Source organism: Bubalus bubalis, chromosome 20, assembly GCF_019923935.1.
Source record: "Bubalus bubalis isolate 160015118507 breed Murrah chromosome 20, NDDB_SH_1, whole genome shotgun sequence".
NCBI lineage: Eukaryota > Metazoa > Chordata > Mammalia > Artiodactyla > Bovidae > Bubalus > Bubalus bubalis.
The window spans coordinates 27,745,211-28,663,366 of NC_059176.1; the positions used below are offsets into that span (position 1 = coordinate 27,745,211).

At 39.4% G+C, this 918,156-nt stretch overlaps 7 protein-coding genes, 3 non-coding genes and 1 pseudogene across 21 annotated transcripts; 5 read left to right on the forward strand and 6 right to left on the reverse strand.

Moving 5' to 3' along the window:
• Positions 1–26,778: 26,778 nt before the first annotated feature.
• Positions 26,779–26,852, forward strand: TRNAE-CUC. The gene has a single exon. It is a non-coding gene; the product is annotated as a tRNA-Glu (tRNA).
• A 62,458-nt stretch (positions 26,853–89,310) lies between these two features.
• On the forward strand, positions 89,311–89,417 carry LOC112581048. Its single transcript, XR_003105489.1, has one exon. It is a non-coding gene; the product is annotated as a U6 spliceosomal RNA (small nuclear RNA).
• A 1,151-nt stretch (positions 89,418–90,568) lies between these two features.
• Positions 90,569–90,675, reverse strand: LOC112581049. Its single transcript, XR_003105490.1, has one exon. It is a non-coding gene; the product is annotated as a U6 spliceosomal RNA (small nuclear RNA).
• A 28,877-nt stretch (positions 90,676–119,552) lies between these two features.
• ARHGAP5 (Rho GTPase activating protein 5) lies at positions 119,553–185,141 on the reverse strand. 2 transcript variants are annotated; one of them, XM_006056263.4, is made up of 6 exons: positions 181,420–185,141; positions 156,508–156,652; positions 133,696–133,773; positions 130,793–130,924; positions 128,726–128,831; positions 119,553–123,000 (listed from the first exon to the last, which is right to left on the reverse strand). In XM_006056263.4, exons 1-6 carry the CDS (start codon positions 185,137–185,139, stop codon positions 122,673–122,675), a joined length of 4,509 nt encoding a protein of 1,502 aa, XP_006056325.1. In that variant the 5' UTR covers positions 185,140–185,141; the 3' UTR covers positions 119,553–122,672. The 2 variants fall into 2 exon arrangements, with proteins under 2 accessions (XP_006056325.1, XP_025127030.1); XM_025271245.3 differs by having other exon boundaries at positions 156,508–156,655.
• NUBPL (nucleotide binding protein like) lies at positions 185,058–642,472 on the reverse strand. Of its 2 annotated transcripts, XM_045163735.1 has the most exons (18): positions 642,317–642,472; positions 641,606–641,753; positions 637,852–637,886; positions 595,494–595,584; positions 551,516–551,555; positions 551,331–551,421; positions 470,878–470,971; positions 450,175–450,260; positions 420,662–420,782; positions 414,325–414,407; positions 327,723–327,824; positions 322,113–323,644; positions 310,590–311,313; positions 250,343–250,539; positions 246,411–246,881; positions 245,317–245,352; positions 199,171–202,330; positions 185,058–185,307 (listed from the first exon to the last, which is right to left on the reverse strand). In XM_045163735.1, exons 1-11 carry the CDS (start codon positions 642,422–642,424, stop codon positions 327,783–327,785), a joined length of 939 nt encoding a protein of 312 aa, XP_045019670.1. In that variant the 5' UTR covers positions 642,425–642,472; the 3' UTR covers positions 185,058–185,307; positions 199,171–202,330; positions 245,317–245,352; positions 246,411–246,881; positions 250,343–250,539; positions 310,590–311,313; positions 322,113–323,644; positions 327,723–327,782. The 2 variants fall into 2 exon arrangements, with proteins under 2 accessions (XP_045019670.1, XP_025127407.2); XM_025271622.3 differs by lacking the exons at positions 185,058–185,307; positions 199,171–202,330; positions 245,317–245,352; ... (3 more) ...; positions 322,113–323,644; positions 327,723–327,824 and adding an exon at positions 401,226–403,069.
• Positions 642,473–707,378: 64,906 nt separating this feature from the next.
• GPR33 (G protein-coupled receptor 33) lies at positions 707,379–708,622 on the forward strand. The gene has a single exon (XM_006056616.4). It carries the CDS (start codon positions 707,400–707,402, stop codon positions 708,420–708,422), a length of 1,023 nt encoding a protein of 340 aa, XP_006056678.4. The 5' UTR covers positions 707,379–707,399; the 3' UTR covers positions 708,423–708,622.
• A 15,614-nt stretch (positions 708,623–724,236) lies between these two features.
• On the forward strand, positions 724,237–733,603 carry DTD2 (D-aminoacyl-tRNA deacylase 2). Its single transcript, XM_006056611.4, has 3 exons — positions 724,237–724,463; positions 728,791–728,860; positions 733,141–733,603. Exons 1-3 carry the CDS (start codon positions 724,353–724,355, stop codon positions 733,464–733,466), a joined length of 507 nt encoding a protein of 168 aa, XP_006056673.1. The 5' UTR covers positions 724,237–724,352; the 3' UTR covers positions 733,467–733,603.
• A 26,736-nt stretch (positions 733,604–760,339) lies between these two features.
• Positions 760,340–865,910, forward strand: HEATR5A (HEAT repeat containing 5A). 10 transcript variants are annotated; one of them, XM_044932954.2, is made up of 39 exons: positions 760,442–760,571; positions 761,300–761,402; positions 762,411–762,477; positions 775,110–775,293; positions 776,817–777,028; positions 777,953–778,061; positions 781,191–781,340; positions 781,992–782,166; positions 786,491–786,651; positions 787,894–788,149; positions 788,739–788,894; positions 790,289–790,539; positions 791,540–791,651; positions 796,002–796,154; positions 797,102–797,201; positions 807,179–807,288; positions 809,710–809,873; positions 810,085–810,260; positions 821,306–821,411; positions 822,043–822,233; positions 824,085–824,241; positions 827,204–827,393; positions 828,267–828,436; positions 830,941–830,967; positions 833,206–833,344; positions 836,986–837,165; positions 839,008–839,247; positions 841,779–841,960; positions 843,596–843,664; positions 845,227–845,406; positions 847,134–847,356; positions 849,528–849,776; positions 850,836–850,963; positions 852,456–852,603; positions 853,458–853,730; positions 855,499–855,723; positions 861,393–861,547; positions 863,924–864,137; positions 864,413–865,910. In XM_044932954.2, exons 4-39 carry the CDS (start codon positions 775,168–775,170, stop codon positions 864,718–864,720), a joined length of 6,165 nt encoding a protein of 2,054 aa, XP_044788889.2. In that variant the 5' UTR covers positions 760,442–760,571; positions 761,300–761,402; positions 762,411–762,477; positions 775,110–775,167; the 3' UTR covers positions 864,721–865,910. The 10 variants fall into 10 exon arrangements, with proteins under 10 accessions (XP_044788891.2, XP_044788890.2, XP_044788887.2 ...); XM_044932955.2 differs by lacking the exon at positions 761,300–761,402 and having other exon boundaries at positions 760,347–760,467; XM_044932952.2 differs by lacking the exon at positions 761,300–761,402 and having other exon boundaries at positions 760,433–760,571.
• On the reverse strand, positions 825,228–825,745 carry LOC123465223 (60S ribosomal protein L27a). The gene has a single exon (XM_045163781.1). It carries the CDS (start codon positions 825,713–825,715, stop codon positions 825,269–825,271), a length of 447 nt encoding a protein of 148 aa, XP_045019716.1. The 5' UTR covers positions 825,716–825,745; the 3' UTR covers positions 825,228–825,268.
• A 30,984-nt stretch (positions 865,911–896,894) lies between the features above and the next one.
• On the reverse strand, positions 896,895–897,942 carry LOC102395735 (annotated as a pseudogene).
• LOC123465211 (GTP-binding nuclear protein Ran-like) lies at positions 897,252–897,898 on the reverse strand. Its single transcript, XM_045163760.1, has 2 exons — positions 897,786–897,898; positions 897,252–897,621 (listed from the first exon to the last, which is right to left on the reverse strand). The coding sequence occupies exons 1-2, from the start codon at positions 897,896–897,898 to the stop codon at positions 897,252–897,254; spliced, it is 483 nt and encodes a 160-aa protein (XP_045019695.1).
• Positions 897,943–918,156: the final 20,214 nt, after the last annotated feature.

Here is a 918,156-nt window from a genome sequence, read left to right on the forward strand (position 1 = left end):
CACCAATTTGCATTTCCATCAACAAGGTAGGATCCCTTTTATCCACACCCTCTCCAGTATTTTTTATTTTTAGGCTTGTTGGTGGTGGCCATTCTGACCAGTGTAAAGTGGTACCTCACTGTAGTTCTTATTTGAATTTCTCCAATAATTAGCAACGTTGAGCATCTTTTCATGTGCCTATTGGCCGTATGTATGTATTCTTTAGAGAAATGACTATTTAGGTCTTCTACCCATTTTTTGATTGGGTTGTTTATTTTTCTTTCATTGAGCTGCATGAGCTGTTTGTATATTTCAGACAGAGTCTATACTCTTACCTTCCAAGGCACAACATATAATCCTCAAAATGTTTACCTCTGGAACACAGACCCTCCCTCATTAACAGGCCTTTCCAGGCATCTTGCCTTGACTACACTGGTTCCCCAGCAGCAGTTCAGAATTCAGTCAGCAGTGGAAAAAAGAAATCATGCGCAGTCAGGTAATCCACAATATAAATTAGCCGTGTAGAGATCATGAAGAGGAGACTGTGTCTTAAGGAGCTTCCAACTGATTTCTTACATTTTATAAGCTACCAACTGTAAAAGTCTTGCCTAACAAAATTCTGTTGGTACAATCTGACCAATCTGGTGGGCATATATTAAGTTTTCAATAAATATTTGTTGATCAAAGCAATATCCAGATCTAAACAATTCATCTACCAGCCCAGGCATCTTTTTATTACAAACTCACTTTTTATTATTCCTATGCATGTTTCCATGTTTACTAGATATTGATGCACCCATATACATTATGAAGTATCATATCATTGGTTTTAAAGTTTATGTCATAGCAATCTGCATAAATTGGGGTTTTTTTCCTCAACATTATATTTTTTATATCTAGCCAGGTAGGTAGAAATAGCTCTAAGACAGTCAGTTTAGCTGCTGTAAACGATTTCACTTCATGAAAAGTCTGAAATTCATTTATCCATTTTCCTGTTGATGTATTTTGTCACTGATTATCGATCAAAAACCCTATTTTCATAAAAGGCAAAATATTAATTTTATTATTTAAGAAAAAAGATCTACAAAAACAAATTCAAAACAACTAGCAAAATAGCAATAAGAGCATGCATATAGATAATTACCTTAAATGTAAATGAATTAAATGCCCCAACCAAAAGACAGGATGACTGAACAGATACAAAAACAAGGCCCATACATATGTTGTCTATAAGAAACCTACTTCAGATCTAGGGACAAATATAGAATGAAAGTGAAGGGATGAAAAAGGTATTCCACACAAATGAAAATTAAAAGAAAGCTGGAGTAACAGTACTCATATCAGACAAAAAAAGACTTTAAAATAAAGACTATGTTAAGAGACAATGAAGGACACTATACAATGATCAAGAGATCAACCCAAGAAAAAGATATAACAATTGTAAATATATATGCCCTCAACATAGGAGCACCTCAATATATAAGGCAAATACTAACAGCCATAAAAGGAGAAATGGACAGCAACACAGGAACAGTGAGTTACTATTACGCAGGAGTCTTTAACACCCCATTTTCATCAATGGACGGACAACCAGACAGAAAATCAACAAGGATACACCGGCCTTAAAGGACACACTAAACCAAATGGACTTAAGTGGTCTTCATAGAGCATTCTAAGCAAGTCTCAGCAAATTTAAGAAAATTGAAATTATATCACGTATCTTTTTTCTATCACAACACTACGAAATTATAACCAACAACACAAGAAAAAAAACTAAAAAAAAAAAAAAACACCGAGGAGGTCAAAAAATAAGCTACTAAATAACCAATGGATTACTGAAGAAATCAAAGTGGAAATCAAAAATTACCTAGAGACAAAACAAAAGCACAACAATTCAAAACCTACGGGATGCAGCAAAAGCAGTTCTAAGAGGGAAATTTTTAGCAATACAATCTTATCTCAGAAAACAGAAAACTTTCAAATAAACAATCTAATCTTATACCTAAAGCAACCAGAGGAAGAAGTAAAAACAAAACCCAAAGTTAGTACAAGGAAAGAAATCATGAAGGTCAGAGCAGAAATAAACAAAACAGAGATGAAAAACACAAAAGAAAGGATTCATGAAACTAAAACCTTGTTCTTTAAAAAGATAAACAAAATTGAAAAACCTTTAGCCAGACTCATCAAGAAAAAAGGGATAAAATTAAAAAGGGAAAAAATTAAAATTAAAAAACAATAAAATGAAAAAGGAAAAAACAGAAGTTACAATGGATACCACAGAAATACAAAGGATCATAATTACTACAAGCACATATATGCCAATAAACTGGACAATCTTAGAAGAAATGGCAAATTCTTAGAAAAATACCATCTCCCAACACTGAACCAGGAAGAAATTAAAAATAACAGCAGCCCAGACATCTATTTCGATGCTGCAGTGTCTAAGCTGTGCAAGGAACAAAGGTGCTTAGAGATAATGTTTCCAAGCTTCCCTGGAGGTCCAGTGGTTAAGAATCCACCTGCCAATGCAGCAGGCATGGGTTCAGTCCCTAGTCTGGAAAGATCCAACATGCTACAGGGCAACTGAGCCCATGCACCACAACCACTGAGCCCGCACTCCTGCAGCCAATGCTGCACGCAAGAGCGGGCCCTGCAGTGGGAAGCCCACGCACTGCAGCTAGAGAGCAGCCCCTGCTCTCTACAACTAGAGGAAGTCCTCACACAGCAACAAAGACCCAGCATAGCCAAAAGTGAATTTAAATAATTATTAATTTTTTTTTTAAAAGATGGTGTTGCCAATCAAAAGGTGTGGTTGCACAAAGTACATGGATGGCAAGGGTACAGGAAGTACAATCTCAATCATTGCTAGAACCCTTGTCCCCCTGGCCTAATTTTCAGACTCAGTAAAACGCACTGTGGCTCCAGGGGGAAGAAGACAGGGCTGGGAATTGGGAGCATTGAGTCTCAGTCCTGGTAACTAGCTCCAAGGGTCATTTATCTTTTCTGTTTCATTTTTTGTCACGATGTATGCCCTGCCATTTCTGAGGACTATTGTAAAATTCCCTGAGATAATATTAGGGAATGTGCTTTCTGTATTTAAAGCCTACAGGCCAGGCCAGTAAAAATGGCAAGGGTTTTAGAGACCAACAGACCTAGGTTTAAATTCCAGGTCTGCCATTCATTAGCTACGTGATCTTGGGCAAGTAACCTGCCCTCTCTAAACATAATGCCCTCATCTGTTAAAAAGAGTTGCTAGTAAGATCTATCTCTTAGAATAATCAAAATAACTAAATTAGCTGATTATATAAAGCACCTGGCACATATTAATGCTAAATAAATGGTAATTATTATGCTTGTTTTCCAGCCATTATTTCTCAGGTTAGTCTTACATAGACTATAAACATCTTGAAGGCTTTGACAATGAATTCTTTGAAATCCCTACAGCATTTAGCATAGAACTGAATATGTGAATAGTGCCTAGTAGCAGCAGCAGAAGAAACAATACTAGTAGGAGCAAAATGGTGGTCCTGCTAAGGACCACTCTTAGCAGGAAGCAGCAACAATAATAGCAGAGCAATAGTATTACAGTAAAGCCAGGAATAATAATGAGAGTAGTAATTGCAATGCTATCCTAGCCTATGCCTTCTTCTACTATGGATCTTTTATCCTCATATCAAGAAGATAAAGTCTCCCATGCAAATAAACACTGATTTATAGGCACTGGGTCAATAAGAAATTGAGCAAACCTTGCAAGCTGAGGAAGCACAAATGCTAATGGATGTTAAATACAGGCTGCATCATACTAATCTTGTAAATTGTCATCTGTTATCAGATGCAGCATCTCTATGCCACTGTTAAATGGGGAAAATGCTAAAGAAAGAAACTGGCAGAATTCTGATCAGTGGTGAGCATAATTCACTCAATACTTAAGGAGAAAACAATCTGAGGCCCTTCTGCTCTCAAACTGAAGCCTTCCTTAGAACTTTCTTCTCTGACCCTCAAAACCTCAACATCTTAAAAGACTCCAGTCCTCCAGTTTCAAAGTTAATTTTTCAGGTATCAGGGAATGAGCAGAAAGGCTCAGATAACTACCTGAAAGAGAGGCCCAAGTCTGTCCCCAGCTACTTTGGGTCAAAGGACAAAGAGCTTGGGACAGCAACCACCATGAAGCCAAGAAAATAAATTAAAACAGCAGATGAATTCCCCCATCCATCCTCACAAGTAAGGTTTCCTTTCTCTGGTGAAAATGTTAATTATTGCTTAAGAAAGTAACCCAAAGCATAGACGCATTGTAATTTCCTCCTTTTTACACTTGTTTTTAATGCATGGCTTCCTTTGGAGAACATGGGGGAGGAAGTTTAAGTCTATTTAATAATATGTACATGGTACATATTTTAAAAGAAAACACTTACAAAGAGGTAAAAGTGGCAAAGCTTGACCACGAACCACATATAAAGAAACATCCTTCCAATAAGAGCAATTCCAAAGGGGGAAACATAATCTCTGGTTAGCAAATATATATATATATGAAGACACTAACACTATAGATATCCAAATACATGTATATAGGCTCAGTACATAACACATCGACATGATATCACACCAAGAAATAAATATCTTAATGGAAAACTCAAAGGAATTAAAACACGATGTATCAGGAAGACTCTCACCACTATTGGATAGTATTTTTATTCACGTGAGAATGAAGGACAACAATCTGTTCTTTGGGAATAAGCAAGTCAGGAACCTTTTTCTGTATAGGCCTAATGAGCTCTCCATAGCTTTCCTCTTTCCTCAATGATAGGAAATCAGAGTTCAAAAAGAAGGATCCATTTGGATGAATGCCAAGGGGAGAAACATTTTGCTCAGAGCTCTTTGAGCAGACAGCCCAAGGAAGAGAAAGTTTGGGTTCTCCCCTGCTCTGCAGAGGATGCACATCGGCAGTAACTCTGGGGATGGTATTGCAGCAAAGTGTCCACAGTTTAAAATCTGCTATCTCTGTCTTATCACCACATCCCCAAAGTCAGCCAAGATTTACAGACCTTCAAATTTCCCTTGGCCCACCCAGGAATGGATTTCCTGACTCTAGATTACTAATTTGCCAAGTTCAGTATTTGCCAACAGTGGGCCTCAGTTAGGTAATGGGAAAATACAGAATCTGGTGTCATCAAATGGGTGTGTACTTGCAAATATCCACCAAGTGGTTGATGGTGAGCCATGATGAATACAGAACAAGGACCTGAACTAGCAGTTTTGTGTTCAGCCAAGTAACACTGTTATCTCACAGTCAGTTCTTTCTTCACTGGTAGCAAAGATTCCCAAGTCTTTTTTGGTACCAGAGGCAGCAGAAGCTCTAGAAATATTTGGGGTAGAGAGAATGGAGTGACCTAGCAGAAGCAGAGGCAACACTCAGGGTAGGACTAAGCAAAGCTATGAAGCTATGCTCCTACCACCACCACAAATACCCACTATTTATTTGAACGATGAGATTTAGAATTACTAATTTGGACTTGAGCAGAGTGTTCAGCCCTTAAATAGTCCTAATGGTAACCTAGTAAATGTTTTGTAAACTCTAACTGCTACTGCTAAGTCACTTCAGTCATGTCCCAATCTGTGCGACCCCATAGATGGCAGCCCACCAGGCTTCCCCGTCCCTGGGATTCTCCAGGCAAGAACACTGGAGTGGGTTGCCATTTCCTCCTCCAATGCATGAAAGTGAAAAGTGAAAGTGAAGTCGCTCAGTCGTGTCCGACTCTAGCAACCCCATGGACTGCAGCCCACCAGGCTCCTCCGTCCATGGGATTTTCTAGGCAAAAGTACTGGAGTGGGGTGCCATTGCCTTCTCTGTGTAAACTCTAAAGCACTATATAAATGTTGTCTTTACTATTAACATTATTACCAAAAAGATAATACCCAGACTTAATCATTTGAAAATGTATTTTATTCTTATTTGTTTTTAAGCTGTTAATGGTCTAGGTAGTTTCTTCAATGAACTTTAGAGCACTTACAAGTTATGTTAGACAGTCTTCAGAGAAATTCTAGACCAATGAATCAATGAGAATAACAGTAGAAGGAGGGAAAAAACTTTCAAAAATGTGTCCTTTCCTTCAAGAAACATTATTTTCTGTTACTAAAGAAAACCCCACTCAGCCTGAAATATTATGGATCCTTGAACAATATAGGTTTGAACTACACAGGCCCACTTACACAGAATTTCTTCACTAAATACATAGTTTAGTACTGCATGTCCACAGTTGATTAAATCCATTGATATGAAACCGTAGATACCGAGCTGTAGATTTCTGACTGTGTCGTGTCAGTGTCTCTAACCCCCTCATTGTTCAGTGTCAACTTGGTTGACTTTACCAATATTCAAGGCGATTTCATGCAACTAGCTAGGAGTTGGTCTTCTAATAACAGTTACTTGACCGAGAAGACTTTTGGAACAAAGAAACACTATGCTCCATATATTATTCCTGCTTCCACGCATTACATACATACATACATTACATACATTTTTCTTGCAGTTTTAGAATAGGAGTTTTCCTTTATTCCAGCCATCAAGGTTCAGAGGTACAGAGGTCTAGCTTTGGAGACTAAAATATTGTGCTATGTGATTTAGTACCAGACTCAGACAATGTAAGTACTATGATGTGAGTTCTGGCCACTCCTAAGATTTTCCAAACTTTGATGGGTAAAATCTGAAGGGAGGGGGGTGGTGGATGAGGGCTGCCATATAAGTGATTAAAACAATTCTATTTGCCCAGATACAGGAACTTGAATTCCCTTTCCCTTCAGAGAGAATAGTACCTTTGTTTTGAAGGAAAAAAAAAAAACTGAATATACCTTGGTCACATCTACCAATTTTCCTTGAAGAACAATGTGAAATAACCTATAGTTGCTTAAAATTTAAAATATAAGTACTATTTTTGGTAGAGAAGATTTTCACTTGAGGTTGAGCTTGAGTGGTCTTTAGAGACTTTTTTTTTTTTTTTCAGAAGGGAGCTATGGATTGAGGATAAGGTTCATCTAAAGGGAGTGGATAGTCCCAATCTTTGGATGAAATAGAGACTTTGACTGAGAAAGCCACCCTTAAACTGGGAGGGGAGGAACCTTGTTCTCTTTCTGGGTTCTTGGGAGAGGTATACTTAGATTCTTATAAGTACAGCACTCCAGTGTGTGGTCAACTGGCTTCTGCCACATAGAAGCATCCAGAAAACCAGGCAGGTGGGCACTAGAAAGGTACCCTGGAGCTATGTAAAACTTTGAAGGTAACAAAACTGCTATAAACTGAGTTGTACCCCTCAAAGTTCATACATTGAAGCCTTAACCCTCAACATGACTATATTTGGAGACAGAGCCCATAAGGAGGTAATTTAAGTTAAATGAAGTCATATGGGTGGGACCCTAATCCAACAAGAAGAAAAACCAGAGAGCACGTGTGCGCTGCCCTCTCCCCATCTCCATCTCCCTCTCTCTCCCACTGTCTCTCTTCCTCCCCCTTCTCCCTCACTCCTTCCATCTCCCTCCTTCCCGCTCTCTTTCATGTGCAGTTGCACACATTTTTCTCTTTCTTCCATGTGAGCACACAGCAAGAAAAACAGCCACCTCCAAGTCAGGAAGAGAGCTCTCATCAGGAACTGCATTGCTGAGCACCTTGATCTCACACTTCCCAGCCTCTAGAGCTGTGAGAAGACAAATTTGTGTTGTTTAAGCCAATCTATGGTATCTTGCTGGGCTTCCCAGGTAACACAGTGGTAAAGAATCCACCTGCCAATGCAGAGGCATAGGAGACAAGGATTCAATCCCTGGAGAAGGAAGATCCCCTGGAGAAGGAACTGACAATGTGCTCCAGTATTCTTGCCTGGAAAATCCCATGGACAGAGGAGCCTAGCGGCCTACAGTCTGTGGAGTCGCAAACAGTCAGATGCAACTGGGCACACACACATGGTATCTTGCTATGGCAGCCCCCAAGTCAACCAAGACACATACCCATTAACAGTAACTGCTTCAGGATACTTTCTGTATAAGTTTCTGTTTGTTTCGTTATTCCTTCATCTTAAATAGTTTTATCAAACCTGACAGTCTAGCAGATCCCTCAAGTTATTTAAAGGACTAATATGCTTTGTAAACTGTGTGAGGCAAGGGAAAACAATGACAAATATGATAGACACAGACACTACCTTTATGATCAGTCTAGACAGGAATATATTAAATATATACATATATATGTTCATGATAATTGTAACAAGTGCCATCCTACCATATGAGAGCATACAGTAGTCTCTGCCATGCTATGCAGAATTAAGAGGAGATCCTGGTCTTTGTATGCAAGAATCGGGCACGGCTAGTGTGGTAGTGGGGGCAGCCACAGCCTGAGGGAGATTAGAGATCCTATACCACATAAGGCAACGGCCAGGCTTGATGAAAAGACTGGGCATCAACCATCTCTCTCTTGTTCACGACAACAATATCCCCAGAATTTTGCATACCCTAGCACACTGCAGACACTCCACAAGTATTTGTTTTTAGATGGATGGGCACGAATGACAGTACCGTGGGGGAAAATCTCAGAAATAAATGGGAGGAAATCCGAGAGGACTATAGCCCTATCCTCCAGTATATAAAAACATAAAGTTGCTGTCATAAGAGTATGAAGAAAAAGTGACACTTTATTACAATTCTCAGGGACATTCCAGTAAAACTGACTGAAGATTTGTTTTGGGGACCATGTCAGAAATGCTCTGTAATAAACAGCTGTTGTTTCTGCCCAACAGCCATTTCCAAAAGTTCCAAGAGATCCAAAGTTTTTACCTCTGAAGCCTCTTTTCCTTTCGGAGAGAAGATCCAAAATTTCCTTTGGGAAATCACCCTCCACCATTCTCCTGTCATGTGGCTTCCATGGAATTGAATTCAACTGGAGCTACAGGGGAGTCCCTGATTGGCTTTAAAAAACCAACATATCCCATCCCTGTGGCTACACTGAGTACTTCCAGAATGGCACAGAAATCAGTCAGAGCCAAGGAAGTATGCTTAGTCTTTCTCTGGAATTGGTAGTGGGAGTGTATGAAACCACAAAGTGAACCAGTAAAGCTGACACCCAAATGAAGCAAGCCTAGAGACTGAACATGGTGATAATACATGAGCACTGGACCAAACCGCACTGGAAGCTCAGCCTGCCTGTGTACTTTATGTGAACTGATACATTCCCTTCTTACGTAAGACACTTAAGAATCCTAATGGATATGCCCTGCTTGCCCTGTCCTCACTGTCTTATAGGCTGAAGTAGGCCGGGTCACAGGAGCAATCTGCCCACCTCAAGCCTCTCTGGAAGGCAGCTTGGATTTCTCTGGCAGGGCTCCACAGTCATCCTGCCAGCAAGGATGGTCCTGAGAGAGCTCCGTTTGCCCTGTGATTAAGGGCTCCGTCCTACAACCTGCCCTCCCTGCATCTGTTTCCTATGGCAGGAGGGCAAAATGCCCAATATGAGATATATGGGAAATCCCTGGGCTTGAAGCTCAGAGTTATTGATGCAATAACAGATTTCATCTGTCTCCCTTTCTGTTACCACTTTGTCATGTCACAATTGCCCAAAACCAAGAAAAGGAAACCTCAGTGGCTCAGTGGAATTATAGAGACAGAGAACACAAGCCCTGAAGACAGAAGGGTAGTTCTCTTTCCACACTACCCTGCAGCCCAAGATTAAGTGGCCATAGCCCTTCCCTTCAGTTCTCTGTCACAGGTCTTCAGCACACAGCTCTACCCTGCAGTCATAGGATGCTATGGACTGAACCATGTCCCCCAAAATCTGTATGTTGAAGCCCTAATTCCACCTCTCCCAATATGACTGTATTTGAAGTGGAGATAATTAAGGTTAAAAGAGGTCATAAAGGCAGGTCCTAATCCAATGGGACTTCTAAAAGAGGTAGAGACACTGAGCTCTCTCTCTCTCCCACACACACAAACAGCAAGCAAAGGCCATGTGAAGACACAGTGAGAAGGTATGAGTCTACAAGCCAGGAAAAGAGTTCTCACCAGAAACCAAATCAGCCAGAACCTTGATCTTGAACTTCTAACCCCCAGAATCATGGGAAAATAAATTTCTGTTGTTTAAGCCACCTTATCTATGATATTTTGCTATGACAGACTGAACAGACTAATAAACAGAAGGTTACATTTATCTAAAGCCAGTAGGAGCAAATTGTGTGATAATGTTGTGTGAAAAACTAAAGTAATCTTTACTTAAGAAAATACTAATATACTGTTGATGGGCAATAATTGTCATGTTTTATTCTACCACACATAAAAAGAGACAGAGGGGCAACCAGCATGAGTCACCATTGAGGGAAACTGAAGTTACTGGCATGGAAAAGAGGATATGGTGGTTTTCAAACAGCAAAGAGGTGTCATGTTGAAGAGTGAGCTAACCTTGTTCTGGTACTCAAAAACCAGAAGATCAACAGAGAAAGAGAAGGTAAAGCTGGTTTCAGTTTAACATTAGAAAGCACTCATGAAGAGGTGCCCAACAATTGAAAGGATTGCTTCCTTGGGCCACGGAGCACCTTCTTACTGAAGATAAACAAGTAGAGACTGAATAAGCATCTCTCAGAAATATCAAGCAAGCAATTCTCACTGCAAGGCACAAGGTTGAACTGTAAAACTTCTATCTCTTCCTCCAACTCTACGATCTTATGAATCTATGATTAATAGCACAGCAGACTCCTGGTTTCAGATCCCGACTCTGTCACTTACAAACTGTGTGATTCTGAACAAGGTACTTCCTCATCTGCAAAATCGGGGCACTAAGGATAACTTCTTCACCTTGTGGTGGTAACATGAGTTAATACATAGAAAGAACCTAGAACAGCACCCAGCCCATAGTAAGCCCGAGTAAATGTTGGCCTTTGTTACTGATAGCTGAGTGACAACTTTGTTCCCAGCCCCATTACAACTAAAGTGAAATTGTTAGTTGCTCAGTCATGTCCAACTCTTTGTAACCCCATGGACTGTAGCCTGCCAGGCTCTTCTGTCCATGGAATGCTCCAGGCAAGAATACTGGAGTGGGTGGCCATTTCCTTCTCCAGAGGATCTTCCCAACCCAAGGATCAAATCCAGGTCTCCCACACTGCGGGCAAATTCTTTACTGTCTGAGCCACCAGGGAAGCCTACTATACCTACAGCAGGATGTGAAAATATACACATGCTCCTGGTCCTCAAGACTAATATATAAAAGTAGGAGCAAACAATGCTTGGAGTTTTGGCTACAAATTAAACACTTTACATAAATCACTATGTTACCATTCCAAATTAAAATATAACAGACCAAAAATTGTAAGATTAAGTAATCTGCAGCTAGTCACAAGGCGATAAAAGGATTCAGATCCACTTTTACCAGGCTACAAAGTGCAGGCTCTTTCCATTCTATCGGCCATCTCAAAACTACTCTGTTGCTTTATCTAATTATATCACTGCCAAACCCTGTGGGGTAAATAGAGTACACAGTATGATGTGTGAGTTGTATATATAAGCTCTGGAGTCAGGAGACACAGGATCAATGGTGGCTCTGTATTACTAGCTGTGTTATTTAACTCAGCTCACAGGTCCCTCATGATAAAATGAAGAGGATGTTAACAGTTTCTATATGTGTATAGAAAGTATTTGTTGTTGTTTAGTCACTAAATGCTATCTGACTCTTTTGCAACCCCATGGACTATAGCCTGCCAGGTTCTTCTGTCCATGGCATTTCCCAGGCAAGAACACTGGAATGGCTTGCCATTTCCTTCTCTAGGGGATCTTCCTGACCCAGGGATTGAACTTGCATTTCTGTGCTGGCAGCTTTCCTGGTAGCTCTTTACCACCAAGCAACCAGGGAAGCCCTATAGAAAGCACTGGGTTAGCCAAAAAGTTCGTGAGGGTCTTTACATACCAGAAAAGCCTGAACAAACTTTTTGGCCAACTCAATACCTGGCACAAGGCTAACCGTAATGAGGTGTTAACCATTATTATCATTCCACTGATACATAAAGAAACTGACACACATCAGCAAAAACCTAGACGCTAAATCAGGTTCCTTGCTTGTCAACCATTTTTCCACTAGGTCATATAGTTGTACTGATATGACATGTTAGTGTTTTTCTTCTGAAAGACTATATATATTTTCTAACACTGAGCTCTTCATCAAAAATGATTACATTTCTGCCACCTCCGCAAAGCTTAAATATTCAATATGTTTTTTGCTAATGATTCAATCCTTAAATTCAGCCCCTGATCATCCTTCTTCTGGCCACCCTTCCACATCATTCAGGAAAAGAAGGCACCCTGGTCCTGTGTCCCCACCACAGTCGCCACAAGCAAGAACGCTGCCAGACCTCAGCCTCCAAGCTTCCTCCTCTATTACACATCCCAGGGAGTGGCTGCTACAGAAACGCTTCTTGCCTCACATCTGGCTTCCATTTTCTTTACCGAATGGTCCTGTTTTTCACTTTGTGATCCTTCCACTGACCCCTGCTAGACTTCCAAACAAACCAACCATGGGTAACCATTTCCTTTTGGTGAAACTCCTTGCAAGCCCAACCATAGTTATTATTTTGGTTTTTATTTCCTTATTATAGTCCTTGATAGTGACAAAGTAGTACTTGCTCCCCTCTCCTATTGTGGGTTGGAGACCGAGACAACAGGCCTGGAATTAAAAAACAATTTTTTTTAAAAGTAAACTAGAGATTAGACAAAATAGACAGTACCTATTCTCTTCTCTCCCCTTCACTCGCAAATTAGGCCTCTGACCCACATTCTCACATGGATAATGGGGTTTCTACTAGCCTGAGGATCCCAATTCTGTGCCAAATATGGCTCCCCCATATGGCAAAAAAGGCTGCTGCCATGGGACAGCTGCTGAGCTGAGACTAAATCCTGTTTGGAACACTTACGGCTACAGGGTGTCACCTCCAAGATGTTCAGGGCTCCATCTCTCCCTCCCAGCCTGCCCATTAGGTTTAAAAGCAGGCGTGCAGCATAATCACCCATGCCTCTCCTGGATCCCTGAGGGGAGCCCCTCCTCTGGGTGGAGCGTCTGTCATATGGCTACCAAGCATCTGGTTTTAAGCAGTTTTTGGTTGAGAGATGAAGTCGTGCCAGTATTGTACTGTTTCCCTTCCCTGTGGACATTCATCAGAGTAAATGACATGAGTAGATTAGCCCAAGGACCTGAGTCCCACCTGGCTACAATTGATTCTATGGATCCAGAGTGTTGAACCTCACATACTAGGAATCCCTTCTAGTGTTAAAGTACGTGGGGATTTGAGTTGTTTTTCAGAGTTTATATTGTTGTCTGATTGCCCCCTACACACCTGCAACACCCCACTACACACAGACACACATTCATATACATTTTGCAACTGATAGTTGGTTTCATTTTTTTTTCCTTATAATTTCTCCATGTCCTTGTTAGTGAATGAGAACATTTTGTACTTCAAATTCAGCTTGATGAATGTTAAGTCTAAAGCAGCAAGAGGTTGAGTGATACTAAGGTCAAGAAGGCCATCTCCTCCCCCCACACCAGAAAATGCCAGAACTGGAGGACTGGGAGGGCAGTGTGGTTGGGGAAAGACACAGAAGCAGAAAACAAAAGCCAGGAAAAAATTGACATTATCCAGTGATATAAACAAAGAAAGAGGAGAAGGAAGGTATGAAGAGAGATAAAAAGTATGATGAGAGATGGAGTAGAGAGGAAGAAATGAACATTTATAAAGTATCTACCATGCACCAAAACTTTATAAGATAACTCCATTTTTATGGAATGTTTAACATCCATCAGGACCCCATAAGAAAGAAGGTACCCCATTTTTACAGACAAGTAACTTGTCTGACATTGTTGAGTAGCTAGTAAGTATGATATAGCACCTGAACTCAAGTTTGTTAGAATTCAAAATCCCATGCTTTTCAGTGCATCAATCTGTCTCTCTCAAGTCTAAATGACTGTGTTCATTCTTAACCACAAACAATTACTGTAACTACGGACACATAAAATGTTAACATTAGAGGAAGCTAGGTGAAGGGTATATGGTGACTCTCTGTACTATCATTGCCACTCTCCTGTAAGTCTAACTTTATTTCAAACTAGAATTTTTAAAAATGAATATAACTGCATTTCACAGAGCACATGTAACCCAGACAAGGAGACAGCCGTGCTTCTATGGATCAATAACCAGGCTTCATATGATTTATTCACTGTCCTTTGACCTCAGATGTTAATGAGCCCAAATGTTGCTTCTTACTAAAATTAAGTAATTGCTTTAAAAGTTGCTGTCAATCTGAAGATATTTCCCAGCTAACCCTATTACCGTTGCTAATTTAAACACAGAATTAAAAACTGCCATTACACACCATGCTACCTGCTTATGATTATACCTCACATCTTCATAATATATCATAGGAGTCTCACTCATATCATAAGCGATTAAGTACAATATTTTAGGCTTTGGGGTGATAATGCCTACTACTATTCTAATGATTGGTAATTCAACCATTTAGTTATAAAAATAATGCCCTTAGTTGTAGAAGTTCTATGTGTTGATCTGGCATCATGTTTTCAGATATTTGTTAGACTGGAAAGAGGATCCAGGCCCTTCAGAGGACACAGTCAGACAAAAAGAGTGATAGCCACCTAATTCTGTTTTCATATTTTCTACTACCACCTTTTGTGTTTCTAAAGGGATATTTCAGAGTCCTGAGGTATACTCTCCTTTGACCCTTCTTGTGGTACTCCTGGATCTCTCAGTCTCGACACCCTGTCCTGGCCAAGAGGTAGGCATGTAAGCAATCTACCTCTGACCCTCTCCCCCAGGAAATGGAATACTGGGCGAGGGAACTAAAGATGGAAGATACATGGAGGTCCCAAAGAGACTTTCCATGAGCTAATCCAACTAAGATCCCTGGAGCTAACATGGCTTCTATACTTGTGAGATCTTATTTTCTCTTACTGTGTGAGCTACGCAAATCTATTCAATAAGGTTTTTTTTTTTCCTTTTAATAAAAGATAGTTTCTGTTACTAGCAAATGTAGAGGATAAGAATGCTGAATCTGGAAGGCATCTTAGAATGACCTAATAACCACACTCCCTTGCCTCCAGCCAGTACACTGCAATTGAAGAAAGTGAGCACTTTAATTTGTGCTCAGTCTTGCTACATGGAATGTCAATTTTTTGTCCTTGAAACTAATAGCATGCTAGTGTAAACAGTCTCCGTGGGCTTGCCCATAAATATTTCATAGGATATTGCTATTTAAAAAAGTCTGCTTTAAAAGAGTTATTGATGCCACAAACTAGCTCTCTCTATAAATGAAGACCTAACAATGTATAATATTGATACTCCTGTAGTATTTCCTATCACAAAAATGAGTTAAAGGAGACAGAAATTACCTCCAAACTTTATTTTAAAGTAGCTCATTTAAATAAGGTATTAGGAGAGACACTGCTATTAGGCTCTCAGTGGCTTAGAACATTAAGTTTACTTCTTGTTCATATCACAGGCCAATGTAGGTCATTAGAGGGATGCTGCTCCACAAAGTTATCAGGTCTCAGGTTCCTCCGTCTTGTAATTCTGAGCTCCTTTAGTCTGTAAATCTCTCCATGTGGTAGTCAAATGGAGAAGAGAGTGGGGCGTGGCCACAGGAGATTTTTATGGGTCAGACCTGGAGGAGGAACACATCACTTTCACTCATATTCCACTGACCAAACTCCAGCAAGGTTACACTTAGCTGCACAAGAGGTTGAGAAGTGGGGTCTAGTTTTGTGCCCAGGAAGGAAAGAACACATACATTAGTGAATTCCACTGGGTTCCCTGGTGACTCAGATCTGCCTGCAATGCAGGAGACCTGGGTTCAAATCCTGGGTTGGGAAGATCCCCTGGAGAAGGAAATGGCTACCCACTCCAGTATTCTTGCATGGAGAATTCCATGGACAGAGGAGCCTGGTAGGCAACAGTCCATGGGGCCGCAAAGAGTCAGACATGACTGAGCGACTTTCACACTGCCATAAGCAGCAGATTTCTGGACTTGAAAGAAAACAAAAATTCTGAGTATAATTCACCTCTACCTAAATACACAGACTGCCCTACTTGAATTAGCTACACACACAGATATGTTTTTTAAATATTCTGTTCTACAGTGACACAAGAAAAGCACTAAAATTATCTAAGTAATCAAGACATGCAAGCTTTGGGAACTTCCTTGGTGGTCCAGTGGTTAAGACTCTGCACTTCCAATGCAGGGATAGCAGGGGGTGCAGGTCTGACACATGGTCAGGAAACTAAAATCCCACATGCCACACGGTGAGGCCAAAAAAGAAAATTAAAGAAAAAGATATACAAGATTTCTAATTAAATAATGAAAGCAAAAAATATACTAGGATAGGGTCTTGTGTGGTGATTCAGTGGTGAAGAATCCACTTGCCAATTCAGGAAATATGGGTTCAATCCCCAGTCCGAGAAGCAGCTAAGCCCATGTGCCACAGCAATTGAGCCTGCGCTCTAGAGCCTTGCAGCACTACAGAAGCCTGCGCACCTGGAGTCCATGCTCTGCAACAAGAGAAGTCACTGCGGTGAGCACACCTCACTCCTGGTACACTTGCCCAGAAGAATAAAGCCCCTCAGTTCCTATTTCCTAACAATTATCTGCACCACAATGGCTTAAAGAGGGAGGGGGTGGGGAGAAGGAGGGAGGGCCGCCTAGCCAGCAGGCCTGCTTCGAGGCAGCCAGCGGGCTGGGCTGGCAGACTGCTCAGAGCCTGCTGCTTTCCACCAGGGGTTTTGCCGACCAGATCAGAGCGACACTTGAGAAGGCAGCAGCTGTGGCCAGAGACATCTCCTCTAACTCCTTCTTAGCTAATGAACTGGAAGGATCCAGAGGGAGTCAGGAAAGAATAGCTCCCCTGGGGTGTGCAAGGAGGCCTCTCCTTCCATGAATTTTCCATTTTTAATTAGGCTTGATGGTTCAGTCTGGATAAGACTTTTGAGACAAAGTATCATACTGAGTAGGGATGCCCAAGGCTTCATTCACCAGATCCCTCAGGATCACAGACCCAATACTTCCCCCTGACTTGTCTCCCGACTTGTGATGGGGCAAAGAGGAAATAAATAGGGGATTTTTAAAGTATGTTTTCTATTTCAAAAGGAACATGCAATAATTATTAAAAATTAAGACAGTTTTGAAATACAAAACAAAAAAAGAAAATGTGTCCCATTAACCTACCTTCCCAAAGGATAACAGTCTAGTGTTTTATTTAGCTTTTTTATAGACAAAGATACCCGTGTTACTTGCACATAAACATAGATATTTAAGATGAAAATTTGATCATATTATACACTCTATGCCTCTTGCCTTTTTCCAACTGCTGTATCTATCTCATTTGCTTTAACAGCTGAAGAATGTTCCATTTTAAGTTTATGCTTTTATTTTGCCAATCTTTTACTGAGTAGTATCACTTTTCACTATTTTATTAGAATAAATTCCTGATATACAGATTATTAGATATTCCAACTTACACTATGTTTTTTTATCTTAATAGATTTTAATAGACATTACCAAGTTGTAGCCTTTTTGTTACTATTGTTCATCATAAAATAAGTTTCAAAACAAATTTAAGGTGAATTGTTTGAATGATTTACCCATGAAACATGGCCACCAGAGAAGTTTCTACTGGATAAATTAACTGTTTTCCAAATCTAGGAGTACAGCTCTGGGAATAGTTGGCAAAGAAGTCACTCAAAATAGACAAAGCCATGAACAGACAAGTCATTTGAACAATTTTACATTCATTATCTGATCCTGCAAATTATTCACAGTCGTACAATACTAACTTCTTTTAAAGTAAAAATCTTACCTCTTTATGTTTCTAGAAGAAAGTCAGTCCTGAGTAGTTTGGAAACCAGAAATGGAACAGGGTCTATAAGGAAAGAGTCTAATATTCAGTGCCACAGTCCTCAGGCATGAAGGGCTGAAAGTGAGGAAGGTGCCTGGCCTGACAAATAAACTCATACAGATGCTAGATGTCCCCGCCCTGAGCACTGGATGGGGTGTCAACAGTGCCACTGTCCTTGCATGTAACAGATGGAAAAGAGAAACCAAGCGAGTTATCCTCAAACTGCTGCTTCTTGGGGTCACAATTCTTTCCCTCACGTAAAACCCCTCTGTTTCTGTCTCCCCAGTTTCCCTCACTCCATAAGCAATGAAGCAGGTCTGTATCCTCACTTTCCTAGGTCACTGTTGAACCGCATTCCCCAAGACACACTAGCCTTAATTCAGTCCCAAATTGGCATGTGTGACCAGCAGAGGTCAGCATGGAAGTTTTAGATGTCACTGGAGCCAAACGTCAAAATGGAAGAAGAAATGGCCACATCCATTCTCATCCAAGCATGTTTCAGTCTTTGTAGTGATAGCTTGTTTGAATAAGAGAAAAACATAATAAAGTAATATAGATAGGTTTGAAAAACAGCAATATGAATTCATGTGGCCTTAAACATTTATTTCTTCTATCTACAAGCTAAATTTTTTTTAAGTGTGATTCAAAATTGACTACTGACTATATTAAAGCCCTGTGTAAATTGAAGACAACAGAAGGAAAAATCAAAGAGGAGAAGAAGCAAAGGAAACTTCCAAGAGTGAACAGGCTAGTTTTGAAAGACACAATTTGGGTAGTCAGTTCTTTTCTTCATTTTCAAATTCGAAATATGATACAAAGGATTAAGAGCTCCCTGGAGTTGAAATAAGAATTACCTAAGATTGCTGATAATCATGGTTTGCTGCAATAATGCCATCATCAGACAATATTAGCATAAAATGCCAAGATAATAGTTTATGTATGTAAACACACACCTTATAAGTAATTTCCTTTTTAAAAAGGAAAAGAAAAAAAAAGAGAGAAAGAAAGAAAAGTACCATTTTATCACCATGCCCTTTTAATGCAGAATTATTATTCTTAATGTAGAGTCAGATTAGATAATCCCTCTACCTAACAGGAAAGTGTACTAGTATGAGTGTATGAGCATGTGTAGGATATGTGTCTGTATATACACACACAGACATCCTGCTGTTTTATTTCATTTTAAATCAGTGTGTTCAAGTGTATTCTCTTATGGTATATCAATTACAAACTTTACTAAGGAAACCTAACCTTACTAGGATCAGCATTAATTTTTTTAATTAATCAACAACAAAAATGGGCTTTGGAATTATATAAAACTGTGTTCAAATCCTGGCTCCACCATTTACAATTCAAGAAATTTGAGACAAATAAATGGCCACTCTAAGGCATGGTTTCCTTCACTGCACATGGAGGTACTCCCCACAGAGCTGTAGTATGAATTAGATGAGAACACATGCAACCACCAGACAAATCCTGAGGAGTCAATAAGTTTGATTATCTTCCCTTTAATTTAAACATGAATGATTTATGCAAAATTATTCCTAAGGTATGCATGGTACCCTTGGACTGCAAGGAGATCCAACCAGTCCATTCTGAAGGAGATCAGCCCTGGGATTTCTTTGGAAGGAATGATGCTAAAGCTGAAACTCCAGTACTTTGGCCACCTCATGCAAAGAGTTGACTCATTGGAAAAGACTCTGATGCTGGGAGGGATTGGGGACAGGAGGAGAAGGGGATGACAGAGGATGAGATGGCTGGATGGCATCACTGACTCGATGGACGTGAGTCTGAGTGAACTCCGGGAGATGGTGATGGACAGGGAGGCCTGGCGTGCTGTGATTCATGGGGTCTCAAAGAGTCGGACATGACTGAGCGACTGATCTGATCTGATCTGATTTAGGAAACAAATGAGAACATTTAAGTTAGAAAACATAATTTAACACTTTTTGCTAACAGTTATCTTATGACACCATCACTCCTAGTTAAGCCAGTTTGTCTTATATAGTGAAATTGGCATTTACCTACCAGGAGAGTTTTGACGGATTTCCCTGGTGGTCCAGTGTTAAAGAATCTGCCTTACAATGCAGGGGACGTGGGTTCAATCCCTGGTTGGGGTGCTAAAATCTCACATGCCTTGGAGCAACTAAGCCCACGTGTCATAACTACTGAGCCCACAAGTTCTGGAGCTTGTGTGTCACAGCTAAGACCCATCATGGCCAAATAAATAAATATATTAAAAGGGAGGATTTAGAGAGAAGGAGTTTTGATATCCTCACTATAATCTTTCAAGCTAGTGGCCAAAAAGCAATGCCAAACCTAAAAATGGACTATAACCAGGATTGTTAAAGGATAATGCATGGCTCCTTTTTTTGAAGAGAAACAGATGTCTCAGACAGATTGTTTTTAAATCACTCAAAAGCACAGCAAAGGAAAGGTAAAACAAAGGGAACCACCTGACATAACACCTATTGTTAAAGTAACCCTTCCCCTTTGCCCCTTTCTGCTGCCAGAAAACAAAGCCCTTAAAATACAAACCTCTACTCCCAATGCAGGAGACACAGGTTCGATCCCTGATTCCAGAAGATGCCACACGCTGAGAAGCAATTAAAACAGTACACCACAACTACTGAGCCTGCTCTAGAGCTCAGGAGCCACAACAACTCAAGCCTGCATGCCCTGCAGCCCGTGCTCCAAAACGAGAAGCCACCGCAGTGAGAAGCCCGAGCACCACACCTAGAGAGTAGCCCACACTCACCGAAACTAGAGAAAAGTCCTCAGAGCAACAAAGACTCAGCACAGTCAAAAAATAAATAATTTTTTTTAAAGTACAGGCCTCTAATCAATGCACATTACCTGTAATAACGTATAAATGTGCCAGTTTTCCTAAATGGGAAAAAGTTCAACGTAGGGAAGGAAAGCCAGGAGTAGGACAAATCCAGAGTAGACTAAATACTGGAATGCAAGTGAGATTCAATCACGTTAAAGAAAGATCAGAGGTGTTCAGAATCCAACGGGTTCATTCCATCCTTGCGGGATCCCACTTGTGTTAATGGTTCCAGTTCGCTCTTGCTCTCCTGCACTTGGTACTTTACAGTCATCTTCCCTTCCCTGTCTGTTCTGTGTCCACAAGCTCCAACATCAAATGGGAAGATGACAGACTTACACATACTGCTTGACCAGCTCCCACAGTTACATAAAGTCACGCTCCTGCAGTAAATCCCTGTGTGTCTGTGTGTGTATATTTATATATAAATACACGTATGAAGGGATTTGTTACAGGGATGAGACCTTATATAACTGAGGGACCTACAGATATATATCACATTCCCAAGTGGCTCAGTGGTAAAGAAACTGCCTGCTAATGCAGAAGACAGGAGACATGGGTTCAATTCCTGGGTCAGGAAGATGCCCTGGAGAAGGAAATGGCAACCCACTCTAGTATTCTTGCCTGGAAAATCCCATGGACAGAAGACCCTGGTGGACTGCAGTCCACTGATACACGCCTACATACTTAATATATTGATACTTTTCTTGTTTTTCTCTGAATATCTTAAATCTTTTTGATCTCTTCAACACAGAAGGGAAAATGCAGAACTAACTTTGAAACATCCTTTTCTCTCTCTCTCCCCTTCAGGTAACTAGGTTACAATGAAAAGCCATTACATGGTGACGTTATAGGATAAAGAATACCCAAAAGCCATTTTCCATCTCTTTCTTGTTAGCAGAAACCCAATCTGATTCAGGTGTCAGAGGCCTGCTCCCTCCTAGGAGGCTGGGCCCTCTTCGGCCCCAGGGGATGCATCTTGAGTAGCGCAAGCCAATCATGGAATTTCTTTTCCTTCTCAATGACTGGGTTAGGAAAGGGCATGTGACAGTTCTGGCCAGTTAACCGAAGAGGGAAATCTGTTTGGTGCACAGAAGTTTTAGGAAATCTTCCTCCTCCTTTTTAAAAGGCAACATGCAATAGAGATGACCCTTCTCACAGTCTTTGGATGTTGTTTTACAGGGACATGATTTCCAGAGCTGCTATAGCCCTTATGGTAGGCAGAATAATGCCCTCCAAGTGTGTCCATATCCTAATCCTCAGAACCTATAAATATGCTAGGCTACATGGCAAAGGGGAATTTAGGTTGCAGACAGAATTAAAATTGCTAATCCTCAAAAGAGATTATCCTGGTTCATACAGGTGGGCCCAAAGTAATCACAAGAGTTCTTAAAAATGAAAAGGGGAGGCAGAAGAAGAGAGCTGGAGTGAGCTGTGACTACGGAATAAAGGCGCAGACATGCAACACCACTGACTCTGAAGATGGAGGAAGGGGGCCAGAGTCCGAGAAAGTCCCAGCAGAATCTGGGGAAGAAGCCCTGATGAAAGCAAGCCTTACATCCTGATTTTAGCCAGCTAAGACTAATGTGGGACATGTGACCCAAGGAACTGTAAGATAACAAATATTTGCTAATAAGCAGCAGTAAGAAATTAATATAGCCCTATCTGACTACAATGCTAATATACCTGAACTCAAGAAACCAGTGGCAGGAGTAGAGAGGAGGAGAGCTTTGGCTTCCCCCTGGAGTTTTAAACTCTGTATGTTCAAAGTAATTACTAAAGCAAATGCAGAGTGTGTTACTAGTCCAGGGTACCTCTTCTACTAAGCGCTGCACTTATGACTTGCTGTGTCCTGTTCTGAGCATCATGTTCAAAGACGGACACTTGCAACTAGAGTGTTCACGTGACATCATAGGAACAGCAAAGAAGCCTGAGGATGTTGCCTTAGAGGAGACTTAAAGAAAGTCTACAAACCTTATGAGGCTGGGATGTGTAAGTGGGAATGAGACCGTTCTCCAAGAGGCAGATTAGAACCCATGGGTAGAAACAGATGAAGCAAGTTTCATCACAATATATGGACAAGCTTTTTATCATTTAGAGATGATCACTGCTGGAGGGTCTTGCCTCTGAATGTATAGTACTTGATGTCACCGGAAGAGAGTCCCAGATAGAGTGGGTCTCATTCTCTTCTAAAATCCCACCTAAATCTAAGGTTTCATTGGTTTATTTTTAAGTGAGAGTTTTAGTGACTAGTACAATGCTTACCTCATAGAAGGTACTTAGTATTTGTTGAATGACTGAGTGAGTTCAGTGTGGAGGCATAGGACACAGACTGCAAAATCCTTCTACTTCACAGCTTGTCCATGTTAGTATTGCTTTGATAGGCATATCTAGCCTGTAGAAACAGGCCTGAAAACACTGGCATACAATTATGGCTAAGGATTATCAGTAAGAATTAGTGTCCAGATAATGCAATTGGTTTTTCTCATCCTAGTCTTACCATAATTCACAGAGAGGAACAGAATTTATTTTGTTACTCCTCAGGTGGTTTCCAACCAGTGGTCATATAATTTCTAGCTATTTATCATTCCATGCAACCCTCCAGTAAAGACGAAACAATGAATTGCTTAACAAGTAGTATTTGATGGTGATGACATTCAATAGTATCTTTGTATTTGCCTCAATGTTAGGACCCTTTTCAGGGCTGCCATCTGGACTAAACCAAATGACAATGCTGATTTCTTGATGGCCCAGTCCCCACATCTTGTTTTGCCCTTTGGGTTTATCCAAAATCCAAGGCTTGTCTGACTCAGAATCAAAATATGTGGTTAGTTACTAAAAAAGGGTTTTGGAGCTTGGTTAGCTGGCTGGGTTTTTGTTGTTGCTGTTTTGGGTCCAGGCATTACTCTTAACTCCCTTCGGTTAAATACTACATTACCCTTTCCAATTTCTCTTTAAAAATGCATACAATTCTGGGTCAGAATGGGAGTGATTGCTTTCCTAGGCCTGGAGGGACTGGGGTATCAGAGCTCTGGGGGCAAAGGGAAAAGACGAGAAAGGGGGAAAACAGAGATGCACTGCGCTACTCAAAACTACAGGGAGCTTGAGGTGTCACCTGTGGAATCACACCTTGCTCAGGAACAAATTTTAGAACAAATCTAGCTGATAACTAAATTCTAGAAACTCAGTGAGTGATCCCTCTTTAACTCTCTGCTTCCCTCACAGCAGTGGGTTCTTGGTCTTGAAACTACTTTTTATAGAGTGACTTTGTCACCCTGACTGAACCGAGAATAGGCATGAAGTCTAAGCTGGACCAATCAGAGTCCATTTATGAATACCTGAATTAAAAGACAGAGACACATTGGCCTAGCCTCTTGAGATGCCTCATCCAGTTACCATGATGTAGCTTAGAACCCGTAGGCTGGCCAGCTTGTACTTGCAAAAGGTCAAAGGGGCAGAGGAAATAGGCCTATGGCGAGACACATCTGATCCTAGGCCCTTCAGAGGCCTGGCTACATTCTTGCTCAAGGTTACATGAGTCATTTGTGTTATCTTGCAAGTTATATGGTAACCCACTCCAGTACTCTTGCCTGGAAAATCCCATGGGTAGAGGAGCCTGGTAGGCTGCAGTCTATGGGGTCGCTAAGAGTCTGACACGGCCGAGCGACTTCACTTTCACTTTCCACTTTCATGCATTGGAGAAGGAAATGGCAACCCACTCCAGTGTTCTTGCCTGGAGAATCCCAGGGACGGGGAAGCCTGGTGGGCTGCCATCTATGGGGTCGCACAGAGTCGGACACAACTGAAGCGACTTAGCAGTAGCAGTAGCAATCTTGATTTGAATCTATTACTTGTTATCACAGAATCATAATAGTACATATCTGTGGTGACTTCTTTAATGTGTCAACTTAAGTAAGATGAACCACATTTTCCAGGATTCCTTTTTCTGTGTATTTCTGAGGAGGATCAGACACAAGAATGATTCTTGTGGGAGATCTCCTGGGTTGAAATGATGCAGCAACCATTCCAAAGCTCTCACAGTTGCTGCTTATATCTGCTCACTCAACTTGTTCACATGAGGCAGCAGCTGGGCCTGAAGCTGGCTCTGCTTTTCCCTGGACCTTCCCTCAGCTTCTCTAGCTCCTGGTTTGTGCATGGTTAGCTCTGTGATAAAGAATTCAAAATTGACTTTTAGCCATATATTAGTTTATCCTGCTGATACTGGGCCCATCTTCCCAATCTATCGAGATCATTTTATCTGTCATTCTGTACATTAACTACCTAAGCTTCATTACAATCTGACCCCTGGCTGTCTTCCCCATACCCTTCTTATTAATACTCCTCAGGGCCCTTCCATCTTCTAGAAAACTATTAAAACAGTGGGAAAGAATGGAAAATGATCTAATATATCACTATGCTGCCCCTTCCTTATACATTTAAACAAAAGTTTCTGAAGATAATGGTATGAGTTTTGCAGATATGGAAATTTCAGTCCCTAGATCAGGCCTGGTAGTGAGGTAAGGCAAAAGAGGGCCTTAAGGTAAGTGGCTGCCTTGTCTGGCTACTCTTGTAGCAAGTTTTGGCCACCACAGCAAGAAATAGGAAGCCCCAGCTTCTCCCATCTCTTACACAGGGCAAAGATTCCTCACACTTTGTCTTCCTTTTTCAGAGAACTGTAAGATCATAAGGTCAGGAAAAAATGACTTGTTTCAGCCTTATCCCCCAATCTTGAACATGCCTGGCACAAGTAGATACTCAGTAGTAACTATTGCTCTTTGCTGCATAAGCTTGCACAAGGCCCACTTTGACACTGAGGGCACAGGTAATCATAGCCAACCCTAAACTGCAGCACAAACATCAACCTCCGTGTTCATAGTGGCAGACACATCACCAGCTGTGACTTGTAATATTTGGGACTAAGAAAGAGAGGGAAGAAAGAAAGAACAGTGATATAGTACTTTTTACCAAATGTATAATTCCAATTTAAAACTAGATATTCAGTTCAGTTCAGTCACTCAGTCATGTCCGACTCTTTGCGACCCCATGAATTAGTCAAATATTATTATCCTTAAGCCCTTTTTAATTATGAGTCCTGGAAATTAAACTAAAATTTCCCACCTGAGCAAAGTGTGCACACTGTGTTAACTGAGAAGGTAGAGGGGAATATGAAATAGGTAGACAGATGCAAATAGACCTCACAAAACAGAAAATGGCTATATATAGAGGGAGGAAAGGCTTAAGTGAAGAGGACAGGATAAAAAAACAGATTTCTTTACATATACTTTTGTTGATTTGACTGTGGAATCACGTAAATACTTTATATCATTACAAAACAAAATTAAATTTTAAAAAGCAATACTTTTATGCTGAGTCCATACTCAAAAAGCTTTGTATCAATACTATATGATTCCATTTATACAACATTCTGAAAAAAAGGAAAACTACAGGAACAAAAAGCAGATTCCTAATTGCTGGGAACGGGAGTGGGAGTTGACCATAAAGGGGCTTGGGGCAATTCAGGCGATGATGGAACTGTTCTATGTCTTGGTTGTAGGGCAGAGTACATGATTTTATGCTTTAGTCAAAACATACAGAACCACACATCAAAAGGGACAAATTTTACAGTATACACATTATACTTTAATAAAAGGAAGTGTAAAATAGCCTTAATAATAAAAAGAAAAAAAAAAAAAAAAACCTAAATGTGTGTCTAGTGGTATAACCATCAGAAATAAATCACAAGTGACTTTGAAACACAGTACTGTGTCTCGTCATTCATGTTTTTGCAAAACATTGCAAAAAAGACTCTCAAACATTTCAATCATTTTCAATTCATCATAATATTAGAGTAGCATTAATAATGCAACTCTTGGACTATTAGGTGTTTAGTGTAGGAAAAGTATAATGAGTAATGATATTGGTGTTAAGAACAGAGATTTTGATGTAAAAGGAAGGCACAGATTAGGATCAATGAAATTAAGTAAAAATCCTGCTTTCTTAATTAGAAGTATTAGCATGAATTCATAATTTATTTTATGTTAAAAATATTTCTTGGACTTTTCCGGTGGTCTAGTGGCTAAGACTCTGCACTCTCAATGCAGGGGGCCTAGGTTCGATACCTAGTCAGGAAAACAGATCCCACATGCTACAACTGTGTGTGTGTGTTGTGGAGGGGGGGTGTATTTCTTGTATATGTCTACTGAAAAGACCTAAAAATAATGGCCAAACCAGAAGCAATTACCAACCATAGCACCCAGGTAGGCAATGGCACCCCACTCCAGTACTCTTGCCTGGAAAATCCCATGGATGGAAGAGCCTGGAAGGCTGCAGTCCATGGGGTCTCGAAGAGTCGGACACGACTGAGCGACTTCACTTTCACTTTTCACTTTCCTGCATTGGAGAAGGAAATGGCAACCCACTCCAGTGTTCTTGCCTGGAGAATCCCAGGGATGGGGGAGCCTGGTGGCTGCCGTCTATGGGGTCACACAGAGTCAGACACAACTGAAGTGACTTAGCAGCAGCAGCAGCAGCAGTGGTCTCTAAAATATACCTCAGGGCTTCTTGGAGAAATGGTAGATTAATGTCTGGAACAGAAAACATAAGAGATGAGCCAAGAGCAATTTGTTACACTAAAAGATAAAGAAGTCATCAAACATTACTGGAGTTATCTCCAGAATATCCACAACTCAACTTGAATGCTCCTGCTGGGCAAATATGGGAAAATTTAGGCACTCGTAAGGATAATACTGGCAACGCATTAGAATATACCACACGTTTAAATTCTTAAGTTCATAATGATCCTAAAAAGCACTGGTCATCTTTGCATGCTAGGGAACCGCTTCATATCTGTAAAGCTGACAAATAAAAGGAATCAAGTACCTTTCCTGCTTTTCATTAGGGAGCCCTAGTGGCTGTCAAGGGTAAAATTTTCTTTGAACTGGAAGTATTCTAGCTAATAAGGGAAGAAGCAAAAATGCCGACAGATTCTATCAGATCAGATGCAATTATTAACCAGAGGAATGAGCCTAACTTCTGAGAGAAAGAGAAAAATTAAGGTGAAAAGACGTAAGAACATTTTTCATTGTAAGTATTTCATGAGAAAGTGATACTGATTACTGAAAACTAAATTGCTTAAACTTCTTTTCTTTTAGTAACTTTACTGGGATATAATTCATATACTACGTGTGAGTGTGTGTGTGTGTGTGTGCACATGCACATGCTCAATTATGTCCGACTCTTTGCAACCCCATGGACTGTAGCCTGCCAGGCTTCTCTGGAATTTCCCAGGCAACAATACTGGCATATTTTTCACAGGGATCAAATCCATGTCTCCTGCATTAGCAGGTAGATTCTCTACCACTGTGCCACCTAGGAAGCCCCTCATGTACCATATAATACACTCATTTAAAATGTGCATTCAATGGTTTTTAATATATTCAGATATGTAAAACCACCGTCACAGTTTCAGAACAATTTCATCATTCCCAAAAGACCCCCAACGCCCATAAGCAGCAATTACCCATCCTTGTGTCACCCACAGCCCCCACCACCAGAGGCCATGCCAGTGGGTTTGAAGTGTCATCTCATTGTGGTTTCCATTTCCATTTCTAGAGATGACTTTTTAGTGTGCAGAGAAAAAATTTTTTTGAAACTTTAGCTCTCAAAGTGAGGAGAAAAGATCCTTTTGAAAAGAGAACAAGTTGATTCACACTTCAAAAAATAATAAGATGAATGCTTTTTAGTGAGGGATTCTCAAGTCAGTTTTTAGGAATTAAAAATCATACTAAAGGATGAATATTATAAAGAAATAAAAGATGAAGAACATGAGAAGAAGAAACAATGTTTTTTGGTCATATTCTGACAGATAATTTGACACCTAAGCATTGGAAAAGATCCTGATGCTGGGAAAGATTGAAGGCAGGAGGAGAAGGGGATGACAGAGGATAAGATGGTTGGGTGGCATCACGGACTTGATGGACATGTGTTTGAGTAAGCTCCAGGAGTTGGTGATGGACAGGGAAGCCTGGTGTGCTGCAGTCCATGGGGTCACAAGGAGTCGGACATGACTGAGAGACTAAACTGAAGTGAACTGAAACATTTATGTTGAATAAAAACTTTTATTCCCAAGAGCTGGTTTTTCAATCAAACAGCATCAGGATGAGCAGACAACTCCTCAATTTAACCAAAAGAAAGAAGGACAGAGGACGGGAAAGTAGTGTTTGCGTTTTGGAACAATTTTTATTAAAGTTGAAACTGAGGCATCTGAGACTGGACTAGCCCTTCATGGAAGAGACATCAGCACATGACTCTGCTGTGTTTGCCCTGTAATGTCTTGATGTGCTATAAAAGGTTGGAAAAAGACCTGGAAAAAAAAATTTAATTAAACATTTGGGGAAGCCTAAGAGACTGAGTTTAACTACAAGGAGGTAAGTTTTCTAATTCAGATAAATTAATGGAACTAAAGTAAACAAGTCAAGACAACTCAGTTTTAACAATTTTGAATATGGTACTTCAATAAGTGAGTCTAACATGAGAATATGGAGTAAGCCATCTGGTGACCCTAAAAGAGGAGACAAAGATGGAAAATCACAGAAGTGACTGTTTACTTACCCTTAAAGGAAAACTAGAAAATGGCATTTATGAAAATGAACCTACCAGAGGCACAGAGAGGAAGAGATGTTGGGACCATCATCTTAGAATAAAAGGAAAAGTCTGACATTTTGTCTTAGAATCACAATGAAATTTAGAGAGGAAGGGGTTGAGTCATCCAGGAGGAAGACAAAAAGCTGAAAGGAAAACAGATGGAACTGAAATAAAGGAAACAGCCAGAAATATGAAAGAAGAAAGTAAGAATATCTTTCTTACATTCATAATATGAACAGGACAGAACTCTGAAATCCATTGAAAGACTTCACGAATCCAGAAAATCAATGAGACCCAGAAAATTTCAAAAAAGAAGTACATTAACTATATTTCAGAAGAAAGAGAAGTAAAAATAGGATGATATCTTTGAAGAAAAAGGCCAAAGAAGGGAAAAAAAAAAAAGGCAAGGGACTAGGGGAATAATTTGAGAATAACTTGATTTACTCAAAGAATTTTTAGGTGAGCTTCTAGAGTTTTCTAAAATCAAGTTAGGGAAAAAAATGTGGAAATGTCACAAAATAAGAGAAGGAAATACATATGAAGAAAATGTTTTGAGAAATTATCTTGAAGAGAACGAAGGATCATCAATGAAAATGTCAAATTAAGGAAGAATGCAACAATTCTTCTTTAGGGAAAAAATAGAAATGAATACAAATAGAGAAACTGATATTTTAAAGCAAATAATAACTGTCATTTAGAGGTGGAAATAATAGGTGTTTTCCTTAAACTCTGAACTCTTGACATTGTTTATTCTTTTTCTCATTCAATTATGTATTGAATATACACAAGGCTTTTTCCCTCTTACAGACTGAGACTTTTAAGCCAAAAATATAGAAACTATGTCCTTTAAAGTCACTGCAATGAATACAAAGTAGACAATTCTTTATATTTCTGCCCAGTTCAGGAAAGATCTGAAACTTTTATCTCCATAAAATTGAGAGAATATCATATACTGGTTTAGATTATAAAAATGAGTAGTCGCTCAACAAACACTGAATGAATGAGGAAATGATGAATGGAAAAACAGACATGCACACAAAAACACTGCTTTTTACTTGAGGCATCACTCAAGATTTTTAAGCCACATCAAAGACAAGAACTATTAAAAATTTTCTTTCAGGAAAATTAATTCAATTAAAACATAAAGCTTCTACAAAATTTTGCTTCTAAAAAGTTCTTTAAAATTTTGAATCACTACTTATATACACGAAACTAACATAATACTATAAATCAACTATACCTCAATAAAAAAGGAAATAAATAAAAATCAAACATATGCTTTTGAAATATTTTATCATTTGACAGATCGTGAAAAGACATCCCAGAGAAGTAAACTTTTGAATAGGACTACAAGTACCTATTTTTTACCTTAAGATTATGAACATATTATTAATTTATTTTTCTCTTTCATTGCATTCACCAGACTTAGATGAATCATGTTTAAAGGCTTCTTTTTGCATAATGCTTCCAGAAGCACTTTTACTTACAAGTTTTCATGGAACTGGCTGGAAGTAATTAGGATTAGTCAGAAACTTGCATAACGATCATAATTTTTCATTAATAGAAATGTCTCTGCATTTTTAAATAGGTTAATCATTATATTCCAGATAGTGACATCTTTTTTAAGTGAAATCTATACTGTTTTGTTAGACATGGGGTATGAGAGGGAAGATTTTGATGCTACTGTGATACCTGAAATAAGATTTAATACTCCCTCAAAGAAAGACTGCTTGGACTATATGTAACAAGATAAATCTATCTGGCTGTCATCACCCACAAGTGCACCTTGCCTTACTTCTACTATACATTAAAAAAAGAAAGAAAGAAATGAGAAAGACGACAATAAGATAATCTTGGCACACATTTGCCTGCTTCCAACCACTAGACTCTGAGTCCTTGAAGGCAGAGACCGAACATTACAGCTTTTTGATCCTGCGCCTGACACAGGCATTTGATAGCATCTTGAATGAAGATTGGTCAGTTCTGGGCACAAGATCCAAACCAGATACTAAATCGTGGAGGGATGTGTTGTGCTACCAGGCTATAGGGTTTAATATTTTATTCGGTTTCCTATCCTGGAAAGCCCATTCCTTTATCCAGCAAACATTAAGCATCTTCCACAAAGCAGGCTCTGTTATACTGCTTGGGATACAAACAAAAATTCCTATCCCTAGCCTACATTCTAATGGAAGGAGATAGGTAATAAATAATTCAAATAATCAATATCTTATGTTAGATGTTAAGTGCTATAGAAGAACAAAATAGAGCCAGTTAAAGAGAATCAAGCATGCAGAGGGAGTTATCATGAATTTTAAGCAAGGTGGGTCAGGATTGGCTTCCCAAAGATGGTGACAACTGAACACAGACTTGAAATAAGTGAGAGAATGAGTCCTGGGGATCTGAGGGAGGTCTGTCTACGGAAAGAGCTTTAGCAAAGCCTTCATGTGGGAGAGAGCCTGGCCCGTCTGAAGACTAACGGTAGGCACCTAGAGCAGAGTGGACAAGGGGAAGCACATGTAATGTGGGCCCGGGTAAAGACTTTGGCTTTTACTTGAAAACAGAAATCCTCTGGATGATTTTTGAACTGAGGAGTGACATCTGACGTATTAAGCAAGACCCTTCTCACTACTCTGTTGAAAGAGGCTGAAACAGATTCATGGGGAGGCCCTTGCAGTAATCCAAAAGAGAGATGATACCTGTATGTGTACACTAGGGCTGCCACAAACAAAGCACCACAAACTGGGTGGTTTAACTAACAGAAATTCACTGTCTCATAGTGTTGGAGCCCAGAAGTCTGGGATTGAGGTGTGGGCAGGGCCATGGTCCCTCTGAAGGGTCTAGGCAAGGATGTGCTTCAGGCCTCTCTCTTAGCTTCTGGTAGCTTCAGTCGCTCCTTGGCTTGTGGATAGCTATCTTCTTCCTGTGTCTCTTTATATCAATGAGAGCAGGGAAGACAATGAGAGGCGGTCACATTCTAGATAAGATACGAAAGTCTGACCATAGATTACCCTGACAGATTGTGGAGGATGTAAAAAAAGAAAAGAATAAAGGATGAGTCCTTGATTTTGACCTGAGAAGGGGATATGCTGACATGAAGATAAGGAAGACCACAGACAGAGAAGTGGGGGTGACAGCCATCAGGTGCATGGTGTGTAGTGAGCTGCGTCTCTAGCAGACACACCTCTAGGCTTTGAGGCAACACTCAGGCCAAGGCCACAGGCTCCCCGGACTGCTCTCAACCAGCAGCTGTGCACAGCAGGGGCACTAGAGCAGGACTGTTCCAACCTGGGCAGGATGCCTCTAAGGGCAACCTTGGCTCTGGGTCCTTATTTGCCCACTAAGATTTGCTCAAAGCTGTGCAGAGTCTCAGGTTCTTACCCGCCTTTCCTCCTTTCTTCCCTCCCTTCCTTCACAGGTTTCAGATTCACAATGCCATCCAAAGGCTCTCCCTCTACTCTGGCTCTTACTCCTCTCTATCCTTCACAGGTGTCTCCCTCATAAGTCCCTCACACTTCTAATTCCATCTTGGCGTCAACATCCAGAGAACGTGAACTGACACAATCGGTAGTAGGAGTCGGGCTGAGAAAGCAAGCAGTAAGATGAGATCTTTGGACTAAATCATCCACCCTTCATCTGGTAAAGAAGAGCACACCCCAAGGGGTCTGTGGGGCATGGACAATCTCTGGCACAAGGCGGTCGGCCAGTGGCTGAAGATTTTACGGATAGTGATGTGGGAACACAGCCAGTGAAGGGGAATTGCCATGCTGGGAAGATGCAGGCATTTGAAAGATAAGAGGGTGAGTAATATTCCATTTTATATATGTACTGTCAACCACAAATTGGCACTTGCCATGAGTGCTTGCCATCTGCCTCTACAAGGATTATATCAAATCATGTGCTGCCGCAGCTGCTGACCTTCAACAGCCCCTGAAGGAGTTCAGGATGGAGAACAGAAATGAGGCACTCTGTACTCAGGGTGAAACTGGCAGGGCAGGTCTTCAGATAGTTAAATATTTTCAGGAGCTGATTTCATTAGGCCAATTCTTGTATCTCCTCATATCTAGAAAAGCACTAAAATCCTTCACGGTGATGACAGTTTCTCATGACTAGCAGAAGTTTCATGAGACAAGCAGAAATTTTTTTGGAAAATATGTGCTTAATAGCATGAACTCCCTACTTCACCAAAATCACATATACACTCTCCTTTCCCCCTACCTCTGTGGAACAGTTTCTCAGAGCTATCTCCAGGGCTGCAGTCCTCATATTGCCCCAAATAAAACTTAACTTGCAAGTGTCACATTGTGCATTTTTTTAAGTTGACAGTACCACAACTTCTTTATCCATTCATCTACTGATGGACATCTAGGTTGCTTCCACGTCCTTGCTATTGTAAACAGTGCTGCAATGAACATTGGGGTACATGTATCTTTTTCAATTACAGTTTCCTCAGGGTATACGCCCAATAATGGGATTGCTGGGTCATACAATAGTTTTATTCCTAGTTTTTTAAGGAATCTCCATACTGTTCTCCATAGAGGCTGTATCAATTCACGTTCCCACCAACAATGCAAGAGGGTTCCTTTTCTCTATACCCTCTCCAGCATTTATTGCTTGTAGATTGTTTTGATGATGACCATTCTGATTGGTGTAAGGTTGTAGTTTTGATTTGCATTTCTCTAATAATGAGTGATGTTGAGTACTTTTTCATGTGTTTATTAACCATCTGTATGTGGATCACAACAAACTATGGAAAATTCCTCAAGAGATGAGAATACCAGACCACCTGACCTGCCTCCTGAGAAATCTGTATGCAGGACAAGAAGCACCAGTTAGAACTGGACATGGAACAATAGACTGGTTCAAAATTGGGAAAGGAGCCTGTATACTATGCATCAAGCCTGTATACTGTCACCCTGCTCATTTAACTTATATGCAGAGTACATGATGCAAAATGCCGGGCCAGAACACTCACAAGCTGGAATCAAGATTGCTGGGAGAAATATCAACAGTCTCAGATATGCAGCTGATGCCACTTTAATGGCAGAAAGCAAAGAGGAACTAACGAGCCTTTTGAGGAGGATGAAGGAGGAGAGTGAAAAAGCTGTCTTAAAACTCAACATTCAAAAAATTAAGATCATAACATCTAGTCCCATCACTTCATGGCAAACAGATGGAGGAAAAGTGGAAACAGTAACATTTTATTTTCCTGGGCTGCAAAATTACTGCAGATGGTGACTGCAGCCACGAAATTAAAAGACACTTGATCCTTGGAAGGAAAGCTATGACAAATCCAGACCGTGTATTAAAAAGCAGAGATATCACTTTGCTGATTTGCTGACAAAGGTCCTTATTGTTAAAGCTATGGTTTTTCCAGTAGTCATGTACAAATGTGAGAGTTGGACCACAAAGAAGGCTGAATGCCAAAGAATTGATGCTTTCGAATTATGGTGCTGGAGAAGACTCTTGAGAGTCCCCTGGACAGCAAGGAGATCAAACCAGTCAATTCTAAAGGAAATCAACTCTGACTGTTCACTGGAAAGACTGATGCTGAAGCCAAAGATCCAGTACTTTGGCCACCTGATGTGAAGAGCTGACTCACTGGAAAAGACCTTGATGTGAAAAGATTGAGGGCACGAGGAAAAGGAGGCAACAGAGGATGAGATGGCATGACCGACTCAAATGGACACGAATTTGAGCAAACTCCAGGAGATGGGGAAGGACAAAGAAGCCTGGCATGATGCAGCTCATGGGGTCACAAAGAACTGAACACAACTTAGTGACTGAACAATAACAATGTCTTCTTCAGACATTTAGAGAAATGTCTGTATAGGTCTTTTGCCTACTTTTTGATTGGACTGTTTGTTTTCCTGGTATTGAGCTGCATGTGCTACTTAATACTGCTGCTGCTGCTGCTAAGGTGCTTCAGTCGTGTCCAACTCTGTGCAACCCCACAGATGACAGCCCACTAGGCTCCTCCGTCCATGGGATTTTCAAGGCAGGAGTACTGGAGTTGGGTGCCATTGCCTTAATATTACTCAGCCATAAAAGGGAATGTATTTGAGTCAGTTCTAATGAGGTGGATGAACCTAGAGCTTACTATGCAGCATGAAGTAAGTCAGAAAGAGAAAAACAAATATTGTATGGCTCAACATACTCCCCTAAGCCCTGCAAGTCTGCAAAGGGAACCCATCACTTCGGATGAGAAGCTAGCACATACCCATAAAGGAAGACACTACAAAGGCCTCTCCGCCACAAGAAGTACATGCCGCCTTCAGGAGTGGTCCACTTGTCCCCTGACTGCCCGAATGATAGCTCAAGATAATCTGTGGTAACATGCTAAGGGTGATAAAAGAGGAAAGAGAACTTCAAGAACTAGCATGTCATGACAGTCCAGGGAAGGACTAATATGGTTGTACTTTAACAGTGCTTAATCAAGGGAGGAGGAGTACAAGACTGTGTAAGCAAGAATGGCTGGATGACATCACCAATTCAATGGACATAAACTTGGGCAAACTCTGGGAGATGGTGAAGGACAGGAAAGCCTGGCATGCTGCAGTCCATGAGGTCACAGAGTCGGACACAACTTGGCAACTAAACAACAGCAAGCAAGAGTAAATTGACTTAGGGCATTCTCTTGGGACATGGGATCTAACATCCTGGCAAGGACCCCAGGGAAGGAGCAAACTTGCTGTCCAGAGGTTCTTAGAAACCTAGAGAAAACTATGGTGATGGTGGTTTAGTTGCTAAGTCATGTCCAGCTCTTTGTAACCCTATGGACTGCAGCCTGCCAGGCTCTTCTGTCCATGGGATTTCCCAGGCAAGAGTACTGGAGTGGGTTGTCATTTCCTTTTCCAGGGAATATTCCTGACCCAGGGATCGAACCCACATCTCCTGCTTGGCAGGCAGATTCTTTACCACTGAGCCACCTGCAAAGCCCAGAGAAAACTATCAGATCAGATCAGAGCAGATCAGTCGCTCAGTCGTGTCCGACTCTTTGCGACCCCGTGAGGCGCAGCACGCCAGGCCTCCCTGTCCATCACCAACTCCCGGAGTTCACTCAGACTCACGTCCATTGAGTCAGTGATGCCATCCAGCCATCTCCTCCTCTGTCGTCCCCTTCTCCTCTTGCCCCCAATCCCTCCCAGCATCAGAGTCTTTTCCAACGAGTCGACTCTTCGCATGAGGTGGCCAAAGGACTGGAGTTTCCGCTTTAGCGTCATGCCTTCCAAAGAAATCCCAGGGCTGATCTCCTTCAGAATGAACTGGTTGCATCTCCTTGCAGTCCAAGGGACTCTCAAGAGTCTTCGCCAACACCACAGTTCAAAAGCATCAATTCTTCGGTGCTCAGCTTTCTTCACAGTCCAACTCTCACATCCATACATGACCACAGGAAAAACCATAGCCTTGACTAGACAAACCTTTGTTGGCAAAGTAATGTCTCTGCTTTTGAATATGCTATCTAGGTTGGTCATAACTTTCCTTCCAAGGAGTAAGCATCTTTTAATTTCATGGCTGCAGTCACCATCTGCAGTGATTTTGGAGCCCAGAAAAATAAAGTCTGACACTGTTTCCACTGTTTCCCCATCTATTTCCCATGAAGTGATGGGACTGGATGCCATGATCTTCATTTTCTGAATGTTGAGCTTTAAGCCAACTTTTTCACTCTCCACTTTCACTTTCATCAAGAGGCTTTTGAGTTCCTCTTCACTTTCTGCCATAAGGGTGGTGTCATCTGCATATCTGAGGTTATTGATATTTCTCCCAGCAATCTTGTGTTTCTTCCAGTCCAGCGTTTCTCATGATGTACTCTGCATATAAGTTAAATAAGCAGGGTGACAATATACAGCCTTGACAAACTCCTTTTCCTATTTGGAACCAGTCTGTTGTTCCATGTCCAGTTCTAACTGTTGCTTCCTGACCTGCATACAAAGTTCTCAAGAGGCAGATCAGGTGTTCTGGTATTCCCATCTCTTTCAGAATTTTCCACAGTTTATTGTGATCCACACAGTCAAAGGCTTTGGCATAGTCAATAAAGCAGAAATAGATGTTTTTCTGGAACTCTCTTGCTTTTTCCATGATCCAGCGGATGTTGGCAATTTGATCTCTGGTTCCTCTGCCTTTTCTAAAACCAGCTTGAACATCAGGAAGTTCACGGTTCACATATTGCAACTATGGTCTACACTAAATAAAGTGGAACTTCTTGAGTTGCCACAGCAAACAGCCAAAGAAGGGATAAAGAGGCTGGCGGAAGCAGGTACACTAGAATGGGTGCATTATGTGATTCCAAAGACCCACCAGAGGAGTATATTTCTTAGGAGAGCTAACAGGACACTTCATTTATTTACCAAGGCCATCAGGAATTTCTAGTGAGGGGAGAACTGGCACCACTAAGAACTTCAGTAGTGGCTCTCCTCTGTAAGTTGGCGCCTATAGTAAGAGAGGCAGTCACAAAGCTTGGCTTATTGATAGTGATGGAGTTGATAGGCCCCAAAGCAATTGTGCCCAGGTGGCAGCACAGAAGCCAGGAGAACAAAATTACTGCAGTGACTGGCAAGGCTAGAAGGTCAGCTAACTGATAAGGAACCTACAAAGAAAAGATACCAGACGATCAGAGTCAAAAAGATTCATGTAAATGGACATATAGTTGAGAGAATGAAGAGTGAAGGTTTTTGTATCATGTCAATGCCATCAGTGCCACCACAGAATAGGCACTGAGCGATTAAATAGGCAAAATGACTCAGCCAGCTGACACAAGTCAGCCACCCTGAACTAACAAGATGGGCACATCCCACAGTGGCAGAGATGATGGATACATTTGGGTGCAACAGTGTGATCCTCACTTACCAAGGCCAATCTAGCTACCGCCATCTCTGGATTTCCAGCCTCAGAGATCAAAGCTGAACATCCTCCTAAGCACTATTCCTTGAGGAAAACAACTAACCACTTGGCAGCAAGTTGACTACACTCCTTCAAGGGCCAATGATTCATTCTTAGAGGAGTAGACACCTATTCTGAGGAGGGGGTTGCCTTTACTATCTGCAAGTCTCAAGCAGCACCAGTATACAGGGATCATGGTGTGCCTATTCCACAGACATAGAAGGCCACAAAACATAGCAATTGGCCAGGAACCTACTGCATAATGAAAGACATGTGCAGCAGGCCCATGACCGTGGAATATATTGGCCATATCACACACCACACCACAGAGAAGCCAAGCCACTGGCATAATAGAGCACTGAAATGCCCAGTTGAAGGTGTAGCTGAAATATCAGCTCAGAAGCAATTCCCTACAAGGATGGCATGTAAGTATTGAATCTATATGGCACTGTGTCCCAACAGGAAGAATTCACGAGTCTGTGAACCAAGAGATGGAAGCAAGAGTGGTACCACTTACCATCATTCTCAGTGACCCACTTGAGGGTCTGGGTGTTTCCCAACTCTATCGTTCTGGGTTAGAGGTCCTGTTCCCCAAAGATAACGTGCTTTGCCAAGGTGCACAGCTTTCTTTGATATCATATGTAACCTGATAAAAGGAAATCCCTCATTCTCTTCAGTTTGAGATTTAAGATATAAGCAAGACATGATCACCTGCACTTCCATAGCTGATAACTGGATGAAGTTTGCAGTGCAGAAACTGTATGTTTGGGATGCCCTGTACATCTTGTTCCACTACTATTTTATAAGATGTTTAGAGCATGAAAAGATTAACCTCTGCTTTACATGCATGCTGCTTACCAACAGCTAAGTTACTTAAACCTGCCTTCCTCAAGGGCTATTTCCTGCAGAAGTCCTAGTTTTACTGAGAGAGCAAAAGAACCACCTGCTGGCTGGGGTCAGGGCTGAGTTAGTTGAAGAGTCTCAGCTTATTTGACCCTTTCCCATCTGCCAAATATAAGTGACACTACCTCCCTCTATGAAAGCAAAAGAAGAAATACAGCAATATAATGAACATCTGAGATCAGATATTTAAAATAATGAGATTTTGCTGTAATGAATGGAACGTTAGGAATCATGTTCTTAACATGCAGAGGTTAAAATGAAAGGTCTTTTTTCTGCAATGAATTAAAAAGTGAGCAGACGCTATGTTAGGAGCAAGAAGGCAGCATTCTGACCACACCCTCCCTCCTCTGAGGGTGGGTGATATTTTGATCACTAAAGCACTTGTGATATTTTGTTTGGTAGGTAGCTGAGATATCTGAATTTTTGAGGCATGGGAGAAATTGAAAAGTCTCACACATTCACAGAACCCAGGAAGAAAGAAGAAACGGAGTGCTTAGATGTCTGTTCTTCTTTTCACATTGTGTACAGTCAGGCACTTGAGTTACCTTCCTTTAAAGTGAATTCAGCACAAGCAGGGTCCAGAGTATGTACACACAGACTCTACAAAATTATTCCTTTTAAAAATGTCATCATCACAAACATAACAAAGATGGCAATTAGGATTCAAAAACAGCAGTAGTCCCAAAAATTGTTTTAGAATAAACTTTATACCCCAATAGAATTTCATTTGTACAGGCCTGGGTCTGAAAGAGAAGGGTTAGGTTTCTTAAGATAATAGATTAAAAGCTGGGGAGTCTAGATGGTCTCTGAGTTGCTATTTACTTGGCATCAAGTACATTCAGTTTTTGAGTCAAAGACATTCTTATGGTCTGAAGGAGACAGTTGCTGGTTTTAAGGTCCATCAGTGGAGTGTGAACATCCTGAAATGCCAAGGAAGGAAAGTGCAGGCCAATCCAGCTTGTCTTTTCTGAGAGATGGCCAAACCTTAGTGATGATCTGATTTGGGCAGCCAAGAAGTCTTAGTTTTGATCTTTTGTAAGGAGAAGTTGAGACTCTGCCTAAGTCAACAGAAAAGGGAAGAGTCCAGGATGTGAATAAAACCTATGGGATGACGCCTGCCTACCCACTGGGTAGGCACGTTCAGTTTGAGGCCTTCTGCTTGCCTGCTTAGGCCTTGGGCAATGATTGAGCTGGTGTCTCATGCGCCATTACATAGAGTGTATACTCATTTACTACACCTTTGTCACGCTGTTTTAAGACATCTTTGAGAAGGCTTACCTGTGACAGCTACCTCTCAGCTAGAGAGCTAGACACTGTGGCCTCTCTAGACCCCTTTCCTGGGAGGTCTAAATCAACTCCCTGATTTTCTGGATGCTGGACATGAAAGAGGGTAACCAGGCTAGGAGCCCGGGAATAGACAGCTGGGTTCAACTGGCCTGTGAAAGCTGCTTTCCCTGTAGCACTTTACTGGAAAGGCAGTATGGTGTAATGGTTTCTGTGTCATTTTCCCATTCTGCCACTTGCTAGCTATATAAATTCTGGAAGTTGTTTTTTTGTTTTTTTTTTTTTAATCTCTTATAAACCACTATTTCTTCATCTGGAAAATAAAAATACACCTACAACATAGGAAATACATGTAAAGTGCTTGGCATAATATAAGTGATTGACATCTGTGTTATCCTCATTACCAACAGAACAAGGAATTGAGGGAAAGGGAGATAGGAAAGGGAAACAGGAAAGTAACTCCTCATCTATGACTCTGTTTCCTAGATTGTATAATAGCAGCATGATAGTTACAGCCGTTTGCCTTAACAGACATGTGAAAGACAAATGACATGACAGATGTGAACCCCACTGGGAAAGACATATAAGATGGTATCATTAACAGAAGGCTATGTCCTGAGGAAACGAACATGGCCTTGACGTTTGATTGCTCCCTTTTGGGAGTATTCTTCCTGAACTCTACCTTTCTGCTTTCTAATTCTCCTACTAGACAGGCAAATTCACATTTTCAACTGCCTCTGAGATATACACTGAAATTTTGAGATCAGGTAATGTTGAATTCTCATAAGCTCTTTCAAGCAAGGAAAAAAATTTTAAATAAAAATAAAAACCAAAAACTACCAGGTGATAAAAAATGAAGATATCATATGTCCAGATGTTGCTAAGTTAACAAGCAAATCACAGTAAACTTTGATCCAGTCACTTTCAATGAAAAGAGAATTTAAATTGACCTATTTTTTGGGCTCCAAAATTACTGCAGATGGTGATTGCAGCCATGAAATTAAAAGACGCTTACTCCTTCGAAGGAAGGTTATGACCAACCTAGATAGCATATTAAAAAGCAGAAACATTACTTTGCCAACAAAGGTCTGTCTAGTCAAGGCTATGGTTTTTCCAGTGGTCATGTATGGATGTGAGAGTTGGACTGTGAAGAAGGCTGAGCGCCAAAGAATTGATGCTTTTGAACTGTGGTGTTGGCAAAGACTCTTGAGAGTCCCTTGGACTGCAAGGAGATCAGCCCTGGGATTTCTTTGGAAGGAATGATGCTGAAGCTGAACCTCCAATACTCTGGCCACCTCATGAGAAGAGTTGACTCATTGGAAAAGACTCTGATGCTGGGAGGGATTGGGGGAAGGAGAAGAAGGGGACGACAGAGGATAAGATGGTTGGATGGCATCACCGACCTGATGGACATGAGTTTGAGTAAACTCCAGGAGTTGGTGATGGACAGGGAGGCCTGGAGTGCTGCAATTCATGGGTCGCAGCAGGGTCGCAAAGAGTCAGACAAGACCGAGTGACTAAACTGAACTGAGCTGAATTCTTTCAGAAATAAGACCTCTTTCCTGCTCCCCTACCCCCATCCTTGGAAAAAAAGAATTCTAATTTAAAAGCTAACAGTCCTGTGGTGTTTTGTTTTTGCTGAAGAAATTTTTTTCTATAGTTTATTTCCTTTCCTTGAAAATAATATACACAAGGTCCTAAATATTTACTAGATGATACAGATCTGCCAGGGTTTTCAGCCAATTTTCAAAAGTTTTATGAAATCACTTCTTGGACATGTTTCCAACAATCTGGCCCATGAAAATGTAACTGGGGAGGATTGTTCCACCTTCTTCACATGGCCTCTAGGTCACAAGTCTCTGTGTGTGTCCATAGGAAACTCATACCCTGCAATTTTGAAAGTCCTTACTCATTCAAAAGCAGTTGTTATCAACAGATAAATATACAAAAAAGTTTATTCTCTGGGAACATCTATTTCCAATGAAGACACCAAGTGTTCTGGCTTCTGTACAAGCTTACTTTCCCAGGCTCCACCTACTCAGATCTCAACTATCTGCCCTCTTAGCTAAATAATCCTCAAAAATAAATTTATATTCAATTTTTACACACTAGCAATTTTCAATTCAGGGTCCACAGAGCCAAATACCAAACGTGCCTTAATTAGAGCAGCTCCACTTATATATTTTTCTTTAATCTTTATAATTTTATTTGAATTAATGCTTTAAAACATACTGGGGGAAAACCTTATGTTTCTATAAGTATAACCCTTAATAAAGAAGAAGGTCAGTTTCATTACTTCAGTTACTAGAATCTTTTAACTAATAGATATCAAAATCTCATATTTCCATTTAAAAATCTTTTGAAAGGATTATAAGCCTCTGATAAATCTTAAAAAGAAACAGGAAGGCTGGGCTTTCACATCCTGTCCCCGTTGCCTTGAGGATTTGGCGGCCAAAAATCGAAGTCTTTCCCCATGGGAGTCTCAGAGACACATCCAGCCAGGAAGGTCACATCCCATGGAGAACTCCAGAGGAAGAAAATGATCCAAAGGGGTGCAAAACAAGGCCAAGCATTTACTATAGACCAAAATCCATCTATAAAGCAGTGACCCAGTTAGTGAGGAGACATTATCCTCATTCTACCATGCTATTATTTTTGTGTCTCTATGTGGGTCACAGCACAGAAAAATCCATGGAGGATTTGCCAGGGAAAATATGGAAGTTACTGCTGAGGATTGTTGACCTTACTTTTTTATTTTTTACTCTAGTTGTCACATGAAGGAAAAGGTGAGACCACAGGGAGTAGCAAACCCAGACTTTGGGATCTCACAGACATAAGAAAATGTTTTTAAAGAATTAGGGTAACTGACTCAAAGTTGCTAACTTTTACTTTTGCCCTGCAAATAAATGCTTAACATGATAACTCTCATCTATTACTGTCATTTTGTAAAAGGGCATTTTAATACCAGAAAGGAGGGAGATTATGATCTCAGAAAAAAAGGGTTGACCTTTCCTGAACAGTTCAGCTGGCCCTCTTATACTAACATCACACCCTGCCCCCTACTCAGACTGAATGTTCTGTTTTGTTTCCAATTTAAACCAGTGAAAAGTACTTCAAGGCAATCCCAGAACATACTGTGTACCCAAAGAATGAGGCCAGAGGATCCGGTGATGCAGGCTCCGAAAGTGGCTTGGCCCTGACCTCGGCACACTGGTAGGGAGATCCCTGAGAGACAATCCCAGGTATGAGTAAAGGGATCCAACAGAAAACCAAGTGCGTCCTGGCAACTCACAAGCTCTGCTGTACCCTCTGCCCAGCCCTGGGAGAGGGATGGAGGGGGCAGGAGTGCGCGCCCTCTTCCACACTGCCTGTCAGCTTTCCCAGCTTGGTCATCCTTTTCCAGCAGATGGCAGAACACACACATAGAAAACTCCAAAGCCACCCAAGGCTTGTGCCTCTTGGTTGGTCCCGGGTATGATTTCTTTAAAAGTCAAGAAATTTCACAAAGAAAAAAGTCCTACCCACACTTCATCCAGAAACCTGTTTACACTGTACTTCACAGAAAGGCTGAAACTCTCTGCAAAGGGAAAGGCCACAAGGTAAAGAAAGCTTGACCCATAAAATGCAAAGACCAGGATCAACAGCTTTGAGATGTTAGAAAAGCCTAGGAAATAATTCGTGTATTTTTAAAATTCTAAACCAAAAGCTTTTGTTAATCTGTTTAATTAATTTTTATCACATGTGCCTATAAAAGTACAGTTATGAACTGTCTTTACTAAAGAAGCTGACAGATTTTACATTGCCTCTTTCCAAGGAGAGAAGTCATACAGTATCCAAAGTTACTTCTGACACAGTGGGTCAGAACAGCCAAGAAAACGAATCTTGTGTCTCTACTGGAGTGTGTTTTCACAAAAGCAAAATCATGTTCCGAGCTAAGAAAAGTATTTCCTAAAATATGCTCTAATTGAATATTTCAGACACAATAGTAAGTAAGTAGGTCACTTGCTCTCTAGGATTCAAAGACTACCAGCCTGTGCTACTCCATTTCTATCCTGAACAGCAGAGTTAAAGGGAAAGCACTCCACACTACAAGAAAATCCTAAAGCTCTTTACAGCAGCAGCTGCAGCTCAGAGGTCAGATCTATGACCATGAGTTTTGTAGAGAATCTTTGAAAAAATTCATTAGTATCCTCAAAAGTGCCAGTAATTGAGCTTCCAAAAAAATCTGCAACAAACATATCTATACTACCACCCTCCCTTCTAGGCAACTTCTAGTCAGAAAATGGTCCCAGGAATATATGCCCTAGAAACATTTTAAATAGCCTAAATTTGACTGTCAAATCATGCTCCTTCTCCACACTCTCCTTTTTTTTCAGAGTCTATCTGGTCCTGTCCCCACTGCCAAACAAGTACCCAGTGTTCCCAGGGACACACCACACTCGGTGCTTTCCAGGATGATGCCTGCCATGCAAAAGAGAATATTAGAGCCAGAAAGCCTCTGACAGAGGAATTTATATCGCTGTTTCCAAAGATGAGGAAACCCTGGCTCTGAAAAATAAACTCCCTCAGGCCACAATTGGCTGGTGCCAGAGTTATCCCCATCCCTCCAGGTCTTATCAGATTGTTCATTTTCTCCAGACAATAAGTGTGGGGCCAAAGTATCTGACTTCGTTATTACTTCTCTCAGAAAACAGATCTTTGTTGAAGGGGTTTTGGTTTGGAAAGTTCAGGAAAGACCAGTTGGAGCAGACACGATCTTGAACAGTAGGTACTTTCCATGCCCTCAAATCACATTCTGCCTGTAAACAGACTATGCTTAAAAAATGTAAGCACGGAGGATGGAGCTATGGGACCCTCAGGCAACCATGAAGAATACAAGCACCGTGAAGGTAGGGACTCCCTTTTATTCACACCTAGTATGAACTCACTGCCAGTACTTAGAACAGAATTCTCACTGAATACCAGCTCAACAATAAATATTTGCGTGATGAACAAAATGAAGGAAGGGAGCATCCCTCTTCCGTCCTCTCTAGAGTCCATCTCTACCCACTCTTGCTTCCTTTTATACTTAAGTCTAGATCGGAACTCTGCTGTCAGGCAATACCTATCAGTCGTCTACATTTTAGCAGCCTTTAAACCACTGCTTGAAGTGTTTGGAAAAATGCTTTGGCCCCTTTGCAGGCTCAGTCTCAGTCAACAATGAAAGGTCTCTGTGGCCAGACCATATCCATCTCCCTCCCCATGCACATGATCAAGGTGTAAAGTCTTTCAAAGAACAAAAAACTTATTCATAGGCCATTAGCACCTTTCCCCTGCAACCTACAGATTCTCTCCTGAGGCTCTCCTTAGCTTTCACATCTTGTAAAATAATCTAAAACCCTATTCTCCTGCTGCCTCTATCTTCCTTTCTCAGCTCTTGAAACTTAGAAGCTGTGCTGCTTTTGCAGATTTAGGCTCAGCCTGTCCTTTCAATAAAGGCCAAGATGCTTGTCTCCCACTCTTCACTCACTGAAGCCCAAGCGCCTCACCTCATTAAACAGGAGCCCATTCTCACCCTGTCACACGCTAGGGGGTGCTGTTGCTATAGCCAGACCCAAGGAAGCTGGAGTCAGGGAGGAAAAGGAAGTGACCAAGCTCTCAGGGTCCTGGGAGACATTCCTATCTGGGCCTCTCTGCACAAACTCACCGCACAGTTTCTCAGAATCAAAGACTGTTACACCTCCTCAAACTCTACAATTCCAAGGTGAAGCTTACACACGGTACAATTAAATGGGAGGACTGGAGATCTCCAAACTAAAGGTTTTACTGTAAGACTCATTTAGGTACACAAGCTCACATCAGAGTATTTTTGATGACGGCTGGATGGGAATAATTAATTCTCACTCATCACAGGAGAAGACAATTCTGTTTAGACAACCAAGCGGCAAACACTGTCAGGCAGCATCAGATATATCAAAGGCAACCAGAACAGCCGGGAAACACTTGAGCTTGTCCCTGCTTTTCACAATCATCTTTCCTGGTATGTGATGTCTAAGACTTTGGGAATGAAAGCTTCATACACAAACAAATGAATATCAGCCTCTCTCAACCCCCAGCCTGGCTATTACACAAAGCTTGCAGGCTGCCAGAGAAGCTTCCCTGGCCTCGATTAACTCTTTGCTTGAATAACTGGTGGACCTGCATTGCAGGAAAAGCTCTCTCACACAGCATAAGTCCTTTTCAAATTTCTGAACAAGTCACTGTACAAAGAAAGTATTCTTTTATTGGGTTTGTAGATTTTTTTAAGATAAGTTGAGGATAATGTGTATTTTTTTTTTAAGTTCTCTGAATGAGGCTCTCACCTAACAGTATGAACATTAAACATTCCCACACAGGGAAGAATAGATCTGCACCAAGGGAAGTAACTCTGGTATTAATCCAAGAAGAAACAATCCCGCTCACCCTCCCCCCACCAGCAGCTAGGGTTTCACACCCTTTGTTGCAGTGATTTGGGTACTCCACACAAATGCTAATGAGCAACAACTCACTAATGCTAATGATTAGAACTCTCTTTGGCTCCAAAAGCAATCCAGCCAAGCTAGAAACTTGAAGAATCCCAAAGTGGTTCAAGAGGGACTCAGTCAGTCAGAGGTGCCATTTTAGAGCAAATCTTACAGAGAACAGTTTCCTTTTGCTCTGAACCCCAGCCCTACAGAGGACACTATCCCAACTACAGGTACATCATATTTTCACATGAAATGCAAGGAATTTCCAGTACGAGGTCTTCTGCAATAACTAGCTTGACATTGCCACATAAAGCTCTAAAGACAAGGATAAATATACCATACTTAATAGAGTTTCCTCTATTAAGGAAACTTCTAAGAAAGTTCTCTTAACTTAATTTCTACCCTCACATACCCAAAAGGTATACTCCCATTACTTCCAAAAGCTGACTACTGCAGAGAGCAGGCCAGAATGAGGAGGCTGGGAGATGTGATGTGGGGTAGAATACGTTTGAAAAAGGTACACTCTGAAAAAGTGACTAAATAGCTCCCTGGAGGGACTCTGCTTAATCTCACTGGAAATCACTTAGGTTAACACAATCATAAGGAAAAGACAGAAAGGGTGGGTAATACCAATATACTCATGATTCAAGGTCCTGATAAACAATGGGTGTTTCTGGCCCTACCCTGAAGTTTTAGCCTTTAAAATGAAAAACCCAAAGACAGAGTCTTGTAGTTAACTACAAACTTTTATGTGTAAAATGCTAACTAGTTTGAAAAGATATAGCAGAAAGCAAGTTTTAACATTATCTGCTACATTTTCAATTTGTTTCACAGTCATTCCTGTGATTACCTAATCCAAACAGTGAAAATAAAGTCTTGCTTTCTCAGTAACCCAGCACTGAGCATTGGTTACTTCTTGGGTCCACCTGAAAAGATTAACTATCCTTGCCCCCACCTCAGTGGACTGTCATTCTTAATTGGCTTAGGGTGGGTTCTGAGCCGAGGACCTTTTCAAACTCCTCAGGTGTATGGCCAGGCTGAGTACCACTGAACTGGGGTACCCAGGCCCACCTACCTGAGTGTAATTCACTGCTTTCTTTGAACTTTCCCATATCTGATTTTTTTATTCTGCAAAATGAACTTAGCCGAGAGCTCTCCCACCTGAATAGAGTAAAAATAAGACTGTAATCAGGTGGTGCAGTGGTAAAAAATAAAAAATCCTCCTGCCAATGCAGGAGATGCAGGAGACACAGGTTTAGTCCCTGGGTTGGAAAGATCCCCTGGAAGAGGAAATGGCAACCCACTCCAGTATTCTTGCCTGGGAAATCCCATGGACAGAGGAGCCTGGCAGGCTATAGTCTGTGGGGTTGCAAAGAATCAGATATGACTGACTGTGCAGGAACAGGCAATCATAAAGAACTTTGAGGTAATGAACAAAAGGAACTGGGCACTTTTATCTTGACAATTGAAACCAATTGTTGGCACTGCTAACAATGAAGCCACAAGAGGTTAATGAGATGGTGAAATAATATAGCAAATATGCAGCAAATCTGTAATTCTGAGGTAGAAATATGTTGTCTCCTTACCAAAGGATTTGTTGCATTGCAGAATTTAGCATTAAATTCAAACAAAGAAGCAGTAGAGAAGAAAGGGATGTGAGAAGCTTGAATCACGAAATGTCTAAACTTAGATCCAGATGGTGCTGGAGGAGAGGTTCAAACCCTTAGTCCCAGGGCAATTACAGCAAAGTCGCGTGGGGAAGAAGCCGGCAGGCAGTGCGAGGTCTCGCTGCCTCCCTGTGCTTTGTCTCCCTCTCCCACGCCTCCCTTCAAGGCCAGTGGATCTGGTGGGGCCCCTGACTGAAACTACTCAGTTCCCTCCGCCCTGAAAAAACAGAGCAGTCAACCTCGTGCTGCTGGCCAGCAGCTAAGGAGAGACACACCCCCTTAAGCCCTAAACCATCATTCAGCACCAAAGAAGACCTTTGAAGTGAGAATCAACTAAACCCTAGAAATTAGGACTTTCAGAATCCCAAGTTAGCTTCAGAAGAAGAGGCCAAGTGGTACCCCTCAGTTACATGAGCTGTGAACTGGCAAACATTACTTTCTCAGAAAACAAGAATCACAGATCCACTTGGCTGGCAGAGGATGGAGCATCTCCACTCACCCACACCTGCAGCATCACAATGCCAGTAACACAGCTGGCTACATAAGGACAAAGCACTAGAAACACCTTACATAATCAAAGCTATGTAGCAAGGTGACACGCATGGACCTGTGTTAGAATTTCACTCAGGCAAAAGTCTCCAGCTCCTTCCAAATGTATTTCTAATGACCTAATTTGGTCAGGATTTTGGTGAGACAGCTTATCAACAAGCACAGAGTACCTTCCCTACTCCTTCCGACAAGGTACTCACAGCCTCGCTTTTGACTTTTCTCTCAATCCTTCCCAGTCAGGGCAAGCCCCGGGTTTTCACTTTCCTAAGTGGGACTTGGGCCACTGCAATGATTCTTCATTCAAACACTTAAAACTCTTGCTCCTAGAAGATTGAAGCAGGCTTCTAAAAGCCACCAGTTCTTGGGCATATACTGTGTTCTAGGTTCTTAACTGTCTTCACAACAATTTATTAGGCAGGTATATTATCCCTGAAGCGACTTAGCAGCAGCAGCAGCAGCATTATGCCTATTTTACAGATAAGGAAACCAGAGCACAGAGAAATTGATAACTTCTGTCCAAGGTCAGATAATTAATAAGCAGTAGAGCAGTCTTTGAGCTAAGATTTGTCTAATCCTAAACTCGTGTTCTTTAAAATAATAATGGTGGGTTCTTATATAGTACCATGTGCCAGGCACTGACATAAGTACTCTCCAAATTTAACCTTAACCTTTACAACAACCCTAGAAGGGAAATACTATATTTGTCACTACGTTTATGGAGGAAGAAAACTGACAGAGAGATGCAGAGTGTTAGTGGCTCAGTCGTGTCCAACTCTCTGCAATCCCATGGACTGTGTAGCCCACTAGGCTTCTCTGGCCATGTAATTCTCCAGGCAAGAATACTGGAGTGGGTTGCCATTTCCTTCTCCAAGACATCTTCCCAATCCAGGGATGGAACCCAGGTCTCCTGCATTGCCAGCAGATTTCTTTAACGTCTGAGCCACCAAGGAAGCCCGACAGAGAGATGCAACAACTCCTAAAGTTGCATTAACTGCCAGTTCATAACTGGCAACACCAGGTTTCAAACCCAGGCAAGCTAGCTCCAGCACCAACCCTTAACCACAGTACACATTACCCCCTCATTCTCCCTGCAACTTTATCTTTCTGTATTCATTCATTCAAATATGGCTTAGGCCCCTAACATCTTACCAGATATTACAGAAAGATAATTTTCATTTGACAAATGTCTTCCCTCAGAGAGCAGCAGAATAAATGGGCAAAATCAGCAAAACAGTGTCAAGAAAGAAGGCAGTTACCAGAATGTGAAGTCAGGTCCTGTGTGCTGGAGGCAGCAGGAGAACTCGAGCAGGTGGGAGGATCCTGCTGGGCACTGAAAAGTAAGATAACTTTGGAGAGGCAGGAAGAATGGTCAAGGAGGGGAGAATAATACGAGCAAATGTACAAAAAGAGGAGGACTGGGGACGGAAAGAGGTCTGCCCCCTATGCCAGACTCTGTCCTGCTGTTCTATGCATGTGAGCTCATTTAATCCTCATACAGGCCTATAAAGCATCCTTGTTTAACAGATAATAAGGTGCAAGAGTCTGACAACTTATGATCGCAAAACGACCAAGGGACAGAGCTAGGTTCATCTACCTCCCACGCCTTCTCTCAGCAGAGGGCCTCTTCACAAGTGAACACAAACCCAAACCAAGGAGGCCAAGGAATCAAGACCAGCCCTGGCAGGTCCAGGCCAACTCCACCCATTCTGATTTCCAGACCCCTTAGAGCAACTGGGGTTCCCTGTCTTCCCCCCATCCCACTGGGTAAGTGCATTTTCAACTTAGAAGCCTCTTCCCGTGGTGTTTTCACTCCAAACAGCAACCTTTCTGCAAACTGCATACTGTGACTTGCTTTGTCTAAATATAGACAGTCCTTTCCAGCCAGTTTGGCTCGCCAGTAGAGGGCCTCACTGACAACAAGCTCTCTGCTGATGGGGGCAGCTGATGGGGACACAGGCTAGGCCTGGGGACCCTCTAAGATCCTCTAACCCAGGCCCCTTTGTAGGGAAGACAAAACTGTGGCTCAGAGAGGGGAGAGGAGGAGTCACTGAAGGTATTCCCTCACCCCACTAAAAAAAAAATCCGAACTCCATAAAAGCAATTTGGCAAGCAGAGGTCTGAAATTCCTGCAACAGCTTGGGGAGGAGGGAACTAAGGCTTTGCCTTCCCACATACTCTCTCCTTTTAAAAGAGAGGGCTGCTAAGACTAAAAAGAGCAAATCTGTTTTCTTAGCAGGGTTCAAGCTTGACTTAAATTTTGTGTTGTTAGGAAGCGAGTGGAGGTGGAAGGGCAGCTACATGTGAATCATCAGCAACCTGAGGAGTGGGATGTTTTGGGAAAGCATGCCTTCTTGGGACCTTGGATTGGCGCCCTTCCCTCTGCAGGGAAAGCAAGCCCTATGTCACAGCACCCACCTACAGCCTCTTATAGCATGCCCTTTATAGCATCCACTGTCTAGAATGGGAACACAGGTGTCGTGATGCTTCCATTGCCCTCAGGTAGCCCTGAAACAGACTTGATGTAATGGACCTGAGTACAGTAAAGGAGAATCTGCCATCCAAAGAGTAAAAACAGCACCCATTATGTCACTGTCAGAATGTTTAAAGTGCATATCAAGATCATTACTTATCAAACTTTCCCTCTAGCAACAGAAATAGCCCATTGCTCTTTCTAAGGCCAAAGGACTGTGTGTCACATTCCATTAATATTTCCTGTCACTCTTCAGTCCCATTTCTACCCATCATCACATTAGACCATAGCCAAGAGACATAACATTTTTTTTTTTAATGTACTTACCTTAATGTGTTCAGAGTACTTATAGGTTAATTTCCCTGCTGGCAACTTTTAGTGTGGTCATACAGAGTATGACAAGGACTTCTTCTCTTCTCTCTTTAGCATTAGATAAAGTCTTCAGAGGGTGCAGAACCTAGATATGGTTAAATAAAACAGACCAATGACCTTAGGCTACAACAATTCACACAGGAGTGGCTGGATACACATTTTTTCTAATCTAGGGCTTACTGGCCAAAAGTAATTTGAAATATTTGGGAACCTAGAGATTGGATGACTTAAAGGTAAGGAAGCTGGACCATTCCCTCTTTCTTTAAATCCTCTTTTCCCCTCTGCACACCTCTCTGTGTTTGCGACCTACCTCTCTGAGCACTCACCGTTAGGTTGCTTCATGTGTCCCTCTCCCTCTGCCAAGCTAAATGTTGGTATCTCCCTGAACAAGCTCTCCTACTCCCATGGAGACATCACATATTCCCAAACCTGCACTTCAATTGGTATCTCTCTTCAGAACTTCAGACCCATTCCGTGACACTGCCTGCCCTCTGTGATGTCCCACAAGCACCTCAGTCTCAACCTGTAGAAAAACAACTCGTCATCATCTCTCTCCACACCTCTTCGCACCCATTTCTCTTTCTCTTTTCTCTTGCTGATGGTACCATCTTCTATCATTGCCCATATCTGAGACCTAGGAGTTATCCTTCACTCTTTGTTCCTCCCCACTCAAGGTCCCTCACATCCAATTAGTGTCAAGCACCGCATGATCCTCTCTTGAATCCATCCACTTTGCTCCACTCTCATGACCTCTAACCTAGGTCAGGTAAAAATCATTATTTCCCAGAGTTGACATAAGTCTCACAATTGGTTCTTCTGTCCCTACTTGAGCTCTTCTAATCCATTCTTTATGTTGCACACAGTGATCTTTCTAACCTGTTATCTAAGCATGCCACACCTTTGACTAAAAATCCTGCTTTTAGGATGAAGTCCAAGTGCCTTAACCAACTGAAGAGATCCTGTAGAACTTCATCTCCACATAGTTCCCCAGCCTCATCTCTCACCAGAGTTCCTTCACATTTCATGTTTCAGCCCCACAGAATCTCTTTCAGACCTTCAGATCTGCTGTTCTCTCACTTCCTGACCTTCCTAGCGTCACAGAATTGTACAGAGAATAGGGACTGGAAAATCTCCAAATCAGGGCTTTCCAGCAATTTCCTCTTTGTCCTCAGAAAACTCAATCCAATTAAATAAATATTTACTGACTGTCCACGAAGGGTAAAATACTATCTTGGCAATTGCAAAGACATTTAGTAAGTAAGACATAACCCATGCCTATGGAACTTGAGATCTCATGCAAGTTCACTTGAGTTTAAAAGTGTCTTTGCACCCTGAGTTTAAAAGTTCAAGTTCCTGAAATGTAGTTCTCTTCCTAAAATTTAAGTTCAAGCCATGCTAAGGGACTATCTTTTCCGGACACAACTGGTTTGTGCCTACACTCACTTTTACCAGAATATTTCACCCCTTCTCTACCAATTCAGAGCCCACATACCCTCTCCCAAGCTGTACATTTCAAAGAAGCAGCACTGGCTGTTAATGCCTAAGTTAGAAAGCTCTAAGTTCTGTTGACTTTTTCAGCTGTTGCTTATGACACTCTAATTGGCATTGTTCCCCAGGAATTCCAAGGAGCCTGAAATTCAGCATTATGTGTGGTGTTGCATTGGTCAGGGCTGGACTGGAGTTTTAGGTTTTAAATACTGGGACTCAGGAAAGGGGTAGAAAGAAGAGGCACCCTGAAGAAATAGAATAGACAGCATTTCTGGACTGTTCCTGAACACACAGAGCAACATGATGGAACAAGGCAAAGAACACCTATCTAGAATCAACAGACTATGGTCTATGTCTCTGCTGAGTTTGAATGTGATTTTATAACAGAGACGCAATCTTAGTGATGGTTTTCCTTCTTCTTGGTAGGCAGACGACTGACTAGAAGGCTCAGGATTAATAGAATTTCCAAAAAAGGCACCCCTCTGGGCAGATAAATGACCAAAAAGTCACCCCCTCCTCCTGAGTGTCTGGAGGCAGGATTTGTGCATGGCATGCACCACATGTCCACATGTGGTTGGCCTGGAATGGCACCTCTCTGCCTTCCAAATTCATGGCTATCACTACATAAATGGGAGATACTATCTCGAGTTTCTCACCACCCAGCTCTCAACAAGAGGGGGTCTACTTTCAAAATAGAGAACGTTACTACATTTTCCATACTTCTCTACTTGGAAACTCATGTGAAGATTCCTAATGCCTTAAACTTTCATTATTTATTCATAATGGTCAATCCTGACACACAACCCACTCCCCTCAAATAAGGCAGAAAATTTGGATTGTTCTCAAATACAACACAAAGAGAATTTCTGGCAACCAAGTTTAACCCAGAGGTGGTAATGAATCATAATTATCGTTGGCTGACCAGAAGCCAAATGACTATTAATAGAAAGAAGCAACATGAAAGAGTCAAACAGGAGAGGGAGCATGCAACATCTGAGTTGAAACAATAAAACAGGTACAGAATGTAGAGACCCAAGTGGCCATTTGTCCTGCATCTCATTCCTTTTGATTTTAAGGCTGGGGTTGATTTCTGCCTAGTTCAAGGCGGGGCATATACTAGCCTAATTTGGTTTGGGATCCAACCAAGGATTCTGGATGCTCCTTTTAAGGCAGGTCCTGGGCCTTAGTTTAGCTGTATTCCTAGGTCTAAAACACCTTTCCTTCCATCTATTGCAAAATAAGTTTGTCAGTGTATGTCAGCCACAGCTGTAAGCAGGAGAGTCAAAAGACTGAATGCACATCAATTTCACGTTTTATTTGCATTCCTAGAGGCCTGAAGATTCTACATCTGGGGCAGAAAAATCTCCCTCAAAGGACTGTACATGGAGTGACCCTCATGTTTTCCACATCTCTGGCCTGGCCTTGTTACTCTAAGGACATTAACTCCTGTATTCTCTCTAAGAACTATCAGTAAGTCTTTCAGTCTAAAGGAAGTATCAAATAAGGAGATTACTGATTTACAGGCCAAAAATACGTATTGAGTTTGGAAACATGTATCAATTACCTTCTCTATGGAAAACAATGGATTTAGCACTAGGACAGGGTAGACTAGGATGAAGAAGGGCTTGAAAGATTAGAAACAAGAAATCTCCCTTCAGTTCAGTTCAGTTCAGTCGCTCAGTCGTGTCCGACTCTTTGCGACCCCATGAATCGCAGCACGCCAGGCCTCCCTGTCCATCACCATCTCCCGGAGTTCACTCAGACTCACGTCCATCGAGTCAGTGATGCCATCCAGCCATCTCATCCTCTGTCATCCCCTTCTCCTCCTGCCCCCAATCCCTCCCAGCATCAGAGTCTTTTCCAATGAGTCAACTCTTCGCATGAGGTGGCCAAAGTACGGGAGGTTCAGCTTTAGCATCATTCCCTCCAAAGAACACCCAGGGCTGATCTCCTTTAGAATGGACTGGTTGGATCTCCTTGCAGTCCAAAGGACTCTCAAGAGTCTTCTCCAACACCACAGTTCAAAAGCATCAATTCTTCAGCGCTCAGCTTTCTTCACAGTCCAACTCTCACATCCATACATGACCACAGGAAAAACCATAGCCTTGACTAGACGGATCTTTGTTGGCAAAGTAATGTCTCTGCTTTTCAATATGCTATCTAGGTTGGTCACAGGACCTTAAAAATGGGAGAAACACACAGACAGAACCTAAATAATTTGAGAGACAGAGCCCAGGTGTATGGGGTTGTGCTTGTGGAAAGAGAACCAAATTTGGAACCTGCCATACCATCAATACCTTTTAAATATTTTTCATTCCTCCAGGGTAAAATCTTATTATACTTGCCAAGGAGAGAAACTACAATAAACAGAAATATGCTCCTGAGGAAGATCTGTCTATACTCTTTTGCTATTTCTAGGACAGAGGCCCTAGAGTCTATTTTCAAGTAGAGCTGGTTTTGATGTATATTAATGATTTGGTAAGTAAGATAGCAAAAAGCCAAAGAGATCAAAAGGATTAGAAAGGCCCACTGAGACAAGATTATGATCCATCCACCAGCAGATATCTGGGCTCTGCAGCATGGCTGGGACACAGACCTACTGATTCAAGTGGATGCCACCATCCCTGTGTGCCCGAGGGTCTTTTACACCCTGGGGAGACAGTAATTGCAGTCCTAACAGGAAGATCTGTGAAGCCAACTGCAGAGCTCCCCAGTACCCTGCATTAAAAGTCATCAAAACTGGAGGTTTTGCTGATAAGAGAAACAGAGCATTAGAGAAAGTAACGCAGGATACTGAAAATCCTCAGTCAGACCCACTTCAACTTGATTGTAATTCTTGGCTCCAGGCCTATTTCTGAAAGACATCAAACACAGAAAGAAAAAAAGTCTGAGGAAAAAAACACAGCTTATTCCACTTGGAGGATAGAAATGAGACATGTAACAGATGGAATGGGAAAGGGCAAAGGGCGTAATAAGATTCGCTACAGGATTAAGCGTTCATTTGATTAAAACCAGCATATGCAGGGCAGAGGCAGAACAAAATCACACCACTCTGACTCATCACGCTTCAGGGTGTGCAGCCACCACCGTGCGGGGGAGACCAGGTGGGAGCCATATACACAAGCCCCGCTAAGAAGCATAATTGGTTAACTGGACTGTGAAGGTTTTGCCTTGATCTTTAGTGTCACCAAAGTCTCAGCCACAGAGAGAACTACTCATCTGCCGCAGAAACAACAGCTCAGCTTTGTACCCTCAGTGCTGAGTGCAATGCCCGGCACATCAGGGCTTCATAACTGTGCTTTGAGTGAAAGTTTAATCTCTTAGTTACATCCATGAGATCTGGAAGGGGGAGAGGTACAGTCTACAGCCATATGTCGATAATCAGTAATGGCCCCTTTCACTCACGAAAGAGTATCAGTTTGGACAGCATTATATTCTACTTTGGGTATATAGTCTATCACCAAAATGAATATTTTCCATGGATTAGATGATCACAAATACACACGGGGCCCTTTATTTTTTCAACCAAGTCACTCCTCAGTCCTTGCAGACCTGTCTTTGGTGGACTTGGTGAGGCCTGCTTCTCTCTCGTCTCCTGTTTTACCGTTTCACCCATGTTGCCCTTAAATCTGCTATCCCTGTTTTCTCGCATATGTCCTGGCTCTACCTTTGGGGTGGAGAGTGTGAATCAGCGACTCTGTGTCCTGTGAGTCCTGATTATTTTAAGTCCTTCAGTGTCTCAGAGGAACACCACTTCTAACATATCTTTCTTTGCTAATATTCACCATATTTCATAGCATGACTTCAATATATTTTTGTGCTGACAAAGTCTCTTTTTTTCTGAATTTTCAGAGACCTCTCACAAGAATGAATGATAATGACAACAAGGAAAGAAAAAAGCAAAGGAGGAAGAAAACCCTACATTTCTACAAATGGATAAATAAACAAAAAGCTTGAGTTAGGGCCTACATATGGACAAGGAGATAGACTTCCAAGCCTGTGGCTTCTTTTTAATCTACCAAAAAGAAAGGGCTGAATTAAATGCTTGCTTTTTAAGCAAGTAGTCTGATTCATTCCTGGGACTTCTATTTCCACTTATTTACCTCAGCATTTACACCAGCAGGATTCAAGAACAAATTCCATTTGTTCAAGATAAATCATCATTCACTCCAGGAAGCCCAGAACCATCATAAAAATAAAGAGAAGTAGGAGGGGAAAGGAATGTTAGTAAGAACTTGATCCATTAATTAGTTTTGGATTTTGGTACTTTTATGTAATTTTTTCAATCTTTCTTTCAGACCATGAGTGGAAGTTTATTATTTGGTATGTAAACTTCTTAGGAGATTCTGGCATTACTGCTAATAAGGAAATAATAGCAGATCTATATTCTCTGTCTTCATAAAAAGAAGCAAGAGACTCATTTGGCCACATCAGACTGAATCAAGAACCTTAAATAAACCTTAAAAAAATAAATTATAGAGTCTGAAGATATGGATTGGAATCCCATTCTATTCATTCCTTGTTGCATAGACTCAATTTCTCTGCACAATGAGGGCCTTATTTGCTTAATCTCCAGCCATCGCTCAAGCTCTATGAATCCATGACTAATCAACTCGTCAGGGAGAATTTCTTTCTCCCATCAGCCCTACATGAAGTGCATCAAATGTTCAATCCCATCTCCCACATTCCACTAGTTGTCTTCTGACACCCCTAAACAGAAGGCTTTAGGATCTCTACACTCTTTTGCTGCCCCAGTCTTTCCCTGAATCAGATGGTCTGGATTATATAACTTCATCAGGGTGACTTCCGTTAAATGAACTGACTCTACACACAATGCCTGGCTGTGCCTTGGCTAAGTGCTTCCTGAGCAGAGCAACATCTCAGATCAAACGGTCCATCTGTCTTTAGCTGAAAAAGAGAGTTTGAATAAACAAGTTTGCTCAAATTGGCCAGCTCAGGTCCATCACTGAGAAATCAATCACACATTCTTCCGAGTATGTCCTAAGTCAGTGTATGTTGTTCAGTGGATTCAATGCTACAGCAATCTCAACCTCTGCTCCTCCTTTTGCAAGGCACGTTATTTCATTACACCTGCCTAGAAAGGTACCAACATTCCCTGACTTCCTACTGACACTCATTGATTCAAACGTGACTCCCAGTCATGTTTCTTTACTAAAAGGAGCCTAAACAAAGCATGTGTTTCTCATTTTTCCCTAAAAAATAGTGGTCATAAAGGGACAGTTAGGGCATTTGGGATGGACATGTACACACTGCTATGGATAACCAACCCAACAAGGACCTACCGTGTAGTACATGGAATTCTGATAAATATTATGTGGCAGCCTGGATAGGAGGGGAGTTTGGGAGAGAATGAATACATGTTTATGTATGCCTGAGTCCCTTCCCTGTTCATCTGAAACTATCACAACATTATTAATCGTCTATACTGCAATACAAAATAAAAAGTTAAAACAAACAGTGGTCACAATTCACCAATACCCACTGTTCCTATAAGATGGAAACCCCTTTACATAGTTAGACCCAGGGATCTTAAACTCCATTTGGAGATTTCCAGAAATTTCTTTTATAACTACTTTATGGAATTGCTGGGACTATGAAATGAGATAATGCATGCGAACTGCACAAACCCCAGCACATTATAGGAACTCTATTTTTTTTTTTTTCCAGTGAGTGAGAAAGATGCCTTAGAGAAGGTAGCACAGCCGAAGCTCTCTTGATGATGATAGGAACAATTACTGTGACTACATGGTAAAATGGTAGGGGTAGGACAGAATGTATTAATATAAGTAGATAGAAAAAGTGAAACAGAAGTGGAATAAACTATGAACATAATGTGGGAAAGTTCTCCCAGACTCTGCCTTCTCAGCATCCCAAATGGCCACACTCATGGAAATCTGGTTTTTCTGGTGGGTTGCAAGCTCCAACCTCATTACAGTATATAATCTACCTAAAAATTTCCCCTTCCTGCACTCTAAATGCTGCCATCATAGGAACACATTCTCTACTCCCTGGATGGATTCTTATGTGTAATTGCTATATCTCTCCCATGGTACCAGTGGCATTCATATCTCTACATTTGATTCCTCTGGTCTGAGTGGAAACAACCACCTGAGATTCTATTTTACAGAAAATTTGATAAGTTCTATGATGTAGGAACTCATGCCTACTTAATTCTTTAGGAATTGTACCTACCACTGCTTTGCTGTATTTAAGGGTCCATGGTAGGCATTTTCTTCATAACAATCATAGATGACATCTATTGACTTTCAAATGCTCTCATTGCCTAGCTGAAAATAGTGTCCCACACAAGGGGACACAAGGAAGAACTGTCCTGCTCCAAACAGCAATGCACTCTCCCACCCCTACAGGGTAAACTCTGTCTAGTCTAGTAAAATGCCTCCTAGAAGAGAAGTGAATCAACAGCCTCCGTACTTCTAAGCATTAGCTTTGCTAGGCTGACTCACATGTTCCCACACCCTAACTGCGAGACAGATATCTCATGGCCCCTGAATTCTGTTTCCTTGTCCTACTAACTGGGCTCAGGGACAGTGACGGGCACAAGGCATTCTTAGAAAACAGATGCTCAACTCAAATCTACTAACCACAGCATGAGTCTCTCGGACTGGACTTGTTCCCAGTATCTTTTCCTTGATTTTCCTTCTCTAGCTTCCTCTATGCTTTTTAAAATTACTGCTCTTCTTCCTATTATAAATGAACTTCTTCTTTCTGTCATCTCCTAAACCTCCCTGAAGGACTTCTCTATCAAGTTCTGGCAAAAAGTAGCAAGAATGCTGAAGACTAGTCAAAAAAAGCAAACAAAAAAGCAAAAACAAAACAAAACAAAAAAATGTGAAAGGAAGCATGCTTTCGATTCTGGAAACCACATGCTTCAGTGCTATCTTAGGCACTAGCACAGAAGGGTCCCTTGAAAAGGAGTCAGACCATGACATTGCTTAATACTAGTATCTCAGTAGCACTGCAAAGTGATGTTTACCGTGACTTCCCTTGTACCAAGGGCTGGGTTTCCAGCAACTCCTTTTATTCCTTTGCTGGTGCCAATTTCTAATAGCTTTATGGCCAGAAACTACTGCACAACTTGGGCAGGGGAGGGCGGGGTGCAGGGAGTGACAGGAATTAGATCCAGGCCCAGGGGTTCAGTGGAACTGTGCACAAAAGCTGGCCCCTGGAGGAAACAAAGGTCAGGAACTTCCCTGGTCCCTTGGCAGTTTGAGGGTGTCACTAGTTGGAGAAAATGAGGTAGGTCTAGTCCAAATAAAAGAGGAAGCTGGTACCTCACCTGTCAGCTCTACACTGAAATAAGAAATAAAAGTCCAGGTTCCGGAGTTTCTTCTGCCTGTCAGGTGCCACGACAACCTGGTGCCAGGCCCTAACCATCCCTTCTCCATACCCCAGTAGGAAAGCAGCAACAGGGTAGGGTTCAGCAACACTCTGTCTATAAGGGGGACAAAGAAGGAGCCTTACAGCCTGACCATCTTATCTGAGGTGATGACAAGAAACCTAGAGAGAGATTACACATGCATCCTTGTATGACCATCAGAGTCTAACTTGCTTCTTTGTGTAAATGAGAAGACCTTCCCTCACTCTGAGTAGATACAGCTCTGTGGTTACATAGCTTGGGTGAAGCGTGGGCATGATTTGTGCTCAGGAACAGTGCACAACACAGAGCCTCACAAAGCCGTCCCATTCCATAGCTCAAGGGTTAGAAACTACTAGGGTTAAGGCAGAGTGTCAGAAAAGAGGGCAAGTGTCATGTCTGGGTCAGTCTTCTCACACCCTTCTGCGTGTTAGGGCATTGATCTGTGCCAGGCTAGCTGAGGGCAGCGGTGTTAGGAGGAACAAGGGTGGCAGGAACGCAGTGGCCCTGCCAGAACTTACAGTCAAGGCAGCCATGTCCTAACCTCACTCTGACACAGCCACTGAGACCCAACCCACTCCTATCATCAGACTCACTCACCACCATCTGTCTCTGAGAATGATTATCAAGAACAATCCATGCTTGCTGTGAGTGCATGTCGGGATTCAACAGTGATGTGAGGTACAAAAATGGGCCAAGCAGTATTATTACCAATGGAAAATCAAAAGGAATGGAGAAAGCTCTCAAATCGGGGTGGATTAGTTCCTAAAAAAAAGAATTGGACCACACCTCCTCACCACTACTCCAAACATAAATAACAGATAAACTTTAAAGAAGGTATTAAAAAGGTTAGTACTTCCCTGTAGTTCAAACGGTAAAGAATCTGCCTGAGATGCAGAAGACCAGGGTTCTATCCCTGGGTCAGGAAGATCCCCTGGAGAAGGGAATCTCAATCCACTCCAGTATTCTTGCCTGGAGAATTCCATGGACAGAGAAGCCTGGCAGGGTACAGTTCATGGGGTCTCAAAGAGTCAGACACAACTAAGAGACTAACACACACACACATTAAAAAGGTGGGCTCTAAAGCAGCATGATGATCTCCCTAGAATCGACTACTTGCAGCTCTGGGGGAATTTATGGCAACTGGAGGTGGTCCACATATGACAGGTGTTCTGAGCCAGTTTCATGGTGGAAATCAGGACGGGACCAGTGTCCCCTGCCCTCATGACAAGAGAGCTACTGCAGGTGCTGTCTGAGGGTAAGCCTCCTGTGAAGCTGCAAACCTAGGGAGCCAGGAAGAAACTAGAACAGTCCTGGCATGCAGCCAACCTCAGCAAGGCTGTGCATGAATGCAGGGAATGGGCCTGCAACCTATTTAGTAGCAGCCAGGGCAGCACTCTCTCACCACCATAGAATACCTCATTCTGAAAAAGGGTCCTGGGAGGCTGGAGTAGAGACAACCACTCAGGGACAGAAATGTTGAAGAAAATGTGAGACTCTTAAGCAAAAAGGGTAACCAACAAAAGTCAGCTAACATTACAAACACAATGAAAATAACAGACTAACCTAAAAAGCATTTCTGGGTTTTCAGGCTCCTCAGAGAAAAATAAAGGAATAACAAATTCAGACTTAACTTGAAGAAAGTAGGGAAAACCAATAGACCATTCAGGTATGACCTAAATCAAATCCCTTATGATTATACAGTGGAAGTAAGAAATAGATTTAAGGGAATAGATCTGATAGACAGAGTGCCTGATGAACTATGGACGGAGGTTCGTGACACTGTACAAGAGACAGGGATCAAGACCATCCCCACGGAAAAGAAATGCAAACAAGCAAAATGGCTGTCTGAGGAGACCTTACAAATAACTGTGAAAAGAAGAGAAGCGAAAAGCAAAGGAAAAAAATGAAAGATATAAGCATCTGAATGCAGAATTCCAAAGATTAGCAAGGAGAGATAAGAAAGCCTTCCTCAGCAATCAATGCAAAGAAATAGAGGAAAACAACAGAATGGGAAAGACTAGAGATCTCGTCAAGAAAATTAGAGATACCAAGGGAACATTTCATGCAAAGATGGGCTCAATAAAGGACAGAAATGGTATGGACCTAACAGAAGCAGAAGATAGTAAGAAGAGGTGGCAAGAATACACAGAAGAACTGTACAAAAAAGACCTTCATGACCCAGATAATCATCATGGTGTGATCACTCACCTAGAGCCAGACATCCTGGAATATGAAGTCAAGTGGGCCTTAGAAAGCATCACTATGAAAAAAAAAAAAAAGAAAGCATCACTATGAACAAAGCTAGTGGAGGTGATGGAATTCCAGTTGAGCTATTCCAAATCCTGAAAGATGATGCTGTGAAAGTGCTGCACCCAATATGCCAGCAAATCTGGAAAAGTCAGCAGTGGCTACAGGACTGGAAAAGGTCAATTTTCATTCCAATCCCAAAGAAAAGCAATGCCAAAGAATGCTCAAACTACTGCACAATTGCACTCATCTCACACGCTAGTAAAGTACTGCTCAAAATTCTCCAAGCCAGGCTTCAGCAATACGTGAACTGTGAACTTCCAGATGTTCAAGCTGGTTTTAGAAAAGGCAGAGAAACCAGAGATCAAATCACCAATATTCACTGGATCATGGAAAAAGGAAGGGAGTTCCAGAAAAACATCTATTTCTGCTTTATTGACTATGCCAAAGCCTTTGACTGTGTGGATCACAATAAACTATGGAAAATTCGGAAACAGACGGGAATACCAGACCACCTGACCTGCCTCTTAAGAAACCTGTATGTAGGTCAGGAAGCAACAGTTAGAACTGGACATGGAACAACAGACTGGCTCCAAATCGGGAAAGAAGTATGTCAAGGCTGTATATTGTCACCTTGCTTATTTAACTTATATGCAGAGTACATCATGAGAAACGCTGGGATGGAGGAAGCACAAGCTGGAATCAAGATTGCCGGGAGAAATATTAATAACCTCAGATATGCAGATGACACTACCTTTATGGCAGAAAGTGAAGAGGAACTAAAAAGCCTCTTGATGAAAGTGAAAGTGGAGAGTGAAAAAGTTTGCTTAAAGCTCAACATTCAGAAAACTAAGATCATGGCATCCAGTCCCATCACCTCATGGCAAATAGATGGGGAAACAGTGGAAACAGTGTCAGACTTTATTTTTTGGGGCTCCAAAATCACTGCAGATGGTGACTGCAGCCATGAATTTAAAAGACACTTACTCCTTGGAAGGAAAGTTATGACCAACCCAGATAGCATATTGAAAATCAGAGACATTACTTTGCCAACAAGGTCCATCTAGTCAAGGCTATGGTTTTTCCAGTGGTCATGTAAGGATGTGAGAGTTGGACTGTGAAGAAAACTGAGCACCAAAGAATTTATGCCTTTGAACTGTGGTGTTGGAAAAGACTCCTGAGAGTCCCTTGGACTGCAAGGAGATCCAACCAGTCCATCCTAAAGGAGATCAGTCCTGGGTGTTCATTGGAAGGACTGATGCTGAAGCTGAAACTCCAATACTTTGGCCACCTCATGTGAAGAGTTGACTCATTGGAAAAGACTCTGTTGCTGGGAGGGATTGGGGGCAGGAGGAGAAGGGGATAACAAAGGATGAGATGGCTGGATGGCATCACCAACTCAATGGACATGAGTTTGGGTAAACTCTAGGAGTTGATGATGGACAGGGAGGTCTGGCATGCTGCAATTCACAGGGTCGCAAAAAGTCGGACACGACTGAGCGACTGAACTGAACTGAAGACAAAAAATATAATAAATGAAAAATACAGAAACTGAAAAAGTTAGATGAGATCACCTCTAGTCTGTACACTCGCAAAAGAGGATTAGAAAACTGAAAAATTACACAGATAATAAACCACTAAGAAGGAGAGGAAAAGTATGAAAGAGCGCTAGCTAAGATTCATGGAGAATACATTGAGAAGCTCCAAAATTCAGTTCAGTTCAGTCACTCAGTCTTGTCCGACTCTTTGCAACTCCATGAATCACAACACACTAGGCCTCCCTGTCCATCACCAACTCCCAGAGTCTACCCAAACTCATATCCATTGAGTCCGTGATGCTTTCCAACCATCTCATCCTCTGTTGTCCCCTTCTTCTAGTGCCTTCAATCTTTCCCAGCATCAGGTCTTTTATAATGAGTCACCTCTTCACATCAGGTGGCCAAAGGATTGGAGTTTCAGCTTCAACATCAGTCCTTCCAATGAACACCCAGGACTGATCTCCTTTAGGATGGACTGGTTGGATCTCCTTGCAGTCCAAGGGACTCTCAAGAGTCTTCTCCAATACCACAGTTCAAAAGCATCCATTCCTTAGTGCTCAGCTTTCTTTATAATCCAACTCTCATATCCATATATGACCACTGGAAAAACCATAGCCTTGACTAGATGGACCTTTGTTGACAAAGTAATGTCTCTGCTTTTTATTATGCTATCTAGGTTGGTCATAACTTTCCTTCCAAGGAGTAAGCGTCTTTTAATTTCATGGCTGCAATCACCATCTGCAGTGATTTTGGAGCCCCCCAAAATAAAGTCAGCCACTGTTTCCCCATCTATTTGCCATGAAGTGATGGGACCAGATGCCATGATCTTAGTTTTCTGAACGTTGAGCTTTAAGCCAATGTTTTCACTGTCCTCTTTCACCTTCATCAAGAGGCTCTTTAGTTCTTCACTTTCTGCCATAAGGGTGGTGTCATCTGCATATACATCAACCAATTCCACAAGATCCAAGAATTAATGGAAAAGAAGCAATATTCAAAGGGTTAATTTCAAGAATCAAAGAAATATGAATCCACAGTTTGAAAACTTACTCCAAGAGGCAAGGTGATGAAAATAAATGCACAACTATATTGTGTGATCAAACTACAGAACATTGTAAAAGTTACTAGAGGAAAAAAAGACAAATTCCTATAAAGGAATGACAGTTGGACTGAAAATAGGTATATCAGCAGCAACAATCAATGCCAAAAGAAAAGGGAGTAATATCTTCCACTCGCTGAGAGAATATAATTATTTACCTTTATGTACTGGACAATTCAGTTATCATAGATTAGGGGAGCTTACTACCCAGAGACTCACTGAAAAATAAAAGAGTGAAGAATTCATATAGAAACTGATTTAAAAAATATATAATAATACTATATTGAATCCTTAACCATAAAAATAATAACTATTTTTGGTGTGGTTTTTTAAGTTTAAATAAAACCTTAGATAGCAATATGAAGAAAGCTATGTGCAAAGTCTGTATAGCAGGAAGAGAGGAACAAAGAAATTATTTTCTTATCCAAAAGAGAAGAGATATACTGAATAAACACAGACTTTATAAAAATTTTAAAAATCAAGTATATATGTTAAAACTGTAAGGAAAACCATTAAAATAAGAGTAATGCATCATATATATTACAAACAACAAAGGGAAGAAAGGAAAATTTTTTAAAAAATCAATTGCACAGAAAGCAGAAAAAAAAAAAAAAAAGCAGCAAAGGATAAGGGTGGCTGCAGCAGAAGCACCCAGATGTCTGCCAAAGATCTGTGATTCTCTCCCCCAGTGAGGGACTGATGCTAGGAAGTGGCTGCAGGCCGAGAACTACATTTCCCAGGTCCCTCTTGCTTCTAGGTAGGACCATCTGACTAGTTCTCATCGAGTGAGCTGTAGTGATGTAAATAACTTTTAGGCTGATGTGGTTAAGAAGCAGGCATGCCTTGTCCACCCTGTCTTTCCCTTTCCATGGTGATCTTAAAACTTACATGTTAGGAGTGGCAGAGCCACAAGATTGAAGCAACCTGGGTTTCTAAATGACTGTGTGGGACAGACCATACCCTCCATGCCACTGACTGGATTTTACATAACAAAATACAAACTTCTATTAGGTTAAGCTACTGAGGTTTCCAGGTTCATCTGTTAACCTCAGCTAGCACTACCCTAAGTAATACAGATGGTAAACAGAAAATGCAAAAAATAATGTAGGTATATTATCAATCACAAAAATGTAAATGGATTAACTTAAGTTCAAGGGTTGGCAAACTATATTGGGCAGGCCAAATCTAGACCTGTATATTGATTTATGCAGTGGTCCCCAACCTTTCTGGCACCAGAGACTGACTTCATGGAAGATAATTTTTCCACAGACCAGGGCAGGGAGGTTCAGGATGATTCAAGTGCATGACATCTATTGTGCACTTTATTTCTATTATTATTACATCAGCTTCACCTCAGATCACCATGCATTACATCCTGGAAGCTAGGGCCCCTGGATTTAGGTCAGTCAATTTATTTATTGTCAGTGGCTATTTCTGAGTAGCTACAGCAGAGACTATATGTACTACAGAGCCAGGAAATATTTACTATCCAGTCCTCTATAGGCAAAGAGTGCTGACCTCTAGATTAAACCCACTTATTAAAAAAGGAGATGAGAACAAGTCAGTTTTTAAAGATTCAAATGATGCTATTTACCAGAAAACATAATTTTTTAGAATCTCACCAAATGTTTAAAAACAAGGAAATGGATAAAGATATGTCAAGCGAATATTAACCAGAAGAAAAAATACATAGCAGTATTAATATCAGACAACATAAAAGGTAGTGCATCGGCACTGGACAGAGGAACACAGTTGGCTAGAGTCCATGGGATCGCAAACAGTCGGACACAACTGAGCAACGTCACTTCATTTCACCAAAAAAATACCCTAAGAAGATGAGACAATCTTGAACTTGTAAGCACCTCATTATATAAGGCAAAAGTGATAAAATTACAATGAAATTTTTTCAGGACTGTAAATTCAGAGGCAAATTTCACCACAAATGTTTCAGTAACAGATAAATCAAGCCAATAAACTTTAGTTATATTAAAGAAAGAGCAATTAGGAGATCTGAAAGCTGTGACTCCCAATGGAGAATGGGTTGGGGTTTCAAATCCATTTGAGGAACTTTTTCAAATAGTACATTACCCAGAGAGAAGGAAAGGAGAGATCCCCTGAAAACTAACATAGTAAACTCTGTTACTGTCAGAGAGGGATCCCTCAAGGATGTTATACTGTGGGAAAAAGAGGTTGAGAACCGTTTAGTCTTTTTTTCTCAAGATGATAGACAGTGGTCAATCTTGATGAGAAGCACCCTGAAAAGAAATATTTTTGGATTTATCAAGTACTTAAACCATTTCCAACATAAGCTTCTCCATGGCTACCAGAGACATCAAAGGACTGGAATAAGAAGAACAAACAAACAAAAATCTGTTCTGATAGTGACCAGCTAACTCTCCTGATTTTCTGAGTACTTGTTTATAATTTTCAAAACATGTCAGAGCTTTGTCTTGTAGATTCATTTTAACTAAATATACAAGTGCTCAAGACAGAAAATAGTTTTTAAAGTGTTCAAATATATTGACCTAAAATCTTGGCCAAACAGCTTTAGGAAAATTTTACTAATAGCCTATTAAAAGGCAATCTACTCCCCCTAAAAGTTCAAAGTTCACCGCACAAGAGAAATTCATTTAATCTAAGGAAACCACCAAAATGAAATTAAACTCTGCAATAAAATAGAAGAATGTAACGTTCTCATTTAATCCATTCCACCAGTCCACTTGGTTTCCTCTCTAGCCCTCACCTATGAGAAGAAATTTATAATAATGCAGTCAGTATGACAAAATTCCTCTCTAACAAATAAAATGTATGTTCATAGAAGTTTGCAGTGAATATATTTTGAGACTCTATACTCAAAGGCAAGAATAAAGAAATTGTGCCCAAATAATGGACTGAGGTACTAGTTCAGAAAAAAATATATAATAAATATATATTAAAAATATATAATTTAGTAGTAATGAGGAAAACATAAAATGCTATGGTGAGAAGTTCAGTTCTGACATGGGAAACAGAGAGTACTATGTATTCTTGAATAGGCGAATAACGTGGTGAAAACATCAAAGAAGGATTAGAGCAGAAAGAGAGAGGCTAGAAAACCTGGATGGTCCATGAGTGAGTTGATGAGGGAGGGGATTTAGAGGAGCAGTTGTAAAAATGAGATGTACTGTGAATGAAGATTGGGGAAGAGGAGCCAACCCAGACTGGGAATAACTGGAAGAGAGAGAGAAAACAGAAAAAAAAAAGAAAAGAAAAAAAGGAGGGAGTAGGAAAGAAGGGTGGAGAAGGCAATGGAACCCCACTCCAGTACTCTTGCCTGGGAAATCCCGTGGACGGAGGAGCCTGGTAATCTACAGTCCATGGGGTCGCTGAGGGTTGGACACGACTGAGCGACATCACATTCACTTTTCACTTTCATGCATTGAAGAAGGAAATGGCAACCCACTCCAATGTTCTTGCCTGGAGAATCCCAGGGACGGGAGCCTGGTGGGCTGCTGTCTATGGGGTCGCACAGAGTCGGACACGACTGAAGCGACTTAGCAGCAGCAGGAGAGAAGGGAAGATGGAAGAACAAAGACTACATTGATTACATTTACAAAACTGGTCCAGGCATGATGACAGTAAAGAGAAACCTCTTTCTATTCATGGAGGTGAATTTCAGACTCCTTAAATTTAAGATTAAAGATCAAGGATAAAAATCAGGCCAGCATGTGAATACGGTGATGGTGATTCTCAAACAGTAGCCCTTAGAGCCCTGCATCAGAATCCCCCCACCCACTCACCCCCAGCACCCCCAGCACCCCCACATCCCACCCCCGTGCCTGTTAAAATGCAACTTTCAGGGCTCCTCTCCAGACTCACTGGGGTTCCCTCATAGCTCAGTTGGTAAAGAATCCGCCTGCAATTCAGGAAACCTGGGTTCAATTCCTGGGTCAGGAAGATACCCTAGAGAAGGAAAGGCTACCCACTCCAATGTTCTGGCCTGGAGAATTTCATGGACTCTGGAAGAGACTCTGGAAGAAGCACAAGCTGGAATAAAGATTGCCGGGAGAAATATCAATAACCTCAGATATTCCGATGACACCACCCTTATGGCATAAAGTGAAGAAGAACTAAAAAGCCTCTTGATGAAAGTGAAAGAGGAGAGTGAAAAAGTTGGCTTAAAGCTCAACATGCAGAAAACTAAGATCATGGCATCTGGTCCCATCACTTCATGGCAGATAGATGGGCAAACAGTGGAAACAGTGTCAGACTTTATTTTTGGGGGCTCCAAAATCACTGCAGATGGTGACTGCAGCCATGAAATTAAAAGACACTTACTCCTTGGAAGGAAAGTTATGACCAACCTAGATAGCATATTGAAAAGCAGAGACATTACTTTGCCAACAAAGGTCCGTCTAGTCAAGGCTATGGTTTTTCCAGTGGTCATGTATGGATGTAAGAGTTGGACTGTGAAGAAAGCTGAGAGCCAAAGAATTGATGCTTTTGAACTGTGGTGCTGGCGAAGACTCCTGAGAGTCCCTTGGACTGCAAGGAGATCCAACCAGTCCATCCTAAAGGAGATAAGTCCTGGGTGTTCCTTGGAAGGAATGATGCTAAAGCTGAAACTCCAGTACTTTGGCCACCTCATGTGAAGAGTTGACTCATTGGAAAAGACTCTGATGCTGGGAGGGATTGGGGGCAGGAGGAAAAGCGGACGACAGAGGATGAGATGGCTGGACGGCATCACTGACTAGATGGACTCGAGTTTGAGTGAACGCCGGGAGATGGTGATGGACAGGGAGGCCTGGCGTGCTGCGATTCATGGGGTCGCAAAGAGTCGGACACGACTGAGCGACTGAACTGAACTGAACTGATAGTCCCTGGGGTCCCAAAGAGTCAGACCTGACTGAATGACCTTCACCTTCACTTTCACTTTCGACCCACTGAACCACTATCCTAGGAATCTGGATTAAGTCAGTTTAGAGGAGGGAGGTACTAAGTGCACTGGAGTGACCCCCACCAGAGATGGATGTGTGCACTCTGTAGCCCAAACTCCAACTGGCTGAGCTTACCCAAAGTTACTGAAGAGGAGAGCAGGATCCAAGCACTAACACTTAGGGTGGAGAGGTGGGGTCTCAACAGTTATGTGCCACAGACAAAGAGTAGCCAGTGAAGGATACACAAAGAAAGGAGTATGTGAGCTTAACAGGACAGAATTATACATTATCACTAGGATGAGGGAGTATGTGGACAAAGATCGACTGGGTACTTGGATTTTTTTTTCCTCTGAAGTCCTAGAAAATGGGACTCCTGTGACTGACCAAGAATATAGCTTGAACCTGCTGATAGCATCCTGGACAATAAGAAAAACCAATAGGCTAACATTAGGTACAAAGTAGATCAAGTAGTAGAGTTTTTAAGTATCAACTTGTCCAAAGTAAGAAAAGATCTAATGTCTCTCATTTTCATCAAGTATGTAACAATAACTTTTGGGTTTAAAAAAAAAATGATTAGGAAATGTTTAAACAGGTGTCTAATATTTTAAGCTCTGGAAGAAAAAAGGTGATTCGCCCCAAGTGTACTATTCCTCCCAGTTATATTATTTCCTTTCCAGTGTTTTTTAAATGGTCCTAGTTTCCAAGGTAACAGCCACAGGATACTAGGTCCTATTCCTCTCAGTTTAAGAGTTGCAGGCAGGTGCTGTTTAGGATGTAGTGAAAGCCTCGGATCCAAATACCCAAGTGCTCTTCTGGAATTAATGAGCAAAAATACTCAATCACTGCAAACCTTAAAGTTGAAAAAGCTTCTCTGGGTAACAGCAACAATTTACACACCTGCAAAGCTTTGCAACACACAGGGCCCTTTCCCATGCATTTCTCACAGAGTCTTCCTCAGAGGGAAGCAGAGCAGATATTATTATTTTCCCCTTTTACAGGAAGGGTTATGTCTTAGGAATGGAGCTGGGATTTGAACCCTGACCATCAGGCTCAGGAATCTTTTCATGATACATGAAACACATTATTAATTTAAAAGAGTTTCTTTTCTTTTCAGATGTAAATCTAAGGGACTTCTCCGGTGGTCCAGTGGCTAAGACTCCGTGCTCCCAATGCAGGGGGCCTAGGTTCCATCCCTCGTGGCGGAACTAGATCCCACATGCCACAACTAAAGATTAACATGCCGCAACTAAGACTTGATACAGATAAATAAATAAATATTATAATTTTTTAAATTAGGTAATTAATATTTTTAAAAAGTAAATCTGAAAGGAACATTTGATTGGTAAGTGTTTTATCTGCAGTTTACATCATCAAATATTTCAGTGATGCCAGGCTCAGTTTTTCTGGTGAACTTGAAGCCTAAATTTCCTGGGAAAACAAAATCTTTCACCTGCAAGAAGGAAAAGAGTTAGCGGGGAAAGTAAAACCACAGTGTGGCCAAGGAGACGTGAAATATAAATGCTTTATACAGCTGGGGTCTTGGTATAACAATCAAACTCCTCTTCACCCCACAATCCAGGGATTCTCACCATTCTGGAATGATTAAGGACTAAATCTTAACTACAGTAGAGGCAGCTGAGCTACAAAGAACAAATAACACAAAGAACATCTCACTAACATCTCCCTGAGACCCTGAGAACCCAAAGCAACAGTTTTGTGGCCCTAACTGTGCTGAGGGGTAGCATGAGTGCACATAAGCATAGAAATTATTTCTGAAATAGCCCCTGTGTGAGCAGAGGCCATCTTATCATGGAGTAAATGGGATAGAGTCGTGGAAATATTATCTTCTTATAGCTGCTACAGCGTTTTTAGCATTAATTCATTCAGAAAGTTATTTACTGAGGTCAGACTTTGTGACAGGTAGTTGGGATACAACAGTGTACAAAACAAATGAAGTCCTACTCTTTGTAAGTTTTATTCTAGCAGAAGAAGAGAGAAAACAAATAAATTGTGTGATGGGCAACAGTTGCCATGGGAAAAAACGGAAGTAGGATAAAGGGGATGTGGCTTTCACAAAATAAAAGTTGTGTTTCCATTTTAAATGTTTTTATAAACCATCAAAAAATCCATAAGATTAATTTTAGTAGATGTGCTAGTTCAGGAATATTTTATAATGATAACAGAATCAATTCCTCAAGACATAGCAATCCTAAATGCATATATAGCTAAACATTATTTGCTTCAAAATGTATGAAACAGAAAGTGTTGAAACTGAAAGACCAAATAGAAAACTCCATAATTATAGCTAGAGATTTCACTAGCCATCACTCAATAATTGATGGCAAAAGTACACAAAATCAGTAAGAAAATACATGGTTTGAACAACATTATCAACTAACTTGACCTATTAACATTTATAGAACATTCCAGGCAACAATCACACAGTCTTTTTCTGGCCACAAGGAACAATCATGAGGCATATCATATCCTGGGCTGTAGAACAAGTCTCAATAAATTTAAAATATTGAAATCACATGATTTCAATATTTAAAACTTAAATTTTAAATTAAAAAAATAACACGAAGATATCTAGAAAATCCCCCAAATATTTGGAAACTAAAAGTAAACATCTAAATGATTAATGTAGCAAAGAAAAAAAGGTAAATAGTAAACATTTTGAACTAAATGAAAATACAAACACAGCACATTAAAATATGTGTGGTAAACATAGTCTTGGATTGGAAGAATTAATATTGTTAAAATGACCATACTACCCAAAGCAATCTACAGATTTAATATAATTCCTATCAAATTACACATGGTATTTTTCACAGAACTAGAACAAATAATCCTAAAATTTATTTGGAAGACTCAGAGTTGCTGAAGCAATCCTGAGGCAAAAGAACAAAGCAGGAGACATAACCTCCTAAACTTAAGAGGGTAAGAAAAAGCTAAAATAATCAAAACAGCATGGAACTGGCACAAAAACAGACCTATAGATCAATAGAGAATCAAAAGAGCCCAGAAATAAACCCACACATCTATGGGCAATTAACCTACAACAAAACAGGCAAGAATATACAAGGGGGAAAAGACAGTCTCTTCAGCCAGTGATGTTGGAAAAGTTGGACAGTCACATGCTAATCAATAAAGTTAGATCATTCTCTCATGTCAGTTCAGTTCAGTTGCTCAGTCATGTTGGACTCTGATCTTTTTAGATCATTCTCTCATATCATACAAAAAAAGAACTCAAAATGACTTAAAGACTTATATATAATACATGATACCATGAAGCTCCTAGAATAAAACATAAGCAAAATATTCTCTGACATAAGTCATAGCAATTTTTCTCAGGTCAGTCTCACAAAGCAAAAGAAATAAAAGCAAAAATAAAAAAAACTCACTCAAAAAATGGGCAGAAGACCTGAACAGACATTCCTCTAAAGAACATACAGATGGTCAATAGGCACATGAAAATATGTTCAAAATCATTAGTAATTAGATAAATGCAAATCAAAACTACAATGAGATATTATCTCACACCAGTGAGAATGGTTATCATCCAAAAATCCACAAACAACAAATGCCGAAGAGAGTGTGGAGAGAAGGAAATCCTCCTGCACTGTTGGTGGGAATGTAAATTGGTACACCACTATGAAGAACAGTATGGAGGTTTCTTAAAAAACTAAAAATAGAGCTACCATATGACTCTGCAATCCCACTCCTGGCCATATATCCAGCAAAAAAACATGGCCAGAAAAGATACACACGCTCCAGTGTTCACTGCAGCACTGTTTACAATAGCCAAGACACGGAAGCAAACTAAATGTATATCAACAGTCAGTCAGTTCAGTTCAGTCGCTCAGTCGTGTCCGACTCTTTGCGACCCCATGAATCACAGCACGCCAGGCCTCCCTGTCCATCACCAACTCCCGGAGTTCACCCAGACTCACGTCCATCGAGTCAGTGATGCCATCCAGCCATCTCATCCTCTGTCGTCCCCTTCTCCTCCTGCCCCCAATCCCTCCCAGCATCAGAGTCTTTTCCAATGAGTCAACTCTTCGCATGAGGTGGCCAAAGTACTGGACTTTCAGCTTTAGCATCATTCCTTCCAAAGAAATCCCAGGGCTAATCTCCTTCAGAATGGACTGGTTGCATCTCCTTGCAGTCCAAGGGACTCTCAAGAGTCTTCTCCAACACCACAGTTCCAAAGCATCAATTCTTCGGTGCTCAGCTTTCTTCACAGTCCAACTCTTACATCCATACATGACCACAGGAAAAACCATAGCCTTGACTAGACAAACCTTTGTTGGCAAAGTAATGTCTCTGCTTTTGAATATGCTATCTAGGTTGGTCATAACTTTCCTTGGAATGGATAAAGATGTGGTAAAAGGACTGTAGCCTGCTAGGCTCCTATGTCTATGGAATTCTCCAGGCAATTCTACTGGAGCCATTCCCTTCTCCAGGGGATCTTCCTAACTCGGGGATTGAACCCAGGTCTCCCACATTGCAGACAGATTCTCTACCATCTGAGCCACCAGAGAAGCCCATATATATATATATATATATATATATATATATATATATATAACTCAGCCATTAAAAAGAATGAAATAAGGCCATCTGCAGAAACATGGATGGATCTAGAGAGTGTCATACTGAGTGAAGTAAGTCAGACAGAGAGGGAGAAATATCATATGACATCCCTTATATGCGGAATCTAAAAAGAAATGATACAAATAAACTTACTTACAAAATAGAAAAAGGCTCACAGACTTAGAAAAACAAACTCAAGGTTGCCAGGGGAAAGGGATAGTTAAGGCCTTTGGGAAGGTCAAGCACACACTCTATATTTAAAATGGATAACCAAGAGAAACCTATTATATAGCACATGGAACTCTGCTCAATGTTATGTGCCAGCCTGGATGGGAGTGGGGTTTGGTGGAGAATGGATACATGTATATGTATGGATGAGTCCCTTCACTGTTCACCTTAAACTATCACAACATTGTTAATTGACTATTCCCCAATACAGAATGTTTTTGGTGTTATAAAAAAATAAATAAAATTATTAAAAAGCAAAAACAAACAAATAGGACCTAATCAAACTTAAACACTTTTGCACAGCAAAGGAAATCATAAACAAAATGAAAAGACAACCTACAGAATGGAAGAAAATATTTGCAAATGATGCAACTGACAGGGCTTAATTTCAAAAATATACAACAGCTCATACAACTCGATAACAACAACATCAAAAAACAACCCAATCAAAAAATGGGCAGAAGACCTAAACAGATACTTCTCCAAAGAAGACATACAGATGGCCAAGAGGCACATGAAAAGATACTCATTATCGTTAATTATTAGAAAAATGCAAATCAAAACTACAATGAGGTATCACCTCACACCAATCAGAATGGTAATTACTAAAAAGTCTACAAAAAATAAATTGTGGAGGGATTGTGGAGCAAACAGAACCCTTTTACATTATTGGTGGAATTGCAAATTGGTGCATTATGGAAAACAGTATGGAGGTTCCTCAGAAAACTAAAAATAGAGTTGCCATGAAAAAAGAAAAAAAGTGTTAGCTGCTCAGTTGTGTCCCAACTCTTTGTGCTACAGTCTATGGACTGCAACCCACCAGGCTCCTCTTTCCATGGAATTCTCCAGGCAAAAATACTAGAGTGGGTAGCCAACCCCTTCTCCAGGGGATCTTCCTGACTCAGGAATCAAACCCAGGTCTCCTGCATTGCATGCAGATTCTTTACCATCTGAGCCACCAGGGAAGTCCCTGATCTAGCAGGCCCACTCCTGGGAGACTTTCAGCAGCTAAGACCTGGTGCTCCCAACACAGGGGCCTGGGTTCAATCCCTGGTCAGGAAACTAGATCCCACGTGCTGTGACTAAGAGTTCACATGCCACAACTAAAAGATCCTACATGCTGCAATGCACATCAAAGATCCCGCATGCCACAACTAATACCCAGCACAGCCAAGTAAATAAATAGTTTTTTAAAAATTCCACCCCTGGGAATTTACCCAGAAAAACTATAATTTGAAAAGATAAATACACCCCTATGTTCATAGCAAAAGTATTTACAATAGCCAAGACATGGAAACAACCTAAATTTATACTGATGGATGAATGGATACAGAGCAGCTAGTGTATATATACATTGGAATATTACTCAGTCATGAAAAAGGATGAAGCAATGCCATTTGCAGCAACATGGATGGACCTAGAGATTATCAGACTAAGTGAAGTAAGTCAGAAAGAGAAAGACAAATACCATGTGATATCACTGACATGTGGAATCTAAAATACAACACAAATCAACATACCTATGAAACTTGTTTATTTAACTTATATGCAGAGCACATCATGTGAAATGCCCAGCTGGATAAGTTTTAGGCTGGCATCAAGATTGCTGGGAAAAATATCAACAACCTCAGATATGCAGTTGATAGCACTTTAATGGCAGAAAGCAAAGAGGAACTAAAAAACCTCTTGATGAGGGTGAAAGAGAAGAGTGAAAAAGCCAACTTAAAACTCGATATCAAAAAAACTAAGATCATGGCATCCAGTCCCATAACTTCATGGAAAATTGAAGGAGAAAAGGTGGAAGCAGTAACAGATTTCCTCTTCTTGGGGTCTAAAATCACTGCAGATGGTGACTGCAGTCATGAAATTAGAAGATGATTGCTTTTTGGAAGGAAAGCTATGACAAAATTAGACAGTATATTAAAAAGCAAAGGTATCACTTTGCAAACAAAGGTCCATGTAGTCAAGGCTATGGTCTTTCCATTGGTCATGTATAGATGTGAGAGTTGGACCATAAAGAAGGCTGAGGGCCAAAGAATTGGTGCTTTCAAATTGTAGTGCTGGAGAAGACTCTTGAGAATCCCTTGGACAGTAAGGAGATCAAACCAGTTAATCCTAAAGGATATCAACCCTGAATACTCATTGAAAGGACTGATGCTGAAGCTGAAGGTCCAATACTTTGGCCACCTGATTCAAACAGCTGACTCACTAGAAAAGGCCCTGATGCTGGGAAAGGGGGAGGGCAGGAGGAAAAGAGGGCAACAGAGGATGAGATAGTTGGATGGCTTCACCTATTCAATGGACATGAACTTGGGCAAACTCCAGGATATGGTGAGGGGCGGGGAGGCCTGGTGTGTTGTAGCCCATGGGGTCTCAGAGTTGGACATGACTTGGCAACTGAACAACAACAATGAAACATAAAGAAACTCACAGACACAGAGAACAGACTTATGGTTGCCAAAAGGTAGCTGGGTGGGGAGGGAAGGATTGGGGGTTTGGGATTAGCAGAAGCAAACTAGTATATATAGGATAGATAAACGTAAGACTCTACTGTATAGCACAAGAAACTATACTCAGTATCCTGTGATAAGCCATAATGGAAAAGAATATGAAAAAGAATATATATGTGTGTAACAGTCATTTTGCTGTACAGCAGAAACACAACATTGTAAATCAACTATACTTAAATACATGTTTTTTAATTTAAAAAATGTGTAGGGTACAGCTACAGCAGGTAAAACTGTCTAGAGGCAAGTTTAAATGCTCCTATTAGAAAAGAAGAAAGGTCTAAAACTAATAATCCAAATTTCCTCTAAAGAAACAAGAGAAAGAGGAGTAAATTAAAGCTAAATAAATAGAAGGAGGGAAATAAAGAGGAGAAATTAACAACATATAGAACAAGAAACAGATAAAAATATTTTAAACCAAAACTGGTGAGAGTTTTTGGTAAAATACAATAAAATCAATAAATGTCTAGCCAGACAAATCAAGAAAATAAGAGAGAAAACACAAATTACCAACATCAGGAAGAAAAGAGGAGACCTCATTACAGACTCTAGAGAGATTAAAAGAAAAACAGAATAATATTACAAAAAACTTGATCTAGGACAAAATTCATCTTTTCCTAGAAACACAGGCGCACACACACGGTTACAGTCTCTGAAACTACTGCTTCTCAGAGCAGTCTCAACCATTTATAATCATTTTAACTTTTAACCAAAATAACTTTTATTTTGCATAGAAAACATTTCACATGGAAAATGTGAATTGTCACACCCCAGCATTTAATCAGACTAGCAGAGTTCATGGATTCACATAACTTTCTACAGTCACTAATATTCCATATACCACTTCTCAAAATGGTAGAAACGAAGATGTTCACTAACATGAACCAATGACATAGGTTTTCTGTAGTATATAAAAATAAGCTAAAGTATAAAAAATGTAAATATGCTTAATAATTAATACTTTATTTTTTCATCATATTTACAAATGATCTAGGTATTTAATGACTTTCCATTAATTAACTTGTTCTAATGTCAATCCAAGATTTAACTTACCAAGATCTTGGAAACTTATCTTCAAGCTGACATACCACAGAGCATAATTATTACACTAATTAAATAAAGTACAGCAGAATAAGGATTGATTTGGTCAAATACAAATTTATATTTATCATAAGCAAGCATTAAATGGAAGTAATGCTAGCTTACTTGATCAGTAAACCTGTGTAAGTTTAGAAAAAACATACCCAAATATACTATAAATGTATACTTGCATTATATATAATGCTGACAAATCAAAGAATATATAGCTGTTTTATTAAACCAAATTATTAAAATAATCTATCCCTTCTGAAAAGGTTTTTTGCAGTTTGCATAAGAGACTTTAACTGGTTTGCTGCTGCCGCTCCTGCTAAGTCGCTTCAGTCGTGTCTGACTCTTCTGTGTGACCCCATAGATGGCAGCCCACCAGGCTCCCCCGTCCCTGGGATTCTCCAGGCAAGAACACTGGAATGGGTTGCCATTTCCTTCTCCAGTGCATGAAAGTGAAAAGGGAAAGTGAAGCCGCTCAGTCATGTCCGACTCTTAGCGACCCCACAGACTGCAGCCTCCCAGGCTCCTCCGTCCATGGGATTTTCCAGGCAAGAGTACTGGAGTGGGTTGCCATTGCCTTCCCCTTAACTGGTTTAGTGGGTTGCTATTTGGAAGAAGACTGGAGAATCTGTTAAGTAAGCAAGACCACCGGTGATAAAGAATCCACCCCTGGCTGTTTCTAATTACAGGGAAATGATGCTGACTGGGAGATCCCCAAATCAGTATTATGATGAGTTGCAGACTCTTCATTCTTAAATAGTCTCCTGCCGTATTCATTCTACCAGGATTAAAAGGTCTTCATAGCTCAGCAGCTCCTTAGGCTGCATCATGATTCAATTATCCTTTCAAGGGTGATTTGAGACCTGTGGGCACTCTCCAGTCCTTTGGGCTTCCCAGGTGGATCGAGTGGTAAAGAGCCCACCTGCCAATGCAGGAGATGTAAGAGACTTGGGTTTGATCCTTGGGTCAGGAAGATCCCCTGGAAGAGAGCATGGCAACCCACTCCAGTATTCTTGCCTGCAGAATCCCATGAAACAGGAGCCTGTCAGACTACAGTCAACAGGGTCAAAGAGTTGGACACAACTGAAGCAACTTAGCATGTACACACACACTGCAGTCTTGGTCTTACTTCCTGAAAAACTGCAAGTGGAGAAATCCACAGCACAGGTTCCAGTTGTAGTCTCAGGAGGTCTCCATTCAATAAAACTGGAGGAATTTTTCTCTTGCCCTTGATTTGTTTCCATGTCTTCTTCATCACCAGTGACAATTGTCTCACACTTTCCTTTGAGAAGCCAATGCTCCTGAGGATGGGAGAATTTCGGAATCATTTCATTGTAGCTGCTAATTTTTTGATGATATGAATGTTATGGTTCTCTGACCAGTTATCACTAGTGCTGAAGGCTGGGGAGGCCATACAGATTCAAAAACATCACCATCATCATCTTCTACTGATGAGTCTGGAAATTTATCAGACCTAGAAACTAAAGGATTAGGTGGACCACTAAATGAATTTCCTATATTAGTGAGACACATCATTCATTAGATATTTAATGAATGAATATATGAATGGTCCTCACTGAGTGAGCCCCTTTGGGGAACTGATCTTTTCCCTCCCTAATTCATCAGTGGCCTCTGATTTTCTGGGACATTCCCTTGAATACTCCACACAGACAACCACAGATTTCAGATACTCGGCTGCTCTTATGTTGTTCTCTATCCCGGGACCCACACTCGTCATCAAGATTGAATTAAAAATAAACCCAAGAAATGATAACAGCTTCTTGCCTTAGCCCTTCTAGAAAGGTATCACTGTTTAAAGGGGATGTTTTAGAATTTGAGCAAAAATTCGTTGCTCTAGTGACTAGAAGAACATTCAGCCATCAAGACCAGGAAGAGTTCATCTGAGTTAGGCCTTTTGGATCATCTCATACACCCTCTACTCATCATGCCCTTCCATACCTCTGAGCTTTTCCAGTTTTTCATCAACCCTGCCCACCTGGTGAATATCACCTCAAAATTATCTTCTCTCTCTCTCCTGGTTAGCAACTCTCACCTGTTTCCTTAGCAGAGCTCATACCTTTACAACTTATTAGTTATTATAATTATATATGCTGTCCTCTCCTCTCCCAGAGGCATGAAGCCCAACAAGAGGGGGAGGAGTTGCTGAATTCAAAAATAGGCTCGGAGAAGAAGGTAGGAGGAGAGAGTCAGAGAGATGGCAGTGGGAGGACTCAGATGGCATTGCCAGATTTGAAGATGGATGGGGCCACGGGTCAAAAACGCAGGGGGCCTCTAGAAGCTGAAAAGATGAAGAAACAGATTCTTCCGTAGAACTTCCAGAAAAGAAATCAGCCTTGCCAACAGATTTTTCGCTCAGTGAGATCCATATCAGACATCCGGTCTAAAGAATTGTAAAATAATAAATTTATGTTGGTTTCTTTTAAAAAAAGAAAAGAAAAGGACTGTTTCACTTGCCAGTTTGTGTTGCTTATCTTGATTGTGGCAAATTCTATTTTTCAGCAGTTACTGGTAACATCCCCATGAAAGCATGAGGGCTTCTCAGTGAAGAATTATGGTCTGAGCCACTGCTAAAAGCTGTGATTTCAGGTGGCTGAGTCTCACCATCACTCACCAATCTTTTCACTCACAGTGCTCCTCCTTTCCCAAATGCCCTGCTGCTGCTGCTGCTGAGTCGCTTCAGTCATGTCCGACTCTGTGCGACCCCATAGATGGCAGCCCACCAGGCTCCCCCGTCCCTGGGATTCTCCAGGCAAGAACACTGGAGTGGGGTGCCATCGCCTTCTCCAGCCCAAATGCCCTATTGGATATTTTATTTAAGCCAAATTGTTTCCCAAATTTTTTGAGCACTACCTTTGGGATTTTTGCCATATCAAAGTAGCACCAGAGCTAATAGTAACTTAATCCCTTTCTTCAAAGCAACTTAATTTTTAAATAGTACTTTTGCTTTATAGGTAATATGCATAAAATATTAGGTTTGATGTGCTAATTGTTTTCTCCAAATGCACATTTAAAAACAAAACTGTCAAAATTTTTAAAAACCTTTGCATTAAAATAAACTTGTAACTACTAAAATTTTAAAAACAACTCTGCCTAAGTACCCAGGAAAATCTTTTCATGTACATCAGTAGGATAACTCCTCCACTTTGTGAAATACTTCCCAAGTTTTTGCTACCCTCCCCAGGCCTTCTGCCCAGAGCTATCCCTTCATTCTCAGCAGGCTCCCTCACCTCCTACATACTTAAATAGAGAGTCCTTCAGACTTGAATTCCATCAAGCAGTCTCCCTGTATCTTCCCACTCCATACACACCCCTGAAAGCTCACCCGCATCTGCTCTCATCCTTGCTCCCTCTGCCTTTGCTCTCAGAAGAGGAGCCTGACCTTCTTTCCACTACAGAAATGTCTGTTCACTCATGTTCTGAAGCCCATTCTAATACACTGCCTCGAGGATCTTACCATTAAAATAGTTTTCAAGGATTTACCTAAATTATACAAACTTAAATTCTTAAAATGAGCTGATTCCTTTACTTTTTAAAATCTAGCACATTTTAAATCCCAGAAATCCCATTCCTTATTTTCTGAGAATTATAGGAATATTATATTTAAACAGGCACCTATTTATCTCAAAAGCCAATCAGAACGGGACTTCTTTAACTTAGGAAATTTTTATCGACTAATAACACCATCTGGATTTGGAAAAAATGTTATACATCCATAAAATGAAATGTAAAGACTTTTTTGAATTACAGACACACAAACACAGAGTTAATTCCAGTCATGAGTCAAGAGTAAACTCAGAAGTACAAAAAATTTACTGGCTCAGATAGCAAAGAGCTGTTCTCCTTGGTGAAATACAATATTCTTAATTGTTTTGAGCCCAAATAAACGAATAACCAAACAAATAAGACTAACAAACTAGTTTCTCTGTTGTCTCTCATCCAACAGAGACCCGATCTCTACAAATCATCGATCTATTCACATGTTATAGTTAGACATAACACCAAATTCCCAATCATTGCTACTAAGAGAGGGCAATGATACTGCTGCAAGCAGAACACATACAAACCACAAAATTAATAGAGAACATTATTAAAATTACAATAACAGAGAGCAAAGCAAAGTTACTGTCATTTTGAGAGCTAAAAAACAAAAGATGTATCTAAGCTTTAAGCAATCCATGAGTTGCATTTCTCTGGGGAAAACTACACCTAGTTTTGTTAGGTGAATCCAATGAGCAGCTCAGTAGAAGATCTCCAAGATGTTAAAGTATATTTGAAAAAAAAAAGTAAAAATCATGCCTCTCATACAGATATAAAATGAACATGTGTTAAAGACTTTATTGAATGTATTAATCAATGAAGAAACAAGGTAGATATTGCAACAGCTCAAACGAGAAATCAAAAATCACAAATTTATATGAAGTAAAGGAATGCTGAAATGAATCTGCAAATGGAAGCAAAACAAGCTTCTTCCACGGTGGCAGGCAGAAGTCAACTAAATCTCTACTAGTCAGGACAGATATTGCATGTCTATAAACAAGAATTATTTTGTGTTGCTATCAGCTATCTTAGAGAAGGAAATGGCAACCCACTCCTATAGTCTTGCCTGGGAAATCCCATGGACAGAGAAGCCTGACAGGCTACAGTCCATGAGGCTGCAAAGAGTCAGACATGACTTAGGTACTAAACAACAACAATCAGTTTTCTACAATTAACAGTTTTAAGACAGTTTCCAGAGATTTGGAATCATATAACTCTAATCAGATAAGCCTGGGGGACTGTCTAGATTCTAGATGATGCAGTTATCCACCTGGGCACACATTTTTCCCACACAAGAGACACTTCTCCCATGAAAACAGTAGAAACAGGGATTGTGTGAATATAAGTAAGTCTGTAATTGCCGTTCAGTGACTAATTTTTAAAAATGTCAGTGCTGCAGTCACCATCCTCAGTGATTTTGGAGCCCAAGAAAATAAAATGTGTCACTGTTTTCACTTTTCCCCCATCAATTTGCCATGAAGTGATGGGACCAGATGCCATGATCCTAGTTTTTTGATGGTGAGTTTTGAGCCAGTTTTTTGGAAATTAAGGAAGCTCATCACTGATAAGTCTCTTGTGCAGGCTTTCACTTTTTCCCCCCTTCCCTCTTCCCCCGCTCCCCAGTAATATGAGGGGGAGAATATGAGGTTATCTGCTACTACAAAGTAAAGCAACTAGTTGCTGTGAAAGGGCTCCATGCAGAAAAATATCTCACACCAGCCTTACCACAGTGACTTTCTCATTTCACTAAAAGTACCCTTTAAAACACAGGGCTTCCCTGGTGGATCAGTGGTAAAGAATCCACTTGCCAATGCAGGAGACACAGGGTTCCATCCCTGGTCTGGGATGTTCCCACATGCCTGCAGAGCAGTGAAGCTAGGGCGCGACAACAACTGAGCCTGTGCTCTAAAGGCAACGAGCCACAACTACTGAAGCCCGCACCCCTGAGAGCCCATGCCCCACAATAACAGAAGCCATAGCAATGAGAAGCCCAAGTACCGCAACTTGAGAGTACCCCCGCTCACCAAAACTAGAGAAAAGCCCACACAGCAACAAAGATCCAGCACAACTCTCCCCAAAAAACACACATATAAATCATCTGGGTATCATCTTTTGCATAACTTGTATGCAGAGTACATCACGCAAAATGCCAGGTTGGATGAATCACAAATTGGAATCAAGACTGCCAGGAGAAATATCAACAACAACAGATATGCAGATGATAACACTCTCATAGCAGAAAGTGAAGAGGAACTAAAGAGCCTCTTGAGGAGGGTAAAAGAGGAGAGTGGAAAAAGCTGGCTTAAAACTGAACATTAAAAAAACTAAGATCATGGCATCAGGTCCCATCACTTCACAGCAAACAGAAGGAGAAAAAGTGGAAACAGTAACAGATTTCATTTTCTTGGGCTCCAAAAGCACTGCGGACAGTGACTGCAGCCACGGAATTGAAAGATACTTGCTCCATGGAAGGAAAGCTATGACATACCTAGATTGTATACTAAAAAGCGGAGACATTACTTTGCCGACAAATGTCAGCATATAGTCAAAGCTATGGTTTTTCCACTGCTCACGTACAGATGTGAAAGTTGGACCATAAAGAAGGCGGAGGGCCGAAGAACTGATGCTTTCGAACTGCAGTGCTAGAAAACGCTCTCAAGAGTTCCTTGGACAGCAAGGAGATCAAACCAGTAAATCCTAAAGGAAATCAATCCTGAATATTCATTGGAAGGACTGCTGCCGAAGCTGAAGCTCCAATACTTTCGCCACCTGATTTGAACAGCCGATTCATTGGAAAAGACCCTGATGCTGGGAAAGACTGAGGGCAGGAGGAGAAGCGGGTGGCAGAAGATGAGATGGTTGGATGGCATTACCGACTCAATGGAGATGAGTTTCAGCAAACTCTGGGAGACAGTGAAGGGCAGGGAAGCCTGGTATATTGCAGTCCAAGGGGTCACAAAGAGATACAACTTAGTAACTGAACAACATCACCATCCTTTGACTAGTACAGTCAAATCCTCACAGCCCAATCCTCTGGAAATCTATCACTAGGCAAGTTTGGGAAACACTGCTCTACCACATTTTAGTTTACGGGGTTAGCCAGAAGAGCCCTGAAGAAATAAAACCCAGTCCTGGTGAGTTTTGAAAAATCTTTGGAGATCTTTCTAGGTGGGGCATTTAGGAGGTGTTCTGAGGAGTCTATAGGTACGTGAGGGAAGGGGGAATAGCCATAAAAGAGAGAGACTAGCAAAGGAAGGAGGCTGGAGGAGAGTGCCAATGAGATTCTTTAGTAGAGAGAGACAGAGAAATGGAGAACAATTAAATCAGAACCTTCAGGGGAGGGCTCTGGCACTGATATTTTTTAAAGCTCCCATGATGACTACAAACTGCAGCCCAGGTTTATAATCTCTGTTCCTTAGCTGAAGTTCACCATTTTCACACCAGGTAAAGCTGGTCACCGATACTGAGGTTGTGGTTCATTTATTCCCTGCTTAAGAGGATGTGAGGATTTTAGTTGAGCTGCTCCTTTTTAATTAGAGCAAAATTCCTAAAGAGGAAATGATTAGCAGGTTTTGTCCGTTTCAATTGCGTCATATCACTGAATGCTCCCTTTATATGAGTAAAAAGAAAAAGAATATGGTAGATTTTCCACTTATCAGTGTGTGTTATCCAGTTGTTGCAGTAAGATGAGAAGAACTCAGAAATATGGCTGTAAAATAAGTCTTGAAGTTTTTATTCTTTTCTAAGCTATTGCAAAGAGTAAAGTGAAGTGAAAGTGTTGGTCACTCAGTCATGTCCGACTCTTTGCAACCCCATGGAATGTAGCCTGCTAGGCTCCTCTGTCCATGGGATTCTCCAGGGAAGAACACTGGAATGGGTAGGCATTCCCTTCTCCAGGGATCTTCCTCACCCAGGGAACAAACCTGGTCTCCTGCATTGCAGGCGAGTATGACCTAGTAATACTACAAGCAGTCCAGTGGAAAAAGAAATGAATTTGGTCTCAGAAGATAGGTAGGACCAGTGCCAGTACTGCCCATGGAAATCATTAAACACTTAACTCGCATTTAGCTTCCTTCTCCGAAAATAAGACTTTTCATCTCTTTGGATCTACAATGCCACTGATTGTTAAGATGCACCAGTTTTACATATCACAAAGAAAACACAGATGACTGTTTTATTCCATCCATAATGTAAATAGTTAGAATTGACAGCATCTATTTGTAACACAGTCTAATGTTCCAGAATATAAAAATAAAAACTTTTTTTTCTTGTCAATAAGCTGAGAAAAAACCTCTAAATCAACCTTTCCTAAAGTCAGTTTGCTAAAAATGCCCACTGAAACTCCATTCTTCTTCTCATGCTTGTTGTTTAGTCGCTAAGTTGTGTCCCACTCTGTTGTGACCCCATGGACTGTAGCCTGCCATGCTCCTCTGTCCGTGAGATTTCCCAGGCAAGAACACTGGAGCGGGTGCCAAGATACAAAAGATTATCTCATTAAAAAGCAACCTACCTCAAAAGTTTCCTAGATAACTTCCAAAAAATGTGTTAAAGAACACTATCTGCACACCCCCCCCCCCCAAATAAAGTGATTAGAGACTTACACATATTTAACTGGTGGTAAAAGCAAGAATTGTTTTAGTCTAAATCTAATCATGGGATCTTAAATATATTTTAGTTTGGCAGAAGCCAATAGTGTTTGTTTCAATGTTGCAAATGTGTAGTGAAAACATGAGGGTGATTACAAAGGCATAAGGAGAAGGCGATGGCACCCCACTCCAGTACTCTTGCCTGGAAAACCCCGTGGACGGAGGAGCCTGGTGGGCTGCAGTCCATGGGGTCGCTAAGAGTCGGACACGACTGAGCGACTTCACTTTCACTTTTCACTTTCATGCATTGGAGAAGGAAATGGCAACCCACTCCAGTGTTCTTGCCTGGAGAATCCCAGGGACAGGGGAGCCTGGTGGGCTGCCGTCTATGGGGTCGCACAGAGTCGGACACAGCTGAAGTGACTTAGCAGCAGCAGCAGCAAGGTAAGCATGCTCAGTTAGTTAGGTATTCCATGTAGATGGAGGAGGGACAAGATGAGGAAAAAACGATACAGGTGGAGAAGACTAGGGGAACACAAGAGTTTGAGGGGGGGAAAGACAACTGTGTAATAGAAAGGAGAGAAGAGAGGAAGGAAATGTAAGACGTTAACTGAACGCCTCTAACAATTGTTCTCCTGGATAAGGCCTTTAACAAATGTATAACCTGACAGAAAACAACATTCTGAAAATATCCAGAAAAGAAACAGCCTGCATGCAAATAGTAATGAGGGTGGGTCGCAAGAAACTGTAGCTACAGGAGAGAAGATTTGCATGAGGGAGGTGGGGCCTACAGACCCACTGAATGGCTCCAGAAGAGCCTCTTAGTAGCGAGGAGACAGAAACAGGACTGCAATCTAGCTTAAGAAACAAAGGCAATTTGCTAGCTCCTGTAACCAAACTATGGAAAGGACTGAATGATCCAGAGGCTCAAAAGACAATGATACTCTTCCTTCGTTTCTCATCCTGGTCTTTTTCTCTCAATTTCTTCCTTGGGGTACCGAGAGCCTTAGGTTGACATTCTTTATAGCGCACGAGCCAAAGGTTAAAAACAAACCGACAGCCAGCCAGCCAGACTCTCTACCTGGGCAACGTTCATCACTGTATTCTAAAATTATTAAGTGAAAGGTGTATGGGAAACTTGATAATGGAGGGTTCGGGCTGGTGACCTCACCTGAACCCACTGATTCAGCCAGACATTACCTGCCTTTTGTTCAGATGCGATAGGAAAGGATACGTGCTACCAGTGCGCCTTTAAAGCTTAGTAAATTATACCAGGATCTAATTACAGCTTTATATCTAACTATAAATTTTCAAAAAACATGGAGAAACAAGTTAAACGACATCATCAGTGATAAACGAGCCAAATGAAAGAAATGTTACGTTTCATGGTGTAAATATCCGGTTCGCCCAACAAATCAGTATCATGAAGAGAAATGGCGGTGGGGGAGGGGGGAGTGGAGATGGGATGTTAGGAAATTAATGAGACCTAAGAAGCACAGCAACCAAACACAACGTGGGAGGACAGAACCTTCTTTGGAAGACATCTTTTAAACAACCAAGGGAATTGGAACGTTGAGTGAATATTAGGTGAGACTAAGGAATTACCTTAACTTTTCGAGGTGTGATAATGGGTGATTACTTTTCTTTTTTTTCCCCCAAGTACTCATCAAAGAAAGTTTAACTGGGAAACTACGAGCTCTAAAGGAAGGCGGGCGGCCCACTCCGAAGAGCGTCCGCCTCACGGAGCGCGCGTGTCCCGCAGGCCCGCGGGCTCCTGCAGCGCGCAGCTCGCCGCTCCCAGCATGCTCCACGGGCCGAGCACTCCCGCAGGAGGACCCGGGGCCCTGGGTCCCTCGACGAGACCCCTTACCCAAGATGCTCCGGGCGCTCATTTGCATGTCCCACCAAGAAGTGAACTAGACTGGTTTAGTTGTCAGAGCACCAAACGTGCGAGCTTTGTGAGTGGCTGCACAAAATCAAATTTCCCTAAATGTTCCGCGTTCGCTGGGAAGAGGCGCAGTTTGGTCACCATAACTATAAAGGAGGAAAGATATCCGTGCCTTATATGTGCTGTGGGGGACATGTGTAAAGCGTGCTCGCTTCGGCAGCACATATACTAAAATTGGAACGATACAGAGAAGATTAGCATGGCCCCTGCGCAAGGATGACACGCAAATTCGTGAAGCGTTCCATATTTTGCTCTTCTTCCCACGGTCCAGATACTGTCTCAAGCGCAAAGGAAACGCCTTCGGTGAAGCACAACGTCTGGCACGCAATGCTGAATTTGTGATTTTTCAGTATAAAATATATTGTAAAAAATATTCGTGCAAGGCAATCTATGAAATGAGAATGAAGCTGAGTTACATCTGTAAATTTATGTGCAAATATGAGTTTGAGTAAACTCCGGGAGTTGGTGATCACAGGGAGGCCTGGCGTGCTGCAGCCCATGGGGTCGCAAAGAGTCGGACACGACTGAGCGACTGACTGAACTGGTGTCGTTTCTACGTTATCTTGGACATAAGAAATCTTGCATTTCCTTAACAGAACTTGAAAGTTCTGAAATCGCCTTTTGATCTGTCTCCCTAGACAACACAAAGCAGAGGCGCAGGTGGGTCTAGATCTTAGTTCACTAAAGGCTGCCTGAAACATGAAATGCTCAATGAATCCTTACCAAATCATTTCTGAATTATTAAATAAATGAATTATTGCGTTAATGAATCCTTGCTATAGGAAGTTAGCAACAGTAGTACACATTTCTCGGGCCTATTTTGTGACTTTGGTCGTTTTTGACTGGAATTCGTACTCTTTTCTCAGACTGTGAGCTACACAAAAGCAAGGACTGTTACCAAAGAGTGAACTCAATGTTGGCTGGTGGATCCTTGAGCTTCCGGATCAATTGAAAACTGGCTAGAAGCAGCAAGCTGGTTACTAAGTCTTTCTGAGACGACGGGTTTTCTATGCCTGTTTTTATCTGACTTCTAAGGTACACTCAAACTGCCGCTTTACCTAAACCGGGTGGATTCTGTGATGGGAAATATAAAAATTCAGCGCCCAAAACCCAAAGTGTATTTTTACCAATAAAAACAAGCATTCGACTGCAGACACCAAGATTAGCTAGGTAACGTAATAGAATTGAGACAGGTTGGCCGGGGGGATGCCAGGCAGCCATCGAGCTAGAATCGACGCTGGGAGGACAGAGGATCCGGTGAGAGAGAATTCCAGGTGTCCTCAGGCTTTGGGGATGCACGTCGGAAAGCGCAAACCGGACGTCTGCCTCCAAAACTACCTCTCAATACTTCACAGTTCTTTGTGTTACTCCGGCAAATAGTGTCTGGAGGTGGCGAATGGCGCAAAATATGGAACGCTTCACGAATTTGCGTGTCATCCTTGCGCAGGGGCCATGCTAATCTTCTCTGTATCGTTCCAATTTTAGTATATGTGCTGCCGAAGCGAGCACGTTTTGCGCTTCGTCCACGGCCTATATAAACTCCGGAAGGTCTCGTCTCTTTTACACTTACGGTGACCGAACCGTGCATCTTTTCGATGATTCTGAAACTTTTAGGGAAATTTGATCTCACGGATCCACGCACAAGGCTCACATGTTTGGTATTCTGACTGCTAAACCGCGAAACTTGTCGAGTTCGCCTCTTGCTGGGACATGCAAATGAGTGCCCGTAGGATCTTGGGTAAGGGCCCTGTCACCGGCTCCAAGTCGGACGATGGGTCCTCTGGGGCGCTCAGCCCCACGGAGCATGCCGGGAGCGGCAAGCGAGGCTTGCTTGAGGAGCTGCTAGCAAGTTGGACCCGCGCGGTCTGCGACGGCTGCGATGCGGACCTACTGCCCAGCTGCGACGACTGAGGCAGCCCTGGGGGCCTGCCTGGAACAAGTGGCATCTCCCCCAAGTCTAAGAATTTGCGAATCGGTTGCTTTGCTGGGCCAGTAAGATGCTGGGTCACTAGGATTTTGGATCGAGCTCGGGTTCTCCCAGCAAAATGTGGAATGTGTCACCAATATTTCACCCGTGACATAGTAGCCTTGTGCCAGTTCCAGAGCCTTTGTTGATATAAGCCTAGCGTCCAGCCCTCCGGGAGATTCCTCCCAACAACTAAACCAACTTAGATTAAGACGGTCAGCACCACACTCTAGGATGCCCCCGGCTCGTCTAGCGTTAGCGCGGGTGGATCCGGCCTGAATCCATTCTGCGCAGGAGTCAGAAAGATGGGAGGGGCAGCCAGGACGGATGGCCACGCCCCTCACAGGTGTCTTTCCCTGAGGCCACCTTGTAGCCTGGCCTCCAACCCGCTGGAACACTGAAGGACACGCTGAAACGCAGCTGTTTGGCCTGAGAGATCGATTAGAAGAATTAAAGTATTAGAGCTGAACTAGAGAATCATTCTTGTGCTTCCGCGTACTTCCCACACGCTAAACCTAACCCTATTATGATACAAACATGCCGGACAGACCTACCTGCAAGACATACTAGAATGCTAGTGTTAAATATCCTGATTTTAGCTACTGCTCAAGTCGCAGCCTGACACGTTGTGAACTGAGGTCCAAAGGTGAAAGCCTCCATATGCTGAATTAAAGTGAAGGGCATAAGCTTTCCTGCGTTGTGTTAAAATGGCACCCTTAACAAGGCATATGGCATATTAGAGAATAAGTGGGATTTTGCTTCTTTTGGTCGTTCTACCCTTTCCACAACATAGTATTTTGAAGTAAAAATCTGTGAAAGATCAGTAATTTTGAGGAGTTTTAAAATTGGTATCCAATTTTATGATGTACAAAAAGAAAATAGGGTGAACCCATCTAAGAAAGAGTCTCTGGTACTGATGAGACAAAAATAGAGAAAGGAACAGAAAGCCTACATGGATTATTGCTGAACCTATCTTTCTCTGTGTTTATAGTTATAATTCTCTTGGTTCACAGATTTTGAGAAGTAATAAAATATATTGTTCTTATTTCTCCCCAAATCAGGCAAAAATGACAGTCTGTTGAATTGTCCAATTACAAATAAAATATGCTTCGATGCATTTTTTCTAATGGCCTGTCTTTTAAATAAGCATTTCTGACTTCAAAGCTATTAAGAAATATTAAATTGATGTTCAGTTTTATGATTTGAAGAAATATATCAAACCCCTCATGTTCTTACTCCATTTAGCATCGGTACAGCCAAGTTATTAAAGGATACATGTTAAGAGGAATCTGTGGCTCAGCTAGTAAAGAATCTGCCTGCAACTCGGCAGGCTTGGGTTCGATCCCTGGGTTGGGAAAATCCCCTCGAGAAGGGAAAGGCTACCTACTCCAGCATTCTGGCCTGGAGAATTCCATGGACAGTCCATGGGATCACAAAGAGTGGGACAGAACTGAGTGACTTTCACTTTCACTTCATAGTTGGAAGGATGGTCAGAGTTCTAATGACATGAACTTGATGTCTCTACAAGTTGTAAACTTCGGTCAGGCTACACTTCTAGGTGACCATGTTTAAGCCCTTCATATTCTGAAAAGAGGAAAAATGTTTTACCACAGACAGAGAAAGAATTTGAAAGTTGACTAAAGATCAAATTTTTATAATGGCTTTAAATTATCAGATATGCATAGAAATAGCAAAAATGTGTGATTTTCGAGTCATGACACTTGGAGTAGAGCAGAATTTCTCACAGGTGATTTACACATGACCCCCTTTAAAGAAATAAATTCTCTCTAGGCTCCCTATATTGCTGTAATTACTTCTATTACATTGCTATTTAAATATGTATAAACATAAAACTGGGTATAAACTCATTCTTGTAGCTGCTACATAGTCTAAAACCAAAGCAAACTTACAAATTAAATACACAACTACAAATCAATATAATTCAAATGAACATTAATTTATTGCAGTAGATAATGTGTATGGCTGAAACTAAGTAAACACTCATGGGTTTGGTAGTGGAAAGATGTAGCCTCAGATTTAGTTCTGTACTAGACTTGTTTCTGTGTTTTGACTCATGCAGAGAATTCAATTCACATAAGTATGTTCTAAAAAACTGAACCTTGGTTTACTACCAAATTATAGATACTGGAACATATTTTTTTAAATATTTTAGCATTTTTGAAATCAGACCACAGCACACAATAGATGGGCGCTGAGACTCTATGAAATAGGGTAGTTTCAGAATATCAGGCCTCCTAGTTAACACTGCAGTAAGCAATCTTTATTGATGACTCCATAAAGCTGTAGTATTTATTTCAACATGGAGTTGGTGTAACAGTATAATTGAAATCAGCAGTAAATATATATCTAATCAAATTTTGTTGAAATTTAGAACAAGATAAGATTATATGGAGTTGGTTTTAAACTCTTAAATATTTTTTTAACTTTTTTTTTCCAATTTCAGCCCTAAGATTATAGTCAGACAATTGAAAGCTAAGAAGGAACTAGGTTTCTCACAGTGTTTTGTTTACATCTTCTTGGGACTCCATTTGGACAATATTTCAACAATTGTTGGCAAGAGAGGAAAGGATTAACAGAGAGGCTGTATAATCAAAATTACCCTCTCACCCCCAAAACAAGGCAGACAGGTTCTACAGAGAAACAAGTATGACACAGGCATCATAAGCCTGGTGGTTTTTCAAACAGGTTCCATACCATGTTTGCCATGAATGAGGCTTGAGAATGCTGAATTTCACAGAGGCAATTAGATACTGAAACTGCCTCATTTACATCATTTCAAAATTGATCATAAATCAGACTTTATTATGATTGCTTCCACTCTGTTTTCAGTTTAGAATATTCAAATTACCATTTAATCTTTATTTGTATAGACTGTCCTGAAAGCATTTGGATTTCTCTTGGTGCAAATACATCATTTATATTATTCAGTTTATCTCTGTTCATTTCTCATTAGCACCTACAAAATAGTACAGTACTCAGTGGCATATCATTTTCTTGATGAGAAACCAAAGTACTGATTTCTTTAAAAAAATACGAAACTAAAGACAAGCATTGAAAATGTTATTCATATGTATATTATTACTAGGCGGAGAAGGCAATGGCACCCCACTCCAGTACTCTGGCCTGGAAAATCCCATGGATGGAGGAGCCTGGTAGGCTGCAGTCCATGGGGTCGCTAAGAGTCGGACATGACTGAGTGACTTCACTTTCACTTTTCACTTTCATGTATTGGAGAAGGAGATGGCAACCCACTCCAGTGTTCTTGCCTGGAGATTCCCAGGGACGGGGGAGCCTGGTGGGCTGCCGTCTGTGGGGTTGCACAGAGTCGGACACGACTGAAGCGACTTAGCAGCAGCAGCAGCAGCATTATTACTAGGGAAATAGAAATTTTGCCTTCACAGAATACGAGTACAGCGGCAGACACTGGCCATTGCTACCATTTACTATAGATAGCAGGACCAGCACTGACACACTGCTGGTTCCTTAGTTCACAAAGCTGAAATTTCAAAGGTAAATGAAAATCTACATTGAAATTTTATGACAATGCTTAGTTGTAAACTCAAGATAACTTATTCAGAAGTTTCAGACTCTGCTTATTTTAATATTTTAGGATAATCATCCAAATATAAATAATTTCTCTTTAAAATCCAGTAGAAAACTCTGACCCCTGAGAACCTGTTTTAAGACTCCAAGAGATTCTATATCCCAGTTTGAGAAACACTTTATAGGTTGATATAGAAAAGTCTACTTTCTAGAGTTTGTGCATCTTTATATGTGTTCTTTTCTTAAGAGGACAACCCAAGAATTAGAAATAGAAAAGGAGAGGGTAATAGTTATTAAGCACCAACTACTTGGTAGGCATATAAGATTGCATTTAATATTTGCAATTATTATCCCATTCTACAGCTGAGGAAACTGATGCTAACAGGAATTGTGCGCCTTGTATAAATTCATATGAGTAACAATACTGGGTTAGGGGAAAGCCAGCATTTAAACTCAGGATCCTCAGAATCCAAATCAATGCTGCTTCTTAGTCTATAATTTTATCTAACATTAGAGAAACCCTAATACAGCTTTAACCAGGAAAATCTTTAAGAACTATTTTGAAATTCTTGGGCAATCAATACATAGAATATCAGTTCAGTTCAGTTGCTCAGTCGTGTCCAACTCTTTGAGACCCCATAGACTTGGGATACTTGGATGCTTCACAAAAAGATATTCAAACCGCTAATAAGCAAATAAAAAGATGTTCAACACCATTAATCACTAGAGAATTGCTAGTTAATATACAATGAATAGTATTCCACACCTATTAGAATGGGTAAAATATAAAAGGTTGACAGTACCAAATATTGGCAATTATGTGGATCAACTAAGAACTCTCATACATTGTTGGTGGGAGTATAAAATGATACAACCTTCAAAGAACAGTTTGGCAGTTTTTTATAAAGATAAACATACAATTACACATACATTTACACAAGCTTTCACATATTTGCCCAGAGAAATTAAGATGTATGTACACAAAGATTCATATAGGAAGGTTTGCAATATTACTGCTTTACTCATAATAGTTCCAAAGTGGAAACAATCCAAATGGTTTCCATCAACAGGAAACTGGATAAGTTGTAGTATGCAGTGGAATACTACTCAGCAATAAAAAGGACTGCATCACTGATATGCATAACAACCTGGATGAATTTTACAGATGTATTATACAAAAGAAGCCAAACATAAAAGAGTACCTTTGTATGATTTCTTTCATATAAGGTTTAAAAAGAAGCAAAGCTAACCTAATAGGAACAGAACTCAGAACAGCCATTGCTTAGGCTGATGGGGAATGGGGAATGGGGAACGGACTAAAAGATGGTACAGAGAAACTTTATGGAATGATGTAAACTTCTATCTATCTCAGTCAGTGGGTTATATGGGTGTATATATTTGTCAAAACATATCAACTATACTCGAGATGTGTGCACCTCACCATTAGCAATTATACTGCAATAAAAAAGCAGAAAGCATTGAGAACAATACTTCAGTTCAGTTCCGTCGCTCAGTCGTGTCCGACTCTTTGCGACCCCATGAATCGCAGCACGCCAGGCCTCCTTGTCCATCACCAACTCCCGGAGTTCACCCAAACCCATGTCCATTGAGTTGGTGATGCCATCCAACCATCTCATCCTCTGTTGTCCCCTTCTCCTCCTGCCCTCAATCTTTCCCAGCATCAGAGTCTTTTCAAATGAATCAGCTCTTCGCTGTTGCTAAAATCTAATGCTGATGGGTTTTTAACCACCATTGTTTTTAACCAGTGTTCCTGAAACTTTATACTCTGTCCATACTCTTTACTAAACATATATTGATCCCATCTAGTAAAGAGGCATTTACTAAAGCTGGTAGATATAGCCTTTGTGGAGGTTTCATCAAGTTGAGTTGAGAAATAGATACATATACTTCTAAAGTAGTGCACTGAATATCTTTCAACACACAGTGTGTGTGCTTAGTCACTTAGTCATGTCCAGTTCTTTGCGACCCCATGGACAGAGTAGCCCCCCAGGCTCCTCTGTCCATGTGGATTCTCCAGGCAAGAGTACTGGAGAATGTTGCCATGCCCTCCTCCAAGGTATCTTCCCAACCCAGGGATTGAACCAAGGTCTCCCGCATTGCAGGCAGATTCTTTACCATCTAAGACACTAGGGAAGCCCTCAACACACAGTAATTCCTTTATTTAGTAAGTAGTTCTCGAACTTCCCTGGTGGTCCAGTGGATAGGAATCTGCCCGCCAATGCAGGGGACACAGATTCAATCCCTGGTCCAGGAAGATTCCACATGCCTTGGACAACTAAACCCTTAAGCCACAACTACTAAGCCCATGGACTATAAACCCAGGAGCGGCAACTACTGAGCCCCTGTACCCCAAATACTGAAGCCCACGCACCTAGAGCCAGTGTTCCTCAGCAAGAGAAGCAACTGCAGTGAGAAGTCTACACACCGCAATTAAGTGTAGCACCCCGATCACCACAACTAGAGAAAGCCCACAAACAGCAAGGAATACCCAGCAGACACATAAGTTAAAAAAAAAAAAAGTAGTTATCAAATACCTATTCTATAGCAGGTACCAGAGGTAGAGTAGTGACCATGGAGTTTTAGCTGAGTGTGAAAGAGAGAGATTTTTAAAGTATTCAAATAAATAAATGAGATAATTTCAGATGGTGATAAAGGCAATGAATAAAATGAAATATTTGACCACATTTTACTTATTTCTGAGGCAGAATGTGTGATTCACATATTTGCACATCAAATTATGTTTAGCTCCCTTGTATTTCAAAGATCAATTCTCATATACTTTTGTTCTCACTCTATGAAGAAAACACACTTTCAAAACACAAAAACATGAAGACCTGTTTCACTGGTACACATTTATGTACATTTTCTCACACAGTCTTTTTAAAAGGACAGATTGACAATTCATCAGATCATCACACATAAATTAAGAGCACATGGACTGTAACAGATCCACTATCATCCTTCAGTTTCCCTGGAAACTCACACTTTCTTCTCAAGGCTTGAATATTCAAGAAGGAATACTACTGACTGGGATTTCAAAACCTATTGGCTTCAAAATGACCCAAGAAAATCATACTATTAATACATACCAAGCTTTCATTCATGTAACACGTAAGGTATAATAAAAGTCTGAGTCTAAAGTCATAGCACCTAGTTCATTGAAATTATTCTAGAATCATGCAGTTGAGCCACAGGATTTCACCAGTCTAAGAATCTGTTACCAAACAATAGTATTGTTGCTTTTGATATCTTAAAGTTTATTTTGATTCTCATCAGTGGAGGAACAGAAAAGAGATTTGAGCCACTGGTGCCTTTAGCTTTGTTTGCCGCTGATGAAAAGCTAAAACTGTAGTGCTCTTCACTATGGCAGATCAACCCTTGTCATACAACCAGCTTTCCCAAAGTCAAGTAGGTCTGTGCAAGCCAAAACGTGGGTGAAGTAATTTCCTGTTGTTTCTATGATGCTTTATATCATTTTGAGAAATGGTGTATTTTTTTTTAATTAGCAAGCTCTATTAGCACTTCAGGGAAAATAATTCCTGAATGATTTTCAGAGACAAGCATCTTTAATATCACCTGCTTAGAAACAGACACTGTGCCAAAGGGCAGTGTGGCCTGCTCAGTGGCTTACTTGTAGAACTGAAAATAACCAGAGAGTGATGAATTGTCCATTCTGGGTTAATCTTCTAGCATTTCATCTCAGCTACACAATTCATATGGAAGAATAATCTTTGCTGATTGTCAACATAGTCTACATATGATGAAAATCTACATTTATATTCATTCACCTTGCAAAATAATGATAACAACATTGGTGATAGGTTTTAGGAAACCATGGGGCAGGTATTCAAGTGAAGGCAAGCAATCGAAGAGAAGGACAACTGGGTTTACATAGTTACCTGAATAAAAAGATAATTAAGAATTTAAATGATCACATACATAAATAGCAATAGTAATGAGAGTGAAAATGGACACTTACAATTTATATGATGATGTTTTTTTCCTTTTTTTTTCATGAAAATATATCCACAGTGTTTGTACTCACATGAACAATAAAACTCAATTCATTTTATCGTTTAAAAACAGAGTTTGAGGCTGACAGCAGAGGCGAAGTTAGTTGCACAGTCTTGTTCGACTCTTTGCAACCCCATGGACTGTAGCCCACAAAGCTTCTCTGTCCATGGTGATTCTCCAGGCAAGAATACTGAAGTGGGTTGCCTTGTCCTTCCCCAGAGCATCTTCCTAACCAACGGATCGAACTCAGCTCTCCCACATTGCAAGCAGATTCTTCACCATTTGAGATACCTGGGAAGTCCACTTTACACTCTAGGCTAAGAAAATAATGCCAAATCATCCTTGGAGGGCATCCATAATAGTGGCTGAAGTCACCCTAAAATGGTTCATTCTCCCGACTCCTTTCTAATCATTCTGAGACTCATGATCAGCAGGTCAGCAAGGACCTTTTTTCTATCTATCACATGGCTCTTAACCCATGGGGTTGTTAGGAATATAAACTTTTGGGGAGACATATCTGGATTTTGAATCCCAGCCTGTATGATCCTGGGTTAGTTTTTTGGTTGTGCTTTGCCACAGTTCCTTGAACTGGGAAGAGTACCAACCTCAGTACTGTAAGATTGAAAGATAAGATGCTGTATGAAACATGCCTGACCTATGAAAGGTACTCAAATAACTATTTGGTTCATTTCACATCTGTTTCTTTGTCATAGGTCTTATCACACATTGCTTATAAAATGTTATCTTGCTGTTTACCCCTCCTTTGATTATAACCTCAATAGTGAGGATGGCAGATCATTCATTTTTGTGTCCTCTAGAGCCTACCACATAGTGCCTTAAACAGAGAAGGCACTTGGAAACTATATATTGAATTTTCTTCTTGTAATTCAGCATACACTCAGCAGTTTAATGAAATAAAACCACAGTCAAAATGTCTAATGATATTTCTTTTTGCTATAGACAGGCTGCTTTTATTTTTAGAAGTGTCTTTTTGGAGCATTCACTTAGACTGATGGCCTTTCCCTTCAGGCAGACAGTCTTCCCAGGTTAGATGGGGCTATCTGTTTTCACCACTCATGTGAGGCTTTGCTTTTGTCTTGAAAGTAGTTTGTGACATGCATGTTTAGATGAGTTTTCCAGTAAAACAGGAGAAGCCCAAGGAGTAAATCAGCCAAACTATTCCACCTTTTGCCAACTGAACATCTATTAGCTGCAATTTACAGTACAGCTGACTATATGTATGCATGATACATTTTTAAGAAGTCATAAGAATTTTAGTGAGCCCTAAATATATTCGAAATGCTTTAATCCAAGGAAATTTATTTTTTTCAAGTTCTCCATATATAAAGTAAATGGCAATTATAAAAATACTTTAAAGAGGCAAATTCAAATCAGTCACGTGGGGCCATGCCTTGTACATTTTACTATGGGAAAAATGTGAATAAATTAATGGTCTTGAATATTTATGAATTAAGTGCAACTATTCTTTCCTTTATCTTTTCCTTTGGCTCTGTGACCTTAGAGAACCTGTTTTCTCATCTCACAAGTCTGTTTTGAGGATGAAATGATGTAAATATACATAGTGCCTAATGCAGCACCCACGGCACTGTGCAGACTGGACTTGGGGCAGGTGGCCAGGTGATACTGCTATTCAAGGCACAGCATGAGCCTAAGTCTCCCTTTCAGGAGAGATGAGAGTTCTCAATGACAATCCAGTAAGGAATTTCCCAATCCCCTTCTCTCTGAGCCCTCAGACATTCCAAAGACTTTTGAGTCAAAATACTGTAAGAATTCTGATCATAAAAATAACAAATTGAAGCAAACAAATGAAAACATTAGCGTGAAGGGGAGTTTGTGGTGACCCAGTGATTAGGACTCTGGAGAAGGCAATGGCACCCCACTCCAGTACTCCTGCCTGGAAAATCCCATGGATGGAGGAGCCTGGTAGGCTGCAGTCCATGGGGTCGCTGAGGTCGGAGACGACTGAGCGACTTCACTTTCACTTTTCACTTTCATGCATTGGAGAAGGAAATGGCAACCCACTCCAGTGTTCTTGCCTGGAGAATCCCAGGGATGGGGGAGCCTGGTGGGCTGCCGTCTATGGGGTCACACAGAGTCGGACACGACTGAAGTGACTTAGTAGCAGCAGCAGCAGCTCTCACTGCAATTCTTGATGGAAGAACTGAAATCGTCCCTTGTAGGATGACATTTTAGAAATCAGTAAACTAAAATGGACTGGAATGGGTGAATTTAACTCAGATGATCATATATCTACTACTGTGGGCAAGAATCCCTTAGAAGAAATGGAGTAGCCCTCATAGTCAACAAAAGAGTCCGAAATGCAGTACTTGGATACAATCTCAAAAACGACAGAATGATCTCTGTTCGTTTCCAAGGCAAACATTCAATACAGGGTAATCCAAGTCTATGCCCCAACCAGCAATGCTGAAGAAGCTGAAGTTCAACTGGTCTATGAGACTTATAAGACCTTCTAGAACTAACACCCAAAAAAGATGTCCTTTTCATTATAGGGGACTGGAATGCAAAAGTAGGAAGTCAAGAAACACCTGGAGTAACAGGCAAATTTGGCCTTGCAATACAGAATCAAGCAGGGCAAAGCCTAACAGAGTTTTGCCAAGAAAATGCACTGGTCATAGCAAACACCCTCTTCCAACAACACAAGAGAAGACTCTACACATGGACATCACCAGATGGTCAATACTGAAATCAGATTGATTATATTCTTTGTAGCCAAAGATGGAGAAGCTCAATAGTCAGCAAAAACAAGACCAGGAGCTGACTGTGGCTCAGATCATGAACTCCTTATTGCCAAATGCAGACTAATAATTGAAGAAAGTAGGGAAAACCACTAGACCATTCAGGTATGACCTAAATCAAATCCCTTACGACTATACGGTGGAAGTGACAAATAGATTCAAGGGATTAGATCTGGTAGACAGAGTGCCTGAAGAATGATAAACAGAGGTTCATGACATTGTACAGGAGGCAGTGATCAAGACCATCCCCAAGAAAAAGAAATGCAAAATGGCAAAACGGTTGTCTGAGGAGGCCTTACAAACAGCTATGAAAAGTAGAGAAGCAAAAGGCAAAGGAGAAAAGGAAAGATATACCCACTTGAATGCAGAGTTCCAAAGAAGAGCAAGGAGAGATAAGAAAGCCTTCCTTACTGCTCAATACAAAGAAAGAGAAGAAAACAATAGAATGGGAAAGACTAGAGATCTCTTCAAGAAAATCAGAGATACCAAGGGAACATTTCATGCAAAGATGGGCTCAATAAAGGACAGAAATGGTATGGACCTAACAGAAGCAGAAGATATTAAGAAGAGGTGGCAAGAATATACAGAAGAACTGTAGAAAAAAGATCTTCATGATCCAGATAATCACGATGATGAGATCACTCACACTCGTCTAGAGCCAGACATCCTGAAATGCAAAGTCAAGTGGGCCTTAGGAAGCATCACTACGAACAAAGCTTTACAAAGGATTATGTCAAGGCTGTATATTGTCATCCTGCTTATTTAACTTCTGTGTAGAATACATCATGAGAAATTCTGGACTGGATGAAGCACAAGCTGGAATCAAGACTACTGGGAGAAATATCAATAACCTCAGATATTCAGATGATACCACCCTTATGGCCAAAAGCAAAGAGGAACTAAAGAGTTTCTTGATGAAAGTGAAAGAGGAGAGTGAAAAAGTTGGCTTAAAACTCAACTCAGAAAACTAAGATCATGGCATCCGATCCCATCAATTCAGTTCAGTTCAGTTCAGTTCAGTCGCTCAGTCATGTCCAACTCTTCAGGACCCCATGAATCGCAGCACGCCAGGCCTCCCTGTCCATCAACAACTCCCGGAGTTCACTCAGACTCACGTCCATAGAGTCAGTGATGCCATCCAGCCATCTCATCCTCTATCGCCCCCTTCTCCTCCTGCCCCCAATCCCTCCCAGCATCAGAGTCTTTTCCAATGAGTCAACTCTTCGCATGAGGTGGCCAAAGGACTGGAGTTTCAGCTTCAGCATCATTCCTTCCAAAGAAATCCCAGGGCTGATCTCCTTCAGAATGGACTGGTGGGATCTCCTTGCAGTCCAAGGGACTCTCAAGAGTCTTCTCCAACACCACAGTTCAAAAGCATCAATTCTTCGGCGCTCAGCCTTCTTCACAGTCCAACTCTCACATCCATACATGACCACTGGAAAAACCATAGCCTTGACTAGACGGACCTTTGTTGGCAAAGTAATGTCTCTGCTGTTGAATATGCTATCTAGGTTGGTCATAACTTTCCTTCCAAGGAGTAAGCATCTTTTAATTTCATGGCTGCAGTCACCATCTGTAGTGATTTTGGAGCCCAGAAAAATAAAGTCTGACACTGTTTCCACTGTTTCCCCATCTATTTCCCATGAAGTGATGGGACCAGATGCCATGATCTTACTTTTCTGAATGTTGAGCTTTAAGCCAACTTTTTCACTCTCCACTTTCACTTTCATCAAGAGGCTTTTGAGTTCCTCTTCACTTTCTGCCATAAGGGTGGTGTCATCTGCATATCTGAGGTTATTGATATTTCTCCCGGCAATCTTGATTCCAGCTTGTGCTTCTTCCAGTCCAGCGTTTCTCATGATGTACTCTGCATATAAGTTAAATAAGCAGGGTGACAATATACAGCCTTGACGTACTCCTGTTCCTATTTGGAACCAGTCTGTTGTTCCATGTCCAGTTCTAAGTGTTGCTTCCTGACTTTATTTTGGGGGGCTCCAAAATCACTGCAGATGGTGATTGCAGCCATAAAATTAAAAGACGCTTGCTCCTTGGAAGAAAAGTTATGACCAATCTAGACAGCTTATTGAAAAGCAGAGACATTACTTTGGCGACAAAGGTCCATCTAGTCAAAGCTATTGTTTTTCAAGTGGTCATGTATGGATGTGACAGTTGGACTATAAAGAGAGCTGAGTGCCAAAGAATTGTTGGTTTTGAACTGTGGTGTTGGAGAAGACTCTTGAGAGTCCCTTGGACTGCAAGGAGATCCCACCAGTCCATCCTAAAGGAAATCAGCCCTGAATATTCATTGGAAGGACTGATGCTGAAGCTGAAACTCCAAAGCTTTGGCCACCTGATGTGAAGAACTGATTCACTTGAAAAGACCCTGGGGAAGATGGAAGGAGGGAGGAGAAGAGGATGAAATGGTTGGATGGCATCACCGACTCAATGGAAATGAGTTTGGTAGGCTCCGGGATTTGATGATGGACAGGGAGGCATGATGTGCTGCAGTCCATGCGGTTGCAAAGAGTCGGACATGACTGAGCCACTGAACTGAACTGAACTTAGGATGACAAAAAAAAAAAAAAAAAAAAAGACTAACAACAATTACCTTGAAAAGGAAAAGAAGGAAGCAATTATTATAGGTGGGGATGTGTGGAACATTCAAGGGTTTCCTGGGAGCTGGCAGTGTTTTGGATCTCCGTTGTGGCTATATGGTTTGATTTTATGATGACTGAGTTACATATTAGCTATACAGTAGCTCGGAGAAGGCTCCAGTACTCTTGCCTGGAAAATCTCATGGATGGAGGAGTCTGGTAGGCTGCAGTCCATGGGGTCGCTAAGAGTCAGATATGACTGAGTGTCTTCACTTTCACTTTTCATTTTCATGTACTGGAGAAGGAAATGTCAACCCACTGCAGTATTCTTGCCTGGAGAATCCCAGGCACAGGGGAGCCTCATGGGCTGCCGTCTATGAGGTGGCACAGAGTCGGATACAACTGAAGTGACTTCGCAGTAGCAGTAGCAGCAGTATACATAGTGCCTATGGAAAGAAAACTGATGACGTACTCTCCATAAAATAGATCTCAAGTAATTTCAAAGAAGTATTATCAGAAAGACTATGATTCCTACAATTCTTCCATGTATGAGTTGCACCAGCTAGAATCCCAATTTTGAGCTTTCCCTCAAGCTAAGGTGCTTTTCATCAATCTTTTCTCTTGGTTGAAAAAAAATCACAGGCAATTTGTTGACTTTGATTATGATGAAATAAAATTCATATTTTATAGCAAGATAAGAAAAAAATTTTAAAAAGACTATGATCTCTAAAAATTCAAATAAATTAGAAACTATACAAAATAACTACAAACACTCTGTATATAAAATATTAAAAATGCTTCTAACAATACATAAATTAGGAAATATTTCAGAATAAACAATGATAAAAATACATACTGTATCAAAATTTATAGAATATAGCTTATGTACTATGTATAGGAAAACCTAGAGCTTTAAATGCACATTAAAGGAATGAAAAAAAAAAATTAATGATCTAGGCAATCAACCTGAGAAATTATAAAAATAACTCAATAAACCCAAAGAAAGTAGAAGGAATTGATAAAGATACAAAGAGGAATTTAATTAAATAAAAACAAAGACCCTATTTTTGAATAAGTCAAAAAGTTGTTTTTTTGGGGGGGAAAAAAACTAACAAAATTAACAAACTTTGGCAAGACTGAGCAATACAAAAAGAGAAGAGGTATAAAGAAGCATTGTTTAAAATGTAGAGGAAGGGATATTACAGATACAGAGGGAATAAAAAGGTAATAAAGTAAACATAACTTGTGACAATAGATTTGAAAGATTAGATGAATGAGACAATTTCATGCAAAAATACTTCCTTCATATCAGATTGATATGGTTATGGATGGTTTAAATTGCAAATTCACTAAAAAATGTCAGACTCACACCAAAAAGGGGTGATTTTTTAGATGATTGCTTGAATATTTCTTGACCAGAAAAGGAAGGATTATCTGAACTCTCTTACCTCATGCTAAACCTCTGATGGTATAATAAAAGACAAATTACATTTGGGGGTGGGGTGGGACAGACCTAAACATCACTACCCTATCAACAATAGAAGATGATTAATCAGTCAGTTCAGTAGCTCAGTCATGTCCAACTCATTGCGACCCCAAAGACCCCATAGAAGATGATACAAGGGGAATTCCCTGGTGGTCCAGTGGCTAAAACTCTGTGCCCAAGATACAGGGGGGCTGGGTTTGATCCCTGGTCAGGGAACTAGGTCCCACGTGCTACAACTAAGACTCTATGCAGCCAAATAAATAAAAATAAATATTTAAAAAAAAAAAGATGATACAAGGTATGAAATTATTTTTTTTATTGTAAACCATTGCTAATTTTCTTTACATTCTTTTTTTATTTTTTGAAAAATCTTTTCAGAATTCTGACCTCATTTGTATTTATTTATTTAGTGACGTCCTGTGGCTTGCAGGATCTTAGTTCCCTGACCAGGGATCAAAGTTTCCAGGCCTACAGCAATGAAAGCGAAGAGTCCTAACTGCTGGACCACCAGGGGAAGTCCCTAGTTTTCTTTATGTTGCCATGCTCAATCTCAGGAATTCAAGTTTCAAGTAACACAGCACTGAGTTTGCAGTTTTTTCCAAGTTGATCAAAACTGCAGCATCCTTAGCTTTGCAGGCTTCCTTGCCACTTCCTGGTGCAGTAAGAATTCATAGCACTATGGAATTCTTCAAAGGACCATCTGTCAAAGAACAGCCACTTCTTCCCAGTCAACCTATCAAATTAGTAAGAAGCAGATAAGACTGTGCAAGAACATGGGTTTTAGACTTCCCTGGTAGTAGAGTGGATAAGAATCCATCTGCCAATGCAGGGGACATGGGTTTGATCCCTGGTCTGGGAAAGTTCCACATGCCATGGAGTAACTAAGCCCATTAGCCACAACTACTGACCTCAAGCTCTAGAGCAGCAACTGCTGAGGCCACGTGCTCCAACTACTGAAACCCATGCACATAGAGCCTGTGCTCCACAAGAGAAGCCACCGCAACAGAAGTCTGCACACCTCAACTAGAGAATAGTCCCACTCTTTGAAACTAGAGAAAGCCCACACACAATGAAGACCCAGTGAAACCAAAATATTCATTGTAAAAATTTTCAAATGCCTTAAAAAAAAAAAAAAAAGAACATGTACTTTGAAGTCAGAACAATCAGGGTACAAATCCACCATGAAGCTTGTATAATCTTGAAAAAATTACATTTAAAATATCTACATCTCAGTTTCCTCATCTGCAAAAATAAAATGGTATTGTTCATAGAATTACTAAGCCCAGGACAGAACGTGTTTGAATATAAAATGTTTATTGTAGAGCCTGTAGATGCTCTGTTGTGTAGTTCTTGTCCCTGGTTCCTACTCAGTGTTAGAGAGAACATGTTTTTAAGTGGGTATAACTCATACACAGTGAAAATTCTTCTCCTAGAATCTTTGGAAGTTATAAACATCACATATTTAATAATCCAATTGTTTGGGCAAAAAAAATTGCATTTCAAGAAATTTTGCATTTTTGGTTATCACACTGTTCAAGGTGGCTGGTTAGATTTTTTTTTTTTTTTTTTTTTTTTTGGTCTGTGAGTATTATAAAAGAGAATGTCCTGTTTTTGAAATGGCTGTAGAAGGCATAAGGGCATCAGTGAAGTGGCTGACTGCCCACCCATCCCAAGATGCTGCCCAGCTGATATCCTACTCCTGTGTATAAGTTTTACGGAAAGAAACTTTTGTGGACTGACCTGCTTTATACCTTAAGAGATACGTTCTCCCAGTGGGAGATGTATTTCCATCCAAAAAAACGACTTCCAATAAGTAGTTCATATTTGACAAATTAACCTTTGAGTACCTATTCTTATCAAGTTATATTTAAAATCTAGAGTTTCTAGGCCTACAACTCTCAACATTCAATGTGGTTTTTTGTTGCTGTTGTTTTGTTTTTTTAACTTTGGGACCTAACCTATTACTGGGCAGTGAAATCACCTGCAAGAGAGGATTGCAGCTATAATTAATTGGTTATGATCAACACTAAAAAAAATACAGAAAATATTTGAAAGCATTAATATATGGTAAGGGCAAGTTCTGTTTGGGAAACTTTCATATCTATGTTCTATGTGTAGGTGTATATGTGTGCACATACACAAATGAATCATCCTGTCAAAATAATTTTTATTCTGGGTTTTGGTCAAAATGAGAATCAAAAGCTGCTGCTCCATGTAACCTGGGCAAAAGGTTTGTTGTCCACCATATGATAGGGCAAGGGTAGGGGAGGAGATTCCCTCTTGTTGATCTAAAACCCAAGAACCCACACATATCACACACATACCAAGCTGTTCCCAATGTTCAAGTTGGTTTTGTAAGTTTTGGGGGACTCAGAATGCATCCTGTAAGAGAAAGAAATCAAAGCAGTCCACTAAATTCACTTTAATTTACAGCCACAGTATTAAACAACCCAAGAATTGTGGAACAATATTCCACAGGGAAATGCAATCATTTTCAATTTATGAAGTGAGATACTCACTAACCTGGAGTAGAAGACACCTAGCTTGGTTGCCACTAACCTGTTAATGATTTTAGGCAAAGCAGTCACCTCTCTGAACTCAGCTTCCTCAGGGAAGAAATGTTGAAGTTCTTTAAGGTTTCTTCTTCCTCTGTCATGTGATGATCCAGTATCTCTACTGTCCCACTTTCCTCCCTACAACAGAACGTGGGCACTTGGTGTCCACAGTCAAGTGTTCCTTTCTCCACCAGAGCCCAGGAATGTGTCAGGAGCTGTGTTTCAAAACATATTCTAGATGGCATGATCTTGTTCCAGAACGCCAAGGGTCTGTCCCTTTGGGATTTTCAACAAACTCTACATTTCCACTATTGACACCTCTGAGACCAGAAGGTCTGCTGGATACTATTGTATACTTGCTTGTACCAAAGCTTTACCTTCTTCTGGACTCTCTACTATTCTGGACCACCTTGAAATCTGGCAGCTTTCCGTGTCACTTGGTTTATGGGGCAGCAGAATTCCTAGGCATATAACAAAGGTTCCAAACCAGGGGTGATTGTGCTCCCCAGGGGACATTTGGCCAAGTTTGGAGCCAGTTTTTCATGACCAGAATAGGGGGAGTGCTATTCAGATCAACTTGGGTAGAGGCTAGGGATACTGCTAAACATCCTACAATGCACAGCATAGCTCCCCCCACAAAGATTATCTGGCCCACAGTGCCAGAAGTGCCAAGGTTGAAAAACTCTGGCATAGAATGGTTCCATTCAGAGCCTGAAGAGGCCTACCAGGTGCTGTCCTTCCTTATTTGTGGTAGGGGGATGCAAGATATATAACAGCAAATTTCTCTTACTCTGAGGGGAACCCTAAAAATTCCACTGAAGTGAAAGCTCCCTGATCTTAAAAAGGCTTCTCTCTCTCCTCTGGAGTGCACAGTCTCATCAAGGACTCCACCTGCGTAGTCAGTGTGACATCAATGTAATGGATCATGGGATGCCCAGACACTTTCAGGTCTTCAAAATGTAACACATGTTAAAAGAATTGACATGGTTTAAGAAGCATCACTATAAACAAAGCTAGTGGAGGTGATGGAATTCCAGTTGAGCTATTTCAAATCCTAAAAGATGATGCTGTGAAAGTGCTGCACTCAATATGCCAGCAAATCTGGAAAACTCAGCAGTGGACACAGAACTGGAAAAGGTGTTTTCATTTCAATCCCAAAGAAAGGCAATGCCGAAGAATGCTCAAACTACCTCACAATTGCACTCATTTCACACGCTAGCAAAGTCAATGGAAACAGTTACAGACTTTATTTTGGTGGGCTCCAAAATCACTGCAGATGGTGACTGCAGCCATGAAATTAAAAGATGCTTGCTCCTTGGAAGAAAAGCTATGACCAACCTAGACAGTATATTAAAAACCAGAGACATTACTTTACCAACAAAAGGTCCATCTAGTCAAAGCTATGCTTTTTCCAGTGGTCATGTATGGATGTAAGATTTGGACTGTAAAGAAAACCGAGCGCCAAAGAATTGATGCTTTTCAACTGTGGTGTTGGAGAAGACTCTTGAGAGTCCCTTGGACTGCAAGGAGATCCAACCAGTCAATCTTAAAGGAAATCAGTCCTGAATATTCACTGGAAGGACTGATGCTGAAGCTGAAACTCCAGTACTTTGGCCACCTGATATAAAGAACCAACTCATTGGAAAAGACCCTGATGCTGGGAAAGATTGAAGGCAGGATGAGAAGGCGACGACAGAGGATGAGATGGTTGGATGGCATCACCAATGCGATGGACATGAGTTTGAGTAGCTCTGGGAGTTGGTGATGGACAGGGAAGCCTGGTGGGCTGCAGTCCATGGGGTCACAAAGAGTCGGACCTGACTGAGTGACTTAACTGATTAGTGATATCAGGCTTCCCTGATGGCTCAGATAGTAAAGAATCCACCTGCAATGTGGGAGACCTGGGTTTGATTCCTGGGTTGGAAGATCCCCTGGAGAAGGGCATGGCAACCCACTCCAGGACTCTTGCCTGGGGAATCCCCATGGACAGAGAAACCTGGTGGACTGCAGTCCATGGGGTCACAAAGAGTCGGCAACAACTGAGTAACCAAGCACATCAGTGATATCATGCCTAACACTACCATCTGTTATTAGGACCACCTTTTGGTTGAATTTATGACAGCCTATAGTCATCCTCCAGGATCCATCTGGTTTCTTCAGAGGGCAGACTAGTGAATTTCTAACAAATGGGTGGGGATGATGCTTTGGATCTCTAGGCATCAAATATCAACTCAGCCTCTGTGTCTAAAATTCTTTGAAATCCAAGGTTCTTCTTTCTCCAGTGTACCATCACCAAGTAATGGCATCAGTCGTTTTGGGAAAAGACAGAAAATATACTTGCTGAGTTGTAGGATTCTTCGCCCAGGAGACCCGTTCATCTTTTTAGTCAGTTGGTTCTGGGTGTGAATACAGGTCAGGGAACTAAGTAAAGGATTTTCACTTTTTTTTTTTTTTTTTTTTTTTTTGGAGTGGCTGCCTTTGGCCTCTTGTTTCTCCATACTTGGTTTAGAAAAATTTTTGTTTTTTTTGTTCTTAGATGTTAAACAGTATCCTCACTGAATGTCCATCTCATTTGCCCCTACAGATGACATGCTCTATTAGCCATTTCCACAATTTCCTGGTCAAGCCTGAGACTACTCCCTCCAACCTTGCAGGTCATTATTTGTGATTTCTTGCAGTTTAGTGTGCCACCTACTTTGGGATGCCGTCATTCCTGTTCTATTAATTAGCTCAATTCTGTGACCATTTTCCTACCAACACCCCCAGTCTGCAGATGAGAGGAGCCACCATTACACTCTTTAGTGAAACTGGTGCCCCTCTCAGAAGTCCATTCCTGCTGGTCTTGATGGATGCAGAAAGGTCTAGATCCCAGTATCTGTTCACCACCACCCAGTAGTTGGTCATTGGCTATAGGTGCCCATGGATAGTACATCTTGAGTTTAAATGCTGCAGTAGATTCTGACAGTGTTGCAACTGAGAACTGTCAGCTGACTGGAATCCTAGAGGCAAAGATTTGAGCAGTGGTGCACTTCCATGGTTACCATATGGACATAGTTTTGAACTGAGAAAGAGGCACTAGGGCAATAATAGTTGATGAGATGGGAATCAGGATGACTTGCTTATGCAACTTGATTGGGTCCTCCAGCCCTGCGGACGCCCACTCACAGATGTACCACTTCTAACTTATGAGAGATTGCTGCTGGCTCCATTTGACCTGATGATGCCTTGATAGATTTGACAGAACCTACATCATCTTTAATAGTTCTGGCCACATGGTCATTGATAATCCATGATCATGCCTGCTGTCTTGTCCATGGCCCATAAGCATTCCAGGAACTTTCTGAAAAGTATGTAATTCTTGACTGCAGATGGCATGGATTGCTTCAAAGCCCAAAGAATCTCTGTTGTGATTCTCCTGTTGGGGAAGCCATAAATGTCACATGTTGTCTTCTCCCATCACATACCTAAAAATATATGTAATTCTGCCTGTCTTTTCAAAGATATGAGTTGTGATGAATACATACACACTACTATATATAAAATAGATAACCAACATGGATGGATCTACTGTATAGCATAGGGAACTATACTCAATATTTAGCAATAACCTGAGAAAATAATCTGAAAAATTATATATATATATAATATATATATATACACACAGACACACAAATAACTGAACCACTTTGCTGTACACCTGAAACACACTGTACATCAACTATACTTTTTTTGGGTGTACTAGGCCCATTGTGGCTCATAGGCTTAGTTGCCCTAAGGCATGTGGGATCTTAGTTCCCATACCAGGGACTGAACCCACGTCCCCTGCATTGAAAGGCAGATTCTTAACCACTGGACCACTAGGGAAGTCCCAATTATACTTCAGTAAAAAAATTTTTTTAACTACTTCATTTTGGGAAAAGATTAAAAAAAAAGATTTGGGTTGTGACTTTACTCTGTGCATCTATTTTCTACTTCGTTTTTACTTTTTTCCTGCTGATAATCTAGGTTTCCTAATATATGCATCGACAGCTACACATTCAAAGCCATAAATCTCCTAAGCATGGCCCTAGCAATCTCCCACAATTAACATCCCACATGATTTGATGCTATTTTCAGTATCTTTTAGTTAAAATATTTCTATTTTTCACTCATGAACTTTTATATGTTTACTATCCAAACATTTCAGGATTTTACCTTGTTAATGATTTTTATCTTAATTCTAATATAACTGGAGAACAAACTTTATGACTTAAATCCTTTGAAATGTGAGATTTCCTTTCTGGTTCAGCATATGTTCAATTTTATGTTTCATGTAAATATCTAGAGTTATTGGGTACAGTGACTAATATAGGTCCATTATGTCATGTTTGCTTGCCATGTTCAAATTTTTGATACCTTTATGGATATTTGCTTCAGTAATGAAGAGGTGCTAATGTACTTGGGATTGTAAACCTTTCTCTTTGTTATTTCTAACTTTTTTGCTTTAATACTATGCTATTAGGTTCCTACAAATTTAGAATTGCTCTCTCATCTTGTTGAGTAAAGTTTTTATCATTATTAAATATAATCTCTCTAGTAATGTTTTTTGCCTTATACTGTCTGATAACAGTATGACAATACCAGCTATTAGTATTTGCATACTTTTATAAAATGTCTTTTTACTTTTTGATAGTCATACATATTCCTTATTCCATAAATGCAAATTAGTCAAGATTTTTAAAAGTTGAGCCAACTCTATTTCTTCCTCTTAATATTTGGCTAAATGCTGAAAAGGTTTTTTTCATTTATATTCATGAGATTGCCCCAAAATTATGTCCTTGTTGAATTTATTAAGATTCTGTTGACCTCATCAAATGTTCCTCTTTTTCAGTTCTGCTAAAGACTTTATGTAAGATTTGTGTTATTATTTGGTAAACTTAATCAGAAAACCATGTAGGTCTAGGTACACTATGTACTTTTAAGTTACAAATTCATTTTAATAGGTATCAGTGGTTTATAATACCAACTTTCTCTTCTTAATATTTCTGATCCTTAAGACTTTTGGTGGGACCCTTATAAATGTTTATGACTTTGTCATTTTTAAAATCTGGTCTGATTCTCGTATATTTAGAACAATTTTTAAAATTCAATGTACTTATTAATATATTGGGGTCTAAGAAGTGATGGAATTCCAGCTGAGCTATTTCAAATCCTAAATGATGCTGCTGTGAAAGTGTTGCACTCAATATGTCAGCAAATTTGGAAAACTCAGCAGTGGCCACAGGACTGGAAAAGGTCAGTTTTCATTCCAATCCCAAAGAAAGGCCAATGCCAAAGAATGTTCAAACTAATGCACAATTGCACTCATCTCACGTTAGCAAAGCAATGCTCAAAATTCTCCAAGCTAGGTTTCAACAGTACATGAACCAAAACTTCCAGATGTTCAACTTGGGGTTAGAAAAGGCAAAGGAACCAGAGATCAAATTGCCAACATCTGCTGGATCATTGAAAAAGCAAGAGAATTCCAGAAAAACAGCTACTTCTGCTTCATTGACTATGCTAAAGCCTTTGACTGTGTGGATCACAACAAACTGTGGACAATTCTTCACGAGATGGGAATACCAGACCATCCGACCTGCCTCCTGAGAAATCTGTATGCAGGTCAAGAAGCAACAGTTAGAACTGGACAGGGAACAACAGACTGGTTCCAAATCGGGAAAGGAGTACGTCAAGGCTGTATACGGTCATCCTGCTTACTTAACTTATATGCAGAGTACGTAATGCAAACTGCAGTGCTGGAAGAAGCACAAGCTAGAATCAAGATTGCTGGGAGAAATATCAACCACCTCAGATATGCAGATACCACCACCCTATGGCAAAAAGTGAAGAACTAAAGCGTCTCTTGATGAAAGTGAAAAAGAGTGAAAAGGCTGGCTTAAAACTCAACATTCAGAAAACTAAGATCATGGCATCTGATTCCATCACTTCATGGCAGATAGATGGGGAAACAATGCAAACAGTGAGACTATTTTTTGGGGCTCCAAAATCACTGCAGATGGTGACTGCAGCCATGAAATTAAAAGATGCTTGCTCCTTGGAAGAAAAGCTATGACCAACCTAGATAGTAATGCGATGGACATGAGTTTGAGTAAGATCAGGGAGTTGTTGATGGACAGGGAAGCCTGGTGGGCTGCAGTCCATGGCATAGCAAAGAGTTGGACACGAGTGAGCGACTGAACTGATGCAAATTACTGTCCTTTTCCCCAAAATCCTTGCCCTATTGCCTTTATTATCAGTTTTTCCCTTTCTCTGATTGAACCCTTTATTCACAAAATGGGAGAGAAGGAATTGTAAACACTTTAATTTTCTAGGAAATAGCATTAAAACCCTCCTAACATGCCCAGATCTCTATTACAAAGCTTAGCTTTGACTAGCTTAATACAATGTGATTGTAAAACTGCTCAGTATCAAGCCTATATGATACGCATATATCAAGCCTATATATGATTTATATCAAGCCTACATGATATAAAGTTATGAGTTTAAATCTGAATGCCAAGGTTTTTCCTATATAATCAACTCCTACCATATAAAATTTTTCCTTTGGAAACTCCCATTTTGTCCTCACTACATCGAGTATAAAGGCACATGACAGGGAATAAATCTCTTACTGCTGCACCTCAAAAGATTGTGTAGTTGTATAGCTTTTGGATAGCTTGATTCTTAAAAAGCTCTGATAAAGTGATTTTGATATACGGAAACCACTGCTATAAATAGAAAAATACTCGAAAGCCAGCACATTCTTAAAACTTGAGAAAGGTTAGTTTCACCTGAAGGAACTTGTTTGAATTTAACAAATCTATTAGGATTTGTCATTATAACCCTCACATAGCACTTATATAAAACAACCAAAAAGATTTCAGAAGATCTAGTTTGAAGAGATCACCCATTAAGTAATGGTCACACACTTAATCCATTATGGACATTTTATTTTTGGTTAGCACTTTTAAGATATTAATCACTTCACTAACCTATATGAAAACATATTAAAACACTGTATGGTCATGATTACAGATTAAACTACCCTCAAAAAATACTAAGAACAGAAATAAAGCTGTGAAAGCAATTCACTTGTGCTGTATAAAATTCTATCATCGTCCCTAACTTCTACATGCAATGTTTTATTAATCTACTGTGATCTTTCAAAAAAAACTATTCCACAGAGTTCTCATTTACAACTAAAAAAGAGATGATTCAGTTTGGGGGGAAAAAAATGGTATGAATTGAAGGCAACTGTCATTATCCTTTGTAAAATTTTACTCTGACCTACATTATTCTGAGTTACTCTATCATACATTATTCCACTTGAATAAAACTTGGAAGATTAATTTTACTAACCATCTAAGGCAAGGATCAGTCTAAGCTCTGTCAACCAAATCCAGTCTGCTGCCTCTTTATAAACATAGTTGTATTAGAATGCAGTCACATTCATTTAATTCTGAATTGTTCTGGTTATTTTTGCACCATAGCAGAGTTGAATGGCGCCAGAGATTGTACGACTTACAAAGTCTAAAGACATCTGTTGCCTGTCCTTTATCCAAGTTTGCTCACCCTGATCTATACCATAAAGTGGATTAAAAAAAAATTTTTTTTAATTACTTATTGGCTGTGCTGCGTCTTTGCTGGTGTGTGCAGGTTTTCTCTAGTTGCAGCAAGTGGGGGTTACTCCCTAGTTGTGGTGTGGGCCTCTCCTTCTCGTGGCTTCTTTTGTTGCAGATCATGGGCTCTAGAAGTGTGGGCTCGGTAGTTGCAGTTCCCAGGCTCTAGAGCACAGGTTCAACATAGCCCCTGTGATGCAGCGGCTCAGTTGCTCCATGGCATGTGGGATCTTCCTGGACCAGGGATTAAACCTGTGTCTCTTGCATTGGCAGGCAGATTCTTTACCACTGAGCTACCCGGGAACCCCTTCAGTGGATTTTACTGTAACTTACAACAGTTATTTTGTAAAGAAAAATTGGATGAAACAGTTTGTATTTTTTTTAAAAGTACATTGCTAATAATGGTTTCTCTATATAAACTAAAACTGTACTTTTGAGTGCCAACAAAGATGAAAAATTTGGAAATAAAATTTCAAGAAATCTAGAGTATCTGTGTTCTCTCACATAGCTAGTTTTAAAAAACCCTTTTCACCTACCCATTTGAAATAATTTGCTTTATACAAATAATTAACCAGAGTAGGGACAGAGAACACTGCTTCTAATTTTATTTATCATTTAAGTTATTAAATATAAGCTGGCTTCATTAAACACCTACAAAGATATTTATATGGATAAAATGAAATACCAAGAATCTAGAGATAAGAGAAATTAAGAGTTTGAAATTTAAAACTGGTAAGACCGTTTAAAAAGTGGCTCAGTTCAGTCGCTCAGTCATGTCTGACTCTTTGCAACCCCATGAACTGCAGCACACCAGGCCTCCCTGTCCATCACCAACTCCCGGAGCCTACCCAAACTCATGTTCCTTGAGTCGGTGATGCTATCCAACCATCTCATCCTCTGTCGTCCCCTTCTCCTGCCCTCAAATCTTTCCCAGCATCAGGGTCTTTAAAAATGAGTCAGCTCTTCACATCAGGTGGCTAAAGGACTGGAGTTTCAACTTCAATATCAGTCCTTCCAATGAACACCCAGGACTATTCTCCCACAGAATGGACTGGTTGGATCTCCTTGCAGTCCAAGGGACTCTCAAGAGTCTTCGCCAACACCACAGTTCAAAAGCATCAATTCTTCAGCGCTCAGCTTTCTTCACAGTCCAACTCTCACATCCATACGTGACCACTGGAAAAACCATAGCCTTGACTAGATGGACCTTTGTTGGCAAAGTAATGTCTCTGCTTTGGAATATGCTGTCTAGGTTGGTCATAACTTCCCTTCCAAGGAGTAAGCATCTTTTAATTTCATGGCTGCAATCACCATCAGCAGTGACTTTGGAGCTCCCCAAAATAAAATCAACCACTGTTTCCCCATCTATTTGCCATGAAGTGATGGGACCAGATGCCATGATCTTAGTGTTTTCTGAATGTTGAGCTTTAAGCCAACTTTTTCACTCTCCACTTGCACTTTCAAGAGACTCTTTAGTTCTTCACTATCTGCCGTAAGGGTGGTGTCATCTGCATATCTGAGGTTATTGATATTTCTCCCGGCAATCCTGATCCCAGCCTGTGCTTCTTCCAGCCCAGCACTTCTCATGATGTACTCTGCATATAAGTTAAATAAGCAGGGTGACAATATACAGCCTTGACATACTCCTTTTCTTATTTGGAACCAGTTGGCTGTTCCATGTCCAGTTCTAACAAGTTGCTTCCTGACCTGCATACAGGTTTCTCAAGAGGCAGGTCAGGTGGTCTGGTATGCTCAACTCTTTCAGAATTTTCCACAGTTTATTGCGAACCACACATTCAAAGGCTCTGGCAGTCAATAAAGCAGACATAGATGTTTTTCTGGAACTCTCTTGCTTTTTCAATGATCCAGCGGATGTTGGCAATTTGATCTCTGGTAACTCTGCCTTTTCTAAAACCAGCTTGAACATCTGGAAGTTCACAGTTCACGTATTAACTGGTAGGGACTTAAACATATTAAATAGGACAGACTACTTAGTTCAAGGTCATAAAAAATGATCTGGTGCTCAGTCATGTTCGACTCTTTGCCGACGCCATGGACTGTATAGCCTGCCAGACTCCTCTGTCCATGAGATTATCCTGGCAAGAATATTGGAGTGGATTACCATTTCCTCCTTCAGGGGATTTTCCCCATCGAGGGATCAAACACGTGTCTCCTGGGGCTCCTGCATTGGAAGGTAGATTCTCTACTGCTAAGCCACCTGGGAAGCTCTGGTGAGTACTGATACATAACTAATTTGGATGAATTACTAAGCAATTAGTAAATATGTCAACTCCTAATCCAACATCATGTATACTGGGATTAAGATTTAATACAAAATAGAAAGAAATTTGAAAAAATACGTTTTAATACCAGGGGAAAGTATCAGACAAGCTATTAGAACAAGAACCATTATTAAACAGTTCAGAATAAATTTTATAAGGCAAATAAAGCTGAACAGAAAATCTATACTGTGGGAATAAACAAGTATCAGGTTGTTCTAAACTATAAATTCCCTGGCATCTACTTACAGCAGAAGTCCATTCTACTGCAGGTTTTGGCACTCTTCCAATGATGAGTAAAAGTAACTAAACCAGAACTGCCAACACTGCATTAATTTCAAGATTTAAAATTTAATACATCAAGCTAAGATCCTGAAAGATTTCTATAAAAGATTAATATCGAACACTTTAAGATTTAAACAACATGAGAACTGTGGATCTTTCCCACCCAGCCCTGCACCAGAGATAAAACCTTACCAATTCCTCGATCCCAACAGCACAGAGAGAAAACGAACACTGTAAGGGGGAAAAAATGGAATCATGCTCATAGGAATGATGATGAGATCAGCTAAGTAGTGAATATCCCCAAAGTTCATTAGTCAGTAGACTTTAACTACCTTAAGAGATCATGGTACTTGGATCACTTCTAATGACTGGACATTGGATATCAGACGTTATTAATGCTTGAAGAGTCTTCTCAACTACACGCAGACCCTACCATAAGAAGTCAGTGTTGAAGAGTAGTTCCTTCCCTTACTCAATCTTAGAAAACTTTATTTTCAGACATTTGATAAACTGAAAGGCTTCTGAGAACTTCCAGAGTTCAGACACAATAAAAGATTTAAAATGTGATACAAAGTTTTGAAGTAAATCAGAAATTGTTCAGCCTAAGAATTAAGGTAGTTAAAAGGATTAAACTTAAGATAAAACATACACAGTCATCATTCAGGTCACTGACCTCACCAGATCCGTAGAATCTGGTAACATAGTCCCATAAATTTGACTGTAATATTCATGAACCATGAAGAAAACAAAAATATTATATTCTTCAGTGTCAGCACCTCTGTTATAAACTAGAATAGGCTTCCAATATTTCCAGTACCTCAAAATAATGTCTAGCCATAGCTAAGAAACCTGTGCAACCTTGTTTTTCCAAACATTTTAAAATTATCATCTGTAGGTATACATACATAACAGATTTTGGATCTCCTCTCATGGTACAGTAAAAGCTCAATAACACAATTCTCAAAGTAAATTATGTCACCATACTGACATAATTTAAAAAATATTTTCCTATTTTATGAAAAAAAAAAAAAGTTGATTTTTACCAATGAAATGGTAAAATTAGAGGCAACTATAACTTAAAATCACATAGCTTCTTAATGTTTTATTCATAGCATTCTTTACACAGAAGCTTCACTGATATTAAATTTACTGCAGCATCCTGTTGGTGAAGCACAAAAAATTACATTATAAACAAAGAAACAAAGCACTTTGACTTTTTAAAATTATATATATATTTATATCCAATTGACAAATAGCATCACAATTATTACCGTATAAAAAAACTAAAAATCACCATGTAAGCTAAGGCCTAAGTTCTTAATCCAACTGTTCCCTTCTGTTACTATCCAAGAGATATAAGAAATTAAATTCCAGTACCTCAAAAAAAAAAAAAGGTCTATACTATTTACATACAGTATGGAAAATAAAAGCTGCTTTTTGGCTAAGTTAGATTGCTGGTACCTACATTATTTACATTGTAAATATTAGAGGGAGAAAGCACTACTAACAAATACCATTTCAAATGAAAATATATTTTGCCTGGAATTTTGTTCTAAAATTAACTGTATATCCTAAATAAGTGTCTGTTGAAGAGAATTTGATTTCCCATAAATCTACTGAAAATTTAGACAGTTCCACTATGCTTCTTTATATTGCTAATCTAGATAGTGTTAAGTACAATATTGAAATAAGCACTGAAGCTTAAATGAAACGATGCCAACATGTGTGTAGATGGAATTTTATTTAAAACTGTAAAATATAATGCCTTAATATTTACCCATAATTACGAGACTATCTAATATTCTTTTCATCCTTTAAGAAGTTTCATATATGACAGGTCCCTAAAACAGTGAAACCTTCCAGTAACTTACCAGAAAAAAGTTTCATTATATTATTTTGCTTGTAGAATTACTTATCTAACATTAAAAAACATATCTAAACCCTTGGCAAAAACAAACGCAATCAATTCAGTGTAACAGACTGAGCTTTAAACTGTATTTTAATTATCAATTAACTGTAACCTATTGGTTAACTGAACCAAAAGCAGAATTTTAAATGATCCGCTATGAAACTTTTCAAATCAATTATAGAATGCATAGAAAAGTGGAGATAAATTTTGGGGAAGGTGTAAGGTAGTAAATGTGGAAAATGGTAAATGCTAGTTTTAATAACAAAAGTTGCACTAAATGTACATGAAAGTTAAATTAACACAGTATAAAAGAGAATAGCTTAAATAAACTGGGATTCACATATTACAATAGCAAAGTTATGACCGAATGAACTGAAGACATGAACAGTTCTGAAAATTCTCTTTTCAGCCTACATCCAAAAGAAATAGTCAGGCTTTTTTCCTGTACATAGTTTTGAGCTTTGTCTATACCATATATAGTAGAAAAATAAATTCTTTAGCAACCTAGAAACAGTTTATAAAACTCTTACAGTTTAATTTTCTTTGCCAGACATGCTGATGTTAAACTGACAGCTATAAATTAAAGCTATATAGACAATAGGCATAAGTAATATAGAACAAGAATACTACATTTACCAGATTTTTCTTTTTAAAAATTACTGTACTTTCTTAATTCCTGTGTGCTTTGCAATAGGAATAATAGGGACTTTGTTTTCTTAGAAAAGATAATAACATGTAAGAGTATAACACAAATAAGATAATTTATAATATACATGTACTTCCACAGCAGCCTGGTTCATGTCAACATCTTGATTCTGAAGTCAAAATTAGAAGTACAATACCTAGGACATAACAGTTGGGAAAGACAGTATTTATTTTAGGAAAAAATGGAGCAAATCAAACTCTTAGGAGCATCAAATCTCAAAATCATCTATTTACTATAGTATACATTAGACAACCTTAAAATTGCAGTATGAAGATTACAACATGGACTGAAGAAATTTTTCTTTACTACACAAAATATAACCTAGCAACAAAAACCCACATTTTTTTTTCCTTTCTGGGAAAAAAAAAGGGCATGGTTTGATAATGAACAAATTTTGAATAAATCCTATCAAAATTTACCTATGCCACTTAATTCTGAAAATTTTATCCGTAATTTAGTGTTCTGGTTGTAACTTTGCTAACAAAATGTTTAACCTCCAAAGCAGCAGTCATTTACAGCAAATCTGGTACCAACATCAAAGGAAAATAATTGTTTTACAAAACGGTGCAAAAGCCACTTTGGATTTTAGTACAACATATCACAGAAAGAATATGAATACAAGTTTGCAACTTTATATATACATACTCCAAAGAGGCTGTCAGTACCCAAAGTATTTTTATTGCTATATTAGCAATGGATTTTTGGATATGTTTTTTTAAGGGCCACATAAAAATAGATTCAAGGGACAGATTAAATTGAAGTCCTAGATTAAAATGTTTGGTTTAAAGAATTTTCTACAACAAATTTCATGTTTATGTATGAAAAGTTATATAACCTTATATGAAAATGTCATGAAGTATTTTCTACACTATACTAAATGTATTTCCCAAGAGGGAAAAAATTAAAATATCTAAAATATATTAGATTAAGATTACAAGACCATAATAGATCTTTTGAACATGCATCTGTTTACAGAATTAACAGTATACAAGATGTTGGTTTCATTATGGACTACAAAGAAATGAGTTGGTGACAACTATCCTTTGCACAACATTATCAACTCACTTTAGCCACAAGCATGTCCTTGGTATGTGTGTACAAGAAATATTTTCATTTACCCCCATCAAATCATCCACAGGTTTACTTAGAAGATGAAGGTGCAGAAATATGTTAAATGTATTTTTCTTTCCTTCAAACAACATCCCAAGCATGGCATAAGTAGCCTGAAATAATAAAATACTTAACTGGGCTTTTTAGTTATCTACACAGACTACTAAAAGTAAATTAAGTTGCTCAAATTAACACATCAAATAACAAAACCAGCCATAAAGCAGGCTGGAAAGCATTAAATGTTTCATATACGTGAGTTTTTAAATCATTTAATTTCTATAGAAAAATTTTATTCACAATATAATGTGACAGAAAATGCCACAGGAATGATATACTGATTGCAATAAGGTTGCATGCAACAGCAGCTTTGTATTTTATAGCTATTTTTGTTTATAAAAATTAAACCTCTCAGTCATGCTTATCACATGGTCTTAGTTTTGTAATGTAAATGAGTAAGGAATACCATACAGTTCAAAGAGGAAATGTCTCATCATTTTGAATGTGAATTATCTGTAAGAAACATGAAGTATACTACTGAACCCTGAAACATGCATGTCTAGATTTTCTTCTGTCCAATTTCAGGCTGTCTGCAATCCTTCTTACTTATATAATACCAAGAGGATCCGTCTGTAACTGTGGTTGTATCAGCTGAGGTTGCAATGGTGGTGGTAACTGAAGTGGTACCATTGGTTCTACCAACTGTCCTGGGTTTGAAGGCGGCGCTGGAGCCACAGTGTTTGCAGTTTCCACAATTTCTCCATTGTAAAAGAAAAACTGACACTGTTGAATGAATGTTTCAACAACGGATTGATGGATCTTGGTGGTAGACAGAAATTCTCGATTTTCAAAATCAGGTCTCATCAAAGTTGGCCAAAAACAGATGGATAAGTTGTCTGCTGTCATTAAGTTGACTTTATTATGTTGACTGACCCTGAAATTATGATATAAAAGAACAATTAGAAACCAGTCAAAATTCATTACAATTAAAGAATTCATGAGTTGGAAATTATTTCAGATGATTTGGCTTTACTTTTTCTTTTTTTAAATCTTAACTTCAAATTTGAAACATTTTCTTCTTGTGCATTCCATGTTCAACTACATTCTAATAACAGAAGACAGCAGTAAAATCCATTTCTTATGAGAATCAAAGATGGTTTTTACTTCCAGAAAAATTATTCTACTTCCAATCAGGAGACTTTTTAACTTTCAAAAAAAAGTTTCTAGTATTCTAAAAAAACAATCTTTTTAATCATCAACTACCTTGCACATCATCACAAATTTCAATGACAACAGTTCACAGAAGCACATTCTACCTTAAAACTCTTATGATTTAACAATAAATAATTTACAAATGACCATATATTACTAATTTGCACTTACAGTCTTTTAAATATGTGAGCATTACTACCACCATACATAAAAATCAAGAAGAAGCAAATCTTGAATTTTAACTCAAAATTATTAAATGGGGAGGAAGTTTTAGATATTTTATCCAACCCTCTCATTTCACACATAAAGAAATAGCTCAATACGCAAAGTAGCAGGAAAATTTTATACTTAACTATGCATATCAAAAAGTTTAAAACTTAAACCAAAGGACCCACATCCCCAAACATAGGAATTGTTCATCCAAGGTAAAATAAATGCCCTAAAAACATGTGTTCTGTGTTAAAAAAGGCATTATCTTTTGTTAAGAGACTAAATTAGAATAATCAGAATAAAATCAACCTTTTCTTAAAATACACTGTATAGTGGGGCCCAGTCAGGTATGTCTATGTGGTAGTCAAATAAAAATTCTGAAAATGCCTATAAATCTGAAAGACATGAACCTGGGCAAGTCTAATTGTTGAGTCAAAACAAACAAAAGGGAGGTAATGTTTGAGTTGAGTAAAGGGTAATGGGTGTTAGTAAAATACTAGGAAGAGTACTTCAGTCACAACAGTGGTTCTCAAATACTAGAAAGCTAAAGTAATCAAACAGCATGGTATTGGCATAAAAACAGACACATGGATCAATGGAACAGAACAGCGGGCCCAGAAATGAACCCACATATCTATGGACAATTAATTTTCAACAAAGGAGAATACCCAATGGAGAAAAGACAGTGTCTTCAGCAAGTAGGAGAGCTGGACAGCCACATGTAAATCAGTGAGGTTAGAACACTTTCTCACATTATACAAAAAAAAAAAAAAAAAAGAAGTCAAAACGGCATTGGACTTAAATGTAAGACATGACACCATAAAACTCCTAGACGAGAACATTGGCAAAACACTCTCTGACATTGTCGTTTAGTCGCTAAGTTCTATCTGACTTCTTTGTGACCCCATGGACTGTAGCCCACCAGGCCCCTCTGCCCATGAGATTTCCCTGGCAAGAATACTGGTGTGGGTTGCCATTTCCTTTTCCAGGGGATCTTCCTGACCCAGGGTTCAAACCTGTGTCTTTTGCATTGGCAGGCAGATTCTTTACCACTGAGCCACCTGGGAAGCCTTATTCTCTGACATAAATCACAGCAACACTTTCTCAGGTCAGCTGCCCAAGGTAATAGAAATGAAAGCAAAAATAAATGGGATCTAACCAAGCTTACAAGCTTTTGCATAGCAAAGGAAACTATAAACAAAATGAAAAGACAACCTATGGAATGGGAGAAAATATTTGCAAACAGTGTGATTGACAAGAAGTTAATTTCAAATACACAAATAGTTCATACAACTCAGTAGCAAAAAAAAAAAACAAAACAAAACACAAACCCAATCAAAAATGAGCAGAAAACCTAAATAGACATTTCTCCAATGACATACAGATGACCAATAGGCACATGAAAACATGCTCAACATTACTAATTATTAGAGAAATGCAAATTAAAACTATACTGAGATACCATCACACACTACTCAGAATGGCCATCATCAAAAGTCTACAAATAATAAATGATGAACAGGGTGTTGCAGAAAGTGAACCCTCCTAAACTGTTGTTGGTGCGAATGTAAATTGGTGCAGCTACCATGGAGAACAGTATGGAGGTTTTTTAAAATATTAGAGTTGCCATATGATCCAGCAATCCCACTCCTGGGCATACATCCAGAAAAGATGAAAACTCTAAACTGAAATTACATATCCACCCCAGTGTTCACAGCAGCATTATTTACAAAAGCTAAGGCATGGAAGCAACTTAAGTGTCTATCAAAAGATGAAAGGATAAAAATATGGTAAATATATATACACAATGGAATAAAAAAGAATGAAATGATGCTATCTGTAGTTAATGAATGGACCTAGAGACATACTAAGCAAAGTTAAGTCAGAAAGAGAAAAATACCATACAGTATCACTTATATGTAGGATCTAAAAAATAAAATGATACAAATGAACTTATTTGTTCAAAACAGAAACAAGATTCACAGACATAGAAAACCTATGGTTACCAAAAGGGAAAGGGCAGGAGAGGAATAAATGAAGACTTTGGAATTAACAGATACACATTACTACATATAAAATACAAAAAATGATAAGACCCTACTGTATAGTACAGGGACTATGTTTGATATTCCATAATAACATATAATGGAAAAGAATCTGAGAAAGTATGTAATTGAATCACTTTGCTGAACATCTGAAACCAACATAACATTGTAAATCAACATTAAAAAAAAAAAACCACCACTTCCCAGTGGTTCTCAGTGTCTATCAGAATCTTCTGGAGGGCCTGTTAAAACACAAGATTGATAATTATGTCTTGAGTTGGGTCTGTTAATTTGCATTCCTAACAAGTGCCCAGGTTTTTGCTGATGCTGCTGGTTTCAGGACTGAATTTTGAGAAAGACTAAGGCAGTCATGTTAAGATGTGAGAAGAAGCCAGGCACAAATTGATACTTTTTGTTAAATGCTATCAGTTTAATACAGTGGCACTGTAATAATAACGTGGTGGAAACAGAAAGGAAATTTAACAGAATAAGTTAGAACTAGGCCACTTAATGTTAATGTTTGGATTTTTTTCTTCAGGATATAAGTGATCTTTACAGAAAGAGTTTTCAAAACGATCACTCTGGCATTGTGATCAAAGGAGAAAGAAAAACTGGCAGAGAGAGCTCAATGAAAAACTCGAGTTCCCTAAATGAGAAATGATGAAATTAAAACTAAAGCAGTGGCAGAGGAATGAAAAGGAAAAATAATTAAGAAAAAAAACTAATTTGACACAGTAACTCACTGAATATGGAAGGTGAAAGAGAATATATTTAAAGAACAACTCTATGGATTAATTTTTGCAATCTGTCAACCACCTATTATATATCTATCATTTATTTCTTATACTAAAATGTAAGTTCCATGAAACGTGTGATTATTTTATTTACTGATATCTGTATAGCACTTGTAAGAGTACATGGCACAAAGAGTAAACCCATTATCGTCAATAATTGAGTATTTCTTTTAAAATTTAAGTCTGATGATACAATTTCTCTATTCTACTTTCTAGTGGCTCCCCACACCATTCAGAGAAACAATCATGCAATGTTTTTTTTTCACTGACACTTACTCCCTACACCAACCTCTACAAATGTCAGTTGAACTCAACATTGAAATTAGTGATATACATGAAAGCAACCTCCTTGTGAAAATATTTTGAGGACTAAAGCTAGTCCATAGGTTACACTCTGAGTAGTACTGTCCTGTGCTTCACTCTGCTCAAGCAACGTATGCTTCTTTGCTATTCCTCAATGTATCAAACGTGCCTGTTGTCACTAACTGTTGTATCACTGGAGTCAAACACACTAGGTGTCTAACGTAATACTGATGGTGGACCAGCACATGGTTCTTTGAACATGCTCTTCCCTTTGTCCCTTTTCCATATTATTTTTTAATGAAGTTTAATTCTTATTTCAGCACTTCAAACTATAAAATAATATGTTCATATACCATCCCAACATTCCATACGAGATAATCTCTCTTCTAGTACCCTGTACACATCTGTTAAAGCATGAACCATCTGTATGGTCATTTTCAAAAGAGGAAATTCCACTACCTATACTGCAATGTTATATATGCTGGTATTTTCTCAGAGAGGGAGATTTCAGAGAAGTTACTAGAAATGTTTATAATTTTATGCTACACTGAAAACAACAAAACTTTAATATTCTCTTTTAAGAGCTACAGACTGAAATGTACTTGTTTTGGACACTGATGTTATTAGCTTAAAAAAACCAAACGAGTTCATTACAATGTTAGTAGAAAATATTGTGAAAGGTGGACTCTCAGTCTCAATAACAACTCTGTGAGGTGTTATTCTTCTCACTCTTATACAGTCAAGAAAATCAAGACTTCAGTTCAGTTCAGTCGCTCAGTTGTGTCCGACTCTTTGTGACCCCATGAATTGCAGCATGCCAGGCCTCCCTGTCCATCACCAACTCCCGGAGTTCACTCAGACTCAGGTCCATCGAGTTGGTGATGCCATCCAGCCATCTCATTCTCTGTCGTCCCCTTCTCCTCCTGCCCCCAATCCCTCCTAGCATTTTTTCCAATACTTCAACTCTTCGCATGAGGTGGCCAAAGTACTGGAGTTTCAGCTTTAGCATCATTCCTTCCAAAGAAATCCCAGGGCTGATCTCCTTTAGAATGGACTGGTTGGATCTCCTTGCAGTCCAAGGGACTCTCAAGAGTCTTCTCCAACACCACAGTTCAAAAGCATCAATTCTTCGGCGCTCAGCGTTCTTCACAGTCCAATTCTCATATCCATACATGACCAGTGGGAAAAACCATAGCCTTGACTAGATGGACCTTTGTTGGCAAAGTTATGTCTCTGCTTTTGAATATGCTATCTAGGTTGGTCATAACTTTTCTTCCAAGGAGTAAGCATCTTTTAAATTTCATGGCTGCAGTCACCATCTGCAGTGATTTTCAAGACTTAGGAAGGGTTAAAAAATTTGTTCAAGGCCACAGAACTAAAAACATTTCAAAACCAAATCTATTTAACTCCAAAGTCTTGAGGTTTATCCCATTATACAATATCAATATTTTCTTTCATTTAACAAATGATATTGGCAAGAGTTTCTTTATAGAGAAAAGCATGAACTTGAAGCTCTACATTATTTAAGGTTTTTGATATTGGATAATGTTATACATTTCAGTCAAGAAGGATGGTAATATGAATTCAAGTTTCTAATAGACTTTCACTATGAAGACTATCTAAACAAAACAAGCAAGATATACAAAAGAAATTGCACAAAAGAAGAGGGAATCAAACCACTTAATAAAATTTGGATTCTAATCGTAAGATGTGCCACTTGAGCATATGATTTCTCTCTTTAAATCTCAATTATTCCAACTTCAAACAGGTTGATTTGGTTAATTATCTACATGTCATTTTGTAACTAAAATTCTAAGATTCTATAGGAAAGAACCGTTATAGAATAGCAATGACAAAAAAAAAAGTACTCACCACACTTACTTTTTATAAAATCATTACGTATACTAAAAGGGTCATATATCTTTCTTTAAAAAGCTTGATGAAAAACCTATTTTACAAATCCAGGAAAAAATGATCTAGAGATTCAAAATTGAACTGTATGTTTAGTTTGTCTCTATCTTAAAATTATCCAATTTATAGTTACATGTTGAAATCTGTAGTGCATTTTACTTGCAAAAACAAAAAATAAAAATACCTGTTTAGATGTGTTATTATATATCTGAATACATCATAGTTAACAGGATGAAATTTCTTAACAATTTCTTTCAGTGCATGAAGACGTTCTGCTTTATCCAGGATTTCTGTAAAAGTAGTGAGGAATTTGTATGAAACACAGACATTAAAAAATACTGATAAAGCTTCTTGCTATGCTTATTGTATAAAACAATCAAGAATGTATATGAAATATGTTAGGAGAGGTAAACAAAAATAAGGAAAATGTAAAGAATCTGCTAATAAATAGATTATCATTCATTACAGTAAGACTCTTCACAAAGCTAATAACTGAGTAACTTGGGGATGGCGAAATCGTGTATTAGTAATTTTTTAAAGCAACATCTAACTAGATACTGACTTAGAATCAACTAATTACTAATAAATCTGTTAAGCTCTTAATATTCATGGTACAAAGAGTAAATATTTTAGGCTTTGTGGGTGAAACTATTCAACTCTGCAGTTGTACAAAAGCAGCCATAGACAATATGCAACAAGAGTGGCTTTGTTCCAACAGAACTTAAAAAAAAAAATCTGAATTTCATATAATTTTAACATATCATATAATTTTTTCTTTTAACATTTTCAACCATTTAAAAATGTAAAAAAAACATTCTTAACTTGAAGCCTTCTGAAAACTGATGGCAAGCTGCATTTTTGGCCCACAGGTCAGTTTGCCAGCACCTGATTTAAAGCATCACCATATACTTATTTATAATTCACTTAGCTTATCAAACATCTTTTTTCACAATCACTACAGCGGTCAGTTACTTTTCAAACTTATGCAAATTATGAAACAGGATAACTGAAAGGCAGTTCTGCAATAAATAGGAGGAGAGAAGAGAGCACCCTTACTGCTTCTCTTCTTCATTCACTTCTTTCTTCCAAAATAACAGTGGGTTCCTCTGGAGGGGTCCAATCTGCATAGCAACTCATGGCAGGTAGTATGAATACCACTTACTGTGTATTAGTCACTCAGCTGTGTCTGACTCTGCGACCCCATGAACTGCAGCCCACCAGGCTCCTCTGTCCATGGGATTGTCCAGGCAGGAATACTGGAGTGGGTAGCCATTCCCTTTTCTAGGCGATCTTCCTGACCCAGGGATCAAACCCAGATCTCCCACATTGCAGGCAGATTCTTTACCATCTGAGCCACCAGGGAAGCCCCAAAACCAAGTACTAACAAATTTCTCATTTGCCACATATTACTTCTAAATCAGCCCTCAATAATTTCCTAACTAGGAAAGTTCTAAGGCTATTGTTTACAGTCAAAAAGTAAGAAAATCTAAGCTATCAAATGGACCATTTTCTCAGTTTATATATGCGACTATGTATAAGGCAACTGGATCGTGTGCCAATATATTGAAGTGGATTTTAATTAAAAGAAAATTAACTGAGAACTCTAACAATCAAAATCGTAAGAAAGTAACTTCACTCTAAAGAGCCTGAAGACTTGGAATCAGAAGGACATACTGATGAGAAATATTTAGAAACTAAATATTGAGAACACAGTAAGGATCAAGCACTAGGTTACCTGACAGTCAAATAGACCTTTTTTCCCTCATTTTCCAGATAACAAATGAGTATCTGCTAAGTGGAAACATCTGGATGAATGATTATGCCAAGTAAGAATCAATACTGAATAGATCCTCATTTTCCTGTCTCTCTCTCTCAAAAACTGACTTAAGACATGAGGCCAAAGTTAATTTCTTTGACTTAAAACGTATTTAAAAAAAAAACATACTTTACTGAAGTACGTTACAGATACATTCATTTGAAGAATTAATTTCTTTTTCCTACAATGCCTTTGAGTTTGATTCAAACACAAACCTCAAACTTCTAGCACTATGATCTAACTTCTAGGAGCACCTAGTTATCTAGGAGGCTAGCTAAAAGTATTTAAAGGGAAAGAACTTTAACAGACAGCTCTAGAAGCTGAATTTTTATTTGCTACACATTCTACTGAATGACCTCTTTTAACACATAGCAACCAATGTACAAACCCCACTATCATCATCCCACTCAAAAAAAAAAAAAGGCTTATACTTACTTGCTGCTTCCAGTAGCTCTGGATGAAGAGAATATGGAATTAAAGGATCTGGTAGATCTGCAAAGAAAGCTTTAAGAGCTCCAGCTACAGCATTTACTGTTACTTCCATTGATACTAGACTGATATTATGATCTACAAGACAAAAATTGAAATTAAAAATTATAATAAATTTAAATTTATAACAAGAGAAGTAAGCTAAATGGGTATTTGAAGATCCAAAGATATTTAAGTCTTCTCATTGATCACCTTTATTTAAAGGCAGATTCATCTCTCCCCCATTGTTTTAATGTAAGTTTGCCTGATAAAACTGTAGATAATCAAAGAGAAAACCAAGCAAGGAGCATTTTCTGTTACAATAAAAAAACCTGTTAGGCTTATTAGTATACAGGCAATATTATTTAACATCTCTCTTCTCTTAAAACATTTTGTTTAATGTAAGCTATTTTTAAAAGACGTCATAAGGAAACAGAGACACAAAGATAGGAATCATACATATAAATTCAAGCTTCAACTTTTTAACTTATACTTTAAAAATTTTAATATAAAATACTTTAAACACTTATCAGTGAAGTTCTGACTTTAAATAAATAAGAACAGAACACAGTAAAGGTGTATTATAAGGTTAATTTGCTATTTTAAAGTCTTATTTTCCTTTTATAAATACAATGAATACTTATGATAAAGAAAAAAGTACCCCCATAATCAAGAGATAATCACTGTTTATACTTTAGCATGTTTCCTTTCATCCCTTTTCTGCTCATTTGAAAAAAAAAAAAAAAAAGATGAATCACATATATATTTTATATTCAATTTTAAGGCATTATCCAAGGTTATTAAAATTTCTTTTAAATAATTTTTAAGGGAGCAGGAAACATTTCATTGCAATTTCAAGCTTGTAGAAATTCTGCAATAATAATAAAAATATAAGGAACTCACACATACCCTTAACCAAGAATCACCAATCTTTACATTTTGTTCCACACATAAACAATTTTAACAACTATAAAACATTCTCCCAGACACAAAATTTACATAATATTCTATTACTGAAGATTTAGATTTATTTCATTTAAAAAAACTATAAAGATTTTATGATTAAAAACTTGTATTTACTAATGCTTACTTCCTTAGGCAGGCTACATTCCTTGAAATATAAGCTACCCAGTGAACATTTAACACAGTGTCTGGCACAGAAAATTCATCATATGCATTATCTCATTATTCTTCGGTTATTTTTATCATTCCCATTCTGAAGCAAAGTGAAGTCGCTCAGTCGTGTCCAACTCTTCGCAACCCCATGGACTGTAGCCTACCGGGCTCCTCCGTCCATGGGATTTTCCAGGCAAGAATACTGGAGTGGGGTGCCACTGCCTTCTCCAGGGGAACTTCACGACCCAGGGATCGAACCCTAGTCTCCCGCATTATAGGCAGACGCTTTACCATCTGAGCCACAAGGGAAGCCCAATTCCAGATTAAAAAGTTGCTGTTTAGAAAGATTAACTTCCAGAGATCACAAAGACAGTAAATGACTTCCCAGGTGGCTCTAGTGGTAAAGAACCCGCCTGCCAATGCAGGAGATGTAAGAGATGTGGATTTGATCCTTGGGTTGGAAAGATCTGAAGGAGGGCACAGCAACCCACTCCAGTATTCTTGCCTGGGAAATCTCATGGACAGAGGAGCCTGGCGGGCTGCAGACAATAGGGTCGCGAATAGCTGGACACAACTGAATCAACTTAGCACAGTAAGTGGTAGAACTACAAAACAAAACCAGAAAGTCTAAATCAAGAGACCCTGGTACTGATTATTCTTCCTTTATTACTTAGAAGTAAAATTGTAAGGATTTGATAAAGTCTAAACAGTTTTTGTAACAAAATACTTTTAAAAAGTGAAACACTAACAATACTCTTTCAAAGCAAAGCATACACACCCCCTTCTCCAACACTCAACAATTTTACCATTTCAACATATATAATCTTTGTTATTTTATATGGTTATCTAGTATTCTGCTTGTAAACATGAGTGGACTCCCCACCTTTAAAACAAAATACAAACAATGCTGCAATGAATTTCTTGGTAGGCTTACACGAAGACTTGTAACAAATATTTACAAATGGAATTTCTCCAGCAAAAGCTATATAAAGCACCCATAACCAATAATATACAACATACCTGTTTGCCTATGCCCTACCAATAATCTTTTCCATTCTCATAATAAATACAATCTTTTTGTTTTAATTTTTATTTATTTATAACTGACAGAGGCTAAGCATATTTTCATATGTATGTTGTTCTTCTGAAATAAATTGCTTAATCTAGCAAAGAAAGTCCATAGCCCCCCTAGATTTGCAGTTTTTCTCCTGATTTTGTTTTATCCACTGTTCCATACAGAAGTTTTTACATTTTTAAGCAGTCCAGTTTATCATCTTGTTCATGCTTACTAGGTTTCATGTTAAGTTTAGGCCTCTCCCTACTGCAAGATTATAAAAATATTCACTCATTTTTCTCCCTAGTACATACAGTTTTCATTTTTTTCACTTAAATCTTTGATCTCATATAGAATTAATTTAATATGAGTAGGAAATTCAGCTTTTTAAAAAATCCCTAATTAGTCAGTTGGCACAGTATCATGAAAAAAAAAAAAAACACTTTCAAATTGCACTTAAAGGTAAATCTGCATACACAAAGATGATGATGCATCATAACTCAATTTACTGCTTTTCCAATTGTGCTAATGGATTTACAGCTCTCCTGTTTCTTGACTCTTGTATCTGTTTGATTAAATACTCCTAATACTACTTCAAAACTTTCTTCCATAATACATAATCTTAAGGAGGTTTTCATATGAAATTTCAATAAGGAAACTAACAAAATGATAATCTTGCCTTATATAATTATCTTTTTACCTTGATCAAACTGCTTTTGAATATTGTCTTGATCAGTTTTGTTCCCACTAACACGGTAGAGTCCTTCAGTACATAATCCTAAAATAAAGAAAGAGACTTTTATACATGCATATATAAGTACAACAAAGAATATACTTAACCTTATGTACAACTTAGTGACTTACAAAATATGGTGGTAAATATTTTTAGGAACAAAATAATTTTGAACATTTCATTTAAAGTAAGTTCACAATGGACTATTTTAATTTTACACCAGTTAGGCTACTCAGTTCCATGCAAAAAGTGAGAAGAAACATTCTTCCTATTTCTTTTACTAAATACATCTAATTTCCTGACTGTGATATATTGAAAAAAACCAAAAGACACCGAAAGGTGAAGAGAAGGTGAATTAACAGCAACTCTAAGAACCTGAAAAACAACATGACTGAGTTCTCTGGGTTTACTTTTTGCCTTATATTCCCTAGACTAGGCAACAGAGAAGCCTGCAACCCAGAAACACTGATGAACACAGGCAAAAAAATAAAAACAACAATAAACCACCACTCAGAAAACCAACAAGAAAAGCCTGCTCTCTCTGGTGAAAGGATTGGGAAAGGTGTAGATTAGCAAGCAAAATCATTTTTTAATTACTGCCCTACTCCAGCCAAACATCGTGGAACCTACTCCTCCTCATTCACAACAATGGCAACCAAGCAGAATTCTACTTTAGCCAGCAGCAACAAAGGTGTCCCTTCCCCTTTCAAGATGTCAGCAAGGGCTGACTGAAGTCTGAAGTTTTAACTACCACCTTGACGTAAGAGGTACCCTCCCCTCTCCACCACAATGGTCAACAGAGGCTGGTGGAGATCAAGCAGGGTGGGGAGTCCAATCTTCTAGCCTCACTTTGTAGTAATGAGGCAGCCTTCCTCCTCGGCTAGTACAGTGTCAGAGGAGGCCTGTTAAAAATAGATTTAAATAAGACTCAAAGTTTCACAGCATACTATTCAAAATCTAGAATAAAAACATAATAAAATGAAAATCATTCATCATTTCAAGAATCAAGAAAATCTCAACCTGAATGAGAAAAGACAATTAATTGACACCAATGCAAAGATGTCAGTTGTGGAACTATCTGATAAGGATTTCAAAGCATCATAAAACACTCTGGTGAACAATTATAAACACACGTGAAACAAACTTCCTAACAGAAAGTTTCAGCAAAGAAACAGAAATATAAAGAACAACAAAATGGAAATTTTAGAACCAGAAATACAGGAACAGAAACAACAAATTCACTGAATGCTATCAACAACAAATGATGACAGAGAAATGAGCAAGTGATCTTGAAGACAAACAACAGAAATTATCCAGTCTAAAGAACATAAAGAAATTAGACACACACACACACAAAAGACGAGCTGCAGGGATTTTTGGGACAACCGAAGAACCAAGATTTGTATCATCAGCCCCAAACCTATCCCTATGTTCAATGGGAAACTTCTAAAAGAGACTCAATTTGATAAGGCATTGTACTCTTCTGATCACAAGGAGGAAAAAAAAGAACAGAATAGTGGATTCTGTCAAACTTATTTCCAGAGCAATATCAAAGGTGCTTGTATGGGACAATATATTAATCCCTTCTAATTTTCATCAGGTTAAATTATTTTATTAATATTTTGTTTTATAAATTTCACAAATATCTTTACATACGAAGATGTGAAAGGGGAAAAAAAATGTACCTCACATTGCAGGAAACAAGTCAACATTGAGAAATTCATGAAAATAAAGGTAAGGGAAGATCCCCTGGAGAAGGAAATGGCAGATCACTCCAGTAGTATTTTTGCTCGGAAAATCCCATGGACAGAGGAGCCTGGCAGGCTGTAGTCATAGGACTGCAAAGAGTTGGACACAACTGAGCGATTGAGCACAAACACACAAACACGCAAAAAAGGTAGCAAAAATCCACTGACAAGTTTCATGGGTCAAAGTTATTAAATCCAAAGTTTTAACTTCAATAAAGCACAGCTGCTGCTGCTAAGTCGCTTCAGTCATGTCCAACTCTGGGTGACAGGCTCCCCTGTCCCTGGGATTCCCTAGGCAAGAACAATGGAGTGGGGATAAAGCACAGCAGACACCACCAAATAACCAAAATTATCATTTACTGTGGGACAAAATAACATCCTACCCCAACAACTCAACACTCAAAACATGAAGATCATGGCACCCAGTACCATCACTTCATAGCAAATAGACAGGGAAAAAGTGGAAACAGTAACAGACTTTATTTTCGTGGGCTCCAAAATCACTGTGGACAGTGACTGCAGCCATGAAATTAAAAGACGCTTGCTCCTTGGAAGAAAAGCAGTGACAAACCTGGACAGCATATTAAAAAGCAGAGGCATTACTTTGCTCTCAAAAGTCCATATAGTCAAAGTTGTGGTTTTTCCAGTTGTCATATACGGATGTAAGAGCTGGACAGTGAAAAAGGCTGACTGCTGAAGAATTTATTTCTTCAAACTGTGGTGCTGAGGAAGACTCTTGAGAGTCCCTTGGACAGCAGGGAGATCAAATCAGGCAAATCTAAAGGAAATCAACCCTGAATATTCACTGGAAGGACTGATGCTGCAGCTCTAATACTTTGGCCACCTGATGCAAAGAGCTGACACTGGAAAAGACTCTGATGCTGGGAAAGATTGAAGGCAGGAGGAGAAGGGGACGACAGAGGATGAGATGGTTGAATGGCATCACGGACGCAATGGACAAGAGTCTGAGCAAACTCTTGAGAGGGATGATGAAGGACAGGTAAGCCTGGCATGCTACAGTTCACTGGGTCACGAAGAGATGGATACAACTGAGCAACTGAACAACAATACCAACAGATATGATGCACTTAGATACAACAATACTTTGGTGGTATTTCTAACTAAAATGCAAAATTCGAATCCAATAATGAGGAAAAGAAACCTCAAATTGATGGAAAAAGAAAACGTTTATTTGTATAGTAAAACACCAATCCATAAACATAATAAAAATGATAGACTAACCTGACATAGTGACAAGCATTTATTTGCTACATGAAAAAGGAAACATGTGTAATCATCCATGCTAAAAACCTTGCCTTCCTTTCACTGATAACTGATGTATTTTTTCTTTTTTAAAAAGCAGCAGCAATAGCAACTTATTAATCTAGATGTGAATTAAATCATCCAAAGTATCCATCCTGGGCCTTCAAGTAATACAGGCATTAGAAATCTATACCAATATTCCAAAACTAAACTTAAAATATGTTTTAACCAAGTACTATCACCTTTTTTTCTTCCATTAGAAAGATAAACCCTTACACTGCACAGAACTCACTATATCTGAAGTTCTAAAAGTGTCTAAGTTCTATTTGAGTTAATAGATATAAAATAAAAGAGTTTCACTAAAGTCACAAAACACACAACAAACAGTAAGGGAGAAGTAAGCTGTGTAGATAATCCATGAATTATATAGTTTCCATGGGAGGCGGAATCAGCAAAAGAGATGAAGAAACAAATTTTGAAGCTTGGTTCCCCAATAAAAGCAACTTAAAGTGAAAGTGAAGTCAATCAGTCAGGTCTGACTTTTTGCGACCCCATGGACCGCAGCCTACCAGGATCCTCCATCCATGGGATTTTCCAGGCAAGAGTACTGGATGGGTTGCCATTTCCTTCCCCAGGGGATCTTCCTGACCCAGGGATCAAACCTGGGTCTCCTGCATCATCAGTTCAGTTCAGTCGCTCAGTCATGTCCGACTCTTTGAGACCCCATGAATCGCAGCACGCCAGGCCTCCCTGTCCATCACCAACTCCCGGAGTTCACTCAGACTCACGTCCATCGAGTCAGTGATGCCATCCAGCCATCTCATCCTCTGTCGTCGCCTTCTCCTCCTGCCCCCAATCCCTCCCAGCATCAGAGTCTTTTCCAATGAGTCAACTCTTCACATGAGCTGGTCAAAGTCCTGGAGTTTCAGCTTTAGCATCATTCCTTCCAAAGAAATCCCAGGGCTGATCTCCTTCAGAATGGACTGGTTGGATCTCCTTGCAGTCCAAGGGACTCTCAAGAGTCTTCCCCAACACCACAGTTCAGAAACATCAATTCTTCGGCGCTCAGCCTTCTTCACAGTCCAACTCTCACATCCATACATAACCACAGGAAAAACCATAGCCTTGACTAGACGGACCTTTGCTGGCAAAGTAATGTCTCTGCTTTTGAATATGCTATCTAGGTTGGTCATAACTTTCCTTCCAAGGAGTAAGCGTCTTTTAATTTCATGGCTGCAGTCACCATCTGCAGTGATTTTGGAGCCCAGAAAAATAAAGTCTGACACTGTTTCCACTGTTTCCCCATCTATTTCCCATGACGTGATGGGACCAGATGCCATGATCTTCGTTTTCTGAATGTTGAGCTTTAAGCCCACTTTTTCACTCTCCACTTTCACTTTCATCAAGAGGCTTTTGAGTTCCTCTTCACTTTCTGCCATCAGGGTGGTGTCATCTGCGTATCTGAGGTTATTGATATTTCTCCTGGCAATCCTGATTCCAGCTTGTGCTTCTTCCAGCCCAGCATTTCTCATGATGTACTCTGCATATAAGTTAAATAAGCAGGGTGACAATATACAGCCTTGACATACTCCTTTTCCTATTTGGAACCAGTCTGTTGTTCCATGTCCAGTTCTAACTGTTGCTTCCTGACCTGCATACAAATTTCTCAAGAGGCAGGTCAGGCGGTCTGGTATTCCCATCTCTTTCAGAATTTTCCACAGTTTCTTGTGATCCACACAGTCAAAGGCTTTGGCATAGTCAATAAAGCAGACATAGATGTTTTTCTGGAACTCTCTTGCTTTTTCCATGATCCAGCGGATGTTGGTGATTTGACCTCTGGTTCCTCTGCCTTTTCTAAAACCAGCTTGAACGTCAGAAGTTTACAGTTCACGTATTGCTGAAGCCTGGCTTGGAGAATTTTGAGCGTTACTTTAGTAGCATGTGAGACGAGTTCAACTGTGCGGTAGTTGGAGCATTCTTTGGCATTGCCTTTCTTTGGGATTGGAATGAAAACTGACCTTTTCCAGTCCTGTGGCCACTGCTGAGTTTTCCAAATTTGCTGGCATATTGAGTGCAGCACTTTCACAGCATCATCTTGTAAGGATTTGAAATAGCTCAACTGGAATTCCATCACCTCCACTAGCCTTGTTCGTCGTGATGCTTTCTAAGGCCCACTTGACTTTGCATTCCAGGATGTCTGGCTCTAGGTGAGTGATCACACCATCGTGATTATCTGGGTCGTGAAGATCTTTTTTGTACAGTTCTTCTGTGTATTCTTGCCACCTCTTCTTAATATCTTCTGCTTCTGTTAGGTCCATACCATTTCTGTCCTTTATCGAGCCCATCTTTGCATGAAATGTTCCCCTGGTATCGCTAATTTTCTTGAAGTGATCTCTAGTATTTCCCCTTCTGTTGTTTTCCTCTATTTTTTTATAGGAAGCCATGAACAAAGAACCAAAGAAAACCAGGAGAATGGTGACTTAAAAAATGAAGAATATTAATACATACAAATTCTAAAAGATGATGCTATTAAAGCACTGTACTGAATATGCCAGCAAATTTGGAAAACTCAGCAATGGCCACAGGACTAGAACAGGTCAGTTTTCATTCCAATCCCAAAGAATACTCAAACTATTGCACAACTGTGCTCATTTCACATACTAGCAAGGTAAAACTCAAAAGCCTTCAAGCCAGGCTTAAACAGCATGTTAACCAAGAACCCCATGGACTGCAGCATGCCAGGCTTCCCTGTCTTTCACTATCTCTGAGTTTGCTCAAATTCATGTCCATTGAGTCCGCGATGCCATCCAACCATCTCATACTCTGTTGCCCTTGTTCTTCTGTCCACAGTCTTTCCCTAGCATCAGAGTCTTTTTCAGTAAGTCAGCTCTTCACATGAACTGGCCAAAGTACTGGAGCTTTGGCTTCAGCATCAGTCTTTCCAGTGAATATTCAGGGTTGATTTCCTTTTGGATTGACTGGTTTGATCTCTATGCTGTCCAAAGGACTTTCTCCAGGACCACAATTCGAAAGCATTAATTTTTCAGTGCTCAGTCTTCTTTATGGTCCATCTGTACATGACTACTGGAAAAACCACAGCTTTGACTATATGGACCTTTGTTGGCAAATTAATGTCTTTGCTTTTTAATATGCTGTCTAGGTTTTTCATAGCTTTCCTTGGAAGGAGCAAGTGTCCTAATTTCATGGCTGCAGTCACTGTGCATGATGATTCTTGAGTCCAAGAAAACAGAATCAGTTAGTGTTTTCACTTTTCCCCCCTCTATCTGCCATGAAGTGATGGGACTGGATACCATGATTTTAGTTTTTTGAATGTTGAGTTTTAAGCCAGTTTTTTTTCTCTCTCTTACCTTCAGCAAGAGTGAAGTTGCTCTTCACTTTCTGTCATTAGAAAAATGACTGCATATTTGAGGTTGCTGATATTTCTCCTGGTAATCTTCATCCCAGCATTTCACATGATGTACTCTGCATACAGTTAAATAAGCAGAGTGACAATATACAGCCTTGTTGTACTCCTTTCCCAATTTTGAACCAGTCAGTTGTTCCACATAAAGTTCTAACTGTTACTTCTTGGCCTGTATACAGGTTTCTCAGAAGACAGGTAAGGTGGTCTGGCATTCCCATTTCTTTAAGAATTTTTCAGTTTACTGTGATCCACACAGTCTTTAGCGTAGATAATGAAGCAGATGTAGATGTTTTTCTGGAATTTCCTTGCTTTTTCTATGATCCAGCAGATGTTGACAATTTGATCTCTGGTTCCTCTGCCTTTTCTAAACCCAGCAGGTACATCCACAAGTTCTTGGTTCATGTACTTTTGAAGCCTAGCTTGAAGGATTTTGAGCATAACCATACTACCACGCAAAATGCATGCAACTGTATGGTAGCTTGACAATTTTTCGCACTATCCTTCTTTGGGATTGGAATGAAAACTGACCTTTTCTAGTCTTGTGCCAGTCCTGAGTTTTCCAAATTTGCTAACATATTGAGTGTAGCACTTTAACAGCATCATTTTTTAGGATTTTAGATAGCTCAGCTGGAATTCTATCATCTCCACTAGCTTTGTTTGTAGTAATGCTTCCTAAAGCCCACTTGCACTTCACACTCCAGGATGTCTGGCTCTAGGTGAGTGACCATACCATCGTGGTTATTTGGGTCATTAAGATTTTTTGTATATTTCTTCAGTGTGTTCTTGCCACCTGTTCTTAATCTCTTCTGCCTCTGCTAGGTCCTTATTGTTTGTGTCCTTTATCATGTCCATCTATGTATGAAATGTTTCCTTGATATCTACAATTTTCTTGAAAAGATCTCGTCTTTCCCATTCTATTGTCTTCTTTGCATTGTTCATTCAAGAAGGCATTCTTATCTATCCTTGCTATTCTCTGAAACTCTGCATTCAGTTGGGTGTATCCTTCCCTTTTCTCCAGTGCTTTCGTCTTCTTTCCTCAGCTATCTGTAAAGGAGCGATAAGCCTCCTGGCTGGAGGAGGTAATGGCAAACCACTCCAAGAACCCCATGAACACAAACAGTATGAAAAGCACAAATACCTAAGTACAAATCTAACAAATATATACAAGATCTGTATGAGAAAAACTATAAAACTGATGAGTGAAAGCAAAGGACCAAAAAAGAACTGACCCCTGAGCAATGCAGGAGCTAGTCCATGTATAACTTACAGCTGGTCCTCTGTATCCACTGTTGCTCCACATTCACAAATTCAAGCAAACATGGATTGTGTTTAGTAATATATTATTTACTACGGAAATATATCCAAGTGTAAGTGGACACACACAGTTCAAACTCATGCTGTTCAAAGATCAACTGTAAATGGAAAGATATACCATGTTCTTGGATAGGAAGACAAATACCATTTGGGTGTCAATTCTTCTCAGCTTGATCCATAGATTCAAAGCAACCCAATCAAATTTCCAGGAAATTATTTTATGGTTATCAACAAACTGATTGTTGAGTTTATAGATCACTGACTTAAATGTAAAATGGAGAACTATAAAATTCCTAGAAGACAACATAATTAAAAAAAACCTAGATGACCTTGGGTATGGTGATGCCTTTTTAGATATAAGCTCAAATACACAAGCAGTGATAAAAATATTGATAAGGTGGGCTTCCTTAAAATTAAAAGTCATTGCTCTGTGAAAGACAAAATCAAGAGAATTAGAAGATAAGTCACAGACTGGGAGAAAATATTAACAAAACATGTTATCTAATAAGGACTGCTATCCAAAATATACTGCTGCTGCTGGAAAACAACTCCACTGCAAAATGGGCCAAAGACCTTAATAGATACCTTATCAAAGAAGATATATAGATAGCAAATAAATATAAAAAGAAGCTTCATATCATATGTTACTAGAGAATTTCAAGTTAAAACAATGAGACATCACTATTAGAATGCCAAAATCCAGAACATTGACAACACCAGCTGCTGACAAAGATGTGGAGAACAGAAATTTTCATTTACTGCTGCTGGGAATGCAAAATGGTACAGATGCTCTGGAAGACGGCCTGTAAGTTTTTTAACAAAACTAAATGTACTCTTTGAGCTTCCACTGCCAGGAGCCTGGATTCAATCTCTGGTTTGGGGAACTACGATCCTGCAAGCCTCAAGGTAGGCCAAAAAAACAAACAAAGAAACCTAAAGGTACTCTTATCATGTGTGCTCAGTCACTCAGTTATGTCCAACGCTTTGCAACCTGTTGGGCTGTAGTCCACCAGGCTCCTCTGTCCATAGGATATTTTAGGCAGGAATACCAGAGTGGGTGGCCATTTCCTCCTCCAGGGGATATTTCCAACCCAGGTATTGAAAGCCTTGTCGTCTGCACTGTAGGTAGATTCTTTACTGCTGAGCCACAGAGCAAGCCCACTCCTACCATACCATCCAGCAATAATGCTCTTTGTTAATTTACTCATAGGAAATGAAAAATGTCTACACAAAAATCTACACACTGGTGTTTACAGCATTTATTTTGTAGCTATAGCTATGTTTATAGCATAACTGCCCAAATGTGGAAGAATACAGGCTGTTCTTCAGAAGGTAAATGGGTAATTAAATGGTGGTACATCCAGACAATGAAATCTCAACAAAGAATGGTGTTATTAACCCATGAAAAGACATAGAGAAAACTTAAATGCGTATTACTAAGTGAAAGAAGCCAATCTGAAAAGGGCACATATTGGATTATTGTCTAACAATACATTTTAGAAAAGGTAAAATAAAAAGGTAAAACAAATAACAGGTACATGGTTGCCAGGGGTGGGGGAGGTAGAGAGAGATGAATAGGCAGAGCACCAAAGACTTTTAGGGCAGTAAAAACACTCTTTATGCTACTGTAGTGATGGGTATGTCATTATACATATGTCCAAACCAATAAAATATACAACACCAAGAGTAAATACTAATGTACACTATGAATTCTGGGTGATTATCATGTATCAGCACAGGTTTATCCTTGGCAAAAAATGTACCATTTTGGGGAGTGATGTTGGTGATGGGGGTTGGGGAGTTTCACGTGTGAGAGGGGGTAAATGAGAAATCTCTCTCTTGATTCTGCTATAAATCTAAAAAAAATTTTTTTACAGATATAAACATATAGCAATCAATGCAAAGAAACAGAGGACAACAACAGAATGGGAAAGACTAGAGATCTCTTCAAGAAAATTAGAGATACCAGGGGAACATTTCATGCAAAGATGAGCTCAATAAAGGACAGAAATGGTATGGACCTAATAGAAGCAGAAGATATTAAGAAGAGGTGGCAAGAATACACAGAAGAACTGTACAAAAAAGATCTTCACGACCCAGATAATCACGATGGTGTGATCACTCACCTACAGCCAGACATCCTGGAATGCAAAGTCAAGTGGGCCTTAGAAAGCATCACGACGAACAAGGCTAGTGGAGGTGATGGAATTCCAGTTGAGCTATTTCAAATCCTTACAAGATGATGCTGTGAAAGTGCTGCACTCAATATGCCAGCAAATTTGGAAAACTCAGCAGTGGCCACAGGACTGGAAAAGGTCAGTTTTCATTCCAATCCCAAAGAAAGGCAATGCCAAAGAATGCTCCAACTACCGCACAGTTGCACTCATCTCACATGCTAGTAAAGTAATGCTCAAAATTCTCCAAGCCAGGCTTCAGCAATACGTGAACTGTAAACTTCTGACGTTCAAGCTGGTTTTAGAAAAGGCAGAGGAACCAGAGGTCAAATCGCCAACATCCGTTGGATCATGGGAAAAGCAAGAGAGTTCCAGAAAAACATCTATGTCTGCTTTATTGACTATGCCAAAGCCTTTGACTGTGTGGATCACAAGAAACTGTGGAAAATTCTGAAAGAGATGAGAATACCAGGACACCTGACCTGCCTCTTGAGAAACCTGTATGCAGGTCAGGAAGCAACAGTTAGAAGTGGACATAGAACAACAGACTGGTTCCAAATAGGAAAAGGAGTACGTGAAGGCTGTATATTGTCACCCTGCTTATTTAACTTATATGCAGAGTACATCATGAGAAATGCTGGGCTGGAAGAAGCAAAGCTGGAATCAAGATTGCCGGGAGAAATATCAATAACCTCAGATACGCAGATGACACCACCCTGATGGCAGAAAGTGAAGAGGAACTCAAAAGCCTCTTGATGAAAGTGAAAGTGGAGAGTGAAAAAGTGGGCTTAAAGCTCAACATTCAGAAAACGAAGATCATGGCATCTGGTCCCATCACGTCATGGGAAATAGATGGGGAAACAGTGGAAACAGTGTCAGACTTTATTTTTCTGGGCTCCAAAATCACTGCAGATGGTGACTGCAGCCATGAAATTAAAAGACGCTTACTCCTTGGAAGGAAAGTTATGATCAACTAGATAGCATATTCAAAAGCAGAGACATTACTTTGCCAGCAAAGGTCCGTCTAGTCAAGGCTATGGTTTTTCCTGTGGTCATGTATGGATGTGAGAGTTGGACTGTGAAGAAGGCTGAGCGCCGAAGAATTGATGCTTTTGAACTGTGGTGTTGGAGAAGACTCCTGAGAGTTCCTTGGACTGCAAGGAGATCCAACCAGTCCATTCTGATGGAGATCAGCCCTGGGATTTCTTTGGAAGGAATGATGCTAAAGCTGAAACTCCAGTACTTTGGCCACCTCATGCGAAGAGTTAACTCACTGGAAAAGACTCTGATGCTGGGAGGGATTGGGGGCAAGAGGAGAAGGGGACGACAGAGGATGAGATGGCTGGATGGCATCACGGACTCGATGGACGTGAGGTCTGAGTGAACTCTGGGAGTTGGTGATGGACAGGGAGGCCTGGCGTGCTGCGATTCATGGGGTCGCGAAGAGTCGGACACAACTGAGCGACTGATCTGATCTGATCTGATCTGATACACAGAGAAACAGATATCAAAATGCATGAGGATTGAAGTAAAATCAATGAAGTAAGTCTTTTAGCAATGATAAGTGACACTTCAGGGACAAGAATACTACAGTAATTAAAAAGGCTAAAGGCAGTATTTTTCCCCGTCAATCAAAAATAGTACATTTTAAATATGCGGTGGGGGGAGCAGAATATTACTGCAACTGGAATTCACTGTATTAAAAGACACCACTACTTTCTAGCCACTATATCTTTAATATCTGAGAAAAAGCAACAACAGTATTTCAACCTTTCATTTTGCTACTTTCTTTACATAAAATGCTTAAAAATTTATAAAGTAAATACTACATATTTGTTTTCATTTCATTTTCAAAATATCTGACAAGAGGCCTTATGTTAATGATAAGGAGACAAGCTTTGAAAAGTGAATTGACTTGCTAAATGTAAGACACTGGGCAAGCCAGGGTCATTACTTTGTCTCATTTGATACATAAAGAAAATATTTTTGACAAGCCACCCCATTTGTTTCATGGTAGGTGATTTCCTCGTTCTGCATGCTTTCTATCACTGAGGTTGGCATAATAATTTCATTTCTAGACATTTTTCCTAGAAAATAAAAATATAAGCAAATATGTAAACAAAAGAATAACTGCCATATTGAATGTAAAAGCTGAATACATTACTAATTATTTCCCCATAGGGATAAAAAGAGGAAGGGCCAGCGTGTTTCTTCAGACTTACAGACATTCATTTTCCTGCAGGAATTTCACCATTTAAAAAACAAAAGAGCTACAGGTGTAATCACCTGATTGTCAATCACAAAAATGACAATTCCATATGTTTCCATCTAACATAAAAACAAAGTATTTGACATAGCTTTCTCTTAAGAACAGCCTTTCTTTTCCTGCATTAACCAGAGCATTTTGCACATTGTGTATCACCTTCATCATCTACTATTATCACAAGGTAAAGCCTGGATTTTTAATGTTGTAACAGCTCAGTACAATAAAAATTACCTGGAATGTGAAGTCAAGTGGGCCTTAGAAAGCATCACTATGAACAAAGCTAGTGGAGATTACAGAATTCCAGTTGAGCTGTTTCAAATCCTAAAAGACAATGCTGTGAAAGTGCTGCACTCAATATGCCAGCAAATCTGGAAAACTCAGCAGTGGCCACAGGACTGGAAAAGGTCAGTTTTCATTCCAATCCCAAAGAAAGGCAATGCCAAAGAATGCTCCAACTACCACACAGTTGCACTCATCTCACATGCTAGTAAAGTAATGCTCAAAATTCTCCAAGCCAGGCTTCAGCAATACGTGAACCATGAACTTCCTGATGTTCAAGCTGGTTTTAGAAAAGGCAGAGGAACCAGAGATCAAATCGCCAACATCCGTTGGATCATGGGAAAAGCAAGAGAGTTCCAGAAAAACATCTATGTCTGCTTTATTGACTATGCCAAAGCCTTTGACTGTGTGGATCACAAGAAACTGTGGAAAATTCTGAAAGAGATGGGCATACCAGACCACCTGACCTGCCTCTTGAAAAACCCGTATGCAGGTCAGGAAGCAACAGTTAGAACTGGACATGGAACAACAGACTGGTTCCAAATCGGGAAAGGAGTATGTCAAGGCTGTACATTGTTACCCTGCTTATTTAACTTATATGCAGAGTACATCAGGGGAAACGCTGGGCTGGAAGAAGCACAAGCTGGAATCAAGACTGCTGGGAGAAATATCAATAACCTCAGAAATGCAGATGACACCACCCTGATGGCAGAAAGTGAAGAGGAACTAAAGAGCCGGTTAATGAAAGTGAAAGTGGAGAGTGAAAAAGTGGGCTTAAAGCTCAACATTCAGAAAACGAAGATCATGGCATCTGGTCCCAACACTTCATGGCAAATAGATGGGCAAACAGTGGAAACAGTGTCAGACTTTATTTTTCTGGGCTCCAAAATCACTGCAGATTGTGACTGCAACCATGAAATTAAAAGACGCTTACTCCTTGGAAGGAAAGTTATGACCAACCTAGACAGCATATTAAAAAAGCAGAGACATTACTTTGCCAACAAAGGTCCATCTAGTCAAGGCTATGGTTTTTCCAGTGGTCATATATGGATGTTGGACTATAAAGAAAGGTCAGTGCATTAGAATTGATGCTTTTGAACTGTGGTGTTGGAAAAGACTCTTGAGAGTCCCTTGGACTGCAAGGAGATCCAACCGGTCCATCCTAAAGGAGATCAGTACGGGTGTTCACTGGAAGGACTGATTATGAAGTTAAAACTCCAATCCTTTGGCCACCTGATAAAAAGAGCTGACTCATTTGAAAAGACCCTGATGTTGGGAAAGATTGAGGGCAAGAGGAGTAGGGGACGACAGAGGATTTAATGGTCGGATGGCATCACCAACTCGATGGACATGGGCTTGAGTGGACTCCGGGAGTTGGTGATGGACAGGGAGGCCTGGTGTGCTGCGGTTCATGGGGTCACAAAGAGTTGGACGTGACTGAGCGACTGAACTGAACTGATATAAATTTAAATTATAAAAAGTCACACTATCTTTTGCAATGGTCATGCACTCGTTTTAGGAAAAAATAATAAATGCTAATTCTATTTTGGAAAATAAAGACTTAAAAAGATATCACTCTTGTGTTACTATTGGCACAAGGACACACATGTAGGGTTATTAAAACAAACTAGGGTTCATTTTTAAACATTTATTAAATAAAGATTTAATCATATGTGCCCCCAGTTTTAGGAGCTACAGGTCCCTAATCTCTTAGAGATTATGGTCTAATGGCTGTGGTGTTCAAAAAACAAAAAGAAAGGATTAGCTGTACCCCAATGACCAGCTACTTCAAGAAGAAAATGTTCTTGCTAACAGATAAAAAATATGTTTCAAAGCCAGACAACACAAAAGGCAATTTATTAATATACTAGAAATCCTTAAAGAATTTCTGCTAGACACAGGCATACTAAAATTATCTAATGAAACGCTTTAAGGGCTAATTTATAATTCTTGGCTAGATCTAGAATAAACAAGTCACTCTTGAATCATTAAAGTCAGATGTCAATGATCACAACTTTAAGCATTATCTGACACTGTTAAGGTTATTAAAAGTCTAGAATTTCAAAAGCAACCTAAGAAGTCCTTTAGGAAATAGCATTATATGTTTCTTAGTATGATGCATCAAAGAAAGATATCTCAGCCCTATGTAGAATTCCAGCCAAAAGTGTTTAAGTTGAATCTGACTAGGAATCAGACAAAATTTAGGAACATTCTGGGAAAAAAAACTTAAGAATTTTCAAAAAATGTGTCAAGAAAATATAAGTAAGGCTAGAGAACTATTATAGATTAAGGAAAGATAACGAGACATATTTCATGCATAACAATAAATGCAAATGCACGATCCTTGACTGGATCCTAAACTGAAAGAACAAAGAAGCTGTAAGAGGGCATTACTGGGATAATAATGGAAATCTGCTTATAAACAAAATATTATAAAGTAAGATTTTATCAATGTTTTATTTCCCAAAGGTGTTATTTATATTGTGGTTATGTGGAGAAAATGTTCTTAGGAGATACATGCTAAAAGATTCAAGAGTGAAGTACATGGTATCTGTAACTTTCCAATGGTTTAGCCAAAAAAAAAAAAAAAAGTTGGGGAGAAATGTGGTAACCTCCTCCCCCAAAATTGGTATATCTAGATGAAAGTTATGTGGATGCTTCATAATATTATCCTTGTTACATTTCTGAAGGTTCAAAAAATTTTCAAAATGTTTAGAAATAAAGAAAACACTGGATGATTACTTCAGATTTGTGGTCACATATTTAACGTGAAATGCATGGTTTATGTTTTTCTACAGCCATGATCTACTTTTCTCGTCCAACTGCAGCGTAGGCAGAGAGTTAGTTTAATCAAAGTTGAGGTTTGCCAAGAGAATAACATGGTGGGGTTTGATGAGATATGCAAAGGAGTGAACATAAAAATGGACTGATATATAGGTAGGACAAGGAAGCACAGACGATAAAAGGCAATGACATTCAGTGAAAAAGTGTTATTTATTTAGATCAACGAAAATGAGTAGTTCAAAAAGGCAACTGGGAATGAGGAAGTATAAAGAAAAACAAAGTTATAGTAACCTTTATTTTACCAATAAAACAGAGATTCATTTATACTCATTTCACCTCAATTATTTCATTGATCACTGGTGTGTTGGAACAACATAATTTTCAGACCAATATTTAAAGAACCTCACTGAGACACTCATGCTTCTAACATAATGTGAGCAGAAAAATAACCTCTAAGCTTTAGAGGTAATCTTTTCTTTGTAATTTGTAATAATGAGGGCATTTCAGATTAACTACATCTACATGCAAATATAAATTTTAGGATAGTGAGAGAAATTCCTCATTTATCTGGAACTTGGTCATCTCAACCCCTAACCTATCATAACTTAAAAAATGCAAATAAAAAGGATTATAAATAGCCAAAAAGATGTTACAAACTCCTGCACTAAAATACACTGTTTTCTTTATAGGAGGAATACCTCCTGTTTACCCACAGATTCTATTCAACCTAACCAAAAACACAACTTAGACTAACTCTGCCATATGTTTTCCTGACTCACAACAAATTAGAAGTTGTAAACTGGAAATGCAAAATAAAATTATAAGCAGCAGGAGATACACTGGCAACAAAACATAAAACTGGAAGACTAAAATCTAGAAAAAATTTTAGAAAATCTCTAACATAGAAATGCTTCAAAAGTTCCTGAAGATAGCTCTTTAATAACAGAGAAAACTAGCTTTAAAATATTCTAAAGAATAAAAAGATAAAGGAAGAAACACTTCCTAGCTCATTCTATGAGGTCAGTATTACCCCAATACTAAAGCCAAAGACTCCAAAAGAAACGAAAGCTATATACCAATATTCTTTAGGAATACAGATGCAAAAAACTTCTGCAGAACACTAGCAAACTGAAGGGCTTTCCAGGTGGCACAGTAGTAAAGAAACTGCCTGCAAATGCAGGAGATGCAAAAGATGCAAGTTTGATCCCTGGGTTGGGAAGATCCCCTACATTAAGGAATGGCAACCTGCTTCAGTATTCTTGCCTGGAGACTCCTTGGACAGAGAAGCCTGGTGGGCTAAGAGTCAGACGCAACTGGGCACCCACACAGCAAATTGAATGCAACAGCATTAAAAAGATTAGATACCATGAGGCAGTGGGATTTATCACAGGAATGCAAATGTGGTTCAACATAACAAAAAGATAATGCAACTCACATTAATAGAATGAAAGAAAAAAATCCCACATGATTATATCAATTGACACAAAAAAATCATTTCACAATATCAAACACCCTTTCACAATAAAAAATACTCTACAAACTAGGAATAAAATGTTTTATGGATTGACTTAGTCTCCCCAAAAGATATGTTGACGTCATAACCCCCAATGCCTTAGAAAGGGACCTTACTTGCAAACAAGACCACTACAATCAGCTAGGATAAGATGAGGTCATATAAGATGAGGGTGAGTCCTTAACCCAACAACTAGTATCTTTCTAAGAAGGCAGATACAGCCAGATCTCCAAAGACAGAATGGAGTAACATTATTACTTGTAAGCCAAGGAATATCAAGGATTGACAGACACCACCAGAAGCCAGAAAGAACCAAGAAAGGATTCTATCCAGAGTCTCTGAGGGAGCATGACCCAACTAACATCTTGATCTCAGATTTCCAGCCTTTAGGCTGTCAGCAAATACATTTCTATTGTTTTAAGCTACCCAGTTTGTGGGAGTTCATTCTGGCAACTCCAGGAAACTAATACAGAAGGAAACTTCTGTAACACGATAAAGAATATTTATGAAAAATTCAGAGCTAACATGATAATGGTGAAAGAAAGCTTTCCTCTAAAGTAAGGAATACCAACAATGCCTGCTTTCACCACAGCTATTCAATATTACACTGGAAGGTCAAGCCAGAGCAAGACACAGAAACAAAAGACAACCAAATTTCAAAAGAAGAAGTAAAGCTATCCCTATTCACATTGGATATGACCTTATATACACAGAAAATCCCAAAGAATACACACCCACACCAGAAAAAAACACAAAAAACCCTAATATGCTAATAAAAAAATTCAGCAAAAAACAGAATAATCTTAAAAGCAGTTGGGAATTGAGGGAGAGAGGGTAACACATCATATACAGAGGAATACTGGAAAGAAAAACAGATTTTTGGGTAAATATCATGCAGAAGACAAGGAGCAATCTTTAAAAAAACTGAAAAGAAAAAAATCTAACAGCCTAGAAATAAAAGAACAAAGTTGGAGGACTAAACTTCCTGGTTTCAAAAACTACCCCACAGATAAAATATTGAAAACAAACTGGTACTGACAAAAATGGATAGGCATATAGATCAATGGAATATAAGTGGAAGAACTACTCACATTTACAGCCAAGTGATTTTCAAAAAGAATGCTGGGAATTCAATAAATGGTGCTTGGACAATGGATATGTACAAGCAAATGAATCAAGCTGGGATGCCTCCTTGTACCACACACAAAAATTAACTCAAAATGAATCACAGACCTAAATGTAACAGGTAAAACCAAAAAAGCTCTTAGAAGAATATATAGGAATACATTTTTGTAATCTTGGCTTTGGCAAAGCTTTCTTAGATATGATATCATGCACACAGTGACAAAAAAAAAATTAGATTTCATCAAAATTTACAACTTTTGTGCTTCAAACGATACCAAAAAGAAATGTGGGGAAAAAAACTGCAAATCGTATTTGAAAGCAACTTGTTCACTGCAGATGGTGATTGCAGCCATGAAATTAAAAGATGTTTACTCCTTGGAAGGAAAGTTATCTAGACAGCATATTAAAAAGCAGAGACATTACTTTGCTAACAACGGTCTCTCTAGTCAAGGCTATGGTTTTTCCAGTGGTCATGTATGGATGTTAGAGTTGGACTATAAAGAAAGCTGAGTGCCGAAGAATTGATGCTTTTGAACTGTGGTGTTGGAGAAGACTCTTGAGAGTCCCTTAGACTACCAGGAGATCCAACCAGTCCATCCTAAAGGAGATCAGTCCTTGGTGTTCACTGAAAGGACTGATGCTGAAGCTGAAACTCCAATCCTTTGGCCACCTGATGCGAACAGCTGACTCATTTGAAAAGACCCTGATGCTGGGAAAGATTGAGGGCAGGAGGAGATGGGGACAACAGAGGATGAGATGGTTGGATGGCATCACTGACTCAATGGACATGGGTTTGGGTGAATTCCGGGAGTTGGTGATGGACAGGGAAGCCTGACATGCTGCAGTTCATGGGGTTGCAAAGAGTTGGACACCACTGAGCGACTGAACTGAACTGAACTGAACTGTATCTAGAGTATATAAAGAACTCTTCAACTCAACACTAAGATAAACAACTGAACTTAAAAATGGCAAAGTATATGAAAAGATATCTTTCCAAAGATATACAAATGGCCAATAAACAACTGAAAATATGTTCAACATCATTTGTCATCAGGGAAATGCAAATCAAAACCACATGATACTTTCACACCCACTAATATGGCTATAATCAAAAAATCAGAAAATACATGTTAGCAAAGATATGGAGAAACTAGGACTCTTGAATATTACTGGTGGGAATGTAAATGGTGCAGTCACTTTTTGCATGACAGTCTGGTAAATTCCTCAAAGGGTTAAACATAGGGGCTTCCTTAGTGGCTCAAATGGTAAAGAATGTGCCTGCAATGCAGGAGACCCGGGTTAGATCCCTGGATCAGGAAGATGCCCTGGAGAAGGAAATGGCAACTCACTCCTTCCATGGATAGAGGAGCCTCGTGGGCTACAGTCCACAGGGTCGCAGAGAGACATGACTGAGCGATTAACACATACGTACCCTATGATCTTGAAATTCTGCTCCTAGGTATGTATACTCAAAGGAGGGAAAAATGTGTCCACACAAAAAACTGGTACATAAGTGTTCACTGCAGCAATATTCAGAGTTGTCAAAAAGTGGCAATCAACACAAATTCGCATCAATGGAACATTATTCAACAATAAAAATGCATGGGGATTCCCTGGTGGCTCAGTGGTAGAGTCTGTCTGCCAATGCAGAAGAAATGAATTCAGGGATTGATCTGGGAAAACTCCACATGCTGCTGAGTTAGCCCACGCACCACAACCACTGAGCCTGTGCTCTAGGGCCTGGGAGCTGCAACTACAAAGACCACGTCTGCAACTACTAAAGCCTGTGTGCCCTAGAGCCAGTGCTCGGCAACAAGACGAGCCACTGCAATGAGAAGCCCACGCCCTACATCTAGAGAGTAATGCGCACAGCAACAAAGACCCCGCACAGCCAAAAATACATAAAAATTATTTTAAAAAATGAAGTACTGAGAGATGCTAACATGGGTGCTATAAAACACTATGTTAAAGCAAAGAAGACAGTCACAAAAGACCAGAATAGGTAAATCTATAGAGTCAGAAAGTTAAGGGATGATGAGTATGGAGAATGGGGAACTGACTGCTTAATGGATGGGGTTTACTTTGGAAGTGATGAAAACGTTCTAAAATTCAATGTGCTGATGCTTGCACAACTCTGTGAACATACAAATATACCACTGGACTGTACAATTTAAATGGGTAGAGTGTCGAGTATGTGAATTATATTTTATAAAGCTGTTTTCTAAGAGGATTATAACTTAAGAAAACCTTTCAAAAATAAGGATAATTACTTGTTTAAAATAAAAATTATGAACATATACTATGATTCTTAAAACATGTTGTAAATTTAAAGTGTACAATAGAAAAAGGGATTGGAGGGTTAAATGTACTGTTCCAAGGTTCTTAAGCTACACATTATGCTGGTGTAATGTTGTCTAAAGATGAATTGTGATTAAAGATATATATTTAAAATTCGAGAGTACCACTTAAAATAACCCTAACAGATAAACATTGTAACTGGATGCTGGCGTTAAAATAAGAGTAAAAAGTTTTCAGCTAATCCAAAAGAAAGCAAAAACAGAAAAGGAATAATGTTCACATGAGACAAAAAATAAATAAAAACAAGACAGAAGATTTAAAACCAATTAGATTGATAATTACATAAAAAGCCAATGATCTAATAAATACTCCACTTAGAAGAGTGGATTGTCAGACTCAGTCCATGAGAAACTCCATTAAATAAGAAGATACAATTAAAAAGGATTAAAAAAACATATACCTCATAGAAAAAAAGAAAGAAAATGCAGTTTGCTACATTAATTTTAGATTAAGTAGGCTTCAAAACAAGGAGAATGCATCATAAAGATACTATTTCATAAAAAAAGACATAATCCTAAATATATGTGAAACTAAACAAATTTCAAAACACGACACAAAAACTAACACAACTCAAAAGAGAAACAGACAAGTATCAATCATGATTAAAGATTTTAACAGTACTCAATTAAAAAAAACAAGTCAACAAGAAAATCAGTAAGGACAGATAAGATTTGACCAATATTCTCAAAGAACTTGACCTGACATTGGATGAATCCTTCATCCAATAGCTTAATAAATATTTTGCTCAGGGTCCCAAGGAACATTCTTCAAAACAGACCACATTCTGGGCTATAAATAACAAGTCTCAATAAAGTTACACTGAAGTCAAACTGTTTTCAACTGCGACAAAATTAAACTATAAATGAATAACAGAAAGTTATCTGGAAAACATTTGAAATAAAAATTAATGTGTTAAATTAAAAAGTCAAAAGGGAAATTACAAAGTATCCTGAACTGAATGAAAATGGAAACAGCATTAAGACCTTGATGTACAGCTAACATAATATTTACAGGAAAATTTTAAATGCTAAACAGTATAGAAGACTGGACAAAATCATTAATCTAGGTTTATACCTTAAGAAACTATAAAAAAAATCAAATGAAAGCAAAAAGAAGTAAAGAAGAAGTAGAATTCACTGAATTTAGAAATGGACAAAAGAGAAAAAAAATCAATAAAATCAAAAGCTTATGGACAAACTTCTAACAAGAAGGAAAAAAGAAATTAGTAATACCAAAAACAAAAGAAGAGGCATCAAAAGTATGATATGGAATTTTATAAACCACCTTATAGCAACTTGAATGAAAAGGATAAACCCCCTGAAAGACACAGTCAATGCTTACTGAATAAATTGAAAATCTGTACAGTCCTATATCCATTAAAGAAATTTAATCTATAGTTAAAAGCCTCCTCACAAAATTCCAGGTCCAGATAGTTTCGCTGGTGAATTCTACCAAAATTTAATAAAGAACTATTACCATTCTATACAATCTTTTCCAGAAAACAGACTCAGTCTGTGATGCCAGCTTTACCCTGATACCAAAACCAGATATTAGGCACTGCTGCTGCTGCTGCGTCACTTCAGTTATGTCCGACTCTGTGCGACCCCATAGACGGCAGCCCACCAGGCTCCCTCGTCCCTGGGATTCTCCAGGCAAGAACACTGGAGTGGGTTGCCATTTCCTTCTCCAATGCAGGAAAGTGAAAAGTCAAAGTGAAGTCGCTCAGTCGTGTCCGACCCTCAGCAACCCCATGGACTGCAGCCTACCAGGCTCCTCCGTCCATGGGATTTTCTAGGCACTGCTAGAAAACTATAAATTGTTAATTCTTAGAATGCAGAATCCTTATCATTTTAGCAAACTGGATCCAGCAATAACACATAGACGAAGTGGTATTTATCCCAGGAATCTCAGGTTAATTTAACATTTAAAAATCAATTAATATAATTTCACCATTTACACTGAAGTAAAAATGAACTTTCTAGATAAGACATTTGCCTAACTTTTTTATTAAAAAAAAAAAAAGCTTATCAAAAGAGGTCATTAAGAATAAAGAGAGCTATAATGAAATTAGCTCATGTTTTCAAACCATTAAATTTTGTAGTCTATTCAGATCACTACAGTTTCATGGTTAACTTGTATTCATTTTAAATGCACATAAACAATATTCTGCCTATATTCCTCAACTGTGACTAGTCCAACAGATTCATTGGATGAAACAGATAAGTGTAGGCTTGTTTTTAAAACAGTGAGGATATCTACACACGCCTTACAAATACAACTCAAACCACATATACCATATTAAGCTAGTGCTCCTGAATAAATAATAACATCACAAACAAGCTACCTCCTGTGCATTCATAAATATTGCTATGAATTTTAAAAGGAAAAACTCATGTGTAAAATGAGTTAAAAAATAGTACCAGTCTTAAACATTTTGAAAACATTCAAACTACTACCTTAAATCATACCTATGATTAAACAGTAGCATAAATTTTAAATCAAACGTCTTGCAATGATAACTTCTATCCTACCTGTATCTTCAATAAATTCCACACATTTTTCAACAAACAGTGGTATAGGCTTCTCAGCTGTAACCAGATCCTGGAGGGGCATCCCAAAGTAATTACTTTCCCAATTTCTACGTGTTGGTGGATTGAAGTTCTTAGTTTTCTTTTTCTGCTATAAGAAAAAATATTTAAGTTAAAACTATTTTAATTAATTCCCTTTAAAATAACATTAGTATCAAGCAATATAAATACACAATTTGTATCAAAAGAAATATCTAAAAGTTACATCCAACCTAAATGTCCATCAATATGGCATTCAATAAATAAATTCTGCTATAAACAGCAACTTGACCAAGAGAAAGAGACAAAAGTGAACAGACAAAAAATGGCTGAACAGAAGAAACTGTTCTCTTTGGAAAATAACAGAAAACTGGATACGCAGGAAAATTAGAAAAGATCATTTTTCAATGCCAATGAAAAGGAGAAACAAGGAGTAAGCATCTCACAATTCACAGTTCAAGTGTGGTATGCTAATTGCTGCATTTGTTATTTGGTCTTTGGGAAGTTCCAAGTGAGATTTTTGTGCATAGCTATACTAGTAAGCATAACATAGCTTTATTTATTGATTATATAATGAACCTATGCAACTCCATGAGTGTCTAGTTTCATCATTTGTCTTATTTCCCCATTTTCTTCCATAGTATCTATTGAATATTTCTTAAACATTAAGATATTTTTTACAAAAGAAAGTAACATCCCAGTGGGAAATGAGATGTTAATTTAGTCTATTAAAAACATTTTACTAGGCACCCAAAAAGGTAATTTTTATTAGCAATGAACAAAACATTTTCACAATAGTAAAAAGTTACATAAGGATTTTCAAAGTTTAATTTCAATCTTGCATTGGGAGAAAATAGCTTCTTAACCAGGGAATGAACATTTCAAAAACTAAGGAAATATTGCCTGAAATTCAACCCTTAAGGAGATTCTGAGTCAGTCTTCCTTAAGTAGGGTGTATTTATATTTGTCATGAGTATCGTAATTGACTTACAAATCAGATAAAAACATGCTATTTCTAATCAGAATAATGTGTGTGTGTGTGTGTGGAGGGGCAGAAAGGGAGCACAGCACAGGCTGAGGTTTCAACACTTAAAGCAACAGCCCTCATTTTAATTTCCGATTCTTCCCATCGGAATCTCTCCTTTGGATGGACTGACCTTTCAATATTCTTTCAAGTTCCGAGTTATGCAATTTCCCTGGTGGCTCAGACGGTAAAGAATCCAACTACAATGCAGGAGATCCAGGTTTGATCCCTGGGTTGGGAACATCCCTTGGAGGAAAAAACAGCAACCCACTCCAGTATTCTTGTCTTCATGGACAGAGGAGCCTGGTGGACTAAGGTCCATGGGGTTGCAAAGAGTCAGACACAACTGAGCAACTAACACTAACAGTCAATTAAATCCTTTCTTTCATTTCAATTTGAGGCTGCTCTACCTAGCAACATCCAGAGTTCGTGAAATCCAACTTTTAAATTTTCATATACCATCACTCTGGTGATACAGATTACACACAGTATAACTAGGTGTTTGGAATGTCACCATCAAAGCACTGGAGTACTTGACCTGGCTCAAGACCTAGCCCATCAAGTCAAGTAGAGTGGATTCTTCCTACCCCTTAGACGATCCTTCCACTAACCACCACCACCAAAACAAAACAATGTGCAAGAAAGCAGAAATGAGCTGAGGTAGGGATAGAGTGGCTGGGTTGTCATCTTTCTTAGGTGGAGCATTAAGATGCTTTCTAGTCTGCAAACTACTAGAAGCACCATTTGATTAGAAAAGTAAAAACTAAGGCAATGATGGGTGTTTTGTTTAGAATGATAATACAAGTGGTGAAAAAAGACTACATTTAAGCAGATTAATGATAACAGCAATGCCTAGCCTTTGGTAGCAGCAACAGAAATAAAAGATCTTAATCTGAAATGTCAACTAAAGGAAAAAGTTGTAAGAAAAGTAAGCTAGCTAGTCCTAACTGCCCCAATCAACTCTTAAGAAATTTGCTTTTCATACCACCCTTTAGGAACCAATCTAAATTCTGAACACTTTACTAAAATTGGGGTTAGATTTCTCTGGGTTATGCTGAGGGGATATCTCCCAAGGTCCATAAAGGTACAAAGGCAAGTTACTCAATTCTGCAGGTTCAACACCACTAATCTGAGGGAATGAAAGGCTAGGTGGCTTATAGCATGGAATTTCTGGCAAACTCTAAAGGCATAATTTACTAACATTTAACCGCCTTGACAATCGAGTTACAGGTCACACACACTGTGGGGGAAAAATGCGTAAAAAACTTACGAGACCACCAATTTTTCTACTAATTTATACTGCTACAAAATAAAATTCTGTGTAGGAAAGCTGTTTTGAATTAGACACTCCTATATTAGCTTTCATGATGAAGAAAAATGTCTGTAACTTTTTTCTGTAAGTGATAGATCTTTTATTTATTTATTTAGGCTGCATTTGGTCTTTTTCTCTAGTTGCGGAGAGCTTTTTCTTTAGTTGCTGCGAGCGGGGACTACTCTCCAGTTGTGGTGCAAGGAATTCTCATGGCAGAGGCGTCTCTTGTTGCAGAGTACAGGCTCCAGGTCCTGAAGCTCTAGGCTTCAGTAGTTGTAGTGCATAAGATTAGTTGCTCCACAGAGTGTGGAATATTTCTAAACCAGGGATCGAACCCATGTCTCCTGCATTGTCATGCAGAGTCTTCACCATTGAGCCACCAGGGAAGCTCTATAAAGTGACAGTTCTTAGGCACAAAAATCACTTCAGAGAGTTCTTTAAAAACGTGAATTTTGAAAAACTACAAAATTCTAATATACAACCCTTAGTTAAGAGTTGCTAATCTATAGCTTCAAATTTATACCAATTTAAAATAATTTATATACTATAAAATCTATTTCATAAATTAAACTGTCTAAGGCTAGATGACGACAACTTTTATTGCCATCAAGGTTTTCTGAAATGCAAGAAAAAAGATGGGGCATATGATTATTTGGTCATTTATATCTATAGCTTTTGACCAATCATTAGTCAGAAGTGGCAGCCCCCAATTAAATAACTGTGTTAGTAAGAAAACAAATCTGATGTATGATAATTCAACTTCTGATTCATTATTACATATAAATCTTAATTTCTGCTTAAATACAAATACCCATGGTCTTTTTTTCTGGCCACAGGTAAATCTCATGTCTGCAAAAGCATATCTAGTAAAACAAACATTCCATTTCACAAATAATATGAACAATGTTACTAATTAAGTGTCTAGCAGATATTAAAAACTATCATTAGAGTAAGTAAACAGAAAAAGGTATATAAATAGCTCTTTACAGAACTTCCCTTCAGCAGTATCAGCAACACAACAAAGGAGAAAAACTAAGCAACATCCTGAAGTAAATACTATAATCAATAACACTGAAAAAAAACACAATACCTCAATTCACAGGTAATCAACCAACTGAAGAAAACTTTGGTAGCAAGAAACAGTGGAGGTAGTTTTCAAAGAATAAATCTAGGAAACAAGAAATTTTGGACTTCTCTATTGTCTTTAAGAAGGGATTCTTGAAATAAAAAATGAAAGAAGAAATGAGACAACCAGAGGTAAGATGTAAAGAAAGTAAAGAAAAAACCCATTAAAGAAATGAATACTCTCTTTGGTAAAACACTCAATGATTGAAAATATCAGAATAAAGTGGAAAAGATCATCAGAGTCCTCTTTTCTATATCATTTCTCTGACACACACCAAAAACCACTTTTGCTCCCATTTTAAAAAGAAGTCTTAATCTTCCTCTCCCTGTGAGTAACTGCTCCAGAATGAGAATTCCTTTTCATAGAACAAACTCATTGGAAAAGACCCTGATGGCAGAAGGAGACTGAGGGCAGAAGGAGAAGGGGTAACAGAGGATGAGATGGTTGGATGGCCTCATCAACTCAACGCACATGAGTTTGAGCAAACTTTGGGAGATGGTGAAGGACAGGGAAGCCTGGTGTGCTGCAGTCCATGGGATTACAAAGAGTCAGACACGACTGAGCAACTCAACAATAAACTCCACATAAATCACCTATACTAGTTGTCTCTAATCCCTCTCTTTCCATTCCCTTTTATATGTACTCAAATTAATCTTTTGCTCAGATGATAAAGAATCCGCCTGCAATGCGGGAGGACCCTGGGTTGAGAAGATCCCCTGGAGAAGGCAACAGCTACCCACTTCAGTATTCTGGCCTGGAGAATTCTATGGACAGAGGACTCTGGCAGGCTACAGTCCATGGGGACGCAAAGAGTCGGACACACCTGAGCGACTTTGACTTCACTTCAAGTTAATCACTTTCATCACTTCACTAAATTACTGCTCTTATTAATATTATAAATGATTGTTCTGCAATAGTCAGTTTTCAGCTCTCCTCTTAACCTTTCAACAGTTATTCTGTTGAACAGACTTCAGGAGACTACCTTTGTTATCTCACTTATCCTCCCCTTATTAGTCTCCTTTCCTGGTCCCTCTTGGCAACCTTGTAATACTGGCAACACCCCAGGCCTCAGTCCCTGTCTTTTTTTCCTCAATATCTATAATCACCCTCTTGGTAATGTCACCCATATGCTGATAACCCAAATCAATACCTCTAGCTGAGCTCTTTCTCTTGATCTCTAGACTCATTTGGAACATTCTACCCGACATTTTCACTTGCATGTCTGAGACATTTCCTAACGTGCAAAACTGAACTCCTAATGATGTATTTCCTTAAAATGCACTCCATCTTTAGCCTTCTATATACATCTCAGTTGCTGACAATTCCATCCTTTCAGTTGCCAGACTAAAATCTTGGGAGTCATCTTTGATACCTCTTGTTTTCTCACATCCTACTTTCAAATGTATGATACAGCAATTACTCACATCTTAACAATCTTATTGTGTTGACTGCCTCATCAATCCTCCCTGCTTCTACCATTATTCCCTACAAACCATTCTCAATAAAGCAACCAGGATAATGACTCCACAAATGATGGCCTTTAAGGGCACATACAATCTTGCATGCCTTGAACTCTGCCTCTTTTTATTCCGACCTTATTTCCTCTACCTTCTCCTTCATTTTACATCCTTTCCTCCAACTACATGGCTTACTTGCTTTTTCAGCATGCAACATATGCTCCTAATTTTACGTCTGTTTCCTCTACCTTCTCAATGAGGCCTACACTGACTATTAAAAACTGTAATCTATGGCCTGTCTCCTGCCCAGAACTTCCAATCCCTCTTACACTGCTTTTCCTATCCACAACACTATATGATTTTCTCATGTATCATCATCATCATATGCCTGCTACAATTTAAGCTCCACACAAGGGCAGGGATTTTTATCTGCTTTGTTCATTAATATACTTTAATGACCTGGAATACTGTTCATAAAGAAGAGAAAGGTACAAAGTCAAGGTACAAGTCAAGGTCTCTTCTGAAATAATGAATTTAACTTGCAAACAGAATAATCTCATCATGCACCAAGAAAGATAAACAAAAAATAGGAATAAACCATCAAGTTACAGATATGCTGCAGAATTGGAAAGCTTCAGAAATCTTAAAAAGCATTTAGGTAGAAGAAACCAAATGACCAACAATGGTGAAAAAATATCAGGCTAGCCTCAAAGGTCTCATGAAAACCTAAAAAGTCAAAAACTCATTTCTATAGGAATGTTCATGAGAAAAAGATTTGTCAAGGATTCTTTACTTAGTGTGTCATCCAAATATGGGTAATAAGCAACTCTAAAAGGAACTATAAAGTTCTCAAATATGTAATAATTAATATTTAAATGACAGCACTCTCAAACTGCCTTCTTACAAATCCTAATCACATAATGAAACATCATTGGGTGGAGAACAGGGGACACAGGAATAAATTAGGAGTTTAGGATTTATATATATATATATATATTTATTAGTATATATAAAGTAGGTAACCAACAGGGACCTACTGCATAGCACAGGGAACTATTCTCAGTACTTTGTAATAAGCTACAAGATAAAAGAATATGAAAAATATATATACACACACACATATATAATATCTGAATCACTTTGCTGTACATGTGAAACTAATAAAACATTCAAAATCAACTATACTTCAATCAAACCACAATGAAACATCATCAGTATTAAAGAACTTACATCTGGAAAATGTGTGCTTTGAAAAACATAAAAATAAACACTTAAACACAAAACTAATTCTGAGTTACAGTGATACAGCTACTAAACAGAATATTATCTGTAATTTTGTGAGTCAATGTACAGAATGTAAAAATTAAACAACTAGTAGGCCAGAACCAAAAGCTTCAACCTATCCTAAAAAAGGTGGTGGGGAGTAAAAGATAAAGTAATTATGTTAATACGCAACAGGGTATCACAATATACAATGAAGGATTAAGGATGTTAAACTGAAGTTGGGATTCAATATAAACTTAAAGATAAAAAGAAGCCTCAAATAAACTAATAGCTCCTTTCTCTTCTTTTTTTTGCTGATGAAAAATAAAAATAGAAAATAAGAAAAAAGCAGACTGAAACATAAAAATAAATGTAAATGGGGGTTTCCCTGGTAACTCAGTGGTAAAATATCCATCTGCCAGTGCAGAAGACACAGGTTCAATCCCTGGACCGGGAAGATCCCACATGACTTGCAGCAACTAAGCCCGTGCGCCACAGCTACTGAGTCTGTTCTCTATAGAGCCCAGGAACCACAACTACTGCCGCCAACTACTGAAGGCCTCGTGCCCTAGAGCCCAAGCTCAGCAACAAGAAAAACAACTGCAATGAGAAACCCAAGCTCCGCAACTAGAGAGTAGCCCCACCACCTGCAAACTGAGAAAAGCCCACGCAGCAATGAAGACCCAGCACAGCCAAAAACAAAGATTAAAAAAAAAATTTTTTTTAATATCTAAATGGAATAAGATCGGGTAAGTTATAAAAGACTCTCAGACTTGGTAAAAAAAAAAAAAAAAAAAAACTAAACGCGACTAACCACATGTCATTTTAACAGACACTCCTAAAAGTTGAAAACAAAATGATGGAAAAAAGAATAATTTTTGTTTTTACAAGAGCAATGTTAACTCTGCTGCTGTCTTCAAAGCAAAAGGCTTTGAACCATACAAAAGAGACTCACATGACAATTATCCAGAATTCAACCCATCAAGTAGCAACAAACTATAGCAGAAATATGTACCTCTAAGGAAACAGAAATTTTTGAATGATCTCCTTTAGTTCTTGTCAGATCAAGTATACCAAAATTATGGATAACAAAGATGAATTAAGAAGGTTGATTTCAACAGATTTATATATACTAATATATGCTAAAGTTTAGGAACCAGATAAACAGTATAATCTCATTCCAAAGTAAATCATTTACGTTAATATTATAGAAAAAATTAAAAAACAAATACTAAAGTATTGACAACAATCCTCTAAAAGTTTAGAGGATGGTAAAAAAGGAAAGAAAGAAAAGGTTGGGGTGAGGTTACACAGAATTTTCACTGTAGATTGTACAGTTCCTTTTGTAAAGAAAATGCTTTCTGAGAAGATAAAGATTACTTGTGTAACCAGAAAAAAAAAATCAAGATCTTAAAAATTATGCCTATGGAAAAAAACTGTCTACAATACATAAATTGTAATCCTGTTTTCAAAAAGGAAAGAGATAGGAAATCAAATTTTTCCCCAGTAGCTTCCAATTTTGAGTTTTCCCTCTTTCTTACCATACTCTGTCCCACACAGATTCTCAACGTATCACAGCATGCTAAAAAACTGAGAGGTTGTGCAATCAAAGAAACTCATGTAACTACAAGCACTACCTACCCTCTCTCTTCCTAATGTCCTCAATTCACATTTCATCCATCTATCCCTCTCCTGGGTCGTTCTTATGAATATACAAATATCCTCTCATTTTAAAAAACAAACACAAAAACAAAACCCTCCTTTGATCCCATATTGAGCTCTACTGTCCCAATTCTTGTTCCTCTTCATAGAAAAACTTCTTGAAGATGTCATCTACATTTACAATCTCTGTACTTTTCCACATCCCATTCACTCTTCAACCTACTTCCATCTGGCTTTCTCTCCCGTCCCACTGAAATGCTTGTTAAAATCAGACACCTCTACACCATCAAATCAAAAAGAAACTTTTCACTCCTCTTGAGCTCTCAGCAACTTTCTTGATTGATCACTTCTTCTTAAACACTTGCTCTCTTGGCTCCCATGTCACGACTCTTTACTAGTTCTTCCTCTTTTCTCACCAAGAATTCCTTTTTCAGTTTCATCTACTATAACTCTTTCTGGTTTACCCAGTGTCAGTTCTAAGTTCTCCCTTCTCCACCCATTCTCTGTCCTTATGTGAATTTATCTAAACTCATGGCTTTCAATGTTCTTCTATCCTGAAAACTTTTCCTCTGAGTATCAGATTCATACATCTAACCTTTATACTTCCACTGGGATGTCAACACTGGGATGTCAATGTAATAATAAACAGATATTTTAACATAATATAAAAGGCACAAAACAGATGTCCTGATTCTCTCTGATCTGAAAGTTTTCACCCTTAGCTTAGTCTTCTTCACTATTCCAGCAAATCTAAACCTACCCGTTGCTTATACCATTGCTTATACCATAAATTAATAATCAACCTTGATTTTCTCTTACTCTCTACAGTGAATGCATAAGAAGCCCTATTGGTAGGACTTCCAAAATACTCTAGAAATTGTCCTAGAGTATTTCCTTTTTATTACCTTCATATTAAAGGGTAACTTTCCTTTTTATTACTTACACCTTGGCACAGTATCTGGCACACAGGTGCTCAGTCAACACTAAAAGAAGCAAACAAATTGATAAACAGGAGCCTGAGAAAGCATTCACGATATAATGTTTCTGTTAATAAACATACAAAGTACTGCTGGTTTATTTACCAGTTATGCAAATAGTTTATTATACCTAGTTTTTTTTTCCTATGGGAGTCAATATATATGTGTACCTAAACTTAAGTATTTGAACCTAATAAAATCAGGATTCATACAAAATAATGATTCCTATCATAAAACTACAAGAAGAATTAACAACCAACTCTATGCAAATTCATTTGGAATAAGGTAATGTATCTTCAACAGAATGTAAGAACTGAGCATTTACCATGTACATAACATCATGCTAGGTATTCTGCAGGACAGGGCACACAAAGCTACACACGTGAAAAACTTCACAGAATACACACACACACACACGAGTACAAGCAAACCTGGCAGACTCGAAAGACCCGTGGGTTAATGTCAATATCCTGTTTGTGATATTGTACTAGTTTTGTAAGATATTACCTTTATGGGAAACTGGACAAAGGGTACATGGAATCTTTCTGCATTATTTCTTACAATGGTATGTCCATCTACAATGAATCAAATTAAATTTTTCTTAAAAAGGTCACTGCAATAATCCAAGTAGGAAGTTATGATAACCTCAACTAAGACTGTGACAATGAAATGGAAACATGTTTTATGGCAGAATAAAGATCAGCCAACTAAAATAAATAGCAATAGCATGTAGTTTAGACCCAGAGTACCTCCTTCATGAAAAAACATTCTTAACCAATCATGGTGAGGATAGGGAAGTAATATCTATGACCTGTGAGGAAAAACCTGCCTCTCCTAATGAGCAGGTACAAACATGCCTCGTATGATTGACTTCTAGAACGCACAGGAATTTCCTTAAAGACCCATTCAGCTAGACAGAGTTTCTCAACTTCAGTATTATTGACATTTTGAATTACAGGGTGTTTAGCAGCATCCCTGGCCTTTACCCAACAGCTATCAGTAGCAAACCCCCACCCTAGTTCTGACAGCCAAAAATGTCTTCAGGCATTGCAAGACGCTCACTGCAGGTCAAAACTGACCGTGGTTGAGAACCATTGTGCTAGCTAATAACAAGGACTGAGAATTCAAATTTGGGAGATGGCAATAAATATAACCCCGAGAAGTCTGAGTTTTTTTTTTAATTCAGGATTGAGAATCACTACTATAGGGTACACAAAGATGAGTCATAATCATAACAGCCCTCAAAAAGCTTACAATGTAATAATAAAAATAAAACTTACTGAACTACAAAGCAGTAAAACTACTATAAAGTGATTATGCTGGAAGAATATTACACCATAGCATGTGTGTGTGTGCTTAATTGCTCAGTCGTGTCCAATTCTTTGCAACCCCATAGACTGTAGCCTGCCAGGCTCCTTTGTCCATGGGATCCTTCAGGCAAGAATACTGGAGTGGGTGGGTAGCTGTTTCCTTCTCCAGAGTATCTTCCTAACCCAGGGATCAAATCCAGGTCTCCCACATTACAGGTGGATTTCTTACCAGCTGAGCCACCAGGGAAGCCCAAGAATACTGGAGTGGGGAGCCGATCCCTTCTCCAGGGGATCTTCCTGACCCAGGAATCGAACTGGGTCACCCACGTTGCAGGCGGATTCTTTACCACCTGAGCTACTAGGGAAGCCCATAGCGTAACACACCAATATAAGAAAGAAGCCTTTAATGGGAGCCAGTATTCTGTGAAGATCTACTTAATACTTTAGAAAAAAACCAATTCTATGAGAAATGTTAGGTGCTGAGACGTCCAAACGCTTTACAAATGAGAGATATTGTGAATACTCTCTTACACCCTTTAACCTAACACTATGTGAAAAGAGGGAAGAGAAAACTGAGGGCAAATAAAATGTGGTCTGGGTTCTTTATATACTAATCAGACAAAATGGTTCTCACACTGATTAATCTCTAAGATGACATCTTTCTATAAAGCATTTCCACATATATTATCTACCTGGCAGGCATTTTAAAATGCCATTAACAACTTTATTACAAAAAATAATTAAATCTGGAGTCACATCATCGACTCAATGGACATGAATCTGAGCAAACTCCAGGAGACAGTGAAGGATGAGGAAGCTGAACACAACTGAGCGACTGAACACCACCACCAGGAGGGTGACCTAGCAAAATCTATTCCAGTAAAGGATGAGTAGATTTCTTCCCAGCTTTCCAAATATTTATTTTCAAGTGTATTAAAAGGAAAATAAGTTTTATATTATACCCAGCATTTTATTCTTAAAACCACTACTTCTCCCTTTGCTTTTCATGTCATCTGTTAGGTTCTTTCTGGTACTCTAGTGATTTGCCAATCCAACAATGAGAGCATCAGTAAAGAATGAAGAAAAATTCAAGTGTGTTCTCCTCTTACATCAACAAAGGTTCTAGAGTCCACAGTTTTAGTAAGTACATAAGAAACCTTTAAAATGCCACTAAAATTTTGCAAATGTGCATTTTTCCTTTTTCCCAAACCCTTCCTTAGATTCTCAAAGGCTAAGAACAATTTCCAGAAAGCTCAAAACAATTACACATGCACATGCAAAATGTACCTTTTATTTGGACAAAGTTACTTTCTCAAGACGACTTTTGTCATACCCTTGATATTTTGTTCTAAGAACTGCAAACATCAGAAATTACTACTTTTAAAAAGCAGTCGTCCTTCCTCTGAGGCATCTCTTTACATAGTCACAGATTAAGTCCTATTGACGGCTCTTTCAACACACCGACTATGATGACAAGAAAAAGTTAAGAGCTGAAAATTATACAACAATACCTACTGTAGAAATAACTCTTCTAGGGCTGAGTGGGACAATTTGCAGTACATAAAATTTTGGAGCACATAAAATTGATAACCCTATAGACTCATAAGTCTTGGAAGAGTAACAACTGCCCACTGATATAAAATTATAGTAAGAACACATATTTTGTGTTACAGGAGTTAAGTGCCTCCTTGATATATATATATATATATATATATATATTTTGGTTTATATTTTGGTGGTGGTTTTTACCATACATCAACATTAATCAAGCCATGGGTGTACATGTGTCCTCCCATCCTGAATCTCCCCCCACCCCATCCCTCTGGGTTGTCCCAGAGCACCGGCTTTGAGTGCCCCGCTTCATGCATTGGACTTGCACTGGTCATCTGTTTCACATATGGTAACATGCATGTTTCAGTGCTATTCTCTCAAATCATCCCACCCTCACCTTCTCTCACAGAGTTCAAAAGTCTGTTCTTTACATCTACGTCTCTCTTGCTGTCTTGCATATAGGGTCATCATTATCATCTTTCTAAATTCCATATATATGTTAATATACTGTATTAGTGTTATTCTTTTTGACCTCACTTCGTATAATAGGCTCCAGTTTCATTAACTAAACATATTCTAAAAATTATAATGCTATAGAACTAAGAGTAACTTCAATAATTTGTGCTATGCCAGGTTTTGCTAAACATTCAACATACTACTATGAAAACTAAGAAAAAACACACACTGAAGACATTAACATTTGCTCTTAAATTAGTAAAAAACAAGCATACCACTGACAATCATTTAAAATAAGTCTTATTAGAACATGTCAATCAAAATATACTTTAAACACTAACCATTCTGAATTACATTTTATTCTGAATTTGAAGAGCAATAGATCTTGGTCAAACCCACAGCAAAAACCAAATCCAAAGAAACAGCAAACAGTAAAATACAGGCAGAAATACTCATATATTCACACTTATGTCATACCATTAATTGATGTCACCAGCACCAGAAATGCTACTAAAGAAACCAATTTTAACTTCATGAGAAATTTCTGAAACACTTTAGAACTAATCAATCAGAGGCAGAACATATTTAGCCAATTAGCCAGTATGAAAGCAATAGAAGCTGTTACTAAAGACACCTAAGTAAATGCTTTCCAAATGAGAGATTCCAGAAGTTTTACTAACCTTGATGAAAATATAAAAAAATGCTTAATATTCAACAAAACCAAATTTACTAGACTGAATTCCTGAGAGCAGAGCCCACGACCAAGTCATAACTTTGGACAGTTCCTCTGTCATAGCAAGCATTCAGTAAGATGCTTATTGGATAAAAAAACAATTTCTTGAGTCAAATAAATGCAATTATTAATATATATATATAAAAATAAATGGTTGTTTTATTACCACTACAAAAAAAAGTCATATATTCATACTGACTTCAATTGATCATAGTACAACACATTGTGCGAGGACATGGAGATCAACTATAAACAAGATATAAATCCAGCCTGCAGTAGACACTGGCTTTCATCCCTTAGAAATTACCCTAATTTGGGGGAAGCCAACCTCACCCAGAGCTCTAAAGGCTCAGGTCAACATTCAGCAGCATAATTCTACTCTCCTGGCCAGACTTCATTGGTTAGGAATGGAGACAGGACCCAACTCACAGCAATGAAACTGGAAAAGATGCTGACGCTGACTGAGGAATCTGGGAAAGCAGTTTTCTCATTCTTCTGAACACACTTCCTTTACAAAAGTGACCCTTATTCTCTCCATTAAGGAAGTGTCTGCAAGGTAATAATAGATACAATGGGCACCCTATATCAACTGCCCAGAAATCTTTAAATTAAAAAAAAAAAAAAATAGATAAAAAATAGAAAATCTGAAACTGTCAAGCAGTTCAAGACCTGGTTAAATGACCCTGTTCATTAAACAGGTACAAACTACATTATCTGTATCTGACCTCTAAGAACTCCTCTTTCTATAGTAAGTTTTTCAAGCATTCAATTTTTAATTAGCCTTAAATATAATTCTTTCAGGACTCTAGTTTCTCTCAGATGTGAACACCAACAGTCACTTAAGTAACCGTCAGAAGGTTACACTAAAAAAGTGATATACATTAAAAAAAAACAACATGCAACTTACCCTATAACTTATACATTCTGATATAGACAAACAGCAGTTCAACACAGACATATTTTCACATATTTCATTACTTTTGTATCTGGGATGAACAATTTCTAGATCAAGAGAAAGTTCTTGTTACCACTGTTTGGCTTGACAGTATTTTCAAACTGGGCATTTTACTTAATAAAGACTGAGGTTCTAGAAGTCAGAAGTCTAATAATTCTAAACTTAAGATTTACTATTCTAAAGGATCTACCATAGTAATAGCTTGGTATCAATTCACTACTTACTAATAATAAATTAACATCTTCTGATTCAATATATAGATATCCCTCCCATTTGTTTTGAAGAGAACATACCTACTTTGGTATTCTTTCCTTAATAGGCTCTAAGCCCTAGTACAACAGCTAAAGCAGCAGAATCTTCTAAGATACTGATAGAGGGGTTTTAGTAAGAAGGGAGCAATAAAATAAAAAAAAATAATAATATGGATTGGAAGGAACATCTGAGGGTAAAATACCAGTTGGTAGTTGCTAATAAAAATAAGTGGATGAAAAGATTCACGACCTGGAAACAACAGGAAAACAACTTTTAAAAAGGCTGAAAATGAAAAATCATTAGAATACCAGCTTATTCTGCTGCTGCTAAATCGCTTCAGTCGTGTCCAACTCTATGCGACCCCATAGACGGAAGCCCACCAGGCTCCCGCGTCCCTGGGATTCTCCAGGCAAGAACACTGGAGTGGGTTGCCATTTCCTTCTCTAATGCATTAAAGTGAAAAGTGAAAGTGAAGTCGCTCAGTCGTGTCAGACTCTAGGGACCCCATGGACTGCAGCCTACCAGGCTCCTCCGTCCATGCGGTTTTCCAGGCAAAAGTACTGGAGTGGGGTGCCACTGCCTTCTCCGCCAGCTTATTCTAATGCACCACAAAATTCACCAAGTATTCTACTATTTACTATCTGAATCAAGAGGATAGCACCAAAATGGATACTGAAGAAAAGACAAGTACATCTCACTTCATTGCATGCATGTTTTAAAAACTGGCAATTTTATCAATACAACTCAAAATTTCTCATTTAGTTCATTCTCTTAAGCACTGTTTTACAAGCACTTGTAAGTTACAAAATCAATTTAATAGGTCATAAACCAGCACCTATTTTTTCACTATAATAGGCCAAAAAATCAAAATAACTTATAAAGTAGGTACTGTTTTAGAAAATTCCCTTTACATAGAAATATATATGTATAATGGGCCATGATTTAAGAAAATAATCCTTACAAATCTTTCCAAATCAAGGACTATCTTACAGCTCTTGTTCCCACAACTAATACTAAACTCCTTTGGGGGTACAGAACAAAAGATAGTTAAGCATAAAGCCATCTCTGATTGGCAGAAATGACAATTAAAGCCCACATTAGGAGAATCAGGTCTTTGAGCCTCTTTTAAATGCCGCTAATGCCCAAATGTTATGATTTTCCAGATGTCAAGGAACCTAAGAAAATATTCCTAGACTATAGCTCCCATGTTGGAATCAAAGAACAAAGGTTAAGAGAATGAACTTTTCTCTCAGAGAGAAATAAAAGAAAGAAAAGAAGTGCATAAACTTAGGATCAGAAATCACAGAAATCACCTAAGTGCAAAAGTTAGGAGTATTTAATTTAAAAATGAGTCAGGAAAGTAATCCAGCAAATGGGATAGAGGACTATTCTGAAATACAGATGGAGTATACTGGGATATTTCAGGCATGAAGCACATTATGATAGCATTTATTGAGCACTGCTACATGTCAGGCATTTGAAACACATAGTTCCAATTTCTACCACAATTCCAAGGAAAATATTGTAATTCTTAATTTACAGGTGAGGCAATCAGCTAAGAAAGGGTATGTGATCTTTGTTTACTCTCCCTACCTTTAAGGATCATCTCTGCTACCTGGCCATTCAACATTGGTAGCTCTTCAAGGCTGAGTTAGACAACTGTATTCACTCTCCCTATGTCATTTCATCTACTGCCATCTCTGCTTCACTGTCTCCTAAATATGTATCTCCAATTCACACCTCTTCTCTGAAGATCTGCATATCTAAATACCTACTTGACATCTCCACCTGAACTCTAACTTCTACCCCTCAATTCCAAACCTGGCAAATTTCCAATGCTCTATGTAAAGAACTTCCCTGGTGGCTTAGACAGTTAAGCGTCTGTCTAGAATGCGGGAGACCTGGGTTCGATCCCTGGGTCAGGAAGATCCCCTGGAGAAGGAAATGGCAATCCACTCCAGTACTATTGCCTGGAAAATCCCATGGACAGAGAAGCCTGGTAGGCTACAGTCAGACACGACTGGGCGACTTCACTTCATGTAAGGAACAGCATCATCACTGATTAAGCTGCACAAGCTAGAAACCAAGGCGGTATCTTTCCTCTCTCATTCATCATCTTTACCCTTCCCTCATATATGCAATATATATTCACCAAATCCATCCCATTCTATCCATTGCCACCATTCTCCTTCCAGACTCCAACTATTCAAATCGTTCATCACGATTCACTTAGGCTACTGTAAATGCCTAGTGGTCTTCCATATCACTCAACCCATACTAACACTGAAACCAAGTGATTCCAGATTCACTAACTCTGTTCATTTCAATTTACTCTTAGGCTCAATAACAAAAAGTCCAACAGTACTAAAAAGGTCTGAGTCCAGTCCCCACTCTCAAATCTCTCTTTGTACTATTCTCTCCCATAGATCAGGTATCAGCCAACTATGGCCTAGCAGACCAGTTTACCCTGTTGCCTGTTTTTTGAAAATAGCCATACTCAATTCATTTACATATTGTCCATGGCTGCTTATGCACTGCAACAGTAAAACTGAGCAGTTATGATACAGGATGTATTACATCTTCAAAGCCTCATATATTTATTATTTAGCTCTTTACAGAAAGTTTGTCAACAATTGTTTTAGATCATTGACTAGTCACAGTGACCTCCTTTAAGAACATGCACATTATATTCATTTAGGATTAAATATTCTTCCATCCACCTAACCACTCCCCTAGTTAAGTTCTATTCATCTATCAGATCTAAAAAACGACAAGTCTCAGGGAAGCCTTTACTTACCCTGTAGACCAGTTTATCCTAATTTAGATTAGCCACATTTCAAGTGTTCAACAGCCTTAGGTGACTTGGAAGTACAGTTCTGAGTTAGAGGCCTGTATATTTGGGAGCTCTCTGTTCTATTTTACTGGTCAATGTGACTGTCTCTATGCCAATACCACACTGTGTTAAATACTAAAGTTCTACACAATTTGACAGAATAAGCACATACATCACCACTCCACCTCTGCCTTTCTTCTTCAGAAGTGTCCTAGCTATTCGATATTTATATTTACTACTCTTCCATATTTGTATTAGAATCTGTGTAAAATTTCTTGAAAAATCTTTGACACTTTGAGTGAAACAACACAATTTAGAGATGTACAGCCTGAAGAACAATAATTTCTTTATGATAAGCCACATTCATGGACAGGAAGGCAACAGCTCCCCATTTATTTAGATACTCTTTAATGACTTAAAATAATGTTTTATGCTTTTCAACACAGAGGTTTGCACATTATGTTACAATTACTCCCAGGCACTAGATAATCTGCTATGCTTTTGTAAATGGTGTCTTCTCTAACTACTTTTTCTAGTTATTTATTGCTGAGGTATAGAGATGCAACTGACTTGATTATTGATGACATATGGAACTAACTTTGCTCTTTTATTTATAATTTATCTGTAGATCCTATTTGGCTTTTACATAGGCCAATCATATTATCAGCCACTAATGAAAGTTTTGTTTCTTTCCAATACTCATGCTTTTATTATTTTTTCTTTATCTTTTTGCTTTAACTAGGATCTCTGTATAATATTGACTGGAAGTGGTGATATTATAAATATTCTATCTAGTTTCTGGGTGAAAAGGGAATTTATTTCCCTCATGAGGATATTATTTAAAGTGAGTCACTTGTTTGCATATTTATAGATACCTGTTCTCAAGTAAGCTCTCATCTGTTCTTAATTTAGTAGCTTTCCACTAAATTAGTAAGAAGCTAATGAATTAAATTTTATCAAGTAGTTTCTATATATTGTTTGTTTATTTATTTATTTGGCGTTTAAATACATCTGACAACCCCAACAATTGTGGGTCAGTACCCTGTGTTCAAATACATGAATATATCTGCAGTGAACTCGATGGATATTTTTAAAAATAAGACAAACAATGATTATATGTAGTCTCACACACCAGTTCAAGTAGGATTTTCCCAAGAACAGGGTAAATCAGATCATGCTGCCAAATTCTACAAAAATTTTTGATTTTCAGAGGTTATGGATTTCAAAGTTGCAGTTAAGAGTCCGTGGAGTTGCACTTTAAAATTTTTGCATGTGCACTCATAAGTAAAATGGTGCTCTGGGACTAAGAAGAGGTAACTTCACAGAGAATGAATTGAATGAATTCTCCTACTCTATTTTCTGGATTGTTTTTGCTTTGGCTCCATCCCTTCATTCTTTCTGGAGTTATTTCTCCACTGATCTGCAGTAGTATATTGGGCACCTACTGACCTGGGGAGCTTCTCTTTCAGTATCGTGTCATTTTGCATTTTCATACTGTTCATGGGGTTCTCAAGGCAAGAATACTGAAGTGGTTTGCCATTCCCTTCTCCAGTGGACCACATTCTGTCAGATCTTTCCACCATGACCTGCCCATCTTGGGTTGCCCCACAGGCATGGCTTAGTTTCATTGAGTTAGACAAGGCTGTGGTCCTAGTGTGATTAGATTGATTAGTTTCCTGTGAGTATGGTTTCAGTGTGTTTGCCCTCTGATGCCCTCTTGCAACACCTACCATCTTACTTGGGTTTCTCTTACCTTGGAAGTGGAGTATCTCTTCACAGCTGCTCCAGCAAAGCGCAGCCATTGCTCCTTACCTTGGACGAGGGGTATCTCGTCCAGAAAGAATGAAGGGATGGAGCCAAAGCAAAAACAATACCCAGCTGTGGATGTGACTGGTGATAGAAGCAAAGTCTGATGCTGTAAAGAGCAATATTGCACAGGAACCTGGAATGTCAGGTACATGAATCAAGGCAAATTGGAAGTGGTTAAACAAGAGATGGCAAGAGTGAATGTCGACATTCTAGGAATCAGAGAATTGAAATGGACTGGAATGGGTGAATTTAACTCAGATGACCATTATATCTACTACTGCGGACAGGAATCCCTCAGAAGAAATGAAGTGGCCATCATGGTCAAAAAAAGAGTCCAAAATGCAGTACCTGGATGCAATCTCAAAAACGACAGAATGATCTCTGTTTGTTTTCAAGGCAAACCATTCAATATCACAGTAATCCAAGTCTATGCCCCAACCAGTAATGCTGAAGAGGCTGAAGTTGAATGGTTCTATGGAGACCTACAAGACCTTTTAGAACACCCCAAAAAGATGTCCTTTTCATTATAGGGGACTGGAATGCAAAAGTAGGAAGTCAAGAAACACCTGGAGTAACAGGCAAATTTGGCCTTGGAATACAGAAAGAAGCAGGGCAAAGACTAATAGAGTTTTGCCAAGAAAATGCATTGGTCATTAACAAACACCCTCTTCCAACAACACAAGAGAAGACTCTACACATGGACATCACCAGATGGTCAACACCGAAATCAGACTGATTATGTTCTTTGCAGCCGAAGATGGAGAAGCTCTATACAGTCAGCAAAAACAAGACCAGGAGCTGACTGTGGCTCAGACCATGAACTCCTTATTGCCAAATTCAGACTTAAATTGAAGAAAGTAGGGGAAACCACTAGACCATTCAGGTATGACCTAAATCAAATCCCTTATGATTATAAAGTGGAAGTGAGAAATAGATTTAAGGGCCTAGATCTGATAGATAAGAGTGCCTGATGACTATGGAATGAGGTTCGTGACATTGTACAGGAGACAGGGATCAAGACCATTCCCATAGAAAAGAAATGCAAACAAGCAAAATGGCTGTCTGGGGAGGCCTTACAAATAGCTGTGAAAAGAAGAGAAGCGAAAAGCAAAGGAGAAAAGGAAAGATATAAACATCTGAATGCAGAGTTCCAAAGAATAGCAAGAAGAGATAAGAAAGCCTTCTTCAGCGATCAATGCAAAGAAATAGAGGAAAACAACAGAATGGGAAAGACTAGGGATCTCTTCAAGAAAATCAGAGATACCAAAGGAACATTTCATGCAAAGATGGGCTCGATAAAGGACAGAAATGGTATGGACCTAACAGAAGCAGAAGATATTAAGAAGAGGTGGCAAGAATACACAGAAGAACTGTACAAAAAAGATTTTCACAACCCAGATAATCACGATGGTGTGATCACTGACCTAGAGCCAGACATCCTGGAATGTGAAGTCAAGTGGGCCTTAGAAAGCATCATTACGAACAAAGCTAGTGGAGGTGATGGAATTCCAGTTGAGCTATTCCAAATCCTGAAAGATGATGCTGCTAAAGTGCTGCACTCAATATGCCAGCAAATTTGGAAAACTCAGCAGTGGCCACAGGACTGGAAAAGGTCAGTTTTCATTCCAATCCCAAAGAAAGGCAATGCCAAAGAATGCTCAAACTACCACCCAGTTGCACTCATCTCATACGCTAGTAAAGTAATGCTCAAAATTCTCCAAGCCAGGCTTCAGCAATATGTGAACCGTGAACTTCCTGATGTTCAAGCTGGTTTTAGAAAAGGCAGAGGAACCAGAGATCACATTGCCAACATCCGCTGGATCATGGAAAAAGCAAGAGAGTTCCAGAAAAACATCTATTTCTGCTTTATTGACTATGCCAAAGCCTTTGACTGTGTGGATCACAATAAACTGTGGAAAATTCTGAAAGAGATGGAAATACCAGACGACCTGATCTGCCTCTTGAGAAATTTGTATGCAGGTCAGGATGCAACAGTTAGAACTGGACATGGAACAACAGACTGGTTCCAAATAGGAACAGGAGTACGTCAAGGCTGTATATTGTCACCCTGCTTATTTAACTTATATGCAGAGTACATCATGAGAAACGCTGGGCTGGAAGAAGCACAAGCTGGAATCAAGATTGCCAGGAGAAAAATCAATAACCTCAGATATGCAGATGACACCACCCTTATGGCAGAAAGTGAAGAGGAACTCAAAAGCCTCTTGATGAAAGTGAAAGTGGAGAGTGAAAAAGTTGGCTTAAAGCTCAACATTCAGAAAACGAAGATCATGGCATCTGGTCCCACCACTTCATGGGAAATAGATGGGGAAACAGTGGAAACAGTATCAGACTTTATTTTGGGGGGCTCCAAAATCACTGCAGATGGTAACTGCAGCCATGAAATTAAAAGATGCTTACTCCTTGGAAGGAAAGCTATGACCAACCTAGATAGCATATTCAAAAACAGAGACATTACTTTGCCAACAAAGGTCCGTCTAGTCAAGGCTATGGTTTTTCCAGTGGTCATGTATGGATGTGAGAGTTGGACTGTGAAGAAGGCTGAGCGCCGAAGAATTGATGCTTTTGAACTGTGGTGTTGGAGAAGACTCTTGAGGGTCCCTTGGACTGCAAGGAGATCCAACCAGTCCATTCTGAAGGAGATCAGCCCTGGGATTTCTTTGGAAGGAATGATGCTAAAGCTGAAACTCCAGTCCTTTGGCCACCTCATGCGAAGAGTTGACTCATTGGAAAAGACTCTGATGCGGGGAGGGATTGGGGGCAGGGGGAGAAGGGGACGACAGAGGATGAGATGGCTGGATGGCATCACTGACTCGATGGACGTGAGTCTGGGTGAACTCCGGGAGTTGGTGATGGACAGGGAGGCCTGGCGTGCTGCAATTCATGGGGTCTCAAAGAGTCGGACAGGACTGAGCGACTGATCTGATCTGATTTTCTGGATTTGTAGAACATTGGAATGACCTGTTCCTTAAAAAGTCTCCTGTAGAATTACCTGGGCCTGGTATTTTTGTGCTAAGATGTAACTACTACTTCATAACTTATTTAACAGTTACATGATTATTCTAAGCTTTCTTGTCATGGACTTCAACTTTGCTTAACTTTCAAATTTATTGATCTCAACTGTTGACAGTATTGTCTACTATCTTATTAACCTGCTGCTGCTACGTCACTTCAGTCGTGTCCAGCTCTGTGCAACCCCACAGACGGCAGCCCACCAGGCTCCCCTGTTCTTGGGATTCTCCAGGCAACAACACTGGAGTGGGTTGCCATTTCCTTCTCCAATGCAGGAAAGTGAAAAGTGAAAGTGAAGTCACTCAGTCGTGCCCAACTCTTAGCAACCCCATGGACTGCAGCCCACCAAGTTCCTCCGTCCATGGGATTTTCCAGGCAAGAGTACTGGAGTTTGGTGCCATTGGTTTCTCCGCTTATTAATCTGATCTATTTGTAATTATATTCCCCTTTTCATTCTCAGGGTTTACACCTTCTCTTTTTACCTGATTTTGCCAGATTTTGGTCTATGTTTCTAGTCTTTTCATATAATAAAACTTTTAGTTTTGTTGATTTCTCATTTGGTCTCTGTACTCATCACTTCAAAACTGAATGCGTACATCGGCCTCCTATCTAGACTACCTGATGCCAATCTCCTCCCTATTTGGAATCTCAAGTACAAAACAATTTTCTTACTGCTTACGCCCTGCTTAACTAACTGCTTTTGAAATTGAACTAGCTCTTCAGTTTAGCAGACTCTTATAAGTTTCAGTTCAGTTGCTCAGTTGTGTCCAACTCTTTGTGACCCCATGGACTGCAGCACGCCAGGCCTCCCTATAAAGGCAATGATATTGCACAATACCCTCAACTGGGACAGTTTCCTATTGTATCTTAACTTGCCTAGACACAATCTTATACCTCTGTACAAATGACTTCCCCCTCTTAAAATATCTTTTGTTCTTCCTAAAAACCAATCAAAATACTCAAAACTGGTGATTTACCTTTTTCATGAAGTTTTGTGAACCTAACTCTATACCTCTACGGTGATCTCTCATCTTATATTCACTTAATATATGTATTTGACAGTATTATCACAAAATAACATATATACTTTTTAATTTTATCAATTTACCACATGCCAAGCACTATTTCGGAGAAGGCGATGGCACCCCACTCCAGTACTCTTGCCTGGGAAATCCCATGGACTGAGGAGCCTGGTAGGCTGCAGTCCATGGGGTTGCGAAGACTTGGACACAACTAAGCGACTTCCCTTTCACTTTTCACTTTCACGCATTGGAGAAGGACATGGCAACCCACTCCAGTATTCTTGCCTGGAGAATCCCAGGGACGGGGGAGCCTGGTGGGTTGCCGTATCTGGGGTCGCACAGAGTCGGACACGACTAATGTGACTTATCAACAGCAAGCACTATTTAAAATAACTATGAACGTATTTCTCATAGAGAAATATGTTTATCTCCACCTTCCTTGAAAGGAGTATACAGAAGTTACACAGCTAGTAAGCTGATTCAAATCCTAGCAGTCTGGCTCTAGATCATGTGCTCTTAACTATTACACATGCTTCCCTACAGTGCTCTAGTATTACTTTTCTACCTCTGTTCCAAAAACAGGGTACTGTCTTTCAAACTAACATTTAAGCTTTTTTAGGGATGTGCATCTTCAATTCTTTTATATCCTTCAACAGCTTTTTGTACAGACTTAAGCATTTAGCAGGTTTTCAGTGAATGCTCACTAAACTGAAACAGAAGACAACTTACTCAAGTCCAGCTTACACAATGAAAATAATTTCCAGGCAAACAAAAGCTGCACTAAAATGCTCCAGCTTTTCTGTAATGCTTAAAGGAAAAATACCACGGATAACTATGATATAAATAGCCTTGGAGACATCCAAGGCACTTCACTGTACATATATAATACAAAGCCCTAAAGTGTAACTGCAGCATAAAACTATATTTATAAAGCTGCATTGTAAGCTATGTTTATCTTTTTAAGAACAGAGGTTCAAACGTTTAAGTAACATTTATGTTTAAGGTTAAACACTGAAGGATTAAAAAATCACTTATAGATCTAAAAGCTTCCAAAATATCATGTTTTCCAATTCTCTTAAGTTCAAGTATCGTAACACAATGAATCTAAAATTTAAAGCAATGTTATATAGGCATGTCTTGGAGATAATACAGTTGAGTTCCAGACCACTGCCTAAAAACAAATATCACAATAAAGTGAATCACACAAATTCTCTGGTTTCCCAGTGCATGTAAAAATTACATGTACACTATATGGCAATCTATTAAGTGTACGACAGTATTATACCTAAAAAAAACCAATGTATGTACATCAATTTAAAAATGTAGCTAAAATGTGTTAATCATTATTTGAGTCTTCAGTGAGTTGTAATCTTTTTGCAAAAGTAACATCAAAAATCACTGACCCCTGTAACAAATATTATAATAATTTTAACATTTAGAATATTTTGAGAATTACCAAAATGTAACACAAAAGCAAGAAGTAAGAAAATGCTACTGTAAAAATGGTGCTATGAAGCCTTGATCATTGCAGGGTTGTCACAAACCTTCAATTTGTAAAAAATGCAGTATCTGGGAAGTGCAAAAAGCAAACCGCAAAAAAACAATGTATCAAATATGCCAATATATCAAATTAATATGTCAACAAATCAAGCTGCAAAACTGCGAAGTCAAAAGGGAAAAACAGACAAATAGGATGCTTACAAACAGAGAAAATGAACAAAAGCATTTTATATCTAAGTTTCTGTAGACAGAATCTACCTATTCACCTAGAACTTTTATGCTGAAGAATACAAAATCAAACTTCCACCCCAAATAAACTTTTTGCTGTTTAGTTGCCCAGTCATGTCTGACTCTGCGAAACGAACAAGTTAAAGCACAAGTAAATAAAATGAGGTAACAAAAAATAAATAAAATGAAGTAACAAAAAATAATCAATCCTCACAAAATATTCAGAAAATTAAAAAGAGCTGTCAATTACACTTACTAAATGACAGACAGCGTAACTTCTCACTGACATCAAATCCATTATCTTAAAAAACTAATTTTTTAAAAATCAAAACAAACATCTGTAGAAACATTATGAACCATAAATTAAACTTACTTTTTTGTCTTCTTTCACTTTGTGGGTTTTCTTCTTCATTTTCTTATCATCTAACTCTTGATCTGAAGTGATTGCAGGATTATCAATACCACCTTTCCAAGTTTCAACAGGAGAAAGAAGTGGATCTTCCTCACTTCCACGATGTCTTCCTTTTCTTTTCGTTTTAGAAGTCGTGAAAGCCTCATCATCACTTGCATCTGAATGTGTTCTTCTGTAGTATGACTTGGCTTTACTAAACAGGGTTTTAGATTTATATTTGTATTTTGAAGGCCTCCGTTCTCCATGACTTTTCGAGGTTCTATCGGAAAATCCATTTTCTTCATCTCCTTGAGTGTTATTTACAAATGAGTTTCTAATTTTAATAACACGATTCTGACTGTCATCTGGGACAACGTATATCTCATCAGAATAGCCCTTCTGTTTGAAAATTGTGTCAATGGGTTCTGAATAGTTATCTGAAGGATCCATATCTTCGGGATGTGCCAAAGGCACCCGAGAAGTCTGTTTTCTTGGATTTTTACCAATACCAGCTTCAATTGTTTTTAAAAGGTTTGGATCCAGTTTTTTCACATTTGTCTTCGGTGCAACTGGTTTAGGTTTAATAGGTGGAGGCACTTTATGGTTGCGTTCATGGTCATGACAATTCGGGGTGCTGTGAATAGGGTATTCATTTCCTTCCAAATCTAATCTATATCTGGATCGGTCACTAGGTGTTGGAAGCAGCTGTACATCATCCCCAATTGGACTATAAGGAGGTGGTGCTTCTGTATCATCATCTGAATCAGGGTAGTTGTTGTAGGGAAAACAGTCTCTGGGAGATGGCAGGAAAACATCTTCACTCTGATGGGTTGATTCCCTTGTACTATCAGATAAATAGGAATTTTCTATCATATTTTTTTTCTCTAGAACATCACTGAAAAACAGTGTAAAGACCTCAGTTTGCCGATGATACTGAGATAAAGAATACAATGCTGTAAATTTAGCAGAGATCTCAGTTGCAATGTGTTCTCCTTCAGTCATTAACTCCTTGATGGCCTCATTTTCAAAAAAGTCTGCTTGGCTGTCAGTAACTGCAACCAGTTGTACAGGGATGGTGTCCTGAACCTCTGACAGAAATGCTCGAAGCATTCCCATTGATGCTTTCCGTTTGGCAGAATACACTAGTATATAACCATGAACCAGTTCATCTTTCCTTACTCCAATTGAGGAATGGTATGATAATATTGTGATCTGTATTCGCCTCCTTTTTTCACCAATGATTTTATCAAGCATTAGGGAATTATTCTGTCCAGCTTGGGCAGCACTACAAGAATGAGAATCAAGGAAGGGTGAAAGAATAAGATCCACACTAAATGGATCACCACACATGGCACACATGACAATTCTCAAGTCAGCTTCTGATACATCCTTATTGGTGGGAACTGGGCTCACCACATCTAAATTATGTTTAACAGATTCTAATACTCCTCTTAGAGCTTGCTTTATTTGGGTTTCATTAAATTTACGAGGATATGTACCACCAGGTACATCTACAAAAGGACATTGTAACTTGTTTGCCAACTGTTGCCCTTGGTGCCTGAGAATTGGTAGATTCTTACTAATAGAATCTCTCTGATTAGCCAGAATTAATGTAAATGGAAGGTTGGCCATATACTTATCTTTTCTGATCTGAGAAGCTTCAGTTCTTATTTTTCCAATAAACTCCCCAATAAAATTCAGTGACTCAATGGAATTAAATACACAAAAGCACCCATGTGGTTTAAAGGCAGCAGTCCACAACTGACTTAAAAAGTAAGGCGACTTGGCATCAACAGGCCGAAGATCAAGTTCATAAATTTTTCCATCTAAGGCATACTCATCGTCAGTGGATTGTGTCCTTATCTCATTTGCTAGTTCTTGGGCAAGGCCATCTTTCCCTAAAATGAAAAGGTTAACTTTATCTATATTGGTGCTATCATGATACAACCGTAAGCGACCATGATCCAACTGCAAAAGACTACTGGCAAGTAACTGCTCTACTTTAATGTCTGTACAGTTTTGGCCACTAAGACATGTTTCTTTAGTGGGATGATAAACAAATCCTATATGCTTAAGTAGAAGAGACTCCCTATCCGGTGCAAGTTTCTGTAAAGCTTTGTATCTAGGTTCTTCACTCAAAACTGTATGAATTTCACTCATTTTATCTGAACTAGGTGTTGCATTAAGATCTAAATCATAAAAAAGTTCAGAATGTTCAAAAAGCATTTCCTGAAACTCTTCTTTGGCTTTTTCAACTATTTCTCGCTGATGCCTACCATACACCTCTTTGCTATCAGCCTCAGTGATGTATTTGAAGGCTTCATCCTCCATTACAAAGCACATAACTTCCTCCCATGGTTGCCCAGGTGAAATAAACTGAATTTTTTCCAAAGTCTTCTTGAATTTTTCCTTCATTTCTACCCTCCTCTTCTCTGATATTAGATGCTGTACATGGTTCTGATAGACTTTTTCAGCTTCTAAAGTGCTCAGGAGGTCAAATGGGATCCGTCTATCGTTGATTTTGTCTATATGGTCAGTTTCATCCCAAGGTGTTTTTTCTAGCACCACAAAACATAACTGAAAATCTGCTCTCTTTTCCATTAACTTCAAAGCTTCTGACCAATTCAAATGTTCAATCTCTTCCAGATTTGGCAAAAGAGTGTTAAAAGCTCTCGGTAAAGTATTTATATATTCTTCTCTCCTTTTTCTTATATGTTCCTGTTTAAGCTGTTCTATGTGTTTTGAGAATGTATTTCTAGCCTTTCTTGTTCCCTCTAAGTTGATGTATTCTTCATAATCAGGATGATTTTTCAATTTGTTACTAACAGTTTTCCAAGTTGCATGATAATCTCTCACAGTCTGTACAAGTTTTTCGAACTTATCTGTTGCTGTGACAACAAGTTGTCTCTGTGTTTTATAAGCATCCAGATAGGGAATAATTTTAGGCTTGCCACGAGTTTTATCCAACATTTGTACCAGTGCAGTGAAACATGTCTCAATGTTGACGTTAAATCGTGCTGATGTTTCCACTACAAGAAGGTTCTTTTTGTTTGAAGCAAATGCCTGAACTTCTCTAAGATAATGATCCACACATTCATCACATTTAGTTGCTGCTATTATTACAGGTTTTTTTGATTTTGATAGCTGGACAAAAAGGTTATTCACAAATTTAAGTTGATCATCAAACTTCCTATTGCATCCCTGACTTACGTCAATGCACAATAAAAATCCATCTACATTGAGCTTCCCTTCAGGCATTTGCTTCTGTTCGAAGTCTTGTTCCAAGCCTAGTTGATCAGTGCAAATATACATTAGTTTTTCTGCTGACTGCAATTTAGAGGCAGCTGCACGCTTTATATATGGTTGCAAATTCGTACTCCGATGAGGCAAGAAAGTCTGGTCATCAATGAACTCAGTTTGTTCGATGACATGAATTTTGCACTCTACTCCATCTTCACCACTTTGTGTTATGTCACCCCAGTACAAAAAATGATCATTGTTTACTACTCGTCCTCCGAAGTCAATGGTGCTAAGCACAGAAGTATGTTCTGGATAATATTCATCAGCTTTTGAGCGTACAAATCTATTGCACAAACAAGACTTTCCAACTCCACAGTTACCTTTGTCTTTTTCAGTCCCAGAGAGTCCAACTACACTGATGGTATAGGACGGGGGGCGAGGCTCTTTGTTTTTTGCCATCATAACTCTCTTGTCATGTCTCTACATTCATAAAGATAACCAGATATACTTCTCATTTTGAAAATAAAATCATCTCAAAGTACAGATCCCACATTTCAGAACTACATTTGGTTCTTTGTATTTCCCTCATTTCTGTGCAGAAAGGTCTTCAAGATCATATGGATCATCTTCCTAGAAAGAGAAAAAGGACAAATCTTAGTCATGAATTATACATGCTGAACTATATACATCTTAAAGATGTTCATAATAAAGCACCAGACAAGTTAACAATGTCACAGTATTTTAAGAAATCACCAAAGACAGTTTATGATTTACTGTTAAAAGTGCAAGATGACCTCAAAATTTAAGGCAAATCTAACAACTAAAAACACTAAATACAAATTTTAATGTGATCTTACAAACTTAAAATAAAACCCTATTAACCAAATATGCATTTTGTTTCTAGTCCTTCCCTTCCCTCAATTTTCCTGTCTTCTCTGTCTGGAGGCTATGTTTGATAATAACTAAAACAAACTAGTTGCCTTAACAACTCTCTCACAACTTAAAAACCTATCTGCTTTCTCTTACGTGGTTCCTCAAACCTTATTCCCTAAAATGGAATTTCATGTGAATTTAGCAAGATCTTAGAATTTTTAAGTCTTACGCAATCTATCAAATATTATATACAAAACCAATTAAATATATTCATATACGTAAACAAGAAAATGGAAAAAATGAACAGTTAATACAAATCGTTACAGTGATTAACTGGATCAACACTTCTCAAGCTAAGGACCAATTTTTATTTCATATATGCAAGTCAATTTTTAAAAACACAATGAAATTTTTAATCTGAATGAAATCTTTTAAAAAATATAGGCCCCAATTTCTTATTAGATTCAAGAGACAAAAAATTACTGCCAAACTGTTTCTAAATGTTCTTGATTCTTGCATTTATTTCCTCTCAGAGTATTTACAAAAAGCTCCCAGATCATATTTTGAGTAGCACAAAGCTCAAGAATTTTAAGATTATATATCTGAGACAATAGAATTATTTGATATAAAAACAACAACAAATAACCCTTAAGACTTGCACGTAATTTAATTCAGCTTATCTGTGTGGAAACAATGAATTGTCTCTTATAATGGTTTTATTTGGAGACTCTTCACATTCTTTTGAGGTTTAATTAAAAGCAATACATAATTTCTACCATACCAAATTTCACAAGGAAAATATCCAGTCATGTACATCAACATATATGAAAAATATCTTCAATCCAGACAAAATAAAAGATCATAAAGACCATGAGGGAAAAAAAAATAAAAGGTCAGAAAATAACCACTATTTGCCCCAAATATGTGGTTTCTCCACTACCCTCAAAATTGCAAGTAAATATCTATTAAGATTATAGTCCACATCTGCTATACTAATGGTAAAAAGAAATTATTCTTGCAATTTAAAATTTTGACTATATTTCTAATAAAATAATATTTTAAAATAAAATATCAGGATTTAATCTTATATTCTCTAAGTTTATCCTAGCAACCTCAATGAAATACTGATTTTAACTGTATCAGCCACCAAACACTCAAGCAAAATATTAGGTTCACTTTTGTAATATAATGTTGAAGCACCAAAATCAGTAGTAGAAAATCATGAGTAAATGGAAATGACTTCAAATTAAATTCCTAACATTTATTAGTTTACAACAACAGTAAAACCCTACATCTTTTGAGACACGATTCCCCCATGTATAAAATAGAGTTGCCTATCTAAACAAATTTAAGAACTAAGTTTTTCTTTGTTAATGTTAAATGCAAAGAAAAAATGCTTAATAAATATTAAGTTCTGTTTTTAAGATTTGATTGCTGGAATCAAGGAAGCTGTTGAAGATTTATTTAAAAATGACGTGTTCAGGCTGGTGATTTACCAGTATTTATCCGAGAGCAGTACATACAATAACTAGCAGTGTAAGAAATTAGGGCAGTCCCACTCAATCCTATTAACTCTCTTTTATCAAGTAAAAAAATTTTTAAATCTTAATGTGATCAAACTGAATATGTGCACTGAGCATCAAGTTTAACATTCTTTACTTAAACTACAGAAAAGAACAATTGGGCCACTTAATGGATATTTACTGAAAAGAAAACAGTGAACTAACTGGATAACAAAGTTATAAAGAGCAATAAAAAGGGAAATTAGTTCGTGAAAATAGCATGGTGATTCCGTAACAAATGATTAAAAAAAAAACCCTTCAAACAGCAGAATACAAAGTCTATCTTTCTTTCTTACTAAACAAGCAAAAAATTGCAGACGATATCCTTCTAAATGTGTACCAAAAGAAAACATAACCAGCGATTACTTTGGGGAATTTTTATATTGAATTCTACAAACACTAGAACTACGCAGAGCTCTTGATTAACTCTGGTGGACAAACATCTATTCCGAAAATTAAGAGCAATTCAAAGCAGTTAAAGACTGTTGTTCCCTGCTTTCCAGTTTAAGAGACACAAAATTTTCAATAGAAAAGTAACAGTATGTTATATGGACCTGAGTACTGTGGAAAATTTTCAACTACAAATCTAATCCTTATCATAATGGTTACATCTTGGTTAATATTTTTTACAAATACCTATCCAAACACATTAAAAAAATCATTCATGCTCTCCTAGCGCATAAACCTCAGAAGACTGAAACACTTTTCTATCTAAAGTTATCCAGCATTAAAGTCAAAATAAAAACACTACCACAAGATGAATTTTTAAAGTTTCAGAAAGAAAAAGCCCTTAAAAGGTGAATGGAAGCATGAAGTCATCATCCTTTTATCAGTCATTGAAAACTAGAAGGCTTTTTATTTAACAGAGAAATAAAACTCTACTGTATTGACAAATTTTCAGTACTAAGGCTCTGACACATCCTAATTAGTGGCAGTCTCTGACTTACAAATATTAAAGTTCAAATTAAAAATAAGGTAGCTTTGTGTGACATGTGTGGTTTACAGACCAAATTCACAGTAAACTACCACTAAGACACAGTGAAGAACATCCACGTTCTTTCTACTAACAATGTTCTCAGGCAGGCTACCTGCTGGCCTTTTGAAGTCAGATCCAGAGTTTTTGTCATGAGTCACCATATAGTGATTATCTGGTGAGAAAATTCATTTATCTAGAGGTAGGAAAGAATGCTGGACAAATAAATAGTTGCTCTCTCCAACTCTTTACCAGAGCAGTGCCTTCTTTATCTGATTTACAGGTTTACTTAACTCAGAAGCTTTAGTTTAAAAGTATTTTCAGATTTTAAAAAAGTCTGAGAAACCCTAGACTAGAAAACTATTGTCATCTTGTCCTCGAAAAGATTTTGTCATTTGAGTGAGTATGGTATAACTACAAGGAAGAGCTATACTTTCTGTACAGGTTTATAAGGAAATTTACTTCAGACACTTGGATAGTTTATGTAATTAATCCACTGGCCCTCACTATTCAAGTCAAAATTGCACTCTATTAACTAACCAAGGTAGTTTTTCTTTTGTACTGAGAAAAAAAGAATGCCTTTTTAAAATTTCCCACTAATAAGCTAATGGCCAATGTCTATAGGCAGGCTGTTAGATTCAATTTGAAAACTCCTTTCAAGTATTTTTAATGGCTAATACTTGACTATGTCGATCTAGACATAGCTTTTCTATTTTTGACATAACTTAATCTTTGTAAAAAAAAAAAGAAACCAAGATAAAAAGCAATAATGACCTACTCAAAGTTATAGGGTTGAATCTCTTGATGACCAATCTTTACCTTCTTAAGCATTGTCACTGTTGTTTACTAAGTCGTGTCCAACTCTTTTGCAACCCCATGCACTGTAGCCCACCAGGCTCCTCTGTCCATAGGATTTCCCAAGCAAGAATACTGGAGTGGGTTGCCATTTCCTTCCTTCTCCAGATCTTCCCGACCCAGGGATTCAACCATGTCTCTAGCACTGGCAGGCAGGTTCTTTACCACTGAGCCACGAGGGAAGCCCTTCTTAAGCATTAGTGCTACTTGTAATAACCTGCAATGTAATTTCTCCTCCTGCTTTTAAGATTATCCTATAAACTTTCAAGGAAATGTTTAGAATAAGTATCTCTACAGAAATTAACAACAAAGTATAATCTTTAAGTTGGACAACTGTGCTGAAATGAAGCTATCTCTACAATTAAGTTTTGAGATGTTTTAAGTCATTCAAACACAACATGATCCTTTTAATGGAGTTTTAATAACATGAAGTGGCCTTCTGCAAAAATAAAAAAAAATTTTTTTAAAGTTCTATAAGGAATCTAGTCAACTGAAAGAGTCTTAGTAATTCTGGATTTAAACTAAATTTTGTAACTTTTCATAAAACCGTTTCACTCATGAATTAATAAAAAGTATATTTTAAAAAATATTTTACACTTCCAAGTTACTATATGCTGTCAGGAAAATTCCTGCTGGCCTCATCTTCAAAATACATTCAGAAATCATTGCTTTTCACTACCTTTATTGCTATAAATCTGATCTCATTCCATTCTCATCTCTGGCTCTTCATTCCTCCAAAGGCTTCTCAACTAATTTCTCTGCTTCCACTCCTGCTCCTCTTCCTCAGTCTGTTCACAGAGCAGCCAGACTATTTCTTTTAAAACATACGTAAGACCGTCCCTTTCTTGAGGTTAAAACTCTCCCGTGTCTCCAAAAAAGTAAAAGCAAAGTCTTTTCAATGGCTTATTACAAGATCTACCTTCTCTAACCATATCTTACTCTCTGACCTATTCCCATTTTATTCTCCCCATTCCTCATTCTATTCCAGCCACAGTGAAGAATCCTGAACAAGCTAAACATGTTCCTACCTTTGCCCTTACTTTCCCTAACAATCTCCAAAATTCTCCTTTGCTTATCCTATTTTACAACTTCTTTATTATTTGTCATTAACTCTACCCCTCTCCCCTCCCCATTCTAGGTTTAAAAAGATGTGCAAATGCACAAATCTGTTCATTCCATCATCATATTCCAAGAGCCCCAAATAGTCCTTCCCACATAGTAGTATTCAATAAATGTATGAAGCCTAATAAATACTACAATCAAATGTTCTTAATTCCCTGGTTAAAAAAAGTAAAAAGTAAAGCATGTTAGGTTTACTAAATAAGTGCTGCTGCTGCTGCTGCTAAGTCGCTCAGTCGTGTCCGACTCTGTGGACCCCAGAGACGGCAGCCCACCAGGCTCCGCTGTCCCTGGGATTCTCCAGGCAAGAACACTGGAGTGGGTTGCCATTTAATTTATTAATCTAAAAGATATCATAAAGCTATTTATGGAGGAAATATACATATATTCAAGGTTCCAAAATTTTTGTCAAAAATTAAGCTATCATAATAAAGACTAACTATGGTCTATAATAATGTACAGGTATACCTTGGAGATATTGCATGTTTGGTTGCAGACACCACAAAAAAGCGAAGACACAATAAAGTGAGTCACACAAATTTTTTGGTTTCTCAATGCATATGAAAGTTTACACTATACTGTAGTTTTATTAACTGTGCTTCCATTATGTCTATATGTGCATACCTTAATCAAAAAATAACACTGTTGGAAAAATGGCATCTATACACTTGATCTACACAAGGCTGCCAAAAACTATCAATGTGCAAACCCTCAGGATCTGCAAAGCACAATAAAACAAAGTATGCCTGTATTCAGTCAGAATAATCACCTAATTTTTATTTTTGACACTTAATATTTTTTAAAATCACAATCATTTACTACAGAAAAGTACACTTCAAAGATCTAATTACACAGAAGCAGCTTTGTAATTATTCTTTTTTTTTTAATTAAAAAAATGTATTTATTTTTGGCTGCGCTGAGTCTTCAATGCTTCACAGGTTTTTCTCTAGTCACAGATAGTGGGGGCAATCCTCCAATTTTTGTGTGCAGGCTTCCTGTTACAGTGGCTTCTTTTATTGCAGAGCACAGGCTCTAAGGCACACAGGGTTTTAGTAGTTACAGCTCCTGGGCTCTAGAACACAGGTTTAATAGCAGTGGCATACGGGCTTAGTTGCTCTGCACCATGTGGGATCTTCCCAGACCAGGGAGGATTCTTTACCACTGAGTCAACAGGGAAGCCCTGCTCCACCTTTTTTAGGTCAAATAAAGAAAACATCCCTTAAATAAACAAATATTCAAGACAGAAGACAGATTCAAGCCCAAAGATGATCATATATTCCACAATCTTAGATAAACTTACCTAGAAAAGTTTGAGAGTAAAAATATCAACTGTATATTAAAAGATGAATATGGCATAATATTGCCTTAATAATATACTTAAGTATATCTCAATACAAACTTACGCTATAAAAATTAGAAGAAGAAATGAAAAAGCCATTTTAACATATAAAAGAGTTAAGTAAACAATGTTAATGCCTATAGGAGAGTCAATCATATTCCGTATTTTCTTTAAGGTTTGTACCACATAAGCATACAACCTTAAGGTTGAAAGGAATGCTCAAGTCATATTCCCATAAATTAGTCTTCATGAAAGCGTATCTTGGTAGGATCCAGGATAGAGCGTTAGGATGATTTTTTATTTTTTAATCATATTCCCAGCACTCAGATCAGCACCTGACATACATGGGAGATCAAGTATTTGATGACTAAATGAATCAATCTTCAAACTCAGATCCTGGAAAATCTTGAAGTCACATTCATAGTCACAATTAACAAAAATCACATACTATTATGGATCCATAAAGTATAGCACTGCAGAATATTCTAATATACAAAGTCCAGCTCTTCCCCCAAGACCTTTAATCTGCTCATTAATAGAAATAATGAGTTTATAAACATTAAGCCTGAAGGGTACTTCCAGAAGGGTCTCAGTATGCGGCAGTCTGGGATCTCTCCAAACTCTACTCAGCAAAGGTAATTCTACTTTTTACCCATTTTTATCTTTTGATATTTCAAGTATTTATTGTTTGAAAAAGTTTCACTGCAGAACATAATGGTGTAAACTATTCCCAGATTTACTGCCAATACTATTTTTAATCCACACTTTCCTCTAACAACATGTCGTCTTTGAGGACATGGTATCAAAGTTATTCTCAGCCCTTCCTAGTCCATTTCTTTATTCTGTGGTGAAAACAGAAGAATCAAGGGTCACCTCATGTACATCAACCTGTGTAAACAACCCATTAAATATATACTGTGCTTAGCTACTATTTGCTTAGCTTTATGGCAGAAGTTTAGATAGGGTGGTCAGAGAGGGTGGTCTGACTAAGCCAAGGAGCTATGAATATACTCCCTTCCAGGGTCCAAGTTCTTTCTTCTCACTTTGGAGAATGGAGACATGGGGAGAAGGGCATAATTTGCAATTCATTATTGTAATGCTACACAGGAGGGAAAACAAACTACAATTTTCTTACTTATGGGAACATTAAGTGGTCAAATAAAAATCTCAAAAAAAGGGTATAGACTAAAAAGGAGGTATGCTTTTTTTTAAAAAAGGCTGAAAACCACTGCCCACTCTTTAACTAAAGTACTACAGATGAGAAGACATAGGCAATGTGATACACTATAAAACTGATAAATGTAATAAGAACTCAAAGAAATGAAAGATCAGTACAAATTAGAATACTTTGTAATTTGGGCTTTGAAACTTTTTCTGTGAAAGGTCAAACAATAAATACTACAAGCCACAGACAATATTTACACAAATGATCATTATAGACAATGAAATTAGAATTCCATGTAATTTTCACATACTACAAAATATTATTCAAAATTGTTTCCCCAACCATTTCAAAATGTAAAAAGCCATTAAACAAATAAGCAGCAGACTGGATTGTGCTCACAGACTATAATCTGCAGACTCCTGCAATAGATTTAAGGATTTGAGTAAACTCCGAAAAAGAGACTGGATTTGGATTTTAAAAAGTCCTTTCTGGTATGTGATTACTGTGGAGTGGTTGAGTACAGTTGCCATGTTAGAAAGTAGAAACTTACTTATTTCTGAAGATATGTCTATGGAAGGTCTTCAAGGGCAAATAGAAGTTAGACCTTGTAGTGAACAATAAGAAACCATTCTAAATTAGAAGTGAAATACAAAATTGGATTTGGAGGGGCACAGTGCCTAAGAGACGGGCAAACACTAGAGGCTTGAAAGCACCTGATCTATCACAGAACTGAAAAGAGCCATTCAAGACAAAGACTTTGGTGACTGGCTACTAGATAAAAGAAATAAAAGACAAATGAGTCAAGTTTCTTAAAGAAAAACTAATCAGTCTCAGCAACAGATGGTGCTAACACTTGAGTTTCAGGTGACAGTATTACCAAGACAAGTGAAAACACAGAAATGAAATGAGGTAAAGTCAAGATTAGTAACATCAACTTCAAGATCACAAACTTGAGAAAATAATTTAAGAGACCATTTGATGTGATACCCTTTGTAACAAGTATTCCAAGAGTTATAAACTTAGATAGTTAAGTAGAAATCTGGATCTTTGTCTCTCCTTCCCTTTAACAGTCAACCAAAACAAAAATAAAGAAGAAAATGAAGAGAGATATTATTTTGGTTCTAAAAATGCAAGTATAGAAAGAAATATAAAATGCTGGATCACAATACTGAATAGGAAGAAAATGAACAAACTGTATACCCTATTAGAAGGCAAAGAATCAGTTTTCCAAGGCTGTTTGACAATGCCAAATATAGTTAACAAAGACAGGAATGCAGAGATAATTTATTTCCCCATTACTCCTTCTATTAACCTTGTGTTAATATTTTCCCCCAAATCTTCAATTTGGCTTACAATGTACAAACTGAGTTTGTATTTTACCTTATATTCCTCCCCCACCCCCTCCGTTAATTTATCCACACCTCCTTATGCTTTGGGTCTACAGTGTCTTTTTTTCTCACTTATCCCAATCCTGCAACTTCAAAAGGATATCTATTTAAATTTCTTTACACCAATTTTTAAATCAATATCTACTACTTTGTATATGGCTCTTCTACTGTGTTAAACTGGCATTTATTCCTAAATCGTCAAGCACCAAAGCTTCACACCAAAGCTGTAAGCTCTTTTAAGGGAGCAACATTTCCTTGTTTCACTCTAATGCCTGCTGCTGCTGCTAAGTCGCTTCAGTCGTGTCCAACTCTGTGCGACCCCATACACAGCAGCCCACCAGGCTCCCCTGTCCCTTGGATTCTCCAGGCAAGAACACTGGAGTAGGCTGCCATTTCCTTCTCCAATGCATGAAAGTAAAAAGGGAAAGTGAAGTCGCTCAGTCGTGTCCGACTCTTAGCGACCCCATGGACTGCAGCCTCCCAGGCTCCTCCGTCCATGGGATTTTCCAGGCAACAGTACTGGAGTGGGGTGCCATCGCCTTCTCTGCTCTAATGCCTAGGTGCGCAATAAAATATTGGTCAGGGATAATAAAATAGACTAAGTCTAACATGAAGCTAGAAAAATGAAAACTTCGTGATGAAAAGCTTGAAAATCTAACCAAAGGGAACCATACTAGTCATTATGTTAACCCAAAAATTACAATTATGCATAACTTTTTCCCATTAGTTCTAAGGAGTAAAATACAGACATGACCAAATATTAACAACCTATTTTATCTGACTGCAAATCTAAGGAATTGTGGACAATCTCCAAAATACAGAGAAAACAAAACAAAAACTTTTTTTTGTCTTACTTTCAAGGTTCTACTTGCAGTCAAAACATTCAAATTCAAATGCTTCTTCTGTAAAGGTTTCCCAAAGAGGCCCTGATAGAAAACAGTGGTTCTCTTTTCCACATTTCTTAGTACTTGTAACCATCAATATTTATTACTTTAAAGTTACTACCGCTTCAACTATAGCTTGAGCTACATATTTCTAACTTATCTTGGTACCCCTAAGGCCAGGCACATAAGTGCCGAATGAAATTAATCTTAATTAATGAATACAAACTGGACACTTTCAAACAAATTTTAATACAGATGATTTCTTTTTTTCAAAGGAATTCTTGTATTTAGGAAGAATACTTTTAATAGACAAAAATAAAAGCTGCCCTGGTTTCTAAGGGTGAGATATCAGAGGAAGTCTCAAGGCATCCAGCAAAAATCTGTAAGGGATCCAAGGAACAGAATTTGAAAACCAATTAAAGTTCATACCTAAAATTCTAAGCAGTGAACTAATATTTTTCTTTGTTTTCCTAGTTTGAGAAAATTATCAACAACCTTCACTTAAACAAATAGGAGCTTGATTACTCAAGTCACCAAATAATGGAACACTTTACAAACTTTCTTCACAGTTCTTTGCAAAACCAAACTCCCATGGTGTACCCCAAATGTATTTTACAAACATCCTTTAGGAACACAAATGTTACTAAAACAGAACACTATACAACACTTCTTGAGCCAACTATATTATCTGCATACTTTCTGAGTATGCAAAGAAAAAATCAGTCCAAATAAATTTCAAAAATAATATTTATGGAAACTTAAGTTGTGACAAAACATTCTGCAGCTACCAAGAAAATCCCAATTATGCCATTTCATGTTTAAGAACTGAATACTAAAAGCAACACTTGTGTTACGTACCATTAATGATGAAAAAGTAAAAGTTTAGTACAGTCTTCTTGAAAAATAACTTTTTCCTCAATGTATAAGTTACAAAATATTATTCTAAGCTGTACCACAACATCAATTCCAAAAAAAGAATGCAAATACAATATTTTATTCCTTAAAAAATCTTAACTCTCAAGGTCGAAATAATTTTCTCCAAGAGTTTAAGTGTATAGATTAAATCAACCTTTCAAACAGAAAGAGAGAGGGGTAGGGTCCTGGTTTCAAAACATTTAGGATAAGTACCATGTGACAGAATTAAGACATTACTTTTGCAATACAATTTCTAAAGTGCTAAAGTAATTTAAATGTGGGAGAGGAGTGCTAAAAAACTGATGAAGATATCAGAATTCTCTGACAATTCTTTCTTGGATATCCAAGTGTAACACACCCCATTCCCCAATGCTCTTGTAATTAATGTACAAAGAATGGTAAAATACATGCTGAAGTGGGTTAAAAAAAATGTAGCCTACACATGACAACCAAATCGATTGTTATCTAGTCACCTGAACTGCTCTAATTTCTGCTTTAAGTCAATTAGATCAGTAGTGCTATTTCTTGAAAGTTAAATGCACAGATATACCCAGATTTTCAATCATTTATGTTTAATCACATGCTCCAAGGCCTATGCAAGTTTTTGGTAATCTGCATTTACCAGTGTCTTCCTCTGATCGACCATATACAAGAAACGTGGGTCAATTTCAAAGAACAGATAGATGAAAGAGCCAAAAATGAAAAAGCAATTTAAAATGGAAGCGAAATCTTAATCTGAAAACTGCCTAGTAGGTTACCGGTATGGTCAGTATGTCTATTTAAGAATACTAAATAAGAGTACAGTTTCATCACATTAAAGTCGAATAAACCGGAACTGACAGTACTTCCAAACACATTTTATTAACATATTTTACTCAACCAAATACTTTTCTGAAGCGTTGAATCCAGATCAAATTTTTGTTAAAAGAACCATCTTGAGTGGAGATTTAGAGAAATAGTCCCTGAAATGAATAAGAACATCAATGGAGATAAACACTTATTAATATATTCAAATTGAATACTGATTTTGGAATTTAAGTGGAGTCGGCAAACCCCGCCCTCCCAACACCTGTAGAAGACTGCGTAAGAAAAGATCAGTAAACATAGCGACGCATTTCACTGTTTCATACCTGAACACTTTTTAAAAAATGATGTCGTTTCCTACCAATTACAAATGCAAAAGCAAATACCGATGGGAATTTAAACTTAAAAACGCACGTACACACCATCTGTATGCCTCTTTTGGTCTATACTTAAAACATTCGAATTCCATATATTAAACATGGGCCCAAACTGGATTTCTATCATATTGTAAAAGCATAACCATCTTCCTTACAACTTTCTCGGAATTTTACTAAACGTCCTGATAGTTTGCCTAGACTTCCGAGCACCTTTCAGCCTCAGCTACACCCTGAGCCTCCACCTCACTTGCATTTCTAATAACGCTGGAGAGGGAGGGTGAGAGGGAGTGAGTGTATTTATGTGTGGATAAGTGCGCGCGCGCTCCCGCGCAGTTCCCCACCCCCACCCCGATACTTTTCTTTAGTGGAAACAGAGGGAAAATCTAGAGGTTATTCTAGCGAAAACTCAATTTCAAAGCCTCAACCCAGCCGCAGCCAACCCTTAGGACTCTTGTGTTTTGGTTGCGCAGTACAACTTCTCACATCCTACCCCGAGCTTTAGGAGCAGACAAGAAATTGGTGAACAGAACCCAGGGTCCGGGGGGAGCTAGGGGGAAAAAGTGAAAGGGCCGATCCCCCAGAAAGGCGCTCAAGTTTGCAGTGAAGACTGTGTCTCCGCGAATATGCGCCCACCCCACCTCTCCCCTTCCAGGTGGAACTCGTTAACAGCAGCCGCCCGGCTAATAGACACCGCCACCTTCCTCCCCCACGCACCACCCGAGACGAGGGCAAGTGAGGGCGGCGGGCTGGAGAGGACTCCGGCCACCATCAGGCCTCCGCCGACCCCTGCCCCATCACCTGTGGGGAAAGCGCCCCCTCCCCCGGCCTCTCTGCCCTTCACGCCGCCCGTCTCCCCCCCACGGCAGCCGCTCCCCGCCCCGGCCTGCGAGGACAGAGCGCGGCGCCGGGCTCCCCTCCGCGGCGGCGGGGCCCCAGCCCCTTGAACTGGTTACAACCGGCGGCGGCGACCGAGCGGGGCAGTGGGCGGCGGGAGGGTCCCCGGCGGGGAGGGGGCGAACGGGTAGGCCCAGAGGAGCGGGGAGTCGCAAGGTCCTACCTAACACCGTCGGTCTCCTCCGTCTCCTCCTCAACGGCAGCGGCCCCGGTGGTGGCGGCGGCAGCGACATTCCTGGGGAGCGCTCCCGCCGCCGCCGCCTCCTCCTCCACTCTCTGCTCGCCTCTCTTCCCTGGCGCGCTTACCGAGCGCCGCGTCCCTTCAGCCACCTCCCCCCGCCCGCCCCAACACACACGCCCCGAAACCTCAAGCCCTACGGCTCCCGTGGCCGGGTAACCCACCCTCCCTCCCTCCCCGCCACCAGCGGCGGCCCCGTCCCTCCCCCCTTCCCCGGCGCCCGCAGCCGCGCCGGGTTCAGTAATGGCGGCCACTCGGGCTCCCTCGCGCTGACGGATCTCTCCCTCTCTCCCGAACTTTACCTCAGCATCTCTCCCGGCGCGCACCGCCGGAACGCACACGCGCGCGCGCGCTGCCACACACCCGGCCGGGGGCGGAGCGGCGGCGCAACCTCGACGGGGCGCGCGCGCGCGCACCCGCACCGCCCTCCCCACAATCCCCCGCCCCCGCCGCCCTCACCTCCCGACGCCTCCCGCGCCGCGCGCCCGGCTGGGCCCCGCCCCTGCCCTCGTCTCCCGGGAGCCTGGGAAGGCGCGAGCGCCTGAGCCGGAGGGAGGGAGCGAGTGCGCGGGGCCGCGTTCTCGCTCGCGTCCCGGCTCCCCCATTGGCTTCTGCCCCTCCCCCTTCTTCCTCCGCCTCTCCCATCCATTGGTTCCCTCTCCTACTCCATTCCTTCTCACCTTTTCCCTTTTACCCATTGGCGTGAATATTTTTCCTCTGCTTTCCCCCTTTCTCCGTATTCTGCTCCTCCTCCGTCCCATCCTCCACGCTTTAGAAGCTGCCGACCATGCAGCTCTGAGCACTGTCGTCTCCGACCTTCCCTGCTTTCTCCCGTTCCTTCTGTTCCGGTTTCTGGCCGTAACTGAGAGCAACCCACAGTACTGCAAAGGGACCTGATATTGTGTTAGCCGTTACAAACATCGCTTGGGCACTGAATGATTCTCGATAAATCAGCTTAAGCTTTCTGAGTATTAAAGAACTCAAGAGAGGAAAATATATGCACCAAGCTCGTTCTCAGGGACATGCTCCCGCGTGTGCAGCCAGTTTCCTGCCTGGGATCGCTGGCCAACTAGACGGCACCCGCCCGGGACCTGGTGCCGTACTCACCCAGAAAGCAAAACTCCATGGGAGCAAGAAGATTCCGTTTTTCCGTCAACACCGCACAGGGACGGAACGGAGGCAGGCCCTCGGTTTAATCCATTCTTAAGGAAATGGAGCGAGATGCCAAGACATGGGGCGGATTGAATTCAGGTGGCCCAGAAGACCCCTGCTCACACTACTACTGAGCAAACCTTTAGGAACCATCGGTCACCTGGCTTTTATTATACTGTCTCAAATATAGTCAATATTTTTGGAGACGTAGAAATTTCACAAGTTTGGAGGTACCCTGGGCTTTTGGCGTATTTCTCATCTGAGCATTGGCATTGAGTCGTGGTTAAAGGGCGGTGGAAAAATGTCTTTTCTTTCATCACTGAAGAAACTGAGGTCTTGTGACTTTCCCAAGGTCATCAGAATCTGTCTTACACATAGTTCTTAAAATAGCTGCCGGCAGATGAAAGAATGAATGAGCAAAAACATAAATCTACCCCAATTTGTTACGTTTAAAAGAAAGAAGTAACTTGGGGGCCAATTTCTTTTGGGGAGTAGATTTATTTCCTGCATTGAAAACGGTTCATCATCAGTAAACATATAAAAAAGGCTTTTAAATTTAAAGTATTCTTTATTTCTTATGTTACATAAGGTACTTTAGTTAGCCAAGGTTGCTTTTTAGTGTTATAATGATGCAGCTGCTTCCAACCAGAAGTACGTTTAGGGTCTGTCAGTAAAGAAAAACAAAACTGCCTTTTGGTAAAAATCTGTTAGAAAATATTTGTCAGTAAATCTGCCACAAAATTTCAGCAGAAGTCCTGTTCCTTTCTTCCACACCCCTGCTCTTCTACTCCGTATTTCTCTAAGGTAAACTTAATAGACAAAAGCAGAATAGATGTTTAATTTCTCTATGTTTCTTGCTCCCTAATTTTAAAAAGGCATGACTAAAATTACTTCCTCCAGCCACTCCCTTGCATCTGAATGGTACCAAATAGGTTAAGTGAGGTACATAGGTACTTATTTCTTTCAGTTATAATAGGCAAGGAAAAAGGACACTACAGAAAACTTGCAAAGAAAGAAAATATACAAAAAAGGAAGAAAAAGAGGAGAGGAGGAAATTTTGGAGAGTGGACCCATCAAAATGCGGTACTAATGCCTTAATACACACATCACTTGTACAGGTTGGAAAGTCCATGCATTTAAATGCATTTTTTGACCTTTGTATTAAAAGTTCCTAAAAGTACAAGAGGCCAGTTCAAAGCTATAATTTTGATGTTGAAGTATTAAGTACTATAATAGGGTGTCCACCCTAATATAAAAATTATTTCCTAAATAATCAGAAATTTCATAACCATGGCATGTATCAGTACAAACCAAAGTCAAATCAGGGCTTTTAAAGGTGTTAACATTCTTTACATATTACTGTTTTCTTCAAAACAGGACATCGTACTGAAGAATCAGGACATAACACTGGAGACAAAAAAAGACTTTTCAAATTTATTTTTTTCATAATACAGACACAAGAAAATGAAGCACGGCAGGGAGAGGGGGAAGCCATGGTTTTCAAATGATAATTGTCATAACTGACATTGTTTTTACTCTTTAGTCCTCCTATATCATCCATCTTGAATTAAGGAGTCTGAACTTTACAACTTTGCTCCTTATTAATACTAATACACTGGTGAGCTGCTTACCAGTACAAATAACTAACAAATTTTTATATCATTTTAATTTTTGTATCTGCTCCTCTCGAAAAAGAAAGCATACAGTTTTCTGCACAAATAAAAAATCTGAAAATGGAAAAAGGGGGTCAAAGTTCTATGGTTAAAAATGCTTAGATATATACAATGAAAGGCTATAAAGAGCAGAAAATAAAACTGAAGGATAATATGGCATATTTTAAAATTGATCAGGAACCATGCCTTCAGGGAAACAGCTTTAAATACCAACCCTCCCCACCCAAAACAAAAAAAAACTTTGAGAAAATAAGCAACTTATCATTTTACATACACACAGAAACACTCTGGAGAGATAGAGTAAATATTACCAATCCCTCTCGGATCAACTACTCTTCTTATCTAAAAAGGAAAAAATTTAAGCACTTGTTCTCCACTGGATAATTAAAATCACCCAAAGCTTTGTTCCTCATTTACTTTGAAAAAATTAGCAGACTAAGATTTCAGTCAGGCATTTTAGGTTTTTAATTTAAATATCCTCCACAAATTTCTATTTCTTTAACACATCCTAACAAAGTATTCATATGCACAATCTTTTTAGGATCAAAAGAGATGATAGCCATAAAAAATGTTATCAACATTCCAGCTCTTACATATCAGCAGTAACACTACATATAATATTCAGATGTTTGATGTGATTTGGTTTCAAAAGAACTTACCCTATAGAAGTGGGTACACCCCCTGCTGGAAATCTCTGATTATAACTACTTTGGCTTTTGTAGCCTGAACCAAAAATACAGGAAAAGCCATAAAGGGCCTTTCCATTCATGACAAAATTAACCCATACTTTTTGCCTGTCTGACATTAAGACAGGCTTTTGGAAAACAGACTATCTCAGAATATCACCCTGATTACAGGAAAAATACATGAAAAAGTTGGAGAATAACAGAGGCAAATAACAATAACCAAAGCACAGAAAGGTTATTTCATGTCTAATTTCCCACAGAATTTCACGACTTGTTTCCACACCCCACCTAACCCCTACCTCCTCCCTTGACCTTTCTCTTTCTCCATATCCCATATAGTTAGAGCTATTGGGAGGAGAGAAAGCAGGGTATTATGGGGTGTTACTCCTATGAGCAGGCAAATACCAATAACCAATAACCACAGTATAACCAAAGTAGCCATTTGCTGAGTTAAGGTGCTGAAAAGCTTTCTCCAAATTTGTTTTATGGCTACCAATGATATTTTCAGCATGAAGAAAAGGTGTTAATTATGTTTTGGCTATTACAGTAGAAAATATTTTGACAAGAGTTCAGGTAATTGTGAGCATGGGACTGGAACAGTAGGACAGAAATGCAATGACCTTATTGGCATTTTGTCCCACAAAACCTTGTTCTGTTAATTTTTCAGAAGTGTATTTTCAGACTGAAATCCCAAAGATGGTATCAGAGTCTAACTTCAAAATGTCACATTCATGCCGCTCTGGTCCTCGGACATAACTGAAAGAGTAAAATTAAAATTATGTTTTTGAATAATTAGTATTTTATAGTTATTTGTAATGCAGACTCTTTTTAAAGGAATAACAATTCATTCAGGTCCCACCAGCACAAATACTTTAATTAGACAAAAATCTTCAAGTTATTTCCTCTCACAAAAGGAGGTATTGTTGAGCCATCTGGACCCTCCATTGAGTTTTTATGAAAGATCACAGCTTGAATTTAATCAACCCCAATAAGTTTAACCCCATAAAGCTAAAAACTAACTGCAAAGGTTCCTAAGAATTCTCTTTGAGATTGTTACCACTGTAATTTTAAATCATTACAGTGGGAAACAGGAACCTGTATTGCTTGACTATTTAACTATACACATAATTTTTGTGAATATCTATATTCCTACTCTCTAGATTGTAAGCTCCTCAAGGTAGGCATCACAGATGAATGTTTGGCCCTGTTCAATAACTAGAATTTGATTAGTAGAAAGTTCAGTAAACATTTGGTAATAATAATATGAAACACTCTAGGTTTTATGGATTTCTATGGATTTATTACTAACAGAAGACTTTGGATTTATTTTGAAATACCAGCTGAGATAATCACTTTGGAAAATACAAATCATTTAGACAAATTGCTGAATTAGCTTGTGAAAGTTGAGTTAGATGTCCTTCCCCAAGTACCACCTATATTTCTCCATATTACATCTCCCTGGTAGGTAATTGTGAGTTAGCAGTGACAAGTAACCATGGATCTAAAGTGTCAAGGAATATTCTAAAGAACTGGTGCAACTAACAGTTTCTGAAATCAATAATAAGGTGTCTAATCCCTTCACAATTAAGGCTTTGTTATTTCCACCTATTATTATAAATTGCAGTAGATGATGAATGTCTCGCCAATCCATGCTTCAGCATTTTCTTCAAAAAGCGCCACAAATAACAATGTGATTTTTTTTCTCATGAAGGCACTGGTTCTTTCAAGCATACCTATTACATAGTGAAGAATAATAACACTCATCTTTCCCCAAATAGGCTTCCCATCTCTCTTCAGCACAGCCCAGCACAGGGCTCTGGCATATACTGCATTTATTTCTAGCTTTGGTTCTCTTAGGTGTAGACATTAAACAACTCTTCTATTCTTTCCCCCAAAAGTATTTACATTAAAAATTCTGAGATTTTACAAACATGATAACAAAGTAAAAATGACAAAAGTTCATAAAAGCTCTGTGTCCTATAAATCAGATTCTTTAAAATTAAATAAAATGGATTTAATTAAAAATAGATTAAATTAAAAATAAATTTAAAATATTTTAAAAGTATATATTTATGGAGGTAAACAGATATTCATATTTTCTGTGAAAAAAATTAGACTACAAAGCAATGAAGGAAGTACAATTCTATTTTTATAAAAAGAAAATGTTTTGAAAACAAGATGACAATATTATTAACTAACATGTTACTAGAGATTTAATCGAAATTTCCAGGAGAAATATCGACAAACTCAGGTATACAGATGTTACCACTCTAATGAGAGAAAGTGAAGAGGAACTAAAGAGCCACTTGATGAAGGTGAAAGAGGAGAGTGAAAAATCTGGCTTAAAATTCAGCATTCAAAAAACTAAGATCTGGTCCCATCACTTCATGGCAGATAGATGAGGAAAAAATGGAAACAGTTGCAGATTTTATTTTCTTGGGCTCCAAAATCACTGCACACAGTGACTGCGGAAATGAAATTCAAACATGCTTGCTTCTTGAAAGAAAAACCATGACAAACCTAGACACTGTATTAAAATGCAGAGATGTCACTCTGCCAACAAAAGTCTGTATAGTCAAAGCTATGGTTTTTCCAGTAGTCATGTACAGATGTGGAAGTTGGACCATAAGGAAAGCTGAGCACTGAAGAATTGATGCTTTTGAACTATGGTGCTGCAGAAGACTCTTAAGAGTCCCTTGGACAGCAAGGAGATCAAACCAGTCAATCCTAAAGGGAATTAACCCTGAACATTCATTGGAAGAACTGAGGCTGATGCTGAAGCTGAAACTCCAATATTTTGGCCACCTGATGCGAAGAGCTGACTCACTGGAAAAGGCCCTGATGCTGGGAAAGAGTGAGGGCAGGAGGAGAAGCAGGGAAGAGAGGGTGAGATGGTTGGATGGCATCACCAGCTAAATGGACACTAGTTTGAGTACACTCCGGGAAATAGTGAAGGGGAGCCTGGTGTGCTGCAGTCCAAGCCAGACATGACTTAGTGACTGAACAAGAGATTTCATCTACATGGTGATATTATAGCAAGTGTTTACTTTATTCTTTTTGCTTTTTCTGCAATTAAAATTTTTCCTAAATTTTTTGCAATAAAAATTGGAATTATACTGGTTGAAAATTGAAAAAGAAAGGCCATGTAAAAAGCAGAATAAGGTAAACTGCCTTGAAGCAATTGAACTGTCTCTATATACATCTACTAATTTCCTTTTTTATTCTTGCCTTTTCTTCTCTTCACTGTTTATCCCCTTACTCCTACTTTAGCTGTTTCTTCCTTCTTTTTTAGTTTTTGATTCTCCATCTTCTTGTCCTTCTCTCTTAATTTTCTCTTGGGCATTTTACAGGCCACCTTGGGTACTGTCTGTCTGCAGGAGCCTCTGATGTAATGGAATGAAATGGTCTAGGCAAACCTATTATTTCCACCACTAGATTGTATTGTCTTTGATGATTTTTTTTTCCTTTGATGACTTTTTAAATGTTCTTACAGACCAAAGCAAATCAAGCAAAGAACATATGTTTTAAATGACTTATTTTAAATTATGTAAATCTACCAATAGCATTGCCTCTACTATTGATGATTTCATGGCACAGATTCTATATTTAAGCTCTTTTTCCACACTAAAACTCTGCACAAAAACTTTCAGATATAGACAATAGATAGTTTAATATTGATAAAACTGAGCTGATCTTTCCACATGCTCTGGTATTTCCCTTTGTACTACAAGGTTTATGATAAAATGTGTTCCATTTGGGTGGTTTCCCATGTAGATTTGCTGATACTTAACTTCCCTGGTGGCTCAGTCAGTAAAGAATTCACCTGCAATGCAGGAGACCTGGGCTTGATCCCTTGGTTGGGAAGATCTCTTGGAGGAAGGCATGGCAACCCATTCCGGTATTCTTGTGTGAAGACTCCCTGGTGACAGAGGAGCCTGGCGGGCTGCAGTCCATGGGGTCGCAAAGAGTCAGACATGGCTAAGCGACTAAGCACACACAGCACCGCACACAGGTTACCTTTGACTTCCTATCACCCCAAAGCTAAGTCAGAGATTTATCTTGTAGAACTCCTACTTTGCTATATTGTCAGCACAGCACAATCAATTACCAATTTAAAGAAAGGTGAAGATGCTCTTACTACAATACAAAGGAATGCTGGAGCACAAATTAGTGTAGTAGCTGCTGCTGCTGCTGCTGCTAAGTCGCTTCAGTCGTGTCCGACTCTGCAACCCCAAAGATGACAGACCATCAGGCTCCACCTTCCCTGGGATTCTCCAGGCAAGAACACTGGAGTGGGTTGCCATTTCCTTCTCCAATGTATGAAAGTGAAAAGTGAAAGTGAAGTCGCTCAGTCTTAGACTTAGCGACCCCATGGACTGCAGCCTACCAGGCTCCTCTGTCCATGGGATTTTTCCAGGCAAGAGTACTGGAGTGGGGTGTAGTAGAAAGACCAACAAACTGGGGATCAGGGGACTTGAATTTGTTATCTCAGGTTCTGCTTACTGTGTGACCTTCAGAAGTCAATGAATGTCTCTGAAGTTTCCGTGTCCCTAAATGGTCCCTTTGCCACTTTAACACTATGGAGTTTGAATTTATTTTGCAAGGTTAGCCCACAGACCAGGCTTCACTCCTTCCTGTTTCACACTTAATTTAACACCCACCCACACTCACCATCACACCCAGGACAAAGTTGTTACTCTTAGCTTCTCTGTAAGTTTTGTCTGAGGCCTGTACCTCATCCCTCCCTACAAAGGAAAAAAAAAAAAAAAAATTCATCCTGATGAAACTAAATTAATTGCATTTCTCCAAAACCCATCTCTAAAATCTATTCCTAGAACAAGCCAGTCATATCCCTGTTATAAGGGCAGCTTCTCTGAACATTCTTTGACAAAAGATTGCTTTGTAGTTTCTAAGCTTACAGTCCTTTATACTCCCACAATTTATTCATCATTCTTCCCCCACCCCACCCCCCAATCAGCAATATAGCCCCCAGCATCCAGTAGCCAATTCTGGGTCTTCACAATCCTATTTATTAATAGTATTCAGGTGCTCATGGTCTCACCCATGTCTTTTCTCCCTTGTGCCCACTTACGGTCAGTCCTATTTCTACCATCACCCCACACAACAACTAATCTTCTTTCCATCTCTAAGGACTTGCCTATTCTGGACATTTAATATAAATGGAATAATACAATATGTGGTCTCATGTGTCTGGCTTCTTTGACTTACACTATTTTTGAGGTTCATTCATATTTTCAGATGCATCAGGAATTGCTTCCTTTCCATTGCTGAGTAGTATTCTATTGGATGTATATACCACATTTTGTTTATCTGTTCACCAGTTAGTTGACATTTGATTGTTTGCAATTTTTTAGCTACCATGGATAATGCTGCTATGAATACAAACATGTTTGCATGTATATGTGTTTTCATTTCTCTTGGGTAGATACTTACAGGTGAAAATTATGGGTCATATAGTAAATTTATTTTTAATATTATAAGAAAATGCCACATATTTTCCAAAGTGATTCTATCATTTTATATTTCGACCAGCAGTGTATGAGGGTTTTAGTTTCTCTACAATCCAGTCAATATTTCTTATTGTCTATCTTTTTATTATAGCTGTTTCAATGGGTAAGAAGTACTATCTTATAAGTACCTTGAATTCACATTTTCCTAATGACAAATTATGTTGAACATCTATTTATGTGCTTTTTAGCCATTGGTATCTCTTCTCTGATAAGATTTCTATAAAAATCTTTTGCCTATTTTAAAATTGGGTTGTTAGTCTTATAATTCTGGGTCTCATTGGATCTTAAATTCTTCTATTGAAATTTGCTCTCCAAAAATCCTGAAGACTTTTTCTTAATGCAACAATGACTTTATTTACATATTTCCCAATACTTCTTGCATGTTTGTGATATTTTTTTCCAACTTGCATAATGTTGTAAAAGATAAAATATTGAGTAAAATATTTTCTCTTCCAGGGTATTCTTACAATCAGTTTATTTAACTGGCAATACATAGTTGTTGTTTAGACTTTCTTTTCTTTTCCTCGTTGTTTAAATGGGATGGCTTCATACCAGTTATCCTATTTGATTTTGTTGTAGAAACAGTACACTCATTCTATCAGAAAATCTGAGTGAAGGACTGTTAAACAGTGAGCCACATGCTCCCTGATTCATGACAATTGGGATCTCTATCTCAATAGCACAAGCCTTGAACAGAATTTTTGAGAGATTTCAGTCAGAAGTGAGTTACTACAGCTAACCTTCTTCTCCTTGGTGCCTAATTCATTTTCAGTTAGTAAGAGTTTTTGAAAGTGAGTTAACTCTTTTAAGCCAAGGGAATACAATTTTAGAGCACTTCAAAGTGATCTTTTCATTTGATACCTCAAAATACTGCCATGCCTTTTAGGGTTTTGCAGTGGAAGGCAGCTTCTTGGCCTCAAAGAAATCATGTTCCACAGTGATTTAGGGATTAGAAAAAAAGAGAGGCTGCTGAAGTTTGGATACTGTTTTCTGATTTACTATGTATACATCTGCAGAGTGGCCTGTGGGTTTGTGCTCCTGTGGTATGCATCCCAAGTGTCATAATAATTCTAATAAAAGAGCTCTGGCTTTGACAGCATTCTGTATGTTCACTTTGTATTGGAACAAGCTGCTGACAATTCTTTGACTTTACCTGAGGGTAAAACTCTTCACCCTCTCCAAACATCTCATCAGTTAACTTGTTGTAATTGGCTACCACAGCCCACCATTCCGATAAGTATTTTTAGCTAAATCATCACCATAATAGGTGTTTGTCAAGATATCTTCAGAAATCAGATGCCACTTTGTACACCTGCAGCTTACAAAGACGGCTTGCCTATTAAACTCTCCTAAAACATTGAGAATAAATACTCTTGTTGTTCAGTTGCCCAGTTATGTCTGACACTTTGCGACCCCATGGACTGCAGCACGCCATGTCTCTCTGTCCCTCATCATCTCCCAAAGTTTGCCCAAGTGCATGTCCACTGCATTGATAATACCATCATATAAATACTCTTTAAGTTGCTAAAATGAAATGTCCTCATTTGAAAATGGAAAGTCTTCATACAAAGTGGGACACTCTAGGAATGCTGACAACTGGAAATCTTAGTCTCCCTAGTCCTGTTACATTGGTCCAAATCTTATTTAGGTTTTTGCTTTTAGTTTAATCGTGTTGAGAACGCTTATTGTTTGAAAGTGATATATATTGAGTGTAAGCTGGTTATAGGGTAATTATTTTAAGTTTACTCTGGATTATTTCACATATGAGATATACTCGGAGTTTGATGTATTTTAGAAATTCAGTATGATTCCAAATTTGTTCAAACATATGAACAAACATGTGAATACTTAAATAGCCTGGCAGAAAATAGATAAAAATATTAACAGTGGCTATCTCTGGGTAATTTTCTAAAAAACACATTTATCATATATACTTTCTTGCATATTCATCTTATATACTTTTTATTTGTCCATATATTTTATTGGACTTTTTAAAAAGAGGATTTTTTTAACACTGCACATACTAATCATATCTTCTTGTTCACAACATTCCTTAAAATTATACTGTCTGGCAGATAGAATACAATCAACAAGAATTCTGAAACTTAAGTAGACCATCTCTTCGGAATATTGTTTTGATATACTCTCTCATTCAACAACTATCACTTTGTACCCACTATGTACCAAAGACTGCGCTCAAATCAAAAATACAAATGTGAAAGGCATGATTTCTGCTTGCAGTGAGCTCATTTTCATGTTCTAGGATTGGATATTAACTGAGAACTAGGTCCATAGATTACATGTTTTAGTGAAGAGCAAATAAGTCTTTCAATTTCTATTATTCTCTAATAGTTTCATTATCTATAATTTCTCCTTTTAAACATGCCAAGCATAGACAGATAAAATTTTCTGTAGAATGACAAGTTTGAATACTCAATAATTTCTCCTTAGTCTAACTAAACAACTAACTTGCTCAAATTACTTTTGTAATTAAGGTATTTTTCAGATTCTTATCATTAGAGGTACTCTACTCATTTTTTTCTCTTCTATTGTCAAAGTTGTAATCTCATGGTTTTGTGTTTTGCAATTTTTAGGTTAGTGCCATACCACTAAATGACAAAGAGGCCATTCCAAGACCAAATGAAGTCTTGTTTTAACTGGCATATAACAGGTTTTATTTGGGTTTCTGTGGAATTTGGAAGTCTGCAACTCATCCAAAATGAGGGCATTCCACAAATTCCATTTCGTAAAAGCCATCCCTCCTTCGTATACTGTTTCCATTTTCTTCAATGTAACTAACCTTTTAGCAGGACATTCCAAGAAAAGTGATAAAGGGATGTGTTTTAAGACAAGCAAAACAGAATTCTTATTCAGCAAGTCCTCTTGGTAGTATTAATAGCAGTAGCAGCAAAGTAGTGGTAATAGTAGTACTACAGAAAAATAATAAACATAATTAAACACTTAACACTTTAAAATAAATTTTGAAAATCCAAAAATTAAAAATATAGTTTGTATGTTTTAGTTGATTCAACACAAATAATAGTCACAAATCTTTAGCAATGTGTGTTTATTTCTCAAATTGTTTATACAAAATCTAGGTTTTTCTGGATTGCCAAAATTGTAGCCTAAAAATCTTAGTTTTTCTTTTACATGCAAAAGTTTACTCGGACTCTGGGCACTGAAATGCCAAGAGAAACAGGAATAGATTATGCTACGGAGAGGAGGCCTTAAGGAAGACTGTGGTTATCTTCCCGTGTAAGATTACTCCTGTGGCATCTTGTTTCCTGAGAAATATAGAATATGGTCACTCCCCATATACAAGGGATGGTCTGTTGATAATGAGTAAAACTCATTCAACTTAATGGGGATGAGGCGCATAAGTCAGGACAAACATGGAACCCAGAGAATGTAACAGAGGAGACTCAGAGAATGTGACAGAGGAGACTCCAAGAATGTTCTAACCGAATGCACAGTTGGTTTGTGGAATTGTAATAGGGGTTGCGTTCCAGGTCCCCATTTCTCCTGGGAAAGCCTCAGCACGTTTTCCTGAAGCCTGGCTTTGTGCAGACTCACAACAGAGTGTTTCACTCTTAGTGATGTGCTCTTCACTCTTCTACTCAACAGAGTACAATTTAATACAAGTACTTCTGAGTGTGCTAAAATTTATGGAAAATATGCTTTGTAAGAGCTTTAAGTAACTTGGATTCTTTTGCTTGAGAAAAGGAAAACTATTTTTAAGCATATAAATGATGCAGTGGTGAGTAAACAAAAGGAAATGAGCTTATACAGCCATAAGACTGAAAAGAAGGAAGACCTGACAGTGTTAGACACCTTAGGGTTTTTCGGACTTCTCTGATCTGCCTGCAGTGCAGGAGACCCTGGTTGGATTCCTGGGTCGGGAGGATCAGCTGGAGAAGGGATAGGCTACCCATTCCAGTATTCTTGGGCTTCCCTTGTGGCTCAGCTGGTCAAGAATCCGCCTGCAATGCGGAGACCTGGGTTCAATCCCTGGACTGGGAAGACCCCCTGGAGAAGGAAAAGGCTACCCACTCCAGTATTCTAGCCCGGAGAATTCCATGGACTACAGTCCATGGGGTTGCAAAGAGTTGGACAGGATGGAGCGACTTTCACTTTCTTTCACTGGAGGTATTTGAAAACCAGAGTCAGAAGTGCTGCTGGTAAGTCAGGATAAAGGACTAAGTGGATGTTCCTATGATGCTACTCAGGTAAAGTGAAAAATACCATTAAAATCAAATGTTCTATGTGTCTTAACATGCTTATAAAATAAGAAGGCTGCCTTTCACTTGGTATGAATGCATGGTAAATAACACTCCAGTGACACAGGCCACATACCAATATCAGCATCCGTAGTTGAACCCTGGGTCTCAGACTCAACTTTGCATCAGTATATCTGGGCCTCTGTTCTCCCAGATTATCATCATTATCATCGTCATCATCACAAATGAATAAATCATTATCCTTTCCTTCAAAATTTTAATAGGTAGGAAAAAGGACACTATGTCATGGTTCCCAAATTTTTCATGCTGCTGCTAAGTCACTTCAGTCGTGTCCGACTCTGTGCGACCCCATAGACGGCAGCCCACCAGGCTCCCCCGTCCCTGGGATTCTCCAGGCAAGAACACTGGAGTGGGTTGCCATTGCCTTCTCCAATACATAAAAGTGAAAAGTGAAAGTGAAGTTGCTCAGTTGTATCCGACTCTTAGCGACCCCATGGACTGCAGCCTACCAGGCTCCTCCATCCATGGGATTTTCCAGGCAAGAGTACTGGAATGGGGTGCCATTGCCTTCTCCGAAACTTTTCATAGTCACTTCAAAATTTTTCAATGGCTTCCATGTGATAGTTTGTGTTTTAAGAATCTGTTGGGGAGACAAATACAAAATGACAACAGCAAAAAGCTGTCATGAATTTTCTTATTATTTAAAAATGAATGTATCTTGTTAATCCCCATGGCATTTATGTACATTTGAAAAATTGTACCTGTGGGACACTGTATATTAAGTTTCCAGACACTGTTTGGTATGCACATTCAAAGGGCCCAAGAGAAGTCAGCCCTCAGAGGAAAATAACAACTGGAGCTAAGGAGATCTGGATCTGTAGTCACTCCTTGAAAACATGACCAGATGTCTTTTTCTTTCTGAACCTAACTTTCTAATCTATAAAAAAAGGAGGCTGGACTAGCAGCTCTTTAAGAATCCTTTGAGCTTTAAAACGTCTTTGATTATATCAGATTCTTTATTTAGCAACCATATGCAACTGGATTTAAATGTCATATGTGGCTGTAAATGTCAACGTATGGCAATATTAATATGGCTTTTCATGCTAGGGCAGTTGTTCTTATCAAGAATTTCTCAATATTCTCAAACACTTACGTTTAGTAAACCCATTATAAATATAAAGCATGCCTACTTCTCAGACATTGCTTTATTTTTTATATTTCATTTAGTCAAACAATCTTAAAAATTAGGTTTAAACATATTTATCTATATATTAGAGACGGAAACACTGAAGTCTGTCCAAAGAGTTACACAGTAAGTCAGTGACATAGTTTTAAACAGAGTTGACATTAGAAGATAAGTTCTGCAAAGAATGCTAAAAGTATCTATTAATGCTCTTTTCACAGTAATGAGTAAGTTATTGAAATAATCACTGTAGGAGATTATCTTCTGCAAAATTATCACTATCCTAATTGCTGATGACTATTAACTCAGTTTTTTCTGGTTTGTACTGTTTGATTGTAATTGATTCAAAGACTGTAAAGCTACTGTATCAGGATTTGTGTATGCTTTTTAAATGTTGAAGTAAAGTATACCTTAAAATATTTAACGTTAATATTGTTAATGTAAATAGTATTTAAGGAAAATTTTGAGAGTGAATGAATTAGTGAAATAGTAATAAGTGCTGTTCTTAGTAAATTTCAGCAAATGATTATACTTTTAAATTTTAAAATATCAAATCACATTTTAATTTTAATGTTTATAGATCTATATAATGTTTACTTTTCTTCAATAATATGATTTGAGCATTATCATTAGCATTTACTTTACTCTTCTGACCATATTTTTCCTAAAGTGAGTATATATACAAAATTAGTATGACTTTATACACAAACACATAATAGATATTTAAATGCCAAGCACAAAATTCCTCTTAATCATTTTGAATTATTAGTGGATATTTTAGATAGTCACAGGAATAACTTTTATTCATAACTGTTCCATCATTTCAAAGCCTAATTATAGGAAATATTTTAAAATACTGGGAGCCTAGAAATAAATAGATATCTACTCCAATAACTTGGGATAGCCAATGTTTCCGGAGCAACCGAATACCTAACGTACTGGGAAGAATAGCTTTTAATTTAGAGCAACAGAACTACTGTCCAGAACAAACCAATACCAGTTTGAAGATGATTTAGAATGCTTACATTTCACCCAGGTATAAAAAATTATATTGAGTAAAATCTAAGGAGTCATGTCAAGATAAGCATGATAAAGTTTCAGCGATTTAGTTAGCAGTGAAAAGGAGAAAAATAGAGCCTAAAACAGAAGGATGTTAAACCCAGAAAACTTCTATAGAGCTAGGGAGTGAGGCTTTGAGACTTTTGTCACCACAACTCTTCTTTTCATCCTTCTCAGCCCTGAATCAAGTAGGTGGCTGGGCCACACTGCAGGCTCCTATCAGGGGTGAGCCCCGTTCTGAAATTCTGCTGAATGCATATAGATGTATTCATGGGAACTAATTCTCCCACCTCGAGCAAGCTCTGCACCCTGATTAAGCACTTGGAAATTCTACGCTGCTCAGCAGCGTCTTCATGAAGCTTTCCAAGGTTGCTTGGCAAGAAAAAGATCTTCCTCAAAAATATACTGATTATGGAATGGTTCAGATACAAACTGCAAAGTGCTGCATGAGATAGGATCAGAAGCAACTGATCAGAAGCTCACAAGTACATATACTAGGTCCTTGACTAGCCACTGCATGATGGGAGGACACAAAATAGGCATCTAGCCACAGACACAAATAAAATATTGAGAAATGCCAGCACAGTTTCATGGCTAAAACACAGTTCAGAAATTAATTTCAGCTTTACATAATCACACAGGAAGTAATTAAATGAAACAAGACAACCTGCTTGTTCAGAAATTAATTTCTATGCTAATCTTGAACCCTAAATTTTTGCTAATCCTGTTTCACTTTAATCACATTTTCAAAAGCCTACACTCTTTACCATGTTTCACAAATGCCACTGTTTTTCACAGTGTGTTCTGTTTTGATACAGGTCTTGTCATTTTTGCCCTCATCTGACAAATTTTTAAAAAGGCAATCTAAACACAATCCTACACAAGGTTTGGAATGTTTCTTGGTGCAAATGCCCCTGAAAATTTTAAACTTTTCTAGATCAGTTTGGCCCAGTCCAAATGATCAGAGGTCTCTACAAGAAAGCTCTCAAATCCTTTCCATGGGCTAAGTAAGAATCCAGCAAATTACCAAATGATGGATGAACAACAGCTATTGTGATGCCTTTGCTGCTGCTGCTGCTGCTAAGTCACTTTAGTCGTGTCCGACTCTGTGCGACCCCATGGACGGCAGCCCACCAGGCTCCCCCGTCCCTGGGATTCTCCAGGCAAGAACACTGGAGTGGGTTGCCATTTCCTTCTCCAATGCATGAAAGTGAAAAGTGAAAGTGAGTCGCTCAGTCGTGTCCGACTCCCAGCAACCCCATGGACTGCAGCCCACCAGGCTTCTCCATCCATGGGATTTTCCAGGCAAGAGTACTGGAGTGGGGTGCCATTGCCTTCTCCTGTGATGCCTTTAGGCACACTGAAAGTCATTCAGTCGAGTCTGACTCTTTGTGACCCCATGGATTATACAGTCCACAGAATTCTCCAGGTCAGAATAATGGAGTGGGTACCCTTTCCCTTCTCCATGGGATCTTCCCAGCCCAAGGATTGAACCCAGGTTTCCCACATTGCAAACGGATTCTTTACCAGCTGAGCCATAAGGGAAGCCCAAGAATGCTGGAATGGGTAGCCTATCCTTTCTCCAGTGGATCTTCTGAACCCAGGAATCAAACCAGGGTCTCCTGCATTGCAGGCAGATTCTTTACCAACTGAGCTACCAGGAAAACAAACACAAATCACGCACTAGTCATTTTCCAAAGTAAGTGATTATCATCCCTACAAAAAACATTTTAAAGCATCTAAGTAAAATGACTATATCTTCCTCTAGATTGAAATATATTTATGACATCTAAGGACTGTTTGTCCAACTGGTTTATTCAGTCAATTGTTCATTTGTCCATTCATTTAACCAACATATACAAAGTGCTGGATGTTGTGCTTGGTGCTGGAGACATGAAGATAAAGATAAATCTATTCTCACTGTTTAACAGGAGAGAAATGGGAGAACAATATTGGATTATAGTGATAAGTATGTTAGAAGAATGCTCTCCACTGGGAAGGAGGGTGTACCAAAGAAGGCTTCCATCACCAAGGAGATGATAAACAACCCGAGTCTGAATCAGGAAGAGGAGCTGCAACAGTGAACAAGAGTAAAGCTAAACTAGTTTTTAAAAAAACTAAAAAAGTGAAATTCAGTAGGAATCATTTGGAAAGACAGGTGACCTGTGATTACCCTAGAATGCAGCTCAGTTTTATTGCTTCAGGGCAAGAGAAAGAAGTCCATGGTCTCCAAGGACTCCTTTTCCAGTTTACAATTTTTTGATTTTGAAGCTGTGGTACAAACTTAGCAATAAAATGATAAAGAAAATCATTCCACATGTGACCATAGCAGTCAGGACAGATGGAGAAGGGTACCAGGAGAATGTAGGAAAGAGTCTAGGATGCATGACTAAACAGTCCTCAAACACCATCATCAAATAATCTCCCCACATCTCTATGGCCCTAATTCCTCAATCCTCTATGAGCATCATTCATAATTTTCCATTTGAGGGGCTGTGATATATCCCCATTCTTAGAAATCTCTGTGACCTTTTAAAAAGATAGCTCAAAACATGACCTGTAAAATTGTAGCCTATGTTTCTTATTTTCAACACTTAAAATTTCAGAGTTCTTAGATTCTTCCCTTTCTACAATATGAAAGAGATAATGAAAACATTTGTTCTGTCCCAAACTAAAACAAAAACAGAAAATTTACACTAAATTTAGCAGCAGTAATTCTATAGGGCTTCAGTAGAACTGGACTGCAATTGTATAATCTAATGAGAATCGTTTCACTCCATATTTGTGTGCCCCGCTTCAAATCCATGCTGTGGGGAGGGGAGTAATTTTTTTTAAGGGACTTCCAGCCTGCAAAGAATCCACCTGCAATGCAGGAGACATAGGAAATGTGGGTTTGATTCCTGGGTCAGGAAAGTACGTTGGAGGAGGAAAATTGCAACCCACTCCAGTATTCTTCCTGAAAAATTCCATGGATAGAGGAGCCTGGTGGGCTACAGTCCAAAGGATCACAACTGAGCGACTAAGCACACACCTATATAAGTGATTAAACTACTCTTGGATGTGGCATAAGATAAATCAATAAGATAAAACAAACTGAACTCAACTTTAAGAGAAACTTTGTTATGGTGAAGACCCAAACATTGAGACATCATTAAAGCTTCCTGATTAAATTAACATAAGAGGCACAATCTTTCCATTCCCCTTTCTGTTAAGAAGCTGAAGCTTCTTTATACTGACATTTCAATGTGTCTGAAGGATTAGTTAAACCAGAGTAGATTCATAACCTTGTATAAAACAGGGAAGAAAAACCAAATAGCAATGATTACTAAATGTTGCAAAAGACTATTCTACGTGGCACTCAAAAAAATGGTGTGCCTTTTAACACAGCAATTCTTCTAGGACTCTGACTCATGGAAAGATAGGCAAGAATGTCAACTGATGTACTATTTGTATCGTAAAAGAGGGAAAACAAATCTATTTTGATTAAAAGAAGATAGATAAATCAACTACATTAGAACCATGATATGGGATGCTATGCAGCCATTAGAATGAGATGTATTTATATGTACTAGCATGAAAAGAGGAGAAGGCAATGGCACCCACTCCAGTACTCTTGCCTGGAAAATCCCGTGGACGGAGGAGCCTGGTGGGCCGCAGTCCATGGGATCGCTGAGTCGGACACGACTGAGCAACTTCACTTTTATTTCTCACTTTAATGCATTGGAGAAGGAAATGGCAACCCACTCCAGTGTTCTTGCCTGGAGAATCCCAGGGACAAGGGAGCCTGGTGGGCTGCCGTCTATGGGGTTGCACAGAGTCAGATACGACTGAAGCGACTTAGCAGCAGTAGCAGCATGAAAAGATCTCTAAGATATTAAATGAAAAAAGCACGTCACTTAATTATATATATATATGTCTGTATCTATACATAAAACTACATTCCATTTATGTGAAAAATATATGTGTACATATATGTACATATATCTATACGTTTAATGTATGGTAAGGAAAGATGTGTACCTGTGGAAGAAAGTGGATGGGTTGCAAGGGAGGCAGGGGAAGGTTACGATAAAGAGGAATTTGTTACTTCTTATACTTTAATGTTGTTTACATTTTATGATTAAAACTCTCTTAAAAAGTAAAAAGCAAATGGTATGCATCAGTTGTCAACAAGGGTAAAGAACAGTAACAGCAACACAAAACCTAAAATAAAGTTAGAGGTCATAGCACACACTAGAGAAGGCGTACCAAAGTTTGTTCGAGAAGACTGAAAACTATCTTAGTAGCAGATTTTTGGGTTTTATTTTCAGTTAAGGTATTTTCAAACAGTGAATTATGTAACCTCAAAGCATAACATCTCTGATTAGTATGCACTGCAACTTTATACTATATAGATTGTATCATTTTGTAATGTGTCAAGCACATCACTATAAAGGCACAAAACACATGCTTTTCACCTGTGATAAATCACCTTGACTAGGTCACAGAATGAGTAGACAGCAGGCTGTAGAGTTTTCTAAGTGCCACATAAGAGCCCTGAAATGTAGTGACACTTTTCTTATTTTGCTGGCATAAGTGACACATGCCATCAAAACCACAGCCCATCTCACATTTGTTACACTTTTGACAAGCAATTGTCATTCAGTAATGCTTGTTCATGTACATTGGCATAAAACAAAAGGAGATATATATTTATTTTTATTTCAGAAGTATAAAGTTGTATTCAAGTATTTTTATAATGCTGGTAATTTCTTACACTTATTAGAATTAACATGATAAAATATAAATATTTAAAAAATAATAACTTGAATAATTATATAGGGGTTTTGTTCCATGGTACTCAACTCTACCTAGTTAGTATTTAGTTCTATTTATTCCTCACCTTCTCCTAACTTTCTTCCTTCTTTTTTTCCTCCCATCCTTTCTTCATGGCTTCCATAATTACATATTCAACACCTCTTATGTATTAAGCAGTGCGCTAGGTGTTAGGAATCCAAAGATGAGTATGACATAATTTCTGCCATGAATGAGTTTACAGTATAGTAAGGTAAGCAGGTTAGACTGAACAAAACATGATGCTGTAACAAAATCCTGATGAAAAAGAAAATAACATTTATTAGGCATCTACTACGTGCAAAGCACCATGTTAGATGTTTTATCTACATTATTCCTTTAACCTTCATATTTAACCTTCCTACCTTCCTGCAGGTATTTTGACTTTCTTTTTGCAAATGAGGAAATTGAATTGCAGAAAAATGAAACAATGTTAAAAATCTCAAAGCATCTAAGAGATCAACAGCAGTGCTGTTAATATGCTAAATTATAAACTTGGCTTCATTAACTCACTTGTTAATACCTGCCCCTGAACTAGAAACCAAAAATCTTGCCACCCACTGCCAAAGCTCACTTTTAGTTAGAAAGAAATGGGCTGCTATGGTTCAACAGTGAAACTTGGCAAATGTTTTACACAACTGAGTTTCAATTTTAAGTATAAGATGACATTATCATTCTATTAACAATTAATTTTTAAAAATTTGACAATTGGGAGAGTGAGTTCTTCTGAAAATAAAAGTATTGATACTATATACAGAAAATAGAGTACTCTAGAAATAACATTGAATGGTTTATCTGACCTCCATCTTACCAAGTTTCCTTATTTTCACAGTTTAAATGCATTCTTAATTTTTCTTCTCTTTTTGAAGGACAATATTGGACCAGTTTCTATAACCAAGACATATCTAGAAAACTTAAGCTTTTAGGAGGAGAGGAGGAAGCAGGCATTTTATAGCTGGTAAAACTGAAGATCCAAGTATTAACTGAAGGTTGAAAGAAAGGTCAACTAATGAGCCTTCCTCAGTTTAACACTTTCTGTTCTCTTTGTTAATAGAGATGAAAAGTAGCTTGTTTGCTTCCTACTTTCCTTCTGACATATATTAAATACTTAATGTGATCCAGACTTTGTGCTAGGTACTGGGGATACAAAAATGAAATAATACACAGTCTAACAGGGATCTTGTTGCTGCTGCTGCTGCTGCTAAGTCGCTTCAGTCGTGTCCGACTGTGTGTGACCCCAGAGACAGCAGCCCACCAGGCTTCCCCGTCCCTGGGATTCTCCAGGCAAGAACACTGGAGTGGGCTGCCATTTCCTTCTCCAATGCATAAAAGTGAAAAGTGAAAGTGAAGTTGCTCAGTCGTGTCTGACTCTTAGCGACCCCATGGACTGCAGCCTACCAGGCTCCTCCGTCCTCAGGATTTTCCAGGCAAGAGTACTGGAGTGGGGTGCCATCGCCTTCTTGTTCAGATCAGATCAGATCAGTCGCTCAGTCGTGTCCGACTCTTTGTGACCCCATGAATCGCAGCACGCCAGGCTTCCCTGTGCATCACCAACTCCCTGAGTTCACTCAGACTCACGTCCATTGAGTCAGTGATGCCATCCAGCCATCTCATCCTCTGTCATCCCCTTCTCCTCCTGCCCCCAATCCCTCCCAGCATCAGAGTCTTTTCCAATGAGTCAACTCTTTGCATGAGGTGGCCAAAGTACTGGAGTTTCAGCTTTAGCATCATTACTTCCAAAGAAATCCCAGGGCTTAGGCCCTGTAAATACCATGTTCTAGGCACTGTATTGGGCTTCCCAGGTGGCGCCAGTGGTAAAGAACGCACCTGCCAATGCAGGAGACATAAGAGACGTGGGTTCAATCCCTGGGTCAGGAGGATCTCCTGGAGAAGGATGTGACAACCCACTCCAGTATTCTTGCCTGGAGAATCCCATGGACAGAGGAGCCTGGTAAGCTACAGTCCACAGACTCGTAGAGAGCCGGACACGACTGAAGACAATTAGCATGTATACACAAGCAGCGTATTATGTGCTTTAGATGGGTTATCTCATTTAATACTTACAATAACTCTGTCTGATAGGTAGTAATATTGTCTCCATTTTGCAAATGAAAACAAAGCTAATGACAGTCACATACCAGAAAGTAGCATTGCTAAATGTGTTTGAATTTTAATTACTATATGACACTGCTAAAGTAAAGACAACCAAAGAACTGTGGGAGCCAGAAAGGTATAAAAGGGAGTGACCAACTTGGCTCCAGGCAGTCCAGAGAGCCTTTTTAGAGGAGATAATATTTGAGCTTTACCTTGAAAGAAGAGATAGTAGATATACAGTGGGTGGACGGGTATTTTAGGCTGAGTAAAAAATAAAATTTTAATTGTGAGTGTATATACACGCACATGTATATAAAGGGACAGAGGTGTAAAAGAACAGGGCAAGATTGAAGAAACAGTTCAGGGCCTTCAAGAAATGAGCCAACAGGCCTAAAGCTAGATGAGGAAGGTTTGCATGTTTCAACAAGGAACTTAGGCTTTATCCTGAAAATAGCAGAAAATTAAGAAAATGGAATAAAAGGTTGTGTGCATGTGTGTGTAAGATAATGCCTGTGGCAATGAAGAGAGTGAGCTGAAAGCACTATGTCTAAGTTTAACTGCAACAGTCTATGAGAGAAGGAAGGGGCTATCCTGAGGCTCTGTGTGATAATGTGATTTATAATAAGGAATACATGTTTGGTTTTCATTCCTAGTCCCTGACACAGGGCTCCTAAAACTTTTATAAATTTCTAAGTGATAAGAACACTAGAAACATCTTTTGATCTAGTGTGGTGACTCTGGGTAGGCTCCTGGATGGAGGCCGGTCAACAGAAAGACCAAACCATGACTAGAAATTTTAGCCCTGCCCCCACCTCGACTTCTCTAGAAAGGGGAGAGGGACTAGAAATGGAGTAAGTAGAACTCGATCAGGCGTACATGAGGAAGCTTCCAGAAAATCCCAATAGCATGGGATTCAGAGAGCTTCTGGGTTAGTGAACGCATCCACACTGGGAGGGTGATGCACCCCAACTCCACAGGGACAGAAGCTCCTGCACTTGGGACCCTCCCTGACTTCCCCCTATGTATCTCCTCATCTGGCTGTTCACCTGTATCCTTTAATAAACTGGTAAGTGTTTTCCCGAGTTCTTTGAGCCTCTCTAGCAAATTAACCAAGCCCAAGATAGGGGTGGTGGGAACCTCTGATTCACAGCCGAGCCAGACAGAAGTTGAGGACCAGCTAAGTACTTGTGATTGGCGTCTGAAATGAGGTGAGAGCTGTCTTGTGGGACTGAACCCTCAACCTTCAGGATCTGATACTATCTCCAAGTAGATAGTGCCAGAGTTGAGTTAAATTGCATGTTGCACAGCTGGTGTCACAGAGAATTGCTTGTTGTGGGGAAAAACACTCCATGCATTTGGTGACCAGAAGTGTCAGAAGTGAAGTGTTCTATGTGAACATAAAGGCGAAACACACAAGAGGAAATACTGTTCATTTTTTTCCTTAATTTACTCTAGTTCTGTGGATGTCTAGGTATCTAAGCAGCCTATCTTGTGCAGCATGCTGAGAGGGGTTAAAAAGAGCTGGTAATAAGGGAAGCAAGCATGTGTACAGCTTGTGTGTATGTTCAGCTGTGTCCAACTCTTTGTGAACCCATGGACTATAGCCCGCCAGGCTCCTCTGTCCATGTGATTTTTTCAGGCAAGAATACTGGAATGGGTTGCCATTTCTTCCTCTAGGGATCTTTCTGATCCAGGAATTGAACCTGTGTCTCCTGCATTGGCAGGAGGATTTTTTAGCGCTGAGCTACCTGGGAAGCCCCCATGTACACACCTTACATGCCATGTTATTGTGTTAAGCATTTTTACATGTATTATTCACTTGATCCTCATAATAACCCTAGGAACTTATTTCTTTTTCTATTTTGTGGATATTTCCTATTATTAAGAAAGTTATCTAAGATGCTACAGGTGACCACTAGTGGAGCTATAATTCAAACCACTCAAGCCTATCTTCCTTCAAAGCTTATGGCCTTTCACAGAGGACACACTCAAGGACATTACAATCTATTCAATGGTTCCATTCATTCTAGTTGGCCTTCAGTGAATTTAAATAAAGTACCTTTGAGAGCCAAAGTGTTAAAGCAGCAAAGATGACAAAATAAAGATCACACAGCAGATCTATAAAATAAGACCTAGTAAGGGGCTTCATTTAAAAGTATGCTCTTTACATCACATTTGTGGGCATACTGCCATTCACCTAAAAGGGAAATTTCTAGAGATGCATGTATAATTTGCATTTGTGGTTTTGGAAACTTCCCAGAAAACCATGCTCTGAATAAAAGGACATGGTATTAAGGTAAAATCCATATGTAGCTTTGCCTAGCATCCTAACTTCCAGAATCAAGGTTATTACTAAAACAATTTTGAGTAGGCTTTGTGTATTTAGATGTATATATATGCGCGCGCACACACACACACACACACAAACACATACACAGTGTCGTTTTAGAGAAACCAGGCTAGCTGCTACCCTTAGGACCTCTTTGTAATGTTGCATTCCTGTGACTAAATGGCCTTGATTCCATATTAAACTAAGCTTTCACACTGCTATAGCAAAGTGCCATTATAGTTTTATTATCATTCATTAAGTTTACAAATGGATTGGGAACGGTAATCCACATGGTATAAGTGGTATATCAACGTTAGTTGCTGCTATTGCTGTTATTCTTTATTATTATCATTACTATTTTTCCAATCCAACCAATCATCAACATTAATAGTATCAGAGGTAGACCCTAAAACTTTGGAGGGTCTAGCATAGCATGAATCTCATACGCCTTTGACCAAAGAAGCATCCTCTTTTTTTTCTGAGGATACTCTAGATTATGAGATTGACTCAAACAAGCCAATCATCATTTCATAATTTCCTTCTTCAATTCCCCGCTCCCCTATACTTCTGGCTCCTCTGTCCATGGGATTTCCCAGGCAAGAATACTGGAGAAGGTTGACATTTCCTCCTTCAGAGGATCTTCCCAACCCAGGGATTGAACCCATGTCTTCTGTGTCTCTATTGGCAGCTAGATTCTTTACCACTGAGCCACCTACTTACTCATAAAAAAGAATGAAATAATGCCATTTGCAGCAACAAGAATGGAACTAGGGATGAACATATTAAGTGAAGTAAGTCAGAAAGAGAAAGACAAATATTATTTCATATCACTTATACGTGGAATCTACAATATGACACAAAGAAGCTTATCTACGAAATACAACAGTCTCATAAACATAGAGGACACAGTTGTGGCTGCCAGAAGGAAAAGTGGGTACAGGAGCGGTGGACTGAGAGTTAGGGATTAACAGATGCAAACTATTATATAAGACAGATAAACAACAAAGTCCTATTGTATAGCACAGGGGACCATATTCAATAGCCTGTGATAAACCAAAATGTAAAAGAATATGAAAAAGAATGCATTGGCTGGGCAAAAACTCATTCAAATTTTCTGTAAGATGTTATAAATGAACTTTTTGGCCAACTCAACTGAACTACTTTGCTGTACAGCAAAAATTAACACAATGTTATAAATCAACTACACCAATAAAATAAATTTAAAATAAAAGCAATAAAATAAATTAAAAAAATATCTACCCTCAGGGATAAGTCAGGAGCTTGGCATGAACACACACACACTACTATATATAAGATAGATAACTAACATGGAACTACTGGTACACTCTATTCAATATTCTGTGATAACCTATACGAGAAAAGAATCTAAAACAGAATGAATATATGTATGTGTATAACTGAGTCAATTTGCTGTACATCTGAAACTAGCACAACACTGTTCCAATAAAATATTTGAAAAGAAACTAATTAAAAACAAAAAACAAGGGACTTCCCTGGTGGTCAAGTGGTAAAGAATCCACTTGCCAATGCAGGCAACACGGGTTCCACCCCTGGTCTGGGAAGACTCCACATGCCACGGAGCAACTAAGTCCACACACCACAACTACTGAGTCAATACACTGCAACTGCTGAAGTCCAGGAGCCCTAGAGTCCATGCTCTGCAACAAGAGAAGCCACCGCAATGGGAAGCCTTGGCACTGCATCTAGAGAAAGCCCACACACAGCAGTGAAGAGCCAGTGCACCCAAAAAGAGAAAGGAAAACACCTCAAAAAACCCAAGCCCCTCCCCCACCCCCCCCAAAATATCTACCCTCAAGAAGATGCTATTCTAGTGGACCACTCATGCCACACCTCTCACCCACATTATCCATTCATCTATGGCCAGGATCGGGTACCCTGTCAGGACACAGGACTGGCAATAGGTACAGAGTAGGGAGGAGAAAAGACCAGGCCTCCAGATAGCCACGCCTCACCCTTACCCTCCTGCCAGACTGACTATACATCAGCATGGTTAAGAGAAAATCCCCTCATCAACCGCTCCCTCCCCCACCCCCCCCCCACCGCTACACTCACCTTTGATGTTTTGGCTTTTATCACCTCTGGAAGCTCACAGTTCATGTAGCTAAGAGGCGGCTCTCCTTTCCAACCAGCAGACACCTAACACTAAGAGCTTTTCATGAGGAAAAACTTGAAGATTTGTAGGAACCAAGGGCATTTTACATGGAAACTAGACTCCGGGCTGCAGGACTGTGTGCAAGCACCTTCTCATCAGGTACGAGCTGTACTGAGCAGCTCTGCGATCTAGGATTCCATCCACATACAATCCACTTGTGCCACGCTAGACGCTCGCATCAGCAGTGCCTGAAGGGCATGACCAGGAGATTGAATTTGACCTACTTCATACTCGGGTTCCTGCTCTGTGGGATCTTAATGAGTTTCACTAAACCAAATCTTCCCAGTTTCCCTAAAATGTAAGGAAAGAAACAAGATTCAAATGATTCATTTAGAAATATCCCTTTATCATGCGATGTTGACTAAACTTTTCAAATGAGAGCATGTCAAGTAGATGACTACCACTTATCCATCTCAAGAGCAGGAACAGAAATTATCTACAAAATAGAGAAACTCAATTCTCAAAAAACCAAAAAATGTTATTTGGCCAGTGATTCAGCCTCTTTCTCTCAAACCAAACTTTTTGGTAAAAGTAACAACAAATGAGGAAAATAGGTGTTTTGAATTGAATCTCTTATTTTCCCTTCCTCCTGGTGGAGGTAACTAATAGACAGTGAAATGGCCAAGAGGTAGGCAGGAAGCCACAGACAATAGGAGGAGAAGTGGAGGACAGAAATAATCCACGGATGGTAGCTAGGTCTGAAACAATGTAGAATTCAGTGTATTTCTACTTTACATGATAAAGGAAGAGGCATGGGAAATAATAGTTATACTAGCTTAGGTAATGACAGTAATTAATAGTTACATGCCTCTACTATGCTAGGCCCAGTGCCTGCCAGGTATTTTATATCCATTATCTCTTAGCAATCCTCCAAGGGTGGCAGTATTCTTATCTTAGAAAAGAAAAAACTGGGGACTCAGAGAGTTAAGTGTCTTGCCCAGACTGACATAGCAAAGTGGAAGAGCCTGGACTGGAACCTAAACTCAAGGCCCTTCCCTTTCGCCCCAAGTCTCCTCTCCATGACCCCTCAGAATCCTTTGCAATATTTGATACAGTTCTCAAATGGGAATCTATTATATTGATAGCTTAAAACATTTTAAATAACATTCTAGTGAAACATGTAGAATATCATTAGGGTATGGAAAAATCACCTACAGAGCTTGTTTAAATTGAGTATTACTGGGTTCTATCACTGAAAGACTGAAATTCAGTAGGTCTGGGGTTTACTATCTAGACCCCAGGTCCAGGAATCTAGATTTTAAACATCCAAGTAATTAATATAGGTGATCACCAGATTATACTTTAAGATACAATGTCATTGACCCTACCTGAAATTTCTAATTCTCAATTTCCTATTCCCTTGCTTTGTCACTCATTTTGTTCTAAAATGTATGATGGATATATGCCAATGAGATTATAGTTTGGTGTTTTGGGGAAAAAATACAATACTGGTGGGAAGGCACCCAAGTACTTGGTGGAACTCTGTTGCTAACTGGTTGGGTAAACTCAAATAATTCCTTTGAATTGCTGGGGGCCTTTGCTTCTTTACAAATGAAGAGTTTCTAAAATCACACATCTATGATTTTATTTGGCTAAAGAAAGCCAATTTTTAAAATGAAAATGGTCTCTAGAGCCTAAACATTTCAATGGTGAAATCTGATAAGCAGAGTCTGCTTTCTCTATAAGTTTTATAATATCAACACAGTGCCTCTCAATATCATGGATCTGGGGAAAGGGAATGGGAATCCAAAACTGGAAGTAAGTGCAAGTTACATTTTAAAACCATTCAGTTGTTTGCTTAGCAACTGATTTCTTCAATTTCCTGATGGCTCAGCAGGTAAGGGATCTGCCTGCAATGAAGGAGATGCAGGTTTGATTCCTGGGTGGGGAAGATTCCCTGGAGGAAGAAATGGCAACCCCTTCCAGTATTCTTGCCTGAGAAAGCCCATGGGCAGAGGATCCTGGGAGGCTACAGTCCAAAGGGTTGCAAAGAGTCAGACACGCCTGAGCACACCCACACAATCAAGTAGTTATAGCCATCCTAAGAATCCTTTTTGTATATATACAGTAGACTCTTGAATGATACAAGTTAGAACTGTGCTGGTCCACTTACATGTGGATTTTTTAAAATAGTAAATACTATAATACTAAATGACCCTCAGTTGAATCTGTGGATACAGATCCATAGACACAGAGGGTCAACTTTAAAGTTACTGGAGGATTTTCCACTGAGTAGAAAGTGGGGCCTTAAATCCCCATGCTGTTTGAGGGCAACTGTATTTTAAATCTTAAAAGGCAAGTTGTTGCAAATCATTCATTCTAGTTTTCAGTAGCATCTTGCTGCTGCTGCTGCTAAGTCGCTTCAGTCCTGTCTGACTCCGTGTGACCCCATAGATGGCAGCCCACAAGGCTTCCCTGTCCCTGGGATTCTCCAGGCAAGAATACTGGAGTAGGTTGCTATTTCCTTCTCCAATGCATGAAAGTAAAACGTGAAAGTGAAGTCGCTCAATCGTGTCCGACTCTCAGCAACCCCATGGACTGCAGCCGACCAGGCTCCTCTGTCCATGGATTTTCCAGGCAGAGTACTTGCAGTCCAATGCAATTTTGAGTTAGCTTTTAAAGAACTAAAGACACCCCTTGATTTACATTAACACACCCTTGGATATTCAAAACACAGGTTGAGAATTGCTGATTTATATCTTGTTTTTAAATGCCCAAAGTATGATTTATTGATGGTTAGTGTCCATGGAGATAAACCTAAGAAGTGAAATAAGTTATATGAGTGAAGCCACAAGTTACAAAAGATAAGGAAGACCATGGTGAAATACCTATGGTTTGAGGAAAATCAGGAAGCAAACTTGCTCACTTTCGGAAAATTGTGTTTATTTACCTTGAAATATTCCTCTCAGCTCTGTGACTGATTAACACCTTAAGATTGCCGGGAGAAATATCGATAACCTCAGATATGCAGATGACACCACCCTTATGGCAGAAAGTGAAGAGGAACCAAAAGCCTCTTGATGAAAGTGAAAGTGGAGAGTGAAAAAGTTGGCTTAAAGCTCAACATTCAGAAAACGAAGATCATGGCATCTGGTCCCATCACTTCATGGGAAATAGATGGGGAAACAGTGGAAACAGTGTCAGACTTTATTTTTCTGGGCTCCAAAATCACTGCAGATGGTGACTGCAGCCATGAAATTAAAAGACGCTTACTCCTTGGAAGGAAAGTTATGACCAACCTAGATAGCATATTCAAAAGCAGAGACATTACTTTGCCAACAAAGGTTCGTCTAGTCAAGGCTATGGTTTTTCCTGTGGTCATGTATGGACGTGAGAGTTGGACTGTGAAGAAGGCTGAGCGCCGAAGTATTGATGCTTTTGAACTGTGGTGTTGGAGAAGACTCTTGAGAGTCCCTTGGACTGCAAGGAGATGCAACCAGTCCATTCTGAAGGAGATCAGTCCTGGGATTTCTTTGGAAGGAATGATGCTGAAGCTGAAACTCCAGTACTTTGGCCACCTCATGCGAAGAGTTGACTCATTGGAAAAGACTGATGCTGGGAGGGATTGGGGGCAGGAGGAGAAGGGGACGACAGAGGATGAGATGGCTGGATGGCATCACTGACTCAATGGACGTGAGTCTGAGTGAACTCCGGGAGTTGGTGATGGACAGGGAGGCCTGGCGTGCTGTGATTCATGGGGTCGCAAAGAGTCAGACACGACTGAGCGACTGAACTGAACTGAACTGAACGTGAGTTTGAGTGAACTCCAGGAGTTAGTGATGGACAGGGAGGCCTGGTGTGCTGCGATTCATGGGGTCACAAAGAGTTGGACATGACTGAGCCACTGAACTGAACTGAACTGAAGGCACTAATTTTCTTGTTCAAACAGCCTAGTCCAGCAGCAACTTTGGTTACAGAAAGAAATGAAGAAACAATACCATGTATTATTACTTGGGAAATCTGAATCGTCGGAAACAAAAGAAACAATTCACTCAATTATGAACTAAGTTGAAACGCACTACTTACAGCAATGTTGAGGGAGACATTAATTTCACATTTAGATAGTGTGCAATATTTTCTCCAGCATTTTGCAGTATAATTTAATAGCTCTTATTTAAAAAGGAACTTTTCAACTCAATTGATGCTAGTTTTATCTCTGAAGCTTTCAATTATACACATTCCCAAAAGCATCATATTAAGTAAACTCAATGCATTCATAATCTTACATAGCCAGTGTAGCATAGTAGAGGCACTTAGGGAAGTGTACTAAGATTATTTTGCATGTATCATAAGGATAAATATATGTTTTCAATCTATTTTCTAACTATTTCGTAAGCCAGATCTTAGAGAGCTCATAAATTGACTTTGACTTCTTCAGTTTATGATTTTGCAGCATCCAAGAAAGATAAAATGTTTGCTGCTGCAGCTAAGCAATGTAATATTGCTACAGTCTATTTATTTGTACTGCAAGGTAAGCTCACAAGTTAAAATGAAAAGGTTACTTTTTTAGGTCAAGAATTCTAAGAAAAACAAATTTTTATACTCCATACTAATCTTTAATAACATTCATGAATGCTATGCCCTAAAAAACCAAAGTAACTATTTTTATGGCTTAGAAAAAATTCTAGCCAATAACCTCTAATCTACCAATAACCCAAAATATGAACTCCTGAACCAAACCCCTGACAAACCATAAAAGACCAGGTGGCAGCAGGCTATATAGGTGCTCAAGCATCTTCTCCCTTCACATTGTACTGCATCTTCAAAACTGAAGAAATAGTTCTATGAGCCAAAAAGGGGCTGGTGGAACTACAGCTCTCTCTACTTAGAAAAATAAGAAGAGTATGTCCCAGTGGATCAGAAACTTCTGTTATCATGATGTTCAAAATCATTGGGATGCTACTTGACCGGCAAATTGTGCATTTACCTAATTTTTTAGAGGTTTTGTGTCCACTTAAAAAACTTTGGGTATAATTGTGGTCTAAGGATGCTCTATCAGTGCTGAGGGGAAAGCCAGAGAGCAGGACTTTGTTGTAATGTGTCTGTATTATATCTAAAGGATACATAACTTTTTCTAGAATTGTTGTTTAGGCATTCAGAATTTGAGTAGGCTAAATCATTCTCAATAGTAATTCTGAATAATCCTTGTGTCTGAAATGCCAGATGGAGGAATATCAAGGTAGATGAAATGAATTAATAATAATGGCAGCTAAAATTTATCAAGTGTTTGATATGAACAATTTTGGTTAATTCTCACAGTGATCCTCTGAGGTACATATAATTATATATTCCATTTTACAAATGAGGAAACTGAGATCTATGGAAGTTAAACCATTGGCTTAAGGATTCAGAGCTGGTAATGGAAGGATGAGAATTTAACCCAGGCAACTGGGTTCCATATCTGACATGTTTAAAAGATGTGCTATATGGCCTTCCAGAAGGCCTCGTTTGCTTCCAGGAAGTCCAACTCCACAATGGTCAGCCTGTCTCTGCTTACCTATTGTTAGTTGCCAAGGAAAGGAGACAATCCTTAAGGTGAGCAGCATAAAATGTTCAAATGAGAGTTAAATAAGGAACTTGTGTTTTTATTTATGCTACATTGTGCTGTATGTAAGGCAATTTATATCATTCAGTACTTCAGAACCATACCATTAATTTTGGAATGTCAGATTAGCATGGAAGCTATCTAATCTAGCATTTTTTTCAATAGGAATTTTCTGACACCAAGGATACAATGTTTAGGGATACAGCCTCTGTAAACATATTCCAAGTTAAAAAGTTCTTTGCAAAAGGATGGGGAAAAAGGGGTAACTATGTAGAATTTGAGGGAAGTGACCATAAGACAGATGGAATTGACTGAGAAAATCTCATTGCTTTGAGGTTCATGGAAGAAACTTGTTGCCAACTCTGGGCCCCTGGGGTGTCCCCCCAGAACCTTGTGAGCAATGGACTTTTATAGAGTTTATAAGAACTCTAGGGACCTCACCTCTAGGGACCAGGGGGCTCCTCAGCTCCAGGAGAGAAGCTAAGAAATTCCAAGAAGCCTGTGCAGTTCCTAACACGTTTGTGTGCACAGCTAAATAGTGTATACTATTTTCTTCCCTACCTCTTCTATTCTTACTTGGCGGGGCGGCGGGGGTGGGGGCCAGGGGGGCGGTGGTTTCTGTGTTATCTGTACTCAAAGAAATCTCCATGCCTTTATGAAGTGACAATGACCAAATTCTCTTCATCAATTCATTCAACGTTTCTGGTCAAAACAAAGAAATAACTAGAAAAGGTTGGAAAGGATAAGAAGGTGTTTTAGTAAATTTAAAATATATTGTTTCCCTGAAGTACTAGTGCCTTTTCAAAAGGCAGTCTCCTAATTTGTAATCACACTCTTACTATTTTATATCCAAATTCATTCCGTATTTCATGACATTTTATTATTTAAACATTTTATTTCCTTATCCGGCATTGGTTATTTTTGAACCCATGGTCAGATAAGAAGGTTGGGCAGATGGTACTTTCAATTTAAACAGATTTTTATGCCATTAAATGGAATGTTTGCTCTGTCTAAGAAGAGCATTGACTGTAAAAGTCACAAGCTTCAGACCATTTCCTGTGGGATTTTTCCACTGTCCTTCCAATTAGCCAGTCAATGTGATGTTTCTCTAAACATGATCATGTATTTTTCTCTGAGGGTTACCTTCCATCCCATTCAAGAAAGATGATCCTGGAAAATAAGGACAGCTTTCTACACACCCTCAGCACAGTATTATGATTAATTGCAGCCTAACGTAATAAATGACAAAAGGAAAAAGCATTCAGTTTCTTTACTCTTCTCATATAAAAAAGCATTTGTTGCAGTTTGAGTCCCAGCCAACTTTCACTGTTTAGACAATAATTAGTCGAATTCTACCACTCACCAACAATCATAACAGACATTATATAATTGTAATTTAGACCAATGACCTTGGACTTATGAAAACAGAATGTGGGATATTTAATTGCATAATGTGGCACTACAATTCTGTATCTATAAACTCCAGGTTTTTATATTAGCTAATTGATTTATAATACCCTGTACCTAAACATTTCTGAAAATGACAAAATTATGTGAGTTCTACAAGATAACCAAATAACATTTAAATCAAACAAATGGATCCATATTAAAAGTAAGACTTCCATTCTCCTATAAATAATGACTTCATATACTTCAGAAATTTGAAGGGACTTTGCAACAGTTTAAATTGATCTGTTTCAGACAATTGGACTAGTTTAAATTATTGAAGGATGAAAACAAATCAACATCTTTTATAATCAGAGAAATGCTGAATCTGTTCAATACTCACTGTCAGTAGAGTTCACCTTAAGAAATAGAATGGGTTGTGCATACAAAAACAAACCTCAAGTTGGAAGCTTCACATCAACTGAATGATGGATAAAAGACTCTTCCAGCACAGTAGGCAAATTTCCCCTTTAATAAGCAGCCAGGAAAAAGCAATATTTCAATGTTTGCTCTCCTTCCTCTGAGAGAGAGGGTTTCACTATGACTTATTTTACTTCCTTTTTATTCTGTCCTATTTTCTTGGCTCTCACAGACAGCTCCAGTAGCAACATGACAATACCACTTTGCACTTGCCGAAAGCGCCTTTTCTCTAAAACTCTCAGCTGTGGTCTATGCGAGGAGAGTGTAAAACAGGGGAAATGATGCAAACATTGAAGTTCATCCTCTCGTGCAAACATTTTGAGAGACTCAGACTCATTTGAACTCCAGCCTGGGAAAGAAGGACACCAATGAAAACCTAACTCCTCCCAAACTTCATGCTTAGTATCCCTGAAGCCTTCGGCAAGATTCACCATTATCTTGAGCTCTGACTCACATATAAAATACAGCAATTCCATTTTCTTTATGAGCATCTTAAGAGTAGCTAGATTGCTTTTTCTAAAATAAAACTTGGGGAAAAAAAGCAGATTCTTGGAATTCTAAAAATAAGCCTAAAGTGGGTACTTAGTGAGTATCAGTCTTGGATGTATGTTTCTAGTTGAAAACATTCACATTTCTGTTTTGTTTTGTTTTGTTTTTTTAATGAAAAAACTTACTTATCCCGGGGGGAAGAAAATCTCAAAATAAAAAAATGCTTCAGAATATAATTTATCAAAAGGTTGTTGATGCTCTCTTTTCAGTGTTTTATGTATTTGCATATGTATATGCAAATCTGCCAGAGAAGGCAATGGCACCCCACTCCAGTACTCTTGCCTGGAAAATCCCATGGATGGAGGAGCCTGGTGGGCTGCAGTCCATAGGGTCGCTAAGAGTCGGACTCGACCGAGCGACTTCCCTTTCACTTTTCACTTTCATGCATTGGAGAAGGAAATAGCAACCCACTCCAGTGTTCTTGCCTGGAGAATCCCAGGGACGGGGGAGCCTGGTGGGCTGCAGTCTATGGGGTCGCACAGAGTCAGACACGACCGAAGCAACTTAGCAGCAGCAGCAGCACGTAAATCTGCAGCTATAGCCATCTACACAAGTATTTTTTAATGGAAGAGAACTTTCTTTACAAACATCAGAGATCTCTGATGTATGCTAAAGTTGTTTAAGGTTACTATCATAAGATAGAGATTTTCAACTTCCCAGGTTCCTGACGAGTACCTGGGTTTCAGGAATCAACAATCATTCCTTTGCTCTCAGCATTCATAATGGCTTTGAAAACTTAGAGCAGTTTTCCCTTCAAATTTCATCAAAGATGCAGATAGTTCTCAAAGTTTATCAGCTAATTAGAAGAGTTAATTTGTGTGGGTTGGAAATTCCTCAGCCCAGTTTTTATTTTAGTAAACCTAAAACAAAATACACATAACTCCTCTACCAAGAGAAAATGTAGGAAAGATAAATTAACCTGCCAGAGTAACCAGAAAGAATGTATTTTTGCAAACATGTATTTCTTGTAGATTAAAGAAAGTATGCTTTTAAAAAGAGATTACAAGCCAGTATATACAGTACCATCCTGGTTTTGTTTTAAATAAATGTGTGTGTGTGTGTGTGTGTTAAAGTCACTCAGTCTTGTCTGACTCTTTGTAACCCCATGGCTGAAGCCCGCTAGGCTCCTCTGTCCATGGGATTCTCCAGACAAGAATACTGGACTGGGTAGCCATTCCCTTCTCCAGGTCACCTTCTCGACTCACATATACACAAACACATATACCAGCAAATAAAATACAACAGCATATAGAAAGATTAATATATCATGACTAAGTGGGAATGCAAGGCTGGTTCAACATTAAAAAAATCAATCAATGTAATTCACCATATCAATAGACTAAAGAAGAAAAATCACATGACCATCTCAATATTCACACAAAAGCATTTGAAAGAATTCTATATTTACTCATGATACTCTTTACAAGTTAGGAAGTGAAGGGAAGTTGTGCAGCCTAATTCAAGGCATCTACAAAAAACCTACAGCTAACATCATACTTAGCACAGGAGCAAAGTAAGGCTGTCTGCTCTCACCAGGGCTACTAAACATCACATTGAAGATGCTGGCCAGTGCAATAAGGCAAGAGGAACAGGCACATTGTTCAGAAAAGAAGAAATAAATTTTCTCTATTTGAAGATTAAAAAAATACATCTAAACAACATTAGTTATTAGTTAAATGTGAATTAAAACCACCATTATATACCACCATATACCTGTTACGGTGACATTAAAAAATAATTATACTAAGTGCTTGTTAGGCTGTGGAGCGATGGAACCCTTAGAGTTGCTATTGGAAATGCAAATGTTATATAGTCAGCCTGGAAAATTGTTCAGTATTTTCTTATAAAGTTAAACCTTTACCTAACAAATAATCTAGCAATTCCATTCCTAGATATTCACCAAAGAGAAATGAAAATTATTTCCCAGTGGCTTTATTCAAATCGCCAAAAACTGGAGACAACTCAAAACGTACTTAGAGTGAATGGAAACAAGTTGTGGTACATCTATCTATCAGTGAAATCTTAGTCATAAAAAAAAAAATGAACTGTTCATACACATAACAACATGGATGAATCTCAAATGCCTTATACTAAGAGAAAAAAGCCAGACTCAAAAGATTACATCTTGCACAAGTCTACTTATATGACATTCCAGAGAAGGCAAAATTAGAGAAAGAAAACAGATCAGTGGTCACCAGGGGCTGGAGATGAGAGTAAGAGGAGAGGCTGACTATAAGGGCAATGAAAGGAATTTTTTTTGAGGTTGATAGAACTGTTTTGTAACTTGATTGTGCTGGTGCTAACAGGACAGTGTGCACTTATCAAAACTCCACAGTACACAAAAAATGTGAATTTTACTGGAGGTGAATATGGTAAACTTTAAAAATGCATTAATGCATACACATAAAACCTGGAAGGATATATGCCAAAATACTGATGGCAATCATCTCTTTGATGTATTACGGGTGATTTTAATTTCTTTCTTATCCTCTAACATTTTTAAATTATCTCCAATCAATATATATTACTTTTATTTCCAGGGGAAAATAAAATTACATTTCTTTCATCTGTTGAATGTGAGGTTGCCTGCGTCTTGGAGGTTTTCTTCATCCCAGTATTCCCTTCTTTCTTCCATTCTGTCCTTTAGAATAGTTTTAATACATCAAAACTCAGTTTAAGAAGATGCAATGATTGCCTAATGCCTACTCAAGCTAGCCCTAATTTCTTTGCTGCCTCTATTTCTAACATGAGATTAGACAAAGATTTATTGAACCCTTATTATGTGCCAGGAACTACTAGGTGCTGTACATGAAATATCTTATGTGATCCTAGTACAATAACCTCAAATAATGTGCTTTTTCTGTCCTCAATTTACGGATGCCTATTGTCACAAGCTAATAGAGATGGAAGTGTGATGATCCCAGAGCTCAAATTCTCAACCACTGCAGTGGAGTGAGGTGATTAAAAAGTATGACATCTGGGGTTTCCTTGGTGGCTCAGTGTTGAAGAGTTGGCCTGCCAATGCTAGATACATGGGTTTTCCATGATCTGGGAAGATCCTACATGGTGCAGAGCAACTAAGCCCACGACTACTGAACCTGCGCTCTAGAGCCTGGGAGCCGCAACTATCAAAGCCATGTGCTGCGACTGCGGAAGCCTGCATGCCTTAGAGCCTTGCTCTGCAAGAAAAGAAGCCACCGCAATGAGAAGCCTATGCATCGCAACTAGAGAGCAGCAACCCCACTCAGCACAACTAGAAAAAAGTCCGCACAGCAACGAAGACTCAGCACGGTCAAAAATAAATAAAATGATTATTTTTTAAAAAAGTATGGAATCTGGAGGAAAGCTGCCTGAGTTCTAAACCTTGGCTCACTACTCTAACGGGTGATCTTGGGGGAAATTATTTAACTCCCCTGAATCTTTTCCCTGAGCATGCTGCTGCTGCTAAGTCGCTTCAGTCGTGTCCAACTCTGTGCGACCCCATAGATGGCAGCCCACCAGGCTCCCCCACCCCCGGGATTCTCCAGGCAAGAACACTGGAGGGGGTTGCCATTTCCTTCTCCAAGGCATGAAAGTGAAAAGTGAAAGTGAAGTCACTCAGTCGTGTCGGACTCTTAGCGACCCCATGGACTGCAGCCTACCAGGCTCCTCCATCCATGGGATTTTCCAGGCAAGAATACCAGAGTGGGTTGCCATTGCCTTCTCCTCCCTGAGCATACATAAAGATAATAACAGCAACTATTCAGTTGGTTGTGAGGATTAAATTATATTATACATGTGAAGCACTTAGTATATAATAGGAGTTCTCTCTGGGCCCTCCTTCCCACCCCTGCCAGTCTTCTTTCCTCTTCAGCTCTAGCAGGAACCTTCCTTCAGCTCCCATCAAGGTGATCACATAACTATTCAGCAATAGCACCAAGCTCTTCCTGTCTACTACCTTTTTTGTCCAGAACATCTTCTCTTCTCTTTTCCACTTCTGTCTTATCCTAGCTAACAAGGCTTAGCTCAAATTACCCTTGGTCCAAGACAACATTTATTAAGCTCCTTATGGGTAGTCACTAATGATTTTATGAACACTAATTTTGTCTTTGATTAAAATGGCCATCCAATAAGATAAAGAGTATTTCTATCATCATAGAAAGTTCTGTTAAATAGCACAGGTCTGGAATGTAGACCTCTGGAGGGCAAGGACTATAGCTAAGGTTCTGGAAACCCAGCAGTACTTAACACAGTGATTACACAGGACAAATTCAGTTGAGCACTTATGTTTTATTGATTTGCCAAGGCCATTCACATTTGATGGGAATACTAATGTAGGCATGATTGTTTGACCTTGGCTACAAAATACTGGTTGATTAAGTTATTTATACAATTTCAATTTTCATTTCAAAACACCAAATTTCCAAAGAGCCCAGCTCATCTCTCCCTATTCAGGGAAATGAAATAGCTATTTTGCCAATGACCTCTCTAGTTATGAGCTGATGTCCTCTGTGACATATGCAATTTTCACAGAATCTTAGATTGAAGCTGCCCATGTTAAGTAATCTTGTGCAAAACATTACCTAAAAGAATTGTCTTAAAGCGAAAAGATTTCCTTGTGCTTGACAAATACTGCCCTGATAGCCAGCAGCATTTCAATAAACAGAAAATGCCCACATTCACCTTATTTTAAAGGTAAAGAATTAAGGTCAACTGATATAACCAAGGTCACATTTCAGTACTACTAGTTCTCTCAGACACCTGAGCCCCTAGCATGCGCTGTCTTTACCGAATCCTAGAATTCCAAATCATTCCCATGCCCTTAGGGTATTTTACGCCCACTAATGATGCCACTTATTCTGAGTGCCTACAATTTGTAAGCTCTCTGCAAAAGCAGGAAAAGCTGAGGCCGAGGCACAGCACCCCCCACCCCCACCCCCACCCCCAGCCTCAATCAGGTAAACATCTTGGCTCTATCCCAGCTGAGTCACTGTCACAGAGTAAAAGACTCAAAAAAGTCAGATTGAGCTTAAACCATTCCACTAAAGCTGCTGCAAAGTAGGCCATTAAGAAATAAAACATAAAAGTAACAAAACAGCCTTTTTTCCACCATATGCTAAGAGGTTTCTCCAAATGATAACACACACACAACACACACACACACACACACACACACACAATTCCATACATCAGACAGGAGGGCAAATTGAGAAAGTGGCTTCAGGGATGTGTTGATTGAAATACTCAAGCAAGATGAATTGCTTTTTGATAATTAGATTTGAGGAAGTCTTTTTTTTTTTTTTTGGTCTTCTATGACTCCACTGTTGTGTTTATTGCAGAAAGACTTAAAATTCCAAGGAGGTAAAGGTCTTTCTCCACATGTTTCATTTCTTTGTGCTTTTATCCAAGACACAATGAAAACCTTTATAAAAATTTCTCTTATCAGGCTTATTTGCCAAATATTTGCAATGTTAAAATGGTTCAGTATTTCACCCAAACTGTAATTAAGACTTGAAGAAGAAAGTTATTCCTGGATATATCATTATTAACATTCAAAAAGAATAAAAGAGGAGTAGATATGAGTTTCAACAAATGAAATTAGCAAAAGGAACCTGATTTTATATTTTAGGCATTCTCTGATAGCATAGCTCCTAGAATTACAGCATAAATAATAGCCCCTATTATTAAAATTGAGAAATTCAACAAGGCACAAGATCAAAGTGCATGTACACTGGGTTAACCTCATACTTATTCAGTCTCAATTATTAAAAACTGCTTTTGGTTAGATTTGCACTTTGAATTGAGAGGATTTCTTAACTGACAGTAAATTTACAGCCTCTTCTTATTGCAGCAAATTTGCTTGACTTTTGGTCTTTATGCTGACATTTTGATAAACTAGTATTCAAGTCTCATGGAGAAATAGCATGATAATAATCTATAGCAAACACTTGCAAATTAAAAAAAAGGGGGGGGAGCAGAGATAGCAGGATAAAATGCAGCTCTCCAACATCAGAAAAGTAATCAACAGTACCAACAAAAACCTATTGGCAGTCTCTTTACTGTTGCCCATATTGAAGTCCCCTCCACCTCCCACAATCCCCTGGGAGGTGTGCTCAATTTTTTTCATTAAAGGGATTGAGATGGGAAGGTGGAGAGGGTCAGAGACAGAAGGACATAGAATGTGATGAAGAGATACAGACAGAGGAAGAGACAGAGAGACAGGGAGAAAGGCAGAGAAAAAGAATCCAAGACACAGAGTTTCTGACTCAGGAGGTCTGGGGACCGACCTTAGGAATTCAGCAATCCCAGGTAACTGAGGAGAGGAAGACTGTCAGAAAAACAGAACAAAAAACCCAAATATGTTCATACATGCAAAAAGGGGAGAAGGTACTTATTCTCTTTGGTCTGTGAAATACCAAAGCTTTTTAAACCTGAATGCCTAGGAATCACGCTCGGGATCTTGTTAAAATACAGATTCTGTTGGAACAGACCTGGATTGGATCCAGACATTCTGCATGTCTGATGAACTCAGGTGATGTTGATGCAACTGGACCAGAAACCACTGAATCTGAAGGCTCTACATTACCCAAGGCAGTGTTTATCAAAGTATGTCCTGATGACCATCTACATCAAAACCACAGGGTTGGTTGGTTAGGGAGGGAGGGTACTGTTCTTATTGCAGATTTCCCACCCCCTAGACATACTGTATCAAAAACTCTGAAAGTGGAGTCCCAGGAATCTGCAGGTCAAACAAAAGTTTATTTGATTCCTATATAGACTAAGAACAATGGACTGGGTGTTGGGGGATGGTAGGGGTGAGGTGGGGTGGAAGAAAGGCAGGGAGAGGAGGACATTAACAGGTAGTTATTCAGGGATTAATATTTCCAGCTACTGGCTTATCAGGGTGCCTGCTTATTTTCTCTCCTTTATTCTATTGCCCACCTTATGTTGGTTGTTGATGACATCAGAGAGGCTAACTAGGATCCTAAAAGAAGGGGTGAAACTTCTAATCACCTATTTTTTTCTGTGTTAGTAAAATCTTAGTAAGAAAAAAAAGGAAACTATAGGCCATATTTAAATTTGTTTTCTTAAATTTAAATTATTTCTGCTTTACCTATCTTCTGTTTTCATAGACAACCACAAATTGTCGTCTAGACTTCTTTTGTTAGCAGTAAGTGAAAAAATGTTTCTGTAGTGATTACTTAATATGTTGCTAAATCCAGGAGACAGCAACTGCCTGCCAGCAAGTACCATATTGAAGTTTCCTAAACACTACAAAAAATAGAAATTATTTACAGTTAGCATTCAACATTGGCAAACAAGTCATGCTATTAAAGTTGTGTTTGCATATGTGATATTAGGAGGCATGCAAATGTATGTGCAAAACTGGTCATAATTAATCATTTCCACCAGTGAGAAATATCCCATTTCCAATCTGGTGGCCCAATCCCGCCTTTCTTGGGAGCACAGTTGCGTGTTTCTAACCTGCTGGGGACACACTATTATGTGCAATACCCTTTTCCCAACCACCTGATCCTATACCTAATTCCTATTTCTTAACCAAAGACTAAAAAAATAAAGTTTGAACAGCAGTAAATATGGACAGTTGTTTCTAATCCTAGTTCGTACTGGCAGAAATTTTTGAAAGCTCAGGTTCCCTAACCATCTCAAGATTCATATTCAGTAGGCTTGGGGTAGGCCAGGAAATTTGTAACTGTCTAAAACATCCCAGGTGATTAAGAGGATCAGCCAGAATTGGACCCTACGGATATATATAAAATAGCATTGGACAAAATCAAGGAACTTCAATAACATTATAGTTACTATTTTTGTTGTTCATAAAATTTATGTTAATTTAACATAAATTTATGTTTAGTTTAATTTATGTTAATTTATGTTCTTCCTACATATCAGGCATGTTACAAAGCACTTTACATATATTATCACTGAATCATCACACCAACCATGAATTTATGGGTGAGGAAAGTTAAGCAATTTGCCTGAAGTCAGAGATAGTAAGTGGCAAAGCATAAATTTGATTTTATCATCAAGTAATAACTGAGTCATTTGAGCAGGCAGTGAGTCATTTAAGTCATTGGGTTTTCCCATTTGGAGATGAGGACTGGGAGACTAGGAAGTAGAGCTCTTCTAATCTTCTTTTAAGCTCTAATGTTTACTGGTGGAATTCTGTTGAACTAGGAGACATGGTTTGTGCCCTTCTGGAGCTCAAGCTGGGTTGTCAGTCTCCCTGGTCCTCCTCATTTCAGGTTTAAACGAAACACTTCATCTCCGTCTCCTCATTTCTTATGGAGCAAAAAACTTCTTCACCAGCAACCCTAGTCCATCTCTCAAGCATCTCCCAGCACCTCAGGGTAGAACCCCAATCCTCCTGGCCCGCTGGGTAGCAGCTAACCCAGCCCTGTGCCCTTGACACAGTGTGTTCTCCACCTCGATGCTCTGCCCTTCCTGGTTGCCTAATGGAATGAGCCTGCTTGCCCCTCACAACCAACCCACGTATCAACTCCTTCGTGTAAACATCCCTCTTTTCCTGTTCAGAACTGATTTTTTCTTTTAATGTTTTATTTTTGTCTTGTGTTACAGGTAGAGTGAACTTAAGTCTAGCTCTTCGGCAATCTCAGTTTCAAATATTCTGTCAGCTTATCTACACAAGGATGCCAGTACTTGGCAGTCTTGGTTTAGACAACATGGCAACTGTAGTTATGGCATATAACCCACTAGGAATGTGAACTGTTTTCCTTTTGGTGACGTTACGGAGGACAGAGACACCTGCCTTATCTGTTTGACTATTCTTCCAGACACCTCCATCCATCTATCCATCCATCCATCTACCTGTTTATTTGCATGTAGATCAAGTTGCTGCTGCTGCTGCTAAGTCGCTTCAGTTGTGTTCGACTCTGTGCGACCCCAGAGACGGCAGCCCACCAGGCTCCCCCGTCCCTGGGATTCTCCAGGCAAGAACACTGAAGTGGGTTGCCATTTCCTTCTCCAATGCATGAAAGTGAAAAAGGAAAGTGAAGTCATGTCTGACTCTTAGTGACCCCACGGACTGCAGCCTACCAGGCTTCTCTGTCCATGGGATTTTCCGGGCAAGAGTACTGGAGTGGGTTGCCATTGCCTTCTCCGGTACATCAAGTTACATACCCCAAATTTAAGTTGCCTACACTTGGCCCATAATAGACACGATTTTTTACTGAACTGATAGTAACTGATTTTATGTGAATCCCTATTTAGATAAATCCTTTGCAATCATCTTCTTCTCTACCATACCCTCGCCACATTGGACAAAAAACCATTTCCTCTAAAAAAGTAGGTAATAAAATATTAAAGGAATGATAGCTATAAAAAATGAATAGAAGGACAGAAATGTGAAATTTGATTAGTGCAGGCTATCAGCATAATAAAAGAGACAAAGCTGACATTGTGCTTTGGTTAAAAGACAATGATGAAGGCCAAGCTCTTCAACTGGACCTGTGCCCAGCACTGCCTTTGTACCAAGTCTGGTTAAGGATTCAGACAGCATGAGACCAATGTGACCCGTAAGACTAAGTGAAGGTAAGCAAGGGGCCGTGTCATAGTCAGCTCAGACTGCTATAACAAAATAACATAGAGTGGTGGGGGCTTATACACAACAGAAATTTACTTCTCACTGCTCTGGAAACTGCAAGTCTAGGATCAGGGTGTAGGCATGCTCAGGTTCTTGTGAGGTTTCTCCCCCTTGTTGCAGATAGCTGCTTTCTCATGGTATCCTGCATGGCAGAGAGCAGACAAAGCAATCTCTCCTGTGATTCTTCTAAGCACATTAATCTCATTCATGAAGGCTCCATCCATAGGACCTCATCTAATCTTAATCACCTTCCGAAGATCCCATCTCCCAGGACCATCACAATATGGGCTACAGCTTCAACATATAAATTCTGAGGGAACACAAACATTCATTCTATTAGCAGACTGTGAATAGGTCCTCAGAGGCAGAGCTCGTCCACTCACCACAGCATAGGGTGACAGTATTCAGGGAAAAGAAATAGAGTAGACTTCTGAAAGGGGTTTCATCTCCCAAGGCAATAAAATAAAAGCAAAAATAAATGGGACCAAATCAAACTTATAAGCTTTTTCATAGCAAAGGAAACTATAAACAAAATGGAAAGACAACTTATGAACTGGGAGAAAACATTTGCAAATGATGCAAATGACAAGGGCTTATTTTCCAAAATATACAAACAGCTCCTACAATTCAATAATTAAAAAACAAGCAACCCAATCAAAAAATGGCAGAAAACCTAAATAGATATTTCTCTAAAGAAGTCATACAGATGGTCAAGAGGCACATGAAAACATGCTCATGATCACTAATATAAAAATGCAAATCAAAACAATGAGATACTACCGCACATCAGTCAGAATGGCCATGATTAAAAGGCCTACAAATAATAAATGCTGGAGAGGCTGTGGAGAAAATTGAACCCTCTTACACTCTTGGTGGGAATGTAAATTGGTGCAGTCACTATGGAAAACAGTATGGAAGTTCATCAAAAAACTAAAAATAGAGTTACCATATTATCTAGCAAACCACTTCCGGGCATATACCCAGACAAGACTATAATTTGAAAAGATAAATGCACCCCTATGTTCAAAGCAGTGCTATTTACAACAGCCAAGACATGATATCAACCTGAATGTCCCTTGATAGATGAATGAATAAAGAAGATGTGGTACATATATACAGCCATATGAAATAATGAAAAATGCCATTATTTCATAAGAAAGAAATAATGCCATTTGCAGCAACATGGATGGACCTAGAACTTATCATACTAAGTGAAGTAAGTCAGAAAGAAAAAAGACAAATACCATATCACATCACTTATATGTGGAATCTAGAATATGACGTAAGTGAAAATATGAAACAAAAACAGGCTCACAAATATAGAGAACAGACTCATGGTTGTCAGGGGCAGGGAAGAGAAGGGCAGGATTGGGAGGTTGGGATTAGCAGATATAAACTAGTATCCATAGGATGGATAAACAAGGTATGACAGTACAGACAGACAACGATATTCAGTATTCTGTGATGAACCATCATGGAAAAGAATATATGTACGTATAATGGAGACCCTATGCTATACAGTAGAAATTAAACACAACACTGCAAATCAATCACAATAAAATAAAAAAAATGATAGCTTCTGTGTTCTTGGATACCAAGAGGAGATCATGAATAAAGGAAAGATCATGCATAAGGAAATTCAGTGTTCCAAATCTCCTTTTCATGGTTATTGTTTGGCAACTTGTAGGTTTCACTGATTTCCAAGATTTTCTTAAACATCTCTTCTCTGTGCTCCCAGACCATGTATCTACCCTGTTAGCTACCACAGCGTGGCTTCCTATGACTTATCTATCCTTTTTATTACACAAAAGGAAAAACAGAAAGCTCTCCAAAAACAAGATGTCATTCACTCTGGTGTTTCCAAGATCTGGTAGAGACATAGAAATTGCTCAGTATGTGTCTGATGAATTATTGAAGGGAAAAAAATTAGCCATCCATACCTATCATGTGTATTTCCTTTAGTCACCTCTTTTGGACTTTTCAAGTAGGTAGTGTTTTGTTTGTGTTATCCTCATAAAAATGTAGGCTGTGTCAGGCCAGAGGTAGGTTTCTGACCCACAGGAGGTCTAAGCCTGGGAACAATGATGTAGAAAAGATCAAAGCACAGGGGGACTATTTGGACTAAATCCCCTTTAAAGCAGAGAACTTTGCTATCTCAGCCATTCTGGAAAGCGGTTCTAATTCTGATTTTATTCTAGCAAGATAGGCAAACATTTCCTTTGCAAGCGTTGTCCTCTTCTTTCTGCTTTTGCATGAGTATCCAAAGAGTTCTTGTAGAGAGTTCTTACATTCCTCTGTGTAAGATGAGAGTTACAGCTTTAACATTTACTTCCTCTTAACCAAGACTCAGGAATCCTGAATCAATAATTTCAAAGATCAAGTGAGACGGCCTTTGCTTTGTAATGTGTTTTTCCATCTCACTATCTACACACTGTGCCCTTTTCTCTCCACAGTCATCTGTAATTAGTTTTCCGCCACGACCTGTTTAGAATAGCGGATGCACTTCCTTTGACCATCTAGTTAAATATTATTTAATTATACTTCACATTTTGTGAAACCTGGGTTATTCTAAAAAGGTTGGACACGGTGGATCATATTTTCTCATAGAAAAGCACAGAATGAGGTTTTGAGGCTTGGCTTATGGTTAGTGGCAAGTCATAAAAGTGCTGAGGCCTTGGACATTCTCCTGGAGCAGCCTCTAACACATTCTAACTCACCTTGACTGTGTCAGCTCTGTGATCTCTGCCTTAGTCCTGTTAAGCAAAATGATATATATATATTTAAAAAACCACATGGTCTATGGTGAATGGCACTACATTTACTCTCTCATACATTTTCCAGTTCCTGTTCTTTTCCCTAATGCACACTGGAAGAACGTGGCCCAGCTGCATGTCAACCAGCAGAAGCAGAGGGAACTATATGGCTAGAGATTCCAGTTTCAATGGGGGATGTGGTCCTAAAGGCCTCAAATGACTGAGGTCTCATCATCCTCAAACTATCCTGTGTTGTTGTTATTATTTGTGACTCTTTACTTATGCAAATCTCCACAAAGAACAGTATTTCTTTTTTTTTTTCATTTTTCAAATGTGGTCACATAATTATTTAAACACAATAGTGTATGTGAGTGATTAACTGTGGGGATTTTACAAATTGTAACTCCTTCAAGCTCCTTTCATCTGGGAATTTTAAAGTCAGATTAGATCTAGATTGAGCTTTATGAGGGGTCTCTCAATGGTAAAAATAGCAAAGCATTTAAGGAAGTGTTATCTATATACAAATAGCCTATATCTTCAAAGGATAGTTCATTATAACTAACATGCAACAATCCTGATTATTTCAGTAGGTCATATACAGAAAATACAATTCTCTTTTCCCTACTTTATTTTTTCTGAGAGTAATATCACAGACCAAAGGATCATTAAAATCAGGTCCTGGATTTTTAATTTTCTTCAAAGGAATGTGTCAAGGAAAAGTATATGCTGTAAAAATCAGCTTATCACTGACAAGTCACTCCTTAGATTATTAAAGGTGCAAAAACTTCCACACCACCATTTACTTTTTATAGAGAAAAAATGTGTGTTACAGTAAGAAGAGAAAAATAGTTTAACTCTATTCAGAATTGTTGAGAGGCATAACTAATGAGACACTATGCAATACTTTGCAAAACTGTCACCTCTCATTCATTTGAGTTCCAAATCTCCACTTGGGTATAAGCAAAATCTTTTGCTGCTGCTTGTCTCATTATGGCCAGAGGTCCTCCTCCTAGACTATCTGCATTGTTTCTCAAACCGGTGTTTTGCAGAACACTGACCTTCAGAATGGTGGACAAGACAACAGAGCAGAGTGGTGGTCACCTTAATAGCCATGGGCATGAGCTGTATGTGGATTGATGACAAGGTATGTGCTGGACCCAGGATACTGATGAACCCAATGCTGTTCACCTGATGCCAACAACATTTTAAAATTAGACTTTAATGCACACACAGTCCTAGTTCTAGCACGTCCACCTCTGTGATTTCAAATGTTACCCGCTCTAGTCCTTAGTCTCAGTATTTATAAAATAGGCGTGATAAAGATAGTCCTTGTCACCGTAATTGAGAATACAATGAGATGAGGCATGCTAATTTCTTTGTTCATGCTTACCTATTTCTTGTCCGTCCTTACCTCACTCCCAGGTAAAAACTAGGGACTTTATCTTGTACCCAGAGGTATCTCCAGTGCCAGGAACAGTGTGGTCACATAGCAGGAAGCTTGACAAATATTGTTCTGAAGAAATGAATGACTGAGACAATGTAAGAGAAGATCTTGACATGATTCCTGGCAAATAGTAAGTGCTCAATAAATATCAACCAAATTAGTTCTTCGAAATGTTTTTTGAATAAAGTAGTTTGTGTAATACATATTATAAAGACTCTGAGATATGGGGCTTCCTGGTCCAGTGGCTAAGACTCTGTGCTCCCAATGGGGGAGCTCAGGGTTCGATTTCCAGTCAGGGAACTAGATTGCACATGCTACAAATAAACAAGACCTTGCGACTTGATGTAGTGACTAAGACTCAGTGCAACCAAATAAACAAATGAAAAAAAAAAAAGAATAAAAAAAGACTCTGAGATATCCTTCAGTGAAGAAATCTGCATAATTTTTATTTCTTCAGTGAAGAAATCTGCATAACTGCTGCATTTACCAGTATTACTTAGCCACAAAACTCCCTCTTCTCAACTATACCTGCTAATCAATATTTTGCAACACTATTGTAAAACTGAACACACTTTGGGGAATAAGGAATTAGTTCAGTATCCCTATTTAGAGGTAAGGCAACTGAGATCCAGCTATTAAAGAATTTGCCTAAATCAAGTAGAAAGAACTAGCAATTGCAGAACTAGAAGCAAAAGTTCCAAGTTCCAAGCCTGTTGTTCTCTCCCCAGTGTGTGAGCCATGACATTGTTCTCTGGGATTAGAAGGTATTGGATTCAAATCCCACCTGCATTGTCTAACATTGAGGCATGTATCAGACACCGCTGGTGCTCCACCTCACAGCCTCTCTTCTCTAAGGGGGGCCTCTTTGACATCTGAGTGTTGAGTACCTGTTGGAATTGGCCCCTAGGAATGTGCAACCTGGGGGGTTCAGGGCTTAACACCCCACTGGGCAACCTTTGACCAATGGGGGATGGTCTCTCATGGGTAAATGCTTTCCCTTTCTACTTCCAGGCAGATAACGCTGAGGTGCAGTCTGTATGTCTCCCTTGAGGGTCCCTCTGGGATGGACCCCAGGCGCCCACAGCAGTGACATAGTTCACAGCTGGGTAGGAATGTATGTGAACTCTCCACATTGCTAGCTTTCCTGCTTTCCACTCACGTGCCTTTCCCCAGGTGTGTTACTCTTTTGCTTACTATTGGAAGCAGCTATATTGTCTCTTGTGAGCCCATTAAACATGTGCCAGGTTTCACACCAAAGGTGGCTACGATCCAGCAGGCAGGGGTGTAAAAGAGGGAGTGACATCTAAATATAAGTTGGACTAGAATGGAGGTCTCTCACAGATGAGAGGTGCTACTAGGCTCAAAGCTCTGTTGTTTTCCTCTTCCTGAGTTTTCAAGGATTTTGAGAAGACACGAGAACAATGTGTTTACAAACATACTCTGTGTTTTTAACACCTTCTGGTTGTTCTCTTATGCTGAATGAAAAGAGGGAGCCACTCTTGGTGTGGGAAAACCATGCAATCTGAGGTCATTACCACGATCCTTTAGCAATGTTGGGTAACCTACTAGGGCACCAGAGGTTCAAGCTTTAAGCTTACTGTTCTGCTCTTGACCCTAAGGCAAGAAAGGGAGGCAGCACCACTGTCTTACACTGTGGACAGACCCCCCCCAAATCTCAGTTTATTTCCTGCTTATGTAATGATACAAGGGTTTTGGTTCAGCAGTTTTCTTCCATGTTATGCCTTAGGGACATGGGCTCTTCCACACCGTGGTCTTCTTGTTCCCTGGAGCCTCATTCTCATCATCTGTATTCAGCTGGCAGAAGACGAGAGTACGGAGAAGGCTCTCTGCCCACAGCTGACACTCAATACCAAAGTTTATATTCCACTGGCAAGAACTAGTCACGTGGCTCCCCCTAGAACAAGGAGGCTGGTAAATGCAGTGGTGAAGTATAAACTGGGGAAAGCAGCCCACCGTCTCTGCTACAAAGGTACAATTGTCAAGAATGCCAGTTCTAGGGACTTCCCTGGTATTTCAATGGTTAAGACTTCACCTTCCAATGCAGGGGGTACAGGTTTGATCCTTAGTCGGGGAGCTAAGATCCCACATACCTTGTGGCCAAAAAACAAAACATAAAACAGAAGTGATACTGGAGCAAACTCTATAAGACTTTAAAAATGGTCCACATTAAAAAAAAAAAAAATCTTAAAAAAGAATGCCAGTTCTAGAGCCTAGGACCTGAATCCAGATCCCAGTTCTGCCCCTCAGATGTTGTTGTTCACTCAGTCATGTCTGAGTCTTTGTGACCCCATAGACTGCAGCACGCCAGGCTTCTGTGTCCTTCACTACCTCCCGGAGTTTGCTCAAACTTTTGTCCACTGAGTTGATGATGCCATTCAACCATCTCATCCACTGTCGCCTCTTTCTCCTGCCCTCAATCTTTCCCAGCATCAGGGTCTTTTCCAGTGAGTAGGCTCTTCACATCAGGTGGCCAAAGTATTAGAGCTTCAGCTTCAGCATCAGACCTTCCAATGAATATTCGGGGTTGATTTCCTTTAAGACTGACTGGTTTGATTTCCGTGCTGTCCAAGGGACTCTCAAGAGTATTCTCCAGCACCACAATTCAAAAGTATCAGTTCTTTGGCACTCAGCCTTCTTTATGGTTCAACTCTCACATCCGTACATGACTATGGAAAAACCATAGCTTTGACTATACAGACTATACAAAGTGATGTCTCTGATTTTCAATACGCTGTCTAGGTTTGTCACAGCTTTTCTTCCAAGAAGCAAACGTCTTTTAATTTTGGGGCTGCAGTCACTGTCTGTAGTGATTTTGAAGACAGAGAAAATAAAATCTGCCACTGTCTTCATTTTCCCCCATCTACTTGCCATGAAGTGATGGGCCCAGATTAAACCAGCTTTTTCACTCTCCTCTTTCACCTTCATCAAGAGGCTCTTTAGTTCAAATTTATTTCCTGCCTTTAATTTGCTATGAATTAACCTGGTTTCTCAAGTCTTAAGATGGAATGCTTAAAAGTGAAATATTCAGTTAATTCACTTACCTGGTATCCCTGGTTGAAACTGTCTACATTTATCCATCTTCTATATTGCCATCAGAGTTCTGTCCCTATGTAAATCTGATTATTTTACTTTCCTGCTTAAAATCCAAATTGCTTCCTTTCTACCTATGAATTAAGTTCCAAATTCTTAGCCTGGTATATCAGGACCTCTAAACACTGCTACCCTGACTTATCTTTTACCACCAGCTCCAGCACCCTTCCACTAATGCCTCACTGCACCGGATTTTCTCCATTCTTTTTCACACCTTTGTGACCATGTATATGCTGCTACTAGAATTATCTTCCCTATCCCATTACCACCTGGCAAAGGCCCATGTACTATTCTTTAAGGCCCACTCATCTGATCCCTTTTCTTTGAAGCCTTCCCTGGATCTGCCAGCTCTGCCTCCTCCCACCACCACCACTCCCTGATGCCTGGGTGAAATCAGTTACCCCTTTCCCTGATTCCCATCGCATGTAAACATACCTCCATGGTGGTATTTATTACTTTACACTCTGGTTTTCCAGCAGTCAGCCTCCCAGGCACAGCTGTGAGCCTCAAAAGCAGAGAACATGTCTGATTCATCTTTCACGGGCCCAAGAGAGCATCTGTTTTATTTAGCACCCAACACTCAAAAATGTTGAACTTCATTGGAATTCAAAACCCTGGCACCACAGAAGAATCTGGAACAAGGAAATAAAATCCACTCATTCTCTTGTTGTGTTTCTCCTTACACAAGATCTTTACTTCTCAAGAGTTATTTTACCATGGACACATGTAGTCTATTTCATAAAGTACAAAAAAGAAACAAGTGTATGTTTTCTATAAAGTTACATGCTGCAAGCTTTGATGCTTATTCAAGATCTAGGAGAAAGTATATGGTTTCTCCTCTTAATGTGTCATCATCCAGGGAGCAATGAAGTCACCAAGGTACATCCACTGGAGATGAGGACTGGAACGATGAAATGTCACATTCTCCACATGTGGACACAGACCCTCTTTGGGTTTTTGAAAACTAATCTCTTATGACCAGACCTCCTTTCTGCAGAGGACTCTTTCAGAGGCGCTGGCATTTGGTAACGTGTATAGAGGAAGTATGGTTGTCACAATGGTCAGAGCATGCTTCTGGTGTTTAGTGGGTGGGAGACAGGAATGCCAAATACTTTGCAATGCATGGTCAGTCATGCAAACCAACTATTGAATATCATTCTACCAATGCCAATAACCCCCCGGGTAAGAACTACTGAGTTAAGGGATATGGTAAGCCCTTAGTTGAGAACCACTCATATGCTTAAGTCTTTGTTTTTTTAGGTGAGATAATAGCAAATCATAAAAACCCAAAAGGAAGTTCCTGCCTTTGTTTAAAGACCTTTGATTTAAAGAAATTAATAATATTTTTCTTCCATGTACTAAGTATGGGCTTATATCACATTCACTGGAAATAGGAGACTCCTAAAAGAATCAACAAGAGAAGCATTTGGCAGGCCCTCTTGCTTGTGAATATAAGATAGAACAACAGAATAAAATGGCCCTTCTTTGCAATGCATTTAATTTAATAAAACACCAGATTAAAGGTAGGACAGTCTCATCCTTATTATAAAATAACCTGCAGAGTGAAAACTGAAACATGCACAATTCCATTAACCTTCCATTCATAAAGCATAATGTAAGTAGAATGTCATTTTAACATCCAACTGAACAAGGCTATTTCCATGCCCTTAAGAGTGCTTTACATCTTAACATTATTTGTCAGGGTGCACACAGGAAATAGTATTGGGGAACAAAAATCCCAGTGCAACAAAGCATTTAGAAATATTTACCCTCTTAATCATCTGCTTTCTGAATGCAGATATTTCCTTTTCATATAGAGTTTTGTTTGCATTATTAAATATTCTTTTTATTGAAGTATAGTTGATATACAACATTATGTTAGTTCCAGGTGTATAGCATTGTGATCTGACAATCAAATACATTACAAAATCATCACTGCCACAGGTCCAGTAACCATCTCTCACCATACAAAATCATTACAATATGGTTGACTATATCCCTTATCACTCTGTTAAATATTTTTAGCAGAATGTGCAAAAGCATGTCAGTTGTGGCTTAACGATATTTATTGAATTTGGCGTCTCTGTTAAATATGGACCTAGGGTGTACAGAATCACAGAACTTCAGAGTCTCAGGCCTTCAAAGCCCAAGAAATCATGGAATCCAGTTCCCTATTTTGCAGATGAGAAAACTGAGGCTTAGGGAGATGAGGGACAGTGGAGGTGATGGTTATCTGTAGGGTCAGGGAGGAAAAAGAGTGGATCTGGGTAGGTTTGCTTTGTGAGTGCTCAGCATTTTCCAGTTACAGATTGTCTTTAGTGAACCTTTGATTACTTTCTGAACGCTGCTGCTGCTGCTGCTAAGTCGCTTCAGCCATGTCTGATTCTGTGCGACCCCATAGACAGCAGCCCACCAGGCTCCCCCGTCTCTGGGATTCTCCAGGCAAGAACACTGGAGTGGGTTGCCATTTCCTTCTCCAATGCATGAAAGTGAAAAGTGAACGTGAAGTTGCTCAGTCATGTCCCACTCTTAGTGACCCCATGGACTGTAGCCCACCAGGCTCCTCCATCCATGGGATTTTCAGGCAAAAGTACTGGAGTGGGGTGCCATTGCCTTCTCCAATTTTCTGAATAGATAATGGCAATTCAAAACCCTGCTCATTTTATACCCTATTTTAGCTGTTAGTACTAATACAATGAGCTCATGACCAAAAAAAAGAAAGAAAAATAGGGGTAAAACCAAACAACCACATAATTTATAAAACCATGAAACAAAACCACCTAAGATTTGAAAAACATGTTGCATTTCATTAAGATATTGTGTTGTGTTCAGTTACAGTCAGTGCAAAGATGTAGCATCATTTACCTTCTCTGGCCCTGATGGGTTGGCACAAGGCAAGCTTGTCCTTTAGTGCCTATCTCTTCCTCCCTACCCCCCGACATCTTTGAAAATGCATACCTAACGCTGGCTTTGTGCAAGTGAATTTTAAGCCCAGGAAACAATAGAGTATATTTAGTATATTATAGCAATAGGCTTCAAGTTTAATGAGATTTGGATCTAATGTAGCAATTCGGAAGTCTCGTCAAGCTTATTAAAATGAGATTCTACTCAAGTTTACAAGCAGGAACAATAGCACTTGAGATGTGACCGTATTCTGTATTCAAGAGGCTTTTTTTGAAGTACATGTAAGCAAATTGCTTATGTAATATTCTCTTTTTCTTTCCATATTTTTATCCTATGACCACGGACACAGGAACAAATGTCGTCTTTGATAGGTACTAGTGTAGCATTTTGGTAATTAGCTTAAAATACAGCTGCTTTGTCCTCCTGCTGCTTTGCCCCAAGGCAACCTGTATCTGAAAGCTTGTTTTAAAGCCATTCAACAAGCAGGAAGAACCACACCTGTTGCATTTGATTTCCTCCCCATTAAATCAGGATGAATAATTTAATAAGAGCTGCTCATGCACAGACACTCCAGTGACTGGTTGAAAGATATGACTACCAGGCTGCTGGCATTTTTGTTATTCCTGGCTGGTCTTGAGCAGAAGCTTGTTTTTCTTCCCCAGTAAGCCAAATAGCCCTGTGACCTGAGACTTTCACCTAAACCCTTAGAGCACTAGGACCTTTCAGTTATGACAAGAGCCATTGTTTCTTTTACAACCATGGCAGACCCTTTTGGTTGGCTATTTAACTGACCATCACAGCCTCCATCTTCCTATAGGTTGAAATAGGCAGATATTTGTATTCCCAGCCTCCTTTGCAGCCAGGGTGGTCATGTGACCCAGGTCTAAACAATGAAGCATAAGGTGAAGTTGCCAAGGGTCTTCTGGCAAATCTCTTCTTCCCTAATGGAGAGGTGGTTTAACACTGTAAGGGCTCTAGAGCTGAACTGCCAAAAGCTTGAGTCCAGCTTTACAACATCTTGTCTGTGTGACCCTGATCAAGGCAACTGCACTCTCTGTGCTTTGATTTTTCCTATCTGCTGTAGAATTAAAGGAGTTAACACATGTAAAGTACTTAGGATAGTCCCTGAAAGATTAGCAAATGTTCAAAAATGTTAGTTATGATTATAATTAATGAAAGATAGAGGACACACAAAGAACATTTCTGCTAGCTGCCTTTGAAAATGGCTCTGTGAGGTCACAATGCCTGGAGTTATGGCAACCATTGTGTCATCATGGGGGAAGAAAATTGCAAAGACTTTTGACTCAGAACCCTTGAGTTCTGAAGATGCTGACACAAACCTGGGACTGCTTAACTCAAGGTTTTCTTAAGTAAACAATAGACATTCTAATAGTGGATTTTCTGTTACTATCTACTGAACAATTCCATCTAACACTCAATATTAATCCAGGGTTTAATCCCTATCATCTCTGCCTCCAGCTGTACTTTTGGCTTTGTTCACCACATATTGTTTCCTCCTCTGGGGGAAACCTTTTAGGATGTTCCCTCTGAACAGTCTGAGGCTGACTTCCTTTAATCCTCTCTGGGAACTCTCTTAAATAGGTTGTGGGTTTGATAACAGCCTCCTGTGAGGGAACTAGGGTTTAATGGGGAGCGGGAGTTATTAATCCTTCACCCTCCTTCATCTGAGCAAGATCTAGCTATAAAATAGGCAGACCCCTCTGGTTCCTGCAGGGCTGGCCACTGCATAAAGTCATATACAGTCCGTGGAATTCTCCAGGCCAGAATACTGGAGTAAGCAGCTGTTCTCTTCTCCAGGGGATCTTTCCAACCCAGGGGTCAAACCCAGGTCTCCCACAATGCAGGTGGATACTTTACCATTTGAGCCACCAGGGAAGTCCAAGAATACTAGAGAGGGTAGCCTATCCCTTCTCTAGCAGATCTTCCCCACCCAGGAACCGAATCGGGGTCTCCTGCATTACAGGCGGATTCTTTACCAGCTGAGCTACCAGGGAAGCCAGTAAGTTGCAGGGGTTCCAATCTGGCAACGCACAGGCTGTGTCTGAGGTGGCATAGGGGGTCTCTGCAATCTCTAGGCTCTGATGGTAATCCAAGGCCACTACATGCATGATGTGAAGAGCAGAACTGAGTGACCTCTGAATTTCACATGGTGCTTTTTTGCCAAGATCACTATAAAATTGCCCTACCTCCACTCCCTCAGTGCAGTTATGTTTCTTCTGGCAAAGTTTATTCTCTACTCTTTGCTTTCCAGACCACTCCAGGGTAGACCATTATGAAAAACACTGAAGACAATGATGTTGTTGAATGACAGAGGAAGGAAGAAATACAAAAGTAGAAGCTCTGGGACTCTTGTCTAGACAGTTTCTTGCTGGGTGCCTTATATCTCTTTTTCTATATCCAACTTTGATGATAAGCCTCCAAGGATTTATTTCAGCCTGTTTATTGCTGAAACTACTGTAAAATCACAGTAAAAAAAAAAAAAAAGGATAATGAAAAGAGGGTGTTGCTTTATAGCCCACCTGGGTTCTGGAATTAAATCCAGCTCAGGTTAGGAGCAAGCCATAAGACCCAGTTGCTGTGACCTACTACAAGGCCTCAGTGAAATTATTTTCAATATTTCCAGTGCATTTGTAGGTGATTTTTCTGTCACATAAAAGTCAGAATGAGAAGGCAGTTTCTCTGGGGAAATTTGGAAGGAAGAAAGGCACATTCATCTATTGCTTGAATCTGTTTTCACTTTTTAAGCATATCAGGGTATTTATGTTTTAGCTAAACCCACAGGATGTTCCAGTAAGGATCAACACGTTGCATTGGATTACATTCTCAGAAGAGACTGAACCCTCTGGAAGACAACATAAATGGTCGTTTAGGTGTGGGTTAATGAATAGCCCCAGTGCTTAGCACCCTGTGCTATCCTGCTAACTCCCAGGATGTGCTGACCTGAGGGAATAGTTTCATGCAACGTACCCACTCCAGTATTCTTGCCTGGAGAATTTCACATGACTGAGTGACTAAACACACACACCCACACCCACACACACACACAAACAGATACTGCCATGCACATCACTGGGGGATGACCAAGAGCTGGACAGGGACCTGGATTTGTAGAGCTGCCCGAAGAGGAAGCTTCATGGCTTTTCCACTCCACACTGTCAGACGTGCCTAAGTCCCTTCTCCAGCTAAACAAGCCATTTTCCCCCAGTGCTTCCTGAGTCCTTAATCCTTTTACTGAGAAGCCAGAAAAAGAGGTCAGTGCAAATGGGTGTTGAAAAGAAAAACCCTGGGTCTCTTTTAACCAAGAAAAGCAGAGCATTTCTGAATTCTGGCTCCGACACAGAAAAACCCTGTCTCTAAGTCCCTGCTCACGACGACTGCCTGAGGACTTGTTGAAAAGTATTCTGGCTGATATTAACTGCCACGATCACGTATCCGCAAAGAAACGCTTTAAAAGTACCCAGAATCAGGTTTTTAAAAGCAAGTAGGCCAAGCAGTCTATTACACAATGAGCTTTAAATGAGAAAACACATATGCACACACACATACACACACAAGTGAAGGTTTTAAGATCTGTAGTCTCAGGTGTGTGCCTAGCACTATGCCAAGCCCCCTAGGTATGTAGAAGATTCAGAAGACAGGTTTCTTATTTCCAAGAACTTAGACACAGGAAGGAAGGCACGATCATTCTACATAAGATGGTTAAACAGTTAAGTGCTCGACTCTGTGGTAATAAGTAGAGCCGTGCCAGGTGGGCAAGGGAGAGCCCTGGGGCTGAAGCTGTCAAGGCTCACTTTGTGGAGAAGCCGCCAGCCCAGTGGCTGGTGCCATGTCAGGAAAATGATGAATTTAGAAAGGACTGAGATGGGGCAACTTCTTTTATCCACAGAGGGCATCTGTGTGGGTCAGGAATGCAATCAGACAACTTATGTTGGTCTGACTCAAACTTTGTACCTAGTTCAAGGTCTGATTTATAGCTTCAAACACTTTTACCTATAAACACAAAGACACTGCAAAATGATTTGAGTCTTTAAAGTAAACAGTTGAGAGCTGGTTTTACTGTGGCATGAGGCTATGTAAGAACTGTTTGATGGTTCTGTCTTACTACAAAGGTAGCTCTTTCTTACAAGTCAGGACTTCAGTTTCCAGGAAATGAACATTCACGGCTTTAGTCACCTCCTTGCTAGAGAGACAATAGGAGGAGAAACTGAATTCATTCCATCCATGTATATCACTTTGCCTGGATTCCCAAAGCAATGAATGAGATTTAAGCAGCAGTTGCTGAATTCTTTGCTTTGTCCTGACATGCAGACTATTTAAGAAGGAAATCAAGCCAGAGAAGTATTTAGGGGGGAAAGTGGCTGCAATTTATTTTGAAATGCATCAAAAAGCAAACTGGACTACTGGGTTGGATAGAGGGATGGATATGTAGATACATCATAATGTAAGTATAGTATTAATTAATTAATAATGCTTAAGTATAATATTAAGCATACTCATGTAAAAATTTTTTAACTTTCAACTTAATTACTAAACAGTTTATAATAATATGATGGTAAACTGAGTCAGGGTTTTGTTTTGCTTTTTAAATTTTCTTGCCCTTTCTTCTAATAGTTAAAGATCAGTATCTGAAAGGACACAGAAAGAAAATAGCTTGGATTAAGTGCTGCTGCTGCTGCTACTGCTGCTGCTAAGTCGCTTCAGTCGTGTCCGACTCTGTGCAACCCAATAGACGGCAGCCCACCAGGCTCTGCTGTCCCTGGGATTCTCCAGGCAAGAACACTGGAGTGGGTTGCCATTTCCTTCTCCAGGATTAACTGCTAGACATACTGAAAAATAAAAATTGTGTATGTTATTTTTTTAAAACAAAACCTCAAATCTGTCTTTACCAGCCAATTGTAGATGCCAGAAGTTCTACAATTAGAAACATGGTCTTCTGAATTTAGGGGTTATTCTATAAAAACCTCCTGGGGTTCTTGGAGGAGTACCAAATTAAACTCTATTAGTTATCAACACTTAACTGCGAACCTTAACTGTCCACTTCCAAATAATATGTAGCTAAAGATGTTGAGATAAAGGAGACAGAAAAGAAAACAGAAGTACTGAAGATTTTAGAGGATGAGTGCAAGATGCTGAAAATATATCTACAGATCAGATATAAAGATGTAACAACAACTTCACTCTCTTACAAGGTAACCCTGGGCCAACTCAAATCTGTATAAATGTTTGATGTTCTTGAATTCTATATAAAAACATGAAACTAAAAATTTCTGAGACTCCAATGGAAGTCTCCTGTGGCAATCTAAAAAGGCTTATAAACGTCCCTTCTATAGCTCTTGCTACTTGCTACCAAGGACTCAAACTCAAATATCAGCTCCACTGAGGACACTTGGTACAAGAGACTGTTCATCTACGATTAGGTTGAAATTTTGACTTACCTTTCCTCTGTGAAGGAGAATAATTTCATCTTTGTATATTTATCTGCTTTTTCTATCATTAGGTACCCTTTCTTAGCCTGGTTTCTAGAGCCCGAGGCAAGGGTTCAGGTACTGTTATTTTATTAGGAAGGGTACACCAAGGATCAGGAGTGAAGGACAAGGGAAGAGAGGCAGGAGATAGAAACCAGATAAGGAAGTATATTGTGCTGGCTACCACTGAGCACAACTGACTGACTGATATCAAAGGACCATTTTCCATGGAGCCATGTAAACAATGTCTCAGCAATGCCCCTGTAGGGGAAGACAGGGGAAGAATGTATTCTCTGCTTCCAGAGCCCACTGGTCACAAGTTTCACTCTATAGAGTAAACCCCCACTGGACACCCAGGTGTACACCTGCGAGGGTTGCTGTGAATATCTACGTCAATGTCTTGGAATAGAAGAAATCCCAGAGTAACAGGCAAGTTGTGCACAGCATGGGTGTGAGGCAAAGAGCTGTCAGGCTGTGCCTTTGTGAAGCTGCTGGTCAGCTGGAGCAAGAGACAAGTGGAAAAGGAGATCTCAAGCGGTGGATAAGCAGCAGCTGATACATCCCACCCTCTACCAATCAGCCTGCTGTGCCCTCTGTTATCTGGCTCACTTGGTTTACTCTAGAATCTCGATTTTCCTAAGAGGAGGGTGTGCTTACTTTTTCCCTGAAGGAGAGGTCTAAGTCTAATCAGTCACAGAATTTCCCTCAAGGTGGTGGCAGTTTGAAGTTTCCAAAAAAATTTCAGAGCAAGAGGGTTAATGAAATAAGATGTAGTGCCAGCTGGTTCTAAGGCTTTAATTGACATTCACCCTCCCCCTCTTCCACCTCCTGTTTCAGATTTCTATCACCTTGGCCAGCACTTTGCCACTGATCTGCAGTGCTAGCCTAGTAGTATAATCAAGATCTACACTCCCAAGGGATGTGAGGTCTTTACTGCTTTGCCCTTGGGCTGTGATTTCTATAATTACCCACTTTCCCTGGATGCAACAAAATATATACATCTTTGTGAATCCTGTAGATTTCAGAAGTACTCTTCCCTGCTCACATTGTGCAGAACCACCATAGCTCCTCTTTCTTTGCTTGCTGATCCTCCAGTATAAGAAGCCCAAAATGAGCAGGAGGTGGATACAATTCCAGTTCAAAGGAAACCTTTGGGCCTCTGAATATCAGGGCCTCTAAACTTGGAAAATTCTGTTTGTAGGAATGTAAAACCTTCCCTGAGAAGGTTTCTGGAACTGATGATAAGACAGGCCATGTCTCCTTCCCAGACCCATGTGTTCTAACTAGTGGGAACATGAAGTGAAGTGAAGTCGCTCAGTCATGTCTGACTCTTTGTGACCCCATGGACTGTAGCCTATCAGGCTTCTCTGTCCATGGGATTTTCCAGGCAAGAGTGCTGGAGTGGATTACCATATCCTTCTCTAGGGGATCTTTCCTACCCAGGAATTGAACCTGGGTCTCCTGCATTGCAGGCAGACGCTTTACTGTCTGAGCCACCATCGTATATTGGCTGATTGTTGTTGTTTGGTCACCCAGTCGTGTCTGACTCTCTGTGACCCCATGGACTGTAGCCTGCCAGGCTCCTCTGTCCATGGCATTTCCCAGGAAAGAATATTGGAGTGTGTTGCATTTCCTTTTCAAAGGGATCTTCCTGACCCAGGGAGTGAACCTGTGTCTCCTGCATTGGCAGGTGGATTCTTTACCACTGAGCCACCAGGGAAGCCCGCATTGGCTGACCATCCAACATATATATTGCAAGCCCACAGAAGATTGCTCCAACTCTGCAAGGTGTTTCCCCAAGGTGACAACTTAGTTGAGTCTTTAGTAGCCTCTTCCACCACTCTGTTGACATGCTTTGGCCACCTGGTGCAAAGAATCGACTCATTGGAAAAGACTCTGATGCTGGGAAAGATTGAAGGCAGGAGCAGAAGAGGACATTAGAGGATGAGATGGTTGGATGGCATCACTGATTCAAGGACATTAGAGGATGAGATGGTTGGATGGCATCACTGATTCAATGGACATGAGTTTGAGCGAACTCCAGGAGATGGTGAAGGACAGGGAAGCTTGGTGTGCTGCGGTCCATGGGGTCACAGAGAGTTGAACATGATTTAGGGACTGAACTGAACTGATTGATATTAGACTGGCTGCTTCTGGATGACAAGGTGCATGGTACATCCTGCAGTTATGTGCCTATTGTCACATCTCTTCTGCCAGTACTATAAAATGGGTCTCTTGGTCTTACATATCATTGTAAGGGTGACTACATCAATATACCAGGTGTTCTGAAAGAACTTTGGTGGTTATATAGGTGGAGGCATTACTTGGAGGCAAAACAAACTCATATGCAGAGTAGGTATCAACTCCAGTAAAGATGAAGGCTGCCCATCAGGGTTGCTGCTGCTGCTGCTAAGTCACTTCAGTCGTGTCCAACTCTGTGCGACCCCATAGATGGCAGCCCACCAGGCTCCCCCGTCCCTGGGATTCTCCAGGCAAGAACACTGGAGTGGGTTGCCATTTCCTTCTCCAATGCATGAAAGTGAAAAGTCAAAGTGAAGTCGCTCAGTCGTGTCCGACTCCTAGCAACCCCATGGACTGCAGCCTACCAGGCTCCTCCGTCCATGGGATTTTCCAGGCAAGAGTACTGGAGTGGGGTGCCATTGCCTTCTCCAGCCCATCAGGGTAGAAGGGACCAATATCACAGCCCTGCTATGAAGTAGCCAGATGCGTCACTGAAGAATGGTGTCATATCAAGGAATCAACACGGGTCTCTGGTTCTGCCAAGAAGCCTTGAGCAGCCTTGGTAAGGAGGTTCATAGGTAGGCCCTCAAAGGTGGGCCCATACTTTGGACCCACGCATAGGCTCCTTACTACTTTGGCCACACTGTTGATGGGATCACAGGACAAGCACTGGGGAGCTGAGGAGAGACACTGGCTTGTACCCACAGGATCAATCATCTGTCCCACTGGTTGCTGAAATCCTCCCTGCGCTGGATGCTCTTTGGTGATCACTGATGTGAAACACAAACATCTGCACACTTTATGCCCAAACTGTGTTCTCTTCTCCAGACCTTCTTGCTCCATCTGATGGGAGCATCCTCCAAGAAAGTGCATAAACTGCATCTCAAAGATGGCGTGCTGTACTGGGATGGGAGAAAAAGAAGAATTTCTCTACGATTGGTGGAGAACTCCCATTTCCCTCTAGTCAAAGGTTTAAACTGGGACCAGTAACTCTCTTGCATTTCTAGGCTGGTGCTCACACCTGGGCATCTGAAGGTGGGGGTGGTCCCATGCCTCTGTGTCAGTAGGGAAGCACCAGGAAGGTGAAGGGCTTGCAGCGTGGTCCTGAGGCAGTCTCGGGTGGCACTGTCTAAGAACCCCGTGTGAAGCACCTGTATGAAGCCCACTGATGTCCATGCGGAGCTGCCCACTTCTGAAGCAGCTGGAACAAGCAGATGAGGCTGAGAATAACTGAAGTAGAACATACATGTTTGCACTCCTCAAGGCACATTTCCAAAGAACTGTGTCTCCAGGCTATAGGAATTAACTAAGCAATTTCATTGTTAATATGGAGTTTCCCGGCTTTGGACTCCATCTGCCTTATTCTCTCTTCACCACCCCTTACCCCGAAGGTGTTCTTGGGAATCTGAGGAATGTGTCAAACGTGTCTGAGACTCCATCCGGGCCTGTGCTCAGCGCCATGATCCTGTTCCAACTTTGCCAGCAACCAGACTGCCCCTGCAGGCCCTGCCAATGCTGCTGTTCTACTCGGGAGGCAGAACTTTGCCAAGTGCCTTGGCCACACTGAAAGGAGAAGGTATTCCTGCTGTGTCATGGCCTGTGGCAAGAGATGCCTCATCCTGCAGCAGAGTTGTCTGGGCTCCGTGGTGTTACACTTTGGTGACACCGCTTTTCCAGTTTTATTCATTCTTCTCTCCAGCGCTGGAGTACGACACTGAGATAATTGGACCAGGGTGTCTTCAAATAACAGAGACTCTGTGCTAAACTGAGACTCATTACTCCTTTTGATCCTTAAATCCTTTTGCTAAGTCCGGCTTGCTGTCCCAGAATTTTTTTCCCCTAAGGATAAGTTTTCTCCCAGAGACTGTACAGCTCTTACAATTTAGTATTTGATACATCTTTTTCTTCCAAATCCCTTTCCTCCAGTTTGCTAGAGGACTCAGTTCAAATTCTTTGTCTAGGAGGTTCCTGAAGATTCTTGTAAACCAGGACAACTGAGGGCTGGGAGGTGCTGTTTGCCCAGGTCCTCCCACTAGTCATATCTGACTCTCAGCTCTGGCCCATCCCTGCTGCTGCTGCTGCTGCTGCTGCTAAGTCGCGTCAGTCGTGTCCGACTCTGTGCGGCCCCATAGACGGCAGCCCACCAGGCTCCCCCGTCCCTGGGATTCTCCAGGCAAGAACACTGGAGTGGGTTGCCGTTTCCTTCTCCAATGCATGAAAATGAAAAGTGAGAGTGAAGTCGCTCAGTCATGTCCAACTCCTAGCAACCCCATAGACTGCAGCCTACCAGGCTCCTCTGTCCATGGGATTTTCCAGGCAAGAGTACTGGAGTGGGGTGCCATTGCCTTCTTCATCCTTAAGGGTTCTCAAATGCTTAGGAAAGGAAAACAGAGAAAACATTTCTCATACACACACACGCTATCAGGTTAGTGATTTAAAATATAATTCGGAAGTCATAACAAAGCCTCCTCTTAAATGTTTACAAAGCTGGTACCTACAGAGCATCTCTCCCATTATACTCCCTTTGATGGTCACTTCCTTCTTGGTTTTGGTGCCCCTTGAGTTAAAATCTTAGAGCTTTTTCCATATACAGAGACAGTGAGGCTTGATGATAGCCTCAGAGAAGCAGAGAAATGCTGCCAGGAAAACGTGCAGTGGACACCCTCCATGCCAGGACCCCAGTCATCACCACATCTCAGGAGCTGGAACTCAATGGGTGATCCCAACATGAGGGAAAGCCCAGCGTACCCTGGGAAGTGATCAGGACTCCTGACCCTGTCTTCTCAGACTTTGGGTGGGAACTTCCCCTTTCTGTTTCCATTGTTGCTTGGACAAAGGAAGTGGCATTGTATGCCAGCCACGATTCAAGTCAGTCAATTCAAACCTGGCAGATGCAGTACTGTGCTGCAGGTAGGCACACCCTGGACTAACTGCTTTCAGCTGAAATACTCATGTGTGTGCACGGCAGATCCTGAGGCATATTCCAAGATGCTGCTACTGTTTTACTGGGCTGTCATTTCGTGGTGGCTTCTTGAGTGCAGGAATCTTGTTGGCATCTTCCATTGGACAGCATCAGGCACACAGTTGGTGTTAAAAATGCTTATTAAATAACTGGATGAAAGAATTACATGTAGAAAGAATTACTTGAAATAAATGCCATGAGCTGGTGAGCTCTACATTTTTTTTTTTTTATGATAGAGCAGTTCTCACTTTAAGAAACTTTGAAAAAGAATCAATATATAACCCATTTGAATATGTGTCTAGACATCGATAAACATGGACCAATGTAGCATCAGAATCCCAATGTGAAAGAATATATAAAGAGGAGAGCTCTGTCTTGTCTGCTACTTCCTATGTACACACTCTTGTGCTGTAAGAAGTCAGAATGTTAGAGCCGGAGGAGAACCACCAGGTGTAAAAACCGAAGTCTGAGGAAATGTGGTAACTCCAAGGTCATGCCTTAGTTTGGAGCAGATTCTGGACTAGGACTCAGATGTCCTAACTCACACTAGACGTTTGCTCCCTCTAGTCCCTGCTCAGTTATGACGCCTTCTCCTCAGCTGTACTTTTGGGACCATGGCATGCAAACATTTCCCCTTCAATTTTGAAGTTCCCTGTTTCAGAGGTGAGCCAGTCCCACTCTTGGAGAAAGGCTGCTGAAAGTAGCAATTACACCCCCGGATTTTAGTCCTTATCTTTCTTAATGACATCTCTGATCAATTGGTGGAAACGCTGCTGTCTGAAATATCTCAAAGTCAGCAGTACCTCCTTATTTCAGTGGCTATGCTAACTTTAAGAGAGGAAACACGGGAGAAACAATTTAGTTAGAAATGCTATGATTTTCTCTTCTCTGCCTTGTACTCTCTTATCTCCCTGTGTGTTTATTTCTCTTTCTCTCCCTTACACACACACTGATTATTTCCTGTACTCAAAGGGTTGCAAAACAGCCGGAGAAGTTATTCAATGTGTCCCCCTTAGACACGGCCATGCCTGTACATCCTAGATGTAAGAAAATCTGACTGTTTGTGCAGAGGACTCCTCCCTTGGAAGTGCCCCTCAGTTTCTAATAATTCTCACTAAGAGCAAACCATGTATGAGTACATGCCACACACGGGTACAGTGTGGGCAACACGGGACCAGGGGACCTCCCACTGCTGCTGGAGGCCCCTAAAAGGCGGTGCAGGTGCAGAGGGGGACAGAGTTACTCACAGCTCCATTTCCTACACACGCAAAGCTGGGCTCTTCATCAGGGAGCTTTCCCTGGGAGACATGCCCCAGCAGTCACCCTCTTCTAAGGGAAGGGAGTACTCTTGCCTGGAAAATCCCATGGATGGAGGAGCCTGGTAGGCTGCAGTCCATGGGGTCGCTGAGGTCAGACACGACTGAGCGACTTCACTTTCACTTTTCACTTTCATGCATTGGAGAAGGAAATGGCAACCCACTCCAGTGTTCTTGCCTGGAGAATCCCAGGGACGGGGGAGCCTGGTGGGCTGCAGTCTATGGGGTCGCACAGAATCAGACACAACAGAAGTTACTTAGCAGTAGCAGCATAGCTGATTTACTTTGTTGCACAGCAGAAACTAACATTATAAAGCAATTACACTTCAATTTAAAGAAAACAGCTTAAAAATAAATAAATAAATAGACACACCTGAGGTATTACAGGGAGTTTGTATCTGGTGCAAGATTCTCTGGATTTATTAACAGCATACTACCTCCTCAGCACGAAATCCTTCCTATCCTAACCCTCACTGCAAAGGCCATTCCTGTCACTTCTCATTGACCACTGCAAAGATGTAGAAGAGTAGGTGACCCCCTGGGTGTCACCGTTGACCCAGGTCATCCCATGAGAGGTTCATCTAGCCTCTCATGGTAGTTTGCTATGAAATTCATTGAACAGATTTTTACTGGAAATGTCCTCTGTGCTAAGCTCTTAGTATAGAAACCCTGAACACGAAACTTATCATAAAGTGAGAAAGTTTATATTATAATGATAATGGTGGTAATAGATGGTATACGCCAGGTCCTTCCCTAACTTACTACATCAACCCTATGAAGTGTTATTACCTCTGTGCTGTGCCTGCATGCTCAGTCATCCAACTCTTTTCAACCCCATGGACTGTAGCCCGCCAGGCTCCTCTGTCCCTGGAATTTTTCAGGCAAGAATACTGGAGTGGGTTGCCATTTCCTTCTCCAGGGATCAAACCCCCAGCTCCAACATCTCCTGCATTCCAGGTGGATTCTTTACCTGCTGAGCCACAGGGGAAGTCCCTGTTACTACCTCTAATCTTTCTTTATTCATGTAGAAGTCAGGCATCAGAGAGGTTAAGTGATTTGCCCAATATCACACAGCTTATTCATGAAAGAGCCAAACAGCTTTTCCCCAAAGTCCATGGGTGCAACCACCATGAGCAAGTAGACAATTTCAGTAGAAGATGGTAAGAACTATAAAGGAATATGTACAAAATACCTGGGGAGCACAGAGAAGTCACCTAACTTAGCCTGAGGAATTACAGAAGGCTTCCTGGAGGAGACGTTCTCTGAGGAGCCTCAGACCCCTCCAAGCCCTAGGCCAGAGGCAGGCTCACTAATGCAGTAGGAGCCTGTCCAGTCTCTACTCACTTTTCCTTCCTCCATATCTTGACTGGATGTGACTGGCTCAAACCACTGTTCCTGGTACCAGACTCGGATTCAGAGGAAGTTGATCCTTCTTGGGCTTCTGCACCTCCCCTGCTCCCCAGCTTGGCTGTTGAATCCCTCACAGTCTAAAGCAAGTAAGAGAATTGATGCTGCCTCCCTTTCACCATTAAGGGAACCCGGGTGGCAGGCGAGGAGAATTAATGCATTGACTCTGAACTCTGAACATATCTGGGATGGGGTGACTCCATTGCAAACTCATTGTGTCATACTTGAACAATATAAGGATTCTTTGCTTCTCTCCGAGAACCCGCAGCTGCAAGATTTCTAGGCTGCTTTGCAGACTCTTACCAGACTTTTAATGAAGTGTAGTTGGTTTGAAGTAAAGTCTGTCGGTTCTCATGAAAAGAATTAAATTTTGTTCTTGCACTGTATATTCAGCTCTGAACCATGACTCAGGGCTCATTACTCAGAAAACAGTAATCCATTTTCATCCCTAAATATTAATTGTGCTGCTGTATTTTCCCCTGATAGGAGGATGAACTCATTATCTAGAAGGGTTTGCCCATAGGAAACAATTGATTACAATGGTCTAGAAACCGGGTGCTCAAAGAATTTGAAAGGGCCAGATACTGCCATGCTGAAGACGTCTTTGGCTGGGAAAAAGGAAACTAATTACGACACATAATCCTAGTGACATTCCAAGGCAAACTAGTATAGCCATTGGGATGTTTGCAACATTTGTAAAAGGCTCTGGCTGTACTTTTCTGTAGCAATAATCACTGATTATGAACACAGAGCTGGAGAATAACACAAAGTCTTTTAGTCCAGCTTCTAATCTTTGATTTAAGCCTATGTGTCAGATGAGCAAGACTACCTCTCTCTCAGTTTAAAGATTGACAAGAGCTTTAATCTCAGGGACAGGGCACCATAGTAGCTACTCAACAAATATCTGTTGAATGAATAAACAAATGTGAATGCATGTTGTGGCTTTCCTGCACTTCACAGGCTTTTCAGCCACGCTTCCTATTGTAGAGTCAAGAAGCAATCTATTTTTTCCATTCATGGCTCTGGGGAACGTACAGCAAGCATGGTTCAGAAGGGGAAAGAAGGAAAAGGAAGAAGGGAGGAAGAAAGCCAAAGAAAGAGGAGAAGGAAGGAAGGAGGGAGGAGCTCTCTGGAGAAAAGAGAAAGGTACAAAAGGAAGATGTAGGGAAGCAGGGAGAGCAGTGGAGAATGCGAGAGGATGGAAGAGCAGTGAAGTAGCCAGACTGGAGGAAAGAGGAGGAAGACAGGAGAGCCGGCATTGAGTAAAGCAGTTAATGGCCTAATAGCAGCTTCTGAGAGCTATTGGAAAATTGGAAAAAAGCTTCTGAGAGTTAATGGAAAACAAGTGCTACGACCTGGTAGTTTCCCTAAGTGGGAGGCAGAAATAGCCCCCGGGGAAGAATCTGTGTCTGTGGTGGTATAACAGACTGAATAAAAAGGTTTTAAATAGCAAGAAAGAGAGGGAGGGAGGGTGGAAAAAGACTCTCCCAGTTAAGAAATCTATCATCTTCCTAAAACTGTAAGTTCACTTTCACAGTGATGAGACAGGCTCTTGTTTCCAAAAGGCACCTTTCTACTGAGAGACCCTAAAAAATTGCCAAGCTCACAGGTTGGAGTGCTGCTTGTGGGGAAATGAAGCCTGCTATACCAGAAAGCAGACCTAACTTGTTTAGGTGACCGGAACTCTTTCCTTGCAGGAAATCTAGCCTGCTTCACTGCCTTTCTCTTTTTTGGCTGTGCTTTGAGGCTTATGGAATCTTGGTTCCCCAATCAGGGACTGAACCCCAGCCCTTGGCAGTGAAAGCGCTGAGTCCTAACCACTAGACCACCAAGGAACTCCCCTCATTGCTTTCTGTGCTGGCCAAGGTCAAGATGATAATTTTACTTGCCCTGCTCAGCAACTTAAAATGCTCATTAGCAGCAAGTTCTTCATTATGTCTAATCTATATCTCTCTTGCTTTAATACAAGTTTCCTTTTTCCTCTCTATCCAGCATCAACAGAGATTAATTAGCCCCTATGTTCTGTACAGTATGTTCCTTGATACTCTTTGCTGCTGCTGCTGCTGCTAAGTCGCTTCAGTTGTGTCCGACTCTGTGAGACCCCAGAGACTGCAGCCCACCAGGCTCCCCTGTCTCTGGGATTCTCCAGGCAACAACACTGGAGTGGGTTGCCATTTCCTTCTCCAATGCATGAAAGTGAAAGTGAAGTCGCTCAGTCGCATCCAACTCTTAGCGACCCCATGGACTGCAGCCTACCAGGCTTCTCTGTCCATGGGATTTTCCAGGCAAGAGTACTGGAGCGGGTTGCCACTGCTTTCTCCGTGATACTCTTTACTCTTAGATTATTCATTAGCCATCTCCACCCTCTCCTACCCAGGAAGGCTTTGAACAATCACTAAATAGATAATGAGACCTACTTCTGCTAACTTTTCCTAACACATCCTCGTGCACAGCATCACAAACCTGCCACAGGCAAAAGGATCACAATAAAACAATTTCAGATTGAGAATTATCTGTACATTTCCTTAGTATTTAGCCTGGATTATCACCCAAAGATTAATTAACCACATGCTCTTCCAAATATTTTTATGAAATTCATATAGAGTATGAATTATCACCTCCATGTGAGGGAAGAAACTGGAATGTGCCTTTCCCCAGCAGGTTTTCAGTACAGCCAGGAAAAACCTCCAGTGTCTGCACTTGAATTTTCTTTCCCTGCCCACAGTCCAAAGTATCCTTCATGTCTTCAAGATAAAAGTCCAGAAAAATCCCAAAGAATTTCTGAAAGCCATAGCCACAGAGGAGGACTTGTTGTTGGTCTCCCTGTGGTTCTAACACTTCCCTCAATAGCCTGATATATCTTCCCACCATACCAGGCATCTCATCCTGAAATTCTCTTTATCAAAAAAAAAAAAAAAAAGCCTTGCAGGAAATGCTCTGGCCATTGAATTGGTTCATAATGACAACTTTCTCAAAATTTTCCATTAGGCATCAGCTGCTCTTTAAGTTAGAGTGAAGAGAAAAGGTCATCATTTCTCTTGCTGCTTAAACTAGAGCATGACTCAGAAGAACAAACAGGGAAGAGACGGTGCGAATCCCCACATTATTTTTTAATACCCCACGTGGTCCTGCAGGCTCCACTCAATAAGATCTAGGACTAAAGTAAGTCTGTCTTTCCTTATGTAACTGTTTACCTTTGCAAAGCCTTCCTAATCTCCCAGGATGTGCAGATGGCTACAGAAAAGAAACTACATTCCTTCTTCTATCATATGGGACAGACACCCAGCAGGCAAGACTGGTTTCCCCTAGGGTCAGGCAAGTGGACAGCCAGCCCTGTGTCAGAACAGAAGGTTGGAGCTGAGAGTGTGGGCTGAGCTTCTCCTGGTCAGAGAAGAGGGTGGGGACTGAGGAGAGAGCAAAAGGCCACCTACCCAGCCAGCACACCCTCCCAACTCAAGAGCATCTGTGAGATTCTATCATTAGAGATTCCTTGTCTTTGTCTCCTGGGAGAAGACAACAAATCACACACTGAATTATAAGCAAATTGGTGGGAATCTGTTCATCATGTGACTCCCTCTGGAAGTGGGGCTCCGGGGCAGTGGGAGTTCTTCATTCACAATGCTGCTCAAGCCCTGTCCAAGAGGATGAGAGCTGGTGCGGTGTACAGGGACAGAGCAGGCAAGTCTTCTCTTCTTGGTCCAGCCAGGGTTGGTTTTGTTTTTGGTTTGTTTGTTTTAACTGAAGTACAGTTGATTTACGGGGCTTCCCTGTTGGCTCAATGGCTCAAATGGTAAAGAATCTGCCTGTAATGTGCGAGACCTGGGTTTGCTCCCTGGGTCAGGAAGATCCCCTGGAGAAGGGAATGGCTATTCACTCCAGTGTTCTTGCCTGGAGAACTCCATGGACAGAGGAGCCTGGTGGGCTATGGTCCATGGGGTTGCAGAGTCACTGAGCAACTAACACACACACATAGTTGATTTACAATGTTGTATTAGTTTCAGATGTATAGCAAAGTGATTCAATTATACATATATATATATATATATTTATATTCTTTTTCGGATTCTTTTCCCTTATGAGTTATTACAAAATATTGAGTAAAGTTTCCAGTGCTACACACCTGTCCTTGCTGGTTATTTATTTCACATGTGCAATGTGTATATGTTAATCCCAAACTCCTAATCTGGGGAAAGAACACCCTCCCCTTCCCTCCTTGGGAACCCTAAGTTTTTTTTCTATGTCTGTAGGTCTATTTCTGTTTTGTATACGTTCACTTGTATCTTTTTAAAAAAAGATTCCACATATGAGCAACATCATTCAGCATTTGCCAATGGTTTTTAAGACTCCATAACTAGTCTTGCATCACTGGCCTGCTGAGCTGGCACACCTCTTGCACACATAGAACAGCACTGCTCTCAGAATGGACCCCTCACCATCTTGATCTGTAGCCAAAGGTTTTCAGCCCAGGGATTTCCTGGATATAATGTCAAATCAGGTGAATAGAATCTCTTTGGTTACCTTGGAAATTCTCTGAAAGTAAAACCTTGGTTTTAAAAGGGAAAAAGGGAAGTTGATACCTGCCCAGCTCCATTTTGGGTGAGGTTGGTGGAGTTGCCTTTGCAGAGTTAAGTGTTACCAGGTCCCCCACCCACGCTGTCCCAAGTAGGCTGCGTGAGCTAGAGCTTCCTTTATTCCCCAACTCCTGACAATACGGTGTCCCACTGGCAAATTCCAAAACACAGGGTATGAACTTTCTCTTCTGGATTTGAAGGCTGGAATTTCAGAAGCGATTTCAAGTTTTTGATTGCCCAGTTCTCATTTTCTGTGGATTTTGGCAAGCCAGCTGTTTGTGACACTATTCTCATCTGCTAGCCCCACCCTTTGGTGGGACACATTTCAAACTGAAATCATCCCATCTTGAGCCATGAGATCTCTTGCTTCGTTTTTAAAAAAGCAAAAGAGCCTAGCACTCAGCTGCAAACAAATCCCTAGGTGAAAGAACAACCATATTTTTGTCAGCTTAAGCAGATATTCTGACTTTCTGGGGACGTTTACCACATGAAAATGTACTCTCTCTCTCCTGGTGGAATGCCTCCCAGAATTCGCTGGGTGGATCAAGTGACATTTCCAACTAGAGAGGTGAAGAGGAATGGAATGGGAAACACAGTCATGATTCTTTTCTTCTGCAACCAAGGTTTTCAAGGAATTGGCTACTTACTCTTCTGGCCTTGGTATGTCTCAAGCAGCTGTATTCACATTTTGTTTTGGGGCAAGCTCTCACTGTCTGAATTGCTATCGGCTGTTTAGGCCAAATCTTGTGTCTGAATCTCGGTTAATTTAGGAACAGGCTAGAATTTGACCTGCATACCTATCTTCACTTTCTGTTCTACTTTGGAGACCTGGATTTTTAGGTAGAACTGGAATCTCTCAATGCTCTCAATGTGGATTTCCTGTGCCAAAGCAGCTGCATTACGAAGTTGAAAAGGGATCTGATTTGACTTTACTTCCATCTCAGTTTCTATCCAGTTTTAGTAAAGATGGAAACTGCACAACTTCTTTTATGCCCATTATTTCCACTTCAGGTAAAAAAGGAAGAAGTTAATGTCCAAACATGTTCGATTGTCTCTGTCTCAGATCATTTCTTATAGTTCTATCCAGAGAGGACAGAGGCTGTGTTGATTCTGCCTGGGAAGACTGAGACAAGTGGGTTTAAATAATTCATAGCTTTTCAGTCTATCAAGGCGGTGGCTGTGGGGTTGTTTATCATACTTAAACAACTGAGAATGGGCAGGAACTGACATTCAAATGACACCAACATGAGGGCATGGGATGGGAAGGAGGAACAGGGGCGGTGGTGGCAGAGCGGAATGATGACTTATGTAGCAGTTCACCCCTCTGCCAGCATCTGCAGCAATGCTACTCATTTCCCCTATGCTTTGTTTCTCAAACCAGAATATTCAGCTTCCTCCTCCCAAGGAATATGTAGCCATGTGCTGGGCACTGGTAGCCCAGGGATTAACAAACCCATCTTCCTAGAATACAAATTTTGCATGAAAGATTTGGGGGTTGGGACATGTAAAGCAACTTAACTAGTAATTTAAATAGTTTTATGTTTAAAAAGCAACATATTAGGAATAGCATAATATTCAAATATATATTTTAACCTAAAAGAGGAGAGTGAAACCAACTCTTCCAACTTCCATGAGTGTTCTACTAAATCCCAGGCTTCCAGGGATTGCATGTCCACACTCTGGCAGGTGGGATCCCTGAGCAGAAACATCTGAAAAACCCATCCTGCTGTATCTAACAGAACTACCCACCACGCCAGTGTCCTGAGGCTGGCCTGCAGCTGGCTTCTGTTGGGCAGGGCTGCCCCAGGCACGCTGCTGTGTGGACTTGTTGCGTGATGCCTGGGCCCAAATGAGCCATTCCACCCCTCTTGCTGTAAATAAATCCCCACTGTCTGCCCATTATGACTGCTTCTCACTGGACGGTAGTTACGAGGCCATTAGTAGAAAACAAGAATCTGCTCTTTCCCCATCTGCATATTGGACAAGTCTTGCACTATTTAGCTTGTGAGGCCTGATAAGAAGGCAGCACAATTTGCCCATTGACTGCTGCCCTCCTTTCCAGCCCTGAGTACCAGAGTCTCCTGGCTTAGACTCTGATTTTGCATGTCTCTAGCTGTCCCCCATTGAATGCTTTCAGTCGCACCTGCGTGGCACTTGTGAGCAAAGAAAAAGAGCTCCCTTTGAGCTAATTCAAACTCCTGGCCCTCACACTTGTTCCACTCTTGTCTGTCCCTGGGATCTCTAATTTGAGGCCTAAACATGTTGGAAGAATGCTGTTTTCATGCGTCCACAATGCACTGTTTATTTTGATCCATACTCCTAGGAACATGCTGGGTACTTCCCTTGTATTTTTTTTTTTTTTTTTCCCCAAAGAAGGCAGGCACTGATGACACGGCTCTCTCTCCTCTTCTTTTTCATGATGGCTCTGAGGTCAGCCATGACTGTGTCCAGGCATAATCTCCCCTGGATTCAGCATCTCTCCGGACCTGGTCCTTCTTTTGTTGACTTTCAAGAAAAACAACTGACTTTAGGACATGAATAGCTCAGTGCCATAGTCCCATGAAGGTTTAGCACATTTGAAAATTATTATCACGATGACAGACTATTGGATGCCATGATAAATTAGGAAGTTCAGATGCCAATTTATCATGTAGTGAGATTTAAAAAGAATTGCTATCAGAACTGTTGCTACCAGAATTCCTTTTGTGAAGAGAACTGACTGCTAAGTTCCATAAGGATAAGGACTATATCTCCTTTCTCCTCTTTGAATACCCAGTGCCAAGCTCAGTGAGGGGCACAAAATAGGAGCGCGATAAAAATTTATTGGAAAAAATGAATGCATAAAAAACTTTAATGGGCCATTTAGACAGACTAAATACAGCATCTGGAAGGGCCAGAACAAAGGAAAAGCTAAATGGTTATACATAAGAAAATGGAAGAAATTCCCTCTTAAGAGGGAAGAGACAGGGAAAGAGAGAACAGAACATTTCAGGAGGTAGGCTCAGAGATATTTAAGTTCAGCAGTGTATTAAATTCAAATTTAAGCTATGCTTCAGAGTTATAAAATCCCTCATCTCCCCATGTTGATTTTATGTAAAACTGCTATACACACAAAGGTTTCAAGTGAAGACTTTTTGTTGTTTTACTTGCTTTGTGCTAAGCAGTGAAAGGTGCTGAATTTTCTGTATAGGAAAGTACCACAGGAGTAAGGAATATCCACAATGATGCTCAGAGGACCTAGAAACTACTCCACTGGAAGCGGGAATCAACAGCAGGGGTTGTTGCTTCTCCTCTACTCAAATCCCAGGCAAGCTTGCTTAGTGTGGGGTGCAGCCCACCCAAGGGGGATGGGACTCATTTTGGTCTCCCGTGACATCTAATCATGGTAAGACATGACCACTGGGCTACGAACTTCATTGTATCTGATACCACTCAAGTCCTTGTTTTTGCATTCAATCCTTCCCATTATCCTCCTCTCCCATTTTTTATAATGCCTTAAAACATTTTCACTATCATGAAATAGAAAGTTTCTGCTGAGAACAAAATGAGAAATACGTTTATTCCCATGAGGATTACCACCCATGAAATCTATTCTTGCCTTCCTATAAGGTTCAGCTTAGTATATAGGTAGAACAGCATTTGAAAAATGCTTGTAATCTTGAATCTGAAGTAATAATTAATTGGTGTGAATCTGAATAGGCTTCCCTGGTAGCTCAGCTGATACAGAATCCGCCTACAATGCAGGAGACCCTGGTTTGATCCCTGGGTTGGGAAGATCCACTGGAGAAGGGAAAGGCTACCCATTCCAGTATTCTGGCCTAGAGAATTCCCTGGACTATATAGTCCGTGGGGTTGCAAATAGTTGGACACGACTAAGTGACTTTCACTTTCCTTTACACTTCCACTTTAAACTAATAATAAATAATTAAGTATAAGAAATTATGATGCAATCTTAAATTTCAAATGAGATTTGTTGAAGAAAAAAAAAATCTTTCAGGCCACTGAAGAAACGTGCCTTCCCCATCTCCAACCATCTCAACCATCATGATGGATTAGTGAGATTAAAACAGTAACTCTTTCTCTACTACTGACTATGATAGTAGGTGTTCTTTATCATATCTCTTTATTTAAATTTTAAAAAATGAGTGTGATTAATTCTGAACTTGCAGGAAACTTGCATACCAAGAGACAGTTTGAGGTTAATGTTCTTTGAAATTATTTTAGGCTTTTCTCCAAATCCTCCAAGGAGTTTTCTTAGAACAATATCCTGGGGAACGAACCAGGAGGGTAGACCCTTGGCATCTGAGGGTTCCACATGGCACATTTATACTCTGCAAGTCTGCTATATGTAACTGCCTCTGGATTTCTATGATACATAGGAATTTGTCATTTTGCGTCTCACTTAGCCTCATTTGTTGTTCTCTACTGCTCTCCAGAAGGGATTCTCTTTCTCTACGAAAAAATGGCCACTGAAATTTCTTGAAAATTGAAAAAGTGGTTAATTTATGATGTAAAAGATGGGACAAGAAATAGACTTATGCTTGAAATGTGGTTCTAGGAAAACATGGATTCCCCAAAGTAAAGAGAAACAACCTTTTCAAATATTAAGAAATTGTATACTGGGACTTCCCTGGTGGCTCAGACGATAAAGAGTCTGCCTACAATGCGGGAGACCTGGGTTCGAACCCTGGGTTGGGAAGATCCCCTGGAGAAGGAAATGGCAATCCACTCCAGTACTCTTGCCTGGAAAATCCCATGGATGGAGGAGCCTGGTTAAGCTACAGTGTGTGGGGTCGCAAAGAGTTGGACACGGCTGAGCAACTTCACCTTACCTTACCTTACTGAAGAGACAGAAATTAAAACTTGGAAAGAAAAGATCTCATTACCAGTTCTTAGCTCATATTTTAATATAGAGGCAGAGTACAGAAGTGACACTGCACTCATTTTCTATTTCCCACCCACCCACTAGCCAGCTGTGTAAACTGGAGATAGCTACTTCACCTCTCTGGTCATTGTCATCATCATCACCATTAGGGAGGCCAGAATTTATTGAGTCCTTACTATGAGTTAAGCATTGTGCTAAGCTCTTTATCTGGATTATCTCATTTAATGCTTGCAACAGCTTGATGAAGTAGGCACTATTATTATCTGTAGAAGCAAATAATACTGAATAACAATAAGAGTTACTGAAGCTGTATGTTGTCACTCTGCTTATTTAACTTATATGCAGAGTACATCATGCAAAATACTGGGCTGGGTGAATCACAAACTGGAATCAAGATTGCCAGGAGGAATATCAACAATATCAGATATGCAGATGACACTAGACTGGCAGAAAGCAAAGAAGAACTAAAAAGCTTCTTGATGAAAGTGAAAGAGGAGAGTGAAAAAGCTGGCTTAAAACTCAACATTCAATAAACTAAAATCAGGGCATCTGGTCCCATCATTTCATAGCAAACAGTTGGGGAAAAAAATGGAAACAGTGGCAGATTTTATTTTCTTGGGCTCCAAAATCACTGTGGACAGTGACTGCAGCCGTGAAATAAAAAGACGTTTGCTCCTTGGAAGTAAAACTGTCACAAACCCAGACAGTGTATTAAAAAGCAGAGTCATTACTTTGCTGACAAAGGTCCATATAGTTAAAGATAAGGTTTTTCCAATAGTCATGTATGGATGTGAGAGTTGGACCATAAAGAAGGCTGAGCGCTGAAGAATTGATGCTTTAGAACTGTGGTGTTGGAGAAGACTCTCAAGAGTCCCTCGGGCAGCAAGGAGATCAAACCAGTCAATCCTAAAGGACATCAGTCCTGAATATTCATTGGAAGAACTGATGCTGAATCTCCAATAATTTGGCCACCTTATGCGAAGAGCCAACTCATTGGAAAAGACCCTGATACTGGGAAAGTTTAAGGGCAGGAAGACAAGAGGGCAAAAGAGGTGAGATGGTTGGATGACATCACTGACTCAATGGACATGAGTTTGAATAAACTCCGAGAGATAGTGAAGGATAGGGAAGCCCAGCGTGTTGCAGTCCATGGGGTTGCAAAGAGTCAGACAGGACTTAGTGACTGAACAATAAAGCAAAATGTTACTGAATGCTGATTGTGGGGGAAAGGAGGCCAAACGCGTTACATGCATCATCTCATATAATCCTTTTAATCATGAGTTGGGTACTATTAAGCCTCTATTTAACAGATAGGAAATTGAGGCTTAGAAAGGTTCATTAATTTGTCGAAGATGACACAGCTAGTAAGAAGCTAAGGGGGATTTTGAATTAAAAATGCCATGTGCAGCAACATGGATGGACCTAGAGATTATCATACTAAGTGAAGTCCGACAAAGATAAGTATACAGATATCACTTATATGTGAAATTTTAAAAAAGGTGTAAATAAACTTATTTACAAAACAGAAACTTACTCACAGACTTCAAAAACAAACTTATGGTTACCAGCGGGGAAAGCTTGCGGGGAGGGAAAAATTAGGAGTTTGGGATTAGCATATACACACTACTACGTATAAAATAGATAATCAACAAAGACCTCCTGTGTAGCACAGGGAACTCTACTCAATATTCTGTACTAACCTATATGGGAAAAGAATCTGAAAAAGAATGGATAAATGGATAATTGAATCATTCCACTGTACACCTGAAACCAACACAACATTGTAAATCAACTATACTCCAATATAAAATAAAAACTAAATTTTAAAAACTGCAAGAGAAAATATTCTCTGGAGCTCAAGATCCTAACCATTGGCTCTACTGGGTACATAAAGAAACTAATCATACTGAAAAAACAGACATTAGTGTACAGATGTGGAGTTCTTTATATTTACACAGCACCCCGTGTTGGCAAGATTCTGTCATTTAGTCATTATGTCATATAGATGGTATTTCCCATTGGCACGGCCAGATCTCTGAACTGTTTCCTCTGTAGTAATTTTCACAGAACCATACTCACTGCGTGTGATTTCCTATTTGCGGCCAAGATTGAACGCCGAAAAGACAGCTGGTCGAGGTTCAGCTTTTAGAAACACAGACTGTAAAGCCAGGTCTCATCTGTGTGTGACTTGAGGTGACCCATAAGGGACTGACCCTGTGCCCTGGTCACATTAGCACTGCACTTTATCCAAAGAAACCAATTGCCCTCATCAAATCCTAAGTGTTATCTCGAGCAATTTCTTTTTTTTTTGTACCCTATTAAACAGATGGCAAGAATCTGTGTTTCTGACAATTGAACAAACTTTCTTTTTTGCCTTTCTTGGCTTACAAGAAGAAGGGAATAGAAAATGGAAATTCACTGGGACAAAGAGAGGCAGATTTCTAATGTAGATTCTCCAAACCCTACAACATACACCATCACACATCCACACACACACATGCACATACCCCAACACAAAGACACACAAATGCACACAAAATACATACGTACATGCACACATACACACAGAGCTACCACCAGCAGAACAGCAGAGACAAGAGTAATAACTATTTGTCCATAATGAGAGCCCGATGGGAGATTTAGCAATTCTTCATTTTCATGCATTTTCTTTAAGGGAGCACAAGTCATAGAAGACATAGAAACAAATAAACAATCTCTTAGACTGACTGTCAATGTGAGGAGCAGATGTATCCAAATGATAGTTATTAATGTTATTTCTGTCTCTGGGAGAATGATAAATTACATTCAAGTCTATTACTTAGTAGAGTTATTATGCATTTAGGAACTGAAATGGGAGACAGTTTTGATTTTTTTTTTGGAAGAGCAAAGGCAGACTCATCTTTCGGCTGAAGCATGACTGTTTTGGGATCTTCTTAGATCCCATCTTGAAAGAGAGAGAAGCTGGCCAGGTGTCACTCTCGTCCTTGATGGGTGGCACAGATGAAAAGAGGGGCATGCACAGGGGATTTGTTCTCGACTTCATCATGATACTCTTCCTTTATGTGACATTCACTAAAAATAACATTTGAATGAAGGAATCAGGTCACCCGGTGACAGTTTTAGTAGTAGCAGTACATTGTGGGGAAAGCTTTTATGTCTTCATGCAGCATTGCACGACTTCAGTGTTGGGTTTGTAGAAGGCATTTCCAAAGACAGTCCTCAGAGCTCAGGAGAGGGTAGCTACATTTCTGGGGCAACTCGGAAAGCACCCTTCCACTATGAAGGCAGAAGCTAGAAGGAGATGAATAAACCCTTAAAGCCTTGTTCCAGTCCTGCCGTTCCATATCTTTTTCCATGTGATATACTGGCCCCACTAAGTAAGCAGACTACTCACTGCTTTATGATATTTGTTTCATTTTTGAGTATGGAAAATACAAGCTGCAGATTATTTTAGTGTCAGATGGTCGGAGTGAAACTTGGAGCCTCTGAAGACAGAAGACATTTGTATCCTAACTCCTGATTCCAGAACTTTTAAGAGACCTGGCACATAGTAAAGTTCTGAAGATTATTGAATAAATAATAATAGTTAGAAACTCTTGCGGTCTTTCTGATGCATCTGCTGCCTTCACCCTCACTCAGCCCGGCCACTTGGTCCCCTGGCAGAGACTCAGACACACCGAACACAAACCTCCTTTGCATTCACTGTCCTACTGACCTGGACAGCTTCTCACATTTATTTGTGTGACCGGCTCCCCCACCTCCTAAGGTCTCTACTCAAATGACATCTTATCAGTGAGGACTTCTGTCCTTTTCTCCACATTCTTCCATTGTACTTACCAGCATCTGATATAATATATATTCACTTGTTCATCTGTTTAGCCTCTTTATCTACTCCCCCTGACTAGAACACAAGCCCATAGGAGCATCAGCTTTGCCTTGTTCATTGCTGGATCCCCAGAGCTTAAAAATAAATACTGATTGAGTGAGCAAATGGATAAACATGTGTTTTGATTATCATTCCTCAGGTTGATAGGAACGGATACTCACTCAAGCAATATCAAGTAAAGGGGATTTGCCTTAAAAGGAAGGAATCTTCCAGAAACCCAAGGATAGCAATGATGATAGGTTCCTTGGTGGGGTTGGGATGGGTGTCCTGGAGGACGGAATTGGAAAAAGTGGCCGGACCTCAGTGGGAGGGTTGAAAAGATTAACTCCGGCACTCCATCGTGACCGCACGTCACTTCTCCTTTCCCTGGAGACTACTGATTTCCTTCTCACTTCAGCTGGTACCATCCCACGTGATAGCTCTGGCTGTGCATTTACTGCCCCACTCCATCAGCTCTCTCAGTCACAATCTTTCCATGGAGGAGTCTGATGACCTCAGGTCACCTTTTCAACCCAGGTCAACAGTGCCTAAGTTGCTGACTTCTCAACTGGTTAAGCCAGTGTCCTCCCCGGAACCACTCACCTATGATGTGAAGCAGTATCAGGTGATCTGATCCCTATTCAGTAGAAATCGCCCGAGGGGCAACTTCTAGAAGGATCAGGATATTGATCTCCCAAATACTATCCTCCTCCTCCTCCTCCTCCAAGAATTCTCTTTTATCTCCTGTGCTCACACTGCACTCAGTTGCTCAGTCGTGTCTGACTCTTCGCGACCCTATGGACTATAGCCCACCAAGGTCCCCTGTCCATGGGATTTCCAGGCAAGAGTACTGGAGTGGGTTGCCATTCCCTTCTCCAGGGGATCTTCCCAACCCAGGGATCAAGCCTGCATCTCTTACGTTTCCTACATTGACAGGTTGGGTTCTTTACTGCTGAGCCACCAGGAAAGCCCCTTGATGTCCTACATTCCCCTTTAAAGGCAGTAGGGAGTTCACTGCACCTTTTTTGTTTGCTTGATAGACTTTTAATCAGTTGCTCTTGTCCCCCAGATGTCTTAAATATCATGACATGTGTTAGTTTAAAGACTTTACAGTTCATGTGGAATCAAAAGTCATACAAGCATTTTTTTGGTCATGGGCATCATGGCAGATTCTAGATCTAAAAAGGTCAGAAGGTGTGGCAGTCCCACATCATTCCTGGGCAGAGAATGTTCTCATAGACACAGTTGACCAGAAATGCCACATCTACTGGGGCTTCTTCTCATGAGTTAGGAGATTTGGGGAGAGGGAGCATTCTGAGACAGCTAAATTTACAGCAAAGGGACTGGCTGCTGCTGCTGCTAAGTCGCTTCAGTCGTGCCCGACTCTGTGCGACCCCATAGATGGCAGCCCACCAGGCTCCCCCGTCCCTGGGATTCTCCAGGCAAGAACGCTGGAGTGGGTTGCCATTTCCTTCTCCAATAAGGGACTGGCAGGACACAATTATTTTGTTTGGCCCAGATGCTAGAGGCTAAGCTCTTGAAAGGTGTGTGATTAATCTCTCCTACGTACTCTTTAAGTCTCTTGTCAAACCCGGGATTTGTGTTACTTTCTGGTCTCAAGATTTTACTATTGAGAACCCTCAGTTAAGTAAACTGAGGCCTGCATGGACCCTGATGATGTTCCAGGGAGACTGCTGCCGTCAGCGTTCTACAGAAAGCAGGCAGCCATAAGCAACGGGCTGGTGACCCTTACAGAAGCCACCGAATGCATTCAGCGGACCCAGGGGCAGTCACCCTCAGTTTCTTCAGCTCTGAACCTTAGAATTATGAGGATCAAAATTGAATGGACACACTGCGTGTGAAAAATCCTCCAGTTTAAATGATCAGGAAAGAGACTTTATTTTTCAGAGTAGGAGCTGACAACTCTGGCCCATGGGGCTTGCTGCCTGCCTTTTTTTTTTTTTTTTAATAACCTGTGAACTAAGGATGGGGTTTACATTTTTAAATGGTGAAAAGCATCAACAGAAGAAGAATATTTCATGATATGAAAACAATATGAAATTCAGATTTCAGTGTCCCTGAGTAAAAGCTTTATCGAACACAGCCATGTTCAGTTGTTTACATATTGCCTATGGCTGCTTTCCCACTACAAGGGCAGAGCAGTTGTGACAAAGACACAAAGCCTAAAATATTTGTTTTCTGGCCCTTTACAGAATCAATTTTCCAAATTCTGTTTTAGAACATAGAAGTTAAAAGTAACCATCTAAGTCAGACATAACTATGTCAAATCATAGCTCACCACTAACTAGCTTTGTGGCCTTAAAAAGTTACCTAAACTTTTTAAGCTCCACTTTCCTCATCTGTAAAATAGAGACAAAAACAGTCCTATCCCCAGTGGTCTTCTGGAGGAAGTGGATGAGCAGAGAGCCCAGCTCCACTGAGTAAACCAAGGGATGACTGCAAGTCTCTTATCCTCAGCATCCAGCATGGTGATTGGCACAGAACAGGTGACAAATATGTATTGCAGGATAAATGCATGAATAAACAGCAGAGTGGACATTTAATATTAATTTGGCATATTACCCCAGAGGTGTCTGGGGCCAAGTAGCCAATGAAAGAAATGGAAAAGACAAGCCAAAAGTCCAAGAGGGGTCAGGACCGAGCAAAGCCAGACCAACTGAGCTGTTGCTATTCCTGCCCCTGCTGCTGGGGTCAACCAAGCCTGGGCAGGGGGCTCTCACTGGGCACTGAGATTTCTCTTCTGCTCAGGTTTATCAGAGTACTTATTCCTGGAATTAGAAGCCACTCATTCACTCTCTACCATTAGGAGATCTTTTGGGCTTTACCTTTACATGCAAATATATCCAGAACCCTCCCCTTTTCTCTCTCTCTCTCTTTCCTCTGCCATTTCTAGAGTTCTGGGCTGAGCCACCCATCATCTCTCACCTTGGTGATTTCAACAGTGTCTGTTTCCTCCTTTGTTCTCCTATAGCCTGTTCTTAGTACAGTAATGAGGGTAACCCTTGCACAAGGTCAGATTATGTCACTCCTCTGCTCAAACTGTCCGGGCTGCTTGTCCCATGCAGAGTAAAAGCTAAAGTCCTTCCAATGGCTTAAAAATCACGGCTTGCTCTGTTCCACACATTGCTCTTGACTGCCTCTCCTCTTCTCCCTTCTTGCCTACTCTGTTCCAGTTGCAAGGCATTTGCTGTCCCAAAGGCACCAACCGGTTCCTGCCTGAGGGCCATCCTCCCATCTGTCGCTTCTGTCTGAATGCTCTTCCTTCTGACAGCCCCATGGAGTACTCCTTTGCTGCCTTCAAATCTCCTCAAACGTCACTTCTCAGTGAGCTCTATCCTGGCCACTCTGATGAATTAATTCTGTTTAAAACCAGATCTGCACCCTTCAGCATTCCCAATCCCCCTTAGCTTTACCATTAAGGATTTAGTGAGCCCATCTATTTTTACTGGCTTTATTTCCACTAGAATGTAAGCTCCACAAGGGCAGAATTCTGAGGGTTCTTTGTCCAGCAAAGCATCCCAAGGATCTGGAACAGTAGCCAGCCTATAGTAGGTTCTCAATAAAATTTGTTGATTGAACCAATTAATCTAGTGTTTTATAATCCAATAGTCTTTCCCCCATCTCAGAATTTACCTCTCACTGGATCTGCCAGGAAGCTGACCACCCCCTGGAAGCCTCCGTGCCAGTATTTTAGATTCTATAAAGGAAACCTAGAGAAACTCTCCCCAGGGGAGTCTGCGGAGGCCCAAACTACACCCCAACTCCAGCTGTACCCCCTGGGTCAGGAATGACCTTACTGAAGGCAGATCATCCAGCACTGGACTATTCAAATTCCTGTTTTTTTTCCTTTCCCTTGCTTTGTTTTTGCACCAGCATTTTTGGCAAGATCTGCAGAACTTCAGCAAAAGGGTGAGGAAGACACAAACCTCAATAGCACTGAATTTCTAGCCTGTATAAAAGATCTGGCAGGAAAAAGAGCTTAAACTTTGGCAAAAATTAGGGGTAGAATCTGTGTATTGAGTTATCCCAATTATCTCAGATAATGGTGCGATTATACCAACACCTCTGAGGAGGATGAAAGGAAAATATGAAACGGTTCCCTTCTCCTCTGTACACTGTACCCTGTTCTGTGCCCTGCCCAGCACAGCACGGGCACATCCAGCATCTCTCATCCCAAAAAGGAGACTGTTGCTTATAGACATCTGGTTCCCGGCTGTCACGTCGTAAGGAATCCTACCAGTGTTCACAGGAAACATCCTCACAGCCCTCTCCCTCTGGCCAATGTTCCAGCAGAGATGACTGTGGTCAGGACCGTCATAAAGTTTAAGTGTATATGAATCATAAATAATGACGAATAACCACAGTATAAATTTTGCAAGGCTTGTTTCACAGAGATGAGATTTATACCTAAAGATACTGAAAGTAAATCCTTCCTCCACCCTTTTAATGCCTCAGGATACTCAGCAATAAACAGGGAAAGGAAAACTGCCTGAAGAATTTATTGAGGGAAGTCCTTGACCAGCCAGAGCTGGGGCACTCCTGGCGTAGGCTTCCCTCGTGTTCTTTCACTTTTCAGGTTGTTATCTAGAGAAAGGGGGTGGGAAGAGGAAAGTGCTCCTAAGAGAGCACAATATACTATACTTCTGGGTTCCTCTTTAGAACCTGGAGATGTAAAGTTTTAACTTTTTTTCTTACACATACAACTATTGCTATAAAATAGGCACCTACATTTTTTTTTTTTTCACCTATCAATTTTATAGGTGTGCCTTAAGGAAAAAAAAAAAAAAAGCCAAGCCCTTGCTTGTCTCTGCTCCTGCCCAGGCAGAATGTAAGGAGTAAAGTAAGTGAAAGCTACACACTTTTGTACCCATTGGGCAGCACTGCCTGCTCCTCACTCTGGGCCAGTGAGTCTATTTGCAAAGCTGATTTAAGATGAAAAGCAAAGTGTAATGAACAAGCTGTACCCCTCTGCCCTGATGAATCTTTTCTGAGTGAAGTTTGACCAGTCTCAAAATTCTTCACAAATTCAAGAGGAAAAGGCATTAGGCTTCTAATGGCCTGGATCAGGTTTCCATAGTAGCTTGGTTAGACAACAGACCTTTTCCCAAGAGTTATGCAGATCTTGTCAATAATGCTTGTGCAAAAACAAGAAAGCCAACAATGGGGTCTTGTTCAGTTTAAGCTGAGTCATGAAAATCATGCACTAAAACCATCCTAGGAGAAAGACCTGATTGGTGAAGCAACAGCCAGTAAACTCGGAAGGAATTTTTGAAAGGAAGTGTTACCCTCTGTATTCTGAAAGGCATTCAAAGCAATGAGATGTTGAAGAAAAATAATTTGACATTGCACTTCTTAATCTCATAAAATATGCTTAAAACTAATTCATTATCATAATTTATAGCAGGAACTAGTCTCTTATGTCTCAATGGACAGCCTGTCTGACATCATGGTCCCATTTACATGATTCATTTTTTTTAATGGCAATCTTGCCAGGCCATTATAAAGTAAAACAATTAATTATTTTTATGATAGTTGGTTGCCTTCTGGCCCTAGTTTTTCCTTCATGGGGAACATTATCGCTCATGCAGGCTTGCCTGATACTTCTGCCAATGCATGTCAGAATGCTGCCTGTACATTAACACGAATCATCCAAAACATGCAAAATGAAACCTCATTTCGTTGGCCATTGCAAATTTAATACTGTTCCTGTCTTGTGTGTCTTACAGCTCTGCCTTTACAGCAAAGCAATTATTCAACCTGACCGGCACTACCATTACACCAAATGTCACCATTCATCCCAACAAATAGGAAAGCTTTAGTTAAGGACAGAGCTGTTTTCACTGGTGCTCTCTCAAAGGGGACAGTGAGAAGGCTGTGGGGAGGCAGAGTAAAGGATAAGGAAATTAGTCCTTCTGAGACTCTTCTTATGTCTATACCTCCAATGGAGAGTCAGATGCCATCTAAGCCAAAGTGAGGTTAGCTTTTATTTCTCTACCCCCTCCTACTCACTTCCCACTCTTTCTCATAACTACAGAAAAATGTAGAAAATCATTTTTCTGTTAAGATTCTCTATTGCTTATTATAATAATTATGGCAACGATTGCTGGATAGGTTTGCAGTCTGTGAGAGTTTACCACACTAAAGATATTAAATCCTCTTATGGACATGATCTCATTAATTCTTAGAATGATATTCTGATAAGAAACAAGGACCCAGGCCTTCAGTGCACGTGCTGTTTATGGACAGGAGAGCAAGGCAAGGAGCTGGGAGGCCACAAGGGAATTAGCTAAACTGGGATTAAAACCTAGTGTTCTCTCATTGAGTGCTAGTGCTATGCTAGATGATTCTACAGCTTAGAGGCACAAAACAAACACGTAAGGATCAGCCAGGATGGACTGAAAATAACCCTTATTTCACAGAGCTTCACAGAGCACCATCTGACTGCAGCCTCTGGGTCTCTTAATTCAAATCCTTAGAGGGAAATATCACCGGCAAAGCCCTATCTCTAGACTGATACCATTTGGGTCAGGTGCCCAATCCTGGTCTAGCTCCTGTGACGTGAGTTCTGGTGAGGGATCACATATGATGCAGAGGTGCTCCTGCAGCTAGAAGGGAAGTGAAGTCAGGCTTGTCTAGCCTGTTTGTTCTGACAAGTGTTAGTATATCATTGTGTTCAGCCTTGTCTTCACATTTAACTTGTCTTTCCTAGTACAGTAAGTTTCTCGACATTAGGGCTCTTTTAAAAAATTTTTTTTTCTTTCTACCTCTCAGGGCCTTGTATGTGGGTTATCAAAAAATTTGGTCAAACCAACTTTATTCTCTTTTGGTATATAGCAAGTAAAAAATATAAATATCTCTTAGCCATTTGATAAGAGAATTAATGGTATGACATTTTCAATTGCAATAGCTTTTAAATACTCATTTTAAAAAGACAGAAGATAGCCATACTTTTCTTCATAGAAGATAGCCATATTTTTCTTCATAGAAGATAGCCATATTTTTCTTCATAGAAGATAGCCATATTTTTCTTCATAGAAGTGTGATCTTCCCATTGGCAAACATCACTTACAAGTGGTCTATGTTTCTTCAAAATGGTTTTAAGATGATGTACTCAGAGACTTCAGTGTCCCACAATGACAGAGTAACTGATACCTGGCTTGTCTTCCTACTGCAATAAACTTTAATGATGAACAAAATACATGAGGTAACTGTTTTTAGGCAAAGAACAACAGGCAGCATAGGACTGTGGTATTTGTAACTCTGCAGTTCATGAGAGAAGGGAAGCATGACATTAACCCCACAATTAGCCCAGTTTTCTGCTCTGGGCATAGTTCTGCCATAATATAGGGAGATGGAGACAAAGTAGAGTGAGAAGATAAGTCAGAGATTATAGTTCCTAGCTGCTGAAACAGTTAAAATTTGTGAGATCAGATGCTAGAGAAGAATCTATGCAAAAAGAGGTCCCAAAAGTCTGTGGAGATTCACCATGGATCCTTGGCACAGACAGGGCTGCACATCACCAGGTGAGACTCTTGGGTTCAGCAGGGATCAACTTCTGTAGGGCTGACAGTTGCATGGCAATACCAGTGGTAACGCCAAAGGTTGTATAGCACTGGCAGGTACTGGAGTTCTAGTCTAGAATTCAGTTGAAACCTCAGAAAGACTGTTTTAGGACTTGAGAAGTAAGAACTTTAAGAGTAAGGACCATATCATAGACTAAGGACTAATTCAAAACCAAAACAGACTTCCCCTAAAACAAAACAAAACAAAACAAAACAAAACAAAACTGAGTTTGATAGAGCCAAAAAGGATCCACCAGTGACTTAACCAGCCATAAGAACAATTCAACACTCTTTACACTCAACACATAATCCAGAGTCTCTATAATGTATCATTCATAATGTCCAGGCTACAACAAAAATTTACCAAGCATACAAATAAAAAGACAAAATGATATAAAGAAATAAAAAACAAGGAAAAAAAAAAAAAAGACGTTCCAGATGTTGAAATTATTAAACAAATACTTAAAGAGAGCTGCTACACATATGTTAAAGGACTTAAAATATGGTCAAAATGAGTGCAGAGATGAGAAATCTCAGCAGAGAAAAGGAAACTATAGAAAAGAATAAAATGGAAATTCTAAACCTGTAAAGTACAATGTATAAAATGAAAATTATTACTAAAGTTGAAGAAAGATAGATATTATCCATTCTGGAGATAAGAGATAGGTTAAAAAAAAATGAACAACTTGAGTGATCTATGGGACAATCATGTGGTTTAACATAATAAAAAGTATTCCAGTGTGACAACAAGATGGCAGAGGAGTAGATGGACCTGGAGTACTTCTCTCTCCAGGGATGCATCAGAAACACATCTTCAGATGAAGAGAATCTCACAAAGCACCACCTGAGAGTGGCCAGGAGTCCCTGACTACTGGAAAGGAATATATAGATCCATGCAAAACTCGTTAGGTTGAAGCAAGGAATGGAAAAAGAGGAGAGTGAGTGGAACTGGACCTGCACCTGGGGGTGGAGGAACTGAAGCAGGGGTGAGATCCCCACAGTAAAGCAATAGTTTGGGACAAAGGGTAGGCATTTGACGCTGTTGGAGAGTGAAGCAGCTGACCTGTGATGGTCTGAATAGAGTGAGAACCACACAATCTGTACTACAGCCCTATGTACCCCAAACAGGGACACAGGTCCTCTAGTAAGTGTAGTGGCTAGGAGCAGGGACATAGGGATTGGAGAGTAATCCCAGGGTGAGGACTGCTGTTGACTGTGGGGAGATGGCCCGAGAGGACCGAGTGGGGAGATCATAGCAGGGAATGCCCTTGGAGGAAAGCCAGGCAGCAATGGAGACAGGGTGATGCTGCTGAGTCATGCACAGGGGGTGGGGCCATCACCGTAGTGCCTCTCTCTCCCCACACGCCAGTGCCGGCAGTTGATTAAGAGAGACAGACCCCTATATATGCTGTCTTCAAGAGACCCACCTCAGACCTAGGGACACACACAGACTGAAAGTGAGGGGCTAGAAAAAAGATACTCCATGCAAACAGAAATCAAAAGAAAGCAATACTTTTGGAGTAGCAATACTCATGTCAGATAAAATAAACTTTAAAATAAAGACCATTACAAGAGACAGGGCTTCCCTGGTGGTTCAGAGTGTGGACAATCTGCCTGCAATACAGAAGACCTGGATTCAATCTCTGGGTCAGGAAGATCCCCTGGAAGAGGAAATGGCAACCCATTCCAGTATTCTTGCCTGGAGAATCCCATGGACAGAGGAACCTGGTGGGCTGCAGTCCATGGGGTTGCAAAGAGTCAGACATGACTGAATGACAAACACTACAAGAGACAAGGGAGGGCACTACATAATGGTCAAGGGATCAATCCAAAAAGAAGATACAATAATTATAAATATATATGCATCCAACATAGGAGCACCTCAATACATAAGGCAAATGCTAACAACTATTAAAGGGCAAATCAATAGTAACATGATAATAGTGGGAGACTTTTTAAATTCCCTGCTCACACCAACAGACAGATCATCCAGGCAAAAAATTAATAAGGAAACATAAAGTTTAAATGATACACTGGACCAGTTGGACTTAATCCATATCTACAGGGCATTTCATCCAAAAGCAGTGGATTTCACTTTTTTCTCAAGTGCACGTGGAACTTTCTCCAAAAGAGATCACATCTTCTACCACAAATCAAGCCTTGGTAAATTTGAAAAAACTGAAATCACTTCAAGCATCTTTTCCACAACAACACTGTAAGATTAGATATCAAGTACAGGAAAAAACAAAACAAAACTACAAAAAACACAAATACATGGAGGCTAAACAATATGCTTCTGAATAACCAACAGATCACTGAAGAAATCAAAAAGGAAATCAAAATATACCTAGAAACAAATGACAATGAAAACACAACAACTCAAAATCTATGGGATGCAGTAAAGGCAGTGTTAAGAGGGAAGTTTATAGCAATACAAGCCTACCTCAAGAATCAAGAAAAACATTGAATAAACAATCTAACCTTACACCTAAAGCAACTAGAAAAAGAAGAGCAAAAAACAAACAAACAAACAAAAAACCCCCAAAGTTAGTAGAAGGAAAGAAATCATAAAAATCAGAGCAGAAATAACTGAAAAAGAAATGAAAGAGACAATAGCAAAGATCAGTAAAACTAACTGGTTCTTTGAGAAGATAAACAAACATTAGCCAGACTCATCAAGAAAAAGAGAAGACGCATATCAATAAAATTAGAAATGAAAAAGGAGAAGTTATGACAACACAGAAATACAACGGATCATAAGAGATTTCTACAAGCAACCATATGCCAATGAAATGGACAACCTGGAAGAAACAGACAAATTCTTAGAAAAGTATAACCTTCCAAAACTGAACCAGGAAGAAACAGAAAAAAAGAACAGATCAATTACAAGCATGGAAATCAAACTGTAATAAAAAAATCTTCTAACAAACAACAGTCCAGGACCAGATGGCTTGACAGGAGAATTCTACCAAAAATTTAGAGAAGAGCTAACACCTTTCCTGCACAAACTCTTACAGAAAATTGCAGAGGAAAGAAAACTCCAACTCATTCTACAAGGCCACCATCACCCTGATACCAAAGTCAGACAAAGATGCCACAAAAAAGAAAATTGCAGGCCAGTATCACTTATGAACACAGATACAAAAATCCTCAACAAAATTCTAGCAAACAGAATCCAACAACACATTAAAAGGATCATATATCATGATCAAGTGGGCTTTATCCCAGAGATGCAGGGATTCTTCAATGTAAAATCAATCAATGTCAAACACCATATTAACAAACTGAAAGATAAAAATCAGATGATCATCTCAATAGATACAGAGAAAACTTTTGACAAAATTTAACATCCATTTATGATAAAAGCTCTCCAGAAAGTAGGCATAGAAGGAAATACTTCAACATAATAAAAGTCATATATGACAAACCCACAGCAAACATTTTTCTCAATGGTGAAAAAGTGAAAGCATTTCCTTTAAGATCAGGAATAAGGCAAGAGTGCCCACCCTCAACACTATTACTCAACAGTTTTGGAAGTCCTAGCCACAGAAATCAGAAGAAAAAAGAAGTAAGAGGAATGCAGATTGGAAAAGAAGAAGTAAAACTCTCACTGTTTGCAGATTACGTGATACTATACATAGAAAACCTTAAAGGTGCCACTGCTGCTGCTGCTAAGTCGCTTCAGTCGTGTCCGACTGTGCGACCCCATAGACGGCAGCCCACCAGGCTCCCCCGTCCCTGGGATTCCCCGGGCAAGAACACTGGAGTGGGTTGCCATTGCCTTCTCCAATGCATGAAAGTGAAAAGTGAAAGTGAAGTCACTCAGTCGTGTCTGACTCTTTAGCGATCCCATGGACTGCAGCCCACCAGGCTCCTCTGTCCACGGGATTTTCCAGGCAAGAGTACTGGAGTGGGGTGCCACTGCCTTCTCTAGAGCTAATCAATGCATATAATAAAGTCATAAAATTAATACACAGAAATCTCTTGTATTCTTATACACTAACAATGAAAAATCAGAAAGAGAAATTAAGGAAACAATCCCACTCACCACTGAAACAGAAGGAATAAAATACCTAGGAATAAACCTACCTAGAGAGACAAAAAACCTGTTTGCAGAAAACTATAATTCAGTGATGAAAGAAATCAAAGATGACATAAACAGATGGAAAGATATATCATGCTTCTGGATTAGAAGAATCAATATTGTGAAAATGACTATACTACCCAAAGCAATCTACAGATTCAATGCAATCCCTATCAAATTACCAATAATATTTTTCAAAGAACTAGAACAAAAAAGTTCACAATTTGTATGGAAACACAAAAGACCCCCAACAGGCAAAGCATTCTTGGGAGAGAAGAGTGGAGCTGGAGGAATCAGACTCCTTGACTTCAGACTATACTACAAAGCTACAGTCCTCAAGACAGTATGTACTGGCACAAAAACAGAAATCAGACCAATGGAACAAGATAGAAAGCCTAAAGATAACCTATGTACCTATGGGCACCTTATCGTTGACAAAGGAGGCAAGAATATACAGTGGAGAAAAGATAGTCTCTTTAGTAAATGGTTCTGGTAAAACTGGACAGCTATGTTTAAAACAATGAAATTAGAGCACTTCCTAACACCATACACAAAGATAAACTCAAAATGGATTAAAGACCTAAAGGGAAGACCAGAAACTATCATATTCTTAGAGGAAAACATAGGCAGAACACTCTTTGACATAAATCACAGCAAGATCCTCAATGACCCACCTTGCAGAGTAATGGAAATAAAAATAAAAATAGGACCTAATTAAACTGAAAAGCTTTTGCACGGTGAAGGAAACTATAAACAAGGTGAAAAGACAACACTCGGGATGGTAGAAAATAACAGCAAATGAAACAACTGACAAAGGATTAATTTCCAAAACATACAAGAAGTTCATTCAGCTCAATACCAAAAAAGCAAACAATCCAATCAAAAAGTGGGCAGAAGATCTAAACAGCCATTTCTCCAAAGAAGACATACAGTGGCTAGTAAACAAACAAAAAGATGCTCAACATTGCTCATTATTAGAGAAATGCAAATCAAAACTACAATGAGCTATCACCTCACACTGGTTAGAACGGCCATCATCAAGAAATCTACAAACAATAAACACTATAAAGGGTTTGGAGAAAAGGGAACCTTCTTGCATTGTTGATGGGAATGCAAATTGATATAGCCACTGTGGAGAACTATGGAGATTCCTTAAAAAACTAGGAATTCCTTAAAAAACTACCGTATAACCCAGCAACCCCACTTCTTGGCATATACACTGAGGAAACCATAATTGAAAAAGACACATGTACCCTAATGTTCATTGCAGCACTATTCACAATAGCTAGGACATGGAAGCAACTTAGATGTCCATTGACAGATGAATGGATAAAGAAGTTGTGGTACAAATACACAATGGAATATTAGTCAGCCATAAAAAGGAACACATTTGACTCAGTTCTAATGGGGTGGATGAACCTATAGCCTACTATACAGAGGAAAGTAAGTCAGGAAGAGAAAGACAAATATCATTTATTAACACATATATGGAATCTAGAAAGATAGTACTGATGAACCTATCTGTAGGGCAGCAATGACCATATAGACATAGAGAACAGACTTGTGGCCACAGGAGGGGAAGGAGATGGTGGGACGAATTGAGACAGTAGCACTAAAACATATACATCACCATATGTAAAATTAGATAACCAGCACAAGTTTGCTGTATGACACAAGGGACTCAAATCTGGTGCTCTGTGACAACCTAGAGGGGCGGGAGGTGGGAGGGAGGTTCAAAAGGGAGGGGGCATACGTATACCTATGGCTGATTCATGTTGATATATGGCAGAAACCTACACGATATTATAAAGCAACTATTCTCCAATTAAAAATAAATAAAATTTTTAAAAAGCAATCCATTAACCCAAAAGAAATCAGGAAAGGAGGAAGAAAAACATACGGCAACTAGAAAAAAAAAGAGATGACAGACTTAAAACTAATAATCATCCTACTTATAAATGGACTAAATATTCCATTTAAAAAGGAGAGATTAAAGAGTGAGACCCAACTAAATACTGTCTAAAAGAGAGCCAATTAAAATATAAATACAAAGATAACTTAAAGTGAAAGGATATAAAAATATATGCACACAGTAAACCTAAAAAACTGCTGTGATTTATTAATATCAGACAAAGTAAAGAGTATTATCACAGATAAAAAATGATATTTCTTAAGGAGAAATCAGCAAGATATAAAAATTCAAAACATATACTTATCTAATTACAGAGCTTCAAAATATGTGAGAAAGAACTGGCAGAACTAAAGGGAGAAATAGAAATCATAGCTGGAGATTTTAACACCCTTCTCTCAGCAACTGATAGAACAATTAGACAATCAGAGCAGACAAGGAAGATTTTAAACAAAATTATCAACTGGATCAAGTTGCCATTTAGAAAACACCATACAACCAAGAATCCAGTTTCTTTATGGAATATATTTACATAATGAAATATGTCCATCATGTTGAAATATTATACAACATGATCTGTGACTATAGTACATTTAAATTAGAAATCTATAAAATAAGGATATCAGGAAAAATCCAAATATTTTTAGATGGAACAACATAACCTAAATAACCCATGTGTAGAAGAAAGCACAAGGAGAACTGGAAAATTTCCAAACTAAGTGATAATGATATCAACATATCAAATCTCATGTGATGCAGCTAAAGCAGTCTGCTTGGAAGGAAATTTATAGTTTTTTTAAAATTTTATTTTCTTTTAAGGAAGAATATCTTAGAAACTCAGAAAGATTTTTTATTTTTTTGGCCACACCTCGTGTACTCTGCAGGAGTTCCCCAAACAGGAACTGAACCCATGCCCTTGTAGTGGAAGCTCAGCATCTTAACGACTGGACTACCAGGGAAGTCCCAAGAAATTTATAGCTTTAAATGCTTATACTAGAAAAGAAGAATGATCTGAATTCAAAGATCCCATTCTCACCTTATAAAGCTAGAAAAAGAAGAGCAAATTAACCCCAAAGCCAGTTGAAACAAAGACACAAAAAAGCATAATCAAAGAAACACTCTATTTTCATTTGTAATACTCTAGCCTAATTGATCAAGAAAAAAGAGACAGTACAAATTACTCACACCAAGAATGAAAAAGAGGATGCTACTATAGACATCCTACAGACATTAAAAGGATAATAAGACAATATTATGAAATATTCATGCTAACAGATTTCACAATTTAGAAGTACTGGAAAAATTCCTTGAAAAACTCAAACTGCCAAAACAAAAACAAGAGGAGAAAATCTGACTAGCTCTATGTCTATCAAAATAATTAAACTCATAATTAAAACCTTCCCCACAAAGAAAACCCCAGGCCCAGACAGTTTTTATAATGAATTCTCTTAAACACTTAGGGAAGAGTATTACCACCATCAAGGACTTGAAAGATACAGAGGTGGTGATTCCCACCACATCTACACTGAACTTATCTGTCTGGCCTGTGCAGAAAGCCGATGGATCTTAGAGAATGACAGTTGACTATCGTAAACTTAACCAAGTGCTGACTTCAAATGCTGCTGCTGTTTCGGAAGCAGTTTCATTGTTTGAGCAAACATAACATTTCCCCTGCCACCTGATATGTAGCTATTGCTCTGGAAATACCCATTTCTCAAAGCCTATTAATAAAGACCACCAGAAGCAGTTTGCTTTCAGCTGGCAAAGCCAGCAATACACCTTCACTGGTCTGCCTCAAGGATAGAGTAACTCTCCAGTCCTGTGTCATAATTTAGTCTACAGTACCTTGATCACCCTTCCCTTCCAGAAGATATCACACTGGTCTTACTAGGGGCCACCAAGTTACTATGCCATCTGAGTCAACAGGCAAATAAAAGGGTTACTTTACTGGCCAGACTTATTGATCCTGCTTATTAAGGGGAAACTGGGCTGGTACTACACAATGGATATATGGAAGAGTATGTCTGGAATGTAGGAATCTCTTAGGGTGTCTCTTAGTACTACCGCCATATGACTGACAGCACTGGAAAACGAGAACAACCCAATTCAAGTAGGACTGCTAATGGTCCAGACAGACCCTTCAGGGATAAAAGTTTGGATCACACTACAAGGCAAAGAACCAAAATCAGCTAAGCTTCCTGCTGCAAACTAAAGGAATATGGAAATGGTAGTGTAAGAAGGTAGATATAAATACCAGCTATGACCATATGACCATGTTATAGAAATGAAGACTTTAATTGTTATGAGTATTTCTTGCTTATTTTGTTAAACAAGTTTATATATATATATGTGCATATATGTTTGTTTTTTCCCTCTCTTATCCCCATATCATCTAACATAAGATATATTAATAGTTAACTTTATATAAGAATATTTAAGTTATAGGATATCAGGGAGAAGAGTGAACCTCACCCAAGACTTGTGCATCCTCTTTTGGGGAAAGTGTCAGTCCATTTCTGATTGTATACACGATAGTTGCACCATGTTAAGTAAAAGTAGGGTTTTATTAATAGGCTTTGTTGCTGCCTTTATTTGAAAGTTAAGAATAGTTTAAGAAAATGTATATGAGTGTCAAATCGATAAAAGATAGGCTGTGATGGTCTGTTTTATGCCAGCTTTACTAGGCAATAGTCCCCAGTTATGCAAATACTAGTCTAGGTGCTGCTATGAAGGCATTTTCTAGATGTGATTAACATCCACAATTAGCTGATTTTAAAGAGATTATCCTCACCAACAGGAGTGGGCCTGATCCAATCACATAAAAAGACCTGAAGAGCAGAACTTGTGGTTTCCCTGAAGAAAAAAAATTCTACTGAAACTTCAACTCCTGCCCAAATGTTTCCAACCTGTCCTCCTTGATGACCTGTCCTACAAATACTTGCAATATAGCCATCTTTCTTCCTTTCTTTTTTTTCTATCTTCACATACACACATACATAGATATGTATATACACATACATATATGTATATATGTATGTGTATATATATATATATACACATGTATATGTATACAGTTGAACCCTAACAGATATGTCTTCAACTCTTCTTTGAGGCTAGAAGAATCTTGATACCAATACCTGACAATAACATACAGGAAAAGAAAATTGCAGACTAATATAGATCATAAATTATAGACACAAAAGTTCGTAATAAAAATGCTAGCAAATCAAGTTCAGCAATATAAAAAGGATTATATATCATGACCACATGGGGTTTATTCCAGATTGAAAGTTAGTACAATACTTGAAAATCAATCATAGAAATTCATCATTTTAACAGAATAAAAGAGAAAAGCCATATCACCATCTTAAAAGAGTAGTAAAAGCATTTAAAATTCCACATTCATTTGTGGTAAAATTCTCAATATATGAGAACTAGAAGGGAATTTTCCAGAGTATGATAAAAAGCATCTATAAAAACCTACAGTAAAGATACTTAGCAGTTAAGTATTGGCTGCTTTCCCCCTAAGATGGAAACAAGGTAAAGCCTCCACTTCTACCATTTCTAGTCATCATTGGACAAAGATGGCATAAGCAGTGTGATAAAGCAAGAAAAAGAAATGGAAAGAATAAAGATGTGTAAAGAAAAAAATTAAGCTGTCTTTATTTACGGATGGCATGATTGCTTATGTTGAATGTTGATTACACCATATACTCTTAATAGCTTTGTGATCTTGGGCTAATCACTTACTATAACAAGGCTTATTGTCCTCATCCTCACATCAAGTTATGAGGATGTAATGAAACGTTTAGCACAATGGCAGACTCATGATGGTGGTAATGGTGGTAACTTAATCCAGAACTGTATCTAGAATTTTAACTTCTCTGTGCCTCAATTGCCTCATCTATTAAGCAGATAATACTATTGGCTACCACATAAGAGGGCTTCCCAAGTGGCGCTAGTGGTAAAGAATCCATCTGCCAATGCAGGAGACATAAGAGCCCTGGGTTCAATCCCTGGGTCGGGAAGATCCTCTAGAGGAGGGCACGGCAACCCACTCTAGTATTCTTGCCTGGAGAATTGCCACGGGCAGAGGAGCCTGGTGGCCTGCAAAGAGTCAGACACGACTGAAGCAACTCAGCATGCATGCACCACGTAAGAATTCTGTGACGATTACAAGCAAATGTACATATGATGCTTTGAACCATGCCTGACACAAAACAAGTGACAGTAGTGTTAGCCACTTGTATTTTTATCCAATTATGTGTTCCATGTTTAGAATAATCTTTTATCTTAAAATTATTCTCTGAAAAGCCATCTTAATAGAAAGGCTTTGGACTCACTCTTCTTGGTAAGAAGAGCGGAGCTCCTCTGGAACCTGAAAGTGATTTGTAGTCGAAGCAATTTAATTAGATTCAATAAGCTCTTATTGAAAACCTACTCTATAGCAGTTACTGCTACAGGAGAAGGCAATGGCACCCCACTCCAGTACTCTTGCCTGGAAAATCCCGTAGACGGAGGAGCCTGGTAGGCTGCAGTCCATGGGGTCGCTAAGAGTCGGACACGACTGAAGTGACTTAGCAGCAGCAGCAGCTAGGCACATCTATACATTTTAATCTCTTTTAAGGCTCAAACCCGGTTTTGGGTGGTCACTTTCTTCAGGTCCATTTTTGGGGAGACTGAGACACAGGGTAAATACTTTGCCCAAAGCTCCACTGCTTATAAGTGACCAGGTTAAAATAGCATTTCAAGGCCTCCAAGTCCAAGCATTCTCCTCGCTTCTTAGTCATGTACATACAAGTAGCCCCCAGCTAACCTCACCAGCTTGTGTTTATTCTTTGTGTACAGATAAAATTAGTCAGTCACGAGCATTTACGCTAAATGTCCAAATTAACACTGGGAATGTGTGTCGAACGAAGCCAAAACTGTTGGTGGGGGTGGGGAAGGAGGAAGGGAGAAGGCTTCTCTCCAGTCCAAGGGATTTGGAACCATACCAGCAAATCTGCCCCCGCTTTCTAGACTCCGTGCTATGAAAAGAAAGATCAGGACGTATAGTAAACGGCGTCACACCAAACTCCATGCCCAATTCTTGTAGGAAAAACACAGAAGGAGCTAAAAATGTAACCTGTGTTGGATCCCTGCACAAAGTGGGCCTTCATTAGTTATCACTACATGTTGGTCTAGAAGAAATATTTCATTAGCTACACTCTTGCTGTAGATTTTATCTAGTTGCCATAGAAACTTGGGAGGAAAAGCTTGTTTCTAACCCTTGGACTAGGTTTGCCACCCAGTTTTACAGCTCTATTTAAAGAGCCCCCTTGTTATTTTAAACTCTTCCCCTTCTGGTCTCCTATTTTCTTCTCCTATGAGACAGCTGGACGGGACCTGTTCATGACCTTCCAACTGCGACTTGGCATGTTTTGAAGGCACAATTCCTGAGGGGAGATGGCAAGAGCCAATATTGCTTTTCTGTGTTTATCTCTGAGAAGGGCTCTGGTCGCAACAGAATTTTTTTAAGCTGAGGTTTCACTTCATCAAGAGTAAAAATGAATTGTTCTGTTTCTATTGCCTCTACCAAGGAAGCTTCCCTGCGTAGCCCAGGTCCTTACAGAAGTTGTAAGCCCCACCCAACTCCCTAGACAGCCTCTAAACTGGAAGTGTCTAGTTTCTAGACACCCTGAGTCCTTCTGTTCTCTCACAGGCCCCCTCTTCACTGCTCCTAGAGTTTCTAAATACACTACTCGGGCTGTGCTTGTCTGCGCCGCTTTCCCTCCCCAAGGGATGAGCACATGTACCTCAGAGCGGGAGTCTAGGCTCAGCTCACAGACAGTGGCTCCCAGGATGTGAACTCCTGCCTGTCTCCATACTGAATGAGTGTCGTCCCTTTCCTCTCCTGTCTGGGGACTCATTCGGCACAAATGGAGATTCTCATCTCATTACAGTTGGGTTTGCTCCACAGGAGAGAGGGGGGTGTCAGATGGTGAGTTGTATTTATGGTGGGAGACAGTCAAGGCCTGGCCCTGCTGTGGTTTGGAGGTAAGGTTGAGGGCCAAATGCTGGGCCCCCCTGGAAGTTAGAAAATATAAGCTGGGAAGGATAGGAAGACTGCTCCCAAGCTTATTTTGATCGTAGATGGAGGTGAGCTTGGGTACATGGCCGAGAATGATATCACATACATGACATACTACTCCTGCCAAGGCAGAGACAGTCTCCCAGAGAGGAAGTAGAGCTACAGGTCTCATCTGTGTCCAGGAGCACGACTGCCACACCACGGACTTAACCTCTCCAACTGAGGATGAAAATTGGGTATGATGGCCTACTAAGGAAGCTGCCAGGCAACCCCACCTTGCAGGGGTGCACCCAGTTAGAAGGGTGTCTTGTATTAGCATTCTCTTTCCTGTATTAGCTCTGGGGAGCCTGATTATAGAGCCTGATAGAAAGGCCTGGATGACTCTCACAAGCATAGGGGAAGATAAAGATTCATTATAAACTGTTCTGTTCCTGTGATTACTAACAAACGAGTGAGATAAGCTGGCTCATCAGTGAAACACTCCCTGGAGATGAAAGGGCTTCAGGGTTGCCAAGACAAGTAGTCTTTCCTTGGTAGAAAGTTCAAAGGTGGCCACTATGGCTGGGTGGGTGTTTACACCTGGCTCTAAGCCGACAGTATCCAGGTGAGTCCTGGATGTGGGCAAGGAGGAGTTCCAGTTGCACCTATGGGATGCTTATAGCTACAAACCCCTTGTTTGTCACATTTGCAAATGCCTCTCACGCTTCAGATAAAGCTTGATGCATATAGTAGATAGTAAACAAGTGTTTGTTAAGCGTATACCAAGTTGTTGTTGTTTTTGCTATAGGTCATGCTGCTGCTGCTGCTAAGTCACTTCAGCTGTGTCCGACTCTGTGCGACCCCATAGACAGCAGCCCACCAGGTTCCTCCATCCCTGGGATTCTCCAGGCAAGAACACTGGAGTGGGTTGCCATTTCCTTCTCCAATGCATGAAAGTGAAAAGTGAAAGTGAATTCGCTCAGTCGTGTCCAACCCTTTGTAACCCCATGGACTGCAGCCTACCGGGCTCCTCCACCCATGAGGTTTTCCAGGCAAGAGTACTGGAGTGGGGTGCCATTGCCTTCTCCAGCTATAGGTCATAGATTTCTTTTAATAACAGTTTTATTGAGATACACTTCACAAACCACGAAACTTGCTGCTTTAAAGTATACAACTCAATGAGTTTTAGTGTATTCACAGAGTTCTACAACTATTACCACAACCTAATTTGAGAACATTTTTCACTACCTCTCTCCAAAACTCTGTATCCATTAACCATTCTTCCCTAGCCTCTATCCCTCACCCCCTGGCAACTACTGACTCAGTTTCTGTCTGTGACAACAGTTTTCTGACAATTGCATCCCACAGTTTTATGGATTTCTGCTTAAGCACACAAAGCAAAATGTCCACCCAGGTCACATTCTTCAGAAAGCATCCCCTGTGTTATCCTGGTTCTAACTAATCCAGCCTCATCCTTTCTATCACTTAAAAGAACAGATGGCTTTAGCCTTCTCCAGGCCAAGGCTGAGTCTCTGGATTGCCAAACATGCTGATGAGCACTGAAATTCAGCCCAGAATCACAATGAGAGCAAATGTGAAATACCTGGACATCGCCAAACTAACACAGGCCTTTCCCCATGCTCTAGCACCATTTAGCAGCAACGGAGGCGACCCATTCTGGTGCAATGACTGTTAGCGGAAATGGGGCATGCTAGGTCAGTGATGGGGGGTTGGGCTTAGTCTGAAAAGGCAGCACTGAAGATGGGCAGTGGTGTCAGCCAAGCGACTTCACATGCAGAAGCACCAAGACCTACTTTAGGATGAAGCCTGGAATCTGAAGCCCCGGGGTTTGAGATTACGCTGGGAGAAGTGGAGATAGCCCAAAGATCTGAAGCCCAAGGCAGAGCTGATTCAGGATCCAGGGTGGGCAGCCAACTCCTGAACACAGGAGTCTGTGCAGGCTGAACAAGGTAGTTCTGAGGACTATTGCCAAATAGCTTGTTGCTACTCTCAGTCAGATTTCTTAGCCCAGTGCAGCAGCAGTTCTTGCCTGAGAGCATTTTAAAGGTACCATGGGAACTCTGACACTGGGAACTGAGACTCACTGGCAGATAACAATCTGGAGGTGGTCAGTTCTTCCTTCAACAGCTTAGCCTATTTTGAAAATGAAAGTTGGTGAGGACAAAGCTCCAGTTCAGGGAACATCATGGTGGCTTCCCTTAGAAGAGGTGGTGAGGCTCTGTGTCACGTTTACAGACAACCTTTAACGTGGCTTTTCTAAGCCAGAATGTGAGCTTCTCGCAGACAGTTGGTGTCATTTTCATTTTTGTATCCCAGTGCCTAGAAGTTCTGGCACATAACAACCACTCAATACAGACTTATTTAGTGAGTAAGTGAATTTCTAGTACCTGACTCCATAAAATATATGCTCTCATTTTTTTTTTTCCAACTTCTCAAGGAAATAGGAGGGAAATACAAAGAAGCAGAACTTTCCACAGAACTCAATGGCAAAAAGAGTACCCCTTCTCCAAGACTCACTGCATTGAGGAGGGCAATTATGATAAAATATAAATGTGTGCTTTTAAATGTGCTACTCTTATCAGGGGGAAAAATGACACTGCACATCCAAGAGGAAAATATGTGAGCTGAATGAAGATTTAAAAAACAAAACCAAACAATTGATGTAAGGCCAGGGAAACAAGCTCTTAAAATGCTGGTGCAGAGACAGCGAGTACCACACATGTGTGTCTACCCCCTTCCTCCCAAGCCCATGACAAACACCACTAATCAAGTTTAGGCTATTCTTTCCCACCAAACTGAGGCTTAACTTCAGAATCCTTGTCAACACTGTATTTCATGCGGTCATTACTGGGTGGTTGGTGTTGATAGACCTAATATAAGCCATTAGTCACGGCTGAGCTGGAGTGTAGGAAGGACAGGGTGGTGAAAGAGTGTGAGATCATCTAAGGAAGACAAGAAGGGGGACTGGGAGGAGCCCCGACAGACGGCTGAGATCTGTGGTCTGGCTCAAGCTGTTACCCCAAAGCCTGAGTCCAGAAAAGCAGGCAGTTCACTGAAAGAGGAAGGAAACAGCGTTAATTCTGTGCCAGGGCCAGGTGCAGAATAACTGAGTCTGCCTGGAAGACATGCTTGAGCTATAAGCTGCTTGAACCCCAAAATCTGCTGCCTGTGCAGAAAATGCTGGTGGTGTACAATTTGATGGAGCAAACTGCTTCTGCCCCCATGTTAGGGGTGACAGGAGGACAAGGAAGGACAGATTCGTTTCACAAGTGAAGGGAAGGGACTTCCCTGGTGGTCCAGTGGCTGACTCCAACCTTCCAGTTCAGGGGTCCCGGGTTCGATCCCTGATCAGGGAACTAGATCCTGCATGCCTCAGCTAAGACCCAGTGCTGCCAAATAAACAAACGTTTTAAAAAATCAATACAATGTTAGATGAAAAAAAAAAGTGAAGGGAAACTGATAAAGGAAAAATTTCTCTTCTCTTGTCTTCCCAGAAGGGGATAACACAAAATGACCCGAGTATAGCTTTTTGCTTGTCAGTAGCTCCTTTGTAAGCCTGAAATGTCTGCATCTATCTTCAGCCAAGTTCTGTAAGGGCAAGGGATTTCAGTTTCTTTTTTGAGGTGGAGGAACGGGAACCCAGACAGACTGCATGACGAGTTCTCTGACACACAGGAGACAGCTGGGATCAGCCTTCACGCTCTTCTTATTCAAGACTTGTCTGGGCTGACAGTGGAAACCATGATGCCCTCATCACAACAGCCCTGAAGAGAAGTGGTCAGGAACCGCTATGAACTGAATTTGAGTTTTTCTATGGCACTTTTCCTCTGAGAAGCTAGAAGTATTTTCCTGCTTTACACTGAAGGAACTCAATAAACATATCTTTATGTCAGTAACATCTTTCTAATATACATGTTTGACTACAGATCAGAAGAGCCAGTATATGGGCTGGCCCACCCATTCTCAGAAGCAGTGTGGAAAAAGAAAAGTTAGGAAGATTTCAATTTCAGCTTTAGCACTTACTAGCTGTGCAGCCTTGGGTGGTTACTTTCACTCTCTGAACAACTGTAAATTTAGGGTACAATTCAGTCCTAAAGGAAATCAACCCTCAATATTCACTGGAAGGACTGATGCTGAAACTCCAATACTTTGGCCATCTGAAAAGATCCTGATGCTGGTAAAGACTGAGGGCAGGAAGAGAAGGGGGAGGCAGAGGATGAAATGGTTAGATAGCATCACTGACTCAATGGACATGAATTTGAGCAAACCCCAAGAGACAGTGAAGGACAGGGCAGCCTGGTGTGCTGCAGTCCTTGAGGTTGCAGAGTCAGACACAACTTAGAGACTGAACAGCAACAACATTTACTTCTTAAGGGCTGTCCTGAGGATTCACAGGGTATATAAATAGCTTGACACACAATACATGATCAATAAAGCTAAATCCATCCCTCCTAGGTCAAGACAGAGGCTGGTGGCTTTGTTCTTATAAAGTAGGCAACATGGAAGAAGTCGCTTAGAGACAATTCTGGACTCCTGGATGTCCAGACGTCCAGGCCAAAGCCCCTTCCTCTTCTCCATCTCTTGCTGTCTCACTGGCCTGCAGGCTAGGGTCAGGGAGAAGGCTGGGTGGACTGGCCCCCAGGGCCCTGGTTCCTAAACAAAAGCACGCAGCTGCACCCTGCCCTCAGGGCTGCGTTTGAGTTCATTTCAAACCGTGGACCGTTTGGAGAGAATTCTCATCACCCTTTTTTGGGAGGTGACAGAGCATGACAGTCTGAAGGGGAGGTGGGAATTAAGGAGAGACAGAGCAGGAAGCCATGGCACAGCCAGGACCCCGGTCACTGGGGAACGCTCCCCAAGGGCACCGAAGCTGGCTGCTCCATGAATCCGCTTCTTGGCTCAGAACATGCACGCCTGTGTCTCAGCCTCCTCCTGCCCTCAGGAGCCCAGGCGCTCTCCTCCCCTGGGCTCAGCCTCTGCCAGCTCCCTCAGCCAAGCCCACGGCTCGCCAGGAGGTCAGGTCCAAAACACAATTGCAACAACTGTAGTGAAGGCTGAGCAAACAGCCCCGAAACGATGATGAAAAGCTGAACCAGGGGAGCAGGCAGGCTGTCTGGGAAAGACACTAGAATGATAAATCATGGCCACCAGGCCCTGAGTTCTCTCCAGACCAGGAGAGTTGCCGGCAGTGGGGGTACAAGGCTCCCGGCTGTTCCTCCTGAGCACACTCTGGAAACACAGCACCGTTTCTTTTCAAGTAAAATGTTCACAAGATGGCTGTCAAGACCATGATGAAAGCCATTAGAGGAAAGTATGAATGCAGAACCCTAGGGACTTACGAGAAGGCAGTCAAAGGCTGGAATAGTTTAAAAACCAAACTTTTTCCCAGCCACCCCTGGTATGGTCCTGCCCTCAGCTGAGGCCCCAGCACGGCCTGGGTGCTTCACTGGGGAGGGAATTGAAGCCCCACAAGGCAGCTGCCCTGGAACCACCTGGAAGACAGAACCATGGTGCCAACAGGAGGAGGTTACCCTGCAGAATTTGGCAGGAGGAGTGAGCAAAAGTTACACAGGGGGACACCCTGGGGAAGGGAAGGTTGACCTGCAATCTATACAAGGGGCATCAGGACAGCATGAAGACTCCAAAGCCATCTCCTTCCTCCTCGCTGGCCATCTGGTCCCTGGCCACTGGGGCCCACTTGTACCTTCAGAAAAATAAGACCTCAGGCTTTTGAAAAGCATCAGTGTCTCCAGCTAAGGCCAGCCTGCTGTTTCTTTCTCCAAAATGTTTTCCCAGTTCTTTTCCCCCTCTTCATTCCTGTATCACCTTAATCCAGGCCATGTCATCTCATTCTTGGATAACTGCAATGGCTACAATGCAGCCTTCTCAACCCAGCTCTCAGGTCTTCCTTGCCATGACCATAAGACTTTCTTATTTTAGGACTTTATTCTTTAATGACTTTTTTTTTTTTTAAATCATGAAATTCCCTTACTCCTAGTTTTACACTGTTATCCTATCACGCAGTGTCTGGAGCCCAGACCCCTCCCCCTAGCCTTCTAGATCCTCATAACCCAGCTCTAGCTTCTCCAGCTCGTGGAGAATCTGGACTTTCTGCTCCAGTTAAGCCGCTGCCTCCCTGTTCCCTGTTCAGGCCAGGCTCATCCCTACCTGCAGCTCTTATTCCTCCTTTCCACACCCTCCTCACCCTCCCCACCTAATCAAACTCTCCCCCTCCTTCCAGCCCAGCTGCAGTCCCCTTCACTCCTTGCCTTACAGGACTTCCTTGGCCTCCGTGCTCTCTCATTCTTCCGAGTTTCAGCTGAAATCAGCAGCTCGACATGGCTCTTGATGAGTTTCTGATTGTCTCATTTGTCTAGCTTGTCTGCAAGGGATCTGGGAGCAGGGCCACTGCTCATATCCTTCAATGACCTCAGGAGAACCAGGACAGAGCATGGTGTTCACACATAAAAGGGTCCCAATTCAAACTGGCTGGCTCTACAAAGTAGGGTGACCTTGAATTATAGTGAGGCCATTCATTTGACAAATGCCTACTGAATACCTACTATGTTTCATGACCGCAGTGTCATGATCACTGGAGACTACAAGGTAAGAAAGATGGGGAATTAATAGACGACAAGGAAGCATAGTTAAATGCACAGTTACCACACAGGCTGGCATGATGATGCTCTGATAGAGAACAAAGAGTATGCTACAGGGGTACAGAATGAGGGCAACCAACCCAGTCTTGGGAGACCATGGAATGCTCCCCAGGGTTGGTGTTTCTTAAAATAAGACCTTGAGTTAGCTGGTTATGGGTGCTAGGGAGAATGAGAGAAGAATATGAAAGAATAATGAAAGAAGAATTTTAAAAGAACTGAAAGGTTTAATGTAGCCTGATTGTTTCTAGAAATGGGTTTTCTCTATTTACTTGAACAGCCTCTATGCCATCACTAGTGATTAAATGATAATATAATTATCTGTCTGTATCTATTGATCTATCCATCCATCTATATATTCTTAGCCAAGAACACACATTTCCTGTGTGCTTGCCAGATATGGTCTGGGGAGGAGCATCTCTGTAGCTTTTCATTCTTAGCTGCCTGAGATGTTTGGGATAGTATTTCTTACAAATGGAGGGTGGGGAGGAAGGCGGATGGGAGAGGGAAGGATCCCTCTCTCTTACATAATACTCCAGCCCACTGGTTCCCCACAGTTTATTGCTATTCATAGCATTCCTTTTTCATCCAAAATGTAGGAATAATCTGACTGTGAAGCTATTATGGATAAAATGAAGAGACTGCTATGTACAGATCTGCATTCTCTTTCTATTGCTGAGAGTCAAAGGGCGAGGGTCCATCCCAGCTAGATTTTCACATGTTCAGACTAGCAGGGTAGTTCCTTGAACAGGAAAAGGTGAGATTTACACATTGCCAATTTCTCAGAACAGGGTCCCAGCCTGGATGTACTGGCATTTGATTATGCTACTTCTGGATTATTTATTTAATATTGCTTCATTAAATTTTCAAAGAGCACAAGTGGTTTGACAAATAAAACACGGAGTGCCAGGGTACGAAAATGGATGGTTATATTCAACTAGTAGTTTTGATCCTGAAAGAAAGCAAGTAGGATGTTTGTGTACTTATGTGGGAAAATAGGTACTATTTTGTGACAGAAGACCCTTCCAGTCACACTGAGACCCTTCTCTCTGTGGACCTGTGAACATAGCGTGCAGTGCTGCATAGAAAACTGGACTCTCCCCAGTCTGTCCAAGCACCACAGCCTTCTACTACCTTGCAGGGCGATGGCTGGACCTCAGCCTCTCATGCTAAGTATTCAGGGCACAGACATCAAACTCCTCTTTGTCTTCCACGGGATGGCAAAAGGCTGGGAAACACAGTCAGGGCCCCACACCTCTATTGACTGGTTTGGAAACAGGAAGGCCCTGGCTGCGATATTCAACCACATTAAATGGCCGGCATTATCCGGAGCCTTGAACATGGGTTCATTGTCTGGCTGGTCTTTGCCGCTGAGCGCGCTGGAGAAAGGCCGTGCGTAATTAGGGGCCGCCTGGTGAAAAGGGCTCCGTTCACACCACATGCCCAGTTTTTGTCCTCGGAGGCGGGTGCCAATCTGAGAAAGGGTGAGCCCCACGGGAGAGACAGTATAAAGGATTTTGAGGCGGGGTGGCTATCTTGTTACAGTGAGTTTGCGTTACGGAGGAGATTCCCGGTCAGAATTTAGATATAGGGCAGGACACCTGCCTGCGAGAGAACCTAAGAGAACTTTGCTTCCGACAGCTGTGTACGGCGAGCGGTGGGCTCTTGTGCTGGGGAATTGTGATGTGTTTTTCTAATAAATCCTTCCCAGCCTGATGTGAATCGTTTCCAGGTACTTAGATGACTCAGTGACTTAATATTTCATTTTAAAGTGTGCTCTGCACAGGAAACACGGCTGACATTATTAGGATTTTTAGACTTTAGATGTGCCTCATCCAGTCAGGTTGGTTTCAGACCCTGAGGTGGCATTGTAGAAATATTTCCTATGAACATTAATAAACAACCCACATTATTCTCTAGAAAAGCAGAATCAGTCTTTTTAATGACATGAAAAAGCTTTGAAATGAGGAGAATGTGGAGGTTCTCAGCACTCCTGAGACATACATTCAATCTCTCTGAGTAGAGGGTCTCACACCCAAATCGCCAGCTTTCATTTGCTAGACCACAAGGCTCCTTTAATTCCCTCACCCTTTAGCTTGTAGGTTTTTTTAAATAGCCAAAGACATTCTCATTCATGAGGTTCCCAGTAATTTGAACAAGCTAACAAGCGTTCCTTCCCCGTCTTGTGCGCCTAGCGCGGTTGTGGTTTCCAGGCTGACTCTGGTACCCTTCTCAGCAGTTCTGCTTTCCCCGCCCCATGGTCTGGCTGTGAAGATGCAGGCTCAGAGCAGTAGCCAAGCTTGGCTGTGTTGAAACCAGCCGTTGTGATTTAACCATGAACAAACTCGGAACCTTAGCCTTTGAAGGGAACCTGAAACTTATTTGGTTCAGTGTCCTTCCCCAAGTTATCTCCTCTCTAGTTGAAATCCTCACTACTTTGTAAGACGGCCTCTGTATCAGCTGACATTGCTAAATGCAATCAAGTTCTCTTTCCCAACACCCCACCCCAGTGATTCTACTCAGTCATTCCATTTCCTGGCTATAACCCTGGTACAGCCCTCTCCAGAATGATCATAGCTAGTTCCTTATATATCATTTTTCTCTGCTGAAGTCTTGAAGGCAGGAGCCCTGTCTTATTCATCTTTGTATCCTTACTGAACAAGAGCTGAAAAGAAATGGACAATTCTTTCACTTCGGCACTAATTCATCTCACTCTATCAGTCAACCAAACCAAACTATTTAACTATTCCATGGTTCGAGCCACATTTCTCCAACTTGCTTGAAAAGGTTTCATGAAAGAGCCCATCAAGTAGCCTTCTGAAATCCAAACATATTCCCCTGATCTTTAGGCTTAACATTTCACTTAAAAAAAAAAGTGGAAATGAACTTGATTTGTTATTTCTTTTTACTGAATCCATCTTAGAACCTGGTAACCATGTCTCCCCTTTCTATATTTTAACAAACTATTTGTTAGATAACCCATTCGAGAAATTTGCTGGTGGCCAACGTTGAGATTACCAGCCTGTAGTTTGCAGAGTCCACCTCTGAAATTTGGGGTACCAGTTTGCCCCTCTGACTTGTGGCTAGTCATTTCTTCATAACTTGTGCAGAAACTATTAAAAAGTTGTTCCTCGATCCTACCTGCAATTATTTTGGTTCCCTGGAAAGTAATTTATCTGGCCTTGGAGACCTGTGCTGCAGTGCTAAGTCACTTCAGTCGTGTCCAACTCTGTGTGACGCCATGGACTTTATTCTGCCAGGCTCCTCTGTCCATGGGGATTCTCCAGGCAAGAATACTGGAGTGGGTTGCTGTCTCTTTCTCCAGGGGATCTTTCTGATCCAGGGATCAAACCTATGTCTCTTAAATCTCCTGCATTAGCAGATGGGTTCTTTACCACGAGTGCCACCTGGGAAGCCCTTGGAGACCTGAATGCTTTTCACATGCCCAGCTTCTCTCAATATCTTTGTCCTCAACTTGGGCTTTACTTCACCTTTCCAGGCTGCGTGCTCACTAACGAAGGAAGGCAAAAATCCAGTGTAACTCTGGGACCTGAAGTGCGGTGAGAGTCTGGAGCATTCCTGCCAGCTATTGGCAGAGGTGGATTTACTATGAAGTTCATGAAGCTTAATCTTTAGAGCCTCTTACTAATTTTGTATTCTTTTTCTTAAAACTGTACTGCCAAACCATGCACACTTCAAAGCACAGACCTATGGATCTGTCTTGGGTCTTGTGTAAGGTCACACAATTTGCTTCTACTGGAAGTGTTCTTATGGGTATTGCCAATAGCTGGTCTATCAAAGCAAGAATAGAAAATAGAGGGGTGTTTTATGGGCTAACCAGGAAGCTTAAAATACTCAGCACTGATACTACCATTTCACCAAGACTTTAGGAAATTCACTTAACCTTATTGTTGTTTCATTTCCTTACCCACAACATGGGGAAAATAATCCTTCTTTCTTAGTGGACACTCATTCAATGTTGACCCACTGCAGGTATATCCCACTTTATAGTAATTTGATAAATATAAAGAAATGTTTGTTGACACCATACACATTAAAAAGAAAAATTAATAACCATGACATAATAAGCCAGGTTAATTCTACAGGGGAATTGATTTAATTAGTGAGTGCTGAATTTTAAAAAAGAATATGATTTGCAGTAGGGAGAACTGACTTATGAACACAAGCCAAGAAGCAGTGGAAGGTTGAGTGTGCCCCTGAACCCTCTTGAGTCCCAGTTCCTGTGTCTGGAAAATGGAGATGACAATACTTCCTCAAAAGATGTTGTGGCAATTTACCAGGTAGCGCAGTGGTAAAGACTCTACCTGCCAATGCCAGAGACACAAGAGACGTGGGTTCAGTACCTGGGTTGGCAAGGTCCCCTGGAGGAGGGCATGGTAACCCACTCCAGTATTCTTGCCTGGAAGATTTCATGGACTGAGGAACCTGGCAGGCTACAGTCCATGGGGTCACAAAGAGACACTCACTGAGTGACTAAGCCTGTAATACTAAAATGCTCTGTAAACTGTGGAAGTGATTTATAGATGACTGGTGTTATTACTGCCTTCAATCATAAAAGTTATGCTGATTTAAAAAATCCAACCTACACAAAATTTCCTGAAGTACAGACTCTATACCATTGGCAATCATGGAGCACATGAGTTAAAACTTTGGTGAACAACAACGCAAATATCAAATGCTATACAGATAACCAGCAGTTTGAAAATCAATAAAGTATCCTACCTCAAAGAGCACATCTCTTCGATCCAGACCCCACTCTTTTCATCCAGCACAGCAGAAAAGCTGTTGAGATTCATACTGGGAGTACAGGATCAGTAAACTTATTATCCGACCTTATTATGGAATAAACATTCCTTCAGTTCCTTCTTTACTGTGTCCCAAACTCTGGGATATTTTGGTGATACTCCCCAGCCCAGGGAAACATTTCTCCAGAGTTTCAAAATGCTTGAACCTGAGTATTCTTATCTTCTTTCATTCACTCACAATATCACAAGTTCCTGACTTGAGACTGTCCGTTCAGGGAAACAACCTTGGACAATAGCTTCAGGTTGCCCTTGAGATGCTTAAGCTCCTTCTTGGCAGGAGAAATTTTACAACAGTTTCCTTTCAAAGGTTGCCGGAAGATTCCAGAAGGACTTCAAGCCTCTTGGACATTTTTGAGCACCTTGCTTGCAGGATTAATCTCCTAAGTTGGAAGGCTATTTCTTCACTTTGCTTAGCTCAGTTTAACAGCAATTTAAACATAGATTCCACTCCTCACAATCTGTTGTTTTACAAGGAAGACCTCATTTCACAAAGTTCCACGTCGAGTGGAGCTTCTGGGCTCAATAGAGACAACTCTGTTCATTATCGCCAGCCCTGACTTTCGTTTCAGTGAGGAATCCTGTTTCAGTTCATTATCTGCATTCCGGCTTCATCAGTCTCCATTAGGAAGCATCTTGCCTTTCTGCCAAGAGACAGTGAAGGTGAGTGGCCCAGTTCCCTGCCACAGGTGCAAGCTGCCAGCACCCTGCCCCCACCAAGCACTGCCCCCTCCACCTGCAGGCCAGAAACCCATCTTCCCTCATTAGGAAGAATGTTGTTTCTGAAATCACCTTCTGACATGTAGAGTCCAGAAAGCATGCTCTCTCCATCCCTCCCTGTGCCCCTTTCATTCCTGCCACTGGGGGCTAGCCCCCAACTCTCTTATCACCTCAAATAGAGCACTGATGTCCAAAAGGATCCAGACTGGGTATTCAACCCACCTTTCTCAGCATCTTCCCCTTACTGTTGAAGCCATAGCATTCAAAGGAGAAAAAAGGAGAAGGAAATAAACCAAGGCCAATTTTGGACAGAAAGGGGAAGAGTAAGGCAGACGAAGTAAAAAATAAAGATGTAGGATGAGCCTGAGATTATAGGGGCACCTGACACTGAATCAAGAATCCTTCAAAGGTCCACTGAGACCCCATGGTGTCTCTGAATTTTGTTTAAAAACCAATAACGTGAAACTAAAATATGTTTGTGAACTGGTGAGGGTTTCTCCCCACTTCATCCATGTCATTTCTTTCCCTTCTCTGAATTTAGTAAAACAAATGAAAAAACAGACCCTGAGTAGCATGACATGTCAAACCTTTGTCCAGAGACCATGCACACGAACAACAGAAAGGTGTGTTTGTTTTGCAGACTTTCCACTCAGAAGAATTTAAGGCCTCCTTAGCCCTGCTCAGCAGGGGCTTCATGCAGCCTCTTACAGGATGGAGTCTTTCTCCTCAGAGCTACTATCTTCATACACACCAGCTCCAGCTGTGCCTTCATTTTCAAAGCCAGCACCTGCTTCCCACTTCTCAGGCCTGCACTCAGACAGCTGGAAGTGACGGGGGCATCTCTGTCCTGGTAAGGGAATCGGGCAGGACAGACCTTGATCACAGGTGGGAACTCCTCCAGCTCCTTGTCCATCCCATCCTGATGAGGACAACTCTGAAGGCTGAACTCCTCTGTCTCCAAGAGCAACTCCATGGGACTTTGCCTGATGCTTTCCTAGACCTCCCTTCCTGTTTTTCCTGGAAATGCTTCCTATTACGTCACTTTCACATGACCCCTTATCTTAGCAGCAGCCTCTGAGGAGCCCCACCTATGACATCCTAGAATGAAGCCAAGAGGATGCAGAGAGGGGAGAGAGAGAGAAAAAAAAACAAACAAGTCTCCAACAGGTGGGAATCAGAGATGTGGAGGGAGATGAGAGAGAAGGGCTTGACAGAATGGGCTAGATGGTTTGTAGACTGAAACGAAAGAAAAATTGTGTGCCCTCTTCCAGGTCCCATGTGTCTTCTAATATGTGTGTGTACATGTGGTGTATGATTTTCCTTTTCTCTCTCTGGCAAACAACTGTATTACATCCCCTTCAGAGAGGCATAACTAAAGAGTTGCATGTTATTTCATCCTAAAATATATTTTCTTTATATATTCTTAATTTGGGGAACAAGAAAACAGCTTTGACAGGAAATAAATGAAAACACAGTTTAAAGAAAAGACATTATGAGCCTCGAGCAAAGTATTAATAACTCTAAGATATGACAGGAAGAGGTGATGGGGATGGAGTGTCATCTTCTCTCTGGATTTACAGAGACACCCTTTGATCCTCTTGCCCCTGAACTGTGAGGGCCCCCGCTTGGCAGTGGGTTTGAGAGTCTTGGCTGAGACTCTTAACCTCCCAGTCTCTTTTCTCTATCTGTAATATAAATGACAGTGAATGAAAACAGCATTCATTTCATCATGCTTACAGGGTATCAGAGCTAAAATTTATTAATGTATTTAACTCATACAACAACCCTTTGAGCAGCTGCTTCTACATTTCCCAGATGAGGAAACAGAGGAACAAAGAAGTAATATGACAAAAATCTGCACAGGTACACAGAAAAGATACTGTCACTGATCATCAAGAAAATGCTGATCACAACCACGACAAGCGATTACCTCACACCTGTCAGAATGGCTATCACCACAAAGACAAGAGGTAACAAGCGCTGGCAAGGATGTGGAGGAAAGGGAACTCTTGTGCACTCGTCGTGGGAATGTAAACTGGCACTGCCACTATGGGAAACAGTATGGGGGTTCCTCAAAAAATGAAAAATTGAACCACCATATGATCCAGCAATTCTACTTCTGGGTATTTACCTGAAGAGAATGAAAACATCGACTCAAAAAGCTACACACACTCTCATGTTCAATGAAGCATTGTTTACAATAGCCAGGATGTGGGAACAACCTAAGTGTCCAGTGATGGATGAGCGGATAGATACAATGTGATACACACACAATGGCATATTATTCAGTCATAAAAAGAACAAAATCTTGCCATTTGCAACAACATGGATGAACTTTGGGGGCAGTGTGCTATGTTAAAGAATTCAGAGAAACATAAATACCATATGTTCTGCAAGAAAAAAAGAAGCTCACAGATACAGAGAATAGATGGATGGTTGCCAGAGGCATAGGGCGGGTGTTGGGGAAATATCCATGAAGGGAGTCAAAAGGTACAAATTTATGGTTAAATAATAAATAATTCATGGGGATGAGATGTACAGCATGGAGACTATAGTTAATAATACTGTATTGCCTATCTGAAAGTTGCTAAGAGAATAGATCTTACAGGTTGTCAAAACAAGAAAAAAAGTTTTGTAACTAAGTATGGTGATAAGTGGGCTTCCTGGGTGGCTCAGACAGTAAAGAATCCACCTGCAATGTGGAAGACCTGGGTTCAATCCCTGGGTTGGGAAGATTCCCCTGGAGAAGGGCATGGCAACCCACTCCAGTGTTCTTGCCTGGAGAATCCCATGGACAGAGGAGCCTGGTGGGCTGCAGTCCATGGGGTCCCAAAGAGTCAGACACAACTGAGTGACTAGGCACAGCACAGCAGCATGGTGATAAGACTGACCCATTATGGTGATCATTTCGCAATATATACAAAGAGCAAATCATGTTGTACACCTGAAACTAACATACTACTCTATGTCAATTATTCCTCAGTAAAAAAGTAAAACAAAATGAAACAAAATAAAATCTTTTCCTACTTCTCCTAGTTGTCATGAGGATCAAATAAAATAATGGATATGAAGACAATTTTAAGGCACCACATGTGGTATCAATTCAGTTCAGTCGCTCAGTCATCTCTGACTCTTTGTGGCCCCATGGACTACAGCACACCAGGCTTCCCTGTCCATCCCCAATGCCCAGAGCTTGCTCAAACTTATGTCCATCAAGTCAGTGACAACATCCAACCATCTCATCCTCTGTTGTCCCCTTCTCCTCCCGCCTTCAATCTTTCCCAGCATCAGGGTCTTTTCAAATGAGTCAGTTCTTCACATCAGGTGGCCAAAGTATTGCAGTTTCAGCTTCAGCATCAGTCCTTCCAATGAATAGTCAGAACTGATTTCCTTTAGGATAGACTGGTTGGATCTCCTTCCTGTCCAAGGGACTCTCAAGAGTCTTCTCCAAACAGTTCAAAAGCATCAATTCTTTGGCACTCAGCTTTCTTTATGCTCCAACTCTCACATCCATACGTGACTACTAGAAAACCATAGCTTTGACTAGATGGACCCTTGTTGGCAAAGTAATTCCTCTGCTTTTTAATAGACTATCTAAGTTGGTCATAGCTTTTCTTAAAAGGAGCAAGTGTCTTTTAATTTCATGGCTGCAGTCACCATCTGTAGTGATTTTGGAGCCCAAGAAAATAAAGGCTGTCACTGTTTCCACTGTTTCCCCATCTATTTGCCATGAAGTGATGGGACCAGATGCCATGATCTTAGTTTTCTGAATATTGACCTTTAAGCCAACTTTTTCAGTCTCCTCTTTCACTTTCATCAAGAGGCTTTTTAGTTCCTCTTCAGTTTCTGCCATAAGGGTGGTGTCATCTACATATCTAAGGTTATTGATATTTCTCCTGGCAATCTTGATTCCAGCTTGTGCTTCATCCAGTCTGGGATTTTGCATGATGTACCCTGCATATAAGTTAAATAAGCAGGGTGACAATATACAGTCTTGACGTACTCCTTTCCCAATTTGGGACCAGTCTGTTGTTCCATGTTCAGTTTTAACTGTTGCTTCTTGACCTGCATACAGATTTCTCAGGAGGCAGGTCAGGTAGTCTGGTATTCCCATCTCTTTCAAAATTTCCCACAGTTTACTGTGATCCACACAGTCAAAGGCTTTGGCATAGTCAATAAAGCAGAAATAGATGTTTTTCTGGAACTCTCTTGCTTTTTTAATGATCCAATGGATGTTGGCAATTTAATCTCTGATTCCTCTGCCTTTTCTAAATCCAGCTTGAACATCTGGAAGTTCACGGTTCACGTACTGTTGAAGCCTGGCTTGGAGAATTTTGAGCATTACTTTGCTAGCGTGTGAAATGAGTGCAATTGTGTGGTAGTTCGAACACTCTTCGGCATTGCCTTTCTTTGGCATTGGAATGAAGACTGCCCTTTTGCAGTATTAGCATTACTGGTGTGGTTATTATTGACCACATTAATAGTTGTCATCAGAGCTACCAACCTATCCATGTTATAAATACCCTTTCCCTACAGGTCTTACAAAGCCACAAGGCTACATTCCTGGACAGAGTGTAGTGGGGCATTGTTTACCTGTAGAAGGTATTTATTTGAGGTTTGCAAGGTTTTTCCTGTCTGCAGTGGGGGCCTCAATTACACCTAGTGGTCTCTCTCTACTCCAGTGTCTAGTCATGTCTGGAGGACTGCCAAAGTGGGCTCACAATGAAGCTCCTAAGGGGGCTAAGGAGAGGAACTGCAGAGATATCTTCAGCCCTGCCCTTAGCCTCTGTCATGGATCAAACTGCACACCCCAAAAGATGGTGAAGTCCTAATCCCCAGTACCTGTGAACGTGATCTTATTTGGAAATGGGGTCTTTGTAGAAAGATCAAAATAAGACGAGGTTATTAGAGTGGGGTCCAATCCAATATGACTGGAGTCCTTATAAAAGGGAAAACAGATACAGAGACAGACACATACAGAAGGCAGATGATGCAAAGACACAGGGAGAATGTCACATACAAGCCAGGGATGCTTGAGGCTACCAGAAACTAGGAGAATGGCATGGAACACATCCTTGCCTCATGGCCCTCAGAAGGAAATCTACACAACCAACTCCCTGATCTCAGATTTCTAGCCTCCGACACTGAGACAACAGATTTCTATTGTTTAAGCCACCTAGCTTGTGGTACTTGGTTACTAATACAGCCTCCTTTGTTACTTTCTTATGGTACTTTGTTACTAATACAGTTAATGTAATAAGTTAATATGACCTCCCATTGATAAGCTGCTTCTGCTCCCAGCCTCTGACAGAGAAAACAGGATACCCTTGTAACCTGCCCCTCTTGGATCAAAGCCATGGGGAAGAATGTGGGAAAGAGTTCTGAGTGAAGGGCAAGCAGACCCAAGACTTACCAGGATGCAGGACTTCTGCAGCCTGTTTCAGAGAGAGGACTCAGCACCCGCCCAACCTCTCTCCAGTGACAGGAAGCTGTAGTGAGTGGTGGGTGCTAAAGTTGGAAGCCCATGTAGGCCCTGGACTATGGCTGCCATTCTGGGTGGTATATAAGATGAATAAGGAGAGGAATGAGTTTGGGCAAACTCCAGGAGATAGTGAAGGACAGGAAAGCTTGATGGGCTGCCGTCCATGGGGTTGCAAAGAGCCTGACATGACTGAGCAACTGAAAAATAACAACGAAGAGGGGAAGCTGGCCAAGAAGGAGTTAAGAGAATGGAGAGAAGAGAAGCAAATGAGGGAGACTGAAAGACAGAAAGTCACAGAGAGAAAGAGAGACTGGCCGGGCCCAGTGGCTGTCTTGTTTCTGCCCTTCCTGAGCCAGATTTTGTTGTGGTCCCTCAAGCACGTGTATATGCTTGCTAACTTGATTCAGTTGTGACCCCATGGGCTGCAGCCCATCAGGCTCCTCTGTCCATGGGGATCCTCTCCAGGCAAGAATACTGGAGTGGGTTGCCATTTCCTCCACCAGGGGATCTTCCAAACACAGGGACTGAATTTGTGTCTCCTGTGGCTCCTGCATTGCAGGCAGATTCTTTACCACTGAGCCACCAGAGAAGCCCTCCCTCATGCATATTCTTTAATAAATACCCACGTTTTCCCTCTGGTAACTTGATTGTTCTCCTTCTTGCACCTGAAGTGGCCTGAGTATGACAGCTCAGAATAGAAACATCAGCCCCTGGAGAAGAATGATACTAAGGAAAGCAGTGACATGGGTATTTTATTTAGTCCAGCTCCCCATGTTCTGGGCTAATATGAGAAATAGCAGAGTAAGCAAATTAGAAACTAAAAAAGGAATTCATAGTGAGGTAATATACAGAATGGTGATTATAGTCAATAATATTGTATTGCATGTTTGAAGCTTGCTAAGAGTAAATCTTCAAAGTTCTCACCACAAGAAAAAATGTTTTGCAACTTTGTATGGTGACAGATGGTAACTGACTCACTGTGGTGATTATTGCACAGTGTATACAAATATTGATTTGTTAGCTTGTACACCTGAAATTGGAGAAGGAAATGGCAACCCTTCTTGCCTGGGAAATCCCATGCATAATCCCTGGCAGACTACAGTCCATGGGGTCACAAAGAGTTGGACATGACTGAGCAACTGAGCTTGCACACACATCTGAAATTAATATAATGTTATATGTCAATTATACCTCAATAAAAATATATTTTTAAGTAATTAAAAGATTGCTTTAGCTTTTTGAGGACAGTGAAAGCGAAAGTCGCTCAGTTGTGTGTGACTCTTTGCCACCCCATGGACTATACAGTCCATGGACTTCTCTAGGCCAGAATACTAGAGTGGGTAGCCTTTCTCTTCTCCAGGGGATCTTCCCAACCCAGGGATCAAACCCAGGTCTCCTGCATGGCAGGAGGATTATTTACCAGCTGAGCCATAAGGGAAGCCCTAGAATACTGGAGTGGGTAGCCTATCCCTTCTCCAGCAGATCTTCCCGGCCTAGTAATTGAACGGAGGTCTCCTGCATTGCAGGTGGATTCTTTACCAACTGAATTATCAGGGAAGCCCATCTTTTTAAAAGCCCTAAGATATTAGGCACAAGATAGAATTGTCCTGGAACCCTGTGACAAAGTATAACCCAAAAAGGGGATGCAGGAAGGAAATGATCATACTGATGGGGCCAAAGCCTAGAAGTTCCAGGGACCTAGTTCTGAAGAGCCTTGCAGACCAAGTGAAGCAGTTCAGCCTTTTCCTAGAGAAGGAGGGTGGCCCAGACTGATAGGGATTTCAGAAAGATGAAGATAGCAGCAGGGTGAGAATGGAGGAGAGTGGGACAAGATTGGAGGTAGGGAGTATGATGAAGAGGCTGTCCAAGAATCCAGCCATGAGATGATGGTGGCCTTAGATGAGGACAGGGCCCTGGAGGAGGAATGAGGAAGGGATGTAGTTAAGCGAGGTTAAGGCAGGAATGCCGAGTATGAGTGGACTTGGTGACTATGGAGCTGAGGGGAGGGAGGAACGGACAAGGACATGAAGTCATGTGAGGTGACTGGTGGGCAAGGACTCAGCCCCGGGGGCAAGGACTGAGAAGCAAGAACCAGTCTCCAACATTTAAGACCCAGTCCCCCCAGTGCAGCCCCATCACCATGGGCTGAAAGTATATGTCATCCCCCCAACAGCAGAAAAGCTCCTCTTCAGGCTGCTGCCTGCTTGGAGCCTCACACTGGAGCTCTGTGTTTACACATTCAGGAGAATTGAATCTCCCATAATCATATATGTGACAAAGGGCTCGCTATAAGCAACGTTAATGAAGACAAATTAATGAGCCAAATGCTGCAGCTTGCACAGCGGCTCTCCAGGGCCCTGCCTTGCAGGGAGGCTGCTGGGAGGGGGAAGCTCATTCCTGGCTGGGCTGCTGCTCTTGCCGTGCCTGACGGAGATGTATGAGAACCCTCCCACCTCGGGGTGACTCACCACTGACTGCCCAGTGGGGGCAGGCCTCGCAGGGGGCTTTAAGGGACTTCTAAGAAGATTCAAAGAATGTGTTTATGCATTTTTTGGGGAAAGCAATCTTAGAGGAGATAGGCAAGTGGAGATTAGCTGGACACAGTGGTGTGATCACATTAAATAAACAAGCTCCCTGCATCGTGGTGGCTGCTGACTGGGAAAGCAGGTATTAGGATTTAATTCCAGCCAGTGAGTGACCACACCCCGAAAGGCATCTTGCTGAGTGCCATGAATCAGTCCTGCATCCAGGATGGGACTGGCTCTCAACGGAATTCTCTCCTAACCTTTAAGGCCATGTGTTTCTGCTCATTTCTCGTTGTGACAGAACAGAGAATATTCAACTTTGGGACTTTTACTCCAACCCTTCCTGCAGGGAGATGGGGGGATCACAGCCAGTAGAAAGAAAAAGAAGATACGTATAAATCAAGCAGCGTACCACTGAGGCAGGGGAAGCGGCTCTGTTCTGGCCCCAGATGACATGGGTGGACGGCAAGCAGGCCCCACCCTGAAAGGCTAAGTTGTGATGCTTAGAAGCAGCTCAGAGAATCTCGAGAGGTAGAAAGACAGTGGTCCAAGGTGCCTTTGGTGAGAGGATACAGAAACCTGCCTCATGAATAGGCAGAAGTGCTTGCTGTAAAAGCACCCAGACTCAGCAGCAGGGAGAGGACCTCCGCCAGTTCCGCATTTGTTCTGTGTGGTTCAGGAGACTGCACAGTGGACAACGACTCGATCCCAGGGGAAGTCTCTGACAGGACATTAAAAAAAGATGCCCCTCAGAGTCTAAATGAAACACTCTCAGAATTTCCCATCACGAATTCAAGAAGTCAATTTTACTAGATCAATAGGAAGGGATTTGAAACTAATTAATCAGTGCAGAGATCAGATCAGCCAATGACAGTGAGACAAAGGGATGGAAACTTGGCAAGTCAGTGCAAGGCCTGCCTGGATTCAGACAGTGAGATAACACTGGGGCTCAGGCCCATGGAAGGAATTCCAACTGCTCAGTGAAGGGAAGAAAGTTGGGTGACGAATCCACCGTTTCCAGCCATCTTCAGGGGATATCCTCTTAATGACACTCAGATTGATTTTCCATTGCTGGAAGAAAAAGAAGGAAGTAGAGGTAATCAGAGGCCATAAATAACTTTTCATAAAGCCAGGCAGGTGGCTAAAAGAATGTATGTGTCCAGGAAAAATGAAGAACAAAAATAATGCGCAAGTTTCCACCGTCAACAGAGTGACTACGAGTCAGTAAAACTGGGATGGGAAACAATATGGAGTACCTTAACACCTTAAGTAGCCAGCAGCCATACCCTCGAGGTGCCAGCAGAGAATGGGGTCCTTCTCTCAGGCTCCAGTTCCCTCCTCGCCTAAAACAAAGGGTTGGGCCAGATGAGCGACAAGGCCTAAAGATGCTACTGTTTATTCCTGTTCTAGAGCCATACTGTGGAGAAGGCAATGGCACCCCACTCCAGTACTCTTGCTTGGAAAACCCCATGGATGGAAGAGCCTGGTAGGCTGCAGTCCATGGGGTCGCTGAGGGTCAGATACGACTGAGTGACTTCACTTTCACTTTTCACTTTCATGCAATGGAGAAGAAAATGGCAACCCACTCCAGTGTTCTTGCCTGGAGAATCCCAGGGACGGAGGAGCCTGGTGGGCTGCCGTCTATGGGGTCGCACAGAGTCGGACACGACTGAAGTGACTTAGCAGGAGCAGCAGAGCCATACTGAGAGGGGCACAGGTCAGTGTTGACCAAGAATTGGCCATAACTGTGTCATGGGAAGACATAGTCTTGCCTGGCTTTACTAGGTTATTTATGTTCTCTGATCACTTCTACTTCCTTTCAGCAATGGAAAAATCAATCTGAGTGTCACTGGCCATCACTGGGTCGTGGGAAGATTCCTAAATCAGGACTAGATCTGGCCTCAACACACTCCCATCACTTAATTTTTCAAAATCCTTTCAGAACCCAGTCAAGTTGTATCCCATTATTTTATACATGCCTAACACCATTCTGGCCACATAGTGGCTCAAAATGTACACATCCCTCACGTCTCCTGGAGCAGAGAAAAGCACTCAGCCTTTGGAGCCAGAAAGAACTGGGTTCAAATCCTCATCATACCACTAGCTGGTTGTGGGATTCTCAGTTGGTCACTTCCATACAATGGAACATTAGGCAGTATGAAGAAGAATGAGCTGGTTCTATAGGAACTCACATGGAAACATGCCCACAATATAAGTTTAAAGTACATAACAAATAAGAGTCAAACGATGAAAGCAAGTGTTCATCAGGGGATGATGGGCCAAAAAAAAAAAAAAAAGTAATATATATAAGAATGGGATATTATTCAGCCTTAAAAAGGAAGGAAATTCTGACATTCTGTAACATAGTTAAACCTAGAAGACATTATGCTAAATGAGATAAGCCAATCACAAAAGGACAAATGCCTAATGATCCCATCTATACTAGGTTCCTGGATTAGTTAAGGTCATAAAAATAGGAAGTAGAGTGGTGGTTACTAAAGGCTGGAGGAGGGGGACTGGGGAGTCAGTTACAATAAAAAGGTAAATGACAGAACAGTGAGTTTGGTATGCTCCAGTTTTGGTTAAAGCCTCTTTCCTCTCTGTGTGGTGTCTTTGTACAGAGGAACGTCTGGGAGGTTGCCTACCCCACTGGTAACAGGGTTCCTTTGGGGGAGTAGGACTGCAAAGGGGTGGTAACAGATGATTTACAAGTTACCTGCATCTCAAGGCATGAAGATTTGTGTTCAGTTTTGACCAGGCAATGTCAGTAAATTCTGACTCTCAAAACTCCCCTGTTTCAAAAGGAAAAAAAAGTATTTATCATTACTCTTGTCATTCCCTCCTGGGATGCTGTCTGTGGTTTTCTGTTTTTTACCAAACACAGTCTGGACGCCATTGCTTGGTATGTAAGACCTGTACAAATGGGCTGCCACCAGCCTCTCACCAGTCTCACTGAGCTGTCTCCAAGTGCCAGGATCACAGCCATTCAATTCTCCCTGAGCACAGTTCTTCACCTCTGTGGCCTTGATCAAGCCTTTCTCTCCAGAAACTGTCCTTCCCCTCAATCTCTGCCAGCAGCCCTCTCGTCCACTCCTCATGTACACAGTCTCTGAATCCCTGGATGGAAGCGATCTCTCCTTCCTCTCTCAATCATCACACCTAGCTCATCCCTGGCTCACTTGTGTGTACATCTTCTCTCCCCTCAGGGACCCCCTGCTCCTGGAGAGAAGGGATCGTGCCTCATGCAGCTTGGTAATTCCCAGGGCACCTACTATGGCATAATAACTTAAGAGCAACAATGGCGATGGTGGTGAGAGTTCCACATGGTACACCTCGCTCACCTCATCTGGTCCCAGCTGCTGCCGTTCACTGAATGCCTGTGAGCCAGGCTCTGAGGTCAGAAGTGACATATATCACCTCACTTCATTCTCACAGGACTTCTGTGGTAAAGGTGTTATTATCCCCATTTTGCAAATAAAGAAACCATGGCTTAGAGATTAAAACACTTCCTAAGATCACACTGCAAAAGTGGAGATCTGCACTCAGGCCTGACTGGCTCTAAAACACGTGATCCAAATAATTATAATCAACTGCCTCCCTGGTATACTGGCACATGCAGTGGGCACTCAATACCTGCCTGTTTCATGACTGCAACTGGAGAAAAGGCACCATGCCATGGGCAGAGCACAATGGCTGTGGACTCAATGCTGTAAACAAAACAAAACAAAAAATACCCACAGTGCTCTGGGCTCCTTGGCCAGTGGAATTCCTAGAAGTGTCAGCTCACACCCGCTGGCAACATTTGAATGACACTCAAGACTGTTCAGGCCAACCACAGCTCTCCCTTTGCTCTCTTTCTCAATCAATTTCAGATACCCATTTCTCCCCAAACAAAGCTTCATCTTCTCCCCATCAACACCCAGGGGCTCTGCTCATGCGTGTCAATGGTTAAATCTGGAAAGCGGCGGGGAGGCGTGATTCTCTTGGATTCTGACCTCAGACACACAGATGCGAGGAAACGAGCCCTGCAGAGCTGATCTGGCCCCCTCGCCTGCTCGTGCTTTCCAGAAGCAGCGATGACGAGGAACACAGGAAAGATTCTCAGATGTGGAGAACAGATTCTAGAGGCTCTAGGAAGGACAGGAAGGAGGGACCTGCCTGCTGACCTCCGTGCCTTAGGCCTTCTTCTTCAGAGGCAGGTGACCCCAGTACTTGGTGAATGTAGACATGTACTGTCCACACGTGCTCCTGGAAAACACAGAACAGGTTCCAAGACTTGGTGTGAAAAAAAGTATGTAAAACGTCTCATTAATAATTATGTCGATGACATATCAAAAAGATAACATTTTGGATAATTAGGTTAAATATATATATGGTTAAAATTAATCTTTAATTTTTAATATATATAGAAAACATGAAATAATATATATGATTTGCATTTGTTGCTTGCATTATATTCTCATTGGACATAGCTGATCAGACCTCTAGCTCCTCTGCTGTAGGTCCATGCCTGAGACTCTGGCTTTCCGGACTCAGATCAACCCCACCTGGGTTTTTTGTGCAGCCGCAGTTATGGTGCTTAGGGTTCCCCGCCTCTGAAGCCAACAGCAAAGTTTGAGAATAAGAAAGAACTAGACAAATGGAGAAAGTAGTATCGACATATATACACTATCATGTATAAACCAGATAGCTGGTAAGAAAGTGAAAGTTGCTCAGTCGTGTCTGATTCTCTGTGACCTTATGAACTATACAGTCCATGGAATTCTCTAGGCCAGAATACTGGAGTGGGTAGCCTTTCTCTTCTCCAGGGGATCTTCCCAACCCAGGGATCGAACCCAGGTCTCCGATTCTTTACCAGCCGAGTCACAAAGGAAGCTCATGAATACTGGAGTGGGTAGCCTATCCCTTCTCCAGGCAGTCTTCTCGACCCAGGAATTGAACCGGGGTCTCCTGCATTGCAGGTGGATTCTTTACTAACTGAGCTATTAGGGAACAAGTTGCTATATAACACAGGAGCCCAGCCCGGTGCTCTGTGATGACCTAGAGGGGTCAGATGGGGAGAGGGGAGGGAAGCTCTAAAGGGAGTAGATATATGTATAATTCGGGCTGATTCGCATTGTTGTAAGGCAGAAATCAATGCAACATTGTAATTCTCCTCCAATTAAAAAATTATAAAAAGAAAGAACTAGATCTTTGAGTATTCACTCACATTTCCCTCCCAGCCCATCTCCCTGGGACTGCTGCTGCTACTGCTAAGTCACTTCAGTCGTGTCCGACTCTGTGCGACCCCACAGATGGCAGCCCACCAGGCTCCCCCGTCCCTGGGATTCTCCAGGCAAGAACACTGGAGTGGGTTGCCATTTCCTCCTCCAATGCACGAAAGTGAAAAGTGAAAGTGAAGTCGCTCAGTCGTGTCCCACTCTTAGCGACCCCATGGACTGCAGCCTACCAGGCTCCTCTGTCCATGGGACAGCGGTTCTCAAAATGTGGCCCTTGAACCACCAACATCACTTCACCTGGGAACTTGTTAGAAACGCAAGGGATCAGGCACTATCCATAACTGTACATCCCTAAACCTTGAAGGCCTCTTCCATCATAGGTCAGTGCGGTAACGAAACGGGGAGATACACCTTAGATTTTCTAAGGTTGAAATAGCAATGTGGAAGGGGAACAGCTTTTCCTACTGTCCACCAAGAGGAAAGCAGCTGATGGTCAAGAGAGGCCTGGGCCACTTTCATCCTCTGAGGCTCTGGGCATGTGAAAACAAGTTCAGTTCAGTTCAGTCGCTCAGTCATGTCTTACTCTTTGCGACCCCATGGACTACAACACACCAGGCTTCCCTGTCCATCACCAATTCCCGGAGCTTGCTCAAACTCATGTCCACCGAGTCAGTGACACCATCCAACCGTCTCATCCTCTGTCGTCCCATTCTCCTCCCACCTTCAATCTTTCCCAGCATCAGGGTCTTTTCAAATGAGTCAGTTCTTCACATCAGGTGGCCAAAGTATTGGAGTTTCAATTTCAGCATCAGTCCTTCCAATGAGTATTCAGGACTGATTTCCTTTAGGATGGACTGATTGGATCTCCTTGCAGCCCAAGGGACTCTCAAGAGTCTTCTCCAAAACCACAGTTCCAAAGCATCAAGTCTTTGACACTCAGCTTTCTTTTTGGTCCAACTCTCACATCCATACATGACTACTGGAAAAATCATAGCTTTGACTAAATGGACCTTTGTTGGCAAAGTAATGCCTCTGCTTTTTAATATGCTGTCTACGTTTCTCATAGCTTTTCTTCCAAGGAACAGGCGTCTTTTTATCATGGCTGCAGTCACCGCCTATAGTGATTTTGGGGCCCAAGAAAATGAAGTCTATCACTGTTTCCAATGTTTCCCCATCTATTTGCTAAGAAGTGATAGGACCGGATAATATAATCTTTGTTTTTTGAATGTTGAGTTTTAAGCCAGCTTTTTCTCCTCCTTCAGTCTCATCAAGAGGCTCTAAAGAGTCTTCATAACTCTTTAGTCTAGTTCCTCTCCACTTTCTGCCATAAGGGTGGTGTCATCTGCATATCTGAGATTATTGATATCTCTCCTGGCAATCTTCATTCCAGCTTGTGCTTCATCCAGCCCAGCATTTCTCATGATGTACTCTGCATATAAGTTAAATAAGCAGAGTGATAATATACAGCCTTGACATACTCTTTCCCAATTTGGAACCAGTCTGTTGTTCCATGTCTGATTCTAACTGTTGCTTCTTGACCTGTATACAGATTTCTCAGGAGGCAGGTAAGGTGGTCTTGTATTCCCATCCTTTGAAGAATTTTCCATAGTTTGTTGTGATCCACATAGTCAAAGGCTTTGGCGTGGTCAATAAAGCAGAAGTAGATGTGATGTGAAAACAAAGGCATGTCCAAATAGGGTTTCAAAAATTGTGACATATTTTAAAAATTTAATAAATGAAGGCTTGTGCCACATGTAAAATTTAAAACACAAAACAGTGTGATCATCTATTCACAATATAATAGAAGGATTTATTTTTGAAATTTACAGGCATGGTACCAAAGTCTGGCAGAAATTTAAAGCCGATGATTGCTTCCTTCTTTTAGCCCTATTAGCATATCTTTGAAGATAAAAGTTTTAAAATCCAAATTTGAAGCCTTTGGTGAGTGTGAGAATTCTGGATGAAAGGCCTCCCTTTGCTATGTGCCCCCTCTCCAAGGGGACCCCTGGAGAGACGTCCTTTATAAATGTGGCCAGGGGCAGCTGGGCAATAGGGGTCAGCCAGCAACGGAGAGCCTGGCACCAGACTGCTGAGGTGGGTTGGGGGACACAGGAGAGAAATCAGGGTTCTGAGGGTGTGCCCAGGCAGTGCCAGCCAGCACTTTCCCATCCCCCTCTTCCCTGGTGGCTCAGATGGTAAAGAATCTGCCTGCAATGTGGGAGACCTGAGTTCAATCCCTGGGTAAGGGAAGATCCCCTGGAGAAGGGAGTGGCAATCCACTTCAGTATTCTTACCTGGAGAATTCCATGGACAGAGGAGCCTGGTGAGCTATAGTCCATGGGATCGCTAAGAGTCGGACACAACTGAGTGATTAACACACACATGTGATCAGTGTCCATGGCTGTAGCTCACCACCTTTCTGGCCTCTGGTGCCCCCGCATCCACAGGCTGAAGTGGAGCAATGACAGTTGCAAAACACCTTTACCAGTGAGATCAGTCCTCTGGTTTGATACACAGTTGCTGGGGAAGGGGAGGAATTGGAGAAACACTTGCCTGTATAGCACCTGCAGTAGTGTGGGTTTATAAAAGCACAGCTTCTTCTGTCCCAGAGGCTGGACTGGGTTCAGGGCTCAGGACTCCTTGTGATATTAGGCTTTAGGAAGAAGAGAAAGCAATGCCAGACTGAACAGTTCCTGCCTGGGCAGCGGGCACATCAGTGAGGAGTGTCACTGGCCGCAGCAGCATATGCTTTCTTCTTTGGGAGGTGAACTCAGAGACATGCCAACTAAAGGCCTTGCCAGCTGCAAACCTCTGAGGTCTCTTTGGAGGCCCCCAGCAAGGTCTGTGGCATTCAAGCAGTACAGGCAGCCTGGGTGCCACAGGGTGGAGCGGGGCGGGGGCGGGGAGGCACCGGGCAGGAAGAAACAGCAGCCCTTGCTCTCCTGGACTCTGCATCAGCAGCCACCACCGCCTTCCTATTTCTTGGAGATGTGGCCCCAGGCCTCATGTCATCCTCTCTCCAGAGAACCAAGGCTTCCAGGGACAAAGGTCACACCCAGGCAGATGTGGGTGAGAGCTGGGGTTCCAAGTCCAGGGCCAGCACTCACACTTCATGGTGTCCTCAGCCAGGGCAGGGTTGGTCTGAATCTGCCATTTCATTTTTCTCATCACTCTCCCTCTTGGTCAGCAGGTTCCTGAATTTCTCCAGACTATGGAAAATCCGAGAAGAAGGGGAGAGAAAGGGAGAGAGAGAAGGGAGGAGAATGAGCACGTGGGCCGTCCACTACCTCATGGCACCGGGGTGGTAAACATTTGGAGAGAAGCCAACCGTCTGGCGCCTCAAATCTTCCACATCTCTCCAGCCAAGATTCAGACCTGTATATTCTGGGCTCTTTCTGCCCCATTTCACCAGGCTTTAAATTACCCAGACCTGGGTCTGGGTTATTTTGTCCAAAACTTTCCTCTGGAAATCCAGATTGTGATGCAAGATATACATTCTTGGAATCAGATTTCTGAGGCCTAACTGCATGACAGTGTGGACTTAGCAGTCTGACTGCATCCCATTTCCACCAGCCCATCGGGTGAATGCACAGTGAGGTACTCATCGCTTCCCACTGGCTCGGGAGACAGCAATAGTACAGATAAATCGGGATAATCTAGCCAGGGCTCAGCTTGTCCTGCCTATTCAGAGAGAATAAGGAAGAGGGCCTCAGATGATTTGTACAATCAATCCCAAGGTTGTCAAATTGTTCCTTCACTGTGGAATTATTGGTTTCAAAATCCACCCCTAGATTCTGTTATGACAGAAGATCATTTTGGAAAGACAACCAAAGCCCAATCCCAGAGAGTCTCCCAGCAAGTGCTGTGGTAATGATACCAGCGATAATAATGGTGTTAATAAATATCACTTTGTGCCGGTTACAGTTCTAATGCTTCATGTGGGTCTGTGGGGATAGGCAAGAACCATCCTTGGTCAGGTGGCCTCAGCCAGCTCTCTGCAGGACAGTCCCTTGCCCTCTGCTAAGCCTCCAACATACACATGTCTCTTTTAAAAAAAATTTTTAAAACACTTTGCCATCTCATGCAGCATGTGGGATTTTGGTTCCCCAACCTGAGATGGAACCCATGTTCCCTGCAGAGGCGCAGCATCTTAGCCACTGGACCACCAGGGAAGTCCCAGAACAGACAAGTCTTGACTCTTCAACATTCTCGTTCAAGTCTCAGCCAGCCTAGGACCCGGGCCTACTTCTCCTCACCACAAGGATAGAGCAGTAAGCCCCTGAAGGCTGCATTCAGTGGGGTGTTCTTTAGAAGAAAACTCCAGAAGGGACTGTGAGTCTCCAGGAGGCAAGCACTGTTTTTGCTTATTGCTTTTGTTCCTCTAGGGAGCTGTAAGGTGTGGGGGGTGGAGGTCTAATTTGGTGAAAATATGATATGTAAAAAGCATAAGTTAATTCATAAAGTTATTATTGTCTGTCTAAAGCAGCCTATGTAGATCACAACAAACTATGGAAAATTCTTCAAGAGATGGGAATACAAGACCACCTGACCTGCCTCTTGAGAAATCTGTATGCAGGTCAAGAAGCAACAGTTAGAAATGGACATGGAACAACAGACTGGTTCCAAATAGGGAAAGGAGTACATCAAGGCTGTACACTGTCACCCTGCTTATGTAACTTATATGCAGAGTACATCATGCAAAATGCCAGGCTGGATGAAGCACAAGCTGGAATCAAGATTGCTGGGAGAAATATTAATAACCACAGATATGCAGATGACACCACCCTTATCGCAGAAAGTGAAGAGGAACTAGGAGCCTCTTGATGAAAGTGAAAGAGGAGAGTGAAAAAGTTGGTTTAAAACTCAACATTCAAAAAACAAAGATAATGGCATCTGGTCCCATCACTTCATGGCAAATAGACGGGGAAACACTGACAGACTTAATTTTCTTGGGCTCCAAAATTACTGCTGATGGTGACTGCAGCCATGAAATTAAAAGACGCTTGTTCCTTGGAAGAAAAGCTATGACTAACCTAGACAGCATATTAAAAAGCAGAGACATTACTTTGCTGACAAAGGTCCATCTAGTCAGCTACAGTTTTTCCAGTGGTCATGTATGGATGTGAGAGCTGGATCATAAAGAAAGCTGAGTGCCGAAGAATTGATGGTTTTGAACAGTGGTGTTAGAGAAGACTCTTAAAGAGTCCCTTGGACTGCAAGGAGAACAAACCAGTCAATCCTAAAGGAAATCAATCCTGAATACCCATTGGAAGGACTGATGCTGAAGCTCCAATACTTTGGCCACCTGATGAGAAGAACTGACTCATTGGAAAAGACCCTGATGCTGGGAAAGATTGAAGGCAGGAGGAGAAGGGGACAACAGAGGATGAGACGGTTCGATGGCATCACCGACTCGATGGACATGAGTTTGAGCAAGCTCCAGGAGTGGGTGATGGACAGGGAAGCCTGGTGTGCTGCAGTCCGTGGGGTTGCAAAGAGTTGGACATGACTGAGTGACTGAATTGAACCGAACTGAAAGCAGCCTGCTCTGAGGTCACTTTCTGTAATTCCTCAAGTATATTGAAAATAATGAAACCTTATCAAATACATGTGCACTGCATAGCACATACCTGTAAGAAAGTGAAAGTCGCTTAGTCAAGTCTGACTCTTTGGGACCCCATGGATGTAGCCCTATAGCTCTTCTGTCCATGGGTACTCCAGACAGGAATACTGGAGTGGGTAGCCATTCGCTTCTCCAGGGGATCTTCCCGACCCAGGGATTGAACCCAAGTCTCCTGCACTGCCGGCAGATTCTTGACCGTCTCAGTCATCAGGGAAGACCTACAAGTGCTCCTAAAATGCTAGTTGGCATAAACCTTATTTTTCTAGCATGTGTCCTGTGTAGAGCAGGGCAAGCAGGGGAGTAAGAACAGTGTCATGTGGCTCCTGCCCGTGCACTGGCTGCAGAGTCGAGCACAGGGTACCTGGGGCTTCAGCAGCATCATCACCTGTTGTCCTCACCTCACACCCATGAGGGAGGGACCCTCATCCCAATTAACAGATGAGAAAACTGAGGTTTGGGAGTCAAATGATGTCCTCATTATCGCACAGCCATCAAAAGAAGAACTTGTTGGAACCTGGGCTTCTCTGATTCCAATGACCGGAACTAGAGATAAGATGCAAGCAAGACAACATAGAAAAATTCTCCCAAATTATGCCCCAGTTATGCCCCAAAGCCCCCTAATTACAGATGTGATTATAGAATCCTGTCACTTCCTTTCTTTTGCATCTTCCTTGCCTTCCTGATCCAGTCAGAATATATTTTAGATGGGTCTCAAGTGGGGTGTGCCTTTGCCTACAAAGAGCCACTCAAGACACTGGAGCAAGTCAAGCCAGTAGGTCTGTGAATAAACGCCCCCTTCCAGAAGCATCCTTCTACCAGCACAGCTTCACTAGAAGGACTCAGATCCCAAGCTGGTCAAAAGGGCCATCACCCAATGGTGCCAGGTCCAAATAAGAGAGGCACTGGTTACAGAACCAGTGACACCACAGGCTGTCCAAGAGGAGTGCAACAGAAGGTTCTCCAGGAAGCTTCTCAGCGCTCAGGGAAGTTGATCTCTGCAGATTCAGCATCCTGAGGAGCCATTCCAGGCCTGGCATGTTCTAACAAATGCAGCACTCAAGCCCAAGACGTTCAAATTGTTACCTCATGTTAAAGACAGCACAAAGCTGCAAGCAATTAGCACTGCATCTGTGAGACTAGGGAAAGACAACCAAGAGAGCAGGGCTTAAAATGACTATTTTGGTCCATGTGGAAAATTGATATGTTACGTGCATGATAAAATCCTTTCAGATATGCTTTTAAACCTTACATTTTTAAAATTCAGGGTTTAAACGTTATTCTGGGAAAAGCAGCATGAGATCTACAGCATCAGGAGATCCTAAGTAAACTGAAAAGCTGTTGGAACCTTCAGCAAAGGAATTAATGCAATAAATGAACTCAGGCGTTAGTGCAAATGAATCAAACTGCATAAATTATAAAATTTAATCAGTCATGGAATTTCAATACTCAAAGGGACCTTGAAAATTATCTGTTACAAGAGCAAGAATTATGGAAAATAAACGGTCAGGTGGAGAAAATCTCCTGGCTAGAGAAATGTACAAAGAAACAAGAGAGTCAGGACGTAGCAGGCACAGTGAGTGGTTGGAAAGTTCAGGGTTTTGCTCAGCTAGCTTGGGTCTGAAGCTCAGCTCTGCTTCTTGATGGCGGTGTGAACCTGGCTGGGTTGTTTGATCTTCCTAAGTGAGTTTACACCTCTGCAAAATAGGTCAGTGCAACATAAGGTTATCTGAGTCTTAAGGGAAACCATCTATAGAAAAGACTTATTACGGTGCCTGGGACACCACATGGTTCCTGAGAAGTCAGCATTCTCTGCTGCTGCTGCTGCTAAGTTGCTTCAGTCGTGTCCGACTCTGTGCGACCCCATACACAGCAGCCCACCAGGCTCCCCCGTCCCTGGGATTCTCCAGGCAAGAACACTGGAGTGGGTTGCCATTTCCTTCTCCAATGCATGAAAGTGAAAAGTGAAAGTGAAGTTGCTCAGTCGCTTCCGACTCTTAGCGACCCCATGGTCTGCAGCCTACAAGGCTCCTCCATCCATGGGATTTTCCAGGCAAGAGTACTGGAGTGGGGTGCCATAGCATTCTCTACACAAATAGAATCTCAGTGAGCCAGACAGACACACTCACCAGATATCACTGTGGCCTTTCTCCCATCAGTCTATGCAAAAATAAAATAAAATGCAGGAGACCTAAGCACTCAGATTTCTGACTGTGGAGCTGGACATGGTACTCAAGAACGTTTTTGGGTTAAGAAATCATGTTCATAGAAGGGATCTGCATCTCAACTGAGAAAGAAGCCAGACCTGATAAGCAAGAGAAGAGGCCCCAGAGAGACGTGAATCTCCTCCCTTACAAGGGTTAAGTGAAGGCTTCCTGCAATGGCTCTTGATGCAAAACTGCCCCAAAGTTATATAACTCTAGGCAAACATCTGGCCAAAGGAGTTTGAAAACGAGCTTCAGCAGTGTTCTATTTTAGCCTAGAGTTGAAAGCAGTGCTGCAGAGTGACTAACTGAAAAAAGCTGAAGTTTAGCAATTAAGATATTATTCTATGTTTGTGTGTCTTTACATCTTAATATACTTTAGTTTAGCCTTATAATGAAAAGAAGAAGTGTTAATAGCTCAGTCATGTCTGACTTTTTGCAACCCCAAAGACAATAGCCCACCAGGATCCTCTGTCCGTGGAAATCTCCAGGCAAGAATACTGGAATAAGTAGCCATTCCCTTCTCCAGTGGATCTTCCTGACCCAGGGCTTGAACCTGGGTCTCCTGCATTGCAGGTAGATTCTTTACCATCTAAGCCACCAGGGAAGCCCCAGCCTTATAATATAACATTTATTCATCATGCTGAGGAAAGCAATGTAGAATAGTGGGAGAATCACAGGCTGTGGAATAGGACAAACCTGTCCACTGGTATGTGAATAACTATACCTGACTCCGGTGTTGCTGTAAAGTGTGGCCACACAGTTGGTGCCTGATAAGCATTTGTTTCTTCTTCCGTTTCTTCCACACTTATTACATTAATAAGCAGCTCTATTTTTGAATGGAAAAGACGGTGATCCTTGCCTGATGTCATTTCCCACACCAACCAATAGGACTCGAGCTGCTCAGATCAAAACCAAGGAATAGATAGCCCTCTCTGGCACTTGGTGGCTCAGATGGTAAAAAAAAAAATCTGCTGGCAATGCAGGAGACCTGGGTTCAATCCCTAGTCAGGAAGATCACCTGAAGAAGGGAATGACTACCCACTCCAGTGTTCTTGCCTGGAGAATCCCATGGACAGAGGAGCCTGGCGGGCTACAGTCCATCAGGTCACAAAGAGTCGGACACGACTGAGCAACTAACACTTTCTGTTTGGCGACAGTGCACCTGAAGCGCAGACACTGTCTGTGAGGGGATTCGCTCTGGAGCATAATTTCCCAAGCCTTAACTTTCACGCATTGGAGAAGGCAATGGCAACCCACTCCAGCGTTCTTGCTTGGAGAATCCCAGGGACGGTGGAGCCTATGGGCTGCCATCTATGGGGTCGCACAGAGTCGGACACGACTGAAGCGACTTGGCAGCAGCAGCAGCAGCAGCCTACAGTAGCAGAAAAGACGCCTGTGCTTAGAGCAAGAGACAAGGGTCTTCTTCCTATTTTTGCTACTGGCCAGTTTTTTTTTTTTTTTTTTCACCATAGGTAAGTCTCTTAACATGTATTTCTCCCTCCAACTCTACAAAACGAGGGATTTATTTTTTTTTTAAGACTGGACAGCATCCAAAGCCCTTAGAGCTATAAAACCTCCATGTTTCTACAGTTTGGTTCATGCTGTTTCTACAGTTTGGTTCATGTGTGATTGTGTTCTATTTCAAAAGGCACAGGGCCCTGCTCTATGACCTCCATGTTGGTTCAAGTCACTATTTGTTCCCTGAGCTAGAGTCTCCATATAAACAGTGATTGCACAAACAGAATCTGAGTGAACCAGGGTGCCAGCTGTCACTGCCGTACCCTCTGCTTACTGTGGAGATCAGCTAAAGCTGTGTGAGCTGGGAGTAAATGGATCTGCTATGAAGACATGATTTTACCGTGAAAATGAGTTTTCTGATGTGTTTAAAGAAGCAAAAATGCTCTGAAGACATTTATGTCTAAATGATCTCACATGAATTAGGGAAACAAAAAAAAATCACACAACCTCCCAGGCTTCTGCAAGTATTTAGCTACTGTGGGTGATAAAAATCTCACTTAACTCCCAAATGACCCCCTCACCCTGAAATTTTTTTGGTCAGAATTCAAAATAAAATGAGGGCATATACCATTAATGACCTCAATAATCAGACCAATGGGGGCAAGAGCTTTGATTCACTTCTGTAACCTTATAGCTTCCCCAACAGTTGGCAGAATTTTGCACCTAGCAGGCTGGGAGCTCTTTGAAGGCAGAGAACGTATCTTGTTCCTACTGGGCACAGGGCCCTGGTATTTTACAGATGCTTGTATTATTATCTACGAAAGGCCAAACTATGCCCTATGGTTTGCTAGGGCCACCATCACCACCACCACTGAGTACAGCAAACTGGTACTTAAACAACTGAAATCTGTGATTTGAACAGCAGGGATGTGTTTCCTCAATTTTGGAGGTCAGAAGTCCTGAGATCAAGGTGTCTTTGGCAGAACTGGTTTCTCCTGAGGCCTCTTTCCTTTTGCCTGCAGAGGAACATCTTTTCCTTGTGTTTTCACATGATCTTCTCTTTATACATCACTGTTCAAATTTCCTCTTTTTAAAAGGACACTGGTCATATTGGACTGGAGTCCACTATAATAATCTCGTTTTAACTTAATTACCTCTTTAAAGATCATATCTCCAAATACAGTCACATTCTGAGATACTGGAAGTTAGGTCTTCAACATATAAGTTTAAGGTTGCTGTGCTCAGATGCTCAGTCTTGCCTGACTCTTTGCGACTCCATGGACTGCAGCCCACCAGGCTACTCTATCCATAGGATTCTCCAGGCAAGAATACTGGAGTGGGTAGTCATTCCCTCCTCCAGTGGATCTTCCTGACCCAGGGATTGAACCTGAGTCTCCTGCATTGCAGGCAGATTCTTTTACTGTTTGAGCCACCAGAAAAACCCCAATAAATTTAGGAGGGCACAAATCAATCCATCACATTGCTCAGTAAGTGCTGAAAGAGTGAACGGTGGAAGGATAGATGGATGAGTGGATGAACAATTAGGTAGGCAACCAACTCTAGGCAAATTAAATAAATTGACACAATTACTTGTGGAGATTGTTTTTGCTGCAATACTCGAAAGGTTTTTACATATTTTCATCCAGCCTTACAAGATGTTTTTAAAAATTATTACTCACCAAATTCCATCAAGCTGACAAGAAATAGCCACACCCAGACCTATCAATACCATTTCCCCTGTCCCTTGCTATACTCGAGGGAATATTAGTATTTGCCTACAACAAATAACTACTGCCTCTCCTGTAAATAACTGTGTACTTAGTTCCTTTACATTAGGGAAACAGAAAGAACTAAAAGAATAGTTTTAGTTAGATCTGTTGCCTGATATTTCTTTGTTCAGCCTGTTTTTGTTTCTTTTTAACCAAACCTGGCCAGTACTTAGTTTCTAGGTTGTCTTCAGTTCAGTTCAGTTCAGTCGCTCAGGCGTGTCTGACTCTTTGAGACCCCGTGGACTGCAGCATGCCCAGCCTCCCTGTGCATCAGCAACTCCCAAAATTTACTCAAACTCATGTCCATTGAGTCGGTGATGCCATGCAACCATCTCACCCTCTGTTGTCCCCTTCTCCTCCTGCCTTCAATCTTTCCCAGCATCAGGGTCTTTTCAATTGTGTCAGCTCTTCACATCAGGTGGCCAAAGGATTGGAGTTTCAGCTTCAACATCAGTCCTTCTAAAGAACATTCAGGACTGATTTCCTTTAGGATGGACTGGTCAGATCTCCTTGCAGCCCCAGGGATGCTCAAGAGTCTTCTCCAACACCACAGTTCAAAAGCATCAACTCTTTGGTGCTCAGCTTTCTTTATAGTCCAACTCTCACATCCATACATGACTACTGGAAAAACCATAGCCTTGACTAGACAGACCTTTGTTGGCAAAATAATGTCTCTGTTTTTTAATATGCTCTCTAGGTTGGTCATAACTTTTCTTCCAAGGAACAAACGCCTTTTCATATCATGACTGCAGTCACCATCTGCAGTGATTCTGAAGCCCCCCCAAAATAAAGTCTGACACTGTTTCCACTGTTTCTCCATCTATTTGCCATGAAGTAATGGGACCGGATGCCATGATCTTAGTTTTCTGAATGTTGACCTTTAAGCCAACTTTTTCACTCTCCTCTTTCACTTTCATCAAGAGGCTCTTTAGTTCTTCTTCACTTTCTGCCATAAGGGTTGTGTCATCTGCATATCTGAGGTTATTGATATTTCTCCCAGCAATCTTGATTCCAGCTTGTGCTTCCTCCAGCCCAGCGTTTCTCATGATATACTCTGCATATAAGTTAAATAAGCAGGGTGACAATATACAGTCTTGACGTACTCCTTTTCCTATTTGGAACCAGTCTGTTGTTCCATGTTCAGTTCTAACTGTTGCTTCCTGACCTGCATATAGGTTTCTCAAGAGGCAGGTCAGGTGGTCTGGTATTCCCATATCTTTCAGTATTTTCCACAGTTTATTGTGATCCACACAGTCAAAGCCTTTGGCATAGTCAATAAAGCAGAAGTAGATGTTTTTCTGGAACTGTCTTGTTTTTTTGATGATCCAGCAGATGTTGGCAATTTGATCTCTGGTTCCTCTGCCTTTTCTAAAACCAGCTTGAACATCTGGAAGTTCATGGTTCATGTATTGTTGAAACCTGGCTTGGAAAATTTTGAGCATTACTTTACTAGCGTGTGCTGCTGCTGCTGCTGCTAAGTCGCTTCAGTCGTGTCCGACTCTGTGCGACCCCATAAGACGGCAGCCCAGAAGACTCCCCCGTCCCTGGGATTCTCCAGGCAAGAACACTGGAGTGGGTTGCCATTTGAGATGAGTGCAATTGTGAGGTAGTTTGAGCATTCTTTGGCATTGTCTTTCTTTGGGATTGGAATGAAAACTGACCTTTTCCAGTCCTGTGGCCACTGCTGAGTTTTCCAAATTTGTTGCACTCAATAGAGCATCATCTATTCACAGCATCATCTTTTAGGATTTGAAATAGCTCAACTGGAATTCCATCACCTCCACTAGCTTTGTTCATAGTGATGCTTCCTAAGGCCCACTTGACTTCACATTCCAGGGTATCTGGCTCTAGGTGAGTGATCACACCATCGTGATTATCCACATCATGAAGATCTTTTTTTGTACAGTTCTTCTGTGTATTCTTGCCACCTCTTCTTAATATCTTCTGCTTCTTTAGGTCCATACCATTTCTGTCCTTTATTGAGACCATCTTTGCATGAAATATTCCCTGAATGGTCTAGTGGTTTTTTCTACTTTCTTTAATTTAAGTCTGAACTTGGCAATAAGGAGTTCATGATCTGAATCACAGTCAGTTCCCGGTCTTGTTTATGCTGACTGTATAGAGCTTCTCCATCTTTGGCCGCAAAGGTTGCCTTAGCATACTGATTCCATTTGGTAAAGTTTAGAAATGCCCCCAAAGAATTGTAGGCGATCAGGAAAAGACCCACCAGGGACCTCAGGTTGATTTGGTCACTTTGAGTGCTATTTCACCTCTAATGGCATAGAAATTCAGGAGCCTACCCTCCTCTGCCAATGATCTTTCTCTGTGTTTTCCTCTGGTTGTAGAATAATGTTGGTCACAGTAAAATTATCAAGGTGGTTGAAGGTGTGTGTCTGGATGGGGTCAGCAAGGTACTTGTGCTCTGAGCCCTGCCCCGAGATGTCCTGGGTCATGCTGATGGCCACCAGTTTGACTCAGAAGCTCTCCTAGTGCCAGCCTCTGTTCTGATGGGAAGCGCTGCCAGGACACACACCCAGCCTTAAAGAATGAACTCTTTGTGGCACAGCCGGTATGAGACTGATTCATGGTGTTGTGGGACCATGTGGGCACTCATTCATTCATTTATTCATTCATTCCTCTATCATCCATTCCTTACTAGAAACCTGGTTCAGTGGTTAAGCCATAGCATAAGCTTCCCTTGAAGAAGTGTGGCAATTGTAAAAGGTTCCATCGTGTTTCACACCAATTCTGTGCTTTAAATAACAACAGAGAGATACATTGATACTGTGAGTTCTATCTGTATAACATGTGAATTAGGTGTTAAAATTTAAAGACAAATTTATTGTGGTCCTCAGTCGATGACAATGATAAATTATCCTGCTTATGACCCCTGGGCAGATCAGCTACTCTAAATTTAGGATTAACCCAGGCAATTGCTCCCCTGCTGCCTTCCCCCAAGGCTTCCCAGACGAGGTGGTATTACTTAGTATTTCCATGGATGTCACTAGGCATAACGCTGTGCAATTTCAACTCTGTGTACAGAACAGGCCTTTGAGGTTCTAGCTTTCCCCATCTGCAGAGTTCTTTTCTCACCCCACCCCTCCAGACACCCAGGCAGTTGTGATGGGAATTAATCAAATATATTCATGTGCCATAAAACTTCTTGTCAGGGATTCAGACCAAGTGATTTCTGACCTCTCTCTGACTGCCTCTATTTTTAAAAATGTGTTTTAGCTCTCCTGTTTCAGACATGTTTTATTGTATACCACTTCACATTCTTTTTTCAGAGTAGGTAGCGTGTAAATCATAGTTGAAGAAAATCCATCAAAGCAATGTAATATTCCCAGAGCATGAGGAGGAGGCGGCAAGATGCTGGGTTGGTTCCCCTTAGGCCCACCTGGCCAGGCACACCTGTCATTCCCTAGTCAGTCCTGCTCTCTCCAGGCTGAGGAGTGATGGAAGAACCACCCAGAGGTCTGTGAGGAGCCCCACTCTGCCAGAAGTCGAGCGCTTAGCTCACTTGAGCCTTGCTTTGCTGACAATCTCATGTCACAGAAAGACAAGGTTACGGTGACGAGAGCTGCTGCTTGGACCTATTTTTGGCCAGTGGGGTAGAACTAGATGGATGGCAGGATGGAGCTGACTGGCCCTTGGAGACAAAGGGGACTTGCCATCATATGATTTATAAGAGCAAAGAAGGAACATGAGCAGCTAATGTTCCTGAGACTGTAGGAAAGAGGAACTACATAAGTCCAGCAAAAATAAGGTGTGGTTCAATGGACTTAAACTCGGAGGGCAGCATAATGTGGAGGTTAAAGTGCACACGCAGGAAGCTGTACAGACCTGAGTCAGGCCTGCAGCTCCGCCCTCACAGCTGTGCAAATGTCACCTCCCCAGAGCGCAGGTTTCTCACTATAACTGTGAAGAATAAGACCTACCTTGTATGTCGATTGTGGGAATTAAATGAGATAAGGTACATACAGCATAGTTCCTGAATCATGGTAAACACTCAAAGGCTGGCTGTTACTGTTGCTCTTCCCAGTCTTGTAGGCTTCTGAAGTGTGAAGCGCTAGGCTAGGTGCTCTTTGATCCCATGGTCAGAGATTGTAATCATATAGAGCTTGATTCTAGAAAGACTGCAGATTCCACATAATATAATTCTGATGATCTATTCATACCTAATTCCAGAAAGGAAGGAGCAAGGGAGTTATCCCAAGAAATCACTATGTCTCCAATGAGTTTGTATTTACAAAGACACAAAGGCAGGAAGGAGGAACCTGCAGCCAAGAGCAGACACAAAAGAAGGGCATAAAGTGAAAGAATCAAGCCAGGGAAGTGGAAGGCTGGGGCCTGGGATACATGCAAACAGAACAGTTACACTTAGAACAAGAAAAAGAACAAGAGAGGTTGTTGGCCTACTGCTTGGGGCAGATGACACTGTTAACTTTGGCATGATATAGTGTACACAGAATTTACTCAATTCCGAGTTTGTTTCCATCTTCCCTATCAAGAAGAATGATCTGTGAGCCAGAAAGGAGAACAAAAACATGGCCGAGAGGAAATTAAAGTCTGAGATAGTGAGGGGAGAAGAGGAGGGCACCTGCTGCTGCGTTTAAGTCTCCGGGCTCCGATGAATTCCATCTTGGCAGCATCTGTAAGGGCTCCCAAATACTCGCTGCAACAGAGGTGCAAGACAAACAGCCCCAGGACCCTCAAAGAACATGAATTCATCATTACAATATATGAAAAATGGCACTATGATAACGTATACATTTATGAAGCATGGAAGAATTTCCAGAGACTTGCAGGGGGGCAAATGCTTCAATTTTAGTAGCAGAGACTGTTAGCAAAATTTACACCAACTTCATCCCTCTCAGAGGGTTCCTCAAATGTTAGTTTGTTCCACAGACATCCTTGTTTGGAAATGGTAACAAACAAGGCTGCACAATCTCTTTGTGAACCAGGAAGAAAAGTAGAGACTCCTTGATAGTACAAGTAAGAGAACTCAGCGTAGCTCAACTATAATCCCCAAAGAGGACTAGAGAAAATAGGCTAGAATCCATCTGTAAAGGGATTTTAATGGCACACTACTTGGCTTCCAGTGCCTCTGGACACATACAGACAGGGGTCTGGCTTGTAGAATGAAGGAGGTATGCTGACATCTGCTGGGAGAAAGATCAGGAGGCAGTGGGTGGGGTGCAGGAGGGGTTCAGAGAGCAGCTGAGGAAGCCGAGAGCCTGTGTCTGGATCCGAGCTCCACCCCATGATAGCCGTGTGATGTTGACAGAGTTCCTTAGACTCTGACTCCATTTCCTCCCTCTGGAAAATGGGAAGAATAATTGCTTCGACCTCGCTAGATGACGTAGTTTCCATCACTGTGTATTAAAGCATTCAGAAAAGTACCTGATTAGAGAAGTTATTGAGAGCCCAAACCATCTTGTCTGGCTGAAATTATGGAATCTTATAAAAGGAAAGCTATAAAATACTTATAATAAATTCTAATGCCAAATAAGGGAAACAGCCTACAAGTTTAACAATATGGGGTTGATAGTACACATGTATGATGGAATTTGACAGCCACTAACATCATGTTACAGAAGAAGAATTAAAGCAATGAAGAAAATGGGTCAGGGTTAGAAAGAGGTGGTGATGGAGGCAGAGGTGCTCTTTGGGGAAGATGGTCTCTGAAGGATGGTCATGACCAGGGACTGAAGTGAGTCGAGCTGCGCAGTGCTGGGAACAGCAGAGGCCCTAATGCAGGAAAAGGCCTGGATTTGAAGGAAGCACACAAGACTGGAGTGCTGTGTGCCAGGTGTAGAGGAGACGGAAATGGGGTTGGAGAGGCCTCGCCAGGCAGGATCCCTCCAGCCAGGGAAGCTCTAGGGTTTTATTTTCTGTGACATGGGAATCCACAGGAGATTGTAAGCAGGAGAGAGTTAAGATTTTAAAGGATCGCACTGGCTACTTTTTGGAGCACAGGCTATAGGGGAGTAAGAAAGGAAGTAGGGAAACATATTTTGGGCAATAGTAATTTCACAGTTCTGCAGTATTTTAAGAAAAAGATGATGATGGCTTAAGCTGGGAGGAAATGGTGAGAAACGGCAGACTCAGAATACATTTTGAATAGTATGACCCTAATTTTATAAAAAAAAGAAATACACACATGCATATATGCTGGGAAGATGTATATACAGGAAAGAAGAGTGGTTATCTCTGGATCATGCTATTCATGGTGATTTTAATTTTCTACTTTGTGATTTTCTGCATTTTTCCCAACAAACATGTAGTATTTAAAATATCAGAAAAAAAAAGAGGACATTTTTGGAAAAGAAAAAATCAATTATTCAGGGACAGGCCACGTGAGGTGTGGGTCAGTAACTGCCTAAGCAAAGAGACCTTGAGGATTTGACTGACAGCAATTTCAATACCTGTTGACAGCGTAAATGACTAACCAAAAAAGTCATCACGGCAGGTAACAGGACATAATTTAGGGACTGCCTGATTGGGAGCTCACTCTCTGTGGGTGGTGACTGCCCCTTGCACTCTGCTTTATCCAAGCCCACCTGGTGAATGTTCTGGGCGCCACATTCTAAGATCTAAATGAGCTGGAGGAGAACCATCAGGATAGGGAGAGGGCTTCAAACCACACACATGGTAATAAGGAGCAGTGAATGCCCCTGAGGACCCACTCTGTGTCAGGCACTTGAAGTAGTTACAGTGAAGTAGTTACAGTATGAGATGCTCAATTTGACCAGAGGAAAAAGGTGGCAAATGAACATTTTTTGAGCAATAATGGAGCCACTGCACTAAACATTTTTTCACACTTTATTACATCTGATCGTTACCATGATATCTGAGATAAGTATTACCTTTGTTTTGTAGAACGACAGTTCTATGAAATTGAGTTAAGGAAACAGCATTGGCATCCTTATGGACTCTGGAGTCAGAAAGCCTAGGTTCAAATCCTAAGCAGCTCTGTGACCTTGGGCATGCTACTCAGCCTTCCTAAGTCTCAATTTCCTCATCTACAAAAGAGGGGGTATGACACCTATCTCAAGGGACTGTTTGGAGGTTGAATTATTTAATACATCAGAGCACTTTGCACACTATTTTAGCATTGTTAAGAAAGCATGCTTAAAATCACCCTGTGAGTTGGGGAACCAGTGGAGAAGTAAAGAATCCTAGTTACTTTCTAGGAGGTAAAGTCTGTGGATAGAGAAGGATGGGGAGGCTTGTACTGACTTTAAGAAGTAGAACCAGAGCCACTGAACATAAGCGTAACAGGGTGTTTCAGTTCAGCTCAGTTCAGTCGTTCAGTCGTGTCCAGCTCTTTGTGACCCCAAGGACTGCAGCACGCCAGGCTTCCCTGTCCATCATCAACTCCCGGAGCTTACTCAAACTCATGTCCATCAAGTCAGTGATGCCATCGAACCATCTCATCCTCTGTCGTCCCCTTCTCCTCCTGCCATCAATCTTTCCCAGCATCAGGGTCTTTTCCAATGAGTCAGTTCTTCGCATCAGGTGGCCAAAGTATTAGAGTTTCAACTTCAGCATCAGTCCTTCCAATGGATATTTAGGGTTGATTTCCTTTAGGACTGATTGGCTGGATCTCCTTGCAATCCAAGGGACTCTCAAGAGTCTTTTCCAACACCACAGTTCAAAAGCATTAATTCTTTGGCACTCAGCTTTCTTTATGGTCCAACTCTCACATCCATACATGAGTACTGGAAAAACCATAGCTTTGACTAGATAGATCTTTGTTGGCGAAGTAATGTCTCTGCTTTTTAATATGCTGTCTAGGTTTGGTAGGGTGCAACTTGAAATTTGTTGGCTAGGTAACATCAGTTACTTTTCTGCCAAAGTAGACACAGATTTTCCCGGTTCAGGGAAGAGTCATTAAGTGGTCCAGAGAAGGCAATGGCACCCCACTTCAGTACTCTTGCCTGGAAAATCCCATGGATGGAGGAGCCTGGTAGGCTGCAGTCCATGGGGTTGCTAAGAGTTGGACATGACTGAGCGGCTTCACTTTCACTTTTCACTTTCATGCATTGGAGAAGGAAATGGCAACCCACTCCAGTGTTCTTTCCTGGAGAATCCCGGGGACTGAGGAGCCTGGTGTGCTGCCGTCCATGGGGTCGCAGAGTCGGACACGACTGAAGCGACTTAGCAGCAGCAGCAGCAAAATAGGTTAACTCAGTTGTATCTGTTTAACAAGACTTGATTAAGCTCAATGTTAAGGACTTTCTAATAATAATAATAATAATAATAGCTAATATTTATTTAGTGCTTAATATACACCAAAATCTTTACATGCCTTAGCTCATTAATCCTCACAAAACCCCATAAGATGGACATTACTTTTTATCACCATTTACAGATGAGGAAACTGAGGGTGGGGGAGGCTAAAATACCTTGTTCACAGTCACACAGAAGACAATGATGGAATAAGAGTTAGATGACAGAGAGCCCCAATCACAGAGATTATCCTTTTAACCACTTTTAACCACTGTATCTTTATAAAGATGGAAGGAGAGTGCATACAGAGTGGCACCAGAGCTGATGGCATTAGATCAGACACATGTTTGGGCTAGAATACTCATAAAGTCCTTTCTTAGGCTACAACAGTGAGTTTACACTTCCTTTCAACCTTAAGGTCTGTGTGTTTCATTTATCCCTACAGAACTGCTATCAAAATGAATTGTTTGTTATGAGTGGAAAATAAGCATAGGAACTACTGCTAAGGAATAAAAAGATAAACCACATGTTGAGATGCATTCTAAGTCTGTAGGTCAAATTGCATTACAACAGCCTTCAGGGGCATGGTATTTGTTCATTCAACATATATTTATTATACGACTTTGGTATGGTTCTAGGTGCTTGGTATATAGCAATGAACTAAACTGTCAAAGGTCCCTGCTTTGTGGATTTTACAGTCTTGTTGGGAGAGGGAAAATAAACAGTAAACATTATAGCTGAGCAAATTATATAGTATATTAGAAGGCTTTAAGTACTTGATCACAGTTGTAGTTTTAAATTAGGCTGGCAGGGAAGACCTCTTTGACATCTAAGCAACAACTTGAAGGAGGTAAGAGAGTCAGTCACGTAGGTCTCTGAAGGAGAAACGTTAGAAGCAGAGGATATAACCAATGCAAAGAGCCTGCCTGGTTGGAGGAACAGCAAAAGGGCCCCTTGGGACTGAGCAGGGTTAGGGCGACAGCAAAGGGGAAGAGGGGAGGCCCAAAGAGCAGGGCAGGGGTGACGGGTCTTCCAGGCCATTGTCAAGACTTTGGCTTTAATTCTAGGTGAGATGAGGAACTGCGGTGGGACTGAAAGCAGAGCACTGACATGATCCAACTTACATGAGTACATTAAGATGCACCGCATTTTATGTTGTTTTGACTTTAAAATGTTCTTTACCACTGAGATGGCTGCGCCTGAGGAAACAGAGCTGATACCTAAATGAAAGTCTGTACAATGTGCTGAGAACTGCCTGCGCCTTGCGACTGGAGTGGGAAGAGAGGGGGTTGGTGGATTTGAGTAAAAATAGTTTTGTCATTTAGCGCAGAGCTGCAGATGGAATAACTAATAACAATAGCTGTAAAGGTCACTGCAAATAATAAGTGCTATTAAACACTAACCAATACTTAAAAATAAAAAGCTTATCATTATTCTTTGGCCCAGGAGTCAGGACCTCTGGCCGCCCGCGGGGCTCCACCAGCCTGTTATCGCTCTAGAATCTTTAAAGGACTTTTCCTTCAGCTGGGTTATCTGATGACTGAATCTCCCATCAACAGCTCTGGTGGAAGGAACCGAATTGTTTGCCATGTGTACTTGGCAACAAAACAATCTTGAGGGTAGGGGTTGATGAACATTTGTTTAAAAAAAAAACAACCAACCATTGATTCATAAGTTGCCCTTACAAGACTCCCTGAAAAGCATTGAGTGTGTAAATGAGTGACATGGGATGCAGGTAAAAAGCTCTTGCAACGAGCTGTTTATACCAATCCATTGGGTCATGGAAATTTTGCTCAAGATTTATTTGTGTGGGAATAACACTAGAATACTAGCTTGCCAGTGCCAGCTTTGAAACTGAACAATGAATAGCTATTGTTCTTGACACTGTATCCGGCTGCTCACATCCACACACACTGAAGATGACCTTCCTCTCTAGAAATAACTTCCAGCCATTATATATATTTTTAATTGTTACTGGGATACTCAATGTTCTAGATGCCTGGTGAGGAGGGGAATTGTATAAAAATATTTCAGATTCTCTCCTTGAAAGGATTCCACAATCTCTGTATTTTGGTAAGTCAGGTCACTGATGTTACTGCATTCCAGCATAATGAGATATGCTAAGAGGTTATGAAATAAAGGGTGGAGAAATGAACTAAGTTATTAAAAGTTATTAAACATTTATCAAGTACCAGAGTCTGTGTGATGGTATCATTTTGTTTCACCATCACAAGCCCGTAAGAATAGATACTCTCGTCTATGTTGAAGGTGAGGCAGCTAAAGCTGGGACAGATGAAGTCACTTGCTTCAATGACTTAATAAGTGTCAGAGCTGGGATTTGCACTTAAGTCAGTTGACTCCAATCCAGGGGCACCTGACACACAGATCTGCCCTCGAGAAGACTGTCATCTAGTGGGTGAGGCAGGACTGACACACAGAAATCCATTGGAGAAAAACGCCAGCAGTACAAAATCAATGCTCATAATCCATGTGATCAGGACTCCTGATTCCAATTCTATAAATGAGTATGAAAGTGAAGTGAAAGTGTTAGTTGCTTAGTCGTGTCCAACTCTTTGTGACCCCACGGACTGTAGCCTGCCAGGCCCCTCTGTCCATGGAATTTCCAGGCAAGGATTCTGGAGTAGATGGCCATTCCCTTCTCTAGGGGAGCTTCCCAACCCAATCTTCTGCATTGCAGGCAGATTCTTTACTGTCTGAGCCACCAGGGAATCTCAAAAGGCCCTAAACAAAGTACTTACAGAGACATTAGTGAAGGGACTAAAGGAAGCATGATTGCTTCAGATGATCTAAGATGCCTGAGAAGATGGGCATGAGGCTGAAGGCCCAAGACAGCACTGCCCACCTTCTGACTCCAACATTCTCCCTCAGGTCCCATGGTATGCAGGATAATAGACGTGGGGTGGAAGGTGTCAGATTAAAAGCAAAGTCCTAAGACATTAAGGTAAAATGTGAATTAAGTCACAAAGACAGCAAATAGGACTCACTGGTAACTATGAAAATAAGACTGAAAGGTGACTGATGACCTGCTAAAGTTTTAGGAAATCTTTAGCTTCTAGGATGTCTGCCTTCTTTCTTGTCATGCACTGGGCTTTACTCTGGGAATGGCCATCGTGCTAGTTACTAAGCTATAAACAACCTCCGATGCTCTACCTTATGGCTTTGGAAATAGAACCACAAGGAACAGAAATGGCTGTTTAGGATGTTGACTGGAAGAAAAGTGGTTCTTCCGGCCAGGGCAGACCACTACGGTGCTGAACGGTCTACACAAACATCCCCTAAAGTCATACATGATCCCCATCATGCAAGAGGGTAAGCAATTTCCCTACTGGGAATCTAGAACTCAGCTATTCTGTGTCACCAATTGTGGGGATCAGGATGTTATTCCTGGGAGTAACTGGTCCAGGCATCCCAGTGTGGCCAGGGGTCCCACACAGAAGAGGCAGTGGGAACACTTCCTGGTTGACTACTCCATCAGGGCAGTAGGATTTTGGCTATCTTACCCTTTGACAGCTACTTCTGCCACCACTGGCTAATCATTCATGTGCTCCACCACCTCAATGCTCCCTCAGGTCTGCAAGTACCAAGCAGGTAGATGTGGCAATAACTGAGACCCTGGACCTCAGGCAGTGCAAATCCAACTCTTACCAAGACCACAGTGTAGTTAACATTTTGGAGGTGAAACTGGAAAGGAACAAAAGCCAAAAAAAAAGAAGTACAGCCTCTCTTTGTACTATAATCTATCTTTTGATGACCAACCTAGATAGCATATTAAAAAGCAGACATTACTTTGCCAACAAAGGCCCATCTAGTCAAGGCTATGGTTTTTCCAGTGGTCATGTATGGATGTGAGAGTTGGACTGTGAAGAAAGCTGAGCGCCGAAGAATTGATGGTTTTGAACTGTGGTGTTGGAGAAGACTCTTGAGAGTCCCTTGGACTGCAAGGAGATCCAACCAGTCCATTCTGAAGATCAGTCCTGGGTGTTCTTTGGAAGGAATGATACTAAAGCCGAAACTCCAGTACTTTGGCCACCTCATGCAAAGAGTTGACTCATTGGAAAAGACTCTGATGCTGGGAGGGATTGGGGGCAGGAGGAGAAGGGGACGACAGAGGACGAGATGGCTGGATGGCATCACCAACTCTATGGACGTGAGTCTGAATGAACTCTGGGAGTTGGTGATGGACAGGAAGGCCTGGCGTGCTGTAATTCATGGGGTTGCAAAGAGTCGGACACGACTGAGCGACTGAACTGAACTGATAATACAATAATATGCATCTGTTTTTACATGGTGAAAGAACATGAGTTAGTTTGGTCAGAGATTAACTGTGACCTAAGACAGACTTCCCTCACAGAGCGGCTAAGAGAGTTGCATTTGCACATGTGCAGACGTCACAGGGACTCAACTGAATCTTACCAAGAATAAACAATTCCATGGCCCTCCCTCAGGAGCAACTACATCTGTTAGAGTTTCTGTCCCTTTATTCTCAGGCATCTCTGCTGAACAACTGCACACCTATTTGCTTTTTTATCATTCTAATATAAAATTTTATATAAACCTGATTGTGAAAGAGCTACCAGAGAGATGTGGCTTTGGTGTGACACCAAGCATAACTGGAGCGTGAAGTCAGTAAACAACAAAAAGAGATACATTTCCTGGTATAATAAATTTAAAGAAACAAGCTAAATCTTTCACATCTTCTCCATGTAAAGAGCACTTTCTGTGGATGGGAACTATTTTGAAAAATTCCACAGAAGAACAGTGATTGACAGTGGGCTGGGTTGTCTTCCCTTGGTCCCTCCACATCCATTCACCACCCTCTCTTGAGTGCTGCTCCAGAAAGTACAGCCTGTAGACCATGTCAACAGGCTCTTGTGCTTCCTGGCTTCCTGTCAGCTTCTGCCAATGGGGAACTCACAGGAGGTAGGGCCACTGTTCGAACTGTCACTGGCAAATCAGAATTTCTGTCTTGGAACTTCCCTGGTTGTCCAGCGGTTAAGAATCCTCCTGCCAATGTAGGGGACACAGGTTTGACCCCTGGTCCGGGAAGATTCTACATGCCATGAGGACTGAGCCCGCGCTCAAGAGGCCATGCACCGCAATGAGAAGCCTGTGCTCCGTAACTAGAGTGGCCCCCGCTTGGGGAAACTGGAGGAAGCCCGAGTGCTGCAACGAAGACCTAGTGTGGCCAGAAATTAAAAACAAACAAACAAAAAAGCCAAAACTAAGAATCCTTTAAAAAGAAAAAAAGTTATGTCTTCAGGACCCCTTTCAGGTTTACTGTGTCCTTGACCTACGGTCACTGCTTTCTCTATATTACGGCCACCCCTCTGCCGTCCATCAGGGGCCAGGGTGAGGGCAGTTTTCCTGCTCTTAGTCCTGGGTTCCTGCTTGACCTCTGTGCCCTGCTCCAACACACACCCACATCTCTGCAGATAACTCCCTTATAAGTAAACTCTAAACAAATTGTTTTAATTTGGTGTGCCATCTTCTTCTTGTTCACTGGACAATGGACTCTAATGATATACCACTCAATATGGGCAGGGGGAGATAACATTCTAGTCTCGTATTGAAAATCTGCTTTTCAAAGAGTTAAGTAATATTTGTTATTGTTAGGTAATGTGCAGAGACACTATTCAAACATTTAACATGGTGCTCTAGCAGGGTCCTGCTGAACCAGGCATTATCCCTTTAGTTGCTGGATTGTGGAAAAGCCTAGAAAGTTCCAGAGGAGGGGTTGTGGCAGCCAGGGCAGAAAGCAGTTGGTGGGAGGGGGTGTCAGGACTGTAGCTATTGACCAACCAATACTGGAGGGTTTAGTGTTTTAACAGCTGGTGCATTCCAGCTGAATACTTGTTGGGTAACATGCCTACCTATCTATTTTCACCTTTGGGCCAGCAAGTTCTAACCACAAAGTTCATTTCTATGGTTATTTAATATACTCTGTAGGCAGAAATGCAGTTGAAGAAGGAGCAGGGAACAGATGTTGCCTTGTATGTATAATGAATGAGCAACAAATTTTGCATTTCCTCCCCCTACCCCAAGTGAACCAAGAAAAGAACCAATTTTAAGCCTCTGGCAGAATGGGTAATGTATTGACAAGCTTGACGTACGAACCAAATTTCAAGGGCTGCCAGCACTACCAGGCGATTCTTACAACTGACATTTGCATCAAAGATTGTCTGTGCTAAGCATTTTGCATCTCTTATGACAGTCCTTTTAATCCTGGACTTTGGTTTCTTATGTCCCAGCCCATAAAGTAAAGCACTGTTTGATCCTAAGCCATACACAAGAAATTTCTTGGTTCTTTTATAGCGCAGATCCTATGTAATATAATTGGTTATTCCTCCTCCGAAACAAAATTATATCACATATTTTTATATTTCCTTCTACTGCTTCTATGGTGACACTATTTACATATCTCAAGTGATTAGTCATAAAAATAGGCCCTATGCTTGTAACACTTAACTATCTGGATTTTTAATCCTGTTAGTTTCGGTCATGGACAATTATATAAATCCCCTTCTTATTTACCATGTTGAAAATAACAAATAGCTAAACTATCTAGCTAATGTAGCATCAGGTTTAAGAAAACAGAACACCTTATGAATTTGCCAGAATTTCAAAGGAATCTTTAGCTATAGGACAATGGTTTGATATGAAAGAACATGCATGCCAGCAGCTAGCATTTCAAATACTGTCATTTCTCCTTTGTCCCATTATCCACTGGAGGTAACCTAATGACAACAGAATCAGGAAGCAGGTATGGAATGTGTGCATATACGTGCAAGAGGCTAAAGGATATAGGATCAATTAAGCTATAGAAGAAATGTGATGATCACAAATTGTACTGCGCTGTAAGCCAGCCCTTGTTTAATATTAATATCAATGTCAGCTGATATCTATAACATAATTTACAAATTTTACTTCTGTTTAATCTCTTGTTCACAAGAATAACTGATCAAGGAGGATATCCTGTCTTGATATGAAGATGTGTTCTTCAAAGCTTATTTGTTGAGTTTTTCCTTATGAGATTTATGAAATCAAATGTTTCTCCTTCTTAAAGAAAAATATTACACCATAAGGCTGTAATTAAACAAGCATCTCTGGAAACAGAAAAGTAAAAAGAAGCACAATTAATTAATTGTGCTAACTATTCTTCCCCAAGGATATTAGCCAGGGCTTCAAGAATTAATTAGAATAATATTAATGAAACAGAATTATCAAGCTACATCTAGCACTTTTCCATCTTATAAAAAACTCCAAGAAAAGACAGGTACTTGGTCCAGTTAAGTAAGCAAACAAATTCAACATTTCTAAGTATACTGTGTTAAAATTCCCTGAGAACAGAGGCAGTCCTGGGGTCTTTGTTCATCTTGCTTCCCAACATGTTCCTAAACACACCACACAAAAGATCTCAAGGCATGGAAATAATAAGTAACCATCTTATTTTCTAGTAAAAAGTTAGTTGTTCTGGGAATAAAATGTACCATTACCCAAGCTCCAAGTGGGGAAACTCAATCAAACTGCCATAGAAGTATAACGTTAAGTAGGCAGCAAAGTAAATCCTTGACTTCTAGTGTGGCTAACAAAGAGGCTGCTGACCACCCACAGAGACAATTACAGAATCTCCCACAATCCATTACCTCAGTCAAGTAAATTCCCATTTACTACTAAGGAGCAGAGGCTATAAATTTCCCTCTAAATGTGCTTCCCCAGCAAATCTGTGATCAGAAGATGCCAACAGCATGGCTTCAGCCACAGTGTAGGCTCCCCCATCTGACCGACGCCCCCACTTCAGTTCAGGGCCTGCCTTTTGGGGGGCCTTTCTTTAGTCAGAAACAGACAGCAATCAATTTGATAATATAAAAGTGTCAAATCAATCCATTTACAGCTAAAAAAAAAAAAAGTACTGCTGATGTTACAGTCTCAAAAAATCCAGACACTGAACCATCTGGATTCACAGTGGGAACTCAAAACAGAAGAGGGTAGAGGCACAGAAGTCCAGGGGGCCTGGGAGGCCTTCTGGTGGGGTGGCTGGCCTCACACTGAGATCACCTCTATGCCACTCCTGGCAGAGGGGCTTTTGCAGGGTGGCCCATGGCTGCTCAGGTCAAACGGGCAATGGCTTATGCATGTGTGCTAAATCACTTCAGTTGTGTCTGACTCTGTGTGACCGTATAGACTCTAGTCCTCTAGGCTCCTCTGTCCATGGGATTCTCCAGACAAGAATCCTGGAGTGGGTTGCCATGTCCCCCACCAGGGGATCTTGCCAACCCAGGAATCAAACCCATGGTTCTGTTGTTTCCTGTATTGGCAGGTGGGTTCTTTACCACTAGCGCCACTGAGGAAGCCCTGGCAAATTGCTCATACCGATCTAAAACTTCCACCCGTTTAATACTCCCTTTGTTTTTCCCTTTTTGTTTTTCTGAGGAAGTAGGGTAAAACTAGCCCTCGTCTTCCTTCCAGCTCTGCATGGAGTCTGTGTTCACCATAATGTCTTCTCTAGGCCTTATCCCTTTAGTCCGACTGGCTGCCTCTATCAGGCTAAGAACACAGAGGATTCAACGAGCAAGATGCAGTGCCAGGCACACGTGATTAAACAATTCATTAGGATGACTGCTATACCCATAAAGTCCTTTAGAAAGTGCCTTTTAAAGTTTTTATCCATAACAATGTAAACCTTTTTTCAACAAAGTCTATACGGAACACAGTACATAGGTTGACTGAGCAGAGCTGCTCTGGGTGGAGTAAGATGGGGGCTCAGATTCCCTCTGTTCCCTTCAGAGGCCCTAGAAACACCCCCACCCCATAGAGTCCCAGGGCCCTGTGCAGCACAGTGTAAACACCACAGCTCTAGAACTTAAAAGAAGGCAATCTGATCAGATGTGGAGTGCTGGAAGGTGAAGGTATAAAGAGCAAGTAATGGGAAACATCCCTAGAATAAGTAGCATCTGAGCCAGACAGTGATGGCTGAACAGAGTTGAGCAAAGGAAGCTCGCTCGGCATTCTGGCTGCGCTGAGGGAGTGATTAGCACGGAGAGTGTGTGAGGGAGTGTCCTGAACCAAAGTCAAAAAGCAGGCTGGACAGAGGGAGGAAGGCTTTGAATGCTAAGCTGAGGAATCTGTACTTTTCCTAAAGGAAAAGCCATTGGAAGCTTTTAGACTGGGGAGTGACATGAGAAGATCTGTGTTTCATAAAGGTTAAGTTCAGTGGTGATAAGGAGTTTACACCACAGAATGGAACAAAGTGGTGGAAATTAATACTGAGGTTGTTGCAGTGGTGAGATGAGCGCTTGTTGGAAGGACATTTTGGAGACGAAATTGGTACAAGTTGTTGGCTGGTTGATTAAAGGAGAATTCCAAGATAATGCTAAAACTTCTTATTCATTAATTCAGTTAACAAGCACTCATTGAGAACCTACTATGTGCTGGGCACAATTCAGAGATGAACAAAATAGTTCCTGCCTTCAAGAAAGTGACAGCCTGGGGCTTCCCTGGTGGTCCGGTAGTTAAGAATCCACCTTGGGGAAAAAAAAAAAAAAGAATCTGCCTTGCAGCACAAGTGATACCAGTTCGATCCCTGGTCCAGGAAGATCCCACATGCTGTGGAGCAACTGAACCTATGTGCCCCAACTACTGAAGCCCGTGTGCCCGAGAGCTGTGCTCCACAAGAGAAGCCACACACTGCAACTAGAGTTGCCCCCACTCGCCGCAACTAGAGAAAGCCTGGGTGCAGCAATGAAGACCCAGCACAGCCAATTAATAAATTACTTAATTAAAATTTTTTTAGAAAAGAAAATGGAAGCCTATTCAGGTGAGACAGACAGGCAGTTAAGCAGAGCATGAGTGATAAGTGAGTCTACAGAAAGTGTACATGAGGGTATGAGAGCATAAAGGGGTGAGAGACAGACACACATGCTGGCCCCTTCTACTCTATTCCACTCTCCTTCCATCACACCTACTGTGCATCAGGGAATGGAAAGCTAAGGACTACTTTACCTTGCAACTCTGTTTCCCCACATGGACTTAGTATCTGCCAACCAAAAGCAAAGACTGAAAGACTTGAAACATAAGTATAGATGCCATGATGTAGTGGTTACCTGTGACTGCTGGCATCATTTATCCTAACAAACAAGGGTGTGGAGGCTTTTTTAAGGGGCAGCCCCCAGCTTCCTGGGGGTGCCAGTTTCCAGCTGACATGGCTCTTGGCAGAGGCAGTGAACCCTTGGTTGGTCAGTTCTGCAGTGATAATTTCAGAGTCACCCCTGGAAACTCAGCTTAGAACCTGCTCCTTCAACCCTATGATAACTTTATGAGCACCTGTTCCTCCTTTCTCTCTTTTTTAAAGCTAGCTGAATAGATTGTTCAGTTCAGTTCAGTTCGGTCGCATTAGCTACAACTAATTCCTAATTGAATCAAAGAAATTAAGGTAGGCTGGAGGTGGTCAGGGAAGGCTGCCAGGAGAAGATAAAGCTTGGATGACTCTTAAAGGCTGAGTATAATTTAGTCAAATGGAGAACCAGAAAAGACATTCCAGGCAAAGCTGGGAAGGTAAGTAAGAGAGAGAATGATGTGTCCAGAGAACCGCATAGGATTCACACAGGGGAAAGCTAGGAGGTAAAGACAGAAGGGCAGGCAGAGGCACATTCATGACAGCCTCTTGGGAGGCTAAGCAGTCTGAGTTTTATTCATGGGAAGTTATTGGAAATTGTAAGCAAAGGAATAATATAAGCAGAATTAAATGTTAAAAAGACATCCTTGCAGAATTGTGAAGTGTAGACTGGCACAACTAGAGAGGAAAGTGGAGAGACTTCAGCAGGAGGGAACTGCAATCATCCTGGCAAGAAATATTGAACATTGAGAGAACAGCTAAGAGGCAGTTGGAGCGCAATGGTGGGGACAGATTTTAGAAGTGAATAGGAAGCAGAATTTCTAAGACTGTAAGATCATCTAGGTTATAGGGTGGATGTGATTAGGAAGGTGTTGTTGAGGGTGACACTCCATTTTCTGGCTTTGCCAACGGGTGGATGATGCTGCCATTTATTCAGATAAGGAATAAGGAGAGGGGAGTGTGTTTGGTGGGGAAGATGAAGAGTTCAAGTTTGGATATGATACACTGAAGAAGCCCATAGACAACTAAGTAAAATTATAAGCAGGCCTTGGGATAGATGAGTTTGTAATTCAGAGTTCAGTTTGGGAGTCCTTCCATGTAAGTGAATGCTAAAGACTGGGGTAGAAGGATTGAAGAGAATGTATAACCTGAAAAGGGGGTAGGGCTGATGATAGAGAACCAGGGACAACAACCATTTATAAGGTAAGATGGAAAATGGGACCAGATGGGACCAGAGAGAAAAGAGAACACAAAGAAAATGGTGTCTTGGAGGGCCAAGAGAGAGACGTGAAGAAGAGAGTAGTGCAGTATCAGATGTCCCAGAGCGCATGCATACACACACACACACACATACACACACACACGCACACGCACACACATATACACACTCTTGTGCACGTGCAGACACACATAGAGTCTTTTGGAAAGCCTAAGCAAAAGTGTTTTAACAGGAGAGAGGGGCAATGCATTTTAATAGGGGGGGAGAAGCAAGCACTAGAACAAGGGAGAAAGTATCAAAGGCTATTTTTTTTTTCCAAGAAACTTCAATATGAGAGCAGAAAGAAATAGACAGTTGCTAGGGGAAGACATAAATACGAGAGTTTCATGTGCTTTTTAAGATTGGAATGACTTAGAATAGCATACAATTACTGTGAAGCTGCTATATGCCAAGCGCTGCTCTAAGTGTTTCACATGTGTTAATTCACACAATCCTTTTAACCACCCCATGTGAGAGGCACATTAATCTCTGTGCTTCCCAGAGGAAGCAACTGAACACGGGTGAGCTTAAGTAACCTGTCCAGGGTCACAGCAACAGCACTGGGATCCACAGCTGAGGATTTTGTGAACAGGATTGCACGCATAACCACGTGGTGAGGGAGAGCCCTAGATCTGAGTGAGAAGAGCCAAGGTAACTGCTAAGCAAAGGAGAGAGGGCGCTGTTGACGGACAGTAAAAGGACTGAAGAGCTGCCCTGAGCTGCGGCTGAGGCTGGAGCCCAGGACGCTCCTCTGCCTTCAGTTTGCCAGGTGTGATGGGACTGAACAGGACTCACACTGAAGCAACAGAAACTAGGTTTTGAGCATGAGGAAAAGGTAAGGAATGATATTGGAAAGAAACAGAAATAAATTAATATTAATTTATTTAACAAACATTAGTTAATTACAGTGTACCAGGCACTCTTTTAAAGATCTCTAAATATTAACTCATTTTAAAATGACCATCTATAGTCACTGTTTCCATTTATTGTCCTGTGAGCAAAGCATTTCTTTAAAACTCTTATGATCCTCACAACCTCCCTATAAGGAAGCCATTATTCTCATTTAAGGAAAGTAAGTTTTAGAGATACTAATTAATTTGCCCAACATCACAAGATTTAGCAAGTGGTGAAGCCAGGCTTTGAACCTGTATTTGTATCTCCAGAGCCTGTGCTTTCCACCACTACACCCCATCTTCTTTGTACAGAATATGGTGATGAATCAAATGTTCAGGCTAGATAGAAGACATAAGGCCAAAAGGGGACAGTTGTTTGGCTGAAATTGGAGGAGCATAGCGTGGAGGTCTCCATGTGTTTCCAGGACAAATAGAAGGAGGCTAAACTGAAAGGGTAGAGGTTGGGGTCAAACATTGGTATTTCAGAGTTTAGGATTTCAAAGGCACAGCAAGAGCCATGGTTCTGGTTGGAAGATGCTGGGCTAAGATCTTGGATGGACTCAGGATCTGGAAATGACAGCAAGAAGGTACCATGAGGCTCAGGAGAGAAAGATTTTGATAGAAGGATGAAGAATCAGTTGGCTGGTCAGGGATGCAGTGTGGACGGCTAAGACTGTAGCAGGCAATCTCTCCACCTACCCTCCTACCCATCCCTACTCACCCCTTCCACTTGTAATAGAGTTAATTGATGAATTCAACACAACTCCAATGATGTCAATGATCAAATGGTGCCACACACACAAAATTGTTCAAACTTGTTCACAGCCATAGGAAGAGCAAGAACTTGGTATAACCTGACCAAAGGTAGGCATGTATGATTAAATATGTAGGTATTTAATATTTTTTGAGTTCCTAGTACACCAATAAGTTTCACTGGAGAGACAGAAAATAACGAAATAAAACAAGGCTAATGGTAAGTGCTATGGAATAGAATAAAAGTTGGTTAAGGGGTACAGGCAGTAAAGGAGTGAAGATGTATGTGTATTGCTATTTTATACAGGGCATTTGGGGAAGGACTCACTGAAAGATGACATCCTTACACAGTCTTGGAAATATACATACATGCAAAGGATCTAAGGTGGTACATGCGTTCAAGGAACATGAAGGAGACCTGAGTGGCTGGAGCAGAGGGAACAAAACAGGGAATAGTAGAAGAAAAGGTTGGGGCAGGAACAGAGAGTGCTTACAGAACATCAGAGTTTTTTTGTTTTTAAGCAGAGGATTAACATGATCTCACTCATATTTCAAGGGCTCACGCTCACTGTTGTTGTTCAGTCACTCAATCATGTCCAACTCTTAGCGACCTCATGGATTGTAGCATGCCAGGCTCCTCTGTCCTCCACTGTCTTTCAGGGTTTGCTTAAGTTCATGTCTATTGAGCCAGCAAGGCTATCCAACCATCTCATCCTCATCCACCCCCTTCTCCTGTTGTCTTCAATCTTTCCCAGCATCAGGGTCTTTTCCAATGCATTGGTTCTTCACATCACGTGGCCAAAATATTGGAGCGTCAGCATCTGTCCTTGAGTATTCAGGGCTGATTTCCTTCAGGATTGGCTGGTTGGATCTCCCTGCAGTCCAAGGGCTCTCAAGAGTCTTCTCCAGCACCACAATTTGAAAGCATAAATTCTTCGGTGCTCAGCCTTCTTTATGGTCGAACTCTCACATCTGTACTTGACTACTGGAAAAACCATAATTTTGACTACACAGACCTTTGTCGGCAAAGTGATGTCTCTGTTTTTTTAATATGTTGTCTAGGTTTGTCATAGCTTTCCTTCCAAGGAGCAAGTGTCTTAATTTCACGGCTGCAGTCACTGTCCACAGTGCTTTGGAGTCCAAGAAAATAAAATCTCTCACTGCTTCCACTTTTTCCCATTCTATTTGCCATGAAGTGATGGGACCGGATGCCATGATCTTAGTTTTTAGAATACTGAGTTTTAAGCCAGCTTTTTCACTCTCCTCTTTCACCCTCAAGAGGCTAAAGAACTAAAGTAGTTTCTATTTGCTTTCTGCCATTAGGGTGGCATTATTTGCATATCTGAGGTTGTTGATATTTCTCCTGGCAATCTTGATTTCAGCTTGTCTTTCATCCAGCCTGGCATTTCCTATGATGTACTCTGCATAGAAGTTAAATAAGCAGAATGATAATATGCAGCCTTGTCATATTCCTTTCCCAGTTTTGAACCACTCATGGTTCTAACTGCTGCTTCTTGATCCACATACAGGTTTCTCGGGAGACAGAGAGGGTGGTCTGGTACTCCCAGCTCTTTAAGAATTTTCCACAATTTGTTGTGATCCACACAGTTAAAGGCTTCAGCATAGTCAATGAAGCAGAAGTGGATGTTTTTTCTGGAATTCCCTTGCTTTCTCTATGATCCAACTAATGTTGGCAATTTGATCTCTGGTTCCTCTGCCTCTTGGAAACCCAGCTTGTACATCTGGAAGTTCTTGGTTCACATACTGCTGAAGCCTATCTTGAAGGATTTTGAGCATAACCTTGCTAGCATGTGAAATAACTGTAATTGTATGGTAGTTTGAACATTCCTTGGAATTGTCCTTTTTTGGGATTGGAATGAAAGTTGACCTTTTCTAGTCCTGTGGTCACTACTGAGTGTTCCAAATTTGCTGACATATTGAGTGCAGCACTTTTAAGCGTCGTCTTTTAGGATTTTAAATAGCTTAGCTGGAATTCTGTTATCTCCACTAGTTTTGTTTGTAGTAATACTTCCTAAGGCCCACCTGACTTCACACTCCATGGTGTCTGGCTCTAAGTGAGTGATTACACCATCATGGTTATTCAGGTCCTTAAGATCTTTCTTGTATAGTTCTGTGTATTCTTGCCACCTCTTCTTAATCTTTTCTGCTTCTGTTAGGTCCTTAATGTTTCTGTCCTTTATTGTGCCTATCCTTGCATGAAATGTTCCCTTGCTATCTTCAATTTTCTTGAAGAGATTTCTAGTTTTTCCCCATTCTATTGTTTTCCTTGGTTTCTTTACATTGTTCATTTAAGAAGGCTCAGGATCTGAGTCACAGTCAGCTCCAGGTCTTGCTTTTACTGACTGTACTGAGTCACTCTCACTTCTGAGTGTCAAATAGTTTGTGCATAGCAGGCCTTAGAAAGGAAAGATACCATATAAGAAGCTACTACAATAAGCCAGGCGGACCAGGGTGCTAGCAATGGAGGTGGTGAGAAATATTTGGATTCTGCACGTTTGGTAAAAGAATGGGAGAACTGGATTGTGTAGTTGGCAGCTTCTATAATGGCCCCCAGTGATCCCTCCTTCTCTTTGAATGTGGGCTGGACCTAGTGACTCACTTTCAATGAAAAGAATATGGCAAAGGTGATGGTATGTCAGTTTCAAGACTAGCTTATTAAAGGTGACTTCAGTCTAGCTGCCCTCTCTCACTCTTTCTCTGGCTAACTGTGGGGAAAACCAGATACTATGTTGCAATCTTCCCTTGGAGAGGCCCATATGTCAAGAAACTGTCATCTCTAGCTAACAGCCAGTGGGGACCTGAGGCTTGTCAACAGCCAGATGAGTGAATTTGGAAGTGGTCTTCCATAGTCAAGCCTTGAGATAACTTCAGTCCTGGCCAGCACCATGACTATAGCTTCATAAGAGACTTTGATCCTGGAGACCCAGCTAAGGTGTGTCCAGTTTCCCAGCAAGCAGAAATTAGGTATAACTTGTTGCAAAGCAATACAGAACTAATACAGATTGGAGATGGGAAGGAAGAGAGAGAATAATTGAGGATGACTCCAAGGGTTTTGGGGTTTTCCCAGTGGCTCATTGGTAAAGAATCCACCTGCAAGGCAGAAGCTAAAGAAGACGCAGTTTTGATCCTTGGGTTGGGAAGATCCCCTGGAGGAGGAAATGGCAACCCACTCCAGTATTCTTGCCTGGAAAATCCCATGGACAGAGGAGCCTGCTGGGTTATAGTCCATGGGGTCGCAAAGAGTCGGACACAGCCGAGCATGCACATACTACTCGGTTGAGAGGGAGAGGAGGAAGCAGAAGTGTTTTGGATGTGTTAAATTTAAGATGCCCGGTCAACAGATATCATGAATATGCAGTTGTATTTTCAAGCCTGGAGTTCAGGGGAGACATCTTGGCTGCTCAAGCCTTTGTTCATTTTTCTATTGCTTTGTCTACCTTTTTGTTATTATTTGTAGTAGTTATTTGCATAATATAGATACAGGGCCTTTGTCAGATACATGCATTATAACTATCTCCCACTCTGTAGCTTACTTTTTCCCTCTCTGAATAGTCTTTTGGTTTACAGTCTAAATTTTAATACAGTTTGACTTATCCACTTTTCTGTTTTGGCTGGCACATTTTATGTTCTGTTTAAGAATTTTTCCATACTCCATGGTTATGAAGATGCTTAGAAACATAAATTTGAAAGTCTACAAGCAATAAATGCTGGAGACAGTGTGGAGAAAAGGGAACCCTCTTACACTGTTGGTGGGAATGCAAACTGGTACAGCCGCTATGGAAAATAGTATGGAGATTCCTTAAAAAACTGGAAATAGAACTGCCATACAACCCAGCAATCCCACTGCTGGGCATACACACTGAGGAAACCAGAACTGAAAGAGACACATGTACCCCAATCTTCATTGCAGCACTATTTACAATAGCTAGGACATGGAAGTAACCTAGATGTCCATCGGCAGATGAAAAGATTAGGAAGTTGTGGTGCTTAGTCACTCAGTCATGTCTGACTCTTTGTGACCCCATTGACTGTAGCCCACCAGGCTCCTCTGTCCATGGGGATTCTCCAGGCAAGAATACTGGAGTGGGTTGCCATGCCCTTCTCCAGAAGAAGTTGTAGTACATAAACAAAATGGAATATTAACTCAGCTATAAAAAGGAATGCATTTGAGTCAGTTCTAATGAGGTGGATGAATCTGGAGCCTATCATACAGAGTGAAGTAAGTCAGAAAGAGAAAGACAAATGCTATATATTAACACATGTATATGAAATTTAGAAAGATGGAACTGACGATCCTAAATGCAGGTCAGCAAAGGAGACCCAGATATAAAGAACAGACTTTTGGACTCAGTGGGAGAAGGCAAGGGTGGGATGATTTAAGAGAACAGCATTGAAACATATACATTACCATATGTAAAACAGATGAGCAGTGCAAGTTTGATGCATGAAGCAGGGTACCCAGAGCCAGTGCTCTGGGACAACCCGGAAGGATAGGGTGGGGAGAGAGGTGGGAGAGGGCAGGAAGGGGGACACATGTATACCTATACCAATTCATGTTGATGTATGGCAAAAATCATCACAATATTGTAAATTATCTTCCAATTAAAATAAATAATTTTTTTAAAAAAGAATATAAATTTGAGGATCATCAATGTACTGAATAAAGTTACCTATGGAGTGATTATAGGAAGAGGAGAAATCTCACACATGTGCCTGGGGCATATTAATGCTTTAGAAAACAAGGGATGAGGAGAATCAGCAAAAGAGACTGAAAAAGAGTAGATGGTCAGTAACGTGGAGGAGACCTAACCGAGACAGGGTGGGGGCCTGAAAGTTTCTAAGTGAGGCTATTAATGCTGACATATACTGCTGATAAGCAGAGAAGGATGAGACCCAGCATGGAGCAACGGAGTTGGACGTGTAGAAAACACAAGATAAGCACTATTCTTATGAGTATGTGTGTATGTTGGGGTTAGGGAAAGCCCTAAAGTCTAACTGGAGCAGAACAGAAGAAGTGAAGACAAATACAGATCACCCTTCTGAAAGACTGTGCTATAAATGAGAGGAGAAAAATAGGGTGGCAGCTGGAGGGAACTATGTGACCAAGGAAGGTATTTTTTTCCAATGAAAGATGTAATACATGGGAACAGCTAATATGTGTACAGCCAGTGAGGAAGATCAAACTGAGGAAATAACTGATAATGAATAGACAGCGGCTTAAGTGCTGGAACCAAGTCCTTGAGTTGGCAACAGGAGATGATGGGACCTAGTGCACAGATGGAGCTGCTAGTCACGTATGCAGTTGGCTGGCAAATGTGGGCATGGAAGCAAGTGGAAGGCCTTTTCCGATTGCTTTGGTTTTCCCACACATTCATAACAGAATCACTGAATCTAGACTGTGGGCCAGGCCACCAGGGTTCACATCCCAGCTCTCCCATCTAACAATGTTATAACCTTAGGCAAGTAACTTCACCTCTGTTTTCTCAGACTTCACATCTGTGAAATGCAGATAACAGAACCTACCTTAGAGGGTTGCTGCAATGATCACATGAATTAATATGCATAAAGCAAGGTTTTACTTGCATTGCAGACAGCATTGAGTTTCTGGACATTTTATACTAAGGTGCTAGTCATGGACTAAAGGGAAAACACCAAAGTGGAGCTCCAGGCATCTAAGCGTTTCCCTGGGACACATTCATGTTTCCCCTGTGGACTAGGGGAAGGGAGTTCTCAGGCGACTTGGCAGGAACGCTCTGCGACTCTAGTGCCCGTGATTCTCAACTCTTGGCAGTAGTTACGGCCTCCTGCGGAGCTTCACAAAAGCATCAGTGCCTGGGCCCCACCTTCAGAGATTCTGACTCACTCATCTATGGTGGAGCCTGTGTTGGTGCTTCTGGAAAGTTCCTGCCATGAATGTAATGTGCAGCTAGGGTTGGGAAGTACCAGTCTACTAGGTGGGCCATGCTGTGGAGAAGGAGGATGAGCCATGAGAATTGTATTCTTATCCCATAAACTCTGATTCTGCATCTACCAAGCCACTTTCAAGATTTACTCTAGTTCTGTAGATGGTTTTTCCGTAAGAGAAGTGTCTTGATATCTAGCCTGAGGGGCAGTCACCTTCTCATTGTAAATGACTAACGTGTCTCTGTGGTCATGTGCAGTGGCATGACTCTCTGGGGGGCACAGGCAAGTGTTTATGACTTAGCACTGGCATGGGTCAAAGGGAAGTCATGGAAGTGGTGCCATCTTCTCAGCCTCGTCTGTGGGCGCAGATTAGCAGACCGCTCCCTGAAAACACTTTCATCTCCAGGAAGTGAGCAGCTAGGTGTAAACACCACATTTCATAAGATGTGTGGGGAAAGGGAGAGCAGAGAATGCTGGCTCAGCTCTCATACCTGTGATGTTGGCACAAACACTGGACATAATTTCTTACAGCCTAGAGCCACAGCTCCTAATCTACGACTCATGGACTTCCTGTATCAGAACCCCTCTGTTAAATGAGAATATCTGGAAACAGAGCAGAAATCCACATTCTAATAGGCTCTCTGGGGAAGTATTATGTATGAGAAAGCAAGGGAATTTAGAAAGTTGAACTGATTTTTACTTTCCATGAAGATAATACGTGAATAAGTCAAATAATGCAGAAGACCTCAAAACCTACTGTCCCCTCCTCTACCTTCCAGTGGCACTACCCAAAGAGCAAACTTTCTTAATATTTTTTCTTTTGGAAGTTACTTATCTCTTCTGGCTAATATGTTGGATAAAATTAAGAATTATTTCTATTTCTTAATTTCTCAACTAAAACAATTTTACTATGATACAAAGATAAGGATTTTTATACTATCCCATTTTTCGCCTCTCTTTTCAATGTTTCAAATTTTTTTCAGTTTAACAATAATCACTGTAACATTAAATAATATTCACACTTCTGTTTCTTTTTACGTAAAACTTTATATCTTGTCTTGAATTCCCTATTCCCTTCCACATTTTACCTTGTGTCAGGTATATTTTTAACTTTACATGACTAGATTCTTCAAAAAATAAGCCTTCAATTGATAGACCACCTCCTCTTCCCCAACCCCCAGCTGCTCACTGCTGCTTCCAAAGCCCCTGTTGACTCTCAACGCAAGGCCTCCTCTGCTAGGTCACAGCTTCCTTGGCCCCTGCAACTGGTGCTAGGCTGTCTGTTATCTTTCCCTACCTCTCATCCGTCAGCTCACTCTCAACCTTCCAGAAATGTGTTCAAGTTTCTCATTCTGTTGTGAACCCCAGTTCCATTCCCTTCCCTGCTGTGGGTTTATTCTTTTGGTATTTCTATGCTTTCATTTTGGTTGGTCTTGGGAGTAATGGAAGGCGAATGTCTGCACCTTGTTCATCTCCATGAAACAGATGTCTTGGAACTTATTTTATAGAACAAACTGCATGGTCGTTGCTGTTTTGTATATCAGTCCCAATTCCCTCTTAATTATGTTTGTCCTGCTCTTTCTTACATAAAGACTGTTCTTGATAGAATATGCATTAAGCAAATTTCATTTCCTTTGTCATCAGTTTATAACAATCTGTTCTCCTTGCATTACACTCATTTAAAATCTACCTTAGTGCCATTGAAAATATTTTCAAATATCTCAGGTCATTGTATCTACAATTTTTGAATGTTTGTCCCACTCCTGGGTATTTAGCACTGGCTATACCTCAACCTCTCTTTTCATTTTGAGTCTAACTTTTAAAAAACAGAATAAAATCTCCTAAAGTAAGTAAAAAAATAAAGTTGAATATCTCATTCTACTGCTCTATGAAGCCAATGCCTATGGGGAGTCTGCTTTTAAAATTCAAGTCCTCTGCAGTGTGAATGTCTGGCTCTGTGGTTGAGATGTCAGCTTTGGAATAAGACTGACTGTATTCAAATCCTGCTCTGGCACTTACTTGGCATGAGATCTCCAGTCATACACATAACATGGCAGAAATTAGTGAGCCATTCTCCACAAAACTGTCCCTTTCCTCCTGGGAATATAGGTAGACTCAATTTCCTAGCCTCCCCTGCAGGACGGGGTGACCACACAATTGAGTTCTGGCCACTGAAATGTAGGTGGAGATTCTGGCCCACAGAAACTGCAGAGTCCTTCATGACCTCAGTCATCCTGGCTGCTGGCCTCATATGAATTTCCAGGGCAGGCTTGGGAGCCACAGATGGAGTGGAAACCAGCCCACCCTCAACTGATGCTGACAGTGAGATTTTACATGATCCAGAAATAGCCTTTACATGATTAAAGGATCCATTTCCTTTTTGTTAATCCAATGAGGTTTCAGGTTTATGTTACAGCAGTTTGATTTACTCTAACCAATATACTTAACCTTGCTAAGCCTCACGTATCTCTTTAGGATAATTCTAGTACCTACCTTCATAGTGCTGTTAAGAGGATTAAAAGAGAAGCAATGAATATAAAGTATGCTAATGCAGAGTGCTTGGAAAATGGTAAATACACAATAAAAACTCATCATTATTATTCTGTGAAATTTGTTAATTACTGTTGTCTGTTAAGTGTGATGTAACAGAAGTCTCTCACACACACTAAAATGCCCATTCCTTGCTGTCTGAAATTCCACCATTCCTTTCTAGAAATCAACATCCTCTCCTTTAAAGAGTAACTTTCCCACTTCTAATTATATGATGAACATGTTTATATGTTTATTGCAAAAAATCTATAAAATATAGAACTTATAAAGAACTAAATATTAATAATCTATAATCCTATCATCTGAGATAACCATTGCAAGCATTTTGGCATATGCCCTAATCCTTCTATTAATATAGGAATGTGTGTTGTGTGTATATATATATATATATATTTACACACACAACACACATATTGGGTTTTTTTGTTATTTAGTTGCGAAATTGTGTCTGACTCTTTTGCGATCCCATGGACTATAGCCCACCAGGCTCCTCTGACCATGGGATTTCCCAGGCAAGAATACTGCCTGAATTGGCAGGCAGACTCTTTACCACTGAGCCACCAGGGAATCCCATATATACCCATGTAAAATACACACACACGTATAATCCAATCAGGAACAATACTAAACATACAGTTTCTTTTTTCACCTAACATTTCATCTTAAATAGTTTCTTAGTATTCAAATATACTTTGAAAAGATGATATTTGATGGGTGCTTATTGGCATGTAACAGCTTATTTAACTATTATGGATATATCACACTTCAAACATTCTTTACTGTAACACATTTTTGTTGTTTCCACCAGAATAAATAATTGGAGAATCAACCTTTTGTATGTATATCTTTGCCTTTCTGATTATTTGCCCTTTCTGCTCTCACTTTCCTTTACCCAGGCCCTTAAAAATAGTTTTTGTTCCCACAAATGATACAATAACTGATACTTATTTCATCTTGAACTATGTTTTACCTTTGCTATTTATTATCTTTTTCCTATAGTTTTAAAAACAAAAAGGTGCTTGGAAAAGTTCACAGATCTTTTCTCTGAATATCTCACGTTAATATATTTATTAAATTGTTTTATTTGCAGAAAGAAAACACAAAGTGAAAGTGAGGTCACTCAGTCGTGTCCAACTCTTTGTGACCCCACAGACTGTAGCTACCAGGCTCCTCCATCCCTGGGATTCTCCAGGCAACAATACTGGAGTGGGTTGCCATTTCTTTCTCCAATGCATGAAAGTGAAAAGTGAAAGGGAAGTTGCTCAGTCGTGTCCGACTCTTTGCAACCCCATGGACTGCAGCCTACCAGGCTCCTCCGTCCATGGGATTTTCCAGGCAAGAGTACTGGAGTGGGGTGCCATCGCCTTCTCCAGGAGATCTTCCCGACCCAGGGACTGAACCCGGGTCTCCCGCATTGTAGGTAGACACTTTACCATCTGAGCCACCAGGGAAGCCCACAGGGTGATATCTACACTGTGAGTTAGAAGCAAAAGGAGTTCTGTGAGGAGGAAAGGGACAGACGGTGGACGTGAGATTAGAGACAAGACCACGCCCCACCTCAGAATTCCACATCAGAGAAAGTCTCCTCTTTTCCTGTTGTCCCAAGCATCACCAGAAGATGAGCTACTGAAGTTCTTCCTTTTATACGTAAACAGATGCAAAAAGAACATGAAGTGTTAACAAGCTAGGATCTTGCTTAACTGGGTTTTAGCTGAGTATACAGATGGCACTGACAAGAAGAGTCAACAATGGTACCAATGAAACATAATCCTTGCATGGGACTCCTGTTTATTGAATGGCTTTGGTCAGCGTCTGTAGATAAATCAATAATGATTCTAGCTACCTCTGTCTCCAGCAGCTAAATCAATGCCCATTCTTCAGGTCAAGGAGATGCAGTATTTCTACACGACATGGTATCTTGACAAAATGCTTGGATATGTGTAGGAATGCAGGTTGCAGCCTCCCTGGAAGGCTTCCTTGAATCACAGTTTTCTATTCCCGCAGCTGGAGGGGACCACGTAAGTCTGCAACTGGCTTGGAGTACGCAGCAGAGTCATCATCTGAGATCAATGTGCCTTTACCTTATTTGCATTTACTTCTGAATTGTTACCTACCATCCTGAAGGTCTAGCTACAGATATTTATTAGAATAACAGTGTCGCTCTGCTTTTTCCCTCAGGCTATATCAAAGCATAACATTAAAACAATGGACACAGATCTGCCTTTCTGTCTTCACACAAAGGATGGTCACTCTCAATAACAGCCTCTTCAAACAAAAAGGGCAACAATAGGAGGTACAATCAAGATCCCAGCAGGAAACATGTCATACTCAAATTAGGGTAATTCACGGATGGCTTAATGGAGGGACTATTTACAAAGGTGTGGGCAAGGTGTAGGGAAAACAGGTGACTGGGTGGCACTCTAAGTCTAGTAAGCAGCAGGGCAGTGAGCGGCCCTAGGCTTGAAGGGGTTAGTTACCGGACACAAAAAGCACAGAATCACGCGGAAATGTCTGTGCTGACTTACTTTAAAAAAAATTGAATTATAGTTAACTTGGGCTTCCCTGGTGGCTCAGCAGTAAAGAATCCACTTTGCCAAGCAGGAGATGCGGGTTTGATCCCTGGGTTGGGAAGACCCTCTGGAGAAGGAAATGGCAACCCACTTCAGTATTCTTGCCTGGGAAATCCCATGGACAGAGGAGCCTGGCAGGCTACAGTCCAAAAAGTCACAAAAGAGTTAGGTGCAACTGAGAGACTAAACAACAAAATAGTTAATGTACAACATTATAATAGAATATTATATTAGTTGCAGGAATATAAACATTGATTCAGTATTTTTGTAGATTCCACACCATACCAAGTTATTATAAAATACTAACTGTATTTCCTGTGTTGTACATTACAGCTCTGTGACAATGATTTTGTAACTGGTAGTTTGTATCTGTTAATCCCTTCACTTGTTTTGTCCTCCCTCCAACCCTCTCCTCTGCTAACTACTACTCACCTGTGAGTCTGTTTGTGTTTTGTTATATTTTTTTCATTTGTTTTGTTTTTTAGATTCCACATACAGTGAACACATGTCTTTCTCTGTCTGACTTATTACACTAAGCATAATAACCTCCAGGACCATTCATCTTGTCACAAATAGCAAGATTTCATTATTTTTTTATGGCTGAGTAGCATTCCATTTTATGTATAACACCTTTTTTATCCATTCATCTGTCTATGGGCATCTTGGTTGCTTCTGTATCTTGGTTGTAAATAATGATGCAATGATACGCAGTGCATGTATCTCTTGGAATTAGTGTGCTGACTTGCTTGTGATAGAGGGATGCAGCCAGCCTTAGGTGACTCTACAGGGAAGAACCCTGAGGAATAAACACCTTGACATCACTCAACTCTTTCCCTTGATCTCCTGCTGTGCTTGCCTTGGTAGAACCAACTAGAATGGAGTAGCCATGCCAAGTCACTCTTGCAGGGCAGAGAGCAGGAGCGTGGGGGAAGGTGAAGAGTGAATGTGGCAAGATACATGGAAGATAGCTGGCAAAGGAAGAAAGACCAGAGCTTAGTGTGGATGTGCCAATGTGAGACATCAAGAGGAGAAGTCAGGGAGGCAGGGCACTTATGACTGCTGTTCAGGCCTGAGCTGGATACACACACTGAGGACCCAGCACATAGATGCTTTTTAAAGCCATGAGACTGAAGGCAATGATGAGGTGGGTATGGAGAGAGATGAGGATCAACGGCAGAGACCTAAGTCTTTCCTAGCAGAGACCTGAGAGAAAGGAAAGCTTAAGAGCTGTAGAACTTGGAGGGCAGCTGAGCAAAGACTGAGCAATGGAGCGTGAGAAGCACCGAGGGCCAGCATCACAGGCAGCTCTTGGGCTGACTTGGAGGAAACCTGCGACACAGCATCCTCGGTGACTCTGCTGTGTTGTGGTGGAGACGGGGAGACCAGGGCTTGACCGTGGAGCATGTCAGAGAGGCTGGGAGCAGGCGGATGGACAGTGTGAATGTGAGCACATTTTGAGGAGTTTTTGCTACAAAGAGGGGAAAAGAAATGTGAAGGAGCACTGGCAGGGGACGTGGAGTCAAGAAAAGGTTGAGTGCTTTTAACAGAGAGATAACATTAGGTTTGTATGCTGATGAGAATAATCCATAAGAAAGAGCAAAAACAATGGCAGGAGAGGGGGGACTATGGCAACAGGACACTCACAGGCCCCTAGGTTAGGAGGCAGCTGCCACTCAATGCCAGCTGATTGTTGCCACATCTATGGTTTCTCTAAGAGAAGCCAGAGATTGATATTTAAAAAAAAAACAAAACAAAAAACATGAAGTCTCTTGATATTTCAATGATGACAGGAAATTTAAAATTTTTAAAAAATTTTCTGAAGTCCAAACAAAATTCATCTGCGGGCTGCCAACTGGCTGCCTACAATATGGCAAAGCTTCATCTCTTTCATGGTTACCAGGTGTGGTCTCCTGCTTTAGGGACCTTTGAAGGACACTGGCTGTACAATCGCTAAATTCTTTCAACTTACAAGGACCCCCGGGGTGGTGCTTGGCCAGGGTGGCTAATGATACAGTCACCGTCCCCTTCCTAAAGGGCAGCGGAACTGAGGTTGCCAGCGCGGGCCGCACATCCTATACTTAAGTCCTCACAGCTAATACTTAGGCTTCACATATGCCCTTTACCTCCTCCCACCTCCTGCTCACTAAGGAAACTTATTATCTGCAGGCCAATGCAAATAAAGGTCACCAAGAGACACTTTCCAGCCAAACACCGAATGCTGGCTTGTGGTAGAAGGGCTGATTGTTTGTAGGCTCCTGGCTAATAAAAGAAATGCCAGTCACAGGGGGCCTCAGCCTGGTCTGAAACTCACAAGGAGCCCCAGCTGTCAGCAATGGCCCCAAGCAGGATAGCACTTGGATTTCCAAGGATGTCCAGCACCTGCACAGAAAAACTGCAGAGCCTGGCGAGTAGACGGTCCTTCACTGACCCAGGGAGGGCGTATGACCTGCCAGGCAGGGAGGAAGGAGAGCTGACATAGCCATGCCACTGCCTTCTTTCAGAAGCAAGAGTGAGGAAAGCCACCTTGGGTGGGTTGCTGCGATTTTATACTCAGGAAACTGGCCTTTAGAATAGGGTTAAAATTGTAAACCTCTCCAATTTTCACCATGTGAATACAAGCGTTAAAAATGCTTCTCTGGTCACAGTGTTGGTTTCCCCTAGTGGTGTCTGGTGCTGCCTGGAAGCATAGTATCAGCCCTAGAAAAACTGTATTTTAAGTGAGTCTCGCCTATTAAGAATGAGTCACTCAAGCTTCATCTGGAACAGAATCAACTTTCATCTCTGAAACATTCTGCTTGCTCAGTCACCTTTCAGTTTGGTCCCGTGGAGAGCAAGACAGGAGAAACGTTCCAAGGGTTCTGCCACACTGCGAGGCTCTAATGCATACCTGCTTTCCCTTCCATCCTGCTAAAATCTGCCTAGGGAGAGGAAAAAAGGCTTAAGCAGGCTGAGGAGAAGAGAGAGTCCTCCATCAGAAGCACTTTTCAATGTCTTCAGCAGGGAGGTTAAAATGCTTCTCCCTGCTCCCAAGGAGAAGGAAACTGGGCAAACGTCGATCAAGAGCTCCTTTGTACAGCAGGATTCTGGAAAACTGCAGAAGCAGAAAGCTATGGACAACATTTAAAACAAAACTGGACAACAAGGTGTCCCCATGCACCCCAAAATATAAATGAGTGGAGACAAACCAACACTCACAAGACCTGCATGGTAGCCCATCTGTGCAGGAGGAAGAAGAGGGAAGCCACGGGGCTCTGACTTATGGACCCAGGAACAGGAAAACCACAGCACAGCCTATGGCTTTCACTGGAAAATAGGGAAGGCCAATTTGAGGACAGAAGCTAAAACCAGGAGGTTTTACCCTCACCAATACAAAGTGAGTGCAAGGGGCCTGAGGTGAGCAGGACATAGGGGCCCCTGTGGGATCGGGGCTCCCTCCTAGAACGGGGCCCACACCAGGGAGGAGCTGCTGGGAGTGCAGTCAGAGATGAGCAGAACAGGGACAACAGAGAGGAAGGAAAGAGGAAGCTCAGGCCAAAGGACAGGCGGGAAACAGAGCCGAGAAAGCTGAGCGAGCAGGCTACTGTATGTTTGAACGTGGGCACAAAATCAACAAGAGAGGTGCTTTGTGAGGAGGAAACACTTTGTTTAACCCCCTCCTCATTCTAAAGTTGAGAAAAACTAATTTCACTAAGAATGAGTGATAGGAAAATATCAAGGTACATACCATACAGATAACGATAAGAAAAAGGAAAATAGGGAACTCAGAAGCATCCCATAGACAAGGAAAGCAAGCCAGAAATACACGATACAGTACAAAACTGTAACCTAATTACTTTAAAATGAGTTCAAAGGCATTAAGGAAACAATAGAAGACTTGAAAAAAACAATCAGAATTAGAAGAGCTCAGAAATGAGGTGACAGAACTCATACAAATTAGAAATAAAAGAAAATCATTTCAGAAATGAAAAGTAAACTAGAAGGAATATAGAGTAAATATACACAATAATGTCCCAAGAGAAATAAAATATGAAAAAGAGAAACATTTTAAAAACCAAAAAGAAATGAAGAAAAGAATTAAAAAGAGATCAAGAGAAAATTAGGAATATTAAAGATACACAAGGGAGCTTGAATGTATAGGGAAGAGTCCCTGCAGAAAAGTCAAAGTGAAAGAACAAATACTAAAAACTGTAACTCAAGAAAAAATCTTCTACAGTGAAAAATATAGTGACTTCCCTGGAGGTCCAGTGTTAAGACTCCATGCTTCAATGCAGGAGGTGCAGGTTTGATTCCTACTTAAGGAACTAAAGTCCCACATGCTGCACAGCACAGACAAATTAAATAAAAATTTAAATATAGAACTGTGTTGTTGGAGAAGACTCTTGAGAGCCCCTTGGACTGCAGGGAGATCCAACCAGTCCATTCTAAAGGAGATCAGTTCTGGGTGTTCTTTGGAAGGAATGATGCTAAAGCTGAAACTCCAGTACTTTGGCCACCTCATGTGAAGAGTTGACTCAATGGAAAAGACCCTGATGCTGGGAGGGATTGGAGGCAGGAGGAAAGGGGGACGACAGAGGATGAGATGGCTGGATGGCATCACTGACTCAATGGACGTGAGTCTGAGTGAACTCTGGGAGTTGGTGATGGACAGGGAGGGCTGGCGTGCTGCGATTCATGGGGTCCCAAAGAGTTGGGCACTACTGAGCGACTGAAATGAACTGAACTGATATACATATACACATATATTTGAAATACATATTGAAAACAAACACAGTATGTACCTGAGAATATCAACCCCAAATGACCAATATGAGGCTATATCTGGAAAGGAAAGGAAGAGACAGGAAGGGACCCAGAAAAAAGAACAGATGAATTATAAGAGAAAGAAAATGAAATTGCCACTTGGTTTTTCCCACAGCAATGCTTTTTATTAGAAGGAAATGGGGTAACATATTTAAGATAGTCGAAGAAAGAAAGTATGAATCAAGGATGTAATATCCAGAAGAAGTTATTTTCAAGTATAAAGGGCACAGACAAACTCTGCAACATGCAAGGACTTAGGCAATACCATTCCTAAGACCCTTTCCTGAGAATGGGCTTCAGACAACCGAGATGGCTAGGGTGACATTGACATAAGGACTGATGGTGGACGTTACACATGGTATATTTCACATGTGGAATGGAGACTATGGGAGGGCTAAGAAACACTGTAGACAAAGTGCAACTAGTAAAAAATAGGGGAAAGACCAGATGTGAATGCCATGAACAGTATGAAAAGGCAAAATAATAGGATACTGAAAGAGAAACTCCCCAGGTCAGTAGGTGCCCAATATGCTACTGGAGATCAGTGGAGAAATAACTCCAGAAAGAATGAAGGGATGGAGCCAAAGCAAAAAGATTACCCAGCTGTGGATATGACTGGTGATAGAAGCAAGGTCCGATGCTGTAAAGAGCAATATTGCATAGGAACCTGGAATGTCAGGTCCATGAATCAAGGCAAATTGGAAGTGGTCAAACAAGAGATGGCAAGAGTGAACGTCGACATTCTAGGAATCAGCGAACTGAAATGGACTGGAATGGGTGAATTTAACTCAGATGACCGTTATATCTACTACTGTGGGCAGGAATCCCTCAGAAGAAATGGAGTGGCCATCATGGTCAACAAAAGAGTCCGAAATGCAGTACTTGGATGCAATCTCAAAAACAACAGAATGATCTCTGTTCGTTTCCAAGGTAAACCGTTCAATATCACAGTAATCCAAGTCTATGCCCCAACCAGTAATGCTGAAGAAGCTGAAGTTGAACGGTTCCATGAAGACCTACAAGACCTTTTAGAACTAACACCCCAAAAAGATGTCCTTTTCATTATAGGGGACCGGAATGCAAAAGTAGGAAGTCAAGAAACACCTGGAATAACGGGCAAATTTGGCCTTGGAATACGGAATGAAGCAGGGCAAAGACTAATAGAGTTTTGCCAACAAAATGCACTGGTCATAACAAACACCCTCTTCCAACAACACAAGCGAAGACTCCATACATGGACATCACCAGATGGTCAACACCGAAATCAGATTAATTATATTCTTTGCAGCCAAAGATAGAGAAGCTCTATATAGTCAGCAAAAACAAGACCAGGAACTGACTGTGGCTCAGACCATGAACTCCTTATTGCCAAATTCAGACTTAAATGGAAGAAAGTAGGGAAAACCACTAGACCATTCAGGTATGACCTAAATCAAATCCCTTATGATTATACAGTGGAAGTGAGAAATAGATTTAAGGGCCTAGATCTGATAGAGTGACTGATGAACTACGGACTGAGGTTCGTGACATTGTACAGGAGACAGGGATCAAGACCATCCCCATGGAAAAGAAATGCAAAAAAGCAAAACGGCTGTCTGGGGAGGCCTTACAAATAGCTGTGAAAAGAAGAGAAGCGAAAAGCAAAGGAGAAAAGGAAAGATATAAACATCTGGATGCAGATTCCAAAGAATAGCAAGAAGAGATAAGAAAGCCTTCTTCAGCAATCAATGCAAAGAAATAGAGGAAAACAACAGAATGGGAAACACTAGAGATCTCTTCAAGAAAATCAGAGATACCAAAGGAACATTTCATGCAAAGATGGGCTCGATAAAGGACAGAAATGGTATGGACTTAACAGAAGCAGAAGATATTAAGAAGAGATGGCAAGAATACACAAAAGAACTGTACAAAAAAGATCTTCATGACCCAGATAATCACAATGGTGTGATCACTGACGTAGAGCCAGACATCCTGGAATGTGAAGTCAAGTGGGCCTCAGAAAGCATCACTACGAACAAGTTGTGGAGGTGATGGAATTCCAGTTGAGCTATTTCAAATCCTGAAAGATGATGCTGTGAAAGTGCTGCACTCAATATGCCAGCAAATTTGGAAAACTCAGCAGTGGCCACAGGACTGGAAAAGGTCAGTTTTCATTCCAATCCCAATGAAAGGCAATGCCAAAGAATGTTCAAACTACCGCACAATTGCACTCATCTCACATGCTAGTAAAGTAATGCTCAAAATTCTCCAAGCCAGGCTTCAGCAATATGTGAACCGTGAACTTCCTAATGTTCAAGCTGGTTTTAGAAAAGGCAGAGGAACCAGAGATCAAATTGCCAACATCAGCTGGATCATGGAAAAAGCAAGAGAGTTCCAGAAAAACATCTATTTCTGCTTTATTGACTATGCCAAAGCCTTTGACTGTGTGGATCACAATAAACTGTGGAAAATTCTGAAAGAGATGGGAATACCAGACCACCTGACCTGCCTCTTGAGAAATTTGTATGCAAGTCAGGAAGCAACAGTTAGAACTGGACATGGAACAACAGACTGGTTCCAAATAGGAAAAGGAGTACGTCAAGACTGTATATTGTCACCCTGTTTATTTAACTTATATGCAGAGTACATCATGAGAAACGCTGGACTGGAAGAAACACAAGCTGGAATCAAGATTGCCGGGAGAAATATCAATAACCTCAGATACGCAGATGACACCACCCTGATGGCAGAAAGTGAAGAGGAACTCAAAAGCCTCTTGATGAAAGTGAAAGAGGAGAGTGAAAGAGTGGGCTTAAAGCTCAACATTCAGAAAACGAAGATCATGGCATCCGGTCCCACCACTTCATGGGAAATAGATGGGGAAACAGTGGAAACAGTGTCAGACTTTATTTTTGGGGGCTCCAAAATCACTGCAGATGGTGACTGCAGCCATGAAATTAAAAGACGCTTACTCCTTGGAAGGAAGGTTATGACCAACCTAGATAGCATATTCAAAAGCAGAGACATTCCTTTGCCAACAAAGTTTCGTCTAGTCAAGGCTGTGGTTTTTCCAGTGGTCATGTATGGATGTGAGAGTTGGACTGTGAAGAAGGCTGAGCGCCAAAGAATTGATGATTTTGAACTGTGGTGTTGGAGAAGACTCTTGAGAGTCCCTTGGACTGCAAGGAGATCCAACCAGTCCATTCTGCAGGAGATCAGCCCTGGGATTTCTTTGGAAGGAATGATGCTAAAGCTGAAACTCCAGTACTTTGGCCACCTCATGCGAAGAGTTGACTCATTGGAAAAGACTCTGATGCTGGGAGGGATTGGGGGCAAGAGGAGAAGGGGACGACAGAGGATGAGATGGCTGGATGGCATCACTGACTCGATGGACGTGAGTCTCAGTGAACTCCGGGAGTTGGTGATGGACAGGGAGGCCTGGCGTGCTGCAATTCATGTGGTCGCAAAGAGTCGGACACAACTGAGCGACTGATCTGAACTCTGATCTGATCTGATACATGTATCTACAGATACATATCTTTCCTAGCTGTGTCCACTGAAAAGGCCTAGAAACAGACTGATCCAGCAGCACTAGATATGGCTTTAAAATTTAATTTATCTTGAAAAGAACCTGGGGCTCATTAGAATAATGGAAGATTTCAGGTGCAATGTGGTAATTTTATATAGATGTGATAATTTGAGTTCAATAATGATAATACATGCAACGTTTTTAAACCTATTAAATATGTTTAAATTATCTTTCAAAAAAGGAACTGGTCACCTTTGAGGTATGACAGGGTACTAATTCATGAGAATTAGTAAATAAAAGGCAAGAATCAAGCATTTATCCTTCTTTCCCTATGTAAACTATACCACTGATTAATCAATAGTAATGAAGAATCTCTCTATAAATGTATTCTAACTCATAGAAAGAAAGGATAGAATTAAGATAGCATCACTGTGCAACTCTAATGAGTTAAAAGATGTACACATTAAAGCATCAAAGTTGTTCCTATCACTAAAAGAGAGACAATCAGATAACACGTACCTCCTATGATCTTGCCAAATACCACCTACAATTTTGCCAAAGTGAGTCTGATCCAGTGTCTGGACCTAGTTGCCAATTTTCAGGAAATGCAGAGGCCAGGGGAACATGCTGTACTGCACCAAGAGACTGCAATCAGCACAATCCAGATTCGGGGAAATGCTAAAGGTCCAGTGGCCTGGACTCCTCTATATAGATTTTAAGGAAAAGAGAGGGAATCTGTAAGTTAAAAGAGACTTAAAGACACCTCAAATTTTTTAAATGAGCAAGAACTAAACCACAGTGCTAAGGGAGGCACATATACAGAACAATAAAAAAAATGCAGCTAAATGATTACAGTCAAGTCAGGATATGGTTACTTTTGTGGGGAAGGTGGGACTTCAAGTGGGTGTATTAGTTGGCGTTCTTCAGAGAAACAGAATTAACAGGATATTTATAGATACATAAAAACACACACATATAGATTTATTACAGGAATGGACTCACGTGATTGTGGAGGCCGAGAAGTACCACGATATACCACGTGCAAGCTAGAGAACAGCAAAGCGGGAGGTGTGATCCAGCCCAAGTCTGAAGGCCTGAGAATCAGGGGACCAATGGTATATGTCCTGGTCTGAGTTCCAAAGCCTGAGAATCAGGAGTGCCAGCACTCAAGGGCAGGAGAAGATGGTTGTCTCAGCTTAAGCATAGAGCAAAGCCAGACTCCCTCTGCCTTCCTGTTCTGTTCAGGCTCTGACTGGAAGGGATGATGCCAGATTTGGGGTAGCTCTAAAGGTCAAATGGCCCGGAGTCTTCTACATAAATTTTAAGGAAAAGAAAGGGAATCTTTAAGTTAAAAGAGACTTAAAGACACATCAAAATTTTTAAATAAGCTAAGGGCAATCTTCTTCACTCAGTCTACTGATTCAAAAACTAATTTCTTTCAGAGGAATCCACATAGACACACTCAGAAATACAGCATGCTTTACCAGTCATGTAAATCCTATTCCTAGGACCCTTTCCTGAGCATGACTTTTGAACAACCTAGAAGATTAGGGCAGCATTAACATAAGGACATTCCTTTGCCCAGTCAAGCTGACACATACAATTAGCCATCATAGTGGGTGACAAAGTTCTATTTATTGACTTGAAAAGTACGCTCACCTCAGAATAATTAAATCATGCTATCGCTCTATGTTGTTTTCTGCATCTGTGTTCTATAATAATAAAGTCATATTATTATAATAATAAAGTCATATTATTATAATAATAGTCCACCTAAAAGGGCTCTCTACAATTGGTAGGCGGGAGAAGAGCCAGATGCCAGGTTAGGAGGTGGAAGGAATTCCCCTGCAGACCTTTGGGAAAAAGCAAACCTTGTTCTAGCCCTCACTGTCAAATCTTGTTCCATCTAGAGCTGTGGTCAATTCAACTGGGTGTGCTGTGCTATGGTTATCTAATTCTTGGTGATTTAAAGGCTTTTAAAATATGTAAAATGGAGGCATTTCATCCAATTAAAAAGAAAATTTTCCATTGCAAAAAGCTTTTTAGTCACTAGAATAAATGACTAAAGGAAGTTCTGCTTTTTCCCATGAATGTGAGAGTTGAACTATAAAGAAAGCTGAGCGCTGAAGAATTGATGCTTTTGAACTATGGTGTTGGAGAAGACTCTTGAGAGTCCCTTGGACTGCAAGGAGATCCAACGAGTCCATCCTGAATGAAATCAGTCTTGAATATCATTGGAAGGACTGATGCTGAAGCTGAAACTCCAATACTTTGGAACTGACTCACATCAGGAAAAGACCCTGATGCTGGGAAAGATTGAAGGCAGGAGGAGAAGGGGACGACAGAGGATGAGATGATTGAATGGCATCACTGACTCAATGGACAGGAGTTTGAGCAAGCTCTGGGAGCTGGTGATGGACAGGGAAGCCTGGCGTGCTGCATGCAGTCCGTGGGGTTGCAGAGTCGGACACGACTGAGATCCCGAACTGACTGAACTGATTAATGGCCACAGGGCTATCTACTCGGAACACCCCTAGGTGCAGGCACATGTGAAGACAGGCCCAACAGATATCTCTTTGGTGTCCCCCAAGGAGATCATGATTGTACTGTCACTGCCCAGGTGTGCTGGCCATCATAGGAAGGCAGAATAGTGTGGTGGCTGGGGCACAGATATGTGTCAGAGAGACTAAGTTCAGATCCTGGCCTTGGTCACTTACTAACTCTGGGCAAATTAATTAACCTTTCCAAATGTTTGTTTCCTCACCTACAGAATGAGCATAGTAATCACAACTATTTCATTAAGTTGTGTGAGGAATGAATGTAATGATAGATGTAAAGGGCAGAATACCTGATAATCGACAAGAACTCACTAGGTGTGAGCTATTCTATGTTTATTACTATTAATGTCATTATTATCACCAGAAGGACAGCCTGTTAAGGAAGAAAATACTTTAGACCAGTGGTTCTCAAAGTGTAGCCCCCAAACCAGCATCATCTGCATCACCTGGGAACTTCTTAGAAATGCAAACCAACCCACTCCCTCCAACTCCAGACCTACTGCATCAGAATCTTGGGGGTGGGCCCAGCAAGCACCACCAACTCAATGGACATGGGTTTGGGTGGACTCCGGAAGTTGGTGATGGACAGGGAGGCCTGGCATGCTGCAGTTCATGGGGTTGCAAAGAGTCAGACATGACTGAGCGACTGAACTGAACTGAACTGAACCAATAATTCTAGGCATGCTAAAATTTGAAAACTACTCATCTCATACCATCAATTGTTAAAGTCTCCTACAAACTTTCACAGCCAGAGAGCTTGAATTTTTCAGGAAGGCTGCTAAAATTTTGCTTTTTTTTAATTGACTGAGAGAACAATGAACTTGAAACCCAGTCTTGATTTTATCAGCTAATGATGCTGAAGGAGAATCCCTGCCTGAAATCCCACTAGCATTATAAGTACACTGAAAGCAAGATTGTGGATGGTTATCCATGTGTTCCCCAGCATCTCACATGCTGTCTGACAGGTTGTAGACACTCAATAAATAATCATTGCCTGAACAATGAATGAAGACTTAGGAGAAAGATGGAGATGATCATAGCATTCAACCGGCAGATAAATTCAATCTCAAATAATCTAATTTAGGATTTTGCTTAAAAATGCTTGCTTTGTAGAACTCAGGAGATAGTTATTTGCTTGGCTTAGTCAGCAACATAAACATATCTTATTAAAATGTATGATTTCCAGTTGAAATTGGAAAAAAAGGATCAACATCAATTTTAAAACCTCAAATAACTAAATTCCCAGTGAAACTGAATTTGGGGCAGTGCTCAGTGAGCCCTTGGATTAAGAGACAACCAGAAGAAAACACTGGACAAAAAAGGATTTTAGCTACTGTTTCAAACGCATTTCTGGGGCTAGAACCTGAAGATAGAGACGTAAATGACTTTCTCCCTCCATGTATGTATATATACATATGTATAGCTCTATAATAGAAGTATAAATGATCCTTTATGTCCTGAAGCAAGATAAAATATAGAAGATAAAAGGGCTATACTGAATATAGTTTATTAAGGCAGAGAATTATACAAATTTTGTTTTAGGAAGATTTCAATAATTGCAAATTTCAATTTATCTGCATATTTTGCTTTCTTTTTCAGTTTCTAAGTCATGTCCAACTCTTTGCAACCCTATGGACTACAGCACACTAGGCTTCTCTGTCCTTCACTATCTCTGGAGTGAGTGAGTGAAGTTGCTCAGTCGTGTCTGACTCTTTGCGACCCCGTGGACTGTAGCCTGCCAGGCTCCTCTCTCCATGGGATTCTCCAGGCAAGAATACTGGAGTGGGTTGCCATTTCCTTCTCCAGGGGATTTTCCCAACCGAGGGATCGAACCTGGGTCTCCGACATTGCAGGCAGAAGCTTTATCCTCTGAGCCACCAGGGAGGCCCTATCACTATCTCTGGAGTTTGCTCAAACTCATGTCCATTGAGTCGGGGATGCCATACAATCATCTCATCTTCTGTTGCCCCGTTGCCTCCTGCCCTCAATCTTTTCCAGCATCAGGGTCTTTTCTAATGAGTCAGCTGTTCTCATTAGTTGGCCAAACTATTGGAGCTTCAGCTTCAGAATCAGTCGTTCCAGTGAATATTCAGGGTTGATTTCCTTTAAGATTGATTGGTTTGATCCCCTTGCTGTCCAAGGGATTCTCAAGAGTTTTCTCCAGCACCACAATTTGAAAACATCAGTTCTTCAGGGCTCAATCTTCTTTATGGTCCAACTTTCACAACCATACATGACTACTGGAAAAACCATACCTTTGATTATACAGACCTATGTTGGCAAAGTGATGTCTCTGCTTTTTAATATGCTGTCTAGATTTGTCATGGCTTTCCTTCCAAGAAGTAAGCGCCTTTTAATTCCGTGGCTGCAGCTGCCGTCTGCAGTGATTTTGGAGTCCAAGAAAATAAAATCTGTCACTGTTTCCATTTTTTCCTCTTCTGTTTGCCATGAAGTAATGGGACCGGATGCCATGATCTTAGTTTTTCGAATGCTGAGTTTTAAGCCAGCTTTTCCACTTTCCTCTTTCACTCTCATTAAGAAGTTCTTTAGGTCCTCTTTGCTTTCTGCCACTAGAGTGGTATCATCTGCATATGCTAAACTACTGTATATAGAAAGCAGCAGTCACATCATCAAGTTGAAGCACCACATCTTCATACCGAAAAATATCTTTTCCTTTAAGAATTAATACATAAAACTAATAAATGTAATTCTGGGAGGCATAGGAAAATTGTCAGCCTGGCATCTATCCACACCTACAGACTATATAGAAAAATATTAAAGTAATAAAAAAAAGTGTCAGAGGCAGTAATGCCAGGATCATCCATATTTATTTTGCTTCTTGTACTTGACCATCTATCAATGTGAATAGCCCCCAGTAAAAATGAATGGTTTTATCAATATTCCAGCAAAACACATTTGGTTTTACCAATGTAAGATCCACTGCCACCAACCTTGAAAATTCTGGTCTCCTGGCCCCAGGACACCAGTTCTTTTGCAGATCAGTATAATCTGATGAGAAGCATATATTACCTAGGGCAGCTCTGTACATCAGAGGAAAGGAAAAAAGAAAACTGGGGGACTGACAGCAATTCCTTGGTGGCACTTGACAAAATAATGCAAGTTAACTGAGGAATTAATAGTCATATTGGAACTATCATATTTTACTTTGGGATTAGAAGTAATGAAAGAGTCTGGGGCACTAAAGCATCATCATCCATTCATATCTAAGTAGGCTGAGAAAGATAAGGAGCACCCCAAAGAGTTTAACTTACCCTTAAGGTGATACTGATTCATACTTTCTCCATCCATTTGTTCATTCTCTGTAATTCTGTCCTTGGTTGCACCTTTAGATCTACTTTCGTACTTAAAATGTAGGACAATGGACTTGTCCATTTTTCTATGTATTCTATTGACTCTGTTTTTGGTGACTACAAACTCTTCAAGGATTTCCTTGTTGTAAAACATTCAGAAACCTCGCTAATCTTTCTGAAATTAACAAATAGTTTTAAAAATTTCTCCAAAAATTTCAGTGTTCCATCCATTTATTTTTCCACTTAAAAAGGTTATTTATACTTATTTATACCCTATTGCTCTGTAGTAGCTCAGATGGTAAAGAATCCTCCTCAATGCAAGAGATCTGGGTTTGATCCCTAGGTTGGGAAGATCCTCTGGAGAAGGGAATGATGGCAACCCACTCCAGTATCCTTGCCTACAGGATTCCACGGACAGAGGAGCTTGGTGGGCTACAGTCCATGGGGCTGCAAAGAGTCTGACACAACCGAATGATTAACACACACATACCTTACAGCAGCGGTTATTCACAACTGTAATAATGGAAAAAATACCTCAATACTCCTTATTTTAAAGTGTCACATGCCTACTGAATCTCTGCACAGTTAAGGAGAATATAAATTTCTAATATTGAAATTAAGGAATTTGGGAGTTGAAGAATAAAAAAGTTACCTGAAAAAAAAAAAAAAAAAAGCTCCAACCTCCACCAGCGTGTAATGACTCCCAAATCTATCTGAAGCCCAGCCACCTTTCTGAGCTCCAGGTTGGACACAGAGCTGCCTTCCTGTCACCATCATTCTAACGGTAAAAGAGGTCTGCAAGGTCCACACACACACACACACACACACACGGCACTTCATCATGGATTCATAAGTGGCCTTTCAACAGGAGGCCTTTATATGGGAAATGAGCCAGTTTCCCGGTCTAGAGATAGACTCGGGAGACGTACCAGCACGTTTTCTTCCATGCCTGTTTCTGATGCCAACCAATACTGCAAATAGCAGATGACAATTCTGATCCTTCCAGATGCCTGCAGGATCAGGCGCTGCCCCACTGCTGTTCTCCACTTTGCTGGCCAGCATCTGAAGGAGCAATTTTATTACTTGCTCAGGTTAACTGATGAAGAAACAGAGGTCTTTTGAGAAACCTTACTTAATAGTTCTGCAGAAACTCTGCACTTGACCCAAAGAATAAAATGAACGGTCAGTAACTATAAAGGCATATTCCGGGCAGGTGGGGTAGGGGGATGGGAGGGAGGCTCGTGAGGGAGGGGATATGTATATACATATAGCTGATTGACACTGCTGTGCAGAAGAAACTAACACAACGTTGTACGGCAATCATGTTCCAATTAATACTTTTTTAAAAACATGCATTCCAGTACTTCACTACTGGCTCACTAGCATCTGAATCTTTTCCTCAGGGATGAAGCTCAGACCACCAACAGCTGGGCAAAGATGATGAGAGACTAGGACAGAGACTGAGGGGTGGCTGGCACTGCCACAAGCCGGGACCTGTCTCTGCTGTGTGTATGTAATTCCTGTTTTAACATGGTCTTTTCAATTACACATAATAAACCCCTCCTTGATTAAATGATGGGGACTAGGTGATCAGTATTGTTTCTTTTGTTTTAGCAACTATAAGATGAAATGTGAACTCACATGGCCTCAAGGGAAGGGTGTAAGTCAGGCTGTATGATCAAGGCCTAATAAAAACCTGTCAAGATGTCACAATGATCACACGTTCCATCGGCATCTGAAATTTAACATGGTCAAAGCCAGTCATCATCCTCCTCCTAAAACACCCTGCTCCTCATTTCTACTGGTACCATCTGTCCAACCACATCCAGACACCATGTCCTACCATTTCTAAATTCCATTTGATTTACCACCCTGAGTTACTAGATCAGATGCAGGAGGTGGATATTTAGCAGGCAAAGCAAGTTGAAAAATGGAGTGGACCACCATGGAGGAGGCAAGGGAAGTCAGGAGGAGGTGGCAACGATCTCTGTCCTTCAAAGAGTCCAAGGTAGTGAGCTATTTCTGGCCTATATGGGTGGAATATGTGAGTCTGAAGGGCAGCCAAACTAGATGTCCTCTCCATAAAGACCAGAACTTACTGAAATGCTTTTTTTCCAACAGCTTCTTGGTATACTGATAAACCAGAAGATGTCAGGAAGTCCCCTTGGGTATTGATAACTGCAGCAAGCATTGGCTGGCTGCAGAGAGACTCGTAGTGAGAACTACAGGGTGTCATGTTGCATGTGCAGCCATCAAAATCCGGAGGGACTCTGCAGCTTCGAGTAACATGTTTTCTGGCTGAGCCACAGATACAGGAACTGAATGTGGGTCTCTCTCGCCACTGCCACTTCTCTCCTCCCTGAGTAGAGCAGTCCCCAGAGCATGTGACCTTGAGAAGCATGAAGGTCAAAGCCGGCAAGTTGAATTCAAACTAAGCTACTTGTTAATCAAATAAGTCAATCCTAACGGAAATCAACCCTGAATATTCATTGGAAGGATGGATGCTGAAGCTGAAGCTCCAATACTTTGGCCACCTGATGCAAAGAGACGATTCACTGGAAAAGACCCTGATGCTGGGAAAGATTGAGGGCAGGAGAAACGGACGACTGAGGATGAGATGGTTGGATGGCATCACTGACTCAATGGACATGAGTTTGAGTAAACTCGGGCAGATACAGGACAGGGAAGCCTGGAATACTGCAGTCTATAGGGTTGCAAAGAGTTGGACACGACTGAGCGACTGAACAAGAACCAAGAGACAAACTGGAAAGTGGGAGTTAGAGAATGGAGGTAGGGGCAAGGAATCAAGGTGCCAGGAAAGTCAAAAGCGAGAAAAGACAGAGTTGCTCTGGATGAATTTTGAAGGCAAAGTGTGAATGCCTGCTAGGCTTTTTGTCTGCTCTCAGTAATCTCTTAATGTGGGAAAGCCAAGATCGTTCAAATGATTCGGACAGGGAGCAGAGCAGCAAGTTGAGGTGGTTCATGCTCAAAACACGATTCCACTGCATTGTAACAGGTAAGCTCCTCTAATGAGGAAGAGAGACTAGAATGAGTAAGAGACCCCCCGGAACTGCAGACATCTGAAATAGCCTCGATGGGAATGGAAAGGGTGTTGACCAGGGACATACAAGCAGCACCCAGGAGCCCGAGGACCCCATTAAAGCTGGAAACCACATGTTTGTTGTAGCAGTCTTACACTTGAGTGTGTGGTTTTCTACAGTGTTGCTGAGCAGTTTCAGGAGGAGAGAAAGCCAACAGCAGAAGTCATAAGAGCTCTGGCAAGAACAAAGTAGCATATAGTGGTTATACAAAATAAGGGAGTGAGGGAGAAGCAAATGAGCCGTTTACTGTGTGAGTCTAGATTGGAGAAGAAAGGAAGATGTGATGATGTTTCTGTTTCACCTTGGCTGAGCCTTGATGCCCAAATATTTGGTCAAACATTATTCTGCATGTTTCGGTGAGGGTGTTTTCAGATGAGACTAACATTTAAATCAGTAAACTTTGAGTAAAGCAGATTGCCCTCCATAACGTGGGTGGGTGGACCTTATTCAATCAACTGAAGGCCTTAATAGCACAAAAGACTGACTTCCCCCAAGCAAGAAGGAATTCTGCCAACAGACAGCCTCTGAACTGCAGCATCAGTTTTCCATGTGTCTCCAGCCTACTAGCCCACCCTGCAGATTTTGCACTTGCCAAGCTCCACCATCACTTGAGCCAATGCCTCAAAACCCCTCTCTCTACATATCAAGAGAGAGAATGTTGCTATTCAATTATCCTATATATTGGTTGCTATCCTATTACTTCTGCTTTTCTGGGGAACCCTGACTAATACAAAAGATAAATCTGGAGAGAGGGGAAGGACTGGGTGAAGGGACATCAAACCATTAGAAGTCCTGCAAAGTTCACTAAAGGTAACAGAGTGTGGGAACAGGAAGAATGGTAAACAACTAAACTCACATTAGGGGAGTTTCAGATTTCAGATGCAGAGCAGACAGAACGAGAACAAAGTCAGAGGAGTGGGGGCAGAGAATGTGAAAACTGAGAAAGGTTTTGAGGTTGAGGTGCTTGTTGGGCTGTCTGCACATGCACCCTGAAGCAGGACACTGAGTGTGGGAGAATGGAGAGAAGACTGCGAGCTAGCATGCCAGCAGACCTGACAGCTCCATTTAATGGCTCCTTATCTCCGGTAGCGGAGAAGACGATGGCATCCCACTCCAGTACTCTTGCCTGGAAAATCCCATGGATGGAGGAGCCTGGTGGGCTGCAGTCCATGGGGTCACAAAGAGTCAGACATGACTAAGCGACTTCACTTTCACTTTTCACTTTCATGCATTGGAGAAGGAAATGGCAACCCACTCCAGTGTTCTCGCCTGGAGAATCCAAGGGATGGAGGAGCCTAGTGGGCTGCCGTCTATGGGGTCGCACAGAGTCGGACACTACTGAAGCGACTTAGCAGCAGCAGCAGCAGGATCTCTGGTAGGGCAAGTCTAGCTCCTTCAAGTGGAAGGCAGCCCTTCACAACCTGGCCCTTCGCCCCTTCCTAGCTCACCAATGCTCAGCCCCAGCCCAGGCCAGCCTTAGCCACACTGACCTTCTAATCTGTAGTCTGGATCCCGACTAAATTCTCAACCTTCAAACCTTTGCACATTTCATTCTTCTTGCCCTTCTTGGAAGGGCAATCCATTCCTTACTTTCCTCATCTTCTTTCCATACTGGCACCTTCAAATGAAGCCAAAAAGAATTCTCATCTCGACAGACACTCCTAATAAACCAAAGACCCTCCGGGCAATAGGCTCTTTCAAAGGTCAGGAAAATTTCTTCCTATTCACAGTGATTAGCTGTACCTTGAATGAAACAAACTGCACTTTCCTACGGGACTGCAGGATCTACAAATCCTTTAAAAACTTTAAGGCTGCTCAGTCTAAATAGCATCCCGGGATTTGAGCTTTCAAGGTTTAATTCAGGTAGCTTCAGAGAACTGTATTAATTACTTGTAAAGATGACAACAGGTGGCAACAGGTGGACTCACCTCCAAGGCTCTTCATTTTCTGTGGGCCACTGCCCATTGCCAGATTTTCAATCTCAATGTTTAGTGCAAAGACGTGCTTTCTGCATCGATTTCTTTTCCTATACTTGATTTTCCCCCTACAGCCTCTCTTGAACTTAATGCTTTATTTAAAAAGTGGTAAATAAAACATGAGCCTGGTTTTAACTTTTAAAGCATAAAGTAGTTCAATAAGTAGAAGAGTGGATGGATGTTGATCAATTAAACTTGATTCATAGCTTTCCAACTGATACCTAGATCAGACACTTTGGCAGTAAACTTTAAGCTCTGATTTCTTTCTTTGGCCTAAGAAAAACTCACCCCTTTGGCTCATTTTCTTCCCTTCATAAAGAGTGTATGGAGGTGCGGAGAGACCTCATGGGACTGGAATAACTCTATTCCAGGTGTATACCCTTGCACATTTGCTCATCTTTCCAAACCACTGTCTTCAAGTTCTCACCAGTAATAGAAACAAAAGCATCATTACAGAGTCATACTGATGGGCAGAATTGTCCACATGTGACCCTTCTTTTCACAATTAAGCAAGCTGAAGCTCTTAGTGGCAGACACAAAATATGATTCCTTACTTTAACTAAAAGCTCTTCTCTTTAATAAACTCCTCATTCACTGTGAAATTGAAAACACAGCATTTTCCTGATGACCAGATGGCCTAGCAAACTAAAGCACTTCAGGCACTCCACACTTCCTCCCCACTACCCTCCACAGTGGGCAAATCAAGAAGCAAACTCCTTATTCCTCCCAGATGCCAGCCTCTCTTGAAGGCTTCTCCCAGTATTTATTTAAAAACAACAACAACAACAGAGCAATGGAGTTGGAAGAAAGCAAATATTTCTTTAAAGCTATAAAACTCTTTCAGACGAGTCAAATAGTAAATGAATAAAAGAAATGAATCAAAATTACATTCTTGATTAATATTTCATTCAACAAGAACGCCAGTTATGGTTATTCTATCTGGTACAGCTGTTTGAATTACTATTTCCCTTCAAGTTCACATCCAGTACTCCGGAGAGTAAAGCAAAGAAATTCTAATAAAAGGTAATGTGAGTAGAATCTTATCCCCATCAGTTGATATCCACTTAATATCATGGACTGTTCCAGCTAATAAATGCCTATCACGATTCCTGAGATTCTTTGGGTATATTTTTCTCTAACAGTCTTATCTAGACAAATTCATTGAACTTTCCAAACCTATTTCTTCTACCCAAGAAAATGGGTACCTTACAGGCTTACTAAATATATGGAAAAATAGAGGGAAAGAAATTCATTTTTGTAAGGTACTTTCCCATACAGATAAACTGACAATTTTGTCCCTCATTTCATTAGGAAATCTACCTTCTCCCTCTTCCTCAAACCAGTTTCGGAGATGGTGACTAATGTTCTTATTTACATGGGAACTGATACCACTTTCATTCGTAACATGTTAGGGCTGCTAGGAATTGTCAAGGGAAATTAGCTTGTAACAAGGATTTTTATTAACAGAGTTGTGAAGTGAAACCAAAACAGAGGTGGTAGTACCTATTGTGCATTTGGAAAATATGGTCTCAGAAAATGTACAAGCAAGTCACATACACACTTGTTTCTAAAAAATCAGAACACTAAAGTGGTGTTCTAAAAAGCATGGCAATAAAACCATCATTCAGAAATGAAAGTGGGTTATAGAGGTTCCAGCCTAAACACTTAGATGGCATATTTTCCTACTCTTTTCAATGTCTCATTTATAAAAAAGCAACTTGACTAAGTAGCTCCTGTGTCCTATTCTTTACTAATAGGAAGTGATTATTATGAATCTTAATTTTTTTAAATATTTACTGTAAAATGTAATTAATTGGAAGTTTTATATAAATATAAAAAGCTTGTTTATATGAAAATTCCTCCCTAGAAAGGATAAGAAATCTCCCTGATTCTACAGAAAACAATTACTTGCTAATTCAAAACAGTAAAAATTCTCCCCTCACCATAAAAAGACGTAAACTAATAAAAGGTTTTCACATTTTGTTTATTGGTGATTTTATGTATACTATTTATAAAAAGTGTTTAGTGCAGAGGGAGACTAAATAATGTTGACTGTTTCAAGCAATAGTCTGAACACTAACCAAAGAATAAGGAGATAGATGTTTTTTTCAGGGCAATATTTTTTCCTACCACAAAACATTTGAGCTAGAGAGTCACAGGATATTTATTTTAAAACTTTCTAATCAGTAAAAAGAAACACTTCCTTGGTGCAAAAAAAGGAGCAAACATCACCCAACATTCCCTATAAATTCTCCAGCAAGGAAAACTGGATGTAATTAAAAAAAAAAAAAAACAAACAAGCACAGAATTTTGCTCCGAAAATAAACTTTATGCAATCACAGGAAGCACTTAGATCCCTTTTTTCCTCCTCTTGCAGGAAAATGAAACAATCTCTGGGCCACAGGAAATAACACGAGTTTTAGAAAATCCCTGTGGTATGAGAGAAAAACCTTCAAGTGAATGTCTTTTGAGTCCCATTGATGATGTAAAGGACAACAGATGTTCAAAGACTCAGGTACTTCAACAAGTAGTAACTGATGTGTACTGCTGAGAGTGATGACTCCATCTGAGGTTCAGGAAACACAGGAGAGCAGAGAGTCACACACACAACACTGCCATCAGCATGCCTGCACACAATGAATTCCCAGCTTCATTTTGACTAAAAGAGCAACCGTGGGAAGAGTGATGATGGTAAGAGCAGAAGAAAATCAGCATGAGAAGAAACGGAGAAAAAGGGTATAGGACTATTTTATTTTAGCTTGCCAGCAGATTCCCCTGGAAATGAGTAATGAGAAAAGGCATGCCAATGATTGATGAGACATTTAAGTAAAATCAACAATTCATAACTGCGGATACATATGAAGAAATTCGTATCATAATGCAGCTGGGTAGAAGAAAACCAGCTGAAATATTTATAACACTTTCGTTGAATTTAACTATAAGTATTAAGAGTACATTCTGCCTTCAAAGCACTTCTTAGAATATCCAGTTGAAGTGAAGTGAAGTTGCTCAGTCGTGTCCGACTCTTTGCGACCCCATGGACTGTAGCCTACCAGGCTTCTCCGTCCATGGGATTTTCCAGGCAAGAATACTGCAGTGGGTTTCCATTTCCTTCTCCAGGGGATCTTCCCCACCCAGGGATCAAACCCAGGTCTCCTGCAATGCAAGCAGACGCTTAACCCTCTGAGCCACCAGGGAAGAATATCCAGTTAGGAGGGTATTTTTGCCATTGCTATATAGGGCACATTAGTAAGCACACATTTGTATAATCTCACCATAGACTTATCAATTAAGTCCTTCTCAGGATGAGAGATCAAAATATTTTATTTAGAGTAAATCAGGAAGATTTTCATATTCTGTAGCGATTTCTTCCTCTGTGGCTTTAATGCAAAAAGGAGATTCCACAAAACCTGAAGACCATCTATTTGGGCTGTGGCATTCCACGACCACATCTTGAATTCAACAGGTCATAAACAGGATAATAAAACAAACTGAATTCAACAGATTAAAAATGTAGTTTCACGTGACTTTTTAGACTGCTGGGTTTTGGCAACAGCAACTCGGCAGGATGCTGTGCTAAATCATCCACAGCACCAAAATACACGTTTCACTTCTCCATGCTCTTCCATCATCCTTTTGCAGCCTTGGTTCCCTCAGGGTGGTACTACTGTGATGGTTTTCCAGCTGGTCTCCCTATTTTTCCACAATCGCCTCATTTCCGACATATGGCTGAATCAACTTTTAAAAAATATGGCTTCCATTTGAGTCACTTCAAGAGTCAGGAACTTATGAGAGCCAGTTTCTTAGTAATCTTACTGAGATAACTGGCATATACATATGTATGTGTGTATGTTTTAATGCAGAGTGTAGCTCCACATACACTTTTTTCTTTAAGACCCCAAACCTGGGGATCACTGCATTTCAGAACATATGGAGGTGCTTTATTCTCTTTCAATGGCTGCATTATACTCCACTATATGGATGTTCCACGACTTATTTAACAAGTCTCTGTGGAAGGGAGATGGGTGGTTGACTGAATAGAAGGAGGAAATGTATTTTTTCTCCAAATGATATTTTTAAGGTCACATTTCATACACATAAAAGAATACACACAAGTGAGTTAAGTAACAAGCCAATATCCACGACCATCCTCCCAAATTAAAAAAAAAAAAGTTTACCAACAATGTATTTACTTTTGTGTTCATCTCTCACCCCTCTGTCTCTCACCCTAGAAGTACGTTTTACCTGATTTTAATGTTTATGATTCCTATAGGTTTTAAAGAAAATTTTATCATATTTGTTTATATGGCTAAATCATAAATTAGTTGGTTTTGCTTATTTTTGAGCTCTGTAAGATAGCATTGCTATAGTCTATGCAAAGACATTGCTGAAATAGGATCTCCATATTGTAAACAGTCTTTGTAATTTGCCCCTTTTGCACATTACATTTCTAAGATTCATCCATTTTTAAAAAGGAGCTGCAGTTCATTCATTATCACTGCTGCAGGATATTCTACTGTGTGACCATACTGCAATGAATTTATCCACTCTTCTGCTGCCAGACATTTGGGTTATTTGCAGATTTTTGCTACCCTGAGCAGTGCTGCTATGAACATTCTTATGTCTTTTGGTGCACATGTGTAAGAAACCTCACAGAAATACCAAGAATAGAGTCGTAGCTTATGTGACTGCAGTATCACAACAAAGTGTTCTGCAAATGGCTGCTTACCATTTTACCACTAGGGTCTAAGATACGTCCCTTCTGACACTTGGTCTATAAGACTTAACTACTTTTTGCAATCTGGTAAGTATAAATGACCTCTCATTGATTTTGATTTGCATTTTTCTGATTACTACTGGGACTGAGTTGTGTCTCATGTTTATGGGCCATTCACGTTTTCTCTTCTGTGAAATGCCTGTTTTGTTTCTATTGCCGAGTTTTCAATTAAGCTATTCTTTCTTTTTTATTTTCTTACTGATCTGTAGGAGTTTTTGAATTCTTATGAATAACTAGTTACAGGTGCTGCAATATGTTCTCAGCTGACGATTTATCTCAATTTCTACATGATGTCCTTCACCGAACAGACATTTTAAATTTTAAAGTAATGCCAAATTTATCAATCTTTTCTTTTATAATGAATACCTTTTGAATGAAAGGTTATTGTTTAAGAGATTCTTCACTCCTAGGATCACAGTCATGTATTTTCTTGAAAATTTTATAAGTTTTACTTTTAAAATTGATTTTTATATGGCATGAGGTAGGGATCCAATTATTTTTCTGTCTCAGCAATATTTCTCCAGTGATCTGCAATACTCATTTTGTCATAAATCAAATATTCAAATATGCATAAACTGTTTCTAGGCTGTCAATTTTTCTATCCCTATGTTAACTCCAAACTGTCTTAATTACTATACATTTATAGTGAGTTTCGATATCTGGTAAGGCAAATTGCCCTCCTCCTCCTCCTGCTGATTTTTCTACTCCAGGAGTTTCTTAGCTATTCTTTGATCTTTCTCTTCACATAAATTTTGAAATCAGTTTGTTAGGCTCTATGAAAAGGGGGAATTATTTTTCATGGAATGCTTTTTTGTACCTTTTAAATTTTTCTGGAAAGCATGCATTATAGATAAAAAAAATTTTTTTAAAGTCTTATGACTACTTGTTGTATCAAGGTCACACTGCACTTCATGTCACTCAAGGCCCTCTGTAATAGGATCAGTTTTTTCCATCCTATTATCCTATTTCCCATTACATCCAAATATGAAACTATATTTCCAAGTGGGTTAGTTTTTCTACAGATTGCCAATATACGCCATATTCCTTCCACCCACTGTCACCCATTTCTTTACTCATATTATTTCCTCCTATTTAATCCTTTAATCTTCAAACCTGTCAACTACAAATTGGCACTTGCCAAGAGCATTTGCCAGCAACTAAAAAACAACAAGGGCATTTGCCACCTGCCTCTGCAGAGATTGAACCCTGTGTTGTTGCAGCTGCCAACCTTCAAATCCCGTGAGAGGAATTCAGGGTGGAAAGTAAGGCACTTTGTACTTCAGGGCAACTGTGGAACAGGTCTTTAGTTAGAATCTTTTTCAGAAACTGATTTCATGATCCCAATCCTTGCATCTCTTCATGTCTAGAAGAGCACTAAATCTCTTCATGGGGGCACCAGCTCCTAGTGACTGGCAGAAAACCTTTTGTAAAGTAAGCGCCTGACTTGCACTGAACTCCCCCTTCACCAAAATCGTACATACTGACCTTCCCCCACTACCTCCTTGGAGCAGTCTCTCAGAGCTATCTGAGGTGCTGTCTCCGGGGCTGCAGTCTTCATTTTGCCCCCAGTAAAACCTAACTCATGACTCTCATGTTGTGCATCTTGTTACTCGACAAACCTGATTTCAGATCTTCTTTCTCCAGGCCATTTCCCTCAAACTGTTAATATACTTTGGAGTTTTGCTCTTATTCATTTAAACATATACAAAGTCATAGTTTAGTGTCGTAAAGCAGAAGCTCCTTGTGATCAAGTATGGGCTGGAAAAGAGTTGAAGAAATATTTTTGATCAGTTCTTCTCAATGTTAAATGGATTTTAGACTAAACACTATTGTTTATGTTTGCTTCCAGTAACAACAAGGCCCTTTAGTTTCAATATGTTGGCTTTCTTTTGTACTTCATCTAGGTGAGTATCTAGATTAGTGAACTATAAGAGAAAGCCAGTATTTAATAGAATTTATTTGCCAGGAACCTTTACGACATAATTAGAAAATACCCTCATCAGCCAAGACAGCCTAACAACACATTCTCATAGTGGTTTTCAATTATCTGTATAGTTCTCCATCTGAAGAGATGATAAAGGAACAAGTGTGTGAACCATAATTAAATCCATTAGGCACAGTGTGAGAAATAATGTTTAAACAACAGTTCAACAGCTGCAACACCCATATTCTACAACATGTTGTTTTAAATGCTTGAAACAGATACAGTTGAAGATAATTTATTGTTCCTATTTTACTTTTCAATTTAAATAATAAAAAAATCATTATTGCTTGATACATTCAATTTGTAAAAGATAACTGATGTTACTGTAAAGGTCCAAACTAACCTACAGTATTAAAATTACCAAAGGTACAGGGTATAGATGAGCTAAAACAAGAACTCACAACTGTCAAACTTGAAAATACCTACAAAAGATTAAAAATAATAAAGAGTAGGAAAGTAATTTGAAAAAATCTTCAAAAACATAACCATTTTTTGTCTTTTTAAATTAAACGATAGTTTTTGTACTAAACATCCTTTATGTAGTAATCAAGTTATCTGTTGTTATAAACCTGACATTCCCAGGAGTAAAAGTCAGCTACTTTCCAGTAAGTTGAAAATATGGCACATCAATATTTATATAGGTCATCCAGTTTTAGAGTTTAACAATGTTTCCAAAGCATTGTTATATTTTAAACTGAAGGTGTAAATGTTACTTAAATAATAGTTTATTAGAAAAGTGGTCTGTGACCAAGTTCTATACTATATGTAGAGTTTAAACCAAAGTAAATAGTTTTAAATGTGAAAACAATTTGCTGCTTCAGATAACACAAGCAGAAATGGCAGAAGTAAGAAAAGAAAGCAAATAATTGAATTGATTACCCTACAAGTTTCAATCTGAACTCCAAACATCAGCAGTCACTCAGACTAGCACAAGGAAGAGAGAATGTTCATGTAGTTGTTCAATAAGGTCTCTTTAGATAAAAAAAAAAAAAGAGAGAGAGAGAGACTTTGAAAAAGGGATTTGAAAATAACTATACATGGAAACTGCGACATTTCAGTCATTTAAAAGGGTTATTTTCTTATAAAAACACTATTCTAGAAAGTATAATCCAGTAGCAGAAAGCAACTCATGAATGCATCATTTTTCTTAATAACCTTCGTGAAGTATAACTGATGCATAATAAACTGAACATATTTAAAGTGTACAACTTGATGAGTTTTGACCTAGGTATACACCACAATCAACTTAATGAAAATTCCATCACTTTCCAAATCTTCTTCATTTGCTTTTATATCTATTCCTCTCTCCATACCCATTCTTTCCCAGGGCCCATCTCCAGGCACTCACTGATCTACCATCGGTATGCATTTCCTAGAACGGTATGTACATAAAATTACACAGGTTGTAGCCTTTTTTTTTCTGACTCTTTCATTTAGCACCATTATTTTAAGATTTAATAATTTAAGAATTCATTTTAATAATTCAAGATTTAATAATTCATTCCACTTTATTGCTAATAAGTATTCTATTACAGAGTGGTGGTTGGTGGTTTAGCAGTAAATCACATCTGACTCTTTGTGACCCCATGGACTACAGCCAACCAGAAACCTCTGTTCAAGTTATAGTCAATCTGGTTTATCCATTCACCTTTTGGTGGAAATCTGAGTTCTGTTCAGCATTTGGATATTATAAATAAAGATGCTAGGAATCAGTTCAGTTCAGTCATTCAGTTGTGTCCGACTCTTTGCAACCCCATGGACCTGCAGTACGCCAGGCCTCCCTGTCCATCACCAACTCTGGAGTTTACTCAAAATCACGTCCATTGAGTCAGTGACACCATCCAACCATCTCATCCTCTGTCGTCCCCTTCTCCTCCCGCCTTCAAACTTTCCCAGCATCAGGGTCTTTTCAAATGTGTCAGCTCTTCGCATCAGGTGGCCAAAGGACTGGAGTTTCCGCTTCAACATCAGTTCTTCCAATGAATATTCAGGACTGATTTCCTTTAGGATGGACTGGTTTGATCTCCTCGAAGCCCAAGGGACTCTCAAGAGTCTTCTCCAACACCATAGTTTAAAAGCATCAATTCTTCGGTGCTCAGCTTTCTTTGTAATCCAACTCTCACATCCATACATGACTACTGGAAAAACCATAGCTTTGACTAGACAGACCTTTGTTGGCAAAGTAATGTCTCTGTTTTTTAATATGCTGTCTAGGTTAGTCATAACTTTTCTTCCAAGAAATAAGTGTCTTTTAATTTCATGGCTACAGTCACCATCTGCAGTGATTTTGGAGCCCCCCAAAATAAAGTCTGACACTGTTTTCACTGTTTCTCCATCTATTTGCCATGAAGTGATGGCACCTGATGCCATGATCTTTATTTTCTGAATGTTGAGCTTTAAGCCAACTTTTTCACTCTCCTCTTTCACTTTCATCAAGAGGCTTTTAGTTCCTCTTCACTTTCTGCCATAAGGGTGGTGTCATCTGCATATCTGAGGTTATTGATATTTCTCCCAGCAATCTTGATTCCAGCTTGTGCTTCTTCCAGCCCAGCATTTCTCATGATGTACTCTGCATATAAGTTAAATAAGCAGGGTGACAATATACAGCCTTGACATACTCCTTTTCCTATTTGGAACCAGTCTGTTGTTCCCTGTTCAGTTCTAACTGTTGCTTCTTGACCTGCATACAGATTTCTCAGGAAGCAGGTCAGGTGGTCTGGTATTTCAGTCTCTTTCAGAATTTCCCAGTTTATTGTGATCCACACAGTCAAAGGCTTTAGCATAGTCAATAAAGCAGAAATAGATGATTTTCTGGAACTCTCTTGCTTTTTTGATGATCCAGCAGATATTGGCAATTTGATCTCTGGTTCCTCTGCCTTTTCTAAATCCAGCTTGAACAACTGGAAGTTCACAGTTCACTTACTGTTGAAGCCTGGCTTGGAGAATTTTAAGTATTACTTTGCTAGCATGTGAGATGAGTGCAACTCTTCAGTAGTTTGAGCATTCTTTGGCATTGCCTTTCTTTGGGATTGGAATGAAAACTGCCCTTTTCCAGTCCTGTGGCCACTGCTGAGTTTTCCAAATTTGCTGGCATATTGAGTGCAGCACTTTCATAGCATCATCTTTCAGGATTTGGAATAGCTCAAACTATTCTATTGGAATTCCATCACCTCCACTAGCTTTGTTCGTAGTGATGCTTTCTAAGGCCCACTTGACTTCACATTCCAGGATGTCTGGCTCTAGGTCAGTGATCACACCATCGTGATTATCTGGGTCGTGAAGATCTTTTTTGTACAGTTCTTCTGTGTATTCTTGCCATCTCTTCTTAATATCTTCTGCTTCTGTTAGGTCCATACCATTTCTGTCCTTTATCGAGCTCATCTTTGCATGAAATGTTCCTTTGGTATCTCTGATTTTCTTGAAGAGATCTCTAGTCTTTCCCATTCTGTTGTTTTCCTCTATTTCTTTGCATTGATCGCTGAAGAAGGCTTTCTTATCTCTTCTTGCTACTCTTTGGAACTCTGCATTCAGATGTTTATATCTTTCCTTTTCTCCTTTGCTTTTCGCTACTCTTATTTTCACAGCTATTTGTAAGGCCTCCCCAAACAGCCATTTTGCTTTTTTGCATTTCTTTTCTATGGGAATGGTCTTGATCCCTGTCTCCTGTACAATGTCACGAACCTCATTCCATAGTTCATCAGGCACTCTGTCTATCAAACTAGGCCCTAAATCTATTTCTCACTTCCACTGTATAATCATAAGGGATTTGATTTAGGTCATACCTGAATGCGCCAGACTGTCTTCCAAATGTAAATGTACTATTTTATATTCCCCACAACAGGGTATGAAAGTTCCAGAGGATCCACATAGTATCACATCAACATTTGATGTGGTCAGTCTTTTTCATTGTATCCATTTTCATAGCTATGGAGTAATCTCTCATTGTGAGTTTTTTGTTTTGCTTTGTTTGCATTTCCCTGATGACAAAAGGTGTGTATTTTTCACACTACTTTTCAATGGTATCTCTTTTGGTGAAGTCTCTAGTCCCATTATTTACTCATTTTAAAGGAAATTATTTTATTTTTTTAATATAAATTTATTTAATTGGAGGCTAATTACTTTACAATATTGTATTGGTTTTGCCATACATCAACATGAATCCACCACAGGTGTACATGTGTTCCCCATCCTGGACGCCCTGCCCACCTCCCTCCCCATACCATCCCTCTGGGTCATCCCAGTGCACCAGCCCCAAGCGTCCTGCATCCTGTATCGAACCTGGACTGGCAATTTGTTTCTTATATGATATTACACATGTTTCAATGCCATTCTCCCAAATCATCCCACCCTCTCCCTCTCCCACAGAGTCCAAAAGACTGTTCTATACATCTGTGTCTCTTTTGCTGTCTCAAATACAGGTTTATTGTTACCATCTTTCTAAATTCCATATATATGCGTTAGTAAACTATATTGGTGTTTTTCTTTCTGGCTTACTTCACTCTGTATAATAGGCTCCAGTTTCATCCACCTCATTAGAACTGATTCAAATGTATTCTTTTTAATGCCTGAGTAATACTCCATTGTGTATTAAAACTGGGTTTTCTGTCTTCTTATTATCAGGTTATAAGAGTTCTTTATATAGTTTAGATACAAATTCTTTGTCAGATATTTTGTATAAATATTTTCTCCCAATCTGTAAATTTCCTTTTAATTTCCTTAACTACTGTTTTAATTTCAAATAGCTGTTTTAATTTTTATGAAGTACAATTTTTGACTTTTTCTTTTACAGTTTTATAGCAATTTTCTGTGCCATATTTAAACAAGTTTAACTAAAGATGATGAAGATTTTTCTCATATCTTTTCCTTTTAGAAGATTCATAGTTTTGGATTTTGAATTTAGGTATATGATCCATTTTGACTTAATTTTTGTAAATGCATAAGGTATAAGCCAAGGTTCATTTCTTGGCAAAAAGATGCTTGACTGAGTACAACTGCTGAAAAGATGATCTAGTCCTCATTGAATCACCTTCACACTTTTGTTGAAAATCAAGTTATCATATCTATATATGTCTATTTCTGAAAACTCTACTCCCCTTGTCCCCTTAAAAAACACTTCCGGCCGTTAATGAACTTAATTTTTACCAAGAGGTGCTTCAAATACAGTGGTGGACTTATTTGATATATATCTCCATATATTCTTCAGTTTTAACTTTATAGGATTCTAGAAAGGTATTCAGTATTTCCAAGGAGTCTGTTTAGGGGGATTCTTCCCCTGTTTGGAATGCAGAGAAACAGAATTCAGATAAAAGTTTAAAAAAAAACCCAAAAAACTATTAGCTGGATTAAAGTACATGTGACCACAATGGGTTACCAAATACCCTACCCCTAAATTAGATGGACTTGCTCACCCATGTCCAAGGTAGAGGTGGACAGCTTTGGGCTTCCCAGTAGCCTACCTTGGAAAGCTCAGGATTTGGCTGAAATCAGAGACAGAGAGAGGAAGCAATCTGCCTGTGAGTCACTCCTCTTTTCCCTGGGATGGAGCAACTGGGGGAGTGAGAGAGTCAATTCCTGGTACAGGCAGGTTGATAAGAAGTTCGGGGTCCCTGAGGAGAAAGGGGTCTGGGCTCTCAAGGAGGAGAAAAGGACAAACGTTATTTCTACATTGCTTTGGCTTAGTCTACATAACAATGTATCTTGCTGGAGGACATGTTTCTCCTTAACAAGAACCTTCTGACTAATCCTGTTATCTTGAGACATTGTGGGAGTGGGTCTGGTGAAACCTTTCTATTGTTAGTTCTGTTAGGTAGTTAGAATAGGAAGCAGAGTCCAAAATGGCAGTGGCTAAAAGACAAGGAAGGGAAAAGCCAGTGAAAACAGAACAAAGGAAGGTCAAAGGAAGGTCCGAGGACCGGAGTGAGGACTTCAGGTAGAACAAACAGCACTCCTGGCTAGCCCAATTTGCATAGGGCAGGCCCAGGGGGAGGGAAAAACATAAAAAGAGGAGCCAAAGGGCTCTCTCTCTCTCCTGCATGCTGGCGCGCTCCTCCACTCTCTTCTCTTCCCGTCTTTGGGTTGGCATGCCCTCACGCTTTGAGGACGGATTCTCCTGCTATCTTCTAAATAAAATAGAGGTGTAACACTGATTTATCTAAGAGCTATAACACAGTTTGTCCAAGACCCGAGAGCTGTGATGCGCTGAGGGCTTTAATATCTGTCACCCCAAATCTTTGTTGTGACGAGACAGAACCGAGGAGCATACACTTGCCTGAGAGTTCTAATCTTGTTAATTTAAGATGCTGTCAGAGTGGGTCTGGTAAAAGTATTAAAGGCCTTGATAAGACTAGTGAGTGGGGGTGCTCTCCGTCCCCCTTCTGATGTCTATGTCAGAAGCTTTCTCTGTCCTCTTTCACTTTAATAAAACTCGGCTACACAAAAGCTCTGGAGTGATCAAGCCTGGTTCCCGGTCCCGAAGATAAATCTTCTTCGGAGATCAGGAATCTGACACAGCTCACTGTAAGCCATCAAGAGAGTTTGTCTTTCCCTCCTGGACTGGTGAATGGAAATTTTCTACATTCTATGGAAATGTGAAGGATGAGAAATAACTATTACTTCTAGCAAGAGGCAGACTAGCTGTGCTTGATAGTCTCTTTGAAGTCAGCTCCCTGAAGCTTAGCAAAGGCTACCAGGGGCAAAATTCTGGAATAAGCTTCATTATTGCTCCCAGAGCTACTTTCCCTTCCTTCATTTCTGAACCTGGGTATAAACTCCAACCACAGTTATTTTTCAGTGACTTACCTGGAAGCATCTGCAGAGACTTATAGGTGAGGGAGAAGGGAGCACATTATTACATATGTGAATCTTCTCTAAGTCACATATTTATGAGTAAACTCTTTCTCATTTTTCCATCAGATGTATTAAATTCTGGTATACAACTTTAGGTACTTCTGGAAGCTTATTTAAATTATTCCTTTTCCAGGAAGGGTTAAGCTTGGTTCAACTACTTGCTTTTTTGGTATTTTGAAGTACTCAATGATTATCTACATTAGCCTTCTTCCAAAAAGAGAATAAAATGTAATTACATATCTACTACCTAAAGTCATTTCTCTTTCAGAGTGATGAATGATGATTACTGTGTGTCCACAAATACTTTTATTCATGATTTTAATTAGCATGGATAATTTGGTCCAGAAGACTTCAGTTCAGATATAGCAGCACAAGTTTGTTTTTTTTAAATTATACTTTTATTTTTATTTTGAGGTATCTGTAGATTCACAAGCAGCTTTTAAGGAATAATACAGAGAAATTTCATTGTGCCCTTTACCAGTTTCCTCCAGTGTTAACATCTTACAAAGCTATTGCACAATTTCACAACCAAGATACTGACATTGATGTAGTCATGATACAGAACATTTACATCCTCCAAAGGATCTCTCATATTGCCCTGTACAGCCATAAACACAATTCCCTCCCCCATCACCAATCTCCTCCTTAATCCCTGGAAACCACTTATCTGTTCTCCATTTCCATAATTCTGTCATTTCAAGAATGTTAAGTTGAATCATATGGTACACAACCTTTTGGGATTACTTTTTCATTCAGCATAATTATCTGGAGTTTATCCAGGTCATTGCATGTATTCATACTTTGTTCTTTTTCATCAATGAGTAGTATTCCATAGTATGGATATACTACTGGTTGTCGAACCATTTACCCAGTGAAAAACTTTGGGTTGTTTTGGCTATTACAAATAAAGCTGCTAAACTATGCATAAACATTTATGCATAGTTTTTTTATGTGAACTTAAGTATGCAAAAACATGTTTATAATGATATATAACTCTTTACCTAATTTTCTGGCTGCTTAACGACAGAGCAAAGAAACTCAGGCATCTGCCAAAGGTCACAGACCATCTCCTTATAAGTGAGGATTAACTACTAAACTCTTATCAGTACTTACAGCTTTATAACCTTGGGAAGCCCTTGACTCTCTCTCTCTCTCTCTCTCTCTCTCTCTCTCTCTCTGAGCCTCAACCAGACAAGATGTTTTTCAAGGTGTTCTTTGAAATATGAACTTCATGAAATGCTCCTAAAGGGGAAGGGGAGGTGGGAAAGTTAATGGTCAAATAAGTTGAAGAAATTTTGAACACTATATTCACATTCCTCTTTTGAAATAAACAAATGCCCTTTGGTGTACAAAAGGAAGGATCCAGTATCCAACTGCCCAAGTTCAAACCTCCACTTGCTAGAACAGTAACACTCAGTACAACACTTAACTTTCCCACATCTCAACTTCCCCATCTATAAAGCAGAGATAACAACAGTACTCCACTCATATCAATGAAAGATTAACTATAAAGACACAAGAAAACCCTTGATAAATGTTAGCTATCATTATTATTGCCATCATAATCAAAACAATCAAAATATTTATAATTTTGTTAAAAATATACATGCCCAGACCCAGATTCATAAAGTCTAGGGGGAGAGTCTATTCTAGATGAAGAAGTAGACGTTCATCTGTATTAAGAAAGGGTCCAAGATAGTACTAGATGTAGGATTCAGACCCAGACCACACTGCCTGATGGAAAGTTGTCATACTCACGTCCATACTCATACTCAGTAAATCCTTTAACTCTATAGTCCTGCAGAAAGAGCATGGTTCTCTCCTGGATTGAAGGTTGGGCTTGTAATATTAACTCATGATTCCTTAAGGGGATAGTTCAATAAAATAAAATGCAGTTCTGGGATGCTGGCACACGATAGCTTTCAAAAATATTCCTAAGCATTAAAAAACACTTTTTTTAAATTTAAGCATTGGTGTGTAAAATTTTTATTTGTGAGTCATTGTTTAGCAAATCAAATCTGAAGACTGGACATTATTTCTTTAGAAATACAAGAAAATAATTATGATTGCTATTGTTTCTGTAGGTTTCACCACCACACTGCTGATTTCCAAAGGTCTTAACTGTCAAAGACCAGGCAAATTTCCAAGACACTTGGGGAATGACTCTGGAGGTGGTGGCAATCTTCTTACCACTTCAGTAGCAATCCTTAGGTAGGCTTTGGCCTGGAAAAGAATAGATTTATTTGCTGTATATTTCTCCCCAGTACACATCAAGTGACTCACAAACTGCCGTCACTGTCTACTGAGTTGAACAGAATGTGATGAAGAAATTCAATAGTGAGAAGATACTGCTGTAAACATTGCGGGCAGGGTAGAAGAGAAAGGATTTTAGGTTATTTGGAGGGTACTATTTGGAAGGTGACTTTCTGAAAAAAAAAAAAAAATCAATATTTAGTAGCAGCAATTACTGTTTTTCAAACTCTAATTCCTGTTTCAGCAAACTAGCAACCCAGTCCAGCTGCAGAAAAATTACACCTTCCTCTTCTGAAAAGTTGATATCCTGAGTGGGATACTGCCATACTTCTTTGGCACTAAGAGTTGTTAGTCATTTTTGAAAAGACTATCTATACCATCCTAGGTTGATCTTCAGAAAGCATTTTCATCATTCTCTTTGGGAATGGTGTCTGATACCAGCACCAAGCACCTACAGGCTCCTCCATCCAGTGAGATTTAAGCACCATGCAAGAATTCCTAGAATCAGTTGTCACATTGTCCACCTCTACGACCCCAGTACAACATAACACAAAAAGCAGCTCCCAAGCATCAAGTGGGCCACAACTGACCTAAAGCCTGCACAGTCCAGTTAGAACAATGGTCATGGCATTTGCATTTCAAAGTTTTAAACAATTAAAATGTATTTGCATCTTCTACCTTATCTATAAAGAGTAACTGTAAGACAATAGTAAGATTTTCTAAAACTGTTAATTTATACATTTATATACTTAGGAGTTGTGTAGATACTAATTCTACTACCCCTACAACCAGCACCACTTGATGTAATGGTAATAGTTAAAATTTACTTGAGTACTTAATAACAGTCAAGTACTATTTCATTTTATCCTCACAGTTATCATAAGGGGTAAATTCTGTCATTATTCCCACTCTATAAACAAGAAAACCAAGACTCAGAAAGATGAAGAGTATTGTCCACAGCATCACAGCTAGTGTGAGATGAGCTGGGCTTTGAACACAGGCAGACCAGTTCCTTGACTCTGGATGGTAAAAGAACTGTTTGAGGCTTCTTTACCCTGATTATCAATCCTAAAGGAAATCAGTTCTGAATATTCATTGGAAGGACTGATGCTGAAGCTAAAACTCCAATACTTTGGCCATTTGATACAAAGAACTGACTCATTGGAAAAGACCCTGATGCTGGGAAAGATTGAAGGCAGGAGGAGAAAAGGACAACAAAGGATAAGATGGTTGGATGGTATCACCCAACTCGATGGATAGCAAGCTCCGAGAGTTGGTGATGGACAAGAAGCCTGGCATGCTGCAGTTCACGGGGTCACAAAGAGTTGGACACAACTGAGAGAGTGAACTGAACTTAACTGAACTACCCTGACTTGATGTTTAACCGTGTTTCACACATCTCGATTATTTTTAAAAAACTACACTCAAAAGTAAATATTTTCTCCATTTGGGGAAATAGTTTAATATAGACCCCTGTGTATTTACATTATGAATTTGATACAACATAATTAGAAATCAGCATTTTGAAAAGGAAAAAAATTATTTTGATATATATAATTATGTCGGGCTTTCCTGGTGGCTCAGACAGTAAAGAATCTGCCTGCAATGCAGGAGACCCAGGTTTGATCCCCAGGTCAGGAAGATCCCCTGGAGAAGGGAATGACTACCCACTCCAGTATTCTTGTCTGGAGAATTCCATGGACAAAGGATCCTGGCGGGCTACAATCTGTGAGGTCACAAAGAGTTAGACATGACTGAGTAGCTAACATTTTCACTTTTTCATATAATTATATACATATACACATATATATATTATAATTTTGTGCCACAAAAAGAAACCCATATTCGTAACTCACATCATAAATTTAAATATGTCACATATTATATCAGAAAGAAGAAAAATATGTATACACACATATAGCTACCTTTAAGTGTGTGTATATGTGTACGTGTATGTATCTGTGGATACATAGGTATTATATATACGTATACATATAAACAAGGGCCTACTATATGGCACACGAAATGCTGCTCAATTTCTGTAATAACCTAAATGGGGAAAGAATTTGAATAAGAATAGGTATGTGTATATGTTAAAATAAAAAATTTACTTGCATTACCCCCTGGGAGTTGGGAATGAAAAACGTCAGTCACGTCTGTTATCTCTCAGTCAACATGCTGGAAAACTGTTCATTAAGGAAATTTTAAATTATGCTAATTACAACAATGACACACATTTAAGTGTATACTGTCTATACATATATTGCCAGGCTACTTGTTCCATTGTTGAAACATATCATACATAATTACATAAAATATATGTTTCACATTACTACTTTACACCTTACATTTTGGCTCTACTTCTTGAAAAAGATCCAATGATTATAATCAGAAATGTTTGACTTTAAAAGGAGTAATTGGTTATTTATTGGTGTCAGACTTTATTTTTCTGGGCTCCAAAATCACTACAGATGGTGACTGCAGCCATAAAATTAAAAGACGCTTACTCCTTGGAAGGAAACTTATGACCAACCTAGATAGCATATTCAAAAGCAGAGACATTCCTTTGCCAACAAAGGTTCGTCTAGTCAAGGCTATGGTTTTTCCTGTGGTCATGTATGGATGTGAGAGTTGGACTGTGAAGAAGGCTGAGCGCCAAAGAATTGATGCTTTTGAACTGTGGTGTTGGAGAAGACTCTTGAGAGTCCCTTGGACTGCAAGGAGATCCAACCAGTCCATTCTGCAGGAGATCAGCCCTGGGATTTCTTTGGAAGGAATGATGCTAAAGCTGAAACTCCAGTACTTTGGCCACCTCATGCGAAGAGTTGACTCATTGGAAAAGACTCTGATGCTGGGAGGGATTGGGGGCAGGAGGAGAAGGGGATGACAGAGGATGAGATGGCTGGATGGCATCACTGACTCAATGGACGTGAGTCTGGGTGAACTCCGGGAGTTGGTGATGGACAGGGAGGCCTGGCGTGCTGTGATTCATGGGGTCGCAGAGAGTCGGACACGACTGAGCAACTGATCTGATCTGATCTGATTAATAATTGATATTAACTTCTTTTCTACTAACTTTAAAAAATAAACACTTGACCCCTTTTGTTTATAAGTTATATGCTTAATATTTGTCAGTTTTTGATCTAGAAACAACAGTGTAATAAAAAAAAACCTAATTACAGAGTAATTTTATTTAATACTTTAAAGATCTACCTTGACTATGTAAGAAGGTTACATGTAAATGCACTTTCAAATGCTACTTTTTCATTGGTGATATGTACCTAAATTTCTTTAAAAATACATGCATGGATCCTAAGTGCACACAGCAAGGAAAGTGTACAAACTGAACACACTTCTGTAACTCAACACTCATGTCAATAAGCAGAATACTGTCAGACCCCCAGAAAAAAAAGAAAAAAATTATGTTTGTCCCCTAATGGGTGAATTATATTTTATTTTACAAGCAAAGTGTTAAAATTTCATTTACATTCTTCTTTTAAATAAAAAATAGCTCTCAAAACATGAATAAGACCTTATATGTTTTTACTGAGTACATACTGTACTAAGTACTAGTATAAGTAATCATGCAATCTCACGTATGTAAAATAAACACCATTGGCTCAACTTGGATGAAGAAACTGAACTTGTCTGCTCAGTCACAAAGTTAGCAGGATGAAGAACATTCACAACTGGATTTGCCTGACTCCAAAGCCCAGCTCCTTCTAGCATATCACGTGTGGGCTGTGTGCTCAGTCTCTCAGCTCTGTCTGACTCTTCGCAATCCCATGGACTCCCACCAGGCTCCTCTGTCCAAGGAATTCTCCAGGCAAGAATACTGGAGTGGGTTGCCATTTCCTCCTCCAAGGGATCTTCCTGACCCAGGGATTGAACCTGCAACTCCTGCATTGGCAGGTAGATTCTTTACCACTGAGCCACCTGGAAAACCCACCACATCACAAAGAAAGTGAAAGTGTTAGTCACTCAGTCGTGTCCCACTTTTTGCGACCCCAGGGACTGTAGCCCACCGGGCTCCTCTGTCCACGGAATTGTCCAGACAAGAATACTGGAGTGGATTGCCATTTCCTTTTCTGGGGGGTTTTCCCAATCCAGGGATTGAACCCGGGACTCCCACATTGCAGACAGACTCTATTGACTGAGCCACCAGGGAAGCCACATCACACATTAAACAGTAAATTCAAAATACAAGTAATTCTAATCAAAATGTACTGTCTAAAAAGGGTTTCAGTCTCTGCTGTAGTCACCAGAAACAACAGATTTTGCTTTAAAATGGAAATAACATATACTTCATAAGGAAATATTTCTTTTAAAATGAAAGTGTGCTTTTCAGGACTTTCCTGGAAGTCCAATGGTTAAGATTCTGTGTTTCCACTGCAGGCAGCACAGGTTCCATCCCTGGTTGGGGAACTAAGTCTCCACACACTGCACCGTGTGGCTCCCCCCCGCCAAAGTGCTTATTTTCACCCACGCATTTTTATAAATATTAACACCTTTTATCTCCTAGTAGCTTTTCTAGGTATTTAAGTCTAATATTTTACTGTGTAAATAAAAGCGCACTAAAGCAAGCTAAGGCCATCATTCTATAATTTCTTAGTTCTTTCTTACATTAATTAGAGATATAAACCTATCTCACTACACAAAATAAAGATTCCATAATAATCAAATTTGCTACATTTAACCTTTGCTTTTTAATGGACTATCCCCAAGCTTAAACTTTCAATATATCACACTGAAAGTAACAGTTAGATTGTCATTTGCTGAGAAATCACTGAAAGTGCTTAGTTTAACAGTTTCAATTTCCACAAAACTGTTGAGATCGAATTTTTTCAGCCAATGAAGATTCATTCAACAAATACTTTTTGGTTCTTCAGTTCACTTCAGTTCAGTCGCTCAGTCATGTCCGACTTGGTTCTTAGTGCAAGGCATAGTTTAGGGAAATCTGTGGGATGCAATGATAAAAAAAAAGGGAGGCAGAAGCACTCTCTGGTAAAGAGTTGGGACCTTAAGGTCAGACAAGTAAGCTTTAAAATCCTAGTTCCATTACTTATTAGCACTGGCCTTGGGCAAGTGAATTAACCCTTCCAGGCTTGGTTCCATTATCTGTAAAACGGTTATAATAATAGTATCTACCTCAAAGGGCTTGGGGGCATATTAGGTAAGAATAAAGCATGTGAAGTACTGTAATACAAAAAGTAAATAATAAATGAGTGTGTACTATTATTACTATTATGACCTCAGGTAATTTACAATCCCATTGAAGAGTTCATATTAACATATCCTTTTGGACAATTTTCCTGCCTGAGGACTAAGTAAATTAAATCCCTTCCTTTTGTTTAATCTATCATTACCAAGTAAAGGCACTGGATGACAACCAAAGTACATAAGCTTTATGGTGAGCTTTTCCCCTTTGTCTTTGTTTTTAAAGATATGAAGTTCTAGTTTTCCATACACAGTCATTTCATATTAGGATTCAGTTCAGTTCAGTTCAGTCGCTCAGTCATGTCCGACTCTTTGCGACCCCATGAATCGCAGCACACCAGGCCTCCCTGTCCATCACCAAATCCCGGACTTCACTCAAACTCACATCCATCGAGTTGGTGATGCCATCTAGCCATCTCATCCTCTGTCATCTCCTTCTCCTCCTGCCCCCAATCCCTCCCAGCATCAGAGTCTTTTCCAGTGAGTCAACTCTTCGCATGAGGCGGCCAAAGTACTGGAGTTTCAGCTTTAGCATCATTCCCTCCAAAGAACACCCAGGCCTGATCTCCTTTAGAATGGACTGGTTGGATCTCCTTGCAGTCCAAGGGACTCTCAAGAGTCTTCTCCAACACCACAGTTCAAAAGCATCAATTCTTTGGTGCTCAGCTTTCTTCACAGTCCAACTCTCACATCCATACATGAGCATTGGAAAAACCATAGCCTTGACTAGACGGACCTTTGTTGGCAAAGTAATGTCTCTGCTTTTGAATATGCTATCTAGGTTGGTCATAACTTTCCTTCCAAGGAGTAAGCGTCTTTTAATTTCATGGCTGCAGTCACCATCTGCAGTGATTTTGGAGCCCAAAGAAATAAAGTCTGCACTGTTTCCACTGTTTCCCCATCTATTTCCCATGAAGTGACGGGACCAGATACCATGATCTTCGTTTTCTGAATGTTGAGCTTTAAGCCAACTTTTCCACTCTCCTCTTTCACTTTCATCAAGAGGCTTTTTAGTTCCTCTTCCTTTCTGCCATAAGGGTGGTGTCATCTGCATATTATGAGATTATAATGTAGAAATTATAAGACAATAAGGCTTCTACTTACCTTTTAAATCCTATACCAGGTATATCTTACAGCATAGCTTTTAACATCCAATATTAAGACTTTTACTTGACAAACAGAATGAAACCACAAGATTAACGGTCAATGATCGGTTCATCACTGTGTCCTGGACTCAACCAAAGGCAAAAGGTAGAAATAGTTGAATGAATAATTATAATTACACACACCAGAGGAAATGCTATTGAACTTAAGAATTCTGAATCCTAAGTGTCCACTCTCTCTCCCTTCCTCTATTGCTTTCTCTGGCTGTTTTACACTACTTATATTTATAGCTTCAATTACTCTCGTTTCCTCAGTTGTGCACATAGTGAAAAAGTGAAGTTGCTCAGTCGTGTGACCCCATGGACTATAGCCTATCGGGCTCCTCTGTCCATGGGATTTTCCAGGCAAGAGTACTGAAGTGGGTTGCCATTTACTTCTCCAGGGTATCTTCCCAACCCAGGGATGGAACCTGGGTCTCCCACATTGCAGGCAGACGCTTTACCATCTGAGGCACCAGGGAAGCCCATGGTGCACATAGGCAGATGGTTTTGACTTTTGGTTGAGTAGGTAGTAGCCCCTTGGAGCTTTTTAACTGGTACTCTAGCCCCTCCCAACTTTTCCAATGATGCCTCAAATTCAACACATTCCACACCTTTCAGTTAATCACTATGTTTTTAAATACTACTGGAAGAGTTATATTCCTAATGCCTAATTTTAAAAGATTTTATGGACAGAGAATGAGAGCCCTGGAACCTGGTGCTGAGAGGAGGGATTAATTAAAGATAGACAAAAGGAGGAGGAATTAGAAAGAAGACAAAAAACTAAAGATGAAACTTTTATTTATTAATAAATTTGCCTGTAGCAAACCCCTAAAAGCTAACAATGAAGTGTCCATCTAAAGGGCTAAGAATTAACAAGTAATTTGACATATTCCATCCCATTAATTTTTATAGAAGTTTATCATGTTTGCAAGTAAACACTTCCTTCATTCTTTAAATGAAGACATTCAGGTAGAATGGGCACTAAGCTTCCATGCATATGGCAGAATCTGTTGAGATGGCTGTGACCAGCTTCTGAGAGCAGATTTCCATTTAAGTTCACAGGGGGAAAAGGGAAGGGGATTATTAGAAGGTAAGATTCACCATAAAAGTCATCAGAAGGATCCTGATTCCAGGACTCAACAACAGTTTCCTAGTGTCTAGGAATTCCTGATGTCCTAATAAAATATTTAATGCTGAGGCTGAGAACTCTATCCTCATCTTATGATTCAAATTCTGCTGATTTTTAGATGTCACCAAAGAGTGACATTTACCTGAAGCTATGTAAGCGGAAGGGCATAAATGGGCTCAACCCTTTGATGAAGGGCGGAAGAAAGACAATTAGTATCACGACAACTTTCCCAGGACATTTCAGAAGACATAAATACTCACAGCTGTATTCTACTTGGCATTTTTCAAAATATTTTCACATTATCATCTCATTTAACCCTTCTCATTATGATATCAATTTACAGACAGAGAGAAAGGTTCAGAGATATGAGGGAACTTATCTAAGGTCACACTTAGAAAGTAGCATTCTTGGTAATGAAATCCCAGGCTAATACTAATTAATGCTTTGCTTTTCATGCAGAGACCTTTTGAGAATCTAGTAACTCTCTTGTTCAATTTCCCAGAAAAATGCACACTTGTACATTCTGGATATAACTTCAGGGGAATTCTCAAACCCAGGTTAAGATATTCTGTATTATGGCTGCCACTGTGCACACCAATGGGACCACCCCTCTTATCTAGATCTCTGTAATATGAAAAGGAGGTGAACTGAAAGCCAGCCTAAATATACACAACAGACAGACACTGAAGCAAGCTTGCAATTAATTGAGAAGGGAAGCAGATACTGCCTTGGGAAGAGGATGCAAGCCTACAGTTTCAGAGCTGAGTATGGAAATAGCCTCGGGTACTATCTTGAACAAATTCCTTACTGCAAATGAATCTCTACTTCTTCATTTGAAAAATGGAGATTATCAAACATACCTCACAAATGTGTTATGAGAATCAAATTAAGAGAATATGTTGTATTTAATGCACTCAAGTACTGTACTCATTTCTTAGAAGGAATTGAAGAAATCATAGCTATTAGTAGAGGACTCAGAAGGTGACTAGAGAAGGAAAAGGCAATCCACTCCAGTATTCTTGCCTGGAAAATCCCACGGACAGAGGAGCCTGGCGGGCTACAGTCCATGGGGTCGCAAGTCGGACATGACTGCGCGACTAAGCTATCAGAAGCTGACACAATGAAAAGAGGACAACATTTGGAAGGAAAAGAATTGCTTTTTAATCACATCTTGGCATCTATCAGTTCTGTGACCTTGGAAAATTATTTAGCTTCTTTGAGTCTCAGTTTTCTCAACTGAAAAATGGGAACTATTTATACATTGTATTAAGTTGTTGTGAGCATTGAAAGTATATAGATGCCTAACAGTGTCTAACATACTATAACTGCTATTATTGTTAGAAAGATGGTTAATAACAATGAATGTCTGCAATCTAAGAGTAGGAAACAATAACTTCCATGGAAACAAAATAAATACAAAGCTCCATTTTCTAAATCTCTTTTTATGGACATGTCTGAATCTTAAAAAACTGCTCAGAAGTCTTCATATGTAAGGCTGACAATGTGGTGTGTGAAATTCTCACTAGTTTTAGCTGAGACTTCACCAGATTAAGTCTAGCCTAAACCACAAAGGGGTAGCTTGCTCACATTACCATAAATGTCAGCCAGCAACAGTAAAACAATAGATCTGATTTTAAATGAGATTTAAAAAAACATGTAACCAAAAAACTCTACAAACACTGTTGTTTAGAGTTTTAAATCATATTGCTTTTTGATGGCTGTTATATATTCTCTGTTATGTTACATTCCTTTAACTTTCTGAAATGTTTTTGCTTTTGGAGAATCTCAAAGAAAAAAAATAATGGACAGGAGGGAAAATATTTTAAAACCTAAATTCATAATTGAAACAAACTACTAGACAATTATTCTTATTGAGAAGGATTCACCACTACATATCTTTAAATAGGCTGCTCTCAGGAGGCATTTAAAAGTATTTGACTTTAAAAACCCTCAATTTTCATACAACTTTTCATTCACTGCATAAAGTACACTTACAGTAGATGAGACTGCCATGCTTCAGTTGTGAAAGCAATAAAAGGTTATGTTTTTTGCTTTTCTGAAAGATTTCAAAGAAAAGACTGAAAAGGAAATTTAACATTTATTACTACATAAGAGGCACAGAAAGGAAAAACAAGGATATATACAATAGTAAGTTTACTCAGACACCATATCCCAGCAACTCAATCACCTGTACCATAACTGTCGACCCTAAGAAAGAGAAAGGAGCTCTGGGTCCTGAAAGAGATAGTTCAAAATGAATCTACTTGACCAATCTCAGACTCCTGGTTGTCAGCTTTGCCCTTATTGTATTCACAGTTCTAACAAAGTCTGGCTCCTTTGTCTTTCGGTTCATACAGGATTAGAGGAAGCAAACTAGAATGAAAGAGGGAATAGTTATGGGTGGACAAAATAACGGTACTCTAAAGCTACATTTATTTGGTATGGGAAAAAAAGAAAAGCTAAGAGGATTGATTGAGGCTGTTTGGCAAAGGAACATAAGAATTACATTAAAACTGATTCACCAGATGATGGCTCACTTTCTAACATAAACAGCAACTGCTACTTAGGAAAGAAGAGATATATATGACTTTATTATATATGATTATGTATATTATATATATAATAAAAGTATTATATATAATAAAATCATACACATATGATTTTATTTCTATTTTAAAAAGAGTAAAATAAAAGAGCCATGACAAACCTAGACAGCATATTAAAAAGCAGAGACATCATTTTGCTGACAAAGATCCACATAGTCAAAGCTATGGATTTTCCAGTAATCATGTATGGATGTGAGAGTTGGACCATAGAGCACCAAAGAATTAATGCTTTTGAACTGTGGTGTTGGAGAAGACTCTTGCGAGCCCCTTGAACTGCAGGGAGATCAAACCAGTCAATCCTAAAGGAAATCAACCTTGATTATTCACTGGAAGGACTGATGCTGAAACTCATACTTTGGCCACCTGATGCAAAGAGCCAACTCACTGGAAAAGACTCTGATGCTGGGAAAGATTGACGGTGAAAGGAGAAGAGGGTGGCAGGGTATGAGATGGTTAGATAGCATCACTGACTTGGTGACATGAATCTGAGCAAACTCTGAGAGATAGTGAAGGACAAGGAAGCCTGGTGTACTGCAGTCCAGGGGATCACAAAGAGTTGGTCACAACTCAGAGACTGAACAGCAACAACAAAAGAGTTTACACTTAAAGGCAGTGAGCTTCAGCAGTCTTTGAAAAATCTATCTGTACCCCAAATTATATTAGATAATGAAACACTATTAATTTTCCCACCTCATCCCCTCAATCATATTTATTAAAATAAACGCAGTGAAAATTCCATCTCTAAAGGTTTATACAGTTTCCCTACATTCAACTCAATTTTTTCTTGAGTTCAGCCGAACTTCTAACACTGAAATAAAATAACTTGAGGCAGTTAGATATTGCTAGCTAGCAAGAAAAGAATTCTACAAATTTCCATTGTTCATGTTCATCATGAGAAAACTGGTTGGGTGATGATTCTTTGTAGTTGGGCCTGTTCAGTTGATAATTCAGAATCAACAATGGTATGTCTACCTTATAGTAACTTAAAGAAGCTTTGATTAAGTTAACTAATCTTTGGTTAATACATGCATTCCAAATAGACAAACTTGATCTCCCCAACCTTTTTTCTATATATCAAAAAGTATATATCCTATGAAAATAAAAAACGTATTTATAAATATAACTTACCTCCTCACTTTCAGGCTGTGAAAACACAATCGGCTGGCCTGTATCTGAGGCTTCCCTTATGTTAAGATGTAAGGGGACGTCTCCTAAAAGAGTCCACCAGATATCCATTAGTACCACAAAAGCTTATACAGGCATTTGAAATTTTACTCTTTGAACTGCAGAAACAAATTGATTCAAATCAACCTGAGTTATGACTATCCTCAAATTGCTAAATTTCTGAAGAACAAATTTCAAATGAAACTTAGGGACAAAATAGTCCATTTGAGGGTAATACCATGATTACATTTGAAAGCAGTGTGGCAGTCAATCAAGGAATAAGATCTCTGATTTATTCTTTGCTGGAGATCTTCCAGCAAAAATGACCTGGAAGATATTTGTAAATTTTTCTCCCTGTAATAACTGATATAATAATATGATATAGACATATCTTGCCACATAATAACAGGAAACTGAAAAGGAAAGATGAAGAGGGAAAGAAGTTTTTAAAAAGCACAACAGAATAATCTTCTTGATAGTGGCAGATGGGTGAGCAAAGAGAACTATTGAAAAGCAGGGCAGACTTGTTAGTTCAACTACCTGTCTCTTTATCAGACAGAATTATTTTTATTTTATTACATATCAATCTATATAGCAGTATACATAACTTGTGAACTTGAGCTCTCAGGAAATAATAAGAACCTCCAATATACAGACTTGTATATGTGTGTCTTTCCTGAGGATATATTAGGTAGTAGAATTCGGAGGAAAAATGCTCTGATCCATCATCCAATTGATTCTTTCTACCACACCATCACAAGTAAAGCTGAGATTTAAAATGCAGTAAATGGAGTAGAAGAGTTGACTTTCATGCTGCTCAGCATTCTTAGAACCACTTTAAGTCCATGCAAAGGTTATCGAAACATGTATGTGTGTTTTACATAAAATATTCATTCAGTACCATGCCATTCAGTGTAAATAATGCAGAAGAAGAATGTGTTACAAAGTCACAAACCTACCACAATTTATATTATGAAGTACGGAGTAACAGATATGTCATGTGCCTCTTATCAGCATATTTTCAGATCTTAGCCAACTCTCTTTTCTAAATGTTCAATAGACAAAAATGCATGAATATTTCAATAACCACGTAAAGGTTAGTTTTTCAGTAAATTTGATGTCTATTCTATAGATCAACTTTAGACTACAGGAAGCTGTCATGTGGGAAGCAGGGGAAGATATGTTACAGAAAATATTTAGAAACCCAAAAAGTTTTCTCTCTTGATTTATGAACTGCCAGTATATAGTAAAGAATCTTGAATGCTTTCATTTCCACCACAGTAACAGAACAAAACAGTAAAACCGTCTCCATTATACAGCCAGCTTGTTCATTGCTGTTGTTCAGTGCTTGTCGTGTCTGACTCTTTACGACCCTATGAACTACAGCACGCCAGGTTTCCCTATCCTTCACTGTCTCCCAGAGTTTGTTCAAACGCAAGTCCATTGCGTCGGTGATGCCATCCAGCCATCTCATTCTGTCACCCCCTTTTCCTCCTGTCCCCAATCTTTCCAGCATCAGGGTCTTTTCCAATGAGTCAGCTAGTGACATCATTTCTGCCCTCCAGAGACTCACAATCCGCAGAAGAGGAGAATAAGATGAGGAAAACCTTGTTAGAAAGTAGATGGCACAGTGAGAGCAGCAGTGGACTAACAGCTGTGCACAGAGAAAATTTAAATGGGGTAAAGGTAGTGAGAGTTGCTGAGGTTCAGTCTGGCCTTGAAAAGTATTTTTGAAGGGCTAGGGCTGAAGGAAGCACGTTTCAGAGACATAAGTTAAAGAGGTCTCTGTGACATGATCTGAGACCTTAATTACTATGCATGTTGCTGCTACTGCTGCTAAGTCGAGTCAGTAATGTCCGACTCTATTCGACCCCATAGACGGCAGCCCAACAGGCTCCTCTGTCCCTGGGATTCTCCAGGCAAGAACACTGGAGTGGGTTGCCATTTCTTTCTCCAATGCATGAAAGTGAAAAGTGAAAGTGAAGTTGCTCAGTCGTGTCTGACTCTTAGTGACCCCATGGACTGCAGCCTACCAGGCTCCTCCATCCATGGGATTCTCCAGGCAAGAGTGATGGAGTGGGTTGCCACTGCCTTCTCCGAATTACTATGTATAAACTGTCCCTATAGCTGAATACAGGCTTTCCAGGTGGCTCGGTGGTAAAGAATCCACCTGCCCAGAGGGATAGGGTGGGGAGGGAGGTTAGGAGGGGAGTTCAGGATTGGGGGGAGATATGTATACCTGTGGCCCAATCATGTTTATGTATGGCAAAAACCATCACAATATTGTAAATTAATTATCCTCCAATTAAAATAAATAATTAAAAAAAAGAAAAAGAATTTAAAAAAAGAAAAAGAATCCACCTCCCAAGTAGGTTTGATCCCTGGGTTGCCAAGATCCCCTCAAGATCCCCTCAAGAATGAAATAGCAATCCACTCTAGTATTCTTGCCTGGGAAATCCCATGGACAGAGGAGCCTGGAAGGCTATAGGGTCACAAAGAGTCAGACATGACTGAGTGACTAACAACCACCACCACAAGCTGAATGTGGATAAAATTCTGAAGAGCCATTTTACCAAATAACCATTTGAAACACAGCTCCCTAGATGAAAATAAGAGGCAGCAAGAGAGTCAGTAAAGGACAAATAAGAGTCCTGGGGGTGTCACCCACCCAGGAGGTCACAGCTGTGAGAGTTCCTGATTTCGGTTCCTTATTTCCAATTTCAACCTCTTCATCATCAGAACCCCTGTTCCAGTTCATGGGAGAGCCCTCTGGGCCCCATGAGCACATTAAAGGGAGCAGATGTGCTCTACATTAGAACTCTAAATTAGTTTTCCCGAAAGAGTTTGAGATACAACAGTCCATAGCACTAGCCGAGTTTCTCTGATCAGTAATCAGTGTTTCTGATATATTTTTAGGGTAACTATACATTGATTTGCAGGGCTTCCCAGGTGGTTCAAGTAGTAAAGAACCCATCTGTCAATGAGGGAGACGTATGAGATGCAGGTTCGATCCCTGGGTCGGGCAGATCCCCTGGAAATGGGCATGGCAACCCTCCAATATTGGCAGCTCGATACTGCAGTTGCCACTGGCAACATGGCAACTCCAATATTCTTACCTGGAGAATCCCATGGACAGGAGCCTGGCAGGCTACAGTCCATAGGTGGGCTACAGCTCATAGGGGCACAAAGAGTCAGACTTGACTGAGGTGACTCAGCATGCATGCATACATTTGTGAGCTGTTGGTTAAAATGTAACTTCCATATGTAGGTTTCTCTAGGAGACATGCTTCAAATTCTAAATAAGTGACTTACAAAATCATACCACCCATTCATAAATTAGGGAATTATAATACTGTCAGCATAATTTAATAATGCCATTATAATTACACATTTACTTTATATATAAGTGAATGTCAATCTGCTGTTATTATGCAGATTTGGGAAACTGAACTTCCTAGGTTAGTTAAATGAGAAACAGTTGCAGAATAAAATTAGTATCTTTAATTATAAAAATGTATCAAAATATATCATTAGTATTCACCTGGTACTGTGGTAGCTGCTATAGTACAAATGCATAAAAACAATAATACATTTAACATCAACTTTTAGAAAACTAATTATAATAAAGAATGTTTTTAATTCCTTGATCTCTAAGGAATATTAATTGTTAACTACCTAAAACTGATAATTCACTCTATGACTGCATTATTTAGCAGCTAACATCTGCCTTTACCCAGAATAGAAACTCATATGCAGAATATCAAAACATGTTCCCTAAAAAGTCCATTAAGTTGCTTGTGGATTTAAATAAAAAAGATTTTAACTAAAATCTGTGTTTTCCCCACATCTATCCTGGAGAAGGTTCCATGTGCGCTTGAGAAAAAGTTGAAATTCATTGTTTTGGGATGAAATGTCCTACAATACAATCAGATCACATCAGTCGCTCAGTCGTGTCCAACTCTTTGCGACCCCATGAATCGCAGCACGCCAGGCCTCCCTGTCCATCACCAACTCCTGGAGTTCGCTCAGACTCACGTCCATCGAGTCAGTGATGCCATCCAGCCATCTCATCCTCTGTCGTCCCCTTCTCCTCCTGCCCCCAATCCCTCCCAGCATCAGAGTCTTTTCCAATGAGTCAACTCTTCGCATGAGGTGGCCAAAGTACTGGAGTTTCAGCTTTAGCATCATTCCTTCCAAAGAAATATCAGGCCTGATCTCCTTCAGAATGGACTGGTTGGATCTCCTTGCAGTCCAAGGGACTCTCAAGAGTCTTCTCCAACACCACAGTTCAAAAGCATCAATTCTTCGGCGCTCAGCCTTCTTCACAGTCCAACTCTCACATCCATACATGACCACAGGAAAAACTATAGCCTTGACTAGACGAACCTTTGTTGGCAAAGCAATGTCTCTGCTTTTGAATATGCTATCTAGGTTGGTCATAAGTTTCCTTCCAAGGAGTAAGCGTCTTTTAATTTTATGGCTGCAGTCACCATCTGTAGTGATTTTGGAGCCTAGAAAAATAAAGTCTGACATTGTTTCCACTGTTTCCCCATCTATTTCCCATGAAGTGGTGGGACTGGATGCCATGATCTTCGTTTTCTGAATGTTGAGCTTTAAGCCCACTTTTTCACTCTCCTCTTTCACTTTCATCCAGAGGCTTTTGAGTTCCTCTTCACTTTCTGCCATAAGGGTGGTGTCATCTGCATATCTGAGGTTATTGATATTTCTCCCGGCAATCTTGATTCCAGCTTGTGCTTCTTCCAGTCCAGCATTTCTCATGATGTACTCTGCATAGAAGTTAAATAAACAGGGTGACAATATACAGCCTTGATGAACTCCTTTTCCTATTTGGAACCAGTCTGTTGTTCCATGTCCAGTTCTAACTGTTGCTTCCTGACCTGCATACAAATTTCTCAAGAGGCAGATCAGGTGGTCTGGTATTCCCATCTCTTTCAGAATTTTCCACAGTTTATTGTGATCCACACAGTCAAAGGCTTTGGCATAGTCAATAAAGCAGAAATAGATGTTTTTCTGGAACTCTCTTGCTTTTTCTATGATCCAGCGGATGTTGGCAATTTGATCTCTGGTTCCTCTGCCTTTTCTAAAACCAGCTTGAACATCAGGAAGTTCACGGTTCACGTATTGCTGAAGCCTGGCTTGGAGAATTTTGAGCATTACTTTACTAGCGTGTGAGATGAGTGCAATTGTGCGGTAGTTTGAGCCTTCTTTGGCATTGCCTTTCTTTGGGATTGGAATGAAAACTGACCTTTTCCAGTCCTGTGGCCACTGCTGAGTTTTCCAAATTTGCTGGCATATTGAGTGCAATATTGTAAAGTAAAAAGAATAATAAATAAATAAATAAATAAAAATTAAAAAATAAAAAATAAAATCTGTGTTTTGCTCCTTTAACATATGATTTTACTTCTCCTTCAATTACTAATTAATTCTTCAGTTCAGTAACATGAACAGTATAGACAAGGTGAGTTTCAGGTGCCATACTTCATAGACACAGCATAAAAAGATTACAGAAAACAGTAAATAGCGTTTTTTCTAGAGCAGAGGACTTATACATTCAGAACTGATGAGGAAGGCATTTCTTCACGCACATCAAGAACTGACACTTCCAAAGACTGCCACAACATATGAAATAGGTATTTCTGTATACATCTGCTCAGTTGGTAAAGAATCTGCCTACAATGCAGATGACCCTGTTTCAATTTTGGGTCGGGAAAATCCACTAGAGAAGGGATAGGCTACCCACTCCAGTATTCTTGGGCTTCAGCTGGCAAAGAATCCACCTGCAATGCAGGAGACCTGGGTTCGATCCCTGGGTTGGGAAAATCCCCTGGAGAAAGGAACACCTACCTGCTCAAGGATTCTGGCCTAGAGAATTCCATGGGCTGTATATAGTCCATGGGGTTGCAAAGAGTCAGACACTGAGTGACTTTTACCTTCACTTTCTGCTTATACTAAAAGATGTCTTCCCAACTTAGCAAACAAACTGATGACCATTATTTAAAATGTGGACTTCAAATCAGAGTACTCAAACCACAAAACTTTCTTTGCAAATTCAGTTATGGGCAGTTTTCATCTATAGCAAGAGTTATAATTGGTAGAACAAACCCCCTATTCAAAATGTGTTCCACTAATGAAGTATCACAAAAAGCCAAAGAAAGGTTAACACAGAGAAGTGCACTATACTAACTTAATTCAAAACACAAAGCCAAAAGCATTTCATCATTCTGAGATGATCTTCATCATCATGCTATTTCCTTTGCAAATGAATATCCAGTGGTCTTACCTAGAATATCAAGATCAAGGGTCCGTGCTAGTCTCCTTGCACCATCAGCACCAAAAATATGAGTTTTGTGTTTACACTTTGGACACTGGAAAACACTCATATTTTGGACAAGGCCCAGAACCTAGAATAATAAAGACACATTGAAATCAAAACAAAATTAAACTGAATTTCAATCCATTATTTCAACAAGCTTCTACTGTGTGCCTACTAGGTTTCAGAGATACTATGATGAATAAGTAATGGTCTCTGCTCTCAAGCAACTCAAGCTAGTGGGAGGGCAAGACAGATGCCATTAACTCAAATAATGAGATAAGTGCTAAAAAATTATAAATGATGGGGATCAAAAATTCTGTTTTGGAAGAATAAGAGGGATCTCTGGGTTTCCCACAGAGAACTGTTTCTTCAGGTTGAGTGTAAGAAGAGGGGTTGAGGCCTATAGCAGGAATTCTAGGCAGACGAAAAGGGCAGAAGCCAAGGCAGTGAATTTTGATTCGTAGGGCCTATTTTGGCTGCAGTCCAGTAAAGGTGACAAGGCAGAAGTTAGTTTGGTAGAAAGGTCGAGGTCAGATGGTAATGCTATCCATGTATTTGAGATTTTATTTTTGAAACAACAGAGATGGCACTGAAGAGGCAGTAATACACAGTCAGATCTATTTCAGAATTTTACTTTGAGGTCAACATGGAAAAAATAAGCAGGAAGCAACAAAAGAAAAGACACAGTTAAGAGGCTAACTGTGGACAAAGCCTCACAGTAGGAAACAGCTAAGAAATGTTGTTGTTGTTCAGTCTCCTGGTCGTGTCCAACTTTTTGTGACCCCATGGACTGCAGCATGCCAAGCCTTCCTGTCCCTCACCATCTCTCAAAGTTTGCCCAAGTTCATGTCCATTGTATCAGTGATGTCATCTAGCCATCTCAGCCTCTGATGCCCTCTTCTCCTTCTGCCCTCAATCATTCCCGGCAACATATACTGAGTACTTATTCTAGGTCAGGCCCTGGGATAAGGGCTGTATGAAGTGAGGTGAAGTTGCTCAGTCATGTCTGACTCTTAGTGACCCCATGGACTGTAGCCTATCAGGCTCCTCCGTCCATGGAATTTTCCAGGCAAGAGTACTGGAATGGGGTGCCATTTCCTTCTCTAGGGGATCTTCCCGACCCAGGAATCGAACCTGGGTCTCCCGCATTGCAGGCAGATGCTTTACTGTCTGAGCCACCAGGGAAGCCAGGTCCAAGGGCTGTATATGCACTATCTTACTGTCTCTTTATAGAACTTTATGAGATGGGTTGTTAGCATATCCTTTCCATAGGTGAGAAAACTGACACAGTTAGCAAAAGACTGAAACTCAGCTCTTATCAAAATGTTATTATTTAAAACAAAAATTTAAAGCTATATACAAAGTGTTCATTTCTTTCTGAGTTTCCCCAGCTTCAAAAGAGATATTTCATAAACATTAGCTGAATAAACAGACAGGCTCTATTTATGATTCTTTTAATCTTACTCCTCATTTATAGAAAGCCTGGTTGTCTTCTAGAGTAAAAATGCAGAAAACAACTATCAGAGGCTTATAGGTAACAATGTCCATATCATCCTACCAATCCTGCCAATACACTCATCGTTATGGGAGATATCTCTATTAGAACATTTGTGTTTTAAATGAAGAATAGCGCTGATAGTCCACAATTAAATATATCAACAAGAAGGTGATCAAATGTGTTATTCTTTCTGAAAAGAGAAACAGGAAAGAGTAAAGTTTCCTACGACATATGTAAATGAAGACAAATAGTGAGGGATATAAATTTGCAGGTAAGCATTTTCCATGCATTACATGCCCTTTTGCTGATGGAAAGTGTCACAAAAAATAAATTATACCATGTTTTGGTAATTCAGTGCCATCTTCAGAAAGCTAAGGAAAACCCAGCTAAATATCACACAGCTTATTTTATTCACTATGTCTACATAATACACTCGTTACTTGAGCTGTCTTATACCATTTATGTTGAATGTATATATCCCCTAACTGTAAGGTTTTCATAAATATAAATAAAATTACATACTTTTATGAAATGAAATTTTATATAAATAAAATTATATTTATAAAAATAATATAAATAAAATTATCACTCAAGAAGGAGAAGAAAGAAAATTGCATCATGAAAATTTAAAGAAGGGTATATTCTAATTCAGAGAGAATGTGAAATGTATTCCTTCTCTGGAACCTCTTAGGCTTTCCAAGATATAGAGACATGGAGCAAGAGTATATTTGCAGTTTGTCTGTGATTAACTTATTAGAAAATCGTTTGCTATGGACTGTATAAATGTCTCAGACATTCCCTGTATAGACTACATAAATGTCACAGACATAAAACTGTAATCAAACTCAGGATTTAATGTTATGCTATTATATGCCAATAACTAGGCTAAACACAAGAAGCAGCACACAGTAGTGAGCAAAACAGACTTGGAGCTTGCACGCTAACTGGAGAAACAGACTGAATAATTAGTGCAAAAACTGATTTTAAAAACTAGAACAGTTTCTTTAGAAGCAAAGTACAGAGTATTACAAGACTGTAGAGAAGAGAGGACTCTACTACGGGAGTCACACTGTGGGGAAATGTTTGATACACTGATCCAACAGTTAAAGAGTAAGCAGGTTAAAAACAAGGAAAAGTGAGGAAATACACTCAAAAAAGAAGTAGAAGCATGTCTACTTCAAGGAACTGAAAGGCAGTATGGCTGAGGTACGGGATAAGTGGTGGGAGATGAGGCTTGAAAGGTAGGGGCTGCAGGCCATGTTAGGTATGTAGGTTGTATGAGTGCAGAGATGCCACTGAAGAGTTTAAGCAAAAGAGACTGCTATGCTTATAACTGCAGGAGACTCATTTCTCAAGACTGAGGGGTTTTACAAATGACATGGAATAGAAAAACTAAAAGGATTTTTCTTTGTGTGTTTATTTCTTAGACAAACACAAATCCAGTAAATGTATGCTCTGAAATCTATCATTTCAGAGGTGACAGTTTTTAGTGAAAGGCCAAGGAGAAAAGGGAAGGGTATACCCATTTGAATGCAGATTTCCAAAGAATAGCAAGGAGAGATAAGAATGCCTTCCTCAGTTATCAATGCAAAGAAATAGAGGAAAACAATAGAATGGGAAAGACTAGAGATTTCTTCAAGAAAATCAGAGATATCAAGGGAACATTTCATGCAAAGATGAGCACAATAAAGGACAGAAAATGGTATGAACCTAACAGAAGCAGAAGATATTAAGAAGTGGCAAGAATACACAGAACTATACAAAAAAGATGTTCATGACCCAGACAATCACAATGGTGCGATCACTCACCTAGAGCCAGATATCCTGGAATGTGAAGTCAAGTGGGTCTTAGGAAGCATCACTACGAACAAAGCTAGTGGAGGTGATGGAATTCCAGTTGAGCTATTTCAAATCCTGAAAGATGATGCTGTGAAAGTGCTGAACTCAATATGCTAGCAAATTAGGAAAACTCCATGGCCACAGGAGGGGAAATGGTCAGTTTTCATTCCAATCCCAAAGAAAGGCAATGCCAAAGAATGTTCAAACGACCGCACAATTGCACTCATCTCACACACTAGTAAAGTAATGCTCAAAATTCTCCAAGCTGGGCTTCAACAGTAGGTGAACTATGAACTTCCAGATGTTCAAGCTGGATTTAGAAAAAGCAGAAGAAGCAGAGATCAAATTGCCAACATCTGTTGGATCAATGCAAAAGCAAGAGAGTTCCAGAAAAACATCTACTTCTGCTTTATTGACTATGTCAAAGCCTTTGACTGTGTGGGTCACCACAAACTGTGGAAAATTCTGAAAGTATGGGAATATCAGACCACCTAGAAGCAACAGTTAGAACTGAACATGGAACAAAAGACTGGTTCCAAATAGGAAAAGGAGTACGTCAAGGCTGTATATTGTCACCCTGCTTATTTAACTTATATGCAGAGTACATCATGGGAAATGTTGGGCTGGATGAAGCACAAGCTGGACTCAAGTTTGCCAGAAAAATATCAATAACCTCAGATGTCCAGATGACACCACCCTTATGGCAGAAAATGGAGAACTAAAGAGCCTCTTGATGACAGTAAAAGAGGAGAGAGAAAAAGTTGGCTTAACACTCAACATTCAAAAAACGAAGATCATGGCATCTGGTCCCATCAGGTCATGGGAAATAGATGGGGAAACAGTGGAAACAGTGTCAGACTTTATTTTTGGGGGCTCCAAAATCACTGCAGATGGTGACTGCAGCCATGAAATTAAAAGACACTTACTCCTTGGAAGGAAAGTTATGACCAACCTAGATAGCATATTGAAAAGCAGAGACATTACTTTGCCAACAAAGGTCTGTCTAGTCAAGGCTATGGTTTTTCCAGTGGTCAAGTATGGGTGTGAGAGTTGGACTGTGAAGAAAGCTGAGCACCGAAGAATTGATGCTTTTGAACTGTGGTGTTGGAGAAGACTCTTGAGAGTCCCTTGGACTGCAAGGAGATCTAACCAGTCCATTCTGAAGGAGATCAGTCCTGGGTGTTTTTTGGAAGGAATGATGCTAAAGCTGAAACTCCAGTACTTTGGCCACTTCATGTGAAGAGTTGATTCACTGGAAAAGATTCTGATGCTGGGAGGGATTGAGGGCAGGAGGAAGAGGGGACGACAGAGGATGAGATGGCTGGATGGCATCACTGACTCGATGGATGTGAGTTTGAGTGAACTCCAGGAGTTGGTGATGGACAAGGAGGCCTGGCGTGCTGCAATTCATGGGGTCGCAAAGAGTCAGACATGACTGAGCAACTGAACTGAACTGAACTGAAAGTCACTGTAGATGGTGATTTCAGCCATGAAATTAAAAGACACTTGCTCCTTGGAAGAAAACTTACGACCAACCTAGATAGCATATTAAAAAGCAGAGACGTTGCTTTGCCAACAAAGGCCTGTCTCATCAAAGCCATGGTTTTTCCAGTAGTCATGTATGGATGTGAGAGTTGGACTATAAAAAAAGCTTAGCACTGAAGAATTGATGCTTTTGAACTGTGGTGTTGGAGAAGACTCTTGAGAGTCCCTTGGACTGCAAGGAGACTCAACCAGTCCATCCTAAAAGAAATCAGTCCTGACTATTCATTGGAAGGACTGATGCTGAAGCTGAAACTCCAATACTTTGGCCACCTGATGCGAAGAACTGACTCATTTGAAAAGACCCTGATGCTGGGAAAGATTGAAGGCAGGAGGAGAAGGGCATGACAGAGGATGAGACGGTTGGATGGCATCACCGATTCAATGGACATGAGTTTGAGTAAACTCCGGGAGTTGGTGATGGACAGGGAGGCCTGGCGTGCTGCAGTTCATGGGGTCGCAAAGAGTTGCATACGCCTGAGTGACTGAACTGATCTGAAAATACTCTAGTTTTTCCCCTGCACAGTTCTTTTCTGCACAGGATTTTTTTCCTGGGCACAAAGTTAGCATTTTTCTTCTTTGAATTAGGTGAGGACATGTATCTTGTTCTGGCAATGAAATGTGAATTGAAGTGACATGTGTCACATCTAGGCAGAGGCTTTAATTGCTAATTCCCCATTATGTTTCCCTCTGTTCCTGGGACAAGCAAGCTTCCAGAAAGTGGCTGCTCAATCCGTCTGGGTGCCAGAGTAAGAAAAATGCAGGCGAGTGTTAAAGCCAAACTGTAATGGACTTGTAGCATGAGAAAAATAAACTCATGTTGTTTTAAGCCACTGAAATTTGACGGTTGTTAGTGTACATGCTGCTGCTAAGTCCCTTCAGTCGTGTCCGACTCTGTGTGACCCCATAGACGGCAGCCACCAGGCTCCCCCGTCCCTGGGATTCTCCAGCAAGAACACTGGAGTGGGTTGCCATTTCCTTCTCCAATGCATGAAAGTGAAAAGTGAAAGTGAAGTCGCTCAGTCATGTCCGACTCTTAGCGACCCCATGGACTGCAGCCTACCAGGCTCCTCCATCCATGGGATTTTCCGGGCAAAGTACTGGAGTGGGGTGCCATTGACTTCTCCGTGTTAGTACACATAATCCAGCCCATATTGGCTGACAGAAAGGTGTAGGAAGAAACTACTAGAATTTCTATTTCTTCCTTATGACTTCCTTTTAATCCCAACTTTTTTGTGTGTTACAATGGAAATAATATATAGAATTTATAATGTTGCCTACATATAGCTTACCTTATAGAATCTATATATAGGTACATATAACATATATTAATATAATTTATATCTCTGTATTTTACATAACAAAATCTACCTCCATATATGTGTATATATATAATTATATACACTTTCAAACATCACTTATTCATAAAGATGTACCATCAAAACAATTTAGAGATAACCCTTTATATAAAAGATTGTGATACTTAAGCTTGGTTCTATTACTGATATTCTTCTTCTAGTTAAAGGACAAATGCCTAATACTGCTTCCTAAGTTATTTTAAACAAAGTAATTCCTCTTAACTCTAGAATTTCCTCAATTAAAAACTTCCCACACAGATACCACATTTCTTTAAAAAATAAAATGCTGTATAGTAATGGAATAGAACAGACAGCCCAGAGCAGACTCATAAATTAAAGTCACTAATTTATAATGGAATGACACAGTGCTGCAATGTTAATCGGACATCCATATAGAAAATAAGAAATCCACCCTCTATCTCACACCATGCACAAAAAGTAATTCCAGATGGATTGTAGAGCTAATATGAAAGATAAAACAATAACATATTTGGAAGAAGACAGCAGAATATACTTAAAACCTTGGATGCAGGGACAGATTTTTTTTAGCAGGACACAAAGAAGCCCTAAACATAAATGAAAATGTTTTGTTAAACTGGACTACATTAAAATTAATAACTTATCAGAAGACATAATTAAGAGAGTAAAAAGGCCACCTATAGAGCAAGAGATAGCAGCTATAATATACATATATAACAAAGAACTTTTATCTAGAATATATAAAGACCTCCTGCAAATCAGTAAAAAAAAAATAAGAAAATACAATAGAGAAATAAGCAAGAGACTTAAAAGGCACTTCATAAAAAAAAGATAATCAAAAACAAACGAACACAAGGAAAAGTATTCAATTTTAATTATCATCAGGGAAATGCAAATTAGAATCACAATGAAATACCATGCATTTATGCTTAAGACCTGATTAGAACAGAAAAGGTCCTTATGACTACAACAACCCCCTTCCCTACAAAAAGTTAAAAACCCAAATATCAAACGTTGATGATGACATACAACAACTGAAACTCGTAGCTTCAGCTGAGTGCAAAGTGGTACACCATTCTGAGGAACTGGTAGTTATCTACTTAAACTCATGTATGCTTATACTGTGGCACAGTATTTCCACTCTGTTATATGGTAAAAAATGTGAACATAACAGTCACCAAAAGACATGCATAAAAGTGTTTATAACTAATTATCCAAGAATGAAAAACTACCTAAATGTCCATTAACAGTAAAATGGAGAAATAAATTGTGGTATATTCATATAATGGAAAGGGCCTCCCCGGTGGCTCAGATGATACAGAATCTGCCTGCAATGTGGGAGACCCAGGTTCAATCCTTGGGTTGGGAATATCCCCTGGAGAAGGAAATGGCAACCCACTCTAGTATTCTTGCCTGGGAAATCCCATGGACAGAGGAGCCTGGCAGACTACAGTCCATGGGGTCGAAAAGAGTCAGACACGATTGAGTGACTAACATACAATGGAATGCTACACAGCAATGAGAAAGAAAGAACTTTAGCTACAGTCCACGGTATAAGTGAATCTCTCAAACATAATTTGAAGCAAAAGAAGCCACACAAAAGTATATACTTATTATTCCATTTATATAAAGTTCAAAGACACGTAAAACTAACCAATGGTGTTATAATTTGGGTTCTGCTTTGGGGGCAGTGATCAGGAGGTGGCACAAGGCAGAAGCTTCTGGAGTATGGGTGATGTTCTGTTTCTTGAACACCAACAATGGGTGTGTTCACTCTGCAAAAATGCACTGAGCAATATATACCTACAATACATGTCCTTTTCATATGTATATCAGACATCAATAAAATGCCTACTTTTAAAAAAAAGGTGGTCATGTGAAGAGCAGCCAAGAAAGCAGTAAGAACAAATATCCAAAATGATGGTTTACTGGTCATCTTGTGAACCTGCACACAAAACCAAACATCTGTTTTAAATAGAAAATATTCCATAAAAAGAGAGGTAGCAGTAAAATTAATATGAGGTCTTCAGGAAGAATAATCCCCTATTCTTTCCACATGACATTCCAAGGAAAGAACTGAAAGAAAAATCTAAACCCAGAGAAGCTCTGGAATGGTGGGGTTGTAGACCCTTAATGTCTCATAAGGCAGCTGCTAGTCCACATGTGGCTGCTAAGCGCTTGAAATGTGGCTAGTCTGATTCGAGATGTGCTGTAAGTATAAAACACACGCTGGAAACCAAAGACTTAGTACAAGTAAAAGAATGTAAAATATGTCAATAATGTTTTAAAGTTTACAAGTTATTCTTTAACCTTTTTTCATTGAAGTATATCATGAATACACACAGAAAGCACACAAATCATAAGTGCATGACTGGACTTATCATAAAGTAGGCCCATGTTACCATGACACTGTTAATAAAATCTAGCCACCACCCTAGAAGTCTCCCTCTATACTCTCCAAAACATGTTGCCAAAGGTATAAACTAAAAGCCTGATTTCTAACACCATAAATTTTGTCTAGTTTTGAACTTGATATGAATGCAATCATGCAATACATTCCTTTGTGTCTGTATGATGCATGCAGCTAAATCACATACATCTGCAGTTCATTTGCATGGAGTCCTAAGATTCCATGATGACTATATCACAGTTATTCATTTTCTCATTGGATCATCTGTGCTGTTTCCAGATTTTGGCTATTATTAGACAGTGCTTCTACTAATGTTTTAATACTTTTTTTTTTTTTGGCTGGGTATTAGGTTATGCATATTTAACTTAAAAAAAAAAAAAGCCAGTTTTCCAATAAAGTTCTACCAATTTATAATCCCACCAGCAGTGAACCAATTTACATTTTCACACAGCACCAGTTGCGTGCCACAGCTTCACCAACGTTTGATATCAACAGGCTTCTTTCATTTGGGCAGGTAGAGTAAGTATACAGTAGTATCTCGTTCGGAGAAGGCAATGGTACCCCACTCCAGTACTTTTGCCTGGAAAATCCCATGGATGGAGAAGCCTGGTGGGCTGCAGTCCATGGGGTCACTAAGAGTTGGACACGACTGAGCGACTTCACTTTCACTTTTCACTTTCATGCATTGGAGAAGGAAATGGCAACCCACTCCAGTGTTCTTGCCTGGAGAATCCCAGGGACAGGGGAGCCTGGTGGGCTGCTGTCTATGGGGTCGCACGGAGTTGGACACGACTGAAGTGACTTAGCAGCAGCAGCAGCAGCAGCAGCAGCAGCAGCAGTATCTCGTTGTGTTGGATTGTTCCATTGTCAAGCTGTTTGTACTGGGAACTGTATTTCCCAGATTTCCTTCCTTGTATGGCTCCTGATTAAATTTCACCAAAGGTAAAGTGGCATGACATTTGGAAAGAGTAAGTGTAGCCTCAGGCCTTACCCTCTAAAGGTTTCCTGTGGTCAGAGGTGGGGACAGAAACTTGCAGAGGTGCAAATTGCATTCTAGTCTGTTCTTATTCTTTCTGACGCTGTGCCCAGCTCTCCTTTGTGCTGTGGTTTTGTGTTGTCAAAATTACTAATGAAGTTAAGTATATTTTTCCATGGTTATTGGTCATTTGTATATTCTGCTCTGTACTGCTCAGGTCTCTTCTCTATTTTTTCCATTGATTATGTGGGTTTTTTCTTACTGAATTGCCAGAGTTCCTAGTATGTTTAAAGGAATCCCTTTTTGCTCGATTCTCAAGTTTTATATTGACTTCATGTTGACAGGATTTTCAATATACTGAATTAACTATATTTTAAAAAATAACTTCCAACTGACAAGGGATTAATCTCCACAATATACAAACAGTTCATGCAGCTCAATATCAAAAAAACAAACAATTCAATCCAAAAAATGAGCAGAAGATTGAAATAGACATTTATCCGAAGAAGACATTATAGATGGCCAAAAAGCACATGAAGAGATGCTCACAACACTAATTATTAGAGAAATGCAAATCAAAACTACAATTAAGTATCACCTCACATTGGTCAGAATGTTGTTGTTCAGTCACTAAGTCATGTCCTAATCTTTGCAACCCCACAGACTTTTACAACCCCATGGACTGCAGCACATCAGAATGGCCACCATCAAAAAATTTACAAATAACAAATGCTGGAGAAGGTATGGAGAAAAAGGAACCTACCTACACTGTTGGTAAGAATGTAAACTGGTAAAACCCCATGAAAAACAGTATGGAGGAGCCTTAAAAACTAAAAATAGAACCAGCAATCCCACTCTAAGGCATATCCCGAGAAAAAACCATAATTTGAAAAGATACAAGCACCTCAATGTTCAATGCAGTGCTATTTATAATAGCCAGGACATGGAAGCAACTTAAATGTCTATCACCAAAGGAAAAGATAAAGAAAATGTGGTACATACAGACAATGGAATATTACTTAGTCATAAAAAAGAACAAAATCGTGCCATCTGCAGCAACATGGATAGACCTAGAGACTGTCATACTAAGTGAAGTCAGACAAAGAAAAACAAGTATCGTATGATATTGATTACATGCGGAATAAGTGTAAAAATGAACTTATTTACAAAGCAGAAATAGAGTCACTGAAGTAAAAAACAAACTTATGGTTATCAGGGGATAAGAGGGGGAGGGATAAACTGGGAGATAGAGATTGACATATATATACCAGCATATATGAAATAGATAACTAATAATTAGAACCTACTGGGTAGAACAGGGAACTCTACTTAACAGTCTGTAACAGACTATACGGGAAAAGAGTCTTAAAAAAAGAGTGTATACAATACTGTAAAGCAATTATCTTTCAATTAAAAATAAATTTTTAAAAAAAGAGTGTGTATATATACATATATGTATGTATATGTTTAACTGATTCACTTTGCTGTACCCTGAAACTAACACAACATTGTAAATCAACTATACTCCAAAAAAAATTTAAAAGATAAATACTTCACCTGTTTTTTTCCATTTTAAAAAATATGGCTACTAAAACCTTTAAAATTACATTTGTGGTTTGAATTATATTTCTATTGGACAATGCTGCTGTTGACCACTAAAGTCAAAGTGTAGAACTTATTTTGATAGTTCTGCTATCAAATGTTATTCTAAGGTCCTAAAAATGCAAAAAAAAAGAATGTTATCAGGGCCTGTAATTTATGAATATTTTTAAAAAATTGAAGAGAAATGAAACATTTACCTTTAAGACTATTTAGGACAGATAAACTGTCAGGTTTCTTTGCTTTTAGTTGAATTTATATCAACTGGGTGTGATAACACTCATGTGTGGTTATCTCTTTCTGTTCAGAAGTTCATATAACAGTGATACACACACATATTATTTAACTAGAAAAGAGAAAACAAATTACTTCCTAAGATACACAGGCTATGTGGCTGAACAACTTTTTCAAAAAATGGGATTGGGTGGGAGAAAATTTAAAAGAGAGCTTTCAGTATTAAAAAGATTATAAAACACTGCCTTAGTCATTTAAGAGCAGTCTTCTATAATTAATGATTTTTGAACAGGGGTAGCTAATGTAATAAAACAGAAGATTATAATACCCATATTACAATGCTGTTCATAAAAATTCTTTAAATAGGAAGGAATACATAGCCACATGATCACTCCCTCCCCTCACCCCCAAAAAAGCTTTATACTGTGTGAATACTTTATATGTTGTTAAGCTGTTTGTATTTACTGTAGAGCTATTTTGTGTATCCTTTGATCATAGAAACATTAGAAAACAGACGCTTTGCTGCAGCTTAATTTACATAAAACCACTGAGACGCAGCTGTGAGCATGCGCAACCATTTTTTAATGTCTCATCAAAGTATAAGATCCTTTTTTCTTTTTACCTCAGCTGGTTTCACTGAAAGAAAGTAAATGCTACATGCCTGCCTAGCACCAGCCACCACAAACCTTTAGCACGCTATTCTTACGTGATTCTAACCCATCACTGGCTCAGAAGGGCATTTCTTTTATTAACTTTTAAAAAATTGACTCTCTTGAAATATCAACATTGCCCTTAAATACTGGATTATTGTGTCTAAATGTATTGAATTAAGCAGATTCAGAAGACTCCAGTTTTAATTTCTTTTTGGCATTTTAAACCTAGACTCAAGTAAGTAACAAGCAAGATTTTCAGGCTACTATATAATCCAATTTCTCAAGGTTACAATCAGGTTAAATTCTTGCTGGCTGGAACCTGTCACAAGGATAAAGAGCTATGATTTAAGAAAAAATGAAGAGGAAAAACTCACCATTAAACAGAGAATGAATAATAATAACTAAAATTGATTAGATTCACAAGTGCTTTTCAGTTCTCCATTTAGCCTTGAACCAGGTTCTGGTATATTTTAAAGCATGTGTACAGATATTATAATTTTAAAAAATGAGACTGGCGCTCTTGTTTTCTCTTTCAAAATTAGTCTGGCAATACACAGAGCAATGAGTGGGGAAGGCCTGCATTCATTCTTCTCTCAGGGACCAACTACTTCTGGATCCATGATGTACGACTTAACTTCTCCAAGCCTTGAATTCTAAAATGAAAGGTTGTAATGATTTCTAAAATCTATCACTATAACAATAACATTCAGAGCTGCCCTTTACAATGTCATGAGGTAAGATCTATGCTAAGAAGTACACGTGTAATCTTATTTAACTGCCACGACAACCTATGTGATGGGTCACAAAACACTTAAACTAAATTATTTCTTAATCTTCTTAACCCTGTGATATTTGATGATATCCACAGTACTAAACCTCAACTCTAGATAATTCACAGAAATAGCAATTAAGAATGCAGAATCTGGTTGGCAGTCACCTTAGTGTTTCTTAAATATTTGAGTTTTGAGGTCTTTTCACTTGGTCTGTTCTGATGGCTGACTGCCTCCAGTGTGAAACAGAAGGATGACTTTATTTTGTGAGCAGGACAACTATGAAATAAGAAGCTGTATGTGTGAAAGTCTGTGGAAAGAGAGAGTCTCCTAGAATGGCCCCTCAAACCAGTCAGTGAAGGCATTCTGCAGGCGGCTCCCAAGAGACCCCCAAATGCCACAGAAACTCCAGGGACTTAGGGAAGAGGGACCCTTCAAGCACTCAAGATTTCTCTGGCTGTCTTCTTTACCAATGCCTTTGTACTCACTACCATCTCCAAGACCAGGAAGTTCTACATCCCTGCCAACTATTTCATTGGCTCCTTCGCCATGACTGACTTCTTAGTTTCTATTTTGGTCATGTTCATCAGCATCACATATACAACCACCCACACCTGGAGCTTTGGCCAACTCCTGTGTGACATCTGGTCATCTTCTGACATCACATGCTGCAAAGCCTCCATCCTGGTACTGGGCCATCACTGACACCCTGAAATACAGTAAACAGCAGACAGTGGGCCATGTGGTGCCATGCTTGCCATCATCTGGGCCATTTTCATCCACATTTCCATCCCATCATTCTTGTGGCAGCAGGCTAAAGCTCAAGAAGAAATATCAGCTTGCCTGGTGAATACTTCTCTGATCTCTTACATTATCTATTCCATCTGTGGGGCCTTCTATGTCCCGCCTGTATTGCTCATTATCCTCTATGGACAAATCTCCATGGCCACCTGGAACCACATCCTGAATCCACTATCACTTTATGGGAAGTGTTTCACCAACAGCCCGTCTCATCAAAGACTCTGCGGGGTCCTCGCTCTGCTCGTTCAACGCCAGCCTTCATAAGGGGCACTCTTATTTGACTGGTTCCCCTCTCATTTCAACCATGTGAAAATCAAGCTTGTGGAGAATGTTCTGGAGAACAAGTGGATTTCTGCTGCCTGAGAGAGGAAAGCCACGAAAAACCTGGGGAAGCATTCGGGGGGCCTCTATCATCTGCTGGCTGCCCTTCTTTGCTGAATCTTCAGCCCTCCTTATCTGCCAGGGCTCCTGCTGGGCCCACCCAGCCCTTGTGACTTTTTCACTTGGCAAGGCTATCTAAACTCCCTCATAAAACCAGTAATATACACTGTGTTTAACAAAAAAGCCTCTTAGTCTTATTGATATTTGGTGTAGTTACTGCTGTTGTCTTTTATGGCCTGTAACCTGATTGAGTTAATGAAAATCACTCAGTTGTGTCCAACTCTTTGTGACCCCATGGACTATCCAGCCCATGGAATTCTCCAGGCCAGAATACTGGAGCGGGTAGCCACTCTCTTCTCCCGGGGATCTTCCCAACCCAGGGATCGAACCCAGGTATCCTGCACTGCAGGTGGATTCTTTACCAGCTGAGCCACCAGGAAATGTCTTTTTTATTCTTCCTAAGAGTTGGATTAACGCCGATATCTTGGGTTTTGGTTCAATTAATAAAAGTCTCAATTTTTTTTTTTTTTTAACCAATGTGGACTCTGGAAAGTAGACCATTTTGAATAGGATCCCAGAGACCCTCTAAACAGATACACAGCCTTATGTGAAATGTTTAATCTCTGTACTACAGTTTCCATGTAAGAAAAATGGGGAAAATAATGTTATTACCTCACAGGGTTATTGTGAGGGTTAGATTCGGTAATTCATGTAAATCACATAGAACCGCATTCCCACTTAAAGCATACATGGACCGCTGAGAGATGCTGGAGGAAGACAAAAATGAGCACACAGCTTCAGTCTCTAAGATAAAACTGTGGCTGAGATGCAGAATGCTATCTACTCAGTCTTTCAAAGGTTGTGACTGAAGAAAAGTCATTTTTGAAAATGGAAAACTTGTCCAGTTGTGAAGAAGGAAGCCATATGTGATACATCATGTGCAAACTAATAGAGTTTCAGAACGAATTCTAATAGCACCTTCCAAGGCCTTCAAAGCCAATGATAAAAGACTAAGTACATCAAGGGTATTAAACTTTACAGAGAATCAAATGAGACAACTTGATGATCACAGAGGAAAAACTATCCTCAAGAATGAAGAGAATAAATGTGTCACTTGTCTCTATCTTCAGGTAACGTTCAGTTCAGTTCAGTTCAGTTCAGGCGCTCAGTCGTGTCAAACTCTGCGACCCCATGAATCGCAGCACGCCAGGCCTCCCTCTCCATCACCAACTCCCAGAGTTCACTCAGACTCACCTCCATCGAGTCAGTGATGCCACCCAGCCATCTCATCCTCTGTCGTCCCCTTCTCCTCCTGCCCCCAATTCCTCTCAGCATCAGAGTCTTTTCCAATGAGTCAACTCTTCACATGAGGTGGCCAAAGTACTGGAGTTTCAGCTTTAGCATCATTCCTTCCAAAGAAGTCCCAGGGCTGATCTCCTTCAGAATGGACTGGTTGGATCTCCTTGCAGTCCAAGGGACTCTCAAGAGTCTTCTCCAACACCACAGTTCAAAAGCATCATTTCTTCGGCACTCACCTTTCTTCAGAGTCCAACTCTCACATCCATACATGACCACGGGAAAAACCATAGCCTTGACTAGACGAACCTTTGTTGGCAAAGGAATGTCTCTGCTTTTGAATATGCTATCTAGGTTGGTCATAACTTTCCTTCCAAGGAGTAAGCATCTTTTAATTTCATGGCTGCAGTCACCATCTGTAGTGATTTTGGAACCCAAAAAAATCAAGTCTGACACTGTTTCCCCATCTATTTCCCATGACGTGATGGGACCAGATGCCATGATCTTCGTTTTCTGAATGTTGAGCTTTAAGCCAACTTTTTCACTCTCCTCTTTCACCTTCATCAAGAGGCTGTTGAGTTCCTCTTCACTTTCTGCCATCAGGGTGGTGTCATCTGCATATCTGAGGTTATTGATATTTCTCCCGGCAATCTTGATTCCAGCTTGTGCTTCTTCCAGTCCAGCGTTTCTCATGAAGTACTCTGCATATAAGTTAAATAAGCAGGGTGACAGTATACAGCCTTGACGTACTCCTTTTCCTATTTGGAACCAGTCTGTTGTTCCATGTCCAGTTCTAACTGTTGCTTCCTGACCTGCATATAGGTTTCTCAAGAGGCAGGTCAGGTGGTCAGGTATTTCCATCTCTTTCAGAATTTTCCACAGTTTATTGTGATCCACACAGTCAAAGGCTTTGGCATAGTCATCAAAGCAGAAATTGATGTTTTTCTGGAACTCTCTTGCTTTTTCCATGATCCAGCGGATGTTGGCAATTTGATCTCTGGTTCCTCTGCCTTTTCTAAAACCAGCTTGAACATCTGGAAGTTCATGGTTCATGTATTGCTGAAGCCTGGCTTGGAGAATTTTAAGCATTACTTTACTAGCATGTGAGATGAGTGCAATCGTGTGGTAGTTTGAGCATTCTTTGGCATTGCCTTTCTTTGGGATTGGAATGAAAACTGACCTTTTCCAGTCCTGTGGCCACTGCTGAGTTTTCCAAATTTGCTGGCATATGGAGTGCAGCACTTTCACAGCATCATCTTTCAGGATTTGAAATCGCTCAACTGGAATTCCATCACCTCCACTAGCTTTGTTCGTAGTGATGCTTTCTAAGGCCCACTTGACTTCACATTTCAGGATGTCTTGCTCTAGGTCAGTGATCACATCATCGTGATTATCTGGGTCATGAAGATCTTTCTTGTACAGTTCTTCTGTGTATTCTTGCCACCTCTTCTTAATATCTTCTGCTTCTGTTAGGTCTGTACCATTTCTGTCCTTTATCGAGCCCATCTTTGCATGAATGTTCCCTTGGTATCTCTAATTTTCTTCAAGAGATCTCTAGTCTTTCCCATTCTGTTGTTTTCCTCTATTTCTTTGCATTGATCGCTGAAGAAGGCTTTCTTATCTCTTCTTGCTATTCTTTGGAACTCTGCATTCAGATGTTTATATCTTTCCTTTTCTCCTTTGCTTTTCGCTTCTCTTCTTTTCACAGCTACTTGTAAGGCCTCCCCAGAAAGCCATTTTGCTTTTTTGCATTTCTTTTCCATGGGGATGGTCTTGATCTCTGTCTCCTGTACAGTGTCACGAACCTCTTTCCATAGTTCATCAGGCACTCTATCTATCAGATCTAGACCCTTAAATCTATTTCTCACTTCCACTGTATAATCATAAGGGATTTGATTTAGGTCATACCTGAATGGTCTAGTGGTTTTCCCTACTTTCTTCAATTTAAGTCTGAATTTGGCAATAAGGAGTTCATGATCTGAGCCACAGTCAGCTCCCGGTCTTGTTTTTGTTGACTGTATAGAGCTTCTCCATCTTTGACTGCAAAGAACATAATCAATCTGATTTCGGTGTTGACCATCTGGTGATGTCCATGTATAGAGTCTTCTCTTGTGTTGTTGGAAGAGGGTGTTTGCTATGACCAGTGCATTTTCTTGGCAAAACTCTATTAGTCTTTGCCCTGCTTCATTCCGTATTCCAAGGCCAAATTTGCTTGTTACTCTAGGTGTTTCTTGACTTCCTACTTTTGCATTCCAGTCCCCTATAATGAAAAGGACATCTTTTTTGGGTGTTAGTTCTAAAAGGTCTTGTAGGTCTTAATAGAACCGTTCAACTTCAGCTTCTTCAGCGTTACTGGTTGGGGCATAGACTTGGATTACTGTGATATTGAATGGTTTGCCTTGGAAACGAACAGAGATCATTCTGTCGTTTTTGAGATTGCATCCAAGTACTGCATTACAGACGCTTGTTGACCATGATGGCTACATGGTAGCCATAGTAGATATAATGGCCAGGGGCAGCGGCTGGGAGGACCAACCCCATGTCCAAGGAGCGGTGGCTGCATGGGCCCAGAAGGGCCTAGAGGAGCTATCCCACATTGAAGGTCAGGAAGGGCGGCAGTGAGGAGATACCCCTCATCCAAGGTAAGGAGCAGAGGCTGCACTTTGCTGGAGCAGTCGTGAAGAGATACCCCATGCCCAAGGTAAGAGAAACCCAAGTAAGACGGTAGGTGTTGCAAGAGGGCATTAGAGGGCAGACACACTGAAACCATACTCACAGGAAACTAGTCAATCTAATCACACTAGGACCACAGCCTTGTCTAACTCAATGAAACTAAGCCATGCCAGTGGGGCAACCCAAGATGGGCGGGTCATGGTGGAGAGATCTGACAGAATGTGGTCCACTGGAGAAGGGAATGGCAAACCACTTCAGTATTCTTGCCTTGAGAACCCCATGAACTGTATGAAAAGGCAAAATGATAGGATACTGAAAGAGGACCTCCCCAGGTCGGTAGGTGCCCAATATGCTACTAGAGATCAGTGGAGAAATAACTCCAGAAAGAATGAAGGGATGGAGCCAAAGCAAAAACAATATCCAGCTGTGGATGTGACTGGTGATAGAAGCAAGGTCTGATGCTGTAAAGAGCAATATTGCATAGGAACATGGAATGTCAGGTCCATGAATCAAGGCAAATTGGAAGTGGTCAAACAAGAGATGGCAAGAGTGAATGTCGACATTCTAGGAATCAGCGAACTCAAATGGACTGGAATGGGTGTATTTAACTCAGATGACCATGTAAGGTTACCTATTTCTAAATTGCTTTGTAAGGTAGGTAGACCTGAGGTATTAAAATTGAACTTTCAGGGTCCAAAAGACAAACTAGATGTAAAAAAGCTCCAAGGTAGATATGAAGAACACTTGACTCTTGAAGGCATTCAAGGGTGAAGATGTGAAGCTCCTGGTCCAAATGGATAACCTACTGCCACGGATGGTGACTGTGCCAGAAAAAGAATGAACTACAATTTTGATCTTCATCTCTCAGAACAACTTATGGGGTCTTTGGTTTTAAAAAAAAAATAAGAATCAACTATTCTAGGTTCTAAGATCATCTAATTTCTCTTAGGAGACAACATAATCATTAACCCTTACAAATAAATAACAGAAAGTTCCATACCACTGTAGGATTCTTAATGTTTTGTTTGCTTTTATCCAGCAGAAAAAAATAAACCACAGGGAAAGCAAAATTCTAATCTTATAAAATGATTAACTATTTGCAAGGCTGCAACAGTTATATTAATAGAATTTTCAAAATTAATTAAAAGGAAAAAAAATGTTCAGTACCCAGCACTAACCTTTAATATATATTTGTCGCCAGGTCAACTGCAGCATGGACAGCTAGCTGCTCACCAAAACCCATTCTCATCTTTCATACTTAGCATACAGCTATCCTGTGCTTCTCAGGCTCCTTGAGAAATATGACTATGGTCACATAACACAGCTTTAGTTAAGAGAATGGGCAGAGAAGTACAGAAGTACGTGTGCCACAACTAGGCCTTGTCCATAAAAATCTCCCATGACATATGTCTGTACTGTCTTTCTCTTCTGGCTAGCTCAAATGAGGATGGCCCAAGGGTGACCTCAGAAGTCACATTTTAAAATGGCAGTGGTCTTTAAGCTTAAAAGACTTTGAGGAATAAAAACCACCATGCTCACCTGTTCACATACTAGTATTGTTTATATAAGCAAGAAATAAAATTCTACCTAATTTGCATCATTATAAATTTTGAGGTCTATCTGTGACAGCAATTAGCTGACATTAAATAATGTAAAGTTTAAGTAATGCAGAATTTCAGACTCTAAATAACTTTAGAAACTTAATAATATATGAGGAGAACAAATTAGGCCCAACAAAAATACTCAAGAAATAAGGAGATCTCAAAGACCCTCTTCATCTAAATTAAAAAAATTTTTCTTCTTAACATTCTTATTAGCAAATAAAGAGACCAGTCAAAATACCTTGGCCAATACATAAACACCTATGAATTATAAATTTATGTTTCATGATATGAATAATAAGCAACATTAATTATATAACATTATGTTGACATCAAGTGTTTAGATTGTTTAGCACTGTACTAAGCCCTCATTTTTTTCACCTCAATCCTCTGAGGGAAATACTATTATAATTCCTATATTATGAATGAGAAGACTGAGGCACCGATTAAGTAACTCACTCAGGTCATACTGCTAAACATGACAGATCTGGGATTTGAATCCTAGCGTTCACTCTCCTGAGTTCACTCTTCTAAACTACTATTTAAAAATGCCTCTAGAAGCTGTACTTTATTGCCCTAACATTATCATACAGTTTCTAAAGTAACTTAACTTGCAACCATAAAAGATACACTTATAGCTCTCCATGTACTTAAAAAAAAATCTGTGTATAAAAGGCTACAACTATACAGATAAATTAAAAAATGTGGTACAGTGAGGAGAAGGGACAGTCACATATATCATGTGACGTGAATAGTACTAAAAAGGCCAACACTAGTCTCTTCCTTGCCAAACAGTTTCAAATCATAATCCTTAGAGAATAGGATAGGGATTTGTGACTGAGAATCTAATCTCTTATTTCTAGTTCACTGTAATCCTGAGAGTAAAAAACTAGCTCCTGGTACATTTATGAATGGCAGCATAACTCTCAAAATCCCTTTGATTTCTGACTTTTTTCCAAACCACCATACCCAATGTAATCAATTGCTAAGCCTGTCTGTTCTTCTTTCAAAATGTCAATTATGTTATTCATTTTCATTGCCATTATTCTAATTAGACCCTTTACTAGGTGGCAAGAATACACAGAAGAACTGTACAGGATGGAGGGACCTTCATCACCAAGATAATCACGATGGTATGATCACTCACCTAGAGCCAGACATCCTGGAATGTGAAGTCAAGTGGGCCTTAGAAAGCATCATTACAAACAAAGCAAGTGGAGGTAATGGAATTCCAGTTGAGCTATTCCAAATCCTGAAAGATGATGCTGTGAAAGTGCTGCACTCCATATGCCAGCAAATTTGGAAAACTCAGCAGTGGCCACAGGACTGGAAAAGGGCAGTTTTCATTCCAATCCCAAAGAAAGGCAATGCCAAAGAATGCTCAAACTACCACACAATTACACTCATCTCACATGCTAGTAAAGTAATGCTCAAAATTCTCCAAGCCAGGCTTCAGCAATATGTGAACCGTGAACTTCCTGATGTTCAAGGTGGTTTTAGAAAAGGCAGAGGAACCAGAGATCAAATCGCCAACACGCGCTGGATCATGGAAAAAGCAAGAGAGTTCCAGAAAAACATCAATTTCTGCTTTGATGACTATGCCAAAGCCTTTGACTGTGTGGATCACAATAAACTGTGGAAAATACTGAAAGAGATAGGAATACCAGACCACCTGACCTGCCTCTTGAGAAATCTGTATGCAGGTCAGGAAGCAACAGTTAGAACTGGACATGGAACAAAACACTGGTTCCAAATAGGAAAAGGAGTTAAGTCAAGGCTGTATATTGTCACCCTGCTTATTTAACTTCTATGCAGAGTACATCATGAGAAACGCTGGGCTGGAAGAAGCACAAGCTGGAATCAAGATTGCCGGGAGAAATATCAATAACCTCAGATATGCAGATGATACCACCCTGATGGCAGAAAGTGAAGAGGAACTCAAAAGCCTCTTGATGAAGGTGAAAGAGGAGAGTGAAAAAGTTGGCTTAAAGCTCAACATTCAGAAAACGAAGATCATGGCATCTGGTCCCATCACTTCATGGGAAATAGATGGGGAAACAGTGGAAACAGTGTCAGACTTGATTTTGGGGGGTCCCAAAATCACTGCAGATGATGATGACTGCAGCCATGAAATTAAAAGATGCTTACTCTTTGGAAAGAAAGTTATGACCAAACTAGATAGCATATTCAAAAGCAGAGGCATTACTTTGTCAACAAAGGTCTGTCTAGTCAAAGCTATGGTTTTTCCAGTGGTCATGTATGGATGTGAGAGTTGGACTGTGAAGAAGGCTGAGCACCAAAGAATTGATGCTTTTGTGGTGTTGGAGAAGACTCTTGAGAGTCCCTTGGACTGCAAGGAGATGCAACCAGTCCATTCTGAAGGAGATCAGCCCTGGGACTTCTTTGGAAGGAATGATGCTAAAGCTGAAACTCCAGTACTTTGGCCACCTCATGTGAAGAGTTGACTCATTGGAAAAGACTCATGCTGGGAGGGATTGGGGGCCAGAGGAGAAGGGGACGACAGAGGATGAGATGGCTGGATGGCATCACTGACTCGATGGATATGAGTTTGAGTGAACTCCGGGAGTTGGTGATGGACAGGGAGGCCCGGCGTGCTTCAATGCATGGGGTCGCAGAGAGTTGGACATGACTGAGAGACTGAACTGAACTGAACCTATCACCTACACTAGTGTTTTTGCAACTTTCTAAAACTGTCTTATAAGAGAAATATTTGACAGCTTGATCTAATACAAAAACACATGTATATGTGTTTATGACCGAGACCATATCCCTATGAAATAACACTTTCTCTTCCTAAGAGCAATTTGATACTGTTTTAAAACTTTGGTTATATCTCTCACTGTATTGATTTCCTGACTCACTGGTGGGTCACAACCCGGAGAGTGAATGACTCTGACCATTGCTAATGCTTTCTTATTGCCTCCACACTCCTGGCTGCTATTCTACTTATCTCCGCAAGATTAATTTCTTTTAAAGTTCCATTCTAATTTTGTCTTTTTCCTATCCAGCATTCATTATGAATGCCTCTAAACATTTCAAGAAGAATTTCCAAATTCTTTAACCTAGTATTTAAGGTTTGACCGAACCAGAGCCTAGCTAGCAAAGACATATACAAATGTATTATGTCAACTATAGACAAACTGAATAACCCTGAACACTAGTTATTTCCTGACTTTTTTCAGACTGAATTCTGTCCCTTCCCTAGTCTCATGATAAACTAATAACAATCCTCCTCCACTCATTCATTCAGTATAAATTTAGTGAGCAGCTGTGCTGGTAAAGAATCTCCCTGCAATGTGGGAGACCTGGGTTTGATCCCTGGGTTGGGAAGACCCCTGGAGAAGGGAATGGCTACCCACTCCAGGACTCTGGCCTGGAGAATTACATGGACAGAGGAGCCTGGCAGGCTACAGTCCATGGGGTCGCAGTCAGACATGACTTAGCGATTTTCACTTTCTTTTCACTTTCATACATTGTGGACACAGTAGGAGGTCAGTGGTCCCTATACTCACAGAGTTGATGGTATGGCAGTATAATGTGAAAATACTGACGAAATGTGAAAACAGTTACAAAAGGGGAAGCAGAGCATTACTGAATCATACACTAGAAAAAGCTTACCTCGTTAATAGGGTCAGAGCAAGTCTCCCAGAGAAAAAGCCATTTAATCTAAGCACCAAAGGATAAAAAGGATCTACCAAGTGAGAAGTGAGGGTAAGGGTTCTGAGATATGAAAACAGCATGCTGAGGACCAAGAGAAGAGAAACTATGGAAACCTCAAAGAAGTGAAAGACAACCCGTTTGCCTGGGGCAGAGAGAATGCCAATCAGAGTGGCCTTGAGCTGGGAACAGCAGATTGTGGATGGCATTATATCACAGGTCAAATGTCAGTGTAGGAAGGAACATTTGAGGATATTTAAGATATGTTTCTTGCCCTCTAAGAACTCAGATTCTTCTGTTGGGACTGATAGGTAAACTTGTAGTGGAATAAGAGACAAACTAGATATACGTTCAAGTAGTTCAGAGAAAGAAGTATTAACCTTTTCTGGTAGGTTGGGAAAAGCTTCCTAGAGGATGTCATGCCTGAGCAGGAATTTGAAAAATGAATATGAACTGGAAATGGCTTTTCAGGCCAGAGACCAGCATGTACAAAATTACAGGAACATTTAAAAAAAAAAGAGAATGCCAAATATGGCTTTCCCATGAAAACTTTCCTTGATAGCCCAGAGAAGAAAGAGTTCTCATGTCCCTCAGAATTCAGGGCCCTTGTACCACAATGGAGTTAGTCTACAAGATGATAAGGTACTTGAAGAAAAAGGCTTCATTCTCACTTTTTTTTTTAAAATCATCAATTGAGCTTACCACAGTACTTTGCTTATAGAAGGCACTCAATGTAAGTAAATATATATTTGTAGAATAAATAAACATAAGTATTTGTTGAATTAAAATTACTAACTGACCCTTTACATATAGAAAGAATAAGAGAGGAAAAATACTTTACTATGTGGTTCCCTAGTGGCTCAGGGGTGAAGAATCCACCTGCCAGTGCAGGAGACACGGGTTCAATCCCTGGGTCAGGAAGATCCCCTGGGGAAGGTTATGGCAACCTACTTCAGTATTCTTGCCTGGAGAATTCCATGGACAGAGGAGCCTGGCAGGCTCCAGCCCATAGGATTGCACAGAGTCGGACATGACTTAGCGACTAAACAATGACATACTTTAATATACTTTTCAGCATCTGGAAAGGAGATTACCTAAGAAGAAGGGCTGGGTAGTGAAATACCTGTGACTTTACAGTTCAAACAGAAGGGGAAGGGCTCTAAATTGAGGTGTCTGGGTCTTCCTTATCAGTCAGTTCAGTCACTCAGTCGTGTCTGACTCTGCAACTCCATGGACTGCAGCATGCCAGGCCTCCCTGTCCATCACCAACTCCCGGAGTTTACTCAAACTCATGTCCATTGAATCGGTGATGCCATCCAACCATCTTATCCTCTGTTGTCCCCTTCTCCTCCTGCCTTCAATCCCAGTATCAGGGTCTTTTCCAGTGAGTCAGTTCTTCATCAGGTGGCCAAAGTATTGGAGTTTCAGCTTCAACATCAGTCCTTCCAATGAACATTCAGGACTGATTTCCTTTCGGATGGACTGGTTGGATCTCCTTGCTGTCCAAGGGACTCTCAAGAGTCTTCTCCAACATCATAGTTCAAAAGCATCAATTCTTCGCCACTCAGCTTTCTTTACAGTCCAATTCTCACATCCATACATGACTACTGGAAAAATCATAGCCTTGACTAGACGGGCCTTTGTTGGCAAAGTAATGTTTTTGCTTTTTAACATTTATAAAGGCTTTTTTATAAAAGGCAACAAAAATGGATGAGAATGACACAGTATATAGTCATCATTAAAAATGTGTAAGATTGAAAAATTATTTTTTTTTTAAACTGTCTATTTTAAATACTGAAAAAATACTGACATAATCAAGAATTTGGCAGAGTCAATATCATTTCAGGCAGAGAACAGAGAATTTAATAGCTCTTCTTCTCCTTCCCCTAAGGAGCCTTGAATTTTAGGAAATTATTTAAATTAATTTCAAAACGTTTTTGTAGACATTAATAAACTCTGACCATACCGATGAATTCCAATGACATCACTGTTTCCATGGTAACTAATGCACTTCAAAAGGGAAAAAAGAGAACAAGACTAAAAACCAGGAAAAAAATGAAATAAAGTGGTATAAACAAAGCATAACATTTCTCCTTTGCATTTATGGAACACTTTCTAATTTCAAATGTTTTACCATTACTCAGACTGCAAGGCTCTTAAGTGCCAGAAGGATCTCAGAGGTCATCAAATCCGCATCTTGCTCAAAGCCAGGATTCCCTTCACAAGGCACCTACACCATGGCTGTCCTCCAACTGCTTACGGAGCTCTCTGCTGGGAAGTTCTCATTCATTTACTTGCAAAGATTACTGAACACCTGTCTTGTTTTGCAGGTTAAGAGCTGACTACAACATTCTACCGCTTTTTCAAATTTTTTGCAGTTTAGAAGGCAAATAATTAAAATGAGTGAAGAATGAGGGCTATAATAAAGACAACAGACAATGTTAAAAAATAATGGAGGAATTATGCATTTCCAATGACTTTCATTTCCACTCCTCTTCAGTCCCACACACCCATGACCAACCATATCCTGTACCTTGTCATGACCCAGGACTGCTCTGACTCTGCAAATTTATATTCCAACATTCACTTTCACTTCACGAATAGTTCCTTTTTTCCATAACTAATCCTGCCCTAGTCCCACAAGCCTTATGCTGCCCAGTACTTCCTCACAATACTTTCTGGTTGACAGCTCAACTTTTATCCGTTAGTGACACCCACCTAACAAAATTCTGGCTTCCTCTCTTTTAAAAACTTTTCTCTCAAGGATTTCATGCTCCTTTTGAGTGAGCTGGACACTTGCCTCTGCACTCATCTTATAGAACTAGAAGTTAAGCATTCACTTATATGCTGATAGAATGGTTATTATCCTGACCTTGAAGTGGCAGTAACAGATCATTGGCTCAGTTATCTAATTCCTGCCAGAAAGATGGATTATGAATTACTTGTTCACATAATTTTGGGTGGATAACTATCTAACTTTTTGCTGATTTATACTTTAAAATCTCACTTAAGTATTCTTATTAGTTATCTGAGTAGGCACATTACTTGCATCTAGTTTATCTTGGAAGGCATAATAGGAAATAAAATTGTTCAACTAAGTGCTTTATCGAGACAGTTTTCTATCTGAAGCAGGTATTTGGTTCAGTTCAGTTCAGTCGCTCAGTTGTGTCCCACTCTTTGCGACCCCATGAATCGCAGCACGCCAGGCCTCCCTGTCCATCACCAACTCCCGGAGTTCACTGAGACTCACGTCCATCAAGTCAGTGATGCCATCCAGCCATCTCATCCTCTGTCGTCCCCTTCTCCCCCTGCCCCCAATCCCTCCCAGCATCAGAGTCTTTTCCAATGAGTCAACTTGCTTTAAAATTTGTCCAAGCTAAACTTCAAATTTATAAGCTTTTGCACAGCAAACGAAACCATAACAAAATGAAAAGACAACCTATGGACTGGGAGAAAATGTGACACAAATAAACATATGATGCAACTGATAAGGGCTTAATTCCCAAAATACACAAACAGCTCATACAACTCAATAACTAAAAAACAAAACAACCCAATCAAAAAACGGGCAGAAGACCTAAATAGACATTTCTCCAAAGAAGACATACAAATGATACTCAAATCACTAATTATTAGGGAAATGCAAATCAAAACTGCAAAGAGAAAGGCCATTACTAAAAAACCTACAAACAGCAAATGCTGGTGAGAGCATGGAGAAAAGGGAACTCTCCTGCACTGTTGGTGGGAATGTAAATTGGTGCAGTCACTGTGGAGAACAGTAAGAAGGTTCTTCAGAAACCAAAAAATAGAGCTACTGTATAATCCAGCAATCCTACTCCTGGCCATATATCCAGACAAAACTAAATAAAAAAGAAACACGCACTCCGATGTTCACAAAAGCATTATTTACAATAGCTAAGGCATGGAACAGAGAAGGCAATGGCACCCCACTCCAGTACTCTTGCCTGGAAAATCCCATGGATGGGGGAGCCTGGTAGGTTGCAGTTCATGGGGTCACTAGGAGTTGGACACGACTGAGCGACTTCACTTTCACTTTTCACTTTCATGCATTGGAGAAGGAAATGGCAACCCACTCCAGTGTTCTTGCCTGGAGAATCCCAGGGACGGGGGAGCCTGGTGGGCTGCCGTCTATGGGGTCGCACAGAGTTGGACACGACTGAAGTGACTTAGCATAGCATAGCATAGCAAAGCATGGAAACAGTCCACCAACAGATGGATGGATAAAGGTGCAGTGTGTGTACATACATATACAACGGAATATTACTCGGCCATCAAAAGGAATGAAATAATGCCATTTATAGCTACATGGATGGATTTAGAGATTATCACACTAAGCAAAGTAAGCCAGAAAGAGAGATGAATGCCATATAATGTCACTCATATGTGGACTCTAAAATGTGACACAAATGAACTTACCTGTGAAAAAGAAACAGATTCACAAACAGAACAGACGTGTGGTTGCTGGGGTCAGGGGGTTGGATTGGGAGTCTGGGATTAGCAGATGCAAACTATTATATATAGAATGGATAAACTATAAGGTCCTACTGTGCAGTGCAGGGAACTATATAAAAGACCCTGCAATAAGCCATATAGGAAAACAAAAACAAAAAGTTCCGCTTTATAAGCTCTAAAATCTAACCAAGAATTAAACAAAGCCATTGGGAGCCACAGAGATGGAAGTATCATTTTGGCTTCATACTGAAACACTTGTTCTAAACCACACTTTGGCACAAATCCACTTACTTTTGATGAGGCACACTAGGAGGAAGAATACTCTATCTACGGTTACAAAGGTGATGAAAATGTGTTCATTACCTACAGGGTTTCTTTTATTAATATTCTTGAGGATCTAGGAAAGAGTAATGCCTCTCCTCTCAGTTCTGCTTCTTTTGAGCATCAAGCTCTTTTTTAAAAAATTTACTGAAGTATAGTTGACTTACAATGTTGTGTTAATTTCTTCTGCACAACAAAGTGACTCAGTTATATATATATATATATATATATGTTATCTTCTAATCCCAAACTCCTGTTCCTTTCCTTCCCTATTCCACCATCCCCGTGGCAACCACAAGTCTGTTCTTTATGTCTGTGAGTCTGTTTCTGTTTTATCAATAAATTGATTTGTATAGCACTTTAGATTCTAAATATGAGTAATATCATATGGTATTTATCTTTCTCTTTCTGAGTTACTTTGTTTAGTATGATAATCTCTAGGTCTATCCATGTTACTGCAAATGGCACTATTTCATTCTTTTCTGATGGCTGAGTAATAGTTCATCTTCTTTATCCTTTCATCTGTCAGTGAACATTTAGGCTGTTTCCATGTCCTGGCTATTATAAATAGTGCTTCAAGCTCTTTTATTTAACCCCACAGAAATGGACAGTCTTATAATGGCCTATGTTTCTTTCCCTGTGACTGCTTGAAAATACATGGCATACTTCCAGCACACATCTAAGTCCCTTAATAGCATGCAAGTTGTTTACAGACTTCACTCTGAGTCCATCTGATTTTGTCTTCTCTCTCCTTTTTATAATATTTCTATTTTTTGCACTTTGTATAGCAAATTCTTACTTTCAAGAAGATGGTGAGCTATAAATGAGTTACAACTGTAGAAGACAGAAGGAAAAAAGTCATCTTCCTAAATAATTTCTCAAAATTCTCATTATTTTTTTTTTAGACAGTGACAGCTACAGATAGTTGAGAGAGGGAATAATTGTTCAGAAAACTCATACTTGAGGGATATTTCAGAATTTTCTTTGATTAATATAATGTGCATTCCTGTTTCCACCTATATGTGTGTTTTTAAAGTAACAATTAAAATGAAGAATGGGCTACCCCGGTCTCAGTGGTAAAGAATCTGCCTGCCAATGCAGGAGATGTGGGTTCAATCCCTGAGCCAGGAAAATCCCCTGGAGAAGGAAATGGCAACTCACTCCAGTATTCTTGCCTGGGAAAGCCGATGGACAGAGGAGCCTGGCGGCTACAACCCATGGAGTCACATAAGAGTTGGACATGACTTAGCGACTAAACAACAAAAAAAATGAAGTAGGGTGTTCACACAGATTTCTACCCAGGACTAAATTAAATTTTGGATTGTATTTCTCAATGATCTGCTTTTTTCGGTTAGAAGCATTTCTTACTTTTCCAACAGTGAAGGTGAAAATACTTACAGGCACGTGGACTTTTCGAAACATCTCAGCTCCCTTGTGTGCATCCATCAAGGCAATGTCCTGAGGCGTGGAGACAATGACAGCACCTAACCAAGTGGAAATAGAAACCACAGCAAAATGATGCTATTATTTAATTCCGTATGGAAAGATTACTTCCAAAATTATGTTGACTACACACTAAAAGAGTCTATTATTTAACTGTTTAGGTAATTTGCATAAATTTCACATACATGAATAGGAAAGATAAGGCAATGTCTGTTTTGTTTTTGCCAATTTTTGACTCCTCACTCCTAAAATTAAAACTGACCTGTGATTCATGATCACAGCTGTATCATCAGGATCTTCTCTTTCACACACACACAATGTGCTACCTAGAAGATGCACAAAGTATGCTTTCCTTTCAAGAACCTAACAGCCTACTTGGGGAAACCCCCAAATTAAGGATTCAACACAATATGCTAATCAGGGTTATAATAAAGGTAGACCTAGGGTTTTATGGAGTTATAAAGGAAGAACAAAGGAAAAATAACTAATTCAATCTAGAGAAGAGGATGGTTAAGGTGATCGTGAATGGGGTGAGGAAACAAGTGATAAGAAGAAACAACAGGGGAAAGTTTCCCGAAAGAAGCGATACCCAGCTGAGCTCTAAATCTGTACTCCAGAAAACTCAGTACTGTGGTTTATACTGTAGAGAATACTTTGGTGGGGATAAAACTAGGGCAAGATGGAGATGGAGGCTTTCCTGGGTCTCCACTATTACCCCACAGTAACCAGATGGTTTTGAGTTTTGAGGGAAAGTGCAGTGCAATTTTTTCCTGTAAGTAGAAACACCAGAGACCTGGTTATGATTTGTAGACACTATGAATTTCTTAAATTGGGGGGTTTCTTCTAGATGATAGACTGAAAAAATGAACATATTTTAGATCACCTGATGACCACAATCTTATAATGAAATATTTACTGCCGTGACATTTCGGCATTCCAAACCACCAAATTGGCAGTAGTACTTTGGCATAGCCAAGGAGAACAGAAGTAGGATTAACAATAAATAACTGATGCATCAAGTGAAGGGCAGATGATACTATTACAGAGCACTACAGAGTCTGAAGGGACAATTTGAAGAAGACAGAACAGAGAAAAGCAGCAGCAGAATCAAGTTCTCACAAAGCATGTGGCAGCATTGGCACACTAAACCCAGAGCAACTGTGCAGCAGCAGTTAGCTACAAATTCATCTTGCAATTGGTCCTTTCATTTCAGCAAAAACTTTCTCTTTCATATTAAATCAATGTCATTAGTTTGAATTTTACTGATCTTACACATTTGCTTGAATGTAATTTGTAAGTTTTGTAGTTTTTAAAAATTATATAAGAGCTATAAGCTTAAGGAATTTGTGTTTATGCTTAGTTAAGTAGCCTACTAACAAAAATAAGTCTATTTAGGGCATGAGCAGATTATTTTCCTTTAGAAGAAGGGTTTATTCATTAGTCAAGCTTCAGAAACACTGGCTTGGAATTCAAACAGAAAGAGAATTCAAATTTTTATTCCATAGCTGACTACCAGTGTGACAAGGGGAATAACTTAATCTCTTTGAGATTTAGTTTCTAATTTACAAAATGGCATAGAAATTCTTAGGTCACAGGATGCAATAATTTAATGAAGTAATGTACATAAGATATTCGACATGATGCCATAGGTAAACATTCCATAAATGGTAGCTGTTGCTGTTGGTTATATTTTTATTATCTTTATTACTATTATTAGTAAAAATGTTCTAGAAGTTGTTGGCAAGATCATTTTCATATTTGCCATCAGGCAGCTCGTCCTACTTTTTGAACTGTTCCATGGATCACTACATTCTTCTATTTGGATTTATTCTTCCCAAGAAACCCAAAACAAACCAACATTTCTCTTTTTCCTTTTTTAAAGACTGATGGAAATAACTGTTATGCAAAAATATACTCAACTCTGCACATCCAGTGTATTTCCATAATTTGCCACCTTCCCAGTTCTGTTATCATATCCAGGCATTTGGAGGAAAATTAATTCCAGTTCTGCCCCCATCTACCTGTGTGACTAACCTTGGGCAAGTAACTCAGAATCACTCCAGGTCTCAGTTTCCTTAGCCGTAAAATTAATGAAAGGGCAGACGGTCTTCAAGGTCTCAGCCAGCTCTCTGATCACACGATTTTGCATTCCCTCTTAACTGTAGTTTTCAGTTCAACCTGACTGCCTCAGTAATCCTATTTAAGCATATGTGAAATACCACCTCCTCTAAGAATTACAGTCCCTCAACCTCAGAGCCATTCTCTTCACCTGTAAACAACACCCCTCATCCCTTGGCTGCTGCTGCTACTGCTAAGTCACTTCAGTTGTGTCCGACTCTGTGCGACCCCATAGACGGCAGCCCACCAGGCTCCTCCATCCCTGGGATTTTCCAGGCAAGAGTACTGGAGTGGGGTGCCACTGCCTTCTCCGACCCCTTGGTTATTTCCTCCAAATTCTCTCATAACGATAAATCAGTACAGAGGGGTTTTCTATTAGTCCTAAAATGTACCTTTAGCTTTAAGATAATATAAATATTTTTTGGTTGAAACACACTTCATCCACTGTTTGTATTACTACTAGACAATATAGTTTCATGGATGGTTATTTTTCTCAATTTTTAATCAAACAAAATAACTATGCTGTACACAAAACAGGCACTTAACAAAGGATCAGGGATTTAAATAATTGTCCTATATTTTTGAATTATCCTAGACTACAGCTCTAAGAACTCTTTGTAACTCCTTGAACCAGGAAGCAAAAGCTCTGAATTCTGGTTTTGTTGACTATGCTAACGTATTATATAATCTTGAATAGCTCAGTAAATCTCAATACATCTCAATTAACTTCTCTATAAAATGAATCTATTTCCACTGGTCTTATTTAAAGAGCTATTTCACTTTTTAAAAAATAACAAAGCTATTACAAAAATGCTTAGTGATAGCTGTAAGACCCTAGAAAGAGGGATTAAAGTGTCTTGGTTTTCTTGTACTTAACACTAACATGGTATCACAAATAAGCATCCATGATGCCTGAGCTTGTTTGTAATTTAAACAGAACCACTCATACATCATAATAAACTTCTGACAAGGACAGATAACGATCATCTTCCATGTTCCATAAAATGCTCATAAAACATGTAAACATTCCTCTGGAACTACCAGCTACATTCATAAGAGTTTCTAGTGTAAGATTTTTTCCCCCTTAAATATATGTTCTTAACTATTGACTAATTGCAATGCAATCAGTCTTCAGGAAGCAATTTTGAGAAAAAAAATGTCTAGCCCTTGTTAAACAATACAAAAACATAACTGACCCATACAGAAATCACTACACCTCTTTTGCTGTACCAAATTTTAGTGCATCGCACATGTACTATTCCAGACACCCTAAAGTGACCTCTACAAATTATAAAGAAATAAAGTAAACAAAAGAGAAACAAAATCTCCAGTAAAATTAGTCATTAACCAATCTGTGCATCACAATGTATATTTTTCCATTTTAAAGGAATTATGTTGGTTTTTGTTACTAATCTCTTAACTTAAAATATGATCTCTAAATCTGATACTACAGTTTATCTCTACAATTCTTGACTTTCTATTTAATAAATTTCAATTTTTCTCACAGACTCTGGAACATGAATCAATATGAACTAGCCTAGATTGTTCCCCTCTATACCATCACTGATGATGTCACCTCAGTTTTGTGATGGTTAGAAAACTTGTGCTCCCTCTATTGACCACAAGGAATACTAATAGCAACAAAGAGAATGTTTACTTTGCAATAAATATAATAATTTTCAAGGGGTAAAAACAGAGTACCGTAAAGTACCATCTCAAGAATTCCATGAAGGATTTTCTATCCATTCATTTTCTAGGGTAAATGTCTAAGTCTAAATAAATAATATCATTTAAATGTTATTTTCCAAGTTGTAATCTATGTAAAAGGCATTTTACTCTCTGGGATTTACTATAAGAGGTTAGTTGTCTATCAGATTCTGGAAAATATGTAAACATCTTGAAAAATAATTATTTTAGAGTATTGTCTTAACGGCTAATTCTCTTGAGTATTGACAGGAAACTGCATCTATAATTGCATATCTAGATTTGGGTTCAAGTTCAGAGCAGTTAGTTCCAGTGGTCATGTATGGATGTGAGAGTTGGACTATAAAGAAAGCTGAGCACTGAAGAACTGATGCTTTTGAATTGTGGTATTGGAGAAGACTCTTGAGAGTCCCTTGGATTGCAAGGAGATCCAACCTGTCCATCCTAAAGGAAATCAGTCCTGAATATTCATTGGAAGGACTGATGCTGAAGCTGAAACTCCCCATACTTTGGCCACCTGATGCAAAGAACGGACTCACTGGAAAAGACTGTGATGCTGGGAAAGATTGAAGGTGGAAGGAGAAGGGGATGACAGAGGATGAGATGGTTGGATGGCATTACCGACTTGATGGACATGAGTTTGAGTAAGCTCCAGGAATTGGTGATGGACAGGGAAGCCTGGCATGCTGCAGTCCATAGCGTTGCAAAGAGTCAGACACGACTGAGCGACTGAACAGAACTGAAGCATTTAAAACTAATCATTCCAGATGTTAGGCTGATCATAATTATACCAGTGTGGAATTACTCAACTATGGCATTCTAAGTCTCCAAGGCATAAATTGTATCTAATACCCATGCTTGACTGAGAACTTCAGTGTTGGAACCTAATAAAAATATACAACAAAAACTGCCCTTAAGTATACCTGGATGAGTAATTCTATATAATCCTTTAGCACATCAATGTAAAGTCAACCAACGCTTAAAAGAAGAAATTAATTGCTATTCTTAATGTTCACAGTGCTCTAATATTTAATGCTGCTGATGCTCCTTGATTTATTTAAAGATACTTGCAGCAAAATAATCATTTTCTGCTAGCTTAACAGAATTATGTTTACTTAATTGTTTATTGACTATAAAGGAGATTTGCTTCAGTATTTTTTAGTTCTCCCTTGCCATTCTTCTCTATAACTCCCAAACTTCCTGAATTATAAACATTATTCCCTGTAATATCAATAAATGTCCACTAACATTAGCAGTAGATTAAGTAAAACAAAATTAAAAAGGCAAATTCACCTTAAATGTACCCCCAGACTGTGTTTCAACAGGGAATATAAATAATTCTTTCATGAGTCACTGTTTTGGATTCTATACTCCATTCCAACAGAGGAGAGAATTGGTATAGTCACAAAGGGTATAGGTTTTACTAATTTAAAGATCAATCATTATGTTGCTCACTTTAGAAATGAATTCTGTCACAGAAAATTATGCCAACTGCTGCCAAAAAGCATTATAAAACACAATAATTAGTGGAAATCACAGTATTTCAAAGTCATTGGTGAGAGAGAGCATGTGCACTTTTAATTAAGAATTCAAGTTTGTTAAAGGAATCTGGACACACATCTGCTATTTAGAAAGAGAGATTAGCTCTTCAATAATGGAGTCAAAGGCAAAACTCACTAGGGATTCAGACTGCATTCACTATGAACCACTGAGGACAAGAGAAGTTTCTGGAGATTCTAAAGAGCTTGGGCTAGAACCATACAGTTCTCTCATATTCTACTCACATGCTCTCTCTCTCTCTCATTCTCATTCTCTCCCTCAGTTCTGATATTATCAGTAAAGATTAAATCCTCAAGTCTTGAGTCCATCTTTATGTTGATTAGTAAACACCTAGAGAAGCCTACTTGTTTTACACAAATGTCTCTGCAATGTTCTTCTATAAGCATCTGTTCATGCTGGACTCTTAAGATTTAATATTTTGGATTTCCAACTCTGTTAGATGCACATAAAGCTCAAGCTGCCCATGCTCTCTGTGAGCCACCACCAAAGGCTGTTTTGTTCATAATGATACACACTCCTTTCTGAACACGTTGTTTCTCTAACACGAACCCCAAAGAAGAGAACTGCTATACCCTGATTACCTTAACTGTATTTAACCAGGTGTATTTCACAAAAGAAAGACTGAGATTTTTCATGGAAAAGCTTTGCTCCATTTTCAAATCATACTTAAGATATGAAGACATTCTTCAGAGCTACACAGCACTCTGATCAAATCTTTAACATCTAAGACAAAGTGCAAAATTTTTTAAATGATAGATTGTGAGTCTCATCCTTTTTCTACATACAAATGTTTAATAGATTTAAAAGTAGTTTTTAATATGAATCTGACTATCCCTTGGCCATTAACTATTCATTGAACTTTAAGATATTAAGGAATTTTAGCTGTCAGGCATATGATGAACAAAGTGCCTAGAAATTCTTCAAAGATAAAACTGAATGAACGATATCAGAAGGGTCCCATCAAAACACAGGCTGGATAAATCAAGGAATTATCAGATAAGTTGCTCTAGACAGAATGATTCTGAAATCTACATAAGAATCATTTGGGGAAGTTTTTCAAATCCTGAGTCTTTCCATGTCATAGTTTAAAAGTTTTTAATTCTTAGGCTATTTCCTTAAACTGTTAACTGACACACTACAATTTCTACCTATAATATAAGTTGACACAAATACAGGGGCCCTGCTTCTTAAATTTAATTGGAAACATTATTGTTTATTAACCAATAGCATTATATTTGCTTTATAATTTGATTCCCAAACTAACAAAGATTGAAGTTTCAGACTGAATATCAGGTGAGTCCTTAAAGATAAAACACTGGAATACAATTCCTGATCTTTAATCCTTAGCTACAATTTGCCTAACAAAAACAAAAAAATTATTTTGGAAATAATTTTTATAATTTGATGGGTAAAACAGTAATTCTCTTCTATATCATGTGATTATTTGCCAAATATCCATTAATTATAACCCTGCCCAACATTTTCATGGAAATACACCAGGGGAGAAATCCAAAACTGACTGTCTCCTTTAGTTTCACACTACAAACCAAAAACATAATGAAGATTTCCTATCTTTGAATACTAGGGAAATCTATGACCTAAGTCTGCCACCTATCAGGTATAAGCATGCTTTAAGCTTTACAATTTGAGGTAGTTACAAATTGTACAATGTAGGGAGAAAATAGCACTAAAATCCAAAGCAGCCAAATATGGCCCATGGTAATTTACTTAATGAAGGCAACAATATGTGCCCGATCCTTTCATGTTATAAAAACTACTGTTGGGCTTCTCCAGTGACTCAGTGATAAAGAATTCCCCTGCCAATACAGGAGACACAGGTACAATCCCTGATCCAGGAAGATCCCACAGGCTGTGAAACAACAAAACCCATGGGCCACAGCTGTCGAGCCTGCGTTCTAGAATCCAGGAGTCCAACTACTGAAGCCCCTCACTTGCCCTAGAGCCCATGCTCTTCAACGAGAGAAGTCACCGCAGAGAAACCTGCACGTCACAACTAGAGAACAGACTCCACTTGCCACAACTAGAGAAAAGCCTGCGAGGCAACAAAGACACAGGACAGCCACAAATAAAGACAAAATAAAATTTTATATATACATACACACACACACACACACACACACTACTGTCAAAACTGGCAGTCAAGAGTATTACTGTAAAAGAGATAACTGAATAGCCCAAGCTGGTGGTGGGAAAAATACAAGTGTGGGCTTGGACTGGCATCTACGATGAGTGAATAGGAGTTCAGTTAATGTGGCAAAAGGCCCACTGCCTTTCACAAGCAATAAATGCCTTTTACTTTAAATGATGACTGAAATATTAAGGTGGCTCAATTTAAAATTCCCATCTCATCTCATTTAAGTGAATAAGAGGCAGAAAGGCCTCGGGCTTTCCTTCTATCTGTAGTGTCCAGACAGGAAGGGCTCCAGACAGGAAGAAAGGGCATGCCCTCATTTCCATAATGCCATGCCAGTCTGCTAGTGCAGCCTGAGTCTGTGGATATTCAGCATATTGTCTAGCTGCCTACTCTACCACAGGCAGTAGCTTCTCCCTCCTTGTGGGAAAGTAATGAAGACAGTACCCACGTTAGGACCACCTGGCTGTTTTCTATGCCCTTCCTTGGAAGTAAAAGAAAGAAGACCAAGAAGGGATCATGTACTGCCCTCAAGAGTTGTTCAGTCTTTGTCCCTTCTATTTTAAGAATCATTTCCAGAAGTTTTATTCCTACATCTATTTTTACTTAATAAAGTGAAGGAGAACTTTTTTTTCATAACTCTATCCTATCAAAATAAGCCCCTCTATCCATTACTCCCCATTATTGGGGAGTAATAAATAAAATAAACTTAACATCACAGTTTATCTCCAATATAAATATTCTGTTCATTAATTTGACGATAGTAAAAATTTGCCTTCTGATAGCATGAATTTTCACTAATTTGACTGTACTGAGATCTGTATTAGCTTCAAACTTTCAGAAGGCAGGAATCTTTGTACTTCATCAATCACAAGTCACTAATTCACAGTTACAATGACAACCATGAAGAAAAAAAAAGCTGTTTTGATTATTTTCCACTTGCTATGCTCCACTTACTTCCCCTCCCTCTTTCCCAAGCTCTGCTTCATTCTCTGTCCTGATCAACCCAGGTAGCTGACCTGTGTGAATTCTAGCGCCTGAATTTCCTTATCTTCTGGCTTTCAATAGGGATCTGCCATAGCAGGTACCCAGGATACAGAGCTGTGCGAGGAGAAAAAGGTGGGAGCACTGTAAGTATCTAGCGCCTGAATTTCCTTATCTTCTGGCTTTCAATAGGGATCTGCCATAGCAGGTACCCAGGATACAGAGCTGTGCGAGGAGAAAAAGGTGGGAGCACTGTAAGTACCACACACACTGCTTCCTCTCTGTCTTGCAGAAGTTCTGCCCTTGCTTGCATTCCTCTGTGGTCAGAGCTCCCAACAAACAGCCCCTCTACCATGACTTCAGCAGTCGCCAGGTCGCACTAACATGCTTCACTCTCTGTTCTTTCAGGCAGACAGTAAAAATTCCTGACTGTCACTAGCCTCTGGGTATTTCTCCATCCCTTGTTGGTTTCCTGATTGTTGCCCATACCTCGGTAACTAATCCCTTCATTAAACTCACTCTGTTAATTGTTTTTGTGGTTTTTTTTTTGTTTTTTTTTTTTTTTTTAGGGTAGATGATTTTTTTTTTAATTTTATTTTTTAAACTTTACATAATTGTATTAGATTTGCCAAATATCAAAATGAATCCGCCACAGGTATACATGTGTTCCCCATCCTGAACCCTCCTCCCTCCTCCCTCCCCATTCCATCCCTCTGGGTCGTCCCAGTGCACCAGCCCCAAGCATCCAGTATCGTGCATTGAACCTGGACTGGCAACTCGTTTCATACATGATATTTTACATGTTTCAATGCCATTCTCCCAAATCTTCCCACCCTCTCCCTCTCTCTCAGAGTCCATAAGACTGTTCTATACATCACTTTTTTGTCTCTTTTGCTGTCTCGTACACAGGGTTATTGTTACCATCTTTCTAAATTCCATATATATGCGTTAGTATACTGTATTGGTGTTTTTCTTTCTGGCTTACTTCACTCTGTATAATAGGCTCCAGTTTCATTCACCTCATTAGAACTGATTCAAATGTATTCTTTTTAATGGCTGAGTAGTACTCCATAGTGTATATGTACCATAGCTTTCTTATCCATTCATCTGCTGATGCACATCTAGGTTGCTTCCATGTCCTGGCTATTATAAACAGTGCTGCGATGAACATTGGGGTACACGTGTCTCTTTCCCTTCTGGTTTCCTCAGTGTGTATGCCCAGCAGTGGGATTGCTGGATCATAAGGCAGTTAATTGTTTTTAAAGTGTGTCACCTCTTTCCAGCTAGGACCCTGACTAATACAGCACCTTAATATGAGTCACTCACTAAAACTCTCTAGTCTCTCAAAAAATAAAAATATGCTTCACAGATTTCACGAGAGGCATAAATTCTTCACTTAATTCCAAGAGTTAAAGTCATCTAACAAAGGAAGAAAAATATTTTAGGCAACATCTATTAGAATTCAAATAGTAACATGGTGCCTATATTTTCAGACTTTCAAGGAACTTATAATGTTTCTCAAAGAAATATTAATCCTCTTCCATTACGGAAGAGCAGTTAAGTGTTAGATAATTCCCAAGAGTACATCACTATGGATTAAAAAAAAAAACAACACTACAAGTCAACACTGGAATATACCCAACTCAATATATGGCACCAACTAATTTACAACAAAACAAACAGCAAGCAAAAACTCAGCAAACTGTGCAACAACAAAAAAAAATAAGCAAAATAACACAACAAAATCATCACTGATAACTCTGGCTTCTCCTTTTGACAGGTTCAACAAGACAAGAGCAAATGCAAGGACTATAATTGATTATTTCTCACCCTCTATTCTGTCCCCTTTCCCTCTAGAAATTACTACAGCTACTAGATATTTGCAGTATATAATGATTCAGTAGTCCACGGAAGCTGAAATTTAAATCATTAGCTACTAATGCTGCTGTCAACACATTTATCACTATTTTTGCTACACAACACTTTTAACAAATAAGAGGAGGATTTTTTTCTTTAAAGTTTCCTCTTATAATGAGCTTGTCATCTATCCTATGGAACAAAATGGAACACATAAAAACACTTGCTAATTAGCACTCAGAAAGAAGATCTTTTACTTGTACAGGTCTGTCTCCATAAATTTTGCAAAATAATGTCTCTTTACAAGCATAAAACACAATTTCATTCTCAACATGGGTTGGAGAAATGCAAAGTTCATAAAAAGATTCCTAATTCACAACATTTCACACCCCCCGAAAAAAACTCTTCTGAAGTGTTCAAGTAGTTTCTAAAAACGGCTATACATTTATATAGAGCTTTTATGTTCATTATCTCATTTGCTCCTTCTAAGTCTATGGGGTAGGCAGGTATTCCACACATAAAGATAATCACATATTTAGTCCCTTGCCAAATGTCCCTGCAAGTAAATAAAAGAATTTCTTATTACCTTCCAATGGAGCGGCACTAGTGACTCTCATCAGTAATTTAATACACAGCCTGTTGTTGTTATTGCTGTTTAGTCACTAAGCTGCTCCACTCTTTTGCAACCCCTTGTCCGTTGGATTTCCCAAGCAAGAATACTGGAGTGGGTTGCTATTTCCTTCTCCGGGAGATCTTCCCGACCCAGGAATCGAACCTGCATCTCCTGGATTACAGGTTTACCTGATTCTTTACCCCTGAGCCACTTGGGAAGCCCATAATACAGAGCCTGCATGTAACCAAATAACAAGTGCCCACATGTATACTATTATCCCAGACGCCAAAGAAAAGTTAGTATCAAAAGGTATCAACTAACCACAGGTATGTTACACATAACACGAGAAAAAAAATAGTATATAGAAATCCCTAAAATGAAAATGTTTTTTCCTCAAAGGAAGAATTAAATAAAATCTATGTTGCTTTTGAACTGTGGTATTGGAGAAGATTCTTGGGAGTCGCTTAGACTGCCAAGAGATCAAACCAGTCCATCCTAAAGGAAATCAGTCCTGAATATTCATTGGAAGGGCTGATTCTGAAGCTGAAACTTCAATATTTTGGCCACCTGATGCAAAGAACTGACTCATTGGAAAAGACCCTGATGCTGGGAAAGATTGAAGCAGGAGAAGAGGACAACAGAGGATGAGATGGTTGGATGGCATTACCGACTCGATGGACATGAGTTTGCACAAGCTCTAGGAGTTGGTGATGGACAGGGAAGCCTGGTGTGCTGCAGTCCATGGGATCACAAAGAGTTGGACACAACTGAGCAACTGAACTGACTGATGTTTTTAAAGGTAATGCTTTAACTGATACACAGAAAAGAGCTCCCAGGTAAAAGCAGCTGGGTTAGGAGAGATCACAGGAATGAGTTAGATAAGGGGGCACATAAACAGTGACAACTAGTCAACTAACTTTGTCATTTATTCAAACAATATTAATTGCATAAGCCATTGCCCAAGGTACTCTAAGAAATACTACAATAAATGGGGAAAAAATCATTGCATTCAAGCAGCTTACTGCCTAGTTGGTAAGATAATACCAACACAGATAAAACACTCATTCACTGATCAACATTTCCTGAGTGATTACAGGAAGGCACTGAGTTCAGCCCTGCGAGAAACACAAAGATGAATGAAGCAGAGGCTTTACTCTCGAGGGTGTAACAGTCTGGTAGAGAAGATAACAAAGTTATTTAAGTTTTGAACAGAGAACATAAGAAGTGCTATAGAAATTGTTCAGATAAAATGCTATGTGAATTCCAAAGAGGGATAAAGGGTTCCTAACTGGGAGACTGGGGGAAAATGGCAAGTAGTAGCCATTAGAATAAAGAGTAAGCAGGACCAGGGTACCCAGTGAATGGGAAAGGAAGACATTCTAAGTGAGGGTCAACTGTGTCTTATATTAGAGAAAGTAAAGGTAGGAAAGAAGGGCAGTGGGTATGTAAGGTTTAGGGGGAGCAATCCCAGGTTATACGAAGGAGTTTAGTGGGAAAAGAAAAGGAAGTCGAATCATAGCGGGGCTCAAATGAGAGTTGAAAAAGCTTCTGTGGTTTGTGGGATATGGGACATAAGAAAAAGCAGAACACAGAGTATCCTAAAAGAGTTCTAAAGTCAATGATAAGAAAAAAGGAAAATGAGGTTCATAATTAGAGAAAAATAATTCAGGTAGGTCTAGAAGGGCAGACATGATTCTGTCAGGCTGTTCCAGATTATATGAAGTGATGAAAGCCACGATTCAAGCCAGGCCAGTAAGTCTTTGGTTGGTGCCCTTCCCTCTAAATCCTGGGAACTGGCTCAATTTTAGTATTTACTTAGAAATGTTAGCTGTGAAATGACCATGGCCTGAATAAAACTACACTTCAGGACCTAAGCCTGTAAGAAATATACATATACAGAGACAATCAGCAATGAACTTGTCCCCTCAACATCCCCTCATATCCTTTCTGGTATGTTTCTGATATGTCCTGCTTGCTCTGTTTTTCTCATTATAAAATTAAGACATGTTCACTATAGAAAACTAGTCTTCTCACTGCTATTAACTTTAACATTGACATAATAAACCATCATTGTATTAACACCAACAGCTGCAATTCTATACTGAGAGCCAGTGTGCCTGGAAACCAGCCAAAGGCCCAAGACCAGTACGACCAGCCCCAAAGACAACACTAGTCTTCCCAAGAATGATTTGAAGGTCTCCAAGGGCTTCCCTGGTGACTCAGACAGTAAAGAGTCTGCCTGCAACGTGGGAGACCTGGGTTCCATCCCTGGGTCAGGAAGATCCCCTAGAGAAGGAAATGGCTACCCACTCCAGTATGCTTGCCTAGGAAATCCCATGAACAGAGGAGCTTGGCAGGCTGCAGTTCATGGGCTTGCAAAGAGTTGGACATGACTGAGCGACTAATACTACTTTCCTAAAGCCCAAAGGAGACTGCTTCTAGACTGCCTTCAGGTCTTCCCTAGGATGTATAAAGAGGCCCAAAGCAATCTTTCAGGAGTCAGAAACAAACAAACAAGCAAAAGCCTTGAATGCAGGAGAAACCAATCTAGACCACTGGTTGGATACTCACCACATAGGGGTGCACGGGTTTAGGCATATTCACAGACAAGTTTATTTTTATTAGAGATAACCTAGATTAGAATATTTACAACCTAAATGGGTTGAATGGACTAGAACTAAACTTGGTAAATCCATCAGTCAAATATTGCTGGGTTTTCTACTAGGGCAGCATGATGCAGAGCTTGACAGTATAAGCTTTAAACTCAATCAGAACTAATACAAACCTCTGCTATGACTCATTGTAACTGTGTGGTCTTGAGAAAGTTACTTAACCCTTCAAAAATTTAAGAAAATAGACATAATATAACACCTGTGATCCTCAAATAAAAAACTAATGCATGGAAAACTGTCATTAAGTGGCAGTTTGTTAATAACAGCCAATCATCATGGTATCTGTTTACACAGAAATATATTGTCTTTAAAGAATGAGTGTTTTCTCAGAAAAGGAAACCATAAACAAAATGAAAAGACAATCTATGGATTGGGAGAAAATATTTGCAACTGATACAACTGACAAGAGCTTAACTGTCAAAATATATAAACAGCTTATACAACTCAACAACAAAAAAACAAATAACCCTATTTAAAAATGGGCAGAAGACCTAAATAGACATTTTTCCAAAGAAAACAAACAGATGGCCAACAGGGGCATGGAAAAGATGCTCAAACTGCTAATTATTAGAGAAATGCAAATCAAAATTACAGTGAGATACCATCTCACACCAGTCAGAATGTCCATTATTGAAAAGTCTACCAATAACAAATGCTGGAGAGGATGTGGAGAAAAAAGGGCACCCTCTTACACCGTTGGTGGGAATGTGAGTTGGTGAAGCCACTATTAAAACCAGTATGGAGGTTTCTCAAAAAGCTAAAAATAAAGTTGCCATATGATCCACCAATCCTACTCAGGCCTATATCCAGAAGAAACTATAGTTCAAAAAGATACGTGCGCTATGTTCACAACAGCACTATTTACAATAGTCAAGACATGGAAACAGACTAAATGTCCATCAACAGATGAATGGATTAAGAAGATGTGATATATATATATATATATATATATATAAGTTATATATATGCAGGGGTTAATAGTCAGCTGCCTGTTGCTCTGGCTAAGCCATGAGAAAATCACCATGGGAAAAGAATAAAAGCAAAATACAGCAATACAGCATAACCCAAATAAAAGTACATTGGGTTGATCAGTTGGGGTTGTCATGCCCTGCTAAGCTAAGGAAAAACATAGTGTGGACCTTGGAACGCTGGGTCAGAGCAAGTCCACAACACTGCTTGTGCACACACTAAGATGTTTTCCCAAGGCATATGCGGGTCTATGACCTCCAGCTAGGTGATACCCCTTGTACAAAAAAATAACAAAGACAGTTTAAAGTAATCAATAAAATGGGAGACGTGACTGGGAACGCAGGAGGCTGACTTCATTGCAACACAACAGATACTTTCTGCTTGCCAAGACACTAAATAAAAGTGATGTGGCTCCGAGGAACAGGGCTCTTGATCTAAGAGGTCTTGAGTCCACCGGTCCCATCTTTAAACCTTTAACTCTGTCTCTAGTTTCTTTTTCCCAAACTGTGTCGACCACTTTCGATCCCTACCTGCTGTGCTGGCTGTACACACACACAGATATATACACTCAGTGGTTTTAGTCATGTGCGCCAGGCTCCTCTGTCCATGATATTTTTCCAGCAAGAATACTGGAGTGGGTTGTCATTTCCTTCTCCTACACACACACATACACACACACACATATATATAGGGGTTCCTGGGTGGCTCAGTGGTAGAGAATCTGCCTGCCAGTGTAGGAGACACAGAAGAAGTGGGTCAATCCCTGAGTCTGAAAGATTCCCTGGTGGAAGAAATGGCAATCCACTCCAGTATTCTTGCCTTGAAAATCCCATGGTCAGAGAAGCCTGGGAGGCTACAGTCCATGAGGTCAAAGTCAATGAGACGTGACTGAAGCAACTAACATGTGTGTGTGTGTGTGTGTGTGTGTGTGTGTGTGTATATTATATATATGAATATTACTCAGCCATAAAAAAATGAAATAATGCCATTTGAAGCTACATGAATGGACCTAGAGATGATCATACTAAGCAAAGTAAATCAGAAAGAGAAAGACAAATACCATATGATATCACCTATATGTGGAGTCTAAAACACAACACAAACAAACATATTTACAAAAGAAAAACAGACTCACAGACATAGAGAATAGACGGTGGTTGCCAAGGGGAAAGCGGGATGGGGCAGGGTTGGAGTAGGGAGTTTGGGGTTAGCAGATGCAAACGACTATATGTAGATCAACAGTAGGATCTTGTACATAGATCCTACATATAGGATCAACAAGATCCTACTGTACAGCACAGGAAACTACATTCAATACTCTGTTGTAAACCACAACAGAAAAGAAGATGAAAAAGAACATATGTATGTGTACAAGTGAATCTCTCGGCTGTACAGCAGAAATTAATACAACATTGTAAACCATCTATACTTCAATTCTAAAAAAAAAAGAAAAAAGAATGAGTACTTTTGATCTACTTTTTTTAAATTATAAAAATATGCATATTTATTAAAGAAAATTTAGAAAATACTGATAAACAAAAATTCTAGTGTTATAGTCCAGATATAGCTAAGTTTCTGTATTTTTGAAAGCATCTTTACTACCTGGTCCGATTGTATTTTTAATGGATCAGAATCGGGAAGTGAAATATACGTTAATTTTCCATAACAGAATTATGGAACACTAGAATTTTCATTTTCAGATCTCTTTCCTGAGAAAAGACAAGGCAAACGAGGTGTGGTGTGATCTTAAAATGCTCCACAATGCATTCTGTTTATTCTTTAAACCTCATCTCCATGAGGTGTTCTACAAATCCCTTCAAACCTATAATCTTAATCTCTTCTTCCTTTGATCCTCCGTGTGTGTGTGTGTGTGTGTGTGTGTGTGTGTGTGTGTGTGTGTGTGTTATTCGCTCAGTTGTGTCTGACGCTTTGCGACCCCATGGATTGTAGCCCACCAGGCTCCTTTGTCCATGGGATTCTGCAGGCAAGAGTAGTACTGGAGTGGGTTGCCATTCCTCCATACCATGGGGTTTATATCTCTCAGATTACTTTTTTGTACTCCATATTATAGCTATCCATGTTTCTTTTCTTACCCGCCACTCCCTCTCCTTGCCCTTCCCTTTGCTCTATCTCCTAAGACTGGGACTTCTAGTTTTCAAGTATAAGTGATATACAATAATATATACAGGTGTGTAATATAGTGAGTCACAATTTTTAAATGTTATGTTCCATTTATAGGTATTATAAAATATAATATCCTTGTGGCTTATATTATACATATTATTTTGTATATCTTATTCCCTACCCCTATACTGCCTCTCTCCACTTCCCTCCCTCAACTAGTAACTACTAGTTTGTTCTCTATATCTGTAAGTCTGTTTCTTTTTTGTTATATACACTAGTTTGTTGTATTTTTGGGATTCCACATAAAACTGACATTGTACAGTATTTGTCTTTCTCTGTCTGACTTCTCTCACTTAGCACAATACTCTCCAAGCCCATCCATGTTGTTGGAAATGGCAAGTTTTCATTGGTTTTTTTTGTTTTTTTGTTTTTGTTTTTTTACAGCTGAGTAGTATTTCATTGTGTGTATGTGTGCACACATATGTATACATAGATATATACACATACTCACCACATCTTCTTTACCCATTCATCTATTGATAGGCATTTAGGTTGCTTCCATATCTTGGCAATTGAAACTAATGTTGCTATGAACATTGGGGTGTGTTTGTCTTTTTTTGAATTAGTGTTTCCATTTCTCTCAGACATGTATCCAGGAGTGGAACTGCTGAGTTATATGGTAGTTCTATTTTTAGTTTTTTGAGAAACCTCCCTACCCTCTTCCCCAGTGGCTGTACCAATTTACATTCCCATCAACAGTGTACAAGGATTCAGATGGGACTTTTACTGAAGACAGTGAACCTTCTGAAATTATACATATAAACTGTGTTTCTGTAGGTACAAATACATTTCCATTTATACATCAAATTATCAAAAAAAGGTCCAAGAATCAAAAAAAGGTTAGGAACACTTGTCTATGGGAAAGACTTGATTTAACCATCCATGGATCCTGTACAGTGCTAAGCACCTACCTTCATATGGATAGTATTTGTTGCTTTGCAACCTCAACTATACTTCAGTAAAAAATAAAAAGGCACAAAAGATAAATGAAAACAAAAACTTGAAGAAGCAGCAGCAGTAGCAACAGCAGCAGCAGCTACCTACTATGGAGTACAGCACAAACTGAGTTGATGAGTTTTTTCCAAAGGCAGATTTTAAGAATGACAACAAAATTAAGAAGGAAACACTGTTTCTTCATTTTAAAAAATAATTAAAATTTATTAATAAATCATAAAATCAATGTTAGGTTTATGTTTAATGCAATCTTATAAATATGTTTTCCTCATTCTAGAATCATTCTCTCATCTTATTGTTAAAAAATACTGTTTCTGAATGGTGCTTACCAGGGGCTAGGGGTAGGAGGGAATTCAGAGTTATTGTTTAATGGGTAAAGAGTTGCAGTTTGGGAAGATGAGAAAGCTCTGGAGATGGAGGGTGGTGATGGCTGCACAACAGCGTGAATGTACACAATGCTACTGAACCGCCATGCACATTTGACCAAAACTCTAAAACATTGCTTTTTATTCTCATCTAGCATACTGAAAAGCAGAGACGTGACTTTGCCAACAAAGGTCCATCTAGTCCAGGCTACGGTTTTTCCAGTGGTCATGTATGGATGTGAGAGTTGGACTGTGAAGAAGGCTGAGCGCCGAAGAATCGATGCTTTTGAACTGGGGTGTTGGCGAAGACTCTTGAGAGTCCCTTGGACTGCAAGGAGATCCAACCAGTCCATTCTGAAGGAGATCAGCCCTGGGATTTCTTTGGAAGGACTGATGCTAAAGCTGAAACTCCAGTAGTTTGACCACCTCATGCGAAGAGTTGACTCATTGGAAAAGACTCTGATGCTGGGAGGGATTGGGGGCAGGAGGAGAAGGGGATGACAGAGGATGAGATGGCTGGATGGCATCACTGACTCGATGGACGTGAGTCTGAGTGAACTCCGGGAGTTGGTGATGGACAGGGAGGCCTGGCGTGCTGAGATTCATGGGGTCGCAAAGAGTCATACACGACTGAGTGACTGAACTGAACTGAACTGAACATTAATTACCTATTAGAGGGTAGACTCTTCATCAAAGGTAAGAAATAGAGATACTAGTTAAATTTTAGGATATTATAAAGAAATCCACAAAGGAGAAGTAAATCTTAACCTCAATCTACACATTATTTGTTTTAGAGTATAAGCACAAATTAAACAGGGTGATATAATCATAAATCCTATCCAGATAGAGGGGCTATTATCTGAATAAACAAAGGAAAATTGCTTAGGGACACCCGTTTATCTGTGTGAAGTAAATTAAACTTTTTCACGGTACCAATTCACAACTCAGGGAATAAATAATAATTTAGCTCAACTTTATCAATATTATCCACATAAATAAGAGTTTTGGAATCTTGCAACAGGCATTTCAAAGTTCAAGGAGTACAACGTATTCAATAAACATTTAGCGATCACTCTTGGTATTTAAAAAATAAAAGTCCCAAAACTACTTTAAAAAGAAAAAAATACAGACTATTTAGAACTCTGACTACAGAAAGGACAAATTACTTTCCTGTTTTACTGCAATTTACTCCCATCTCATGCATTATAATTTGCCCCAACAAAGTAAAAGCCTCAGGCTCTAGAAAGGTTATAAATCTAATTAAATATCAAAAGCAGTCATAATTATTAGTAATATCATAATGATATTTTCAAAGAATGTATCAGATCAGATCAGATCAGTCACTCAGTCGTGTCTGACTCTTTGCGACCCCATGAATTGCAGCACGCCAGGCCTCCCTCTCCATTACCAACTCCCGGAGTTCACCCAGACTCACGTCCATCGAGTCAGTGATGCCATCCAGCCATCTCATCCTCTGTCGTCCCCTTCTCCTCCTGCCCCCAATCCCTCCCAGCATCAGAGTCTTTTCCAATGAGTCAACTCTTCGCATGAGGTGGTCAAACTACTGGAGTTTCAGCTTCAGCATCATTCCTTCCAAAGAAATCCCAGGGCTGATCTCCTTCAGAATGGACTGGCTGGATCTCTTTGCAGTCCAAGGGACTCTCAAGAGTCTTCTCCAACACCCCAGTTCAAAAGCATCAATTCTTTGGCGCTCAGCCTTCTTCACAGTCCAACTCTCACATCCATACATGACCACAGGAGGAATGTATATATATTATCAAATACCTAATTTCTAAACTTTTTGGTGACTGTCCATGATAGCTCCTGGTTATTTATTACCAACAAATAACAGATTTGAAAAGACATTTTAAAATTCCATTATTTTCCTCAAAGTCCTATATGTATATAAGAGAGATTTACAGAGAGATTTACAACTATTTTTGCATTGGAATCCAGGAAAATCCTTAGAAACAGGTTCAATATAAAAGCTAATATTTAAATTCCATTGCATAAAAAGATATCCACTACCATATTGAAGTGTTAAATATTTTGTATTTGATGTAAACGAACACGTTTATTGCTCTCAACTTTAACATTAACTAATTGGCAGGATATAAAATTTTCCCAAAGTTGTATTTATTAAAAAGCCAAATTTTCCCAGTATTTATTCTTATTCAATATTCATTCAATAAATATTACTGAGTGCCTGCCACATATCAGGCACTATGCTGTAAGTGCTGAACGACTGTGAACCAAAAAGCCAGGTTTTAACTAAATAATACTTAAGCACTACTTCTTTTCTAAAACACAGACTAATATCACTACCTTTTCAAAGTGTCTTTCTTTATATTTTTGTTTGGCAGTTCTTTGCAACTTTTGTTCATGAATCTGATCTCTAAAGGTAAATTTATAAATGATAATGTTTTTAAGACACAAAAATGTTTGCCTGTCATAGAGTTTGTTTTACTGTATGACAATAACAAAACATCAAGGACAGCACAAATTCCATTTAACTGTAAGAGTTACCTGAAATGGGAATATTCTGTGAGACTGATAACTGCACATCTCCAGTTCCTGGTGGCATGTCAACAACCAGATAATCCAGTTGACCCCAATCTACCTAAAAACCAAGATGACACAGATAATATCACTGTAAAAACAAATGCGGTGAATAGTGATGTAAAAAAAAAAATGAAGTAATAACAAATCTAAAATAATAGATAGCTTTCACTTTCTAAAATAATGAAATAATAACAAATCTAAAATAAAATTACTAAGTGCCAGGGACTATGCTGAGGGCTGATACGGATGTATAAGAAACCATCTTTGCTTCTAGCAGACCTTCTCTGACCAATAAGGTTAAGTTTTCAGATGATCCCACAAAACACACACAATACCATAATGATGATATCATTGCACAATGGACTTCAGGACCAATAACCTATTTTCACTGAGAACAGCCCTAATTTTACCTAAGGAGGTCTTAGCTTTTTGTCCTTTAAGTTTTTAGTAGTGTTTCCTGTAGCAGATCCTACTAAAATTTTTAATGTTTATTATTTTTTCTTCATATAACACACTAATAATGAAAACTGAAACTTGATAAGAAAATTTTATAAATATAACTAGATTTCCAAACTATTAACATTTGGTTATTTCTTTTCAGTCACTTTTCTAAGTATCTATACCTAGAAAAATGCTCAGCCTCAATTAGATAGGTATCAAGAATACTTTGGGGCTTTCCTAGTGGTTCAGTCGGTTTTTAAAGAATCTGTCTGCAATGCAGGAGACCTGGGTTCGATCCTTGGCTCAGGAAGGTCCCCTGGAGAAGGAAATGGCAACACAATCCAGTATTCTTGCCTGGGAAATCCCATGGACAGAGGAGCATGGCAGGCAAGAGTCCATGGGGTCCCAAGAGTCAGACACAACTTAGCGACTAAACCACCACCACCACCAAGGGTACTTCAAGCTCTTTTCTCCTTAAATGGTTCTTCCTTATGAATCCCCAGTTTCAGCAAAAGGCTGTAGGGTCCTCTCAGTTGCCTAATACAAAGACTTGGGATCATACTTAACTTGTTCCCTTTCCCTCACCATTTATATTAAACTTTCTAAGAAATCTCTGAAATGTATTCACTTCTCCTTCTGCAAGGCCAAGAACCCAACATGAACCACAGTCATTTATCACCAAAATCTCCCAACCAATTTCTCTGTATTAGCATTGCCCATACAGTCTATTCTTAATACCACAGACAAAAATGATTTGATAGTGCAGTGTTTTTTTGTTTGTTTGTTTAAAACTCCTCTATTGCTTTTAGAATAAAGGCTGAGCTTAAGCTTTAGAACTTCCACCTGGTCTGCTTTACTTGCTCATTCCTCCTCATTCTTGAGGCTGCAGCTTGAAAATCACTTCCCATAAATTTGATTAAAGATTAGATATGCTGTTCCTATTATGTAGGAACAATTCTTCCAATCATTTGTTCATTCATTCAACCAACAAATGTTTACTGAGTATCTACTCTATATCAGGCATTGAGCAAGGTAATTAATAATTGAATAGTATCATGGTCCCTTAGTCTCACAGAATTTACAGTACAGAGGGAGAGAGATATTCAACACAAAATGATATAACCTGTACAAAAAAGGTTAGTGAGAGAAATTGAAAGATCAACATAGCTGAAGAGCAGTGCAAGAGGAAAGATGGCATTCGTTTACTATTGTTTCAGTACCTATCTTCTCATGAATGATTTAGAATATCTAACATAGAATGGACACATAGGAGACGCTGAAGTTTTCTTTCAAGGAATGAATGAATAAATACATACATGCAAATACTTAAAATGTTTTTAAAAGGAAATGGAAATTATACTGTGTATCCTGCTTCTTAAAACTTAATAATGTGAAGTAAGCCTTTTCCATAAAATCAGATATTCTTAAAATATGATATTGGGTCTGATGGATTCATTTATGTTTTAACACATTTTTTCAACATATATTTACTGAGAAATGCTTCCAGGCACTGTTCCAGGTGATGAATAGACAGCAATGAAAAAAACAAAGTCCCAGCCAACAAGCAACTATAGTTTTAGTGAGGGAGACAGGTAGATAAACAGAAAGACAAAGAGTAAAAAGTACTACAAAGAAAACATGCATCCCTTTCTATGCAGAATTACTTGGTTCCTGATTTGGATATATCCAGATCAAACAGCAAGAGACATTTTAAAAGTCTTCAATTTCTGAGTTTCAGAGAGCGGGCAGTAAGAGTTCAGACAGCTAAGAATTTATCAAAGGAGTTCTTTGAGTCTCTTCAGTTTCCAGGGTCAGATAGTGAGGAACACATGAAGAAGAGAGAAAAGGAATAGAATGTGGTGGAAGGGACTAACTTCGACAGGGTGGTCAGAGTCTGAAGTGAGAAAAATAACATGCAATTCTTAGAAAGCATTCTAGGCAGAAGCAATGGCAACTGGAAAGGCCCTGAGATGGGGATACGCTTGGTACGTTCAAGGAATAGCTAGGAAGGCAGCACAGCCTTTCTAAAACAGCACTCCTCCAACCATCAGTCTCTTTCCTTCTCTGAATGTGTTTTTCTTGAAAACATTTATCAATATCTGACATTATACACTGACATGTCTTTTAGGAATTCTATGATATTTCTCAATCACAAGTATTTGATACTGATTAAATGACACATTTTAAAAGAATGATGAAATGAAGAACATGAAGTAGTTCATTTTCAATATGGGGTTTCTTGGTTTGAAAACAGTTATCCCTAAGTTACCCATGGCCATCATATATGAAACTATTTACAAAAAAGATAAAGGATACTTTTCATTTTACACCCTCTACACTGAAACTCCTAGCACTGGCAGACTGACAAGCCTCTTTGTTTCAGAGGACATCAAATGACTAGTGCCAACAATTTATAATTGTTGTTCCTTGGCATTTAATCATATTTATCACATTGGCTCCAATTTCTTACATCTTTAAAAAGAATTCCTATTATATTTCCAAGGAACTAAAAATACTACACTGTTAAGGCAATGAATTTCAAATGACTCTTAAACTGAATTCAAACTCAATGGGAAAAATGAAAAACCTGGCCCAGAACCTTCATCACACATAGTAGGCATTTCACCAAGGCTTGTACACTTGAACTGAACTCAGTATCTGATTTCCAGTTTTATGGCATTCACTAATATATCAATATATTGCTATTGATGAATATATAATAATTAATATAAAATTAACATAATTAACGCATTATTGTTGTTCAGTCACTAAGTCATGTCTGACTTTTTGTGACCCCAATTAACAAATTATTATAATATTGAAATGAAATGTTAGTTGCTCAGTCATATCCAACTCTTTGCAACCCCATGGACTGGGGCTCACCAGTCTACTCTGTCAGGATTTCCCAGACAAGAATACTGGAGTGGGTTGCCATTTCTTTTCCAGGATCGAACACGGGTCTCCTGCAGTGCAGACAGATTCTTTACCAACTGAGCCACCAGGGAAGCTCTCAAGGAGTACAATATTAATATATTAAAATATACTCTGCCAGAAAGTTCCAGTTCTCTTGTAAAAGAACTACCAAAGCATCAATTTTAGAATAATTTGGGGATTCTCTACATTCTATTCAGTGTGGATTTACTCACATAAATTATTCATTACTAAATGCAGGGAAATAAGTACTAGCAAAACACCCAGGCATCTAATTTAGTAAAACCCCACAGCAGATCCCGGCTTCCCAGGTTACTTAATGGTAAAGAATCTGCCTGACGATGCAGGAGACGCAGATTTAATCCCTGGGTCGGGAAGATCCCCTGGAGAAGGGAATGGCAACCCACTCCAGTATTTTTGCCTGAAAAATCTCATGGACAGAGGAGCCTGGTGGGCTATAGTCCATGGGGTATCAAAGAGTCAGACACGACTTAGTAACTGAGCACACAGTACAGCAGAAGCCCCGGACTTTGTGTGTCATGGAGCACATACAACTTCGGTGGTCTTCTCTAAGAATAAGAATGCAAAGTCAGGAATGCCAAACTAGGTACAAAAGTAAATATTTATTTAGAATGTAAAAGAAATCATCATAACATGCTAGCACCTTAGAGTTGCTTTCTCTGAGACCTCCTGAACACCAGAAATGCTTACACAGAAATTGTCCCTGACTGCAACCAGCTTCCGCTCTCCACTGAGAATATTCTACAACCCAAGACTGTGTGGAATCCTGAACTTAAGCTTCATTACCTTCAAGGTAACTCCACCTCTGGTAAAACCTTCTCAGCTCCCTCTCAGGCTCTAGACTTAAAGGATCCCAGTGGGACAGACTGAGTCAGTCTAGAAGTGGAGTTACCAAGGTGGTTCAGAGATGCCCTATGGATAAAGAGGCAGTGCTGCAGCAGAGAACCCAGCAATGCAGTTAGGAAGTCAAATAGGTGCATCGTATCTGAAGGGGCACATAAACAGCATAATAGGAGAATTAAAAAAAAAAAAATCCAGTGTTCAGGGCAACTGAGAAGGATGGGATGTGGTATAGATTAGACCAACAGTTAAGACCTCAGTTTGTCAACAGCTCTGTGCAAGATGTCTCTTTTACACAGTTATATGCAACTTTTAATTTCCTCTAAAATGTTTGAGATACAGGACTTTTGGAATCAAATCAGTCACTGAGCATTCAAATAACATTAGAACAGCTGTTTTTTCATCTGTCTTATAAATATGCATTTGTACTTGCTAAAACAGCACATCTTATGGTATTGCTTTTTTAAATTGCTCTTTCTCTGTTATTAAGACAACCAACACTTGAAGGTTATGCCATCAGAAATAATTACTAGATCTCTGTTAAATTATTTTTATTTTTTGTCTTCATCTTACTATTTATCTTTTTTGTCAACCTTATTCAGGGAAAATATTTCAGCAAGCACCAACTGGGGTTCAGTTCAGTTCAGTTGCTCAGTCGTGTCCGACTCTTTGTGACCCCATGAATCGCAGCACACCAGGCCTCCCTGTCCATCACCAACTCCCGGAGTTCACTCAGACTCACGTCCATCGAGTCAGTGATGCCATCCAGCCATCTCATCCTCTGTTGTCCCCTTCTCCTCCTGCCCCCAATCCCTCCCAGCATCAGAGTCTTTTCCAATGAGTCAACTCTTTGCATGAGATGGCCAAAGTACTGGAGTTTCAGCTTTAGCATCAGTCCTTCCAAAGAAATCCCAGGGCGGATCTCCTTCAGAATGGACTGGTTGGATCTCCTTGCACTCCAAGGGACTCTCAAGAGTCTTCTCCAACACCACAGTTCAAAAGCATCAATTCTTCGGCACTCAGCCTTCTTCACAGTCCAACTCTCACATCCATACATGACCACAGGAAAAACCATAGCCTGGACTAGACGAACCTTTGTTGGCAAAGTAATGTCTCTGCTTTTGAATATGCTATCTAGGTTGGTCATAACTTTCCTTCCAAGGAGTAAGCGTCTTTTAATTTCATGGCTGCAGTCACCATCTGCAGTGATTTTGGAGCCCAGGAAAATAAAGTCTGACATTGTTTCCACTGTTTCCCCATCTATTTCCCATGAAGTGATGGAACAGGATGCCATGATCTTAGTTTTCTGAATGTTGAGCTTTAAGCCAACTTTTTCACTCTCCACTTTCACTTTCATCAAGAGGCTTTTGAGTTCCTCTTCACTTTCTGCCATAAGGGTGGTGTCATCTGTATATGTGAGGTTATTGATATTTCTCCTGGCAATCTTGATTCCAGCTTGTGCTTCTTCCAGTCCAGAGTTTCTCATGATGTACTCTGCATAGAAGTTAAATAAGCAGGGTGACAATATACAGCCTTGACTTAACTCCTTTTCCTATTTGGAATCAGTCTGTTGTTCCATGTCCAGTTCTAACAGTTGCTTCCTGACCTGCATACAAATACCTCAAGAGGCAGGTCAGGTGGTCTGGTATTCCCATCTCTTTCAGAATTTCCCACAGTTGATTGTGATCCACACAGTCAAAGGCTTTGGCATAGTCAATAAAGCAGAAATAGATGTTTTTCTGGAACTCTCTTGCTTTTACTATGATCCAGCGGATGTTCTGCCTTTTCTAAAACCAGCTTGAACATCAGGAAGTTCATGTTTCAGGTATTGCTGAAGCCTGGCTTGGAGAATTTTGAGCATTAGTTTACTAGCGTGTGAGATGAGTGCAATTGTGCGGTAGTTTGAGCATTCTTTGGCATTGCCTTTCTTTGGGATTGGAATGAAAACTGACCTTTTCCAGTCCTGTGGCCACTGCTGAGTTTTCCAAATTTGCTGGCATTTTGAGTGCAGCACTTTCACAGTGTCATCTTTCAGGATTTGTAATAGCTCAACTGGAATTCCATCACCTCCTCTAGCTTTGTTCGTAGTGATGCTTTCTAAGGCCCACTTGACTTCACATTCCAGGATATCTGGCTCTAGGTGAGTGATCACACCATCATGATTATCTGGGTCATTAAGAGCTTTTTTGTACAGTTCTTCTATGTATTCTTGTCACCTCTTCTTAATATCTTCTGCTTCTGTTAGGTCCATACCATTTCTGCCCTTTATCGAGCCCATCTTTGCATGAAATGTTCCCTTGGTATCTCTAATTTTCTTGAAGAGATCTCTAGTCTTTCCCATTCTCAGATGACCATTATATCTACTACTGTGGGGCAGGAATCCCTCAGAGGAAATGGAGTGGCCATTATGGTCAACAAAAGAGTTTGAAATGCAGTACTTGGATGCAATCTCAAAAACGACAGAATCATCTCTGTTCGTTTCCAAGGCAAACCATTCAATATCACAGTAATCCAAGTCTATGCCCCAACCAGTAACGCTGAAGAAGCTGAAGTTGAACGGTTCTATGAAGACCTACAAGACCTTTTAGAAGTAACACCCAAAAAAGATGTCCTTTTCATTATAGGGGATGCTGCTGCTGCTAAGTCACTTCAGTCGTGTCCAACTCTGTGCGACCCCAGAGACGGCAGCCCACCAGGCTCCCCCGTCCCTGGGCTTCTCCAGGGAAGAACACTGGAGTGGGTTGCCATTCCCTTCTCCAATGCATGAAAGTGAAAAAATAAAGTGAAGTCGCTCAGTCATGTCCGACTCCTAGCAATCCCATGGACTGCAGCCCACCAGGCCCCTCCGTCCATGGGATTTTCCAGGCAAGAGTACTGGAGTGGGTTGCCATTGCCTTCTCCATCATTATAGGGGACTGGAATGCAAAAGTAGGAAGTCAAGAAACACCTGGAGTAACAGGCAAATTTGGCCTTGGAATATGGAATGAAGCAGGGCAAAGAAAATGCACTGGTTATAGCAAACACCCTGTTCCAACAACACAAGAGAAGACTCTACACATGGACATCACCAGATGGTCAACACCAAAATCAGATTGATTATATTCTTTGCAGCCAAAGATGGAGAAGCTCTATACAGTCAACAAAAACAAGACCAGGAGCTGACTGTGGCTCAGATCATGAACGCCTTGTTGCCAAATTCAGACTGAAATTGAAGAAAGTAGGGAAAACCACTAGATCATTCACATATGACCTAAATCAAGTCCCTTAATACAGTGGAAGTGAGAAATAGATTTCAGGGACTAGATCTGATATATAGAGTGCCTGATGAACTAAGGCTAATATGTCTTCCCCAAACAATATTTTGTGTTTTGTATTCAAAATAATGTCTGATAATCAGAAAGAAACCCAAAAACTCAAATAAAGGTAATTCCTTCTTTACTGAGGAATAACTGGGAGATAAAAGTGTGTCTTATATTTGGACAGATAAGGTTATGAAGACAGCAGGACATCAGTTATGAAGAGTATGGTGCTATGAATGGGTAAAGAAGATGGACCACTTCCTTCCACAGATATTTCTATTAAGAAGCTGACCAAAGCAGCACCTATCAAGCCTCGAAGCAGAGGATGCTGGGAGTACAAGTGCAAAATGTCTGAGTTGTAAGTGTTAAAAAGAAACGGCCCATGGATGCATTCAATTTTTAGCTTCTCAGCTGGCTGGGGCAGTGTACCAGTCAGCCTCCAGTGGTTTCCATCATGAGCACTACACAGGCCATGCTAATACCACAGGGTCAAGATGAGCTTTTCCAAAGCAAAGGCAGAGTGTCCCAGCTATCCTAGGTTTGTGAGCAAGGTCAATGGGAGCCAGATGAAAACAGCATCAGCCAGGGTGGGCCCTGGATCCCTGTGGATTCAGGGAGGAACATCACTGCCAAGAAAGAAGAGCTAGAGTTATGATCTGCTGGAGCCAAAGTAGTGGCCAAGAAGAATTACACTCCTGAGGACAAGAAAAAGGTGTGACTTAAGAACAAAAAGACAAATCACGAAGCAGGAAAAATGGGAGAAAAATCTAGATTGAATAATTTAAAAGTTGACTGTATCTCGAAAACCTATTCATACAATGCTTAAAATAATTCCATCGGTAACAGAGCAAATTCTAAAGGAAGTTGGCTAAGTCAGACATTGCCTCTTTCCTTCCTGTCTGCTCTTAATCAGTCCTTGAATAGTTGGTTGACCCTTATGCCCACTTGAGGCATAATGAGTAGATCTTAATGTCGTGTCCTGACATCTGACTCTGGCCATCCATCTGTTGCTCCTTCTATCCCGTACCGAAGTCCTGCCACCTCTCCCTGATTTCCTGGTTCTCCAACTGCATGATTTAACCCTAACAGCAAATAGAATAGTACTTATACTTTGTTCAGAATCCCAGACATGAAACCATGCTACCTCTGGCACAGGAGATGCAGCTAACCTTATCTCAGACCCATGGACAAACTTGTCAGGCAAATCACCAAGCTACTAGGATTTTTGCTTCAACTAACTTCCAAGGTTTGAAGAATTCTAGGTAATTATTTTTATACAAAATTATCTTCTCAACTTCAGTGTAAGTTCCCTGACATGAGTCCATTCTTTATGCATCTCTGAACTCTCTTTCCACAACTAATTCCCTCCATAATGAATCAGTGTTCAGTGTTCAATCCATATTCACTGAGAGTAATTCTGAGTCAATTTATTACACTATTAAAACTAATTTTTTTGCCATATGAGGTACCTTTTACATAAAATATAGATCTAAAATAGAACACAAATTAGGATTAAGTCTGAACCATGGTTTTTGCTCTGCCCAGTGGCTTATTCATAAAATCATATAACATTTTATTTTGGTTGCAAGAAGAAAATTGCTACAAAGATGAAATTATTTAAATAACAAATAATGTAATAAAAACTTGAATAACAAAAAAAAATTCCACTTGAGTTGATGACCTACTAACTTGTAGAAATAAATGACACAACAAAATTTAATGAACTTATCCTTGAGACTATTTTGATAAAAGCTAACCCAGTTACAGGAGAAGGCAATGGCACCCCACTCCAGTACTCTTGCCTGGAAAATCCCATGTGTGGAGGAGCCTGGTAGGCTGCAGTCCATAGGGTCACGAAGAGTCGGGCACGACTGAGCGACTTCACTTTCGCTTTTCACTTTCATGCATTGGAGAAGAAAATGGCAACCCACTCCAGTGTTCTTGCCTGAAGAATCCCAGGGACGGGGGAGCCTGGTGGGCTGCTGTCTATGGGGTCGCATAGAGTCGGACACAACTGAAGCAACTTAGCAGCAGCAGCAGCAACCCAGTTACATGGTGAAAACACATTATTCGAGTTATAACAATGATCTAAAACTTCTTTAATATTTTCATTTATTTCAGATGAAAATTCTCTAGTCCATTTTTAAATTTCTTCCTTGCCATAGGAAAAGAAGGTAGGATGGAAAATGCCTTGAGTAAATCCCTCCAGATACTACCAACCCAAATGACAGCAGTAATGTTCTGAGAGAGAAAGAAAGAGAAACTTTATTCTTTATCCTTCCCTTTAACATCATATTTCATTTCATTTTATCCTTCTCTTTAACATCATCTTCCATTTCATTAACTGTCCTAGCAGAGATACAGAGCAGACTGAACCTGACAACATGGACAGTGTCAATTCACTGACACTGTCCATTCAATGACTTCTTACCCAAAAGTTGATAGATGGGCCAATCTTTGGTAACGCTACCCAGTTTCTGAAGCAATATTTAAAGATTATCCAATTCCCAGTCCAGCCCACAGACACACAGGTAAATCCACAGACACCCAGGTAAATCCACAGTACAACTTAAACAGTAAAACTTCACGGTGTAAAAATAATAATGTTACCACAAAAGTAAGAATATATCAGTTAATTATGAGAACATCTAAGTTCTCCAGACTCCTGCTTTAGACCAACTGCTTATACATATAGATGTTCATAACCTATGAAGATGATGTTAGTAAAGGATAGGACTGCTACCAAAAAGGCCTAAAATATTACAAACTTGCCTGAAAATCAAGATGTTTTTATTTTAAAAAAAATACTATGGGGAGGGTGGTGGGAGGGGATGTTCAAGTGGGAGGGAACAGGGGTAAACGTATGTCTGATTCATGTTGATGTTTGGTAGAAACTAACACACTACTGTAAAGCAATTATCCTTCATTTAAAAATAAATATTTTAAAATTACTAAAAGATATTTCAAAAATAAAAACTCTCCTTTGTTTTTTATTATAAACCTAAAGGCTGAAGCTTCAGAATTTTTTTAAGTAGGAATAACAAACCACCTTACTAACCTAATTTGCATGTTTAGTCACCCACTGATGTCTGACTCTTCACGACCCCATAGACCATAGCCTGCCAGGTTCCTCTGTCCATGGGATTTTCCAGGCAAGAAGACTGGAGTGGGTAGCCATTCCCTTCTCTAGGGGATCTTTTCGACCCGGGGATCAAATCCAGTTCTCCTGCAGTGCAGGTGGATTCTTTACCATTTGAGCCACCAGGGAAACCCAACCTAATTTGGGACAGTTTATAAAATATATTTAGATGTGTAGGACTCTCTTTAAGAAAATTAAAAACTATAATACTCTTTTTAAAAACTCCTTAGAAAAAATACTCTATTTGCGAGGATCCAAGGTCCTGAAGGAGGTTCTTAAAGATGTTACAGAACTTGAGGGACTTTCTGCTCCTGGAAAGCAATCTACCCAATGTATTAACAGTACTGAATGCTAGGGGTGAGCTGACTAACTGTTCCAGATGATTTCTTGAGCTCCAGTTACCTGCCATCTAGAATCCTACACTTGAGCCTTATGGTGCATCAGGAGGAACTGGGTTAGTGAACAGGGAAGAGATGGGGGGAAGGGTTTGCAGGTAACAGGTAAAGGAGAGCAAATGGAAATGAGTAGTTTTTGAGAGTCTAAGGTAGATACATTTATGTAACATTGCAAAATGGGCATTATAATTTCTTTCTTATAGAGATAAGAATATTGAGGATTAGAGAAGTTAAGAAAGTTGCCCAAGGTAAGGCTGATGGTGAGTGATAGAGTTGGGATATAAATTCTGGTCTGTGTGACTCAAGTCATGTTTCCAAGTCTCCCAGAGAATTAGGAGCAGCATCACTATTCCAAGCCCATTCTCCGAGGCCTTGTTCTATTAGCACAACCCCAAGAACAAATGAGTTTTACTACACCACTTTTTCAGAGTATGATAATAAAAAAGTAAACACTATAGACTCACAGAAAATTATTTACTTCATAATATAAGTAAGAAATAGAAGAATCATTTGTTTCCTTATTTTTTCCCCTTTACTGGTTAATTAGAATGATGTTTCCTCTATTTCTGAGTATTTTTTATGGTATGTCATAGTATTCTTTCCTTACATAATCCTTTAAGAGTCTTTTACATATTAAAGCAAGATCAACCAGTCAATCCTAAAGGAAATCAACCCTCAACTCTGAATATTCATTGGAAGGACTGATGCTGAAGCTAAAGCTCCAATACTATGGCCATCTGATGCAAAGAGCCAACTCATTGGAAAAGACCCTGATGATGGGAAAGACAGATGGCAGGAGGAGAAGGGGGCGACATCCAACATCTCATGCTGGATGGCAAGAGATGGTTGGATGTCATCACTGACTCAGTGAACATGAGTTTGAGCAAATTCTGGGAGACAGTGAAGGACAGGGAGGCCTGGCATGCTGCAGTATATGTGGTCACAAAGAGTCAGGCATGACTGAGTGACTGAACAACAACAACAAATTAAAGTAAGGGTCTTATAACCATGAAAATGTTGACTATGCGTTATTAAAGAATATTAATAGTAATAATAATAACCCACCACTAAATTTTGGTTTTGTTTTCAATCAATAAATCATTAATGAATCATAAATCATAGAATCATCATTCTACCAACCATCTACACACAAAAAATTATGTGGAGCAACAGTCTGAAACCAAGTAAATATCTTCTAAAGACTAAGAGAGAAAATAAATATGTTTTTAAATACCTAAAATTTTGAACACAGTGTTTCTTAAACTGGCCCACTAGGTTTTAATCCAAAAATTTAAAGATCTAACATCAAATAGAAAACCAACTGTGAGGAATTTATAGCTCCATATGCAGCTATATTTCAAGTATGAGCTATTACAATGCAGCTTTTAGATTTCAAATTCTGATTCAGACATTAATTACTATGATTTAAAAAAAAAAACGGCACTGGAAAGAAGGAGTTCAGCAAAAATCAAGACTATGAATCTACCTGGATATAGGTAAGAATCCAGATAGCTCTTCATCAAACAGAAGAGTTCTAGTCTGGGAAACTTGTATACCTAAGTTCTAATCATTTTTGTCTCTAATTAACTATATTAGCATGGGTCAACTAATTAACCTCTGTGGCCCTAACTATTCTCTTCTGCTAAAATCAAGTGTTTAAATTAGATAATCAGTAAGATTCCTTCAAATAACTTAAAAAAAGAAAATGTGACAATGACTTGTTTGTGTAAGCTGAAAAACATTTGTGAGAGATTTGCTTAGAGAAAAAAGTGAATAGAAAGTATTCTTATCCAAAAGCACCAAAATGACAACACAAGCTTTTTTTCTAATTTTTTTAATGGGAGTACTTTATATAAAAACAAGAAAGGTAAAAGCAAACTGGTATATTTAACGAATTTATTTCATGGAATGATCATATTTCTTATGGAAAAATTAGCTGAATTTTACAAAGAAATATAAACTTGTTTTGATCAGTCCTGACTACCATCCTAAAATACCTCATTCTGGCTCAACTAGGAATTAATATATCTCTATAAAACATCATAATTTACAAAATAGATTCATCCTGAAAAGCTGTATGGGGAACCACCACTGAGGTAAGGAGTGGGGAGGGGATTCAATCACAGACTCTTAAAGGTGGAGGACCTAACCCAGTTTTCCCACTAATACAAAACTTCTTTCCATAAACATTCATGATGGAGATATACTTAGCCAACAACAGAAAGTTCAAATCATTCCAATGCATATCACACATTCAAATACAAATCGTGGAATAATTTACACAAAAAGGATGGACAAAAGTTGTCACTTAAGAATTTTTTCTACTTTTTTCTTTTGCCATATATAAGATCAGTTTACTTTAACTTACTTTGTTTCTCCTACAACACAGCTTAAAATATGCTTTGTTTTCTGATTTGCCTTTGTTGGTATGGTGGTTTAGTTGCTAAGTCGTGTCCTACTCTTGCAACCGCATGGACTGTAACCTGCCAGGCTCCTCTGTCCATAGGATTTTCCAGGTCAGAATATTGGAGTGGGTTGCCATTTCCTTCTCCAGGGGATCTTGCCAACTCAGGAATTGAACCCAGGTCTCCTGCACTACAGGCAGCTTCTTTACCGACTGAGCTACCAGGGAAGCCCTTTGTTTGCTATGGGAACCTCTATTTATAAAGACCTCCTCCTTTTAAAAATATGAATAAGCGCCTACTAAATTATAAGGATTTAACTTGAGACTACAGACATATACTTGGGCTTTTAGAAAAATAAAAAGGATTAAATATGTAGAACAATTTTTGTAAACTGATGTGTTTTCAGTAAAGGGAAGATATCAGCAGTTTCAGGTATAAGGGTTGTGTGAAAGTGTCAAAAAACAGGTTAGTCAGAAAGTCAGATATTAAGGTTTTATTATTGATTGATTGTCTGAATTTAACCAAGCTGCTTAACTTTTTGGTGCCTCTGTATCCTCATCTTGAAATGGTTTTCAACAGAGAATTTCAGAGATAGCAGGGACTCTGGAGATTATCTTGTACAAAGTCCTTTTTACAGATCAGCTAAATCGCTGAGTCGTGTCTGACTGACTGCAACTCCGTGGACTGCAGCACACCAGGCCTCCCTGTCCATCACCAGCTTCCAGAGTTTGCTCAAACTCATGTCCATTGAGTCGGTGATGCCATCCAACCATCTCCTCCTCTCTCGTCCCCTTCTGCCTTCAATCTTTCCCAGCATTAGGATCTTTTGCAATGAGTCAGTTTTTCACATCAGGTGACAAAAGTACTGGAGCTTGAGCTTTAGCATCAGTCCTTCCAATGAAAGTTCATGACTGACTTCCTTCAAGATGGACTAGTTTGATCTCCTTGCAGTCCAAGGGACTCTCAAGAATCTTCTCCAACACCACAGTTCAAAAGCATCAATTCTTTAGCACTCAGCTTTCTTTATGATCACTCTCATATCCATACATGACTACTGGAAAAACATAAGCTTTGACTAGAGGACCTTTGACAGCAAAGTAATATCTCTGCTTTTTAACATGCTGTCTAGGTTGGTCATAGCTTTTTTTCCAAGGAGTAAGTGACTTAATTTCATGGCAATCACCATCTGCAGTAATTTTGGAGCCAAAGAAAATAAAGTCTGTCACTGTTTCCACTGCTTTCCCATCTATTTGCCATGAACTGATGAGACCGGATGCCATGATCTTAGTTTTCTGCATGTTCAGTTTTAAGCCAGTAAAAATCACTCTCCCCTTTCACTTTCATCAAGAGATTCTTTAGTTCCTCTTCACTTTCTGCCATAAGAGTGGTGTCATCTGCATATCTGAGGTTATTGATATTTCTCCCAGCAATTTTGATTTCAGCTTGTGCTTCATCCAACCTAGCATTTCGCACGATGTACTCTGCATATAAGTTGAATCAGCAGGATGACATTATACTGCCTTGACGAACTCCTTCCCCAATTTGGAACCAGTCTGTTGTTCCATGTCCAGTTCTAACTGTTGCTTTTTGACCTGCATACAGGTTTCTCAGGAGGCAAGTACAGTGGTTTGGTATTCCTGTATCTTTAGGAATTTTCCACATTTTGTTTTGATCCATACAGTCAAAGGCTTTAGCGTAGTCAGTAAACAGAAATACATGCTTTTCTGGAACTCTCTTGTTTTTTCTATGATCCAACAGATGTTGGCAATTTGATCTCTGGTTTCTCTGCCTTTTCTAAATTCAGCTTGATCATCTGGAATTTCTTGGTTTATATACTGTTGAAGCCTCGCTTGGAGAATTTTTAGCATTACTTTGCTAGCGTGTGAGAAGAGTGCAACCGTGTGGTAGTTTAAACACTCTTTGGCATTGCCTTTCTTTGCGACTAGAGTGGAACCTGACCTTTACCAATACTGTGGCCACTGCTGAGTTTTCCAAATTTGCTGGCATATTGAGTGCAGCACTTTCACAGAATCATCTTTTAGGATTTAAAATAGCTCAACTGGAACTCCATCACCTCCACTACCTTTGTTCATAGTGATGCTTCCTAAGGCCCACTTGGCTTCACACTCCAGGATGTCTGGCTCTAGGTGAGTGATCACACCATCGTGGTTATCTGGGCCATTAAGATCTTTTTTGTATAGTTCTTCTGTGTATTCTTGCCACCTCTTCTTAATATTTTCTGCTTCTGTTAGCAGAAGATAGCATACATACTAAAGATGTATGTAAAAGATAAAAGATAGCTAACAATGGCACCCCACTACAGTACTCTTGCCTGGAAAATCCCATGGATGGAGGAGCCTGGTGGGCTGCAGCCCATGGGGTCTTAAGAGTTGGCACGACTGAGTGACTTCACTTTCACTTTTCACAGATGTATGTAAAAGGTAAAAGACAGCTAACAATGGTACCCCACACCAGTACTCTTGCCCGGAAAATCCCATGGATGGAGGAGCCTGGTAGGCGGCAGTCCATGGGGTTGCAAAGAGTCGGACACGACTGAGCAACTTCACTTTCACTTTTCTCTTTCACGCATTGGAGAAGGAAATGGCAACCTACTCCAGTGTTCTTGTCTGGAGAATCCCAGGGAAGGGGGAGCCTGGGGGGCTGCTGTCTATGGGGTCGCACAGAGTTGGACACGACTGAAGCGACTTAGCAGCAGCAGCAGCAGCAACATATTGTTAGCATATCATTTCTATCCTTAATTGTGCCCATCTTTGCATGAAACATTCCCTTGGTATCTCTAATTTTCTTGAAGAGATCTCTGCTGCTGCTGCTAAGTCACTTCAGTCATGTCCGACTCTGTGTGACCCCATAGACAGCAGCCCACCAGGCTTCCCCGTCCCTGGGATTCTTCAGGCAAGAACACTGGAGTGGGTTGCCATTTCCTTCTCCAATGCATGAAAGTGAAAAGTGAAAGTGAAGTCGCTCAGTCGTGTCCAACTCTTTGTGATCCCATGGACTGCTGCCTACCAGGCTCCTCCGTCCATGGGATTTTCCAGGCAAGAGTACTGGAGTGGGGTGCCATTGCCTTCTCCGTGAAGAGATCTCTAGTTTTTCTCATTCTATTGTTTTCCTCTATTTCTTTGCACTGATCACTGAGGAAGGCTTTCTTATCTCTCCTTGCTATTCTTTGGAACTCTGCATTTAGATGGGTATGTCTTTCCTTTTTTTCCTTTGCCTTTTGCTTCTCTTCTTTTCTCAGCTATCTGTAGCTTCTCAGACAACCTTTTTGCATTTCTTTTTCTTGGGTATGGTCTTGATCACTGCCTCTTGTATAGTGTCACGAACCCCATCCACAGTTCTCCAGGCACTCTGTCTATCAGATCTAATCCCTTGGATCCATTTGTCACTTCCACTTTATAATTGCAATGGATTTGATTTAGGTCATATCTGAGTGGACTAGTGGTTTTCCCTACTCTCATCAATTTATGTCTGACTTTGGCAATAAGTTCAAGATCTGAGCACACAGTCAGCTCCAGGTCTTGTTTTTGCTGACTGTATAGAACTTCTCCATCTTCAGCTGCAAAGAATATAATCAATCTGATTTCGGTATAAACCATCTGGTGATGTCCATCTGTAGAATCATCTCCTGTGTTGTTGGAAGAGGGTGTTTGCTATGACCAGTGCATTTTCTTGGCAAAACTCTGTTAGCCTTTGCCCTGCTTCATTTTGTACTCCAAGGCCAAACTTGCCTGTTACTCCAGGTATCTCTTGACTTCCCACTTTTCATTCCAGTCCCCTATGATGAAAAGGACATCTTTTTTTGATGCTAGTTCTAAAAGATCTTATAGGTCTACAAAGAACCATTCAACTTCAGCTTCTTTGTCATTAGTGGTTGGGGCACAGACTTGGATTACTGTTATACTGAGTTGTTTGCCTTGGAAATGAACAAAGATCATTCTGTCATTTTTGAGACTGCACCCAAGTACTGCATTTCAGACTCTTGTTGACTATGAGGGCTACTCCATTCCTTCTAAGTGATTCTTGCCCACAGTAGTAGATATAATGGTCACCTGAATTAAATTTGCCCATTCCAGTCCACTTTAGTTCACTGAGTCTTAAAAAATGTCCTGTTGACCACTTCCAGTTTACCATGATTCATGGACCTAACATTCCAGATAAAAAAACTGAAACTGAGAAATCAGATGATTTGCCTAAAACTTACTCTGTAAAATAGGGATAATAAAAATACCTTTGTCTGATATATAGAGGCTTTTTTCTGAAGCAGAAATGAGATCACTAATTTTCTAAAAAGCATTAAATAATTAAATAGTATCATATTGAAAAAAGTTACTTTAAAGAGCAATTTGTCATATAGTGCAAGCCAACACTAAAATTTCTCTCAATGAGCATATCATGTCTATTCTTCTCATCAAGGGCCAAGAAAATATGTGTCGATTTCTGAGGTCACCACATTCCAAAAAGATCTGAAAATGTAATTTAAAAATATATTTTCCATATGTTTAGATGTCATCAGTTCAGTTCAGTTCAGCTGCTCAGTCATGTCCAACTCTTTGCGACCCCATGAATCCCAGTACGCCAGGCCTCCCTGTTCATCACCAACTCCCGGAGTTCACTCAGACTCACGTCCATCGAGTCAGTGATGCCATCCAGCCATCTCATCCTCTGTCGTCCCCTTCTCCTCCTGCCCCCAATCCCTCCCAGCATCAGAGTCTTTTCCAATGAGTCAACTCTTCGCATGAGGTGGCCAAAGTACTGGAGTTTCAGCCTCAGCATCAGTCCTTCCAATGAACACCCAGGACTGGTCTCCTTTACGATGGACTGGTTGGATCTCCCTGCAGTCCAAGGGACTCTCAAGAGTCTTCTCCAACACCACAGTTCAAAAGCATCAATTCTTCGGTGCTCAGCCTTCTTCACAGTCTAACTCTCACATCCATACATGACCACTGGAAAAACCATAGCCTTGACTAGACAGAACTCTGTTGGCAAAGGTCTCTGCTTTTGAATATGCTATATAGGTTGGTCATAACTTTCCTTCCAAGGAGTAAGTGTCTTTTCATTTTATGGCTGCAATCACCATCTGCAGTGATTTTGGAGCCCCAAAAAATAAAGCCTGACACTGTTTCCACTGTTTCCCCATCTATTTCCTATGAAGTGATGGGATAAGCTGATTTAAATGCCTTTTTGCAAATTAAAGGAAATTTTCTCACCAGTAAAATTAAGCATGAAACCATTGTGTCAAAGTACAATTTAAAATTATGTAAATGACTGAAAATAAAGGCTAAGAAAAGAGCAGAAAAGAAGTCACATCTGTTCTTTGAATATATTAATTAAATTTCTACATTTTAGTGACCTGTATCCTGTTCCTGTTAAGTAGACCTGTCACCTACATATCTGAAGAAAAAACAATAAATGTAGTGTCATAAGTGATTTTTCCTAGCGAAAACTAAAAATGTAGCAGCTAATACAAATGACCAAGCTACATTTAACAAAGGATTTTGAGAAAGATTAAGGATGGAGAAAGAACAGAGATGAAGATGATACAGATATAGATTAGAAGTAGGTTTGTGGACAGACAGGGGAAAACACATAAAACAATCTACTTCCCATCTCATCAACTTCCGAATTTCCCAACTTCCTAAACTACATAATTACTTTAGAAGTACCCAAATGACATCTAAGAAACCTGAAACAACCAAATTGCAAAGAAATAGAAAAACGGACTGAATTTTATGCATCTCATTAAAAGACCATTAAATGAACAGCTGTTCCTTCATTCTCATGAACACTGGTCATTATATCCAGACTTGTTCACGATAATCCTGTCCCCTAATGAGCAAGTGAATGTGGTAATGTATCTAGAAATTGTTCTTTCCTAAACAGGTATCTGGTGTTTTCTTATTTATCTTAATATTGCAGATCACACATTAATACACATGCCCAGCGCCAGAATATAAGAGGGTACACAGAATCACCATTATGGAGTTTAACCCTAACTAAGAAATTAATTCCAACATCTTCATGTGCCAAGTGTTGTTCTAGACACCGAGAATACAGCAATGAACAAACTAACTGAAGCTCCTGTGCCCGTAAAATGCGAATAGAAGGACAAAAAACAAACCAAATCTGGTATATCACTTGTAATCTTGATGAAAGTCATCTTTTGAGACCTCAGTTTGTTGTCTATAAAACTGGAAATTAATATTAGTAAGTATCACTAGACTCTTCTCAAACAAAAACTACACCAAAAACCTGTAATCAATAGAACTTGCACTACAATTTTCCCTAATCGAGCCTTGCCTCCAGTGATAGAGACATAACAGAATGCAGCCCAGAGTAGGAAGTGTAAGCCATGCCATGAAACAGAAGAAACATAATTGGATAATGGTGAGACTCAATACAAGTGTTAGTTGCTCAGTCGTGTCGTACTCTTGCGACCCCATGGACTTTAACCCACCAGGCTCTTCTGTCCGTAGAATTCTCCAGACAAGACTAGAGTGGACAGCCATTCCCTTTTCAGTCCCGACCTAGGGACTGAACCCTGGTCTTCTGCATTCCAGGCAGATTCTTTACCGTCTGAGCCGCAGCTACCTCTCGTTAGTAAGCTACGGTTTCTCAAATGAGATAATCATGACATATATTGCTATTCTGGAACATATTTTCTCTTAGTTTCAGTACTATTGTCCAGAGAAGTCATTTTCAATTTAAATATCATGGCTGTCTGTTTAAAAATCTTTGTTATCAACTAGACTACTGTTTTCAGATAATGAATTTCAAGGCACATTTAACATGAGAATTCTTTTTTCTCTTTCAGTTGAAAAATAATATTAATAATTTTATTTAGTATGATGAACACATACTTTTTCAAAATTGCATCAGAATAGGCATATAGTCGGAGAAGGCAATGGCACCCCACTCCAGGACTTTTGCCTAGAAAATCCCATGGACGGAGGAGCCTGGTGGGCTGCAGTCCATGGGGTCGCAAAGAGTCAGACACGACTGAGCGACTTCACTTTCACTTTTCACTTTCATGCATTGGAGAAGGAAATGGCAACCCACTCCAGTGTTCTTGCCTGGAGAATCCCAGGGACGGGGAGCCTGGTGGGCTGCTGTCTATGGGGTCACAGAGTCGGACACAACTGAAGCGACTTAGCACCAGCAGCAGCAGGCATATAGTATGAAGTTTGATTTCTTGCATTTAAAACAGTTTGATTTCTTGCATTTAGGGACTTCTCTGGCATTCCAGTGGTTAAGACTTTGCTTTCCAATGCAGAAGGTGTGAGGTCGATCCCTAGTTAGAGAACTAAGGGCTCACATGCCTTGCAGCCAAAAAAACAGAAGCAATACTGTAACAGCTACTCAATGAAGACCTTAAAAATGGTCCCCATTTTAAAAACAACAGCAAACTACTTATGGAGGAACAAATTAAGGGTTGAAGTTCTGACCAAGCTACTTTAGCATCAGAAAGCAAGGATATCTGGGTATAAGAAATGAACTCCGTGAATCAGGTATAGTCTTAGTAATTCTGAAATATTAACATATAGGACAATAAGTCAGAGTAAAGAAATATATGTGGATTCCCAACATAAAATGTAAGTTAATTTTATGGCCTGAATCAATCTGTTGGTATCTCCCCTCTCTCTCTGAATTCCTCAATCAATGACCTATTAAAAAATAAAAACGAGAGAAGAAAGACCAACAGTGAGAAAAACTAAGGCTAAAACTTCAGCACAAACCAAGAAAACTGGAAGAAATGTGTACTAACAGTAGAACCAAGCTGCTATCCTGTTTAAATAGTAAATCTCTCTCTAAAGGGCAGAAGACAAGTCTCATTCACCTTTGTATCTTCAGGCCAGGTACATGCTGCTGCTGCAGCTGCTGCTAAGTTGTTTCAGTTGTGTCCGACTCTGTGCGACCCCAGAGACAACAGCCCACCAGGCTCCCCCGTCCCTGGGATTCTCCAGGCAAGAACACTGGAGTGGGTTGCCATTTCCTTCTCCAGGTCAGGTATATACACGCCCAGTCAAAAGTCTCATTCTGTTGAAAAACAGAGACAATCAAAAGAAATCTTCCACAACCTCCCACCACCAAAGCTACTGACCTTTGTCATCACAGCCCACATTCTTTCCATATAACAGTTACCCCCATCCCTTCTATCTCAATTCCTCTTCCCAATTTGGAACCAGTCTGTTGTTCCATGTTCAGTTCTAACTGTTGCTTCTTGACCTGCATGCAGATTTCTCAGGAAGCAGGTCAGGTGGTCTAGTATTCCCATCTCTTTCAGAATTTTCCAGTTTATTGTGATCCTCACAGTCAAAAGCTTTAGCATAGTTAATAAAGCAGAAATAGATGTTTTCCTGGAACTCTCTTGCTTTTTCGATAATCCAGTGGATGTTGGCAATTTGATCTCTGGTTCCTCTGCCTTTTCTAAAACCAGCTTGAACATCAGGAAGTTCATGGTTCACGTATTGCTGAAGCCTGGCTTGGAGAATTTTAAGCATTACTTTACTAGCATGTGAGATAAGTGCAGTTGTGTGGTAGTTTGAGCATTCTTTGGCGTTGCCTTTCTTTGGGATTGGAATGAAAACTGCCCTTTTCCAGTCCTGTGGCCACTGCTGAGTTTACCCTATGTTGCTCTACTGGCAGATCCCTATTCACCTACTGAAGGCCTCCTGTACACTCCTGTTTAAGTGTAGACCCCAAACCCCAAATGACCCACAGAGGAGTGGTGGCAGGGCCTTAATCAGTCCCAGGACTCCAGTGCCTGTACTCCTACCCTTTGCACTGCATGGCTACCCATGAACTCTAGCAGCACAGACCACCTCCCAAACTCACTGGTGAAACAGTTCAGTGAACTATGTGAGACTGAAGCCCCCAAACTGAATCCTTCCCCAGAGCCTGCTCTGCCTCCAGAGGCACCCTCATCTGAACTGGAAGTGCCTGTGGGCATTGGTAATCCCTTGAGGACCAGACATCATCTTGAAGCCAGACTGAGCTTCCTTCTAGACAGGAAGAAACAGGACAACTCAGCAAAACCCCTATGGCAGCCTTGAGAGACCCCGAGACTCTCCAATCTTCAGGTTGTAAGCGCAATGGATGGAAAATAAGGTACTAGGGAGGTCTCTGCTCACCATCCTATAGGATGACAACTCCCCCAGGATGCTGTCACAGGTAAGCAGCCTTCTTCCCTGAGTGAAAATGCTAGAGAACTAAAGGAAGGGGGTTTTGGGAACTGAATGACTTCTAAACACTGGAAGATGTGCTTGAGGGCAAGGCCAGGACCAGGACAAGGGAAATCCACATTTCCTTTTGTGGAGAACTAGGCCCTATGAGACCCCGGAGCCTGATGAAATTCTGTCTTTATAGCCCTCTCCCAGGGAGACAGGAAAGGCTCATTTTCTCTGACTCCTCCTAAACCTAAGATAGGACTATAAATGAATGAGCACATAGGTAACGTAAAAACTCATTCTAAAGGCAATTCCAGAAGAGATGTTCCAAAAAGTGCAATTATCCAAGGCAACATCCTTGGGGTAAGTGTATCATGCCATGTTCATTTCTATCTTATTCTCTACAATCTCAAAGCTAGTGCTTTCTACATGACAAACCACAATAAACTTGCATTAAATAAAGAAATAAATGGGGAAATGAGCAAAGGAGCAAACAAACAAGCCCACTTAGAATAAAATATGTCTTGACCAAGAGTCAAGTCTGAAGAAGTTCCAGTATCTCCCTAACAGGAGATAGTGAAGGTGAGAAGCATAGAGCATCATGTTTCCAGTGAAAAGGCCATGATCTAAGACACCTGTGTGCCAAACTGGAGGATGGTGAGAGGACCACCCTGGCCAGAGCAAAACAAGCCCAACTCTGGAGCCCAAAACGTGCTGCGGAACGGAAGTATCCTGAGGACACAAGGAGGAGAAAATCTACCAGTCTCTTGTGTTTCTACTTATAAATATCAGGATAAAAATTATTTCACCAAGGAAACATATCATTTTATTCAACAACCATAATGAACAACTTCCTTAAGCAATTATTTTGAATGACACCTCATATATGTATGTATATATTTTTATTTGTACATATTTTTACAGTCTCATTCCCTCTATGCATTTACCTATAAATTATTTCTCAGTTCCCTCTTGATGGAAGATATAATTTTCAGTGTCTATTATTCACATGAGCCAAGGAATGTTTGCCAAATTTTTATATCACATATAAACACATATCACAAAACTTAACCTCTACTTATCCAGATATGGAAAACAGCTTTTAGACACGATGTGACATTAATTGCCCAAAATACAAATATTTTTAAATAAATGTTAAGAGAAAATGTGACATTTTGTGAATTTAAAAGAATCTTTCTGAAGCTTTGCTACACAGTTAATTCTCCTACACATGAGCCTTTGAAAACATTAACAATGAAAATGCCAGCTGAATATTAAATACTTTCATTAGGCAACAACAGTATATACTGTTAATATTCCAAATGTAAAAGATTAATAATTTACCAACTTAACAAACATTTCATTGATTCATTCCAAACATTTATTAACTGCCAGCTGCATCTGCCAGGTATTCACCTAAAGTGCTGGGAATTTAAAAGTGAACATGCTAGTCAAGATCTTATCACCACCACTATGCAGCTTATACTCTAATGGTGGAAACTGTCAATAAATAAATATAAAAGAAAATGTCAAATCACGGTAAGTGTTGTGACAAATAAAATAAGATGAAATGATTATCACAGCCAGCTCTTCTGGGATGACACTAAAATGAGACCTGAAAAAAAATTAAAATGAGACCTGAATTTTAAGAGGGAACAGACACTAAAGGTCCAGGAAAAGAGGGTTGCAGATAGAGAGAACAGCAATTTCAAGGGCCCTAAAATGGGAATGAACTTGCGGTACCTAAGAAAAAGGAGAACTATACTCTGAACAAAGGCAAACAAGATGGAGATGAGCTAAGTAGAGGTCATATTAGGTAGAACCTGCCAAGATAAATACTTTTGACTATAGGCACAGTGACTTTTTGTTTTGCTTCCAATTTTATTAAAGGAAGTTAAGACATATGTGAGAAAAGCAAAATGGATCCTGATATCTTTATTATCCACTTTCAACAATTATTAATTTATAGCTGGTCTTGCTTAATCTGTACTTTTACTTATTCCCTACCTACTCCTTAGACATCATTTCATTTTAGTATGGATCTCTAAAAGATAAGGACTCTTATAAATGTAACCACAATCAATATTATCACCATTATACATTATTTTCAACAATAATTTATTACAATTGTCAACTATGTAGATAGTGTTCAAATTTCCTTGTGTATCATATTCTGAAAAAGCTTACTGGTTCAAATCAGAATCAAAATAAGGCCCAGATATTGCAATTAACAGTTTCCTGACCCTTTAAATCTATAAATCATTGTTCCTTTACTGTTTTCCCCTGTAATTTATTTGTTGAAAAAACTGAATCCTACAAGATTTTCCAATTCTGGATTTCCTGACTGCACCTCCCTGTGTCACTTAACATGTTCTTCTGTCTCCTGTATTTCCTATAAACTGGTAGTTTAATCAGATTCAGGTTAGAATTTCAAACAAGATTGCTTCATAGCTTATGCTACATACTCTAAACAGAAGGCAGATAAACATATAGTATACTCTCTCTGTCTCTCTCTTTATATATATATATATATATATATGCTGTGCTGTGTTTAGTCACTCAGTCATGTCCAACTCTTTGCAACCCCATGGACTGTAGCCCACCAGGCTCCTCTGTCCATGGGGATTCTTCAGGCAAGAATACTGGAGTGGGTTGCCATGCCCTCCTCCAGGGGATCTTCTCAACCCAGGGATTGAACCCAGGTCTCTCACAAGGCAGGCAGATTCTTTACCATCTGAGACACCAGGGAAGCCCAAGAATACTGGAATGGGTAGCCTATCCCTTCTCCAGGGGATCTTCCCAACCCAGGAATTGAACCAGAATCTCCTGCATTGCAGGTGGATTCTTTACCAGCTGAGCTACCAGGGAAGTCTATAAATATATATATATGCAACCAGTGTTAATTACTTAGATCTATTACAATATTTCATTAAGAGTTGTAAAATGTTGATAACTATAATTCTATCATTCTTTCTTTATCAGCTGAAATATTTCTGTAAAAAATTTTCTTCATCGATTTTATGGTTAATAGTACAGGAAAAATAAAATAAATACTTGATTTTCTTTATATTCAAGTTTTCCAAATAATAAGATGGTTGCTAGCATATGGATGATTTTAAGCAGGGAAGGTTTTAAAGATCATTCTGAATATCATTTGGAGAACAGAGTGAAATACAAGAAAGTAAAAGCAGAGATATCACCTAGGAGGCTCCTGCACTATTCTGAACAAATGATGATAGATTATACTAGGTTAGTGGAGAAGATGAGAGAAGTAGACAGATTTAAGATCTATCTGGAATGTAAAATCTATAGAAGTTGCTGGTAAGTTGTATATATAAGGTAAGGGAATGAAAGAAATTAAGAATGAGTCCTAGATGTTTGGCCTGAACAACTTGTTATGGGAAACCCTAAGGGAGGCACAAATTTAGGAATCAAAGTCATCTAGGTAATGATATGGATGAAATTAAGTCAATATTTACCCAACTTCTTATTGTTTTTTTTTTCCTTCCTTATCCTAGTTGAAGATAACTAAAATTTTCAGGAAAGAGAAATGAAATACTGTTATTTGTTGTTTTCTATAAATAATATTTCTGCTCAAAAATCATACAAATTCCAACTTTCTTCTTAGAGAATTCATTTTCTCACCATATCCCTTCATGCATATATTAACAAAGAATACACTGGGTTAAAAATCTCAAAGAATAGTATAAATATTATTTTAACCCACATTTATTATCAATTTTTATATTTTCTAATGTGTATGCTATGCAGTACTAACTTGTTTCAGTCCTGTCCAACTCTTGGAAACCCCATGAACCATAGCCTGCCTGGCTCCTCTGTTCATGGGACTCTCCAGACAAGAAAAGAGGGCAGGGTTTCTATGCCCTCCCCCAGGAGATCTCCCCGACCCAGGGATTAAAACCATGTCTCTTCAGTCTCCTGCATTGGCAGGCAGATTCTTTACCACCAAGGCCATCTGGGAAGCCCACATCAACTAATAAGTCACCACAAATAAGGGATATACAAAGAGTCAGGATACAGAAAAAAGGAGAAACAGATTAAAAACATTACCATTTAATAAGTATTAATGAAATTAATCTTGGGGGAATACTTCACTTTTTAGAAGCTAATTTTCCAAACTCACATTTCTATGTGAGTCATAATAATTCAAATTGCCCTGCTGTTTTCCCTTGCCTCATTCTACAAAGGAAGATGTGGAATGTTTAAGAGAGAAGAGAAAGAAAAAGAGTCTAACCTTCACATATCGTCAATAACAACAAAAATAATTAAAATTACCTTCTAAATGACAAGATTTCTAAAGATATATTATCTAAATTTTCATACAGGAAAGGAATATCAGATGCGTCACAAACTACTTCTATATATAGAACGTTTAGAATGTTATTCCATTTTGATAATACACATCTACAAAATATCTGATTACCTGGTGAGTTAACAAATCACTCCTTTCATGATGCATTATTCATATACATATTGTATTTCTGGATAATAGTTTACCAATGCTTTTGATCTCCATTAGGTCTTATAACTATGTGTAAATATATCTTATTTAATAGGAACTGGTTCCAGACTAGAATGTCTTTCTTTTTAATATGCAAATAATAGCTCTGGGTTATAGTTTTCAGCCTCAACAGTGTCTTGTTAATTGGGCTCAACTGGACTACTCAGAAAAAGTAAAAGAAAGTTTTTTTCAGCTAAAAATCAAAGTATAATGATAGAAAATAGGATAAGCACAAATATAATTCCAAAAATTACCAATGTGGATCAAGCGTCTCTTAATTAGAAAGAGAGATATCCTGGACCTAAAGGGAATTGATGAAAGAAGTCTTCCCATAACATTTTTGCACCTGTTTTATATCCCTAGATATGTTCCAATGTCTCCTGGTTTACAGTCCAGGGGAACCTGAATAGAATTTGTATCCTGCTATGGTGTGAAAACTATATAAATCTTAATTATGTTGAATTGGTTCATAGTGCTTTTTAGTCTACTATATCCTTCTACTTTTCTGTCTATTCATTCTATTAATTTTTGAGAGTTTGATATTGAAACTCCAACTAGAAATCTTTAATTTATCTTTTTTTAAAAAATAATTGCAATATATAGTGAAACTGTACCTAACCTTGTTCAGTATTTTCCAAGTCTCCTATAAATGTGTTATCATACTTTAAACAAGAAAAGAAGAAAGGAGTCTGAGTTCATTTAGAAAAGCAAAGCCTTAAAATCAATAATAAAAAGCCTTCAACATAATGAACACATTGAGAGTGAAAGTGGCTCAGTTGTGTCTAACTCTTCACGACCCCATGGACTATACAGTTCATGGAATTCTCCAGGCCAGAATACTGGAGTGGGTAGCCTTTCCCTTCTCCAGGGAATCTTCCAAACCCAGGGATCGAACCCAGGTCTCCCACATTGCAGGCAAATTCTTTACCAGCTGAGCCACAAGGGAAGCCCAATGTATACATTAAAATACATAAAATAATTCTATTAACCCATGCACAGCTATAAAATACTTTGAATTATGAAATAAAATTGTCCCTTAGGTACTACATTTTACTTTTAAATGCTTTTCTTGACACTTATTTTTAAAGAAACATAATTAAGTGCTCTGTGATCCTGTGTATTCTTCTTATTCAGAATCATGATGAATGTTTTAATGCAAATCAGTTCCATCAACAGCTTTATAGATGATAAATTGTATTTTGAATATAAATTATTCAAAAATGCATAGTCAGAAGATTTCTAAACAGCTTGTTTAAATATAGAATGCACAAATTTCAGACAATGTATCTATTCATTATCTGTAATACAAAATAGGTCCTTTTATTTATGTATGTGATTTAAGACTAACTAACTTAGTGTCAAATTTCTTTACTACTCTATCTTCTCCATGTAAAAGATCACATTTTTTCTCATATCTATTTCATTCTTACTGGCTCCTTCTTGGTAAAATTTTCCCTATTTTTTTTTCATTCTCCTTATCTAGATGCTAAGACTTCCCCAATGCAAATGACTGACAGTGTGTTTCTTTATTACCTTTCTAATCAGTTCAGTTCAGTTCAGTTGCTCAGTTGTGTCCGACTCTTTGTGACCCCATGAATCGCAGCACACCAGGCCTCCCTGTCCATCACCAACTCCCGGAGTTCACTCAGACTCACGTCCATCAAGTCAGTGATGCCATCCAGCCATCTCATCCTCTGTCGTCCCCTTCTCCTCCTGCCCCCAATCCCTCCCAGCATCAGAGTCTTTTCCAATGAGTCAACTCTTCGCATGAGGTGGCCAAAGTACTGGAGTTTCAGCTTTAGCATCATTCCTTCCAAAGAAATCCCAGGGCGGATCTCCTTCAGAATGGACTGGCTGGATCTCCTTGCACTCCAAGGGACTCTCAAGAGTCTTCTCCAATGCCACAGTTCAAAAGCATCAATTCTTCAGCGCTCAGCTTTCTTCACAGTCCAACTCTCACATCCATACATGACCACTGGAAAAACCATAGCCTTGACTAGACGGACCTTTGTTAGCAAAGTAATGTCTCTGCTTTTGAATATGCTATCTAGGTTGGCCATAACTTTTCTTCCAAGGAATAAACGTCTTTTAATTTCATGGTTGCAGTCACCATCTGTAGTGATTTTGGAGCCCAGAAAAATCAAGTCTGACACTGTTTCCACTGTTTCCCCATCTATTTCCCATGAAGTGATGGGACCAGATGCCATGATCTTCGTTTTCTGAATGTTGAGCTTTAAGCCCACTTTTTCACTCTCCTCTTTCACTTTCATCAAGAGGCTTTTGAGTTCCTCTTCACTTTCTGCCATAAGGGTGGTGTCATCTGCATATCTGAGGTTATTGATATTTCTCCTGGCAATCTTGATTCCAGCTTGTGCTTCTTCTAACCCAGCGTTTCTCATGATGTGCTCTGCATGTAAGTTAAATAAGCAGGGTGACAATATACAGCCTTGACGGACTCCTTTTCCTATTTGGGACCAGTCTGTTGTTCCATGTCCAGTTTTAACTGTTGCTTCCTGATCTGCATACAGATTTCTCAAGAGGCAGGTCAGGTGGTCTGGTATTCCCATCTCTTTCAGAATTTTCCACAGTTTATTGTGAGCCACACAGTCAAAGGCTTTGGCATAGTCAATAAAGCAGAAATAGATGTTTTTCTGGAACTCTCCTGCTTTTTCGATGATCCAGCGGATGTTGGCAATTTGATCTCTGGTTCCTCTGCCTTTTCTAAAACCAGCTTGAACATCTGGAAGTTCACGGTTCACGTATTGCTGAAGCCTGGCTAATACATTATCCTTAATCTGGGTAAAGTGAGAAACAAGGTCATGGGCTAGCTTAAAAAGAAGCAAGCCACATATTTTCATCCCTTTAACCTTTCTGATTACTATTTCTTTGAAGAAGTATAGTGAAGTCACTTAGTTATGTCCGACTCTTTGCGACCCCCTGGACTGTGGCCTACCAGGCTCCTCCGTCCATGGGATTTTCCAGGCGAGAGTACTGGAGTGGATTTCCATTTACTTCTCCAGGGGATCTTCCCAACCCAGGGATGGAACCCAGATCTCCCGCATTGCAGACAGACACTTTACCATCTGAGCCACCAGGCTATTTCTTTGATTTCCTCTCAAAAGGACTCTGCTTAGTCTTATCCTCAATTATAAAGAAATAGTGCAACATAGTTCCTGGGGAGTTGGTTAGAGTGTCATCCTAATTACTTTAAATGAGTAGAGATGCAGATCCAGAATTTCAAAGATTATCTGATCCTGGGGGAAAACTGTTCTCTTGTTTTAGGATGATTAACACCAGGATGAAAAGGTAGTACCACCATGAGGTGTATGTTTTCCAAGCAAACCAGACAGATTTGGTTTCATCAAGTAAACCAGACGGATTCAGATCCACAACAAAACAGGATACTCCCTCATCAGAAATATTTAGAATCTTAAATTAGATAGGAAATTCAAAATTGAAACAAAGGAGATGCCTTATAGAGAATACCACCATAACTTGTAATAAATAGTATTTAGAGTTACTGTGGTTTTAAGAGTCATATAACACATTCACCAACTATCAACTATTGAGAACACAGGCCACTCTAAGAATCACTGAAAATTTTACTTGCCAAATCTCCTTTCACAAGGTACTAATACCTTTGGTTTTTACTTTATTCAGAAATTTTCACAATAGCTTATGATTTCTAAATATAGACCTTAAATTATATCAATTATACTTAAGTAACAATTTCTTGATGACACTTGTAAAGATATTACTGTAATCAATAATGAATGTGCAAATTAGATTTGAGGAAAAGAAGCATTCTGGATATAGCAATTCTGACTTAAAGAATGAAGTCTTCTTAAACTTAAGACAATGACTCTTCTTGCTTTTCTTTCTCATACCTTTTTCCCTTTCTTAATGTCATAGCAGTGAAGGAAAGTTATCAACTCTAGAAGGTATTGGAGAAATCAGGAAGAAAGGAAATGATGAAAGTACACAAAAATAGAGCTCTGAATAGGGAAAGGAACCAGGAACTGAGAACTACTGCAGATATGTAGGCAAGTGCTGAAGTGGGTAGGGGAAACTAGGAATTTTCTGCCATTCAAACTCCTGAAGTTCTGCATACCCTAAGGAACAGCATCACTGAGGCATCTGCAAAGTTTGAGTTCTATCATTTGTTAAATAATGTGACAAAAACAACAGTTCCTATTTTCAGGAAAACTTCCTCTTTCTTTTCTATATGAACCCTCACATAAAAATCTCCTCAAAAATATTTTCTCTCTATAAAATACTTTGGAATAAATTTAACCAAGAAGCTGTAAGATCTGTACAATGAAAACTTTAAAATTTGAGCAAATTCCAGGAGATAGTGGAGGGCAGAGGAGCCTGGCATGCTACAATCCATGGAGTCACAGAGAGTCGGTCACAGCTTAGCAACTGAACAACATCCAAAATATATAAGGAATTAATATAATTCAATAAAAAAAAACAATTAAAATATAGGCAAAGTTCTTGAATAAACACTCTTCCAAAGAAGACATATTAAAAAGGCCAATAGGTACAAGATTAGGTTCTCAGCACCACTAATCACCATGCAAATGCAAATCAAAATTATAATGAGATGTCATTTATACTTGTTAGAATGGTTATTATCAAAAAGATAAAGAGATAAATGGTGGCAAGAATGTAGTAAAAAGGGAAAACTTGAAGACTACTGGTAGGAATATACATTGGGACAGCCGTGATGGAAAATAGTATGAAAGTTCCTCAAGAAATTAAAAACAGAACTACCGTATGATCCAGAAATCCCACCTCTAGGTAAACATCTAAAGGAAACAAAATCACTGCCTCAAAGACATATTTGTACTCCCGTATTCACTGCAGCGAGTTCTATTCACAACAGCCGAGGTACAGAAACAACCTAAGTGCCACAGATGAATAAATGAATGAAGATGTGCATGTGTCCTCAGTCGCTCAGTCATGTCTGACTCTTCGTGACCTCATGGACTGCAGCCCAAGAGGCTCCTCTTTCCATGGAATTTTCTAGGCAAGAACACTGGAGTGGGTTGCCATTTACTACTCCAGGGGATCTTCCCAATCCAGGGATCCAACCCACAACTTCTGCATCTCCTGTACTGGCAGGGGGATTCTTTACCACTGAACCACAAACCACACGGGAAGCCCCAAAGATGTGAGGTATATATACAATGGAATATTGTTCAGTCTTAAAATGGACGGAAACCCTGCCATTTGCAACAACATGGGTGTTATGCTCTAAGTGAAATAAGCCAGACAGAGACAGACAAATACTGTATGGTACCACTTACATGTGGAATCTAAAAAAGAAGTTGCACTCATGAACAGAGCAGAATAGTGGTTGCCAGGGATTAAGGGGGTAGAAGAAATAGGGAGAGTGTGGTGAAAAAGGTATAAACTTTCAGTTACAAGATTAATAAGGTCTGAGTATCTAATATATACTGGAGAAGGGAACAGCAACCCACTCCAGTATTCTTTCCTGGAGAATCCCACGGACAGAGGAGCCTGTCAGGCTATAGTCCATGGGGTCACATTCAGACACAACTGAGAGACTAACACACACACACCTTATGTATAACATGATGATTACTGTTGGTAACCTAATCAGAATTTGTTAACAGAACGGAACTTAAGTGTTAAAAGCAAAAAAAAAAAAAAAAAAAAACAAACAAAATACGTGAGGTGATGAAAGTGCTAATCGTGGGAATCCTTTCAAATCATGTTATACAGTTGAAACATATTTTAATATTATTTTTCAATATACCTCAATGCAGCTGAAAAATAAACAAACATATATACATGTATAAATAAATATCAATCAGTATCAATATCAGTCATATACTGGTTAACTTTGAGAGTGAGCACTGAGTGGGAAGAAATATGAGGGAACCTCCAGGTATTAAAAACATTCTAGATCTTGGTCTGGGGAGCAATTATGCAGGAGTGTATAATATATTAAGATTAGTGCATCGTACTTCACTGTTAAATACTTTTGAAAGTATTTTTAAAGTTAGAGTGGTAGAAAAAAAGGCAAAAAGAGTGAAGAAAAATCTAAAGTGAAAAGTAACATCACAAATGGCTGCCCAGACCCTCGGGAAGCAATCTAGCTTTATAATATAAACTCTTTGAAATGCAGAGAAGATATTTTTCATACAAATATTTATAATGGGAGGGAAACAAAAACACTGAATTTCTAACAATGGAGAACACCTGGGAAGACTGCGTTGTATCCACTCACTCTGAAGTGTACAGCCTTTGTCAGGAGCTACCTTTATTGAGAGAAGATTTTATGTACCACTGCAGTAGTGAAGCATGCTTCAGATATTTATCACACAAATGAAATATAAACAAGAAATGTGCCTTTCTCACTGTCCAAGAGTATGAATGCATATCTACTCTGATTTTTGAAACCAGGGAAGCAGTTCTGCTTCTCAGTGAAGAGATTGGTGGGAGACATCTAAGCAACAGACACAGAAGAGAGAGCTACTGCTCCCCGGACTATTCTGCTATTTGAACCGTACATTCAAATGTCTGTAGTGCCTGATCCACATATCAGTTGTGTAACCAAACAAGGTAGTCTATAATTTTCCTACTGTTTGAAGCAGCTAATAGTTATTTTTGCCACATTCTTCCTGGTTTGCTATCAATTGAAAAAAGCAATTTAATATATATCCATTTTGCATGGAAATTTACTATATCTACAGGAATAACAAAAATGACACAAAGATACTAGCCTAGAGTCATATTTCTCAACCAGGTACAATTCTGACCTCATCCTCAAACCAGAACATTACCAAGGTCTAGAGAAAATTTAAATTGTCACAAGTGGAGCTGCTGTGGGCACCAGTGGATAAAAGCCAGATATGCTAAATATCTTCCCATGCACAATACAGCCCACCTTCCCCAGCCAACAAAGACATTACCCAGTCCACACCTAGAGCTGCCATATGAGGACTATAAAATTTCATGTCTCAGAAAAACTGTGATTTATCTCTTTGGTTACAATCTGGGGCCAAAAAGCCCAGATCCACAGAGACTAAACAGCGTTCATAGAAGACAGGTGGTTGCTACTCAGTCATTCAGTCATGTCCGACTCTTTGTGACCCCATGAACTGCAGCATGCCAGGCTTCCCTGTCTTTCACCATGTTCTGGAGCTTGTTCAAACTCATGTCCATTGAGTTGGTGATGCCACCATACCATCTCATCCCCTTCTCCTCCTGCCTTCAATCTTTCCCAGCATCAGGGTCTTTTCTAATGAGTCAGCTCTTCACATCAGGTGGCCAACATACTGAAGCTTCAGTTTCAGCAGCAGTCCTTCCAATGAATATTCAGGACTGATTTCCTTTAGGATTGACTGGTTTGATCTACTTGCAATCCAAGGGATTCTCAAGAGTCTTATCCAACATCACAGTTCAAAATCATCAATTCTTCGATACTCAGCCTTCTTTATGGTCCAATTCTCATATCCATACATGACTACTGGAAAACCCATAGTTTTGACTAGATGGACCTTTGTTGGCAAAGTAATGTCTCTGCTTCTTAATATGCTGTCTAGGTTTGTCATAGTTTTTCTTTCAAGGAGCAAGCGTCTTTTAATTTCATGGCTGCAGTCACCATCTACAGTGATTTTGGAGCCAGCCCCCCAAAATAAAGTCTGTCACTGTTTCCATTGTTTCCCCATCTATTTGCCATGAACTGATGGAACCAGATGCCATGATCTTAGTTTTCGGAATGTTGAGTTTTAAGTCAGCTTTTTCTCACTCCTCTTTCACCTTCATCAAGAGATTCTTTAGTTCCTCTTCATTTTCTGCCATAATGGTGGTGTCATCTGCATATCTTAGGTTATTCATATTTCTTCTGGCAAACTTGATTCCAACCTGTGCTTCATCCAGCCCAGCATTTCTCATGATGTACTCTGCATATAAGTTAAATAAGCAGGGTGACAATATACAGCCTTGACGTACTCCTTTTCCTATTTGGAACCAGCCTGTTGTTCCATGTCCAGTTCTGTTACTTCTTAACCTGCATACAGATTTCTCAGGAGGCAGGTCAGGTGGTCTGGTATTCCCATCTCTTGAAGAATTTTCCACAGTTTGTTGTGATCTACACAGTCAAAGGCTTTGTTCAGTTCAGTTCAGTCGCCCAGTCGTGTCCGAGTCTGCGACCCCATGAACTGCAGCACGCCAGGCCTCCCTGTCCATCACCAACTTCCGGAGTCTACCCAAAACCATGTCCATAGAGTCGATGATGCCATCCAACCATCTCATCCTCTGTCGTCCCCTTTTCCTCTTGCCCTCAATCTTTCCCAGCATCAGGGTCTTTTCAAATGAGTCAGCTCTTTGCATCATGTGGCCAAAGTATTGGGGTTTCAGCTTCAACATCAGTCCTTCCAATGAACACCCAGGACTCATCTTCCTTAGGATGAACTGGTTTGATCTCTTTCCAGTCCAAGGTACTCTCAAAGAGTCTTCTCAAACACCACAGGTCAAAAGCACCAATTCTTCAGTGCTCAGCTTTCTTTATAGTCCAACTCTCACATCCATACATGACCACTGGAAAAACCATAGCCTTGACTAGATGGACCTTTGTTGGCAAAGGAATGTCTCTGCTTTTTAATATGCTGTCTAGGTTGGTCATAACTTTCCTTCCAAGGAGTAAGCGTCTTTTAATTTCATGGCTGCAATCACCATCTGCAGTGATTTTAGAGCCCAGAAAAATAAAGTCAGCCACTGTTTCCACTCTTTCCCCATCTATCTGCCATGAAGTTTTGGGACCAGATGCCATGATCTTAGTTTTCTGAATGTTGAGCTTTAAGCCAACTTTTTCACTCTCCTCTTTCACTTTCATCAAGAGGCTCTTTAGTTCTTCTTCACTTTTGGCATAGTCAATAAAGCAGAAGTAGATGTTTTTCTGGAACTCTCTTGCTTTTTCAAAGATCCAGTGGATGTTGGCAATGTGATCTCTGGTTCCTCTGCCTTTTCTAAAACCAGCTTGAACATCTGGAAGTTCTTGGTTCATGTACTGTTGAAGCCCAGCTTGGAGAATTTTGAGCATTATTTTGCTAGCGTGTGAGATGAATGCAATTGTGCAGTAATTTAGACATTCTTGGCATTGCCTTTTTTTGGGACTGGAATGAAAACTGACTTTTTTCAGTCCTGTGGCCACTACTGAGTTTTCCAAATCTGCTGGTTTATTGAGTGAAGCACTTTCACAGTATCATCTTTGAGGATTTGAAACAGCTCAGCTGGCATTCCATCACTTCCACTAGCTTTGTTCATAGTGATGCTTCCTAAGGTCCACTTGACTTCGCATTCCTGGATGTCTGGCTCTAGGTGAGTGATCACACTGTCGTGGTTATCTGAGTCATTAAGATCTCTTTTGTACAGTTCTTCTGTGTATTCTTGTCACCTTTTCTTAATATCTTCTCCTTCTGTTAGGTCCACACTGTTTCTGTCCTTTATTGAGCCCATCTCTGCATGAAATGTCATCATGGTATCTCTAATTTTCTTGAAGAGATCTCTGATCTTTCCCATTCTATTGTTTTCCTGTATTTCTTTGCACTGATCACTGAGGAAGGCTTTTTTATCTCTCCTTGCTATTCTTTGGAACTCTGCATTCAGATGGGTCTATCTTTCCTTTTCTCCTTTGCCTTTTGCTTCTGTTCTTCCTCAGCAGAAACGTGAGTACGTACTAAACCATTTACTGAAACCTTATTTGTGACGAGGTATACAGTATTCCTGCAGCAACATTTAATATATTAGACTAAAATAACATGCAACATCTATTTAAAATGAGGTAGCCAAAGCAATACTCAGGGAAACATTTATAGACTATACTTACATCTATGGTTCAAAATAAGATTCAATTAAAAAATAGAAAAATAATAATAAACCTTGAGAAAACAGAAGAGAAAAGCAATTTAAAACTGAAGAAATTTATGCTATAGAATACCAAAAAGCTGAAGACAACCTTGACAATAAATCACTACAAAGGTATTCTAAGAGAAGAGAATTATAACCCAACATCCTTTATGAACACAGATTTTTAAAACCTCTAAATTAGAAAAAACAAATTTATCAAAATATAAAAATAATAAAACATCATGACAAAGGGATTTAACCTCATGAATACATGGTAGATCTAATTCATAAAAACTCATGTAATTTATTACATTAGTAGAATAAAAGACAAAAACTGTATGATCATCTCAACATATATAGAAAAAGCATTAAACAAGATTCAATCCCCATTCATAATATTAATATTTAGCAAAATAGGAAAGAACTATCTGAAGCTAAGAGATGAGATCTGTAAAAAAACTAAGGTTACATAATGCATTTACTTAATGATGAAACATTAAATGCTTTTCAAAAAGACAGGAAAAAGATGAAGAAATCCATTCTTACTGCTGCTACATTATACTGAAAAAACTGGTCAGCCAGTGCAGTAAGACAAGGCAAAGAAATAAAAGACATAAATATTGAAAACGGAAAGCTTCTTTATTCCTAGATAATATGACTGCATGGTATGCAGAAAACTCAATGGGCTCTACAAAAATCGCAATAATAAATGATTTTAGGAATAGAGGAAGATATAAGTTCAATATACAAAACTCAACTGTATTTCCATATACTAGCAATACACAATTCCAAATGAAGTTAAAAAAGAAACAAAAAGGTATCTAAAAATAAGCCCAACAAAGATGTACAAGTTTATTACACTACAAAATGCTACTGTAAGAAATTTCAAAAGACCTAAATAAATGGCAAGATAAATCATGTTCATGCATCAGAAGACTCAATATTGCTATGTCAGCAATTCTCTCCAAATTGAGGTATCAATTTCACAAACCCCCCAGCAAAAGTCCAGCAATCATTTTGAAGAAACTTACAAGCTGATTCCAAAATTTCCATGGAAATAGCACACAATCTAAAATTCCCAAAACAATTCTTTAAAAAGAAAACAAATCCAGAAGCCTTATCCTACAGCTATTAGACTAAGTCATATTGGCATGAGGCAGATAACTGAATACATAATCTAAAAACAGACTCCCTACACACATACACAAATAATATCTATCTACCTTTCTATACATATATACATACATGTATTTTTCTTTCAACCAAGGCTTCAAGTTAGTTAAATGGAGGAAAGTGTCTTCTTAAATTTAGTGCTAGAAAACTGAAAACGTGTATTAAAAAATGAAGTTTAACTTCTTTCTCACACTATACTCAAAAAATAATTTGAGATGAAGCACATGTCTAAATACGAAAGACAACCAAAATTAAAAAAGAATCTGTCCATCAAAAAACACCATTTAAAAATGACTGACAAACGTGAGAAAATATTTTTCTTTCTTTCTCTTTACCTCTCCTCTGTCACATGTGCACATACACACTCTATCTTGCTTGCTCTAAATAGATCGATGAAATCACATCTAATTTTATGTGACTGTTAATCAAAATATTACAAATCAACAGAAAATAACCATTTAAAAATGAGCAAAAGACTAAACAGACTCTTCACAAAAGAAGATATTCCAGCAGCTAATAACCATATGAAAAGGTCCTCACAATTTTTGGTCATCAGAGAAATGCAAATGTAAAACACAGTAAGGTATCACTACACTCTAAGCAGAATGGCTAAGTCAAAAAGAATGACAGCCCCAAATGTTGGCAACAATACACGGCAAATGGTATTCTCATACACCACTGGTGGCAGCATAAAATCACTTTGGAGAAGTCTTTGGTAGTTTCTCATAAAGTAAATGTATATCTAATCTGCTGCTGCTGCCGCTGCTAAGTCACCTCAGTTGTGTCTGACTCTGTGCGACCCCATAGACGGCAGCCCACCAGGCTCCACCGTCCCTGGGATTCTCCAGGCAAGAACGCTGGAGTGGGTTGCCATTTCCTTCTCCAATGCATGAAAGTGAAAAGTGAAAGTGAAGTCGCTCAGTCGTGTCTGACCCTCAGCAACCCCATGGACTGCAGCCCATCAGGCTCCTCCATCCATGGGATTTTCCAGGCAAGAGTACTGGAGTAGGGTGCCATTACCTTCTCTGATACCTAATCTATAACTCAGCAATTCTACTCCTAGGTATCAACACATTGAAACACAATGAAACACATTCATTTTTCAATGAAACACATTGAAAAAAACAGAGACAAACCAACTGTCCCTTAACATAAAGTAAATAAATTGTGGCACATTCATATGATTAAATATTATTCAGCAAAAAAGAACAAATTACTAATACATGCAACATTGATAATCTCAAAAACTTTATGCTGAACAAAGGCAAAACTATTCTATGATTGTAAAAGTTCATAAAGTGGCTTCCTGTGGGGGGTGGGGAGAGGAGATGACTGAAAAGGGGCACAAGGGAAGTTTCTATTGTCATGAGAATGCTCTTTATTTTGTTTTGTATATCGGACAGAGCATGGGTGTATCCAGTATCAAAATCTCACCAAAATGTTCACCTATCATCCTTGTATCTTATTATATGTAAGTTATACTTCAATAAAACAAAAATAACCAATAAACTCAATCAGCAAAACCGAAAGCTTTTTTCCTCAAAAAAGATCAATAAAATAAGACAACATTTTGACAAGTCTCACTAGAAATAAGAAGAGATTTGATATTATAAGAGATTACTAAGTACAATATCATACTAATAAACTTAAAACTAGATGAAATGGATCATTTCCTAAGAAACTACAAATTTAAAAACTGACACAAGAATAAATAGAAAACATGAATGAATAAATAACACAAGAAAATAGTCAACGATCAACTTATAACCCAAAAGGCATTTAGTCCAATGGTTTTGAAGAGTTCCTTCAATGTGGAAAATTTGTTTTCATTTTCTTAAGATAAATATCCCAAAGTGGAATTGCTAGATTGTATGAGAGCTCTATTCTGAATTTTTAAAAGAATCCTCATACTGTTTTCCATGGTGACTGCACCATTTTACATCTCCAACAACACTGCACAGGAGTTCCCTTTTGTCCACATCCTCGCCAATGCTTCTTGTTTCTCGTCTTTTTTTGGAACAGTCATTCTGACAGGTGTGAGGTGCTATTTCATTGTGGCTTTGACTTTATTTATTCCTCAGTATTTTTTAAATGCAACTGCAAATAGGACTGTTTTCTTAATTTCTCTTATAGCTTGTTGTTAGTGTATAAAAATGACAGATTTTGGATACTGATTTTGTATCCTGCAAATTTCCTGAATGTGTTTATTAGTTCTCACAGGCTGTTTCTTTCGGTGGTGTCTTTAGGGTTTTCTACATATAAACTTACGTCATCTGCAAATAATAATTTTACCTCCTTTCTGAGTTGAATGCCTTTTTCCTGCCTAATTGCTCTGGCTAGGATTTTCACTAACAATAAAAGTGGACAGAGTGAATAAAATAAAAGTGGAGAAAATTGAATACTATAGAGTAAAAATGGAGAGAGTGAACATTCTTGTATTGTTTCTCATCTTAAAGGAAAAGCTTTTAGCTTTTTCCACTGAGTATGATGTTAGCTGTGGGCTTGTCATATGGCCTTTATTATGTTGATAGAGAGTTGGACTATAAAGAAAGCTGAGTGCCAAAGAATTGATGCTTTTGAACTGTAGTGCTGGAGAAGACTTGAGAGTCCCTTGGACTGCAAGGAGATCCAACCAGTCTATCCTAAAGCAGATCAGTCCTCGGTGTTCATTGGTAGGACTGATGTTGAAGCTGAAAACTCCAATCCTTTGGCCGCCTCATGCGAAGAGTTGACTCATTTGAAAAGACCCTGATGCTGGGAAAGATTGAGGGCAGGAGGAGAAGGGGATGACAGAGGATGAGATGATTGGATGGCATCACCGACTCAATGGACATGAGTTTGAGTAAACTCCAGGTGTTGGTGATAGACAGGGAGGCCTGGCGTGCTGCAGTTCATGGGGTCGCAAAGAGTCGGACACGACTGAGAGACTGAACTGAACTGATATCACTTTGCTGAGGGAGGTTTTTTTTTTTTTTTTATCATAAATGGGTGTTGAATTTTGTCAAATGTTCTGTCTGCATCTATTGAGAATATAATATAATTTTTATCTATTATTTTGTTAATGTGGTGTGTCATATTAATTGAACCATCTTTGCATCCCTTGGTTAAACCTCACTTGTTCTTGGTGTATGATCCTTTGAATGTACTGTTGAATTTGGTTTGTAAATATTTTGTTAAGAATTTTTGCATCTATGCTCAAAGGGACACTGGCCTATAATTTTCTTTTTATTCTTGTGTGGTTTTGGTATCAAGATGCTGTCAGCCTTGTAAAATGAGTTTGGAAGCAATTTCTCCTCAAATTTTTGGAAGAGTTTAAAAGAACAGGTGTTAAATGTTTTGGTAGAATCTACCAGTGAAGCTCTCTGCTCCTGGACTTTGTTTAGAGTTTTTTGATTACTGATTCAATCTCCTTACTAGGAATTGGTATATTCATGTTTTTTATTTCTTCATGACTCAGTCTTGAAAGACTGTATGTATCTAGGAATTCATCCATTTCTTCTAGGTTGTCCAATTTGTTGACACAGACAGTGGTTCAAAGTAGTCTCATAATCCTTTGTATCTCTGAAGTGTTGGTTTTAAGTTCTCTTCTTTCATTTCTAATTTTATTTATTTGAACCCCATCTCTGTTTTTCCTAGTGAGTTTGGCTAAAGATTTATCAATTATATCTTTTCAAAGAACAAGTTCTTAGTTTCATTGATCTTTTCTATTGTATTTTTAGCCTCTATTTCATTGATTTCCACTTTGATCTTTCCTCCCTTCTACTAATTTTGATTTCATGTGTTGTTCTTATCCGTCTTCTTTAGGTATAAATTTGACTGTTTATTGAAGACTTTTCTTTCTTCATAAGGTAGGCATTTATCATTATAGACTTCCCACCTAGAACTATTTCCCTCTTAGAATGATGTTTGCTGCATCTCGTAGATTTGGGTAGATTTCTTTTTGTTTCCATATGCATGAAACATCTTTTACCATCCTTTCACTGTATATGAGTGTTTTATTATCAACAAATATGTGGGCCTTATTTTTGTACTCATGTCTCTTAAGTCTCCTTCACTGGCAGGCAGGTTCTTCACCACTAGCGCTACCTGGGAAACCGTGTGTGTGTGTGTGTGTGTGTGTGTGCACACACGCATTATGTCACCTAAGCTCTGTGTGTGTGTGTGTCTGTGTATGCACTATGTCACTTCAGTTGTGTCTGATTCTGTGCAACCCTATGGACTGCAGCCTGCCAGGATCCTTTGTCCATGGGATTCTCCAGGCGAGAATAATGGGATGAGTGGCCATGCCCTCCTCCAGGGAATCTTCCCAACCCAGGGATTGGACCTCTATCTCTTACGTCTAACCTACCCTGGCAGGCAGATCGTTTACCACTAGTGCCACCTGGGACACACACACATACATACCTACAGTAACAAGTTAAGTTCAAAGTCATTCTAATACTCTACATTTTTGCTCCCTGTCCAATGTTTCAAGTTTTCTGATGTCATATTTTACACCTTTTTTTATGTGTATTCCTTAACTAATTATTGTAGTTACAGTTATGATAAATATATATTTTTTCGCCTTTTAACTTTCACATTAATTTCACAAGTTTTTAATCCAATACCATTAGTATAAATTTATCTTTATTGGTGAGGTTTTTTGTCTGTTTTCTTGTTACTAATTAGTAACTTCTTTTTAACTTAAAGGTTTTTCTGTTTTCCTTTTTAACATCTTTTGTAAGGCCAGTTAGTGAGGATAAACTTCTTTAGCATTTGTTTCTCTAGAAAGCTCTTTATTTCTCCTTCAAGTCTGAACAATAATCTTGCCGGGCAGAATATTCTTGATTGAAAGTTGTTTCTTTTTCCTTTCAGTACTTTGAAAATACCATGCTGTTCCCTTCTGGCCTGAAAAGTTTCTATAGAGAAATCAGCTGATAGTATTATGGGTGTTCCCTTGTACAGGCACACCTCATTTTACTGTGCTTCAGCTTATTTTGTACTTTGCAGATATTGCATTTTTTACAGCTTGAAGGTTTGTGGCAACGCTGCATTATTAGATGATGGTCTGCAATTTTTAGCAATAAAGTATTTATTGAAAAAGATTTGTACATTTTTAGAAATAATGCTATTGCATAAAAGACTACAGTAGAGTGTAAATGTAACTTGCACTAGAAAACCAAAATGTTTGTGTGACTCACTTCCTGCCATGTCCACTTGATTGTGTTGGTCTGGAATTGAACCTGCAGTATCTCTGAGGTGTGCCTGTGGACCATAGATGTTTTGCTCTTTTTTTTTTAGGAGTCTCTCTTTAAATTTTTATATTTTATATTTATAAAATACATAAGATAAAAGCAACTTGAGAATTACCATGGAAGCATCTACTGATAGCAACAATGACATCTCACAAAGAAGAGGGCGAGGGAGGAATCAGCCAGGTTAATAATGATTGCAAAGTAATACAATTTGAGGAGAGACAAGGAGAATAAGAATCCCAAAACTTGATCACTAAACAGTTATTCACTTTCTCAACTATAGAACTGGTTCCAGAATCTCATCACAGTTGATGTGTTTGTAAGTTTCTCCATCCACCGTAAACCTAGATCTGACTTCCTATGGGCTTTGTAAAGACACTTTCATATTCTAAGGTGGTTCTAACAAAATACTTAATGCATCTACTCAGTAAATACTTTTCAAATAAATCTATCAGAAATGTTATAACAAAACACAGGAAAAGAAACAATCCCATTTAAGAGGCTATCAGTTTCCTCACGTGGGTTCATGGGAATTAAATATCAAGTAAAAAGCATCTGAATCTGCTAAAAATATGAGGGTTTTAAATGCTGTGACACAAAGTAGTAGAAAATACTAGTGTCAATTTTTCCCTCTATAATACAACAAAACTTGGATTTCATCTGACAATTTCTATACTAGTTTCAGTGCAAAGCAATTTAGAAACAGACAAGTCAGAAACTCCTTAAAACTACATTAGGGCTTATAATGGAAATGCTGACAGATGCTTCTCTATAATAATGCCTGGTGAGACTATATTTTACAAATGACTACATCACAATATGCATGCAAGTGTTGTATATTAAAATGCAACAATGCCTAGCTTATAATTAAATCAAAACCATGAAAACTTCAGTAGAACATATTATAAAGAAAGTGTGATGTGACAAGAATTTATATGAAGTTAAAATATAATTCAAACAAGGACTTCTTAGAACTTAACTATTTAGAAGATTTAAACAAGAGAAAATATCAACATAAATACCAGTAATACAAGTCAGAGAAGTACAAACTCAGCACAGTCTAAAATGAAGTGAAGATGCTCAGTCATCTCCAACTTTTGCAACCGCATGGACTGTAGCCTGCTAGGCTCCTCCATCTATGGGATTTTCCACACCAGTAATACTGCAGTGGGTTGACATTTCCTTCTCCAGGGGATCTTTCCAACCCAGGGATCAACCCAGGTCTTCTGCACTGTAGGCAGACTCTAAACCATCTGAGCCACCAGGGAAGCCCATACAGTCTAAGATAGTTTAGTTCTAATGTGACCAGTGTATACGATAGTTACTTACAAAATCATATCTGTTTTTGAGATGATCATATCCCTAGACTAAGACCAAAGTATAAACTTAGAACACAGATATAAGTTTAAAAAACAAAAAACCATCAGTATTCCTTCTTCTAGAATCTGTGATCAGCACTCTGCTGTTGCAACATTTCCTGCCATTATACCTCATGCTGTCTTTGTTTTTCACAGTTATAAGCCACCATCTCCAGTAACCTTGTTTTGAACTCTCCATACCTATACTACAATAGATAATGGCAGTCAAAGCAATTCCCTGGTGGCTTATATGGTAAAGAATCTGCCAGCAATGCACGAGACTGGGGTTCGATCCCTAGGTTAGGAAGATCCCCTGGAGAAGGAAATGGCAACTCATTCCAATATTCTTGCCTGGAGGAATTCCATGGACAGAGGAGCCTGGAGGGCTACAGCCCATGAAGTCGCAAAGAGTCAGACTCAATGGACAGACTAACACTTTCAGTTCTTTCTTTCAAAGCAATTTGGATCCAAAGACCCAGAATAAGCAATTCTACCACTACCAAAGAAATATGGTAAACCTTCATTTACTAAGAAGCTAAAACTAAAGAATCAACTTCATGTTTCAAAGCAAAGCAGAAACCCAGAAGCATTACACAGACAACTTCATTATAAAGCTGTATGCAGATAGCAACATACATTTCATGATACCAGCACATAGTTCATCTTAAAACAAATAATTTACAAAGAGTTTTCTAAGGGATACCATTTTCTCTATTTTCATCTAATGAAAACACTATATTTGTCTACTTGCATTGGTGTGTCCTACTGAGTTATTCACTGACTCAGTGGTTCTTAACAAGTGACAATTTGTTCCCCAAAGGATATCTGGCAAAGTCTAGAGACATTTTTCATTGTAATGAGTGAGGAGAGGGATGCTACTGGTTTATTGTTGTTCAGTCACTACATCAGGTTTGACTCTTTGGAGCCCCATGAACTGCAGCCTGCCAGACTTCCCTGTCTTTCACTATCTCCGAGAATTTGCTCAAACTCATGTTCCAGTGAGCCAGTGATGCCATCCAACCATCTCCTCTACTGTCGTCCCCTTTCCTCTTGCCTTCAACCTTTCCCAGCATCAGGGTCTTTTTCAGTGAATCAGTGTTTTGCATCATGTGGCCAAAGTATTGAAGCTTCAGCTTCAGCAGCAGTCCTTCAATGAATATAAAAGGCTGATCTCCTTTAGGATTGACTGGTTTCATCTCTGTGCAGTCCAAGTCAAGAGTCTTCTCCAACACCACAGTTTGAAAGCATCAATTCTTCAGTGCTCAGACTTCTTTATGGTTCAACTCTCACATTTATACATGACTACTGAAAAAAAAAAAAAAACATAGCTTTGACTATATGGACCTTTGTTGACAAAGTGGTATGTCTGCTTTTAATAGCTGCTTAGGTTTGTCATAGCTTTTCTTCTAAGGAGCAACTGACTTTTGATTTTGTGGCTGCAGTCACCATCTGCATTGACTTTGGAGCCCCCCAAAATGAAATCTGACACTGTTTCCACATTTTCCCCATCTATTTGCCATGCAGTTATGGGACTGGAGGCCATCATCTTCATTTTCTGAATGTTGAGTTTTAAGCCAACTTTTTCACTCTCCTTTTTCACCTTCATCAAGAGGCTCTTTAGTTCCTCTTTGCTTTTTGCCATTAAAGTGGTATTATCTGCATATTTGAGGCTGTTGATATTCCTCCTGGCAATCTTGATTTCAGTTTGTGATTCATCCAGCCCAGCATTTCATATGATGTACTCTGCATATAAGTTAAATAATCAGAGTGACAATTGACAGCCTTGAAGTACTCCTTTCCTGATTTTAAAACAGTCTGTTGTTCCATGTCAAATTCTAACTGTTGCTTCTTGTCCTGCATACAGATTTTCAGGAGGCAGGTAATGTGGTCTGGTATTCTAATCTCATTAAGAATATTCCATAATTTGTTTTTATCTACAAAGTCAAAGGCTTTAGCGTAGTCAATAAAGCACATGTTTTTCTGGAATTCTCTTGCTTTTTCTATGATCCAGCAGATGTTGGTTCCTCTCTGCCTTTTCTAAATCCAGCTTGTAAATCTGCAAGTTCATGGTTCACATACTGCTGAAGCCTAGCTTGAAGGATTTTGAGCATAATTTTGCTAGCATGTGAAATGAGTGCGACTGTGTGGTAATTTGAACATTCTTTCGTTGTATCTGGTCATCAAAGTAAAACCCAATGCTGTGAAGAACAATACTGCATAGGAACCTGGAATATTAGGTCCATCAATCAAGGTAAATTAGATGTGGTCAAACAGGACATGCCAAGAGTGAACATCTATATTTTAGGACTCAGTGAACTAAAATGGACTGGAATGTGCAAATTTAATTCAGATGACCATTTTATCTACTACTGTGGGCAAGAATCCCTTAGAAGGAATGGAGTAGCCCTAACAGTCAACAAAAGAGTTTGAAATGAGGTACTTGGTTGTGATCTCAAAAAATGACAGAAAGATCTAGGTTCATTTCCAAGACAAACCATTTAACATCACAGTAATCCAAGTCTATGCCCCAACCACTAATGCTGAAGAAGCTGAACACTTCTATGATGACCTACAAGACCTTCTATAACTAACATCAAAAAAAGATGTCCTTTTCATCATAGGGGACTGCAATGCAAAAGTAGGAAGTCAAGAGATACCTGAAATAACAGGCAATTTTGGCCTTGGAGTACAAAATGAAGCAGAACAAAGGCTAACAGAGTTTTGCCAAGAGAAGGCACTGGTCATAGCAAACTCTTCCAATAACACAAGACGACACTATGCATGTACATCACTAGATGGTCAGTACCGAAATCAGATTGATTATATTCTTTGCAGCCAAAGATGGAGAAGCTCTACACAATTAGAAAAAATAAGACCTGGAGCTGACTGCGGCTCAGATCATCAGCTCCTTTTTGCAAAATTCAGGCTTAGATTGAAGAAAGCAGGGAAGACCATTAGGCCATTCAGATATGACCTAAATCAAATCCCTTATGATTATACAGTGAAAGTAATGAATAGATTCAAGGGACTAGATCTGGTAGGCAGAGTGCCTGAAGAACTATGGATGGAGGTTTGTAACACTGTACAGGAGGTGATGCTATGGATATCTGATGAGTGTCCAACAGCTAGCAAGGCTGCTAAAAATGTTATAATGTACAAGATAACCTCTTCCTGGCCCAAAGCGTCAATAGTGCTGCTGTTGAGAAACGTTCCACTAATTTGTTTTAGTGGAATTTTAATTCCACTCATTTGTTTTCTTACCAAGTGGCAATTCACAGTTTCCCTTATTTTTAACCCAAACAAACATATAAAAATATCAACCAAAAATCAGTAACTAAACTTAATTAAGGAGAGTGAAGAGGAGTGAAGAATGCAGATAATCGTACTTGAAGTATGCAACTGACTCACTCATTCAACATATGATAGTACTACGATCAGATCACAGTCTGACACAGTACTAGGCATTGAGGACATCACGGTGCTAAGACAAGAACTCTGCTTTCATCTAGCTTATGTTCCAATGATTCCAGGTTGAAGAAATATTCAAACTAAATTTAAAAAACCTTCCATTGCTGATACATTCTGGACAACTGGTATAGCTATGCACACAGTTCCCAATGATAGAGCACTCATTCTATTTTTGGAAGTGTCTTCATTTTAATGAGCCAAAATAACCTTCCCTGTAGTTTTCACCCTCTGATCATAGTTCTGCTCTCCTGAGTCATAAAGAACAAATGTCTGTTCCACATGATAGCCCTTTACACATTTAAAGACAGCTCTCATACATCTCTGAATTTTGTCTCCCAGAGGTTAAAACAACTCCTCTACTACCTCTGACAGTTCTTCATAAGACATGATCCTTAAGACTGAATGGAAATGAATAAAATCACTAAGATTTTGCAAGAATTTTGGCTACTAATTAGTAATTGATAAATTTTCTTGAGTTATCCTTCTCAAACCCACAAAACTGTTTTTAAAAAGAAAGAATATATTTACTACCTCCATGTACAATATACTTGACATTTTATATGCATCATCATATCTAACTATCACAACAATCCAGTGAAGAACATAATTTTATCTTCACTTAAGACATGAAGAATTCATGCTCAGGAAGTTAAAAGGAAAGAAACTGTGGTACATATACACAATGGAATACTACTCAATCATAAAAAGGAACACATTTGAGTTAGCTCTAATGAGGTGAATGAACCTAGAGCCTATTATACTCTGAAGTAAGTCAGAAAGTAAGTCAGTCAGTCAGAAAGTAAAGTACGTCAGAAAGAGAAAAACAAGTATCATACATTAATGCAAATATATGGAATCAAGAAAGATGGCACTGATGAACCTATTTGCAAGGCAGTAGTAAAGACACAAACACAGAGAACAGACTTATGGACAAGGGTGGAAGGGGAGGAATGAGAGGGTGAGATGAATGGAGAGAGTAGCATGGAAGCAAATACACTATCATATGTAAAATAGATCGTCAATGGGAATTTGCTGTATGACTCAGGGAACTCAAACTGGGGTTCTATAACAACCTAGATGGGTAGGAAAGGGTGGGGAATGGGAGGGAGGTTCAAGAGGGAGGGGACATATGTACACCTGTAGCTAATTCATGTTGATGTATGGTAGAAATCAAATCAATATTTTAAAGCAATTATCTTCAATTAAAAATAAATTTAACAACAAAAAAAAGGTATCCGGGGAAAGGATTAGAACAAGTCAGTTACACAACAACAAACATTCCTTTCATTAAAAATAAAAAGAAGGATTCAAGCAATTTTTCGAGATCATATGCCTTTCCTAAGCCCATGCTCTTTTCACTATACCATGTTATCTAAAAATGGTGCTTGCGTTCACATTTTAATTCAATCACTGAGTTTTCATTATTTCCATGAACCAGTCTTTCAATGAAGCTAAATCTCAGAGTACTTTATGCTTGCATAAACAAGAAACATGCTCTAATATAAAAGATTGTAACATTAAGTGCCTTTTAATAAGAATATGCATAAATTTCACTCTACCTTTACAATTCTCCCTATTATACATTGAATTCTGCTTGATTAACAAATTCTATGTAATGCATGATTTCACAAGTTGCTATACCTTAAGAAAACAATCTAATTAAGAAAGATAACATTCAATTGAAATCTATACACTATTAGCTATACTGAAACAATATACAATGTCAAAAATTCTTAAAGCTCATTCATGGAAATCAGACAGAATAATATAATGGCAGAGATTAGTGACAGACTGGATATGCAACACTGAATAACTTCTTAATCTCTTCGGGCTTCTGTGCTCTAACCTAAAAATGAAGAAAATAATAAAACCTACCTCACAGGGCTATTGGAGTACTATCACAGGTCCTGAATGGGTCTCCCTACTTCCACCATTCTCATCCGTTCCTTCCCATTCCACCTACTTCTATTCTGTACACAAGCAGTCAATGTTTAAAACAAAAATCCTATCACATGATCCCACTGTACAAAAACCTTCAGTAGTTTGTGTCATTTTTGGAACAAAATCCAAAATCCTTACCAGAGTCTGTAAAACCCTAAATGGTCCAGTCCTTGGCTTCCTTGCTCACTTATTCCCACCACTATGAATGTTCTTCCCCTAGATGCCGGGATGGCTCAATCTTCCTTCAAGTCTGCTTTAAATGTCACCTGCTCATATAAGCTTTCCCTAGTTTCCTCTGCTTATTTCCAACAGCACTGATCAGTAACCTCTATCATATTATGTTTTTATTTATTTATTTCCGTCTCTCCTACCAAAAAATATTAACTAACCCATGAGAACAGGGTTTTTATGGGGTTCACCACTGTATCTCCAGTACTAAGCATAGTGCCTAACACATTGCAGGTGCTTAATAGTTAATCCATGAAATAATGCAAAAAAAGAGCTTAGCACAACCGTTTGGGAAACAGAAAACATTCAAACAGTGCTAACAACAATAATAACTACTATTATTACTACCAATACCAGTATTTCTGTTATTTTTCATACATTCATTAAACAAACTACCTCTAAACACTAACTTTGTGCCAGGCATTGTACTGTGTAATTTTTTACATGTTGATTTTGGGCTTTGACAAGTTTTTGAAAACTAGCTAGAGAGCCACTGGCATAGGATGATAGTTGCAATTCACAAAGTAATTAAATACCTCCAAAAGACTTCTGGAATTCTACTACTTGCAGACTTTCTGGTTTTTCCTTTAACTTGATCTGTATATCCCATTAGCCCACGCATAGTACCAGGCAATAGCAGTCAATAATAAAACGTTAACAGTGGGGGCATTATCATTTCCTTCTTTACCATTTTTTCAGGCTGTTGACTTTTCTTAAAACCAAAACCCAAGACATACTCCAGCCATGAACAATTATAAAATATATGAATCACCAAACCTAGCCAGAGGCACTGATTATATTAACAATTCAAATGAGGTTACAGGCGAGGCAGCTATGGTATAATAGTAGAGAGTCCCTTCCCAGCTATATATGACCTCATGCAAGCTACTTAGCTTCCCTATGCTTCTGTTTCCTTAACTGCAAAACAGAACTACAACCACAACAAAAATTACCTCATAAAGATATAAAAATGAAATAAAATAAAGGAGGTGAGATTTCAGGCACACACAAAGACACTAATGTCTGCTCTCACAGCTCATGGAATATAAGCTCAACCAGAAGTATGGAATTTGGCAATGCTTTATGCTTTTGTGTAATGTCCACAATATCTGGCACAGGTTCAGTAAATATTGACCTTATATTACGTTATATAGGGGAAACATACCTAATTACACAGTGTATAGACGTTAAAGGCATCAAAAACCAAGCAATTTGTCCAAGGTTTTGTGAGTCACTAATGAAGAGAAACTGATAACCATGCACTTTACAAGATGGAATCAGCATTTCTCTAGGCTTGAAAAACCCCTAACATTGTCATTATTTATATGACTCCCCAAAAATCATGTCATTTTTTCACTCATTTCTTCAAGCCAACACATCCTGAAATTCAAGTGCATGCCACCTATTATTCTAGGTGCTAGAGATAAAAAGGATAAGGCTTGGTCTCTCATCTACCCTTAAAGGAATGCAAAGGCTTTTAAAAATAGCTCATCTTAAGGGCTATGGAAGCTCTGTAGAAGGAATCAATTATTTTAGGAACAGCTTTATAGAAATGTTCTCCAATGGACCTTTCTGCAAGAATGAAAATGTTCTTTAATATGCATTGTCCAATACAACAGCCACTAACCACATGTGGCTAATGTAACTGTGAAATGGAATTTTTAATTTTAATTAATTTTAATTTTAATAGCCACAGGTAGCTACTGGTTACTTTATTGAATAGCAGCAGGGCTTTACAGAATAGGTAATAACTGAGCTGAAATCTTGAAAGAAGGGAGTAAGGAACTGATGGGGGTAAGGGACAGCACAGTCCCATTCCCAGGAAATAAGAAGGGCACAGATGAGACCAAGGCCTGTGAGAAGGACTTCCTAACATGTTTAGGGAAGGCTGCCTGGGATATGTAAAATGTGGAAAAAAGAAGTGAGGTTAGAGGGTTAGATAGAGCTAAAATATGACACCTATGAATATCAGGTTAAGGAGTTAAACTTTATGCACCAGATAGGGGAAAACATTAAAGACTTCAGAGTCAGGGAACATATGAATATGACCATATCCACACCTTAGAAAGGCAATTTTGACCATAAGAGGAGCCATACATTGAAAGAAAGAGGAGACCAGAGAGGTGGCTTTAGCTATGGATCAAACTACTGCAGTTCTCAAAGTCGTTTCAGTGATTCTGATGACCACATCACAGGGAGAACAAAGATGAAGAAACAAAGTCAAGGGACATTTTGGAGATAAAATTAGTGCGATTTAGAAAACTGAGATGTGGTAGACAAGAAGGAAATCAAAGTGAAAGCAGCTGGGGTATCAGCTTGGAAAACCAGATAATTTAGTCGCTTCCTACATTGACTGAAGGGATAAAGAAAATTTAAAGGCTCTTGCTTATAGCTGTTTGTCAGTAAACAATCTAAATATCCATTAATATCTTAAAAGTTAAATACATTTTGTAATTGAGATAGTATAATTACTAAAATTATTTTTAAAGAACATATAATACCAGGGTAAAATATCATGACATGAAAATGAAACAAGTAGACTACAAAGCACCATATACAGCATGACCCCAGTTTTGTTCTGTATATTGGTAGAATTGTTTTTAATTGAGGGAATATGCCCAAAGTGAACAGTAGCTTACTTTGATAGTGAGGCAATGGGCCATTATAACTTCTTTCTTGAACATTTTTTTTCTTATTGTCTTATTCCAACAACTACAGAATATATTTTCTTTAAAACTAACTTTTGCTCTAAAGCACTGTACTTTATGGGTACAGTGGCTCAGTGGTAAACAATCCACCTGCCAATGCAGGAGATACAAGAGAGATGGGTTCTATCCCTGGGTCGGGAAGGTCTGCTCAAGGAGGAAATGGCAACCCATTCCAGTATTCTTGCCTGAAGAATCCACGGACAGATGAGCCCGCCGGGCTGCAGTCCATGGGGTTGCAACGAGCTGGACGCCACTGAGCGAGTAAGCACACGGGCACTGCACTTACAGCACTGGCATCTGTGGGTAGAGCTGCTGAAGTGTGCAACTCGGTCACAAACAGAGGGCGTGTTCACCGGATATATCTGCTTTGCAACGCAGTGTCAGTCTCTGCCGTGCAGCAAAGCAAACCAACCGTATGTACAATATATCCTTTCTTTTTTTCTATTTCCTTCCCATTTAGGTCACCACAGAACACTGAGTATAGACCCCTGTACTATACGGTAGGTCCTCATTAGTTATCGATTGTATACACAGTAGTATGTATATGTCGATCCCTATCTCCCAATTCATCCCACCGCCTCCTTTCCCCTTGGTATCCATACGTTTGTCCGCTATGTCTGTGTCTCTATTTCTGCTTTGCAGGTAAGATCATCTTTACCGTTTTTCTAGAATCCACATATATGCATTAATATACAATATTTGTTTTTCTCTTTCTGACTTACTTCACTTTGTATGACAGTCTCTAGGTCCATCCACATCTCTGCAAATGACCCAATTCTGCTCATCTTTATAGCTGAGTAATATTCCACTGTATAATATATATGTATCACATCATCTTTATCCATTTCTCTGTTGATGGGCATGTAGGGTGCTTCCATGTCCTGACTATTGCAAACACTGCTGCAATGAACATTGATGTGCAAGTAACTTTTTGAATTACAGTTTTTCCCCAGGTATATGCCCAATAGTGGGATTGCTGGGTCGTATGGTAGTTCTATTTTTAGTTTTTTAAGGACCCTCCTCCATACTGCTCTTCACAGTGGCTGTATCAATTTACATTCCCATCAATAGTGTAAGAGGGTTCCCTTTTCTCCACATCCTTCCCATTTATTGACAGAGGGAATATGACATGACCATTCCCCAAAATCTACTGCAGGTTTGTTATGGGAGAATAAATTCATGACACATTGAATAAAGCAGGTTTTTTTCAATTTGAAAAATTTACCACAAAGTATAAAATGGATTCTTCCCCATTAAATTTATTTATAATGTCTTATCATGTATAGTTTATGTCTATATACTTGCGACTACAAGTGGGAATTTGCTACAAACCTATCTTTTATTCTGTGTAGTCATGCAAAAAAAAGATTTATTCTGTTCATACTAAATTTCAATTACTCAGGCTCACTTGATATACAGCAGACACTGTAGGCTCAAGAAGTGGTTCAGCAAATACTAATTTCTTTTATAGGTACATTCAGTCCTTTTTGCATTTAGCAAAAACCTAGCTTTCCAAGCCCTACATTTAGATTTACAAGGAAATCCTAATCTAGTATAGATAAGCCTACCAGAGAGACATATGGCTATGACAAATCCTAATACATTTTGGATGTGAATAAAACACAATTAGATAAGCAATGTAATAACTCCTCCTTCACTAACTAGGAAATGAATAGATTTTTTTCAACTATAATGTTAATCACTCTGCCATATGATAGGGTTTTTTTTTTTGTCTTGGGAAACCACATGTACATTAAAAAGGGAATCTTAACCTAATATTTCTAGCCACATGCCTAGTCTTATTCTCATAATTTTATAGGAAAAGAAAGTAAAGGGCTAGAATTAAAAGCATTTTTCTATTTCAGATGTTTAGAAACCTGGTTTGGTCTCCTTAACTAAAATTAGTTGTGTTTCTTATTTCTATGTTTTCTATGAAAACACACTTGTAGAGAAGCAGGCTTTTCTCTGGGACATTTGGACATAAGCCTCAGGGCTAGGTGGTAGCAATGGGCTCATCCAATAAATCTGGTAAAAGTGAGACAGTAACAGACCTGGGCCCAAGGCCAGGTATCCTGGCTTGAAATCCAACAAGATTACAGTTCTAAAATTAAAACATATTTTCCCTCTGAGTTGAAACAGGGAATAAGCTTTTACAATACTAGTTAGTGACAACCGGGAAACATCAGCTAGCTTCCAAACCCAGAAATCGCGTCAGATGCTTTAGCTAACTACCACGTACTACACAGTGGGCAGGAGTCACTAAAATAATCACTCCACAGGCAAAGAGAATCCAGAAATCTGCAACAGCAATTAGCCACCAGTATCTTACTATGTTTCTGTGATCTGATGTCCATTTCCATGGAAACAGAAAAAGAAGTGAGAGGCAGCCAAGAGAAGAGATGTCGGAACTTGTCAGGTTCAGTGACTAGAGCTGAAAGCTGTAAATGCCATTTTTTTTTTTTTTTTTAAAACAAACAGCATCAGCTGACTTCTGGCACATAATCGATTCTCAAGTTAGGCAATGTCAGCTTGCTTGGAGAAGCATAAAGCTAAAGAACAGGCTTAGGTTTTTTGTTTTTTTCTTGAAGGTCTGGATTACGGGAGAAGGAGATGCAAATTAGAAGCAAATGGTTCAAAATTCTACATTCCTAATATATAAAAATGTCATAGAATTGTTTCAGATTTCACAAAGTGAAGGATTTCTTAACTGTAATGGGGAGTGGGGAATGTAGGCTCACCACAGACCATTATCTGTAATGAACAGCAAGATGATAGAGGCAGGGATGAGACAGAAGGCAGAGGAGGCAGCAAGTACAAAGGCCCTGAGACAAGAGAGTGTGTGTTCCTTTCAAGGCACTGCAAGCATCACAGAAGGCTTTCCCAAAGGAGGTAACACCTAAGCCAAGACTTCAAGGACTAGATGGAGTAACAGAAGAGAGCATTTTGCCAAGAAGTAAGAGCATGAGGGAAGTCCTGGAGGCAAGAGAGCAAAATGAATCCAGGAATAGCAAATAGTTTAGGGCAGCTGAAGCAGAGAGTGGGAGTAGGGGAATGAGCTGTGATCAGATCAAGAAGGGCTTTATTTCCCAACTTGGATTTTTGCACTTTTGTCCAGAAAACAACAAATTGTCACTAAAGAGTCTAAATCAGGAAAGTACATGATGAGATCTGCATTTTAAAAAGATTAGTCAGACTATCTCAGATTACAGAGGGATATAGATGTAGAAGTCTGTTACAGCTTTCCCAGGAGAGAGAGAAGGGGGAGTGTGGGAGGGGCAGCCACAGAGATGGGAGACTAGGACACAAGGAATATGGGGGCTAGAGGGGAGAAGGACGAATCAAAGATGACAGCCAGGATTTTGGCCAGAACAGGTACAGGTATGGTAGTGTCAATCACTTAGTCTCTGTCACCAGCACAGAAGGAGGAGTTCAGGTGTGGAAGATAATGACAAGCTCTCATCTGGACTCCAGACTTTGAGATATCCAGCTAGCCAGCAGGCAGCTGCCCATGGGATGGGTGTTTTTACCACTCAGAAGAGACAGATGGGGTGAATATAGTATCTGGGCTTCAGGGCTGGATGCTATTGCCCAGGGAAAGCACAAGATCAGACGGGATTCTAAGAGATGAACTGTAAAGGCTTTAGACTCAGTTCAAATGTTGGCCGCACCATTTACTAAGTAGGATCACTTAGTCTCCAAGCCTGTGAGTTGGGATAATTACACCTGTGCTGCAATTCACGGGGTAGCAAAGAGTCGGACATGACTGAGCAACTAAACTGAACTGAACTGAACTGAAGGACTAATATTTTTTAAATGAGTATAGAGAAGAAACTATAAAGGAGAAAGAGAAAAAGAAGATTAAAAAGTAGATATCATAGGAAATGTAGTATTATGAAAACCAATGGAAAAGGGTATTCAAAATTAAGAATAGATCAATTAAGAACAGATCAATTAAAATGATAAAAGTATACAAAGGATTTTTTTAATAGACATTTCTGGTGATCCTGGCTAAAGTAGGGTGAAGGTGACAGAAGTAGATGATAAATGAAGGAGTGAGGCAGATTTAGAAAATTCCTTCAAGAAGCTTGCCTGCAGCAGAGAATAAAAATTATACTGGCAAGATGAGTAAGATGAGCCCTTCCAGGGGACAAGATTGAGGGTGATGAGAATGGGTGGCTGACACAGAATGGAGGTTAAAGGCACTCACATTAAGAAGGTGAAGACCTGGAGAAGGAAATGGCAACCCACTCCAGTATTCTTGCCTGGGAAATCCCATGGACAGAGGAACCTGGCCGGCTACAGTCCATGGCACTCTTTGTGTCCTAAAGAGTCCGACACAACTGAGCTACTGAACAACAGCAACCAGCTGTCAGAAGTCATGCAAAACATGATGGACAGAACACACACATAAGACCAGTTTCCTCTCATCCCTGAGCTTCAGCTGGATGTTAATGTGTGCCACTTGGGCCCCCTTCAGAACTGAGTCACTCTTTCTTCCAACTGCTGGGAGTGTTGGCAGAGGATGTCACTCAGCTAAGTCTCCGTCCAAGCATCACAAAGGCATCCCATGCCTAAGACTGTGCATCCCACCTGGGGATAACCCACATGCAACAACCAGCCCATGATGGAGGATAAAGGCCTGGCGAAGGGGGTGATCCCCAAGAAGTCACTCCATCTCCAGAGCCCCCAGGGAATGTGCTGAGGCTTGTGTTAAAACTGTAATATGGCACAGACATAGAGAACAAACATGTGGACACCAAGGAGGGAAAGGGGTAGGTGGGATGAACAGAGAAACTGGGATTGACATGTCTACACTACTACATATAAAACAGATAACTAATGAGAACTTACTGTATAGCACTGGGAGGGGGTGGGGAGGTACAACCTGCTTACAGACATATATTAAGTTAACCTTAAAAATGCATTGCAATATATAATAGGTGCTTCCCAGGTGCCTCAGTGGTAGAGAATCCACCTGCCAAAGCAGGAGATGCAGGTTCAATTCTTGGGTCGGAAAGATCCCTTGGAGAAGGAAATGGTGATGCACTCCAGTATTCTTGCTGGGAAAATCCCATTGACAGAGGAGCCTGGTGGGCTACAGTCCATGGGGCCGGACAGAGTCTGACACAATTGAGCGACTAGGCATATGCAGTGGGTGCAGACAAATACTGTTTGATTCTGCTTTTACAAGGAACCCACAACAGCCACATTTATAGGATCAGAAAGTACACTGGTAGATGCCAGGGGCTGGGGATGGTGTGGGGAGGAGGAATGGAGAGTTAGTATTTAATGGGGACAGAGTTTCAGTTTAGGAAGGTGAAAAATTTGAGAGATGGATGATAGTAAGAGCTGCATAACAATGTGACTGTACTTGGTGCCACTGAATTGTACAATTAATATGGTTAAATAATATGTTTTATAGTATGTGAGTTATACTGCAATTTAAAAAAATTGTTTTAAGCTCTGTAAAATAAAAAAAAAAAAAAAAGGCAAAGAAACTGAAAGACCAGGATATTAACTGGATTGTCCATATGGACTCTGAAGTTATCCAAGACGGTGGCTAGAACAGGAGTAAAAGGAAATGGCAATATCTTTAGCAACTAAAAAAGAATGACGGGACTTCTCTGGTGGTCCAGTGGCTAAGACTCCAAGCTTCCAATGCAGGGGACACAGGTTCGGTCCCTGGTCAGGTAATTAGATCCCACATGCCACAACTAAAGACCCCACCTTGCTGCAATGAAGACTGAAGATCTTGCTTTCTATAACTAAGACCCAGCACAGTCAAATAAGTTTATTTACTTAAATTTATAATTATTTACTTAAATAATTATTAAAAAAAAAAAAAAAGAATGACCAAAGAAGAACAGGAGAAGTCAACTGTACTTTTTGTAACCATGACTATCAGAAGAGAATGTAAGTATGGAGGAGTACCAGAGCAGAAGCTGCTCTAGGGAACAACAATGTGTCAGACCTTACCCTAAACCCATGGGTACACAGCAAGTGAAAGAGGTGCGTCCACTTAAGAAGACTTCATGAAAAGTGCTGTCTACAAGGAATTGCAATTTTCAGTAAAGGCAAAGAGACAGCGAGGAGTTCTCAGTTAAGGACATTAAGGAGAATACATCTAATGTAAGTTGGGGCACCAGATATCCTCGAAACAAAGCTTTGGGAAGAGGAAAGTAAACTCAGGTTTAGGAGAGAAGTTCCAAGCACATATAAAGATGAGAAAAATTTTGTAATGACCAGAGAGGATTATATTGGGGTAATTACCAAAATGGCAGGTATATGGGGTGTAACGGAATTAGCAGACTCAAGATTTCCAAAACAGTCTCAGCAGCCTTTCTACAACTGAGAAAAACTGAACTTTCAAGGAATTCCCATATTGAGTGACAATACTTAGAAACTCAGCAATAATGTTTTTAGCATACTAGGTGAACACCCAAGTTTAGCTTAGGCATACATTCATTCTGGAAGTCAGTTTTATTCACATTGTATCTCTGTAGCGAATAATCTAACCTTGCTCAAAAAGACCCCTAAACACTGACCTTTGACTTCAGCTTGTGGGAGGTAATCTCTAAGGTCTCTGTTTTCTGGGGCGATGGCGTAGCCAGGTAGTAACAATGTGATTTAGAATGGGGGCTTTCTCTTTTCGGTCAGTCTCAGAGGAGCTGGAGACTAAAGACTGAGACCAGCTTCAGATAGTCAACAATGACCATGTCACACAGTCCCAGCAAAAATTCTGAGAATACCAGAGCTCAGGTGAGCTTCCTTGATTGGCAATACTCCATGCACAGTGTCACACATCAATGCCAGGGGAGTAATGTGCCCTGGCTCCACCGGGAGAAGACAATGGAAGCTCCATACTGCATAATAATTCCTCGGATACTGCATTAGGCACTTCTTCCTTTGGCTGATTTTACTCTCTTTTTCCTGTAACAAACCATACCCATGAGTGCAGTTGCACTCAGGGAGTTCTGCGAGTCCTTTTAGCAAATTACTGAATCTAAGCATGGTCTTGGGAATCCCTGAATTTGTAACTAGTGTCAGAGTGAGGGCAGTCGTGGGACCCCTCTAAATTTATATTTGGTCTAAACTACATCTGTTCTCTCTAAATCAATATGTTTGGCAAAAAAATGATTTGAAAAGAACTCAATATATGAGGTTAGCTGAAATTTGTCACTGAATAGTAACTAGTCTATTCTGCTATCGATGACTCTTTGCTCCCATAAATTCCTCTGAACTGTGAAGAAGTCTCAATGAATAACCACTAAGAAAAGCAGTGTTGGGGTTTCATCTAGATATAATAGATACTCACTATATCACTAAGACAGAAAGTCATTTCCCACTACTGAATTGCAGCTTATTCTAGGTAACTGGGAAATGCCATAGTACCTCAGTGAACTGTGATCAAACCCAAATAATGAATCCTTATAAAACTGCTTTAATTTTTTTAAAAGGCATTCTATAACTACTACACTTTATAAATGGTTTGTCAAATTTCCCATTATCAAATACTGGTAAAGAGTTTATAACTCACCTTCATATGAAAACTGTACCAAAATAACATATTGCCTAAATTTTTAAAAATGCAATTGAAGTAGAATGAAAAACAGTATTTAACTAATGAATGTTATTGTAAAGAGATTTATCAAGACATTCTCTCAGATATGCCTTATATGGTACAAAGCATAAAATACAAAATATACAGTCAAATGACAAAGGAAAAGTCTCAATATATTAATACCTATTAGTATTTCAGAGATGATAGCAAAAGGCGTGTTTTCATTCTTTTAAGTGAAAATTAAAACCTTTGAGATTTCAGTTGTACAGTTTAGTTAAAAGCTCAGCCTAGGGAATCAGAAAGATTACTTGTAGGACCCTGCTGAAGTTATTTAATGTCTTTATGCCTCAGTTTCCTCATATGTAAAATAAGAATAACAGTATCTATTACACAGAATTGTGAACATTAAATGAGCTAATAAAGGCAAACAGCATAAGGCTCAGTATATAGTAAAAACTCAATATTAGCTATTTTTAGTAGTTTAAAATTATCCAGTGATAATACATTAATTCAATCTATTTAATCTGATGCTTTCTACATTGAGGATCTGACATATTTGTTGCTATGGACATATATATATATATATATATATATATATAGGCTTGGCATAAATACAAAAAGAAATTTTCTTTAAAAAGGATGTTTTAATTCACCATGAGTCATTTCTTTCAGTGCACTTTTTATCAACATCAAATAAAAAGTAAGTAAAGGTTCACAGAAACAAAAAGAATCTATGCCATCAAGTTTCATGCCTTTCTTATCTACAATTTCTCTAAATCTAACCACTGAACAAATGAAAAATGTCAGAGGATAGGTTGCTGTAAAAAGTAATAGGGAGACTCAATGACTGACATCCCCAAAATCAGACACTGGGAAGAATAATCTGGCAGGCTCTGGCTAAGCAATAAGGAGGAAAATTAAGTTAGTGATGAGGAGATGAAAGAGGATGAACAGGTTGCCAAAGCTGTCACCAGCAGTTTAAAACAGTCTTTCAACAATAAAAATACCTGACCAAAATGAATGACATAGAAGCATTCTGCAGTGACTGTGAAAAAGATGAGAATATAATTCAATCAGCACCAAAGCAGTCACAGTTAAAATAATATTTTCCATACAGAAGACATCATAGATTGTATGATATACCATTATTTTATATACCAAAAAAGATTAAAAAGTTAATAATTAAACAAATGTGATGTCAAGATTTAATGATTATAAAATATACTCCAATTTCAGAGATACTGAAATTTGAAAAAATATGTATCTTAAAATCAATTAGGTACAGTATCTATTTAAACAATAAAAAGTGGTCAAAATCCTATAAAGCCCCCAGTAACAACCATAACTCTCCTTATAGCCAGTTTGGGATCTATTCATATCTTTTTGGAATTTGAACAGCTCTAGTAGGCTTCTCGGAAAAGGCAGTGGCACCCCACTCCAGTACTCTTGCCTGGAAAATCCCATGGACGGAGGAGCCTGGTAGGCTGTAGTCTATGGGGTCGCTAAGAGTCAGGCACGACTGAGCGACTTCACTTTCACTTTTCACTTTCATGCATTGGAGAAGGAAATGGCAACCCACTCCAGTGTTCTTGCCTGGAGAATCCCAGGGACAGTGGAGCCTGGTGGGCTGCAGTCTATGGGGTCACACAGAGTCAGACACGACTGAAGCGACTTAGCAGCAGCAGGAGCAGCAATAGGCTTCTAACATATGATTTTCACCCATGATTCTCCCTCTGGACCTAAGGAAATAGAAAAAGCCCCGTCCATCCAAAGGGGCCACAGCTCTAAGAAGCTCTCCTAAGGACCCAGTAAGTAATCTTACTTTATTAATCTTGATCTTTATTAAGGCTTCTTCATTATAACTGCAGAAGACAAGGTCCTACCTTTTATAATTACCCTCTAACCTGGACTCAGTTCAAATCATTGTAGCTTATTCTTAAAAGTCTGGATCAACAATATAAAAGAATTAGAAAGTTATAGAAAGTTAGGAATTCTGAAGTGTTCAAGGTAGAAATGGGAAATTATAAGATTTGGGTAATTAGTCTACTTTTATTTTATTCATTTCCTAAGGCAATTATTTTAGCCTCATTGGTTTTTGCTGCTAATGATTTATATTTGACATCATTCCATTGCCCTTTGATTAATGTATTTCACTGGCTTGGCACAATTTTCTAGTAGTGATTCCTTTCGCACTAATTTTGATTGCTGATTTCAACTTAAATGAGAGAGTCCATTTTGTCAGTTCTCTTAAAAACACGACAGGATTCTGTATGCTTCCTACTATGTCAGAGCTATAGTGAGAGCCATCTTTAATATGAAATGACTGTCCAAGGACCCCTATTACTTCCCCCTGGTAGTTACACAAAGAAGGAAATGGGGAAAGCTTCCTGTGCTGTTAGACACAAAAGAATACTAAAGCATCTTTGCATGGTCAATGAAACACTAATCAAGTTTAAACCACAAAAATTACTTCAATTTCCTGGTACCTTTCTGTCCTTTCTTCCTTGTTACTTCCTTTCCTGTTCTCCTTCCAGATGCAAGGCCTGGAGTCAAGCCAGATGCTCTGTTTTTCTTTATTTGTCCTTACTTCCTGATTTAGGTGTCAGGAAAGTCATAAATGAAATCTGCTGTTGTATTTCATTAGGACTGAATAGTCACACTGTGCCTCCCTTCCCATTCTACGTCCTGAAAATATGAATCCTGATTGTCTATGTTCACTACTGAGAATGAAAAATTAATGATGGGACAAAATCAGGAAGGCCCCATCTCTCTCATTGGGAAGCACGAGAACCACTGCCAGGGATGTAAAACTGGTAATCTGAGTCCACAGCTTCTACCACTCCTAGAGGGTGGGTGAGCCTACAGGTAGGCTGAGAACATGTTTTTCACTCAGGCAAAAAGAGCTATCCAAAGTAAACAAGGGCTTTGAGCTGAGAAGAAAAGGGAAGACCAGAAATGAGAAACCGAATACACTATTGAAAAGTTCTAGGGAAGAAGGACATTTAACTAGACAGGTGACAAAGCCTATCCTTGCCAAAGGGGTGAGCCATGTGAAGAAATAGCTAATGAGGTACCACATGAGAAGGGATAGGAGATGACATGCTGGTTCCTGCATCCAGACCAGAGCAAGATATGACTGAAACACCTAAAACCCGAGAAAGGAATTCATGACCACAAATAGGAAAATTCATCTTCCAAAGGTACCAGGAGTAGGGCTGACCTGAGAAGTCCAATCACTGATAGACAGCAGAGAATAATCTGACTCAGGTATATATGGTCAGAGAGCTGCAGCAGAAGGCCTTCTGTGGGTGTCAGGTTAGAAAAGAAGCTCTGAGAAGCAGGGCCCTCCCAAACTTAGAAATTGCTCCAACCCAAAACTACACAGAAGAATATCAGTGCTACACAGAGAATATCAGTGGCTGACACTGGACAACAAGAACCCTTCTTTATATATATATATACTTTGGTTGCTTTACTTCTATTGTTTTCTTCATAAAAATACCCATTTAAACATTCTGGTCATTAAGTAGTTCTATCAGGTGAAAACGTATGTCTACGCCCATGTTAACAGGGATCAGCACACATGAGTAAACTGGTGAAGTAATGACATGTTAGATCCACTTGATGCTTGAGAAATTTACCATAAATGGCTTGGGGTGGGGGATTAGGGAAGTCGGTGCCAGCCTAGAACACTGTAATAGCTTGTATTCAAAGCTGCATATATAAGAATAGTCATCACGGTGAGTTGGAGGAACTCATGTAAGTCATCTCTGACAACTGGTATTTTAAAAAGGGTACTTTAAGTTGGAGGAAATAACCAGCATTTATATTCATAAGCCATTTCCAATTCCTGAGAACTCATTCCCTTTCAATGTGACTGCATGGTTCCTTCTATGATATGGAACAGAAATGAATCGGTGAAACCTGGTCTCATGAAAATATCACCAACTTGAATGGTCAATACTATATAATATTCAGCTTTGTCCTCTAAGTACCAGCCTTGACTGCCTTAAACAAAACACTGTAAAACAGTATCATTATCAAAATGTCTAATGTTCAAAACATCTTGCTTATGACCAAAAGTCAAAAGTAGGTCTGCAACTAAAAGCTTTGACATTTTCAAAGGTGCAACTACATCTTACATAATCCTTGTGTCCTCAGCATCTAAACAATGCCCCCCCAAACACAGTCAGTTCAGTTCAGTCGCTCAGTTGTGTCCGATTCTTTGCGACTCCATGAATCGCAGCATGCCAGGCCTCCCTGTCCATCACCAACTCCCGGAGTTCACTCAGACTCACGTCCATCGAGTCAGTGATGTCATCCAGCCATCTCATCCCCTGTCGTCCCCTTCTCCTCCTGCCCCCAATCCCTCCCAGCATCAGAGTCTTTTCCAATGAGTTAACTCTTCGCATGAGGTGGCCAAAGTACTGGAGTTTCAGCTTTAGCATCATTCCTTCCAAAGAAATCCCAGGGCTGATCTCCTTCAGAATGGACTGGTTGGCTTTCCTTGCAGTCCAAGGGACTCTCAAGACTCTTCTCCAATACCACAGTTCAAAGGCATCAATTCTTCGGCGCTCAGCTTTCTTCACAGTCCAACTCTCACATCCATACATGACCACAGGAAAAACCATAGTCTTGACTAGACGAACCTTTGCAGAAGCCACTTAAATATGTGCTGCTGACAATGACAAAAAGTCTGATGACATTTTAAAAGTACAGAATTGTACTGTATTTGTAGAAGTACAAGTATCTGATACTGTACAAGTATCTGATTGTGAAATGAATGAATAAATGCAGTGATCAAAAGAAACGCCTGCCAGGTTAATCAAATTGAGCTATTTCTTAGCTAATACTGCCTCAGAAAAGTATTTCAAAGAACTAGACTTTAGTTATATTGTATCTCTATTTCCTTGTTGACTAATCTATAGTTTTAAAAGGGAAAGGATAATTAAAAACAATGCTTAACATGCTTGATTCTGTCACCTCAGAAGTCCCAAAGAAATCTAAGAGTAGTAACTGAGATATTACACAGAAACTGTGCCTAATGTTTAAAGACTTTTTAAGGAAAAATTAGGTCTTTAGGTGCCTGAAAGACTACTGTCCTGTCCAACTGAATTCATTAATGTTCTTTGTTCTTTAATGCTTCATGGAAGCCTAATAAAGTGTTTTTAAATATGCGACTTGCTAACTATCTGATGATGCAAAAATCATAGAAATGAATAAGGTCAGATGCCCAAAAGTGACAAGGAAAACATTCAATAACTTGATCTACATTTAATGCATGGTCTGAGAAACTTTTCCATGCAAGGCGATAAATTTCTTTAGTATATTTAGACATGGTTAACTTAATTATCTTAAGAACATCATTTAACATTTTATTTCTTTGACTAAGTATCTAGGAACTTCTGAAATTTAATATATCATATTATAATTCTTAATGATTATTAGTTATATAATGCCAAAGGAAGAAAAACAGATAATTTCCTTAGAAATTGTTTAAACTATGAATGACTAAAAGAAAATCATTTAAAGTAATATTTTCATGCTTCCATATATCTTAATAATCAGAAGACCTCTGATCTATTACCACTGCCAAATAAGGATTTAGATATGCCACAATTAAGTACAACTAAATATTAGCAATTATTTAAAGTTAAACATTAAATTGTTCAACAGTTTAGTATAAAATGAACTATTGTAATAACTGGTATAATAGTAACTTTATGTATAGAATACTGTTTGAAATCAAGTAGGTTATAGATTAGAAGATTTTTTATTACACTGTATATTGAAATGGTAATAAAGTTTCATATATATTTTTTCTACCACACATTGGCCAATACTTAATAAACCTTGGTTGCCTCAAACATTAAACACAGAAAAGCATCTGGCTGTTAATTATCCTGTTAAATACTGGGAAAAATACACCCATTATAGCTTCTTGTATAATCACTTGCCATTTGAGAAATGATGTATCAAACTCCTTTGGCTCTTCCCATGAGACGTACTTAGGGGGCTCAAGAAATTTTTTTCATTTTATACAGGATTAAGCAGAGCTTAGCCCACACTCAAAGGCAAAATTCTTTAGGAAACCAAAGGCTGAGAACATTCCTTATTCAGGAGTGAAATTCCATTGTCAGGGAAATCACTAATACCAGCTATCAAGGGAAAATATCTCATTCCTATTGCAGGATCAGCTAAAGTGAAACTGCTTCTTTAGTTGCTAGGAAACAACCAACTCATTATATGCCATTATCAGAGCCCTAGAGAAGAAACTGGCATCTGCTTCACATTTGGGGATACTGGAGAATGAACTAAAAGCACTGAGACTGCTGCCAAAATCCCTGGTCTTCAGAGTTTACACTGTGACCACAGCAGGTGCTGACACCAGACTAGCCTTTGAAGTTTTCCTTCCCATGCTCTTCTTCTACTAACAAAAGTTATTTTTCCAATATCCCACATTTTTAAAGTCAAAGATTCTAAGACAAGATTTCCCTGTTTGAGTTAAACTAATTATATCTATGTTGAGCACCACTTAAGAGGAAAAAAAATATTACTCCAGAATCAACGAATAATAGAAAAATTTTAAACTATCAGTTATTCATTGAGTGAAATGATACTAAATGTTTGTGCCTTTAATTATTTAAAGTCAAGATGGAAAATAAAAGGAAACTGTTTCCAAAATCAGGAGAATAAAAAGAAAAACATAAAGATAAATCTACTATTCAAAATGACATTCTAGCATTTATCTGCCTAGTTTTCCTAATTGATCATAAAGTTAAACTTCTATTTTTATGGGCTGGCGTGCTTTCCTGCAACTCATCACAAAATGCATTCATGAACACACAACATTTATTCATCAATCTCTTCCCATCCTTTTAGTAGATGAGGTTGAAAGGAGGTGGGGTGATATTATGCAGATAAATTAACTAGACACTGGCAACTGAAACCATGAGAGACTCCCTATACAACTGCTTCTGTATCCAGAAAAATAAGTTATGCTTCAGAAGAAGCTGCAGACGCTGGTAAAATAAATTGACAAACCATCTTTCTTTACAAAATTACAAAGAATGACCCTCGCAGAGCTCCCCTACTTTAATACACAATAATTCTTTGTCCCATCTCCCACTCTAATGGTCATCTTATTTTGATTATTTATACCTGACACTCTTGGCTAAATAATATTCCCCTGATACTGCTTCATACTTTCTTTTCTCAAACAACTCAGTTCCTCTCCACCACCGTGACAACCTTCTCCCAGCCTGGCTCTTATCTATATCTTATGAAACATCATTTCTACTAAAGGTTGCCAGACCAAGTAAAAAAAAAAAAGAAAGAAAGAAATAGAGGACACTGCTGCTGCCGCTGCTGCCAAGTCACTTCAGTTGTGTCTGACTCTGCGACCCCATAGATGGCAGCCCACCAGGCTCCCCTGTCCCTGGGATTCTCCAGGCAAGAACACTGGAGTGGGCTGCCATTTCCTTCTCCAATGCATGAAAATAAAAAGTGAAAGTGAAGTCCCTCAGTCATGTCCAACTCTTCACGACCCCATGGACTGCAGCACACCAGGCTCCTCCATCCATGGGCCTCTCTGTTAAATATGAATATCAGATATACAATGAATACTTTTTTAGTGTGAGCATGACCCAAGCAATATTTGGGACATATCCATACTGAAAACTTATTCCCTGTGTATCTGACCTCAAACTTAACTAAGTATATCTTGCATTTTATCTAGCAACCCTATTACCATCCCACAATGAGATAACTTGATCCTTGACACTTTTCTCACTTTAAGAGAAACGTGCCTTTCTTCAACAACATCAAATTTTCAAATAAGGAAGGAAGGAAGGCCCAACCTTTCTAATGCCCCTCCCTTCCCTAACAAAATCAATTTATCTGAAACTTTCTACACTTGTTCCTACCAAGCTACTGAACCACTTCTTCCCCATAAAGAATGATTCTCAATTATGTGATGCCTTCGATTTTACACTCAGCCTCCTGATCCCTCCTGACTGCCTGTCTTCCAGGAAACCAGACTTTGAATTCAATATTTCCTTCATTAATGCCCTGGATGTGTTTCCCGTCTGGACTTTCTGCCATGCCAATCCTGGATCCAACAACAGATTTCGCCTATTTCAGCTTTCAGGCTTTGGAGAGTTGCTAAAGACAGTCACAAAAACTCATCAAACCTAAAAAAATCACATTTAGCATCCAGTGGGCCTTGGCTGTTGCACAGGGCTCATTTCTCTCATCTTTTTTTTATTCCTCTGAAAGCAGTTCAAAAGCACTGCCTCTAGCCCAAGGTATAACCAACCTTGATTTCAGAACCACCAGCATTAATAAGACTCACCTGGGATAATCTATTAGAAATGTAAACTTCTTGGCCCTCCTTTGAACCTACTGAGGAAAATGTTCAAGTGGGGGAGTGGAATGGGAAGGCTATAAATATGAATTTTCAACTAGCTCCCAAGACAATTTTTATGAATACAGAAATTTGCTCAACTGAGTAAACTCACTATCTTTTTCCTTCCACTGAGAAGATCTAGGAAATAAGAATTTTGGTTAACCTCTTTTTAGTGTCAGTTATGATGGGGTTCCCTCATCTGTTCTTCTTTTCATTGTGCTCACCAAACTTGGACTGAAAACTTATTCTCCATAAATAATTCATAACTTTTTAATCCCCTTCCCTTTTGCCTCTTTCATAATATTCCTCTTTCAATAATCCTCTCATTTTCTATTCTTCAGTCCTTCTACACTATATTCTGTGCTTTGGAAAAGGTATGCCTGCCCTACTCGGAAAACAAATGAAAAGGGTTTTCATTTGATACCATTCCTCCTTAAGCTTCCACCCTGTTTTTCTTTCCTTTTCCCCATCACCGCTGAATGGCCTATTTTATATTATGGGCTTTATACAACTCTACCTCCAAGGTCATGCTATAAATTCATCCTTAAACATCTATCATCTGACATTTTTCATTCACTATACTACTAAAGGATCATAAATGGTTACCTACCATCTATTATTTCTTGCCCTTTTTCAATCCTCACTCTCACTGACCTATCCTTCTTGAAACTAGTGGTTCCCAAACTTATCTACACAGTGGAATCAGATGCAAAGTTCCAAAAACACTGATGCCTAGTTAACACCCCAACAGTTTATGATTTACTCTGTCTGGGGTGTGACCTGAAATTTGAAAATTTTTTAAAATTCCCAAATGACTCTACTATGCAGATATGTTGAAAAACCATGGCTGCAAACACTTCATGATATTAGCATTCTTAGTTCTTTTCCTACTTGAACTACTTCTCTTCTTCTTGACTAATTCCTTTTCCTCACAAAATCACCACCTCAAATCAGAATATTAATCAAAGAGAAGTCTGCTATTATAATTAATATAACTGAAGTCATGAAATTAGATGTCTCAGGGAGGATGGTGGTGATTATGACAATAATAATGACACCTAATATCAACAAATCTAATACCCACTTATTATAAGACGTATCATTATTTTATGTCAGAAGAAAAGAGGCAAACACCTAAGATGAGAAGGAATCTAACAGAAGAAACTTTGGTAAAGTTGGGGCCCTAAAAGACTAAACTCTCTTCTTCTAAAGGTAAATAAAACATAAATCCTCAAGTGAGAAATAAATTTCAAGGAAATATGCACCTCTCCAGGCCATGGCAGAAGGCAGAAAAACACCTTCTAAAGACAATGAACCAAAATTGGTACCCATGGAGCTTTCCATCTGAATTCTGACCACCAGACTGGCCCCAAAAACGAATTCTATTTTAAGTTGCCTCAAGGGGTGGGAGGTGGAAGGGACGTTCAAGAGGGAGAGGATGTGTGTATACCTATGGCTGATTCATGTTGATGAACGGCAGAAACGAACACAACATTATAAAGCAATTATCCTCCAATTAAAACTAAATTTTAAAAATAAATAAAGTTGCCTCCGGTTGAAAACACCCCAGATGAATGAAGAAACAACACAAAATATCTCTGGAAGAACCAGAATTCAAGCCACAGATAAAGGAATTCTGAGAAATTATCACTCATAAGATGCATTCTGATTAGAAAATGTTAAAATTTGGAGAGAATCTAATTTGTATTAAGGTTGATAAAATACAGTAATAACATGGCACACTTATATAACAATTACTATACTTTCTAAGCATATTATAAACTCATTTAATTTTTATAATGTGGTAGATACTATTAATCCCATTATACTGGTTAGGAGACTAAAGCCCAGAGAGCTTTCTGCCCAAGGATATACAGCTATTACATGTGTAGTAAGTATTGGACTCAGGCAATTGTGGCTCCATAGTCCATGCCCTTAGCGACTGAGCTATGGACATCAATTAGACAAATTAGGGCAGATTTCTTATTGGAAATAATGAAAAGCAGAAGACAATGGAACAGCACCAGATGGTCAATATGGAAATAAAATTGATTATATTCTTAGGAGTCAAAGATGGAGAAGCTCTATACACTCCTAATTGCAAAATTCAGGCTTAAATTGAAGAAAATAGGGGAAAACACTAGGCTATTCAGGTGAACTAAACCAAAACCCTTATGATTATATAGTGGAGGTGACAAATAGATTCAAGGAATTAGATCTGGTAGAGTGCCTGAAGAACTATGGACAGAGGTTTGTAATGTTGTACAGGAGGCCGTGACCAAAACCATCCAAAAGAAAAAGAAATAGAAAAAGGCAAAGTGGTTGTCTAAGGAGGCTTTACATATAATGGAGGAAAGAGGAGAAGCAAAACGCAAGGGAGAAAGGGAAAGATATACCCAACTTAAGGCAGAGTTCCAGAGAATAGCAAGGAGAGATAAGAAAGCCTTCTTAGGAGAACAATGCATAGAAATAGAGGAAAACAATAGAATGAGAAAGAATAGAGATCTATTCAAGAAAATTGGATATGTCAAGGGAATATTTCATGCAAGGATGGGCACAATAAAGGACAAAAACAGTAAGGAACTAAAACAAGCAGAGGTGATTAAGAAGAAGTGGCAAAAATACACAGAAGTATACAAAAAAAGTCTTAATGATCTGGATAACCATGATGGTGTGGTCACTCACCTAGAGCCAGAAATCCTGGAGCATTACTTGAGAAGCATTACCACAAACAAAGCTAGTGGAGGTGATGGAAGTCCAGCTGAGCTATTTAAAATTTTAAAAGGTGATGCTGTTAAAGTGCTGTGCTCAATATGTCAGCAAATTTGGAAAACTCAGCAGTGGCCATAGGATTGGAAAAGGTCAGTTCTCATACCAATCCCAAAGAAGGGCAATGCCAAAGAATATTCAAACTACTGTACAATTGTGCTCATTTCACATGTTAACAAGGCTATGCTCAACATCCTTCAAGCTAGGCTTCAGTAGTACATGAACCAAGAACTTCCAGATGTACAAGCCAGGTTTAGAAAAGGCCGAGGAACAGAGATAAAAATTGCCAACATGTGTTGGATCATCAAGAAAGCAAGAGAATTCAAGAAAATATATCTACTTCTATTTCACTGATTAAAATTCTTAAAGAGATGGGAGTACCAGACCATCTTACCTATCTCCTGATAAACCTGTATGTGGATCAAGAAGCAACAGCTAGAACTGGACATGGAACAATGGACGGGTTCAAAATTGAGAAAGGAGTACCACAAGGCTGTATATTGTCATCCTGCTTATTTAACTTACATGCAGAGTATATCATGTGAAATGCCAGGTGGGATAAATCACAAGTTGAAATCAACACTGCCAGAAGAAATATCAAAAACCTCAGATATGCAGATGATACCACTCTAAAGGCAGAAACTGAAGAGGAAGTAAAGAGCTTCTTAATGAGGGTGAAAGAAGAGAGTGAAAAAGCTGGCTTAAAACTCAACATTCAAAAAACTTAAGATATGGCATCTGGTCCCATCACTTCACAGCAAATAGAAGTGGAAAAAGTGGAAGCAGTGACAGATTTTGTTTTCTTGGGCTCCAAAAGCACTGTGGATGTTGACTGCAGCCATGAAATTAAAAGATACTTGCTCCTTGGAAGGAAAGCTATGACAAACCTAGATAGCATATTAAAAATCAGATACATCTCTTTGCCAACAAAGGTCCATATAATCAAAGCTCTGGTTTTTCTAGTAGTCACGTATGGATGTGAGAATTGAACCATAAAGAAGGGTGAGCACCAAAGAACTGATGCTTTTGGAGGACTGTGGACTGCAAGGTGATCAAACCAGTCAATCTTAAAGGAAATCAACCCTGAGTACTCATTAGAAGGATGATGCTGAAGCTGAAGCTCCAACACTTTGGCCACCTGATTAGGAAGAGCTGAGTCACTGAAAAAGACCTTGATGCTGGGAAAGATTAAAGGCAAAAGCGGGTGGCAGAGGATGAAAGGGTTAGACAGCATCACCGACTCAGTTAGACAGCATCATCGACTCAATGGACATAAATTTGAGCAAACTCCAGGGGATAATGGAGGACAGAGGAGCCTGGTGTGCTGCAGTCCACTGGGTCACAAAGAGTTGGATATGACTTAGCAGCTGAAGAACAACAAATCCTAATGAAAACAGTAATATGCTTTCCCACACAAATTGATAAGCTGAATATGAAAATTATATAGAAATGTGAAAAAACCTAAAGTAGTCAAAGTAATCTTAAGAAAGAACAAAGTTGGAGGACTCTCACTTTCTGATATTAATAAGCCTTCTAAAGAGCTACAATCATTATATGATTTTACTGTAAGGATTCAACTATTACTGGAATACAACAGTGTCCAGAGATAGACCCTATATATAAGCTTAATTGATTTTTGTCTAATGTATCAAGTCAATTCAATGGGGAAAGGGAAGTCTTCTAAACAAATAATGCTAGAAAAATTAGATAATGTGTATTTTCCAATATGACCAAGCAATTATCTCTGACACTCTCTACCTGAAGATAGCATCAGGTTCCATATTAAGGGCTTAGTCCCACAAGACTGCACCCAATTCAGATGCCAGTCACAAATCCAGGCTGTTGCATGTGCTTTGGGGCTAACTGGCTATTAATCAGAGGTTCTCAAGATCCCTCTCCTTAAGTTCAATTACAAACATATCTCATTTTATCATGCTTCACAGATACTGCATTTTTTACAAATTGAAGGTTTGTGGCAAACCTGCATCAAGCAAGTCTATCAGGACCATTTTTCCACGTGAACTGCCGGGGTCCAGCCCCAGCTGATCCAGGGTATTCGAAGGAGAGAGGGCATAGGCAAGGGTCAGGAAACAACTGCTTAATTACACGTTAATTAAGGATACAAAGAGTAATAGAATGAGGATAGCTCAGTAGGAAAATTCAGTGGAGAAAAGAGGCTGAGTAGCTTGGTTTACGCGGGAGACCAATAAAACTTCAAGACAAGAAGTTTGCACCACTCACGTAGGCCGCAGGCGTCCTTCCATTCTCCCGAAGGAGAGGAGACACTGAGGCCTCCCCGGTCGGATCTTAGAAGCCCAGGCATAATTAGCAAGCATGGTGGGTTCCGCGCTCCAGATGGAGACTCAGCTAGAATTTGGGAGAGAGAGTGACATGGGGAGACCAAGTTTCAGTGAACAAGGCCCGCACTTTATTTTCCAAAGTAGTTTTTAAACCTTAAGTTATGCATAGAGGATAATGGGGGAAGGGGTGGAGTCATGCAAGGACAGCAGTTCCTGGTTCTAATCTAAGCCAGGCTTTCAAACTTATCATATGCAAAAGTTCAGGTGATTGACATCATCTTCTGGCCCGGAGGCCTGTTAACATTTTAAGAAACTTATTTTTCTCTAAAGGTGATTATTCCAAAGTCAGGCACCAGCCTCCCAAAAAGCACTGGACAAAGCTGCATTTTACATTTCTATACACCCATTATATCAATCAATACACTGCCAAGGACACAGTAGGTAAGGAGTATGGAGACTTAGCAGCAAACATTGGCCCAACAAGTGAAAAACCCTTCACCAATACAATTTCTAATCAATCTTTTAACTACTCAAAGGAATCTGTGTTTAGGCAGTTTAGAACATCTCCTGCCTCTCACAGTTGGGAGGCTCTGAACAATCACATGTGGCCGGAAAAACCCATTCAGGCAGGCTAGAGGATTTCCAAAGGAGTTTGTAGGTTGAAACACTGTCACACCCAGGAATTATTAACTGGAGCTGTAAGCTAACTCTTTTTTTCAGAGAGAGGTAGTGGGGGACAGCCCCCATAAAGTCAGAGGTGTAGGTGAAAGCAAAAAGCAGAAAGTAGGCAGACTCTGGTTTGGGAGGTAGATGCTCGAGAATTTCCAGGGGGACTCCTGAGGCTCGATCCCGCCTTTGCGTATGCCGAGCCTCCTTCCTCATGACCTTTGTCATGGGTGGAGCTCCTCACGCTGGCTCCTGGCAGTGATAGAATTCCAGTTGAGCTATTCCAGATCCTGAAAGATGATGCTGTGGAAAGTGCTGCACTCAATATGCAATATGCACTCAATATGCAATATGCTGGCTCCCGGCAGTGAACATTTACTCACTTTGTGTCTCTGCATCACATTTTGATAATCCTTACAATATTTCAAACTTTTTAATTATTACTGTATTTGTCACTGTGATCTGTGATCACTGATCTTTGATGTCACTATTGCAAAAAGATTATGACTTGCTGAAGACTTCAGTTCAGTTCAGTTTAGTCGCTCAGTTGTGTCCGACTCTTTGCGACCCCATGAATCGCAGCACGCCAGGCCTCCCTCTCCATCACCAACTCCGGGAGTTCACTGAGACTCACGTCCATCAAGTCAGTGATGCCACCCAGCCATCTCATCCTCTGTCGTCCCCTTCTCCTCCTGCCCCCAATCCCTCCCAGCATCAGAGTCTTTTCCAATGAGTCAACTCTTCACATGAGGTGGCCAAAGTACTGGAGTTTCAGCTTTAGCATCATTCCTTCCAAAGAAATCCCAGGGCTGATCTCCTTCAGAATGGACTGGTTGGATCTCCTTGCAGTCCAAGGGACTGCTGAAGACTTAGATGATGGTTAATGCTTTCCAGCAATAAAGTGTTTCTTAATTAAGGTATGTACAATGTTTCTTTTAGACATAATGCTACTGTATACTTAACAGACTAAAGTACAATGAAACACACTCTTTGTGCACTGGGAAACAAAAAAGTTTGTGTAATGGCTTTATTGTGATACTCTCTTCATTGTACTGGTCTGGAACCAAACTTAAAATATCCTAGGTGTGCCTGTATTGTACTTGAGCAGCTCACAGAGCTCAGAGAAATGTTTACTTACATTTCCCAGTTTATTACAAAGAGTATAGGATACAGACAAAAGGGCAGATGAAGGCGTGGTAAGTACACAGGGCAAGGTTCAAAAGGGCTCTGATCACAGGAGCTTCTGTCCCCATGGAGCTAGGGTACACAACCTACCTAGCACATGGATGTGTTTTACAACCCAGAAGCTCATCAAATCTTGTCCAAGAGTTTTTATAGCGTTTAATCTGCAGTCCACCCCATATCCCTTTCCCAGAGGTAGGCAGGTGAGGTGGAAAATTCTAACTCTCTAAATACTTGGTCTTCTGGTGACCAGTCCCATCTGAGGCTATCTAGAGATGCCACCCTAAGTCATCTCCCTAGCATGAACCAGCCGTTGTGCTCAAAAAGGGGCTCCTTATGAATGACAAAGGACAAATCTACCACTCAGGAAATTCCAAGGGTTTGGGGAGCTTTGTGTCAGGACCAAAGGACAAAGAATAAATGTATTTCCTGTTATCACACAACAACGAAAAATATAAACCTCGATCATTATCTCACTTCACACATGAAAATTTATTCAATATATACAAGCCAGACCCAAAAGTTTTAAGATAAAAGAAATATACAGGAATATCTTTACAATCTTGGGGTAGACAGGCAAAGATTTCCTACAGAGGACACAAAGAGCACTAAGCATTAAACATAATTTTTTGATAAACTGGATTTCATGAAAATTTAAAACTTCAGCTCATCAAAAGGCAAGCCACAGACTGGGAGAAATATTCCCAATATATGTATCTGGTAATGGACTCATAGCCAGAATACTCAATTACAAGAAGAGAAATGAGCCAAAAAAAGTGAAGGACTTGAACATACACTTATGAAAGAAGACACAGCAATATATAACATGCACATGAAAAGGGGCTTAACATCACTGACCATCAGGGAAGCACAAACTGAAACCATCGGAAGACATCATTTTTACAGCCACCAGTGAAGAGAATGATAACACACACAAAAAAAGGATGTGAAACAATTGGAACCTTTATGAATACCTGTACAAGTATTTACAGCAGCATCATTCATAATAGTCTCCAAAACTGGAGACTACACAATTGTCTATCATCAGAAGTTATAAATTGGGTTATATTCATGCAAAGGAATTACTATTCAGCAATAAAAAGGACTCAGTTACTGATACATGCAACAAGGATGATTTTAAAAGCATTAGGCTAAGAAAAACAAATGAGATGCAAAAGGGAATTATACTACAAGGTTCCCTTTATATGAAATATATAAGAACACACAAAACTCACTTAGAGTGACAGAAATCACAATAGTGATGGCCTAAGTGGAGGAGGCAGTGGCCCCCACTCCAGTGCTCTCGCCTGGAGAATCCCAAGGATGGAGGAGCCTGGTGGGCTGCAGTCCGTGGGGATGCTAAGAGTCGGACACGACTGAGCGACTTCACTTACACTTTTCACTTTCATGCACTGGAGAAGGCACTGGCACCCCACTCCAGTGCTCTTGCCTGGAAAATCCCAAGGATGGAGGAGCCTGGTGGGCTGCAGTCCGTGGGGATGCTAAGAGTCGGACACGACTGAGCGACTTCACTTTCACTTTTCACTTTCATGCACTGGAGAAGGAAATGGCAACCCACTCCAATATTCTTGCCTGGAGAATCCCACGGATGGGGGAGCCTGGTGGGCTGCTGTCTATCGGGTCGCACAGGGTCAGACACGACTGAAGTGACTTAGCAGCAGCAGCAAGGGAGCCCAAGGAAACTTTCTAGAGGGGGATAAAAATGTTCTCTATCTTGACTGGGGTGTGGTTACATAGTTATATATGTTTATCAAAAATCATTGAACTCCATATATAAGATATGTGCATCCTACTATATCTGTAAGTTTAACCCAGTAAAACACTGAAAGAAAGGAAAAACAACTTTAAAAACAGATTTTAGCTCAAGATGGCAGACTGACCACAAGTACTTATCATCTCCCCACAAATTAGTATCTGGGATGAGATAGAAGAGCATCTGAAACACTGGTATTCTGCTTATTTTGTCCTAGGTGATGAGTACAAAGGTATTTTCTCTTTGGGATAATCCATCTATCTGGACCCTTATGTACAGGTATCAGATCAGATCATGTATACGTGTTATATTCTGTACATGTGCTATATTCAATTTTTTTTAAATTGGCCAATGAACTAGGTATCCTCCACAATCCACTGCTATATAGAACATCAAGAAACGAAGGAAATTTGTTGCTGACTGTAGCCCTCCAGGCTCCTCTGTCCATGGGATTTTTCAGGTAAGAATACTGGAGTGGTTGCCATTTCCTTTTCGAGAGGATCTTTCCAACCAGCGATCGAACCTGAGTGTCCTGTGTCCCCTGATGCTGAGCCATCAGGGGAAGCCCACAGAGCATCTAACCAGCTATTATATTTTCACAGAGCATGCTCCTCAGAACACCAACCTTTGGCCTGTATTTCTGTGTCTCTTCTCACTGACTTGAATCTCTAAGTGTCTGATTACTGTGGAAAGTGGAAGAATTTCCACCTTCTTGTGGCCATCCACAAGCCTTAGGAGGAATTCTGAATCATTTCCTGTTGAGAATTCTAACCCTAACACAGGAGGGGGAAAACCAATAATGAGGATGAAAAAATGTTGCCTGCCATATCAGTAAACAAAGGACTTGCAGCCATCAAGGCATTGCATTGTAGCCTCCCTGACAGTTAGCCCTGAGGGAACTTAGGATAGAAACAGGATGCCTGTCATCTAGCGGTCTGTCAGCTGCTGCAGCCACCCTGATGGTGCACCCTGAGAGCAAGCTCAGAAGGAGAAAGCACAGGATACTGGTCCCAGACAGCTGAGGGCCCCAGATAACTGAGGAATGATTTCAGTGAGCCCAAGCTCTTGCATCTTCCTGTACATAAACAAGCACTAAATTCCTTAACTTGAGATATGTGGTTTTCTTTAGTAACAGTAATTTTTTTTTTAACTTTTGTATTTTATACTGGAGTATAGCCAATTAACAATGTTGTGAGAGTTTCAGGTGGACACCAAAGGAACTAAGCCATATGAATACATGTATCCATTCTCCCCAAATTAACGGTAATCTTTTGATGTTCTGACTACCTGGAAAACTTTGCTGCAAAAATTCATATATCCTGGTTCCTCCCTTAACCACTTTGAAGCAGTCCCTTAGAGTTGTCTGAGACTGCATTCAAGGATTAAGTCCTCGGTTTGTCCACCAAACAAAACATAATTTTCAACTTATAGGTTGTACTTTTTTTCAGTCAACAATATTAAAATCAGAATCCTCCTTCTGTGTTTTCAAATTTTCATTGACTCTAATTATAAACTGAATAAAGATTGTTTTAAAATTTCCTTAAAGAAAAAAAAGGCTGGTTTAGTCCACGAAAATAAAGGTCAAGATCACGGGACGGACAGAATGTTGTTAGGAGTATAACTGAAATAACCAACTATGGGATCTGAGTGTAAAAGAGAAAGAAATGTAGCCAAGAGACTTAAATGTGCTGGGAAAACAGAAAGATCCTGGGAACACAGATCAAAAAGCAAATTTATCAGAACTCAAGCAGCAGAAAAATAAGACAAGATGTTACAGGGGGAAAAAGAAGAGTTTCAGAGTTCAAGAAATATCTACTTACTTTAACAACTTAAAATGAATATAGGAGTACCTATGATTACAACTGTCAACCTATGGCATGGTGCCTGACCTAAAGTAAAACGTGAATAAATAAGGGGTAACTGTTGTGAGTCAGTGAGAAAATGTGAAGTACTTATAACCTAGAAGATAATTAACTATAAATGTACAGCAACTAAGAAAAAAATAAAATTTATTTCTATAAATAACATACAGCCCATCTGATATTTTTAGATTATCCAATCAAATGTTCTCTTCCTTAAGGATAAATTAAAGTTGATTGGACAGATACTATATATATAAATATATAGCCATATGTACTCAGAGTAAAATAAAATTTCATTTTCTTCTGAAGCAATTTTAAATCATAAACACGGTGGTTTAAATAATTTTTTCTACATTTGAGGAATTTCTACAGTGCCCTTATAACTCAATATTGGCCACAATGAAATTAACCATAAATCTAAAGAAGACAGATTGCTTATAAAATAGATATCCTCATTGTACTACAGACTCAACAGAGTCTGAAAAGGGAAACAGAACAATATAAAATAAGGCATTAGACATTAGTACTGATGAGCAATGGGAAGTTTCAATCACATGATGGTGGAATTTGGTCTTGGCGCCACATAACTCATTATAAATTCAGTCTGTCAACTGGATTCTTTTGCAAAACATCTCAAACATGACTGGAAACTTTAATGACCCTTCACCAGCAAATATTTACCACAGTGTACCCATAATAAAATTCTACTTAAAGCAATTTTATTACCTGCCTCAATAGTTTCTCAATGGCAGACATTACCATAAGACCTCTCCAAACAAGGGGGGCAGTCTCTTCAACCAGGAAGCCCATGGACATACTGCAGAAGGAAACCAAAAATACAACTAAATTACATAGGGTAATCAATATTACTGTGAAAACTAACATAAAGTAAAAAAAAAAAAAATGCTCACCAAGCAATACCATAATTCAAAAGAGGCCGCATTAAGTTGCCTGAAAGAGAAAAAACCATTTTTTAGAAGAGAAAGTCACTATACATAAACATAATCATCAAGCAGTGTCAAATTAAAAATATAACTAAGGTATTGGAAAAAAAGCTATGATAAACCTAGACAGTGTATTAAAAAGCAGAGACATCACTTTGCCACAAAGGTCCGTATAGTCAAAGCTATGGTTTTTCCAGTAGTCATGAATGGATGTGAGAGTTGGACCATAAAGAACGCTGAGCACCAAAGAATTGATACTTTCAACTGTGGTGCTGGAGAAGATCCCTGAGGGTCCTTTGGACTGCAAGATCAAACCAATCAATCTTAAAGGAAATCAACTCTGAATATTCACTGGAAGGACTGATGCTGAAGATGAAGCGCCAATACTTTGGCCACTTGATATGAAGAGCCGACTCATTAGAAAATACCCTGATGTTGGGAAACGTTGAGGGCATAAGAATGAGGTGACAGGATGAGATAGTTGGATGGCATCACTGACTTAATGGACATAAGTCTGAGCAAACTCTGGGAGAGAGTGAAGGACAGGGAAGCCTGGTGTGCTGCAGTCCATGTGGTCCCAAAGAGTCAGACAGGACTTAGCAACTGAAAAATAACAAAGCTACTCATATTGCTACTCTTAAATTAATACATCTCAATTTGAAACAGTTAAAACATCATATCAAGTATACAACTAACATATGCAATAGATTCAACATCTAAAAACAGGTGGGATATAGTTTCAGAAACACATCTATAATTTTCAGGTGTTCTAAAAAATAGCCTCAATAAGTAATTTGTCTGTCAATTTCTTACTTCAAATCTCAACATAATACAAGCCAAATGTGAAAAACCAAAAGCAACATAGTACTTAATAATAAAAGACTGAATGTTTCTCCTCTAGGATCAGGAGTAAGACAAGGATGCCCACTTTTGCCACTTCTAGTCAACATAATACTGAAAGTTATAGCCAGAGCAATGAAGCAAGACAAAGAAATAAATAGCATCCAAACTGCAAAGGAGGAAGTAAAGTTTCCTCGTTTCACAGATACTATGATCTTATATATAAGACCCTAAAGATTCCAGAAAGAAAACTATTGGAGCTAATAAGTAAATCTAGTAGAAGATACAAAGTTAAAATTAAAAAATCAGTTTATTTCTTATATACATGAACAATCTTAAAAGGAAATTATGAAAATCCTATTTATAACAGCATCAAAAAGAATAAATACTTTGGAATTAACTTAATCAAGGAGATAAAAGACTTGTAAAATTAAAACTATAAAATATTGCTGAAAGAATTTAAAGAAGACAAAAATAAAAACACATCCCATGTTCATCAGCTGAAAGACTTAACATTAAGATGGCAATACTACCCAAAGTCACCTACAGATTCAATGCGCTCCTTATCAAAATGCTGTTAACATTTTCTGCAGAAATAAATCCATCCTAATATTCATATGGAATCTCAAGGGATCCCCAATATGAAAATCAATCTTGAAAAAGAAGAACACAGCTTGAAGACTCTTACTTCCGTATTTCAAAATTTACTACACAGCTACAGCATTCAAAACCCAGTGGGGTACTGGCATAAAGGTAGACATATAAACCAATGGAATAGAATAGAGATCCCAGAAATATACTCTCACTTATACAGTCAAATGATATTTTCACAAAGAGGCCAAAATCATTCAATGGGGGAAAAGCTGGGAAAATTGGATATCCAAACGCAAAAGAATGAAGTTGGACCTTTACCTAACATAAAAATTAACTAAAAAATGGATCAAAGCCCTAAATGCAAGAGCTATTAATTATAAATCTCTTAGAACACACAGGGCAAGAGATTCATGCCACTGGATTTGGTGAGGCTTTCTTGGATACAACACCAAACAAGAGCAACAAAAGAAACAACAGACAAACTGGAGTTCATGAAAGTTTGTAAATGTTGTGCATCAGGAGACAATATCAACAGGGTGAAAAGGCAATCCACAAAATGGGAGAAAATATTTGTAAATCATTTATTCTATAGAGATTAATACCCAGAATATAGAGAAAATTCTTAAAACTCAATAAAACAACAAAATTCAAAAATGGGCAAAGGAAGTGAATAGACATTTCTTCAAGGAAGATATACAAATGGCCAATAAGCACAAGAAAAAATGTTCAGCATCACTGATTGTTATTAAAATGTGAATCAAAATTACAATGAGAGATCACCTCACAGTATTAGGATAGCTGCCATCAAAATGTAAAAAATAAAAACCTACAGGAAATAACAATTGGCAAGAATATAGACAAATGGGAATCCTTGTGCACTATTCACAGGAATGTAAAACGGAAATGCTACAGAAAATAATGAGTTCTTCAAAAAACTAAAATAGAATTACCATACAATCCAACAACTCTACTTCTTAATATATACCCAAAAAGGACTGAAAGCATGGCCTCAGTGTCCTGAAGAGATTTTTGTACACTCGTGTTCATAGCAACAGTATTCACAATAGTTAAAATGTGGAAACAAACCAAGCGCCCATTAATGAATGAATGGATAAGCTAAATGTGGTATAGATACACAATGCAATATTATTCAGCCTCAAAAAAGGAAGAAAATCCTGACATAGGCTACAACAAGGATGAACCATGAGAACATTATGCTGAGTAAAGTAAGTTATCCACAAAAAAAAAAAAAAAAGAGAACTACTCTATGATTCCTCTTAAATGAGATACTGAAAGTCAAAATGACAGAAAGTAGAATGATGGTTGACAAAAGGATGGGGAAGTAGCAATAAAGAGCTACTGTTTAATGGGCAGAGTGTTTCAGTTTTCCAAGATGAAAAGAACTATGGAGATAGTTGGTGCTGATGGCTGAACAATATTATAAATGTATTAAATACCACTTAACTGTGGTGTTGGAGAAGACTCTTCAGAGTCCCTTGGACTGCAAGAAGATCCAACCAGTCCATCCTAAAGGAAATCAGTCCTGAATATTTATTAGAAGGACGGATGCTGAAGCTAAAGCTCCAATACTTTGGCCACTTGATGCAAAGAGCTGACTCACTGGAAAAGACCCTGACGCTGGGAAAGACTGAAGGCAGGAGGAGAAGGGGACGACAGAGGACGAGATGGCTAGATGGCATCACCGACTCAATGGACATGAGTTTGAGCAAGCTCCAGGGCATGAAGACGGACAGGGAAGCCTGGCGTGCTACAGTCCGTCGGGTCGCAAAGAGTCGGACACGACTGAGTGACTGAACAACGTACACTTAAAAATGGTTAACAGGGTAAACTTTAAGTTATGTGGTTTTTACCACAATAAAACAAAGAAAAAAAAAAACAACTTGACTCTCTAATCTGAGACAAGAAATTGTATTAATCTTAAGATAAAAACCAATGTACTACTTATGCTCACAACAAAACAAAGAAAATACACTTCATGGGGCAAAAGACTATTATAAAATATAGTTTCTTTTATCAAACTATCTGTGCAGTCATGCCTCCAGTCATTTTCGCTACCATATCCTACATTTTCACCATAACAAAGTATATAAAAAGCCCTCTTATCTTAGATAACTTAGACAAGTACAGGGCTAGAAGTTTAGGACAAAATCATAAAAATCTAGCAAGATTACACATTCAGATTTTATCATATATTCTTCAGTTCTTTCTCCTCTTTAAAGAAGTTTAAATTTAAAATAATGTATAAAGCATATAGGCATGGTTTATACAAGAAATCCATTACTGAACTCAACTCTATTCATTGGATACCTACACAAGAAAAGGGCTTCCCTGATAGCTCAGCTGGTAAAGAATCCGCCTGCAATATGGGAGACCTGGGTTCGATCTCTGGGTTGTGAAGATCCCCTGGAGAAGGGAAAGGCTACCCACTCCAGTATTCTGACCTGGAGAATTCCATGAACTGTATAGTCCATGGGGTCGCAAGGAGTTGGACACAACTGAGCAACTTTCACTTCACACAAAGAAAAAACTATGACCCTTTATTAAGACTGGTGAATAAGAATGCTTTTTACTGTTCCAAACTAAAATGTTTAAGAATGCATATATTTCTTTATGGTTTCCCTCTATAACTTCTGACTAAACTAACAAGCTCAATCTTCCCCATAGCTAATTTGGTAACAGGACTCTTTTCCACAATACTTCATCAATTCTTTCCAAAGCATCCAAGTTAAATTTTCAGAGTAACAACTTTCCTTCATTCTGCTTTGGACTTCGTTCTACTTTCTATTTTCTTCAATAACATATGCATAATGATTAAAGAGTTAAGTAGTACAATTAAAATTATTACTAAATGTCAATAATCCCCAACCCTCTCCTATTTTATTACTCTCCAGAGCCAATAACTCTTAACTGACTCTTTTGTTGTTGCTGTTTCTTGTTTTCTAATTTATTTTATTTATTTTTAATTGGAGGATAATTGCTTTACAACATGTGCTGGTTTCTGCCGTATAGCAGCATGACTCAGCCATAGGTATCCATATGTCCCCTCCCTCTTGAACCTCCCTTCCATCTCCCACCCCACCCCACCTGCTCTAGGCTGTCACAGAGCACCAGGTATGAACTGTCTGCATCATATAGTGAACACCCACTGGCAGCAGCTGCTCTTTGCTGGAGGAGCCGTGAAGAGATACCCAACGTCCAAGGTAAGAGAAACCCACATAACATGGTAGGTGTTGCAAGAGGGCATCAGAGGGCAGATACACTGAAACCATACTCACAGAAAACTAGCCAATCTGATCACATGGACCACAGCCTTGTCTAACTCAATGAAACAAAGCCATGCCATGTCAGGCCACCCAAAACGGACAGGTCATGCTGGAGAAGTCTGACAGAATGTGGTCTACTGGAGAAGGGAATGGTAAACCACTTCAGTATTCTTGCCTTGAGAACCCCACGAATAGTATGAAAAGGCAAAATGATAGGATACTGAAAGAGGAACTCCCCAGGTCAGTAAGTGTCCAATATGCTACTGGAGGTCAGTGGAGAAATAACTCCAGAAAGAATAAGGGATGGAGCCAAAGCAAAAACAATACCCAGCTATGGATGTGACTGGTGATAGAAGCAAGGTCTGATGCTGTAAAGAGCAATATTGCATAGGAACCTGGAATGGTAGGTCCATGAATCAAGGCAAATTGGAAGTGGTCAAACAGGAGATGGCAAGAGTGAACATCGACATTCTAGGAATCAGCAAACTAAGATGGACTGGAATGGGTGAATTTAACTCAGATGACCATTATATCTACCTCTGTGGATAGGAATCCCTTGGAAGAAACAGAGTAGCCATCATAGTCAACAAGAGTCCGAAATGCAGTACTTGGATGCAATCTCAAAAACGACAGAATGTTCTCTGTTCGTTTCCAAGGCAAACGATTCAATATTATGGTAATCCAAGCCTATGCCCCAACCAGTAACATTGAAGAAGCTGAAGTTAAATGGTTCTATGAAGACCTACAAGACCTTTTAGAAGTAACACCCCAAAAAGATGTCCTTTTCATTACAGGGGATTGGAATGCAAGAGTAGGAAATCAAGAAATACCTGGAGTAACAGGCAAATTTGGCCTTGGAGTACGGAATGAAGCAGGGCAAAGACTAACAGAGTTTTGCCAAGAGAACGCACTGGTCATAGCAAACACCCTCTTCCAACGACACAAGAGAAGACTCTACACATGGACATCACCAGATGGTCAACACCGAAATCAGATTGATTATATTCTTTGCAGCCAAAGATGGAGAAGCTCTATACAGTCAGCAAACACAAGACCGGGAGCTGACTGTGGCTCAGATCATGAACTCCTTATTGCCAAATTCAGACTTAAATTGAAGAAAGTAGGAAAAACCACTACACCATTCAGGTATGACCTAAAGCAAATCCCTTATGATTATACAGTGGAAGTGAGAATTAGATTTAAGGGACTAGATCTGATAGAGTGCCTGATGAACTATGGACTGAGGTTCGTGACATTGTACAGGAGACAGGGAGCAAGACCAACCCCATGGAAAAGAAATGCAAAAAAGCAAAATGGCTGTCTGGGGAGGCCTTACAAATAGCTGTGAAAAGAAGAGAAGCGAAAAGCAAAGGAGAAAAGGAAAGATATAAGCATCTGAATGCAGAGTTCCAAAGAATAGCAAGGAGAGATAAGAAAGCCTTCTTCAGCGATCAATGCAAAGAAATAGAGGAAAACAACAGAATGGGAAACACTAGAGATCTCTTCAAGAACATTAGAGATACCAAGGGAACATTTCATGCAAAGATGGGCTCGATAAAGGACAGAAATGGTATGGATCTAACAGAAGCAGAAGATATTAAGAAGAGCTGGCAAGAATAAACAGAAGAACTGTACAAAAAAGATCTTCATGACCCAGATAATCACGATGGTGTGATCACTCACCTAGAGCCAGACATCTTGGAATGTGAAGTCAAGTGGGCCTTAGAAAGCATCACTACAAACAAAGCTAGTGGAGGTGATGGCATTCCAGTTGAGCTATTCCAAATCCTGAAAGATGATGCTGTGAAAGTGCTGCACTCCATATGCCAGCAAATTTGGAAAACTCAGCAGTGGCCATAGGACTGGAAAAGGTCAGTTTTTATTCCAATCCCAAAGAAAGGTAATGCCAAAGAATGCTCAAACTACCGCACAATTGCACTCATCTCACATGCTAGTAAAGTAATGCTGAAAATTCTCCAAGCCAGGCTTCAGCAATACGTGAACCGTGAACTTCCAGATGTTCAAGCTGGTTTTAGGAAAGGCAGATGAACCAGAGATCAAATCGCCAACATCCGCTGGATCGTTGAAAAAGCAGGAGAGTTCCAGAAAAACATCTATTTCTGCTTTATTGACTATGCCAAAGCCTTTGACTGTGTGGATCACAATAAACTGTGGAAAATTCTGAAAGAGATGGGAATACCAGACCACCTGACCTGCCTCTTGAGAAATCTGTATGCAGGTCAGGAAACAACAGTTAGAACTGGACATGGAACAACAGACTGGTTCCAAATAGGAAAAGGAGTATGTCAAGGCTGTATATTGTCACCCTGCTTATTCAACTTCTATCCAGAGTACAACACGAAAAACGCTGGACTGGAAGAAGCACAAGCTGGAATCAAGATTGCCGGGAGAAATATCAATAACCTCAGATATGCAGATGACACCATCCTGATGGCAGAAAGTGAAGAGGAACTAAAAAGCCTCTTGATGAAAGTGAAAGTGGAGAGTGAAAAAGTTGGCTTAAAGCTCATCATTTAGAAAACTAAGATCATGGCATCTGGTCCCATCACTTCATGGGAAACAGATGGAGAAACAGTGTCAGATTTTATTTTGGGGGACTCCAAAACCACTGCAGATGGTGATTGCAGCCATGAAATTAAAAGACGCTTACTCCTGAGAAGGAAAGTTATGACCAACCTAGATAGCATATTCAAAAGCAGAGACATTACTTTGCCAACAAAGGTCTGTCTAGTCAAGGCTATGGTTTTTCCAGTGGTTATGTATGGATGTGAGAGTTCACCTGTGAAGAAAGCTGAGCGCCAAAGAATTGATGCTTTTGAACTGTGGTGTTGAAGACTCTTGAGAGTCCCTTGGACTGCAAGGAGATCTAACCAGTCCATTCTAAAGGAGATCGGTCCTGGGTGTTCATTGGAAGGACTGATGCTGAAGCTGAAACTCCAATACTTTGGCCACCTCATGCGAAGAGTTGACTCATTGGAAAAGACCCTGATGCTGGGAGGGATTGGGGGCAGGAGGAAAAGGGGACGATGGAGGAAGAGATGGTTGGATGACATCACCGACTCAATGGACATGAGTTTGGGTAAACTCCGGGAATTGGTGATTGACAGGTAGACCTGGAGTTCTGCAATTCATGGGGTCGCAAAGTGTCGGACATGACAGCAACTGAACTGAACTGAACTGAATTTATGTTTCAGTGCTACTTTCTCAATTCACCCCACCCACCTAAACAGACATTTCTCCAAAGACATACAGATGGCTAATTAACTGACTTTTTAAACTTCTTATAATGAATTAATACTACATTTACAGATAGTCGCAAATATAGCCGAAGTCCTCATATGCCCTTCACCTAGCTTTCCCTAATGTTAATATTTTATATAACCATAGTACAATTAGTCACAACTATAAAATTAATGTTGATACTATACAATTAGCTAATCCACCAAACCAAAAGTCTGACAGTTTTTAGTTATGACATATTATTTAGCTCTTTTCCACAAACACTGACACACTTTTCATGCACCCATCTTCCCAACACAATTATATCACACAATTTTTATTATATAGTCATGTAAATGTTAGTAACAGATGAGCAATATAGCACACAATATTATTTTTCCTTTGTCTCTCTGAACTGATAAGATCTCTGTGCGGAATGTGTGTATGCATTTCCTTCATTTTCTATGTATTTATTAGCTGTTTGTTCCTATTTTCCAGTTGCACAAGTATCAAATTCATTAATCAAATGCACTAGGTATTTGAGTTCATCATCTTGAACAAGGCTCTGCTGAATCCTCTATAATGTCTTTTGAATAGCAGAAGTTCTTACTTTTTATGTAATCAAACTAATCAATTTTTTTCATTTATATTCTAACCTTTCTGGGTTTTCTTTAGGAAAGCCTTTAGTAATACAGTCATTGAGACAGTCTCATATTTTCTTCTAAACCTCCATGGCTTTGAATTTCACATCTAAGTCATTAATGAAAGTGAAGTCGCTCAGTTGTTTCTGACGCTTTGCGACCCCATGGACCGTATCCCACCAGGCTCCTCCATCCATGGGATTTTCCAGGCAAGAGTACTGGAGTGGGTTGCCATTGCCTTCTCCAGGGAATCTTCCCAACCCAGGGTTGAGCCCAGGTCTCCCACACTGCAGGCAGATGTTTTACCATCTGAGCCATCTAAGTCATTAAACCATCTAAAATTAATTTGTGTGTGTAGTGTGAGGATTCACTTTTTTATTTTTGTGTGGATAATAAATTGTCCCATCATCAATAATCTGCAATGCTAGCCTTGTCATAAATCAGGTTTCCAAATATGTATAAGTCTGTTTCTGGACTATCTATTCAGTTCTAGTTGTTTATCTGTCTATCCTCAAATAGGGCATATAGTGCAGCTTTATAAGTCCTCTTATCTGGCACAGCAAGACACGTATTATTCTCTCTTATCTGTTCATAAACCCTTTGCTCATCTTTATAATACGTAAATTCAACTTGGTCATCACTTTTGACAAGTGGAGTTTTGACTGAATTTGCAAGACTATTAGAAAGACTGAGATTTTTATAAAATTTAGTCTTCCTATCCATGAACATCATTTGTTTTCCATTTATTGACATTTAAAAAAAATTATTTATTTTAATTGGAGGCTAATTACTTTACAATATTGTGGTAGTTTTTGCCATACAGTGACATGAATCACCCATGGGTGTACATGTGTCCCCCTGTCCCAAGCCCCACCTCCCACCTCCCTCCCCATCCCATCCCTCTGGGTTGTCCCAATGAATTGGCTGTGATTGCCCTGTTCCATGCATTGAACTTGGACTGGTCATCTATTTCACAGATGGTAATATACATGTTTCAATGCTTTTCTCTCAAATCATCCCACCCTTGCCTTCTCTCACAGAGTCCAAAAGTCTGTTCTTTACATCTGTGTCTCTTGCTGTCCTGCATATAGGGTCATCGTTACCATCTTTCTATTTCAATAAAACTTAAAAAAATTTTCCACATGAAATTTGTACATTTGCTAGATTTGTTCCCAGGTACCCTGTATTTCTGAAGCTATTTGTATCTTTTTTGAAACTGAACTTTCTAATTCTTTATTGGTACTAAATAGAAGTTTAATTTTCTCATATATTAATCTTATATCTAATGACCCTACTAAATTTGTGTGTCCATTTTAATAATTTTTCTATAGATTTAAATTAGTTTCTACTTAATTATATTTTCTGCAAATAATGACAGTTTGCTTCTTTTATTTAATTCCCTATTCACCTGTGTTAGTATGTGTTGGAACTTATTTTGCAGGTTAGGAGTGCCTATATAATGTTAAATAAAGCTGTGATACCAGCGTCTTTCTCTTACTCATAATTTTAAATGGAATGCTTTTAATAGTTCACCAGTAAGTATGATTTTTGCTATATATTTTTTAGAGATACACTGTATCAGGTTAAAGAAAGTTCCGATAATTTTATTCCTTGTTCGAGAAGAGTTTTGATCATAAATGGTTTCTGGGTTTTGTAAAATGCTTTTTCAGCATCTTTCTGAATTATACTTTTTCTGCTTTAATCTGCTAAAATAGTAAGCTACATTAACAAAGTTTTACTAATACTGAATCAAATGTGCTTTTGTGTATTAAATCCAATTTAATCAAAATATAGTTGTTTTGTATAATGTTGAATGTGTTTTGCTAACATTTGCTTCAGTCTTTTTACATACATTAATTAGGGAGACTGTTCCATAATTTTTCTCTTTTCATCCCAGCTTTCTAAGGTTTAACTAGCCTCACAGTTAAGCCTCATAAGTTGTAAAGTATTGTATACTTTTCTATTCCATGAGTGAGTTTGTGTAAGATTGGAATTACCAGTTTTTTGAGTGTTGGCTTGCTATTTTCATCACAATAAGATTTTTAACTACTGATTCCATTTTTTTAAATAGGTATGGAATGATCTAGATATTCTATTTATTTCTTAACCTGTTTTGGTGATACATATTTTTTCAGGAATTTTCTATTTCAGAAAATGTTTAAAACATTTTCTCATAATTAAAACTAATGGTTGTATCTGTCAATTCCCTTCTTTATTTCCAATTTTTTATACATCTATTTTTTAATTCTATGTTACCAGAAATTTGTCTAAGTTATTAATTTTTTTTCAGTTCTGTTGGTCCTCTCTACTGTATCTTTGCTTTCAAGTTCATTAATTTCTGCTCTTAATCACTTTATTCCTTCTACTATCTTTGGGTTGACTGCATTATTCTAATTTCTTCAGTTAAAGAGTTACCAGATTTATTTTCAATTTCTTCTTTTTAAATATAACATGACTATTTATTTATCTCTAAATATTATTTTAGCTCTGTCCCATGTTTTCATTTTCATTATTTCTTCTTTCAACCATAAGTTATTAATCAACTTAATTTCCAAATGTGTAGATGTTTTTAGTTACTATTTTGTTATAAACTTCTAAATTAATTGTGTGACAATTAGAGAATGTGGTCTGAATGTATAACCTTTGAAATTCACTGAAACCTGTTTCAGTGGCCAGCACACAGTCAATTTTTCCAAATGTTCCACTTATATTCAAAAAGAAGAGTCCATAGATAGCCATTAAAGGAAGCTTGTTTACAGGTAGCAATTCCTCACTTTCAGTAATACTTTTGCTTTAAAAGTCTTCAAAGTCTATTTTGTCTATTAATATTATACCCACTTTCATTTTGCCTGATTTATCATTTTCGATCCTTTAACTTTTAGCCTATGCACATTTTTATGTTTTAAGGAACAACTCTTCTAAACAGCTCTAACCTATCTGGATTTTACTCTTGTTGTAATTATAGTTTTAGGTTTTGTTTTATCCTGTCTTACAATATTAATCTTGCAACTGGAGAGTTGCATAATATTAATATTATTGGTACATTTGAATTCATATCAACTATTCTGTATTGTACTTTCTCTTTGCCTAAGTTTTTTGAGGAGTAGCCTTATTTTTTTATTGTGATTCTTTCCCTCATTTCCCCCTTTTAAAATAGAAATCACATGGTCCAGTTCTGTTCTTAAAATGATGATCCAGTAATGTACACAAACATTTAAAGTATAAAGTTAATCAATACTGCTACCTTTTCCCATCTGAATGTTTAAAATCTAATGACTCTCTCTCCCAGGCCAAATTATAAGCTATTGTTTTCCTAAATTTTAGTTCTATCTGGAAACCTCTCAACCATTATCTACCTCTTTAAAGAATGCCTCAGTCACATTTTCTCCATTACCTCCTTCTAGGAGGTCTTATTAGACCTATGACAGACCTTTTCATGCTATGTTCCATGCCCTTCAAATTTCTTTTTTTCCCCCCAGTCTTCTCTATAGGTTACATTCTTAGTATTTTCTTTTCATCTATATTCTAGTTAACTGACTTTCTCTTTAGTTGTGTCTAATCTTTTGTTTTATCTGTCTCCCCACCCTGCTCACCCACACCCCGCCCCCACCCCACCCCCACCCCACCCCCACTCCCCTGCCCACTTCCTTCGGTTTGCATTCTACCCAGAGCCAAAGACAAGTTCAATATACATCCCTATAACCACCAGTGTAAGGAAGAGCTCTTTCACTGGTCATTTATTAAGGATGTCATCCTTCAGACATCCCAGCTTTACACCTGGTGATTCCCCACTGAAACTTCTTTCCCTCCCCACCACCTAAGGTGCCAAACTTCATCTCCATTCTCTCATACACAGATCTATAAAAATATAGGTCCTAAGCTACCAAGGCTCAGCAGGTAATACCTGGGTAGACATCAATTCCAGTGCTAACCAATACTAATTAGCTCACACTTTCTTATTATTTCTAAGTTCTCAGAAACTCTCTTCCTTTCCTACTACCTCAGGCATGCATTGAAAAGTACTTTTTGTTAAAATTCCACATAATATTTTAAGGTATGCCATTACAGGAAGAGTTTTTCTTTTTCTTTTTTTTTTTCTTGAACCCTCCATATTTTTTTTTAAAGTGTGCAATTTGATACGTTTTTTATTCATTTATTTATTTTCGTTGGAGGCTAATTACTTTACAATATTGTAGTGGTTTTTGCCATACATTGATATGAATCAGCCATGGGTTTACATGTGTTCCCCATCCTGAACACCCCACCCACCTCCCTCCCCATCCCATCCCTCTGGATCATCCCAGTGCACCAGCCCTGAGCACCCTGTCTCATGCATTGAACCTGGACTGGCAATCTGTTTCATATATGGTAATATACATGCTTCAGGAAGGGTTTTTCTAAACACTGTCTGCCTACCTGACAGAACTAAAAGTGGAAAGCTGCTGATTTTTATTTAATAATCTTATATCCCCCCAAAATATCTTGCAGAACTCTATTTTTCAAATAGTTTTCTATTCATATCTTTGAATTTTCAAGGTAGACATATTACATCAAATTCATGTCAATTCTATCTTTTCCTTTCCACTATTAATAATACTTACTTCCTTTTCTTGTTTTAGTACATTGGCTAAAACGTGCAATAGTAATGGCAGCCTCATCTCACAGGAAAAAGATTATACCAAAGTAAATTAAGAGAATATGAGTATCATCTATTCCTTTACTCCTCCATTTGAAATACAGATGGTTTGAGTAGTTTGCTGCTGCTGCTGCTGCTGCTTCAGTCATGTCCGACTCTGTCGGACTCTGTGCAACCCCATAGACGGAAGCCCACCAGGCTCCCCCGTCCCTGGGATTCTCCAGGCAAGAACACTGGAGTGGGTTGCCATTTCCTTCTCCAATGCATGAAAGTGAAAAGTCAAAGTGAAGTTGCTCAGTCGTGTCCGATTCTTAGCAACCCCATGGACTGCAGCCTACCAGGCTGCTCCATCCATGGGATTTTCCAGGCAAGAGTACTGGAGTGGGGTGCCATTGAGTAGTTTGACTCTGCTCAAAACAGGTGTGAAGTTCAAACTGGAATTAGAAATTCAAACTGGGTGTTAAGGACTAAATGTCTTTCTAATACCATACACAAAAATAAACTCAAAATGGATTAAAGATCTAAGCATAAGACCAGAAACTATAAAACTCTTAGAGGAGAACATAGGCAAAACACTCTCCAACATACATCACAACAGGATCCTCTATGACCCACCTCCCAGAATATTGGAAATAAAAGCAAAAATAAACAAATGGGATCTAATTAAAATTAAAAGCTTCTGCACAACAAAAGAAACTATAAGCAAGGTGAAAAGACAGCCTTCAGAATGGGAGAAAATAATAGCAAATGAAGCAACTGACAAACAACTAATCTCAAAAATATACAGGCAACTTCTGCAGCTCAATTCCAGAAATATAAATGACCCAATCAAAGAATGGGCCAAAGAACTAAATAGACATTTCTCCAAAGAAAACATACAGGTGGCAAACAAACACATGAAAAGATGCTCAAAATCACTCATTATCAGAGAAATGCAAATCAAAACCACAATGAGGTACCATTTCATGCCAGTCAGAATGGCTGCGATCCAAAAGTCTACAAGCAATAAATGCTGGAGAGGATGCGGAGAAAAGGGAACCCTCTTATACTGTTGGTGGGAATGCAAACTAGTACAGCCACTATGGAGAACAGTGTGGAGATTCCTTAAAAAACTGGAAATAGAATTGCCATACGACCCAGCAATCCCACTGCTGGGCATACACACCGAGGAAACCGGAATTGAAAGAGACACATGTACCCCAATGTTCATCGCAGCACTGTTTATAATAGCCAGGACATGGAAGCAACCTAGATGTCCATCAGCAGATGAATGGATAAGAAAGCTGTGGTACATATACACAATGGAGTATTACTCAGCCATTAAAAAGAATACATTTGAATCAGTTCTAATGAGGTGGATGAAACTGGAACCTATTATACAGAGTGAAGTAAGCCAGAAAGAAAAACACCAATACTGTATACTAACGCATATATATGGAATTTAGAAAGATGGTAACAACAACCCTGTATGCGAGACAGCAAAAGAGACACAGATGTATAGAACAGTCTTTTGGACTCTGTGGGAGAGGGAAAGGGTGCGATGATTTGCGAGAATGGCATTGAAACATGTATAATAGCATATAAGAAACAAATCGCCAGTCCAGGTTCGATGCAGGATACAGGAAGCTTGGGGCTGGTGCACTGGGATGACCCAGAGGGATGGTATGGGGAGGGAGGTGGGAGGGGGATTCAGGATGGGGAACACGTGTACACCCGTGGCGGATGCATGTTGATGTATGGCAAAACCAATACAATATTGTAAAGTAAATAAATAAATAAATAAATGTCTGTGATTTCCGACCCCCGCTCCACCACCAAAATTTATGTTGCAAACCTAACCCCCAATCTGATGGTACTAGGAGGTAGGTCCTGTGAGGTGATCAGGTCATGAGAGTGGAGTTCTCATGAATGGAATGAGTGACCTAAAAGTGACCCCAGAGAGTTCTCTTGCCCTTTCTACCATGAGAGCACACAATGAAAAGATGGTTATCTGTGAGTCAGGAGGCAGGTCCTCACCAGACCAAAATCTGTTGGCTCTTTGCTTGTGGACTTCCCAGACTCAAGAACTGTGAGAAATAAATGTCTGTCTACAGCCATACTACCCTGAACATGCCTGATCTCGTCTGATCTAGGAAACTAAGCAGGGTGGGGCCTGGCTAGTACTTTGATGACAGAAATAAATGTCTGTGATTTAAGCCACCCAATATATGGTATTTTTGTAACAGTAACCTGAATAGACTAAGACATTGGGTCAATCAAAATCTTCAAAAACTGAAAATTAAAATGTCTAACACTGTAAACTCAATGAACAAGAGTTTGAACAAGCTCTGGGAGATGGTGAAGGACACCGGGAAGCCTGGGGTGCTGCAGTCCATGGGGTCGCAGAGTCAGACACGACTGAGTGACTGAACAGCAACACCGTAAAGGAACAATCTTTAATCTACTTTATTAGCATGTTAGTTCCTAGTCCAGTGAAAATGTATACTTTAAATATCTCTTGTACTTTAGTGAATAATCAATTATAAACCAAAAGCTCAGCAATGTGAGCAGATTCAGCACCATGTTAAATGTTTTGTTTTTTTTTTCAAAATTTAACTGTAAAAAATGTACACTGAAACAGAAACATGGATTGCATAAACATTAAAGAAAAAGGGACATCCTTCACTATCTTCTCCTATGTAAATTGGAGTAAACAAAATTGATGCTGCCTAAAAGCATTTTAGTTTAATTAATAAAACTACCAAAATATATTGCTGGCATAGGCTGAAGCCATACATTTAAATTAACAGAGAAAGACTGAAAAATAACTCATGATTACATGTACAAATTAGTTTCTTTGCCCTACACTTTTATTTAAAGAAAATGTGTACAGCCATTCCTCCACATAAACCTCATAGGAAAACTAACACAGTACCACTGTAAGCTTGCATAGATACTTTGGAATCCACTGTCCTGTGAATAATAGCATTTTGAAGAGACCATCATTAGCAGAACATAACATGACACAGATCATTATTTCCCACTTCCTCATATCTTCACAAGAGCTCATGCATTTAAGCACAAAAGAGTCTTACTGTAAGTCAAACTATCTCAATCGCCACAATGTTACTCACAGAATGAATGACACACTGTCGTATCCTCCTCATTCTATTACAACAGAGTCCCATCATTTCTAACAGGTGTGAATTTAATTAATGGATTATATGTCACCAGTGGATTTCAAACAGATTTAGAGACCACTTTTATATTATAAATTAATTGTCAAGCTAGAATAGACACTGTGACCATGTCAAGATTAAAAACTAGGTAAAAAGGAAATGGGCATAACAAAGGCTGTTTTAAACCTTTCTATTAAAGTTGACATCATTAAATGTTCTAAGGATAACTCTGATCTAGAATCAAATCTTTTTCTGTAGCAATCCCACTGTTCGCAAATCAGCTAAATAGTAGACATTCCCATTTACTTGGTATTAGCAATAAGCCTGAAAAATCTCTGTACCTTCTACTCTGTCCCTTAGCTCTGAAAATAAAGAAAGTATTTTAAACACAGTTGAACACCAAGGTCAGGAATATATGTCTTGAAAAAAATTATACCTTGATATCATATAATTAAAGGTATTAAATCTATTTTTAAAATGCAGACAGAGTGCAGCTAAGAATATAGAACCTCATCTTACGAATTTTAAGAAGTATTTAAACATAGAATCAAGTAAATAATAAAAGTTTTATAAAAACAAGCTTTTACCCACAAATTAATGAGAAGACACTCAAAGGTATAAGAACCTTCAAAAAGTAAGAAAGGACTGACAGGCAAATTTCACAATTTCACTTTCTCACCATCCACTTTCATATTCCTTCTTTTCTTTCTAAAACGAAGAACCTTTCTTAGGAGAAATAAGGTGCAAGGAGTTGTATCCACTATTGTTCTTTCAGGAGAACTTCAAGTGGTTTGGGGAGACAAAGTAGTTCCACCAATTAATAGTACCTAGGAAAGGTTTTGAATACCCTACCAGCTTACCTAAAAGAAAAGAATTTAGAGAGAAGATGAGTAAAGGTGAGAATAAAATGGGTCAAAATTCACGTGAAAACCTGGATAGCCCAAAAGTAGTAATACTGCAAATATTAATAGAAGTAGAAAGGAAAGACATCTAGAATTCAGAGAAGGGAGCAAAAAGTATGAACACAAAGACAATTCTTCAGTGCTTTTATTGTATATCTATTAATCATGGAGAAGGAAATGGCAACCCACTCCAGTGTTCCTGCCTGGGAAATCCCATGGACAGAGGAGCCTGGTGGGCTACAGTCCATGGGGTCGCAAAGGGTCGGACACACTGAGCACCTAATACACCTATCAATCAACATTACAATTTCACTTATCTCCAGAGTACTTTTCATTTTTGTACCACCTTAGAGCCTTACTATACCATCCCAGGAATCCACTTATCTAAGAACTGAAAGCCATTCAAGCAAATCTTTCTCAAAATCTAACCCTTTTCCCAATTAAAACACTGCCTCTTTCTTTTCCAACCCATTCCTTCCCTCAATTTAAAAGTCTCCTTTTCTCATGTGGGTGGCTTCCCTTAGGAAAAGAATCTGCTATGAGTAAGCCACATTGAGAACTTAAGCTTTGTAGAGGATATATATATATTTTAAATAGAAGCTGCTCTCTAGTATAATATAAATAAGATAATATATAAAGAGATATTTTGGAGGAAGGATTACTATCTCAAATTCTTACCAATCTAGAGCTATGATTTTCTGATTTTCTTCATTTAGTTAGTGTGTGTGTGTGTGTGTGTGTGTGTGTGTGTGTGCATGTGTGTATGTGCATGCTCACTCACTCAGTTGTGTCCAACTCTTGCTTCCCCATGGACTGCAGCCCATCAGGCTCCTCTGTCCATGGAATTTTCCAGGCAAGAATACTGGAGCAGGTTGCCATTTCCTTCTCCAGGGGATCTTCCCAATCCAGAGATCGAAACCACGTCTCTCAAATCTCCTGCACTGGCAGGCAGATTCTTTACCACTGCACCACCTAACTACTTAGCAAATATTTACTGAGTAACTAGAAATACAGGGACAAACTTGGCATCCTACATTTGAATCTTGTCAATTTATACTGCAGAGTTTAACAAGAAGAAGTGAAAGGAGGACTAGAAAAAAACAGGTGATAACAGGACTACAGGTAAGGATGATAAATACTTGCTTCACATACTCCAACAACCCATACACCACAATTCCTGGGCTTCAGCCTACTTTACACCTGCTTTGGCATCACTAACTGAGCACTAACTGATCACTAACTGACCACATTTTTTATTGCTGCAATCAGATATGGATAAGAATTTTTTCAACATTATGTTCCAGACAACAAGTTAGTATTTAAGTTGAAAACTATGTGTTATCTCCAAGTTAATGGAGTAGTCAGGCATCTGTGAAGGAAAAATTTTTTAAGATGACAGAAGGAACCACTTACATTCAGTGTAGAAGAATAACAAAAATAGCAGTTATGTGTCATACAGCACCGTATAGATACTTTACAGATATTTACCATATTTCACTGAATCCTTATAACAATCCTATGAGGCAGTACTATTTCCATTTTACAGTTGAGGAAAGTTGAAGGCTGTCCCCAGTCTCTAATGCCTTTCTTGCATGGCAGCCTCCAAACCAGCTCTCCATAGCCATCCCCTCTTCTAATCTCCTCCAGCATCAAACACTTAACAAATGGGTGGGATGCATGGAGATAGTAACATGGAAACATACATTACCATATGGAAAATAAATAGCCAGTGGGAATTTGCTGTATGACTCAGTGAACTCAAACCAAGGCTCTATAACAACCTAGAGGGGTGGGATGGGGTGGGAGGTGGGAGGGATGTTCAAGAAGAGGACATAGGTATACCTACGGCTGATTCATGTTGACATTAGGCAGAAACCAACACAATCAGGGACGGCGGAGCCTGGTGGGCTGCCGTCTATGGGGTCGCACAGAGCTGGACACAACTGAGGCGACTTAGCAACAGCAGCAACAACACAATATTGTGAAGCAATTTTCCTTCAATTACAAGTAAATAAATTTATTTCTATTTAAATGTTACCCTGTATGATTATTTATCTTTTTCATGCCTCTTTCTTGCCTCTCCAACCAATACCATATTCTTCTTGCTCAGTATAGCTGGTACTCAAAACTACATGTTAACATAATGGCCAAAACACTTCTGTAAATAGGTAAACAGTCAAAAGTAAACAGATGTAAAGTAAACCTGCACACCCTATATTTGGTCACTCAGGCATTTTCAGTACAGTAAAATATTATTATTACCACTTTTTTATTATTAATATTTTCTTTATAAGTTGTAGCATGCAAACACTTCATTGTGGCATGTGGTATCTAGTTCCCCCAACCAGGGATTGAATCCAGACCCCCTGCTTTGAGACCATAGAGTCCCAGCCACTGGACCACTAGGGAAGGCCCCAGGAAAGCTAATTTATTATAAGAAATTAGCCACTTATAGCTGTGGCCTTGAAAAGTTGCCTTCATATGACGCATGAAGTATTTATATGTCATACTTCTTATAACATAGTCGAACATCAGAAAACTAAATTGCCCAAAGTTAAACAGCTAGCAACGAAACGAGTAAGGATTTGAGTCTAGGCTTGTTTCATACTAAGTCTCATATTCTTACCACACACATCTCCAAAGAAGCAGAAGGTTTAATTAAGGTCATGCCAACATACATGAGATCAGAAGATAAAACACAGTTTAAAGAGCAGCAAATATAGGAGCATGTTTTCTTTATATTGCTTGATGATGCCCAGACAAGTTTCCTGAAATGATTTAACTCTGAAAGACCAAGTTATTCTATAATTAATGTGTATCATCTTTTAAGCCAACAGAAAAGTCTTAACTGGGGTTATGGCTGTAAAATTATAATTGACTATTTTGGGTTATTTTGATATATCTTTTATATAAATTTCTGTAATCCCTATTTTCTGTTTATATGGTGACATTTCCAGCCTTCTTATCAAATTTATATATAACTGGTTTTATTAACCCACCAAGCTTTTAAAAATCTCAAATTCATTTTTGAGCAGCTACAGCAAGCTCCAAGTACAGGGGATTCAGGAGATGGAATTTGAAACATACTAGCAATACATGCCCACAAGGCAAAATAAGAGAATTTAGCAGCAAATTAGCAAAACAGGAGTGACATACTGGGACAAAAGCTATCTTAGCCATATGACAAGGGCTTAACACAAAACTGAGCTTCATATAGTAACTAAAATACATATTAATGTGTATACTGTGAAGCAACAAAACATAAAAAAGTTAGACAAAATTATGACTGCCAACATTTAAAAAACACAAGAATACAAAATACAATAGAGAAAATAAATAGATGTACAGCCAAAGACAACACTCTGGTTACAGCACACTCTTCACATTAGTGTGGTTAAAATGATACATTAAACTCAAGTTAAGAGGAAAGGAAAAGATACAAGGCATAAAAATGAAAAATCCATCTTAAGAAGACTACTGGGGAAAAAAAAAAAACAAAACAGACCTAACATGACAGCAACAAAAAAAAGCCATAATAAAGATAAAGCTAAAAATGTTAGTCTTTCAGTTGTGTTCGATTCTTTGAGATCCCATAGACTACAGTCCCGGAGAAGGCAATAGCACCCCATTCCAGTACTCTTGCCTAGAAAATCCCATGGATGGAGGAGCCTGGAAGGCTGCAATCCAAGGGGGTCGCGGAGGGTTGGACATGACTGAGCAACTTCACTTTCACTTTTCACTTTCATGCACTGGAGAAGGAAATGGCAACCCACTCCAGTGTTCTTGCCTGGAGAATCCCAGGGACGGGGGAGCCTGGTAGGCTGCCATCTATGGGATCACACAGAGTCGGACACGACTGAAGTGACGTAGCAGCAGCAGCAATAGCAGCAGACTACAGTCCAACAAACTCCTCTGTCCATGGAATTCTCCAGGCAAGACTACTGGAATGGGTAGCCATTCCCTACTACAGGGGATCTTCCCAACCCAGGGATCAAACCCGGGTCTCCTGCCTTGCATTCTTGACCATTTGAGCCACCAAGAAAGCCCAAAGGTATAGCTAAGAAATGTAAATAAACATAAATTACAATAAAAACATTAAAAACTAGGAAATAAAAGAAATAATACATTTACAAATACTCAGAGGCCAACTCCTTTCAATAAGCATTTTGCATATACAATAAAAGCCTTACCATTACACATTAAGTTATACTAGATATCTGGGAACTTATATGAACGGTCCATATATCAGAGTATATAGATAAGAAAACAGAAAAAAAAAAAAAAAAGAATTAATAGGAAGCAGAGTCACTAATGTCTGTGACCCCACAGTAATCTGAAAACTATTCAAAAAGGTAATGAAACTTTGTAATGTTAGAAAGCTTTTTATTTTGGTTATGGGCTACCATTAAAGCATTTATAAAATAGTAACATTTAAAAATTCCATTCTCTACCACTTAAAATTACAGGCAATTAACTTATATAAAAGTTGCAACCCTACAAAAGACTAAATATAAATTACATTTCTGTAAAAATGAGTTTTATTTTAAGGTATCAATGAACACTCACCACTTAAAGAGATTTCTTTCCATTCACTCTCTCATTCAACATATTAGTGAGCATCTACCATATACCAAGGGCCTTCCCTGGTTGCTCAGTGATAAAGAATCCACTTGCCAATGCAGGAGACACAGGTTCAACCCCTGGGTTGGGAAGATCCTCTGGAGAAGGAAATGGCAACCCATTCCAGTATAGCTGCCTGGGAAATCCCACGGACAGAGGAGAATGGCAGGCTATAGTCCAATGAGTCACAAAAGAGTTGGACACAACTGATTGAGTCTCCTAACAGCAAAGAGCTAAGCTTGTCAAAGTCTCATGAAAGATATGCAAATATTAAAGCAATTATTTACTCCCCCTTGACAATATAAAATGTACACTTAAAAGCATTTAAGGAACTAATGTCAGCAGTCTCAACTCCAGGTGCACAGCATGTTATCTCCTCATTATCTCCAATTATACAGTTAGGTAAATTAAGTTGTCTAAAATATTTAAAACTATATTTAGAAATCAAATAAACCTGACACTCTCAAACCTTACAAATGCCTGACAGGGTAGCCTTACCAACTACCAAAATCACTCTAAATACCCAAGTAACTCTTGTAAATTTAACAAACAGAAATAATAAATGAAATAAATCCAAGTATCTTGAATGCTCTAACACTTTAGAAACTTAACCAAATTATTTTAAAACTTTCAGTTAAAATCTTCCTAAATGTACTGTAGCAGCAAACTGGGGGAAAAAAACAAAACCCTGGTTCCTGAACACCTTGTGGAGTAAGACTGTCTTATCAGTCCTGTATGGATGCATCCAAATTCTTATGTGAAAGAGAAATAAACTACCTTGTTTAAGCCAACATTGTGTTGTGTTTCCTTTCACCCACGATCAAAAATAATACTAATTAATACATAACATATGTTTAATATCAATGAAACGTTTCAAATTAAAATTACAAAGTTAACATGAGATTCTCTAATATGTTTAATTCTCTTAAATGCTTCCAACACCTTTAAAAACAAATACACATAAATAGTACCACAATGATTATAAAACTTTTTCTTAAACAACACAAAAATGTTAATACTAATAGATGTGATTTGTTCCATAAGACAGCACATTTACCACGATATGGTTTAGGAGTACAGTTTATCAGTCAGCATCAAACAGGGTCACAGAACCTAGGGTCTTCTTCCAGGAGAGTTCTGCTTGGCTAACACGCTAAGTTTTGTTGTGCTGTTTTTGTTGTTTTAATAGTTCTAGGGCTTTTCAGGCCAATGGTTTTTCTTACACCTCAATATATCATGCTTCTTTAATTTTTTTAAGCAACCTCCCAATACATCACTTAGTTGCCTGTTTGATTTGCTAACAGTCTGTATGGTGGTGTGCTGGTAAAGAACCCATCTGCCAATGCAGGAGATACGAGTTCAATAGTGTCTCATGGGAAGATCCCTTGGAGAACGGAATGGCAACCCACTCCAGTATTCTCGCCTGGAGAATTCCATGGACAGAGGAACCTGGTGGGTTATAGTCCACTGGGTCGCAAGAGTTCAACACGACCTAGTGACCAAACAACAACAGTCTGTATACTATACTCAGATTCAACCAATATCATTAGTGACTGATTGGATTCTGCCTTCTTTCCTCATCTTTCTCATCTGGCTCAATGCCACAATACTACATTCATTTTATTGGCAGGAGAGACACAACAGAGAAATTTTAATTTATTGCTGTTGCTTTTACAAATGATAATCAAAAATTATGACAGAAATCAATTCTTTAAAACAGAAGCTTACATGTCTACCATTATTGATTACTTGATTTCCACAGCTGGCTACTTATACAGTCTTACTTACCATAAAGTTCAGTTCACTTCAGTCACTCAGTCCTGTCTGACTCTTTGCAACCCCATGGACTGCAGCACGCCAGGCCTCCCTGCCCATTACCAACTTACAGAGCTTGCTAAAACTCATGTCCATCAAGTCAGTGATGCCATCCAACCATCTCATCCTCTGTCGTCCCGCCTTCAATCTTTCCCAGCATCCAGGTCTTTTCCAAAGAGTTGGTTCTTTTCATCAGGTAGCCAAGGTATTGGAGCTTCAGCTTCAGCATCAGTCCTCCCAATGACTATTCAGGACTGATTTCCTTTAGCATGGACTGGTTGGATCTCCTTGCAGTCCAAGGGACTCTCAAGAGTCTTCTCCAACACCATAGTTCAAAAGCATCAATTTTTTGGTGCTCAGCTTTCTTTATAGTCCAACTCTCACATCCATACATGACTACTGGAAAAAACATAGCCTTCACTCAATGGACCTTTGTCGGCAAAGTAAAGTCTCTGCTTTTTAACACAGTCTCAGGTTGGTCATAGCTTCTCTTCCAAGGAGCAAGTGTCTTTTAATTTCATGGCTGAAGTCACCAGCTGCAGTTATTTTGGCACCCAAGAAAATAAAGTCAGCCACTGTTTCCCTACTGTTTCCCCATCTATTTCCCATAAAGTGATAGGATCAGCTTCCATGATCTTAGTTTTTTGAATGTTGAATTTTAAGCCAGCTTACTCACTCTCCTCTTTTTCACCCTCATCAATAGGCTCTTTAGTTCTTCTTCACTTTCTGCCATACGGGTGGTGTCATCTGCATATCTGAGGTTATTGATATTTCTCCCGGAAATCTTGATTCCAGCTGTGCTTCTTCCAGCCCAGCGTTTCTCATGATGTACTCTGCATATAAGTTAAATAAACAGGGTGACAATATACAGCCTTGACGTGCTCCTTTTCCTATTTGGAACCAGTCTGTTGTTCCATATCCAGTTCTAACTGTTGCTTCCTGACCTGCATACAGATTTCTCAAGAGGCATGTCAGGTGGTCTGGTATTTCCGACTCTTTCAGAATTTTCCACAGTTTATTGTGATCCACACAGTCAAAGGCTTTGGCATAGTCAATAAAGCAGAAATAGACCTTTTTCTGGAACTCTCCTGCTTTTTCGATGATCCAGCAGATGTTGGCAATGTGATCTCTGGTTCCTCTGCCTTTTCTAAAACCAGCTTGAACATCTGAAAGTTCATGGTTCACATATTGCTGAAGCCTGGCTTGGAGAATTTTGAGCATTACTTTACTAGCGTGTGAGATGATTGCAATCGTGTGGTAGTTTGAGCATTCTTTGGCATTGCTTTTCTTTGTTTTTCCATAGACCACATCAAAAGCAGATCAGAAAGAGGAAGCGGGGAGTGGTTAGGGCATTTCATTTCCTGACTTTCCCTCTGTAGGATGATCTTAAGCTGGCTGGGTACCTCTGCTGCTGCTGCTGCTGCTGCTGCTAAGTCGCTTCAGTCGTGTCCGATAGACAGCAGCCCACCAGGCTGCCCCATCCCTGGGATTCTCCAGGCAAGAACACTGGAGTAGGTTGCCATTTCCTTCTCCAATGCATGAAAGTGAAAAGTGAAAGTGAAGTCGCTCAGTTGTGTCCGACTCTTCGCGACCCCATGGACTGCAGCCTACCAGGCTCCTCCGCCAATGGGATTTTCCAGGCAAGAGTACTGGAGTGGGGTGCCATTGCCTTCTCTGCTGGGTACCTCTACCGAGTGCCAATGCTTCTCCCAAAGCAGCCATCTCTACAAGAACAGTCTCCTTCCAGGCTTAACATGCTCCCTCCTCTAACCTCTTCAGGCCTAGAAGTAGTAGCCACTATCAACAGTTACTACTTCCATTGTTATCAACAGTTATTATCCTACCTCTTGTGGTTTTCCCTCCCACACTTCTACAGATTTACAAACAGTCCCTTTCAAATAATTTTAAAAGCACACTTCTGTGTTTTTGGTGAAAAGTGATCCCAGGGAACAGTTGCTTGAAATGCTGATTTTGCTGTTGTTCAGTCATTCAGTCATGTCCGACTCTTTGCAATCCCATGGACGGTAGCATGCCAGGCTTCCCTGTCCTTCATTTTTTTCTGGAGTTTGCTCAAACTCATGTCCATTGAGTCAGTGATGCCATCCATCCATCTCATCCTCTGTCGTCCCCTTTTCCTCCTGCCAATCTTTCTTAGCATCAGGGTCTTTTCCAATTATTAGTTGGCTCTTCGCATCAGGTGGCCAAAGTATTGGAGCTTCAGCTTCTGCATCTGTCCTTCCAATAAATATTCATGGTTGATTTCCTTTAGGATTGACTGGTTTGATCTCCCTGCTGTCCAAGGGACTCTCAAGAATATTCTTTAGCACCAGAGATTGAAAGTATTGATTCTTCAGCTCTCAGCCTTCTTTATGGTCCAGCTCTCACATCTGTACATGACTACTGGAAAAACCATAGCTTTGACTATATGGACCTTTGTCTGCAAAGTGTTGTCTCTGCTTCTTAATACACTAAGTTTATCACAGCTTTTCTTTGAAATGAGATTGAGATTACTCTAGAAACTCAGGAATAATCTCCACAGTGAGAGAAAATGGGGCCAAAGGTAATGCATTTAACGTTATAAAGATTAATGATTATACAAATCAGATGAAGGGCAAACTGGGAGATACTGTGGTGTGATATATAATTTTATGGCAATTAGCCAGAATCGCAGGGTACACAGATATTTGGTTTAACATTATTCTGGGTGTGCCTGTGAGGGTGCTTCTGGGTGGGATTAATATTTGAATCAACAGACTGAATAAAGCAGATTACCTTCCCCAGTTTAGGTGAAGTGAAGTTAAAGTTGTTTAGTCGTGTCCAACTCTTTGCAACCCCACGCACTATACATACAGTCTGTGGAATTCTCTAGGCCAGCATATTGGATGGGTAGCCTTTCCCTTCTCTGGGGGATCTTCCCAACCCAGGGATCGAGGGATCAAACCCAGGTCTCCTGCATTGCAGCTGAATTCTTTACCAGCTGAGCCACAAGGGAAGCCCAAAAATATTGGAGTGGGTAGCCTATCCCTTCTCCAGCAGATTTTCCCAACCCAGGAATCGAACTGGGGTCTCCTGCACTGCAGGCAGATTCTTTACCAGCTGAGCCATCAGGGAAGCCCCTGAGGGCAATGTAGGTGGGCCTCATCCATTCCATTGAAGGCCTCAATAGAATAAAAACGCAGAGTTAGGAAGAATATCTTCTCTCTGCCAGTCCTCAAGCTGGAACATCAGTCTTCTCCTGCCTCCAGACTCAGACTGGAATTCACATCATCAGCTCTCCTAGTTCTCAAATGTGTGGACTTGGACTGAAACTATACCATCAGCTCTTCTGGGTCTCCAGCTTGCTGACTGCACATCTTGGGACTTCTTGGCCTTCTTAACCACATAAGTCAATTCCCTATTATCCATCTATCTATCTGTATCTCCTATTGGTTCTGTTTCTCTAAAGAATCCAGATTAATACAAATGGCTATGGAACTTAACTGTCACCAAAAAAAAAAAAAAAAAGGTGATTGTAAAATTGTGGACTCATCTGACTTCCTAGAGAGTACATAGGAAGGAAAAAGAAAAGCTATAAACATATCTTTGCTTCTGGCAATAAAAACTAACAGTAGTATTTACCCTATAAATACCCCCAGCCTCAGGATCCCACCCCACCAACACACACACACATGGAAAAACTACACATTTTCAGACACAGGACAACAGGAAGGAAGCCCACAATCCTTGAAAGAAGGGAAAGCAGAAGATGAGCCCTACGACTGCCCCAGTTTAGTGCCCTTGAAGGACTTTCCAGACTGTGGCACAGGAAGAGGGAATTCAAACAAAGCCCAGTAACATGGTGAATTGAGAAAAAAATAATCAAGAGTTAAGTGAAGCAAAGGCAGCAAGTATTTATGGGGCAGAATATCAGAGAGGAGGAAGCAACACAGAAAACTGCAGAGAACTGCACAGGGGACCTGAGGAGTCGCTGTTGAGTATTCATCTGCACATGAGTAAGAGGAAATTCCCCGGGACCAAGGAAAGAATCAGCAGGAAGCTGCAAACTGTACAATTTCCCAAGATCACATATGGCTGGGAACATTTGCTATGTTCCCACCAGCCAGAGAGGAAAGATTTACCAATACATGGTAGAGTCCTCTGGAAGTAATCACAGTAGTATTGGGGTAAATTAGCCCTGGACTGAAGTCTGTTCTGGACCCACTCTAAGTTTAAAAGTTATCCTCAAAGAATCAAACTGATTCCAAATAACTTAATTATATATAACAGGAACTGGCAAACTTTTTTTGTAAAGAACCAGACAGTAAATATTTTAGTCTCTTTTACATGGTTGGACCTCATGAACTGGGCAATGTATGTCAAGATATCCATGACAATTGAAGCTGACTATTTTCCTAAAACCATTCCCATTTATTGTATAAATAAACTAAGGCTTGGAGAATATAAGTCAACTTGCTCAAAGTAAATGAAGGTAATAACATAGCCTGCAGTCAAGATCTGACTCCAAGTCTCTCAGACTGTGAAATCCATGGTAACAATTCTGTATTACTACCTCCCTTGTAATAAGCCTTTTGCTATCCCAGTCTAACAGATAAATTTCATCACAGCATGAAAGTTGCTCAGTTGTGTCCAGCTCTTTGCAATCCCATGGACTATATAGTGCATGGAATTCTCCTGGCCAGAATGCTGGAGTGGGTAGCCATTCCCTTCTCCAGGAGATCTTCCCAACCCAGGGATCAAGCCCAAGTCTCCCGCATTGCAGGTAGATTCTTTACCAGCTGAGCCACCAGGGAAGCCCAAGAATACTGCAGTGAGTAGCCTATCCCTTTTCCAGCAAGTCTTCCTGACCCAGGAATCGAACCAGGATCTTCCGCATTGCAGGCAGATTCTTTGCAAATGATGCTATCATCTTAATTGATGCATCCTCTGTCACTATCAACTACTTGTAATAACAGTGAAAGGCAGTGAGCCTTTCACTTACTAGGAACCTTTAAATTTATTTTTTTACTTATTTTTTATACAGCCTTTAAAGTTGTAGACCTTGCCCATGGGCAGTAAATGGTGACATCAGAAATGGGGGTTGGATTAGTGAGATCCCAAAGCCTAATATCTTTCTACCACAGCACACTGTCTTAACAGCAGCACAAATCACAGGCCTCAGAGTGGTCCAAAATTGAGAAGTGTAAGAAAAACTGTGTCCTAAACCACAGAAAGGGAAGAAGGAATGCAACGGGAAACTGAATGGCTATTTGGGAGGGGAAAAGCTTCACTGTGAAGTATGATGTATTCTCTGGGCTTCTTGGCTCATTATCATTTCCGTTTCCATTAAGGTCCAGTTTAATTCTATCAAATTCACAAAGACATTTTCTACTTCTCCTTGCCCTCTCTAGTCTCCTATATTCTCCAAAGCAATCATGTAATAGCATAAAATATATTATATTGCTATTTCTGAGTGTATATTAATCAGATTATAAGCAGCTTTGAGGACATCTTTTGTATCTTATAGCCTATATTCTAACATGACTGCAGTGTCTGCGTTGATAAAGATCATATTCAAGTATTATACTTTTGAAAAATTAATTAGAAATTTTTAAAAAATAGGTTATCAAGTCCAGGTATAAACAAAATAAATGGAGAGAAAAGTCCCAGTGCAAATCTACAGGACTTCTTTATAAAAAGCCACATTTAAATAATATTTCCAGACTTCCGACACAAACTAATTCAGTTGCAAAGCACTCATTTCCACATTACTTTAAAAAAGGAAGAAAAAAATGAGGTCAATAATTTCCTGAAATCCATAACAAGCATTACTAAACCAGAAACCAAGAATTCTGACGTCAGGTTGAAGAATGTCCTACTAAACAAGTAGGTCTCCAAGCACACTCTCTGGTCCTCTAGAGATCCCAGAAAACCTTTCAGATGATCCAAGAGGGGAAGACTATTTTCATAAAAGTACTAAGATATCATTTGGCCTTCCACTCAGTCAACTTTTGCACTGATGGTCCAAAAGCCATGATGGGTACTAGAAACTAATGATGCCTTAGCACAAATCAAGGCAATTGCACCAAATGTACTAGCAGTCATCAGACTCTCCCCCACCATGAACTGCAGTAAAAATAAAGGCCAGCCCTGGATGAAGCAGTGAAATTTACTTATTAAATCTTGACCCTTGAGTACACATCTTTTTAAAATTCTGTGTGACAACACAGAAAATACATATAAAGCATCTCTGCAGCACACAATTACAATTGCCAAGGGAAAGCACTTGTATAATTGTTTGAGCTGTAAGCTAACTGGCTGTATTTTTCATGGACCACCATTTTTACCTGAAAGACAAATTTAAAGACCACATAGATGACAAACCTGTGGTTGCCAAGGGGGAGAAGGGTAGGGAGGGAAGGAATGGAAATTTGGGATTAACAAACTATCATATATAGAACTGATAAACAGCAAGGTCCCAATGTCGAGCACAAGGGACTATATTCAATATCCTGTGAGAAGCCATAATGGAAAGTGTATATGTATACACACAACACACACACACAAATATATCTGAATCACTTTGATGTACAGTAGAAACACAACATTATAAATCAACTATACTTCAATAACATAAACTTTAAAATGAAACTATTACTTGTCAAATTTCGGTGTAGCATCAAAGAAAACTGACACTTATTTGAAATAACTACTAAAATATCATTCTCTTTTTCTAACTACATGTCTGTGTGAGACTGGAATTTCCTCATATATTTCAGCCAAAATATTGCAACAAACAGAACGAAAAATGAGTTATGAAAGTCAAGCAGTTTTCTATCAGGTCAGACATATAAATGATTTACAAAGGTATAAAACAATGCCACTTTTCTCACTGATGTTTTACTTCAGAAAATACTTTTTATTAAAATGTTATTTATGTTAATAAGTATGAGCTTGATGTTATTTTTAATGAATTAACAAAGTTTTTTTTTAATTTCTCAGTCTTAACTCTAACTTGATAAATATCAGTAAATATAACCTCCTGTGTAGCTCAGCTGGTAAAGAATCCACCTGCAATGCAGGAAACCCCAGTTTAATTGCTGGGTCAGGAAGATCCCCTGGAGAAGGGATAGGCTACCCACTCCAGTATTCTTGGGCTTCCCTGGTGGCTCAGATGGTAAAGAATCTGCCTGCAATGCAGGGGACCTGGATTCGAACCCTGGGGGTTGGGAAGATTCCCCTGGAGGAGGGCATGGCAACCCACTCCAGTGTTTTTGCCTGGAGAATCCCCATGGACAGAAGAGCATGGCAGGCTACAGGCCATGGGGTTGCAAAGAATCGGACATGACTGAGCAACTAAGCACAGCACACACATTAGCAAAAGCTGTGTGGGATCCTCGATCATGTTTAAGAGCATAAAAGGCCCCACAGACCAGAAGGTTTGAGAACTACTATAGTGTGTGCTGTGCATTGTGCTCAGTCGCTCAGTCATGTCCCACTCTTTGTGACCAACACTCAGAAGAATATGAAGATAAGTAAACAGTTTATAATCTAAATATTAAAAATTAAAAAACACAAATTTGTGAGGAAAAAAATCTCACTTCACTTCTGGTCACACCCAGGGTTAGGATGTAAGGAGACGACTATCATTTATTTTGGAGGAAACGGATAGATAAGAGGAAAAGCCAACTCTAGGATAAACTTATAGATTCTCCAGAAAAATTCCCAACTCCCCACAGCCCTCAGTTATAACTACCATTTCCTATCTCTGCTTGGAATTACAAAGAAACAGAAGTGGGTAGAGAGGAAAGAGAAACGTCACAGAAATGAGACAAGCCTCAGGCACATTCTAAACAAAGGGCTGTGTTGGGATGGAGACAGAAGGTGGTAGTTTACATTGTGATTTATAAGTGAAACATCCCATACATATTACTCATGGCAGAACATATCACCCATAGTCCCAATGGCCATTTTTAACACTGAAATTAAAAAATAAACATAATCTTTCCATTATTTGTTTTCAATATGCCCAAGTCTTTTGCTCTTTCAAGCCTTCTCAGGATCCAGGGCTGGCTGTATGTACTATATCACAGAAAGATTAGAAGGCCCTCTCCATGGTTCTCTGATCATACCTCTTCATATGTTACATTGCGTGCTGACATTTCCCGTCTCTCCCACTGTAAGCACCTCAAGAATAGAGTTTACATCTTACTCATCTTTTTCCCCTGGAGCACAGCATAGTACCATTATAGTCATGCTCAGTTTCCAAATGATTGATTTCCCAGAGGCCAAATGTAAATATTTTATAAAATACATTTCTTCAAGAAGCACAACACAAGTTGTGCACATTTACAAAACAGTAGTTTCATAAACTGAAAACAGAAATATTATCAAATTTAAAATACATAATTTTTAATACTTATCTAAATTAGCCTCTCTAAAAATGCTGACCCCATGCAACCCCATGGACTTGCAACCCATGGACTGAGCCTACCAGGCTCCTCCGTCCATGGGATTGTCAAGGCAAAAGTACTGGAGTGGGTTGCCATTTCCTTCTCCGGGGGATCTTCCTGACCCAGGGATTGAAACTAGATCTCCCACATTGCAGGCAGATGCTTTACCTTCTGAGCCACCAGGGAAGCCAAAAAATGTTGACCACTTCATCCTAAAGCTCCCCCTTGGCTTCCAGGATGCCATTTCTTCCTGCCTTATTCTTAGTTCTCTGGTCACTCCTTGTCAGTCTTTCTCTGATCACCTTAGGTTATTTCCCCAAAATTCTATTCTCAGCCCTATACAGTACTGCAATCTCTCTGAAATTCTTTTGGGTTACATTATCTAAATCAGGAATTCTCAACTCCAGCAGAAGTGATATTTCAGACCAGATAATAATTTATTGACTTCCCTAGTGGCTCAGTTGATAAAGAATTTGCCTGCAATGCAGGAGACCCAGATTCAATCCCATCCCCTGGAGAAGGAAATGGCAACCCACTCCGGTAATTCTTGCCTGGAGAATTCCACGGACAGAAGAGCCTGGTGGGCTATGGCCCATGGGGTCACAAGAGTCAGACACACTTAGCGGCTAAACCACCACCAATAATTTATTATTATTGTGCTTTGTGCATTACAGGATATGTGCATTGCAGGATATCTAGCAGCATCTCTGGTGTCTACCCACTACATTCCCCCCAGTTACGACAATCAAAAACATCTCTAGTCATTTTTGACAGCACATTTTCATATTGGCTCTCCCTCCTTTTCTCCTTCCTCAGTCCAGTTTTACTCTCTAATAAATTATTAGTGTGCAGGGCTCCGCTTTCTGGGGAACCCAGTTTTTCCAAGAAGAGTCTGTGGTTTGTATATTGCAAGGGAGATCCCAAAGCCCATCAAACTGCAAGCTGCTATTTCTGCTTTCCTTTCCTTAACTGAAATACCTCAGTGACAGCAGAATAAAATCAAAACTTACTGTCACTGATTCCTCACTCACCATGTCTCCAAACCTATTACAAATAACAAGTTCCAGAATAAACAGTCTCGAATAACATCTTTACACTAATACATTCACAGAATAATCGTTGTCCATGCGCTATTTTAGCCTGGCAATGAAGACAGTCTGAGGAAAAGCAGGATGATGCATGCTGAGGTTCCAGTTCCTCTTCTTTTCCCAGGCTGTTCTGTCTCAGAGCAGGGACTGTGAACTCTGTCCTTTTCATCATGGCCCAAATTCAGGCCCCACAATCCTCTACCTCTTATAGCTAACCAGAGCTATACTCAACATTTAAGTTAAAATATGAGGCAAGAGTGGCACTGTCCTACACACTGAAACAATGTGAACAACCATTTCACTCCATGTAACATAATTCTCAAATGTCAAATTACTAACCATATAGGTTCTTTCTCTTTTCTGAAAAATGGAAAAAAGTGGTGTAAGAATCATACATCTACCACAAAGACTAATGGCTAAGAAAATACCTTAAAACAGTCTACATTATTCATTAAAAAAATTATATATATATATATATATATATATATATTATGATTGCAAATTAAGTTACTCACATACCCAAAGTAGAAAATAAAGTATGCATCTAATGTACAAGAAATTTAACAGAAAACTTCTTTTATTCAACTAAGATTGACTGAGCATCTACTATATAACCAAGTGTAAGTGAAACTGAGCCAGAACACCTCAGCTTTGTGGATATTCTACTGTCCGGTAGAGGAGACTGAAAAAATTAAGCAGATAACTTACCCTTGCAATTGCAGTAAGGAGAGTAAGGAGTGAGAGAAGGAGTCATAGAAGAAGAATCATTAAAATTGAGACTTGATAGTAGAAATTAGTTGTGGAGGCGGGGTGGAAGACACTAGAAATGTAAGGTGTCTCAGGGAGAGAGAATATACTATGTGAGGGTCCTCAGCACTTCTGTGCTGGCATTTTTGAGAAACAGAGGCCACTGAGACTGGTATTTGCTGAGTAACAGAACAAGGTTATTGGAACTGAGGCAGTAGAAGTAAATAGAAGGCGGGGACCAAATCATAGAGGTGTTTATAACATTGATAATGTTACAAATGGTAATACAGGTAGCAATAACAATAAGAATTTAAAATATAAGCTCTGTCACTTTTTGTGACAGAAAAATGTAATTTGGGGCTATAATTCATAACAACTTGTATACTAGTGAAGTTTCCAAACTGAACAACAGAGAAAGTTTACAGCTAAGCTTACGAAGTCTCCCAAATAAACCTCACTATTCTATTTTCTCCCAGTTCTGTAATGATTGCTCTTTTACAGAGCAAGTTGATTCACTGGGTTGAGACCATAGACATACTGAAGAAACCCTATACTGTTAAGCCTAGTACAGTTAATACTGTCAAAAAATATACCCAGTTTTTTCCCTTTTGTAATGGTGGTAAAACATTCATAACATAAAATTTACCATCATGAAGTATACAAAAGAGTGATATTAAATATAATGTTGTCCAACCATCACTACCATCCCTCTCCATAATTCTTTTCATCTTAAAAAACTGAAACACTATACCTACCGAACAATATTTCCCCATTTCCCTTTCCCCCCAGCTCCTGGCAACTACCATTCTACTTTCTGTCCTTATAAAATTGACTACTCTAAGTACGTTATGTAAGGGGAATCATACACTATTTCTCTTTTTATGACTGGTTTTACTTCATTTAGCATAACATCCTCATGATTCATCCATGTTTCAGGTTATGACAGAATTATCTCTTTAAGGCTGACTAATACTACATTGTATGTATATATCACATTTAAATTCATTCACTCATGGACATGTGGGTAGCTTCTGCATTTTATCTACTGTGGATAACGCTATGAACATGGGTATACAAAATCTATCCAATCTTAAAGAACAAGATGGCATTTCCATGCATTACCCTATATAGATGTGTCACGCGAGTGTATGTTCCTCGGTTCTTTGTCTCATCACAACAAAGATTTGGAGCAATGGACATTAAAGCCCTCGGTGCATCACAGCTCTCGGGTCTTGGACAAACCGTGTTACAGCTCTTAGGCAAATCAGTGTTACAGCTCCATTTTATTTAGAAGATAGCAGGAGAATCCAAGACTCCAAGAGAAGGGAGTGGAGGAGTGCGGGGAGGGAGAAAGAGAGAGAGAGAAAGAGAGAGAGAGAGCGCGCGCATGCAGGCGAGAGAGTCGGAGAGAAAGCGCTTTGGCTCCTCCTTTTATATGTTTTTTCTTCCACCTGGGCCTGCCCTATGCAAATTGGGCTTAGCCAGGAGTGCTGTTTGTTCTGCCTGAAGTCTTCACTCTGGTCCTCGGACCTTCCTTGTCTTTTAGCCACCGCCATTTTGGACTCCTTTTCCCTATTCTACCTACCTAACAGATGTATGCCACATAGACAAAATCTTGGGTGGAAGTGCAGAAAGAAAATGAAAAAGATGCCTCATTTCATTATTTTTGTGTGTGTGTGAAAGTCGGTCTGTTGTGTCCGATGCTTTTGCAACCCTATGAATTAGACAGTGCATGGAATTCTCCAGGCCAGAATACTAAAGTGAGTTCCTTCTCCAAGGGATCTTCCTAACCCAAGGATCAAACCCAGGTCTCCCACATTGCAGACGGATTCTTAACCAGCTGAGCCACCAGGGATAGCACGTCTAATTTCTCTTCTCTCTTGCTAGCCTCCAAATCCAGATCATCAAAACTTTTCATGCCTCTTAGTATAATTTCATTATTAATGGCCTCTTGCCTTTTGCCCTGGAATCCCCAATTCATGGATGAATTATTTCCCTTATCTTCCACTTCAAAACTCATTTTACATTCTGCTTTCACCAAACTCTTTTTCTGTCTTAAATGCTTTACTTTATGTTAGCTCAAAAAGAAAAAAAAAGGAGGAGGGGGGAGCATATGTTTTGTTAAAATATTCCTCAAAGGTTTCTAAAGTACTCACTGAATTATTAAAGTAACTATGAATCAGCAATAATGTGTTCTGTTCTAAAAAGCAAAAATTCAGAGAATACATACATAAAAACTAGAGTATTACAAACAAAATTGCAAGCTATCCCTCCACAATACCTAATAATAGTAAGTTTCTTTTAATTTTTCTCACTTCAGAGAAGATACTGAAAATGTCCTGATAATGTTGAGAAATACTAAAAATGATCAAAGATTAGGAAATAAGGGGAAAAACAAAAAACAAAACATCTAGTCTATCTGGGGTTAGACTAGAAAAGAGAATATGAACTGAGGTAGAAATTACCAGGGAGCCAGTGCAGAACTCTGAGACCTCAGTCCTGTTTTCAGTAAACATCCCACTCCATTGTCCTGAATTCATAGAATGTGTCTTTAGTCTGATAAATTATCAGCAATCAGATCCAGGGAAGGGTAGTAATTAACTTTTCTTTCATATTGAGTTCAGTTCAGTCGCTCAGTCCTGTCTGACTCTTTGGGACCCCATGGACTGCAGCATGCCAGGCCTCCCTGTCCATCACCAACTCCTGGAGTTTACTCAAATTCATGTCCATTGAGTTGGTGATGCCATCCAACCATCTCATCCTCTGTCATCCCCTTCTCCTCCGGCCTTCAATCTTTCCCAGCATCAGGGTCTTTTCAAATGACTCAGTTCTTCGTATCAGGTGGACAAAGTATTGGAGTTTCAGCTTCAACATCAGTCCTTCCAATGAATATTCAGGACTGATTTAATTTAGGATGGACTGGTTAGATCTCCTTGCAGCCCAAGGGACTCTCAAGAGTCTTCTCCAACACCACAGTTCAAAAGCATCAATTCTTCAGCACTCAGTTTTCTTTATAGTCCAACTCTCACATCCATACGTGACCACTGGAAAAACCATACCTTCAAGTCCCCTGACTTCAGCCCTAATTCTTTCTGAGCACCACTCTTCTCCACAGTGAAATAGATATGAGTAAGTAAAGTAAAGTAAATGTCGCTCAGTCGTGTCGATCTTTGCGACCCCATGGATTTTAGCCCACCAGGTTCCTCCGTCCGTGGGATTTTCCAGGCAAGAATACTGGAGTGGGTTGCCATTTCCTTCTCCAGGAGATCTTCCCAACCCAGGGATCAAACCCAGTTCTCCCACGTTGTAGGCAGACGCTTTACCATCTAAGCCACTGGGGAAGTCTAAGAATCATATTATTTAGGAGTGCACATGCCTCAATGGGGGCTTCCCAGTTGCCTTAACTGCCTGTGGCCTCAGCATCGATTCTGGATCAGGAAGATACCCTAGAGAAGGGAAATTGCAACACACTCCAGTATTCTTGCCTGGAGAATCCCATGGACAGAGGAGCCTGGAGCGCTACAGTCCATGGGGTCCCAAGAGTCAGATACAACTTAGCTACTAAACCAACACCAGTATTCTTGCCTGGAGAAATCCATGGAGAGAGGAACCTGGAGGGCTACAGTCCACGGTATCACAGAAGTCAGATATGAACAAGTGCCTGACTGTGTACACACAGCTACTAAAATACACTTGTTTGTTCTGTAGATAAATAAAGCATTCTTCATGGACTTTATGTGCTACAGCCTTTGGCTAAGATGGTTTGCAGCAGAACAAGTAGAACTCCAAAAAAGAGGCTGCCTATTCTCCAGCTCAGAACTGGCAAAGAAAAAAGGAAAAGGGTTTTACCATACTAAAAAAAGTATTTAGTTCAGACTATTCAATGACCTGTGTAAGAAACAATAAGTCAAGTGAAGGGTGGACTTTTGTCTTGATAAAGTAGGGTGACAGGATTCTTTAAAGAACACAAATCTTATCTCTGAGATATTTTAAAGATAAATATCTTTATCTGAGGTTCCTGACATTGTACAGGAGACAGGGATCAAGACCATCCCCATGGAAAAGAAATGCAAAAAAGCAAAACGGCTGTCTGGGGAGGCCTTACAAATAGCTATGAAAAGAAGAGAAGCAAAAAGCAAAGGAGAAAAGGAAAGATATAAGCATCTGAATGCAGAGTTCCAAAGAATAGCAAGAAGAAATAAGAAAGCCTTCCTCAGCGATCAATGCAAAGAAATAGAGGTAAACAATAGAATGGGAAAGACTAGAGAGCTCTTCAAGAACATTAGAGATACCAAGGGAACATTTCATGCAAAGATGGGCTTGATAAAGGACAGAAATGGTATGGACCTAACAGAAGCAGAAGATATTAAGAAGAGGTGGCAAGAATACAGAGAAGAACTGTACAAAGAAGATCTTCATGACCAAGATAATCACGATGATGTGATCACTGACCTAGAGCCAGACATCCTGGAATGTGAAGTCAAGTGGGCCTTAGAAAGCATCACTATGAACAAAGCTAGAGGAGGTGACAGAATTCCAGTTGAGCTATTCCAAATCCTGAAAGATGATGCTGTGAAAGTGCTGCACTCAATATGCCAGCAAATTTGGAAAACTCAGCAGTGGCCACAGGACTGGAAAAGGTCAGTTTTCATTCCAATCCCAAAGAAAGGCAATGCCAAAGAATGCTCAAACTACCGCACAACTGCACTCATCTCACACGCTAGTAAAGTAATGCTGAAAATTCTCCAAGCCAGGCTTCAGCAATACATGAACCGTGAACTTCCAGACGTTCAAGCTGATTTTAGAAAAGGCAGAGGAACCAGAGATCAAATTGCCAACATCCGCTGGATCATGGAAAAAGCAAGAGAGTTCCAGAAAAACATTCATGTCTGTTTTATTGACTATGTCAAAGCCTTTGACTGTGTGGATCACAATAAACTGTGGAAAATTCTTCAAGAGATGGGAATACCAGACCACCTGACCTGCCTCTTGAGAAATCTGTATGCAGGTCAGGAAGCAACAGTTAGAACTGGACATGGAACAACAGACTGGTTCCAAACAGGAAAAGGAGTCCGTCAAGGCTGTATATTGTCACCCTGCTTATTTAACTTATATGCAGAGTACATCATGAGAAACGCTGGACTGGAAGAAGCACAAGCTGGAATCAAGATTGCTGGGAGAAATATCAATAACCTCAGATATGCAGATGACACCACCCTGATGGCAGAAAGTGAAGAGGAACTAAAAAGCCTCTTGACGAAAGTGAAAGAGGAGAGTGAAAAATTTGGCTTAAAGCTCAACATTCAGAAAACGAAGATCATGGCATCTGGTCCCATCACTTCATGGGAAATAGATGGGGAAACAGTGGAAACAATGTCAGACTTTTTTGGGGGGGGCTCCAAACTCACTGCAGATGGTGATTGCAGCCATGATATTAAAAGACACTTACTCCTTGGAAGGAAAGTTATGACCAACCTAGATAGCATATTGAAAAGCAGAGACATTGCTTTGCCAACAAAGGTCCATCTAGTCCAGGCTATGGTTTTCCCAGTGGTCATGTATGGATGTGAGAGTTGGACTGTGAAGAAAGCTGAGCGCCAAAGAATGGATGCTTTTGAACTGTGGTGTTGGAGAAGACTCTTGAGAGTTCCCTGGACTGCAAGAAGATCCAACCAGTCCATTCTGAAGATCAGCCCTGGGATTTCTTTGGAAGGAATGATGCTAAAGCTGAAACTCCCGTACTTTGGCCACCTCATGCGAAGAGTTGACTCATTGGAAAAGACTCTGATGCTGGGAGGGATTGGGGGCAGGAGGAGAAGGGGACGACAGAGGATGAGATGGCTGGATGGCATCACTGACTCGATGGACGTGAGTCTGAGTGAACTCAGGGAGTTGGTGATGGACAGGGAGGCTGGGCGTGCTGCGATTCGTGGGTCGCAAAGAGTCGGACAGGACTGAGCGACTGAACTGAACTGAACTGAAAGCCAGAGTAAACCAAAACAAGATTTACAGATTAACATGATTAAATTAATAAGATTTCAAGATTCCTTCAACTCCTGATTTACACTTTGCTTAATATTCTGGGCTTCCCTGGTAGCTCAGTGGTAAAGAATTCATCTGCTAATGCAGGAGACGTGGGTCCATCCCGGGGTAGGGAAGATCCCTTGGAGAAGGAAATGGCAATTTACTTCAGTATTCTTGCCTGGGAAATCCCATGGACAGAGGAGCCTAGTAGGCTACACAGCCCATGGGGTTGCAAAAGAGTTGGACACAATTCAGTGAGTAAACAACAGCAACAATTTAATATTGTAGGTATAAAACAGATTGTAAACAAAATCCAGGAAGTCAGCAAGAAAAAAGTCATTTCTATAACACCTTGATTATGCAATACATCCCAGAACCCTTTCCAAAGATAATCAGAGGAACTCTAGCATCAGATTAAACCCAAGAGTCCACAAGATAATGACCAGAAGAAGTAAATTATAAATGAGAAACTTTCACTGTAACTACTGCATCCGAATTTAATTATTCAAGTCAGTAACTTCAGTAACACCCCTAACTCTCTGCCTTGGAAGAAAAAAAGGTAATTTCAGAAATAAGTAGAATTCACTCTCATTCTTTATACACTTAAATTACCTTAAGAAAATTTAGTCACTTCTTGATAGCTCTTACTGGAGATGACTGCTATTATAAAAAGTCATTTGCCAAGCTGATTTTCCACATTTTCTCTGTCTCTTCTGTACACACATTCATTTCATAAACTTGGAAAATGCTTATTAAGACAGAGAGAGCAGAATATTGTGACATGAGTGGAAAATCTATCCCCCAACAAAAAAAAGTGAATCCTACTTAAAAAAAAGTCTCATAGTTAATCATTATTAATAAGAACTGTGTCATCCTCAATAAAATTACTTGACATTTCAATTTTAGTAACCTCTTTCCACAGGCCTTAAAATTTTTCCTACTTTATTAGCTAAATATACTATAAGACATTCTTTAGTAAAACTAAGTAGTGATAAATTCACAACTGTGATAAAGAGTGAATTCATCATCATAAAACTGTGAAAGAAAGCAGATGTCTACCAATAAAAGTTAGTTGAGAAAGCTTAGTGAAAATCCTCAACAAAAAAGAGTATTACATTAGTGAATTAACAACACATTTCTGTGTGCAACTACCATGTAATATTTTCTTACAATTTCAAGTGAAAACCTTCCTAGTCAATAATTTCTAGGGGTATAGTTTGGCTATAGTATAATATGAAATCTGCATATTATGTTATTTACAAACTTAAAAAAGAGAAAAATGACTGATATTTGTTCTTTAGACCAAAAAAAGCTTAACTCATAGTAAGATGAGAATTTCTCAAACTACACATGGATTTTATTCTAAACTCCATTAGGTTCCCAAAGCAACTGGTCATTTGCAGCCATTATAATGTCAACCTGGTGAGGTTTTTTGTACAGTACTCTCTCTACAAACCAGCTAGACTTTCCATTACCATAATTTTGCATACTGCATACCAACATAGAAAATCACTATTGCCATTTTAAGCTGATAGAAACATTTTCGACCTAAGAAATCCAAAACTATTATAAACAAATTTTTCCTCAATTACTGAATTCACTTCTCTAGAAACAAATGTAAAATTTCCCTTGGTGATCAAGACTAAAATATCATAAGTATAAGAAGTATGGTTTTTCTATAATCTCCTCAAAAAGAAAAAATATAAGAGAATGAATCTGCCAACTTTAACATGGAGTTTTAAAATTAACAAATTGATCAAAACTACATTACCATATGTCTGCTTAAATAATGAACAGAAAAATACAGTCCTGAAGTCCCATTCCCTCTATGGTTGTGTAGCTAAGTCCAAGAACAGGGGAAACATTTATAAAGCTAAGATTCTGCTCACAGTTCTATCTCCCCAAAATCTGAACCACTGAAAACAAATCTTTTTTCTTACTGTTAATAAGATAATTTCATGCTGCACTGTGCTTTCTTTAATAAACAGTAATACAGGATAAATTAAAATGACAAAAACATAGAAAAGTCAAAATGATGCCAATTAAAATACAATGGTAGCAGGTTTATCTAAGATTCAAAAACCAATTTATAAGATGGGCTTTCAAGAATCCCCACTCTTCTAAGTGAATGCCTTAATCTTTCGGTTTATCTCTTATGGGACTTGAGATCTGCTTGTCGACACACAGTCTTTTCAGGCTTTCCAAGATTGCCAGTAGCTCATTTTTGCCAGAAAGTCTATTTAATGGCAGCCAATTTGCAAACATCAAATTTAAGAGTACAGCTTCAGGAAAACAAGAAGAAAGAAATTAAAGTTCACTTCAAGTATTTATACTGGCATAGAGTGAACAGACTACTTAAGAAAAAACTGACACCGAGGGCTCCATTTCGCCATCACTCATGCGCTACACGCACTAGCTGTCATGCTCCTTTAATCAAGAGACAGACGTAAGAGTCTATCAGTTAAAGTATACACATGCATTACTTCTTTGTGTAAGTTTGACATTTTGGCTCACGGCACATATTTGTAAACTAAGTACGCATTCCACTAAAAGGGCAAAGAACAAAGAAACTAGAATAAATTAGCTTTCTTTTAAGTTTATATTTTCACAAAACAAGAAAACAGCTTAAGTGGGTGCTTGAAATGTAGGACAGCTAGGGTCCCTTTTATCATCACTAGAGCCTTAAATTCCTTCAAGTAATAGGAAGAATCCTTATTATCTGATACGCGGTTATTCAGAACTTAACTCTGTAACTGATTTCAACAACTACAGCACGAATAAAACCACCTTGGTGGTGGTTTAGTCGCTAAATTGTGTCCAACTCTTGATCCCCAGGGACTGCAGCCCACCAGGCTCCTCTGTCCATGGGATTCTCCAGGCAAGAATATTGGAGTGGGTTGCCATTTCCTTCTCTAGGGGACCTTTCTGACCCAGGAATCAAACCTGGGTCTCCAGCATTGCAGGCAGATTCTCTAAAGACTGAGGTATGAGGGAAGCCCATCTCAGCACAAACAAAGGTACCTTAAATAGCAGATAATGTCTTACTATCTAACATTTAATCACAATGACAAAAATAACACCTTCTGTTATGTACACAGAAAATTCAATAAAAACCCTTCATTAAATACATTTTGTCCTAGATTCATGGAAAATAAAAGGTCCAATAAGAAATAAAAGAAATTATTCAATCTCATATGCTTACTATAGTTACAAATACATTTTAATAAAGTGTCTTCACTCAAAACTATTTTTCAAGGAAAGTTACCAGTTGTTTCAATTTTTCTTTTTTTGAGCATAGAATTTCCTTGTTCTTAAAGCTTTATATTTAATAGTTTTGTAAGAAAATATAATAACAGCTATAAATATTAAAGATTTATTCAAAAAATTACTCTGTCCTATTATTGATGGCAGTGAAGGCTGGGGAGAGAAATTAATTTTTTCAAAAACAATTTAAAATAAATATAACAAAAATCTGATTAGAGAAAATAATTTTCAGCTCTTCTAACAAATATATTAGATACTTTCTATTCAAATACCCCCATACATCCACACATTTTATATACAAAGACTATGATGAGCTAAATTTGACCATGTACAGTGTGCCAAGCACTGTGTTTCATATGCACTACACTTACAGCAATTTTGTAGTTAAGCAATTAAATATAGCAATTCTATCTGGTAAGTACAATTGTTTAACCCTATTTTAGACATGGGGGCATTGAGGCACAAAGAGGTTGAACAAGTCATTCAAAGCTACACTGTTAATCGGTGACAGAGCCAGATTTCAAACCCAGACAGTCTGACTCCATACCTTATATTGCAGTGCGCATAAGGTATACACAGTATATGGCACAATGCCTGACACCCTGCAGGTACTAAATAAAAGTGTAACTATATTGTCATACTCTTTATCTCTTCTTTACTTACTCTGTGATAATTCTGGATTGCCTTTCAGATTCATCATCTTTGGAATTGAAGGGCCATACACATCCACATCTAACAGACCAACAGCCTTTGACTGTAAGAAAACAGAATTTACCATAAGATTCCCCCACTCTTCATCAAAGATAAAGTGCACAGCAACAGTAAGTCTAACTACAGAGAAGCTAATTTGCAAAATATTTCAAAATCATAACCTAAACTTTTAAAGCAACAGTAAGGTAAAAGAACATAAACTTCTCAGTATAAATATTTTTTGTTGGTTTACTAAACTCTTTCAGATAACTGACCAAAGAAATCCACTGCACATACTTTAAACATTGTGGTTCAGATCTCCCATACAGTCACAAACAGACTAAGATTTTTTTGATCTGAGAACTAACAAATTACATGCACACAATGTTAAAATAATGGTTTACAACAGCAAACATAACCCCAGGAAGATGGAGCATTAACTTTTGGAAAGACTATCTAACACACCAAAGAATACAAAATGAGGGGAGAAAATCATGGAAACAAGACCATAATTAAAGCAAGTGAGGAATTCTGATGCAAATCTGGCATGGAAATGCTAATGAGGATAGTGGCAGACATAATATAGAGGCAACCTCTTATGTGCAAGTCATGGTAGAACACCCAAAGTCTTCCAGAGAATTCATAAACAACCAAAACCGTTTTCTTTGATGATTTATGCAGCTGCCCAAGAGCAGAATATCTGATTGGTCTCTTCAGTAGCTGACAGTTAATCAGCAGATTAACAAAGACAAACAAAATTCACTATCTCTAAATAGGTCTTTTTTTCTTCTCCTCCTACCACCTCCCTGCTCTTTCTCCTTTCACAGATTAAATCAATTTGTTACTGGTTTTTCTCATATACAAGCAAACAGAATGCTAATACTAACACGTGCTTTTGAGTTCTGTTTCCCCAGGACATACAACTCACTCAGTTCTCTCCCTGTATGCTGGCAAGATAAAATTCTTTAAACTCTCAAAACTTTTTAACACTAAACAATCTCTCATTTTCTGTTATCTACCTATTTCCAGACACAAAATTACTTTTTAAACCTGTCTGGTTCCCATAAATTGACAAAATAAGGTACACTCAAATGTATGCCCCTAACTTTGACTCAAATGGCAGTTGTAAGAAAATTATTTAATATCCCTCTGTGACTCACAGAAGCTAAGGGACTCGAGATTGCTATCTATCTCTCAGTGTGCTATAAAATAAATGAAAAAGGAGGAAGAATACATTACCTTTAATAGAATGGTGATATATAAAAACTGGGTTTAATACTTAAAAAAATCATTTTGAATGTTAGTTTCTAGCTTTCTCATCAAAAGTAGGTATAAGACCACCTTGCTGCTGCTGCTGCTAAGTCACTTCAGGCGTGTCCGACTCTGTGTGACTCCATAGACGGCAGCCCACCAGGCTCCCCTGTCCCTGGGATTCTCCAGGCAAGAACACTGGAGTGGGTTGCCATTTCCTTCTCCAATGCGTGCAAGTGAAAAGTGAAAGTGAAGTCACTCAGTCGTGTCCGACTCTTAGTGACCCCATGGGCTGCAGCCTACCAGGCTCCTCCATCCATGGGATTTTCCAGGCAAGAGTACTGGAGCGGGATGCCATTGCCTTCTCCGAAGACCACCTTACACGGTTACTATGAGGAGTCAATGAAAACTGTAAATAAAATCCTTAGCAGAGTGCCAGGACCCAGAAGGAATTCAAGTGGTACGGAGATATAATCAGGAAAACTCTAGATGTTTCTTTGGGTGATTTAGGATGGCATGTGTTTAGAGATTCTGATTTCTCCACAGAGCTGGCTGTGGAAGCCTAGTTTATCCAGGTTCTTAATGTAACATTTCTGATTAACCTTCTTCCGTCTTTCCCTCTCCTCCCTCCTTCCCTCTGTCCCTCTCTCACTTTCCTCTCTTCCTACTGGTCTTCATACCTTTCTCTCCTCTGTTTCCTTTTTGATGTATGTAAGCACTGGCTGGATGGCATCACCGACTCGATGGACATGAGTCTGAGTGAACTCCAGGGGTTGGTGATGGACAGGGAGGCCTGGCACGCTGCGATTCATGGGGTTGCAAAGAGTTGAACACGACTGAGCGACTGAACTGAACTGAAGCACTGGTACTAAATTCAGGTCAGTCAGTAGCTTCAAAAAGGTAGAACATTCAACAAGAAATTCTGACCCAATTTAACTCCTTTTTAAACCACAAACAAAAGAATCCAGTTAAATTGAAAATAGGAGTAAATTCACTATGGATAAAAAGATTTTCAAACCTAACAAATCTGGATAACTGTTAACTATTATCTATGGGTCTGCTAATATTATAACTATCACCTCTTTTCCATATCTTTTCCGTGACACCTACAAAACTAAATGCTACCATAAAATAATAATAATGGCAATTAAAGCAAAAAACATTCTAAGATTCTTTGTCCTTGCTCTCATTTATATTAAGATTGGTTTTAAAGTAACTTGAAAGGGTTAGGTCCCAGGTTTCAAATTAATCTTCTAAAAATTACTGTCAAGTAAAATAACTTAGTTTTCTAAGTTTATGTTTTCAAGAAACAAGAAAACAATGAAGTGGGTGCTTGCAATAGGAAGATTGCAAGCTCAATTTTATCATCACTAGATCGTTAAGTTTCCTTCAAAATGTTAGGTAGAATCTATTTATCATCTATCTGTCCTGTCTTCTAGAAGAAAACTATGCTTGTCCACAAGTGAGCCCTTGGCATCATGGGTTAAAACAAAACTGAAAACCTGCTCTAAAATTTGCTGTGGTAGGAATGGATTTTGCATATATATATATATATACCTAGATAGCTGCTGGTACACATTATCACATAAGAATAAAGAGGGTAGGGAGGGAGATCACAAGAAGTTAATTTCCTCAGCTTCCAAGACGATGGAACTAAGAAGAATAATAGAAAATCCTCTACAAGTCTCTACTGACTGACTAAATTTAGTACTAATTTAAATTTAGTACTAAATTTAGTACTAATGCTTACATGTATCAAAAAGGAAACAGAGAAGCCAAGGTATTGAGACAGGAAGGAAGAGGACAGGACATAACCATTAAAAGAATGACACAACCGTGAAAAACAAGAGGACAAGACCAAGACGGGTTAGAACCTACTAGGCTCAAGATGGAGGACGATTCGGCTTCCAGTAGACCTTCAGCCACACTATATGCTCGCTGTAATACATTTGCATATGCTAAATATACACCCACAGGTGCCATGACAGTTTGGAAGCCAATTATAAAAGGCCCCAAAGAGGGTGGTGCCCCATCTCCTGAAAATCCCCACTCCTTCCCTAAGATGGTTAGACTTTTCCTGCTACTCCTTCTTTGTTGTTTAGTTGCTAAATTCTCTCCAACTCTTTGCAACCACAGGGACTACAGCCCGTGAGGCTCCTCTGTCAGTGGGATTTTCCATGCAAGAATACTGGAGTGGGTTGCCATTTCCTTCTCCAGGGGACCCTCCTGAGCCAGGGATCAAACCCCTGTCTCCTGCATTGGCAGGCGGATTCTCTACCTCTGAGCCACCACAGAAGCCCATAAACACTAAATTATGCAGACCACTAACCACCTGCCACAGCCAAGCTCTGCTCTCACTTTTCAAAAAGACTCCATGCCCTGGGGTCACCTCTTACCTTCTAAAAGGAGTGTGAGTGTGTGTATATGTGTGTATTAGTAGAACAGTCATGTCAGACTCTTTGAGATCCCATGGACAGTAGCCCACCAGGCTCCTCTGTCCATGGGATTCTCCAGGGGAGTAGGTAGCCATTCCCTTCTCCAGGGGATCTTCCCAACCCAGGGATCAAACCTGGATCTCCTGCATTGCAGGCAGATTCTTTGCCATCTGAGCCACCAGAGAAGCCCCTCAAAAGAGTGTGTCTCTCTAAATAAACCTGCTTTCATTTTACTATGGCTATCTCTTGAACTCGTTCCTGCACAAGGACCCTCACTTGGCAGCCCATCCCAGGTACTCAGTCAAGACCTGGGACATGACCATCCTCTCATACCCCATTTTTCCTGCAATATACAATGGTCAGTAGAAGGAGAGGAAAGAGAAAGAGGGGCACAGGGAAGCAGGAAGGAAAGGATGGAGGAAAGTTAATCAACAATGTTGTATTAAGAACCTGTATAAACTAGGCTTCCACAGCCAGCTCTGTGGACAAATCAGAATCTCTAAAAACATGCCATCCTAAATCACCCAAAGAAACACCTAGACTTTCCCTGATTATATCTCCCTACCACCTAAATTCCTGCTGGGTGCCAGGCACCTTAAGGATTTTATTTACAGTTCTCATTGACTCATAGCAACCGTGTGAAGTGGTATTATACCTACTTTTGATGAGGAAGCTAGAAACTAACACTCCAAATGATTTTTTTTTTTTAACTACTCTTCCTTAGAATGAAGCAGAATGGAAAATTAAACACAAAAATACCAACCACATAAAACTCCACCATAACTTGAACACGACCTATCTACAGAAGACTTAGATTAAAAAACAGCAGTCAGCACGATTCTCCCGACAGGGCCAAATAATAGAAAATATTTTAAGCCTTGTGGATCCTTTGATCTGACAGTACTGAACAGTGCCACTGTAGCGCCAAAGCAATTATGGACAACATGTGAACACAGATGGGCATGGCTGTGTCCTATAAAACTTCATTTACAAAAACAGACAGGATTTAGTCCACAGGTCATAGTTTGCCAACAGTGAATTTAAAAATAAACTTTTTCATGACAGAGTTATTCAGCTGCCCAACAACCTAATTTTGGTGAAGGCAAGAGCACGCAGGACACAGTCATCTCTTATGGTGTCAGAGGAGCTACCTCAGTAAAGATTTACTTCCTCATCTTTAATTGGCTAGTTTTTAAAAATAATAAGGAGCACATTTATTAGGCTGTTTCATTGGAACTTAGTATGTCTTGTTTTGATTTTATAAAATGCAAATAAATTAGTGTCCATTAAATAGAAACTCCAAAGCCTGTTATTAATTATATTGTACTTTGATTGCGGCACAGCTACCAACCTGATAAAATTACCATAGCTACAAAAATCAGCTGAAACATATCTTCAAGTCTAGAATTCAATAATGTTCAAAAGATGCAAAATAAACTTTGTTTTTCAAAATTTACACCATTATTTTTCAATAGGCTCCTATTTTAAGTGTACAAACAGTTTCAATTTAAACTTTCAACAGTTTCACACTGTAGGAAAATAAATGAGCAAGGTAAAGGTTACAAATAAATATATGCAACTGATTGTTCAACTAAGTTTTACAATGCCTTTCCACATCACTCCTTCTAAAATAATTATATTTAGTCAAGAAAGGTCCAATTAAGATTTCTTTCATTACAGCCAGGCCCAAAAGAATAATCACTACAAAAGCCTCATCAAATACACAACAAAGAAAATGATTATTAGCAAAAAAAAAAAAAAAAAAAAAACACCTGTAAATGCATTGTTGTAAGGTGGGCTTTCCAGGTGGTTCAGCGGTAAAGAACCTGCCTTGCCAAGCAGGAGACGTGAGCTCGCTCCCTAGTTCAGGAAGATCCCCTGGAGAAGGAAATGGCAACTCACTCCAGCAATCTTGCCTGGGAAATCTAATGGACAGAGGAGCCTGATGGACTACAGTCCATGGGGTCACAAAAGAACTGAACACGACTTAGTGGCTAAACAACAACTATTGTAAAGTAGAACTGCCATCGTAAACTTAACCTAATATGTTGGTACCTAATATTATACCCCTTCTGTGACTCTCCTGCAGTACTCAAACTCTAGCAGACAACAAAAACATAACACATCAAACCCCAAGATACTGCTTAGATTTTTGGATTTGTTTCTTTATAATTCACAATACCCTGTGAGAGCTAGACAAGGCGGCAGAATTATTCAGAGTGATTATACTGTTTCATTACCGTTGCGTGAAAGCTGCAATTTGAGCGCCTACAAGTCCTGTTTTTTGTGTGTGTTGGATTTCAAAGCCTCCAGCAATAAATTTGATAGTGCTTTGTTCTTCCAACAGAATTATTACTAAAGAAGATTGCAAAGCTTCATGATGATCTTTTTATCCATGACATCTGCTAATAGAACCCATCAAAACAACATCTTAGAGTGGTCTACTCGATTATTTGTAAGTAAACAGTCATTTAAGATTAAGACCTACTCAAAAGTGTCCTTTCCACAGAGATATCCAGTTAAGAATCCCATGATTATCTACACATTATATTACATTTAACCTTGGACTGGAATTGGGGATTTATTCAATTTGAAGCTTAGTCAAGCCTCTTTTTCCTCTCTCTGTTAAGCTTTAAGTCAAGCTGTCATTCAAAGAATGTAAATCTCTTAGTAGAGAAAAATGCTTCTTATCTTGTTCTTGTTGTTGTTCAGTCACTGTCATGTCCAACTCTTTGTGACCGCACAGACTTCAGCATGCCAGGCTCCTCTGACCTCTACCATTTCCTACAGTCTGCTCAAATTCATGTCCATTGAGTCAGTGATGCTATCTAGTCATCTCATCCTCTGCCGCCCTCTTCTCTTTCTGCCTTCAATCCTTCCCAGCATCAGGGCCTCTTCTAATGAGTTGGCTCTTCACATTAGGTAGCCAACATACTGGAGCTTCAGCTTCAGCAGCAGTCCTTCAAATGAATATTCAGAGTTGTTTTCCATTAGGATTGACTGGTGTGATCTCCTTGCAGTCCAAGGGATTCTCAAGAGTCTTCTCCAGCACAATTCGAAAGTTTCAATTCTTCGGCACTCAGCCTTCTTTATGGTTCAACTCTCACATCCATATATGACTACTGGAAAAACCACAGATTTGACTAAACGGACCTTTGCTGGCAAAGTGATGTCTCTGCTTTTTAATATGCTGTCTAGGTTTGTCATAGCGTTCCTTCCAAGGAGCAAGTGTTTTTTAATTTCATGGCTGCAGTCACCAACTGCAGGGATGTTGGAGCCGAAGAAAACAAAATCTGTCACTGCTTCTACTTTTTCCCATCTATAAGCCATGAAGCGATGGATGCCATGATCTTAGGATTTTTCATTTTTGAGTTTCAAAAGCTTTTTCACTCTTCTCTTTCACCCTCATCAAAAGGCTCTTTAGTTCCTCTTTACTTTCTGCCATTAGAGTGGTATCATATCTGCATACCTGAGGTTGCTGACATTTCTCCAGCAATCTTGATTCCAGCCTGTGATTCATCCAGCCCAGCACTTCATATGAAGTATTCTGCATAGAAGTTAAATAATATACAGTGACAATATACAGCTTTGACGTACTCCTTTCCCAATCTGGAACCAGTCAATTGGTCCATGTCCAATTCTAACTGTTGCTCCTTGTCCTGCATACAGGTTTCTCAGGAGACAGGTAAGGTGGTCTGGTATTCCTGCACTTGAAGAAAATTCCACAGTTTGTTGTGATCCACACAGTCAAAAGCTTTAGCATAGTCAATGAAGCAGAGGTAGATGTTTTTCTGGAATTCCCTTGCTTTCTCTATGATCCAACAAATGCTGACAATTTGATCTCTGGTTCTTATGCCTTTCCTAAACCCAGATTGTACATCTGGAATTTTTCAGTTCCTGTACTACTAAAGCCGAGCTTGAAGGATTTTGAGCATAACCTTACTAGCATGTGAAATGAGTGCAATTGTATGGTAGTTTGAACAGTCTTTGACATTGCCCTTCTTTGGGACTGGAATGAAAACTGATCTTTTCCAGTCCTGTGGGCACTGCTAAATTTTCCAGATTTGCTGGCGTATTGAGTGCAGCAATTTAACAGCATCGACTTTTAGGATTTTAAATAGCTCAGCTGGAATTCCATCACCTGGCTTTATTTGTAGTAATGCTCCCTAAGGCCCACTTGACTTCACACTCTGGGATATCTGGCTCTAGGTTAGTGACCACACCATCATGGTTATCCAGGTCATTAAGACCTTTTGTATATAGTTCTTCTGTATGTTCTTGCCACTTCTTAATCTCTTCTACCTCTGTTAGCTCCTTACCGTTTCTGTACTTTATCATGCCCATTCTTGCATGAAATGTTCCCTTGAAATGTTCCCTTGTTCCAATTTTCTTGAAGAGATCTCTAGTCTTTCCCATTCTATTGTTTTCCTCTACTTCTTTGCACTGTTCATTGAAGAAGGCCTTCTTATCTCTCCTTGCTATTCTCTGGAATTCTGCATTCAGTTGGATGTAACCTTTCCCTTTCTCCCCTGCCTTCCACTTCTCTTCTTTCCCCAGCTATTGAGGAGTAAAACCTCCTCAGACAACAATTTCACCTTCTTGCCTTTCTTTTTGGGGGGATGGTTTTGCTCACTGCCTCCTGTACAATGATTCGAACCTCCATCCACAGTTATTCAGGCACTCTACCAGATCTAATCCCTTGAATCTAGTTGTCATTTCCACTGTATAATCATAAGGGATTTGATTTAGATCATACCTGAATCGTCTAATGGTTTTCCCTGCTTTCTTCAATTTAAGCCTGAATTTTGCAATAAGGAACTGATGATCTGAGCCACAGTCAGCTCCAGGTCTTGCTTTTGCTGACTGTATAGAGCTTCTCCATCTTTGGCTGCAAAGAACATAATCAATCTGATTTTAGTATTGACCATTTGTTGATGTCCATGTGTAGAGTCGTCTCTTGTGTTGCTGGAAAAGAGTTTGCCATGACCAGTGCATTCTCTTGGCAAAACTCTGTTAGCCTTTGCCCTGCTTCATTTTGTACTCCAAGGCCAAACTTGTCTGTTACTCCAGGTATCTCTTGACTTTCTACTTTTGTACTGCAATATCCTATGATGAAAAGGACATCTTTTTTGAGTGTTAGTTCTAGAAGGTGTTGGTGGTCTTCATAGAAATGGTCAACTTCAGCTTCTTTGACATTAGTGGTTAGGGCACAGACATGGATTACTATTATGTTGAATGGTTTGCCTTGGAAACAAACTGAGATCACGCTGTTGTTTTTGAGGTTGCACCCAAGTGCTGCATTTCAGACTCTTCTGTTGACTATGAGGGCTACTCCATTTCTTCTAAGGAATTCTTGCCCACAGAAGTAGATACAATGGTCATCTGAATTAAATTCGCCCATTCTCATCCACTTTAGTTCACTGATCCCTAAGACGTCAATGTTTAATCTTGCCTTCTCTTGCTTGACCAAGTCCAATTTACCTGGATTCATGGACCTGACATTCCAGGTTCTTATGCAATATCTTTCTTTACAGTATCAGATTTTATTTTCACCACCAGACACATCCACAACTTAGCATCATTTCCCCTTTGGCCAAGCCACTTCATTCTTTCTGGAGCCATAAGTAATTGCCCTCCACCCTTCCCCAGTAGCATATTGGATACTTCTGACTTGGGCAGGGGGGCATGCTCATCTTTTTATACTGTTCATGAGCTTCTCCAGGCAAGAACACTGGAGTGGTTTGCCATTCCCTCTTCCAGTGGACCACGTTTTATTAGAACTCTCCACCGTGACTGCCTGCCTTTGGTGGCCCTGCATGGCATTACTCATAGCTTCACTGAGTTACGCAAGTCCCTTCCCCACAACAAGGCTGTGATCCATGAAGAGGTTCCTAATTCTTTCAGTTCAGTTCAGTTCAGTCACTCAGTCATATCCAACTCTTTGCGGCCCCATGAATCGCAGCACGCCTTTAATTCTTAGCTAACATTAAATAACTTTAAATGTCAGAAGTAGTAATGGTTGGACAAAGTGATAAGAGAACAATTTCCTACTATATTTATCAAAGGACTGTCTAAATCTTCAAGTTCAATCAAGAAAGAAAGAGGAACAAGGGCAACATAAAGGAAAAAGTTCACATGGCTAGACAGAGGGCAGAAATGAGCTCATGAAAAGGACAAAAGAATCTCAAACAATGAACCGTTTGTAAACAAGCTAGAAATGGAAGAGTATCAAATTAAAGACTATTTAAGATTAAAAACAAAACAAACAAACAAACAAAAAACACCAAAAGAGATCATCTTAATTTTCTTACTGCCTTTTAGCAAAGAAGAAACTGGTTCAGAGATAATGTCATACCTGGGTCTAGCTTCCAAGTCTCTTTCCAACATACCATAAAGCCTAATTACTAACACTCACTAACCACTCCTCTTTCTTATTTTTTCCTCTCATCGCTTCCCCTACTATTTTTCCCCTTTCACTCCACTCCAGACACACGGCTCCCAGCAGTGTATTTAACACACCAGATTTGCACCTGCCTGAAGGAAATGGCAACCCACTCCAGTGTTCTTGCCTGGAGAAGCCCAGGGGCGGGGAAGCCTGGTGGGCTGCAGTCTACCGACACAGAGTCGGACACGACTGAAGCGACTTAGCAGCAGCAGCAGCAGTAGGACTTTTGTAGTTGTTATTTCTTCAGTGAAGAATGCATACCTCCAGGGATCTACCTTGTTCTGTCACTTTCTTCAAGTCTCGATTCAAACATCACTATATGGTGAGGTCTTCACTGGGCATACGCTGTTTAAAACTACAACTCCCTTATCATTACATAACATATGTCCTTTCCTCGTCATGCTTTTTCTTTCTTCTTACCACCTATATAAATATTTAACTTACTATATATTTACTTATTTATCTTGTTTATTTGTCTCACCCACTAGAATACCAATTTCATTCGGGCAAAGAATTTTGTATGGTTTATTCACTACTGTAAACAGAATGTAGAACAGTAGGCAGTCATGGATTTACTCTGTGCTATCTCAAGAAACTGTGATTCAGCAGGTCTGGGCGGAGTCCAACAAACTGCATTTGTAACACTCTCGGGGATAAGATGACCAAAATGTGAAAAACAGTAATTTGGATAGTATGGAAAGGCAAAGATGAAAATTTGCTCTAAGGCCCATGCCTTGGGATCAGCAGGATCAGGGTAACAGTCATAGACAGTAAACGACAATAACAGTGAAGAGCGTTCTTTTTCTTTTTTTAACTATAAAATAGGAGTTTACATTCTGCTACATGGGTAAACAGTCACAGGGCATGGGGCAAATGTAGATAAAAAACTACTGTTTATCTAAAATTCAAATTTAATTTAGTGAGCATACTTTTATTTTCTAAATCCAGTAACCCTACCCCAGCATCTCTTCTCAACAGGGCAGTCAGAATGATTCAGAGTTGAAATATAAGTCAGATGCTGTCTACTCAAAACCCTTCACTGACACCTCTTCCTACATTTCATTCATGAAAAGCCAAAGTCCCTACGACTCACCAGACCCCACAGAATCTATCCAGTTTCTCATATCCTTGCCTTCCAATCCTGTCAACTTTCATCACCTGTTAACTTCAGTCCACTTTTACTCCAGAAGCCAAAGTGATGCTTTTACTATTCAGTGAACGGTAAGCTAGACACGGACCCATGTATTAGCCTTTGAATTGGCTATCCCTTTTGTCTGACACAATCTTCCCACAGATAGTCACACAGGCTACACTCTCATCTTCAAGTTTCTGCTCAAATGTCATGTTTTCATTGGGACCTGCCCTATTTTGAAGTACAAACCAAACCCACCCTCACACAAGTACTTTTCTCTCCCCCTTATCCTAGACTACTTTTATCACTTTCCAATATGCTATTTACTTACTTATGATGTCTAATATCTATTAATTGTAAACTCCATTATGGTAAGGATATCCCCAGCACCTAAAATAGCAATAGTAAAATAAATATTCATTGAGTGAATGGGTGGATGAATGAATGAATAAACCTCCAGTGTCCCTCTACAGAGTACCAAGATTAGTTACTATATGATCCCTATGGTCTCTCTTAAGATCTAACACTCTATATGAGTTCATGAAATTCCCTCTCCTAACACCTCTACACTAACAGTTTAAGTTAGAAAATTCAAAATTAATTAATGTAGGTAAAGTTTAAAATATCTAGTATTTAAAAAAAAGGGGGGTCATACATTTCCTTGCAGTCTATTCTTAACCGCCACTTTTCCCCAAGAAAATCCAATGTTATCTTCATTTTTCTACTGATCTCAAATCCAGAAAAATGGGACTTCATAGAAGAAAATCTAGTGCAAAGACTGGTTATAGTGGGCTGCTGTAAAATACATACATATATATATATATATATATATATTAAGAGTATACTATCTTTAAAAAAAAAAAGCACACTATCTAAATTTTTAAAAACTAGACCCACAATATAGTGTGAAAGAGCTCACTAAAAAGAAGGCAATTTTTATACCTGTTCGCTATCAAGATTAGGTTCAATCCAGGGTTTTAAGCAGAAAAAGGCTGTTTTTTTGGTTTTTTTTTTTACATAAAAAACACAGAAGTTTGTGTCTGTGTGTGTTTGTGTGTGTGTGTGTGTGAGTTCCTTTCCAGAACACACACACATACTATGGAGACAGGCAACATCATCTTTAACAAAAAGTAATTGCCTTAAGTTCCACCTTTTCATCTAGCAAGTATCAGAGAAAGTAAATTAGGAATAAAACCACTAAGATTAAGAAAAACCTTGCATCTTTGGTCTTTATAATCAAAGAAAAAAGTATTGATGCTCTTAGCAGAGTCTTCAAAATCGGAGAAAAATTAGGACGCCTTCTATCACCATGGTAATACAGATGTAGAAAAAGATACTTCTAGATACTAACCTCTAAAAATAATGGTCATCTTATCTGCGACATCAACCAGCCCCTTTTTTTGACAGAATCTAAGCCTACAGAACTACAAACCTAACCAAGTAAAAACCTTCTTTCCCAAATCAGATAAGGTACTACAGCAAAAGCACTGAAAACCAACATCAATTCCTTCAAAATGTCCTTAACTAAACTGCAATGCAGGGAAGAGCATTTACAATTCTGATAGCAGCTCTTGCAAAGAAAAGCAATGCAGCAATGCAGGAATCAGATGTAAACAGAGCACCTGATCCACCCTCCAGATTCAAAATCACAGGAGCCAAGCATGGTTTTAAAACCCACGTCTTCATGTGTCCTCTGCTCTCCTTTCACCAATTGTTTCAACACTGCCCTACCAAGGATTTAGAGCCCTCCTTATTCCTCATGGAGATCAGATGAGGGAAACAAACCACTGAGAAGAAAAAAAAATGAGAGAGAAAAAAGGAATCGGTGAGAGCCAAGGTAGGGAGGAAGGGGAGAATAATTAAGAAAAAAAAGACAGACTGTTCTGTGAGAAAGATCTGTATAACGTCTTACTGTACAGAATCAGATCATGAAATTCAAAGGATGTGGAACAGTTTTGCCACCAATATGTTATAAACTAAATGAAACTAAGGGAAAATATATTGAATGTAAAATTTGGGTAACTGTTCTCTTTCTAACCCATAAGCAAATTCAGCAACTTCCATTCCATTCCAAAGAGAGAAAATGAATTTCTGGCAACACGCTGCACTTTACCAAAAGAAATTTATAAGGTAGGCCAAACAGTGCTGAGGAGGAAACACATAACTTCTTGAGAGCTATTCAAAGCAAAATCGCTATTGCTTCTAATGGGAAATATCAAAGCAAGTTGTGTACAACGCTTTCTACCTAAAACTATAAAGGCGAAAAGCAGTTTGGGGCTTTTTACCTTCTGAAAATTACCTTATAAAACAATATTTTTATTTTATTGTTTGGTAAGTGTGGTACATGTATCTGTGTGCAAGACTGGCTTTAGAGGCTAGTTTAACATACTTCCACCCCTCTGTTACAGAATTAATTAAAAACAAAAAACACAGCCTATCTTTCATTTTAATATTTTAAATTAAGTTTCTTATTCAGTACACAATTATTCTTATAAAAGATACAGAGAGGTAGACACAAATGTCTCAAGTCAATACTACTCATACACATTAGTGGAGATCTGTTAGCAGGCAAACTGTATATATATTCCATAAAATGTATTTAGGGTTAGATAATTCAGGATTTAGGTTTAGATGTATCACAAATGCATCCATATTATAAATGAAGTAAATAACACTATTGTATTCAAATATTTATATAACTACAAAACAAACAAAAATAAAGTCCAAAAACCTCAAGATACTATTATGGTCGCACAGAGTTGGACACAACTGAGCAACTGAACTGAACTGAAATATTATGATCATCAAGTATAAAATGATGTCATAAAAATATCATTATCTAAACCCAAGTAAGTTATATTTATATAATTAATTTCAATTAAATACCTACTGCAATTACACTATACTTTAAAATATCTCAATACACCTTGATACAATATTTAATTTTTTATTGAAGCATAGTTGATTTATAATATTATGTAAGTTTCAGGTTATAACATAGTGCTTCACAATTTTTTAAGATTATACTCCATTCAGTTCAGTTCAGTCGCTCAGTAGTCTGACTCTTTGCGACCCCATGAATTGCAGCACACCAGGCCTCCTTGTCCATCACCAACTCCTGGAGTTCACTCAAAATTAACTGCTGTTAAAAAATGCTGGCTATATTCCCTTCGCTGCACAATATATTCTTGTAGCATATTTATTTCATACATAGTAGTTGTACTTAATTCCCTACCCCTATTTCGTTTTCCCCACTTAACTCTCCCCTATTGGTAACCACAATTGTTCTCTACATTTGTGAGCCAGTTTCTTTTTTGTTACATTTGCTAGTTTGTTGTATTTTTTAGGTTCTACATATAAAGGATAATATACAGTATTTTCTTCCTCTGAATGACTTATTTCACTAAGCATAATACCCTCCACATTCATCCATGTTGTTGCAAATGGCAAAATTTCATTATTTTTTGTGGCTGAGTAGTATTCCGTTGTAAATATATCTTCATCTATCTATTCATCTATTAATGGATATTTACGTTGCTTCCATATCTTGGCTTTTGTAAATAATGTTACTATGAATGCTGGGGTGCATGTGTTTTTTTCAAATTATTGCTTTTGTTTTCTTCAAATATATATCCAGCAGTAGAACTGCTGGATCATACGACAACTTTATTTTTAGTTTTTTGAGGAAACTCCATACTGTTTTCCACCGTGGCTGCATCAATTTACATTCCCACCAACAAAGTGCAAGGGTTACCTTTTCTCCACATCCCTTGATGCAATATTTTTAAGGGAGGATCAATAAAAAATGTTTTTCAAAATATTAACAGCTTACTCAAAGTTCAAAAATAGTTAATCCATTCTATTGCCAATTAGCAAAAATATTTTTTGATAAATGAAATCAATATAACTTGTTACCATATGAATCACATAAGTAATTATTTTTATAATTTAAAAAAATAACTAAATTATTAAAGGCATAGTAGAATGCAGAAAGAAGCTATCTAGGATTTGCATTACCAAATAGACGGCATTGTGGCTAAGTTACTAACCTCATCAAAACTCAGTGTTCTTACCTATAAAAAAAGATTAAGAAGATACATACCTTACAGGATTTTTGTGAGACTGCAGAACAGCGAAAATTTGTGAAATTTGTGAAACTAAGACTAGCCAACAGTTATGTAGAACTATAAGCCAGGCATTTCGTAAATACTCTAGGTATGTTAGCTTATGTAATCCTCACAACAACTTCATGAGGTAGGTGTACAGTATAATGTCAAGGCACGAAAAGATTAGTAATTTACCTAAAGTCACATCTGTAAGTGCAGGAGCTGAGAAAGGAACCCAGACAGCATGCCTTCAGAGTCCACAGGAACAACCCACTACAGCAGGCTGCCTCTTTCCTATAAGACAAATTAAGTCAAATTCCCTAGCACAAAGTAAATAGCCAATGTAAGCATCTTCTCCCTTCCACCAAGACCTCCTTACGCACTGAAACAGGAAAAACGAGCATTCACTCTCAGTGAGTAGTTATTTATCACAAGACAGTCATCACAATAACATTCCAATTATTAACCCAGGCAACTACATAAGCCCCGAGAATAACAAACTGATCCTAAATGTGCACTTACTACTTTTATCAGAATTGTCTGGTTTTTGTTTTATAAGAGCAAGAATCCTGCCTAGTTTAAGGTTTTATATGAGATTACTGTGAAAAATAGCCTCTACTGAATATTAAATAATGTATTTCAAAGAAATTGGATTAGTAATTCTGTATACTGACTGATTTTTAGGCTATATATTTATATAGATTATACAGAACAGACACAGCCAAAAATGCAGTTCGGAAAATAAACAGAGCTTATATGCTCAAGCTTAGAATATGTTTGGCTGGGCCAAAAAAATCAATTATTGATTACAGTGGATACCAAGGAACAAGAAAAGCAATTTATTATATTTGGCTTTTTATTTTCTTTTTGTTGTAGCTTTACAGAAATGTATTTCTTTGCTAAATTAAACACCCAGTACTTATTAAGGTACATGAAAATAACCAGTTACTGAATCCTTACAATATGGCAGTCATTAAGCTAGACACACTACATAAATACTGTGTATTTCAAAAAGCTATGTAAAGAAGCTATGATTATTATTATTATTGGTGATGTTGTTGTTATTACACATTTCACAGATGAGGGACCCGAGCTCTGTGAGTCAAGTGCTTTGGCCAAGTTCACACAGTTAATAAGTGAAGAATTGGGATTTAAATTCAGGTTTGCCTAAAACCAAAGACCACATTTTTCCTACCAAATATACCTAAACCAAGCTGTGCATCAGAATTACCTGGGGAGCTTGTTAACAAAATTGATGGTCAAATCCAAGATCTAAAAATAATCAAATTCCCAAAGATTCTGATTTATTTAACAAGCTCCCCAGGTGATTTTTATGCAGCGAGCTGACACTGGTCCAAGAAGTAGTCCTTAAAAATGAGAAGCGGACATACGTATACCTGTGGCTAATTCATGTTGATGTATGACAGAAATCAAACCAATTAAAAAAAAAAAAGACTGAACTACCTCCAACAGTCTCCTCCAAGTTCCATTAGGTTGGTGATTAGAAGGTACAATAATAGGGCCCTAGGCCTAGGACGGTATCACCTTGTAAGTGGTATTAACAGGTTAAGGACCCAACTTAATTTTAGATCAGGAAATACACTTTGGTAAATAGCATTACCATCTCTTCACTCATCACCAAACCAGGAGCCAATCTTAATTTCTCCTTTACTTCTAACTTATCTCTTAAATCTGTCCTTTTGCCTTTTTACTACTAACTAGAGAGTATTAGCATCTCCTAATACTACTAATTTCTAGCCTCTGAGAACCCCTACTCTCACCTGTTCTTTTCATCAGCAGAGCTCACCTCCCACTGCTGCTGCTACTGCTAGGTCACTTCAGTCGTGTCCAACTCTGTGTGACCCCGTAGACGGCAGCCCACCAGGCTCCCCCGTCCCTGGGATTCTCCAGGCAAGAACACTGGAGTGGGTTGCCATTTCCTTCTCCAATGCATGAAAGTGAAAAGTCAAAGTGAAGTCGCTCAGTCATATCCAACTCTAGCAACCCCATGAACTGTAGCCTGCCAGGCTCTTCCATCCATGGGATTTTCCACGCAAGAGTACCACTATAAAGGTGGAAAAAATCAGATTCCCCATTTCCCAGCTTCTTTTGCAGCTAAGTCACTGTCATGAGATCCAATCTTGGTCAGTCAAGCTAGGAGTGCCTAGTCAAAGTTTTCTTCTCTAACAAGACAGCCTACCCTTTTAACCTCCTGTTTGTGACTGAATGAGAGCCATCTTGTGACCATAAAGATTAAAGCAAGAAATATGCAGCAATGCCATCCTAGAGCCCTGATATAACTGGGTTTCTTTTAACCAACTCTTTAACTTCTAGATTTCTTTCATGTGAAATAATAAACCCCTATTTTTAAGTGAATTTTAGTTGATAAGTCAGTTCTCACCCTTCTCATTACAAATGCCTCCCTTGCCTCCCCATCTATCTCTAAAGTATCCCACTGATTACAGGACAAAATTCAGAGTCCTTTACATGTCATATGCATCCAGGCTATTTTCAGCTGGATCCCCCATGAGCCGTCTTGTCCCAATACAACAGAAACTATAATCACACAGACTACTTCTCATTCCAAATACCTTACTGTTTCTAGGACTTTGCTTACATAGTTCCTTCAACCTAAAATTCTCTTCTATTCTGCTTTCTACCAGCCAAAATTCTACCTAGTCTACAAGTTACTGCCTCTGCTAAAACCTGGAATTACTTTCTAGTTAATAACTCTGATAGTAACACACTGTATTTATACCCACCAACTGCTACACTTGTCACATTCTTCCTTATATATAAATAAATGTGTATCTGTCTCCCCCACAAGATTGGAGGATTTGTGAAGGTAGTCCCCATGTAAACACAGTAAAAAGAGTGACTAGTACAAGATGGTCCTTGGATTGTTCAACTGAACTTGTCCAAAATCAGTAAATGTTCTCAACTATCTCTTTTAGGAGCCAAAAGGGATGAAGACTATATTTTAAAGGGAAAGAAAAACTGTAACAAAAATATTTAGGGAATTTGTTAAAAGCATTTTGGAACCTCAAAACTATTTTGAATCTAAGGTACAAAATAAAATGTCTTCATTGTCAATTGATAAATAAGAATCATAAAGATAATGCAAAGTCTTAGAAAATGATTAAAATACTTACTTGCATATGCCAATTCATTTCTACTCTCTTATGATTAACATATTCTATGTCAGCCAGTAAACTGTCCTTCCTCTATCTTATTATTTTAGTCCAATAGAAACACTGTTGGGAAACTCAATTCAAAACTACTATGAGAAGCCAATTTATACCCACGAGGATGACTATAATCAAAAAGAGAAAATAAGTAAAGCATTGTTGAAGATGTAGAAAACCAGGAACCTTCATATAATGCTGGTAGGAATGTAAAATGGTATACCTAGCAATTCCACTGCTTGGTATACCCTCAAGAGAACTGAAAATATATGTGCATACAAAAACTTACACACAAATATTCACAACAGCATTATCCATAATAGCCAAAGAGTGGAAACAACCCAAACATCCATCAACTGGATGAAACAGATAAATGTGTTATAACCATACAATGGATTATTATTCAGAAATAAAAAGAAATGAGGAAATGAAACATGCTATGACATGGATAAACCTTGAAAATATTACGCTAAGTGAAAGAGGCCAGTCACAAAAGATCATGTATTGAATGATTCTACTTAAATGCAATGTTCAAAACAGGCAAACCTATAGAGACAGAAAATGAGACAGTAGTCTTCATAGTCAATAAAAGAGTCTGAAATACAGTACTCGAGTGCAATCTCAAAAAAGACAGAATGATCTTGGTCGGTTTCCAAGGTAAACCATTCAATATTACATAATCCAAGTTCATTCTCCAACACTGATGCCAAAGGAGGTGAAGCTGACTGGTTCTATGAAGATCTACCACACCTTGTAGAACTAACACTCAAAAAAAAGGTGTCCTTTTTATCACAGGTGACTGGAATGCAAAAACAGGAAATCAAGAGATACCTGGAGTAAAGGCAAGTTTGGCCTTGGAGTACAAAATGAAACAGGGCAAAGGCTAACAGAGTTTTGCCAAGATAACACACTGGTCATAGCAAATACCCTTTTCCAACAACATAAGAGACGATTCTACACATGGACATCAACAAATGGTCAACACCAAAATCATATTAATCTATCTGTTCTTTGCAGCCAAAAATGGAGAAGCCCTATACAGCCAGCAAAAACAAGACCTGGAGCTGACTGTGGCTCAGATCATCAATTCCTTATTGCAAAATTCAGGCTTAAATTGAAGAAAGTACAGAAAACCACTAGACCATTCAGGTATGACCTAAAATCAAATCCCTTATGATTATACAGTGGAAGTGACAACTAGATTCAAGGGATTAGATCTGGTAGACAGAATGTCTGAAGAACTATGGATGGAGGGTCGAATCATTGTACTGGAAGTAGTGACCAAAACCATCTGCAAAAAAAGAAAGGCAAGAAGGTAAAATGGTTGTCTGAGGAAGCTTTACTCCTCAATAGCTGAGGAAAGAAGAGAAGCGAAAAGCAGGGGAGAAAAGGAAAGACATAACCAACTGAATGCACAGTTCCAAACAATAGCAAGGAGAGATAAGGCCTTCTTCAGTGAACAGTGCAAAGAAGTAAAGGAAAACAATAGAACGGGAAAGACTAGAGATCACTTCAAGAAAACTGGAGATACCAAAGGAACACTTTGTGTAAAGAGAGGCACAATAGACGACAGAAACAGCAAGGACCTAACTGAAACAGAAGAGATTAAGAAGAGATGGCAGGAACAGGCAGAAGAACTATACACAAAAGGTATATAATCTCATTGTGACCTGAATAATCACAATGGTGTGGTCACTCCCCTAGAGCCAGATATCCTAGAGTGTTAGGTCAACTGGGCCTTAGGAAACATTACTACAAACAAAGCTAGTGCAGGTGATGGAATACCAGCTGAGCTGTTTAAAATCCTAAAAGATGATGCTGTTAAACTGCTGCATTCAATATTTAGCATTCTTATGGCAATGCCAAAGAATGTTCAAATTACCATACAGCTGCACTCAAGTTGCATGCTAGTAAGGTAATGCTCAAAATCCTTCAAGTTAGTCTTCAGCAGTACATAAACTGAAAACTTCCAGATGCACAAGCTGGCTTTAGAAAAGGCATAAGAACCAGAAATCAAACTGTCAACATTTGTTGCATCATAGGGAAAGCAAGGGAATTCCAGAAAAACATGTACTTCTGCTGCATTGACAAAGCCTTTGTGTGGATCACAACAAACTGTGGAAAATTTACCAGACCACCTTACCTGTCTCCTGAGAAACCTGTATGCAGGTCAAGAAGCAAAAGTTAGAACTGGACATGGTACAACTGCCTGGTTCCAAATTGGGAAAGGAGTAAGACAAGGCTGTATACCATCACCCTCCATCCATAGTTCTTCAGACATTCTGTCTACCAGATCTAATCCCTTGAATCTAGTTGTCACTTCCACTGTATAACAAACAATAGCAATTAAATTTGCTATTGTTTGTATTTAACTTATATGCAGAGTACATCATGTAAAATTCTGGGCTGGATGAAGCATAAGCTGGAATGAAGATTGCTGGGAGAAATATCAATAACCTCAGATATGCAGATATGATACCACTCTAATGGCAGAAACTGAAGAGGAACTAAAGAGCCTTTTGACAACAATGAAAAGAGGAGAATGAAAAAGCTGGCTTAAAACTCAACATTCAGAGAACAAGATGTCAGAGGAGTAGGTGGACATGGAGTACAACTCTCTCCATGGATTCATCAGGAATACATCTTCAGACACAGAAGTGCATGCAGAACTCCAGCTAAGAGCAGAAAGGAGTACCTGACCAGAGGAGAAGAATATATAGAACCACACAAAACTCAGTAGGGTGAAGGAACTAGACGGAAAAACAGGGAGCATTAGTAGAACTGGATGGTGGGGGAACTGAAGCAGAGGTCCAACCCCCATTTTGGGGGTTGAGTCAGAGAGGTGGAGAAGGAAACGGCAACCAACAATAGTATTCTTGCCTAGAGAATCCTGTGGACAGAGGAGCCTGGTGGGCTGCCGACTATGGGATCGCACAGAGTCGGACACGACTGAAGCGACTTAGGAGCAGCAGCAGCTGAGTCAGAGGAGAAACATTTAAGGCTGTGAGTGAAACAACTCATCTGTGGCAGCCTAAATGGAATGAGAATCAGACAGTCCTTGCTGCAGCCATACATACCCTGGACAGGGAGACGTAAGTCTCCTCGAAGGTGCAACAGCTGGGAGCTGAAGTTTAGGGATTGTGAAGCAATCCAGGGGAGGGCTGCTGTTGACTGAGGAGAGATGGATCGAAGGGATGTGAGAGAGGAGATTGTGGTGGGAAATGCCTGTGGAGGAAAGTCAGGTAACCATGGAAGCAAGGTGATACTGCTGAGTCATGCGTAGTGGGTGGGGGCCATCACCATAGCCCCTCTTTTCCCACACACCAGCATCAGCAGCTAAATAATAGAGAGGCTGGCCCATCAAACACCTGATGCACTGAACTAAAGAGCAGAACCCCATTCAGGGTACTCCTTTAAGTGACTGATGCGCCCAGCTACAGAGTAGGACCCCACCCAGGGTGCCCCAGATGTGCCTGATGCGCCGAACAGCAGAGAAGGACCCCAGGCAAGGGAGCCCTCTAAGCGCCTGAACTGGTGGAGCTACGGAGAAAGACTGGCCAAAGAGGCCTTCTGATCACCAGCTACAAGACTCGGAAGAAGACTCTGACAGGGCCATAACTCCATACATGAGAGTTGGACTGTGAAGAAAGCTGAGTGCTGAACAATTGATGCTTTTGAACTGTGGTGTTGGAGAAGACTCTTGAGAGTCCCTTGGACTGCAAGGAGATCCAACCAGTCCATTCTAAAGGAGATCAGCCCTGGGTGTTCTTTGGAAGGAATGATGCTAAAGCTGAAACTCCAGTACTTTGGCCACCTCATGTGAAGAGTTAACTCACTGGAAAAGACTCTGATGCTGGGAGGGATTGGGGGCAGGAGAAGAAGGGGACGACAGAGGATGAGATGGCTGGATGGCATCACTGACTCGATGGACGTGAGTCTGAGTGAACTCCAGGAGTTGGTGATGGACAGGGAGGCCTGGTGTGCTGCGATTCATGGGGTCGAAAAGAGTCGGACATGACTGAGTGACTGAACTGAACTGAAACTGGAAAGAAAAAAAAAGTAGAACAGAGTACTGGGAAAGAGAGCAATGGTGGTTGTTGGAAAGAAGATATAACTGCTGTTACTCCCTCAGGGAAGTCTTCCCTGAGCCCTCAGATTAGGATCAGCATCCTGTTACATGCTTCCCTAACAACAGGATTTCTCCTTTGCAGTACTTAGCACAGAGGTAAATAAACAACTTGAACTGTCTTATTCACCACTCTATTTAAAATACCTACCATAGAGTCTGACATAAAGCAGACAGTTAAACACACTTTAAAGGAATGCCTTGGGTTCTCCAGTTTCACAACATCAATCGTAAAACCACAGACCATGTGATGTAATCAGTCAACCTAGCCAGAACCAAAACCAAGAGTTACCAAGAAAAACCAGAGGTTATCTGTCCCACCCCTGCCCTACCAAGCTTCTGCAACACCCACTCTGCTGCCTTCAGTTTACTATTGCCTATGTTACAGTCCCTGCAGTCTCAGAAGATACACACTTAAAACAACATCTGGCTTCCATATTCTCTATCCAGTCAAGTATAAAAATAAAGCATCATTTATTATCACAATCATTTCCATGGCAAATATGAAAATGTCAGAGCCCTAATTCAAGGACCATAAGTATAAGTAGCAGCTTTGCAGGGGATTCTGTCAAAGGTGGATTACTCAAGTTCCAATTACAGGACTTGTTTCCAGGCAGGTCTCTTCTTTCCTGACTTTAATTTCCTCCTTTAAAAATGACATTTCAGGGGCTTTCCCTGGAGGTCCAGTGTTAGGACTCCAAGCTTCCACTGCATAGGGCATAGGTTTGATTCCTGGTCAGGGAACTAAAATTCCACAAGCTACATGGAGTGGCCAAAAAATAAATTAATAAATACTTTTTGTAAAAAGACCACATTTCAGGGACTCCCCTGGCAGTCCAGTGGTTAAGATTGCACTTCTACTGCAAGAAGCATGGGTTCAATCCCTGGTCAGGGAACTATTAACAAGATCCTGTGTGGCACAGTCAAAAAAGTTTTAAAAAGATGTATTGCAGACTCTTAAATTTCCCTTTTTCTTTTGATTACTTATAACAATCTTTAGTCCTTTTTTCTCCATTACGAAAACAATTTCTACTACCAAACTACTTTTGCAAAGATCTGATGCTCAAAACAGGTATTATTTATTACTATAATGTGGGGAAAAAAGTTTGTTAAAGTATTCACAAGCTCTGTGGTGTGACCACTGTAAATACAAAATTGGGAGCTAATTAAGCTCAATCATTCTCATTAAATGGAGGAAAACAAGTAATATGAAGATTTAGCCCTTGAACATTTGGTCAAATGCCTATGAAATATAGTATTTAGGGAAATTATAGCCCAGTATTGTTGCAAACATCCCTCTGATTCCAAATATGTCCTCCACCACCATCTCATCCCACCAGAGTGGTCTGATCCTTCCTTTGAAACTTAATCCTCTGTAAAAGTAAAGAGACCAGTAGTCTAACTAAAAAAAAGTCTCTCTGCTGTTAAAAAAAAAAGTATACAAATTTCCCCCAAAACATCCTTTGCCTGGATGAATGCCACCCTTAGTCACGCACAGCTGGCATTTGCTCACTAAAATACTCTGTTCATAAACAAGCCCCCTCTATCCTATTATCACTGGCATCTATTAATTTTCAAATTGTCCCTACCATGATAGAATTTCTATGCTATGTAACTTTTGGAAATTAACCATTCTAGTCAGTACCCAATTCATCCTGACATGATTTTTTTTTAATAACTTAGAGAACTTCCAAAAGAACGAAGCTTTCCACTATTTTAAGCCAAAGAAAGTATGGGGAAATGGCTAATAAAGTAACAGGTAGACAACTGCTTAAAACCAATGTGCTATACCAATTAGAACATTTAAAACCAATGTCTTTTTTTTTTAACTCTCTACGGCTTTAGCAATTTGGATAAGTCTTAAAATACATGCATTCCATTATCACAACCTTAAAAATGTACTACTTGATATAAGACCATTTTCCCAAATCCCAAGTTTCAGTTCGGGATGATGATATAGTTCGAGTGATGGGTTTCGGACCCAAGTACTTAATTAACACTACCTCTACCACCAAGGGCTTACCTGGTAGCTCAGCTGGTAAAGAATTCACATGCAATTCAGGAGACCCTGGTTCGATTCCTGGGTTGGGAAGATCCCCTAAAGAAGGGATAGGCTGCCCACTTCAATATTTTTGGGCTTCCCTGGTGGCTCAGATGGTAAAGAATCAGCCTACAATGAGGGAGACCTGGGTTCAATCCTTGGGTTGGAAGATCCCCTGGAGGAGGGCATAGCAAACCACTCCAGTATTCTTGCTTGGAGAATCCCCATGGACAGAGGAGCCTGGCGGGCTGCAGTCTGTGAGGTCGCAAAGAGTCGGACACGACTGAATGACTAAGCACAGCACATAGCTACCACCAAGGCAGATGACAGTGCAACCTATCATCTTTACCCTCGACTCCTGCAACTGCTACTAGCAAGTCTCTCTGCTTCCATTCTTACTCCCCTACAGTCTATGCTCTACAACGCAGCTGCATCCTTCTAAAAAGGAAATAAGATCATGTCACTGCCCTGGTTTAAAAACTGACATCATACTCAGAAAAAAAGTTCAGAGTTCCACCATGGCTTATAAGGCTGCATGACGTGACCCTGCCAACCTCTCCCTTGGTCCACTCTAGACACACTGACCTTCCTGGTATTCTTTAAACAATCCGAGTGGAGTCCATGTCAGGGCTTCTGCTCTTCCCCAGGCCCAGTTTTTCAATTTACTTAGGTCTCTGCTCTGACATCTTTAGACAGTCCCTTCCTGACAACCCAATCTAATACAGCACCTCCCATCACTTTCTGTTTCCTTACACTGTTTTATTATCTTTCATAACGCTTGCTACAACCTAAAAGTATATATTTATTTATTGTATCTCTTCCACCAGACTGTAAACTCTTTTAAAACAGGACTGTGGACTTTTTTATCATTATATCTCCAGGACCCAGAAAAGTACTCAGTACATAAGTACTTAGTAAGTACTTGAATGAATGATTCAAAGTATCTCTATCTGTAGAAGCACTGAGTATTTTCATTTCTTATAGATAGACTTTATTGAACATTAAAGGAAATCATGTTATTTGAAATAACCAAGAGGAGCCTCAACAATTCAAGTTTCCATTTTTACCTTTTCTAAGTCTGACCTTGAAAACGGAATAAACCTTTGAATACGGAATAATGCAGGCAGTGTGGCTCATAACACAAAACTCTATTAGTGTAAATTCCACCTCAATTTCTAAAATTAACTATTTAAAAAAGACTTTGAACACAATGCTGCAAAGCAACTACAGTCAATAAAAATTAATTTAAAAAATAAGCAAAAATTTTAAAAGGCTCTTCTATCAGCATCAGGCAAATCCCCATAGTCTCTGCTCAGATCATACTCCTCTGCTCACCAGTCTCCCACTGAGGAAACAGAAGAGACTGTCAAAGCTCAGACTTCTAAGGATTACCATAAATATAAAGTCCTCCCTAACTTTGGCTACAAACTGGTCATTTCAGAAGATGTACTATTAGATGTCTATAATACCTGAATACTTAATTATCTTAATTGCTCACAGATGCCTTTAACTCATCCATCTCTGTACAACATAAACCACGTTTCACTTGGCAACCATATAATATAATACACATGACTTAAAATCTATGACAAGTCCCTCTCCATCACTAAGCAGTAAATGGAAATTCAGCATTTGTTATTCTATTGCATATATAAGCACAGAGGCCAAAAGACAAAATCACAAACCAATGGAATTATGCCCATCCAAAATGAGCATTTTCATTAATGTTCCTTGGCCAGAATAGTCTTCAGCTGCACAGAATGTTTTAAATAGCCTAATAAAAATAGGATACAGATACCCTTTTCTCTCTTAGTAAGCTGTATCTTTAATAATTTTTTAAAGAAAATATATATGTGGGGAATAGGATTACATTTGCTGGTCATCTTTTATTTAAGTCACCCCAAATAGCCCAAAGGATAGGACTAGATAGAGCTTTGGTCAGTTTCCATGGTGACTGACAAAGAGCCCCATCACATTCCAGATAACGTTCCAGCACAAATTTGAGATCAAGGCTGTTCCAGGGTTTGGAGAAACCATATGTGTCTTATCTTATTCAGGAAAAATCTAAACATAGAGCAACCGGATTCCCATGCAGGGCATGGAAACTGCTTCCCAAGACTACCTGAGTACTTTCTCTCTTTAATTTAAGAACGTTACATTGTTTAAAAGCCACAAGTGATAAACCAACTTGTCATTTATTGCTCTTAAAAAATCTTAGCTTGTTATCTGTCCTGACAGTGATAAAATCATCTTTTAAAGAAATAGCAGGATAGAGTTCTTCCTTCCAGCTCAGCTGAAAATCAGGTGGTTACTGTACTTTATCACTCACTCAAGCAGAACATGCTGCCTGCTCTCTTAAATGGCCATTTCAGACTTTTATAGACATACAAAGGAGACTTATGTCCTTTTGGAGGACAACAGAGAAAGACTTTCTGAAGAAGCTTCTTAAGAATAATAGCTAAAGAACTATTTAAAACACCAATCCATTTTCTGTAAAATTCGTTGATGTGGTTAATTTGGCAAGGCATTTGAGAGACGAAGGAGGAAGTAAGGACAGTAAGAGGTTCAAGCTTATAATTATTTTGTCTTATTACACCAACAATAAATAAAGACTCTTTAAAAGTTTTTTCGCTTTCATCTGAACGCTCATTGACCCATTTCTGCACAGCAGTGCTGACCCCAGCCCTTTCACACAGCACAGCTGCCAAAAGTGAAGCATCACATGTTCCCGACCAAACAGAAATAGGCTGGAACAAAATCTGTAGCGTGAACTATTTCAAGGCCAAAACTGAAACTTTCAAATGCTTCAAACGAAAACAATACTGTTCTGGTTTCAACTTCATTCTCACAGGCTTTAATCTTATCAAAGCTTCTTTTAAATCTAATCCTTGTTCACTTCCCTAAATTCTGGCACACAATGATAATATTGCAAGTATAAGGTTTTTGGTTTTGTTGTATATGATTTAACTGAAATAAAATGTTAACACACAGAATATAAACTCCCTAACTTCAAAGCTTCTCTGAGCATAACTCTCCCAAGAAAAAAATAACTCCTTGGTAATTTTACAGACATTTTAGAAAGTCCAGTAACTCATTCAAATATTTAGAGAATTTGACCAAAGTGAAATTTGTTTTCAGTTGCCTAGCAAGCATTTACTGAGTATATAGTAGGACAGGCCATAGTGGCAGATAATTTAAGATATAGTCCCTGACCTTGTGAAAGTTATGGTCATTCTAATGGCAGGAGATAACCGTATGAACCAATGAGGAAGTGACATTGACATTATGTGAAGCCACTAAAAAGGCTTCAGAGAAGAAGGAGGTTTAGAAGAGGAAGAAAACTGCCAACATGAGACTTGAAGAATGAAAGGAACTGGGCAAACAAAACAAAGAAGACAGCTAATGCAAAGGAGCAGCTGAAGCAAAGTCAATCACAGAGTGGAAATTTAGGTAGACACAACCTTTAAGAAACTGCCTACAGTGCAAGAGACCTGGGTTCGATCCCTGGGTCAGAAAGATCCCCTGGAGAGGGAAATGGCAAACCACTCCAGTATTCTTGCCTGGGAAATCCCATGGACAGAGAGCCTGGCGGGCTAGAGTCCATGGGATCGTGAGAGTTGGACATGACTTAGTGACTAAACCATCACCACCAACCTTTAAGAGCTAAATTAAGCAATTTGGACATAGACCTGTATGCAGTAAGAACTATCCTACAGTCAGTGTAAGGAATCACTATTTAACTCAAGTGGGAGAGATAATAAAGACTAATTAAGAGGTTATCACTCACCTAGAGCCAGACATCCTGGAATGTGAAGTCAAGTGGGCCTTAGAAAGCATCACTATGAACAAAGCCAGTGGAGGTGATGGAATTCCGGTTGAGCTATTTCAAATCCTGAAAGATGATGCTGTGAAAGTGCTGAACTCAATATGCCAGCAAATTTGGAAGATTCAGCACTAGCTACAGGACTAGAAAAGGTCAGTTTTCATTCCAATCCCAAAGAAAGGCAATGCCAAAGAATGCTCAAACTACTGCACAATTGCACTCATTTCACACACTAGTAAAGTAATGCTCAAAATTCTCCAAGCCAGGCTTCAGCAATACGTGAACTATGAACTTACAGATGTTCAAGCTGGTTTTAGAAAAGGCAGAGGAACCAGACACCAAATTGCCAACATCCGCTGGATCATGGAAAAAGCAAAAGAGTTCCAGAAAAACATCTATGTCTGCTTTATTGACGATGCCAAAGCCTTTGACTGTGTGGATCACAATAAACTGTGGAAAATTCTGAAAGAGATGGGAATACCAGACCACCTGACCTGCCTCTTGAGAAATCTGTATGCAGGTCAGGAAGCAACAGTTAGAACTGGACATGGAACAACAGACTGGTTCCAAATAGGAAAAGGAGTCCGTCAAGGCTGTATAGTGTCACCCTGCTTATTTAACTTACATGCAGAGTACATCATGAGAAACGCTGGGCTGGAAGAAGCACAAGCTGCAATCAAGATTGCTGGGAGAAATATCAATAACCTCAGATATGCAGATGACACCACCCTTATGGCAGAAAGTGAAGAGGAACTAAAAAGCCTCTTGATGAAGGTGAAAGAGGAGAGTGAAAAAGTTGGCTTAAAGCTCAACATTGAGAAAACTAAGATCATGGCATCTGGTCCCATCACTTCATGGGAAATAGATGGGGAAACAGTGGAAACAGTGTCAGACTTTATTTTTGGGGGCTCCAAAATCACTGCAGATGGTGATTGCAGCCATGAAATTAGAAGATGCTTACTGCTTGGAAGGAAAGTTATGACCAACCTAGATAGCATATTCAAAAGCAAAAACACTACTTTGCCAACAAAGGTCTGTCTAGTCAAGCCTATGGTTTTTCCAATAGTCATGTATGGATGTGAGAGTTGGACTGTGAAGAAAGCTGAGCACCGAAGAATTGATGCTTTTGAACTGTGGTGTTGGAGAAGACTCTTGCGAGTCCCTTGGACCACAAGGAGATCCAACCAGTCCATTCTAAAGGAGATCAGTCCTGGGTGTTCTTTGGAAGGAATGATGCTAAAGCTGAAACGTCAGTACTTTGGCCACCTCATGCGAAGAGTTGACTCACTGAAAAAGACTCTGATGCTGGGAGGGATTGGGGGCAGGAGGAGAAGGGGACGACAGAGGATGAGATGGCTGGATGGCATCACCAACTTGATGGACATGAGTTTGAGTGAACTCTGGGAGTTGGTGATGGACAGGGAGGCCTGGCGTACTGGGATTCATGGGGTCACAAAGAGTTGGACACAACTGAGTGACTGAACTGAACTGAACTGAAGAGGTTATGAAAACTCCTAAGTGAAAGGTAATAAAAGTCTTACATATGTTCATGATAATGGAGAAAAGGAGATACTTCCAAATTTAAAAAGGCCAGCACTTAGTAACAGATATATAAAAGTGGAGTGGGATTGGAAAAACGAAAGACAAGACAATATCAAGGTTTCTAAATAGGACACCAATAGATGTGGTGTGATATTTTTAAAACATGGCCACATATTTACTAGTACCCCTCCCATTATGAAGTGAGGTCTATGCCTCCTCCCCCGTGAATCCGGGAAGCACATGAGTACTTCAGTCCAGAACCCAGCCTGACAACCAAGATTAGGTCACAAAAGGCCATACATCTTCCTCCTCATTCAGTGGGGCATTAACTCTCAAAGCTCTGAGCCATCACATAAGAAGTCCAACTGCACTGAGGCTGCCATGCTGCGATGAAGCCCGTATGATATGGAAAAGCCAGGTAAAGGTACTCCAATCAACAATCCCAGCTAAGCTCAGCCTTCAAATCATCCCGGTCTAAGGACCAAGCATATGAATGAAGAGTCCCAGATAATTTCTGTCCCCAGCCATTTGAATCTTCCCTGGTGAAGCCCCAAATGTTGTAGAACAAAGTCAAGCCATCCCACCTATGCTTTAGCCAGATTTTTGTCCCATATAAACCGTGAGCAAAATAAAATAGTTGTTGCTTTATATGACCAAGTTTAGGGTGGTTTGTTACACATCAATAAATAACTGACATGAGTAATGGTAGCATATAAGTGAATTATCAAAGAATACAGGAACAGAAGGTTCAGGAGAGTAAGAAAATTACGGTAGTTCCATTTCAGTGATTTAAATCTGACAGATCTGTAGAACACCAAATGGAGATGCTGAACAAACTACTGAAAATAAAGCTCTGGATTTTTAAAAAGAGACAGATGACAAAGAAGCAGTATATAAAGACAAAGGGAAGGCATGTTAAGTATAAGGGAGAAAAGTGTTAAAAAATAGGAATGGAGCAATATGAAAAGTTAGAGAGGAAACTGAAAGGGTTGGAGAAAGAAAGAAGAATCAAGATAGAATGATAAAAAAGCCAAACAAATAAAGATTCTCTAACACGTCAGCCACTGTGGTCAGCAGTATCAAATGTAGCAGGGTATCAAGTAGAATCAAGCAATTTGGACAGAGAATATATATTTGGCAGATAGTTGATAACTACAAGAGGAAATTCAACAGCATAGTAATAAGTCAAATTACAGAAGTTGAGAAGCAAATGAGAATTGGGTAAACTGACACAGCAAGTGTAGACAACTCTCTCAAGTATGGCTATAACTGGAAAGTCAGAGGGGGCAGAAGCTTGAGGGGACCCAGGGGCTAAAGAAGATCTGCTGATTCATTCACTCACCCAACAAATACACATTCATACTTTTCAATGTGTATGAGATGAGGAGCTCTCTAGACCACGGGGAAAGATAAACTGAAGATACCAAAAGGAATGTATGAGTCAAATCCTAGAAAAGGCAGAAAATGGAGGATCAAGAGTCCAGGTAGAGGTATCGGGTCTGAAATCTCTTTCCCTGAGGAAGGAGAGGAACGTAATCATGATGATCACAGGAAGATATAAATGATAGAGGGAGAGGACAGTAAACAAGTTGCTGAGGAAAAGTCCATTTTTCAAGTTGAATAGGAGGCAAGATCACATGCTAAGGGTTGAGACAGTCATTTCCTAGGCAGGTTGATAAGAAGTCCAGGGGTCCCCAAGGAGAGAGGGGTCTGGAATTCTCAAGGAGGAAGAAAGGACAAACTTTTTTTTTCCTCTACATTCCTTAGGATCATTTAACAATAATGTATCCTGCCTGAGGACAGTCTCTGGATTAAACCTTCTGGCTAATTCTGTTATCTTAAAATGTAAATTATGGGAGTAGGTCTGGTGAGGAAAATCCCATGGGCGGAGGAGCCTGGTAGGCTGCAGTCCATGGGGTCGCTGAGAGTCAGACACAACTGAGTGACTTCACTTTCACTCTTCACTTTCATGCATTGGAGGACATGGCAACCCACTCCAGTGTTCTTGCCTGGAGAATCCCAGGGACGGAGGAGCCTGGTGGGCTGCCATCTATGGGGTCTCACAGAGTCGGACACGACTGAAGTGATTTAGCAGCAGACATTCTTTGGATTCACTGGAGAGTATTTGCCTCCATTGCTAACACTAGGAAGTGGGTACTCTTTCTACCCCCTTCTGATGTCTATGTCAGAAGCTTTCTCTATCTCCTTTATACTTTAATAAAACTTTATTACACAAAAGCTCGAGCAATCAAGCCTCGTCTCTGGCTCCGGATTGAATTCTTCTCCTCCAGAGGCCAAGGATCCCAGTGTCTTTGCATGGTTCAACAACCTTTCAGGGTGAAGAAAATGTGGAATGTGATAGACAGATTGAAAATGGGAAACATTTGGAAGAGCATCTGTGGCAAATGAGAAGAGAAGTAGACCAGAGACAAGTCAAAAATCATCTAGTCACACAGAGATCCTGGCTCCAACTGCAATAACAATCTCCCAAACAGGCACTCAGGCTGTAAATTAAGATGAGGACAGCAGTAGGGCTTTTTCAGTTCTGAATTCCCATGTCAAGCATAGAACCTAGGAGATGACAGGCCCTCAACAACTGTTTTTATAAAAGAATGAATGAGCAAACCTATATATGAAGGAATAAGACAAAAGTACTCTGCTGTGCTTAGTCACTCAGTCGTGTCCGACTCTTTGGGACCCCATGCAGTGCAGCCCACCAGGCTTCTCTGTCCATGGGGATTCTCCAGGCAAGAATACTGGAGTGGGTTGCCATGCCCTCCTCCAGTGGATCTTCTCAATCCAGGGATCAAACAGGTCTCCCGCATTGCAGGTGGATTCTTTACCAGCTGAGCTACCAGGTAAGTCCAAGACAAAAGTGCTTCACTGGAAATCTATTCATTCTTTTCATTGATTATAAACTGATAATCCCCTATGAATGTAATACGTATGAATATGTGTAGTGATCACAATTATCAAATATTTGTAAGAAAGTCATTATAAATTTATTTATAACTACTAAAATAAATCCATTTCTTATCCTAAAACAAATTCTTAGTTTTAATTAAGATTTTTGCTCTAGTTACAAATATATCTTCTGAGCCTCTCCTCAGTAAATGTCAAAATGTGTGAGTTCAAATGCACTTAAAAAACACTCTTCTTACCAAGAATTACTTTTGAATTGAAGAACAAAAAGGAGGAAAAATGATTTTGCAATTGTTCCTTCCAGATCTCTTGTCCGAGTTTCCTCTCCAGCTTTAAAATATCTATACTTTGAACACGAACAGTGCACCCTTCCTCCAAAATGGCTAACCATTAACAAAACAAAACATTTTTATAAGAAATGTGTATGTTCGATACTGGATGCTTGGGGCTGGTGCACTGGGACGACCCAGAGGGATGGAATGGGGAGGGAGGAGGGAGGATGGGGAACACATGTATACCTGTGGCGGATTCATTTTGATATTTGGCAAAACTAATACAATTATGTAAAGTTTAAAAAAAAAAAAAAGTGTATGTTGTATATACTACCAAGCAATGATTTTTTTAAAAATTAATAGGTTGCTTTAATATACTGTAATTTCTTTACAAGACTGGCATTAAAGAGAAGATAATCCCCAATATGAACTAAGTAGTATACATCAGGATTTCCTATGAACTGTGAAAAACAGAGTTTCATTCATATTTAATCCAAATTCACATTATAACTAATATTATAGTTAATGTGTCCAGGAATTTAAAATACTAGAACAGCTAATGCTCTTATTGGCATTTACTATATGCCAGACCATGGGGTTGCAAAGAGTCAGAGGCGACTGAATGGCAACAACAATGTGCCAGACACTGTGCTAAGTGCTATATATGTATTATCTCCTTTAATACTCACAGCCTTAAGAGGTAGGTACAGGCAAAAGTTATACAGGCTGCAAGAGGCAGAGCCAGAATCAAGTCCAGGTCTATTTGCCACCAAAAAGCTGGATTGTTAACTGCTATACACATAACTATTAATGAAGAAAATCATCATGTTTTAAGTGGCAGTACATATCATGTTCTGTTTCCAAGATCAATGAACTTTTCAAAAACCAAAACCTAAATCTCAAACTAAAACTTCCCAGTTTTTCCAACGTAATCACAGAACTTCAAAGACTTAAGACAATCTTTATTATGTTTAAGAGCCTCTCATAATAATTTTGTGAAATAGAGAAGTACATCTGCAAAGAATAAGTGTGAAGACATTATGTAATCACGGGAAAAAAATAAATATTTTGAGATAAACATCAATGGAAAAAAAAAAACAAAGAAACACAAACTCTTTGAAGATTATACTGCTTCCTTTTCCATCTTTCAGTCCAATTAAAATTCTACTTAATGATTCATTGTAGCAATGGAAAATAAGTAAAAACTTAAAATAAGTTTTTGTTAATAGTCAATTAAGTAAAATGCATATCAATTTTTGAGACATTACTTGCAAAAAAATTTTATTTAGCTACAATACTAAAAAGTAATTTAAAGCTTACTATGTATCAGCCATTGTGCTAAGCACTTCACATTATCCCATTAAGATTTCAATTTCATTTGCCCAGGGGGGAAAGGGGCATAATTTAGCATTCAACAAATCATAGATAGCTTATCCAATACTAGAATCTACATATGTGAAATATATTAGTATATATATTCACAACCACTCGTCACTTAACATGTTCCATTGTCATTACCAACATTTACCAAGTGCCTTCTATACACTATCACTGGACTAGAGACTGAGAATTTAAAAAAAGGGAATAAGGCCAAGATCCTTGGCCCAAAAACGTTCCTAAACTAGCACAGAAATTAAACAAGGAAACAGATCTCTCAAATAAAAAGGGAAGTACTAGTCCTGTCCTCAAAGCATCATAGCAGAGAAAATAAACAGCTGGAATCACCTCATGAAAGATCCATAATAAAGGTCTGAAAAAGATATGGCATTAAGGAATGAAATGAGAAGACATACTCCAGAAAGCTTTGAGTGGCAGAAGCAGCAGGAACAGGTATCTGATTTGGAGGTGGGAGGGAACCACATGACTGTCACAGGACAAAGACAATTACAAGAAAGAAGAGTTTGGTTTTATACATGTTGAGCCTGAATGTTTGTAAAGCACTCAAGTGGGCATCTACAGTAGGTGAGGCAGCCAGGTCTGGCACCCAGGAGAGATATCTAGGCTGCTGATGCATTTAGAATCCAGGGCACATGGGTAGTTACTGGGGTAGTGGGGAAAGATGAGATTACTGGACAGTATAAAATGAGAAGAGAGCCAAGTAGAATGATGGAGCACACTATCATTTAAGAATCAGGAAAAGAACAGAATGCAGCCCACTAAGCCACAAGCCCTCCCATCCCACACCACTCCTCAAAAAACAATGCAAAACAAAACTTTGCACTTATATACTATGAAACCCATCTATATACACTTGATTCATCCATGTAGCAAACATTTGTTGTCTATTTCCTAAGTCAATAGCCAAGAATGAAGACAACACAGTTTTGAATCATAAGAATCTAGCTATCATAGGAGTAGTATAACAAATAGGCTAAAGGCACAGGATCTAGGCTGGCATTCAAACCTGGCTCTGCCGTTTACTTCCTGGGTGAGCTTGGGCAAAGGACTTAGCCTCCAGCTGCTTCTGCTTATTATGTACAACAGGGATCATAACAGTATCTATTCTCATATGGTTGCTATGAAGAATAAATGAATTAAGAAACATATAATGAGGAACAGTGCTTGATGTATAACAAATGTTCGATAAATGTTATTTTTATTATTTGCTATATAAAATTACCAGAATGGTTACATGGGTACATAATAGTAACAATAAATAGTGCTACTGGATTTCACAAGATGGAAGAAAGACCCTCACTGGGAATGGACTCAGGGAGCACGTCTCTAAGTACCTCTCAGGGCAGGCTACCTCACACAGTGCCTCAGTGTGAATCAGAATGCAGTTTGCAGGTACACATGAAGAGGAGGATACCCTGGATGTCTGTCATCACTCAATTCCCTTGAGAAGTACTCTAGGGGCACGATATAACCAGCACAAGCCATGCATCGCAGCCTGGAGGAGAGGACCTATAAAGCTGAAGAAAATGTAAAGACACTCCAGTAGAAACATAGAAGAAACACTGTAAGCTATTAAGAACATAATATAGTCAAGCCCAAACTGGCAACAGCAAGTAACCCAGATTTGCCAGAGCACAGGGACTGTTTAGAAGAGCTGAAGATAAACCCAGAAAGGTGGATGGAGCCAGATTATAGAAGATCTTGAAGCTCACCAAAGGCATTCAGGAGTGACTCTGAGCAGGGTGAAATGGGGTTCCAATGGTGCTCAAGTAAGAATAATCTGGCATTATGTACTGAATGGATTTGTGCTTGGGCAGGTAAAAGGTGCTTGCAGCAGTCTCCTAGTCTGCGAGGCCCTTAAAGGCAGGGGCTGGGGCTGTATTTCATGCATTTCTATATTCTCCAAAGGAGCAAAGTTCTTGGGGAAGGGTAGGCACTCTGTAACTGTTTGAGGTATACATGAATGAATGAGCCAAAAAGAAATAATATGAGGCTTAATTAGAGTGGGAACAATGAAAAAAGAAAGATACATACTGGAAAAATATTGCAGAGACAAAAAAGGACATGTGCTGGCTGATGAAATGTGACAAGGATAGGGCAAAATCAATACAGACTGTAAAACTGATAAATATTAAGTGTACTGCATTATAGGTTTCTGTGAAAGGCAAATATAATTATGTTCACAAAAATGCTCTATGAAAAAAAGATGGCTTTTCTCTGAAATAAAAGCTAGTTGTCTTGGACAGAAACACTACTATATTTGACCTTGAACACAGGTCATCATTTTAAGACATTTATCTTCCTCTTGTCTTCACTAGATTATAAAACCTTTAAGAGTGCACAGCGTGCCTACTCTGAAACAAACTACGATAAAACCTTATTAAGTGTTGCTTTAAGCACACTTTGTCCCACTCACAGAAGAAACAATTACTGAACTGAAACAATTACCATCACCAAAATACACACACACATACACAAAGAGACTATATACACTTACGTAATTATATATACACACACAAAACAGTTTTGTTAACGCAGTCTTAGTAGGCGTATTTACTTTTCTTTATATACCCATACTCATTGTGTCTGACAGTGAGTGTTAGAGGTGCTCACTAAATGTCTGTTGAACTAAAATGAACTGAAGTGAACTGATTTAGGAATATCACAGAGCTTATCAATGGTTTCTGGTGACCTTTACCTTCCCCTCTCCAGTTTCAGTGCTTCTCTGTTCACTAAATTTACACTGTAGAAGAATGAGATCCATAATAAAAGTGGTTAAGAAGATAGAAAAAAGAAAGACTAAAATATATGATTGGTAATATGTATAATCAGTGTTGTGCCAGAAAATGTTTAACAATGGCCCAGGGTGAGCTGGGAAGTCTAATTTTCAGTATTTGTCAATTTTCATTAATTAAATACTCCCACCATGGCCTATTTTGAGCTAACAACAGGATATCAACTGGAAAATTCTTAAAAATTTAACAGTTCTCGCAACTAGCACGAGCCAGCTCCAACATACCACAGGAGTGAATTTTTTTTTTTTTTTTTTTTTTTTTCTTTTCCTAACCCTAACCCTAACCCTAACCCTAACCCTAACCCTAGGAGTGAATATTTAAATGCATGGTACACGTGACAGGATCCCAGATTCTGCCCTGTAACACTACCTGCTACATCCCCAAAGGAAAGTACAAAAGGCAAAGAAAAGGCAGGAAAATTCACACCCTATTCCTGTAAGGCTTTTATTTCCATCTATAAAGTAGTCTTCTTTTGAACTGGCATATGATCCAGCTCAGAAATTTTCTTTTGCCTTGGCCAGTGACAACCAAACTTTTTTGACCACGTACCCCACTCGGTGAAAAATGTTTAGGTATACAAACTCAATACATGTTAATACATCTGTTGACTTGGCTTAAAGCTCAACATTCAGAAAACGAAGATCATGGCATCCGGTCCCACACTTCATGGGAAATAGATGGGGAAACAGTGGAAATAGTGTCAGACTGTATTTTTCTGGGCTCCAAAATCACTACAGATGGTGACTACAGCCATGAAATTAAAAGACGCTTACTCCTTGGAAGGAAAGTTATGACCAATCTAGATAGCACATTCAAAAGCAGAGACATTACTTTGCCAACAAAGGTCCGTCTAGTCAAGGCTATGGTTTTTCCAGTGGTCATGTATGGATGTGAGAGTTGGACTGTGAAGAAAGCTGAGCACCGAAGAATTGATGCTTTTGAACTGTGGTGTTGGAGAAGACTCTTGAGAGTCCCTTGGACTGCAAGGAGATCCAACCAGTCCATTCTGAAGGAGATCAGCCCTGGGATTTCTTTGGAAGGAATGATGCTAAAGCTGAAACTCCAGTACTTTGGCCACCTCATGCGAAGAGTGGACTCATTGGAAAAGACTCTGATGCTGGGAGGGATTGGGGGCAGGAGGAGAAGGGGACGACAGAGGATGAGATGGCTGGGTGGCATCACTGACTCGATGGAGGTGAGTCTGAGTGAACTCTGGGAGTTGGTGATGGACAGGGAGGCCTGGCGTGCTGCGATTCATGGGGTCGCAAAGAGTCGGACATGACTGAGTGACTGATCTGATCTGATCTGATACTAATTTACTATAAATTATAAAGTGTATACAAAAAACATAAATTTTAAAAGATAAAAATTCATACAACATAAAGAAAAATTCCACATTCCAATGACTATCTTACATATCCCCTGGGGTTTATATAACCCTGTTTAGAGATTATTAAGACCAACATTGTAAGTAAAATGAATAACTTCCTGGACCTGTTTCCTCTAAGCCAACAAACAAGTCTTATTAGGTCTTCCCACTGCGATGCTGAAAAAGGGCAACCCAAGGAAGAAAGGAGAAAACAGTTAGCAAGGTCTTGGGCAAAGTTGGCTTAAAGGGTAAGCAGGTCAGAGACCCCTCTTACAACACAAGGTCCTTGGAATTAAGACTCCATGGGAATGAATCACTAGATCAGCTCCAAAGACACCATTATACCTGGAGGTTTTAAGCCCCAAAGCAACATACCCTAGTACCATTCCCCAATAAATGTCCCTGGACATAAGCCATCTATATCAGCTCAGGCAATGAGAAGGCCTTGGAGGAATCTTGAGTTTTCCCTATAGACCAAACATGTCCTTGAAATAAATGCAATATTACTAAAATCTTAAGTTGGGGAATACAGATTATAAGACTATGCCAGATATATATAAATCATATATTTATATATGATCTATCTTCTTTTCTATATGCAGTTAGTCCTCCGGCAGATCACAGTTTAAGTCAAACATGTTGCTCCCAAATCAAAAACACTGTTAATCAAGCTATATACAATGAATCTTTCTTAAATACATGCGAACTAATTAACTAGGACAAGACAGTAACCAACTATAAAATACTGCATTATGTCTGATTATCTTTGAGTTCCACAACATGCTGCTCAAATTTCCTGACTTTCTTTTTTCTAAGTTCTATACTAACATTGGTAAAAAAAAAAAAAAAAAAAAAAAAAAATCAAGAAATGAAAAGAAAAAAAAAAAAAACCTCAACAGAATACTGAATCTTCCTAAGGAAGATTCTACAATGTCTTTAAAGACACTTAAGGATACTAAAATGCTTTCTGAAAAAGTGGCCCAGAGAAAAACATTGCTTTTTCTTTCTTGCAGCCAATTTCCCTGTCATACATCTAGACCACTGAAGACGAAGCTGCTCTCATGCCTGAAGGAGGGGGTGGGGGTGGGGGTGGGGGTGAAGCAAACAGAAAAACAGAAATTTCAGAGCTACCATCTCACCAAACTAGCAACATCTAGGACTTCTCTGGTTGTGTGCTGGATAAAAACCCACTTTCCAATGCAGGGGACATGGTTTGATCCCTGGTCTGGGAAAATTTCACAGGCTGTGGGGCAACTAAGCCCATCACCATAACTACTGAAGCCTGCCACGCTCTAGGGCCCTCGAGCCGCAACTAGTAACCCTGTCTGCTGCAGCTACTGAAGCCCGTGGGCCTGGAGGTAGCAACATGCCTGTGCGCCACAAAGAGTGGTGCTCATTGTAACTAGAGAAAGCCCGTGAGCAGCAACAAAGACCCAGCACAACCAAAATAAATGAATGAAAATAAATAAAAATAAATTTTTAAAAAAACTAGCAACATCTAACATGAAGGAATCAGTCCCTTTTAACTATTTTTTTCATCCTTAGATCGTTTATTACATGGTTACTTCACATTATCTTAAGACTCAAAGCTTTGGCTGAAATGATAACCAAATTAAAAGATCCCCACACCTATGATTTTACTTACCTTCCTATCCACTGAATTTTTCCTGTGTCCTCCCTAATTTAAGAAAGATGGGGTCCTTTCTTCAAGGTAACTAAGTGCTTTAATCAAAAGTATTCTTTAAAAAGTAGTACTGGATTTTATTTCAATAAAGTTGCTTAACCATACACGAGTATCTCTCTTCTGTTCCAAATTCACATTGAAACCAAAAAAACAAACAAACAAAAAAAGCTTAAAACTAAATTAAAAACAATCACACAAGAAAACAAAAAAGAATGCATTAGCAATTTAGAGTTCTAAAAAATTCTAGATGCATGGCTCAACCTTTGCTGCTGCTGAGTCACTTCAGTCGTGTCTGACTCTGTGCGACCCCATAGACGGCAGCCCACCAGGCTCCCCCATCCCTGGGATTCTCCAGGCAAGAACACTGGAGTGGGTTGCCATTTCCTTCTCCAATGCATGAAAGGGAAAAGTGAAAGTGAAGTCGCTCAGTCACGTCCAACCCTTAACGACCCCATGGACTGCAGCCTTCCAGGCTCCTCCATCCATGGGATTTTCCAGGCAAGAGTACTGGAGTGGGGTGCCATTGCCTTCTCCATGGCTCAACCTTCAGCATGCATCAAAATCACCTAGAGGGCTGGTTAAAACACAGACTGTAGGACTCCATCTTGAGGGTTTCTGATGCAATAGGTCTGGGGCTCAAGATTTTATGTGTTTAACAAGTTCCCAGGTGATGCTCATTCTGCTGGTCAGAGGACCACATTTTAAGAACCACCATGCTAAATAAATAGAGATCATTAAAAGGAACCTTTTTTATTAATTCTAATTAGCATCCTCAGAGAGACTCAAACTAATGGTACAACCATTTTTTTAAGTGATCAGGAAAAGCCACTGCAAAATAGGCAAACAGTTCTGAAAAACTAGAAAAAATATAATTTCCAAATTAAAAATAAAAAGGACTAAATAACAACCACAACCTAATATAGCAGTGTGAAAAATAGCATAAGACATCTTCCAAAACACAGAGCAAAAGACAAAGAGATGGAAAATATGAAAGAAAAATTAACAAGCATAAACAATCAATATCTACCTAATAGATTTCTGGAGAAAGAACAAGCACATCACAAAAAGTAATCAGTGAGGAAATTTTCCCTACGCTGAAAAAGACTCAAGCCTTGTACTGCTTGCCCAATTTCCAAACAGGTAAAAAAAAATGTAATGCCAACAACCAGACACATATCTGTGATATTTCTAAATTTAAAAGACATAAAGGAAACTCATAAAAGCCTCAAGGGGAAAAACACAGGTTATTACAAAGCAGTATGAATCAAACTATCACCAGACATCTTATTAGCATGCTAGAAGAAAATGGAAAGCTGTTTTCAAGGTTCAGAGAGCAAATTATTGTGAACCTGGAATTCTACATCTAGTCAAACTAGCAAATATGAAGGTAAAATAAAGACACTTTTGGAAATTTAAGGACTAAGAAAACTGACTTCCTGTATCAGTTTCCTACTTTTACTGTAAAAAATTATCAGAGAAATTCAAATGGGTTTCAATGAGCTAGAATCCAGGTGCTGACACGATTACATACCTTTGGGAGGCTCTAAGGAAAAAAAAACATTTCTTGCCTTCTCTAACTTCTAGAGGCTACCTGAATTCCTTGACCAGCAATCCCCTTCCATTTTCATCACCATTATTAAATGTAACCAGTACTTATGGCAGATTTTTTAGCCCCTTAAAGACATGCAAATAACTAGAGCTACAATATACAGCCCCTGATAAGAGTAAATGAAAAACATCAGTATGCTCTAAATCATTGACTTAAAAATGTTAATAAATTAGTAGTTCTATTAATAAATACCTACCGAATCATTCGCTGCTAGAGCAAGTGCAAGGTTCACTGTAAGAAACAAAAAAGTAATTAAATTTAGTAACTTTCCTTCTACCAGAATTTATTTTGCCTTTTAATATTTTCAATGTAATAACCAAAGCAAGTAAAATTTTAATATAAATCCTTTATTTAAAAAAAATAAACAAGGACATGGAGAGACTATAGAAAGTAAAAAAGACAAAAAGGAAAGTAACATTTCAGCATAAGCAACAGATGCCTGCCTCAAAACTTTAAATAATCCATTTATCATATGTTATAACTGTGTTTAAATAATCCATTAAATGTTTTAATCATATTAATGTATATATCATTCAATTATTTTCAAAAAATACTTTGCAGAAAAATTACTTTTTAATAAATAAAAATGGAGCTGATCCTACTGTTTTTTAAACATAAATGCAGGTAATACAGGAATTCCAAACACTCTAACTCACAAATACCCACATAACTGAAAGCTTGGACCAGTGAGGAGAGGGAAGGGAAAAAGGGAAAAAGGTAAGACAATGAAACATTTTCCCAAAAGTGCCTATTAATAGTGAATCTCAGACATAAACGGGGAAAGCAGTAGGCCCCAAAACCACTGTTAACCCAGCAGGAGAGATACGCTACATCTGAGATGAGAAAGAGGTCCAAAAAGAATATATTCCCAAACTGATAAACAGACCCTCATACTGTGGATGATAATTCCTTACCGGACAATGTTATAGATGATGCCAATACTGTTTCTTTTGAAGTATTTAAGAACATAAACTCTCAAGGCAGACCTGGTTCAAACCCCAGGGTCACCACTCTGTGTTTTACAATCATGAGTATTTTTACCCCCAAGTATGTTTCCTCCTCAATAAAATGAGGTCCTATTTCATAACTGTTGTGAGAATCAAATCAAATTCTAAGTGTAAAGTACTCAGCCTAGGGAATGGCACTTGATAATTCATTATTAAATTATTATTAATGTTTAATATTTGATTTAATCATTAAATCATAAATTATAAAATAATTCTGAATTTCAGGTATACTGTAGGTTAAACATAATCCAACTTTGAGGCAGAGTAATTCATTTCAATGTGAGGGTCTTTCTCCATTTACACAATAGAATCTAAGAGCATGTTTGCATTAATCAAAGGTCCTCATTCTAATCCAAAATATTTCTAGCACACATATTCAGATGGGAAATATTTTGAGACAGTTTGGAATTGGAATAAATATGTATAAGGGAAAGAAATATAATGCCAACAGAGTTACATAGAAATAATCTATTTCTAAAGCAGAGAGAGCAGTTATGAAAAAGTATAGATCAATTATTTGAGATAGATGGTATGATGTTAACAAAGATGAAAGCAAGGAAGGGATGCTTACTAATGCACACATATGTCACACACTGAACATTTTCTCATATATTTTCCTGTCTAAATGCTGCCACAGCCCATAGCATTAGATGATCTTAGAACCTAAAACAATAAATAAATTTGCTTTAAACAAGTGCTAGCCTACAGATTTGACAAATTATATTGCACAAAACCCAAAGAACTTATGGCTATTATCATGAAAATGCCTTCCATCTTTAACCAAACCAAGTAAACACAGAGCTTGCAAAAGGAGTCACACCACTGAAAACAGGTATTTTTTTTTTTTGAAACCTTAATTTTCAAAACACAAGTAGAGGTGGATTCTAGAACTGAAAACTAAGAGCTTCCAAATTTTACAAACAAAATATCAAACAGATAGATTGTATGTCCCTAGGAAAGAAAGCAAGAGTGTGTAGGATACAGCATAAATTCATTAAGAACAATCACTAACTATTTTAAATAATAATATGGTATCTATCAAATAGTATAGTAGGAATCTATCATAACTACAATTCTTGTTAAATCTTAATTTCTTCAAAATATCTGAAAAACTCTTCCACAATACATTCAGGTCAAAATGGGGGGAAAAAACTAAGCTAATAACACTATATAGTTGGATCTATAGCTGGTTATACAACTACAGAACTGCTGTATCCAGGAATTACCAAATATGGCTTTGAGTCAAGACACAGGATCTCTAGTGAAAGTCACAGAACTCTGTACCTGGCCCTTTTTATTTCAAAATGTCATTGGTTTCAATGGAATTAAGTGATTTTAAGGTACATATATGCCCCAAGTTTAGATTAATATCTGAGGAAAAAAAACTTTACAGATCTTAGGGAGGAGGTGCAAGATGGAGTAGGGAATTAAGAGGTTCAAACTACTATTATAAAATCAATAAGCTATAAGGATATACTATACAACACAGGGATTAGGTCCAGTATTTTATAATAACCATAAATGCAATATAACCTTTAAAAATTGTGAACTATGCTGTATACCTGGAATTTACATAATACTGTACATCAGCTACACTTCAATTTGAAAAAATGCAGAAATATGAGTCAAAAGCTGAAAAAAAAAATACATGATATATACAAGATCTTAATAGTGAGGAACTATGTCAAAACTAACAAAATGAAATATAATAAGGATAGTTATTTTTTAATCAACTGCCAAAAGGATAGATTGGAAAAAGATCTGAATTAAGCCATTCCTATTAAAATGACTGAAAATTTTAAGTGATGCAACAAAACTTGAGAGATTTATGACTTCAAATTAATAATACAAGTTGCCTCTGTTGAACTGGAAGGAGGGGAGCTACCTTTTTACATTATTATACTGAAGGTTTTTTTAGAAATAAAAAGTTTCTTTTGAAAAAAATTGGGAATACCTGTTCATTAGTCCTGGATGGTACCTCTTACATTTCTAGTGGGACTTCTTTTATGGGTTCCGAAAGCAGCATTTCAGTCACAATGAAATCTATAATCAATTTGAAAACTCCACCAAAAAAAAATCCTCTGTTCCAGTATATTAATATAAAGATCTAAAGGTTAAATGTTTTAAATAATTAAAAGATTTTCAAATATTAGATCTATTTTGACTTTATTCATGCTGGAAAACTGTTATGGTTAAATGAAAATAGGTCACAATAATGTAAACAATCTCATTGCAACTACTTAGCTCAATGTACACTGAAAAAGATTAGAAAAGAATGCAAACAAAACAAATAAATTTAGTATTAAAAACAGAAATAAACTTAATATTAAACTTACTACATGTTTTAAAAATAACAACAACAATCAAATGTTGAGTACTTACTATGTAGGAGACAGGGGGCTAAGTGGTTAACTTGTTTAATTTGCATGACCACCCTATGAAAAAGATTATCATCATTGTCACTTTACAGTTAAGTAAACTGAAGATCAGAGAACTTCCCTGGTGGCTCAGACGGTAAAGCGTCTGTCTCCCATGCGGGAGACCCGGGTTCAAGCCGTGGGTTGGGAAGATCCCCTGGAGGAGCAAATGGCAATCCACTCCAGTACTTTGCCTGGAAAATCCCATGGACAGAGGAGCCTGGTGGGTTACAGTCTATGGGGTCGCAAAGAGTCGGGCACGACTGAGCGACTTCACTTTCAAACTGAAGATCTGATGGGCAGCCTGACTACCTTTTCCTCAGTCAAGGAGTCAAAGACCTGGCAACATATCTCGTTCTGCCTAAGTCCAAAATCTAAGCCCTCAATCACTACCAACTCCTCATACTAAGGAACCAGCTATTAGAAACTTCACAAATACTTTTTCAAGAACAAAACTATAACTTTAATATTGTGCACTTGCCAGTTGGCCTAAAGTCCTACTCAAAATGAGAATATCCTATAATACCTGCTGTAGTAGACTTTCCAACTCCACCCTTTCCAGAAGCCACAACTATAACTTGTTTAACACCTTCTATCGGTTTCTGCTTTGGAAGTCCTCGAGACATGATTTGTGATCTTCTTTGTTTTAGGGTCTCACTCTCAGCGCCAGAGAACTTGAGAAGAAGAAGAAAAAACAGTTTTAAAATAAGCTATCTCCATTATTACGAGGTTAAACAATTAGGTATTTGCGATTAACAGGGCTTTCTTTTCTACTTTAATTCTGCTCATCTCCATTAGTTAGGCCTTTAGTGTTATTTACAAATAGCTGTTGATAAAAACTGCAGAGACACATTGTTTAAGTTGAAATTTATTTACCAGGCGTTAAAAATAGCAAGTAAATAATCTCCCTCTACGGAGCTAAATCCCCCACGTGTTTTCCTTCTCTTTAACATATTTTCTAAATAAACACTAAGAAAGCATGTGCAAGCCACACATCCATGTTCTAACCGTCTATTTCACATCCCTCTATGCCTCGCCCTGGTCCTACTGGGGGCCTGCCTGGAAAGTGGGCACATCCAGACAACTGGGGTCTCACTGAGCAGGGGAGGGGGCCCAAGAGGGACTGAAGTGAGTCCTTGGCAAGAGGCAATTGCAGAACACCTGCAGGAAACCTGAAGCCCTGGCGCCCCAGCATCTCCGACCCGCCCGCCTCCACCTGCCCTGCAGCAACACGGACCTGGCGCCGACAAATCACTAGTCGGCTTCCCCAAAGTGGGACACAGGTCCCGCCGCAGCCCCGAAGCGACACTCCACCAAACACCAGCAAACGCAGCCAAACCCCCATGGCTCGGAATACTGCCTGAAGCCCAATCCGGAAACCGTCGCGTCTGGCGCGGGGTGATGACGTCCCGTAGCAACGCTCCGCTTCCATTCCCTAGCTATTAGCCTCTGAGTTTCTTTAGCCCAGGAACATAACTTGTCGTGGTCTCATCTGTAGCCAGGTACAAACATTTTGTAGCCTTTTACCAAACGTCTGTGAAATATTTTCACGTATATCCTCTAATTTGCTCCTCACAGAAGTTCTGGAATAGGTAGGAGACTCAATACGATCCTCTTTTCGTAGATAAGAAAACTGAGATTTAGAAAGTTTAGAAAACTGACCCGACTAAGAAGTAGGGAGTGGTGGAAGTTAAAAATGACTCCAGGTGTTCTCACAGCGCAGAATATAGTCACTTAAACACTGCCACTCCTAAGGATTTTTTTTCTCCTGAGTGATCTATAGTAATAGTCTCTTTTGTGTTGGGTTTTTCCTGCTGTGTGCTTATAATTCTCTGAAAGAGAAGTCAGGGTGCTTTGCTAGGCTCCGAAAAGTTTAGCTAAATCAAAAAACAGATCTAATGAAACAAATTTCACTCAAGAAGCAACTTGAGTGAGACAAAGCTTGAAAGAGGAGATGGAATTTATCCTGGTAAAAGGAAGGATGTATCCATACATTCTAAGCAGATGAGAGTGAAGGAAATCACTTGAGGAAAGAAAGCTGGAAAGCTGATACAGACCCCAAAAAAGGATCATTTAGGGTGTAGGGTGATTTATCCTCACATATACCCCATATTTTCTATGGTTGAGTTTTGTTTCATTTGCTTTCTATCTGTAGAAAGTTTATTGTATAATCATTCAGTTTATTTTACTCTGATCTTTAATTTCTTTAGTTTTAATGCAACTGTAGCATAGCAACCTCAAAGAATTATTCTAAGAATTAAATCAGATATTACCGGGGGGAAAATCCATTCAATTTAGAAGATGCTGAAAAAAATTCAATTCCTTGCTTTTTCTTCCCCAGTCTCAAACTTTGTTACTTCATTCAGTCTTCTTTATCTTACATTAAGTTTAACACTCCTAGGTTACCGTTTTATATCACTTTCTTATTTTATTATTTTGTGATATGTTTTTATGGTTAATTCTCTCAATTTTTAAATTTGTATCTGCTCAATTTTTATAAATTATAAGCCAAAAGTATATAGTTAAGGAGAAATAGCTGTCAGAATAATTCATTTACTAAACAAGAAATGCTGAATATCTGTTTCTCTCCAGGTAACTTTGTAAGTTCTTCCAGACCTCTCCGAGATTCATTCATTTAACAAATATTTATTGAGCAACAAATACACACCAAGCACTACCCTAATCTCAGGGTTTTCAAAACTAAACTATACTTCATCTTTCCATTCAAGGACTTTAAGATCCAATGCAAGAGACAGAGTAAGTTAACACACGATTACAGCATGGTTTGATAAGCATAAGAGAAAAATCACTGAGTGATACAAAAGTATAAAGAAGGAGTACCAAATTCAATTAGAAAAGGCTTCTGAATAGCATAACATCTAAGTCGAATCCTGACTATGGGTAATGTGTAGGAGTCTGCAGGATAATGACTACAGGGTTGTTGTGCAGAGGAAAGACATGAATTGTTACGAATTGCAAATAATCTGTGTGGCTTGAGGATAGACTGTGAGGTACAGGACTGAAAGAGATGAGGCTAGAGGTTGGTAAGGTAAAGGCTGCCCAGATCATAAAAAGTTTTATACATCCTGTGAAGGAACTTGGACTTTATCTTGAGGGAATCTTATAAGAATTTTAAGCAGGAAAGTAGCATGATCAAACATAACAAATCTGTTGTGTTTTAAAAATACCACTATGACTGCCAGGCAGAAAAAGAATTGGCGAGGCCAAATCAGAGGCAGGGAGATGGCAGATTACTGCAGTAATCCAAAAGAGATGTTGAAAGCTTGACTTAACATCTCTAAATTTCACTTTGCTTATCTACAAAATAGATAATACTTATTTGTAGTTGTTTTGAGATTGAACTTAAAATAATGTACATAGAATGCTTATCACATAGTACAATATTCAATTAATATTAGCTACTGTGATGCTTATTGGTGGTATAGAATTCATTAATTTGGGAAACTACATAAATGGTACTGACACTCTTTGAAAGAAACATAAGAGGAAGAAAACTGAGACCAATGTCTATAGAATGAATGAATGGTTAATTTGATTTATCTTTCCTCAGATTGGGCTTCCCTGGTGGCTCAGACAGTAAAGAATCTGTCTGCAGTGCAGGAGACCGAGGTTCGATCCCTGGGTCAAGAAGATCCTCTGGAGAAGGGAATGGCAACCCACTCCAGAATTCTTGCCTGGAGAATTCTATGGACAGAGGAGCCTGGTGGGCTATAGCCCATGGGGTCACAAAAAGTCAGACATGACTGAGTAACTAACACATTGCTCAGATTAAGGATATCGAGAGAGTAGTAGATCTGTCTATTATTTCTTCTTCAATTACCACTGCCATACAGACACATATTCACCCATGGCCCCTTCTCAAAAGAGTATTCTTGCTCAGCTCCTAAGAACTGCTAAGTCATTTGACCCATCCCCATGGTCACAAATTGGATTAAAGACTGATATACAATCAAAACTGAACCAATCATATTCTTCCCCCAGAGAACTTAAAACATAAGAGATGCTCCTCAATCTTAGTTTGCATTTGAACTGGTATGACTAAAGTGACCATTTTCTAGTTTGTACACAGAAAAATAGAAAAAGCCAATGCCAAGAAAGAAAAACAAAGCAGATGATAAGAGATCATGTGTCCAGAGAAGGAAGGGAGGACAGCGTACTGGTTCATAACAGTTTTCTGGTTCCTGCTTCTAGTCCATAGTAAAGTTCAGCTATACTTCCTATCCTTAGGTCCATAAGATATACTTACATCTTCCAACAAATTCTCTTCTTGCCTTGGCCTACTTTGGGTGGGTTTCTGTGTATTTGTAACTATGGTGAGATAAACTTTATAATATTTATAGAGGACTTCCCCCTATAATTTCTTGTCGCTCATATAGCCCTTCGCCATTTGGACAAACCATATGGCATTGTATTATGATACCTTGAGGTGTGCCAGTTGTTGAGTGAACATGCCAAGCACAATGGTGACAAACACAGTTACAAAAGCTAACAGCTAAGGGTAACAAAATGTAAGTATGGCAAGAAGATTAATTCCTGGTTACACAGTGAAGCTGCTATGCCAGTCCTGGCCTGTGTCTCTAGACCTCCTGTTGTATGAGATAATCAATTGTTTAAATCACTGTTGGTTAGGATTTCTTTTATTTGAAACTAAAATTATCTGCACTTATTACAGCTCCTAAGAAGTAACCCCATAAACTTTGACTACCTCTCCTCATTCAGCTAAGATTGAGCCCCAGTGAGGAAGGGGAAAGAGAGAGCCTCAAATCAGTTAGAGGGATATGAGAAGAACAGAATCAATGGCCACATTCCCAGATAGAACTCAGTGTAGTGGCAGGGACTACACAATAAAAATGGCTGAGTGTTGTGTTTAGGCAAACAGTCTGAGGCAGCCTCGTTGTATTTGCCCACACAAAGAGCCACAGGAGTGGCTGAGAGAAAACTGATCCGTAAAGAGACCTTAGTGGTGGTTTAATCTCTCAGTCATGTCTGACTCTTGCGACCCCATGGACTGTAGCCCTCCAGGCCTTAAGATCAACTAAACAGACATTTCTCTAAAGAAGATATACAGATGGCCAAAAAGCACATGAAAAGATGCCCATCATAGTTAATTATTAGAGAAATGCAAATCAAAACAGCAATGAGGTACCACCTCACATCAGTCAGAATGGCCATCATTTAAAAGTCTGCAAATAACATATGCTGGAGAGGGTGTGGAGAAAAGGGACCCCTCCTACTCTGTTGGTGGGAATGTAAACTAGTACAGCCACTATGAAAAACAGTATGGAAGTTCCTCAAAAAACTAAAATCAGAGTTGCCATATAATTCAGCAATCCCACTCCTGGGCATATGCCCAGACAAAATCATAATTCAGAAAGACACATGCACGCCAACACATACAGCCGCTCTATCCACAGTAGCCAAGACATGGAAATAACCTAAATGTCCACTGACAGATGAAAGGATAAAGAAGATGTGGTAAACACACACACACACACACACACACACACAGGAATATTACTCAGCCACTAAAAAGAATGAAATAATGACATTTGCAGCAACATGGATCGACCTAGAGATGACCATAGTAAGCAAAGTAAGTCAGAAAGAGAAAGACAAACATTAATATCACACTATATCACTTATATATGGACTCTAAAATATGACCAAAATGAACATATCTGTGAAACAAAAACAGACTCACAAATACTGAAGTGTGGTTACCAAGGGGGAGGAGCCAAGGGAAGGATTGGGAGTTTGGGATTAGCAGATGCCAACCATCGTATACAGGATGGATGAACAAAAAGCTCCTACTGTATAGCACAGGGGACTATATTCAATATCCTGTGACAAACCATGATGGAAAAGATGATAAAAAAGAATGTGTGTGTGTGTGTGTGTGTGTGTAACTGAGTCAGCTTGCTGCACAGAATTAAACACAATGTTGTAAATCAACTATCAGATCAGATCAGTCATGTCCGACTCTTTGCGACCCCATGAATTGCAGCACGCCAGGCCTCCCTGTCCATCACCAACTCCCAGAGTTCACTCAGACTCACATCCATTGAGTCAGTGATGCCATCCAGCCATCTTATCCTGTCGTCCCCTTCTCCTCTTGCCCCCAATCCCTCCCAGCATCAGTCTTTTCCAATGAGTCAACTCTTCGCATGAGGTGGCCAAAGTACTGGAGTTTCAGCTTTAGCATCATTTCTTCCAAAGAAATCCCAGGGCTGATCTCCTTCAGAATGGACTGGTTGGATCTCCTTGCAGTCCAAGGGACTCTCAAGAGTCTTCTCCAACACCACAGTTCAAAAGCATCAAATCTTCAGCGCTCAGCCTTCTTCACAGTCCAACTCTCACATCCATACATGACCACAGGAAAAACCATAGCCTTGACTAGATGAACCTTTGTTGGCAAAGTAATGTCTCTGCTTTTGAATATGCTATCTAGGTTGGTCATAACTTTCCTTCCAAGGAGTAAGCGCCTTTTAATTTCATGGCTGCACTCACCATCTGCAGTGATTTTGGAGCCCAGAAAAATAAAGCCTGACACTGTTTCCACTGTTTCCCCATCTATTTCCCATGAAGTGATGGGACCAGATGCCATGATCTTCGTTTTCTGAATGTTGAGCTTTAAACCAACTTTTTCCACTTTCACTTTCATCAAGAGGCTCTTTAGTTCTTCTTCACTTTCTGCCATAAGGGTGGTGTCATCTGCATATCTGAGGTTATTGATATTTCTCCCAGCAATCTTGATTCCAGCTTGTGCTTCCTCCAGTCCAGTGTTTCTCATGATGTACTCTGCATATAAGTTAAATAAACAGGGTGACAATATACAGCCTTGATGAACTCCTCTTCGTATTTGGAACCAGTATGTTGTTCCATGTCCAGTTCTAACTGTTGCTTCCTGACCTGCATACAGATTTCTCAAGAGGCAGATCAGGTGGTCTGGTATTCCCATCTCTTTCAGAATTTCCCACAGTTTATTGCGATCCACACAGTCAAAGGCTTTGGGGTAGTAAATAAAGCAGAAACAGATGCTTTTCTGGAACTCTCTTGCTTTTTCCATGATCCAGCGGATGTTGGCAATTTGATCTCTGGTTCCTCTGCCTTTTCTAAATCCAGCTGGAACATCAGGAAGTTCACGGTTCACATATTGCTGAAGCCTGGCTTGGAGAATTTTGAGCATTACTTTACTAGCGTGTGAGATGAGTGCAATTGTGCGGTAGTTTGAGCATTCTTTGGCATTGCCTTTCATTGGGATTGGAATGAAAACTGACCTTTTCCAGCAGTTTCCACAGGACCTTTTCCAGTGGTCCTGTGGCCACTGCTGAGTTTTTCAAATTTGCTGGCATATTGAGTGCAGCACTTTCACAGCATCATCTTTCAGGATTTGGAATAGCTCAACTGGAATTCCATCACCTCCACTAGCTTTGTTCGTAGTGATGCTTTCAAAGGCCCACTTTACTTCACATTCCAGGATGTCTGGCTCTAGGTCAGTGATCACACCATCGTGATGATCTGGGTCGTGAAGATCTTTTTTGTACAGTTCTTCTGTGTATTCTTGCCATCTCTTCTTAATATCTTCTGCTTCTGTTATGTCCATACCATCTCTGTCCTTTATCAAGCCCATCTTTGCATGAAATGTTCCCTTGGTTTTCTTGAAGAGATCCCTAATCTTTCCCATTCTGTTGTTTTCCTCTATTTCTTTGCATTGATCACTGAAGAAGGCTTTCTTATCTCTTCTTGCTATTCTTTTGGAACTCTGCATTCAGATGTTTATATCTTTCCTTTTCTCCTTTGCTTTTTGCTTCTCTTCCTTTCACATCTATTTGTAAGGCCTCCCCAGACAGCTGTTTTGCTTTTTTGCATTTCTTTTCCATGGGGATGGTCTTGTTCCCTGTCTCCTGTACAACATCACAAACCTCATTCCATAGTTCATCAGGCACTCTATCTATCAGATCTAGGCCCTTAAATCTATTTCTCACTTCCACTGTATAATCATAAGGGATTTGATTTAGGTCATACCTGAATGGTCTAGTGGTTTTCCCTACTTTCTTCAATTTAAGTCTGAATTTGGCAATAAGGAGTCCATGGTCTGAGCCACAGTTAGCTCCTGGTCTTGTTTCTGCTGACTGTATAGAGCTTCTCCAACTTTGGCTGCAAAGAATATAATCAATCTGATTTCGGTGTTGACCATCTGGTGATGTCCATGTATGGAGTCTTCTCTTGTGTTGTTGGAAGAGGGTGTTTGTTATGACCAGTGCATTTTCTTGGCAAAACTCTATTAGTCTTTGCCCTGCTTCATTCCGTATTCCAAGGCCAAATTTGCCTGTTACTCCAGGTGTTTCTTGACTTCCTACTTTTGCATTCCAGTCCCCTATAATGAAAAGGACATCTTTTTTGGGTGTTAGTTCTAAAAGGTCTTGTAGGTCTTCATAGAACCATTCAACTTCAGCTTCTTCAGCGTTACTGGTTGGGGCATAGACTTGGATTACTGTGATATTGAATGGTTTGCCTTGGAAATGAACAGAGATCATTCTGTCGTTTTTGAGATTGCATCCAAGTACTGCATTTCAGACTCTTTTGTTGACCATGATGGCCACTCCATTTCTTCTGAGGGATTCCTGCCCACAGTAGTAGATATAATGGTCATCTGAGTTAAATTCACCCATTCCAGACCATTTCAGTTCGCTGATTCCTAGACTGTCAACATTCACTCTTACCATCTCTTGTTTGACCACTTCCAATTTGCCTTGATTCATGGACCTGACATTCCAGGTTCCTATGCAATATTGCTCTTTACAGCATTGGACCTTGCTTCTATCACCAGTCACATCCTCAGCTGGGTATTCTTTTTCTTTGGCTCCATCCCTTCATTCTTTCTGGAGTTATTTCTCCACTGATCTCCAGTAGCATATTGGGCACCTACTGACCTGGGGAGTTTCTCTTTCAGTATCCTATCATTTTGCCTTTTCATACTGTTCATGGGGTTCTCAAGGCAAGAATACTGAAGTGGTTTGCCATTCCCTTCTCCAGTGGACCACATTCTGTCAGATCTCTCCACCATGACCCACCCATCTTGGGTTGCCCCATGGGCATGGCTTAGTTTCATTGCGTTAGACAAGGCTGTGGTCCTAATGTGATTAGATTGACTAGTTTTCTGTGAATATTTTAAATATAAAATACACATGCATGATCAGATGTGGATGACTCTTTGCAACCCCTTGGACTTTAGTTGTTTAGGTCCTCTTTCCTTTGGATTTCCCAGGCAGGAATACTGGAGTGAGTTGCCATTTCCTACTCCAGGGTAACTTCTGATCCAGGAATCTTCTGCTATGTCTCCTGCGGCTCCTGCATTGGTAGGCAGATTCTTTACTACCTGGGAAGCCCCAAATAAAATCATAATGAAATACAAAAGAGAGAGAGAGAGAGCTTAAGGTAAAGAAAAATAGTAAGACTTGGAAATAATCTGCATAGTTAAGTATCTGGCATTTCAGTAGATGCTGGTATGGATAGATAAAGACCACGAGAATTACATTCACATCACCATGTCTGGACACTATGGCAAATAGATGGGGAAACAGTGGAAACAGTGGCTGACTTTATTTTGGGGGGCTCCAAAATCACTGCAGATGGTGATTGTAGCCATGAAATTAAAAGACACTTACTCCTTGGAAGGAAAATTATGACCAACCTAGATAGCATATTCAAAAGCAGAGACATTACTTTGCAACAAAGGTTCGTCTAGTCAAGGCTATGGTTTTTCCAGTAGTCATGTATGGATGTGAGAGTTGGACTGTGAAGAAAGCTGAGCACCAAAGAATTGATGCTTTTGAACTGTGGTGTTGGAGAAGACTCTTGAGAGTCCCCTGGACTGCAAGGAGATCCAACCAGTCCATTCTAAAGCAGATCAGTCCTGGTGTTCTTTGGAAGGACTGATGCTAAAGCTGAAACTCCAATACTTTGGCCACCTCACGCGAAGAGTTGATTCATTGGAAAAGACCCTGATGCTGGGAGGGATTGGGGGCAGGACGAGAAGGGGACGACAGAGGATGAGATGGCTGGATGGCATCACTGACTCGATGGACATGAGTTTGAGTAAACTCCGGGAGTTGGTGATGGACAGGGAGGCCTGGCGTGCTGCAATTCATGGGGTCTCAAAGAGTTGGACACGACTGAGTGACTGAACTGAACTGATACGGAAACTATATATATGGAGTCTGTGGCGGGGTCTTACTTATCAAGATTAAATTTCTACCACCCTAAGATAATTTAACAAATACTGATCAAAACAAAGAGAATTATTTTGAATGTCTCCTGTGCATACGGTAATAGTATGTATTGTTTTCAAGAAAGGGAGTATCTGTACCTGCTAGATTACTCTCTCTCAAAATATATATATCCTCCTTAGGTGACCAAGAACTCATTGAAAGCTCAGATACCCAAACAAATAAGAAGCCTGCCTTATTTCCTGCCCATAAACCTCAGGTACTTCCTCAGGGTTGCACAACTTGGCTCAACTCACTAAAGAAGAGAAGAGTCTTGTGGACTGTTTCCATTCTCTGCTGAATAGTCTAAATAAAGCCCCCAAACTAGTGCTACTTCCTTCAGTTTAAGGTGACTATCCCCAGCTGAGTCTCTCATCCTGTTCAAAGGCCTCACGAAAATGAAAACTTCACCCCATCTATGCTGCTGCTACTGCTAAGTCACTTCATTCATGTCCGACTTTGTGTGACCCCATAGACGACAGCCCACCAGGCTCCCCCGTCCCTGGGATTCTCCAGGCAAGAACACTGGAGTGGGTTGCCATTTCCTTCTCCAACGCATGAAAGTAAGAAGCGAAAGTGAAGTCACTCAGTCGTGTCCAACTCTTAGTGACCCCATGGACTGCAGCCTACCAGGCTCCTCTGTCCATGGGATTTTCCAGGCAAGAGTACTGGAGTGGGGTGCCATTGCCTTCTCCGCACCCCATCTATGGACTTGTCTAAATGACAGCCCCATTAACTGACTCTACTTTGCCTCATAATGTGATTTGTTTCTGAATCTCTCTACTCATGACTAAGCATGAAACTGGCTTTTATCTATATCTAATACAAATGTTCACATTAAAATATATGAAGTAATTCTGCTTAGGAGAATAACTTCCCAGTGAGCCAGGCTCTCTGTAGGAAACCTGGTCTACAAAGTTTGTGGATTTTCCCATAACAAAGACTTTGCTGGCCTTTCAGTACCTTAGCTCACATAAAGTTCTGTCAAAGAAGCTCCTCATTCTTATGTTTAAAAATTGCACAAAACCAATATATGTACAGGGTTTCCCCCACTATCTGAAAGTAGAGTGCTCCTATGAAACTATATGAAAGCTGAAATGGTGTAAGGCAAAAAAACAATCATCTTAGGGTACATCTTACTAATAGATGTATAAAATATTAATAAATTGAGATACAGCACCGATGCTCACAGAAATAGTTCAAAGCTACAGTGACTTAGAAGGAAAGCTATGACAAACCCAGACAGCATATTAAAAGCAGAGAAATCACTTTGCCAACAAAGGTCCCTATAGTCAAAGCCATGGCTTTTCCAGTAGTCATATACAGATATGTGAGTTGGACTGTGAAGAAAGCTGAGAGCCAAAGAATTAATGCTTTCAAACTGTGGTGTTGGAGAAGACTCTCGAGAGTCCCTTGGACAGCAAGGAGATCCAACCACTCCATCCTAAAGGAGATCAGTCCTGAGTGTTCATTAGAAAGACTGATGCTGAAGCTGAAGTTCCAATACTTTGGGCACCTGATATAAAGAGTCACTGGAAAAAACCCTGATGCTGGGAAAGACTGAGGGCAGGAGGAGAAGGGGACAGCAGAGGATGAGATGATTAGATAACATTACTGACTCAATGGACATGAATTTGAACAAACTCAGGGAGATAGTGAAAGCTAGGGAAGCCTGGCATGTTGCAGTCCATGGGGCTGCAAAGAATCGGACACAACTTGGCGACTGAGCTACAACAAAGGCTCCAACGAACAACAACAAAAATGGTGACTTGATGCTGAGATGCTGCATGTAGTTCCTGGGGAAGGAGCTTGAGGTGCCAACTTGCTGCTTGGGGGGCACTGCCTCTATAGACACTTGCTGTAAAACAAATGCTGAACGCTATTTTCACTTTTCACCTTTTTTTCATAAAAGTAAAAATCCTCTTCAGATTTCATTTAGTGAAAATAGGTACTTATCATAGGTCCTTCATATAAACAAAGTGGCATAAAGCAAACTTTCAAAAAGAGGGGGAAATACCTGTATGTTCTTAGACTGGATAGGCTTCTGATAATGCCTCCAAATGACTAAAACTTCACCTCTGGAATGAGACAGGATGGGTTTCTAAATGCCCGTACACAAAGCTGGGTAAATCATGGGTGATTTGACATTTGAATTTCTGATTTATATGATTGAACTGAATCCTTGGGCAAAGGTCAAGGGCTCACATTATAACTGAATAGAGTCTCTTTTTAATGCTAAACCTTCAAAGAAGCTCCTACCCTGAAACAGAAGCCACACTATCAGAATTCAGAAAAAGTATTTTTCTCCCCAGGCAAATACTTGCTACACCCAAGGCCTTAGTAGTCCCAGTCTTTTGCTTTTTTGTTTCATTTGCTCTGAGCATCAAACCTGTATTTTTTCAGCAAAGTCCTTCCTGCCCTTCAATTCTATACTAGAGATGAGAAGACATAAGTTTCTATAAGACTTGGCTAAAACCTGACTTCACTCTGTATTCAGAAGAGAATTTTCCTGTGTACTTCAGAGAGCATTCCAAGGACAATGACAAGGCAGGGCCCTGTCAAAATACCAAACCTACACTTCAGCTAATGAAAAGGAGACATGTAGATGTTTGTCTGTTTGAAGCTGCTACCACAATATTAGAATGTCTTCTTTGATCATGTGGCTTACATAATATCTTAGTCTACTTGGCATGGTGGTACCCAATCTTGTCAATTCATTTCTTGACCTTTTCTATTTAGGATTTATGAACTATAGATATTATACATGATATGTCATTAATACTGCAGGCACAAAATGTATTCAGTCCTTTTATGTGAGTGAAGAACTCCTACCAAATCACTATAATCTCTCAAAATACATCTATAGTCTGATTTAGAGCAATAGAGCAGAAATACCAACATTAAGGGTTATAATATCAATTTGCTCTAAAATAAACTGGCAAACTTAAAAATAGGAAATGTATCTATCTTTGTCTTCAGCCTTGCACACAACTCTTAAGCTGCAGGAAGTGCTCCAGTTCATACCAACCAAACTTACAAGTACTATTTCCATTTTCCATGGCATTTCTTCCGCAGCTTAAAAATAAAAACAAAATAGGATTTTCCTGACTACCCATTCAGGCTAATGAACTTATTCTCAATCCTATTAGAGGCCATCCACTAACTATAACTCAACAATCCAAACACTATTGAAGTGATAATTACTAATCTCTCCCATCATAGGCTTTTGCAGTCTTTGTTAGTCTTCAAATAGATAAAAATGTTTTCACACAGAAAATGATCATTTTGTGCATAATTGCTCTAAACTGTTTAATAGCTGGTGTTTTGACTTGTTAAGAATACAAAGAGCTCACTTAATTACCTGATGAAGTTTTGTCAATTAATTACTCAGAGTCAACAACCTTATTACAGTAATGCCACAGTGACTCTCTTTTGATAATTTCTAATCATATCCAAGCATAACTATTTAACCTTATTTTATCTGTGGAGGAACATGTTGGCAGGTAGGGTTTCCCTGATGGCCAAGTGGTAAAGAACCTGCCTGCCAGTGCAGGAGATACAGGAGATGTGGATTTGATTCCTGAGTCAGGAAGATCCCCTGGAGGAGAGCAAAGCAACTCACTCCAGTATTCTTGCCTGGAGAATCCCATGGACAGAGAAGCCTGGGGGCTACAGTCCATGGGGTCACAAAGAGTTGGACGCGGCTGAAGTGACTTGGCACTCACACATGCAAGCACATGCTGGCCCATGCTGTTGAGAATGCCATTTTTAGTAGATATCGCTTATCAATATAACAAAATTAATATCATGTGCTGATAAACCATTTGTTGATAAAACTCATATATATGTGAGACTATTTTTCTCTAACATTTTTCTGAAGTACAACTCTTTACTATTTTTTCGGGGTGTGATGTAGGCTATCTCATTTCATAGCTGACAGTAGTAGATAAAGAGCAGAATAGTGGAAGAAAAAATAATGCACTTAGTAGTTTATACCTACTTGCTTGTGATACTGTATTGCTAACTAGAAAATTCTATTAAGTCATTCCCATCAATTCCTTCTGGATTATAGAATTAATTGAATACTATTTCTTCTTTTTTTTGGCCATGTCATGTGACATGTGGATCTTAGTTCCGTGGCCAGGGTTGAACCTGTGCCCCCTGCAGTGGTACTAACCACTGAACCTCCAGGGAATTCCCCTGAGCAAGATTTCTTAATGGGCATCTCTCTTGGTAGATTGTCATATGTCATACTAATCAGTTCTTTTCCAACTAAGATAGCCCAAATGATCCCTGTCTCCTGGCATTTACTGCTGCTGCTGCTAAGTCGCTTCAGTCGTGTTCAACTCCGTGCGACCCCATAGACGGCAGCCCACCAGGCTCCCTCATCCCTGGGATTCTCCAGGCAAGAACACTGGAGTCGGTTGCCATTGCCTTCTCCAATGCAGGAAAATGAAAAGTGAAAGTGAAGTCGCTCAGTCCTGCCTGACTCTTTGCGACCCCATGGACTGCAGCCTACCAGGCTCCTCCATGGGATTTTCCAGGCAAGAGTACCGGAGTAGAGTGCCATTGCCTTCTTCTATTAAGAGCATAAGACTCAGTAAATAGAGTAATGAAAGAGAAGAAAGAACATAAAAGATCCACACTTACACAGATTTTTGTTTTACAAAAGCACCAAAGTATCCAATTAGGAAAGTATTTACAACAATGACAGTCAAATAACCCTGACTCCCATCAAACACCATCAAGGTGGATGATAAACCTAAACATAAAAATTGTGATTTTGGAGTAATCAAGTTTTTAAATGGGTCATACAACACAATAGCTATTAAACAAAAAATTGAAGAATTAAGCAGTGTTCAAAATTTAAAACTTCTGTTCATCAAAAGATACCATTAAGAAAAGGAATAGGCAAGCCACAGATTGGGCTTCCAAGGCGGTGCTGTGGTAAAGAATTCACCTGCCAATGAAGGAGGTGCAGGAAATTTGGGTTCAATCCCTGGGTTGGGAAGAGTCCCTGAAGTAGGAAATGGCAACCCACTCCAGTATTCTTGTCTTGAAAATTGCATGGACAGAGGAGCCTGGCAGGCTACAGTCCATGGCGTCTCAAAGAGTTGGAGGCAACTGAGCACGCATACACGAGCCACAGATTAGGAAAAGATACTTACAAAATATGCATCTAATAAGGACTGTTATCTAGAACTTGTCCAATATGTAGCCAACGTAGCTATTTCAATTTAAATATAATTAAAAATATACTTCATTTGCACTAGTTGCATTTCACAATAAATATATTCCACTATGCAGAAAATGTTATGGCACAGCACTGGTCTAGAATGTAAAAAAAGAAAAGAAAAGAAAAAAATCCACAAGTGACAATAACTAGACAATCCAACTGAAAAATAGAATAAATATTTGAAAATATGTTTCATAAAAGTGAAGATACATGGATAGCCAACATTATTAGTTAACAAAGAAATGCAAATTAAAAGTATAATGGTATATAATTACAACACACCCACTAGAATGGTTAAAATGTAAAGGAATGACAAAACCAAACACTGACAAGGTCGTGGGGTAACTGGAACTTTCTCACAGTATTGGTTGGAATTTAAAATGGTATAACCACTTTGGACATGAATTTGAGCAAACTCCGGGAGACAGTGAAGGACAGCAAAGCCTGGCATGCTGCAGTCCATGAGGTCACAAAGAGTCAGACACAACTGAGTGACTGAACAACCACCGCCACTTTGGAAAATAGTCTGGCATTAGAAGATCTAAATATATACCTATCCTATGACTTAGCAATTCCACTCCTAGGCATAAATGAAAACACATTTCCCACAAAGATTTGAATGCAAGTGTTCATAACAGCTTTATAATAGCTCCAAACTGGAAATAGCCCAGATGTACATAAATAGAAGCTAGCTACAGTGTGCTCAGTCGTGTCTGATTCTTTTCAACTACATGGACAGTAGCCCACCAGGCTCCTCCATCCATGCAATTTCCCAAGCAATATTACTGGAGTGGGTTGCCATTTCCTCCTCAAGTGGATCTTCTCAACCCAGGGATCAAACCCACGTCTTTGGCATCTCCTGCATTGACAGGCAGATTCTTTGCCACTAGCATCACCTGGGAAACCCACATAAATTAGCAGAATGGATTTTAAAATTGCTTTATATTTGTAAATAACAGATAGTGAAAAAGAACAGACATGAAACAACATAGATATCTAAAAAACATTATGCCAGTGAAAGAAATCTTACACGTGAGAGCATATACTGGATGACTCAGTTTATATAAAACTCTAAAACAGGCAAAAAAATTCCATGGTGGAGAAAAAATTAGAACAGTGATTCCAGAGGAGGTGAGGACAGAGGTTATTTGGGAAGGGGCATGAGGGATCTTTCTCATCTGGAGTGATGGTAATGTTCCATATGTCACAGTGGTTTGGGCTACCCATGCATATGTGTAAAACTCAGTGAACATACACTTAACATTTGCACATTTCATTACAGTAAATTTCACAGTTTAAAAATTGTTCTGAACTGTAGCTATTAATACACATACTGGACAAAGTATTTAGGGAGAAGTATACTAATATCTGCACGTAACTTTACAATGCATCCAAAAATTAGATGGTTTAGATAGAGGAATGAATAGATAGATATGTGACAGAACAAGCAGAGTAAAAAGTTAATAGCAGGTACTTTCCTGGCAACCCAGTGGTTAAGACTCTGAACTGCCAATGCAGGGGGCACAGGTTCAAATCTGTGATGCCTGGTCGGAGAATAAGATCACAAACACCACAGAGCATGCCCAAAAGATTAAAAAAAAAAAAAAAAGTCAATAGTAAATCTAGGTGGTATGAATAGATTTCACTGCAAAATTATTTCAATTTTGCTATGTGTTTGAATTTTTTATAATAAAACGGTGAGGGGGGAAAAAAAGATATCCCAGGCCTTTCAAAGAATTCCAGTATTAAATCTCCAAAATAAAAATTGAGAGAAAAATATGATGTCAAAATCATATTTTTCTCTTGTTCTTGTCTATAGCTTCATCCTACAGGTCCCTGAGCTGCACTTTCCTATCTCACATGAGATAATTCCTCCCTTCAAGGATTCTGAGTATTATCGAAAAAAGAAACACTCAGAGTCTTTGCAACTGCAATTTTTACTTAAAGCTCTGTTTTTATCTTCTGTCCTTTTATCTTCTGTGCAAGAATATAGGCAGGTTCTGATTTAGAGTTTTCAGATTTTGGTAGTCCACCCAAATCAAAATGCTAATGAGCACTGACTAGTAATATTTCCAAAATTAAAATAAAAATAAGGAGTCAGGAAGAAAAGAAAATGACTTTTTTAATGTAAGTAATGCTATTCTCCGATAAAAGAGTAAGATATGAAAACAGTGGAAGGAGAGAAAGTTTTGAGAAACTTGAAAAACACTACCTCAGTCAGGTGATCAGGATCAACATCAACAGAGATAGGTCATTGTTGATTGTATGTGCCTGTTATAATAAATAATCTGACTGCCCTTTATCCCTGGTGCCTGGGCGGTAGACTCTAAATCCTTGGAATTTTCTGTGTAATTGGAATATCTTTGTTATTTCTGAGCCCCTTGAACTATACCTGAGTTTATGCTAATAAGATACCTTAGGATGGAAGCTGGCCATGCCAGAGAGACCAACCAGGTGAGCCAAGTGATACCAGCACAGCCTGACCCCCTCCATGGAGGGGAAGTATACTGGAGAATGCATCCAATTACATTGTCAATGATTCAATCAATCACACCTATGCAATGAAACCCCAGTAAAAATTCTGGACACCAGAGCTCAGAGGTGCTTCCTGATTGATGAGCAAATTGATGTGCCAAGAGGGTGATGCACCCTGATTCCATGGGGAAAGAGCATGGAAGCTTAGTGTTTGAGATCCTCCCCAACTGCACCCTATGTGTCTCTTCACTTGGCTGGTCCTGATTCATATCCTTTCTAATAAAGCTGTAATCTTAAGTATACCTCTTTCCTGAGTCATGTGAGTTGTTCTAGTGAATTATCAAAGCTTCAGGGCTTGTGGGGATCCTTGAATTTATAGCCATTTGGTCAGAAGTGCAGGTGGGAAAGGAAACCTCAAATTTGCAACTGGTGTCTGAAGCACGGGTAGTCTTATTGGGGACTGTGCCCTTAATCTGGAGTCTGCACTAACTCCAGGTAGTTAACATCAGAACTATGTTGCAAAGTTGTAGTACCCTTGATATAATGCAATGAAAATAGCACTTTATCTCTGTGGCCAAAACCCCTTGTCTAATCATAAGCAAAAACATCAAAGAAATCACAGTTAAGGAACATTCTATAAAATACGTAATCAGTACTACTCAAAATTGTCATCAAAAGCAAGGAAAGTGTGAGAAACTGTCACAGCCCAGAGGACCCTAAGGAAACATGATGAAAAATTTAATATGGTAACCTAGACAGGATCCTGGAACAGAAAAACTTAAAAGACTCAAAGTATAGACTTTAACTAATAATGATATATCAATGTTGGTTTGTTAACTGTAACAAATGTAACACATTAAGGAATGATATTTGTAACAAGGAAAAGTGAATATGGGGTATACGAAAACATTCTGTACAATCTTCACAACTTTTCTGTAAATATAAAATTATTCTAAAATAAAAATTTTATTTAAAAACAAAGGATGTAGAGAAAAAGCAAAATGGGTATCTAAGGACCAAGAACATAATCAGATCAATAATACTATACTAAATAAATCAGTAGTTAGTGATAAGTTCCTGTTAACTGACAAAGTTGCAACTGCAAGTATTCAGGAATCTTAAAGCAATTCAATTTTTATTTATTTTTTTTTAATTTTATTTTTAAACTTTACAAAATTGTATTAGTTTTGCCAAATATCAAAATGAATCCGCCACAGGTATACATGTGTTCCCCATCCTGAACCCTCCTCCCTCCTCCCTCCCCATACCATCCCTCTGGGTCGTCCCAGTGCGCTAGCCCCAAGCATCCAGTATCGTGCATTGAACCTGGACTGGCAACTCGTTTCATACATGATATTCAACAATTTTTAAATGCAACACACAGTGAGCTATCTTTCTAGTTAAACAAATCTAGCTGAACAAATGTATTTATCTGCTTTCATTAATGTGAAAAGGAAATATAAAATTTATAAGCCCACAAGGACAAAGAAAATGGGAGAGATGATAATAACTGACCAGTGATATCAACATTTAGAAGATAGAAAGCAGATGGAATAGCAGCAATGGACTCAGGAGGACAGAGGCACTGCTCATAAGAGCCTGCAGAGAAGCTTATTATACTGGCAGAGCCAGAAAGAACACAAGACTTTGTGGCATCAGGTACTCTGGAAGGCAAGAGTCAGGTACGGAGCTGAGAACATAGAAATCTGTTGAAAGTCTGCACAACAAGCTGAAGATCCCTAGATTTTCTCACTTACAGCCGTGCAGTTAGGCCATCACTCTTTATGTTCCAACACCTCCTTGCAGAATACCTGAACTGTTTTTGTCAGAAGAAAAGCAACAATAGACTTAAAAGTTAGAAAGACCAGACACAGCTATACCCAACTAAATTATCAAAGACTTTTTATAGATATTCAAGTCTCAAAAAGGTCACTTCCCATTTCTTAGGAAGGTACTAGAGTATGTGCTTCAGCAAAACAAAGAAGTAAATCATGGAAGTCATAGGATTCTAGAGATATTGATAGCCAGACTAGATAATTCCTAAACATGATTAAACAGAAAGAGTGTAGGGCCCAAGAAGGAGGTATCCAGGAAGAAATAGAATTTATAGTACCTGATGTGTCAATTGTCTTCTTAGAAAGAATTAGCAATTTTTTTAAAAGCCTAAGAAATAGGAAAACTGAAATACTAGCTAACTTGTGAAAAAATAAAAGGCTGTTCCAGAAAGAAAATATACTTAGGAAGCAGTATGGTATTTTTCATATATTATTTTAAACAAATTTTGGATTAACTGAAATTTTTAATATTAACTAAATTGGGAGGACAGAAGGAAAGTATAGCTATCATCAGATCCCAACAGGGAGTAGATGATAACAAAGAGGGTATGATTACAAAGAGATCATTTACAAAGATGTGGGCAGTCACAGTATTGGACCCCCTAGACTCCAGTATTCTTGCCTGAAGATCCCCATGGACAGAGGACCCCGGCGGGCTACAGTCTGTGAGGTCACAAACAGTTGGACATGACTGAGCGTCTAAGCACAGCAGAGCACAGGCTCAAAGGAGGGAGGAAGGGAACGACAGCCAAAACCCAAAAGAAGATCATGAGGCCCTTTTGAAAGGAACAATGACCTTTGTTTGAGGGACACTGGGAGAAAGTTGGGGTAAAAAATAGCCTAGCCTCTCCCACTTCCCTCTGTCACACTTCCTATCTGCTCCCCACTGCCCAAATCCAACAAGAAGCCAGAGAGTATGGCAGCCATAGATGCGATCCATACAGCTGAGATTCCCGGGACAGAGCATGCGGATGGTGGAAGTGGAGGGACAAACAGGAGGTGAAATGTGACTGTGAAAGAGCTAAGTCCTCATCTACCACTGTAAGTCACTTTTCAAAACTGATGAATCAAAAGATTGTACTATATGGATATTATTGAGCAGCACAAAAGCAAATACCACAAGAAATAGCTGGTAATGAACATTCCTGAAGAAGATACTGTATGAGAAAAGTACGAAGGAGGAAGAAGTTCAAGGAGCAGTCAAAGAACAAGTGTCCCAGTTTGTTCACACCACAAGGAATCTGTAAAGGAAAAGTGAGAGATAAAACTGAAGCGACAGATTGGGGTCATATTTTGGCACTTCCAAATGCCAGGCTGAGGAGTCTGTATTTAAACAGTATTGAGCCTTTTTAGGACTTTCCTGGTAGCTCAGACAGTAAAGCATCTGCCTATAATGTGGGAGACCCAGGTTTGATCCCTGGGTTGAAAAGATCCCCTGGAGAAGGAAATGGCAACCCACTCCAGAATTCTTGCCTGGAAAATCCCATGGACCGAGCCTTTTTAAGTAAGGAAGTGAAATAATAAGAGCTGAGCTCCAAGTAAGGTTGATCTGGTAGTGATATGTAGGATTAATTAAAGTAACAAAAGCCTAGACAACATGATACTTAGTAGATTCTATTTTATAGACCCAGTTAAGAGTTTTCAAGTATTTAACTTTTAACAGTGGCAGTGAGAATAGAAAGGATGACATTACCCTAAAATATATTTGGAAACATCTTTGTAAGAAATTGTTTACTTAAGTGGATATCAGAGAAGGATAGGGAAAAATTAAAAATAACTGCAAAGATTTGAGTTCAGATAAACTGCAAAACCATAGCTGGCACTAATAGGCATCACTGGCAAAACCAATAATGGCATTAATCCAGGACAGGAACAAGTTTGGGATAAAGACTGCTTTAACAAATACCCACTGAATATTTACCACACATGAAGCACTATTGTTGGCAATGGGGAAACAGCAGTGAGCAAATCATACAGAAGTTCCTACCCTTATGGAGCTCACATTCTGGTGGAGGAAGACAGACAGTGAATGAAACGAATAAGTACTATGGAAGCTAGAGAGATCCTAGGAAGAAATTCAAAGCAGAAATGTGGAACTGGGAGTTTGAGATGATTAATTTGCATTTAGAAATGAACTTTGAGATGGACCTGGGATATCCAAATGGAGATGCCCAGATGACCAGGACTCAAGAGAATTTAGAGCTAGAGATGTGAAATAGAGATTTGGGAGTTAGAAACAGGAGAGCCAGAAAGTGCTCTACAGGGTCGGCTTACTATTCACAAGGTAGTGTCTTTTCATTTCGTTTTGTTTTGTTTTTGGTAGCATCTTTTTGATTCAGCTGCTGCATTCCCCAGTATGAGCTCTAGCTTTGCAGGTCGAAGAAATTCTATTTTGTCAGTGTCTCCAGTTTGAGGCAACTAACTCATGCTAAAAAGAACAACAACAAAAACAGACTGATGCAAGGTCAGAATTTTAATGTTAAAATGAGAAACCACTATCAGCTCAACTGTAGGGCTCACATTATTTAGTTAATATCTGTAGGAAAGTGCACATAGGTAGCTCGAGTGTCTGACTCCTTCTTACTTATCACAGAATCAGGGCTAGGAGAATTAGTCGAACAAGATCATAGCTGTGATAGCCTCATTCACTCCCTAACCCCACAGAGGGACATTTGAACGGAACAGTAATTGTTCTCCCTGGTGATCTGGCCACCATCTTCTCCGACAGAGGGAGAAACATGATGTCAATTTTTCCCCTTTGACCCCCTTTCTTCTAGGCACCTTACAGACTCTTCCTTACATTCCTTTTTTACTTAGAATAATACATAGGTGTTTTCTTGGGAACTGGGGTACAGTTAAATAGTATTGTTATGATTTATGGAATCTTGAGGTTTGATGGGAAATAGAATGACAATAGCTTCATCTCTAAAGTATTTAGAACCACCCAGGAACGTTTCCAGGGCTCATGGGCAGATGCCATGTCATAATATTCCAAGAGAATTCAAGAAAACACTCAGGAAAAACATCTTAATCTGCAACCATGTCCTTCCCATCCCCTTCTACTCATTTGGCACATGATTTATGACTTATAATGTGAGAGGCTGAACTGAGAAGCAATTGAAAAATGTGTTGATATTGAAGATGTGTTATTCTTTATTTTTTAGCACCTATTATGTGCCAGATACTTTTCTAAATGCTAGGGATACACTGTAATAGAGAGCTAATATGGGGTTTGCAGTATATTGAAGCAGGAAACACTAACCTTTCCCAAAATTAATTCCTGTGAATCTATCTTAGATGTCACATCACAACCCTGGCCCCCATAATGTCAGGATTCATCACGAAAATGATGAAATTTTTGAAGGTTCTACAAGTCAGATCTACCTCTACTGTTACTCCAACAAGGCCAAGGGTATTGAGGGGAAATGGGTGTTATCACGGGTTGTGATAATAGCTACTGAGAACAGAGAATATAGAAAGAAACAGGTGAAATCAAGAAAAGAGAGTGAAGGGGACTTCCTTGGTGATCCAGTGGTTAAGAATCCATCTTCCAATGCAGGGGACATGGGTTCAATCCCTGGTTGGGGAATTAAAACCCCCACATGCCACGGGGCAACTAAGCTTACATGCCACAGTGAAGAGCCCAGCCCACAAGCCACAAAGGAGACCTCGCGCAGCCAAAATTAAAAAAAGAGAGAGAGCCAAGAACAGAACCAGGGGAAATGTTTACACCTAGGTTACAAACAAGAAGAAACGAAGCCAGCAAAGGAAATGGGAACAGTTTGAGGAAAAACAGGAAGAGCAGTCTGACACTATGCCTCAGGAAGCAAGGAAGAATGGCGGCAAGGATCAGCAGTAGACACTAGTGAGACATTGGCTTTGGAGACAAAGAAGTCATTTGTCATCTTTAAGAGGCTAATGTCAATGAGATGTGGAGTTTGAAGCCAGAAAACAAGATGATAGTGAGTGAGTGTGTCATAGAGGAGTAGCCACAATGACTGTCTCCTCAGAGGGCAAGAAACTAGCACTGTCTCTGTCTCTCCTCAAATAACCTGGACTAGGGAAGGGAAAAGGCCCTCCTCCATCCAGGGAGGCCATCTCTTCCATAATATAGGGAGACCAATTCTCCCAGTATGCTCAGGATTCTCCCAGGTTTAGCACCAAAAGTCCTACATGTGGGGAAACCTCTCAGTCCTAGGTAAACCGGGACTGTTGGCACCTGATGTTCATATGGGTGTGACACTTTATTTTGGTAAAGTTTTGATACATGCTGGTAATGATCATTTTAGACAATTTTATTGTGGTATACTTTGCATACCATAAAAGTCACCAGTTCAATAATCATCTAAAGCAAGTCTCAACCCAGGTTGTACATTAAAATCACTGGGGAGTTTCTAATGAATGCCAGTGACAAACCTTCAGTCACAGGGATGCCTGAGGCCTGGGTGTTGATAATTTTTTTCCAAAGCAAACCCAGTTGACCTCTAATGTGCATCCGGCATTAAGATCCACTGGTTTGAAGTAAAGAGCAATACATAATATCAATGCTCTTCTAAGTTTTCAAGAAGGAGAAATGAAGTAAGAACTCAAGTGGATATGATAATATAGGCTTCTTAAAATGAGTAAATATTTGAAAAAGTAGGGAGAAAAAGAGTATTTCAAGTATTTCTTATTTTGAATTCTAGTGCCAAATTCTAGAACTCAGATGGATTTTTTCTTTCATTAAAATGCAGTATAGCAATTATCTTGCTAGGAAAATTATAATGTGTGTCCACATTTTGCATGAAATCCTGCTTCTGATTACACAACAGTCCTACAAATAAGAAAGTATGATTTTTAACTTCATACAGATGAATACATGTTTCCTTTGAATGTGTAAAAGGGAATGTTTCAAAATTCAAACCTTCAGTCAGCATTCCAACAGCCTTTACACACTAAAATGTTATTGATTTCTGTGTAAAAGGAGATTGTCTTTTCCATAACAGTATTATTCTCAGACTCCAAATCAATTAAAGATACCCTGCTATAATCCACAAGAGACTCCCTAACAAATCAATGCTAATTCCAAAAAATGTTTTGGCATTTTAAATTTTTATTCACTAAGATGCCCAAATGATTCATATTGAACAGGACAGGCATCTGAAAAAAGTAGATTACTTGAAAGTATTTATTTTATATGCTCATTTCTAGCTATGAGTGAAAAAGTGTGTAAGTCGCTCAGTTGTGTCCGACCCTTTACAACCCCATGGACTGTGGCCCAGCTCCACTGTCCGTGGGATTCTCCAGGCAAGGATACTGGAGTGGGTTGCCATTTCCTTCTCCAAGATATATATATAAAAAATAGATATATATAGATATATAGATATCTAAAAATAGATATATATAGATATATATATAGATAGATAGATAAAAAATATATTTGATCAATAATAATAAAGTGATTATGAGTCAGTTCAAAATTTCAGTAAGCAAGAAAGATAACTTTATTTTCCTACAACTTAACTTAGTTTCTATCTTTAACCCTAATTCTGCCTGCGTGCAGCATGGCACACTCAGGCCCTATTCTTGCCTGTCTCAAATAGTCATGGATATATACCTCGTAGCTCAGACAGTAAAGAATCTGCCTGCAGTGCAGGAGACAATGGTTCAATCTCTGGGTTGGGAAGATCTCCTGGAGAAGGGAATGGCTACCCACTCCAGTATCCATGGACAGAAGAGCCTGGCAGGCTATACAGTCCATGGGGTCACAAAGAGTTCGGACATGACTGAGAGACTAACACACTTGATACCCTCTCTTTCGGGTTTGTCCAAAAGGCAAGGCCCAAAACCTTCAATGTGAGACACACCAACATCTATTTTTCCATTGCTTTCTTCTTGTCTCTTTTCTTCCAAAGAAAGAAAGTGAAGTCGCTCAGTCATGTCCAACTCTTTGCGACCCCATGGACTGTAGCCTAACAGGTTCCTCCATCCATGGGATTTTCCAGGCAAGAATACTGGAGTGGGTTGCCATTTCCTTCTCCAGGAGATCTTCCCAACCCAGGGATTGAACCCAGGTCTCCCACATTGTAGGCAGACGCTTTACCGTCTGAGCCATCACAGCACCCTGATAAAGGGCATTTATGAAGAACTCACGGCTAACATCTTACTTACAGTGAAAAATAAAATGCCTTTTCCCTAAGATTAGAAGCAAGACAAATATGTTCACTCTCGCCAGTTCTATTCAACATTGTCCTGGAGGTTCTACACATGGCATGTAGCCAAGTAAATGAAAAACAATCCAGACTGGAAAGTAAAAAAGCAAAACTATCTCTATATGAGGACAATATTATCTCATACATAGAAAATCCTAATGAATCTACTAAGAGCTACTAGACCCAATAAAACAATTCATAAGATTTCAGGATACAAAAATCAACTATATTTCTCTGTATTAGTAATAAACCATCCCAAAGCACTAATCATCAGATAAATGCAAATTAAAACTACCATGAGGAATCACCTCATACCTGTCAGGATGGCGATCATCAGAAACACCACAAATAACAAACGTTGGCAAGGATATGGAGAAAAGGGAATGCTTGTACACTGCTGGTGGGAGTGTAAATCGGTGCAGCCTCTGTGGAAAACAATATGGAGGCTCCTCAAAAAAACTAAAAATAGAACTATCATATGATTCAGCAATTCCACTCCTGGGGATACATTCAAAGAAAACAAAAACACTAATGCAAAAAGGTAGATGCACTGCATTGTTCACAGCCATAGTATTTACAGTAGCCAAGGTACAGAAACAAACTAAATGGCCATCAACAGACACATGGATGAATAAGATATACATGAATTACTACTCAGTCAGGAAAAAAGAATGAAGTTTTAAATATTTAAATAAACACATAGAAACAGAAAGTAAATTCAGTCAGGTCAGTTCAGTTGCTCAGTCGTGTCCGACTCTTTGTGACCCCATGAATCGCAGCACGCCAGGCCTCCCTGTCCATCACCAACTCCTGAAGTTCACTTAGACTCACGTCCATCGAGTCAGTGATGCCATCCAGCCATCTCATCCTCTGTCGTCCCCTTTTCCTCCTGCCCCCAATCCCTCCCAGCATCAGAGTCTTTTCCAATGAGTCAACTCTTCGCATGAGGTGGCCAAAGTACTGGAGTTTCAGCTTTAGCATCATTTCTTCCAAAGAAATCCCAGGGCTGCTCTCCTTCAGAATGGACTGGTTGATCTCCTTGCACTCCAAGGGACTCTCAAGAGTCTTCTCCAACACCACAGTTCAGAAGCATCAATTCTTCGGCGCTCAGCTTTCTTCACAGTCCAACTCTCACATCCATACATGACCACAGGAAAAACCATAGCCTTGACTAGATGGACCTTTGTTGGCAAAGTAATGTCTCTGCTTTTCAATATGCTATCTAGGTTGGTCATAACTTTCCTTCCAAGGAGTAAGCGTCTTTTAATTTCATGGCTGCAGTCACCATCTGCAGTGATTTTGGAGCCCTCAAAAATAAAGCCTGACACTGTTTCCACTGTTTCCCCATCTATTTCCCATGAAGTGACGGGATCAGATGCCATGATCCTCGTTTTCTGAATGTTGAGCTTTAAGCCAACTTTTTCACTCTCCTTTTTCACCTTCATCAAGAGGCTTTTGAGTTCCTCTTCACTTTCTGCCATAAGGGTGGTGTCATCTGCATATCTGAGGTTATTGGTATTTCTCCTGGCAATCTTGATTCCAGCTTGTGCTTCTTCCAGCCCAGCGTTTCTCATGATGTACTCTGCATAGAAGTTAAATAAGCAGGGTGACAATATACAGCCTTGACGTACTCCTTTCCTATTTGGAACCAGTCTGTTGTTCCATGTCCAGTTCTAACGGTTGCTTCCTGACCCGCATACAAATTTCTCAAGAGGCAGGGCAGGTGGTCTGGTATTCCCATCTCTTGAAGAATTTTCCACAGTTTATTGTGATCCACACAGTCAAAGGCTTTGGCATAGTCAATAAAGCAGAAATAGATGTTTTTCTGGAACTCTCTTGCTTTTTCGATTTGGAATGACTGCTAATGGTTATGACATTTCTTTTGAAGTGATGAAAATGTTTTAAAATTCATTGTGGTGATGGATTCATTATTGGGTGAATATACTAAAAACCATTGAATTCTACAGTTTAAACTGGCCAACTGTATAGTATGTGAATTACATCTCAATAGAGCTATTTTTTTAAAAAGAGAGATTGAATAAGGATATTTCTGGAAATGAGAATATAAAGTGAAATGGCTGCTATCCAAAAGTCTACAAGCAATAAATGCTGGAGAGGGTGTGGAGAAAAGGGAACCCTCTTACACTGTTAGTGGGAATGCAAACTAGTACAGCCACTATGGAGAACAGTGTGGAGATTCCTTAAAAAACTGGAAATAGAACTGCCTTTTGACCCAGCAATCCCACTGCTGGGCATACACACTGAGGAAACCAGAACTGAAAGAGACACGTGTACCCCAATGTTCATCGCAGCACTGTTTATAATAGGCAGGACATGGAAGCAACCTAGATGTCCATCAGCAGATGAATGGATAAGAAAGGTGTGGTACATATACACAATGGAGTATTACTCAGCCATTAAAAAGAATACATTTGAATCAGTTCTAATGAGGTGGATGAAACTGGAGCCTATTATACAGAGTGAAGTAAGCCAGAAAGAAAAACACCAATACAGTATACTAACACATATATATGGAATTTAGAAAGATGGTAACAATAACCCTGTGTACGAGACAGCAAAAGAGACACTGATGTATAGAACAGTCTTTTGGACTCTGTGGGAGAGGGAGAGGGTGGGATGATTTGGGAGAATGGCATTGAAACATGTATGATATCATATATGAAATGAGTTGCCAGTCCAGGTTCGATACACGATACTGGATGCTTGGGGGCTGGTGCACCGGGATAACCCGGGGGGGATGGTATGGGGAGGGAGGAGGGGGGAGGGTTCAGGATGGGGAGCACATGTATACCTGTGGCGGATTCATTTTGATGTATGGCAAAACCAATACAATATTGTAAAGTTATAAAATAAAATAAAATAAAAAAAGGGGGAAAAAGAGAGAAAAACAAAAAAATAAAGTAAGCAGCATTATATATTTTTATCTTTAAAATTTTTCAACATATTTTAATATACTGGACCAAAAGTCAAAAAATCTAGACTATAATCACCAGATAATGACAAACTTTACATAAGACAAAAAAGAAGTCATTTCATATCTATGCTTAAGTATCTGCCATAGATTAATCTCCTTGATTCTAAGCAGAAAACGTGTTTACATTTTGATAGCTAGCTTGTAAAATGGTTGCCATAATTCCAAATATTCCAATATGATAATGGTAGTATATAGCAGAAAAAGAGGGTGCTTCATTCTGTATGCCTCTCTAAGAGTAAGAAAATCTTTCCCAGAAGCCTGCATTGCAGGTTTCTCATCATTCCTCGTAGGTCAGAATTATGTCTCATGCTCCTTCTCTAAATCAGACTTGGTGTGGGTGTTTCGGTAGATGGGAGTGAGTTGCTATAATTGACTTAGACTAATCAGGATTTACTTGTGTCAAGAGGGTGAGGAGTAGATATCAAAACAAAATCAGGACTCAGCTGGCAAGGAAGAAGGGGGAAGAGATGTTGGGTGGGCACCAGTAGACCCTTCTATAATACCAAAGACAAAAGAGAAACATGAAATAAAAACTTCATTGTACCTTCTTCAGCTCAGAATAAGGTATGTGCCCTTCATTCTGTGCCAAGCAAGAGTTTTATGGCCTCCCAGAGCTATCAGATTTCTCCAGGAAGTTTTCCCCTTAAAAAGCAACCATTGCTTACTAGAAAAGGGGTTTCCACAGCATACATTTTAGGAAGTCATCAGAAAGTTATTCCTAGACCTTTCCTAGCACATTATTAGCAGAAGTCACTGTTCCCTACCAGTGGTCCTTCACCATACAATTTTGGATGTATGCATAGTTACAGAATATCATCAATTTTTTATTACTTGGGATTAGTGTCATTCAGTCACTTAACAAATGTTTATTAAGCACAGCTAACCCAGTGCCATACTAATGATGATTAATGTCTACTGAATGCCTACTACATGCCAGGTACTATATTAGGTGCTTTACATATATTCCTTTATTTAATCTATTTAATCTTCAATGTTATAAAGTAGATGTTATTACAATTTCTATTCCACAGATGAGTGAGTTGTCAAATGGTTAAATATCTTGCCAGAGACCACAAAGATAAGGTATGAATCACTATTTTACAGAAAACAAAGGAAACTGAGACTTAACAATAAGCCATTTGCTTGAAGATAAACAACAGGAGAAAGGAGCTGGCAGAAACAAGACTCAAACCAGGAGAGTCTAATTCCAAAACTGGTGCTAATGAACTGCTGCCCTGTATATTCATGGAGGATATTTTGTCTTAAAAGATGTAAGTCAGTGTATTTCATGCAAGGTCATCACACCCAGTTAGATAATGGCTTTCCCAATAATATATTCCAAATAGGAAAAGGAGTACGTCAAGGCTGTATATTGTCACCCTGCTTATTTAACTTATATGCAGAGTACATCATGAGAAACGCTGGGCTGGAGGAAGCACAAGCTGGAATCAAGATTGCCGGGAGAAATATCAATAACCTCAGATATGCAGATAACACTGCCCTTATGGCAGAAAGTGAAGAAGAACTAAAGAGCCTCTTGATGAAAGTGAAAGAGGAGAGTGAAGAAGTTGGCTTAAAGCTCATCATTCAGAAAACGAAGATCATGGCATCTGGTCCCATCACTTCATGGGAAATAGATGGGGAAAGAGTGGAATCAGTGGCTGACTTTATTTTGGGGGGTTCCCAAATCACTGCAGATGGTGATTGCAGCCATGAAATTAAAAGATGCTTGCTCCATGGGAGAAAAGTTATGGCCAACCAAATAGCATATCAAAAAGCAGAGACATTACTTTGCCAACAAAGGTCCGTCTAGTCAAGGCTATGGTTTTTCCAGTAGTCATGTATGAATATGAGAGTTGGACTATAAAGAAAGCTGAGTGCTGAAGAATTGATGCTTTTGAACTGTGGTGTTGGACAAGACTCTTGAGAGTCCCTTGGACTGCAAGAAGATCCAACCAGTCCATTCCAAGGGAGATCAGTCCTGGGTGTTCATTGGAGGGACTGATATTGAAGCTGAAACTCCAATACTTTGGCCACCTGATGCAGAGAGCTGACTCATTTGAAAAGACCCTGATGCTGGGAAAGATTGAGGGCAGGAGGAGAAGGGGACAACGGAGGATGAGATGGTTGAATGGCATCACCGACACAATGGGCATGGGATTGGATAGACTCTGGGAGTTGGTGATGGACAGGGAGGCCTGGCGTGCTGCAGTTCCATGGGGTCGCAAAGAGTCAGACACGACTGAGCAACTGAACTGAACTTAATAATATATTAAAAAATCAAATCAATGTTTCTAAAACAACAAGAGAATATCTCAATTATTCCCAATTCAAGTCTCAAACTTCCATTTCAGATTTGTACTGGAAAGGTAGAAATGCTCTTCTGAGTCATTTATTTTTAACACTCGGTTTACCAGATTTGTTTCTAACAATGGGTACCATTGGATTTATTAGGTTTCTTGGATTTAAATACAAAAACTCTGCCTACTTACACATGCTATATGTCAATAACATCTCAATAAAACTGGGGGAGGAAAAACTCTACCTGATCCATCAGCATCATAGTTCAACTCTGTCAAGCAGATGACCAACTTAAAAAGGATGATGGAACTTATTAAGGAGAATTAGGGTCAGATTGCTAAAACACCAACTGTGTTCACAAAAGAACACAGAAAATTAAATTTGTCAGAAAAGATTAATTAGTTAAATTTGTTAATTAGTTAATAAATTGGTCAGAAAAGATTGACCAAATTTATTAACTAGATTTCTCATCCCTCACCAAGTCACTTCATATTCAATAACAGGAGATTGTCCTGTCTAATTTATCAATGGTACTCTGACTTACATTCTACTTGCTGTCAGGGTCTACATCCTGTCAGGGTCTCCTTCCTTCAGGATGCCTTCCCAGATCTCTCTCATAAGAGCTGATTAATATTAAAACTATTTGTTATCTTTTTCATCCCATTGTGAGCTGAGTTGTGTCTCCTCCAAATTCATGTGTTGAAGCTCTAACCTCCCAGTACCTCAGAATGTAACTGTATTTAGAGATAGGACTTTGAAAGGGTGATTAAGTTAGAATGAAGATGTTAGGGTGGGTTCTAATCTGACTGGTTGTCCTTATATGAAGAGAATATTTGGACACATGAAGAGATGAACACACACAGAAGAAAGACCATGTAAGGACATAGGAAGAAGGTCACCATCTGCAAGCAAGGAGAGAGGTCTCAGAAGAAACCAGGCCTGCTAACACCTTGATCTTATATTTCTAGCCTACAGAACTGTGAGGAAATAAATTTTCTGTTGTTTAAGCCACCTAGCCTGTGGGATTTTGCTATGGCTCCTCTAGCACACTAATATACTTCCCTATCTTAAGAGACCCTCTGAAGGAGAATCCATGTCATATTCAACTTTGTATCTTTCAAAGCATTGACATTAAGGGCACTTGTTAATTGTTTATGTCATTATTATTATTGTTTTAAAATTTGCTTCAAATATCCTCATCCAGATGTAGATGCTGAGACTCTACAAAACCAAAAATAACAGTGTAACATATTCAGTTCCAAAAGATTTGTGTAATATTCTGCTACGTGCTATGTGCTTCATATAAAAGATGAATAAGACTATTCCTGCTGCTGCTGCTGCTGCTGCTAAGTCGCTTCAGTCGTGTCTGACTCTGTGCGACCCCAGAGACGGCAGCCCACCAGGCTCCCCCATTCCTGAGATTCTTCAGGCAAGAACACTGGAGTGGGTTGCCATTTCCTTCTCCAATGCATGAAAGTGAAAAGTGAAAGTGAAGTTGCTCAGTCGTGTCCGACTCTTCCTGACCCCATGGACTGCAGCCTACCAGGCTCCTCCGTCCATGGGATCTTCCTACTCCCAAGGAATTTATTTTCACTATTCTAAAAAGACATGTAAATGAATAATTGCAATTGTGCTTGACTAATTCCAGCGACAGCCTTAGGGAAAGAGGAAGTCACGCCTTAGGAGATATTTGAAGGCCACTTTGCTCATGAAACTGTCTTCACCCATTTAATTTCATGAGAGTAGCATATATCTTATTATGTGCATAGATGAGTCAGTGGGACACACCAGCCTGTTCTGCTGTCAGTCTTACCCAATTTAATTTGACAGCAATGGTTCCACTAAAACATTGCACAAAAGGCCCTCTAGAACCACCTGGTAATAGGTGTTTGAGGCATATTTCATGAGGAGAAGAATAATTCTTTTCTAGCCATCTCAACTTCTCACCTAGTGTGTCTATATTCACCATTACAACATAGAAGCAAACCCAGTTTAAACAGACAACTGCCTTGCTGATTCAAGGTTTTGCTAGCTCAGCAGGAAGGGATGTTATAAATGCCAGAGATTCATCGATGTTGTCGCTTTTGTTCTCTGCCGGTGAAGGAATGGTTAGGCCAGAGTAGTTGTCCCAATGAAGAACAATTTTTAAAGGCTTTTACTTTTCTGCTATCTAAATAGTACATTTTAATCATCTAGAAAATGGGGGGGTAGAAAATGAGGGGGTTGATCAAGATCATCTCAAATGTCCCTTTCTGTTTTAAAATTCTATGACTCTGTAATCCATATCCTGACTTTTTAAAATGTGAAAATCAAGAAACAGTAAGCTTCTAGCTTATTCATGCATGCTTATAATTTATTCATTCAGAACTATACTATGTAAAACTAGTAGTTATACATGCTGCTAAAAACTAATTCATTTCTGAAATTCATTTAACTTTTATTGACTTTTTTTTGGGGGGTGGGGGTAGGTTTGCCATATGACATGGCATGGAGGATCCTAGGTCCCTGACCTTGCCACCTGCAGGGGAAGCATGAAGTCTTAACTGTTGGACCACCAAGGAAGTCCTGACCCTTGACCATTTTAAAGTTCCTCAGGGTATAGCTCAATATATTACACTAATTTCAATATCTAATTATGTCTGTCATTGAGGAAAAAACATATTTTATTGATTCTAAGAATCATGCTCCTATATAAAAATATTGGCTTTTAGGAAGGAAATCTCCTTGTGGGAAAAAAGTTTTGGCCTCTACTACAAAAAAACTTATTTTTAAACCTAAAACTTGAGTTTTTTATTTTGTGATGGGCTGCGAAGTGCAGCCTATAGGATCTTAGTTCCCTGACCAGAGATCAAACTTGGGGCCCCTACACTGGAAGTGTGGAGTCCTAACCACTGGACCAACAGGGAAGTCTCTAAAGTATTTTTAAGACATTAAATGCTTCCTTTCTTTAATGAGATTTACTGGTCATTGTTCATTTCCTTTATAATAAAAGATCAGTTGAATTTCTTAATGCCAAATAAATTTCTCCTAATGCTTTTAATTCTCACTGAATCTCACTCAGATCCTTATATCTGAGTGGAAATGTCACTTATTTCAGAGAAATTAATATATAATTCAGATGAACTGTTTACTGGTTTCAAAATGGAAATCAAGGTACACAGTTTACACTCATCAGTTCAGTTCAGTTCAATTGTTCAGTCGTGTCTGACTCTTTGCAACCCCAAGCACTGCAACATGCCAGGCTTCCCTGTCCTTCACCAACTCCCGGAGCTTGCTCAAACTCATGTCCATCGAGTCAGTGATGCCATCCAACCATCTCATCCTCTGTCATCCCCTTCTCCTCCCACCTTCAATCTTTCCCAGCATCAGGGTCTTTTCAAATGAGTCAGTTCTTCACATCAGGTGGCCAAAGTATTGGAGTTTCAGCTTCAGCATCAGTCCTTCCAATGTACACTCAGGACTGATCTCCTTTAGGATGGACTGGTTGGATCTCCTTGCTGTCCAAGGGACTCTCAAGAGTCTCCTCCAACACCACAGTTCAAAAGCATCAATTCTTTGGCACTCAACTTTCTTTATGGTCCAACTCTCACATCCATACATGACTACTGGAAAAACCATAGCTTTGACTGGACGGACTTTGTTGGCAAAGAAATGTGTCTGCTTTTTATTATGCTGCCTGGGTTGGTCATAGCTTTTCTTCCAAGAGTAATCGTCTTTTAATTCATGGCTGCCGTCACCGTCTGTAGTGTTTTGGGAGCCCCCCCAAAATAAAGTCTCTCACTGTTTCCATTTTTTTCCCCATCTATTTGCCATGAAGTGATGGGACCAGATGCCATGATCTTAGTTTGCTGAATGTTCAGTTTTAAGCCAGCTTTTTCACTCTCATCTTTCACTTTCATCAGGAGGCTCTTTAGTTTCTCTTTACTTTCTGCCATAAAGGTGGTGTCATCTGCATATCTGAGGTTATTGATATTTCTCCCGGCAATCTTGATTCCAGCTTATGCTTCATCCAGCCCAGCATTTCGCATGATGTACTCTGCATATAAGTTAAATAAGCAGGGTGACAATATACAGCCTTGACATACTCCTTTCCCTATTTGTAACCAGTCCGTTGTTCTATGCCCAATTCTAACTGTTTCTTCTTGACCTGCATACAGACTTCTCAGGAGGCAGGTCAGGTGGTCTGGTATTCCCATTTCTTGAAGAATTTTCCACAGTTTGTTTTGATCCACACAGACAAAGGCTTTTTTGCATAGCCAATGAAGCAAAAGTAGATATTTTCTTGGAATTCTCTTGCTTACATTCAGGGACTCCTTTATGAAATCATACAATAAAGTGTCCCTCCATTCCTTCCTTCCTCTACCCTCACTGTCTTCTCTCTCTGGCTCTCTTTTTCCTTCTCCTTCCTTTCACAGATTTTCACTAGATAAATATAAAACCTATGTAGCTGTGACCCAGGTACTCTATCCTAGAATGGTATCATCAAGGGAACACAATCCAAGAACTAAAAGGACTTCAAAAAAGACAAGTCCTTTACTTATACTGTTCAAATACCAAGGCAAAAACTCATAATTCACGTCAGCACTTCTTAAAGTCCTGCATTTCTCCGCCACCCACTGTCCTCACACATTCCAGGTAGTTCCCTGCTTCTTTTTCCCTGTTATAGGAATTCCAACCTTGGAATGAAAACAATTCATCTTTTTTTTTTTCACTATCCCTACGTCTCTGTACTACTAGCCCCTTAGAGTTTCCCAGCTTCATTTCTGTTTCTGGAAACATCCTCCCAATATGTGTTAGGCTTGGGTGGGAATGGGGGGAAAAACCTGGCCCTTATCTCCCAGAGGAAAGAAATTTTGAAACTGCCAGAAACATGATAGCCTTGTGAAAACCTCATGGATTCAGCCCTATGAACTATGAAACATGTGGTCTGGGGTTTTTTGTTGTTGTTGTGTTCCACATCACAAAAACTCACCACTATGTTCAAGTGATGTGTGTCTTCTTGAATATCTTATTCACATCTTTCCAAGGCCCTTTTCATCCTATCTGACTCCTGCAACACCTTCCTAAGTGGGTTCTGCTCCAGTTTCTACCAATTCTAATCCACCTAATCTACTGCTAGATTTTTTTTACAAAAATTTATTTTAGTGTTAGTTGCTCAGTTGTGTTCAGCTTTTTGTGACCCCAGGGACTAGAGGTCACTAGGCTCCTCTATCCATGGAATTCTCCAAGCAGGAATACTGAAGTGAGTGGCTATTCCCTTCTCTAGGGAATCTTCCTACCCAAGGATTGAATCTGGGTCTCCCACATTGCAGACAGATTCTTTACTACCTGAGCCACCAGAATCATCCTAAATACTGCTTCATTATGTCATTCCCTTTAAAAAACTGCAATAACATACAAATGTCTATAAAGTTTAAACTGTTTAGCTTTACACAAAGAGTCTTGAAAATTTGCCTCCAAACTATCATCTTACAACCTTATTTCTTTTACCCCTAATTCCGTCATATGTTCTAATCAACTCAAATGCTTAGCCTTTCCAAGAAATATCTCCTGATTTATCTGCCTAGTAACCCTTTTTCTGAAACTGCTTCTCCTCTCTTCCAACAGCATGGTTACAATTACCATATCCTTACTTGCATCTCAAACATTTATAACTAATGTAATCATACTTGCATTTTAGAGCAAATGTGTCCACAATATGGAAGGAGGGTGGACTAATATGAGAAGAGAACAGAGGCAATAAAATCAGTCAGGAGACCATTGGAAGAGTCCAGGAACAGGACTTAGAGATGACTGGATGTGCAAGGTGAGCCAGGGTGGTCGGGACTGAGGATGACCTGAAGGCTGGATGATAGGTGGAGAGTAAGAACGAGAATACTAAAGAATTTGGGGGATGATACTAACCTCAGTTGTCATGAGGTAATTTATATGGAAGCCCCTAGCACCAATCCTAGGACAAAGTAGGAGGTCCATACATGTCAGTGTCCTAGGTCCTTTCCCCACACCCTTGGGTTTTGTTTCCCTGTTAGGCTGTAAGGTCCTATAGGGCAAGGATTACACACAATACTTCTCTCTTGCCCTCACAGTGACTACTCAAGTCCTGATACACTATAGATAGTCAGCAAATATTTGTTGATTTCACTGATTTTATGCAAAGCAGTTTTGTTTTCATTGCTTATAATAATATATTTTGTCAAACTGAACACTCTGAATAGTATTGTATAGATCTATTTTTTAGACAAAGGACTGAAAGAATGCTTTCCTCACTGCAATCTTGTTTGATTTTGGAATGGTCTTTAGAAAGTCTGAATTCTAATAAACCATCATTTTGTTTTTGATGAGTAATAAATAAATAAAATCCAGACCCCCCCAAAATAAATAAGTTTTTCATTTATAAATATGTATAAATCTGAAAATGTTCAGTAAACATCAATGCATAATACTTAAAACTAAATCTGAAAGCTGAATACACAGCCTGACTCCTATTATAAAAACAAATTAATTAAAGCCAAGGATTTAGAATTTGAAGAAACTCCTGTTGTTGAATCTCAATCTCTATCTCAGATATAACTATGAAACTTTTAGAGAATTAATTCCTTCTTAATTCTCTATACAAAAGATTACTCTTATTTTCCAATGTATATTATCTCTTTAAAAGTTATCTATTTACTATATCAACTATATGCAATATATAACTATTGTATAATAATAGATTATCTGATATATTTATACATAAAATCTAATATACATTATCTATGTACAGAAAAACTGTAAATTTGGCAAATATATTGAAATTAAATACTCAGAAATATATCTTAACTAATTCTACTGCCCTGGAGATATACAATGTATCCAAGAAAGTCATCACTTTTATTAACCTTAATTCAAGAGGAGAGATGAGCCATCCATAGCTGCTGTGTTTGGCAGTACACATGTGCAGATTCCTGAACACTGATAGAAGAGAACACAACCTGAGAATAAACTCTCTGATACGGGAAATGTAGGCCAACCTATAAAAAGTGTTATCTGAGACACAATGAAATGTTCACCTACTATGATGCCCAATATTCCACCAGTGGGAGCATTCTTTTAAGTTAAGAAGATTATCTCTGGGAGACTTTTGTTAAACTGCAGTAAAAGTGTTTTGGGTATGGCAGGTACCCATAAATTCACTGTCATGATGGGTTTGTTTTAATAGCTCCCTATCACCTAACAGAGAAACATGGTTTGGTCCTTCGCCCACTACTTACCCTTCTCAACTTCATTTCCTGCCATTCTATTCTCCCCAACAAACCCTTCCCCCCACCTTCCATGGCTGGTGCCTTCTCAATCCTTCAGGTTTTCAAATTAAATGCAATCTCTAAGAAAAGCCTTCCCTCACCACTCAAGTCATAGCAGGGCCCCACTCTATCAGAGATCCCTTCAGAGCACTACTAACAACTTGTCTTTCATCTTTTTTCATTTACTTGTTTGTTATCCATCTCCCTCTAGGAGCATCAGGACAAGGACCTTGAGTACATTTTCTCCATTATAATCTTGGCCCTACACAGTGCCAAACACTTAGTAAAGGCTTGATAAATAATTGTTAAGTAAGCAAATAAATGATAAAGTGATATAACACTTCTAGAATTTTGTATAAAAAGTAATGCAAGATCTTAAAATGTTGAGAGTGATCAAATAACTCTTCTAGGTATTTATCTTAAGGAAATAATTCAAAATATATAGATTTATAAACATATTTTTCATCACAAATTTGTTGTGATGAAAAATTTGAATGTCATTTTTCATCACAACAAGTGATGGATATGAATGTCCAGAAATAAGAAAAAGTATTAAATAAGTGACACTTTAAAAGAATATTTAATGCCATGATAAAATGCCCATGATATAAAGGTAAATGGAAAAAGTGCACAAAAAGAGTCTAAACAGTATGATCTCAATTTTGCTAAAAGAAAGAGTATAAATGCATAGGAAAGAACTGGTATATGTATCAATGTACCAAAGTATTATGGCATTTTTCTATAGGTGATGGACGACTTCTACTATTAATAATAGTCTATGTTTTAAAAAATTCCCTACAACAAATATGTATTACTTTTATATGTAGATAAAAACAAAACACTTTAAAATACAATTGTAAATACCTGATGTGTGAAAAGCTAACTACTGTGCTAATTACTGAAGGATCCAACACCTGAATGAATGATCAACACTTTTCCCACTCTCTAGTGGTTTGTAGCTTATGACATGCTGCTGCTGCTAAGTCACTTCAGTTGTGTCCGACTCTTAGCGACCCCATAGACGGCAGCCCACCAGGCTCCCTCGTCCCTGGGATTCTCCAGGCAAGAACACTGGAGTGGGTTGCCATTTCCTTCTCCAATGCATGAAAGTGAAAAGTGAACGTGAAGTTGATCAGTTGTGTCCGACTCTTCCTGACCCCATGGACTGCAGCCTACCAGGCTCCTCCGCCCATGACATATTTCCAATCCCAAAAGGGACCTTGCAATTAGAGCCATTAGCAGGTCAAGAAGAGGATGACTGAACATGGAAAAATGGTGAGACTGGGTGAGGCAGCGTGGGGCAACACAAAAGAAAAAAGGGGAAACGAAGGGAGATGAGGGAACGTCAAGGATAAACTTCAACTATTTTCATCCTTTCAATAAATACATAGTGAGTGCCCACTGGGCAAGGTATTTTGCTAGACAATAGGGTTACAAACATGAATAAAACAGAGCAGAAACCAGCCCTAAAATTACAGTGGGGCAAGTTGATAAGAAAAGCAATTACATTAGGGCTCTACTGTATAATTATTTTTTTTTTTGGTTCTACTGTATAATTATTAACAAGATATTCTGTGAGTACAGACAAGGCACACCTAACTCTCATCAGAATGGATGTGATCAGAAAACTTCTAAGAAAATACTAACTCATGATAACACCCAAAGGACAAAATATGGAACTTCAGGCAGGTGAGACAAAATATAACCAAAGTTATGAACATGAAGCTGCATGGCTATCAAGATGCTCTAAGCTGCCTATAGCCCTAATTAGGACCTGAGGTGACTGCTATAAGTGAAATATCACTTGCTCTGGGCTCCATATGAAATGCAGTTGCCTGAATGGCAAGTTTGCAACCTTCCCTGAAGAAGATTTTATTGTGTAAATCAGATGAAATTAATGCTTGTGGTCAGACCAGTATGTCTCAGGTATTATAACCTGTTATTTCTGTTATACTCTGAGAGATAACAAAGCTCTTTCTCAGCACAAATAGCATATCAGAGTGCTTGACTGAAAGTGGTAAGCAGACACATTAGCAGATCGGGAGGGCAAAGAGAATTTTCTTTCATGTCTATTGCCAGCCCATTTTCTTCAAGAAAGAGGGGCCTCAAGCTGACTTAGTACATGGTGCAATCAATACATCACTTGTTTTTATGTCTCAATCATCCCTCTTTTGAAGGCCATTTAAATTCGGCTTGGTGGGATTATGTGGACTAACCTGTGTGCAGTGATGACTTAGTTTCTCATCCCTTTGCCTTGTGGGATACACTAGGTCTAGCTCTCTTACATCAAAGCCAGAAAGTAAAGAATTGGAGAATCTGTGCCACTGCCAAGAATCTAATGATTCTCCAAAATTACAAGATCTCATGCGGCTGCTGCCATTTAGTTTGCTAAGTCATGTCTGACTCTTTTGTGACCCCATGGACTGTAGCCCTCCAGGCTTCTCTGTCCATGGGATTTCCCAGGCAAGAATACTACAGTGGGTTGCCATTTCCTTTTACAGGGGGTAGTACCGACCCAGGGATCGAATTTGCACCTCCTGCATTGGCTGGCAAATTCTTTACCCCTGCACCACCAGGGAAGTCTCATTTGGATTGCAACAATACATGAAACAATCACCATAAACACCACTGAATAAACATTAGTAAATTTAAAAAGGAATAAAATATTTATAGTTTGCCAAAAGATCTTCCTGGATAATTTAAATAAATTTTTTTCCTTTACTTTAGGCCTTAATTTCATTTCATGCAAAGATGGGCACAATAAAGGGCAGAAATGGTATGGACCTAACAGAACCAGAAGATATTAAGAGGTGGCAACAATACACAGAAGAACTATACAAAAAAGATCTTAATTACCCATGTAAACATGATGGTGTCACTCACCTAGAGCCAGAGATCCTGGAATGCAAAGTCAAATGGGCCTTACGAAGCATTACTATGAACAAAGCTAGTGGAGGCGATGGAATTTCAGTTGAGCTATTTCAAATCCTAAAAGATGATGCTGTGAAAGTGTTGCACTCAATATGCCAGCAAATTTGGAAAACTCAGCCAGGGCCACAGGACTGGAAAAGGTCATTTTTCATTCCAATCCCAAAGAAAGGCAATGCCAAAGAATGTTCAAACTACTGCACAATTGCACTCATCTCACACACTAGAAAAATAATGCTTAAAATTCACCAAGCCAGGTTTCAGCAATACGTGAACTGTGAACTTCCAGATGTTCAAGCTGGATTTAGAAAAGGCAGGTAAACCAGAGATCACATTGCCAACATCCATTGGATCATCGAAACAGCAAGAGAGTTCCAGAAAAACACTGACTTCTGCTTTATTGACTACGCCAAAGCCTTTGACTGTGTAGATCACAACAAACTGTGGAAAATTCTTCAAGAGATGTGAATATCAGACCATCTGACTTGCCTCCTGAGAAATCTGTATGCAGGTCAAGAAGCAACAGTTAGAACTGCACATGGAACAACAGACTGGTTCCAAATCAGGAAAGGAGTACATCAAGTCTGTATATTGTCACCCTGCTTACTTAACTTCTATGCAGAGTACATCATGGAAATGCTGGGTTGGATGAAGCACAAGCTGGAATCAAGATTTCCAGGAGAAATATCAATAACCTCAGATATGCAGAGGACACCAGCCTTATGGCAGAAAGTGAAGAAAAACTAAAGAGCCTCTTGATGAAAGTGAAAGAGGAGAGTGAAAAAGTTGGCTTAAAACTCAACATTCAGAAAACTAACATCTGGCATCTGGTCCCATCACTTCATGGCAAACAGATGGGAAAACAATGGAAACAGTGACAGATTTTATCATTTTTGGGCTCCAAAATCCCTGCAGATGGTGACTACAGCCATGAAATTAAAAGACACTTGCTCCCTGGAAGAAAAGTTATGCCAACTTAGCGTATTAAAAAGCAGAGACATTACTTTGCTGACAAAGGTCTGTCTAGTCAAGGCTAAGATTTTTCCAGTAGTCATGTATGGATGTGAGAGTTGGACTGTGAAGAAGGCTGAGTGCCTAAGAATTGATGCTTTTGAACTGTGGTGTTGAGAGTCCCTTGGACTGCAAGGAGATCCAACCAGTCCATCCTAGAGGAAATCAGTCCTGAATATTCACTGAAAGGACTGATGCTGAAACTGAAGCTCCAGTACTTTGGCCACCTGATGCGAAGAACTGACTCCTTGGAAAAGACCCTAATGCTGGGAAAGATTGAAGGCGGGAGTAGAAGGGGACAACAGCAGATGAGACAGTTGAATGGCATCACCGACTTGATGGACATGAGTTTGAGTAAGCTCCAGGAGTTGGTGAAGGACAGGGAAGCCTGGTGTGCTTCAGTCCATGGGGTCGCAAAGAATAAGACACGACTGAGTGACTGAACTGAACTGAGGCCTTAATCTAAAGCTTAATCCTGAATGTGCTTTTAAATCTCATTTTGAATAATTCAGAGTTTGGGGAAACAACCCATAATGTCAATAAGCCAGTGTAAGAGCTACAGAAGCATTCACACAAAGTAATATATTAAAATCAATTCAGTTAGCTCCCAGAAGAGGAATCTCCTATATGTTTAACCTCTCCATAATATTACATGACTCATGTACATAGATTGATAAAATTGATGTCTCACAGAACTGCCACTCTTCTCACTAGATTTAGGACCTTTACATTATGTCTGCATAGACATTTTAAAGAATACGTATTTCTTATTCTTTGAAGATGGCATTTCCAGATGCCAACAGAATATTAGATTACAAGCACAAAATTGACATAGTGTTCAAAATAAAAATATTCAACTTTCTGATTTGTCAAGTATAAACTTATTCTCAGTGACATGTCAATGTCTTTAAAAGAGGGAATTTTCAAAAAACAAAATTTATAAACAGACAAAATCTTCAAAGAAAGCCAAATTAGAAAAATAATGATCATTTTATTTGTAAAAGATGGTTATTGATGATAAGCTGTTTTATTAATATTTACTTATTTGGCTGCACCAGGTCTTATTTGCAGCATGTGGGATCTAGTTCCCCAACCAGGGATCAAACTCAAGCCCTCTGCATTGGAGCACTGAGTCTTATCCACTGGACCACCAGGGAAGTCCTAATGACAGGTTGTTTTAGGTTTCTACCATATTATGATGTCAACACTCAACTTTTTCTTTGAGTCATTTCCCTTTCCTTATTCCAGGGATCTTGGTGAGATTGACAATCACAGTTGTCCTGTCTCCCTCGCCCCCGGAATGAGCACTTAATACAGGCCTCCTCAATCAGAGTCCTTCCTCACAACCGGTATTTGAACAAACATGGAAAGTCATCTCTTTCCACAATTTTCAGTGACTTGGGGCCAACATAAGCCTGGAGTTGCTTGTTGGCCAACTTCTCCAGTTGCATGGAAGAAGTCCATTTTCTATAGGACAGAAGAGGCCAACAAGTAAAGGAAAACAGAGGGAAGATAGTGTAAGAGAGAGAGAAAAGGGGGAGGGAGAAAAAGATCTGACCTAATAGGATCACTGATGCCACTTAGTTAAGCTGAAAGCTAGTTTAACCCTTGAGTTCCCCCCAGTACATGAACCAGTAAATGTCTCTCTTTTTTGGGGGTTTGTTTACACTAGTTTAGTTTTAATCTGCAATTAAGATCACCAATATAGTACCTCCCCAATTTTAGTGACAATATCTATTATTATGGAGAAATAATTATGTACCTATAATTACTATACATTACTGTTAGATTTTCTTTTGGTCTCATGCAACAGAAATATGACTACAGTTTCTTAACTAAATATGGATTAATTTATTCTTGTAACAAGAATTCCAGAGGAAAGAATCCAGCTGGTACCAATGTTCAAGAAAGTCACAAGCTCCTTCTAGCTTCCTGTTCTACCATCTTAACTTGCAGCATGTGTGCGAACTTAGTCACTCAGTTGTGTCCTGACTCTTTGTGACCCTATGGACTGCTCTTTGCAACCCCATGGACTACAGCCTGCCAGGCTCCTCTGTTCATGGGATTCTTCAGGCAAGAATACTGGAGTGGGTTGCCATTTCTTCCTCCAGTGGACGAGCAAAGCCATTTCGTAGCCTAAGTAGCAAGAAGGTTGCTCTACTTCCAGTCAGTCAAGGAGAAAGGAAGGGAAAAAGGGAAATGTGTGTGCCACTTACTTCCTTTTAATTGGTAAAACAAAATTGTTTCTAGAAGCTCAACCTTTATAAACCAGAACACAGTCATATAGACATACCCAGCTGCAAGGGAGCTTGAGCAAGTGAGGTTTCTATAACAAGTCATATTCCTACCAAAGAAAGTCTTTTATTAATGAAGATGAGAATGAATATTGAGTAGGCAAATGCAACATTTTATTTTAGTGGCCTTATAAGTTGGTATAGCATTTATGGAAAGCAATTTGGATTAACTGTAAAAGTATTCATACCTGGTGATCTAATAGTACTTCTTCTGGGGATTTATTCTGAAATAATTCAAAACATGAAAAACTAATGATCCTAAAAATAGAGGGAAAATCTGTATAACAACCATAATATCCAAAAATAAGGAAATAATTATGAAAATTAGTTTGCAGATTATATATTGTACAGGCAATAAAAATTATAGTTCTTAAGACTTTGAAACAATATGGGGAAATGTTTAGGATATAATGTTAAATTTTCAAAGTTGACTACAGGATTTTATATGCACTAAAGGTACATATATGTTAAAAATCACAAAGGAAAAAATTACTGAAAGAAATTACACCAAACTGTTAACAGTGGTTGTATTAGGTTATTGTGGTTATAATTTTTTTCTTTGCTCTGAGTTACAATTTTGTTTCCTTTAATGATACATTTTAAAATTAGAATATTTATTTTTAAATCAGTCAGTTTTATCAGCATATCTATTTATTCTTAGAAGTAGTTCTCAGCTATATTAGATATATTTTCTGTATGTTGATACTATTCTACTATTATCCCATTGCTCAAAATAACACTAGGATCAAAATGTTACCAAATAGATATTTGTTGGCAGATTATTAGATATTTATTTTTAAGCAGTATTAACAGTGTATTAATCCACGTTCTCCAGAGAAACAAAATCAATAGAATATATTTATAAAAAAGAAAGAGATATAAGAAATTGGTTCATGCAATTATGGAGGCTGGCAAGGCCAAAATCTGTAGAGCTGATATCCCCATTCAAGTCCAAAGGCTGACAGGCAAGAGAATTCTTTCTTTTCGGGGGAGGGTCAGCCTAATGTGCTAGTCAGGCCTTCAACTATTTAGATGAGGTGCACACACAATATGGAGAGCAACCTCCTTTTTTAAAAAATAATAATGGTGTATTTTTAAAATATTTATTTATTCAATTAATTTACTTACTCGGCCATACCAGTTCTTAGTTGCAGCACATGGAATCTTCTACCTTTGTTGCAGCATTCAAACTCTTATTTGCAGCATGTGGGATTTATTTCCCTGACCAGGAATCGAACCAAGGTCCCCCTGCATTGGGAGTGCAGAGTCTTAGCCACTGGACCACTAGGTAAGTCCACAATCTCCTTTGTTCAGTCTACAGTTTTAACTGTTAAATTGGTTAAATTTCATCCAACACCTCACAGAAATACACAAAATCATGTTTAACCATATCTGGACACCCCATGGCTCAGTCAAGTTGACAAAATTAACCATCACAGTATAGGCTAATTCAAATACATTTCACACGTTAAGCTAATTTATGTCTTTTTAGATCATGTATTCTTTTCTCTACTTTATGTTTGTGTGTTTATATATTTTGCATTTGCCCAGCAGAAGTTTACCTTTGCTCATTCTGCTCCCTCTGTCTAAATGCTTTCCCTATAATTGCCATATTTCTAAATCCTGATTATGTTTAGGCCGTACTCGGATGCCACATCTTTTCTGATTCCTCCTGTCTTCACACTCCCTATGCAGTCCACTCCTCCCACACACATCAAAGTAGAAGTAACTTCTCCTTCTCAAAGTGCCCTGACTCTGCTTCTCTAATGGCATGTTCCATATGTACCTTGCTTTACAGATTTCTGAATAGGATTTTTTAGGCTATAAAATTCTTGAGAAAAGAATTCATGTCCAATTCAGTCTTGAATCTCATGAATATCTTACACTGAATAGCTGTTCAACATTTATTTGTTGAACTAATATATTTTATATATTTTCCTTGCAGCCAAAGGAGTCAGGAATTTCTTGGATAACAAATAATTCAAAGACATTTTCCTACAAAGTAATAGAGTTCAAAAACTGTCTCTTGATAAATCCATGTATTGAGTAGTCAAGAAAACACACCTTTAGCTGGTTAGAATCTTTAGTTGCTTTGTAACAAGTATATTCTATATATTTAAACATAATTTTAAGTATTAATTGTCAAATTCACTTGAAAAGTATTGGGGAATTGTTTTGATTATGATAATAGTTTTCCTTTATTGCCACTTTTCCCACTTTTGAAGTCTGAAGTGGTTAATTCTTTCATGATTTCATTCTTATTAAATACCTATTTATTGCACTAAGTCTTTGAACAAAGGCATAAATTGAAAAAGGGGGCTTTCCCAGTGCAGCTCAGTGGTAAAGAACCTGCCTGGAGTGCAGGTGACATATGAGGCATGGGTTTGATCCTTGGGTTGGGAAGATCCCCAGGAGAAGGAAATGGCAACTCACTCCAGCATTCTTGTCTGGGAAATCTCATGGACAGAGAAGACTGGCGGGCTACAGTCTGTGGGGGTCACAAAGAGTTGGACATGTCTGAACACACACACACACACACACACACTGAACAAAACTATAATTGAGCTGGTCACGCATGGCATTTGCTGTTCATCATGCTTTAGAGAAGTCACATCATCTTTCTATTACATTGTTTCTGTAAGAGTCCATAGAATCAACAAATTTCTAACAACAACTGTATCTGTGAGTGCCTTTCTTGAATTCGGATTTCACTACAATTAGTACATTTTACTAATCGCTTAGAATTGTCAAAATTTACAAAGCCTTTCTTGTTTCTCCCTCTAGTGGTCAGTAACATTCATTGACATGGAAAACCAGACAGGGGTGATCTTAAACATGGGTGAAAAGTGGAGGTGAACATTCAATTCTGGTGTGAGTAAATGTGAAATGTATTCAAACAGATGTTTCACAACTTTAGAAGAGGTTTATTTGGGATACAGTTTCTTTATATACCATACATAAATATTCTTTATACTTATTTTTTTAATAACACCTATTTCTATTTTACATGAATAATTTTTAAACATTTTGTATAGTAAATTTCCTATGCAGAAATAGGTCCAGAAATAATTTGGTTTTCATACCAAATTATCTGATAATATTTTAGTAATAAGTACATTATTAGATAATTTTAATTATTTTAATGTTTACTTAATAGGATAATCCTTCCTCCACACCCACACAATTTGCATTGCCTCCTTGCTATTACGTAAAATGTTTCCCCTTTCAACTTCTGATTTGTTGTTTTAAAGTATAATGAAAAGCTTCTTTAAATAGAAATAAATTTTAAAGTTCCATGATACTTTTGTGAAGTAATAAGATGGTCAAATGTGAGTGAGATAAACAGGGAATATGTGTGTGTGTAATGAATTCTGATTTCAGAGGTGAAACTGTGGTCAAGTACCTCTGAATGGAAAAAATTTCAATTTTTTAAAATGTATTTATTAAAAGTAGTACATAGTGAATCATCTTAAAAGGAATGCTGTCAAATATTATTATATAAAAATTGGCCTGCTTTGCCAAGACTCACAAAATAGTACTCCTGTTTAAGAATGATCATTTTATTAAAGATAGAGTGACCATATAATTTGTCATCCAAATCAGAACACTTTTGAGACTGCAGAAGACCCTATTAATTATCTTGGACAACAAGTATAAATTGGGATTGTCCCAGACAAATTGGAGCATTCAGACACTCTAATGAACTCTATTTTATTACAAACATAAACTATTTAATTTATTAAAAACAGAAAGCAGTTGTAGCAGTTCTTTTACTAAGAAGGTTATAGTGAGTCATGCAGATTTATTTGCTATAGGCTAAAGTTACTTCTTCTAAGATAACGCAAGGACCAAATACCCTAGGTCTATTAGAACCCTTTTATAGAGTAACCAACTCATCTTAGTTTCTCCAGGGCCTACCTAGTTTCGAAACTGAAAGTCCATCTCAGGAAGCCCCCTCAGGCCCAGGCAGACCAAGCAGGTTAATCACCCGAATTCCATACAGCCACCTTCTAGTAAGCTGGCATCTCCTCCATGGCCCTTTACGTAATGTGCGGCAGGTCGCTCAATGAGAACCTCTTCTACCAGGAGTGAAGCAACTCTTTCCTGACCCCTAACCTAGTTCCAGCCTCCCTCCAACTGCCCCAGGGCTCAGCCTTCATTCCAAGGATACTGCTGACCATGACCCTGGTGCCATGACACATTGTGCCTCCTGACACAACCTTTCTGTCAGGATGCTCCCCATCTCCCATTAACACCCTTGTTTCTACTGATAGGCCACACATGAATGCACTACTAGGGTCTTTGTGCTGCCATGAGAAGGCCTTCTGTTCTACCATCTACTTAAGAGTTTTACACACTTCACTTTTAGTGCAAGACTCCATCTTTTACTAAGCTTTGCATGCAGGAAGGAAATGAAAAGAGCGTTCCTATCCTCAAGAAGAGGTTAATAACATTAGGTGATCCCTTTAGGCATATTAAGTCACAAGTCAAGCCAACTATCGAAAATTGTTAAAGAAATATTCCACAATGTTAACTATAAAAAACTACTGACATTTGAATCAGTTCTAATGAGGTGGATGAAACTGGAGCCTATTATACAGAGTGAAGTAAGCCAGAAAGAAAAACACCAATACAGTATACTAACGCATATATATGGAATTTAGAAAGATGGTAACAATAACCCTGTGTACGAGACAGCAAAAGAGACACTGATGTATAGAACAGTCTTATGGACTCTGTGAGAGAGGGAGAGGGTGGGAAGATTTGGGAGAATGGCATTGAAACATGTAAAATATCATGTATGAAATGAGTTGCCAGTCCAGGTTCGATGCACGATACTGGATGCTTGGGGCTGGTGCACTGGGACGGCCCAGAGGGATGGAATGGGGAGGGAGGAGGGAGGAGGGTTCAGGATGGGGAACGCATGTATACCTGTGGCGGATTCATTTTGATATTTGGCAAATCTAATACAGTTATGTTAAGTTTAAAAATAAAATAAAATTAAAAAAATAAATAAATAAAAATAAAAATAAAAAACTACTGAGCCTTATAGCTTAGCAAATTTTGAGAAAGAATTTCTAAAGATGCCAAGAGCACATTTTTGAAAAGGGCAATAATTTTTTTTTTTCCCATGGAAAGTAAAATACAAGGACCAAATAATAGTAAAACAGGAGGGAAGGGAACAGGGTGCAACACTTAAAGAATGACACAGCTGTTGTGAATATGACATAAACTGGTTAGAACCAACTAGGCCCAAGGTGGTGAAAGATTCAACTTCCAGTAGACCTTGAGCCTCATTATATGCTCATTGCAATACTTTAGTATATGCTAAATGACTCACCCATAGGGGCCATGACAGTTTCTAGGCCAACTACAAAAAGCCAAAAAGTGAGGGTGGGCCAGTTCCTGGAAATCCCCACTCCTTTCCCAAAACACTTGGACTAATTCGCCCACTTGTTAGCCCATGAAATTACACAGCTGATAAAAACTAACCACCCTGTATTTCAGGTCCGCTATTGCCTTTTGAGGCTGACCACATTCTGTCTATGAAATGTGTATCTCCCACGGCCTCTCACTTTCTGAAATGGTCCACACTCTGACTATGGAGTCTATATCTCTCTCAATAAATCTATTTCCTAACTATCACTTTGCAGCTCACTGAATTCCTTCTGGGATGGGACATAAAGATCCTGTGCTTCATTAAGTCCTGAGATCAGGTGTGCAATTCCAATTAAAAGACAGTGGGTTCGAGTTCCAGCCAGTGGGTTCAAGTCCCAGTCTCAGTGTTGGATAGCTTCCCATCAGAGTCCCATCTGACTCATGCGATTTCAACAGCAACCTTGTCTCTTATAGTGGATGATCTAGATGGCAATCTGCTCTGTGATGGAGGTTGATTTCCTCTCCAGCAAACACTTTGCTCTTCATCTCCCCTGGATGTCTGACAGGCACCCACATTCAACGTGAGCAGAAATGAGCCCATCATCTTCCCCACAAATCACTGTTCTCTTTTTCCATTCTTCTTTTTCTAAACAAACTGCATCACCATCCAGCCAGATGCAGAACCAGAAATTTAGAAGTCATCTTTGACTCCTCCTCCCTCAGCCTCAGATTCTATGAATCCTTCTTAGAAGTGCTTCTCAAACCCATTGCATTTGCTCTATCTTCACAATACACATCTTGGCTATCATCCCCACTATCATTTTTTTAAATTAATCAAAGAATTTGGCTGTGTTGGGACTCAGTTGTGGCACATGGGATCTCAGTTGTGTCATTTGGGGTTCTTCATTGTGGTGCATGAACTCTCTAGTTGTGGCTCGTGGGTTCTAGAGCTTGGGCTCAGTAGTTGTGGCCTGCAGGCTTAGTTTGTCTGCAGTATACAGGATCATAGTTCCCCAACCAGGTATCAAACCCACATCCCCTGAATTGCAAGGCAGACTCTCAACCATTGGACCACCAAGGAAGTCCCAGGTCACTATCATTTTTCCAATCGAGTCTACACTATTGCCTCCTTCTAATACATTGTCCACACAACAGGCACATAAATAGTATTATGAGCTGAATATGTCCCCCCAAATTCATATGGTGAAATCCTAACTCCTAGTACCTTAAATGCGATGACTTTGTGATAGGGCCTTTAAGGAGTAATTAAAGGATGTTAACTAGACTTTTCATGGTGATCATTTTGCAATATATACAAATATTGAATCATTATGCTGTGTATACCTGAAACTAATTTAATGCTATATGTTGATTATACCTTGATTTAAAAAAAATTCCTAAACGCTAAAAAAAGAGGCAATTAAGTTAAAACAAGACCGTTATGGGGGCTCTAATCTAATCTGGTTGGTGTCCTTATAAACAAAGAAAACTTGGGCATACAAAGAGATGCTGGCAAACAATCCCCTCAGAAAATGAGCAGAAGACCTAAATAGACATCTCTTTAAAGAAGACATACAGATGGCCAAGAGGCACTTGAAAAGATATTCAACATCACTAATTATTAGAGAAATGAAATCCAAAACTACAATGAGACATCACCTCACACCAGTCAGAATGGCTATCATCAAAACAAATCCACAAATAATAAATGCTGGAGAGGGTGTGGAGAGATGGGACCCTCCTACACTGTTGGTGGGAATGTAAATTGGTACAGCCACTATGGAGAATAATATGAAAGTTCCCTATAAAACTAAAAATCAGATCAGATCAGATCAGATCAGTCGCTCAGTCATGTCCGACTCTTTGTGACCCCATGAATCACAGCACGCCAGGCCTCCCTGTCCATCACCAACTCCCGGAGTTCACCCAGACTCACGTCCATTGAGTCAGTGATGCCATCCAGCCATCTCATCGTCTGGCATCCCCTTCTCCTCTTGCCCCCAATCCCTCCTAGCATCAGAGTCTGCTGAAGCCTGGCTTGGAGAATTTTGAGCATTACTTTACTAGCGTGTGAGATGAGTGCAATTGTGCGGTAGAGCTACTATATGACCCTGCAATCCCACCCCTGGGCATATATCTAGAGGAAAACATGATCCAAAAAGATTCATGCACCCCAATGTTCATTGCAGCAATATTTACAATAGCCAAGACATGGAAGCAACCGAAATGTCTATAAGCACAGGAATGGATAAATAAGATGTGGTATATATGTACAATGGAATATTACTAAATTCATTAAAAAGAATGAAATAATGCCATTTGGAGCAACATGGGATGGATGTAGAGAGTGTCATACTGAGTGAAATAAGTCAGAGAAAGAGAAATAATGTATGATACCCCTTATATGTGGAATCTAAAAAGAAATTATATAAATGAATTTACTTCCAAAACAGAAACAGATTCACAGGCTTCAAGAAGGAGCTTATGGTTGCCAGGGCAGGGAGGGGTGATGGAGAAGGATGAGGGGAAGGGATACTTAGGGAGCTGGGGACGGACATGTACATACTGCTTCATTTAAAACGGATAGTCAACGAGGACCTACAATATAGCACATGGAACTCCTCTCAATGTTATGTGGCAGCCTGGATGGGAGGAGAGTTTGGAGGAGAATGGATACATGTATATGCACGGCTGAATCCCTTCACTGCTCACCCATCACAATATTGTTTGTTCATCAACTATACCTCAAAACAAAATAAAAAGTTTAAAAAGAGATGCTGGCAAACAACCCCTTCAGAAAATGAGCAGAAGACCTAAATAGACATCTCTTTAAAGAAGACCTACAGATGGCCAATAGGCACTTGAAAATATATTCAACATCACTAATTATTAGAGAAATGCAATTCAAAACTACAATGAGATATCACCTCATACCAGTCAGAATGGCTATCATCAAAAAAATCCACACCCTCTCCAGCATTTATTATTTGTGGATTTTTTTGATGATAGCCATTCTGACTGGTGTGAGGTGATATCTCATTGTTGTTTTGAATTGCATTTCTCTAATAATTAGACCCTAGGGGCATACACTAAAAGAAAAGACCCTTTGAAGAGGTGGCAACAATGGAGCCACCTGTAAGCTAAAGAAAGAGGCCTTAGAGGAAACCAACCCTACCAGAATCTTGATCTCGGACTTCTGGCCTGTAGAACTGTGAGACCATTACTTCCTGTTGCTTAAGACACCAGTCTGTGGTGTTTAGTTAAGGCAGCCCCAGCAAATTAATTCTTGTGGCATTTTCCCCTTCCCATTACCCTTCAAATAAAATGCAGTACAATTAACATGGCCTGTAAAGGCCTCCATGATCTGGCCCTATGAACATCTCCTGCCTCATCCCTCTCCCCAGGTCTCTGCCCTCTGTCTCATGCTTAGTCACTCAGTCATGTCCCACTCTTTGCAACCCCATGGACTGCAGCCCACAGGCTCCTCTATCCATGGGGATTCTCCACGCAAGTGTACTGGAGTGTGTTGCCACGCCCTCCTCCTAGGGATCTTCCCAACACAGGGATGAAACCCAAGTCTCCCTCATTGCAGGCAGATTCTTTACCGACTGAGCTCACCAGGGAGACCTTATTGAACTTCTCAGTCAAACCTGAGGCCTTTTCACAAGGTGTCTCTTTTGCTGGAAATGTTAGTCTTTCAGTCTCATTATCCACTTAACTTCAAGTCTCAGCTCAAATGTTACTCCCTCAAGGAAATCTCCCTAACACCAGGTCTCAGTCAATTTTCTCTTTACATCATTAAACACAGTTTGCTCTATTTGCCTCATATGTCCTGTTTTCCCCACACTAATTTAGAAGCTCCCCAATAGCCAAACCACTCTTGTCTTGTTTACTCTTCTATCTATAGTACCAGCACAGCACTTGACACATAGAAATATAGTTGGCCATATGACCTATACTCTCTTTCAATATTTACAGCCTCCTCTGATGAGGAACTGAAACCTCTGTCGGGTTAGTTGGAGAACCCACTGGAATAGCACTATAAGATGCCAAATATGCAGCCCTCCTTCCAGCAGGCTCTATCTTCACCAGCATCCTCAGCTCAGAGGATCCTTTTTAAGAGGTTTAGTCTGAAGGAGGGATGGCAAACAACAGACCTCAGAGTTCCTCCTGTGGACTCTGCTCCAAGTGACTTAGGAGAAGACCTAGGATCTCTCTCTATCCCAAACCATCTGAGAGTGTGTCTGTAAACTGGTATTCAGAGAGGGACTGTGAACTAGCCTAGTGAATGCTCCATACAACAGTGTTTTGAACTGCAGCCAACATCATTTACAAAAATAATTTTTGGAATGTTAAGGGAGCATTTTAAACCTAGAATGTAGTAGGAGGAACACATATTTTCAAATAGGAATCTGAAGTGTTTTTCATGTTCTGATAATCTCATTGAAGTGGGAGGCCATTAGGTGAATTTTCTGTAAGGAAGAGAACAAACATTCCTAGGGTGCTAGAAATGAAGAAATTCACAGAGATGAAAATGAACTTTCTGCTCTGAGAAGCTATCCTTTAATTGTTTCTTTCCTCTGGGAGTCTCCTGGCCTTTCAGGTCCTTAATCAGTAAAATATGCTTTTTTTTTCCTATAGTGCCCCAATATTACATGATGTTCCATCACAGAAAGCCATCATGACCTACAATTTCTATGTGGGTTCTTTTGCCACCTTTGTTCTGATGCCTTCGGTGATGTCTGAGACGCAGGGTTCCTGGTCCTGATATATGAGGCAATTATGTGTGGAGGTCTTGCTTGAAGACAGCCAGGGACTGCCTGCACGATGGTGCCTGGCTAGCAAAGATAGGTGGGAAAAGGTCAGCCTGCAGGCTGATTGTGAGAAACCTAAATTCAGTCTCATTTATATTTTAGTTATTTTTAAATTGCTATATGCAGCTTCAGTTCAGTTCAGTCACTCAGTTGTGTCCAATTCTTTGTGACTCTATGGACTGCAGCATTCCAGGCTTCCCCATCCATCACCAACTCCTGGAGCCTACTCAAACTCATACCCATCACGTCAGTGATGCCATCCTCTGTTGTCCCCTTCTCCTCCCTCCTTCAATCTTTCCCAGCATCTGGGTCTTTTCCAATGAGTGGTGACCAAAGTACTGGGGTTTCAGCTTCAGCATCAGTCCTTCCAATGAATATTCAAGACTGATTTCCTTTAGGATGGACTGGTTGGATCTCCTTGCAGTCCAAGGGAATCTCAAGAGTCTTCTCCAACACCACAGTTCAAAAGCATCAATTCTTCAGCGCTCAGCTTTCTTTATAGTCCAACTCTCACATCCATACATGACTACTGGAAAAACCACAGCTTTTAATTTCATGGCTACAGTCACCATCTGCAGTGATTTTGGAGCCCCCAAAAATAAAGTCTGACACTGTTTCCACTGTTTCCCCATCTATTTCTCATGAAGTGATGGGACCAGATGCCATGATCTTCGTTTACTGAATGATGAGTTTTAAGCCAACTTTTTCACTCTCCTCTTTCACCTTCATCAAGAAGCTTTTGAGTTCCTCTTCACTTTCTGTCATAAGGGTGGTGTTATCTGCATATCTGAGGTTATTGATATTTCTCCTGGCAATCTTGATTCCAGCTTGTGCTTCTTCCAGCCCAGCGTTTCTCATGATGTACTCTGAATAGAAGTTAAATAAGCAGGGTGACAATATACAGCTTTGACGTACTCCTTTTTCTATTTGGAATTTAACTCAGATGACCATTATATCTATTACTTTGGGCAAGAATCCCTAAGAAGAAACAGAGTCGCCCTCGTAGTTAATAAAAGAGTCCAAAATGCAGTACTTGGATGCAATCTCAAAAACAACAGAATGATCTCTTTGTTTCTAAGGCAAACTGTTCAATATCTCAGTAATCCAAGTCTATCCCCCAGCCGGTACTGTTGAAGAAGCTGAAGGTGAATGGTTCTAAGAAGACCTACACGACCTTCTAGAACTAACACCCAAAAAAGATGTCCTTTCCATTAGAGGGGACTGGAATGCAAAAGTAGGAAGTCAACAAACACCTGGAGTAACAGGCAAATTCGGCCTTGGAGTACAAAATGAAGCAGGGCAAAAGTTAACAGAGTTTTGCCAAGATAATGCACTGGTCATAGCAAACACCTTCTTCCAGCAACACAAGAGAAGACTCTACACATGGACATTACTGGATGGTCAACACTGAAATCAGATTGATTATATTCTTTGCAGCTGAAGATGGAGAAGCTCTATACAATCAGCAAAAACAAGACGGGGAGCTGACTGTGGCTCAGATCATGAACACCTTATTGCCAAATTCAGACTTAAATTGAAGAAAGTAGGGAAAACCTCTAGACCATTCAGGTATGACCTAAATCAAATCCATATGATTATAAGTGGAAGTGAGAAATAGATTCAAGGGATTAGATCTGATAGAGTGCCTGAAGAACTATGGACGGAGGTTTGTGACAATGTAACAGGAGGCAGGGATCAAGATCATCCCCAAGAAAAAGAAACTCAAAAAGACAAAATGGTCTGAGGAGGCCTTACAAATAGCTGAGAAAAGAAGAGAAGCAAAAGGCAAGGGAGAAAAGGAAAGATATATGCCATGGACATGTGTTGAGTAAGCTCCGGGAGTTGGTGATGGACAAAGAACCCTGGCATGCTGCAGTCCATGTGGTCGCAAAGAGTCAGACATGACTGAGCAACTGAACTGAACACATCAAAATTTAAAGACCCTCAAAAAAGGATGCAAATACTTCAATAATTTTGTATTGATTACATGTTGAAATTATAATATTTGTATATAGAGAGTTAAATGAAATAATATCATTAAAATGAATTCTACATACTGCTTTTTACTTTTTAAATTGACTTCTGGAAAATTTTAATGTGACTTGCATAATATTTCTACTGGACAGCTCTGCTTTTACTTTTCAGTAATTTTAGGATACTAAATCAGAAGAATATTAGACTTCATTCCTATCTTCTTGGGATATCTCAAGCTTACAGTTTACCTTAAAAGAGGATCAGAAACATAAAATCTACAAACATGGTTAACAAAATGAAAAGCATGAAACTCATATGCACATACATATATTTCTATGTGTAATTCTAAATTTTCATTATTTTCCATCACCATTCCTTTGTTCACTTTCAGCAGATTATACTGAGTCTGAGTTTGCAGAGAAGCAAGTCTATCAAGGCCTCCATTCTATCATCCTGTCAAAAGCCCATCTCCCCACCTATGCTCCAAAACCCAAATCTTTTTCCTCCAAGACTGAATCTGAATCCAAGACTTTCCATAAACAAGATGCAGACCAAGTTCCCAGCCTCACATTCTGTCTCTCCTGCAGATACATCCTACCTGCAGTTCCCGGAATGCTGTCTAGACATGGAGAGCAGCTGGAGCCTGACATGGTGGATCTTATCCAATAAGACTAGGAACAGATGAACCCAGGAGATAGTTTCCTGAATAAGGCTGAATTTCTCTTTCCAGGAATGCTATCAGAACAAGGACCCAGCCAAGGAGGAGAACACAAGCCATAAATCATGACATGAAGTTGAAAGGTCATGAACCAAAGATTCTAATAAATGGGGAGACCTAATTCTGAGAGCAAGAGCAGACAGAAAGTAGAAAGGGATCAATAAAGAGGAAACAGACATGGAGCAAGAAATGAGTTAAGTCCAGGGTAATGCTCTTCTCTTAATCCCTGCACAGTTGGCTCCTTTAAGTCATCCAAAGTCATTAAATATCACCTACTGAAAGATTTTTCCCAGCAGCCCCATTTGGCTAGTCACTTAGTTACTCATCACATTGCTATGTCTTAATTAATAACACTCTGCATAATACTGTAGGTGCTAGCATTTGATTGTTGATTTATTGTACATCTCTCCCAACTAGAATGTAAGCTCCATTAGAACAAAATTCTTATTTATTCTATAACCCCAGTGACAAAAACATTGCTTGATGAATATTAAATAAATGAATTAAATCTCAAGAATATTTTGCATTTTTTAAAGACCTCCAAGTGATTCTAACTTCAGTCAGAATGAAAACCATTGGGTTAATAGATGTATTGTTGTTCCCACTATGCTGCGATGTGGAAGATGATGAGAAGTGATCTTGAAAAGTGCAGAACCCAGCCGGACAAATGAAACATTGCTCTCTTTCATTAGGCCTTTAAACATCCTGTTTCTATGGCCTAGAACTTGCTTTCTTTAACATTGCTTAGGTGTTTTGTTCACACGTCATCTTTTTAATAACTATAAACACTAAAGGCAATATTTTAAAATTATTTATTTTCCCTAGTCTTGAACATTCTCTGGCATGCATTCGATATTCAATAAATATTTCTTGAATTGCACTGCCTGGATTCGTTCCAGCCTACTGGGTTTGCTGTTGTTCTCTGATACAGCTTATATATGAATGATCATGCATTTAGCATACCATGTGCCAGGCACTGTGCTAACCCATTATATATAGTATCAATGATAATATTTAATAACTACTATTAATTCTCAAAAGAATACTTTAGGAGAGAAGTTTTCTTTCTTTTTTTTTTTTTTTACATGTACAAATGAGGAAACTTGAGACTCAGGAAGGTTTTATATATATGGTAAGTAAAAGAGAATTTGTAACTATGGCTTTGTGTTCTCTCCTATATTGTTTTGTACAATCAATATAGTGCTTATAAGTAGTGCATCAGTATTTTTAGTGTACATTATTTCTGCCCCAAATCTTTTATGAACTAATAATGGAATCTAGGACAAGCTCCCAAATATCTTGATGGATCTTAAGTCTCTTCACCTATAGTACCAGGAATTAGATGAAGTTAACTGCTTGGTCTCCTTCAGCTCTAAAATTATATACATATATGAGTTCATAGACTTCTGTTTCTGCATTTCTATTTCATTCTGTGATCACATCAAAACAATATAAAACAGTTTCCACTTCCATGAATTCCCCTCTCAAAACCACCAGAATTATTTTGAAATATGAAAAGTGAAATGAATGAAGTCATATCATCAAAGCCACAGAAGAGAAGCTCCTTCTCAAACAGTTTGCATCTTTCTCAACAGAGATAATATCATTGATATAATTACCTATTAGATAAATACTCTCACTAATGAGAGTATTTCACAGGGGAGTAATGGAAGAATGAAATTTTAGGCTATGTAATAGTGGTACTAGCCCTTGTGAAAATTTTGGTGGGGGTTGGGGGTAAGGAATTAAACACTAGTCCCAAATATATTTATTATTTATGAATTTTACTAAAAGTTGAGTTTGGAAATGTAGAGTGGAGGGGGAAGGAGGAAGAACCTGGTCCAAATTCTTTTTTGTACTAATGAAATAGTACAGGGCAGTGGAAAGAGCCCTTGGTTCTTTTTTTGGTGGAAACCTATTGTGAATCACTCAGCTTCTCTGAATCTCATTTTGCTAATCTTCAAAATTAGTAGGTGTGGATCAAATAATATCTCAGGTTGTTCCAAATCTGTGAATTAGCTCACAGGGTATGAAAACCTAGCAAGAAATTCCTTTTATTTTTTATTTATTTATTTTTAGTTTTTTGAATGTTAAGTGTTTTTTTTTTAATTTTTAAACTTTACATATTCCTTTTAAAAGGCAGTTCAGTTCAGTTCAGTTGCTCATTCATGTCCAACTCTTTGGACCCCATGGACTGCAGCACACCAGGCTGCCTTGTCCATCGCCAACTCCCGGTGTTTACTCAAACTTATGTCCATTGAGTCGGTGATGCCATCCAACCATCTCATCCTCTGTCGTCCCCTCTCCTCCCACCTTCAATCTTTCGCAGCATCACGGTCTTTTCCAGGGAGTCGGTTTTTCACATCAGGTGGCCAAAGTATTGGAGTTTCAGCTTCAGCATCAGTCCTTTCAATGAATATTCAGGACTGATTTCCTTTAGGATGGACTAGTTGGACCTCCTCACAGTCCAAGGGTCTCTCAAGAGTCTTCTCCAATGCCACAGTTCAAAAGCATCAATTCTTTGGTGCTCAGCTTTCTTTATAGTCCAACTCTCACATCCATACATGACTACTGGAAAAACCATAGCTTTGACTAGATGGACCTTTGTTGGCAAAGTAATGTCTCTGTTTTTAGTATGCTGTCTAGGTTGGTCATAACTTTTCTCCCACGGAGCCAGCATCTTTTAATTTCATGGCTGCAGTCACCATCTGCACTGATTTTGGAGCCCCCCCCCAAATAAAGTGCCACTGTTTCCACTGATTCCCATCTATTTGCCATGAAGTGATGGGACCGGATGCCATGATCTTAATTTTCTGAATGTTGAGTTTTAAGCCCACTTTTTCACTCTCCTCTTTCACTTTCATCAAGAGGCTCTTTAGTTCTTCTTCGCTTTCTGCCATAAGGGTGGTGTCTTCTGTATATCTGCGGTTATTGATATTTCTCCTGGCAATCCTAATTCCAGCTTGTGCTGCTCCAGTCCAGCATTTCTCAAGATGAGCAAATTTGAAAACTTATCTTGAAGCAAAGAAGATCAGTTCTTAGGTTGAAGATCATACCTTCAAATGAAATTAAGAACTAAAATGTAAGTCTGTTTTTCATAAGGCTACAGTAGCAATGAATGCTTCACAATTCTAACACAAACACTGGATTCCTGAACGTCACTGCTGAAGCCACACAGCAGTTTTGATGTGCATTTTCTCCACTGGCAGTGCAGAGATGAAGAGGAAAGCAGGCAGGAGAGAAATCAGGACACTGGGGTCAGCACAGAGGCCGATCCTGAAAATGTCAGAGGTGGATTAGAGAGAGGAAAATAGAAAATGCAGGGCTCAGTCAGTCATAAATACATTACACACATTGTAGGAGTTTCTTATAATGCAATTGTCTTCTTGGATATGGTAACCAATTCTGTGTTCTTTCCAGCCATTCTCAACAACTGTACAAATGCAGATCTTTCTGCCTGTCAGTCTTCATCTTCTCACACTAAACAATATTAATTTTTGGCCTGTTTTCATACATTCCATTTTACTGTGAAACTCGATATTTGAGTTTTCCTTTCTGACCACTGTCTCTCCAGCAGAAGATTCTACCATTTTCAGATTCTAACTTTTCCATGCTTAATAGTTATCACCTCCCTATGTACCCAACACCATGTATCCATATGCTAATTAACAAGCTAGAATCAAGGCAGAGTAGATGTCTGGTGGGATGACCAAATATGAGATGGTAATTTTTTTTGAGAAGGTGATTTTTAATCAGTGTTTTAACACCAGAAACAAGCTTTGTTAATGGAATAACAATAGTTAAACAGAATAATGCTTTTGAACTGTGGTGTTGGAGAAGACTCTTGAGAGTCCCTTGGACTGCAGGGAGATCCAACCAGTCCATGCTAAAGGAGATCAGTCCTGAGTGTACATTGGAAGGACTGATGTTGAAGCCGAAACTCTAATACTTTGGCCACCTCATGTGAAGAACTGACTCCTTTGAAAAGACCGTCATGCTGGGAAAGATTGAAGGTAGGAGGAGAAGGTTGAGATGGTTGAATGGTGTTACCGACTCAATGGACATGAGTTTGGGTAAACTCCAGGAGTTGGTGATGGACAGGGAGGCCCGGTGTGCTGCAGTCCACGGGGTCGCAAGGAGTCGGACACGACTGAGCGACTGAACTGAACTGAAATAGAGTAACCTGAATAGCACAACATTGTTTATGGAATTTTTTAAATCTTTCCTTAAAATGGAGAAATGATTTGAAGAAATACCCAACTGTCTGCCTACACCTTTCCACATTCCACAGAAAAAGGAAGGGAAACCAGCAAGAGGAAGTCTTGCTGAATATTTAAATAGTAGTTTCATGGCTGGGAAGTAGCATAGGCAAGAATAAAAGCAGGTGAAAGGCAGGCAAAGTGTCATTAACTTGAAGTGACTTAGCAGCAGCAGCAGCTGGAGAGGAAACTGCTGATAGAGAGTCCCTCTGACCCTCCCAAGACCATCTGGTATGAAGATACAGCTTCAAGGTAAGGTTCCCTGAGACAGCAGGTTTATCCTAGAGCTATCATCTGAATAGACCCTCTAGGCTCACTCCAGATCAAGCTTCCACAGATTCTTGTAGTCCCCTCCTCCACAGTAGCTCTATATTCCCAAGCTAAGGTGGGGTCTGCCTGAAAGTCACTTATGCCAAAGGTATCATTATAGTAAGGCTTCATAATAACTCTGACAGCCCTTGCCCCAGTAAATGAATTTAGATTTTTTCAGAAATCCCTAGTGGTGCTCTAGAATTTAGTAGTTGGGCTTTGGGAAAGAGAGAAATATGACATTAAAAGGACAAAATGAGGCTCCTGCTACCCTTAATATAACAAGTTGAGGGGACTTCCCTGGAGATCCAGTGGTTAAGAATTCATGCTTCCACTGCAGAGGGCGTGGGTTTGATCCCTGGTCAGGGAAAAAAGACTCCACATGCCATGCAGTGAGGCCAAAAAAAAGTTCAACAAACAGGTAAAAAGTTATTGGATGCTTAATATGCACTACGAAGGGAGGTAAGTGATTCAAATATAGTATCTCACTTAGTCCTCATAAGAAGTCACTGGGGTTTAGAAGATGAAACAGGCTCGGAGTTAAGAGTCCAAAACCGCAGAACTGGTAAGTGGTAGAGACAGGATTGAAGCCCAGTTCTGTGGGATGCCGGAGCCCCAGTTCTGCCCTGTTAGTTTATAAGTGCCGTGCCGTGCCGTGCTGTGCTCAGTCACATCCTGCTCTTTGCAGTCCCATGGATGGTAGCCCACCAGGATCCTCTGTCCTTGGAAAATGCTAGAGTGAGTTGCCATTTCTTCTTCCACAGGATTTTCCTGACCCAGGGATCGAACCTGCGTCTTTTGCATATGCTGCATTCGCAGGTGAGTTCTTTACCACTAGCACCACCTGGGAAGGCCCAATTTATAAGTAACTACTTTAAAACCATTTCAAAAGATGTTTAAGGATGAAGAAATCTCCTGGTCATGTGCAATAAATCAGGCTTCCTAGGAAACTTTATATGCTTTAATCTCTGAGCCACCAGGGAAGCCCTCAGAATCGCTACCAAGGTTGATTTTCCTCAAGTCCTACATTACTTTCAGGCACCCTTCTAGATGGAGCCCAGCCACACAATTTTTAATAAAACCTCTATAATTCAGTTTCTCATATGCACATACAGAGCTATCACACACACAACCAGACAAACATTAAACACATACACAAATAAATACACACAAGGACTGCTGATACCACAGAGATCACAAAAATATGCCACCCATGCTCAGATTACAGATACACACACACACACACAGAGCTCCACACACATCCCATGAATTCAAACACACACCATTAGAGACACACACACCATATATGAACATACATACACACAAAGGCACCACAGATATAAAGACAGACCACAGGCACACAGACACACAGGTACACACACATACACCATACACAAATAGATACACATAGGTCTACACACACACTATCAGAAACTCTCCATAGGATTTTGTTTCTCCTTGTCTACTCATGCCCCACTATCTATCTAGTCTCCACCACACTCATCATCTCATTAACAACTCCTCTCCCACCACCGGTCTCTTCTCTTTGTCCTACTCCTTCCCAAACAGGGAACACAAGCTCTTTTCTTTCCATTCCCCAGAGCAACCACCAACACAAGAAAGCTGTGATTAATGAGGATAGGGAGACATTACACCATGCCAAAGCATAGCAAGTGGATTAAAATTAAATATTACGACAGTCCCCATTTTAAATCCCTTGTGTCGCCTCTGCTTCTCAGAATATCTCATTGGCCCTTCCTCCTCTGGAAGCCTCCCACCCCCCTGCTGTGTTTTCATGTGGCCCCTCTCTGGAGAACATCCTCACTCCTCCTATTCTCATGGTCCCAGGACCTTTAACCAGCCTCTTCCTTGGGCTGCAACTCTTTCACTCACCATTGCTCATCCATGCCATGTCCCAAGACTTCACTTTTTATTCCCAAAGCAGACTACCAAGGTATCTTCCTGAACAGGATCATTTTTCTACTTGGCAGGGAAAATCTTGCAACTCCCTTAACAGGCAGAATTAACTTAAGGCAGTCGTGATTTTAACAGTAATTATGGTATTTCTTCTCTTTCTGTATTCTTAGAATGCTTTGTTTAGTGAAAAAAAAGTTATTAGTAATTTCCACTGCTTTACCCAGTTTATCAAAAACCAATTAGTTGATATGATTCCATTATAATAGCTATTTTCCAAAATATTCTCAGGTCTATATTTTCAATACTATAAGGGTGTTTATTCAAGAAATAGGATATTCTGAATCATCAAAGACTCTGTTTCATGAAACACTATTAAAATACTACACATGTGGATAGACCTAGAGATTGTCATACTGAGTGAAGAAAGTCAGACATAGAAAGACAAATATCACATGATATTTCTTAAATGTGGAGTCTAAAAAAAATGGGGGTACAAATGAATTTATTTATAAAACAAAAGTAGAGTCACACATGCAGAAAACAAACTTATGGTCATCAGGAGATAAAAGGGAAGAGGCATAAATTGGAAGACTGGGACTGACATATACACACTACTATATAAAAAATAGATAATAATAAGAACCAGCTGTATAGCACAGGTAACTCTCCTCAATACTCTGAAATGGCCTATGTGGGAAAAGAATATATTAAAAAAGAGTGGATATGTGTATATGTATAACTGATTCACTTTGCTCTACTCATGAAACTAACACAACATTGTAAATCAACTATACTGCAATAAAATTTTTTAATTAAAAAAACACTATACACAAATTACCAATTTTCAAAGAAATAACCAAACACTGATGGTGTTCCCCATCTGCCACAGTGGAGGTATGGTGGGAGATGTTGATGAATAAGAAATTAAACCCCTCCTTCATTTTCTCCACTGTTTAAATATTTGCCTTTATATGGAAAAAAGAAATTATTTTTATATAAAACTCCTTGCATACAACAAGTATTGGATAAATATAAGTTCCTTGACTTCTCTCTCCTCTCCAAGTAAGAAAGAGCAGCTATGAGGTTCTACAATACATCCTCCTCTTTCATTGATTTTGGAAGGCACTTCATGATCTCACAGTACCACAGAGCTCCCATATGAACTGAGTGTTAAATACTATTAATAGCTAATAACATTTATTATATATAATTAGCTCATGGGAGAAGTCTAACTATAGCTCCAACATGATTACCAATTTGCAGCCATTGTTATGTTTATTATTCAGTTTCATTAGCAACATTACCCTAACCAAGTCCTAGTCAAGTAAAACTTCTACATTGCCATATTCAACAACCTGTGCCCATCAAGAAGGGTCAGACTTCTAGCTAATACCTAATTAGAATACTTTTAGCTACCTAAATCACTTAACAGAGTAAAAATATTCCAAATGTTATTTCTGTTTCACATTAATTCATTGCATCTACAGTGTTTCTATATTTGGTGCTCAAATTCAGATCAGATCAGTCGCTCAGTCATGTCCGACTCTTTGCGGCCCCATGAATTGCAGCACACCAGGCCTCCCTGTCCATCACCAACTCCCGGAGTTCACTGAGGCTCACGTCCATCGAGTCAGTGATGCCATCCAGCCATCTCATCCTCTGGCGTCCCCTTCTCCTCCTGCCCCCAATCCCTCCCAGCATCAGAGTCTTTTCCAATGAGTCAAATCTTCGCATGAGGTGGCCAAAGTACTGGAGTTCAGCTTTAGCATCATTCCTTCCAAAGAAATCCCAGGGCTGATCTCCTTCAGAATGGACTGGTTGGATCTTCTTGCAGTCCAAGGGACTCTCAAGACTCTTCTCCAATACCACAATTCCAAAGCATCAATTCTTCAGCGCTCAGCCTTCTTCACAGTCCAACTCTCACATCTGATCCTAATTCCTCATACAAAAATAAAGAAAAATATCTGATTTGTATTCTTGCAGAAATTATTGTTTGCCATTTTAAAAACATTGCCATTTTGAATATTAATATGGAAAAATTACTATTTTAATTTCCATGTTTAATCATTTCCTTTGCTTCTTTTTTGTTGTCATTTCCAGTTTCTCATTCCAATTATGGACCTGACCAACTCTACTGATTTCCTGCTCAATGACTCTACTTTAATAAGAAACAGAATTCACATTCCAAATTCTGCCTCAAAAGTGATTGTTGTAGTTCTTTTGTTTATGTCATTTTTAATTGGCACTATCACCAATGGTCTCTATCTATGGGTGCTAAAGTTCAAAATGAAAAAGACTGTCAATACTCTCTTATATTTTCATCTCATTCTCTCCTATTTTATTTCAATATTATTTTTGCCATTTTTGGCCATCTCCCACCTTCAAGACAATCACTGGAGCTTTGGAAGGGCCACGTGCAAGATCTTCAACAGCATTTTGTATGCAGCAATGTTCGCCTCCGTGTTCTTCCTCTCGGCCATCAGTGTTGATCGTTACCTTCTCACTTTTCACCCGGTGTGGTCACAACTGCATCGAACCCCACGCTGGGCTTCCAGCATCATCTTAGGAGTCTGGATCTTTGCTGCTGCCCTTGGCATGCCCTATGTGGTTTTCAGGGAGACACATGATGACCATAAAGGAATGGTGACCTGCCAAAACAACTATGGTGTGTCTACTGACTGGGAGAGCAAAAAGATGCAAACATTAAGGAAATGGATTCATGTAGCCTGTTTCAGCAGCCACTTCTTGCTGGGCTTCCTTCTGCCTTTCCTCATCATCACCTTTTGTTATGAAAGAGTAGCCAGAAAGATGAAAGCGAGGGGACTGTTGAAATCCAGCAAACCCTTCAAAGTCATGATGGCAGCCATTATCTCCTTCTTTGTGTGTTGGATGCCCTATCATGTATACCAAGGCTTACTTCTCACTGAAAACAGATCTCTAGTTTTCCAGCTGACTGTCTTACTCACAGTGGTAACTACTACCTTCAATACTGTGTTTTCTCCCACACTCTACCTCTTTGTTGGGGAAAACTTCAGAAAAGTTTTCAAGAAGTCTGTCCTTGTTCTTTTTGAGTCAACATTCAGTGAGGATTCCTCGGCAGAAAGGACAGAAAACCTAAATTCAGAAGCTGACATGTAAATTCTGGATCCCAGAGCAAACAGGGGACTCTTAGTCAAAGACATCATCAGTAAAGATACTCAGCTTTTGTATATAATATAGTGTCTATATTAGAGAGACACCTGGACTGTACTATAGTTAGATTTATGAATATTATAAGGGCTATAAAATGTGGTGGGTAATGTTGAAAATGTGATTTTTTCTTTTTACTTTGTGGTAAAATACATGCAATATATAACACCATTTTTTTTTCATTGTACATTATGGTGGCATTAAATTCACAGTACTTTGCAATCATCAACACTATCTATTTCCAAAATTTTTAATCACCAGAAAGAGAAACTGTACCCATTAAGCAGTAACTCTTCACTCCCCCTTCCCCCAACCCCTCATACCATCTAATCTGCTTTCTAGTTCTGTGAATTTGCTATTCTAGATGTTCTATGTAAGTGAAATCATACAGTATTTCTCCTTTTGCATCTGGCTTATTTAACTTAACATGTTTTCAAGGTTTATCCATGTTGTGACATGTATCAGAACTTCATTCTTTTCATGGCTGAATAATATTCTATTATAGGGTTCCCTGATAACTCAGTTGGTAAACGATCCACCTGCAATGAAGGAGACCCTGGTTCGATTCCCAGGTCGGGAAGATCCACTGGAGAAGGGATAGGCTATCCACTCCAGTATTCTTGGGCTTCCCTTGTGGCTCAGCTGGTATAGTATCCACTTGCAATGCAGGAGACTGGTTTGATCCCTGGGTTGGGAAGATCCCCTAGAAAAGGGAAAGGCTACTCACTCCAGTATTCTGGCCTGGAGAATTCCATGGACTATATTGCCAAGGGGTCGCAAAGAGTCTGACACGACTGAGAGACTTTCACTTCCCTTCACTTCATATGAATATACCACATTATGTTTATCCATTCTTCTGTTGAGTTGTTTCCACCTTTTGGCTATTGTGAATAATGCTACCACAAACACTAGTGTACAAGTGTCTGAGTCTTTGTTTTTAACTATTTTAAATTATTTTGAATTGCTGCGTTATGTGGCAATTCTTTAAGTTTTAAGGAATTGCCACCTTTTCCACAACAGCTGCACCATGCTGCATTCTCACCAGCAATTTACAAAAGCTTTGGTTTCTCCATACCCTCACTTCAGTTCAGTTCAGTCACTCAGTCCTGTCTGACTCTTTGCAAAACCATGGACTGCAGCATGCCAGGCCTCCCTGTCCATCACCAACTCCCAGAGTTTACCCAAACTCATGTCCATTGAATCGATGATGCCATCCGACCATCTTATCCTCTGTCGTTCACTTCTCCTCCCGCCTTCAATCTTTCCCAGCATCAGGGTCTTTTCCAAAGAGTCAGTTCTTCGCATCAGGTGCCCAAAGTATTGGAGTTTCACCTTCAATATCAGTCCTTCCAATGAACACTCAGGACTGATTTCCTGTAGGATGGACTGGTTGGATCTCCCTGCAGTCCAAGAGACTCTCAAGAGTCTTCTCCAACACCACACTTCAAAAGCATCAATTCTTCTGTGCTCAGCTTTCTTTATAGTCCAACTCTCACATCCATACATGACTACTGGAAAAACCATAGCTTTGACTAGATGGACCTTTGTTGGCAAAGTAACATCTCTGCTTTTTAATATGCTGTCTGGGTTGGTCATAACTTTCCTTCCAAGAAGCATCTTTTAATTTCATGGCTGCAGTCATCATCTGCAGTGATTTTGGAGCCCAAAAAAATAAAGTCTGACACTGTTTCCACTGTTTCCCCATCTATTTCCCATGAAGTGATGGGACCGGATGCCATGATCTTAGTTTTCTGAATGTTGAGCTTTAAGCCAACTTTTTCACTCTGCTCTTTCACTTTCATCAAGAGGCTCTTTAGTTCTTCTTCACTTTCTGCCATAAGGGTGGTGTTATCTGCATATCTGAGGTTATTGATATTTCTCCTGGAAATCTTGATTCCAGCTTGTGCTTCATCCAGCCCAACATTTCTCATGATGTACCCTGCATATAAGTTAAACAAGCAGGGTAACAATATACAGCCTTGACATACTCCTTTTCCTATTTGGAACCAGTCTGTTGTTCCATGTCCAGTTCTAACTATTGCTTCCTGACCTGAATATTGGTTTCTCAAGAGGCAGGTCAGGTGGTCTGGTATTCCCATCTCTTTCAGAATTTTCCACAGTTTATTGTGATCCACACAGTCAAAGGCTTTGGCATAGTCAATAAAGCAGAAATAGATGTTTTTCTGGGACTCTCTTGCTTTTTCCATGATCCAGCGGATGTTGGCAATTTGATATCTGGTTCCTCTGCCTTTTCTAAAACCAGCTTGAACATCAGGAAGTTCACGGTTCACATATTGCTGAAGCCTGGCTTGGAGAATTTTAAGCATTACTTTACTGGAATGTGAGATGAGTGCAATTGTGCTGGAAAACTCAGCAGTGGCCACAGGACTGGAAAAGGTCAGTTTTCATTCTAATCCCAAAGAAAGGCTGTGCCAAAGAATGCTCAAACTTTTCCAAACCTTGAACTATCCAATGCGTTTTTCTAATGGAAATGTTTTTCTTAAGCTATGTTAATTAAACTATTTATTTGATTTGGAATTTGCCTTTCTTCAAAATGGTTTCACCTAAAACTAACTTTTTTCTTTTCTCAAACCTTGGGCTGATAATAGCTCAACAAACCAGTATTCATGTCAATTGGTTTTTTTAAAATATAAATTTATTTATTTTAATTGGAGGCTAATTACTTTACAGTATTGTATTGGTTTTGCCATACATCAACATGAATCCACCACAGGTATACATGTGTTCCCCATCCTGAACCCCCGCTCCCTCCTCCCTCCCCGTACGATCCCTCTGGATCATCCCAGTGCAGCAGCCCCAAGCATTCAGTATCATGCATCGAGCCTGGACTGGCGATTCGTTTCATACATGACACTATACATGTTTCAATGCCATTCTCCCAAATCATCCCACCCTCTCCCTCTCCCACAGAGTCCAAAAGACTGTTCTATACATCAGTGTCTCTTTTGCTGTCTCGCATACAGGGTTATCGTTACCATCTTTCTAAATTCCATATATATGCCTTAGTATACTGTATTGGTGTTTTTCTTTCTGGCTTACTTCACTCTGCATAATAGGCTCCAGTTTCATCCACCTCATTAGAACTGATTCAAATGTATTCTTTTTAATGGCTGAGTAATACTCCATTGTGTATATGTACCACAGCTTTCTTATCCATTCATCTGCTGATGGACATCTAGGTTGCTTCCATGGCTGGGGGGTGACACACCTCATGCCATCCTATCTCAAAAATGCATATTGTGGGAGAGGGGCCTGGTAAAACTCCGTCAGCCTTGAGGTGTCTCTCTTATCCAATTAATAGCTTTCTAACAGATACAAAACAGCTTTCTGAAACTAGTAAAGGAGGCACTCTTTTTGCCCCCTTCTGATGTCTATGTCAGAAGCTTTCTCTCTTTTATACTCTAATAAAACTTTATTACACAAAACCTCTGAGCAATCAAGCCCCATCACTGGCCCCATATTGAATTCCTCTCCTCCAGAGGCCAAGAATCCCAGTGTCTTTCACAGCTCAACAACAACCTTTCAGTAAGGAATGCAGAACTAACAGGCTTTCACCCACTAGAAGAATTCGGGAAATGTCAAGAAGAGAGAGGAGACTCCAGTGTACATGTCCTACCAACCTTCCAGAATCCTTCTCACTGGAATCCATCTTGACTGCATGATGCATGTGTCACCAGGAAGGACCTTGAGTCAGAGTGATTGGCCAGAGACAACTCAGAAACTAACTGGATTATCATAAAACCCCAGAAGGCAAGCCACGTGGCAGAGCAGTTCTTCCGGGTTCCCTTACCTCCTGCTTTCCACCAGGGTGTCCTCTCCCAATAGAGTCTCTTGCTTTGTCAGCACATGTGTCTCCTCAAAAAATTCATTTCTGAGATTTAGACCAGAGCCCACTCTCAGGTCCTGGAAGAGGTCCCCCTTCTGCAACAGTACCAATTACTGCTATTGCTACCTCTGGGCCCAAAATGCCAGCAACTAGGTTTCAGTGCAACTGCTACTGCCACCAATGCCACTTCTGCACCTGATCTTGAACCTCCTGTGTCTGAAAGCCCTGCCAACAATGACATCAGGAAAATGGAAGCCCCATGCCGAAGCCCCAAGCACTGTTTATTCACACTGCTCACTTGCAAGCTTAATCTTGCATGTAGCATCTAATCAGCATGCCTGCATGCTAGCTGCAAAGGAGGCTAGGGAACTGATATGTACATGGAAAAAGGATACTCATAATGTGGGAATTTCCCAAATATAAAAGTTATTCAAAAGGTGACCATGTCCATTGACTTCACCCTAAAAGCTTTTCACAGTGATTAGCCTCAGCAAGAGAAGCAAAACTGCATTCTGCTGAGGAGTGACTGGGAAGTGAGAATCGAGGCTCTAAGAGTAGTAACTGTCTTAAATTTAGAAAATTAAGGTATTATTCCCCCTCCTTGTGTTAAGGGACTCCTATTAAAACGCAAATATACCTTTTAAGAAGGTTATGTTTCACTCACAAGTTAATGTGAATTACTTTAATCAGCTTCACGCCCAGCAGAGTGCAGCTAAATACAGTACTTAGAATATTACACTTTTGACTGTGGCCCACAGGAAGAGAATCTATCTTTGAAGTTGGAGGTCAAGCCAGGAGCAGATATTGGAGACCCTAAAGGTAACATAACATAACATAACATGCATAGGGGAAAGACTTTGACTATGTGGATCACAACAAACTGGAAAATTCTTAAAGAGATAGGAATACCAGACCACCTTACCTGTCTCTTGAGAAACCTGTATGCGGGTCAAGAAGCAACAGTTAGAACTGGACATACAACAACTGACTGGTTCAAAATTGGGAAAGGAGTGCATCAAGGCTATATACTGTCACCCTGCTTATTTAACTTATATTCAGAGTATATCATGCAAAATGCTGGGATGGATGAATCACAAGCTAGAATCAAGATTGCCAGGAGAAGTATCAATAACCTCAGATATGCAGATGATACCACTCTAATGGTAGAAAGTGAAGAGGAACTAAAGAGCCTCTTGATGAGGGTGAAAGAGGAGAATGAAAAGCTGGCTTAAAACTCAACATTCAGAAAACTAAGATCATGGCATCTGGCCCCAACACTTCATGGCAAATAGATGGGAAAACAATGGGAACAGTGACAGACTTTACTTTTTTGGGCTCTAAAATCACTGTAGATGGTGACTGCAGCCATGAAATTAAAAGATGATTGCTCCATGGGAGAAAAGTTATGACCAACCTAGACAGCATATTAAAAAGAAGAGACATTATTTTGACAACAAAGGTCCATCTAGTCAAAGCTATGGTTTTTCCAGTAGTCATGTATGGATGTGAGAGTTGGACTATAAAGAAAGCTGAGCACAGAAGGATTGATGCTTTTGAACTGTGGTGTTGGAGAAGACTCTTGAGACTCCCTTGGATAGCAAGGAGATTCAACCAGTCCATCCTATAAGCAATCAGTCCTGAATACTCATTGGAAGGATTGATGCTGAAGCTGAAACTCCAGTACTTTGGCCACCTGATGCAAAGAACTGACTCCTTCAAAAAGACCCTGATGCTGGGAAAGATTGAAGGTGGGAGGAGAAGGGGACAACAGAGGATGAGATGATTGGATGGCATCACTGACTCGATGGACATGAGTTTGAGTAAACTCTGGGAGTTGGAGACCGACAGGCAGGCCTGGCATGCTGAATTCCGCAAAGAGTAGGACACAACTGAGTGACTGACTGACTGTGTATGGATGAGAGCATTGGACCACAAAGAAGGCTGAGTGCTGAAGAATGGATACTTTTCAACTGTGGTTCTGAAGACTCTTCAGAGTCCCTTGGTCTGCAAGGAGATCAAACCAGTCAATCCTAAAGGAAATTAATTCTGAATATTCATTAGAAGGATTGATGCTGATGCTGAAGCTCCAATACTTTGGCCACCAGATGCAAAAAGCCAACTCACTGGAAAAGACCCTGATGTTGGGAAAGACTGAAGGCAAAAGGAGGAGGCGGCAGAGGATGAGATGATTAGCTAACATCACCAATTCAACAGACATGAATTTGAGCAAACTCTAGGAGATAGTGAAGGACAGAGGAGACTGGTATGCTGCAGTCCATGGGATCACAGGGTTGGACACAACTTATTGACTAAACACCACCACCAAAATAAAGGAGAAAGGAGATGGAGAGTTATTCTGAACAGAGAGTTGGTGACTAAGAAGAAATTCGCCTAGATGTGGTATGGCCCTAAAAATCCAGTTTGTGCCAAATTGTTTAAGCTGCAGACTTTATCTTCCCTGCAGTTAAGGCTAGTAATAACTGTTTAGTTCAGGCTTTCCAGGAGGTAGCTCCCCTTCCAAGTCCTGTCCTTCCCTTACTGGTGAAACCCAGCAGGACCCTGCAGGGTCCTCCTATATACAACAGTCCCTTGGTGCCCCTATTACAGGAATGGGGATTCCTTCCAGGACCTGAGAGTGGGCTCTTGTCTAACACTTAGAAATGAATTGTCCAAGGAGACACACATGCTGACAAAGTAAGAGACTTTATTGGAAAGGGGCGCCTGGGTAGAGAGTAGGAGGTTAAGGGAACCCAGGAGTACTGCTCTACCACGTGGCTCGCAGTCTGGGGTTTTATGGTAGTCGGGTTAGTTTCTGAGTTGTCTCTGGCCAATCACTCTGATTCAGGGTCCTTCCTGGTGGTGCACACATCACTCAGCCAAGATGGATTCCAGCAAGAAGGATTCTGGGAAGTTGGCAAGATATGTGGACTGGAGTCTGCTCTCTCCTTTTGGCCTTTCCTGAATTCTTCTGGTTGGTGGTAGCCTGTTAGTTCCACATCCCTTACCAGGAACCCCTGTTTAAGATAACTCATGCGAGTGGTTACCATGGTGTCTGGCCAGGGTAGATAGTTTCAGTCAGTGGTTCCTCTAACTTCACCACCTTGTTTTTTGTTGTTGTTGTTGTTGTTTTATTTTGGTAGAAAAAGACTGTCTTTACTGGGTTCCAAAGAGGAGATTCAAGAAGTTACTAATTAGGGAAGTGAGGAATGCAGAAACAAAGGGATAGCAGTCAAGAAACAATAATAGCTCAGCTACATAACAGAGTCCTAGTTCCTCCTCCAGGAATATTTATAACAATTTGACACATACTTTTGACTTGTCCTGCAGGAACTAAGACCTCGACCAGGGTAGAGGATGTGACTACATTCTGAGACTACAGATCAGTCTGAGGGAGAAGACTGATGGTATAGATTTCTGGATCACCACTGTATTAGGTCAACACCAACTAATCAGAAGAAAATCACATACCCTGCAGCCTTTTGGCACACCCCGCCCCCCAAATGTTGCCTTTAAAAATTCTTCCTTGAAAACCATCTTGGAGTTCAGGAGGGTTTCTTCTGCACGAGCTGCCTGTTCTCCTTGCTTGGCCCTGCAACAAATTTTTCTCTGCTCCACACTATAAAGTTTGTGATTGTTTGACTTCACTGTGCATCAGATTCATGAATTTGGGTTTGATAACACTGGGAGGGTAAGAACACAATAGTGTAAAAGAAATCCTTTTCTAATGCTCCCTATTGTTTTCCTTGGGTCTTCACTAAATTCTGAGCCCTGTGAAGTGAGAACAGCATCTTATTCCTCATATATTTCCAACACCTAGCAAGGTGTCTGGCATAATAAATAAATGTTTATACCAAAAACTGGCTAAATATGTGAATGCACTTATTAATTAATTCCAGAGTTGGAATTGTTCTCTATTTGTGGGGTCTTTATATTGTCCTTCCTCAAGCATGCTAAGGCTCTACAGTATTTCTTTTGCTTCACTTGCCAAAAGGAGCAATCAAGGAATTGCCATCTGATAATTCCTTTTTTTTTTTTTTTTTAAATCTCAGTTTAGTTCAGTTCAGTTCAGTTGCTCAGTCGTGTCTCACTCTTTGCGACCCCATGAATCGCAGCACGCCAGGCCTCCCTGTCCATCACCAACTCTTGGAGTCTACCCAAATCCATGTCCATCGAGTCGGTGATGTCATCCAGCCATCTCATCTTCTGTCATCCCTTTCTCTTCCTGCCCCCAATCCTTTCCAGCATTATGGTCTTTTCCAATGACCTTGACTCATGGACCTAACATTCTAGGTTCCTATGCAATATTGCTCTTTACAGCATTGGACCTTGCTTCTATCACCAGTCACATCCATAACTGGGTATTGTTTTTGCTTCTGCTCCATCCCTTCTTTCTTTCTGGAGTTATTTCTCCACTGATCTCCAGTAGCATATTGGGCACCTACCGACCTGGGGAGTTCCTCTTTCAGTGTCCTATCTTTTTGCCTTTTCATACTGTTCATGGGGTTCTCAAGGCAAGAATACTGAAGGGGTTTGCCAGTCCCTTCTCCAGTGAACCACATTCTGTCAGACCGCTCCACCATGACCCGCCCATCTTGGGTGACCCCACACAGCATGGCTTAGTTTCATTGAGTTAGACAAGGCTGTATGATCAGATTGGCTAGTTTTCTGCGATTATGGTTTCAGTGTGTCTGCCCTCTGATGCTCTCTCACAACACCTACCGTCTTATGTGGGTTTCTCTTACCTTGGACGTGGGGTATCTCTTTATGGCTCCTCCAGCAAAGTGCAGCCGCTGCTCCTTACCTTGGACGAGGGGTATCTCCTCACAGCCGCCCCTCCTAACCTTGAACATGGAGTAGCTCCTCTTGGCCCTCCTGCGCCCGCCCAGCCACCCCTCCTTGGATGTGGGGTAGCTCCTCCCGGCCGCTGCTCCTTACCTCGGGCGTGCTGCCCCTGACCTTGGAGGTCAAGTAAATGCAATTGAAGATTTAGATGTATATGAACAATTCATTATCAAAATTCTATTATTTATTTACTTTCTGCTGGAGTCAGTATGAAGTTTACTTAGTTATAGCACTCAAAGACTATGAAAATGGTTCATTATTTTTTCAGTATCAAATCAAATTTGATTCCAAATTTTCTTCCCCCATGGTCCAAAAGAGAGCTGTAAGTCCATAGTGACTCCCTGTAACATGCCTCTTAGTCAAGTCTTCAAGATCCCTTGAAGGCAGTGGCTTCCTCCCTTTGTGAAATAAAATTCTTATTTTATGGCAAAATAAGGAAAATTTAAAATTTTATAAAATAAAAATTTTCTTTGTCTTTGAACTCCTCTCTCCCCAGCTACCGTCCATTGTATATCTGCATTATGCATCAGACAAACCTCCCCTACCTGCATACCTTCTTAACCATAAAGAGCAACACTCTCCTAGCATCAAAACAACTCCTTAAAACATAACATTCTTGGAACTTTCCTGGTGGTCCAGTAGCTAAGACTCCATGCTCCCAATGCAGCAGGCCTAGATTTCATCTCTGGTCAGAGATCTAGATCCCATATGCTGCAAATATGATGAGCACAGCCAAAGAAATAAATATTTAAGAAACAACCAAACAATACAATTATACATCAACAAATTACATTTTTTAAAAGATGACATTCTTCCTTATTCTTGCAAAGGGTCACAAGATGCTTAGATCTGGGTTGTATACACAATCAGTAATATGTCATTTAATGTACAGCCTTCTGTTTCAAAACATTTATATAACTGTGCCTTGACTTCTAAAGGGTAGAATAGTTCTCAGAGTTTTCTGAGATGCTCTTTGGGTTATAATCCTCAAATATGGCTCAAATAAAATTTTCCATTTCTTTTTAGATCAGCTGATTAAATTTTTGTTGACACCTTCCTGCCATGCAAGCTGGGCAGTATAAAGGGGCATTTTCACCAAGGCAAGAGTCCTAGCAACCATTCTCCTCTGATGTCTTGCCATATTCCCAAAGGCTGGAAAAAAATAAGGCCAGAGGAGGAATAAAAGACTTTGACTCATCTTACACTGATTACTCACTAAGTCAAACTTCACCTTGCTAAACTCTTGGAAAAATTAAATATTTCCACTAGAAACATTAACAGCAGCGATGTCTCTCTTTGTCCTCTCAGCTGTTATATTCCTGCCAAAGGGGGACAAAAGAGTCCTCATTGTGGCCTTGACAATGTCTTAAGTCAGGGTGCCAGATGTCTTTCACTTGCCTGCCAATCCACACCAAGCATTCTCCCCCTTGCTTTCTGCCCAGGATGTTGGGACATCAACAGGTCCCCTGCTTCTTAGTTTCTGGTTAGGTTTTATGATGGGGGCGCTCTGGCAGGAAACAGAAGGAAAGTAGACAATGCCGTTAGGTGTTTCTTTTCCTAGCTCCTTTCCTAAAGGGTTACTTAAAGTTAACTGTGCTTCTTAGCACATGGTCCACTCCTTCTCTTAAGGGTCTATGTACCCCTGGATTCGAGATTCTTTCCCTTTCTCCCTTCAGGCCAAGGGAATGGTAACATCTCAGCTGCTACTAAGTCCTGAGTTTGTCCTGCAGACAAAGGTCCATCAAGTCAAAGCTATGGTTTTTCCAGTAGTCATGTATGGATGTGAGAGTTGGACCATAAACAAAGCTGAGAGACAAAGAATTGATGCTTCTGTTGGAGAAGACTCTTGAGAGTCCCTTGGACTGCAGGGAGATCCAACCAGTCCATCCTAAAGGAGATCAGTTCTGAATATTCATTGGAAGGACTGAGGCTGAAGCTGAAGTTCCAATAATTTGGCCACCTGATGCAAAGAACCAACTCCTCGGAAAAGACCTTGATGATGGGAAAGACTGAAGGCAGGAGGAGAAAGGGACGACAGAGGATGAGATGGTTGGATGGCATCTCGGATGTGATGGACATGAGTTTGAATAGGCTCTGGGAGTTGGTGAAGGACAGGGAAGCCTGGTGTGCTGCAGCCCATGGGACTGCAAAGAGTTAGACACCACTGATTGACTGAACTGAAGTCCTGAGTTACTATGCTACCCACTATGGATCTCCTACACCTACAACTTTGTAAATAGTGCCTCTGTCAGTAAAACTCTTCTAAGGTTATTCTATTTAGACCATGTTATTTGATTGCTGATAGGTCCCTGATTGAACAGTGTGATAAAATAACATTTTTTCTCTGACTATAAATAATCTTCATTAACTTATTTTTCAAATAATGTATTTGTTCATGGCATTTATCCATCGATTTCAAAGAACTACATAAAAAATAATTTCTACAACATTTCTCGGTAGAAAGATATAAGAGGAAAAATTTTTTAAAAAAGAATAAAATCACAATTCTCATACAAACATAAAATTAGCATGTGTCAAAAACTTTTATTTCATTCATTCTTAACAAGGAAGAAGCCAGTGATATATTACAACCAGCTCAAAAAAAGAACTCAAATCTTCTCAAATGCATGCATGCATGCTAAGTCGCTTCAGTTGTGTCCGACTCTGTGCAACTCTATGGACAGCATAGCCCTCCAGGCTCCTCTGTCCACAGGATTCTCCAGGCAAGAATACTGGAGTGGGTTGCCATTTTCTTCTCCCTTCTCAAATAAAGAATTCCAAATAATTTATGTGGATACTTTCTAGTCAAGGAGATAGATTGTAACTCCTTACCCCTTGAGTGTGGGCTGTGTTTAGTGATTTGCTTCCAAAGAATAAATCATGGAAGTGGGTATGTGTATAAATTTACAGTGGAGAAATCTGGCAAACACACTACCTTAGCCAGGTAATTAAGGTTAACATTATCACTGATAAGACCTGCTAACAGCATGTATCTTTGATATAATGTAATCAGAAGCACTTCATCTCTATGGTCATCCTCCAAAAACCCATAATCCTGCTCTAATCATGAGAAAAGACACCAAATTCCAATAGAGGGGCATCGTACAATGTACCTGATCAGTACTACCCAAACTTTAAAGGTCATCAAAAACAAGGAAAGTCTGAGAAACGGTCACGACCTAAGGAAATATGATGGTTGAATACATTGTGGTATCCTGGATGGGATACAAAAAAAAGGATTTAGGAAAAAACTAATAAATCTGAATAAAGTATGGAGTTTAATTAATTACACCAGTGCTGATTTCTTAGTTGTAACAAATATACCATAGTAATTCAGGATATTAATAATAGGAGAAATCAGGTGAGGGATAACTTTCTGTGGTACTATTCTAAAGTTTATTAGAAAGAGAGAGAAAAAACTACTCAAGGTGCTGTATATTTATATTCAGGAAAAGAATGCTGAAATGAATTTACAAACTGCAAATCTGGCAAAACATATCCACAGAGTAATAATCAAAATTTACAGGCAGGAATGATTTGCTTACTATCAGTAGGCAAAGAGTTAACTTCTATTTCTACAGAGTTGTAAAATAATCTAGTCACAGACAAATCCTAAAAAAAAAACCAGAAAAACAAACCAATCCTATATGGCCCTCTAGGGCTAGGTGAATCTCAGATGCTCCAGCATTCTGTTAAAAAGATACCTAGAAATCTCTTTGCCCATTTCAAAATCATTTACAATTTTTTTATATAAAGGATGCAGGTGTCAAAATTATTTTTAAAAGCCCTTACAACAGGCTGGCCTGATGTGACAGAAGTATACAAATATTCAAAAGGTTATGCAATGCTTTGCTAAGTTATCAGAACACTATGAACTGAAAAATAACCCAAAGATGAAGATAATTTATCAGCCTGCCCTGGGGAAACTCTACAGACTGCCAAAGATATACATCATTGCCTTAGAGTTAAAAGCACTTGCTATGATACGTTACCTAGGCAACACACCAGCAAATGGTGCAGTAATAAAATAGAATTTTAAAAAGCAAGATGAACAAAAGAACAATCAATATCAGGTTCCAAACTCAATTCCATTTCCTACCTGTTTGTACAAACTATTCATGTTAAGAAGGGACTCAGCAGGAGACATAAGCGACACTGGTTAGTTCAATCCCTGGGTTGGGAAAATCCCCTAGAAAAGGAAACGGCAACCCACTCCAGTATTCTTGCCTGGAGAATCCTATGGACAGAGGAGCCTTGTGGGCTATGGTCTACAGGATCGCAAAGAGTCAGACACGACTAAAGCTATTCAGCACACAGCACACACAGCTCTTAGGTGGGAACTATCATCTTACCAGGCCTCATATTTTCATCTGGGAGAGACTTCAACTGAATTAATGCCATGACAAAAATATATGGTGACAAAAATATATATGGTTATGACTGGAACATTTGCCCTTGGAGTTTTCATTTAAAGTTCTTATTTAAATATGTGTGTTTCCTTTTTCCTCACAGTATTAATACATGTGTCAAGTGTCTTGAAGCCAGAATTCACATGGGTCTTTCACACCTCAGTTTTAGATGCCTTGGTGGAAGAGTGACTGTCTCTTATAGTAAATTGGTAAAGACACTTCTGAATATAATCTAGTAAACTCTGCTTGACCACAGGGGAAAATGTGCTGATCATGCCTTATGTGAGAATTTCCACTCCATGACAGCAATATTTCTTATTATACAAATAAATCCATTCATATTCTGGCTGTATCCCAATTTACATGCATTTTAGTGAGTATGAACCAATTTCTCATAACCTTATCGCCTCCCTAGGCACTGAGGAAAAAGAAACTTCTCTAAGCTTTGAAGTAGGGGGTTAGGTTTCTTCCAGCTTTCCCTGAAATGAAACATCTCCCTCCTCGTGTTGCTTTTCTACTGATTAACATTTCCATGTAAAGCCTCAGGCGAGAGGCTCATTTTAGAGCTAAATCTTAGGAAAAGCTCCACTCATTCCAAGAATGATGAAACAGACTACTCCTTGTTGCAATCAGGAAGCTGACTATCAGCTGCAAGGGATCTTTCAGAAGTGGTTCTCAATTTTTTTATGTTTGTGAAACATTTGTGAGCATTAAAATTTGGGGCAGCCAACTTGAATGAATTAAATCACTTAAAATAACTCTAAATTATTATACATTTCAGAGCGCCTGGAATGCATTTATAACTAACACGCTATCCAGATGGTCTCCTTTCAGCACTGTGTTTCAGAACTATTTCTGCCCAGTGATTTCTTGTATTCTCACAAGGAAAAGCTCTCTTTACATTCCAGTTAACCTTCCTCTAGAGCCAACTTAATGTTGTGTTTTGCCTTTTACTTCTAACTTGAAGAAAATTGTACAACATGATCCACTTCAGAATTACACATGATGAACATAGCTGTCTCATAACAAAAATTACAGTTACATATCTGTGAAAACTTTGCTACATTGTCAGCTCAGCACTCCAGTCAAAAACAGTCTTGTCTGTTTTCAATTTCCCACATTGCAACTGACATAATTCCATTTTCCTTTACTTCTTATGCTTTATTTTTATTCACATTTCACTATTTTATTGCAGGTATAGCTGACTTTCTTAAATTCTCTGTGGAATGAGGTTAGAGGTTCCAAAAAATAAATAAAATACAGAAAGTACATACTTTATCTTTGGTGCCTACTCTCTACTGCCCTCTGCAGGTAGAAGGAAAGAATAAGATCAGCACCCAACATAAAGATTTAAAAGTAACTCGTGTTTTTTGACAGGCTAACCATTACCCACCAGACTCCATCTATTCACAAGAAGGATTTCCCAGTTTGCTGAAGTCCCTTCATTGTGTAAAAATTTCTGGGAACCATAGACTATTTTCAAGAGACCTCCCTATCTCCTACATCCATATACAAATGGACATGAAGTCCTCTCTCATTCAAGGTCAAGGTTAAGCACCTCTATGTCAAAATGCCTTCAAGCCCTGTAAAACTTGAGTCTGGGAGTGAAAGAGAATAGAGACATAAGAGTGCAGACAATGCAACTTGTCTGTGCTTTGCAGACAAATGTCAACAAATGTATGAACCCCTGCAATGCAGCAATCAGAGATAATATGAGATTTTGCTGTTTTTACAAATGTGTGCAGGCAGCCTGCAAGATAACCAACAAACAGGCAGTTTCAATTCTGTGTAGAAAGGACCTTTGATTACGCACGGATTATTTTCTTCAGTCACACTACTTTGTATGGATAGCAACACTGTCAGTGATGTCATCTTCTAAAACAACAGAGAGAAATGTATAGGCATATTGTGCCAGTTGAGCCCAAATCAATGACCTGGGTAATGCAGTCAGGGTAACACTATTATTCCTCATCTAAATCCTTCAAGCCCATAGAAAAATAATGCTGATCTGATGCAGGTTCAAGAAATACGTTATGTGGGAAAGAAAATCAAGGATTTAATTTTACATACACTCTAATATGTACTTACAGGAAACACCACAGAATATATAGTTTTTACAATTAGGAGCATGTTTAAAATTTATTAACAATCACAGGCTTTCTTGTATAAGAATATTTTTAGTGAGTATATTCTCTGAAAGACTGATGTTCAAATATGAATTCATATAGCCTATCAATACCTTTCCACAACCGCGAGAACAGAATGATTTATATAGCATTAAGGTGGCAGTGTTGCTTTACTGATTGGGGTAATGTTTTGAAAGATTTATTATACCTTTCAGTTTCACTTACGCTTGTTTTGTGATTCAATTGACTCGTTCTATTTACCTATCTTCATAATGGACATAATATGGATTTATGCAGATTTAGTTTTGTTTAACGTTTGGAAACTTACGCGTTCTGAGATGAAAAATGTGTCTTAAAAAGGTATGCAGGGAAGAGAACCACTGGGTCCTTAAAATCTTTTAAAATAATCCACTGAGCGTCTTCTACCGAGTTGTAGGTTAGGGTAGAGTTAAAGATTGTATAGACAGAGCTGTGAAGCTCGCACATCCGGGTCACCGGAGAGCCAGGCAAAGGCCCCGCCCTCCTGGAGGCGGGGCCACGAGCGACCAGGATGTTCCTCCGTCTCGCTGCGCCCCGCCCCATCCTCCCTGAACGTTGAGGGCGGGCCTGTGCGGCGCGAGGCCGGAACCTGTGGGATATCCACGCAGCTTGAGCTATGGCTGACAGTGGCAGAACGCCTCAGGCCCGGGCTCTCCTGCAGCAGTGCCTGCACGCCCGGCTGCAAGTACGCCCGGCCGAGGGGGACGTCGAGGCCGAATGGGTGGAGGTAACGTTGGCCCCGCAGCTCCGGTTATCCTGTGATGCGCAGGGGCGGTTCTCACCGCGCTGTCCTGGTGATTCGTACCCCGCGCTCACTCCGAGCCAGCCTCCTGGCGCCTGGCAGGTGGTGCGGTCGGCGCTGGACTCCTGGCCCGTCCGCCCAACGCTGCCGTTAATTCCTGCCTGGCCTCGCCTTTCTCCTCAGTCTTGCGTCACCGGCCCCGGCCCCTTCTCCCTCGGACTCCCAGAGGAGATTAAGAGGGACCCCGGGAATTTGAGCTTCCTCTCAAACGATCTACCTGAGCTCGGTGTACTTCAGGCCTAGCAGTCTCAGACCTCTTGCTTCAAAAGAGCAAAAAGCCTTGTCACTCCCGGCGCCTTGCTCGGGCTGCTGGTGACTTGTGGTGGTCTGGTTCGAGCTTCTAGGTTGGACGTGTTGCAAACGCTGAAGATCTGTTTTGACTTGTACTCCAGATCCCGTCGAATTCCGTCTTATGTTGGGTGCAGCTAGGTGTTAGCACAGTAATGAGATTGCCCATGAAACTTCCTTTCTCAAGAAACTTAAAAATTTGATTTATTTCACACTAGGAACAAAGACCACTGCTTTAAAAGTGGCATTGTTATCAAACACGCTTCCTCCAAAGAATTTTAAACATTTACGCTAAATGTCCTTCGACTTGAATATTTGCCTTTTTAAGACAGCCTGCCCATATGCAAAATTCCATGCAAAAACATGTTCTTTGAGGCCCTGACTTATTTTTGGAGTAAGCTGAAATGAAGGGAGGTCTTCCCTGGTGGCTCAGTGGTAAAGAACTCGCCTACCAATGCAGGAGACGTAAAATTTGCAAATTCGATCCCTGGATGGAGAAGATCCCCTGGAAAAGGGCATGGCAACCCACTCCAGTATTCTTGCCTGCAGAATGGCATGGACAGAGGAGCCTGATGGGCTGCCGACCATGGCGTCTCACAAAGAGTCGGACACCACTGAAGTGACTTAGCAGGACCACTCGCAGAAGGGGAAAAACTTGTAATAATAAATAAAACTTTTGGAGGTACCAAGAAACTTTAATGGATCATTTCATTCACTCATCTGCTGAATTCCATCCCAGATCTAGTGCTCCGTAACACAATCTTCGTTATTATTTTAAATACAACACATAGACCGTATGTGGATGACTATTCTTACATCACAATCTGTTGCTGCTACCAAGTCGCTTCAGTCGTGTCCAACTCTGTGCGACCCCAGAGATGGCAGCCCACCAGGCTCCCCTGTCCCTGGGATTCTCCAGGCAAGAACACTGGAGTGGGTTGCCATTTCCTTCTCCAATACATGAAAGTGAAAAGTGAAAGTGAAGTCGCTCAGTCGTGTCTGACTCCTAGCGACCCCATGGATTGCAGCCTACCAGGCTCCTGGGTCCATGTTACTGTCTGGTAATTTGGAAATACTGAATATTTATAAGCATAAACATTCTGGTATTTTTGCCCTCCCTTTGTCTTTCTCAAAAATTCATTTCTTGTTTCTTTTGTTATGGCCTTTTAAAAATTTATCTTCCTTACTTTGAAATTTTATTCTTTTTTGCCATCCTTTCCAAAGAGTTGCCTATTTTTATATTTGCTTCAGTTCAGTTCAGTCGCTCAGTCGTGTCCAACTCTGCGACCCCATGAATTGCAGCATGACAGGCCTCCCTGTCCATCACCAACTCCCGGAGTTCACTCAAATTCATGTCCATTGAGTCGGTGATGCCATACAGCCATCTCATCCTCTGTCATCCCCTTTGCTTCAGGGGATTCTAAATCCCAAACTATTAATCATTTAGATTTCTTCCATGCCTCTTTATCTTTTTATATGCTTCATGTCACATCTCCTTATGCAAAATCAAATAGTTTATTGCAGCCTGCCAAACTATCAGTGTGTTTATAAACTTTAAAGCTATTTTAAAGCTTTCTCTTCCACTCCCACACATGGTTAAATTAGTATAAAGAGTTGACCAGTAATTAGAGAGTAAATACTTTCCTCTTTCTCAAGCATCCTCCATTGTTATTAACAGTTATAATTTTTTAAAAGCTTTCTTTTTTAATTGTCACAAAGATTTGAAGGTTACTTTGCGTATTCTTGGTTTCATTCATTTAGATCTTTACTCTCACAGTAATGTTTTTCTTCCTGAGAGGCATGAACTTTTTTAACCTACAGTGAGAATTATCTGTACTTCTCTATATATTTGAAATGCTCTGTTTATACCAAAAGAAGCTATAAGGAAAGTGATTCTGTTTTGAACATGGGAATTTGTAGGTCACAATTTAAGAGCTATTGTTGTGATAAACTAAAAGAAAATACCTTAATGAGGAGTGGTATGTGGTGAGTGATAAGAACAGGCATTTATTCATGCAAGTAATTAGATGCTTAAATCTGATGTTGTTTAGTTATTAAGTCATGTCAGACTCTTGTAACCCTATGGACTGTAACCCACCAGGCTCCTCTGTCCAAGGGATTTTTCAGGCAAGAAGCCTGGAGTGGGTTGCCATTTCCTTCTCCAAGGAATCTTCCCAACCCAGGGATTGAACCAGAGTCTACTCTGAGCTTCCCCTCATAACATGTCCCAATATGAATGTGCTTGAAAACTTTTGCCCTGTGCCAAAACAGTCCCAGGGGAGAGGGCTGTGATGGTGATGCAGGGATCTGTATCATTCCACCTGCCACCTCCTTATTGTGGGTATGTGCTGGAGGCACTTGCTAGTTCCAAGAGCACTATTTAATTTTTTTTTTTTTTGATGGAGGGATGAAGCTATTTTATTGAGGAGCTTTGGGAGAGGGTCAAAGGGCTGATAGAACAATGAGATCTGTCTTCCTTCTCCCCAGCTTCACCGTAGTCCTCTGAAAGACAATGGCACTTGTAGAAGGTTACTTCCTATCCAGATAGATCAGGTGTGAATGCAGAGCTGTGTTTCTATTTATTTAGCAGACTATTTAGATAACACATAGAGCCTATAAGATAAAGTTGAACTTAAATGCACTCAACAGAGCCCCTATCATGTACAAAACAGTCTATAAAGTACTTTGGGAGTTAAGATGTAAAATAAATTGTGTTTCAGTCCTTAAATTTCTTTTCATGTACTTAATAAGCAATTATATAGCTCTTACTATGAACCAGGCACTGTTCTAAGTACTCTACAGATATTAACTCCTTTAATTTTCACAATACCTCTTGGACTCAAAAGGTTAATCTACAAAATAAAAAATTTAGTGATTCACTTTGCAGCAAAATGAAAGTCATTTATCAAATGTCTTCTCCATATAGTCTCTCTCCTACAAGAGCTAAGAAAGAAATGTCCAAGTCATTATATAAAATAAGCTTACATTCCTGATAACAGACAACCTCTTGATGTAGAACTTAATATGAATGCGATTTCCAAGGTTTAATCACTGTGTGTATTTAAAGAATTAACAAAAGTAACAAAAAAATAATAGGACAGAAATTTCTTGGAGTTTATTGCAATGGAATCAGACCCTTGTTTTTATTATTTACAAGTAAATGGATTAGTAAGAACGAAGAATGATGATGTCAAAAGACATGTAAGTCACAATGTTGTTTATACATCAGTCATATCTGATATTATGTGAATTCATTTGATGTTGAATGAATAAGCCTCTGCAAAACTGAATGTTTCTAAATCTGTCAGCTTTACTTGAGGAGGGGAAGCGAAGTGAAATGAAGCCGCTCAGTCGTGTCCGACTCTTTGCGACCCCATGGACAGTAGCCTGTCAGGCTCCGCCGTCCATGGGATTTTCCAGGCAAGAATACTGGAGTGGGCTGCCATTTCCTTCTCCAGGGGATCTTCCCAACCCAGGGATCGAACCCGGGTCTCCTGCATTGCAGACAGATGTTTTACTGTCTGAGCCACCAGGGAAGAAGTCTAGTTCATAATCCAAATGATTTTGATTAGAGGTTTGAAGGTATAACTTGGGGTCTTCACTGCTCTTGGCTGTTTGGTTTTTTTTTTTTAGGTGCCATCAATTTATTTTTTAAAAGTTTGTTGAGCTCACCAGGTTTATCTGGATTTTAAAATCACCCAGGGGTCTTACTTCTACAAATTTACCTTATGAAAATATTTACCTTGACTGTATTTTTAACTTGATTTTTGAAAGAAGTGATAACTGAGGTGATTGAATATAGAAAAATATTTTCTCACATATTTAAGAAGTCAAGACTGTTGTAAAAAGTTATTTCTCTTCTTCTGCGTTTAACCTCTTACCTATAACAGTTGTAAAATTTTATTCATTTTCCTCTATCTCTCTATAGAAGTTTCTGATCTGAGTTTATTGTGGTTTCTCATAGGTTCAAAGAGGATTAGTGATCTACGTGTGCTTTTTCAAGGGAGCTGATAAAGAACTTCTTCCCAAAATGGGTATGTGTTTAGTATTATTTGTTTTATAGGAGTGAGAGTGAATAGCAATAGATGAACCAGAAGGAGCAAAGAGTACAATCTTATATTATACAGGTGTGTAAGTTGTAAATGACTTAACTCTGTGTACTGTTGTTGACTTTATTTATTTTCCTGTTCCAAAGCTTAATGTAAGCAAGTGTGGTGGAATTCTTTTAAAATATCTTCAGCTTTTTGGATGGCTGATGGACTGGTTTAGAAGAGTGTACAAAAACACACAGAGACAACACAGCAGTATTTATCCAAGGATACAGAAACTTGTGGAAGCAGGGTGGCCACACAGAGAGAAACAGATGCTGCATTTCTTAATATAGTTTACTTATCTCTTAGAGGCCTTAACAGGGGCATGTAGGTGACACTGTATATGCAAGATGCGGTTCAAATCTGTGTAGATCAGGCTTATATCATTATTATGGAAAAATTTACATTCTGTAAATTCTTTGTAGGAAATGCATATAAATATTCTTGAATCAAGTTTGGTGTCATCATAGTCACACCTCCCCTAGGGGCAGAGAAAACAGAGTCAGTGTTCTGGCATCTCTGCAGGCATAATTTACCTGCCTCCATCTTCCCAGTGTTCTAAATAGTCTATACTACTGCACATTCCTTTGATAATGACATAGGTTCAGATATACCAAGTCAAACCATATGCCATCTCAAGACAGTATTTGATAGAATAATTATGTCCAAAAAAAAAGCCTGAAATAGTGGAGCTGTCCCTAAAGTTGGGGACAGGTTATCTTTCTCTTCATTAGTAAAGGCAATACTCATTAGTTGGATTAATAAGAAGGTAGCTCAGATGGTAAAGAATCTGCCTGCAATGCAGGAAACCCAGGTTCGATCCCTGGATCAGGAAGATGCCCTGGAGAAAGCAATGGCTACCCACTTCAGTATTCTTGCCTGAAAATCCCAAGAACAGAGGAGCCTAGCGGGATGCAGTCCATGGGATCACAAAGAGCCGGACATGACTAAGTGACTAACACATACACATAAACTATACAGATGGGTAATTGAAGCAGGCAGAAGTTAATTAACCTAGAAGAGCTTTGAACAGTGGAACTCAAGCGTTAATAGCGCAATGAAGAACGATTTGAACAAAGGGCTAAAGCTTCTAGACGAGATTTTATGCTGAGACATCAAGCATGTTTGACAACTTTGTCAGAAGCTGAAAACTAGACTTGAGAAGGGCCTGTGATAGGTAAGGATGGAAAGCCAGTAACTGTAATAGTTTGAAATTTGAATCTGGAGGATAATACAGAGCTTTCAAGTGTTTAAAGAGAAAATAAAATGAGGTCTCTTGTTAGAGAGGATGATTGTAGGGATTTAATGCTTGGATGTTGGGCATTCTGTCTGTTTCTGCTTTGAATTAAGGCCTTATTGACCGTAAAAAGTATATAGTAGAAATCTTCAAAAACAGGAAGGGCATTTTTTTCACGACTTAATGTTGACTTTCTAAACTTGTTTTTATATATTCTTAAATGGATCCTAATTATAATAAGGCAAAATGAACCAGCCAAACCCAAGCCACATTTTGTTATGTAGTAATTAAATCCTGTGTACATACATGTATGTCTTTCTGAGTATACTTTGAATATGTGCATGAGGTTGTGGTCAGTTAAAAGTCTACCTTAAGTCTTCTAGTGGACAGTTTATAACACAAAGCTTTTATATATCATGATTCTCAGTAAAGAACTGTGACTCTTAAGAATCACATTCTACTGGTGTGAGTTATAAGCAAAACAAGTCCATCTATTATTGATAGAAGTAGCTTGTACTTCCCTCTATTCCAGGAGGCAAAGTATGCCAGTGTGACGGGATTCTCTTAAACAGCCCACCTCATACTTATTACATGGATTCAGATTTTTCCAGTCAAATCATGTACCTCTTGGGAACATAATAACCAGTTATAGCCATAAAGTCTGAAGTAGCATGACTAACATAGAAATGTGCATAATCTTCCTCAATTCATCTTCAGTATAATTGGACAGAGATTCAGGGGCCCTGTCAAAGCTTTGCTTCCCATATTCATCATTAGAGATACTTGAGTTTCCAAAAAGTGAAAGTGGAAGTAACTCAGATGTGTCTGATTCTTTGCAACACTGTGGCCTGTACTGTCCATGGAATTCTCAAGAGTGGGTAGCCTTTCCCTTCTCTAGGGGATCTTCCTAACCCAGGGATTGAACCCAGGTGTCCCACATTACAGGCACATTCTTTACCAGCTGAGCCCCAAAGAAAGCCCCAAGATGCCATTAATTAATTCATCATCTCATTTTAATTCTACTTACTGACATTTGTATTTGTATTTACTTCTACATGCTGATATTGGTGGCTCAGTGGTAAAGAATCTGCCTGCAATGCAGGAGATACAGGTTCAATCCCTGGATTGGGAAGATCCCGTGGAGGAGGGCACGGCAACCAATTCCAGTATACTTGCATGGAGAATCCATGCTCAGAGAAGCCTGGTGGGCTACAGTCCATGGGGTCCCAAAAGAGTCGGACGTGACTTAGCAACAATAACAACTGATATTTGTGTTATCAATCATCAATGCATGCATACTTACTTGTGTCTGACTCTGCAACTCTGGACAGACTCCTCTGTCCGTGGGATTTTCCAGGCAAGAATACTGGAATAGGTTGCCATTTCCTCCTCCAGGAGAATCTTCCTGACTGGGGAATTGAACTCCCATCTCCTGTGTCTCCTGCATTGAAGGCAGATTCTTTACTGCTTGAGCCATAGGGGAAGCCCATCTTTGTATGCCAACAGCGTTAATTGAATTCTCAGAGCCAGTAGAGGGAGATGTATGGAAGTATAATAAATTGCATTTACCTTTCTGGCTTATTATTTCAAAACTGCCTTCTTAGTCTGTCACTGGCCTGAGGCCTGGATAGCTGGGTAGTGATTTCTGTGGAATGAAATGCTCTGGAGAATTACAGTTTCCTTAAAAGCAATCAATAAGGACTGCTGGCTATATAGCAAAGTCCTATTTATAATAGAGAAAATTAGAAGTATTTTAAAATAGGTATTAGTTAAATGAAAATTGATAGTGCTTAATGCATAGCTTAGAAATTCATTTGGGTGTTCACCTTGGCAGGTTTTCACCAGGTTAATTCCTTGATTTGTAGAGTAAAAGCCTTGCTGATATTTGCTACAGGCTTTCTCAAATTGAAACCATTGATACCCCACCAGAAACCATAGCTTTTCAGGCCTGATTATTCACAAAAGAATGTGAGGTTTCAGTAATTCTTTTACCATTTGCATCCTCTCAGGACTATTCTTTATAAGCAGAAGTTACTTATACGCCTTGTAGAGGTAGAAAGACCCTGAGTGTTTATATTAGGCATTTCGTTTGCTTATTGCTTTGAAAACTGGCCAGTGTTGAAATGTAAAAGTTCTCTAAGTTTAGTTTTTTTTTAGCTCACATAAACATTTATGGTTATTTTGACACTTCTTATTAGCTGTGAGTGTACTTTCCATAAATGGCATAAAAGTAATAATCCTATATTTTCCAGTATGTATGTGAAGATAATGCCAGTAACTCTATGCCTTTGGATTTACTTTTCCAGTTGACAGTGAATTTATTTTATTTTTGTGACAATGAATTTCTGATGATTCTACCTTTCACCTTTATCCTTCTCCCACTGGTGATGTTTGTATTGATGAAATGATTAGTCTATATTAATAATGCCTTTGAGGTTATAAAACTCCAAAATCAGCTAGTTTGTAACAGAATTGAACCTGGAATCTTTGTTTCAGCTTAGAACTCTAGGCAACTAAGTTTAAAATAATAAATGCACTAAGGTTTTTATTTAATATTCTTTGTTATAAAGCATAATATGTGTGTGGAGGATCTATCACGGTCTTTTCCAGTAGGATTTGCTCTGAGATATAAAAAGGAACAAAAAGGCAAAATCTTTTCATATATCCCTCAGGGAAGCAATATTTTAAAGTTCTGGTATATGGTTAATTCTGTAGTCTTTTCTGGATGATTTTATTGCAGGAAGATCCTAACTGCCAAGTCAGATTTAAAACATCATGCCATTTTCTGCTTGAAATCTTCCTTGTTTTTCATGCTTAGATCATTTAGCTTACTGAAGCCATTTTTGAAATCTACATAGAGACCTTGGGTTAAAAGCATGAGCTGACAAATTGGATTTTCAACATGAAATTTGCTGAGTAGAAGATTGTTGTTTTTCTTCATGTTTGTTTTTTACTTTAAAATGTTTTCCCTTTCTTCCCCACCCAGTTAATACACTGTTAAATGTGAAATTAAGTGAAACAGAAAATGGCAAGCACGTCTCTATATTGGATCTACCTGGCAACATTCTTATCATCCCTCAAGCCACCCTTGGGGGTAGAGTAAAAGGAAGAAGCATGCAGTATCACTGTAACTCTGGAAAAGAAGAGGGATTAGAACTTTATTCTCAATTTGTGAATCTCTGTAAAAAAGAATTAGCTGCTAATAGCAAGTGTGCTGAAGCTGGGGTTGTCGTGAAACACGGTACTTATGGCAGTAGGCAGGTGTTAAAGCTCGACACCAATGGACCGTACACACACCTAATTGAGTTTTGAAAGTTTCGACAGCTGTAATTAGATTCCCTAGCCCCTTCTTCCGGAGAAGGCAATGGCACCCCACTCCAGTACTCTTGCCTGGAAAATCCCATGGATGGAGGAGCCTGGTGGGCTGCAGTCCATGTGGTTGCTAAGAGTCGGACACGACTGAGCGACTTCACTTTCACTTTTCACTTTCATGCATTGGAGAAGGAAATGGCAACCCACTCTAGTGTTCTTGCCTGGAGAATCCCGGGGACGGGGGAGCCTGGTGGGCTTCCGTCAATGGGGTTGCACAGAGTTGGACACAACTGAAGCAACTTAGCAGCAGCAGCAGCAGCCCCTTCTTCTTGAGTACACAAATCTGCAGCATTTTTAGATAAGAAAATCCTGGGTTCCATCCACAACTCTGCAGCCTCCTAATTAGATGACCTTGCCAGTCACCTAACTGTGGATCTCAGTCACCTTCCATCCCACTTTCCCCTACACTGACACTCAGAAATTTGAAATATCCTCTCTTCACTTTATGGTCATTGATAAGAACATGGAAGTGTTCCTAGAGAGTTGTATTTAAGCTTTTTGCTGTGAAGCATTTTGTACAATCAAGAAAAATATATTTCTTATGCCCTCAAATATATGTGGTATGTAATAAAAATCACTATTTGTGTTAAAACTAGATAAAACCCAGCACAAACCAATTATAATTTTGTCAAATTTGTTTTAATATTTCAGATTTCCATATTTTGAATAAAAGAATATGCAATTTACTATTCTTCTAATACTATGAAAATGTAATGCAGAAATGTTATTGTACATTTTAATATTACTTTCCAAGAATATCCAAGTGCTTTAAGTTAAGAATCTTTAGTTGATATAGGAACAGGGGATGGGGGACTAAAAGTTGTTTTTGTTTAATATTCTTGGTTAATATTCTGTTTCTCAGTTTTTTACCAAAACAGTGTGTGTCATATTGTTTGTCTTTGGTTTTTAAAAGTTACTGTTTAATTAAATTAGTGTTCATAATTTTTTTAGGAAGTTCTTTTCTTGTTGATTTAGATTGCTATATAATAGGAATAAAAAGGGAAGCTTTCTACTGGAATTACTTGAAAACAAGTTGATTTGTTTATTTCTGTTTTATTGACTTAGTGACTTGGACCCAGTGTCATTTTTTCTTTTAGTGTATTTTTGTGTCCTCCACCCTCAAAATTTATATGTTGAAGTCTCCCAAGTCTCCTAATGGTATTTGCAGATGGGGCCTTTGGAAGGTAATCAGGGTTAATAGATCATGAGAGTGGGTGCCCTCATAATGGGATTAGTGTCCTCATAAGAAGAAACACCAAAGATTTTACTCACCCTTTCTCTTCCGGCCATGTGAAGATTCAGTGAGAAGGGGGCCTTTTACAAACGAGGAAGAGAACCTTTACCAGAAACTGACCATGCTGGTGCCCCGATCTTGAACTTCTAGCCTGCAGAGCTATAAGAAAATAAATTTCTGTTGTTTAAGCCACCGTAAGTGTATGGTATTTTGTTCTAACAGCCCAAGCTAAGACAGTGATGTAAATAGCCAGTAAGGTAGGCTTTTCAAAGCCAAGAGAGAAAGATCTATAAGAAGTTGAAAGAACAAATGAATCAATAAAAGGTATTATTCATTTTTTGCAAACTCCTTTGACTTGAATCAGATATTTTAAAGAGTGAAAATGAAATAGTGTTTCTTAATTATCAAAAGATGAGAAATTGAGTTGAATAAATATCTTAAGTAGCTGTTGAAAATTCTTTGTGTCTTATACAATTTCTTTAGGATTGGGTTCCTTAGATTCTTAAAGTGTCTTAAGAAAAAAATCCCATTTTCTCTGTATCCTTCCTGTACTATTCTATTTTAGAACTTGAGGATCAATAATTGGCTTGGTAGTGAGCTCATTGTCCTGAACTTTTGCTTTATTGATTCACAATACACTTATTGAAATGTAATAAACTATTCATAAACTTGCAAACTCCAATTTTCTCAGAATTTCTCCAAAGAAGTGTATGTCTTTCAAAAAGATTATGTGTTACCTATTTTAAATCATTTTGATGTGTGTGGGTGAAATGCTGACTCACAGCCCTAGATTGCTATTTTATAGTTCAGGCAGTTCTCCTTTAAAAAAAAAATTTGCTTGAGGTACTTGTGGAGAATAGCAATTTCAACTACATGAAAGGTTATTAAGCAGAAGATGACACCCAAGTTTGTTTCATTTCCCAGGAGACTAGAACAAGCGAGAAAAAGCAAGAGAAATAGTAGATTTGAAAATAACTACTGTGTCTTTCTCTAGCTCTCCTGGCCCAAGATGCTCCAAGAACCTTCAACAGATACCTAGTTTTATCTTCACAATATATAATGAGGACAGTGCTCTGGAAAATAAGAAAATGCTGGAATAATTTTCCCAAGATCATACAATAGGGAGCAATAATTTCCATCTCCCTGACTTTTCTTGTAGTGAGAGTTAAAATTGATCTTTATAAAGGTTTAGCATCTCCCAGTGTGGATCACTTGAGAAAGAACAGCTAATAAATTGTTTTACTTACTGAATTAGGTGGCTGCAGGGTTACACCTAATTTAGGTGTCTTCTGTCTCTGTTTTTCGAAGATTCTAGAATGTTTAAATTAGAGTATCTTTTCTTTTAACTGAAGTATATAGTTGTTTACAGTGTGTGTTAGTTTCAAGTATATAACAGAGTGATTCAGTGTATATGTGTATATATATATTTTTTTCAGATTCTTTTCCCTTTATAAGTTAAAAAATAGAGTATAGTGCCCTGTGCTATACAGTAGGACCTGATTGTTTGTCTGTTATATATCAGATCAGATCAGATCAGGCGCTCAGTCGTGTCCGACTCTTTGCAACCCCATGAATCGCAGCACGCCTGGCCTCCCTGTCCATCACCAACTCCCGGAGTTCACTGAGACTCACATCCATTGAGTCAGTGATGCCATCTAGCCATCTCATCCTCTGTCGTCCCTTTCTCCTCTTGGCCCCAATCCCTCCCAGCATCAGAGTCTTTTCCAATGAGTCCACTCTTTGCATGAGATGGCCAAAGTACTGGAGTTTCAGCTTTAGCATCGTTCCTTCCTAAGAAATTCCAGGGCTGATCTCCTTCAGAATGGACTGGCTGGATCTCCTTGCAGTCCAAGGGACTCTCAGGAGTCTTCTCCAACACCACAGTTCAAAAGCATCAATTCTTCGGTGCTCAGCCTTCTTCACAGTCCAACTCTCACATCCACACATGACCACAGGAAAAACCATAGCCTTGACTAGACGAACCTTTGTTGGCAAAGTAATGTCTCTGCTTTTGAATACTCTATCTAGGTTGGTCATAACTTTCCTTCCAAGGAGTAAGCGTCTTTTAATTTCATGGCTGCAGTCACCATCTGTAGTGATTTTGGAGCCCCCAAAAATAAAGTCTGACACTGTTTCCCCATCTATTTCCCATGAAGTGATGGGACCAGATGCCATGATCTTCGTTTTCTGAATGTTGAGCTTTAAGCCAACTTTTTCACTCTCCACTTTCACTTTCATCAAGAGGCTTTTTAGTTCCTCTTCACTTTCTGCCACAAGGGTGGTGTCATCTGCATATCTGAGGTTACTGATATTTCTCCCGGCAATCTTGGTTCCAGCTTGTGCTTCTTCCAGTCCAGCGTTTCTCATGATGTACTCTGCATAGAAGTTAAATAAACAGGGTGACAATATACAGCCTTGACGGACTCCTTTTCCTATTTGGAACTAGTCTGTTGTTCCATGTCCAGTTCTAACTGTTGCTTCCTGACCTGCATACAGATTTCTCAAGAGGCAGGTCAGGTGGTCTGGTATTCCCATCTCTTTCAGAATTTTCCACAGTTTATTGTGATCCACATAGTCAAAGGCTTTGGCATAGTCAATAAAGCAGAAATAGATGTTTTTCTGGAACTCTCTTGCTTTTTCCATGATCCAGCGGATGTTGGCAATTTGATCTCTGGTTCCTCTGCCTTTTCTAAAACCAGCTTGAACGTCAGGAAGTTCACGGTTCACATATTGCTGAAGCCTGGCTTGGAGAATTTTGAGCATTACTTTACTAGTGTGTGAGATGAGTGCAATTGTGCGGTAGTTTGAGCATTCTTTGGCATTGCCTTTCATTGGGATTGGAATAAAAACTGACCTTTTCTAGTCCTGTGGCCACTGCTGAGTTTTCCAAATTTGCTGGCATATTGAGTGCAGCACTTTCACAGCATCATCTCTCAGAATTTGGAATGGCTCAGCTGGAATTCTGTCACCTCCACTAGCTTTGTTCGTAGTGATGCTTCCTAAGGCCCACTTGACTTCACATTCCAGGATGTCTGGCTCTAGGTCAGTGATCACACCATCGTGATTATCTGGGTCATGAAGATCTTTTTTGTACAGTTCTTCTGTGTATTCTTGCCACCTCTTCGTAATATCTTCTGCTTCTGTTAGGTCCATACCATTTCTGTCCTTTATCGAGCTCATCTTTGCATGAAATGTTCCCTTGGTATCTCTGATTTTCTTGAAGAGATCTCTAGTCTTTCCCATTCTGTTGTTTTCCTCTATTTCTTTGCATTGATCACTGAAAAAGGCTTTCGTATCTCTTCTTGCTATTCTTTGGAACTCTGCATTCAGATGTTTATATCTTTCCTTTTCTCCTTTGCTTTTCACTTCTCTTCTTTTCACAGCTATTTGTAAGGCCTCCCCAGACAGCCATTTTGCTTTTTTGCATTTCTTTTCCATGGGGCTGGTCTTGATCCCTGTCTTCTGTACAATGTCACGAACCTCATTCCATAGTTCATCAGGCACTCTATCTATATCTATTAATTCCAAACTCCTAATTTGTCCTTCCTTCGCCTTTCCCTTTTGGTAACCATAAGTTTGTTGTCTATGTCTCAGTCTGTTAATATTTTGTGAATAAGTTCATTTGTGTCATTTTTAAGATAACATATGTAAGTGATATCAAATGATATTGATCTATGCCTGAATTACTTCACATAGAATGTCATTTCTAAATACTGTTTTATCTGTCCATTTTGAAAACTTCATGTATTCAGTTATATAAAATACTGTGTATAAGGCATGGACTACCAATGAGTATGAATTTATCTTGAATATACTCATACAAGGTAAGGCAAATATTTTCACATTTCTTCATTAGTTCAAGTCAAAAGAAGACATGAAATTTGTGAATAATATATGTATTAGTGATTTATTGAGTCCATAATGGAAGACCTGGGCTTCCCTGGTGGCTCAAAAAGTAAAGAATCTACCTGCGATGCAGGAGACCCAGGTTCAGTCCCTGGGTGGAGAAGATCCCCTAGAGAAGGAAATGGCTACCGACTCCAGTATTCTGGCCTGGAGAATTCCATGGACAGAGGAACCTGGCAGGCTACAGTCCATGGGTTTGCAAAGAGTGGAGCATGACTGAGTGACTAACACACACACAATGGATCTGATTTGTTACATTGTAGTTATTTCTTAAAGCTCACGTGATAATGAAACCAGTATTTCTAGAAGTACTTTACCTATTAATTTATTGAAATAAGACTACTTTCTAAAAGGGAAGATCTACTAGAAAACTAACATTTCAATTCTGAAGCCACACTTGGGTGATGACTCTAAATGTCTGTTTATTTTGATAGTCTCCTAATTATTCTCCCTCCGTCCTATTTCTCCTACCTCTAATCCCTTTTTGCAGATGATTTCCAAGGTAATGTTTCTAGAAAATTCCTTTCTGTATAACATTCCACTGTTCAGAAACTTTTATAACTTTTTTTTTTTTTTTTTTTTTTTGGTCTATAGGACAAAGTCTAAACTTCTGAAGTTGGCATGAAGGTTCTCCTTACTCACTAGGAGTGAATGAACTCATGAAGGGAAAAATGTAGAGGACCAAAGTTAGAATCCTGAGAAAACAAAGTAAAGGCAACATATGAGAGGCCAGAGAATGGTACAGAGATCGAAGAGACAGAGAGAACCAGATAATGCATTGTTAACACAAGATAGTTTTCAAGATGTAAACAGTGGCAGGGTCAGTGCCAAATACTGAAGAAATATTGGATTACACTGAGGAAAAAACTTCTGGGCCTAGCAGTTAGGTGTTTTCAAACTTATGGAAAATTGATTTAAAATTTGAAAGCTAGTAGGATAGAAAAGGATTCTTTTTTTTCTTCAGGTAGAGTGTTTCAAGGTTTGCCACTGGACCACCTGTACAAGAATCACCTGGGGAATCTAACATTTTACCAAATGCAGTTTTCTGGGACCATCCCAAATCTGTTGAATTAGAATCTCAGGAGTTAATATCTGTCTAGTCACTAGTCTTCTCCTGGTGATTATTGTATATGGAATCTCAGAACCACTGTTACATGAATGAAGCCCAGACCTCTAAAGCTGGTATTACAGTTTTATAATCTGGCTTCAGCTTGACTTTTTAACCCTTTCTCCCTCTACTCCCCAATAGAAATTCTCCAATACAGCTCTTTTTATACCCTTCTTAGATCATGCTAATTGGTAAGTTGCCTTCTGCTCTCCTCTAAATCCATCATTCAATATCTGGCTCAAGTTGGTCTCTTCTGTCATTTCTCCTGCCTTTATCTCCCTAGGCATTATGGTTGTTCCACTCTTGACACTTGTTATGTGTATTAGGAGACTGAGTACTTCACCTTTTTTTATGTTTATATGTCCTAACTACAAGAGGATAAATAATATTGGACAGAGACAATATAACATGAGCACATACACAGTTTTTCTTTAAATCTCCCACAGTTCATCTATAGCACTGTGTTGTCCATGCTCAATAATTCACAATGTTACCTGAATTAATATGGAGGCATGTCAGGGGCTCGGAGAAGGCAATGGCACCCCACTCCAGTACTCTTGCCTGGAAAATCCCATGGATGGAGGAGCCTGGTAGGCTCCAGTCCATGGGGTCGCTAAGAGTCGGGCACGACTGAGCGACTTCACTTTCACTTTTCACTTTTATGCATTGGAGAAGGAAATGACAACCCTCTTCAGTATTCTTGCCTGGAGAATCCCAGGGACAGAGGAGCCTAGTGGGCTGCCCTCTATGGGGTCGCACAGAGTCGGACACGACTGGGGCGACTTAGCAGCAGCAGCAGCAGCAGCATGTCAGAGGCTAGAATACTCTTGATTTTGGTTCAGTTTTACCAGTATTTCCCACAGATTTCTTTGTCATTAAGGAATAAAGTGGTTGGAATGTGCAGGAACCAAATTTAATACCACCACCCCCTTTCTTTAATACAATAGATAATACCAGAAAAGTTAAAAAGACAAACTAAAACAGATTTTTGAGATTCAACAAAAATGTAAGCATTGCTATTTCTATTTTGTCGCTTTATTATATCAGGATGTTAAAGAGAAAAACCACATGCCCAAAATGATGTCACTTGTGCTAAAGCCCATGATACCAAACCTAGATTTAAGATCTAACCTAATTTCAGTTTCAACCTTCACCAGAAATGTGGTCTTTTTATTAAAAAAAAAAAGAATAGTTGACTTACAATGTTGTAAAATTGTTTCACAATTGTAGCAGTTAATTTCTGCTGTATAGCAAAGTGATTCAATTATACAAATATATATATATATATACATTTTTATATTCTTTCCCATTATGATTTATCATAGGATATGGAATATAATTCTCTGTGCTATACAGTAGGACCTTGTTGTTTATCCATTCTGTATATAATAGCTCACATCTGCTAACCCCAATCTCTCACTCTACCCCCCGACCCCCTCCTTCTTGTCAACTACACGACTGTTTTCCATGTCCACGAGACTGTTCCTGTTTTGTAGATAGGTTCATTTGTGTCATATTTTTAGATTCCATATATAAGTGATATCATACGGTATTTATCTTTCTCTCTGACTTACTAATCTCTAGTTGCATACATATTGCTGCAAATGGCATTCTTTCTTTCTTTCTTTTTTTTTTTTTTTAAATATTCCTAAGTAGTATTCCATTTCAGAGCTAGTGGTAAAGAACCCACCTGCCAATGCAGGAGATATAAAGTGATGTGGGTTTGATCACTGGGTTGGGAAGATGCCCTGGAAGAGGGCATGGCAACCCACTCCACTATTCTTGCCTGGAAAATTCCTTGGACAGAGGAGCCTGGCAGGCTACAGTCCATAGGGTTGCAAAGAGTCGAATGCGACTGAAGCGACTTAACATGCAACACACACAGTATTCCATTGTATGAATGTACCACATCTTTTTTTTCCATTCGTCTGTCGATGGACATTTGAGTTGTTTCCATGTCTTGACTATTGTGACCTGTGCTGCTATGAACATAGGATTGCATGAATCTTTTTGGATTAGAGTTTTGTCTGGATATATGCCCAGGAGTGGAATTGCTGGATCATATAGTAATTCTACTCTAGTTTTCTGAGGAACCTTCATACTGTTTTTCATAGTGGCTGAACCAACTTACATTCCCAACAGAATGTAATGTAGGAGAGTTCTCTCAGAAATGTAGTCTTAATCAACCAGTCTAGAGTTTTCTGATCAGTACCAATGTGGTAATCTGCCATGGGCTTCCCTGGTGGCTCAGACAATAAAGAATCTTCCTGCAACATGGGATACCTGGGTTCAATCCCTGGGTTGGGAAGATCCCCTGGAGAAGGGAATGGCTACCCACTCGATTATTCTTGCCTGGAGAATCCCATGGACAGAGGACTCCGGTGGGCTACAGTCTGTGGAATCACAAAGAGTCAGACATGACTGAGCAGCTAGGCACACACAATTTGCCATGTGGGTACTCTCTATCCTCAAGAAGAGGAAGCCATCTATATAATAAAATCCTTCAATCCTTCCCCCTAAAGATGTTTTAGCCTAAAAGTAGTTCTTTCTTTTGTTTTGCTAAGAGCTACCTTGCCCCACCTTTCTTCCTATAAAATGCTTCCATTTTTTATACCCCCTCCTAGCACCCCTCTAGTTGCTCAGTAGGATGCTGCCTGATTCATGTATTTCTCAATAAAGTCAATTAGAGTTGCAACTTCCTTGCCCTGTGGCATGTGTGGTCTTAGCTCCTGAATCAGGGATTGAACCTGTGTCCTCTTTGGCAGGTGGCAGCTTCACCACTGGGCCACCAAGGAAGTGCCAATTAAAAAAAATTTTTTTTTGAGTTCTTTTCAAAGTAAACCTTTTATGAATCAAATATAAATGTCTTTTTGTATTAATAAATACTAATTTTGATACGACAAGCTTTAAGACCCTTCTACATTTAATTACAAAGTGAAATGAAAGTTGCTCAGTTGTGTCCGATGCTGCAACCCCATGAACTATAGTCTATGAAATTCTCTAGGCCAGAATACTGGAGTGGGTAACCTTTCCCTTCTCCAGGGGATCTTCCCAACCCAGGGATCAAATCCAAGTCTCCCACTTTGCAGGCAGATTCTTTACCAACTGAGCCACAAGGGAAGTCCATATTTAATTACAAAATAAAGCAATTCTGTGGAATCATCACAAATAGTAGCCAATTTCATGATAAATATGATCCTACTTCTTTTTACTGGACTTCTCCATATGAATGAATTCTTTATCCTGGGTTATTTAGCATTTTTCTCTTAAGAAACTTAATACAATTTGACCTATTACATTAGCTTTTTTTTTTTTCTGAATGTGAAAAGAAGAATTTATGTAGAGAATGTACCACACTCTCTTTAAGAGTATCTGAGTACCATTAGCTAATACTGTTATAAACAATTGTGATTGGGAAGGTAATTGTGGACTTTTTTTTTGAGGGGGAGGTACGGAGTCTTTTTAGGGCAGGTCTAACTATACTAGCAAAAATGCCATCCTTGGCTCCCACTTTGAGATATTGTTTACTTAGCTTTGTACTAACAGATAAACTGAGACACACTTTCTACTCTAGGCGTTCTTTTACTTTGCAGCCCCAAGGTAAGTCTCTTTAATGAGTAGATATGATCATCACAGTTGCATTTTCTCAGTGCCTAAATTATTTTGTATCTTGATTACATTCACATAGTCTTCATGACTTTTATCTCTTTTCATCCTATACATATTTCACCTTTTTCAAGCCAGGTGTTGGAAATCTAACATTTTCATAATACTGCATCATTGATAGCTGCTCTCTATTTGAAAGTTATAATCCTTAGAATGTGCAGGTCAGCAGTGGATCTGGGGGCTATGTGAAATACAGATGGTTCAAGATATGACCCTTAAAACCCCAAGGAATTTACCATCTAGCAGTGGACATGATAGACACAGAAATGTATTAAGTACTGTGTGACCAGTGGTATCTGGACAGTGCTATCTCTGAGCTATAGGATAGCAGCAGAGGGAGAAGATATTTCCAGCTAGAGTGGTGAATCCCTGTGTTAAAACAGGCATGGCAACCTGAGCCACCCCTTGTAGAATGGGTAGAATTTTTATAGGCACAAGTAAAGTGAAAGTCATTCAGTCATGTTTGACTCTGTGACCCCATAGAGCATACAATCCATGAAATTCTCCAGGCCAGAATACTGGACTGGGTAGCCTTTCTCTTCTCCAGGATAGGCACAAGGGGTGGGGATAATAAGGTGTCACTGAAGCCTTTTTAAAGAGTGACATAATTAAGACAGTTGTTTTGCCACTTCATGTGGCTTTTGGGATCTTAGTTCCCGGACCAGTGATCAAACCCACACTGCCTGCAGTGGAAGCACAGAGTTTTAACCAGTGGACCACCAGGGAAATCCCAAGTCAATTGTTAAGAGAATAGTCCTGACAGTGGTATATAGGCTTCCCAGGTGGCTCAGTGGTAAAGAATCCACCTGCTATTGCAGGAGACCCGGGTTGGATCCCTGGGTGGGGAAGCTTCCGTGGAGTAGGAAATGGCAACCCACTTGAGTATTCTTGCCTGGAAAATTCCATGGGCAGAGGAGCCTGGAGGGCTACAGTCCATAGGGTCACAAAGAGTTGGATATAACTGAGCACACAGCATGCACTGGTGGGGAACATAAGGATTGCAGAGAGGAGGAAATTTTGTGGCAGGAAAACAGATTGTTAATTTTGTTTTCATTTTTTTGAGTAGTGCCAGCATAAAGGGATTTGGCTTCACTTATAACATGGTAGTGCCTATGAACATGGAAATAAACAAAATTGGTGATACTGAAAGGTGTTTAAGAAAAATACACTTCAGGACATCTGATTAGTTGTGAAGGAGCTAAAAGGAATCAGAAATCACTCTAATATTTCATGTATGGGTTACTGAGGAAGATGAATTCAGATTTTAATACACTGAGTTTCAGGCACCTAAAGTAGAAATGTCTACTAGATTTGTCACTCGGGGCAGAGAGAATACAGAGGCACTCAGTAATATTGGATGATTAAATCTTGTCTATTTATAGGGTTTCAATGGTCACTTTTATAAATAAGACTCTTAAATCTGGACTCTGTCTGCCCTGAGTGACAAAACTTTTAAAGTTTTTGCTTTCAAAGTAGTACCGTCTACCAGATTTGGTAAAATCTTGTTTATAAAAGTGATTGTTGAAACCCTATAAATAGACAAGATTTAATCATCCAATATTACTGAGTGCCTCTTTGGGTAAGTATAAGAGGCACACTAAAAAGGAGAAGGCAGTTCCCTTATGTATGTTACAACAGAACTGGTGTGTTAAGAAAGTGAACCGAAGCACAGAAACTAGGGGTTCCAGAAGAGAGGTTAAAACAGTACCATGGAAATTTGGAGATGGGAGAGATTTCATCTAGTTAAGGGAGCGCTGGCATTTTAATATAATTATGAAGATAAGATCTATGAGAGATGATGTAGAGAACAACGAAGGATTTGAGTTCCAACCAAATTTATAGTAACAGAAGGAAGAGGAAAATTGGCAAAGGAAAGGTTAGACAGATAGGTAGGAAAAGTTGGACAAGTGGAAACACTAGTTTCCTGGAGTTCAGGTTTCAAGAATTGGGGAAGTTGGTGCAAACATACAGGAAACTTGAAATTATTACACAGTTAACATCCCCGTACCCACCACCTAGAGTGCAATAGACATCTTGTTGTATTTGCTTTACTACCTATGTATCCATCTGTCCATTCCAAGAATGAGGTTATTTTGTTTGCAAAGGGTTTTGCTGGTGGCTTATGTGGTAGAGAATCTGCCTGCAATGCGAGAGACCTGGGTTTGATCCCTGGATTGGGAAGATCCTGTGGAGGAGGGCATGGCAACCTGCTTCAGTATTCTTGTTTGGAGAATCCCCAAGGACGGAGGAGCCTGGCAGGCCACAGAACACGGGGTCCCAGAGAGTCGGACATGACTGAGCAGCTAAGCACACACAAGGGTTTTAATTTATTCCCCTTCTTTTCTCCCCTTTAACCTCTACTGGTTAGCTTCTCCTCCTAGAGGCCCTGGTTGCATGTGAGCCTGCTGCATTTCACTGATAAACCCAGATTCATTATACTTATATAATAGAAAAGCCTCTACACTGTGAGCCTCTCTGTCTTTAAAGAAATGTCCCAAATGATGACCCTAGGAGAAATAACTTTTCCCCCTTTCCAGTTAGGTTAATTAACTGTCCCTGGAAGTCTGCACCTGAGACTAGAGTCTATTTCTAAATGACCCATGATTTGTCAAGTTTTCTAGTATTTCTGAGAAGGGGGCAACAGAGGATGGGTTGGTTGGGTGCTATCACAGACTCAATGGACATGAGTTTGAGCAAAATCCCGGAAATGGTGAAGGACAGGGAAGCCTGGTGTGCTGCAGTACATGGGGTTGCAAAGAGTCTGAGCCACTGAATAACTAGTAGTTTACCAAAGTACAGTCTGAGGATCTCCCTAGTCAGAATTACTAGGAAAACTTGTTAAAAATGCGGATTCCTGTATCTCACCTTGGACTTACTGAGTCAGAATTTCTGAACAAATGCCTGAAAAGTGCATCTTAAACCACTTTTCCCTACCTGTGACTTATGCAAACTCTCATCTGAGAACTAATGGTATAGCCTTTGTGGTGATATGTCTGAACCAAGACCTGGGAGGCTTCTGTTGTAGTCTCAGCTTTTCCATGGACTCTTGTGTGTTACACTAGCCTAAGGTAACTCACTCCCTTCAGGACTCATAAGGGAGGGAATTATACTTGACAAATTCTGAAATTCCATTCAGTTCTACCATTTTGTGGAACTCTGTAAACTGAGTGTTATAAATCAGCAGTTGGTTAAACTTTAATCAGATAAACTGAAAAAAAAAAGTTTCAGTTTGTGTTCATTTGAGCTATAATTGTTTCTTTTAATTCAGCTAGTATGTGTGTTACTCATCAACATAACTAAATCCTTCTTGCATCTCATGAGTTTTCATTTGGTTTTGAAGGCTGGGCTTCAGGCGTTTCACTCAGCCCTTTGCCATCTCATAGCTCTCTGTTTCCGTGGAGATTCCAGTGTTCATAGTCTGCCAGTCCATTTTGAGCTGTTGCTACTCTGCATTCCTTTTACATTGTTGACAATATCCTTTTCTTCTTTTTCCTATAAAAAAGTGGCTTATTTTCTCAAGGCTCTAAGTTGGCAGAAATTATTGCAAGTTTTAAAACTGTATTTACCAGTGAAACAGAAAAGTATCTTATTGTCTTAAGCAGTGATTAAACTTTCTGCCCTCAGTCACCTTGGTGTTGGGAAGCTCTTTTTTCCCCCATTATAAATCTGGGCCTAATTTTTGTTTCAAGGGGATTTCAAAATATTATTTTTAATGTTATTCAGTGTTCTTGCCTTCATCTCATAAATGATAATGATGAGTGCCCGTACCCTCCAAAATGTTTTTTTTTTTTGTTGTTGTTAACTCTTTTCCTTTTTGGTAGCATTGTAAATTTGCTGTGTGCTAAACTTTTCAAAATATTTTATTGATCGATTCTTACTGAAGTCATATGCTCAGAATAAAGTTTATCCAGTATATAGCTCACATATTTGTGTTTATGCTAAAATATGTGTAGGAGTAATAATATATTAATTTCTATATTTTATCCTCACTTTTTAATTTACAAATAGGGGAAAGAAATTACACAAGTATTTTGGTACTGGGCCACTTCTCTCAGTTTGGTTACTATTTTAGATTAGGTAGTTAACCAGATACTACCTAGTAAGTGCAAAACAGTAGTAAGCATTATGAGAAGCAGATAAGTACATTGCAAGATGCCTAACATTAAGCTTACAATAGTAATTCATCATGAATTACATAATAATCAGTAGAAAAAACACTGGACTTTAGCCCTCCTAAAATTTCTTTGTTAGACACACTCAGAATTCAAAAGGCATAGTTTTTTAAACAAGAATTTGTTTAGAAGCAATTGTACATAGTGGATAAAAAGGTAATCATGTTTCCCTCCTTTGTAAGTTCCTGTCTTTATGTATATCAGGAGACAGAGGGATCGGGGCATGAATGTAGATTTGGAAGTTAGCTACGCATACATGGTAGTTAAAGTCACTGAAGTTAATAGCAATGGTTCCTCAAAAATTAAAAATACTACTACCATATGATCTAGCAATCTCTCTTCTAGCCATACATCCAAAAGAAATGAAAGCAAGGTCGCAAAGAGACATTTGCACACCATTGTTTATAGCGGCATTATTCACAGTAGCCAGAGATGGAAGCAGCCCATACATCTTTGAAGACTGGATGAATAAACGAAATGTGGTATACACACACAGTGAAATACTATTCAGCCTTAAAAAGAAAGGAAATTCTGTTACATGCTGCAAAATGGATAAACATTGAAGACATGATGCTAAGTGAAACAAGCCAGTCACAGAAAGAAAACTACTGTATGATTCCACTCATATGAGGTATCTAAAGCAGTAAGAGTCATAGAAACAGAAAGTAGGATAGTGGTTGCCAGGGGCTGGGATCAGGGAGGAGGATAAGTTGTTGCATAAGGAGAGTTGTTTAATGGGATAGGATTTCAGTTGTGCAAGATGAAAAAGTTCTAAACATACAACAATGTGGGTATACTTAAACTATGGAACTACACACTTTTTAAAAAAGTCACCAAAGTGGATGATATTTTCTAAGACAGTGTGTAGAAAAGATGTCAAGAGATAAACCTTAAGGAAGCCTGTGCACCCTTGGAGCCCCCATGCCACAACTAGAGAATCTGCGTGCTGCAACAAAAGATCCCACATGACGCAATGAAAATACTGCATGCCAGAACTAAGACCTGATGCGGCCATATATATATATGGGCTTCTCAGGTAGCTCAGTCATAAAGAATCTGCCTGCCAATGCAGGAGCTGCAGGTTCGATCCCTGGGTTGGGAAGTTCCCCTGGAGGAAGAAATGACAACCCACTCCAGTATTCTTGCCTGGAAAATCCCATGGACAGAGGACCCTGGTGGGCTATGGTCCATAGGGTTGCAGAGTCAGACACAACTAAGCACAGCATGCAGTGCAGTATGAAGAAAGGAGCAAACAGTAAGAATCTAAGTATTTAAGAAACAGGCAGATTAAGAGATGCCATCAAGAGGCTAGCTAACAGAGTGAGAAGAGAAGCAGCAGAAAAATTCTAAGAGACATAGAATCCAAGAGAAGAGATAATCTCTCTTTAAGTAGATCATAGTGAACAATAGCCAATCCAGTAAAGAAGTCAAATAAGGTAGAATTTTTTATGAGCCACTTAGATTGACAGCTGGGAGGTCCCTATGAACCTTACCAAGAACACATTCCTTGTAATTATGTAAGCCAAATATCAAAGATTGAATGGGACTAAGAAAATATATTAAATGTAGATGACGCTCAGAAAGTTGAGTATGAAGGAAACTGAAGAGCGTAGTTTTGTGGAAAGGCAGTATTAAGGATTTTTTTTTCTTGTAAGATGCAAAAAATCAGCATGTTTTTAAGGAAGAAGAAGTAGAGAAGAAGAGATTTATAGAGCAAAATTATGGAACAAAATATATCGAAAGTATTGGTAGAGAAATTCTTTTAGAATACTGGAAAACTTTGGGTATCTTTGAGATAAGAAGAGAAGATTGCTGAGTATGGGATGAAAAGAAGAGCTCTCATGGAATTTAGATACCATGACCTCTACTTTAGCTGTAAAACATGAGACACAGTCATCTGGGAGAGAGGAAGATGGCGTGGCTTAGTGGCTGGAGGATAATAGTGAATGTTTGACGTAGCCACTTCAGGAAATGGGTAAGTGAGCCAACTAGCTGAGGCTCAAAATCATAAATAATGCAACAAATTAGAAAGCACCATTACACAATTTTCTTGGCAGTCCAAAAGCAGATTGGAAAAAGCAGATGGTTGGGTTGATTCACATTCAGGGATTGGCAGAGGAGATGCAGTGTACTAAGGTCATGGAGTGGAAGGAACTGGGAATGCTAGTAAAAAAGTGGTTGAAACAACTGACCTCATAAACCAAGGGTGGAAAAAGCAAAATCAATGAAAAATTAACAGATGAAGGAAGTGATCGAGAAGACATGCTTCTAAAAATTTAGAAGGAGAATTATAAAAGAGAGTGAAAGATGTGGAAAGGTGAGAGAATGGTCGTTGTATGAGTTCTCTGAGATAGAGTTATTATGAGTGATAAAATCTAGAATGTGGCCATGGGAATGTGCAGCTACAGTGGAAGATGTCAAGGAATTTAAAAGCTAGTACCCCATTTGGATAATAAAGGTAACCCAGAATGATAAGCCGAGAAGGCAATGGCAACCGACTCCAGTACTCTTGCCTGGAAAATCCCATGGACTGAGGAGCCTGGTGGGCTGCCGTCTATGGGGTCCCACAGAGTCAGACACGACTGAAGCGACTTAGCAGCAGCAGCAGCAGCAGAATGATAAGACTCAGAACAGCAAAAAATACCCATGACCCTGAGCCCAAATCTTTAATCACTGTGCAAATGTGATATGAAGATCAGCAAAAGGCAGAGATGTGGATGGGAAGAGAATAATGTATCAAGAGGATGTCAGAGAAGGAGCAAAGAAGAATTATAGTTTGAAAACCATGAGAGAGCCAGGGAAATGTCAAGTCCATCTCCTGGTCTTGAGAATCACTGTCACTTACAGGAAAGTTCATGGTCAGGAGGACGTCAGGTTTCCATTATAGCAAAAAAGAAAAAAAATTTTTTTTAAATATTGTTAGGGAAAAGTTAGAAATAGAGGAAAGTTTATTAGCAACAGAATGGTATTTTAGAAGATAAAGTGAGATCAGTAGGAGAAAAAGCAAGCTAAGTTGTATGGGATAGAGCATAAAAAAGAAGTGACTAGAGACTTTATATAAGGGAGATAGGATGCTGAGAGGTACTCAAGAGTTTCAGGGAGGTAAGAGAAGAAATATGAATGGAATTATGATGCTAAATTTTGACTGACTACTATTTGTGGGAGATGAAGCAAAAGAAGCTGAGAGAGATGTTCATACAACCAAAACACTAATTATGTCTAAGTATTGTTTGGAAGACATAAAAGATGGTGACATATATACAATGAAAACACTAAATTTTGGCTTCATATTGTGTAGGAGAGATGAAGCAAAATGAAGATGATCTGAAAGTAATACCTCTTATTAGTATAGACTCTGCTTTAAAGTTTTAGAATTCAGACTTAAACATTCTGTCTGGGGAAAAAAGCATCTACTTACCTTCTTCAATCACAACTTTCTCCACATATTTATCGTTCAATATTGAAAATACATTGAGTGCCTGATTTACAGTGACCATAATTCAGTTCCAGTTCCCCTGTTGGCCCAGATTTCTCATTTGTTTGCTTATTATTTGTTGACATATAGTTCATATGTCATAAATTTACCACTTTCAAGTGTCTAATTCAATGATGTTTAGTGTATTCACAGGGTGGTACAGTATTATTGTATCATACAATATTGCACTAAGGTTGTATGTCACCGCTATCTAATTCCAGAACATTTTCCTCACTCATCCTCACATCTTTGATTTATATGGATTTTCCTATTCTGGACAGTAGCCGTAACTGGAATCATGCAATATTTGACCTTTCACATATGGCTTCTTTCATTCGTTTTGAAGGTTCATCCATGTCATAGCATGTGAAACTTAGTATCAAAACTTCATTCCTTTTTCTGACTAAATAATAGTCCATTGTATGGAGACATATTTTTGTTGATACATTTATCTAATTGGTAGACATTTGCATTGTTTCCTCTTTTTGGCTATTATGAATTGTGGATAATGCTGCTATAAACATTGGAGTACAGTTTTTTGTGTGTGAATGTATGTTTCAATTGTTTTGAATATATACCTAGGAGTGGAATTGCTGAATCATGTGACTCTATGTTTAATTCTTTGAAAAACTGACAAACTGTTTTCCAAAGCAGGTGCACTATTTTAAATTCCTACTGGCAGTGTATGGAGGTTCCAGTTTTTCCACTTTATCACCAACACCTGTTATTTTCCATTAAAAAAAAAAAATTATAGCCCTCCTAGTGCCTGTGAAGTGGTATGTCATAGTTCTGATTTGCATTTCCCTTATGACCATGTTAAACATATTTTCATGTGCTCAATCTCCCTTTGTATATCTTTTTTGGAGAGATGTCTGTTCAAATTATTTACCTATTTTTGACTAGGTTATTTGTCTTTTTATTGTTGATTATAAGAGCTCTTTATATATTCTGGATACTTGACCCTTACCACTAAATGATTATAAATATTTCCTCGTGTTTTATGAGCTATCTCTTTATTTTCCTGATAAGGAAATCTTATCCTTGATTTCAAGATGTTCTTGGACAAGAAAACATTTAAATTTTTATGAGGTCCAGTTTATTTCTTTGGTTGCTTGTGCCTTAGGTGTCATATCTGAAAACCTGGCATATTTATAAATATATCCCTTATCACTCTCAAAGTGTCGCAGTAGACAATAAGTTATATGGACACTACTAATAACAGTCTCAGGGATAGGTAATTAGAAGCCCCTGGGATGAGTAAATACTCGCTTATTTTATCCTTACTTCACCATAGCCAGTGTCATCATTTGGCATCTTTAAAGAAAATCTGCCAGCAGTTGCCATTTTGTATACTTAGTCATCAAATATAATACATTGATCACCTACCATGTGTCAAGCACCTGTCCAAAGCGGGAAAAATTACCCCTGGAAATTGCAAAGAGAAATCTTTAAAAAGTCCTTTTTTTTTTTTGGTAAAAGTAATATAAACAAAAACAAATAATGAAAAGATTAAAAAACCTGTAAGTTTATTGCTCAAATACCATTATTTCACTTTTATGTATTCTCTTATCATCTTCGTTTATAAACACACCTGTATTTTAGTGCAGTTAAATGATAAAGGGATTTTATATTTTTCTTTTTTAAAACAATATTTTATCATAATACTTAAGAAAAAGATTTTTTTTAAAATTTTGATCTCAAGGAGTGTAAGGAAGAGGAAGCAGACAAAAGGAGAAAATGTGTAAGTCAATAAAATATTATTAAGATGAGCAAGTATGGCCTGTAAATGGATTTGTGCTCTGGTCTGTGAATGCCTGTAGGTTAGCAAATCGAGTTCGAGAGTATGTAATTCTATTCCATATTATTAACATTTCTCTTTTCTTTCTGATCTATGACTCTGGCTCCACTGATTATCTTAACTATATTATATGGTTAATTCAATTTCTAGCTGTTGTTCATGCAAGTCAGTTAAATATTTGCATCTAAATAGGTTCTTAATTCTAAGTCTAAAGCTAAACAAGTTTGACATATAAACTAATTTTTATTAGAATTCCTTCAGCAATAATGTGTCCAGAGGAGTTAATAATAGATCTATCTTCATAAATGCAGTAACTGATAAGAATTTTCATATTTATTATATATAATTTTTCCTCATGAATTATAATTCAGCAAGAATACTATTATCAACCAGTTAGAGTTTTGCCCTTTTACTGAGTAAATTCAATTTCTTGAGGTAGACAAATAATCTTTGATTATGACTTTTACAACGAATTATTTGAATTGTAATATCACATTATCTTGTGTGATTAATATTCCAATACATTTAATTTTTAAGTGGATGATCATCCATCATAAGTTTTTACATTCAGATGTCTGCAGTTGGTGAGTAAAGTTCTGGTGGGATGCCTTATATGCTACTTATAAAGGATGCTGCTGCTGCTGAGTCCCTTCAGTTGTGTCTGACTCTGCACCATCCCATAGACGGCAGCCCACCAGGCTCCCCTGTCTCTGGGATTCTCCAGGCAAGAACACTGGAGTGGGTTGCCATTTCCTTCTCCAATGCATGAAAGTGAAAAGTGAAAGTGAAGTCGCTCAGTCATGTCCGACTCAGCGACCCCATGGACCGCAGCCCACCAGGCTCCCCCGTCCATGGGATTTTCCAGGCAAGAGTACTGGAGTGGGTCGCCATTGCCTTCTCCATATAAAGGATGAAACATTCCTAAATTAAAGCACTAAATTCCTTTCTTAAGTTGCCTGTCTGCAGGTAAACAGTGTACCTGCCTAAAGAGCTTGCAGCTGAAATTGAGGATTTGTGTACTATTCTTCTTCAGTCCTGCCTCTGGCTTGACCTATCCTATTCCTTGGGCTTTGGCTCATGTTTAGAAGTGAGCGGCTAATGTCATTAAATTTTGCTCCTTCACCTTGATATACTCCATGATTAATTTGGCTTATGATAGTGTTTCCTGTGGTTCCCATCAGGAACTTTCTGGCAGGGAAAAATTTGACAGGCTGACCAAGGAGTCTTCTCATTCCTCTCAGCCCAGCTTTTATTGATTCCCCACAGACACCTCCTTCCCGCTTCCTGGAGTCAGCTCTGGATCCCATCATCCAGAGCCTTCTCTCCCTGGCCACAGTGAGTTTGTTGCTGCTTGGTCCTCCCTCTTTCCACTGAAACCTTCTGGTCCTGCTGTTTACTTCTTCAGGGTCACAGTCTCCCTATCTTCCAAGGTGAAAACTCTATGAAAGAAGTAGCTGGAAGAGATCTCCAGGATTTTCTCTCCCATCTTAGGATACAGCATTCAACATGGACTTCCTAAAGCCTGTTTCCTTGTCTTTCTAATGAAAGCCAGAGGAATGACTCCTAACCATGAGATTTTATTTATTTATTCATTCATGGCCATGAGGCCTGTGGGATCTCAGTTCTTTGACCAAGAACGGAACCTGCACCCTCAGCTGTGGAAGTGCAGAGTCCTAACCACTGAACCACCAGGGAAGTGCCTAACTGTGAGATTTTAAAATCATATATGAAGGAAAAGGGTATCATAGCAAACTACAGAACCATTTTAGGTCTTCATTCCTTGCCAGTTATGCCTCCCTATGAGGAGATAAATAGGAGATAGCAGTTTTCCCCCTCAAGTCCATGTGATTGACTGATACCAATCTCATACACAGAAGCTGATGTTTATATGGCCAGTGGTAAGAAAATTACTATGAATACAAATTTGATGTGCCATATGCATATGACTTTGCTTTGACATATGACAGTAACAGTTAAAAGAAAAGCAAATAAGTGAAAATAATTTCATGGAGGTAGCAGGATCCTATCTTTGTTTCTTTGAATTAAAAAAAAAAATAGTTGTATTTTCAAGGTGATGCTAATAATAAAATTTTAAAATAAATATATAACTACATACCTATAAAAGAAAGACTTGTGAAGGTGTTTAACATATCTTATACAGTTTTTAATATATGTGGTACTATATTAAATATAGTGGACAAGATAACAGACAAGGATTCAGAAGACCTGGTTTTAAAATCTTACTTATGGAATCTTGTTCCAAACATAGACAAATCACTTAGCTATCCTGGGGTTTGGTTTCTATTTCTGTTTACTGTGAAGGGATTTTTGAAAGAATAACAATAGAATATTTGAATTTAAAAATTAGAGAGCTTAGAGATCCTGTATTACAACATGCTTGTGTTCCAGAGAAGGGAATTGAGGCCCAAAGATATTAACTGACTTGCTTATAAAATATATGCTGGCAATGTTAGGACAAAACCATAAAGTTTATGCACACGTAAAACACTATTTCTTAATCTGATCAGAGAATGAGAAGTTGAAAGAGATATTAAGGGTCCTAGTCAAGTATGAACATAATTTGCAGTCGATTCTTATGTAACAGCTATGTAGTTGCAGATTTACCTTTGTTCTATATTCCTGCTCAGAAATACCAACTCTGAATTTAACTGCTTCATCCCAGGTTACCGTTAATCCCTGGTGGCTCAGACAGCAGAGAATCTGTCAGCAATGCTGGAGACCCAGGTTTGATCCCTGGGTAGGGAAGATTCCCTGGAGAAGGGAATGGCAACCCACTCCAGTATTCTTGCCTGGAGAATTTCATGGACAGAGGAGTCTGGCGGGCTATAGTCCATGGGGTTGCAAAGAGTCGGACATGACTGAGTGACTAACCCTTTCATTTTCACTTTCCAGGTTAGATGGTCTACTATTACCTACTTACCCTCATGGATCAAGGTCTATACTATGTTGTAAGTACTTCTTGGCTGAATATTTATAGTAGTAGATTCCCTACTGAAGAAAATCCTGTCTGTAGCCAAAAGTTCTTAATAGAAACTTGGTGCTAAAAGCAGTCACAGATTACAGCAAGCTCAGCAGTACATTGACAAATAATGCTTGATAGACCAAAAAGTAGAAAGCTGTATCACAAAAGGCCAGCAGATCTTTTGTTGGAGTGGGAGGTATCAGTGTCATTTAAGGCTTCAGATCACACTGAAATTGACAGAGTGGAAGCTGTGCCCAACCCATGAGTTTTGTGACATGAGCTTGCCACATGTATACTCCAGTCTCCTTGATGGCTTCATAAATATTGAGGAAACTCTGCTCCCAGGAACACTAGTTCTAAAAGATATTAGTGTGCATTCCTTTAAAAACACACACACACACACACACACACACACATTATATTCCATCGCCAAATACGAGTGGGAAACACTGCTTGAAGTGCAGCCTACTAATATGCCTAATGACTCTCTAAGAAACAGCTATAAAATGTTAACATATAGGTTTTCTCAAATTTATTTAAGAATGCCTTTTTAAAGGAACAATTGTTGACATCTTGAGGAGTACAATCTAGAGCAGGAGTGTAGAGCTTCATGGGTACACAAGAGTCCCATTGTTTGGGTAATACTGTTCTACTATCATTGAATTTTATACTCTAAGGGATAGAAGCAATCTTAAAGGGTATCTATCATTTCCAGTTTCCCAAATGTATAGTGGTTGGAACCTAGAGTTATAGCAGATGGGTTTGAATAATAAATTAAAGCAAGATATCACGTAGCTGGTCAAATGGGTAACTACTGGTTTACTTCTTCATTTTTACATGCACCATTAATCACCAACAATTCTACTTCTAAGAATGCTTCCTTTATCGTGGGGGAAATTATTCCTTTACAGAAAGCAAGAAAATGTAGTATGCATTTTAGGATAAGTATAGAGTAAAGGGGCTTCCCTGGTGGCTCAGAGGGTAAAGCGTCTGCCTGCATGTAGGAGACCCAGATTCCATCCCCGGGTTGGGGAGATCCACTGGAGAAGGAAATGGCAACCCACTCCAGTACCCTTGCCTGGAAAATTCCATGGATGGAGGAGCCTGGTAAGCTACAGTCCATGGGGCTGCAAAGAGTCACACATCACTGAGCAACTTCACTTCATAAAGTAAAGAGAAAGTATATAGAAGTCTCCCTTCCTTCACTGATGAATGCCTTCTGTGTGCCCAGCAGGGACACCCAGTAAGTTGACCAGCTGAAGTAAGTTGGGAGTAGAGAGGTAAGGTAAGTGCCCCAAAATGCTGGCTATCATTTGACAATGGGAAACATGCCAGTTATTTCTATTATATTTTGAATCCTCAGTACACCTCAGAGAGGGAGATGTTGCTATCATTTGAAAGGGAGGAAACTGAGATAGGAAGAAGTTTTCCCTAGGTCAAGCCTACTAAGTGGTAGAATTAGACTATGAACACGTTACCAGATTCCAAAGCTCTATGCTACAAGCTTCATCTTTATTGTGACTTAAAAATCTCAGCTTGAGATTGAACAAAGTATAATAGTATTTAGTTGAGAGGTGAAACATTTCCGTTTGGTTAAAACGAAACTCATTTTTCAGAATTCTGTCCTTGCTGTTGTCTCTCTTTTTCTCTTTCGTTGTATTAGCTGTCTGCTCCATGCAGCAAAGTTCTGAATCTAGAGCTCTCATTCTGACCCCTCTCCTATGCTGTAGTCCTTTCTCCATTTTTCCTTGGATGCTCTACTGTCACCTCAAATGTGGCATATTAATAATTAAACTTATTACTTCCTCCGCCTAATTTAATTTTCTTAGTCACTTGGGCTCAAAGTTTGGAGCCATCTTTGAATCTTTGGTAAAATTAGTTGTTGGACTCAACGATACTATTATGTATCCCTTCCAGCTCTAAAATTCTAGTGTTGTTCTTCTTGTACCAGATAGTCAAAATGAATCACTTTCTCTGCTTTGGCCCAAGAATAAATAATTTTGTGCTCAAACTGTTTTCCAGGATTATTTCCATATCTAACAGACATATTCTATTCAGCCATTCTTATGCATTCTCAAAGTCCATTTTAAATGCCATCTTTCTTTTTTTTTTGAAGATAGATAGCTGCCATTTAATGAACACATACTATGTGCCAAGTACTTGATATATTTTTGCTTATTTTATTTTTAGCCGTGCAGCATGTGGGATCTTAGTTTCTCGAACAGGGATTGAACCCAAACCCAAGCATTGGAAGCACAGAGTCCCAACCACTGGAGTGCCAGAGAAGTCCCTAAGTGCCATCTTTCTTTGAGCCTCCCAATTGGACTTCACAGTATTTGCTCTCTCCTTCAGGATCTAGAATATCTTTGTACCTTTCTCAGCATAGTTTACAGTACCCCCCCCCACACACACACGTGTGTGTGTGTGTGTCTGTGTGTCTGTGTGTCTGTGTCTGTGTGTATCAAGTGGGAAAAGGAGGATGCCTGGAGGGATGCTTGGTGAGGGATGGAGCCTGAACAGGGTGGGGAGGGCTCGACGGCTGGGATGAGGACAGGGTTTGGGAGAATGGGTAAGGAAAGAGAAAGAAGGGTGTGTGGTGGCTAATTTGGGGATTTCACACCTTAGTGGGGTAAGGGCAGCATCCTCCAAAGGAAGAGATGGCAGCAATGGTGATTACTTAAATACAGGATAGGTGTTCAAACAATAAATATCTGAAAAATAGGATCCAGAATGTTCTCTGTACTAGAAAAGAGTTACAAATGTGGAAGGGAGGATAAACTATGAATAGAATAAACTATATGATGCTAGATTGGAGGTATTACTGTGAAATACAGGTTTTCAATATATGTTGTTAAAAAAAGAAATACAGCTGTAAATGTATATGTGAGTACACATACACAGATGTACTGTATGTGTGTGTTAAGGTACAAATATTCCCTAGCTGGAAAGCCTAAGACAGCCTGAGTGGTGATACCCCAGTAATAGTGAGCATGCCTAGTGTTGCCCACTTCTCCTCCTGCCTGAAGTCTTTCCCAGCATCAGGGTCTTTTCCAATCAATCAGTCAATTCTTTGCATTAGGTGGCCAAAGTATTGGAGCTTCAGCTTCAGCATCGGTCTTTCCAATGAATGTTCAGGGTTTTTTGCTTTAGGATTGACTAGTTTGATCTCCTTGCAGTCCAAGGCTTTCAAGGGTCTTCTCCAGCACCACAATTTGAAGCATCAGTTCAGCGCTCAGCTTTCTTAATGGTTCAACTCTCACATCCCTGCATGACTACTGCAAAGACCATAGCTTTGACTATATGGGTCTTTATCAGCAAAATGATGTCTCTGCTTTTTAATATGCTGTCTAGGATTGTCATTGGAAGGACTGATGCTGAAGCTGAAGCTCCCAGGCGGCCCTAGTGATAAACAGCCCACCTGCCAATGTCGGAGAGATGCTGGTTAGATCGCTGAGTTGGGAAGATCCTTTGGAGGAGGAAATGGCAATCTACTTCTTGCCTGGAGAATCCCATGGATAGAGGAGCCTGGCGGGCTACAGTCAATAGGGTCGCAAAGAGTTGGCCACTAATGAAGCGACTTTAGCAAGCAGGCATGTGCTTATTAGGAAGACATATATTTAACCTTCCATGGTGGTTAAGACAGTAAAGCTTCTGCCTACAATGCGGGAGACTCGAGTTCAATCCCTGGGTCGGGAAGATCCTCTGGAGAAGGAAATGGCAACCCACTCCAGTACTCTTGCCTGGGAAATCCCGTGGACAGAGGAGCGTAGTAGGCTATAGACCATGTGGTCGCAAACAGTCAGACACGACTGAGCGACTTCCAAGTATTTAGGGACAATGTGGCACCCTCTCAGTAACTTAGATCTCAAATGGTTCGGGAAGGAAAAATGTTCTCTACACTAGAAGAACTTTTGTAAGCTTGTGCTTATTTCAAAATAAAAATTGAAAAATCAGATTCAAAATGCTGAGTATACTAGAAAAACTCAATTGACTTGGGGGCCAAGAGGTTGTTATCTCAGTTTCTCTCCTGGCTGGGGTGTGTGACCTTAGCCAGGCTCCAGAGTTTCGGGCTGTAATACTACAAAACTCTCTAGGGTCCTTTCCATGTCTACACCCACCCACGTACACTTCCTGCCTGAATTTCTCCAGGCTCTAGTCGTGTTCAGATGCCCGAAGGCTGTCCCTAAGGATTCTGGCTGGCGTTAGAAACAAACAAAAATGGGTGTGGCCAAGCTCTCCAGACTGCAAAGCTGCTGCCCTGGCTTCAACTTGGGCCGCAGTCTCCTTCATCGCTCTTTCGGCGGTGGAGTACTCACGCCTGCCAGAGTGGGCGCTCGATAGCTCGGCGGCCGGCTGGCGGGGCCTCGGATCGGCTGTGCGGGGCGGGGCGGGCTCCCAATCGCTGGCTCCCGCCGCACTCCAGGCTCCGAGCTTTCCGGCCCCGCCCAGCGCGAGCCCCTCCCGCCCAGCGCGAGCCCCTCCCGCCCCGCTGTCTCGCAGTAGCCGCCGCCGGCGAGTCCCGGTGCTACCCTGCCGCACTGTGTAGCCGATAGAGTGGCTGGGCTGGGACGGGCGCTGAGTCGTGAGGGGACGCCGCGGGTGAGCAGTCGGGAATCCCAGGAGTGAAGGCGGCTCCGGGCGCGAGGGGGCGGTGTCCGGGCTGCCTGCCGGCGGGGAAGAAACACACACCGGGGGCCTGCACCGTGAGTTGAGCTGCTTGGGGGTCCGCGGGGTGGTCGCGGCAGCCAAGAGGTGGAGGAAGTTGGGACCCCGGGAGCAGGAACAGGTCGAAGGATTAGGTGTCCTGGTCGAAGGGACCTGAGCCCGCCGAGGAGGGGATGTACAGGGGCGAGGGGACGGCCGAATGGCCAGTGCAGCCGGTCCTTCCTCCTGGGCTCTGGGAAAGTGTGTTTCACCCGAGCACAACAGGTAGGCGTGGACTCTGGCCTCGCGGGCTGGAGCCCCCGGGCGTGCGGAGAAGGTCGGAAGGTCGGAGCCCGCCTAGCCGGCGCGCCGCTCCCCGGATCCGCCCTAGCGGCGCCCGCAACGTCGGGGGTTGGCTTGGAGCGGGGCCCCAACCCGGGCTTCGGGCGAGGTTCTCCGGACGCCCGCGAGCAACCCTGGAGGCGGGTTTCCTGAAGCTGTAGAGACTGGATACTGGATAGTCTTTCGCAAAGAAAGCGAGCCTTTACCGGGCTAGCTTTTGCTTAGTACAAGGAAACATTTCTTAACCCTGCTCTCGGTCAGCACAGCCTCATTGCAAGGGATTGTAAAGTCTTTGGAAACTTTTAAGAAGCGCTTTATGATACTAGTCACAGTAATGCATACCTCTGGCAAGATGATTTTCATAACTGTCAAGTCAAATAATGTCTGTCAGATGATTTGAGCTCTTTTATGAAAGGTCATAATTATACATTCTTTTTCCGTGCAGTCATTTATTCAGCAAATATTCAGCGCCTTTTATGTTCAGGCTGAGCGCCCTTAAGGACCTTAGAGAGTAGAAAAGACGTTAAAAGGAGGGAAAGGGGGGACCCGTAAGTATGGTTCAGAACTTTGTCAGAGAAAATACTCTGAAGAGATTAAAGTGGAAAGAAAGCAGAAGTGTCCTTGAAGCTGGGCATTAGGCGGATGGGGAAAGGAGAATTGTCCTGTTTCGCAAACATTTTAGAAAGTATGTCTTTAAGAAAATGATTTTAGATCAGTATTGAAGCCGATGGTTATCTTACATTTTAAACACCATGGATTTTTTTTTTCCCCCTTTAATGAAATGGGTAGCAGGCAGGGTTTATAACATAAGAATAGGGACAGTTGGAAAAAGTAGTTATTTATATAGAGAGCTTTAGTGCTGCAAGACTCCTTAATTGACAACAGACCTGAATTTGAGCTTAAGCGCCTCCACTACTGTTATGGATGTTAGCTTACTTTTCTCTTCTTTTCATCTTTATATATGACTTTAGTAACAGAAAATACATAGCCAAACTAAAATTTTGAAAAATTGCGCAAATAATACGTTCTCTAAGAAGAAAAATTTAAGAATTTTTGTCTTTAGGCAATGCACATATCTTCCTTTCTTCAGCTTTATTTCAAAAAGAGGACTGAGACAGTTTATAATCTTAAGACTTCATTGAATCTTCTTTTGTTAACTATCCATAGTATAGTTAATGGGTTTGAACAGCCCTTTAGTGGGATCTTAGTCCCCTCATGTAAAAGCATTTCTGCATTTTAAGGAGAGTGCCAAAACTGGGAAACTGTTATTAAATTTCATTTAAGAAAATAATTAACTGAGGCCTGAGGAGTTAGTAGAGATTTGTTTGTATCATTTAATTGAATCTTTTGTCTAGTTGTAGTATTAAATTTGTTGGAATTACACTAGGGGTCAGTATTGGCAGGCAGATCCAGCCTGCTGTCAGTTGTTATATGTACTGGAACATAACCACACTCTTTTATCTATTTATAGCTGTTTATGTGTTGTTTATGAGTAGTTGTGATAGAGACTGTGTGGTCCATACAGCCTAAAGTATTTACTCTCTGGTCTTTTACAGGAAAGAACTGCTGACCCTGGACTAGAACTCTACAAACTCTTAGTCACTGTATCTTTTGTGAGAGGAAGTAGGTTAAGTTCAGTTTTTATTATTTTTCTTACTTTTTTAGTTGTGTCAGGTGGACTACTGCATCCTATAAATGCTTCTGGATCCTAGATGTGTAATGTTGGGAAAAGGTCATGGCTTTTCAGTCATAATTACCTAGTAAGTTTTAATTTCAGCATTTCTCGCCTTTTGGAAGGCTAGAGAAAGGGAAGGATTTTTGTGTGTTTCTAACAGCTTTATAACTTCTACTTTTAATTTGGATCTGGTGTGGACTTTTTTAATTTAGTAAGCTCTTTTTAAGGTATCATTTCTGTTTTTCACAAGTAACAGTTATTTTTACTTGAACATTTTTTTTTTTTACCATGAATCTAGTGACATTGATTCAAAGACTAGACAGAAAATTATTCACATTGTAACTGAGCATGAAGTCAAAGATATATCTACAGTAAGACCCAATGGGAAATTGGAACCCTTGAAACAGACACGCAGCAGATTGAAATTGGAGCATATTGTTCTGAATCACGTTTGAACTTCTTTTTTTTAATAGTAACAACTTAAAAAATAAGTATTTCTAGAAAAGAAACATAATATAGTCATAAGCTAAGCTAAGTCACTTCAGTCGTGTCTGACTCTGTGCGACTCCATAGACGGCAGCCCACCAGGCTCCCCCGTCCCTGGGATTCTCCAGGCAAGAACACTGGAGTGGGTTGCCATTTCCTTCTCCATTGCATGAAAGTGAAAAGTGAAAGTGCATAATGTTATGTTTATGCTGCATAAAAAATTAGAACTAATTATGTGACAGGAAAGAATGTAAAGTTGTATGAGGTGGTATTTAAGTATTTAAAGCAGAGTATATACTTTTGCGAATTTTGAAACCATGGTTCTAACTTCTCTAAAATATTTTATATATGTACTTCTTTCCTAGTTTATGCTTCTCTATAGATATATTACAACATCTGTCTATATTCTGTTGCACTTGTAGATTTCTGTATGTTGAATTTATGCATGTTTTTGTGTATTAAATATATAGTCAAAACATTACCTCACTTATTCCATACATTTTTATGTAAGTAAAATTATTAGGAAGTTGAAATTACCCATTGAAAAGCACAAAATTTTTTTAAAGATATTTTGGGAGGAAATCTGAAAAGCAAAAAAAGAAAAGAGAAGCATATACAGGTACAGAGTCCCTTAAGCTTAATTACAGAGTCCAAAAGGCACTTTTCTTAACTCATTTGGCAGCAGAACATGACCTGACCTGATAGGAAGCTGTTTATAGTCATTATTTATCCCACCTTTATGTGAATATGTTTATATTTTGCTGCAGAAATATCAGTGAATTTGATTGTGGAGTGCTGCCTGAGACGAGCTGGGGGTTAGAAGTAATAGATGATGTGTTCACTATATTACTTGGGTGGATGTGATGATGGCAGCCGGAAAACAAGGGAATAATGGAGTTGTTCCAGAGAGCTACACTTGTGAAGTTAAGAGCCCAGTTAGGCATCTGGCAGGGAGTCTGCTAAAACAAAACAAAACAAAACAAAAAACCCTCAGGTAGGGCCCCAGGAAGGTCAGAACTGTGGCTAAATTCTGGGCTAGGCACTTTATAAGATATGTTGTAAATTAGAAGTGGGAACCATGAAGAAAAGCCAAGATGTCAGACCATAGTGGGAATAAGGGTGACTCTGAGTGCTCACCAGGATAAAAGCCATGAAATGAACAGTTAGAAGGGGGGAAAAGGAGGGGATTCTAAAGCAGGTAGGGTCTAATGACTAAAGTAGGAAGTCCTCGGTAGCAGATTACTTGAGCACAAATACAGTGATATTTTGGAAAATTGAGCAAGGATTCCTCTGCTGAGCTGGAGGAATACTGGCATCTTATGCACTTTGCTCTTGAACTAAGTATCTCCGTATTGCCTGCTTTTTAAAGTGTCTATATTAAATAGTATTTTGGTCTCTTCCATTACTGTTAGCTGCCTGCTTCAACTTCTTCATGCTCTCAATTAGTCTGCTTCTTCGCTTTTAATATGGGGCTCTACCCCACTCCAACTAGAATCCAGATAGCTGGATTATTAGTCATGTCTAGACTAAACTAAGAGTCAGCAGGCCCCTAGAGACAAGAAACTTATGTCAGTAAAGTTGATGATATTTGAAACAGTTAATTGCTATGTATCTTTTTTTTTAACTTTTTTGTTTGTTTGTTTTTTACTTCTTATTACTAAATTCTTTACTAGGTACCAAGTAGTGAGATTGCTTAGGTAGTGACTTTCAGATGAGTGTGGTGGGAGACATTAGAGTAAAATTTCTGTTTTAAAACTTGCCTTCTGGCACTCCAAAGCGTCCAGAGTGATATCTTTCTTCCCAGGGGGAGGTGGAAGAGTTGGTTTGTGGAATGAAGAGTGATAGAAATTGTCAAGAATAACCAAGGACTAAGCTAACACTGTTAGTCGCTCAGTTGTGTCAGACTCTCTGTGATCCCATGGAGGAGCCCACCAGGCTCATAGAATTCTCCAGGCAAGGATACTGGAGTGGATAGACCTCCCCTTCTCCAGGAGATCTTCCCAACCCAGGGATCGAACCCAGGGCTCCTGCATTGCAGGCAGATTCTTTACCGTCTGAGCCACCAGGGAAGACTAACGGCGTTAGTGTTAGTTACTTAGGGATTTGCTGTCTTGGTGGGAAGGGCCCTCTGGAAGTTGATGTCTCTAGTACACCTCACATTTTATCAAAAAGCCTCTAAGTACTGGAGACCTAAGTGGATAGTGAACTGATAAGAGAAAACAAAGTTATAAAGATTAGATGCTTCAGTGGGCATGGTAGTAACTGTCAGTGATTAGAAACTGTATGAAAAGAGTGCATGAAGTAGTTGAAGGAGCATGGACATTGAAACTAGACAGATGTAGGCGTTACCTTCTTTCTTCTACTTCTTTCTTCACTTAAATCTTGGACAAATTTCTTAATTCTTTATCCTCACCTGTAAAATAAGGATGATAATATCTAAGTTTTAGTATTAGGGAAGGGTTTCCCTGGTAGCTCAGTTGGCAAAGAAATTGCCTGCAGTGCAGGATACCCGGGTCCAATATCTGGGTCAGGAAGATCCCCTGGAGAAGGAAATGGCAACTCACTCCAGTATTCTTGTCTGGAGAACCCCATGGACAGAGGAGCCTGGTGGGCGACAGTCCATGGAGTCTTGAGAGACAGACACGATTTAGTGACTCAACTACCACAGTAGTAGGGAGATTCAATGAGATAGTGAATTAAAAGGTTCTAGTAAGGAAATCCTGAAGAAATGTTAAGTCTCTTTTTCTATCATTGCCTTGTTAGAGTTGGTTCTGCTGCTCAGTCCCCTGCGCCCTTCCCACCATACTTCCTTTTACCCTCTAAGGTTTTCTCTTTTGTAATCTGGAGGGAGAATGCCAGAGCTAGGCTATGACAGAGGCCCCTTCAGGCAGCCTCCTTCACTGAATCCAGCTTCTGCCATTCTTCTCATCCTTAGTAGTAATCTGCAGCACTTGAGGAAAAACGAGAGGAAGGCAAAGGAAATTGCATACCTACTTCTGGCCCTTTCTTACCTCACTTTATCCATTTCTGTATAACTCCTGTTTCTTTCCTACTCCATTCTAGCTTCTCTGTCTTGTAGGATGTGCTCCTTAATCAGTTCTTGGAGTTGAGTGAATCTGCCTTTCCAACTGATTTGTATTATGCAGTGGTAAGAAGCAGGTTTCTCAGCATTTCTACCACATTTGCAGGAAGTATTCTTTGAATCTAGGTACACTGAATATATTTTCATTATATTGTAAAACAGGTTATTAGTGCTGTGTGCCTGGGTCATGTTGTCATATGACTTAAGAAACATGAATTAAATTGATTTTATGGGAATTGTATTCAGAATTCCAAAAATCAAATATTAAAATTTATGGTGCAACAAGCCATTTTTAGCTCAGAATGGGTGTGGTGTGAAACTTGGTTAAAAGTTATGAATAACACAGATTTTTATGTGAACTGATAAATCATTTGGTTAATTAAAACTATTCTTTTTTTCTTTACTCTTCTTCCAGGAGTAGTAAAGAAAAGATTGTTTATATTTAGAATTCTGAATGTTAGATAATTTGATCCAAAATATTAACCAGAAATGGCTACTTTTAAGTAGCAGTGTGACATTGTCTTGTTACATATTCTTCTACTTGTTATAAAAATCCTATCATAGTATAACTAAAAGGGAATTAAAAATTTTTTGAATTATAGTGGTCTCTAATGATTAGTATTTAAAGATTGTGTTCTATAGAACACTGAGTTCTCAGGATTCCCAGCAGGGGGAGGAAAAGAAAAAGGTAGAAATTGGGCAAAGGTCAGTACTTAAAAGATGCTGAGGAACGTCAAGTGCCATACACACACACACACACCCCCTTCTGGCAGTATATAATGTACATTACATATAGCACATGTGTGGAGACCCTCTATAGGAAGGAGACTGCCAACTTGGTGTTTCCCAAAAAGATTTGGATTCCGTTCCCTCACATACAACACAAATCCTCATTTCCTCCTCCTTTTTCACTATAGTTCTACAGAACACTTTTTAGGAAACACTGCTTTACCTGTGGGGATGCTCTCAATAGGTTAACCTGTTAAAATTTATGCACTTGTAGTTTCTACAATTACAGTTTTTAATGAGAGCCTGATAGTGTCTGAAAATGTCAAAGAATCCTTTCTCTATTGATGGACTTGCAAGTTTTCAGTTTTCACTTTTCACAATGCTCTAATCAATGCTTACACTTCTGATATTTTCCTTTTCCTTTCTCTGCCACGAATTTTCAAAAACTCATGCTTTGGTCAAGTGGTTTTGATGTTTTTATGACTTCTTTATATTTTCCAAAAGAGTTGAACCTATTTGTACTGTCACTATAAACCTATCAGCTTTTCTAAAATCTCAGTTTGGCTGTGAAATTTTTGCATTTATAATATTTAGATTTAATGTACACATATTGAATCACTCAGCTAAATTCTTACTGAGCTTAATCAATATTGTACACTTAACATTTTAAGTATTTGACTAATGACAACTGGTTTATTTAGAGTTATTACAGAGAATTAGAACGTCTATGTTCATATCAAGTAATATCATAGATTTGAATTTCATTGTCATTTTCCTGCTATTTTCTAAAGCAATTTCAGTTTATTTGGGCTTATCTAAAAATAATAAGTTAAATCTTTTTTACCCAAGGTAATAAATGAATTATAGGAGAGTAGGGGACACTCATCAGCTATTAAAATATCTATATTATTTAGTTTCCGTATTCTTTGTAGATGAATAGTGCTAGTTTTATTTCTTTTTTTTAAACATTTGGTTATTTCTAGTTCAAGAAAAACATCCTTTTACAAAGAAGACAAAGTGAAGTCAAAGACAGAAGCAAACAGGGTGTGGGCTTCTCATTAGCTCTTGGTCCAAAACCTGGACGTGATTTTCCGCGTGGACAATAGGGGTGACTGGCCAGCAGAGGGATGACTTTGAGGGGGTGGCTGGAGCTGCAGCCTAGTCGCCTAGTCACCTCACCATGTGAGAATTAAATGAAAACTCCCATTATCATAGTACCTCAGCCTCCAGAGATTCTGTTAAGTTGGTTTAGGCTCAGAAAACTTTGTATTTTTTAAAAGCAACCAGGGTTGCTATTAACCAGAGTAGTCTGTTTTGTTACAGGTCTACTATTTTGACATGCTCAGCTTTTTTAACAGTTTACCTACCTCATCTGTGTTCTTCCTTTTGCTGTTTTCCCAACACTGCCTTTTTAATTGTTTGACCCTTGTCCCTGAAGGAGTTGGGAGGTAAAACTGATTTTGTGATTTACCAAAAGGTGTAGGGCAAAATATTGGGCTTCCCAGGTGACGCTACTGGTAAAGAATCCACCTGCCAGTGCAGGACCTGCAAGGAACGCAAGTTCGATCCCTGGGTTGGGAGGATCCCCTGGAGGAGGGCATGGCGACCCAGGCGATTCTTGCCTAGAGAATCGCCTGGACTGAAGAGCCTGACATGCCACAGTCCATAGGGTCACAAAGAGGTAGAACGACTGAGCATGCCCACATGCGTGGGGAAATCGGTAGAGTGAGCCCAAATATAAAGTAAGGCCCCACCTCCACCGCCGTCCTCTGTTCTACACTTTTGTCCCTTACATCTTAATGTCAGAAATGCTGTTTTCCCTTTTTTTCCGGTGGAAAGGTTTCCTAGCACTGAGGAAAGAGAATGAGCTTTGTTCCCAAAGAGACCTGGGTTTGTTCTCATCTCTCCTGTTTACTGGCATCAAAGTTTTGTGTTTTTTTTTTTTTTTATGTAAAATGGGGACCAGTAATACTTGCTTTCTTTCCTGTGATGATTAGAGATTTAAGCACCTAAACAGTTCTTGGCTCAGTGAATAATAGCTGCTTTTCTGCAGGGCAGCAGTGGAGATGCAGACAGACCAGACTTGTGGACACAGAGCAGGAAGGAGACAGTGGGACAAAAGGAGAGAGTAGCATTGAAGTATATACATTACCATTTGTAAAATTAAGATAGCCAGTGGAAATTTGCTGTATGATGCAGGGAGCTCAAATCTGGTGCTCAGTGACAACCTAGAGGGATACGATGGAGTGGGAGGTGGGAAGGAGGTTCAAGAGGTTGGGGACATGTGGCTGATTTCATGTTGATATATGGCAGAAACCAACACAATATTGTAAAGCAATTATCCTCCAGTTAAAAATCAGTAAATTTTAAAAATTAATGAAATTTAGAAAGAAAAAGAATAGCTACTGTCATCAGTTTGTGATTTGGGAATTAGTGGGAAAGTGAGAGGCTTTGCCATGAACTGCAGCAGGTAATAGGTGTGTCCTTCCCACTTGTGTTACCAAGATGATGCTAACAAATGGTATTGTGAATTATAAAAGTAAGGAATCAGTGGAAGTTCAGTTTATTTATTGGTTTTTAAGGGTTTCATTTTAAAAGTTTTAAAATCATAACAAATCTGGAGACTAGAGAAAATAGCATTACCCACAGTGCTACTGCTTTAATAATCATTGCTAACGTTTTGAATCAGAAAAATACCAGGAGCATCTCACAATTTAAATGATGGCTAGAGAAGCCCAACACTTTATGAAGCATATCTATAATAAAAGAAATCTTGTACCAAGCGAAGACAGTATTAATAGGGGAATTAATCCTGAAAGACTTCCTGAAGGATTTATTTTTAATAAAGGTAAATTTTGAAATAGTTTATTGTAGGAAGAAGCAAGGTGCTTCAGATTTAAAAAATAAGATGCAGATAGGATTTTCAAATCATCAAGATGAAACTATTAACTCTGGAATCACAAGTGACTTGCTTTAATATTTGTTTTACTCTACAATCAGTGAAGACTGTACTTAGGGATATTTAAAGTACAGTGACAAAAAGACCTTATTTGCTTTCTACCAGGGGCAGCCTTCCTTAGGCAACATCTTAATTATGACCTAACGCTCTGTGTAATTTGTGAGTTCCTATTTTGTTACCTATAATTGTGCAAAGCCTGAATCACAGGTCACAGGGAGTGTTAGGTCAGTAAAAAATGATCCATCTTCTTCTAGATTAAATCTTGTGGGGATTCAGATCAAGCTGCCCAGAAGGTGTCACTTTTGCATGAGGATTCTTTTGAACCCATGGGTTCAAGAGAAAATATTGTCCTCCCTTAACTACTTAGAATAATTTAAATTGGGGACTTGTCTCAGGGAAGAGTTGTTATTGGAGGTAAATTTTTTCTAAGTAGCCCCATCTCTGTCAGAGCAAACATCTGTTTACCGAACATCTTACCCCCGTAGTCATCCTGTGGCTGTTCCTGTCCTTGAAGCCTCAGGCCCCCTTGGCTTAGAGTGGCGTAATACCTCATTTTACCTTTCTGTTTCTCAACGCTTCGTGTATCTGGGGTCTTTGATCCTCTTGTGTGGGGGGGTTCCTTATGTCTGGAATTGAGTTTTTTCTCCTGTTTATCTGTCCCATGCCAATTTAATTCCTAGACCAGAATTCAGAAAAACCTAGAAGGGTAGAGGAATGTTTCCTCCCTCCCCAACAAAGCTAATTACTGTTTTGGTTTTTTTGTTTGTTTGTTTTGAAAGGTATAGATTTTAAGATTTATGTGTGTACCCTGAAATATGGGAGATTCTTGAGAGGATTTTTTTTGTTTCTTTTTTTTTTATTCTATGCTCTTTAAACAAAACGGAGAAACTGAAAGCTGGAGGCGGAGTTGCAGCTGCTGTGATGTCTTTTAAAGACTTGAGAGGCAAAGAAAAGTAATTTAAATTTGAGACATTCCAAAATTTAACTGCATGATACATTCTAGATTCAGTTCCATTTACTACTGAATGGCTTATTCATTTTGTAAATTGATCTTTTATTGCTCAGGAAAGAAAGAAAACCAATTTGACAAACCTGTCTTATTTGTGTTTAAGGGGGTCTCTTTATTTGTGATTTTTTTTTCCTCTTTACATTCTTCAAAATGATATAATAAATCATTTTAAGAAACTAAAATGACCAAAAATATGAAGACTTTTCCCCCCTGCATGAACTTGAGCATATGTTCCCCCAAATGACATATGTTTTCAAAATAGTTATGTTCCCCAAAAGTCCTTTGTAGATATGATGATCATTTCAAATATTAGTAAATGTCAAATCATTATGTAGTACACTTGAAACTAACATAATATTGTACATCAAGTATATATTAGTAAAAATGAATGAATGAATAAAATTCCTGGCTTCAAGGTATTTGATAGGCTTGACTGGATAAAAGGGTGGCAGCATAGTATATAGTGGTTAAAGCGCATATATCTCGAGTTACATCGCTTTAGTGTATGACCATTTTCTGTGTAGCCTTAGAAAAGTGACTCAGCTTCTCTGTGCCTCAGTTTCCTCGTCTTAAAATGGTGCTAATAAAAATAACTACCCATGGACAGTTCTGCAACTTATTCAAGAATATTTAAAGCTCTTAGAGCTGTGCTTGGACTATAATTAGTGATCAGTAATAATTAGTGTCTGTCAAAAATAATAGTTGGCCTTATAGTTGGTACAGTGGTTTGATGACACCTTTTTTCAAGTAGCATAACTGTACCTTGAAAAATACATTGTTATATGTGTTCACTTTTAATAAATTAATCGCTCTGTAACCTCCCAAGAAGCATAAAAATGGAAAATAAGAGAAAAATAGACAAATAAACATTCTCCAGGTATGTATAGCCATAGGGCAGTAGTTGAATTAAAACATACAGTAGATTGACTGTATTTGTATTCATCATCCTTAGGTTACACTGTAGGTTAGAGCAGGAACATCTGTTGTTTGCAAAGTGCATTTACTTATGTCATTGATAATACATATGTGGAGATCAGAGGCCATTGTAGATTTGGGGGTTTGGATGTGGGATTACCAGTGTGAATTGTCTACTTCGTAAGAGTAATTTATATGAGGAGTGTATTGAGGGCATGGGAGATAAACTTTATGCCCTGCTTATGATCTCAAGCTCTTTACTGAATTATTTATTATTGCATTGTGTTAGCTATTTTGCTTCTTGATAGATCATTTTACACCACAATATTGCTTCTGCCTAAGGAAAAAAAATGTCTCTTCAGCAGTCCTAATGACCTCTAAAAAGGGTAATTTGATTCTTAAGATAGGGTTTTGACTTGCCCTGGTGGTTACAAGAAATTTTCTCTGTGATACTCAGGTTATTTTTTTTCTTCTTCACACAATAGCAGATATTGAGTACAAACTTGCTTTTCTCCTTTGGTATACTAAGATTTCTTCTGTAAATTATTTCAGTAGTGTTTATTACCTTTATTGTGCATATTTTGATCAGTTCACTTTGATAATTGAAGAAAGAAAAGGAGGGTTTCTTGCCCAAGCCAGAGGGCGAAAGTAAGGTAAAGAAAAAGTAGGAGCTGAAAACTTGAATACCCATGCTATGCTATGCTATGCTAAGTCACTTCAGTCGTGTCCGACTCTTTGCGACCCCATAGATGGCAGCCTACCAGGCTCCCCTGTCCCTGGGATTCTCCAGGCAAGAACACTGGAGTGGGTTGCCATTTCCTTCTCCAATGCATGAAAGTGAAAAGTGAAAGTGAAGTCGCTCAGTCGTGTCCCACTCTTAGCGACCCCATGGACTGCAGCCCACCAGGCTCCTCCATCCATGGGATTTTCCAGGCAAGAGTGCTGGAGTGGGGTGCCATTGTTGGCAAATAATGTAAATGAATAAGGCAGTCCAGGTGGCAAGTGTACTTGCCTGAGAGTCCCTGCTCCTCTTAGATTCAGTCATTCATTGCTGTATGGGATATGGACCCAGATTTTTGGGTAAAATCTTGTGTTTAAATGTTAGTAACCAGTTTTTTCCCCAGAACATATACTGCAGGTGAAATTTAGCCAACAGGTCATCAATTTGCAACTACTGTCTTTTAAAGAGGCTCTTTTCAGTTATATCACAATTATTACAGTGTTATAGTCTAGGTAATTTCATACCCATAAACTCTCTAGGAGAAAAAAGAAAGAAAAGCCTTCCTCATGTCTCCCATCTGATTTTCTAATACTACTTACTACACGTGCGTGCTTGCTAAGTGGCTTCAGGCCTGTCCGACTCTTTTTGTGACCCTGTGGACTGTAGCGCACCAGGCTCCTCTGTCCATGGGATTCTCCAGGCAAGAATACTGGAGTGAATTGCCATGCCCTTCTCCAGGGGATCTTCCCAACCCAGAGATTGACCCCATGTCTCTTACATCTACCTGCATTGGCAAGCAGGTTCTTTACCACTAGTGCCACCTGGGAAGTGCACATCTTACTGGCTTCTCTGCAAAAGATTGAGGTTTATTTAGGGGGAATATGGGTTATGTATTTTATATGGTTTAGTTTAATTACCTGTGGCATTCTGTTTGTATTTCTCTGCATTTCGAATTACATGTTTCTGTTTAGCTTAACAGGTTTATTTATAATGTATTAGAGTTATTTTTTATACTTCAATATGGGATAGATGTCAGAGAAGGCAATGGCACCCCACTCCAGTACTCTTGCCTGGAAAATCCCGTGGACGGAGGAGCCTGGTAGGCTGCAGTCCATGGGGTCGCTGGGAGTCGGACACGACTGAGCAACTTCACTTTCACTTTTCACTCTCATGCATTGGAGAAGGAAATGGCAACCCACTCCAGTGTTGTTGCCTGGAGAATCCCAGGGACGGGGGAGCCTGGTGGGCTGCCGTCTATGGGGTTGCACAGAGTCGTACACGACTGAAGCGACGTAGCAGCAGCAGCAGCAGCAGCATGGGATAGATGTACCCACCTTATATGTATATGATACCCTCTCTGTTGTTTAATGTTCTTGATGATAGCTGTTACTCCTGGAAGTAGTAGTGTGATTTGTTTTTAAGCCAGCTTATGTTTTTAAACATTTTTTCTCCTTAAATAATTTTTCCAACTTTTTTATTGCAATATTTAAAAAATACAGAAAAATTGAGGAATAGTACAATGATCGCTCACATATGTACTACCTACAATATTCATCTGTTAATATTTTGCCATATTTTGTGGCTAACTGATTGATGTACTTAACCATTTGAAAATGAGTTGCAGACATTATACTGTTTTATTGCCGTATACTTGAGCATGCATCTAGAAATAAAAAAATCCATAATCAGAAATGCCATCTTGTAAATTTGCATATGAGTGAGTGTATATGTATTTTACCCACATGCTTGTATGTTGTGTATATTCTAGAAAGTTACTAGAGCGTACCCAGGAGATGCTCATGAATCTAAAAACAAAACCTCTTCTATTGATTATTTGTTACGAGAGAAGTGAAGGCTGCATTGGATCTGGGTCATAGCAGATAATGATCTGTGTTCTACAGTCCTTGGATGGCATCCATCCAGGTGCCTTTAAAAACATGAGTTTGCTTTCACAACAAGGTTCACAGAGATAGGGAGACTATCCGTACTGGTAGAGATGGGATTTTCCCTAAAAACTCCTAGCCTCGGGCAGTGTCTCTATTAGATTGGAGAAACAGATGCTAATGGGAATAAGTACCTTTGCTCAAGTCTTGGTGCTCAGTTATCAGTCATGTCCAACTCTTTGCGATCCTGTGAACTGTAGCCTGCCAGGCTCCTCTGTCCATGGGATTTTCCAGGCAAGAATACTGGAGTGGGTTGCTATTTCCTTCTCTTGGATCTCCACATAAATGACAGGTTATGTGTGGAGGCAAAGGCCCTGGGAAACCTCAAGCTTTACTGTAAAGTATAATAGGAAGTCTAGGTATTTGGTAATTGTTAATACATACTCACAAGCCATTTTAGTAAAAAAAAAGTGCTTATGTTACAGAGAAAACTGAAAGTCTTCACACTTGAGTAATCTTAACTGTAAAATTTTCAAAATTTTAATGAAATGTCTCCTGTTTGACAAGTTTTGACATATGAAATCAACAATCCTACTCTGTTCTGCTTATCTACTCTCTGAAAAGGGGGTTTTGTATCAGTAAGTTTACTATTGGGAATTTTCCAGTTTTACCTTAGGGCTGTTAGGAAAGATGTCTCCGTTTGTTTATGCTTCGTGCTTTTCTGTGGAAGATTCGCAGTATTGTGATTGCTTTCCTTTTCATTCTTCTTTTAAAATATTATTTTCCTTTATTATAGGTATATGACTAAAGCTTAATGAGAAGAATCGTGACCAGCTAGGAGACTTCTGCAAGGAATGGAATTAGCTCATAGCTTATTGCTTAATGAAGAAGCATACAATCAACTGGGTGAAGTTCAGAAGGCAGAGTTTATTTTTGATTGGTTGAGATATTTGGAGAAACTCTTGGTTGCAACCAGCAGGGTGAGTAACATTGCAAAAACTGTTTTCCAAGGTCTTTGGTTTTTTTTTCAAGTGCCAGATAATGTTTAATTCCTTTGGTTTACTTTTCTGGTTCTGTCCAGCATAACCTAAATTAGCTTTCAAAGGTTAGACCTTAATAAGATTTTACAATGAACTAGTAGGTTTCTTCTGCTCGAAAGAACAGGAAGAAATTAACCAATATTTATAACATTACTTTCAAATACGTTAAAAACTAATTCCAGAGCACAGTGTGTTAAATTTCATCATTGTTATCTTCTTACCTGTGTCCCTCCATATGCATGACGTCCTGGAACAGTATCGCACTAAATAATGTTATGGGAGTTTCACTTAAAAGGGTGAACTCTTGAGGAGGAATATGAGCTGAGGAGTCTTTGAGTAAACATATTCTCTCTTAAAAGTTTATAAAATAGGTACTACAAAGAAGAAAGCTAATCATTCATATCCTTTACCTACATTCAACAACTGTTAACATTTTGCCAAGTTTAATTGATTTACAGAGCCATGCAAGTTGCTACTTTATTTCTAAATACTTTATATCTCCTAAAAATAAAGGTATTCCACAGAATAACAATACCTTACATAATGCAAAAATGTTGCAAAGACACTACTCATGGAGACATTTAGAATTTATAAATGACAAAGATCCATAGCCTAAATTAACAAGCGTTTTATTGTGAAAGTTGAAGCCTCAGGAAGCATCTGAATACCATGACAACTGTGATAATATTCTGTTCTCCTTTTTTAGAGAGTAGATAAGTAAAATGGAGTCACAGCATGGCATTTACATGCATAAGCTTGCAGAAAGAAAATTGCGCTAAACTTAGAAAAAATCTGAGTAAAACAGGTAACTGTTAAAAGGTCAGCTCTGGTGGTAGGTTGTTCACTGATGTAGATATATATCAGGCAGGGACTTAAGAACTAAGAAGTGCTGCTGCTGCTAAGTCACTTCAGTCATGTCCGACTCTGTGCAACCCCATAGACAGCAGCCCACCAGGCTCCCCCGTCCCTGGGATTCTCCAGGCAAGAACACTGGAGTGGGTTGCCATTTCCTTCTCCAATGCATGAAAGTGAAAAGTGAAGGTGAAGTCGCTCAGTCATGTCCGACTCTTCTCGACCCCATGGACTGCAGCCTACCAGGCTCCTCCGCCCATGGGATTTTCCAGGCAAGAGTACTGGAGTGGGTTGCCATTGCTAGTTAAGATATAAATTTGTTCTACGTTTCAAACCTAAGAAGAAAGAGAAAAAAACGGAACCCTTGTCTTGTTCACAGACTCCAGTATATTGTGGTCCAGAATTTATTCTCTGGAGATACCAGCAGTGCAGCAAACTACTTGCTTGTGAGGTGTAATAATTATGCCACCAACTTATTTGTAATATTTAGTTAAAATAATTTTTCATTTTTCTAGAGGCTTTTGGTTCTTAATTACATGAAAGCAAAATCATATTAGAGAAGTACATGTAATTGCATTGATGAGAATCTTCTTTGTTCACTTCATTTGTAGAGTGATGTAAGGGAGAAACAGAAGACTCTTGTGGAACAGCTCCTGTCTTTGCTGAACAGCTCGCCAGGGCCTCCTACTCGTAAACTCCTTGCTAAGAATCTAGCCCTTCTTTATAGTATTGGAGACACGTTCTCTGTTTTTGAGACAATCGATAAATGTAATGATCTTATTCGAAGCAAAGATGATTCTCCAAGTTATCTTCCCACTAAACTGTAAGTTAATATTGAAACTGAATATAAGAGATCTTTGTTGTATCATTTTTATAAAGAACTCAAACTTTGCTGTATAGTAGAAATTAGCACAACCTTGTTAATCAACTCTGTTTAGTAAAATAATTTTTTTAAAGAACTAAACTACTTGATAATTATTATAAAAATGAATACAAATTGTTTTCCTCATTTTCTTAAAAATACATAGCTTTTGAAAAGATCTAATATTTTCCCATTGAGAAATAGTTCTTTTAAAAATTTTAGACATGTGAAGCTTAGATTTGGGAATCAAAACCGTCTGATTAATATTTTAGCTGTTGGGTGTTTAAGGAACAAGTATGTTAAATTCTTCATGTTTTGGATGTTCTTTTAGTTTATTAGTTCTTAGTAGTGAAGATTAATAGTAAATATATAGAAAAATACTTTTCTAAGATCCTAAAAGAACAACTAAGTTTCTTTCTCCATAGGACTCAGTTCATTTTATCACCTGTTGTTTAGAGAAGGCTATTTACGATGTATGGCTCCACGGTACTAATTTTATAGAAATTTTTTTATTGATTTAATTTTTAGCTTATGATAGAATATGCTTTTCCATAAAATGTTGAGACTTGATGAGAACACTGTTCTTTTTCTTTTAAGACTGTCTTTGATTATCTAACATATGAAGCTCAGTTCTATTAAAAAATTTGGAGGAATGGAATCTTTGGGCTGAGATTTAAATTAGTTGAAGATAGATCTTTTTAACATTCTTATATTGAAAATGTAATCATTTGATACTCCAGTGTCATTCCTTATGACTTAACAGTGGAGTAGATTCTGGGAAATTTATCCTTTAAAAATTTAAGTGGTCATCTTTGCATGTCCTAAGATCCTTTTTTTCCTGTTTTTTTCATTCTTGACTGATTTCTAATTGAAATGTCATTTCAGCGCTGCTGTGGTGTGTTTGGGTTCCTTGTACAAGAAGTTGGGTAGAATATTAGGTAACACCTTTACTGATACGGTGGGGAATATTCTCAAAGCCATGAAGAGTGCAGAGGTAAATACAGATTTTATAGTTTCTTGAGCTAATAAAAGAGCCTTATCTGTGACAAGCATACATGGTATATATGTAAATATATCCATAAATGACATATTTTTAGGTAGTGCACCTATGTATTTGTATATTAAATCCTTATTAGAAAAACAATAATGCAGTAAAATTTTGTGTATTCAGATAAATTCCAGTGGACACAAACTAAGGTGTTTCTCTGGCAGACCCGTCCCTGCTCCTCCTGGTTTCACCTTTTCCATCTCATGCTACTTACTAGTGCCAGAGCAAGTGCTTGCCACCAAGGGTCCAGATACGTAATGGGTAACGACTGTCTACCTGATGGATGGATTAGTATTCCACCAGCATCAGCAGGGAGTAAGGAATAAAATCAGGGTAGGAAAGAGTGTGAAGGACATAAGCTTGACTAGGACCTGGATGACCTTTTAATTGCCAGGGGTGAATATATTCTCAGCCTTAGCCTCACTGATATGTTGGTATCATTTACCATTGTGAAACACCCTTTGTCTTTATCAGACTTTTAAGATATACTGTAATTTTTTGCCAACTAAAGTTTTACCAATCACATTTTGAGATTCAAACATTTGTATGTTTGTATATCAAAAATTTTAAATCTGTGGTCCCTCATATTTAAGGATAACTCAGCACCTTTAAATATTAAAAATATTACACTAGTTCTTGTTCTTACATTACTTTGAAGAAGTTTAGAAAATTTGTAAAAATACAAGACTGTCACACACCTTTAACTATTTCGGGATAAAACATGGGAAAATTCAAATATAAAATATGCCAAATTTCAAGAAGAATATAACTGATTCTAGAACTTTACAGAGAAGTCAAATCCATAATATAAAACTGGTGAGAAAATCAACTCAGCAGATTACTTCTTAGCAGTAGTAGCTTTCACAAAGATTGAAGATGATTAAGGAGGAGAGATTGTTAACATCCATAAACATGGTTTTATTTAAAAGGATGTGTCTGTAAAAATTACTGAAGTGTGTCCATTTTAAACTTTTTTTTTTCTCTTAGCTCCATTGATAAAGCTATACTTTTTAGGGCTCATGGTTAACAGAGAATTATTCTATAAGTCTCAGAAAATTTTAAGTTCTTGCTAAGTATTTTATTGCTCCTCCACTTTATAACCTCTGATTTAGTTGATTCATCAGTACCACAGTGTTTTGGAAATATCAAAAGGGATTTGCACCTTTGATACACACACATAGTGATAGACAGTGTTTGAAAAAAAAGTTAAGTTTTCCATTAGGACTCATTTTGTTATGTCCACCTGTAATTACTCACTATTATGCCCCTTTGAACAAAAATTAATAACATTACTATGAAAATGATATTGATGTTAGCTTACCTGTAGTAGCCTTAACTTCCTGAGATATACAAACAGGTACTATTTCTTGAGTGTTTACTGTGTGCTAGGCACTATGGTGAATGATTTCCCCATAGGCGCTTATTTACTGGCTCTATGGGATTCATCTTATCCTCGTTTTATTTTTATTTATTTATTTTTGGCCATGGTATGTAGCATGTGGGATCTTAGTTCCCGGACCAAGGATTGAACCAGTGCCCCCTACAGTGGAAGCCCAGAGTCTTAACCACTGGACCACCAGGGAAGTTCCTTATCCTCATTTTATAGTTGAAGAAATAAGTAAGAACAGCTTAAAGTCACATCGTTGCTAAGGTTCAGAGCCAGGATTCACACCCAGATCTTTTAAAATCTAAATTCAGACTTTAAACTTCTGAGTTAAAATACTCAGGCCAATAAATGATGAAAATATTCTGAACACTTACTGTGTGTCGGGCACTGTTCTAAGTAGTTCAGTTCAGTCACTCAGTCATGTCTGACTCTTTGCGACCTCATGGATTGCAGTACCCCAGGCCTCCCTGTCCATCACCAACTCCTGGGGTTTAATCAAACTCATGTCCATTGAGTTGGTGATGCCATCCAACCATCTCATCCTCTGTCATCCCCTTCTCCTCCTACCTTCAATCTTTACCAGCATCAGCGTCTTTTCAAATGAGTCAGTTCTTTGCATCAGGTGGCCAAAGTATTGGAGTTTCATCTTCAGCATCAGTCCTTCCAATGAATATTCAGGACTGATTTCCTTTAGGATAGACTGGTTGGATCTCCTTGCAGTCCAAGGGACTCTCAAGAGTCTTCTCCAACACCACAGCATCTTCTCCAAAAGCATCAATTCTTCAGCGCTCAGCTTTCTTTATAGTCCAACTCTCACATTTATACATGACTACTGGAAAAACCATAGCTTTGACTAGATGGACCTTTGTTGGCAATGTAATGTCTTTGCTTTTTAATATGCTGTCTAGGTTGGTCATCTTCCAAGGAATAAGCATCTTTTAATTTCATGGCGGCAGTCACCATCTGCAGTAATGACATGTAGTAATTCATTTGATCCTCACAACAACCATTTAACAGATAAAGAAACAGATTTGCCCAAAGACATGTAGCTAGTAGGTGGCAGACCATGCACTCTTATCATGTTACCTCATTTATAACAACCATTTATTGAATGCTTAACAACATGCAAGCTTTATGCCTGGTACTTCCATACAATTTCATTTAATCTGCATGTCAACCCTATGAAATTTGTATTATACTGAAGTATAATATATATTAATACAAATAGCACTTTAAAAGAGTAAACACTGGGACTTCCCTGGTGATCCATTGGTTAAGATCTGCCTAGCAGTGCAGGGGACTCAGGTTCGATCCCTGGTCAGGGAACTAACATCCCATATGCTGCAGAGTGGCTAAGCCCTTGTGCCTCAACTGCTGAACCTGTGCCACAATTAGAGCATCCTCGCACCACAATGAAAGATCTGCATGCCATAACAAAGACCTGATGCACCCGAATACATAAGCTTTTTTTTTAAAGGAAGCATAAAAAAAAAATAGTAAACACTGTAAAATAGAAATTATTCATGTTTTTTAATGTCAGAATAGGTTGATTAGTTTGTATAAAAATCCTACTGTTTCTCTAATATGTGAGATAAATTTCAGCTCAGAAAAATTTCAGAAAAACAGCTCATGCTGTTTTTCACAGTGAATTTTTATTCCTGATCCTTAAATTTTTTCCTCTTTGATAGTCACAAGGTCGTTATGAGATTATGCTGAGTCTGCAAAACATACTGAATGGACTGGGAGCTGCTGCTACCCCTTGCCACAGGGATGTTTACAAAGCTGCTAGATCTTGCTTAACAGATAGATCCATGGCTGTTCGTTGTGCTGCTGCAAAGGTAAAACAGTCTAATAAGCAGAATTTGTAAAAATTAATATAAAGACAACTTACAGTTCAGTTAATCAGTGAAAACACTAGTAACCGCTACATGATCTCAAAGCTGCTACCTTGGTATTGAGATGAGACTGTCTCATTTTAACATATGAGGAAACCAAGGCTGCAAGGGTTATGTGAATTTCCCAGGGTTCTTAGCAGCACATTTTCAGAAGTGGGGAGGTCAAGTTGTCAGACTCCTAAGTATTCCTTCCATTCCACTGTCCCTCCTCTCTATGGGTGTGTAAAATTTACCTGTAAGGTTTGTGTTGTTTCAAAGTGACCTTTGTTTTTATCATGCTTTCTTAACATAGTGGGTTAGACAGTGTTTATGTTGGAATTAGTCTCACAATTGCTCATAGCCAACAGATAGCTTCTAAAGACATTTTTCATACCCCACTGAATTAGAAATGGGTCTTTGTGGACACATTGCTTTATATATCGTAATTTTTATGGCTTTTAGTAAGTATTCACTTGTCCCTGCAGTCATTATTTAGAGACTTTGGATTTGTGTATTCTTTTTGTTAGCTCTTGGTAGGTTCTTCAACTTATGTATATCTGAACCTGACACTTACATTTTGTTTTTCATTAATTTCTTTTTTTCCCTATTGAATAGTGTCTCCTTGAACTTCAGAATGAGGCCGTCTTTATGTGGAGTACAGACCTGGACAGTGTGGCCACACTATGCTTTAAATCCTTTGAAGGCTCCAATTATGATGTGCGGATTTCAGTTTCAAAACTACTAGGCACGGTGTTGGCTAAAGCCATAATTTCTAAACATCCAGGAGCAGGTGAATTTATGTAATTGTTTTCATAATGTCTTCTATAACTTTTTCCCTGTTGACTTAAACAAACCTACGCAGCATTACTGCTACCCTTTATTACTTCTGAAAAGAGTCAGAATATCATGCAGATTTTAGTTTGGAAACATTCAAAGTCCTCAGAGTTCATATTAAAACAATTCAGTGAAAGTTTGAGGAAAAACTTAAAAGAACTCTTAAATAAATGTGCTTTGTTCAATCATTGTCTTCCTCTACACCATGGCCCTTTTTTTTTTTGGTTTAAGTTAATTGTGGAGTGTTGCTCAGTAAGAAATAAGATCTGATTCTTGAGAATTTTTTTTTTAAGCAGCGTGCATCTGATTACATACATTTGGTTTGCCATCTTCTAGATTGGTATAAGGGAGCAATGATGTAAATAATTCCAAACAACAGATACTTGAAATTTGCTATATTTGGACTGTTTAGATAAGTTGCCAGGGATTTATGGAATCTTTTAAAGTTACTTCCTGAGAACTTGAAGGTTCATACCTTCATTTCCCTTGTCCATTCATGGTCCCACTTTCCTGACTGACTATTTTATACCTTCATCTTCTATATTACTTTCATTTGATGGCCTATCTTCCATAGGTCCCCCTACTAAATCTACCACCTTCCAGCGTCTATCTACATATGCTCCACTGTTATCAAGACTTTTCCCCTGTTATCAAGATGAATTATCTTCTATTAAAGCCTTATGTTCAATATGTATTAGAGCTCATCCGCTCACCTGCTTGAGGACATAGCTGTAGGAAGTCTCCCCTCTCCTACATCAACTTTTCCCTTTCTGTTGGTTCATTCCCTATAAAACATGCTTTTCTCCCCCCTCTCATCTTTTTTTTTTTCCCCCTCTCATCTTAAAAAAATTTTTTTTTTTTCCTTGTGTCTTCCCAGCCAACTGGAGCCCCATTTCTCTTGCCTTTGCAGCAGAGTTCCTCAGACAGGTTCTTGATACTCAATTTTTAGTTTCTCTCTTCTTTGAAATGCATTTCAGTTAAGATTTTTCCCCAGTTGTCTGTCAAAAGCTATTTTTGTTAAAGTTGTCAATGACCTCCATGTTCATCATTTATTCAATAAATAAACAAGTATTTATTGAGGATTTATACCAGGCCATGAACTATTCTCAGCATGTAAGAGGTGTTACTGAACAGAACAGATTAAAAGCCCCTAACCTTTGCAGCTTTCATTCTAGTTTTTAGTCACGCTAAGCCAGGGGGCAGTTCTCTGCTGTCTTAGTTGACAGCAGCAGTCAGCTTTCAGCAACATTTAACTCAGTTGATCTTCCTCTCATCCTCTTTTCACTTGCCTTTTAAGGCCTCATACTGCCTTGGTTTTCTTTCCTCCTCGGTAGAAATTCCTTTTCAGTCTTTAATGATTCCTTGTCTTCTCAAAGACACCCATTACCTAGTCCTTGATCTTCTCCTTTACGCAGGCTCACTCTAGTGATCCCAGCCAGTCTCTTAGCTTAAATACCATCTATGCATCAGGGTTTCCTGGATTTATGTCTTTAGCCCACACTTCTCTCCTGGACGCTGAACTCTCATACCTACCTGCCTGTGTGACATCTCTGTTTGAATGTCTATTTGATGTTTTGACTTGTCCTAAGTGAATGTTTGATTTCCCCTCCCCCATATGTATACATACATACCTCTTCTCCTTGAAGTTGCAGTCTTGCTAATCTAAGTTGATGGCAGCTTCATCCATGCAGGTGTTCAAGCAGCAATTTGGAAAGTCACCTTGAATCGTCTCTCTCATACTCAATACCTATTCTACTTATCAATATTAAAACTATCTAGACTTGGGGCTCCATGGAGAAGTGGCTCATATGGTTGGGGCAATGACAGTCTGAGAATGAGCCTGGGACATCTTGTTGTGCCAAAAAAATAAAGGACATCCAATGGCCAGCTTTCTGAAGACACTTCCTCTGGTCAAATCCAAGACTATATTAGAATTAATAATGCTAGAAATAGATATAACATGTTAAATAAAAAAGGAATCTACGAGTCCATAATGAAAATAAGTAAATAAAGGAGAAGGGAAAGGTCTATTTTTACAGTTGAATACCAACCAAAAAATTTAGAAGTAATGAATGTTAGATAATGACCTTTTGCAGTCATTATAGGAACAGTTCACGCAGAAAAGAGTCTTCAGTGCATTCTGAAATGGGTTAGAGTTTATTTATACTGTCTTAAAGTATCACTGGAGAAGGCAATGGCACCCCACTCCAGTACTCTTGCCTGGAAAATCCCATGGACGGAGGAGCCTGGTAGGCTGCAGTCCATGGGGTCGCTAAGAGTCGGACGCAACTGAGCGACTTCACTTTCACTTTGCACTTTCATGCACTGGAGAAGGAAATGGCAACCCAATCTAGTGTTCTTGCCTGGAGAATCCCATGGACGGAGAAGCCTGGTAGGCTGCAGTCCATGGGGTCGCACAGTTGGACACGACTGAAGTGACTTAGTAGCAGCAGCAGCAAAGTATCATTACACAGGTGGCATAGTGATAATAATGGTATTTTACAGTCATTGAGATTGACAGACACCTGATTCATTTATTCAAAGATAATACCACCAATATAGGGACAGACTGACCTCAAACCTGACATTCTTTCTGATATTATGTGTCGAGAAATCTTACAGCATTACTTATGCAATTGAGAGCTTTTCTGTAACTACAACTAGCCATATATGTGGGCTTCAAAAATGAGAAAGTGATAAGGAACATATGGAAGCTAGGAGAAGGGTACATGAGAATTTATTTTACTCTTGCAGCTTTTTTGTGATTTTGAAATTTTTTCTAATAAAAAAATTTAAAACTATGTAAATATGTATACCAAGACTCCTGTTGTAACTACCTTGATCTAGCCTGTTATAAGCTACCATCACCTCTTGGTTGTATCACTAAAACCTCCCAATGTTTTGGTTTTTTCTACTTCCACCTTTGCCCCTCTATAGTCTTCTCTCAGCACAGAAGCAAAGTGACAGATGCTGTTACTGCTTTGCTTGAGGGTCTCCACTGGCACCTCACTTTACTCACATCATCATTATAATGATTGACAAGGTCCTATATCTTTTGCTCTTGCACCATCCTCACACCCTGGCCTGTCTCCTACCAGAGAACTCACTGCACCTAAAAGATATCTGCTTTATTTTTTGTGTGGCTTTTAATCACTGTCTGACATAACTATTAATAGACACTTTGTCATTTGTTATATTTATTCTTGTCTCTCCTTTCTAGAATTTATGATCTGTGAGGACATGGATTTTGTACTGTTCACTAATGTTTCTTTCCATGTACCAGTATAGATTTTCATCTGTGTCATCTTTAGGCTGAGAAATTTAGTTTTCTGAATGATCTTAGTTTTCTGAATGTTGACTTGGATTAACATAAGTTTATTTTGCCACTGCCTGTGACTTATGTTGGTAATGAGGATTAGAGCTTGTGACCATCATTTTTTCAGAAGAATGAAAGGGTGAAAATGTTTTTTTTTTTTTTCTTTTTTTTAAAAGGAGATACTCAAAGGGAGAAACGCAACTGTGTCATACTGCAGACAAACTTAAACCATTCTGCCTAGCTAGCCTCTTAATTATTGCAGCCTAAGGATTGACTGAGAAGTTTTAGTAAATACCAGCTTTGATTTCTTTAGAGACTGAGGATGTAACAAAAGTTGTACTTACAATTGAGAATTTTTAAAAAACATGGTGTGGTTACTTTATATAAGTTTCATTAAGAGTTGTAGAGCATTTAGAAAGGTAAAATTATGATTTTGGCCTTTTTAGTATTTCAAAAGACTTTTCCAAGTGTTGTATAGTGTTTTCTATTTATTTATTTATTTGACTGTGCCAGGTCTTAGTTGCGGCATGTGAGATCTAGTTCCCTAACCAGGGATTGAACTTGGACCGCCTGCACTGGGAGCATGGAGTCTTAGTCACTGGACCACCGGAGAAGTCCCTGTAGCATTTTCACTCTTGGAGAACTAGGGCAGTTTATTTATGTTTCCCCTTGTTTTAGAAGACTGTTAGCATTTTAACTTGAGGGCAAGAGAGCAGTAGGTCATAATCTCAAAGTGACATAGACTTTAAGGTGTCATTGACTTGATACATCAGAGTCCATTATGATTTGTTGTCTGAACACTTTTGTGACTTTATGTGTTACTGTGTGTAATGTCCTGTAAATTCTGCCTTTTGTTTGGATTTTTAGTTTTATTTTTCTTTCTGTTAACATGCTGTTCAAGATTATGTATTAAAATTTAGTCTGTAAAACAAAATTACATGTTTTGTTTTGTTCTTTGTTATAGCAGCCTCACGTCAGAGCATTCGCAGAGTATCACTGGAGGAAGTTCTGGAATTACTAGGAACAGGGTTTCTACGTGGAAGTTCAGGATTTCTTCGAGCCAGTGGAGATATGCTGAAAGGAACCAGTTCAGTCAGTAGGGATGTTCGAGTTGGAGTTACTCAGGTTAGAATCACAAACCAGTATCTAAATGTAATTCTCACCTGCCCGTGATGAAAGTTTTAGTATCTGACTCCAGGCAGAAGTGATACTGTGCCAGGTCATCACTTATGCTCTAATGTTTATAAATAGATGTGGTGAGGCCAAATACTTTATAAAAAAGCTAGATTATAAGTAAAAGAAGCCTGTTTATACAAAGCCAGCTAAATAAGCTATTGCAATGTATTTTCAGTTTGTAATAATGGGAGACGTTTATTTCCTTTGAAAGGTAAACATTTTTTTGTTTCCAGGCCTTGGGCTTCCATGTGTCTTGTGTTTTCACATGTTTTCCATTGTGTTTTTGTGTGCTTATAGAGTTCAGATTTAAGCTGTTAGGTACATAATATTCAGCGTGGGCAATATTATATTTCTATCTTATATGGTTTCTACTTTTAAATAAAGATTACAGAATTGTAATTTCCTTAAGAGCTTAAATTCTTGGTCCTAAACAAAACTTAAAAAGCTAAACCTTGGGAAAAGAGTCTTTGAATAAGAGAATATAGAGGTCTTTGCATTCTTTCTTTGAATTTTCTTATTTTCTAGATGCCATTGTGGGTCTAAGCAAACACACACATATGTATTTTTTTAATTCACATATAATCCTCATTGTTGTATACTGTATGATATTAGAGTTCATGAAAATATAAAATGTCCCAGCATAACTGTAAACTGTTTTTAAAAAACAGATTACATGAGATAACTACTCTCTGTATCTCTAGAGTAAGGCAAACCATTAGCATTCATGAAAAGAAAGAATAGTGATTCATCACTATAAACTTTCTTTTCCGTTTTCTAGAACTGAATTCTCTTAGAGTTATGGTATTAGACCATAGTTAATTCTTACATTGTGTTTATTTGTTTGATTTGGATTTTCTTCTTCAGAATGTTAAAGAGCTTGAATGCTTTGTTCGGAAAAGTCATAGGCACGTTTTACTGATTAGCTAGCTACGCTGGCTGTCCTGAAACCTTGCAAGTCTGACCAAAATAAAACACAGGCAGCATAAATGAAATCTCAGTTGAAAGACTAGGTACTTCAATTTTGGCTTAACAAGCAAAACATTGTACAATATTTATATAGCTAAAGTGGCTACACAAATGAGGAAAAACTAAAAAATATTAATAAATTCTGCATATTTCATGGAAGATAAGACATTAATATAGAATTGAAATTATTTCATTTTGAAGATAAAACTCATTTCTATTTTTTAGGCTTATGTGGTGTTTATTTCAACACTAGGAGGAGCATGGCTAGAGAAAAATTTTGCTGCTTTTCTTTCTCATATCCTAAGCCTGGTTTCACAGTCACACCCTAAGGCCACCCAAACTCAGATTGATGCTGTCTGCAGTCGCCGTTGTGTTTCATTTATCCTTCGAGCTACTGTTGGAGGCCTTCTTGGAGAAAAGGCTCAAATTGCTGCTGCTAAGGATATTTGCCAGGCTATCTGGAAGTTAAAGAAAGTTATGGGTATGGATCTTCTAAGACAGTCTCTTTTAAAACAGTGCTAAAGAAATTGTCCCTTTGAAAAGCTGGACTGGTATATAATTATGTTAATACAAAAGAAGCTACTTTTATAATACAGGTCAGTTTTTTCAGAGTAGAGCAGTCTATGATAGATGAGACATAAATTATCTAACTTGATAAGAACTGTTATATAGATGTCCTGATCTTAGAGGGTGGTGGTTAATAGTTCCTTAGAATTCATAGTCTTTCTATACAAGTTAAGATACATTCTCTTTAAAACAGGTAGTTCATCTCAGTTCTTCTACTGTCCGAAGTCTACTCTGCTTATGGAGTTCTCCCTTTCAGGGCCACTTGCTAGAAGAGTGATAAGGCATCTATAATCAGCTTGCTTGAACTAAATTGGTTATATTAGTTCAGTTCTTTCTCTGTAGATGCAAGTCTCATTTTAGTATTTTAGTTACTGCCTCAAGGATTTCATATATATCATGTGGAGGTATTCTTTACCTTTATATGTTTTTACTCCTACTACCTATTGCCTGTAATACATTTTAATAAAACAGTGATGCCTAGTTAATTTTCCTGTTTCTATCAGATGCTGTAATGAGTGATGGTAATTTGGAAACCCGGCTTGGCTCTGCAGAGGTAGCTGCCAGCCAGCATATGCTGGTGTGTGCTTTACAAGAACTCGGGAATCTCGTCCACGGCCTCGGCACCACAGCTGCGCCGTTGTTACAGGACTCAAGTGCAGGTATCGGTTGCTTGTGACTAGTCTGAATCCTTTGTTTTCACTTTTCCTTTTAGACAACTTCTCTCTGAGAAAGAAAAGCTCCTTCGTATCGCTCATTTATTATAGATTTATTAGGGTCATTTTCCGAAATACGTATAATCAAGATTATATAAAATATGTATATATTTGATTTTTTTTTTCTTTTAGCTTTTGTAGCTAAAGGTTGTTCTCTAGGTCTCTTCTTTACTCTTAACCCCCTTTCTGGAGATATTTATGATAACATGGAAAAATGGAGAAGTAATCCTGAACTTACATCTTTCATCTGCAGTGAAAGTATTAGTTTCTATATAGTACATGTAATTTACCTCCTCAAAGGTCTTCTAAGCATTCTGTTTCCTTTCTCTTTGAAAATTATTGAGAGATAATTCACATACTATAACATTCACCGGTTTAAAGTTCACAGTTCAGTGGTTTTGGCATACTCACAAAGTGGTACAAACACCACCACTGTCTAATTCCAGAATGTTTTCATCACCCCAAGAAGTCCTAAATGACCCATTAGCAGTCATTTCGCATTTCCTCTCCTACAGCCCTGATAACCACTAATCTATTTTCTGTCTCTGGATTTGTCTGTTCTGGACGAGATTTAATATAAATAGAATCATATAGCATGTGGCCTTTCGTGACAGGCTTCTGTTATGTAATTACTATTTAAAATCATCTTTAATGGCTTTTGTCCTTTGACTGTGATACACAATTCCTGCTGGCTAGAGCTTACATTATATTTGGTTTGTATGCAATTTATTGTAGGGCATATATTGGTAAGGTAGCAGTCGACATGAACTGTTACACGTTATGATGAAGGTATATGTTGAACTGTAGCAGTACAGACTTTCTCGTTACTGGTGGTAGCATTTGCATTTCATTGTCTTCATAGTGGTTTAGTAGCCTTCTGGGACCTAGTGAAGCCTTGATTTTGTTCAGCATTTTGTTCTCAGGTAAGAGCAATATGGTGGATAGGGAGAATACTGATTATATAGATAAATATGCCAGAAAGCACTTAAAAGAAAAGGAGGCTGACCTGAGATGTGACATTTCTTCTCAACATGTTTTTGTTATTAATTTCTAGTACCACATTAATGTTCTCAGATCAAGTAAGCAGAACATTGGCTTGTTTAGGAAATAAAACTTTCCTTTGTCTACTGACTTAATTTAAGCCAATTTTCATGTGATATATTAGTAGAAGTAATTCTTAGGTACAAAAAATTATAATTATGTATCACTTAATTTTTACAATTCTGATTGGCTGTTGATAAAGATAATATATTTTAAATCCATGTGGCCGCTTACTCTTTTGGCTGTTTGTTGACATCTTTATTTCTGTAGCTGAGTCATTGTTTATTCCATCCCTGCAGGCATCCTTGACAATGTCATTTCAGTTACTCTTCATCCTAGCATTTCCGTTCGACTAGCAGCCGCGTGGTGTCTACACTGCGTTGCCGTGGCACTACCTTCCTACCTGACGCCACTCTTAGATCGTTGCCTCGAAAGGCTTACTGTGCTTAAGTCTTCACCTGAAGCAGTGACTGGCTTTAGTTTTGCTGTGGCAGCTCTGCTTGGAGCCGTGAAACATTGTCCTCTAGGAATTCCTCATGGAAAGGGCAAGGTAATGACTTCATTCTTCACGTATGATAGTGACATTTCAAGCGTTTCCTAAAACCATCATTGTCTTCCTGTGTGTCACCCGGTAAGAGCCATTCAAGACAGGTTTCTGAGCTATCAGCTACAGTACTGCTTACTATTAAGTATCATTAATGTAATAACTGTGAAAAATGAAGGGATGGTTAAAAATATCATATCCACACTTAAACAGGAGTTGGTTTTAGTGCCTTTTGTTAAAAATACCTCCAGTTAGTAAGATACTTTTTTCCTGAAGACTTTTTTCTTTTTTTTGGTTATATATTCAGCTCTGCCATTCCTTTCTCCAGGGTATCTTCCTGACGAAGGGGTCAAACCTGGGTCTCCCTCATTGCAGGCATTCTTTACCATCTCAGCCACCAGAGAAGCCCATATGTACTCTACAAGTATACATTATCCATAAATGTGAAATATCCTATTTCTCCCTTCTTTTATTTTAAAACAATATTTCTTAGACTTTTAAAATATAACATTTTAAATTAATCTCACTTTACTGTGAAACTGCTTTATTGTGAAATTATTGAATACTTTCAACTATGGTTATATAGTATACTACCTCTGGAAAGACTGTTATCAGCCACAGTAGTGTGCAGAATTTTAAAATGAGTTTCCTGTAATCAAATTTTCTTTAAACTAAAAGTCAATTCAAATTTTAGACAGCTTGAACAGTTGTACAGTGTTTTCATGTAAGCTCTACAAAGAATTACAGGGTTGCTGTATACAGAATTAGAGTTGCTGTGTACAGTCTAATATACCAGTGTTTATCCCGGGAACCTTACGTTTTCTTCATTTCCTTTATGACATTGTCCTATGGTACAGTGTATGTGAATGATTATCTTTTATCATGTACTTTTATTATGTGTAAGAATTAATTTTTCAAGAGATTGTTATTATTAGTTGCTATCATTTGTCAAGTTACCTATAAACTGATATACTTGTTTTTACCTTTTTCTTCTATACATCAATAGATTATTATGGCATTAGCAGAGGATTTGCTGTGTTCTGCTGCTCAGAACAGTCGCCTTTCAGCTCAGCGCACACAGGCTGGATGGCTGTTGATTGCTGCGCTGATGACCTTAGGTAACGGTTTTGTGGAGGGCTTATAAAACTACAAACTACGTGGTGTTTTCTGAATATAAATATTCTAATGTATGACATGATAAGACTAACTTAAAGTTGGATATATACCAGAATTTAAATATTCATATAAAAATTTTTCTCCTAGCAGTCACCTTAAGAAACCATGTACTTATTTTATCTAATTCTCAGAATGTTTTCAGATGTCCTTATTTGAAGTTCTCTTTAAGACCAGTTTATGAGCCTTAGGTAGGATAAGCCAATTTCATCAGCTTTCACATTTAACTCTGGTTTTTCCAAAAATCATTCATATCTATTTTCACGAAAAAAATTTTTCCACAATTTAAAGATAGGCAAGAGAACATATGATAGCCCATGAATCCAGTTCTATAATTGTTCTGAGAATCAGTGACACTAATAAGGTGATTACATTGATGAGGATAGGGCACATTGAAATTATATTTATTAAAAAATTAGTAATTATTTTATGATCATGACTATTATATTTACATCCAATAACTATAAACTCAGTTTTATGACTTTATTAAAGCTATACTCTAATTTTCTTTTTATAGTTCTTTGGTTTAGTTTTAGGATACAAAACTTGATGGGTTTGACCAGCAAACCATTTTGACACCTCTGAAGTAATTTGATCTAAAAGGAGCTTAATTAAAATAAGCAATCATAAATGAAGAGCCACTTTAAGTAGTTTTTGAGGTGATTAAAAAGACTTACTGGACTACATCAGAGTTCAGCCTATGGGCCAAATCAGGATTGCCACCTATTTCATACAGCCCATTAGCTAAGAATGGTTTTTATGTTTTTCATAGTTTGAAAACAAAAATAGAGTATTTTGTGATACATGAGAAATATATGAAAGTCAGGTTTCAAGATGCATGAATAAACTTTGTTAAATACAACCACCATCATTAGTTTACATATTGTTTCTAATGTTCAGGCCCTGCAGGGGCAGAATTGAGTAACTGCCGCAGAGATGGTATGGCTTTCAAACCCAAAAATGTTTACTCTCTGGGCCTTAATAGAAGTGCTTGTTGGACCCTGGCATAGACAATGATTTCACAATGCGATGGGAACAATGTGTTCAAGCTTTTATTTACTTTTGTCTAGGTGTTTCATGCCTGCCGTATTGATTATTTTTGGTTAATTAAAGGAGAAAATAAACTACTAAATAAGTATAATGTTTTAATGAACAAAAGCTTTCAAAACAGGGTAATCCCATTGGAATAAGACTACAAGACAGCCTTTATATAAGGGATTAGGGCATCCTGTTTTGTGCATATTCATAGTCAACATACCAAAAGGATACAAAAAATCAGTGTTTTTTAATTGTTGTTTTCTTGGGCTTTTAAAAAAAATACATTATTTTTTCACTTTATTATCTGGTTTTAGAATGTGTTACTGTCCTAATTTCAAAGATGAGTGAGATTTTGCTTTTAGGTGTCATTATAAACTCACAGATTCTTACATATTTATGTGTTTCAGTCCATTGCAGTCATTATTCCTTTGATCCTCAAATTGTCTGTGGGAGCCCCTGCTAGTTGGTTCCTATGTCCTTTTTCTTTTTTTTTTTTTTTTAATTTTTGGTTGCGCTGGGTCTGTTGCTGTGTGAGGGCTTTCTCTACTTGCAGCAGGTGGGGGCTACTCTCCAGTTGTGGTACATGGGCTTCTCATCATGGCGGCTTCTCTTATTGCAGAACACAGGTTCTAGGTGCATGGGCTTCGGTAGTTGCAGCACATGAGCTCAGTAGTTGTGGATCACAGGCCTTACAGCACTCGGGCTTCAGTAGTTGTGGTGCACAGGCACAGTAGTTCTTCCATGACATGTGCAGTCTTCCCTGACCGGGGATCGAATCCATGTCCCCTGAATTTGCAGGTGGATTCTTATCCACTGTACCACCTGGGAAGGTCCCCTGTGTCCTTTTAACATGAACCTAGTGTTCTTTTGATAACATCTTTATTTTTGACATGACAAGATGTCTCAGCTTTTACATCATAATTCTGCTTCAGCTTACAACCAATTGTTTCTCCAAGGAGCTCTGATTGTATTTGGTGCAGTGGAATTTAGGTGACAGTCTGTATATTGTCACCCTGCTTATTTAACTTATATGCAGAGTACATCATGAGAAACGCTGGGCTGGAGGAAGCACAAGCTGGAATCAAGACTGCTGGGAGAAATATTAATAACCTCAGATATGCAGATGACACCACCCTTATGGCAGAAAGTGAAGAAGAACTAAAGAGCCTCTTGATGAAAGTGAAAGAGGAGAGTGAAAAGGTTGGCTTAAAGCTCAACATTCAGAAAACTAAGATCATGGCATCTGGTCCCATCACTTCATGGCAAATAGATGGGGAAACAGTGGAAATGGTGGCTGACTTTATTTTTGGGGGGCTCCAGAATCACTGCAGATGGTGATTGCAGCCATGAGATTAAAAGATGCTTACTCCTTGGAAGGAAAGTTACGACCAATTAGACAGCATATTAAAAAGCAAAGACATTACTTTGTCAACAAAGATCCGTCTAGTCAAGACTATGGTTTTTCCAGTGGTCATGTATGGATGTGAGAGTTCTACTATAAAGAAAGCTGAGCACCAAAGAATTGATACTTCTGAACTGTGATGTTGGAGAAGACTCTTGAAAGTCCCTTGGACTGCAAGGAGATCAGTCCTGGGTGTTCATTGGTAGGACTGATTTTGAAGGTGAAACTCCAATACTTTGGCTACCTGATGTGAAGAGCTGACTCATTTGAAAAGACTCTGATGCTGGGAAAGATTGAGGGCGGGAGGAGAAGGGGACAGTAGAGGATGAGATGGTTGGATGGCATCACCGACTCAACGGACATGGGTTTGGGTGGACTCCAGGAGTTGGTGATGGACAGGGAGGTCTGGCGTGCTTTGGTTCATGGGGTCACAGAGAGTTGGGTAAGATTGAGCGATTGAATTGAACTGAACTGAGTACTTTATTGATTTTGCCTGGCAGTTTTAACACCTCTTTTGCATTTTCAGCATTTCCTTCACCATTTATAGTTTTCATTGTCATTTTTAATATATTCACTGTTCTGAACAAACCTAAACTCAGGTAGACCACATTTAAATCCTTTTCTCAAATGTGAACACTTTTAACCCCTTTTGCTACACTTTTCAGTTTCTCTGATGCCATGTTAGTGCCTTTGATTCAATTGCAGGCATCTACATGTGTGTTTGATTTTTGTTAGATCCAGTGTTATTCTTGTTGTGAATAAACTTACTCTTGTATAACTTTGTAATTACTGTAAACTCATGTTTAGTAACTTACTTTACATACACTTCTGAAATAAATTATCCTCATACCTCTCTGAAAAGTGATGCTACTTTGTTCACTGTTGAGTTAGTGAGATATCTTAAGGGCAAATACTATGAAACGTTTTGTTAACTGTGGATATTCCCAGTGACAGCATACCTGCTTTGTTTTTTGGTGTCTGACTAAATTTTGCATTCAGAATTTTCTCTATTCCCACAGCCCACTGTATATGAGTGTGCCTGTGTGCACACTCACAGAAACCTTTTAAAGTCACTTATTCCTAATTGCCTTACTCCAGTTTCCTTATTTTCCTATGATGTTTTTAGTACTACTTTATCAAAGAAAGTAATAAGCAAGGAATGAATATGGCTTATTTTGCTGTATTCAGTTTATAAATGTTGCTCTGAAATCAAATTTGCCTTTGGATTTAATCATGTCTGATTTTTGACCTGGAAAAAGTTGCTATCAAAAGTTAGAATTAGGGTACTTCCTTGATGATCTATTGGTTAAGACTCTGAGCTCCTAGTGCAGGTGGCCCTTGGATTGATGCTTTGTCAGGGATCTGGATCCCACGTGCCACAACTAAGACCTAATGCAGCCAAATAAATAAATATTTTTTTTAAAAGAATTACTCTCAGGATACAGTATTATTTCTTACCAAAACAATAGTACTTTGCATTTATGCAGGTACATTAGTGTTTTAGGCTTAATTTAAAGTGCATTCTGTTGTTTGGCTCTGGACAAATCTTTGGAGATAAACAGTGCAGGTTGTTCTAGCTTCATTTTACAATTCAAAGAAATTGAGGCTTAAAGAGTTCACAGCAGTAGAAGAAGAGCAGACACCAGAGCCTAGACTTTGCTGTCAGTTCCTTGATTTTCCTCTCTCTACTCCAGTGCCTTCAGATAGTCACTGATCCAGTAGTACATTTGTTGGAACTAGAGGGATGAAGTAATCCAGCAGTAGTGGATTCAAATATGTTTCTTTTAAAAGGGAAGGGTTTTAAAGAGTACCCACTTTGGGTTCTTGTACAAGTGACAAGTTGAATAAATTACAGGTCCTGCATTTGTCAGTCATCACCTTGCTCGAGTACTGCTCTTGTGGAAGTGTGTCTTCCCAGTGTCTCCTAAAGATCTAGAAACAGAAAAGAGCCGAGGAGACTCCTTCACATGGCAGGTAACCTTGGAAGGACGCGCTGGTGCTCTCTGTGGTAGGTTGAGTTTAGTCTTTCCCTTTCCTCTGGCTTTTTCCATCTTTTAACTTCACATATACTTGTATGTTTTAACTTGAGGGGGAGAATCTGCTTCTGGTGATTTTTGTTATTGATTTGTTGGCAATTATAACAGAAGTATCATGTAAAAAAACAAATTTAAGCATTCTTCTCTTTGGGATATTTTATTATAATATGATCTACTTGAGAAATGTCAAGATTGCTTTGTGTTAAGTGGGCATTCATTTCCCTTTTCAGAAAAACAAGGGTTGAAGTTAATTAATATCGACTAAGTATGGTTTCTATTTAGCTTTTTATATATGTGAAAGTTGTACCCTTCTACAACACATAGACCATTAAAAATAGTATCCACATTGAAAATTTAAGCTAAGGAAAAGACATGGAAGCACAGACTTTTTTCTGAAGCACATTTTCTTAGAAAAGCATCTTTTTTAAGAGTAAAAATGACATGAATAAACAAAACCAAAATCAATGCTTCCTTGAATCTGAGTCTAAATTTTAAATATTCACTTTTTTCTATATATGTGATAACTCCTTATAGAACTTGTATGTTTCAGGTAACACTTGTAAAACCTAACATGCTGACTTAAAAGTCAACCGGGTTCCTCAGAACTAGTGTAGAGTTGGTAGACTTGAAGGTCTACTTTGAGTTTAAGGGCTGAGTAAAACCCCAAGAAAGCAACATTTTGTTGATTTGGTTTTTCGTCTCTTTTAGTAATTCTAGGAAGTTTGATTGTTTTTTTGTTTTTTCAGTTTCACTGGAAGTAGAAGCCACTAAGTTCCTTTTTTTACTAGAGTTTCAAGAATTTTTTTGGTTTTCACACATGTCTTTATTCTTAAAAAAATGTGAATGCTGTACCAAAATTGAATGCTTTTTTTCATGCTTCATTACATTCTGCTAAGTCAAGGTCTGTTCTGTTTTTCAGCTATCAAGAGCTTTGTTGCCCACTGCGGTGATCTCCTTACTGAGGAAGTAATTCAGCATCTTCTTCCACCACTTCCTTGCACTGTGGATTTGCTAACTCAGTAAGGATCCACTATTTAGATTTGATACAGACTTTTAATAGCAATCAGTTACCCGCTGGTTATGTAATATTTTATGAAGTACATTAATGAGGCCAAGTTTCTGTAGTTGGTGAATGATTTTCCATTTGTAGAGGAAGGCAAACATTTAGTTACATGATTTTTTTTTTTTTAGGGTAGGATCTTGAAAAATACATATTAAAAGGGAAGGAAAGTTACTTGGTGGATAATGTATCTTCCATACAGTAAGATTTAACCAAGAAAGTAAATTTTAAGCCTGTTAACCTTTTCAGGTATGCATTTCATTGGTTTGTTAGCGCTGTTCTGTGTTCTTAAGAACCAGATGCTTATTAACAGTTTCAGTTTTTTGTTGTTCATATTTTTCATGTTTGATTTATATTTTTTTAAATATAATTTATGTCATGGTCACTAATAATTTCACAATTAATGAAATGTACAGTTTAGGGAAAGATTTTCAAAAAGTGTTTAATAATACAACATTTTATGTATATGGAAAAATACATGTGCAACTTCCTATGAAACTATAATGATTTTAAAGTAAAAAGCTGAAGAAAATTCTAAAATAAGAAAAATACAGCAAACTAGTACAGCCACTATGGAGAACAGTGTGGAGATTCCTTAAAAAACTGGAAATAGAACTGCCTTATGATCCAGCAATCCCACTGCTGGGCATACACACTGAGGAAACCAGAAGGGAAAGAGACACGTGTACCCCAATGTTCATCGCAGCACTGTTTATAATAGCCAGGACATGGAAGCAACCTAGATGTCCATCGGCAGATGAATGGATAAGAAAGCTGTGGTACATATACACAATGGAGTATTACTCAGCCATTAAAAAGAATACATTTGAATCAGTTCTAATGAGGTGGATGAAACTGGAGCCTATTATACAGAGTGAAGTAAGCCAGAAAGAAAAACACCAATACAGTATACTAACGCATATATATGGAATTTAGAAAGATGGTAACAATAACCCTGTGTACGAGACAGCAAAAGAGACACTGATGTATAGAACAGTCTTATGGACTCTGGGAGAGGGAGAGGGTGGGAAGATTTGGGAGAATGGCATTGAAACATGTAAAATATCATGTATGAAATGAGTCGCCAGTCCAGGTTCGATGCACGATACTGGATGCTTGGGGCTGGTGCACTGGGACGACCCAGACGGATGGAATGGGGAGGGAGGAGGGAGGAGGGTTCAGGGTGGGGAACACATGTATACCTGTGGCGGATTCATTTTGATATTTGGCAAAACTAATACAATTATGTAAACTTTAAAAATAAAATAAAATTTAAAAAAAAAAAGAAAAATACAGTTCAGATTATGGCTTATGAAGCATAACAGTAAAGTGAACCCCTGTGAGTTCAGCACAACTGGCGCAGAGGTTAATTAATGTTTGCGGTAACAGACTGCTGCTGCTGCTAAGTCACTTCAGTCGTGTCCGACTCTGTGCGACCCCATAGATGGCAGCCCACCAGGCTCCGCCGTCCCTGAGATTCTCCAGGCAAGAACACTGGAGTGGGTTGCCATTTCCTTCTTCAGTGCATGAAAGTGAAAAGTGAAAGTGAAGTCGCTCAGTCGTGCCCGACTCTTAGCGACCCCATGGACTGCAGCCTACCAGGCTCCTCCATCCATGGGATTTTCCAGGCAAGAGTACTGGAGTGGGGTGCCATTGCCTTCTCCGGGTAACAGACTAGAAAGTAAGTATTTTAGCCTTTTCAGTTCAGACAGTCTCGGTTGCACTTGCTCAGTTCTGTTGTTGTAGCTTAAGAGCAATCATAGCTCATCTGTGAATGAATGAATGCAGCTATGTTCCAGTAAAACTTTATTAATAGTAAGGGGCAGTGGGCCCAAATTAGCTATCCCTGGACTAGAACACTGATAACTTGAAGTTTTATCTGTGTGCTCCTCTTTAATACCATTCTTTCTGCCCTACTTTAGAGGTAATCACTATCCTGAATTTTAGAGTTGTCATTTTCTTGCATTTTTCAAAGGTGTATCACATATACATGTTTCCCTAAACAGTTCCTTGTTTAGTTTTGCTTGGTTTTGATCAGGCAGATGGTATCATATTGTTTCTGAGGCTTAACTTGTTTTACTCAACATGATATTTCTAAACTTCCTCTGTGTGCAAGTATGTTCTTGTTCGTTGCTGTTTAATATTTAATTGAATGTACAGCAACTTACCTTCCTGTTCAGTGAAATAGCCAAACTATTTTCCAAAATTTTTTCATATATATATCCATATTAATGGGAGTACCCATCAATCTACTTCTTCACCAACACTTACTCAGATATCAACTCTTGTTTAATCCAATAGGTGTAAATTGGTATCTCGTTATGATTTATATGTATCTGGTTCCTGATGCTTTAAGTGTCATACTGTATGTTTATTGTTCCTCACTATTTCTATGAAATCCCTATCATGCATATATTTACCTATTTTTAGGTAAAATAATGATTTGATTAACAGACATTCTTTTTTTTTCTTAGCTGCACCACATGTCTTGTGGAATCTTAAGTTCCCTGACGAGGGATTGAACCTGGGCCCCGCAGACATTCTTAATTTAAATGTCAGATTTATCAGTCTTTTACTTCTTGGTTCAGTTCAGTTCAGTCGCTCAGTCGTGTCTGACTCTTTGCGACCCCATGAATCGCAGCACGCCAGGCCTCCCTGTCCATCACCAATTCCCGGAGTTTACCCACTTATGCACATCGAGTCGGTGATGCCATCCAGCCATCACATCCTCTGTCATCCCCTTTTCCTCCTGCCCCCAATCCCTCCCAGCATCAGAGACTTTTCCAATGAGTCAGCTCTTCGCATGAGGTGGCCAAAGTACTGGAGTTTCAGCTTTAGCATCATTCCTTCCAAAGAACACCCAGGACTGATCTCCTTCAGAATGGACTGGTTGGATCTCCTTGCAGTCCAAGGGACTCTCAAGAGTTCTCCAACACCACAGTTCAAAAGCATCAATTTTTCAGCGCTCAGCTTTCTTCACAGTCCAACTCTAACATCCATACATGACTACCGGAAAAACCATAGCCTTGACCAGACGGACCTTTGTTGGCAAAGTAATGTCTCTGCTTTTCAGTATGCTATCTAGGTTGGTCATAACTTTTTTTCCAAGGAGTAAGTGTCTTTTAATTTCATGGCTGCAGTCACCATCTGTAGTGATTTTGGAGCCCCCCAAAAAATAAAGTCTGACACTGTTTTCACTGTTTCCCCATCTATTTCCCATGAAGTGATGGGACCAGATGCCATGATCTTAGTTTTCTGATTGTTGAGCTTTAAGTCAACTTTTTCATTCTCCTCTTTCACATTCATCAAGAGACTTTCTAGTTTCTCTTCACTTTTTGCCATAAGGGTGGTGTCATCTGCATATCTGAGGTTATTGATATTTCTCCCAGCAATCTTGATTCCAGCTTGTGCTTCTTCCAGCCCAGCGTTTCTCATGATGTACTCTGCATAGAAGTTAAACAAGCAGGGTGACAATATACATCCTTGATGTACTCCTTTTCCTATTTGGAACCAGTCTGTTGTTCCATGTCCAGTTCTAACTTGCTTCCTGACCTGCATACAGGTTTCTTGGTTAGTACTTCCTATCTTTTGATTTATAAAATATTCCTGCATGGTTATAAATATACTTTTTTTTTTCTCTCTCTCTAAAATGTTTAAGGTTTTTGTCTTTCACGTTTGTGTTAATCCATCTGGACTTTATTTTTGTGTTTGGAATGACATAGGGTTCCAATTTCATTCTTTTTTAATATGGATAACACATTGTCCCATACTTTCCTAAAGAAATCCATGCTTCCTCTCTCTGGTAAATGCCAGAGCACAGTCTGTTTCTGTATTTTCTTACCATATTCTGTTGATGGGTTTGCCCATTTCTGTGCCCATACTACACTGTATAATAATAATGATAAATTTTGGTGTCTGTTAGGGCAAACTTTTTGGCCTTTTTCATCTTTAGGCATAGATTGGCCTTTTCGCAGTTTTGATTATCTCCTGTTGAAATTTTAATTGGAGTTAAATTTAATCTATAGATAAACTTGAAGATGATTGACATTTTTATAATATGCATAAACATAATACCTCTACTATTGTTGAGGTTGTTACAAAGTGTAAAATTTTTCTATGTGAAAGTCTTACATGTCTTTAAAAAAATTTATTCCTAGCTAGTTACTTCCTATTTTTCTTTGCAGTTATTAAATAAGTATGTGGGAGTATGTGTGTGTCTCTATAATCTCTTTATTGCTAGTGTATTAAAAAATATAATTGACCTTATGTCCAGCCACCTTGCTAAACTTTCCTATATCAAGCATTTGTTTGTAGATTCTTTAGGATTTCTCCCTTTATGATATTTATTCATATATTTCTTTGTGTTCTGTCTCTCCCCTATGTGGTAACAAGATGACTTGACTACAATTTAAAACTGAATAGAAGTGGCTTATTAAAGTGAATGCATCTCATGTTTCACGAATAAGAATAATGTTTGTGACAGGCTTTTTATTTTATTATTTCTTTTATTTCTTTTTGATTGCATTGGGTCTTTTTTGCCGCACACTGGCTTTCCCTAGTTGTGGTGAGCAGGGGCTACTCTGTGCGAAGCACAAGCTGTGGGTGCACAGGCTCAGTACTTGGGGCTCACAAGCTCTCACACAGGCTCAGTAGTTGTGGCCAGTGGGCTTCATTGGGTTTTGCTTTTTTTTTTTTCATTTATTTATTTACGGCTTCACTGGGTCTTTGTTGCTGCATGCTTTCTCTAGTTGTAGCAAATGGGGGCCTGCTCTCTAATTGCGGTACATGAGCTTCTCATTGTGGTGGCTTCTCTTGTTGTGGAAAATGGGCTTCAGTGTTTATGGTATGTCGGCTTAATTGCCCTGTGTCATTTGGAATCTGCCTGGACCAGGGATCAAACTCACATCTCCAGCTTTGGCAGGCAGCTTCTCTTAACCACTGGACCACCAGGAGAGTCCGGTTTTGATTTTTATAAAGTGGTTTAATCTGATAATTTTAATGTAACAAATTTTACTAATTTTTTACTAGGTTGCATTCTTGAGATAAACTGAGCTTGGAAATAGTTACTTACAGATTTGGTTTTTTATGTCTGGGATTCTTCACATATATTTATCAGTGAGACTGCCCTATAATTTTCTTTCTTGTGCTGCAACCCTCAGGTTTTCATTGATGTTATACTAGCTTCATGGAATGAAGTAGGTGAATGCTTTATAACAAGGAGCTTTTAGAAGATTGAAATGGTGTGTCACATGAAACCCTCTGTAAAACAGTCTGGACCTGCTGTTTGATTTGTGGGAATTATTTTAAACTACATAGTTTATTTCCTTAATTGCTTTAAATATTTGAGATCTGGCTTGGGGTTCTGTTTTGCTTGTTTGTTAAATTTTTCCAGGAATTTTCCCATTGCATCTTCATCTTCAAATTTTTTGGCATGAAGTTATTCTTAGTATTCTCTTATTTTTTTAATCTCTGTTGTATCTGTCATTTCCCTTTATCAATTTCTGATAAGTTTTCATTATGCCTTCTATTCTGTTTTTCCTGACTCATCTCATGAGAGGGTTTTTTTAATTCATTTATACAAAAAGTAACTTTGCTTATGTTGAACTTGTTTCCTATTTCATTAATTATCACTTGTCATTACTCCTATTCTTAAATTCTTTTTCTAACACCTTAATTTGAAAGCCTAGCTTGTTGAATTTCTTATAATTCTTTTAATATAAGCTAAGGTCATAAATTTCCCTGTAAGGATCCAGTTGCTCAATCCTAAAAGTATTAACATATACTATTTCCATTTTTTTCCAATTTTATATATTTTTCAATTTCATTATAATTTCTTTGGAGTTGTTTAAAAATATGTTTTAAAATTTCTAAATGTATGGAGCAGTTTCTAGATTACAATTTCGTTAGATTGTTAACATAATTGCATTGTTCCTAGTTAAAAGGATGTGTACATTTCTTTATCCAATGTGGTGTATATTTTGTTGGATTCATATATTTCAGTTGTCCTGGAAAAAAGGCCATTATTTCTTCAAATATTGCCTGTTTTCCTTCCTTGTTAAACTTTCCTTCTGGGGCTTTGGTTAGACAAATTTTCAGTGTTTTTGTTTTGTCTTCCATGTCTCTTGTGTGTGTTGTGCTAAGTTGCTGCAGTCACATTTGACTCTTTGCAACTCACTGGACTATAGCCCACCAGGCTCCTCTGTCCCTGGGATTCTGCAGGCAAGAATACTGGAGTGGGTTGCCATGTCCTCCTCCAAGGAATCTTCCAACCCAGGGATTGAATCCATGTCTCTTATACCTCCTGAATTGGGAGGCGGGTTCTTTACCATTAGCACTATCTGGGAAACCATGTCTATTCTAATATTTTTTTCTTTCTGCTGCTTTCTGTGATTTCTTCCTCAGCTTCTTACAGTTAACTAATTCTGCCATCAGCTGTGTTTAATTCAGTAAACCTTTGCCTCTGTCAGGACCAGGGACTATTTAAACTGTCTTTCAGTTCAGTTCAGTTCAGTTGCTCAGTCATGTCCAACTCTTTGTGACCCCATGGACCCCAGCACACCAGGCCTCCCTGTCCATCACCAACTCCAGGAGTTTACCCAAACTCATGTCCATTAAGTGGATGATGCCATTCAACCATCTCATCCTTTGTCATCCCCTTCTCCTCCTCCCTTTAATATTTCCCAGAATCAGGGTCTTTTCAAATGAGTCAGCTCTTCACATCAGGTGTCCAAAGTATGGGAGTTTCAGTTTCAATATCACTCCTTCCAATGAACACTTAGGACTGATCTCCTTTAGGATGGACTGGTTGGATCTCCTGCTGTCCAAGGGACTCTCACGAGTGTTCTCCAACACCACAGTTCAAAAGCATCAATTCTTTGGTGCTCAGCTTTCTTTATAGTCCAACTCTCACATCCATACACGACTACTGGAAAAACCATAGCCTTGACTAGATGGACCTCTTTGGACAAAGCAATGTCTCTGCTTTTGAATATGCTATCTAGGTTGGTCATAACTTTCCTTCCAAGGAGTAAGCGTCTTTTAATTTCATGGCTGCAGTCACCATCTGCAGTGATTTTAGAGCCCAGAAAAATAAAGTCTGACACTGTTTCCCCATCTATTTGCCATGAAGTGATGGGACCGGATGCCGTGATCTTAGTTTTCTGAATGTTGAGCTTTAAGCCAACTTTTTCACTCTGCTCTTTCACTTTCATCAAGAGGCTCTTTAGTTCTTCTTCACTTTCTGCCATAAGGTGGTGTCATCTGCATATCTGAGGTTATTGATATTTCTCCCAGGAATCTTGATTCCAGCTTGTGCTTCTTCCAGCCCAGGGTTTCTCATGATGTACTCTGCATAGAAGTTAAATAAGCAGGGTGACAATATACAGCCTTGACGTACTCCTTTTCCTATTTGGAGCCAGTCTGTTGTTCCCTGTGCAGTTCTAACTGTTGCTTCCTGACCTGCATACATATTTCTCAAGAGGCAGGTCAGGTGGTCTGATACTCCCATCTCTTTCAGAATTCTCCACAGTTTATTGTGATCCACACAGTCAAAGACTTGGCGTAGTTAATAAAGCAGAGATAGATGTTTTTCTGGAACTCTCTTGCTTTATCGATGATCCAGCGGATGTTGGCAATTTGATCTCTGCTTCCTCTGCCTTTTGTAAAACCAGCTTGAACATCTGGAAGTTCAAAGTTCACGTGTTGCTGAAGCCTGGCTTGGAGAATTTTGAGCATTACTTGACAAGCCTGTGAGATGAGTACAATTGTGCGGTAGTTTGAGCATTCTTTGGCATTGCCTTTCTTTGAGATTTCTGTGGGATAAACTGTCTTTAAGAGATCTCATTTATCATCCCTGCAGTGCATGGGCACAAGCTCAGTTGCAGGTTCTTGTGTTGATACTGGTGTTCCCACTCTGATTTTAGCTCATTTTTTATTTCAAGCATGTTATGATCATTTATTTTTGGGGGTAGTGTGGGCTTGGCCTTGGAAAAGTCTTTCTTCAAGTCTAGCAATGGAAATTATCTTTTATCCAAAATCTAAAGTGTATTTATATTAGAAGGCCCTTAAGAGATTCTAATCTGCCGTACTACAGTAGTAGAAACCCTTCGGAATAAGTTCTTACTTTTTTGTATTCATCTTATTTTCTTTAAATGGACACACATGCAAACAACCCTCTGAACTAAATTCTATTGTATTTAGACCAACTGAATATTGCAGAATTTTTAAGAATTGTAATATTTTAACGTCTTGCCAATACAATTTAAATATTTTTCATGTAATCAGCCATAATCCCATCTTGTTTTAGAGGAATACAAAAATACAGTGGATTTGTTTTTAAGTTCCATAACTAAAAAATTCTCCCCAGGTTTTATAAATGTTGTTTTCTAAGGTAAGAGATAATAAATAGAACCAACTTTCTTCTTCTTTTTTTTTTTTTTTCAATAAAATGACAAGTCAAAAATAATTATTTACACTTCCCTCATGGCTCACTGGTAAAGGGTCCCCCTGCCAATGCAGGGGACTCGGGTTCCCTCCCTCATCTGGGAAGATTCCCACATGCTGCAGAGTTACTGAGCTCATGTGCCACAATTATTGAGCCTGTGCCCTAGAGCTTGGCAGCTAAAACTGCTGAATCCCACATGCCTTGGAGCCACATGCTTTGCAACAAGAGAAGCCACCACAGTGAGAAGCCCACGTCCTGCAAGTAGATTTCTCTTGCAGCCCAAGCAGCAGCGAAGATCCTGCACAGCCAATAAATAAATAAATAAATATTTTTTTATTAAAGAAGTAGATTACCAATCAAAGAAGTAGATTACCAATCAGTCTCTCTGTCTCTCTCTCAAAAAAGAAAAAAATATATATATAATTCTTTTTTTCTTTTAGAAACAAGAAACAGCATGCAGTATGTTTCTAGCAAACACACATGAATAAGCATTACCAGGATTTCTTAGAATACCTGGAAACCACATGCCAAAACAGCATAGTAAATTTATTCCAGTGGCACAGCAAAAGTAATTCCACTGAATTTCTGTATTGCTACAGGAGATGAAAGCTTCACTCCATTTGATCACAAGGCAAAGTGTAGTAATCCTTTAATAAATATTAGACGAGTGAACATCAATAAAGTGATGTTAATACCAGTAGTGAGAATGAATAAAAGATTAAAAGAAGAGTACATGAAAGTGAATGAAAGAGAGTGAAAAGAGGAGGTGATAAGAGCTTTTATGACTGGAGCTTTGGGGGAAACATTGGCTCCGCTTTTGCTTTCTCAAAAGTGAATTTGTTTCATGATTCTGTGTATTTTGATGATTCATTGTTATTTGGTGAGTGCATTCCAGATGAAGTTTTCTAACACTTGGATTTTTTCCTAGATATTTGCGTCTCCTGTTTCTTTGGCCTGTTCCTTTTCTGCATAACAATTTAGTTTTCACAAATGCAGTGTTGTAAATGTGGGGGTTTAGTAAGAGTTTCAGCCAATAGACAAAATAGTAACAACCTTAGATATATATAGTTTTATGAGGTATGATAGAAAAAATAGCTAAATGATTTTCGTATCTGACATTTGTAATTCCTCTTTTAACTTCAAGTCACGCATTATAAAAAATAATAAATATGGACTTCCCAGGTGGTTCACTGCTTAAGAGCTCACATTCCAGTGCAGGGGGTGTGGGTTTGATCCTTGTTCCGGGAGCTTAAATCCCACATGCCTTGCAGCCAAAAAGCAACAGATAGAACACAAACAGTATTGTAACAGATTCAATAAAGACTTCAAAAATGGTCCACAGTAAAAAATTTTTAAAATAATTTTAGTAAATAAAAGCATTAATGATTACTTATATATAATACGTATTTTATCTTTATATGTCAATATGTTGAATATTTATACATTGTTATATAACTTAAACACTTAACATATACTTTTCCTTTTACTTTAAGGCTCTCTTCAATACTAAAAACCTATGGAAGTCCTTTGAAAACACCATCAGTAGTTTATAGACAAAGGCTTTATGAATTATTGATTTTATTATCTCCTGAAACCTATGAAGGTAAGTGCCTTACACCTGAATGTTTTACTATTTGTGATTAATACAGTGCCTGAGCAAATGGATTATATGGCAGTTACTTCGTGCTTTGTGTTCAGGAGGTTTTGGGAGTTCAGTCTTAACACATATGTTTGCCATTTTATAGTAAACACTGTTGTTCAGTGGCTAAGTTGTGTCTGAGTCTCTGTGACCCCATGGATTGTAGCACACCAGGCTTCCCTGTCCTTCACTATCTCTCAAAGTTTGCTCAAGTTCATGTTCATTGAGTTAGTGATGCTATCTAACCATCTCATCCTCTACTGCCCCCTTCTCCTTTTGCCTTCAGTCTTTCCCAGCATCAGGGTCTTTTCCAGTGAGTCAGCTCTTTGCATCAGGTTGCCAAAATATTGGAGCTTCAGCATCAGTTCTTCCAATGAATATTCAGGGTTGATTTCCTTTAGGATTGATTGGTTTGATCTCCTTGCAGTCCAAGGGTCTCTCATGGTCTCCTCTAGCACCACAATTCGAAATCATCAGTCAATTTATAGTAAATAAAATACATTAAAAAAGAAAATGTTTCATGTCTTGCTATCTTCTCTCTTCTGAGAAAAATGTCCCTATTTTCAATGTGTGAGAGAGAATGAGTCCCAAAGATTAGTCTTGGTTCTACTCCAGGGTTTTCTACAGAATATATAATGCAACTCAATTAGAAATTTGACCATTCCCTGTTTTCCTTCTAGAGTGCATATCTATTGTACACATTGCCTTCCATTATTCCATTCTTAACTCTGTCCAGATAGCACTTTAATCTTGAATGGTATACCAAGGTATATTTATCTTATAAAGTTTATAATGTAGGTTTTGCTTTTATTGAGCTCAAGATGACTTCAGAATACTTGAATACTGCATTTGGTATCCTTTCTTGTAAATTTCTTGTAAATTTCAAATACAGTTTTAAGAAAATGTATTGCTACTACTACTGAATAATTTAATATGCTTGTTGTAAGAGGTGAAAGTTGAAAATGGTCTCTAATGGGAGCATCTTTTTTTTTTTTTTTTTTTTTTAATTTTCAACTAACCAAATTAAGTTAATCATTACTTCAAATCTGTTTCTTTTGGGGAGTTCCCTGGTGGCCTACTAGTTAGGATTTCAGGCTTTTCTGCGGCCCGGCTTCTGTCCCTGGTCAGGGAAATGAGATCCCACAAACCACTTGGCATGGCTGGAAAAAAAAAAGAATTTATATAACTTTTCATCATGGTTGTCCAACAAAAGCAGAATTTTGTCACAATAGTTGCTTAATTTTCTTAAGTTTATGGAACAAAACTTGGGTTCCTAATATTTATTTCCTATCTTAGTTTTGTTATGGATCTGCATTCAAGTATTTTAATTTTCTCCACACTGAAAATTGCTCCTCATTAGCATCAGAAAGTGGTGTATTGCTACAGGAGAAGCATATTTGCATTTTAAAACTGAATCATCTTTAAGTACTTTGTTCAGGGACAGTTAGGCGGCCAGCAGTTACTTGAAGTGCGAAATGGAAATATACCACTGTTTTCGCATTTAGCTGTAGTACCAAACATAGCTTGCATGTTATGCCACCAATAGAATTATTTTCTTGAGTATCACATACTGGTAACTAAACTAACACACTTTTACTTGCTTCATTAAGCTTTTATTGATCCCTGTCCACTGTCCCCAATTCCTGTGTGTAATCTCTCCTTTCTCTAAACATAGCTATACTTGTTTTTCATCCTCTATGAAGCTTAGTATTTCCTACCTTCATTTTTTAGTTAACGTGTGTGTGTCTTGAGTCTTATATCTTCTTCAAGGGAGGATTGTCCACAGAGAAGTCCCTGTTTAGTAATTACTAAAACATCAAATTATGATAGTGAAATTGTTTAAAACATCCTTACCTCTAGTGATACACAGTGAAATATTTATAGATGCAAGTGATATGCTTTCCAGGGATTGCTCCAAAATGGTATGGAGGGTGATGAGATAGTCAATTGAGAGTATAGGTGAACCGAGATTGATCTCGCTGGTTAGGATGAGTGACAGTCATTTGCTGGGGTGGTGGGGAGTTAGGCTGCCATACTACTAATATTATGCCTGCTTTGTCTGCCTTTGTTACTCTTTTTTCTTTGTTTTTATGCTCCATGTCATTTTATTTAAAATGATGGTAGTAGTATTTATTTAGTGCTTAAAATATGCATACACACATACTTTGAGATGTTTGTTCTTATCCTTGTGGTAAGCAACACATAGTTGAGCTTATCATCGGTAGGGCATTTCTCAGGGAGGAGAACAGATTAAAGAGGCTGTGATAGATTAAAGTTAGCTGATAATGTAGATTAACGTTCACCCTGGGCTCTTTAAACCCCGTTCTCAGACCTGTTAACTGCTATTGCTAAATTGCTAATTGCTCTTTTTCTGTGACTCAACAGGAAACCTCAGTGCTATCCTCAGAGAGCTGGCTGCTGACCTGACCGCCCCTGATATACAGGTGGCCGCATCTGCATTTTTACTCCCACCCCTCTGTCATCAAGATGATCTTCTAATATTAAGTCCTTTGCTACAAGAGACTGACCATAGATTTATTGAAGAACAGGTATGGTCATTTTTCAATAACTCTTGGATTGATTCAACCTATGAACTGTGGTTTAATTTGTTTTTTTTGTTGTTTTATTTAAATTGGCCGCACTGCACGGCAAGTGGGATCCTCCTTACCCAACCAGGGCACAGAGTGCCAACCACTGGACCACAAGGAAGTCCGGAATAGTCGTTTTAAAACCCTATATGCAATTTTTTTTTTCTTTTAGCTCCTGCTTGGTAGTGGTATTGCTTGTGGAAGTCTCGAGTACGACCCTTACTCTATTTACGAGAAAGATGTAGAGGGAGATTCGGTGCCTAAGCCCTTACCTCCAATGCTGTCAGTTACTAGCTCTGCAGTCAAGCTGTTTGGAGTTGTATGCGCTCATGTGGGAGAAGCTCAAAGGTAAACCATCTGCAGAGGTTCAGTTATCCTGAAATGTGTTTCAGGTTTGGTAATTTGTTCAGTGAATGCGTAATAGACTGGTAAAAAGGAAGTTGTCAGAAGTTCTCATTAATATAAAAGACTTCTTATAGATGACAGGTGAAGGTGAGATTAAAGGCTCTTGTTTAATTATTCAGTTGGCTAAATATTTAATAAGAAGTAATGAAGTCAGTGATTAGATTAAACTGAAAACTGCTAGGCACTATGGTGGATGCAATGCTTTTCCCGCATTAACTTCTCATCTAGCTGAAAATACGAATGTAAAACTCAGTGACAAAAAAACAGTGATTTATGAGCCAGTGTTGCAAAGGGAAACACTGGTTGTCTGAATAGACGGGATCTCATACTGTATCTTCAGTTTAGTGGATTTCAAAAATTAGATTAAAATAGATTAGTCTTCAATTTGGTGGATTCACTTCACTTGAACTTTGGTTTTTAAAAATTATAAAGACTACTAATGATTTCTCATTGAGGGTAACAGGGTAATATCTTTCTTGGGGATCAAAACCCACTACTCATGTCTAGTATCCAGGAAATTCTGTTTTTATCTGAGATACTGAATGGGAACTGAATCTCTCCCATAGGCTGTGCTGGTTAACAGTTTGCAAAATATCAACTATCTTCATTCACTCATGTTCAGTGTCTTTGTTTCTTTTATGCTAGACCAGCAACAATGATAGATCATAGCTTTTATATAATTTTATCAGTTATGTCTTCCAGAGAATACCAATTAGGTAAGGGATTTACCTTGGTCTCTTTGATGAAGAATCGCAGAAATATTTGAGTCTTGTCAGCAACACATTCGGAGAAGGCAATGACACCCCACTCCAGTACTCTTGCCTGGAAAATCCCATGGACGGAGGAGCCTGGTGGGCTGCAGTCCATGGGGTCGCTAAGAGTCAGACAGGACTGAGCGACTTCCCTTTCACTTTTCACTTTCATGCATTGGAGAAGGAAATGGCAACCCACTCCAGTGTTCTTGCCTGGAGAATCCCAGGGATGGGGGAGCCTGATGGGCTGCCGTCTATGGGGTCACACAGAGTCGGACACAACTGAAGCGACTTAGCAGCAGCAGCAGCAACACATTTCTGAAACAGGCTTTTGGATAGTCTACTTTCAGTGGATAGAAAACAAATAACATTTATGTTGATTTTTAATAACTTCATGTTGTTCTATTTTAACTTATAATAGTACTTACTCAGTATCATATGGTATATGCATTTTTTAAAAAAAATTTTATTTTTAAACTTTACAATATTGTATTAGCTCCGCCAAACATCGAAATGAATCTGCCACAGATACACCCGTGCCCCCCATCCTGAACCCCCCTCCCTCCCGCCTCCCCACACCCTCCCCCTGGGTCGTCCCAGAGCACCAGCCCCAAGCATCTAGTATCGTGCATTGAACCTGGACTGGCGACTCATTTCATACGTGATATTATACATATTTCAATGCCATTCTCCCAAATCTCCCCACCCTCTCCCTCTCCCGCAGAGTCCATAAGACTGATCTATACATCAGTGTCTCTTTTGCTGTCTCGTACACAGGGTTATTTTTACCATCTTTCTAAATTCCATATATATTTTGAGATTAATTTCAAAAGATTATTTGAAATTTGTAACCTATGGTTCACTGTATACTATAACTATAAAGTTATGGTTATACTTAGATAATATGTGACTGAATTATAAATGAATGCTGTAGCACTAAAAGATGAGAGGAAAATCACAGTGGTCTGGAATTTTTAAAGAATTACTGATGGAGAGAAGATTTGAACTAGTCTGTAACTGTATTATTATATAGTACATACAATTAATTTCAAATACTTAATTTGGATTAATACAGCAATAACTGCAGCCTTATGAGCAAAAGATTTAAATTAAGCATGTTCTTGAAAGACTCTGTTAAACTCTTTGATAAGTCTCAGATAAAAAGTGGGGGAAAAAGCATACTTATTACAAGCTTTCCTTATAAAACATTGGTTTTATTGCTCACTTTTTATTACAAGCTTTATTTACAAGTTTTATTACAAGCTTTCCTTTTAAAACATTGGTTTTATTAATCATCTAGAGAAGGTGATTTTCTTTTTGATTTTACCCAGATTTATTGCCCAGTTACAGTTTCAAGGAAATAGTTACAGTTTCAAGGAAATAGTTTCTTATTTCTGTTTTTTACAGTTTAATGAACTTTAAAATGTGCCACATTTCTTTTTATCCCACCTGGATAAAAATAACATATAGAATGAATATTCAGGGGAGGAGAGGTCTTGTTTGTCTTAATGAAAATGTTACAACCTGGTAAAGCAAAGCATATTCTCTTTGAAGTCTTAACTGAATAAAAATAGTAGGCCCTAGTTTGGAGAGTTTTAAAGGAAGTGGTCTGGCAGGATCCTGCATTTAGCAATTATTAGCAATCTCCAGTGGATGCACTTGAGCACCACAGAGAAACAGGCAGCAAAGTTGAGCTTCTAGTTTTCTGTTATCCAGAGATGTTACTTGTTTACAAGGCAGACCCTTCTCTGGGCCATAGAGTTGCATCTCGACAAAAGAAAGGTCTTCAAGTACCTGTATTCAACAAGTGAATGTTTTCAAGTGTTTTGTTGTAGTGGTTATCTTTGTGTTAAAACAGTTTAAAAGAAACTCATAACATGAGGTTGTCCTGAAATTAGAAATAGGTTTTTAGTACTTTATTTATGTACTTAGGATTTAAATTATCTTTAAATCATTGATTATTTTGACTATAGGATTCTAAAACTAAGAAAACTTTGCATTGATAATTTTAAAGCACTAAAATGTTGAAAGCTCTGGAATATCAAGATATTTTATACAGAGAAGAAATTATTATTGATCTTACACATGTATTATTTATGGTTACTTTCCAATATATTTTGCACCTAATTACAAAGAATGAATTACTTAATTCATTTGAATTAAGTACCTTGACTGTACATTGCAGTCATTTGGATCATTTTTTAAAATGTTTTAAAATGTAGGTTCTGATTTAATAGTAATGGTATGCATACCACATTGGACATTAAAATTTTTTAAACTCCTTAGGTGAGTCTGGCATGCAGAGAACAGTGCTAAAAATGCTATAAAGTAATGTACAGTGTAAATTGATGGAGAGAAAGGAAAAGGATAGTTATAGCTCTCAGTAGTAAAAATTTTCCCCATTATACACCCTCTCTGAATGTATAAGAAAGGTAAATCAGCATTTTTAATATTTATGTCTTTCCTGTTTACTTAATTACTTGTATGTTTTCATTTCATCCAGACTCAAACGTTTTATTATCTAACTTTGTTCTGAACTAATCAGTTCAGTTCAGTCTCTCAGTCGTGTCCAACTCTTTGTGACCCCATGGACTGCAGCATGCCAGGCTTCCCTATCCATTACCAACTCCTGGAACTTGCTCAGACTCATGTCCATTGAGTCGGTGATGCCATCCAACCATCTCATCCTTCATCATCCCCTTCTCCTCCTGCCTTCAGTCTTTCCCAGCATCAGGGTCTTTTCCAATGAGGCAGTTCTTTACATCAGGTGGCCAAAGTATTGGAGCTTCAGCTTCAGCACCAGCTAATTTTATTAATTATATTAATATGAACTAATAATTATATAATTGATACTACTTAGGAATACAAATTCAGTATTACTAAACAGTGGTCATCTCTATCTTCCTGAAGAGTCAGAATGTTTTCTTGTGATCCGTGTCAGAATATGGGAATAAAAGATGGATAAAAAAGTTTGGGCTCTGGTAGTCTCATTTAGGGTCTTTGGCCTATGTATGTGGGCAAGAAAATAGTACAGGTCAGATTTTATTACAATATAACAAAATTCTCAAGCTCTAATCTTAAGTATTTTTAGTACTTTGAACATGACACAGTTTCATTATAACAGGTGACTAGGATATGGTCTAATAATGATGTTTTAGGTTTTAAATTCATAAGCCTGTCAAAGATAAGGTGTCCATATGTGCGTGGATTTATCTCTGGGCTTTCTCTTTTGTTCCATTGATCTATATTTCTGTCTTTGTGCCAGTACCATACTGTCTTGATAACTGTGGCTTTGTAGTAGAGCCTGAAGTCAGGTAGGTTGATTCCTGCAGTTCCATTCTTCTTTCTCAAGATAGCTTTGGCTATTCGAGGTTTTTTGTATTTCCATACAGATTGGGAAATTATTTGTTCTAGCTCTGTGAAGAATACCGTTGGTAGCTTGATAGGGATTGCATTGAATCTATAAATTGCTTTGGGTAGTATACTCATTTTCACTATATTGATTCTTCCAATCCATGAACATGGTATATTTCTCCATCTATTAGTGTCCTCTTTGATTTCTTTCACCAGTGTTTTATAGTTTTCTATATATAGGTCTTTAGTTTCTTTAGGTAGATATATTCCTAAGTATTTTATTCTTTCCCTTGCAATGGTGAATGGAATTGTTTCCTTAATTTCTCTTTCTGTTTTCTCATTATTAGTGTATAGGAATGCAAGTGATTTCTGTGTGTTGATTTTATATCCTGCAACTTTACTATAGTCATTGATTAGTTCTAGTAACTTTCTGGTGGAGTCTTTAGGGTTTTCTACGTAGAGGATCATGTCATCTGCAAATAGTGAGAGTTTTACTTCTTCTTTTCCAATTTGGATTCCTTTTATTTCTTTTTCTGCTCTGATTGCTGTGGCCAAAACTTCCAAAACTATGTTGAATAGTAATGGTGAAAGTGGGCACCCTTGTCTTGTTCCTGACTTTAGAGGAAATGCTTTCAATTTTTCACCATTGAGGATAATGTTTGCTGTGGGTTTGTCATATATAGCTTTTATTATGTTGAGGTATGTTCCTTCTATTCCTGCTTTCTGGAGAGTTTTTATCCTAAATGCATGTTGAATTTTGTCAAAGGCTTTCTCTGCATCTATTGAGATAATCATATGGTTTTTATTTTTCAATTTGTTAATGTGGTGTATTACATTGATTGATTTGTGGATATTGAAGAATCCTTGCATCCCTGGGATAAAGCCCACTTGGTCATGGTGTATGATCTTTTTAATGTGTTGTTGGATTCTGATTGCTAGAATTTTGTTAAGGATTTTTGCATCTATGTTCATCAGTGATATTGGCCTGTAGTTTTCTTTTTTTGTGGGATCTGTGTCAGGTTTTGGTATTAGGGTGATGGTGGCCTCATAGAATGAGTTTGGAAGTTTATCTTCCTCTGCAATTTTCTGGAAGAGTTTGAGCAGGATAGGTGTTAGCTCCTCTCTAAATTTTTGGTTCAGCTGTGAAGCCGTCTGGACCTGGGCTTTTGTTTGCTGGAAGATTTTTGATTACAGTTTCAATTTCCATGCTTGTGATGGGTCTGTAGAGATTTTCTATTTCTTCCTGGTCCAGTTTTGGAAAGTTGTACTTTTCTAAGAATTTGTCCATTTCTTCCACGTTGTCCATCTTATTGGCATATAATTGTTGATAGTAGTCTCTTATGATCCTTTGTATTTCTGTGTTGTCTGTTGTGATCTCTCCATTTTCATTTCTAATTTTATTGATTTGATTTTTCTCCCTTTGTTTCTTGATGAGTCTGGCTAATGGTTTGTCAGTTTTATTTTTCCTTTCAAAGAACCAGCTTTTGGCTTTGTTGATTTTTGCTATGGTCTCTTTTGTTTCTTTTGCATTTATTTCTGCTCTAATTTTTAAGATTTCTTTCCTTCTACTAACCCTGGGGTTCTTCATTTCTTCCTTTTCTAGTTGCTTTAGGTGTAGAGTTAGGTTATTTATTTGACTTTTTTCTTGTTTCTTGAGGTATGCCTGTATTGCTATGAACTTTCCCCTTAGGACTGCTTTTACAGTTTGGGTTTTGGGTTGTTGTGTTTTCATTTTCATTTGTTTCTATGCAAATTTTGATTTCTTTTTTGATTTCTTCTGTGATTTGTTGGTTATTCAGCAGAGTGTTGTTCAGCCTCCATATGTTGGAATTTTTAATAGTTTTTCTCCTGTAATTGAGATCTAATCTTACTGCATTGTGGTCAGAAAAGATGCTTGGGATGATTTCTATTTTTTTGAATTTATCAAGGCTAGATTTATGGCCCAGGATGTGATCTATCCTGGAGAAGGTTCCATGTGCGCTTGAGAAAAAGGTGAAATTCATTGTTTTGGGATGAAATGTCCTATAGATATCAATTAGGTCTAACTGGTCTATTGTATCATTTAAAGTTTGTGTTTCCTTGTTAATTTTCTGTTTAGTTGATCTATCCATAGGTGTGAGTGGGGTATTAAAGTCTCCCACTATTATTGTGTTATTGTTAATTTCTCCTTTCATAGTTGTTAGCATTTGTCTTACTTATTGTGGTGCTCCCGTGTTGGGTGCATATATATTTATAATTGTTATATCTTCTTCTTGGATTGATCCTTTGATCATTATGTAGTGACCATCTTTGTCTCTTTTCACAGCCTTTGTTTTAAAGTCTATTTTATCTGATATGAGTATTGCTACTCCTGCTTTCTTTTGGTCCCTATTTGCATGGAAAATCTTTTTCCAGCCCTTCACTTTCAGTCTGTATGTGTCCCCTGTTTTGAGGTGGGTCTCTTGTAGACAACATATGTAGGGGTATTGTTTTTGTATCCATTCAGCCAGTCTTTGTCTTTTGATTGGGGCATTCAACCCATTTACGTTTAAGGTAATTACTGATAAGTATGATCCCGTTGCCATTTACTTTATTGTTTTGGGTTCGAATTTATACACCGATTTTGTGTTTCCTGTCTAGAGAATATCCTTTAGTATTTGTTGGAGAGCTGGTTTGGTAGTGCAGAATTCTCTCAGCTTTTGCTTGTCTGAAAAGCTTTTGATTTCTCCTTCATATTTGAATGAGATCCTTGCTGGGTACAATAATCTGGGCTGTAGGTTATTTTCTTTCATCATTTTAAGTATGTCTTGCCATTCCCTCCTGGCTTGAAGAGTTTCTATTGAAAGATCAGCTGTTATCCTTATGGGAATTCCCTTGTGTGTTATTTGTTGTTTTTCCCTTGCTGCTTTTAATATTTGTTCTTTGTGTTTGATCTTTGTTAATTTGATTAATATGTGTCTTGGGGTGTTTATCACCTTATCTTTGACAAAAGAGGCAAGAATATACAATGGATTAAAGACAATCTCTTTAACAAGTGGTGCTAGGAAATCTGGTCAACCACTTGTAAAAGAATGAAACTAGAACACTTTCTAACACCATACACAAAAATAAACTCAAAATGGATTAAAGATCTAAACATAAGACCAGAAACTATACAACTCCTAGAGGAGAACATAGGCAAAACACTCTCCGACATACATCACAGCAGGATCCTCTAATACCCACCTCCCAGAATATTGGAAATAAAAGCAAAAATAAACAAATGGGACCTAATTAAACTTAAAAGCTTCTGCATATCAAAGGAAACTATTAGCAAGGTGAAAAGGCAGCCTTCAGAATGGGAGAAAATAATAGCAAATGAAGCAACTGACAAACAACTAATCTTGAGAATATACAAGCAACTCCTACAGCTCAACTGCAGAAAAATAAATGACCCAGTCAAAAAATGGGCCAAAGAACTAAATAGACATTTCTCCAAAGAAGACATACAGATGGCTAACAAACACATGAAAAGATGCTCAACATCACTCATTATCAGAGAAATGCAAATCAAAACCACTATGAGGTACCATTTCACACCAGTCAGAATGGCTGTGATCCAAAAGTCTACAAGCAATAAATGCTGGAGAGGGTGCGGAGAAAAAGGAAGCCTCTTACACTGTTGGTGGGAATGCAAACTAGTACAGCCACTATGGAGAACAGTGTGGAGATTCCTTAAAAAACTGGAAATAGAACTGCCTTATGATCCAGCAATCCCACTGCTGGGCATACACACTGAGGAAACCAGAAGGGAAAGAGACACGTGTACCCCAATGTTCATCGCAGCACTGTTTATAATAGCCAGGACATGGAAGCAACCTAGATGTCCATCAGCAGATGAATGGATAAGAAAGCTGTGGTACATATACACAATGGAGTGCTACTCAGCCATTAAAAAGAACACATTTGAATCAGTTCTAATGAGGTGGATGAAACTGGAGCCTATTATACAGAGTGAAGTAAGCCAGAAAGAAAAACACCAATACAGTATACTAACGCATATATATGGAATTTAGAAAGATGGTAACAATAACCCTGTGTACGAGACAGCAAAAGAGACACTGATGTATAGAACAGTCTTATGGACTCTGGGGGAGAGGGAGAGGGTGGGAAGATTTGGGAGAATGGCATGGAAACATGTGTAATATCATGTATGAAACGAGTTGCCAGTCCTGGTTCAATGCACGATACTGGATGCTTGGGGCTGGTGCACTGGGATGACCCAGAGGGATGGTGTGGGGAGGGAGGAGGGAGGAGGGTTGAGGATAGGGAGCATATGTATACCTGTGGCGGATTCGTTTTGATGTTTGGCAAAACTAATACAGTGTTTCAGGTTTAAGAATAAAATAAAATAAAAAATAAATTAAAAAAAATTTTAAAAAGTCAATGGAAGTTTAAGAGCAAAAATAAATAAATAAACAGAATGGAAAAAACTTAAAAAAAAAAAAAATAAATAAATTCATAAGCCTGACCATATGGTTACCCTTAATTTTTCTTCCTGCTGGGCAATTTGGTTATAAATATTTTCTTGAAGCATAATGACTTAAATATGGTCTTGGAAAACAGAAAAATTTTATATGATACATTTATTGTGTTATTTGTAATAAAAATTAGAAATGGCCTAAATATCCAAACTAGAGAATTAGTTAGTTAATTCTAATAGCAATTTAAAATTATTTCAGTATGTGTGGAATCTGAAAAATACAACAAACTAGTTAATATAATGTAAAAGAAGCAGACTCACAGAGAACAAAACTAGTGGTTACCAGTGGGAGAGGGAAGGGGGAGGGGGAGAGCAACATGGGGTAGCAGCTGAGAGGCACAAACTGTCGTGTGTGAAATAAGCTACAAGAAGATACTGTGCAATGTAGGGAATATAGTTGTTTGAAAGTAACTATAACTGGAATGTAATCTTTAAAAATTGTGAATCACTATATTGCATACTTGTGACTTAGACAATATTGTATGTCAGTTATACTTAAATTAGAAGCAAAATCACAGGAGGTCAAGATAAAAAAGAGAAAAATAAAATTATTTCAGTACAGTAGTTAATAAGGTGGGATTAATGTTTAGGGAAATAAAGTTATTAACAAAGTGTGTACACTGTGAAACCAGTTTTTAAAAAATGATTCATATATCTGGAGAGACTAGACCAAAGATGTCAAAATATGGCTTTCTATTTTTTTTTTTTTGCTTTCTAAATGGTGGGATTTTAGGTGAATTTTATTTTTCTTTCCTGTGCTTTTCTGGTTTTTATTTATTGCGATGAACTGAATTAACCTTGAAATAGGAAATAAATATTTAAATAGACTACTTAAGAGTTACTATGATTTTCCCTAAATTTTTAGTGATTCACTGTGTTTATCCTCTGAATTGATTTTATGTATATTGCTTTCCTCGAGTCATATGTAACCTCGCATACCTTCCTTTTTTTCTGACTTAACTTCTTCCACAACTGGGTTTATTTAAAGAAAAGTAAGTTCCATATCTATTCTGTTTTGATAACAGAATTATCCTTTGGAGCAGAACTGTGTTTGGGCTTTTTGGGCTCAACAGAGTGATAGAGATGTAGTTAAGGGCTTTAGAAATATTATTGGAAGTACAGTAAGAGTTGAGTAAAAGTATACCCACATGCCATCTTCAGCCAGTCATGCCTGTTTTCACTCACTGGGTTAACCCTAACCCTGCTGCTAAGTTGCTTCAGTCGTGCCCAACTCTGTGCGACCCCATAGACGGCAGCCCTTCAGGCTCCCCCGTCCCTGGGACTCTCCAGGCAAGAACACTGGAGTGGGTTGCCATTTCCTTCTCCAGTGCATGAAAGTGAAAAGTGAAAGTGAAGTTGCTCAGTTGTGTCCAACTCTTCGCGACCCCAAGGACTACAGCCTACTAGGCTCCTCCGTCCATGGGGTTTTCCAGGCAAGAGTACTGGAGTGGGGTGCCATCGCCTTCTCCGAACCCTAACCCTAACCGTGATTTAAAGGGAGAGAAGGAGAGAAAGGAAGCTTCAGAGCTCTGAAGCAATGTTTATAAACAGAATAATTGGTGGGAAGAAAAGGGGGTGATTTTTTTTCCATGGTTAACATATCTTTAATCTCATCAAATGGATTTAAAAAACTCCTGTGTTATAAGAACATGAAAAACAACTCACATTATTTTTTAAATACATTAAAACCTAACGAGCACATTGAACCCCAGACCAAAAGTGATATACACATTCATTATAGGTGGAATTGTAGAACTGTAAAAATAAGAATATTACTCTGCACTAGTAGGAGAATGGTTGAATAAACTGTAGAATGTGTATAGTAAAATTTCGCTTCCTGAAGAATAGAAATGATTTGAAAAGTGATAAAGAGGTAATGTTAATGAGAAAAGCAAGTGTAGAAACTATGTTATATATAGTATGATCCCCACGTACATGTTTAAGGTATAGTTGGGGTTCAGAAGGTTGTGCTTCTTCTCACAGTGATTCGCTGTGAGAAGTCCAGGCTGCCTTTAAAATGAAGCAATGTATTTGAATCCAATAAGTCCTGTTACTAAAAACAAAAATGTTGATGCAGGTAACTTTTAAAATAACCTTTGTTTAGAAAATAGTTGCTGAAATAGCCAGATTTGCCCAGGTAAATCTACATCAAGTGATACATGTTATTTATTTTTTCCTCCCTCAGTGTCATGACACATAGTCAAAATACTTTTGCATTGGTATTAATATATTTTCATTTCCCAAAAGGCTTCAGTGTATTTGACAACAGTTTATCTCATTTTAGTAGCGCCAATAAAATGCAACCAAACAAATTAGTAGTGGATACTTAATACTGCCCTTTGACTTAATTTCTCTTTAAATCTTGTTGTTTCTGATTTTAGGCTTCTTGTATTGGAACAGCTTTTGGACAGTGTAAAGCATACAAAAGGAGCTCGTCAACAAGTAGTTCAGTTACATGTTGTTTCTTCAGTTTCTAGTTTCTTGAAGGTAATTCTATTTTTTTTTAAATTCCCACTTACTTGATTCTCTTTTTTCCCCCTAATATGGGGCCAACTAAGTAGGTTGAGGGAAGAAGTTTTTAAAAGATGGTTTCCCCTCCCCCCCATTTTTCTTGTTTCAATATTTGTAATTCCCCTTTTACTTTTTCTCCGAATAAAACTTGCTGGTCAGAAGTCAAACCTATAATACTATTTTAGAAACATGCTTTGACCTACCAAGCCTAATATCGGAGACCTGGGATTGGCAGATTATGGCCTGTGGATCAAATCTGACTCATTGTTGCATTTCTGACTTACTGTTTCTAAGTAAAATAGGCTTAATTGGTCATTTATTTTATGGAAATCCCTATTAATGTTCTTTGAACACATATGTAGTACGAACACTGTATGTAGTATAGTGATAATTGATCACCATATTGTTTGCCTGGAAGCTTGAAATTCTAAAGTACTTCATGAGAAAAATTAAATTACATTTGTATGTCAGTGTGTGTTTCGATTTTTTTTTTTTTAAGTAGTAATCACTGAATATGAACATATTTGGTTAACCAGAATATATATTCCAAACTGGATAAGAGAATTTACTACAGTTGTAAGTTTGGATTGTTTTTTACATATTTCAGTATGTGGCTGGCTCTAAGGGACATTTGGGTCCAGAAGAAGTGAGAAAACCTGTCCTTGCATTGGTGATGGGAGCCTTAGAAAGTCCCAGTCCCCTCTTGAGATGTGCAGCTGCAGAGGCATGGGCTAGATTAGCCCAAGTAGTTGATGATGGAGCTTTTACTGCTGCATTAGCTCAAGTTAGCTTTGACAAGTAAGTGAATTTCTTACTTAATACTCATGAGATACATGTCAAAACTGTGTATAGCTTGTTGGAACTTACGAAACTTCTGATTATAACTTGAAAAAAACTGAGAAAGGCATATTTTGTTGTTGTTCAGTCACTCAGTCATATCTGACTCTTTGCGACCCCATGGACTGCAGCACACCAGACTTCCCTGTCCTTCACTATATCCCTGAGCTTGCTCAGACTGTTGTCCATAGAGTCGGAGATGCCATCCAACCATCTCATCCTGTGTCATCCCCTTCTCCTCTTGCCTTCAGTCTTTCCCAGCATTTGAGTCTTTTCTAATGATTCAGCTCTTCACATCAGGTGGCCAAAGTATTAAAGCTTCAGCTTCAGCATCAGCATCAGCCCTTTCAATGAATATTCAGGGTTGATTTCCTTTAGGATTGACTGCTTTGATCTCCTTGAAGTCCAAGAGACTCTGAAGAGTCTTCTCCAACACCACATTTCAAAAGCTCAGCTAGGGTTAGGGTTAGGGTTAAAGTGGAATCCCCACCCCCACCCCCGCTGCCTTGGACTGCTTTTCTTAGAACATAAAACTATTATTAATATTTTTACTTTGGTTTTTGTTTTTATATGAGAAAGATCACTGTCTATATGAGTGATGTAATAGGCCACCAGTAGACTCTGGGAGTAAGAAACTTAGGGAGTTTCATCATATAAAATATAGATGATAGGTAGTAAAACAATCTACTGGAAAGAAAAAAGACTGCAGATCAGGAAACATAAACTATATGTTCATTCCTACCAGCTTTGTAACCATCAGCTGGTTGTTTAATCATCTTAACCTGTTTTTCTCTGTTTCAAATAGAAGTTTATTAATGATGCCCTGCCTGCTAAGAATGTTAAGGTGAATGAGAAAATAAATATGAAAGTAGTATGAAAAAAGAAAACAACTGCAAATGCTCATGGTTATATTAGTTATATATGTATATAAAGTTAGTAGCTGTGGTAGTAATGCAGAAGGCACTTTGACCTAGTCTCCTGAGTATGTATGTCTTGATTTGGTTATGAACTCTATATCTCTCGTCAGATTACTAACTTGGTTCTAATTCCAGCTCTTCCATTTAATAGTTGGTTACTTAGTAAGAGTTCTTTGGCCAAAATGACTCAGTCGTTTTGATTTCCTCATTTGTGAAAAGGAACTGATAATAGTATGAATCTCACGATTCCTGAGAGGATTAAAGGACCCAATATAAAGTGTGTAAACTAGAATACAATGAAAACTCTGGATGAATAATAAGTTCTCTTACTTTATTTCATTTTAAATCAAAGTTCTTGAGCTGGAACTCTATATGGAATTAGTATCTCTGCAATGAGAGTTTTAAAAATATAACTTAATGATAAGGTAATAATGCATGCCATATGAATTTAGTGTGTATTTCTGAAAGACATTGAAATTGTTTATATTTAAATAATTATTATTAATAATGTGACATCTAAAATTTTTTTTTTATTTATTCTTGGCTGTGCTGGATCTTCATTGCTGTGTGTGGGTTTTCTCTAGCTGCGCGAGCGGGGGCTACTCTCTAGGTGTGATGTGCGGTTTTCTCATTGCAGTGGCTTCTCTTGTTGCAGAGCATGGGCTCTAGGGTGTGTGGGCCTCAGTAGTTGCAGCACGTATGTGAAGACATTTTTATTTAAAATATTTTTCTTTTCAAGATACCTTTCAAGTTATTTCAGAATTTTTTTGTATCAGTTAACTGTAAATGTATTTCTGAATTTTGCAGCTCTTTATATAAAAAGTTTCCCTAAGTGACTGTGCATGTATTGGTCTATTGCAGTAATTATCATTTATTTTTGTTTCCATAATCACAGACTGAAATCAGCAAGGGATGCAGTTACCAGAACAGGACACTCATTGGCTTTGGGATCCCTACATAGGTACTTAGGAGGAATAAGTTCTCAACATTTGAATTCTTGTGTTAGAATCCTTTATACTTTGTCTCAGGACAGTACCTCACCTGATGTGCAGGTGAGTACACGATTGATTTGTAGATAATGCCTGTTGTGTTGTATTGACCATTACTAATTTATATAATAATTCTTGCTCCATAATAAAATTAAAACCATTGTTAACCTCAGTGGATTTTTAAAATTCACATATCACTATCTTTACTTCATACTCAATACCTAAAGTCAAATTCAATATCATTTTGTGAAAATGGATCTGCCTTCTATCTTAAAATAACATCTGTTATCTTGTGGAACTTAACAGGGACCAGGCGTTGTATTACATTTTTCTAAACATATTAATGTATTTAATCTTCACAGTTATCTAGGATGTATATTCCCATTATATAGAAAGAAAACTGAGGCTTATGGAACCTAAGTTACTTGCTCAACTTAAAACCACTAATATATCGTGGAGTCAGGTGAAGAACATAAGTCATGGACTTTAAACTCATGTTCTTAACCACTTTACCATATTATACATAACTTACTCATTTCTGCCAGTCATCATTCTCCTGAGATCTTCATCACATCTTGAATGATTGTTGTGCTTCCTGCTCTTCTGGTCTCCTTATTGTATCTCTGTCCCCCTTGTGTGACCCTAATTACTATAGTGGACTTCCCTGGTGGCTCAGATGGTAAAGTGTCTGTCTACCATGTGGGAGACCCAGGTTCGAGCCCTGGGTTGGGAGGATCCCTTGGAGAAGGAAATGGCAATCCACTCCAGTACTATTGCCTGGAAAATCCCATGGACAGAGGAGCCTGGTAGGCTACAGTCTACGGGGTCGCAAAGAGTCAGACATGACTGAGCAACTTCACTTTCAAACTTTCAATTACTATAGTAGCCTCCTACCTGGTCACTTTATTTTTAGGTTCTTTACAACTCTACCTAGATAGGAAGCCAGAAGTCTTTGCCTGGGAAATTTTCATCTTGCCACTTCCCAACCAAAAAGCTGGGGATACTGCTTATTGCTTCTTTTTTTTTTTTTTTTTTTTTTTTCCAGAAGAGAAAAGCACTTAACATTTAATGAATTTCCCAGCATGTGGCTTCAAGCCACCAGGACACAAGCCCCACCTACACCCTTAATCTTCTCCTCAGCTCTTCTGCTGAAGAATTTGGCCTTCACGATGACAGGCTGCTTTGGGAGCTTTCCTTTCCCCAGAACTTTGTAGTAACCTGATCGCACCACATCAATGATAGGAGCAGCTCCTGTCTTGTTCTTGGCAGCATTTACTCGTGTCTGCTCACTAACCAAGGTCCACAATTTATCAAGGTTGACAGTCGGGCAGAAACTCTGGTTCCTCTTTAAGTGGTAATGCCTCATACCAACTTTCCCAAAGTATCCTGGGTGATATTTGTCGAAGTTGATCCTGTGATGATGCATGCCACCAGCATTACCTCGGCCTCCCGGGTGTTTCCGGTGTTTGCCGATGCGGCCGTGGCCGTGGCTCACGTGGCCCCTAAGTTTCCGGGTCTTCCTTAGTCTGGATGGCATGTCGGCGGCTTAAGGGAAAGAGCTGCTTATTGCTTCTTTAATCAACTCCTCATTGAAGTCCCATCAACTGACTCAGAAGCTTTCTTGGTTATTAACCCAAAGTACTGATCTTCTCCTAGATGATCTTCCTGCTTTCCTCCCACATGTCATTCTCATATCTGTGCTCGGGTTTTTCCTATTGCTCTTCTCTCTATTCCTATTTTATAATCCACATTTTTTAGTACTGTAAGATCCAGTTTAACCACTACCTTGTCAAACTTCAGCATCTAACATGGGTCTCATTCTTTGAATTACCATATCACTAATAGTTTTTTTCACATCATCTGTTACTTGAGTTGATTTATAAGGTATTCCATCCTTTCTTCATTCCTTTAATACAGTACTTTTTGCTTCTATTTATTATATTTATCCTTTTCCCCTTCAAAAAGTCTATTCTGAACAGACTCCTTTTCTATTGAGTCTCTTTTGTTGATTATTAGATCTTTCTTTCTGTGGCATCCAGTGTCATCAGTCTGACTCTTCTTGATTGCTGCCATTTCTCACCTAATGGGAACTCATCATTTTACCATTAAAAAATACTATAAGCTTTTCTTACATATTTGTTGATAAGAGGGGTAAAGCTTTCTTAGTTGATTTTCTAAAGGGAGAACTTTTTAGATACTTCTTGTTATAGGAAGTTCAAGCATACATAAAAGAAGAGAACATGCTATAAGGAACCTATTAAACCCACCATCCAACTTCACTGATTATCAGTGATTATTGGTTTTGCCTGCTTTTATACTTTATGTCAATGGAACCGTACAGTATATGCTTTTTTATGTTTGGCTTTCTTCAACAACATTGTGTTCCAAGAGATTTGTATTATTTCATGTAGTTGAGATACTGTTGAATCTTAAAAATTTGAGTTTTTATTCGCTGTATAGATTAAGCAGTGAACAATTTTCAACACACTAGATTTAGTTCAAGCCGTTGGCTAAAGAACCAAACACGATTCTGGAATTCTCAGTTCTGAGATATATCCATATGTGTGCGTGCTAGCTAAGTCACTTCAGCTGTGTCCGACTCTTTGAGATGCTGTGGACTGCAGCCCTCCAGGTTCCTCTGTCCATGGGATTCTCTGGACAAGAATACTGAAGTGGGTTGCCCTGACCTTCTCCAGGGGATCTGCCTGACCCAGGGATGGAACCCTCATCTCTTATGTCTCCTGCATTGGCAGTCAGATTCTTTACCACCAGCGCCATCTGGGAAGCCCCTATATCCATGTATGCCATTCTAAATTGGACATTTGTCTCTCAGTTGTTTTTTACTGGTATTTAAATTTTTTTCTTCAACTCCTGAAGTTCCTTGTTTCTCTCTCCAAGTTAGTAATAACACACACTTGACTGTGATACTACTTTATCACTCGTTTCAACAAAAGAACAGTTCGTAGTGTTTTGTGTTTCTTAATGCTGCTATAACATTTTTAACTGTTTTTCTCTGTCTTCACAGACCTGGGCACTGCATTCTCTCTCCTTGATAATTGATTCTGCTGGCCCACTCTATTATACACATGCAGAACCAACCCTTTCTCTTATTATGATGTTGCTGTTAAATGTGCCTCCTACTCATGCTGAAGTTCACCAAAGTCTAGGTCGCTGTTTGAATGCCCTTATTACTACATTGGGTCCAGAGCTACAAGGTATGCATAGCTGCTTTTGTGATATTTTACATAAAAATATATGCATAAAAATGAAAACAGTTCTTCTCATTGACTCAAACACTTCTCAATAAAGTGAAGTTTAGCAGAATGTTCTTTTCAAAAATATGGGCAGAATATTGAGAATAATCTTGAGAAGACTGACTTCTTAGTGATGACATAATAGAAGAAAAAAAAAAAACAGAAATTTAAGCTTCACCAACCATTAGTTAGTTGGATGACTTGGGAAAACTTTCACGTCTCTAAGCTTTAGTTTCCTCTTCTATCAAAAAAGAGAAGAGTCGCAAAACCCTTGTAATTGGCACACAGTAAATGCTCAGTATATTTAATGCCAATCAGATTTCTCTTATCTTGAAAAGATGAGGACCATATTTAGAAAGATAATGTCTTAAAAATACTTTCCTTAACAAGTTAAATGACAAACATAAAAAGGAATAGTTTCAAAACCTCTTCTCTCTTATAAGATATGAATGACTAAGCCCCAAAACTCAGTTATTCTGATCTATTCAAATGAAAAATACATGATTTTAATATATGAAAGCAACCCTCAACTAATACAAGCAGGGTTATTATTAGCAATTTCTAACTCTACTTTTCATGAAAATTTGATGTAAACTGCAGTCTTAGGTTCTTCTTTGCAATTATTTGTGTTGCCATGAACCTTTCAGACTAAAAATAACTAACATTATCTAAAAATTTATAACCTGGATTATCCCTCCTTCTGAAGAAGAAATTTACTTCACAGAACCTCAAGTTTAAAATTAGAGGAAAAAAAAGAAATTTTAAGCCCAGTAATACGTGTTTCAAGGGTAGTGATTTTATAGGCCAATTTAAAGCTTTCTGCTTTCATCTTAGGTAACAGCACTTCTGTTTCTACCCTAAGAAGTTCCTGTCTGCTGGGTTGTGCAGTGATGCAAGATAACCCAGACTGCCTTGTCCAGGCTCAGGCCATCTCTTGCCTTCAACAGCTTCATATGTTCGCTCCACGACATGTCAACTTGTCTAGCCTGGTCACCTGTCTCTGTGTGAGTGTAAAATTGCATATGTCGTTAGTTTCTTTTATTGGAAATTTAAATTTATTTCTGTTAGTCTCTCGACCATATACAATAGTTATTTTCCCTCAATTTTAGTCTTTTTTGGGGAGGGTGTGGGGTAACTTCATATAATCATATCCTAAACTGCTCATATATTTATTCACTTTCCCTTCCATTAATGTTAAACTTAGTATTTGGAATATTGATTCATTAATACTGAGTGCTAACATCCCAGGTACTGTATAAATGTTGTAGGACATGGAAATATTTATGTGGTAATAGCAATTTTTTTCCTACTTCTTCTTTTTCCTCTTTTCCAAACTTACATATAAAGTTATTTTCATCCCAGATGAAATATTTTTCCTGAACATTCTAGCAGTGTATGCTTCAACATCTGGGTTCTAACAGTGTGTCTAATGAACATAGAAAGGTGAAGGTGATCAATAAAATGTTCTGATTAGGTGGTTCATGATCATCAGTGGTTTTAAGATTTACTGTGAGCATCACCAGTTTCTATCTGGACTTGCCTAAAAAAGTTACATTTGGAGTTAAAACTTAGGCCATTGATTTTCAACTTTTTCTGCCCTTATGATGTTTACGGCACCCTCCCCTTAGTAACGTGGTAGTTGAGAATCATCACTGTAGACAAGACCTGTCATTTTCAAACTTGAGACAAAATATGCAGCATTTCAAACCTTGAAAGAACCTCAAACATTAAAACCAACATTCTCAATAAAAATATAAAGAGCAAAAAGTGAAATATTTTGCCCAAGGTAATATATCTAGGTATTAGTAGCTTTGAGTCTAGAACCAGCTTTCTGAACTCCTTCTCCAGTTCTCATTTCGTTATTTCATGTTGACTTGGTAGTTATGGATACCTCTTAACTCTGCCCCCTCCTAGCTCTGTGGCCTTAGGGATGGCCCATAACTTCCCCCAGCCTCATCTCTCCTGTCTGTAAAACACAAGGGTTACACAAGATGCCCCCTGTAAAAGGCATGGGTCCTTGACACTTAATAACCACTCAGTAAATTGTAGTTGTTTTTGTTTTCTTAACATATAACTTAGATGTAGAATTTTATTTATCTTCATATTGATTTTCATAGTCATAATTATCTAAGACTCTTAAGGAGAGAAGATGACTGACTTTCCTGATGGAAACTTCGGTTTCTGTCTGTATTAAATATTTATTAGGGAATATAGCACCTCTTGGAAAAGAATATTACCTTTATCATTCAGCAACTTTTCCCAGTAATATTGCTCTTTATATTCGAAGAACCATTGCCAATACTAATTATTGAAAGATAACCCACTCCTCTGCAAGTTGACTTAACTTTCTGCTCTCCATTTAACTAAATCAATACTACCATTTTTTTCTTCTTGAATCATAGTAGAAAATTTCCATTAATAACCATTTAAAATTTCTTCTTTAACTAATACATGAATTTATTCAGTAAGTAGAGTTTATTGAGAAATAAAGAGCATAACTACTAATTCCTAATGAATTAATTCTGATTGCATTCATTACTCTTTTATTTTCCCAGACTAAGAAGGTTATATACAAAGAAGAATAGACACTGTTCTCAGATTTTTTTCTTTTAGGTACATTTAGAGCCACTGAGAAAATCAGAAGCAACAATTACAGATCTTATTCATGTTACTCATAATACTTAAGCTATAAAATAATTTTTTTAATACAGAAATTAAATTCAAAAATTGCTGTCACTATAAGTGTGTTAATTTTGTAACTTAAAATTTTGGTTAGTAAAGCTTTTATCCTAAATTTATTCTGTTTTAAAGTATGCCCTGTAATAAGAAAATTGCTTCTGCTTTCCTATTAATAACTTTATGTTCAGGTTTTCTTTTCTTCATAGAAATTAATTATTTAGCATGAAGTGTTTTCATATTAACTGAAACTCTCTGAATATTCAGAATACATTTAATCATTAGGAAAGAATCTTACTATAAAGGATTTTCTTCTAACTGCATGCTATTTAACTTCCATTCTGAACTTGGCCTTAGCTACACTTGCAATTCTGACTACTCACAGTTTTAAAACTTGGCTTCCAAGAGTAAAAAAATCTATAACTTGTGATGAGGTAAACGATTAACTTTGTCTCTTATGGGACACCTGTTCATGTGAAGGTAATCCAGATCACTCCTTTCACACTGATGTCTACTTGATCTGGTTTTATTACTAAGGCTTGATGAAAGATTCCAAAGGAAAACCTAATTAAACAAATGTGCATTTTGAAATTACTGTATTTTTGTTATCTTTATATCTTGAGTTGACTGTTTTTAAAATCTTAGCTCAACTCATGTTCTAAGTTGGAAAATGAAGTATTTATGGTGTATCTTTAAAGCTGAAGCTAAGCCAATTTGAATGATAGCTCTATCAACATGTATATTTTAATGCTTAGCTGACTGTTGTCAGAGTCATCCTGGTGTTTATCTTTTGGTTTTTGTCATGACCAGTCTGTCATTTGTTTTTGTGCAGGAGATCTTGTTGGATAATTCTGTGTTGGTAGGTCCCTGACCCTCGATTCCTAACTTTATTTGAGGTTTGCAGTGCTATTTCTTTGTGTCCACCCGCCCCCGGCCCTTTTGGTTGTAGATGTTCTTCTTTTCCTCTGCATCTCTCTGTTTAAGCTAACCATTAATGCAAAGTCCAGTGTGTGTGGCATGTTACATGGTGTTTACTTAATACCAGCATAAACAAATCCTCCCTAACCTTCTCCAGCTGGCGCACTCACTCTTTGCATTTAATTTTGCATCATTTTGATTTAATATATTCATTTCAGAAAGGAATTGAACATATAGTTTGATTTTAATTTCTGTATTTTGCCTGCTTGATTGTTTGCCTTAACCCGCTCTGTTCTTCTTCCCAATATAAATGCTGGAGAATGACATGGAGATATTAAGCGTCCCATTTTGTTTTGTGTGACAGTCTTTAATATTTTTTCTACTGAACAAGTAGAGTACTTTTGAGCATGCTTTTTCTAGAAGATTGTATGACCAGCCTGAATAAATGCTGCACCTGCCTTGAATTATATGCTTGTATATGCTCCAGTTAATACAGCTAGTAGATTCATTAACTTTTCTTTAAAATTGTCTTTAGAGTGCTTCTTTGCTATTGTTGTTAAATATAGCCTTAATCTTGGGCATGAATAAACTTAATCTTTTTACATTTTAAGTTCTCTGTTAGCCTGTGTATGAGTTTCTAACAGCAGAGTTCTTAAACATGACTAGAATGACATAACCGTGAGACTTTGTGAATGACATTCCTGTCTTTCCGCTGTCCATGACATGTACTTGAGGGTATAATAGAACATATTTATAAAGCAGACCTCATCCATATATTTCACTGATAGTATATTTACAAACTTTGTCTTTTAGCTTATGATAAAATTAAGGGTTTAGCCCTCTTTGCCTAGGTCATGTGCCAGAACCCCCGCCACTGCCTACTCTTTTCTCAGAAGTCTGCCTCTGCTCTTTTTGGCAAACTCACCTGCCTCAGTCATGCCTTTCCCACATAAGTCAGATTTAAAGGCGCTTATAAGAATTATGCCATTATTTCTCAAATGCTGCTTGGAAAATCACTGTTGAAGACATTTATTGTCATAAGCCACACCAAACTGGTCTTTATTTTCATAGTTGGAATGAAATAAATTTTAAAATCTCTAGGCTTTATTCTACTTATGAAATCACCTTTGACTTGTTTTAATTACTCATTTAAGGTATATCACCATTCCTATTATCATTTACCCTCAGTAGATGCAGCTTATTGAGATTTACATTGTTTAAATACTTCTCAGTAAAAAGAATATGTATTGAGCCTGTCATTCGAGCAGAAATATTCTCTATCACGAAGATATTTAGATATCTGTGTACATATATGTATATCCACATATAAGTAGATAGGCATTTATAAAATTTGCTATCTATAATGTCTCTAGAGAGCACTTTTGGTGAATATGTTTTCTGAGTTAAAACTCTTTCTGCCTTTATTTGAAAATGCATTTACTTACTCTCTATGGCATCTGCATAAACTATTGATAGAGGCTGCATTAATAATAGCTATAGCTAATGTTTAATTGAGCATACTTACTATTTGCCAGGGACTGTGCTAAGCACCTTTGCATGTTTCTTTGTGTTGACTTTACAGCAGCCCTGTGAGATAGGGGTAGTGTTATTTTCATATAACAAATGAGGAAACTGAGGCACAGAGAATTTAAATAATTTGCCTGTGGTCACATAGCTAGTAAGTCATGGATATAGGACTCAAACTGAGACAGTCTGACTCTAGAGCCTCCGTTTTAATCACTATGCTGCAGTGCTCAGACAGATTTATATAAACTTATACTTGGAGATTCATAAAATGTAATAGTATATAGTTCCACATAAAACATAACAGTATATGGTTCCATGAGCACTTGTATATACAATAGTATATACAAGCTGCAAATAAATTCTTTCAGTGGTATCCCTTTGTCTCTCAAAACTGTTTTACTCATATACATTTTATGTCTTCTAACATTGTCAAGAGACTTTTGCTTGGGTTTGTTTATGAATATTGCATAATAAGTACATGTATTACTCCTTAAGCTATTTCTAAGTTATTTAGTAAAAAATATGTGCTAAGATAGTTGAAGAAATCTCTGTATATCTAATAAATCAGGAGGGGTCCAGTGAGTAATCTGTTAGACTTTTTGAATGTCACCAAGAATTTCGGTTCCTTTACTTCCCAAATGGTATTTTTCAGGTGAATCTCTGTAGTCCCTATTTGTTACTGAGACGAGCAGTACTGGCTTGTTTACGTCAGCTTGTTCAGAGAGAAGCAGCTGAAGTTTCAGAGCACGCTGTTATGCTTGCTAAGAACAGCAGAGAAGAACTGACTCTGGGTAATTCTCTTTATCAGTATTATCTCCAGCTCAGATGATTATTTTAATCCTAAAGCTTCTCTAGAAACATGAGTTTTTAAAGGGAAATTTAAAAGTTAGTATATAATATCTTAAACATGCTACAAGTGACGGTTGCTAAACAGTTATCATTCCAACCAGTGATTTTACTGGTTTAAAGCAGTGGTTTTCAAACAGGCTCCCCACAGAAGCAACATCCAGCTCACCTGGGAATTTGTTAGAAATGCAAATTCTTGGGCCCCATCCCAAGTCTAAGCCAGAAATGGGGGAGTAGAGCCCAGTGATCTGTTACTTATTCTCCAGTAATGGTAGTATGTACTGACGTTTGAGAGCTATTGGTTTTGGACGAGTTTTTTTACAATGGATTGAAATTGCATTTAGGCCTGAAGTCATTTATATGTGCCTTTCTTCCCCTCAAATCTAATTGAATATAATTTCTCATAGATGAATCTGCTTCAAATTAAAGGATTTCTTAGCCCCTTCTATGTTTTAGAGCTGAATTAAAGGATTTCTTAGCCAGTAAGGTTTTAAGTGTATCTCTTCATTTTAAAATCATATAACTAACACAAACATGTATATAAATTCAGACTACAAAAATAGAAATGATAATGTCTTACACTTTTAAAATATATAGTTTCCAAAGTGCTCAATAAAGGACAGAAATGGTATGGACCCAACAGAAGCAGAAGATATTAAAGAGGTGGCAAAAATACACAGAAGAACTATACAAAAAAGATCTTCATGACCCAGATTATCACAATGGTTTGATCACTCACCTAGAGCCAGAAATCCTGGAATGTGAAATCAAGTGGGCCTTAGCAAGTAGCACTATGACCAAAGCTAGTGGAGGTGATGGAACTCCAGTTGAGCTATTTCGAATCCTAAAAGATGATGCTGTGGAAGTGCTGCACTCAATATGTCAGCAAATTTGGAAAACTCAGCAGTGGCTGGAAAAGGTCAGCTTTATGGACTATGCAAAAGCCTTTGTGTGGATCGATAAACTGTGGAAAATTCTGAAAGAGATGGGAATACCAGACCACCTGACATGCCTCTTGTGAAACCTATATGCAGGTCAGGAAGCAACAGTTAGAGCTAGACATGGAACAGCAGACTGGTTCCAAATAGGAAAAGGAGTACGTCAAGGCTGTATATTGTCACCCTGCTTATTTAACTTATATGCAGAGTACATCATGAGAAACGCTGGACTGGAAGAAGCACAAGCTGGAATCAAGATTGCCGGGAGAAACATCAATAACCTCAGATATACAGATGATACCACCCTTATGGCAGAAAGTGAAGAGGAACTAAAGAGCCTCTTGATGAAAGTGAAAAAGTGAAAAAGTTGGCTTAAAGTTCAACATTCAGAAAACTAAGATCATGGCATCCAGTCCCATTACTTCATGGCAAATAGATGGGGAAACAGGTCAGACTTTATTTTTCTGGGCTCCAAAATCACTGCAGATGGTGATTGCAGCCATGAAATTAAAAGATGCTTAGAAGGAAAGTTATGACCAACCTAGACATATTAAAAAGCAGAGACATTACTTTGTCCAAAGAGGTCCATCTAGTCAAGGCTATGGTTTTTCCAGTAGTCATGTATAGATGTGAGAGTTGGACTATAAAGAAAGCTGAGCATCAAATAAGTGATGCTTTTTAACTGTGGTGTTGGAGAAGACTCTTGAGAGTCCCTTGGACTGCAAGGAGATCCAACCAGTCCATCCTAAAGGAGATCAGTCCTGGGTGTTCATTGGAAGGACTGATGTTGAAGCTGAAACTCCAATACTTTGGCCACCTGATGTGAAGAACTGATTCATTTGAAAAGACCCTGATGCTGGGTAAGATTGAAGGCGGGAGGAGAAAGGGACAACAGAGGATGAGATGGTTAGATGGCATCACCGACTCAATGGACATGAGTTTGGGTAAACTCTGGGAGTTGGTGATGGACAGGGAGGCCTGGCATGCTGTGGTTCATGGGGTTGCAGAGTCAGACACGACTGAGCGACTGAACTGAACTAAACTGAAATTGCTATCACATTTTTAGAAAGTCTCAGACTTCACAGAGCTTTCCAATATCTAAAGCTCTCAGATCCATAATGTGTTTTACTGTTATTCTGTGCTCTTTAACTTAGTTTTATTATTATATTAAAACCTTGGCTCTGACTTACTGTATCAGCATTGCTGAACTTGTATACTAGTCATCAAATAGGCTACAGAACTTGTTTGCAGATTATTCTGTGATCACTTAACCAGAGAAATTGTAATCTTCTAACCATGTATGGTATTCTCCCCATAGTGACCTTTAACTTACATTAACTGCTGAAACTATATTTGTTGCTTTAGGATTTATTATGTTAATATGCTGGTACATAATTATTGAATAAGCTATGTGGGTAAGACAGTAAAGGATTCATTATATAATTCCTTATTAAAATTTTTATAATTTTTCAAACGATGGAAAAGTAGGAAGAAACATGCAGGTGAACACATAGACTCACTACTTCGTATGTTTGTAACACTGACTTTGTGTGTCTCTCAGTATAACACATAAGCCTCTTGCCAAACCATCTGAAAGCAGGTTGCAGGCATCATGACTCTTTACCCCTAAATACTTACCTGTGTCTTTCAAGAAGGACATGCTCCTGCTTGACCACACGTTATTTCCAAACCTAGTAAAATCAGCATTTAGTATTTTCGTAGAATGTGTAGTTCTCACGTAAATTTCCTGTATATTAAAAAAAGAAAAAATGTCCTTTATAAATTCCTTTCCCCCCTCACGCCCACACCCCATCCCCAAATTTAGGATCCAGTCATGACTCATACATTACATTGGGCTGTTCTAACTTTTAGACCCATAATCAGAAACATTCCTACCACATCCTTCTGATCTTTAAAAGATCACTAAAAGATCTTTAAAAGATAACTCTTCTTTTAAATAGTCTAATAGTAGCATAATCTTTAGAAACTAAATGCTTTCATAATTGCCAAATGAGTTAAATTCTCATAAGAAAATGTACTTGTTCTTTTTATGTTTCCAGAGTTAGAGGAAATAGATACTAGATCAAGGCTTATATTTCTTTTTTGAAATGATGTATTACTTTGCAGTGAGAATACTGTGTAGTAATTTATATTAATTCAATAGTATTCTTAGATCCACTGTAGCTTAGTTGTAGTAATTAAATACTCTTCTCCATTTAATAGTTGTTTTCTGAGTTTTCCTCTCATGTTAATAAATTTAAAGCCTTTATACCAGAATAAGTAATGCTTAATTATGATTATTTATTTGAATTTAAAGATAAGATTCCAAGAAACATTGTATAAATTTTTAGAAGTATTGCATGCTAATTGGGTTAAAATGTTTACCTGATAAGGAAAACATATTAGTAAACTCAAAGATTTATCTTTTAATGACACTGTATAAAAAATAACTTTGCAGTGTTGTGAATAATAATAAAACTTTAGTTGTTAACTAAAACAGACCTTAGTAGACTGAGGGTGCCATATGTGGACCAGTTCTTTAGAATATATTTGCATGTAATATTTTTAATAACCACTGAATGTGTGTGCTTCTCATATGGCAGTTTTGTTTTCTGTATTACTTAGATCATCGATTTTCTTCTTGTCAGATGCTAACATCAGAGAAGTGGGCCTTGAAGGGGCCTTACTGACCTTACTTGACAAAGAGACAGATCAGAAATTATGCCATGATATCAAAGAGACTTTAAATCATATGCTCACATCTATGGCAGTGGATAAACTCTCCTTTTGGTTAAAGCTTTGTAAAGATGTACTTGCTGCATCAGCTGGTAAGTACTGGTGATTACCAGCCAACATAATAAAACTGAAAGTAAAAGCATTATATAAAATTGTCTGCTAGTGATAATTTATTAATTTGGATATTTGGGGTAAAACTGTTGCTTTTCTTTAAGTGAAGATTCTAATGCTAGTCTTTAAGTCCAGCACTTAAAACTTACTTTTTTTTTCTCTTATAATTGTGTTAGAGTCTTTAAAATTTGTATCTTTGGACTAAGAGAGACAATGAGTGAGAAAGAAAGAAGATAGAAACCATTTCTCTTCCAAATACTATACATATTATGTATCATTTACTCTTTTAACCATCTTATGAGTAGGCAGTAGTATTCCATTTTACACAAGGGAAAACAGGAATTGCAAAGGATAAGTAATTTTCCCAAAGACACACACATATTCAAGCCTTAGTCTGCATGACTTTAACATCTAACTTTTCAATATATTTCAGTACCTCTCAACTCAGTTACTTAAGCCTTATAATTAATGTAGCTCTGGTCTCAAAGGAAGAAAGGTACTGTAAAATCTCTGGCTTTTTTTTTTTTTAGTATTCTTCTCTGCCCACCTTTGCTCTTGTTGGTACGCCTACCTTTCAGTTACTGACACTTGCTTTTTCCACCATTATGTTGTACATGTTTTCCTTTCTTGATGTTTTCTTCTGTCCCCAGTACTTAAGAACTTAAAAGGACTTCTTCAGAAGAAAAACTACAAGTGCATAGATTGGTGACCTATCTTCTTTAAAATTTTATAGTCACTCTGTGAACTTAATACTCAGTTTACTTCACTGTTTGTTCTTTTTATCCTTTGTCGTTTACCTCTATCCCTTCTTATTAGAAAAACATACATTTCAGTCTCTATTGATGTCTTCAGTCTCCACTGATATTTTAAGAAGGGTTTGCCTTAACTTTGTAACATCTTTGCTATCTGTTGTATCACAATCAAAAAATGTTGACATAAAAGATAATTTAAGAAAAACAAGTTGGTTTATGTTATAAGTTGCATTTTAAGTTGAGTTAAATAGTTAATAAGTCAGCAATTGGTACTCTTGCCTGGAAAATCCCATGGACGGAGGAGCCTGGTAGGCTGCAGTCCATGGGGTTGCTAAGAGTCAGACACGACTGAGCGACTTCACTTTCACTTTTCACTTTCATGCATTGGAAAAGGAAATGGCAACCCACTCCAGTGTTCTTGCCTGGAGAATCCCAGGGACGGGGGAGCCTGATGGGCTGCCATCTATGGGGTCACACAGAGTCGGACACGACTGAAGTGACTTAGCAGCAACAGCAGTATAATATTAAGGGAAAATAATTCCTTAATTACTGGCTCTGCTGCTGCTGCTAAGTCACTTCAGTCGTGTCCAACTCTGTGTGACCCCATAGATGGCAGCTAGTCATCTGGATAATTTGTGATTGTAAATATACCAATGGGTCTATCCTGAGGAAAGTATTTTTTGGACATTTTTGTGGGTTCAGGAACCTTCTTAAATTCATTCAAGGGCCCAGTGTTAACATATCTAGTTCTGTCTACCATACTTCCTACCACAGAATGCTGTGCTTCCTTGAGTATATCCATCTTCATACAGCGGATTGATAATTATTCTAGTATCATGTTCAGTCTTTCACTTTAAATATAATTTAATGGCTTCATCATTTTTTAAGAATAGTTTTTTTAGCGTTTCTCGAGGTAACCACTGTTATCAGTAGTCATTAGACATGATTATTTTACATCGTTAAAAGATGTATGATTGATGAACAGTATGATCTGTACTTAAGGTCATTTGTGTCCCTTTATAAGTGTATCTTCCAGTTGAAACTACGTGTATTTTTCTCCCTTGATAAAAGATTTTGCAAGTGTAACCTGTGTGGATACAGTGCAAGAAGAGGAAGGAGATAAAGGGGATGACGCTTCGGTTCTGACCAGCAGAAATGATGGCAGACCGCACCCTTTCACCAATCCCCGATGGGCCACAAGAGTCTTCGCTGCTGAATGTGTCTGTAGGATAATCAACCAGTGTGAAAATGGACACAGCGCACATTTTGATGTTGCTTTAGCACAGGAAATGAAAAAAAAGGATTCAAGAAGTAAGTGGCTTAACAATGACAAGACCAAATGGTACACATAGAGGCGCTGTGTGCCTGTAGTACATTTCTAATGTTCAAATGCATTCTTAATGATTGAACTGAATGCTTAAATCAGCATTCACTTTTGTTTCATGGACATAATGTGATACATTAAGTTTATAGAGAATGGTCACGTTCTTGGAAATTATGTGCATTCCCAAGTTTTATTTTCTTAAATTTTATTTTTATAGAACTATTAAATATAACAAAATATAGCTATTTTGCTCATAGATTATTTTGGTTCCATGGATATTATCTTGAAAACATCTGAGTCTATCTCAATGTAAAGTAAACCTACTTGTGAGACCAGTTTGACCTTTTATTGTTCAGTTTTATTATTTTTACCTAAATACATGTTGATTATGGTTTAATTCACTTAAACACATATATTCAGACACAATTCTAACATCTCAATACCTTATAAATATTCTTTACCTGACAAAAGAATCACAAGGCAAGATGTTGTTATTCCCCATCTGAGACTATGAATTAGGTATTTCTTTTTTATTTTTCAAGCAAGCACGTATTGCGTCTCTTAGCTGTCTTTCGTTTGCTTAGTTTTATTGAAGTATAGTGGATTTACAGTGTTGTGTTAATTTCTTCTGTACAGCAAAGTGACTCACTTATATACACATTTATATATTTATATGCTTTTTCATTTTCTTTTCCATTATGGTTTACAACAGGGTGTTCAGTATAGTTTCCTGTGCTGTCCAGTAGGACCTTGTTGTTTATCCATTCCATATATAATAGTTTGCCTCTGTTAATCTCAAACTCCTATTTCTTCTCCCCGCTACTTCCACTCCCCTTGGCAACCAAGTCTGTTCTCTATGTCAGTCAGTCTGTTTTTGTTGTGTAGATAGGTTGATTTGTATCATATTTTAGATTCCATGATGCTGCAAATGGCATTATTTCATTCTTTTTGATGGCTGAATAATACTCTGCTGTGTGTATATACCACATCTTTATCCATTCATCTGTCAGTGGACATTTTAGTTGTTTACATGTCTTGGCTGTTGTAAACAGTGCTATGAAAATAGGGGTGCATGTATCTTCAGTTTATGGTTTTCTCTAGATATATGCCCAGGAATAGGATTGCTGGATCATATGGCAGCTCTTTTAGTTTTTTAAGAAACCTCTATATTGTTTTACGTAGCAGCTGTACCAATTTATATTCTTGCCAACATTGTACATTCCTTTTCTCCACACCCTCTCCAACATTTGTATTGATATTTGTAGGCTTTTTAGTGATGGCCATTCTGCCTGGTATGAAGTGGTACCTCAGTGCAGATTTGTGTTTCTCTAAGAATTAGCAATGTTAAGCATCTTTTCCTGTGCCTGTCGGTCGTATGTATGTATACTTTGGAGAGGTGTCTGTTTAGGTCTTCTGCCCATTCTCTGATAGTGTTGTTTGTCTTTTTGTCGTTGAGTTGTATGAGCTCTTAGTATGTTTTGGAAATTGAGTCTCTTATTTGTGATGAACACTAATACTGATAGGTACAAAATTAGTGTGCTTACTGACTCCTGTGCTCTTGATTAAAATTGTAATTGGGACTTACTAAGATGAGCTGGTTTCTTCAGTATGACCTATAACTAGTATACTTCTTTGAATTAGTCTCAAATTTTTTTTAGGTAAAGGTTTGTTGTACCTGTAAACATTTTATTGTTGGAACACTGTTAAATGATTGTTTTATGTCTCTCCCTGGTAGAATTATTATACTAATATGTTGTATGCATGAAAGGAATTCTCATTTATAATTTTATAGCTAGAAATATTTTTTTTTTATCCCCCATCTTTTGTGTGTGTGGCAGCACATGCAAAAAAGTAAGGTAATGTAATCCATACGAAAGTGAAAGCGTTAGGCGTTCAGTTGTGTCCGACTCTTTGTGACCCCATGGACTGCAGCCCACCAAGCTCCTCTGTCCATGGGATTTCCCAGGCAAGAATACTGGAGTGGGCTGCCAGTCCCTTCTCCAGAGGATCTTCCTGACCCAGGGATCAAACCTGGGTCTCCTGCATTGCAGGCAGATTCTTTACCATCTGAGCCAACAGGGAAGCCCATAGTCCATATAAAGAACCACATAAAAAATCTTTAAAGGAATATTATCTTTTAGCTTCAACTTGACATGAAGAGAATGATTAATGCATAATTCATCAAAACCCAAAGTTTCCTAAGTACCTTCTAATGTACTTTTATCAGAAAGTCTGAACAAAATTTTTATTGAAAATACTATTAGCATTCTTTTAAAGGATGCTAATTCTGCCTTTGGTTTTTTCAAAGCTGTATTAGCATTTGATTTGGGATGGTTGTTTGTGTCTGAGTACTTGCACTGGTGCAGTAAATCTTGCTTTAAGGTTTGTAACAAACAGTCACACTGTAAAAGTACTTGAAAGTCTAGCTTATGAAATTAAAAGGAGGAAAAATTAGCACTTAGCATAAATCTTAGTTCCAGCATATTCTTAATAAGATTTTCTTTTTTTAATCTTGTAGATGACTTTTTGGTGCTACATCTTGCTGACCTAATTCGCATGGCTTTTATGGCTGCCACAGATCATAGTGACCAGCTCCGTCTTTCTGGCCTTGAAACCCTATTAGTGGTTATTCGGCGATTTGCAACGATTCCAGAACCAGAGTTTCCAGGTCATGTGATTCTGGAACAGTATCAAGCCAATGTAAGCACTTTCTATTAGAGAATCTTATTATTAAACAACCAGGTTAGAAGTTTGTGAAACTAATTGGCATGTCACCTCTTAATACATAAATGTGTGTGTATCTCTGTTAATATATCACCAGTCTAATCAGTATATGTTTGAAAAAGAAATCTTCAAGTAAAAGCAAAATAATTCATGAAACAGGTCTTTTATAATGCTAAAAGTTGGAAAAGGCAATGGCAACCCACTCCTGTATTCTTGCCTGAAAAATCCCATGGACGGAGGAGTCTGGTAGGCTGCAGTCCATGGGGTCACACAGAGTCGGACACAACTGAAGTGACTTAGCAGTAGCAGTGTATTCCCAACATCACAATTCTCCCCCTTCTTACTGTTCTCAGAAACACAAGGAATAATCTGATCCAGGACCAGGACCACCTCTCCAAATGACTGTATTTATAAAAACTTTTGGAGCTGCACTGAAACATCTGTAATAGTTAAATCAACCCGGTTTTCTTTTTTTTTTTGAATTGAGTTCCCAAGGTACCTTATTAAAGATCTTTCAGAAAGCTCAAAAAAAAAAATTAAAAAATGCTAAAAGTTAAGTCACGTAATTAAAACCTTCTTGGTAATTTATGGGGAATAAAGGGCTTTGATAATGAAATTCTTTACAGAATATCCAAATAACCTTAAGATAACACCAAATCATTAATCTTATTAACATATTCCACTTAGGCTACATGCATGTTTCATCTTCAGGTTACTACTCCTAGTCTCGATATAACCTCCTTTATTTCCCCTGAACTTAGAAAAGAGTTCAAGATTCTTTTACTGGTTCTGTAATCTTTTTAACTGGTGTTTGTTTGCCTGATGCATTGAGCAACCTAGGAGGAACAAGGAAGGTAACAAAATCATCATGTTACATCACACACATCACATGTAGTCCTTCAGCAGTCATGCAAGGATACCTTTCCTGATTCAGAGGCAGCTTCTGTTGACTGGCAATTAGGGAATCCAGAGCAGTTCACCAGTTGGTAGCAGGCTCCATCACATCTTCCCAACAGGTAATGTCAGTGTATGTTTAGGGAAAGAGAAAAGGAAGGGATGGGAGTTACATAGAACTACATATTAGTTTAAATACTGTATTCCAGCTTAAGGGGAGCTCTGTTATATTTTTACTCCTCTTAAAATTACAAATGATAGAAATAAAATTACCGCTCACTTAAGCAGAAAAGGAAGATTGTTTTGGGGAATCTTAGTTGGCTCTGCTTTCTCCTGCACTGGCTCTTTTTTCAAATTTGCCCTCTCCGAGTGGTATCAAAATGGCTCTCTTAGCATCTAGAGTCTTTTAAAGACAGCACTTCTTTCCGAGTACTTCCAGCAAACATCTACAGGAGAGCTTTCATTATACCAGTGTGGATCCCTGGAGCCAGACAGTACTGTTAGCTCCATAGCAACCACATGGGCTAAGAGTTGGCGAGAAAGTTCCCCAAAGGAGAATTGAGATGCTTTTACTCCAAAACAGGGAAAGACATCCTGGGCTGGCAAAACCAAAAAGTGTTTATATAAAGGGATAATTTTAAGATAACATTAAAAAGAGAAAAGAGTTTGTGCTATCTTACTTATTGATGCTTGAACGAGCATATCATTTCTTGCCAGGTAGGAGCGGCACTTAGACCAGCCTTCACCTCAGAGACACCACCTGACGTCACTGCCAAAGCATGTCAGGTAAACAGTAAACCCTCCTTAGGAAGCAACTCTCCAGATAGTGTTTAATACCAAGGTTCGATGTTACAGTGTCCACCCACCCATTAATCTCAGCTGCCCCTTTTCTTCACCTTTTAAATTTACAGAACTTTTTCTTTCTTGTAACTGCATAGTAAGCCAGTATATGGGTATGTCACCAGTTCTGTAGTGATGGAAATACAGGGGCTCTTTTTTGTCTTTCGCTCTTACAGATAGTGCTGCAGTTAATGACCGTCTTTCTGTATGGGTCATTTCACTGGGTCCAAGCATGTATGGGAGCTAAATTCTCCAAAATTGAATTGTTGGGTTAAAGAGTGTATTACAAGAGTTAACCACTTTAAACTCCTGCCAGCACTCTATGCAAGTGCCTGTTTCTCAGCAGCTCTGTGAGTTGGCAAACTTAAGATTTTTGTGATGGAGTAAAAAGGGTATCTCAGGATAGTTTAGATTTGTATGCCAAGTGAGGTTGAGCATTTTTTCATATATCTAAGAGCCATATGGTATACGGTTTTAAATAGTTGCTTTTCTTGATGATGTTGTCAAGCATTCAATATCCAGCCCTGAATAGTCTGAAGTAAAAGCAGAACTGGTATGAATTAAATTAATTATATACAAAATGGCAAAAACTGATTTTACTCATTTCTTTCAACTTTTCAAATTCAGTTGTATTTAGGAAATGTTTGAGTACCTTAAATATTAATAGAATTTTGTTAACTGTTATACTGAGTCTAATTTATCATTTTATTATATGTGTTCTTGCTATAAGCCACTTGAAATCTTTTGTGAAAGGAAATGTGAACTAAATAAGTAGACGGTAAAGGAAAAATAAATTTTCATGAAATATCATGACAATCAGGAAAACCTTCATAGATGGCCCCTGATAACTGAGTAAATTTTTTGCATTGGAGGATTATTAATGATGTTTGTTTTAAAACTTAAAAATATCTTCAAAAGAATAAAAATCTTTATTGAGGTGCAATTAATCCCTGCTTTTAGAATAGTAAGATGAAATAATTAAGATTGAAAATATAATTCAAATGTCAATCCAGACAATTACGCAAGTAGTGCCTTTCATGGCTTATCTTCTCTATGTTAATAACATCTAAAACTCTTTATTTACTTAGCACAGCTTCCTTTCTTCAAATCAAGAAATTTCATTCTCTTTTGAGTTTTTAAAAAATTTATTTATTTTAATTGGGGGCTAATTACTTTATAATATTGTAGTGGTTTTTGCCATACATTGACATGACATTGACATGAATCAGCCATGGGTGTACATGTGTTCCCCATCCTGAACCCCCCTCCCACCTCCCTCCCCATCCCATCCCTCAGGGTCATCCCAGTGCTCCAGCCCTGAGCACCCCGTCTCATTCTCTTTTGAAATGCTGGCTTTTACTATTATTATCAGCAGTATCCCATTGGGTTTCTTGATAGCAAGATGATTTAAGTGACCAGATTCCTGAGATATGAGTGAACTCTGCTGAACTCCCAAAGAGGGTGTTTATAGTTTTTAAATATAATCTTTGATTTTCTTAAAAAACTAGGTTTGCAGTGCCTGGATAGCAAGTGGAGTTGTAAGTGACCTTAACGACATCCGAAGAGTTCATCAGCTGCTTGTTGCATCATTAACAAAAATTCAGGTTGGAAAAGAAGCTCTTAGTCACTTATATAATGAAAGTGCTTCTACCATGGAGATCTTAGCTGTGCTAAAAGCCTGGGCAGAGGTTAGTATGTCTCAGTTTATGACTAGAATTTTGGAAGTTGTTAATAAACATCTTAGGCCATAAACTGAAATTAGCTATTTAAAACACAGGTAAGTCTGTGTTTAAGGTTAACTGAAGACTTTCAACATTAGATATATTTATATGCTAATTGATATTTTGGCCAAGGATTCTAAAGTACCCTCCTGTTGTCTTATCTGCTGTTTTAAGCAGGGGGCAGTCATAAGAGACTTTATCATAGCCAATGGAAATCAACTTTTATTGAAACCTGAATTATTGGAAATGTGGGTTTGCTCATATATTCTATCAACTATAACACATGCTTTAATATTTCTTAGAGCTCTTTCTTTCATAAAATGACTTTTGAATATTAAGTAAGTCATTTATTTCCTAAGATTAAAAAAATCTTAAGAGGGAAGTACTTATTTGTTCTTTATTTTCTAATCAGAAAGAAAGCCATATAATTTTAAAAATTTATGATAGAAACGTTTACATATATACAGAAGTAAACAGAATACTGTAATGAACTCATATAAACTCATTATCCAGCTTCAACAGTTATCATATTTGGCCAGTCTTGGTTCATGTATCACTTTAGTTAGAAATATATATAGTCTCAGATTGCAACTGAGTGTTGCAGCCAATATGTGAGAAAGGGTTTTCTTCAGTAGGGCTAATTAAAACCAGAAGATTGTTGAGTTTCTGTTTTTGTCATTATTTAGTATTGACAAATTTCAGTTAGAAAGTAGTTCTGCCTAGACTTAATAAGTTGGATTTAATGATCTTTAACAATCAACTCTAAATGGTTTAAACATATGCTTTTGATAGAGCAAACAGATATTCTGTAATTTCTGTAACCTATTTTATAAATTTACTGTTTTATAATGTTTTTTATAATCATTTGAATCTCTGTACTCTTGCTTAAGCCATTATACTTTCTCTTGTTCTCTCCTTAGTGGAAATAATGACTAGCCAACAAGCTCCATGTAATTGAGGTCCATAATTATTTGAAATCCTTAGAGCCAGATAAATTGGGATTTAAAATTTGGATGCATATTTCATGTATCCCTCCAGGATGTTTGGGATAATACCATAAAATCTATAATCAAACAATTTATATCTGTGAAAATGTTTGAATAGTCACACTGTATAAATAGCCTCACATAAATTTTTTTGTGTTTTGTCACCAGATTGTTGCCCACAAAATTATATTTTACAGAGCCTTTGGATTTCAGAGCTATGGATAAAGAGAATAGTACACATTATGTACTATGTTGAATACTTTAACATTCTGTAGTCCTTGTCTATAGTCTATATAGGTAAATGTTTTGTAAGTCATTTAGTGGTAACATTGAAAGAAAATATTCAGTATTTCAGCTTATTTGATTTCAGAGATGGCTGCCTGTAGCCATATATTGAAATGGATTACAAGGCCATGGCCAGGCTTAGTGAAACAGGGTGCCAGGATCATTTAGTTACAGCTGTCATGGTTGTACACTGCAGTGTGGCAGCATACTTGTCAAGTGTCTATTATCCCTCACATAGCTCGGTGAAGATAATGCTTTTGGCTCTTTCTACCCCAGTTTTGTATGTGGTTGCACTTGTGTACCTTCTTGGTATCATGTGCATTTCAAGTCCAGGAGGCAGGTTCAAGGTAAGTCTGCAAGATAAAAATATTGTAGCACCTGTGGGTCTAAGATTTTCCTATTTATAAAGTAACCTTTATACAGGTCTACATAATTGCTGTAGAAAGGCATAAAAACCACAGACAATCTTTGAAGACTCCTGCCTGTTCAGAAGAGAGCATTGGAAACGGGTCGATTTCACCAGATGGGCTGCTTGACTTAGTCCACGCAGACCTCAGCACATTGAGTAGGCTCTGGCTAGCTGCACTTCAGGATTTTGCTCTCCTAACTTTGCCTTCAGAATTTGCCTCTCAGCTTCCTGTTGAAGGTAAGGGCGTGAAATATTTACTGTAATTCCTAGAATGACTGTCACTAACATGTATTTTCAAAATTTCTCCACTAGCAGGTAATGTTTATATGAAACATTTTTTCAAGAATAATACTCATTCGTAGAATAGTCGTGGGAGAGTTGCTTCAGGGTAGAGACCCTGCAATTAACTCGTTCAGTCATGAGGCACGCTCTTCCTAACTCACAAGATAACAGCCAAATCGTTCTCCAGAGTGATTACAGCAGTGTATATGGTCAACAACATGCCTCTGTTTATCTACATCTTCCCTCCATTGTATGTTACTGTACTTGTTTTTCCCAATGTGATGAGTTTAAAGAATTGCATTGGTTTATTTCGTTGATTGAAAGTCTTTTTTCATCAGTTTATGGGCTGTTTAAAGTTTCTTTTTCCATAAATCACCCAGTCATCATCTTTGCCCATTTTCTACTTCATATTTGTCATTTTCTTACTGACTTGTTAATCCTTACATATGTTTAATACTCTTCCTTTGTGGTTCCATATCTGGAAGGTATCCTCTCTCAGCCTGTGGCTTGGCTCTTTTATCTTTTTAAAATTAATATAATCAGTTTTTTATGGTTTATGTTTCCTCTGTAATGCCTGATACTTTTTTTAAATTAAGACCACAAAGATATATAAGCTTTACACTTTTGCTTTTTACATTTTAGATTTTTGTCCTGCTGGAATTTCTTTTTAGTGTGTAGAATGAAGATAGGGCTCTAATTTTTTTTTTTTAATTGGAGTATAGTTGCTTTACAGTGTTGTGTTAGTTTCTGCTGTATAGCACAGTGAATCAGTTACACATATACACACATAGCCACTCTTTTTTATACATATATTCCCCCAAGGGAATCTAATTTTATACTCAGTTATTAATATCACATTTGATATTAATAGTTATAGATATAATAACTGTGATATTAATATCAGTTATTAATATATTTGGCAGCTGCTTTTAATCTTCATGTTATTCCAAAACAGCTATTATTTTTTTCACTCCTTGCTATGAATTTTAGAGCCAGCCTGTCAAGTTCTATACACAATGATATGCAGAGTATTTATTGGACTTTATACCTTTTTATAGCATTAAAAATGGAAATACATTGATTTACTGAAAAAATTTATCAACAAAAATGAATGACACATGAATCAACATATGTAAATCTCTAAAACATAATGTTCAGGGGGAAAGCAAGTTTGAAAAGGATACACAAAATATGAGGCCTTTAAGTAAACTCACACTAAATAACAGCATCTATTATTTATGAATACAAAATGTCTAGTGTGAAAGTTTAAGACCTGAGACTGATTCACAGTGACTTGAGGAAAGTGGTTATAGAAGGAAGGGCAAGAATTAGTGGTATATAGAGTTTTAATGGTTTTGTTTGTTTTCTAAGAAAGAGATTTAAGAATGGAGAAATGTTACTTAATCTTAGAGGTAGGTGAGTATCAGCATTTGTTTTATACATGCATATACATACTCTGGGCTTCCCAGGTGGCTAAGTGGTAAAGAATCCTCCTGCCAATGCAGGAGACAAGGGTTTGATCCCTGGGTCAGGAAGATCCCTTGGAGGGGGAGATGGCAACCCACTCCAGTATTCTTACCTGGAGAATTCCGTGGACAGAGGAGCCTGGGGGGCTGCAGTCCATGGGGTCGCAGAGAGTCAGACACAACTGAGTGACTGAGCATGCCCACACACACACTGTGGTTTCTCTTCAGATTGTATGAACCTTTTGGATTCTAAACACCCACACACATCACATATTTGTTTTAAAATATTTTATGATTAAAAAGAAAAAGAGCCTACAAATTTCTTACGAAGTTTTAAGGATACGTCAGCACTGTGACCAACAGTTGTATGCTCAGGAGAAATAAAGTCTGATAATAAAACATTGATAATATAGCAGCATGGATGATCCATCTCTAAAAACATTGTTAAGTTAAAAAAACAGTTGCATACTGTGTATTCTCGTGAAGTGCAAAAGTGGGCAAATCTAATCGTGGTGATAAATGTCAACAAGTAGTTGCCCTGAAGTGTAGGGTACAGGCTGGAAACGGTCTGTCTCTTGTAACAGATAAAAGGGAAAATGGAGTGTGAACACATCTCTTCATTTATTCCTCCTGAAACTGTTTGCTTTCCCTTTTTTGTAGGTGGTGCTTTCTACACAGCAGAGACTAGTGAAAATGCAAAACTGCATTATTACAACTCCTGGGCGCTTATCTTGCATGCCACAGCACTGTGGCTTACAAGCACAGGCTTTGTCGTTGCTGACCCAGATGAGGGAGCCCCTAATCTCTCAAGGCCTGTGACACCAACTTCCATGTGCCAGGGCTCGTCCTCTGGACCTACAGTAAAGTCCCCTGAGGATGTCTACACTGAGAGATTCCATCTTATTTTAGGTCAGTAAAACACTTTTTACCCGCTGCCAACCATATGGAGTTTTTCTTGGATTGTGCTTTCTTACCTGTCAGCTCTTGTGGCTGTTAACTTCATTCTTTATTAGGCAGTAACAGTATGCTGAGTCATCTACACCTCCTTCCCCATTCTCAAGAATTACAAGGTTCAAGAAGGTATATTCACAGGTCCAGAACTGCATCAATATTTAAGGTCAAAGATAAATGAGATTTTTAAATTTATGAAGTTTAACCATTTTTTGGCTTTCTTAGAATTTCATTTTTAAAATGAGGTATCTTTCTAGATACCTTGAGTTTCTAGATTAAATGTTTTTCACCCTTACCTTGTTCTGAGGAAGCAACCTGTTAGATTACCTATAAGTAAGTTACTAACTGAAATGTGAGGGTTATAAAGGTCAGTAATTAACTACTAAGGTTTCTGGTTCATAGAGCTTCTGTTATTCCTCCTGAAGCCAAACATGATCAGACTTGCTATATCCTTGGGTATATTAAAATTTTGTTTCTCTTTGCCTTGAGAGCTTTTTAAAAACAAACTTTCATGTAATAAAGACTGGCAGGGCATAAGCTGTGCCGTTTAATTACCTTAGTTCAAATTCTTGGTGTGCCTCATTGTAACAGACATTTAGCAAACTATTTAAGCTTTATGTGCTCAAAAGGAGTGGTAATAATAGTACCTACTTCCTGAGATACTGTGAGAGTGAAATGATATAGTTAAAGTACAATGCCCGATACGTGGCAATCACTCAATAAATTTTAGTCAGAATAAAATGAAACTCTACATGTTAAGTTCTGGCACAGTTTTATTATAATTTTTGCAGTAGTGCACAAGCCTAGTTGAGATTATTATTTGTGTACATGTTGATAAAAACAAAAACTGTTAAGAGATTGCCTTACCACTTAATTGTTTAGTCTTAAATTCATGGTGATTTACTTGCATTGCTTCTTTGCTAAGTTTATTTGTGTATCTTATCAAAATAGAAAATTCTTTAACGTCAGAAACCAAGACTCTAAAGAAGCCCTGTTCTCTTTCTCTACTTTCTACAGGAATCAGTGTGAAGTTTCTATGTTCCTTACGTTCAGATGCAACCATGGAAAGCATTACTGCCTGTTTACACGCGTTACAGGCCCTTCTCGATGTTCCTTGGCCAAGATCTAAAATTGGCAGTGATCAGGTGATTTCTTGTTGCTTGTCAGGCTTCTGTAGATTCCAAGGCACAGCAACAGAAATGTGTTCAGGTTACTGTAGTGAATAGTGGGTGAACACAGAGAAGTAAAAAGGAAACTGAAGCACTGCAAAGCTGAGCTCCGAACTGAGGAGCTGGCAGCAGCCGTGCTGACTCGGGAGCAGTCACGCCTCTGTCTGCCGCTTTCTGTGTCTGCTCCTGCCACACTTACTTTTGCTGCCGCCAGCCCAGCACTGTGTAGCAGCTCTTCAGGCGAGCTTTCTGCGTGATGGGAAGGTTCTGCCTCGTGCTGTCCTTGCCTCTTGCCGCTTCGCTGCACTCGCTCCTCACGTGCATCTGTATCTTACGCCCCATTTCCCCGGGAGAGAACCCTCTTGGTGCATGGTGTTCACCGTCAGGTGTGTAGTGCTCCGTCAAGGTCTTTTTAAGAGACAACTGACTAGCCTATAGGTGGAGTCAGACACTAATACCAGATCCAGTTGTGACCATGATTTGAAGGATCACTGTACAATGTACAGCACTTCCTTTAACTGCCTTCCCGAGAGCAACAGTGCATTGGGCAGGCACTCTTAGCATCATGTATTACCATATGCGTGAATACTTAGTCGCTAAGCTGTGTCTGGCTCTTTGTGACCCCAAGGATTGTAGCCCACCACAGTCCCCTGTTCATGGAATTTCCCAGACAAGAATACTGGAGTGGGTTGCTGTTTCCTTCTGTAGGGGATCCTCCTGACCCAGGGACGGAACCTGCAGCTCCTGTACTGGCAGGCAGGTTCTTTACCACTGAGCCCCCAGGGAAGCCGGTATTACCAGTATATTGAATTGTATATTAAATTGACTTTTGGATGTTAAGAAAAATAAATGGTATAATTTCCTCTCTGTATAGACTGTTATTTATTACCACTATCGTTTATTAGGTTTCAAGTATGAATCAGGCTCCTGCCTGACTTGAATTGCACATGGATAAGTTTTAAACTTTTTGTGCTTGTTAATTCTGTATGTTAAAACAAGTATTATAATGACTATTTTGCACTTATTTTCGAAGATGAAAGACAGCCACCAGAGTGACCAATAGAACAGGGGGAAAGTTAAGTAGTATTCTTCTAGTGTATTTTCTTTTGAGTGATATTCATTCTATGCTTAATAACTTACACAGTTAATGTCATTTTTGCCACCATTTGTAAGTATTAGAAAACCTTAATATATCTCTGGGAATCTTTTATCTTGAATCTGGCGGTCCTTGTATACTTTGAGCCATGTTTTTTTACCTTGTTTTAGAAATGTCCTTGTCTGTTATCTCAGTTTAGGAACTGTGTGAAGATGATCTTTTGTCATAGTGCCATCTTCTGCAAGATTGGACAGAAACCAACCTGGAGATGGTTTAAAGTGGAGCAAGTGTTACATAACTTTATTGCCCTGACACTTTATGATTTTTCAAGCATATAATTTTCAAAATGGTCTCACCTGTTTTCGGTCATAGGACTTGGGTATTGAGTTGTTGAATGTACTACATCGAGTAATTTTGACTCGAGAATCACCTTCCATTCAACTGGCTTCTCTTGAAGTGGTCAGGCAGATTATCTGTGCGGCTCAAGAACATGTGAAGGAGAAAAGACGAAGTGCAGAAGGTGAATATTAAACCACAATGCCCAGTTAATCATATAGCATCATTACCTTTTTTTAAAAAAAAAAAAAAAGCTTTTTAAAGTATTTATGTGTCTGTGTCATCCTGAGAATCTGTTGTGTATAATACAAATGAAACATCTCTAGTTATGGCTTTAAAGTCTCTCAGTCGTCTCTACGTGTTACCTTGGGTATTGTCAGTAGCTAAAGTATTTTTCCATGGGAAAATTAGAATTTTAACAGCCCTGGAAGGAAAAAAAAAATCCCTTATACGGATTGAGTACTTAAAAGTGTTTACCAGTGTACAGGTAAAGAATGATTGACAATTTTTTTTTACTGACTTAGTTTTATAAAGTGATTAAATTGCTCATTTATAAGTCTGATTTGATATTGGTGAGTATATCATTTAAGATTACGTTTGACTACATATAACAAAACCCAGAACGACAGTAGATTTAAAACACAAGGACTTATTCTCTCATCTACAAGATCTCCAGAGGTTGGCAGTCCTGGGCTGAGGTGGCAGTTTCATAAAGACAGAGACCTCAGTCTGTATCTTTCTGCCCAGCCACCACTTACGGTGGTCAAGTCAGTGCTGGAGCTCTAGCTTTCAGGTTCACATCTTAACTGCATGGAGTTAACCAGACAATATGCAAGGCTGAGAAGGTCCCCGAGGATTTCTTTTGATCCACTACAATAAGAAGTCCAAATAAAGACAACAACAACTCCTTTTACCTCCATAACTGCTTTCTCTTTCATTCTTTAAGACCCAAGGCTTGACCCATTTAAATGTGTTACCTACAACAGAAGCAAAGCAAACGTGAAGTATTTATTCAACACTGGTCTTTTTGTTTTCCAGTCGATGATGGGGCTGCTGAAAAGGAAACCTTGCCAGAATTTGGAGAGGGAAAGGACACAGGAGGACTTGTGCCTGGGAAGTCTTTGGTCTTTGCAACATTGGAGCTGTGTGTGTGCATTCTAGTTAGGCAGCTGCCAGGGCTAAATCCTAAATTGACAGGTAGCCCAGGAGTGAAAGCAGCAAAGCCACAGATGCTGTCAGAAGATGGAAGTAGGTTGGTTTCAGCCGCGTTAGTTATCCTCTCTGAACTTCCTGCAGTGTGCTCTCCTGAAGGTATGTTGTGGTATGTGATGGCTTTACTTGACCTGAAAGGAGAGAAATGGTTTTAATAGATAATGGAGATAATGGTTGCAAATCTTTTTTTCATTAAACAAATGGTGACCCAAAGATTTGGGTATTGTCTTTAATCCTTTACGATTAATGGTATAGTAATTTATTTTAGTAAAAGGATGAAAGTAAATATAGGGACAGCATGTACTCTAGAAAAATAATGCTCTTCAATGGTGGGTTTTTTTTTTTTTTTTTTTAAGAAATATTTTAAACCAGTTGATGGCAATTAATCTCTCTGGGGCGTCTTTTGGTATACAGTATCTAATGGACTTTCCCTGCCTCAGTTTTGATAGAAGCTTCTCATCATATCCAGTTCTGTTTGGAATCAAGTCCATACTTTTAATATAGTATCCAAGGCTCTCCATAGGGCTCTGCTGAGTACAGCTGCCTCCTGATACCTTCTGTGTGAACCATAAACCTAGGAGGTTCCATGCTTAGCCCCGTTCTGTGCTATTGCCAGTGGTGTTACTTGATCTGAAATGACAACACCCCTTCTCTCCTTTTTAAAATTCTGCCTTCCTTTGAAATTCAACTCCAGCCCTACTTCATCCGTGAAGGCTTCCCTAAAAACTCTCATACTGAGTTTTGTTTTTCTGTGTGTGTGTGTGTGTGTGTGTGTGTGTGTACAGCTTCCATATGTATATACATAGGTTTTTTTGTTATATATAGAGGCATTATATGTTATCTGTTACTATATAGAGAAGATAAATATACATATATATATACAGACATATGTCTTACTTCCAGCAAAATGTTTACCCTCTAGTACCCTAGCACATAATAAGGACTCAGTACTTAATAGATACTTAATTGGTAAGCATATTTCTGCTTAAATGTGACTTGACAGACTTATATACAGACAGCATATAAGTCTTACGTAAGTCTCATATAATATATGTTATATATTATAAGCTTAATATAACTTCAAGCTTCAGTTTGACTTAAAACCTTGTATTCCTTATTCTCACACCTGCCTTATACCAAGAATGCAGAAAAAGTGACTAGCAAAGGATTAAGGGCAAAAATACACTACATGAGTTTTGTGGATAGCCCCTGGGAAAACTTAATTGACCGTTTTAACTTTAGTCTCTTCCCTTTCCTTTTAAACAAAGAGACTTTTTAACTACTTAGTAGCCATGGAAACTTTTAATTTTTTGTACTAACTCACTGCAAATTGCAAGGCTTAATATAAAATAAATCCCCCAAATGCATAGTGGTAGTGAATGTATTTAATGCCACTGAGCTATACACTTAAAAATGGTCAAAGTGGGACTTCCTTGGTGGTCCAGTGGCTAAGACTCCGTTAGGTGGCCTGGGCTTGATCCCTGATCAGGGAACTAGATCCCACATGCCACAACTAACACCCAGCACAGCCAAATTAAAAAAAAAAGAAAAAAAAGGTTAAAGTGGTAAATTTTTGTTAAAAATATTTTACCACACTAAAAAAAAAAATAAATTCAATGTTTGTCAACTACCAAATAAAATCACACAGCACAAGATAATGATACTGTGATATAATTTAAATAACATGTCCAATTAGAACCTAAATTTTATCCAACCTTTAAAATCTTAAGGTTATTAAAATTGTTATAATCATTAATGAAAAATAATCTTAAAAGCTAGAAATCTTTGACATAACCTTACTCATTTGGTAATTTCTTTTGAGGAACTACATATAGACTGAAATAGTGTTTTTCAAAATGTCTTATAGGAAGCATCTCAATCCTTCCTACTATACTGTACCTCACAATTGGAGTCCTCAGGGAAACTGCCGTGAAGTTACCTGGGGGCCAGCTGTCTTCAACGGTTGCAGCTTCCCTACAGGCTCTGAAAGGAATATTGTCTTCTCCCATGGCCCGAGCAGAAAAGAGCCATACTGCTTGGACGGACCTTCTCCGTAGTGCTTTAACTACGATTCTTGACTGTTGGGATCCAGGTAAGTCAGGCTGTTTGGAAGCAGTTGTGCAGTGTGTTTTATAAAGCAAGACAGACAGTTTTTTGAGAATAAGCTGTTTACTTGATCATGTTTGGCAGTCTCATCTAGAGGAGACCGTGTTCACTACATATTTAGAGGGTATGTATCATAGGTAGCAGATATCTGTGGTCTCATTTTAGTATCTTTAACATTAATGCAAAAAAATGGCTAGAAGCCTGTGTGTTGACAGTGAGGGACATTCAAATGTAATAATATGTTAATTTTAAAATATGGTGTCATCCATGTCAGAATTTTTTAATACACACAGTATACTGAAAACTGGATAAGATATATATTATAATTCAAGACTGATCTGGTTTATATCCTTACTCCAGCACCAGTGCTAAGTGACTAGACATGCTATCTAATTCTCTGAGCCTTAGTTTTCTCATTAACAAAATAAGGAGATTGTGTTACAGGAAACTGTTAGATCAGTAACATATATGAAAATTATTTCACTTTTTACTTGGCATATATCAGTAAATGATAGCCAGTATTATGTTCAATATCTGTTCAAATTAGTTTTTCTCTGTTATTGTTATATAGATTTTATTTTCAACATTGTCATTGTGATTGTAATAAGTGTTTACACATATTACAATTAACCCTGCCTTCTTTGTTCTGTTTATCAGTGTCATAGTTCACCATATTCTGTTTCTTTTTTTTTTTTCATATTCTGTTTCATATGGTAAAAAGATTTCAGTTGAATGCAGCAACTGATTGACCACACACTTTGTGCCCACAGTTGGGAGTCTAGGGAAGTCTGCTAAGTCGCTTCAGTCATGTCCGACTCTGTGCAACCCCATAGACGGCAGCCCACCAAGCTCCCCCATCCCTGGGATTCTCTAGGCAAGAATACTGGAGTGGGTTGCCATTTCCTTCCCCAATGCATGAAAGTGAAAAGTCAAAGTGAAGTCGCTCAGTCGTGTCCGACTCTTAGCAACCCCATGGACTGCAGCCCCCCAGGCTCCTCCGTCCATGGGATTTTCCAGGCAAGAGTACTGGAGTGGGGTGCCATTGCCTTCTCCACTAGGGAAGTCTAGTACTTACAAATTGCCATTGGGTGTGATTAATACCATAGAAGCTCCTGAAGGCAACAGTAGTATCTTACTTATTACTGCATTTCTAGTATAATGAAATAGAGACAACTGGCAAAAAATTAGAATGGCTCTGTTTGAGTGAACCAGGCAGAGTGTCACAGTAGAGTTCTGTGGAAGCGCATGCTGAGATGCAGTTTGGCGAGCGAGTATTTTTGAAGGCAGTGGGGAAAGCAGTGTTAGGCAAAAGTAGTCATACTGCAGTACAAGTGTCCAGCAGAACTCAGCACACCTGCGGGGGTCCTCTGAATACTGCCTTTCAAAGGATAAGTGTTTGCACTCCAGCTCAGATGTGGCTGCCCCCTGAAGACTGTGATGTCAGTCAAGACAACTCTGGGGCTGAGGTCAACCTGAGGGAGTTGACCACGCTCCTCACAGCTGGGCAGGACCTCCCACTATGGAGGGGAGCTCAGTGGTACCCCTCTAACTACCAGAAGAGATTTCTCAAAAGAGTTTCCTAAAGGATAAGAAAGTATTCTCCATTCTCCACATAGACATCACAGAAATGTATTCTCACACATTTTGATACAAGACCAGGAAACTTAAATAGTACGGTATATTTGGGGACAGCAATAGTGCAATGAGTGAGTGTGGGTTTGAGGGGAAAGAGTAAGAAGGTAGTGAACGGTAACGAGTAAAGAGATGAAGTTGGATGGTACATGGGGTCAGATGATGAAAGGTTTGGCATGACTGGTGATTTGGACTGCCTTTAATAGGCATGTTCTTAAAATGTATCGAAGTGATAGGGTCTGCATTTCTAAAGACTCACTTCAGCAGCAACACAGAGAAGAAAGCAAGACTGTTGGAGACAAGATTGTAGCAGTAAGGATATGAGGAATGGGATAATGAAAACTAAAATGTTAAGCAAGTATTAACAAAATTTACTGGTAGTTTGCTACAGGAGTTGAAAGGTTAAGGTGATTTGAGCATCCATGGTGCTCTTAACAGAAATACAAAAGGGAGGGTTTTCAGGGGAAGATAGTGAATTGATTTTGAAATGTCTACAGGATAATCAAGTGGAACAAACTGTGAAGCGGTCAGGGATTCAAGAAAGGCTGGCTAGAGATGGTTTTAGACAGCATGTGTTCAGGAGTTGTCAGTGCCACCTATGGGATGGTTGAAATCACCTAACTTGGGTTTATGCAACAAGATGGGAGGAGATTCTGAATATAATGCAGTATCAGAATCCAAGGAAAAGAGTTTTAATGACCAGAGACTGGGCAGCAGTGTAAATTACACTCGAGATCATGCTTTACAGTGTTTAGGTACAAATGAGTAGTAAGGAGGTGAAGGATCAAGTTCAGGCTTCTCTTGACCACAAGACAAGAAAGTGAAGGAAGATACAGGGTCAAGGAAGGTGGGTTTTTTTTTTTTTTTTTCAGATGAGGGTCTAGCATGAGTTCCTGCTAGTGGGGAGAAAAGGTGGAGATAGTGTTGGAGTTGGAACTGTTAGGGAAGAAAGCAGCATCCCTTTTCTAGGCAGAAAAGGAAAAAAAAAATTCACAGCGCATTTAGAAGGATGAATCTCTGCCAGTATGAAGACAAGGAGGTAAGGATGGAAAGTAGTAAGTGTAGGTTGTTAGGTTGAGTTATGATGAGCTTGCCTCTTTCATCTCCACGCACAGGCACACAGATGGTTTTCTGTTGTCTGTCGGGGAATGAGGTTAGGACATGAAGGATTTGGACTCGCTAGTGAGAAGAAATTAGGAAGGGGCTGATCGTGCTAGAGAAAACATTTACAACATAACAGATTGCTCCAAAACTTAGTGGCTTCAAAGAACGAACATTTGTTATCTGACAGTGTTAGAGGGTTAGGAATCGGGGAGCCGTGTAGCTGGGTGGTTCTGTCTCAGGGTGTCTCATGAAGTTACTGTTAAGATGATGGCCAGGGTCACAGCCAAAGAACCCATTTCTGGCTCGTGGCTGTTGATAAGAGGCCTCAGTCTCTCACTGGCTGTTAGCAAGAGGCCTCAATTCCTTACCACATAGAGCTAATGTTAAGGGAACCGTGCGTCTTATTGTAGGTAAAAGAGAGGAACATTAGGCTTCCCCGGTAGCTCAGCTGGTAAGAATCAGCCTGCACTGCATGAGACCCCACTTTTATTCCTATGTCGGGAAGATCCCCTGGAGAAGGGACAGGCTACCCTCTCCAGTATTCTGGGCTTCCCTGGTGGCTCAGATGGTAAAGAATCCGCCTGCAATGCGGAAGACCTGGGTTCAGTCCTTGAGGGGAAAATCCCCTGGAGAAGGGCGTGGCAACCCAGTCCAGTATTCTTGCCTGGAGAATCCCGTGGACAGAAGAGCCTGGCGGGCTACCCTCCATGGGGTCGCAAAGAGTCGGACATGACTGAGAGACTAAGCACATAAGGGAATTGGGGCATGAGTGGCAGAATAAGGAAATTTTAGAAGAAAGTGGAAGAGGAACCCAGGAGAACATTATTTACGGGGAATAAAAAGAGATTTTTATACTACACAGACTAGCTCTTGTAGTTTCCAGTCACTGTAAATGACTAAAAATAACTTGGCTGTATGGGAAACACTGTGGCACTGTAAGTACTAGTATATTCTTTGCAATCAAACTCAGATCAGATCAGTCGCTCAGTCGTGTCCGACTCTTTGCGACCCCATGAATTGCAGCACGCCAGGCCTCCCTGTCCATAACCAACTCCCGGAGTTCACTCAGCCTCACGTCCATCGAGTCAGTGATGCCATCCAGCCATCTCATCCTCTGTCGTCCCCTTCTCCTCCTGCCCCCAATCCCTCCCAGCATCAGAGCCTTTTCCAATGAGTCAACTCTTCGCATGAGGTGGCCAAAGTATTGCAGTTTCAGCTTCAGCATCAATCCTTCCAAAGAAATCCCAGGGCTGATCTCCTTCAGAATGGACTGGTTGGATCTCCTTGCAGTCCAAGGGACTCTCAAGAGTCTTCTCCAGCACCACAGTTCAAAAGCATCAATTCTTCGGCACTCAGCCTTCTTCACAGTCCAACTCTCACATCCATACATGACCACAGGAAAAACCATAGCCTTGACTAGACGAACCAAACTCAACACCTCACTAATAACTGTGTGATTGTGGCAAATTACTGAATTTCTATTCCTCAATATCTTGTCCATAAAATGGGGGAAATGGGGAATACCTTCCTCATGATGTTACTGTGAGGATTAAATATAAAGTGCTTGTAATAATGCTTTCATAATTTTAATAATAGGCCTTGCACCTATTTTACCTTAAAATTATCCAGATTATTCTTATAAATATATCTCCTTCCATCTATAATATTTTGCCTTCATTGCTGCCATGTTGCAAGTGTCGATTCAAGTATTAATCTCCTCAAACCTTCCTCTGACTGCCCAGTGTAGCAACTCCGGGTTGCCATAGACCTTGTGACTAGCTGAAATTAAATTCTTTATTTACTTTCTGGCATATAGTACATCTTCTCTGTAAATTGTATTCCTAGGGCCAAAAAGAATGCTGGCACATAAAAAGTTTCTTCAGTATTTGATAAGTGAATGTTACCAAAGAGTATGTATATCTAATTTCTTCCTAAGGAGCAATCCATTCTTACACAATTTAATGAATTGAATTTGCCACGCCTTGTCAAATAACATTGATTTTCCACAGCAGGTTTATTAAAATTATTTAATGAGAGTAGGACTTTGGAAAATGAAGGTAAATTACATCTAGTAGAAAATTCCTTTAAATGATTGTGACACACACAGATTTTCACATTTTTCTGTACTCTTAAGAAATAGGATATGTAACAAAATGCTAAGTTATTTTCATTTGACACATGTATTATCAAAATATGAATACTTTAAACTTAGCAAAGAAAAGACAATTGTCCAAGCACCTCTGTATTTCTCCCCAATAAAAATAATAATAGTTAATTTATTATGAGCATTTATGTACAACATGCTATTCCGAATGCTATATGAGGATTAACTCATTTAACTTATAAACTTAAGTACCATTTTCAAGATGAGAAAACTGAAGACAAGGTTAAATATCCAAGGTCACACAACCAATAAATGCATATATCTAGTAAATATATATATGTATTTACTGATCTCTTTACTTGTGAGGGATTCCCTGGTGGCTCAGAGAGTAAAGCGTCTGCCTGCAATGTGGGAGACCCAGGTTCAATCCCTGGGTCGGGAAGATTCCCCTGGAGAAGTAAATGGCAACCCACTCCAGAACTCTTGCCTAGAAAATTTCATGGATGGAAGGAGCCTGGTGGGCTACCGTCCATGGGGTCGCAAAGAGTCGGACACGACTGAGTGACTTCACTTTCACTTTAGTTGTGAAGATTATAATTACTTTGGTAATTCTTGACTCTAGAATTACTTAAAATGTGCATTTTGAAGCTATGTCATTTGCCAGGATTCTTAGTAAGTCACTATTTATTATTGTCTGCAACCCTCTGGTGCCCAAAAGAAATCGTTACTACCAAACTGGAGAAAGTTTCACAGATACATAAGACAGAAAATATGACAGTATCAGGATCTGTTTTTCATAGATTACTTCTCCTTAGTAGATGGAACACACCAAGAACTTGATGAAGTCAGTCTGCTTACTGCTATCACAGTATTTATTTTGTCTACAAGTCCAGAAGTAACTACGATCCCATGCCTTCAGAAGCGCTGTATTGAGAAATTTAAGGTCACTCTTGAGATAAAAGATCCTATGGTAAGTGTCCTTAGAAGACAGATGTTTATAATAATAGGAATACGTTTAGGCTTTTAAAAACTTTTCTTTGTGATTTTGGTTCCAACAAAAAGTACCAGACTGAAGTTTTTATTTTTAGGTTTGGATTATTTCATATTCTTAGGTTAAAGTCAAATAATAATGGTCTTGTTTTTTGGCCCTGAGGATAGAATGTAGTTAGAGAAAGATAAAAAAAAGATTAAAAATACCACCAACTAAATTTTAAATAGGGCATCTTAAAATTGATACATTCCTAGAACTTTAGTGGGTTTTCCTGCAGAAGGGAAGGGAAAGGAAGACTCTAGCACATGCCTTCAGTATAAGATTGTAAAATAATGAGACCAATTTCAAAAACAGCACATACAAATTAATCCCATTCCTTTCTGATCCTTTTATTCACTTGGTTAATTTCCTATATTTTTAGGTGCTACAGAATAAGTTTGTAGCACATGATCACAAATAAACTCCTAAAATTCAGGAACCAGGTTTTCTCTCAGAAAAAAAAAATCTTTCAAACATCATCACAATGAATTAAATAAGGGATTATTTGTATATCTGATGTATCAGTTCAGTTCAGTCGCTCAGTCATGTCTGACTCTTTGCGACCCCATGAATCGCAGCATGCCAGGCCTCCCTGTCCATCACCAACTCCCGGAGTTCACTCAGACTCACATCCATCGAGTCAGTGATGCCATCCAGCCATCTCATCCTCTGTCGTCCCCTTCTCCTCCTGCCCCCAATCCCTCCCAGCATCAGAGTCTTTTCCAATGAGGCAACTTTTCGCATGAGGTGGCCAAAGTACTGGAGTTTCAGTTTCAGCATCAGTCCCTCTGAAGAAATCCCAGGGCTGATCTCCTTCAGAATGGACTGGTTGGATCTCCTTGCAGTCCAAGGGACTCTCAAGAGTCTTCTCCAACACCACAGTTCAAAAGCATCAATTCTTCGGCGCTCAGCCTTCTTCACAGTCCAACTCTCACATCCATACATGACCACAGGAAAAACCATAGCCTTGACTAGACAGACCTTTGTTGGCAAAGTAATGTCTCTGCTTTTGAATATGCTATCTAGGTTGGTCATAACTTTCCTTCCAAGGAGTAAGCGTCTTTTAATTTCATGGCTGCAGTCGCCATCTGTAGTGATTTTGAAGCCCAAAAAAATAAAGTCTGACACTGTTTCCACTGTTTCCCCATCTATTTCCCATGAAGTGATGGGACCAGATGCCATGATCTCCGTTTTCTGAATGCTGAGCTTTAAGCCCACTTTTTCACTCTCTACTTTCAGTTTCATCAAGAGGCTTTCTTTCTGCCGTAAGGGTGGTATCATCTGCATATCTGAGGTTATTGATATTTCTCCCAGCAATCTTGATTCTAGCTTGTGTTTCTTCCAGTCCAGCGTTTCTCATGATGTACTCTGCAAAGAAGTTAAACAAGCAGGGTGACAATATACAGCCTTGACGTACTCCTTGTCCTATTTGGAACCAGTCGGTTGTTCCATGTCCAGTTCTAACTGTTGCTTCCCGACCTGCATACAGATTTCTCAAGAGGCAGGTCAGGTGGTCTGGTATTCCCATCTCTTTCAGAATTTTCCACAGTTTCTTGTGATCCAGACAGTCAAAGATTTGGCATAGTCAATAAATCAGAAATAGACGTTTTTCTGGAACTCTCTTACTTTTTCCATGATCCAGCGGATGTTGGCAATTTGGTCTCTGGTTCCTCTGCCTTTTCTAAAACCAGCTTGAACATCAGGAGGTTCACGGTTCATGTATTGCTGAAGCCTGGCTTGGAGAATTTTGAGCATTACTTTACTAGCATGTGAGATGAGTCCAATTGTGCGGTAGTTTGAGCATTCTTTTATTCTTCTGTCCTGTTTATTTCCTCTATCCTAACAGGAGCTTTATGTAGCAGTCTCAAAGTCATGTCTCTGATACGTGGTGACACATAATTAATACAGTCTAGACACAGTTCCCTAACACCTTCATTGCATCAGATATATGTCATTCTTCATCTAAAACGTTTTCCCAAATCTCCAAAATATTTTTCAAAGTTGTTTTTTTTTAATATATATATTACAGAGAGACACATAAAGGGGGAAAATAGAAACTAGTCAAAAAAAGAAAAATTAACTACTTTATTCCCACTCCAAGCTGTCACAACCACTTTTAGCATGCAAGCTTGAATTTAGTGTTTGGACCTCCAGAATTGAAGATAAAATAGAAATAAGTTTTAAGTTTGGGGGTGGGGGGGGTAGGAAAAATTTTTCCTTTACATTTTTAAACTTTTAAAAATTAAAACTTACATTTTAATGTAAATGTAAACTTGTATTTATGGTTTATACTTTTTTTGTCTCGTATCTGACTAGGTACAAATCAAGACCTATCAGCTCCTCCTTTCCATTTTTCAGTATCCGAATCCAGCTGTTTCCTATCCATACATTTACTCTTTAGTATCCTCTATCGTGGAAAAGTTGCAGGAAATAGATAGGAGGAAACCTGAAGACACTGCTGAGCTTCAGATCTTTCAAGAAGGCATAAAGGTCTTGGAAGCACTGGTGGCCGTGGCTGAGGAACAGCACCGTAAGTGCTAGCGCTGAATGCATACGAGCAGGGTCAGAACCTGAATGTTCTTTAAAGTATAGAACATCCCTCTAGTCACTTAATATTGTATTTTCACACTTGCAAAAAGGCAGATGTTGATGTTAACCCCAAGTATTGATATTATTTAGTATCGGTTTGGGAGAAGAGATCGGAAGAACTGCTTCCCTTCAGGCTGGGGAAATAGGTTCCTGTCAAGTGTGCATGGAACATCTGCATCCGTGGAGCCAGCACTTACACGTCTGTGTTCTTTGCAGGCTCTCAGCTCGTGGCCTGTCTTCTGCCTATCCTCATTTCCTTTGTTTTGGACGAGAATGCCCTGGCATCAGCAACTTCCGTAATGAGAAATCTCCATGACTTTGCTTTGCAAAATCTCATGCAGATTGGGCCTCAGTACTCATCGGTCTTTAAAAGTGTAATGGCTTCTTCTCCAGCCTTGAAAGCCCGCCTTGAAGCTGCTATAAAGGGCAATCAAGAAACTGTCAAAGTCAAGACACCAACATCTAAACATACTAAGAACTCTGGGAAGAGTTCAAGCATCCAGTTAAAGACCAACTTCCTCTGATTTTTTTTTTTTTTAAACTAGTAAGCACCTTAACACAATACTTGATCATTTCCTTCACTTTGGGGGCAAAAGTGACATTTTAGACACAAGTGCACTTCAGGTCTGGCTATTTATTTTAATTTAAATAGCTTGCTTTGGAAAGTCACAGCCAACTTACTTTTTGTGGGGTTTTTTTTTTTTTTTTCTTTCATATAATAAAACCATAGAGCTCAGTCAGAATTCTTGCCAGGAATGTCAATAAAATGCTAAAGAACTAAACTTAGAAAACCAACCACTGCTTTAAAAACAAAATTTATTTCTTCTACCAGTCTATATACATATGGTATACTTAATACATTTACAGATATAGATTTGACTCTAAATTATCTGCATTTATATTGTATCCCAATTGCTAATTTAAAATTCTGCCTTATTCAGTAATTGTATTAAACTTTCTTGGAGTTCTCAAACAATGTAAGTGACTGGAAAGCTATTTAGGAAACTTGGCTTGGAAGTATCTAATATATATATAATAGTACAAATTAATTACAGTCCTACAGTGTAACTTAAGATTCGATATCTATAAATATCATGACATTTTATGATCTATTGGTTTTATTTGTATTGAGTTTGGAAAATTGACATTTTAATCATTTTAAATATAACCAGGGCATTTCAATTTCTCCCATGGATTTTCTTTTACCTCTGTTCCTAACAATTTTCTTCATTTTCATTTGTGGCAAACATTCATACCAATGCGCTTATAATTCATATCTATATTTTAATTAACTATGGGTTTCTATAAATGTTAAATTTAGTATAAATTTAGATCATCAATTAATAAAAGTATGTTTTTTTAACATGAAACATATTTTAATATAGAAAAATCTGATGATGAAGTCATTTTGGTTGAAAAGTATTTTTTAATTGTTAATGATCATTGACTCTCCTTCCACTTCAGCATTATACTGTGTGAATTAAACACTGTGTCAAAACAAAGCACTTCCCCATTAAAAATTAAAACCCGAAGTGAGAGGGGCATGTTCACAATGGAGAGACACTTGGAGTCAAGCAAAAGCAATGTGATGTACTCTATTTTATTATGTTTGTATATAAATACACTTGTAAATTGTTCAGAATGAAAACATTTGACAAATTCTAACACTACAATCAATTTTTCTAATTTACATAAATAAAGCTAATTTTCTTTATCATTCTTGTATGTGAAATTATTTTACCCACAAAAGATGGCTGGTTAGTCTTAAAGAGTCCAGAAAACCATTTCTGTGGAGCAAATAATATTTTCTCTAAAACAGCCTATTTTCTCTGAAGAGTCCTGTTTTGGGCACATTCTTTGCAGTGGTTTGCATTCTTTGTCTTCCTAATCGTCTCTATGAATTTGTATACTTACTGTTTCCTTCACGTGAATGCCCTTCTCTGCCTGTTCTATAGTGCTGACTTCCACTCCTTTTAGATCTGGTTTAAAATGTCACTTTCCCTAGATAACTCCTTAAGGCTTCTTACCCTCCCCTCAGACCAAGCAACTATAACTGCTGCTTCTTCTGTGTTCCTACAGTACTTCATATATTCTTCCGTGCATTGAGCATCACATTACATTTTAATATTTCCCTTTTAGACTATGCCTCCTGACAGTGAGACATTTTGTCTTCTATAACTGCCTGTGTGACACCAACTAGACACTTAAAAACTGTTGAACTGCACTGATGTAGGATGAATTTGAACTCAGAAAGGTATTCCTTTGCAAGGCAAATGCTAGACTGGGATATTCCCAGGATAAAATTTTGTTTGTTTCTTTTATATCATTTTGTGTTTTGTTTCATTTAGTGTGTTTGTAAACATTAAGGTTTCTGCTCATCATTTAGCGACCTGGCATCCTGAATTAACCTAGATTAAGGTACTATACGAATATCAGTACTTATGAAAAAATATCATGTCATCATAGAATTAAGAACTTTGAGTTGGACACTATTCTATAACCTATTTCTTTGTATCATCTTAACACAATATTGGGTTGTTTGGGATTTTTTTCTTTTCCTTACCCTGAAGCTTGTAGGATCTTGGTTCCCTGACCAAGGATGAACCTAGGCCCCCAGCAGTGGAAGCAAGTCCTAACCACTGGAGTGCAGGGAATTCCCTCTTTAATACAATATTGAATTAGTTAAAGATATCCTTACTGATAAAGAAGGTAAGAGGCTTAATGGCTGAGGTTTGAACCCGCCTTTCAGTGTTCCACATTCCCTCCAGAGCTTTCCTCACTCTTTGTTGAAGATATTTTCATTGAATATTTCTCCAAAATGCCACCAGAAGTTTTATGGCTAAAACAACAGGAAAAAGTGGGAGAAGTTTGTGACCTCTAGAGTTTCCATGGGAATAATAATTATACAATTAGATACTGATATAAGTTCTGACTTGTTCAAAGGTGAATACTTAAAACTGAGAAACACATCAAAAATTCTTTACATCTGTTTTATTTTAATGAGTCTCCAGTTATGATAAAGCAGTTGCCCCTTAATTAACAATAATTCTTTACAAATTAAATCTATTGATAAGTGACTTGGATTGAAACAGTGATATAATATTTGCCTTGAGCTTTATGTTTTTCTAAGGGCAGAAAGAACTATACATAAAAGGTCTTAACGACCTGGATAACCATGATGGTGTGGTCACTCACCGAGAGCCAGACATCCTGAAGTGTGAAGTCAAATGGACCTTAGGAAACGTTACTATGAACAAAGCTAGTGGAGGTGATGGAATTCTAGCTGAGCTACTTCAAATCCTGAAAGATGCTGCTGTTAAAGTGCTGCACTCAATATGTCAGCAAATATGGAAAACTGAACTTGGCCACAGGACTGGAAAAGGTCAGTTTTCATTCCAATCCCAAGGAAGGGCAATGCCAAAGAACATTCAAACTACCATACAGTTGTGCTCATTTCACTGCTAGCAAGGTTATGCTCAAAATCTTTGAAGCTAGACTTCAGCATATGTGAACCGAGAACTTCCAGATGTATACGCTAGATTTTGAAGAGGCAGAGGAACCAGAGATCCAAATTACCAAAATTCATTGGATCATGGAGAAGGGGAGTTCCAGAAAAACACTGACTTCTGCTTCACTAAAACCTCTGATTTTGTGGATCCCAACAAACTGGAAAATTCTTCAAGAGATGGGAGTACCAGACTACCTTACCTGTCTCCCAAGAAGCCTGTATGTGGGTTTGAAACTTTTGTTTCAAGAAGCAACATTTAGAACCCAACATGGAACAACTGACTGGTTCAAAATTAGGAAAGAAGTACAATAAGACTGTATATTATCACCCTGCTTATTTAACTTTTATGCAGAGTACATCATGTGAAATGCAGGGCTGGATGAATCGCAAGCTGGAATCAAGATTGCCAGGAGAAATGTCAACAACCTCAGATTTGCAAATGATACTAATCTAAGGGCAGAAAGTGAAAAGGAACTAAAGAGCCTCTTGAAGGTCAGAGTTTCCTCTTTAAAGCTAGCTTGAAATTCAGCATTAAAAAACTTAAGATAGTACATCTGGAATAGAAGGGGGGAAAGTGGAAACAGTAACAGATTTTGTTTTCTTGGCCTCAACATCACTGCAGATGGTGACTGTAGCCATGAAATTAAAAGACGCTACTTGGAAGAAAAACTGTGACAACTTAGACAGCATGTTAAAAAGCACAGACATCACTTTGCCAACAAAGGTCTGTTTAGTCAAAGCTATGGTTTTTCTATGGTCCAGGAGTCATGTACGAATATGAGACCACAGAGTCAGACCACAGAGAAGGCTGAGCACTAAAGAATTGATGCCTTCCAATTGTGGTCCTGGAGGAGACTCTTGAGAGTCCCTTTGACTGCAAGGAGATCATGCCAGTCAATCCTAAAGGCAATCAACCCTAAATATTCAGTGGAAGGATTGATGCTGAAACTGAAACTCCAATACTTTGGCCACCCTATGGGAATAGCTGACTCACTGGAAAAGACCCTGACGCTGGGAAAGATTGATGGCAGGAGGAGATAGGGGCAGCAGAGGATCAGATGCTTAGATATCATCACCAACTTAATGGACATGAATTGAGCAAACTCCAGGGAATAGTGGAGAACCGAGGGGCCTGGCATTCAGACATGACTTAGCAACTGAAAAACAAATAATCTCATTCTACTTAATCCAATGTTTAAAAGCTTATCATGCTGCTAAGTCACTTCAGTCATGTCCGACTCTGTGCGACCCCATAGACGGCAGCCCACCAGGCTCCCCCATCCCTGGGATTCTCCAGGCAAGAACACTGGAGTGGGTTGCCATTTCCTTCTCCAATGCATGAAAGTGAAAAGTGAAAGTGAAGTCACTCAGTCGTGTCTGACTCTTAGCAACCCCATGGACTGCAGCCCACCAGGCTCCTCTGTCCATGGGATTTTCCAGGCAAGAGTACTGGAGTGGGGTGCCATTGCCTTCTCCTAAAGCTTATCATGGAAATTCTTAAAAAGAAACCTTGGAGACACCATATTTTTATTAATGGAGCACCTAAAGCAAAATTTCTGTAAAAGAAAACTCCACCAACAACCTAAAGGGATCATTAAGGCACTTTTAAAAGATACAAATAAGTGCTACAAAAGAGATGATAGCATTGTGCTATAGAACTCTGTAACATTAATATTGAAGAGAAAAATTCCCTTTTTATTACAATATTAGTTTGCATGTTGAGGGAAGAATTTAAACCCTCAAGCTAATAAACTGTGATGTTAATAAAAAACTGACAATCTATGAAATAAAGTCTATACTACCTAAAAACTATAAAGTTAAAATGTTGAATCATTTCTGGCCATTTAAAGGAGTCTAACTGTATTTTTAAAGAAAATAAGAGGCCATTGCTACCAATGGAAAACTAATGTTGACACTGTTTTGCTTAAATATTAGGATCAAAATTTAATCACTTCTCTGAAAAATAATCTAGATGAAAAATATATGTACGTGTGTGTGTGTGTATATGCATATAAACACATATCACCAAGAGTGGACTACTTTATAAAATAAAATATTCCAAGAAAGAACAAAACAAGTGAGTTATTTTTTAAAGCAATTTAAAGCATGCTAGTGACACAGCAAAAGCAGTTTTGTTAGTGTTGTTACTGAAGTTAGTACAAATGTCCTCAAGGGGGAAAAGAAAAGTGCATCTACAACTAGAACAGGCTCTCCGCTGAGCAATGAGGTAGAAGCCCTGGCATTTCTCTGCTGGTTACTTGTTTCTGGTCTTAAACCAAGCTCCAGGCCTTGTAGTTTCTAATCAAATGCTGGAGGAGTACCTGCTGCTTCCTGAGTTGCCAGAGTGACTTGTCTCCTACCCTTTTCTCCCTAGTAGGGTCAGAAACATATCATAAGCCTATAAGGGTTAGAAACATACCATCTAGGCCTTCATTTAAACACAAAAGCTTCGTAAAAATAGATTTGCTAAATTATGGAAATTCTTTTATTTCAGTGGTCAACAGACTATCATGAGTCAATATCAGATGAGATGTGGTTAGAACATGTACTTCCTATTCCCCAGTCAGCTGTATTGTGACTCTGCTATTTGCTACAAGTTTTCATCGCAAATGCATTCTCTTTTCAGTAATAAAGTGACCATTCTGATTTCTCAATGTTGTATAAAAATTTTTGTAGAATTTTCTATAATATTAAAATGTTTCTTTGGTTATTTATGTTCTTAACATAGAGCTGGAACTTCCAGAAATCACCTAAAAGGTCTGTCTCTGGGCAAATACAAGTCAAAACCATTTAAAACAGTTCATTCTATTTTAAGGTTGGGGTTTCCATGCTTGTCCTTGAAAACCTGTCTAGCACGTTGCATTATGTGAGTTTCAAAATCATCTTTTCTCTAACCATCTTAAAGTACCTACTTTTCAGCTGTTTCTTATATATTATACCTACAGCACAACTGACAGAAGGTAGGTAAGTTGGACTTCATCAAAATTAAGAACCTTTGTGCTTCAAAAGGACACCATCAAGAAAATGAAAAGACAATCCACAGAATGGGAGGAAAAATTCTGCAAATCATAGTTATATTATATATATATATATAGAGAGAGAGAGAGAGAGAGACTATCCAGCATATATAAAGAACTCTTAAAATGTGACAATGAAAAGTCATCTCAATTTTTAAATGGGCAAAGAATTTAAACAGGTATTTCTCCAAAGAAGATGGATATACAAATGCCCAATACACACGTGAAAAGATGCTCAGTATCCTTAGTCATGAAGGCAGTGCAAATCCACAATAAGATACCACCTCATTTCCACTAGGATGAGTGTGATCAAAAAGACAATGACAAGTCCTGAGGAGGATGTGTAGAAATTAGAATCTTCTTACATTGCTGGTGAGAATTAGTTGCAGCTGCTTTGGAAAACTGGTAATTTCTCACAATGTTAAACATAATTAACAATATGACCCAGCAAGTCCATTCATGCAAAAACTTGTACTCGGGGACTTCCTGGTGTCCAGTGGCTAGGACTTCACCCTCCCAGGGCATGGGCCCTGGGTATCAACCCCTTGTTAGGGAACTAGATCCCACATGCTGCAACTACAAGTTTACATGCTGCAACGAAGGCCCAGTGTGGCCAAATAAATACTAAAAACCCCCCAAAAACCCTGTACATGAATATTCACAGCAGAATTATTGATAGTAACCAAAAAGTGGGAACAACCCAGGTGTCCATCAACTGATGAATATATAAACAAAAGTGGTATATCCATTCAATGGAAAATTATTCAGCCATAAAAGGAATGAAGTATTGATACATGCTATAAAATGGATGAAACTTGAAAATGGTATGGTAAGTAAAAAAAGCTAGACATAAAAGGCCTCTTGTCATATGATTCCGTTTTATGAAATGTCCATTGATATGAACTATTATGAATAGGCAAATCCATAAAAACCCAGATAACTGGCTGTCAGTGAAGGGAGGCTAGAGGGGAAGGTGACTGCTAATGGGTATGGGGTTTCTTTCTGGAATGTGGAAAAGGTTCTGGAATTAGTGATGTTGGTTGTACAACCAAGCAAATATAGTAAAAAAAAAAACACGGTACACTTTAAAAGGATGAATTCTGTGGTATGTGAATTTGTTACGGACTGAATTATATCTCCCAAATAGATGTAGTCTTAACCCCTATTACCTCAGAATGTGACCTTATTGAAAAACAGGGTCATTGCAAATGTAAAGTTATGATGAGGTCATACTGCAGTAGGGTGGGACCTTAATCCAATCTGACTAGTGTCCTTGTAAGAAGAGAAGAATGCCACTGGAAGACACAGAGGGAAGATGCACATGTGAAGATGGAGGCAGAGACTGGAGCTACACTGCCACCACGGAGAAATGCCTGGCCTTGCCAGAAGCTGGAGAAGCAACATCCTCCTTCCCCAGAGGCTTTGAGGGAAAATGACCAGTCAACACCTTGACTTTGGCTTTTAGCTTTCAGAATTAGCAGAGAGTAAGTTTCTGTTTAAAACAAGATTCTGGTACTTTGTAATGGCAGCCCTAGAAAAATGACAGATTTATATCTCCAAGTTTCAAAGAAGGAGTTAGTTACAAAGTTAAGAGACCAGCCTATTCTCAGCAGAAAGTAGTTGCTCAGTATACAAAGTAAACACAGTTTACTGTGATGGAAGGAAAAGACATTACAAACAAATCTTTACTGTTCAAATCATCAAAAGGCTAATAGCTATGTTTTTAGTTACTTTACTTAGTAATGTTATTTTGGTTCCCAAAATACAACACATTCTATTGTTGCTTTTCTTTTCTGCCTTATGGTGGTGTATGCAACTATGCGATCTTAGGAAAGCCACCTTACCATCTGGGTTTTCACTCTTCTCATTTACAAAATGTTCTTCTTCCTTCATATTTTAATGAGAAACAAATGACAGGGTGCATCTGAAAACACTTGGAACTCCAACAGTGAAGCATTTATTCTTTCAATGCCATGATTGTAGCTGTTATCTAAATTAAGCCTTATTCAAAAGTCTCAATTAAAATTTCCTTAAGGCTATGCTTACCAAACATGCTTGGTCCTACAAATCATTGGAGGAAAAATGATAAAATCCAGATATTTGGAGCTCACCCTAGAACCACTAAATCAGAATCTTCAGAGAAAGGGCCCAAGACTCTTATTTTTAGCTAGGCCCCATGTGACTCAAAAGATCTCACAAACACAAGAAAGAAATTCTTCCCTGTCAGTATCTGCTTACACATAGTGCGCCTGGAAACATAAGGAAAGCATATTGAAAAAACTGAGTGCCCCTACCCCCACATGTCTGAAAGTAATAATGTGCTAAAAACAAACGATCAAAACACAATGGGAACATGGAATAATATACAATAAATGTCCATGAGTCTCTGCTAATACAAATTATTGAATAAATAAATGGTGAAAAATAGACAAATCTCTCATGCAAAAGAATTCCAAATAATTTATGTGAAGGCTAACTCCCTACCCCTTAAGTGTGGGCTGCAGGTAGTAATTTCCTTTAAAAAAGAGCGGAAGGAAAGAAGAATAAATTTTACACTGGAGAAGACTTAAAATATTAACTACCTCAGCCAGGTGATCAAAATTAACATCAACAATAAAAAGTCATGTTGATAATATATACCCTTGACACTGGGCTTCCCTGGTAGTTCAGCTGGTAAAGAATCCACCTGCAATGCAGGAGACCCTGGTTTGATTCCTGGGTCAGGAAGATCCCCTGGAGAAGGGACAGGCTTCCCACTCCAGTATTCTTGTGCTTCCCTGGTGGCTCAGATGGTTAAGATTCCACCTGAAATATTGGAGACCTGGGTTCAATCCTTGGGTTGGGAAGATCCCCTGGAGAAGGGCATGGCAACCCACTCCAGTATTCTTGCCTGGAGAATCCCATGGACAGAGGAGTCTGGCAGGTTGCAGTCCATGGGATCGCAAAGAGTCAGACACGACTGAGCAACTAAACATACACACACTGCTGACACTATATGATGAGAATGGCACTTTGCCTTTGTGGTCGTCTTTCTAAAAACCCATAACCCCAGTCTAATTATGAGAAAAACATCAGACAAAACCATATGGAAGAGTATTCTATGAAACACCTGGCCAGTACTTTCCAAAGCCATCAAAGTTATCAAAAACAAGGAAAGTCTGAAAAACTATCAGAACCAGGAAGAGCCTAAGGATGATGACAAAATGTAACAAATTCTGGACAGGATCCTAGAGCAGAAATGGGACAGCAGTTAAAAACTAAGGAAAGCTGGACTTCCCTGGTCATCCAGTGGTTGGAGTCCACCTGCCACTGCAGGGGACACAGGATCCATCCCTGCTCCTAGAAGATTCCACATGCTGTGGGGCAACTGAGATTCCACATGCTGTGGGGCAACCGAGCCCAAGATCTGGAGCCCGTGAGCCGCAACTACTGAGCCCATGTGCTGCACTTACTGAAGATGCCAAGCTTAAAGCCCATGCTTTGCAATAAAAGCAGCCCGTGCGCTATTGCTAGAGAAAGTCTGCACACAGCAACAAAGACCCAGCACAGCCAAAAATTAGTTAAATTTTTTAAAAAAAACTAAGGAAATCTGAATACAGTATGAACTTTAGTTAATAATAAAGCATCAGTTTGGTTCACTAGTTGAAATGTACCATATTAATATATAATAACATATTAATGGCAGGCAAAACCGGGTGTGTGGTATATGGCAACTCTTTACTATCTTTCCAACTTTTCTATAAATTTAAAACTGTTCTAAATTTTAAAGTTTATTTAAAAAGAAAGAGAAAATCTGATTCAGAATGTCCGAGGTATGGTCCAATAATCTGCATTTTTACCCAACACTTGTTTTTTCATCTCCCTTCTTGCTTTTTAGTGCTTCTCACTTTCTGAGAAGCACTACCCTAACTAAGGTCGGCTCCAGTGTGGCTTTCAGCCTAAAGCAGAATGACTGTAGGCTGCTTGACCTCTGCCTACAAGAAGTTTACTGATTAACACTATACAGGTATTTATAAAGTAGGTCAGCTCTGCCTCTGTTTACCTCTGCTTTGAGGGATTAGTCAGAACAGGTAACTCTGTCTCTGGTCGCCAGCAGGAACAGGTGTGGTGGAATAGAAAAGCAGGTACCTGGCTTCCATTTTGAGAGTAACACCCATCTTAGTAAGTCTCAAAACACCTTAGTCACTTCCATTTTGTTGTTGCTGCTCCCTTTTCATGTATTACTTCCTTGGGCTCCATTCCAGATAAAAGAAATCAACTGCCAAGCACTACCCTAGAGAATGAACGCCTGAAGACGGCCACAATAAATAATGCTCCCGGACCCCTGTTTCTAGCAGTCACTTCTCTACTGCTTTTCCTGTTCCCTCCTAGAGAGAGCACCAGCGCCTTCTGCAGCTGAGAAGACTAGAGCACTGAATGGTATAAACAGCGGTGTTTAGACAAGAGATCACTAAGATCTAGGTATAACAGACTTAAGGATCCCTCGTAATTCATACTACTTTATTAACATCTGAATATTAAGTATCCAGGGGAGAAAACTGGTAAGAAAAATAGGGCAGATATCACACCCAGAAGGACAAATACTGCTGGAGTTAGTTCCTTTTGAAGTCCTTGGAAACCATGTAACGTGAACAGCAGGTGACACTATTTTCATCACATGGTCATTCCCACACTCTGAGGCAGGGAAACAATGCGCCCTTCTCATCAGTGTTTACACCCCGTATCATATTTCTACGTGTCCCCTGCTACGGTGTTGCTCAGCCAACCTGCACACACAGGTCTTTCCATCTTTGCACAATCCTTCTGTTTTCTTAACCACTTTGTCATTGTTCACTAAACTTCCCTCCCCTTCACTCAGTCTATTCTGTTCAGACTCAAGAAGTAGAGACTACTGATTCATGATGACCTTGAGTGAGATCACAGCTAATTAGGAATGATCATATCTGTAAAAAGCATTTCCCTTGAACTCAAAACCCAATCACAACAGAAACTTAAGCACCTACACTGTGCAAGGCCGTGTGGAAATATAAGGAAGGACCAGGGCAGAAAGAGTACTGAACTCAAGCATCAATAGATATGGATTCTAATTCCAGATCTGACTAATTTTGTTAGTGTGGGCAAGTCAGCCTCCTGGCTTCAGTTCCTTCTCTGCTAAATAACTGAGCATAGTGTGACCAACTTTCCCAGTTTGTCTAGGATTGCCAGGGCCAGCACTGAAAGGGATTGCCAGGGACTGTGTCCCAGGAAACTTGTCAGTACCAAGTGAGCCAGGACAGTTAGTTCCCCTCTTGCACAGGCTATTTGACTGGTTCTGATACTTCTAAGCATCAGATGCTTCTCAAGGCATGTTGTTTATGACCTTTTATGAGTGTGGACTGAGTCACAGAGAGACAGGGTGGTGGGTACAATGAGAAGAATCTGCACGGCTTCCTGCCTCTTGGGTTGTGACTCACCAGGGATGTTGCAGTGCACCATTCCTAACATCTCAGGGGAAGAGATCAGCTGAGAATGGTACACTAAGGCAAGAGACATTCTTGGGTTTCCCAGTGGGAAAGAAATTCAAAAACAATGGCCTAGTGAGAAGAATTTGCAGTAGATGTTGAGGCTGCCAGCATTCTTGCAAGTGAGCCAATGGCCTTTTAAACTACATCTACAACTGACGAGCTTCTTGGCCACCACCCCAATGAAGCCTCCTTTCCCAGTTTAGACTTTGTATTCAAAACTGGCTTGGCAGTAAGGCTTTTAGCATCCTTAGATATACAGACTTATTCCAGCAGGAGAGAACATGAAAGCAACTTCCTAATAAAGGCTTAACATTTTTTTTAATGCGGAAAACAAAAACAAAAACCAGAGTGAGTGACTGCCACTGTTGAGGCTGATAACAGAATCTGTTGTCCTATTTTCATGAGTTTCAAGAAAAAGATCCCCAGGACTTCCATGGTGGTCCAGTGGGCAAGACTCCATGCTTTCAATGCAGGGGGCACAAGCTCTACCATCCTTAGTCAGGAAATGAAGACTCCACATTCCACATGCTGTGTGGCACTCAGGATGGGGTGCGGGATGATAGCCTTATTTGAATAGAAAGACAGCTGAACTCAAGGCCTTAAGTAGATTTACTACACGGCAAACAACAATAGAGGTTGCCAGGTGGCCCTGAGCTGACTCAGAAAAATGATGTAGCTTGCTACAGATTTATATTTAATTTAGAAGCAAACTTCAGAATCACCTTGCATATTTATGTGCTTGATTTCATTTTGGCTTTATGCTTAAGATCAACTCCTATTTCAGTCTCACCTTGTGGAATAAATCTGGCCTAATTTCCTTCTCATTCTTCTTAAATACCTGGATCCAAAACACAAGCCCCAAATAATTATTGAGTGGAGACAGAATGAAGGTACATGGAGAAAGTCAAAAGAGCTAGATTAACACAGGCTATATAACGAGCTAAGAAAGAAATCAAGGACTTTCTCTAACTCAAGAAATTAAGAGAGCAGCTTTGTAAAGTCTCTTACCCACCCTTGGCCAATCAAAAATACAGTAAAGTCATGGACTTCTCTGGTGGCCCAGTGGTTAAGAAACCGCTACCCATGGAGGTGACACAGATCTCTGGTCTGGGAAGATCCCACATGCCGCGGAGCAACTAAGCCCATGTGCCACAACTACTGAGCCAGCCCTCTGGAGCCTGCGCTCCGCAACAAGAGAAGCCACCGCGATGAGAAGCCTGCAATTAGAGAAAGCTCAGGAGCAGCAAAAAGACCCCATGCAGCCAAAAATAAATAATAAATGTTTTAAAAAATAAATTAAAAAGTCTTTAAAAAAAATACAGCAAAATCAAGTTAAACTGGTTTAATAAGTGTGTGCCAAATACTATTATAGTATTTCCCTTAAGCAAATTTGCTCCTCTCCTCTGTTAGCTCTATTTTAGTATAATCAAAAGCAATTAACAAAGAAAACTTTTAGCTATAATTTCAAGAGTTAACTGGAGACTAGTTCATCAGTTCAGTCGCTCAGTCGTGTCCAACTCTTTCTGACCCCATGAATCGCAGCACGCCAGGCCTCCCTGTCCATCACCAATTCCCAGAGTTCACTCAGACTCATGTCCATTGAGTCAGTGATGCCATCCAGCCATCTCATCCTCTGTCGTCCCCTTCTCCTCCTGCCCCCAATCCCTCCCAGCCTCAGAGTCTTTTCCAATGAGTCAACTCTTCACATGAGGTGGCCAAAATACTGGAGTTTCAGCTTTAGCATCATTCCTTCCAAAGAAATCCTAGGGCTGATCTCCTTCAGAATGGACTGGTTGGATCTCCTTGCAGTCCAAGGGACTCTCAAGAGTCTTCTCCAACACCACAGTTCAAAAGCATCAATTCTTCGACACTCAGCCTTCTTCACAGTCCAACTCTCACATCCATACATGACCACTGGAAAAACCATAGCCTTGACTAGATGGACCTTTGTTGGCAAAGTAATGTCTCTGCTTTTGAATATGCTATCTAGGTTGGTCATAACTTTCCTTCCAAGGAGTAAGCGTCTTTTAATTTCATGGCTGCAGTCACCATCTGCAGTGATTTTGGAGCCCCAAAAAATAAAGTCTGACACTGTTTCCACTGTTTCCCCATCTATTTCCTATGAAGTGATGGGACCGGATGCCATCATCTTTGTTTTCTGAATGTTGAGCTTTAAGCCAACTTTTTCACTCTCACTCTCATCAAGAGGCTTTTTAAAGTTCCACTTCACTTTCTGCCATAAGCGTGATGTCATCTGCATATCTGAGGTTACTGATATTTCTCCCGGCAATCTTGATTCCAGCTTGTGCTTCTTCCAGCCCAGTGTTTCTCATGATGTACTCTGCATAGAAGTTAAATAAGCAGGGTGATAATATACAGCCTTGACATACTCCTTTTCATATTTGCAACCAGTCTGTTGTTCCCTGTCCAGTTCTAACTGTTGCTTCCTGACCTGCACACAGGTTTCTCAAGAGGCAGGTCAGGTGGTCTGGTATTCCCATCTCTTTCAAAATTTTCCACAGTTTCTTGTGATCCAGACAAAGGCTTTGGCATAGTCAATAAAGCAGAAATAGACATTTTTCTGGAACTCTCTTGCTTTTTCCATGATCCAGTGGATGTTGGCAATTTGATCTCTGGTTCCTCTGCCTTTTCTAAAACCAGCTTGAACATCTGAAAGTTCATGGTTCACGTATGGCTGAAGCCTGGCTTGGAGAATTTTGAGCATTACTTTACTAGCATGTGAGATGAGTGCAACTGTGTGTCTGGAGACTAACTATAACGCAAATGAAAATTCGTGTTTACCCATAACCTAGACAGCAGTAAAGGGATCTAGTGACATGGATATCTATAGAAGACATTTTTGGTGACATACGGTCAACATGGGATAGAATGGCTAAATAAGAAGACTCCGGGCATGTGACTTTATTTTATTTTATCCAGGCCATGTGGCCTGAGGATCTTAGTTCCCCAACCAGAGACAGAACCTATGCCCTTGGCAGTGAAAGCACAGAGCTCTAACCACTGGACCACCAGGGAATTCCCTAGGCTTGAGACTTTAAATTCTTTCACTTGAGGAGTATTCATTATATGTTACCTAATAGACTGTGAAGAAATGGAAAGATGTGCGCTGGTTTGCTTTGTCCACCCTGGCAGGTGATTAAAGTTCCCTTAATTAGCAAGACTGGGTCACCTGTCCTGTCCGCTTCCCTCTGAGTTTGTTAATCTCTCACCTATGGAGCTGAGAGAGAGCAAGAGGAGGGGTTGTAACTTCTGTAAATCCTCCCTGGGAAGGAATTTCTGACAGAAGATCAGATGACAACAAATAGATTGAATCACAGCCTGATTCAGTCTAAGCATGTATCAGAATTATCAAACTCATCTAACCAGATGTCAGTGTTGTACTGACATCCCAGCAGACATCCTCTGGGTGCCTACTGTGTGCTGGGGACACTCAGCTTAGAAGGTGCATGAATTCTTCCTGATGGTTTTTTCCTAAAAGATGAGGAGTTGTAGGTGTGGAGAGTTCAGGCAGTGAACTCTCAGTGACTTTTTGATATTTTTAATAGTAAAGTTATATATATTAAATTGATCTCTAGAACTTGATCATCTAGGGTTCTGTTTGCCACCTCATCTTGGTCCTCTGAAAGCAGGAATTTTTTTTCCTTAAGTCACTCATTTGGTGTTAAGAATGAAAGTCATTCGTTATTTTACTCCCCTCCAGATCTCATACAAATCTAAGGTACCATTCTGTAAAGAATAAAAAGGCTAGATTCTTGGCTACATGCAGCTCTCCAAACCAGAACACAGTATAATGGTGGTCTGGGCATGATGTGGCCTAAATATGGACAAGAAGAGGGGGTTCCCAGGTGATGCTAGTGGTAAAGAACCCACCTGCCAATTCAGAAGACATAAGAGATGCAGGTTCAATCCCTGGGTTGGGAAGATCCCCTGGAGGAGGGCATGGCAACCCACTCCAGTATTCTTTCCTGGAGAATCCCATGAACAGAGGAGCCTGGCAGGCTACAGTCCACAGCGACAAACAGAGTTAGACATGACTGGAGCAACTTAGCGACATGCGCGCACATGATGTGAAGTACTGACTGGGGGTGGGGTGGAGGTCTATCCTGACTAGAGAGAGGCATTAGCACCACGTGTTCTTGGCCCAAATATTCTAGACCACAGGATGTGGTATTCCTGTTGCAACCAAAACACTTACAACTCCAAGTTCTAGTCCCAAAGAACATAAAATGCAATGAGGTGGATCTATATTTCACCTTCCAAATGGAGTCACATTCTTCATCATGTTTCCAAAGTTTCCAGGAAAATTAAGCATTTTGTGCTCTTTTTTAAAACAGGTCAGTGATTTAGCCTGTTGGTCTGAAAGTCTTACTATAAAGTTCTGTTTTATCTGGCAGACTAAAAAATCCCACCACCTTTGGACGTTGCAGCAATTAGTGAGATTCTGCACATTCTGCCCTTTTCATTTTTAGGGATAAAGTGAAAGTGTTAGTCGCTCAGTCATGTCCAACTCTTCACAGCCCCATGGACTATAGCCCATGAGGCTCCTCTGTCCATGGGATTCTCCAGGCAAGAATACTGGTTTCCAGCATTTCAGGCAGATTCTTTACCATCTGAGCCACCAGGGAAGCCCTTTTTAGGGGTAAGTATGTATGAAATACAGAGAAGGCAATGGCACCCCACTTCAGTACTCTTGCCTGGGAAATCCCATGGATGGAGGAGCCCAGTAGGCTGCAGTCCACGAGATTGCTGAGTCGGACATGACTGAGCGGCTTCGCTTTCACTTTTCACTTTCATGCATTGGAGAAGGAAATGGCAACCCACTCCAGTGTTCTTGCCTGGAGGATCCTAGGGACGGGGGAGCCTGGTGGGTTGCCCTCTACAGGGTCGCACAGGGTCGGACACGACTGAAGCAACTTAGCAGCAGCAGCAGCATATATGAAATAAGGCTTTAAAATACATTATTGTTATCATTATTATTATTTTGGTCACACTGAGTTTTGCAGGATCTCAGCTCCCCAACCAGGGACTGAACCTGGGCCACAGCAGTGAAAGCCCAGAATCCTAACCACTAGGCCACCAGAACTGCCAAGGTTATTGTTCTTCAGTGCTATAAAGAAGAAAGGACTTCTCCTTCCCAAGCAACTCAACCTTTCTGAGAAATTAAATGTCCATGTAAGTGTCCCTCAGAATAGCCACATATGCAGAACATGAAGGGAATGGATTGTCCCTCAGTAGTTTCCTCTGGTCCTAAGATGCAGACAGTGTGAATTTTTATTATAAAGCAGTACATTTAATAGCTTATCCTGGCTTTCCAGTCCTAGGTCCAGATGATGTTGATGCCCAAGAAAAACTGCATTGCCAAGAAGGATGATGGCCAAGAAGGATGTCAACAGGTCAAAGAACTCTAGCTGGCAAACAAGAAGCCCAACCTTCATGTTGTAAGGGAGCAACATTTGACACCTGAAGATGTCCTCCTGGCAGGCAGATTATTTCAAGCTGAAAACAATTAAGGCCCAAAACACTCAGAAAGAAACTTTGACCTTCCCCCTAACTGACTAAAAGAATGTAGGCAGAGGATCTCTTCTACCAGGAGCTGTTACCATAGAGAACTACAGTATGAATTAGGTGTGGTTAGACAGAGAGAAGGCGATGGCACCCCACTCCAGTACTGTTGCCTGGAAAATCCCATGGATGGAGGAGCCTGGTAGGCTGAAGTCCATGGGGTCGCACAGCGTCGGACACGACTGAAGCGACTTAGCAGCAGCAGCAGACAGAGAGAAACCTAACCAAGTCTGTTAAGTCCTCTCTGTGTCCCACCGTCTCTGCATGCCCAGCAAACATTTATCTACCAAACATTTGCTCTTCCATCTCTAAGTACTTTGCCTTCTTACCCTTTGAAAAGTCCCAAACCACTACTCCAAACATCCTTTTTTATCTTTAGCTAAAGATGATATTTAAGGTAAAGGTTTCAGCCATTTTAGCAAGTTACTCAGGGCTTCCCAGGTGGTGCAGTGGTAATGAATTTGCCTGCCAAAGCAGAAGACACAAGAGACGCAGGTTTGATCCTTGGGTCAGAAAATTCCCCTGGAGGAGGAAATGGTAACCCACTCCAGTATTCTTTCATGGGAAATCCCATGGACTGGGGAGCCGGTGGGCTATACAGTCCATGGGGTTGCAAAGAGTGGGGCACAACTGAGCAGACACACACACACAGCAAGTTACTCAGTTTACCTGGATCCCCTCCAGGTATACATGTGATTAAACTTTTGTTTGGTTTTCTTCTTAATCTGTCTTACGTTAATTTTTAGACAAGCCAGAAAAAACTAGAAGGGTAGAGCAAAATGTCTTCTCTCTGATAACGTCATGAGAGCCATGCAGTCTCCCAAGTTGCAAGACTACTCAAGGAAGGGACAGTTGGCCCAGAGACACTTCAAAGTGTACCTTACCAACAGTGTAGCCAATATCGCCATGATTACCATGATTACTGCCATGATTTGCCTTTGAGATCACGCCTGCCCCCCAGCACCACAGCTATCCTGAGATTGGCAGGCTAGCCAGAATGTCCTGAGAACAAACAACCAGCAAGACTCCCCAGAGAGAAGCTAACAGAGACACCTCTACATGGACCACTGGGTCGGCAACCGGATTCCAGTTTAGAGGCAGATATGGTCATCAACTTGATAAGCCAACTCAGGCTGGAGGGACTGTTTTGTGTTACATAAATCTGTTTTTATGTTTCTGTAGAAAACAAAAAAAATTTTTTTTTAAGTACTTAGGTTCATTTTGGAGAAGGAAATGACAACCACTGCAGTATTCTTGCCTGGAGAATCCCATGGGCAGAGGAGCCTGGTGGGCTACAGACCATAGGGTCGCAAAGAGTTGGGCACGACTGAAGCGACTTAGAAGCTGCAGCACCAGGTTCATTTACCTATTTGTTCAAACCTCTATGATTACAAACCTAGAAAAGCTTTTGAATTACGTTGCCTTATTTTCATTTATTTATACCATAAAATTACTATAGTCCCTTCTTGAACTAACATTCTATGTCTTTCATCAAAGCATCTTCATGCTGTATTCTTGGTACATTATATCTTGGTATATCTTATTTGAAAATCACATGAAGAGAAAAGTTTTGACTTCATTGTAAGGCCAACGGTCATGTCTTAGTGACCAATATGGTCATATATCTGCTGCTCAATAAATGTTTTTTGATGATTATAATGACCAATGCCTTTTTTCCATTCTTTGAACCCAGGCATTTTTGCCGCTAATTGGTCACAAGCCTAATATTAGGACTCCTTACCTTTGGGTACAATCCTACCCTTAGGAATTTATTCTAAGTAAATATTAAAAAGAACTGGTAAAAACATACAAAATAATTTATTTGAAGGATTATTTATAATAATTCAGAACCTTTTACAGCCCATGCTGTGCAACAAGGGAAACCACCACAATGAGATGCCCATGCACTGCAGCTAGAGTGGCTTCTGCTTGCTGCAACCAAAGAAAGTCCGCATGCAGCAACGAAGACCCAGAGCAGCCAAAAATAAATTAAAAAAAATTTTAAACATCCATAGACACTTTAAGATAAGGGTTCATTTAAAAAGGTATAAAATCCAAGTGCTTCTGGGCTGACTGAATGCTGTTTCTCAGTGCCAGAAATAAACACTGTGGGGTGTATCGAGAGGAGAGTATACGTACTTTGTTTTCTGCACCCAGGAATCCAGAACACTGAGTGGACTTGTGTTTTCTTCTCCCTTCCTTCTGAGGACACAGAACTCCATCAGAGCCTTATGAAATATAACCAATGAGGCTATGAGGTATTTCTGGTGAAATACGGCAGAGCTATTTCCAGGAAAAAGGTTCTTTCCCCTTAACGTAGGAGAGAACTCTGCTTCCTACCCAAGTAGTCTGAGGAAACACTGGTTCACAGAAGTATATCAAGAAACTGGAAAAATGCCGTTCCTTTCCTTGCTGTTCCAGTTCCTGACTGAAAAAAACATACTGGCGACCTCACAAGCTGGAAGTTACTCTGATCAATCTCAGAAGTCTGGTTTGCTCTGCCAGGATCACTATTTTAAGCCTGTTCCTGGGGCTCTGTGCCACCTTTGCCTGGAGCAAGGGAACGGAAACCCTCTGCCTTTTCTCCATAGCCAAGGGGCATTGTACCTGCCTCTTCCACCCCTCCTCCCCTTCTCCCATTGAATAGTCTGTGTTTCTTTCAGTCAAGGGGAGATCAAAATTCAAAACTCTGGGAAGACTTGTCTCCCAGTGTGAGAAAGGTAACACAGGTGAGACGGGCGTGCCCCACATCACTATAGCAGAGGGGAAGGTGTTTCTGGCTGCCCAAAGTGAATGTCTAGACGTATGTTAAACAAAGCTCAACACAGTTAAACAGTGATTAAGAGTCTCCAACTACCAGCACAGACTTATATTTTGAAGATGTCAACTACAAGTACCCTGGAAGCTTGAATTAGAGGCCTAGCACTGCCTATAGTGTAACATCCCTGTCTCGCCCATGAAGCCACTCACCATTTGTAGCACTGTACAAGAAAATGCTTTCAAACTCCAGATCGTAAATAAACCAGAGAAACAAATCAGCGACTCCGCACTACCTTACTCTTACACTGACCTGGGACTCCACAACTTGTTTACTCTGGTAAATGTGCTGACTTCATGCATTTCCACTGTATATACATTTCTACTGCAAAAGACTGAGAGAAAGTTTTAAATATATTTAGAAAAGTTTTGATGATCCTCAGCAACAACAGACATGTTGAGAAATAGGCACACACATCGGCCATTGGTAGAAGAGTAAACTGGTACAACATATTAGGGGCCAATTATGTAATATCTACTTTTTCACTTTTTTTTTTTTCTAGCCACACCACACAGCTTGCAGGATCTTAGTTCCCTGACCAGGAATTGAACCCATACCCTGAGCAATGAAAGTGCAAAGTCCTAACCACTTGACCTCCAGGAAATTTCTAATACCTATTTTTTTTTTTAGTGATACTTTTTTTTTCTATTAAAAAAATACATATAAGTAACATAATGTCCATTGCTAAGACTCTGATTAAAGCATAATATAAATAAATAAATATTGGAGTAATATGAAACTAATTTTTTTCAAGGAGCAAATCAGTTGTACTGGTGTGTGAAATGTCCAACAGACAACTGTTAAAAAAAAAAAGCTTCAGAGCAGAATGTATATTATGCTCCTATTTATGATTCTATTAGTAGATCATATATGTCTGTTAATATATAAGTTCTTTGTTGAACCATGTATGTGTATGTTTGTGTGTGTGTGTGCTTTTATTAGCATGGAAAATTTCCAGAAGGATATATAAGAAACTACTAATGATGATTAAGGACGAGTACCAGGAAATCACGTTATACCACTATTTACTGCTGAAATTTTTTACACAAATACAGTTTATCATTTAAAATACTGATGAATAAAAAAATACTAGTGCATTTAGGATGCTACCCTAGGCACAACTCTGGAAACATAATTAGCCTTCCTTAATGCTAAAAATCAAGAATCTCAGAGTTGGCTCTGTGTTGACCAAAATTCTGCCTTTTGCTGGCAGCTTCTGAGCCCCATTAGTAATTCTGGCTACTGAACAGCCCAACAAGAAACATTCATGCGTTAAGACCTTCCATGAACTTCTGTGTGTCAGTAAATCGGTGTAACCCTCATGTCTAGAAATGAGAATGTGCCCATGATACTGTTATAAATCACCATACACACACTGCCTTACACGCTCTTCAGTTTAGATGTTTAGCTGTTTTCAATGCCCTTCCCGTGGGGTAACCAAGTGAGAAGATCCTTCTGGGCTTCTATTCCTTAGAGGAAGGAGGGCAGGTAGGTCCCAAGGTGACTCTAGCATCTTCTAATTACTCCATCCACCTTCCAGCTAGCCACTAAGAGACTGAGAGATCAAAGGACTGGGGACTACTGGGGAGGTTTCTCCGTTTTGTTGAGTCATTGTAAATATATCTTCTCATTTCTAAGGCATCAGCTTCTTCGATTCCATCACGATGTTTTATCATTGGTTACTTTTATAGTAACATTTATTTGTGTTAGTTAAGTGTGTTTACTGGTCCCGGGGAACTCGGTTGATTAAGCGCTACCATCCGGGGAAGAGGTCTATGCTCTGTCCTCCCATCGCCAATGAACGCAAGCTCAGATCAAGTAGCTGCCAGGCTACTGGAAAGAGGAGTGACTGACAGCCCAGAGTGAGGAAGTAACACACTCAGAGCTCACACAGGGCGGCTGGAATGAGGAAGGAGAGCTGCCCGCAGAGGCAGCTAGCTTGTGCCCTGCTCTGAATCCTGGAGGGTGGTGGGCGAAGCCCTACTCTAGGAAGAGATAAAATCATACACCTATCCGTGGAGCTCCCTGCGCCACGGTGATGAGCTCCAGGCTCAAAGAAGGCACTGAGGAAAGAGAGCAAGAGGATGGAGGAGCAGGTGGACGTGGAGTGCATCTCTCTCCACAGACCCATCAGGAATGCATCTTTAGACACTGAAGTGCACGCAGAACACCAGCTGGGAGTGGCCAGGAGTACCTGACCAGCAGAAAAGAACATATAGAACCACGCAAAACTCAGTAGGACGAAGGAACTACGAGGAAAAACAGGAGTGTTAGTAGGACTGGACCTGCCCTCTGCAGGTGGGGGAACTGAAGCAGGGGTCCAATCCCCACAGCGGGGTAATTGTCTGAGATAGCGGAGAAACATCTAAGGCTGAGAGTGAAACAGCTCATCTGTGGCAGCCTAAACAGAATGAGAATCAGATAGTCCTTGCTACAGCCATACATACCCCAGACAGAAACGCTGGTCCTCTGGAAGGCGCAGCAGCTGGAAGCTGGACTTTAGGGACTATGAAGCAATCCCACAGTGAGGGCTGCTGTTGACTGAACAATAGAGAGGATGGCCCATCAAACGCCTGACGCACTGAACTGCAGAGTAGGACCCCAGTGAGGGTGTCCCTCTATGTGCCTGATGCGCCAAACAACAGAGAAGGACCCCAGGCAAGGGAGCCCTCTAAGCGCCTGAACGGGTGGAGTTACAGAGAAAGACTGGTCAAAGAGGGCTTCTGATTGCCTGCTACAAGAGGCTCGAGAAAAGACTCTGATAGGGCCATAACTCCTGTGGTGGAGGCAGTCATGTCCATGCATACTTGGTGCCACCAGGGTCCCCGTAAGCCAAACAGCTGTGCCACCTTCACGCTCAACTCTCACTGGGGCAGAGCTGCCACAGGAAAAAAAAGTCTTGCGACTATGCATGCAGGGTCACTTTGGTCGTGTCCAACTCTTTGCAACCCCGTAGACTGTGGCCTGCCAGGCTTCCCTGTCAGAGAGGGGGTTCTCCAGGCAAGAATACTGGAGCATATTGGCCAATACTGGTTGTCATACCCTTCTAGGGCACTATATTTCCTGCTACCCTAGCCGCCAACTCCCCTAAGTAGCTGGTGCTGCCAGAACCCTTGCGACCCAAGCAGCTGCCCCATCTCCACACCTGGCCCTCACAGGGGCAAACCCAAGCCCTCCAGGGCAGCCTCAGGAGCTAAACCCCAGTGGACGACCCACGTGCAGAGGCAGGAATAAAACCACAATTGAAACCCAGGAGCAGTGTAGCTAAGGAAGAAGACCCAAAACCTTCCCAACAGCTGTATAAGCTGCAGATTAAATCCACACACTCAACAAGGCAGACTCTGTGTCTATGGAATATATAAAAGGTCATTGAGAGCTCCCACAAAGAAAACACACTAGCTCTGATAGCTGTGGACATTGGAGGCAAGAACACACAGGAGTAGGACCAGATTAGAATCTGATCTGGGCCCACAGCAGGTCCAGAGATCAGCACAGTGTTGGAGGGCATCCTAGGGAGGTGAGGTGGACTGTGACTCCCAGCGAGGGAAAGGACTCTGACAGCAGTGACTCAAGAAAAACATTTATTATTCTCATTTTTTGACTTGTTCTGTAGATGCTTTTGGATTTTTTTTTCATTTTTCCCCTCCCTCTGTTGTAGTTGTTAATTTTCTTGGCACTATGAAATCCAACTAAGCTTTTGAGCTTTGTTTTGTTCCCTCAGTTACATTTTTTACTGTTGTTATAAACCTCTGCCTCTACATTGGGCTTTTGCAGTTCTGTGGAGTTTTCCTTTTTTTTTTTAAAAGTTTTTTAAATTAAAATTTTTTAAACCTATTACTATTTTTTCTACATTTATTCATTTGCTTTTCCTACTGTTCTTTTCCCCTTGCAGTTAATCTTTAATGTATATAAATCTTCTTTATCTACCTCTTTTTAACTTTGCATATCCTTTCTTTCTTTCCTTTCCACTCAACATATTTGTTAGTTTTATTTTCATTGGTTTATTCCCCAATTGGCACCTTGCTTTTCTTTTGTTTTCCAGTTTGTGCTTTAGTTAGTTTTATTCCAGTAGATATAATTCTTGGTTTCCTTTGTTGGCCATGTCAATCTATTGTACTTTATTTTTGTTGGACTGCTTTGATTTTGCTTATGGGTGTAAATGTATATGTGTATATTCAGTCACATTTTTTATTGTTGTTATAAACCTCTGCCTGTACACTGGGCTTTTGCAGTTCTGTGAGTTTTCCTTTTTTTCCCCTTTTTTCTTTCTTCTTCCATTTCTTTTTTTTTTTCCTCTTTTTAATAATTTTAACTTTTAACGTTTTTAAGCCTATTATATTTTTTCTACACTTATTCCTTTGTTTGCCTTTCCTACTGTTCTTTTCCCCTTGCAGTTAATCTTTAATGTATATAAATCTTCTTTATCCACCTCTTTTTAACTTTGCATAACCTTTCTTTCTTTCCTTTCCACTCAACATACTTGTTAGTTTTATTTTCATTAGTTTATTCCCCAATTGGCACTTTGCTTTAGTTTTGTTTTCCAGTTTGTGCTTTTAGTTAGTTTTGTTCTTAACTGGTAAATATAATTTTTGATTTCCTTTGTTCACAGGGTCAATCTACTGTACTTTATTTTTGTTGGACTGTTTTGACTTTGCTCATGGATATAATCGTATATGTGTATATTCCATCATTTTAATTATTATTTGCCTGATTTTGTAACTGCTATTTATCTGGGGTTCACCTTTGGTTTCTCATTTTTGGATATTTGTGTTAATCTCACTTAATGCCATACAAACCACTTGTGGAATCTTCGTTCCTGACCAGAGATGAAGCCCTGAGCATTTGCAGCGGGAGCACTGACTCTAAGACCCTAGACTGCCAGAGAACTAACCTAGGGAGTATCAAAAAGTGAGAACTCACACAAACGAAACCACTTGAATACAGACCGAGCATCACTCAACCACCAGCACTGACTCTAAGACCCTAGACTACCAGAGAACTAACCTAGGGGGTATAAAAAAGTGAGAACTCACACAAATGAAACCACTTGAATACAGACCCTGCATCACTCAACCACCAGTAGCACACTGTGCAGGGGGCTTCATCTAAACAACAAACAAAACAAAACACAAATCCAATCATCAGCAGACAGGACTACCACCTCACTCAGCCTTGCTCATCAAAGGAAAAACAAACAAAAACTCAACCCAAATCTCAAAATCCAAACCCAAAACTCACCCTGTAGGAAGCTTACACAAACCACTGGACCAACCTTAGGAGGGCAGAAAACAAAAGGAGGAAAGAATTCAACCTTCTTCATGGAAAGAATTCAACCTTCCTTGAAGCCAGGGAAAAGGAGACCTCAAACACAATAAGTTAAAAGAATAAAATAATGAAAAGGCAAAGAAATACTAACCAAATGAAGGAACAAACTAGAAACACAGAAGTCCAAATAAATGAAGAGGAATAGGCAAACTACTTGAAAAAGAATTCAGAATAATGATAGTAAAGATGATCAAAAACCTTGAAAACAAAATGGAGAAAATGCAAGAATCAGTTAATAAAGACCTAGAAGAATTAAAGAATAAACATGCAGAGACAAACAACAGAATTACTGAAATTAATAATACTCTAGAAAGAATGAATAGCAGAATATCTGAAGCAGAACAAATCAGTGAGCTGGAAGATAAACTGGTGTAAATAACTTCTGAAGGGCAGAATAAAGTAAAAAGAATGAAAAGAGCTGAGGACAGTCTCAGAGATCTTTGAGACCGTATCAAACGCACCAACATTCAAATTATAGGGGTCCCAGAAGAAGAAGAGAAAGAGAAAGGGTATGAGAAAATTTCTGAAGAGATTATAGTTGAAAATTTCCCCAACTGGAAAAGGAAATAGTTAAGCAAGTCCAAGAGGCACAAAGGGCTCCACATAGGATAAATCCAAGGAGAAACATCCCAAGACACATACTAATCAAACTAATAAAGACTAAACACAAAGAAATACTAAAAGCAGCAAAGGAGAAGAAATAAGTAACATACAAGGTAAACCCATACGCTTAACACCTGATCTTTCAGCAGAAACTCTGCAGGCCAGAAGGGAATAGCAGGATATATTTAAAGTACTGAAAGTGAAAAATCTACAACCATGATTACTGTACCTGGCAAGGATCTCATTCAAAATTGATGGAAAAATAAAAAGCTTTTCAGACAAGCAAAAGTTAAGAGAAATCAGTACCACCAAACCACCTTTATAACAAACTATATAAGTTAAAGGGACTTATATAGTTAAGAAATACAAGAGAAGAAAAAAGATCTACAAAATCAACACCAAACAATTAATAAAATGGCAATGGGAACATACATATCAATAATTACTTTAAATGTAAATGGATTAAATGCTCCAACCAAAAGACACAGGCTGGCTGAATGGATACAAAAACAAGACCCATACATATGCTATCTACAAGAAACGTACTTCAGACCTAAAGATACATATAAACTGAAAGTGAAATGATGGAAAAACATATTTCATGCAAAGGGGAAGCAAAAGAAAGCTGGAGTAGCACTCCTCATACCAGATAAAATAGCCCTTAAAATAAAGAAGATTATAAGAGATAAGAAAGGACACTACATAATGATCAAGGGATAAATCCAAGAGGAAGACATAACAATTGTAAATATCTATACCAAAGCCTTTGACTGTGTGGATCACAATAAACTGTGGAAAATTCTGAAAGAGATGGGAATACCAGATCATCTGACCTGCCTCTTGAGAAACCTATATGCAGGTCAGGAAACAACAGTTAGAACTGGACATGGAACAACAGACTGGTTCCAAATAGGAAAAGGAGTACATCAAGGATGTATATTGTCACCTTGCTTATTTAACTTCTATGCAGAGTATATTATGAGAAACGCTGGGCTGGAAGAAGCACCAGCTGGAATCAAGATAGCCAGGAGAAATATCAATAACCTCAGATATGTAGATGACACCACCCTTATAGCAGAAAGTGAAGAAGAACTAAAGAGCCCCTTGATGAAAGTGAAAGAGGAGAATGAAGGAGTTGGCTTAAAGCTCAACATTCAGAAAACGAAGATCATGGCATCCGGTCCCATCACTTCATGGGAAATAGATGGGGAAACAGTGGAAACAGTGTCAGACTTTATTTTTCTGGGCTCCAAACTCACTGCAGATGGTGAATGCAGCCATGAAATTAAAAGACACTTACTCCTTGGAAGGAAAGTTATGACCAACCTAGATAGCATATTCAAATGCAGAGACATTACTTTGCCAATAAAGGTCCATCTAGTCAAGGCTATGGTTTTTCCTGTGGTCATGTATGGATGTGAGAGCTGGACTGTGAAGAAAGCTGAGCGCCCAAGAATTGATGCTTTTGAACTGTGGTGTTGGAGAAGACTCTTGAGAGTCCCTTGGACTGCAAGGAGATGCAACCAGTCCATTCTGAAGGAGATCAGCCCTGGGTGTTCTTTGGAAGGAATGATGCTAAAGCTGAAACTCCAGGACTTTGGCCACCTCATGCGAAGAGTTGCCTCATTGGAAAAGACTCTGATGCTGGGAGGGATTGGGGGCAGGAGGAGAAGGGGCCGACAGAGGATGAGCTGGCTGGATGGCATCACCGACTGGATGGACATTGAGTTTGAGTGAACTCTGGGAGTTGGTGATGGACAGGGAGGCCTGGCGTGCTGTGATTCATGGGGTCACAAAGAGTCGGACACAACTGAGCGACTGAACTGAGCTGATGCACCTAACATAGGAGCACCTCAATACATAAGACAAACACACAAACACTAACAGACATAAAAAGAGAAATTGACAGTAACACAATAACAGCAGGAGACTTTAACACCCCATGCACACCAATGGACAGATCATCAAAACAGAAAATTAATAAGGAAACACAAGTCTTAAATGACACATTAGATGAGATGGATCTCATTGATATTTTGAGGACATTCCATCCAAATGCAGAAGAATACACCTTCTTCTCAAGTGCACAAGGGACATTCTCCAGGACAGACCACATCTTGTGTCACAAATCAAACCTCAAATTTAAGAAAACTGAAATTGTATCAAGCATCTTCTCCAACCACAATGTTATGAGACTAGATATCAATTACAAGAAAAAAACTGTAAGAAACACATAGACCTGGAGATTAATACATTTCTTAATAACCAACAGGTTAATGAAGAAATCAAAAGGGAAATAAAAAAAAAATTTCTACAAACAAATGACAATGAAAACATGACAACTCAAAACCTATGGGCCGCAGCAAAAGCAGTTCTAAGAGGGAAGTTTATAATAATACAATCCTACCTCAAGAAACAAGAAAAACATTGAGCAGATAACCTAACTTTACACCTAAAACAACTGGAAAAAGAACCAAAAAACCCTAAAATTAGTAGAAGGAATAAATAGACAGATTCTTAGAAAAGTCCAAGCTTCCAAGACTGAACAAGAAAGAAACAGAAATTATGAACCACCCAATTACAAGCACTGAAATGAATCTGTGATCAAAAATCTCCCAAAAAACAAAAGCCCAGGACCAAATGGCTTCACAGGACAATTCTATCAAACATTTAGAGAACAGCTAATGCCTATCCTTCTAAAAACGCTTTCAAAAAATTGCAGAGGAAGGAATACTTCCAAACTCATTCTGCGAGGCCACCATCACTCTAATACCAAAACCAGACAAAAACAACACAAAAAAAGAAAACTACAGGCCAATATCACTGATAAACATAGATGCAAAAATCCTCAACAAAATTTTACCAAACAGAATTCAGCAACACATCAAAAAGCTCATACACCATGTTCAAGTTAGGTTTATTCCAGGGATGCAAGGATTCTTCAATATATGCTAATCAATCAATGTGATACACCATATTAACAAATTGAAAGATAAAAACCATATGATAATCTCAACAGATGCAGAAAAAGCCTTTGAAAAAATTCAGCTCCCATTTATGATTAAAACTCTTCAAAAACTGGGCTCAGAAGGAACCTACCTGACACAGTAAAGGCTATATATGATAAGCCTACAGCAAACATTATTCTCAATGGTGAGAAACTGAAAGCATTCCCCCTAAGATCAGGAACAAGACAAGGGTGTCCACTTTCATCACTATTATTTAACATAATTTTGGAAATCCTAGCCACAGCAATCAGAGAAGAAAAAGAAATAAAAGGAATCTAGATCAGAAAAGAAGTAAAGCTCTCACTGTTTGCAGATGAAATGATACTGCACACAGAAAACCCTAAAGATAGTATCATAATAGAGCTAATTTAGCAAAGTTTCAGGATACAAAATCAATACACAGAAATCACTTGCATTTCTATATACAAACAATGAAAATTCAGAAAGAGAAATTATGGCATCAGTCCCATTCACCATTGCAACAAAAATAATTAAATATCTAGGAATAAACCTACCTAAGGAGACAAAAGAACTGTATGCAGAAAATTATAAGACACTATGAAAGAAATCAAAGACAACATAAACAGATGGAGAGATATCCCATGTTCCTGGGCAGGAAAAATCAATATTGTGAACATGACTATACTACCAAACACAATCTACAGATTCAATGTGATCCCTATCAAATTATCAATGGCATATTTCACAGAACTAGAACAAAAAATTTCACAATTCATATGGAAACCCAAAAGACCCCGAATAGCCAAAGCAGTCTTGAAAAAGAAGAATGGAGCTGGAGGAATCAACCTTCCTGACTTCAGATTATACTACAATGCTACAGTCATCAAGACATTATGGTACTGGCACAAAAACAGAAATAGAGAGCAATGGAACAAGACAGAAAGCCCAGAAATAAACCCATGCACCTATGGGTACCTTATTTTTGACAAAGGGGGCAAGAATATACAATGGGGCAAAGACAGCCTTTTCAATAAATGGTGCCAGGAAAACTGGACAGCTACATGTAAAAGAATGAAATTAGAATACTTTCTAACACCATACACAAATATAAACTCAAAATGGATTAAGGATCTAAATGTAAGACTAGATATTATAAAACTCTTAGGGGAAAACATAGGCAGAACACTCGATGATATAAATCAAAGCAAGATCCTCTATGACCCACCTATCCTAGAGTAATGGAAATAAAAACAAAAGTAAATAAGGGGGACCTGATTAAACTTAAAAGCTTTTGCACAACAAAAGAAACTGTAAGCAAGGTGAAAAGACAACCCTCAGAATGGAAGAAAGTAATAGCAAATGAAACAACTGACAAAGGATTAACTTTCAAAATATACTAGCAGCTCATACAACTGATGGCCAGAAAAGCAAACAACCCAATCAAATAATGGGAAAAAGACCTAAACAGACATTTCTGCAAAGAAGACACACAGATGGCTAACAAACACATCGCTCATTATCAAAGAAATGCAAATCAAAACTACAATGAAGTATCACCTCACACCAGTCAGAACGGCCATAATCAAAAAGTCTAGAAACAATAAATGCTGGAGAGGGTATGGAAAAAAGGGACCTCTCTTGCACTGTTGATGGGAATGTAAATTAATACAGCCACTGTGGAAGATGGTATAGAGATTCCTTAAAAAACTAGGAATCAGATCAGATCAGTCGCTCAGTCGTGTCCGACTCTTTGCGACCCCATGAACTGCAGCACGCCAGGCCTCCCTGTCCATCACCAACTCCCGGAGTTCACTCAGACTCACGTCCATCGAGTCAGTGATGCCATCCAGCCATCTCATCCTCTGTCATCCCCTTCTCCTCCTGCCCCCAATCCCTCCCAGCATCAGGGTCTTTTCCAATGAGTCAACTCTTCGCATGAGGTGGCCAAAGTCCTGGAATTTCAGCTTTAGCATCATTCCTTCCAAAGAAATCCCAGGGCTGATCTCCTTTAGAATGGACTGGTTAGATCTCCTTGCAGTCCAAGGGACTCTCAAGAGTCTTCTCCAACACCATGGTTCAAAAGCATCGATTTTTTGGCACTCAGCCTTCTTCACAGTCCAGCTCTCACATCCATACATGACCACAGGAAAAACCATAGCCTTGATTGGCAAAGTAATGTCTCTGCTTTTGAATATGCTATCTAGGTTGGTCATAACTTTCCTTCCAAGGAGTAAGCGTCTTTTAATTTCATGGCTGCAGTCACCATCTGCAGTGATTTTGGAGCCCAGAAAAATAAAGTCTGACACTGTTTCCACTGTTTCCCCATCTATTTCCCATGAGGTGGTGGGACCGGATGCCATGATCTTCGTTTTCTGAATGTTGAGCTTTAAGCCAACTTTTTCACTCTCCTCTTTCACTTTCATCAAGAGGCTTTTGAGTTCCTCTTCACTTTCTGCCATAAGGGTGATGTCATCTGCATATCTGAGGTTATTGATATTTCTCCTGGCAATCTTGATTCCAGCTTGTGCTTCATCCAGCCAGTACTCCACAGTAAAAGAAGTCACTTGTGCAGTGCAACTTGAGAGTAGCCCCCGCTTGTTGTAACTAGAGAAAAGCCCATGCAGCAATGAAAACCCAGCGCAGCCAAAAATAAATAAATTAATTAAATTAAAAAAAACTGCATTTAGATTATTAAAAACAAAAAAATTGGTAACTGCAGGGACTTCCCTGGTGGTCCAGTGGTTAAGAATCCACCTGCCAATGCAAGGGACTTATGTTTAATCCCTGATTCAGGAAGATCCCACATGCTATGTAGCAACTAAGTCCATGGGCCACAACTACTGATCCTGTATGTCCGACTACTGAAGCAGGTGTACCTTAGAGCCTGTGCTCCACCACAAGAGAAGCCACTGCAATGAGAAGCCTGAGTATTGCAACAGAGAGCAGCCTGGCTTGCCATACTTGAGAAAAGGCCAAACAGCAACAAAGAAACACCTTAGCCAAAAATAAACAGACATACATATATATACATATTCAAATGTCAACTGCGGCAAGTGCAATTAAGAAACAGCTTGAGTTCTCTATTGCTGCCAACCAAACTGCCCTGAAGTTTTCAATATAAAACACCAACAGTCTCCTGCTCATCCTGCTCTTGCTTTTCCTTTCTCTCTCCCCCTATCCCTTGCCCCTCCTCCTCCTCATTATTATCATCTAAGGGTCCCAGCCTCTTGAGAAACCTATATGCAGGTCAGGAAGCAACAGTTAGAACTGGACATGTAACAACAGACTGGTTCCAAATAGGAAAAGGAGTACGTCAAGGCTGTATATTGTCACCCTGCTTATTTAACTTCTTCTTCTTTTTTTTTTTTTTAAGATATTTGAAATACAACTTTATTCTGATTCTAAACGAAAAGGAATGGGAATGACAGTAACAAACAAGATTCCACCTCTCAATATTGTCATGTGACTATAGCCGTCTTATATTTGAAACTCAAGGAGGAAACAACTATGTTCCAAAACACCTAAATATGCAGGTCCAAAAAATGAAGGTTTTTTTTTTTAAACTGCTACATTCACTCCAAAGCCCATCCATCTCCTTCAGCATCCAAAGATTAAGCACATGTTCTGCTTAGCTATATAATAAAGTGGCAAACACGCTGCACCACTGACATCACAGGACAGTTGCCTATAAAACTAGACTTCTGACGCTGGGCCCCAGCTTCTCTTTCTCACAGGTCATCATCTTCATCCGGGAGAGCAGTTGTCTGAGCAACCTCTAAACCGTGCTCATACTGTGCTGCCAAGGCTGGGTCCATGACCACCTCTGGCGGGGCCAGAGCAGGCATGGCGACAAACTCCAAGTTACGGTCTCCAATCAGTTTTCTAGCAAGCCAGAGGAAGGGCTTTTCAAAGCTGTAGTTACTTTTGGCAGAAATGTCATAGTACTGAAAATTCTTCTTTTGGTGGAAGACAATTGACTTTGCCTTAACCTTTCTGTCCTTAATATCCACTTTGTTGCCACACAACACAATTGGGATGTTCTCACACACTCGTATCAGATCTCTATGCCAGTTAGGCACATTCTTGTAACTCTTGATGCTACGTCAAACATTATAATGGCACACTGAGCTTGTATATAATAGCCATCTCTCAGTCCACCAAATTTCTCCTGACCAGCTGTATCCCGTACCTTGAACTTAATAGGTCCTCTGTTGGTATGGAACACAAGAGGATGGACCTCAACACCTAAGGTAGCTACATACTTCTTCTCAAATTCACCAGTCAGATGATGCTTAACGAATGTAGTTTTTCCAGTACCACCATCACCAACCAAAACAAGTTTGAACTGAACTTGGGGTTCTCCTTGGGCAGCCATCGCGATGTTACTTCCAGAAGCATCTCCGCGCCCGTCTGACTGAGGCTGCTTATTTAACTTCTATGCAGAGTACATCATGAGAAACGCTGGGCTGGAAGAAGCACAAGCTGGAATCAAGATTGCCGGGAGAAATATCAATAACCTCAGATATGCAGATGACACCACCCTTATGGCAGAAAGTGAAGAGGAACTAAAGAGCCTCTTGATGAAAGTGAAAGAGGAGAGTGAAAAAGTTGACTTAAAGCTCAACATTCAGAAAATGAAGATCATGGCATCCGGTCCCATCACTTCATGGGAAATAGATGGGGAAACAGTGGAAACAGTGTCAGACTTTATTTTTTGGGGCTCCAAAATCACTGCAGATGGTGACTGCAGCCATGAAATTAAAAGACGCTTACTCCTTGGAAGGAAAGTTATGACCAACCTAGATAGCATATTGAAAAGCAGAGACATTACTTTGCCAACAAAGGTCCGTCTAGTCAAGGCTATGGTTTTTCCCGTGGTCATGTATGTATGTGAGAGTTGGACTGTGAAGAACGCTGAGTGCCCAAGAATTGATGCGTTTGAACTGTGGTGTTGGAGAAGACTCTTGAGAGTCCCTTGGACTGCAAGGAAATCCAACCAATCCATTCTAAAGGAGATCAGTCCTGGGATTTCTTTGGACGGAATGATGCTAAAGCTGAAACTCCAGTACTTTGGCCATCTCATGCGAAGAGCTGACTCATTGGAAAAGACTCTGATGCTGGGGGCGGGGGCAGGAGGAGAAGGGGACGACAGAGGATGAGACGGCTGGATGGCATCACCGACTTGATGGACGTGAGTCTGAGTGAACTTCAGGAGTTGGTGATGGACAGGGTGGCCTGGTGTGCTGCAATTTATAGGGTCGCAAAGAGTCAGACACGACTGAGAGACTGAACTGAACTGAACTGAACTGAAGTGTCCTAGGGGTGGGCTGGGCTCAACTGGAGGTTTCTGACTTGGGTTTTCTCATGCCGTTTAAGTCAAATGGTAACTGGGGCTGCAGTCACCTCAAAGATTTCTGTCATATGTCTGGTGACTGATGTAACTAATGCTGGCTGTCAACTGGGACATAAGCAGGCCAGAATACATACCAGAACACATTCGAACCCAAGAATCCAACCAGGGTCCTCTGCATTGCAGGTGGATTCTTTACCAGCTGAGCTACCAGGGAAGCCCCCATAAGAGTTATAGCCATCCATATGACAGAGAAGAGGGATCAGAATCCAGCTCCTGATGGGAAGAATGCTTAAGAATTTGATTTGTAGACATGTTTTAAAACCACCACAGTCTTCAAGTTCTGAGTGCTGTGGACTATTTGGAGTATGCCAGCTGGGGGTTCTGTGTTTTCGAAATTAAAGGAATATCAGACAGGGAACACATTCACTTCATTTTCACAGGAATGTATCTTTGATCCCATGTTCAAAGGGTCTTCAGCTCTCTAAGTCTCTATGTCTTAGATTATCAGCCTTCCTCTCAGGTCTGATGCCTAGAGAATAGAGGGATGAGCCACACACCTCCTGTAGTCCTGTGGCCTCCCTCCCAAGTTTCACAACAAACGTAATAATAGCCCTTACTATTCTCATTCAATATTTACCATCCCTTCCTTCTAGGGCTCACTCAAGACGGAGGAATCTGGGATCTGCTAGGGCTAGAATAGTCTACAAAGAACTGGACATATACAAGCCAACCAACATCTTGTGTTCTCTCTTCCTGAGGCCATAACCAGGAAAATTAGTAGTTAGAAACATGGAAAGAACAAACATAAGGAAATTATCTATGCTAAATTACACACTCGCACACAACTTAGTGACTGAACACAGAGAATGTGCTGGCTAAGAGCACAAGCTTCCCAAAGACATAGTCCTAATCCTGGCTCTGCCACTTACTAGCTATGCAAAAAGCAAATCATCTATCTTCTCACCTCCCCATCTATATAATGGAAATGATAATAATAATGGTATCTACCCCATAACGTCAAGGATTATACAGGATAGTACACACAGGGTTCGTAAACTTAAGCCTAAAAACACAGTTGTTAGAAGTAATATTTTTAAAATATTTATAGCTCTATTTGACAGCTGATTTGCACCTCCCTAACCCTCTCCCCACCCCCCCACCCCCCTCACCCCCGCCAAAACAGTCATTCTGGGCACTTTGCCTTGCCCATCCAATGGGGTTGCACGAAGAATCACACAAAGTGCTCAGGCCCCAGTGTATGGTATATGTTTAGGTATGTGTATGTGTTCTTCTGATCAATAACCACTGATCCGCACAGGTAACAGCTGAGGTGTCTGCTGTCTCTGTTTTTCAGCACTCTGAAGTACCTACACCATTCAGAAAGCAAAGGAATTTTCTGCTAAGATTTCCTACGGTCTGTATGCCAAGGTACATTATACAACCATTTCTTTCTGAAGTCTCGCTGCCTCCCCGTGATGGTGCTAAAAAGTAAGATGCTTTTCTCCAGTCCTCTAGAACTTGCATGCCTTCCTTTATCCACTACCTGGGGGAATGCTGTTCAAGCCCCAAAGATAATACCTGCTTTCCCCGCTGCTTCTCAAGACACCCTTGCTCAGTGGTTCTGAACATGTGTTTCACAGACCCCGAAGGGTCCCTGAGACCTTTCAATGGTGTTGGAGAAGGCAAAAATATTTTCAAATTACAGTAAAATGTTATTTGTCCTTTTTACCAGGTTGGCATTTGAACCAATGATACAAAATAGTGATGGGTAAAAAATGGTGGTATCGTGGCACTAATTAAGATGATGGTCCTGAAGGGGTCCAGAATTCGCTACTGTGGCATAAAAATTATTTTAAGCAGAAGGCATTGGAGTTCCTGAAGTCCCTTATCTGCTTAAAAGTAGAGGGTCCCAAAGGAACTCAACTGTCATAAATCCCGTGCTCTGGAGCAACTACTATCCCTGGAAATGAGAAGTCTCTAAACCACTCCCCTCCCCACCACCAAAAAAACAGACTTTCTCCTAAGGGGCCATTCGTCTTTCCAAAAGATCATTTGTTTTCCCTTCAGTACCCTTTCTCCCCAGACCCTTATTTTTTAACTTTTTATTTTGTATTGGGGTATAGCAGATTAACAATGTTTTGATAGTTTCAGGTTAACAGTGAAAGGAGTCAGCCCTACATACACATGTATCCATTCTCCCCCAAACTCCCTTCCTATCCAGGCTGCCACATAACATGAAGCAGAGCTCCATGTGCTGTACAACACATCCTTGTTGGTTATTCATTTTAAATATAGCACTGTATACATGTCCACCCCATATATCCCTTTCACCCATCCTTCCCCCAGGCATTCATAAGTTTGTTCTCTAAATCCCCAGATCCTTATTAAGAAGTCAACTGTTTTCCTTAAAGTGCCCTTCTCTCTCTTTTCCACAATAAGGGGGCATAAAAGCCCCAAATTTTAATTTCATCCAAATTCCACCTTCTTGAGTTACATTTTTCTGTGAACTCCAGTGTATCCTTATTTGAATAAAAATCTGTCTTGTCTTTTGCTAACCTGTTTGCCAGTTTAATGTGAAGATACTCCAGCACAGACTCTAAAAGGGTATAGGAAAAGTTTTTCCTCCCCAACAGTACCAAACTACAGTAACAGTTGTATTCTCTCTACCACACACCTGCAGTAAAGAACAAAACAGTTTCACTTAAGAATGTCCTTGATGAAACAGTAAAAAAGTATTACTGTCATTAAATTTTGACCCTTGCGTACACATCTTTTTAATACTCTGTGTGATGAAATGGGAAATACAGGGTATGTCCTGCTACAGAACACTTCTGTTACAAAGCACTCAAGCAACTGAGTTGTGAGCTAAACTAGCTTTTTTTTTTTTCCATTATAATTAAAAGAATGACTAACACACAGCTGTCGTATTTTTACCTGGGCTTTAGGCCGGTATTTTCTACCAAAGCAAGTTAGCCTGCTAGTTAAATATAAAGAAATAAATAAGCGACAATATTTGTTGCCAATGATAAAATACAGAATTTGGGGAAAACCTGTACAGCCTGATGTGTTAAGGACTTTTATGATGAGATCGATGCTGACGACAAATGTATATAATATCACCATTTTGATATTACATGCTGAAAGATGTTAGCATTTGGAAGATTTGCATGATTCATTTACTCAATGAGCCAATATTTTTCTGAATGTCCACACAGGATGTTACAAATTCATGAAGGGTAGAGAATCCATTCTCAGTGCAACACACACAGATGCATGGATTTTAATGTAATGGTAGACAAAAAGTTAATTTATTTGGTTTCAGATTCTACACTGTAACTAAACTATAAAGGAATTACCACTTGTTGAGTTTTAGTATGCTGCTAAGTTGCTTCAGTCGAGTCCGACTCTGTGCGACCCCATAGACGGCAGCCTACCAGGCTCCCCCGTCCCTGGGATTCTCCAGGCAAGAACACTGGAGTGGGTTGCCATTTCCTTCTCCAGTACATGAAAGTGAAAAGTGAAAGTGAAGTCGCTCAGTTGTGTCCAACTCGTAGCAACCCCATGGACTGCAGCCTACCAGGCTCCTCCCTCCATGGGATTTTCCAGGCAAGAGTACTGGACTGGGTATAGTACCTGTTAAAAAACAAAATTCAGCTGAGTGAATGTGAAGATCTAATTGGTTTTACTCAACAATTCATGAACTAGACAACATCCTGTCTAGAAAGCAGGAGAGCAAAGGCAAGGTTTTTAAAGGCAGAAGGTGGGTGGGGCAAAGCTGCTATTAACAAAAGAAAAGAAAGGATTGTTTCAGGCCAGGTTACCTTCATTCAGGGTAAGGATAAGGATCTATCATGCAGATTACCTTTTCTTTCTTTCTCAGGGGAAGAAGGATATATGGATAAAGCCCATGCAACAGATTATCTCATTGGTGCTGACCAACCAGAGAATCCCAAACTGGCAGATTAAGCATACATTCCTGGGTAAAATCAAAACTGCAATGATATCCTGTATTTAATCTACGTTTGGTATCAGGAGCTTCAACATAAGTGACACCATTTGGGGCTCGTGATTTTAACAAAGTCATTCAGTCATGTCCGACTCTTTGTGACCCCATGGACTGTAAACCGCCAGGCTCCTATGTCCATGGGATTTCCCACGCAAGAATAGTGGAGTGGGTTGTCATTTTCTTCTCCAGGGGATCTTCTCAACCCAGGAATCGAATCTGGGTCTCCAGTATTGCAACTGGATTCTTTGCCATCTGAACCACTAGGGAAGCCCACCCACTTTTCTCTTTAACATACCCAAAAAGAATGTCCACAAATTATCTGAAACTAACATGTAAAAAAAAGACACTTTTTAGTTTTAAATAATATTTAAGAATATAAAGAGGTCTTAAGATCAAAATCTGACAGAATGTGGTCCACTGGAGAAGGGAATGGCAAACCACTTCAGTATTCTTGCCTTGAGAACCCCATGAACAGTATGAAAAGGCAAAATGATAGGATACTGAAAGAGGAACTCCCCAGGTGAGTAGGTGCCCAATATGCTACTGCAGATCAGTGGAGAAATAACTCCAGAAAGAATGAAGGGATGGAGCCAAAGCAAAAAGAATACCCAGTTGTGGATGTGACTGGTGATAGAAGCAAGGTTCAGTGCTGTAAAGAGCAATATTGCATAGGAACCTGGAATGTCAGGTCCATGAATCAAGGCAAATTGGAAGAAGTGGTCAAACAAGAGATGGCAAGAGTGAATGTCGACATTCTAGGAATCAGCAAACACAAATGGACTGGAATGGGTGAATTTAACTCAGATGACCATTATATCTACTACTGCGGACAGGAATCCCTCAGAAGAAATGGAGTAGCCATCATGGTCAACAAAAGAATCCAAAATGCAGTACTTGGATGCAATCTCAAAAACGACAGAATGATCTCTGTTCGTTTCCAAGGCAAACCATTCAATATCACAGTAATCCAAGTCTATGCCCCAACCGTAATGCTGAAGAAGCTGAAGTTGAACGGTTCTATGAAGACCTACAAGACCTTTTAGAACTAACACTCAAAAGAGATGTCCTTTTCATTATAGGGGACTGGAATGCAAAAGTAGGAAATCAAGAAACACCTGGAGTAACAGGCAAATTTGGCCTTGGAATACGGAATGAAGCAGTGCAAAGGCTAATAGACTTTTGCCAAGAAAATGCACTGGTCATAGCAAACACCCTCTTCCAACAACACAAGAGAAGATTCTACACATGGACATCATCAGATGGTCAACGCCAAAATCAGATTGATTATGTTCTTTGCAGCCAAAGATGGAGAAGCTCTATACAGTCATCAAAAACAAGGCCAGGAGCTGACTGTGGCTCAGATCATGAACTCCTTATTGCCAAATTCAGACTTAAATTGAAGAAAGTAGGGAAAACCACTAGACCATTCAGGTATGACCTAAATCAAACCCCTTATGATTATACAGTGGAAGTGAGAAATAGATTTAAGGGCCTAGATCTGATAGATAGAGTGCCTGATGAACTATGGACTGAGGCTCGTGACACTGTACAGGAGACAGGGATCAAGACCATCCCAATGGAAAAGAAATGCAAAAAAGCAAAACGGCTGTCTGGGGAGGCCTTAAAAATAGCTGTGAAAAGGAGAGAAGCGAAAAGCAAAGGAGAAAAGGAAAGATATAAGCATCTGAATGCAGAGTTCCAAAGAATAGCAAGAAGAGATAAGAAAGCCTTCCTCAGCGATCAATGCAAAGAAATAGAGGAAAACAACAGAATGGGAAAGACTAGAGATCTCTTCAAGAAAATTAGAGATACCAAGGGAACATTTCATGCAAAGATGGGCTCGATAAAGGACAGAAATGGTATGGACCTAACAGAAGCAGAAAATATTAAGAAGAGGTGGCAAGAATACACAGAAGAACTGTACAAAAAAGATCTTCAGGACCCAGATAATCACGATGGTGTGATCACTGACCTAGAGCCAGACATCCTGGAATGTGAAGTCAAGTGGGCCTTAGAAAGCATCACTACGAACAAAGCTAGTGGAGGTGATGGAATACCAGTTGAGCTATTTCAAAACCTGAAAGATGATGCTGTGAAAGTGCTGCACTCAAAATGCCAGCAAATTTGGAAAACTCAGCAGTGACCACAAGACTAGAAAAGGTCAGTTTTCATTCCAATCCCAAAGAAAGGCAATGCCAAAGAATGCTCAAACTACTGCACAATTGTACTCATCTCACATGCTAGTAAAGTAATGCTCAAAATTCTCCAAGCCAGGCTTCAACAATACGTGAACTGTGAACTTCCAGATGTTCAAGCCGGTTTTAGAAAAGGCAGAAGAACCAGAGATCAAATTGCCAACATCTGCTGGATCATGGAAAAAGCAAGAGAGTTCCAGAAAAATATCTATTTCTGCTTTATTGACTATGCCAAAGCCTTTGACTGTGTGGATCACAATCAACTGTGGAAAATTCTGAAAGAGATGGGAATACCAGACCACCTGACCTGCCTCTTGAGAAACCTATATGCAAGTCAGGAAGCTACAGTTAGAACTGGACAGGGAACAACAGACTGGTTCCAAATAGGAAAAGGAGTATGTCAAGGCTGTATATTGTCACCCTGCTTATTTAACTTATATGCAGAGTACATCATGAGAAACACTGGGCTGGAAGAAGCACTAGCTGGAATCAAGATTGCCGGGAGAAATATCAATAACCTCAGATATGCAGATGACACCACCCTTATGGCAGAAAGTGACGAGGAACTAAAGAGCCTCTTGATGAAAGTGAAAGTGGAGAGTGAAAAAGTTGGCTTAAAACTCAACATTCAGAAAACGAAGATCTTGGCATCTGGTCCCATCATTTCATGGCAAATAGATGGGGAAACAGTGGAAACAGTGTCACACTTTATTTTTTTGGGCTCCAACTCACTGCAGATGGTGACTGCAGTCATGAAATTAAAAGACGCTTACTCCTTGGAAGAAAGGTTATGACCAATCTAGATAGCATATTCAAAAGCAGAGACATTACTTTGCCAACAAAGGTCCGTCTAGTCAAGGCTATGGTTTTTCCTATGGTCATGTATGTATGTGAGAGTTGGACTGTGAAGAAGGCTGAGCGCCCAAGAATTGATGCTTTTGAACTGTGGTGCTGGAGAAGACTCTTGAGAGTCCCTTGGACTGCAAGGAGATCTAACCAGTCCATTCCGACGGAGCTCAGTCCTGGGATTTCTTTGAAAGGAATGATGCTAAAGCTGAAACTCCAGTACTTTGGCCACCTCATGCGAAGAGTTGACTCACTGGAAAAGACTCTGATGCTGGGAGGGATTGGGGGCAGGAGGAGAAAGGGATGACAGAGGATGAGATGGCTGGATGGAATCACTGACTCGATGGACGTGAGTCTGAGGGAACTCCGGGAGTTGGTGATGGACAGGGAGGCCTGGCGTGCTGCAATTCATGGGGTCACAAAGAGTCGGACATGACTGAGTGAGTGAACTGGACTGAGACTTCATTCTCTCATTTTAAAATATCAAATACTAGTGGACTAAAGAGCTGGGTTTTTTTCACTCTCATTCAGCAAAATACATCACAATGGGTTCCCACAGAAAGGACTGGTATGTGACCAGCAAACCCCACATCTCAGTGCTAAATAAATATAAACACACTAGAGAATATAGGAATATTTACTAAATCATTGTTTTTAAATTGTTGCCCCCGCTAGGGTAGAACTTCTCAATTTTAGGGTGCTGAAAAGTCATCTAGGGTGCTTAAATAAACTATAGATTCCTGGACTTCGTATTTAGAGGTTATGATTTGGTAGGTATCAAGTAGAATCCAGGAATCTCTCAATTTACTAAATATCTTAACTGATTATGATTCAGGTGATCAGAAATACTATCCTGGGATTTTCACTACTGACTTGAAAGCTAAATATTCTTATTGGTTCTATTCTTGGCCAATTATTTTCAAATTTTTTTAGTTTCTCCATTTTTCAAAACTGAGGTGATCAGGCTGATCAATCTGATTCCTTGGGATAGGTAAAGTTGAACATAATTATGCTGACATTTATTCCAGAAGAGAGAGACCATATGTGAACAAAAAGAACTCCCTGCTTTAAATGAATGAGTGATTAAAATAACAAAATACAAATAATAAGCTAAAATCAAAACAACTGGGAATGGAGAAAGGAACGGGAGGAGGGTGTGTAACCTTTATGCAGGTAAACCAGAATCATCTCTCTCTATTGGGTAGTTAGAATAGGAAAAAGGAGTCCAGAACGGCGGTGGCTAAAAGACAAGGAAGGGAAAAGCCCACGAAAATAAAACAAAGGAAGGTCCAAGGACTGGAGTGAGGACCTCAGAGAAAACAAACAGCACTCCTGGCTAGCCCAATTTACATAGGGCAGGCTCAGGGGGAGGAGAAAAAAATATATAAAAAGAGGGGCCAAAATTGGGCCAGGGGGCCTCCCTTCTCAAGTCTTTTGGGTCAGCATGCCTTCACGCCTCGAGGATGTCTTTTCCTTTACTTTCTAAATAAAACTGAGCTGTAACACGGACCTATAACACTGGTCCATCAGAGGCCTGTAACGCTGGTCTGTTGCTTCAAACTTTTGGTGCGACTAGACAGAACTGAGCAAATTACAAACTCCCCCAACACTGTGATAAAGGTTCTCAATCCTAATCCATAATATCCTCATCCTGCAGAGAGCTGTCACAGAGCACACTTGCTTATGAGGCAAATTTTTCTTTCATCTGTTAGCCTGCCCTGCCTACCGGGGTGTCAAGCCTGATAATTTCTGAAGGAGAAATATAAGCCACCAACATCAGAAACTAGTCCTGATAAACATGTAACTTCCATTTATATCAATCATTAAATTCTCCTACAAAGAACCTAGCCTAAGGAAAAATCTAAAATATAATATATATATATATATATATATATATATATACACATATTATAAACAAAACATTTGGGCTAGTGGTTATGTCTATAGGGAAAAAAGAGAAGTATGTTGCAACTGAAGAGAAGAATACAGACAGGCTTCTAAGTTACAGGCAATGTTTTATTTCTTAAGTTGTACGTGGATACTCAGCTATTCATTTTATTATTAACCTTTACCTGTTCATATATGCTTTATGTAAACTTTTATATAAACCACCTGAAATTTTTAAAATTATACTAAAAAGCTGTATTTTAAATTGTAGTCATTTCAGAGTTATTCATAATAATAAGCAGTCTATTTGTTGGAATGTTTAAAGTGAACATTGGTTCAGCCATACACTAAACGGAAAGTCATTCAGTTATTTTAAATATGGTTATGTAGCACTATGAGCAAAAGAAAGCTTATGATAAGTTACCAAAAATTATGTGTCAAAATCTTTTAACTCTTAAGTTTTAATAACATAGTTGTTAAAACCAAGTGAAACAGTTCAAAGAATAGGAATGTATGCTACTATGATATCATGATAATTTTCAACAAAAAAATAATGAGCATTCTCCCCTTGCTTTTTCTAATTATCTTTAGTGTCATTATGTTGTTTTTAATAATTAAACAACATTACAACAACAACCAAAATTCCCCCCAAACCATTTTTTGGTTCCACTATAAATCAACATGACCAGAAATTGCATTGGCTTCTAAGATTTTATACAGGTGAAAGTTTTCATGAAAAAGCAATAAAAAGTCAGAAAATAACATCTTTCCCTTAGATGCTTCTCAGCAGCCTCTCAGACTCTGCACCTCAAAGGCAAATGCCTTGTGCTAAGATTCAATTGTTTGCCAGGAGCTGAGTTTCCCCTCCTTTTGGTTCCTATCATTGGCCAGCTTGCCTTTCCATCACCAACGACCTCCAGTATCTTGGTCACACACACCTCAGGGCAAGAAGCTGACTAATCCTAATGCTGGGGCGGCAACCTTTCACATAGTGCCCATTGCTACTCATTGCACAATATATTTGACCAGGAATGATAAATGCCATGGTTTACATTTGACTCCAGTCACCCTGTCAGTGCCAGCAGCTTAAGTGGGTAAATATCACCCACTGCCTTTAGAAAGTCGCTGACATTATGTTTCAGGCTCCCTAATGTTGTGTAACATGAGAGTAGGGAGCAGGGAAGAATCTATGAGGAAGAACTGGAAGCAGATGAGGATATTAATCAACTTGGGCCTTATTTATGAAAGAAATGAAAATCTGAACACATAATGAGTTGTAGCTACAAATAAACTTATTTTCAAGATTTAGAATTTAAGAACTTGAACGGGTAAATGAATTAACCCTCTTAACATGCTTCTATTAGTCCACGATAAGAAGTAAATCTCTCTAGGAGGCAGGAACATTTTTTCAGTTGACCAAAGTAAGCCAAATAGGGAAAAGCAATTGTCCTGTCTAAAATTCTGTCATAATTTTATCACTTTTACAATTTAGAATGTGTTTGACTGAAGAAACCATTATAAAAAGAAGGTTCTGTGGTTTGTTTCTTGAGACTGCAAATTGCCTCTTTAAAAAACCCTATAGCCATTCCCGGGCTTTCCAAGTGTCTCAAGTGGGTAAAAAACATGCCTACAATGCAGAAGACACCGGAGATATGGGTTCAACATGGGTTAATTCCTGGGTTGGGAAGATCCCCTGGAGGAGGGCATGGCAACCCACTCCAGTATCTTCCCTGGAAAAATCCCATGGACAGAGGAGCCTGGCAGGCTATAGTCCATAGTTCACAGTCAGATACAACTGAAGTGACTGAGCACACAGCACACATAGCCATTCTCAGGTGAGGGGGGAAGACAGGGGAAAAAACCCAAGTGAGAGGAGAATAAGGGTTTCAATTGTGATTTGTTCTAAAAATAAATATTATCCTCCCTAGATCATTAGGTCTGTGGGAATATGCAGCACATACAGTTCGGTCCATTTACTGAGGCTAGATTAGTTATTTTTAGTCTTCCACCTCCCAGTGTACATAGTGTGGCACTAACACTAATATAAAAGCCACCTGCAAATTTTGTTTGCTAACAAGATTCCAGACCACTAAAGAAAGGACATGGGGTTCTTTAGCTAAAGAAAACAAGGAATAGCAAAATACATTTCTTTTTCATTGGTTACAAGGAGTGTGCTTTGAAATTGGGTAATAGAGAAAGGCAAAGGCAAGCTTCCCTTTGATAAGGTAGAATCATATGGAAAGTTACTCAATGGTTAGCAAGATTACATTCTAATCAATCTGGCTACATCTCCTCAAGACTGAGGATAAAGGAAGCTCCTTAGAATAAGTATCTTTGTATAATAGGTCTGAATCATACTAAGACACACTAACAAGATTATCTACTTTGACTTGCTCTTTCATTAATATTCAGAAATTACCATGGTTGGAACCGCATTACCTGACAAAACCTGAGCGTGGAAGGTATTTCAAACTTGGACTTGTTTCCAAAAGGAGCGAAAGGCAAAACTCACGTTCTGCTTGATGAATCACCAATAACTACCCTATTGTTCTAGGTGTGATTTGTGCTCCTGCTAAAATTCAATCCTTAAATATCTGTGATGAAGAATTTCACTTGTGGCCCCTAGATATACAGGAATTATTTTAAATCTCATTTTACCACAGTTATTATTTTTCAGTGGGGGCAAAGAAAATGGCCAGAATAGATTTTATGGGTTATACTCCAAATGGTGGTGATGCTAGCCCTGGCTTGTTATGTCCAAGGGGAATATGATTATTGTCTTCCCTAAAAACAAAACAAACTGATAGGAAGAACAGACCTCAGGAAACAGAAGACTAAGAAAACATATTCAATCTACTCTCAAGACTTGGGCTTCCCAGGTGGTGCTAGTGGTAAAGAACCTACCTGCCAAAGCAGGCGACGTAAGAGGCGTGAGTTTGATCCCTGGGTCAGGAAGATTCCCTGAAGGAGGGCATGGCAACCCACTCTAGTATTCATGCTTAGAGAATCCCATGGACAAGGAGTCTGGTGGGATGCAGTCCACAGGAGTGCAAAGAGTCAGACAGTACTGAAGTGACTTAGCACGCACTGAAGACTCAGATATAATCCATCCCCCTACCCTCACTCACCCGTCAAATTCACTTCAAATAGCTCAGAGTTAGGGTTATACTGGGTTATGGCTGGATTTTTGAAATGAAATTAGCTGAGGAATAGGTATTCACTACATTGGGGAGTATTCATTATTTGTATTTTCTTCAGAGAAATATACCTAAGAAGCAATTTGCAAATTGAAGGATTTTATTTTATGTTTTTTTACAAAGCATATTGCAAACAGCAATTGATCATCTGAAGCAGTTTTCATAATTTATTTATTCTCAGTCATTTTCTCCCTCCTGTTGGAATTCTAGCCTATAATGTTATTATAAAGGTTGTGAACTCCTTTCTATTCATTAGGTACTAGACTAGAATTACAAGAGAACTTCTGTCATCTGTGGTAGGACCTACAGTAGGGAGAATGGTACATTTAAACAGCAGTCAAATATGGCCAAATGCTATTCTCTCTGCTTTCAAGTTAAGGGAATCGAAGCCTGGATAAAGAATAAATGGTTTAATCCAGATTACAAAATCAATCAATGGACTAAAAACCATTAGCAGATGCTAAGACTCTTGATTCAAAACTCAGTATTTCCACTAAACCACATTACTTTAGATAATTACAGTGTAAAAAACTATTGAAATGGGAAAATATCTGAGGGAAGTAGCATATGTAAACGGAATATTTTGAAAAGAACTTAATAAGAGTCTAAAATAAGCCAATACATGATGTACAAAGCACTAGTAAAGGTAAATACACAGGTAAACATAAAAGATAGTATAAACGTATTTTTGTTTGTAATTCCTTCTTGTATCTGATTTAAGAGACAACTGCATAAAGTACTGATTATACAGTGAGTTGATGGGTATATGATGTATAAAGATGTAACTGTATGTCAGTAATAGCACATTGGAGAAGGGAGGAAATATCTACATGGAATAAAATTTTTGTATACTATTGAAATTCAGTTGCTATTAATCCAAGCTTGATTATTTTTATATTAAGATGTTAACTCTAATCCTTAGCATAACCACTAAGAAAACAACTCAAAAACATACAGAAAAAGATACAACAAAGGAACTGAAATGATACACCAGAAAATAACTATTTAACAAAAGAGAAAGCAGTAATGGAGAAATATACATAAAACACACAGAAAACAAGGAACAAAATGGCCAATGTAAAAACTATGCTGTCAATAATTTCCTTAATTGTAAATAGACTAAACAATCAAGAAGCATACATTTGCAGAACGGATTAAAAAAATTTCAACTATATGCTGTCTGAAAAAAGACAAGCTAGATTCAGATACAAATATATTGCCACAAAAAGAATGGAAGAATATATACCATATAAACAGTAACCCAAAGGGAGTTGGAGTTGGCTATACTAACATCAGACAAAAGAGATTTTTAGGGAATTCCCTGGCAGTCCAGTGGTTAAGGCTCTGCTTTCATTGCCTACAGCCTGGATTCGATCTCTGGTCAGGGAACTAAGATCCCATAACTTGAGTGCCCCACCAAAAAAGATTTTAAGACAAAAATTGTTACTAGAGGCAAAAAGGCAAAGAGGGATATAGTTTAACGTTAAAATGGTCAGTCTGTCAGGAAGACATAACTAAATATATATGCACCTAACAGCAGATCCCCAAAATACATGAAGTAAAAACTAATAAAACTGATGGGAGACACAGACAATTCAACAATAACAGTTGAAGACTTCACTTTCAATGATGACTAGAACAACCAAACAATTGATTAATAAGGAAACAGAAGACTTGAAAAATACTGTAAAAAAAAAAACAAACTACAAACCAACTAGACCAAAGGATATTCACTCAACAAAAACAGAATATACATACAAACATCTTCATGACGTAAAATAAGTACAAAACATGTACACTGAAAGCTATAAAATGTTACTGAAAGATTAAAGATGAACTAAATAGATGAAAGATAGTTCATGTTTATGAGTTGGAAAATGTTATTAAAATGGCAATACTTCTCAAATTGATGTACATACTCAGCATACTCTATCAAAATCAGAGTTTGGTTTTCTTTTTAATTAATTTTTTTTTTTTTAATTTGTGGTCACACTGCATGGCTTGCAGGATCTTATTTTCCTGAGCAGGGATTCAATCCAGGTCCCCAGCAGTGGAAGCTCAAAGCCCTAACCACTGGACCACCAAGGAATTCCCATCAGACCTTGTTGAGACATTGAAACAATCTAAATGTCTATTGATAGATGAATGGATAAAGAAGATGTGGTTCATACCTACAATGGAATATAACTCAGGCATAGAAAAGAATGAAACAACATCATTTGCAACAGGCAGAGGAACCAGAGATCACATTGCCAACATCCGATGGATCATGGAAAAAGCAAGAGAGTTCCAGAAAAATATCTATTTCTGATTTACTGACTATGCCAAAGCCCTTGACTGTGTGGATCACCGAAACTGTGGAAAATTCTGAAAGAGATGGGAATACCAGACCACCTGACCTGCCTCTTGAGAAATCTGTATGCAGGTCAGGAAGCAACAGTTAGAACTGGACATGGAACAACAGACTCGTTCCAAATAGGAAACGGAGCACGTCAAGGCTGTATATTGTCACCCTGCTTATTTAACTTCTTTGCAGAGTACATCATGAGAAACGCTGGGCTGGAAGAAACACAAGCTGGAATCAAGACTGCCGGGAGAAATATCAATAACCTCAGATATGCAGATGACACTACCCTTATGGCAGAAAGTGAAGAGAAACTCAAAAGCCTCTTGATGAAAGTAAAGGTGGAGAGTGAAAAAGTTGGCTTAAAGCTCAACATTCAGAAAACGAAGATCATGGCATCTGGTCCCATCACTTCATGGGAAATAGATGGGGAAACAGTGAAAACAGTGTCAGACTTTATTTTTCGGGGCTCCAAAATCACTGCAGATGGTGACTGCAGCCATAAAATTAAAAGACGCTTACTCCTTGGAAGGAAAGTTATGACCAACCTAGATAGCACATTCAAAAGCAGAGACATTACTTTGCCAACAAAGGTCCGTCTAGTCAAGGTTATGGTTTTTCCAGTGGTCATGTATGTATGTGAGAGTTGGACTGTGAAGAAGGCTGAGTGCTGAAGAATTGATGCTTCTGAACTGTGGTGTTGGAGAAGACTCTTGAGAGTCCCTTGGACTGCAAGGAGATCAAACCAGTCCATTATGAAGGAGATCAGTCCTGGGATTTCTTTGGAAGGAATGATGCTAAAGCTGAAACTCCAGTACTTTGGCCACTTCATGTGAAGAGTTGACTCATTGGAAAAGACTCTGATGCTGGGAGGGTATTGGGGGCAGGAGGAGAAGGGGACGACAGAGGATGAGATGGCTGGATGGCATCACTGACTCGATGGGTGTGAGTCTAAGTGAACTCTGGAAGTTGGTGATGGACAGGGAGGCCTGGCATGCTGCGATTCATGGGGTTGCAAAGAGTCGGACACGACTGAGCAACTGAACTGAACTGAACTAAACTGAGACAGACCTAGAGATTATCATACTAAGTAAGACAGAAAGACAAATATAATATGATATCATATACATATGGAATAGAAATAATGCTACATATCAACTTATCTATAAAACAGAAATAAAGTCACTGATGTAGAAAACAAACTTATGGTTACCAAAGAGGAAGGTTCAGTTCAGTCGCTCAGTCATGTCCGACTCTTTGCGACCCCATGAACCGTAGTATGTCAGGCCTCCCTGTCCATCACCAACTCCCAGAATCCACCCAAACCCATGTCCATTCATCAGAGCCTTTGTTTTGGCCATATTCTGTCCAACACCTTTATCTAATTGACTACTAACAAAGAAGCTGGGGGGACGGCTGATACCTTTCACCACCCAGTCAGGATTCAAAGAGATTGCCATAGGATGCAACATTGACACAGAACCAACAAGATGAATTTAGTAAGTCTAAACATTAAGGACAAAAATATCAACTGCTGAATTAAAAGACTGAAGGAAAGTTGGCTTGGCAGTTCAGGGAGCAAGAAGCAAGGACTTTAGTTAAGCAAACTCTGTATGAGCCAATAGCGTGATGTGAGTGTCACTCTCTGAACCCAATGCAATGGAAGACAGCATTCCTCTGTCCAGGTCTGACCACCTTTAAAGCACAGTTTCAGGCTTAGGAGTTCTTAATTAAATTATGTCAGGAGACATTAGAACATGACCAAGGAGGGTAAAGCCATTGCAGAAACTAGACTTATTTTGCCGGGAGAAGAGAGGGTATGGGGATCATGACTGTTGTCTTTGTTTGGTGACGTGTCCTATGGAAGAAGGAGCAGACCTAGGATGCCACAGCAGAGAGCTGAACCAATCATGTAATATTATTAATAGTAGGCACTTTTGAGCGTTTAATTAGTATGTGGTAGGCATTTATACAGAGAAGGCAATGGCACCCCACTCCAGTACTCTTGCCTGGAAAATCCCATGGATGGAAGGGCCTGGTAGGCTGCAGTCCATGGGGTCAATAAGAATCGGACACGACTGAGCGACTTCACTTTCACTTTTCACTTTCATGCATTGGAGAAGGAAATGGCAACCCACTCCAGTGTTCTTGCCTGGAGAATCCCAGGGATAGGGGAGCCTGGTGGGCTGCCGTCTATGGGGTCGCACAGAGTCGGACACGACTGAAGCGATTTAGCAGCAGCAGCAGTAGCAGCAGTAGGCATTTATATGCCTTATCTTATTTAATATAATTATTCTACGTGGGGTTAGTTTCTATTATCATCTTAATCTTATACATTAGGAAAACAAAGGTCAGAGAGGCCAAGGCAACACACATAGCAAGTCAAGGTAGCTGATGTCCATAGTGAATTAATATCTGTAATACATTTAGAAGGTTGTTAGGACATGATAAGTACCTAATAAAAATCTAGCTGCAACAATAATAAGTATTATACTAATTATATTTAAATATTATTGTTGTTGTATTGACTTAGGCCAGTGGTTCTCAGCCTTGAGCCTTGGCTATACATCTGAATCACTTAAAAAATACTGATGTCCAGATTCTATGCTCAGAGACACTGACTGAACCGGCCTGAGAAATGGCCTGAGCATCTGACATTTTAAAAGGTCCCCAGGTAAAGAAAACATTCACAAAGACACATCTGATAAATACTATTATCAAAATATACAAAGAACACTTAAAATTCAACAATAAGATGAACAATCGGCTTAAAAAGTGGGCAACAGATCCGAACAGACACCTCACTGAAGAAGCTATACAGATGGCAAATAAGTACATGAAAAGATTAAAAGAAAAGTATATACTTTCATAAGTATACGAAAAAAATACGTTCCATATCACGTCAGTAGGGAATTGAAAATTAAAATAATATCCCATTATACATCTGTTAGGATGGTGGGCAAAATCCAAAACACTGACAACAACAAATGCTGAAGGGACTGCGGAGCAACAGCAACTTTTACTGCGTATGGAAACGCAAAATGGGGAAATTCCTTGGCGGTCCAGTGGTTAGGACTCGGTGCTCTTGATCCTTGGTCAGGGAACTAAGAGCCCACAAGATGTGTGGCAGTGTCAAAAAAAAAAAAAAAAGCAAATGGTACAGCTACTTTGGAAGACAGTTGAGCAGTTTCTTACAAAAGTAAACATATTCTTGTGGGAGGGAGAAAGAATCAGATGAAGGTAGTCAAAAGGTACAAATTTCTAGTTATAGGAAAAAATATGTACCAGGAATGTAATTTATAACATAATAATGATAATTAACAATGCTGAACTTTATAAATGAAAGTTGCTAACAGACTAAGTCCTAAGAGTTCTTTATCATCACTAGGAAAAAGTATTTTTTAATCTGTAATATATCTATATGAGATGATGGATAATCATTTCATGACATATGTAAGTCAATTAATTATGTTGTGTTCCTTAAGATTACACAGTGCAGTGTGTTAATTATATCTCAATAAAAATGGAAGAAAAAAAAACATTCTTACCATACAATCCAGAAACTGTGGTCCTTAGTATTTATCCAAATGAGTTGAACACTTATGTCCATGTAAAAACTTACACCTGGGTCTTTTAAAAGCAGTACTTTTATTGCCAAAACTTGGAAACATTCAAAATGTTCTTCAGTAGGTGGATGGATAAACTCTGGTACTTCTAGACAGCAGAATATTATTTGGCCCTAAAAACAAGCAAACAAAAAAATGAGTTATTAAGCCATGAAGAGAACCTTACATGCACATTATTAAATGAAAGAAACCAATATGAAACAGCTATATATTATATGATTTCAACTATGCAACATTCTGAATAAGGTAAAACAACAGACTCAGTGAAAAGATTAGTGGTTGTTAGGGGCTATGCGAGAGTTAGATGAATAGGTAGAGCACAGGTGATTTTTAGGGCAGTGAAATATTCTCTATGATATTATAATGGTGGATATGTCAAGCTATGTTTGTCTAAACCCACAGAATATATACAACACTAAAAGTGAACTCTAATGTAAACTATGGAATTTGAGTAATAATAGTTTACATACATTCATTGTCAGAAATGTACTAGGTCGTGGAGTACTTTTGACAGCTGTGCATGTATAGGGCATTTATAAAACACTTGCACGTATAAAACATTTTTAAGATTTATTTCTTCTCCATAGGAACTGTCTTCCTATTGCCAAAAACTAGGCCCTTTCTCTCTCCACTGCTGGAGGATTTTTCCAATCTCCCAGTTAATCTCCTTTTCTAGGTAGTTCCTATTAGCTAGGTCACTCTTGCCCTATACATCTTTGTAAGACTCTTTAGAACTTTTCTAGTCAATGTTCTAGTCCAGAACTTGCTACTTTACCTCAGCATAAGTTCTGTATCGCACACATTTAAGTCCCTGCTGACTTTAGCTCCTATTTTCTCCATCATTGCTTAACGCTGGTTTTTGCTTGAGGCACAGGTCCTCTTTCCTGTTTCAGAACTGATCAGGCTTTGCTTTATTCTTCCTCCTCCCCTGCAGTGTTCACATTATACCCATTTCTTCAAGGTCCAAAATAAATGCCACTTCCTCCTTGAAGACTTTCCTGGCAGCTCCAAGTCACACTCATAGCTCTCAAATAATTATTATGTGCTGTAGTTGGGACAAGATAGTGGAATCCTTAACTCTTATCTCTTAATTTGACCTATGAGCAGGAGACCTAGGAACTTTACCTGCTATAGTGGGACATGTATCTATAGATATTCGAGGTGCAAATGCGTAATTTA

Coding starts and splice junctions, on each gene's coding strand:
- ARHGAP5 (XM_025271245.3), bottom strand. CDS start 185,139: ATGATGGCAAAAAACAAAGAGCCTCGCCCCCCGTCCTATACCATCAGT. Junction 133,774..156,507: donor GGAATTTATTGAAGATACAG/GTAGGATAGAAG, acceptor TCTTTATTTTAG/GATTATGTACTGAAGGACTC. Junction 130,925..133,695: donor TCAAAAGCAGTTTGATCAAG/GTAAAAAGATAA, acceptor TTTGTCTTGTAG/ATCATAATATCAGTCTAGTA.
- NUBPL (XM_025271622.3), bottom strand. CDS start 642,424: ATGGGGGTTTGGCTGCGTTTGCTGGTGTTTGGTGGAGTGTCGCTTCGG. Junction 637,887..641,605: donor TGGAAAGTCTACTACAGCAG/GTATTATAGGAT, acceptor TGTTTCTTACAG/TGAACCTTGCACTTGCTCTA. Junction 414,408..420,661: donor CCTTGATCTTGATATTCTAG/GTAAGACCACTG, acceptor GGACTCTTTTAG/GAGACGTCCCCTTACATCTT.
- GPR33 (XM_006056616.4), top strand. CDS start 707,400: ATGGACCTGACCAACTCTACTGATTTCCTGCTCAATGACTCTACTTTA.
- DTD2 (XM_006056611.4), top strand. CDS start 724,353: ATGGCTGACAGTGGCAGAACGCCTCAGGCCCGGGCTCTCCTGCAGCAG. Junction 724,464..728,790: donor TCGAGGCCGAATGGGTGGAG/GTAACGTTGGCC, acceptor GGTTTCTCATAG/GTTCAAAGAGGATTAGTGAT. Junction 728,861..733,140: donor AGAACTTCTTCCCAAAATGG/GTATGTGTTTAG, acceptor TTCCCCACCCAG/TTAATACACTGTTAAATGTG.
- HEATR5A (XM_044932956.2), top strand. CDS start 775,168: ATGGAATTAGCTCATAGCTTATTGCTTAATGAAGAAGCATACAATCAA. Junction 841,961..843,595: donor TGGAACAGTATCAAGCCAAT/GTAAGCACTTTC, acceptor ATTTCTTGCCAG/GTAGGAGCGGCACTTAGACC. Junction 861,548..863,923: donor TTGAGATAAAAGATCCTATG/GTAAGTGTCCTT, acceptor GTATCTGACTAG/GTACAAATCAAGACCTATCA.
- LOC123465223 (XM_045163781.1), bottom strand. CDS start 825,715: ATGCCATCCAGACTAAGGAAGACCCGGAAACTTAGGGGCCACGTGAGC.
- LOC123465211 (XM_045163760.1), bottom strand. CDS start 897,898: ATGGCTGCCCAAGGAGAACCCCAAGTTCAGTTCAAACTTGTTTTGGTT. Junction 897,622..897,785: donor ACTGGTGAATTTGAGAAGAA/GTATGTAGCTAC, acceptor TGTTTGACGTAG/CATCAAGAGTTACAAGAATG.